The sequence below is a fragment of the Bos indicus genome, chromosome 19 (genome assembly GCF_029378745.1).
Source record: "Bos indicus isolate NIAB-ARS_2022 breed Sahiwal x Tharparkar chromosome 19, NIAB-ARS_B.indTharparkar_mat_pri_1.0, whole genome shotgun sequence".
NCBI classification, from domain to species: domain Eukaryota; kingdom Metazoa; phylum Chordata; class Mammalia; order Artiodactyla; family Bovidae; genus Bos; species Bos indicus.
The window spans coordinates 23,777,201-24,911,909 of record NC_091778.1 but is presented as its reverse complement, the minus strand read 5'-3'; the positions used below and the strand labels follow the sequence as shown (position 1 = coordinate 24,911,909).

The following is a 1,134,709-nucleotide window of genomic DNA, read 5'->3' as shown; positions in this document are numbered from 1 at the left end:
GGCACCTCTCAGATCCCTTCAATGAAGCCCGCCAGCTGAGTGTCTGAGCTCTGTGCCCTAGAGGGATAGGATGTGAGCAAGGTTGAGGCAGAGGTGGTAAGTCTGAACCTGAATTGCATCCTAGTGTACACACACACTCACAAACACACACACACACTCAGAACTCATTCTTGTTGCCATTCTTGTGGTTTAGGAACGGTCTGAAACTCCAAAAGCCTGCTGACATGTTAGGGACCATTTTCTCCAAATGAACAGAGGAGCCTGCACAGCAGTCCATGAGGTCACAAAGGAGTCAGAGACGCCTTAGCGACTAAACAACGACAACGATTGATCCAAATCGGCCATCTGAGGAGAGTGCAGCCTTGCCCCAGTTTGATCTTTCATTCGTTAGGTAAGCTGACTAAGAAGCTTACCCACAGTAACCTCTGGTTGGGTCTCTGGTCTCAGAGCTCCCAATCCTTCTGGCCACCACATCCCAAGGGCCCCAGATTAGGTAGTCTTTGGGAGTCAGGACAGATGGCCAGAGTCTTTGAAGAAAAGAGGGTATCCCTGTAACACTGCCACCTGACCCCCTGTTTGGAGCACCTTGGTGCCCATCACCACTGGAGTACTCAGCGGGCAGCAGCCTGGCGGAGAACAGCAATTGGGACCCAAGTTGAACAACATTGTACCAGATAGCTCCTCCCTCCAGAAACTTTCCACACCTTAGTCTACTCTGCTTGTGTCCTGGGAAATCTACCTGTACAGGCAGTGTCAATGGACTACCTTAACTGCTGACTTCTGATTGGGATTGGCTGGAGAAGGCACCAGAAGGAGACTGGAAGCAAGAGGACAGTGAGGTTGCATATTGATCCCTCAGCTCCCTCCCAGGTCCCTGTGGGTAACACATTTCCTTTAAAAAAAAATATATTTATTTGGGCTTTCCTGATGGCTCAGATGTTAAAGAATCTGCCTGCAATGCAGGAGAGCCGGGTTCGATCCCCGGGTATTCCGTGGAAAAGGGAATGGCAACTCACTCCAGTATTCTTGCCTGGAGAATTCCATGGACAGAGGAGCCTGGCGGGCTACAGTCCACGGGGTCGCAAAGAGTCAGACGCAACTGGGCAACTAACACCTTTCCCTAACACCAACACTTTCGGTCTTAGCTGTGGCATGTGGGATCTTTCTCACATCATGCAAGCCCTTTTTCATTACGGTACACAGACTCTCTAGTTGTGGCATGCAGGCTCCAGAGCAGCTTCAATAGTTGCAACACACCGGCTCAGTTGCTTTGAGGTATGTGGGATCTTAGTCCCCCAACCCCCAACTAGGGATCGTAGCCTTGTCCCCTGTATTGCAAAGCAGATGTTTAACCACTGGACCACCAGGGAAGTCCCCAGATACTTTCTTTTAAGGGAAGCCACAGCTCTTGCCAGGTAGCCCTTTCCCCAAACACATCCTTTCTGAAATCTCATCACTGCCTTCTCTTGTCCCTCTAAGCCTAAGGATGGTAATAGCTCTTTGTATCCTTCTTTCCTAAACTCTGTCCATAGCCTTGTAGACAGTCTCTTAACTCTCTTCAAATGCTTCATTTTAAATGTGCTTTCTGGGACTTCCCTAGCAGTCCAGTTGTTAAGACTCTAAGCTTCCAATGCAAGGGGCACAGTCTCAGTCCCTGGTCAGGGAACTAAGATCCTGCATGCTGCCTGGCACAGCAAAAAAAAAAAAAAAAAAAAAAGGATTAAATGTGTTGTCTGTTACTTTCCAGGACACCAACCAATACCGCTGTTACCCAAACAGAACTCAGAAAGTCACTATTCCACACTGTCATGAAGAGATACAGGGAACCTCCAAGCCTTCTTTGCCACATAGACCTCATTCTCCCCACTGGTGTTCAAGGCTTTTACCTTCCACCAAAGCCCATGGCAACTGTGGGTGCCTTCTGCTACAGCTGGAGTACCTCCTCACTGAGGCGCTTGATGAAGCCCACCTCTGATCTTCATCGGGCTGGAGTTTGAATCCTGACTCTGCTGCTTACAAGCTGGATGGTGTCAAATATAACCTCTCTTGAGCTTTATTTTCTCCACCTACAAATGGGAATAAACCTTTCCTATAGGATTTCCCTGAAGTTTCTTATTTCTTAATTTTTTACATCAATTTTTTTTGTTTTTGGTTGCACTGGGTCTTCATTGCTGGGTGCAGGCTTTCTCTAGTTGCAGCGAGCAGAAGCTACTCTCCATTGCGGTGCACAGGCTTCTCATTGCAGTGGCTTCTCTTGTTGCAGAGCACAGGATCTAGCCAGGTGGGCTTCAGTAGTTGCATCTTTCAGGCTCCAGAGCTTGGGCTCAGTAGTTGTGGCACTCAGGCTTAGTTACTCCTTCGCATATGGAATCTTCCTGGACCAGGGATCAAACCCGTGTCCCCTGCGTTGGCAGGTGTATTCTTATCCACTGTACTACCAGGGAAGTCTTCTCTGAGAGAGATTATGTGGGTAAAGTGCTCAACTCAAAACTTCTGAGGCCAGAGATTCAGTTTTTATACACTTTAGTTTTCTTTGACTTGGTTACGAGTTTAATTTTGAAAGTAGAAATAAGATTTTTTTTAAGTATTTAGTAGATGACTTAACATATAGAACATGCTTAGTAAATATTGTTATTATCAACATTATCATTTGCAACATCATCATCTCCATATGTCATCATATATCTCTAAGTGTCCCCATTACATCAGATATAGGGCCATGCAGTTCGCTTTGCTCAATATTACTTTATGTGCTGACTGACTGATTGCTAACCTCCTCCCAGGAGGAACCCCTAAGTCTCCTTGCTGGCAAGTCCAAGCCCTAACTCTGCTGGTTCATCATCTTCAGTTATTCCTTGGATGCTTTTGTGCACATGTTTTGTTGTCTCACACATGGATCTTTTTCCAGCCAAAGATGTTGCAAGTGTCCTATGGACAGCCCTAGAGGCCCAGCTGGGAGCTTGGCCCAGGGCAGGACTCTGCCAGAAGCACTTACTATGGCAAAGCACTTACTATGGGAGGCCCCCAACCCATGACCAGGCAGGGCCACCCCTCAGACAGGCATCTGGAGCTGTTTCCTCCAGCTGCCAGAGTCCCAGGATCCATCTTTATACTGATCAAGGAGAAAACCATTTGGTGCCAGTTATAACAATTCCATCTGCACACACATTAACATTACAAAACCCTTTCACTCTCACCTCATAACACCCACCATGATCCTGTTGGCAAAGTAGATGTTGCTTTTCCTTTTTTAATATTTGAAAGAGGAACTAGAGCTTAGAGAGGTTAAGACTTGCCCAGAATTACCCAACTAATAAGCAACAGAGCTCAGATCAGAGCCCAAGTTTTCGGGATACAAAACACACCTTTCATCCTTCTTAGCAATATCTCAATTAGTTCATCAGAACTGACAAATCAATGGGTTAGCAGACCCATAGACCTGCTGGAGACACACATACACACACACACACACACACACAATACATGGCACAGGAATGCTGCCCTAGGAAGGACATCAAGAGATGAAGAAGCAGGATTGGGCTGGCCTTTCTGCTCCTCTCCTAAGGGTTTCCTCAGAGGAGAAGGGTTGAAGAGGGGCTACCCACAGCTCAGCTGGAGGCTAGAGTTCCCACAGTGGGATTTGAAATGCCTTTGAACACTCAGACGGTAAAGCGTCTGCCTACAATGTGGGAGACCTGGGTTCAATCCCTGGTTCAGGAAGATCTCCTGGAGAAGGAAATGGCAACCCACTCCAGTATCCTTGCCTGGAAAATCCCATCGACGGAGGAGCCTGGTAGGCTACAGTCCATGGGGTCGCAAAGAGTTAGATACGACTGAGTGACTTCACTTTCTTTCTTTCTTTCTTTCTTTCTTTGAACACCACTGCCTGTCAAGCCAACTAAGAGGGTGATTTCTTCAATTTGGGGGGCCAAGAGCAGCTAAAACTTTCATCCACTGACACTCAAGTCCAGTTAAGTTTAAAAGTTGACTAGGGAGGGGGCCTTTGAGGGAGGATGAATAGATACATATGTATGGCTGAGTCCCTTTGCTATTCACTTGACGCTATCACACCATTGTTAGTTGGCTTTACCCCAATACAAAATAAAAAGTTTAGAAAATAATTTTTTGAAAAGTAAAGTTTTAATGTGAAAAAAAAAAAAGTTGACCAGGAAGGAGACGGAGCAAAGAGATCCACAGAGAAAACACAGGATGATCTTGAGGCCGATGATTTGTTGGAGCCTGCCTCAAGGCCCTCATGCAAAGGTCCCGCAATTCCAGAGACAAAGGCAGAAGATTTCTCTGGACATTTGGCCCAGGAGGGTAGGGAGGAATGTTCTTGGCTGGCAACAGAGTGGGAAAAGCCAGATCAGCCCTTTAGTCTGAAGCCCCTCAGTCCCTTCCTCCAGTCCCTTAAGGCTGGGATGGAAATGACTTACCCAGAGACAGTTCTGAACCACCTGCCGCTCACTCAGTGCCACCTGGTCCCTTGCCATCATGAGCACGAATGCATAAGGAGCACTCAGCGCTGTTTCAGGCACTTAACATGTATTAACTTATTTAATCCTCAGGACAACCCAAAGATCTTATCAGCTGCATAGACCATCATCATCCCATATTACAGATGAGGAGACTGGGGCCCTGGAAGGAGGAAGGTATTGGTAGACCCAGAAATAGAAGCCAAGCAGTCCAGAAGCCTCCCAAGCTTGGATCAACTCCAATCTTCTGGACTCTAGGGTTTCAAAAGGATCCTCTCTCTTGGCTCTTGGGACCCGCAAATAGAGGGAAAGAGGATGTCTCATCAACTGAGGCCCTGAGAAGTGATGTGACTCACCCAAGGTCACACAGCTAGTAAGAGATCTGAGACACAGGGTAGATGTTCTGACACTTGGTCAGTTCGCACCCCCCAATCCCAACCTTGCCCTGGACTAGGCGCGGGGGGTGGGGTGGGGTGGGGAACTGGCTCAGGTTTCTACGCCAGCGGGTGGGCAGAGGGGCGGAGCGGATCGCGGCCTGCCGGCCTGGGCGCTGTCCACGGTGCTGATACGCCCGCCGCGCCCTTGCTCTCCAAGTGGCGGCGGGTTCCCCGGGTTTCCCTCCCAGCTTCAGTCAAAGGCGGCTCCGAGAGTTCGGCAGCCCGCCGGGGTCCTCAGGCCTGGCTCCCGGGGCTCCCGGGACTCCCAGGATTCCCCCTCCCCCGGCCGCGCTCAGCCTGCCTCCCCTCCCCCCGCCCCGCCCACGGCCCCTCCCCGCCAGTCCCAGGTCCCTCCCCTCCCCCCTTATCTCTCCCGCCCCCCGCCTTCCCCCCTACTGCTCGTTCGCCAGTTCCGGTCACGTTGCTGGGTGTTTACGCCTGGAGCCCGCCCCGGACCCCCCCGCCGCCCCGCGCACTCGGCGCCCGGGAGCCCCCCGGAGCCCGGGCCCGATCGCCCGGCAGCCTCGCAGTAGCTGATGGCGCCACAGCTCCGGCGGGCGCTGCGGAAACCCGGGCGCAGCTAGCGCGGGGAAGAAGAGCGCCTCCCCCGACACAGCCTGGCCCGGACTCGGGGCCCCGCTGGCCCGTCGCTCCCTCAGGTCCCGAAGGTGAGGAGGCCGGGGGGCGTAGGGGGTGGGCGCCCGGGTGGGGAACCGCACGACCCGGGCTCCTGCTCCCCCGGGAGGGCGGGCGCTGGGCTGCGCACCGCAGCGCGGGAGGCGGACAGGACCCGCGGGCTGCTGGCAGAAGTTGTCCTCCGCCGCCCAGACTCCGACCCTTCCTGGCCCTGGCGAAGAGTCCACAGCGGCCCGAGGTGGAGCCACAGCCACCTCCTGCCCTCTGCCACCGCACACATCTCTCTTTCCGCCTGCCTTTCCCTGTCCTCCCTGGGTACCTCTCTTCCCCGTCCTCCTTAGTCTCCACATCCCCCCACTGCCTTCGCTGGGAGTCATATGCGAGGTATAAGCAGGGCAGAACATTAAGACTGAGGGGGTGGGGGCTCCAGTTTCCCCAGGCATCCCACTCCCCGTGTCCCTGGATCTTCAGCTCCACCGAGGTTGGGGCTCCAGGGATCTTCAGTGGAGAGAGGAGCCATAGCCTAGAGGTTTGCGGGGAGGAAGGGCCCCGGACTGGGGAAGACCACAGGACCTCCACCCCGGAACTGTGGCTCCACAACTGGCCAAGTGACCCCCACCCTGCAGAGAGTCCCAGACATTTGTCAAGGGCTGACTTTTTGTTCCCAAGGCAAGTCCCCAGGAGAGCCAAGGACTTGGGGGGAGGGGGAGTAATTATTTTTTAATACGTGTACTGCCTTGGCTTGGTGAAGCCCTGCCCTCAGGAAGCTTATGGCTTAGAGCAGAAGCCAGGTTTGCACATGCACAGGAGCACACACACACACACACACAGTAAAGTGTGATACAAGGCAAAATACCTGGGAACATAAGGAAGGAGAGCCAGCCTGGTGTGGTGGGCCAGGGAAGGCTCCATGGGAAAGGTAGCACTTGAGCAGGGCCCTGAAGGATGGGTCAGGTTTCAGGAGGCAGCAACAGGGTGGGCGATAGTGAGGGGATGTCCATGGCTAGCAGTAAGAGGTAGAATCTGAAAGAAGAGTTCAGACTGCAAATGTGGACTGTGTTTAGATTGTGAAGGGTCTTAAATGCCAGAGTGAACCCCCAGTGGGGTGCTTCCAGTTACCAGGCACTGTAGTTGTATATTTTGAGCAAACTGCTTAACTTCTCTGAGCCTCAGCTTCCTCATCTATGGAGGGGATATACTAATAGAACCTTCAGTGCAGGGTTGCTGTAAAGATCAGTGAGTTATTACGGAGTTCGGGTTAGGACTTAGTCCTGTCACTGCTGAGGGCCTCGGTTCAATCCCTGTTCCGGGAACTAAGATTCTGCAAGCTGGCTGGTACAGCCAAAAGAAAAAAAAAAAAAAAGATAAATAAGTTAATAGTCATAAAATAAAATAAGAGCAGTGTCACCCATTTTTTGTTATTATATAGGTATTATTACCTATGCACTGATTTTTTTTTTTTTTCAACTTAGCCACATGGCTTGCATGGTTCCTTGACTGGAGAGCAAACCCAGGCCCTTTCCAGTGGAAACTCAGAGTCCTAAACGGTGGACACCAGGGAATTCCCCTGATGATTATTATAATAAATATTGTTGTCTGTGTATCCATGTCTGAGAAAGATTTCTTGAGTTCCTGCTCTCCTTCCTACTCCAAACCTAAGAGTTAGGTAGTGAAGAGGAATGATAGCCAAGAAAAATAAAGAACATACTAATTCATTTATTTATCCATATATTACCGTGGCTATCTTATCTAATATACCTGCCTGGACTATAAGAATGATAAACATAGTTTAACATTCTCCTCAGTTGGAAAGATCCCCTGGAGAAGGGAATGGCAACCCACTTCAGTATGCTTGCCTAGAGAATTCTATGGACAGAGGAGCCTGGCGGGCTACAATCCATGGGTTTGCAGAGAGTTGCACATGACTGAGCAACTAACACGAAACAAGAATGCATACTTAAAGAATCTGAACAAAATACAGGTATTTGAGTGTTCAGAACAAGTACAAGGATATGTGTTGACTCAATAAATATTTTCAGTCCCAAAGAGAAAAGAAACCCCAAGTATGAAATTGAAACTGGGTCAAGAGAAACAGTCAGGGGCTGCAGCGTGGCAGACAACACAAACTCCATGTAAGCAGAAAGCAAGAGGCTTCAATTCTGGTTCATCTCCCAGCCATGGTGTCTGCCTGAGAGAGAGATGGGGGCAGCAGAGACCAAGGGAAGCAGGTCTAAGGAAAGGAGGAAGTCAGCTGCTCAAGGAAGAATTGAGCTGTATAAGTGGTCTTCAAACTTTTGGTTAGTGGAGGCCCTTTCTCCAATGAATTTGTATGCACAAGCCCATCATATAGAGAGGAATAAATACAGCAAAGCTTCCAGTCCTGTCTTCTGCCCTCAAACCTCTTGGCAACATCTGAGATCCCTTTACAGAACTCAGGTTCTATGGAGCAAATTGAGAAACACTGTTTGAGATGATTCTTTGAGCCCTGAGTGCTATGATTCTGTGCTTTCTGTGGTTCTTTCAACTCAACAAGCTCTAAGAACTGGAGAGGAGCGAGAACTACAGTTTCTTCCTTGTCCAGTCTGTGGTAGGCAGATAGCTGAAGAAGGAAGGGATACCCATAAGCTCCGCAAAGGTAAGCAGGAAATGAACTCATTTTCAGAGATCAGGAGCCCTGGCCTTAGAAAGTTAGAATTGTGCCAAGGTCACAGAGTTCCTGGGCCTCAGACTTTGTTGATGGTTGGGGACCTGAGAGATTTCTCCCACCAACTTCACCAAGAGGGAAAAATATTTGTAACTTTCAAACAGAGAAGCATGTCAAAAATACTTGGAATCTGGTGGCTCAGATGGTAAAGAATCTGCCTGCAATGTAGGAGACCTTGGGTTCAATTCCTGGGTTGTGAAGATCTTCTGGAGAAGGGAATGGCAATCCACTCCAGATTCTTGCCTGGAGAATTCCATGGACAGAGGAGCCTGGCGGGCTACAGTCCATAGGGTTGCAAAGAGTCGGACACAACTGAGCAACTAACACTTTCACTTTTTTGGCAGCCCAGTGGTTAAGACTCCATGCTTCCAGTGCAGGGGATACGGGTTCAATCCCTGGTCAGGGAACTAAGATCCTGCATCCTACATGATGTGGCCAAAAAAACAGTTTTTCTTAATAGAGTACTTGGAGTTAACTCTATAAATTATGAATCTTGTATTACAGATTCGTTTTTATTCTTGATGACAATTCTTAAAAATGAACTTTTTTTTTTAATCAAACTAGAAAATTCAAAGAAAACTAGGTGCACTAGGAGAAGGTGGGCAGGAGAAGGTGGGCAGGAGAAGGTGGGCAGAAGAAACAATGCAGGCCCTGAGGTGGTCAGGATGGTGGGCAGACGCCAGGGACCCTTCTCACCAAGCACTTTAATCTGGGAGTTTGAGCATCTCAGGCTGGGTGTGGGGAGAAGATGGCACTGAGAACTCTAACCCGTCATCTGCCACCACTGGCCTGGACCAAGTCCTCAGGCAAGAGCATCTTCTGAAACCTGGAGCTTCCAGCACTGCGTATCTTTGCAAAAATCTGACATTTTCCTGGCTTGGGCCTTCTGAAGCGCCTGTGATTCCCCAGCAACACAGCAATCTGTGTCGTCCCTGGTTCCTCCTTCCTCACCCTATCCTCCGCCCTCCCCCAAACAAACTAAACAATCACGTCTAAGAAAGAATATTTGCCAAGATCATTTGTGACCCAAATATCTGCCCTGAGAAGAACAGCCTACCTGGTTGGAAGCAAACACTCAAGTCCTTCTGGGAAGGTGCAGAAACAGCTGGCTGGTTCAGTCTCTCACCGTGGCCAGGGTCTGCTCTCCAGGGCTGTGTGGAGAGGGCTTTACCCTCCAGAAATATTTGCATTTCAGCATCAGGGAACAGACATTTTTCTCTCTTCATCCTAAGCATAGGTCCCCACACCTTCATCTTCCAGGTGCATGACAGTAGAGAGACAGATGCAAGAAAAGCAGGAACCCCCCCCCCAAAACACACACACACACACACACGCACACATACGTGCACTCCTAGAGGCATGCACGCAGGTTCAGGTATATGTACAGACACAGAGGCACACACATCACAGCATAGATATACAATAGCACAAACATAGTTCACCTGTTTCTCACCAGATATGCACCAGATTACTGACTGTCTGTTTGACATCTATTTGTCCTTGTTTGAGGTCTCCTGAGCATGTCAAATCTAACATGTCTCGGGCTGGAACCTACCTTTTCTGTAAATCTGCTTCTCTATCAGTCTGTCCCAGCCCCACAAATTCACTCACTCATGGATTCTATGTATACTTACTGCTACTGCTACTACTGCTAAGTCACTTCAGTTGTGTCCGACTCTGTGCGACCCCATAGATGGCAGACCACCAGGCTCCCCCCTCCCTGGGATTCTCCAGGCAAGAACACTGGAGTGGGTTGCCATTTCCTTCTCCAATGCATGAAAGTGAAAAGTGAAAGTGAAGTTGCTCAGTCGTGTCCGACCCTCAGCGAGCCCATGGACTGCAGCCTTCCAGGCTCCTCCGTCCATGGGATTTTCCAGGCAAGAGTACTGGAGTGGGGTGCCATTGCCTTCTCCGTAGCTCCTATTTGCCAGAGTCTATGCCAGGTATTAGGGAACAGGAAGAAACAAAACAGTCCTTCATCTTATATTGCCAACAATCTGGCCGGGGAAACAGATAATAAGCAAAAATGTGATATATTCATGTGATGGTAAGTTCATGAGAAAAAAAAATAGGGAATGGAGAATGACAGCGGATTCTGTTTGCTTGTTTGTTTGGGCCGAAACACACAGCTTGTGGGATCTTAGTTCCCCCATCAGGGCTCAAACTTGGACCCTAGCAGTGCAAGTGTGGAGTCCTAACCACTGGACCGCCAGGGAATTCCCAATGGTTCTATTATATATATAAACACTATATCATTTTATTTTCCTTTTTTTTTTTTTTTTTGACTGTGCCACTCCCTATGGGAGATCCTAGTTCCCTAATCAACAATCGAACCCACACCCACTGCAGTGGAAGCTGAGTCTTAACCACTGAACCACAAAGGAAAGTGAAGTCCCTCAGTCGTGTCCGACTCTTTGCAACCCCGTGGACTGTAGCCCACCAGGCTCCTCCGTCCATGGGATTCTCCAGGCAAGAATACTGGAGTGGGTTGCCATTTCCTTCTCCAGGGGATCTCCCCAACCCAGGGATCAAACCTAGGTCTCCCGCATTGCAGGCAGACGCTTTAACCTCTGAGCTACCAGGGAAGCCCAAGGCTTCCCTGACCGGAAACGAACCCGGGCCACGGCGGTGAGAGCGCCGAATCCTAAACACTAGACCACCAGGGAGCAACAGTTCTGTCTTAAATCAGGTAATCAGAGATGTGGTTCAGCAGTAAAGAATCCACCAGCCAATGCAGGAGACCAGAGTTCAATCCCTGGGTCGGGAAGATCTTCTGGAGAAGGAAATAGCAACCCATTCCAGTATTCTTGCCTGGGAAATCCCATGGACAGAGGAGCCTGGCAGACTACAGCCCATGGGGTCACAGAGTCCAACATAACTGAAGAATGAAACAACAACAACAAATTGGAAGAGGGCCCTGAACTAGAGTCCTGAATGCAGGGAAGGAATGTGCCCTGCGGATATCCTGGAGAGGCACCTTTCTGGAAGAGGGGACAGCACTGACAAAGTCCCTAAGGCTAGAGTGTGGTGGGCAAGTTGGATAAAAAGGAAGGAAGCTAAAAGTTACTGGGGTAGAGCCAGCAACTGAACAGTGCGAGATGAGGGCAAACAGAGCCAGAGGTGACTGGGTTTCAGAGAAACTTTGGGTTTGGTTTTAAGTGAGATGGGAGGGTTTTGGTTGAGGGCAGAGAGATGTCATCAGATTCGCTGAAGGAGGCCATTGCAGGGGTATACCAGAGGGATGGTGGGATTCTCTGGTAGCTCAGCTGGTAAAGAATCCGCCTGCAATGCAGGAGACCCCGGTTCAATTCCTGAGTCAGAAAGATTCCCTGGAGAAGGGATAGGCTACGCACTCCAGTATTCTTGGGCTTCCCTCGTGCCTCAGCTGGTAGAGAATCTGCCTGCAGCGCAGGAGACCTGGGTTTGATCCCTGGGTTGGGAAGATCCCCTGGAGGAGGGAAGAGCTACCCACTCCAGTATTCTGGCCTGGACAATTACATAGACTGTATAGTCCATGGGGTCACAAAGAGTCGGACACGACTGAGCAGCTTTCACCAGAGGGATGGCAGGGATGGAGACAGTGAGACTTGACTGGATTTAGGATTTTTTTAAATATGTGTATAGGTATTTATTTGTATGTATGGAGTGTGTGTGTGTGTGTTAGTCATTCAGTCATGTCCAACTCTGGGTGGCCCCATGGACTGTAGCCCACCAGACTCCTCTGTCCGTGGCATTCTCTAGGCAAGAGTACTGGAGTGGGTTGTCAATTCCCTTCTCCAGGGGATCTTCCTGACTCAGGGATCAAACCTGGGTTTCCTGCATTGCAGGTGATTCTTTACCATCTGAGCCTCCAGGGAAGCCCATATGTGTGTATGTATGGAAAAGACTTTGATGCTGGGAAAGACTGAAGGCAAAAGGAGAAGAGGGCAGCAAAGGATGAGATGGTTAGATAGCACCACCCACTCAATGGACATGAATCTGAGCAAACTTCAGGAAATAGTGAAGGACAGGGGAGCCTGACGTGCTGCAGTCCATGGGGTCACAAAGAGTCGGATACAACTTAGGGACTGAACAACAGTGCCCAGTCGCTTCAATCATGTCCAACTCTTTGTGACCCCATGGACTGTAGCCTGCCAGGCTGCTCTGTTCATGGGATTCTCTAGGCAAGAATACTAGAGTGGGTTGCCATGCCCTTCTCCAGGGAATCTTCTCAACCCAGGGATTGAACCCGCATCTCTTGTGTCTCTTGCATTGCAGGCAGATTATTTACCCACTGAGCCACCTGGGAAGCCTCAAACAACAACAAATGTATTTATTTATTGATTTGACTGCCCCAGGTCTTAGTTTCAGCTTGCAAACTTTTGGTTGGGGCATATGGGATCTAGTTCCCTGACCAGGGATCGAACCTGGACCCCCTGCATTGGGAGCATGGAGGCTTAGCCACTGGACCACAAGGGAAGTCCTTAGGATTTTTTTTTTTTTTTAAGGTAGAGATAACAGGATTTGCAAACAAGTTGGCTGTAAAATATAAGAAAGGAATCAAAGATGACTCCTAGGTTTTTGGCCTGACCAACTGAGTTCCCTCTATCAAGATGGCAATCACCTGGTCAGAGCAGACTTGGAGGGGGAATCCTAAGAGTTCAGTATTGAGACTTGAGGAATGGTCTTGAGAGTATTGAGAGTTAAGTCTGAGGGACCTATTAGACACCTAAGTGGTGGTGTTAAGAAGTTAATGGTGGTGTTAATTTGGGGGTCAGCATATAAATATTGGGTTGGCCATAATATTTCATTCTTTTTTTTCACTCAGTTCATTTGGATTCTTAGTAAGATGCTATGGAAAAACCTGAACAACCTTTTTGGCCAATCCAATAGCATTTACAGCCATGGGATTGAATGAGGTCATGGAGGGAGTGATTATAGAAGAGGTCCAGTGGGAAAGATGAAGAAATAGGAAGGATCCAGTAAATGTGCCTTCATACTTAAGTTTCCCAGACTGGAAAGCTGGGAGACATCCTAGACGACATCCCTTTCCCCATGAGCATGATCTAATCCAGCCTATTCCCTCTTCCTGCCAGTTCTACCCCCAGAATACACCTGGACCTTCTCTCCACCTCTGCCTCCATCATCAGGTCCAGGCCTGCATCATCTCTCACCTTGGCAACTGCTCCATTTCCCAGTCTGTTCGTTCTGCCCCCTCTAATCTGCCCTCCAATGATCTTTTAAAAACACAAATCATATCATGTTCATTTCTTGCTTAAAGTCCTTTAATAGATTCCCAATTCATTTAGCATTAATCCACAACTCTTAACATAGTTTACAAGTCCTTGGGAGATCTTTCACTTGCGAAACCTCACTTCCTGCGACTCTCCCCTAATACTTTACACTTCAAATTTCACCACCAGTGGCCATGTCGCCATTGCTCAAGACCACATAAAACACTTAAACACAAAGCTTGGGGACTTCTCCAGTGTGGTCCAGTGGCTAAGACTCCTTATCCCCAATGCAGGGGGACTGGGTTCAATCCCTGGTCAAGGAACTAGATCCCACATGTTGCAACTGAGTTTTCATGCCTCAACTAAAGATCCCGCATGCCACGACTGACCAAGCACAGCCAAATAAATAAATCAACTTAAAAAAAAAAAGCTTGGCATATAATAGGCACTCAATAAATGTAAGCTATCATGATTATTCTACCTCTGGGCTTTACAGATGCTGTTCCCTGTTTGAGATGCTCTTTCCTTTACCCTTCTAACTCCTCCTCCTCCTTCAAGTCTGTATTAGTGTTTATTGCTGCATCAATTTATTATCTCACAGTTTCCAGTGATGGGAAGCCTGGCACATTCTACTTGTGTTCCATTCAGGGTCTCCCAAGCCTGAAATCAAGGTGGGCCTGCATCCTTCTCTGAAGACTCATCTAACAAAAGATCTGCTTCCAAGATCCTATTGGTTGTTGGCAGAATTTGCTTCTTTGTAGCTGTAGGACTGGAGTCTCCATTTTCTTGCTAACTGTCAATCAGGGACCGTCCTCAGCAACTAGAAGCCTCGCTCAGGTCCTGCTGTGGCTTCCTCCACAGGCTCTCTCACAGCTGGGCAGTGTTTCCCTTCTAGTGTGCATGCCTGCTCAGTCACTCACTTGTGTCCGACTCTTTGTGACCCCATGGACTCCGCTGTCCATGGAATTTTTCAGGCAAGCATACTGGAGTGGGTTGCCACTTCCTAATCCAGATCTTCCCCACCCAGGGATTGCACCTGTGTCTCTTGCATCTCCTGCATTGGCAGTAGGATTCTTTACCTCTGAGCCACCTGGGAAGCCTTTCCTGCTTCTAGGCCAGCAGCCAAATATCCTTCAGGCTTCAGATCTCTTCCTACAGCAAGAGCCCTTTGAACCTGCCTCACCCAGAATAATCTGATTTTTTTTTAACTCAAAGTCAACTGATTGGAGATCTCTGTAAAATTACATCTGTAAAATCCTTCACCTTTGCCATATAACCTAATCACGAGAGTGAAACCCGTCATAGTCCCAATCCCACCCACACCCAAGGAATGGGGATAAGATAGGAGATTGTGTCTTCCAGGGGCTGGGAATCTTGGGGACCATCTTGGAATCCTTCTTGCCACAAAGTCTCAGCCTAAAATCATTTCTACAAGGAGACCTTCCCTGACTCCTAATTTAAACTAGGTCCCACTTTATATTCTTACACATTACTCTGCAGATTTCTTTCATGGCTCTTATAGGTTGTCATTTTTAACTTATTTGTATTGTTTGTTTACTATTTATTTATTGGGCTGCATTGGGTCTTAGTTGTAGCAGGCAGGAACTTCAGTGCATCATACGGGATCTTTCACTGCAGTGCACAGACTCTGTGGGCTTGGTTGGTCCTTGGCATGTGGATCTTAAGTTCCCCGACCAGGGATCAAAGCTGCATCGTTGCCATTGCAAGGCAGATTCTTAACCACTGGACCACCAGGGAAGTCCTTATTGTTTGTTGAATGCACCTATTTATTTGTTTGATTCTCTCCTCTTCACCCTGTGAGCTCCATGAGAATAGAAAGCAGGAATATTGCTTTGTTCATCACTGTGTCCCTGTACCCAGCACAGTGGTTGGTAATGTTAGATCACTGAATGAACGCAGGATGAGCAAATGGCAAATGTGGGCAGGGATTAACCTCCTCACACATTAGACAGAGAGGAAAAGGGATGAAGCGTTGATTGAGCCGGGTCCTCTGCTACATGCTCTATAATTTCTTTTTTCATTTAACCCTCACAATCATCCCAGGACTGTTACTATGAGTAGCCTCATCTTATAGAAAGGGAAAGCAAGGTTCAGAGAGGTTAACTTTCTTGCCCAAAGATACACAGCAGGGAACCGAAAGATCTAGGATTCAAACCCAGGACTGTTTTTGGTGTAAATACTGGGAAACTGCTTTGGATTCAAAAGACTTGGCTGGAGAACTGAATCTGCTGTCCCTCACTGGCCGTGCGAACTGGCACAAGTCGCTTCCCTTCTGAGCCTGCATCTTTGTGAAACGGAGGTGGTGGTGCCCACTGAAGAGCGGTTGGCAGAAGTAAATTCATGTGCATGATGCTCCCTAAACATAGCAGAGCGGACAGTAAATGTAACCAGTGATTCCCACAAACCAAAGAACGCCCCCACCCAGCTTTCATGAAAGCTCACTTGGTTGGATTGGGAAAGCCTTGGAGGTACAAGGACAGGGGGCCCCAAGAGAGGAACCTGTGAATGTGAGGTTCCCATTTTTCAGTCCTCCTGGCTGTGCTTCTACCAAGGACAAGCTGGATTTGCAGAGGCTTACCAGCAATTCTGTATGAAGGAACCATTGCTGAACAGAACAATCCATCAGCTGGTTTTCTTCTCCCCTGGCCAGGCATTCCTAGGGCAGGTGGAGGAAAGGCCGCCACAAGCTTTGGGAGTCCCTGGCAGAGGAGGCATGAGCTCTGAGACCTGGACGTCAGAGGTCTGAGCTTCCGCTGCCCTCTGCCTCCTGTTTTTGCCCTCTGCCTATGCTTTCCCAAGACGCTGATCATCCCAGAAGAGACTCATGGGGAAATGGGGCAGGGTCAGAAGAGGGAGCGCTGGAGAGCCAGGCCATCATTAGGATTCGGGGATGTAAGTCTTCCTTTCCCATCAGAGTGTCAGAGCTTCCACCATGGATCTACGCCTTGGGTCTCCTATCACCCTCCCCCACTCCCCTTGGGAAAAGGGCTTCTACTACCTGCCTTCAGCCCGCAGAATTAGTGCTAGTGAAACATTCATCAGACCTTCTTCCTCTGTGACCTAGAAGAGCCCAGAGCCCTGGGTTGAGGTTAAGTCAAAGAAATGGAATTGAATTGGAGGAGGGTTGTGCTGTAACCATCAAGTGCGTACTCAGTCACTCAGTCGTGTCCAACTCTTGGCAACCCCATGGACTGTAGTCCACCAGGCTCCTCTGTCCATGGGATTTTCCAGGCAAGATACTAGACTGGGTTGCCGTTTCCTCCTCCAGGGGATTGTCCTGACCCGGGGATTGAACCCGCATCTCCTTCATTAGTAGATAGGTTCTTTACCACTGAGTCACCTGGTAAGCCCTCTAACCATCAGTCCTGCCAACTGATGGTTGCCCTTGAACAACCATCAAGGGCAGAGCTGGAGAGGGTTCAGGAATCACCCTCTCTACAATCCCCTAATTTTACCCAAGAGAAAACCAAGAGCCTAGAGAAGGGGAGGGCTTGCCCGAAGTCACACAGCTGGTTAAGAAGCAGACTAGAACCCAATCTCTGTCTCTCTTTACTGACTTTGCTGCTCCGTTCCTTTTCCTTGCTGAGATATAGAAGAGGCTAAAGTTTCATGGGGGCAAGGAACTAAAGTCGTTCCCTCTGAGCCTCTGGTTCTTCATCTGTTGAATGGGAATAATGATACTTCCTGCCAACACACCCACTTGCTTCAGATGTTTCAGTGGGTAAATACAGGGGACATGACTTCAGGGCCAGAATCCTCTATCTGGTACAGCAGGACCCCAGACTGAAGATCACTGAAAGGATCTGAAGGTGGACAGGGTGGATGGGCCCGGAAAATGTGGGTTCACCTTGTTATCCTCCCCAGGTGGGGCCCAGGCCTGGGTTGCCATGGATACCGTGTCCCTGGAGCATCAGATCCAGAGCGTGCAACGCCACATCAGCTTCCTGAAAAAAGAGCAGATGGCCCTGCTGCGAGACCTGCACCTGGAGATCCTGAGGCTGCAGAAACGCTGCTCGGGTGAGGCCTGGAGGGATGCTGGGGGGCGACTGTCAGCAGCAGCACTGTCTCTGATGGGGTGTCCGCCCTCAGCCTCCCTAAGCCAGGCAGGTGTTCATCACCCCTTTCTCTTGGTGAAGAAACTGAGTCTTGGGGAAGTGAGACACATGGAATGTTCAAGCACCTCCCAGCCCTAAAAAGCCCTCAGTCTTGGACTTCCCTGGTGGTTCAGTGGTTAAGACTTCATGCTTCCATCACAAGGGCCACGGGTTCGATCCCTAGTCGGGGAACTAAGATCCCATGTGTTGTGTGTCATGATCAATAAATAAATTTATTAAAAGAGATACACAAAAAATAAAGAGAGCTGACAGTTCATAGGCAGGTCCATGCTCAGCTTGAGGCATAAGTGATGAGGCCAAGTATTCCACACTGTCCCAAGGAGTAAGCACTTCCTCTCCCTGAGGGCTGAGTAAGATTTAGACATGCTGAGATATTATGGGGCAATGAGAATGGAGAAAACTTTGCAAAGGAACAGCATAGCAACATCCAGAAGGTAGTAAGTCAAAAGTTCATGAAAAGTTCTATTTGACTGGATTACCCTCTACTTAAAGCTGATGGGAAATATGGCTGGAGCCAGAACATGGAAGACCTTGACCAATATCAGGATGGCTAAGAAGTTTGGCCTGTCCTCCTGGGTAGTAGGGAGCCACTGAAGGTTCTTGAGCAACCTCACGCTACATTAAGAAACTCAATCCAGCAGTTGTATGGCAGATGAATTGGTGGGAGAGGGAGGCAGGGGTACTAGTGACAGGTCCAGGGGAGAGATAAAGGGGGATGGAAAGGGGAGGACCAGTGGGACACAGAGGGACCTGGCAATCAGTCAGATTTGTAAGCAGGACAGAGGGAGGCAACAGGGATGATGTAAGCCTCATGCCTGACCTCTACTCTTGGACCTCAAGTCTCAGCTGCGTGGCCGTCTCAGAGGCTTGGCTCTGGCCCAAATGCTCACCCTTCATCTTCAAATGCAGGCCTTAGAGCCAGTGATTCAGTGTCTCAGCTGGAACAGCACAATCTCAACATTGTACAAATATGTAAACTGAGGCCCAGAGACAGAGAGTGAGCATCACAATGTATCAGAGTCAGGATTAGAACCTAGGGCTCCACATGCCCAGTCATGAAGCGTCTGTGGCTTTTTTTTTTCTGGACACACCACGCAGCTTATGGGATCTTAGTTCTCTGGCCAGGAATCGAACCCTCGCCCCCTGCAGTGGAAAAACCGAGTTAACCACTGGACCACCAGGGAAGTCCCCTCTGCTGCTTTCCACTCATCCTCTCCCCAGCATACTCAGATTTCCACTTCCCTTCCCTCCCTTACTCATGGGAGTCTCCCCCTTCCCCAGAAAGAAACTGAGGCTCAAAGGGTTTTAGTGACCCGGCTGGCTTCTCACTCTATGGCACAAGAAGCCACCAGTCCTGACTTTCAGCTACCACAGTCCCCTCTAGCTCCATATATGGGTTCAGTTCCCACCTGCCAAGACCAGACTTCTTGTCATCTCCCCCAAAGCCTGATAGGCAGCAGAGGCCAGCCCTTGGGGGCATGGATGCCCTACAGTGTCTCACTCCTGCCTGATGCCACTTTTTTACTGTAGTAATGACATTAAAGAGATATTGACATGAGTGAACCCTAAGACCCTGTAGCTATTTCTCTAATTTCTTTTTGCTTCATAATAATTCTGAAGACCTGGGTCCTTCCACTCAGGATGCAGGCCAGGATCCCAAGAAAATAGGTTGCTGTTGTTCAGTCACCAAGTCATATCCAACTCTTCACAACCCCATGGACAGCAACATGCCAGGCTTCCCTGTCCCTCACTATCTCCCAGAGTTTGCCCAAGTTCATGTCCATTGCATCAGTGATGCCATTCAACCATCTCATCCTCTGTAAGAAAGTGTAACAGGCAGGAACAGAGCACTCTCAGCCCCCACCCTCCTTCTCAGACAAGTATGGGCCTGCAGCCTCTTGCTTATTGATTAAGGAGATAAAAATAACTCTGGGCTGGCCTGGAGCAGCCACTCATGGGGCTGAAATGACTGAATAAGGCCCTTCCTCCAAGGGATGGAGGAGAGAGGGGGAGAGGAGAGAGGACAAAGGAGATGTTTTTAAAAAGAGATTAAAGAGGGATCCAGAGAGTACAAAAGGATAAGAGTGAGAAGGGGCTGGTATAGGAACCAGGAGGGCAGGGCTTAGGGAAGAACCTGCCCAAGAAGGGGTGATAATTCTAAATTAAAGGGGCTTGAGAGGTAGGTGGGTGTGTTCTGGTTGGGAAGGTAGCTTGGATGATAATAAGAGCTGACTCAGCTAGACTGAGCCCTGTATTTCTTTTCTCTTAGTAAAGAATCTGCCCGCAACGCCAGAGACCCAGATTCGATCCCTGGGTCAGGAAGATCCCCTGGAGGAGGAAATGGCAACCCACTCCAGTATTCTTGCCTGGAGAATCCCATGGACAAAGGAGCCTGGCGGGCTACAGTCCATGGGGTCACAAAGAGTCAGACACCACTGAGCGACGAACACTTTCATAGGTGAGAAGACTGAGGCACAGAGAGGTGTTGTCACTGGCCCGAGGTCCCACAGTGTGTCTGACCTCACAGTGTGTGTGCCTGCTAAGTCGCTTCAGTGGTGTCCGACTCTTTGTGACCTCATGGACTATAGCCCACCAGGCTCCTCTGTCCATGGGATTCTCCAGGCAAGAATACTGGAGTGGGTTGCCATGTCCTCCTCCAGGGATCTTCCAGACCTAGGGATCGAACCTGCGTCTCTTGCATCACCTACATTAGCAGGCGAGTTCTTTACCACTAGCGCCGCCTGGAAAGCCGGTGCCCTCATGCATACTCATCTAAATCACCGGGACTCTGGTTGGAAAGGGAGCAGGGAGATTCGATGGATGAGGGAGTGGAGCCCAGCTACGATTCTGTCTCCCCTCCCCCAACTCTGGTGGTTAAAGGCTAAGGAGAAACAAGCCCACAGGCAGTTAGTGACAGAGCCAGAGTCCCTCGGGCTACTCTCCAAACCTAGTCCAGGGCCCCCCTGGGTTTACATCCCAGGGCCTTGGAGGAGGGGCCAGGTTGGCCCCAGGAAGCCCTGGGGGAGGTTCAGGCTCTGGTCACAGCAAAAGGCCCAGGCACTCCAGGCTCTCTGTCTCCTGGAAACAGTTGGCCTCCCCAGGGAAGGCACCTCTGGTAATGCCCCTGGTATCTAGAAGAGCCTGGTGAGGGCAGCGAGGAGGGGCAGGCGGAGGGCCCACAAGGTGAGTCTCTCTCTGTTGGTACTGCCAGACAGTGGACCCGGGGATCCGCTACTTCCCCCCACCCCCGCCTTCACATCTTCTCCCTTTGGGCACAGACTGCGTCCCTGCAGGTACACGCAGGTGCGCCCGAGAGGTGCCCTCCGTCACAGGCAGCTGCCCCTCCTGGGCTCCCTCCTGCTCCTCTCCCAGCCCTTGAGCCCTGATGGAGTTGGGATGCAGTGGGGTGGGGAGTGGGCTGGAAAAACAATCAGACTCAGCTGGCTGAGGGGCGGGGCATGCTGGGCTCAAAGGGATGGGAACTGGGGACAGGCGGAGGAGGAGACTGCTCCTGCACTAGTGCCCTTGAGGGGCCCCTTGGCTGCTCCCCACCCCCCTCCCCCGCCCCACCCGTATGCCCTCAGCACCAGGCTGAGAGCCACTCAGGCTTTGCTTCACTAGGTGGCTCTGTCCTTGAAGCTTCTCTCCCTCCTCCATGGAACGTGGCAAAACCGGGGCTTAGAAAGGGCAGGGCTTGGGTTTAGAAAAGAACCTGGGCACAGCAGTACTGGCTGTGAAACCAGTGAAACACACATGTGCTTTTGGTAAATAGCCACCACCCTGAATCCCCTTTTAGTGTCCCCAGGCAGCCCACCCAGGACTAACTCCAGCCTTCCCAGACTAACCAAACCACCAAAATAGTGGGAGGTAAGAAATGTCTGTTTGTTTTGTTTGAATTGGTGGGTCTGACTCTTTGCAACCCCGTGGACTGTAGCCCACCAGGCTCCTCTGTCCATGGGATTTCCCATGCAAGAATACTGGAGTAGGTTGCTATTTCCTTCTCCAGGGAATCATCCTGACCCAGGGATCGAACTAAAGTCTTCCTGCATTGCAGGAAGATTCTTTACCAACCGTGCCAAGTCGGACCCTACCCGGACCCACCAATAGACACTGAAAGGTCTGTGCCCTGGACAGCAGGGGTCCTCCAGACTGGCTCTGATTGTTTGGCATGTTAAATATTTGTACACCACCTCTGGAAAGGGGCAAATACTTCCCCCACCACCAGCCCCAAAAGCAAGCCTCCGTCCCACAAGGGTTGAACTAATCTGCAAATTCAAGACATAGAACTTATATTGGAAAGATCTCTGGACTTAGAATCAGGCAGATCAGGTTCCGGTTGTGCCTCTGACACCTCTCTTTCATCTCTTTCCCTCTGGGCTGCATTAAAATAGGTATAGGGGGTGGTTTAGATGATTTCTGAGCATCCTTATTGCCAGTTTTACTGGGTTGTGAGTCTTAATCTCACACACATACTCTTTCTCTGTTTCTAACATACACACAACTGCCTTTTCTTATCTCCGCCCCCAGAACTGACCCATGACCTGGAGATGAGAGAGGCCCAATCGCACCAGCAAGGTAAGAGAACAATTGGTCACCATTTCCCCACCACTTAGGACCCAAGCCTTCTTCGTGCCCAGTCGAGACTTGGGGATAGCCTCACATGCCCACTCAGCCAGGTGACCTTGTGCAGTGAGCAACCGGCAGCACTGCACACGCCTGGCATCCCTGTCTCCATCCAAACTGGGAAAATGAAAGCAGGAAGGAGATGGTTTCCAGGAAGTCCATGTGCCTGACTTCATTCCTTTGTGACCCACCTCCCCAATCTTCCCATCCTTGTGCAAGTGATTCTCATGGTCAGTGTTCACACTCGCCAAGATGCTAAATGTCAAGATTCGACATGATGGCAATAGGAGGTCTTTGACTTCAAGGAACTTAGTCCAGAGGAGGAGAAAAGAGACAAGTGCACATTAGCAAATTCTTCATTTTACAGAAACAGGACTTCTTGTGAGTGTAGCAGTTCCACTAAGGTGTTTGTTTATAGATTATCCCTTCATCCATAAAATGGGGAGCAGTGTGGGGAGATAGCATTCAGTGAGTGTAGAGTTTCAGTTTTGCAAGAAGAAAAAATTCTAGAGATCTGTTGCACAACAATATGAGTATATTAATAGTACTTTAGAGCTAAAAATGGAAAAAGAAATGGCAACCCACCCCAGTATTCTTGCCTGAAAAATCCCATGGACAGAGTAGCCTGACGGGCTACAGTCCATGGGGTCTGAAAGAATTCGGACATGACTGACCGACCAAGCAGACACATCCTTAACCATTTTTAACACACAGTTAAAAATGGTTAAGATGGTAAACTTAGCTATTTAGTTTTTTGCCACAATTAATTTTTTCAAATGGGAGGGGTTGCATTGTTCAGATCTTAATCCCCAGGTTATATGATCTCTGAAAACTAGGTCTGGGTGTTCCCCATTGCCTTCCAGTATAAGCACATTACCTGACATGGAGAGGGACTCGGTAAATGCTTGATTTAAAATGAACCACAAAAGTAGTATTTCTTTGGCCAGAAGGGTTTTAAGAATGGACTTTTTGCCATATGGATGTGCTCCTTATAGATCAACAGCTACATGACCAAGAGTTAGGCACAGGAAAGGCTAGAAGGTTAAAGTAGAATGTTAGAAGCCCTACAAATTACCTGCATGTTCATGCATAAAGATCTAAATACTTATGAACTTGAACTAATTCTTCCGATTATAAGTGGCAGTTGTGGGCAACCTCTTGGTGCCTAGCGCTTGGAGTAAGGGGAGGCACGTCTCCAGATATCAGGAAAGAACAGTTGTGTGACAGCAGTAGCTTTGGGGGCTCTCAGGTGGGTCACGGTAAAGAATCTGCCTGCCAGTTCAGGAGATGCAAGAGACACAGGTTTGATCCTTGTGTTGGGAAGATCCCCTGGAGAAGGAAATGACAACCCACTCCATTATTCTTGCCTGGAAAATCCCATGGACAGAGAAGCCTGGCAACTACGGTCCATGGGGTTGCAAGGAGTTGGACACGACTGAGCACGCATGCACAGTAGTAGCTTTTACTCTACCTACTGTTCTTCCTCTGAAATGGCTTTTGGGATCATCTGGACCCCTGTGCCTCGGGCTGTTGCTTTTTTTTTTTTTTTTTTTTTAATAAATATTACTTATTTATTTGGCAGCACCGGTGTTAGTTGCATGCAAGACTTTTTTATTTTTTTTTTAAGTTGCAGCATGCAGGATCTAGTTCTGTGAACAGGGATTGAACCCAGGCCCCCTATATTAGGAGCGAAAGAGTCTTACCCACTGGACCACCAGGGAAGAGTCCTCAGTGTCCTGGTTTTTATTCTCTCTCTCACTGGGCCTAAGAACTATTTTTCTTTGTTCTCAGTTTCTATGAAAATCACTTGGGGATTTTCCTATCCCCTTTCGAGTCACCTTTTACCTTCCCTTGGTCACCTTTCGGCTACTGATATCCCCATACCCACTCAAGTGCACCAGTCCTCGGATACGGTCCTGGCTGAGATGGAGCTTATGATTCAGGAGGCAGGAGTCCTCAACCCTGGGGGTGTATTAGAATCACCAGGGAAGATTTAAGAAGCACCAGTGTGCTGGTCCAACCCGGGGAGAGTCTGATTCAGTCCAAATTTGTTAGGGCCCAGGAAACTGTTTTTTAAAACTCTCTAGGGAATTCCCAGGTGGTACAGTGGTTAGGACTCTGTGCTCTCCCTACCAAGAGCCCAGGTTGGATCCCTGGTCAGGGAACTAAAATCTCACAAGCTACAGCTTCAAAGATCAAAATAAATAAAGCTTTCTGGATGTTTCCAGTGTACATCCAGGTTTGAAACCGAGTGCCATGGGTAAAGACAACAAACATGTAAACGCGTAATAAATGCTGTTTATGAAGGAAGCACAGCACACTGATTCCCCTTTCCGCTCACACTCCCAGCTCTTTCAGCCCCTTGTTCCTATGTGTCTCTCCTTCCCCAGGGCTTTTACACAAGCCCTTCCTTCCGTAGGAAGCACCCTTCTCTTCTCTGTTCACTACTTAATTCCCATTCATCTGTCAGATCCTAGCCTCGTCATTTCTCTGCTTAGAAGCCTTCTCCGATTAGGTCACAGTCTCCTGCGACAGTCGTGGTGTTGGCAGGTGTCACACACGCACCTACACATTCTTTTGTGATTATGTACCGTACATCCCCCACTGTGCTTACTGAGAGCTTCGTGAGGAATTATTCACCACCCTATCCGCAATCCCCAACACGACGCACAGAGTCAGGGCTCAACAAATTGTCGTGGAGTGAATAATTGGTCTGGGAAGGGGTTGCTCTTAAGGGCTGCGCGGAAGAGTTAGAGGCTCGGCCAAGCAGGAGGCAAGAGCTAGGAGGAGGAAAAAGGCAGGCGAAGGACTGAGCCCGAGCGCTGCGGGACCTGCAAACGGGGAGGTGCGGGGCTTCGCTCCGACGACTGGTGAGCGGCGCAGGTCCGGCCAGGCGAGGACTCTCACTCTCCCCTCCCTCTCCCCTGCCCAGAGCTGGCGTCCCGGGAGCTGGAGAGCAAGTGCCGCGCGCTGGAGTCGCAGCTGGCGGAGCGAGCAGCGGCCAACGCGGAGCTGCGGAGGGAGGTGGCGCAACGCGAGGCGCTGGTGTCGGCGCTGCGCTGCAGCCTGCGCACCGAGGAGCGCCGCTTCCTGGAGGAGCTGCGTCGCCGCAGCCACCGAGCCACCGTGCTGAGCACGGAGTTGCAGAAGCACACCGAGGCGGCCGCCTACCTCTCCTGCCAGCTGCATGCGGCGCGCCAGAAACTGCAGACTCCGCGCCCGGGGCCCGGCGCCGCCGCCGCCGCCACCGAGCCCCGGATCCGCCGGCGCGCACAGCGGGCCCGCCGCCCGCCCGCCGCCGAGGCCGCCGCGAAGGGCCCTGGCCGGGACTGGGCCGCCTGGGAGCGTGCGGCCGGCGTCCCGGACGACCTCGATGCCATGCCCGACCCCGCGCTCTTCCTCTACGCCCGGAGGCCCCAGCGGCCCGGCGGCCGCAGCCCGCGCCAGCCGCCTCCCCAGGAACCCCCGGACCAAGCCGGCTCGCCAGCCGCGCCCCGCCCGCCCAGTGCGCCCGCGGACCCGGAGTAGGCGCGGGGCGGGCGGGTGGGGAGCCGGGAGAGGCTGGCCCGGGTTTCGACTCAGCTCGGGCCGGGGCGGATAGGGTAGGGGCGGGTCCCTGGGGCCGAGAGAGCCAGTCCCTCCCCCAGGGAGCGGGCGGAGGCGGCCCCTGCTCCCCCGCGCGTTCCAGCCGCCCCCGCCTTTTGTATTTCCCGAGGCTTTGAGCTGTCGCTGCAGCTTTGAGCTCTCCTCTCCCGCCGGGGAGCTCCTCCGCCGGGCCCAGCGAAGGCACTTTTTTTTCCTTGAAGAGGACTCAGTACCGATCCTTATCTGGTCCCCCACCCTGCCACTGGGAGGGGACGGGGCTGGAGTCACGCCCTGACCCAGGAAAGTGACAATCGTTTGGCCGTAGCGGGGAGGCCGGGCTGGCCTACGGAAAGGAACCAGAGTGGCCCTTAGGATCCTTAGGCCTTCCAGCTCCCCGCTGCGGCCTCCCCCAGACCTGCACGGCCGCCCTTCCCTCCCAGCCTGCCTCAGAGGGGCGGTTCGGGCTGGGGGCTAGAGGCTGGACCTTCTCCCCCACATCCCTACCCCCAACTGCTGATAGATCCCTACAGGTGAGCACGGAACACTTTAGAAGACGCCTCCCCCACAGCCTCTGGTGGGGGGAGTGTGGACTTACGGAAGTTTGAACTTCTGGAAATTAGCACCCATAGACCCTTAGAGAAGATTACATAATGGGTTTGGTGGCAGATAACTGTCTCCAATTCTCAGTTCTTCCCGGGTATGTAGACTCCAAGGACACGCCAGAGTCGGGCTGATGGAAGGTTAAAAACTGTTTTCAGGAGGTAGCTGGGAACCTGAAGGCTGCCCTGGGAGTTTCCCTAGTCCTGTTTATTGGTGCTAATTTTGCCCAGCTTCCTAATTAGCTGGTTGCACCCAGAGGCAGGAAGAGGGGCCCTGCTTCTTGGAAGTGGCAGCTGTTGATATAAGTTTGAGTGTGCTGGGGGCGGTGGGCTGGGGGATGGTGGGAACGCAGGTTAGGCCCCGGCCTCGCCCTCGCCAGGACTGCCCGCATCCTATCAGACCTGACAGCGGCGGGGTGTTCAGTGCCCTTTGTCTAGGTTGGGGAGTGGCAGACGAGAAGACTACTGCCCCACCTCCTAACGCGTTTCTCCCCAGCTCCCCCTCACGACCGAAGGCGGGAAGTGCAGCTCCAGTCCGGTTCGTTGCTCGCACCCGAGTCCAGCCTGGAAAGAAATCCCTAGAACCCTGTCGTCTCGTGCAATCCCTCTTTTGTTGGTCGTGCATCAAGTCCGAAGTGCCTGTGAGGTCTTCCAGGGGCCACCAAGGGAGGATATGGGGCAGCAAGAGGCCTTGACCTCACCCACGATGCCCCATCCCAGCAGGTCCTGACCCTCTGCCTGGGGCTGAGACTTCTGCTTGTTGCCCAGAGGTCTGGGAGGTCTCCAGCGGGTGATGAACCCTTTTCCCATCACGGCCCCATGAAGAAAAGGGGGAAAGATTCCCAATTACACCCCCTTTCACTGTATACATTAGAGGGAGCAGGACACCGGTGAGCATACAAACGTGCAGCCCCCTCCTAGCTCAGGACTGCTGAGACCACTGAGCAATAAGCAGGCCTGGTCTGTGTCTGCCACTGGGGCGCCCTGGGGACGAACAGTGCTGTCCAGTCTAAAGGGCCGCGGGAGTGGCCTAGGGTCCTTGCTCTGCCTGCTCCCACCTCTCCACTCCCCAGTCTCTGTGGTTGGACCTCTGCCCTCTATCTCCCCTCAGGTGTGGGTGACTCACGACCCCTTGACCCTTGGCCCACTGCCTTCCTTTTCAGAACATGTCCGAGGAGGCTTCTCTCTCTGCTCGGGGCTGTGCTCACTTGAAGGGGCCTAGGACCCTGGGAAGGAGGAGGGAAAGGGGGTCTTTCTGGAGGCGCCCACCCAAACCCTCATCTTCCACAACCATACTTTCGGGGTGAACTGGGTGACTTTGTGATGTCACTTCTCCTACAAAGATGATGAAGTACTCTATCCACCCACCCACCCGCTAAAAGCCATAGCTCCACCCAGCTGGCCTCCCCCAGCTCTATAGCAATAGGCCTCTTCCTCCTTCCTTCCTCTGTACCCGAGGAGCCCGGCTGGGGGCCACCACAACACCCCTGCCCCACCATCCTCCCTGGTGGCCTGCCTGCCTCTCCCCAAGTGATGCATCAGCACCTCCCCTGCTGTGGCTCTTCCAACAATCAGAGGTGACTCTTGTTCCTGAGCTACTTGGAGATTCCTGCCCCCCGCCCCCCATGAAAGGTCCGGAGTGCTGGGGTGGCTGACTCACTGACTCAGCTGAGGTGTGGGGGTGCCTGGGAAAGGAAATAACGCAACCATCCCTCCCCCCTCCACTCAGCAAGCTGGGGGAAGGTCCAAAGCAAATACAGGGTTCCAATTTTAACAGAAATGCCCCCTCCCCATCCCTCGCCTGGAAATAATAGATGAGAAGCTTTCCTCCTCCAGAACCCTCGGGGCGCCAAATAAAATGAATAAGACTGGGAGTCGGTGGTCTGCCCTTGGCCTCGGTGGCGGGGAACTCCCCAGCCTGGCCCTCAGCTTCTGGCCCTCCCACTCTCCCAGCCTGAGGGACCCACCCTGCCAAAGGAGAGACCCCCCTCCTCGAGCCCCTGACAAGTTTGGATGACTAGAAAGGACATTGCCTTCCCTCTCCCTGTCCCCCCTCCCACCTCTCCCCTCTTTGCTGCACGAATTCCACTGGGGGAGGGGTGTGTTGACACGGACACTCAGGGGCCCTAGCTGCAGCCAGGAGCTGCAGGTGGGGACCCCTCCCCATTCTGGAAGCCAGCCTGGGACCTGTGGGCAATACAGCCTGAGGCTTTGTGCCACTGTCCCCGCTCACAATGGCCTGCAGTTTGGGGCACCAGTCGGGCTGAAATGGGGTGGCCCTTCCCCAAAACAAGCAGCAGACTAGAGGTCCCCCTGATGGAGCAGAAGGAGGCCAAGAGGGTGTGGAGCAGCACCTCCTCTTTGTGTGGAGCCAGGATTCTCTAAGCAGTCTCACTGAGCGGCCGGCCTTGAGTAGGGGACCTGCAAGGCTTCAGAAACACCCGGCAGGAGCCCCGCAGGCACGGCAGAGGGATCCTGCTCCAAGTTCTCTGTTGGCTGCGCTTTTTAATCCAATGCTTTTCAGAGTGTATTCACTCACCTACAGAAATAGAGCCCTGTGCTTTAGGGGTGACTATCATATGCCTTATTCTTAATAAAATACCTGAAAAACACAGAAGTCAAACTTTTTTCTATGGGCACTCCACCCCACCCCCCACCACCTTATTGGACAGGTCTGTGGAAAGGACGTGGAGGAGACAGAATGGTTTGGGAGTTAGCCAGTGGGGTAGGGGGGGTGGTGGTGAGACTGGGAGCTGAGACTCCCAAGTCCCTTCTATGGATAACCCTCACATAAGGCACGAGGCTCTCAGCTGAGATGTCCTGAAGCTCAGGCTAACCCGGTCTCTCTCCATCCCACCCCAACCCAAGGGAAGAAGCAAGACCTTAGATCAGAGGCTCCTGGCTAGGGTTGGCAGGGATAGATCAGAAGGGTATTATGCCTGGAATTGCCCATTGTTCTGGCCCAGAAGCAATCCTGGGCTTCTGGACACCTTCGGCAATGCTGGTTCTCCTTCCCTGACACCCATCTCCATCTGATGCAGCTGCGAGAAGCCCGGCGTCCCAGAGAAGAGCCCTGATCTTATCCTCCGCTCCTGAGAGCTGTCCTGGGACTGCCGTTGGGAGCTCAGCACACTCAGCACCTCAGGCCTGCACATCTTCAGTGTGGGTCTGTGTTGTTAATGGCTCCTGGAGCAAAAGTACCAGCTCTGCGGTCTGAGGAAGCAGAGGACATATGGGTTTTGCCTGCAACCTTTCTTCTGATAACAGTACCATGTTAGTCCATGGGCTTCCTAGGTGGTTCTAGTGGTGGAGAACTTGCCTGCCAGTGCAGGAGAGACAGAGAGAGGGTTGGATCTCTGGGTTGGGAAGTTCCCCTGGAGAAGAAAATGGCAACCCACTCCAGTATTCTTGCCTGAAGAATCCCTAGGACAGAGGAACCTGGAGGGGCTATACAGTAGGAACCTTGTTGTTGGACAATTCCTGATAATTAAGTTGCCTGGACCCAGCTGTGCCTGCAGCCCATATACTAGTGGCCTTTTCAACTATACAGACCAATAAGCTCCTCTCCCACTTTCATTTTTAAATGATCAGCATTAATTTGTGGGTTTTTATACTTTTTATTTTAACCTAATTTTAGGCATAGAGAAAAGTTGCAATAATGATACAGATTTCCTGTATGTCTTTCACCCAGCTTCTCCTAATGTTAACATCTTATTTTATCAGAGTGCAATTATCCAAACCAAGAAATTAACATTGGTACATGGCATTATGTGAACCATGAAATTCCAGATGTTCAAGCTGCTTTTAGAAAAGGCAGAGGAACCAGAGATCAAATTGCCAACATCCGCTGGATCATTGAAAAAGCAAGAGAGTTCCAGAAAAACATCTATTTCTGCTTTATTGACTATGCCAAAGCCTTTGACTGTGTGGATCACAAGAAACTGAAAAATTCTGAAAGAGATGGGAATACCAGACCACCTGACCTGCCTTTGGAGAAACCTATATGCAGGTCAGGAAGCAACAGTTAGAACTGGACATGGAACAACAGACTAGTTTCAAATAGGGAAAGGAGTATGTCAAGGCTGTGTATTATTACCCTGCTTATTTAACTTACATGCAGAGTACATCACGAGAAACGCTGGGCTGGAAGAAGCACAGCTGGAATCAAGATTGCTGGGAGAAGTATCAATAACTTTAGATATGCAGATGACACCACCCTTATGGCAGAAAGCAAAGAGGAATTAAAGAGCCTCTTGATGAAAGTGAAAGAAGAGAGTGAAAAAGTTGGCTTAAAGCTCAACAATCAGAAAACTAAGATCATGGCATCTGGTCCCATTGCTTCATGGCAAATAGATGGGGAAACAGTGGAAACAGTGACTGACTTTATTCTGGGGGGCTCCAAAATCACTGCAGATGGTGACTGCAAGCCATGAAATTAAAAGACACTTACTCCTTGGAAGAAAAGTTAAGACCAACCTAGACAGCATATTCAAAAGCAGAGACATTACTTTGCCAACAAAGGTGCGTCAAATCAAGGCTATGGTTTTTCCAGTGGTCATGTATGGATGTGAGAGTTGGACTATAAAGAAAGCTGAGCGCCGAAGAATTGATGCTTTTGAATTGTGATGTTGGAGAAGACTCTTGAGAGTCCCTTGGAAATCCAACCAGTCCATCCTAAAGGAGATTAGTCCTGAGTGTTCATTGGAAGGACTGATGTTGAAGCTGAAACTCCAATACTTTGGCCACCTGATGCAATGACCTGACTCATTTGAAAAGACCCTGATGATGGTAAAGATTGAGGGTAGGAGGAGAAGGGGATGACAGAGGATGAGATGGTTGTATGGCATCACCCACTCAATGGCCATGAGTTTGGGTAAGCTCCAGGAGTTGGTGATGGACAGGGAGGCCTGGTATACTGTGGTCCATGGGGTTGCAAAGAGTCAGACATGACTGAGCAACTGAACTGAACTGACATGGCTATTAACTAAACCATAAACTTTATTTGAATTTCATCAGGTTTTCCCCTAGGGTCTTTTTTCTGTTCCAGAATCCCATCTAGGGTCTCACTGCATTTAGTTATTTTTTTCTTAGCCTCCTCCAATTCGGAGCACACTTTTAAAAGCCATTTTGAGTTGGATTTTAGTGCTTTGTGAACTCCATGAGTGGGTTTCCCAGGTGCCTCAGTGGTAAAGAATTCACCTGCCAATGCAAGAGACACGGGTTCGATCCCCAGGTTGAGAAGATCCCCTGGAGAAGGGAATGGCAACGTACTCCAGTATTCTTGCCTGGAGGATCCCATGGACAGAGGAGCCTGGTGGGCTACAGTCCATAGAGTCACAAAAGAGTTGGATGTGACTTAGCAAATAAACAACAACAACAAATCCCATAAATCCTGACAATATCCAAGAGCAATCACTGGGGGAGAAACAAGTGGACCCCAACTAATAAAGTACACTGAACGAAATATTTGCAGAACTCTGGGGCGGGGGGTGAGGGGGAGTGACTGCTTCCAGCTATCAGGACTGAAAAGTAGTTTAACAGACTCAATGGTATCTGAGCTTGATTTCACAAACCTGGGACTTTCGCCTCTTTTCCCATGATGCTTCTCCCACCGAAGTTGGCATTGAGAAAAGGTGAGTAACTGATTCAAGGTCACATAGTGAAAGAGTCAGGAATGGAGACAGACCAAGTCACATATAGTCATACACAGGGGATTGGTTCCAGGACACTCCCCCAGACTCCATCCCCACCCCCTCACCACCTCCTCAGCAGATACCAAATCTGAGGTTATTCAAGTCCCTGATATAAAATGACATAGTATTGGGAATTTCCTAGTGGTCCAGTGGTTGAAAGTGAAAGTGAAGTCACTCAGTCATGTCGACTCTTTGCAACCCCATGGACTGTAGCCTACCAGGCTTCTCAGTCCATGGGGTTGCCATTTCCTTCTCCAGGGGATCTTCCTGACTCAGGGATTGAACCCAGGTCTCCCACATTGTAGGCAGAGGCTTTACCCTCTGAGCCACCACTCTGCAATTCCACTGCTGGGAGCCCAGGTTTGATCCCTGATTGAGAAACTAATCCCTCAAGCCCTGTGGTGAGACTAAAACAAAAAAAGCCATAGTATTTGCACATTGTGGATTTATACTGTGGGCTTCCCTGGTGGCTCAGACAGTAAAGAATCTGCCTGCAATACAGGAGACTCAGGTTTGATCCCTGGGTTGGGAAGATCCCCTGGAGAAGGGAATGGCCACTCACGCCAGTATTCTTGCCTGGAGAATCCCGTGGAGAGAAGCCTGGCGGGCTAAGAGTCATGGGGTCGCTAAGAGTCATGGGGTCGCAAAGAGTCAGACACGACTGAGCAACTTTTGCTTTTTCACTTTCCCTTATGCTGGATTTATCTATTTATTCTTGGCTACACCAATGTAGGAGATAGATGGGCTCCAGGTTAGACATTTACAACTAACCTCTTGTTTGCCTTCCCTGAGACAAGAGATAGGTGGGCTCCAGTTAAGGCATTTACAATCAGCCTCCTGTTTGTCCTCCAAAATTGAAGTAACAACAGAAACAGGGTAAATAGCCAGTGTTTGTCGCTAGTAAACACCTTAAGGTAATAGTCATGGTAAGGACACAAGAGAGGCAGAACACTATTTGAGTAAAGGATTAAGGGATGTCCACTTCCTCCTCTTTGGGGACAAGGGAGACACTACACGTGCACAAAAAGGCTCCTTGTGGGTCAAAAGTCAAGGGATAACGCCAGGCCATCTTGAGTCTTGCTCCTCCTAGAAGCCTTCACTTCAAGACCCAACTTGGCTGAGGGGTGCATGCGCACCCGAGGGGAGGGTCCCAGGGTAGGTCAGGTGTGGGAAAAGAAACCAGATAATTGGCCTGAAGGAAGACATAGACTCAGAAGAACTGATCTCTCTAAATGTGACCTCACTGCCTCTTTACTTTGCTGTTCCTCCTCACTTCGGGGAATACCCACACACTTCCTCTCCCTCTATCCACCTCTGCCTTGCTCCTACCTCAACTGAACAAACCGTTTCTCCGTGTGCTCTCCCACTTATTGTTGTGCTACGTTTTCAATTGTTTTGTGCTATGTTTTTAATAATAAATAATAAATTTTAATAATAAACCTGAATTTACAGTTTCCGCCTCCATGATAAATGTGTTTTTCATTGGGGGCAAGGATCCAGGGAAAATTAGCTTCTAGCTCCTAGCCCTTGCTGGTCTGGTGGCTAAGATTCCTGGTTTTCATCCGGACTACCCAGATTTAATACCTGGGTAGGGAATTAGACCTTACTTCACACCACAGCTCACTGTTGCCTCACTGAGATCAGCACCATTCAGCTGGGTGGAGCTTAGTTCCCCGAACTGGGATCTAACTCAGGCCCCTGGCAGTGAGAGCTCGGAGTCCTAACCACTGGACTGCTGGGAATACTCAGTCCTGCCCTATACTTTAAATCATCTCTACATTACTAATAATTCCTAGTACAATGTGAATGCTACGGAAAGAGTTATAGATACAAAGTAAGTGTTGTGAAAATAATTGCAAATACAAAGTAAATGTTGTGTAAATAATTATAAATACAATGTAAATACTATGTAAGTAATTGCCAGTGCAGCAAATTAAAGTTATGCTTTTTGGAAGTTTCTGGAATATTTTAAATATATATATATATTGAAGAGTTCTCTGGAATTCCCTGGTGGTCTGGACTTCCCTGGTGGCTCAGATGGTGAAGAATCTGCAATACAGGAGACCAGGGTTTGATCCCTGGGTCAGGAAGATCCCCTGGAGAAGGAAATGGCTACCCACTCCAGTAATCTTGCCTGGGAAATCCAATGAACAGAGGAACCTGGCAGGCTACTGCCCATGACCACAACATGAGTGACATTCGCTGGTGGTCTAGTGGTTAGTGTTTGCAGTTTCATAGCTGTGGTTCAGTCCCTGCTCTGGGAATTCCCTCAAGCCTTGTGGTACCTCCAAAAAATTTATTTATTTTTGATCCACAGTTGGTTGAACCTGCCAGTTCAACCAACCCACAGATGTGGAAGGGCCTACCTACATATTGATTCCTACCCAGTATATCCTGTTCAGGGAGACAGCCAGCCCTGGCCACCCCATCTCAGTTCCTAGCTCCAGCCTCTGGGGATCAGATTTGAGCCCAGGATGAGCTAAGATCAGACCTGGAATAAGTCCAGGAAGTATGGCCCAAGCCTCTGTTTGTCCCTGGCCTTTTATCTCCCCAGGCAGCTGGGGAAGGTACGGCTCCCCACTGTGTAAACATCTACCCAGGACTCAGGGATCCCCTGGAGAAAGCAATGGCACCCCACTCCAGTACTCTTGCCTGGTAAATCCCATGGACGGAGGAGCCTGGTAGGCTGCAGTCCATGGGGTCACTAAGAGTCAGACATGACTGAGTGACTTCACTTTCACTTTTCACTTTAATGCATTGGAGAAGGAAATGGCAACCCACTCCAGTGTTCTTGCCTGGAGAATCCCAGGGACGGGGGAGCCTGGTGGGCTGCCATCTCTGGGGTCGCACAGAGTCGGACACGACTGAAGCAACTTAGCAGCAGCAGCAGCAGGGATCCCCATGTTCAAGTAGAGAAAAAGGAGAGAGGAAGAGGAAGGCAGAGAGGAATTGGCCTTAGGGTCCTCCCAGACTCCTCTGGGGCTGCTGGGCTGAGCCCAGAGTCACACCGCAGAGCAGAGACATGCAGTGTCAGCACCAGATAAGTCCCATATCATTTTTTCAATCCTTTCATTTCATAGATCTGGAGACTGTCACCCCTTTCCTCCAGGCAGCTCTGCCTGCCCAGGCTGGGGTTAAGGGAAGTGGAGCATTTCCTCTCTTATGGGCTCCTAGAATCAGGCCATTGATCTAGGGGACTTCTTCCTGCAATCCGGTGGGGCTGGGTTCCAGCTCACCTCTCCAGCCCCTTGGGAACTCTGAAAATGATGGGGGGAAGTAGCTATGCCCAGCTGAATGGGCCCATCCATTTTAACAATAATTAGGGAGGTGGGAAGCTTCAAACAGATTAATTATATAGGCTAGATTTCAACCTTGATAAACCTCCCTTTGTATTTACTTAGCATCTTTACCCAGGGGCCATAAAGACAGAGACAGGGAGTGCCACCCGGGCAGGCAGCCTTGAGGATGGAGAGGGAGTTAACAGGAGCCTGCCAGGGAAACGGGAAGAGGATTCATTAGAGCCAAGTTGCAGGTTCTCAGGCTGCTGGGACTGCTTAGTCACTAGGCCCCTGGACTGAATTAGCGCTCTCACTGACAGCAGGCATTCACAGACCTTGAGCATAAGGAGGACACAGGAGTAAGGCTAGGGCGAGGTAGAGGCTGGTGCTCTGCCTGGTGGGTCTCAGCTAGGCATCATAGAAACAGTTTGAAGCTCTGGATACAAAGGTCAAAACATAAAAGGAATATCTGCACGGAAAGCCCAGATGTTATACATAATGATGGGGTCGAAGGTGAAACCCCATGGAGGCCTCTAAAGGATGGCTTGACTCTGCCTATACCCAGGTCCTCCATTTAACCAACTCCTGTGGATTAAACACTTACTATGTAGCAAGCTCTGGGGAGATGCTGGGGATACCCAGATAAATAAAGGACAGTCCTTGACTTCAAGAAGTCCCCTGGTCTGGTTCATCTCTGATCTTCCTGTAGCACTGAGCTCTTGAAAGCTTCGCTTAAAAGATAGAGTGAATCACCAAGTATTTTACACTATCTAAAGTGCTTTGATGACCATTATCTCCTCCCAACAACTAGGTGAGAGGCTAAACAAATGGATGTTTTTATTTGACAGAGGAAGCTCCTGCCATTCAGAGGAGTGAAAGTCAAGTGACCTGCTCAAGTTTTCTAGAAGAGACAAGGCAGAGGTTGCAGGATGCAGACCACCAATCCAGCTCTGTGTCAGGTTCATGTACCACCTGACTGCGCACCTTCCATGTGGGGGGCTGTAGTCAGGTCTTGCTTTTATTTCCAGCCTTCTTGTGTAATAGTCCAAACTCATCTCCCTCCTGTCTAGCTCAGTGCCCCTTATCCCTCCTCACACTGCAACCTTCTCTTGCTTAAACGCTTAATGCCTCTCACTGGTTCCCCTTCCCATCACCGGTACTCCAGGACAAAGTCCACTTTCCTTTGCAATTTTTATGAGGTCCTAGGCCTGCCCCCACTCCAGTACTCTTGCCTGGAAAATCTCATGGGCAAAGGAGCCTGGTAGGCTGCAGTCCATGGGGTCGCTAAGAGTCGGACACGACTGAGCGACTTCACTTTCACTTTTCACTTCCACGCATTGGAGAAGGAAATGGCAACCCACTCCAGTGTTCTTGCCTGGAGAATCCCAGGGAGGGGGGAGCCTGGTGGGCTGCCATCTCTGGGGTCGCACAGAGTCGGACACGACTGAAGCGACTTAGCAGCAGCAGCAGCAGGCCTGCCCCAGCCCACCTCTGCAGCTGCAGCTTCCCAATTCCCAGTAGTTCTGGAATATGTCTTAAGGGCTTCCCCCATGGCTTCCTGGCCCTCTGCAAGGAAGACACTTCCACTCTGTACTTGAAGAACTTCAACTCACTGGCTTCTCAAAATTGGGGATAAGTACCAGCCCAGACGTGAGGACTCGTCTGGTGGAGGGAGCGGGGGCGTCCTGGCTCCTGAGCCTGTTGTGGCTCAGCACAAAGTTTCGTGGGCCCTGACACTTCAGTTAACCACCTAACACCTTGCCTCTTGTCACCATGCCCTAGGCTACCTTCCACGCCCTCCTAAAGAAACCTTGGGCACCCGAGCCCCACCGCTTCGAGGGACTACGGGAGGCTCGGTGAGGGGTCGCTGAGGGTCAGGTTACCACTGCAGATTACAGACCGCGTGGTCTTTTGGCAGACTTGCTACAGGAAACCACTGGGGGAGGAGACAATATGTAATAGCAGTCCTAGACTAGTCTCCACCCAAGGTCAAGGCGCCCGCCCGACGGGCGGCGAACCGCAAGGACGCCTCTCCGTAGCCCCGCCCCTCGAGGGAGCCCGAAGCCTATTTCTCTCCAAAGACAGGGAGCGTTCCCTTTAAGGCGTTCCAGAAAGTCACCGCGTTGGTACCCAGAGAACGAGGCGTGGCATATTTTGTCCCTCGCGGGCCTTCGTGGGCCGGGCCGGGCGCGAGGGCGGGGCAGAGAAGCGCCGGTGGGGTCAAAGGCTACAGCGCGCACCACGTGGGCCGGTGACTCCGTCCTTCCCGCAGCGGCAGCGGCGCGCAGGGCACTTGGGTTAGTGGCGCGGCGGGCGGCGCGGATAGCCGAGGCGGACGCCGGCTTCCGCCGCCATGGTCATCAAAACGGACGAGTTGCCGGCAGCAGCCCCGGCGGACAGCGCTCGGGAGCCCAGCCCGCAGGCCGGTGGCAAGGGGCGGCCAGGCGCGGCGGGTGAGTGGGGCCGGGGCCAGGGGGCAGCCGGGCGGGAGGCTAGACTGGGCCGAGTGCGCGGGGGGGTTTTGGGGTGGTGCGGGGACCGCTGCCTTTTCTCCGCGCCTGACCGGGTCGCATCTCGCCGAGCCCTCCACCGGGCGCCCCCGCCCTGAAGGTCACCTTCACTGTCGCCCCCGGCTGCGGCCCGGACTTGACACACGTGGGATCCCGGGGAGGGCAGCGGCGGCGAACACACGCGTGCCAGATCGTGGGGACACGTGCGCGCACACGCGGTTTCGGGGTGCGCCGGCTGCGCAGATCGGTGGACTCGGCGGCCCCACCCCCTACGCGCCCGGGCTTGGGGAACTCCCCCGACTGGGGTCACTTGACACTTGCTCCGTCTAGCACCCCCTTGCCGTCAGGATCCCTAGCGTTCCCTGTGCACCCGGCTGCAGCCTTGCGAGTTCGGCTCAGCTTGGGACTTCTCAGGCTTAGTCTATGGGAAGACCGCAAGTTGAGGGTTTGTATTTTGAGAGGGGGTTTCTGTGGTTCATTCCCAGAGGCAAGGCTTTAACCCCTGTTATGCAGACTCTGATCTCCGCCCTGTTAGATGTTGGCCTAGTGGGCAGATTTGGAGTGGAGGGTGTCTACCTATGTATGGGGACAAAGCCAAACTCCTTGGCAGGAGGTAGTGTTTGTGCCAGAACTTGATCATTAACCCGCCTTATTGCGAAAAGTGGGTCAGCCCAGAGTTGCTGTTTTTAAGGCAAAGGTCGTCAGCATGGAGTTGATCTCCCAGCTCTTCCCTGTGGAGACTGTGTGGCATTGACTTTGGGAGTGGCTGCAGTTTTTCTCCGGTGGGGACTGCCTCTCTCCCGGGCTTCCTCTGTTCCTTCCATCACATCTTTGACTCCAGCCGTGAGGCCCGGAAGCCCCTTCCCAGCCCCTGGGCTGTCTGCTCCAAATCTTTCTCAGAGCCTCAGAGACGGGATATGTTCCTCTCTGTCCTGGGTGGCCGTGGGAGTGCAGAACTAACCCTGCCTTCCACTCCCACAACTCTCCTCAAAAGACACTTGTCATCTTCATCTCCCTGTCCAGCTTCAGTGAGTCAGTATCAGAGCAGGGCTAGATGGGCTCTCTGGCCCTGTAACGGGCCACAGCCAGGTTTGCTGGTGGTGGGGCATAGGTACTGTGGCAGCCTTGCTGATTGCCTGAAGAAGGCCAAGGTTTGGGCAGAGTGACAAATGCTGATGACTCCAACCTGCCAGGCTTCACCCCAGTGAGGCTCTGTCTGAATCAGTGGAGCAGGCTAGATAAGAGCAGGCTGATTTCCTCTCCAGCAGAGAGACTTGAAGAGATGAAGCGACTTGCCCAAGGTCACACAGCCATTTAGTATTTGGATTTCCAGCTCCTGGCCAGATTGCCAAGGCTACCTTAGCCTGTGCCAGAGGAGGCTGGGAGAGGCATGTGGGCTGGGCTGGGATGCTGAGAACGCAGGGCTCAGGAGAGAGGAGAGTTGGAGAATTTCTCTGAGGGAACTCTGGCGCAACCTGGGTCAGGGGCGCATCCAGCTAGCTGTTCATTTAGGGGAAACTGGAAGCCTACTAGCAGGTGGAACATGGGCTCTCGAACCCTCTGGGAAGCTTGTATAGAGCCAGGACTTGAATTTCAGCCAGCCTGAATTTATTCAAAGGAGGATGGGGCTTTTATGGAGACTCTTCCCAACAGACCCTCACCCAGGTTTCTGACCTCAGAACCCAGCTCTGGAAGACTCTTAGCCCCCTTGAGGAAGTGATCAAGGCCTTTTGTGGAGGGAGGTGGGGGGACCAAGGGTCAGTTGCCTTCTTAGGAATAAAGCTGCTTTTAGGAGTTAAGAGAACAGGCAGGTTTTTCAAGTTCATGGTGGTGTGTCGAGTTCCTTCTTCCTAGGGGAGGATTGCTTGGAGTCCATGCCCGGAGCGGAGGGACAGGGGGCTGGCAGACTGGAGAGGAGCTTGGGGGCTCATGGGAGCTACTGGATGGTACCCCCCCAGAGCTCTTCTTTTGGGTGGGCCTGAGCAGAGCAACTCAGGGAACACTAGATCCTTCCCAGGCCCCACAGACCTGATTCTGACCTGGGTGGGGATGGGAAGGAGGCAAGCAGATGCCTACTTCCTTGGGGCCCTCCTTAGGCTGCCTGCCCCGACCCTTTTCTCTTGAAGCCCCAGGTTCCTGGGATGGGATGATCCTTTATGAGGCCTTACTTCCTGCCCGGAGCCTCACCTGCAGAGGTTTTGGCTGGGGCGGGGCCTGGCCCTGGCACAGTCTACTGAGTGAGGCCATGCCAGGCTGGAGAATGCACACAGGAGCCACTTGGGATGGCTTACATTTCTTTTCTAACTCCTCTCTGCTGCCCATTGGATTCGTTTTCTTCCAGGCCAGGGCAGGGCTGTGCTTTATCTCTTCATTCTGGTCTGGCCGGTGAAGACTTGGGGTGGGGGGTGTGCCATGCTGTTTGGGCAACCCCTTCCCCTTCTGCAGAGGATCACTCATCTCCTTCCCTACAGCCTAGATCCTGAGGGGTTTCCCCCTGGGGTAAGAAAGCATGGTGTGGAGGCTTGGGTATGGATAGAGGAAGGGGTTCCTGTTTACCCGGTGGGGGCTACAGCCTAGGGGGTGGTACTCAGGCCTGGGCTTGGACCTCTGACAGACCTGGTCTTTTCTTGACCTGGCTTGGCTGCCTGTTGCCTCTGCAACCTTGGGCAGCCTGCTTGCTCTTAACATTTTGGAGTCTTAGTTTCCTCAAGTGAGATGGGTTGGTCAAGCTGTTGGAGGGACCTGCCGTGAACCGGGCCTAGAGTGAGTCTTGGCTCTGTGGTAACCAGGATGGGGATGGTGGAAGCAGCTCCTCGAGGGTCTTTGCCAGGCTGCCCCGCCCCGCCCTCCTCTCCAGAGGGTTAGGGCTTGTTTGGGGAGGGTAGTGGGAGCAGAGGGGCCCTGCCTGGTCCTCTGTACCTTCCACTCAGGGTGTGCGAGCCAGAAACCCTTGGTGGGGGCTGCAGGGAACCAAGGGCCTGCTGCATGCCAGCCCTTCAGGGCTGTCTGGACAGGACTGGAGCTGAGGGAAGGGGGCCAAAGAGAACCCCGCCCCCACCCTGGTTAGTATGGATGCCGGAGCAGCCCTGCCTGGGCCCTGGCAACAAGTCAGAGGCCCTAGGAAGGCGCCCTGGCGAGGCTGGGCATGTTCCTTCTCTACCACCGCACGGCCTTGGGTCTCTTGCTGCCAGCTCTGTTTTCCCCAGGGGAGAGACTTGGTTTTCTCCCGGCAGCGCAGGGGCTGCTGGGAAGGGAAGTCGGAGCCTGCCAGCTCCTTGGTGGAGCTGGAGGCCGGGGCACTGGGTGCAGTTGTCCTCTGGGAGTCTGGGGGCCCCTCCCCCCTCCCACCAGAACGGGTGTCTCCCAGGAAGGGGAGAGCTGCCAGGTCACCTGCAGGGGGCAGCATAAGCCAGAGGCCCCCGCCGGCCACTTGATCCAGGAGGAGGCAGGCAGGGCACTCAGCGGCCGCCAGTGGACAGGGAGCGGCCACCTCATGGCCTGGGCCCGGGTCTGCGCCAGCTGTTGCCGGCAGCTGGCGGAAGCGGTCCTGCCCACCCCCACTGGAGTTGGGGCAGAGGAGAGGACCCCCTTGCTGGGCCCTACCCCTGCCAGCCAGTCACCGGGGCCCTCGATCTGGAGGGTCCCAGGTAGCCCAGACGCCGGGTTCTCCTGCCCCACTAACTGCTTCATCAGCAGTGACCCCCTTTGGGGGGGATCTGGGGAGGCGGGCCTGAGCCCTGGTGGCAGCTTTACCCGGGGTCCCGAAGCCACCAGGGCCTCCTGGCCCACAGCCGTCCTGGCCGACCTTGAGCAGGATGCAAGGCAGGGGGAGTGTGCCCTTCCCAGGGCTGCCACGGCAGGCCTGGCCCCACTGAAACCCGAAGCCAACCAGAGCTCCAGCCCGGGGCCGACCAGCTGCATGGGGGCCAAGGTGGAGGCGCAGCCCAGAACAAGGGACACGGGCAGTGCCGGGCCTGAGCCGCAGAGCGGGGGGCTTCGCTGCCACGGAGGTCCCGTGAGTCCAGAACCCAGGAAGGGGCGACGGCCAACCACACCAGGTGGGCTGTGGGGGCAGTGAGCTAGCCTCTTGTGGGGAGGTCACTGGGCCTTGATCCGGCGGTAGGGAGACCCTCAGGGTCCTTTGGAGGAAAGAGGAAGGGCAGGGCAGGCTGTCCTTAGGGGAGTGGAGGCCCCTGGAAACCAGCCACATCCCTTTGAAATCTGGTAGGGCATTGCGTGCCCCCTGGGGGGGAACCTGGTGTATAGTACCTGCCTCTTGGGCAGGGTCCCTGGCCAGGGAGGGGGAACGGAAGCTATGACCGCCCTGGCCCTCCTCTGTCCTCTCAACCCGGACTCAGGGAGCACAGGACACCTGTCTAGGTCCAGGTCTCTGCCTTCCTGCTTTTGGGGTCTCAGACCTCAAAGCGGCTGTGCCGTACTGGGCGGGGGCCCCTCGTCCCAAAGACTTGTCACAGCACAGCCTTTCTCAAGGACTCAGTGGGGGAGGCCGTCACGTCTATCACGTCTCCTGCTGCATTTTGAAAACTGACCAACTACCACCCCTCTCCCACCGCCCTGTTCTGTCTTCATTGTCACGGAGGCGGCCAGGTTCTCCCTTCCGTCTGGCTGCTCACTTTCCAGGGGCTGGGGGTTCACTCAAAGGAGAGGTCCTTGTGGTTCTTTGGGGGAGGAGGATGGGACTGTATCCGAGTGCCTGGCAGTTCTGTTTATCACTAAGTTGAGGGGACATGGTAAGAGGGAGTGGCTTTTCTCCACATCAAACACCGCCCCCCCCCCCCACCTCGCCGTGTGCCCTTATGTGCCAGGCTTATCTGGACTTTTCTGTGTGGGTAGAGCCCACACAGCTCTGTGGAGGTGTGCCCCATCCCCGCTCCTCACAGCAGGGTAGGGACGAGGAGGTGGAGTCCAGAGGGGATCGCTGGGGTCCGGAGCAGACCTGGAGAGCTGGTCTATCTGGAGCTCACAGATAAGCACAGGGCCAGTCTGGCTGCGAGGTGGACCCAGGAGGGAAGGGCCGGCAGGCCTCCAGGCAGGCCTCTCTTGTGCTGGAGGGCTTCTGTGAGTTCCTCCTCTGCGCCCCAGGGTTGGGGTGGGGGTCTCCTCTGTTCCCCCTAGTTCCTGGGGGAGAAATGGAAGGTGTTGTCACCTGCTCCTCCTCTCCCCACATGTGAGTCCATTGCTATTCACAGATGTTAGGCTTTTACAGTAATTAATTCATTTGTTCAGAGCCTTTCTGTTGAGTGGGCAGGACAGAAGGAGGGAGACAGCTGCTAGTGTGAACAGCCACCCCAAGTGCTGTCAGGAGTCATTGGTCAGGCTTCCAGGAAGGTTTATTTCACCTAGGCCTTGACGGATGAGTAAGAGCCTGCCAGATGGAGTGGTGTATAAGGGGCAGCACACCAAAGCACAGGTAGGAGGCAAGGTGTGTGGCCTGTTCTGAGATTCCTGAGTAGTCTGGAGCAGCTGCACCTTGATGGAGAGAACGCAGGAGCTGAGAGGGACGTTAGGCCCAAGACGTTTGGATCCTGTAAACAGTGGAGAGTGTTAGAACATTCTAAGTGGTACCTTTTTATTGTTTTTGGAAGAGGCAAAATGGCTGTGTTTATTTGATTTGATTTGGGTTTTCATTTACTCATATTAACCATTAATTATGCAGGTTTACCATTAATTGAAGCATTTTATCTTTTTACTATGGTCACATTTAACAGCAACTTAAGAAGCGCTTTATTTCAAAAAGCGATTATCTCTAGTGACCAGAATTTCATTCGTGGAAGCACAAGTGTTGTCTTTGGATCACATTTAAGCTACTCATCTTAAGGATATGGTCATACTGTGAAAATGAAGATTACTTGTCAATTTCAAATATAAAATATGAACAGTTCACAAAGTTGCTCAGAGAATTTGCTCCCTATAGTTTCAGGGTCCTAGTTTTCTCAAAAAACACTCATACATTGTTTTTTCTAAATCATACCCTAAAATAAATGCTAGTTAAACAATTGTGTCCTACAGTAAGGAAAGTACAGACTTATAAGGAAAAGGTTAAATCACTCTTAATCCTATTCAAGGAAAGCCACTGAATTCTGGTCTTTTAGTCTTTCTACTGGCAAAGATGTAAATGTGCATATACACACTTAGTTAGGACTAGTACATATACAAGGTGTTTTTGTTTTTGTTTTAAATACAGTTGACTTACAGTGTTAAGGGTTTGTTTTTTTTTTTTTTTTAATTGCACTGGGTCTTCATTGCTGCTCGCAGGCTTTATCTGGCGTAATATGTAGCAGACGTTATCTTAGGGGCAGGGGCTACTGGTCATTGTGTTGCTCTCCACTGTGTAACACGGGCTGCTCACTGTGTTCGCTTCTCTTGTTAGCGGAGTGCAGGCTCTAGACGCAGGCTTCAGTTGTTTGTTTGAGTAGTTGCAGCTCATGGGCTCAGTGTTGTGGCACACAGGCTTAGCTGTTCTGCAGCATGTGGAATCTTCCCAGACCAGGGACCGAACCCGTGTTCCCTGCATTGGCAGGCGGATTCTTACCCACTGCACGACCAGGGAAGTCCCTGCAATGTTATATTAATTTCAGGTGTACAGCAAGTGGTATTCTTGAAATAGGGAAAATGGCCTGCAGTCGTCCTGCAATTAGGTCGGGGTGTGGTGAGGGGCATTTGAAGAGCAGGGGCTGGTTTGTGGAAGATGGTAAATTCCACTCTGACAAGATGAGTCTGGCAAGGCCTTGGGGATGGCCACATGTTGAAAACCTGGATCGAAGCCTGGATGGGTCACATGAGCTGTGAGGTGGGAGGGCATTTAGAATCACAGATAAGGGTAAGATGGAAATGAGGAGTGGCTGGGACCCGGAACACCCACAGCTGGACTGCGGGAGAAGTCGAGCTGGAAAGGAAGGGACCAGAGTGTCCATCAGGGAAGAGGGGGAAGTGAATGTGGGGAGTGTTGTTGAAGCCACTTGCATTGGCGACTCTGGGAGAGTTGTCTGGGGGGCCTAATCACATGGATGCCAGACGGGGGTCCTGAGGAGAGATGGGAAACAAGTTCCTGGGGTATGGAGGGTGCAGGCAGGAGCCTGCAGGTGGCCAGAGTGGGGGTGCCGAAGGAGTTGTGTGCTTGGGGTATGGTGGGCCTGGCACAAGGCCAGGTATGGGGAGGACAGGCAGACACCATTTTGTAGGGCGCTGCCCACCCTGGCTGGAGGCAGACCTCACCAGTAAGGCCCATCTGACTCAGCCCCCTTGTCCCCTGCAGAGCTGCCTTCAGTCATGCTGTTGAATGGGGACTGCCCAGAGAGCCTGAAGAAGGAAGAAGGGCCTGCTGAACCACCCCGGGAAAACGGGCTTGACGAGACCGAGCCGGGAGAGGAGACCACCGGACAGGAAGTCATCGTCATTCAGGACACAGGCTTTTCAGTGAAGATCCTGGCTCCTGGGATTGAGCCCTTCTCCCTCCAGGTAAGATAGCGGAGGGGTGCTGGGGGCCGGGGCCTGTGAGGCGGGATGAGGATGGGGTCGCAGGCAGGAAACAGGGTCCTCTGCCTTCCAAGGTCACTCACGTAGTGGACGTGGGAGTCCAGGTTCAAACTGTTGCCACATTGCTAGGGGCCAGATCCCAGCTGGGACTGCCAGCCCTGTCTAGGGAGGAGTACAGTAGTGGCTGGCTAGTACTGGGGTCCCAGGCTCCCCAGCCTCGGCTATGTCAACTCTCTGGCTGGAGTTTGACTGTCTGCTTGAGAGAAGAGGGGTTTCCCTGGTGGTTCAGGGTTAAGTCTGCCTGCAATCCAAGAGACCCTGGTTTGATCCCCTGGAGAAGAGAATGGCTATCCACTCCAGTATTCTTGCCTGGAGAATTCCATGGACGGAGGAGCCTGGTGGGCTGCAGTCCATGGGGTTGCAAAGAGTCAGACACAACTGAGCAACGAACACTTTTATTTTGGGAGGAGAGAGGTATTGGTTGTCTCCAAGAGCAGAGCCTCCCCAGAGGTCTTGCAAACGGACTCATTGGGGAACCAGATGAGGCTTCTTGCATCTTCTGGACCCACAGGCTTGAGCCCCAGGCCACACCTTCCTGAAAGGGGAAGTCATAGGGAGGAGGCAAGATGCCCGTTTTCTTTTCCTTGTTCTTACACCTCTGCTCTGTTCAGAGTCTGCAGGAATAGTTGAAGCCTGTGGGTTAGGAGGCCAGGCTCTGTCTTGCACATGTATACACACCCTGCACACACATGCACGCACGCACACACACACAGGTGCAGGTGGGCACAGTACTTATGGGCAGGGCCTGGACTTTAAAATACAAGCCACAAAGGGGGAAATGGTATTTGAAGCATTGATTTTAGGGACCCAGGTGTTTGGGGCTGGGGAAACCGGTATGTTTTCACCAGGGTGGCGGTGGCCTTCTCCCTGGCAGGTCTCCCCCCAGGAGATGGTGCAGGAGATCCACCAGGTGCTCATGGACCGTGAAGACACCTGTCACCGCACCTGCTTCTCGTTGCACCTGGATGGCAACATGCTGGACCACTTCTCAGAGCTGCGCAGTGTGGAGGGGCTGCAGGAAGGCTCAGTGCTACGCGTGGTGGAAGGTTTGTCTGGAAGTTGAGCAGCTCCCCAAGGTGGGGGCGGGACACGAGGAGGCGGGGCCAGGTGGCACTCTCCCCACCCCGCCCCTCCCGCTGGCATCTTGGTACGTCTGTGTCACGGATGAGCATGTAGAGGCTTGGGGCGGTGTTGGACTTGTGGCAACAGGACAGCAGCACAGGTCTGCTTCTCTGGTCCTCTCTGGCACACCCTCCAACTTCAGGGTTAAATATCAGAGTCATGATTTTAAAAAAACAGTAGCAAGCAAGTGCTTGAAATCAGCCTATACAAATTTTATAGTGATAAAAGTTCAGCCTCTTAAGAAAACTGAAGTTTCATGGCTCGTGAAAGTCAGGCCCCTTGTGAAGCAATCAGCTGGCATGATGAGGCTGGTCTATTTGTTAAAAAAGAAAAGATCCCGTAAACTTGGGTCACCTGGGGAGAGTGGCACAGAGGTTCCAGGCATGTCACCCAAAGAACGAATGTGGGGGAAAAGTAACTCGGCTGTGCCCAGACTTATCCAATTACGGGTCCTCCCACCTGCCTCTGAAGAGCCCTCATTATGATTTCCTGAAACGTGAGTTGGGGAGCAAGGTTGAGTCCTGTAAATCCTCTGGCTGCCCTGGGGGAGGGCTGACCCGGGAGAACTGGACTGAGCATGTGGGGACAACCTAGCCACTGTGACACTTGTGGACAGAGAATTAGGGGGCTTCTGTGGGCTGCCACAGCCTGTGTGCACTTCCTGAGGTACTTCTTGTGCCCTTTGGCAGAAGGTTCTTTGCAAACAAGGATCCCTGCTGATAGGCAGATATGTGTGTGGAAAGCAGATTTCCAGCCTAGGTGTTCATAAGGGAATCTGCAAGTAAAAGCCTAAAATTGAAAATCAGTGCTACCCCTGCTTGTGCTCAGGCTGACTCTCTCCTGGGGAGTCTGTTGCCCTGGTAACGTCCTGCCCCTCCCCCTTCCGACAGAACCATACACAGTGCGAGAGGCCCGCATCCACGTGCGCCACGTTCGAGACCTGCTCAAGAGCCTAGACCCCTCCGATGCCTTCAATGGGGTTGACTGCAACTCCTTGTCCTTCCTGAGCGTCTTTACCGATGGCGACCTGGGAGGTGCGGGAGGCATTGGGGCTGGCAGTTGGGCAGAGGGGCTGGGAGCAAGTTGAACTGGGGCTGGTGAAGGGGGCTGGGCCTTCCCTCAGCCTTCCCACTGGAGGGAAGCGGGGCCGGAGGCACCCAGGCCAGGGCCACTTGAGCTGGGGAGTGCGTTGGACCCCCTGGGGTGTCGTGTGCTGACCACCAGCCTCGGGTCCCTCAGACAGCGGGAAGCGGAAGAAGGGCTTGGAGATGGACCCCATCGACTGCACACCGCCCGAGTATATTCTTCCTGGGAGCCGGGAGCGGCCGTTGTGTCCTCTGCAGCCCCAGAACCGGGACTGGAAGGTGGGAGCTGGTCTCTGGGGATGGGGGCAGGGGACCACCCACCAGGAAGCATGGCACGCTCATGCTCAGCCCTTGCCACAGCCCCTGCAGTGCCTGAAGGTGCTCACCATGAGCGGCTGGAACCCGCCACCCGGGAACCGCAGGATGCACGGGGACCTCATGTACCTGTTTGTGATCACAGCTGAGGACCGGCAAGTCAGCATCACGGCCTCCACCCGCGGATTTTACCTGAACCAGTGAGTCCCTGTACAAGCCTGTGGGGAGCCCGCGGGCAGCCGCCTGGGGGGCACCCGGCACAGTGATCACCCTCTCTCTGCAGGTCCACAGCGTACCACTTCAACCCCAAGCCTGCCAGCCCCCGCTTCCTCAGCCATTCCCTGGTGGAGCTGCTCAACCAGATCAGCCCAACCTTCAAAAAAAACTTTGCCGCCCTGCAGAAGAAAAGGTAGCGCCTCGGCCTGTTGGCCCCTCATCTCCCAGGGTGGGTGACCTGGACGGCCTGGAATCTAGCACTTCTGCCCTAAGAAGCTGGACACGCAGCACCCAGAGCCTCCCGCCCGAGGCAGCAGACCTGGGACAGGTGGCTGTGGGCCCTTGCTGGACTCTCCAGGGACAGAGCCTTAGTGGGGAGACAGTGGGGCCTTGAAGAAGGGGCCCAGGGCAGACCTCTGAGCTCATTGGGCCATCCCATCTCCCCTCTGCTCGCTTCAGGGTCCAGCGCCACCCCTTCGAGAGGATCGCCACCCCATTCCAGGTGTACAGCTGGACAGCCCCCCAGGCGGAGCACGCCATGGACTGTGTGCGGGCGGAGGATGCCTATACCTCCCGGCTGGGCTACGAGGAGCACATTCCTGGACAGGTGCCTGTGGCCATCCCCGGCTCCTCTCTCCCTTCCCCTGCGGGGCCCAGGCTGGGTTCTCGGTGCCTGTAGGGCTGCACAGGGTGGCAGGGGGGTGGGACTGCCCCGAGCAGGTGGTGGGGGCTCAGGCTGAGCTGGCCTATCCCTCCTGGTCTCTGTGTAGACCCGGGACTGGAATGAGGAGCTGCAGACTACACGGGAGCTGCCTCGGAAGAACCTGCCTGAGCGACTGCTGCGAGAAAGAGCCATATTCAAGGTGCCTGTGGCCCCTTAGGCCTGACCAGCAGCCTCAGGCCTGCCAGCCACTTCCCTACTGGTTTTCTGTGGATAAGAGGGAAGCTGGACAAGGGCTTCTGTGGATAAGGGCCTTTGGGGACCTTCCAGGCCATTCTGCCACTTTCTGCCTCCCAGCAGACAACCCCAGCCCCTTTTTCTGGCCTTTCTGAGATTTAGAGTCTGGGGGTGGGGGTTGGGGGCAGGGAGCCACCTCCAGGATGGGCTGAGTGATGCCCATGCCCATTTCCCTCCCAACGCAGCCATATGGGGACCTGGGCACACGTGTCCTCCTGTGATGTCCTCAGTGATTTTGCTGACAGAGATGAGGAAAAAGCAGTGCTTTCAGTGGAAAAAAAGCTTTAAAATCTCCCATAATTTTACTAGAGATGATAATGGTAAAGAAATATAAATGTCCTGGGTGCTCACTTTGCCAGGAGCTGGACCAGGTGCCGTGTAGGCTTGTAATCTCCCGGGCACCTTATAAAGGGCGATGGCGTTTTTTTGGCTGCACTGCTAGGCATATGGGATCTGAGTTCTCTGACCAGGAATGGAACCCATGCCCCCTGCAGTGGAAGCGTGGACTCTTCAGGGAAGGCCCCTGAAGGTCGATACTTTTATGTCATCTATAGACATGAAGACAGATCTGAGAGGTGATCCAGCAGAGATCACCTGGCATATAGTTGGTGGATCCCAGACCCACCCAAGTCCTCCTGCCCCCTGTAATCACTGAGTTCTGCTGTATATCCGAGTATTTGATAAAAGTGAAAGTCGCTCAGTCATGCCCAGCTCTTTGTGACCCCATGGACTATACAGCCCATGAAATTCTCCAGGCCAGGATACTGGAGTGGGTAGCTGTTTCCTTCTCCAGGGGATCTTCCCAACCGAGGGATCGAACCCAGGTCTCCTGCATTGCAGGTGGATTCTTTACCAGCTGAGCCACCAGGGAAGCCCATAAGTGTTACATGTTTTCTGAACTGGGGTTTCTGGTGCTTTTCCAAGTGTGCGAAACCTTCGTCCTGCTCACCTCCGCCAGCCGCAGGTGAGCTTGGCCAGGTGAGATGTAGCTCCCTCACCCTCTGACCTCTGGCCCCCAGGTGCACAGTGACTTCACCGCAGCAGCCACGCGGGGCGCCATGGCGGTCATCGACGGCAACGTGATGGCCATCAACCCCAGCGAGGAGACCAAGATGCAGATGTTCATCTGGAACAACATCTTCTTCAGCCTGGGCTTCGACGTTCGCGACCACTACAAGGACTTCGGCGGGGACGTGGCAGCCTATGTGGCACCCACCAACGACCTGAACGGCGTGCGCACGTACAATGCGGTGGACGTGGAGGGGCTGTACACATTGGGCACGGTGGTGGTGGATTACCGAGGCTACCGTGTCACGGCCCAGTCCATCATCCCCGGCATCCTGGAGCGGGACCAGGAGCAGAGCGTCATCTACGGCTCCATTGACTTCGGCAAGACGGTGGTGTCGCACCCGCGGTACCTGGAGCTGCTGGAGCGCACGAGCCGGCCCCTCAAGATCCTGAGGCACCGGGTGCTCAATGACCGGGACGAGGAGGTGGAGCTCTGCTCCTCCGTGGAGTGCAAGGGCATCATCGGCAACGATGGGCGCCACTACATCCTGGACCTGCTGCGCACCTTCCCCCCTGACCTCAACTTCCTGCCCGTGCCCGGCGAGACGCTGCCCGAGGAGTGCGCCCGTGCTGGCTTTCCCCGCGCGCACCGCCACAAGCTGTGCTGTCTGCGCCAGGAGCTGGTGGACGCCTTCGTGGAGCACAGGTGGGGCTCAGGCCTGCGGCTGCAGCCTCGGGCAGGGAGGGCGGTGCTGGCGTCTGACCCAGACGGGGGATGCTTTGGGAAGTGAAGAGGAGCGAGCTCTGGGCCCATCACTGTGGCATCCAGCTCCCCCACACAGGCAGACGCCCAAGAGCTTCATGTAGATGAGAAAAGCGAGACCGGTGGCTTTCTACTGAAGTGATGCTGTTTCCTCAAGAAGCGTGTGGACATCTGCTTAGGCATTTTTGAACCTCCCAGTGCCATGGCCCTTGGGTGGGGGGATACAGGTGGGGTCCCTGCTGCTGGCGGTCAGTGCTTAGGAGTCAGCCCATTAAATGTCCCGTGCCAGGAATAATTCTCCCTCTCAAAACGCCAGAGGGGTCCCTGGTGCTCTCAGGAGCCCTGACACCCAGCTGTCTTCCTGTCTAGGAAGATCCCCATTTTTGCTGTGACCTGCCACCACCTGGTAGAATGGCTGGGCTGGCACATGTACACACGCATGGACATTGCTCTCTGGACAGGACAGGACATCCCGGGCCCCAACATCCTTAAGCCCAGCAGGGCAGGAGCTGGGGCCTGGCTCAGGCCCCCCCACGGCCAGCAGGAAGCTGCCGGACCGGTGACCTCCTAGTCGCTCCTCTCCCATCCCCTGCTCCACCCCACCCACTGTGCCCCAGGTACCTGCTCTTCATGAAGCTGGCTGCCCTACAGCTGATGCAGCAGAAGGCCAGCAAGATGGAGAGCCCCACGTCCCTGGAGAACGGCGACGGCCTGTCCTCGGAGTCCAAGCCTGACGCTCCCCCAGCGCCCGAGGCGGGAGGCGAGGAGGAGGGCAGCAGTGCTAGCGGCCTGGCCACGGTGAAGGAGCTGGCAGAGACCGTTGCCTCGGACGACGGGACAGGTGGGGCTGCTGGGGGAGCCCCCGCCAGGGGAGGCTCGGGCTGGCACCCAACCCGTGGGGAGGTGGGGCAGCTCCTGACAGGCCGTGTATTCACAGCAGACCCTCGGGGTCGGGAGGTGATCCGCAATGCGTGCAAGGCAGTGGGTTCCATCAGCAGCACGGCCTTCGACGTCCGCTTCAACCCTGACATCTTCTCGCCAGGTGAGTGGTCCTCGGGGGGCCCAGTGCTGGGGGCCTGCTTGCCTACCTAAGTGCTGCTGTCTGTCTGTGTGTCTGTCTGGTGCCCGCCTCTTTTGCCAGCTCACACCTCCTTGCTCTCCCTCCTGCCCGCAGGAGTGCGCTTCCCCGAGTCCTGCCAGGAGGAGGTTCGGGACCAGAAGCAGCTGCTGAAAGATGCCGCTGCCTTCCTGCTCTCCTGCCAGATACCTGGCTTGGTGAGGGCAGGCTGGGGCAGGGGGTGGCACGAAGGAGGGGCAGCGGGGGTTACAGGCTCTGTGGCCTCATTCGCCTCTGGGAACTCGTGGAGCCTTTGCAGGAGTGACCTAAGCCTCCTGACCTGCGAGGCAGATGGGGAGTTCTCGTTCCCAGAATAGTGCCACTGACACAAAGGGGCCAAGGCAGGCATCAGTTGTGCCCTGGGTGCCCTCCCTTGGGGGCTGGCAGCGGGGTTATGGTCCTCCAAAGCCCCTGTATGAGGGGATGGCAGACAGAGGGCGTGGGGGCATCTTTACCCACCCCCACCCTCCAAGAAGCTTTGTACGGAGTCCCCGCGTGTGTACAGAGGGCCTGCTCCCTGCTGAGGCGGCCCTGAGCTCCGGTGTTGTGCTTGTTCCCCAATCTTTGAGGTGAGCCTGCCATGCCCGCTGCTCCAGGCTCGAGCCTCGAGGCAAGGCTCAGTCTCAGAGTGAAGCCGTGGCTCTGCTCCTTCCTGTGCCATCACAGGGGAGCCTTGCTGCCCTCCATTGCTGTTTCCCTGCCGGTGGGCCCAGCAGTCCCAGGGTGACGGTGGGCTGTGCAGAAGGCCGGGGATGAGAGCTCACATCCTTACTGCTCACATCCTTTCTCTCCTTTCCTCTTCCTGACTGGGAGCAGGGGGTCTTAGTCCCTTCCTTCCTCAGGGCCCCAGAATAGTGGGAGCCCCCATTGGCAAGACCTGGGGCAGGAGGAGGCAGAGGGCCTGGGCTGGGGGGGGCCTGACCTTCTGCAGCCCGCAGGTGAAGGACTTCACAGACCACGCGGTGCTGCCCATGGACGGGGCTACACTGGCCGAGGTGATGCGCCAGCGTGGCATCAACATGCGCTACCTGGGCAAGGTGCTGGACCTGGTGATGCGGAGCCCGGCCCGTGACCAGCTGGACCACATCTACGTGAGTGGTGCCCGGGGTGGCTGAGAGATGGAGGGGGGGTGAGGGGCTGGGCTGGAGGCCTGGAGCCCAACCCAGACACCCCCCTTTTTCTCTGAACCCGTGCAGAAAATTGGCATTGGAGAGCTCATCACCCGCTCTGCCAAGCACATCTTCAAGACGTACCTACAGGTACTGCCGCTCCCTTCAGCCTGGCTCAGGGAGGTGTTGGGGGAGCCCGGGTGGTGACCGGTCCCACCTCCCTTGCAGGGGGTCGAGCTCTCCGGGCTCTCGGCTGCCATCAGCCACTTCCTGAACTGCTTCCTGAGCTCCTACCCCAACCCCGTGGCCCACCTGCCCGCTGACGAGCTCATCTCCAAGAAGAGGAACAGGAGGAGGCGAAACCGGCCCCCAGGGGCAGCAGATAACACAGCCTGGGCCGTCATGACCCCCCAGGAACTTTGGAAGAACATCTGCCAGGAGGCCAAGAACTACTTTGACTTCAGCCTCGAGTGGTGCGTGAGCGGCTGTGGGAGACCACTTGCTTGGGGAAGTGGGAGAGGGGGCCCCCATGCCTAGGGGCTCGGGTGGAGGGGGGCGGATGGGTGCTGGGCTGCTCGGGCCCACCCTCCGCTCCTCCCCAGTGAGACGGTGGACCAGGCCGTGGAGACCTATGGGCTGCAGAAGATCACGCTGCTGCGGGAGATCTCCTTGAAAACCGGCATCCAGGTGGGCCGGGTTCGGAGCGTCCTGAAGGGTCCCCGGGGCCTTGGGTGAAGCTGGTGGGGTGGTGCTGGCCACGTGAGCCTGGGCTGAGGCTCCCTGTGGGTGTCGGGCGGGGCCCCCAGATCCTGCTGAAGGAGTACAGCTTCGACAGCCGCCACAAACCTGCCTTCACGGAGGAGGACGTGCTCAACATCTTCCCCGTGGTCAAGCACGTCAACCCCAAGGCCTCGGACGCCTTCCACTTCTTTCAGAGCGGGCAGGCCAAAGTACAGCAGGGTGCGTGCCAGGTGCGGCCGGCGGGGGGGTGGGGGCGGTGGAGAGGGACCCCCAGCCCAAACCCAGGCCAGCCCTGACCTTCTGCCCACCGGTGCCCTGCAGGCTTCCTAAAGGAGGGCTGTGAGCTCATCAACGAGGCCCTGAACCTGTTTAACAACGTGTACGGGGCCATGCACGTGGAGATCTGTGCCTGCCTGCGCCTGCTTGCCCGCCTCCACTACATCATGGGCGACTACGCCGAGGTGGGCTTGTGCACCTTCTGGGGGTGGTCAGTGGGGCCCTGGGTTGTGTTCTCACCCCACTGGCCCAGCAGGATGGGGGGGTCCAGGCAGGCAGAACTGGAGCCCTGTCATCCCAGAGATATTGCTTACCTCCAGGCCTCCCCAGGAGGAGCAGGTGGAAACCCTGGGATGTGCTTGCTCTGCCTATACATCCCTCCCCCACCCCCCGTTTCCCTTTGCCCCAACAGCTGTGTCCTGGGGAGAGCTGCGGTGCCCGTGGACACAGTGGGAGTGATGCCAGGGCCTTCCTTCCCTTCACAGGGACAAGCGAGGGGCACGTTCTCAGTCAGTACCTTGTAAGCGCTCTGGAAGCTGCTCAGGGACTGTGCTGTTGGCTGTACTGTCCTGGGGCCTAGTGGTGTTCACTTGCCGTGTTAGCCCCCGGGTTTGAGGCTGCCTCCGATGCGGGCACACTGCAGGTGCTCCACTTGGCTCCAGCCATAGGACTCCTTTTTTTTTCACCTGTATATGCCTCCTTGTCGTAATATGAATATTTTATTTTTAGCACAACTTTAGATTTGTGCATATGTTTGCATAGACTAAGACAGTCTTTTAAAATGTGAAGCAGCCTCGGGGTGGGGTGTAGACTTCCCTGGTCACAGCAGCTGGATTTTGACCACTTCTTTCCTCCTTGGTGCAAAGTAAAAATAGAAATTGCAGCCAGAGATGAAGAGGCCTGAGCTGCCTGGAGGCTCATGGGCGAGACAGACAGACAGACGGGGTGTGGGGCGGTGCCACCTGGGGATGACAGCCCCCACCTCTCCCAGGCCCTCAGTAACCAGCAGAAGGCCGTGCTAATGAGCGAGCGAGTGATGGGCATCGAGCACCCCAACACCATCCAGGAATACGTGAGTAGCCTCCGGGGCGGGGCTGGCGCGGGGGCGGAGCCGGCGGCCGACCTGACCTGACCTGCCCTGCCCCTGCAGATGCACCTGGCGCTGTACTGCTTTGCCAGTAGCCAGCTGTCCACCGCCCTGAGCCTGCTGTACCGCGCCCGCTACCTCACATTGCTCGTGTTCGGGGAGGACCACCCTGAGATGGCGCTGCTGGACGTGAGTGCTGGGGAGGGGCAGCGGGACTAGCCTCCATCCCAGGGGAGTGGGAGCTGACCAGGGCCCTCCCGACTGCCCCCAGAACAACATCGGGCTGGTGCTGCACGGAGTGATGGAGTATGACCTATCGCTGCGCTTCCTGGAGAATGCGCTGGCCGTCAGCACCAAGTACCACGGGCCCAAGTCCCTCAAGGTGGCCCTCAGGTGAGGCTGTGCTGGGTCAGGGGGCAGGGAGACCCCGGGCCACAGGGTCCCAGGAAGCACTTGAATCGAGGGCGGGCGCGGGATCGAGCACTCTGCCCTCCATCTGACTCCTGAGGAAATTTCTCTCACCTTCCATGTCTTCTCTGAGTCCTGGATTTGGCGTCTTACCCCTGGAGAGATACCGGAGTGGGATCTAGAGTACCCCGCACACACCCCCATTAGTGCCCACCGGCCCGTTGCCCACCGGCCCGTTCACGCCCTCCCTCGCCCCCCACCCTGCGCCCTGCCTCCCTACAGCCACCACCTGGTCGCCCGGGTCTATGAGAGCAAAGCCGAGTTCCGCTCCGCTCTGCAGCATGAGAAGGAAGGCTACACCATCTACAAGACGCAGGTGGGCCAGGGCAGGGCGCAGGGCGGGGTCAAGGGCGGGGCTGAGGGCGGCCCTCATCTCTCCCCGCTCGCCCCCTGCAGCTCGGCGAGGACCACGAGAAGACCAAGGAGAGCTCCGAGTACCTCAAGTGCCTGACCCAGCAAGCCGTGGCCCTGCAGCGCACCATGAACGAGATCTACCGCAACGGCTCCAGCGCCAACATCCCGCCCCTCAAGGTGGGTCTCCGAGCGGGGCTGGGTGGGCATCCCCCCCTCCCCGGCCTCAGCCGCTCATGCTCCCCGCGCCCCTCAGTTCACAGCTCCCAGCATGGCCAGCGTCTTGGAGCAGCTGAACGTCATCAATGGCATCCTCTTCATTCCTCTCAGGTGAGGCCCCACTTGGACGTTGGCCTTTACTTTCTTGGTTTATTAACTACGGGATTGAGGTGGCTCGGACTGAGAAGTACAGCCCTTAGTGACTCCTTCCAGAAATACTTTGCATTATGGCACAAACACAGATCTGTCATCTTTTTTCCCCCTTAAGGCACAAAATTGTACCAAACCAGGCACGTATTTTTCTCCTGCGTTTAATCGATCTTGGCGATCATTTCATGTCAGTATGTAAAGAGCTAATGGTAAAGAACCCACCTGCCAATGCAGGAGACTTTAAAGAAATGCTGGTTCAATCCCTGGGTTGGGAAGATCTCCTGGAGAAGGGCATGGAAACCCACTCCAGTATTCTTACCTGGAGAATCCCATGGACAGAGGAACCTGGGTGGCTACAGTCCATAGGTTTGCAGAGTTGGCCATAACTGAAGCTACCTAGCAGGCATGTAAAGAGCAGCTTCATTCTTTCTCTGAGCTCCTGCTCTGTCAGTGTAGGGACGAGCCTTAGCGCTGGGCCCTGGGGGTCTCTCTGAGCTCTTAGACAAGCAACAACAACCCTGCCCTCGAAAGCCCCTTATCCCGTGTCCCTCTCGCCTGTGTGGGGCCCGGGTTTGGTCTGGTCAGCCTTAGGGCATTTACAGCGGACTTGCTCCACATTGCACCTGTGTTCTGGGTGTGATCGGCGATAGGAGCGGCCAGAGTGCACAGGGTTTAGGCTGGGTGTGAAGGCTGGATGGGAACCAGGCCTTCACTGGAGGCTGGCAGGTATGTGGAGTTCTTACTTGCACTGCAGAAAGTGCAGAGCCTGATCTTGTCCCAAGTTGAAGCAAAGCCAGGAAGGTGACGGAGGGCCCAGGCCCACCCTGATGCCCACTCTCCGCCCCATCCTTCTACTCAGCCAAAAAGACTTGGAGAATCTGAAAGCTGAGGTGGCACGGCGGCAGCAGCTCCAGGAGGCCAGCAGGAACAGGGATAAGGCTGAGGAGCCCATGGCCACTGAGCCGGAGCCCGTGGGGGCCTCAGAGGATGCGGCCACCCAGCCCCCGGCTGCCAAGGACCCTTCCTCCCCGAGCTTGCAGGGGTAGAAGGGGAGAGACAGACGGACAGTCGGTCAGCTGCCCCCGGTGATCCAGACTCCAGGAGAAGGTGGCACGCCCTGCACATCAGGAGAGGAATCAAGTCCCTCTTCCTCCACATTTCCAACCCCATCCCCACCCCCAGCATCCTCCTGGGACCCGGGCCTGCCTGAACCCTGAGATGTTCTTGCACTGGTTCAATGAATACACGCTGCAGAGGCCTCATGGAAGACATGCGAATGGAGTGTGTGGGCATCCCCCAGTTCCCGGCTGGGGGACAGGTGCCTCTGTGGGTCCCCATCCTCGAGCAGGTGTGTGCGAGTACGTCCGTGCCTGCGAGTGCCCTGATCCGTCCTTCCTGACTTGTACATAGCCCCGAGCCGGTCCCCAGTGAGTGACGCGCGGATGGGATTTCTCAGGTCATTTGTATGTGTGACATTACGGCTGCTGCTTCTGCTGCCACTGCCCCTGGGTCCGACGTGGCTGAAAGTCCAGTTCTGAAGCCAAAAAGAGTGGCACTTTCCTGTGTCCTGGGATTGAGCGGGCGGCCTGAGCTCTGCGGCAGGGCTGGAGGACTGGGGAGCACTTTAGCTTCGTGGCAGGGTGAGGGCCGCAGCAGCTTTACTGATCATGGTTGGAGCCTGGCCTGGCTGTGCTGGGGGTGGGGAAAGGGGTGGCCAGGGGCAGTTCCCCAGACACCCGTGTGCCCAGCCCCGCTTGTCGGCCCTCGGGCCCAGCAGGAGATGCTGCCTCCCGCTCCCTGCACCCCAGCTGGGGCTAACCTTGGGGTCTAGTCTGAATGTATCCTCCTTGTTGAACCTCAGCTGCCTAACGCACAGGGGGGGGTGGGGTGGGGGGCTAGGGGAACTAGGGCTGAATCATGGATCCTGGGGGAAGAGATACAAATACAGGAGTGATTACTTGGTGGTGGAGCCTAGCTCCCTACCTGACCTCGGCCACACTGGCACCTTCGACAGAGAGGAGCCCTGGGGGTGGCAGGGAGGGGCCTGCAGAAGGCTGTGGCCCCCACAGGTCCCAGCTCCCCCTCTGCTGCTGGCCTCTGCTGCTTCTCGGTGGCTGGGGAGAGACGGCCGTCCTTCTGAACTGGAGGGAGCTGTCCCCGTGTTGGGGCCTCTGCCTGGTGGCTTGGCGGGGAGCTGCTTATGGGTATGGTCTGTCCGAACACCTTGTTTCAAAGGGAGTGGGTGGGAGCTAGCAAGCGAGGCATCCCCACGGCTGATCAAGAACTTTTTCTTGTTTTTAAACCATCACGTCTTCATTTCACATTGGAATAAAGTGAGTTTTTGAAACCTGCTGTCCCAGCCTCTCCTGTGTGTTCTGTACAGTCTTATTCGATGGTGAGGATTGTTGCCAGAAGCAGTACCTAGTAAAAAGAGTTGAAAGCTCTTTAGGTCAAATTCAGGGTTATCCTTATAACGTCACTTCAGTGGGAGGAAGGGGGTGGACAGAGCCGCAGGTGCCCAGCTGGGGTTTACCAGTCTGCTGGTGACTAGACCTATGGCAAGGGCACACGGATGAACATCAGAAAGGAAACAGAGACTGTCTCCTCTAAAGAACTCTGTGTGGTGCTGGCTGGGGTGAGGGGTGTTTCCAGGTGAGGACCCAGGCCCTGATAGGCTGTTGCATATGTAACTGGGCATCACCCTTGTCCCTGTGCTTGTCAGGAGGACTGGGTGCCAACCCCGCCCCCCTGCCCCAGAGGATGGAGTAGAGGGATGTCTAAAGTTTGCCATCCTATGTAGGCCCTTGAGCTCTAATGTCCTGGAGGAAGCAGAGCCCACCTAGGTGGGCTTGAGGGGCAGGACCTGTGAAGAGGTGGGAAGGGTTGTGGGGAGACCTGAGAAGTGTCTACAGCCGTAGTTCTGAGCAGACAGGCGCGCAGCCTCGTGCGGAACTTGAATGCCTCTTTGAATACTTGGAGAGTGCTTTGTGTGTGACATTATGGAAACAAAAATTCCAGTCCTGATGTCTGTTAGTTTTCTTGAGCCAACTAGAAGAAACGTCCCTGACATCCATCTGATTTCCTCCTAAGCGCTGCGTAGCGATGCTCCCTCCCGCCCGCTTCCCACCCCTTTACAGTCTCCTGGTTGTGTTCTGAACATGCACCCATTCTTGTAGCCTTTATCCTGTGAACACTAGTCACATGTCTCACAGCAGGTGAACGTGGGGGCATCACCTTGTAAAAGCTGAGAAAGGATCAGGTTTAATTACCATTGTCCAGTCACCTGAGACCCGTTTTTCATGGTTGATCCCTTAAGCTTATTAGCGATGGCCAGTGCCTTTTGACAACCTGAATGACAAGGGGCTGTTTTATAAAAGACAGAGAGGTGTGAAATCTACGCTTTCTCCTATTGGTCGATAGAGTTCGATGTTTTACACAAGGGTGAACAGTGGCACCCAGGAAGGGTTAGAACTGGCATGCAGGTCCGTTCATGGAGGTGAGGTTGAAGGTGTGTGAGCCACGCCCACCTGCGCCTCCTCCTGGCCCCCAGGCTGGCCTTGCACTTTCTGCTCTCCTTTCCTTCCCTGGTTGCATTTCTTTTAACATGGTGTTAACTTTTGCAACTTAAAAAGTAGTTTTAAAAGAATTGTTATTAAGTTCTATCATCTGCCTCTACTCACTCCTGCCCTCCAAACTCAGTTATTTTTGGCCACACCCAGGCTACATGAAGAACTCCCGCAGGGATCAAACCCGTGCTTCCTACAGAGGACGTGTGGAGTCTTAACCACTAGATCACCAGGAAGTCCTGTTTGTTTTTTTTCAATTGTAGTAGTTGACTTATTAATACAATGTTGTCTATCTGGTGTACAACAAAGTGACTTATGCATAGATAAATCTATGTATTATTTTTCACATTCTTTTCCCTTATGGTTTATTAAGGATATCAAATATATAGTTCCCTGTGCTACACAATGGGGGCTTCCCTGGTGGCTCTGAATATGCTGGCAATGCAGGATACCTGGGTTCCATTGCTGGGTCGAGAAGATGCCAATAGGACCTTGTTGTTTATGTATTTTATTTATGGTAGTTTGTATCTGCTGATCCCAAGCTCTTGGTTTATTCCTCTCCCACCCCCTTTCCCTTTGGCAACCTTTGTTTTCTGTGTCTGAGTCAGTTTCTGTTTTGTAGATAAGTTCGTTTGTGTTGTATTTTAGATTCCACAGAAAGAGATACATGGTATTTGCTGGATTATGTGGCAACTGTTTTACCTTTTTAAGGAACCACCCTGCTGTTTTCCATACCAGCTGCACCAATTTACATTCCCACCAATAGTATGGGGGTTTTTCCTTTTCTCCACACCCTCTCCAACATTTATTATTTTAATTTTTTAAATTTACTTGGCTGCATCAGGTCTTAGTTGCAGTGCACAGGATCTTCACTGTGTCACATGGGATCTTTCATTGTGGCACACAGACCTTCTAGTTGTGGCTTAGTAGCCCCACGGCATGTGGGATATTAGTTCCCCTTCTAGGGATCGAACCAGCATCCCCTGTGTTGCAAGGCGGATTCTTAACCATTGTACCACCACTAAGTCCCGGTAATCTTTTTAATGATAGCCTTTTGACGGGGGTGAAGTGATTATAGTTTTGATTTGCATTTCTAGTAGCTTTGTTGAGTATCTTTTCATATGCTTGTTGGCTATCTGTATGTGGGAAGATGTCTGTTTAGTTCTTATGCCCCTGTTTTGATTGGGTTGTTTGGTTTTTATGTGAGTTGTATGAACTGTTTGTAAATTTTGGAAACTAAGCCCTCGTCAGTGGCATCATGTTCATTTTAAATATGAATATTGTGAGAACTGGTAGACTTAGTTGAGTAATTCTTACATATCCTAAAGGTGAGAATAAGGTATCCTGATGTGGCCTGAGTATTTTCTGGTCCCTACTTCCAGTGTCAACACTAGCAATCAAACAAGGCATGCATGACCAGGATACCTTATAGAGGACCAGGGGCCTCCTCAAATGGAAACAAACAACTGCATTAAACAGGCAAATCCATTGATTAAAGAACTCACTAAGATGCAGGCCATTCAGGGCGCAATTACCCCAAGAATAGTCCTTTCGGATAGAATGACTGAGGAGCCTTTCTGTGTTGCCAGCGTGGGCGAGTTCTTACCCATTCCCAGCCTCTACCTACCCCATTCCTAATGGTCACTCCACAGTGGGGTTGGCTGTATGGTGACAGGGCCTCAGGGGTGGGTGGGATGAGGGTCTTTCCTGTATTACTAAAAGGTTAAAGAATGTTTATTTGAAAGATGTCAGAAGGCCCTCCTTACACTTAATTAGATGCTTATGCTTAATATAAGCAGAACCGGTTGAGGGAAAAGAGCTAGTGCATTTGGGTTCACGTCCTAGTTCACTCTCTAATTAGCTCCACACCCTTGGCACGTGCATGGCCTCACCCTAAGTCATCCTGTTTTCTTTAGGTAAAAATGTGCTAATATCCACCAGCAGGGGGGTCTATGTGAGGAAGAGGGTGTGTTGAGACATGTTGACACCTGACAGGCATTCAAATTTTGGGTATCATCACTTCAGAGGACTGGTGACCAAGTGGGGATGATGACAAAGTGTTTTGAGAAAGTCACGGTTTTTATTTTTAGTTAAGAGTGATCTCAACACATTCCTATGAGTTGTCTGCATGATGTGTCTAAACAGTTTCAGGAAAATGCAGTCTTTAAATGTGAGTATGGCTAAGTGTTGAACTTACTCAGTCAAAAATTCACTTTTAGTTATGTTTCTGATATGGTGAGGAAAAAATGAAGTGTTTCCATTCAGCCCCTTCATTTACTGGATTTATGTATAAAAGATCTTGGAAAGGCAGTTCTTTACTTTGGTGTAAGAGAAAATCCTTGCCCTTTTTCCTTGAATGTTAACTATCCCATGTGTTTACATAAGAAATAATAAACTGGAGACGGGAATGGGAAGAAAAAAAATACAAAGGAACAAACCCATGTGTCAAACTGTCAGTGAAAAAGAGGTCTGAGTTCAAACCCCAGCTGGAGGGCCCATGGACCAGTGACTTTGTCTAAATGTTTTCTTCAATGAAAACTTAGTTCAGCCATTTAGATCAGTGGTTCTCAAACTTATCAGAATCAGAATCATCTGGATGGTTTGTTACAATAGATTTGCTGGATCTCACCTGTCCATCGGCTTCCCAGGTGGCACAGTGGTAAAGAATCTGCCTGCCAATGCAGGAGATGCAAGAGACACGAGTTCAATCCCTGGATTGGGAAGATCCCCTGGAGGATATGGCAGCCCACTCCATTATTCTTGCTTGGAAAATCCCATGGACAGAGGACCCTGGCAGGCTATACAGTCCATGGGGTTGCAAAGAGTTGGACACAACTGAGCACACACACACACCCCCACCACACCTGTCTAGAGGGTCACAGTCACACGACTGAAGCGACGAAGCATGTACCCATGCACTGTCGGATATAGTAGGTCTAAGCTGGTGCCTGAGAACTTGCATTTTTGATGAGGCCCCAGGTGACACTGGAATGGGGAGCGCAGAGTCACTTTCCTCAGCAGTGGAGAACTGCCCGTCTACTAGCGAGACAAGGTTCACCAGACTAAGAGGGACAGAGCTGCCACACCCGGGATACAGCACCAGCTCTCCAGCAAGTCTTCCTGACCTCATCCTACCTCAGGAACACACGCAACCATCAGTCTTGTTAAGCTTGGGGGGTGTGGGTTTTGAACAGCTAAGTGCGCTTCAGCATAGTGACACTCAAGCTGGAACTCCAGCCTGAGGGAATGTGGTGAGGCTCATCATCTGAATCTCAGACTAGGGGAAAAGAGCCCTGTGAGGAAATGGAAAAGCTGCAAAACCCAGCAATCTCTTATCTTCAAGCAAAGTTCTTGGTGCTCTTGGCCCAGCCTCTCATTTGGAGGGGCAGGGGTAGAGAGGCCACTTTCCTAACAGGCAGGATGACAGCTGGGCTGTAAGCTGTCACCAACTTGTCCTTTGCTGAGACCTCACAGGGGCCTGAAAGACACTATGGATGCTAGCTGGGCAGCAGCACAGGGATGAAAAGACAGCACAAAGAAAGCCATGGGGCATCTGGGGAAAAGGGTTGGGATTCTTGGTACATTTTGACCAAACTTAAAACAGTATTAGAATAGACCCTCATGCTGGGAAAGATTGAGGGCAGAAGGGGGTGACAGAGGATGAAATGGTTGGATGGCATCACCCACTCAACGGACAGGAGTTTGAACAAACTCCAGGAGATGGTGAAGGACAGGGAAGCCTGGTGTGCTTCAGTCCACGGGGTCACAAAGAGCATTTAACTATCTCCAAGAATCCAAGACCACTGGGCAGAATAAAAAGGCTCACTCATTAGCAAGACAAAAGGCAGTAGAGTCACTTCTCGCCGGGGGCCCTGACCGCCACCCCAGGACCAAATCCTTGCAAGGGGGTTTTAAAATGTCCTTCCTGGCCTCAGCTGTAGCCACTATCAGAGATAGCTGCTGGAGGGAAGGGCAGAACCTCAGAAAACTGCTCGACCCAGTGGGTTGTGCGAGCCGCTGCAGCTGTACTCCTAGCTCCCTCCCACAAATCAGGTGAAGGAAGCGGACAGCAAAGGCAGTGCTGGCTCTGTCCTTAAAGTAAGGCCCTGCTGCCCTGCCAGCAACTTGCTTCTTACTCTCCCTATGACTGGTGCTGAACACAACCCTGCTTCCTATTAGGACTCAATTTAAAAGGTTTTTAATCTGTGCACAAAAAGACCGGAAAAATAAAAATCACATCTAGTTTTATAGGCATTTAATAGTTTACCAATTGGTACAATAAGATTTTTTTAATATGCAGAAAACATGAATAAATCTTGTTTTACACAGTCTGAGAGCAACAAATCTTACTGTAAAACACAAGAGCAATATTATATACATTCCTTTACTGATTTTTTTTTTTTTAATTGTGTCAATATCTTCAGTTAACTCTTACAATCTGGGGAACGGTTTTCTCCAATCACCACCTCTGTAACTGTTCGTTCGCATGAAATCAACGTTCGCCTTCATGTCAGTGTCAGGATCAACTTCTAAACTCGAAGATTGTGTGTTTGTTTCTACCATCTTCAGAGTGAGCTTTAGGGACGCCTGGAGGATAGGCAGGACAAGAAAGCAGCTACTTACATGATAGAGTGGAAAGATTAAAAGGCCAGTTCAGTCCAGTAGTGACTTGTAAATCCAGCTTGCCCTCCCCCCACCCCACTGGAAAAAACTGAAACCTTTTTCACCGATTTTGTACATGTTGCTTCTCTTACCAGGTGATTCTTCTTTGCATCATCTAGATTAGTTAACACACTGGACTTATATACAGCTGGACAGAGAATAAACTATCTTTTCAGTGCCGTTTCCTTCGACAATTTTATTTTCAGTTGCTTAAGGATTATCAAGCCACCACTGTCAACAAAACGAAATATTCTTCTAAATAGTTTTTCTTTAAATAAATTAAAAAAAAAAACTATTTAACGAGTGATATTATCTGGAAGTTCACATAGAAACAGAAAGAGGCAAACAGGAGAGCAGGGCACTGACAGTAAGGAGACTGGGCTTGGTGACCTAGAGCTGAAGCTTCCGGAGACTACAGAGAGCGCCCACCGCCCGGACGACGTGCTAACACTAGTGAGTTCTACGGCAGTGCTCTGGGCACACAACAGGTCACACCACAATGGACAAAACAGGACAGTCTCAGTCTCCTACTAAAGTGCAAGATGCCATGTCAAAAAGCAACTATTCCCCAAGCCATGTCTAAAACCAGCTTCTGTGGCTCGCACGGTCAGGGGTGCAGCCAGCACGTCTTGGGCACGTTATGTCAGGGTGGCACTGGAATGTCTGTTTTTCACACACACAAAAGGTCAATCATCATTGGAGGATGCAGTTCTACCAGCTTTTTATTTCTTAAATAAGTGGCCAATTTGATTGAGAAAGTGACAAAGCAGCAGTGAACCTCTAAACCAATTAATAAATTCCTCTACTTACAATCCAAACCAGTAACCTCATCATTGTACTTATCCCAGGCAAGGCACAGGGTTAGACAGCAGACAGAGAAAACACAGGAAACAGGAAGAAAGGGCATCAACAGGGCAGTGTCAAACAACAGTGCAGGAAACCTCTGCAAATCTGCTTCCGGATTGTGGATGGATCACTCTCCCCCTCCCTCATTATTCAAACAGGGCTCGTTACACTTGGATCCAGTTGAGGACCATCCCTGAGATTCGACGTTCGCTGCTTCGGAAGTGGAGGATGTCTGGTAACTCAACTAAGCAGCAGGCTGTGGCGCTCTCCCAACAAGGATGACTTGGTTTACAGTGACAGCTTCTCCTCGTGTGTCGGAAGTCACTGCAGGCTGCACAGAAAACCCAGCGACAGCGGCTTTGTTTCCTCCTAAATCGGTACCATTTTTTTTCCTTTATTGTTCGTATCTAGGAGTGATTTTTAGATGTTGTGGCTTACCCTTGAACAATTCGTGTTGCTACATGCTAAAAACGAATTAAAATACAAGACATTTATACATGTACAAACAAATGTTAAAGATGCACCATTTCTATGTATTTATATTTCTTAAAGTAGGACAGGAAATAGCAGCAAACGAGAACAAAGATAATCTTCCATAGCTTCTGTAGAAAAATCCAGTCAGAACAGCTAAGGGGAAACGAAAAAAAGACTTCTCAATGTGAGCAGGGTTGTGAGGCAATATTGTCCTGAAAGTTATCCTACTGTATTTAAGAAATTAGCTTAAGTTGTCATTTTTGTCCTCAAAAATAGTCATTAGTTTTCAAAACACTTTTCCTTCCAGAGACATCTCTCAGGAATTATTAAAAACAAACAAGCCAACAAACAAAAAGACACAAGCTAGACATAAAGCTGCTTCTAGTAAATATATGGCCTATTCTCTGTGTGTGTATCTACAGCACATTAACTCTAACCCTTTGTCTTTTTCAGGAACAAAATTTCCACTGAATACTAAAAAGAATATAAAAAAAAATCATGTATTACACAAATGGATAAATGCAATCCAAGATAAATTTGTTAAACTTTGTTATTTCATTGTTCTATTAATTTTTCAAATGACCTTCTTAAAAAAAAAATGTTGGTTAGCTAAGCAGTGGGATTATTTATTAATTTGCAATGGAATATTGTTTCCAAAGTCACAGATAAAAATTCTCTTAAACCTACTTGTAGTAACTTTGGATCACAATATACAACATATCAGGGATGTGTAAAATGCTCAACAGCCAAATTGGGGGTGGGGGTGATAACGGAAGTGATTTTCTGTAGCTGGGAAAAATTCCCAGAGTCAGACCTAGTTTTCAGAAGCGTTAGGATCAAAAAGGATTTGTTCTAAAGCATGGTATTTCCACAGCAAGATTTATTCTATTTATGTTTTAGCACTTCTTCAAAAACCCAGGACCCAAGGACATGGAGGTTGTATGTGTGTGTGATATATATACATATACAGACTTATCCACTTATAGATAGGCCTGTATACTCATAAACATTTATATATAAACAAAAGGTGAAAACACAGTACATTTTTATGCACGCTCCATTAAACCCTGTCTTTTTTAATAAACTTGTAAAACACAGTTCAAATCGATATCAGATTCATGTTGAAGAACAAACTGCTGTTATTTCTCCCACTCCCTTAAAATGGGCAAACATAACCTTTTCAAAATTTCTTTGTCATTATGTTATGCACATTGCACATCCCTAAAAAACATCAAAAACAAATAGTGATTTGTACCATGACACACTCAATGGGAAGATTAAAATCTACTTGGGAATCACATCACTATACAGTCTAATAGTATGGAGAATACAACTAGAAGTGTGTCTAGTGTGGAAAAGAGAAGCTTAGAGTATTACAGTGTTTTTTAACCTGTTTACAAAGCAGTAAGACCCAAATGAAATAAATGATTTGTTATTAGTTGCTGAGATTTTTCTTATTTCAGATTTACAGTCATTTTCTTACATAAAGATACCACTAGCCTTTGCTTGATAGGCTGCCAAAACAAATGTATCCCATTGATTTGGCAAATGTGTCATGACAAAAATTCCAATATGTAATCCCCATTAATTACATAGATGGTTCAGAAGATTTTGAATTGTAGCCTTATTATCTAACATCCTTAAAGAAGATTTATTAAGCACACTTAAGTGATGTTACATAGATACACATTTCAGAAAAAGCCCTAATAACCACCACTTTCCCCCAAATGAGGCCATCAAGTCAGGCACCAACAGACAGCAGAAAGAAAAACAGGAATCAATAATCCAACATAAAATGACACTGTCAACTATTCAGTTTAGTGCCCTAGTTCAATTTATTCAACTTCTGCCTTCTTAGGCCTGGTGTGACCAATGCCAGCCCAGGTTTTTAAACCCTATGGTACTTCTAGACAACGTATGTAAATTTACAGTATACAATTTGGATTCACCATGCATGAATACTTTGTGTGTAACATTTAATAAGCTCAATCTACATCCAGAATAATTTACATGAAAGGACAATATTTATTTAAACAGAGCTCGATGGGGTAACCATGGTATCATCAGAGTGCATCCAGAGGAAAAAAGGGAGGAGGGGCCAAATGAGACTCAATCAACGACACTCCCACACCTTTACTGTTTGATCTACACTGCCAGTAACCACATATGGGGCCGTCTTATGGAAATCTGAAAAAAAAAAAAGAAAAGGCTCACTTTAAAATCAGACTGAGCCACAAACAATGTTTAATAAGGCACAAAATAACACGTTCAAATGAGAGGAATACCCATTTTTTCCTCTATTCAGCCACACATCCACCCCAAGCAGATGTATCACAAGCTTACCAACTAGGTAAGGGAAACTGAAACAATGAAATCTTATATTAAATCTCTAAAAAAAAAAATACCCCCCCTCCACTATCCTCTTTCCAACTGAGGTTGAAAAAACACTGAATTCTAACAGCAGGGACAGCCTCAACGCAGCCATTTACTGAACGCTTACTATGCTCAAGGCTTAGTACTAATGCTTTATATTCATGCTTAATCCTCCCAACAATTCTGTAAGGTTTAAACATCAGCCCTATTCTACTGCTCCATCGTCATTATTAGATCCATAATACTCTAATATATTTACTATCTTAAATTCTAAATTCAGGTCCAGATGATATTGAGGATGTTTATTAAGTGTAAATACAATTCTCTGAGTTCCCGGTACATGGTAGTACATACGTGCCAGAGGAAAAAGGTTAACATTTCCTTTGAGAAACTTACAAACTAGTAGGGAAGAAAAATTACCCATCAGAGTGGTCAATAAGCATCCTCTTCATAATTCTAGTTTCCAAAACCAATGTTGTGCAATGGAGAAAGTAACTGTTTTATTATAAGGCTGATGATGGAGAGAGTTAAGGAAAGGAGAATTTCAAACAAACAGTAGAACTCCATATGGTTTTTTAACCTGTCTTCTCTACTCTGCCCTGAAAGCCCATCTTCGTTTCTTACCTGGAAACATCCATAGGGTCAGATTCAACTGTTAGGTCTGCCACTCCAAAACCTAACTGCTCAGAAACCACGTAACTCGTACATACCCAAGGAGGTAACAAAGTGTTCATGCGCATTGAGGGTCTTCATGCATCGCTTGTTCTTGTAATCCCACACGCGCAGGGTCTTGTCATCAGCGCAACTCAAAATAAACTTCCCCCCAGAATGGAACAGAACTCCACGTACCCAGTTATCATGACCCACCTTAAAAACAAAAAGGTGTACGACTTAATAAAGGGATAAATAATTTAAACAGCATCTATGAAAATAGTTAAGGCATTACTCAAAGTGGATTGAAACTACATGCACTAGAAACGTCAATGCCAAAAGGCAAAAGGAGAAAAAAGTCTAGAGAATCCTTCTAGATTAAAGTAACCTGGAAACTAACAAGATACGACCAGTAAATGCAACACATATAATACTTAACTAGCTCCTGGAGAGTGGCTGAAATAGTTATAAAGGACACTACTAGGGTAACTAGAGAAAATTTAAATATATAATGTATTAAATTTCTTCAGTGTGACAACTTTATTAAGGTTTTATAAAATACCCTTTAGGAAATGCACATTAAAATATTTGGGGTCAAGTGTCATGGTGTCTTTCAAACTATACAGCAAAATCTACATGGTAACTTTCAAACTATACAGCAAAATCTACAATACACACGTGGAGAAAAGAAAATGTTGACAACGGGCAACTCTAGATGAAGAATATGTAGGTATTTACTGCATATCTTTATTCATCCATTCATCTACCTATATCCCCTGTCCAGCAAGCAGTTCCATTTCTTACAATTTATCCTAAGAAATAATTAAGAATGTGTAAGGTGACTAATTAGTTAACAAAAATGTTCAACAAAGCACTGTATGCACTGAGTATATCTAACGACATGAGCAAATGCCACATACCTTCTAAGTTAAAAGTCTACTGCAAAGCAGTATGTATAGTATACCATGTTCACATGTTTTTAAAAAACTACTGCATGCATCCTCATAGTAATTTAAGAAAAGAGTTTAGAATAGTCCAGTCCAACAGGATAGCCATTAACCGTGTATGGCTATTTCAACATAAATTAGCATTAAATTAAACAATTCAGTTTTTCAGTCTCACTAGCCACATTTCAAATGCTCAATAACTGTTAGCAGCTAGTTGCTACCATGCTGGACAGTGGAGACGCAGAACACCAACACACACAGCTCTAATGGACAGCTCTACTCTAATATAGTTGGTAGTTATTAGCAGGTATGGTAAAGTGATCTGAGGGTGATTTTCTTCTTTTTTCTTTCCTTTTTCTGTTTATTTCTCAAATTTTCTACAATGTAAATAAACTATATTGCTTTTGTAAAAGAACCCCCCAAAAGAGCTAAGTTAAAAAAAAAAAAAGATGACCAAGGTGATACATCTTTGGCCTTGGTTTACTTTTCCTTCTTTGCTCCTATTTAAAACACTTTGTTATATTACAGTGATCTCTAAAAGCCACCCACCAATCACTAGAGTTGCAGAAGATTCAATACAAGTCAAACCACGTTTCTTGGAGCCACACCAAAATAAAGCAGAAAAAAAGAATCCTCTTTCAGTTGAAAAACAGGAGGCAGAAACCTCCAGGGAAATTAATGGTGACCTGTGTTGTTCCAGAAGAAGAGAGCACGTGCTTTCTGATTTTTAAATGTAGATCATGTTTTCAAACAGCAAGATAGTATATTTGAACTCAGCTCAGAATACTAAAAGGAAAGTTTAATTTTTAAATCAGTTCTTCTTCTTCTTTTTAAAATATACTATGTATCTATTTTTTTTATTAGAAATCTAGCATTCTAAGAATGCCAGTCAGTTCCTGATAATACTTCCATACGTGTCTACCATATCCCAAAGACAGACAGTCGCTTCAAGATATGATTAACACTTGAAGAACCTCTAAACAAACATGCATGCCAAATTATAAAAGCTGCCACTGGATTAATGTCCATGGGCCCCCTTAGAACTCCTGAAGGCAAACAAGAAAGTCCATAGTATCTTCTTATAATTTATATATCTTCATATTAAAATCTAGATGAAATAGGCTCCTAAATGAAATACAGATTTCCAAGTCATAGAGCTAATACTGTTTATTTCTGAATGCTTAAAATAACCAAATAAAACTGGAACATGAGAATAGATAGTAAGTTAAAAGGATTCATTAAAAGTAAATATAATGAGATCAAGAAGCACAGTTTCAAAAAATATAAAATGAGTCTGTAAATTTGTTTTCCACGTATTTCATAGGAGATAGTACATAATTTTAGAGATACAATGGCTAGAATCTCCCTCCTAGCACTGACTGGCTTTGTAGATCCACTGTATAATGTAATAGTCTATAGAAATAACCTCCATATCACTGTAACCATACTCTTAACCAAAAAGTATCTTTATAAAGAAGTTATTTTAGAACTTCAAATAATTCAGATTTACTAGGAAATCACAAGGCATCTGACCCTAAAAGATATGCAGAGTAAAAATGCGAAAGCAACAGTGAAATTATGCCAACTCACCAGGGTCATAAGGCACATGCCAGTACTGACATCCCACATCTTGATAGTCTTGTCCCTGGATCCGGACAGTAAGAATGGCCCAGGTTTGCCACTTTTTTTAGTCTACAGAAAACATACAAAAATGAAATTTCCTGGGCAAGAAGTTAGTGACTTAAATGACAACTACACAACAATGATCTGTATTTCTAATTTTGTAAAAACGCATTTTTTGACAAATAAAAACGATATGTATTTTAGGCATACCACTTATGTTCTGAGCTATGATACAAATGATTACTACAATTAAGCTAATTAACACAATCATCACCTCACATTACCACATTTGTGTGTGTTATGTACCCTCCCTCTCAGCAAATTTCAAGTATACAATACAGTACTGTTAACTACAGTCACCATGCTGTACATTAGATATCCAGGACTTACTCATCCAAGGTCACAAAGAGTTGGATACGACTGTTCCTACCCCAGCCGCGATGAAATCTATGACGTGGTAAGTAACCACCACCAGGTGGCAGTAAAAAAAAAAAAACAACAAACCTGAAAACGCAACTAGCCAGCCAACTAGGAAGAGATTACCAAAAAAGCTTCATTTTGAAAAATAACTGGTGTGAGTAGGTGAGGGTGAGAGAGTTTTCATTTATTTAAAAAAAAAAAAAACACCCCACAATAGGAACATTGCTATGAAAAAGAATTTTGGCTCATAGAACAGTATATTACAGAAATAATTATTCTGTAATTTTAAAAGTATTAATTACCAAGAATGAAATCATGAGGAGCACAAATGATCAAGAATATCAGAGACCTCCATATGAAATATTCTTCATTTAAAACAAATGCTATTCTTTTTATTTTTTGGCCATGCCACATGGCATGTGGGATCTCAGTTCCCTGATGAGGAAACTGCGTCTTTTAACCACTGTACCACCACCGAAGTCCTGAGAAAAGCTATTCTCCTAGAAGATGACTTTAACTTCTCCCATAAGTTTTGTTTTGTATTGGTATACTCTTAAAACAGGGACAATTATAATTAATTTCTGATTAATTTAAATGACCACTTCACTTACCCTAACCCTAGCACACATCACGGGTCAACTGACAGCAACAATAACCACTGGTTAAAAAATATAAACACATCTATCTGCAAGTTGGAAAGAATTTCAAGACTCAGAATTCTGGATGCAGATTTTATAACGCATTAATGGCATAAAACAGATTTCGGGGAAGGTCATTTAAGGTTCTCAAATAATAACAGCCACAAAATCATGAAATAACACAAATCATATAGTACCTCAGATCCTGTTGCTTCAGAGATGGAAGAATATGAGCTTTCAGGAGCCCAGGAAATGCATTCTACCACATGCTCATGTTCTCGAAGCTCAGCCTTGCATTCCTTTGTTGCTACGACCCATACACGCACAGTCTGGTCATTGGAACAGCTGGCTATCAGAGTGCCGTCTTGATTTGGCCGCACCATACGTACCCATTCTCTGTGTCCTGTGAATGTCTTCACACAGTAGCTGTAAAAATACATAATAATTTACACTGTGAAGGGCAATCATTGGGGCCCTTCCCAGAAGCAATACAAAACTAGCTATGCACTGGAACGAAGAGAACTGGCATCATATGCAAGTCAACAGAATACACGTACATTCCTGGTTAATAAAAGAGGGAGACAGGCTGGAAAGTCAAACATCAGTTAAAATAAGCTGATGGAAATATCATTAAAGAGCTATCAAAATCTAGAAGGAAAAAAATAGAGAGAAATATAATCTTTTAACTAAGCACACACAGTAAACCTAACAAAAATATTTCTAGCCATGTTGGGGAAAAGGCATGCTCTTTACTAATCTGGACAAAACCAGTAGGTTAAGGTTTTATTATAACAGTCATGTAATTCTAAGCACAACCAAATTAAGCCTAATGGGGCATACCTGCACAAATGTTATTTACATTTTAATTCAACTCAGAGAGATCACCTAAAAGAAGACCACAGAGAAAATAAGCCATTACATAGAAAATGGCTCTCAAGGATATAGAGTTTCTTCCGTAATTTCTCTGTTCCTTTTGGGTAGACATTTAAAGATTAAAACTTAAGTTTTAAAATGTAACTGTCATGGTAATCATTTTGGGTTACAGCCAAATTTAGGAGAACAGTCAGAACATAGTTTTGGATTTTTTGTTGAATATTATTTCTTTAAGCTGATGCCTTTTCAACTCAATCTACTTACCCAGTTTGCACTTCCCACATTTTTATAGTTTTATCCCTTGAGGCAGACACTATATGATCTCCATTGGGCATGATGGCTACTGAAGAAACATTGTGGTCATGGCCTAAAACACAAAACACAGTTAATATATTAAACAATATATCACCAAGAGCAATTAAGCCTTAATTTACCATGAGATTTCATCACGGGATTTCAAGTATCACAGCTACTTTAAATACAATGGAGTTCATATAAATTTGATAAGAAACTTGGATTTACACAAAAATGTAATGGACTGTTAAGGAATTAGTAACTAATAAAACAATTCACAATGAAATAAGTAGCCAGCTCAATTTACATTTCAACCTGCACAACTGTTTTAACCTTTTTTTTTGTTTGTTTGTTTTAACATATTATTAACTGGAGACCTATTAACACCATACGGTGTTCATTTCTGCAAATACCCCCCAGCCAATAATGTGTTAAAATCATAGGTAATCGGTACCATCAGCATTTGAATATATTAATACACCGGATGTTTTTGAGCACTAAAAAGCAAAACAAAAAAAAAATTTCCATGGTTGCTATTCTAAGATATAAAATAGAAATAAGATTTACAGAGATGAACAGAATGGATAAGAAAAATGGGCATTTGGCTCTATGTAGAAACTAGTGGTTGAAAGCTTTTTGTGTTGATGTGCACAGGAGCAAAAAATAAAATAAAATACATCATTCAAAATGCTAGTCAGCTATCCTATGGCAAAAAAAAAGCCCCAGAATATTCTCTTCAGTATCACATCATTTAAAGGAATATACAACGATTGGAAAGAACTCTTTAAGTCAGAGCAATAAGACACAGGCTACCTCACAAAACAAATAGATTTTACAAAAGGATTCAATAAAACTCCTTTAACTGGTAAACTTCCCTAATGCACTTAAATTGGGGAGGGGGGGGCATACTATTCAAATTACACCATCTAGGTGATTGCATAGCTTTCTCATGTGCTAACATCACTGGATAATGTATTTAAAAATAGTTTATTATTAACACAGTTAATATAAAATTCTTATATAAAATCCAAACATCCATATTTCATCATGTTTTAAAAAACAAAAATCCTTATTTAGTGACCACCTCCTATGTACCAGGTACCAAACCAGATGATTCAAGCATACAACCTCATTTTATCCTCACAAGCCTTATGGCTTCAATTTTTAATTTAATACTTAAGTTTTATTAACCTTACAGATTAAAGAGGTTAAAATTTCCTAATGCCATAAGTAAACAAGTAGGACTCGGAATCCAGGTATCTGATTTCAAAGCCCATGCTCTTTCCAGAAAGCCAAACTGCTTCAGAAAAAAGTCTCTAGGACAAGGAGAAGATAACAATGAGACTACAGTGTATGTGGGATATTAAAAAGTGAGCAAGGGAACCTGGGTTCCAGCTTTTACTGTATCTACTCTCTAACTTCAGTTTCCCAAATGAGAAAAATGAAAAACAGAAAGAAAAAAACCTCAGTAACTTCATTTTCTCTTTTTCTGAAGAACGGATAGATGCCCTAGCAGTTTTTCTCATCCAAAAATATTTGTGAAAATAAGTATTTTATAACCACTAAGAGACACTTCCCAAGTGGCTCAGTGGTAAAGAATCCACCTGCCATGCAGAAGACACAAGAGACGCAGATTCAAACCCTGGGTCGGGAAGAGCCCCTAGAGAAGGAAATGGCAACCTATTCCAGTATTTTTGCCTGGAGAATCCCATGGACAGAGAAGCCTGGTGGGTTCCAGTCCACAGGGTTGCAAAGACTCGGATACAACTAAAGCGACTGAGCACGCAAGCACAGAGAGATACTTAAAACCTCGAAACAGAGACAACTCTCAATGACCATGACTATCCATGGATTATCTATATCATATGCTCCTCCACTGACACAGTAAGGACTGAATGAAGGGAACCTGCACACTGTTAGAAAACATTATCCTTCTCCCCTCTGCAATACTATGTTAGAAACCAATATCAAATGCTATCCTCTACCGCTTACCATGCATGGTTCTGATGCATTCAAAGCCCTGAAAATCCCATAGCTTAATGGTCATATCTGCAGAACATGAAGCCAGAAGCTTGCCACTGTGGTCGAATGAAATATCCTGTACAGAGTCTGTATGCCCCTTAAGAGTTCGTTCAAAATCTCCAGTCTCATAATCCCACACCTGTCAAGTGAACAGAAAATCGGTTAGCATCACGTCATTCCTTTCTCACTTCACATTTGCACTTGGCAGGTCAGTCTGGCGCTATACTGACTAACAAAGCAAGTAACAAAGGATAACTGTCTTAGAATCATCACATCTTCAAGCATAAATTGATCTTTTCTCTATAGAGAAAAACGATTATTAAATAAACCTCTAAAACCACATTTATTAAGTATCCACCATATATCTAATCGTGCTAGTGACTGCCACAGATCAGAGTCCCGTCTCAGCCTGACAGCAGGCAACAGACAAGTTAAAAAGTAAATATAAGTACCAAAAAATAAGTACCAAAGAAAAAAAAATTCAGGAGCCTGACATGAATTTATATGTAGAGTATTAAGGGAATGATGAAGGAATACCCAATTCTACTAGACAAGCAGAGCTCAGACATCTAAGCAGCCAAGGAAAGACTTCCCAAGATGTAACTGTCTTTAAATAGCAGATTAACAGAAGCATATGGTCATTTTCATGTAAAAGCACTGAGCCACAGTCACATTTTTAAAGAATTTTTCTAAGATGATAAAAATAATGATCAAGAATAATTATTATTATAAACACATCTCAAGAACACACTGAACTTCTATTCTGGTGGTCAAATGCTAGTCTTAAGTCTGTAATTAACACTAATTACGTACGTGCTCTAAAATCAAACAGCTGATTCCATTCTTACCATAATAAAATGTATCTGCGATAGGGTGTATTTCAACCAATTTAAAGAAACTTAGAAAATGCATTTTGAAATCTAGAAACAATTTAAACATCCAATATTAGGGAGACTGCCACACAGATATAAGGAATCTATGGCATGTATACAATAATGTTACATTAAAAAAACCCCACAAAATTATACAACTATGCAAAAAAATGCACACAAAAAAATCCTCTAAAAACATTTCTTTTATAGAAAATTTATGTATGCCCCCCAAAATAAACACATAAAAATTTTACCATTTACATGTTCAACTACTTCCACACTGAAGTGATTACTGTATGTTTAGCTTTTTTCAGTTTGTTAATGTATTTTTTTTTCTTTGCTGCTATTGCTAAGTCGCTCCAGTCGTGTCCGACTCTGTGTGACCCCATAGACGGCAGCCCACCAGGCTCCCCTGTCCCTGGGATTCTCCAGGCAAGAACACTGGAGTGGGTTGCCATTTCCTTCTCTTCTTTTTTCTTTAATGTATTCTTAACTATACTGGAGGGGTTTTTGATGTTATCATGGCATTTTAGAATTTCAATTTTCAATTATTCTAGTTTATAGAAATACTTTTTATATATTGACCTTATATCTTGGCATTCTGTTTAAATTCAGTCATAGTTCTAGCAAATTTCTGAAGAATCCTTGGGATTTTCTACACAGAAAATCATGTTATCTGCAAGTAACATTTGCAGGTAATATTTCTTCCTTTCCAATCTGTATTCCTTTTATTTCTTCTCTACTGCATTGGCTAGCCACTCTAATACAAACATGGATTTAAGTAGTCATTGATCCCTGAACTCAAGGGGGAAGAACTGCTTTCCACCATTAAGTATTAATATTTTGTCCACTGTGGGTTTACCAGATACCTTTACCTTTTATCAGTCTATGGAAGCTCCCTCCCTAGCTTGTTGAGTTTTTATCATGCTTTTCCTGAACCTATTATGCTTTTTTAACTGATATGATATATCACACCAATTAATTTTTAAATATCGAACCAATCTTGCATTTTGGGATAAAACCTACCTGGTTATGACATACTAATTACCCCTTTTATGAACTGCTGGATTCAATTTGCTTATAATTTGTTAAGGATTTTGCATTTATGTTCATGAATGTTATTGTATCAGTCGACAGGTGTTGTTTTTTTTTTTAATATTATCTTTACCCATTTTGATATCTAATTGTTTCAACACCAAGAGTTCAGGTGAATACATTCTGACGATAGGTGTGACCTTGAAGTTCACTTCCATTTCAGTTAACTTTGTTTCCTGCATTCATTAAAGAACACTGAAGCATCTTCCTCTAAAATATTAATAAATATACCCAGAACCATGTCTCTTCATAAATGGTAAGCAAACATGGTAATATAATGTTTATAAATGTCAGGAATTAAAGATAATCAATTTTTTCTCTACTGGATATTTACCTTTTGTATGATTATAAAATAAATGCTCATGATAAAAAAATCTATAATGTACTGATATAAAGGCAATAAAAATATCCACTATCCTACCAATGGCATGATTTTTCCATTTTTTCTATGCTCTTTTTAAAAAAAGTACAGTGCCTGTGTATACGTCATTAAACTGTTTTTCCCTTTGTGTCTTATCATAAGAATTTTTCCATGCCATTAAAAACTTAATAGCAAACGTTCTTTTAGAAGTAATTCCTATTATTTTCTAAACAAAAGGCAATTTTTTTCATTACTATAGAAAACGTTATAGTGAAAACCTTTGAATGTTGAAAAATATCCATCCTCATTCTGCAATACTTAGGTAAGACAGTGATGGTTGAAAAAGAATTTTGAGTCAAAAACTACGTTTTTTAGCCCTTCATATATTCTGCTAAAACTGTTCTCCTGTAAGACTGTATCAAATGTAATGACAACGCCTGCTTCATCAAATTCTTACCACAACTGGGAATTCTCATTTAAAAAGTAAAATATTGGGGGCCTCCCTGGTGGCTCAGTTGTCAAGAATCCACCTGCCAATTCAAGAGACACAGGTTTGATCCCTGATCCAGGAAGATTCCACAGCCTGTGGCGCCAACTAAGTCCATGCGCCACGACTAGCCTGTGCTCTAGAGCCTGGGAGCTGCGACCACTGAGCACACATGCCGCAACTGCTGCAGCCTGCACCCCACGGCAAGAGAAGCCGCCAGTGAGGAGCCCGCACCACGCCCGCAACTGGCAAGCACCTCCTGTCTGCCACCACTGAAGAAAAGCCAGCACAGCAATGACCACCCAGCACAGACAAAATCAAAAATAAGTAAAAAATAAAAAGTAAAACAGCTTGCTAGATTTGACATCTATTTTAATTTACATTTCTTCTACTCTTAGTAATGAGGCCAAAGTTCTATTGTTGGTTCTGCTGAGAAATCCACGGACAGAGGCGCCTGGAGGGCTACAATCCATGAGGTCGCAAAGAGTTGGACATCACTGAGTGACTAATATTTTCTACTATTGGTAATGAGGCCAAAGCTCTACTGTTGGTTATTTTTCCTTACTCTATGAATTACCTGTTTGTGTCCTATTGTCCATTTTTTCTATTGAGATGTAAACTGTTTATCATACGTGTTTGAACTCTAAATCAATCCATCCTCTGCTTTACTAATTGAAGGTATTTTTTCAGTTTTGTTTGCTGTTTATTTTTCTTAATATTTAAGAACTAATTCTAAGTGACAACCAGAAATAGTTTCAGATATTTAAACGATGCAATTAAAATACTGTCATTAAAAATGACAAAAAATGATGATTTCATCAGAAAAAAAGAAAAGTATTTCTAAAATAAGTTTAATCAAAAAAGGTAATAAATACAAATGCTTGTCATTAACAAAACAGCCATGTGTACACATTAAATAAAGACTAAATGGAAGAGAGAATTTTAGTAGTTGTTGAGATATGTGTTATGGTTATATATCAATCTTCTAAAACTTCCATTTGTAATGTTTTAAAGTTAACCCAATAGATGGCACCTTAGCAGTTTTGTTTATGTTCTTATACCACTGCTGCAAAATGAAAGGTTAAGACTGAGCTTTCCATCTATTTGACAAGTCGATCTTAACCCCATGCTTCATGACAGGAGTGCAGTTTTTAGTAGACAAGACTATCATGAAGTTAATAAATTAAATACATGTCAACATAATCTGAAAGATAGCAACATATTAGTGCATTGGAGAGGTAGTCATTTCGGCCTACAGAAACATGTAATGCAAATATGTATATAAGACTCTCTTCAAATCACTTGGCAGCATGCCCCATCGATCACCAGCCCACAGGAAGAAGGAAGCCACTGATTTAGAGACTAAAGAAACCACAAAAGGAAAACATACAACCTGTTTAATTTGAAGAACAGGTTAAGTACATATATTTAAGTCATGCCTGCATTATATGCTGACTGTTGCTATATGATGAAAACAATCTTGGCAATCTACTCACATTTTCTTAGCTATACCTCTACAAATCAAAGTTAAAATCTAGAACTTAATCTGAAATAATCTTTAGATAGAGAAACCTACTTAAAATTTTAAAACCATGTTTTACTTATCTTTCTGTATGTGGTTATACAACTGTCACTGTATCGTGTCTGAATCAAAGGAAACTATAGAAACAACTTTTTTCCTGATAAAAAAGTCCTCTACTGACTTCTTTTGCATAATATATTATCCCCTGAATTACTAGTTTTATAATCCTATATTTGCATCTATCACTTCTGCTTATCAGTTCAGTTCAGTCGCTCAGTTGTGTCCAACTCTTTGTGACCCCATGAACCACAGCACACCAGGCCTCCCTGTCCATCACCAACTCCTGGAATCCACCAAAACCCATGTCCATTGAGTCGGTGATGCCATCCAACCATCTCGTCCTCTGTCATCCCCTTCTCCTCCTGCTTATAAATAAGGCAAATACTTACACTTCCAGTCTTCAAGAAGACAAGTTATCCAAGCACTAGGTGACATATTATTGTCCAATGTTAAACTGATGACATCCAATTTTCTCAAATTAACATTAAAGTTGCTTTTAACAATTATCCTATTGTACATCTTTCAATTTTGAAAGAAAAACTACCTTAATTGTAGCATCCTCTGAAGCAGAGACCATAACACTGAACACAGGATGGAAAATGACTCGAGTGACTGGACTCCTATGACCACTCAATGCATATTTTTCTGGTGGACGGGGAATCCATTCTTTTGGGTCTCTTTTCTGACCAAGAGGTCCACCCGACGTAAATTCTTCTTTTGCTTCATTTAACTTTGATTCTAATTCCATAACCTTAAGAAGGAACACACAGCAGTTATACACAGATAGATTCTGATAAAAATTGTATATTGGGTATTTTTTAAAACTGCCTTTATTTTGCATCCATATAAGCAGAATAAAATTTTAGCAATTTACAAAGCATTTGTTAGATTTAACTGAAAATTATCTATATTACATAACACTAAAATCTTAGTGGGGTGACAAAACTGCACATTGAGAAAAACTCAATACAATTGTGTCTGAACCCCTTAACTTGAAGAATCTGGAAGGTGCTCCATACAACTCGAGGAAGAGTAGGAAACCTATCTTGATCCCTTCCAACTCTGCCACCCTTAGTTAATTCTTTCCAAACTTCGTTTACATTGTACCTGTTAATCAGAATATTCATAATAAAAGCTAACACTACTGACATCTATGTGCCAGGCACTTTCCTACTAAGGGCTTTTTATGGATTAAATCATGTTATAACAACATTATTAATTCTAACTTTGCCTACTCAAAGTACAAATTTTAGGACCAGAATATTACTTATTGCCCTCACTTAATAGATCAAAGCTCAGAGAAGAAATTGAAACGTCTAAGAGCACCTTTTAGTGCTCTTTTCCTAGCATCATATTGGTTCCATGTGTTCTTCCCATCTATAGGTTCTTCAGTACCAATTCCTTGAAGTCAGGGCTATGTTACATTCAACCCAGCCAGTACTCCTGTTTGCCTAAGTTAGCAATGTATCAGCAATGGTCTGTATATGTCATAATGCATAGAAATGTATTTTTATTTACCTTTTTAAGGTTAACATAACTGCTAATGCAGAAAAAAATTTATTATGTTGATACTTTCAAAGTTTATATTTAATACTCTGAATACAACTAAAAGAAAAAGATTTCGTTACCTTCTTTTGTAATCTAATAACAGATGTCCATTTTTTTTCCAAAAGACCAGCATATTTCTTATCTAATTCTTCATTCTAGAGAGAAAAAAAAAGTAGATTTAAAAAAAAAGAAAGAAAAAAGGGCTCAAATACAAAAGCTCAAGCCATACACACCATTCACTCTCTAAGCCCAAACATTACTAAAATGATCTGATTATACAAAGAAGGTGTGTGTTGGTGGGTGAATTTCAGGTTTAGTGCCAAGTAAAACCATAATAAATGACAAGATTTTAAATAACTGAGGTGACTGCTAACTACTAATACTTCAATAAAATCTACTCATCAACTACATGAGTAACTGTAAAAAGTCAAACATACCATATCTAATTCAGCTTCCTTTTTAAAAACTGAATATGCTTCTTCGTAGCCATTTGAACGAAGATAATCTGCTATAGCTCGATTTCTGAAAGACAATAAATTCAAATGACTTTTAATAAATTCTCATTTCTATGTTGAAGAAAGTATTTTTTTTTTAAATCTCATAAACCTTAAGACACTCTTTTTTTTTTTTTTAAAGAGGATTACCCTTCCAATTATACAAGCATTTCATAAGAAAATGAACCACCAACCCCACAAAAGCCTCTAAAATAGTTAACCCTTCATAGCATATCCGTAAGATTGTTAATACTATTCTTGAACTTTTAGTTATATTTCTAATGCGTTGTTTACCTTACAAGTTGTATCAAGACCTGGCTTATATAACTAGTTATCACTCTGTGACAATCAATTTTGTTCATGTTTACACTTAGCCCTCCCTTACTATTTAATACTTGTCATTCTTACAGAAACTCAAGGACTAGCAAATGAAATTTAGTTTTGTAAGGAGAATTGTTCTGGTAAAATTATAATTAGCATTTTAATATTAGAGACAACTTTAAACCATGAGAGTGGGTGGAAAAAAGGCACAAGCTACAAACAGTACAGTATCATAGAATGAGAAATTAATTTAGAATTACAAGGTTAGAACATCACATTTGTGGGCCGTGGGATTGAAGAAAGTATAGTATTATTATTGTGAGTCTGTATGTGCTTCTTACAAGCCTGTACCTTCTGGCCTGTTTTATTAATGGATAATTTGATTCATTCAGAAATAAATTCTTTACCTGAAACTGTAAATAGTACTACTTTGTAATTTCCAAGCAGTTCTACTTGGGCCTTCTGAAGTAATACAAATAGGAAGGCAATGGCTCTCCAAAATAATTTCATCAAATACTGTGCTGTCAAAGCCTATATTACAAACAAACTAACCTTCAACAAATAAATGACCCTTTGTAAGAATATCCCAAATGGTAAGGAAAACAAAGACACTAAAAGACATCTATCTATCACTTAGCTTTATTTCCTTCTCCAGGCAACAAAGGGAAAAACGTCAAGGGTTTACAAAATCTTAGGTAGTATTTGTAAATATTCACTGTTCCTACGCAGCTCTACTCCTTCCTCAGAGTCAAGCCTGAGTGCTGGAACTTTGCCTGAACACACTACACACAGCTTACAATTCTGAAGCTCATATAACAGACAATATGTACACGTAACATGTGCAAATTATAGCAATTATTATCTTAATGGTAAAGGAAAGAGAGATAAATGATGATACTTCTCTAGGTAAGAATATTAAAAGGAGAAGAAACTATATCCTTTTCCTTACTAAAAAAAAAATCCCAATATTTTGAGATTAATACTAACATAGGTCAGCACAGGTCACTCATATCATGCTCTTTGCCTATATATTCACATCACCATGTATGCTTTAATCAAGTCACATAGCTGTTCATTTCATTCAATACACTGAAAACCTGTCAGTGTTTCAACATTTAAAATAATGTTACAGTAAGTATTCATATAGCCAAAGCTTTTCAAACATCTTTACCTTTAAGTCAAAAGATGCTACAGACTGATTACCTGTATACCCCACAAATTCTTATGTTGAAACCTAACCCCCCAAGTAATGGTGTTTGGAAGACAGGCCTATGTGAGAATGTATAACTTGTATAAAAACTTTTTATAAAGTTTTAAATCTAAAAAACAGCATTCACTGCCTCTTTTGATCCTAAAACCATGCTGTTAAGTTAGGTAGAAAAGTGTATAACCCCTATATTACATAATTGAGAGATTGATACATTCAAGGTCATAAAACGGGTAGTGAAGCAATTTAGGATAATAATCCCAATCAATCTTTACTGAGCAGGTGGGGAAGAACCTGGCCAAGTGGGTAGGACACTACACTTCCCTCCTTTAACTGGAGCTGTTCCATTTTCATATACTTCCATTTACTAAATTTCTTCATAAATGCTTTTAAAGTGAATCTATACTGCAATTTAAAAAGTCCAACACACAAACTTTTAAAAATTCAAATACAGCTGATTTATAATGTTGTACCAATCTCTGCTGTACGGCATAGTGACTGAGTAATACATACACACACACACCTCTTTTTTAAAATATTCTTTCCCACTATGTTTTATCCCAGGAGACTGGATACAGTTCCCAGTGCTATACACTAGACCTTGTTATATATCCATTCTAAATGAAACAGTCTACATTTACCAACCTCCAAGTTGCAGTTCATCTCTTTGCCTCCCCTTCTCGCTCTTGGCAACCACAAATCTGATCTGTGAGTCTGCTTCTGTTTTGTGTATAGGTTCATCTGTACCATAATTTTAGATTCCATATATAAGTGATATGTTTTTCTCTTTTTGACTTATTTCACTTAGTATTATAATCTCTAGTTGCATCCATGTTTCTGCAAATGGCATTATTTTGTTCTCTTTTATCACGGAGTAGTAATACATTGTATATATGTATCACATCTTCTTTATTCACTCATCTACTGATGAATGGACAGGGTATTTCCATGTTTTGGCTTTTGTGAATAGTGCTGCTACGAACAAAGGGGTACTCTCTTTTTGAATTATGGCTTTGTCCAGGTGTATGACCAGAAGTAGGACTGCTGGATTATACAGTAATTCTATTTTTAATTACTGTTAAGGGAAACTCCATACTGTTTTCCATAGTGGCTGCACCAACTTACATTCCCACCAACAGTGTAGGAGGGTTCAATTTCTCCACACTCTTTACAGCATTTGTTATTTGTAGACTTTTTAATGATGGGTATTCTGACCAGCCTACACAAAGTGGGACATGGGAGAAAACAGTTGATTCACAAGTTTTTGGTACATGGTAATAACATTTACTTGGACAGAAGAGGAGAAGAAGAGGGGGGCAAAAAAAGGGGGAGGCAGGAATATAATTAGTTCAGTTTTAAATCTTTTGACCTGAAGTGGCTATAAGACATTTAAGTAAAGATATATGATAAAGAAGGTAACTGAATGCAAAGATCAGAAGCTTAAGAGCTGGATTTGATGTAAGGAAAGAATTTGGGAAAACTGGTAAATAGGTAGCAGTGTTTCAAACCATAAATGGTGAAAGGCACTTCAGAAGAAGGTATATAATGGGAAGATCAAAGGAATGTAGAAAGTAAATGACAGAACCTTGACAGATATCAAACTTTTTCAGAAGCCATCAGAAAGTGAAGAATCCTGTTATAGTACAAGAATTAAGAGATGTCAGCAAGCCAATGGAGAAGGACATTTCAAAGAAATGGAAATCACTACCAGTGACAAAGATCTGAGAGAGGTAAAACATAGTTTAAAAAGTGTTCAAGCAATCCGGCTATTCAGAGGTCCCTGTTGACTTTAGCAAGTACAGCTTCAGAACTTAAGGTAGCCTAAGTATCCCACTCTACAGTTAGGCTTAAAATGAAGACTGTAAAATACTGGAGTTGTGGAGGAGCAGTGAGACTTGAGAATATCAGGCATGTGTTCTCTATCCAATCAAAGTTAAATAGTAACCATATTTACACTTAACAGTTTAGAAAAAGAGAGCTATTACACGGCATTCAGGAGAATCCCAGGGATGAGGCAGTCTGGTGGCTGCTGTCTATGGGGTCGCACAGAGTCGGACATGACTGAAAAGACTTAGCAGCAGTTCAGTTCAGTCGCTCAGTCGTGTTCGACGCTTTACAACCCCATAGATAGCAGCACACCAGGCCTCCCTGTCCATCACAGACTCCCAGAGTTTACACAAACTCATCTCCATTGAGTTGGTGATGCCATCCAGCCATCTCATCCTCTGTCGTCCCCTTCTCCTCTTGCCTTCAATCTTTCCCAGCATCAGGGTCTTTTCAAATGAGTCAGCTCTTCGTGGCCAAAGTATTGGAGTTTCAGCTTCAGCATCAGTCCTTCCAATGAATATTCAGGATTGATCTCCTTTAGGATGGACTGGTTGGATCTCCTTGCAGTCCAAGGGACTCTCAAGAGTCTTCTCCACCACAGTTCAAAAGCATCAATTCTTTGATGCTCAGCTTTCCTTATAGTCCAACTCTCACATCCATACATGACCACTGGAAAAACCACAGCCTTGACTAGATGCACCTTTGTTGGCAAAGTAATGTCTCTGCCTTTTAATATGCTGTCTAGGTTGGTCATAACTTTCCTTCCAAGGAGTAAGTGTCTTTTAATTTCATGACTTGCAGTCACCATCTGCAGTGATTTTGGAGCCCAGAAAGATAAAGTCAGCCACTGTTTCCACTGTTTCCCCATCTATTTGCCATGAAGTGATGGGACCGGATGCCATGATCTTACTTTTCTGAATGTTGAGCTTTAAGCCAACTTTTTCACTCTCCTCTCTCACTTTCATCAAGAGGCTCTTCAGTTCCTCTTCACTTTCTGCCTTAAGTTTGGTGACATCTGCACATCTGAGGTTACTGATATGTCTCCCAGCAATCTTGATTCCAGCTTGTGCTTCTTCCAGCCCAGCATTTCTCATGATGTGCTCTGTATATAAGTTAAATAAGCAGGGTGACAATATACAGCCCTGAGGTATTCCTTTTCCTATTTGCAACCAGTCTGTTGTTCAATATCCCGTTCTAACCGTTGCTTCCTGACCTGCATACAGATTTCTCAAGAGGCAGGTTAGGTGGTCTGGTTACTCCCATCTTTTCCAGAATTTTCCAGTTTGTGGTGATTGACACAGTCAAAGGCTTTGGTATAGTCAATAAAGCAGAAGTAGATGTTTTCCTGCAACTCGCTTGCTTTTTCGATGATCCAGAGGATGTTGGCAATTTGATCTCTGGTTCCTCTGCCTTTTCTAAAACCAGCTTGAACATGTGGAAGTTCATGGTTCATGTATTGCTGAAGCCTGGCTTGGAGAATTTTGAGCATTACTTTACTAGCGTGTGAGATGAGTCCAACTGTGCGGTAGTTTGAGCATTCTTAGGCATTGCCTTTCTTAGGGATTGGAATGAAAACTGACCTTTTCCAGTCCTGTGGCCACTGCTGAGTTTTCCAAATTTGCTGGCATATTGAGTGCAGCACTTTCACAGCATCATCTTTTAGGATTTGAAATAGCTCCACTGGAATTCCATCACCTCCACTAGCTTTGTTCGTAGTGATGCTTCCTAAAGCCCACTTGACTTCACATTCCAGGATGTCTGGCTATAGGTGAGTGATCTCACCATCATGATTATCTGGGTCGTGAAGATCTTTTTTGTACAGTTCTATGTATTCTTGCAATCTCTTCTTAATATTTTCTGCTTCTGTTAGGTCCATACCATTTCTGTTCTTTATTGTGCCCATCTTTGCATGAAATGTTCCCCTTGGTATCTCTAATTTTCTTAAAGAGATCTCTAGTCTTTCTCATTCCATTGTTTTCCTCTACTTCTTTGCCCTGATCACTGAGGAAGGCGTTCTTATCTCTCCTTGCTATTCTTTGGAACTCTGCATTCAAATAGGTATATCTTTCCTTTTCTCCTTTGCTTTTCAATTCTCTTCTTTTCACAGCTATTTGTAAGACCTCCTCAGACAGCCATTTTGCTTTTTTGCACTTCTTTTTCTTGGGGGTGGTCCAAAATATCATAATACTGAATTATCAAAGAAAAAGGGAATATAAACAAAACTACAGTAAATAAAGCTGAAGTTTAAATGTGTATGATATCATTGGGGGAAGTACAACATACTGATGATGTACAAAGTCTACAACCCCGCCCCAGAACAGTCTAGTCAATTCTATTTCCACATCAAATACCAGGTTCCCATGGCCAAGTAACTCTAGCACCGCCGCCCCTGTCACCTCGCCACTCAACATCTAAGCCAACTAAACTGATACTGAGAACACGGAACCTCTAACGCAGGCAAGGCATACCACCATCACATAAAGAAAGAATAAATAAGACTGAAGAATCTGCTACTTCTTACAAAAGCCTAAAGGGTGCTTCTGAAGTTTGCTACTAATTTCAGTTGTTGACTCAAGAGTTGATCTTCATCACTTTATTAATGATGGAAGATGCATACCCTTGAAAACAGGAGGGCATCAAAGCACAAGTTTATAATAATCTCTCAAAGAAACTTCATATACGAGTTAAGTAAATCTACTAAGCCTTCGGAGATGAAGAAAAATAAGAATCACTAGAATCAAGGAAAAATTCACACAGAAGTGCAACAAGTCACTCTGAGTAGAACCAAAATCAATAAAGCCGTGTAGAATCACAGAAAATGGCTAAAATCAAAAGAACAAACCGAGATGATGGACTTTCTGAATTTACGCTGACATATGGAACAGCACTACACTGGACACAGTCTTCTGCTCTCCGGTGAAACTGCTACAACAGCAAATGAGATTTTGTTTTTCTAAACTATTCTTAAGTTTATCAAAAATGCAAGGATTGTATTTTAGGCACTTTAGTTGACTTCCTACATGCTCTTCATTCTTATAGCCCCAAGACAATTTTTGTAGCAGTAGTATCAGTAGTATCAGTCATACAAAACATCCCACCACTACCAACCCATATACAACCTCACATTCTTATAAAGATAAGAGTATCAAAATGCTATGAACTGCTAGTTAAACAAAAACGACTCTAAAAAGATTGGATAACACCATAATAAAAGCAGAATACTTCAGGGTCCCCAGCACTTCTTACCAACAAAACTGAAGCAGAGACAATTACAGAGCATGCACTACAGGGGACCGAAGTGGATGTTGTTTTTCAAAGGTAAAGACACCAAGGCTCATAGAGCTTAAATAGATTTTTTTTTTTTTTGGCTAATAAATGGTGAAGCTGAGAATCAAAATTCAGGTCTTCTGAAACCAAAATGACAATAACAGTGTTTCTTCAAACTCTGTACTCCAGTACTCTAAGGCTGAATAAAAATGTTCTAGGAATTCTATAAATAGTCAAACGTTATTGTTTATATGAGGAAAAACAAGGTTGAGTTAGAAACTGACAAATAGATGTCTTCTCACCAGGTCCATTACAAAGGACACACTGATCTCACCTATTCAGGAATGAGGAAAGCAGTGGGGTTAATGTGCACTGCTCTAATAGGCTGCCGTGGCCCTATGAATGTGGGATCCCTACCGGGTTAGGAGGGCACACCACCAGGATAATAGGAAGACAAGACCCAGCAGGATCAAGCATGCAAGTTCATGCCACCAGGAGCACATCATCGTCTTTAGTGCCCTGCTACAGAAGACAACCCTCACAATGACCCAGGCAATGCCATTTGAGACAAACGCCAAGATGAATTACACAGTCCTGGTGAAGATGTGAATAAAGTTCAGTGCACGTGCAGAGACACTACTGCGGGTCATTCCACAAACTGCTGCCGTACATTAGCCAACTCTCAGACAGGCAGGTAACATGGTTTCTTAAGTATGCTACCAGCACCCACTGAGACTTTGGGGAAAGGGCAGTACTGATAAGGTAAGTTCTTGGCCATAGGTCTTATACCTCTCCAACCTCCTGTGCCTTGACAAAGGATTGTAATAATCATCCTTCATCATCACACTTGAATATATTTCAAAAGGGTAGGCCAGGATTCAACTACTACCAGTCCTGGGACAAGTAAAGCACAGCAAGAGGTTACAATGAGACCTAATTCTGGCAGTGGTGAAGTAATGGAAAATAAAATTTAGGTAAATCACGGTAAGTGGACTTTTATCTTCATCATTAAGTAAAAGAACAGGTACCTGGTATACTGAGGGGAACTGGGAATGAGAATATGATGAAGATCTCAATATCTGTATGATCAAATGCTTCAACATTCTTGATTTTAGAACATTCTTTAACAACAGAAAGGTCTTCATTAATATTAAAAAAGATATCTTATTAATATTTTAAAAAGAAATCCATCAAACCTTCAACCAATAAATAATATTGTTAACGGTAAAACACTAGAAATATCTGCATTAATGCCAAGAACAAGAAAAGAATACCTATAATCACCATTACTTAAAATTGTTCCAAAAGTGATCCACATAAATAATAGATATAAATACTGGAAATGAGATTAAGTTATGACACAAATGGCTGAAAGATAGGACAGAAACATTATGAAGGACATGCAAGGCAAGAAAAAGCAGTTTAAGTGACATTTTAAAAAGACTTACTTATCAGAAGCATATAGGAAGATTAGATGGGATACCAACTAAATAAACAAAGAGCATCATAAATAAGCCCTAAAGCATAAAAGTAAAGATCATTTAAAATCAGATATTTACAACAGACATCCCTAGAATTACCTGGCTAAAAAAACTTGTAAGGGTCAAGTCATAATACATGGTTGTCATTCCAGTGCTGCCTAATGAATCATTCACTTGTCCCTAGTCTCTTTTCTGTACTCTCAAACATCTAACTGTATCCCACCTTTCAGCTGACCGTCAGCTTCACACACACACACACAAAAAACAGGAGCCACTCAGCATACAACTTTCTCAACTTCCTTAACTGTATTTGGGGCACTGCCCTCCTCTCTTTTCAGTATGACTTCTCTTTTAATACAATCTTCTAAAATACAATCAAATAGTTCAGTGAAACTTAAAATGTCATGACACAATAAAAGTTCTGCAGCTCTGTATGAGTTCGACAGAAAACCAACAATTTTGACATTGATGACCACATCTTTATTACCTTTAGAGATGCCTACATCTCACTCAATAAATGCTGAAACATTTCAAAATCTTGAAACATTAAGCAATTTTATAATCTTGGTTCAATTTCACAAATGAAATATGCTTTATTTACTATTACTGTTTGACAAGTCTAACATTAACAACAGAAAATACCAGCACCTCCTACAGTATGTGCGCTTAGTCTCTAGGTCGTGTCTGACTCTCTGCGACCCCATGGGCTGTACATCATTATCTGTTATTTTGGAATGATCAGAATATGATGCGTTCTATTGAATGAAATATTTCAATTAAAAGCTTTCAAAGAATAAAAAGATTAAATATAACACAAACTGAGAATGACTTTAATCTTCCTTTGAAGACTCAGAAGGGCTCATACTCTATCACCCCAAGGAAATATAAAGCCAGCAGAACCTCAAAACAAGCTAGATGAAAGCAACATATTAAGAAGTGTATGTCTAAATATATACTTATATTTATAGTTAATGAAAATATAGTTTAACATAAAAAAATTGAAATTGAAAGGGTATGAACTACAGTTAGAGTCTCATTTCAGTCCCAGCACTCAATTCATGTATTTTGCCTTTGTTGCCAAGTATTAAGAGATTCTAATTCACACAGGTAGCAGTGTACTGGAGAAGGCAATGGCACCCCACTCCAGTACTCTTGCCTAGAAAATCCCATGGACGGAGGAGCCTGGTAGGCTGCAGTCCATGGGGTCGCTGCCAGTCGGACACGACTGGGCGATTTCACTTTCACTTTTCACTTTCATGCATTGGAGAAGGAAATGGCAACCCACTCCACTATTCTTGCCTGGAGAATCCCAGGGACGGGGGAGCCTGGTGGGCTGCCATCTCTGGGGCTGCACAGAGTCAGACACGACTGAAGCAACTTAGCAGCAGCAGCAGCAGCAGTGTACTCCTATGCACAGATCTAATTTTAGCTTGTAGCAAAGTACAGATGTTTACTTTCTTTTTTTAAAGGCCAGGACAGAGTCACTTTCTAATAGACACTAAATATATACAATGTTAAAATACATACACAGGAAAAACTTGAATCCCTCAAATAACTGAAGAGGTTTAGTTTTCTAAAGCACAAGTGAAAGTGAAGTCATTCAGTCGCTCAGTTATGTCCAACTCTTTGTGACCACATGGACTGTAGCCTACCAGGTTCCACTGTCCATGGGATTTTCCAGGCAAGAATATTGGAGTGGGTTGCCATTTCCTTTTCCAGGAGATCTTCCCGACCCAGGGATTGAACCCTGGTCTCCTGCATTGTAGGCAGACGCTTTACCATCTGAGCCACAAGGGAAGTCTTTTCCAAAGCAAAACACAGCTTAAAAATATAGTAACAAAAAGACATGAAGGAACCTCAAAATAAATACCAAAAAAAGTAATTCTGAAAAGCCTCATACCATGTGATTTCAACTTTCCAGAAATGGCAAAACTAGAGTAAAAAGATCAGTGGTTTTCAGGAGCTTTGGAGAGAGCAACAGACAAGCAATCATGGGGGAGTCTTAGGGCAGTGACATTGTCTACAGGTAAAGGGGGATTTAAGAGAAGGGTTAAGGGAATTAGCTTTACACGTGCCAGCCAGAATTAGCCAACGAAGACAAACAAAAAATTATCCGAAAAAGGCCTGAGATGACTTGAGGAAGATTTAGCTCACCCAAGAAGGACCTGGAAAACTAAGAGGTAAAATGCCCCAAGAGCAAAGGACTATACTAATTAGGTAGAAAGGTGTACTAAGACAGCACACTCAATTTCAAGCTATTCCAGCTTCATCACTCTTTCCACAAAACAGAACTATACTCAAAAATGCCACATAGGACCCATGTAAATTTTCTTAAGAGAAGAGGAAAAGTAGCAAAGCAAGTAAACTAGAGGAAAGCATGCTATAGAGAGAAAAAATAACCTCTGGAAGCAGCAGAAAATTATAGATGAACACTCTATACTTTCAAAAAAAAACCTAAGGTAACATAAAACTAAAAATAAAAGGAATCCAAAAGACACAATACAATATAACCAAATATACCAAGAGAAAAACATAAAGAACATCCAGGGACTTCACTAGCAGTCCAGCAGTTAGGACTCCCATGCTTCCACTGCAAGGGGATAGGAATTCAATCCATGATCAGGGGAACTAGGATCCTTCATGCCACACAGCCAAAAAAACACAAAACAAAACAAAGCCTAGCTTGGGGAACATGAACAAGTGTATAGATACTATGGGTACCTAGGCAGAAAAGCAAAAAGAAATAGGCTGACCTAACACTTCTTCATTGCAACCTATAATGTCGGAGAATAATCATCATCTATAGTTATTTTGTTTAGAAGAAAACATATTAAATTTTTACTTTTTATTTACACAATAAATAAATATATTTTGTCTTCTAAAATACTGAAACAATACTGGCACACATCTTCATTCTACATTTATCCAATTTCATTCTTCTCTTCAGAAGTAACCATGCTTGACACTTCAGGCCTTTATCTGTGCATCTACACACAGATACAGGCACAAAAGAAATGCACAGCTGTGTGGGGGGGTATTTAACAGAAATGTATTATACCATCTTATTTAGCAACCAGATTATTTGACTTATCAAGAGATCTTACAGACATCTTTATGTGTAGAGACACACATAAATATATCATATTTTTAAGCTACTGTTGACTCTGTTGGATCTCCTATGCAGATGCTATCACCTACAAATACACTTGGTCTCCTTCCTTTCCTATAGTTCTAATACTTTTTGTTGCCTCCCTGCACTGGCTAGAATCTCAAATACAAATTTAAATGGTAGCAGGAGCATAGGAACTCTGAACTTGTTCTAGACTTTAATGGAAATGCACTTGATATTTCTAATGTCTGCTGTATTCTGGCAACAAGCCTTAACCAAATTAAGTAAATATTCGATTTCTTATTTTCTAAGGAATTTCTAACAATAAGGATTGGGTATTAAGAATACAACTTTTATATTCTCTGGACTAACCACATTTTTTTCTTCTGTTTATTAATACGGTAATTATACTAACAGGTTTCTAAACACTGAAAAACCTTTACATTCTTGCAATAAATCATACTTGGCCATAATTAATTTTTTTCATATACTACCGGCTTCAGTTGTTATATTTCTTTATATCTGAGTTCATATAAGAATTAGCATTTAGTGTTCTTTATTATTTTCCTCTTGGCCTGCTGTTGCTGTCAGGGTTACTCCACCCTATTAAAATGAATTCCTAAGTTTTCTACCTTTTCCTATGTTCTGGAAGAGACTTCATAATCTGGGAAGTTACTGGTCCTTAAAGACTTGACAGGAAGTCTAGGCTTGAAAATCACCTGAACTTGGTCTGTACCTATTTTTACCATTTCCTCTACAGTCAAGGTTCTATTCAAGTTTTCTAACTTCTCCTAAACAAATCTGATCACGTATATTTTCCTAGAGAATCACTCAGGTCATTCAGATTTTCAAACTTAAGAGAACATTCTCATAATTTTGAAAATCACCTGACTTCATTTTACGTTGCCTTTTCCATTACTGTTCATTTGTGTCTTTTCACTTTCATTTTAGTCTATTTTTAAAGCTAGTTTTTAATTTTACCTGTCAAATTACCAAGCTATATCTTCTATTTCATTAATTTCTGCTTTTATTTATGAATTCCTTCTCTCTGCTTCCTTTAGGCTTATTTTTCTTTTTCCTGAAAGTTCATTTCTTTTTTAAAGATTCATTAAAGACTATCTAATTTTCTGTAGTGGGCTATATATCCTAGGGGTTTTTGATGTGAGTACCGTATTATTGATTTCTTCACTTCCTAAGGTTCATTTTGCTCTCTTTATTCCAGCTATTTAGAAGTATATATTTTAAATGCTCAGATGGACAGATTGCATTTTTATAGCATTATGATCAGCAAATGAGGCCTATGTGATTTGTGCTTTTTTGGAATTTGAGATTTTTTTTGCCATCTAAAACATGGCAAAATTAATACTTATAATTGAGTGGGAAAAATGTATAATCTAAAAATTCTTCACTTTTTACTTATTCACTTTGAGAGCAAAAAAAAGTATTCTCTGGCATGCAATGACCCACAGAGGTCCATCTGTAAGTCCATCTTGAAAAGGTACATAATGACAAAATCTACCCAACAACTCTTCATGAAAGTTAAAGAGGAGAGTGAAAAAGTTGGCTTAAAGCTCAACATTCAGAAAAGTAAGATCATGGCATCTGGTCCCATCACTTCATGGCAAATAGATGGGGACCCAGTGGAAACAGTGGCTGACTTTATCTTTCTGGGCTCCAAAATCACTGTAGATGGTGACTGCAGCCATGAAATTAAAAGACACTTTACTCCTTGAAAGGAAAGTTATGACCAACCTAGACAGCATATTGAAAAACAGAGACATTACTTTGTCAACAAAGGTCTGTCTAGTCAAGGCTATGGTTTTTTCAGTGGTCATGTATGGATGTGAGAGTTGGACTATAAAGAAAGCTGAGCGCAGAAGAATTGATGCTTTTGAACTGTGGTGTTGGAGGAGACTCTTGAGAGTCCCCTGGACTGCAAGGAGATCCAACCAGTCCATCCTAAAGGAGATCAGTCCTGGGTGTTCATTGGAAGGACTGATGTTGAAGCTGAAACTCCAATACTTTGGCCATCTGATGCGAAGAGCTGACTCATCTGAAAAGACTCTGATGCTGGGAAAGATCGAGGGCAGATCAAGGGCAGGAGGAGAAGGGGACGACAGAGGATGAGATGGTTGGATGGCATCACCGACTCAATGGACATGGGTTTGGGTGGACTCTGGGAGTTGGTGATGGATAGGGAGGCCTGGCGTACTGCGGTTCACAGGGTCACAAAGAGTTGGCCACGACTGAGCAACTGAACTGAACTCAACCCAACAATACAGTAATCAAAATAAGAATATAAGAATGGTCCAAACTCATCAAATTGTACATATTAAATGTGTATAGTTATTTATATATCAACTATACTTCAATATAAGTGTTAAAAAAATACAATAGGAAAGTTGTTGCACGAAAGAATTAGGGAGTGAACATCAGATCAAACAGTACAAATATCATCAACCAGGACAACATAAAAATAACAGACTCCCTTCATCTTCCATTGGGGAGAATCAATGCATAAAATTTGATAAAGAAAGAAAGAGAGGTATAAGAAGTACAAAAGTTGCTATTAGATGAACCAGCAACAGATAGCAAACATTTCCAAACTCATAGGAAGGGTGACAGAAAATATTAAAAACAGGTTGTAAAGTATAATTCTATCTTATAAATCCTAAGCAGAAAAAAGATGTTCATGGAATTTTTGTAACATATGAAAATATCTTAAAAAAAAATTATATAGGGGTAATGGTGGCCACTTCTCAAAAGTGGGACTGAGAAAGTAGGGGGTTAGGTTTACATTTTGAAATACATTTCTTTTGGTAATGGAATTTTGTTTAATGAATAGTGAATTTAAAATCAGAAAACTACCTCTGTTACTAGCTGTAAAATTGGATCATTTTAATTTCTCCCACCCTTGATTTATCTAAAAGATGGTTGTCACATCCACATAAAGGGTTTCATGTTATTACTCATGTTTATATGCCCCAGAGTAGTAAGAACACAGAAGGCAGGCAATACACATTTGCTAGGTTGAATCACAAATTATGTTTCAAGTTTGTAAAAAAATTAATTTCATTTCTATTCCAAAAAAATCTAAAATAATTTTATAGTTTAAACTGCTAGCCAACCTTTAGAAATGCTAAAGTGTTACAAAGGCCAACCGAGGTGCCAAAATTTATCTTACTTGTAAGAGGCACATAAACATTTATTTCTTGCTATCATAGTAAATATGTGTTCAGATCGTTTTCAAAAACAGGAAAAAAAGCAAAACCCTTCATTTTATTTCCTTCCTAAAAACTGGAGGACACTAAATCCATATCCTAAATGTATATTTAGATCTGTGGGACAAATCTACTTTGCTTGATGAACACTTTTAAGTCAATTCTTATCTCAAATTCTATAAAAACTTAGCCACCTGAAATTAGGTTCTTCCCTTCTCAACTGATTTTTAGACAAATTAAAACCTCTATTCTTGGCCATAATTTAAATATTCATCCTGATTATGAGGGTGATGAACAAGACTTGGAGTCAGCTCTCACAAGTTATTTAGAGGAAAAGAATCTTCCACCTAAAGAAAAAAAATCTATCTAAAGAAAAGAGAAACAAGAATGATTAAAAACCAGATATGCCCTCTATAAGATAAAAGTACATATGCAAGGTCACTCATTACAATATTCTTCGCAATTACAAAATAGTGGAAACTACCTATATGTTCAAACACAGAAGAATGGTTGAAAAACTGGTGTATAAACAGTGGAGTACTATCCAGCTATCGGAGGGGTGGGGAAAGAAGAGGATTTCTGTGAATTGACATGAGTGAGTTCCAGGAGACACTGTTAAGTGAAAAAAAGTAAAATGCAAAAGAGAACATAGAGTACACTGCCTTTTAACTGTGAAAGAAGGGAGAAACAAGGAAACATACATTCTAACTCAACCTTGTTTTTCCTCATATAAACAATAACGTTTGACTATTTATAGAATTCCTAGAACATTTTTATTCAGCCTTAGAGTACTGGAGTACAGAGTTTGAAGAAACACTGTTATTGTCATTTTGGTTTCAGAAGACCTGAATTTTGATTCTCAGCTTCACCATTTATTAGCCAAAAAAAAAAAAAATCTATTTAAGCTCTATGAGCCTTGGTGTCTTTACCTTTGAAAAACAACATCCACTTCGGTCCCCTGTAGTGCATGCTCTGTAATTGTCTCTGCTTCAGTTTTGTTGGTAAGAAGTGCTGGGGACCCTGAAGTATTCTGCTTTTATTATGGTGTTATCCAATCTTTTTAGAGTCGTTTTTGTTTAACTAGCAGTTCATAGCATTTTGATACTCTTATCTTTATAAGAATGTGAGGTTGTATATGGGTTGGTAGTGGTGGGATGTTTTGTATGACTGATACTACTGATACTACTGCTACAAAAATTGTCTTGGGGCTATAAGAATGAAGAGCATGTAGGAAGTCAACTAAAGTGCCTAAAATACAAGACGGGGAGTAGGTGCAACGTAAAACACAGAAACTGGAAAAACCATTAGCAGAACGGATGTGCCCATCTGTATTTCAAATGAGTGATGTAACTACACGAAGAGGGAGAGAAAACAAAATGCATCTACGTAACTTACACACTCAGTATATCAGTATACACTCTCAGTCTTCAGTAGAACGGATGGGGGAAGAACTGCATTCAAACTCTGGACCCTTTCCAGGAGATTTTTCACTGGTATGAACATAATAATAATTCTGAAACTATTTTAGAAGTATTCCAGTCCTCCCAGAGGACAGTAGCAACGTCTGGAAATATTTTTGGTTGTGGCATATAGTGGGCAAAAGCTAGGGATGTTGCTAAATAACCAAGCATGTACAGGACAGCCCCCACTGCAAAGAATTACTCAGCCCCAAATGTCAAGTGTGCAAAGACTGAGAAACCTTAGCACAAATATGAGCTAGGGAGTCTGTATATGTGTTAATACATACATGTATTTCCTAGTTCTGTCTACTTAAAGGGCTCTGAAGCAAAGACATCCCTAGTAATGAGTACACTTAATGCCCATATCTTGGTCTCAAATACCACTCAGCTGGTAAAGAATCTGCCTGCAATGCAGGAGACCTGGGTTTGATCCCTGGATTGGGAAGATCTCCTGGAGAAGGAAAAGGCTACCCACTCCAATATTCTGGCCTGCAGAATTCCATGGACTGTATAGTACATGGGGATGCAAAGAGTTGGACACAACTGAATTACTTTCACTTTCACTAAGAAGAACCAGGGCTTCTTGGAGAAATGGCTGATTCTAGGGTTAAGGCAAATCCTTGTTAAGGTAAACAAATTGTTGAGGTAAACAAATTGTTAAAGTAAACAATAAGCTTGGGACATCCTATTATCCTAGAAAGTAAGGAATTGCTTACAAAAAATGATAGGGGTACATAAAAGAGCAAACTGAAGAGGCTCCTATGGGAAATCTATGATAATTCAAGCACCCAAACAGTACAATAGTAATGAATGATAAACAACTGGAAATTTAAGAACGTGTGAATTAATACCAATAATGCAAAGACACATACATAAAAGAAAGAGAAAGAAGGTGCACTGATCACAGTAAAATGCTGAGTGCTGACTAATAAGTACAGAATGAGTAGCAGTGTTAGAAAATCATCACTTTACAATCACTGTAGTAAAGAATCATTCAGGCAAGAATCATCAATGGATGTTAAATCTAGGGGAGAAATATCAATAGGAAAAAGAATGTCTGCATCATCTTAAAGTGTCTCCCCACTTATCTGCTGAAGAGGAAATAACAGTAACTATATAATGGAGACAATAGGCACTGAGACTGAGGGGTCAAAATTAAAATCGTCATTGAAGGATGCACCTAGCTATGATATTCTGACAAGAATTCAATATTATTTATGTAGTATTCTGTCCAAGAATGCATTGACTGGCTCTAATTATGAGGAAAAAAACATAAAATGAGAAACACTCTATTTTGAAAAAAAAAAAAGACTTCCCTGTTGGTCCAATGGTTAAGACTCCATGCTCCCGACACAGGGGGCATGGGTCGATCCGTAGTCAGGGAACTAAGATGCCACATGGCCACAGGATGCAACCAAAAAAAAATAAATAAATAAAAGACTCACAAATAATAAATGCTGGCAAGGTTATGGAGAAAAGGGAACCCTCAAACACTGTTGACGGGAATGTAAATTGGTACAGCCAATGTGGAAAATAGTATGGAGGTTTCTCAAAAAACTAAAACTAGAACTATCACATGACCCAGCAATTCCACTCCAAAAACACTACCTCAAAAAGATATATGCACTCCAATGTTCACAGTAGCATTACTGACAACTGCCAAGGTACGGAAGCAACCTGTCCACCAACAGATTGAATGGGTAAAGATGATGTGGTGTATATACAGTGGAATAATACTCAGTCCAAAAAAGGGAAACCTTGCCATTTGCAGCAACATGGCCAGACTTGGAGGGCACTACGCAGTCAAGACAAATACTGTATGATATCACTTACATATGGAATCTGAAAAAATATAACTAGTGAATGAAACAAACAAAAATAAAGGAAGCAGACTCACACAGAGAATAAGCCAGTGGTTGGTCATCAGTGGGGAGAGGCAAAAGGGGTTATCATGGAAGTATATGAAATAGTATGCGTGAAACATCTGAAAACTGTAAAGCACTACAGAATATAAAGAATCTCTCATTCAACAAGAAAAAATTTTAAAGACTACTCAAAAATATTAATGCCATAAAAGACAAAGAAAGGTTGAAGAAATGTTCCAGATTAAATGAGATTAAAGAGACATGACAACTAAATAAACCCAATCCTGGACTTCACGGTATATCAGAGAGGGGGGAAAATGCTACGAAGGATATTATTGGCCCAAGCAACAAAACTGAAGTACGTTAAATAAAAAGTAACAGTGTTAAATTTTACTGAAGTTGCTGTTTTATAGAAGAATAGTTATTCTTAGGAACTGCACAATGAAGTATCTGGGGGCAAAGGTCCTTCATGCATGCAAATAACTCTCAAATGGTTTTTAAAAAACTACACATGGCTAGGGTGCAAATGATAGAGCAAATGGTAAAAAAAAAACACAACAGGTGAATTTGGATAAAACATATAGTAAGTACGTAGATAGCATACTGAAAAGCAGAGACATTACTTTGCCAACAAAGGTCTGTCTAGTCAAGGCTATGGTTTTTCCTGTGGTCATGTATGGATGTGAGAGTTGGACTGTGAAGAAAGCTGAGCGCCGAAGAACTGATGCTTTTGAACTGTGGTGTTGGAGAAGACTCTTGAGAGTCCCTTGGACTGCAAGGAGATCCAACCAGTCCATTCTGAAGGAGATCAGCCCTGGATGTTCTTTGGAAGGAATGAGGCTAAAGCTGAAACTCCAGTACTTTGGGCCACCTCATGAGAAAAGTTGACCCATTGGAAAAGACTCTGATGCTAGGAGGGATTGGGGGCAGGAGAAGAAGGGGATGACAGAGGATGAGATGGCCGGATGGCATCACTGACTCGATGGACGTGAGTCTGAGTGAACTCCAGGAGTTGGTGATGGACAGGGAGGCCTGGTATGCTGCGATTCACAGGGTCGCAAAGAGCTGGACACAACTGAGTGACTGAACTGAACTGAAGTATTCTTTGTACTAATGCTACAATTTTTCTATAAATCTGAAATTATTTCCAAATGAAGTTTTTTAAAACCCACAGGAAAATCCTAAGAAAACCCAGAATATGAAGTTAAAATGTTACCCCAATACTCATCTATAAAAACAGAATGCTATAAAATATGGGATGCTTTAAGACAATATAAAATAGTAGTAGTCACATAACTTCATGCTGTTTTCACTAATGCTCTTGCATTAACTGTATTAGCCACTTCATAAAGTTCATATACAATAGCCATTGGATGATAAAAGATGAAAACCATAGTAAGACAAAAAGGAAAGGCATTAGCAGTGACAATAACATAAAAGATTTCATTTTTCTAATACATGGATTCCAGACAAAAAAAAAAAATGAAGTGCTTTGAAGCACCTACCTTCCTATTGAACATAAGATAGTTAAGACAAGCTTAGAATAAAACTTATCCCAAATAACTTACTTGTTTTTTCTGCTTCAAAAGTACACATGATAATGTCAAAAGGGTAAATAACGCTATGGCAAAATAAGACCCAGTTCTAATATTCAGACCAAATAGCCCAAACCAATATTTGAACTCTCATAACAGTATTAATTTAGAATACATCTCTCAAAGCTGTATTTTAATCTACTACTTTGTCTTTTATGAGAGGATTAAAAAAAAAACACAAAACAGAGAAACTTACAGTTCATCTCGTTGTCTCTGGGACAGCACCATTTTGGCTGTAATATCAAGCTTATTCGATATAGTGGTTATGTCCCTCCTCTGGAAAATCAAAAAGCTTTGCAACCCCTGGATTTATAATTAATAAGCCACTAAGTGGCTTTCACGCAGGGGAAAATGATTCTTTCACAAGTGAATCCAACGTGTAACCAGGAGATATTCAACAAGTAAGGTTCATTCCACCTAAGGAGAGAAAAAGAAAGATTATTTCTTTCACTTAGAATTTAAATTATTTTTAAATTATTACTTGTAGTATACACTTTCTTTTTTCTTTTTTTGCAGTATACACTTTCAAAGGTGAGGTTTACTATGATGGTAATATGAATACCTGAAAATCAATGCCAAAACAGTCATTTTATGTATTTTAAATAATCTTTAACAGTTACCTGAGCCAAAACAACACTATTCAATTTTATTGAATTTCAAATATTAACATATAACTTCTAGAGAAGAAAAGTTTTTCCTTAATGACAAAAACAAATTTTCTAATTTACAAAAAGTATTACCTGAAAAAAGTAACAAATATAAGTATTTCACAAACTGTCCACAAGTCAAAGGTTCTAATCATAAATAAATTCAAGATTGAATGGTAGCAACCAGTAATCTTACAACAGCTGATATCATTTATAATGTAAATAAACTATTTAGCTAATCTAATGCCCTCTTAACCAATACATTTAATCAAGAAATAATTTAGCACTGTTCAATGCTTAAGAAGTATGTATTTAAACTGAATGCAGTACATACTTCTTTGTACTCAAACAACCCAATTCTCTAATCTTGTTAATATTTCAGAGCCCTTTGTACCTGCAACACATGATCGGTTCAATGAGAATAAATGTAGGTAAAAGAAAAATCAAGAATTATTTCTTAAAGAATTATTCTTCAAATTTCCTCTATTTTGCAAAAGTTTAAGTACAGTTTGTCTTATCACACTTTATAAATATAGCTAGACAAAACAATTTTCCTTCAATTAAAAATACGTAAGTCTGGAAAAAAATTAAACATGGAAAGATCTCAGTATCACACCAACTATTTACTATCAGTCTTACTATAATAAAACATTAGAACAAGCATATGAAAACAAAAGTATGTGATATCCTGAAAAAAAAATAGCTAGACAGAATTTCCACTGTAATTGGGAAATACAGTTGACACTTGAACAAGACTGATTTGAACTGCATGGGTCAACACAGGTTTGAACACTTAAAATTTTAGCCTCACTTTTCTAAGTCTTAATTGTCACACCAAGCCAAACCACGTAGGAACTCACATACTCTAACAAGAAGGTTCAACAGGATTATCTTATGTTGGTGACTATGTGAACTGTCTACAGATTTCTATTATTAGGACAATAGTAACCCACTGACAGAGCATTAATCATATAAATCAGAGTAAAAAAGAAGCAGCAAAAATGAAAAACTCCACAATATTATGTACACTACAAGGTTCAGTTTAACTGTGGAGAGACTACCTCTAGACAAAAAAAGCAAATTAATGTACAAGAATTACAACAGAATACTAGCATGACCTAATCAGGATAAAACTAAGATATAAAGAAATCATTGACTATAACAGTGTACTGCACCAATTTATCCATTCAACATACACTAAACACAATGAACCAGGCATCATGTTTAATGAGGGAAAAGAAAAGACTTCTTGGTCTTTACACAGAAGAAGTTACAGTCTTTTGGAAGAGTCAGTCGAGCAGTTAAAACTGTGTGAAATGTGTGACAAGTATTTCCAAATAGCAAATGATGATGATTCAACATAAAGCTGAAGAGATAATAAGGACAGGCTAGGCCAGAAAACAAGCTCTGGTCTTTACAATTTATCCTAGGAATAATGGGGAGCCCCCCCCTTTTTAAAGAAAAATCACCTTCATTTTTATAGTGAAAAAAAGGACCATAAAGACGGGAAAGGAAGAAACCAGGTAAGATGTTTGCAGCAATGAAGACGGAGAGCTACACTAGAATAGCGGCTGTAAAGAGAACTAGGAGGGTGAGAGTAAAAGGTCAGTCAAGGAGCCAACTCAAAAAACTTCTAGATTAGAAACAAGCTCAACTAAGTAGAACCATACATGAAGGGATGAAAGTGTGACTCATTCCATCTTTAGATATGTCAGCTCTAAAAAGAACCAATCTAAGGGCGAAAAAAGATTTGTTACCTGCTTAGAGATGGTATAATTAGACTAGAGCCAGGCAGAGCGACACCAATACTTAAAGAGTCTACAACAGAGGCTGAGAGGAAGCAATTAAAGAAATAGAAGTAAAAAGGAGAGGGAATATGTCACAAGTCAATATGGGAATATTTCAAGGAGAGACAATCAACAGTACCCAAAGTTACCCAACTGTCAAGCAAAATAAGGTATGAAATGGGTCTGTTTCATTCATTATAGAGTTCACTGATAACCCTGATGAGAATGATTTCAATAAAATGGTTTAAGAGCATGGTTCAGCATTCAGTTTAGTTCAGTTCAGTCGCTCAGTTGTGTCCGACTCTTTGCGACCCCACGATGGGCTAATGAGTGCACAAAGATGAAGTAAAGATGGTTACCATAAATATCTTAGAAACAGATGGAAATATTGAAAAGCAGTTTTTATGGATTGTTGTTTTTCTCAACCTAGCAAGATGCTTAAATGTTAATGGTGGAAGGAAAAAAAGACACAGGAGAAATAAAGGGATGAATAATTTTAGTATCACCATTTTCACCACCTAATTAACCAAAGGCAAACAAAGAAACAACCAGACATGATGTATCCCCTGACAGAATAACACCACACACCTATAAGGTATTGTCACAAAATCAAATCTGAATCTGTTCAAGTCTCCAGCTCCAACTATCAATTACCAAGAAGCATAAAGGGCAGAAGAATATGTGAAAAACACCACGGGGATATAACCAGTAAAATCCAGATTGTGAAAAACCCTATAAAATAAATGACCCAGTTTCTTCAAATAAATTCCAAGGAAACTGAGAGAGAGACAGAGAGAGAGCTGGAAAGGGAAACCTATAGATAAGGAGATAATTGATATAACCACTGAAATACACTGACCTTACTTAGATCTAAATTTTTTTTTAAGTATAAATATTTTTTGTAAAACCAATTAAACATTTGGGGATATGTGAACACTGACTGAATGTCATTGAAGAATAACTTTGAGTGTTTCAAGGGATAACAGTATTGTGATTATTTTTAAGTCATTTAAAAATATACAATGAAAATTTTATCAGTAGAATGATGTCTGGGATTTGCTTCTAAAATTTTTGGAAAAGTGGATATATGTGAAAAAATATTAGCTTTGAGTTGATAACTGTTGAAGCTGGGTAATGGGTACATGAATGGTTAATTTTCTCTACTTTCATTTATGGGTCTGAAGTTTTCCATATGTAAAAAAAAAATCAGAATAGAGAAATACTCAATGGGAGGAGGAGGAAGAAAACAGAATGAGAGATCTAGATACAAAGATAACTTACCTCTTCTACTGTATTATGAAGGAGAAAGACGTGAAATCTTTTTATTTCAGGAAAATAGGAAATGAGGTCACTTGCTGGGTAGGGGGAGTAAGGAAGAAGGCATTAAGAGGCTTGAAATAGCTGCTATGAAGAAAGAGGGCAAAAAAACATAACAGGAAGTACAGGATGGACATTTTTAAGATTGGAGACCATGAACTTTTGGTGGTGACAATCTTACAAACATGTGACTTTCCTTTGGCAGTTGTCTGGCTACAGCAACAGAAAAGTCACACATTTAGAGATCTAGGATTGGGTTGAAGGTTTACAGGGTATGTGTGATGAATGCATAATGAGGAGATTGGAAACAACGGATCAAAGAGCCCAAGCACCATTGTGCAGAAAGTGAAAACTGAAAAGGCAAACAGAGAGTAGAGGGAGCAAGAAAGCTGAGTTTTCTACTTTCCAGGAGACCACTTGAAAGGTGGTATGCCAGAGAGTAGGATGATTAAATTTGAAACCTCTCGATTTGCTAATAATATGTTGTTATTTACTACTATAGGTTAATAATGTTTTCATTACAACAATTTATGATCAATCTATATTTATAACCAACAGTACAAATAAACTAGGCAGCATTTTCATACCACCTGGGGAGGAGTCCTAAATCTTTTGGGGAGTCACTAAATTCGTTCGACAATGTGATGAAGAGGCAAGACCTCTTCCCTCAAAAAAGCACATAAGATAAAATATTATTAATACACACATGCATTTTAAGGGGGTTCACAAATCCTTCCAAAGTCAACATGAGTGAAAAGACTTATCATTTTTGAAATATATTTTGGCAGTACTCCAACAATCCCCTCTAAGCTACTTGTATATATCACAAACATATTTCAAAGAAGAGTTTGGTTTATCCATTAGCATGCATGTCAATATCCAGACATTCTTAGAGATCAGATCTGTGTTGCCTGAGCACTAGACACAGAGGTGTCTTCAGTATGTTTTTTGGAACGCAGAATTCTTAAGCACTCTACATTCTAACACAATATACAGTTTTCTGCTACACCAAAGCAACTCTCCTAGACAACATCGTTTATTATGGCTTAGGTAAGTACCTCACCACAGAAAGAGAAAGGGGAAAAGTAAAAACAGAAAACAGGAAACTTAAATAGAGTATTAAAAAAAAATAATCTTAGTGAGTGAATTACTAATTTAAGTTCCTCTCATTTTGTTTCAGTGTGTTAATAACATAGGGTTCACACTTATCAAAACTTTTATAAAATATCAATAATCTATTTTGTACACTGTTTCTTGCTAACTAGGAGTTTATGAAACAGGGGAAAACAATATAGAATATATAAAGGATGTACATGAGGGAAAACATAAACTGGCAATTATATGTTAACAGTAGGGGTGTACTGACATAAAGAATGCTCATTGTCAGGTTTACTTATTATTAATATTAGATGTAGAAGAGTTTAAGAAACTCACCTAAGACTTTTACACTAACGGATTACCAATGGTTCCTGGTCTCATGAAACTGTCACTCAACAATGCAGATTATTTACCTTCTTTGAACAGCAGGTTACAGTTCCTAACCCTAATACAAATGATACAGTCCAGATACAGCAACGAGGAAAGGCAGAAGCTACTGTCAAGGATTACTGAGTACCTTTTCATATTAGCTTTCTAGAGTTAAACAAAAATCTTCTGTTTGCCAATAAACTATGTGCTTCATGAGAAATGAAAACTGCATCAACCAAAACAAGGTCCTGGCTCCTTGGATAAAAATTTTGTTTCACTTGTTCTGTCTTCTCCTCCCCTCACCATCCCCAAATTGTGTGCAGCATCAAAATCATCCTGATCTCTGTATAATAAACCCAACAGAACATACACATATATGTTCTGACTTGCACAGTCCTCACTGAACAGAAGTAAAAAGGAGGACCATCACTCATCCATTTAAATAGTGGTGGACATATTGGGTGTGCCAGCAAATTCTTCATCACTTCACCAAGTAATGCTCGGTATCATGGCACCAAACATGAGGTTACTGGTTTCTCTAAGTTCTCAATATTTGACTTTGACTATTATTCTACGTAAAAAGTTTTAAACTATTATCACTAATGCTATACTGCAATGCAGTCAAATAAAAAAAAAAAGTATACTTACCTAAGAAATTAATGCATTGCCTATTCTGAAAAACACCGCAGTCAAATTTAAATTTTTAAATTTACAGTTTAATTCTGTAAGACTGCATCAGACAACAAAGTACCCTCAAGAGCAACTTCATTTCCTTACATCAATATTTGTGATTTCCTCACTTCTCCACTTACAGAGATAAGCTTCTAGAGTTTTGAGGTTGTTTTCAAATAAAACAAAGATGTCAAAAGTAATTAAAACATTAATGGTCCCTGCAGTATCCTGTGCTGCATGATTAATTAATATGAAGAAGTTAGATCTTCCCCACCCCCACAATTTGAAAACACTAGATCACTGAAAGTTCTTCATCAAACACCTAGGCTTTAGTGTCCGCCTGTTCTTATTCTCCTTAAGCTTGGAGGCCCACAATTCACCTGGACCGGCTGCTGGCAAGCAATAACAAAAGCTAAAGCAAAAAAGGACCAGGTTGGGTCATCAATGAGGGATGGACTAAGTGAAGGCACAGTTCACTTTCTGTAAAAGTAAAATTCTTCCAATAGCTACACCATTTTCTCACTTCCTATTAGTTACAGCTGACTACTATATCTCATTTTGCAAGATTTAAGTCACTCATCCAAAATTTATATTCAAAATATTTTGTATTTTTTCAATTAGCTTTGGGCCAATGATTAAGATACCACCTTTTCCACTGAGAATTACTCGTACCAATATCAAGTCTAGTAACTCTTAGTATTAAAGGCAAGTGTTGTAAATAGATGCTCCACTGCTTTAGATTATAAATCTGAAGAAAGTAGAAATAGTACTTTTGTTTTCTCTCTCTCTTTTAAAAACTCTCATGTATGGATGTGAGAGTTGGACTGTGAAGAAGGCTGAGCACCAAAGAATTGATGCTTCTGAACTGTGGTGTTGGAGAAGACTCTTGAGAGTCCCTTGGACTGCAAGGAGACCCAACAAGTCCATTCTGAAGGAGATCAGCCCTGGGATTTCTTTGGAAGGAATGATGCTAAATCTGAAACTCCAGTACTTTGGCCACCTCATGAGAAGAGTTGACTCTTTGGAAAAGACTCTGATGCTGGGAGGGACTGGGGGCAGGAGGAGAAGGGGACGACAGAGGATGAGATGGCTGGATGGCATCACGGACTCGATGGACGTGAGTCTGAGTGAACTCCGGGAGTTGGTGATGGACAGGGAGGCCTGGTGTGCTGCGATTCATGGGGTCGCAAAGAGTCGGACACGACTGAGCGACTGATCTGATCTGATCTAGCTGTAGCCTATGGGATCCAGTTCCCTGACCAAGGATCAAACCTGGGCCCCCTGCATTGGGAGCGCAGACCCTTAGCCAGTGGACCACCAGGGAAATCAACATTTAAATCAGTGGACTCTGAGTAGAGCAGATTACCCTCCATAATGTGGCTGGGCCTCATCCAGTCTGTTGAAGGCCTGAAAAGAAAGATGTACAAGGCCAGCAGACTGCCTCTGGACTTGGGAGCTGCAACATCAACCCTTCCCTAGGTCACCAGCCAGTTACATTTTGGACCTGCCAACCTTCACAACCACACAAGCCGATTCCTTAAACTCTCTCCCTCCGTTCTCTCCCTCTCCGAGAGATCGACTGTACTCACTTTTTCTTTTTGATATATACATAAATCCTACTGGGTGTCTGGCTGGAGAACCCTAATAATATGCCCCCAAGCCCTCGGTTCGGTTATAATGATATAGCAGACATTAACATTATAGCCTTAGCCTATCACTAAACTCTACTGGAATGAATACTCTTCACCCCTCATACTGCTTAAAGTCTACTCCCTGGATACTCACCAGGTAAATCAATGCCCTTAAGGATTATCAAATGTAAAAAACTAAGTCCTACTTAAAACAGACAAGAGAAACGTCCTGAACAAAAGGCTTGTTGTTCAGTCACTCAGCATGTCTGAATCTTTGCAACCTCATGGACTGTAGCATACCAGGCTTTCCTGTCTCACTATCTCCCAGAATTTGCTCAAACTTAGGTCCATTGAGTCGATGATGCCATCCATCCAACCATCTCATCCTCTGTTGCCCCCTTCTCCTCCTGCCCTCAATCTTTCGCAGCATCAGGGTCTTTTCCAATGAGTTGGCTCTTCGCATCAGGTGGCCAAAGTACTGGAGCTTCAGCTTCAGCATCAAACAAAAGGCTACTGAGGCGCAAAACGGATAACTGAGAACTCTCCTCTCCTCTGTTTCATTGTCACTCTCTCCACTGCAAGTGGAGTCTCTGATATTCACTGCCACTGCAACTTATAAGCACCATCTCACTACTGCTGACTTTTCAGCTCTTCTCTTTCCTATCCTTGTTTCTTTTTTCTTGGCCTGTCTACTTCATCATTCTTGGCTTTCCCTTTATGGACATTAATCAGGATGCCTTCTCATTCTTACAACACACCCACCAAATACATGCAAGATATAATCTTTGTCCCCACAGTGATCATCTGTTGACCAATGCTCAAAGACTGCTTCTTTGTTGACTAAAATCTTTCTCTTCTTTGACTTAAGGCATGAAGCTATTTTGAACACCTGAGGGTTCCAAGTGGAATTCTGACCCGGTTAGATTTGACTGTATGTATATCCCTTCCTACTGCTTTTTATCTCAAAGCAGTTTTCTGTGTGACACAACTGTTTGTGTCTATAAACAGTGAAACAAACATGAAAAAAGACAACTATCTGCTGTTTTAATATGCTTTTAGAAATTGCAGGTCACTTTTTTCCTTTTAAATTCACTCTAATGTCAAAATATACTTAAATGAAAATGAGGAAAAGATCTACTTAAAAGGTTGTTTTACAGACATATAGCCTGACAGAACCACTGACAAAACAGTCCTGGAATATAAACTATTCCTCCTAAAAAGATTAAGTCTCCTATAAATTGTGTTCTACTTCACTGAATCCATTATTTCTAGGTTCACTGGGATTTTATGATGCCAAATATGTCTCTCATAAAAACAAACAATACTGAATTATACTACCGCTCTCTAACAAAAATTTCAACTTGCATTCTATTATTATACTGAATGACATCAAAATAAAAAACGAATTCACCAAACTGATGCTGATGAGTTTACATAAATTTAGGCAATGACTCTTTAGGCTGAGAAACACCTCTGGGACACAAAACAATGAATGCCACATTTGTATTTTTTTCAAATTAGATTTACTAAAAGTAGTTGAAGGAGAAGTGGGGTTAACTATGGATTTTTACCATGAGTCTACATTTGAACCACCCGAGAAAATTCCTGAAAATAATCGTGCTAGGCCTTATCCTAGCAATTCTGAGGTGCCATCGAGATCTTAAAATTTTCTCCAGATGATTCTGATACACATCCTCAGTAGAGAACCATATATGCAACATTACAGACTGTAACCAGTCCTAAAGGGCCAAAGGCAAAATTAAGAAGGGGAAATCAAGGAATCTTCAGTGTCAGAACTCAGAGGAGTTCCAGGGGAGAAAATCAAATCAGGAGGCCAAGGTACTCAGGTCTCAAAGGTAACTGCAACAACTGTCACCCAAATTCAAATAAATATTTACAAACCCCTTCAGATATATCTTGAGGAGACATCTTATACTAACAGGAAAAAAGGGTCAATACACTTTGAAGTAACTAAGCATTTTTCATTATAGTTAAGCTGTTATTAAAGATTTTTTTTTTAATCCTTCAAGAAGAAAATACTGCTGGCTTTTTCATTACACAACTCTATCTAGTCCTAGTCTTCCTGGAATGTTCTAATAAAGATACATTCTTTTGTAATTATATTACTTTGTTGCTTTTGTCTCATCCTATCTCTTCTCCTCTGTATCTAGACCAGGGGTAGGCAAACTTTTTATAAATGGATAGACAGTATTGATAAATATTTTAAGTTTTGCTGACCTTATGGTTTCTGCAGCAAGAAAGCAACAATAAACAATATGTGGAATATCTGTGTCTCCGTATCAATAAAACTTTATAGACACCGAAATTTCAATTTCATGTAACTTAAATTATTAATTTATAAAATTAAAATCAGAAATTATTTTAAAAGCGGAATTGTATAAAAATGTTTACAAAACAAATTTTTACAAAAGATTACTTTGCCTCTTTCCAACCTGCAGGGAGGATCCAGCTTGTCAGACATAGTTTGCAAGCCCCCTTATCTAGACAAATGAAGTTACCTGGTACAAGCTACTTTAAATGTTAGTAACAGTAGAATCTCCTTCATAGGGTTGTCAGGTAAATTAAATGATTTGACATATGTAAAGAAAGTGCTTAGAACAGTGCCTGGTACACAGTAAGTGCTATATGATTTTACACACACATACACAGGAAGAGATAAAGAAACTAAAATAAATATTTCCATATCTCCTCTACTTTAATACCCTTTCATTTGCTATCACACTGAAATGTTTTACCTAAAATTTGACTGTTATAAAAATAAGAAAAATCACTGTTGAGGCAGAAAAAGTATCCAATTATGAGTTTATCAGCTTTTCCTAGAAACTAATTTTCTAAGTTTTTTTTTCCCTCAAAAGTCCAAATACATCCACCTGAATTTATTCACAGCAGTAATCTCATTAATATGAATCTCAAGCAAAAAAACAAAAACAAAAACCCTCACCTACCTACTGAAGTAAATATTTACAAAGATCTACATTAAGACCTCAAAGGAGGACACAGGATTCTAATTTTCAATACACTAATGCAATTGCTTCCCTGGTGGGTTTCCCTGGTAGGCCAGACAGTAAAGAATCTGCCTGTAATGCAGGAGACCTGGATTCGATCTCTGGGTTGGGAAAATCCCCTGGAGGAGGGCATGGCAACCCACTTCAGTATTTTTGCCTGGAGAATCCCTGTGGACAGAGGACCCTGGTGGGCTACAGTCCATGGGGTCACAAAGAGTCAGACATGACTGATGACCTAAGCACAGCACACAATGCAATTGCAGTTAGGAAGAACTTGTCTATAAATGCATGATTACATTATAACCAAGACATGGCTTTCAAATTCAGGTTTAGCATACTTTTTCCTTTACTTAAGCAGCCAATTTAATTAACCAAGGAAAGTCAGCGACTCTCACCCTGGCTTAAGCCTGCCTAAGTGTGAATCAAAGAATGTAAGGAAAAGTCAGGCAGAATTCAGGTGAGGCCATTTATCTCCAGAAAGGTATAAAGAGGCAGCATTCCTCATGCCCAGGTCTTCATTATAGAAATATTTCATTTTGGGTATCTGCCCCTTCACCCATATGTCTTGCAATTTTCCATTTCCCTTTAAGATTCACCCCAAAGGCAACCCATCACCACCTCTGTGACTCCTTTGGCTAGACTGTTCTCATTGGAGCAGCCTACTGCCTAGTCTTTAACCTCCCTGTGCCATATACATATAATCCTAACAGCTACCATTTACAGAATGACTTTATAGGCTAGGCTCTTTTCCTGAAATATTTAATTCTTACAACTCTCAGCAAAAAAAAAAAAAAAAACTTATACACTTTATTTAACAGACGAGGAAACAAGTTCACTAAGGTTAGCGCATGTATTCAAGGTCAAAATGTTAAACAGTGGCCCGGCCAGAATTCAAATCCAGTTTGCTTTTTTTACTTCCACACAAAAGGTTTCAAACAGTACGAATGAGGACAGAGCGGAGGCCTAGAGGGCAGGATTCTGTTTTTTAATCTGTTCACGTATTGGATTTCTGCACACAAGTTTTTTTGGAGAAGTTTCCACTGTTAAGATAAATTTGAAAAATCACTGATTTTACCCTGGGCTGCCTCCCACATTCTTTATAACTATATACAAGCAGTCTCTAGTACCAGACTGATCTCCTCAGGAGCAAACACTGAACTGAATCTGCCTCTCTAGTGTTTGAACCAAGTCAAGCCTTGAAAGCAAAATTTTCCAAATCAAGTAAGTACATTTCCACAGTTATAAGCAATTATACAATAACTTATAAGTCCAAAGCAATTTAGTCAATAAAATTCTTTCATATATGATTTTAAAAAAAGAAACCAAGTGAGCTTTAAAATGTTTTCCAAAAATAGCACATTTCTTCAGTATTCTTCAACATTCAAAAGCTTTATTTTAATAAAATATCAATTATATAGCCACTGTCAAGTAGTATTAGCAAAAGGTATTAACTATGTTTTTTTAATTGCCATACATATTAGAATTAAACCATATAAAACTGTCGATAACGGCAATTCCAAATTCAATCTAACGCTTATCAATGGTATTTAAACACCACTAGCAAAGCTCTCAGCAACTAGCTGAATGACTTAGTTTCGACAAAAAAAAAAAAATTAACCAGAGTAACTCCCTCCTCTCTGAGATTTCATAGTTCTTTGTACATACACATATTTAACATTTCTCACAGCACACAGTAATTATCTGCCTTGATGTTGTCTCAACAACACTCCTCCAAAGCTGCAAATCTGACATATTTCTCATTTTGTCTCCACCAAATATTATGGTAATCCACACACAGTAGGGATCGAGTAAGCATTTCTGTGTCTGCTACAGGAATCACAGTAAAATTGAGATTAAAAATTTACCATGTCCTCAGAAATAAAAGATGTACTCTACCACTTTATTCCCATCTTTCTTTTTCAAATTCTGAAATATGGGCAATAAAATACATTTAAATCCAGCTGCTTAGACTGGATTTGATGTAATTTTTTTCTTTTAAAAGATTTAACACTAATGTCATAAAAGTAAACCAATTTAAAAATCCTGTAGAAAATCAATGGCCTGTCTCAACTTTATAATAAAACTTTAAAAATTAAAGACCATTTAATCTTCTAATGTGCACATTAATTACTCTTCTGGTTTTTGTTTAAAAATGCAAAGGACAAGTGACAATTAGATAAACCAAAGTCACACACACAAATCCATTACCTTAAAACTCAGAGGAAAAAGTTTACTAATACTTCTAAGCATACAAACAATAACAGAAAACATTGTTCTGTTGCTTTTTTTAAAAAAAGTACAAGTTACAGTGAATACTTATGCAGACAGCCCAAAGAAATTATAAGAATACAGGAATCACTGCAATTCTTAAGAACAGAGCAATGTTCTAAAATTGATGTTCCATGATGACTGTTTTGGAGATAACGTACAGGAGATAAAAGAGAAAGGGCAGGCTATAAGTAGAAGCTAAGAAAGGCCTGGACTAGGATGGAAGCAGTTAACAATGACTTGGGGGAAAAAAAGAGCTTTATAGTCAATAGGGAATTATGCAAAAGTGCGATTTTTCTTTTTGACCTGGTCTACTACTTGCTCCTGGTTTTAAAGATGGATTTCTCAAGGATATGGTCTTGGTCCTAAAGGTGGATCCCCTTTAGAGGGTCTTTACCACCAAAGACAACTGCCCACAATCCAACGGGAAAACTTTCATTATATCTCAACTGAACTGATTTCTAGTGTACTACTATCCACATTCAATGCTCTCCTCCACTGCAACACTGAGAAGTAACTATATTCTTAGTGTCAATTATTCAGTTTTTTTTTTTACTGAGGATCTACCAGGTACCAAGCATACAAATCAAACAACATATCTATGTCCCATGTAACCCATGTCTCATCTATGAAAAGCTGCATGTGACTTAGATAGTCCCTGTCTTAAGAAACTTACAATATAGTTGAAGATGTGAGCTACATATACATAGCCTTTCAATCATTCATTGACTATTCTGCTGAACTCTGTTATATGAAGTTTTACTATAAATAAAGGTGAATAAAATGTAATCCATCCCTAGGAGAATGTACAATCTAGTTAGAGTAAGATGGGAGACTGGGGACAGGGAAGGAGATGATAGAGTATAACGTGAGCCAAGGACTGACCAAGTCAGCTTTGTGAACTGAAAGGCTAAAGATGGAAATGACTGGCAGTTTTCTGAGGCAGGTTTTAGAAGAAAGGAAAATAATATGTTGACTATAATATGAAAAAAATAACCAAGTGTAAAATTATTTTAAGCAATTGAAATATACAGTACTGTTAAAAAGCTGAGGCCATATCTATTACCTGACATAAATAAAAACACCTCCTCCTTGTATTTACCAGGAGTCCACTGTTATAGGAACGGTCTGCTGAAGCTAATGGTTTTCAGCAGCATAAAGTAGAGCTGTGTACTGACCCCCCTTTTTCTTTAACTCTATTTCTTAATGACTTTACCAGTTTGGGATATTATGGAAGAATGCTGCTCCTTACACCTTCAAACAAGGCAGGAATGTAGCAGATAGGAATCTACAAGCACTCCCACAAAGTTTATTTGGGTAAAACTAAGTTTTCACAAAACTACTTAAATCCTACATATAAATGGTTTGCACCTGATGTATGGAACACCCGCACTTGCCAAGAAGCTTAATCTCAATATGTATCAAAACTGGATTGAGGAAAACTATATCCATGGGTCAAACAATCTACCCACTCATTCAGACTTGACTCTCATATGACGTGGTATTCCCATATTGAGTGTTGTTAAATACTAGACATGTATCTACCTTAGAGATGTTGATGATGGAAATGATGATTACACATAATCTTCTTTATGAGGACCCCTATGAGAAACTACAGTCTGAGAGTACCAAATGTTAGTGACCTTTCTGAACTAATTGGTTCACTTTTATCCTAAGGACATTGTGAAAAATAACCTAACTGGTATTTTTTTCCTCCTGCCACCACATAGAAAGTTCAGTCCAATCTGTGCTCTCTGCCTGCAGAAAGACCACTGTGATAGACCTTTTTGGCCTAGATTCTGATTCTGTTTTATCCTTACCCTCTGTTTCTTTTTTCTCTTTGTTTTTAATTTGTGGTATTTTGTGGTTTCATCTTTATAAACTGCTTTAAATAGATTACAAATCAAATACAGAGACTAACTAGGCAGGTAAAAGTGTGAATCAGCTAGAAATAAAGCAACAGTGGTAGAACTGTTTGTTTGTTTTTAAGTAAATCTAATTAAAAACAAAAATCTGAGCAGACAAAACATATTTCTAATCTGAATCCTGGATTATCCATTTGCAGCCTCTGAGTAAGGCACTTTTTCTTGATGACTGCAGTTCTCTAGTTATACCTTTCCCCCATTGTTAATAAAGACATCAATAGGAAAGTATTTCTTCACTATAAACAGTACAAGGGCAATAATAAACAATAATGGAGTGGTAGGAACTTGTTTCAATGGAAAGTTTATGCCCATCTAAAGGAGAGCAGCTGTGACTCAGCTTAGACCAACTGTTGCCACAGGAAAATGTGGGCCCCGCTGTTGTCAAAGCTTCTAATTTTTCAGGATAATCCAAAAAACCGAATTCTAAGATAATGACTCAAAAAAAAAAAAAATTTAACTATCCAAAGACAAGAGAAATGCATTTACACTTAGTTCATCATAAAGGCCACCAGTGTGCAACCCCTGGCCCAATACTGAATTAAACATAGGTTTTCTGAACAGACTGAGGAAAATGCAACAAAATTTAGGAATTTATGGTCTAAAATCAATGTCAACAATATTATTCATTCTATTTATTCAATTCAAAGCATAAAATTTACTAAAGAACAAATACTTAATCAACCTTAAGATAAAACTTTGTGGAACAAAAACAAAATTTATCATCTGCAGACACCTTTTTCATGTTCACTGCAACACCGTATGTAACAGTGAAAATCTGAAAACAATTTAAAGGCCTATTTCTGTACTATAGGTATAACAAACTAGAGATGATTATATATTAAGAAATTATTTAGCACAATAAACTAGATCTACATATATCAATACATCTTTTTTTTTTTAGGTGAAAAAACCAAGTTGCAGAATATACAGTGTAACATTCATGTAAACTCTAAAGATGATTATACATTGTTTATGGATACACTTGGTGGCTTCCCTGGTGGCTCAGATGGTAAAGCGTCTGCCTGCAATGCGGGGGACCCAGGTTTGATTCCTGGGTAAGAAGATCCCCTGGAGAAGGAAATGGCAATCCACTCCAGCACTCCTGCCTAGAAAATCCCAGGGACGGAGGAGCCTGATAGGCTACAGTCGGGTCGCAAAGAGTCGACATGACTGAGCGACTTCACTTTCACATGGATACATTTATGTACAGAAAAAGTATAAAAACAGAATAAAAGAATATATACAAACTTTAGGAAGAACTTTATCATTAGAAAGAGGGAGGGTGAGTAGGACTGGAAAGTGGGTGTCAACTCTTAAATGTAATAAAGCCGTATTTCTTAAAAATAAACTTTAAAGCAAAATGTTAACCTCTGTTAATTCAGGTAGTAGTTATGCGGAAATTTTGTTATATCATCACAGGTATTTCTCCTGCATATTTGACATATTCCATAATAAAAATAAACTGTAAATATGTAAAATAAAATTCAAAAGAAATGACATCTAGATCCCATGATGGGCCCTCTTAAAACAAGCTGAATATATAAATGGTATGAAAGCCCTGAAGGAATCAATCCTACACTTTTGAGGTCCTACTGTGTAGAATTTTGAAGTCAAATAGTAGAGGTTCAAATATCAACTACAAACTGACCTTAGGCAAATTTTCAAAATTCCTAAGCCTGTTTGTCCACATAAATCAAACAACTGTGGTGAAGCTTAAGGAGTTAATCAGTGTTAAGGGCTTCTCTCCATAGAGTTCTAGAATAGTTAAGACATACAAAGAGGAAATTATAATTTCACTTTGAAGATGACATGGCGTAGTACCTTTTACATTCTTACATACATCATCAATGTAACAAGAGATACTGCTTTTCTAGTGTCAAGGACAGAACACAAATCAGTTTTGCCACCACAAGAAGGCAGAAAGTAGACAGCCCTATTGCTATTATGTCAACTGGTCTTAATCATCTTCACATCACCAAATATCAAGCACCACTTACTGAGAACTATGTGCAAGGTACTGTTCTAGGCTCTTTAGTAAGTATTCACTTGGTATGTCAGGTAAAAATTTATATAAGCTACAACAAAACTAGGAAAGGAGTATGTCAAGGCTGTATATTGTCACCCTGCTTATTTAACTCATACACAGACTACACCATGTGAGATGCCAGGCTGGACGACTCACAAGCTGGAATCAAGACTGCAGAGAAATATCAACAACCTCAGATATGCAGATGATACCACTTTAATGGCAGAAAGCGAAGAGGAACTAAAGAGCTTCTCGGTGAAAGTGAAAGAGGAGAGTGAAAAAGTTGCCTTTAAAACTCAGCATTCAAAAAACTTGGATCACGGCATCCAGTCCCATCACCTCAAGGTAAATGGGGGAAACGTGGAAACAGTGACAGAGTTTTATTTTCTTGGGCTCCAGAACCACTGTGGACGGTGACTTGCAGCCATGAAATTAAAAGACACTTGCTCCTTGGAAGAAAAGCTATGACCAACCTAGACAGCATATTAAAAAGCAGAGACGTCACTTTGCCAACAAAGGTCTGTATAGTCAAAGCTATGGTTTTTCCAGTAGTCATGTACTGCTGTTGAACCATAAAGAAGGCTGAGTGTCAAAGAATTCATGCTTTCAAACTATGATGTCGGAGAAGACTCTTGAGAGTCCCTTTGACACCGAGATCAAACCAGTCAATCCTAAAGGAAATCAACCTTGAATATTCATTGGAAGGACTGATGCTGAAGCTGAAGCTTCAATACTTTGGCATTGGATACAAAAAGCCAACTCTTTGGAAAAGATCCTGATGCTGGGGAAAACTGAAGGTAAAAACAGAAGGGGGTGACAAAGGATGAGATGGTTGGAGAGCATCCCTGACTCAATGGACATGAGTGAGCAAACTGTGGGAGTTAGTGAGGGACAGGGAAGCCTGACATGCTGCAGATCATGGGGTCACAAAGAGATATAACTTAGTGACTGCACAACAATAACAAGAAAAAATACTTGTAGATACCTTAGAATTATGAATTCAAAGAAAATTTCTTTCAGGTGAAAAAAAAAAATTAGAGAAGGTTACCTGAAAAGAAGAACCTGGTATGCAGATTTGAAGGATATATATGTCAGAAGATACACAGAAAAAAAGAGAATGGTGGAGCGGTAAAGAGTGAAAATGCCATAAGGAAAACAAAGTATCTTAAGGCTGAATCACCAGATACAAGGCAGGCAATAAGAAACAAGTGAAGCTGCTGAAATGTGAGATAGAACACAAAAGAAAAGTCCCTGAGTGTCCATTTAGGATTAAAAAAATACGTTTTTAGCAAGGTACCCTTTGCATTTTCATATACAAAGCTGACTAAATAAATACAGTAAAAAGCTGGCAATGGGTTTTTCGCAAGAAAGCAATTTGAGAACTATGGTTCAGGAAAATTAATCTGGCGCTTTATGTACTATTTCACATAATTCCTCCTTTTTTTCTCTGCTATGGATGGCTAATGACACTCAGCTTCTCAATTTCACCCAAACACCCAAGCCACAAATCTCAGCTGTCTTCTGATACCTGCCACTCCTCATCGCACACTGTGTGTGTTCTCAGATGCTCAGTTGTGTCCAACTCTAAACCCCATGGACTGCAGCCCTCCAGGCTCCTCCGTCCACAGAATTCTCCGAGCAAGAAACCAGAGTGGGCTGCCATTTCCTCCTCCAGGTGACCTGCCCCACCCAGGGACTAAGCCCGCATCTCTCTCTTTTTTTTTAAAGTTCTACCAGTTTATTGCTACATGCTCAGTCATATAAGCCCATGGACTGCAGCCCGCCGGGCTCCTCTGTCCATGAACTTTTCCAGGCAAGAATACTGGAGTGGGCTGCCATTTCCTTCTCCAGCCCGCGTCTCTGGCGTCTCCTGCGCTGGCAGGTGATTTCTTTCCCACTGCGGCACATTACACACTCCCCATTCACAATTCTACCTCCTAAACCTTTCTCCAGTCAACAACCTTCATTGTCACTATTTCAAGCACTAATCATTCTTTCCTGAAAAAACCTCTTAAGAGCCCCTCCAACTCCAATCTACATTGTTCACTGCCACCTAAACTACCTAACTCTACATCTGATTATAATGTTCACCTTGCTTGAAACGATGCCTTCCAAATTGCCTAGAATTCAGAACAACCCAGAATTTATAAATTCTATCTATCTGGCTCATATGTACCTTTTCAGTCTCATACTGACATGTACTCTACAATTCCCTCTGCAAATTACTTACCAGCATTCACATAATAGTTTTTCATGCTTCTGTACCTGTATATGTTGCTCTTTCCTTTACCTAAAATGACCTTCTTCCATGTCCACTCCAATTACTCATTCAAGATCTGGTTTAAATATCGTTCTCAACCATCTTTAGTAGGGAGATTTAATGAGCCCTGAAACAGCGTGACACATATCATACGTGATGTTCATGACTTTAACCCAGGACCCAGATTTAAAAGACTACAGAAGGATACTGAATTTCCTACCCATTTAATTATTTCATTAAGACTCTGGAGAACACTCTAATTTCAATCAAGTTTTCCTATTTTTGTAAAACTGAATGGCACGAAAAAATATTCTTAGAATTTGACAAATCTAAAAGTAGGGAAGAGAGAAGTAAAATTTATCAAAGGAATGAATACGTGATGAAATATTGTATCGATCCAAGTTTATTTACCATATATGAATAAGCAATGAAAAATTATAGCTATAATAGAATTAACAAATTTTAACTTCTTTAATGATTCAGCAGCCACTTTAAATTTTTACAGCATTACTATGGTGCTATCTTTTTATAATCACAAATTTTAATATAAAGTTATAACATAAAAACAACATAATAAATCATTATTTAAGCTTTCTGGCTCTTTGGACTTGGGTTAAATGAGAGTTTTACACATAGTAGTGGATCTTTAAAGAGAAATTTCCCTCCATCTACTGAGAAAAACAGCAAAGGCCTATACCTTTAGAGAAATTAAAAACTGTACCAGGTCATTAGTTCTCGTTTTTATGGAAGCATCATAATATACACCAAAGCTTCAAATATCACTAGCGTAGAGGATATCTAAGACCCAAAGTACTTTAATGAATAATGGGGGGGGGGGGTCAGCCTTGATTTTTTCTATATTCAATTACCTGTATCTGCCAAGTTTAACACTTCAATGTTTGTTCAATTTTTCTGTCTGTCCTAAATAGTACCACCACAGTTCACACCATCAGCTCTCACCTGGACTGGACTAATTTACTTATTTATTTTAGAATATTTGCTTGTTTGGCTGCACTGGGTCTTAGTTGCAGCATACAGGATCTTTGATTAATAGTTGCACAACTCTTACTTGTGGGATGTGAAATCTAGTTCCCTTATCAGGGATCAAACCCAGACCCCCTGCACTGGGAGTGCAGAGTCTTAGCCACTGGATCACCAGGGAAGTCCTTGGACTGGCCTAATTTAATTCCAACAGGTCTTTCTAAATATAGTCTTGACCTATTAACATTTATCTTATACTCAGCCCTAGAATTATCTATTTAAAATACAATCTGACCATATCACTTAACTTAAAAACAATTGTTCATTGGCACACTAGTTTTTAATTAACATTTATTTAAATACCACTTACTGTATGCTAGTCACTGATTTAAGTGTTTCAGAAGTGTTCATTTACTCCTCATAACTACCTATGAAGATTTAAATAAGGAGCTTTTATACTCTGTGTATGTGTGTGTGTAGTGCAACAGAGCTATGTAAGTAGCAGAGCTGAACACATGCATCTGATCTCCAAAGTCAGGGCCTCTAATCACTGCATTATGCTGCACCTATTTCCCAAAGTCCACATGCTTAACAGTGTATAAGGTCTTTGATTAGTATCTGGTCCCTTTCCACATTTCAAGTCTTACTTCTAATCAAGCCCCACATTGCTCAAACTCTAGTTAACACTGAGTACCTTGTAATGCACGCCTTCCCTCTCCTCACTTTGACACCTTTATTATTTTACTACTGCTTGTCCCCTGTCTGGAGTACTTTCCAGCACCTCAGCACAGTTCTCATAAGAGTGCACTGAATACATTCTGATGAAAGAATGAATTTTATGAAATGAAATGAATTAATTATAAAATAAAAGAATGAATTAATACCTCATAAGGTTAGTAAGCAAAAATTTAAAAAAATCTACTATTAATTATACTGATAGATATAAAACAACAACAAAAAAATATTTTAGAATTCAAGTCTCCAATACACCTAATGGTTATCCTGTTAAAACATACACAAACAACAACAACCAAAAAAACTTCCCCCAACCTTGGTTCTCCTTCAACTCTTTCTCATTGCTTCCAAACACCCATATTTGCTCAACAGCGCAAACCAAAACAAACAATTCTCAATTCTTCACCTTCTTCATTCCTTGTTTGTCTCACTTCCCATATCAAATCGGTTAATAATTTATACATACTCAATCTCTCTCGAATCCATTCTTTAAACCTTCACTGTCTCTTAAATAGTTATCACAGGCCTATCTGCCTCCATCCACTCCATAGCTGCATTTCCCACAATGCTGACAGCTGTCTTTTTAAAAGGGAAATCTAATGATGTCACTTATCACAAATTAAAATCACCCTCTGCCACCTCAAGGACAAAAAGAGTTCTTCTCAAAAACAATCAACTTGGAAGCTTACAGAAAATGCAGATAGCCCCTGATGCCCCCTCAACCATGGAATTTGCATTGCGTGAGTCTAAGACGAGCCTACAAATGAAAATGGTCCACGTGCCACCCGGCTTTAGAGGTCAGATCAGGGCAGTGTTCTCTATACTCATCATCACTCCAGCCATACTGAACTACAACTACATGTAACTTCCTCACCAACTAAGGGGTACTTCTGAGACTAGGTACAAATTAATTCTCCAAACAACATGACACGATTTCTTCAAAAATGTTTAACCAACATCTTTGTGAAGATCTCCTTGAAAACATCTTGCCAAGTATATATTGTGATTTTAGCATTATTGTTCTACCTTTGCACGTTAAATATGTGTTTATAAATTCTAAGATCATTGAGGGCAAGTGCTGACAATCATGTTTGCATCACCAATGCTTAGAATATATCTAAATAAATGTTTGCTGGACAGAAAAATTGATGAAAATTTAGAAGAGAAACAAAAATAAGTAATGGTATTGGACAAGGGTTTTAAAAGTTGAAACCTAATGATATTCCTTGTACAAGTAATACAGTAGAAGGGCAAGATTTAAAAACAACTGCCAACAACAAAAAAAAAAAAACAACTGCCAAGTGGGATGGGGGTGGGAGGTGGGAGGGAGGCAGAAGAGGGAAGGGACATATGTGTACCTATGACTGACCCATGTTGACATGTGACAGAAACCAACACAATATTGTTATTATCCTTCAATTAAAAATAAATTTTAGCTCTGGCTTCGAGGCTCTATCACTCCCCTGCAGTTCACTTCGGCTCCCTGCCACCCTCCTGTCTTCAACATGCCTGGCCCGGCCCCCAGTGGCACTAACATGGGCTCCTCAGGGCGCTCTCCCAGCAAAGCAGTGGCGGCCCGGTCAGCGGGATCCACCATCCGGCAGAGGAAGAATGCCAGCTGTGGAACAAGGAGCGCAGGCCTTACGACCTCAGCGGGCACTGGGGGGATGTGACGATTCAACACAGAGGATTCACCAGGGCTCAAAGTGGGCCCTGTTCCAGTAGTGGTTATGAGTCTTCTGTTCATCGCTTCTGTATTTATGTTGCACATTTGGGGCAAGTACACTCGTTCATAGATTCGGCTACATCCATCTGTCTGTCATCTGAAGAAAGGAAAAAAATCCCAACATATTTTGGACCAAAACCATAGTGATTTTCTGTTCATGAGGAACAAATTTTCTGCAAGTTTACTGTTTTACAGGGAACTTAATAAGAATTAAAGAATCGATTTTTTTTCTATGGCTAATAAACTTTTTAATTCATTTTTAAAAATAAATAAATAAATTTTAGGGACTTCCCTGGTGGCCCAATGATTAAGATTCTGAGCTCCCAATGCAGGGGGTCTGAGTTCGACCCCTGGTCAGGGAACTAGATCCCACATGCTGCAACCAAGAGTTCGCATGCCACAAGGACCTGGCACAGCCAAATAAATAAATATTTAAAAAATAAAGTAAAAATAAATTTTAAAAAAACTGCCAAGAACTGTAATAACTGCGATGCTCAAGACTTATCTTGCACTCAAATTATAAATTCTCCTTAATATAAAGTAAATCTCCTTCAGGACATAGATCTTAGTTCTGTTTTTAAAGAGTCCAGTCAGTCAAAAATATTTTGTTTCCCGCTTCAGTATTTACAAGTTTTCTGAGGGAAAGGGAAGAACAAGGTGGATTCAAATAGTAGCACAGCACAGATGAATAAGATGCCTTATTTGCTTTGCTTCTCAGATCACAGCAGTCTCCCTCCAAACAAGTCCCAAAATGTGGAGCTCTTCTCTAAAATCCCAACACTGAACTTTACTCTCAGAATAATTTCTACAGGGATATATAATTCACTTAAATGTAGCTCCTTCAAAGACTTTCTCTGATCTTTATTCTTCAAACCACTGTTAAAATGTTTTAAACAATACGTGAATAAAACGAGGATTACTTAAATTAATATTTAAAATCCTAAACAAAATTTTCTTGATGGATGTAAATTGTTTTAATAAAAGGGGAAGAGGAGGTAAATCTGCCTTACTGAAGAATTCCAAAAGACACGTGTAAACTGATACTCCCCTCACCAGGGCATGTAACTGGACACATTTCCAAAAGGTAAAGGAAAAATAATAACTTTAAAAGACAACTGACAAACACTACGTTAACCAAGTGATGAAGGTTAGCATCACCAGTGATGTTTTGTGGGCATCACGCAGCCTCTGACATGATGTGATGAGAAGTGTACTTCACCTCTGCGGTATTTTTTTCTGAAAATCCACAACCCTTGTAATCATGAAAAAGCATCAGACAAACCCAGTTTGGGAGACATTTTACAGAATACCTGACCAGGACCTCAAGACTGCAAAGGTCATGGAAAACAAGGGAAGACTGAGAAACTGTCACAGACCAGAGGAGACTGGGGATACAAGACAACCAATTGCAAGGTGGTACCCTGGATTAAACCTAGAACAGAACGAGGCCATTAAAGGAAAACCAGCGAAATTCAAATCAAGTCTGGAGTTTAGCTAATAGGAAATACCAAGACTGACAAATGTACCACAGAAATATAAGATGTTAACAGTGGAGGAAATTAGGGGCAGGGTATATATAAGAACTCTCTGCACTATCTTTACAACCTGTCTACACATCTAAAATTATCCCAAAATAAAAAGGTATTCTAAAAAAGAAGGAAAAATGTGGAGTTATTTAATATTTAACAGTACAAATAAGGGACTTCCCTGATGGTCCAGTGCTAAAGAATTCACCTTCCAATGCAGGAGACACGAGTTCAATCCCTGGTTGGGGAGCTACGATTGCACATGCGTCAGGCAACTAAGCCAACAAAGCCCCAGTACAGGCCAAATACAATAAGCACATTACTTAAAAAAAAAAGAAGTACCAATAAAAGCTTTGTTAAAATAAAGATACAAATACACTCTGCAGTTTAAATAAAATGCTTGCAAGCAATATAATTTTATATTAAAAAACAGAGTTAGTCCATTTGGCATTGATTTACACAGCACTTCTTGCCTATTAAGAAATTTTGAAAATTCTTAAGAAATATACTTAAAACTATAAGAGCTATATTATTGCTTACTTTTATGAGTAAACAGTATGCTAATTCTCTTAAAGTCTCTAACAATAAAAAATATCTACTAAAGGATTTAGAGGCCTTTTATCCAATAATAGCAACCACCCTATGAATTAGATACTGTCAACATTATCCACTTACTGGTAAAAAATAGGCTTATTGCTCAAGGCTCACAGAGACTTCCCTAGTGGTTCAGACAGTAAAGCCTGTACTGCAGGAGACCTGGGTTCAATCCCTGGGTCAGGAAGATCCCCTGGAAAAGGGAATGGCAACCCACTCCAGCATTCTTGCCTGGGAAATCCCAATGAACAGAGGAGCCTGGCAGGCTACAGTCCACGGGGGTCACAAAGAGTCAGACATGACTAAGCGACTAACACACTTCCATAGCTGACAAAAATGATGGAGCAGGATCAGAATCTAAAATACTCATTTCGGTTTTAGTCAACAGCTTTGTCTCATTTTTTCTGCTAGTGCTTTTACCCTTTAAAAATAAAATAACAAGAATAATAGTAAATAATCAATATAATTAACTTTTTTTTCCTTTGGCCACAACGCACAGCTTGTGGGCTCCCCAACCCAGGCCCTCAGTAGTGAAAGCCCAGAAGCCTAACCACTGGACCATCAGGAAGTTCCCAATACAACTGACTCTTAATCTTCACCTTCCTTTCTTCTGCAGTCAGTATATTTTTCATAAAATAAACAAACATGGAAGGAAAGATGAAGAGATAAAATAGATGCCTTACACACACAAAATACTAGTATCATAAAACATATCCTTGTATCTTTGTCACAGATTAAAAATGAATTAAATCTACAACATGCAAATCCTTAAAAACATAAGCTTTCAACTAAATTCCTTAAAAATTTCCCAGATTCTTAATTTCACAGTTATCAAAAGAGTCTCTCAGAAAATTCTTATCTGCCTCAGTTAACTGTCAGTAATTCTGGTGAGCACATAAGAGCTCAAGGAACAGATAATTGAAATGCAATGAGCAGAAATGCAAATGCAATTTGTCTAGTTGGGTAAGTTCACTTCTTACAGGTGAGTGTTCTGTGGCCCTGAAACAACTATTTCGGAAGTGCTACCTTGTTCCTGGGACAACATAAAATCTCTGTACAGGAAATATGAACACTTTTCCTTTATTCACCTTAATTCCAGAGAGATCCCTGGAAGTTAGCCACTACAAAGAACTACAGGATAGCACATTTCCTTACACAGAACCCCATACTCAATCAAACTTAAAAAGTGTTTATTTACTTATTAATACCCCTAGAGGAACTAAAAAGCCTCTTGATGAAAGTGAAAGAGGAGAGTGAAAAAGTTGGCTTAAAGCTCAACATTCAGAAAAGTAAGATCATGGCATCTGGTCCCATCACTTCATGGCAAATAGATGGGGAAACAGTGGAAACAGTGTCAGACTTCATTTTTGGGGGCTCCAAAATCACTGCAGATGGTGACTGCAGCCATGAAACTAAAAGACGCTTACTCCTTGGGAGGAAAGTTATGACCAACCTAGATAGCATATTCAAAAGCAGAGACATTACTTTGCCAACAAAGGTCCGTCTAGTCAAGGCTTTGGTTTTTCCAGTGGTCATGTATGGATATCAGAGTTGGACTGTGAAGAAAGCTGAGCGCCGAAGAATTGATGCTTTTGAACTGTGGTGTTGGAGAAGACTCTTAAGAGTCCCTTGGACTGCAAGGAGATCCAACTAGTCCATTCTAAAGGAGATCAGCCCTGGGTGTTCTTTGGAAGGAATGATGCTAAAGCTGAAACGCCAGTACTTTGGCCACCTCATGTGAAGAGTTGACTCACTGGAAAAGACCCTGATGCTGGGAGGGATTGGGGGCAGGAGGAAAAGGGTATGACAGAGGATCAGATGGCTGGATGGCATCACCAACTCGATGGACGTTGAGACTGAGTGAACTCCGGGAGTTGATGATGGACAGGGAGGCCTGATGTGCTGCGATTCATGGGATTGCAAAGAGTCGGACACGACTGAGCGACTGAACTGAACTGAACCCCTTAAATAAATATACTTAAATATTTAAATGTACTTAAATATTGATTTAATATTAACTTATTAATATTACTTGTATGTATGCAGCATTACTATAAATATACTATGATAAAGCTGTATTAGGCATTTTCTGGAAGTTCCCATTCAAATGCCTTATACAAGCAAAACAGCAATATAAGATCATGTGAATAAATGCCAATTTAAATGATACAGGCAATAAATGCTACCAGTTCTCACCATTTTAGAAAAGAAATTAGCAAACATAAAAAGTTATGAAAAGAGTCCACTTTGTCAAAAGAAAAAAGAATGTTGATTATGCAAGGCAATACCCAAGTAGTCCACTGACTACAGTATTTACCTCATTCTAGCTACTAACCCAACATGTGACCTTGAGAAAAGAAATTCTCTACATTTTAGTTCTCTTATCCATAAAAATACCAGTCTTTCACAAAAAGTACCTGACAGAACAAATGAAATGCCACGTTCAGACGAGATCGGGCGCGTTCAGGGTGGTATGGCCGTAGACAAAATGCCACGTTCAATACGTTTACAAACTTCTAGGAAAATGTTCAAAATGTTAGATGACAGTACCTTCAAAGGATAGTTTTCCAGCTTACACAAAAGCACAGATCAATCTAACTAGGTAAGTTTCAACTAAAAGCCACCATCTTTTAAAGAGAAAACAACAGATCAAAATAGCAAGTCCTTATAGTATCTGCATCCAAAGACTATAAAGCATTTCACAAGTAACAATTAAAATGTTTAACTGCCATGACAAGATTAAAAATTATACACACAGCAGAAATTAAACTAAGGTTCCACTTAAATGACTAGCCAAAGTGCCGTGTCAAACCAGCAACAAAGCTGAAACAACTCAGAAAGCCTTCACTGCACTAACCTAGTAATAGGCTTATATAATACAGCATCTTTCTTCATGAAATACACATTTCTCAAAACATTTGGCCTTCAGCAACTAAGAGTCACTCTACAGCTAAGCACTAGGAGAACAGGTTTGCTTTTTCTTTTCAGAAGTCATATATCATCAGTTTCTTGTTTTTGTATAGTTTTATTTTTCATAGAGCAACTTTTTAAGTTATATATAAAAAAAGTTGTACAGTAAAAGTGGCAAAGAATTTCTACTTTAAACTATCTCTTTTTCCAAAGTGTATGAAAACTGATTACCAGTCATAAAGAAATATTTTCACAACAGAAAGTTACAGGCAAATAAAGAAATCTCTTTTAGGACCACAGCAGACATGACAGGCGTGGTTAAACCAACAGAGCCTCAAGTCCCTTTGGCAGAAGAGTGCATGACTCACTGCTTTAGAACTCAATGGGAAGAATTGGAAAATTCATTTCGATTGTCCTAAGGTTTTACTTTGTGTTTGTCTTTTAAGGTATCTGCATCCTAATGATGATAACTCCCATAGTTTCTATGGCTTACTAATTAAGAGGACAAATTGTGAATAATACGAATCACAGGTAAACAAAAAGATCCTCTTTTTTCTTGGACACTGAAAATATGAGCTGTAAGATAAAGTCACATATACAGTATCATTTATTGCCTAAGAGGGAGAAACATTTACACTGAAAATATATATATAAACAATGAAACATGGATGTTCTAGCTGGAAAACCAAAAATTATTATACTGATTTCTCCCTTCTAGAAACATCTCTAAATTTTTTATATACCAGAGTAACTGTATTTGGAAAAAAAGATACCAAGTAATTCTACTAAAAAATTAATCCATCCCAATCTCATTAAAAGTTTCATAAGTATAGGATTATTAAGAATTTTAAAAATTGATCTCCAAATTAAGCAAAAGATTCTGCCACATGTATTAGAAACATATCCAGATACACATTTGGAAGTAAAAGCTCTCATACTTAAGTCAAATTATTTTAAACTCCTAATCAACTAGTAATCTACTGAAAAATCTCGGCTCTTAGTACACTCTTATAGCTACAAACACTAAGGGTTAGGATATGTTAGACACATAACACTAACCTCATTCCTTGCCACATGAACCCTTCTACTTTTTAATCACGTTAAAAATAACAAAAATATAAAAATGTATCATACACTGACAAACAGTCCTAAGGCCCATCAAAACCACATTTACAACATCAATTTGACATCCTTCTGAGAACATATATTCACATGAATGCTGGATACAAGACATTATAATGACCTACCCTCTCTTAGGGCAGTACCTTACTACAAGATCTCTTCCAAAGGACAACACAAGAGAAAGGGTCTATATAAAGAGCATTTAACACAAATAACCTTATTCTCTCTTACTCACTTTGATGTTCATTATTTAAAAATCACAGATTTTACTGTTTTAATGCAAACTAAAGTTAAAGAAAACATCTATAATGTCTTCATTAGATTTTTGCAATATTTCTACTATTTTTTGCCAAATATTTCTGGCATTTGTTAATTTACATTTACTTAACTAAAACAATAAAAAATACTAAGAAGTGTGTATATATGTATATGTATGTGTATATATACATACAGGTAATATACAGACAATAAGTATTTGCTTTAGAGCAGGGACACTGCTTTTTACTCCACCTTGCAAAAAAAAAGGTAGAAACTAAAAACATGAGATTTTAAGATTTACTACATAGAAATGCCTTTGTTGTAGCACCAATTAGCATCAAATAACCTTACAAAATATAAGCAAGAGAAAAATGCTATGAAAGGGCAATCTAGCATTTCACAGCTTCTGCTCTCTTACTCCACCCAGTCTCCTCAGCTCAATGGCTGTTCACAGCATCCACAAATATTAGCCCATTTTTTAAAAAAAAGAGGTGGGAGAGGCACTGAAATAGAGCTAGCTCCATCAAAATCAAGATAAACAGAAATATTTTGTGAAAAATTAGGTTCCATTCTGATTTATAAAAATAACAGCTTTGTTTTAGGAGATAGATCCTCCCCTTGTGAACAATCCAAACAATGATCATTTATAATAGAACATGAAAGAATAAATCACCCTAAACAGAGACCACGCTTATGCTTTAATAAAAACTGCAATTTGCAACTGCCAATTATTTTGCAAAACTGTGTCCTGAAAGATACCCACGAGAGATTAAAAGGTAGCTAATGCCTCAGACCCAAATCAGAATTCTTTAAGTAAAAGCTTTTAATATATTCAACATTATATCACTAACGACCTACCCAACCAGGACATTTTTCCTGATTAAAAGACTGAACCCCGCAGCAATCAAGCTCTGCTGCAGCAAAAAAGGAATTAAAAAAAAAAAAAATTCGAGCAAATACTACCGTGGCAAAAGGGGAGAGATGACATTACTGGTATGAAAGGCCCAAGCACGGTTTCCTCCGCCCTACGCTCAGAATGAAATTCACACAAAACAACCCACCCCCCAACAAAAATAGAATTACCAAAAACGGCACAATTGTTTTGTTTAGCCTTTAAAACCTTATAAATCTCAAGGATTGTGTGTTAAAGTAGAGGTCGGAATAACAGTAACATCTTTCTTCTCTCCCGATTGCCTCTTAAGGAAAGGGGGAGGGGGGGACCTTGGCATGACATCGCCCATTGAGAACGGAGACCACAAATCTGGTTCTTCGCTTCCAAAGCAAAATTTCTTAACCAAAAGACTGATATAGACTGGACCCAAAAGGCAACCCAAAAAGAAAATCTCCCGTCTTCCTTCCAAGGAGTTTCTTGCTAAGTCACGGAAGAAAGGCAGAACAACAAATAAAGCCAAGCCACCTTCCGCTCTTGTCTCAGATACTGAAAAACCTCCTCCTCCTCTCCACTCTTCTGTTTAGAGACGTACTGTTAAAATTTGCCCACCATCTCAAAGGCATTTTCTCACCTGGGAGGTTAAGGCAGGCACTGCGTTTCCTATACGAGTGGGGAGATTCGAAGGAGAATGGCTGAGGGCCTCGAAGCTCAGTGTTACAACGTCAAAAGGCAGCTCCCGTTGAAGGAGCCGACGGCAGAAAAGAAAATCCTGCCGGATTTGGTGGGTGGATGCTGCGGATGGTTCGGTGGGGTCAGGCCGCTCCTCCTCAGTGGGTGCAGGGGCTGAACCACCGCATAGGGGGGCCAGGGAAAGGCTGGACCATCCTTCTCAGGTCAACTCCATCCTAAGGACAGGTGGGGGACGGAACGCCTGCAGGCCGGTGGACAGTGCCGAGGAGGCTTGAGCCCGGTCCCTGAGCGCCAGCCGCGGGGCGGGGTGGGGACTGCGGAGCTTCTCTCCCGCGGACAGGGAGAGGAGAGCCGAACCCTCTCCCCAAGATCTGAGAGCGACCTGCTCCCCACGCCCTTCCTACCCAAGAATACTTTTCTTGCTAAGTCACCAAGGGAGGAAGGCGATCCCTTCCCGGGGAAGGCCGCGGGTGGAGCCGCGGCGGCCCTGGCACCCCCAGAACCCGGGCCAGGGAGGAGGGGAGCGAGGGCAGCGCCCTACCCGGCCTGTCCCCCCCTCCTCCCGTGTCTCTCACTCAACGGCCGTCGCGGCCGCCATTTTGAGAGCGAGGAGAGAAGAAGAAGGAGGAGGAGGCGGCGGCAGGGGGAGGGGAGAATGGGAGGGAGGGGACCGGCGCAGCCACATCGTCAGGCCGCCGGGCCCGGCCCGCAGCCGCCCGAGCGCGGTGGAGGAGACATAAGGGAGGGCGCAGACCCTCGCCCGTCTTACCGGAGCGCTGCACCGCCGCCTCCGCAGGGCCTCTTCCGTCCTTCACTCCCATCCACCGGCGGGGGAGGGGGAGAGGGAGAGGGAAGGGAGGAAGGAGGGAGGGAGGGGAGGAGGGAGGGGGAGGATGGCGCGCTGGGCCCGGTCCCGGGGAGGGGGAGGGGAGGGGAGCGGGCGGGCTCCTCAGCCGTTCCGGGGCTCGAGCCCAAGCCCGGCGCTCGCGGTGGCTCTAAGCTCGCGCCCGAGCGCTCCCCTCCTTCTTCTTCTCGCTCCCTGGACCCCGGGGTCGCTGCTCGTCCGCTCGCTCACTCGCTATCTCGGCCGCTGGACTCCGCCGCCGCCCCGCCGCTCCAGCTCCGTCTGTCACAGGAGCTGCCCCAACGCCCTGACGTCACCGCGCCGCCGCCGCCGCCGCCGCCGCCGCCGCCCCAGACCCGCGGGGAAGAGGGAGGGGAGGGGGGCCGGGAGCGGAGGAGGGACTGTGGCGCATGCGCGGGCCAGGGCCCGGCCCTGAGCCGCGCTGCCTTCCGCTTAGCAGGCTGGCGGGCTGATGCGGCTCGGCGGTGTAGAGAGGTGGGGTGGGGGACAAGTGTGCGCGAGAGGTGCTCATTTTCGCTCAGCACGCCTCTGCAATCTGTGCAAAGGCTCTCAGTAACATTTTCCTAGACCCTCGTCTGATTGCTGCGGCCCCTGGTGAACTCCGGCTGTCTTCACCTCCACGCCCTGCTCTTGCTCGCGAACGGAGAGCTCTCCGTTTCCCCCGGCCAACAGCAGGGACCATCTGGCACCGTGGATTCCGGGCCCCGATGGGCTTCAGAAAGCGGAGCCCGGGCCAGGATGTCGCCCCTTCTACCTTCGGCCTTCGGGTTTATTTCTCATGGACCGGGGAGAGGGAGGGGGAGTAGATTGGGTTAGTCTGGGGAGAAGACCTGCTGGGATGCCTGGTTGTTAGAGATTTTTTAATTTGAGAAAATTCGCTTTCAGATGTGATTCAGCTATTCTTTTCCTTAGTCACACGCAGGCATACACACATCTGCGATTCTGGAAGTCTCGAAACTGATGACCAAAGAAAGACCTGGAACTTTATCCCTACAAGGCTTGAGCGCGCGCGCTCTCGTGTGTGTGTTTGCTGTTTGGGGGGTTGAAACAGATGGCAGATGAAATCTTGGAGATTTGTAGTCAAATGTGTTCCACACAAACATTTGATTTAAAAGAGGCCAGATTTGAGGTTCTAGATTATCCTATGTGGAATATTCTTTTATTTAGAATTACCTAGTGTGATCATCTCATCACTAATTTATATTGTCCAAGGAAACTCTTTTCCTGGAACATAGGTTTAGGCTTGTGTTTATTGATTTTATTGTTTTCCTTTTGGAGGTAAATACATTACCTTTAAGAAATTACTGGGTTAATGACAGAACCTGAATGTGTATCCTGGATCAGCAACATAAAGGAAGTGTGGCCTTGGTTAAATTACTGTCTCTAGCCCCGTTTCTCTGTAAAATAGACATATAAATTGTAAGGCTTTTGTGAGAATTAGGAAATTCTGCATGTGTACAGTATATGGCTTTACTAGGGAGTCACAGGCAACTCATGTAACAATTACTTTTACTTGGTAGCAAAATAAGTTTCCTTTTAAGGTTTTAAGTCTCTAACTCTGCAGATGTTCAAGAAAAATATGAATGAATTGCCTGGAAGATTTGGGTTCTCCCCTTCCTGAGATCAGGGAAGGAAATCAAATGGTCTCTGGAATGTCTTTTCCAGGTTTACAGTTCTGGGATTCTCTGGTTGGGCAAGGACAACAAAATGAGGCACAAAAGTTTGGTCTGTGCCACATCCAGTAACAGTCAATAAAGTTGAAATAAATTAACATCCCTTGTTCTAAGAATCCATCTTAAGTTCACTTTTACCTTTTAAAGTGTGTATTATTGCCTGACATCACAGTATAAAAATTTAATCACCTGAGGATATCAGTTCTTTATTTCTTAAATGAATGATCTAAAAGCCAACAAAATTGCCCAGAAATCAGAATCACATTTATAAACACTGATTTAATACAAATAGGTAGCACTAACCCCAATACTTTGAGCTCATAGACTCAAGTAATCAGAATACTTTAAAATGTATATTATATAATTATGAATTAAATTAACATCAGGTTTTAGTTCTATAGCAGTCCTTCAAAACACAATAGACTCACTTGGGAGAAACACGTAAAAACTGTCCCTGGATTATAATTTTTCTGAAAAGAAAACTGTGTTGTGTGCTTAACTTAATACGGAGCGATGTGTTCTGGTTCTGTGCACTTTCTTCTCAGTTTCTAAAGTGATAGATTCATCTTTATAAACACTTGTCTGTTGAGAATGGAGAATTAGGCCATCTATGCTACTAATCATAATTCATAAGAAGGACTTCTACAGAACCTACTACATCCATTCAGGAAACATTTAATAATGAATAATTTGGATAATGTTTCTTGCAAAAAAGTAAGTGTAAACATCGATTTTACTACCACAATCTAACTATCTCCCCATTCATTTGAATTGCAAATCTTTATTTTTCCAGCAGACATTTTCAAAATGGAAACATTTGTTTCGGTTGCTGCAGTAAAATTAGTGTTAGTTTAAACAATTGTGCAAATAAGCGGACTGGAAGAAACACTCTAAAAATATTACTGTTGGAGAGAGGACAAAATGTCTTGTAAAAGTAGCTCCAGAGCAAGAATCTGTCTACAATGGGCACAAATGTTAAAACATTATGTTGAGAATCAAACTGTCCTCTGTTTATGGGCAAGTGTACATTGTTGTGTGTGTGTACTTGATAGAAAGCAATTAGCAATTTGTGAGAGGGTAGCTTTCAGGCATACAGGTTACGTGTATCAGTATCTGGCAGGCATATGTGTCCCATTTGAAAGAAAACCATGACCCAACTGGGCAAGGCTCATTTTGGCTAAAAAATTGTGTACCTGCATTTCCCCAAAGCATGAACATGTCAGTGAGGGCAAGTCCAGCTAAACCAATCATTCTTCATCTCGGCATCATGACACCCTCATGTGTCATGAACATTGGGAGGCCACAGAAACAAATTACAGACTATTAAAGGAGGTGAAACTCACAGCCTGGACATGGAAGAAATATTTAGAAACAGTACTTCATAACCTGAAATCATATGTATACATATATGTATACATATAATACATACACACATATATAATAATTGTTAAAGTGCTGCTGCTGCTGCTGCTGCTAAGTCGCTTCAGTCGTGTCCGACTCTGTGCGACCCCATAGATGGCAGCCCACCAGGCTCCCCCATCTCTGGGATTCTCCAGGCAAGAATACTGGAGTGGGTTGCCATTTCCTTCTCCAATGCATGAGAGTGAAAAGTCAAAGTGAAGTCACTCAGTCGTGTCCGACTCTTAGCGACCTCATGGACTGCAGCCCACCAGGCCCCTCCATCCAAGGGATTTTCCAGGCAAGAGTACTAGAGTGGGGTGCCATTGCCTTCTCCGGTTAAAGTGCTAACATAATACAAAAAATGCATCAATCTAGATGTCACCACAGTAGACCAGGCAAACTTTCTTACCCTTTATGCTTGTTTGTATACCTTGTAAAGTAAAAAATTAATTTTCACCTAGAGAACTCAAAGCTTTATGAAGGAGGTGATATAAAGCAAACTTTTAAAAATGACTACAATTTTTATTCATTCATGCAACGAATATTTAACTATCTTCTATGTACCAGACCCTGTGCTGGATGCTGAAAATACACAATAGATAGAACAAACAGAATCCCTGAATTCACAGAGTTTCTATTCTGGTAGAAGACAGAAAAAGGTGACAATATGGAGAAAAATGGTACTGATGAACCTATTTGTAGGACAGCGATAGAGACGCAGACGTAGAGAACAGACTTGACACGGTGGGAAGGAGAGGGTGGGATGAATTGAGAGAGCAGCATTAAAATATATACATTGTCATATGTAAAATAGGTAGCCAGGGGAGATTTGCTGTACAACACAGGGAACTCAACCTGGTGACCTCTTACAGCCTAGAGGGGTAGGATGAGGTGGGGGATGGGAGGGACATTCAAGAGGGAGGGAACATAGGTATATGTATGACTGATTCATGTTGTATGACAGAAACCAATACGACATTATAAGGCAATTATCCTCCAATTAAAAAAAATTTTTTTAAGTGAACCCTAAAGTTAAAAAAAAAAAAAAAAAGGATGACAAAGCTATGTAGGCAATAAACATCTTTGGGATGGAGAAAAATATAAAGGATCACAGGAATGAGAGTGGTAAGAGAAGGCATGTCAGAGGAATGAGTGAGAAACTTATGTAGGTAAAACATTCTAGATTAAGGAACAAAGACAAAGACCCTGAGACAGGAAAATGATTGCTGTGCCCCGGGAAATTAAAGAAAGTCCAGGCAGGTGGAATGAAATGATAGTGAGAAAAGAGTCCTCGACTGTAATGGTCCAGGGGATGCCGTTGTCAATTACAAACTGGCGCTTGGCAGGGGCATTTGCCATCTGTCTCTGTGGAGACTGAACCCTGTGCTGCAACAGCTGTTGACCTTCAACATGCCCTGAAGGGTGGAAGGGGAGGCACTTTGTGCTCCAAAGAAGCTAGTAGAACAGGTCTTTAGAAAGTTAGATATTTTCAGGAACTGCTTTCATGATCCCAATCCTTGCATTTCCTCATATCTGTCATTGTTGCTCAGTCATGTCTGACTCTTTGCGACCCCATGGATTGCAGCATGTCAGGCTTCCCTGTCCTTCACTATCTCCTGGAGTTTGCTCAAACTCATGTCCACTGAGTCAATGATGCCATCCAACCAGCTCATCCTCTGTCACACCCTTCTCCTGCCCTCAGTCTTTCCCAGCATCAAGGTCTTTTCCAATGAGCTGGCTCTTCGTATCAGATGGCCAAAGTATTGGAGCTTCAGCTTCAATATCAGTCCTTGCAATGAATATTTAGGGTTGATTTCCTTTAGGATTGGCTGGTTTGATCTCCTTGCTGTCCAAGGGACTCAAGAGTCTTCTCCCAAAGGGAACCCTCTTACACTGTTGGTGGGAATGCAAACTAGTACAGCCACTATGGAGAACAGTGTGGAGATTCCTTAAAAAACTGGAAATAGAACTGCCTTATGACCCAGCAATCCCACTGCTAGGCATACACACTGAGGAAACCAGAACTGAAAGAGACACATGTACCCCAGTGTTCATCGAAGCACTGTTTATAATAGCCAGGACATGGAAGAAACCTAGATGTCCATCAGCAGATGAATGGATAAGAAAGCTATGGTACATATACACAATGGAGTATTACTCAGCCATTAAAAAGAATACATTTGAATCAGTTCTAATGAGGTGGATGAAACTGGAGCCTATTATACAGAGTGAAGTAAGCCAGAAAGAAAAACACCAATACAGTATACTAACGCATATATATGGAATTTAGAAAGATGGTAACAATAACCCTGTATACGAGACAGCAAAAGAGACACTGATGTATAGAACAGACTTTTGGACTCTGTGGGAGAGGGAGAGGGTGGGATGATTTGGGAGAATGGCATTGAAACATGTATAATATCATATATGAAACGAGTCGCCAGTCCAGGTTCGATGCACGATACTGGATGCTTGGGGCTGGTGCACTGGGACGACCCAGAGGGATGGTACGGGGAGGGAGGAGGGAGGAGGGTTCAGGATGGGGAACACATGTATACCTGTGGCAGATTCATGTTGATATATGGTAAAAACCGATACAATATTGTAAAGTTAAAAAATTTTTTTAATTTTTTAAAAATTAAAAAAAAGAGTTCTCCAGCAACACAGTTCGAAAGCATTAGTTCTTCGGTGTGCAGCTTTCTTTACGATCCTCATATCTAGAAAAGCACTAACTCCCTTCATGATGATACCAGCTCCTCATGACTAGACCTCTTGTAAAGTAAGCACTTGATTGAACTGATCTCCCCCTTTGCCAAAATTTTATATTGACCTTCCCCCACTACCTCTTTGGAGCAGTTCCTAAGAACTATCTGAGGTGCTGTCTCCTGGGCTGCAGTCCTCATTTTGCCCCAAATAAAACTTAACTTGCAACTCTCATGTTGTGCATCTTTTTAGGTTGACACCCTTCATGTTTTATTCCCTGAAGAGCCCAGAGAAGAAAGTAGCAGGAGAGAAGATCACAGAAACAGGTAGGAATTAGATAGTTCAGGGCCTTGAGAACGTAGTAAGGAGTTTGGATTTCATTTTAGAAGCTGTTGATAAAGGTAAGGACCCAAAAAAAGAACACATTTTGATTATGTCTTCTGACCTTAAAGACTTAAAAAAGTCCTTACCTTTTTACATATTATCTTACCTTTTTAATATGTAAATTTTCAAATATATAAAAGACATAATGGTATGCTGCTGCTGCTGCTGCTGCTAAGTCGCTTCAGTTGTGTCCAACTCTGTGTGACCCCATAGACAGCCGCCCACCAGGGTCCCCCGTCCCTGGGATTCTCCAGGCAAGAACACTGGAGTGGGTTGCCATTTCCTTCTCCAATGCATGAAAGTGAAAAGTCAAAGTGAAGTCGCTCAGTCGTGTCCAACTCTTAACAACCCCATGGACTGCAGCCTACCAGGCTCCTCCATCCATGGGATTTTCCAGGCGAAAGTACTGGAGTGGGGTATAACGGTATATTAACCCTCATATACTCATCACCAGGCTCTACAGTTATAAACTATGGCTAATCTTGTTCTTATTTCATTTATACACTAACTCATTTCCCCTTCATATTTTGAAGCACATGCTAAATACCACATTATTTTACTCATTTATCACATTATTTTACTAATAGACAGTTTAGTTTGTATTTTTAAAAGAAAAAAGACTCTTCTTAGGATACTTTGACCCTACCCTTTGGTTTTTTTAAATATTTATTTCCCTTTCAATATTTATTTTATTTATTTGGCTGCATGGGATCTTCAATCCAGCATGCGGGATCTCTTAGTTGTGGCATTTTGGGATCTAGTTCCCTGACCAGATATCAAACCCAGACCCTGTGAATTAGGAGCGTGGTGTCTTAGCCACTGGACCACCAGTGAAGTCCCCCTGCCATATGATTTTTGCTCGCCAAAGGCATGGAGTAATTAAAACTTCTGGAGAAATTGGTCAAGCAATGCAGTCAAGCAGTCTTTGACAATACAACTATCCTGGATTATTTGAGATCTCCCACTATTTTCTCATGAATGGTCCTTGATCCAATTAAAATGAATATTACTAGTAGAAATAATTTGCATGACATATACACAGACTGGGCTTCCCTGGTGGCTCAGATGGTAAAGAATCCACCTGCAATGCGGGAGACCTGGGTTCCGTCCCTGGGTTAGGAAGATTCTCTGGAGGAGGGCATGGCAACCCACTCCAGTATTCTTGCCTGGAGAATCCCCATGGATGGAGAAGCCTGGCAGGTCCCAATCTATGGGGTCGCAAAGAGTTAGACACAACTGAGCATCTAAGCACAGTATAGCAGATACCCAGGATGGCTAAAGCTGCACACAGTGAAATTTAACCCAAGAGAATTGCATGTGGTGAAAATCATGGCCACAAAAGGACACTCGTAGTAATAGGAAAAGATAAGAGACTGAAAGAAAAACCCTGATAAGTAAATCAAATTTCCTTTGTAAAAGTACTAGAATTTTTCCCCAGTGGAGATAATTTTATTAAAATAAAAGTGAAAATAGAAAAATTGAAAGTGGTTTAACTCTGCAAAGTAGAGAATAGATCAGATAATGAATTTGACTAAATCGTCTGTCCTAATAAACACATTTGCCCTAAAAATTCACTGAAGTTGGTATAATTCTGATTAAAATACTAGGGCTCACAAACACTGAGGTAACATGTCCATATATATGTATTTTTTAAATTTTGTGGTGGCCACATTTTAAAAGTTTAAAGAGGTGAAATTAATTTCTATATTTTCTTTGTACTCTTTGATATCCAGTGTGTATTTTTTAAAAGATTTTTGTGTGTGTGTGTGTGGACCATTTTTAAAGTCATTACTGAATTTATTACAGTATTGCTTCTGTTTTATGTTTTGGATTTTTGGCCCGTGAAGCATGTGGGATCATAGTTCCCCAAGCAGGGATCAAACCCACAGGCCCTGCATTGGAAGACGGAGTCTTAACCACTGGACCACCAGGGAAGTCCCTCCAGTGTGTATTTTATGCTTACAACATATCTCAACCCACACTAACCACATTTCAAGTGCCTAGTATTCCATGTGGCCTGTGGCTATCATACTGGACAGTACAGGTCTGAAGGAAAGACAATCCTAGGGTAAAAAGTGGTTTAAGCAAAGGCGTGGAGTTATAAGTGTGGAAGGCAAGCAAGTTCTGGAAACAAGTGTTTCCAGAGTAGATGAAAAGGAGCGTATGGGCCTGTGAGAGAGGGATAGGAGGAGGGTGAAGGCTTGAAGAGGGAAGAAGGTAGAAATGTCTGGACTGGAAGATTTCAAGTATTTTGATCACTAGTTTGCTAATGGGATGCTTATAGTTGTCTTTGTGAAGTCCATAATGGCCTTCCCAGGGGGCTCAGATGGTAAAGAATCCTCCTGCAACTCAGAACGGGGTTTGATCCCTGGGTAGGGAAGATATCCTGGAGAAGGGAATGGCTACCCACCCCAGTATTCTTGTGTGAAGACTCCCATGGACAGAGGAGCCTGGCCGGCTACAGTCTATGGGGTTGCAAAGAGTCTGACACTACTGAGCAAACGAGCACGCACAGACCATAAACCAATAACCTTCATCCTCCAAAGAGAACTTTTCTCTCTTCAATGGTGTCCTCTTTCCTCCTCCCAGCTGCTCTTCCTACTGTCCCTTCTTCCCCTATTGACAGAGCAGACAAAGGCAGAACTGAGTTCCAGGTCTCTAAATGATGGTCCAGGAAAAACCACTAATGCTAAGTTACATCAAGACAGACCCTACATCATGATCTTTATGCTTTCTTTTTTTCCAAAGCTTTTTTTTTCTCAAACAAAGTATGGTACAGAATGCACATATACATGTAAACTAAAACAGAATTTCCCTGTTTGAAATAGGAGTTTGGGGGCACAAACTGACACCCCCTCTGACATACCATACTAACAGGACACAATGTCTGTCATCTCACTGTGCATCCGCGACAGCATTCAGAACTCATACAAGATTCTTCATTTTATTTTATTTTTTTTAGGCTGTGCTGCACGGCTTGTGGGATCTTAGTTCCCTGACTAGGGAACTTAACCCCTGACCCCCAGCCCATGGCAGGGAAAACAATGAATCTTAACCACTGGACTGCCAGGGAATTCTGTATTTCTTGATTCAAAAAAAATGTAGTACATTAACTCCATCTTTCTTTAAAGTGAACAGATTGCAGCTACATATCCAGAACTTTCTATTTTTTCCCGGACCACAGTGCACAGTCCCTAGATAAAGATAATATTCTTTTCTCTATAATCACTTTTGACACATGTATATTTAAAAGTATGCAAAATTTTGTTCCAAATTTCTTCCTTATGAATTGGAGATTGTTTTAAACACCTGTGCATATTCTAAGACTGCAAACAGTTTAACAGGAGCACTCTCACAGGTGAGATGGTAATTCATATAGAACAGAAGGTCCATTTGTCCCACAAACCTCCACATGTTTATTTGTGAGTCTACCTTTTTCTGTGTCACTAGATATATGTTTATTTCTTTATTTCATTTCTTTATGACTTATGCCATAACAAAAAGAAAATGGAAAGTTCAGAAAGCATGTAAAGAAAAAGTCACAAGTAATCCCACAATTCAGATATAACCACAGTGAAAAAATCATATGCACCTTTCCATTTTTTTTTTTGCAGATATGTAAGTCATACTTTTTACAAAATTGGTTTAAGTGAAGTTTTGAATCTTAATCGTTTTTAATTGAAGGTTAAAAAATCAACATTTTCCCATGTCATTAAGCAGTCTTTAAAACACAATCTTTTCAAAATTAATTTTTATTGGAGTATGGTTGATTTCCCTGACGACTCAGCCAGTAAAGAATCTGCCTTCAGTGCAGGAAACATAAGAGATGCAGATTTGATCCCTGGGTAGGGAAGATCCCCTGGAAGAGGAATTAGCAACCCACTCCAGTTTTTTTGCCTGAAAAATCCCACGGACAGAGCAGCCTGGTGGGCTACAGTCCCAAGTGTCATAAAGAGCGGGACACGACTAAGCAACTGAGCACATACACATAGTTGATTCACAATGTTGTGTTAGATTCTGCTATAGAGCAAAGTGACTGTCACACATACACATATAGATTCTTTTCCCATATAGGTCATTACAAAGTATTGAGTAGAGTTCCCTGTGCTACAAAAGCACCATCTTTCAGTGGTTGCTAAACTGCCTGTCATTTAGTGTTTCTCACTCTTGGCATTTTGGATAGAACAATCCTTCATCATTTTTAAATATTTTATTAAACTTTTTATTTTGAGATGATTGTGCATTGACACGTAGTTATAAGAAATAACAGAGTGATCCCTTACACCATTACCCCTTACTCCAATGGTAATATCTTGCAAAACTATAGTATAATATCACAACTAGGATATTGACATTGATACATTTCCATCAATAAGAGGACCCTCCATGTTGCTCTTTTATAGTCACAGCTACTTCCCTTAAGTGTCAGTTTAAAGAACGTTATATAACTGGGGACTTCCCTGGGGGTCCAGTGCTGGGTTCAGTCCCACGTGCTACAACTAAAAAGGTCCTCCATGCTCCAACTAAAGGTTTTACATGCCGCAACTAACACCTAGTACAGCAAATAAATAAGTAAATAAATAAATATTTTAAAAAGTAACTAAATCTTGATGAGATTTTGGTTGGAATTGCATCAAATATATATACAAAATTTGGAAGAATTGATATCTTAATATTAGTCTTCCAACCTATAAAAAAAAATGGTGTATATCTCTATTTATTTGTATCTTCTTCAACTTCTCTCAGTAGTTTTCAGTTAGAGGAAATTACATATCTTTCATCAGATTCATTAGATTTATTTCTCCATATCGTGTTTTTGTTGTTGTTTTGGGAGGCTGCATGCAGGATCCTAGTACCCTGACCAGGAATCAAACCTACATCCCTGGCATTGAGAGCACAGTCTTAACCACTAGACCACCACAGAAGTCCCCATACGATGTTTTATAATGCTATTGTAAATATTGTTTTGTTTTACAATTGCTTAATTGTAGAACAGTTCTTCTGTAAGTATACAGAAATGCAATTGATTTGTGTATATTGATCTTGTGTTTAGTAATCTTGCTAATTCATTTATTAGTTCTAGTAGGGCTTTTTTTGGGTAGATTCCATAGTGCACAATCATGTCATCTGCAAATAATAACAGTTTTACTTCTTCTGTCTAGTCATTATGGCTTGTTTCCACTATTAGGGGAAAATGGTCCACTATTAAGTACCATGTCAGCTGAAATTTGGTTCAGATGCTCTGTATCAGATTAAAAAACTCCCTTCCATTTCTAATTTGCTGAGGTTTTTAAAAATCATTAATGTATAGTTTTGAATTTTGTTAATACTTTTTTGGGGCATCTATTGAGATAATCATATCATTTTCTCCTTTATTTTAAATAAGATGAATTACATTTTTTTTAATGTTAAACCAATGTTGCATTCCTAGTATTAATTCCTTTGATACTCTAAATAGTTCGTTTTGTTTGAACTTTTTACCATGGGCATATATATACATATTAAAAATTAATCATTTTTAAAAATTTAATGTATACAACTGTAAATGAGCTGGGCTAATTCTGGGCATTTATCCTAAAGGAAAAATAGGATAAATGCAAAACTATGTGTCTATTCCAGGATATTCAATGTTGCTTTTTTTATAATAACAAAAAAAGTATAAACAACCCAACCACCATTAAGGAAGTGGTAAATAGATTAATTTATATCCAGGCAATGACATAGTAGTCATCCATTAAAACTCATAACTTACATCCATACATGAGCATAGAAATATGATTAGGATAGTTTTTTAAATTTAAAAAGCAGATAACAAACCATATGTGTAGAGTAATACTAGTTTTTATTTTTTTGTTGTTGTTCCTTTTTTTTTTTTTTTAGTCCATTTAATGTTTACTGCTTAATTCCTTTTTCCTGACACAATTTGGTAATCTCTATCTTTCTAAGAAATTATATTTCAAATTTGTTGACAATCTTTAATGTCCCTCAGGTTTGTTTCATTTTTTATTCTTTTTTTTTTTTTTAAACTTTACAATATTGTATTAGTTTTGCCAAATATCGAAATGAATCCGCCACAGGTATACCCGCGTTCCCCATCCTGAACCCACCTCCCTCCTCCCTCACCTACCCTCCCTCTGGGTCGTCCCAGTACACCAGCCCCAAGCATCCAGTACCGTGCATCGAACCTGGACTGGCGACTCGTTTCATACATGATATTATACATGTTTCAATGCTATTCTCCCAAATCTCCCCACCCTCTCCCTCTCCCACAGAGTCCATAAGACTGATCTATACATCTGTGTCTCTTTTGCTGTCTCGTACACAGGGTTATTGTTACCATCTTTCTAAATTCCGTATATATGTATTAGTATACTGTATTGGTGTTTTTCTTTCTGGCTTACTTCTCTCTGTATAATAGGTTCCAGTTTTATCCATCTCATTAGAACTGATTCAAATGTATTCTTTTTAATGGCTGAGTAATACTCCATTGTGTATATGTACCATAGCTTTCTTATCCATTCATCTGCTGATGGGCATCTAGGTTGCTTCCATGTCCTGGCTATTATAAACAGTGCTGCGATGAACATTGGGGTACACGTGTCTCTTTCCCTTCTGGTTTCCTCAGAGTGTATGCCCAGCAGTGGGATTGTAGAGTAATACTAGTTTTTAAATACATACACAGACACACAGACACATACCCCAAGAAAGAGATCTAGAAGAATGAGGTAGGTCAATAGAAGTATTGACACTGAGAAATCTCCAAGACATATAAGTAAGTGAAAAAAATTAAATTGCAGAACAATATATGTAGTATAATCCCATTTATGGCAAAACAAAAACATTGTATATAAATATAGTTTTATGTGTCAGCCTTCTTTGCTGGCTAACAACACAGATTGGCTAATTTAAGAAAACAACAATAGAATGAGTTTATCGAGTAGTCAGGGTTCCCCCAGAGACTTAAAGAAAATGTTAAGAATTGGGTCTCAGAAAAACAGAAATCGTGCTGCCCAAGGGAACTGTTGAGAAACAACCAATGGGGTAGGTTCCTCATGTTACCGCTTTTGGAATGAACGCATGTCAATAGGTGTTTTCATTTTCCAAATCAACGTTCGAATTATAGGGAAAGAGATTTTTGATTGGCTGAGCTTGGGGTCGTGAACATACCCATCCTTTGTCTGACAACCCAAGAGACTATATTCATTATAGATGGCTCTTTGAACAAGCAAAAATGGGATGACCCCTTTGGAATATAAATACACACATTTCTCTGGGGAGTGCATAGCCTTTCACATAAACTATGAAGAAATGGCACTCCCTGAATTTGTGCAGTTCAGCTGGTATGGAAAGGAAATTTACACTGATTACTTCTGAGCTTCTAGGTTATCTGAATTTTATTACAAGGAGAATGTACCCTTGTGTTCTCTGTGCTGACTGGGGCCAGAGCTGCCTGTGGCTCCTGTCTATGACAAATGCCAGTAGGAGAAAACGAGTCCCACACAGGAAAACTGACATAGATAAGAAATAAAGAGAAGAAAGAACCTGATGAACTCTACATTCTAGGTCCAGTCATAACTGAGGTCACATCCATCCCTTCCCTTTTTAAGATTTAGAAGTGTGAGCCAGTAAATCACTGCCCCCTCCTATAATTTTTCCTCTTAAATTAGTTTGAATTTGACTTGCAATTAAAAGAATTGCAAATGAGAATAAGGAAAGATATCAATGACGTTAGTATAAGCACAGTAGCAAATAAGCTTGTCAGAAATAACATTGAAAAAATATAGCCAATATTATATAGAGATATAGTTATATATATATAGTGAATAGTAATTATATAGTGAAAAGTTAACCTGTGAAATGGGAGGAAATATTTACAAATCATATATTTGATAAAGGGGTTAATATCTAAAATATATAAAGAACTCCTACAACTCAGCAATGCAAAATCAAATTATTTGAGTTAAAATTGAACAAAGGAGGACTCCCCTGGCTGCCCACTGGTTGTGGGGTGTGGGTTGGATCTGTGGGTAGGGAGGTAAGATCCCATGTGCCTTGTGGCCAAAAAAACAAAGCATAAAACAGAAGCAATGCTATAAATTCAATAAAAAACTTTAAGAAGATGGTCCATATCTTTTAAAAATAATGGACAAAGGACTTGCATAGACATTCTCCAAAGGTTATGTATAAATGGCCAAGAAGCATATGAAAAAAATGGGCAACATCACTAATCATCAGAGAAATGCAAATCAAAACCACAATGAGATATCATCTCACAGCTATTTGGATGGCTGCTATCAAAAAAAAAAAAAAAGAAAGAAAGAAATAATAAGTGTTGGCAAGGCTGTGGAGAAATTGGAACTTGGAAACTGTGCCTGTTGGTGGGATTGTATGGTGCAGCCACTATAGAAAATACGCTAGTGATTCCTCAAAAAATTAAAAACAGAACTTCCAGGGGTGTTCTTAGTCACTTAGTCTTGTCTGACTCTTTGTGAACACATGGATTGTAGACCACCAGCTTCCTCTGTCCATAGGATTTTCCAGGCCAGAATACTGGAGTGGGTTGCCATTTCCTCGTCCAGGGGATCTTCCCGACCCAGGGATTGAACCCATGTCTCCTGAATCTCATGTGTTGACAGCTGAATTCTTTACCACTGAGCCACCTGGGAAGCCCCTTGTTTTTTTTTTTTTCCTACATTTCTGTATTTTTTGTTTTATGTTTTTGTTTTATTATGGTTTTAACCATAATAAAAATATTAGCATATCAAATCTAGAAAGCACATTAAAACAATAACACTATGACAAGGAATGATTTACTCTAGGGATGTTAGATTTGTTTGACATTTGAAAATGTATTAAAACAATTCATCACACAAATTGAACTAAAAATAAAAACTGTATGATCATCTTGATGGGTGACAAAAAAGCTTTTAATAAAATTCAACAAGCACAATAAAAATCTCCAATTAAATAAGAATAGTAGGGTATTTCTTTGACATCATAAAGAATGTCCAGAAAACAGCAACCAGTATTAATTGAAAATATTTAAGATATTACTATTAAAGCCAAGAACAAGACAATGATGTCATTTGTTACTACTCTTAGTTACAATTATTCTTAAAATTCTAAGCTAATTCAACAAGATATAAAAAGAAAAATGTATAAAAATCAAGAAAGAGGAGACAAATTAATTTTCCCTCTTTATAGAAGAATAAATGCTCATTAAAATATTTAAACAACATACAAGATTAAAAGTAAACATTTCTCGTTATTCTGTCAATTCTATTACTCAGAGGTAATCACCTTCAATAAACCTTTTTGTATGTATATTTCTGAGATTTATATTTGGATTTTGAAAAATAAAATTGGGGTAATATATTATTATCTTGCAAAATATTTTTTAAAGTTAGCAAAATAGCGTGGACGGGAAGATCTTCCTGGTCGGGAAGATCCCCTGGAGAAGGGCATCACAGCCCACTCCAGTATTCTTGCCTGGAGAATCCCCATGGACAGAGAAGCCTGGCAGGCCCCCAGTCCATGGGGTTGCAGAGTCAGACACGACTGAGAGACTAAGCGCATAGACTTCCAGGTTGGTGCTAGAGATTTATCTTCTTCTCTTTAATGGCTTCACAGTATTTCATAGCATAAATGTACTATAATTTAATTCATGCCTTACTGATAAATTTTAAGTTGTTTAAATTTTTTTGCTATTAAAAATGCTTCAATGAATAACTTTATGCAACTATCTTTATTCACTTATGAAGGATAGTCTTTTAGAATTGAAATTGCTAAGCCAAAGGATATGGAATTTGAAAATTTTTACAGATACTCTCAAATTATTCTTCAAAAATACTTACAGTCCTGAGCATACCCACTTATCCATATTTTCACCAACAATGACATATTATAATTCTTGGCACTTTTACCCACCTGGTAAATTAAATCCCCCCTAAAGTCATTATGTGTATATTATTTGATCATTTTCCTAGAAAAAGGCAAGAAAATAAGCTAGATAAAGTTTAGACTAGAGATCCTGTTTGTGAAAGAAAGTACTTCATACCTGGAGGAAGTATGAATTGTACTCTGGAGGGCAATTTCTCTGCATGAGTGAAAAATATTAAATATATGCATGTCTTCTGACCCAGTAATCAAAATCCAGGATTTTTCCCCTTGGGAAATAAGGAAGTGTATAAAGATTTAGCTGTAATAATTTTTACTGATGCATGGTTTATAGCTATGAAAAGTTGAAAACAACCTGAATATCCAACAACAAAGAACAAGAGATGATGGTTCATTGATATAGTCACACACAACACACCTGTGAGAAGTGATATTGTAGATTAAAATGTGTTGACAAATTAATATTTTCATGTTATAATGCTTAAAAAAGACCACCAAACAACACGTACAATATGGTGTCGATAAACATATATATAGTGCTGTATTATCAATCAGATTAATTTTGGTCAAATTTAATCTGCTCTAAAGGTAAATTCATTTTGAAGCCCAAGCCAAAACACCAACCCAAATGTAAGCTGAGCACCTGACATCCTAGCTAAGTTAACAAGAGTGGATGCAAATATAAAACTCAGAGATAATCCTGACATCAAAAGAAATGCCTGTTCTGGGACCTGAAGATGAGGCATCTTAATGAAATTAACAGCTGTTCGAATAACCTCTCTCTGTTTGTTTACAAAGAACACAAACTCTGCCGGCATATCTCCGGATTGTTCTAAGCGCCCCTGGGGACCCTGGGGACCCTACACTGCACCTGTCATTTAGAAGCTTATCCACTGGTTGGAAGAATCCAAACAAGATGCTTTCAGCGCCACATTGCAACGTCCCCAGCAAAAAGGAGGGCCAGTGTTTGCTCTGTGACAATTCCCTGTTTTCCCAAGCCATGAATCAGCCCCATTGTCCCCACCCGCCTCTGTGCATCGTTCATTCTGTTCAGCACAGCTAATGGCCAAAGCAGGAACACAGCAAAGAAACCCAGACTCTGGGCAAAGAAAAAAACACGAGGCCCCAGTGTTTAATTCTGCTTGTGAAGAGAGAATCAAGATTTCACAAGGGCTGCTTCAGAGAAATGGCTGGAAATGTGTCAAAAGGCTAATTTCACAGAGAGGATCTAATTTACAGAATATAACTTGGCAGTGGACCAGCATTTTTCATCCAAAGGTGGAGGTGTTTCCAGATGTGATGTGAATGTGTAAAGATGTTCTGGGCACCACACCATGTCAGACTTTTCCTTACTGGCTTCCCTTCTACTCCAGTTTCCTCCTTCACTCCTCCTTCCTGTTCCTTCCCAGTTGGAAACAAATGCTAGTTTAAGCTGGGTAATTCTCTCTCTTGTTCTTCTTATACAAGCTGTTGTTCACTCAGCTGGCCTAATCCTTTCATGAAATTTATTTTATAAATAACAAAAGGGGAGAGATTTTTTGTCTCCCAGTTATAGCACCCATTGCCCAAAAAGTCAGCTCTCTTTTTATTTAAAATTTTTTTTTTTACTTTTTGGCCATACTATGTGGCAATAGGGATCTTATATTCCTGGCCAGGGATTGAACCCAGAGTCCTGCATTGAAATTATGGAGTCCTAACACTGGACTCAAAGAAGGCAATGGCACCCCACTCCAGTACTCTTGCCTGGAAAATCCTATGGATGGAGGAGCCTGGTGGGCTGCAATCCATGGGGTCGATAAGGGTCAGACATGACTGAGCGACTTCACTTTCACTTTTCACTTTCATGCACTGGAGAAGGAAATGGCAGCCCACTCCAGTGTTCTTGCCTGGAGAATCCCAGGGACAGGGGAGCCTGGTGGGCTGCTGTCTATGGGGTCGCATAGAGTCGGACACGACTGAAGCAACTTAGCAGCCGTAGCAGCAGCAACCACTGGACTGCCAAGGAAGTCCCCAGCTCTCTTTTAAAATCCCCATAAGTCAGTCCATGGCCAGGTCTTTCTACTCTCTGGTAATTAAACCTACCTCCATTGTAATAGTTAGGACTCTTGGGTTGTAAGTAACAGAAACCCAGTTGAGTTTCAGATAAAAAGGGCAATTTTTAAAGGACAGAGGGGTGCTTTCACAGCACCAAAAGACAGGTAGGAAGCGAGGCCACTGGAAGGGTCTGGAACCAGGAACAGTAAAGCAATCTTGAGCTCCTGCCTCTCCCCTCCCCTGACCTTACTCCTTTTCTCTCTACATATCTGTTTTTCTTTGTCCTTTAACCCACTTAATACATGGGTTAGTAAGGCTGCTGTATAGCTCCCAGTCCACACATTAAAATTCCAGCCAACTACAGAACGATGATCTGTTTCAGTACAGTCCTCAGTTCCCCAAAGAAACAATCTCACCATCAACAAGGGTGGCCTGTCCCCCTCTGGTACAAACGGCCCTGGCCGGGGAGGCGGAGCCAGGTGGCAGCAAAATGGCTCCTAAGGGCCCCCTCCGATGATGTGCTATGTGGATGTGGTTCCCAGGGGCAAAGGGGTGGCTAGTGGGTAGAAGAAATGACTGAAAACATAAGCCAAATCACTTTATTGCTCTGCTATTGAATTATTTAGTGACAGATTTTTTTTTCTTGTTGAAGCTCAGCAATATACTTTAAAAAGTATCTCTAATTACATTTTCATACAATGAAGTTTGCATGACCATGGCCAGTTCACATGGCTGGGTTGAGACACATGACCACTTCTCATGGGTAGTCCAAATGGCAGTCCTCCTGGATCTCAGCCGCACCAAATCGCTGAGTCTTTCCATTTTTCAAGGACCAGTGAGCTCAAAATGAAGTAGTGGGTATAGACTTTTGCTTCCTGTGCTCCTGAGTACCAGGCAGATTTATGAAACTCACCTGGATCCTGGAAAGGGCAGCTCAGTGTCTACCGAAGGTCAATAATGTATTGAAAATAGCACCGAAAGCTTTGCCATCTTAGCTGAATGCTTAACTTCTCTGAGTCTCTTTATCTGTAAAATAGGAGTAATAACATTTTTATTTCTACTTTCAGGGTTGACTGTGGGTCAAAGAGATTATATAAACAAAAGTACTTTGTAAACTATTAAAACTAAGTGCAACTATGTCATGTATAACTCCAAGTATCGCTAGATGTTGGTACAAATGAGGAAAAGAGCTCTTATATACAATATAATATAGCAGTTAAGAACAGGATGCTTCTTAATTTCCAGCACCATTCAACAAATGGTGCTGGAAAAACTGGACATCAGTATGCAAAAAAGACTGAGCGACTGAACAGCAACAATGCAAGAAAGAAGAACTTTGATCTGCACCTTGAGCTACACACAAAAATGAAATGAGTCATAGACCCAAACATAAATATAAAGCTATAAACCTTCGAGAATAAAAATAGAGGAGAAAATATTTGTAACTTTGTTATTATTGTTCAGTCGCTAAGTCATGTCTTACTCTTTGTGACCCCATGGACTGTGTAGCCCAACAGGCTCCTCTGGGCCTCAGTCTGTGGGATTTCCCAAGCAAGGATACTGGAGTGGGTTGCCATTTCCATCTCCAGGGGATCTTCTCAGATCAGGGATGAAACTCTTGTCTCCTGCATTGGCACGCAGATTCTTTATTGCTGAGCTACCAGGGAAGCCCATTTGTGACTTAAAGTTGGGTAAAATTTTCATAGATAAAAAGGACGAACCATGAAAGAAAAAAATTGATGAATTAAGCTCATTAAAATGAAAACTTCTGCTCTTAAAGAGTCACTGTTAAGAAAATGAAAATGCAAGACTCAGACTGGAAGAAAATATTTGCAAAACATCTGATAAAAGATTTGTATTAGAAAAAAAAGATTTCATTCAGGTCATAGAAAGAACTCTCACACTCAATAAGATGAAAACAACCCATTTTTTAAATGGTCAAGTAATTTGAACAGACACTTTACCAGAGAAGAGGAAAAGATGGTAAGTAAGCATATGGGGAAAAGTTCAACATCATCAGCCATTAAGGTTATGAAAATTAAAACCATAATAAGATACCATACCACACACCCACTAGAACAGCTGGAATAAAATAAGTTGACAATACCCAATGTTACAGAAGATACAAAACAGCTTAAACTTTCATGCATGCTGGTAGACATGCATAAATGGTACAGCTTCTGTGAAAAACGGATAAACAATTTAAAGTAGTTAAACATACATTTACCGTGCAACCCAGAAGTTGCACTCCTATGTACTTACCCAGAGAAATAAAAACACAACTCTGCACAAAGACCTATATGCAAATGCCTACTCATCATTGCCCAAAACTGAAAACAAAACGAGTGTCCGCCAATTGGTGAATGGATAAATGCATGTATACTCTGTTGATGGAATACTATTCAGTAATAAAAAGGAGCAAGTGCTTGATACATTGACATGGATGGCTGAATTTTGAATAAATTGTGCTGACTGGAAGAAGCCAGGCTCCAGTGATTCCATTTGTATGACTGTCTGAAAAACTCAAAACTATAGCCCATCAGTTGCCATGGTCTAGGGTTAGGGTTTGGGGTAGACTGCAGAGGGGCACATGTGGACTTTTGAGGTGATAAAACATGTTGCTCTATCTTGATTGTGGAGGTAGTTACATGACTGTGTGTGTTGGACACAGCTTGTAGAACTGTACACCTAAAAAGTGAATTTTACTTTGTCTGCAGTATTCCTTATGGAACCTGACTTTAAAAAAAAAAGAACACAGTTTGTCAGTTCCTCAAAAAGCAAAGTTAGCATGTGATCTAGCAATTTCATTCCTAAATATACACCCAAAAGAAATGAAAGCTGGGACTAAAACAAACACAGCCACATGATTTACAATTGGCAAAAAGTGGAAACAACCCAGATGTCCATCAAGAGATGAACAGATAAACAGTATGTTGCATATACAAACGATGGAATATTATTCAACTATTAAAAGGAATGAAATTCTGATTCATGCTACAATGTGGATGAACCTTGAAAACATTATGCTATATGAAAAAAAAAAAAAAAAACCATACCAGAGGGACTTCTGTGGCAGTTCAGTGGTTGACTCCATGTTCCACTGCATGGGGCCCAGGTTCGATCCCTGGTCAGGGATCTAAGATCATATGGCAAAAAAAAAAAATACACACACACACACATATCTTCTTTATCCATTCATTCATTGATGGACACTTGTCTCTCTCTCTTGGTTATTGTGAATAATGCAGCAATAAATGTCAGAGTGCAGAAGACAAGTATTGTATGATTCTACTTGTATGAGGCACCTAGAAAAGGAAAATTCATAGAGACAGGAGATGGAATACAGTCACCAGGGGCCAAAGGAGAGAGGAATGGAGAATTCTTATTTATTGGGTACAGAGTTTCTCTTAGAAATGATAAAGGAGGCTCTGGAAATGAGAAGTGGGGATGGTTGCACAATATTGTACATGTACTTAATGCCACTTAAAATTATACAGTAAAACAAAAATTGCTTCTGGATTTCTCTGGTGGTACAGTAGATAAGAATCTGCCTGCCATTGCAGGGGACAGAGGGTTTGATCCCTGATCCATGAGGATCCCACTTGCCACAGAGCAACAAAGCCCATGCGATACAACTATTGAGCCTGTGTGCCAGAGCCCACATGCCAACACTCGTGTCTCTTACGTCTCCTGCATTGGCAGGCAGGTTCTTTACAACCAGCATCACCTGGGAAGCTATGTTAGCATATTTTGCCACAACATTTAAAAAGAACACAGGTGGACTTGGGTATGAATCCTGACTCTGCTATGTACCAGCTGTGTCCTGTTAGGTAAGTTACTCAGACTCTCATGTATATGTGAAAGTGGTCGGGTCGTTTTGCAATTAAAACTAAACAAAACAAATACTGAAATCTTGGTAGCATAACAGACAAAGATTTATTTCTTATTTTTAGTGTTTATCTGACATGTAATGTTAGTCGGGGGGGAAGTGAGGGACTCTGCTGAAAGCACCTGGCCAATGCTGAATCTACCACCTCATCTGGAACTGACCTTTTGGGCACTACGTAAGGGGAGAGGGAAGCTGGAGAACCATGCACGGGCTCTATTCTACCAGCACCTCTGTGTCCCACCCAACTGCAAGGGACTGGGAAACGTGGGGGAGCAGGTGGATGTTGCATAACTCAGTATGTTCATCTGTAAAATAAGCATAGGAATTTTTTAATCTCAGGTTGAAGTGAAGAATAAAATGATATAAGCAAAGCACTTAGTATATATCATGAACCCTCAATAAAATGTTATGTTTCAAAAAAATGAAAAATAGAACCACCGTATGATCCAGATATCCCATTTTTGGGTATCTATCTGAAGGAAATTAAAACAAGTTATAGAAAAGAGATCTGCACTCTCACATTTATTGCTGTGTTATTCACAATAACCAAGATAGAGAAATGAGTGTCCATCAACAAATGAACGGATAAAGAAGATATATGTATGTGTGCGTGTGTTATTTTGTTTTTGCAGCCACGAGAAAAAGGGAAATCCTGTCATTTCTGAAATAAGAATGGACCTTGAGGACATTATGCCAAGTGAGGTAAGTCAGACGGGGAAAGGTAAATACTGTATGATATCCCTCATATGCGGAATCTTAAAAAAACAAATTCAAAAAAGCAGAGAATGTAATGATAGTCACCAAAGGCTGGGAGGTGGGAGAATGGGAGAGACGTTGTTTAAAGGTATATACTTGTAACTAGTAAACAAATTAGTCCTGGAGACTTATAGTATAGGGAATATAAACAACAAAATTATACTATAAGTTTAAACTTTCTAAGAGACTAGATTTTAACTGTTCCTGTCACTAGATTTTAACTATTCCTGTCACAAGTCACTAGAAAAAAGGATAATTATGTGATACAATAGAGGTGTTAGCTAACAATGGCAATTGTATTTCAATGTAAATGTATGAAATCAATCTGTCATACACCTTAAACTTACACTTATATATTGATTATATCTTCATTAAAAAAAAAATTGTTACAGTCCATCCAGTTCTAGCATCTTATACTGAGGGTCAAGAGTAAGATGTGGAATTACTACATCTGTTTGTGAAGATTTTTTTCTTTTGATGTGGACCATTTTTAAAGTCTTTATTGAATTTGTTACGATATTGTTTTTGTTTTTATGGTTTGGTTTTTTGGGCCATGAGGCATGTGAGATCTTAGCTTCCCGACCAGGGATCGAACCTGCACCCCCTGCATTGGAAGGTGAAGTCTTAATAACCACTGGACCACCAGGGAAGTCCCCTAGATCTGTTTTTTTTAAGATGTCTGATATTGAACTCCACACAGATAAAAGCAACCATTTTGCCTCTGTCTCACCAGTGTTGTGTTCTAGTCAAAGCTCCTTCAGTTGTAAGGAGAAGAAATAGCTAAAGCTAGGAGAAGGCAATGGCACCCCATTCTAGTACTCTTGCCTGGAAAATCCCATGGACGGAGGAGCCTGGTAGGCTGCAGTCCATGGGGTCACTAAGAGTCGGACACGACTGAGCAACTTCACTTTTCACTTTCATGCATTGGAGAAGGAAATGGCAACCCACTCCAGTGTTCTTGCCTGGAGAATCCCAGGGACGGGGGAGCCTGGTGGGCTGCCGTCTGTGGGGTCGCACAGAGTTGGACATGACTGAAGTGACTTAGCAGCAGCAGCAGATGAAAGTTTAGTGTAAAAAATAACTCGGAGAAAAGCACAAATGAGCCAGGAGCCTTGAGGAAGGGCAGGAGCCAGTCATTTTGAGGCCTGTGATCCTCTGAACCCCTCTGTGATGGTTTATCTGCTTCTGTAGGTGTATCTGCTCAGCCTTCTAGCTCCCTTGAACTATCTTCCCCTGGTCTAATTTCTTCCCAACTCTGGATTGCCCGTGCCCACAAACACGCTACACCATCTTTGATTCTACCTGGCCTTTCCATGAAATTGACTGTCTTGGATTAACAATTTCCTTCTAAGTTATTTCCTGAGACAGGACTCTGTTAGGTCAAGCTCATCTTTTCCAACCTGGCCACATAAACCACAAATAGCTGACCTGCTGGTGGGTTTACTCCCTTCAGATAAGGTGTTCCTTCTTTGGCTTATCAGCTTTAGTGCCTTACATTTTCTAGTTAGTAGAAGTGAATATTATCATAAAAATCTACCCTGTTAATTTGATATATGAAAAATGAGATTCCACTTTAATTTGCTTTTTTATTAGGAAGAGTGAACATTTCCCCCTCTGTTTCTGTATTTGTAATCTCTTTTCACTTGTTTAATTTTAATGTTCTTAGTGTATTTCTCTGTTGCTCTTCCCACTTTTCCCTTGTTGATTAGTAAGACTATTAACCATTAGTCTATTATATGCATTGCAACTATTTCCCCCAGTTTGCCATTTGTACTTTAACTTGGCGGTGGGATTTGGCGTAAAAAAGTTTTTGTTGTGTTTTTTTGGAGTCAGAACTGTTATCTTTTCCTTCATGTTTCCCACCCTTAGGGTCATATTTAGAGAGTCCCTCTGCTCCCCAAGATTATAGTAATACTCATTTATTTTCTTCCTGGAACGTTTATGGTATCATTTTGTACATTACTTTGCATGTGGGATAGGGTGGATATAATAATAGCTAATATTTAAGAGGCATGTTTTGTGTGATAGGCACCATGTTTTCATTTTTTAACGCCCATTATCTCTTTTAATCCCCATAATCATATGAGGTTGTCACTTTTATTACCTCATTTTTAAATATGGGAGAAATGAGACTTAAGGAAGTTAAATATCTTGCCTACAATTGCACAGCTGCTGCTGCTGCTGCTAAGTCGCTTCAGTTGTGTCTGACCCTGTGCGACCCCATAGACGGCGGCCCACCAGGCTCCCCGTCCCTGGGATTCTCAGGGCAAGAACACTCGTTGCCATTTCCTTCTCCAATGCATGAAAGGGAAAAGTGAAAGTGAAGTCACTCAGTCGTGTCCGACTCTTCGAGACCCCATAGTCTGCAGCCTACCAGGCTCCTCCGTCCATGGGATTTTCCAGGCAAGAGTACTGGAGTGGGGTGCCATTGCCTTCTCCAATTACACAGCTAATCAGTGGCAAAAATGGCATTCAAACCCTATGTATATTTTCTCATTTCCTCGTAGAATCATTAGTCATTTGTTGTTAAATCCAGCATTTCCCTCACTGATTGAAATGCCACTCTTACCATCTAGTAGTTTTTGCGAAGTTCTTGGGTCAATTTCTGCCCTTTCTTTTCTATTGATTGTTCTGTCTATTTCTGTGCCGGTAACATACTGTTCTAGTGACTGTTGCATTATTTATACATTCTATTATCTGGGAGGCCAAGTCATTCTTAGATGGTCTTCTTTTTCAAAATTTTCTTAATTTTCTTCATTATTTTACCTTCCAGTAAAGCTTTAGAATTATGTTGCAAAATGCTCAAGACTTTCCACTGAGATTTCTGCTGAAAATGTTGGGGGCTGGGGGATATATTGCATGCTGAGTTGAGTTCATTAGATTCCTCAGTTCAGAGCGAACACGGTCCTGTAAGTAAGGCCCTTGCTCATTTTAACCTCTCCCTTATTCTTGGTATACAACCTCCATCCCCTCCCACAGAAACACCCAGTGTTACGTGTTTGGAATGCGCCCTTGGATATGTATATATTCTTATAAAGCACATACTGCTGCTCTGTCATGTGTCGTAAATTTACATGGTTGTATTGGTCTAAGGATCTTTTTGTGTTTCCTTTGTTTCAGTACTCAACACACTCTGCTGCATGTACATCTAACTCATAGATCCTCCTGCTGAACAGCACCGCAAAGGACGCACCCAAATATTCCAAGAGTGATGGCCCCAGTGCCTCATTTTCACAGTATAGCTTCAGTGAACATCTTTGAACATGGTTCTTTATGGACCTGAAATCTCTCTGGAGCACATCCCCCAGGTTGGGATGCTGGTTGTTGAATTTTTGCATCCCCATCGTCCCCAGTTCTGCCAGATTTCTTTCCAGAACATCTGTACCAGTTGGCACTCCCAGCATGACAAAAGGATTTTCATTTCTCTGATGCTCCTAATCATCTGCTATTTTCTAACTCTCGTTTTGTCCCTCTGGTGGATATAAAACGATATCTCATTGCTTTAATTTGCCTTTCATTGATTACCAGTGAATTTGAGCATCGCTTCTTACTTCTGTGAGTCACCTCCATTTCCCCTCTGGGAATTACCCACTGACAGTATTTGCCCATTTTTCTAGTTCATTTCCTTCTCTTCCTTTCTCCCTCCATGGTCTCTTGTCTTTCACATATAGATATTTAATTCTTCTGGAGTGTAGATTAGTGTATAGTAGGTGATAGGAATCACCTACTATTTTTATTTTTCTCCAAATAGTGAGATAGTTCCTCTGACATCATCTACTGAATAATGTGTCCTTTCCATATTGACTTGTGGTGTCATCGTCATCTGATATCAAATTCCCATAGATCTATGGGTCTATTTCTGAGCTCTGTTCTGTTCCTCTGGTTCATGTATCTAATCTCGCAGCATCACCATCCTGACTTTATGACTATGGCTTTATATTATAGCATAAAACTTGATTGAGCTAGTTCTCTCTTGTTGTTCTGTTTCCAAAATAAATTTAGTTACTCTGAGAAGAGTGAGTTTGTCCAATTTCTCAAAAAAAAAAAAAAAAAAAATCCTGATGGTATTTTGCATGGAATTGCATTTAATTTATAGATAGACTTTGGGGAGAATTGATTTTTTAAAGTAATATAAGTGCATACATTTAAAATAAATTAGAACTACAAGGCTTATAATAAGGTTCAGCAATCCCTTGCTCTATCCTCGAATCTCAAGCCACAGCCCCTACAAGCCACCACTTACACCCTCTTAGCTTTTTCTTCTGGTATTTCTCTCCATATCTCTAAACAAGATGTTTATTCTGTCATTTTAAAATGTTCCTATTTTAGATACTATCTATTGCTTTCTTACTATAGAAATAGGAATTTGCTCTATTTTACAGTAGATGTAGACACATAAGCACATCATTTCTCATCCTCCCAATATAGTTTTACAATTTAAAAAAATAGGTACTTAGAGCTTAACTTGTTATATCCATGTAATACAGCTGAGTCATACAGTAATATGCCACACTGAAGTGTCCTTTAACAACTTTCTGTTTTCCCTGACATTAAAACGACCTTGCTTTGCTCTGTTGGTTGGTTTTCCGCGTACTTATCACATGCTCAAAGTCTGCAGCAGCTCTAAAACTGCTCTCAGAGAACAGTTTAGAGTCTAAAACTGTTCTCGGCTTAGTCAAACACAGCTGTCTTGGCAATGTTGCCTCTGAAGCTTTCCATCCTCCTGCTCCAAAATAGATAAGTGATTCTAAGGATCCACTGAAAAACTGGATGTCCTTTCAGGCCATTCTTGGTCTCTGTTGGAGCCCCTGTTACACAGACCCACGGTATCATCGTGAGGGTGGAGATCATCCTCCTGAAGCTTACTGAGAAATTTACTTCCGTGGGAGATATGTTTTTGGAGATTATGCATGTTCAAATATGTTTTTATTATCCCTTCACATTTGAATTACGGTTTGTTTAGACTTTTAGTTTGGAAATCAATTTTTCATCAGAATATTGAAGGTGTTTCGCCACTGTCTTCTTTTTTTTTTTTTTTCGCCACTGTCTTCTATCTGCCAACATTTATAATGATAAATTTAGTATCATTCCAATACCTGACACTTTGTGTGTATCCTGTCTCATTTCTCTTAAGATTTCCATTGTTTTCAGTGTTTTGAAATTTCATGAAGATTGGCTTGAGCGTGGGTCCTTCCTCAATAATCATGAAGGGCAATTGGTCAGCACTTTTTGTTTGAAAACATCCTTTAATTCTTGAAAATTACCTCATGCTTTAATACTTTCTTCCCAATTATTATTCTCTGTTCTCGTATTTCCTAAAACTTCTATTATTTAGTTGTTGGACCCTTGAAACCAGCAATTTTTTCTCTTTCCTCTCTTTACCCCCCCACCCCCTGCCACCTCCATTTTTGGAGATTTCTTTAGCTTTTCCTTCCAATGCATTCTGTTTACATATTTTTAATTTAAAGGAATGCTTCTTACTTGCTAAATATTCCTTTAAAAAATCATCCTGTTCTTATTTCATGAATGTGATATCTCTCCAAGCACTTTGGAAAGGTTAATCATAGTTGGGTTTTTTGTAAAGTATCTTCTCTGAATTATCTCTATTTCACTGGAGCTCCACCAAATGTCTGATCCTTATCTATCCCTTTATTTCTAAGAGTGAGGCAGAGACAAGGTCATTAGGAACTCTGTAAGGAGAAGGAAATGGCAACCCACTCCAGTGTTCTTGCCTGGAGAATCCCAGGGATGGGGGAGCCTGGTGGGCTGTCGTCTCTGGGGTTGCACAGAGTCGGACACGACTGAAGTGACTTAGCAGCAGCAGCAGCAGCAGCAGCAAGGAAACAGACTCACAGACATAGAGAACAGACTTGTGGTTGCCAAGAGGGAGGAAAGGACTGGAAGCTTGGGATTAGCAGATGTAAGCTCTCACATACAGGATGTATAAACAGCAAGGTCCTACTGTACAGCACAGGGAACTTTATTCAGTATCCTGGGATAAACCATAATGGGAAAGAATATGAAAAAGAATATATGTGTGTGTAACTGAGTCACTGTAACGTACAGCAGAAATTAACACAATGTTCCAAATCAACTATAGGTAAATAAAATTTAAGAAAAAAGAATTTCACCCTTTTTAAAAGCTAATTAATATTCCATTGGATGTATTACCACATTTCGTTTATCTAGTCATCTATTATTATTGAGTCTTGTACACTGATCTTCTATTTGGTATTATTGCTAAATTCTATTTGCCTCTGAGAACTTGTTGATTCTGTTGGGTTTATATATAGATGATTATACCATCTGTAAATAATAATAATTTTTTTTTTCCATTGTGTATTGGTATCCTATTACTGCTATAACAAATTGCCAAAACTTTCGTGGCTGGAAGCAACCAAATTTATTATCTTATTACAAAGATACATATTTTCCTCCAATTATTTATTTACAGATATATAAATTCAATATATATTGATATGTAAATTCTCCATTGTTGATTTAAAAGATACATCTATTTTCATTCTCCTCTGGTTACCCCTCAATAGTCTAGTGCTGATAAATATTTAACAGCTGAGGGGCGGGGGAAGCCCTTATTTGTAATGTTTTTCCATTTCCATGATGTAAATATTGGCATCATGGCCAATTCAAAGCTTCCTACGTGACATCACTGGACGTGGAGAAAGGAAGAGAGGAACAACAGGACACAGTTATGTATTTTTACCATGCATATTAAAATAGATGTAAATAACCTCACAAACATAGATAACAGTAAAATGTAGTAAAATGAGTTTTTAATATTTTTTACTTTTGTTTTTAATATAATATAACATCATAATTGCTAAGTCACTTCAGTCGTGTCCGACTCTGTGTGACCCCATAGATGGCAGCCCACCAGGCTCCCCCATCCCTGGGATCCTCCAGGCAAGAACACTGGAGTGGGTTGCCATTTCCTTCTCCAATACATGAAAGTGAAAAGTGAAAGTGAAGTCACTCAGTTGTGTCCGACTTAACGACCCCATGGACTGCAGCCTACCAGGCTCCTCCACCCATAGGATTTTCCAGGCAAGAGTATTGGAGTGGGATGCCATTGCCTTCTTCATAACATCATAATAAGGGTATATAAATTTATTTGAATGATGTTTGCATTTAACAACTGGCTTACTCAAAATATAACCTTCAGCTCTCACAAGCTGGATGAGGCAGTTCCAGCACACCACTGTCCCTAGATCAGTAAAATTCAAGCTTATATTTATATTCAAATATCAAAAATATATATCAAATTTTTGACAGATTTATTGAGATATAATTGACATACAATAAGATGCACATATTTAAAGTATGAAAATTTATAAGATTTGACATATGTATATATCTGTTAAACATTATCATCATCAAACCTGTTTTAAGTTACATTACTTCCTGTGTATCTCAAAGCTGCTAGAGGTATTCTGTAGTTGTTGCTGGAATGCTTCATCCAGGGATGTTTTCAAGGAGACTCTTATATGATGAACATCTGATGCTTGGTTGTTCTACTGGCCTTTCCTGGAGTCATTCATCTATCTGTAGTCATCTGGGGTCTTAACTGCACTGAATGGTGTAAGATGGTCTTATTCACATGTCTGGCAGCTGGCCAGTAGGCAGGCTGCTGGCTGGGCATCCTCAGTTCTCTCCCTATGGCCTCTTCATTGAGCCAGGGCAGGCTTGTTCACATCTTGGTCTCAGGGTAATAGCCACAGCCTAAAGTGGGTAAGCCCTTTTGCACAAGCACTTTTCAAGTCTCTGCTTGCTTCATATTTGCTAATGTCTCATTGATCAAGCCCAGACTCAAGAAGTAAAGGACTAATTCCCATTCTTTGATGGGAGGTGCAAAATCATTTTGCAAAGGGACTTGCATATAGGGATGGGAAAAATTATTGCAGCCATCTTTGGAAACAAATGGCCACTCCTATGAGCTATTCAATATATTTTCATTCAGTAAATATCATGTGCCATATGCTAGGACCTATGTATAAAAAGAAAACTGGAATATTTTCTGTCCTCAAGAAAATGTGGGGCTTCCCTGGTGGCTCAGTGTTAAAGAATCCACCTGCCAATGCAAGAGACTCAGGTTCGATCCCTAATCTGGAAAGATCCCATATGCCATGGAACAACTATTAAGCTTGTGCTCTAGAGCCTGGGAGCTCTAACTCCAGAGCCCACATGCCACAACGACTAAACCCTGCGTGCCCTAGAGCTGCTGCTCTGCAGTAGCAGAAGCCACCGCAATAAGAAGCCCAAGTACCACAGCTAGAGAGTTGCCCCCGCTCACCTCAACTAGAGAAAAGCCCACACAGCAAACAAGACCCAGCACAGCCAAAAATAAATAAAATCATTATTTTTTTTTTAAAAAAGTGATTTCACAAAGAAAACAGACAAACCAACATCGTACTCCAGTGCAGCTGGAGTCGCAACACAGTTTAGAGGATACTATGCAAGTAGATGGGAGGCCACACGATTCCCACTGGGTGGAGGACACAGGAAGGCTGCCTGGAGAAAGTGACTGGTGTAAAGAGTCTGGAGACTCTCTCTATTTTGCCTTCTCAATGAGTAGAGAAGGAGGGAATGGAATAAGATAAAGAAGAACTGCTGCTGCTGCTGCTAGGTCGCTTCAGTCGTGTCCGACTCTGTGCGACCCCATAGACGGCAGCCCATCAGGCTCCCCCATCCCTGGGATTCTCCAGGCAAGAATAATGGAGTGGGTTGCCATTTCCTTCTCCATCGCATGAAAGTGAAAGTGAAGTCGCTCAGTCGTGTCCGACTCCTAGGGACTCCATGGACTGCAGCCCACCAGGCTCCTCCATCCATGGGATTTTCCAGGCAAGAGTACTGCAGTGGGGTGCCATTGCCTTCTCCCTAAAAAAGAAAAGAAAAGGAAAAAAAGAGACTTCCCTGGCAGTTCAATGGTTCTCTCCACTTCCAATGCATTGGTTGCAAGTTCAACCCCTGGTCAGGGAACAAGGATCCTGTGTGCTACAGGGTGTGGCCAAAGAAAAGAAGAACCAGCAGCCTTATGCTATAGCACAGGGAACTATATTCAATATCCTGGGATAAACCATAATGGAAAAGAATCTAAAAAAGAATGCATATGTGTGTGTATAACTGAGTCACTCTGCTTTATAGCAAAAATTAACATAACATTGAAAATCAAACTTCTATAAAAAATGGATTTTAAGAAAAGGGACTAGTAGCTTTAGCCAGACTTCAGTCTCCAATCGTCTTCCTTTTGCACATAAGTATGGAGTCATGAAATCACCATGAAAGTCTGAAGTCAAGCAGAACGGAAGAAAAACGCAAGACCGTTTTTCCTGGGGTTCCCCAGTCTCTCAAAGTCTCATCAGATTACATTCTCCATAAAAGATCCTTTGTCAAGGTGGCTTTCCCAGACCAAGCTTGTAGGCTGAGTGGCTGCTGCTTGCAGCTTTGGGTCTGGAGACAGTCTTTGCCACTCATTCTCACTGATGCCACTTGTAAAAAGTTTCTGCAAGAAGGCATTACCAACATCACAGCCATGATGCCCTACAGTTCTACAGAGGAGTGGGGTTGAAAATGTAACAGTGGTACAGAGTACATAAATACTTTCTGCTTGATAAATGATTGTTGAATTTTTTTTAACTATTCAGAAGGAGGAATATATACCTAAAAGTTATCTGTGCTTACCTCTCATCTCGTCACCAGAATCTAGGGGGAGCAGAAAATTCATGATTTCCTATATTTGTTTCTTCGTTAGTTGAATGTTTTACAATCAGTAGAGCGTACTGCTAGTACTTTAAGTTAAAACAATTTTGAGGGGTTTGAATGGCTTGTGGCATCCTAGTTCCCCGACCAGGGATCAAATCTGGGCCCCCAGCAGGGGTAGCACAGAGTCCTACTCACTAGATTGCCTGGAAAGTCCCACCTATTTTAAAAACTTTTTAAAAAGTCACAGGTCTGAAACATTTCCAATCGATACTACTACTAATACCAGTAATAATGCTTTAAATGAATCCTTGGTATGTGCTAAGCATTTTACAAGCATTAAGCATCTAAATAACTCTGAGTTAGATACAGTCATTCTTCTTGTTTTATAGATTAGGAAATGGAGACATGATTTCCCCGAGATATCATAGCTAAGAAGTGTCAGAGAAGAGTCTGACTCTGTGCCATTTGGCTTAAGAGTCTATTAAAAAACACTGGTATGAAAATACCACTCTCATCTGGGGAATGGGACAGAGATTCCTAGAAATTGGAGAGTAAGCCCCAAAGAAGTAAATACAATTTCTTTAAAGCTTCCCATTTTACCCTTAAAATGCATCAGAAGTTACTTTCTGTCTCCTAAGACATGAAATTTATTTAAAAATAAAAACATGAAAATCATTTCCCATCAAGTCAAGTAAATGCTCCAGGCAGACATTCTTTGTCTGTCCTGGGGCTTCAAGTGTCCTGGACGCACTACTGTATATATTGGGAGAATTACTTGCCCCAGGTTGATAGACATAGACAAAATCAGTTCTCTGTGTCGCTGGCACTCCCTGGTAGATCAACAAGGGCAGAATGTTTTCCTAAGACCCTGTTGTTGTTGTTGTTTAGTCGCTAAGTCGTGTTGACTCCTCTGCAACCCAATGGACTGTAGTCATCAGGCTACTCTGTCCATGGGATTTCCCAGGCAAGAATACTGGAGTGGATTGCCATTTCCTTCTCTAGGGGTTCTTCCTGCATTGGCAGGGGAATTCTTTACCACTGAGCTACCACGGAAACCCTGGAAGGGATCAAGCACCAGTTAACTCTGGTCTCTACCCAGGTTGGAGGAAAAAACTCTTCCTCATAAGTAAAGCACACACCAGATGACCCATCTGGTGACAGCTGATCGATTGGCAAACCTGTTGGCTTGGGTGAGGCATTCCTCAGGCTGGCCTTAGCTGTCTCAGACTTGGTCAACTCCTCCTCGCAGCCCACAGCCCACTTTCTAGGAATTCACATACAGTGACTGCTGCAATGACACAGTGCAATCCAACAATCGGTTGTTAAATGATTAACAAGTGCAAAAGTTCAACCTCAAAAAAAAAATAGAGTTATATATTGGTAATGGTTGCACAACACTGTGAATGTAACTAAAGCTACTAAATTGCACACTTAAAAATAGTTAAAATGGGAGAAGGAAATGGCAACCCACTCTAGTATTCTTGCCTGGAGAATCCCATGGACAGAGAAGCCTGGCAGGAACCATGGGGTTACATGACTGAGCACACGTGCATGAGGGTGGAGGGAGATGGGTTGGTAGCAAAAAACTGGTAGAACTCACAACAACAACAACAAAAATAGCTAAAATGGCAAATTTTATGTTATATATTTTCCTAAAACAGTAAAATAATAAAAAACAAAACCTAAATTTATCTACAAGTAAACAGTATTTGGTTCTGGCCTCAAGGAAATTCTGGGGTTGTGCTAAGTCACTTCAGTTCAGTTCAGTCGCTCAGTCGTGTCTGACTCTTTGCAACCCCATGAATAGCAGCACGCCAGGCCTCCCTGTCCATCACCAACTCCCGGAGTTTACCCAAACTCATGTCCATCCATGTGATGCTATCCAGCCATCTCATCCTCTACTATCCCCTTTTCCTCCTGCCCCCAATCCCTCCCAGCATCAGGGTCTTTTCCAATGAGTCAACTCTTTGCATGAGGTGGCCAAAGTATTGGAGTTTCAGCTTCAACATCAGTCCTTCCAATGAACACCCAGGACTGATCTCCTTCAGAATGGACTGGTTGGATTTCCTTGTAGTCCAAGGGACTCTCAAGAGTCTTCTCCAACACCACAGTTCAAAAGCATCAATTCTTCAGTGCTCAGCTTTCTTCACAGTCCAACTCTCACATCCATACATGACCACTGGAAAAACCATAGCCTTAACTAGACAGACCTTTGTTGGCAAAGTAATGTCTCTGCTTTTGAATATGCTATCTAGGTTGGTCATAACTTTCCTTCCAAGGAGTAAGCGTCTTTTAATTTCATGGCTGCAATCACCATCTGCAGTGATTTTGGAGCCCCAAAAAATAAAGTCAGCCACTGTTTCCACTGTTTCCCCATCTATTTCCCATGAAGTGATGGGACCAGATGCCATGATCTTAGTTTTCTGAATGTTGAGCTTTAAGCCAACTTTTTCACTCTCCTCTTTCACTTTCATCAAGAGGCTTTTTAGTTCCTCTTCACTTTTTGCCATAAGGGTGGTGTCATCTGCATATCTGAGGTTATTGATATTTCTCCCGGCAATCTTGATTCCAGCTTGTGCTTCTTCTAGCCCAGCGTTTCTCATGATGTACTCTGCCTAGAAGTTAAATAAGCAGGGTGACAATATACAGCCTTGATGTACTCCTTTTCCTGTTTGGAACCAGTCTGTTGTTCCATGTCCAGTTCTAACTGTTGCTTCCTGACCTGCATATAGGTTTCTCAAGAGGCAGGTCAGGTGCTCTGGTATGCCCATCTCTTTCAGAATTTTCCACAGTTTATTGTGATCCACACAGTCAAAGGCTTTGGCATAGTCAATAAAGCAGAAATAGATGTTTTTCTGGAACTCTCTTGCTTTTTCGATGATCCAGTGGATGTTGGCAATTTGATCTCTGGTTCCTCTGCCTTTTCTAAAACCGGCTTGAACATCTGGAAGTTCACGGTTCATGTATTGCTGAAGCCTGGCTTGGGGAATTTTGAGCATTACTTTACTAGCATGTGAGATGAGTGCAATTGTGTGGTAGTATGAGCATTCTTTGGAATTGCTTTTCTTTGGGATTGGAATGAAAACTGACCTTTTCCAGTCCTGTGGCCATTGCTGAGTTTTCCAAATTTACTGGCATATTGAGTGCAGCACTTTCACAGCATCATCTTTCAGGATTTGAAATAGCTCAACTGGAATTCCATCAGGTCCACTAGCTTTGTTCGTAGTGGTGCTTCCTTAGGCCCACTTGACTTCACATTCCAGGATGTCTGGCTCTAGGTGAGTGATCACATCATGAAGCAGGGCAAAGGCTAATAGAGTTTTGCCAAGAGAACACACTGGTCATAGCCAACAAGCAAAAGTCACTTCAGTTGTGTCCAACTCTTTGCGACCCTATGGATTGAAACCCACCAGGCCTCTCTGTCTGTGGAATTCTCCAGGCAAGAATACTGGAGTGGGTTACCATTCTGGGGTTGAGGGGATGGGAACTATATTCCAGGTGAATAGAACTACCAGCCGGGGGAGAGCAAATCTAATCCCATAATCTCTCACCAAAACTCCTTCAGTGGCTCCCTATTACTCTTGGGATAAATACCAAAAGCCTTAACTGGTTTATGAGACTCTGTGATGGTCATCTTTCTGACCTCATTTTGTGCCACTTCCCATTTTGCTTTTTCTGTCCCAGCCACCCCACAGACTGTAACCTGCCAGGCTCCTCTGTCCATGGGATTTCCCAGGCAAGAATACTGGAGTGGGTTGCTGTTTCCTTCTCCAGGGGATCTTCCTGACCTAGGGATCAAACCTGCATCTTGGGTGTCTTCCTTCTCTTCCTTTCAACATACCAAATTCCTTTCCACGTTGGGGGCTTTGCATGGGATTGTCCCCTTGCTTGAAAATCTTTTCCATCCCACTCTCTTCTTGGCTAACTCAATCCAAGCATCTCTTCCTCTAAGAAGACCCCCAGCATGTTACATCTGCTTATGGAACTATGTATCTTCCTGCAAATACAGGTGCAAATCACGGAATTGCATTTGTTTAGAGAAAGAAGCTGTGATTTAGAGAAACTAATGTTTTGCTCAGGGTCACACGGCTGGGAAGAAGCAGAGTGAGGACTCAAACTAAACTCTGGTTCTGATGTCAGTACCATTAACCATCACTCAAGTCTGTTTCAGGACAAGGCTGCAATGGTAAACCTCATCTCCCCTATTCCTGCCTATCAGTCTCAAGCTAGCTCAGCATCTCCCACCGCAGCCTTGGCATCTCCAGACAGCTCAGTCTAAATCAACACAGTCTTCCATTATAACTAAACTTCTGACATATGGAGAAAGACTAGGAGAGAAGAGGGGGAAAAATCAGTGCTCACATCAGTTAGAATGGCTATTATGGGACTTCCCTGGTGGTCCAGTGGTTGACTCTAAGCTTCCAATGCAGGAGCCGTGAGTATGATCCCTGGTTGCGGAACTAAGATCCCACATGCCATGTGGCGTAGCCAAAAAAAAAAAGCCCATTAGTGAAAAAAGAAAAGAAAAAAGAGAAATAACACATGTTGGATGGCTGTGGAGAAGCTGGGATCATTTTGTTATTGCTAGTAGGAATGTAAAATGATGTACCTGCTATGGAAAATGATATGGGAATTCCTCAAAAAATTAAACATAGAATTACCATGTGACCCAGCAATCCCATTTCTAGGTATATACTCAAAGAAAAGTGAAAGTGAAACTGGAATAGATATTTGCACACCCGTGTTCATAGCAGCACTAATTATAATAGCCAAAAGATGGAAGCAACCCACAGGTCTGTCGACAGATGAATGGATAAACCAAATATGGTATATATGTATGAAGGAATTATTCAGCCTTAAAAAAGGAAAGACATTCTTCAATATGGTACAACGTGAATGAACACATTATGCTAAGTGAAGAAGCCAGTCACAAAAGGACAAACATTCTATAAGTCCACTTATATGAGGCTCCCAGAGTAGTCAGATTCATAGAGACACATAGTAAAACGATGATTGTCAGGGGCTGGAGGAGGGGAAAATGAAGATGGATGGTGTGATAGTTGTACAACACGCTGAATGTACTTAATGCCATCAAGCTGCATAATTAAAAATGGTTAAAATGGCAAACTTTACGATACGTGTATTTTCTCTTTCACACACACACACAAAGTCAGCGTTTCCTAGTAGGATTCCTCGGCTAGGCTTCTAGAGGCAAGAAAGTGAAGAAGCAAGAAGGGAGCTCTTAAGGAGTTGGAGGGATGTTCAAGAGGGAGGGAGTATATGTAAACACAGAGCTGATTCACTTTGTTGTACAGCAGAAACTAACACAGCATTGTAAACCAATTATACTCCAATTTAAAAACACTGGGAAAAAATTTAAAAAAAAGCAAATTTCATTTACAAAAAAAAAAAGAAGAAGAAGGGGAGCTTTGTCCAGGCACCTGGTCCTGTCTTCCTTTAGTGGTCTGCCTCCAGCAGGGTCGAGGCAAGGATTAGGGGGAGACAGAAGAGCTAAGTGGATGTTGTGAACTTGTCCGGGTCCCTGGGTTCTTTAGCAGAAAGACGCTAGGTCCTGTCTGTCTCTCTGAAGCTCTCCCACCTCCAGCTGCAGCTGGCTCACCACTGGGCCCCAGTGGGACACGCAGGGTCAAAGTAATGAACTAACAGAACCATGCCTGGGCTCCTTCCCTCCTCTATTCTCCGGCAGTGTCCTCTGGCCTTAGGGGTCCTCCTGAGGGTGACTGTCCTGCTGCTCTGTGAGCCCCAACCATTGGACTTTTTTGTGTGGAAAGGGCCTCTGCCATGTGGCCGTCAGAGCCGCAGGGATGTGTGGGGGTGTCCTTTCCCGCCCGCTTAGTCATTCAGCCAGCCTGCATGGGCGAGGTGTCCCATCCTGGTCACAGTGCCCAACAAAAATGTGGCCCAACCAGGATGAGAGCAGGAAGCAGGGATCTGCTTGACATCACTGGGAGGAGAGGAGCCGAGGTAGCGCCACACCTGTATCCTGATCATCGAAGGGAATTTTAAAACATTCTATTAAAATTTTTATATTTGATAACATATGTCCAGAACTCAAAAGCTAAAAAGTCAAATAAAAGAAAAAGGCCTAAAGGTGAAGCAGCAGTTCTCTGCTCCCAGATTCTCCTCCCAAGTCTAGCTCCTCAGATCCAACCCTTGTAACCCATTTTCACCTGTTTCTTCTGGTGTGCTCGTCAGACTCTGTGAGCCCGTGGACTGTAGCCCGCCAGGCTCCTCTGTCGATGGAATTCTCCAGGCAAGAATCCTGGAGTGGGAAGAGGATTTAACTCTTCTTTCACCTCTTCTTCTCCCTCCTCAGTGTTTTTTTTTAAGCCAATTTTGGTTAAAGCCATACCTCACGTCTTGATTATTATGACTCTAAATTCCATTCCCTGACCCCCTGCCCCCTTCCCTCCAGCCTGCAGCCCCTCCCCCTCCCCGCACTAGTTGCCCTCTGGGCCCCTCTGAGGCTCCCTTCCTGAGGCTTTCCTTTGCTGAACTCTGAAGAGAATTGTTTTATAGCTATTTTTAAATGATTTCAAAAGGCTTACTAGTTCACTGGAGAAGTTTTTTAAAGGCCCAAGAAAGAAAGATGATATATTCTTCTACTTAAACATAACCATTAACATTTTGGTGTATATCTTCACAATCTTTCCTATATTTCTCAATATATCAAAGAGGGAAAGTGCTGTTTAGAAAATAAAGGCCATGATTGTTGCATTTCTACCCCTAGGAGAGTAGCTTGATTCCTATCTGAGCAATAATTCTTCCATAGAGGAAAATAGCTTGTTGGACCCCATGAATCTACAAATATAAACAAATGGTACCTCCTCCTGCCCCACCAGAGTATGGTTAAGAAAAGGGAGAAAGTATTTTTGAAAAAAAAAACAAAGCGAGCAATAAAATGGTAGCAATTAAGGACTGTAAAATTAAATGTTAAAAAATTAAGGCATGGAGCAAACTGAGACAGAGTTTGAAAGAAGAAAAGAGTCTAGAGCCACATCATCCAACACAGTAGGCACTGGTCACAAGAGGCTACTGAAATTTAACAAAGTTAAAAATTCAGTTCCTCAGTTGCATTTGCTGTGTTTCAAGTCCTCAACAGATACACGTGGCTAGTGGCTACCCTATTGGTCAGCACAGAGAAGGATGTTTCCGTCATCACAGAAAACTATAGGATAGCACTGGTCTCTAAACAAAGAGCAAAAACTTGCAATATATGGGCCAGATTTAGTTCATAGCAGAAAAGCATGATAGTTTAAGAGGGTGGTCTCTAGAGCCAAATCGTGTTCTGCCATTTATTATCCACATGACTTTGAGCAACTTAACCTCTGCATCTCAGTTTCCTCATCTGTAAAGTGGAGATAATGATAGTAACTACCTAATAGGCTGTTATAAAGACAAAATAATTAATACCTATAAAGTAATTAGGGGACTTCCCTTGTGGTCCAATGGCTGGGGTTCCCTGCTCCCAGTGCACGGGGCCTGGGTTCGATCCCTGGTCAGGGAACTAGATCCCACGTGCTACAACTAAAAATCCTGCCTGCTGCAACTAAGACCTGGCTCAGCCAAATAAATAAATAAAAATAAATATATTTTTTAAAATTCATGTTTAAAAGCCATATAGTAAGTACTTAATAAATACCTTGATTTGCCTGTTAGTTCCTAACAAATGAAGTTGAGGATTTCTAAATAAAAATCTAGGTTTCTGGCTTTTTTTTTTGTAATGCCTAGCAACCCTGGCTGGAGTTCCTGCAATGCTGCAATCAGCTGGAATGGAGTAGCAATTGCCCAGTTAAGATGGAGCACAAATCTCCAGTTGCCCACATGTTCTTTTGGGGCATGTTTTACATCAGCTCCTCTCAAAGCAGGTATCTTCCCCTTATTCGCACAAAGGCACATGGTAGGCTAGTGTGCAGCCCTGGGGGAGGTGGTGAACACATAGGGATCAAGAAGTGTATTAAGAAGGGAGAACGCACTGATGTGTAATGTTGAATTTGGAGCTATCACCCAGACTGTAGAGTGATTCTAAGCCTCACATCTTTAGTAAAAATCTGCTGCACACAGTTTGAGGTTGGCGAAGCAGTGCTTTTGGAGAAATGAAGGAATGAGGTGGTCGAGCAAGGAACAAAACTGGGGGTGAAAACAAGGTGAAGATACAGAATTTTGCAAGTTGTCCAAAAGACTAAGGAGCCCCTTGAAAAATCATAGGAGTTTTTTTTTGAGGATGGTCACTAGAGGACATGGAATAGAGGCTGGAGTCATTCTATTTGGATAATCAGGAAAGCATGACTCTTGAAGGCTGAAAATAGAGGCAATCTCTTGAGGCAGACATCTGGGTTATAGACTCAAGCACATTAAGGAAGGAGAGCAGAAAATCAGACTACAGTATTGGTAACTTTGTAATTTCCTTTTATCTCTTAGTGTATCCTGAACCATGTCATTATTCTTTTACATCAGTAATTCTCAAGAAGGCAAGAGGTCATATCAGAATCCAACCATACAGGTGCTTCTTTAAGCCACACAGCCGTATCAGTCAGGGATCAGGTGAGCAAACACAATCACTTCCAGGGCTTCCTTGATAGCTCAGTTGTAACGCAACCTGTAACGCAAGAGACCCCAGTTCAATTCCTGGGTCAAGAAGATCCGCTGGAAAAGAGATAGGCTACCCACTCCAGTATTCTTGGGCTTTCCTTGTGTCTCAGCTGGTAAAGAATCCACCTGCAATGCAGGAGACCTGGGTTCAATCCCTGGGTTGGGAAAATCCACTGGAGAAGAGAAAGACTACCTACTCCAGTATTCTGGCCTGGAGAATCTCATGGACTATATAGTCCATGAGGTTGAAAAGAGTTGGACACAACTGAGTGACTTTCACTTCACTTCATATATATACATATACATACATATATATATATATATATATATATATATATATATATATAGACGATTTTAAGCAACTACTTTATTTATTCTAATAAGGAAAAGCATTTATTTGTGCATTGCACCATTTTCAAAAGCCATTATTGCTATTCAATTTCTGATATTTATTGCAGTGCTGGGTGCAAAGTTTGAAGCAGACCATTTTTAAAGACTTTCATTGAATTTGTTACAATATTGCTTCTGTTTTACATTTTGTTTTTGTTTGTTTGGCTATGAGATATGTGGGATCTTAGCTTCCTGACCAGGGATTGAACCCACAACCCCTGCATTGGAAAGTGGTCTTAAACACTGGACTGCCAGGGAAGTCCCCTCCAGTGTTTAAATAGAATGGATTCAGTACAAAAACTAGCAATAACCAAATCCTTGGATGGGCACATGGAATAGGCTCAGGGGGAGTCAGTCCCTCTGTCTTCCTTTAGAAGGGTGAGTCTTAGGACATACTTTTCTAGCTAGAATCCAAGTATCAGAAAGCTGAGACCACAAGGCTGTTGCTACTCACCCCAACCAACCTGGACACTGGAACATGGAATTCTGCCATTGTTGCCCCCACAATTTCCTCTCAACATCTTTGAACCTGGAGACTGGATGTTGGCATCTCATGGCTTTGTTTGCCAGAAGCAAACAGTCCAAAGCAAGAAGAACATGGCATGACTTCTGCGTCACTTCCGCTTTTCAAATCTCATAGAAATGTATCTAAGTGGCAGGGCTTAATTTGTACCCAGAATCCTTGCTGCATACAATCTGGGAAGTAAATGCAGCTCTAGTTTTTCAGCCTCTGCAACAGAGGAAGGACCACTGGAGTAAATGCTGAAGAGTCCATCAACCCTATCTAACACATGATCACCTCTAGAGACTTATCAATGTCTCTGTTATGGGAAGAGCTATTTTTGCCTGCCCTGCTGTCTACTTCCCCCAATTTTCCTTTGGAGGATCACCTCTCTCACTTTCAATCCATGGCTGGGTGAGGCTGATCTCAGACCTCAGTCCCAAAAGAGGTACATGAACTATCCCTGGGCAATTAGAGTATTCCATCTCCTGCTCTTGCTCAGCATGTAATCCTTCAGAGAATATTTGTAATCCTCCTTCACAGGATGTGATATTATATCCCTGGAGATATCAGAAAAAGAAAAGACAGTTATTTACATTGGATTATGGAGACATGTACCAGCCTAGCACCTGGAGGCAGAATACTGACTCTTTATTTTCTGTGCTATGATTTAGCAATTATCTGTCCTTGGTGATACAGATGAGCAAATCATTCACACATATCTTTCAGAGTTTCAAACAATCTACAAAGAAAAGAATCTTGATTTCAAACATTCTGTCTTTAATTAAATGAAGCATTAGATCACAATCTCAGTAATATTTGAAAGGGGGACTTCTGTGGTGGTCCACTGGTTAAGATTCCAATCAAGCTGTCAATACAGGGGACACAGGTTTGATCCCTGGTTTGGGAATTAAGATCCCACACACCACTCAGTGTGGCAAAAAATGAAAAAGAAATAATAGTTGAAAAATATCGTCCCCATAAACCCTTCAGATTCAGCCTAATTTTCCTCCCCAACACACATTTATCCTAGCTTTACTTCTTATTTGCTCTTACTTCTTTCTTCCTAGGTTGGGATCTACATTCCTTAGCACGACTCTCCGCACAAGCTGGGTCATTTATCTTTACTAGAATTAAAGACAAGGACATCAAACTAAAGGAAGGAGGGAAAAGAAGTAGAGAAGAGTAATCTGTTTAAGAAGTTGCTGTTGACTATGTGTGCCTGGAGACACAAGTCTGCTTTCTGTGGGGTCCAGTCCTGTTTGGCTGAGGCCTGGGCAGTCTGTAGTGGAAACAGTTGTGAATGACACCAGGGGTCTGGCTCCAGACCTGCACAGCCAAGGGATCCTGAGTAATCTCTCTTGGGGAAGAGACAGTTTGGGATCAAAACGTACACATCGCTATGTTGTTTTTTTAATTTATTTATTTTTATTTCTTTTCTTTTTATTTATTTTTAATTGGAAGGTAATTGCTTTACAATATTGTGTTAGTTTCTGCTGTACATCAACATGAATCAGTCATAGGTATAGCACTGCTACGTTTTAAATGGGTAACAAACAAGATCCTGCTGTATAGCACAGGGAACTCTGCTCAGTGTTATGTGGCAGCCTGAATGGGCAAGGAGTCTGGGGGAGAATGGCCACACATATATGTATGGCTGAGTCCCTTTGCTGTCTACTTGAAACTCACAACATTGTTAATCTGCTATACTCCAATATAAAATTAAAAGTTTAAAAACATAAAATGACTAGATAGTACTCATTTATTTTCTAGTTTTGATGGTTTACAGTCTCATTCTGAGTCAGTGTTGATTTGAGGGTAAGATCACAAAGCACAACAGAGTTCTTTAGAAATACCCCATTTGCAAATAAGACGAGCAGTATCACAGTGAAGCAAGAGTTCTGAGTTAGGAGTCAGGAACCCTGGGCTTTGCTACCTGCGGCATCATAAACTGAATAGCTCTGGGCACGTGGTTTGGCTTCTCTGTGCTGCAGAAGGAGAGGCTTGGAGCAGGTGGTATCTAATGGCCTTTCTAACTCCGTGGCCGTATATGAGCCCACGATCTATAGTCACCAAGAAGATATCAGCCCTAACATTTCACTGTGAAGTAAATCAGAAGGGAAAGTGAATGCCGTCAGCTGGGGGAAGAGGTTTGATGGCCCCCTGAGCTTGTGGGAAGCTTCCCTGCTGTCTGTCCCCGCCTCAGTCCCAATGTTCAGATTTAAGGGTAGGGCTGGCCAGCTAAGTGAGCAGGACTTTGAGTTCTGCTGAGTTCTCCCATGACTAGAGTCCAAGGGTTGAAGACCAGACCTTCTCAGCAACTTATCAGGATCCATTAATGGCCCAGCCCAGGTGATTACTTGACAGGGAACTTTGGTTGACCTATTAAGTGCCCCAGAAGTGCCACTTTGGCTGGCACCCTCGTTTACGCCAGGGCCCCACAATGCAGAGGACTATGACCTCCAAGTCTGGCTGCAGTGAAGGTCAGTTAAGGTCAACTGTCCTTGGAGATTTTCCAGGCTGAACCACTTAAGTGAGATATCATGTGGGTGAGGTACACCACTTCTGAAAAGAACATGAAGTAAGGAAGCCTGGTGGGGACAGAACAGGGGCCTGTGGGAGGAGGCAGAGGCAACCAGAGAAGGGGAACAAGAATGGGGGATTCCAGACTTAAAGCCCGAGGAAGAGCAGGGCTTGAGTTGAATGAAATGAAAAAAAGTATGAAGTCCAAGGGGACTTCCCTGGCAGTCCAGTGGTTAAGACTCTGCACTTCCAATGCATTGGGTACAGGTTCTATCCCTGGTCAGGGAACTAAGATCCACATGCCATGGGACATGGACAAAAAAACAATATATGAAGCCCAAGAAATTAGTGCAGATAGATTGCAATGCAGATAGATCATTATGTGAATAGCAAATTAAAATGTATAAAATAACATTCCAAGTGGCCTAATTATGTATGCTACCTTTCAGTGTTTATTTCCCTTGATTTTAAAAATAATGTAATTTAAGGTAAAAAATATGGAAAAGAATAACCAAGAAAAGAAAATAATTTTGCCCTCTAGTGATAACCACTACTAATATGTTGGTGTGTTTCCTTCTGGTCTTTTATTTTATGCATCAACACAATGGCACCCCACTCCAGTACTCTTGCCTGGAAAATCCCATGGACGGAGGAGCCTGGTAGACTGCAGTCCATGGGGTCGCTAAGAGTCGGACACGACTGAGCGACTTCACTTTCACTTTTCACTTTCATGCATTGGAGAAGGAAATGGCAGCCCACTCCAGTGTTCTTGCCTGGAGAATCCCAGGGACGGGGAAGCCTGGTGGGCCTCCGTCCATGGGGTCGCACAGAGTCGGACACGACAGAAGTGACTTAGTAGCAGCAGCACGCAATGTGAGGAGCTTCCCTGGTGGCTCCTGCAATGCAGGAGACGTGTGTTCGATCCCAGGGTCAGCAAGATCCCCTGGAGAAGGCAATGGCAACCCACTCCAGTATTCTTGCCTGGAATATCCCATGGACAGAGGAGCCTGGTGGGCTACAGTCCATGGCGTTGCAAAAGAGTCGGACACGACTGAGGAACTACACAACAACAACACAATATACATTTAAAAGGGATGATACTATGTAAGATTTTTCTTCTAACCTTTTTTCACTGCGCACTATATCTTGAATATATTTTTCTTCTCAGTTGATACTGATTCTTGTTTTTAATGACTGCATGATGTTTGATCATACGGATGTACTTTTTTTTTATTAACAATCCTTTATCATTAGATAGTTAAACCATGTTTACTTTTAACTATTATACATATGCTTCTTTGAATCTCCTGGCACATACATCCTGTATATCTAATTATTTCTTTCAGATAAATTCCCAAAAGTGGAGTGCTAGGTCAAACTGTGGAACATATATTGACATGTTGACAAATTTCCCTGCAGAAAGATCGTACCAATTTATTGTTTACCGCCGGGGTCTGATACTTGATCCCCTTTGAGTTAACAGTTTTACACTTTTTGTATTAAGACATCGAATTATTTAACATCGGAATTACACAAGTTTTATCCTTTGACCCAGTAATTTCGCTTCTGGGACAATATTTAAAGGAAATAAAAAAACAAATAAACAAAAACCAAAAAAGCAAAAAACAAAACATCTAAATCATATACACATAAAGGGTTTATGTAGATTGCTTGATTGCTGAGTGAATGACAGATTGTGAGGAGCAGGGACTGTCTGAATAAACTAGTTGTTTTGGGCAATCATCATTGGCCCTGTGGGTTGGAAAGGGCAACCTTCAGTGTGTCAAAGACTTCTCCCAGTCTTTACTCACTGAGGGAGGAGGGGCAGGCAATTACTCATAGTTTCCTGGATGGTACCGCCATTGTTCCAAGGGTGGACCACATGTTTATATCTTTCTCTCCACCCTCATTCTCCAGAACCTCCCCTTGTCTTCCTTAATGACCTCAGGCCTTCATTCACACTTCCTCCACCCTGTCTGTCAAAGGTGCCATGGTGCTGTCCCAGCAGCATTATCATGAGGCAGGATGATAGTTTAAGAGCATAACTGCTGTGTTCTTTCCCTTCCCCAAAATCCCTTTTAGTTCAACATCACCATCCCGCCATTTTTTTTTCATCCTCACCTCCCTCTGCCCCTCCAGGACACCTAGAAAAAAAAAGAGTCCATAAAATATTGGCTCTTGGGGATCCCCTGGTGATCCAGTGGTTAGAACTCACTGCTTTCACTGCTGTGGGCCCAGGTTCAATCCCTGGTCTGGGAACTGAGATCCCGCAAGCCGCACAGTGTGGGGTGGGGAGCTGGCTTTTAAACTTGAGTATAAAACCAAAAGATGAAGGAAGAGACATGTCAAAACTACAGTGAAAAACAATCTTCCCCACCTCCACATTAGAGAAAATAAGACCTATTTAGAGAGGAAAGGCAGGCGGAGAATTTGAAGAGGAAACAGAACAGCAGGAACTGTGTCTGACCCCACCTGAAGTTCAGTAAACCTCTTTTATTGTTTGAGGCAAGGTTTAGGCAGGCAACAAAGGAGACTTATTAGGCAAATCTCCCTCTGTTATGGTGCAGACACCATGGAGTTGAAATGATACCTTTGGGTGTCTAGGCTTGGGACTGGAAACAGATTCTCCCAGCTTCTACAGCCTACTCCTGGCAGGGGTGGGTGGTGGGGACCCCTGGCTGGGTTAGGAGAAGTCACATGGACAGATAAGATGTGGTTACACATAAACAGGTTGTCAGGATACTAGGGGGACCCTTCCCAACTCCCACAGGCACAGCACCACCACTGCCCCCTTTCTATGAGTGAGACAGGGAGGGCTCACCTGTTATACTGGAATAGGAGACCACCGTGGGACAAAGCAGATGGAGATCAAGGAGAGGTTGGCCCCTCTTCGTTTACTCCTTCGTGATATTTGCATAATTCCTTCTGCAGCAGAGGTGAAGAACAAGATAGAGTAGAAAGATTCTGGTTATGACTGGGTTTACCTAGAAATGATTATGATTATTGATTATGTTTTTGTTCTAGAGACTGGGGTTCTCTAGAACTTCCTGCAAGAGAACTTTCTTTAAGAAAGAAATTTAGTTCAGTTATAGGAAAATAATGGAAGTTGTATTTTTCTGCACGAGTTCATGCAATTGTGAAATTTGAACCTCCTTTTACTTTTTACAATAGTGAAAAATTGCAAAATCTGGAGTATTTGAAAAAAGGGGAACAATTTCATTGTTGTGCAATCATTTAATGTTTGTATTATTATACAAGTGTATAAATACTGTATAATAATACAAAATGTTTATGATATAATAAGTGACAAAGCAGAATATAAAAATATATGTCTTTTTTGATCACAACAATGTTTAAAAGAAAAACTTTATAGCACAGGAAACTATAGTTACTATCTCATAATAACCTATAATGGAAAATAATTTTAAAAATAATATATGTGTATATGCATAACTGAACCACCCTTGCTGTGCACCTGAAATTTGTAAGTCAACTGTACTTTAATAAAATATGTATATTAAGAAAAATTAAAATAAAAAAGAGATAAACCTCATAAAATATAGTTGAAATGAAATTCAAGAAGTAAATGTACAAAAATTAAATATTAAGTGGCTGTCTTTGGATGGGAAAGCAGTTGGTAATTTTTTTTCTTCTTTCTACTTTTTCTTAATTCTCTTCCATCAGCACCTTCTTCTTACAGTGAAACTTATATATCTAAATACATATATGTGTGTATTTTTTTAAGCATGGCTTGATCTACAGCCTGGAGGCTTAAAGAGATTGGAGAAAAGAGGGGGAAGATAAAAAGGATTTTCCAGGCCTCGTTTAACTGTTCTGCTGAGTGACTGAATAGGTCATGAGTTGTCTCCTTCTTCTTGCCTGGGAAGTAAATGTTGGCTGATGTCATAGCCAGAATGAGCCAAGAAATGATGGGTCATGATGAATGCAAGTCTGTGTTCATGAGAAATACAGGAAAATTCATATAGTCTCAGTTTTATGTCAGTGGTTCTCAGAGTGTGATCCACAGATTAGCACTCTCAGCTCTGATGATTAAAAGCACAATTTCTCTGGCCCCATCCCAGACCTACTGAATCAGAGCTCAAGGAGTAGGGCCCCATAAGGTATATTCCAACAAGCCCTGCAGGCGATTCTAATACCTGCTAAAGTTTGAAAACCATTTTCGTCTTTTAAGTTTTATTTCCATTTATTTTTTGAGTTGTTATTTTTTTGTAAAACTTTGAATAGTTTTGGATTTACAGAAAAACTGCAAAGATAGCACAGAGTTTCTTATGCCACCCCCTTCCCGCCTAACGTCTCCTATTAGTAACATCTTACATTAAAATGGCACACTTGGAGAACCACTTTTCTAATGAATACTCACCAAACAGCTTGCTTTAGACTCATCCCTGGGGTAGGTATCAGTCCTCAGGCTGGAAGGAGCTAAGAAAGGTGCTTGTCATCACCGTCACCTCTGTTCATATTTAAACAATATATATTTTAATGTAGTATTTTTTTTAATGTCCAACTGAAGGATAATTGCTTTACAATATTGTGTTGATGTCTGACAAACATCAACGTGAATCAGCCATAGGTATCCACATATCCCCTCCCTCCTGGTTATTTCATTTGATTCTCAATAGAAGTCTTAAAATAGGCCAAGGAAGTTCCCTACTTTACAGACGAAAAACACTGAAACTCTGAAAGAGTAAATAATTTTCCCAAGGGACTTCCCTGGCAGTCCAGTGGTTAAAACTTTGCCCTTCCACTGCAGGGGTCACAGGTTCAATCCCTGGTTGGGGAACTAAGATCTTGTATTTTGAGGGGAACAATCGTAAATAAATAAATAAATAATTTGCCTAAGATCAGAAAAAAAAAAAAACCCTGATATTTATTGAACTGTTCCAATGGGCCAAGTCTTACTGATACTGTATCAAGAGTGTCTCTATACTACCTCATTTAAACTTCACACAAATTTTATAAGTACTACTACTGTATCTTCATTTTGTAGTCAAAGAAACTAAGCATAGAAAAACTAAGTAACTTACTCGTGAACACACAGCTTGAAATAAAGGAACTGCGTGTGATTCAAACCTGGAAAGTCTGATTCTAGGGCCTGAGTCCATAACCATTAAGCTATACAGTAAGTACAATGGCTTTGAAATGTATTAACTTTGCTGGGCTGAATTGCATTTCCCAGAATTCCCTTTCTGGTATGTTTCCAGTTAGCATGGGCCACCAGGAGTTTCTTGTAGTAGATTTGGAGGGTGGAAGTGAAGCAGCAGCCATTTTGTAGCTGACACATGTTGCTGGTTACCTGCTGCCTCACCTCATCAGCAAGAGGCAGAAGCCATGTGTGTAACTGCTTCACCTTCCCCTTACTCTTCCTTGAGCTTCTCTGACTCCTGGGCCAGGTGTGTGCATTTGGTTCTGTGCAAAGAGCCCTGGCTTCTGCAGAATGCCCACACCATCAACATTTGAGGCAATAAGAACCAACATGGACTTCAGAGGTCCTTGTGGGCTCCAGCTCATGTTGTAAGTTCTAGCTTAGTCTTGCTCTCCTCCACATGACAACCATTTTCCCCTTCCAATTGCCTGCTCTGTGGACTTCAAGCTCCAGCATCAGACGTGAAGACAAAAGCCTTCCAGAAATTGCTTAACCAGCTCCCAAGATTATGTAAGTCCAAATCCCGGTAATAAATATATACAGACAATCTCTGCTTTGCATGGCAAAGCAGGACCATAAAATGACTGTGAAAGCTGAAATCATGCATAGCAATCTTAATAGTCAGTGAGAAAAAGTATCATTGTTCTGTGACCTTTAATTAGTTTGATTAAAACATTAAAAACTCTACTGTCAGTTATAACTGTTTGTGTGTGTTAGTTGCTCAGTCGTGTCCAACTCTTTGCAACCCCATAGACTGTAGCCCATCAGGCTCTTCTGTCCACAGGATTCTCCTGGCAAGAATACTGGAGTGGGTTTCCATGTCTTTCTCCAGGGGATCCTCCTGACCCAAGGATCAAACCCTGGTCTCTTGCACTGCAGACAGATTCTTTACCATCTGAGCTAGCAGGGAAGCCCATTATAACTATTTAGGAAAATGAAAAAAATACAAGGAAAGTTAACATTTACTCAGTACACTAATTTAAAACACTAGAAACATTGAAAATTAAGATGTTTTATTTCTTTTTTTTTTTTTTTAAGATGTTTTATTTCTTTGTAAAAGATTATCAGTGCTTGCCTTCTCATATAGTTTGTGATACAAAGAGGCTCATTTTCTATGACTTGGCCAATTGTTATACCCCTTTCTAAGTTTGGATCAGCTTCCCACATGTTATCCTTTGAATGTTCGACGTCATGAAATAACCCTGAGACTTCCTTTATTGGGACCACCCAGCTAAGCTCCTGCCAAATTAATAACCTACAGAAACTGTGTAAGACAATAAATGTTTATTGTTCTTTAAGCTGTTAAGTTTTGGGTAATTTGTAGAGCAGCATTTGATGCTTTTGAACTGCGGTGCTGGAGAAGACTCATGAGAGTCCCTTGGACAGCAAGATCAAACCAGTCGATCCTAAAGGAAATCAACCCTGAGTATTCATTGGAAGGACTGATGCTGAAGCTGAAGTTCCAATACTTTGGTCACCTGACTCATTAGAAAAGACCCTGATGTTGGGGAAACTTGAGGGCAGGAGCAGAAGGGGAAAGCAGAGGATGAAATGGTGGATGGCATCATCGACTCAATGGACAGGAGTTTGAGCAAGCTCCGGGAGATAGTGAAGAACAGGGAAGCCTGGCCTGCTGCAGTTCATGGAGTTGCAAAGAGTCTGAACAATGGATAACAATTACAATAACAATCACAATTAGACTAAACACTGCAATTAAAAGAAAAAGATTCTCAAATGGACTAACAAGGAAGCATATGCTTCTTATAGTAGGCACACCCTAAATATCAGGATGCAGAAAAGATGGATATAAAATAATCCCAAAAGATATACCACTCAGCAACAACAAAAAACCCCAAACAACCCAATTAAAAAATGGGCAAAGGACTTGAGTAGGCATTTTTCTGAATAAAATATACAAATGACCAACAAGCTCATGAAAATACACTCAACATTGTAACCGTTGCTGCTAAGTCGCGTCAGTCGTGTCCAACTCTGTGCGACCCCACAGACGGCAGCCCACCAGGCTCCCCCGTCCCTGGGATTCTCCAGGCAAGAACACTGGAGTGGGTTGCCATCTCCTTCTCCAATGCATGAAAGTGAAAAGTGAAAGTGAAGTTGCTCAGTCAGAGAAATGCAAATCAAGAGCACCAGGAGATACTATCTTACTATCATTATGATGGTTACTATTAAAAACAACAATAAAAACAAAACACCCAGAAAGTAAGTATTGGTGAGAGTTGACTGATTTTTCAGTAAAAAGGAGGAGGGTTTCACCATGCATATGCTAACAGTAACAACAAAAAACTTGCTGAGGGTATCTTTTTTTTTTTTTTTTTTAAGATGCTACTTTATTTTATTTGTAACATTTTTAAAAAACCATCTTGCTTGGACATTATGCCAAATATACTTTATCCTTTCTTTCCGAAGTACAGATGAACAAATATATATTCTTTAGCTTTTTCTTCAGCATATAGGGTCATAGTGATGAATATTAGATATTGTTAGCTCAGAGAAATCAAAATACATATAGTTATTTGCTTCTACACTAACTAAATCTTTCCAATTTTCTGATTTCAGGCTGTTTGCAAACACCTTGGGTATTACAAATGTGTTTTCTTAATAGCAACATTCCCTGTTTTGAAATGTACTCCTCTTTTTTCCATGAGTTAAAAAATGAGACTCTCAGGTACGTTAGGATTGTGTGAAAACTGCTGTGTGGTGTGTGTGTGCTTAGTCGCTCAGTCGTGTCTGACCCCCATGGACTGCATGGAGACCGCCAGGTTCCTCTGTCCATAGGAATTCTCTAGGCAAGAATACTGGAGTGGGTTGTCATGCCCTCCTCCAGGGGATCTTCCCAACCCAGGGATCGATCCCAGGTATCCCGCATTGCAGGCGGACTTTTTTACTGTCTGAGCCACCAGGGAAGTGTGTGTAAACTAGGAGTAAATAAACCTTGATGAAAGTAAAGATGGAACATTTTTGTTAAGATATTAACCGATGTATGTACTTTCTCCTTCAATCAAGCAGATAACAGGACTTGTGCTACTTAGTCTCAGGGAGAGTTTGTGACTTCTTCTGAAGAAATGATGCCAAGCAGGGCCCTGTGGGACTCCTGGTCATGGAAGTCTTTTCGTCCCCCATTTCTCACAGGCAAGACTACAGCCTCCATGACCTTCTCTCAGTTCCAAAGGGCAGAACAGTTGCTAATTAAAGAAGGAAAAGCAATGGAACTACCTGCAGCAAGACTACAGGACCAGAAAAGGAAGTGAAAGTCGCTCAGTCGTGTCCTACTCTTTGCAACCCCATGGACTATACAGTCCATGGAATTCTCCAGGCCAGAATACTGGAGTGGGTAGCCACTCCCTTCTCCAGGGGATCTTCCTAATCCAGGGATTGAACCCAGGTCTCCCACTTTGCAGGCAGATTCGTTAGCAGCTGAGCCACCAGGGAAACCCAAGAATACTGAAATGGGTAGCCTATCCCTTCTCCAGTAGATCTTCCCAACCCAGGAATGAAACCAGGGTCTCCTGCATTGCAGGTCGATTCTCTACAAGCTGAGCTACCAGGGAAACCCCAGGGTTCATCAAGATTAGGAGACTAGACCACCTAAGGCCCTTTGCTGTTGTTGTCATGCCTGACTCTTTGCAACCCCACGGACTGCAGCACGCCAGGCTTCCCTGTCTTCACTATCTCCCGGAGCTTGCTCAACCTCATGTCCTTTTAGTCAGGGATGCCATCCAACCATCTCATCCTCTGTCACCCCCTCCTGCTCCTGCCCTCAATTTTTCCCAGCATCAGGGTCTTTCCTAAGGCCCTGAACACATCCTAATCTTGTTAGCAACCCCATCTTTTAAAATTTTGCAGAATATAACTGTTACTGCACATATGCCTGCCTGACTCTATAACCTTTCCCTACTCACCAGGGAGGGGGTCACAGTTCTTGAGGCTCTAGCCTACTGTGTTCCCCCTTTGCCTGGCAAAGTAATAAAGCCACGTCTTTCCTTTTCTTCCATAACTCTGTCTCCACATTTCTATTTGGCATTGGTGCACAGAGAGCCAAGATTTTGGCAGCGGAAATGAGGATTGAGAAGAGATGAATTTCTTCTGACCAAGGTTTCTTATGACTTGGGACCCTTGAACTTGGATGGGAAAAAAATTACATTTTTTATTTTCACTAACCTGTATCTGAAAAATAGCATTTCCTTCAATTATAAGTGTAGGCAACAAATTGCCTTCATTACCAGAGAAATGAGCTATTTTCAGATCTTTTGATGATTATTGCAATATGTTGAAATATTGTTTATATCTATCACTACCTCAAAAGTATGAAATTATTAGATCTGCCATTAGATCTAAGTACTTCATGTGTTTTTGAGAAAACCCATACGTTACTCTATCATAAGTCTTTAAAAAATATTTTAATAATCGTACATCAGTATTTCCCCTCAGGCTGGTGGAAGGAAAGAAGCAAAGAGCTGTGAGACTGAGAGCAGGAAGGCTGGATCCTCGGGGAGGTTGCGACCGCTCACTGCATCCAGGGACAGAGTCCCAGGTCGCCAGGTTGGAATAGAAACAGTTGACAGAGCCACTTCAACCTGTGATGATCAATGCCTGAGAACCTGGTGGCCCCCCACCCCCACCCCAACAAAAGCCTTCCCCAAACTGTACTTGGGCTTCCCTGATAGCTCAGCATTAAACAATCTGCTTGCAACACAGGAGAGGCGGATTCGATCCCTGGATTGGGAAGATCTCCTGGAGAAGAAAATGGCAACCCACTCCAGTATTCTCGCCTGGGAAATCCCGTGGACAGAGAAGCCTGACGAGTTACAGTCCATGGGGTTGCAAGAGTCAGATATGACTTAGCAACTAAACCACCACCACCAAACTGTACATAATCTATGGGAATGGGAGACTTCCCCAAAACTGAGCTCCAGTTCTAATACAATTGAATTTGGGAGCTGAAGTCTTTGGCAGCTACAAAGACTCCTCTAGTGACTGAAAGGCATGGCTTCAATTACAGGACTTCTGTGCACTGTAGACAGGAACAGCACAGAAAAGGTTAATACCTTTTCTAGATCTTCAGATTGGAAGATCTAGCCCAGACTTGCTGTGTATAGTGTAATTTTAAACGAAAAAAGAACTCCCTTTTGTGCTATAGTCATGTATGACAGCTGAATAATTTAAAAAAAAAATAGAAGAGAAAAAACAATCTCTAGTTGGATTGCTGAGTGCCTTTGCTGGAATTCCTGAATAGGGCCTCTGTTTCAGACTGGGGCTGAAGTATGGCAGCCTGCGTGAGTCCAGAGCTTGGAGAGGCTGTGCACAATCCCAGCCTCCATGTTAGCTGCCTCATGAGTCAGGGGGTCAAACTGGGACCCCAGACATCTTTGCATCAAGTCCAGTTTCCACTGCCTCCATTAGAGTCCACGCTGGCAGCCTCACAGACCAACTCAGCTCTCTGTCTCACGTCCTCCATTTGGAAACGGAGAATGTCTTACCTTTCTCCATTTTGAAGATAAATTCTTAGCTCATGGACTGAAAGCAGGACCAGGCCAAAAGCTTCTTCTTCCTTTCTACCTTGTCCTCAAATTTCCTCCCCCAAATAGAAGACCCATTTAGGGGTGAGGAGGAGGACTAGACCTGCCCCCTTTAGCTCACACAGAGAGCTTGCTTTCCCCACTCCTGTTTCCACTCCTCAGGTCTCTTTTACCCTCAATGTACCACAACGCCTACAGGGAGTGGGGAGTAGGATCTGAGGGAAAGGTAGGGGTAGTGTTCACTTTTTTTTTTTTTTTTTTTGGCTGTAACTCATCTTAGTTGTGGTCTGCAGACTCTTAGTTGCAACATGTGGGATCTAGTTCCTGGACCAGAGATTGAACCCAGGCCCTCTGCACTGTGAGCGTGGAGTCTTAACCACTGGACCACCAGGGAAGTCCCCACCTCTTTTGTTGTTCCCTACAACCTGACCTGTCCTACAGCTGAGCCTGGTGTGGGAAGGGAAGTCTCAGGCCTCAACTTGCCAAGTTGCGCAATGGACCAGCTGACAGCTGAGGCAAGCTCTTCCCGCCCCCAGATAATGTCAGTAGTTTGAAAAGCAACATCTTCTAAGGTTGAACACCTGGACCTTGGATGGAGCTGGGGCAGGGCTAGGCAACTGGCCGTAGGTTCCTCCTGTCACACCTCTGTGTCTCAGCAAGTATCAGGGAGGCAAGGTAATGGAGAGGTACGAGGCCTGGGTTCTAGGCACCTGCCAGTCAAATGTCCCCAGTCCATCCAGGTCTCCTCCTCATCTTCAGCTTAGTTTTTCCATTGAAGACAAGTGGGTGAAACTAGATGAACTTTAACATCCTTTCCATCTTTTAATGGTTCTCACACATTATCAGCATCCCCAAAGACAAGACTCTCTTGGACTTCCCTAGTTCGACAGCTAAGACTCTGAGCTCCCAGTGCAGGGGGACATGGGTTCGATCCCAGGAAGGGGATTAGATCCCACATGCCGCAAGAAAGAATTCCCATGCTATGACTAAAAGATCCTTTTGTTGCAATTAAGGCTTGCTGCTGTTGCTAAGTTGCTTCAGTCGTGTCTGACTCTATACGACCCTATGGACCATAGCCTGCCAGGCTTGTCTTTCCCTGAGATTCTCCAGGCAAGAATCCTTGTATGGATTGCCACACCCTCCTCCAGGGGATCATCCCGACCCAGGGATCGAACCTGTACCTCCTATGTCTCCTGCATGGGAAGGCAGGTTCTTTACCACTAATGCCATCTGGGAAGCCCTGAAACTAAGACCTAGTACAGTCAAATAAAGAATTTAAAAAAAAAGAAGAAAGAAGGAAATCTTTGGGGACTTCCCTCATGGTCCAGTGGTTAGAATTTCACACTTCCCACGCAGGGGGCAGGGTTCAATCCCTAGTCAGGGAACTAAGATCCCACATGCTATGCAGTGAAAAAAAAAAAAAAACCAACTCTATCTTACAGGCAAACCAATAGGATCTGTGAAACCCACCTAACCTATTCAACTGCTTTGGTCAAGGCAAAACCTCATCTCAGGAGCTCTGCCCTCTTCTGACGGATGGGTGGTGTTTGAATTAGGAAACGTGGCAGAAGGCGAACAATCAAGGCCTTGGAGTGTTCCAGATGTGCTGAGCTCACAAGCAGGGAAGAAGGAAAGAGAGAAAGTGCCTCATCAAAGACGCAAAAGGAAGCCTGGAGAAGCAGACAGATGTGAAACCGGCAGATTCAACAGAGTGATTTCTAGGGATGCATTCAGATAAGAAAAGTAGGTGGTAGGCTGGCTTGCTTGTTTAGAAGAACAATGTCCCAAGGATAGTCCTGCTGTCAGCAGAGAAAAAATGCTAAGCATGGCGTCAGCCTGACCAAGTCTAAAAAAAAAAGCCATTACTTAGCGATAGACACAGTCTATGAGAAACAGACTGGGAAGGGGCAGAACAGGGGCTTGCCCTGGTCTCTGAATGCTGAGATGGAAGTGGGTTTGAGCAACGTTCCTTTGGTCTCTTTAGGCCTGACATCTTGCTTTCTGGTCTACAGTGCCTGTCGGAGGAGAGATGGGGGGACCCAAGAATTAAATAACCTTGAGAGAACACAGTAGTGGCTAGAGGATTTCATCTTTCTCTCTCTTCATTTTAAAAATTTCAAGATGTTTGATATAGCCAAAAGAATATATGTTATAGAGTTATATATACTAAGTCGCTTCAGTTGTGTTCGACTCTTTGCAACCCTATGGACTGTAGCCCATCAGGCTCCTCTCTCCATGGGATTCTCCAGGCAAGAGCACTGGCATAAGTTGCTATGTCCTCCTCCAGGGGTTCTTCCTGACCCAGGGATCGAATCAATGTCTCTTATGTCTCCTGTATTGGCAGGCAGGTTCTTTACCACTAGAGCCACCTGGGAAGCCCATATAGAGTCATATGGGCATATAGGCAAGTGGTATCTTCTTGGACCAAAGATCGAACCCGTTTCCTCTGCATCAGCAGGCAGGTTCTTAACCACTGGAGCCTCAGAGAAGCCCATCCCACAGTCTTTTGCTTTCCTTTATATTTACCCACAAGTAAATCCCCAATGAATTGCATAGTTTTGCTTATTTTTTAACAAGAATGCCTTTTTTTCTGTGATGACTATTTTCATTTTTTATGTTTCCAAGACTCATCCACGCTGATCTGTGTACAGTTCACTCGTCTGAAATATGCATAGTGTTCCACTGTGTGACTATGCCACAATTAATACGTCCATTCTTTTGTCCAAGGGCATTTGGATTCTTTTAAGTTTTTTTTTTTTTCTTTGCTCTTTTGGAAATTCTGCTGAGAACATCCTGGATATTTATGTTTCCTGGAGTTTAAGCATGCGACTTCCTATGGAGTATATACCCTGCAGTGGAGTTATTGGGTCAAATTGTTTTTCTGAGTGGTTAGACCCATTTATGTTTCACTCATTAGAGTTCCTGTTGCACTCCATCCCCTCACTGAGCTCAGAGGTGTTCTCCCACTTTCCAGCAGCATCCCTAACCTCGGTTATCTCTGCTGGTGACCATGGGGCACTCCCACCTTTCCCAGCCTGAGCCCATGATCCTTTTAAAGCCCCAGTGAACGTGGTGAGATGTTTCTGTGTATCCCTATGCTCCTAGCTGAGCACAAGAAAGGAAACAACAGGTTAGAGATAGACTGGGGGTCTTAGGGTCTATGTGACCATCAGAATTCCTGGATCATTTCGGAGAAGGAAGGCCAGTGGATAGATTTGTTAGTTCTGTCCTAACACGAAGCACACTGGAGCCCTGGAGTAACTGAAGAAGACTGATTAATTTCCCTCCCTATCTGCTCCCCGACAGCCTCTCCTGTTTCTCAAATGAACACTATTTACCTCCCTCCACTTTCTCTTCCACTGTCAGTATTTCTCCAGGTGTGGTCTACCAGCCAGCTACATGAGAATCAGCTGCGATGCTTGTTAAAAATGCAGATTCTCAGAATCTAAACGAGAGTGGGTATATGTATAGGTACAAGTGATTCACTTTGCTGTACACCTGAAACTAACACAAAATTGTAAATCAACTGTGATTTGTAACACTGAGGTATTTTATACCCCAAGAAAAGTAAAAAAATACAAAAAAAGTTATTTAAAAAAGCAGATTCTCAGAGCCCTCCTCCTCCTGAACCAGATTCTCTGGGGTTCAGCTCAGGAACCTGCTCTGTAACAAGTTCCCCAGGTGATCTATATGCACATTGAGGTTTCAGAGCCACTGCTGTAAGCACTGCCATCAGGGAGGTCAAGCCAAGGTCATCTCTAGGCAAGTTCAGACACTCTCTCAATACCTCCTCCAGAAAAAATGAGTTGAGGGACTTCCCTGGTGGTTCAGTGACTAAGACACCACACTCCCAATGCAGGGAACCTGGGTTCGACTCCTGGTCAAGGAACTCCATCCCACACGCCAGAACTAAGACCACGTGGAACCAAATAAATAACTAAATAAATGCTGTGCTGTGCTAAGTCGCTTCAGTAATGTCTCTTTGCGACCCCCATGGACTGTAGCCCACCAGGCTCCTCTGTCCACGGGATTCTCCAGGCAAGAATACTGGAGAATTGGGTTGCCATGCTCTCCTCCAGGAGATCTTCCCAAACCAGGGATGGAGTCCCTGTCTCTTATGTCTCCTGCATTGGCAGGTGGGTTTTTTACCACTAGCGCCACCTGGGAAGTCCCAACTAAATAAATATGTAATTTTTTAAAAATAAAGAGTTAAATCCCATCTTCTCATGACCCTTCTACTTCCCACTGTACCCCAGGGCAGCAGGGATAAGAACACTTAAATTGTAGCATCTGTGTGGTCCAGATGAGCATCCCACCCCTGTTTACAGTAGAGAGAAGCTGCAAACGGCTGCCTTTTGGTGGAGACCCAGTTTCATTACAGTACATCTTTCCAGTAGAATGCTATACAATTATTAAGAGAGACTTTATGTCTTTATCATTGCATCTCCATTTTAATGGAACTGAAAATAGGTATTCAGACAAAATCTTGTGCAGGAATAGTTCAGTACTACTCACAATAGCCAAAACATAGAAACAACCCAAATGTCCATCAACTGATGAATAGGTAAGTAAAATGTGATATATCTGTATGCTGCTGCTGCCGCTACAGTCGTGTCCGACTCTGTGCAACCCCATAGACGGCAGCCCACCAGGCTCCCCCGTCCCTGGGATTCTCCAGGCAAGAATACTGGAGTGGGTTGCCATTTCCTTCTCCAATGCATGAAAGTGAAAAGTGATATATCTGTATAGTGGAATATTATTATTCAGCCATAAGACAGAATGAAGTATTGATACCTGCTGCAACATGGATAAATGTTGAAAATATTACCCTAAAAGAAAGATGCTGGACACAAAAGGTCACATATTGTATGATTCCATTTATATGAAATTTCCAGAATAGGCAAATCCATAGAGATGGAAAGTATATTAGTGGTTGCCTGGGGCTAGGGGCAGAGGGAGGTGAGGAGTGACTGCTTAAGGGTTATGTGGTTTCTCTTGGGGGTGATGAAAATGTTCTGGTAATGGATGTGCAATACTGTGAATATAATAAAAACTGAACTGCAGACTTTAAAATGGTCAAATAGCTTTATGTAAATTCGGTCTCAATAAGGACACGTTCAATTGTAACATCCAATTCCAACTGCCTTAAACAATTAAAAAAAAGATGTGTTTTGAGTTGAAGGTACTTAAAAACAAAAACTACCCAGTGTGCACATTTTACTTCCATTCCTCAAGGGCCGCAAACCCACTTTGCTCCAAGACCCTTGCTCAGAAGCTCTGGAGAGGTGCTGTGGGGACAGCACATCGTGGAGGTAAATAGATGCCTGAGAGCCAAATAGTCTGGGATTCCAGCTCTGGTCCCACCACTAACTTACTGCCGCAACTTCTGCAGAATTCTTAGTCTTCCTCCTCTCTAAAATGGGGCAATCACAGTCCCCATCTCATTCGGTGCTTGTGAAGGAGAAGAGAGAACGTCTTTGGAGCCCCAGACACAGCGCCTGGCCGTATTAAACACTTAGATCAGCTGTTTAATATTAGCAGAGGACAGCCTCTTGAACGCGGACGAATGGGAACGCCCCTCCAAGCCAGAGTGAGCAGTTTAATTAAGCCTAATGAAGCAAAGCAGGTAGGAGAGAATTTCAGAGAAAAGCAACATTAGCTCATCTTTTCTGGGCGCTGTCTCAGCGGCAGGTTCCCAGGCCCTTCCTCGAGTGAGTTCGTCTCGCTACCCACCCCGCCTGGCCACCCGCCCCCGGCAGAGATGCGCCGAGAACCAGAGACGCGGGCGGCCGCAGCCCCACCCTAGCGGCAAGGAATGCGCAGCCGTGGGGCGGAGAAATGCGGGCAGTGGTCTGCGGCCTTGCTGGCCTTCTGGTCCCGGGCGGGGCGGCGGGGGTGGGCGAAGGCCGGGGAGAACCAGAGGCCTTCGCCCGGCGCAGCGCGGTGCGGCCTTCAGGGAAAACCGGGCTTAAGGGCCTGGAGGAACTTGAGGACCGGGCTGAGGCGGAAGGGAATTGGGGGATGCCAGGGCGCGGGGCGAAGGGTACCGGAACCCGGAGGTGGGCGGGCGGGGACGAGGAGCCAGAGGAAGCGGGGACCTGAAGGAACCCGGGGGGTGGGTGTGGATTAGAGGGTTAAGCGAACCAAAGGGGAGTTGGAATCCGCCGGCCCCGCCTCCACGAGACGCCTTTGACCGAGCTCGGTGCCCTTCCCTTAAAGCCCACGCTTTGGGCTCCGCGCGAACCCTCCCTGTTCACAAGGCTATGATTACTCACTTGTCTCTTCCACTGGTCTGCGATTGTTTTCGAAGTTGTTTTTATTTCGTTTTAAACAGTGCACACAGGATCAAAACTGTGTCCCTCTTCTGCGCTTCAGCAGAGACCTCGGGGCTCCTTGAGAGCAGGCCTGGTCTATTTCCACATCTCCAGTGCCTGGCACAGGGTAACCTCTCCGCAGTTGGTGGCTGAGTACATAATGGTTGCCTGATTGAACTGCCTTTGCTGGGAGGCATATCCCACCCTTGGGACTCCAGAAGCAGAGGTGAAGGGACTGTGGCAGCGACCCTGGCTCAGAAGTACTAAGAGCTACTACACTCCCTTACGTGTGTGGTGGTGGTGTTCAGTGGCAAAGTCGTGTCTGACTCCTTGTGACCCCATGGCCTGCAACAGGCCAGGCTCCTCTGTCCCCCACTGTTTCCTGGAGTTTACTCAAATTCGTTTCCATTGAGTCGGTGATGCCCTCTAACCATCTCATCTTCTGCCGCTCCCTTTTCCTTTTGCTTTCAATCTTTCCCAGCATCAGAATCTTTTCCAATGAATCGGGCTTTTCGCATCAGGTGGCCAAAATATTGCAGCTTCAGCTTCAGCAATAGTCCTTCCAGTGAATATTCAGGGTTGATTTCCTTTAGGATTGACTCATTTTGATCAATGGCGAGGCAGTAATGAGCAGTGGTGTAAAGTGTGATCTTACTTTTCTGCCCAGGAATTGAACCTGGGTAGCCGGAATGGTTAGATGGCATCACCGACTCGATGGACATGAGTTTGAGCAAGCTCTGGGAGTTGGTGATGGACAGGGAAGCGGCATGCTGCAGTCCATGGGGTTGCAAGAGTCGGACACGACTGAGCGACTGAATTGAGCCTGGATGAAAAGCCAGAATCCTAGCCAGGGTTAGAGGCTAGAAGCTATTTTCCCCTGGACCTTTGTCCCCAGTGAAAAATGCATTTATCGTGGAGGCAAAACTGTAAATGCAGGTACAAAGTTTATTTCTAGACACATAGCAGATAAGTGGGAGAGCACATGGAGAAACAATTTGTTAAGACAGAAGCAAGACAAAGATGCACACCTGGAGAGAAAGGGTATGGATGTCCCCTCCATACCCTGAGGAGTGAGGAGGAGCATCGTAAAGAGGCTGTTAAGGCATTTATACAGGTCAGTTCTTCTGGGCCTTTGTCTTCCTTCAGGCCAATTAGCTGGCTTCTTTTCCCCTGGGATCCTCTTCTGGGTGTGCATGCACCCCTCTGCCAAGATGGATCATGAAGTGAAGGCTTCTGGGAGGAGCAAGACTCCTGATGGCCTGGCATTATCCCTTGACTTTTTACCTACAGGGCGTCTTTCTGCATGTGTATAGTGTCTCCCTTGTCCCCAAAGAGGGAGGGGTGGAGAGCCCTTAATCCTTTACTCAAACAGGGTTTTGCCCCTCTTTGTCCTTGCTATGACTACTACCTTAACGTGTTTACAAGAGACAAACACTGGCTATTTACCCTGTTTCTGTTGTTACATCCATTTTGGAGGTCAAACAGGAGGCTAATTGTAAATGCCTTAACTGGAGCCCATCTATCTCTTGTCTCAGGAAATGCTAACAACTGTTAAGTATCCAGCTTGAAGCCCACTTCTTCATGCCTCCTGAAATGCAAAAAGGAGGCCAGTTGTAAATGTCTAACCTGGAGTCTGTCTCCCCTCAGCTTGATTTCCTTGCTGTCCAAGGGACTCTCAAGAGTATTCTCCGGCAACACAATTCAAAAGCATCAATTCTTCGGTGCTCAGCCTTCTTCACGGTCCAATTCTCACACCCGCACGTGACTACTGGAAAAACCACAGCTTAGACTATGTGAACCTTTGTCAGCAAACTGATATCTCTGCTTTTTAACACACTGTTCTAAGTGTTGTGTGCTGGTGAACAATGTCAGAGCACACTCATTGCTCTTCCCTCTTCTGAGCCTCACACTATCCTTGGGAAGTAGGTATGGCTAATGCTGTAATTCTCATTTCACAGGTGAGAAAAACGAGGTTCAGAGCCAGAAGTTAGGTGGAACCCAGCCTTGCCTGCTTTCTGAGGCCAGCCTTCCTAGAGCTCCTGCACCAGGCTTGTAGCAACTGATGCCAGGAGGGCTGGCATTCCTCCTGCTTTTCCTTTTGCCTGCTGCAGATTTCAGGGCTGCAGGGTGCAAAGAGGGGGCCCTGGACTGGTGACTACAGTCAATAGTAGGTGGAATGTTGGTAAAGATATTAAAATAGAGCAAAGTTGTCATTTAATACCAGTTCAAGCTTGATTCAATGCAGGTGTACTTGCCAACCCTTTATAGGGCTATGTACTTGGGGAGGAGGGTGAGCTGATGAATGAGACATAGGACTTGCACTCAGGGAGCCAAAACTTGGTAGGACATTAGCTTTAATATTTATATTGATTTATTTGGCTGTGCTGGGTCTTAGTTGCAGCACTCAGGATCTTTAGTTTTGGTATCCCAACTCTTAGTTGTGAAATCCAGTTCCCTGACCAGGGATCAAATCCAGGCCACTTGCACTGGGAGCATGAAGTCTTAGCCCCTAGACCACCAGGTAAGTCCCAGGACATTAGGTTTATATATAGGATATTTAGGAGCTCAAGAGGTTTATCTAAAAACAGCGATTCTCAACCAAAGGTACACAGCATACCTGTGGAGATTTTTAAGAATATCTGTGCAGAATATTGCTGTCAGTCACACCTCAGACACACTGGGTTAGAATTTCCTGGAATGGGATCAAAGTATATGGATTAAAAAAAAAGCTTTCCCTGGATTCTGATGTACATGCCTACATAAGACCTGTTGCTCTAATACGGTTTTTATTTTTTAACGATATATGGAATTCCCTGACAACCCAGTGGTTAGGACTCCGCCCTTCAACTGCCAGGGGCCCGGGTTTCATCCCTGGTGAGGTAACCAAAACTCCCCAAGCTGTGTGGTGGGGGTAAGGGTTGAGGGGGGAGATAAACAGTCACTGGACCTCCAGGGAAGTCCCTGTGCTAAATGTTTTATATATATATTTTAATTTACTTCTCACAGCAACCCTGTGAGATTTGCACAATGAGCAAATCAAGGCTTGAATAGTTTAAATTATCCATAATCAAAGAGTTAGTAAGCGGTGGGGGCAGAATTAAGGCTTTAATTTAATTTAAATCCCTGTCTGCAGAGCTATGATCTTTCTGGTTTGACCCACAGAGGAGCTGGCAATCTGTGTGATGCTAACAGAGAAATTCACCAGCAATCCACTTTCAACTTTACTAGTCATACCTCCAAGGCCATCTTCTGTTTTTACCTTTCCAGGAGCAAGCACTAGATAATTTAAAATTAAAAAGTCACTACCAACTAAAGACATAAAACTTTCTGTAGTATTCTGTTCCACCAGGGGACCCAGTGAACCATACCTTCCAGTACTGGAAGATACCCTGACACAGTCCCCTACTCCTGAATTTGGGCTGGCCCTTTGATTTGCTTTAACCAATTGAATATGGGAAAGCACCGGTCCTGAGGCTATCTTGCAGCTTCCACTTTTGCCTTTTTTGGGAAGCCACCATGGGGGGCTTCCTTGGTGGCTCAGAGGTAAAAAAAAAATCCACCTGAAATGCAGGAGCCACAGGAGACACGGGTTTGATCCCTGGGTCAGGAAGATCCCCTGGAGGAGGGCATGGCAACCCACTCCAGCATTCTTGCCTAGAGAAACCCATGGACAGAGGAGCATAGTGGGCTATAGGCCATAGGGTCGCAAAGAGTTGGACATGACTGAAGCAACTCAGCATGTACACACGCAATCCAACATGTAAGAAATCTGGCTATTGTGCTGGACAGATTATGTGGAAAAGTCACATGGAGAAGGAGAGAATTTAAGTCTGCAGGAAGAGAGAGGCCCAATCATTCTTGTTGAACCAGTCCCCAGCTGATGCTATGACCTACAGTAAGGCCAGCAGAAAAATGGCAGGGCTAATCCCAGACTAGATTTAATAGTGAGCTAATTACATGGTTGTTTTAAAACTTTTTTTTTTTAAACTCTCACTGTTTTTATTTTCAGTTATGCTTCTTTCTAGTTTTATTTATATACATACACACATTTTTCACAGTTGATTTCCCAGGCTATTGATAATCCCTTTTCCTCCACAGTTAACACTAGAACATAAACATTTTTCCCACATCATTTTAAAACATTCTAAGAACACTGTTTTCATGGCTGCATTACCGTGTTCTACCTAACTGGTCTCCATTTACGACCAATCCAGTTCCCTTAGATAAAATATTTATGATGATATTTTAATTTGAATTTCTTTAAGATCGATTTGTTGTTGTTGTTTAGTTGCTAAGTTGTGTCTGACTCTTTTGCAGCCCCGTGGACTGTAGTCCACCGGGCTCCTCTATGAATGAGATCTGCCAGGCAAGAATGCTGGAGTGGTTTGTTTTTTTTTTAAACAATTCTATTTATTTACGGCTGTGTTGGGTCATCGTTGCTGTGCACTGGCTTTCTCTAGTTGTGGGCAAGTGGGGGCTATTCTCTAGTTGCCTTGCATGGGTGTGTCATTGCAGTGGCTTCTCTTGTTATAGAGCACGGGCTCTAGGGTAGATAGACTTTAGTCGTTGCTATTCCTGGGCTCTGGAGCACAGCCTCAAATAGTTGTGATGCACAGGCCTACTTGCTTCCTGGCATGTGGGATCTTCCTGGATCAGGGATGGAACTCATGTCTCCTGCTCTGCCAGGTCGACTCTTCAGCACTGAGCCACCAGGAAAACCAGGGTTATTGTTGGTGGATAACCAAGAACAATCTGTTGTATAGCACATGGAACTCTGCTCAATGTTCTGTGCCAGCCTGGATGGGAGAGGAGGTGTGGGGGATACTGGATACATGTATATGTGGCTGAGTCCCTTCTCTGTTCACCTGAAAGTATCACAACATTGTTAACCAGCTATACCCCAATATAAAGTGTTTTTGGTGTTAAAAAGTTTATGTTTTGGGGTGTTTTGTTACACGACAAATAATGAAAGCACTTCCTCACCTCTCCTCTAGTGACAACTGGTACATTCAGTTATGCATGAAGCTGAAGTCTTCACTATTTTTCTCAATTGTATTATTAATACAACAGTTTGCCAGAAGCTTTCACATTAATTACTAGGGCCCAAGAATGCTTTTTTCAAAAGAAAGAGGTGCTAGGTAGGGGTCCAAAAGCTCAGCCTTTGGCCCTAGTTTTGTTACTAGCTGCATGCCTTTTGAAAGCCATTTATCTTTTTGTCTCAATTGTAAAATGGGGAGACGAATGCTCACTCTACTTACCAGAGAAGGGTAAAAATTAGTAAAGCCGAGTTGAAAAGTAAAACGAATTTTCAAAAGATACAAACATCTCAATATAAAAAAACCCAAACAACCCAGTCAAAAAATGGGCAGAAGATCTAAATAGACATTTCTCTAAAGGATACATACAAATGGCAAACACACACACACACACATGAAAAGATTATCAACACCACTAATTATTAAAGAAATGCAAATCAAAACTAAATGAGGTATCAGATGGCCATCATCAAAACATCTACAAACAATAAATGCTGGAGAGGGTGTGGAGAAAAGGGAACCCTCCTACACTGTTGGTGGGAATGTAAATTGGTACAGCCACTACAGAAAACAGTATGGAAGTTCCTAAAAGAAAAAAAACCACTAAAAATAGAGTTACAATATGATCCAGCAATCCCACTCCTAGGCATATATCCAGAGAAAGTTAATTTGAAAAGATACATGCACCCCCAGTGTTCATTGCAGCACTTTTTAAAATAGCCAGGACATGGACACAACCTGTGCCCATCAACAGAGGAATGGATACAGAAGAGGTTGGGAACTTCCTTGGTGGTTCTATGATTGAGACTTCTTCCAATGTAGAGTGTGTGCATTTAATCCCTGATCAGGGAACTAAGATCCCACATGCTTCATGGCCAAAAAACCACAACATAAACAACAGAAGCAATATTGTAACAAATTCAGTGAAGGCTTTAAAAATGATACACAAGAAGACTAGTACATATACACAAGGGACTATTACTCAGTCATAAAAAGAACAAAATAATGTTATTTGCAGCAACATAGATGGATCTAGAGATTGTCATAATGAAGTCAGAGAAAGAAAAATATGATATCACTTAAATGTGGAATATAAAAATACAGTACACATAAATTTATGTACACAACAGAAATTAGCATTGCAGATGGAAAAAACAAATTTATGGTCACTGTGGAGAAGGCAATGGCACCCGACTCCAGTACTCTTGCCTGTAAAATCCCATGGACGGAGGAGCCTGGTGGGCTGCAGTCCATGGGGTCGCTAAGAGTCAGACATGACTGAGCGACTTCACTTTCACTTTTCACTTTCATGCATTGGAGAAGGAAATGGCAACCCACTCCAATATTCTTACCTGGAGAATCCCAGGAACGGGGGAGCCTGGTGGGCTGCTGTCTATGGGGTTGCACAGAGTTGGACACGACTGAAGTGACTTAGCAGCAGAGAGAGAGGGGGAACAAATTGGGATATTGGGATTGACATATACACATTTTGTTGCTGTTCAGTCACTCAGCTGTGTCCGACTCTTTGCAACCCCACGGACTGCAGCACATGAGGCTTCACTGAGTCAGTGATACTATCCAACCATCTAATCCTCTGTTGTCCCCTTCTCCTGCTTTCAATCTTTCCCAGCATCAGGCTCTTTCCCATTGAGTCAGCTCTTTGCATCAGGTGGCCAAAGTATTGGAGCTTCAGCATTAGTCCTCCCAATGAATATTCAGGACTGATTTCCTTTAGGATTGACTGGTTTGATCTCCTTGCAGCCCAAGGAATGCTCAAGAGTCTTCTCCAATGCTACAGTTCAAAAGTATCAATTCTTATTTAAGCGTTCAACCTACTTTATGGTCCAATTCTTACACCCATACATGACTATTGGAAAAACCATAGCCTTGACTATACAGACTTTTGTCGGCAAAGAAATATCTCTGCTTTTTAATATGCTGTCTAGGTTGGTCAGCAGGTTGGTCATAACTTTTCCTTCAAGGAGCAAGAGTCTTTTAATTTCACGGCTGCAGTCACCATCTGCAGTGATTACAGAGTCCAAAGGTCTGTCATTGTTTCCATTGTTTCCCCATATATTTGCCGTAATGGGACAAGTAATGGGACTGGATGCCATGATCTATTTTTTTGAATGCTGAGTTTTAAGCCAGCCTTTTCACTCTCCTTTCACTTTCATCAAGAGGCTCTTTAGTTCCTCTTTGCTTTCTGCCGTAAGGGTGGTGTCATCTGCATATCTGAAGTTATTGATATTTCTCCCTGCAATCTTGATTCCAGCTTGTGCTTCATCCAGCCCAGCATCTCTTGTGATATACTCTGCATATAAGTTAAATAAGCAGGGTGACAATATACAGCCTTGATGTACTCCTTTAACAATTTGGAACCAGTCTGTTGTTCCATATCTGGTTCTAACTGTTGCTTCTTGACCTGCATACAGGTTTCTCAGGAGGCAGGTCAGGTGGCCTGGTATTCCCATCTCTTTCAGAATTTTCCACAGTTTGTTGTGATCCATACAGTCAAAGGCTTTAGCATATGAAGCAGAAGTAGACTTTTTTCTGGAATTCTCTTACTTTTTCTATGATCCAACAGGTGTTGGAAATTTGATCTTCGGTTCCTCTGCCTTTTCTATATCCAGCTCGTACATCTGGAAGTTCTTGGTTCACGTACTGTTGAAACCTAGCTTGGAGAATTTTGAGCATGACCTTGCTAGCATGTGAAATGAGTGCAACTGTGCAGTAGTTTGAACATTCTTTGGCATTGCCCTTATTTGGGATTAGAATGAAAACTGACCTTTTCCAATCTTGTGGCCACTGCTGACTTTTCCAAATTTGATAATATATTGAGTGCAGCACTTTCACAGCATCATCTCTTAGGATTTGGTACGTATAGTCAAAGCTGTGGTTTTCCCAGTAGTCATGTACAGATGTGAGACCTGGACAATAAAAAAGGTTGAACACCAAAGAATTGATGCCTTTGAACCGTGGTTCAACCTGAATATTCATCAGAAGGATGGATGCTGAAGCTAAAGCTCCAATACTTTGGCCACCTGATGCAAAGTGCCAACTCATTGGAAAAGACCATGATTCTGAGAAAGATTGAAGGCAGGAGGAGAAGGGGATGACAGAGGATAAGATGGCTGGATGGCATCATTGACTCAATGGACATGAACTTGAGCTAACTCAGGGAGATAGTGAAGGACAGGGAAGCCTGGTGTGCTGCAGTCCATAGGGTCACAAAGAGCTGGACACAACCTAGCAGCAACAGAAGAATTCCAGCACCTCCACTAGCTGCTTGTGGCGATGCTTCCTAAGGCCAACTTGACTTTGCATGCCAGGATGTCTGGCTCTAGGTGAGTGATCACACCATTGAGGTTATCTGGGGTCATTAAGATTTTTTTTTTTTGTATAGTTCTTCTGTATATTCTTGCCACCTCTGGCTCACACTACTATAGAAAAAATCAATAGATAACTAATAAGAACCTACAGCACAGAGACCGCTACTCAATACTCTGCAATGGCCTATATGCGAAAAAAATCTTAAAAAGAGTGGATATATTTATATGGATAACTGCTTCACTATGCTGTACACCCGAAACTAACACAATCTGAAAAAACTTGCTAGCACGCTCCCTCTCCCTCTAACAGAAAGAGCCGCAAACTCCAGGTCTCGCGACAGTTTCTTCTTTCTTCGGAAACTGCTACAGATCTCGCGATAATTACCTGTCCAATCACGAGGCTGAATGGAGGCCCAAGATGGCGGCGCACTGGGAGCGTAACATCTGCGTTTCTAGGATCTTCGCGCAGCGGGTGGTTAAGACTCTGGGGTTGTAGAGGTCCGCACTATACTAGTCGTCTGGCAGGAACTTTGACTTCAGAGGTGAGTCACTTAATATCACTCATATGGGTTGCGAGTCCACTTAACCTTTGTAGCACCCAGGTTCCCTGTTCCCAGTTTCTGGGCCTGTGAGGTGCTGGCTTTGGGATCTAGGGAGAGAGACCTGATTGTGTGTGTGTGTGTGTGTGCGTGCGTGCGTGCGCGGGGGCGTCTGTGTGGTGGGGATGGGTGGGAGGAGTTGGCAAATAGAATGGAGACTGGTACTGAGAAGGAAAGACCCCCTAGGCGGAGGCGGTTTAGAGAGATCCAAAACTGAGGCGGGAAAACAGTATGAGTAGGTAAGGTGAGCACGTGAAAGGAGTGGAAGAGATGGAGAACTGGCAGTGGCGGAACTGTGGAAAAAGTCGGATTTATGAGAAAGGGAGACGAGAGAAAATAGAAATTAGAAGTGGTAGGGATCTGTGCAGAAGGAATTAAAAGTTCTGAGAGCAGAATTTATTTTACAGAATTATGTATTAAGTAACGAGTGATAGTTGAAGAGGAATATTGAGGGTCGGGAGGAACCAAGGAAACAGAAGCATGGAGATGGGAAAGATGAAAGAAAGTGGAAGCGTCAGCTTACTTAAATGAAGGTCTACCACTTTGGCTTTCTGCACTGACTTGGGTAACCCGGAAGAAAAAGGTTCAGTCCTAGGCCTGAACCTTTTAGAGACTCAAGATGGGGGCTGCTTATCAAGAATGAGAGTTCTGTGTTTTAAGTGCCCTGGACAGTGTAAGAGTTCCATTGTGCTTTCAACCAAAAAACACTTATTGCTTACCTACTCTCCAGGTCCTACTTTAGGCTCTGGGATATCGCAGTGAAAAAGATAGACAAAGTATTTTCCCTCATGAAGCTTACTGGCAAGGCAAATTTTAAAAAGTAAAATATATGGAATGTCAGATGGGCAAGTTCTCTGAAGAAGACTGAAGCAACTAAAGGAGACAAAGGGTTCACTCGCTGCTCATTTAAATGGGGGTACTCAGAAAAGGTCGGAGAAGGCAGTGGCACCCCACTCCAGTACTCTTGCCTGGAAAATCCCATGGACGGAGGGGCCTAGTAGGCTGCAGTCCATGGGGTCGCTAAGAGTTGGATACGACTGAGCGACTTCACTTTCACTTTTCACTTTCATGCATTGGAGAAGGAAATGGCAACCCATTCCAGTGTTCTTGCCTGGAGAATCCCAGGGACGGGGGAGCCTGGTGGGCTGCCGTCTATGGGGTCGCCCAGAGTTGGACACGACTGAAGCAACTTGGCACTTAGCAGAAAAGGTATCAGTAAGAAAGTGAGGTTTGATCAAAGACCTGAACAAGCTGAGGGTACCTTGCATGTATGTATTTCTGGGGGAAGAGCAACTCGTGCAGACCAGACAGCAAGTACAGAACCCCTGAGGCAGGAGTGTGCCAGACTTGGTAGAGAAACAACGAGGAAGCCTGTGTGGCTACAGCAGAATGAGCCAGAAAGAGAAAAGTGTGGAGAGAAGAGAGTGACAAGGCTGATGCCAGGTAAGGGCTGACACTCAGTTAAACTCTGAGGAATGGGGTAGATTTAGTTAAGAACCCATTGCCTGTATAGGGAGCTCCTAGCAAAGAAGTGGCTTTATTGATTCGATGTGTATCTTTTCTGACCAAGAGGGTTGAATAATGGAGGGAGTGATTTTACCGTATCTGTAGTTTAATTTGTCCATGTGTATTCAGAGTGTCATGTGTGTTCTGTGATGTACACCGGACAGGGAGGAGAAAGTGGCAACAAAGGAGTTTGGAGGGATAGATTTATGTGTGGCTTGTTAATTATTTTGAGTTTCATCAGCCTAAAAGCTTTAGGAAGCTGCTGAAGGGATTTACCTAGGAATGTTCAGTTTTGCATTGGAGTGGGAGGAGGGGTATGTTGTCACCAGGATGAAGTGGATTGTTAGGGCAAGAGTGGTTAGAGAGACATCAGTTAGAGGCTATTGTAGTCAGCCAAGAAAGAGATGATTATGATCTCTGGCCTAGAGATGTGGAGTTGCGAAGGGTGAAAAATGGATGAAAATGAAGTGAAAGTGTTAGTCGCTCAGTCGTGTCCAACTCTGTGACCCCATGGACTATAGCTTCCCAGGCTCCTGTGTCCATGGAATTGTCCAGGCAAGAATATTGGAGTGTCTGTAAAGCAATTATCCTTCCATTAAAAAATAAATGATTGAAATTAAAAAAATGAAATACAATAAAAATTCTGGAGAAAAAAAAAAAAAGGATACTTTGGAAGTATCCTTTTGGAGAAGGAAGATATTTCCTTCTCCAAAAAATGGGCCAAGATATAATTAGGAGACAGAATAATCAGGACATAGTGTGTTTGAAATGGAGGAGGTGAGGTAGAAAAGGTGCTGAAGGTTTCTTGCTTTTGTGCCATGAGGAAGATCTTGGTGTCATTCAGCAAAATAGGGAAGATTAGAGGAGGACCTATTTGGGGTGGGTAGAAATGGTTTCATTTTGGACATGTTGTGCATGAAGTGCTTTTGAGCCTTTCAAGTGAGTGGTCTGGTGGGCAGTTAGCTGCATGATTTCGATTGTCTGCAATGAAGACAATTCTTTTTTGAAAATGGTTCTTAAATGTGAAAAGCTATCAAAAACCTGAGTGAGAGAGAGTGTTAACATTTATAACCATGTAAAGTTATATTTCTAACAAAGCCTGCAAAGGAAATGTGCTTACTGCTAGGAGATTCTATTGTTTAGTTGCTAAGTCATGTCGACTCTTGCAGCCTCTTGGATTGTAGCGTTCACGCTTCTCTATCCATGTGATTTTTTAGGCAAGAATACTGGAATGGGTTGCCATTTCTGTCTCTAGGGGATCCTCCCGACCCAGGGATCCAACCCGTGTTTCCTTCATTGGCAGTGGGTTCTTGAGCACTGAGCCACCAGGGACGCCCTAAGAGTTTACAGTAGCTGCTATGGCTGACCTGGGGAAATTAAGGAAAGAAGGACCTTCGTGAAGAGGAGATGCTTGAATTGTGGTAGTAAGGATGAGTAGGAATTAATCAGGTGAAGAGGGGGAGGAAAGAACGTTACAGACAAAAGGGGTAATCTGTGTAAAGACCCTATTGCCCGAGTGGAGGGAGAGAAAGAAGAGCAAGGGCGAGACTTCAGCTCATGCTGAAGCTGCACTGTGCTGGGTCTTGTGTATATGCTGAAGTAATGTTTTTTGTTTTTCTCCTAAAAGTAAAGTTTTGAGCAAGTGGGCATGGGAGGAGGACACAGTGAGATTTGTGTTTAGAAATGATCCCTGCATGGTGGAAAAAGGCGTGGAGAGGAAAAGCGTGGGTTCATGGAGACCAGTTAACGGGCTGCTGTAGCAGTATGGGCAGATTGTGTGGGCTGCTGTCGGTGAGCCTGGGGAGAAATAGACGGATCGGAGAGATATTTAGCAGGTAAAATCCATATGACTGTTAATTTTTGGAATACAAGAGGGATAGAGAACTATCAGATGACTCTTAGGATTCTGACTTACATAGTACCATTTAGATGAATGTGTGTTATGAAAAAAGTAGAAAATGCAGAATGATATAAAGAAAAGAAAAATCACCTACCATCTAGAGATATACACTAAATAAAATTACCAACTGCTTAGAGAGTTACTCAACTACTGCAGTGACTTTTCTGGTTTTTATTTCTTGCTATAAATGTGTTAACTTTTTTCTTCTGTGTATTCTCAAGGAAAACAAAATTTTTGTTTTCATTTGGTTTTAGCTACCTAGAAATGGCAAGACTGAAATTTATAAAAGAAGTTGGAATAGAAGATGTTTTTTGGTAGAGTTTGAAATCAGGAAGTTAAAAAAAGAAAAAGATGTTTTTTGGAACTCTAGTGACTTCAAACCTCTGACGGTAGTGTTCTTGGTGGTAGATTATATTGCCTTCTGCCACGCTGATGCTTTTATTATTTATTTATTTGGCTGCACCAGGTCTTAGTTGCAGCATATGGGATCTGGTTCCCTGACCAGGGATTGAACTTGGGGCCCCTGCATTGGGAGCCTGGAGTCTTAGCCACTGGACCACTAGGGAAGTCCCACTTTGATGCTTTTAAAGGGTTTCAATTTTCTTCCCTGGGTTTAAAAGAAAAGGATTCATCATATGTTGCATATACGTTTTTTAAAATTGTGGTAAAATACATATAACAAAATTTACCATTTTAACCTTTTTTAAGTGTACCATTCAGTGGCTTTAAGTATATTCACAGTATTGTGCAACCATTACTACCATCCATTTCTATGAGTTTTTCATCATTCTAAACACAAACCATATACCATTAAACAGTAATTCACCGTTCCACCCTCCTCCCACTCCCAGTAACCTCTATTCCACTCTGTATGAATTTGCCTATTGTTGGCTCTTCATATAAGTGTAATAATAGAGTATTTGCCCTCCTGTGTGTGGCTTATTGCCCTTAGCATAATGTTTTTAAGGTTCATACATGTTGTAGTGTGTGTCTGAATTCATCCCTTTAGGGTTGAATAATATTCCAATGTATATACTTCCCACATTTTGATTATTTGTCTGCTTGTGGATATGTGAAGTTGCATCCCACCTTTTAACCATTGTGAATAACTCTGCCATGAACATTCAGTCAGTTCAGTTCAGTTGCTCAGTCATGTCCAACTCCTTGTGACCCCGTGGACTGCAGCCCACCAGGCTTCCCCAACTCCTGAGGCTTGCTCAAACTCAGGTCCATTGAGTCAGTGGTACCATCCAACCATCTCATCCTCTGTCATTCCTTTCATTAAATCTTTCCCAGCATCAGGGTCTTTTCAAATGAGTCAGTTCTTCCCATTAGGTGGCCAAAGTTTTGGAGCTTCAGCTTCCTCATCAGTCCTTCCAATGAATATTCAGGACTGATTTCCTTCAGGATTGACTGGTTTGATCTCCTTGCTGTCCAGGGTACACTCAAGGGTCTTCTCCAACACCACAGATCAAAAGCATCAATTCTTTGGCGCTCAGCTTTCTTTATGGTCCAACTCTCACATCCATATATGACTACTGGAAAAACCATAGCTTTGACTATACAAACCTTTGTTGGCAAAGTAATGTCTCTGCTTTTTAATATGCTGTCTAGGTTGGTCATAGCTTTTCTTTCAAGGAGCAAGCGTCTTTTAATTTCATGGCTGCAGTCACCATCTGCAGCGATTTTGGAGCCCAAGAAAATAAAGTTTGTCACTGTTTTCATTGTTTCCCCATCTATTTGCCATGAAGTGATGGGACTGGATGCCATGATTTTCGTTTTTTGAATGTTGAGTTTTAAGCCAGCTTTTCCCCCATGAACAGTATGGAAAGGCTGTGAGCATTCCAAGTACTTATTTGAATCTCTGCTTTCAGTTCCTTTGGATCTATACATGGGATTGGAATTGCTGGATCATATGGTAATGTTTAATTTTTTAAAGAACCACCAAACCTTTCCACAGCGGTCATACCATGTTCATTCCCACCTGCAATGCCTGAGGGCTCCAGTTTCTTCACGTGCTCGCCAGTACTTGCTATTCTCTCTCTCTCTTTTTTAATAATAGCCATCCCATTGTGTATGAATTGATAGCTTACTATGGTTTTGATTTGTGTTTCCCTAATGACATAGAACATCTTTTCATGTGCTTATTTGTTGTATACTTTTAAAAATATAGCTTCTTCTTTCTCACTTGATTAGCGAAGATGTGTTGGCTGTAACTGTTGACTTGGCAACCACAACTTTTCTTGTTGATTTTGTTTAACTAAATATGCTGATTCCCGCCCTTTTTTTTTCTTTTTAAAGATGGCTCTGAGTAAATCAATGCATGCAAGAAATAGATACAAGGACAAACCTCCTGACTTTGCATATCTGGCAACCAAATATCCAGATTTTAAGCAGCATGTTCAGATAAATCTGAATGGAAGAGTGAGGTAGGTAACAGATGAAGAATTCTTGATACAGTATTATTCTAGTCTAATTTGAATGGACCCTGCGTAGTGGAAAGTATACTGGACTGATAGTAAACCTGAATACTAATTCTATACTTTTCCTTGAACTTCTCATCTGACCTTGGACAAATCACTTCTGTTTTAGCTTTTTAATCTATTAAATAAAACTGGACCAAAGGCTTTTAAGTTTCCTTCTGACTTAAAAAACCCCAGAAAGCAACAACAAGAAAAACCTCTTGATGTCCAGATTATTGCTTACTCAGCAGGGTAACTGCAGAAAGCTTAGGATTGTGCCCTCAGACCTGATGGGCGTCTGAGGTCCTTATTTTAAGTGTATATTTATTTTGTTGTGAGGTAGAATAATAACCAGGACCTCAAAACTGATTTCACTTCAGTATTACTTAAGATGTCACTAAATTCAAGTTTAAAAGTTAATTACTAAAAATTAAGAAAATAATAGGTATGGTGCTTCAGGAAATGGCAGAGATGATGATAATGGTATGGGAATAACTGATGTTTGTGTTACACCCTTGAGAAGGAGATCTTTAACTGCCATCCTAAATTCTATGTGAGTTACAGAGGAGGGTGGAAATTTCAAGCCTGCCTGGGGAAAATGTGTTGATTCACCTGTGGGGAGGAAGAAGAGCAGGATTTGGGGAGAAGTGGGAAGGTCAGGAACAATAGGATCAGAAGGCTTGAGGCGTTTTGCTGACCTCAGCCTTCCTCCTGGCGGACTTGTAGGAGTGGAGGCCCCAGGGCAGGACTTAACTGGGGCTAAGGTATCCTACAAATCCTAAAACTTTATATATATATATAATACATATATATGTATTTATATTATTTTTCTGGGATATAATCCTTGGTTTTCACCAGTTTCTCAGAGAGATCTGTGACACCACCCTCCCACCAATATACAAGGTTAAGTCAAATACCCTAGAACTATGATTTCCAAGCTTTATTGTCTATTTCACTCAGTGAAAGTTGAGCACAGCTCCATGTATGAATGCTTATATTACTTACCATGTTACTATATTAAGCATCTTAGAAAACAAACTTCAAACTGGAAATTAAAAATATATTTAAATAAGAGTTCTAAAGATTCAACTTTGGCACCTTATTTCCGAGATCACTCTGAAAATACTGAGTTGGTGTTTCTCTGTGTTTAGATCACCTCTACCATTGTTCTTAAACCTTTATTTCATAATTATGTCTGTGGAGGTTTGTTTATCCTAGTAGCTTTAGAACAAATACAGTTTTGTTATTCTTTGTTTCTTCTCTATACTTATTTTTGTACTTAATTTTTTTTATTTTGCTTTTTTTTTTTATTATGTGCTTAATTATTAAATATCTGTTGATTTTTTTTTAACTATTTTGTGCCATGTTCTGGGAAAGCTGCAGTAAACAAGAAAGACCTGGTCATGGCCATGTTTGGAGTTGACACACTAGTGGAGGAAGTGGACAAAGAAGCAGTTAGCCTTCAGTGTGGCCGAGCCTGTGGAGCACGCAGTGGAATCACACAGAAGGGAAACCTGACCCCAACCTTGGGATTTAGAGAATAATTTGAAACAGAAAAGTGGTCTTAGTTGTGTTCTGAAGAATGAGCCAGGTAGAAAGAAGAGTGTTACAGGCAGAGGGAGTGGCACGTGTGAAGAGCACAGAGTTGTGGGGGACTGGAAAAGCTGCTGAGGTGTGGTGGACACATGACCAGAGGTGAGGCTGAGAGGGCGATGCTTGCACTGCTGTATAAGGCCGTGAGTTTGGGATTTATCTTAGGCTCATGTGCGGTGAGTTCTTGTGTCTTCAGAATTACCCATCCCCATCCTTATCTACTTAAGTTTTAAAGCAAGTCAGTAGCATTCAGAATTGTTTCAGTTCAGTTCAGTCACTCAGTCGTGTCCTACTCTTTGTGACCCCATGAACCACAGCACGCCAGGCCTCCCTGTCCATCACCAACTCCCAGAGTCCACCCAGACCCATGTCCATTGTGTCGGTGATGCCATCCAACCACCTGATCCTCTGTCGTCCCCTTCTCCTCCTACTCTCAATCTTTCCCAGCATCAGGGTCTTTTCAAATAAGTCAGCTTTTCACATCAGGTAGTCAAAGTATTGGAGTTTCAGCTTCAACATCAGTCCTTCCAATGAACACCCAGGACTGATCTCCTTTAGGATGGACCAGAATTGTTTAGATAGATGTAATCTAGGAGCACTGTAGAAGATGGATTGCAGGGGGAATTAAGACTGGAAGTATAAGTGAGTAAGTAGGGACTGGTTTCAGTAATCCACATTAGATATATTGATGGCCTAACTCGGTAGAGGGAGGAGGGATATAGATCACTGGATGAATTTGAGAGAAATTGATGAATAGGATTAGCAGGACATGGTAGAAATTAAGAATGAGCCAAGTGACCTCAATTTAGCAAGAGATTAGGTGATAGTGCTGTTTACTGCAGTAAGGAACAAGGCAGAATGAGCTGGTTTAGGGGAGATGATATATTTTCATTTGGGGGCACATCGAATCTGAAAAGTCTATGCAGTATCCAAGGTGGGGTATTGGGTAGACAATTGAAAACGGAAGTCTGAAGAGAAGGACCCATGGTGATTTGGAGGTGGTATTAGTGAAGGCCTTGGTCTTTGAACTGAATTCTGATGGCTGAATAGAAGGGCGGAAGAGTTCCAAGTACAGAGAACAGAATTTTGTGAAAGGCCTGGTACATTTGCAGAGCTGCATTAGATGGGGCTAAAGTGGGTATAGGATAACAGCTTAGGGAATACTGGGAGATGAGACCGAAAGGAAGACAAAGAACAGGTCACAAAGAGCCTTTCATAGCATGCAAATAAGAATGAACGTGATTGCTCAGACTTTAAGGAACCAGAGGAAGATTTTTAAAATGGTTAGATTTTTAAGATGGCTTTAAGATTTATATTTTTTAAAAAATCACTCAGAGCAGACCACAACATCTGTTATCACAACATATCTGAATGGTATTGGTGTCTGACAAGTAGTAGACATTCAATAAATGTTTGCTGAATGCATGAGAATAATTCTTTAAAATCTTAACTATATGCCATTTATAGATACCATGCTCAAAACTTAAAATTGCCAATAAAAAATAAAGGGATGGGCAAAATCATGCTAGAAATGAGGCTTCCCTCCAAATTAAAGAAAAGTAAAATAGAAGACAAAAAGGCTCAATTTATTAAAAAAAGAAAACACGTTTGTCTTTTGTCTTCTGAGAGGAATAACTTTCAGAAGACTTAAGTGTTTGATATAGTTCAGAGACATTTTTCTTTGTAGTTCGAACCAAGTAGATAGAAATAAACAACAATGGCCTAGGGATTTTCAGAGGATCAGTGAATGCTTCAAAGACAATTAGGCAAAAATACTTTTTATATGTGCTCTTTTTCTTGGAGTTGTTGTTTAGTTGCTAAGTCGTGTCCAAATCTTTGCGACCCCATGAACTGTAGCCCACCAGGCTCCTCTGTCCATGAAGGACTTAAATCTTTAACCTATAATTTAGAACTTCACTTTTAAAAGAGTAGCTGACCCAGAAAAGGTTAAGAACTACTGATAGAGAGCCTAAATAAGATAATCAATGGGTTTGATTTAATGATATATTTTGAACTTTTTAATCTGCAAACATGAACACATATTGTTTTTAAATAGCTTGCACAAGCTTCTAACACTAGAAGTGACTGAGTTGGAACTCTCTAACTCAGTCTTCTGCTTCTCTTATTTATTGAGTTCAAAGATTAGAAAGAAAAAGAATTGCAGTTTTACAGATGGCTTGATTATTGTCTACCTGAAGAAACATTTGAGAATCACCTAAAATTTTTCAAATGATTACTGAATAAAATATACATATATACATATGTTTTAAACGTATATAAATAAATAAAGGAAAATTGATAGCTTTCCAGATACTAGTTGGAAAATATAATTACAATAAAAGATCCTGTACACAGTAACAAAGAGGAATAGGCAGATACTCGGCAAAGAAATACGTTAAGACTGTGTGCATAAAGCAACAGAATTGCTCTCAGGTGTCTAGGGGAGACAGTAAATCTAGGGACATGGTATATTTTTGGATGGGAGAGCTCAATACAGTTAATATGTCACTTTTTCCCCAAATCAGAATCCTCCTGAGGTTTTTGTGAAAGAAAATGACATGACATGTCTTTTATTCAAAGAAAAGATGGTCAAAGCAAATATTCTAAATGGATGATGGAAAGGTGAAGGAGTATAAACTCTCCCAGATGGGTATTTAATATACTGTGAAGTTCAAGGAATTAAAACATTAGCAAAGTATTACCACAGGAATGGGCCCCCATTGTCTGGCAAAAAGTGGCGTTCATGTCTAAACAGCATGTGTACATTCAATAGAGTGAGTCCAGCCTGCACTCTACTCAGTACTGAACCTCCCAGAGGGAGTGTAGAGTGGACAGGGTGAATCTTCTATTCTTAATCAGTCTTGACTCCTGTGTCTTCCTCATAATGTGAACATTACAGTGCTGTGAATGATTAAAGAGATGTCACAGTGTTATTTTGGATTTTCACTTTACAGGGTTACTTAGAACCTGACTCCTAAGTAAGATACCACCCCACCATGTAAAGACTATAATGTAGAATAAGAGCATTTCAGGTTGTTAAGGGTGGAACTAGACAGAAACTTTTTTTTTTTTTTAAGTAATGGATTTTTATTTATTTATTTTAGTAATGGATTTTTAATAGATGCAGTTGGAACAGCTGTGGGCAAAGTGCATTAGATTCCCTTTCCTATGTATTATGCAAACTAAATTCCTGATGGTTTAATGATTTTAGTATATTTATTTTATTTAAATGCTAGGAAAAAATATATAGGTGAACTGTTGAATTTTGGGTATAGGAATAGTCTTTCTAAGTAAACTCCAAGGATAGAATTCATAAAAGAAATTTTATGGATTCAACTGCCTAAGAAATAAAAACTTTTACATATCAAGAAACGGTAAAAGTGACAACACATACAGTCTTAAGTATTTACAGCGTATAGCAAAGAATTAGCTCCCTTAAGGTGAAACACTCTTAGACGACAATAAGAAAAAGGAAAAAACCTTAATGTATAGGTTAAGGATAAAAATAGGCAATTTACAAAAGAAGAAAGACAAATGGACCAAATTAGCAAAGATCAAATATATACTATTCATCAATGGCAAAAATGTAGTTGAATAGGCATAGTGATAAAATGCTGGCAGGATTGCAGCTTTGACAGTTCTAAAAGCATACTTAAGTGAGATAATGTATGTTTGAAGATGTTTATTCCAGAGCTGTTTATAACAAGGAAAATTGGAAATAATTTATATTTCCAAAATTGTGTATTCTTACAGTGCAGTTCCCTACAGTGGAATACCACGTAGCCCAGGGAATGGGTATTGCAGATTATAAAACATGATTTTGTTTCAGACTGAAACCAAAGTATCTGCAGATATGCTGTGCATAGAAGAGGACTTAAAATCATAAACCTGATGTTCACAGTGGTTGTTTTGTGATAGGCAAAGGTAATTTTAAAAGTTTTTGCAAGGAGAAGCAAATTTGTCTGTGAGGGGATGAAAAGAAGATGAAGCAAACTTGAGGAGAACTTCTCTTATTTTAATTTTAACAATGGGAGAGTATGAGTTTATGCCAATTTTAGGTTGGCAATAAGCACATAAGGGGTCTATGATTTGGTGGCTCAGATGGTAAAGAGTCTGCCTGCAATGCAGAAACCCAGGTTTGATCCCTGGGTTGGGAATGTCCCCTGGAGAAGGGAATGGCAGCCCACTCCAGTATGCTTGCCTGGAGAATTCCATGGACAGAGGAGCCTGGCGGGTTATAGTCCACGGGTCACATAGTGCTGGACACAACTGAGTGACTACACACACACATGATAGAAGTAGAAGAGATGTCCTTCTCTTTAGGGTAAATGACCTACCTCCTTCTGGACGTCATCCCCCTTCCTGCTTATTTAGGTAAGAGTCATTTATGATTATATGCATCAGTAGCATGTTCTTTAACGGGCTTCCCTTGTAGCTCAGTTGGTAAAGAATTTGCCTACAGTACGGGAGACCCGGGTTCGATCCCTGGGTTGGGAAGATCCCCTGGAGAAGGAAATGGCAACCCACTCCAGTATTCTTGCCTGGAAAATTTCATGGACACAGGAGCCTCGTGGGCTGCAGTCCATGGGGTCGCGAAGAGTCAGGCACGACTGAGCAACTAACAGTTACCTACTTTAACTTAGCTCAAGAAGATACACAAAAAAGAATGGCCAAAATACAAATCCAGCTAGTGATGGAAAAGGAATACCAGACAGAACATTAGACCTGAGATGGATTGAAGTGTCGTTTATTTGTTGAGCCCTGAAGCGCTCTCTGAAGGCAATCAGGATGTGGTGTGGAAAGAGGGGCACTTCTGACTGAATCATCCTAAGGTCCAGTCTTGAGAGTGCTAATTATCAGCTGTGAGGTTTTAGATAATTTTCTTAGCTTTACTGAGACTGAATTTCCTCATCTAAAAAGGAGGGATAAAAGGGCATACTTTGGATGTTTGTCATAAAGGTTAGCAATGACATGCGCAAAGTGACCTAACACACTGGAGACACTTAGTAAAGGATGTTTATTCTTACTGTTATTAAGCCTGGTATACTTGATAAGGTATCACGGATTGCTGGTGTGATCTCTCTCCCTTTGTCTCTCTCTGTCTCTTTCCTGCATCTGTCACTGCTTTGTTGTAATCATATCTGACCATTGCAATTAGATTTCAGTTTGTGCTTTTCCACAGTACCCAGCCCCATAGGAACATCTGCAGTCTACTTGAGCCCTGTCAGTTGAGTCTGAACAGAGTATGACACTTAACTGATTTGTTTTCAAAACCAAAGTCCTAGCACTGAAGGGCTGTGTCATAGTTTATGACTGTACCATTTTTAGCACCTCGGTGAAGACCTAATGAATAGAAACCAGTATTGGAGTAAGGTTGGGAGGCTTCAGCCTCTGTTGTTACATAAGGTTCAGCCTATACAGTGTTACAATGCTTGTTACTTTAACTATGGTTACAGAATGTATCTTTCTAAACTCCATCCATAATGGTGATACTGTATTCATCAATAGCAGAGCAAGAGTCATCATGGGGAAACCAGGCATGAGCCTGTTGACAATAGGCTGTTTTGTTTTATGGAGCTGGATGTGTTAAGCGAACAACAAAGACTGATGGAATAAATTGCTAATTTCCACATGAGAGCTAATTTTAGTCCCTGTGCCTCCCTGTGCTCTCAGAAATGAGAATGAAAAGAGATCTTGCCTGTGTTCAGGAATTTTGAATGTCCCAGGGTACTAAAGTGACCTAGATAATTAACTAGAGAAGTCGGATGACTTCACTTCTGTCCTACAAAAAGATTTTCAACCCTCAGATTAGTGTCTGTATTTTCTTAGAAGTAAGTAAACAACCACTCGTGTGGCTAACAAAATCTGAGAATCAGCTCTTCATTGATTTTTGTTTATTTTCTTCAATTAGACTAGCTTTTGCTTGATGTCTTATACTTTTTGGTGATTAGGATGTAGTTCCTTATTAATAAGTTATATGTTCTATCCCATCAAAGTAAGTACATTTTTTTAAATAATGAGAATTGTTTATATAAACAACAACTCTGTTTGAAGGCACTAAGAAAATATTAATTACACTGCTGTTTCTCTTGCTCCAAGTGTTTCATGAAGCCATGTAATTAATGCTCAAGCTGTACAACTATCTCTTGGTGATTGCTGTCAGTGTGGGAAATACTCTGGTTTGGTCTCCGAAAGAATTGGCCCACTTTCACAGAAAACAGGTACTCTGGAACCAAGGATCTGTTTTCCTTTTTTGAAAAAGATATTTTCAAAACTATTATTATACAAACATTTATATATTATACAAACATTTCCCATTACATTAATGGGGAAATTATGGAAATATATCCTTCTTACCTACATTTATAGTGGTAATGTTGCATACATAAAAGAAAAAAGGTCAAAAAAAGTTCTTCCACCCTAGAGATCAAATTACTTTGTTTTTTCCTTTCTGAGCCCTGACTTACTAATATATGATAATTTTTGTGGCTGTGATTTTGATACAGGTATAACCAAAGGACTTTTTTTTTAAGCCCCACTTGACTTGAGCATTTTCCATATAGTTACAAAACACTGGTGATGTTGTGTAATGTATATGCAGATAATACAAAAATATGAGCATGTCCACATCCAGAGGTGGTTCTCACCCTTCCAGATTGTTTTCTGTGTGTATTCATATAGAGGGTCTTTTTGTCTTATTTTTATTTTTACAAGAATGTGATTATAATGTACACACATGCTTTTTCCCAAACTTGGGGTTTTGTTGTTGTTAGTTTAATACATTAAAGAACCCTCCTCATACAAGCCTGTGGATCAGCCCAGTCTTACTGCTTTTCATGACTGAAAAGTGTTCTCTTGTGTGGATGCATTTCTGTTGACTACTTTCAGGTTGTTCCTAAGTTTTCTGTAAAACTTGATTACATTTAACTGTTTCCCTTATTCTTGGACTTTTTTTTTTTTTCCACATTTTACCAAATTTAGGGTAAGTCACTGGCCTTAGCTAGAAAAACTGGAGTACTCTTAACTGTACTTGAAAAGAGCAAATGAGAGTTTGGATGACTAAGTTTTTCTTCCCTGTCATTTGCTTGTCAGCTAAAATAGGAATACGCATTTAAAAGATCAACTTGATTGATCAAGGTAGTCTCTTACTATTTTGTAAGTAGGAGTTTGGTTCTTTGGCTAATAAAGGGTTAACAGTGAAGGTCATTTACAACTGCTCCAGAATCTTTGTTTTTATATGATATTACTGTCTCATTGCTTATTTGACCATAGGTGTGATAAGTTAAAAACATTCTTAAATTTAGTTGTGGGTAGGTGTGAGTTGGTGGAAACTCAACAAAAGGCCATACATTTGGCTTTTGTTTCTGTTTGACAACCTGTTATTATTTTTATAACTGTTATTATATTCTAATTCAATTACATTTGCCATGTGAACTTTGGCTTCCCTACCCTCCCTCATCTCAAGAACCTTACATAGTCCAGTAAATTCCTTTACTTAAAGTCTTATCAACTAACTCCTTTTGAGTTTTAAAAAAATTGAGATATAATTCACAAATCATAAAGTCTTCATTTTAAAGTGTACAGTTCAGTTCTTACTAGGTTCACAGGTTGTGCAAACATCACCACTGTCTAATTCCAGAACATTTTCATCACCCCCAAAAGAACCGGTAACACATTGAGCAGTCAGTCATTCCCCACTACTCTGTCTCCTCAACCCCTAGAAACCACTAGTCTGCTTTCTGTCTCTAAAACTTTGCCTATTTTGGATGTTTCTTATAAATCAAATCAGAGTATGTGGCTTGTGTGACTTTCCATTGACTTTTAAACATGTTTAAGTCTTCCATTAAAAAATTAATAAAGAAACCTCTTCATCAGATCTGTCACTCTGCCCCCTCTCTCCCTTGCATAACTCACCTTCTTGAAGAATTATCTATTTTTCCAGTCTATTTTTTTCATACCATACTTAATCTTTTGCACATTTCATGGTAGATTCTAAATTCCACCACTCCAAAAGCAGCTCTTGAAAAGGTGTCACATTACTAAATCCAGTTTCAGTTTTCAGTTGACTTCTGAGAAGCAGTTTTCTCTGCTGACACTCTTACCCTTCGTGGACACCTTCTTCCCTTGGTGTCATTGGCATCGCGTTACACTCCCCTGGTTTTCCTCCTTCGGCCCTCTGTTTGCTGACGTAGCTTCCTCTGTAACAATTGTGCATACAGCCATTAAAGGACTCTTCTAGACTTAATGGGAAGCTCTTTTCCTCTCACTTGGTGTTTTCTCCTTAGACACTGTCACCTGTGCTGGGGTCTCATTTGTTTGTGCAGACCAGTTTTCTGAGTTCTATACCTAGAGGTCATGTTTACTCAATATCTGCACTCGGGTGTCTCAAACACAGCTCTCAAATATGATATATTTCCTCAAAAATGGTTCTCTGCCAGAGTTACCAGATTCAGCAAAAGGTACTGTCTGTCCTGTTGAGCAAGCCAGAACCCAGGAGACACCTGTAAACACACCCTCCCTCACTTTGCGTGTCGGTCCATCCGCAAATCTTGTAAATTTTCTTTCGTGAATGTGTCTAAATTGCTGTCACTTTTCCCTGTTTTTACCACTGCTGCCATTGTCCAGCCTTTTACGGCAATAGCTCTCTAATTGGTATCTTTGCTTCCACTTGGTCCATCTTTATTCCATACTAGACCTAACTCCTTAACATAGATTATAATTATCCTGATGTGATTAATAGGTCTTTCACTTTCAGAAGAGTCCTGAATTAATTGATAAAATTATATGGTTACCATAATTATAAGGTCCTCTGTAATCCAGCTTCTCTCTTCCTCTCCAGCCTCATTTTAAACCATGCGTGCTTACGTTGCTTTCTGCATGTTAGACACAGTGGCTGTCTCTCGGTACCAGGGATGCCCCGTAAGTTCTGTCCTGCCTCAGGATCTTTGTACTTGCTCTTCTCTTTACTTAGGACCCTAAAATGCCATCCACGTTCCCTTCTCTCAGTTCTTTGCTTTGTTAAATTTTCATTCTACTTTTAGGCCTCAGGGAAGCCTTCTTTGACCTTCCCAAGGCAGTTCCACTTAATATGTATGTTTCATAGCACAGTGTACCTATACTTTTATAGTATTCATCACAGTGACAATTTTAGGTATATTTGAATGATTCTGGGAATTAATATCTACTAGACTGTCAGCTTCATGAAGGGAGAGATTGTATTTGTGTACTGCAACATCTCCAGTATTTTGCATAATGGCCAGTACATAGCTGACATATAATATCTGTTGAATAAATAAAGGAATGAAGCAATCACAACCTCTCAATTCTGACCTAAAAAAATTAAAAATTAAAAAAAAAAAAATTCTGACCTGGTCTATATAACTCAGTTGAGCAAAGTAGTATTTAAAAAGAGTGAAACACTATTATACTACTTTAAAAGTGCAGAGTAGCCAAGTACCCAACTCTGTTATTCCACTTTGTACACTAGAGATTGCCACCTTTCAGCCTGTGAATTGTATGAGACTTGCAGTTATTTATTGTCCATGTAGATGTTAAGAATCAAAATTTTTATAGAAAGATACAGGTTCCGGGTTTCATTTGAAAATGTTAGAGATTTGGCAAAGGTGGGCTGGCAAACCCAGTTGATAATGATTAGCTAGAACTGCCTGGTGACCATCCCCTTTGAGATGGTGGTTTGTGCCATCGGTTTAGTGCCACTAGTGTAGCCACTGGCCTGGCTGCTCGACCACAAACTATTTGTTGCTGACCACCGAGGCGAGGGCCTGTGCCTCACGTGTGGCTCAGCAGACATGTCTTTGTACGTGACTCTCCTCGCTGTGTTGATTTACATTCTGGCACAAGGACGTACCTTGTCAAGGATTGGCATTTTGAGTAGTAGCTGGTAAATATTTGAGTTTGCAGTTCCTGATTTTCACAATTTTATTCAAAATGCCAGTGCATAATAACATTGAGAAACATTAGTGGTTCTGTCAGTAGGTACTGCTCTTAGAGAATACTTTTCATCGTTTATTTTATAAGGTATCTAGATTATTCTTGCTTCGATAGAAAAATGCTGAAATTTTGCATTTCAGGTTGTCAGGCTTGGACATAGACATCAGAATGGGTTTATATTCCTTTTGTGTGTCTAGCAATGATTGGGCTAGATTAGTGATAGATCGGGCTGCTGTTGTAGAATAAAGAACGTGAACTTATTTGAATGTTTTTAGTATGGTGCTCTGATGTGAACTTCTTTCCATGTGTAAAAATTGACTGTCGTCACTACGTCATTGAAGGAAGTGGAGTTCAGTTCAGTTCAGTTGCTCAGTTGTGTCCGACTCTTTGCGACTCCTTGAACTGCAGCACACCAAGGCTCCCTGTCCATCACCAACTCCTGGAGTTTACCCAAACTCATGTCCATTGAGTTGGTGATGCCATCCAACCATCTCATCCTCTGTTGTCCGCTTCTCCTCCTGCCTTCAATCTTTCCCAGCATCAGGGTCTTTTCAGATGAGTCAGCTCTTCGCATCAGGTGGCCAAAGCTTCAACATCAGTCCTTCCAGTGAACACCCAGGACTGATCTCCTTTAGGATGGACTGGTTGGATCTCCTTGCAGTCCAAGGGACTCTCAGGAGTCTTCTCCAACACTACAATTCAAAAGCATCAATTCTTCTGCGCTCAGCTTTCTTTATAGTCCAACTCTCACATCCATACATGACTCCTGAAAAAACCATAGCCTTGACTAGACGGACCTTTGTTGGCAAAGTAACGTCTCTGCTTTTTAATATGCTGTCTAGGTTGGTCATAACTTTCCTTCCAAGGAGTAAGCGTCTTTTAATTTCATGGCTGGAATCACCATCTGCAGTGAGTTGGAGCCCAAAAAAATAAAGTCAGCCACTGTTTCCCCATCTATTTGCCATGAAGTGACAGGGCCGGATGCCATGACCTTAGTTTTCTGAATGTTGAGCTTTAAGCCAACTTTTTCACTCTCTTCTTTCATTTTCATCAAGAGGCTCTTTAGTTCTTCCCTTTCTGCCTCAAGGGTGGTGTCATATGCATATCTGAGGTTATTGATATTTCTCCCGGCAATCTTGATTCCAGCTTGTGCTTCTTTAAGCCCAGCATCTCTCATGATGTACTCTGCATATAAGTTAAATAAGCAGGGTGACAATATACAGCCTTGACGTACTCCTTTCCTGATTTGGAACCAGTCTGTTGTTCCATGTCAAGTTCTAACTATTGCTTCCTGACCTGCATACAGGTTTCTTAAGAGGCATGTCAGGTGGTCTGGTATTCCCATCTCTTTCAGAATTTTCCACAGTTTATTGTGATCCACACAGTCAAAGGCTGAAGTGGAGTTGGCCCATCTTTTTTAAACACTTGACTGATTTCAAAGGAGTAAAATAAGATATTCTTGTTAGAATTAAAAATTAAGTTTTTATAGATTTATTTATTTTTTTGCTACATAATTTGTCTTGTTGAACCTGCTTTTGTACTGCTTTTCATTAAGGAAGGAATACAAAGGCAGTGTTAGCCTTCTTTTTTATTTTTTAATGTGAAAATTGATTGAGGCAATTGCTGTGCTATTGAGTGAAGCAAAACTGTGTTCATGGTTGCTTGCCCGTGGATTAACTCTCTTTTATCAGCCTCCACAATTGACAAAATTAATATATATCTACCTCTGATGCCTAGGAGTAGACCTCATTAATATCCCGTTAAATAGGCTTAACATATTTTAATGAGACTTTTTACTGCTAGCATATATTTATGCAGCAAACTTCCACTCCCGCTGTTTTATGGAAACTTGTCTTTAAAAGATCATAAATCCCCACCTAATGTAAAGTCAATCACTTTTGAAGTTATTTGTCCTCCTGATTTTGTTCCAGCATTTTGTTGCTGCAAAGTTACTTCTTCATCTAACACTTTTCCTGCCTCTCAAAATAGTTACATTGACACCAGTTCTTAAGTTAAATGTAAATATGTCATATGACATATTCCTCCATATCTACTCAAGAGAAATAATAACCCATCTGTGTGAAGGCTTGTATGTGGATGTTTATTAGCGGCATTGTTCATGACAGCCAAAAAATAGAAACAGTCCAAATGGCCATCAAGTGGTAAGTGGGTAAACAAAATGCCAATGTAGTTATTCATCCAGTACGTAAACTGCAATGTGGTCGTCCATACAATGGAGTATTATTTGGCCATAAAAAGAAATGAAGTACTGATACATGCTACACCATGGATAAACCTCACAAATATTGTGCAAAGTGAAAGAATCCAGGTGTAAAGACCACATGTTTCTGATTCATTTGTGTGAAATGTTCACAAAAGGCAAATCTCTGGAGACAGTTACATTAGTGGTTGCCCAGAGCTGAGGGCAGAAATGAGGAATGACTTGCAAATGGGTACAGGGTTTTTTTGAGGGTGATGGGATTGGATTGTGGTGATGGTTGCATGACTCCGTGAATACACAAGAAACGATTGTGTCTTTATAGGTAAATTTATAGTATGTAAATTACTACTCAGGAAGCCTGCTAAAATTAGTCACATTTAAAATTTAATATTTGTAATATTTATTGTATTTAAATATGTTAACCTGTTTTCATTATTAAACATCTTATACTGGTTTCTTTCCACTTTTAAGTATGATTTTCCAAGAATGCTACTATCAAATCATGTTAATTGGTGATAGTAAAAATAGCCAGCATGTAGGCATTATGCTAGTACTTTTCACAGATTATCACAGCAGCTCTACGTGTAGGTATTATTATCCCCATTTTACAGTGGAGAAAATGGCCTCATAGAGGCTAAATAACTTGTCCAAAGTTACATAACTTAAGTAAGGAGACAACTTGGCAGGAACTAGAACTGAGGTACTCTGGTCCTGTATGCTTCATGTATGAGGATGCAGTATTTTTGGAGGAAATTTATGCTGCCTCTCATATACTGTGACTGTTTCACGCCCATGTGTGTTTGCCACTGCCCTGAATGCTCCTGCATAACTATTTCTGCGTGATCTCCTAGGAAATTCAAATGGGTGTTTGGTACTGCCCGGTTGCCATAGAGCTTTTGCAACATAGCGCATCTTACTAATCAGTTTTACTTCTTTTTCTCCACCTTTCAGTCTTAATTTTAAAGACCCTGAAGCAGTCAGAGCTCTGACTTGTACTCTGCTAAGGGAAGATTTTGGACTTTCTATCGATATTCCGCTGGAGAGACTGATTCCTACAGTTCCCTTGAGACTCAACTATATTCACTGGGTAGAAGATCTTATCGGTCATCAGAACTCTGACAAAAGTACCCTCCGAAGAGGAATTGACATAGGTACATGGCTTAAAATTCTTCCTTGGCGAAGTGTTAAGTTTCATAAATTTTGCGAAGTCTTTGCAAGTTCTTTGAAAACTCCTGGGTATTTATTGTGTAAAAGAAACTGGCTACAGATATCATTGTTCTTTGTGGGTACACCTGGGCTTTTCTGCTGTCAGTCTCTCTGAGAAGGGATTGTCAACCCCAAATGGCGCAAGGGGGTAAGAGAGTCCTGTTTTCTTAGCTTTTCAGATCACTATGTTTACATCTGCATCTGTTGGGCACTATTTTTACTCTGAATTATTTGGTGTTAGCACAGAAGTCCCCATATTGGGATGTTGTGGTGATGGCCATTTAATAAAAGATCATGTGGGCCTGAATACTTTTAGAAATCTCTTAGATTCGTAGAGAGTATTTAATCCAAAATTAAAAGGAAGGAAAAAGGCTATAAGATGTTCACTTAATTGTAAACTTCTACAATGGAGAAGACTGTCCTGTTTGATTCATTTGGGGAAATAAGTAGAGAAACAGAAGGAAATGAAGCTAGGGTGTGTTTTGCAATTATAAATGTATGTCAGTCATAGCCAGTGTTTTCATTTTGATAGAGTTTAAAATTTGTTAATCTGTTGGACTTTATTAATTCTTTATAGAAAGAATGAAGAATTAAAAACTCTGTACTCTATTTCTAAATATACTTAATAGGAGACAGTTTCTAGGTGATAGTAAATGTTTGACATTTTCAAGGCTCATAATACATGACCTTTCCAGCAGCATTTACCTACCTCTCCTTTCTCTTTTAAATGCACTCTCCTCCATTAGCTTCCATGACACCAGACTCTGGTTTTACCTTTTCATTTTTAGTCACTCTTCTCCCCTTTTCAGGCTTCCTTTCTTGTATCTGGCTATTAAATATTGAGAATTTCTGAAGCTCAGTCTTAACGCTTTTCCTATTTGGCACTCTACCTCTAGGCAATTTTGTCCATGTCTACCACTTTATTTTCTACCTCCATGCAGATAACCTACAGATTGTTTATTCTTCCAATTCAGATTACTTTTCTTGAACTCTGGTCCAAAATATACAGGAAACTTGGATATATCAAAGACATCTCAGATTTTGCAATGTCCAAGACCAAACTCAGACTCTCCCTTCCTAATCCAGGTCCTCTTCCTTTGTTCCTTGTTTCAGCAGCTCCCTCACAGTCCACCCTGTCATCCTTGATTTTTGCTTCTCTCCATTCTCACTGACAGTGTCTGTCACCTTTTACCCTAAAATAGTTTTCCTTTTTTAAATATTCCTTAAATCATCTACTTTTCTCCATCTCAGTTGCCACCATCCCAGCCCGAGTCACCATCATGTCTCCCTGTCTACAAAATAGCTTCTCAACTACTCTGTTGCCTTTCCATTCCAGAAAGTGTGCATAAACCTGTGTCTAATTATTATGTTTACCATTTTAATGACTTTCTCTTGCTTCTCTGATAAACACCCAAAACCTTTAGTAGGTCTATTAGAATTTTCATTGTCTGATTCTTGCCCTCTAGGTCTCTCTAACCCTTGCCTTATATTCTTTTTCTTTTTTGGGGGATTTCTACAGTTGTCTTTAGTTCTTCTAATCAGACATTATGATTCTATGTACATGTTGTTCCCCCTGCCTGGACTTTCCCACCTTCACCTCATTATTTCTCATTTGTACTGTACTTGCGAACTCTTCCCCATATTTGTACTTGTCAAGACCATCCCCAAGAAAAAGAAATGCAGAAAGGCAAAATGGTTGTCTGAGGAGGCCTTACAAATAGCTGTAAAAAGAAGAGAAGAGAAAGGCAAAGGAGACAAGGAAAGATATACCCATTTGAATGCAGAGTTCCAAAGAATAGCAAGGAGAGATAAGAAAGCCTACCTCAGTGATCAGTGCAAAGAAATAGAGGAAAACAATAGAATGGGAAAGACTAGAGATCTCTTTGAGAAAATTAGTGCTACCAAGGGAACATTTCATGCAAAGATGGACACAATAAAGGACAGAAATGGTATGGACCTAACAGAAGCAGAAGATATTAAGAAGAGGTGGCAGGAATACACAGAAGAACTGTACAAAAAAGATCTTCACGACCCAGATAATCACAATGGTGTGATCATTCACCTAGAGCCAGACATCCTGGGATGCAAAGTCAAGTGGGCCTTAGGAAGCATCACTACGAACAAAGCTAGTGGAGGTGATAGAATTCCAGTTGAGCCATTTCAAATCCTAAAAGATGATGCTGTGAAAGTGCTGCACTCAATATGCCAGCAAATTTGGAAAACTCATCAGTGGCCACTGGACTGGAAAAGGTCAGTTTTCATTCTAATCCCAAAGAAAGGCAATGCCAAAGAATGTTCAAACTATTGCACAATTGCACTTATCTCACACGCTAGCAAAGTAACGCTCAAAATTCTCCAAGCCATGCTTTAGCAGTACGTGAACCATGAACTTCCAGATGTTCAAGCTGGATTTAGAAAAGGCAGAGGAACCGGAGATCAAATTGCCAAAATCCGTTGGATCATAGAAAAAGCAAGAGAGTTCCAGAAAAAAATCTATTTCTGCTTTATTGACTATGCCGAAGCCTTCGACTGTGTGGATCACAACAAACTGTGGAAAATTCTGAAAGAGATGGGAATTCCAGACCACCTGACCTGCCTCTGAGCAATCTGTATGCATGTTAAGAAGCAACAGTTAGAACTAGACATGGAACAACAGACGGGTCCCAAATCGGGAAAGGAGTTCGTCAAGGTTGTATATTGTCACCCTGCTTATTTAACTTATATGCAGAGTACATCATGAGAAATGCTGGGCTGGAAGAAGCACAAGCTGGAATCAACATTGCCGGGAGAAATATCAATAACCTCAGATACGCAGATGACACCACCCTTGCGGCAGAAAGGGAAGAAGAACTAAAGAACCTCTTGATGAAAGTGAAAGAGGAGAGTGAAAAAGTTGGCTTAAAACTCAACATTTCAGAAAACTAAGGTCATGGCATCTGGTCCCATCACTTCATGGCAAATAGTTGGGGAAACAGTGGGCTCCAGAATCACTGCAGGTGGTGACTGCAGCCATGAAATTAAAAGACGCTTACTCCTTGGAAGGAAAGTTATGACCAACCTAGCAGCATGTTAAAAAGCAGAGAGACATTACTTTGCCAAAAAAGATCTGTCTATTCAAAGCTATGTTTTTTGCAGTAGTAATGTATGGATGTGAGAGTTGGACTATAAAGAAAGCTGAGCGCTGAAGAATTGATGCTTTTGAACTGTGGTGTTGGAGAAGACTCTCAAGAGTCCCCTGGGCTGCAAGGCAATCCAGCCAGTCAATCCTGAAGGAAATCAGTCCTGAATATTCACTGGAAGGACTGATGCTGAAGCTGAAACTCCAGTACTTTGGCCACCTGATGCGAAGAACTGACTCATTAGAAAAAACCCTGATGCTGGGAAGGATTGAAGACAGGAGAAGGGGACGACAGAGGATGAGATGGTTGGATGGCATCACTGACTCAATGGACATGAGTTTGAGTAAACTCCAGGAGTTGGTGATGGACAGAGAGACCTGGCATGCTGCAGTTCATGGGGTCGCAAAGAGTCAGACACGACTGAGCGACTGAACTGAACTGTTAACTCAAGCCTTATTTTGTAAGAAAGCCTCTGACTTTCCAGCATAAGATATGATAACGTTCCTTGAATATGAACTTAAGAAAACTGTGTATTTTCCTTCATGGAATTTTTTAAAAACCACATTCACTTGTCTGATTGATTAATGTTTTTCTCTGCCACCCAATTGCAAAGTACCAAATCTGTTATTAATACTTTAACATTCAAAGTCTTAGCAAAGTTTTTGGCACACAGTGGGACCCCACTCCAGTACTCTTGCCTGGAAAATCCCATGAACAGAGGAGGCTGGTAGGCTTCAGTCCATGGGGTTGCTAACAGTCGGGCACAACACAGCGACTTCATTTTCACTTTTCACTTTCATGCGTTGGAGAAGGAAATGGCAACCCACTCCAGTGTTGTTGCCTGGAGAATCCCAGGGACGGGGCAGCCTGGTGGGCTGCCGTCTGTGGGGTCGAAGAGAGTCGGACGTGACTGAAGCGACTTAGCAGCAGGTGCCCAGTAAATGATTTGTTGAATGTTGATGGATAAATACATCGTTCTTTCGACATTCAAAATTCTGAACACATGATATGAACTAAGCACTAGGTAAAAATAATGGGGTTTAAAAAAAGTTTCTTTTATGTTCCTCGCAGGAGATTGGCTGATGGGTTATAAAAAGCTTAAAAAGCTTGAGAGCCTATTTAGTACTAATTTATTTTAATTATGCCCCAAACCCTCTAAAATAGCACTTGGGGATATAGGAGGTTAATGGATTTTAGCTCTTCACAAGGGGCACTCTCACTGAAATCACATTCATTCTAATTAGGGTTTTATATAAATTCTTCCCCCAGACTCCATTAGTTTGCTCTAATTCTATGGTTATACACTTTCCATTTTTATTTATCATTGTAGGATTATTCAGTTCAGTTCAGTTGCTCAGTCATGTCCGACTCTTCGCAACCCCATGAATTGCAGCACGCCAGGCCTCCCTGTCCTTGACCAACTCCCGGAGTTCACTCAGACTCATGTCCATCGAGTCAGTGATGCCATCCAGCCATCTCATCCTCTGTCATCCCCTTCTCCTCCTGCCCCCAATCCCTCCCAGCATCAGAGTCTTTTCCAATGAGTCAACTCTTTGCACAAGGTGGCCAAAGTACTGGAGTTTCAGCTTTAGCATCATTCCCTCCAAAGAAATCCCAGGGCTGATCTCCTTCAGAATGGACTTGTTGGGTCTCCTTGCAGTCCAAGGGACTCTCAAGAGTCTTCTCCAACACCACAGTTCAAAGGCATCAATTCTTCGGCGCTCAGCCTTCTTCACAGTCCAACTCTCACATCCATACGTGACCTATTTAAAAATATCATTCAGCTTTCTGAGGGGATTAGAATGTAGAATGCAAATCTTCTGGTCTTAAGAATTGAGAAACTTGATTTTTTTGGCAGAGGGCAGGTCTTTCACCTTTGTTTATTACCCTGATGGCACCTTATCTTTGGACAGCTGAAGGGAGATGTCGTTTTTCTTTTCGCTTTTAAATGAAGTTGAAGTACGAAGAAAGGGAGCCGAAGAAAGGGAGCCGTTGTGTAGAGACTCAAGGGCCTGGAATCTGCTCTGAGTTGTTTTTTTTCCCTACAGAGCTGGAAGTGCTACTTAAATTTCCTTAATTTCCTTATTTGAGTGACTATCTTTCCAGAATGACTAGCAGGGTCTACATAATTGTGGATTCTGAGAGGGGCTTGAGTACCTTTTACCAGTCCTTCCCTTACAACTTCTCACATCCCCCAGAGATGTTTGCCCAGTAGCATCAGGGCCAGGATGTTGTTAGTAAACATGACAATAAATGTAGCATCACTGTGACTGTCAAAAGATCTTAAATGTTCTAGCCATCAGTCATTGTCGTGTCTTTTACTAGCCTGTTCTGAGTACTTAATAAGGAAGCAGTAAGGGGATCCTCGCTTTCCTCTGGGTTAGGCATTTCTCTGGCTTCTAGTTGTTCCCTAAGGCTAGACTGGCACCAAAATGTGGTCCTGGAAAGTTGGCTGACTACTGTGAGCCTCTGAGAAAAACACCGGCTTTTCTTCTCTTGAATATACTCTTTAGGATCTCATTGGCCAAATCAGTGAGTGGCAATTATTTGTGGTTAGTATATGCTTGTCCAATCTATGGTTAGAGGTTCTACATGCAAGTTTAGGACCAAACCCTAATTGTCAGAGAGAGATTTGCCAGGAGCATTTGCCTTTGAAGGTCTCCCTTGAAACTGTGGTGGGACCAGTTTATGACTGATGTTTTGAACCTGGATCAAATGTTTTTCCATGCTTCCACATCTGAGAAATAAATCCTTTTTACTTCTGGTTTCCTTCAAGTAACAACTTACAGATAGATATGTGGGAAATTGGGTGATTGAATATTATAAAAATCTTATACTCTCTGTATTTTTTCCTGTTTCTGTAGAATGGGATGTGTACGTTGATCTATGTAAGATATTCCTGTACTGTTTTAACAAATTACATTGATTTCTTTCAAGAAAATTAAGTTTCATGAGAGATTTAAAATGAAGACTTTTTATAAAGTAAATTGTTTTGGCAGTTTTCAGTTAGTCAGTCTTGTATTCTTGATCACCAGCCATACTTCATTTTACATATAGCATACAATGAGTGCAGGAAGGTTTCTCTCCTCCAGGAAATGTGAAACTAACTATGACGTAAGACTAACATACATGAAACCAGTAGCTGCAATGTGTGTATAATCAGTACCAGGTTGTTGTTTTAAGCTGTTAAGGCTATAAGAATTCTAAGAAAAGAAGAATGGTGTTTTTGCTGATTGTTCTCACCTTCTGCTCAGGTGTGTGCAATGTGTTTTGAATTCTTATTTCACTAGGTACTGGGGCATCCTGCATCTATCCTTTACTTGGAACAACCTTAAATGGCTGGTATTTCCTTGCAACAGAAGTAGATGATATGTGCTTCAACTATGCAAAGAAGAATGTGGAGCAGAATAACTTGTCTGATCTTATTAAAGGTTAGCTCTGCAAAATCAATATTCCTTTCAAGTTTTGTTTGTTAACCTGTTTTTCTAATTTAACACATCTCATTATCTTTTGCTTTAACATACAACCTTTGGTTAATTTTTAAAAATTTGGTACAGTTGTAATTGGGTTTGCTGCTTTGTTATCAGAATCAACTCAGAAACAGAGTGAACGCAGCCGATCCTCATACTTTGTGGATTCTGTGTTTGTGAATTTGCCTACTTGCTAAAGTTGGCTTACATGTGGCTATTTTTAGCCCCCAAATCAATACTTGTGGCTCTTTTGTGGTCATTCACAGACATGTGCAAAATGGGAAAAAATTTGAATCACCCAGTGTGTGTGTTCCCTGCTGTCCTTTCTTTTTCTTTTCCCTGCTGTCTCCTTTCAACTCTCACACTGTAAACAAGTGTTCTTTTCATGGTCTATTTAGTACCACTTTTTTCGTTGTTGCAATTCTGTGCTTTTTCTTGGTGATTTTGCTGTTTTTAATGGCCCCTAAACATAGTACTTGAGTACTAGTGTTCCTAAGTACAAGAAGGCTGTGATGTGCCTTACAGAAAATACATGTGTCAGATAAGTTTTCTTCAGACATATTATAGTACTGTTGGCCATGAGTTCAATGTTGATGAGTCAGTAATGTATATTAAATAAGGTGTCTTTAAACAGAGATACATAAAATAGGATATATATTGATTGGGTGATGAAAATGTAATCAGAGGCTTGAAGCTACCTAACCCTGTATTTCTCTTAGGAGTCAGTGGTTCAGTATTCACTAATTCAGTGTTTGTGGTGACTTTACTGCTAATGAGAACCAACTGTATATGAAGTAACCTAGTCACCAAGATTTTAAAAGGAAGAAGATCCCACTGTTGATTAAACTGTACTATCTTTTTTATTTCAGTATATGGAACTGTGCTACAAATAGTTAAATTTCCTTTGTGCTAAGTCTCTCAGTCATTTCCGACTCTGCGACCCCACCAACTATAGCCCACCAGGCTCCATAGGATTATCCTGACCAAAATATTGGAGTGGGTTGCCATTTCCTCACTCAGGAGATCTTCCCAACCCAGGGGTCGAACCCTTGTCTCCTGTGTTTGCTGTATTGCAGGCAGATTCTTTTTTTTTTTTTTTTGCAGGCAGATTCTTAACCACTGAGCCATTGGGGAAGCCCCTTTAAGTTATATAAGTACCATAAGAGACTGATGGGGTGCCCTAACTTAAACAGTGTATCCAAGTAGAGCTTTTACTTTTATTTCTGTGCTTATTGTCTACATAAAAGGCAGTTCTTTTTTTTTTTTTTTGGCATTAAAGAGACTTTATGTCTCTCTTTGGAAGAAATAGGCTTTTCTTTAAGTTATTTATTTTTAATTGAAGGATAATTGCCTTACAGTATTGTGTTGGATCAGCATGAGTCCGCCATAGGTAAACACATGTCCCCTCTCTCTTGGACCTCCCTCCTATTCCATCCCACCCCTCTAGTTTGTCACAGAGCCCCAGTTTGAGCTCCCTGAGTCATGCAGCAAATTTACACTGGCTGTCTAAGAAACTGGCTTTTCTTACTAGTGTTAAACATAAGGGGAGATATTAATATATATAGTAAATGTTTATTTATTTGACTGCACTGGGTCTTAGCTACAGCCCACAGGATCTTCAATTTTTTTTTTTTTTTCCCGATCTTCCATCTTTGTGGCATGTGGGTCTTCTGTTATGGCATGTGAACTCTTAGTTGCAGTTCATTGCAGCATGTGGTATCTAGTTCCCTGACCAGAGATCGAACCTGAGCCCATGGTCATTGGGAGCGTGGAGTTTTAGCCACTAGACCACCAAGGAAGTCCCCTAATATATTATTAATGAGTTTTTTAGTTATCCATTCCTGTATTACAAATTACCCCCAAATCTGGCAGTTTAGGCAGTAAACATTTATTATCTCATTATTCATGTGGGTCAGGAATTTGGGTGTGGCCCAGCCAGGTGGTTCTGGTTCAGAGTCTTTCATGAGGTCGTAGTCTGAAAGCCTGGGGATAGAGATTTGCTTCCAAGATGGCTCACTTTCATGGCTGTAGGCAGGAAGCTTTAGTTCACTGCCATGTGGATCTCTCCTCAGGGCTACTTAAGCATCCTTGGAGCATGTCAGCTGGCTTCTCATAGAGCAAGTTGTTTAAGTGATAGGGCAAAGAGGAAGCCATATTGCTTCTTATGACCTAGCCTCAGAAGTGATACCCTTTTACTTTTATCATATTCTTCTCAATAAAAGCAAGTCATTGAGTGAAGCTGCATTCAGGGAGCGGGAAATCAAACACCACCTCTTGAAGGGACTAGTGTCGAAGAATTTGTGGATATATTTGAAAACTGTCACAGTATTAATAGTAGTTAAGTCTCTCTTTTTTTTCCCCTAGTGGTTAAAGTACCACAGAAGACACTCCTGATGGATGCTCTTAAAGAAGAATCTGAGATAATCTATGACTTTTGCATGTGCAACCCTCCCTTTTTTGCCAATCAGTTGGAAGCCAAGGTAAAATATCTTCTCCTTTAAAGTAGTTGAATATTTATCTACGTTTTCCTTGTTTGCAAAGATAAGAGCAACATTTCTTTTGGAAGCTGTATCAGTTAGGATGCTTCTGGTATCAAGCACCGGAAAATCTAATTCAGATTGACTTTCCAAAAAGGTTTATTGGCTTATGTATCTGAGAAATCCAGCAATAGCATGAACTTGAGGAACAGGTTGATCAAGGAGTTCATCATAGTATCAAGGCTGAGACTTTTCAAGTTCCCTTTGGCTCTGATCTGACCCTTGGTTGGTTCTGTTCTCAAGTTGGTTTACTTGTGGCAGAGTAATATATGGGGAGGAGGAGAGGGTGAGAAGGGAGCTCTTTTCTTTCTCAAACCGTTGAACATTTAGATTTCTTCTGATTGGACCAACTTAGGTTACAGTCTACTCCTGCATTGGGCTTTTTGACCTAAGGAAAGATCACTGTTTTTACAGCCAGCTATCATTTGATAGTAAACGAATGGCTGATTTAGTGTTCCAACTTGAAATGAGTATATTGATTTTATGAAATAAAATATATTTGCTCATGAAAATGGCTAAAAACAGCTCATATATTGGCTTAAAACAGCTCATACATTGGCTGAAAATAACTAAGCTGTTGAAAATCAATAAAATATTATTGATTTAACCTAATTTTTCCTCATCTAAAGAAAAGCTAATAGAAATATTAGAGGAAACAAGGGGTGGTGTGTATGCTTAAAACTTTGAGAGAATAAATTATTTTTAGAATCACTCAGATGCTCTAAAATACCATTTACATACCTCATAACAAAATAAATTCCACATGGATCAAATTTGAGTTGGGGGTGAGCTGGACAGAAATTTATTAGCAATAAGACATTCTAGATTGGAGCATGAAGTAAAGCAGGATTTAGGAAATTAAATTTTGGCTCTTGATGCAGATAGATTTAAGAACTAAAATAGTCACTAGAGTACATTTTTAAGAAAAATATTGAGATATTCTATATACACGTAAAAATACACAGGCCATAAGTGTAAGCTGGATTTTCCAAAGTGAATGTTCTTGTAGAACGAGCTTCCAGATGAAGAAATAGACTATTACTGGCACCAGAATTAAATATCTTTTTACATCAGCTTTACTGAAATGTAATTTTCATGCCATCAGTTCACCTATTTAAAGGGTAGAATTTTATTATTTTTAGTATATTCACTGGAGAAGGCAATGGCACCCCACTCCAGTACTCTTGCCTGGAAAATCCTATGGACGGAGGAGCCTGGTAGGCTGCAGTCCATGGGGTCACTAAGAGTCGGACACGACTGAGCGACTTCACTTTCACTTTTCACTTTCATGCATTGGAGAAGGAAATGGCAACCCACTCAGTGTTCTTGCCTGGAGAATCCCAGGGATGGGGGAGCCTGGTGGGCTGCCGTCTCTGAGGTCGCACAGAGTCGGACATGACTGAAGTGACTTAGCAGCAGCAGCAGTATATTCACAGAATTGTGCAACCATTACCCAATTAATTTTGGAACATTTTCACCATCCCCCCCCCAAAAAGCTCCACATCCATTAACAGTTACTCTTGGTTTTCTTGCAGCCCCCTTAGTCCTAGTCTACTTTCTGTTTCTGGAGTTGGCTATTTTGAACATTTCACTAAAATGGAATTATAAAATCTGTGGTCTTTTGTGGCTAACTTCTTTCACTGAACATAGTATGTTTTCAGGGTTCACCCATATCATACTGTGTATTAGTTTCTTTCTATTGCCGAATAAATACTCCATTGTATGGAAATACCCCTTTTATCAATCCATTTGTTCATCAACGGACATTTGGGTTTTAGGCACTTTTTGGCTATTATGAACAAAGCTGCTGCAAGTATTCTTGTACAAGTGGTTGCAGGAACATGTTTTCACTTCTCTTAGGTATATACCTAGGAGCGGAATTACTAGGTCATCTGGTAACTGTGTGTTTAATTGTTTAAAGAACTGCCAGAATGTTTTCCACAGTGGCTGCACCATTTTTTATTATAACTAGTGTGCGGGACTTCCAGTTTGTCCACATCTTTGTCAACACTTGTTATTATCTTCTTGGTTACAGCTATCCTAGGAGGAATGGAGTGGTAGCTCATTGTGGTTTGAGTGTGCATATCCCTGATGGCTAATGATGTTGAACATCTTTTCATGTACTTTTTGATCATTTGTGTATCTTCTTTGGATAAAGGCCTGTTCAGATCCTTTGCCCAGTTGAATTGGGCTGTTTTTCTTCTGACTGTTTTAAGAATTCTTTATTCTGTATGCAAGTCTCTTGGAGTGGGTATAGCCTTTCCCTTCTCCAGGGAATCATCCCAACCCAGGGATCGAATCCAGGTCTCTCACATTGCAGGCAGATTCTTTACCACCTGAGCCATAAGGGAAGCCCAAGAATACTGGAGTCGGTAGCCTATACCTTCTTCAGCAGATCTTCCTGACCCAGGAATTGAACCAGGGTCTCCTGCATTGCAGGCGGATTCTTTACCAAGTGAGCTATCAGGGAAGCCCCTTATTAGGTATGTTATTTGCAAATATTCTCTCCCATTCTGTGGGTTGTCTTTGTACTTTCTTGGCAATGTCCTTTGCAGCTTGGAAGCTTTTGCTTTTTTTTTTTTCACTTTTACCACTTAATACCAAGACAGAAAACATAAAGAAAAAGTGACAGAATTGGTACATAAAAAAGTACAATGTTAGTATGTTTAATCAAACCCTTTAGGGAAGGAATATTTACACAAATGTAGTTGTTTCAAATGCCGAGGTTATATGATTTTTAAATCCTAAGTCTAGCATGGTACTTGGAAATTGAAATTATGTCGAAGCATTCTTACTTAGAACTAGGTTACAGAGACCTGGTCTTAAGGTATAAAAATTTTTCATCAGAGTTTTTGTTGTTGTTGTTCAGGGAGTAAATTCTCGAAATCCTCGAAGACCCCCACCCAGTTCTGTAAATACAGGAGGAATCACAGAGATCATGGCAGAAGGAGGTGAATTAGAGTTTGTTAAAAGGATCATCCATGACAGTTTACAGCTTAAAAAAAGATTAAGGTAAGTTGGTAAGAATATTTTCCCGTGTGTAATTCAGAAAGAAACCATGTCACTTAGAGGAAATGAAATCACTTAGAGGAAATCAATCACCGTGGTCCAAAGAATTAACAGATAAAAATGGAATTGGTTGAAGGTCCTACAGTCTGCAGAGACCCTGTTTCTGAGGGTGCTGTCATGCCTCTAATTGATTTGTGTTTCCCATAATCATGTGTACTACATGGATGGAAAGGAGGAAAATACCATATGATTGTACTGCTCCCATTAGTGTGGTCCCATGGTGGAGCAAAACTGATTCAAATATGGCTTTTGATTAGAAAACAGATGGGTTCAGCTCTGTCCTGTGAACCAGAATAAATTTGTTGCCCAGTCCTCGAAGCAATTTATGTTCTTGGAATCAGTCTCCCAAACAGTGACAGATGTGAGGACATTGAGCTGTCAGGAACTTAATGAAGGGAAACTGAGATCCCTAACCAGTTCCAGAGGAGAGTTAAGGCTGCTCCTTTTTAAAAGCTAATGATTTTGGACAACACACCTGTCATTAAGCAACGTAAGGTACTCAGAGAGAGCTATTTGTCTTGCTTGACTTCTCACCCTGCCAAGTGTTGTTGAAATGATGGATAATGTGCTGGTTCAAACTGAAAGGACTTTCAGCCCTGGGATTTAGCTTTGTGACACAAAGAATTTTTTGAAATTGTGGTAAAATACACATCATGTAAAATTTGCCTTCGTAACCATTTTTTAAGTGTACAGTTCAGTAGCATTAAGTACATTCATATTGTTGTGCTGCTAACCTCCAGAACTCTTTTCTTTTTGTAAAACTAAAAAACTAAACTAAGAAAGTTCTGTACCTATTAACAACTACTCCCTATTCTCTCTCTTCCCATAGTGGTTCCCCTGGCAACCACTTCTTTTCTTTCTGTCTCTTTGAATTTGACTGTTCTAGGTACCTCATATAAGTGGAATCATATATGATTTATGACTGGCATCTTTTACTTAGCAGTATGTCATCGATATGCATCCATCTTATAGCAGGTTTCAGAATTTCCTTCCTTTTTAGGGCTGAATAATATTAATATTCCTTTGTATGTATATACTGCATTTTGTTTATCCATTCATCTGTTGATGCGCACTTGGGTTACTTCCATGTTTTGGCTGTCGTGGATAATGTTGCTAGGAACATGAATGTGCAAGTATTTCTTAAGACCTGACTTTGAATTCTTCTGGGTGAATACTCAGAATTCCTAATTAGGGAAACCTTTTTTTTTTCTTTTGGACTTACAGGCATTTAAAGTTGTTTATTTTAGTAGAAGGCCAATTCCAAAATCAACACATACCCTGATTTGTTAAATGTGATTTTATTTAAACATGGAAGACAACTGGATTATTGGATGATCTGCCTCTCAGAAAACTGACACAATATTAAAGCCAAAGGTTAATGTATTTTTACCTTAATCGGTTTCTTTAACTTTAGAGTGTGAGGAAGAAAGAGACTTAAATTATACTGAGTATTAAGAAGAGTGTGAGTAAGTAAATTAAATGTGAAGAAAGTAACAGCACTGAGACTCATGACAGTAGGCAAACAGGGCCATGTGGCCAGTTCAGTGTCTCTCAGCTTTTGAGGGAGCTGGAGTCACCCAGGAAGATGGGGAAGGTCATTTTCAGGAGCCTTTTAATCAGTAAATTTCTATTATTCCCGAAGTTCCATTTGAACTACAAAAAGTATGTTGTAAAGGAATACCATTCTAAGGGAGAGAAATTGGTCAATATATTCCAAGTCTGCCTGTACCTGGCTCTGTGGCTGCCCTCAGACTGAATGAAAGGTGAATGTTTGCTGCGAAGAGTAAATTGCTGGTGCCAGATGATTAGATAGCATCACCAACTCAGTGGACGTGAGTTTGAGCAAGCTCCGGGAGATGGTGAAGGACAGGGAAGCCTGGCATGCTGCAGCCCATGGGGTTGCAAAGAGTCAGACATGACTGAGGGACTGAAAACAACAAATTATGTTTCTAAAGAGTCGACCATTTCAAGGTTGGTGTCATATGTGGGAAAAGTTACCAGTTATAATCCACTTAAAGAAAGGGTTCAGCAGTCTTGTCTGCTCTGTTAGGACTCAGGCAGGTTGAGAGGGAAGATAAAAGGAAGAAATGTATCAGTTCATGCCCTCTTGCATATTTTTATTGTTGACATAAAGTTTATACCACTATGAAACTCTCAAATTTTAAAATGCTGTGGAAACTGCATATATTGAAGCTATGAAAAAATGAGAGGTTAAAAATAAGTATTTAAACTCCACCATCTCCTTAACCCTCTTCTTGTTCCGAAAGAAGTGCAGAAATTAAGCCAAATGTGTAACATTGTGGAGTGAAATAAGTTGTACTTGTTGGACTGGCCTCCAGTGGTGGCTCTCCAGGTGCCTCACTTGAGCCACGCTCGGCAGCAACTGCAGTTTTGTATCTGAAGGAATTTTGCAGCTGGGAGGCCCTTGGGAGAGAAGGTTATCCAGCCTCTTAGTTGTACAGGTTAGAAATCTGGGCCCTAGATCTTCTAATTCTGCTCTCATCCCCTTTCCACCACCCCACGCAGCCGCTGTAGCCCAGCCTGCAGTTAGACTTCTAAGTGCACAGCCTTTTCTTTACTGTTGAGATATAATTGACATATTGTCATTATTAGACAGCCTTTTTATCGTTGATGAAGATTTACAAGTGCTTGTCATCTTTACCTTTCATTCTTTGTGCCTGCGACTTGAGCTTACTTAATAGCATTTTCCTTTTTAGAGACTCACTCACCTAACCTAAATAAATCAGCAGACTTTATCAAATGCCTCATGGCCTGGGTTCCACTCTTATTACTGACTGTAGCTGACACCCTTTATGACAATGATTCTCTGATTTTTCCAGGAACCAGAGTTACGAAGTTCCAACTTAATGCTGGTTTAACTCCCCATTTTTGCTTTTTCCTTTCCATCTGCTGCCCCCTGCCAGATGGTGGGGACTTCATGGATGTGGGTAAAATCCACATATCTGGTGATCATCACCAGGTGCTGGGTAATAAATTTAACAATCTGGGCCTTTTGGAATGTGGTTCTTTGATTTTTAAAAGTTGTTTTCTCATTGATAAAGTGAAATAATGATAGCTACATCATGCCTTATAGGGTAGTCATATAATTAAATAAATATATATTTGATATAATTATAATAATAATAGTAAATAATAATAATGAATAGTAAATAGGGTAATTTTAACTCTTGTCCTATTTAGCGATCCAGCAGATTTAACTGCTGTGGTCTGCTGTGTTGAAAGACATGCCTTATAGGGTAGTCATATAATTAAATAAATATATATGTGATGTAATTATAATAATAATAGTAGTAAATAATAATAATGAATAGTAAATAGGGTAATTTTAACTCTTGTCCTTTTTAGCGATCCAGCAGATTTAACTGCTGTGGTCTGCTATATTGAACGAAAACATTAAAAGTACTTTGTTACTTTATTCTAACGTGGAGCCAGCCTCCTTTTCTGGTTTTAAAAACTGGATGCTAGTGTAGTTACATGGAGAAGGCAATGGCACCCCACTCCAGCACTCTTGCCTGGAAAATCCCATGGATGGAGGAGCGTGGTAGTCTGTAGTCCATGGGGTCGCTAAGAGTTGGACACGACTGAGCGACTTCCCTTTCACTTTTCACTTTCATGCATTGGAGAAGGAGATGGCAACCCACTCCAGTGTTCTTGCCTGGAGAATCCCAGGGACGGGGGAGCCTGGTGGGCTTCCATCTCTGGGGTCGCACAGAGTTGGACACGACTGAAGCGACTTAGCAGCAGCAGCAGTGTGGTTACAAGGTGCTATAAGTGGTAGTTGCAAGGAACAACTGTAAATTTCATAACTGAGCTTTTAGTTAATTTTCCAACTGATAGACTGGTTCTACTGCAAACTTTCTACACACTTGCCTTTATAAAAGGGTAAGCCACTTCATTTTCCTTATCTGTAAGTTGGGATAATACCTTTTATGGTATTAAATGTTAAAAGAACATGGAGACAGCTCAAGCAACATATGGGACAGTATAGTGCAAGGTTAGGGTGAATAATGATGATAATGGATTGTAACACATTGAATAAGGTAAACAAATGAAGTACATAAGGGATAAATGGGAAGCTCTTTATTACATTAGAATGCCAACTAATAAATGTAGAAAGAATAATCAAGTTAGAGAAATCACCATTTTGCAATCATTATAGTAATTGATTCGTGGAGGAGTCAGCAATGGAGAATTTGTAGAGAAGGTATTTTTCATAGTTTCAAAGTACTTCCCTAATCACAAAGCATTTCTCAATTACAAAGAAATATATAGTAACTTTATAGTGGAGAGATTGCGGGGTACCACCTTGACCAGTTGATCACCTCGTGATACAAGTTGCCTGGAAGGACACACAGCATCTCTGTGTTCTTCCGGCCCCAAATGTTTAACCTGAATCTGACTAAGGAAATTTTAGACATACCAAACTTGACAGATTTTGTAAGACAATTTTTCAAAAATATTAAGGTCATGAAAGTAAAAAAAAAAAAAAAAAAAAGACTGCAGAACTGTTCCAGATTGAAAGAGACTAAAGAGACTTGACACGTAAATGAAATGCATGATCCTAGATTGGATCTTACATCAGGGGAGAAAATTAACATGAAGGACGTTATTGGGATAATTGGTGAAATTTGAGTGTGGACCATATTCCAGATAATAGTACTGTATGAGTGTTAAGTTTTTGCAATTTGATCGTTGTTCTGTGGTTATAAGAGAGAATGCCCTTGTTTTTAAAATGTACATGCCAAAATATTTAAGGTTAGGGGCATGATAATGTCTGTAGCTAACCCTCAAATGGTTTAGAAAAAACACAGAGCAAGCAAGTGGGGGAAAGTGCAGTGAATCGGGATGAACAGTATGCTAGAATTATTTGCACTAATCTTGTATTTCCTGTACGTTTGAAATAATTTCAAAATAATTTTTCTTGAAACCTGCTGTCCCAAAAGAATTACTAAATGCTGTAATGAGTGGAGTGCTACTTTCATCATTAAAATAGTGTAATGGGTTCAAAGTCTCTTGGGTAGCTAGATCATCCTTTTTTTTTTTCTACTTAAATTTTGATTAGTTGTCACAAGATGCCTGTTGAGAGTAGTTAGGATCTAATGGGCAGACATTTTTTTTTAAAGTGAAGCTTAGGAAGAGTTTGCATGCCACAGCTAAAGATCCTGTGTGTTGCAACTAAGACTTGACACAACCAAATAAATAATTTTTTGTTTTTTAAGTGAAGCTAAGGGACTTCCTGGCAGGCCAGTGGTTAAGACATCATGCTTCCAGTCACTGCAGGGGGTGCAGGTTTGATCCCTGGTTGGGGATGTTCTTCATGCCACACCATGCAGCCTGAAAGGAAAAACAAAAAGATTCATGATACAGTATTTAGGTTACAGTTCAGTTCAGTTCACTCAGTCGTGTCTGACTCTTTGTAACTCCATTGACTGCATCATGCCAGGCTTCCCTGTCTATTGCCAACTCCCGGAGTTTGCTCAAACTCATGTTCATTGAGTCAGTGATGCCATCCAACCATCTCATTCTCTCTTGTCCTCTTTGCCTCCTGCCTTTAATCTTTCCCAGCATCAAGGTCTTTTCTAATGGGTCAGTTCTTTGCATCAGGTGGCCAGAGTATTGGAGTTTCAGCTTTAGCATCAGTCCTTCCAATGAATATTCAGAATTGATTGCCTTCAAGATTGACTGGTTTGATCTCCTTCCAGTCCAAGGGACTCTCAAGAAGTCTTCTCCAACACCACAGTTCAAAAGCATCAGTTCTTCGGCGCTCAGCTTTCTTTATAGTCCAACTCTCACATCCATACATGGCTACTGAAAAAACCATAGCTTTGACTAGATGGACCTTTGTTGGCAAAGTAATGTCTCTGCTTTTTAATATGCTGTCTAGGTTTGTCATAGCTTTTCTTCCAAGGAGCAAGGATCTTTTAATTTCATGGCTGCAGTCACCATCTGCATTGACTTTGGAGCCAAGAAAATAAAATCTGTCACTGTTTCTGTTGTTTCCCCATGTATTTGCCATTTACTGATAGGACCACATGCCATGATCTTCGTTTTTTGAATGTTGAGTTTTAAGCCAACTTTTTTACTCTCCTCTTTCACTTTCATCAAGAGGCTCTTCAGTTCTTCGCTTTCTGCCATAAGGGTGGTGTCATCTCCGTATCTGTTCAGTTCATTTGCTCAGTTGTGTCCAACTCTGTGACCCCATGAATCACAGCACTCCAGGCCTTCCTGTCCATCACCAACTCCCAGAGTTTACTCAAACTCATGTCCATCAAGTCGGTAATGCCATCCAGCCATCTCATCCTCTGTTGTCCCCTTCTCCTCCTGCCCCCAATCCCTCCCAGCATCAGGGTCTTTTCCAATGAGTCAGCTCTTTGCATGAGGTGGCCAAAGTATTGGAGTTTCAGCTTTAGCATCAGTCCTTCCAAAGAAATCCCAGGGCTGATCTCCTTCAGAATGGACTGGTTGGATCTCCTTGCAGTCCAAGGGACTCTCAAGAGTCTTCTCCCACACCACAGTTCAAAAGCATCAGTTCTTCGGCGCTCAGCTTTCCTTATAGTCCAACTCTCACATCCATACATGACCACTGGAAAAACCATAGCCTTGACTAGATGGACCTTTGTTGGCAAAGTAATGTCTCTGCTTTTTAACATGCTGCTAGGTTGGTCATAACTTTCCTTCCAAGGAGTAAGCGTCTTTTAATTTCATGGCTTGCAATCACCATCTGCAGTGATTTTGGAGGCCCCCAAAATAAAGTCTGACACTGTTTCCACTGTTTCCCCATCTATTTGCCATGAAGTGATGGGACCAGATGCCATGATCTTCATTTTCTGAATGTTGAGCTTTAAGCCAACTTTTTCACTCTCCTCTTTTACTTTCATCAAGAGGCTTTTTAGTTCCTCTTCACTTTCTTCCATAAGGGTGGTGTCATCTGTATATTTGAGGTTATTGCTGTTTCTCCCAGCAATCTTGATTCCAACTTGTGCTTCTTCCAGCCCAGCATTTCTCATGATGTACTCTGCATGTAAGTTAAATAAGCAGGGTGGCAATATACAGCCTTGATGTACTCCTTTCCTGATTTGGAACCAGTCCATTGTTCCATATCTAGTTCTAACTGTTGCTTCTTGACCTGCATATGGATTTCTCAGAGGCAGGTCAGGTGCTCTGGTATTCCCATCTCTTTCAGAATTTTCCATAGTTTATTGTGATCCACACAGTCAAAAGCTTTGGTGTAGTCAGTAAAGCAGAAGTAGATTTTTTTTCTGGAACTCTCTTGCTTTTTCTATGATTCAACAGATACTGGCAATTTGATCTCTGGTTCCTTTGCCTTTTCTAAATCCAGCTTGAACATCTGGAAATTCTCAGTTCACGTTTTGTTGAAGCCTGGCTTGGAGAATTTTGAGCATTACTTTGGTAGTGCATAAGATGAGTACAGTTTTGCGGTAGTTTGAGCATTCTTTAGCATTGCCTTCCTTTGGGATTAGGATGAAAACTGACCTTTTCCAGTCCTGTGGCCACTGCTGAGTTTTCCAAATTTGCTGGCATATTGAGTGCAGCACTTTCACAGCATCATCTTTTAGGATTTGAAATAGCTCAACTGGAATTCCATCAGCTCCAGTAACTTTGTTCGTAGTGATGCTCTCTAAGGCCCACTTGACTTCACATTCCAGGATGTCTGGTTCTAGGTGAGTGATCACACCATTGTGGTTATCTGGGTGGGTCATTATGATCTTTTTTGTATAGTTCTGTGTATTCTTGTATTCATAGTGTATTCATAGTAGAGAGTTCTGACAAAGCATGGTCCACTGGAGAAGGGAATGGCAAACCACTTCAGTATTCTTGCCTTGAGAACCCCATTTACGTTACAGTAAGGGTTAAAAAAAATATAAACTCTGCCAAGCCTATATTAAGTACCAATGACATATTACAAGCCTTGTCAAGTGTGTTAGTTGCTCAGCCATGTCTGACTCTTTGCGACCCCCAAGATTATAGCCTGCTGGGTTCCTCTGTCTATGGAATTCTCCAGGGAAGAATACTGGAATGGGTTCCCATTCCCTTCTCCAGGGATCTTCCCAACCCAGGGATCGAACCTGCATCTCCTATGTCTCCTGCATTGGCAGGCAGATTCTTTACCATCTGAGCCCCCAGGGAAGTTCTTTGAGCCTTAATTGTCTAAATATTTGCTTCCTTTCATCAGCTGAGGAGGTTTGTAACATCTTTCTTTTGTCTCTGTTGTTGAACTTTTCTTGGCTTCTGGTGATTCTCATCTCATGTCTCAAGGACATGGATGCAACTAGAGAGTACTTCAACTAAGTGAAGTAAGTCAATCAGAAAGACAAATCCCGTATGCTGTCACTTGTATGTGAAATCTAAAATACGGCACAGGTGAGCGTGTTTACAAACAGAAACAGACGACAGACAGAGAACAGGATGGTGGTTGTCACGGGGGAGGCGGGTGGAGGAGGGACGGAGTCGAGTTTCGGGATAGTAGATACCAACAGTTACAAAGCGGATAAATGACAAAATACCACTACATAGCACAGGAAACTATATTCAATATCCTGGGATAAACCACAATGAAAATGGTATAAAAAAGAATGTATATATGTATATAACTGAGTCACTTTGCTGTGCAGCAGAAATTAAGACATTGTAAATCAACTATATTCAATGAAAAAAATTTTTTAATCTGTTCAGGAATGCTAATTTTAAAGGAAAGGTGTGAATCAACTGTTACTGTGTGAGCACGAATTGCTTTTAATTTCTCCATCTTACTCCTAACTTACCAAAGGCTTTTAATTCCTGCTTAATGATTTCTCCGTTTATATACTGTCTTCTTAAAGGGACCATATTTTTTTTCTTCCAAACCTTGTAAAGCTGCCAAATGAAATAGATTAGGCTCTAAGTAAATTTACCCAGGTTTGTTTAAAGTAGTTTAGGTAGAACAACTATTTATTTGTGTTTTCAAATCTGGAAAAGGATTGATGATAAAAAAATAAGGATTGTTACCTGTTCTTGAACCCATAAACAATAAAAACAAATTAAGTACTGGTTAATGTATACTACTTCTAAAGCAGTATAATAGTATTTGTCATGCTTCTATAATTAAGATTTTCATTCGTATTACTTAATGTAATGTGAACCATATGAAATTGCCAATCTTGAACCATTTTCAACTTATAAAAAAAAAAAAAAGACAATTTATAGTTTTAACCTGGCATGTGATTTTAGAGGCTCTTAAATCCACTTGAGTTTTAGTGACTATAAAATTCACTTTCATAGTAGCTACTTTCAGAGAAGGCAGTGGCAACCCACTCCAGTACTCTTGCCTGGAAAATCCCATGGACAGAGGAGCCTGGTAGGCTGCAGTCCATGGGGTCGTGAAGAGTCGGACACGACTAAGCGACTTCCCTTTCACTTCTCACTTTCATGCATTGGAGAAGGAAATGGCAACCCACTCCAGTGTTCTTGCCTGGAGAATCCCAGGGACGGGAGAGCCTGGTGGGCTGCTGTCTATGGGGTTGCACAGAGTCGGACACGACTGAAGCGACTTAGCAGCAGCAGTAGCTGCTTTGCATATAAACAAGTAAATGTTGAATGTGTATCCCCTTAGTCTGAAATTTCTCTAAAAATAATGTACAGTTGGATGAACTTCAAATGACACGGGAGTAATTATGATGCTTGGTGAAAAAAGGAGGATACAGATTATGTATTGCTAGTGTAACTAATGGAGAAGCCAGTGGCACCCCACTCCAGTACTCTTGCCTGGAAAATCCCATGGATGGAGGAGCCTGGTGGGCTGCAGTCCATGGGGTCGCTGAGGGTTGGACACAACTGAGCGACTTCACTTTCACTTTTCACTTTCATGCATTGGAGAAGGAAATGGCAACCCACTCCAGTGTTCTTGCCTGGAGAATCCCAGGGACGGGGGAGCCTGGTGGGCTGCCGTCTGTGGGGTCGCACAGAGTCGGACACGACTGAAGCGACTTAGCAGCAGCAGCAGCAATGTAACTAAGCTCTGTTATAAAGCAAGAAATATGCAGAGCATTACTGCATTGTTTACTAGTCTTAATGTCTAAAGATACAAGCTAGATCATATTTAAGTTTGTATATTTAAATAAGCTTTATTGAGGTATAACTTGCATATGGTTACTTTCTCCAGTTCAAGTGTATGATTTGATGCATCTTGACAGATGTATATATCACCACCACCACAGTTAAGATATAAAACATTTCCATCACCATAAAAAAGTTCCCTAGTGGCCTTTGCAGTCTTTTCCTACCCTACCCAACCTCTAGTGATCATTGGTTTTTCTACCACAGTAGTTTTGCCTGTTCTAGACTTTTAAATAATTGGATTTTTGTGTCTTGCTTTGTATTGTAAATATTTAAAATTTTCTATGTATTATTAGGTTTTGACTGCCCTCGCTAGGGGAGATTGCCCCTCCCTGGGCTCACCAATTCTTAGATACAGCAAAGGACCCAGCCTGAGTGAGCCTTGGATCTGCAAGGCAGATAGATCCCTACTCTATCTGCCCCCTCAGCCCAGGAAGCCATCTTCCTTTGCCTGATCATCCCAGGGCCGGATGCTAGGTGCCTGGGGACCCCTTCACAGCCCAGAGCCCTTGGCGGTTATTCACACTAGTTGATCCTAAACTGTACCCCATGCCTTGCCTTGCCCGTCCTGAGGAAACCCCACTAGCGACCATGGCCTAAGCACTCCCCTCACTCTGTCGTCTGCTTCCTGACCACCCTGGTGTCTTCCCCATGTGACCCTGCATGGCGATTTCTGCTTGTAGGATTTGTTAGTACAATAAACTTTTTTTCTGAGGCTGTTTCCTCATTACTGTAAATGACCCAATGCAAAACAGGCTTTCATGTAACATGTATTGTATCCGTAGTGTCTCCCTTTGTATTGCTTAGTATGCCATTGTGTGAATCTACCAGAATTGGTTAATCCACTCACCAATTGATGGACATTTGGACCCTTTTCAGGTTTTGGCTAGTATGGATAACACCACTATAAACATTTGCAAACAAGTCTGCGTGGACTTAAGTTTTCCTCTATCTTGAGTAAATACCTGGGATTAGATTCCTGAGTCAGGTTGCCAGGCTGTTCTCAAGTGGCTGTGTTGTTTCCCATTCTCACCAGCCATGTATGAGAGTTCCAGCAGGACTCCATTTGATGTTGCCATTTCTTTAAAATGTATCCATTCTATTGGTTTTATAGTGATACCTTGTTCTAGTTTTAAGTTGCATTTTCCTGATGACCAGTGATGCTAGGCATCTTTGCATGTGCTTGTTGGTCATTCCTGTCCCTCTCTTTTGTGTTAGATTTTATATATATATATATATATATATATATATATATATATATTTTTTTTTTTTTTTTTTTTTTTTTAATGGATTCAAGTTGATTTACAATGTGTTAATTTCGGGTGTACATAGATTATTTCTTAGAGTAGTTTAAGGTACAACAAAATTGAGGGGAAATTACAGAGAGTTCCCATTTACTCTTGCCCCTATACCTCCCCCACAATCAGTATCCCTCACCAGAGTGGGACATTTGTTGAAATTGATGAGCCTACTTCACACTTCCAATTGATGAGCCTACTTGACACTTCGTTACCACCCAGAGTCCATTGTTTACATTCGGATTTATCCTGGGTGTTGTATATTCTGTGAGTTTGGACACATGTATATTCATCATTATAATATACATAATATTTCTACTGCCTTAAAAAATCCTCTGTGCTCTACCTGTTCACCCATCCTTCCCAACTACTGATCTTTTACCATCTCTATAGTTTTGCCTTTTCCAGAATGCCATATAGTTGGAATCGTACACTATGTAGCATTTTCCGGTTGTCTTCTTTAACTTCAGATCAGATCAGATCATTTGCTCAGTCGTGTCCGACTCTTTGCGACCCCATGAATCACAGCACACCAGGCCTCCCTCTCCATCACCAACTCCTGGAGTTCACTCAGACTCATGTCCATCGAGTCAGTGATGCCATCCAGCCATCTCATCCTCTGTCGTCCCCTTCTCCTCCTGCCCCCAATCCCTCCCAGCATCAGAGTCTTTTCCAATGAGTCAACTCTTTGCATGAGGTGGCCAAAGTACTGGAGTTTCAGATTTAGCATCATTCCTTCCAAAGAAATCCCAGGGCTGATCGCCTTCAGAATGGACTGGTTGGATCTCCTTGTAGTCCAAGGGACTCTCAAGAGTCTTCTCCAACACCACAGGTCAAAAGCATCAATTCTTCGGCGCTCAGCCTTCTTCACAGTCCAACTCTCACATCCATACATGACCATAGGAAAAACCATAGCCTTGACTAGACAGACCTTTGTTGGCAAAGTAATGTCTCTGCTTTTGAATTCTCCATGTCTTTTCATAGCTTAACAGCTCATTTCTTTTTAGTGCTGAATAATATTACATTGTCTGAACATACCACAGTTTATTTATCCATTCACCTGCTGAAGGGCATCTTGATTGCTTCCAAGTTTTGACAGTTATGAACAAAGCTGCTATAGACTTCAGTGTGCATATCTTTGTGCGGACATAAGTTTTCAGCTTCTTTGAATAAATGCCAAGGAGCACGATTGCTGGATCACATGGTAAGAGTATATTTGGAAGACTCCCAAAGTGGCTTGACCTTTTTTGTCTTTGAACTGACAGAATGAGAGTTTCTGTTGCCCTGCACACTCACCAGCATTTGGTGTTGTCCGTGTTCTGGATTTTTGCCATTCTGATAGGTGTGCAGGGGTATCTCGTTAGTTTCTGTTTCCTTGATGACATATGATATGGAGCGTCTTTTCAAATGCCTGTTTGTCATCTGTATTTCTTCTTTGATGGGTATCTTGTTAGGGTCTTTGGCTCATTTTAAAATCAGATTGGTTGTTTTCATATTGTTGATTTATAAGTGTTCTTTGTATATTTCAGTTAACAGATAGGTGTTCTGTATTTTCTCCCAGTCTGTGACTTGTCTTTTCACACTCTTGACATATCTTTCACAAAGTTTAATGACATCCAGATTGTCAATTATTTCTTTCACGGATCCTCCCTTTGGTGTGGTATCTAAATCATTGTTACTGCCAAATCCAAGGTCATCTAGATTTTCTCTTATATTATCTTCTAGGTTTTATGTTTTACATTTAGGTCTGTGATCCATTTTGAGTTAATTTTTGTAAATGATACAAGGTTTGTGTATAGTTTTGGGTTTTGGGGTTTTTTTTGCATATGATGTCCAATTCCAGCACCACTTGTTGAGAAGATTATCTTTGCACCTTTTTATTTCTGATACTAGGAATCTGTGTCCTCTCTTTTTATTTTTTCCTTTCTCCTTAGCCTGGCTAGAGGCTTATTGAATTTATTGATCTTTTTAAAGGACCAACTTTTGACATAATTGATTTTTCTCTATCGATTTCCTGATTTCAATTTTTATTATTTCTTCTGTTTGCTTTGGATTTAATTTACTCTTTTAGCTTCCTGAGGTAGAAGCTTAGATGATTGATTTTAGATTTTTCTTTTCTAATGTATTCATTCAGTGCTATAAATTTCCCTGTAAGCACTGCTTTCACTACACAAACTTTAACAAATTGTATTTTTGTTTTCATTTAGTTCAAGATGCTGTTTAATTTCTCTTGAGATAGCTTCTTTGACCCATGTGTTATATATAAATGTATTATTTAATCTCTAAGTACTTGGGGATTTTCTAGCTCTCTTTCTGTTACTGAGTTCAAGTTTAATTCCCTTGTGGACTAAGAGCAGATGTTGTATGATTTTTATTCCTTTAAACTTTGTTAAGATGTATTTTATGGCTCAGAGCAGTCTATCTTGGTGAATATTCTGTGTGATCTTGAGAAGATGAATAGTTTATGTATGTCAGTTATATCCAATTGATTGATGGTGTTGTTGAGTTCAGCTATGTCTTGTCTTATTTTTGCCAGACAGATCTGTGCGTTCTGATAGAGGGTTATTGAAATTTCCATCTCTAAAAGAAGGTTCATCTGTTTCTTCTTGCAGCTCTATCAGTTTTTGCCTCATGTAGCTTGATGCTCTGTTAAGTACAAACACATTAAGGATTGTTATGTCTTCTTGGAGGACTGTCCCCATTTTAGCTTAGAATAATGCCCCTCTTTATTCTTGATAACTTGTCTTGCTCTGAAGTCAGCTGTGTCTGAAACAAGTATTTCACTTCTCTCTCTTCTTGCTTGCATAGTTTCTTAACACAAGTTGGATGTAATTCTTATTTATAGGTAAGGTGTATCTTTTTCTGACTTCTTTGAGGATTTTTTTTAATCTTTGATTTTATTAAAAGTCATACACCTAGGTGCAGTTTCTGAATATTTTTTTCTGCTCAGTGTTCTGTTAGCTTTCTGGATCTGTGGTTCAGTATCTAACTGAATTAATTTGGGGAAATTCTCAGTCATTATTGTTTCAGATATTTCTTCTGTTCTTTTTTCTTTCTTTTCCTTCTAGATTTCCATTACACAGATTTTACATCTTTTGTAGTTGTCCCACAGTTCCTGAATATTATATTCTGGTTGTTGTTTTTTTTTCTCTCTCTGTTTTTCACTTTTGGCAGTTTCTATTGAGGTATCCCCAGACTAAAGTCTTTCCTCAGCTGTCTCTAATCTACTAATCAGCCCATCAAAGGTGTTGTTCCTTTCCATTATAGCGTTTTTGATCTTTTTCATTTTTCTTTGGTTCTTAGAATCTCCTTCTCTCTGCTTACATTACACATCTGTTCTTGCATGCTGTCTACTTTAGCCATTAGGGCCCTTAGCATCTTAATCATAGTTATTATATTCCTAGTTTGATAACACCCAATATCCTTGTCATGTCTGGTTCTGATGGTTTCTCTGCCTGTCAGACTGTTGGGTTTTTTTTTTCTTTTTGCCTTTTAGTGTGTCTTATAATTAAAATAGGAAGACATGATGTACTTGGTCAAAGGAACTGCTCTTACAGGTCTTTAGTAATCCATGGTAAGGTGTGGAGGAGGGGAAGCATTCTATAGTCCCTGAGTAGGTTTTAGCCCTTCAGTGATCCCGTCCCTCTGGGTTGTGATCTACACACATGCTTCTCAGTTTTTTCCCCTGCTTTGGTGGGAAAGGATGCCTAGAGTATGCTGGAGTTGGATGATATCCCTCCTCTGGGTCAGTCAGGCTCTGATAAAACCCCAAGAGGTCAGGCTCTGGCTAATTGGTTTCTCCTGGGGGCAGACTTTTTTAAGAACAGGATGCCCTAGTCTAATTCAAAATGGTTCCTTTTCCTCTCCCCCAGCCAGAAGCGTAAGGGAATTTTTCCTTTTACTCACTGTAAGAACCTGATCAAGCTCCCAGATAATATATATAAAAGCATGGCGTCGCTGATGAGTGGGCACCCCTGGAGTTTTTATTTCTCAGACTCATCAATGCTGAGTCTCTGGCAAGTTGTCAGTTTCAGTGCAGGTTTCTCTACCTCAGCACTGTGGTTCCCGCGGAGATGTTTGCTGGTGGGTTTCTGCTTTAGTAAGTTGTTGCTTCTTTGTATTTGTCTGCCTGTCTCCAATTTTAGAGGCCCTATGAGTACTTCTGTTATGGATTTAAGAAGAGTTTGTTCAGCTCTTGTTTAGACAAAGTGGTGACTTACTGCTTCTTACATGGCTTATGGGATCTTAGTTCCCCAACCAAGGATTGAACCTTGGGCCCTTGGCAGTGAGAGCATGGAGTCCTAACCACTGGACCACCAGGGAGTTCTCCTTTCTGTCCTTTAAAGTTGTTGTTCTGTTGTCTTCTGGTTTGCATTATTTCTGATGAGAGGTTGATATTAAATATTTATGTTTATCTTTCTTCTTTTGAACAAAAAGTCTCTACCCACCCCCTGATTTTAAGATTTCCTTTTTGTCTCTGATTTTTGGTACTTTGATTATGAAGTGCCTTAGTATGGTTTGGTTTGGTGTAATTTTTATTTTATATTTTATAGTTGATTAACAGTGTTGTGTTAGTTTCATGTGTGCAGCAAAGAGATTCCATTATAAATATCGATTCTTTTTAAATTCTTTTCCCATTTAGGTTGTTACAGAGTATTGAGCAAAGGTCTTTGTGCTATACGGTGGGTCCTTGTTGGTTATGTATTTTAAATATATAATATGGTTTTATTTTATGTTTCTAATGTGGGAAGTTCATTGAACTTATATATGTTTATAGTTTTTATCAGTTTGGGAAAAATTTTGATCTTTTTTTTCTAATACTTTTTATCCCCCTTTTGTCTCTTTTCTGAAACTCAAATTATGTGTACAGTTTGATACTGTCCCATTGGTCACTGGTGCTGTGTTATTTTTTTCAACTTTTCTTTTTCTCCCTCTCTGTGTTTTATTTCAGATTTTTTTTTTTTTTTTTTTGCTGTGTCTTCAGGTTCATACATCTTTTCTTTTGCAGAATCTAATATGCTGTTAATCCAATCCAGTGAATTTTTTATTTGAGATATTGTAATTTTCGTGTCTTATAGTTCCATTTGGTTAGTTTTTATACCTTCCCTCTTTGCCTCATCATGTCTATGTTTTGTTATGGGACATATTTCTAAATAGCTGTTTTGATGTCCTCATCTACTAATTCCATCATCATCTTATTTCTTCATCTGTTTCTAATGATTGATTTTTAAGTCCTGATTATGAGTCATTTTCCTGCTTCTTTAATATCTGGTAGTTTTTGACTAAATGCTGGACATTGTGTATCTGATGTGTGGGGGTGCTCCATTTCTTTGTAGTCCTTTAATGAGTTTTGGACTTTGTTTTATTGCTTACTTAGATTACTTGTGACCAGTTGGATCCTTTTTCAGGTCTTGTTTTTGTAAGCTTTATTAGTGCAGATACAGAACAGCCTCTCGCCCCCTTAAAAGCAGCATCCTTTTCAGGATTCTGCTACTTGCCGCTTTTTTTAACAAGGGCTTTCTGCTGTAGATAGTAGAACCACAAACTAGCTGTCTAACCACAAAACTGAAGTCCTCGCTGTCTGGAATCCAGTTGTTGTTCAGCTTACTGTTTTCTGAGAATTCTTTCCCCAGCCTCCACTCCCACACACAGATCGTTATTCTGCAAAATATTCCAGGGAACTCCTCTGCAGACGTCCAGAATTCTCTCCCTGTGCAGCTCCTCCTTCTCTTCTCTTTTGCTCTTCAAATTCTTACTGCCTCAGCCTTACTGCTCCAGTCTGTCTTAACAATTCAGCAGGATTTTGGGGTTCTATTTTAGTTTCCTTTCCCTGCATTGCAGCTTGGAAATTTCCTCCAGGCAGTAAGCTCTGGCAGTTGTGGGGCTCACCTTGTTTTTCTCTCTGAGATGATAGGTCTTCACTGCAGTTGTCCAGTTTTGAAAAATTGTTTCATATATTTTGTCCAGTTTCCTTTTGGCAATTTTCTTACTAATTAATCTGTCATAGCCTGAAGCAGAAGTTCCGTATAAATTTTATACTTTGCAAACTTTTTAGAATAATCAGAAGAGATAAAATCTGTCCTTTTATGTTTAACCAGTTCGCTTCATCTTCATACTCCCTCTCTTGGGTTTGTATTTGCTATAGAGAAAACTGATTTCATGTTCTGTTGAAACTTGAGTGCAGTATGTATTCTTAAGTTATTTGCAGGTGAGTGCATATCTCAAAGTACAGGTCATGCTAGATTTTACAGTTTGTCTTAATATGTTGTAAGGGGGTGTGTATCCTTGTTTTTGTTATTTATTAACTAATTTCTGTCCCAGAGCTGAATGGCCTTCATTCTGAGCATTATAAGTGATACCCCTCTCTCCTTCTACATACATATAGCACTGAAATAATTGGAGAAACTAAGTGACTTTTGTTTAAGTTGCTATGGGCATGTTTTCCTTCTCTAGATTTATTCTCTGTCTAAATACATTATATCAGATCAGATCAGTCGCTCAGTCGTGTCCAACTCTTTGTGACCCCATGAATCACAGCACGCCAGGCCTCCCTGTCCATCACCAACTCCTGGAGTTCACTCAGACTCACGTCCATCGAGTCAGTGATGCCATCCAGCCATCTCATCCTCTGTCATCCCCTTCTCTTGCCCCCAATCCCTCCCAGCATCAGAGGCTTTTCCAATGAGTCAACTCTTTGCATGAGGTGGCCAAAGTATATACAATTCTTGTTTTTGTCACTTGTAACTTGACTCAGTATTTGTTTGCTATTCTTCTCATCTTGTTGGCTTGAGTAATGCTTGGTTTAAAAATGTAACCACATAAACAGTGTTTGACTTGGCTGCTTTTTTTTTTCCCCCCAGATGGTATAGCTGTATGCTGGGAAAGAAATGCAGCCTGGCTCCTCTGAAGGAAGAACTTCGCATACAAGGGGTAAGGCTTTGTCATTACTATTCCAGTGTGACCACTTTTGATGGTACTTGAAGTATAGAATTTTCATGTATACCAAAAAACCCGGATGTGTTTTTTGTTTATTTTTGCTTGCCCATTGCTTGTTTAGTTTTTTTAATGATGTAATTTTGGGGCTAATAGGGACTTTTTGCAAATCATTAAAATAAGGCCTTTTTTTTTTTTTTTTTTTTTTTTAAGGCCTAAAATGGAGACTACATAGCTATGTCTAGCCAGGCTTTGCAGGCTCTCTTTCCTAAAAAAAGAAAAGAAAAGAACGTTTGAATCATTTTACCAGTAGTTCTCTGAAGGGCTGCGTTTTGAGTGTTTCATATATCTAACCTCGAAGCTGGAACTATAAATCGTCTCTCATGTTTCATGGGAGGAAAAAAGCCTACAACTTTGTTGAGATGGCTGGACGGCATCACTGATGCAGTGAACATGAACTTGGGCAAACTCCAGGAGATGGTGAGGGACAGAGGGGCCTGGTGTGCTGCAGTCCATGGGGTCGCAAAGAGTCGGACGCGACTGGGCGACTGAACAACAACGATTGAGTCACTGGTTATTAGGCAGCTGGGCATAGCTGTTTTTGGATGGTAGTGTTTGTTAACTGATAAAAAGAAAGACCAACCTATAATTTAAAATGAGGCAGCAGCCAGAAACATATTAGTAGAACTAACAGAATGATTTGGCGCTGTTTTTTGGTTTCAGGTTCCTAAAGTCACCTATACTGAGTTCTGCCAGGGTCGGACAATGAGATGGGCTTTGGCTTGGAGTTTTTATGATGACGTAACAGTACCAGTAAGTTGAGACCTTCCTTTAGCTTTGCTGAAACCCAGTACATGGTGGGTTTTACTAGGTCATAAATCAACTAAATCTGTACTGTCTTGTTTCCCTGAAGTTTGCCCCAAATGCTTACATCACAATGGAGAGGTTGTGAACCAGGCACAGTCCTGGAAGGCTGTCTGTGGTGACCATAAAACCTTTCTCTCTGAATCTGTGCAACTCAGTGATTCTGAATCAGCAAATGTAAATGAGTTGGAAATGCATCTTTTAGCAATTAAAAAATTCAAATACAAACACCTTGTGGGTATGATTTTTCTGTTGGACATTCCTGAAGAATTGAAATTGAAGTCTGTTTTCTTTTATCACTGCTGTTTTCCTAGAGTAGCTGTCTCCTAGGGTTCCTGTGGATGTAGAAATTGCCATTTGGGATTGCGGGCTTTTGATGTGTAAAACTCAAGAGATCATTCGAGTAAAGGGTCCTGTCTTGACTTTCAGATGAGCACTGGAATATTGATGAGTTTTGAAGCTGGGTGATATAGTTCATTATCCTATTTTGTCTCCTTTGCATGTGCTTGACCGTGAACATTCTTCTGTAATTTTATGATCCACAAAATTCTCATTGTCCTCTGTGGTTGCTGCTATATGCAAAAGAAAAATGTTTTTGAACTGGTTAGCGGGAATAATTTTTCTAGGCTACGTAAGAGGTGGTAACAGAATAGCGTCTGTTTGTTCTCACTTTTCCCCTGCAAGAAGGATTGACTTCTGGTTGCCTGGAGCGGTCTGCCTTACCGTTCATGTACTCGTTGCTCAGCTTGAGCTGCCCCTGCCCACAGTATTTATGGAGGCCTCATACCTGGGCTTGTTCACCGTCTCCAGTCCCCTGTCTACACCATAGGCTTGTCCTGGGTGCTCCTCTCCCAAGGTCTTGGCCACGCTTTGTCTCCAGAGTCTCTCTTAAGTGTTGCTGTAACTGTGAGCCTCTTTCCTTCTCCTGTAGGGCAGAGGAGTAGAGATGTGCGGAAGTATGAGGGGACCGTTTGCAGGTGTTTCTGAATACATGAGCTCAGATTTGAAACTGAGCCTTCCTTTCCTGTACTCTGCAGCTAGGTGTGCTGCTGGATTGAAATAAGTTGTCCCAGTCAAGTCTGAATGGCCTGTGTGATGGAAGCCCAGACTTGCCTCTGTGCCATGCAGTAGGGTGTCCAGAGGTTAGTGTTTGAAATACTCACTGATTACCAAAGATGGTTGTGCTTTTTTTGACCTCCCTGAGGGATTATCCTTTCTGTCATCCTCTAAATAAGAATACCAGGGTTTTCCCAACAAATGGTTAAAATTGTTAGCAATGCCTCAGCTTATCCCTATGCAGACGCTAACAGCTGCAGGAAAATGGAGCTGCACCTGTTTCCGAGTGCTTTCTGTTGAACCTGCTTTCCGCACTTGTTGGCACCACAGGCAGAAGAGCTGATAATGAGCTCTGGCACCCTCCAGGCCATCTCAGGGACCAGCGACACCCTTGCCCTCTTGGATTAACAGCTATTTCAGATCAGAGTATCAAAGAGCACTGTGTTTCTGTGGTAGTAAAACCAGCTTACTTTGAAAGGGAATCAGCTAAGCCTTCCTCCCTCCCTCCCTGTCTTTTAGGTCATCCTTGAGGCCTGTTCATAGCTTCAGCCATGAAAGACTGCCTCTTGCTTAAGGGCCCCAGGCTTCTGCCACGCCAGAGTACTCATCCCTCCACACCACTGCCCCCAACCCAAAGCTGTTAATAATGCATCCCCAAGTGTTCCATTAGGTGCACTTAAACTGCTACAGGGAAAACGGCAATTTCTGATTTGTGGTAACCCAGCAACAGTTTCTTAGCACTGGTGCCCTCGATCAGCAGCTGCTTTCCCAGGGGTCCCAGGGCACTCAGGAGGGCTTCAGTGGGCTGCCCTCTTGGTTCTCCTTCTCGCTACTTGGACCTCTCCCTACTCCCTGCTTTTTGAAGTGGTCACCTCATTCTCTCTTCTTGCTCCTGCGGGCTATGGCGGGGAGGGAGGAGCATGCTGCTTTAGGTGAGGAGAGGAAGCCAAGGACTGGAGCTGGTTAAGCAGAAACATTGACCTACTTCCCCGCCCCACCCCCATTCCCGCCTTTTTAGGGTAAATGTGCAAGTTACTATGGCAACTTCTGTTTTCACTTATCTCAGGCCTACTGGCTTGCTTCTGTTGGTGCTGAATGCTGAAAAATTCTAATTCGCTGCTGATTCAAGTGCCCACACTAAGCCCATTCCTCTTGTCTGGATTTATTTTAACAGCCAAAAGACGAGTCCTAGTGTTGATAAAATTGTGTCTGTTTATTTCCAACTGATGACAAATATAAGGAAGCATATCATAAGGACTGTTCCTTACAGAATTTTAACAAGCCGCTTAGAATGCCTCTTTGTCCGAACTTCTCGCATTGCTCAAGGCATTATTTTAGCTTTGCTTTGCTTTCAGGTGTTTGACACTTGTTAAAAGAAAAAGGGGAAATAATGTGACTCTAATAAATGGTATGTACTCTTGGTCTGAGCATTGCCCAGGAACTCTGGTTTTAAAAAATGAGCCCCCTCTGTTCAACACATTTCCTCTGAGCCTGGGTCTTTCTTGTCCAGGGAGTCATAACTAGAGGGCTTTCTGGAGAACAGATGGAGGGAAGGGGTCAAATTAATTAGGTAGCCTTGTTAGTGTCAGAATGGGGTTCTTCTGACAGTGTTCCACTTCCTAGTCCACATGTACTCAAACTAATTCCAGATAGAGGAGGGATTCCGTGTAGGTGCTCAGGGGATGACACTTGGAGACAGGTATCAGGGTGGTACTTCAGGGCTCTCTCTCATTTTAGAGATCTCATCAGCAGATCTCTGGTCTGCTTTCGTCAGTATTATGTGTTGATTTTATTTATTGAGAGGATTCTCCTGTTAAGACATGGTTAGAGGGGATTCTCTGGCAGTCCAATGTTTAGGACTCTGCGTTTTCACTGCTAAGGGTGCCGGTTCAGTCCCCTGTTGGGGAACTAAGATCCCATAAGCTGCTCAGTGTGGCAAAGGGCAGGGGGAGGAAGGACATGGTTTGAAAACCAGTACTGTACCAGACTATAAATTATGCTCTAAAACAGATGTGATGGTTAGGGATCTGAGCTATTTAGCAAAACCAAAGTTAAGGTTCCTTCTCTTGTTACTTTTCTTATTGTGACGTTCATTGTGATAATACCAAAGAAATAAGATAGCATTTCCTATCGCTTACAATGATTAGCTTTACGAAAGAGAAGTATGGATACGAAAGTTCATATGAGTGAGTACTGAAATGAATGGTAGGAACCAGAATGGTGGAGAATTAGGCCATTCAGAAAAGAAAATAGTTCAGTCTGGGAGGACTTCATGGAGGAGGAATTGTCAATATCTGACTCATAGTTGGTGCATAGAGTATTTGTTGAGTGTTAAAAGGAATATGATGTAGAACTTCTACTAAGGAACAGCATTGCAAGCATAATGTTAATCGGTATAGTAGATTTCAAGCACCAGAGATAGTCTTTGTTGTGATGTGAATGCTTCACACACATTATGTTATTTTATTCAAACCTGACAATAATCAAGTGGGTGGTATTATCCCCACTTTTTAGATGACGAAATTGGAGACTCTAAAAAATCAGGTTGAAGCCTTGCTTAGTCTGATTTCACAGCCTAAGCTCTAAGTCACTGTGCTGCCCAAGGACTGCCCTTGGTTCCATTCTAACCAGGTATTACCTACTCAGCAGCCACCTTTCATGTAATGGTCACCTGGGTTCATCCTGAGCTCGCCTTTCAAAGAAAGGATGGCTCCTCAGTGGCTCCTTGTTCCTCCCAAATCTGTTTTTGATTTCCCTTCCATCCTAATCACTCCCTGTTTTCCTGATTGTGCTGCCTTCTACGGCATTAGAAGTTACACAGTCTTCTTATGATGCCAGGGTCATTGCTGACTGTCATTACAGCCTTTGGTCACAGCCCTTTCTCTGTCTGATCCTTTCTGTGGACTTCCCTTCACTGCAGCCCAGCTCAGTTCTAACTTCTGCATAAAGCCTTCTTAACCAATTCCTTCTTAACCATGCAGCCTATAGAAATCTCTCTGGACCTATCTTTATATATATTTATTTGTCTGTGCTGGTCTTAATTTCGGTATGCAGGATCTTTAGTTGCAGCTTTCAGGCTCTTAGTTGCTGCGTGTGGGATCTAGTTCCCCGACCAGTGATCGAACCGTGGCCCCCTGCATTGGCAGCACAGAGCCTTAGCTGCTGGACCACCAGGGACGCCCCTGGATTTATCTCTTTCAGTCATTTGTATTCTGCATGAACTTACTTCTGACATAGTTTGTTCTGTTATTTTGTTTAACAGTGGCATGGTGGATTACCCTAAAACTATTGCCGAGTGTATAGAAACTGTCTAGGTTGAGCAGGTTACTTCTCTAAGTTTTTGTTTCTTCATCTGTAAGCTGGGGGTTACTGATAGTACCCACCACTTCAGGTTTTGAGAATTAAATGTATATAACACAGTGCCTGATACATATAGTAGGTGCTCAGTAAAATGTATTGTGTTATCATTCCCCACCGTTCCCTCTCACCACCTCTGTCTGATGTCCCAGTGATGTTGAGCTGCCCTGATGATTCTAAAGCAAATCTTAGAGTGTATTATTTCATCTATAACTATTTTCATATTTATTTACAAAAGGTGTTTCATTTTACTTTGTGTTTTTAGGGATTGCCTTTTTTGTATGTGCTATTTAGTTTTGTTTGGTAATTGTAAAAGATACTCATACGTGGTTTCAAAATCAAATCTCAAAAAGGATACTATTAGAAGTCTAGCTTCATTCTCTTGTCTCTTTCACCCCAATCAATTCCTGTTCTCCTTGGGTTACTATTTAAACGATTTTCTAATTTATCCTCCCATTGTTTTTAGTGGGGTTGGTTGTTTTAATATAAGAAAATACACAGTTATAGCCACCTACTTTCTTAGATAGGTAGTAGCATTCTACATAAACTTTTTCCCCCTTTTTACTTTGTATTGTTTTTCCATATATCTAGGAATGATTACAGGACGTTTTAAAAACAGCAACCAGTCAGATTAGATAACAATAGAAATGCCACTGGCTGTTAATAAAGAAGCCACACTTTTAGAGAGCAAAATACTTAGTCCACTTCATGGCATCAGAGCTGATACATATATGAAAAAGGCAAGATGATCTGACTGTCCATCCCAGCGCACTTCTTGTGTGTATTCCAGCCAGGTGTCAGTGTTGGCCCCTTGGCTTTATTTTTCCATAAATAGTAGCCTGTGCTGAATAACAGCTCACAGACACTCGGCTTGTTCCTGGAGGATCTGGAGCGGTAGCCATTCAGAATGTGGCAGAGCAGGGAAGACCTGCATGTGGTGGGCAGGAGCACGCCTTTCCCCTCAAGACCATCCTGGAAGCTGCTCTGTCTTATCAAGGAGGCTGTGGCTTCATGCCAGCAGATCTTAGTGAATGACCCTCTTCTTGTCCTGCAGATATGAGGTAGATCTGTGTTCTACTTTAGCCGTAGTTAGCAGCAGAGCTTCAGCAGAATGCGAATGCTATACAGATTTGTATCAGGTTACACCTGATTGGAAAGTCTTCTGACTGGTTGCACCACTGAGGTCTAGAAATTAAAGGAAGAGTGAAGATTTAAGCAGTTTAAAGACAGCTCTTAAGACTCCACTCTCCCAGTGCACAGGGCCTGGGTTTGAGCCCTGGTCAGGGAACTGGATCCCACATGTGTAACTAAGAATCGCATGTGACAACTAAGACGTGTGCAGCCAAATAAATACTTTAAAAGAGGAAAAAAGACAGCTCTGTTAGGTAAAGCATATTTTTAAAATGTAAGAACTGTTTTTGTCCAATTCATGGTTTCAGTGTGGTAACACTTGGAGCTCCTCCCATATTGATGATTATTCATTGAATCCTTACAGTGTAAAAGATACAAAGCCTGTGTTCTCTGCAGAATTTACAACTCCCCACCAAACTTTCACATTGTAATTTCAGCTGGGTGATATAGTAGTTCATCTTCGAACCCAAAATCAGTTGTAAATTCACCTTCTAGTTTTTTACATTAAACTGAATTAACCATTATGGATTTTTTAAAATTATGCTTTAAAATGTTAAATTGTTACTTTGTCTTCTAAACTGTGACAGTTTGAGTATAGCACTCTTCATTGAAAATATTTGTGGTTTGAGATTTAGCAAATTAAGATAATCTCAGTTGGGGAAAAACAGCTTCTATTTATTAGTGTTGTGACAGGGTATAAAATAACCTGCTGTTGAACCTGTGGGGTTGAATTTAACTATTAATTTATTAGGACCTGCTCCTGTATTTTACTCTGGTCCTGCCTGCTGAGAATTTTCAGTATGAGCAAGAAAGGATGAGGAATGATTGCTATAAGCCAGACTTAAGTTAATCTTTAATCATTTAAAAGCTTTTAGAGTTTCTAAAGTATAAATTATCTGTCTCTTGAGTGCTTACCCAGTTTCTGTAATAAAACTAGGGAATCCTCTGGTGGTCCAGCAGTTAGGAATCTGCGCTTTCACTGCCGAAGGTGCAGGTTCAGTTCCTGGATCGGGGACTAAGATCGCTAAGCTGTGTGACATGGCCAAGAGTAAAACTAAATCCTGAGAATGTGTGTGTGAGAGAGTGAAAAGAACTCACTAAAGGTCTTCAGAAATACCAGATTTGTTGATTGACCGTTATATATGGTACATTGGAGCCAGGATGCAAGGTAAAGGAGCCATATATGAGATGGAGAAGTTTTCATTTTTGTTCTGGTGTAACAAGGCAGCAAGCTGTCTGTTTTGCTGTTTCTGAAAGTGGGTCCTTGAGAGAGCTCTTGTTAAGTTTGATGAGGGTGCATTTCTCTCCTTTAAGTTCTAGAAAAGCCCATTCTTACTTTTGGAGGAGAATATTGCAGGAAATGACAGACGCAGCAATATCTTCACGTTGCTGGTTGGAATTTGTGAGCACAAATGATTCCCACCTCTGTCCAAAGAGGGATGAGGTGCTATCCTTCCAGCCATACTTGTAGATGACCTTTGGTGTGCTGTCGGGGATGGCCCTGCGACGGTGACCTTTCCACGGTAACAGCTTTGGATGTCAGGAAGTGGAAAAAATAATTTGATTCTTGTCTCCCATCCTCCTCTTGCATACCACCATCTTTTTTCACCCCCAGCTTAATAATCATATATCAAGCTCCTCAGTGCAAAGTTTAGGCCCTCAGTACCTGGAGAAATTGTGTTTCTTATGTTGGCGATTGAGTAATAACAATGCTGCTGTCTTGGTGCCCATATGAATCTGTCTCATCTTGCCTGAAACATTAATTGAGCGGGTTCAGACTTCAGGGCTTGGTCTGCCGCCCGCTTCTCAGGAGCAGGCTTCTTACTCATACACACACCCTTTGCTTTTGGTCCTTTTCTTCTAAGCTTGTTTTCTGTTCTTTAACTTCCCTTTTTTATTAGTTAACATCTGGTATAAAGAGAAAATGTTGATTGTTTCTAGGAAATACCACCTAAAAGTGTTCTAGCATAGAATAAACTGGCTATTTTCTTGTCTATGTGGGGTAGGGAGTTGCTAGCTAGTTCCTACAAGGCCTCACCCAGTAACTGGACCTCACTGTGTGTGTACTTATATGCTCTGTTGCTGTTTCCAGGCACAGTCGGAGTTCACAGCCACACAATTATCAAATGCTTCTTTTTAGGAAAAGATCTTCAGAGCTGACTGGGTATTGTCTCTTTTTGAGCCTTTCTTATAATCCTGCTCATTTTGATCCTAACTTTAGAATTAGCTTAAATTCTTTTTCAAATTTTGATAAAATTTGTCTACAAGTCAGTCTCTTAAAGTATCCATAATTTATCTGATCTTAGCTAAGAGTCTAACTGAAAAAAAAAAAAGGCAACCTTTTACTTGAAAGAAATAAGCTTTAAATACAGCAGTGTCATTTGGTTTTTAAAATGGAACTTGAGTCCCTCTAGTGGTAAGAGTGTAATTCACTTTCCAAGCTTGAAATTTAAAGAAAGGACAGTCTTGAGTTACTGGAATCAGCTTTCAAATCCACTGTTCCTGTGGTTGCTACTGTCCCCTCTCCCCAGCCAAGAGGCAGTGCATAGGTGAGCACTGGCTTGGCCTTGACGTGCCTGGATTCAGCATCCTCTTCCGCCCATGCAATCCTGGTGCCCTGGTCGTTCCCAGCATGTGATCTCACAAACTGCCACTCACCAGCTGCTCTCTTTCAACAAGTCTCAGCACATATCAACTTGGGCTCCGTGGTGGTGATTTTAAGCCATGCATTTTTTATTTTTTTAATAGAAAGGAACACAGTGAGTCCCCTTGGGGTCCTTGAGTTGCCTTGAAAGAAATAGTTGCACAGGCCTGTTTTGGGCATAGCAGGTAGATGAAGGAGTTATATACTGATAGAACACAGGCAGAAAGTACCTGGGTTGGGATTCAAATCCTAATTTTACAAATACTAACCATGTGACCTCAAGCAGATTCCATTGCTGCTCTGTATCTTAGTTTTTCCTGTCTATAAAATGGGGAGATGGTAAACCCATTTGGCATAGTTGTTTTAAGTATTAAAAATAAACATGCCAAGGCCTTTGTTCTTTTTTAGGGCTCTGCAGTCATGGAGATTCCCCCAGCTGAATTTATTATAACGCATGAGATTTGATTATTTGGATGACCTTCCCCTATTCTCCCATGCCCTCTTGTTCTTTCAGTCACCACCCAGTAAGCGAAGAAAACTAGAGAAGCCAAGGAAGCCCATTACGTTCGTAGTCCTGGGGCCTGTGATGAAAGAACTAGCCCTCAAAGCATCATCTCTGGGCCCTGAGACAGTGGAAGGCATCGTGGTTGTGACAACATGGATTGAAAAAATCCTCACTGATCTAAAGGTACCTGGTTGATAAGCACATTGAAGAAGTACTTACAAATAATCTTTTTTCTTTTTTTTTAAAAGGAGTTTTCAGAGGAGAAAAGTGATCTATAAAATTGTTTTTCCTCCAAACAGGTCCAGCATAAACGAGTTCCCTGTGGAAAGGAGGAAATCAGCCTTTTCCTAACGGCCATAGAAAACTCCTGGATTCACTTGAGGAGGAAGAAAAGAGACCGAGTGAGACAACTGAGAGAGGTGCCCCTAGCGCCCAAGGACGTGATCGAAGCCCTGGAAGAGAAAAAACCTCCCCCGAGGGAGTCTGGCAGTAGCCATGATGTTGCCCAGGGCCCCCAGGAGAGTGCCCTGGGGGGCCCTGCTCCACCGGAAGGCGAGTCTGCCACTGTGGGGGGCCATGGCCCCAGCCAGGACTTGCTTTCCCAGGAGGAAAACCCAGAACCCACGGAGGATGAAAGGAGTGAGGAAAAGGGGGACATGGAGGTTCTGGAAGGTTGTAAAGGCTCTAGTAATGGAGCCCAGGACCACGAGGCTCCTGAGCCCTTCAGCAGCCCAGCGTCTGAAAAAGGGAACCATCTCCAAGGAGTGGCTGGACGTTACTTATTCAAGTGTCTGATAAACGTTAAGAAGGAGGTAGATGACGCCTTAGTTGAAATGCACTGGGTTGAGGGCCAGAACAGGGATTTGATGAACCAGCTTTGTACTTATATACGTAACCAAATTTTCAGGCTTGTTGCTAGTTAACTCCAAAATTCTCGCACATTTGGGAAAGTTCTATAAAGCAGCTTGCTTTGAAGAGTGGCCTGGGAGGGGTGGCAAGCTGAATTCCATCATTAGCCCACTAGTAACATTATGTGGAATTGTCTTAAAAAACCAACAAATGAGTCAATTTTTAAACACCTGCCTCCTTTAAAAAAAAAAAAAGAGAATTACAGGGCATTGTAGTATGGTAGTTCAGAGAAAGAATTGTGGTGATCAGCATCAACAAAATGTCATCGGTAAACTCATAAGGGATTTAAACCTGACTTAAGCTGATCACCTTTGGAGAAGGAAATGGCAACCCACTCCAGTATTCTTGCCTGGAGAATCCCATGGACAGAGGAACCTTGTGGGCTGCAGTCCATGGAGTCGCAAGAGTCGGACATGACTGAGTGACTTTGACTACTTCACTAAGCTGATCGCCTTGGCCTCAGACTGGTTTTCTGAGGCCAAAAGGATTATTTTTGCAGTCTGATCCCGGTCAGAACTCAACAGTGCATCCTGCCTTCTGTGTCAGCCTTGGTTGCTTCTGAGAAGGGGTGACTTTCTCACCCCTGCCCGCCTGCCCCTCCACCCCATGGAGGTGGTATACCAGGGCGGATAGCTCTATACCCTCTTCTACAGTCACTTGCAAGACTAAAAACTTTGGGTACATACGATTGATGACCCCTGTGTCAGTCCTGAGAAAGGAACTAGCCTTTTGAGAGTCAGGGAGAGAAAGCTCAGTAATGCCAGGAAGAAGGCCTGATCAGGGAGCGCCTGGAAACGTTGAAGACAATCGGCACATTCCTGACTCTTGTCTGTTTTGGATGTTGCTTGTTTCAGAAACAGAATTAGGTAAGCAAAACTGCCAGATACAACTGCGATGCAGCAGAATGAAGCCATACCCGTGCCTCCAACCTGTTTAAAGAACTGTTTTGTAGCAGTTTGACTGTGTGGATTTTTTTTTAAATTTGTTTTGACGTTTGAAGTGGAGCTAATATAAGAGTATTCAGAATTGAAAACTGTCAGTCCTGTTTGAATCCTGGGGTTGGGGAAGATACTCTCTTGGCTTTCAATGGATAAGTGATGGGTGATGGAAATGAGAAATGGAGCAAGATATATTTACATATAGTAAGTTGCTTAAGAAAGCCTCATCTATTGGCAGATAAGTTACTGCTAATCAAAGATGGTTTTGGCACAGGAGTTCGTTTGTAATCCCTTCTGTGTTTACCTGTTGCCATTGGAGAATTCTGAGGCCAGGGTAACTGTTCTTAAAACATGTTTCCTAATTGTGCTGTCAGGGCTCAGCAGGAATACCTCTGGGAAAGGCGTCTCTTTTTTGTCCTCTTGGTGTCTCGGTTACCCTCTGCTGTGCTTGGCTTTTACTGCTTGATTTTATACCAGCAGCTGAGGGTTCTATTTATCCTGAAAATTTTGAGTACAGTGCCATTGCCTGCAAAGAAGACTGTAGTTAAGCCACACTTTTGAAAGGTGGCTGTTGGTTGGGGCATAAAACTGATGACCTTGGCATACTTTGGCAGCAGCTAGACCAGTCCTTCAGCAAAGATACTGGAAATGGAAATAGGACCATATCATACCTCTCCATGGCAGTGGAGACAGAGCTGCCGAAAAGAACATACGAACCAACCAGTGTTCTAAGCTGGTCCATGGACCTCTGGAGAACCCAGAGCTTCCTGGGTTATTTCCAAAGGCTCTGTGGACATGTTTGGGTTTTTTTCTGGAGAGAAGGGTCCCCAAGTTAGAGAGAGGAGCTACTAACTCACTGGGGATTAGGAACCGCTATGCTGGTTAGCCTTTGACAGAAAAAGGAAACTTAATGCCCAGGGTCCCACAGAGTCCAAGATTCAGCACAGGGCCTCGGATTCCGGTGATCCAGTCATCTCCTCCATCCACCCCCACCATCCTCTCCTCACCTCTCATAACATTGGAGTCATATGCTGGACCCAAACCTAGTTTCTGTCTTGATCAAATTTTAGGATACGTGAGTTAGGTAACGACTCTTCACTCAATAAAGCCGTCACTGTTGGCATGTTTGTTTCACTGTAAAGGAGTAGGACATGCTCATTAAGGATTTGGAAAGATCAAAGGAGGAAACAGCTTCAGTCACCCCTCGCCTCAGCCTCCGGGAGCATAGCCCCTGTTGGTATTTCAGTGTTTCCTTCTAGTCACTAATCTGTCTCTATAGATGGGGGGTGTGAGTGTGTGGGTTCAACTTTGGTTGTGTTCATTCTGCATATTCACTATGCTTTTTTCCTCCGCGCTGTCACAGGAGTGTATTATTGGTCCTCCTCACTTGTTCACAATGTATTTCAGCCACAGTATTAGCCTTTGTTAAGTCTAGTACTTAGAGATTCCCAGGGAATCCTCTGTGGGCCTGGAAGCACAAAAGAGCTGTCTTACGTCTGTGTGTGTTTGGTGCCCCAGGTTTGAGGCTTGGTGCAGTGGAAGATGCTTTATAGTTTAAGCTGATGCTCTTAGAGTTTAAGAAGCATATGGCTAGAGAGCCTTCCACTGCTGGAACTGTGAGTACAGTTTTTGCATTGGTGTGTCTTCAGTTCCTTCTCTGAGAAGAATAGTTTATTTCCATCTAATGAGAGAACATTGAAACATTTTTAAAAGACATTTAAAAATCCTTTCACTTACACATATACTTGATAATTGTGTGATATGGGGTAGCCTATACCTCTGATAAAAGGGGAAGATGAAATTTTTTTTTTTTAAGAAATAGATTACTGACCTGTGTGTCATAATGTTGAGTGATAACTGCCTAAGTGTCTGGAGGTCAAGTTCATGTTGATGGATTAATATGAAATTCAGTCTTTGTGGTGGTATCTTAAATTCTGTTCTGGTCCCTGGCCTGGGCGTCTGATCTCTTGATAACGAAAGTGGGAACAGAAGCAGGACTTGTTTTCCAAGGAGGGGAATAAGCTGCTTTTGTTCTTCGGAATCTGCTTTGCTTCCAGCAGTGGGTTCCTTCACCCCACATCCTTGCCCAGCTATTCACACACCAGAGCATACTGCTTGTTCTCACAGGGTCTGTATCTCTGTGGTGGAGTTTCAGCTAGTCTTAAGGGAGTGTGTGGATGATATATACTTAAAATTTTAGTGTGTATTTTTAAAAACATGAAACCTGTCAAAGCTTACCATATGATTACACCTGCTTCTAAGCTCTGACGTGTAGTAAAATTGCAAGGGGTGGAAAAGATGCAAAGGCCTTTAGAAAATTCTAGGCCTCCTAAAAGAAGCCCCTCCTTCTTACTTAAATCCAGGTGTTTCTGCTGCGGCCACACGAGGGCGTATGTGGCTTTTTTTAATCAGCTTCCCGGTGGGCGTGGATAAAATTGTGTCCTTGGTATTTTCTTGAAATAGCCAGATAAATATTTTTATGTAAGCAAGTACGTTTTTACGTTAAAAAACTTAGAGAGATGAAAGAAAGAAGGGAAAACTCACCACCCTGTGGTCTGGGCATAAGTTTTCAGCCTTTTTATGTTTCTTTATGGTCCCAGATGATTTAAAGATTTTTTTTCTTTCCACCTGTCTTACTACTCTAAAATAGACCCAGGCTGTGTTAGTCCTTTGGATCAACTTTTTATTGGTCTCTAGTTAATGGGGTGCTAGAAGGGGACATTTCATGATTTTACATAGTAAGTTTTCCAAAACTACTATTTGTGTCGCAGGAAGAATAATAGAGCCTAAAGAAAGAAGCTGCTTTCAGCATTCCTAAGGAGTCATCTGCAGAAGGGAAGTCTCAAAGGTGCAACACTTTCACAGCCACATCTCTTGGAAAAGTTGGCACTCAGGAGAATCAGTTTGCTGAATGGGCATTAAGCCCAATAAAAACCCAGAGGACGCTTACTAGTGAGGATGGATTGGCCTCTGCCTCCTGGAGCAAGGTGTTGATGGTCTTGAACCTTCTCATGCTTCCGGGTGCAAACCTCTTGGTGCTTGTGCCAGCACCGTATTAAGGAAGCCTGGGGGGCTCACCCTGCGAGCAGTGGGACCTCACACACATACCAGAGGGTTCCTGCTCTGCTCTGCAAAGACATTCAGATCCTCTGTATGACTCACCCAAATGACTAAAACAGCAGTTTATTTTTTTTAATTGCTGGTTGGAACGGCTAATGCTGCCTTTTGGAGGGTTTGCTTTTACTCCAGGGGACCATGTTGTGACTGAAGGCCTTGCACCTCTGAATGCTCTCTGAGGTGCAGCCTTTTCTCCTCCCCTCTCTCAGCCTGGCAGAACCATTGGGGACTCCAGGCTCTCTTCAGGGAAGCAAGGGATCTCAGGTGCTGACTAGAAGCCAGGGAACTGAGATCAGGCGGAGTGGGCCAGAAAGTGCAGGGGCATGGAAAACAGTGAAGGTCACAGACTTCACAATTCATCAGACCCGAGTCTACATTCCAGTTCCACTTACAGGGTCAGTCATTCTCACTGAGGCTTGACTTCGTCATACAAAAGCTGCTGGATTCTCAATTCCAAGAGTCATAAAATAGCAGTCAAGTGAGAGGAATACTAAAGCCCCTTGGAAGAGTCCATAAACGAGGGGTAGGCTCATTGCTTCTTAGTCTCTCTTGAGTTTTCACTTTCTGCTCAGAATATCTTCTTTCAAGAGACTCAGGTGAAAAAGCCAAGACCTCAGATGTGTCAGTGCAAGTATAGGCTGCCACTCTGACTGAGAGCAGAAATCCAGACTTCTGTGTAGTGGGAGGATAAACGGAACCAATACTGACTATCAGTCCTCTATGTCAGTTGTCTGGCTTAACCCCGCAAAGAGGCGTGGAGTCCCTGTGTGCTTGCGTAAAGAAGTGGCAGCTCAGAAATGCCTTAAATGACTTGCCCTAAGGTTGTTTACAGGGACTTGACCTCAGGTCCAGAGATAGGAGACAGGGATTTCATATCAATCTCGATTCGTCACAAGTGCTACACTTAGGATGGAAACGGACTCCTGGGCTCCATGGACCCATCTCTAGGGAAGGAAGCTTCGACGATACGACACGGGGAAGAGAAAATCAAGTCTTAACCAACTCTGCCATTGAGCATTTGAAGGTCATATTATTTTCCAGCCTTTGATCAAGGAGCAAGCTTTAATAAAATGAAATTGCTTATAATTAGTTCTTAACTTACACTACCAAATCTTTATAGAATTTTGGATTTGGCAGTAGTACAGATAATTAAGTCGATAGTGAAACCACAGTCTAGTGCAAGCACACACTGGATCGGAATCAATGTAAAATAACTGATAATTAGGTAATGACTCTTTGACAATGCATAATTGTATAATAAGGGGAAGAAGGATTTTTTTTTTTAGGCAACATCAAATATTTCACTTACGGAAAGCAAAACTGATAGACTTTAGATCTTGCTACAGAAGGGTAACAGTCATAAAAAATAGCAAGTCGTCTTCCCCAGGTAAGGGAATGGACTGTGTGAATCGAGAAAAGGAAAGGCTGCCTGCCATCTGGTGGGAGTTCAAGGAGTGTGGCTGAGAGTGGAGGAAACGGAGCCAGGAAATTCCCAGCTGGGGGAGCCTTGGCCGGCTCCAACAGCCAGCCTGCCCCCAGGGGAAGCTGCCCTGCGAGCACCGCTGAGCCTGGGACAGTGGGTAACCTGCCCCGCTACGTGTGTGATGCCAGTGGCTCCATGTCTCTTGCTGGGAAGTGGGCATTCCCAGTCTGGTCAGGATCCCTAATTGAAGTCTCTTTGTCCCAGGATTTGCCTTCAGGGGGGCAGATGTGGGGCTTCTGGAGCAAATGCTGGCCTCTGTTTTATTAATGGACACTTTCATTCACAAAGGGAAGTATTTCCTCATCTTCTACCCCAGGGGCCAGACAAGAAGGGCTGGAGCTCCCACTCGCACTGGTGGAGCACTGCTGCTATCAAGTAACTTGTGTTCCATGCCTGCTGGTTACTGCTGTGCAGAAGTCGCTGCCCCGTGATGCCGGATCTTCTTATTTCTTGAGGAAAGCTGGAAATCCAGGTTTTGACAAGTTTACTTGATGGTAAATCTTCACAACGAATTCAGTATTTTACAGAAACCTGGTCGACCATCAGTTTGTGGCCTCTTCTACCACCAGGTGGTAGAACTTACCTAAATATTTGCTGCCTCCACTCTCCTAACTCGTTTATTTCAGCCACTGAAGTCTGGTTGCTGCCTCCCCACCTCTTTAAAGAGTTCTCACCTCTTAACAGGGAGAATCCCGAAGATTCTAGTAGCCATGGGCCTGGTTTGTGCTTTTCTCTCACTCGTGGCCAACCTTATCCACTCCATGACTTTATACTGGTCACTCCTGCATTCTTCACACACAAATCTAGGCCTTTCCTGAACTTTAACCTTCCACACGCCTCACCTCCTGTCGGACATGACCCCCAGGACCATGGCTGTGCTAACTCAACTGATTTGCACCTGCGTCTCCCGTACTCTCCACCACATCCAGCCAGCTGTCCAGAATAGAAATCTCTGCTCCTCCCTCTCCTTCACCGCTAGGGTCTAAAAATCTTCCACCTGAGAAAGATCCTCCCAATTCCAGCCCAGCCTCTTCCTCCATCCCTGGTGCCACCACCTTAGCGCCCTTCTGCGTCTCTCACCTGGACTGTAAGGGTAGCCTGAACCGTTTCTGGGGGATTTCAGAATTAAGCAGCAGGAAAAGTGGGTTGGGGAGGGGTTGGGGAGAGGAGTAAAGAAACAGGAAGGAAAACTAGGATGGGAAGTAGACCCAGCGCCCCAGGTCAAGTTAGTTGAGATCAAGACTCGGGTGAGGCTCTTCCTGGTCAAGCACGCCAGAACTTTCCCCCTTTAACATAATTTCATTTTACAAAAGTGATGTTTTCATTAGAAGATATTTATAAAAGAAGGAATAAAAGTTTACAATTCCACTACTCAAATGGAGTTGTTTTACATTTTGTTAGTATTTTTATATACATATATATATTTAAGCAGCAAATGTGGAATCAATGGTCTGTGTTACTGTTCTATAAATGTTTTCATTCAGCAATATGTTGTGATAAATTTTTTCTGGTTATAAAATTAACCTGTGTGTCATAAAACTTGTGAAAATAAAAGTTACCAGAGGTTGCACTGCCCGAAGACAAGCACCAGTAATATTTTGGTTTATATCCTGTTTTCTTCACATGCGTTTTTGTGAGCGGCACTTCATGAAACCAGTTGTTCCTTATTGGAAATCGAGATTTTCTCGTTTTCACTTTTGTACATAACGCTTTAGTGAATATCTTTGTACAGAAATGTTTGTGTGTTTTCTTCCTGCTTTAGGATAAATTTGTGTAAGAATTACTGAAGCAGAAGAGATAATGTGCTTTTAATGGCTTTTCCGTATATTACCAATTTGCTCACTGAAAACACTGTTCTCCTTTACCATTTCTTGTCTTTGCCACACATTTGGTGTGTGGATTTTAAAAATCCTTTATCAAGTGATTGGCAAGAATATTTTCATTGTTTTAGTTTTATTATGGTATTTGCAAGGCCAAACATCTTTGTGTATATATTTATGTTCCTATAGTTTTTGTTTTACGAATTTTAAGTCACGTCCTGTGTTCTCTTCTCTACCCAAGTGTTCATTTTGTTGCTGACATCCCAGTGGCACAGCTTGCCAGCATCTTCCTCCATTTTGTCATTTACCTTTTCCTTTTGTTTATGGTGGTTTTGTTTTTACAGTCAAGGAGCTTTTAGAAAAGTTTATATATATAATCAACTGTGTCAAACTGTTCCTTTCAATTCTCTTTGCCTTTATGGGTAGATAATCTCTTTCACCATCCTTGGAGCCAAAAAAGTTTGCCTATATTTTATTTTGGCTCCTTTGACATTTTGTTTTGCATTTAACACTTTGCGTTTATGTAGGTGTGTGGTGGAAGTTTTAAGGACCTAACTGTGTTTAGTGAACAGTTTAGAGTTACCACAGAGTAACTCTTCTGAGAGATGGCTGGTGAGCTCTAGCCCTGCCTGCCCTGTGAGGTGTCTGATGGGAACCCGGACTCAAGAGGGCTGGGGGCTGGGGAACAAGTTGAGTCTGTCCTATCCCAGCCTCCAGCCTTGAAGTGGGAGGAGTCACTGGCTGGAACATGGCTCCTGGAGAGTGTAGGGTGTCCCCAGCACTGCCCCATATAGACTCTCCTGATGGGCCCTGGGCCCTTGGTAAGAAATCCTATTGTGGGCGTGGAGCTGCACCCTAGATCAGGCTGGTCCGGCCAGTAAGAGGCCACTGCTGCAGGCCTCACACCCTCTTCTGGCTTGAGGGGCACCAGTCACTAGTGCAGGCAACTGATACCTTGGGTTTTAAAGACTTGATCTGCAGCCTTGCTTTTACCTGTGAGCTGAGATTGGCTGGGACCTAGATGGAGAGTCCTTTCTGGGGCGCTGATTGCATTCCAGCCCCTCTGCCCTGGGAGGAGCCTTCGGGTCCAGCTGGCTCTTGACTCACATGGCAAAAACTCTGCCTGTCTTTACTAATAACTTTGCCCAGTCTCACTCCCATGACCTGAATTAACTTACTCTCATGAAGCCGCCTTTTTTTTTCTTGCTTCAAAGGAGTAACCAAAGTCCTCGACCTTTCCCATCTGTCTTTCCACCCTGACCAGCTTCCTCCTTCCCTAGTCATTCACAGCCCCCATCTCTCTAGCTGCATAGCTTGCTTGCCAGCCACTTTGGTTTCTCAGAAAAGCTCAGTGTGTGTGGCTCCTCCCTATTTGCTTCTGAACTGCATTTCTTTCCTTATTACTCAGTGTCCACACCCAGGGCGTCTGCCTGGATAAAAATCTGCCCCTTTCCCCCAGTCACCTTTTCAGGCCAGACAGCGCCAGCGAGGAATGGCTGTCAACCCAGGCTAGCTCTTCATTCCTCAGAGCAGCCTGAGGCAGTTACAGTGTCCCTGGAGGTCATCTGAGCCCTTGGATCCTAAGTTAAATTCTCTCCTTGCCTTCTCACTCACCTGCTAAGCAAAGTCAGTGATTCTGTCTTCAGCCAGCTCCCCATCATCAGCTATTGCTGGGAGGTTTTCGGACCCTCATCCCTGTGCTGGGCTGTCCCACATTGAGGAGAACCAAGCCACTCCTCACCCCAGCTGATACTAAGCAGCATTGTGACCTTGGATAAAACACCACTTGGGAGATTGATTTAGGTGATCATAACTCTCCTAGCTCTAACATCATGTGAGCCAATGAAGAGGGAGTCAGTGGACGGGAAGGTTGAACTTGACTGTCTGTTTCTTCGGTTTAGGAGAAGTCCTTTGACAGCTCGCCAGGAATAGAGGAAGGCAGATGAGGACTCAGGTGAAAACTTCCAGCTCTGGGGAGCCCACTTTACTGCAATTGAATGCATGCCCTATAGGATACACCTCTAAGAAAGTAATTTGGAATCCTGCTCATCATCATCCAGACTGATCTCATCAGGCATCAGGTTCAGTTTGCTAACCCAGCCTTAAATCCACTTAATTCACTTATTAGAAAAATATGATTATCTGGGAACCTAACTTTCTAAAATGGGTAGATCAGTACCCTCACAGATGCTTTTATGGTCCTAGGATTTCTTGTGCTACATCCAGCATGGTGGGAAAGAGCAAAGCTTTACTTTTTCCATGTATCACTGTGGGATTGAGTTCAACTCCGACCTTTTATCCCACTCTGGCCTTGGCTACAAGGAGAGCCCAGTGTCTGGGCTCTATGCTTGACACACAGGATCTGTGAACATCTTGCAGTGTGTCCCTTAGTGTATTTAGTCTTCTGTCTTTCCCTCTTCATTGCACAGCTGACTTTCTCCCTTTGCTCTTGTTTTAACTGTAGTAGGTGAAAAGCTCTCCTAAGACAACGTGCATAGTTTGAGAAGTCAGGCCTGAAGGGTTAGGGCATGTGCGACTTGGGACCTGGTATATTTGTACTTTGGCTTCACACCTTTCCCCCTATCTTATTACTTTTATGCTTTGTAGCGTCAGAGAACTGATCTTTGTAGTTCTTAGGTATGTGTATATCTATATCAAATCTATATCTTAAGATTTGTGTATATATGTAGAGCTTTGTTGGGATGAATGGTGGGGTGATGGGAGATTGTCTCATTAAGGAATGTCACTAGCTCCACATACTGAAAAATTGAGGAGGTTGGGAATTCCCTGGTGGTCCAGTGGTAAGGGGGCTTCCCAGGTGGTGCTAGTGGTAAAGAATCTACTGCCAATGCAAGAGACGTGAGACACGGGTTCAGTACCTGGTCAGAAAGATCTCCTGGAAGAGGACATGGCAATCCACTCCAGTATTCTTGCCAGGAGAATCCATCCCATGGACAGAGGAGCCTGGCGGGCCACAGTCCATGGGGTTGCAGAGTCAGACACAACTGAAATGACTTAGCACGCAGGGCACGCCAGTGGTAAGGGCTGGCGCTTTCACTATCACAGATCCAGGTTTGATACCTGGTTGAGGAACTTAAGATCCAGCAAGCTGAGCAGCATAGCCAAGAGAGAAAAATCAAGGGGGCCAAACTGGGCACTGGGGTGCAAAAGACTTCAGGAGGAAGAGTGGAAACAGAAATCCTCTCATGAGAATTACACAGTGACGGATGGGCCAGGTTTCCTCCTGCCCCAAAGATACTAAGCACTGGAAGCCATTTAGGAACAACTTTTTGGAAATGGCTGGGCTTTGGCTTACATCCAAAACATGCTAACCTTTCTGCTGAAACATCAAAAAGACTTTCCCCTGAAGGAATACAACAATGGCCAGCTTCTACCTGAGTTCCACCCTCTTGCAACAGGAAGTTGGGCTAAAACATTAAGCAGCCCTATTCATTCCTCTCCTTTTACCCTCCCCCTTACTACCTAAATGGTATCTCTCACCCCCACTGTCCATTCCCCAACTAGAGTAACCTTGGTTGATGAGAAACCCTGTCTGGCCGTTTTCAGGCTCCTGCATGCAGCAACAAGCCCAGGAAAAGCCTCCTTTCTAAACCCTTGCTTTTGCCTAACATCCCCTGGCTGCTGTCCCCGCATGACCCAAATAAACAGATGATCATGTGAAGCCAGGAAGGCTGTTTGTTTTAAACAGTGAGCATCTCCACTAATCTCCGGACCAGATGGGTTATTGGGGACAAGGGAGAGGTTGGCATTTGAATTCTGTTCACCCCACTTTTACCTCCTGCTTCCCCACCCCTGAAGGCAAAGCTGTCTTCAGAACACTACTTTTCAGAGGGTTGCCTTTGTGATGTGACAGAGCTGGGTCCCTGATGAGTCAGAAGAATTGGACTTCAGTCGCCAGAAGAGACTTCAGGGCTCTAAAAATGTCATGACCACTTGAAGAAGGCAGAAGGGTACAGTTGGAGGTAGCTCTCTGAGCATCCCGGGCCACTGGGCAGAATGGTACAGTGCTAGCCCCTAACAAAATGAGAACTTGGCGAACAACATTATCTCAAGTCACTTAGATATATATTAGACTAGTTCATGTGTACATACATGTGTGTCCATGCTGAGTCGCTTCGGTCGTGTCCGACTTTGCACCCTTCTGGACTGTAGCCTGCCAGGCTTCTCTGTCCATGGGATTCTCTAGGCCAGAACTGAGCCACCTGGGAAGCCTATATATATATATATATACACACACATATATATACACACACACACACATATATACTGCTGCTGCTAAGTCGCTTCAGTCGTGTCTGACTCTGTGCGACCCCATAGACGGCAGCCCACCAGGCTCCCCCGTCCCTGGGATTTTCCAGGCAAGAACACGAGTGGGTTGCCATTTCCTTCTCCAATGCATGAAAGTGAAAGTGAAGTCGCTCAGTCGTGTCCGACTCTTCGAGACCCCATGGACCGCAGCCTACCAGGCCCCTCTGTCCATAGGATTTTCCAAGCAAGAGTACTGGAGTGGGTTGCCATTGTCTTCTCCTATACACACACATATATATATATATACATATACATATACCCCCAGTGGGTGAAGAATCAGCCTGCAATACTGGAGATTTGGGTTCAATCCCTGGGTCGGGAAGATCCCCTGGAGGGTATGGCAACCACTCCAGTATTCTTGCCTGGAGAATCATGGATAGAGGAGACTAGCAGGCTACAGTCCTTGGGGTCGCAGAGTCAGACGTGACTGAAGCCACACACACACACACACACACACACATGCATACATACATACATACAGTCTTAGGTGGCAGATAACCTTAAAAGAAGCAATGTTGGGACCAGCACTGATCAAAGCCTTCCCAGGAAAGAAGCATTCATCCTGCAAAGAAGAAATTGTTCTTTAATGCCCTGATCCCCTGTTGCTTTTCAACTTCAACATAAATAAAGCCAATGTCACCCAGTCACTCGTGTGTAATGGCCTCTCTCTGCTCAGCTACAGATGCTGGGGCAGTAACTGTGGAAAGATAAGAGCCCTCTGTAAACTGGTGCTGGCAAACAACCCCTTTCCTCCTGTTCACTAGGTTCTCAATTTCCAGTCTGTGCAGGCTTTCTTTCCCTGGGATGCATTATGCCCTCAAACGAAAGGCATGAAGCCAGCAAACATCATCTGTACCAGCTTTATATGTGTCTAGCAGTGTTAAGTGGTCAGACTCCCCTTTCCCATGTGAGCAGTTTGATACTCCTCCACCACTGTTTTCTAACTGGGGGCCCTGACCCAGAACTGTCTTTAGAAGAGTTATCTGTGCAGTCTGGGGATAAATGCTCCTCCTACCCGGCAAGGAGCAACTGGACTACTGAGTGGCCTTAGACAAGTACTTTCTCATCTCTGGACCTCAGTTTCCTTAACTGCAAAATCAGAGAATTGGGGTATTTTGTTGTTTAATGGCTAAGTCGTCTCCGACTCTTTTTGTGACCCAATGGAATGTAGCCCACCAGGCTCTTCAGTCAATGGGATTTCCCAGACAGGAATACTGAAGAGGGTTGCCAATCCCTTCTCCAGGGAATCTTTCCCCACCCAGGGATTTAACTCGGGTCTCCTTCATTGGCAGGTGGGTTCTTTACCATTGAGCCACCTGGGCTGACCTCAAAGGTCTAATTTGTTAACTGTAACCCCAGGCAGCCCCAAACTCTAATACTAGAAGCCACCGTTGGGAGTGCCAGCCCGGGTCCCGCCCTAGCGGCGAGCGCGGTTGTGGCTTGGCGGACTGGCCCCGCCCCGCGGCCTCAGTAGTCCAGCCATGCGAGGGCCGGGCTTCCGCCCTCCACGTTGTTGTTCCCGATTTGCGCCACACCCCCTTGGTCTAGGCTGTGGACGCCTAAGTCGTAACCGCCCTGAGCCCGGCCCCAGAGCAAAGGGCGGCCTCTGGGGAGACACAGTCGGACTCTCCACCCGCATCAGACGCGCGTGGACAAAGACGAGAGTCTAGGGGAAGGAAGGAAAGAGACTCAGTTTTAAAAGGAGGTTGGTGAAAAGTAAACAGCAGGTAGGGTACAACTGTAGAATTTCCCTCTCAGCGTCCCACTCTCCACACAGTGGCCCCATCCGCACCCGCGAATGTGACCCTGCTAGACACTGGCCCTTTAAACACAGGGCTGGCGGCGCGGGGTGTCCATGTGGAGCTGCTCCATGCCGTGTTGTCCTGCCCGCCCATTGGCCCGCGGCCCGGTGACGTCGCCTAATAGGATGCGAACGCACTGCGGGGGGAGGAACGGAGACAAAACGCGGAATCGGATTTCCACTCCGCTCCCTTCGCGGGTTCTCTGGCAGCCTCCAGCCGTCAGCTCCGCCCAGGGGCGGATCCCGGGGGAATTGCGACAGCAGGATGGTTGCAGGAATTAGGTCACGTGTAGGTAGAAAGCGGAGACCCAGGGGTCAGGCCAGTCTTTACCAACCTAGGTTTCCCTGACCTGGAATATTATTTGAGCTAAACTTAAGTCCTGAATTTTTCACCCTTCTTTACCTCCAGCAGGACAAATTTCGTTGTGAATGACCCTAACACGCAGCCGTTGCTCAACTTGTGGCTTGCAATCGGGGCGGGGCGAGGCGGGAGAGCGGAAATGCAGGGCGCGAACCCGGCTGGAGCTTCTCCCGCCCCCACCCAGGCCACGTGTGCGCGCGCGGTCTCGAGTGGGCGGGGCCAGGCCGCCCGGGCCCCGCCCCTCCCTTCTTGAGACGCCGGGGCCCTACGGGCGGGGGCTCCGGTCCGGGCTTTGGCTGCGGCCCCGGTGTAGTAGCGGGGGCGGCGGCCGGGGGCAGCGCGGCTCCTTCCCTTGTTGTGTGTGTCTGTGCCTCCTCGCCATCTTGTTGCAAAGCCTTTTCTTGTCGGCGGGACTCCTGGGGGCCGCGGGGCGGGAGGCATCAGAAGGGAGGAAGAGAGGGAGGGGAAGGAGGGAGGCAGTGCCGCCTTTTTTTTTTTTTTGCATCAGATTTTTTTAAATTTGCAAATTACATTTTGCAAATATCTGGGGAGACATTGATTTTTCTTCCTGTGCTCCCCCGTTCTTCCCTGCGGAGTGCGCTGCGCCGCCCAGTCCTGACGCCCCCCGGAGCTGATCCCTCCCTCCTGCCTGCCCGCCAGCCTGACCTGTGCCCGGCTCGCGGGCCGCAGTCTCGGCCCCGGCGCGCCCCCGGCAGCTCTCGGCGCGATGAGCATAGAGACGCTACTGGAGGCGGCCCGCTTCCTGGAATGGCAAGCACAGCAACAACAGAGAGCACGTGGTGAGCGGCCGGGCTGGGCCCCTGGGGCACCAGGGAAAGGGAGGCGAGCGACCCCGGTCCCCGAGCCTACGCGAAACCGCGCGCGGTACCCGCTCCCGGGCGGCCCGCGAAGCCGAGCAGTGCAAAGATCCGCGCGCGAGCCGCCGCCCGGGGAGGAGTGTTGTGGGCAGTGAAATTAATTAATGAATTCATTAACATGCAGCGAGGGACCCGGCTCCTGTAGGCGCCACCCCAACTGCCTACCACCTCTTGTGCACCTTTCATGGGGGTCTCTTTTGCTGTGGGCCAGCTGTGCCCTCGGTAGGGATGAAGATGTGCGAGCCGGGGGGGTGGGGTGAGGAATGGTGTTGCGTGGGGGTGGTAGACCAGCGCGAGTGTGCGTGTATGCACGGGGGTATGTGTGATGCGAACCTCGATGAGAGCGGATGGACGGACGTGTACACGGGCGAGTGTCTAGTGCACACGAGTCGGCGTGTGTGTAACGGAGTGGGGGGTGGAATTACTCTACGCGGAGCAGCTCCCCGGCTTCCCTGGCCCTGTGGGGAGGGTGCGGGGGGCGCTCCCGGCAGATCTACGCGCCTCTTGGGGCGGAGGCGGCCTTTGCAGAATGAAATGACATCGCGTGTCTTATGATCCTGGCCAGCCCCGCCTGACCCCGCCTCCCAAAGCTGGGCTGGGTCGCGCGACATGGGTTTGGGTGAGAGCCGGGCTCACTGGACATCTGCGAGACGGCCAGCAGGTCGCCGGGGGCAGACCCCGGGCCCCCCTTACTGCGCCCCACTTTAGCCGGTGTGGAATGTGGCGTGTCTACGCGTTCCAAACCCGCTCTCGGCTGGAATGTTGCGTGTGCCTGCGTTCCAAGCCCGTTGGTTACACCGGGTGGTGACGTGGACCGGCCCCGCCCCCGACCACGTGCACGGGGGACACTCCCGCTGGGGACAGCGCGGCCCAGCCCCTCCCCGCAGCCTAGTGCTCGGCTGGGGGCGGGGCCTGGGCGGGGCTGACGAGGGGCCTTGCGCCGGGTTGGGCCCTGGCTGTGGCCGCTGGGCATCTGCCTGGTAGAGCCTTTGCCCTACGTGGGAGGAGCCGAGCTCACCTGTCGGTTCTCGCCCCGGCCTCCCGTTTTTGCTCCTGGGGCGAGGGAAACCCTCAGAATCGCCGAGCGACGGGATATATAGAGCTCACATGCTCCCACTAACCCCACCCGCCCAGAACGTTCTCACCAGGACCCCCTGGCAGCACCCCTGACCGCGATGTGAAATGAGCCGGGCAAGAAGGGGCAAACTTTGGTGTTCTCTCGAAGCGGGGAGACGGAGATTTCAGGTGCCCTTATCTCCACGCGCCCTTGTTGGTGGCCCCAGCTTCAGGGTGCTGCAGAAATAGGGGCCAGGGGAAGACCTCCGTTTTCCGGACTGCTGCGAGGGTCGCAGCCCTGGATCGGCAGCGTGTGTGCAGTATCCGGGGACTGCTGCCCCCTCCAGCCCTACCCCCAGCCCCCGGTCGGGTGGATTGTGGTGGAGAGAGTGCTTCGCCCTCCTTTCCTTTCTGCCTATTGTTGCTTCAATGATGAGTCATGCAGGAGGTAGTAGTGTGTGTTGTGTGCGCGCGCGCGCCTGCAGCGTGTACCGCCGCCGCTGCGGGCGGGGGGAGTAGCAGCAGGCCACGGGCGGGGGAGCAGCGGGTCTGCCGGCTGGCCGAGTCGGTTCGTCCGGCCTCTCAAGGTCAAGAGTCACTTGAGATACGCTAGACTGAGAACGCTTGGGTTTTCGGAACTGAGGGGTCAGGACGTCGGCTCACGCGCCCCTCCCCCTTTCTTCGAGGTCCAGATCAGGGTCAGGCGGTGGACAGTGCAGGTGGTGACCGAGATTGTCCTGCGTGCGGGACCAGCGCGGCTCGGGGAGGAGCGTGCACAAGATTTGGAGAGATTGAGTCACCTGCTACCGCCATCCACAATGCAGTTCAGGAGTCCCTATTGTGTCCCCACTGTGTACCGCCCACTGTGCTAGAGGCGGCAGGATTGACCAAAGGAACACTCACTTCACCTTCACTTACCCCGCAGACTGGTTGGCCGTGTAAGGGAGGGGAGTAAACGCTCACTGTCAGTGTCTGCCACCCTTTCTGAAATTAGTCAGTCCAGAGCTGAGAGTAAGAATCACAAGGATGACGTCTGCAACACTTGGAAGGAACCTGGGTATGGCTCTCCACTAAGAAGTTGTAGCGCGCTGCCCCTCCCCCAGGTGGTGAGAACTAGAGGCAGGCAGTTAAGGCTTCTTGTTGGTGGAGCAGGAGGTCTTAGGGGATGGATGGATGGATGCTGGAAAGCCAGATTTACTCCCAAAACTCATGTACAGATAGCTTGATTTGGCTGCAGCAGCCTAATCTCTAGAATTCATTTTTTGCTCCTACTAGAGGTTTTGTTCTCTAAGTCGGGGTGGTGAGAAATGGAAGAGAAGTGGGGGTGCTGCTGCGGAGCTTGCTGACCAGAACTGCTTTCTGGGGAGTGTGTACCTGATGGGCAGCCCTGAACAGGGATCCTTTTGTCTGGGCCCCCATTCAACTTCAAGCCTCAAGTGACTGTTTTCTGACCTAGACCAGCCACTCTGTTCACGTGATGAGTCCAAGGATGTGTGTGCACCTTCATGTTGGTACACGAGGGGAAAGGGGAGGGCGAGGCCATCCTGGTGGCCAGCATGAAGGCCTGGTCATTGCTATCAATCAGAGAAGTTGACTCAAATGAGACCCTCTTCTGAGCTAGTCCCACCCTGTGCCTGCCTTGTGCACCACTGTCCCTATTACATGTAGAAGGGGAGAACCCCCCTGAACATTGGGAGGCCCCTGATACGGTCTCCTCTGGCCCCAGCTGTGTGCCGGCTGAGGTCCTGGGCCACAGTGGCTTCGGGGAAAGCACAAAGCCTGTACTCTTCATTGGGGGCTGTAGCCTTGGCCCCCGGGTCACCCAGAAGGGTGGTGCTCAGTTCTCTGGGGGCAGCTTCTGGGCAGAGCCCGGGGAAGGTGCCAGAGTATGTGTGTGCATGTATGGGAGTGAGAAGAGGGTGCAGCAGTATTTAGGAGCTTAAACTCATATTGCTGACACTCATTTGCTCCGCACGCTCTGTTTCCCTCTTCCCAGTGCACAGGAGAAGGGACCATACTGGGCAAGGGATGGGTCAGAACCGGCCAGGAGGAGACAGGAGGCTTTAGTGGGCTGGATCTGGCCTGGACTGCCACCCTCTTCAGCGTCAGTTAAGCTTTTTCATGCTGATCCAGGTGTGATAGATCTTGGCCATTCACCTGGGCCCTTCCTGGCACCTGTGAGCCTGGCACCTGCCTGGCTCCCGAAGAGAGAGGATATATGAGAAGGAGGTTGCCATCTTCTGGTGGAGCTTTGGAGTTGCCTTTATACATGGGGAATACAAGAAAGGAAGTACGGAGACTCTGAGGTTTGCCTCCACTCTGGGTCTCCAGAGCCCCTGACCTTGGGGCCTGAGGCCCTGTCTGTCGCCCTGCTTGTGGGAGAGGGGCACACTTGCCCCGAGGCCAGTGAAAGCCCAGGTCCTGGCTCAAAGGAATGGAGGTAGGGCTGTGTTGGGCTTCGAGCTCCGGGACCTTGTCTTGGGGTTGGGGTCTGGGGAGGTGCGGAGTGCACTCGGGGTGTCCTGGGCTGGGCCTGAGAAGGTCTCCTTGACTGAACTCAGCAGGTTTCTTTCCCAGTGTGGAAAGGGGAGCACAGAGGGTGGGTTTTCTCCAGGGCCGCAAAGGAAGCCAGTGCTGGTGGCTGTAAAGCAGCAGGCCGGGCAGCTTCCCTTCCTGAGGGGCCGGGGGAGACACGGAAGAGGCTGTGCTTGCTGACTCCAGCCCTTGAATGCTGGCTGCTGGGAAACCACTGAGCGCTTCCCCTCTCAGAACACTTCCCCCTACTTCCTCCTGCACCTCTTCTTCTCGGCAGGAGGAGGGGCTCTGAGCAGGCCTGGCACACACACCAGTGGTTGATTGGCCAAAGGGCCCCGAGGCTGCATGTTTTCTGGGGTCCCTGGCCCAAAGACCTGTGGAGAGGGTGATGCTATCCTCTCCTACAGGGGCACTTGGCCAGCCTTGCCCCCCCAGCCCCACCCCTTGTGGGTGGTGGTGTGTTTGGGGCGTGTCCGCTTTGTGCTGTCAGCTCTGTTAGTCAGCAGTGTGGTGAATCGGGCAGGAGGGGAGGGCTGGCCTGCTCCCTGGCCCCAGCCTATAGCCAGGGAACTGGAATGGTGGGGCCTGGGAGGGGATGAGGCAGGGTGGGGATGGAGAGGGGCGTCTCAATCAGGAGGGGCTTCTCCCTTGGCCCTGTTCTCCGCCCACCGCTGAGCAGGCCTCCCCTTCTGGTGGGGCTTTCAGTAGAGATGCTGAACTGAGGCGTGCAAGGTTGTTGGAACTCTTTGCCTTGTTCAACCCCTGTTAAAAAGCCCTGCTTTCCTTTCTGCTTGCCTCTTCCCTTTCTAGTCTCCTGCTGGTGGTGGTGGAATAAGTTCCAGCACAACCAAGGGCAGAGAAAGACCAGGAGCATTTGGGGTATAAACCGCGATTGAGGAAACAGGCTTTGGGACCTAGCCTGGCAGTCCTGAGTCCCAGGCCTTGTTGTCTCATGTGTGGGCTGAAGGCGATGTCCCCTCCCTGCTTGCAGTGTGGGGCTCTTGTGAGACACATGGGTGTAGGGGGTGTGTGTGTGTTTATTTGCAGTATGACCCTCAACAAATCATTTTGCCTCTTAAAGCTAATTTGTCTCATCTGTGAAATGAAGGTAATGCCTGCCCTCTAGAAGGTAGCTCCCCAGAATCTAGGATTTGACTGCCTCTTCTCTTCTCCTGTGGGGCTTCCTTGATAGCTCAGTTGGTAAAGAATCCACCTGCAATGGAGGAGACCCCGGTTCGATTCCTGGGTCAGGAATATCCGCTGGAGAAGGGATAGGCCACCCACACCAGTATTCTTGGGCTTCCCTCATGGCTCAGCTGGTAAAGAATCTGCCTGCAGTGCAGGAGACCTGGGTTCAATCCCTGGGTTGGGAAGATACCTTGGAGAAGGCAAAGGCTACCTACTCCAGTATTCTGGCCTGGAGAATTCCGTGGACTGTATAGTCCATAGAGTTGCAAAGAGTCAGACACGACTGAGTGACTTGCACTTTCTCTTCTCCTGTGAGATCACTTGTGGACTGGCCTCTCCCAACCTCATCTACCACTCCCTCTCCTCAGCCTTGTTGCCCCTGCCCATCACCTGCTTAACACTTCAACCTGCAGTGTGCCAGGCCTCCTCCCGCACGCTCACTGACAGCTTCTGCTCTGTCCTTCCATAGCCCCTCTCTTCCCACAACCTGGGTTGTTAATCCTGTGATTTGTCCTATGCCCCTCCTCCCCTGGTCTATGAGCTCCTCAACAGCAAGGATCAGGAGTCTGTTTTATTTGTTCACTGCTGTGCCCTGTGCCTGGCTGGGTGTGGATGAGTGTATGTATTTGTGCTGTCACTGGGTGGTCCCTGGCATGGGGTCAGGATGGGTTACAGTTGGGAGGACAAGGGGAGCTGGGGCGCCCAGGACAGCAGGCCCTGCTGAGAGACCACTGTGTTCTCTCTGTGCAGAGGAACAGGAAAGGCTTCGCCTGGAGCGGGAGCGGGAGCAAGAGCAGAAGAAGGCCAACAGCCTGGCCCGGCTGGCCCACACCATGCCGGTGGAGGAGCCCCGCACTGAGGCACCGCCTTTGCCTCTGTCACCGCCAGCCCCTCCGCCAGCACCCCCGCCACCACTGGCCACCCCAACCCCACTGACTGTCATTCCTATTCCAGTAGTGACCAACTCCCCTCAGCCTCTGCCCCCACCCCCGCCACTACCCCCCACGGCCCAGCCTCTGCCCCTGGCGCCTCGCCAGCCAGCCCTGGTCAGCACCCCTGGACTCAGCATTAAGGAGCCTGCCCCCCTTCCCACCAGGCCGCAGGTGCCCACTCCTGCTCCTCTACTGCCGGACTCCAAAGCCACTGTTCCGCCCACTGGCAGCCCCAAGCCCTTGCAGCCCCTGCCCACCCCCATCCTGACTATTGCGCCACACCCTGGAGTCCAGCCCCAGCTGGCTCCCCCACAGCCACCTCCATCCACGCTTGGAACCCTGAAGCTGGCACCTGCTGAAGAAGTCAAATCCAGCGAACAGAAGAAGAGGCCTGGGGGGTGAGTGAGGTGTGGCAGAGTCGGGGCTGGTGGGATGGAGAGAACTGCCCACAGCTGGGGCTGTGTGTGCAAGAGAAAGTGCCCTCCCAGCTAGCCTGTCAGAGCTGCACCCTCCTATATCTGGATATGTTCTCACTGTGCTGGGACCATCCCCACCCTGGGGAGTGGGGAATGGTCATTGCCCTCTGTTGTTCTTAGGCTTCTCTGACCCCTTCCAAGGTTGGGTCTGATGGAATCACCAGGCCTTTGGACTTCCTGGGTGAGGGCTAGGGTCCACTGGCTATTTCTCCCAATCCCAGGAGCCCTTCACAGGTGCACGGGTTGGGTGGAATATGAAGGGGTTGTGAATTATGAGCCTACCCGTGCCCTCCAGAGGGCGTATGCACCAGGACACAGGGCCAACAGTTTTCATCGCTGCTTCCCTAGGGAGAGAATGTCAGGGACAAAAAGCCTGTGGCATTTGGGGAGGGTGGGGGCAGGGGGTGGGAAGGCCACCTAATTGGGCCCTCCTCCCTGAGCTCCCTGTCTGTCTGGATTTCAGAATCGGAACCAGAGAAGTCCACAACAAGCTGGAGAAGAACAGGTGTGTGTGTGTGTGTGTGTGTGAGCTTGTGACTCTGAGCCCGCCCCCGCCAGCTACCCGGAAGGTCCCATCCTTGGTCCCCAAGCTCTCCTTGGACCTTCCCTCCCGCCCCTGACGCTGGCTGACCGGCCCTGCTCCCTTTCCCCAGGAGGGCCCATCTCAAGGAATGCTTTGAGACCCTGAAGCGCAACATCCCCAACGTGGACGACAAGAAGACATCGAATCTGAGCGTGTTGCGGACGGCGCTGCGGTACATTCAGGTATGCGGGCTGGGGGGAGAAGCAAGGCCCAGAGAAGGGCGGGAGACCGCCGCCGCGCAGGCTGCCTGCACGCCCCGCCTCCCCGCACGCCCCGCCTCCCCCCCATGCGGCCCCGCCCGCCTCCACGCGGGCGCCGAGCACATGGCCCAGCTGACGTCAGTGGGGCTCCCCACCCGGGTGGAGGCGGCGTGACCGGCGCGCGTGCGCGGGGGAGCGCGGCGCTGGCGCTCGGCTCCCCTCCCCCGCCGGGCGGCCTTACGGAGCCCTGCCATCTGCACGGCCCCCGCGACTCGGTGTCAGCCCGGAATCTGCCCCGCCTTACCGCCTGCCGCGCGCTACTGCCCGGCGAATGGGAAGGACGTAGGGCAACCGGTGCCTCCATCGCCCCCGCAGTGCTGGGCGGGAACCGGATTCGGCCCCAGACTCTATCTTGGGGGGTGGGGGGGTGCTGGGCGTGGCTCGCTTACCACAGTGGAACCCATGAAATACGCCCCACCCCACCGCGCGCCCCGGACTTTTAGCTCAAAAGGATCAAGATCCTTGCAGTGAGCACACGTAGATGCCATCTCCCGACTTTGAGGATTAAACCTTGGGGAAGGGGAAATGCAGCACTCTGGATGACGAGTAGCCCTGGGGGTCACCGAACCTAAAACCTTACGTTCTGCCTCCCCCAGGATTTAAAAGAAGCCCTTTTTCAAGGCGCCCTCCTTGCCGTGTGTCCCCTGCCTTTGGGCACTGGCTCCTCTGGGCTGTACGGGGAAGGGGGGTGCCCGACAGATAAGACCGTTGCCATGACGGCCCGAGTTTGGTTTCCCTGGAAACCCGCCGAGGGTTCCGTGTGCCGGGAAGGAGGCTGTGGGGGTGGGGCAGGCGGCCACGCTCGGCTGCCTTGGAGCCGGGAGGTAGCCGTTGAGGAGTGGGAGGGATTTAGGCCTCCCGGACTGCGGGGGCAGCTTCGGGGTCTCCCAGTCGGCTCCCTAGGGAAGCTGAGGGGATGGGCAGCGTCACGGCTCCGGTGGGCCAGCCCTCCCCCGGCCTCGACTGCGGGGTCACAGCCCTGAGGTAACCGGAGCCTGACTTGTCGAAGGAGGCGGGCGGAGGCGCAGCGTCGGGACTACTCCCAGCCGGCAGCTCCCTCTCGGCCTCCCGCGAACGCACGCCCTTCCGCCCGCCCTCCGGGCAAGGGGGAGGGGCTGGCGCGACTCCAGGCCGCTTCCCGGCACGGGAGGGGCGGGTCCGGGTCCGCGGATTGGCGGGGCTGGGCAGGGGGCGGGACTCCTGCGCTCGCGGAGGGAGGGTGCGGCCAGCGGGGAGTGACGCAGCAAAGCCGGGTCCGCGTGGGTGCGCGCGTGCTCCGGGAGGGGCGGGGCCTCGTTGGTGGCCGGGTGGGGGGGGCGGGGGTGAGCGGGGGGGGGGCGGGGGTGAGCGGGGGGGGGGGGCGGGGGTGAGCGGGGGGCGGGGCGGGGGGAAGGGGTGGGGGAAGCGGAGAGGGGGCCCAGCGTCGAGTTTCAGAGGGTCTCCGGGAGGGTGTTTTCTGGGATGTTTCTGCAGAACTCGGGCTGGAGACTTAAGTTGCTACTCCTTCAGCTACAGGAAATCATGTAGCCTGGGAGCAAATTCCTGTCTAAATTCTGCGACATTTTCTGTGAATATCGGTTTCCTCTTGTACTGCGATGACGCTAAAGTGGGAAAAAGTAATAATATCTTTGTGGTAAGGACGTGAGAATTGGTCATTTGTAAATAGTAACTTAATAGCAATTGTTGGGAGAAGGCGATGGCATCCCACTCCAGTACTGTTGCCTGGCAAATCCCATGGACAGAGGAGCTTGGTAGGCTGCGTCTGTGGGGTCGCACAGAGTTGGACATGACTGAAGCGACTTAGCAGCAGCAGCAGCAATTGTTGAGAAGGAAGAAGGATGGAACGGTGCGTTCCTCCCTGTATAGAAGTACTTAGGGCAGAAAGCCTTGATTGCAAGACGGTGGATTTGAAAGTACATCAGAAATAAAAGACTCAGTAAAACCAGCAGATTTGGGATACGGGCCTGGCCTGAGTGGGAAGCAAGGTGGCCCCTAGCTGTCCGTAAAAGATACTTGTCCTGGGGCTGGCAACAGAAGCAGAAATGCTGGGAAACTTAACAAGGTTCTCCATAAATCTCCAACTTCATTTATTCGTTCACTCATTCAGGTTTTTTTGGACAGCCCTGTGTCTGATTGGGCCGATAATAAGTGGGGAGCAAGGGAAAAAGTGCAGAACTCTGTCTTTAGGTTTGGTCTTGCTGCAGATTATAAAATAACCAAGCAGAGGAATCTGCTCCAAGGGCATAGTCAGGACAGGGGTCACAGCATGTGTTCGGGGGAGTTGGGGAAGTTGCTACTGAGGAAAGGGCCTTTAAGCTGGGACCTGAAGGCCAGGGTGACCAAGACAAGTGCCGGGCAGAGAGCCCAGCACAGGCCAGAGTTTTTCCAGTAGGAGGGAGGAAGATGCATTTTGGAAGTTGAACGTGGTCAGGAGGGTTGCTATGCTGAGATGGGAGTTGGAAGTGGGTACCAGAGAGACCACAGAGAGGGTGGAGACTGAGGACTTTTGTTGTGTGCTGAGGGAGGAAGCTTTGGGAAGGCTGTAGCCCCCAGCCAGAGCCACAGTGCCTTGGAGGTAAAGGATTTGAAGAAAGTTCTCAGAGAAGTGGACAGAAACAGGAAGTGGGGTAGGCAGGTACCAAACAACACATCCAGTCTTCTTAGAAAGGAAATGGGCTTAAAATGAAACAATAGGGACAAAAGTTAGACCTTGGGAAAACTTTCCAGGGATGTCTATACCTGTGGAGACCTGGACTAGGTGAGGAGTGGGGGTTTTGGCTCCTGATTAATTGTCTCTGAGCTGGCAGTCAGCCGGCCCCGCTAGTGCATAGAGTTCAGGACAGGCCTGAGAGCTGACTCACCCCACACCTCGTGATCACCGTGGCCCCTTCCGATGGCCTGTCTACCACTGGCCTCTCAGGGAGAAGCCGGGTGTGCGTGGGGGGAGTGGGGCAATGGGGGAGCTTTCTGGCAGAAATGTTGGTGGGGGAGGCAGGTTAATCTCGAAGCCAGGGTGATAGAGGGGGCCTGGGACTGGCAAAAAGTGTAAAAAGTGTAAAGCTGCCGGCTTTCAGGACAGTGCACAGTATGGCCGTGTCTGGGTTACGTGTCACAGGCACTAATGGCTTGAGGCGTCTCTGACCAGTGAGGTCAGGAATGCAAGGAACATGGGACTCGGGAGGGAGCGTGGGGAAGCTGGGCCTAGTCCATGTGTGGAGCTGAAGACCTGCGTGCCCAGGAGTTCAGGTGAACAGTTGGGAAAGGCTGTTGCAAGACTGCCCAAAGGAAATGGAGTCAGGGGAAGCTCAAGTCTCATGAGAGACTGATTCTCCTGTGATGATGGGGATAGACAGGGTAGATGTGGGGACTAGCACCCTCCGGTCCTCACAGGTGCTTGGCCAAGAGGTCACATGGCTGTGTCCTGGCCACCCGCAGTGTCGGGATGTAAGCTAACCATAGAACAGTGTGTACTCCTCTCACAGGGTTGGACTGGGAGAGCGTGTGTTGAGATGGAAAAACAAAACTGGAAGTACTTAGGGGGTCATGTGAGCCAGTGTCAGTCTCATTAAGGCTGACAGTCTCATTGAACGCTTGGGGTTAGGGGGAACGGTGCGGTGTGGGGTGCCACTCCTAAGACGAGCGAGCCTGAGAGCAGGCTGGTGTACCCGGAGGACGTGAGAGGGGGCTGGGCTGTGGAGGAGCTCCAGCGGACGAGACCTGAAGGGGTAAGGAGGGAGATACATGGGGGCCTACACCTGGCCAGGACTGGCAAGCCTCGGCGACTAGAAGCTCGGGAGGTCAGGATTGTCCACATCGTCTGTTGAACCCTGCGGTCATGACATGCCTGGGCCAAGGAAAAGCTGGCCACGGGGAGGCCTGTGGGATTTAAGATGTGTTAGTTTAATAAAGTTTCAGACAGGAGGTCACAGAAAACAAGGAAAGACGGTGCAGAAGGGAGTTGAGGAACAGAATAGGAGCTGGCCTTCCAGAGCTGCTAACAAGCATCGGACGAAGGGAAACCGGAGACCCTTCTCATGGGGGAGTGTGCCCCGGGAGGGTCAGCCCCGAGAGGAGAGGTGGCCCGTGGCCCTGGAGGCGTGGAAGGGGAGATCGGGTGGCAGACAAGGAGCGCCCTCCAGTGTTCTGAGTGACGGGATGGCCTCAGCGTCAAGCGGGGAGGGGCTTCTCCAGGGCGGCTCAGATGGAGGCCAAGGTGCTGTCCTCCTAAGAGCTGTTTCTCAGTGGCTGAGGCTGCTCAGGTCCAGGAGGGGAAGGAAGGCCACATCCCGGGGCCTGGGGAGTGTGGGAATAGAGTGGCGTGCGAGGCGGTGCAGGTGGGCACCGTGGGGAGGATGTGCGCAAGTCAGCAGCTGTTCAGGAGGAGATGGAGGTGGTCAAGGAGGTGAGGTAGGGGTCTCAGAATCTGCTGGCCGTCCTGCAAGAGCGTTGAAGTTAAGGAGACGAGTGAATAATGAAGGGACAAAGGGCAGGATCGTCTGGGGATCCTTGAGGAACGGGTTCCATGGAGGGTAGCTCGTGGTATCCGCATCCATAGCGGCAGGATGGTGTGAATGGCGGTGCAGGCCTTGGGCACTGCCTGAGAAGTCTCCTACCCTTTCTCCCCTTCTCAGCAGAATGGAAGGAGATACTCCCAGGAGGGTGGATGGGGCAAGAGGCAACAGAGCCCCTCAGGACAGAATCATGTAGGGGTAGGGGAGGGACTGGCCTGAATCTGCACCTGCTTGTGAGCTCACAGCCTGTCCCCAGATGCTGGGCCTCCTTAGGTGGAGCCATGGACCGAGAGGCAGGTGTGGTTTCCCGCAGCTCCCTGGCAGCCTGGGCCCCCGATGCGCAGGTGAGGGTGGGTGAAGGAGATGTTGGTGGCACCATGGGCTCTGTGGCTCCTGCTCAGGGTGCCCTGCTGTTACTTGCCCTGTTCTCCAGTCCCTGAAGAGGAAAGAGAAAGAATATGAGCATGAGATGGAGCGGCTGGCGCGGGAGAAGATTGCCACGCAGCAGCGGCTGGCGGAGCTCAAGCACGAGCTGAGCCAGTGGATGGATGTGCTGGAGATCGACCGCGTGCTCCGGCAGACAGGCCAGCCCGAGGACGACCAGGCCTCCACCTCCACCGCTTCTGGTGAGCCCCGCCCACCCCACGTTGCCCGCACCCTTGGCCCTGTGACATCCCCAGAGCCCCGGGGGCATCTGCTTCTCCAGGCTCTCATTCCCCAGCCCTCCTGACCGGTCCCTCCCCGCGTGTCCCTCCACAGAGGGTGAGGACAACATAGACGAGGACATGGAGGAGGACCAGGCTGGCCTGGGCCCACATAAGCTGAGCCATCGCCCCCACCCGGAGCTGCCGAAGCCACCGCCCAGCACGGCCCCCGCGCCTCTGCCTCCACACCCACACCCGCACGCCCAGCCTGTGGCCCTGTCTCCTGCCCACCTCCCTGGGCAGCAGCCCCCGCCACAGCAGAAGACACCTCTGCCGGTCCCTCCGCCCCCACCAGCGGCCCCGGCCCAAACGCTGGTGCCCGCCCCGGCCCATCTCGTGGCCGCGGCCGGGGGCGGCTCCACAGTCATCGCCCACACTGCCACCACCCACGCCTCAGTCATCCAGACTGTGAACCACGTTCTCCAGGGGCCGGGGGGCAAGCACATCGCCCACATCGCTCCCTCGGCCCCCAGCCCTGCCGTGCAGCTGGCACCGGCCACGCCCCCCATCAGCCACATCACGGTGCACCCTGCCACCCTCAACCACGTGGCCCACCTTGGCTCCCAGCTGCCCCTGTACCCGCAGCCCGTGGCAGTGAGCCAGCCAGTGGCCGTGAGTCACATCGCCCACACCCTCTCACACCAGCAAGTGAATGGCACAGCCGGGCTGGGGCCCCCAGCCACGGTCATGGCAAAGCCAGCTGTGGGGGCTCAGGTGGTGCACCACCCCCAGTTGGTGGGCCAGACAGTGCTTAACCCTGTGACCATGGTCACCATGCCCTCCTTCCCGGTCAGCACACTCAAGCTGGCTTGAGGATGAGGCCACTCAGAGGCCCCCAGCGGGGGCAGGGAGGGAGACCTGTCCCCCACTCTCCCACCCACCAGCTCCACACATTCCAGCCAGGTCCAGGCCCGCCCTACCCATACCCACCCCCAGGCCTCCTAGGGGAAGGGGGTGCAGAGACTCTGAGCCAGGGGAGGGAGGGGGCTCAAGGAGCTGGGCACAGGGCAGGGGGTCACCCCGCTGCACTAGGACTTGACAGTGATGAGAGACGCTCTGGCCCACGTGCCACCTGTCTGGCCTGGTGCCCGCTCCAGGGCCGTTCCCATTCCCGTCCCCCACCCATCCCCTGACACCAGTGCGATGTGGACGTCGTGTTCTTCCGCCTCCCCCGCCCTGCCCACCTTCCTGTGCTGCTGCTGCTGCTATCGCTCTGTCTGGTGAGATGGCTGGGCACCCGGGCCCTCCCCTCCCGAGCCTCAGCCTTCTCCTTCCAGGGTTCTGGAGGGGGACGTGGGGAAGCAGGACTCAAGCGAGTTGGCCCTGATATCCAAGGGGACTGGGGAGGGGGGCGTTCTCTGACTACAGGGGACAAGTCCTAGGAGGTGGCTTGTGTGGCGTCCCTCCAGACAGGTGAGTGCCCCAGCCTGGGGCTCTCACAGGCTGGTTGCAGTCATTGTGATTGATCATAACAAGCTAGTTAAGAGAGTTCTCTACCAGTAGTAAACCAAACCCAAGCCCTTGCCAAGCTTCCAAGCCCCCGCAACTGCCCTACCACTGGGCTCTTGACTTCAGGAGGGCAGATGGAGGGGAGGGAGGAGGGGCTTGACTATCTCCCCCAGCCACCCTGCTGACCTCCAGCTGGGTCTGGCCTGAGAGGAGGGTGTGCTGGACCCTGTCCCCATCCCTGGACTTGACTTTGGCTTCCAGAAGATAGAGAGGAGGCCTGGGCTCTGCTCCGTGCTCTGCACTCCCTGGAGGGATGAGTGCGCCTGGACGCCTCCTGCTGCCTGGGAGACGGGACCAGCGTCTGGTCTGGGTTGCAGGACCCTGGCGCCATGTGGGTGAGGTAATCAGGAGGTTACAGTCCAGGGGCTTGGCCCTGGGGACCTGTGGGGAGGGAGCATGGCCAGGCCACGGAGAACTGTTGCTTCTGCCCCAGCTTCCCCTTCCCTGGGCTCATCTTTCTTTGCTTTGAACCCCTGCTGTCTCCAGCGGGCTGTTCTGCATGTGCCCTCCCCCAGGGGGCGCTGCTGTGTGCCACCGCCTTCCTGATAGGGCTGCGGGCAGGGCTGAGCTTGGGGTGGGGAGGAGCGAGGGGGCCTGTGTGCCAGGGCCACTGCTCTCCATGCCTTCGCCTCAGCAGACTGCTTTGGCTGCTCTTTTTATGTGGGTATTTATTTCAAGTGGCCTTGTGTCAGACACACTCAGTTACACACGTGCACACTCGGCTCCCCACCTGGACACACTCACCAGTGGCCTTTCAGAGTGTGTGGAGGTGGGGGAGCCAGTGATCCTGGGTGTGAAGTTTGCAATGATAGGTTGGGGCGGGGCAGGGGGGTGGTTCCATGGTTCACAGAGGAGGCCGACAGAGGTCTTGAGTAGATTGAGCCACCTCGGAACTCCCTTTCAGTTTCTGGTCCTGAAAACCTCCCTGGAGACTGTTTCTTGTCTCCCGGGGTGGGGAGACTTAGGGATACTTCAGAGGTTTCTAGGAGGTGACGCTGTTCCCCGCCCCCCACCCAAATGCAGCTCCCGCCTCACAAGCTTGCTGCCTTTCTGCACCTGCAGCCGCCGCCACTATCACCCTGTGTGGGGGGGAGCTGGTTTTACTCTTCCTGGTGTGATGACATTGGAAAGAGCAGAGAGAGAAGGGCAGGCCTGGCCCCCAGGAACAGAAGCACTGGCAAGCTGCCCTCCTCTCAGGCCTGCTCACCTTGAAACTGTTCTGTTAGCCAGTCGCCCCTCGGGCATGCACAGATACCTCATCCGCCCGCCGCCCCGTCCCTCCCCGCCCCCACCGCTGCAGTGGGGGGCCTCAGAATCTAGTGCCGAATGACTATGTCCAGATTGGTGACGATGGGTGTTGTTGCTGTTGTTTTTGTCGTTGTTCGTGAACGCTGTGATGCTGTGTGCCCGAGAGGGCAGCCGCCACCCAGCCCTTCCTTGGGCCTCTCCCCTCTGAGCGCTGTGGGGACCACATCTGTCCTCACCCCATGGGACTGCCTGCCCCTCCCCTCCCTAGCCCTTCCAGCCTGGGGGACGCACGTGTGTGCACGCGCGTGCGCACACACACACACACACACACACACACACACACATCTTACCTCTCATGCGTGTTTTACTTTTTGATGTTCAGAGTGGCTCACTGGCTGGGAGTCTTTACCTCGGGGAGAGCGGGAGGTTGGTTCCTAGGGGGGCCAAAGAAGGGCAGGGAATTCCTGGAGGGGAATTAGGGGGTCACCATAACCCCTGCCCTCTCCAGGAACAGCTTCTTCTCCCCACCCCAGAGTCCCACCCCCACCCCCCACCCCCACGAAGAGGTGGCCCTTGTTTACAGTGAGGACTCGGTCACTGTGTCTCCGTTTCCTGAAATATAAATTGTAGCGACCCCAGACTGTAGAGATTTTTATGTGTTTGGATACATCTGCTGTGTGGGAAAAAAAAAACAAAACAAAAAACTACAAAAACCCTAATTTTGTACATATTGTATTTTTACTATGGAACTGTATTCTAGTGGCTGTTCATGCTCCAAGACATTAGGTATTGAGACATGAATACTATCCATGTAATAAGCACTTGCCTGGAATAAAATATAAAATTGAAATAAACCTGCACTGAAACCCGAGACGGAGCTGCCACCTGCAGCATCTGGGTCGTTCTGTTGCAAAAGGAGGCAGAGACCTTGAGGGAAAGAGCCCCAGCAAGAAGCGGCGGCATCTTTTTCCTGTAGAGGGGTTGGGGTCTGGTAGATTCCAGGCTGGTGGGTTTTGCAAAGACAAGGGACCTTCCCGTTCTAATCCCTGAGGCTCCATCCCCAACAGGCTCTGAGACCTGCAGCGCTGGTCTTCCTCATACTTGTGCAGTACTTTATACTTCCTCAAACCATTTTTCACAAACACTATCTTGTTTCATCTCTTAACAGCTCGGTGAAGTAAACAGACCAACAGCTAGCAGATAAGGAAACAGGTTTGAGGGTGGCTGAGTGCCTTGTTAAGGTCACGTGACCAGCCAGGGCCTGTCTGGAGCGGCAGTCCTATGTCAGCTGGTGCAGAGCTGTCCCCAAGCACGTGCCACCCTGCCCCTGGGCCTGGCCCTGTCCCGGAGCTGGGGAATCCCACGCTCCAGAAAGTTCCAGCACAAAAGCTGGAGGGTCTGTGCACAGGAGGGCCTGATGCTTCCTGAGAGGGGGCTGCACTCTTGGGGTTGTAGTTAGAACAGGTCTTGGGGGAGGCAGTGTGTGTGCAATCTATAAGGCTGTCCTTACAGGGTAAGGAACAAGAAGAGGAAGTAGGTCGGGGTCAAAGAGCCATGTTCTAAGCTGGGCCTTGAAGACCTTTGACCCTATAACATCTTTTCTCCCCAGTGTAGAAAGAAGTCAGCCATTTGGCCGGCTGGCAGGTGGGGAGGTAAGGGAGAGTAAGGTCAGGGAGCAGTCAGCTGGGCCAAGCCATAGGCCAGCCATGTCCACTCTCCCTGAAACTGCAGCCCAGGGAACTGACTCCGCTTCTCTTCCTGGGGTGGGTCTGTCTGAGGTGTGTGGGGGCGTTATCTTGGGGAAGGGCCTGGTGGCCATCAATCACTTGAGGTCCCCTTCTCTGAAGACCTAATCTCAGGAAAGGCCAGGCCCAGTGCCCCTCCCTACTGCTTAACAAGCTTGCCTGCTCATTTCATTTGTGAAACGTTGGTTCCCTCTGCTGGTAGCTTCAGGAAGTGTTCGGTCACTTGCACTTTAGGGAAGGCCCAGGGTTAGGGAATCCTAACACACCTCAGTGTCAGATGCTAACACACCTCAGTGTCAGATGCTGTGCCCAGCACTCGGGTCAGAGATGAAGACTCTGCCCCTGGCAGTGATGACCCAGTATCCTCAGGGCTAGAGTACCCTGCTCATGCTTCCTGCTCCTCCCTTCCCCACACTGAACCCTCAGCTGACCCATCGTTTTGGCTGTGTGGTTCCCTCTGGCCCTAAAAGCCCAGCCAGGGGTCTGGGAGTGCCAGCACTTCTGGGTGGAGCAGAGAAGGGGTGGGAGTGTGTGAAGGAACCAACCACTTCCAGGCTAGTTCTCAGGGGTCTTTGGTGAGCTTTCAGGTGGTGTCAACAGCAGAAGGAATTTTTTCTTTATTTTTAGAGGAGTTATCTACAATGCTGTGTTTCTGGTATACAGAAAAGCAATTCGGATATAGATATGTACACACACACATACTTTTCATATTCTTTTTCATTATGATTTATTACAGGATATTGACTATAGTCCTCTATTTTATATATAGAATTTGTATCTGCTAATCCCAAACTAGTCTGTCCATCCCCTGTGCCCTTTCCCCTTTGGTAACTTAGTTTGGTGTCTGTGTCTGTGAGTCTGTCTTGGTTTTGCACATAAGTTCATTTGTATAGTATTTTAAGTTCCGTGTATAAGTGGTAGCATATGTTATTCATCTTTCTCTGACTTCAATTAGTATGATAATCTCTAGGTAAATGCATGCTGCTGCAAACGGCATTATTCTCTATGGCTGAGTAGTACATCGTGTGTGTGCACCACATCTTCTTTATCCACTCATCTGCTGATGGACCTTTAGGTTGCTTCCATGTCTTGCCTGTTGTGAATAGTGCTGCTGGGAACATAGGGGTGCCTGTATCTTTTCAATTAGAGGTTTTTCTGGATATGTGCCCAGAAGTGAGATTGCTGGATCATATGGCAACTCCACTTTTATCCAGAATCTGGATACTGTTTTACTCAGTGGCAGCACTATGAAGAACTATGATTACATTCCCACCAACAGTGTAGGAGGGTTCCCCTTTCTCCATACCCTCTCCAGCATATTATTTGTAGACTTTTTTTTTTAAATTATTTTTCTGGCTGTGCTTCACTGCTACGTGCAGGCTTTGTCTAGTTGCAGAGAGCAAGGGCTGCTCTACGTTGCAGTGTTCTGTAGTTGGTACTCGTGGGCTTAGTTGCTCCTCAGGATGTGGGATCTTCCCAGACCAGGAAATGAGCCCATGTCCCCTGAATTGGCAAGTGGATTCTTAACTACTGGACCACCAGGGAAGTCCTATTTGTAGACTTTTTAATGATGACCATTCTGCCCAGTATGAGGCCTCACTGCAGTTTTGATTAGCTTTTCTTTGATAATTAATGATGTTAAGTATCTTTTCATGTGCCTATTGGCCATCATCTGTATGTCTCCTTGGAGAAATGTCTATTTAGGTCTTTTGCCCCTTTTTCAATTGGGTTGGCTTTTTTTGTTTTTTCACTTATGTGATCTGTTTGTATATTTTGGAGATTAAGCTCTTACTCGTTGCATCATTTGCATATATTTTCCTTTTTTTATAGTTTCCTTTGCTGTATAAAAGCTTATAAGTTTGATTGAGTCCTATTTGTTGATTTTGCTTTTATTTCTATTGCCTTGGGAGACTGACCTAAGAAAACATTGGTATGATTTGTGTCAGAGAATATTTTGCTTATGGTCTCTTATTGGAGTTTTATGGTGTCATGTTTTATATTTAAGTCTTTAAGCCATCTGGAGTTTATTTTTGTGTAAAGTGTAAGGGAGTGTTCTAACTTCTTTGATTCACATGCGCTGTCTTGCTTTCCCAAAACCACTTGCTGAAGAAACTGTCTTTTCTCCATTCGCTTGCCTCCTTTATTGAAGATTAATTGACCATAGGTGTGTGGGTTTATTTCTGGGTTCTCTGTTCTGTTCCATTTATCTAGATATCTGTTTTTGTGCCAATACCAGGCTATTTTGATTTATTGTAGCTTTGTAGTCTGACGTCTGTAGTCTGAAATCTGGGAGGGCAATGCCTCCAGCTCTGTTCTTGTTTTCTCATTGCTGTGGCAATGCTGGAATTGCTTTGGCAATTCTGGGTTATGGATCCATATAAATTTTAGGATTATTTATCCTAGTTCTGTGAAAAATGTCCTGGGACACTTGATAGCGAGTCCCATTAAACCTATAGATTGCTTTGGCTAGTATGGCCATTTCAACAATATTAATTCTTCCAATCCAAGAACGTGGGGTATCTTTCCGTTTCTTTGACTCATCTTCAGTTTCCTTTATCAATGTTTTGTAGTTCTCAGCATATAAGTCTTCCACCTCCTTGGTAAGATTTATTCCTAGGTTTTTTTTTTTTTTTTGGATGCAATTTTAAAAGGATTTTTTTTTCCCCTGGTATTTCATTGTTAGTGTAAAGAAATGCAACAGCTTTCTGTATGTTAATCTTGTGCTCTGCAACCCTGCTGAAGGTATCAGGAATTTTTGTGTGGAGTCTTTAGGATTCTCTTTATATAGTTACCATGTTATCTGCATATAATGACAATTTTACCTCTTCCTTTCCAATGTGGATGTGTTTTAAATTTCTTCTGATTGCTGTGGCCAGGACTTCCAATACTCTGTTGAATAGAACAGGTGAGAGTGGGCATCCTTTTTCCAGATTTTAGAGGGAAAGCTTTAGCTTTTCACCATTGAGAATTATGTTTGCTATTGCTTAGTCAAAAATAGCTTTTATTATGTTGAGATATATTCCCTCTATGGGCTTCCCTGGTGGCTCAACTGGTAAAGAATCTGCCTGCAATGCAGGAGACCCCAGTTTGATTCCTGGGTCGGAGAACATCCGCTGGAGAAGGCATAGGCTACCCACTCCAGTATTCTTGCTTGGAGAATCCCTATGGATGGAGGAGCCTGGCAGGCTGCAGTCCATGGGGTCACAAAGAGTCGGACGCGACTGAGTGAGTATGGCACATACATTCCCTCTATACCCACGTTGGCAAGAGTGTTTACCTGAATAGATGTTATAGCAGGGGGGACTCTGATCACTCCAGGCTACACGGTCAGCTTGGCAGTGGGGAATGGTCCCCTTGAGGAGCTTATTTATAAGGTCCTGGTCCCAGAGTTACTGGTGTCAGCTTGTTTCTTTACCTGGACGATGCTGAGTGATTTGACAGCAGGCCCTAGTCCCCAGAAAGCTAGTGTCCTCTACACCAGACGACGTGCTGGTGACTGCAGCCCTCATCTGGAACTATGGGTGATGGGCTGGCCCCTGAGGTGGGGGCAGGCAGACAGGAACCTGCTGTTTAGCCCAGCTCTTTCCATCCATCACTGCGTATGGCGTCTCCCGCCACTACTTTCCTCCCCACTCTCGCCTGAAGCGGGCATCTGGAAGACAGTGCTCAGTGGGCAGGAGGAGCCAAGGCCAGAGGGGCAGGGTCCTTTCCCACTGGCTAGAGGGGCTGGGAAGTCTTGTAGTTGAGCTCCAGCTCAACTGTAGCCAGTCAGGAGGGCGGGCAGGGACCCACATGCATCCAGAGGCTGGAGAGGCCATTGGTCAGGACTGCTGGCTCTGGGGTGAAGGTTCCCCCAAGGGTTCTCTCCAGGTACTTAAGAGTCTGGCTCTCACCTTCAACCATTCCACCACCAGCGTCCTTCACTTCTGGAAATCTTGGTTCTCCTTTTTTTCACCATCCTGGCCTTGTGGAGCAGGTCCTCTTTACCGTTCAGTCGTGGAGCTTACAGAATTCCCCAGCGCACACAGTCACTGACTGTCCAGTGCCAGCCCACAAATAGCCACCAGAGCCTCAAGCATTGCCAAATGCTGTGTTTATTGGTCTGTTACACTGAAGAGTATAGTTTCTGAGCCAAAAAACATACACACTCTGCTCCTCACAAAACCAGAGTCACTAAGGCAGGCACACAAAGGCCACCATGCTTGGTGGAGGCCAAGGACTCACGGACGATGGATGGGCAATGGGGCAGGCTGCCCCTAAACAGGCTGTGCAGTGCCCGGGGCTGGGGTGACTGTGTGGGATGCAGAGGGGTTGCTGGGCTCTTTCCCATGTTTCTCAAACACAGGAAGTCGCCAGACCTCAGTGATCGCTGGGCAGGCCCAGCCCCTGTGGCAGAGCAGCCTCCTGGCCCCAGAACAAGGACCATCCTGCATGTACTGACGAGGCGGGGCAGTGGGGACAACGGAGCAAGCGGTATGACTAGGCCTGTCTGGGGTCAGGAGCTGGGGCCCCCCTAGAACCTCTGTGAATGAGGCTCCAAGGGGGTTCCTGGGTCTCTAGCATCCTGAGAAGCATGTGGAAGGAAGAACGAGCCTTGCTTCTCGCCAAGAGCAGGCTGGGGAGATCCAAGCACCCTCCCCTCCGCCTCAGGGACTCAGCAGATGCCGGGGACAGATGGCTGCCTGGGGCTCCAGAGCCCGTTCCTGAGAGGAGGCCGTGAAAGGACCACCTCCTTAAAAGAATCACCCTGCGGTTCCTGTGCAGGTGCTTCTGCCACATTCTAGGTGGTTCTCCTGGCGAAAGCATCACTCACACAGTCTTCAGGAACGCATCTAACTCACGAAGCAGGAGCAGGGTGCTGAGTGACACCGTACAGATACACATGGGTGCCCTGTACAGGCTAATGGTGTGGGGGGTGATGGTGCACGCGGTCACCTCGAGTGGCCAAAGGCAGTGGCAGTGCTGCTAAGGTGGGTTGTTCCCACCAGGGCCCATGTTGGTGGGCTGTCCCGCAGTCTTGGGGGAGGGCCTGGGATGCAGCCCAGGACACTCCTGCATCCAGGACACACACCCAAACTGGCAGCTGTTCTGCCTGCCCCTGTTGGGGCCGGTGTGTGCACAGGCACTGGGCCTGCGGAGGGACACTCAGAAGAGATACAGCCCAGGGTCCCCTCAACCCACCCAGCTGGGGCCCGGGCAACCACAGCCCTCCTAACTCTACAGGGCCCCAGCGAGGCCACGGGGAGCTGTCCAGGCTCAGGACGCCAGTGGCAGTGGGGCTGTCCCCAGGTATTTGGGAGGGGAGTAGAGTAGGTGTCCCCCAAGGCAGTCAGTCCCTGAGGCTGACCCCTCCCTTCCCAGCCCTGACCTCAGGGCCTTCTGGCCCCTGCATCACCCTGCGGGGCCGGCACTGCCCGGAGTCGGATCCCAGGCTCACAAGCACTTTGTTAGAACACAGTGGGGCAGGTGCGGGGCCTGGGGGCCGGGGCAGTCTTGGCTGCACCGCCCCTGCACCTCGCTGTGTGGGGCCCCTGCCCGGGAGCCCAGGCTCTGGCGGGCGGCTGCCTCCTGGCCGCGGCCTCACTTGTTCTCTATGAGCGTCTGCACCTTGTGGACTAGGTCCCGGGCAATCCTCAGGATCTCCTGGGCGTCATGATGCTCAGCCCGCTCTGGGAAAGACACGGATAGCTGAAGGTGGGTGGGGGCTGCAGTATGGGAGGAGCCCGGGGTCCGCCCACCCGGCTGTATTTCCATCAGGACTCCTGACATTCCCTTATGGGCCAGGCCAGTATTCCTAAGACACCCCTTACCCTGCCCAGGCCAGGAGTGGAAGCCCCACTCAACAGCTCTGCTGGGGCAGCCGGCACCGCCGAGTGTCTCCTACCGTTGAAGAATTTGATGATGTCGGTGAAGTCCATGTTGTTGTCGCGGATTATCTCTCGGTAGGCCTCCACCAGGGCCAGGGCGATGAACAGGACAAAGTGCTCCGAGGAGATGTGCCGGGCTGCCCAGATCACCTCCCACACAGCGAACACATCCTCGTATGGCAGCTCTGGGGATGGCAAGGGGGCTGAGATGGCCTGGCCGCCACGGGTCGCCTCGTGCCAAGACAGAGCTCCAGGGCCCTGGTCCTGGGATCGGTCCACCGTGGGAACCGGTGAAGAGGGCGGCTTCCAAGCAAGGCCCCGCCCTTCCTCTTATAGGTACAGCGCGCTACCCAATCGCGCCACTGGAGCTGGGTAAGCCCCGCCCTCCTCCGTGTAGTTCCTGTACCCTGGTCTTCCGCGGAGGCCACGTCACACTAGAGTAGCTCTACTTCTATAGGCCTTGGTGCTCAGGAAGACTTGGTTTGAAAACAGTTCTGAAAACCATTGCCTTTGGGTGATTTTCAACCCCAGCTGCACTGTGGATTGACCTAATGGCTTTTAAAGTCTCCACACTTAGTTAAGTCTGGGGCTAGCTGAGGCCCAACGCTCCTCGGAGCGGTTCTACACTGCAGTGTGGGTTGAGAACTAGTGATTCTGGGGATGTCCCACTGCCCCGACCCCAGGCCCGCCCTCCAGCCCGCCTCTCACCTCTCTTAAAATCTAGCAGGAACCACCGGTAACAGAAGTAGAAGTGGGTGTAGTCTCCATTCTGATGCATGAGTTCAAACAGCTCTGAGTCCAGGATCTGGTTTAAATGGAGAAAGGGCGCTGGACTGAATGGGTGTGGGCGCTTTCCCCAGTGCCCTGTCCGCCTGACCCCCAGGGCCCTCGGGTGCCCCCCTGGGAGCTGCATCTGCCCCTCCTGTCTCCCTCCCAGGGCAGGGCTGCACCCTGCGGCTCCACCCATCTCTCTGGGATGTCCTCTCTGGAATGATGCCATTTTCTGGGTGATTTCATCATTGACCACACTACTGGCCAGAACGTTCACAAGTATAAGCATTCATACGCCAACATTCCTCTTCGACTGATAAGGTTGAAAATGATGGGGTTTGGGGTTTTTATTTTTACTTAATTTTTAGTTCTACAATCCATCTCCCTCCACCCTCATGCATGGCATGCTCAATCATGTAACCCCATGGACTGCAGCCCTCCAGGCTCCTCTGTCCATGGACTTTTCCAGGCAAGAATACTGGAGTGGGTTGCCATTTTCTTCTCTTGGTTTTTATTTTTTAATGAAAGAAACTAAGCTTATACATAAAACACATTTTGGGAGCGCTCCCCAGCCTCCCGTGGATAATGAACAAGCCCAGCACTGTCCCATCACTTGCCCCCGCTCGCTGCAGACCTCACCTGGATAAGGGAGCGCATGTTAGCAAAGTGGGCGTCCATGGCACCCCCATTGGGGAAGTTCTGGCTCATCCTCTTCATGAGGTGGCTGAAACAGCTGTAGGCCAGCTGGTCTGTGGGGGAGGTGGGCGTGAGGCTGGCAGGGAAGGGGGCAGAGCTGGCTCACGTCCCTCCCCCCACTTCATGCAGACCATGCCATCCCCTGTTCCTTTCCCCACTTGGATTGGCCCAGGCCCAATTCCACTACCCCCTCCTCACCATTGTCCAGGACGACCAGGAGAGGTGCCAGCAGGTCGCACATGCCCTGCACGTAGCCCACGTCCAGATGCTCCCACACGTAGCTGAAACACCGGGGAGTCTCTGTGGCTATGCACTGTCCTCCCCTCCCCTCGGGGACTCCTGGGGAGACGACTGCTAGACCAGTCGGCTACCCAGAGGTCAGCCTTTCCTCCACCCTGAAGCCCTGGAGTGCTATACTGAACCATCCATAGCCACGGTTCTCAAGGCGCTCGGGTAGAAATGGACAAGCCATCACCACCCCCAACGTGCTGGCGGGGACCAGCTGAGGCTTCCTGGAGAAGCATGGCTAAAGCTGAGATCTGAAAGGCCTCAAGAATGACAGGACAGGGGACACACAGACATAGGGAGCCGGTGATGAGACAGGGACAGGGCAGGGGAGCAGGGCGCTGCCGGACCTAATGTTGCATGGAGCAGGGTCCCCGCCTCCCGCCCAGCCCAGCCCCCAGTGGCACCTGCACATGACGTCTCGGAGCCGCTCGAGGTTGGGGGGTGTGAAGTACCAGTAGTTGCGGTCACATCGCTGCACGTCCTTGTCTATGCGATGCAGGTTTAAGGCCACGGTGTCCAGTAATTCTATCTGGAAGAGTGGAGGGCCCTCAGGGGTGAGTCAGGGGCCAGAGGTGATGCCCGAATAAAGGAACACAGCGAAAGCAGGGAGCCAAGGGCCTCGGAGCACTGAGTCCTGTGGGCCTGCTGAGGGAGGGGCTCGGTGCCCACCTCCAGGACAGTCCAGGCCATCCCACCATCCGCCCCAGGGTCCCCAATGCCTGGGGAACGAGCACATACAGTGTAGGCAGCAGCGCACATGGCCGCGAGCTCCTCCCCGGCCTCCAGCTCGCCAGCCGGCAAGGCCTTCTCCTGGCCAGGTTCTTGGGGCTCGGAGACCTGGGCTTTGGGGTCCATTCCAGCGGAGCCTTCCTCCCCAGCACCGTCCTCCTCTTCAAAGCCCATCTGGCCCTCGTCTATACTCGACTGGATGCCCGAGGTCACGGAGTAGTTGCGGGAGGAAGGCAGGCCCGAGTCTGGAGAGTCGAACTCCACTGACTGCTGCTCCACCATGGCTGTGCCCGTGGGCCCGGCCTCCGCCCCTGGCTCAGCCTCTGGTCTGGGGTCTTCGGGGCCCAGGGGCCTTGGAGGCTCCAGGTCATCCACAGAGACGAACACCTGTTGGAGAGGGGGGCGTGAAGACAGCGGGGCTCACGCCTGCCCTCCAGCACCCCCCTCAGCTCAGCCTCTCTTCCAGGGTCAGAACCAAGAGGGACACAGAATTCTCCTCACATCCCTACTCCCACCCTATGGCTCCCCAGCACAGCCTCCCCAGGGGGGTGCCAAGCAACCCCCCAACCCAGCCAACCAGGCTCTGGGAAAACATGAAAATGCCGTCTCCAACCCCATCTGGCCTCACGTTGGTGAGAAAAAGTGGGAAGGGAAGAAGGGGGACGGAGGCCTGGGCACTCGATGGCCAGTGTGAGTAAGTGACCCTCTACAAACACAGACGTCGTGGGCTGCCTTGGGTTGGGACAGCTTCCACAGTGTCGTGGTGTGGCCTCTGGGGCACACAGCTTGTTTTCAGGACTGAGCGTGCAGTAGTAGAAAGTGAAAGTGAAGTTGCTCAGTCGTGTCTGACTCTTTGCTACCCCATGGACTGTAGCCCACCAGGCTCCTCTGTCCATGGGATTTTCCAGGCAAGAATGCTGGAGTGGGTTGCCATTGCCTTCTCTAGGGGATCTTGCCAACCCAGGGATTGAACCCAGGTCTTCTGCATTGCAGGCAGATGCTTTAACCTCTGCACCACCAGGGAAGCAGTAGTAGAACAAGGCAGGAAACCTCTCTAGCAAGTACCTCATCAGTTAGATTAGCTGAGGATAAGCTGAGGAGAAGGAAGAAGGAAAAAAGAAACACGTTCTACTGATTGGGAATGGTCCACACACTCCCACAGACAAGTCACAAGGAAAAGAAGAGACATATATGGACGGTTTTGTCTCATTTTTCTATTTGGACTATGGAGGGAAGGGATGCTTAAAAGGAGTTTTCACTTTGGGCAAGAAGCACGAAGTGCTGCTGGGTTAGTGCCTTCGAGAAAGGCTGCTTGTGTCCACAAGCTAAGCAGCTGGGGCCCTGGTTCAGACTCAGGGTTTAACAAAACCCAAAGCAGACAGAGAATCTGTTCACAAACATGGGATTCAGAACAAAGACCATGGAAAGGAGAGGATGACTTGGCAGTTATATTTCTTTTTAAGTCTTGCTCCAACTTGAGTTTTTGGTTAATAGGAGTTAAGGAACAAGAATATACATTATCTAAAGAGGCAGTCTTAAAGAAAAAAAAAATAGTTAATAAAAGAATGTCCTGATAACTGAAACTTTGCAGTTCTAGTTGGGCCTAGCAGCCATAGACTGGGATTTGATGTTCATCTAAAAGTCAAGGGGGATGTGGGAAGAACCACACAGGCTCTGAACTGGCTTCTCATGGCCAACTCTATGAGATGGGACTGCTCCAAGTGCACACCCACCCCCAGCCTCAGCTCTAGGAGAAGCCTCTACAATCAGAGGAGCTGAGACGGGGCACCAAGCCCCAGAGATGGGAGGAGAAGTCACTCATCCTGTCACTAGCGGACTTAGGACTGGAACCCAGGGAAGCCCACTCCTAGCCTTGAGGTCTCTCTACAAAGAGGGAAAAGTGTTGAAGCATTAGTCGCTCAGTCATGTCTGACTCTTTGCGACCCCATGGACTGCAGCCTGCCAGGCTCCTCTGTCCATGGAATTCTCCAGGCAAGAATACTGGAGTGGGTTGCCATTTCCTTCTCCAAGGGATCACACCTGCGTCTCCTGGATTGCAAACAGATTCTTCACTGTCTGAGCCACCAGGGAAGCTCCAGAGAAGGAGGGCCTCCCTAATTCCCCATAAATCCACCCTCCTCTGCTAGTCTCTTAGGACACAACACAGCACGCCATGTCATTTATTCCTGCAACAAGCCAGAGGAGTGGGCAGCAGGGGGACCGTCATCCCATCTTTCAGTGGAAGGAAACGAGACACACGGACACGTGGAGGCGTGCTCCAGGGCCTCGCTGCCCATTAGCATGAGCATCAGAGGTCAGGCCTGCAGTGCTGGCGGCCCCGCCCCCGGCCCCCAGGTCCCGTCGGGCTCACATCATTGCTGATGGTGGAGTCTCGGTGGACGAGGCGCTGAACGTGGCTGTCGATGCTGCTGCCCGAGGAGAACTTGGTGAGTGTGGCCGGGTGAGCCTCCCGCTCCCGCTGCCTCACCACCACCTCGCAGGCCTTCCACTCCGCCAACACCCGCTGGTACCTCGCTGCCACCACTGTGTCCACCTGTGCTCAGACCACAGCGTGACCATTGGGGGGAGGGGCGCACCGGGCCCCCTCGGCAGCCGTCCTCCCGGGACAGCCGGAGACTCGGGCCGGGCCCGGGGTTGAGGATGGCGGGGCTGCTCTGTCCTGTCTCTTTCGGGCTGGGAAGAGACTGAGGTTTCTGAGGTGCCCCCCCTCCCCGGGTTCCCCTGGCCTGGCTCCCTGCCTGTGCCCCCGTCCTCCCCCTCACCTGCTCCATCTCCTTCTTGCTCATGCCAAACTTGTAGTGGCCAAGCAGGAACGGCCAGACATCCTGGCGGATCTCATGTTCCACGCCTCCGTAGTAGACCTGCCGCAGCAGCTCCAGCTCCTTGTAGTTCTGAGGGACCCAGGGAGGCAAGACTGTGTGGGCCAGCCAGGTGACCCCACGCCCTGGAGAGCCGGGGCCAGGGATGGTTCGGATGGCTCTGGGACCATCACATCCTGGCACTGCACCCCCCAGGCTAGAGCTGGACGAAGATCTACTTCAACCCCTCCAGGGCAGGAAAGGAGCCTGGAGGGATTTGCAGAGGCTCTCCCCAGGGCAGTGGAGTCATATGGAAGCAGAGAGGACTCCCTGTCTGATCTCTTTCCTGTGGAGACCACAGGCCTGGTTGTTCGAGACTCCCCGTGACCCCCGTACTCCAAGGCTATCCGTCCTGGCCTGTCCCCTCTGAGCCTGCACCACGTTTCACCGAACACAGAGCACGGTGGTCGGCTCTCACTGCGGCCTCCCGCCCAGCCACCCCAGAGCCTGGTAGCCCAGAGCGCGCACCTTTTCGTCCTTCTGATACTTGCTCCACACGTCCTTGGTGAGGCCCCCCGAGGCCCCTGGGGGCCGGGCGGGCGGGACGATGTTGTGATGCACCAGCGCTGACAGGTGGGTGCGCACCGTGGACAGGTGGCGGCAGTAGGCCAGCCCTGAGGGGGAAGCGGGGGAGCCAGGAGGCCGTGACCCTGCGTCCCGGTGCCCGCCCCCGCCCCCACCCCCGCCCCGGCGGCCCCACCTCACCCCACACTCACAGCCGTAGAAGGCCCGGGACACGATCTGCCTCTTCATGCTCTCACACAGCAGCCTGAGGGGCAACCTGTGGGATCAGCCTGACTCAGGGCTGCTCCTCTGGCGGGACGAGTGAGAAGGGAGGATCTTCGGGCTCAGGGGGCAGGTGAGGGGCTCGGGTGGTGCAGGGAGCAGGATCTACAGCCTGGGAACATGTCAAGGGCTCCCTGGCTTTGCCAGCTACTCTGGGTAGAGCTGCTGGGGGCCCAGCCTGGTCCCCAACCACCCCAGGGATCTTGGCCAACTAACTTTGCGTTAGTACATCTTGGTGTCCTCGTGTGAGAATGGAGAGAGCCATCTGAGGGTCAACAGACATAACAGGGTTAGGATGAAGTTACAGGTGAAAATGCAGCTAGTGAAACCATCAAGGGTGGGCACATGGCCCTCTCACAAAGGCCACACACACACTGTTCCTGGTAACAGAGCAAATGCCCAGACACCTGCTGAAGCACCTCAGACGTCAGCATGATGGTGGGATCCAGGTCCACCCTGGGAAGAGGAGCTCCAGATACCGAGCACCCGCCCGGTGCCAGGCACAACTCTGGGCACTCACGTGCATTGTACACCTCATTCAGTGCTCATAGGCACCTTAGGGAACAGCAGGTATTATTGCCATTTCACAGATGAGGACACTGAGGCTCAGAAACATAGGAGCTCAGAGAGACTCAGTGACTTGGCAGAGCCACGTGGGGAACAAAAGTGAGATTAGAACCCAGGTGTATCCAACTCAAGACCACCCCGTGTCAGGCAAGTGACAAGGGCCCAGACCGACACAAGTGACAAGGGCCCAGACCGACACATGCACTCAGACGCGCAGGCCCACTCACCGGTCAGGTACACAGCTGCAGTGGCTGGGGGGCGCATAGGGGGAGCTGCTGGTGGAGCAGGAGAGGCAGGAGGAGCCCTGGCTGCACAGGGGCTGTAGGTGCCAGGCTGGCAGGCTGGGCCCAAAGCCCTGCATCTCGATCATGTCGCCAGCATCTGAGGGCAGGAAGGGAGCCACGGTCAGGGCCTGGCCGGTCTCCTCCCCCAAGCACCCTGCAGCATGCCCACCTCTGTGCCCAGAGCTGCAGCATGAAGTCGCCCTTTGGTGGAAAACCACAGGGGTGGTGCCTGCCTGGCCCAGGGTCCAGAGCCCAGAGATGGAGGTGGTGGAGAGAGAGAGAGGGTGCCTGACTCTTCCCACCTGGACTTTCTGAGCGTGATTCGGTACTTCACTGAGTCATGGATGACTGTGCTATGAGCGATGGGATAGACACTTGTTTTTCTAGAGGGAGGAGAAAGAAAGAGAAGGAACAAGAAAAGCCTGAGCTCTCTGAAATGCTGCCAGCTGGCTGGCCTGCCAGGATTCAGCCTGGTCCTCTTAAGCAAACTCTCGGATTTGCAGGAAGATGCCTGGAACACTGCAATCTCTGAACATTCCCATGCCATGAGTCTCCGCTGATCAAAGTCCCTGAAGGACCTCTGAGCCACCAGTCCTGGTCCACAGACCTCATCCCTCTGAGGGTTCTAGACCTGGTGGCCAGTGGCTGAGGAGGAGCGGTGCACCCTGCCTGGGCAGGTGCCCCTGCTGCCAGCCTAGCAGCGGGCGAGTTCTCCATCCCTGCCCAGCCTGATTGCCCTCGGTTCAGTGGCCTCCTGCAAACACATAGGTGAGCTGGCAGGAAGGGAAAAGCTCCCACACAGTTCCGCCACCCAGAAGAACGTGCTGCAGAAGACAGCTCCTTGGACATGTTTCCGCCACCGCAGACCAAGCCTCCTCAGCCGGCCCAGCTAGTCTGAATCAGAACTCAAGATCTTTGAGAGCTTCAAGGGCCCACGTGGGGCAGGCACTGCTCGTTGAAGGGTGGTGGGGGGGACTCTGGCAGGTCCGGTGAGCCACAAAGATGAAGCAGAGTCATGAGGGCAGAAAGGGAAAGGACCAGGAAAAGACGCCAGCGGGGAGGGAAAGGACCGAGAAGCCTGAAGAAGATAAGGAGAGAGAGAGGGAGAGTGCTGTGTGTGTGTGTGATAAAGAGACTTCATTCAAGCAGTCGTTTCTTTCTGCGCATTACAGCCTGGGTCCTAGGCTGCTGTGAGTCTGGGGCAGACTCCAGCTCTGGGCGTGCTCTGGCAGGCAGGACTAAGCTGACCCCCTCCAGTCCCCTCAGAGGCGGCCCTGTCTGGGCCCCAGGGGCTCTCTTTCCAGATCCATAGCTGGGATTTTTTGATATCTGGCCCTTCAGCTCCACCCGGAGGCAAATTAAGGGAACACTCTGGGTGTGGGGTGGGGGGGGCTGCGGCTCTGGGAGTGAGGGGTGCAAGCCATGCTAGATTCTGGGAAGAAGGAGGAGGGGACAAATGCAGGTGGGATGGGGCAGGAGCCCAGATCAGGCCCCTGCAGCAGGCAGGCAGGAGAGAGGCCCGTGGTGGGGGGAGGCAGGGGAGGGGTGGCAGAGGGCCCAGCCAGGTAGGCAGCAGCAGGTGGGCAGGCGGGGTGTGGGGGTGTGCCAGGTATAGAGAGTGGGCACACAGGAAAACGAGCTCATGCCCAGAAAGCAGGGCCCAACCAAGGCAAGTGTCCTGGGTCAATGCTCTTCACCTTAATTCTCCAGGAAGGAGCTGAGCCAGCCAGCATTGAACACTGCATCTCTGAATTAACCCAGTGCAGACAGCCGGAGCTCTGGAGTGACTGGGCAAGGGGCAGCAGGCTAGACGGGGAGGGTCTGCTGGGCCAGCTTTGACTCTGACTCTCTCCTCTGAGCATGAGGAAAGTTTGAAGCGAAACAATTAGGGTGGTCGAACCCCACAGCCCCTAAGATTCCGAGTGAAAGGTGCCTGGCCTGGAGCAGAATTAGAGTGAACAGCATCTCTGCTCGGTGGGGAGGCAGCCAGGGGAGGAGGGGGGGAGGGAGGGAGGGGGAGGGAGGGGAGGGTCTGGACCCCCGCCACTTGATTCACATGCACAAGTCAAGCATGTCGCAGGCCTGGAAAGCAACGGCTAGCAGAACGGACTCAACAGTGTTGTCATTATGGACTGGAGTGGAGGTGGGGCTCCCATACCATCGCCCCAGCCACCTGACGACACTGCTCACACACCTCCTCCCCTTTCTCAAGGGCTGGAGCCAGGGGCTGTACGCTGGGTTGGCTTGACCCTGAGTCCCCCAAGAGTATGCTCAGACAAGCCCCCTTGCCCCTGCACCCTCTGAGTTTCTCTGACCTTGGGGGGCCTCAGTTCTCAGAGCATCCAGGGATGGCTTCCTCAGCTCCACAACCACCAAACAGGGGCTCTACTGGGACACCCCCAGCCTTCAGCCTGACTACCGTTTGTGGGGTGGGAAGGGGCTCCCCGACTCTCCTCACTTAGCCTTCCCACACTGCTCCAAGTCAGCTAACCTGGAAATGAGCATCAGCACCAAGCACAGGTCTGCAAGGAAAGTCCAAGTGGCAGGCCAAGTGCAGGCGACCAACGTGGGGAGTGAGGGTCCCCCAGTTCCTACCAGCTGGCCTGGGGGGGGGTCCCACTGGAGGGCTGGCAGAGGGGGCAGGCGCAAGGGCAGGGACATGGTGGGTAAGGGGGCAGCCGGGGGCTGGGCTGAGGGTGTACCAGGCGTGTTCTAGGCTATGGACTGGGTTTCCCGTTACAGGCGTGGCGGTCAAGCTCAGGAACTGGATTCTTTGGTAGAATTTTGTATAAGGAGAGTGTCGCATATTCCTGAATACCCCTGTGAAAGTGGAAGTGAAAGTCGCTCAGTCATGTCCGACTCTTTGCGACCCCATGGACTAAACAGTCCATGGAATTCTCTTGGCCAGAACACTGGAGTTGGTAGCCTTTCCCTTCTCCAGGAGATCTTCCCAACTCAGGTACTGAACTCAGGTCTCTCACATTGTGGGTGGATTCTTTACCAGCTGAGCCACAAGGGAAAGCCCAAGAATACTGGTGTGGGTAGCCTATCCCTTTTCCAGCGGATCTTCCTGACCCAGGAATTGAACCGGTGTCTCCTGCATTGCAGGCGGATTCTTTACCAACTGAGCTATGAGGGAAGCCTCACATTCTCTGTATAGGGGCAGGGAAAGGGGAGAAGGAATTACTCTGTGGCTGGGGGGCGAGATAAATTAGGAGTTTGGGATTAACATATAAATATATTACTATCGGTAAGATAGATAAACAAGGACCTACAGTATAGGACAGGGGACTACAGTCGGTATTACAATAACCGACGATGAAAACTAATCTGAAAGAGAATAGATACATCTATAAAACTGAATCCCTTTGCTGTGTACCTGAAAGTAACACAACTTTGTAAATCGTTTAAAAAATAAAAACAAATAAAAAGAATGGTAGGGAATTGTTCAAGTGCATACAGGGAGGCATAAACAAACAGGAAGATACTTTTGTAACAGTCTGCCTCACAAACGCTGTGTGTATGTGTGTGTACATTTCATGGAGATCCACTGACCTCGAAGCTCTGGCTCTGCTGTCTGCAGGTGAATGTGACCATGAGGAGCCATCAAGCCCCCTGCAGCGGGGCAACAGAAGCAAAGCGTTCCGCATCTGCATTAAGGTCTGATGGAACAGAGACCAGCTGACTTTCATCCTGGACAATGGATGGTGTCAAGCTTCTTTTCCTACTTGTTGTATAAACCCCACCCTCATCTCCTAAAATGTTGGGGATTATATATTTAATTGGTCATTCTTAGAGAACAGAAAGGGCTTCCCAAGCGGAGCTAGTGGTAAAGAACTTGCCTGCCAATGAAGGAGACATGAGTCTCGGGTTCAATCCCTGAGTCTGGAAGATCCCTTGGAGGAGGGCATGGCAACCCACTCTAGTGTTCTTGCCTGGGGAATCCCCATGGAGAGAGGAGCCTGGCGGGCTATGGTCGGACATGACTGAAGTGACTTAGCACACGTGTGGAGTATAGAAAAGAGATAGAGATGAAGATTTTTCCACTAGCTCCTATATGGACACAATATATATTTTTAATGAAAAAAAAGAAGAAAGAAGTGAATCTGTGGCATGGGAATGCTTCCCCTCAGATCTGAGAGAGGGGGCCTCAGCCCTTCAGAACCAGTCTTACGTGACCTGGGCCTCACTGGTCCCCTGGCCAGTGCCTCTCCACCAGTCAAGCTCTGCCCCAAGAGGACTGGTGACCAGAGAAGCTGTGGGCACTGTCCTGTCATTTCCAGTAAAGGGGTCTTTGTAACCCTGGACTCAGGTCCCTGAGGGCGGGAACACAGCTGTCTGCTATCTCTGACACAGATATTTCTAGATTTCATGCTAAAGTGCTAGCCGGGTCAACTGAGCTCTGGGTCTCTCTCCATGGTGGCCCCAACCCCTCCCCTGACCACAGGTGACTCCTGTCCCCATGAGCTGTCCCGCTCCTAGCCCTGCCGAGGAGGGGCCTGCTCTTCTGTTCTGTTTACGTCTTTCCAGACAGTGGGAGAGAGAGAAAGACACTGTCTTGGGTTTATCAGCATGATCCACCCCCGGAGGAACAGGGCTCAGAGAGCCATTCATTCCCAGGAGGGAACCAGATAATCAGACTTCCTACCAGGGAATCTCTAATCTCTTCCCTCTCGGGTGGGAAGCCTCCCCTCACAGGTTCGATGGGGAACCCAGAACCGGCTGCCCTTGGTCCTGTCCCTCTGGCTGGCGCCTCCTTCCACCCTCCCTGATCTGCATCCTGGGTGCAAGTCCTGTAATGCCAACACTGCCATCTGAGCCCCTGCGGTGGGTGGCACGTGGGCCCAGGGGATTGGGGCAGGGCGGGAGGAAGGGGTGGATCAGGGAGACAGGGAGGGATAAAAACCTTTCATCGGATTGGGAGCTGTGAGGTTCCGCGAGCAGATCATTGAGAGCATCGCGTGTAGTTTATCCTCCTCTTCCTCATCATCGTCCACCGAGGCCGCGCGGCTGGCCGCTAGGTGGTGGTAGTTAATAGTGACTGCTCAAAGAGAACAGCAGAGACGCAGAGGCGTGAGGACCCTGGTCCCAGGGCAGGAGGGTCCGGACTCCCTCCTTACAGAGTCTGGGGTCACCTTGAGCCTGCAGGGTGTGGAAGAGGGGACTGGAGAGCTTTTTGATGAGTTACTGGGGAAACGATGGAAGAAAGTGAGGGCTGGGAGGCAGCTACAGAGCTCACTCTTGAAGGATGCCCTCTCTAGGAAGAAAAGAAGAGAGAATTGATGGGGGTGGTCAGGGTAGTGAAAGATAGGGGCTCCCCAGCCCTGCACAGCTGAGGCCGGGCATGACTGTTGGCAGATGGATCCCCGTCATTCTTCGGCTCGTGTCATAGACACGCTGAACCACATCTGAACGTCACCCTAACATCCCCCTCTTCAGATTGAAAATCCAACCTTCCCAGGCCTTTCCGGAGCTGCTCTAGAAGAGCCTGAGTCATGAGTCACCCCACTGGGCTTCTTTTCCTTGAGGTGACCGCAACTGGGAAATGACAAGACTTGAAGAGGGCAAGTGGAAGCTGCAACAGCTGAGCTGAGCAAGAGCCCGAGATTAAGTGCCAGGTCGGCAAACACGGCTGGCCAAAACTGTGTCTCTTCCTTGGCAGGCACACCTGGGAGGGGAGGGGCCCCACACCTCCTGCCCTCCATGCTGGTCAGGACCTCACACTGTGGCTGAATGTTTGCAGTCTGCACAGTCTGTCCACTAATACAGAGACCACTGGTCAACAACTTGTTGGCATGAGTTAGTGCGTCTTGGGAGCAGGTGGTCTGGCTGGCAAATACATGCTCTGGGCTGGCACATTCTCTGACCTTACCCCCAGGTTCAGCAAGTCTGGCCGGGAGAAACCCGTGGGCAGTGCCCGGTGCTCATGTGTCGGTGATGCTCACTGTGGTGCTCTGACCAGAAAGGGAGCATTGGTAAATGCTTGTGGATCAGCCACCTGGAGCCCAAAGGGGTTAAGTCCGGGGGGGCAAGACCCACGAGAGCCAAGCCGACTTTCAACTCCCGGCCTCCAGAGGCCCCTTGTAGCTCCAAACCTCACCCTAGATGCCCCCGACTCCCACTATTGCCTCCGCATCAGTAGCAGGTTGGGGGAGAGGCCTGGCTAGAGCAGAGTCAGGGAACAATTTGCACCCACAAACTGCCCACAAGGCAGCGCTGACCCCGCACCCACACTTCCCTATGGGGGTCAGGCAGCAGGCTGAGGCGAAACGGAGAGCTCCCCACCTTCTATTTCTAGTCTCATCACATTTTTTCCCCTGGGGCAGGGCATGAAAAGATGGCCAAGAGAATACTGAACAGTGACTTCTGAGCCAACAGACCTGGGGTTACGAAGTGAGGAAAAGACGGCTAGATAAACAAGAGGCTACTTCTCAGAGGGACGGTTTGTGGGGGGACAGGTCCCGTGTGAGGCTGAGTGACAACCTGCCTGGGTCACCCCAGCCTGGGCAGCGGGCCCTGCCAGCCGCCCCACACCCCGGCCCCAGGTGACACTGCACCCCCCACCACCCGGAGCCCCGCTCCCTTCCTCCTGAGCGAGGTTTGAGACACTCACTGTGCTCGTGTCTGTGGCCAGGGTAGATGATCCGGAACACGTAGTCGGTCGCTCGCCCCGTGCTCACATCCTCCGCGTCCATGGACCGCAGGCTGCTGCGCTTCCGTAGCCTGGGGAACACCTTCCCCTGTAGAGGTAGGGTGGGTGGTCAGCCTGCCCTGGGTGGGTGGGGTCTGATGCAGGAGACCCCCAGGCTGCTGCGAACAGCTCCATGTGCAGAAGGATGGGGGACTGGGGTGGGGGGGGGCAGGAGAGAACCCAGTCCCTACCTCCCTTCACCCAGAGGTACCTTCCCCTGCTGGGTCCAGAGTGGGGGCTCCAGCTGCCCTCGAGGCAGAAGGCCGTTCTCCAGGCAGGACAGGAAGGATAGCAGGTGGCCCCCTTGTGGGAAGTGCAGCGGGGGCCTCTGGATGCCGTCCTGGCTCACCAGCACCAGCGTGCCGCCGCTCTCTGGGGGTAAACGTGCACCAGTGAGGCTGGGGAGAGGGCTCGGAGCCAGGGGCCGGTGGGAGGGGGACAGGAGGTCCGTGGGCCGCGCGGCCTCTTTCCCCTCACCCCTGCGCCCAGCACAGGGGAGGCTCACTTTGCTGGTGGCAGTGGATGCAGACGATCTGACTGAAGGGCACGACCAGGGCGTAGTCCCAGTAGACGCTGAGGAGAAATCAGATTGGTGTCACTGTGCCCAGAGACCTGTCACCCCGCCGAGACGCCGTGAGACTATCCAGAGGACAGCGTGACTGTGGCTGAGAAACAACCTCGGCCAGCTGTGTCTCCTGGGGCCCCGTGCTATCCTTGTAGCAGAGAGCCTGGCAGTCGCAGCTGCCCAGAACTTGGCTCAGACAAACCTCTCCTGCCCAGGCCTGGCTTGGTCTGAGAGATTCCGGGAACCTCTCCAGGTAGCCTCTCCCTGCAATTCTTGGCGTTGGGTAAGAAGTGAGGTCTGCCCCCTGGAGCAGGCTGGATCTCTCCATGCCCTCCCCGCCAGGGAGCAAGCCCCAACTCCCTTCCCTGACTCCTGGGAGGGGGTCTCAAAGCCCTCACCTCTTTTCCAGCTCAGAGTCCCCCAGAGTCCCGTTCATGAGCTGGTTGGGGGTCCACTTCAGAGTGAGGCTCTCTGCAGACTGGTGCAGGGAGAGGTAGCCAGGGACAGCCTCCATGTCCTCCTTCTACAGAAAGGAGACACACAGAGGACAGAGAGGGTGAGGGCCTGAGCGGCTCCTGGGATGGCCTGTGGAAGAGGAGCTCCAGGTGGGTCCAGGGGAGGCCAGACTGGGCCCATCACAGGATCTGGGCCTGGGAACCGGGAGGAAGCAGGGGCGTCATGTGCCCCTTGCAGACGTGGGCACCTCCTTTCCCTGCCTGGCTGGGGCCACTGCCTCTGCCCCGTGAGCCTCTTGGCTAGCAGATGTGTCCGGGTCAGTCACACCCAGGCTGGGTGTTCCCCCTGCCTGTTGGCCACCATTCCTGCCCCCTGAAGGCCTGGTCTCAGTGGGCCAGAGCCGATGCCATCGTGGCTCGTGACAGCTCAAGGTTGGGCGTGAGGTGTGTGAAATGAAGCCTCTGAAGGAAGGGCTGGATGTGGCTGGAGGTCTGGGCCCCTCAGGAAGGGGGCGGGGGGGGGGGGCGTTGGGCTCCCCTACCGGCTGCACCAGCACGTTGTTCTTGCCGTAGAGCAGCCGGGCCCTGGAGTTCTGGTGCAGCGACTCCACGTACTCGCGGGCGCAGGCGGCAAGCCTGTCCTCCGACGCACTGCCGCTTGAGTGTCGCTTGCGGATCTGCGCACAAAGTCATGGCTTGACCCCCGGTCCAGGGAGATCAGCGTGGGGGCCAAGGACCCCGAGAGTCCTTCCTGTCCCCAGTTTGCCCTCGGCCTCGGACCAGCTCTGTGCTCCTGGCATTTATTTAAGAGCCAGTGCGGGGAAGGCTCTCCCGGGCTGGCCGCTACCGCCTGTATCTGCCAGGAGCACACAGGCTGACTGCCCTCGCCACAGGCCCAGGGGCCCATCCTGGGTGAGCACGGGGTGGGAAGAAGGACACCTACTCCTAGGGCTGGGCGCTTCGCAGGGGAGTCCTGGCGATGCGGGGGACCCCGGATACGGTGTCTCTGGACCAGCTCATCAGCAGAGGGGTCAGTCCAGTAGTGGTCGGCTGTCTTGAGCTTGGTGTACTCCAAGGCACAGGGCCCCACTGTGGAGACAGGAACCATCAGCTCGGGGGTGGCCCCTTGGCACCTGCCCCGGAGCCACCGCTGTGGGCCAGCACAGGCCTCTCTGATCCCAGGCTTACCTAGAAGAGAGGCCAAGATGGGGCCAAACACAGGGTCTGCCAGTAATGCCTCCTTCTCGTAGTACTTGCTGCCAGGAAAGAAACAGACAGGGTGACCGCAGGGCTCCGGGCCTCCTTCCAGGGCTGTCAAGCTCACCAAGGAGACATGTCCCCACCCAATCCAAGTCCAGTAATCAAGCAGCAATGAGTCCACAAGGGCTGAGCTTTGTGGGTGACCTGGGTGGTCCCTGCTTTCTGGGTGCTACAGGGAATGGCGCATGCCTAGAGACCACGGTGGGCAGTCAGGCCTGGGGTGGGAGTGGGGAGCGGGTCTCAGGGAAGGGCAGTCACCTGCAGTTCTCCACCAGGTACTGCACGACCTTGTCCAGCACTTTCTCCATCAGCGCTGTGCGCACCCATATGTGCTTCAGGGCCTGCAGGCTGAGGGCTGGGGCCTTCCCGCTGGCAGAGCCCTGTCTCCGCAGGGTCTCCTGGTTGCCTGCCAAGGGTTTCCTGCAAAGAGAGAGGTGGGCTCCAGGAGTGTGAGGGCTTGGGGGGCAAGCCGCAATGCAGACTGGTGGCTCTGGGAACAGAGTCTGGTGCCACAAGACGAGAACCCAGAGGACTGACTGGGAGGAGGGGTTGGAGATGAAAGGGCCACCCCCCCTCATCACCCTTAGTCTGGCCCCTCACCCGAGAGGCCCTTGGAAATGGACCGAGCAGAAGGGAGGGGCGGGGCGGGGCCGGCCCAGGCTCACCTGCCCTCCACTTGCTGCTGCAGCTCCTGCACCTTGTGGCAAATCTCCCCGGCCACCGGGCACGTCTTCCCCACCTTGGTGAACAGGGCTGCCATCTTGTCACTGCGCAGGAAGCCGGCAGCGCGGCGCCTCAGCTGATGCAGGAGGCAAGCCTCCACCGCACCTGGGCCACAGAGGGGACGGCAACTAGCCTAGGCAAGACAGCGAGGGGAGAACACCCCTCCCTCATACCTGTGGGGAGCACAGGGGCGAGGACCGCCCCGGGCGAGGACTGGGGGGTGCAGTTCAGGCTTAGGGCGGCCAGGGAGATGCACCCCGACCTCCTCCCAAAGTGCTCCCGCTCGTGCCCCTGCTCCTCCCTGCCCAGGGTGGACCCCTGGGGGCTTTGACGTGCCATTCCATCCCCGTCCCCTCCCACCACCTGGCCTGGTATGTCATGCCTCCTGTATGTGGCATCGTCCTGAGGCTCTGAGGACAAAGCTGCCAGGGCGGGTGGTATGGGTGACTCCACCCCTGCCCACGAGGGCAAGCGCGGACAGCACCCCCAGGACAGGGGACGAGGGGAACACACAGCCCGGCAGCCCTCCTGGAGAGCACCGATGATGCGGTTGCTAAGGAACGAGGCTCTGGAGAAGGAGCTGAAATATTGATGAAGCCACTGCAGAGATCAGACCTGACAGCGGCCCTGAATTATTGATGAGCCCTGCGGGAGTGAGAGATTTCTCCTTCCCATGCAGGGAGGGCTTCCCTTCATTCATTCATATTTTTAGGGGCTAGGCCTACTCTCCGTCTGGACGCTGCTTACAGCAGACAAGCTCCACAGGAAGCAAAGAAGGGCGTGGTGGGGGAGGGTGGGGAGCTGCCCTGGGCACAGACAGATGCTAAAAAGAAATTAGTGTGGAAGTACGGGGGAGGAAGGGGCTTGGCCATGACTGAGGCCAAGCTGATTGTTTTACAGCTGAGGAAGGAAAGGCCCTGAAAGGGGAAGAAGGCTGATTCGCATCACAAAGTGGCAGAGATGGGAGGAGGAGCCAGGGCCCCAAACATGGGCTGAGCCCCTTTCACCTCCTCCAGGTGCGTTGGGGGTGGGGGCTCAAGGTGGGAGGAGGTCTCTTGCCTCATGTGTTCTCTTTTCACAGGGACTGGGCTGGAGGTGGGCTTCCCAGGTAGCACTAGTGGTAAAGAATCTGCCTGCCAATGCAGGACACACAGCTCAGTTCAGTTCAGTTCAGTCGCACAGTCGTGTCCGACTCTTTGCGACCCCATGAATCGCAGCACGCCAGGCCTCCCTGTCCATCACCAACTCCTGGAGTTCACTCAGACTCACGTCCATCGAGTCAGTGATGCCATCCAGCCATCTCATCCTCTGTCGTCCCCTTCTCCTCCTGCCCCCAATCCCTCCCAGCATCAGGGTCTTTTCCAATGAGTCAACTCTTCGCATGAGGTGGTCAAAGTACTGGAGTTTCAGCTTTAGCACCATTCCTTCCAAAGAAATCCCAGGGCTGATCTTCAGAATGGACTGGTTGGATCTCCTTGCAGTCCAAGGGACTCTCAACACACAGGTGGGTTCAATCCCCTATTCGGGAAGATCTCACATGCCTCGGAGCAGCTAAGCCCGTGAGCCACAACGACTGAGCCTGTGTTCTAGAGCCTGGGAGCTGCAGCTACTGAAGCCAGCAGGTCCTAAGCCCGTGCTCCGAAACAAGAGGAGCCACACACCACAACGAGAGAGTAGCCCCTATTCGCCGCAACCAGAGAGAAGCTCGTGTGGCAACAACAACCCAGCACAGCCAAAAACAAAAACAAAACTATATTTTAAAAAAAAACAAACAATCTGCATCTTAAAAAAAAAAAGAGAGAGAAACCGGCACTTGGGAAATAACCACTGAAAGCAGCAGCTGTCACCTAATTTCTGCCTTTACTGTTACGGTCACTGCTGTCCTGTAAGTTTTGGCTGTCTCTCGCACTGAGGTTGATACGTTTAGAGAGTCCCTATGGCCAAGCTGGAGGCTGGCCAGCTCAATGAGAGTGGTCCCGGGGTGGGGAGGGAGGTTACCGTCCCTGCCCTCTCCTGGGAGTTCAGGCCTGGGAGACGCAGCCTTTCCCTCCTGCCACATTCATACATGTGTGAGCATGTGTGTACGCAGACAGGTGTATCTACAGGGGTCATGTGTATATGAGGCATGTGGGGGAATCTTCGCTTCGGAGTCACATGCCCCGCTCTGCGGTAGGTCCCTGGAGGTCCTATGTAGCCCTGGGGCAGGGAGCACAGATGAGTGGCCTTTTAGTCCTAGGCTCTTGGTCCTGCTGCAGCTACACGCCCACACCTGGAGGAAAGTGGCGACTGTTTCCCAGGCTGGCAGTGCCCGTTCAGAGAGGGAGAAAAACAGAGAGGAACAGGAACCAGAGTGGCAGCAGGCAGCACCAGTCCTGCAGGGGACCGAGCTCCTCAGTGATGTGACTAATTGCTGGGGTAATGAGTCATTAGCCTTCCTACCTTCCCCAGGCGACCGTTGCGTGGCACGCACGAAGCCAGGCTGGGGAGCTGGGGATCCAAGCAGCAGCCTAGCCTCACCCAGCCTGCCAGGCAGCCTCTGGGCACGAGGCTGCGAGTTCTCTGGGAGTGGGCGGAGGCATGCCTCCATAATCACCGTGAGTAGGGAATGCTGAGAACAGCACACCAGGTGCCCCCACTCACCCTGTGGCCCTGAAGTGCCTCCTGTGAAACCCGGGCAAGGTGCCAGGCAACATCTGCAGCAGGAGAAACCTCTCTCGCCTCTCTACCTTCCAAGCAAAGTAATCAACCCTCTGCCAAAGTAACACCCTCTGCCAGGTGTTCCTAGTCTGAGTCCCCAGGCTCCTTAGTCAGGACTTGTTAGACCACACTATGCCTCCCCCGTTCCCAAAGGAGTGAACCTCGCAGAGGAGAAGTGCGTGTGATGAAAGATGTTATCGTGTGCAGTGTGTAGGCAAAATGAGATCATAACACTTGTAATAATTGAGAATTACTCTCCTGAGAGGGTCTGTGGATGGGCTTCTGGACTTTCCAGGGAGCTCCTAACTTTGCACACAGAATCATTGGCCTGCTCCCACATGCATAGGTGGGTGGTTCTTTTCTGAATAAGGAATCCTTGACTTTTGGTTTCTAAAAGGGGTCTCTGACCCCAGAAAATTTTAAAACCCAGCTCTAAGACTTCTGGGTTGAGCAGAATCACAGACATGTCCACTGATCGACACTCGCAGAGATGCAAGCACAAAGACCCGCCTGGTCCCTCTCCGTGTACAGTGAACCCACACTCAGAGCTGCAGCTGCAGAGCCACCAGCAATAATGTCCACCTCTCCAGCTGCCACACTCCCCAGGAGGGCCTCTCATGGATCATTAAGCTCCCCTTCCCAGGGGAAAGGCCACATAGAAGCCTCTGGAGGAGAGGGCCCTGGCAAGGAGACACCCATCACAGCCAAATCACCAAGTCGGCCGAAACCATCCCCCTTCTGACAGAGCTGTCCTGGCCCTGGTACCCCAGCAGTGACATGAAGGCTTCAGATACCAGGGTTCCTAGTACTACCCACAGCCACTCCGGATGCTCCCAAAGATGGGAAACACCATCCTGATAGTCGTTAGGCTCATTTCACGTAAGAAAAACACAGACTGATTAAGAACAAATCTACACTGTTACTGTTTTTGATGACTGGTTGGGATGGAAGCATTTGGGTGAGTGAATTGAAGCAGAGAAACAGACATGACTCAACAAGCTGGATCTTCTCACTGCCTGCCTATGGTGGCCTTTGGAGCTGCGGTACCAGAGGGGCCCAGGGTGCCCTCTCTACTCCGTCATCCTGCTCCACTGACAGCAAGGCTCAGGGACCTGCCGTCAGTGAGCCAGGATGAGAGTAGAGAGGGCACCCTGAAGCACCTTTGCACGCACACAGGCATGCACACGGGCACGACACATTCGTACGGTGTAATTACAATGCCACTCTGAAAAGAGTGAGGATGCGCTCTAGGAGCTCAGAACAGAAAAGTCTTTAAGAGACCTCTGGATGACAAAAAGGGTGGGGTAAACAAAAAACAGTTTTTTTAAGATTAGGATAAAAAAAAACTCTGGAAGGAGGCACAAGAAGCAATATAGTCTTGATTTCTGGGCCAGGTTACTGATTCAAAATAATAATCATAATTGCATCATGAAAGGATGCCAAAGATTCTCTCCATTCGGGAGGTGAATTGTCACACAACTCAGAAAGGCTCGGGATCTGTCCATGGGCACCCCACCCTTCACCAGCACTCAGCAAGTAGGGTCTGCAGGTTGGTTTGGTTCCCCACTCTTACAGGAGCACCTGAGCTCTGCTTAGGGCAGCCACTGGTGATCTGAGCTGCGCAGGGACCGAGAAACAATTCCGTGGGCTGAGAGCAGCTCTGGTGTCTCAGGAGCCCACAAGAATGGATTAAAGCGAGTGGGGCTTCTCTGGTGGTCCAGGGGTTAAGACTCCGCACTTGCACTGCAGTGGGTGGGGGTTCAGTTCCTGGTTGGGAACTAAGATCCCACGTGCCACGAAGCACAGCCAAAAAAAAAAAAAAAGAATGGACTAAAGCCATGGCTGCCCAGGAAACGCAGCAGTAGGGACTGAGAAGGGTCCTCAATCAGCCCTGGGTCCTCAGCAGCAGCCCCGGCTCTCATACGCACGTCCACAACTAAGCTGCGTTCAGCAGCCAAGGGGCCTGGACAAGCCCAGAAGAGTTATAGGGGGGCCCACTGAATGGCCTTCCAAAGATGACGCTAGTTGGCTGAGGTGGAGGACTCGGCGTCCAGAGTCAGCACAGCCTGACGTGAAGGCTGGGCCGGAGGCTCCGAGGCGGGAGGGGTGGCTAACGGGACGAGCAGGTGTCTTCAGTGTCCCAGCCCCCACCTCCGCCGGCTGCCATCTGTGCATCTGGCTAGTTCAGCCTCTGAGCGAGGAGAGTTAAACAGGTGGCTGGTCTGGGGCCTGGAGTTCTGGGGGACTTGACTCAGAGCAGAATTTTTAAAAGTCTTGGAGGGCAGAACCAAGATTTCCAGGAGAGGAGCAACCCCCCTGGAGATAGAAGCCGGGGTAGGATGGGCGGCCTCCTTTCACGCGGTGGATAAAGTGGGCGGAACAAAGAGGTGAGGCCGGCATCGCAAGCCTCTCCCCTCCCCACTTCCCTGGCTGGCTATTTCCACCCAGGGATTTATAACAGCTGCCTCCACGCGGAATGAGCATTTCTATGGTAACGGGGGGTACATTTTCCCTCCGCCTGCACTGGTGATGCTGGCTGTTTGCTTCAGCTTTGTGTGTTGGGGGGGGGTGGGTGGGGGGTGGCATTCAGCATTGTTCAAAGCCCTAAAACAAGAAACAACTCTCCCATCCAGACTTTCACTGGGAGGAGACAGCCCTTCCCTGAGATTCCGGAATTACACAGGTGAAGGAAATGAGGTTCATCCCGCACATACCCATCTTCCTTGTCCCGCTGGGGATGCATGGCAAAGTCCATGTGCAGAGCTCACACTGGCTGCCCAGGGAGCCAGGCCAGTGCCAGCCACACCCAGCTAGGCAAGGGACCCACTGTCTCAAGGACATCAATCCAGCAAATGTCCCTTCTCTTCGCTGTATCTTTCACTTTTCCCTATTAGATACTTTCCATTTGTATATAAGGGCTTGCCAGGTGGTGAAGTGGTAAAGAATCCACCTGCAATGCAGGAGATGCAGGAAGCCAGGGTTTGATCCTTGGGTCAGGAAGATTCCCTGGAGTAGGAAATGGCAACCCACTCCAGTATTCGAGCCTGAAAAATTCCATGGACAGAGGAGCCTGCCGGGCTACAGTCCATGGGGTTGCAAAGAGTCAGACACCACTGAGTGACTAACACTTCCCAGTATTCTTGCCTGCAAAGTTCCATGGGCAGGGGAGCCTGGCAGGCAGTGCATGGAGGTCACAAAGAGTCAGATGTGACTGAACACGCATGCATATTTGTAAATAAATATTCTCTATTTTCTTCAATTAAAAAAAATAAACCACCACCTCCCTTGGCCCTGTATCCCCACTTAGGTATTAAACCATTAAGCTGCTCCCCTTTATGTAACCTCTCTCAAGAACGTGGTGTATGTGCCACACAGCTGGATGGTGTGGTGACTGTTGTGACAGGTCATTTGGGGCTGTCTCCCTGAGGAAGGGCTTGGTCTTGATCTCCAGGGAGAGACTCCGGGTGCCCTTCCTTGGGGCGGTCTCCGTAGGCAGCCCGAGAAGGCGGGACAGGGTGGGGAGGGTGGACATGTGCCACGGTCCCCACCCCCCTCCAGATAGGCGCGCCTCTGGCTCTGTCAAGGTCAAGGATTTCCCACGGGCACTGATGGATGGGGAGACAGAGCACCGAGAGCTTTTCTTTTGGGACAGGGGAGCTGCAAACGCTCTTGTTTTTCTTACAAAACCAGCCTTCAGAGCCCGCCGCAGCAGTTGTGGTCAGCGCTGAGGTTTCAGGCCTCTGGCTTTCCCTATAGAAGCTCCCTCATGGTGGTGCAGGGGGGTCCAGTGTCTTGGGTTTCTACCCTTTTTCCTCTTTTTGAAATTTCACCATGACAGGCCACTGCCCAACTGACCATCCTACCACTGGGCAGCCAGATGATGGCTGGTCTAGTGTGGGCTGTTGAAGACAAGAGAGGGTAAGGTTTGTGCCCTTCTTGTGTTTGCTCTCTAGAACTACCCAGGTCCCCCAGCCCAGACCCTATCTCTGGTTTAAAAGACCAAGGATGGGAAGGGGAGGAAGCAGCCTCAGCCAATAATAGGTCCTTCCTGGTTCTAGCTGGGGGTCCAGGATCAGGGAGGACCCTTCAGAAACATCTGGTCCCTTCCCTTGTTCTTCCCACCTCCCCTGGGTACCGAGTCTAGACCGTGAAGCCCCCACAGCTCACAGATGTGTGTACACAGCCTTGGGGACAGAGCCTGGGTCAGTTTGGGAATAGGACTATCTCTGTGTGTTGAGTGAACACAATGTCATCAGTCTACAAGGCAAATTCAGTTATGAAAACTCAGTGACTAGCATGTAGTGCTGTGAAGTGAGTCGCTCAGTTGTGTCCGACTCTGCAACCCCATGGCCCATACAGTCCATGGAATTCTCCAGGCCAGAATACTGGCGTGGGTAGCCGTTCCCTTCTCCAGGGATCTTCCCAACCCAGGGAGCAAACCCAGGTCTCCCACATTGCAGGCGGATTCTTTACCAGCTGAGCCACAAGGGAGCAGGACTTTAGACCCCTCCCTCCTGTATCCAACATCCAGGTCCGACACCCAGAGGGTGGGACAGATTTGCATACTTATTTGTCTCTTCTGTAGGCTTATATGCCCAGAATCCTATTTAAGGATGCCTTCAATACAGATGTGTTGAAATAAAAATATTTCCTGTAACTGCTAAGTCGCTTCAGTCGTGTCTGACTCGGTGCGACCCCACAGACGGCAGCCCACCAGGCTCCCCCGTCCCTGGGATTCTCCAGGCAAGAACATTGGAGTGGGTTGCCATTTCCTTCTCCAATGCATGAAAGTGAAAAGTGAAAGTGAAGTCACTCAGTTGTGTCTGACCCTCAGGGATCCCATGGACTGCAGCCTACCAGGCTCCTCCATCCATGGTGTTTTCCAGGCAAGAGTACTGGAGTGGGGTGCCATTGCCTTCAATAAGTTACATATACTTGCTATTTCTATCTCTTCTTCCATCCATCCTCTCCTCTGCTTCCTTTTCTTTTTTTTAAAAAAAAACAAAACATTTCATTATGGAAAATTCCAAACATATACAAAAGAGGATGATAAAATGAACCCCCATGTACCCATCACACACCATAAACAAGGCTTGACCAATCTTATTTTAGTTATACCACCTCCAACCACTTCCCCCTTATTCCTAGGTTATTTGGAAACCAATTTTAGACATCCTGTATTTTTTCCCATAAATATTTTAGTATGTATCTCTAAAAGATGACTTTTAAAAACATCTGCCTAATACCTGTACTGCACCTACAGAATTAATAATAATTTCTTAATATCTTCAAATTCCTAGATTGGGTTCCCAGAGTTCAAATTCCTGATTGTCCAGATGTTCCAAGTTCCCAGGAACATGGATTCCCAGAGGGAATCCAGGAGAAGGTTCTAGGAGGCTTTATGGGGAAGGTTATAAGATCACTTTCAAGAACAAAGCAGAAGGTCGCTGGTGGTGATGACACTTACTGAGCACTTACTGCATACTCCATGCGGTGTGCTTTGCCCCCCTCACTCCTTTAACCCCTCATAACAACCTTATGGTGTAGGTTCAGAGTTGCTGAGTAAGTGGCCATGGTGGCATACTTGGTGACATGGTCAGTCTGTGAAGCCAGGTCAGGTCTGTCGGACTCCAGTGTCTCGGTCAGCTGCAGACCGCTGCCACCTGCCCTCAGCCACGCCCCAAGGCAAGGGGAGCAGAGCCAGAGCCCCAGAGGGCCTTCCTGCCTACCCGATCACTTCCGGGTGCAAAGTGGGGAGCCACATATGCTGAGAATGAGCTGTTTGTTCAGTGCGAGCAGGAAGCAGAGAGAAGGGATCCCTTTCACTGAAGGGAGGGAGACTGAAAACTGCCTGGCGTCTGACTCTCAGAACCTGCGGCAGCATCCCAGGTGGGATGCATCTTCCCATCACACCTGCTTCTCTCAGCTCATTAGTATATCCCCGCCTTTCCCTAGAGGAGCTAGCTGCTGCTGCGGACCTTCCCCGGCTAATGAAAGCCGCTTAGCAACAGGGAGCTGGTTAATAAAGCCCTGGTGCGGTTCCCAGCTCGAGACTCCACCCCCATCTCCCATTACAGCTCATCCTCAGCCTGAAGCAACCTCAGGTGGACCGGGCGGGTGGAGGGCAGGGAGCCTGGGGACTGATGGCAGGGCTGGCCCCCTCTGGCCTGGGCCCACCCCCAATGCCAGAGGATATCTACACATCTAAGAACCTGCTTGGCCAGGCCTGGAACCTCTCTGTGGGCCTCCTAAGACCCTTCTACCCACTGGTGGTTAAAAATCCAACCTCAGCGCCCAATGGGGATGGAGCAAACAGAGACACTGGGGAGGCAGACACTCCCAGACCTGAGCTGGGAATTGAGGGGAGGCCCAGTGCTCCTCGGTGGAGCCCTAAATTACCCCAGACCCCTCCATGGGAAGAGAGTGAGCAGGCATATTACAAATGCAGAGTTCAGACAATCCGCTGTTTGACCCTGAGCTTGAGTTGCTCACAAGGCACCTTGCCCTCTGGAGGAGGGGGTGGCGGGAGATACTGGCCTACACGTGGGGGTTCAAGATGCGGAGTGAAAACAGAAAGCATTCATTTCACTCAGCAGTAAGTGTCCACAATCAAAAAGTGTCAAAGGCCATATTAGGAAAATGCAAACTTGACATGACTTTTCAAGATAAAGGGGAGAGGGGCTTCCCTGGTGGTCCAGTGGCTAAGACTCCACATTCCCAATGCAGGGGTCTTGGGTTCGATCCCTGGTCAGGGAGCTAGAGCCCATATGCCACAGCTAAAGATCCAGCATGCCACAACAAAGACTCAGTGCAGCCAAACAAGTAAAAAAACAGATACATAAACTAAAACAAAAAGATGAAAAGGGGATATCAGAGAACCATCTCCCACGGTGGGGTTTGGGTCTGTTCTCTGGGAGGGGGGTGCAGTCACCAGGTCTGGGGGGCTGGGAGGGGGCATCTCAGGGTAGCGCTGCAGCCACGCTCCTTGGTCGGAGAGCAGCACACAGAGATCCCGTCCCTGCCGGCCGGGTGTGCCAGCAGGGCCTGCTCACAAGGCTTCCACCTGCAGGGGCCTGACCAGCTTCTAGACAGACAGGTTTCGAAACAAGCACAGCAAACACACAACAAAGCGTCTTCCTTGCCAGGCCCGGAGTCTCCCTCTTCCCCTTGAGGAACAGGAACTTTCCTGGGTTTACCCGGGGCTAGGTGTTGACCCAGGGATTTTTCAGTTCCATTTTTAAGGCTCTCCAGAAGGTGATGTTTCTGGTCCAAATGTCTATATTCTAAGGAAGCTTAGGGAAGCTCTTCTAGCTCAGGCTCTGCCCTCTTCAGTCAGACACCCCCTAGCCATCCTCTGCCATGAACAGAGGGGCCAGGGCAGGGGGGCCCAGGATCCCAGGCCTCTACAAAGCTCAAGGGAAAGGGGTCACTCGCTGCATAGCTAATCCAGTCTCCACAGCCTTCACTCCGCTCCCTTTCTCTGCACTCCCATTTCCCCTCAGAATAAAGCTGACTTCTGGATATGGCTAGGACCACTGTAAGACCCAGGGCAGGGGACTTCCCTGATGGTCCCTGGTTAAGGCTCTGTGCTGCCAATGCAGAGGGCATGGGTTCCATCCCTGGTTGGGGAACTAGGGTCTCACATGCCATGCAGAATGGTCAAAAGAATTTTAAAACCAGACCCAGGGGAAGAATGGATCCACTTCCAACTAAAAATGCACTTCTGAACGTTTTCCCAGTGGGTGAAGGAGCCTGGCATATCAGACTCTCCAAAAAGCCAAAAGACTGGAGTTTGCCATCAGTACATGCCTATTCTTCCTGCCTGCCCCCCCAACACCCCCAGGAATCCCTGGTTATGATTCCACCATGTGATGCAGGCAGGAGAAAGGGCTGATAATCACTGCTTTAAACCAACCTTATTTTGAGCCCAAGCTGGGATCCACTTCACCACTGAACACCACCATTAGTACAGTGTCAGGATTCCTCTTCTCGTGGGTCTCAGATGCCCGGCTCAACTTAGCTTTATTCTGCTGGCAGCCCCTCCTGCTGGCGTTCCCTTTAGTGACTGTGCACTGAGCCCAAGGCAGAGGCAGCAAACTGGCAGAGGCTTGCAGATGCCTCTTGTTGAGCCCACACAAATTTTTTTTTAATGAGAGTTAGTTATCAGCATTTAAAAACTGGGACATTTCATACAGAAACCCAGACTGCTGGCTTCTCTTAAAATAAAACAAAGGCCACGGCAAGCCCAGGACCAGCATTCCTGCAGAAGCTGAGTGGTGGCTGCCCCCTTCAAACCTGGCCAGGGCTGTACCCACTCCTGCCCACTGCCTGCTGTTCTACATCCGGATTTTCTCATCTGACCCTGTGGGCATTTCAGTTTGCGCTTTGACCTAAGGTACCTCCTGAAATCCAGCCAAACTTGGGTCAGTTTCATAGACTCTTGATCTATTTCAGTGACCGAAACTGACTGAAAGTGCAAGAATCATTCCTTTTGAAGGTGGTATCGCTGCCTGCTGGAAAGAGCCATGCGCTTCAAGGCAAGAGGCTGAAGTGAAAGCCTTGCTGTTTCCCCGGGACCCCTGGACTGATCAGAGGACAGCAGGCAGTTTCTTCTCACCCTAATGGTGGGATGCCCACAGCTTCCCGCCTGCCTCTCTTCCCCCGTTCCCCCACCGCCACCCACCTTCGGCATCCATGCACAAGCTGTTTTTGCTATTTCATTGTTCTGCGTTTGCTGTGTGTGCTCCGGACGAAACTGAGCACCATTGCCATGGTGCCACTGGGCCACTAGCAGAGCCCTTCTGGTGACAATGACAGACAGTGGCTGATGTCAGGGGGACTCAGCATAGGTAGAAGGGAGTAGGGTTCTAATACTCTTTAAAGTCACTTATTGCGAGACCAGCATGGTTTTTCCCCAGTAGGGCTTCTGCCAGAGAAAAGGTGGGATCGGATTGGTCCTGTGGACCTGAGAAGAGCTGCTGCTGCTGCTGCTGCTGCTGAGTCATTTTAGTTGTGTCCGACTCTGTGCGACCCCACAGACGGCAGCCCACCAGGCTCCCCCGTCCCTGTGACTCTCCAGGCAAGAACACTGGAGTGGGTTGCCATTTCCTTCTCCAATGAAAGTGAAAAGTGAAAAGTGAAAGTGAATTCGCTCAGTTGTGTCCGACTCCTAGCAACCCCTTGGATTGCAGCCCACCAGGCTCCTCCGTCCATGGGATTTGCCAGGCAAGAGTACTGGAGCTATATCATCTCAAAGAATCAACTTACCCAAAAGGGAGATGGTAGGACCTCAAATCCTGCAAACCTAGCTTCAGCCTTAATGCCCAGAAGAGGAGGAAAGACGGACGTTTTCCTGAGCTCTTACAAAGGTAGGAATGTTCACATGCATCATCTCAATCCCCAGGAAAATTCCTTGAGGTGGGAATCACCACCCTGTTTTTAGAGGAGCAGACTGATGGTGACAGAAGTCAAGAAACGTGTCCAATACAACTTGAGAAGAAGAGCATCAGGATTTGCCTGAACCCTCAGCCTGTTACTCGGGCTCTGCTCACAGGCCGCCTCTCCCCAGTCGCTTCCCACATTTCTCTGCTTTTTTTTTTTTTTCATAGCTGTTACCACACCTGTTACTGCAGGATATATTTCTGTGCTTTTGTTTTCTGTCTGCCTGCCCACAGAGTGTAATCCCCTGGGGACAGAGAGACAGTTCACCTCGTCACTGCTGTTTCCCTGCCTGGTAAAGGAAGCGTCTGGAACCTGGGGGACCTTCGGTGTCTGCTGCTGGACGGGTGGGAAGGGCGGCTCTGTCAGCCTCACCAGGCTACTGTGAGAAGTGTCCCTCTCTTGATCTGCTCCTTTGATTCCTTCCCCTCAGAAATGCACAATCTCCCTTCCGTGAACAGCAACCACAACCTCAGAGGCCAAGGAAAACAACACAAAGATGGCAAACGACGCAGAACCACTAAGCCCAGGCACCACGACTACGTGCTCGGGAGCCCGGGAGCCGCAACTACTGAAGCCCACGTGCCCCAGAGCCTGTGCGCCGCAACGAGAAGTCACCGCAATGAGAGGCCCACACACCGCAACTACAGAGGAGCCCGTGCAGCCACAAAGACCCAGCACAGCCAAAAATACATAAATAGATACTTTTGAAAAAGATGGCAAATTCAAAGTCAAATTCCTGGAAATCCAAGAAAACTCAGTTGTGTGCAGAGACAGTCTTGCTCCTACAAAGGCAGAAATGTTCACGCTGAGCAGGAAGCAGTGGTTTATTACAGACTTTCTCTTCTCTGAGCGGGGAAGTCTTGGCTAGACTTCCTCGATCCTCCTGTGGATTTGCATGCAATTGAGTGTCTGGCGAGTTGGGAATGCTGAAGCAATGCAGGTGGGATTGATTAGAAAACAGATATAGCACAGAAAGCATCCAAAGGCAGAGGCCCATCCCCAAAGTTAATGCAAGGATAAACCAGCACCGTGGTTCCCCAGCCCAACTACTGAGGCCGGCAGTTCTTAAAGTGCAGTCTCTGGACTAGCAGCACTGGCATCTCCTGTGAACTGCTTAGAAATGCAAATTCCTGGGGTCACCTCAAAGATACTAGAATCAGAAACTCCAGGGCTGGGACCCAGGAACCTATTTTAACAAGCCGAACAGGTGACTCTAGGCTTCCCAAGTGGCTCAGCAGTAAAGAATCCGCCTGCCACTGCAGGAGACACAGGAGACATGAATTCAATCCCTGGGTTGGGAAGATCTCCTGAAGGAGGGCATGGCTGCTGCTGCTGCTGCTGTAAGTCACTTCAGTCATGTCTGACTCTGTGCAACCCCACAGATGGCAGCTCACCAGGCTCCGCCATCCCTGGGATTCTCCAAGCAAGAACACCGGAGTGGGTTGGCATTTCTTTCTCCAATGCATGAAAGTGAAAAGTGAAAGTGAAGTCACTCAGTCGTGTCTGACTCTTCGTGACCCCATGGACTGCAGCCTACCAGGCTCCTCCACCCATGGAATTTTCCAGGCAAGAGTACTGGAGTGGGAGGGCATGGCAACCCACTTCAATATTCCTGCCTGGAGAATCCCATGGAGAGAGGAGCCTGGCGGGCTACCGTCCATGGGGTCACAAAGAGTGGGACATGACTTAGCCACTATAACACAACAACAACAGCAGATAACTATGATGCTAAAATTTGAGCACTACTGTCTTTAGGGACTAGACATATAAAGCAGATTCTTGGGCCCTGGAGATCCTAATTCAGTAGGTCTGGGATGGGACCCAACAAGATTTCATAAGCTTCTGAGTTGATTCTGACTTACAACCCGATTTAAAAACTACTGACCCTGAGGACTCTTCCTGTGGCCCCAGGGCAGTATCCTCAGTTTTTAAACCCCTCTCTCATTACCCTCCAGTCACTCACTCACCACACAGAGCAAGGATGTGGCTGCTATCTTCATGCACAAACTTCCTGGTGACAGCCTCCTCCATGATTTGCTTCACCTGTAAATAAATGGGCGGCACCATTATTGATTGATTGATTGATCAAAGGCCTGTGAGCAAGTAAATAGCTTGGCTTGCCTGCTTGGTCTGAGTTCAGCCACTTGCAGAGTAGAGGATAGGAATGGGAGGGGTGGGGAAGCAAAGTTTCTTCAATACAGACATTGCCAAATGTCTTGGAAAGTCAACCAGGAAAAGGTAGCCTGCCTGGCTCTTCTGTCCATGGGATTTCCCAGGCTGGAATACTGAAGTGGGTAGCCATTTCCTTCTCCAGGGGATCTTCCCAACCCAGGTCTCCTGCACCACAGGCAGATTCTTTACCAACTGAGCCATCAGGGAAGCCAAAAAAGGTGCTATAAATCCACTAATCCATCAGTTCAGATATTCCAACCCAGGAGGAAGGGCCGTGCTGTGAGAACAGGGATGGGATGCTATTTGCTCATCTGTACTTGGCTGCAGAAGGCTTGTCCTTCAGGGACAAATTGTCTCAGTACAGGCCGCAGGAAGACACCTGACCCTCCTTTTCTCCCTTCTCCGAGGGGAGGGTAGGTCCATCCAGGTCTCAGGGACACTCCCCACATGCTCACAAGCCCAGCCTTCTCTCTGTCTAGGCAAAACCCTATGTTCGGGTTCCTACCTGAATGTAAAAGCTTCAGAATACCTTGTAAGGTAAGCAGTCACAGCTTTCTTTAGAAAACACTTTAAAAACCTTTTAAATTGATGTACAATAAGTATATAGAAAAGGGTATATATTCATTGGAAGGACCATTGCTGGAGCTCCACCTGATTCTAAGAGTTGACTCACTGGAAAAGACCCTGATGCTGGCAAAGGTTGAAGGCAAGAAGAGAAGAGGGCAGCAGAGGGTAAGCTGGTTAGATAGCATCACCGACTCCATGGACAAGAGTGGTGGGAGACAGTGGAGGATGGAGGAGCCTGGCATGCTATAGTCCAGGGGGTTGTACAGAGTCCAACACTACTGAGCGACTGAACGAGAACAAATATATCGTAATTACATAGCTTGAAGAATTTTTACAAACTGAACACACCTGTGAAAGTAGCATCAGCTCAAGAAACAACACGTGACCAGCACCCTAAAGTAGCCCTGGACTCTGCCATGACTCCTTCTAGTCACTACTCCTTTCCAAGGTACCCACTACCCTGACTTCTAACATGGTAGAGCACATGTGTGGGATTTTGTGCTTTTTATAGATGGAATTGCTCAGTGTGTAGTTTGTGTGACTGTGAGATTTGTTCATGTTGTATGTGGATGTGCATTTTTCATTCTCCATTGTGTGAACAACCCATAGCTGACTGGGATTTGGGTAGCTTCCAATTTGGGGCTGTTATGGACAGTGCTGCTATGAACACTCTAGATGTGTCTTTGTGTGAACATGGGGCTCATTTCTTTGGATTTATATTTTTAGGCAAGGAATTTCTGATGAGGGTATTTGGCATTATGAGATTTTTGCCAATTTACATTCCCATCAGCAGTATAGAAGGTTCTAGTTGCTCCCAACACTGAAGCCAAGCACTTTTGATGCCCTGGGGGAACCTGTGTGGGTGTGTGTGTGTGTGTTAGTTGCTCAGTCATATTGGACTCTTTGCAACCCCATGGACTGTAGTCCACCAGACTCCTCTGTCCATAGAATTCTCCAGGGAAGAATACTGGAGTGGTTGCCATTTCCTTCTCCAGGGGATCTTCCCCATCCAGGGGTTGAACCTGAGTCTCCTGAATTGCAGGCAGATTTTTTAACCATCTGAGCCATCCGGGAAGCCCCTGGGGGAACCTGCCAAGAGACAAATACTAATACTGAAGATTAGAGGGATGGATTACCTCAATCCCTGTCTTAAATCTTACTGATTTAGTGAGCTCTGGTCAGAGCGAGCCTTGCCATTCTTTGGACAGTGTCCTGTGTCCAGCGTCCTGATGCTGCCCTTGCTCTCCAGGCCCTCACTTCTGTTTGTAAGGTGGTAGAGCTTCTAAAGTCTGGGAAGGATGGAGGAAGGACCAGGAGTCTCCTCCTTACTGCAAAGTGCTCATGGTTAGTGGTTTAGGTAAAGGAGGATCCGATCGATCCTGCACTCTAAACTATTAAAAGCTTCCTAGATTACTTCCCAAGGGGTGTTTACATTAAACAGAGCATCATGTCACAGCTCAAAGACCAGTAGACATCTAAGGCAGGCTGCTGGGGCAGATTTTTGGATTAGGAGGACCTATAGATGCCTTTAGTGGCTCAGACAGTAAAGAATCTGCCTGCAATGCAGGAGACCCAAGTTTGATCCCTGGGTTGGGAAGATCCCCTAGAGAAGGAAATGGCAACCCACTTCAGTATCCTTGCCTGGAAAATCCCATGGACAAAGGTGCCTGGCAGGTTACAGTCCATGGGGTTGCAAAGAGTCGGGCACGACTGAGTGACTAACACACACACACACATACCTATGCCCTGGGAATTCCCTGGCGGTCCAGTGGTTAGAACTTAGTGCTTTCACGCCCGGAGCCTAGGTTCAAACCCTGGTCAGGGAGCTAAGATCCTGCAAGCCATGCAGTGCGGACCAAAAAAAGCAAAAGGACTACAGGTCCTTTGTGAAAAGCCAGCTTAGTCAACAATCGCCCCCGCTGTCTCTATATGTAGGATAAGAAAGGATATGTTTCTCTCAAAATCAAGCCCTGAAGGTCAAGGGAACCAAGAGTTCAGAGCGGGTCAACCTCTATCAGGTCATATACAGAGCTGTGGCATATCCTGGACATTTCTCACATTTGTCTAAGAATCATTCTCAGAGTAGTACAGACAGCCCTTCTAAATACTGCCTTCCCTGAAATCTCTGCTATCATCCCTGACTAACCCCGAATTTGGAACGCACCAACAATCCTAGCACATGCACCCATAGTTTGGGTATAGCTACATTTTTACTCTTGTTTACACTGTTCATATGAGTCTCTGTCACTACACTGTTTCCTGAGGATAATCACTGGGATTTAAGATTTCTTTTTTCCTTGGGGAGACAAGACTTAGGGCTTAAACGTTAACGTGATATACGCCTGGACTTAAAAAAACTTTTGGCCAAGTCACAACAAAAGCACAATGGAGCTTCTCAAACACAGTTGGAAAGGTGATGGCTTCAGCTGCCTCTTTGCCAACAGGAAGGAAGGAAACACATTTAGGGCACAATAGCCAGGCTATAATTAATGCAGAGCCTTAATTATGAGCCTTCCAGAATTCTATAAGAACCCTGAGCCTTCTCCAGTCCTGAAACCTCTCAGTTCAGTCGCTCAGTTCTGTCTCTTTGCCCCCCCCCCCCCCCCCCCGCCCCGCCATGGACTGCAGCACACCAGGCCTCCCTGTCCATCAGCAACGCCCAGAGCTTGCTCAAACTCATGACCATTGAGTCAGTGATGCCATCCAACCATCTCATCCTCTGTCGTCCCCTTCTCCTCCTGCCTTCAATCTTTCCCAGCATCAGTGTCTTTTCAAATGAGTCAGTTCTTTGCATCAGGTGGCCAAAGTATTGGAGTTTCAGCTTCAGCATCAGTCCTTCCAATGACTATTCAGGACGGATTTCCTTTAGAATTGTATGTTTTGATCTCCTTGCAGTCCAAGGGACTCTCAAGAGTCTTCTCCAACACTACAGTTCAAAAGCATCAATTCTTCGGTGCTCGGCTTTCTTTATAGTCCAACTTTCACATCCATACATGACTACTGGAAAAAACATAGCTTCAACTATACAGACCTTTGTCGGTAAAGTAATGTCTCTGCTCTTTAATATGTAACCTCTAGGAAAGGGGAAAGAAACCAATATGGTAAACTTTTCTATATCAGCTAAATATCAGTATCCCTATTTTAGAGATGTAGAAATTGAGACTCAGAAAGGTTAAGTAACTTATTCAAGATCACAAAGAACTAGGTCCAGACTATTTCAAAGTTTATGCATTCCCATCAGACTCTGTAGTCTCCAAGATCAATAGGCCTTATTTACCAAACATTTATTGAGTGCCAATGATCACTGAGATCAAACCAGTCAATCCTAAAGGAAATCAACCCTGAATATTCATTGGAAGGACTGCGGATGAAGCTGAAGCTTCAATACTTTGGCCACCTGATGCGAAGAGGCAGTGCATTGGAAAAGACCCTGATGCTGGGAAAGATTGAGGGCAGGAGAAGGAGCGACAGAGGATGAGATGGTTTTTGGATGGGATCATCGACTCAATGGACGTGAGTTTGTGCAAACTCCCGGAGATAGTGAAGGCCAGGGAAGCCTAGAGCACTGCAGTCCATGCGGTCGCAAAGAGTCGGACACGACTGAGCAACTGAACAACACTGAGTGCCTACTGTGTGCCAGGCATGGCTATAGAGTTCTGGATAAAACAGGTGTCCTGCCTCATGGAGTTGACTGGGCTCCATTCAGAGGCTGCATCCATTCTAATCCACTCTGGGTTTGGAGCTCTCCAGCGTGCCTATGCGGGTGAGTCATTCACACGGGCACCTCCCCTTCCCGCCCCCCCCCCCCACCCCGCCCCATGAATTGAAATGGCTTTTAGGGCAGGGACAAAGTAGAGGACATTAGTACGTACAGGGAAGGACTTCTCTTTGTGACATGGGCGGGGGGGCTCCTCAAAAGAGAGGAAAAAAAAATCTGAGTCTTAAAAACCATTCTCAAAAAGCCCCCTTGGCCTCTGGGTATGGAGGTGGGCGTGGAGTGAGAAGATGTGGTGTGCGGCGAACCCTCATGCACCCGAGACTCAGTTCCCAGAAAGATAACCGAATGGGGTGTAGGGCAAACCGGAGCTAAGCCCCCAAGTCACCGGTTTAGCGCGGGCCCCGCCCCCTCCCCAGGCGGCGAGGGCAATGAATGGGCAGCTCGGTTCTCCAGAAATCGCCGCCACCCCTCCCCCTCGGTCTCCCAGAGCTGCTGCTGTCACAGGGCGGGGAGCTGCGGGATCGCGGAGCAAACAAACCCTGAAGCGCCGGCCTAACCCCTGGGGCCGAGGGGTGCTGCCCCCTGATTCGGGAGTCGGGCGGGAACCGCAGTCAGTCCAGGACCGGCCTCCGTCCGAGGCCGGTGAGCGCCCGCACCCTGGGATGGGCGCAGATCTTTCTGTCCCGTGGGCCGTGAGGACAGGGACGCGAGCCCCCGGAGGTCCGTGCCCCGACTTTACCTCCTTTTTCACGTTCCACAGCAGTTTCTCTTTGACCGCGTCCTCCGCGCTGCCCATCTTGCGGCGGCTGACCCGGGGAAGGTGCCCAGCGGCCCCCTATGCCCCCCACGCGCCCTCGCCGCCTCCGCGCCTCTCAGCTCAGCGCCCCACGCACCAGGCGGAGCCCCCGCCCGCCGCGCTCCCCGCCAGCCGCCGCCGCCGCCACTGCCCGGTGCTGGGCTCCGCAGCCATCTTCCGAGCCCCGCACAGACGTCAGGAGCCTGGCCCGGCCCCTTCCCACTGCCGGGGGCGGGGTGGGGGGGTGCGCTCAGCTACGGGGAGGTGGGGGGGTCGGGCCGGGGGGAGACTGCGCGTGCCTGGGGGCGGCGTGCCCGGGCGCGCGCCCCGCGGGCCGCTGTCATAGCAACGCGCCGGCTCCAGCCCCGAGGGCGCGAACCCGCATTGTGAGCGCCGGTCGCCCGCCCTGCACAGCGCTGGGCCGAGGAGGCGGGGCGCGCCCCTGGACCCCCGCCCCAGGCGGCTAAGGGGGGCAAGTCGCTCTTGCGAAAGCTGGCCCCATCCAACTGGATGTTCCGTGATTCCTACACGCTCGATTTCCCGACGGGAGGGGCCGGGACCCCCGCGCCTCGAGTCTGATTACTGGGAAGCCCGTGTTGGTCCCCCGGCTGGGAGGAAGGTGGTGGCGCGCCATCGTTTCTTTAAAACCCCCTGCCGGCTGGGCGCCCTCCGTTGCAAACCTTGTTGATAGAGGAGTGGGAGAGCAGCCGCCCCCGTCTGCAGAGGCGCGGCTGGGTCTGAGAGCGCCAGAGTCACGGTGAGCCGTCCCTCTTCCGAGGGGTCGCCACGACCCGTCTGGCTTTTCTCGCAGCTACATGGGACGTGGGGGCGCGGGTTGGAGTAACTGGGACCAGCGGGAACTGGCACGGAAACTGGAGGTGAGACAAGCACCTTCAGCACGATTTGCTTGGTAGGCTTAAGCAGCCCCACCTGGGAACTGAGGGCGACAAACGGTGGCCCAAAGTGACAAAGAACACCTGCTGCTCCCAATCGAGGAGCGGCGTTCACAAAGATAGCTGAGAGGAGGGGCTTAGCCCTCTATCGCACAAATGGAGAATCTTCCTAAGTGATGCAACATGATAGCGCAAAAAAAATAAAAACTCAAGGAAGCATATCGGCCCTCCGAAATTGAAAGCCCAAGCCTCGAGCCCGCATCCGGCGTTTTCAAGTCCCCCAAAGCAGACCACTAGCCTGGGAAAAGTTTACGCGGAGGTTTCGCCTAGAGGCTTGTGTAAATAAACCTCGCGAGAGATCGCGAGGAGCCCCGCCCCACCAGGAGAGGACACGCCCCCGAGGCGGGGACCGGAAGCGATCTATTCAGCCCGGAAGTAGTGGTGACTTGGTACACGTGAACGGCAGCATGGCGGTCCATCGCTCTGGCCCGCTTAAGCAGCAGAATAAAGCGCATAAAGGCGGGCGGCATCGGGGTCGAGGGTCCGCGCAGCGAGACGGCAAGGGTAAGAAGGTAGGGTTGGAGGAAGAAGAGCTGTTTAATCGATATTAACTGCTTTTCTTCGTGCCCAGAATGAGCTCCTACTTCCAGCCTGGACCCCGCGCAAAGGGTCTAAGGAGGGCAGACAGGGGTCCCCTTTCTTAACCTGCTAGTGCTTTGCGCAAGATCAGAAAGGTCTGATATCCTTCCAGGCCGTCTAGCACCGAAAACCCTAAGCAAGAAGGTGAGAAAAGATCTCAGCAGGGTGGACCAGAGGCATCGCGCCAGCCAGCTCCGAAAGCAGAAGAAGGAGGCGGTGAGAGGACTCGGGTTAGGGGATTGGTGTGGCTTCACAACCTTTCTAGGCGGGTAATGCCTCGAACTAGAAAATGTGACCCTGGGAAGGGCTCAGAGATGGAGGATAACTCTAGAGCACGTGTCAGGTGTGCAGGCCCAGACTCAAGCTATAGCTTTCTTTGCCTTGTGCCTACTTTCTGCCCACCTCCTTGGCATACGTGACACCTTTTAACAAGAGAGATGCTGGTTTGGAGGCTGAGGATGGGCCTCTGTACTGTTGGAAATGCAGTACTGGAATAAAGTATTGAAACATTGAGGTGTTCTCTGATGCTTTCTTTCCTCAGGTTTTGGCAGAAAAGAGACAGCTTGGCAGCAAGGATGGCCCTCCTCATCAGGTACTGGTGGTGCCCCTGCACAACAGGATTTCCCTGCCAGAGGCCTTTCAGCTGCTTCAGGATAGGGACACTGGAACTGTACACTTGAATGAATGGGGAAGCACCCATAGCTTTATGCTATTATGCCCCCGCTTGAAACATCGGTGGTTTTTCACATCAGCAAGGCCAGGTTAGAGTATGCAACAATATTTCCTATCATTATGTTTTGAGCATTAATGGTAATACTTTGTAAGTAAAATGTCCTGATGTCAACCACCTTTTCCTACTGACTTTGTCTTCTATTCCAGGGGATCTGCACACTGTGTTAGACATGGCTAAAGTGGCTGATACCATCCTGTTCCTCCTTGATCCACTAGAAGGCTGGGATAGCACCGGGGATTACTGCCTTTCTTGCCTGTTTGCTCAGGGCCTTCCCACCTATAGTAAGTGAGTTGGAAGTATTGCATGCCAAGAAAGGAAGTGAATTAGCATTTATTGTTCACCTCTAATTTGCCAGATACTATGTCTAACACTTGATATTTTTGGGGGGGTTGTACGAGTATGTGTGGCCTTAACTTGGTCCATTATTTACAAGTCATATATCAAGGTGCCTTTTTATTTCTGGACTGCCAGTTGCCCAGAGAAAGGAGAAGATTATGAAGTTTGGTTTTATTGTGAAATTTCTTTAGGGTAACTTGATTGTTGGGTTGCCCAGTGATCTCTGGGCTCACAACTAAACTATTAGCTTGTTTGTGAACTGCAGAGGGGGATTTTCATATAGTGAAGCAACAAGTCATGAAACCTTTTCTCTTTTGCTTACAGCATTAGCTGTCCAAGGGATTTCTAGCCTCCCGCCGAAGAAACAAATAGATGCCAGAAAAAAGCTAAGTAAAGCAGTGGAGAAGCGCTTTCCTGAGGACAAACTCCTCCTGTTAGATACTCAGCAGGAGGCAGGGATGCTGCTCAGGCAGTTGGCTAACCAAAAACAGCGGCATCTTGCCTTTCGAGATCGGCGTGCCTATCTGTTTGCTCATGCTGCTGAGTTTGTGCCTAGTGAAGAGAGTGACTTGGTGGGCACCTTGAAGATCTCAGGCTATGTTCGTGGTCAGGCTCTGAATGTAAATAGCGTGCTGCATATCATTGGACATGGTGATTTCCAGATGAAGCAGGTAGATGCCCCTGTGGACCCTTTCCCTTTAAATCCGAGAGTGATCAAATCCTCAAAGGACTCAGGCACGGCAATGGAGGTAAGATTGGTGTTCTTAAAAACTATGTCTTGTACATTGATGGATGAGAACTAATTAACGTCAGAGAACGTGTACGGCTACACTCTTGGACAAATATCCTAGTCCCTGGAGGTAATTGTGAAACAAGGCAATAGTCAACTACAAATAAGTTGATGTGTCAAATATTTATTCAGTGCTTTGTAGATGCTCTGCATAGCAATTGGCTCTGAGTCTATAGGTAGACACAGATGTAGTCTCTCTCCTTGGATAACTTAATTAGGTCAGAAAAATGGCAAACACCTGTGAAATAAAGATTGAGAAAGTATGGTTGAGCTACATACCTGCAGTGGAAGTGAGGAAAAGACTGGCAAGATTCACGGAAGAGATTGACTTTTGCCAGGTACTGAGAAGGATGAATGTGTTTTATGAGTTGAAAAGAGATGGAAGAATATCTCAGCAAATAGAGACAACATGAGCCTTGGCAAAGTGATAGATCAAAGGGTTTTTTTGAACTCTGAGGATAACAGTGGCTGGGAGTAATAAACAGGTAGGCATGGGATCAGATTATGAAAGGCTTCAAGAGCTCAGCAGACTTATAGATTTAGAATGCTAGGAAATAGAACTATTTGAAAAATCCTGACAAGTTTTGGCTTTCTATTCTATTTGAGGACTGTGCTCTTCTAGATCTTCTAATTATGTTAGATTTAGTAGATTTTTGGCTAACACTTAATTGACTGTCGACTGTTCGGGTTTTCAGATTTGTGCTGCAGATGCTGTAGCTCGTATGGAGGAAGACCTGAAGGTTCTAATGAAGGCAGACCCTGATAGACAAGAATCTTTGCAAACAGAGGTTATCCCAGATCCAATGGAGGGGGAACAGACCTGGCCCACAGAGGAGGAGCTGAGCGAGGCACATGGTTGGTGTTGGCAAACTTGAAATTCATCTGGCCTAGAATTGTGGGTTTTGTCTAACTGCTCACAGTGAGGACCTTAAAAGGTAGATGAGGCAGTACTAGAAGTCTGTCTTCTCTTACCTCCAAAGGCTGTAGTTTGCACTGAGCAAACACTGGACACAGCTTTGTTCTATCTCTAAGAATTACTTACTGTTTTCTAATGAAAGGGTAAATAAACTTCCAATTCATTGTAAGACTTGCTTGACCGTGTCAGTATTGCTAGTTCTGAGGCAGCTGAAATAAACTTATAAGTGCCTGCCAGAGTTCCTGGTATTGGTAGCAATATATCCTGTGTCATAGAGGAGAGGAGGAGGTCTGTAACTTCATCATGTGGGCTTTTACAGACTTACTGAAGGAAAGTTCCAAGGTAGTGAAGAAGGTTCCCAAAGGAACATCCAGTTATCAAGCTGAATGGATTCTGGATGAGGATGGTGAAAGTGGTGGGGAAGGAGATGAGTACGATGATATAGAACACGAGGATTTTATGGAAGAGGAATCTCAGGTAAGGAAATGGGCCCTTGGGCACCCTCTGTGTATAGCCCCCAGTGCAAGGCAAGGTGCGTTCCTGACCCTAAGGGGTATGTGTGGTCTGTTTCTTAGGAATAGCTTTGTAGTTGCCGGACTGAGTCTCTGTTTTATAACTCATTCTCTATTAGAGTTAATATTGGTTTGGACTGTGTATCTAGTAAATTTCAGCATAGTGGCCTTTTGTGTAAAGATGTGGGTTTCTTCAGAAACTGTGATCCTTCATTCTATAGGATGAGGGTAGTGAAGAGGAAGAAGAGGAGGAATGTGAAACTATGACTATAGGAGAGTCTGTACGTGATGATCTGTATGATGAGAAAGTGGATGAAGAGGCTGAGGAAAAAATGCTGGAGAAATATAAACAACAAAGACTGGAAGAGATGTTCCCAGATGAAGTAGATACCCCCCGTGATGTGGCTGCTAGAATTCGGTGAGTCAACAAGTCCAAAACCAATCAACACATTTTTATTTAAAACCTGCATGGCTCAGAACTATGTCAGTGTGATATAAAAGAAGAAAAAACACATTGTTCTTCCTCCCAAAGCCTAACCTTACACAGGAAGGGAACAGACGTACAGGAAACAGTCATATATATTCACATTCTACACTGTGTAGTACATGCTAATAATGTTACAGAAATATAATTGTGGTTAATTAGCAAATGCTTCCTTTGGAGCTAAGACTCAATTAAACTATATAACATTTGAAGATTTGGGGAAGTTTGGGTAAAACAGCAAGAACAAAAGAGTTAGGGGTGAAGGTGATCTTGTCTGCTCTAAAGGTGAGTCTCAGTAAAACCAGAGTTTATGCTGGTTCTTAAAGGGGTAAGGCTTTTATCAAGGACCCTGCTAGTCAGGTTAAAGAGCCACTCCCGGATATGCAGCAGGGAGCCACTGTTAATACTTTTAAGAAGCTGGGGTTTGGTACTGAAATACTTGTTACTGGCTCTTTTGGGGGGTGGTCCTGATATAGGCCATTAGGTTATTTTGAAAGGTAGTTCCTTTAAGCTAAAGCCTTAGCCATTTATTTAATTTTTAAAAGTAAAAAATTTTTTTCCTCTTTTTTTTTTTCATTTTAAGCCTTAGGCATTTTAAGTGAGGTGAGTGAAACAGTTAAGTAGCACCATATAAATGTCACTGTGAATTTCTTTAAAATATCCTCTATATTCTAGATTTCAGAAATACAGAGGCCTTAAGAGCTTCCGGACATCTCCGTGGGATCCTAAGGAAAACCTCCCTCGAGATTATGCTCGGATCTTTCAGTTTCAGAACTTTATTAATACCCGGAGACGCATCTTTAAAGAGATTGAAGAAAAAGAAGTTGAAGGAGCTGAGGTATCTGCTTCCCTTTGTTCATCCCTATAATTAGCTTATTTGCCAAGGTCGTGTCTGTCCCCTCTCCCCATTCATTCTCTTGGCATGAGTACCTTAATGAGTTTTATGCTGCATACAGCTGACTTAGAGAAGCTGCTGAGTTACTGATCAGAGTGACACTGGGAACAAAGAGGTGTCAGAGATTTTAACTGGGAAAGCTTAATCTGGGTGGTTGAGGCATCTGTGCAAGGCAGTCTTGGAGGGTGAGCACTGGCTTTATCAATGTTTGGGAGACTGTTAACATAGTTGGAGAAATGCTTCATCATTATTGAGACCGTAAGAGTAACTGCATAATCGTATTCTGCTTTCTCCTGGCAGGTTGGCTGGTATGTCACACTTCATGTCTCTGAAGTCCCAGTCTCAGTGGTTGAGCACTTCAAGCGAGGCACACCCTTGATTGCATTTTCGTTACTACCTCATGAACAGAAAGTGAGTTAGTGTCTTGTGGGAAATGGGAATTATGGCACTTTCCAACCAGTTTTGTCTGACAGCCTAATGTTTTATGTGGCTTACGTTTTGCTTCTTGGGATGTGACTCTGCCTTTATGATGAGGAGTAAGGGGAGGATAACAGAGAAGTCAATGATGGTTTTACCTACATGTCTGAACCTGTCTGATGCACCTCAGTGATGTCATCTCTGTATGGTTCTGAGACTTCTCTGACCTAAGTATGTTTGTCAGATCAGACTTTAGTCAAGGATTGGCATCCATAAAAATAAAGAGGGCTTCTGCCAAGGTATGGGCTTCCCTTGTGGCTCAGCTGGTAAAGAATCCACCTGCAATATGGGAGACCTGGGTTCAATCCCTGGGTTGGGAAGATCCCCTGGAGAAGGGAAAGGCTTCTGGAATACTGGAATACTCCAGTATTCTGGCCTGGAGAATTCCTTGCACTGTATAGTCCATGGGGTTACAAGGAGTCAGACATGACTGAGTGACTTTCACTTTCATGCCAAGGTATAGATCTTTTTTCTCTTGGCCAGCATCATGTAGGTTGGGGTGTAAGAAAGCTCTGGCCTTTGGTCAGTGTGAGTAACAGTTGAAGCAAGAAGGGTCTTGATGAGTGTGGTTTGGCAGTGTGTGGTTAGTGAGTGACTTGTAGCCATTGATTTTGTGGTAGATGTTGAACCCTTGTATGTTACACATGGGAAGGTCAACTAGTATAGCAGGGACATGAAAGTTCTGAAAGCCAGCTTATTTTCAATTTGAATGCAAGTTATTAGTGAAGGTAAAAGATGGATTTGTGTTTCATCATTTATACTACACCATAAATTAGTATAGGGCTTCCCAGGTGGCTCAGCAGTGAAGAATCTGTCTGCAGTGCAGAGATGCGGGTTCAGTCCCTGGGTCCAGAAGATCCCCTGGAGAAGGAAATGGCAACCCACTCCAGGATTCTTGCCTGGAAAATCCCATGGACAGAGAAGCCTGGCAGACTACAGTCCATGGAGTCACAAAAAGAGTTGGACATGACTTAGTGACTAAACAACAACATAAATTAGTACTGTCAGCTCTTAGGGTGCACCCAGTCTGCTGGTTTGGTTTGCCTTCTTTTACTTTGGGTGTTCTACTCCTGATATGAAGTTCTGTTCCTTTACTTGGTCCCCAGATGTCAGTACTTAATATGGTGGTGAGCCGGCACCCTGGCAACACTGAACCCGTGAAAGCTAAAGAGGAGCTGATCTTCCACTGTGGATTCAGGCGCTTCCGAGCCTCACCTTTATTCTCTCAGCACACTGCAGGTAAGCAGCAGGGAAGTTTCTGGGTTTTTGTTCATTTTACTGTCTTTTAGGGGACTGTGATTTTGTGGCAGGGGGTGGGAGTGTGAGAGGGTGGGGATGGGGTGTGCAGAATACAGCATTTCAAACTTTGGTTTAGGAGCCAATGATGTTTCCATTCAAAATGTCTGAACCTGTCTGAAGCATCCCAGTGATGCAAACTCTGTGTGGTGCTGAGGCTCCTGTGCCATGAGTATTTGCTGCAGAGTCAGTGTTGAATAGGGATCGGCAGCTTTCAAGTAATGATGTGTCATGGAACCCTTGGCATCTGATGTCCCAGTGGGTGAAGTCTAAGGGGTGGCCCACAGTTGGATAAAGCAGAGGTGTATGGCTTCTGAGATCTTGAGGTTAGATGAGAGTTTGGACAGTGATGACCAGGGATACTCCTAAGACAAAAAATGATTGTCCTCTTACAGTCTTTAGAGTGGGAAGATATTTGCAGTATGTCGGGGCTTCTGAACGTTACCCACACTCTCAGCCCCCAGGGTTGGCCAGAGGAAGGTGAGAAAAGGCAGTATTAATGGATGCTCTGGATAATTTCTTTGCTCACCAACCATTCTGTCTAAATGAGGGATTGATATTGCCCTTTTATTTCCCTATAACTTTCAGTATTAATTTAAAAAAATGTATTGTCTATATCTGCTTTTGTGCTTTAGTGAGAATTGAGTAATTAGAAAAGAGACTCAATGGCCACAAAGCCTAAAATACTTACTCTGATTATAGAAAATGTTTGCCAATCCTTGCTCAAGATTAAGAGCTGTTGAATTAGTGGAGTGTTTTTCTGTAAAACACCGATTCTTAAATGAGGTAGGGTGATATGTATCAGGATCACCTGGAGAACTTTTTCAAACCCCAAAATACAGTTCAAGCTTCAAGACTCTGCCTCTTACTTCGAAAAATCACTCTGCTAGGACAGAGTTGTATTTTTCAGTTGTACAGAGGCCAGAAAATGCTTGGAGAACTAGTAGGATAAAGAAACATTAGTTGCTTTAGTTTACGAGTTCCAGTGCTACAGCTTTTGCACAGGCCTCTGGATTACCTATTGTTTCTCAAAATACGTTCTGGTTTTTATTCTTTTAATGGCAGCGGATAAACATAAATTTCAGAGGTTCCTGACTGCAGACACAGCCCTGGTGGTGACAGTATATGCCCCGATCACTTTTCCTCCTGCATCTGTGCTGCTTTTCAAACAGAACAGCAATGGTAAGTTGCGTTCACAGAGGTGAATAGGCCTGCAGGTCCTTAATAAGATTAACTGGTCTCTGTATTTAAATTTGGGAGTCAAATGGTAACAAAAAAGTTAATGATGTTTTTTAAATTGTCCCAATTTCAGGATGACAAGTGGGGTTTTATCTTGCTTGCAAACCTTAGCTAATTGGTAGAGGCTGCTCAGGTGCTCTGTTTAGGCTAGATTCTGAGGACAGGCCCAGCAGGAATATCAGTGATCTTGGCCATGAACCCAGGAGGGCCACATAGTACATCCCCACTGGGTTTCCCAAGATCTCTCATAGGTCTTTAAATAGACTGGACAGTAAGTGAAGGCTTTGACCAAAAGCCTCCTGCTGCTCTGCTTTTCCCCCCAGGAATGCACAGCCTCATTGCCACAGGCCATCTCTTGTCAGTGGATCCAGACAGGATGGTCATCAAGAGAGTTGTTCTGAGTGGTCATCCTTTCAAAATTTTTACTAAGACGGCAGTGGTGCGTTACATGTTTTTCAACAGAGGTAGGTGTGACAGAGGGGATCCAGTTGCCTTTGTGGGATGAAGGTTGGGTTTATACATTATGGATAGGTGTTTCATCTGGTCTTCTCTGTGTTTCTTTATCTTAGAGGATGTACTGTGGTTTAAACCTGTGGAACTGAGAACAAAATGGGGCCGCAGGGGCCACATCAAGGAGCCTTTGGGTAAGAGAATGTGCGATGTGGGAGCTTGTGTAGACTTCCCCAGCGCTGTTAAACGACCACTGGGTTAAGAGACCACTGCTTTAAAGTTTTCTATTAATATGACCAACTCATTCTGTTTTCATTCTAGGTACTCATGGTCACATGAAGTGCAGTTTTGATGGGAAGCTAAAATCTCAGGACACAGTACTGATGAATCTTTATAAGAGAGTTTTCCCCAAGTGGACTTACGATCCATATGTACCAGAACCAGTCCCCTGGGTGAAAAGTGCGATTTCTTCAACACTGCCTGAAGTGGACATGGAGTAGTGGATTCAGTGGGATTCTGTCTCACCGCTACTAGTGAGCACTCTAGGGTGGGAGCCTGTAGCTGTGACTGCCCAGTTTGTCTTTCTACGTGAGCCTACTTAAGGGCTCCTGCTCCTTTGTGCAGAAGACTTTTCTTGGCTTTGAGGAGGCGTCTCAGTTAAGTATGGATGTTTTTCTAGTTCAACTTAGTCCAAAAACATTAAATCTTACTGAAATACACATTCTCCAGTAGGGTTTTGAAGGCTGTTTTAGAGGGGAAGATAGGAACTTGACAATGACCAGGAGACAAAATTTCCAAGTGTCTAGATAGACACTTGAGTCCCTTTTCTTCCTTTTGCACATATTAAACAGAAACAGATTGCTAAGGAGCTGCCTTTTCATCCTGCTTCTTCACCCAAGTTAGGGAGGTTAAGTCTACATTTCCACCACTGAGCACAATACAGATGTTCTTTACTTCTGCAGGAACTGTTTGAAAATGCTGAGACAGCACAACGGCCACTCCAACACCAGCTGTAGGTTCAATAAGCAATTTCATCCTCTCCCACACCAGCTGGGTTGCATACTGTCGGTACAGAAGTAAGAATTAGTGACATGGGAAAAGGGGGAAAGAGCCTAGTTGGTTGGCCTTTATGATTAAAGGCCAAATGGGGGTGTATGCCCAGTCTGAGTATTCCTATTTGTGATACATTTGTGTTTGTCAGTGAAGGGCAGGGCTTTTTTCATTCTGACTTGCTTTACTGTCTCGACACTCATCTAGAGCACCCTCTTACATGTTATGAAATCACCTAGTCAAGTCCCCTTGTGGGTTAGTTGCCGTTTACAACAGGAGGGTTTTTGCCTAAGAAGTTGCTCCACTCTTTTGTTGTTTTCTTTCCTCTTGGAGCCTCACCTTAATTTCATCCTCTGTGACAGTGAAGACATCATCCACGAGGTCTCTTATAATAGGCCAGGTGTTTAAGCCAATGCTGGATTTGATACCATCTGCTATGGTTTCCGGAGGATAGGGGTTGGGGGTCAGTTCCCCTTTCAGTTTGGACTGGTAGCAGTCATCTGCATTCAAGGGTTCAGCAGCATATACCTTCACACTGGGTCTCAGAGCCTAGGAAGAGGAATATTAGATACCTTACAACTAGCCACAGCCATTTTGCCCGCATGCTTGCAGTAAAACAGATGGTACAGTTAACACATTTCTGCCCAAGAGCCTTTCTTTTAATCTATGTAATGGAAATAAGGCCTTTAAGCATTTAAATTGTTTTCCACTCTGGCCTTCAGTTGCTTAGATCACAGCTGGTTCTGTTGGTGACTTGGGAAAGGAGTAGCTCCTGACCTGCACAGTAAGTTGGTGAGATGGAATTCAAAGGACTGCGAGGGTGCCGCTCATTGTAACGGCTCTTGTGCTGTAAAGTTTTCATTTAGAAGAGGGCAGTGATGCAGAGCAGAGCCTTCCATCCCAAGTGCCAGGGGGATGATAAGAAGGAACGGCAGTTTGGGGGGAATGCTGAGCAAGTATTCACAATGTACTGTAATACAAAATAAACTTCTGTGCCTGAAGTGGGGAGTCCTCCAGAAGCTGTTTCTCACCTTCACTGTAACGGCTATTCCAGCAAGCATTCCTCCTCCTCCTACAGGTACCACCAGTGCGTCTACCAAGGGAACCTTCAGTGAAAGTGTAAAGTATTAAAATAGGTGTGTTAATAACCAGTTTTATATGTACATATGAAAGAATTGGTTCTGTGGCCAAACATCAGCATCACTGGCAGCTAAACTAAGCTGTTACCTGGTTTAGCACTTCCATGGCAATTGTCCCTTGCCCAGCTATCACTGCAGGCTCCTGGTTGGGATGTACCATAATGCCTTCTGTTTCTTCCGCAATTCTCTTTGTAATATTTTCTCTGGACTGAAAGAGGACATTACCTTAGCTTACTTTATCTGTATTTAATAGAGTCCCCAACAAGTTAGATTCAGTCATTTAACACTTCATTGGCTGCTTTTCTCAGACTTGGATCTGGCACTGAGGATATGACTGAACAAAATAGCCCCTGCACTCAGTGGAGTTACATTCTAATAGGGTGGGATGTAAGTAAATACAGGTATGTCTACATGCTTTGGAGGAAAATGAACAAGTCCTGTGTGTCTCCACAGAATATTCCAGGGAGAGAGGAACAGCAAGTACAAAGACCACAGAACAGGAGTGCTTGGCTTTGAGAAGCTGCTAAGTTAGTGTGGTTGGTGTGGAGTGTTTAGGGGACAGTAAGTGGAAGATGAGATCAGCAAAGAAGTAATGGGCCAGTTTGTCTGGGCCACAGGTGATTGCAAGAACTTTTGTTTCTGGGACTTCCCCTGGTGGTCCAGTGGCTGAGACTCCATGCTCCCAGTGCAGGGGACCAGGTTTCCATCCCTGGTCAGGGGACTAGATCCCACATGTTGCAACTAAAAGTTTGCATACCACAACTAAAGATCCCACATGCCATAATGAAGACCAAACATCCTGAATGCCACAACTGAGACCCATCTCTGCCAAATATTGAAAAAATACAGTATGATTTCTTAAGGTTGTTTAAAACAACAACAACAACAACACTTTTGTGTCCACTGTGTGTGAGGTGGAAAATCATTGGAGAATTTTGGGCTGACAAGTTGCCATTTACTGATACGGGGGAGACGGGAGGTGGAACAGTGTTAAAATGTGTTTAGTTTTAGGCAGTTTGAGATACCTATTAAGACACCCAGTTGGGAATATACAAGTCTGGGCTAAGAGTAAAGGTCAGGACTGGAGTTAGAAGTTTTAAACTAGGAGACCATAACTAGATCATCTGAGTGAGGGGCGTGCCAACATTTAAAAAGGAAACAACAAAGGAGACTGGAAGCTGCGCCCAGTGAGGCAGAGAGGTTTCATATGACTATGAACGCTGTTAAGGTGGTGCCGAACATTCTTCCTTACCTCTTCGCTCTGTTCACTGTATACTATAGAGGCTCCATAGGCTTGTATTGCCAGTTTTTTACAGTTGGGAGCTGTTTCCGGCACTATGACATAAGCAGGAATCCCTGGGAGGGAGAAACAACGTTTAGTTAGTACAAATTTACTACTTGTTAGTACAAGTTTAGGATAGAAATCTCTGTTCAGTTCGCTTGTAATCGGGCTGGGAAATTTATTTCCATGGCTATCACCAATCTCACTGAAAGTTAAGGATACTTTTCCACTCCTCTCTGATGACCCTACTCAGGACCCTGAGAAATTAGTCAAGTACCTTCCAATCTGGCAGCAAAGGAGAGAGCCTGGCCATGGTTTCCGCTGCTGTGAGCAACAACAGCTCTGGGCTTCTCTTCTGGATGGGCAGAAATCAGGCCTCTGATTGCATTAAGGGCACCACGAATCTAGAAAAGAGGGATGGTGAATTAATCCATTTGTTCTAAATGTTTCTTTAAAAAAAAACAAAAACCCACCAGCTTTAGATTTTTCTCTCCCAACACTGCACACCCAGTAAATTGTATTGGTTGTACCTCCTAAATATCTCATGTTCATCTTGGCCACTACCTCGGTGAGGCTTAATTTCTCAACTGGGAGTTTCTGATCTCAGCTGGTCCTGCCTCAAGGATCATTCTCATCTAATAGTTCCGCTAGATTATGAAAATTACCTTTTAAAAACATGTTACCTTTTTCATTGATTGCCTATCTGTAAGAAAAGTACAAATTCTTTAAAAGCTGCAGCCTTTCTAACATACCTAATACATTACTTTCTAACATGTCAGTGTCATAGCCATCTTAAGTTGCTGCTAGTTTCCTGCCAGGTTAGCTCACACCTCTATTTCTTGACATGCCAATGCCTCTACCTGTAGTTTTTTCTCTCCCTGATCTGGCTAGAAGTATCATCCTATAAAACTTGGATCAAACATCACCTGGTTCAACCTTCTTGCTCTCGCAGGCAAAATTAGGTACTCCATTGGCTTCCATGTTCCTTGTTTGTATCTTTATATCTTTTTATTTGGACTGTGCTGCATGGCTTGCAGGATCTTAGTTCCTCAACCAGGGATCCACCCTGGGCCTTTGGCAGGGAAAGCACAGGGTCCTAACCACTGGATGGCTAGGGAGTTCTCTCTATCTCTGTAAGACACTTGTCATCAACCTACTTTTGTCTTCCCCTGAAAGTATGGCTATAGGGCAAGCCCTCCAGTACATACACCTGGTATAGTTAGTGAAAATATGTGCTTGATGTGTGACAAGTGAAGAACAAACCATGACAGAAGCAAAGGGCATAAGGAAATAAAGAAGTTTTTGTATTGTTTAAAAGTTCTCAGTTAATGGGTGCCAAAAAAAGGTAAATACATGATATCCTAAAGCTACCACTTAACAGGTACTAATACTTCTCAGCACAGTCCAAAATGTAGTTTTCAGATTTTTACTTGAATGAATCTTGAAGTTCATTCTAATGAATGAAGTTCAACTAATGGTCAGAAAATTCTGATAATGAAGAAACACAGAAACCTATTTTTATGCAAAGGAGAGGCCCTGACATATATTACAGAAAAAGGTTTTGTTATATGAGGGCTGAGCTAGGTGTAGACCTTTTTTATTCATAATGTATAAACACATAGCAAGTGAATGCGTAAACTTGGCTACATCCAGCGTGATCACACGTGTTGCAAAGTCATGTCACAAGGCACTGGACACGACTGAACAACACAGGTGTCCAAGCTGACAATTGTGCTCTCTGTTCTGTCATTAGAAGTTCCCCTTTTCATCCCCAAACATGTCCTAATATGGATAGTAAGCTGTGTGTGATCACCTTAATTATAAGGGATTTTGAGATAGTGTAAAAGTGGCTCTCTGGAACACCATGATGCTAAGTAACTAGGACTTAAGCAAAGGAAAAAATTGACAACCCTTTCTTTAGCTATAAGAAGACATTAATTCTACCTACCTCACTGGGTGGTCAGGAGGATCATATACATTTATATGTGAAAGTGGTTTGAAAAGAAACATGATACACTATCAAAAAGGATTGTTACCTTAAAAGATCCAGTTTTCTGGAAGAGTTCACATTTGAAGAAAAGATTACGTCCTGTTATTTGATTCAAAATGGAACTTGTTAGTACTGGTGTGAGGTGAATAAAATCTCGAATGTTGATATGAGCTTTTTCAACATCAGCAAAGGAGATGCAGTACTGATCACACATGGTTCTGTAACCCAAGAATAAGAAGGGGGTCAAAGCAAGCCTAGACGTATGTTTAATGAAAAGGTTTTGAAAATGCACAACAGACCCATGGAATGTACATCCCCAAGAGTGAACCATAATGTAAACTATGGACTTTGGTGGTAATGGTCTATCAATGCAGGTTCAACTGTAACAAATACACCACTCTGGTGGGGGATGTCAATAACGAGGGAGGCTATACATGTGTGTCGGAGAAGGCAGTGGTACCCCACTCCAGTACTCTTGCCTGGAAAATCCCATGGATGGAGGAGCCTGGTAGGCTGCAGTCCATGGGGTCACTAAGAGTCAGACATGACTGAGCAACTTCACTTTCACTTTTCACTTTCATGCACTGGAGAAGGAAATGGCAACCCACTCCAGTGTTCTTGCCTGGAGAATCCCAGGGACGGGGGAGCCTGGTGGGTTGCCGTCTATGGGGTCGCACAGAGTCGGACACGACTGAAGTGACTTAGCAGTATACATGTGTGTGGGCAAGGGGCATATGGCAAATTTCTGTACCTTCTTAGCAGTTTTGCTGTGAATCTTAAACTCAGAAAACTAACACTCAAAAACAGAAACAACAAAGAAAGAAAATGCATAACACTGGAAAATAGACTCGGCCTGTGGTGTTAATGTGGGAACCATCTTCATTACTGGGGTTCCAGAATTTCTGCGTAAGGGAACATCTCTCAAAGCTGACTTTTTTGGTGTATAAGTTTCTTCTGTTGAAACTTTATAGGAAATAAAAGTTGATTCCTGGTGATTCTGGAAGGCTTAAAGCTCAGCCCTCACCTATACCATCCATCTGTTGCTACTGCCACTGGTCTCTACTTTTTCATCATTGTTGTGAAGCTTAAATAAACTGGTTTCAAAATCTGCTATAGATTTTTATTTTAAAAAATATTTCACAATTTACCAAGGGGAAAAATCGCCTACAATCCTACCATCTTAATTCACTTTCTACGTTTCCTCCTGTTTTTTCAATACGCATGTAACAGTTAAAATCAAACCAAAGACAGTATTTCATCTACCCTTTTTCCATTTGGCTCAGTTTCTTCAAAGTTTTCCTAATTATAATTTCCAGTAACTGCATTAAGCTTCCACTTTTCACTATTTTTATTGTGATTCTCTTTTATTTCCTTAACAAAGGGAATGCATATTCAATAGAAAGACAATTTAATTTGGTTCCTCTCCAAAGACAATTGCTACTGAAGTTCTGGTATCTCTGTCCAGGCCCATATATATATATATATATATATACAGACAAAAGTTTTTTGACAGGTTTGGTAACTTGCTTTTTTCAGACAGTAGTAGGAATATAAACCTTAGCTTATCAATCAATATTTTATATGACTTTTTAAAAAAGATTTAAAATTTTTTATTTTTTGGCTGTGCTGTGTCTTTGTTGCTGCACAGACTTCTCTAATTGCAGGGAGCAGAGGCTACTCTCTCGGAGAAGGCAATGGCACCCCACTCCAGTACTCTTGCCTGGAAAATCCCATGAACGGAGGAGCCTGGTGGGCTGCAGTCCATGGGGTCGCTAAGAGTCGGACCTGACTGAGACTTCACTTTCACTTTTCACTTTCAAGCATTGGAGAAGGAAATGGCAACCCACTCCAGTGTTCTTGCCTGGAGAATCCCAGGTACGGGGGAGCCTGGTGGGCTGCTGTCTATGGGGTCGCACAGAGTCAGACAGGACTGAAGCGACGCAGCAGCAGCAGCAGCAGCAGAGGCTACTCTCTAGTTGAGGTACACGGGCTTCTCATTGCCGTGGCTTCTCTTGTTTTGGAGCACAGGCTCTAGGGCACACAAGTTTCAGTAGTTGTGGCACACAGGCATTGTTGCTCCACGGCATGTGGGATCTTCCCCCACTGGGGATCAAACTCACGTCTCCTGCATTGGCAGATGGATTCTTTACCACTGAGACACCAGCCCTTATGTGACTTTTTAAATCACTAGTACTTATTTTTACAAAAATACCATAGTTTTACATAACTCTGTTGAACATTTAAATTTTCCTTTTTTTTGCTATAATAATGATGTAATGAACAGACTTGTTGCAATATATTTATTTCTATACATGGTTTGGGTAGATTCCACCAGTGGCATTTTGCATTAAAAGGCATACATACTTAAGGCATTTGACACCCACTGCCAAACTGATCAGAAGAGTTAAAGATTGTCAATTTATACCCCATCATCACTTTCTGAGGAATGACTATTTTCCTTTACCCTTATCATTTTTATCTGTCAATTTACTGAAATATGTCTAGTAGTTTAGATTTAATTACTAGTGACTGAACATTTTTTCTGTATATTGGCCACTTATTTTGTAAATCTTTAACACACTATACTGAATCATTTTCCTGTGAAATATAATACATTTATAAAAATTCAAAATTCTATTGATGCTTGGGGCTTTTCTGGATTTTGTTCCATTGATTAGACTGCCAATTCCTTTAATAGTATTACTATGTTCTTCCCCTTCTAAAATTTCTAAAATTTATTGGCTTTTCTCATATATCAGTTCTTCTAAAAGAACTTTAGAAATCCTTTACCAAGGTTGCCAGAAATTCCACAGTACAATGTACAAATGAATTGGGGTCATAACTAACATTTGAAAATGTTGACCCTCCGCATCCATTAACAATGGATGTCTTTTAATTTAGTAAAGTCCTTTTGTTTTAGATTTCTTAGTAAAGTTATCATACTTTATTTGTTCCTTGTATAGACCTGATTAAATTTATGCCTAAATGCAACATACTTATGTTGCTTTTGAGAGAAGGCATTTTTTAGATTTTTAAACTGCTTACTGATGATGTATATGAAAACAATTTTTATCATGTAATTCAATACTTTATCAGATTATCTTATTGTATCTAATAGTTCTACAGTTTAAACAATCATGCCATCTGCAAATAATTTGCCTTTACCTTATAAACATAACCCTGGTACCTTTTCAGTGACTTCATAGTTACTGGTTTATATGGATTTGCCATTGCCTCTTGAATTAATTTCAGTAATTTTTTTTTGGTAAAATCACTTAATTTAAAATTTATTAGTATAAAGTTGTACATATTAATATTTCTAAGATTTTCATATCGGTAATATTCAACAAATATTGAGCACCTTCTATATGTCAGATATTGTTTGATCTGGGGATACAGTATTAGAAAAGTAGACTTATTCCTCTTCTCATAAAGATTACAATGTATTGGTCAGGTGTCTTAATAAATAATCCAATTAAATATGTATCTGTCAACACTGAGATGTTAACTTAGGGAGGAGTATTAGGATAGGATAGTATATTGAAAGGCTTTATTTTAGATCAGTGAAGGCCTGTACTGTGAAGTACAGTACAGAAGTGAATTTTAGAAGTGTATGTAGAAGTGTATGTAGAATTTTAGTGTATGTAGAAGTGAATTTTAATTTTTCTGTGAATAATTAGCTTTTTTTTGAGAAGTAAAATTAAATTATGACCTATAAGATGAATAGGCATAGTAGTGGGGAAAGTGTTTCAGGTAGAGGGAATAATAATAATATGTGAAAGCTTTAAGGAGAGAAAGAGCTTGGCATTTTCCAAGAACTAAAGGATCAATGTATTTGAAAATGTGATCAATGGGAAATGTGATAAAGAGATAAGAAAAGTGAAGTTGGCAGAGTCTAGATCATAAGGGACCATGACTCACAGAACCTTTTTTAAGAGTAATAAAGTGCCATTGGACTTATGATTAGCAGGGAGGAAAAGGAGGGAGGAGAGAGAAATTGGGAGGTTGGGATGGACATATACACACTACTATATATAAACTAGGTAACTAATAAGGATTTACTTTATATAGGACAGAGAACTCGATTCAATACTCTATAATGACCTATATGGGGAAAGAATGTAAGAGTGGGCATATTTTATGTATAACGGATTCACTTTGCTGTACCACAGAAACACAACATTGTAAATCCACTATTCTCTGACAAAAAAAAAGTCATTGGAGAATCTGGAGCAGGTGACATGTAAGAATTCATATTTACAAAAAGTCACTTGCTACATTACAGTGTGATGAATGAAAAGGAGGAGATAAAGAGTTGGAATCAGGGAATACAGTTATGAAATATTACAGTTGTCCATATGAAAGACAACAGGGGCTTTGATGGTGAAAGTAGAGGCAGAGAAAAAAAATCTTCAAGATGCATTTTGGAAAAAACAACTGAAAAATGGGTGAAGGACTTGAATAGACATTTCTCCAAAAAAGATATACAAATGGCCAACAAACACATGAAAAGATGCTCAACATCTTTAATCATTAGAGAAAGGCAAGCCAAAACCACAATGAGATACTACCTTATGCCTATGAGGATAGCTACTATTAAAAAATAAAAAAACAAATGGGAAAATAACAGGTGTTGGCAGGATCTAGAAAAACTGGAGTCCTTGTGCACTGTTGGTAGAAATGTAAAATGGTACAGCTGCTGTGGAAAACATTGTGGTAGTTCCTCCCATAATTAGACAGAACTACCATATGACTCAGCAATTCTATTTCTGGGTATATACCCAAAAGAATTCAATGAGGGTCTCAAAGACGTATCTGTACATCTATGTTTATAGCAGTATTATTTGCAATGGTCAAAAGGTGGAAGCATCCCAAGTATTCATCAACAGATGAATGGATAAACAAAATGTGGTATATACACACAATGAAATATTATTCAGCATTAAAAAAGGAGATTCTGACTTGTGCTATAATATGGATGATACTTGGGGATATGCTAACTGAAATATCAATCAGAAAAATCCCATATGGTTACATGTATGTGAGGTACCTACAGTAGTCAGATTCACAGACAGAAAACAGAATGGTGGTTGTAAGAGGCTGTGGGGAGGACAGGGGGATGGGAAGCTGTTCAATGGGTACAGTTTCAGTTTTGCAAGATGAAAAGAGTTCTGGAGATTGGTTGTACAACAATGTGAATGTACTTAACACTACTGAACTGTACACTTAAAGATGGTCATGATGGTATATTTCATGTTACATGTATTTTACAATTAAAAACACACACACACATTTTGGAGATTATAATTAGTTAGACTTCTTGGTTACAAGTGACAGAACCCCAATTTGAACCTGGCATAGGCACAAGATGGAGGCGATGAGAATTTATTGGCTCATGGAATCCAGAAAAGTTGAACCATGGAAAGGGCAGGAATATGGAGCATTAGGAACAAGTGGAACCAGGGACTTGGAGGTTTTCCAGGACTTTCTGTTTCTCACCTCTGCTGCTTTCTGCCTGTCGGCTTCATTCTTTTCACTGCAGACCAGCTGGTTCCACATGGCAGGACACATGGCTGCTGACAGCTCCTGTGTTTTGCATTTTATGGCTTCCACACTGGAGGGGGTTTTCTTTTTTTCTTAGTTTTGGTTTAAAAAGTTCTGGGTAGGGACTCTGGTTGGCCCATCTTGGCCCAGGACCAGTGGCCAAGAGTATGAGGTCATTTAAGACAACACCATGCAATAGTTAGAAGTATTTACAGAAACATGAAAAAGAAACAATGATTTCTAGAACACAGTATCAAATATGTATGTTTAAAATACATAGATACACAAAACTATTACATATTATTCAAAGATACATGTATTTTCAAAGGACATATATCAAACACATTAGAGTGGTTTCTGAAGAGGGAAGGAACACGAATGGGAACTGGAATGTAGGAAAAAAAGAAAAAAGAGAAAGGCCTTGTTGATGATGTGAACCAAACAGTATGACTGCCTGAAATCTGTACACCTGAGGGAAAAATAGGAGCAAAGTTCAGTTCAGTTCAGCTCAGTCGCTTGTCGTGTCCGACTCTGCGACCCCATGAATCGCAGCACGCCAGGCCTCCCTGTCCATCACCAACTCCCGGAGTTCACTCAGACTCATGTCCATCGAGTCAGTGATGCCATCCAGCCACCTCATCCTCTGTCGTCCCCTTCTCCTCCTGCCCCCAATCCCTCTCAGGATCAGAGTCTTTTCTAATGAGTCAACTCTTCACATGAGGTGGCCAAAGTACTGGAGTTTCAGCTTCAGCATCATTCCTTCCAAAGAAATCCCAGGGCTGATCTCCTTGCAGTCCAAGGGACTCTCAAGAGTCTTCTCCAACACCACAGTTCAAAAGCATCAATTCTTTGGCGCTCAGCTTTCTTTACAGTCCAACTCTCACATCCATACATGACCACTGGAAAAACCATAGCCTCGACTAAACGGACCTTTGTTGGCAAAGTAATGTCTCTGCTTTTCAATATGCTATCTAGGTTGGTCATAACTTTTCTTCCAAGGAGTAAGTGTCTTTTAATTTCATGGCTGCAGTCACCATCTGCAGTGATTTTGGAGCCCCCAAAAATAAAGTCTGACACTGTTTCCACTGTTTCCCCATCTATTTCCCATGAAGTGATGGGACCAGATGCCATGATCTTCGTTTTCTGAATGTTGAGCTTTAAGCCAACATTCACTCTCCACTTTCACTTTCATCAAGAGGCTTTTTAGTTCCTCTTCACTTTCTGCCATAAGGGTGGTGTCATCTGCATATCTGAGGTTATTGATATTTCTCCCAGCAATCTTGATTCCAGGTTGTGCTTCTTCCAGCCCAGCATTTCTCATGATGTACTCTGCATATAAGTTAAATAAGCAGAGTGACAATATACAGCCTTGACGTACTCCTTTTCCTATTTGGAACCAGTCTGTTGTTTCATGTCCAGTTCTAACTGTTGCTTCCTGACCTGCATATAGGTTTCTCAAGAGGCAGGTCAGGTGGTCTGGTATTCCCATCTCTTTCAGAGATGCTGCGCGGGCGCCTGAGGGCCTAGAGGAGCTATTCCACGCACGTTCAAGGTCGGGAGGGGCGGCGGTGAGGAGATACCCCTCATCCAAGGTAAGGAGCAGCGGCTGCGCTTTGCTGGAGCAGCCATGAACAGATACCTCACGTCCAAGGTAAGACAAACCCAAGTAAGATGGTAGGTGTTCCAAGAGGGCATCAGAGGGCAGACATACTGAAACCATAATCACAGAAAACTAGTCAATCTAATCACACTAGGACCACAGGCTTGTCTAACTCAATGAAACTAAGCCATGCCCTGTGGGGCCACCCAAGACGGGCGGGCATGGTGGAGAGGTCTGACACAATGTGGTCCACTGGAGAAGGAAATGGCAAACCACTTCAGTATGCTTGCCTTGAGAACCCCATGAACAGTATGAAAAGGAAAAATGACAGGATACTGAAAGAGGAACTCCCCAGGTCAGTAGGTGCCCAATATGCTACTGGATATCAGTGGAGAAATAACTCCAGAAAGAATGAAGGGATGAAGCCAAAGCAAAAACAATACCCAGTTGTGGATGTGACTAGTGATAGAAGAAAGGTCCGATGCTGTAAAGAGCAATATTGCATAGGAACCTGGAATGTCAGGTCCATGAATCAAGGCAAATTGGAAGTGGTCAAACAGGAGATGGCAAGAGTGAACGTCGACATTCTAGGAATCAGCGAACTACAATGGACTGGAATGGGTGAATTTAACTCAGATGACCATTATATCTACTACTGCGGGCAAGAATCCCTCAGAAGAAATGGAGTAGCCATCATGGTCAACAAAAGAGTCTGAAATGCAGTACTTGGATGCAATCTCAAAAATGACAGAATGATCTCTGTTCATTTCCAAGGCAAACCATTCAATATCACAGTAATCCAAGTCTATGCCCCAACCAGTAACGCTGAAGAAGCTGAAGTTGAACGGTTCTATGAAGACCTACAAGACCTTTTAGAACTAACACCCAAAAAAGATGCCCTTTTCATTATAGGGGACTGGAATGCAAAAGTAGAAAGTCAAGAAACACCTGGAATAACAGGCAAATTTGGCCTTGGAATACGGAATGAAGTAGGGCAAAGACTAATAGAGTTTTGCCAAGAAAATGCACTGGTCATAGCAAACACCCTCTTCCAACAACACAAGAGAAGACTCTACACATGGACATCACCAGATGGTCAACACTGAAATCAGATTGATTATATTCTTTGCAGCCAAAGATGGAGAAACTCTATACAGTCAACAAAAACAAGACCAGGAGCTGACTGTGGCTCAGATCATGAACTCCTTATTGCCAAATTCAGACTTAAATTGAAGAAAGTAGGGAAAACCACTAGACCATTCAGGTATGACCTAAATCAAATCCCTTATGATTATACAGTGGAAGTGAGAAATAGACTTAAAGGACTAGATCTGATAGATAGAGTGCCTGATGAACTATGGACGGAGGTTCGTGACATTGTACAGGAGACAGGGATCAAGACCATCCCCATGGAAAAGAAATGCAAAAAAGCAAAATGGCTGTCTGGGGAGGCCTTACAAATAGCTGTGAAAAGAAGAGAAGCGAAAAGCAAAGGAGAAAAGGAAAGATATAAGCATCTGAATGCAGACTTCCGAAGAATAGCAAGAAGAGATAAGAAAGCCTCTTCAGATATCAATGCAAAGAAACAGAGAAAAACAAAAGAATGGGAAAGACTAGAGATCTCTTCAAGAAAATTAGAGATACCAAGGGAACATTTCATGCAAAGATGGGCTCGATAAAGGACAGAAATAGTATGGACCTAACAGAAGCAGAAAATATTAAGAAGAGGTGGCAAGAATACACAGAAGAACTATACAAAAAAGATCTTCACGACCAAGATAATCACGATGGTGTGATCACTCACCTAGAGACAGACATCCTGGAATGTTAAGTGGGCCTTAGAAAGCATCACTACGAACAAAGCTAGTGGAGGTGATGGAATTCCAGTTGAGATATTTCAAATCCTGAAAGATGATGCTGTGAAAGTGCTGCACTCAATATGCCAGCAAATTTGGAAAACTCAGCAGTGGCCACAGGACTGCAAAAGGTCAGTTTTAATTCCAATCCCAAAGAAAGGCAATGCCAAAGAATGCTTAAACTACCACACAATTGCACTCATCTCACACGCTAGTAAAGTAATGCTCAAAATTCTCCAAGCCAGGCTTAAGCAATACGTCAACCATGAACTTCCAGGTGTTCAAGCTGGTTTTAGAAAAGGCAGAGGAACCATAGATCAAATTGCCAACATCCGCCGCTGGATCATCGAAAAAGCAAGAGAGTTCCAGAAAAACATCTATTTCTGCTTTATTGACTATGCCAAAGCCTTTGACTTTGTGGATCACAATAAACTGTAGGAGCAAAGGGAAGGAATAAAAGAGAAAAGAAAGGAAAAAACAAAATAGAAAAAGGAAAAGACAAAGTACTATCATTGAGAGTAAGGGGCAGTTTTTAAGAGAAAAAAAGGGAAAATATTGAAGTTATGAACTCCATACATGTCCACTATAGAGATAGAAAAGACGTATCTTGATATTGGATTGAACGGGGTTACTGAGGGAGAGGGAGGTATCAAGGATAACTTCTGGGTTTCGACTTAGATGGTGGTAGAATTTACTGAGATATTGGAAAAGACTCTGATGCTGGGAGGGATTGGGGGCAGGAGGAGAAGGGGACGACAGAGGATGAGATGGCTGGATGGCATCACTGACTTGATGGACGCTGAGTCTGAGTGAACTCCGGGAGTTGGTGATGGACATGGAGGCCTGGCGTGCTGCGATTCATGGGGTTGCAGAGTCGGACACGACTAAGCGACTGAACTGAAGGCTGGTAAAGGAACATTTTAGGAGGAAAATCAGAAATCTGATGAGCTAAGTTTGCACTTCCTATGAAGCATTTGATAGGATGTCTTTTGGATTTTTAAAAATTTTTGCCAGAAATGTGTCTATTATATAATGTCTACTTTATTTCTGAAGAATGAGTGCTTTGATTTACCAAGTGTTATTCTTTTTCCTTAATTTATGATTTTATCTTTATTTCTTCCATTTTTATTTTCTAACTTTATTGAGTATGTAGCTTATTACTTATTTATTAATTTATTTGGCCACACATGGCTTGTGAGATCTTAGTTCCCTGACAAGGGATTGAACATGGGCTCTTGGCAGTGAGAGCAAGGAATCCTAAACACTGGACTGCCAGGGAATTCCCAAGATAACCATCTTAAAAAGTCAGGTATGTATCCTTCCACATCCTTTTTGATATATATAGAAACTTATATTTGCAATAAATAGTTTTGCTGCTCTGTATCTTGCTCTGCAATTGGTTTAAAAAAAATACATCTTAAATATATTAGCACATATTTTAATTCTTTAAACTCAGCTTTCATTGTGATACAGGTCTAAATATGGTTGTCTTTTCATTTATTTTTACCTGGTATTTCATTAACCCTTTAAATCTGAGAGTTGAAATTAACTTTTAAATTCAAAATTTCCACCAAATTAGTAAATTTTCTTCTGAATATTACCTTCTGAACTCATATTTGATTCTTAGTTTTCTGGATCCATTCTCCATGTCTCCTTCATCTCTCAATGTGTGTGTGTTCGGTCAGACTCTTTATGTCCCCTGGGGTGTAACTCACCAGGCTCCCTGTCCATGGAATTTTCCAGGCAAGAATATTGGAGTGGGTTGCCATTTTCTACTCCAGGGGATATTCGCGACCAGGGATTGAACCTGAATCTCCTGTGCCTCCTGCACTGGCAGGCAGATTCTTTACCACTCAGCCACCTTTCTATTACATTTCCCCTCTGACTTCTAGTAAATTTTTTTGAGCTGGTTTTAACTTTTGGCATATCTCATCTGCAGTTCACTGAAACAGTTGCATTAATTTGGCGATCATGTTTATCCTAGGGAAGCTCTGTTCACACTTTTCATCTTTAAAAAAAAAAAACTGTTCCAACATTCTGTCCAATTTCACTGTGATATCGACTTAGTTTTAAACATTTTTTCCTATTCCTTTCATGTTTTTAAAGCCTGCCATGCCATTTGCTCTGTCCACGCCAATCATTCCTCTTCTTTTGTTGTCTACTGACTTTTTCCATCTGTTTAGCCTTCTGGAGGGGAAGGGCCTGCCACCTAATAGTAACTGCGTAAGTTGTCAGTCTGTTCACATCTTTTATACCCATTCAGTTTAAGGACTAATTAGTAACTATTCTTTGATGGTATAGAGGTCCGGTAGGCTGTGTGCCACTGGGAAGGAGCAAGAGGTGGAGGAAAGCAGCCTGCTCAGGAACAAACAGTAAAGTACCAGTTACATTTTAAAGATGAAAAAAGAACAAAAACAAAAAGAAATCAACCTGAGATCCAGCAAAGTCAAGTGATTCTTCCAAAACTTCAGTGATACAGCAAATTCCCAAATCGCCTCATCACACCTCCTGACTTATTTCCACACAACCCTTCCCTCAGCAAGAGCCATCTATACTGTATTTAAAAAAAAAAAAAAAAAAAAAGGAAGTTTGGGATATAAATTGCCATAAAGGAAAAGACTTTTGAGTCTCTGGTCATTATCCATTGTGTCATCCTGGGCAATTTGCTATGGTCCTGACATTCAGTTCCATCACCTTTAAAAAAAGCGAGGGGGTGGGGGCACAATAGTAACTACCCTCCAAGATCGTGAAGGTCCCAAAGTAAAAGCCCGATGCACCAGTTCGGGCCTGTGGCGAAGAGACCCTGGCCTAAGACGAATGGAGAAGGCCCGGGCAGACTCCGAGCCCCATGCCGGCACCGGTGTCCTCGACGGCCACCACGACAGCAAAAGCAGTCACCGCCGCGAACGCTCGCCTCGCTCGGCCTGACCCGGCCGGGCCTGACCTCACCTCACAACCCGGGCGCCGCGCCTCCACCTCCAGCCTCAGCTCACCTTCCTGACCACACCTCTGCGCACGCGCAGCGCCCGTCGGCCCCGCCCGGCTGTTCCCGCTGGAGCGATCGAGCGTGCGTTCGGCGCCGTTCCTCCCTGTGCGGCCACCGTCGTTTGGGGAGGAGAGCGGGAGGGGGCGGGGAAAAGGGTGGGAGGTGGGTGAGCGCGCGCGCGCGCCGCCCGGCCGTCGTGGTTTCCTGGCTGCGCGCGCGCGGCGCTGGCGGAGTAGCTGCAGCTGTAGCAGCAGCCGAGAAGATGGCGGAGGGGTTGGAGCGTGTCCGGATCTCCGCGTCGGAGCTGCGAGGGATCCTGGCCACTCTGGGTCCACAGGCCGGGAGCAGAGGTGAGTCGCGCCGCCCAGCTGCTGGGCCGGGCCTGCCCGCCCCGCCTCCCTCCCCTCCTCTGCCTCCTCCCCGCTCGGTCCGCGGCGCTCCCGAGCCCCCGCCCCTTCCCCCAACAGTGGGGGCGGGGGCCGAGGGCGGGGCGGGCCCTCCCCTCCCACCAGCCTGAGAGCCCGTGTGGGGTCGGGCTCCGCCGCCTCCGGCCCCTCCGGGAGAGCCCAGACCGGGTTCCTGTTTCTGCCCCGTTTCTCACGGCGAAGGTGACTTGTTCCCCATTGCCCCGGCCCTCTCACACCAGCCCGTGGGTTCCCAGCTGTTGGGGGAAGCGACAAGGAGTTGGGCGCCGGGGTCTGGGGGAGGAGGCCCCCCGGAGTGTATGGTTCCCCGAGGAGTCAGCCGCAGGCCTGCCTCGTCTTATTTCCCCTTGGAGAGAAGGGGCTGGAGACTTGAAGAAGAAAAGGTTCAACAGCTTGGGATTTCCTTGCTGAACTTTTTCCCGCAAGGCAGGCTTCTGAAGGCTGCGCCACCGGAGGGATCCAGGACCTCAGAGAGCTGATTGTAGTCTGGTTCGGCTTTGTCATGTGTGGGAGCAGTTTTTTTTTTTTTTTTAAATCAGAGAGAATGTCTAACTTGCAAGTGAAAGCCTCCAGCCACACCGGGAAAACACCGGGGAAGATTTTAGTGTCTCACCTCTCCTTGGTTAGTCAGGGGAGTTCGTTTAGGAATGGTAGTTCTGTTTCTGCAGGCTTATGGCCGAAGTTTGTCAAATTGATTTTCTTTGGCCATCTGAATTAATTATTCGGGTTGTTTTCTCTCTCCTCTCTGGAAAGTGGTAGTGGTTCTTCTCTGCCCCCCACCCCCTCCCCACAGCTTACAAAGGCTGCTGAGGGTGAGTTATTCTGGAGTTAAACTGCTTTACCTTTATTCAGAGTGAATGAAGCAGTCTTTTAAACTTTGGAAAATACTGAAGCGGTATCTTAAACTTCAGGGTTTTGGTTTTTGTTTTTGTTTTTTTTTTCAATTTTGTTACACCCATGGGTGTAAATATTGGAGCATGTGACCCTTGTTATGAGCTTGTTTGCACTGGTGTTAACAGAACAATACTAGAATTTTCTATAGCATTCCATTTTGAGTACTCTGTAATCTCACCAAGTCCAGTTTCTTCCCTCACTGAACAGTTTAGTGGCTATTTACACTTGACTCTCCCCTTAACAGTTAAAGGTAACTGATCAGAAAATTGATACTTGCTTATCTGTCATTCTGCAAGTTCCTGGAGCCTGGAGAGTGGTTTCTGAAGTCCAGTTTTCTTCTTGAGTGCCCCAGTCCTTGGTGTTTTGAGAGCATGTCACAATACTTCCATCATCCTCCAGGGAAAGCTCCCTAATGGAACTTTTTCCTTCTCATATTCCATCATCATAGTAGCAGTTAGTCTCAGTATTCTAATGATGATAGTCTGAGTAGTGTTTCCTTGAAATGACTCTACTGGCTGCTGTTAGAGAGTTAGTGAGCATGAGTGGAGATGAAGAATGTGAAAGGAACTGCTTCCTGTTTGCTTCAACCAGAGGTATGCGATTGGGTAGTTGAAAGCCTCAAGAAGAGGATTGTCCTGGCCAAATTCAGTGACTGGAGTTGCAAACTTTTTCTCCAGAGATATCCAGAACTGTGGGTTGTTATATGCATACTCCTCATTTTCTCTCTCTTCCCCTATTAGTATGTTAAAAGGACTCAACCACCCCATAAAAAATGTTAGAGGCAGAAGAGACCACAATGGAGCTGAGAGCTCTATAGTAGAAAAAAAAGTCCAATGTAGAACTGGTCAGAGATCTTTTATTCTGACAGTGATGAGGTAGTTTAGGGTCTTGTGGATCCGAGTATGATTTGGGTAAAAATCAAAAGAATATGATTTTTTTCCCCCTTATTTCCCTAACTCAAGTGTAGGTAGCTCCAATATAGTTAAGTTTTTAGTTTTGCCAGATGCTGAACAAATATCTTAAACCTAGTAGAATTTCCATTTCTGCAGAAAGTTGCTTCCTTGTCCATCAATATGAACACTTGGATGTATAATTCTTGCTTTACTTTTAGTGACAGTTTTTTTCTTCTTCTTCCCCTTTATTCTTCCACCTTTTCCTCCCCAACACTCTCTCCAACATGGCAGAAAACATGAAGGAGCCCAGGCAGCGAAAAGATAACAGGCGCCCAGATCTGGAAATCTATAAGCCTGGTCTCTCCCGACTAAGAAACAGACCTAAAATCAAGGAACCCTCTGGGAGTGACGAATCGAAGAATGAAGTTGTAAATGACAGAGATTCTTCTGCTGTTGGAAATTGTACCCAACTCATTAAAGATGTCTGCAAAGACAACCCACAGCAAAATGGTCCTGTAGACTCAGAAAATATTCAGGCACAGGAGTCCTTTCCTGGGACTGTTGGACAAGAGGATCGAAGCCTAAGAATTATTAAGAGAACAAAGAAACCAGACATGCAGATCTATCAGCCTGGAAGGCGTTTGCAGACTGTTACCAAAGAAGCCACCAGCCGGGTGGAAGAGGAAGAAATCCTCAACCAGGTAGAGCAACTGAGGGTAGAGGAAGATGAGTGTAGGGGAAATGTGAAAGAGGAGGTGGTGAACAAGCCAGACAGAGAGGAGGCTGAAAAGAGCCTAAGTGGTGACAGAGTAAGGGCTGCAAAGGGAGAAAAAGGAAAGAGGGTAGAAAGGGGGGAAGGGGTGAAGAAAGCAAACGAAGACTCGGCTCAGGGGAAGCCGGGTTCTGCCAAGCGCTACTCCCGCTCAGACAAACGCAGGAACCGCTACCGCACTTGCAGCACCAGCTCGGCGGGGAGCAACAACAGCGCCGAGGGGGCTGGCCTGACTGACAGTGGAAGTCGCCGCCGCCGCCAGGATCGGACCAAGGAGAGGCCCCGACTGAAGAAGCAGGTGTCTATGTCCTCAACCGACTCCTTGGATGAGGACAGAATTGATGAGCCCGATGGACCACGGAGGAGCTCAGAGAGGAAGAAACATTCAGAAAGAAGCTGGTCTGGCCGAGGGGAGGGAGAGCAGAAAAGCAATGGTAAAGAAAATCGAGGTACTCTTCGAGTCACTTTTGATGCAGAAACCATGAACAAAGATTCCCCAGTGGTGAGGTCGGCCAGGGAAGAGGTGGATAGGTTAAAGCCAGACAAAGGCTCGAGCGGTGGGGGCAAAGGCTCTGAGAAGCCGGAGTCCAAAAACCTGAGACAGGAGCTTCGGGGTCGCGGTCGGGGCATTCTCATTCTCCCTGCCCACACCACCCTGTCAGTCAGTTCAGCCGGTTCTCCAGAGTCGACGCCTTTGGGACCTCGGCTTTTATTTGGAACTGGTAGCAAGGGATCTCGGAGTTGGGGCCGGGGAGGCACCACTCGACGATTGTGGGACCCAAACAATCCTGAACAGAAACCCGCTCTAAAGAGCCAGACGCCGCAGCTACATTTCTTGGACACTGATGATGAAGTCAGCCCTACCTCTTGGGGTGACTCACGCCAGGCCCAAGCCTCTTACTATAAGTTTCAGAACTCCGACAACCCCTATTATTACCCCCGGGCACCAGGCCCTGCCTCCCAGTATCCTTACACAGGCTATAGCCCTCTGCAGTACCCGGTAGGCCCTACAAACGGTGTGTACCCAGCGCCTTACTACCCGGGCTACCCAGCTCCATCAGGACAGTATGTGTGTAGCCCTCTCCCTGCCAGCACCATGAGTCCTGAGGAGGTGGAACAGCACATGAGGAACATGCAGCAACAGGAACTGCACCGGCTCCTCCGGGTGGCTGACAACCAAGAACTACAACTCAGCAACCTGCTCTCCAGGGACCGCATCAGTCCTGAGGGCCTGGAGAAGATGGCTCAGCTCAGGTATTGGTGGGGGGGGGAATCCCTATCCTGGCTAAAGGGGAGTAGGAATAAGCTGGAGGTGTACAGGGCCCCATAGCTGAGGAAGGGAGAAGCCTTTCAGGTAAACTCCCGGGTGTTACCTCCCTTTCATATTAATTTTTGTAAGGGAAGGGAAGTTAGAACGGAGCAGAAAAATTTGTTTCTAGTCCTAGAAATGATTGTGCTTCCCACTTTTTAAGAAGAAAAAAATCTTTTAAGAGAGCATGGACTCTGGATATGGAAAAGGAAAGACTTTCTAAAGTGCCGAGAAATAAACAGCATGTACCCTGTTACTTTGGCTGTTAAATTCAGGTAGAGGTACATGGGGAAGAACTACTTTCCTAGACAACTTGTCTTTAGAATGACATTCTGCTGTGCAGAATGGAAGCTAGAGTGAGAGCTATACCTGGTGGCGTTTTGGATTTCCTGCCAAGGAAGGTGTGTGATTTGCAGGGACCTCAGGTCTTGGGTCTAGCCTTCCCTGTGGTATATTTGGAGCTAGAAGTTGCATGTATTTTATTCCAGAGCTGAACTGCTGCAGCTATATGAGCGCTGTATTCTATTAGATATTGAGTTCTCTGATAATCAGAATGTGGATCAGATCCTGTGGAAGAATGCTTTCTATCAGGTGATTGAGAAGTTCAGGCAGCTTCTCAAGGATCCGAATGTTGAGAACCCAGAACAGATTCGGAACAGACTTTTGGAGCTCTTGGATGAGGTAAACCATCATCTTTATGCCCTCAGGATAAAGGCTTCAGCATCCTTTAGTTGTGATGAGTTTTTACCACCCGAAATACTATGTTTTATAATAGAACATTGACGACAAACGTTATGCTCTTTTCTTGAGTGTAGGCCTACCCTACCTCTGTTGCTTCCTTGACACTATAATTTAACCGACAGGAGGAGTTAGTTTTGAGCTTGGAAGCTTTCTGAATGTCTTACCTGGAATGTGTGTTCATGTGTGTGTGTGTTTTTGACTGCACCTTGCAGCATGTGGGCTCTTAGTTCCCTGACCAGGGATCAAACCCATGCCCCCTGCAGTGGAAGCTCAGTCTTAACCACTGGACTGCCAGGCAAGTCCCTGTGTATGTTTTCATATCTTTAAAACCACAGAAAGGCTTATGCTATCAATTTGTCTTGGGTTTAGTTGGTGGCCACTAAATACTGCACATACCTCCCTTAACATCTGCTGGCTGAACAATAGCAGAACTGTGAAAGGGTTACTTGCCCCAGTTTCTGGGTAGAATGAATCCGAACAGGCTGATTTGGCTGATTCTTATTTTTTCTCTTTATAGGGTAGTGACTTCTTTGATAGTTTGCTTCAGAAGCTGCAGGTCACTTATAAGTTCAAACTGGAGGACTACATGGACGGTCTTGCCATTCGCAGCAAGCCATTACGAAAGACAGTAAGCCAGCTTCTTTATCTTAAATTTATTCATTCACTTAGTAAGCATTTATTTAGTGTTAGTTCATTGGAAGGGCTGATGCTGAGGCTGAAACTCCAATACTTTGGCCACCTCATGTGAAGAGTTGACTCATTGGAAAAGACCCTGATGCTGGGAGGGATTGGGGGCAGGAGGAGAAGGGGACGACAGAGGATGAGATGGCTGGATGGCACCACCGACTCGATGCACATGAGTTTGGGTGAACTCCGGGAGTTGGTGATGGACAGGGAGGCCTGGAGTGCTGCGATTCATGGGGTCGCAAAGAGTCGGACACGACTGAGTGAGTGAACTGAACTGAACTGAATGTGCTCGTCACTGTGCTGGGTGTTGAGGAAACAAGAATGAAAGACGAGCGTTCCCCCACTCGTCTGTGGGGGAACAGATGAGTTAAAGCAACAGTTATAATGTAATGTCATAAATACTGTAGTAGTGGTATGTATAGAGTGTAGAGGGCATTGGGTCTGCTATAGACTGATGGAGGGGTCAAAGAAGGTTTCTTAGTGACTGTCAGGTTGAGTTTTGAAACATGACTAGGAGTGGAAGGGGCAGTTTAGATGCAGGGCACAGTGAGAGGACCACACCTTGTTGGGAAAGTAGAAGTTAGCATGCTGATGTCTGTAATGTGGGTTGGGCTGTTGGAGGAGGTAAAGTTAATGAAGTAGGAAGGGATGGATCATAAACTCTTAGGTGTCATGCTGAAGATTTTGGGTTTTTTTCCTGAAAGGAGTGAGGAGCTGTTGATTGATTTTCAGCAAATGGATGGCATAGATATGTTCTTGGGAGTCACTCAGCAATTAGATGAGTTTGGGCAAGAGTGGAGGTAGGAGAGTTGGGTGTGGGTGTGAACTGAGGTAGAGGAAGTGGAGGTGAAGAGGAGACAGATTGGAAGACTGTAGGGAGCAGCATTGAATTGCCGGCTGGTTCAGTATGAATGTCCAGATCGGAGGCGTGAGGAGGAGTCCAGATCCTCCCCACATTGTGTGTCCTAGAAGAGAGGCTGCGAAGGAGGAGGTTAGTTCTGTTTTGAATAAGCTTGAGTAGAGGAGCTGGATATGAACAAATGAATGCTTTGGTCTGTCTGGAGCTCAAGAGAAAGAGCTGGAGTGGTGATAGAGATTCAGAAGTTGTCAATGTATAGGTGATAGTTGAAAGGACCACCTATAAAGTTGGGAAACTAGGAGAGCCAGCCTGAGAGCAGGGAGTCAGATTTTAGGGTGGTGGTGGGTAAAATGGTCAAGTGCTATAAAAACCCTCACATGTCACAATTGCTGAAAAGTATCGGTTGGGTTGGATGACCTTATCACCAGTTACGTTACTTGGAGAGGATGGAAACCAGATCGAAGTGAATGAGAAGTAGGGTAGCAGATACAATGAGACGGTAGCCTAGGCTGTTGTAAGAAGGCTGTGAAGGCAAGGAGGGAAGGGAAGTTAGTAGTTAAAAGACATAGTGCCAAGAGAAGTTTGCTTTTAAGCTTGGAGAGACTTCAGTGTAAATGTTTGTTGAGAGGAAAGGGCCAACGGAGAGTAAGAGGTCAATTCATTAGAGAAACGAGTGTGATTTATGGAGCAGAGGCTTCCTCTTGCCTTTCTGCTCCTTCTGATCAGTTGCCACGCAGAAGCTGTATTACTAATCAACAAGTACTTGACGAGTCCCTCCTACGCACCAGGTGCCATTCTAGGCACACGTAATTCAGCCTGGAACAAGAACGCTGTGGTCCCAACTCTCAGAGTTTAGTTTGATTAGGGATGAGTACAGGTGTTGGATTAGTAACTGCAGGTGTAGTGACTTCTGCAAAGGGTGTTGTGGGGCTGTGGTATAGGTGTAAAGGGGCCTAGCGGATCATAGAGGCCCGAGGAAGTCATGGTTAAGCTAAGGCTGAAGACCCAAGATATTAGCCAGGTGAAGTGTTTGTTGCTCAGTCTTGTCCGACTCTTTGCAACCCCATGGACTGTAGCCCACCAGGCTCCTCTGCCCATGGAAATTCTCCAGGCAAGAATGCTAGAGTGGGTAGCCATTCCCTTCTCCAAGGAATCTTCCCAACCCAGGGATTGAACCCCACATCTCCTGCATTGGCAGGCTGATTCTTTACTGCTGAGCCACCAGGGAAGCTCCTAACAGTATGTTGTAACAGCATATACATGTTATGAAGTGATGTTCCTTAAGAAGGCTTTTTTGTTGAGCTCATGTCTTAGGGTAGTTAAAGTTTTACTCTTGTCTTCTCATTGAGGGACAGATGCCAAGCCCATCAGTGAGAAAACATACATGTAGTATTCCCAGTCCTGGATGTTGTGGGTGTTTGGTAAAGGATTGTAACTTACTGTTTTAGAGAATTATTGCTGCTGCTACTAAGTCGCTTCAGTCATGTCTCACTCTGTGCAACCCCATAGACGGCAGCCCACCAGGCTCCGCCGTCCCTGGGATTCTCCAGGCAAGAGCACTGGAGTGGGTTGCCACTGCCCTCTCCATTGTGTGAAAGTGAAAAGTGAAAGTGAAGTCGCTCAGTCGCATCCGACTCCTAGCGACCCCATGGACTGCAGCCTACCAGGCTCCTCCATCCATGGGATTTTCCAGACAAGAATACTGGAGTGGCTTGCCATTGCCTTCTCCGTAGGGAATTATTATTGTCCTGCAAAGGAGATGGAGTACAGTAACACAATACAGTTGTATTGTTTGAGGAGAGAAAGATGATGGAAGGATGGAAAGGAAAGAACAAACAACAGTTTTAATACTCTATTTGTATATCACTGTGCATGGCTTGTGGAATCACAGTTCCCCAACCAGGGATCATACCCAGGCCCACAGCAGTGAACCTGCTAAGTCTTAATCACTGGACTGCCAGGGAAATCCCTGTATATCACTTTATAATTCATAAAGTATTCTTACACATTTTCCCTCCAGTTTCCCTGTGAGATAGGTATTTTTATATTCCGATGGAGAAGCTGAGTCCCAGAGACTTAGTTGAGGTTACCCAGCTACTACAAAGACAGGCAGAATGTTTTTCCATTTGACTGGACTTTGTTGAGGATTGCTGGTCCCTTATTAATGTTGCTCTGTGATTTTGACCCTCTCCCTGTCCTTTGGGGTTGAAGTTAGAGTTTCTTGGGTAGATGCTACTAACTGGTCGTTTCTCCTGAAGGTAAAATATGCCTTGATCAGTGCCCAGCGATGTATGATTTGCCAAGGAGATATTGCCAGGTATCGGGAGCAAGCCAACGACACGGCAAATTATGGGAAGGCACGCAGGTACTGTTGCCTCTTGTTCGTTACTCCTCTTCCCCTGTGTGGCTTTAACCTAGGCCCTGTTGAGAGCAGTGGCCCACCTGAGCTGCGTCCTGTACATACGTCCTACCGGTGCTCCCATAGGCCTCATGCTTTACCACTCGAGGGTTACAGCTTAAGTAGTAAGGGCTATCAGCTGATAAATTGGGAAAGTGTTAATACAGAAATATTTTTTAAAAATTGTTTTTCTGTTCTAGCTGGTACCTGAAGGCCCAGCATATTGCTCCGAAGAATGGGCGCCCTTATAACCAGTTGGCTCTGCTGGCTGTGTATACGGTAAGAAATTTTGGATGGGGCAGTATTTTGCAGGCAGTATGTAAGATATATGGATTTTGATAGCATCAAGTCCTGGAACTAGAACTCATCTGAACACCCAACCCAAAGTATACCCCCTTCTGTCTGCCATCCTCACACTCCTTTTGTTAACTGTTGCTTTCAGAGGTAAGCTGTGAGGGACTTTTCACTTCAGTTGAATCCACTTTCACTACACGTAAGTTCCCAGGGGAATGCTTATGTGGCAGCCAAACATTACTCGCTGTTTTTGACCAAGGTTTCTGCTCTGAATCTTGTCTTGTTTCCCTTCCCTAGGTTGAACTAGGTTACTCATCTCTAGAAGGAAAGGAAGGCTCCCTGTATGTCTCCCCTTTAAAGTCCTCAACTAAGTATACCCTTCCTTCCTTTTCCCGGATCATCACCTTATTCATCTGAGCTGATTTTCACCTTAGGAGTCTTTTTAGCAGAAGCACAGTAAATGCCAAATCGTACCTGTCTGATCTTGCTGAACTCCTCTAAATGTGGCTCTCACAGTGAGCCTTGGGATCTGACAGAGCCCCTAGTAAGGAAACTGACTTCAAGGGGGAGGGGCCAATTGCAGGTACCAAAGGTTTAAATACAAGGGGCAGTTAACGTGTTCATTGGCAGGGAGAGTTTTCTTAACGCTGTAAAATTCATTGCCCACATAAACAGCGTTTGAATTGATATTTTTATCCTTTATTCCACACACACACAAAAATTCCTAACACTTTAATTATGGATTGACATTGTTAATAAGGAATGGGGTTTAAGGATACACTTTTTGCGGAATCTATGAATTTCTCTCTCTCTGCTTTCTACCTCTGTCTTATTCTCTTTTAGATATGTGTTGAGATTTTTTTCTCCCCTCTTTGTGGCTTTTTCTCTCCCCTTTAGTCTTATTTGTTAACTAGAAAATATAAAAAAAAAAATTTCCCCTCAATGGCTTTAAAAAAATTGTGATGAAATTCATGTGAGAAAATTAACCATTAATTACGGTCTGTACCTAGGAGTGAGATTGCTGGGTCAAATGGTAATGCTGTGTTTCCCTTTTTGAGAATCTGCCAAGCTGTTTCTTATAGTGATTGCAGCATTTTATATTTCTGCCAGCGGTATAGGGGAGTTCCAGTTTCTTCATGTTCTTGCTGATGTTTATTACTTTTCATTGCTTAGAGTTTGACCAACCTCGTGGGTATGAAGTGATATCTCATTGTGGTTCCCTCCTCCCTACCTGGGGACTGTTTTTTGTTCTTCTTTAGTATATTTTTTAAATTTTTTGGTCAGTTTTAGGTTTACAGAAAAATTGAGCAGAAAGTACAGAGAGTTCCTGTATACTTCTTCAACTCCCAGTTTTCCCTATTATTTACATCTTTCATTAGTATAGTACATTAGGTATAGTTAGTGAGCCAGTACAGGTACATTTATTAATACTAAAGTCCACAGCTTACACTTGGGTTCACTTTTATTCTTGTACACTCTGTGAGTTTGAACAAATATATCCATGTGTCCACCATTACAGGATCACAGAATGTTTTCAGTGCCCTAAAAATAATAACCCTGTGCTTCGCCATTCACCCCTTTATCCTTCTTCCCTCCCCCAGGCCTCTGTCAATCACTGATATTTTTTACTATCTCTCTAGTTTTGACTTTTCCAGAATGTCATATAGTTGGAACCATCCTGTATGTAGCCTTTTCATGTTGGCTTCTTTCATTTAGCACTTAGAGGTATTTTTGTGACTTGATAGCTCTTTTTGTTTATTGATGAGTAGTATTCCAGTGTATTGATGTACCACAGTTTATCCATTCCCCTATTGAAGGACATCTTGGTTATTTCCAGGTTGGAAATATCCTTGGACTATCAAATGCTAGAAACATTTGTGTGCACGTTTTTTTGTGGACGTAAGTTCTCAACTCATTTGGATAGCTACTTAGGAGTGTGATTGCTGGGTTGTATGGTTAGGGCATATATAGATTTGGAAGAACCTGTCAAACTGTCTTCCAAAGTGGCTGTACCATTTGGTGTTCCCACCTATTGCTGTGCATCCTTTTAAGCATTTGGTCTTGTCAGTGTTCTTGATTTTGCTCTTTCTAATAGGTTTGCAGAATCCTATTTGTGTTAGGCTTTGTTTTAACTTACAGTTCCCTAATGACAGATGATGTACAGCATCTTTTCATATGCTTGTTTGCTTTCTGTGTATTTTTGGTGAGATGTCTGTTTAGATCTTTTGCCCATTCTTAAATTGGATTGTTTTCTTATTGTTGGCTTTTTTTTTTTTTAATATTTGGCTGTGCTGAGTCTTAGTTGTGGTATGTAGAGTCTTCAATCTTCCTTGTGGCATTCAGAATATTTTAGTTGTGGCCTGTGGGATCTAGTTCCCTGGCCAGGAATCGAACCTAAGCTCCCCTGCATTGGAAGCATGGCATCTTAGCCACTGGACCACCAGGGAAGTCCCTGTTGTTGAGTTTTTAGAGCTCGTCTATTTTGGATACCAGTCCTTTATCAGATATGTGTTTTACAAATATTTTCTCTCAATCTGTAGTTTTTATCTTCTTAGTGTTTCTCACAGAGCAGAAGTTTTTAAAATCAATGAAATCTAAGAACTTCATCAACTTTTTTTTTTTATGGATTGTGCTTTCAGTGTTGTATCTGAGAAGGCATGGCTAAACACATGTTACCTAGATTTTCTTCTCTGTTATCTCCTAGGAGTTGTAGAGTTTTACATTTTGCACATAAGTCTGTAGTCCATTTAGAGTTAATTTCTGTGAAAGGTGTAATGTCTATGTGTAGATTCATGGTTTTGCATGTGGGTGTCCAGTTGTTTTCAACACTATTTGCTGAAAAGACTCTGCTTTCTCCTTTAAACTGCCTTTGCTCCTTTGTCAGAAATCAACTGACTGTATTTGTGAAGGTGTGTTTCTGGGTTCTGTATTCTGTTTCATTGATCTACTTGTTTATTCTCTGGCCAGTTCCACACTGTCTTGATTACTATAGCTAGCTTTATAGCAAATCTGGAAGTCAGGTAGTATCAGTATTGTGTAGGCTATCCTGGATTTTTTTTTTTTTGCCTTTTCACGTAAACTTTATAATCAGTTTGTGTGAAGTGGTAGCTCACATTTGATTTGCACTTCCCTAATGTTTAATGATATTTAGCATCTTAGTAAAGTAATGCTTAAAATTCTCCAAGCCAGGCTTCAGCAATATGTGAACCGTGAACTTCCTAATGTTTAAGCTGGTTTTAGAAAAGACAGAGGAAGCAGAGATCAAATTGCCAACATCCGCTGGATCATCGAAAAAGCAAGAGAGTTCCAGAAAAACATGTATTTCTGCTTTATTGACTATGCCAAAGCCTTTGACTGTGTGGATCACAATAAACTGTGGAAAATTCTTCAAGAGATGGGAATACCAGACCACTTGATCTGCCTCTTGAGAAATTTGTATGCAGGTCAGGAAGCAACAGTTAGAACTGGACATGGAACAACAGACAGGTTCCAAATAGGAAAAGGAGTACATCGAGGCTTTATATTGTCACCCTGTTTATTTAACTTCTATGCAGAGTACATCATGAGAAACGCTGGACTGGAAGAAACACAAACTGGAATCAAGATTGCCGGGAGAAATATCAATAACCTCAGATATGCAGATGACACCACCCTTATGGCAGAAAGTGAAGAGGAACTAAAAAGCCTCTTGATGAAGGTGAAAGTCGAGAGTGAAAAAGTTGGCTTAAAGATCCACATTCAGAAAACGAAGATCATGGCATCCGGTCCCATCACTTCATGGCAAATAGATGGGGAAACAGTGGAAATAGTGTCAGACTTTATTTTTCTGGGCTCCAAAATCACTGCAGATGGTGACTGCAGCCATGAAATTAAAAGACGCTTACTCCTTGGAAGGAAAGTTATGACCAACCTAGATAGCATATTGAAAAGCAGAGACATTACTTTGCCAACAAAAGTCTGTTTAGTCAAGGTTATGGTTTTTCCAGTGGTCATGTATGGATGTGAGAGTTGGACTGTGAAGAAGGCTTAGCGCCAAAGAATTGATGCTTTTGAACTGTGGTGTTGGAGAAGACTCTTGAGAGTCCCTTGGACTGCAAGGAGATCCAGCCAGTCCATTCTGAAGGAGATCAGCCCTGGGATTTCTTTGGAAGGAATGATGCTAAAGCTGAAACTCCAATACTTTGGCCACCTCATGCGAAGAGTTGACTCATTGGAAAAGACTCTGATGGTGGGAGGGATTGGGGGCAGGAGGAGAAGGGGACGACAGAGGATGAGATGGCTGGATGGCATCACTGACTCGATGGACATGAGTCTGAGTGAACTCTGGGAGTTGGTGATGGACAGGGAAGCCTGGCGTGCTGCGGTTCATGGGGTCGCAGAGTTGGACATGACTGAGCGACTGATCTGATCTGATCTGATCATATGCTTATTAGTCTGTTCAAGTCCTTTACCCATTTTTTTAAAATCAATAAAATAAAAAAAATTCTTTTAACTTATTTAGTTTTTAATTGAAGGATAATTGCTTTACAGAGTTTTGTTAACTGTCAAACCTCAGCGAAAATTTTAACTGTGATCACACAGAAAGCAAAATTTGCCGTCTTTAAAAGCATACTGTTTCAGTAGTGTTGAGTACATTGCCGTTGTTGTGCAGATTAATCTCCAGAACTCTTTTCATCTTACAGAACTGAAACTCTCTACCCATTAAACAGCAACTCTCTGTTCTCCCCTCCCTCTGGCCATTGGTAACCACCTTTCTTCTTTCTGTCTCTGAATTTGTGTACTCTAGTTACCGAATATACATGGAATCAAAAAGTATCTGTCTTTTTGTGACCGGCTTATTTCCCTTAGCATTAAATCCTCAAGGTTCATCCATGTTACAGCTCATGTCAGTTTTCACCTTAAGGCTGAGTGATATTCAGTTGTGTATATATCATATGTTGTTTTTCATTTCATTTCTCAATGGACATGTCTACCTTTGACCATTGTGAGTAATACCACTACGAATATGAGTGTACAAATACCTCTTTAAGACCCTGCTTTCGATTCTTTTGGGCATATACTCAGAAGTGGAGTTGTTGGATCATGTGGTAATCGGGCAATAGCATTTTCAGTTTTCTGAAGAATCACCATACCAACAGCTGTACCACTTTATAGTCCCACAAGGATGCCAGTTTATCTGTGTCCTTGCTAAAGCACACTATTTTTTGTTGTGTGTGTGTGTTTTTGAATAGTAGCCAACCTAATTGCTTTCAAAGCTGTATGGCATTGTGGTTTTGACTTGCATTTCCCTAATGAGTACTGGTTTTTTTATGTTCTTGTTGGCCATCTGTGTATCTTCTTTGGAGAAAAGTCTGTTCAAATCCTTTGCATATTTTTAAACTGAGTTGTCTCTTTGATTGTTGAGATGTAGCAATTCTTTACGTAGTTTGACCTTAATCAGATACATGATTTATAAATATTTTCTCCCATTTTACGGGTTGTCTTCTCACTCTCTTGATAGTGCCCTTTCGACAAAGTTTTTAATTTTGATAAAGTGTGGTTTATCTATTTTTACTTTTGTTGCTTGTGGTTTGATGTCATAGCTAAGAAACGCTTAACCAAATTAAAAGTTAAGGTTTCTTATTTATTTAAGCGAAAATGCAGAAATCTTTTTTTTTTATAGTTTTAATTCCTCTGTTTAGGTCACTGATCCATTTTTGGTTAATTTATGGTGTGAAGTAAGGGTCTAATTTATTCTTTTGCATGTGGCAATCTAATTCCCTTAGCATCATTTGTTGAAATTATTCTTTCCCCATTAAATAGTCTTAATACTTTTATTTTATTTATTTTTTTTTATAGAAATAGATGTAATATTTTATTTTATTTTATTTTTTTCTCTAATTTTATTTTATTTTTAAACTTTACATAATTGTATTAGTTTTGCCAAATATCAAAATGAATCCACCACAGGTATACATGTGTTCCCCATCCCGAACCCTCCTCCCTCCTCCCTCCCCATACCATCCCTCTGGGCCGTCCCAGTGCACTTTTAAAAGTCAGTTAATGTATGATAAATTTACTCCTGGACTCTGAATTCTCTCTCTTGTGCGAATACTATGTTGTTTTAATTACTGTAGCTTTGTGGTAAGTTTTTAGATTGGGGTATGTGAGTCTTCCGACTTTGTTCTTTTTCAGCATTGTTTGGTGGTCTGGGGTTTTTTGGAAAGCCATATAGATTTTAGGATCAGCTTTTTCTTTTCTGCCAAAAGAGTCACTGTGATTTTGATGAGGATGCATTGACTCTTTAGAGGGCTTTTGGTCTATTTATATCCTTACAACACTAAGTCTTTTGCTGCAAAAACATAGGATATTTTCCGTTTATTTAGGTCTTCTTTGATTTCTTTCAGAAATGTTTTGTCATTTTCAGTTTAAAAGTTTTGCGTTTCCTTGGTTAAATTTATTCCTAAGGTATAAATAAGGTATGTTGTTATTTTTGATGCTATTATGAATTACTTCCTAATTTCTTTTTCAGATTGTCTATTACTAATATACATAAATACAACTGATTTTTGAGTATTAATCTTGTGTCTTCCCTCAGTGGTTTGTTGCCACACAAATTAAATTGTTATGTGTTTTTTTCATGGATCTCTGACCTAGGTTAGTACTCTTTGCAAGTTCTTTTCTTCTGTCCCTCTTTTTCTTTCTCTGTCTTAACCCAATTAATTGTCTTTTAACATCACTTTCTCAACTTTTCTGTAACTTTTCCTTCAGTGGATCCCAAGTATTTGCTGAGAACATGCTGTGCAGGTTTTGCTAGGTAATTTGATACGGTTTCTGTCCTGAAAAAAAACCATTGAGAAGACAAGTGTGTACAGACAACAGTACAAGTTGCACTTGATAGCATATGATGCAACTGATTGTTGGAAATATAATTTTCTATGCCACTAAGAAGGAAAAATGTGAGCTAAAGTAAGATGATGGTAGATATTGATTGTGAGTTGTATCTTGATTTCAGAGATGTTAAAATATGAAAAAAATCATTGTGGGACTGATCAATTACTGTAAAATCACGGGAGTGGCATAATTAGAATAACATTAAAGATAGCTTTCATTTAACTGACTGAAACCATGTATCAGATATTCTGTTAAACGAACAATTATGCGAATTTTATTCTTTTCAGGAGCCATATATGTTGGTGAATATCTTCATTTTACAGATAAGGAAATTTTTCTAGGTTGACTTTCTTAGGCTTATACCGAATTGGTGGCAGGACCAAATTCACACTCAGGCAGTCGAGCTTAGAATGTGTATCTTTAACCATGTTAGATGATTGCAAGGGGGCACTTTTAAAGAGTAAGTAAGTGCTGGGGAGAGAAGGAAATAGTAGTCTAGGTACATTTCGAGACAGGGAAAGGGTAAAGATGTATATGATAGGTAGAAAGGCTTTTGATTTTCTTTCCTTCTAACCCTCTCCCTTTGATTTCCTTATTAATTGGTTGTAGAACTGGACTTGAAGTGTTTATTTGCTGAATGCATTGAGCCATAGTTTCCTTTCCTCAGTAGAGTCAGTACCTTGTAGTGCAAACATGAACTTAGGAGCCAGGGAGGCCTTGGTTCAAATACTAGCTTCTCAGAGGTTTGGCTTTGAGACCTTATTGGCCAAGTTATATAATAATCTTCCTGAACTCCTGTCTCCTCATCGTTAAAATGGAAATAATAATGTCTACGGGGCAGTTTCCTTGGGTTTGGAAATACTGTTTCTGAAGTGCTCATCATTTGCCTCACAGTTACGCTTAATCAGTGATATTGCCATTGTTATTTATAATTTAAATATGATAGTAATTAGTACATGCTGACCATTTTCTTTCTCTGAAGAGAAAATGTAATTGCTTTCATATTTTGTAAGGCTTTTTATTCTTTTCCCCTGCTTTTGAGTGTGTGGCTTTAAGAGTAGCTCACATTGTAGACATAGTCCTGGGTGAGAAGAGAGCTCTGTTGTCATCACCGTGGCTTCTTCTATGGATAGCTTTCTCATTTTCTTGTTGGAATTCCTCACAGCTTGGGAGGGATGGTAGGGTTTCCTGGGTTGGCTGACTCAGGCTGGAGTCTGGAAGAGAACTGGTTGACTCAGTGTCTCTGACCTCTTTCTGCAGAGGAGGAAGCTGGATGCTGTCTATTATTATATGCGCAGTTTAGCTGCCAGCAACCCTATCCTGACTGCCAAGGAGAGTCTCATGAGCTTGTTTGAAGAGACCAAACGGAAGGTGAGTAGGGATGCAGGCAAAATCATTTCTTCCTAGAAGAATGCATTTCTGTTACTGTCTCTGTGTCCTTTAGGAAATGACTCATAGTGTCCTCAAGGGGTGCCGTTGGTCTGTGCCATAGAGTCAGTCTCTGTGCAGAGCCAAACTCATCTTTAGGAGAGCACTCCACGAGGGCCTTTGGGTGTACGTGTTCCACAGCATATGGTTTACAGAATAAGTAGCTTTTATGAGACAAAACAGATGATACTCTGTACTTTGGAACTATGGCTAAGTCTTTACTTTTTACAGTTCTTAGCGAACAAGCTCAGGTGAGATGAGCACTTCTCTTTATTGGTTGAATACCAGGAGAGTCTGAGCTTACATGTTTGTATGTCATACAGGCGGAACAGATGGAAAAGAAGCAACACGAAGAATTGGAGCTGAGCCCTGACCAGTGGCGGAAAGGGAAGAAATCCACTTTCCGACATGTAGGAGATGACACCACTCGCCTGGAGATCTGGATTCATCCATCCCATCCCCGGTCCTCCCAGGGCACCGAGTCTGGGAAGGATTCTGAGCAGGAGAATGGGCTGGGCAGCCTAAGCCCCAGTGATGTAAGTTCCTGGGAGCGATGTCATGAGCACGACTAGCTGAGTAGGCGTGAGAGCCTGGTGCATGGCGCCATGGAGCACTGCGCAGACGTTTCCCATTCATCTCAGGGAGTCAGACCACTTCAGGCTCCCTGATGCTCTATACATGTCCTCCACCTACATTTCCTTTATCTTTACTATGCGCTTCCCTCTTTCACCACTGTGTGGCACTACAGAATTTAGTAAAAGCTTTTCTAGATGAAGATGAATTTAGAATTAAAAGTTTTTTGCTGCCCTGGGTTCGTAGTCATCAGTATGATGCTTTAGGATTCTGGGTGGGATATTTGAAACTAGGGAGAGGACACAGTAATTGGAAAATTGCAGATGGCGGGTTTATCGTGCCCTGAGAGCAAAACTTATACAGTGAATGGCGAGATGAGCTGGGACCAGGTCTTGAAAGGTCATACAATAAGTAGTTTGACCTTTTACCCAGAAAGTCATAGGGAGCCATTGAGTGCTTTAAATAGGGAAATGTCAGGTGTGCATTTTAGAAATAGAACTCTGGATGTTTTGTGGAAAGTTTGGAGAAGAGTAAGACTAGAAATAAGGAGAGTAGAAGGGTGCAACAGTAATCCAAGTGAGATGTGAGAAGGAACTGAACCAGGAAATGGCTTTGGAGATGGGGAAAAGTGAACAGAGTATATTAATGAGGTTGAATCCAAAGGGCTTAATTGGGCATGGGAGCTGAGAGAAGTAGCACTTAGGTTTCTGACTTGAGAACTGGGTGAACTGGTCCATTCCCTGAGATAGAGAATAAAGGTGGAATTGGTTTTAAGAAAAATACGATGAGTTTAGTTTTGGACATGTTGGAATTTCTGTAGGACATTGACGTGCAGATACTTAGAGACTATCAAATATCTGAAACTCGAGAGTGATTTGGGCCAGAGGTGAAGATACTTGAAGGCATCCTCTTATAGATGATACTAAAGTCATGAGAGAGAGTTGATTCAGCTACTCAAGGAAGGGACATAATGATAAATAGGTTGAAGACCTATGAAAGAAAGGAGGTAAATGGCAGGAAAATGTCCTTGCAAATGATGAGAAAGGAGTAGGATCCAGAGCACAGGTGAGGGGGATAGCGGAAAAAAAAGATGAGAGATCCGTCTTTCTTGTGCTTGAGGGAAAAGAGGAATGGATAACTGGGGGTGCAGGTAAGATCGTGAGTATTGTAGGAGGAAGGTGAAGGATGGCCTTTTCACGTTGTCTGTTTCCTCTTTGAAGTTGGAGGGTTGGCTGTCTGCTAAGAATGAGTCAAAGGTGGTGGGATAGGAGGACTCATCCTTCAGGGTTTAATTTAGAATTCCCTTTATCTTCCTCTGTCTTTGGTCTTCAGCTCTTTTCTTGATGACTTGGGAAGAAGTCATTGCTTATAAACGAAACTACCAGCTTCCTGTGTGCCATGGTGTGCATGGGGCCCCAGGACGTGAGGGTGCTTCAGAGGGGTTGCTACTGTGGCAGAATCCTCACTGCTGCCGCTTCTAGTTTGGATGGTACCACCTCAGACCAGAAGTCTACTTGAATGGGAGACAAACTGTTCTATGGGATTAGCTCCACTGTGTGTCTTTAAAATGAAAGCAACAATGACAGTTTGAGAAAGTATTTTATGGCATTTTTTAGGGAGTATCCCTCATTAAAGTTATAATTAATGTTTTATAGATCTCTGTCTTCCATTAGGGGTTTTATTTATTTTTTTAAGTAGTATGTTTGTAAGTTTGTATTTTTATTCTTTTTTTATTAAATTATTATTATTTTTTAATTGTATAGTTAACTTACAATGCCGTATTTGTTTTTGGTGTACAGCAGAGTGATTTGGTTATATGTTTTTTTATATATATATATATATATATATTCTTTTTCATATTCTTTTCCATTATGGTTTCTTATAGGATATTGAATGTAGTTCCCTGTGTTATATAGTTAGATCTTGTTATTTGTCCATTCTATAAGCATTTGATTGTGCTACCTCTAAACTCTGAATCCATCCCTCCCTTACGCCATTCCTCCCTTGGCAACCACAACTCTGTTCTCTATGTCCGTGAGTTTGTTTCTGTTTCGTAGTTAAGTTCATTTGTGTCGTATTTTAGATTCCACATGTGCGTGATATCACATGTTGTTTGTCTCTCTCTCTGACTCACCTCACTTAGTATGATGAGTTCTGGGTCCATCCATGTTGCTGCAGTGGCATTATTTCATTCCTTTTCATGGCTGGGTGCTGTTCCCTCACACGCACACACGCTCACATCTTCTTTATCCATTCATCTGTCAGCGGACTTTTAGGTTGTTTCCATGTCTTGCTGTTGTAAACAGGGCTGCTGTGAACATTGGGTCGCGTCTATCTTTTCAGATTAGAGTTTGTCTGGATATGTGCCCAGGAATGGGATTGCTGGATCATATGGCATGTGTTTTTACGTGCATCTAAGAGAGGCATTTTCAGCTACACGTTGGAGCCATTACATTTTATTATATTTAGTACATTTTTAATTATGCAAGTAATATATTAATGTATTTTTAGTAAAAATTTCAAATAATTACATATATATGCAGAGTAAAATTTGGTAATTTGTTTTCTGAACTGTTGGTGAAGCTCTTTGTATGTTTTCAGCCTCTGCATCATCCTGGAGTAATCATTTCCCTTAATTTCTTTTAAAGTTACATCTTTGGGTTTGGACTCTTAGTTCTGTAATACCAGCACAGGAGGAAGAAGCCTACAGTTTCATAGCTCTCTGTCCAGCTAGGAAACCACACTGCCTTTTTTGACTGTTTTCTCAGGCCCAGGTCATCTTCCCATATCCTTTTCTTTGATACAGCGGGCCTCAAGAACTCAGTTCACTCTCTGTTCCCCAGAACAGGAACATACATTGGATGAGAAGTGAAAGTTTATTCACAGACATTTGAGTAATTAGGCTTTGGAAATGCAGAGATGAAAATAACCAAAGATGATTTCTAGCCTTAAGGAGCACTCTGTCATGTGGGGAAGATAGAAACATAAATATTTGATTATATTATAATGCGGTGTGCTGTGATAAAGGCAAGCATGAGAGGCTATGGGAACAGGAATTAAAGGCACGTAAGGGGTACGGTTAAGGAAGGCTAGACTGAGGAGGCAATTTGCAGCTGAAGGATGATGTCAGGGCATTTCTACTCTTGAGGCATGAAGGCTTAGGGAGCTGCAAGTCATTCAGTGTGGCTGGAGGCTAGAATGTGAGCAGTGCTCTTGCTGGAGATGTGAGTCATCCTTTACCCCTTCTTTTTCAGTTAATACCAAGGGCTATTACTGTGCCTCCTAAACATAATTTTAATCCATCTACTTTTCTCTATTTCTACTACCACTGTCCTGGTCTAAGCTGTCATTCATCATTTCAGTAATCCACAGATTATTGAAAGCTCTTAATGGTCTTCCCACATTTATTCCTGGTCCTCCTTAGGCCTTTCTTTTTAGATAGTAACCCAAATGAGCTTCCAGGTACACATTTCTGATCATGCCACTTCCCTCTTTGACAGTCTTCAGTTGTTTCTCTTTGCTCTTACAATCAGGTCCAAACTCCTTAAAATAGTTTACTGGGCCCTGCAAGATTGGCCTCTGCTACTTCTAACCTTATCTTTTACCTCTCCACTGCCCCCACCCCCGACTTTGTTCTTGTCCTTTGGCTATACTGGCTCCTTCCTTGAAGGGCCCAGCTTCTTCTCTGGCCCTTGGCTATGACACATTGTCTTTGCATCTCTGCCCTTGGCTATGACACATTGTCTTTGCCTGCAGTTCTGCTCTCTCTTAATCAGCTCCACTCTGACTCATCCTTAAATTCTCAGAGTAAATATCACTTCCCTTTTCCAGGGAAGCTTTTCCTGATCCCTGAGCCTGGCTGTTTCCGCTTTGTAATGCCATGTTTCTAATTAAGTAATTATTTATTTATTTTTGGCTCTGCTGGGTCTTTGCTGCTGTGCAGGCTTTTCTCTGCCGAAAGTGGTGGCTACTCTGTAGTTGCGCTGTGCAGGCTTCTCATTGAGGTGGCTTCTTTTGTTGTGGAGCACAGGCTTTAGGGCATGTGGGCTCAGTGATTTCAGCTCCCATGCTCTAGAGCATAGGCTCAGTAGTTGTGGACCATAGGCTAAGTTGGCTCCTTGACCTGTGGGATCTTCCCGGACCAGGGATTGAACCCATGTTTCTTGCATTGGCAAGCAGATTCTTTACCACTGAGCCACCAGGGAAGCCCTAATTAAGTAATTTTAGATGCAGTTTTTCTCTTGTTGGTTGAAGTCTCTGTTGTTAGATTCAAGCCTTTGTGAAAGTGGGGTCCATATTTGGTTGTTCATTGCCTTATCCCCAGTGCTTGCGTATAGAAGATTCTAAATAAATCTTAGTTGAGCATATAAAGGAGGGGAGGAAAAGTGAGGGATGAAACTGTAGAATTAGGAAGGGCCAGGTTCTTCATAAATATTGAGGAGTTTGAGTATCTAATATTAAGGACTTTAAGCAGGGGAATCACATAATCAGATTATATAATGATCACTCTTTTCAACACTTTTAATGTTGAAACATATTTTTTTTAATTTGTTTTTTGTTAATTTTTTTCTTTGTTTTTTAAAGGAAAAGTTGTTTTTTTTTTTTCTTTTTTAATTGCAGAGATAACACCAATTCACTGAATCTAAGTCAAACAAAAACAAAGTTGAAAATGAGATTCACTTGTTTTCTTGCCTTCAGAGGCACCACTATTAACTAATTGGAAGTTCTTTCAGACATTTTTCTAAATTTTTACAGGTGTGTGTGTATGTATACATACGTGCCTACAGACACATGCAATGTATTTTTAAGCAAAAATGGGTTTATACTATATATAAACAGCATACAGTTTGTTTTTCTGAATTATCCACTGGACATACATATAGTCACTTCTGCTATAAGGTAATACATGCGTTCCTAAAAATCACTGTGCTATGCAAAATTGCACGATAAAAACCACAGAGCTGACGGGGAAAATGGGGTTAGGAGAATAACACTCAAAAGCTTCCTCAGTGACATAGTTCAAAAAAGAGATAAGAACCTAAGAAAACAGTTGTTGTGTTTTCTCCATGTTCATTGGTTAAGGAGTATGTACATACTATCTTGAAAAAGACATAAAGTTTACTTGTAGAAGTGGGTTTGGAAGCATTGCCGCTTGTGAGTTCTTGTGAAATGACAGAAGGAGAGTCACTTGAAATTGGACCTGCAGGTAGAACGCCAGATGGGCTTAGGCGTGGCTCACAATGCAAGCGCACGTGGTGAACTGCAGGAGCTGGTGAATGCTTGGGGGGTGTGTGTGTTTTGTGTATTCCTGTGCAGCTCCGTTCAGCTGGGTGGAGTTTTCTGTGTTTACCTGTTGTTTCTCCTGAACAAAACAAAAGTTTGTGTTAGACTCACATTGTTCCCTAATAGGTTGATCATGATGGAACACATTTATGTCTTCAAAATAAGGGTTACAGCAGAACTGTGTTTCCACTTGCCCAAGAATATCTTTTTTTAGTACGTCCTTAGTATGGCTGTATGATATTTTATTATAAACGTGTATGCCATGTATTTATCTGTGTAATTTAAATATTTGCTTGTGTTTTACTTGCTTATTCACTTCAGTTGTCCTTTTTGAGTGATTAGCTTTGACAGAAGTTGCTCCTTTGACAACTCCTGGAGAGTTTCTAGCACAGACTTCTACAGTTGCTACAACTGAGATCCATGAATAAGAAACAGAAAATTTGGCTTCAAGTGGTTGTTAGTAATGATAGTCAGCTCCAAACTAGTTTGTTCTCTCTCTGCCAAGCGTGAGCTTTGGCTTTCTTTCTGAGTGGCTGCAGGAGGTTAGCTTGTGGGTTGTTGGTTTTCAGCCTTGAGATGTGGTTTGGGTTAAACATGCAACCTGGGGAGGGACTGCCAGCCCCAGCTGTAAGTGGCATCCTCTGAAACTATTGCGCCTCACATTTAAACTGTCTCCCTGCCAGCTAGGCCACTCCCAGTTCAGTGTCACTAGGGTTCCAAGCATTCTTTATTTACTGAATATGCCTTCTGCTGTGTCTCAGCTCCCTTTGAAAATCAGGAAAGTGTCCTATTTAGCAAATGAGTTGTCGCTGAGCGTGCGTTAATCTAAGGATATTAAATGATGGCATCAGAAATAATGTTCATACTGAAAGGTGAGAGTCTGTTGGAAATGCTGAGGATTTTCTGAGACCTGATTGCTCTGTTATCAACATCTCGAATGCAGTGTAGCATGTGTCCATCTGCTGGTAAAGAATGAGCAGATGATAGTGAGAGCTGTTCGTTAGATGTTTGTCTCTCAGACTTCAGTGAGTTCTGTTGTGGCATGATTTGGTTTGCCATGCTCAGCATTTTCCTCAACCCATTGTGATTGTTGTATGTATAACACCCTCGGTGCTGTATGTAGAAACATGTCTTTAGACAAGGTAAATGTCATTGTATATTTGGCCAAGCTCTCGCCAGACCTTCTCTTTGGCTCCTCTGAAATATTTTTGGAGGGTCAGACTAGACTGAATCTCAGTAGCTACTAATACTTGTCATTAGGCCTTTCCTTATTTGAATCTTATTATTTCACCCACCAAATTATATTGTTTGCCTTGGTCTTTTTTTTTTTTTTGCTCCTCATCCTTCTGTCACATTCCATTATTTTATTTCTTTGCATAGTATCTTTTTTTTTCCCCAGGATTTATTCAGATCTGGAATTTAATGCAGTTACCCCTGAATTTTTAGAGCTGAAGACTAAATTCTGGGTCTAGTGCTTAACCAGACTGGTTAACCTGTACTGTTGTGCCAGTTTTGTGCTAAGATCATAAAGATAAGTGCAACATTGTTATTTCCTCAAAGTGTTTAGAGCCTAGTTCATGGGTCAGCCAGCTTTTTTTTATGAAAGGCCAGATAGTAAATGTTTTGGATTTTGTAGGCCATATGGCCTCTGTCATTACTCAGTTTTGCTGTTTTGGTGCCAAGGTAGCCACAGACAAAATGTAAATGAATGAGCATGGCTGTGTTGCAGTAAAACTATTTACCAAGACAGGTGGCAGGCTAGCTTTGGCCTGCGGGCCTAGTTTGCCAGCCTCTGGGTGAATGGGAGGAATGGCTCCATAAAGAGAATGTTTCCGTCAACAGTTGATTATTGTTGTTTGTGGTAGTTATGTTCTGTGAAGTCAGCCTAGACATTGACTGAGCAGGTACTGAACGCTCTTAAGGGAAATTCAGGGTTAGGTTCCTATGAGCCTCTGGTTACAAGATTTTCATCTACTGATCAGTACACGTCTATGTTTCAGTTTAAAGACACCTTATTTAATATATTGTTGGTTCATTAACATTGAATTCATAACCAACAGCACCCATCATGCCCAAGCAAACTTACCTAGCACATGTATTTTCTCCTTAAGGCACATCACAGCCTTCTTGTGTTTAGGAATATTAGCATTTCAGCACTGTGCTTGGGGACCATTTTAATCAGTGCATAAAAATGTGGAAAATGTGGCACTAAACAGGCCACAGAAAGGACACTTGTTTCAAGTGTGAGAGAATCACCTTGCTCAGTCTCAGCGGGGAATGTGCTTATCAGGTGACTCAAGTTTTTTTGCTGCTCTGTGCATGTTCACAAATGACTGTGAAAGCACCGTGACTATTGATTTCGGTGCTACTAATAAGTTTTAGTGAGTCTGTGAATTCACAAATGCAAAATCCACAGATATGAGGACCGCCTATCGTAGTGTCGTGAGGGAGTATGTCTTGGGTGCCGTGGAAGCACAGAGAAGGGCATAGTCCAGTCCAAGTGGAGGCATGGGTTGTGGTGGGGAAAGGAAGGGCCAATTCAGAAGGATTCCAAGAAAAGTTAACTAAGGAGAGTGAAAGAGAATGTTCCGAGTAGGAGGAACAGCCTGAGCAGAAACAGAGGCTATGGACACAGCAGAGGGTTTGCAGGGTATCTGAATCTGTGATAATTTGGAGGAGGATGTGAGAAAGCTGGAGTGGTAGAAAGACTGAACCTTCCACAAGAACCATTCTCTGGTTTGGTGCTGTAGGTATACATGGGCGTGGTGGTCAGGAGGTTGGTCTCATAACATCCTTCTGGATTCTGGAAATAACATTTTGTTTCTGGAATTTCGCATTGTTTCCTTGTCGTGTCTGCACTGCTAATTCAACAAAAGCAGTACCATTCCATTCATTAAGTTTGGTAGGGTGAAAGTTGACTGAATTTTTTTGCCCCGCAGTTTGCTGATTAAAAGGACTACTCTTTTAGATTGTGTTTTAGGCGAACTAATGAACGTGGAGAAGGTACTAGTGTCTCTTGTGTCTTGGTGGTTGGAGGAAATTGCTAATGGCTTCAATTAAGAAGGGCAAAGTTTTTTTCCATACTTATATTTTTATGGCTTTTAAAAGTTCACAAAGCCAACACATGTTTATTGTAAAAAGTTTGAACATGCCAATAAACACTATGTTTTATCACCTAGAGGTAACTATTATTAACATTTTAGGGTATGCTCTTCCTGGCATTTAGATCAGAAACGTCTCATGCTCATTATGCTGGAAAATCAGAAGAGAAAAATCCGTGCCTAATTTTTAACCTAGAGTCTGGTTGGGAAAGTGGTATTTTAATTTCTTAGGTCAACAGAGTTATCCATATCTTGGTCTTCATCAAAGTAGCGCAGTTAGAGAGACAACTGTAATGTCCTCTCTCGTGCATAAAGAGAAGCTTCTCAAGCCACATGAAGAAGGAAGAGTTCAAGAAAGGTTAGGCATCTAAAAGGACTGATTATTGCTTTTGGAAGATTGAGTCTAAAAGGATACATTTCATGGGGAAGCATCTTGAGTGAGGAATAAATTGGGGCATAAAGGATTAAAGTGAGGCTCCCTGGGCTTATAAAATTTATGACCTTGTTTGGAAAGCTGGATTCTTGTTGGGGAAATTTCTAGGCAGTTATGTTGGGGTTGGTTTCTAGGTGGGTGGGAAAAGGGATTGGAAGATCTAGTAAAGGAGTGGTTGCCTTTTTAGATATTTTAATTAAGACATATTTTTGAATGGGGTAATATAGTTTGTATGTCTATATATAAAACATAAATTCTATATATATATAAGAGGGATTCCTGAGTGGCTCAGTGGTAAAGAATCCTCCTGCCAATGTAAGAATCACAGGAGACACGGGTTTGACCCCTGGGTCAGGAAGATCCTCTGGAGGAGGAAACAGCAACCCACTCTAGTATTCTTGCCTGGAAAATCCCATGGACAGAGGAGCCTGGCAGGCTACAGTCCATGGGATCGCAAAGAGTCAGACACAACTGAGCGACTGAGCATGCAGGTATTTATCAGGTAGATATGTGATCGTCCGTTAGTGGTATGTCATACATACTGTTATTCATCTTTGCTTTTTTTTTTTTTTAATATCACTATTGGACTTGGGAGTTAAGAGATCTTTCCATGAGTGATAGCCTGCAAGTCCATTATATCTCTTTAGGATTTGGTAGCTTGTTAGCTTTCGTTAGTTTTGTTCAGCATCTTACATGTCAGAGGCAGGACAGTGCAGAGGTTAACAGCTTGGGTTTGGGGAAGTCCTCAGTTAAGTCCTAGCTTTATCAGTTATTAGCTGTGAGACTCTGGGCATGTTCTTTAATCTGACTGTGCTTCGGTTTCCTCATTTGTAAGGGGTGATAACGGTAGACTAAATGAGATAATGCACGTAGAGCAGTGAGTGGCACATTGTAACTTCTCGTACAGTGGTAGTACTTGTTACTGACGTGTTTTTGTTATAATGCTCTTTTAAGCTATTAGGTTTGATTTTGCATTTTTCAGTTTCTAACCAAAGTGAACCATAAGGCTTGATAATTCACAAACTGACTGTCTAAATGCAGACTGTTCATTTGATCTGAGGAGTTCTATTTAATTATGAAAAATTTCAGACACACACAAGAAAATAGCATAACGAACCCTCATACCTGTCACCCATATTTTCTACATTTGTTCTGGCTTCTTCTCCGGTCATTCCCTGCTGAAGTATTTTAAAGCAAATCCTAGATATCACATCACTGCATCCGTACATATTCCACTTCCCTACATGCCTTTAAAAAAAATAACGGACGTTTTCTTAAGTATCACAGGGCCATTCCCATGCCTTTCCTTGGTGTCATTCAACATCTGATCTATAATTTCATTTCCCAATTTATCTATCAAATGTCTTCTTATAGTTGATTTGTTCAACTCAAGATCTATATTATGTTGTCTCCTAAGTCTCTCTTAATTAAGACCAGCTCTGCCTTCCCTTTTAAACATTTTCTTCATGTCACTTGCTGCTTAAAGAAGCAGGTCAGTTGTCCTGTGGCATTTCCACATTTCTGGATTTGTCTCTGTTTCCTCATGGTATCATCTAACCTCTTCCTCTATCCCCATATAACTCTAAATGAGAGTCAACACAAAAGCATGGTGTGACACTTTGAGCCTTTTTGGCAAGAGTACTTCACTGGTGGGACTGTGTGCCTCATTCTGTACTGTGTCAGGAGGTGTCTGATTAGTTCAATAACCAGAGTTCAGGTACAAATAGATTTTGTTGGTTTTATTTTAAAATTGCAATAAGTTGCCAGCTAATTCTCAAAAAAAATAAATCAAGATCTGGCAACAACTCGCCAGAGCTGAGCGGCCTGCTCTCCCTTAGTTTGTCACTAGCCCGTCCCCTCCTGTGCTCACGTGTTGCTTGCTTACACCGCCCACTTTGCCAGTGCAGGCATTTGATTTGTGATCCATGCTCCACAAGGGCCACCAAAGTAAGACATTACAGTCCAGGTTTTTTAGGACCTGTTTAGGTTGTTTCTCAGAGATTCCGTTTAGGATTGCCAGGCGCATCCAGCCAGGCCTGACTTGGGCACAAGGGAAGTGCCTTCGTCGTTGGGCCACAGGTGTTTTGCTGGGGACGCTGTCACTGGTGCTGACCCATGACCCACTTAGCAGTGCATCCTGCTGCCTGCTGGCTTGCCATTTGTCTGCTGCCCAGTGGTGAGCCTGGGGAGTCCAAAGGTATCACTTCTGTTTCCTAGTGAAATTTGTGCCTGTGGGAATTGAGGCCTACCTGCAGAGCTCTGGGACAGAGCTCTTTCCTCAACATCCTGTTGCAGCCAAGCTTGGTGAAAAGTGAGAAGTTACACTGCCTAAGCGTGTGAACTGAAAAGTTTTAGGCTGGTTTTTGTGAAGTCTGAATGCCACCCACCAAACCAGATGGTTAGAATAAGCTTTTCTGATCTCAGGTAGTTTTCCCCTTGCCCAGGACTTTGAGTAACAATCTGAAATTTCTGGCAGAGTGAGAACCTTGTTTGCCAAGGTTTTGGACTCATCTGCCTAGAATTTTGTGTGCTGCCCCTGCCTGCATCTCCTGTGTCCATGTTTCCCTGGTGGTTTTTCCTTCGAGACTATGTGATAAGTTCCTTCAAGGCTCTGTGATAAGTTGATGGTTTCCTTTCTGACTCTGAATATATGGCTCTACAAGGCTGGAAGTTATATGAGGTATATGTTTTTTTTTTTCTTGCCTTTAATCAAGAGTCCACAATGTGAACATTGGCCGACAAAGGAGCACAGCTTCACTGTGAGAAACCCAGGCCAGGTGGCCTGGTAGCACAGAGGTCTCATGTGCTCAACTTGTTTGATTTGCTTGAAGGCTTTTTTTTTTAAGTATGCTATGCAGGTGGCATTTTCTTCAGACCCATCCTTTGTCTTGCTTTTCAGTGCCCCTTGCATAGCTTGTGCACCTGAGCTGCTGCTGTTGCTGCCACCGCTGTGCAGAAGAAGGCTGTGATGTGTGGGTGGTACACGTCTAATGCCTCCACCTTCTCCTTACCCCCTGGCCCCCCACCCATGAACACAGCTATAGATGAGAGAGCATGGTTAGAAGGCAGGCTGCCTTGCCTTGTGTTGGAGTGAGTTCCAGTTCCTAGGGTTGAATCATGATCCTTCAGGTTGGCATTTGTAATGCTAGTGCCACTATGAAGTCAGAATAGCTTTTGACCTGATTTCCTCTGGGTAGCGCAAGCATTGATTTAATTTACAATAATAGAGAAGAGTTCAGTCTCTATGCTGGTAGGTAAATGTTTTGTCCTTGGTAACTCAGTTATTTCATTGCCCCATAATTATATCATCACAGCAGAGAATGTTGGCTTAATTTTTTTGCCTCATACATACAGAGATTTTATATCTGTAAGGTGGACACCGTGTATGTTTTCAGGCTTGCTGTGGGTATTAGCCTCATGTCGTTGATGTGGTCCTTGCCTTTTGTAAAGTAGTTTGCAGTGTGTACCCCATGTCATTCTCCTCCACCCTGGCAACTATTTGAAAATATTTTTCTGTGAACTGAGATTTGACAGCGTGTGGTGACGGTCATCCGAGTCTCTTTCTGCAGGACAAGGCTACAGCCTTGCTCTTTTTCTCATGCCATAAGAAAGTTATCTCACGACGATAACTTGGTGAGATAATTGTCAAAGAAAAGCAGAACCGGGACTGGGTTTTTTTGGATCTTGATCCTATGAGTGTGTGGTGAGGAACATCCCTACCAGGCGAGGACTGACCCGCCTGCCTGGATCACTGCTGGACTCTCAGGCCGACGTCTGTCTTTGTCTCTTTGTGGTTGGCCGTGAGTGGAAGTTTCTCAAAGTACATTGGCCCTACCTGCAAACCCTAATGCCTCACATGACCTCGGTCACCAAACCACTTCAGGGCTTTATTTTTATCCCAGCCGTTTCGTTTCAAGATGTGAGGTTGGTTTCTTTCCTCTAGCAGAGCACAGTTCTCTAGGGGGACGAAGCAGAGTGCCAGGGTGCAGTTGAGGCTGGTTAGACACCAAAACCACACTCTTCGTCTTTCAGGGCTTGAGACGTGACATAAGCCATGCTGCAAACACCAGCTTCCACATGGTGAAGAAACCTGGTCAGAAACTCGCTTCATTTAGTGTTTGTGTTTATTTAATTTATGTCTTTAGACAAGTACAGTGAGGAAGAGGTGGACCTGCCTCATTCTGCTTCAGCCAGAAATCTAATTCTAAGAATGGACACTGGCTTAAAATCCAGTATTTCCCAGCTTAAGGTTTTTCGTCTTCCCCAGGGGCGTTGATGAGAACTCTCACAACTCACCAGGTCTCAGGAAACCGGATTACCAACATATCCTGTTCGCGTGCTTGTGTGTATTCTGTGTTACCCACAGGCCACTTTCCACCCCACGTGACCTTTAGTTACCATCCGGAAAGTCAGGACCCAGATACCAGTCAGATTTTCCAGGCTTTGGTTTGGTTTAGACATTTTAGAAAATGTTAACAGTAGTAATTTTACAGAGACTTTCTCGCGTGGCACGCATAGTGAATGGGAATTTAGACATCCTGAAGGGAGGAAGAAAGGCTGCCCCTGTGCTCTTTTCAGTAACATGTTTGAAAATGTGAACATTCACAAGAAAACTTGCTACTGAAATGCACAGGGACGGAGAAGAGAACTATCTGATTGGTTAGAAGTCGAGTCCATGCCCCAGTTCTTAGGTTTCAAGACTAAATTCTGAAGTTCTTGTTGCCTTCTTTATAAACTTGTAATGCTTATTATTGGAGTTGCTGATAACACACTGCATTGAATATTATTTTAGTCAGCATCTCTCTATGTAAATAGACTGTAATAAGTCAGATCATCAAGACTGCCGTGGCCTGCAGGCTGTACTGTGCAGTCCTAAGCTCAGTCGTGTCCGACTCTTGGCAGCCCCGGGAACTGTAGCCCGCCAGGCACCTCTGTCCATGGGATTCTCCAGGGAGAATACTGGAGTGGGTTACCATGTGCTCCTCCAGGGGATCTTCCCAATCCAAGGATCGAACCCAGGTCTCTCCCGCCTTGCAGGCAGATTCTTTACCATCTGAGCCACCAGGGAAGCCCTAAGAACTACTTTATTACCTTCTTATGTAAGGAGTTGTTTAAAAAGAAGAACATGTGACAGAGAGATGAACGTGGCCCACAAGGCCTAAACTGTTCAGTGCCTGACCCCTGTACCAACTAAAGGTTGGCCCACCACTGTTCCAGAAGCTGGACGGGTGAAGGCAGGTAACCCAGACGTCCTTTAGGACATGGATTCTCAACGGAGGTGTTTCTGCCTTTTGGAAACACAGTTCACTTTTCGGGTCTGTCACCATGGCATGTTTTGGCAACCCACTCCAGTGTTCTTGCCTGGAGAATCCCAGGGACGGGGGAGCCTGGTGGGCTGCCGTCTGTGGGGTTGCACAGAGTCAGACACGACTGAAGCGACTTAGCAGCAGCAGCAGCAGCACCATGGGATGTTTAGCATTCCTGGCCTGTCCACTAGATGCCAGTGTCTGGCCTCCACTTTTCCAAGTATCCCCTGGGAGGGGTGGAAGTATTTTGGTTTCGAACCACTGATTTAGCACCTACTGAGATTAGAAAAACACCTTGTTAAGGTTTCTTCCTTCATTTCCTCTCAGTCAGAGAAACAGACTTGGCATTTGGTCCTTCACGGCATAGGGATCAACCACAGTGAGGGAATTCCAGTCACTGGCGGAATAAGGAGAATTTTCAGTGTAGAATAAAAAGGTTGTAACGAAGCCATTTAATGAGTGTGTTTGTTGCTTGTTCACCCTTCAAGATACTCATTCAAGTTGGCGTATGATTTGTGAAAGGTTTGTTTTGATGTTGGCCATCCCTTAAAAAGCATGTTCCTCTCTACGTGAGAGGAAGAGTAGCCATCTTTGACCTTAACGTCCAGATGATTTTGAGATCTGTGGGAATCTGTACGGTGTACTTGAGAGACTTGTTCAAAGCCAATGTAAAGACGTAGTTTTGGCATCTCCTGAATAACCTGATATCCAGACTTAAGCCAGAACTCTGGGGTTAGAGAATTTTCCAGCCTGGGAGAGCCGACTGAGAAAAGTCCTCCTCTGGCTGCTCCCCAAGTTAGACAAGGGAGCAATCAGCTGCTGATTTCCAGCCAACTGGAATGTATGTGCGGGTGTGCTATAAATCGTCCCCTAGGATCCAGCTCCTAGCCTGCGAAGAAATTCTCATTCCAAGTGAGAATGAGACCCTTCCCCTGCACCCACGTTCAAGCTGCAGCTGCTATAGGAAGGAATGGAGGAGTGAGACGATGTTACTAGTAGTGAGTGGGAGCGGCTCACTTTCTATCTAGCATTCTGTCTGGGGTGGAGGGAGAGACTGCACTGGCCTTTTTGTTTTCTCCGTGTTGCCTTTCTCACCAGTTTCCTATGTTTCTTTAAGTTTCTGACTGTGCTCGTGGAGAGATGTATCTGCAGTCCTGTGATTTGCCTTCCCTCTCCACTCTTTAAGGTCCCAGGATTTCATCTGTCTGCTCTTTTTTTGCTGCCTTGGGTGTGATGTTTGGGCTAAGGTAGAGAATGTGAAATAGCTGTCTTCTTGGCGTGTGATCTTACCCCAGTCGGCAGACTCTTTGTTTGGCTCCAGGGGGAAACTTGGGTATTTCCCCTCCTGAAAGTGTTTCCCTTTACTCATAAATATTTAATATTGAAGTTGCTGCTCAGTTTTATTTTCCCAAGTATTGGTATTTAGGCTCTCTAGACCAGAAGGAACTTAAAATACGATCGAGATGCTTTCTGATGCTCGAGTCCCTGTAAAAATCTATTTACCACACAGTTTTTTTATTAAGAGTTTCAGTGATTTTTCCAGTTGTTTTATTTTCTCTCTCTACTGATTCAAGGTTTATTGAGAGTCTGCTCTGGGAATCATGAGGCGTCTCTCCTCCTGTTGCTCTTCACATGTCATTCTTCACATGTCATTCAGGCCCAGAACGTGCACCCGGGTGGCGTGTTGGGCCCTGGTAGCATTGCTCTGACTGAATTGTACTTTGGTGTAAAGTCATCATTCCGTTCAATTCAGTCGCTCAGTCGTGTCCAACTCTTTGTGACCCCATGGACTGACGGCAGCACACCAGGCCTCCCTGTCCATCACCAACTCTCGGAGTTTATTCAAACTCACATCCATCAAGTCGGTGGTTCCATCCAATCAACTCATCCTCTGTCGTCCCCTTCTCCTCCTGTCTTTAATCTTTCCCAGCATCAGCGTCTTTTCCAGTGACTCAGTTCTTCATATCAGGTGGCCAAAGTATTGGAGTTTCAGCTTCAGCATCAGTCCTTCCAATGAATATTCAGGACTGATTTCCTTTAGGATGGACTGGTTGAACAGTATGAACAGTAAGATCATCAGCCTATATTAAAACAATAAAGAGGTCTAGGGAATTATTGCTGTTTGCATTACCAGGTCTCGTGGAAACTGCGGGAGAAGTTTTTGCTTTTAGTATCAGAGATAGTTATGTGGTGGGTTTTTGGTATTTTGTTTTTAACCTCATGCACATTTACTAATTTGTTAATTCAGAATAATTCTGTAATTATTCCAGAGGTTAGAACTGAACTTGTAACTGGCTTTATAAGTGTCAAGAGTTTCTGGCATGGTTTTTTTGTCATGTCCTTACTACTCCTGACCTCTAATCTTTTATCTCTCTGGCTCCTCTGTTTTCTTTTTTAATTTTATCTTGCAGTACAGTATATACCTTTATACGTGGCCCTAAATAACTTGCTTCTCAGTTTTATATGGGCATTTTTCTCTTTTCTCTTGCTTGTTCAGTTGTGAAGCCTTTTTCTCAGGTCAGCTAATCATCTCTGAGCGGATCAGGATTTTTCCTGTCCCCATTCAGGTCATTTCCATAAATACTTAGTGAATATTTTTGTATGTTGCTCATTGTTCTAGGCACTGCACCTAGAAAGGAAAATGATAAATAGTAGTCCTTCCTTCAAAGATACAGTATAGTAAGAAAAATGGATATGTAAATAAATACTTACAACAAAATGTTGTGTGTGAATAGAAGTATGTACACCATGTAGAGGCAGTGCAGAGGGAAAGAAATTAACTCATGGTGAGCAGGGAAGGCTACGAAGAAAAGTGCTGTGTCCTTCATTCTGAAGACGAAACAAGCTCTTCAGGGAGGTGTGGGCAGCAGAATGTTCTGGCGTGGATTAAAATCATGGTGCTTGCTTCTGAGATTCTTAGTCAGGAGTCTGTCATTGGAACATTTTAGGCGATGGTGCAGATGTCCACACTGATGCTGTCTAATCAGTCCACTGGAACCGAAGAGTCATCACAGTGGATACTTCTAGGCTTTTGATTTGGCCCAAGCTTAGAAGTGAATCCTTCAAATAGTTCTTCTCTGCTTTATTTTATGCATTAGCAAAGGTTGAGTCATCCTACAGTCATGCCTTCCATCATTCTGGGAAGCTTTCTGAGCCAAGCCCAGCTTGGCTTGGGAATAAGTTATGCTTTGTGTTGTAACCATTGGCAATAAGTTCTAGTCTTGCTCTTCACACGCATAGTAGGACTGCAACTACTGAAGCATATGGGAGAGAGGATTTAGAATAATACCTCTGCCGATTTGCATTTTTTGGGGTGTGTCTTTCTTGGTAAAGATACTAGAGTCTTACTCTATCTGATGAGATTTTGAGCTGACTTGTGCCACAAATCTCTGAGATATTCAGCCCTAATTTGTAAAGCAAACTATTTGTAAGTCAGTTGACATTCTCTTTGAGGAATTTCTTCGGCATGTTTTCTTTAAGACTTCTGGACAGATCTGTAAAACAGTATGGCTTTTAAAATACTTTGAAGTGACATGTATCAAAAGGTTGGCTAAGACTCTAGTGGATGCCCGTGCTGCCCTCAGAAGCTGTCCCTTGTGGCTGAGGTAGACTTGGAGTCAGTTTTTCTGGATCATATTCCTAAATTTCTTTTTATTTTTGTGAACATGTTTCTCAGGCTCTTTCCTTGTTTCTACATCTGAAAAAATGGGATCCAGTTTGCACCATCAGCAGCTCTGGTATTTAACACCCGTGCAGCTTTCTTGCATCTGGGTGGAGCCACAGACTTTCAGCATGGTCACCTTCATTTTTACCACCTCAGGTTAGAGTTTGATGGGGTTAGGACACACGGGGTAAAGGGTGTTGGCATGAAATAAAGGCTTTTTGTGGGACAGCGGAAGAGGTTGTGGTAATTTAAAGAAAACTGTATTACAGAGTCGTATACATACAGGAAAGGGCCTATATCAAAGCCCTACAGTCTGATAAACTGTCACAGACTAAGCAAACTGTGTAGTCCAGCGGAACTGGTTTTTGACTTGCCGTTTCTGTGCTTCCCTTTCCTTTGAACTCTAAACTCACAGTCTCCCTACACTTTGAATAGGAGCAGTGAGAGGGATAAAGCACTGTAAGTAAGTTCGGAAGAAGTTAATGCTCGTGATTTCCCTGCTTTCTGGCATGCCCAGGATTGATTTTCTTTGTTGAGAGAGGATAAGGAGAGCACAGAGGAGAATTGCATCAAAGATAAGACATTTGAAAGTGTTTGCCATGTCTTTTGAACCAGATATTTTGAGTCTGGGAACCAGCACCCAAAGGATATGACTGACAGAAAACTAGATGGAAGCAGGCCTTCCTCCAGTCACAGTGAAACTGAGTCTGTCACCAAAAGTGCTGTGGTTTTCAGCCTCGAGGTTGAGCACTCTGGCTATTGGGGGAAGAGTGACATCACAGCCTGCCTGCTCCTGGAGATGCTTGGGTCCAGCTGGGATGTGGGATCCCTCACGTCCTGTGTTGCACGTTTATGGCCTTGTCTTTGGTGTCTAGGTAAATGCCAGGCTGCGTCAGCTCGTGTTGTCATCCATGTGTAACCCATTTTTATTTCAGCCGTTTTCTTCCCCAGTCTACTGCTGGCTGCCAGTGAGGTGTAGAGGTGCCTCTGCTGATAAAGAACAGATACAGAAGTTCACATCCAAACCTGAATAACCATTTTTAACTTGAAACACTTTTCCTAGGAGTCGATGGGCCAGAATCCTTTCCTTATTTGGTGCCTTGCTCAAATCCGAAGCTCATGTGAGGTTGTCAGAGCTCCCTGTCATGCTGGCTATTTGCTTTTTTGGTGCCCATGGCAGAATGGTTTGTGAAACCTTCTTTGTGACCACATCTTTCTTAAACCGAACCCTCGTTCTCCTCTGGGTTCTTAGACTAGTTCTTACTCCTCCCTTTCCTGAGAGATTCAGGGGTTTTCCTGTATTGTGGTAGGTGGTAGGCGGGGGGGTGGAGGGGGTATGTTTTCAGACATTTTTTTCCAGACTTTGCACAGTCCCTTGGTGATAGTCTGTAAATGCACTTGTCTTCTTTGACTCTTGAAGAACTACTTCCTTATTAAACAGGCGGATTGGGGATTTGTCTAGAAAAATGTTAGGGTTTTTATTTTACTAGTTTTATTACTGCTATTTTACTGACATGGAGAATAAGCTTTTATTCGCTTTTCTCACTTTTCTTTTTTCTCCCTCCTGGCCGGCATTATCCTCGGGTGCAGTTGTTAAGTGCTTCCACCAACGTGCATGATACGATCTGGACTGGAAATGTCTACTTCCCTGCGTCTGCAAGACTTCTCTCTTGTTTGGACCACTGGTCTCTCAGTGAATGATACCCGAGCCACTGAGGGTTTTTCTTTGGGGTTGCCTTAGCTTTTGGCCTTTAGAAACATCCTCAGTGTCATTCCTGGTTCTGCCAAAAGGTTGCCTTTTTTTTTTTTGAGGTGAAAGATGAAGAGCTCAGAGTCTGGAAGCAGACTTGGGCTGGTCATTTAACCTCTCTGTGCTCAGTTTTCTCATCTGTAACATAGAAATAATAGTAGTACTTACCTCACAGGATTGTGGAGAGGTGAAATGAGCCGATAGTCCTAAGGTGCTTAGAAATGTGCCTTATACGGAGAAGGTGCTGGGGAAGTTTTGACTGTCACTAAGGCAGCTGACCGTAACACTTGCTTTGTTTTGGCTAGGCGAACTTGAGTCTGAATTGTGTCTGAGTAGCTTGATGGTACTTTTAACTCCTAAAGCACAGAGCAAGCTCTGTAAATTTAACCTGTCCTTAGTTGGGAGCTGCCCCCAAGCTTCTGAAAGGTGCCGTCGAATAGTTAAAATCGGCTATTAGGCCACACTTCATGCTGTGTGAATTATGTATTTGGGCAAAAGAGTAGAATGGTTCCTCCAGTCCTTTGCTCCCTTGGCTGAGCCTCACTTGTACCTCAGAATGTGTGTCTTTTCTTGCTACCAGGGGGTACACCAGAAATTGTGAAAGTGGGGAGTATTGTAATCTTAGAGCAAACTCACATCCATCCATGTCTTTAGCCCACTGTCCATCACTGTTGATCATTTCTTGTCCTGAGATACAGAAACAAATCATTCACTAAAGGACATCAGCCTAGAGCAGAGCTGACCACTGTGGTAGCCACTAGCCATATGTGGTTGCTTAATTGAAATGAAATAAAACTAAAAATTCAGTTCCTCAGTCACAGGAGCCACCTTTCACTCATTTCCCACCTGTGGCCAGTGACTACTGTATTGGTCAGTGAAGATAAGGAATATTTCCATCACCGTGGAGAAATGCTGTGGGCACAGCTGGTCTAAAGACAGACGTGTATGTGACTAAGATGTACCGTGAGACCCAGAATCACAGAGGCATGTGAAACAGTCTCTGCGTCTAGAGGATAAGGTGTCAAGCTCAGCCTGGAGGTAGGGTTTGGGAAGAGGGGTTTAAGCAAGGAAAGGTAGGGCTTTGTTAGACATATTTAATATAAAGGAGTACGTGCGAAGGCATTAGACAGAAGACTGGGCGTGGCAGCAGTGAGAACACTGTGAGTTGAGGGCACCTCTCTGTCAGCAAGAGGGGAGGCAGGAGGAACAGCCAGAGACCAGACTGGACAGGCTGTTTGTTCGCCATGAATTTGCAGGTCACTTTGTATGAGCCTGCTGGCCGTGGTGAACAAAGTCCACAAAGCCATGATATGTGCGTACAAATCGGCAACAAATGCTATAAGAGCGCGTAAACCAGAACAGCAGTTCTCAAACTTTGCTGTACAGTACAGTCACCTGGGAAGCTTTTAAAAATCCTGACGCCCAGGTTTCACTGCCTCGCGAGGTAAATCAGAAAGAATATCTGAAGATAGAAGCCAGGCATCGTATTTTTCAAAAATTCATAGGCAATTCCAGTGAACTGTAAAGGTGGGGAGCTGCTGGGCTAGAGGGTCAGGATGGCCACCATACCCTCCTCCCACGTGTCCTCAGAGGGACTGTGCTTGACACGTTCAGGAATCAGGAAGCTGCAGGAGCAGAGGAGGTAGATTATCACACAGGACTCTTTGTTGGCCATTGTAAGGACTTTGGCTTTTGTTCTCACATTAGCCGTGGTCTCTTCTTGGCCAGTCTGTTGAGCTGGAATATGGCAGATGGAGCAATTACTCAGGATCAAAACCCTTAATTCCTGATAGTACTGTTTTTCTTTGAACACTTTTGGATTTTGCCGAATTATCCTCCAGAAAGGTATGTGTGTGTATATATATATATATACCTGCACACACACACACACACACACACACACACACACACGTATATATGTATTTAAACTTTTTATTTTATCTTGGGGTATAGCAGATTAACAACGCTATGATAGTTTTAGGTGGACAGCAGGACTCAGCCATACATACGTGTATCCGTTTTCCCCCAAATTCCCCTCCCGTCCAGGCTGCCACAGAACATTGAGCAGAGTTCCCTGTGCTGTACAGTAGGTCCTTGTTGGTTATCCATTTTAAATACGGTAGAGTGTACATGTCGATCCCAAACTCCCTGTCTCTTCCCCCCATTCTTACCCCCTGGTAGCCACACGTTTGTTCTCTTAGTCTGTGAGTCTGTCAGAGAGAGATTTAAATGCTCATGGTGATGAGTATGTTATTTCCCTCCAGCATTAATATTAGTACCGGACTGTTTTTGAGTTTTTTTTTTTTCTGTGTATTACCTGGATAATCTACCTTACCATTATCAAATCTGTATATTTTAATAGATTCTTCAATAGTCATTTACTGAATACATACTAAGTACAAACACTATGCTAGGCTGTTTAAAAATATTATTGAAAGGAAATAAGAGAATTTCCAGTTTATTTCTAAAGATGAAATCTGTGTTTCACTTAGTTTGAGTAAGACCTCTACATGATTCTAAAGACTTCTACTTGGTCTGGGCCAGTGCTGGTCTCTGTAAATTGAGTTAGTTAGAACTGAACCATTGGGAATTAGGGACAAAGGATCATTTGAGCATGGAATGATCATTTTCTTTGTCTTCCCTCTTTTTTCTCTGTTGCCACTGGAGGATTACAGCAGTTTCTAAACTGGTCTCCTGGCCTCTGAACACTTTTGTCTTGCCCCTCCCCCCAAAAAAAGCTAAAATTTCTAAACAGTAGCCAGAACGTCCTTTTAAAATTAGAGCTTTGCTTATGTCACTACCCTGCTCAAAACCATTCAGTGACTTGATCAAGATCAAACTCTTTAACAGGGACTTCTGCAACTTGGCCCAGCCTATTTCTCCAGCCTCCTCCTTGCAGAATCACTCACCTGGCCAGGCCAGCGTGCCACTCTTGGGAACATCACTCACGCTGTCTTCTTTTCTTAAGACACATAGACGTGACTCTTCAATCTACTTTTCCTCGGACATCTCTGATGCTTCTACTGTGGAAGTAGACAGCATCCTATACTTGCCCAGTCATGGTGCTCTGTAATTGTGTTACCCACCGAGCAGAGATTCTCTCTGCTTTGTTCATAGTTCATGCACAGTGTCAGGTACCTAGACGATGGTAAGTCAGTTTTTGTTGAATGAATGAAGGAGTGGGGTGGACACAGGGTGAGAAGGACCTCACTCACCATCATCAACACACTACTGACCCATTCATTTAAAAGATGGTTTGAACTTGTGTATGTGCCTTTGGAAAGCTATTTTCTAGTCGACCACCTGACCACCAAGTGGGCGCTTCAGCCCTTCCTCTTCTCTCCCACTTTGTGCAGATGCAGAGTTGTCCCAGTTCCCCCATTTTTTTGGGTGGATGGGCATGAGAGTTCCCAGACTCTTTGAGAGAGATGAGTCAGAAAGAAGACTCATTCAGAAAGTAACTCAGTCAGAGCAACAGTGCTGCCCTTTGGCTGAACTTTCTCTCTTTCCCTGTGTACCTTGAGATGCTAAGTTGGTGGCACTTCTGAGCTCTAGGTTGTCAGACCACACAGCACAGGGATTCATAAACCTTAGTCTGGCACTTTCCCTTGATTAGGGTTGTTTTGGGAGAACTTCTGGCCCCCTGGTCCAAGTGAAATGCTGATTGGGCTTGGATGTGTTGTGTTTTCACCGGGCCCCTTAGCCTCATAGTGGCTTCCAAGCTGGAAGCCTTGAGACCCCATTCATATTTCTCTCTAGCTTTCGGGGCATTTGAGGTCAAAAGCTGTGGGAGCAGCAGTCTTTGGCATTTGGTGTGTTTTGTGCTGTCATCACAGAACAGGATGGTGTTTGCTGAGAAGCCGGCAAGAGAGATTCAGTTTAGTTAGAACTCTGCATCTTTGGGCTTTTAGAATTGGAAGGAGCACTGTGGATTGGTGATTCCCCTGCACTGGTAGGTGGGAGGGTAGCTGTCAGCACTTCCTGGGGGGGTGGCGCTTCTTTTAAAACAGCCAGGAGCATCATTGCTGTTTCCACTGTGTGAGTGGTAGCCCTCAACTGTTGTGCAGATCCATACATTTTTTGAGACCCCAGTGTTACAGATGAGCCCAGGGATCAGCAAGCTTTTTCTGGAAAGAACCAGATAGGATTTTAGGCTTTGGGACATACACTCTCTGCTGCAGCCACTCAGCTCTGCCTCCATAGGGGGAAAGCAGCCACAGACAGTACGAAACAAGCAAGTGTGTCTGTGTTTCAGTAGAACCCTATTTGTGGACCCCAACATTTAAACTTTATATGATTTTCATGTGTCATGAAAAATTCTTTCGATTTTTTTCAGTGGTTAAAAAACATACGAACCACTCTTCGCTCATGGACCATACGAAAAAACCCTTTGGCCATAATTTGCTGACCCATGATCTAGCCCATGGTTTCCTAGTCTGTCTGTCTTTCAGAATTACCTGGAGACATTTTCAAAATGCTGACTCGGAGGCTACTTCTCCCCTCCCTGAGGACTCTGATCCTGAAGGCCTGGGGAATCTGTATTTTTTACAGAAGGCCTTCTTGTGATGTGTACATGATCAGGGGTGTGGAATTGCTGATACTCATCTCACCTGGCCTTCTCATTTTATTTTTTGTCTGCATCACTGAAAACCTTTATTACATTTTATACTGAGTATTATTCCATTGTATGGATAGAGACCACATTTTATTGGTCTGTTCATCAGTGGATATGTTTTTCCGTTCTTTGGCTGTTGTGAATAATGACCTATGAACATCTGTGTGCCAGTTTTTGTGTGGACATATGTGTTTGTTTCTCTTGGGTATATACCAAGGGGTGGGATTGCTGGGTCATACGGTCACCTCCTTCCTTTGCACACACTTGCATCTTAGGACGTGGTCTCCCCCACCGGCGCTCACACGCCTGCCTGCCCTATCCCGCGTGAGCTTCCTTCGCCTTGAATGCCCTGCTGAACCCAGCACCTGCACGTGTGTGTTCTCAGTTTCCCAGTCACGTCCAGCTCTTTGTGACCCCATGGACTGCACAGATTGTCCGAACTGTCCATGGGATCCTCCAGGCAAGAATACTAGAGTGGATTGTCATTTCCTCCTCCACAGCCTTCTCATCTTATTGAAGAAAGAGCCTTAGAAATTTTATGTGACTTGTCAACAGTGTAGCAAATCAGTGGCATAACCAAAATTCAAACCCAGGTCGTGAACCCAGTTCAGTGGTCTTTGTTCAAACTGTTCTATACCACTTCCTACCCCCGTAAACAAATAAGCCATAAATACAGAATAGTCACAGATGCGTGATTCTTTCTCTTTTCTTTAAACCTAGTGCCAGTCACCCTCCCGAGAGCCAGCCAGTACTCTGAGCTTGGCTGTCCCCCTGCTCGCCGGGTTTTCCGGAGCTGACTGCTGATTTGCCGTTCAGCCCCATTTCCCTCTGGTCTGCTGGCTCTAAGTAGGGGAGATAATGAAGCAATAGCAAGTAAATTGCTTTCGTGTAAGACTTTGTTGAGGCAGCACTAAGCTGCTGTGTGAGAGTGAGAACTGTTGTTTGAAGGGGTCCCTAGTTTTAAGAGGCGTGTTTTACACTTGAGTTCACATGGCTCCAGTCCAGCCATTTAAGTAGGACATCGCTACATGGAGTTTGGGCTTAATTAGAGCTAATTGAGCTGTCATCCTGCCCAGAATGGTTCAGGGGAGAAGAAACTGAAGGTGAGGAGTAATTCACCATACCTGCTCCACCTCCGCCTTGGCGGGGCTCTTTGGGATTTGAGGATTGATTTTTGTGGTTTGCTCTGTCTTGTCCCTACAAGGCATCTGAGTCTTGCCACGTGACTTGCCTTTGCATTGTTCTTCATCTGTATCCTGGAAAGAGGAATCCCGGACGTTCTAATGAACAGTTTTCTTCCTACTGTATGGCGGTATACTGCTGACTTACCCTTCGGCTTCCACATTCTACATCCTCACTTTCTCTGTCATCTTAGATCTCCCCGCCACAGACTTTTCTGCCCGAGGGACAGTGACAGGGAAACACAGTCCTCCTGTCACCCTCATAGTCACAAGGCCTTGTCCTAGGTTTCAGGGCATAAATGGGGAGTTGGCAAGTTCATATGTTATTTGCTTACCTTTTATTCTTGGACTGTAAGTTCTTTGGCTTTGAGGACCCTGTCTTGTTAGTCTCCTCTTGCTTGTACCTGGCAGGGGGCACTGGGGTGAAGGTGGGCGGCTTCATCTCTGTGCTCCCAGTCCTCTCCACCCTGTAATCTCAGCACTTGAGGTAGGTGATGACTGGGCTTTGATGGCAGGCTCTGAGAGTCCTTGACTGTTTCTAACAGGTACCCTTGAAACTTGGCCTTCCCCCACGTTGTGTCATATCGACGGGTATAGAGCCATTTTTAATACTTGGTATATAAAAGTAGAGGCATTCCAGATGAATAAATTAGAGAATGATAGTTTATATTTCCCCAAACCCTTTAAAGATGCATGCTGGAGTTCCTCTTAATATTAAGTTTTCTCCTACTGTCCTTAAAATGATTAACTTTTCAGATATTCAGTTTTCCATACAGCTCTTTCGAAGGAGGAACAGCTCTCTGAAATTGAAATTGGGCGTATTTCAGAGTCCTCTCCTCTGGTGATACCTCACTGCCTCTCAGCAGCTTCTTTCTCCTTCCTTGCTCTGCAGTTCACAGAGCACTCAGGCAGTTCTGAGTGCTGATAACCACCACAGGCATAAGACATTAACTCCTCAGAATGCTTTAATTTGTATTATTTCGTTTTATCCTTTTAGCTCTGAGTTAGGTGACATCAGTGGTAGAAATTCCATTTTACAGTTTAAGAACAACCCAAACCATTTTAACTCATAATCCCATAGTTAATGGCCGGTATACTTTACTGTGAGTGTCGTACCCACTATTAGTGTCTCTTTGGGTCATTGCTTTTAGATGGTATAGAAGACTCAGGTGTCCACAGTGAGTTGGTTTTGGACTTTGAACCAAAGAGCCAGGCACCCTTTAATAATTCTAACACCTCTCAGCGCTAACACCCAAGAAGCATTTTTGGTTTCTGGTGACCAGTATGTAATTGCACAAGGAAGGTCTGGAGGCAGATAGCTTCACCATACGAGGAGAAGTGGTTCTTTCTCCACCTGGGAGACCATCCAAGTGCCCTGTTAAGAATCGAGAAGTTCCAAACGTGAGGCCAGTCCGGGGTGATGTGTTGGAGAGAGAGGAAGCTCAGACTGAGACCTTCCTTACTGTGGACTTGGTGTCAGTTAAGTTGTCCTAAAGTTCTGCCTCAGCATGTGCTGACTTCATGTTGATATCTATGATGACGCTTAGTCCCATTTTAATCAACGTGGAACAAATCTACTTTCTCAGAATAGCATGCTTTACCTCTCTGTACAATGTATCTACATTTTAGCTCCTTTCCTGCTCAGATTATTGGTGACAAATAGAGAGAAACTATATTTAGGGTAGCAGGTACTTTCAGACTAAAAATAAAGCAGTGGTTCTCATTAACCAAGGTCAGAGAGAATGTGTGTGTAGTTTGAGTTTGCTAAGATTCCCTTCACTGTCACTAGTTGAGAAACAATGCATCGAAATCCGCTTTCTACTGGATACAGTTAAAATACACTAATGGCAGGTGTGAACTCAGATAATTAAGTCGGAGTCATCTGCTACCCTGAGGGTGAGACCTTTGGGAAATACGTAGCTAGAATCACAGTATTAAAAGAACCCATGGTGCGCTCATTTTATTGCAGGAGGCGTTGTGGGTCACGCAGCATGTTTCCTGCCTAATCGGTAAGGAAAATTGGAAGAGAAAACTGAACTACTCTTTTAGTGTTCTTCTTCCCCCATCGGCCCTTCATGAAGAAGCTCACCAGTTCTCTTCCTGAGACAGATGGCACTTTAAGGGGAGGAGAACTGTTTTGAAGTCAGAAGACCTGGGTTCAGGTTCTGACTCTGCCATATACTGGTTTACGTTGCTTCAGTTTTTGAGCTGTGTTGCGTTGGGGGATGATAACTGGCTTGAATTAAATGGGTTAATACCGTTTATCCAATGACCTTGTATGTATAAATATAACTGGTTATGGATGAGTTAACCAGTTTATGATTGACAGCTGGAAAAAGGGACAATTGAGTTAAAACAGGAATAGAGAGAAATATGTATTTTTATCTTTTTATTTTGAAATAATTTTATACCCATGGAAAAGCTATAAGAATAATACAAAGAACTCCTGCATATGCTTCACCTGGTTTCCCCAGTTATTAACGTTTTACCACTTGCTTGTTGGGAGAGGATGTTCGGCTGACAGTTGAGTGTTTACAGCACGCTGAGCGTGGGAGGCACTGTTGTCTCCACTGTGCAGAAGGGAAATCTTTGGGAGGTTGCATTTGTTGAATCTCCATCGTGTAAAAGGGAAAACTCAGGGAGGTTACATCTGTTGCCTGAGACCCCGTAGCAGGTAAGTGGCAGAGGTTTGAGGGGTAAGTTTCCACTACCTTCCTTTGCATTCTAGCCCAGGCCTTGCCACTAACCATGGCAGAACCACTGACCATTCGTTTTGCAGCAATTCCTCATCTTTCATTTCTGTTCATGGAACCCAGTGTCCCCCCAGTCCTGACTCACCTCTCTATAGAGACAGGTTACCTTCCTTAAAGTATCCTTTTTAACTCCAGAATTCGATGTTTGATCTGATGTTGCTGATTAAATGTAATTCGTTTAAGCAAAAATAAAGACTGAAAGACTGAAGATTACATGCAGTTTGTGGTTGAAGTCGCTGGTGAGGTGAGAATGCCCCCCTTTCCTCACACTCAGTTTCCGTGTGAAATTGGTGGCACTGCCACAATTTGATTGCTTTTCTCTTTTGCAAGAGTATAAGCCTTTTGGGCAGAGCATCCAGGGTGCTGGACCGTTCCTTGTCCTAAGCACCCACTCTTGAGGGATTCTTGATCCTTCTTCCTGTCTGGTTACAAGGCCCTGAGCACATTTCTTCCAGGAGACCAGGGAGGATGATAGGGTTTGATTCTGAGATTACTCCTACTGTCTTTGAAGTTTTTTCCCTCCCTTGTTTTGCTCAGAAGAATCTCTCTCCTAGTTTTTGACAGAAGTAGATTTTCTAGAACCTTGAATTGAGGTTGCAAATTTGGTGACTCATGGATGTGAGCCAGATATGGCTGGCAGATGCATGTTTTTGGCTTGCCTGATGTTTAAATTTTTTGTTGTTGTTGTTAGTAGCTAACATGTAAAAGTCAGAGGATTTCACATAAAAAACCAGCACTCAGTTTTTATTTAAAAGAAGAAAAAAGGGAAAGATTTTAACTTTGGTTTTAAAAGCCAGAGAAATACAATTTGATGAGCTAGTTAGTGGTGGGTTTCCTTACCCTTGGTTTCCAAAGAAGAGTTTTGCTTTTGGGGTACATAGAAAAACAGCTCTTAAGTAAGAGTATGGACTTATGCAGGATCATCATTATTCCTGTCTTGCCCTTGTCTCTGTTTCATTTTCATTGTATGAGGCCAGAGTGACTTGTAGATGGCAGAGGGCGACAGGCATCTTGCTTTCTGCGCTGCTTGGCTGGTACTCAGTGCTTCGCTCCCTGCACTCAGGCACTGCTGCCAGCAGGGGGTGCTGTCTCCTCACTGAGCCTGCAGTCCTCTTGGCTCAGCTGAGCAGCAGCTGTTGGGCATGGGCTCTGGGTCTGTGTGAGAGTTTGGGCATGTTCATTTGGTTCCCATCCCTAGTGCCCACCCCTTAGACCCTGGCCAGGTTATTGTGTCACTAGGGACTCTGTTCAGTAACAGGAAACTGGGGAAAGTTTAATTGTTTTCTCCTCTCTCTTTTTCCCATGCAGCTGAACAAAAGGTTCATCCTCAGTTTTCTCCATGCCCATGGGAAGCTGTTTACCCGGATTGGGTAAGTGTGCAGGATGTTTATTTTATTTTCCTACATTACAAGTCATTTTGGAATTTAATATTGTTAGCAACTAGACTGTGTTTGTAACTGAGGGCACAGGGTGTGAATTCTTAGGGGCCTCCACCTTCCCTCCCCTTCCCTCCACTCACTCTCCTCCAGTGCTCATGAAGTTTGGGAAATGTTACTCTCCCCCCCTCTGACTCCCCTTTCTCTACCTTTATTAAAACCCCCTTTTAACCACAGTCTTTTTCCACCCCCCAACCCTAATCCCTCTGGGTTTCTCTTTCCTCTGCCTTCCGGCTCAACCCCTAGTGAGCTCCTCAAGGAAGTCATGCTCAGTCCCTGGGTGCAGCTGCCAGGGGTCCTCCTTGGGGGAAAATACTATCCACTCACTTTCCCTTAAGGAGAAGGGAAAAAGAGTGGACAGTGATTTTTTTCCTCCAACAGTTTCTCCCACTTCAAACCATACCCCTTCCTCCTGTGCTCAGTGTCTGGCACCATGTTGCTGAGCTCAGTCAATGCTGAGACTTTTCTATAGTCTCACTGGCCACCATGGATTTCCAGATAAATCTCAGGGAAGGTGGTGTGTGGGAGACCCTGTCGTTTAGCGCTTTAAGTCTCTGGGGAGAGACCACGTTTCGAGTGTTCTTTTGGTGGGTCAGAGTTTCTCCTGACTGTGAAGCCGGCGCCCCTGTGCTGAGTGCTTCGTTATTCCAGGAGAGGAACAGGTGGCAGTGCCCGCAGGTCTTCTCTGCGTTGAATACATTCTGAGTTGGAGGTTTTCTGGTGAACTACCCTTTGAGGTGCTTGTTTTAGACTCCAGTTGCTCCAGTTGTTGTGTTTCCCTTTCGCTTTCTGTCATAACCTTGTAAGTTTATCTCTTAACGCTCTAGAAGGTTTCCTTAGTGGGAGAAGCTGAAAGGCTTTGTCCTGTTCGGAGGAACACTGTTGAACGTGTTGGCGGACTAGAAACTGTGCCTTTTACATACTCATGTATCATCAACCTGGGCAAGAGTGACGAGGATGGCCATAGTCTTGAAATGACTTGGAAAACTTGGAGCAGTGCCAGTAGATGCCTGTCTGCTAGTAGATATATGTGTGAAGTAACCACTCAGCAAAGGAAGCTAGGTCCCTCAGTAGCAACACCCACCCACCCCCCCCGCCCCCACGCCAGCTCTACTCTGGTGGGAGTTTTTGCTCAACACTGTTGTAACCCTAGTGCCTGGCATGTAGTTGATGCTCAGTAAATAGCTGTTGTAGGAATAAGTGAATCATTACAAGAAATGGGTAGATTGCAAAAGACTGGAGAGAAGGAATCTAGAATTCTTTTGGGTCATCGTAGACCCAGGCCAGTCACTAGTGAATAATGTGAAGCTGCAGTTTCAGGGTGGGTAAGACGATATTATTTCATGCAATAGCACAGCATATCAGAAAAAACTACTGTACTACACTTAAAATAGGTGCTGTGATTCTTCATCTCTTTATTCTTTAAAAATTCTCATTAAAAAAAATCTTTCCTTTAGTACCTTTGTTGTCAGCATCTTCTCTCTGTTTTTCCTTTTGCTGTGTTTGCCCTTTGAATGTTTATGTACCATGTTTGCTCTAAGGCACGATTTTTCAACCTCTGTACTATTGATATTTTGAACCTTATAATTCTTAATTGTAGGGGCTGTCCTGTGTTTAGCAGCATCCAAAGCTTCTACCCACAACAGGCCAGTAGCATCCTTTCCCTTCACCCCCAGGTGTGACAATTAAAATGTCTCCAGACATTGCCAAATGTTCCCTGTGGTGCAGAGTTACTCCTGATTGAGAACCACTGCCGTAGGCATTTCTCAGCTCTGTTAGAAACTTCTGGGACTAAAAAAGTTAAAAGTCTTGGTCCAGAATATAGGAATGTTTAGGATATATATATATATATATATATTATATATGTGTTATGTATATATATAAAATCAGATTATGCATTAGTTAAAACCCTATTTTTCCCCCTTTTAAATTTCTCATGTTTAGATGTGTTTTGGAGGAAGTTTGGAAAAGAGTCGCAATAATGATAAAAAAAAAAAAGCTAGAAATGATTTCTGAGAAGATAAATGAATTTTTTAAAAATAAGATAACCAAAGGTTTACTTAGAGACAGCTGTTGGGGGTACCCTAACTGTGTTTAACTATTAGAGTCATAAGCAAATAGTTTTGATTTCTGTGGGATGACAGCAAGAGAAAAATAGGCTTATGTTGCAGCTGGAGAGGTTTGGGTTATATGTAAGAAAATTTCACAGAGGGAAGGTGTTCAGGAATTTTCTTCTCTATTGAAAAATGAGCAGATTATCTCATTTGTCAGAGGTGGTTTCCTGTGGTCCAGATTATTTTTCAAGATCTCTTCCATTCCTGCATATAACCAACTCTGTTGGCAAAAAGATAAGGCCGGTCTAGTTCCACCTTCATGAACACTGAGTTGTAGTAGTGTTCACATGAGGAAAATGCATGTAAATTCTGGGCACTTCAGCCCCTCAGTGAGTATTCCTCTCGTGCTCTCTTGGAGGTGAAAAGAGAATTGAGCCCCATATTTATTCTGGAAGGCAGAGAAACAGCAATAATTTTTCTATTGGAAAGAAAAAAAGCCCCAAACTATAGAAGTCTGTAAGACCAGAAAAGCGATGAGCCCAAGCCACACACAGCAACGTGGACTGCTGCCTAATTACCAAGAAGATGTGAAATGTGGGAGGCGTTGAAAATGAATTAAGAGTGAGGAGATTGTAATGGGGAGCAGCTGAAGACACATCCACTGTCCCGCCTGCCTGCTGAGAAAAGCCCCAGCAGCGTGGCCCTCCCAGTCTTCGTCCTCTGGGCCTGTGTTCCCTGCTGCCTCCGAGTGCACTTGAGGGCCTACTGTGTGCCACACCAGTCTCCTTTCTCTCAGCAGCCGGCAAAAAAAGAAATTCCAAGTGTTTGATGGAATCAGGTGCCAAGAAGAGTTTGTTTTTCTCTGCTGACTAGTTCTAAGACCTCGAGAGGGAACGAGTCAGAGCGTCTGTGGGCTCTGGTTTCCTTATCAGTAGTTTAAACAGATGAGCTCCAAGGTCTGTTCCAGTCCTTATGTTCTATAGCCCTGTGATTTTTGTTTCTCATGGCTACCCTGTCACACGGCCGAGTTGTTTGGTTTGGTTTGATTTTGCTATTGGTTTGCCCCTATCTTGTACAGGTTTTAAAAATCAAGATGTTAAGAAAAATTAGGGAGCCTGATTCTTTTCCGCAGAGAATATTGTCAGGCCAGCTGTGTTCCCCAGTATCTGAGAGATCGGGTCCTGCCCCGTTACTCACTGTCTGAGTCACTCCCGAGTCTGGTCCCAGTGCTGTCTGAAAGATTGATTTCTTGAAACTGCCATTCACAGGAGACTAGGTGTCTCTCGAGATCTCTTCAGAAGGCGATCACTTCAGCCGGAGAAATGCACATCCTACAAGTGATCATACAGTTTTAAAAGACAGGGCCAGAGTCCTCCCGGGCTCAGGGAACAGAATCGGGCAGGAGTGCTGTGTGGCTCCTGACAGACACTGGCTCTCCCGGGGAGGGGCACAGCGGACCCGCCTGGGACTCCTCTGAGGGGTCGGGAGGCCGGCCATCTGTAGACTTGGGACTCGTGACGAAGAGAATAATTTAGCTTCCCATTGTAGCCTAGGTTGAAGTTGCCACTTTAGTTTTTTACTTGCTTGCCGAGTCATGCTCTTTGCACACTTTCAAGATCTCTTGGAATTCAAAGACTCATGTGTTTATTTTGGACTTCGAATTGTTAAAAATATTATGTTTGTGTCTTGATTTACTTTTTAAAACTAGAAGTGTATTATATACAAAAGCCAGAAGTATCCATCGTAGGGGAAATCTTTTTACCGTATACAGTGCTCGTTGTAAAATATTTAGAAAACCCAGCAAAAAGAAGAAATAAAAAATTATTCCTATTCTCACTATCCAGAGATAACTATCCACTGTTAACACTTGATGTATATTTTTATCTTCTCTTCCATACATCACACACATGCATTCTCTTATTTATTTTTTATAAATATCTATAAAAGGGATCACATTAAACTACTTTAAAACTGTCTTCAGTTAATATATATTAAACTTAAAAACAATCTAATACAGCTTCTAAAAAATATAATTCAGTTGTATGGATATGCCATCTTAATTATTTGTTGTTGTTGGACGTTTTAGGCTGCTTCCAGTATTTTGCTGTTATAAATTGCCATCTTTTTATGCTTTCTCACCTCTTTCTCTATTGCTGCTACTGCTGCTGCTTCTTGTGTAAAACTTTTACAATTATTACATAAGTAATATATAAAAATCTCCTTGTAAAAGTATAGTGTGCTTTTCTAAAATTTCTTTCAACTCTTTCCCAACCCCTGTGCCCTCCAAAGAGATAATGCTGGATACCAGGTTGTGTATTCTTTAGACCTTTTTATTGCATTTGCATAATTACTTATGTAGCCATAAAAACCATCATTTTATTTTGTGGGTTTTTTTCCTAAACAAATTGTATTCTGTCATTATCCCAGTGTTAGTATAATTTTCATTCTGCAATATGGAGTGGAACAAAGAGAAAGAAATAAAACTACTTACAGGTAATTGGAGACCAAAACCAGAGAGCATTTTGGTTACAAAATTGGGTACGAGAAATGCCGTTATTGAGCTCTGAGGAAGAATCTTTTATCTGCATGTCCTTCAGTTGTTGCCTCACAAAGCTGATGTTGTCTGAGAACTTCATCTTCCCTCGTATCTCAGAAGTGGAGTTACTCTAACTCATACCCTTATGCATTTGATTTCTTTTTCTTTTGTTTTAATCATTGTGAACTAGTTGAAAGGTGAACAGCAAATTTTTTTTTTTTTTTTTTTAACTTAAAAAAAGACGATGTGGACATTTGGCCTGGTGCTCGTTTGAGCCTTAAGTCTGACCTAGGGAGTGATAATGGCTGTTTCAATTCGCATCCCGGGAAAGAGTCTTCCTCAGACACAGCCTCGAAGCAGGACCGTCCCACGTGACACTTCTGTCGTGTTGTTCTGTGCTGGCTCTCTACTGCCTTTCAACACAGAGACACATGGCTCCGAGACTCGCCCGGTGTGGCTGCTTTTCAAGCAGAGTGAACTCTGCGATTCTCGTAATGAGAAGTGCTAGCCCCCCTCCCCACCTCCGACCAGAAGGAGTGCTGCACAGTGTCAAGGTTTAAAATGAAACCTTTGTTACAGCCCAGGGGGAAAAATGGATCCAGTCCAGCCCCAAACATATCACTCTCTGCCATTCCAAACCGACCAAGAGTTTTAATGGTTCTGAAACTTTTTAGAGGTGGGAGAAAATCAGTGTGTTTTGGTAGTTTTGTTGCTGTGGGTGGTGGCGGCAGGAGTGTGGGGTGGGGTGGCACTTGAAATGGCATGTGGGGGCAAGGAAGCAAATGCCTGGCATGTTTTGTGCCAATGAAAACGAGGACAGCTCAGCAGAGAAGGGCACTGGAACGTAAACTGTAGTTGACTCGTAACTGTGGCATGACTTCTGGGTGCTGGGGGGTCAGTCGCAAGAGGTGCCTCCAAGGGTGAGGAATGAAGCTTGCCAGGCTTTCAGAAAGCTGTGGAGTTTTCTAGCCTGGGGAGGGTGCTTACTACACACCGGAGAAAGGGTTGAGGTTCAGGTGAAAGCAGAAGCACCTTTCCCTGGGACTCGAGACTGTGTTGTATCCTTTGAGGAGGATTCCCTTCCCTGTGGCTTTCCAGAAGCTACTTATTAATCCAAGCTGGAGCTCTTCCTCACCCTCCTCTCCCCTCACCCCAGTACACAAGCTGTGGACCACAAGCAGTTTGCTTGCTTGTGAGGGGGTGTGAGGATGGATGAAAAGATACTCTGGTGACCGTGAATTGTTCGGCGTGGCCCTCAGGCCCATGTGCCTGGTTTTTTTCTCTCTCTAGCACCGAGTTTGAATTTGCTTTTTATTTCTGAGGACTTCAGCTGTGGTTTGTTCCCGTTGCCAGAGGAGCTCCAGGCATGCACCACTGTTCTGTGGCCACGTTTGGCAAGCAGCGGTTTGAATGACCTCTCCTTAGGAGCGTCGGGTCACTGGCTAGATTTCTGCCTCCCTACATTACAGGCTCTTCCTGTATTGGGAGTGGCAGTTGGCCAGGGCATTATATTTCCACTGGCCTGAAAACATACAGACCCTGATGAGCAGAGCCCTTGTGAGAGGGAGGAGGACAGCAGCTCAGGAAAGGCCGAAACCGATCATCGGGGCCCCCGGTTGAGGGGTTCTCCAGGGGACATTTGGGGCCCTTATGTGGAGCGATTCGTGTGCTGGTCCCTAAGTTGACAGCAGCAGAACTGCGTCTGAGAGCCTCTCTGAAGTGAAGCTTTGAGTGAAGAATCTTTAGATTCACAAACCTCTTCCTAGAATATGGTTTTCATACTAGAGAGTTTGGGGACTATGCTGGCCTTAGAGCTTAAAGGAAATTTGTTCACTATTTAGAAAAACTGATGGTTTCAGAGAGAAACTTTGATTTCAGCTTGAATCCAGTTATTGCCAGAGGTTAGGAAATAGCATACCAAAGCGTAATAACTCATGGTGATTTATCCAAAAAATTGAGTTGTTTCCATCTCTAAACCCTGAACACGTCTTTCTTTTATATTTGTTCACAACCTTAGGGTACCCGGAAGGTTTGTGAAGTCAAAGAAGCATCCTAGGTGTTAGCTGTCTGCTTTTCTGAGAAAGAGAGAGAAAGAGGGAGGGAAGAAAGGAATGAATGAGTGCGTGTATGTGTGCGTGCACGCACTGAGTGCTCTCGGGAATATGCCTCACTGATGGGCTGGCTGTGCTTGTAGGATGGAGACGTTCCCTGCAGTGGCTGAGAAGGTCCTCAAGGAGTTCCAGGTGTTGCTGCAGCACAGCCCCTCTCCTATTGGAAGTACCCGCATGCTACAGCTTATGACCATCAACATGTTTGCTGTACACAACTCCCAGTTGAAAGGTAAGGAACATCCAGTTTCTTAATCTAGACAGATAAAGATTAATTTGTCTTCTTTCCTGTGCTGCCATGCCACTGCAGAGTCACACACACACACACACACCCACCCACCCACCCACCCACCCACCCACCCCTTCCTCTTTTCGTCCATCGCCTTTCAGATCTTTCATGTACCCTCCGAAATCCGTATGACTCTCTAGTGCTTGGGTGGGATGGTTGGAGGGAATCATGGGTATAGAGCTTAATTTGCAAACCCAGAGACGCTGCTGCACATCTGGCTGTGCTGAAGGCAGCAGCAAGGCCTCTCGGAGGCTGCAGACCCAAAGCCTGTCCCGGGGGGGGAGGCATGGCTGAAATGTTTCATTGCAGAGACCATACGCTTGGCAGGGATGGGGAATAGCTGTTTCTGGACTAATGTACCCTGTTTGTTCAATATGGAAAAGTCTAGTTCCCTATGGGATATCCCTTGTGGGAGTCTGCCAGGGAGTAAGAACAGAGAATTGATGAGCTTTGGTGACTCAAATCTGGAAGCAAAAAACTCACCAGCCCCAGAGTTTGGCAGATGTAGTGGTATGCATTCTGAGATGCTTTTCTGAACACTGGGTGTTTTTTTTTTTTTGACATGAGGTGGGAGGTGGGGAAGGAGAAATGGGGGAGGGGCTGATTGGCAGGATTTGTAAATGTTCTGGTGACCAGGTCACAGTGGAAGGATGTTAACCGGATCCCTTCCCCTCTCCCCCACCCCACTGAGGTAAGGATGATGTGGTTTGACTTGATGGAAATCTGTAGCCTGGAGGTGACATTATTTTGTGTGTGTGTTTGCAAAGGAGACTTGGTCCATGCTGCCAAAAAATCATTTCAGAGCCTCAACAGAGAGTGTCTGGTCTCAGGATTAGAAGGTTGTCACCTGCAATCCCAGGAAGTGGGAATTCCCTTACAGAGACTCCATTGTAAAGCAGACCCAGTGTTTCTGGACAGAGTCTCGCTGGTTCTTTCATGGCACCTTTTCTTAGTGGTCTCTGTCACTCTGAAGTTGGTTTATTTCCCTTTCCCATTTGTATTTAGGGTTGTGCTTCAGCCTGCTCTGGTCAGGTGGGGGGGTGCTCTCCCTGGTGAGCAGGCAGCTGCGCTTTCCTCTGAAACTCGGCTTCTCCGGGGACTCCGCCAGGCCCTCTGCTGGTTTGCGTGGGCTTTCCATCACATCTGAAGCCTAGAGGGAGTTCTCTCGTGCGTCTGCTGCAGCGTCCACAGCTCCTTGCAGAAGGTGAAAGGCCCAGGTTGAGGTGCCATTTTGAACTTCTCTGAATATGTCCGGGAACACCACTGAGAAAGCACGCAGTCCTGAGGGGCAGTGGTGGTTTCCAGGAAGGAGGAAATAGAGTTTGTAAAGGGTGGTGAGGCGGTCAGTCCGGAGGGGAAGGAACTCTATCCCTTCCTCATCGCTTGAGGGTCTCGAGGGTCGGGCCACCGGGTGGGAAGCTCGTGGGCTCGGGGGAGTGGAGCCTCCCGAGGTAGCTTCCTGTTCACTTCCCTGCCTCCGTCTGGCAGCGTCGCAGTCAGTGAGCCGCCTGTCACAGAGCGCAGCCTCTGCCAAGGTACTGTTTCCCCATCGGGGAACCTGGAGGTGTGAATGTAAAGGCCCCACAGCTCTAGTCTGCGGAGCCTCTGTTGTCAGCAACTTCTGCTCCGCGAAAAGGAAGATGTTGGCCTTTTCATAGGCCACCAATGAGTCCTTTCCTTGGAGCTGCTGTAAAGTTAAAAGTTAAGAAAATATGGGTGAAAGGAAGGTGAGACAGTGAGAACAGAGAAAGAAGGAAGTAGTGCTTTCCCCTTGGAGGCCAGCATGCTTTTTCTCGGACTCTTTACCATGGTCACTCCTAACGAGGACCTGCTTGCCAGGAAGGACGCGTCGCAGCCTGTGCGTGAGACCCCGCCACCGGCTCCGGCTTTGTCCTGACGCTCACCTCCACGGGGCAGCTGGGGCCGAGAGCTGAGGTGGTCCAAGGGTGTTTCAGGGAAAAACAGCCCGGGCCACAGGATGTAACACTCAGCTAGGACAGAGCGCTCTGTGGACATGCTGCCAAGTACCCGGTGTGCAGCTGAGGCGGCTGTCCAGACCCCACTGTGTGGGCTGCCATTGGGAGAGGGGTGAGCAGAGCACTCAGCGGGGCTGGCTGGTGGGAAGATGCACTTTTCCATTTCCCAGCATGTGAGTCATCTTCGCTGGGCCCCTGTGCTGTGCTCGCACGGACAGTGGCAAGAAGGGGGTGTTGTGGCTGAGCTGCAGCATCTGTGCCGGGGGTGGAGCGGGAAGGGGGTTGGGGAGAGGGTAAAGATTTAAATCCTTCACTAATCAGCAGCAGTTTGAATCACATTTTTATGAGTAAGGAAGTGATAAATCAGCCCTTGAGTGTTCAGCCCCCGGGTCCCGTCAGCCGGTGCCCTTCTGAAGGCTGCCCTCCAGGCCGGTCGGCTGGCTGTCAGAGCCGCCACCCAGCCACGGGACCCCGGCTGTCTGCAGCCAGGAAGCGAGGGCCTGCTGCTGCCTGGCCCTCCCAGGTGCTTGGGGTCTGTGGTGATTTGGCAGTCGCTGCAAGTTAACAGAACATCTGGGCCATCATTTTTCTTTCCATTCCTTCTTGGACTTGTCCTTCTGGGTGGGTGTTTGCATATGTCAGTTCCTGGACTCTGTGGAGAAGGAACGTTCCAGCCCAGAGCAGAGGTGATCTGTGTCCCCCAACGGCCGTCGAGATCCTCTCCATCTATGCCTGGCCCTTCCCTGGAGATGTGGTGTCTAGGGAGAGCCACAGGGATAGCCTTATGAAAAAGCATGTCCTTTGCTGTGGCCTCTAACTCGTTTTTGTATGGGCTCGGTGCTACCCTGGTATAAGTCCTCTTTTCAAAATATCGGAAATGATGCTAATAGTGTGATTATTAAAATACTTTTCAAATGTGCTTTCCTTGAGGTCGAGAGACACAGAACTCTTAAAGAGCTTCAGGCACCCCAGAAGGCCCAACGGAGGGGAAACACTTAGATGGTCAAAGAGGCCTTTCTTAACTTACAGTTTTCCCTGGAGCTCAAGGAGGCAGAGGTCGTGAGATTTGTCCCCCTTCCAATAAAAGAAAGTAAGTTGACTTTTGCCACATCATTTAACCAGTGAACCTTTCAGGTCTCAGCAGTGATCTTAAAACTCACAAGTTCAAGGCTATTGATACCTTTATCTCCTCCCATCAGGTGGGTGCTCTGCAAGAAGCCTGCTGGAGTGGGACTGCAGAGAGTCCAGAATCCTACTAGTCTACATTGAAGAGGTTGAGGACAGAGACATGCGAGGGATGTTCGGGTTTCCCTTAGCAGAGGGCCTGGTATTTATCAGGCACTCAGTAAGCATTCACTGAGCACATGGACAAGGAAGTCCATGGTTCCAGGCCGACCGTCACTGAACAGTGTGTTCCCTTCCTGGCCTGTGTCCAGAATTGCCCTTTGGCGAGTAATGGGTGGTGGCGAGATAGGTGGTTCCCAGGGTGATGTCACCGCCGGTCATCGGAGAAGCGGGGCCTTCTCCACGTGCCTCAGCATTTAACACTTCAATAGCCACCCGATTGGCTGATGTGGTGCTGGAGAGGGAATGGTTGATCTAAACCACAAGCACTCCCAAGAATTTTAATTTTTTTTTTTTTAATTCTGTAATGTAAGGAAATAAAGCTCTCGTTTCTTGAAGAGGAGTAATCGAAGCAGTATTTGTGGTAGGGCACCCCTGGAACCCCACTGCATCTCCCATCTGTGCCCAATTTGCTCCATTCTGGTCCCCTTGTTTCTTCCCCCTGTTTTCTCTCCCTCTTGCTCTCTCTCTCACTTTGTCTTTTTAAAAAATATGTTTTTATAATTCCTGGAATCAAAACCATTGCAGGCACACACTGTTTTATTTTACTGTATTATTGGATTATACTTCCTATAAATCATTGGATGTTATTCATTGGCCACCACTAGAATAACTTCCCTTTTCTGTGCTCTGGCCCCTTCTTTTTCCTCCTCTTTTTCTTCATCTACCAGTTCACAGAGGAGGCCTCCGTGTCAGCCTTGCAGAAAAGCCCTGGTGACAGCAAGAGGGCACCCAAGAGACACTGCTCGTGTGTTCGCCGTTGGGGCTTCCTGTTCTTAGGGAACGTTTAGGGGCTGGCATTGAGCTAGGGCTAGGCTGGCATTCCTTTCGTTATCATTTATGCTCGCTTTTATGGTTTGTTAGTAATCCTGAATTGCAGGAGGTGGTGGGAGGGGGTGCCACCTGCCTGCCTCCAGAGGGATAGAGACATGGGACCTGTCGACAGGGGACCCACAGAACTTGACCCCAGTGTGTGGGATGCTTGAAATGGGAGCCACTCACCTCCAGGCTGTGGTCATGTATGCAGGTTGACCCTAGTTTGTGAAGTTTACAGTCACAACCAAAATTTCTTTGTCTTCAGCAAACCACCGCCTTAGAGACCTTTGGTAAGGCAGGGTGCTGCCCCATGCAGCTCACTTCTGTCTGCATCTCTCACCGGAGCAGAATGTATCAAGTGCCTAATCCCCTGCTTGTCAGAACAGCTGTACAGGAATCCACCTCTCGGAAAGGGTAGGCCTGAGTTGAGCTGTGTAAACTGCCCCTCTCATCTCTTCTTGTCTGTCTCTGGTGATAGAAACTCTTGGGCTGTTTCTCCCCAAGGACCTTTGCGTAGATTTTACAGGTAGTCGGCACTGCCTGGCCTTCGTTTTCAGGACTGCTCAGTTGAGGGCAGATAAACAAAGAAACAGCCAGCTTGGCCCCCAAATTATGTGAGAAATGGATTCGGAGGTCAGAAGAGGCAAGGCTTCAGGAGGCAGACCAGGGGAAGGACGCATCCCTCTGCCCTGCCCTCTGTTCCTCCGGGGGAGCTACAGCTATCAACAGGCTGCTTAGCATGGATTTCTTCCCTCAGAGTTCCCTGGAACAGAAGGAAAAGCTAAGGAAGTGTTTGTCGTGGGATCTTCCTATCTTCCCTACTCTGAATTCCAGGGTCCTTGTTTTCAGAATGAATCCGTTATTTTAGGCTGAGGAAGGAGAAGCAGTTGTGAAAAGCTAAAGACATGAGAAAATCCACTCATGTCAATAAAATTAAGCCTCTTACCATGTCGGTTGGTGAAATGGTTTCTGGTTTTGCCCCAGGGTTACAGTGTGGTTTGATGTCCGTGGCTGCTCTGTGGGGCAATGGAGAAGTGCAGTGTCCCGTCACCACCTCATCTTTACTATGGGCTAGAGACCTCATCTCTGCTGCCATTTTATAGCTTCTCAATTTGATTTTTTTTTTCTCCTGGATGGATGGACTTGTTCTGAAAGAGAGACGTTACTGGGGGGATGCTGGCAGCAGGACTCTCAGCTGCCTTTTGTGAACTCTCCTTAAACTCTTCCTGGGGAGTAAAATTTTACATGTTACAGGGGGCGTGGGCCACCTCTCTGCTATTTGTTGAATACTCAGGGAACATGAGTATGTTCTTGGGGTGGGGATTAGGGGGAGTAAGTTGCACTTTGGACCCTAACCAACTAAATGTTGGTCTGGGGAAGAACTGTAAGCTTTCAGATGTAGTGGCCAGGAATGACAACAGGACAACATTGTGGTCATACCTGATGAGATTTTATGGTTGCTGTATATGTATTCTCATGTGATGTCTCCCGTCAGCCTCTGACTCTTTGCAATCCCATGGACTATATATAATCCATGGAATTCTCCAGGCCAGAATACTGCAGTGGGTAACCTTTCCCTTCTCCAGGGGATCTTACCAACCCAGGGATCAAACCCAGGTCTCCCGAATTGCAGGCGGATTCTTTACCAGCTGAGCCACCAGGAAAACCCAAGAATACTGGAGTGGGTAGCCTATCCCTTCTCCAGCAGATCTTCCTGACCCAGGAATCGAACTGGGGTCTCCTGCATTGCAGGCAGATTAACTGAGCTACCAGAAAAGCCCTGAGACAGATGGGACAGCTATTTTGTGTCCTATTTCGTCGATTTACAGACTAGAAACATACTAGAAAGGCTGAGTAACTTTAGGAAGGTCACAAAGGTAGTAAATTACACCCAGGTCTGAAGGGTCCAGCCTCCCGTGTCAGATGGCACACAGAAATTTCTTTGGACCTGATTGAGACAGCTCAACACAGCAAGCAATCGTTCCCACCCTGCCTCACCACCACCTCCACCCCCCAATCTAAGCAGCTGCATTTTCCCTCTACTAAATAATACAGATAGCTTGGCACACTTAAACTCTGTCCTCTTCTCCTTTTCTCTTCCCCAGTTAATATGCTACTGTTGTCAGATGTTTTAATTATTTTTTTACTTTTAAACCTTGAAAGACAAGTTGTTGTTTTCACTTTTGTTTTGTTTTCATTATTATCATGATTGTTTTGATGGTAAATATTTGTTTAGACTCACCTATATATTTACTACTTTCTTTTCATTCCTTTTTATATTTCAGACCTTCTCCCTGGGATCAGTTTCTTTTCCTTTTTTTTTTTTTTGGCTGCCCCTCCCTGTCTGTGGGATCTTAGTTCCTGGATCAGGGATGGAACCCAGCAGTGAAAGGGCAGAGTCCTAATCACTGGACCACCAGGAATTCCCTGGGACTGTTTTCTTTTTGTGTGAAGCATATTCTTTAGAATTTATTTAGTGACATTCTTTTGATGACAAACTTTTCCAATTCGTATTTGTCTGAAAACCCTTTATTTTCCCGATTCCTCTATATTCACTGGTAATAGAACTCTATATTAACAGTTGTTTTTCTTTAGCCCACTGAAGGTACCTTGCTGTCTCTGGGTTGTTACTGTTTAAAAGTCAGCCGTCAGTCTAATTGTCCTCTTAAAAATAATCTGTGTCTCTGGGTGATTCTTAGGTCTTTTTTTTTTTTTAATAAACCCTTTGATGTTCTACAGCTTTAATGATTTTCTAGGTTTGTACTTTTTTTTTTTTTGCTGGGGATTTATAGGGCTTCATGTATCTGTGAGTTGATTTCAGCAGTTTTAGAAAATTCTTAGCATTCTTTTTTTACATACTGCATCTGCCCATGCTTTCTCTTCTCCTTCTGTCTTAAATGTCTCTTAAAACTTCTCTTTCATTTTTGACTCTCTCTCTCTCTCTTTTTTTATTTTTGGTGCTGCATTCCTCGTAATTTCCTTAACTCTGTCCCTGAACCTTTTCTTAGCTCTATCTAATCTGCTAAACATGCCCTGCTGAGATTTTATTTCAGTTATATATTTTTATTTCCAGATTTTTTTCCTCCTAAATCTGGTCTTTTCCTGTTAGTTTCTTATTTCCTGAACATATTTGTGAGTTTGTCTTTTATTTATTTTCTAATATATTAAACGTGTTATTTTAGGGACTCTGATCAAGGGGTCCTTTTAGGTGAGGTTCTGCTAGTCTCGTATTTCTGCTGGTTGTTGCACGTGTGCCTTGTTTCCCGTGTAATTAAAAAAAAATTTTTTTTTTCTCTGTAATCTGCAAATTTTCTGTGGGAAATCATTAGTGGGAATTCTTGGAGACCTGGGATGAAAATGGGGAAAAGGTTTGAGTTTGCTTTTGTCCACAGTCTGGTGTAAAGAGTCTAAAATAATCATTCTGAGTAAAATGCCTGCTTGAGGGTTTTCAAACCGTTCAGGTAATGCGAATTCAGGCTGCACACCCCTGTGAGGGCTAGTGTACAGTCTGCACTTTCCGTGCACTATTTTTTTTCTCTCTTCTAGTCAGCCTCAGGGTTTGATATAGTCAGTTTTTTAGCTAGTTGTCTTATCACAAGGCTGAGGATGGCTTCTGATTCACCTTTGTACTTGGGTGTAGCTCTGTGGGACCTCAGCTTTATGGCAGGGGTCTTGGGCATCCTCTTGTTGGCTGTACCCACAAAGCCTCAGAAACCCAGAGCTCAAGTTCAGCAGGTAGCAGAGGTTCTTGGGGTAAAGCCTGGCCCTGTCCCACACTTAACAGCTCTAGTTTTCTGTCTTTACTCAGTCCCTGGCCAGAGGATTCCTTTTTAATTTATTAACTCACCGCTGCTTTCTAGAAGGATTTTAAAAATGCTCTTTCCAGGATAATTAGTTGTTTCATTGGGAGAGTAGACCTAGGTTCCTAGTCTGCCTGCCGTGTTACTAGAGGAAATGCTGTTATTCCTTTTTTCTTTGAAACATCAGACTCGAGCATTTTTTCCTAACCTCTGCCTGTGAACAGTGTGATAGGGGCACCTGTATGTCGGGTGGCGAGAGCATGGTAGGCTGGGCAGCTCCTTTTCCAGCCCTTGCAGCCTAGTTTTATGGCAGATGGTTTATGGGCTCAGATTTTTTTATTTTTCCAAGAGATGGTCAAGGTATACACTACTCAGAGGACTAATTGACAGATGGGGAAGAAAGGTAATGGAAGGCAGGGATAGAGGCCTGTCGCTGAAATGATAGAAGCCATTTATTGCCGAAAGGGTGTAAGCTAGGGATCTGGACAAGAGTGGTCTCTAGTTTCAGCCACATCACACTCCAGAGCTGGTAAACTCTGTTGGCCCATAAAAATCCTTTCCATTAGTCAGGGTGCTCTGTGCTTTTGTTCTTGACTACTGCTGTCCTTAGAGCTGTTTGGTTGGCTTGTATGTCCCAGTTTCCTTTTTAGAAGGCAGATTGTCATATGGTTAGGAATTTATTTACTGTAATTGGAGTTTTCTGGCTTCTCGAGTCCCCTCTTCAGATATCAGACTCCCATCTCGAAGCTTAGTTCAGAAACTGCCCACGTGATCCCTTGCCCGAAGTGCCAACAGCAGATGCAGCAATTGACACGCTGCAGGGAGTTTCCAACTGCTGGGCAGGTTTCTGAAATCCAGACACGTGCTGTTCACACGTTGGCTTCTGAAGCAAGGATCAGCGGTTGGAAGAGGGGAGGGGCTGGCAGGCCTGGAGGGAGAAAGATCTTATAATGCCTGCCCAGGGCTTAAGGCTGTGTCAGCTTTCTTCATCCCTCCTCCAGCTGGCGTTGGCAGGACAGAGTAAATCACTGTGGAGTGGTTATGAGCCCAACTCACTAGGGGCTTCTCTGAGGCACACCTGTGACGTCATCCCGTTATCACTGCTTGTTCTGCATAACCTCTTTCCACCTCTCCCCTGAGAGAGGGTGATGCCCAGAACTCGTGTCAGGGCAGTGAACAGAGAGAAATGTTTGGTAATCATTATTTCGAGATGCCTGCTAAGGACACAGTTGTAGGCTATTGACACATTCTTCAAGATTCCACACTGAAAGCAAAAACCCTCTTGCAAACATGCCCTGGATACCCTTTGTGAATCGAACTTGTTTTTAAACATGAAGAGAAAGATGATCCAGAAAGACTTGAAACTCCTAACTGTGGTCTCTCTTGTTCCCATTTCCCCTTTTTACACACACATACACACACACATGTAGTCTGCTCTCCAGAAAGACTTGAAACTCCTAACAAGCACTCACACACACACAGGCTGCTCTCCACAAGCCTCTGCTGGCTTCCCATTTCTCTCAGAGCAAAAGCCGTGAAGGTCTTCACAAGGCCTTCCGGTGTAGACTCTCCCTCCTCCCCACTGCCCTCCTTGCTGTCTCTGGTCTCATTCAGACCACACCCTGACTTGCTTACTTTGTTTTAGTTACTCTGGCCTTCTTGCAGGTCCTCTGATGAGCCAGGGGCTTCTCCCACCTTTGGGCCTTTGCATTAAAGTTTCCTCTACATGGAAGCGCTCTTTCTCCAGCCATCTGCATGGCCTGTATCTCATCTCCCATGAGTCTGTTCAAGTCTTAGCTCCACGTGACTTACTCTGACCATTCTGTTGACACTGCTGCACTCCCACCTGTTCTCCTATCGCCCCCGTCCTGCTCTGCTTTTCTTTTTCATAACACTTGTTCTCTAAACACTAGATAACTTGTGTATATCCTTTTTTTTTTCATTTTTTTTTCACATTTTTCAAAAGAATTTATTAAGAAACAGAAAAAAGGGTATAAAGTACACAATCAAAGAAATGAAAGAGTTTACAACATGGATTCTTCAGGCCGGTGGCAACTAAGAAATATTTGCTGGGCCGACACCAAGGGTACGGAGACCCCAATTCCATTTTCAATCCCATTTCTCTTGGCTGCTAACCGAACCAGCTCAAACTTCCTCCTAAGAGAAGTCAGATTGCCTTCCAAAATCTCCCCGAACTACTTCCCAGTTGCCTTTACAGCCCTTCTCTGCCTGGTCCCCGATTCCTCCTAGGCTTCAGGTGAGGTCAGCTAGACCCTTCTGAGCCTTCTCCACTCCTCCAGTCACTCTGTGGTTCCTCAATCTGTTTTTGTTCCCATCCAGATTCATTTAATTACATTCATGAACCAGTTGGGCTGGCTTGTTCTGCTGCCTTTGGTCAAGTTACCTGTTTTTCTAAGCCTACATCTGAACTTGACCTTTCTCCTGTTGGGAAGGACTTCTTGAGCAGTGTCTCTGGCAGCTCTCTGCCCCAGTTAGTCCAAGGCTACTTTCTCCCCCAGACAGAACTCTGCACCCCCATCCAACCTCCCACTTCCAGGTGGCTCTGGTTCTCAGCTAACCTGCCTGGGTGGTGGTTTAGTTGCTAAGTTGTGTCTGATTCTTGAGACCCATGGACTGTAGCCCACCAGGCTCCTCTGTCCATGGGATTCTCCGGACAAGAATACTGGAGTGGGTTGCCATTGCCTTCTCCAACTTGTGTGTATCTTTATTATTTGTTTTCCTTCACGACTCCTCTGCAAGACTGTAAGTTCCCTGCAGTTAGGGATCCCTGGCCTGTTTTACCCACTGATGTATTTATTGTGAGTATCCAGGGCAGTGCCTCGTGTGCTGTAAGTTTGAAATAAGCAGGTTTTGTGCTGTGCTGTGCTTAGTTGCCCAGTCGTGTCCGACTCTTTGTGACCCCGTGGGCTGTAGCCCACCAGGCTTCTTTGTCCATGGGGATTCTCCAGGCAAAAATACTGGAGTGGGTTGCCATTCCCACCTCCTGGGGATCTTCCCAACCCAGGGATCAAACCCAGGTCTCTCGCATTGTAGGCGGATTCTTTACTGTCTGAGTCCCCAGGGAAGCCCAAGTAGGTTTTGAGTTGAATTGACATCAAGAATAAAGTTGGTCAGCAAGTCAGTCTAGACACTGAAAGTTGAGTGGCAGGGCCACGGGGCATCTGCTATTTGGGCTATTACTTATAATCATGTTTTTCCTTGTTTTTTGTTAACGTGCCACTTCTGAATATGTCATTTCCAACTGCCTGTTTTATATCCTGACATTCAATTAAAGTACATTAAATGTGTCTTGGTGTTTACTGTTAATACTGGATTCAGTGTCTTCACGGCTCTGGAAGCAAAGTTTCTTTGAATACAACATGAGTTCTGTCCCCTGTCGTCTCCTAAATCTTTCATCATAAATTCTCTGTCCTTTCTTCCTGCCCATAAATATCCTTTTATTTTTCCTTGTCTACTCATTTACTATATTTTTTTATTCTCACCTTACTGGAGCAACTGTGTCCTGTTTTGTGTAAGCTAAATAATTTTTTAAAATAAGTTTTCACCTTTTGGGTTTTGTTGAGTGCTGGGAAAAAAAAAAGAAAAAAAGTGGAAACCACCTGTAAACCGGCTTCCCAGCAGTGACATTCCTTCCTATATGTATGTGTGAATATTCAAGTTTTACAGTTGAAAGTATACTGAGTATAAAGTGTTTGATTCTGTTTTCACTTGTTTTATAAGTATTCAGTTATGAAATTCTTTGTAAATATATTTAATGGCTGAATAATATTCTCATGTAAATGTGTTAACATTAATGTAATCATTACCCGTTTTCACACATTTCCCCCACTTTTCTCAGATTATAAATAATGCTTTAATTAACGTCTTTTAATAAATAGGAAACATGCTTTTCCTATTATTTCATTGGACTGTATTTTTAGAAACTAACTTTTAGGTTTAAAAGGTTTGAAGCCTTTTAACGCTTTTGATACATGGTGTGTAGGATTACTTTCTTCAGAAGCTGTGCCAGCTTACAGTCTTAGCGGCAGTGTTTGAGAACGCCCAGTGACCACCTCTTGCTAGTTCTGAGTATTGTTAATATTTTATAGTCCTTAGCACAATGTCGGCATTCATAAAGTTGTTGAATAAATGACAGAAGAAAACCTATCTCTGTTTTTTTTCAATAGACTATTTTTTAGAAAAGTTTTCAATTCATAGCAAAAATGGAGTGGAAGTACAGAGAGTGCCGTACTATCTCCTGCCCTAAACGTGCACAGCTTCCTTGCTATCAACATCCAGAATGAGTGGTTCATTTGTTACAGTTAATGAACCTGATCATCATCATTACCTAATGCCCATCGTTCACCGTAGAGTTCTCTCTTGGTGGTGTTCTGTGGGTTTAGACCAGTGTAGAACGACGTGTATCCTCCGTTATGGTATCGTATTGCCCTGAACGTCTGTGCTCTGCCTGTCCATCCCTCCCACCCTCCCTTCTAACCCCTGGCAAACACTGATGTTTTTACTGTCTCCATAGTTTTGCTTTTCCAGAATGTCATAGAATTAGGGTCCTACAGTAGTATGTAGCTGTTTCAGATTGGCTTCTTTCACTTAGTCATGGCTTGACAGCTCTTTTTTTCCTCTCTAAAGCACTGAGTAGTATTCCATTATTTGAGTAGACCACAGTTGATTTATCCATTAACCTGCTGAAGGATATCTTGGTTGCTTCTAAATTTTGGCAATTATGTATAAGGCTGCTATAAACATCTGAGTGCAGGTTTTTGTGGGGACTTAAGTTTTCAACTCATTTGAGTAAATACCAAGGAGTGTGAGTGCTGGGTCATATGGTAAGACTGTGTTTAGTTTTGTAGGAAACTGCCAAACCGTCTTCCAACCTGTCCTGTTTTCAATTGCATTTCTTTGATTATTGGTGAGAGTGGCATTTTTTCCTGTGTTTTATTAACCATGTATAGTTCTGTGTGGTCCTGTTCTCTGCAAATTTTTTCATTCCTCCCTAATATTTTTCCTACCAGTTTATTTGAGGTTTATAGTTGATATAGCAAGTCCTTTCTGTGTTCATTGGTGATTTTCTTACTTGTATTTGATTCTTAATTATATATATTTTTAATGTACAAAAGTTGTAAAAAATTTTTATAGTTAAAAATGTCATCCTTTATGATTTACTTCATTGCTCTTAAAGCTTAAAAAGGAGACGTTCCTAGGCAGCTCTGCAAATATATTTTCATTTCCATCAGCTGGAGGGAATTCTAGCCCCATTTGTAATTTCATTCAGTTGGTAAGAGATGCGAGGAACCCTACGCGCTTAATGAAATAACACCCAAGAGTTGTGACAGTAGATCTTCTGCATCAGATGTAAAAGTTCCGGACCAGCATAGCAGCCCATTTTTATACATTTCGCAGAGTGAGGTAGAGGTGGAGTCACCAAGGGCTGCACTGTCAAGAGTCAGACCTTTCCCCTCACTTCACCTCACCCCACCTCACCTCAGGTGACCGCTTGCCAGCTGGGAAGAGCTCAGGCCTCGAAAGTTAACTTGGGTGTGTAGGCGAGTGGTCGTGTGGTCTTGCCATTTCAGGGAGGAAAGAATACGGTTGCCTTTTGTGGCTGTCCTGCTTTTCACTAAGGAATGAATTGTCAGTGTGTAACAGAATATTAATAAGGAAGTACCATCTTTATTTGGTAGCAAAAGCTCTGGGAGTAAACAGTCTATGGAGCAGAATTGCAAGGAATTAAGGCTGTGCTGGGCGGGCACAGAAGCCACCAGCACATGGAACTAGACTCAGCCAGAGACATTTGGATGCAGATGTTTCCCGTAATCTCTGGTAGCCTTTCCATTAGTCAGTCTTGGCTTTGGAGGCACTGTGGGCTTCCCAGGTGGCACTAGTGGTAAAGAACCGCCTGCCAAGGCAGGAGATGTAAGAGACACGGGTTCGATCCTTAGGTAGGGAAGATTCCGTGGAGAAGGGCATGGCAGTCCACTCCAGTATTCTTGTCCGGGAAACCCTATGGACAGAGGAGCCTGGCAGACCGCCGTCTGTATGGTCTCACTGAGTCGGATACGACTGAAGCAGCCTAGCACACACTCACGTGGAAGGTGTGCCAGGGCAGCATCTCTGTGGAACCAGTGCACCTGCCTGACGGGCTCAAGGTTGTGCAGGAGGAGGACAGAGGAGAATGAAATATCTTTGCTTTACGGAACTCAGGGAGAGTTACAGGGCTGGAACAGATGTGTGTGTGCCGCCAAGTCAGGGGAGTCAGATCATCACATTTCTGTTTCCTGGGTGAGTGACTCCTAGGGGTGGGGTCAGCTGCCAAAAATGTGATCTCTCCTTCCTCTGAATGCTGTGTGGTTATGAACTTTGCAGTTGATCACATTTTTGTAAAATAATACATGTTATATACACATTTCAGCAGAAAAAAACTTAAATCATGATTCCCTGGGATAGATTAAAGGTGTCTTTAATTTTCTTTGTTTTCTTTGGGTTCTTAAAGTTTTCTATAGTGATCACAGTGTTTTTGTATTAAACTTATTTTTAGAAATTGTAATGACAAAAAAATTGAAGTTAGGTAAAATTAGGTTCTAGCTCTGATTGTGTTACATGCTGTATCATGCAAATTAGTTAACAGCTTCTAAATCTGTTTTTATATCTGGTACCTTGAGCATAGAAGACATTTATTAAATATTTACTGATTTAAACCTTCTCACCATAATTATTTGCCACTGATTGCCAGTATCTCTCTCCCTCCCTTACAGGAAGATCCTATTTCCTCTCTTTAACTTGAGGTTCAAACAAAGCAACTTTGATTTTGAGGGTTTTGTTTTCTCAAAAACAAAAGTATTTTGTGTTCTTTTGACATTGCTGATTCTTCTCTCTTCTTTCATTCCAGAAGAATCAATAACCTAACAGACCAACTAGAGGATATTCAGCTGTACTAAAAAATTCAATTATTTTAGCTTCATGAAATACATAGATCCCTCAACTAGAGTATTTACTCCATGAGAACAAGAGAAGACTGTATATTTTATGAAATCCCTAGCAATATCAAAGCTAACTTCAGAATTAGGTACTTAATCATTAATTATCAGTTGATTAACTTACCAGGGTTTGGGATTATATAAAATGAGTTTAGGCATGTAAGAAATTAGCAACTTAATTTTTAAAAAAAAACTGGTATATTTCTTGCAGCCAAGTAAACATGCGTGTTAAAAAACTTACACACACAGATATATATGTACTCCCTGCTGCCCGCCCCCCCGGGACCCGAGGCCACCCTGTGCAGCTTGTGGGAGCTTGGTTCACAGACCAAGGATTGAACCTGGGCTCCCATAGTGGAATCCTGGAGTCCTGACCACTGGACTGCTAGGGGATTCCCAAAGATGTTACTTTGGTTTTAAGACATTCTGTTACAGTGGCTTTATGCAGTCTCCATGGTGACAAGCCATCAGTACCTTCACTTTGAGATGGTAATGCTACAGTGGACTGCTTTGAGAAACCAGGAGTAAGATCTTCAACATATTTCTCCCCCCGTTTTTTCTTTACCCCAAACTATGGGGCCCTCTCCCACTGAAGACAGTAGGAAGGCGCATTTGTAAAGACAGTCCTCTTAATTAACTAATGCTCTGTAGCCCATGGCTGGTGCTCCTTCCCACAGGAGGCGGAGCAGTTCAGTCAGCCATCGTGGTACCTGCTGTCAGTTTCGCCCTTGCTCCGAAGCCCTTAAAGGCAAGGAGCGTCCTGTTGGGAAGTGGTGGAAATGCCTCCACATATGTGTGCTATTTCTTTAAAAGAAAGTTGAGCGGAAGTGATGCTGTGGGGAACATCTGCACTCGGGCCGAGCGGAGAGCGAGATGCGCTGCAGCTGGTGTAAGGCCCTGGCAGGCTGAGGCGCTGCTGTCTGTTGGGGTTTACTTCTGTCTACATTGAAACATGGCTTTGGGAGGGGGTTGGTGGCCCGCTGCCAGCCTCAGTTAGCCTGCCCTTCTCTTTCCTCTTTCCTCCTCACTCCCCCCGCCCCAGCTCCCCTCCTTCATGCTTTAAAGTCACATTTCCAGGCCAGACGTAGAATTAATCTCTGGGCACTTCACATTGCTGGCAGCTGAAAGCAGGATGTGGGATCTTTTTTTTCTCTCTCTTTCTCTCTCTCTGCGTCTTGGCTGACTTTTTTACCTCTCGAAGAATTTGGAAGGCCGTGAGACCCCCCCCCCTCCTCCCTCCAAGTACTGTGGAGTTTTTCAGCACGCTGATCACCCTGCTGTGGCTTCACCCTAATAGACTTCATATGTTGATGCAGTTGACATCAGTATCAAACTATTTTACATGTGATCTGGTGTATTTCCTGAGGAAATCTGCAAGATATTTATTAAGAACTAATAAAATAAACCTCTCCATGAGTTTTTAGGTAGTTTTCAATTTTTCATGTCTCTCTCGTTTCCTCTTATCAATGAGTTGCTATTTTCTCTCTCTACTCTGACCATCGCAAAAAGGAAACAAAAATAAATGTTTTAAACTGTTCCTGAAGGGACAGAGAGAGAATAGTTCTGCCATGATGTATCAGCCGGGGCTGTATTTTTAGTGCAGCATTGTAGAAACTAAAAATATCCTGTTATAGTGGATCCTTTTTATAGGTCTGTGTGTGTGTGTGCGTGCGCGCGCGTGTGTGTGTATGTGTGTGTTTATAATGTTGTACGCACAAGTGCCTTTGTGCATCGACAGCCGCTCTTCCCATTACAGCTGGACTCCATTAGTCCTTGAAAATTAATGTAATCCCAGTTAAGAAAAAAATTAATTACTCTACCAGAGCTGCATTATATCCAAAGCTAGTGTTAGCTCCCTAGCTGGCAGCTTAGTTTGAGAGGCTCCAGGGGCCCACGGAGCTGTGGCTTTGGTGTCACAGCCCTTGCTGTCGGGTTTTTCCCATTGAGATCATTCCTCAGTCCTTCCTTCAGGGTCAGGCATGTGATATGCTGAGAGTTAGTGCAGACCCCGCCTCAGTGAGCTGCCAGGTTTCAGTCTGGTCGTCCCCAAAAGGCGTGTCCGCCACAGGCTTCACTCACCTGCCATGGCAGGTTTTCTTATCAGGATTCCTTAAAAACGAGGTTCTTTGGCAGCACTTGATTTTTTTTTTTTAGTTTTCTCTGGAGGAGAAATACTGTTTATCAGAGTCTCAGAGAGGCACAGGATTTGCCTTCGAGGGCTGTTCATGGACAATTAAGAATGACAGTCACGTCTTGTTCCTCCTTTCTCTCTAAGCTTGGACTAGTTTGTCTCATATACACCTTCTGTTACAAATGAGCGTGTCAGAGTTGACTGCTCGTTTCTAGTCAGACTGCACCGCACCAGCCCTGGATGAGGGGCCGGCTGGCTCAGCGGGTGAGGAACGCTTCCAGCTCTGTAATCAGTGTTCTGGGATGGGGTGCAGGGCACGGCCCAGAAGTCGATGCAGCCGGCCTCGCCTTCACGGTACAGCTCTTGTGCAATTGCCCGCACTTGTTGTTGTTTTGTGTCTTTTTCTTCTTTGGGGGCCTAGATTTGGGGGTGGGGAGGCAAGGAGAGAGAGAGGGGTAGGTGGGAAGGATGGTTGTTTATTTCCTTACTGGTCAGACTCTCCAGGCTCTCTGCTGAGAGTCCGGCCAGGATCCATCTGTCTTGGACTGCAGCTCGCTTTTTCTGCTGAGCTGGGGCGTGGGCAGCACAGGCCTGTGTAACCCGTGACAGGCCTCCCAAAATGCCATGATGGCATGGATCCTCTCGAGGCTGTTCAGAACAACAGCAGGGTTAGTGGCCTTTTGTGTCTTTTTGGGCACGGGCTCAGCCTCTTCTGCGGCCCTCCTATCCCCTCCCTCTAGTGACTCCATATCCTCCCCCGGGCCCCCTCCCCATCCCAGTCTCGCTGACAACTGGTTGAGTCCTTGGCTTCCTGTACTTGATCCCCAGGCAGTGTACTTCAGTAAAAGTAGTAATTAGGCCTTTTACAAATTTATTTTATTAGTGAAGAGAGTTAGTAGGTAATGGGCTGTAATTCTAACACAGCCAGTTTGGAGATTAATAAAAAATTTAAAAAGAGCAGTTTTTACCAGAGGCAGTGGGCCTGTTATTTCAAGTTCTCAGTTGAGCCGAAATCAGAGCAGCGTGGGACCCATGGCGGGCTGTGCTGCTGGGAGGGTGCAGGGCCACGTTCCTTGTTGTTACAGTCTGTGCAGTGCCCGTCCTTGAGGGTGTTTTACGCTGGCATTGGAAAAAAGGAAACCTTGTTTTCCAAGAACTCTGCTCTCTCTCAGCTTGATAAGCATTTAAAAATAAAAGCTGCACAATTGAAATTGGCAGTGCATCCTCATTCTTTTGTCTCTCTGTTTATTTTTTTCCCTCATCCCTCAACATGTGTGCTACAGCCCATGGTTATTACACCCTCAAGAATGATGGCCTGGAACTCAGCAAACTTGCACCAAGGTCTGCCCGCCCTCCACTCGCCGTTTGAAGCTGGCTGAGGCATCAGGGCCCAGCACTGAGAGGCTGGGCGGATCAGCCTCCACAGCTCCATCTGTGGCACATTCCCTTTTCCCCTGAAGCTGCTGCCTGGAATTTTTAGCTTCTCCAGAATCCTGATTGTCAAGCCCAATCTTTCTTGTTAGTTTTTGCAGTTAACTTAATTGATTTGTTTACCTCTCCATTGGAGGAGCTCAAAAAGTGCTTTGGCACTAATCAGGAGCAGTCCTGGCTTTTTAAATAAGATTCTTCAGAGCTGAAATTGTATAATACTGACCCAGAGAGAAGAACAACTACTATGGCTTAGGCTAAGGTGATGGTAAGTCCTGGTTTGCCCAGTGATTGCCCCTGTTTATGAGTTACTAATAGCACGCCCTTTTGCCCTCACAAGTATCCCAGTTTAGGAGATAGATTTTAGCATCACCCTAACTTAGATGAATTTAGAAAAAGACAGGGGGGGAAAAAAAACACTCCAAACCAAAAAAACAACTCACTACAAACTGTTAATCCTTTGTCTAGAAATGTAATGGCTTGTAAGTCAGTGCCAAACCCTGCCCTCAGCATTGCATGCGGATTCCACTGGAGTCATGCACATGTGACCTCAGAAAGGATTGCCATATCTCTGGCTCTGTGAGCAAGGACTGGCCTTCCTGCTGGAGCAGGTCCTGGTCAAGCCAACTTTGAAACACCATGTCACTTGCTTTAGCATTTCTGGCTATCATTGCCTATTTGGTTGAGTCAGAATCTGGAGTTGGCTTTTGGTGGGGTGTGGTTTCAGGTTTGCCGATTTTCCTAGTTGATGCCTGTGAAGGCTTGGTGCCTGATGTAACCGAATAGGGTGTTACTTCAGGTTAGTAGTCCTTGTTTTTGCTTGGCTGGTTGGGCTGAACCTGGTATTACCGTTTCCCAAAGAATATTTTTGGTTTGAAAACTGAAGGTCAGCAGTTCGCAAGCGCCGAGCTTGAAGCCAACTCTGTGGTTTGTCTTGTGCCACTGGGCCAGCAGCGCTGCAGGCCGGATCGATTGATCTGCGGCAGTATGAGGCCACGAACGGCAACTGCCAGACAAAACTCCGTCTCCCCCCACTTCCCTGTCCAACCTGTCTCTCTGCCCAGATCCCCTTTCTTTTTCCTCATATGTCTGTCTCACTCTTGGTTATGTATTTCGCTTTTTGGGTCTATCTTTTTCCATCTCCCTGTCTCTTTCCATAACAGTTTTTAATAATGTTTTAGTTAGTTCCAGCCTTTTCCCTGAATGGATCCCATTGGAAAATGCATTTGAAAGGAAACAGTTATACACTTCCCTTCCTTTGAAACTCTGTTGGCACCTTTTCCAGTGCAGTAAACCATACAACATGTATTTTCAAAGTTTCCAAACACAGACACACTGGCGTTAAATTTATGAAAAAATATTTTATTCAGCTGTATGGTAACTGTGACTTTCAGAGATGCTGATCAGATTTGAAATTGGTGCTGACTTTCGGAATTCCCGACAGGTTTGAAATCTCTGCAGGAAGTAGAGCCACACCAGCTCTTGGGCATCTGTGATGCCTTGGCCTTGGATTGCAGGACTCGGGTAAGGGACATAGGTGTGAGAATCCCTCAGCCACACCAAAGGAAAACAGGGAAGGCCAGTGTGCCATTGAATATCACGCCTAGTTACGTCGGGCACAGGAGCAGAAATAAAATTGTTTACTCTGGTCTAGGACTGGAGGTCACGTAACACCTGTTTGTGTGGGATGTCATTTACTTTAGGGTGCCATGGCTAAGAAGAGCTTGTTTGTTTGTATTCAAAGCAATGATGATGTCACTGATGTCTGTAAGTGATTACCTCCCCCCTCCGTCCTTATACCTGTGGCCTTCTGTCCCCACCCCTCAAAAAAAAGTGTGCTAGAATCAGTCTATTTAAATATCTGTGGATTTGACTGAGGTTTGAATTTGGTCCATAGGGACAGTGAGCCTTCTCAAGGATCCCAGCTGTTAATTCAGAGGATCCCTGGGAATACTCTTGAAAGAAACCTTTCAGAAGAAGGTTTCTTCCAAATTGCTTAAGCAGCTGAACTCTGTCTTGGCTCACTTATATTCATGTACTGGACCGTTTCAGCTTTTCTTTGCTTACCAATCCAACGGTGGATCTGCCTCAGGGCACTCAGGTAGAGTCTGTGCCTGTCGCTGTAGGACAGAAGCTGCCAAAAACAACCCAGCAAAAGCTGAGCGCCCTGCAGGCCACGTGTCCCACTCAGCTTGATTAACCAGGGTTTGTTGAGCATTTGTTGCGTCGTGTCTCGTTCTTCTTCGCTCTTCTGGTAGTATTTGCCTTTGTTGACAGGAGACTTTCTTGAAGTGCTTTTGGTGATAATGACTGTATTCTCTGTTCTCCCCTTATCTCTGCCTGTGTCTTGGGTCTTCCCTTTCTTATCCACACATGAAATATCAGCCCTTTTTATTACCTTGGCCTTCCTCTCTCCAGCCTTTCCCCATTGGTGTATTGTAAAATCCCATGGTTTTAATTGTCACCTTTCTGTGGATCGCTCCTAAATCTCTTTCCTGCCCAAAACTTTCCTGAGCTCTAGCCCACATTTGTAACTCCTTGTTGGATGTTTTTACCTGGAATCTCAAGCTTGCTAAAAATTGATTCATTCTGTTTCTCACATGTTGCAAGTCAGGTTTCCCAGGAAGCATACTCCTAAGATGGAGGTTTGCATCCCCAGGAAGTTATTTGGGGAATGCTCACAGGACCACTACCCAAGGGGGCATGATGGAAGCAGGATGGGGAACAGAGAGAAGTTGAACTTCACTGCAAATCTAACAGAGGCCTTAGCCAGTCCTGTACGGAGCTGTGGAGCTGCTTAAAGGGGCTAACCCTTCAGAGTAGTCCCAGATTAGGCCAACAGGGCTGAATCGTTATACACCCTCCCTCCATCCACCAGTCGATGAATGTGAGTTTTGGCTGGGAAGGGGGAGTGACATTGGAGAAGCGCTTTTCTTCAGCTGAGAGCAGGTCTGGGAGAGGGGATCAGCTGAAATCTGCGGCTGCCAGTACTCCTGCCAGCTGGGAGAGCGAGCGTGTTCGTGCTGAGGGGGGATCTGGGCAGTGCACCAGATCAACCCCTGCCCCGGAACTGCTCCTCCAGTGCAGTTGTTCTCTTACTGGTACCAGTGTCCTCCATTTATTCATGCTGTCTTGGTCTCACTGTTTCTAAGTTGAGATGTAATTTATGTAAAACAGTAAAGCACAGATTTTAAGCGCTCGGTTTGATGAGCTTTAACAAATGTCAGCCCCACTGTCTAGTCCTTTTTACCATGTATGTTAGGAGTGTTTGAAAATGACAAGAACCAACTTGAAGTAGCTTAAGCAAGAGAGGAAATGTATTGCAAGGAACTTGAGGACAAGGGTATTGTCCTGCAAAAGGGACTGAAGCCAGGAAAGCCTTTTTCTGCACCTCTGCTTCCTTCTGCCTGCCCCCCTTCCCGGCAAATGGTAAAGGTTCAGTAAATAGTAGGTCTGTTATATCATTTTTGTATATCGTATTTTTACAGTTATCTGACCCTTTTAAATGACTATGTGTTTTATTTTACATATGTCCCATAATTTATTTAAACAGTCATGGACACTTAGGTTGTTTGCAGGCTTTTCCTGTCCAAACTTTGTAATGGTGACTTTCTTCATTCATTTCACACATTATCTATATCTCTTAAGGTAGTTTTCACTTTCTTCTTTGGTTCATAGTTAACTATGCGTGGGGGATCCTATTAGATTTCAACTCCTTGAGGGTCCAGCTTCATGTCTGATTCTTCTTTGAAAGCTCAGTGCCTAGCTTAGGGCTGTCCCATGTAGTGGCTGCTTAGTAAAAGCTGACTGTGCGTAAGGAAATGGATTAGTCCACCGCTTAGTGAGGTACTACTCAGAACAGATCGTCTCCATTGACCAGGCACTGTGGCAAGTGCTTGGGATTTACAGGAGTCTGCCTGTAGACCCTACCCTCATGGGATTTCCGGCCTAGTGGGGAAGCTTGATAAATCCTGTGCTGGAGTGGCTTTGAGCCACCTGCTAGGGGCATGTTATGGATGGAACTGCTTTGAGCCCAGACACAGGAGGCCTGTCAGGGAGCACAGCACAGGTTTAATGTATGTTGGGTCTTGAAGGCAAGACTTAGACAATGGAGAGGAAAGAGGTGGGTTTCGGAGAGGGAGGGTGGAAGAATGACCATTCAGGGCCACAGAGGCGGCAGGTTTGCTATTTTATTTCCTCTTGGCTGTTTTCACTTGTCTTTTGGGCCCACTCTAAGGGGCAAGGCAGTGCTCTAAAAATAAATCTGTTAGGTCTTTTGAACTAAGCAGAAGCAGGTCAGTTCTGTCCTCCAAACGGAGGAAATCTCACCAAGAAGATGAAGTTGAGCTGGTGCTTAAAGACTGCCTGTTTGGCAGGGGGTGCTAATCCCAGAATTACTGAGCTTTGTTCTCAGCAGCAATGTTCAAATATAAATTTAGCTTTTAAATCGCTTTGCCCTATAGCATGCTGTTGAACTTTTTGTTTTGGAAATATCCCAAAAATGTACATAAATCAAAGTTTACAGTTTAGACCATTTCCCTTTCATATCCACACATTATGTTTATGCATGTATATATTTAAGAGCGTATATATTTTAATGTATCATTTGGTCTTCTTAAAATAAGACTTTTATAGCATATGTCATGTTCCCATTGATCTAAGATTCTTTAGGATTTTAGGATACTGCAGCCTTTCATCATCAACTGCAAGTGGCTCTTGCATTTGGTTTTCTCTGACCCTTGGTCCGTGTTGCAGACTGATTGTTGGCCAGATATGTTAGACATCGGCGATCTCTCTACTTAAGGAAACCCTTTGTGGAGGCTTTTGGAATAAGAATTACAGTCTCCTAATTTAGCATTATTTTAACTTAGTTTTAAAGAGTTTCTTAAAGCATTATTTATCTATCAATATATAGAATATTCCTATGTCTGTGTTTTTGGAAAAACATTCTTAGACTGTGATATATAATTATTTTGTCTCACCACACAGATAACTTCAGGATAATATTTCTTGGATATCTTTTAATAGTATGTGGTATAATGCCATGTGTTATAAAGGCCTTTCCAAGATTATTGCTTTTTTTTTTTTCTTTTCCACACAGTATCCTTTGGACAGAGTCAGTGTTAAAAAATTATTTTAGGGACTCCCTTTGGTGGTCTAGTGGTTAAGACTCCAAGCTTCCAGTATAAGGGCACAGGTTTGATTCTGGTCTGGGAACTAAGATCCCACATGCTGCATGGTGAGGCCAAAAAAAAAAAAAGTTTAGAACTCAGTGCTGAGAAAAGATTTGTTTTTCCTGAGGAACTGATATACTTATTCCTTTCCAATACTGACAAGTATACTATTGTTGGTGTTTCCTTTTCTGCTTTGACTGCCAGGAAAATCCAGAGGCAAATTTTAAGTTCATTCATGAAAGATTGTTAACCTGCATGATTGACATATTTATATTTTTCTTCTTGGTCCTAATTTTCTACATTTAATGTTATTCATTGTAGGTGATGTTGCCCTGTGTTGTATATACATTGCCCTACCTTGCGTATACTGTTATATACTGTTACACTGTATGTATGGGTACTGTCTGTACTGTATGTATATTACATTACTGTATATACTGAAGTATAAAAGAATAAGTATAAACTAAAAAGTTTAAACCTAGTTTAAGGCAATGTATATAGGTTTCAGCCAGTATTGTTGACAAGCTGAATACAAATACAAATACAAATTCTAAAGGGGATCTCTTTGCAGACCTTCTCAGTCAGGGTACTAGCTGGTGCCCCATGGGTTTCTAGTCACCTTCACGGAGTGCTTTCTCACTTTTCTTCCTTGGCATAATTACTTTATTTAGCTATCATTCTGTTGATCTCTTTTCTGCTTTAAAAACACATGCTCCACAGTGGGTGGGGTTGGATAAAGTCATTACTTACTTGATGTAGGTTGGGCATTGATCTTGGATTGTACAGCTTTGAGGAGCTTTTCAAGGCAAGTTGCTGGAGCAGGCTGGGATGAACATGCAGATCTGGATACTCAAGAGGAATCCACCCAGGAATTATGTTTCATCATTGGCCTCAATTTTCAGTACTGACTCCTCCAAATTTGTGTGATGGCTGTAATCTTTGCATTCTGGAAGCTTCTCAAAAGGAGTCCAAGAGATCCTTCCTATTCTAGGTACCTCTCTGCCCTACCTGTCTCAGGGTTGTTTTATTTTTGGCCTTGTTTGCAAACTGTCAAACTCTTTTAAAACATCCTTCAGTAAACCATAAAATGAAAATAACTTGAGTTAATCTGTTAAAATGAAAGCTGAACATTTCTCTGCTCCGCTGCCTGCCATCTCAAAGGAGCCTCTTCTGAATGAGGTGTCTGCTGGCGTTATTTTTCACTGACTTACGTTGAGCCCAAATTGCTCCTGAAACGTCATACCAACAAAGGTGGGTTTCAACCTGCTTGAATCAGATGCCAAACCTCTGCCTGCTCCATCAGAAGCGATGTAGCTGCATTAATTCCTTCACAGCTTTACAGCAGAAGTTTTCTCTCTAGGTTAGCCAATGGGCATGCCTCTTAGGAAGCTTCTTTTGCTTCTCTTCTCTACAACCTTAAGTAACTTCTGGCTCAAGGCTCCCCAGATCTCCTGATGGCATTCCACAGGGATTTAGCTGCCTGATGTGAAATCAAGAAGCTGCCACTCTTTTCTGTGCCTCCTTTGCTTCACTCAAATATTGGGAGAGAGACAAGCTTCCCCAAACCTCTGGCAAGCAGTGTAGAAGCAGAGACACTGTCCTCCAAGATCTACTTGTAACTCCTCCAAATGTGACACTGGAGTGGCAGGCATGCTTCCGCTGGGCCCCATTCCTGAGAGGCTTGGCTGGTGCCAGCATGCCATTCTGCTGGCAGCAGCTCAGCTTGCCCAAGAGGGGACGTGCAATGAATAACCCTGGAATCAGGCTGGAAATTCCGAGTGATGGAAATATCAATCTGGAGATATAACTAAGGTGGAAATAGCCAGAGTACGTTTTCATTGGCAATTGATTGAATTTTCCCAGGAAATCTATTGGAATTCCATTTCTAAGATGGCATGGGTATTTCCTGGAAAAAGCTGAGCACTCATTTAAAAGTGTTTTCAATTTTCCTTGAAAAGAGTAGAAGTGGTTTGCCATCTGTCTTGCCAAGATGTATCAATAAAGTCCCCAGGACATTTCTTGGTTCTAGAGCTCCATGTCGAGGAAGAGGGAAAGCCAAGCTCCTCTCTGGAGATGGGCCTAACACCTCTGGAGGTCATGTCCGTGCCTTCAGAAGGTAGCAGTTATGTTACAGCTCCATAAGGAGCTTTGCAGCCAACCAGACCAAAGGTTTGAATTTGCCCCTCAACCATTTATTAATATCAGCTGTGTGACCTTGATGAACAGCATTAACTTACCCTCTGAAGCTTTGTTTTCTTGTCTATAAAGTAGGGAATTTCATGGCTGCATCACTTTGCTGACAAAGGTCCATATAGTCAAAGCTATAGTTTTTACAGTAGTCATGTATGGATGTGAGAATTGGACCATAAAGAAGGCTGAGCATCGAAGAGTTGATGCTTTCAAATTGTGGTGCTGGAGGAGACTCTTTGAAGAGTTCCTTGGACTGTAAAGAGATCAACCAGTCAATCCTAAAGGAAATCAATCCTGAATATTCATTGGAAGGACTGATGCTAAAGCTGAAGCTCCAATACTCTGGCCACCTGATGTGAAGAACCAACTCATTGGAAATGAGTTTTTTCCAATACTGGGAAAAACTGATACTGGGAAAGATTGAAGGCAGGAGGAGAAGGGGATGACAGGGGATGAGATGGTTGGATGGCATCATTGTCTCAATGGACATGAGTTTGCACAAACTCCAGGAGATAGTGAAGGACAGTGCAGGCTGGTGTGCTGCAATCCACGGGTCTCCGAGAGTAAGACGTGACTTAGAGACTGAACAAAAACAACAAAGTGGGGAATGTCAATGCCAGTTTGCAGTGTTTTTCTCAGTATAAGGGTTATGTGTGCAAAACACCCTATTCAGACGAGATCGGGTGTGTTCAGGGTGGTATGGCCGTAGACAAAACACCTTATTCAGGGCCTTTGTATGTGTTGGATACTCAGTAGATGTCCACCTTTCTTGATTAAATCAGTCTCTAAGTTATAAACTCTGAGAAATCTGAAGAGTTGATTCCCCTAATTTAAAAAATGTTTTTAAGAGTTTTACTGGGATGTAACTGTATTTTAGACCACATATACTCAAAGCGTGTAAGTTGGATGAATTTAGACATATATATATATATATAAATAAATATAAATATACACATTTGTGAAACCATCATGACAGTCAAGATAGTGGACATATCCTTCACCCTTAAAATAAAAGTTTTTTGTGCTCGCTTGTAATCTATTCTTCCCTAACCGTCCCCTCCCAGTCCCAGGCAACCACTGATCTGCTGTCACTGTAGATTAATCTCAGTTTTCTGAAGTTCAACAGTGAGTTCTCTCCGCCCTTCCTCACCCTCCCTCTGTCCTGCCTTTATTCCAGATTGATTTTGACATTCATCAGCATTGTTGAGTGATACAGGAGTTTGTTCCTTTTCATTGCTGACTGGTCTTCCATTGTGTGGATATACCACAATTTGTTTATCCATCCCCTTGTTGATGGATATTGGTTTTATTTCGTTTGGGGCTGTTAACACATAAAATTGCTGTATGCGATCAAGTGTTAAGTCTGTGTGAACATAACGCTTTCGCTTCTCTTAGGTCGGTACCTAGGAGTGGTATACCTAAGTCATCTGTTTTAACTTTCTGAGAAGTTTCCCACCTATTTTCCAGGGTGATTGTATCATTTTATATCCCTAAAGCCATGTGTAAGGAAGGAGTTACGTTCTCTGCATCCTCACCAATACTTGTTATTTTCTGTTTTTTTGATCATAGACATCCTAGTTGGGGTAGAGTTTCTCATGGTTTTGATTTCCCTAATGTTGAGCATCTTATCAGAAGTACATGTTCAGCATGTTCTTATTTGCCATCTGCATATGTCTTTTGCTCATTTTTTGGTGTATCTTATTAATTTGGAAGAGTTTTATATATTCTTGATGAGAGTCCTTTGTCAGATATATGTTTTACAAATATTTTCTCCCAGTGAGAAAATTTTTGTGACTTTTTATTTTTGTCTTTTAAAAAATAAGTTTTTTTAATGAAATCTATTTTTTTAATTTGATCTTTACAGATTTATTGGCAAAGGAGCAGTTTAAAATAGTATTGTAGCTCATGCTGCTAATTGAAAAAATCTTAATATCCATCTGATTAACAGTCCAAAGCAGTGCAGCCCTGAAAATGTATAAGCAGTTTCATTTATGAAGATAACAGTGCTAGGACTTGTGCATTAAAACAACTCCCCCCACCCCACCTGCCCTTGTTTGAAGAATGTACATACCATTTGTTTGAGATTTATACCTTTACTTATTTTTTGAACAGCAAGAACATGTTTAAACAGCTCACTTAGCTTCTGCAATTCGTTCTTGTCGTCTTTCTTCACTTTCTCATCACCTTCACTTAGTGCTGCTTGTCATGGATTTTGCCAGTCCGATGAGTCGTAGCCTTGCTGATGGAGTTCTCCTGCTTGACTCCTTATTCTTTGGACAGAAGTTCTGTTTTCAGTGAACTTTCCCTTCTTTTTTCTTACTTTGCTTTTGGTTGCCCCTGGCAGTTTCTTGCTCAGTCCAGATAAGGAACCACACGGATGGGCATGTCCAGCATCTCAAGCCGGGCAGCACATGAGAACAAGGGGTTGAAAGGATTCTCAACTGAGAAGCTATCCTCAGAATGTCTTAGTTGTCCTTTTCTGTGTAAAAGAGAAACATTGCTGGAATCCTGTGTCCAGTCTTTTTGGGTTTTGTCTGTCGGCTTACTTGTTTTAAATTTTTTGTTTTGAAATAATTATAGATTGACAGGAAATTGTAAGAAAAATATATATATATGTTGGAAGGACTGATGCTGAGGCTGAAACTCCAATACTTTGGCCACCTCATGCGAAGAGTTGACTCATTGGAAAAGACCCTGATGCTGGGAGGGATTGGGGGCAGGAGGAGAAGGGGATGACAGAGGATGAGATGGCTGGATGGCATCACCGACTCTATGCACATGAGTTTGAGTGAACTCCGGGAGTTGGTGATGGACAGGGAGGCCTGGCGTGCTGCAATTCATGGGGTCGCAAAGAGTTGGACACGGCTGAGCAACTGAACTGAACTGATACACATAGCAGGTCCTGTTCACCCTTCATCCCTCCTTCCCTAATGTTAGCATCTTGCATAACTTTAGTGCAGTGTCAACACCATGAAATTGACATTGGTACACTCCTGGACCTTATTCACATTTCACTAGTTATATATGCACTCTTGTGTGTGTGTGTGTGTGTGTGTGTAGTTGTGTGCAGTTTAACCACACAGGTAGTTGTTTTCTTTTTTTTTTTAATTTTATTTATTTAGCTGCTTTGGGTCTTAGTTGTAGCACACGGCATCTTCCATCTCCATTGCAGCCTACAGGGTGTTTTGTTTTGTTTTTCTTAGTTGCAGCATATGGGATCTAGTTTCCTGACCAGGGATTGAACCCGGGCCCACTGCATTGGGAACTCAGAGTCTTAGCCACTGGACCACCAGGGTAATCCCTACACAGGTAGTTTAATGTAACTGCTTCACAATTAAGATACAGAACCGTTCCATCGCTGCAAAAGCTCCTTCATGATGCTACCTTCTAAGAACCATCCCTCCCTTCTATCCCCAGATGCTAACCCCTGTTTTCTATCTCTGCAATTGCATTATTTCAAGCATATTATATAAATGGGATCATATAGCAGGTCATCTTTTGAAATTGACTGTTTTCACCCAGCGTAATTCCATGACAGACTGTCCATGTTATTGCCTGTATCAGTAGTCTTTTATGAGGCTGAGTAGTATTCCATAGTATGGATGTTCCACTGTTTGTTTAACCATTTATCCAGTGAAGAACATTTGGGTTGTTTCCAGTTTTAAGCTATTGTGAATAAAGCTACTATGAACATTTGCATACAGGTATTTGTGCAAACTTAAATTTTCATTTCTTTGGAATAAATGCCCAAGAGTATAATTGCTGGGTCATATCATAAGTGTATTATTAGTTTTGAAAGGACTGCCAAACTGTTTTCCAGAGTGGCTGTACCGTTTTATATTCCAATCGGCTATGTGTATATGGTCCGATTTCTCAGCACCCTCACCGCTTTTTGGTGTTGTTACTATTTGTCATTTTAGCCATGCTAATAGGTGTTTAATGATGTCTCGTTGTAGTTTTAACTTTAGTTTCCCTAGTGGAATATAACTATATATTTATATCCCATATAAATGTAAAGGTGTAAACTGTGAAGATACTGAACAGCCTTTCACATGTTGATATTTCACCTGTATATCCTTTTTGGTGAAATGTCTGTTCATGTCTTTTGCCCATTTTCTAATTGGACAATTTGTTTTCTTATTGGTGAGTTTTAAGAGTTCTTAATATAGCCTAGATACTAGTCCTTTGTAAGATACGTAGTTTCCAAATATATTTTTCCAGTCTGTAATTTGCTTTTTCGTTGTCTTACAGTAGGGCAACAGATTTTAATTTTATGAGATGTATCATATCAGTTTTCCTTTTTTAGACATTGGCATCAAGTCTGAGAAATCTTCACTTAGTCCTAGGTCCTGAAGACTTTCTTCTGTTTTTTGTTTAAAAGTTTTATAGTCTTATGTTTCATATGTAAGTCTTTGATCCATTTTCAGTTAATTTTTGTGTAAGGTGTAACATTTAGGTTGAGTTTTTTTTTTTTAATGGCTGAGTAGTATTCTATAATATGGATATTCCACAATTTGTTTAACCATTCATCCATTGAAGAACATCTGAGTTTGTGGATATCTAATTGCTTGAGCAAACATATGTTGAAAAGGCAGTCATTCTTTGACTTAACATCGGGAAGAATGACTCCTCCCAGTTTGTTCTTTTGCAAGGTTGTTTTAACTATTCTCGGTCCTTTGCCTTTTTGTATAAAGGTTAAAGTTTTATTTTAGGATGAAGTTTGTTTTTGTCTACAAAAATCTTTGCCCAGATTCTGATAGTAATTGTGTTAAACCTATAAATCTTTATGGGCAGAATGGATATCTCTACAATATTGATTCTCCGATCCATGAACATTAATAAGTCTCTCCACTTATTCTGGGTCATCTTTATTTCTTTCATCAGCATTTGTAGCTTTCAGCCTAGGATCCTATTCATATTTTGCTAGATTTATACCTAAGTACAGAGAAGGCAATGGCACCCCACTCCAGTGCTCTTGCCTGGAAAATCCCATGGATGGAGGAGCCTGATAGGCTGTAGTCCATGGGGTCGCTAAGAGTTGGACACGACTGAGCAACTTCACTTTCACTTTTCACTTTTATGCATTGGAGAAGGAAATGACAACCCACTCCAGTGTTCTTGCCTGGAGAATCCCAGGGACGGAGGAGCCTAGTGTGCTGCCGTCTATGGGGTCACACAGAGTCGGACACGACTGAAGCGACTTAGCAGCAGCATACCTAAATATTTCATTTTCTTCGGCAATGTTGGTGTTTTTAATTTCAGTTTTCACATAGTTATTGCAGAGCTTTTGGTACAGAACTGTGGAGTAGTCTGAGGTTTTTATGTTCATAGCAAAGGAGAGAAGAAGAGTTGGAGTTTGAAACTTGAATCACAGGCATTTGAGAACCAGGTATGGGGAATTCCCTGATGGTCTAGTGGTCAAGACTCAGTACTTTTACTACTGAGGGCCTGGGTTCAATCCCTGATCAGGGAAGTAAGATCCTACAAGCAGCGCAGCCAAAAAATATACAGAAACCAACTAAAGGAAAAAACCACAAGGTATGAAAACAGTGTATATGTGTAAGAGCAGGCAGACTGGGCTCAAATCCCAGGTTTGACACTTACTGGCTTTTTGAGCTAGGGCCAGTCATTTAACTTCTCTGAGCCTATTTTCTCAGTTGTCAGAAAGGGAGAATAACCTCCTGTGCAGATCTTTTGTAAAGCTCCTTGATTTTATATATATATATATATGTATATATATATATATATATAAACACATACACACACACATATGCTCTGTACAGGTCTCCCTATATCTTAGTTATTATTTCTGGCCACAGTGGAATCATCGTTTATGATCCACAAATGGAGAGGCAAGTGTACCTGCTGTTAAGAGCAGCAATCGTTTCTTGAACCACTTCATGGTGCTAATTTTTAAGGATGTGAAATCTTGACATAGCTCTTGTCCTCAAGGGGCTGATAATTTTGTTGAGGAAGGATGCTGTATGTATAAAAACTCCAGGACTAGGCATTCCTTGTCCAGTCCCCAGTGTGGTGCAGACAGTGGGTGCACCAGGGAGCTTTCTCTTCCTGGGTTCTGTTTGCCCTGCTCGTGCCCTGCTCATCAGTGTGGCTTCTGGTTGTTGTTGATGAGAGAATGCGTGGAGGTAGGAGGGGGTGTGTACAGATTTAGGGGAAGGGGGTCATGTGGGAATATGTAATTAATTTTTATACTTTCCCCAGTAAACCATCGACCCTTTTTATGATGTCATGAGGGATTCCTTAATTTTGCAGCTGCTTCCTGGTTACGTCAGAGGGGAGCCTCTCACCCCACAGCCTGGAGCTGCGCTCCTACAAGAATTGGAAACAAATGAAGTGCTGAATATCTAATGGCTTCCACAGGGAGAGCCCGTTCAGACTTCCCAGGCCTCCTTCTGCAAGGTCTTCCTCAAGTATTTCTGACCCCCTGAAGTGTCTTTGTTCTGAAAAGACAGGACTGGCCCGGAGCCAAGTGGGCGGGAGCCTGGGGACTCCGTGCCGCACAGCCCCCCTCCCTCCAGGTGTTCCGCAGTCCCAGTTTCTGCCCCTCTCCTGGATCTCATTTGGTGGGTGTTTCCCTTGTTGGGATCTCAGGATCCTCTGGAACCTGCCAAGATTATCAGCAAGGGTCCTTTCCTCCCCGCATCATCTCCATCTTCTCTTCTCTCTTCTCTTGATTTTCCTTCCACAGTGTTTCTCACATCTGTGCACGCCTTTCAGTCCCCTCTCCCACCTCTCTTCTAAGAAAGATGTTACATTTATTTGGCATTATAAAGTTTATGAAGTGCTCTACATGTCACTCCTCTTCATTCAAGCAAGTTCACGTCCTCTTAGCTTCCCAGCCTGTTTGCCTCCCTGTCACTTTTTTCCAGCTACGCTAATCCATCCTAAATGCTTTAGCTAGATTTAGCTAGACCTCCTCACTCCCTCTTGGGTCCAGCCTGTGTTTGCTGCCCTGGCATCGCAGGCCCTGTGCGATGGGTCCCTGTTTTATGACATGCCGAATATAGTGCTTGCTGTCAGAGTACGTGCTGGTGTGTCTCTACCTGCGTGCCTCTTTAGCACGCTCCATCTTTGTTCATCTTTTGCAGCATGGATGTGTTCTCTTCCATGAAACCTTCCGTGATATACACTAGCAGGAAATAGTTAGAGAAAGCATCTTATTTCCGCCTTCCTTATGGAATGCCATAATACATGGTCTTGAATTACAGTTATTTGGGTGTCTGTGTAGTATTCTCGTCTTCCTTATTAGAATATCATCTTCTCATGGACAGTATCCTGTTTTCCATCGTACCTCCACAATTGAGCCAAATCAACAACTGTGGAGTCAGTGGGAGAGGTCACTTTGTCGGGAGGCTGGGATTTCCTTTGTCCTGACATCTACCCGCTTGCTAAGAGAAAGTTAAAGAGTTTATAATCCTGGAAAATCCAGAAGGACAGTAGGGTCTCAGAGAGAAGACACATTCCCTCCCATGTTCCTCTGTCTTGTCTCAGACACATTTTGCTCAGAGATACGTCCTGGATTGCCTTCCACCCAGTCAGCCTATGTTCTGCCATTGTGCATGAATATAGTTTGGCTGTATTGGTGCCTGATTTTTCTGACTCATTCATCATCCTCTCGAATGATGAATTTTATTCCCTGGGGAATAAAGTGATGCCCTGATGGCGTGGACATCTCTGCTTTTGCTGTGAGATTTTTGTCTGGTTCTTATAAAAGCGACTGCCTCTTCCACCTCCCTGTCAGCCAGCAGCTGCCACAGGGAACTCTGTGTCTTGAGCAGCAGCAGTCGAAAGATGCTCTCACTGCCCACTTCCTGTAGACGGGGAGATTTTGGTGGGCTGCTCAGGAGTGGTGCCAGCTCTGTGTCTGACTGGTGACTGACTCATGAGAAAAGCAGCCTCATGTCTGAAAGATAAGAGCCAACAAATCGCCTCCAGGTGGTGTTAGTTTGGAGGTGACTGACCATTCATTTCCTCTCTCTGGGAGGAGCCGCTGGGGACGGAATCAGTGAATAAGTGGTCTTGCCTGCATTTTTCTCTGGCTGTTAGTGAAGCCGCTGAGCAAACAGTTGGTCCTCTCTGCTGGAATGGCGAGTGGACCCCAGTGCCCTCCGAATGCCCTCTGTGGCTGTGGGGGTATCAGACTTATGTGTCATCTGTCCTGTGTCTTCTCTTCATTACGCCTCTCATTCTCTTGCTAGGAGGTTGGCTGTGTGTGCCAGGCCAACTCTGCTTGTCTGTTGCTACCAGATTATTCCGTGACCAGCCAAACCTCAGCCCTGCTGATTTGATTTCCTCCAGATCTCCCCCTGACCCAGGAATTGATCAGAAGTGATGGTTCTGAACTGCGGTCCCTTGGCCGGGCTCCATGGGTCTGGGCAGGTGGGCCTGCCTCGCCTCCGCGCCGCTCCCCTCTCCCTGCTCCCGCCTCGTTCCCATTTCCTGCAGGACACCACTCTGCCATCCTGGAGCCGTCAAGCACAGCTTTGCTTTGGCAGCACCGTCGTGCACACACGGGTGGGAGAGGGGCCATGTTTATCACTTTTCCTGGAGATTATCTGTTTAAGCACTTCTCTGACAGTTACAATAACAAGGGCAGTGTGTTGTGTTTCCCAGCAGAAGGACACTTGCTGTTGAAAGATGTATAGCACTAATTAGAAATACATAACATCCGGCCACATGGCAGCCTTCTCCCGGCCGCTCCATTTCCTGATTTCATACAACTTTGACGACAGTTGGTTTATGTTTTCCATGAATATGTTCTCAGAAAAATGAGAAGGTCTCCTCGTTAATAGGAGCGAGAAGAGTGTTTCTGCTCGAGCAGGTATTTGGCCAGAGGAATGGTGGGAGCCACAGTCACCTGCCCTTCTGAGAGCGTGTGGGAGGGGTTCGGACTTCAGGTGACTCTCTGGTACGAGACATTTCCGTCTGACTTCCTCAGCCAGAAGCTTTCCCCTACCCCCTTGAACAGGCCTGCTTTTGGAAAGAAGGGGAAAGGCTGTTTCACAATGTTAATGAGTTCCTCAGCTCATGTCAGGCTCCAGCCACCTGACACAAAGCCAGAGGAACCCAGGCAAATACCAAGGCGAACAATGCTTTTTCCTTCCCCACCCCACATCACTTGTTGGCCTGGCCCAGCCCCCTCCAGGGATATATATGGGCCTCTGTGAGGGTGGCGCCAGTTTCCTAGGCCTCACCTGGGATAGGTGGGCCTGGGACCCTGGATGCTGCTTTCCTGCCTACTTGCATCATGTGGGTCCTTCTCAAGGACTGGCATCTTACAGCTTCTAGCCCACAGAAACCTAAGTGAGGCGGACAGCATCTCCCGAAGATACCATAGCACTTAATACATTTCTCACTGGAGGCATGGGGTCTGAGTCACCATGGTTACTTGGGGGTAATAAATAACCCATTTAGAAGGTCCTAAGATTGCAGGGACCCTGTTTTATTTGTAGCTTTGTGTGTGTGGGTGCTCAGTGTGTGCTTATGGTACCACTGAGCCGTGGAGGAGGGCAGGCCTTCCAGAAGTGTTCTATGTGCAGAGCTGACCAAGACCCAGGCATTCTGATCCCCAGAGATAACTGTGGTATCACCACCTGCTTGATCAGCACAGGGACAGTGTACTGATTTGTATTAATACCTCCCCATCCATCAGACCCAAACACAGCAGGGAGTGCTGTCAGGCCCTTCCCGGGGAGATGGAAGGGTGAAGGGTGAGGTGATGTAACCATGGCCAGGGGCAGAGCCGTCATGCAGCTGCCTTTCAGCCACAGCCCTGAGAGGTGGTTGATCCCTTCCAGACATAGCAGAGAGGCTCCAGTTGTTGCTTCTTTACCTGGTCCTCAGACCTTCCTGCAGGAAGCTTAAAAAGGAGTCAAGCTGGACTCCCCAGAGGCCTCCATGTCGTTCCTAAGCAGTTGATTCTCCCCTTGAGTCTTGCTTTGTGCACTTTGATAAAGTGTCTAACCCAAGGTTGCCGTTTGTCATAAAAATAGAAATGGTCTGGGTGAAAGTCATCTCTCTTTGCCCTGTCTTTTCTTTATCAAGGCTGATGAGAGTATCTTGTTGTAGTCCTGGGCTTCTGCCAGTCCTTGGAGCTCAGATATCCACTTCCGTCTCTTCTGAGGGCCTTCTGTGTGCAGGTAACTTCTGCCTGTGCCCAGGAGTTCCCGTGGACAGAGGAGCCTGGTGGGCTGCAGCCCATGGGATCACAAAGAGTCTAACACAGCTTAGCAACTAAACAACAACAGCTTCTGCCCAAGATGTCCTGTTGATGAGGGGACACTAATGTGTACTCAGTGTGTCGTCTGCCAGGATGTGGCCTCCACTCATCCTCTCCTAACTAGCCTCTCCTAATAAGTCCCTCTGTCCAGGACTCACTGTCCCGTTCTGGGCTCTGTTGCTGCTGGCAGTGCTGGGCAGGGGCCTGGCCTGGGCCAGGGTGATTTGGAGAGTGCCGTTGTGTATAGTGAGCATGGAGGGGAGAAGCTGGCAGCTTTCCTTGGGATGGCTTCCATGTCTCCCCCTTCCCTGCTGTCCATCCTCCCTCTGCTTGGTCCTTGGATGCTCGTTTCCTTTCTCTCTAGCAGAAGTTTAGGGCCTTACCAGAGGAAGAAGGAGACGGGTGATCTATTCTCATCACATGGATTGTTACCACTTCCTTACTGCCTGCCACAGTTGAATTGGAAAGTTCGAGGCTGACATTTGGGACCATTGGGCATCTGGCAGGCTGGTGGGAAAACCACAAGAGAAGAATTGCTACACTGATGCTAGTCATATGTTGGGACCTTCTGAGCAGCAGCCTGTTCCTTCTACCCCCAGGGCTTTCTAAAGTGGTTTGGGGCTGGCTTTGCATACTCCAGTCATGTTTGTTCCTGTGGCCAAGACAGTTAGGAATAACTGTGGTTGTATAGCATCTCCTGGAGTAAAGACTTCAATTAGGCCCCATTGAAAAGCCGAGTGTCAATGAGGGGAGAGGCGAGAGGGCTCCCCCTTGACTTCCGAGGTTAAAACGCAAGCAGGGACAGAGATCAAACGTGCAGCTCATTATGCTTTTAACACTTGGAGATTCCGAGAGTTCTCCCGTATTACAGGAGGAATTAACAGATCAGCTGCTGCCAGACCAAGCAAGCCTGGCTGTGGATTCTGCCTCCTGCGCATATAGGGGTCTCCTCCCCTGGGGCTGCAGCCTGGCCTGCTGCCTTCCGCTTGTCACCTGTTTCTCTCAGGGCTGCATGAGGTGACCGTCAGGGAGGGCCGCTGACAGGGAGCGGGTACAGACAGTGGTTTGAGGGTTATGTGCTGTAGCTCCTGCTAAAGGATAGGCCCGGCCACCGCCAGGGTGGCTCCTTTCCCTGACCCACAGCGGGAAGGAAGTTGGTCAGGCTCAGGAAGTGAGGGGCATAGACTGCTAATGTTAGAACCAGGTTTATTTCTTAGCCCTAGAGGAATGAATAGGTGAAAATTAAAGCTAATACTTGCTTAAGTGCTTATTATGTGCCAGGCACTGTCCTTTATAAAATTTGACTCATTCAGTGAAAAATATATTATTTCTAAGTGTTGTGTGTGTTCTCTGAGGAGGAGGAGGAACAGAGAGAAGGTAAGGCTGGAATCAAAGGTTGGTGCTTCAAGAAAATGACTTCTAAATCGGTGTTTTTCTCATCTTAATTGGTGACTGTATTCCTGCCATCTATACATTAGAGAGACTGAGTTAACATGACTTCCTGTTCACTGTGGGTTCATGTCGTCAGCAGAGAGCATGCAGTTTGGGCTCCGACTGTACACCTGGGGTTACTGGTCTCGGGGAAGTGGTGTGAAACAGAATTCATACCAGGGAGCCCTATAATAACCATATCGGGCACTTAACCACATGCCAGGCATCCTAGTGAGTGCTTCACATGCGATACTTTGTTCAACCTTTTGACTGCCCTTTGAGAATGGGAATCTTCCAGCCCCAGGCTCAGGTGAGGAAAAGGAACTCAGTGACACGACCAAGGACTTCCTCCTCATAAGGTGGGGAGAGGACCCCTTAGCCCCCAGGACACTGATGGACTTGCCTTTCCCCTTCCCAGACTGCTTCTCGGAGGAGTGTCGCTCTGTGATCCAGGAGCAGGCTGCAGCCCTGGGCCTGGCCATGTTTTCTCTCCTGGTGCGACGCTGCACCTACTTACTGAAGGAGTCGGCCAAAGGTAAGCAGACGAGGGCCCCTGGCTGGTGGGCCTTCCAGCTCCTGGGTCCTGTCCAGACAGGCTCAGGAGGCCGTGCTGCGTTCTCCGTGTCTTCTCCCTCTACTCCAGGCTCCCTCTTGCCAGCATGCCCTCTTCCTTTTGCCTACCTGACTAGTCCCACTTCCTCTCCGGCCCTCCTTCCGTTCTGTGGAAAGGAAAGGAGACTTCTTTCATCCTCTGTCTCTCTTCTCCTTTAACAGGATTTTCACTGTACCTCTGAACTGCTGAGTGTTCATGCAACTTGAAAAATGAGTTTTCCTTGATGTTCCTAATTGATGTTTTGATTTCCACCTCTCTCTCTGTATGTCCTTCTTTGTTTGGTACCTGGTGGGGGCTGTAACCGCTGTGGACCAGCCATCTCCAGGAGACTGACTGGACCAGATCAGGGGTTCTTTCTAGCCCCTGAAAGAACTAGCTCCTGAAAGCCACTGCTTTTTGAGCAGTGTCCCCATGTCCTTTAAGTCTGCCCTTAGAATTCCAAGCCTGACTTCTGGGCCATGTAAGGCAGGGCTGAAGGGTGCACCTTTCTTTCAGCTTCTGGATCAGTTGTGATGAGTAGTGAGGCCCCTCTGTTGTTCGCCAGCCACATCAGCCTTTGGGAGTGCCTCTAGCCGCTGGAGTTGCCTATTTAGAGCAAGGGAGGTTAATTGGATAGAATCTCAAATTTACAGAAAAGTTTTGGGAATAATACTCTCTTACTTACCCCTCACCCAGACTCCCTAATTGTTAACTTTCTACCACACTTGCTTTAAGTTCTCTCTCTTTCCATACGTACACGTATACGTATTATTTTCTTTATGAACCATTTGATCATAAGTTGCAGACATGGTAGCTTCCCCGCCCCGCCCCTTCCCGCACCAGATACTGGACTGTGTACTTCCTAGTCACAAGGATCTTCTCCTACACGACAGTGCTGTTATCACAGTCAGGAAGCCAGCGTTGATACAGTACTATTACTGAATCTACAGACCTTACTGAGTTTGTATTAGTTGTACTAAAAAAATATTTTTTTTCTGGTCTAGGATGCACTCCAGGATCAGACGTTGCATTTAGATGTCGTGTCTCTTTATAGTCTCCTGCAACATGGATGGTTTCTGAATATTCCTTTGTTCTTCATGCTCCTGACATTTTTGAAGTGTGCAGGACATTTATCTTGTAGAACACCCCACTGTTTGGGTTTCTCTGATACTTCCTTACCATCAAATTCGGGTTGTTCTGTTTGAGTAGGAACCCTGGTGCCATGTCAGTGCTGTGCTGAAGGAAGGCTAGAGTGGGTGTGGGTTGGAGGCTGGAGGCCAGGGTGGCAACCCTGTCGCCAGGCCGCAGGTGGAGCACAGGCAGCTGTGTGCAGGGCAGACCCAGTGCACTGGTTCTCTCTCTGTCCTGCTTTTCAGAATCCTCTTAGGTACTGGCACTTGTCCTTTGCTTCTGGGCCTGGCTGTCCTGTGGATGGGGTCTCCCTTCCCTGGGAGCTGGCTGCTGTCCCAGTGCCCCACTGGCCGCACGCAGGGCCACTGTAGATCTAGGCCCAGCTCTTACCCTTTGCCTCTGCAGCTCAGCTGTCCTCTCCTGAGGGAGAGGAGGATCAAGATGACATCAAGGTGTCCTCCTTTGTCCCGGACCTGAAGGAACTGCTCCCCAGTGTGAAGGTCTGGTCAGACTGGATGCTCGGCTACCCAGACACCTGGAACCCTCCGCCTACCTCCCTGGAGCTGCCCTCACAGTGAGTCAGCCCTGCCTGCCCGAGTTCCCACAGCCCCCTCCTGTGGCCTGCTGACCTGTGTCTCCCCTCTTTACTTGAACTTGGGTGTTCCCCTTCCGTGAACACCTCCCAGGCCCCTGCTTCTGCCTGCTCTCTGGTCCATTCCTCCTCCTCCTCCTCCTCTCAGTCTCTCTTTCTCTCACTTCATGGCTTGCTCTGTTCTGCTCCTTGCCCTTGATCTTGTGAGTTTTCACTGTGCACTGCTCACGCTCACCGTCTCCGCAGCTACCTCCCAGGTCTGGGTGGGTGTCAGTCAGTGTGTGAGACCTTCTCTGTCTCCCCCTTTTAGTTCGTCTCCGTGCATCTCTCAGGCCCTTGCCGCTTCTCATGCTGTCCTGCGCACTGTCTCCCTACCTCCTTCTCACGATGTGGTGTGTGTGGGGGTGAGAGCATAGACCGCTTTGCACTCACTGCATCCCCATCCCCCGCAGCACATCCTGCCTCGTCCCCCTGGCTCTGGATGTTGGTGTGGGGAAAATGTGTGTCTGCTGGATGTCTCTATGTAGATCTCTTTGTGTGCCCATACGACTTTTTTCTCTCTGTTATAAAAATTGTGGTAAAAAATAAATACGACAGAGTTTGCCATCTTAACCATTTTTAAGTCTACAGTGCATTCACGTTGTTGTGCGACCATATAGAGCGATTTCTTGTGTTCATAACAGTGTGTGAGTTGTAGCTCTGTGTGTGCCTGCTTGGGTCTTGTTGTCTGTGCGTGTCTGATTGTGAGGGTTTTTTTGTATTAATGTGTGTGTGTCTGAGGGGATTTGTCTACTGAAGGCTCTGGGCGTGCCTGTCCAAGTCTGTGCATGTACACGTGTCCACGTGCTGTGTCCACATCTGTGTCTGGGTCTCTTTGCAGGGCTCCTGTGTCCCCTGAGGACCCTGTTGCACTGTGGTCTGACGCCCTGTCTCTGTGTTCACATGTGCGTCTGGGCCCATGTCAGTCCATCTCTGCTTCGGTCCTGCCCGTGTCTCTCTGTGTGGCTGTGTCCTGTGGGAGTGTCTGTTCCTGAGCATCTGTGCCCAGGACTGCCTGTGTCCCTGTCCATATTTGTCTGTGAGTGTATCTCTGTGTGTCAGTCTAGGTCTCTCTGCTGGGGGCGGGGGACGTTTCTCTATATGTGGGTCTTCCTGTACCCATCCACCTGCCTCTGTCCATTCCTCCTGCCCATCTCAGCTTCTTCCCGCCTGCCTCTTCTCCCACCTCCCTCCCTGCTGTTTGTGTGTGTCTGTATCAGGGGTCAGCAAGCTGTGGCCCATGAGCTAAGAATGGTTTACATTTTTAAATGGTTGAGAGAAAGATCAAAAGTATAAGACTTCATGACTTGCAGAAAGTGTATGAAAAGGGACCCTGAAAAGCGCCCATAAAGCTGTATTGGAACACAGCCATGCTTGTTTGTTCCCTCTGTCCACGCTGCTCTCGCGCTGCAGTAATAGGGCTGAGCAGTTGTGACAGAGACCATACTGGCTGCAGAGCCAAAAGTACTTACCGTCTGTTCCATTATAGAAAAGGTTTGACGGCTCCTGCTCCATACCCGTGTTCCTGTGCGTCTTGTTCTTCTGTGTGCTCAGGTCGCTGTGTATGTTCTTCTGTGTGTTCAGGTTGCCGTGTATGTGTGTGTGTGTTTGCCTAAGAGCGCCCTAATGTGTGTGCACCCAGGCCTGTTTCTGGTCAATTCTGTTGACTGTCCATTTCTCTCCCTCATTCTTTCTCTTTCCCTGTCTCGGTTTCTCCCTCGGCATTTCTCTGTCTGACCTTTCTGTCTCCCTTTCTACAACCCCCTCCCTCCCTCTTCCAGCAGCTGTATTGGGGTCTCTGGCAGGTATGGTACACGCACAGTTCCTTCACGCTCTGTGTTGGGCGTATGCGTGTGTGTTCGGGAGCAAGCATCCATGCCCAGCGTCTTCTCATTCTTGCCTAGTGCTCTTCCCTGGGAGGGGAGAGTACTGGAAGGAGGAGGATGGATGGCTAGGATGGTACATTTCTAGGGAGTGGGGAGGGGTGCTTCTCTGGGCTGGGAGCCATGCCATGGGAGTCTCCAGGCTCCTGGGTGACATGCAGAGGTTTCTGGTCAGCAGTTAACTGACCTTTCCATGTGGACTGTAGAATCTGATTCTTTCTTGCCTTTCCTTCCTCATATATCTCCCTTGCTTCTCACCCCAGGAAGCCACCCCCGGACCATTCAGCCTGCCCTTCCCAGGATCCCCAACTCTGGCTCTGTAACCCTGTGGGTGATGCTCACAGCACCAAACAAATCTCTGCGTCTTTCCTGTGAACCCTCTTAAGTTTCCAGGACGCACTCCAGGCTGAGGCCCGGTGAGCCAGAGTTGAACCCTGAGCTGGGCAGCTGCAGATACATAAAGGAGCAGGCTTATCTGGCTTGGGGCAGCCAGTTCTCAGCAGCGTTCCCTGAAGAGTTAACATGTCAGCCTCCGACTTTTCAGGCCATTAATCTGCAATGCCGACTAGGCAGTTTGCAGTTCTGGAAAGAAACTGACAAGGAAGGACTCTTGCTCACCAAGTATCTCAAGCCACTGCTTCTGAGCATGTGCAGGGGTCACAGTGTCTTCCTGTCTTTCACTTGGCCTGGGGGAAGGCAGACCATCTGCTCTTGGAGCTTGGGCCTTCCCTGGGTCACTCCATCTCACAGTCTTAGGTATGGTCGACCCAGGTCGTTTCCCCATATCCTGGCCATCAGGCTGGCTAACCGCTCTGCTGTGACCTGTCTCCCTTCTCCCCTCCTCCCTCTCCCACCCCCTTGGCTTTTGTTTGGCTGAGGAAATGGAAAGCTCACACAGGAAGTGCTGGGCCTCATTTGCTCGAGGTGCTGAGTCTGTTTTCTCTGTGGATGCTGGAGCAAATGGACCGTTGCCGGCTCATGCGAGCTGCTGCCCATCTTTGGGCAAGGGCTCAGTCTGCAGCTGGGCACGTGGTCCAGGCTACATCCACCCCCAACTGGCCTTCACCTCCAAGGCCAGAGGCAAACGGGGCTGGGACATGTGAATCAAGTTTGCTCAGTCTTTTCAGACTTTCCTTCACAGGGATAGCAAATCTGACCAAATACTGTGAATCTGATTGCTTAGTAAACAAGTTCCTGTAGCTGTTAACTTACTCTTTGATGAGTCCAGACTAGGCTGGAGAAGTCAGTGTGGTAGAGAATAGAGTCCTTCCTGCACTGTCTGCCTTTGCAGTCAGAATCAGTGGCTGGTTGTCTCTGGAATGCAAATTTAAGCATAGAGGAGGGGCCCCGCCATCCCGGGGCCTGACCACAAGGTACGGTGGTTTGATGGCTGGTGCCACTGGACAAAGCAGACCTGGTCTAACCATCACCCCATCTCATAGTCTTCAGATCCAAGCTGTGGAAAAGTGGAGTAAGAATTTACCTCCCTTCTTTCTGGTTTCTCATATAACCGCCTAACATTCACTGAGTGGATGCTGTAGTTGAGGGATTGGCAGGGTCTGGGTTCTTCTCTAGGTTACAAAATGACATCTCCCATCCACTGATCTTCCATACTGTGGAGCCTTTTTCTTTTAAGGCTGTGAGGAATAACATACTCCAGATAGTTCTGTAGATGTCAGAACAGAAATCCCTCTGACACACTAGGTCCCTATGCTGCTCTTCACTTTGGAACGTCTGGGAATGATCTCAAGAAAGTAGGAAGGAAATCGCTTCCACCTAACACCTCTCCTTCGCGTGTTTTCATTAGTCTATGCCCGCATTTGTTTTCTGCAAAGTCAGATTCCTCATTGATCCTAAACTAAGGTGGCCAGAAAGCCTGTGCTTCAGTTTTCTTCTCCTCCAGAAATGCCTACTCCCACGTTGTCTCCTTGACACATTTGGACCCTTGTTTAATCCTTCTTCATTCCCTGTCTGCCTTTCATTGTGTTACCATGTTTCCTTGCACAGTCAGTCACTTGGAAGCATCCTCCACCTCCTCAGGGCAATTCTAAACCACATCATGAGGTCTCCCTGGTTTTCTCCTCTTGGCCCGTATTCCTCTTCTTTCTGGTCACATTGACTGTTCCTTGCAGGAGCCACTTAGGCACGTATGGAGCACTTGTTCTGATGGTGACAGGACTTCCCTGACACTGCAGAGTGACAGGGGCAGGGCTTCAGAGCCATTTGTGCCTCTGCACACAGTGGCACTTAGTAGGCTGGCATTGGCACGTGGGCACGTTGACCTCCCATTCGTGTCTGTTAGGAGTTGTAATGGAATGGCTTTGTATCCGAGATTTGGGTATGGAGGTTTGTATCAGGGTGTGGAAAGTTGCCTTGAGCCACTGTAAAAGGCAGTGTAGAGTGCTTTGGTCTGTTTAGAACAGATCACAGTCTTTGGAGGGGCCATGCACATGTTGGGGGTTGGAGGAGGAGTGGGGAGCACAGATTCTGTGGCTTTCGTGAGAGGGGAGGGGCAGCCACTCCTGACTCTGCCCAGGGAGCATGAGGCCGTTGTGAACATCAGGTGGTGGAGAAGAGCAGAGCAACGGGCTTCCGCGAGCCCACGCGTAGCCCCCTTGCATCCCAGGACCTTTGGCAAGGCGAGGTCAGTGGGACAACCTACCTCATTTCAGAGGCTCCACCAAAGCCAAATCTTCCCTCATCTTGATCTCTAGTTCTCAGTAAGTGAAAGAGTCAGGGGACTTTGAGAACATCCAAACCTAGCCCAGCTGTGGCAGTTGGTTTATTGCTTTCAGCTGGTACTTGAACCCAGGTCCTGGTCTTGGAGGCTTTCCCAGGTTTAATCCCCGGAGCTTTCTCTGCAGCTGTATGACACTGCGCTGACCCCGAATGAGGATAGGAAAATAGAACCGGTGCCAAGCCAGAGTCTCTTTTTCATTTGGAGTCTGGCTGTCTGCCCATGACCAGGGTTACATAATGGGAAACATAGCTGGGGCTCTGGAGAGCCCGCGCTTCACCAGGCTGCCCAGACCTTCGCATTCTGATGCTATATATCTTCCTAATTGTAGCTCGGATGCATTTATCACACTGTTGGATTGGAGTACTGTTAAAAAAAAAAAACCCTCCAGAAATTCCTGGACTTGCTGCTTTTCCATGGTTTGCCTTGTGTAGTCTACGGAGCATGCTGGAAATGACCTGGAGGGAGCCCCCTGAGGTGCCGCCACCTTGGGAGACGTGGGGACATGGAGGGAGCGTGCAGTAAGCTCATTTCCGCAGGGAGCCCGCCTGTGCTGACCCTGTAGACGAGATAGACATTCCTGAGTTAAAAAGAAGCTCGTTTGCTCACCCTCCTAGGACAGCTCTGAAATAAGAACTAATCCCAAGCCTGGTCGGCACCCCTTCAAGGACGCTTAATACGTCTTCCCAGAAGGGCATTTTAGGAGGTCACTAAGTACTAGTCCATCAGCACTTCCCTGAAGGAAGTGGTGGTGACTGTGGGAAGCCCCTTTGCTACCCTGGCTCCCCACCCAGTCTCCCTGGCTCCGGGTTGGGGCGTCAGCACTCTAGCCTGGCACCAGGGGGTTCCTCTTCCTCCAAGTGCTGAGTGTGGGGCACACGTGATCTCTCCCACGGCAGGAGCCGCCGTCCCCCGCCTCCCCCCCCCCCACCACCACTCAGGACTTCTTGTGAGAGGAAGGGGTGTTGGCCCAAGGCTCCAGTCTGACCCCAGCAGGGTACAGCCGCTGACCCCGGGAGAGTACTTTCCAGCTCCAGGCTGAGGTTATTTGGGTCCAGTGTGTGCTAAACTGAGAAGACGTGTTGGAGTGGTTACAGCTCAGAACTCAGAGAGGCCGGAACCGTGAGAATCCGCACCAGGGAGGCCACCGAGGACTCCACTCAGGCCGTGGAGATGTCGAGGTCCCCTGGGGACCGCTCTTTCCCAAACACACAGTGCTGATGGGTTTAACACACCATCGTCATGAGACTGAGGCCATACGTCCGAGCGTAGCTTAGGAGAACTGAAGTCAAATAAGGCGCTGACCTAGAGAGAGGTTGAGGGAGGCACAGGAGAGGTACTTGAGAAATCCTGGAATGAGGTTACCGTGACCTGCTGTTGGCCATAGGGCTCCAGCTGCACTGCTGAGAACATGAAGTTTATGTTCTCAGAGAAGTGCAGGGTGACTGGGCTGCAGATTGATTTTGCCCTATTGGGCAGAATTAATTTCAGCAGGCACTCTTCCAGGGGCCCAGGTTGACTTGTTTGTGTGAATTAGAAAGGCAGAAAGGATCTTCTTTAACTGAGTCTCGTAGTTCTCAATGGTCACCTAATAAACAGTGATGTTCTTGGAGGATGGTATCTGGCCACCCATGTCTTAACTCCTAGAGCAGTGAGCCCTGATAACGTCGTCTCCTGTTTATATCATGGTGGCATCTGGAAAATACACTGTGGTTCCCGAGTCTCAGAGAGAGATGCATAGATCTCCCTCACCCCGACTCAGGCTCTGCCCCATCCTGCCGAGCTGCCTAGCCTGAGACCAGAACCAGAGCCTCAGCCCACTGAGAACAGAGTTGGCTTTCCAAGGGGCTTACCGAGCTCTTCAAGCCCAGGTACTGTTCTTTTGACTCTACCAGACTTGTTGCATTCAGGTCCGTTTCTGCTGTTGCCTGCTCATTTCCTCCAGTTTCCTCCAGTTGGGTGGGTGGGGGGAGGGGGTCCTGCAGGGCTCCCATGGGGGTTGGAACCCCGAGTGAAGGGTGGTGGACTAGAATACGATGGTCCGTCGGCAGACAAGTTTGAAAAAGAGGATATAACGTATCTTAAGAGCAATTTCTCTTGCTGTGGCCTTTAGCCTTTCCCCTTTGTGGCTGTAGTCCACAGACCATCTCTTTTTCAGTTTTCTTATGCCTGGCTTCTGTGCCATCTTAGCTGTTTCCAGAGCTCCTCACTCCAGGAACCAAAGACCCAACTTGTTTCCCATCTGTACCGCTTCTCTGATCTTCCATAGCTCCGAAACACAATGCAGGGCTTCTTCTCACTCAACTCTTTCCGGGTTTGTTCTGCAGCTGTGGCGTTTGAATGTTAGTGTTTAAACAAGCTGGTATTACACAGGAAATGGCCACCTCCACAGGCCCCTGCAGGCTTGTAACATGGGGTCATTGTACTTGATATTAATCACCAGTCAGCCTGTTCCCCCAGTAAAAATATGAAGGGGTGTGTGAGGGCTCAGTCCTCCTCAGACTTGCCAGAAGGATGGCCTGAGCCCCAGTGGGGCCCTCGTCCTCATTCTCTGAACTGTCGTCCCGGCCCCAGGTGGAGTTAGCAGAAAAGTTCATACCTGATCTGCTCCCTATAAAGCCAGCAGATCTGCCTTCCTTTCTGAAGTTTAGGAAGGAGCTTGATAGAGATCTGTGGTATAACTTGCCTCACACCTGAATCTTTCCAAGCACGTTGTAGTTGAGTGGCATGTCGTATGAGGAAATGCCAAAACTGAAGAAACCAGAAACCTACTGGTCCACCTGAGATCAGGGCTTCTCAGATCCTTGTACCGAAGCTGCTTTTCAAACGCTGTTTGCAGAACAAACCCCAGCCCGAAGGGTTAATCTGATTCCCCGAGTCAATATCCCCCCAAACAACCGGCCAAGAGTGTGCGTTGGTTCATTTCTGTGAAATGTGTTTCCCTAGTCACCTGGGCTGGCCTGGGCTGCATTGTATCGGCCGGCAGCTGCACCGCACTCAAACTGACAGCTACATTAAACCTTGGAATTCTGAGGCAATAAAAAGTAAATTAACTCTTATTTTTTTCCTTTCCTGGTGGAGTAAATGAATGCCTGTCTGTAGGGAAGTGAGCAAGCCTTGGTCCTGAGTGCATACCTCTAACTAGCCACCGCTGGTCGGTCCCAAGCTAGGATCTGGTGTTCAGACTCCAGCCAGAGGTCTACTTTCCCGGTGTGTGGCGTGTTCTGTGGGGTTGGACCACTGGGTCACCCTGCAGCCGCCGATCCCTGCTCACTAGTCACATCACAGTTGCCTGAGAGGCTCCCTTGCCGCCATTCTGAAGGCCATAAACAGACTCGCATGCAGTTTCATGTTCTCTGGCTGCCTTGTGTCTGTTTGGGGGGAAGATTTTTTTGGACTCTGGGAGTTTTTTCCAAATACGAGCTGGGACCAGAACAAACCAGAGGGATTTGCCCAAGCGGATAGTGCTCTAGAGGGTCCATTTAGAACCACTGGTGGCTTGAGCATGTCTGGAAACTCTCCTGGGGAGTCATTTCCTAAGTGTTTCTAGAAGAATGGGAGCGCTATAAAGTTCCTCACAGCCACCAGAATTGGACATCGGGCCCCTTGGCCCGGGCCAACCTTGAATCCTTAGCATTCAAGGGCTGCAGTAGGGTGAAGGTTGGAAGGCACTTCCAGCTGGGATAAAGACTAGAGCAGGAAAAGGCTAACTTTTCCCCTTCTACTCAGACAGGAAGCCCTGTGTTCACCCACGGAACTGACCTCTCAGCCCAGAGGCCTGATCAGGGTAAGCTGAGGTGACGTTGCCCAGGTTCCAGGAATTACCTCATCCCATTGCAGACATCTTAACTTTGAGCTCAGACATCTCACCTAGTTTTTCTAAGTACTTCTTCCTTTTAGTATTAGTTTCCTGACACTCCCTTCTCCCCCACCCTCTGTAGGGAGTCACTGTATGGTCCATGGGCACCTGGTCAGTTGTTGTGTTTATGGGGCTCAGTGAGGAGGGAGAGGACTATCGGTGAGCTATGCAGTGATCTGGGGCAGCCCTACTGCGGTACCAGAAGAAAGAAGCCACTAGATCTGCACACCCATTTGGAGGGATACAGACAGAAATGACCTTTCCTTGGAGCATTTTGTGTATTTATTCCCTTGGTTCTGCTCAGTCTAGCTTGGCCCCTTGGGCCCCTTGACATTTCTGGGGTGGGAACTCAGGACACTTCCTATGTCTTTTGGCATCAGCTGCTGTTTACAAATCAATACTAGGGTAGGACCTCCCATCCACTGGATTTATGCAGTGAGTGTCCAGGTTTGGGCACAAGGTGGGTGGTAATGGGCGAAAGGCAGATGTGGTCAGGGGTCCCTCGTGGTGGCCAGCAGTCTCTGAGAGGAGTCCGTTTTGGTTTATCTGAGCCTTAGGGACAGGGAGCATGGTAATGAGAACCACATGGTACCACATATTTCTTCGTCTTGGATCCAAGATGGTAGGGGTGGGGGGATGAGAGAGGGATGTGGGGCCTCCCATTGTGGCAGCCATGGGTAATTTTCTGCCGCCTCTCCCTGGCTTGAGATGCTGCTGCTCCCCACCACCACCTCGCCCTGCCCCCAAGTACGTCCTGAAGCAGCCTTGACCTGCACAGCACCAACCAAGGCCCCCAAGCCAAGAATTCAGCTGGGAGACTTTTCACCTTCTTCCTTCTCGCTGTCGTCTTTCCTGTTTATTTTCCAAATTGCTGCTCTGCAGCCGAGCAGTGCCTATTGGCCAGAGCTCACCACTGCTGTGGGATCAGACTCAGGCAGTGGGCTCAAGTGGCCAGCAGGGCACAGGGGGAGGAAGCGGGGAGCTGGAAGAGCCTCCCTGTGCGTCTCCCATGGGCAGCGCTAACCTCGGAGGCGGCCCTGAGCGGCCCTATCACATCCGGTGCTTGTCTCTGCAGCCGGGACCGGAGGATAAACTATCAGAGCTGTGGGGCAGTGCATCATTCCTCTTATTATTTTCTTCTCTGCAGATGGGGTCGTGGAAAGTTCAGTTCCTTTTAACCCTCCAAGTTCTGTTTATTCTACAGCTGGTAGCCTGAATGCCGCGTTTCCCATTACATCACAAAGGGGCTCAGGCAGATCTCCGCACAGAAACGTGTTGCAACTGTTTATTTTTTTCCATATTTAAACATTTCTGACAGCCAAACTCAGCCGAGCCAAAAGATGGAGCTTTGTGAATGAGTCCGGTCGTCAGTGTCTATGCAGAGAGAGAGGCCTTAGAAAGCTCTCGCCCCTCCAGTGATTCTTCCCAAACACGTTCTCGTTCCTGGGCAAAGCCTGGGAGGCGAGTCATTGTGCGATACACGTGTGTTGATTATGTGCCGTTGTGTGATTAATGGAGCTGTGTTCCGCCTGGTTCCCAGGACACTCTTGAAAACAAGATGTTTCATTTCATGGCCTTTTCCTCATGCAGTGATTTCAGTAAATAAACCAGTGCAGGCTCCTTCCACCTGGATCCAGGCAAGGAATCCTCACACCTCCACTCCACTCTCTCCCCCAGCATCACCTTCAGTGCCATGGCCCTTGAACGCCCTCTCTTCTGCCATCTCCCAAAAGCTCCCCATCTCCGGGCGAAACACACTCCTCAGGTCTGAGGCCCCTCCCTGGCAGATCCGGCTCATGCGCAGTGACTCCTCTGGGAAGATTCCAGGATGTAGCTCACTCTTATAGCTCTCTTCTGCTTCTCGCCTCTCGCCACCCCATCTCTTGAGCCTCATTGTAAAGCTTTTCTTTGTTATTCTGTGCAGCTCCTTTTAGAGTACAGCTTAGCATCCATAGGGCACTTGCCTGTTCCAGACGCCCTGGTTAAGGTATTCTGGAAAAGAAAGTGAAGTCCTGTACAGCCCAGGGCCTATAAACTTGGCGGTCCCGGATCTGACCACAGTTTGACTGTTAGAGCTACAGACGAAAAAAGAAAGCTCTAAGGATCCTTAGCACTCACCAAAGCAGGGATGTGAGCCACAGGAGAGTTTTGACAAATGACAGTGACAGAGAAATGAACCTCCTTTTTCTGATTTGGCTCTGAAGTTCAAACTGGGGTGAGCCGGACTTTTTCTTTTCAGGAGTTCTTAGCATGTTCGACCAGGACCTGGTGATACGCAGTTAGGGTGAGCAGCCAACCCAGTTTGCCCAAGACTGAGGGGTTTCTGGCGACCTGGGACTTTCAGTGCTAAAACTGGGACAGTCCCAGGCAAACCAGAAGAGTTGGTCACCCTGTATGTTACCTTCCGCTTGTGTGGGAGAGGAGGGGGAGAGTGGTGGCCGAGACAGTACTGATATTGTTCACCTGCCGAAATGCGTGGGTGGCTTTTCCTTCCCAGGAGGGTCTTGGCAGGCCAGGAATGAGGTTTTTGTTGGGTGTGTTTGATTGTTTTCCTCCTTACCTATAGGAAGAGATCTCTAAACCACTGTAGGGGACTGGGGTGGGAGGCAACAACCACGGGACTCGTTGCCTGGTGTGTCTGGTCCCTCTGGCTGTGTAGGAGGAGGAGAGATTGGCGTGGTGTTGCTGTCTGTGTGGCATATACTTGGCTGGACAGGAGCAGGGGAATTCTGGGAGCCGCCTCAGGCACTGGTTGTCTTGAATGTTTGAGTAAGTGTCTCAGGCACACTGTCTGGAAAGGTGACAGGACCTGCATTAGGCAACTGATTCTCTAAATTCTTTTTCCTTTCTGGTTAGGATTAAAAGCGTCCCCCTAATCAATTTCAACTTTGCAGAGATGGACACACACACCCACCCACCAGATTACTGCCACGGGCACAGTTTTATCTCTGAGCTCTTTGGGTTAGATTTCCTGGCAGATGCCAGCCGTAGACGGCATTTGCCACAAGCATGTCCCTGCCCACAAGTGCTTAGACGGCTTGAACTGGTCCCTCTCTAGAGCTGCTCTTCTTGTCTTCCCTCCTTTCTCGCAGGGTTGCTGTGGATGTGTGGTCGACGCTGGCTGACTTCTGTAACATACTGACTGCAGTGAATCAGTCTGAGGTGCCACTGTACAAGGACCCGGACGATGACCTCACCCTCCTCATCTTGGAAGAGGATCGGCTTCTCTCGGGCTTTGTCCCCTTGCTGGCTGCCCCTCAGGACCCCTGCTACGTGGAGAAAACCTCGGATAAGGTCAGCCCCAGGCCAAACATCCCTCCCCCATTCACCCCTCCTCTCAATTCTCCAGACTTTTTTATTCTTGGGAAGTTTTCTGTGCAAACGGAACATGATTAAGTCATTGAGGAGGGTGTTAAGGGAAAATATCGACCTTTTAGCCGCTGACATCCAGCTCCGTGTCCTGAAAAAAAAAAAAAAGCCCTCTCGACTTCCTTTGGTGTGTGTGTGCGCTCGCTGGCATGTTGTATATACGATCATTTCCTCACTTGTTTAAATAGTGCAGCTTGTGTTGGCAGTGCTCTCACTCAGCTCCAAATGGTTTGCATCATGCTTAAGGCACCCTCCGTCCTCCCCCCTTCATCCTTCCCCCCAGCCACAAAACTCTGCACTAGGAAAACAGCCAGGGCTTTTTCCCTTCTCTGAGGAGGAGAGTGATAAATAGGTGACTAGAGAGAAGCAGACACCATGTGTTAACTTACAAAAAAAGCTTTTAGGAATATGAAGCATTCCCCGCTGCCTGGTTTCTATTTTTCTTCCTCTGAGGACCGCGTTTTAACCTGAACTTTTTCCTTGTCTGTCTGTTTATAGAAAACAAAGCCCATTGCCTGTTGCCCTGGTGGGGACTGTGGAGCTCTTAGTCTCTGCATAACAGTTGGGGCTGCGGCCAGGTGTGGAGAGTAGAGCCGTCCTTTCTGCTTCCCATTCCCGTGCAGCAGTTGCTGGGCTGGGGAAGTCGCGCCCACAGACCCCCGGAGCAGGGTCTCCTATGCCAAGCAGGGGATCCCTGTGACTGACCCCTGTGCGGAGTTGTTGGTGTCACATCCCCTAGGGGAGAGCCTTTTGGGGAGAGTCCCACAAGTGGCTTCTCAGAAGGAAAGCTTTTGAGCTAGATGAAGTATGTATAGAAAGGCAGGTAGATTTTTTTGTCGTCGTTTTAATGTCAGATGGTAAAAGTTAAAATCCAAACATAAACTACAAATATGAGAGATTTTATGTTGAATGTAAATTTTTTTAATTCATCTTTGTGAAAAAAGGATCTGTGTTCCTTGCAGACAAGTAAAAAGGAAAAAAATGTATCCACAACTCCCTTTACCCAGTGGTAATACAACTGTTGTTTTTGCTGATTATATACAGTCATATTTAACTTCCAGTATATGCACACACTTTTTTTAAACACAACTAAGGGTCATATTGTACATGTTATTTGTGCTCTGCTTCTAAAAATTTATTTGGCTGCGCTGGGTCTTAGTTGTGACATGAGGAACCTTAAGCTGGGGCATGTGGGATCTAGTGCCCTGACCAGGGATAGAGCTCTGGCCCCCTGCATTGGAAGCGCAGAGTCATAGCCACTGGACCACCAGGGAGGTCCCTGTACTTGGCTTTTTTCATTTGTATTTTTTAATGTATTCTTAAATGGAATCATGTTTGAGGATCACTTAGTATTCATTTCTATGCAAAGATTTCTTTAACCAGTCTTTGCTTTATTGAACAAAGGGCCTGTCCTGAATTTCTGAACTACTATAATCAGTGAAGTGATTCCTTGTAGAATTTTTTTCATATATTCCCTTTGGTTAAATTTCTATAAGCAGATAAAGGTCTCGACATTGACATATCAATGGAGTTTAAATGCAGTTAATGACTAATACGGGGAATGTGAGAACCTTTCTTTCTAGAGAAATACTCATTTTATATTTTTCTAGCAAAAAGTTGGAATAAAGTCCTGCTGTTCTAGTCTCCAGAGGGAATACTGACGGGGAGTTGTAGTGTGTGAGGCTGAGGACAGCTAACACAGTGCAGACTTTATGGAAGATGTTCAGTTGGAAGAGTTGGAAGAGAAACTGGGCAACTTGGGCCAGGGGAATCCTAGTACGTCCTGTTCTTCTGTGATCATAGGGTGGTCTTGACTCTGGGGGTGCTTTTGGAAATTGGCTATTGGGTTAACTGCCTTTCAGTGAAGAACACAGAAGGAGTCCGAACCAGCTTTAGACTTGATAAGCCTTTCACTGTGTGGCATGTGGAATCTTAGTTCCCTCACCAGTAGTCGAACCCGTGCCTCCTGCAGTGGAAGTGCAGAATCCTAACCCCTGGACTACCAGGGAAACCCCTCTCCCAGCTTTAGTGTGAGCATATGATACATGTGTATGATACAGTATATGATATACAACAGCATGTGCTAAGTACATGACTGGCAAGAAGAACACCAAGCCCGTGGTCCGTGCCCTCAGCCTGTGGTCGTGCCCTCAGGCTGCCCAGGGCAGTTGCAGCTCACTGAGACTCAGGTAGTCTGAAGGTAGTCTCCACCTCAAGGACTGTGAAATAGGCATGTCTAATACAACATCTCCAAATCCAGACTTTGGAATTTCTTTCTCCTCCAAACCTGAGCTGTCTTCAGTCTTCTCATCTTGATAAATGGCAGCTTTGACTTTGGGGCTGCTCATGTCAAAATTCTTGGGGTTATTCTTGGCTCCTCTCTTCTCACACCTCCATATCTAATCTGTCAGTGATCCAAGTCTTCTTTACCTTCAAAATAAACACATACAGTGCTTTCTTACCACTGCACCCTAGTTCGATTCAGTGAAATGCCTTCTGATTAGTTTCTCTAGCTCCTCCCTCCTCCTGCTCTCCAGTCTATTTCCAACACAGCCACTGGAAGGATCTCTGTTTCTATTTATTTATTTTATATTTGGTCGTGCCGGGTCTTCGTTGCCACACGCCAGCTCTCTCCAGTTGCGGTGCACAGGCTTCTCATTGCAGTGGCTTCTCTTGTTGTGGAGCACGGGCTCTAGGTGCGTGGGCTTCAGTAATTGCAGTTCCTGGGCTCTAGAGCCCTGGCTCAGTAGTTGTAGTGCACGGGCTTTGTTGCTCCATGGCATGTGGGATCCTCCTGGACCAGGGGTTGAACCCATGTGCCCTGTATTGGCAGGCAAATTCTTGGTGTTTTTTTTTTTTTAATTTATTTTTTTTATTTGGAGGACAGTTGCTTTACAATATTGTGTTAATTTGGAAGAGAGGTTCAAGAGAGAGGGGGCATAACATATACCTATGGCTGACTCATGTTGCTATATAGCAGGTGAATTCTTAACCACTAGACCACCTGGAAAGCCCAGAATGATCTCTTTAAAGCATCAGTAAGATCGTGTCCCTTCTCTATGAACTCTCTGGTCCAGCTCTTGCTACTTTGCTTGTGCCCAGTATGCCCTAGTCACGTTGGCATCCTTGCTGTTCCTCAGACCAGCCGCACACTCAGGGTCTTTGCACTTGGTTTCCTCGTAACCTGGAACACCCTGTCCCCAGAGCACTGTGTTGCCCTCTCACGCCCTTCGCAATGCCACCTTGGTTGGAGAGGTCTTCCCTGGCTACCCTATGTAAGATGCTACATGCCTTCCTGTGCCCTTTTCTCTCTTTCTTTCCATGGCAGAGAAAAATAACATCTCTTTAATATCTAGCATGTGTCAGTCCCTGGACAAGCTACTTCTGTCCAGTATTTAAGTCCACACAAAGTGCCTGCCAAGTAGGTATTAGTACCTTCATTTTATAAAAGAGAAAACTGAGGCTCAAGAAAGGAGCGAAGAGTGATGATCAGCTCTTATGAAGTATCTCCACCACCGACCTGGAAGATCAGTATCGATGTGGGGGACTCTTTAGGGACTCTCAACCTTTTGGATATCTGAAGAAGACAGACATCTTCTCCAGCTTCTGGTGTTCACGACTAAGAAATGTAAAGTATCTCAAGGACTTTGTAGTGGCAACATGAGAATTTCATCGTGGTCGAGCGTGGTCACGTTTGGCCCAGCCTGGATGTGCACTAGACAGGCGCTCACTGAGCAGACCTACACCACTCCTGTGTGCACAGCAAGAGAGGTTCAGACGTGTAAGGCAGACACCCACCTAGTTTGGAAGATAACTTGTGGCATACACAAAGATGTGACAAGCAAACAAGTTCATTTGCATCTGTAGTTAAGGAGGAACTCTTGAAATTTTATTGAATTGGTAGTTTCCCACCGAAGGCATTGCTCAAGGAGCACTGACTTGGCATTAACCGATCACTGTATTTCCCAAGTAAATTCCAAGAAACTCTAGTTTTATAGGTTCTTAATAGTTAGGTGAAAAAAAGTTCCACAATCATGTAAATTAGAGTAACACAGTATTAGACAGAAGCCATTACTGCAGGACTTTTTGGAACTTCTAATGTCATGTACGTTGCAAGGAGGATAGCCTTTGCTACCTTTCCCAAACTTGCTTCACCCTTGATCTTTTTGATTTGCTGAATATCTTTCAGGATTAATATTCTGCCTAAAAGAAACAAACCGGAATAGAAAACCCAGGCATGGGATGAACAAGAGGTTGAGAAAATAGGTGGCTGTTGGGATTATTCAAAAGTGAGATAAAGAGTATGGGTTAGGGTAAAAGCAACAGAGTGGAGCTGGTTACATGTAGACAGAAATATCGCCGACGCTGAACATGAGAGCCAGCTAGGAGAAAGTGATGGAGAAGGCAATGGCACCCAACTCCAGTACACTTGCCTGGAAAATCCCATGAACGGAGGAGCCTGGTAGGGTGTAGTCCATGGGGTTGCTAAGAGTCGGACACGACTGAGCTACTTCACTTTGACTTTTCACTTTCATGCATTGGAGAAGGAAATGGCAACCCACTCCAGTGTTCTTGCCTGGAGAATCCCATGGACAGAGGAGCCTGGTGGGCTGCCGACTGTGGGGTCGCACAGAGTCGGACACAGAAGTGACTTAGCAGCAGCAGCAGCAGCAGCAGGAGAAAGTCATGTTAAGTTCATGAGTGGCTGCTCGGCACCTTAATTCAGAGGTTTAGTATTTTACCCAGGGCCATGTCGCTATGTGAGGTTTAGAATCCTTGTCTGTATGACTTTAGAATATCACATCCTTATGGATGATTTGACATCCAGGATTTGCTTCAAAATAACCTGGGGAGGAAGGAAGGTGGATAGGAGTGTAGATGGGGGGAAAAAGGCAAAATGTTGATCGTGATTAAATCTGAATAGTGGGTTTTTGCTGTTGTTCAGTTGCTAAATTGTATCTCTTTTCAGTCCCATAGCCTGCAGCACCCCAGGCTTCCTTGTCCTTAACTATCTCCTGGAGTTTGTGCAAATTCGTGTCCATTGAGTCGGTGATGCTATCTAACCATTTCATCCACTGCCACCCCTTTCTCCATTTACCTTCAATCTTTCCCAGCATCAAGGTCTTTTCCAGTGAGTCAGCTCTTCACATTGGGTGGGTACATGGAGTTTCTTATATTAATAGTATTCCACTTTTGTACATATATGAAAATTTCCATAAGAACAAGTTTTAAAACCCTGTGTCCTTTTTGCTGCATTATACTGAATAAGCATAAGTGATTGAAAAAGTAATCAAACCATAATAATAGTAAGTTTAAGATTTTGCTTCCCTGGTGGCTTCCCCGGTGGCTCAGATGGTAAAGCGTCTGCCTGCAATGCGGGAGACCCGGGTTCAATCCCTGGGTTGGGAAGATCCTCTGGAGAAGGAAATGGCAGCCCACTCCAGTATTCTTGCCTGGAAAATCCCATGGATGGAGGAGCCTGGTAGGCTACAGTCCATGGGGTCGCAAAGAGTAGGACACGACTGAGCAACTTCACTTCACTTCACTTAAGGTTTTGCAGTCAACTGGTCAGGTCCCAGGCGTGCTAAGCTCTTTACACATATTTCCTCACTGAAACCCCAGTAACCCTGTGGGCAGATAGGAGAAGTGGTAAAAAGGAAATTGTTTTAGGAGAAACCTGTTGAGTTCATGTTATATGTTAGTCTATATCAAAAAAGCTTAATTATCTAAAAAGCATGCATGTGACTGTATAGCTATAGGTAGTACTGAACAAGGATTTATTTAGTGACAGGCTGTTTCTTTTCTTAGGCTCTGAAGCTCTAGCCATTTAATGAGAACCAAATCATTTATGTCATAAGTAATGAAGTAAGCTATTCTCATTCTGGCTTCCCCAAGTAGGCTAACTTGTGTGATCTTCTGCGTCTTCATTCCCATGTTGTTATCTGACCCAAGAACTCAGTGAAGAACTTTCCAACAAGTTAATGCTGGGGCAACTGTTAAGCTTGATTAAGAGAGATAGATTGTATTATAAGGTGATGTTTTTTAGTCTCCTCAGTTGTGTCCGACCCTTTTGCAACCCCATGGACTGTAGCCACCAGGCTTCTCTGTCCATGAAATTTCCCAGGCAAGAACACTGGAGCGGGTTGCCATTTCCTTCTCCAGCAGATCTGCCTGACTCAGGGATCGAACCCATGTCGCCACATCTCCTGCGTTGCACGTAGATTCTTTACCTCTGAGCCACCAGGGATGAAGTTAGACATCTCACAAGCATATCCCATTCATCCTTACAGTCATCTTTGCTTTCTGTCTGGATGTAGGATCCCAGGAAACTGTCATTAATACATAATTGAGGTTAAAAATGAGGTTTAAACTGTCCAACTTTTGAAACCATTGGCTTGTCCATTTCTTAAATGACAGTTTTGGCAAGTTGCTTGTTGTACACATAATTATGCAAACATTTTAAATAGAAAGTATAGAAAAGCACAGGAAAATTAAAATCACCTCCACACTACCACCTAAAATTAGCTAGTGTTAAGGTTTCGTATGTGTCCTCTCAGTCTCCACCCCCCCCCCATGCTTATACGTGTGTATTCTTTTCCTTTAATACTATTGGGGTCATATAGCATATGCTTCTTGTTTTGTGCTTTTTTTAAAAAAAATCCTTGTTTTTATATATATACACACACACACGTATACATACATACATAGTTTGGGGACAAAAGTTGCCTTTGTTTTTTGGTGATCTGGAAAATATTCATTTTAAGTGGGACTAATTTTTTGAAAAACATGACATAATCTTCTATTCTCTGAGTATCAACATCAAGAATGAAAGGGGGGGGAAAGTCAGTTGACTATCCTATATTTAAGATGTAGAAATTAGGACTGCTTACAATATGTATTTTCTTTTTCACACAGTTGCATTTTGTTTCTAAATTTATAATTATTTCAAATTTATTTTAAATGTTTTCAGTTCTCAGTTTTTAGTCTGTTTATTCTGTGGCTTTCCCATTTTTATCTTCTTTACTTTGACTTATTTGTTATTTAGAAATGGACATTATAGAATTTTTCCCAGCAAAGATAACATGAAGGCTTTTTAAAAATTAAGGTGATTTTTGTAAAATACAGTAATATATATATATATATATATATGCAAAAGAATCAAACAGTTCACAAAAATGTATAGGCAAAAGTCACGATCTAGGGATAACCACTGTTAACAATTCGATATTTGTCTTTTTATACCACTTCTATGCCCATTGAAATATATTTATAAACATATATACATATATGATCAAAATGATAGTGTGGTATACATTCTCTTCCTTACTTTGTTCTTTTCATTAAACAATATATCAATGACATTCTTCATGGCTGCTATCTGAACACTTGTGTTTTGAAAGTGTTCTTATTTTGCCCTTGCACATGAATGGCAACTTAACTTAGGTCAACTTTTTTCCCCTTTAAAACAATAGCTATTATTCCATTGCATTAGCGGTTAGGAAAAAATGAAGAGAAGTCTTACTTTTCTTCTTTTGTAGATTTACTTTTTTTTTTTCCCCCCATACAGCATGGGTAACTTACAACTTCTTAAATCTTGAATTTCAAATTATATGAGGATTTGTTTAGATGTTGGGCTCTGTAGTTTAATGTTGTATGGCATATAATGAGCTCTTTAATAAGCAAATGCAGTTCTATCTTTGGATCAGAAAAGTTTTCATGTCTCGTGTCTTTGATTACTAATGTGTTGTTCTTTTCTTTGGTAATTTCTTTCCTCCTGACGTGTATGTTAGATCTCTATTCTTTGCCCTCCACATATCTTTCTGTCATCATTTTATTTATTTATTTATTTATTTTGCTTTTACCTCTACAGCCTCAAAAGGCTTCTCAAGTTTTTCCTCTCTGTAGTTGGTTCAGATTTTTATAGTGTTGATTCTATTCTTCACTGCTTCTAATTCAGTTTTTTAAATCTTCTGTTGCATTATTTGTCTCCTTATGTTATTTCCCTGTCTTATCCTGGAATTTTTATATTTTTGCCTGCCTTTTATCCAGGTCTCTTTTATCATTTTTGTTTTTATCATTTTTTTTTAGCATACTTTACAAAATCTGTGATTTTAAAAATCCAATCCAGTGTGAGAATAAAGCAGATACTGTCTTTTTCATCTAACATCTTTCCTCCAAGTATTCGGTTTCTCTCCCTCTTTGCATGCTCCGTTCCCTTTTTTTACGTTTCAGGCTGTTTTCCTTAGGTCCCAAGCTTGTATTTCTGCAATCCAGTTCTGGCCATTTATGTTTCTTTAAAGGTTTACTCAATTCTGATATTTTGTCCATAACAGGTTAGGTAGATTCTCACTGGATGCCTTCTTTGTCTACAGATATTATTTAAAATCCCCTTCTCAGGTCTAAATTTGGTTGATATAGGTTTGTGCTACCAAGTCACCACCCTGAAGGGCATGCATGGGGAGGAGGCCAGGTGGTGTGCATTCTCAACATGTGAATTTATTCTCTATATTTCTGTCCTGTGTATAATGGAGCTACTTAGAGAGCTAGCATCCCATGTCCAGTTTTTGTTTCACCTAAATGATAAGGCAGTTTCTGACCTCCTTCCCAGAGCTGTGGCCTACCATGTCAAGAAGAAATTCTACCCTCTGGCCACTTCCCATTTACATTTTTCGGGGCCTCTCTAAACTGCTGATTGTGAATGGTACTAATCTGTAGCTGCGAAAAGTCTTCCAAGTAGTATTCTGCATCTGCCCCCACATCTTCACATTTTGTGGTAGGCAGAATAATACCCTCCCCCAAAGATGGGCCACATCTTGTTCCCCAAAACCTGTTAAATAAATTACATTACAAGGCAGAGGGCCTTTGGAGATGTGTTTAAGTTAGGGATGTTGAGATGGGAACATGACCTTGGATTTTCCAGGCGGTTTAACATATTCACGAAGGTCCTTACAAGGAGGCAGGAGGGTCAGGGTCAGAAAAGGGAGACGTGGTGATGGAACCAGAAGTCAGAGAGAGAGATTTGGAAATAGTATGCTGCTGGCCCTGAAGATGGAGGAAGGGACCATGAGCCTTGGAATGCCAGGTGACCTCCAGACACTAGAAACGACAAGGAAACAGATTTTTCTCACAGAGTGTCTGGAAAGAAGAGCCCTGCCAACACCTTGATTATAGGACTTCTCATCTCCCAGCCTATAAAATAATAAATTATGTTGTTTTAAGTCATTGAATTTGTGGTATCTTGTTAACAGCAGCAGTAGGAAACTAGTTGACTCTTCCAAACTGAAGAATTTTGCCAGGTTCTTCATAGTTTCTTCTCTTTCTGCTTTCTTTTTATTTTGCCTTTTAAATTATGAAATATGCATATGGGAATATGTAAAACAAAAAGACTGATCACACGGTGAACAGCTGTTATTACCACCAAGAATGTCAAGAAATAGGACGAGACAAGAGTCATTAATTACGTTTCATTCAGCTTATTTTGAAGGTTCTAGCCAATACAGTAAGATAAGAAAAAGTACTAAAAAGACAATTGGAAAGAAAAGAAAAAAAAACTATCTTTGTAAATAATGTGATTCATATGTAGAAAATAAGGATAAATTATTCAGATTAATAAGTGAGTTTAGCAAAGTTGTTGGATATAAAGTCGGTATACAAAAATCAATTCCATGTCTATATACTGCTGCTGCTGCTGCTGCTAAGTCGTGTCAGTCGTGTCCAACTCTGTGCGACCGCGTAGACGGCAGCCCACCAGGCTCCTCCATCCCTGGAATTCTCCAGGCAAAGAGTACTGGAGTGGGTCGCCAAGTGCCTTCTCCGGTCTATATACTGACATCAAGCAAAGTAAACTTTTTTTTTAAGTTGCTCTCTTAGGAAGGGAAGCTGTGGATTGGCTCTTCATGACCTGTTTCTAGCTATCCTCCATCCACCTGGCAGTAATTCCGTAAGGTTTATGGCAGATGGATAGCATTCTCCCATTTAACAGCTGTTGATTGCTATGTGTCAGGCGCTATGCTAGATTCCGTGGCCCTTGCTGTGAACGTGATTGACAAAGGAGGCATTGTGGGGAGTGGGGGCTGTGCTCTGTGTATTCAGTTTGGTCACTTCAGTTGGGATTTTGAAAGTAGAGTTATTTAACTCAGAAGCGTGTGCTTTTAAGTTTTTTAAAATTATTAAAGTCTTTGTTTTATAAAATAGATGTTCCTTTGAAGCAATATTGGAAAAATCAATATTAGTATTCAGGAAAGAAAGATCTCTTGATCTTCCTGTCTTCTATCCTGGTTGGATAGATGGATGGACAGAGAGATACATGTGAAGTTTTTTGCTTTTGAACACAACTATAATGAAAGTACATATATTGTTTTGTAATCTACTTTGGTCATTTAGCAGTAGATGTATCCTGGATATAGTTCCATATTCACTTGTAATATGAACTTTAATGACTGCATTATATTAACATGTATGGACATACCATGATATTTTAGTCCTCAATAAGACATTTAGAAAGTTACTAATTTTTCACTTTTGTAAATGGTGCTATCTCAAACAGTCTTTACATATTTTTTTTTAATCAGTTCATAAGGTAAATTTTTGAGTCGAATTACTAGGTCAGGGCTTCCCTGGTAGTCCAGTGGTTAAGAAGTGCCTGCCAACGCAGGGGACATGAGTTCCATCCCCGGACTGGGGAGATCTCATACACCACCAAGCAGCGAAGCCTGTGCACCACAACTACTGAGCCTGCGCTCTAGAGCCCACAAGCCCCAACTGCTGAAGCCCACTCATGCCCTGGTGCCTGAGCTCAGGAACAGGAGAGTAGGTCCCGCTCACCACAACTGGAGAAAAGCCCGCGGACAGCCACGAAAGCCCAGTGCAGCCACAAATTAAATAATCTTTGAGAAAAGAAAGAAACAATTACTAGGTCAAAGAGGGTATACAGATTTTTAAGACTTTTGATAAATAATGCCAAATTGCCCTCCAGAAAAGTTTATAGCTGTGTAAACTGCAGAATATCATCTCTGTTATCTAGCATCCTCACTAACCATGAATAGTTTGATTTTTTGTAACTAAGCCAAAGATGAGTGAAAATAGCATCTCATTGTTTTGATTTTCATTCTTTGTTTACTAATAGGGTGTTTTTTTTTCCCCTAGTGTTATGCTTACTGAGTATATGTATTGGTATCATATTTTATAAATTATGTTCTTTGCCCATTTTATGATTAGAATGCTCATCCATTTTTTCTTAATGATTTGTAAAGGTTTTTTATGAATAACTTTTGAACTTTCTTTGGTTACCCTCATACAAGAGGTGTTTTATTTTTATACTGAATAAGCTAAGAGCTTTTTGAAACTTGGAAGGGAGAGTACTCTCTAGTTTTTAGGCACTAAAACATGTATGTTCCTTTGTCATACCATGCTGGATAAGATCTCTTTTTTTCACCCTTTGAATTATTTCTCCTTCTTGCAATTCCTTCTCTATTGGCCTGTAGATATCTAAGGAAAAATTGTTTCCAGTCAGGTGTTTAGAGATAAACTATGAACTGTGTTTATTTCCTTCACTGTTTTGCCTGTTTAATCAAAGGGGCCCTAGATACTGATATAAGGGGCTCTAGTGGAGAAGGCAGTGGCACCCTACTCCAGTACTCTTGCCTGGAAAATCCCATGGGCGGAGGAGCCTGGTGGGCTGCAGTCCATGGGGTCGCAAAGAATCTGACACAACTGAGCGACTTCACTTTCACTTTCATGCATTGGAGGAGGAAATGGCAACCCACTCCAGTATTCTTGCCTGGAGAATCCCAGGGACGGTGGAGCCTAGTAGGCTGCCGTCTGTGGGGTCGCACAGAGTCGGACACGACTGAAGTGACTTAGCAGCAGCAGCAGCAGCAGCAGCAGCAGCAGCAGCATGAGCTCTCTAGTTGTGACTCGTGGGCTTAGTTGCCCTGTGGCATGTGGGATCTTCTTGGACCAGGAATCAAACCTGTGTCCTCTGCATTGGCACATAGATTCTTAAGCACTGAACCACCAGAGAAGTCCTCTTTCTTTTTCTTTTTGCCTCTTCTCACTTGAGGTATAATACGTTGATGGGCCAGTTTGTATGATGACTCATTTCGCTGGTGGCCCTTTGGCACTAATCTTTTGTATTATGTATTTCTCTCTGCTCGTTGTTGCCCTCCCTCACCTTTTTTTGTGTGCTCTCTCTTACCTCTTTACTAATTGTATATAAATTTATAGAACTACTAATTATCACTTCCATTTACTTCCATCCTTTCAGTTTATATCAGTGACTGTGATTTATAGAGGGCTTCTCAGGTATCACAGTGGTAAAGAATCCACCTGCCAATGGATATATCTCAGTCTGTTTATCCATCCACTTGATCATGGCCATTTGGGTTGCCTTATCTTTCAATGTTAGGAGTAAAGATGCTGTAAACATTAATGTACTATCTTTTGTGAACAAATGTTTTTATTTCTTTGGGGTAAATTGCTAGAAATATCAATAGAATTGCTCTGCCCTATATAAATGACTTTCTTAAACTACTGAATTATTTTCCAAAGTGGTTGCACCATTTTACTCCCACTAGCAATGGATGAGAGTTCTGGTTGCTTTGCATCATTGCTGACATTTGTATTTCTAGTTTTTATTATTTTAGCCATTCTCACGTATCTCATCTTAATTTTAGTTGGTGTTTTCCTAATGGTGAGCTTTTCATGTGTTCATTAGCAATTCATAGATCTTCATTTAAGAAGTGTCCAAATCTCATGCCCATTTTTAAAAATTGTTTTCTAATAGAGTTGTAAAAGTTCTTTCTAGACTCTGGACACAAAGCCTTATGAGATTTTGTCCTGTGAGTATTTTGTTTAAAATCACTGGACATTGTGGATAATTTGTTAAAGAGATTCTGGACTTTGTTAACCTTCCTCTGCAGAGTATTCTTTGTGGTTCTTTTTTAAGAGGCAGTTATATTACTGCTTGATCCTCCTGAACTGGTATAGGATTAGCTTTTATACATTATCAGTGCAGCTGTGTCGGAACCTAGGATGTTTCTCAAGCCCCACTGACTTGGTGACAATCAGCTTCCAAACCCCATCTCCTCTGCCAGTGTTGCTTTAGGCTGGGTTTTAGGAACAATTAGTGCACATTCAGGTTAGGTCTAAATCTAGAATGTGGCCTATCTGGAATCTCAGGTGGTTTTCAAGGGATGTTGTTGTTGTTTAGTCGCTAAGTCGTATCTGACTCTTTGCGACCCCATGGTCTGTAACCTACCAGGCTCCTCTGTCTGCGGGATTTCCCAAGCAAGAATACTGCCATTTCCTTCCCCAGGGGATCTTCTTGACCCAGGGATTTGAACCTGCATCCCCTGCATCACAGGTGGATTCCTTACCCCTGAGCTACCACCTCTAATAGCTTTCTTTCCCACTTTTAGCCGTGGAGCGGCTGCCGTCTGGTAAGCCCTGGTCATCTTGGCCTACATATGTACAGTCTAGCCTTCACGTACTTGTGCACTGAGGACTCCCACATGGACTTCAAGCCCTTTCTTTGCACAGCTTCTTTCTGTTCATTTCCTTACTCGCAGATTCAGCCCTTTCAGCTGCCTCAAATTCTGTTCTCTGTCTCCTCAGCTCCTCAGGACAATCATAATATCCTTGGGATTCAGTTTTCTGTGTCTTGGTTGGAAAATTATCCCCAAGCAGAGGATGGAGTGATTGCAGGCTCATTTCATGAGTCTTTTCCCTCAGGGATCAGTGTCTTGCACTGCCTGTTGAGCACTGCCTAAAAATAGTTACCTTATATATCTTAGAGCTGTTTATGGGGTGAGGACCAGTTCATTACCATCGTGGTCAGAAAAATAAGTTGGACTGTCTTTACTTTTTTTTTTTTTTTACTGTTCAGCTTTATTTAGTTATGGCTGTGCTGGGTCTTTGTTGCTGCACGGGCTTTTCTCTAGTTGGGGTGAGCAAGGGCTCTTCTCTAGTTGTAGTGAGCGAGAGATGCTCTCTAGCCGCAGGGCTCGAGCTTCTCATAGAGGTGGCTTCTCTTGTTGCGGAGCATGAGCCCTGGGGGACGTGGGTTTCCGTAGTTGTGGCTCCCGGGCTTTCGAGCACAGGCTTTCGGTAGTTGTGGTGCACGGGCTTAGCTGCCCTGTGGCGTGTGCACTCTTCCCAGACCGGGGATCGAACCCATGTCTCCTACATTGGCAGGTGGATTCTTTACCACTGAGCCACCAGGGAAGCTCCTGTTTTTACTTGATAATTACAAAAGTAGTTGATGCTCTCTGCAATAATATTAAAATAATATAGACTATAGAACATGAGAATATAAGTTCCTCCGTTCGAAAGATGATTGTTATTAGCAGTTTAGTAGCAGAGTGTTGATTTTTCTAATAAATTTCAAATGCATGCTATGTATATATTACCAGTATTTTTTGTTTTCAAAATACCTTGAACTGTTTCTACCTCAGTTCATATAGATCTATACCATTTTTCAAGTTGCATCACGTTTGATTGTATAGGTATATTTATCTATCTTTCAGATGATAACTGAGTTATGTCCAATTTTTGTTATTACATACAGTGCTGAAATGAACTTCATTATGCTTGCGTTAAGTCTCTGTATACCTACAGGACTGTTTCTGTGGAATAGATTCCTATGAGTGGAATTGCTTTGTCAAAAAAAATATACATATTACTATGTTGACAAATACTGCCAAATTGCTCTTCAAAATGACCATACCAGTTGACACTCCTATTAACACTATACACATTGTTTCTTCATACGCTCACCAATACTCTTTATTATTATATTTCAGTTTCTGCTAATTTTCTAGGTTTAAAAATGTATCTCACTTGGACTTGCACTTGTTTACTAGTGGAATAAAGAATCTTTCCGTATGTTTATGGTATGTTTATGTTTTTTCTTCTCTGACTTGCACATATATATATTTATGACCATGCCCACTTGCATATTCTTTATTATCCTGTTTGATATGCAGGAGTCCTTAATATACTGTAGGTAGTTTTATATGTTGCAGATATTTTCTCCTGATTTGTAACTTGTTTTATAATCTTGTTTATATTTTTTACAATGTATGAGTTAAACTTTATAGAGTCAGATCTGTCTGTCTTTTTCTGTGTGGCCACTGGGTTTTCTTGTTACACTTTCTTCATCTTGGTGTATACCGATTATTGTTCTTATTAATTGTTTAACTTGATTTCTCTGAAAAGAAAAGTTTGTGATTAGCGAGCGACACTGTGAGCTACGCAGGCCTCTGTTGGAATTTTGGCTGTAAAGAAAGAACCGCCACTTCTAACTGCTGCATATCTTCCAGAACTGCAGTCACTTAGAACAAAGATTTTTGAAAGGTTTGATGTTTTTGTGGACAATTTTTTGTGATATCACTATTGTCTGTGGCAGGAAAAATGAATCTTTAGCTGCCTAAGGAAAAAATCCAAATGTTTCTTAACTACCAGTAAACTCAGAAGCAAGCAGATGAAACAATGTAAAACCTCATTTGTAGTGAATGCTTATCTAGCAATAGTTGGGTTTTATTTTTTTTGCTCATGGACACAGCCCCCTCTAAAGTGAAGAAGAGAAAAATGAGAAACTGTTCTTAATTCTAGAGGCCAGTGGAAAACGTGGTTTTCATATGTGCAGCAAAAGCTTTAGAAGGTTGGAATTGCACAATGAGTGTAGGTTGAGCAATTGCTTAAGGAGGCATCCACGTTGGGGGGTTGTCCTTTGCTCTTGTGCAATTAGGGAACTCCAGAGCTGCCTGAATAGGGGATTTCCTTTTATTTCTTACATACCATTTTAAAATTTTACTTTTCCCCTCCTTTTCAGCATTCTTTTTATTTTATTTCTTCAAATTCTTACTTATTTGTGGTTTATTTTCCCTGGTATTTTGTTTCCTTTTTTTCCCTTTTGTTGTAGTTGTCTTTTGTTTTTTAGGGAAGAGATTAATTAGTCTGACATCCACATGTCACCACCTCTGTGACTGGGAGTAGAAGTGAACCTGGACGTGACTCTGCAGATGGTGGGAGGTTGGTTACTGATGGCTTGAGGTTTCTAGTTCAGCTTCTTCTCACAGTTGCCCTACTCAGCTGATTCTGAGCGTTTGAAATACGGCGTACTGATCAGCCAGTGTTCCTTGACTGCTCAACACTAGAATTTCACAGACTTTGTAATGAGTTTTCAGAGGGTTTTGCCTGCTTTGCTTTTAATGGCGACTGACACCTCCCGATGATGATCAGCTGCAGACTTTACTAGAAAGTAAAGCCAGACTTTAAGCTTGAAAGCCTGGGAGCCAACCAATGAGAGCCAGAGCTCGACCGGACTTGTTTCTCTCTTGGCAAAAGAAAAGGCCTCGTTTCCTCCCTTCTTCCCTTTAGCCTGCTCAGTCACACTCATGGTAGATGGTACTTAGCATGCTGCTTATTCTGATTCTCTTCCCCACCTTACCTTTGTCCTGGGAATTTTGGAATCTCTTCACTCTCCACTTTGCTCCGTTCCAGAGGAACAGGAGAGGTAGTGGGGTCAGAGTGCCAGAAAAGCAGAAGTTAAGTATGTGGATTTCATAGCCGCATGTATGAGTGTTTGTGGGGCAAGGAACTTCTAATGGAAAACATTTGTGTTGCATCGAAAACAGAACGAGGCCTGGTTAGAGTCTGTCTGCTCTGTCAGTCTGTTCCCTACCAGGACTAGTCATTGTTCTCCTGGGAGTCTCCGGCGTATTGTGGTTTCTTCTGCTCTTGCCTAGTCCCCTAATCTTGCCAGAGTTTTGTGTCACGGGTGGCCCCATTCGCAGTTGGGAGTGAGACTGCAAGGGTGGTGACTAATGGCTTCGAAGGCCCTTAAGCCCACGTATTGGCTTGGAGACCCCTTTTAGGGAGAGCCTGACCGGAGGGAAGGGTCTCAGCGCAGACAGTGGGAGAAGCATGCTTAGACTCACACAGACGCCCTTTTAGTCCCTGCTTTTACTGCTAGCAAAGCACAAACCAGAAGAATGGAGACCAGAGGCAAAGACTGGCTGTTTGGGCTTGCCGTTTCATTTGTAAATACTTGGAAGGGATGCACCTGGGCGCCTCTGACAGGCTGATGTCAATCAGGTGGCCTGGTGGAGCCCCTTTGGGAAATACAGAAAGGAAAGTGCTAATTCCCCCGAGGATAGTGTCAATCCAAGAGACAAGGGACCTGTAACTTGAGCTGTTTCTTTTTTTCCCCTCCAGACCCTCTGAAATTCACATTTGTTCATCTTTTTTTTTTTTTTTTAAGAAAGAAAGAAAACAATAAGAAAGCATCAGCTCAGAGTTCTCTGGGTCCCCAAGAAGGCACTCCACCAATGTGGTTTTCGCATTTTCAGGTTTTTGGCTGGTGAATAAGATTGAGCAGAAATGCTCCTTCCCCTGATAACAATACATTCAGATGCAGGATCAGGAGCGTATGGATTAAAACCAGACGGTGGATGATTAATATTTTTGCTTATAGAGGTAGACATGGCAGCTTCCTCCATTTAAATGAAAAAGCCCTTTTCTCTGCATTTGTATGTGTGCATATGCTTACAGGCCTGTGCTTTTCGAAGGTAGGAGCAGAGAGTTTCTAGCTTAGCTGTTATTTCCAAGTACCGTTTCCTTCCTCTAACCTGAAGCACCCAAGAAGTACTAGAAGGAATAAGCTGTGAAGCAGAAGTGTGAAGATAAGCCACTAAAATGAAAGTGGGAATGTAGTCCCTTCTTCAAGCTAACTGCCTTCACAACTCTCCAGGTACCACTGTAACTAACACACACCTTCATCCGTTCGACTTTCTCACTCCCCGTGGTCCTATGACCACCTTATAATAAGGAGTATAATCTTTCTTTCAAAATATTGCACCTTTGAAGATGCTCGTAATTTCATTATTAGATCATCATGATATTAAAAGAAACTTTATTATTACAGTTATGTTGTTGTTTAGTAACAGGTATACTTGTAAGATTTTTTAACTTCACTCGCTGGCAACATGACAAAGATTTCTTGGAGAATTCTTGTAATTAGATCTTGGCAAGTGTTTGTTTACTATTTTAGAAAATAATGTTTTGGAATTTATTTTTATTTGGGTCTGTGCTCACTAACCCATTCAGGCTAAGAGGCTTCCAATTAACTTAAGCCTCTGATTTTCCCCATGATTTTTAAACTTGCATACACTTTGCCCTTTGCAGAAACAGAGACCTCTGCCCAAATGAAACAGGAAATGAAAGGGGAGGAGGAAAACCAAGCTGGGACTTGGTATCTTTTAATCTGCATATGGAAGATTGCATTGTCTCTGTAACTGTGAAAAGTCTGGGGGACAAATGGTATAAAATTCCTTTTATTTCAACAGAAATATAGGTCTTTTTAAAAAAATCTTGCAGCCACACCATGCAGCATGTGGGATCTTAGTTCCCTGGTCAGGGATTGAACCTCTGCCCCCTGCCTTGGAAGCACAGTCTTAACCACTGGACCACCAGGGAAGCACCAGTGTAGGTCTGTTTCAGAGTTGCCTCCATTTTCAAGGTGAAAGTGTCAGCTCTGTCACAATCTAGCTATATTACATCCCCAGGTAAGCCCACTCACAGAATGGAGTGGAATTCCTCAAGTTCATCCCCTTCCCCAGAGACCAAGATTTGTTTGTTTACATACATGAAAATCCACTCTTTGTTACACACTTTTGACAAACATACAGTCATGGAACCACCACTGCAATTAAGATACAGGATATTTTCATCACCCCCAAAATACTCCCTCATGCAGTCAGACTCCCAGTGCTTGGCACCCTCTCATGTTTTACTCTCCCTATGATTGCCTTTTCCAGAATGTCATATTGAAAAACCATAGAGTGCCCATTTAACTCGCTTTAGTCATATCCGACTCTTTGCAAGCCTATGGACTGTAGCCTGCCAGGCTCCTCTGTCCATTGGATTCTCTAGGCAAGAATACTGGAGTGGGTTGCCATTTCCTCCTACAGGGGACCTTCCCAGGGATCAAACCCATGTCTGTTGTCTCCTGCGTTGGCAGGTGGATTCTTTATCATTAGCGCCACTGAGAAAAGCAGGTTCTCCCATTTAACTTTAGGGTGTGCAATAATGTAAAAATCTTTTAATTGCATAAATGTCCATTTTATTCTGTTTCAAATAACCACCTAAAGATTTCTTTATTAATTCGAAATAATCCCTTTTAAAAATTTTACCCTGTTGGAAATAGTAGCTAGACTTCGTCTTTTTTGTTGTTGCTGACATTAATTATTCTGATACTCTTATTAGCATCTCTAAGACCCATTGAGGGAAACAAAGACCACAAATGAAGCTTCCCAAACCAGATTTTCTTACTTGTTTTAAACAACAGAAGTTCTTAGGTTAGTTATTTTTTTACACTTTTAATTTGATTTTTGTTTTATAGATATCTATAAAACAGCTGTTTATAATGAGAAAAAAAATACAGTAATCAGCTTTTTGAATTGGCTTCAGTCACATAGCATAAAGCATTTGAGAGTCATCCATGTTGTCTCCTGTGTCACTAATTCATTTTTGTTGCTGTTGCAGAGTAGGATTCCATGGTATGGATATACCACAATTTGTTTATTTATTTACCAACTGATGAGCATTTGTCTTGTCTGCAGCTTTTGGTAGCTGTGGATAGAATGACTGCAAACATTCATATATAGGTTTTTATGTGAACTTGGGTTTTCATTTCTCTTGAGTAAATACTTCGGAATGAATGGACGGGTCATTTGTTAAGTGTAGGTTTAAATTTATTAGAAATTACCAGATTGTTTGCAGAGTGGCTGCACCGTTTTGTGTTCCCACCAGCCACGTACAAGAAGTCCAGTTTCCCCACATCCGTGCCAGCACCCGGGTACTGCTGTTCTGTTTTGTTTTTAAAGTCATTCCAACAGGTATCCCATTGCAGTTTTAACTTGCATTTCTCAAATAGCTAATGATGTTGAGCATCTTTTCTTGTGCTTGGCAGAGTGTCTTCAAATCTTTTGCCTATATTTAAGTTGGAATGTTTGTTTTCTTACTGCGTTTCGAGAGGTTTTTATGTATTCTCATTGCAGGTCCTTTGTCAGATATATATGTTGCCCGTATGTTCTCTCAGCCTGTGGCTTGTCTCTTCACTTCAGAGACTTAAGGTTTTGACTGATTAAATGCTGAGTGTTAGAGGTTTCAGGCTCTCTTGGTAGAAGAAAGTAAGGAAATTGAGACCTTCGTCAGCAGAAAGATGTGAGGACCACCCCTTTTGAAGCTGTTTATTTAAAATACAAGAAGGGGGAAAGGAGTGCCCCAGGACTGAGTTGTGCAGACAGATGTCTGAAGCTTTCATTAATTCCTTCTCCTCTCTCCTGTCCCCACCTATGGTGTGGATTCTGGGCTCTTGGCTTCAATGGGGTTCTTCAGTTCCTCCCATCACTTCAGCCCCACTGAGGCCCCTCCAGCCCCGCAAACACCAACAGAACGCCCGAGAGGGCAGGCCAGCTTCTCACCAGAGTCTATTCCAGACTGAAAGAGTTTTTGATAAGTAATCATTCCCAAGCCCTAAAGTGATAGCCTCCGAGGAGTCACCCACTTTGAAGAGCTTCTTTCATCTCCAGCTGGCCTCTTTTCCAAACAAGCATCGGCAGCGCCTAAGCAGGGCTCTGCCACTCAGGCTTCTGCCATGAGAAGCAAATTGGCAGCAACAGGCCGCCCCCTGGGGCAGTGGAATTCGGTTCTCAGAACATACATTAAATGTGGATGAGATATTTATTTATCATGGGGCTCTTTCATGTTGCATGGAATTCCTTCCACAGGGCAGCCCGCTTAGGTATGGAGGAGAAAATATGTTCTGCCCCTTTGGACAGAAGTCAAGAAAAGGTTCGATGTGTAATCTTGTCCCTTTTTTAATTGCTGACATCCTTAAGGTGTTTTTCTGGGAATTCCCTGACAGTCCAGTGATTAGGACTCTACACTTCCACTGCAGGGAGTTCATCTCCTGGTCGAGGAACTCAGATCCCGCATGCCACGTGGCACAGTCAAAAAATACACTTTTGAAAAAGGTGTTTTTCTTAAACAGCATTGCCACTAGCCAGACACTGCCACTAGCAGAGTTTCTTTATGCACATGAGATGGATCACTGATACTGCATGTGATGGCCAGAGGAGGCCTGCTTTAGTCTTAGAGGTCTGCCCATTTTTACAGGATAGTGCAGTCTGGTCAAGGCTCTCTGACCCCAGTAGGAGTGATGTGTACAGAGAAGAATTTCTGACCCTTTACTAATCTCAATTATTTGAATGCCTTTTTGTAAACAAAGCATCTTTTAGGAAAGTGCAAAACTTGTCCTGCTCATGTAGGTACAAATTTCCCACTTTCCTAAAGGACAGATAGCTTCAATTAAAGATAAAACTGTAATGTGAAATAAAATGTTCGGGCTTTAAAAACAAAGGGAGGGGTTAAAAACAAGTCCTGCCATAAATCTGCAAGTATGGAATCTGAGGGAAATGATCCCATCTGGAAAACTCTACCAGCGGTGCCGTGGCTGGTTTGTGGAGCAGTGTGGATCGTGGAGTGAAAAAAGACCCCGCAGTCTTGAAAGATGACAGCCTCCTTAATTGATGTCCATTTCAGCTGGTGCTGTGCCAGCTTATGTTGGCCCCAGTCCAGCGTGCCTGTAATTTGGGAGCCAGGTGTGAAGCATTTTTGTTCCATCTTGTTCCCCAGCATCTACAGAAGCCTCACGCACCTCACTTGAGGCAGCAGCACTCTGTAGGAAACAGATGTACAGGTAGAGGTGGAAGGAAGTGTCACAGCTGGGTTACGGATATTACAAAACAAAAAAACACACCTCCTCCACACACAAGTGAGATCTGGGCTTGGGATATAGGGGAAAGAGTACTTCACAGCCTCAGTATAAGGTGTGACTCCCAAATATACTAATTACTCTGATACTCATTTGTGCTTTTTAAAGACGCGTCTTATTACTTTAAGGAAATGGCGCCCCACTCCAGTATTCTTGCCTGGAGAATCCCATGGACAGAGGAGCTTGGGGACCTCAGTCCATGGGGTCACAAAGAGTCGGACACAACTGAAGCGACTTAGCATGGCATTCGTTCTCTTATTACTTTAGAGTTACATCCACTTCTTGTGGATAGAGATCTGTAGTGATTTGCCTTCTGGAAAATCAACTCAAGATTTAACTCTGGAAACAGCAAGTGCTATATAAAAAACACCTCAAGATGGCCGTTGGAGTTGGTTTTGATCACTTCCATGGAATCAAGGAAACAACTCTCTGAAAGGTCAGCTAACCCCTTGAAAGGTAGGGACACAGCTATATTCCTTGGGGGATCCTAATGAACATGGTGAAGACATCTGTCCAAGGCATTCAAGTTGGAACCTCAAGAGCATGGCTGCATCTGGCCCAGGAAGATGATTTTCCCAGAATCCAACCTGTCTTCTTTCCAGTGCTCAGGCTAACCTGACAGTAAAGAACAGGCAGTTCTGCCGTTCAGGGTTACAAAACATAAGCAGGATTCTCCCTGTAGGAACATTAGAGTCCTGTGGCTGTGTAACTTCAGTTCGGGAATTGGTGCTTTGCCACTGACTTGCATTTTGGTATAAGGCAAGTTTGAGCCTTTTAGAACTGAGAGTCAACTCTCTTTTCTAGGGGCCTAACCTGGAAGCAGACCACTGAAGCAGTACTTCGGTGTTCCTTCTTTTATCTCAGAATCCCACACAGATGGAGCCAAGGATCGTTTTTGGCCTTGAGCATCAGACCATGCAGTCAAGGAGTAACTGCCAGCCTGCCTAGGTTGTGTTTTGCTCTGAAGGGACCAGGCTCACAGGGCAGCCTTTGGCTCACTGATCACTTTAATTGGTTCTTCCTTACGTTGTCAATACCAGAAGCTGGAAAATCCTTATACCAGACTTCTCAAGAGGGTGAGGAGCTAGGAAGGGTGGCTTTCTTCTAATTAGAATCTTACTTTTTAAAAGAGTCACATCCCATTTTTTTAAAAATGTGATTGTTAAAATATACATAGTATAAAATTTACTGTTTTTAAAGATTACAGTTCTGTGGCATTAAATCCATTCACATTGTTTTTGCATCCATCACCATCCTCCGTCCCAGGACTTTTTCATCTTCCCCAACTGAAGCTCTGTATATTGAACACTGCTGCTAAGTCACTTCAGTTGTGTCCGACTCTGTGAAACCCCATAGACAGCAGCCCACCAGGCTCCCCCGTCCCGGGGATTCTCCAGGCAAGAACATTGGAGTGGGTTGCCATTTCCTTCTCCAATGCATGAAAGTGAAAAGTCAAAGTGAAGTCGCTCAATCGTGTCCAACTCTAGCAACCCCGTGGACTGCAGCCCACCAGGCTCCTCCATCCATGGGAATTTCCAAGCAAAAGTACTGGAGTGGGGTGCCATTGCCTTCTCTGATATTGAACACTAAAACTCCCCATTTCTCCCTCCTTCCAGCCTCTGGCAACTGCCAGTTTCCTTTCTGTCTCTGATTTCGACTACTCTCTGAGCCTCATATAAAGTGTTACCATACAGTATTTGTGTTTTTGAGACTGGCTTATTTTACTTAGCATAACATCTTCAAGGTTCATCCTGTTGCAGCCCATGTCAAAATTTACTTCTTTTTAAAGGCTGAATAATATTCCATTGCATATATACACTACATGTCGTTTATCCAGTCACCCGTGGATAGATGCTTGAGTCACTTCCATCCACCTTTTGGCTGCTGTAAATAAATGCTGGATAATATAAATATCTATTCAAGTCCGTGCTTTAACTTCTTTTGGGTATATACCCAAAAGTGGAATCACTGGCTTCCACTTGTTTAATAGTCATCTTGTTTAATTTTTTGAGGAATGGCCTATGCACAAGGCTCCTAATTTTTCCACATCTTTGACACTTGTTATTTTCTATTTACTTGAAGTTAGCCGTCCTAGTGGATGTGAAGGGATAACTCAGTGTGGTTTTGATTTGCTTTTCCACACTGAGCAATGATGTTGAGCACCTTTTCACATACTTATTTACTGTATGCATTTAAAAAACATAGTTTCTGCTTTCTCACTTGATTAGCCTTGGGATGCCTGAGCATTAACTTTTTCTCTTTGAGGCAAAGGAAGGCAGGATGGAATAAAGAAAGGGTCATGGAAATTCCCTGGTTAGGACTTGGCACTTTCACTGCTGTGGCCCAGGTTCAATCCCTGGTTGAGAAACGAAGATCCCACAATTCAAAAGGTCAAAAAAAAAAAAGAGAGTCAGTGTGGGCTCTGATTCTAACTCTGCCACAGGCTGGTTGTATTGCCTTGGACAGTTTATATAACCTCTCTGGGCATCTGTTTCGTTTTCACTAAAACTAGGAAACCTACAACTGCTCTATCCAACTCAAGCTTTTGTGAGGATAAAAGATCAGGTTTGTGAAAGAACTTTGTAAAGATTTTGTAAAAGTGGAGAAATGCATATTCAAATAGTTTGCCTATTTTAAAAATTGGATCATTTGTCTTCTCTTGAGTTGTAGAAGTTCTTTAAATGTTCTGGTTAAAAGTCCATTATTGGATATGTAATTTGCAAATGTTTTCTCCCATTCTGTGAGTTGACTGTCTTTTCATTTTCTTGAAATTTTTAATTTTGATGAAATTCAGTTCATCTATTTTTTTGTCTTTTGTTATTTGTACATTGGTATTGTAAAAGATTTGGCGGGGGGAGGGGAGCCGTGCCGTGCGGCATATGGGATCTTAGTTCCCTGTCCAGGGATTGAACCTGTGCCCGTACATTGGAAGCATGGAGTCCTAAGCACTGGGCTGTAGGGGAATTCCCATAAAAACATTTTTAAACAATAAAAACTGGGAAGTTTTATCACCGAAACACCCTAATAAAGGAAGTTCCTTCTGCAAGTACATACTTTAGAAAACTATCCCAGATGCAAGAAGGATTGGTTTGCCATGATAGTAATTATAAAATTAGATCAGATTACAAAAGGAACATGGGATTGGAGGCCCCTTAGAACTGACATCACAGTCAGTCTTCTACCTAATTAAGAAATTGTCTCCCAGGGTCTTCATAGCTTCTGCTTCAGATACTTCCCAGAGTTTACTGTGTCATGAGACAGTCACTATTAAAAAGTTCTCTCTCAAACTGAACACAGTCTGCCTTTCCATAACTCCCACTTACTGGTTTTAGACTCTGAGAACCACAGAGCCTTTTTTTTTTCTTATGTCTGACACATCTTAATATACTTAAAATTTTCCTTAAATTTTCTTTTCTCGCAGGTAAACATTTCACCAGTGCAATCAAGTAGATTATTAACCAGCATGATTGAATAGAATTTCTTCTGATGATGGTGCAGAAAAATTTATTTCCTTACCCTCCTATACAGTCGCTGCTAGCCATGTGTGACTATTGACTATTTGAAATGTGACTGAGAAACAGACAATTTAATTTTAGTTAAACTGAAATAGACACATGTGACCAGTGGCTTCTATAGTAGACACTCCAAGCCCAGGTCATTCTTCCTGGGCAGATTCCTCTATATCCCTAGTTGTCAAATTGTGTTGCTGGACCAGCATTGTGAGCTGCACCAGGGAACAGGTTTGGTAGGTAATGTTTAGGTCTTCCTCCAGACCTGTGAATCAGAAACTTTGAGGGTAGAGCCCAGCAATCCATAGTAACCAGCTCTTCTGGTGATTCTAATGCACTAACAAGTTCTACTTCCCAAGGTTCCTATTAAAAAAAAGCAGTGCTCAGACATGGTCTGACCTGCAGTGATTCTACCTGAAGAAAGTTTCAGTGGCTTAAAAATAAAGTTTGAATACTACAGCGTAGATATCACATTGACTGTATGTCATAAAATAAATAATACATGGTCGTGAAGAATTTTTAAAAATAAAGTACCAGCTGCCGTTCAGAAGAAAAAGAGTTAATGAGAACTTTCTCCTGAATCTCACACATAGTCTTACAGTGCTGGAATTGGAACCCTGGGCTGGATTTGATTCTCGGCCTGATACGCTTTCCAATCTGTCAGGCTGTTTCATGAAATAGACCCCACTATTTGTTTGGTTCAGTGTCTCCCAGAAGAGAAAAATCTAGATCTTTGGTGTGTATTTCACCCTACCCCCTTTGGGGGGCGTTCCTGCCTGATTCTTCAGTCACTTCCCCACTGGTTGGGTGCTTCTCGGAGAAGGCAATGGCACCCCACTCCAGTACTCCTGCCTGGAAAATCCCATGGACGGAGGAGCCTGGTATGCTGCAGTCCAAGGGGTCACTGAGGGTCGGACACGACTGAGTGACTTCACTTTCACTTTTCACTTTCATGCATTGGAGAAGGAAATGGCAACCCACTCCAGTGTTCTTGCCTGGAGAATCCCAGGGACGGGAGAGCCTGGTGGGCTGCCGTCTGTGGGGTCACACAGAGTCGGACACGACTAAAGTGACTTAGCAGCAGCAGCAGCATAGTCACACCGGATACCCTGGAAAGATCTCCCCTTTTTAGGGTTTAACATACTTCACCTATAAAATTATCTTGCTTTAATATTATTTTTGTCCTCTTAAGCTTGCAATCTAGAAGAGGAGCTGGCTTGTTTTGTTGCTGGCCTTGAGCCAGATGTCATAACTTTAGGCAGTGCCACGCTACATATCTCCAGCAGTTTGAAATGGAGAACGGAGTTAGAGATAAGATCAGCAGCTTTAGGTGATGGCATTGTTTCAAATAAACCATGCATGACCCAAAGCTTCCACTTCAAATGGGGAATGAAATTGCTTCATCCTTTGACAGCTTGCTCCATGAAAGAAATTTATCTTCACTTAATTGCTTTAGATCCCAAGAGGCTACATACAGTAATTTCTAGGAGATAATTATATCAAAATTTTAAAATATGTGACTGTGAACGTGAATAAGCAACTGCAGTGGACAGGAAGGGACCAAAGGTCCTGCTAAACTTGCTGGTAGATTTCTGTTCTCATTCCTGGATTCCCCTTGGGTCCTAGACCACTTACTCTCTGAATCTGCTGATGGAAAGGCTGTCCTCCACAGATGGTCCTGTGCTGTCAGGGTTAAACCTTCTTGTCTACTCCTCACTGTAGCTGGGTAGCATTTTGCTCAAACTCCTCCCGAAGCTGGGAGGGATCAGGCTGGCTGGCTGACTTCCGGCTGCATGTCTTCAACTAGTCCGGCTGGGCACAGTCTGTCTACACTGTGGGCCAGAGCCACTGGGGGTTCCGGTCAGTGGCAGCTGAAACTAGCAAACTTGTTGATTTTAAAACATGACTATTTAGATGTAAGAGATAAACTTCCTGTAGATGGGGACAGGCTCCTTAATCTAGGCATGTTTGAATTTCCAGGCCTCCTTTTCCTGGCCTTTCTATTTGAGTCTAAAGCATCCACTCTGGCATTTTCACTAATCCCAACTACCTGCCCTTACCCCACGTTTTTTCTCTCATTTCTGAAATTCCAGCCTTTTCCCCCCCACCTCTTATGAAATAATTATGTTTCCATGTTGTGATATAACAGCCCTCAGAAAGACTGGGGGTACTTTCTGAATGTGGACACAGTTGTCTTGGGTCATCTCTCACCTCTTTGTGCCTGCATCTACCTTTAAGACTGCACACCGGGACTTCTTTTGTGGTCTAGTGGTTAAGAATGTGCCTTTCAGAGCAGGGGATGGGGGTTCCATCCCTGGTAGGGGGACTAAGATCCCACATGCCATGGGCCGACTAAGCCTGCACACCGCAACTACTGAGCCCACACATTGCAACTAAGACCCAACACAACCAAAAATAAATAAATAAATATTCTTTCTTTTAAAAATAAAAAAAGACTACACATTGAACTCCTTGAAACCACTCTCTTCTGGACATCCCCCAGGCGTCTTGTGTAGTGCTGAGGATTTCACAGGGGCTTAATAAATACTTCCGTAGTGAGTAAGAGCCAGTGGGCCATAGCTGGATGACACGGTTACGGGCACTCCTGCTGTAGAGACAAGAGAACTGACTTGGAGGTCTAGGAAGGGGACTTTCAGATTCTGTACTGAAATCAGTGAACACCTGAGCCAATGTAAGAGGGAAGGAGCTGCTGAAATCAAGGTGGTTCAACTCAAGCAAGAATCCTCAGAAATAGGAATTCCCACCTCCCATCAAGGTCTGCCCAGGCCAGTTCTGGTGGAGCATTCTGCTCCCTGGGGTCATTCTCCAGGTGTCCTTTGTCCCTTCTCACTTAATCAGGGTCACCTGGACTCCTCAGATAAGTCCGAGGGGAGTGTTGCCTTTCCTTTTAAACTCCTCCCCGAGGAACCTGACAGCTACAGTGAGTAAGCCAATTTGCATTTGAAAAAAAGGTCGCACTGGTTTGCCTCTGAGGGAAATCTGCAGCGAGTACTGTCACATCCTTTCTTGGATTCACATCAAGGAGTTTGAAGAAATTACACTTTTTTTTCACATCTAAAACACAAGCACCTGAGCAGCAAGCTGGAGAGGTCATCAGGGTCAAGGTGTTTGTTCTAACGTGTGTTTTTTGAGCTAGAAAAACATCTGTCTGGTACCCTCTGCTTCTAGAGCTTTTTCTCTGCCCTGTCTATCCACCTGGTCGTAGAAACCCTAAAAGAAGTTGCCCACTCCTCAGCTGAGATTCATAGATCATAGTTAGAAATGGCTTGGGCTGTCCACACAGATGGAGCAGGCCAGGAGATTGTTGATCCCTCAGTCCTTTATGGGATTGGGTTAGCATTGTGGAAAAAGTATTCCGTCCTTCTCTGAGTTAAATCACCTGTGGTATTATTTTAACCAACCTCCCATCCCCATCATGAAGACACTAATTCTTCAAGTTGACAGATTGCTTATTTTGACAGCTTTATTTGCTGTACCATGCCTTCTGTGGTCAGCAATCTTGCTTCAGGCCATTTCTTTTAGTTTGATCTTCTCGGAGCAGAATTTGCCTGTTTCTCCTCCTGTTTTATTTAATTAAAAAGGACATGCTAGACTTAGATTGGATACATAAGAACTTATCAAGAAGGATAATTGAACTTCAGATGTCTTTAGACCAAAAAAAAGCCAAAAAGAGGGTCTGGGCTTTGGGGGGAGTTAATCATCTCTGGAACTTTTTTTTTTTTTCCCCTGGTAGATTCCATGGGTCTAGTTATTCTGGTGTATTCAGTAAACTTTTGCCCTAAGGATGTCTGTCTCACTGAGGACTGTGTTTGTATGTATTTTGAACAAATCTGTGTATTCTTCTGGAAAAAAGATAATTGACCCAAATCCCAAATAGGGAAATGGGTACTCCTCAAGAATTTACTGGCTGTCAGGAGGAGGCTAAGAGAAAGCATTTTCGCATAGGCATTGAGAAGAAATGGGATAGATCAAATAGAAATGAGGAAAAGATACTCAATTTGCTTTTCTTTCCTAGAGCTCACTCCATAGGTGGCACTGTCCAATAACAGGAGTCACTAGCTATGTGTATCTATTTTAATTAATTAAAATTGTTAAAATTTAAGTTTTAACTTCAGTTCTTTAGTCATACTAGCTATCTTTCAAATGGTTAATAACCCGCGTGTAACTAATGGCTACCGTGTCGTCAAAAGTAGCTTTGGAAAATTGCCATCATTGCTGGAAGTTCTGTTGGACAGCTCTGCTATGTGGTAAAATCAAGAGGTATGACTTGATTATTAAGATTGGGGGGTAATGACAGAAAGGATGTAGAAAGGGAGATATTAGGATTTGAAGGGCAGAAGTCATCTAATTAGAAATGAATCAGGATCAGAGATTGTGGACTCCAAAGAGTGGAAAATTACAAGATTCCTATCAAGATAATTTAGTAATTTCAGTCACTAAGTTGTGTCTGACTCTTTGCAACCCTGTGGACTGTAGCCTGCCAGGCTCCTCTGTCCGTGGGATTTCCCAGGCAAGAATACTGCATGGGTTGCCATTTCTTCCTCCAGGGGATCTTCTCCACCTGGAGATCAAACCTGAGTCTCCTGCACTGGCAGGTGGATTCTTCACCCCTGAGCCACCCAGGAAGCCCCAGTAATATATTTAGCAGGATTCACAATACGAGGTATTATCTCACCAAAGAGGTCAATTTTCACCATCTTCTGAAAGAAATTTCCTACTCTCATAAGCACAATGTCTTTTCTTAGATTCTTTTTTTAATCCTTTTCTTAGTTTTTATTTTGGCTCATACCCCCTACCCATCATTATCACCTGCTTTTCCTTTTTTGAATGCCTCTCCCAGTTTCATTGATAAAAAAATCAGTATTCTGCATAGCACTGTTGGGATGTGTTGTTTCACTTGATTCTCACAACTCTATGAGGTATTGCCCACATTTTACAGGTGAGAAAACACAGATGTAAAGAGCCTAGTTTATCTGAGATCATATAGTAATAATAGTCCAGAACCCAGATATATCATTGAGTATTGAGTGAATATGAACCACCAGACACAGAGGCATAACCACATAAGGTTTTATTCTCTCGTGTCACAGTCCAGAAATAGGCAGTCCAGGGCTAATGTGGGCGCTCCACCACGTGGGCAGGTACATGACCTCTTCCAGCTCACGACTACAACATCGCAGAATGTGGCCCCATCCCAGGATGGCTGCTTAGAGCTTCAGTAGGCAGCATCACAGGGGACGAGGACAGACTGGGTCCTCCTCACACTTTTAAAGAGACTTCCTCAAGATTTTACATGAAACCTCTGCTTAGTCACATGGCTACCCTAGCTGCAGAGAAGGCTGGCAGTGTAGTCTCCTGGTTCGCTAGAAATTTATCCAGCCAAAAATCAAAGTTCTTTTACTAAAGAAGAGGAGGAGACTGCAACTTCCCTGGTTCAGGCATTAAGACTACAGGCTTCCACCGCAGGGGGAGCAGGTTTGATCCCTGGTAGAGGAACTAGGATCCTGTGTGCCATGAGAGCAGCCAAAAAAAAAAAAAGGGAGAGCCTGGGTGTTGGGAGGTAACCGGCAGCCTCTCCTTCAGCAGCAGTTTGCTTTTGTGGTCTAGTGCTTTCCCTCTGTTTCATGTTGTCTCTGTTTCATTAGCTAATGGTTTAGTCATCCAGGCCTCCAGGGCTCCAGTTTTTCCAAAGAATTAAAACATAAGCTCTCTCTCTTTCTCTCTCCCCCTCAGTTGAATAATTACACTAAAAGCTCTGTTAATTGAGGACTTGTTATGTCTTAATTATTATTATTCTAAGAGCTTTACATGTATTCAAACATTTATCCTCACAACAACCCTTAGTGGTAGGTACCGATCAGCCTCCATTTTATATTAGGGAAACCCAAGTGCAGAACCATTAAATGACCTGCCTAAGGTAACACAGGTAGTAAATAGAATCAGAATTCAAGCCCAAGAAGTCAGGCCCCAGAGCCCGTCCTCTGAACCATTGCTACTAGACACAGCCTCTTGGGGAGGTGCTGTAATTGCCTAATCCTTCATCACACTACAGACATGCCTTTCCACTCCTTGGGATTATTCATAAACTGTGTTAAAAGCAGTATGTTTGTTGTGTTGTCTTGCTTTTCCATTCCCTCTTCCCTGTTTTCTGTTCTTTTTCCAAACCTGAGGCTGAGAAAAGAGATTGTGATATGCTTTAGGTTTTAGAAAGTTCATCTCCCTAAACTCCTGTTGGAACTTGCAAGAGAAGATTTGCTTGGTAATTAATTAGGTGTCTGTAGAGAATCCAGAGGTTCAAAGTTTCTTTATCTTGTTAACAGAAATTTTGTCTCCAAATATATTTAAAGTTTTCTCTTCTCTCCCACTCCCCAGCTTCAGTGGTGTAGTCCCAGCTGTGGCTGGTGAGGGTACCACTCATTTATCATTGTGTCTCCCCCGTGTGTGCCCCACGGAGACTGGCTCTTGAATATATGGTGGTCAGTAGATAGCCTGGGCTTCTCTGCAGGGTCTGACATTTCCACTTCCTCTGGCAGGTGTGATGTGTGTCACTCTCCTAATACTACATACTCATTCAGAGACAGTCCCTTACTTCATGGACCTAATGTTCTAATTGAAGGGAGACAGGCAGTTTAAAAAAAAGTAAATAAGTGAAATAAATTCAGCTCTCTACCCAGTTGTTTTGTTTTTTCTTAAAGCAATGATCCTTACATTAAAAATACAATAGTTAGCAAACACCTGGGTACATTCCACCCAGCTTTAAAAGAAATAATACATCATAGATAACAGTGGGAAGTCCTTCTGTATCCTGATGGATCCCATTTCTCTTTTTCCTTTCCTAAAGGTAATCACTATCCTGAATTCATTATATCTGTGTATGTTCTTAATGGCGTATATATCCATCAACAGCATAGGATTATTTTGCACATATAGACGCACGGCACACTATGGCCATCATCCGCTGTGCTTTCTTAACACTACAGCGTTTAGATTTACTTATTTATGATGCGTGTTTCTTTCACTGTAATTAATAATCTAATGTGAATATACCATAATTCGTTCATCTCTTTTCTTACACATGTACAATTTTTTACCACTACTGACATCGCTGCAGTCTCTTTTTCCTAATGTGTGAGTTTCTCTAAGAAACATATTGGAAACAGAATTGGTGCGTTGTAAGGTGTGCTCACCTTCAGCCTTGCTGGCTGCTGCCGTACTGCTTTCTAAGCGATCACACCAGTTTACACCCCCTATGAAGGTAAGTGAGTTCAAACTTTTCCACATTCTCATCAATACTAGGCAGTTCCAAACTTTTTAATTGTTAGCAAGTTGATGGGTTTTAAGTGTCTTGTTTCAGGTTTCATTTTCTTTGTCACTAGAGGGGTTAAACGTTTCTTCATGTGTTTATTAGCCATTTGAATCCCATGTTCACATTTCTGCCCACTTTCTCTCCTTATTCTGATTGGTTCATATAGATGTGGGGGTCTGGATATGAATTTTCTGTCCACTGTGTGTATTGGATATCTCCATAAAACCCTTGTACAGCTTTCATGGCTGTTTTGAATGTTGTATTTTCTAGTTGATTATTAATGGTATAAATATGAGTGCTGTTCTTTTCTATTGCTATATCTGCCAACCCTAGTATTATGAGTTCTAATAATAGATGACAGAATAACAGAAATTCTTAGTTTTTTCTGACTTAAATAGCAGTGCTTCTAAACATGTATTATTACATCTGCTATTTGCCATAGATTTCTGATAAATATCTTTCATCAGTTTAAGTATGTTCCCTTCTATTCCTGGTTTGCTGAGGTTGTTTTTCATCATAAATAAATGAGTTAAATTCTGGTAAATATTTTCCTTCATTGGTTGATGATCATGTGGTCTGTCTTTTTTGACCTGTTAGTATGGGGATCTACATTAATACATTTCTGATGGAGAACTGTCATTTCCTTCCTAAAATAGTTCAGTGTGTTCTTATTCTTACTATCTCATCCCCCAAATGAACATATTCTAGACTAGTTTCATAGGAGATAAATCTTATTTTGATTTATCATTGAATCTGAAGATAACTTTGGGTAGTACTATCATCTTAACAATATTAAGCTTTCCAACCTATGAACATGGGATATCTTTCTATTTATTAGAACTAAATTTTTACTTGTATTTAATTTTAATTTAAATAGCCACATGTGGCTAATGACTGCTGTATTAGCACAGCCCTAGAGAATCATCTTCAGATTTTTTTAAATTAATTTTTATTGGAGTATAGTTGGTTCACAATGTTGTGTTAGTCTCTGCTGTACAGCAGAGTGAATCACTTACACATACACATACATCTGGTCTTTTTTTAGATTCTTTTCCCAGATTTTCTTTCTAAAACATTGGACAATGGTGACACCTGCAGAGGCCTTGTAGTACCTGAATCATCTGACGGCTCAAGGTGACTGCACATATGAAAAGCATGGTTAGATAGGCCTGCCTCCAGGAGGCATAAGTCTCTCCCTGAGGTGATTGTGTAGGCTCTCCCCCCATCCCCCACCCCACCCGAGATGGGAGACAACCACAAGTCACGCAGCATCCTGTCTCCTCTGTTTTCCTTTTGGAAGTGTCTGGTTTGCTCCAGAACTAAAAAGAACGTACAACTTTTTAAAAATTAGCAAAAGACAAACTGCCTCTGGCAGAAATGGAACTCCTTCTGCCTCTTCTTATTTTCATATAAACAGAAACTATGGTACCCAAAGTGGATCAAATGCTTTAAAATAAATTTCCTTTCTAAATGAAAATGGTGATTATTTTAAAGCATTTATACCTTGTTCATCTCTCTGATGCTGTTCTCGGAAACAACAACAAACAGCAGCAAGGGCCTTCAGGCGCCAATAACTATTGTGCTTCCAATTCCATCTTCCTTGAGGGTCAAGAGTCCAAGAGATCCCTGCACATTAGAAACAAAAAACAAATAATACTATAATTAACTACTCAGTCAATTAGTTAATTAGTTAAACAAACTAGAGAACCCCCTTTCCAAGTGCATTCTCTCTCTCCTGCCAGGGAGGAAGTAATGTTAGGAGGCAACAGAGCTGTGTCCTTAGTACACTCCACAGTGGGCTTCCTGCTCCCCTGCTGAGCATCTCTCCAAAGACTTCCTAGGGAGATCTGCAGATCTTCTGGGAGTAAACAGGAAAACTCAGTAAATAACACTGGGGATCTTAGAGCTTAGAGGCTATCACACACTTTTCTGGAATAAGGTCCCTTTGGCCTTGGACAGCCAGGAGTAGGTGTCTTTGTATAAACATTTTATTAGGACTGTCTTGCAGAGGACCCCTCCAGTCAGCTTCTGGAGCAGAAATGGGACCTGTTTGTCCTAGCCTGCCCATAACCACTCTCCATCAGGCTCTCCTGAAAAGAGGCTGGAACATCGCCTGTGTGTTCAGAATTGGTCTAGCTCAGCAGCAACCCAGTTCTCTATGCTTTCTCTACCTTTCTGCCCTCTAGCCTACACCCTACCCTCCTTGTCATCTCTCGCCTTGTAAACGGATAACTTCTTTATTGTAGCATTTGGTTTTCCCACACTAGCATTGATCTATCACCGCTCTACCCAAATTCCTGTGCCTAGCCACTTGGGTGTTCTGGTGTCAGAACTCGGTAGTGTCCCAACTGTCCCACCCAGCTTCCTCAGCTCTCCTCTTTCTCTCCTGGGCTGTTGTGCTGGAATGATATTCCTCTTGGATTTCAGTGTGTGCAGTCTTCTTTGGGTGGAGCCTTGAGCTGTTCACAGGAGTGCTGGTAATGTCTGGCCGTCAGTGCTGCCAAAGGCAAAAAGCTGGCCTCTTCGCAGTTTAAAGCACATAGTTGGATTGCTGGGGCAATGTTAGATGGAGGGTGGGGTGAGCAAATACCACTCTCTTCCTACTGTGTTTTCAGGAAATGATTATAAAACAGCTATAAGTGCGATTGAAGCCTACAGAATGGATTGGCAACCTCCCCCAACCTTCCAAAAAAGAAAAAAAACACACACACACTCTCTCCCTCTCTCTCTTTCTCTCTCTCTGTCTCTCTCTCCCCGCTTTCCCCTCCACTCCTCGACTCCTCCATTAGGCTTCATCCCAGATCCACACCCTCATTGTTCTGCTGGACTTAACTTGGTACTCTTTCAGAGCAAAGAACCTTTGTTAAAGTATCTCCGTCCTCTTCCCTAGGAAAGAACTCGAGCATAATCTGCTGAACAAGGGCTGAACTTTCCCTTTAGGCAAACTGTGGGTTCTACTTCCCTGTCCTCTCCGTTCCCAAGAGCAGTGTGGGCAGACGCCTGTATAGATGGAGGAGTAACCAGTGCCAAAACTTAATCCCTCAATTAGGGAGTAGGGTTTTCAGGACTGGTAGTCAAATTGTTTGCAGAGACAGTTGTCAGTGAACAGCATCTCTGTGCCATCAGCACACCTCCATTCCTTTCTTCTAGCTGCCCGGTTCCCCATACAGCCCTCTCTCCCAGTTCCTCCGTGAGGTCTAAGCCACATGGCTCTTACGAATCTTGTCTGGAGTCTTCTAAAGTGGCAGGTTTGGCTATGCAGAGTGTGGCATCCCAGAGTCTGCCCCTCCTCTCTCGGCAGCTGTTTGCCACTGACCGAGGTGGCGACTGAGCCTGTGTGTGTGGCCGGAGTCAGTGATGAGCCTCCCACCCAGGCCTGGGGAAGCCCTCCGCCAGTGTGGTTCCTGTGGCAGCAGCCAACACGCCAGAGCTCCTCATACCTTCGGGGCTGTGGTGTAACAGCCAGCTTCATGCGGTGGCATTGTTTAGTGCTGGTTGACTTGACTTCTCGGTCCCCACCCTCTGTGTTTCAAGGCGTCTGGCCGTGGCCCAGGAGAGAAGAAGCTGGCACTTGGAGAGTGGCTTCCTGCTGCCTCTCTTGTAGTAGGAGCCAGGACCACCTTCCATTCCTGCCTTCCTACCCGTGTGGCAGAGGCAAAGGGCCCCTCTGTGCTCAGCCTCCCGTTGTGGGGTTTCAAGTTGCCTAAGATCAGGACGCGGCTATCTGCCAGGTTATCTGCCCAGATAAACATTTATTGTTTACAGGGAGGTGTTTCAGCTGCTCTGGCGGATCCCACTGGTGAGATCTTCTAGTTTCTTGAGGTTTGAAGCCAGTGTGTGGGGCTGACGTCCAGACAGAGAACTGCTGGAGCTGGCGAGGTTCTCTGTGACCGGCCAGTCTGACATTGTTCAGCCACGGCCCCCCTCCCCACCGGGTGCCAGAGCCAAATTCATAGCTCTCAGTTCCCAGCCCTGCCTTCTGGGTATTGAGACTGCCTCTACTTTTTCAACATTTCTAGCCTTTCAAATTTGAAGATTTGTATCAGAGCAAATGTTATGACATAAGCAGCTGAAGACTACTTCTAGGTGGCAAAACCAACATTCTGACCTGTTTTCCTTAATAGCTACTGAGACAGCCGTTTAGTGAAGGCAGCAAGGATAAAGATAGGTGTTTTTTTGTTTTTTTTTTTAATGCAAACATTCATGTCCACTGCACCCAAATATACATTGCCTTTTTATTTTCTAGTGACAGATAGAATTGGTTTTCGGTGTTTTATTATATTGCACGGTTGGAAGGTACTTGCGCTCACTTATCCTCCACATCTGGATTCTGTCACTCGTCTTATAATGTTGCTTTGTCATCCATCTGTCCATCCATTTCTCCATCTATCATGTTTCTTTTTGATCTGTGTCATCAATGTATTTCCTCTAAGTCCTTCAGCATGAACCTATGTCATTAAGAGTTCAGTATTTACTTATGGTTTTCTCTTTTGAGATAAATTTACATACAGTGATATGGACAAATATTGAATGTACCTTTGCTAGGTTCTGACAAATGCATATACTTCTGTAACCCAAGGTCTTTCAAAATCAGAAGTCTTTTTATTATGCTCCCTTAGCTCCACCAGTACCCCCAGAGGCAGTTCTTTGTCCTGACCTTTTTTTCCCCATGATAGATGAGATGTGCTGTTTCCAGAACTTCATAAGAATGGCATATAGTTTTTTTAATAAGGCTTCTTTCATTTAGTAGAAAGCTTTGAGATTGCTTTATGTTGTCATACTTCTCAGCAGTTCATTCCGTTTTGTTTCTGAGTAGTTTTCCATTTTATGAATATATCACAGTTTATCTCTTCTCTGATGGATGGACAGATGGCTGTTTGTCCACCTTTTTGTGGACATGTGTTTTCTTTTGAGTAAGTGCCTAGGATTGGAATTGCTGAGTTACAGAGTAGATGTGTGCATTTTGTTGGAGATGGTTAGACCTTTTTCCAGAGGTGATTGCAGTATATTCCATTCACATCCTCATTTGGAGGAGAGGGGCAGTATATCAGTGTGGCTTTTAATTTGCATTTTCCTGCTTACTAATATAGAATTTACATGCTTTTTTCACGTCCTTACTGGCCACCTATATGTCTTCTTCATCAAGGATCTGTTTTAGATTTCTTGCCCATTTTCTTTCATTGTGTTGTTTGTTTTCTTGTTGGGTTACAAATTTCTTTATGTATTCTGGATACAAGTACTTTGTCGATATATATGTTTTGTGACTGTTTTCACTCAGTCTATGGCTTGCCTGTTTATTTTCTTAACAGTGTCTTGCTGAACAGAAGTTTTTAATTTTGATGTAGTCTAATTTATCATGTTTTTCCTTTATGGCTGTTATTTTATGAGAACTTGAAAACCCAAGTCATATACACTCTCTCCCCCACCACCCCTCCCTAAAACAGTTTCTTCTGTTATTAATATTTTGTATTCGTGTAGCTCATTTGTTGCAACTGATGAGCAGATAAACTGGTACATTATTATTAAAAGTCCATAGTTTAGGGTTCACTCTTTGTGTTGTGCAGTCTTGGGTTTTGACAAATGTATAATGACGTGTATCCACCATTATCGTATGACACGGAATAGTCTCACTACCCTAAAAATACCCTGTGCTCCACCTGTTCATCCCTCCCTCCATCACCTCTAGCCCCTGGCAACCACTGGTCTTATTTCTCTCTCTCTAGTTTTGCCCTTTCCAGAGTGTCACATAGCTGGAATCATACAACCTTTGGAATCATGTGTAGCCTTTTCAGATTGGCTTCTTTCACTTACCAATATACATTTAAGGTTGTTTTTACGGCTTGATAACTCATTTCTTTTTATTTCTAATATTCCATGATATAAAATAATGTTTATCCCTGAATAATATTCATGGAGGTGGTATGAATGTATCACCGTCTGTTTATGCATTCACCTACTGAACATTTTGGTTGCTTACAGGTGTTGGCAATTACTAGTAAAGCCAGTATAAACATTTTTGTGTGGAGGTAAGTTTTCAGCTCACTTAGGTAGATACCAAAAACTGCAGTTGTTCGATCATATGATAAAACTAAGGCTTCCCTGGTGACTCAGATGGTAAAGAATCTGCCCACGATGCAAGAGACTCCAGTTTGATCCCTGGGTCGAGAACATCCCCTGGAGAAGGGAATGGCTACTCACTCGAGTATTCTGCCACGGACAGAGGAGCCTGGTGGGCTACAGTCCATGGGGTTGCAAAGAGGCAAACGTGACCGAGTGTCTGACACTTTCAGTTTCATGGTAAGATTAGTGTGTAGCTTTGTAAGAAAATGCCCAGCTGCCTTAAATGTTGCTATACTGTTTTGCATCCTGCCAGCAATGAATGAAAGTTCCTGTTGCTTCATAGCCTCACTAGCATTTGGTGTTGTCTGTATGTTGGATTTTAGCCATTTTAATAGGTGTATAGTGGTAGTTCATGATTGTTTTAATTTGCTGTTTTTAAATGGTTTATGATGTTGAGCATCTTTTCATATGTTTGCCACCTGTGTATTTAGTTCAGTGAGCTTTTGCCCATTTTTTAATTGGGTTTTTTGTTTTCTTGTTAAGTTTTAAAAGTTACTGATTGATTTTTAAATGTTTGAACAACTGTGTTTTACTTAAATAAATCCTGTTTGCTGTATTGGATTTTCCAGTGTTTGGGTAATATTAATAATGTTGTTATATCTTATCAGGTTTTGGCATTAGTTATACTGACCTCATCAAATGACTTTAGAAGTTTACTCTCTTCCTCCATTTTCTGAAAGAGTTTGTGTAATACTGATGTTAAATCTAAGTTGGTGAACTTGTGGCCATAAAGTGGTTCATAATAATGTCTTCTTGTTATTTTGATGTCTTTAAGATCTGTATGTAGTGACATATGGGTTATTTAGAAGTGTGTGGCTTAATTTCCAAGTATTTCAGGTTTTCCTGGATATCTTACCGTCACTGATTCCTAATTTAGTTCCATTGTGATGAGAGAGCATACTTGGCACTATTTCAGCCCTTTTAAGTTTACTGAGACTTGCTTTATGGCCTCTCACATATTTACTTGGAAGACCATAACCGTACGCGCAGTGAAAAGAATGTATTCTGTACGTTGGGCATAGTGTTGTATAAATATCAATTAGGTCACAGTGGTTGATAGTGTTGAGATCCCCTGTCTTTACTCTTATTTTGTCTTGGTGTTCTGTTAATTTCTGAGAGAGGAATGTTAAAATCTCTTAATATGATTGTGGGTTTTCTGTTCTTCCCTTTAATTCTGTCAATTTTTGTTTTCTATATTTTGGAGATCTCTTGCTAGGCACATCATTATGATTATTTTAGCTTCCTGATGAACTGACCATTTTATCACTGGAATGTCCTTCTTTCATCTCTGATAATACTTTGCCTTAAAATCAGTTTTTTTCTTGATATTTATATAGCCATTCCAGCATTCTTATGTTTTTTGTTTGCATGGTATATCTTTTTCCGTCCATTTTCTTTTAAGCAGTCTGTATCTTTATATATAAAAATCTCTACTGACAGGATGTAATTGGGTCTTACATTTAATCCATAATGAAAATCTCCTCCTTTCTAGTGAAGTGTTTAGTTTATTAACACTTAAAGTAACTAACCCGATGGTTGAATTCAGGTTTACAATTTAGTTAGTTGTTTTCTGTTTGTCCCTGCTGGGTTTTTTGTTCCTTCTTTATATATATATATATCTTCTTTTTGTGCCTACTTTCCTGTCTTCTTTTACATTATATGATTTTTATTGAGAATTCCACTCTAACTTATTTATTGGGGTTTTGGGTATTTCTATTTGCTGTTTTTCAGTGGTGGCTCTGTAGATTATAGTATATGTCCTGAACTTTTCAGACTACTTAAGAGTTGCTGTTGTACCACTTCACATAAAATGTAGAAATCTTGCAAGCATACAGTTCCAGTTACCCATTGCTCTTGTATTATTTTAGTTGTTACGTGGTATATACTGTATACAATAACATACATGTGTATATAATATACTGTATACATAATATATTATATACACCAACATGACAGTGTTACGAGGTTGTGTTTGGGTTTTGGTTTTTTACTTCAAAGACATGCAAATTTTATTTCTACTAAATGTTAGCAAATATTTGAAATAAAATGCTAAATTCTTGTGCTGATAAGGCGGTTTGTACATGTGTGGTAAAATACATGTAAGATTGGGAATTCCCTGATGATACCGTGCTTTCACCGCTGAGGGCCCAGTTTCAATCTCTGGTTGGGGAACTAAGATCCCGCAAGCTGTGATCAATATAGCACACACATGTACATGTACACACATATGTGTGTGTGTGTGTGTGTGTGTACATAATATGTGGCATTAATTTTACCATTGTGTCTGTTTTTTTCTTTGTGGCACGTGCTTTTGGTGTCTTGTGCAGAAATCATTACTATATCCAACAATGTAAAGATTTTCTCCTATGCTTTAAGAGTTTTGTAGTTTGGGCTCGTAAGTTTAAATTTTTGACCCATTTTGAGTTAATTTTTATGTATGATGTTAGGTAAGGAACCAACCTCGTTCATTGGAATGTGGATATTCAGTTTGTAAAATGTTATAATTTTGCATTAAACAAATCTATGTGTCTTTTTTAATTTAAGAAGGTAGAAAAGTTGTTGTTTGTATTTATCCAGATACTTACCATTTCTTTGTGAAGAGGCAAGTATCCAGGCAGTATCATTTCCCTCTGGCTTGAAGAGCTTTTGGCTTTTCTCCTAAGGCATGTGCTACAAATTCTCTTAGTATTCTTTTATCAGAAAAAAAAAAGTCTTTATTTCATTTCCTTCTTTGAAGTTCTCTTCACTGGGTATATAAAATTTTCAGTACTTTAAATACAGTCATCTTTTGTCTTATGGCCTGTATAGTTTCTGATAAGACATCAATTAGCATTTATTAAGATTGTTGTTCTCTACATGTAGTGGGGCATTTTTCTCTGGCTGCTTTCTAGATTTTTCTCTGTATCTGGTTTTCAGTAGTTTACCTATGATATGTCTAGGCATGATTTTCTTTGTATTTCTCCTGCTTGGGCTTCACTGCTCTTAAATCTACAAATTGTCTTTCACCAAATTTGGGGGACTCTCAGGCATTATTACTAAAGTTATTTTTTTCTGCTCCAATCTCTCCTGAGATTCATTTACACATATGTTAGGCCTTTTGCTATTGTCTCCCAAATCAAGGGCTTTGTTTATTTTTTTCCTCTTCACCTTGAGTGATTTCCATTCTTACTTCAAATTTACTTACTTCTTTGTCATGTCCATTTCCTTTTAAGCACATCCAGCGACTTTTTTATTTCAGATATTGGATTGCTGGGTTTGTTTTGTTGGCTTCCTTTTTTTTCCTTCCAGTTCTAGACTTTCCATTTGATTCTTTTCCAGTTTCTATTTCTCTGCTGAGCTTTCCTATGTTTTCATTTATTTCAGTCATTTTCCTTTATCTCATTGAATGCCATTATAGTAACTTTGTCGCTAATCTTGCTGTTAATTTTAACATTTGTGTCATTTCTAAAGTGGTCTCCATTTCCTATCTTTTCTCTTAGAAATAGGTCACATGAAATAATGTGTGATATCACTTATGTGTAGAATCTAAACAATACAACAGGACTTCTCTGGGGATCCAGTGGTTAAGACTCCTTGCTTCCACTGCGAGGGCCATGGATTTGATCCCTGGTCAGTGAACTAAGGTCCCACACGTGCCATGTGGCACAGCCCAAAACAAAAAACAAACCAGTGATTATAACAAAAAAGAAGCAGACTCACAGTTGCAGAGAATAAACAAATTGCTGGGAAGGGGACAATATAGAGGTAGGAGATAAAGAGTTATGAATTATTCAGTATAAAATAAACTACAATGATATTGTACAGAGGGGAACATAGCCAGTGTTTGACAGTATAAGTGGGAAATCTTTGAAAGCTGTGAATCACTGTGTTGTGTGTCTGTAACTTAAACATCAACTATACAATAGTTAGAACTGGACATGGAACAACAGACTGGTTCCAAATAGGAAAAGGAGTACGTCAAGCCTGTATATTGTCACCCTGCTTATTTAACTTTTATGCAGAGTACATCATGAGAAACGCTGGGCTGGAAGAAACACAAGCTGGAATCAAGATTGCCGGGCGAAATATCAATAACCTCAGATATGCAGATGACACCACCCTTATGGCAGAAAGTGAAGAGGAACTAAAAAGCCTCTTGATGAAAGTGAAGGTGGAGAGTGAAAAAGTTGGCTTAAAGCTCAACATTCAGAAAACGAAGATCATGGCATCTGGTCCCATCACTTCATGGGAAATCGATGGGGAAACAGTGTCAGACTTTATTTTTGGGGGCTCCAAAATCACTGCAGATGGTGACTGCAGCCATGAAATTAAAAGACACTTACTCCTTGGAAGGAAAATTATGACCAACCTAGATAGCATATTCAAAAGTAGAGACATCACTTTGCCAACAAAGGTCTGGCTAGTCAAGGCTATGGTTTTTCCAGTGGTCATGTATGGATGTGAGAGTTGGACTGTGAAGAAAGCTGAGCGCCGAAGAATTGATGCTTTTGAACTGTGGTGTTGGAGAAGACTCTTGAGAATCCCTTGGACTGCAAGGAGATCCAACCAGTCCATTCTGAAGGAGATCAGCCCTGGGATTTCTTTGGAAGGAATGATGCTAAAGCTGAAACTCCAGTACTTTGGCCACCTCATGCGAAGAGTTGACTCATTGGAAAAGACTCTGATGCTGGGAGGGATTGGGGGCAGGAGGAAAAGGGGACGACAGAGGATGAGATGGCTGGATGGCATCACTGACTAGATGGACGTGAGTTGGGTGAACTCTGGGAGTTGGTGATGGACAGGGAGGCCTGGCGTGCTGCGATTCATGGGGTCGCAAAGAGTCGGACACGACTGAGCCACTGAACTGAACTGAACTGAACTGAAAACTTCAGTTAAAAAATACTTTACAAAAAGAGTAGGTCACATTGTCTTGTTCCTTTATACATTGAGTGATTTGAGATTTTACCCTGTGACTGTAAATGTCCTGTGGAGTTTGTTTTGTTCCTCCAGAGAAGGGTTTTGCTTTAGTGTATTAGGCATTTTCGTTGCTTGGACTCAAATTGCAGTAGGTCAAACATCCATTTTGTTTGTCTGGTCTTGTTGTTTTACTGTTTTTTACATTTAATCTACACATACATGGTTTAGAAGTCAGGCCAGAAATTTGAATATTGTGTATACACAGAATATGGGGCTTCTTCTTTGTGGCTATACAGAGATTTGAGATTTCAAATTTACTCACTTCTATATCATCTCCATTTCCTTTTAAGCACATCCAGTGACTTTCTTATTTCAGATATTGGATTATTGGGTTTGTTCTGTTGTGTTGGCTTCCTTTTTTTTCCTTCCAGTTCTAGACTTTGCATTTGATTCTTTTTCATTTTCTGTTTTTCTGGTGAGATTGCCTATGTTTTCATTTATTTCAGTCATTTTCATTAATCTCACTGATAAAGAAAATATCATTGAACTATTTTGATATTTGAAATTAATTTTTATTGGAGTACAGTTGATTTACAATGTTGTGTTAGTTGTTTGTTTTTCTTTTAAATAGCCAGAACAACACTTGGAATCAAGAATAGTAAATATTTTTTCAATAGGCAATAAATACAGTGAGCAAATTCAGTTATTCCTTTTTCTTTTTTTTTAATTCCTTTTTAAAGTTAAAAATAAAACGGGTCTTTCAAATAATGAGCAGTACCACTGTAATTAAGAAAATGATCTTGAAAATGTTTAAAAGAGGAATTCTCAGGTACTTTTGAGCATTGGCATTTTTATGTCTTTTTAAGGAGACCTTTTCAAATCCTTTGCCTGTTTTTTTTGGAGTATTTTTCACTTAAAGGCCTTTCTGACAAGGATTTGAACCCTTTTCAGTCATTTACATTGAAAATATTTTCTACAGTTTGTCACTTACCTTCCATTATTTATGGGATTCTTCTCAAATGTCAATGATTTAAATTTTTACATAGCCAAATCTTTAATTTTCCCTTTATGAAATTTGTTTTTATACTTTAAAAAGTCTTCCTAACTTCAAACCAAATGAATATTCATATTTTATTCTCATTATTTTACTTTTTGAAAAATTTTTATTATTTAAAAACAATTTATTTTTCTGAATGGTGTGAAATAGAGATCTAATTTAATTTTTTAATTAATTAATTAATTTTAAATGGAGGATAATTACAATATTGTGGTTTTTGCCACACATAGACATGAATCAGCCATGTGTGCACATATGTCCCCCCATCCTTAGCCTCCTCTATAAATAGTTGATAAAGTAGCATCAGTTATTAAATGATTTATTAAACTTCTAGCTTAACTAAAAGTTAAGCTTCATTATATACTGATACATGGATACGCTATGCTAGAATCTGTTTTTATACATAGATGCAAATGCATACTAGCATCTGTTTTTAGGACTTTCATTATTTTTTGCTAGTCTGTTCTTGAAACATAACCTTGCCATTTTAGTTACTGTAGCTTTGTAATGTGTTCTAATTCTACTGATGTGAGTTTACACACATTCCTTTTATATTTTATTGCTGTATACCTTTGGCTTTTCCCATCTACTTATGCTTTATACAAACTTCAGAATAATTTTCAATCCCACTGCACCCCCCCAAAAAAAAAAATCCTCATGGTATTTTTTAGTTGAGATATAATTAATATGTAACATATTAGTTTTTGGTATACAACATAATGATTAGATATATGAATACATTGTGAAATGATCACAACAATAAGTCTCAGTTCAGTTCAGTTGCTCAGTCATGTGCGACTCTTTGTGACTTCATGGACTGCAGCACGCCAGGCCTCCCTGTCCTTCATCAACTCCCAGAGCTTGCTCAAACTCATGTGCATCAAGTTGGTGATGCCATCCAACCATCTCATCCTCTGTCATCCTCTTCTCCTCCTGCCTTCAATCTTGCCCAGCATCAGGGTCTTTTCCAATGAGTCAGTTCTTCCATCAGGTGGCCAAAGTATTGGAGCTTCAGCATCAGTCTTTCCAATGAATATTCAGGATTGATTTCCTGTAAAATTGACTGGTTTGATCTCCTAAGTTAATAATGTCTAGTTGGAATCCCTCACCACACATGGGTACAGATTTCCTATTTGTGTGAAGAGAACTTTTGAGATGTACTCTCTCAGCAATTTTCAAATATGCAATAAAAGAAAAAAAGGACATATCTACAAATTTGTATGTCATCCTTGTGTAGGAGGGCATACTAATTTTCTCTCTGTGGTTCCAGTTTTACTATATGCACTGCCAGAAAGGAGCAGTCCTCATGGTATTTTGATTGGAATTGCATTCACTTTAAAAATATCTTTGAAGAAAATTTGACATTGTTACAAGTTTTCTTATTAAAACAATGTATTCTCTGGACATCAGTACTTTATGTCTCCCATGTTTTTTATTGATTTTCTTGCTATAATGAATGGGATTTTTTTCAGTACACTGTCTATATAGTACTTGGGGAAAGCTAACTTTTATATTCTGCTATCACATCAAATTTTCTTACTAATTCTCTTCTTAGGTGATCATTTATTCATTAGTTTATGTGATTTTTTAACTTTTTTCATTTACTTTCACTGGATTATAGTAGAATTACAATATTGTGTTAATTACTGTTATACAGAAAAGTGGCTCAGTTATACATCCTTTTTCATATTCTTTTCCGCTGTGGTTCATCATAAGATATTGATATGGTATATCCCAAGAATATATAGTTCCGTGTGCTATACTATAGTACCTTGTTCTTTATTCATTCTATGTATATGGCAGTTTGCATCTGCTAATCCCAGACTCCCACTTGGACCGTCTTCCACCCCTCCTTCCCTTGGCACCCCCCAGTCTGTGTCCCTGACTCTGTTCTGTTTCATAGATAGGTTCATTTGTGTCGTATTTTAGGTTCCACATTTAAGTGATGTCATATGGTATTTCTCTTTCTCTTACTGACTTACTTCACTTTGTATGATAATCTCTAGTTGCATCCATGTTGCTGAAAATGACATTATTTGTTCTTTTTTATGACTGAGTAGTATTCCATTGTATAGATGTACCACATCTTTATATGTGGTGTGTTTTAAATTAATGTTTTCTAAATTTGGTCCTTTTCTTATTGGGATGAACCTTATTTGGGTTGCATTTTAGTGGTCTGCTACATTTGATGTGCTGTTTTTTTACTTAGGGTGTTTATATTCATTTCCATAGTGGGCCTGGCCTCTCTTTTCTGTCTTTACTGCTTTTTTTCTTTGTGTATTGGAGTATTCTGGTGTACTGACTCTATGCAAAGAAATGGGAAGCAGCTTTTCTTTTTCTGTGACCTGACAAGTATATAGAGTGTGTTACTTATAGAGTCATTCTTGACTGTCTTGCATGCTCTACCTTCAGCCTCTCAGCAGTCTTTTTACTCTGCCTTTGAAATATGTACAGAATCCAGCCATTTAACAATGATTTCTGCTAATACCACCCTAATCCAAAGTATTCCTTTCTCTTGCTTAGACTGTTCGTGTAGGCGTGTTGTGATCTTTTCTCCCCTTCAGCCTAGTCTCAACACAACAGCCAGGGTGATCTTAAGATGTAAGTTGGATTAGCTAATACCACTGCTCCAAGCCCCTCCAGAGGATTCCTATCTCACTCAGAAGAAAATATCAAGCCCTTGCCAAGGCTTACATCCTTTCTGACCTCATCTCCTACCACTCTCCACTTACTCTTCACTGGCCAAACTGGCTTCCTCATTCTTTAATCATGCCAAACAACTCAGGTCTCTGGGCCTTTGCACTTCTGTTCTGCTGTTACCCAACTGCACAGCTTACTTCCTAAAGTCCTTCAGATTCCCGTTCAAGAGCCAACCTTATCAGAAAGTTGTCTACCAGTAATAAACGGTAAAGAATGGACATCTACCCCAGGCACTCTCTGTCCCTTCACTGAACTCTTATTTTTCTTCTTAACACTTTCCGTCACCTGCCTGACAAGTTGGATTTTGTTTTGTTTTTGCTTTGCCTGTTGATTGTCCTCCACCAGAATGTAAAAACTTTTATTTTATTTACTGTGCACTCCCTAGTGCTTAGAACAGTGCCTGGAGAATGGATCCTGTTCCATACCATGAATAAATATTTACTGACTGAATAGGTGAATAAACTGAAGGAACTTACCTATAAAAGCACCTCAGCCTCTAGTAGTTTTGAAAAGAAAGCCTCTGACACCTCCTTTTTTCTGTTTCTTCCCTTAGTATGTGTTTTTTTAAGGCTTTTTTAGTTTCTGAGTCAGTTTTTTAGGCAGAAAAAAATGTTTTAGGTAAGGTTATTAAGCTATAACAAATACATACAATAAATAGTTCAGCAGTTAAGTGTTTGATTCAAAGTATGAGTTTTGACAAAAATATGTGGTAGTGTAAACATCACCACAGTGAGGGTATTTTCATCACTTGTGTCAGTTTTCTTGACTGACCTTATCCCGAAATATCATCCATTTCTCTAAAATCTTCCCTTTTTTTTTTTCTGTTCTCTGACTTTTTTCTTAAAATGTTAGCTATTTACATTTCTTCATTTTAAAAAACTAGCTCATATATTTATTGTCCTCTAATTTATTAACTTTTATCTTTTTTTTCTTTTATTCTTGTTTTTTTCTTCTGCTTGTGTTGAATCTTCTGTGTTTGCTTGTTTCTTACTAGTTTACTTAAAAGCTTTATGACTTTGAATATGTGATTACTAATACTTTGGCTGTACTCTAATCCATTTAAATATATACTCTTCTAATGGTCATTTTTTAAGTAGTCTTTGATTATCATTTTGATTTTTTTCTTTTTGATTCTAAAGTTATTTGGAAGTTTGTTTTTAAAGTTGGGTTTCTTAAACTGTTGTTATTAATTTCTACTTTGGGATTTTTTTTCTTTAGAATTTAATTTATTGAGGTAAAATTCATATAACATAAAAGTTAACCATTTAAAGTGAACAATTCAAAGGCATTTAGAACATTCAGTGTTGTACAACCAATACTTCTATATTCATAGCATTTTAATTCCAGTTTATCTCTGATTTTTAAAATAAAATACATTAAGTTCTTTTCCTCTACTTATCAAGTGGAAAAATTAAATAGGATATAACTAGCTCTCAGTTTAGTTAGGATTATGTTCAGCTGCAAGATGCAAAAGACCCCCCAATAACAGTAACTTAAATAAGATAGATTTCCCTCTCAAGTGGAGGAAGCCCAGAAGTTTTTGGATTTGACACTCCATAGTGTCATGGACCAAGTTTCTACTTTTTTGATGTGCTTTTTACTTGGTTTTCATTTCCAACAACCTCTTAAAGTCTAAGATAGCTATTGGAATGCCAGCCACTTCATCTGCATGCAAGCCTGTGTGAAGTAGAAACAGTTAAAGAAGGAATGCAATTTTTAAAAAAATTTTAATAAGGGCCTTCCCTGGGAGTTCATACACATTACAGTCTACATTCTACTGGCCAGAACGGAGTCACTTGGCCAAACCTAACTGCAGTGTAGACTGGGAAATATTTTTATTCTATTAATAGGTAGACCATGAAAAAAAGTGTTAGTCACTCAGTTGCATCCAACTCTTTGCAATCCCATGGACTGTATACACAGCTAAAAATCAAGGGCTCTGTTACAGAAGAAGAGAAGGAGAACAGATAATGGGAAACAACTGGCAGTTTCTGCCACACACCCCCATGCATAAGTGCAAGACTTCCTGCTTCCTCCTCTCACCACTCCTCCGTTTCCTAGTTTGTATAGGTATCAGTGAGATTTTAGTTTATCTGAGAACATCTTTCTTTTGCCCTTCTACATGAATAGGGCAGTGCGGGGCACAGAAGTATGAGGCCAGTCAGATTTGTGTGGGTTCTTTTGTTTTGTTTTTTAATGCTAATAGGATTATTTTTTCTCATTGTCCTTGGAAGTTAAAGACTGAACCAGGGTATGTCTCAGTCACAGATGGCAAATGTCTCATAGGTGCGTTTACATTCTGTGCCAAAGACAGGCATTACTAATTGATCACAGCACTCTTTTCCACTGAATACAAATTTGTATTCATTTTTTAAAAAAAATACAAAGCCCACTTTTTTTTTGTCATCTCTAATGAAGGTGTTGGTTTCAAATTAAGTTTTTTAGCATGAGCTTTGAATATGGAGAAGGAAATGGCAAGCCATTCCTGTATTCTTGCCTGGAAAATCCCATGGACGGAGGAGCCTGGCAGGCTGTAGTCCATGGGGTCACAAAGAGTCAGACAGGACTTAGTGACTTCACTTTCTTTCACTTTTGAATATTCAGGCTCCAAATGTCTCTGTCTCTGTTACTTGGGAAAGTTTACTTTTCCTTCCCCCTCCCCTTTCCTTTCTCATTTTTTAAATTATTGCTCTTTTCCCATCAGTCTTGATCTTTCTGGAATAGCTTTTTAAAGATTTACTCTCACCTGCCCGTTATTTTCATCTCTGTATTCTCTTCTGTGTTACAGAAGAGACTCAACCAAATCACGCATATCAGTGATTTGCTTTTCTTTTGCTATATTTAGCTGCTGCTTATAGCTTTACCTTGGAGAAGGCAATGGCAACCCACTCCAGTACTCTTGCCTGGCAAATACCATGGACAGAGGAGCCTGATGGGGCACAGTCCATGGGGTCGCTAGGAGTCGGAGACGACTGAGCACCTTCACTTTCACGCATTGGAGAAGGAAATGGCAACCCACTCCAGTACTCTTGCCTGGAGGATCCCAGGGACGGGGGAGCCTGGTGGGCTGCCGTCTATGGGGTCGCACAGAGTCGGACACGACTGAAGCGACTTAGCATAACATAGCCTTACCTATAGTTTTTCCTGATTATTTTCTCATATGACTGCCTTCTCTAGATTGAAATGCAGTTTACTCTGGTTTGTGTGTGTGTGGTGTTGTTTTTTACTTGTTTATTGAAGGTTAACCTTCACTAAGTAATACGCACTACTTGTAAATTTGAGTTCAGTACCTTTTACATATGGTTCTATTCATGCTAACTGTGACCCCCATCAAGATACAGAATATTTCTCGAATCCCAGCAGGCTTTGTTATGTCCCCTCTCTTCCCTCTCCCTTAACACAGGTAACAGTTATCCTGACCTTGTTCACTGTCTGTTAGTTTTGCCTGTTTTTGACATGTGTATAAATAGAATTATATTGTATTCAGTAGATAGCCTTTGTTTCTTTTGTCCAACACGGTCTATGAGAGAGTCATTCAGGTAAGAGTTCACTCTGCATTATTGCCGTGTAGCATTTTGTGTATAAATACACTAAAGTTTACTACTTCTCCTGTCGATGGACGTTTCTTTTACCAATCTTGGTTATTATGAATAAAGCAACCATGGACATGCACTCTATTTCTCTTTGACGCGTACCTAGGAATGGGCTTGTTAGGTTGTAAGGTAGATGTGTGTTTAACTTCAGTAGACACTGCCAAGCAGATTTCCAGGGAGCTTGTACCAGTATACATGACCACCTGCAGTATACGAGAACTTCGGTTGTTCCACGTATTTGCCAAGTCTTGGTTTTAGTTTTGGTTTTGGTTTTCATTTTAGCCTTTCTGGTGGGTGTGCAGAAGTATCTCGTTGTGACTGTGATTCACATTTCCCTGGTGAATAGTGACGTTGAGAACCTTTTCTTCTGCTTTTGGTCACTTGGATGTCCTCTTCTATGGAGTGCCTGTTCCTGACTTTTGCCCATTTTTCCTTTCAGTGGCTTTTCTTTTTCTTACCAATTTATAGAATAATTTTTAAAGTACTCTGAATATAAGTCCTGTGTTGGGTATACATGTTTGTATTAAAAATACCTTCTCTCACATTTTCTCATACCTTCTCTCATATTTTCACCCTTGGCTCATATTTTCACTTTTAATGATGTCTTTTGATAAACACAAGTTCTTAATTTTTATGAAGTCAAATTTATCAATTTTTTTCTTTAATGGTTAATGCTTTTTGTGTCCTATGTAAGAGCTATTTGCCTACAAGATCATGAAGATATTTGTCTGTTCTTTTCTTCTAGAAGATTATCTATCATTCATACTTAGGTCTGTAATCCATCTCAAATTAATTTTTGTTTGTGGCATGAGGTAGAGACAAGGTTAATTTTTTTACATACAGGAGCATTTTCCATTGATTGAGCATCATTGACTTATTATGTAACACACGTGACTTTATGTTGGGGTCCATCTCTGGGCTTTATGTTCTGTTCCAATGGTCTGTTTATCTCTCCTTTTGTCATTAGTGTTGAAGATTAAATGAAAAAGTCCAGAGTTTTTGCAATGACTGTTCTAGAGACATATTCACTTATTCCTTACATTGGTATCCTTCTGTTCAATTTAATACCTTTTCATACGTTAGGTGATTTTTTTTCCCCCATCCTTTCTTAGGCAGTCTGTACTTTTTCATATTGGGATCTCAGGTAGGGGTCTGTTAAGATTTTCAGGTGCATATAAAAGGAAAAGAGGAACATTTGATTTACACTGCTGGTGTTAAACACTTCTAGAGTGGAAATTAGAGCTAGAGATAGTCATGGCAAGGAGCTAACCCTTCTCTTTGCTGTAATAGACCAATTTCATGTTCTCATTCTGGGGTTCTTGCCTCTTTAAGAAGCCAAACTCAGCTCTGTCTTCCTCCTGCCTCAACGTGGCCAACCACAACAGTTGTAATCCAGCAGCCACTAAGTTTGTTCTGATACCCTGGTGAAGCCAGTTGTGCCCTTCTGAGTGGACCAGAGCCCACCTTGGCTCTTAGCTTAATTGCTCCAAGAAAAGGGCATCAGTGGGGTATGGCTGCTGAAGTCTCATCTGTGTACTTATCAAGCAGGCAGAGGGTTGAACATCAGTTGTCCTTTTCCTCATTCCAGTCCCATCTGCAGTTTGTCTTACAGAAAATTCCTCATAGTTTCTGGTATGTGGTTGCCTAGTACTGATATATACTTTCTTTTTTCTTTTTTTTTTCCTTCAGTCATTTCAGTGGAAAACTAGAAGGGTGGACAGAGTAACTAGATGCATGTACTTAAAGCCATTCTAATTACAAGTCAGTGCTAGATTTTTTTTAAATGAGTTTCTTTGCAGGGCCAGAGGGGTGTGCAGTATGTTGTCCGGTGTGTGGAATCTTAAGCTTCCTAACCAGGAATCGAACCTGTGCCTCCTGCAGTGGAAGCAGAGTCCTTACCACTGGACTGCCAGGGAAGTCGCTCTTTAAATGAGCTTCTAGCCTTCCAAGTTGAATACTTTGAAAGTTCACTGATTTTCTGAAAGTAAGTGTTGGTCTTCCTGTGTTTGGTCTCAGCTCTGCAGCTTGGTATCTCCCCCCACCCCCCTGCCCACAGCTGGCACATGAGTAGAACCATAACCCAAAGGCCCAATGAGCAGCACTGCAGAAGACGGAGGCAATGACAGACACCCAAAATGAAGTCCGAGGGCTTGTTTTGAAATCACGGGTTTCCTACGATCTGCTCATATGCCTTTATTTAATAAAACTGCTGCCTCGTGTTTCTTGCCAGCTTGTCAGGAGAAACTGACCCTGGGATGTGGAATGACCCAGAATCTTGTGCTCTTGTGGAGCCAGAGCCCTTTCCCAGGCCAGCTTGTTGAAGACCCAGCTAGGGAGCAGGGACTGTTTCCTATAGTCTTTGTAAGCCTGGTGCTCCTTATGATACTCAGGAATTGCTCAGTAAATAAGAATACATACTTAGAAGTTTAGGGCGCTTTACACCTAGCTTTTTTTGTTTGTTTTGCTTTCTAATGTAGCTAAGGTACATAGATTTTCTGTGTTTTATTTTTATTTTTCATTCTCTTGTGGGAAAAAAACAGAAAGTTTATATTTTCTACCTTGTAATTCAAATACGAGAACCCAGAACAGGACCCCCCACCCCCCAGTAATATTTTTTGAGGCGGAAAGCAGTAATAGGAAAATGTAACTCAGAAGACCCTGAGTTTCAATGGTAAAGATACCTCCTTTCTCCAAGAATTAGGCCTGATCAGGGTTCAGCCCCACTCATATGGAATTCGAGGGGATAAATCACAACTGAAGACCTTGGCACTTCTGTAAGAAATTTAAATAACAGGCAGACATATAGAGATTCGTAAATATGTACTTGGTGCCAGCTAAACCACAGAGAAGATACTGCATTTGTGGCCCAGGGAAGTTAAATATTTGTGGTCAACTTAAAATTCAACATAAAACTCTCATCTGTGATGGAAACTATCCAGAAACTGCATGGAGGGCGTGCTAGCTGCATGAGCTCTCAAAGGCCTCTCCTCTCACCCCGCCGGGCTGGAAGAGCAGGCCCCTGCCCCTTCCTTCACACTGCATAGCTGGCAGTCCTTGTTAGGAGAGAAGGGATTCCCTGGCGCTCTGGGTACCTACCCCAGAAGGTAAGGCCATCTCTGCTCTGTGGCTCACTCCTTCACGTCTGATCAAACAGCACTTGATCTAGGAGCCTTCTTCTGTCAGTCTTAGATTAAACAGCTGCCCTCTCTGCTAGCCTGTTGCTCTCTGTCACTCTTACCCTACTTTATTTTTTCCTAGTTCTTCCCACTACTTGTCCCTGTATTTGTTTGCTTGTTTCTCATTTCCCAAGAATGTTAAGCTTCATGACAACATGAACATAATTTTATTGACTATTGTATCCCTCGTGTCTCAAATAAACCCTCCTGTGCAGAGCAGATGCTTAATAAATATTTATTGAATGAATTCAGTAGAATACTTGAAAATGTTTGAGGAAGTACAGTCCGGGGAGCCAAAGAGTTGTTGTCCCCTGATCCCTGGAATAGGGTACCGTCACAGCAGAAGCTCAGACTGTGAGATCAGCCGGAAGCCCCTCAAATACCCTCCAGTGGTGTGGCATCTGCGTAAAGTCCCTGCTGGGGAGACAGGCACTTGCAGACCGTGCACGCGCCTTCAGGTGTACCTCTTGCCATAAAACCCGGGTTACAAGTGGAGATGGAAATAACACAACTTCGTTTTCATTAGAAAGTGTGACAGTGTTTTGTTTCTGGCCTTCAGTTTTGTTGAGGACCCTCCTGATGTTGTTTGCTCTGTTGTGGGAGTCGGGGCAGCGTGCAGACTGGAGCACATACATGTACTGTTCCCTTTCTTTTTTATATATATAATTTTACTCATGTTGGCTGTGCTGAGTCTTCATCAGTGTGCGGGCTTTTCTCTGACTGCAGGGGCTGTCCTTCACGGCAGCATGTGGGCTTCTCGCTGTGGTGGCTTCTCTTGTTGCGGAGCACAGGCTCTCAGCTGCGTGGGCTTCAGGAGCTGCTGCACGTGGCCTCAGTAGTTGCGGCTCCCAGGCTCCAGAGCACAGACAGGCTCGACAGTTGTGACTCACAGGCTTAAACACGAGGCATGTGGTAAAAAACAAAAATCAAAATGAAGAGTACAAATGGCTGGATTTTAAAAACAACCTTCCCACCTCTCATTTCTACAGCCTCTGCCAGCTTCGTTGCCAGTTTCTGGGGTGGCCAGCAGAAGTATTTGCGCACATACTGCCATGTATAATTAACTGTGGTTCTATACCTTTTACATATATTGAACCCATGTCTCCTGCATTGGCAGGAGGATTCTTTCCCACTGAGCCACCAGGGAAGCCCTCGCATTCTTTCTGGATATGTCAGTGCAGTCCTCGTGACCCAAACCTGTTGTCATTTGAGACCCTGCCTGGTTGCGGGTCTGTGGTTGCGAGCACTCCCGGGCGTGTCGGACCTGATGGTGACTGATGGACTTTACTGATGAATAGTTTTCATCTGTCTGCTTTCCCTTGCTGCTTTTGCTGAGTCTTTGAGTCATCCCAACACTGAGAGATTCCGTTGCAATAAACATGGTTGGTTTTCTGGATCTATTCCAGAACCTTACTGTTGATGATCTTTAGCATTTGGTATGAAATGTGCTACACAAATGATGTTGACGATCTCTCAGATATGCTGTTAAGTTGTTTTTTTTTTTTTTTAATGGCAATGTGTATATCACCATTTATATAAATATGTGTAAAAGGTATAGAGCCATAGTTAATCACACATGGCAGTATGTGCATAAATACCTCTGCCGGCCACCCCAGAAACTGGCAACAAGGCTGGCAGAAGCTGTAGAAACGAGAGGTGGGAAGGCTGTTTTTAAAATTCAGCCATTTGTACTCTTCGTTTTGATTTTTGTGTTTTACCACGTGTCTTGTGTTTAAGCTATTACTGAACAGCTTCCATTTGTCCTGGTACTTGAAGCCCAGGTGCCACCATCTCTTCAGTGGCTCCTAGAAGAGATGCTGTTGTTGAACTTCTCTTCTGCTTTGTCAGCAGCAAGAATGACTTTAGTCTATGTAACAGAATTCAGCGACGGGATTCAGTTTTAGCTCTGTGTCTTCCATTTTAAAACAGTTTAGGCTCTGTGTAGGCTTCACTAGTACAGGCTGGTACAGAAATTTTGTGTCTCTGTCTTACCAGCATGAAGAACTGAAACTATACTAAGCAGTTTATACTTGTTTGTATGTCTTTCTGTGTGTGTATGTCAAGTAAACAGCGTTCAGAGTTGCTGGCTCACTGTCTCTAAGCCTGTTCTTAGTCTGATGACTTGGAAAGACTTGGTAAAGAATCAGAAATAGACTCTAGCAGCAGCTTTTTCGGTCTCTTTTTCAGCTCCTGTGAGGAGAATAGATCAGATGAGACACCATCAGTGCTAATGCCGTTTTGCCAGAGTGACCTGTAGAAAAGTCTGATTAAAAGTCTCGTTACGAATCACAATATTCATTCTGCTCCATTCAGATCATAAGAAAACTACACCTAAGTTATTCGTTCCATCTGGGCTTGCGTTTACCCTCTGTGAAATGGGAATGCTAGTAGGCCCTTCCTAAGATTTTGACATGGATTAAATGAGATAACATATGTGAAAACGCCTAGGTTCTACATATAAAAGTCTCTCTCTGTGTATATACACATATATATGAAATTGAAAGTGTTAGTCGCTTAGTCGTATCTGACTCTTTGCAACCCCATGGACTGTAGCCCACCAGGCTCCTCTGTCCATGGAATTCTCCAGGCAAGAATACTGGAGTGGGCTACCATTTCCTTCTCCAGGGGATCTTCAGGACCCAGGGATCGAACCTGGGCCTCCTGCATTGCAGGCTGATTCTTTACCATTTGAGCCATCAGGGAAGCCCATATACATATTCTTTATACTAATTGGAGGAGCAGTTAAGACGACTCCAAAGAAACGACCAGGTACAGTCCAGTCCTGTGTCAGACTCCCGTGTATCCTCCCCTCATGCTGTGCAGTTTATGTGTTTCTGTTGCTGTTTTCTGTAATTCATAAGGATCCCCCACCATCTCACTTTTCCACTCTTTCAGCTCTTGCTGTTATCTTGTGGCTTTGGATGTCAAAAAACTGTTAGATTTGCCTTTTAGGCTAAGATGCAGGCCCAGGCCCTGCTAGAAATTAGGCAGAACTCAGGTTGATTTTCAGATGGCAAAGCAGGGGCGCTTAACAGCTGTGTTAGCCCAGGAGTCTCCCATCACAGACACCTGCAATGAGGGTTTGTGAGCCCTTGAAGGAGAATGGCAGACACCACTTTGGAAATACAGTCATGCTGTCCTGGGTGCCCTAGCACCTCCCATGCTGGCCTCCTTCGGCACCGTTGCTCTGCAGTCCCACCCTCCGCTCAGCCCTGGCACTTAGTCCCGTGAACATGCCACCTGCCCCCCCCCCCTCTCTCTCTGGCCCCATCCTTTAGCTGCCCGATTTATTTTTTCCACATCCTCACCCTCTTCCAGTTCCAAGCTAAATAGCCCTCACAGATGGCTTGTTCCATCAAAGCTGTTTAAGAACACAGGACAGTGAACCGAGGTCCAGAGGAGCTGCCAGAGCCCCAGGCTGCCCGTCCCATGGAGGCCCCAGACAGCTTTGTCATCAGCTCCCTAGAATCCACAGGCAGGAGCAGAAAGGCTGGCAGGTTGGGTGGTGGAGTGTCTCCTGAACACTGTAATCCTCTACAGCTAGCAACTAGTTCTCACTTAGATTTACAAGTCAGAGCCTGGAGCCGGCTACATCGCATACTCCATTTTCCACAGGAGGCTGAGCACTTTGCTGCTGGCATCTCTCCCCCACTTTTTTACAGCATGGAAACCCAGCAGGAAGTGGCAGTCCCGTTTGTGTTTTGGATCATGGTCTGAGTCCTTACTGAACCTCTTGTGAACTCCTGGAGAGGCCTAGATCCCTGCTCTGCCTGACCTGAAGGGCAGTATTCCCAGCTGTCAGCACATCCTTGGGAAGCGGGTGAGCCTCAGACGCCTATTAGAAATCCTGCCGAGGAGAGAGGATCCAGAATTTCACTCTTTCTTTCCTGTCAGCAAGGACACGGAAGTTTCCTGTCTGCCTTGTCATCAGCTTCAGAGCGTTTTCTCCTGCATGTCCCCACATACGACGCAGTGGTCCGCGAGCTTCTGCCCCAGGCACCGCCTCAGCACCCGCCTTCCCTCCGTCATATCAGAGGGGTCCGAGCAGTTATGTCCTCGTGACAAGGCGGCCTTTTCGTTGTCCTCCCAGTTATTCCAGTGGGACTTGTGACCTCTCTGGTCACGGTCTCCCTCTCTCTCCCTTCCTTCTCCCACTTCCCTCTTCATCTGCAGCCTTTGTAAGTAGATTCCTCTCTGAGGTCACTGAGGAAGGGCAGCGTGTGCCTTTTGCTGTGGTACAAGTCTCCTTTCCCTCAGAAAGCGGAGTTCCCTGGAGAGCCCCCCTCCCTTCCTCCGTTAGAAGCCCTGCTGGCAGCTTATCTGCTTGAACTCGGGCATAATAGGGCAGGGAATGATGCTGTGTGTGGAGCGGTCTGGCCAGGCGGAGGGAAGTTAACTCTCAGCTGGAAAGAGCGGGCAGTTGAAGAAGCGTCCCCTGGAAAGAGCAGAAGAGAAGGAAAGGGAAAATCCTATGAGAACTCAGTCTCTCAGCATCTCCTCCCTCAGCCTGGCCTCTCTACTGAGAAGGAAACTATTGTTCTCTCTCTTCTCCGCCTTCATATATTGCTCCAGGATCAAGGATTGCTAGATGAACCACACACCCTGTTGCTCTCACCGTAGAAGTTTCTCAGGTTGACAGATTTGTGGAGCCTGTGGGTACCAGGAAGGAGCTTTGACTTCCTTTGTCTTGCCCCCAGGCTCTCTGATGGACTTTTTTCTCTACAGTCCATCCCGAGTCCAAGACTGCAGAGAACTTTCTGGGGATACTCACGTGTGTGTTTTAACTTGGCATCCCATAGTGACAAGTTTCCCATATTCATTCAGCTCATCAGCTGACCAGGTGAGGTCTTACCCACGCTGTGTCTGGGGAAATAAATGAAATGAGCTGAATGATAGAGCAGGTAGCCCAAGAAGGTTTTGATTTGAGTGTCACTGCTCAATGGCACCCCACTCCAGTACTCTTGCCTGGAAAATCCCATGGACGGAGGAGCCTGGTAGGCTGCAGTCCATGGGGTCACGAAGAGTCCGACAGGACTGAGCGACTTCACTTTCACTTTTCACTTTCATGCATTGGAGAAGGAAATGGCAACCCACTCCAGTGTTCTTGCCTGGAGAATCCCAGGGACCGGGGAGCCTGGTGGGCTGCAGTCCATGGGGTCGCGAAGAGTCGGACACGACTGAGCGACTTCACTTTCACTTTTCACTTTCATGCATTGGAGAAGGAAATGGCAACCCACGCCAGTGTTCTTGCCTGGAGACTCCCAGGGACGGGGGAGCCTGGTGGGCTGCCATCTATGGGGTCGCACAGAGTCGGACACGACTGAAGCGACTTAGCAGCAGCAGCTCTTGCCTATAACTTAGCCAAGCTCCCATTCGGTTCCCGTTCATCTGCATGTGAGTTCACCAGAATTGTTTCTTTTGTTTTGGGAGTGGGCCATTGGGCTCCTGCTGAGCTGGGGGCGGGTGGGGCAATATATCCTTGAGTGAAACGGACTTGGAGTAGGTCCCTTTCTCCAAAAATACCGTTACTTCCTTAAGAGGCTTCAGAGTATAATGAACTTTGGAGTAAGACGCGTGCTGTGTGCGTGCTAGGTTACTTCAGTCATGTCTGACTCTGTGAAACCCTATGGACTGCAGTACGCCAGGCTCCTCTGTCCGTGGGATTCTCTAGGCAAGAAAAGAGTACTGGAGTGGGTTGCCATGCCCTCCTCCAGGGGTCTTCCTGACCCAGGGATCAAATCCACGTATCTTGTGTCTATCTCCTGCATCGGCAGGCGGGTTCTTTACCCCTAGCGCCACCTGGGAAGCCCGGAGTAAGACACAATGGGTTTAAATTCCAGCTTTGCCCCTGACTGGATGTTTGTTTCCTCCGGGCTTCAGTTTCTTCTTCCTCTTTCTGTCTCCCAGGATTACTGTGATAATCAGATGAAATAGTGTGGTGCCTAGCAACCATCAGCTACCACTTCATCTCCAGCACAGCTTTCCCAGTAAAATGGGCTATTTCCGCCACCAAGATGTTGTGACCCATGCAAACTGCAGAAGTAAAGTGCTGACTTGGTCTGCACGCCGCTGCCCTGAACCTCCTTAACGGGCTTCTTGCATGCTCATGAGTTTTTGTTTCTAGAATGTGCCCTGCCCTGAGTTTGTTCAGTTTTCTTTTTCACTCATAAGAATGTCTTTTCATGATCAGTACCCAGGGGCTTTAGAACGTCTGGACGGTGGTTCTCCTGGACGGCAAGCCGTTTCCTCAGTGCCCACCAGAGGCAGACTGGTCCTCTGAGACCACCCCTTCTCTCTTCCCACCTTGACTTTTCTTAAGCCGCCCTTCCTGGCCTCCGCTCTGGTGAGAAGTAGTCCAGAAACCTTGTCCTCCACCTCCTACAGGGCACACTGGCTTGGCTTGTACCCTCCCAGCAGCCTGGTGGGAGCTGCGGGGTGTCAGAGACGACCATGGGAAAGAAACGGCTCACAGGACGAGCCCAGTGCATGCGCCAGCAGCTCCCACTGCCTGCTGGAGCCGGCTCAGTGAGTCGCTGACAAGAGTCTTCAGAACACTAAACAGGTGATTAAAACATCAGTATAAGTCTTTCCAAACTTCACAGAAAGCCAAAAAACTTAGCTTGGACACCACCAGAAATTTTCCGCTCTGGAGCTTTATAAACTGGTCTGATGTTTCTTCCTCTGCTCTGTGGCCAGAGGGGAGCTCTGTGCTAATGATTCATAAAACCTTCCGAGTCTCCCTGAGGGGCCAACCATATGAGAAGAACCTGTACCATCTTTTCCCATCCGGGATTATCTCCCGGCTCTCACTGTTAGTTCAGATTCTGAATCTTCAGCCCTTCTTTCCAAAAAGGCCAAACCCAGCTCTTGGCACCATGCCCCGTGACAGAGCCAGGCTCCAGCGTCAAGGTCAGTGGCAGAACCGTCTTCCTCTCCTTCCCAAGATGACTGCCCAGAGTCAGAGAAACCCCTGAAAATGGAAAGAGACCTTTGGGATCACCTGCGTCTCTGCAAACTGGGTTGGGTGACTTGCCCACCATCATGTAGGAGAGCATGCAGTGAACGTCCCTGCAGTCCTGTAGCAGCTTGGCTGCCCCAGAGAAGGGCAGCAAGCCCGGGAGTTCTATCTTCACAAGATCAGCGGCAAGAGGCTGCCCCGTTTGGATTTTTTTATGATCAGCCCTTTTCCCTGCGGAGACTGTAAGAGTCTCTGGCTGAAGCACAGGTGATGCTTCAGGCCCATCGAGGGCTGGGGCGGCTGGAGCGCTCCAAGCAGGGGCCCATTCCCAGCCCCTCCACTTACCAGCCGCCTGAACCCGAGCACATTCCTCCTCTGTGCCTTGGTTTCCTCGTCTGTAAAATAGAGGTTCTGACAGCACCAGCCTCGTGGGGTGTTGAGGGGATTAGATGAGGCACCGTGCATGGCTGTGATGGGTAGAGCCGCATGCAGCGGGTTTTGTTTTTGTGCCCGGGAAGCCCCAGTGGTGCTCTAGCAGGAAGTGGGTCTGGTGAGGTGGCAAGAATGCTGGCCTAGGAAGTCATTGCATCTGGCTTCACATCTCATTAATTTTTTCTCATCTCTAGTATCATTATCTGAATGTAATAGTTGCTGCTTCATAGGGTGCTGAGGGTTTCTAGGTTCAAGACTGCCGTGAAAAATGTAACCTGTTTCTTTGTACCTTCCCCAGAGTTGCATTTGAAGAGTGGACTAAACCTGCGGCTGCCTCCTCTTAGTCTTCCAGCCTTTAAAGCAGTGATTCTCCAACTGCAGCGTTCCTAAGTGTTAATAACAGGAACGCCTACTTAAAGTACACATTCCGAGGCCCTGTCCCCAGAGATACTAATTTATTTAGTCCAAAGTGGAGTCCAGGAATCAGCATTTTTAACCAGTTCCCTGTGTGATTCAGTGCAGGTGGTTTTTAAAATGCTTTTTAGCACTCGGGGTGAAGAAAGGGGAGCTAATATTTATTGAACAGCTTGTATATGCCAGGCATTTGGCTTACTTAAACCTTATCAAACTATAAATAAACTTCAGTTCACTTTAGTTGTTACCCACGTTTGTCGTGTCTCCAGCCATGAGACCCTGTGCGACTTAGGACTCAGGCTTCTAGATGGAGAGCCTGAAAATGCAGCTTACAGTGGCCTCAGGTCCCAGCCCTAAACTCAGGGAAATTCTCTTCACTGTATTTTTAATGTGCCATGGGGATTCTCGAGATACAGGTGTAATGCTTTCCTCCAAGCATGACATCAGTGCTTTGAAGAGAATGAGTCTCACCTCTTGCTGAGGTGTGTTGTACCTTGCCCTAGGGCACCAGCCTGCAGTGAAGACAAGGCAGGACGTGCCCAGAGCTTGGCTTCTCATGGTATCTTATTTCAAACTAGAAACTCTGTAGGTAGCCTGTCAAAAGAGAGCATCATTCCTTATGGAGCCTGAATCTCCATGGGGAGCACCAGCCAAAGCAGAAAGGAGCATCTCTGAGTCTGTCCAGGGTGTCCCGTTGTGCAGCACAAGGAGCATGATTCACGGTTATACAGTGTGGCCAGCACCCCCGCCCCCACGATTGTGGCGCCTGGAGTTGTCCTCAGGTCCCAGAGTTGCCGTCAGCCTCCACAGTCGGCCATCCACATCGTCCGACTACCCATAGTGTATATTAGAGGCAGCAGATAGATTTTTCTTTAAATACACACACGCACACATACAGATTACATGCCTGTCCTCAAGAGCCTTCCTTAAGAGAAAACAGGATAGCCTAATGGGAGAAAGATACTGTGAAGCATAAACAGATGAAATTTATGGATGTCACGAACTTGAGAAGGAAGGTGGCATTCTCAGATGACAAATGAAGGACCCAAAGAGAACTTGATAGGCTCCAATGAAAGAAGTAAATAATTACACGAAATCCAATAGGAATAAACCTAAAATCCTACTTTATTCAGAAAGTCAGCACACACAGCAAGTAGTGTGCAGGACAATACTGAATAATGGGGTTTTTATAGCGTGGGGAGGCCTCAGTGAAGGAATGTGATAAAGGGAAATAGTTAGTGGAGGGCTTGCACGCAGTGGAGGGAGAGATTATTTAGCCACATATGTGAAAACACTTTGGGGATTTGTTGATTAAAAGCTCACAATGTGCCACTAGGGCAAAGTGGTGAACAGCAGAACATGTGCTTTTTTGGCCGATTCGCAGAATTGAGGTGTCCAGGATAGAACAGGGAGGAGCTGTGTGTTCTGTTCTTTGCTGCCAGACCGCACGTGGGCACTCCCTGCAGGAGACATTCGTCTCAGTGAAAGTCTTAGTGAGAGAATCCCCAGGATGTTGAGGAGACAGTTGAAGTGAGGAGCAGTGGAAGGAAGTGGGACTGTTTAGCCTAGAGAAGGTGTAACAGAGCAGACTTCAAAAAAATTGGAGGCCGGTCAGACAAAAGCAGAGTTAAGAACTTTGTCGTGGCCCCACAGAACAGAATTGGAAGCACAGGGAGGCAGATCTGGGCTTGAAAGGGATAGACATTTCCACTAATGAGAACAGCCCAAAGGTGGGATAGGTCCCCTAGAAGGGAACGAACCCCCTTGTAGACTGAGAGCAGTAATGGACCTCTCACACAGCATGGTCAGGATGAAAGTTAATAGGAAAAAGAATCTGTTAAGTAGGCCATAAGAAAAATTACGTATATATGTCTTCAACATGAAGCGATAATGGTTTTAAGAGGCTCTTGAGTCCTCTGCACCCGACATAGACAGGAAAGGGCTGGCTCGCTGGGAGACGTAGCGGGTTCCAGGGAGGCTCTGAGTGACTGCTAGCTCACTTTGCGGCGTCAGTACAGGTGTGGAGGGCTCCCCATGCTGTCAGAGAAGGGGCAGAGGGCGTGGAGGCCTAGCCCGTAGGTGCTAGAGGGGCATCTGGGGATTTGGAAGAGGTCAGTGCCAGGTTACTGTCGGATCCCTCCGTGGCCTGAAAGTCCTGTGAAGTCAAGGACTGCATCTGCCTTGTTCTGTCTTTTTTAAACCATGTATGGTTTTTGTTTTTGTTTTTGTTTTTTTTAATATTTATTTATTTGACTTCCCTGGGTCTTAGTTGTGGCACTCGGGATCTTCAGTCTTCTTTATGGCACACAGTATCTTTAGTTGCAGCATGTGGGCTCTAGTTCCCTGACCTGGGATCGAACCTGGGCCCCCTGCATTGGGAATGTGGAGTCTTAGCCACCGGACCACCCGGGAAGTCCTGCCTTATTCTATTCTTGCACAAAATGCCTGGCATGATCCTTGTTACATAGCAGAGCCTTAGGGAAAATGTGTGGGCAGTGGGCCAGCAGGCTGGACAATAACTTCTTGAAAAGAAAGAGTTTGAATCACACTTAAAGGAAGGTGAGGGAATGAATTGATTGCATGGAAGTAAAGGCCTGTAGGTCGAGGCAGTTTGGGGAGTCATCTTTAGTCTCAGAGGTACCAGGGGGCAAATGGCATGCAGGGGAATGTTGAACAGGGGTACCTGGAGTTGGGGGTTAGGGAGAAACAACGAGGAGGGAGTGAGGAGATGTCTGGTGGGGAGGCCTCACACGGACCGTGGGGAGCATTGAGAAGAGACGGGGATTTCACCTGGTGCCAAGGCTGAGCCCGAAGGATTTCTCCCTCCTGACTTCTTCAGGCTCTCTCCACCTAAAAGGGATAAAGGAGCGTGTGCCCAGTCTCTACAGAGGGCTTTTGCTTCTCCCAGGCTTCCTCTTCCTCTCCCTGTGAAGGAGAAGAGAAATGAGAATTCTGCCCTTTTGGGTGCCGTCAGTCTTTGGTGGGGCAGGTATCTCTCCTGGCAGCTTGATTCACCTGCTCTGAATGTGCCCCACCCCCTTCTACTGAATCCTCACGGTCTAGAATGGGGCCTCGTGCACACAGTAGACACTTAGTAAGCGTCTGTGGAGCTGAGTGGTGATTGGGTGTGTTGAATGCTGCAGGTCTCAGCATTCATCCCCACACACATAAATAAAACCAGAAGCAAACTGGGTGATGGAGCGTGCACACGAACCCAAGGGGCGGCCTCCTCATGCTGGTTGTCTGGAAGGCAAAGAGGCAAGTGGCTCAGAGCGACCAGAGCTCCAGATACCGTGCTCCTGGCCCAGAACTAACCGGCAGTGTAGAAGCCGACTGCATGTGGATATTTGTAGACTGAGACAGACTCAGGCCTTTCCTCCCCAGGGGCTGAGCTTGTAGCCTCCCCTGCTGGTTCAGTGAGTGAGGGCCCCAGCACCAGAGCTCCAGGTTTCAGAGCAGCTGAAGCCAGCCAGACCTGAAAGGCTTGTGTTGGCAGTGCCAGTATCCGCCCAGCCCCTGCCAGTGCGGGTGGCTGCTCTCAGAGCCTCTGCAGGGGAAGCCGATTGGACTGCAGCCCGAGCTACTGCTGCCTATAGCTTGCTCCCTGCAACGCGCTCACTGTTGAGAATGCACCTTGCTCATACAGTCGGAGCTTAGAGCTCCAGGGGAAGAAAAAAGGTAGTTTCTTTCCACGAGGGAACGGTTCAAGAAGAGCCAGCTGTCCTCTACCCAGGAGAGCCAGGACTCCTCTCTCGCTTTGTTTAGAATGTCCAAGCTCAGGAAATTCAGGTGGGTAGAAATTATTTTTCTTGTGTCGAGAGACCTGGAGCAAGGATGCAGCTTGTCTCATGTAAGGAGGATACCATTAACAGAGGCAGATCTGCCACCCACACCCCAATAGGAAAGGGCCAGAGGGTTAAGGCAGCTGTGATTCACCACAGGACCTTACTTGTGGTGTGTGCATTAGTGCCACGCTTGTCCTAAAGCCCCAGCCCTGGGGGCCCCTCTGGAGTCCTATAGAAAGCATGCAGGCCTGTGGTTAGGTCCCGAGTCCTTGTAGACAGTAGGAAAGGGGCCACTGCAGAAAGGCTGGCCCTTCCCTCCACCAAGTGCCTTGTCCAGTCACCTGGATCCAACACCTTAGCTTAAAATAAACTGTTTCAGCAGCTTCAGCAGCCAGGTGAGCATGCCAGGGCCTTTCCCCTCAGCCCGGGGCCGTGTGCCCTTACCTCTGAGCCTGGCTTCCGTACGTCTCCGTGGTATCAGACGGAGTCCCCCTCCTGCCTCTGAGCAGAGCAGGGCAGCACAGAAGAAGAAGCATAACAGCCACTCATGTATTTAGTACTTTTTGAGCCCAGGCACCTTGCTGTATATTTGAGATGCATTATCTCTCTCAAACAGCTTTGATCCGGGACTCAGAGACATTGAGTAACTTGCCTGAGGACACACAGCTAGAAAGTGTCCATCAGCACTTGAATTTAGACCTCCACCTATAAAGCCTAGGCTCTTCACCAAGCTGCTGTATGACCTCAACTTGCCTGTTCCCAAAATGGACCTGTTTTTCCTTCTGTACTTACCTTCTTGCCACCAGTGTATGCTCCACTTCGCCTCTGTTCTCCCACCTCTCTTCCTAGTGTGAACATAATCTCCATCTCTCTCACCCTTACCAAGTCTTCCTACCTGACCATTTGCCAGTTCCCACCCACCCCTCTCTAGGAAACTTAAGGCCAGTGCACGCGCGCGCACACAAGTACATGGTGAGGGGGGTATGGGTGGGGATAGCTGGCTGCCATTCACTCTGAACAGGCATCTGTGCCTTGCCAGCTGATTGGTAACAGCCCGCATTGCCTTCACGAAGAAGAAAACACAGCTGTTGGGACCAGACATGTGGAATGGTGTGGCTGCTGCGGGGTGGGTTTGCCCAATGATGTGAGCATTTTGCCTTGTGACCCGTAGACCCCTCAGCTGGTGCAGACCAACCGTAAGCACTGAGTCTGGACACTGGGATCAAAAAAGACTGAGGGCCAGGCCTGTGCTGGAAGCAGGGGGGTCCTGCTGCAGCAGGGATGGGGAGCAAGTGACCCGCTGACCAAGTGGAGGCCCTGGGACAGGATACCCGGGGCTTGTCAGGATCCGTGTCTGGCACAAGGACCCAGACATTTTCTCCTTGTCCACTTTGTCATTCAGCGCCTGCCAGGTTCTTCCCTCCTTTCCCCTCTGACCTGTGACCCTCTCTCACAGTGCGGTACCCATCCGTCCTGATTCAGCTGGGCTGGGAGTATCTGTTTCCCCCTTATCGTGAGCAGCTGCCTCGGCCTTCAGAGGGATTGTGCATCCTCAAAGCCAGCTTCCCTCCCCTAGGAACGTGAATAACCCCTTTCCTCTGTCCCCCCAGCTCCAGAGGATTCCCTGTGTCTGAACTTTTCATTGGTAGACCTCTTCTCAGGCTGACCCACCCTCGGCCACTGTAGAATCATCCTTCCAGGATGACCGACCCACCCTTCGGTCTCCCGTGAGGATGAGTCGTGTATCACTGGAGGTTCTCAGTTTGTGAAAACACTGTAGTCTGAGTCAGTTTCTTGTAGCCAATCATGCAGGCTTGGCTTATTAAAGATGATAATTAACCCATTGCTAATTGACCTCAGCAGCCAGCCGGGCGGGCCTGTGTTTTACCAGCCTTGGTCGTGGGTTTATAGGCTATGTTAAAATTTCTTAATAATCTCAGCAAGACTTCACTTTTCTGTCTGCATCTTATTTGCTCTAAGGACATTCTGTGAAATTAACAAGCTATAAAGTTTGATTGAAGGTTTCAACAAATGTGAAAGTAATTGGCTCCATTTAGAGAAACAAGAAAAATAACCTGTAAACTTGAGTTTGTAGGGGAAAACCCGTGTGATTTTTCTCTGTAACCAGAGGAGCAGTAGCAAGCAAGACTTTTTAAAACCAGAAAAGAAAAAAAAAAAAAAATAGAACTGGCTGATAGAGCAAGTTTAAATTCTGACCGCCCCAAACCAAAAATTTAGAAAAAGACATTTTGCAAAATGTAGCCAGCCGCTCCAGTGTCTGTACCTTCCAGGAGGCCTGTCTGGAGAAAACGGGGGCCCAGTAAAGATGCAGCGAGTCCCTCATTCCGTGGAGCTTGCATCCAGAGGCCTGGTTCAGCTCTCTGGCCCCTCCTCCCCTTCCCTGGCTGCTGTTAAGTCTCACAACTTAACATGCATCTGTGGTACCTGCTGCTCAGTTCCCCGTCGCTCCCTCTCCCTCCACCGCCTTCTGTAAGAGCTTAGATCTGTTTTTCTGTTTCTTCAAGGCATCTCTGCACAGGCTGTGCTGATGCTCTGCTGCGTGGCCATGGAGACCCACCGGTTTTCAGAGAACACCATTCGTTCTCTGCTCATCCACCACCCCACCCAAGATATGCCCCAGACTGCCTTCCCTCTTCTCTCTTTACCCTGGCGGTTTCTTCCTGCTTTCCTCTAGACCTCACCTTCCTCTGGGCACCAGCCTCCACTCACCACATGCACGCTCACGTTATCTCTCTCGAAGGGACTGAGCCCAGGACAGGCCAGGCTCCCATATCGCCAGCCACATCTCACTTTCAGTTTTCCTTTCTGCTGGGTTCTTTGCGTGTGGACCTGACCTGGGTGATAGCTGGAGCCCTGAAGCTCGAGGTTTCAGTTCCCACCAGCGGGGCACGCTGCCCCAGACGGCCTTTGGGGGAGGGGAAGGGGCTTTCTCTGGGTGCCCTTCTTTGAGCCCTTCCCTGACCCAGAGCCCCAGTTTCCTTTCCTTCTTTCTTTTTAAATTTTATTTATTTTTGGTTGTGCTGAGACTTCGTTGCCGCGCAGGCGTCTCTCTAGTTGCGGCTAGCGGGGGCTACTCTTCTTGTGGTGTGTAGGCTTCTCCTGGCAGTGGCTTCTCTTGAGAGCCCCAGTCTCCTTTCAGAGCTGACTGGAGTGAGACATGAGAGGCATTTTGTTCAGTAACTTTGGAGTTCCTCGTAGTCTCCTGCACCATGAGTCCCTCCAGGAGGACGATGACTGCCCCTAGGAAGGTGCAGGTCTCAGGTTCCCCAGGTCTTAGGTTCCCCAGGTGTTCCCTGGCCACCAGGCCTTTTCCTTACCTCCATCACTGGTCCAGCCCCACCTGTTTACAGCCCAGATCTTTCTCCTCTAGAGAATTTAGAATTTGCCCAGAGCTACAATGTACATACCACTTACATTCTCTGTTTTTCATTGATACAGAATGGAAAAATGTACTCACGAACAGAGCTATTGTGGGGATTATGTCATAGACTGCATCTGGGCTCCTTCCTTTCTGAGCGGGGAGCCCAACTTTAACCCCTCTCCTACCAGGAAATCCTCCTTGGCCAGACAAAGCTCGCCTTGGAGTTGGCTCTTTGTGGGTGGTTTAAAGGGCTTCATCTGTTGTGACAGCCCTTTTTATACACATTGAAACTTTTCTTGCCCAACTCAAGTGCTGGAGGCTTTGTATAGGAGGAACCTACCCTGCGGGGCTGGTGCCTCCCATCTGAAAGCAGAAGGCTTCAGCAGACAGGCCAGTGGGCTGGAGACCGAAGGTGTTTCTGGGCCCCCGGACAAGCCCTGGACTTTCTGCCTCTCAGAGTTCCCAGCTCCTTGATCGCTCCAGCCCCACTCCTTACCCCCGCAGTGCACTCTGAAACCTAAGGAGACTGTACAGCCGTGGCTCTCCTCCCCCATAGTTGGATCACGAAGGCAAGAACACCCTTCCAAAAGGCTGGGTGACTTTTCTCTCTCCAAACTTGCAGAATTCTTTTTCATACCCCACTTAGAGACCCCATTGGATCAGCGCTCCTTTGAGAATCATCCAGGAGCTCCTTGCCCTCCAGGAGGAACTGATGGCCACAGCAGACAGAAGCCCCCAGAAGCCAGGTTCCTTCCAAACAGAGTGAAAACTAAAATGGGGGTAGGTGGTGGAGCAGGGGCTGGGGAAGGCAGGCGACACTGCTTCTGTGTGTGTGTCCACGTAGATGACAGCTCCCCGCGATCCTCTAAGGATGTGCCGTGGGCCGGCTCAGGATGTCTGCGTCCCTGGAAATCCCCGTATCCAGGAGCCCCACGTCCACACATGTGGCCTTCCTCCCTCTTGGCCAGGAACTCGGCGTGCCCTCCGGCCCATGCCCTAACAGCAGGAATTGTCCGGCTCGCCTGTCAGCACACACACCCCCAGGCACACTCTCGTCTCCTGGGCACATTTCAGCTGCACACTCAGCGGGAGCGCCAGTGTACCCCTCGCCCCAGGGTGATGCTAGGGACCACCGTCAGGTTTTTCCTCTGTCCTTCTCTCACTCCTTCACCCCACCTCCTCTCCATTCGGTGACAACAGCCTCACACCGAAAAGGAAAGTCCTGGCTCCATTACATAATTCTCCATAGTGCAAGCAGTAGCTGGGGCAGAAGGTCAGAGGTCACAGTGGGGTCAGGTGGCTGACACACACTGTAACGACAAGGTGGTTAAAATTAGACCACAGAGAGGAAACTGGCAGTCTTGTGGAAATGCAGAAGTTTCCTCTGCAAGTGAGAGGCTGGGGATGCAGGGAGGCCGCTGTGCGTGCTGGTTGCCAGGCTATTACTCATTTCAGCTCTGTTCTTTAATGCCTCTTAGCCCCTGCTTCTGTATTTCTAGCCTTCCTCATCCCATGTGTGAAGACACGCAATGGAACCCACGGTGACCCGCTCTGGCCCGGCATGCACTTCTTCCCTCTTTGGAAGCACAGGACTGGGCACCCCAAGCTCACGACAGCTGTCCTTCCCTCAGCCGTTCCCGGGTGGCTGAGCACCTTTCAGGCCAGCCTCCCAGGTGGTCGAGGTATTCAGCCTGCGATTCAGGCCTCAGTTGCTGCCCAGGCCGTTGGTGGGGCCAGCAGAGGCGCTGTCGGTCCTGAGCCGTGTGCCTCCGTCCTGGGCCTCCATCCAGGCTGAGACGTGGCCAACGATGGAGGCGCATGGCTCAAGGCTGACAGTCGTGTGCGGTCAGCCTCCCCCAGCCACCCGGCTGCCAGAGTGGTACTCGTCTCCACCGGCTCCTGGCGGACTTGGGTCCTGCCTGCCTCATCTTTCCCTCTGGTACAGCCAGGCTTCCCTGCACCTCTCAGCCCTCCCCATGCGCCTCCCTAGTGCCCCGCTTGTCCCCGGCGCCCCTTGCCAGGGAAATGCAAGATGTAATCTCTGCCACCAGGGGGTCGGGCATTATTACCCAGGCAAGGGGGATAATGAAGACACCTGCGCACCACTGAGCAAACAATCTGAGACAGTCTCCGGGTTAGTTACCACGCTATGCGGAGCAGCCAGGGCAGTCTGTGTCACACGATAGGATGGGAGGCATGGTGTTGGTGGCAGGTTGGGGGCCGGAGTCATGGTCATGGAGGGGCTGCCACCCTGCAGCATATTTGGCCACCACAGTGTTTCCTTGTGGGAATGGCCTTCACTACTTGTGAGCTCCAGATCCAAGGGGAGCCCCTCTCCTCCCTTGGTGAGTGCCCTCCCAGAAGGGAGGAGAGGACCCCAGAGGTCAGGGAGGAAGAACGGGCACGAGAAGGTGCAAAGCAGGTGGGTTTGCAGGTTTCGCAGGAGAAGGACCCCAGGCAGGGTGACTGGAAACTTTATCTCAGCCACTTACAAATGTGATGATTGCTCAAGACAGTGATTTCATTTCAGCTAAATCAGCCCCAGCTTCTCTGACAGGACTGGCTTGTGTGCTGATGTGGCCACATGGGAGCGGGACAGCCCAAACCCCTGGAGGAACAGAGCTCGGTGGAACACCCTGCTTCCACCTGCTTTGCCTGTCTCCCTTCTCCTGACAAGTTTCCTGCTGGACCCCCGTCTCTTGAGCACAAGAAGCTCTTAGGTGGGGCAGGAACCTGTCAGGGGAAACCTGAAATGAAACAGCCAAGAAAGCCCTCATCATTCATTTCTCACTCAGGCTGGAAGTTCTCCCCTCAGGAGTCTGACGAGAGTGGAGCTGGGAGCAGAATGGAGAGTGGCAGTGAGAGTACCAGGACTCCAAGTTCTGTGACCATCAGCATCTTACCCTCCACCCTTCCTTCTATCCAGCTAGATACCATATCAGGACTTAAGTCAAAGAGAGGCAAAACCCCAGAGGACAATGGTCATTGGTGCTGGGGGTGTCCACTACCCTAGAGATGACCTGAGGGGAGATGGTGGTGACTCAAAGATCTTGGCCTTTGGCCTCATCTCACATACACACGATCCCGCTCACTCTCCCCACGCACCCCCACCATGCAGATGACACATTTCTCGGGTGCCCCTAAGCCTCCAGTCAATGTCTCTCATCTTCCCTTTTAGAAAGTGCTGTTTTTCTTCTCTCTCTCTCACCCCGTAGGTTATTGCAGCCGACTGCAAAAGGGTCACAGTGCTGAAGTATTTTCTGGAAGCCCTTTGTGGACAAGAAGAGCCTCTGCTGGCATTCAAGGGTGGAAAATATGTGTCAGTGGCACCCGTCCCAGACACCATGGGAAAGGAAATGGGAAGCCAAGAGGGAAAACAACTGGAAGATGAGGTACAATGCGGGAAGAGCCCGCTGTGGCCAAGGGACGGCTCCCCCCAGCCCCGCGCTGCCCAGGGTTCAGCATTGACCCCTGGCTATTTATAACCACCCAGAGCAGTGGCAATGCTGACATGACCAGCCGGCTGGCTCCTCAGGAGTGCACTCTGCTGGTGCCCCTTCCTGCCAGTCCCACCCCAATGCCTCCATCTCGCTCTGCTACGAGTTCCAGATGCTTCTTTTTAATGTTGCATTGGAGGAGAAGGGAGGGAAGAAAGAGTTTAATAATGTGCAGCTCTGGCGGCTTAGGGAAGGGGGTCGGGGGGGTGGGGAGTGTTAGGGTTCAGGCCGAGGATCAAGTTTATGGATGTGTGGAGCCCAGCGCAGCACAGGCCCGAACTGCAGCCTCCAGCGCACGTACAGGAAGAGCTGACATTGCTGGCCCCGTGTGGAAAATCACCCCCTCCCTCGCTCCCTCCCGCCCTCCCTCCTGCACATCCTGATGTGATTAAGGAATTCTCCTCTTGTTTGTTTGCCCTTGGTTGTTCCTGTAGCCCTTGCCTCACTCACTCCAGACAGTGTATGTGAGCGTGTATGTGTGTGCACCAGCCCAAGTGCCCACCCCTTAGACCCCGCTGGTGTTGGCCTCACCGTGCATGTAGGTTTCTTTCTGGGGGTGACTGTTACTGCGGTTCTGCGTGCAGGGGGTTTGTGTGTCAGCTTAAGTTGAACACTGCTGCCAGCTGCCCCACCGTCTGTGGGTGGTGAGTCGGTGTGAGGTGGGGCACTGTGGGTGCGACTGTGGGTGCGTGTGTGCATTTACTGCCGCTGCCCGCTGCCCTGCTGTGTGTCTGGGTGTGGATGACTGCTGGGGGTGCACACAGAGCCCACCTTGCCTGATGCTCATCTCTGCCCTCCTCTTTGCCCCCCACCCCACCAGTGTTAGAGGCAGAGGGGGCTTAGGTGGGAAGGAACGTGGGACTCAAGGAGGAGACGGAAGCAACTGCAGCCAGAGGCCAGGTCAGCTGTCGGCCAGCACAGTCATTTGGCCTGCGGCGGTCTCCAGCGCCCGGTGGAGCAGGGCGGGGTTCGGGGATGAAATCAGCAGCAGGCCCGGGAAGCCAGATGTCAGCTGGATGCTGTCGCTGGTGATCTGAGGCAGTGATAGAGTGGCCACCTTTGCTTCAGAGTCTTCAGAGCAGCACAGTCTTGGATCGGCTTCATTGGAATAGCCGGAGAACCCCACCCCACCCCTAATGACACAGGGCTCTGCTTCCAGGCGAGAGGTAGTTCCAAGGATGAAGCTGAGCCCATGATTCCAGGCCCTCCAGATGAAACCTGGGCAGGGAGTAACGGGAAAGAATGAGCTGTCAGTATGGGAGGAGCCAGTGGGCTTGCTAAAGCCACCAGGGTGTCCGGGCTCTGGGCAGGGCAGAGCAGTGCCACCCAAGCCCTGGGCACCGTGGAGGGAAGCCTGGGCGGGGTAGCGCCCCAGTGGGCTCTCTCAGCCGTGTTTTAAGGCTGAGGCAGGCAGTAGGTGAGTAAGGTAGCTCTCCAGGGTACTGCAGGAGATGTCCCCTGGCCCAAGAGCCTGCAGGACCAGATCCAGGGCAGCAGGCAAGCCCAGAGGGCAGGGCTCCGCCCCTCAACAAGGAGCAGTCCAGCTCCTGGCCCTAGATCTCTGCTGTGCCACACTGTCTCCCTCCTTCCAAGGCTTCTTGCCCAGACAAAGGTTGTGACCCACGCTGTGCTGCCCACTTCTTCCTTTTCCCACGAGCCTCCTAGGTTCCTTTGTGTTAGTGGCCCCTGGGAAACCCTGCTTACCCTGGTCTGTGTAATTTCATAACCCTGCACTTCCTCGTTTGGTGTGAGAGCTGAGCCAACCTCAGACAAGCCTCACTGACCCTCTTTTGACCTCAGTCAGGCTCAGCGCAAGCCCCATGATAACCCTGTGTATCGCTGATCAGAGCAGGCAGGGGCAGTGTCTCCCATAGGCCGGCCAGGGACCTGACTCCCCTCACCCCGTCCAGGTTAACCCCTAAGACAGGAAGTAAATGTGCAGAGAGCCTTCCTCCTTCCCAACCCCTGGGCCACTCTGGAAGCGGGTGACACTGCAGGAGCCTGCAGATTGTCAGATGAGTAGTGACTGCAGACAGCACCCCAGACCCCTGAGACCTCTTAGGTTAGTGGCAGTTCTGAGATCTCGTCTAGTGGCCCCTTCCTGAGATCTTGTCCCTCTCCACCCTGTAAAACTGAGCCACTTAAGGTGATCGAGAGAGGAAGAGGGGAGCTGTTCATTCAGACATCTTTCATCATGAGCAGAACAGAGTCTGTCTCCTTAAGGATGCTGCCGAGACACCTAACTCCCTCACCCCTCGATTCTCCTAAGACAAGGCACTGCCTGCCCACTGACACGCTCTGCTAACCACTTTCTGCAAACCGTGTCCATCGGAATGCCATCGCAACGGGCAGTTGGAGGAAAGGGTCGCCTGTGTTGAGCAGGATCCCTGTGGGCCTGCGGGAGCACAGCTGGGCTGCTAAAGCCGGCCTTGAGCTCCATCTAGGTCCAGGGCCGCACCTGCACCGATGGGGGTCGTTGGTAGGAGCGCAGACTTTGGAATCAGACTCACTGAGGTTTGAGTCCCTGGTCTGCCGCTTGCTCACCTCGTGAACCTGAGCAAATTGTTTAACTCTCTAGACCTCTATTTGTTCATTTATTAACTAGGGGTGATGAAAGCATCCATTCACAGGCTGTTGTATTAAATGAGTTATTAATATGTGAAAAATGCTTAGCGGGGTACCTGGCTTCATAGTAAGCACTCAGTAAGTGACAGCTGTTACTGTCATAATCATCATCATCATTATCATCCAGTTATCACTCAGACCCAGGAATCTTCTGCTCAACCACCCCCTGTTACCGTGCTAACACTGTCCCTCCAAGGGAGCTCTCTCGGGCAGCTGCATGTTCTCCACTGACCAAGGCCAAGAGTGAGGGAGTGAGAAGTAGAGCCCAGGACCACCCGGGGAGTAGTGGCTTCTAAGAGCGAGGCTGCAAGCAGGGAGGTGCCATCCCTGGGGAAGGCGCCTCCAGCCTGGCAGGAGACTCCTTAAGCCAGCCCGCCTTCTCCCAGTCTGTCCCAGCCCCCGGAGGGCAGCCGTGCAAGGTCGTGTCATGTGAATTCCCGTCATGGGGCCCCCAGCCCTCACACCGCCAGCCTGTGGTCTTAAAGAGAAACCAGGGCAAGGTCCGCTGAGCTGCAGCATCTGCTCCCTGACGCCGTCTGGGGCGAGGGCGCGTCCACGCCCAGCTCCCAGCTGTTGGCCAGAGTGATTCCTATCAGATCATTAGCATGAATTACACTTCAGTTGGGTGGTTTAACTTTCTCTTATCGTTTTCCCCTTTGGTGAATTTCAAAATGAAAATAGGCCCAAAGTTTGACGTTTGGAGTATGTGCAAAGAAGAAAGGTCTGTGACTGTAGGCATGGAAGTAGATACAGTGTGGATCTGTGAGTGTGCAAGAGGAGGACCCTGGAGTGCACAGGAGAGCCAGGGGAAAATGTGACACTTCCCTGAGCCGAGGGGAGCACACAGCGTGGGGCCCTGTGCAGGGAATGGTCAGAGAAGCCCGAGTTGAGATGCGGGAGGGACCAGAGGGTGGGTCTGGTCAGTGCTGTGGGCTCATGGTCTCCTCTCTCTCCTGACGTGCGCCCCCGCCGAAGGAGGAGGACGTGGTGATTGAAGACTTTGAGGAAGACTCGGAGGCCGAAGGCAGCGGGGGCGAGGATGACATCAGGGAGCTTCGGGCCAAGAAGCTGGCTCTGGCCAGGAAGATAGCGGAGCAGCAGCGTCGCCAGGAGAAGATCCAGGTGGGGCCTGGCCATGCACGCGGTTCTGGTGTGGGTGGTGGTCTGCTCAGGGCCCAGGGGAGATGGGAGCAGGGGTGAGCAGGACCCTCTCGCTGGGACCTGACTGGTTCCACCACCTGTGTTCTTCCTCCGCCGCTCAATTCTGGTTTGGCGCCTGCAGTCCCCCTCCTCCTGGGATCCAAGGCAGAGTCAGGTTCTTCCCCAAGAATCTGCTGAAAGCTCCTCCCCTTGTGATGATCTGTGATGCCGCACAGACCCGACCTTTCACACAGTTTCGGGGGTTTCCCAGTTCCCCTGAGCCTCGTGCAGACACTCCTGGAGAAACCAAGGTTCTCTATTGAGAACACCTGTTCTCGGGGGTGAGCTGGTGTCATGGCCACAGTCCGGCTGCATGTATTCCCACTGTAGTAGCCGAGCCCCTCTGGATAGGACACGCTAAACCCTTCAGAGAGAAACTCTCCATCTCCACACCAGGATTCTCACATCAGCGGGCCTCTCGTGGACCCGTATGTCCCTGCCCGCAAACTTTTCCTTATGGTTCTCCCAGGTCCAGCTCTTGTGCTGTAAGCTCACTTCCTCTTATCTATTCCTCTTATCTGTCAGGGCAGACGGGGAAGGGCCAGCCACACTCCTGCTTTAAGACTAGCCGCACACGTGGGGAAGTGCCAGTCCTCTTCAGGGATGTCTGTCTTCAGCCCTCTCTTCACCCACCTCTGGCCTTTGGGATGGAGCATAGTGTGTGTGGTCAGGCTGACCTGATCAGGCTGGGCTCTACCACTCACCAACCATGTGTCTTCGGGCACATGGTTTTACTTCTCCGGACCAGTTTCCTCATTTGCACAGTAAAAGTAGTGACAGCACCTCCCTTGTGGAATGGCTGTGAGGCCTGCAGGAGCTGGTGCACATAAGGCCCCAGCACAGTGCGTGGCACGTGGGGTGTGCTCGCGGCACACCGAGGGCTGACAGCAGACTGATGGTCCACCAGACAGAGCCCTGCCCTGGGAAGAGCCCTGTCTGTGGGGATCCGTGGGCCTTTAGACATGTGTGTACCAGTCGACCAGTTGGAATTAAGCGTGGTACCTCTACAGCATCAGCGTCACAGCGGTATGGCCGCTGCCTCCCTCTTTTCGTGATCTCTGTAAACCTCTGTCCTGGCCCTCAGAGCTTCGTCCTCAGGATGTCTGTCTTCCTGACCTGAAGCTCTTTTCTTCCTCATCAGTCGTCCCAAAAGTTGTCTCCATACTGCCACCTCCATTTCTTAACTCTCACCCCAACAGTTAGAGCGTCGACTGTATCAGAGGTCCCCAAGTACCTGTCTTTGTGGATTCTTCATTACGCTTGAGTTCCCTGTGGCTTTGGACCCTGAAGCCACCTCTCTCCAGCTCACAAGGACCTTCGTATTCTGTCTGTTGACCACGCCAACCTCCTGGGCTTCTAGACCATCGTTCTTTATTTGCTCTCCTCCTTCCTTTCTCTTACTTCTTAGTCTTAGCATGCAGAGTTGACACTCAGCAGATATTTTTGTTCAGTGGGTTCATGAATGATACCAAAAAGAGCGTCATTTTTTTTTTTAATTTTTAAAATTATTTATTATTACTTTTTGGCTGTGCTGGGTCTCCGTTGCTGAGTTTGGGCTTTCTCTAGTTGTGGCGAGTGGGGACTACTCTCTTCACTGTGGTGCTCAGGCTTCTCTTTGCAGTAGCTTCTCTTGTTGCAGAGCACACGCTCTAGGGCAAGGCTCAGTAGTTTTGGTTCACAGGCTTAGTTGCCCCGCAACACGTGAGATCTTCCTGAATCAGGGATCAAACCCATGTCCCCTGCTTTCGCAGGTGGATTCTTAACCACTAAACTATCAAGGAAGTCTGAGAGCATCATCTTAAAGTTCCTCACTGGCTTTTAAGCCCTCATGTCTGCTTTTTTTAGTTTGTAGTTTTATTTATATTTGGCTGTACTGGGTACTCACTGCTACACAGGTTTTTCCTCGTCGCAGCGAGTGGGGGCTACTCTCTAGTTGTGATGCGTGGATTTCTCATTGTTGCGGAGCACGGACTCCAGGGTGTGCAGGCTTTTGGAGTGGTGGCATGTGGGCTTAGTAGCTGCAGCTCCCGGGCTCTAGAGCACAGACTCAGTAGTTGTGGCGCACGGGCTTAATTGCCCCACAGTATGTGGGATCTTCCCAGCCCAGAGATTGAACCCATGTCCCCTGCACTGGCAGACAAATTCTTTACCACTGAGCCACCAGGAAAGCCCCCTCTTGACTGATTTCTTATCAGATCCTGTCTGTCCACTCATTCATGCCCTCCTCTCCTCTCCATTCCCATCGCCACAGTTGTTGCTTTAGCCTAGGGATTGACTAGACTGGAGCCAGCAACCTGCACTGCACAAGTCTGACGGGGTCCTGTTTACCTTGGAGTCTATGAATGGCAGCTCCTGGAGTTGTGGAACCAGGTCTGTGAGCCAGGCTCACTGCCTGCAGTGCATCATTATACATAGTTTCACCGTTCCCTTCCCAAAAGAGCCATTCCCCTGCCCAGGAATCATCAGCACCTTTGCTTGGCTAATAAAGTTGAATTCCTTACTGTGGCATCTGAGGCTGTTCCCAGTCTGTTTTCCCAGCCTCTTCTCCCATTCCTCGTGAGCCCTCACAAGCTGTGGGCTGTTGGGCAAATGCTTTGACTTCCTCGAGCCCGTTTCCTCACCTGTCAGACGAAAGTGGTGACAGCATCTCCCTCAGAAAACAGTGCATGCGAAGTGCCCGTCCATCCAGACACTCCGGCCCCGCTGCCTGGACAGCACCAACCCTCCTTCCTCCCACCGTCCCCAGACAGCGCTCCCCTTCCCCATGCTATGTCTTGCTGCTCCCTCAAGCCCAAGTACCCTTTTTTCTGCTCTACATTTCCTATTACCTGTTGAAATTCTATTCTTCCCTCAGTCCCCAGACGAAACCCCATCTCCCCAGTGAAGCCTTCCCCGACTCCCCCTAGGAGGAATTCACCTCTCTGCTTAGTGCTCCTGTGGCACTGATTTATACTTCACTTGTGAAATGTATATCGCGTCTCAGATTACACTTATTGCTGGGCTTGTTCCCCGGCTGCACCACGAACTCCTTGGAATCAGGTCCTGCGTCTTCCGCTCAGTGTGGTAAGCAGTGCTGAGCACCTACCAGGCTGGTTACAAGGGGACATGGGGGTGAACCAAGGAAGTCCCGCCCCAGAGTGTCCACTGGCACGGAGGTCAGTGACGTGTGGTGGGCGCGAGCCCTGTTACCAAAGGGGAGCACCGGCCGCTGGAGGAGCGCATGCCGAGGGGACCTGGCCTTGTCCCGAGTGCCATGGGCAGCCCGGCCTCACGGGTGACAGGCGGTACCTGGCAGTGGTCCCGTGCGGGACTTGACTTCCGGGGCCCGTGGCCGCTCCTGCCTGGGGAGCCCGTCCGCCCGTTGGCTCCCTCGGAGCAGGGTGCTCGGGTCCAGGCACCAAGGGCCTGCTGCGGGCTGTCAGGCTGGGCGGCTGGGGCCCCTTTAAGAGCAGGCCCCACATGCGCTGCTGCTGGCGGCCTGCCTCCTGTCAGCCCTCTTCCTCCAGCCTCACGGCCACAGGAGGATTTCTCAGCAGAGAAAAAATTCCCCCCTTCCCTTCTCCCCGCCCCCCTTTAATGCCCGGGGCCCTTCACTTCCATAATTCTTCATTTTCCAGCCTTGAACGTAAGCCAGACACATCTGTCTGGCCATATGCGTGAACCCTGGAGTCTGTGCCGAGGTGGCTGTAAAACAGGGCCGGTGAAGGCCCTTCTGGGAGAGCACACACATGTGTGTGCCCTCGGGCCATTGGCTCCCTGCCCAGAACTACGGGGCTGCAGCGCTCCAAACCCATGTTAACCTTTTCTTATTTTTCCTCTTTTTGTTTAATTTAAGGGGGGAAAATCCCAAGGAAAAGGTATAAATTGTCCTGGGAGTAGGGGAGAGGCTCCTAGCTGGAGAGGCCATTATTGTTGGCAGGTACCTGGTCACACTAATACAATAAGGAAGAGAGGAGCATCGGGTGAATTAAGATCGGGGAGATGGGCTGTAAATTACACGGCTCCGAACCCCCTCCGTCTCCAGGGGTGTTAACCAAGAGGTGTAAGGCAGGTCCCCAGCTCCCAGCGCCTTTTACAGATGCAGCAAAACAGGAACCACACATGTTTGGGGAAGGGGATATGAAGATGGGGTTGGAAAAAACCCTCCCGGCCCCCATGCTGGCTGTAAAGTCCAACTGAGATCTGGGGCCGGAGCCACACCCCCGCTTCCCCCGCTCCCACCTAGACCCCTGGGCCTGCGCTCAGCTGCGGGATGGGGGGAGGCCAGGCCTGGCCTCCTCCGCAGCCTGTCCCTCCCCGCTTCCGGCGTTGCACAGAGGCTGGTGAGTGGGGCCGGCTGGAGGTCAGAAAAGGGGTGTGGGCAGCTCTCGGGACCTGTGCAGCTGGAGCCTCAGCGCCCAGGCGGGGCCCTGGACGCTGGGGGCCAAGTCCGCCCACCCAGGGAGGGCTTCGAGACGGCCCCTCTCGGCTCAGCCCAGCCTTCGCCCATTGCCCGAGGCGGCTCTGCGCCTTGCCCTGCTTGTGCCCGCCTTGCTGCCTTCTGCCGAGTTCCTTTTGTTCCCATTGCCCTTCTTGGGAGGTGTCAGAGACCAGAGCAGGGGGCCTGGTTTGTCTGGGAAATTGGTCAGAAGTGTTTCATTCCTAACCAGGCCCCCAGGGCAAAGCAGTTGCTGAAAATCCTCCTCCGGGCTCGAGGCGTGGCCTCTTGGCACCTCACCCTGGCCCTGTGAATCCCCCGCCTCTGTGCCTCCACGAGGCTCTGCTGTGATTTGTGCTGCTGTCGGGCGGGGTCAGGTTTCCTGAGCAGTTGCAAACATCCCACCTGAAACATAACAGGCTCTTCCTCTGGCCACAGCTATTGTTTCCCTCGGCGTTATGGCCACAGCCTTGCTCCATAGCCAGCAATGACATGTGTTCTGAAAATAGCTTTGCTCCCCTGTCCCCTTCCCGCCCACCCACCCTCCTGAAGATGCGGTCACTCCTTTGTGACGGCCCCAGGAGTTTCATGCTAAATATAGCTGCAGCCCATTCACACTGCCACCCAGCTGCGGGGGGCGGCGCTGTGGAACAATGGGGCATACACAGAGCCCCCACACCTGTATGGAATCCAGCGGAAGGCGGACACTCAGCCCTGGCTCCTAACTGTCGGAGACGGGGCGGGAGCCAGCGCACTACCCGGCCAAGGGCACGTTCACGCCCCGACAGGAAGGCACAGCAGCCCATGGAGCTGGGCAAACGCCCATCCCAGAGTTTGCTTCAGCCACTCGCAACTCTCTGGTTCCTGCAGCATCCACAGGGGGCTGAGAGACCTCCTGAGAGAGGTCAGGCTTTTCGGCCGAAATACCCTTGGGCTGCTGCTTGGAGCAAGCCCAGGGTTGGCATGCTTGGCCCTGCCACTCCCTGTCCATCCTGAAAGGGCAGCAAGAAGTAGCGGGCAAGTCATCATAATTATAACCTTGAAAAAGACAGCAAGTATATGTTAAGCTCTGTGGTACCGACTCTGGATATCCAGAGAAGGGACCCTAAGCAGAAATGTTCCCATGAGCAACCCCCCCGCAATGAAGATGCTAAGGGAAGCCAGTGACCCAAGCTGCTTTGTGGAGCAGATGCAGAATCTGCACCCGTGGGTTTCTGCAGCTCAAGAAGGAATGCCTGGGAGTTCCCTGGTGGTCCATTGGATTAGACTGGAAGCTTCCACTGCAGGGGGCTTGGGTTCAATCCCTGGTTGGGGGGCTAAGACCCCACATGCTGCACAGTGTGTCCCCCCCAAAAAAAGAATGTCTGCCTGCAATGCCGGTTGTTATCTCACCAGCTTTTCCTATTTTATATTTCATTTCTATTTTTCCAGGTTTTTAAATTTTTTTTAAATACCCCCACTTAACTTTAAATAGTTAAATATTCCACATAACTTTAAAGAAAAAAGGAATAAGAAACCACCAAGAGCACCGTGAATCTCATAACAGAGATCAGCAGTCCACCGCCTCGCCATCCCCAGCTCTGCTCCCTAGTGGCTGCCCCAGATAGTCACCCCCACTGGATATACACAAGGTGAAAAATGGAGTTGGGCAGGAAGAACGGAAACTGAAATTGGCTGTTACTAATATCAGGCATCTAGCTAGATACTTTCAGACACAGGATGAGCGTGGAAATTCGCCGTGTTACCACACTTCTCATTTCTGGTGAAGACATTGGTCTGGCCAGAGAGGCCCAGGGATCAACAGTCCCATCAGCCTGTGGCTGCAGTCCGTGTGGAGCCCTGAGCAGAAGGAAGCCCTGCTCTTGACCTGGCGCTGTTCTGTGACCCGAGCTCCTCAGTTCCACGACTCCCGTGTGAACTAACAGCGGCACCTTTATTTGTAACTCTCAGTGTCTCAATTCTCTAAAAGGGTCAGCCTCCCCCAGTCATCCCCAGCACGTTGAAGGAGGAACTTAACCTGTGAGGGAGCCCTTCCTGGGGACCCCGGCCCTGTAGCTTCCTCCTCAGATGTCGCTGTGGACCAGCCCCCTCCCAGGTCCCCACCAGCCTGCTCCAGGGTGCCTCCGGGCTTCAGAGAAAGTTGGTTACTGAGTGCCTTCAGACACAGAGTTAAGTTCTTTCCTTCTTCACACTGGATGACTTCATGGTCCCTGTCGCCCCTGGTCTGATCCAGCATGTCCACGCTTTCCCTAGGGTTCCCAGCTCTGCATCAGAGGACCACTGCGGCCCAGCCTTCGCCGCAGCGAGAAGGGTTCCTAAGGACCTCTCCTTCCGGGTCAGCACACTTGACTCCGGGCCAGGGCCAGTCTGTCTGAATCACAGCATTCCAGTTGCGCCCCCCTCACCCCCACCAGAGGCTTCTTTAGCTTTTTGCTCATACAAACAAAAATAAATCTCACTACCGGCCTCTGAACTCCGCGGCAGCATGCTTCCCCTCTCCCCAGCGTCCCATGGCTCTGAGTGGGGACTTGGCACTCGCCCCACCGACATCACTTTTTCACTCCCTGCGCATCCTGTGTCCTTCTCTCACCGTGCGACCCAGGGATCAGAGTGGGACGTGACGGCCGGCACAGGCGCCGTGCACAGCTGCCAGGAATCTGACGGGTAAAATCTGGAAAAGTTGGGAGGGCAAATACTAAACACACACACACACACACACACACACACACACACCCCGCCACTCAGAGAACCGGAAACACCGACACCCACAGACAAGGGCCTGCGATTCCCAATCCTTCCTTGTCTGAATTCTCTTAAGGGGACTGGGCTAGTGTCATGACCCAGGCATGACCCCCCCAGAGGCCTACTGGTACCCCCAAAAGAAGGGGGAGCAGCTTCATCAAATCTCCTGAGACCCAGGAGGGCATGTGGGGAAGAGGAAGCAGTGGTGCGGTGACTCACTGGGCAGAAACCAGGTTAAGGGAAGTTGTCCGCGGGTGTCCCCGGGACCGGATGGTGGCATTACAGCCCCGACCACCCTCAGCAGCTCGGTCCCACCCACCCTGGGGACCCAGCCAGGCTGCCACCTCCCCACGACGCCATGGCCTCCATTCACCTTTCTGGCCCTGAGCCAGCACTCAAGGAACTCAGACGGCGCACGCTTCCCTGGACCTTGTGCCTAGATTTTTCTTCCGTCCTGTCATCAAAACACCCAAGCAGGCTCAGCCCCCCCGCCTCCCTCGGCCACCTGGCCTAAGGCTCCCCCCCCCCCCCCCCCCCCCCCCCCCCCCCCCCCCCCCCCCCCCCCCCCCCCCCCCCCGGTGAGGAAGGCTGGTCCGAGGTCTTGGGAGCTCATTGTTCCTGCAGGGTAGAAAGGGCAGCCAGTGCCACTTCCTTAGGGTCAGCCTGAGGGCCGGAGGGTCACTTCTGGAGGCAGGAAAACTAAAGACATGACAGGTCTGAGCCAGGGAGGCGGTGGCAGAGATGCCATCCTCAGGGGAACCCGACATGAGGGCTCATCCTGCCGCTTCTCATCGAGAAAGACAGAGGTCTGGGGGCCCAGGACACCAAGAGCACGTTCCTGGCAGTGGAAAGGCGGGTACAGAGCCCTGAGACCTGGGAAGAGGGGTGACGGGACCAGAGGCTGAAGCCCCACCCGTGAGGAGAGGCTGGGGTGTTCGCTGAGCCTGAGCGGGGACCGCTTCTTGCCCTCACAAAATACCCACGCCATCACACGTGTTCTGTGTCGACTCACTCACATTGAGAAGTAATAGTTTTTAAATGCCCAGGCTGAGTTCGGTGGAATGTGTCACCCACTAGCTGGCAGCCCCAGGGGAGGGCCGGGGACCCAGGTTCCTGGGAAGGTGGCCCGCGGGCCAGGTGCTGTCCCTCCCTGAGTGAGAGCCGCAGGAGACTGCAGCCGAGCCCAGGCCGCGTTTCCCATGCCCGCCGGCGCTCTGTGCCTTCCACCAGCTGTGGTGGCAGTGGCAACAGTGACTTACTCAAAGGGAAAGGTCCCCAGCAGGTCACAGAGGCGCCACCCCCGGCATTCGGAGGCATGCCCTTTCAGTTTTACTGTCACTGCCAGTGAAACCTGAACACCTTCCTCACTGACTGTTGGTGGCCAGGGCCCAGCCCCTGGGCCCCATCTCAGTTGGCACGCACATCTCCTCCCCTGCTCGGGGCTCGTGTCTGTGTGCCTGCAGGTTGATGTGTGGCAGAAGGCCACAGGAGGGCTGGGCATGGCTGGGACCTGCGCGCCGGGCCCCTGCCAGGCTTGTTTTGGTGCCCTCCAGCTCCACACATGGGGGCACGGGGTCTGGGTAGATGCCCACAAACCAGCTTGCTTCCTAGTCATGGTTCCCAGAAGACGAAGCAGCCAGAGAGTGATCAGGGCCCATAGTGACAGATGAACCAAAGCCTGTCTCCCAGGGCCTCCGCCACGCATGCCCTGTCAGTCTTGAGAAAATTGGGCTTTTCCAAATGGGTATGAAAGCAACCCTGAAAGATGCGAATGTGTAAGACTGACAAGCTCCAAGCCATGAGCTTTCGGAGGTATGCTGCCCAGGCCACTGGTGCTGCCCAAGGGGTTTTTTTAGTGATGCGTAGGAGACACGCTGACTCTACTGCGGAAATTCAGCTTGAACTGGTAAACATGCTGGGCGCTCAGACTCCCGATACCACGTATATTATTTGCTGAGCCACAAAAGCGAGTTGACTTGAAGTCCACCTAAAGAAAAACACCAAGTAAACAAACAGTATAGACTGATAGACTGTGCAGAGTTGTGGCAAAGCAGCGCGGGTGGAACACAGACGACCCCCACTTAGGGAGCACCTGGCTGGTCCGGGGAAGACGGTCTTCATTCTCCTCAGTCCAGATGGCATTCTCTACAGACATGTGACTTGGGATGTCATCTGTCCCGCTGTGTGAACTCCTGCCACTCTGGGAGACATTGGTGTCGATTATTGTCAGCATCACTTTTTTTGCATAGGTTTTGAGGTGGTTCTTTTTTTTTTCTCTCTTAACGATATAGTGAAGTAAGTGGAAATGACAGATTCTGTCTGAGTATATGTGTATGTCTAAAGTATCTAGATTAAGAAGTACCTCCTGTATTCTCAGTAACGTGTGTGAAACCACCCTCAGGCACCTTGTTGATTTTTAGCCCCAGGTCTTCCTTTCAGAGCCCCGTTATTTTGAATGCCATCAGGGTCCCTTCTCAGTCCCACACGGGGTTTTAGTCACACCCTGTTCCCCAAGCCATTTGGTCTCCGTGGGTTTGTCTTGGGCTGGCCCCACGGGGTCTGGCTGTCCGTCTGGAGCGGGGGGTGAGGCTGAGGAGACAGGGAGCTGACGCACACGGTAGTCAGGGACTGGGCTCACCCGCCACTGGCCTGGTCATCCACCACTCTGTGTCCCCGTAGGCTGTCCTGGAGGACCAGAGTCACGTGCGGCAGATGGAGCTCGAAATCAGACCCTTGTTCCTCGTACCAGATACCAACGGCTTCATTGACCACCTGGCCAGCCTGGCACAGCTGCTGGAGAGCAGGAACTACATCCTGGTGGTGCCCCTCATCGGTGAGTCAGGGCCGGGCCCACCCTGCACATGCGCAGCGAGACCCCTCTGCATGCACGTGCCGCAGCCCCGGGGCCCAGCAGGCAGAGCCCTGCCGTGTGTGTAAGACGGGATTTGCAGGGAAGTTGGGAATGCGTGGGGCAAGGGAGACTGTTTAATAATCAAAGCAGTTCGAATTATTATGGCTGATCCGTGGCTTAAACTGCTTGAGCAAATGGACTCCTGTGTCCCAGCAACCAGAGGCTGCCCGAGCCCAGCCCTTGTTTTTATCCTTATAAAGCTCGCAGTAAAACAGCAAAGCTGGTTCCCGTTATTGGTAAACACTCAGCCCTGGCAGATAACGGCAGTGCTGCTGGGTGGTCTGGCAGGGAGGCTGGGAGGATTTTGAAGTGGTTAGATGCCTTTGGTCTGATGGGCTCGTAGCTTTTCACGATCATTCTGTTGGTTCGAGGTAGCGTTCTTCTGGCCAGTGTCACCCTAAGGCCAGGCCAATGGAGGCCCTCCAGCGCAAGCCCGTGGCTCCCGCCTGTGGATTCCTGCCACTTGGGCCCTCACCACTGTCTGGTCGCTGTTTGTTGGTACAGGGTCAGCATCTCAGGGCCGGCTCGCGCGCTTCCACCCTCAGGCCGGAGGAGCCCAGCTGGGCCATCTCCAGGGACTGTCTAAGGCACCCTGGTCCTCGGAGCCCTGTGGTGGGTCGGCTTCAGGAGGGGCCCCGGGCTTCTGTCTGTACAACTCACACAGCTGCTAGTGCTGAGAGCTGTCCTCTGGAGGGAGGGGGTCTGGGAGACGACTGGGAAGCCAGGGCTGCTTAATGTCCCCTCTCAGCAGCCACTTGGAGCAAGTTTGGAAGCCCTGGCTTCTGGACGGTCTGCCAGACTGGCCGTGTGCCTGCCAAGCCACCTCTGACATCCATGCCAAGATGTTCCATTGGGCCTCCCCTCCCAGTCCCCAGTGTCTTAGTGCCAGATGAGGGTGGAAACAAAGGGCAGGAAACATCCGCCCCTGCAGAGGCTCTAGAACCCTGGGGGGTTGTGGGAAACACGTTAGCACCACCTGAGAATGTTGGCACTGAAGCGGCCCTCGGCCCGCCTCCACCCTCCCTGTCTTCCTTCCCCCTCCCCATGTGGCCTGGCCAGAGCCTCTTCAGCCCAGGCCCTGAGACCCACAGGAAGGTTTTCTGTTCTTCAGAAGTAGAGCAGCTTGTCTGCCCGGGGCCGAGCCAGACCCTCGTGTTGCTGTACCCACCCCTCTGCCTTCACCGGGTCCCGGGTGGGGCAGCTTTCAGGAGAGCAAGTCCCCGTGCTCTCCTGCCCAGGAGATTTTCAGGAGTAAGAAAGTGAGTTGGCCGCTCTTTGCTGGATGGTCAGGAAATGGGGTAACTGAGAGGCGGCCACGTCTCAGGTTGCTCATCTAAGTCTTGGAAGGAGCCTCAGACACCACCCCAGCCCGACGAGTTCTTGGTCACCAGCACTGATGGGGCCCACCATGTGCTCAGTCTCCTTGTTTCCGAGGGGGCCCATGAAAGGCAGAGCAGCAGCCCTTGGCCTTGGCGAGCTTATGGGCCAGTGGGGGAAGCCAGATTATGTGGGGAGGGAGCAAATATATAAGGGGACCCAGAGGAGATGGCAGCTATAGAATAGTCAGCCCCCAGGGGCACCGGGAAATGCCAGCTCTCTCACGGGAGGGTGGGCCCCTGCCCTGTGCCCAGAGCACAGAGAGTTAAGCCGACAGCCTCCCCGCTTGTCTCTTGTGCTCTTTAACCTGCTCCATGCTCCTTAGGCCTGACCCCAGCGTCGAGAAGCCCCGCCTGGTGCAGAAGCACAAACAAGCTTCCCCTTTGAAGCCTGTTTAGTTTGGAAGCAGGAAAGAAGATTTTGGGATAGAATACTAGTTTTTCACGTTTGATGTTCTGTTTGGTGTACCATACACTCAGCCACCACTACTCCGCAGCCTCAGCCATACGTTGTGTGGACGCTGCAGCTTCAGGTTGCTGCAGGCATGGGTGTGTGTGTGTGTGTGTGTGTTCGTGTTCCTACATGGGCCCTTTCCAGAAAGTGTCTCTGAATACCCAGACAGTGAGTGCCAGGCTCACCATGGAACAGCGTGCTCACACCGACTCCCCGAGCCATGAATCACTGTGCTGAGGAGAGGCCTCAGACCCCAAACTCTCCCGGAGCCCCCAAGGAGTGCATATTTCCCACTTGACCTCAGGCTCTTGGCTGGAATTTTGGAAAGAATCTTCACCAGAAAATGAAGCCGTGTCCCAGACACATAGGCAGGCAGACACACACACACACACACAAACACACACACACACACGTGCAGTATCAGAGGAGGTAGAAGTGCCAAGGGGATGGTTCAGGGGACCAGCAGGGTTCCTGCATGTGAGGCCATGACCCCACTTCCCACCCCGTGACCTCCCCGCGCTCTGCCAGGGGCAGGCATAGAACAGCTGGGGGCCCGGGCGGATAAGGGAGGGTGCCCCTCTCCCTCTAGCTGCTGAATACCCCTGCCTCTCCTGAGGGACCCTCTCGATTTGATTCTATAACTGAGGAATGCGATGGAGGGGCCAGGTTTCTTCCTCTGAATACAGCAGCTCCAGAAAATCCTGTCAGTTCCTCCCAGGAGAAGGGTGGGGCCCAGGGGAAGAGGCAGGAAAAGGAGAGAACACTTGGAACATCGAAGGCACTTCTTGCCCTCCAAGGGCCCCCGGTTTCATGGGAAGACTCTTGTGGGGCCACGTGGCCTCCAGGGTCGGGTAGGAGCTGCCTGAGAAAGCAAGGCCTCGGGTGCAGACAGACAAGACAGACGTGATTGCTGAGGCTGATTCCTTGTGGGACTGTGTCTCCTCAGTGATCAATGAGCTGGATGGCCTGGCCAAGGGGCAGGAGACAGACCACCGGGCCGGGGGCTATGCCCGCGTGGTGCAGGAAAAGGCCCGAAAGTCCATTGAGTTTCTCGAGCGGCGATTCGAGAGTCGGGACTCTTGCCTGCGGGCCCTGACCAGCCGTGGCAATGAACTCGAATCCATCGCCTTCCGCAGCGAGGACATCACTGGCCAGCTGGTGAGACCCAGGGCAAAACGGGAGCACTCGAGCCAGCCTTCAGAACAGGGGAGGGAGGGGCTCGAGGCAGGCCCCCCAGCCTGGGCCTCCTGCCCCCAGGGGGCAGCTGCCATCGAGGCCCAGGAGGGGGTTCCTTGTCCCCTGGGTAACTCTCAGCACAGTGGGACCTGGCCAAGCAGGGCCAGGGCGTGGATGGGCGGGACACTGAGATGTGACCCCAGTGGCACTCACCCTGTCTTCCTCCAGGGTAACAATGATGACCTGATCCTCTCCTGCTGCCTCCACTACTGTAAAGACAAGGCCAAGGACTTCATGCCCACCAACAAAGGTAGCGCTCTCCCTCCGCCTGGGGACCTTCCCTTCCCTCCCTACCTTGTCCTACCTGCCTCAGACCTAGGTCCCTTCCCTGACTCTGGCCTGGGAAGTGTAAAAATCAGGAATGAGGCCTGATACAAGCCTGAGGCCAGCCCAGTTCCCCCCTACACACACACACACCACCCCATGCTGGAAGTCAGACCCCTCCCCAACTCCCCCAGCCTCAGGTGGACCCTCAGCCAGCTAAGGACGGGCCTCTCCCAGGAAGCTGGGCTTCAGGCAGTGAACTTTCCTGCTCTGCAAGCATCCATTTCCTTTCTTGGGTCCTCAGTGAGTTCTCTGACAGCAAGAATGTCTTTATGATTCACTGTAGCTTATTCCGGCCATGGTCTCCTGAGCCCAGTCCTCTGCCGCTCTGAGGACAGTCCCCAGCGGTCCCTAGGGCCCCACCTCCCTGTCCTTGGTCGTGCTCACCCTCTCAATTCATCTGTGAACGTTTACCCTGTATCAGGCCGGGCTGGAAGTACTTCCCCAGCTAGTAGTCGTCCTTTTCATCCTGTCTCTCTGGCTGTGTGACAGAGCACTTTGGAGGCAGGTGAGACCTTGCAGACGGAGCCCTCAGCCTGGTTTTCAAAACCCTTTTGGTGAGCAGAAGCCCGTCGGGGAGTCAGAGACTCTCTTCAGGGTGCTTGAGCACCTTACCCTCATCCCAGAACCGTCTCTTGCCTGAGCTGGCCTCTGAGAGTCAGTGAGGCTCAGGTGTTCTGCTCCTGGCTCCCAGGACTCCAGACATTTCTTCTTCTGGAAGGAATTCCTAGGCTCTCCTAGCTCAGCGTCATCTGCACAGCTGATAATTCCCACCTCTTGGTTTCTGTCTGCATGTGTGCAGCCTTCTTGTCCTCTTCTCTGCGTTGAGGTCGCCCAGCCCATCTCTGCTCGCTTCCCCATCCTGCTGCCCGGCGGGCCCAGGACTGCCTTCCCTCCAGCCTCCTCCCGCCGCTTCAGCGCCGCCCACGCCACCCACGGCCCTGTACCTGAGGCGGGTGATGCGCCCACAGCTGCTGTTCCTCAGAGGGGCCTTGCTACGTGATGGGCCTGCACCGTCCCTAAGGGGCGGATCCAGAGCATCCCAGTGCCAAAGAGGAGCCCAGCTGAGCCCAGCAGAGGGGTGGGGCTCTGCTCCCAGGCAGCTTCCTGGAGGGGCACCTTCTGAGGGCAAGGTCAGCCGGACTGCAGAAGGCCTTGTTGGGAAGTACGGTTCAGATACCGCTGTGGCCCCACCCAGCCTCAGAGCTGTTTCTTTCTCAGCAGAGACACATTTTGGCTTTGGCCCTAGTCTCCCCACCCCCCACTTCACCCCCAACAGCCTACAGGAACCCATTGGCATCCTGGGGACCGCCCCTATCAGAATTACATCAGCAACGGCTGGTGTAATCAAACCCCATTTGTCAGTGTGAATTCTTAGCAGATTAACTTGTCAGATTCACAGAGAAACCATCACCAAATGTTTATGTGTAAACGATGTTGAATTTTAAAATCATGTGGATTATGGCGGATGGGGCCTGACAGGATGACAGTCTCTGGTTTCTAACAAAGTGAAGTTACCAGTGTCAAAACAGAGGATGTTTATTGTTCAAAATGTCTCAAAGTATCCACAGAAACCCCTGCAGACCCCTGCCAGCAACGCCGGGCCTCGGTTGGCCGCTGGGAGGCCTGGGACTCGCCTGGTCTGAGTCCCAGCGCGGGAGCAGTGGGGCGGTGGACAGACCCGGGCCGCCCGCTGCGAGCCCCACAGGGCACTGCCCGTCACCCCGCCCCACCCACACCCCCCTGAGCCGCTGGGCGTCTCAGAGCATCTCCTCTCCCCACGGCCGCCTTCCTCACCCTCTCAGTCCGCCACGGCTGTTCACCTCCCACCACAGCCTCCTTCCGCTGCTCCCCTTCTCTCACCACCATCAACCCTGCGAGCCTCTCCTCCCTCTTCCCCCAGACTCCTCCCAAGGCTGACAGCCAGCTCGCAGCCTCCCTGCCTGGAGCTGGCAAGCCTGAAACTGCTCAGGTCCGACATGGCTATTTGCAGTCCCCCAGCCCCGCCAGGCCCCCGTGGTCAGGAATCCCTGGGGGACATTTCCTGGGCCTCACTGCCTGCCTGCCTGGGGATGAGGAGTGGACCTGCCACTCAGGGGGCCTTAGCGGGGTTGGGGGTGTCACTTGTGAGAGTCCTTGGCCCCAGTTTAAATTCTCCCCCATACATTAGTATTAAAAAGTTAAGGAATTGGGGAGAAAGACATCCTGCTTAAAAAAGTCATCTAAAAAGAATGAAGGCGCTTTGTTTGTGCTGACATAGAAAGATCTTTAGAGTTTCAGTGAAGTAAGTATGGCTAGTATGACTGAAACATTACAAGAGAAAAAGCTTATGTGACAAGTATCTTTACTTGTAAATGGGCATAAAGAAACCTGGAAACATACACAGCTTACCCTGGGACAAGACAGAGACATAAGGAAGCTCACGGGGAGGACAATCAACTTGACCTTCCTTGTTCTGTGCTTAAAAGGTTTATACTACAGACAAGGATTACTTTTATTTACTGGTGGGAATCTTTGGGCTCTAGCCTCAGGGCCACCTTGGCTGGCCTCTGTCAGGGGACCCTTGCCCTCCTCTCCTCAGAGCTAGCACCCCTCCTCACATCCTGGGAGCCCTGGGTACATTTCATGTTCCATCTTGCACTTCCTACTTCTGAATACTTAAAGCATCAGGCTGCTGGCCTTCGGGCAGGCAAGATAATGCAGAAGAGAGTCTTATGAGCCCAGAACTAGCCCTGCAGTCAGAAGGGACAGGAGGCTGCTTCTCCTGCCTCAGCTCAGAGTCCTGAGAAGAGGGGTCTGCAGAGACTGGCGGGCTGGGGGGCTCGCAGGGCACGAGGCAGCCCAGTCCTGTGCGGGGGGCAGGGGTGCATAACAGAAGGCCAGCCCCGGCCCATGACGGCCCTCCCTCAGCCTGCAGGGGAGGGGCGCCCTCTGCTCCTGGTTTGTATGAGGGAAAGGCCCTGTGGGAGGGCCAAGAAATGGTTGGCCTTGAGCCCCCCGGACCGCTTTCCCCTCCAGAAGAGGGGAGGCAGCCAGGGCCTCCGAGTCCTGCCCTCTGAGTCCCTGTGCTCTCTCGTGCCCACAGAGGAGCCCATCCGGCTGCTGAGGGAGGTGGTGCTGTTGACAGATGACCGGAACCTGCGTGTGAAGGCGCTGACCAGGAACGTGCCTGTGCGGGACATCCCGGCCTTCCTCACGTGGGCCCAGGTGGGCTGAGGGGGCGCAGCCGCCCCCCACGGAAGCGCTCCTGAGAAGGCCGCCAGGCGCCCGGTGTAGCACAGAAGACGCCCACGCGCCTGAGCCACCAATCCACCCAGACAATAAACCATCCTCTTCCAACCCACGCCGTGGCCGTGCTGTGGGGGAGCTGCTCCTCACAGAGCCCCTCCTAAGGGTGGGCGGAAGTGCTGGGACCCTCCTCGGCTGCCAGGATTTAGCAGGGAGGTGGCTGGCTGCAGCGACGGCAGGCGGGCGAACCAGATGGGCCGCCCCATGCCCAGCCTTTCTCCCTCCCCCTGTCCAGATCAAGGGCCGGCAGAAGGCCTCTTAGCCCGGAGATGCAGCCACTTTCTCAGCTGGAGATGGCGCAGGGCAGGGTTAGCATTTCCATCAGATGCAGGTGAAACCATGGGTCCCCTCAGTCTTCAGAAGCCCTGACCCGAAAGTGTCCAAGAGGCCTTGGTCATGCCATGAGGAGAGTACCCAGGAGGTCTGTCTCCCTGATGCCTGGATGCCCCCAGGGACTCCATTTGGGTTCTGAGCACCAACCATGTGCTGAACTGCAGCCCTAGGCCCTCAGCTCTTCTCCCGCCGCCCCGCTGCTCTTCTCCCTGCCCTGCCGCCTGGGTCCCCTGTGCTTGGCCACCTGCTCTCCCCTCAGTTGGTCATGGGTCTGTAGGGAAGGCCCCTCTGCTCTCTCAGGCCCATGCCCCCTGGGTTGCCTTTGCCTGCTCCCTCTCTCCTCAATGGCTTTCCTTTTGCTCTCTTCCTGCTTCACGAAATTTCTTGCCAACTCCCCCTCCCTCTCTCCCTCCTGAACCATCCCCCTTCTCCCCTCCTTTCTAGTCCTTCCTTCTCACCTTCCTGGCCCCTCAGTCCCTTGCTGTGGAGCTTCTCTGACTCTTTCTTCTGTGGTACCTGTGGCAGGAACCTAATGTAGCTTTCCTGCCCCTGAGCTCCTTTCCCAGGCCCCTGTGCTCTGAGAAATGCTCAGACTAGTCTGAGGGTAGGGCAGGCCAGTGCCCACGAGGAGCATTGCTTGACCTGGGGTTTGCACCCCATTTCTAGCTCTGCCCTGGAAGGTGCAGGGGCCCTCTGGCTATGCTTGGAGTTCTTGTTGCTTCTAGCTGGCACCTGTGTTCAGTCTCCCTCCAGAGGCTTGCCTACCGGGACTGTGTTCTCCCAAGCCAGGGACAGGGCTGGAGGAAGACTTAGGGGAAGACAGGGTTTGGAGACGAAGCCAGGAGTCAGTTTTAATGGGACCAGTGGGGAAGTCCCCCAGAGGCCCCTGACTGACTACACAGCCTGCCCAGACGGTGGGAACAAGGCAGTGCCCTCCCCAAAGCCCAAGACTATGCCAGAAAGATGGGGAGCAGGAGAGCCACAGCCAGTGATTTGAGGGTACAGGGCTCAAAAGACTGGGCTTTGGGATATAGGGTCCCTGGCCTCTCCTTTGAGATCCCTTCTCCAGGATGAAGGTTAATGACATGGGTGGGAGACCCCCATCCCTCCTTTCTGTTCCATTTGCAGCCCTGGTTTTTTTCCTGAATAAATTTTTAGTTATAAAACATACTGGAGCTGTTGCTGACCTGTCTATGGGGCTGGGGAGGGAAGGTCCAAGCCACTGCACCTGTATGAGGGTGCTGCTTCTGGCCCCAGCACCCACCCCCGTGTGCCCCACCCAGCTCCTCCTGCAGGGCAAAGAGAGCCGCTGGGTCCAGGGTCCTTGGTTACTGCTTTATTGCTGTTTGGTTCGAGTATAGAAAATGGAAGCGGCTCTGGAAGAGCCTGTGTACAAGGTAGGAAATATACAAACGAGGAGGGAGCTAAAGAGACCACGTTCCAGCCCAGCCCAGCCTGGGCTCAGGGTGGGGGGCCGCCCAGGGCGCATGCAATAAATATGGTCCGGGGCCCCAGGGAAGGGAGGGGGGACCACCGCGGGAGTGGGAGACCGGGTAGGCCAGGGCCATCTCAGCCCTCTGACTCCAGAGGGCGGGAAAGGTTAGCCCTGGGGCTAGTGCCACTTGTGCAAAATGAGGAACTTCACATTATCCGTCCCGGGGCGGGCGGGGGCTGGGGCGGGGGGGCCCTCCGGCCGGCTCAGTCCCCTCCCCGCTCCCCAGCTCTGCCCGACGCTCCGACCCCAGCGGGGAGATTCACAGTGAGAATGGGTGTGGTCGCAAGGGCCGGAGGTAGGGCTGGGAGCGCCCCAACAGTGGCACCCCTCCCCCCCAAGAGCAGCACGGAGCCGGGAGGTGGGGGCCAACGAACCACAGGAAGAGGCGGAGAAGGGCCCGGGGTCTCCTTTGGTCAAAGCTGATATCAAAAATATAAATCTCCCTTCCCCCAACCCACCCCCGTCCCGGGGTTTCCTCCCCCACCCCCACCCCCACCCCCGGGCTAAGGCACAAAGCAGTGAGGCCAGGTGAGGCCGCCGCCCCTGCGGCGACGCTGCCGAGGCTGCTACTGTCGTCCGGGCGCGGGGAGGTGGGGGGGCACCCGCCTGCTGGTGGCCGCCGCCGCCGCCTGGGGGCGCGGGCCGGGGCCACACGGAGGGCAGAGGCGCACTAGGTGGGAGAGAAACGGTCGATGGTTCGGCCGTCGGGGCCGGCGGCCAGGTGCGCGCCCTGGCTCAGCACCTCGGCCGCCTTGTCGGGGCTGAGGCCCAGCTCCGCGGTGAACTTGGCCAGCGGGTAGAGGCTCTCGAGCGCCACCTTGGGGTCGTGCAGGAAGTGCGTGGTCTGAGCCAGCAGCTCGGCCGCAGCCGCCTTGTCCTGCTGCTTCAGGCTGAGCTGTTCGGCCGTGAGGCGCGCCACTGCAAAGACGCCCTCGGGGAAATCGAGCTTGCCCTTGCCGTCGGGGCCCGGGACGCCGGGGAGCCCCCCCAGCCCCGCCAGCGCCCCGGCCGCGCCGGCCGCGCCGCCCACAGCGTGCATCTTCATGTGACTGATGAGGTTGCGCTGCTGGGCGAACTTGCCGCCGCACACCTGGCACTCATAGGGCTTCTCGCCCGAGTGGATGCGCATGTGCTCGGTGAGGCGGTACTGGCGCGTGAAGCGCATGCCGCACGCGTCGCACGCGAAGGGCTTGAGGCCCAGGTGGCTGCGCATGTGGCGCGTCATGGTCCCGCGCTGCGTGAACTTCTTCCCGCAGATGGTGCAGGGGTAGGGCCGCGTCAGCCAGTGGGTCTTCTCGTGCTGCCGCAGCGTGGCCGGGTCCTTGTAGCTCTTGTCGCACGACGCGCAGCGGTACGGCCGCAGCAGCTCGCCCAGGCCCCCCGGGGCCCCGGCCACCTTGTCCCCACCGCCTCCAAAAGGGGGCCCGAGGCCGGCGGCCCCCGCGGCCACCTCCGCTGCCTCGGCCCGGCCGTACAGCGCCTCCTCCTCCTCCACGTGCGCCTCCACGTGCGCGTTCAGCTGCTCCGAGCTGGGGAAGCCCTTTCCGCACGGGATGCAAACGTACAGGTTGTCGCCGAAGCTCTCGGGCTCTCCGTAGGCCAGGTGCGGGCACGGGTAGCCCTCGAGGTGGCCGCCGGGAGGGCTGGGGTCCTCACTGCTGCCCGTCTCCTCACTGCTGCTCTTGTAGTCGTCGCCGTCGCCGCCGGCGCCAGGCCCGTCCAAGCTGCCCGCGTAGCGCGGCGGCGGCGCCAGGCCGAGCGGAGGCCCCCCGGGCGAGGCCGAGGGGTCTCCGCCGCGCTCCTCGCAGCGTTCGCTGGGGGAGCCGCGCTCGCGGCCCAGCTCGTCGCCGTAGCTGCCCAGGCCTGGCTCGTGCTTCATCCAGCGGTAGAGGAGGCTGGGCCCGTCGGGGCGGCCGGGGGGCTCGGATCCCGGGCTGCCGCCGCCACCTCGGAACGGATCCGGAGGCGGTCCGGCCTCCTCCAGCTTCTGGAAGGGCAGCGGCGGCAGCGGTGGCAGGGTGAGTGGTGGCTCCTTGTAGGCGGCGGGGCCTGCGCTGGGAGGGCTGTCTGGGCGTGGGGGCAGCTCTCGCTCCCCCGGCGGTCGCTCGGGAGGCGCGGAGCCCGGCGGGCTTTTCTTTGACAGGTCCAGGCCGCAGAGCGGGGAGCAGCGGCGCTCCGGGGCGCAGAGCGCGGTGGCCGGGCCGGGGCCCGAGGCGTACAGCTCGGCGCAGTGCGTGTTCACAGCGGCCTCGGGGCCCGACGGCGGCTCGGCGGTGGGCGGCGGCGGAGGCCCGGCCGGGGAGGAGTAGCAGGCCTGGATGACGGGCGTGGCGGCCCGCAGGCCCCGGCCCGGCCTCCCGTAGGGTGCGTAGCCGCCGCCGCCGCCGCCGCCGCCCCGCAGGTGGCAGTACTTGCCGTGGCGCTTGAGGCGTTTCTTGCACAGCGCCACGAGGTCGGGGATCTGCAGGTAGCTGGCGGCGGCCAGCACGGCGCCCAGGCTCGGCTCGGCCCCCGGGGCCACGGCAGCCGCCGCCGCAGCCTCCGCGCCATCCGCCAGGCGGCCGGTGTAGATGAAGTCCAGCACCAGGCGGAACACGGCCGGGCTCACCATGTCATGGTCCAGGTTGAGCAGGTTGTCGTGCACCACCAGGGACTTGAGGTAGGCGCTGCTGGCCGCCAGCACGTTCTTGTGCGCGCGGAAGAGGGCGTTCTGCACCACGATGATCACGTCGCACAAGAAGCCCTTGGTGCGCTGGTTGTTGAGCTGCAGCAGCAGCTGCCTGGAGTGGCCGGGCGCCTCCATCGTGTCCAGCATCGTCTGCCCAGCACACTCTCCTGCGGGGACACACACCGGCTGGGTCAGAGCCGCACCGAGCCCTGGCTGCCTGCACCCAGCCCGGCGCTTCTCCCCTGCACTTCCCCTTCCCCTCAGCTGGGCAGGGGCAGGGGCATGGAGCACGGCGGCCTGGACACGGGCGGAGAATCCGCGGCCTCCAAGAGTGGGCGCCTGGGCCGGCCGGCCTGGACCAAAGGAAGGAGCCGAGACCGGCCGGCGCAGAGGAGGCCAGGCTGGCCGGCACCCCCAGGCCCGGATGCAGCCGGGCACTCTGCCTGGGTTCTGGGGGCTTCCGAGGAGAAAACTGTTCCGGCGAAGCGACCCTTGTGGAAACAGTTACCCGATTTGAGGAAAATGTCCGCTTCAGGAAAAGTCATTCAGGGCTGAGAAGTTTGCCCAAGTGGGATACAAGGGAGCCGAGTGAAAAAGCGCCTCCCGCCTCCAGAGAAGTTGCCCCAGTTGGGGGAAGAGGTCCGGAGGAGGGCAACGCGGTGCCCGCCGTGGCGCCACCCTGGCCGGGGGCTGTCAGACCCTCGGCTGGGGCCCCGGGCGGCGGCCGTGGCGCGGGAAGCGGAGGCAGCGGCTGCCGTGGCGGGCAGAGCACGAAGGCCGGCCCGGCGCGGGGAGGGCGTTATATCGGGGCAGGAGGCTGAGGCAGGAAGCAGGTGGGGGGGAGGGGGGAGCCACGCAGCTCCCAGGGGAGGGAGGGGGCAGCGCCCCGGGCGGGCACGGCGCACAGCCGGCTGCGGCCCTGACCCTGGCCTGCGCCCCACCCGCGTCCCGGCCCCGGCCTCGGCCTCCGCTCTGCATTCGCGGGCCCGGCGCCTCCCTCCCCGGCTCCCCTCGGCCCCTTCTCCACGGGAACTCCGCCGCCCCAAACTTGGGGAAAAGTTTCCCAACTTCAGACAGGCCGGGAGGAGCGCGCCAGCCCCAGTCCCTCGGCTCCCAGCTTTTCCTCTCGGCCCCCAATTTCGGCTGCCAAGCGGCCGCTGGGCCTGAACTGAACCCTGAGCTCCCCGGCCGTCCGCTCGCCCGCCCGACCCCATTCGCTGCCTGGTCCCCAGGGCCTCGCGCGCGGCCCGTTACCTGCGGCCACAGCCCGGCCGGGCTTCCCTCCCCGCGGCGGTGGCAGCTCCTAGTCGGCGCCCCACCCGCCCCGCTGCCAGGCGCCGCGCTGTGCCAGGGCAGCGCCCCTGCCAGCCCCGCCCGCCAGCTCCCCTTCCCTTCCCTTCCCCTCGCCTCTCCAGCCCATGTGCGGGCAGAGCCGGCCCCGGGCCGCTGACCCCGCCGTGAACCCGGCGCAGAGCAGCGGCCCGGCGGTCCTGAGTCCTCTAGGGGTGACACCCGGAGCCCTGAACGCCAGCCGCGTTGGGGGCTCCCGCGCCGGAGGATGCGCCCCAGGCGGCCAGAGCGCGAGGACCGGACTGTTCGGGTCCCCTGTCCCTCCCCGGTCCCCAGCCCTAGGACCCACCTGGGGGGCATGTCGGAAGCCCCGGGCCCGGCTGCCGGCGGATCCAGGGGGGGACGTGGCTGCGCTGCGCTGCCCTCCGCCCGCCGGGCCCCCGGTCGGTCTGTCCTGCTGGTCCGTCCTCCCCGCGTCCTGGTCGCGTCTCAGCCCCGCCGCGCTTTCCGCACACTCTTATCTGGAGCGGCCCGGGCCGGCGGGCGCTGCTGCAGCTATGGCGCCACCTCGCGGCCGTGCGGTACTTTGCGCGGCACAGCCACGGCCTCCTTCCTGCGCACCTGGGATGGAGGCTCGCAGATGACGAACTGGACCCAGGAGGGGGGCCTGTTCTCAGATTCAGCCTTCCAGATGTGCCCACCTGGAGTCCCCAGCCCCGGACCTGCGAGCCCCACAGAAATTGGGGTTTTGAGCTGAATGTTCCTGTGTACATATTTCTAAATTCTGACATTGCTCCAATTCAGAAAAGTCCGGTCTTCAAGGAAGGGGCAGTGGAAGGGAGGAGGCTTCGGAAATCCTAAGGAAGAAGATAGACAAGCTCTTAAGGGGCTCTCATTAGATATCGCTGGATGGCACTGTCCATTTGTACACCGGCCCCCCAATACACCCAACCTCACTCAGCCACGTGGGATAGGTATGCACAGAATAGACCCATTTGCACCCAGACCCTCTCCAGGCATTGACACCCGTGAGCGCTCATGTTCGCAGACACACACCTGTCCCCTTCCGGAGTCCAAGAACCGGCTTTCTGTCATATTCAGGGTACTGCCATATAGAGCCCTCCATGACCCGGGCAGAGGTGGTACCCAAAACCTCACCCTGAACTCGCAGATCTCTACAGGGACCCCAGGAAAGGTGACTGGAAATGGCTGGACAGCACCTCTTGGGGGTCCCACAGAAGCGACCCAAGCCCCCAGATTTCCCGTGTGAGCTGTGTTGAGGGACGACCAGCTTGAGCGACCTCGTCGAGAGAAAAGTCACAGGAGGGCCTGCAGCCCGGGATCCCCACAAGGTCCTGCACCCCCACGTGAAGGTCCAATTCTTGCAGATGACGCCCCCTCTAGGAGGGGGGGGACCCGGCGCTGGAGCGCGGGCGCTTGCACAGCTAACTCCGGAAGTGTCCCCGCGCTGCCCCAGCACATCAGGCCGGCAGCCAGCGCCTGTGCGGCTGAGTGGGCCTCGGCAGCCCACGCTCCGCCTCTTCCCCGCACCTCCTGACCCCCGCCCACACGTGGAGGGTAGGAGTGGGTCCCCAAGAACGCCTGCAGCTTCTGATTGGCTGCGCTTCCCTCAGCCGCCGAGCGCGAGAGGCTGGGGCGCAGAGTTACCATAGTAACCGATGAGGTTCGCCCAGATCGCGTCTCTCCGAGGCCTTGGAAAGCTTAGCAACCGCGCAGGGCCGCTGGGCCGTGGGGGCCGCGTTCACCAATCTCCCCCGGCTCCGCGCCATCCTCCGCCCCCATGCCCCCGCCAGAGGTAGTGGCTGAGTCATTCATTGAGGGGCCGCCGGCGCGGCCACCCGCGGTCCCAGACACCAAGGTCTCGGGCGCCCCCCAGAGGCTCCCTTCCCTCAACAGTCAGAAGGCGGCTCCTGGTCCCCACGGGTTCTTCTGACACCCATTGCGTCCCGAGTCTTTACCCTGTTTCCACTGTGTGCTCTGGGTACATCTGATCACAGTCCTCTTTCCCGTCTCCCTAACCCCTGTCCTAGGGTGTTCACTAGGGAAATAGTGAGGTTCCAAGAATGAAAATGGTGGGCTCCGGAGCCGAGAGCCTCCAGGGGAGGTGGACATCCATTGACATCTTGGCGGAGGGATGTGCTGCCACACTGAGGTGGAAAAGTGTATAGAGTACTGGGCAGGGAGGCAGCTCTCAGATCTGGGCTTTGATGGATGAATAGGAGTTCTCCCCCAGGCAGGAAGACATTCCTGGGGAAGAGAACTAGTAGGACAAAGGCTGGAGGCCAAAAACGGAGAACTCGAGGTGGCCAGATGGCAAAGGGCATGCAGGACCTCTTTGACCCCATTTCTGCTGTAATCTTTTCTCCCCATGATGAGGCCAGATCCTAGCCCCACAAGGATCCAATCAGCCCGGTCTCTGTGCAGTGGCATCTGTCCACTGTAGGCCCACCCCAGGGCCCCTGTGCCAGTTTTTTTCTTTAACAATCTCCCCAGATTCCTGCTCCCCCAGTCCCTACCCTCACACTGTCCTTATGTCTGTATGGAACGGTCTGACATACCTGCCCCCGCCTAGCTGCCTTTAATCTTTGACCTTTCCCTCCCTCCCTAGTTCCATCTGGCCTGGCCTGGCATTGCCCCCTCTCCACCCTAGCCCATCTCCTCTCTCTGAACACACTCCCCTCCCTCGTTTAGAATTTTCCTCAATTGATTGAGCTAGGCTTGGCCAGGACCATTCATTCATTCATTTCCCTACTCCTATCCAGGAGAACTTCACCTAATATAGCATGGACTCTTCTTACCAATTCTGACCTACAGGAACTCTTACTCCTCCAGGAAGGGGTGTCAGCCCAGCTACCCTCCCCCAAGACTCTTCTCTGCTGAGCTGTCAAAATCCCTCCTTCCACAGATGGGTCCTAAATGAGGCTTGCTGGGAGTCAGGCTCTGAAACTGTAGTCTGGTCTTCCTCCCTTCCACTTACTGAGGCTTCCTTTCCCTTCTCCTGCCACCTTTCCCCCACCTCCCCCATAGAGCACCCTCTTGCTCATTTCTGGGGAGTCCAAGCCACTCTCCTCAACTTTTCTCCCTTCCCTCGGGTCTCCAGCTCCTGGATTCCCATTGAGCGTTTTCTTCCACGCCCAGCCTCCTCCTACAACCTCCTGGACTCCCCCCCTCCTCCCCTCATGTCCCTGACACCACAGTTTTAGGTGATGTCAGAGGCCCCTCCGGGGGTCCAGCTTTTTCTCCGCATCCTCCCCCCACCCTCGCGCAAGGGTGACGACACCACAATAGCCTTGAGGGGTATAACGCCGCCACCGCGGGGCATCCAGTGATGTTACAGAGCCGTCGGGTCCAGGAACTGAGGAGTGGGAGTAAGGGCTACTGGGTGAGGACCCTGGAAAGCCGGGGGGTGGGCTGGGGTTGAGCCCCTAGATGTCCCAGAGTGAATACATTTATAATGGGCCTGGCCACACTCCCTGCACTGTCCTCTCGCTGGCCCCCAGCCCGCAGTTCCGGAAAGTTAACCCCTTGTAGACCCGTACGGGGGGCGCGAGCTCTCCTCCCCGTTCCTGCTTCCGTGCGCCCTCCTCCCCTTCCCAGCTCCCCATCGCCTCAGTCCCCATCACCCCGCCCCACCCCCCCGCCTCGCCACTATAAATAGCCCCTCTTCCCGTTTCCTAAATTCCCTGCTGACGTCGGCAACGCGTCAGTGTGTAGGAGCCGCGGCCGCATGAATGAGCCGCCGCACGAGTACTACGCGTGCCTATAAAAGCCGCCGCGCCAGCCGGGCTGCGGGAGGCGAGCGGGCGCGGGCGCAACACAACCGACAGGTAAGCGGGACCGACCGACCAATGGGCGACAGATGGACGATGCACGGACATGGACTGGAAGGCAAGGAGGAGACCGACAGGAGGCAGGTTAGAGGGGCCCCAAAGGGGTGGGGTTGGGGACAGGGTGGAGGGGACGAGGGTTCCCTCGCAGCTGCTGGAGCTGGAGCCAGAGGCGTACGCAGAACCCCGAGCAGCACCTGCCTGCGCCCGGATGGATACGCAACCACTTCGGAGGAGCATCGATCAGAGGACCGACCAGAGTCCCTGCGGCTTTTCCTGGGGCTCCTGCGCCATCCTCCCAAGAAAGTGGGACGAAGGTGCTGGCGCCCCAGGAGACGCGCCCCTTCCTCTCCTCCCCGCAGAGCGGTGACTCAGCCTCGCTGCCCCCGGTCTGCTGAGCTGGGGCGCCGGCGAGAGACAGACGCCCACCTACCCGCCCCCCTGCCGCACCTTCCTCAGGATCCCTCCCCTCATTCAGCCGGGGCGCCCCCTCCCCGTCCCGTCGAGCTGGTCCCTCCGCGCCCCCAACTTCCCGCCTCTGCATGAGGAGCTGTCCTCTCAGGACCAAGCGGGGGCGGGGCCTCGGCCTGACTGCCCCGCCCCGCCCCCATCACCGGCCCCTCCCCCCTCCCCGCAGCCGGAAGTGCCTCTCCGCAGGGACATCTTTGACGTCATAGGGTTTTGACGTCAAGGGCCGCGTGCCTGTCCGCAAGCGCCGGGGCCGAGAAGGGTTGGAGACGCGGGGCAGAAAGAGCAGCAGCGCCCCCAGCTGTGGGCGACGGAGCCACCCTGCCCGGGCAGCGCGCCGGCACCTTGGCTCTAGACTGCTTACTGCCCGGGCCGCCCTCAGTAACAGTCTCCAGTCACGGCCACCGACGCCTGGCCCCGCCTCAGGACCGCGGACCCGGCCACCTGCCGCGCCCCCGGCCCCTCGGTCCCCGAAGATCCCTCAGCCCCGCGATCGCTGCCCGCGCCGCCGCTGTCCGCGGTGCTGATCCAGCGCGGGCACCGCCATTGGGCCGTCCCGTCCCCAGTCCCCAGGGGCTACTGAGGGGCTGCCGGCCCACACGCACTTCGCAGAGCCAAGAGCCCAGAGCCCCGTCCCTGCAGCGAGCGCCGCCCCCCGCCCGCACCGCCGCCGTCCCCCACTGTCCCCCCACCCCGCGGTCCTGACGTCAGCCCAACCCGAGCTGCCGTGGTGCCGTCAGCAGCGCGCGCCCCGCCCCCGCGTCTCCAGGGCAACCGTGGCTTTCGATTGTTACTGTGGGAACCGGAGGTAACAGTCTACAGCCATGGTCGCCCCGCAGCACGCCCACGCGCCGCGCCACGCAGCGCACCGCCCGGCGGGATGGGGGAGACTCAGATCAGGAGGAAGCGGAGGCGGCGTGTCGAGAGCCCATGTGTCTGCGGGGGTGGCGGGAGGTGCCGCACAGGGAGGCGGGCTACTCCGGAGCCGGGCATCCAACGAGGCAGAGAAGGAAGCGGAGTATGCTCTACGGAGTATGTCTGACTGTCCCCTTCAGTGACCATCCTGTCCTCCTAGCCGAGGTACTGCAGCCAAGGGACCGTGAGAGAATGGGGAGTTCTGGGATTTGGGTTCATTTTTACCTCCTTGGAGGGAGGGAGGGAGGCCGCAGGCACCTGGAAAAATATTTGCATCCTGGGAACCGAAGGGGGTTGTCGGAGGAAAGGTTTTCTAAATGCGCCACGACCTCATTCTTCCAGGAACGCCTAGCTGAGTAGGCAGAGGGCAAAGGGTAAACCTTGAACCCATTGCCTGATGGAGTCACAGCCTTCCCTCCCTCTCTCTTTCGCTCCGAATCTTGAAGGATAAGAAGGATCCCCGACCCTCAGGAAGCGTAAAGCTTGTAAAGTTAACCCGTCCCTAAACGGCTGTGTGAACATACCTGCATCCTCACCTCACTCTATCTCTAGGTGCTGGATTCCAATTTTAGACTGTCTCAGATTAGCCATAAAGAGGGGGAGTAAATACCAGAGGAGCTCAAGTCCTCTTGGGCTAGTGAAGTGTAAGCAATGACCTCTTCAAAAACATTCTGCCTGTCACTTGCCGCCGCCACCACCATCACCCACTTCAGGGCTGACTGTTGGATACTGGGTGCAGGACCACCAAGGGACAGTGTTGGGAATGATTAATGCAACCCAGCCCTGCCACCACTGATGCAATTTTTCTTGACCTCTCCATTTCCCCTTTTCTAAACTGTTTCCAACACAGTTGGTGCTGGTTTCACAGCTAATCAATACCCACACTGCCTGTCTCCCACCCAAGGACACTGAGGGCTTAGATGAAAAGGCACCTGATTCTGGCATCCAGTGCACATCGGTGGGCAGACTGTGTGCACCTGCCAAGAGCACACAGGGAGGCAGGAGGCCCCACCTGCGTCACCAACTGGCTGTTAAGGGGCCATGTTGTTTCCAAGCCTTCTGTAAAATTTTTTTGGGCAGGCCTGTTGTGAGGACCAAATTAGATCATGTAAGTAACAACCTTTGAAAACTGCAGAACGCTATTTTGATCTTAAATATTCTCTTAGGCTACTATGTGGAGAAGGCGATGGCACCCCACTCCAGCACTCTTGCCTGGAAAATCCCATGGATGGAGGAGCCTGGTAGGCTGCAGTCCATGGGGTCACTAAGAGTCAGACATGACTGAGCGACTTCACTTTCACTTTTCACTTTTATGCATTGGAGAAGGAAATGGCAACCCACTCCAGTGTTCTTGCCTGGAGAATCCCAGGGACAGGGGAGCCTGGTGGGCTTCTGTCTATGGGGTCACACAGAGTCGGACACGACTGAAGCAACTTAGCAGCAGCAGCAGCAGGCTACTATGTCCTTGTAAGGAGGTGGTGGTGCTGGGGAGACCTCAGCTCTGGGCACTGAGAATGAACAGGGGAGTGGGGGGACACATTTCTCTGAGCAGAAGCTCTAGGACTGAAGCTGTTGAGGGTTCTCTGCTTAGGGACTCTCTCTCCCAAGAGCTTTAGGAACTAAGGTGGAGTGACAGGTAGAAAAGATAAATGGCAGGGATGATTTGGAAAGAAGAGATGAAGTCTTTTGCAGTTTGAACCCATCTGCAAGTGGTCAGAAGAGGGGGAAAAACCAGAGGACTGACTGTAGTTAGGACTTGAGTATTTTGAAAATCATTCAGGGCACCACACCCACAACCTACTTTATGGAGTAGGAAGGTGAGGCCCTTGCAGGACATGCTGTCCAGTGGTGAGTAGTGGCCTCTCTGCTCATCTTCTGTGCCGCAGCAGAGAAGAAAATGACTAGTCAAGGTCAAGAACGGCAGTTCTTGGATCTGAATCCAACTCTGGGGAAGTTAGCCTCTCAGTGCCTCTTGTCTCAGTTGTAAAACTAGGTTAGCATCTACCTTATGAAGCTGTGAAATTAAACTAGGTAACTAAAGCTTCTGCTTAGCACAAGGCCTTGCATAGTTAGAACTCAATAGATGATATTCCTCTTCCTGTCTTCTGGACCTCATTATCCTGAGTTGAAAATGTTAGATCCATGTTTCTTAGCCAGAGAGCTTGTTTCCCTCTTCCTAGTAGAGTGCCTGAGAATCAATGTTTTTATTTTTATTTTTTTCAAATTACACATATTTACCAGAGACTTGGGCTTCCCTGGTGGCTCAGAGGTTAAAGCGTCTGCCTGCAACGCGGGAGACCTGGGTTCGATCCCTGGGTCGGGAAGATCCTTGGGAGAAGGAAATGGCAACCCACTCCAGTATTCTTTCCTGGAGAATCCCATGGACGGAGGAGCCTTGGGGCTACAGTCCACGGGGTCGCAGAGTCTGACACAACTGAGCGACTTCACTCACTCACTCAATCACCAGAGACTTACACTCTATAGAGACAGTGGTTTTCCAGCATTTCATTGCATGACAGTGACCAGGATGGTGTCAAAATGCAGATTCCTGGGTCCTAGTGATTAGCTCAGTAGGTCTGGAGTTGGTCCCAGGAACCCAAGGTTTAACATGATCCTGACGCAAATGGTCCATAGAATCTGTGTGGAGGGGAATAACCCCCTAATATTCCCCATTGTTCCTGGAGGGCACGGTGGGAAATGACGTATCACACTTGTTGGGAACACGTAGATCGTATCGTGTTTCCTTCTATGCTGTGCTTAATTTTCTGACTCTTTGCGACCCCATGGACTGTAGCCCACCAAGCTCCTCTGCCCATGGGGATTCTCCAGGCAAGAATACTTGAGTGGGTTGCCATGCCCTCCTCCAGGGGATCTTCCCAATCCAAGGGTTGAACCCACGTGTCCCACCCTGCAAGTGGATTCTTTACTGTCTGAGCCACCAGGGAAGCCCATCATACATTTTGATCCTCAGGGGAATTTCCACCTTTTTCACTTCTGCTTCACCAGATCCTACTCTGGTCTTCAATTTCACCCTTCCAACTTTAAACACTGCCTTAATATTCACTCCCCAAATGTCTTTCCCTCTCTCATTTACTCCTCCCAATAATTCCAAGTAGCAGCAACTGGGGTATGCAAGGCATCATGTTCACCTCTTGAAGCCTTGCCTGTGATTGCCAGGAGGGCTTGTGAGCCCTTAACTGCAAACTTACTCACTGCTTTTCATTACGAACTGCTTATTTCCAGAGAAGAAAGGAATCCGAATTTTTGTGTGCCATTCCTAAAATTTTAACTATCACAAACCCAATTTTCCCCCTAAAATTCTATGGGCCAAATCCCATAGGTCTGTAGGAGTAATTCAGAGCATTTCAGTCTCTTCCTTTCGCCAAGGAAGGGGTCCCTTTAAAACACCAAGAGCAAGGCAGTAGCAGCCTGTAGCACAGAATTTTCTTCCCACCCCCACTTTCTGCCTAGGCATTTAAATCTAGCTTTTTTTTTTTTTTTTTTTAATATTGCATGGTGCCTACCAAGTCGCTTCAGTCGTGTCTGACTCTCTGCAACCCTAGGGACTGTAGCCCACCAGGCTCCTCTGTCCATGGGATTCTCCAAGCAAGGATACTGGAGTGGGTTGCCATGCTCTCCTTCAGGGGAATCTTCCTGACACAGGGATCGAGCCAGCATCTTTTACCATCTCCTGCATTGGCAGGCAGGTTCTTTACCACTAGTGCACCTGGGGAGCCCTTGTAAGTCTCAGAAAGCTGCTATCCATAGTGAAGAACTCAGGATTTCAGATGATTTAAGGCTCTTAGTCTGGCTGCCTCAGGATGGGCTACGGCATTTGTGCTGCAATTCCCTAACCCCAATTCCTGCTCAATTACTAATTACTTGGGGCAGCCATGCTTACGGGCCAGATAGGGTATGTTGCAATCTTCCAGAAAAGAAACAAACTGGTGAATCTGCAGAGGAAGGGCAGCCTGGGGAAGAAGGCACTGGAAGTGGAGGGAATAGCTAAAGCGAGCAGTCTTTAGAGTGCCTAAGAATAGATAGCTGAGTTGGTAAAGAATCCGCCTTCAATGCAGGAGACCCCAGTTCGATTCCTGGGTCGGGAAGATCCCCTGGAGAAGGGAAAGGCTACCCACTCCAGTATTCTGGCCTAGAGAATTCCATGGACAGTCCATGGGGTCACAAAGAGTCGGACACAACTGAGCCACTTTCACGATAACAGCATTTTCAGACCAGATGGGCTGCTTAGGCCTTGGCTGTGACCGCTACAGAGTAGCATCCATCTCCAACTCTGCAAACAGGGTTAAGTTTGGAAAAAGGTTACCTCTGTGCTCTGTTTCCATCTAGGTCTAGCACCATCCCATCCTTCACTCACGGTTTAGAGAAGCTGACAGCTACGGCGGAGAAAACAAATACATGAACCTGGTTCTGACAGGCCCACACACAACTCTTACGGATCAGGATCAAAGGAGCTAAAACTCAGTATGGCCCAGGCAGAGCTTTGCCAACTGGTCTCTTCCCTAAACTTCTCAGATGTAACTTCTTCCCTCCTCCAGGGAGGAGTCCTTTCCTTCAGCTTGGGACTTAAGACTTCCATCAAAAATGTGTCCATGTGCACATATGCATGAGTTTGTCCTAGGGGTTCGCAACTGCAAACACCTCCCTGCTTGGTGCTGCCCTGGAGGCTGTGTTGATGGCCAGGAATCCACTTTTTAAAAAAAGATAAAAACGAGTTTTCCTGTGTATCTTTTCCAGGAAAAAGATGCTCAAAATCCAAATCACTTTATTGTGTGGCAGCGCTGGAAAAGTCTCAGCTTTTCCTGTCATCCCCTATTCATTCAGGATGCCAAGGTCAAAGTCCATTGAGGCCTCCTAATCCTCCCCCTTTTCTTTGAGTGCAGAGCTGGGCTTATGAGTCTTAAGTACTGATATTTGTCTCTTAATTGGAGATGGTGAGGTGCCCTAATAGTAGGGAAGATTTCTAGGTAGAAAAAGAAACGCAGGGATTACAGAGGCTGCATCAAGGTCATGGGGGTGGGGGGAGTGGAAAGGGGATGCAAAGGCAAAGGCCTTTGTAGAGCTTTCAGTCTGCAAACTGGTCCAAGAACTTGAGGTAGGCCTGGCGCTGGGGTGCAGCTGCTGGAATGAAGTGGCCACCAGAGTGGGTAAGAGTGACGGCTCCATCGAAACGGCTACACAGCTGCATACTCTCCTGAGAGGGGATGACGCCGTCAGTGTCCCCAAAGACATGGAGGGAAGGCAGTGACAAGGGGCCCTGCATGATGGGTTCCATGAGGCCAAGGCCCCGCGGGCAGAAACCAGATACGAGGATGACAAACCGGGGCAAAGGGAAGCGGGGATCGCCGCCTTGGCCAAGGGCACACACAAGAGCGGCCAGCGCGGCCCCCTGACTGAAACCAAGGATCCCATCGAAAGGCCCCAGCTTGTTCAGTGCCTGTGCCACCGTTTCCAGAGCTTCCTCCAGACCTCTGCACGCCGTGGGCTCTTCCAAGGCCAAGAAAACGTCTGCCTCCTGTTCGGAAAACCACCAGCCTTGAGGCTGCTCCTCCGGAGGGCAGGGTCCTACGGCGATGAAGGACAGAGTACAGAGTTAAGGCAAGGGGAAATCCAGGGGAAATGAAATAAAGGGAGTGAGGGAGGGTTTGGGAATGAGGGAAAGAGAGGTGGTTGAGGCAGAGTAGCAAGTCTGGGGAAAATGAGGCGGGGAACAGACTGACCTGGAGAGGAGATGGATAGAAGTCTGGGAGGACCAGGCAGGAATATAAGCAAGGGGCTAGGTTGGCAGAGATGGCGTGGATGGGCAGAATGAAGTGGGAGGATGGCAGGAATGTGGGGAGGGACAGGGTGGCTGTGTGCAGGCAGGTGTTACGCGGACGAAGCAAGACAGAAAACTCTGGGCGCATTTCCGGGCAGGGCTCCTCTCACCAGAGTCTGGCCTGGCGCCCTCCGACCCCGCTGCGTCCACGACCGGGTGCGGGCCGCTGAGGCACACGAGCTCTGCGCGGCCCCGCAGCGCCTTCCGCAGCGCTCCGGTCTTCTCACGGAAGCCCCGCTCGCTCTGCCGAAAACCCGCCAGACACAAAATCCGCAGAAGCGGCTGCGCAGCCATCCTGCATAGCGCGTGCGCGACAGAGGAACCGGAAGCAGCCTTTCCCCGAGCGGAACTTGAACACGAAGGGCGGGACCCAAAACAGCCACCACCCTGGAGGCGGGCCTCAGAGCAAGCGAACATTGCCATGACAACGGGGAAGAGGGTGCGGCAGGTCCAGAAGTAGGGCTGATACCTGGGAACCAGGAGCGTCTCAGAGAGCGATCGGCGACACCTCCTCGTCTCTGCAGCTGCAAGCCTCGCAAGCCGCGGCTGGAGAGGGGCGCGCGGGCCCCCCCTGAACCTGAGGTGGCAGACTTTGGTCACGGTCCCGCTTCTGCGACGTTCCCCACCCCGCTGTCGTGCATTTCCCTTAGCGGCCGCAGGGCGGCGGCCTCGGCTCGCGCCGCCTGGGCGGCCGCTCCCAAGCCCCTCGGTCTTCCTTGGTGTCCCTTCCTACCTTCCCCAGGGCCAGCCGGCCTGGGACCTGGAGCAGCCGATCCCGCCCGTGGTTCACCGTCCACGGCCCCAAGGAGCTGCTGGCGTAGAAGTCCATAGGGTAGGGCTGCTGCCAGGAAATGTCCCTCAAGGCCACCGCCGCCTGGGGGAGAAAATCTGGACAGTGACACTTGCCGACATTTTTCTACGCAGGATTATATAATTCAGTCCTCACGATGACCTACGAAGGTCCTATTATACCCATAGCATAGAAAGGAAATGTGAGGTTCAGAGAGCAGGAAGGGACTTGCGCAAGGCCACACAGCTAGGAAGTGCCTCCGCTGTAACCTAAGTGCTGCTCCACTGAGGACCCCTTCCAGGACAGAACTAAGGGTAAAGCCCATTCTCCCCCAGGGATTTTCAGAACCTAGTGTTACCTCATAGGGTGTGAGCAGCGGCTTGGGGAAGGCTGTACCCCAGTCGATGGACAGGCGTGGACATGCCACCTGCACCCACCTATAAGAAGGGAAATCAGGTCAGATCCTGGGGGAGGGGGTAGCCTCCCTGTTCCTGCCAGCATGCTGAAGAACATGACTGTGTCCCCAACACACTCAACGGGGCTTACTATTAATTCGAAAGTAAAGACTGTCACCCACTGCTGTTTAGAATAGCACTATGACATTGTTTTCTTGTTTCCTCCAATGTGAGCTTTTTTAAGGTTTTTATTGAATTTGTTACAATATTGCATATCTTATGTGGGATCTTAGCTCCCCAACTAGGGAATTGAAACCTGCAGCCCCCGACACTGGAAGGTGAAGTCTCAACCACTGGACGGTCAGGAAGTCCCTGACTATGACCTTTCTGAAGAGAGGGCTTGGGCAGCATGTTTGCAATCAGACCCCAGGATAAAATTTAGCGCCTGGTCCAATGCAAGTGCCAACCACCCCTCAAACTCATCTCACACAGAACGACTATGACGTAGCCGTTGCCTGTGAGCCCCCAAGCCAAAGTTGGGTTGACCCATAGCCAAAAGTAGCCCCTGCGAGATGAGTGTTCTCTAAACATTAAAATTTCATGGTCATGGGAGCACGACTCCAGCCTGCAATAGGTGATGGGCAGAACCCAGATTCTAAGCTTCCTTAGCCAGTCATCGCTAGATAGATTAAGGTGGGGAAACGTACACATCCACCTCGGGAAGGAGGCTGAGCTTGCTGGGGAAGATCTCAGAGAGCAGCAGCCTCACGAAGGGAAGTCCCAAGGCTTGGAGCCGAGATTCCAGGTGCTGTTGGGAGAGGGAGGCAGAGCTGGGGTGATCAAGCGGCCAAAGTAAATCCCTGGGCCTCCTGATTTTCTCAGCTGGGTTCCCAGCTAGTCCCCTTTCCCAAAGCCCTCTAACCTCCAGGATCTTGGGACTGCCTTGGCGGCCCAAAGTGCCCAGGATGAGACCCCAGGATTTAGCTGACCGGGCAGTGGCTATGGCTTCCTGGCGGTTGGCCTGCATGCGCTGGTGGTCATAGTGCTCTCTGGACAGGACCTTGCTGTAAGGGTCGTATCTGGAAAAGAAGCTGTCAGGGTCACTGGGACAGCCACTCACAGAACTTGTGCTGTACACACAGCTCCCTCATGCAGCACCTTGGTCTTCGGAACCTTCAGGCTCCATGCAGGCAATTAGGAACAGAGGCAAGAGCAGAGACTGCTACTGGGAAGATCAGTTCCACAGCTGGAGCAGGCATGAGTGAGAGAGGGTTCTAGGATCTGGTTGTGGATCCAGTGGATGAGGAGGTGCTGTGTAGCAGCAACCCTACGTCTGGGATCCAGATTTAGAACCTCAGATCCTCAGGGCTGGGGGCTGTTAAGTGGCCTTGGGGTGAGGAAATTTGGGGCTGACTGAGGGTCTCAGGGGCAGGGGACTCCACCCCCTTCCCAGCTGGTCAGCCCAGTCTAGCCAATACCGGTAAGCGGAGATGTTAGGGTTGGCGATCATGACAGACTCCAGGTGGAAGCGGCCATCTCCAAGATACCTGCAGCAGGGAGAAAGCGGGCCATGAGGGTGGGATGGGGCACCAGAAGCAGGCACCGGCTTGGAGGTCCAGAGGACTGAGTTCTTGGCTGGTTACACTGCGGTGTATATGAACTGGGACAAGCCATCCTTTAAAACCCCTCCTCCCACCCCCAAGGCCCTGGCTGTCTCACATGTAAAATAGGAGTTTGAACTGGAGGACCATTAAGGCCCCTCTAATTATGTAATGCAGAGTCTAAGAACTGCCCCTATCCCCACCCAAACCTTCTAGGGGAAGAGGAAAGAGCCAGCCAGGGTCATGGGAAGGCTCTAGAGAGACTAACATGGAGGTAGGAGGACAGACTGTCCCTCACCTAGCTCAGTACGGATGTGGGAAGTGGTGTTCAGGGTGTCATCTGGGCCATAAATGAGCTTTCAGGGTGTATATATAGTTTGACTACTCTCTGCTCAAAATAGCTCTTGGGTCCAGTTACTGAACTGTAATAAGAGCCACTGTTTACTGGGCTCATGCCTTCGGTGTACCAGGCCTGGGCTAAACACCTGACATATATGACTTCACTCAGTCCTAACAGGTAATCCTCCAAGCTACCCATTTCACAAAAGATACTAGTGAGGTTCAAGGATGTTGAGAAACTTGAATCCCCATTTCAAAAAAGATACAAGTGAGGTTCAGAGATGTTAAGAAACTTGCCCAAAGTCACACAGCTCTGTTAAGCAGTATACCTGGGGCTTGATTCTAGGCTTAAACACCAGGCTGTATCAAGCAGGGCTAGGAGATGCTGTCCTTAACTGTACCTTCCCAGATCATGGAGGCCACAGCATGGAAGACAGTCCACGTGGCAGCTCCTTCTCTCTTGGGAGACCACACCAAATTGTGATGAATGGCCAACACACAGTCGGGGTGTTCCTCCCTCCAACAGACACCCGAAGCCCCCAGGGGCAGGCGTGTATGAGCTGAGAGTTATGTATGCTCAGGCAAGAGGGAATGCCCATCTGGGAGCAGGGCTGCCAGGGAAAGGGAAGGCCCTGATGTGGGCCTCTCTGGGGGCAGGCATGTCCTATGTGGGTGCAGCAAAGCTTGTAGGAGCAGCATCAGCAGCCCCGGACGTGGGGCTGAGTCAGGGGACTGCCCCTCCGCCTTCCCTGCCATTAGCTAAGAATGGGGCTCCCCTCCTCAGTCTTAGCGGGGGGGCTGTCGGCTCCGAGGCTGGCTGCATTCACACAACATTAAGCATTTCTATTACCTAAAATAATTAGGCGGCAGGAGACACGCTGCTCCTGCTTGTTAGCTGTCCAGATGCTAAATTAATGGGGCTGCAGCCTGGGCGTGCCCATCCATCTTCTCCAATTATATTTGCACCATTTTGAGCCCCACCCTTGTCTGCCCCCATGAGGCCCTCATTCCTGCCCCACCCTGGGGATAGTCTTCTGGATGTTGGCCAGAGCACTGGAGAGGGAGCTGGGGAACCTGAAACCCTCTTTGGTCCCCATCTTGCAGGGTGACCTTGAGCGAATGGCTAAGGAATCTGAGACTCAGTTTCCTTTCCTGGACGATGAACCTCAGCGTTCAGAGGAACCTAGGGAACTTTTCCTATGTCTCTATGACTGGCCCCCCATTTTCCACTTACACCACAGCCTCCACCTCCTTGGGTAGGCAGGGAGACGTGCAGCCCAGAATCTCCCCAGGAGACAGGGGCTTGCACTGTGGGACACTCACACGATACTCAGCTTTCAGCTCTTGGGCGGCTGCCTGTAGGGAGAATGAGGGAAGGGAAGCAAGTGGACGGGGAGGGAGAGCCAGGCCCAGAGAACCAGCCTGGAGCACCTGACGTGGGGACCCAGGAAGAGCCCGGAGACCAGCTCACTTACCTGCAAGGTTGACACGAACTGAATGGTGCTGACCAGCGCAAGGGCACTGGCTGGGGGAAAGGTGAGGCGGATAGAGTCCAGGAGGTGGGCAGTGTCTATCCGGATGTCCACAAAGACATACAGCACCCGGAAGTCTTGGGCCGAGGTGTCCATGGGAACTGGGAGGAGAGAAGAGTTCAGGAGACTGTTTTGGAAGGCAAGAGGGGCAGAGGACAAGCAGCTTCAGCCTGAGGACAGTCGGGGGGTTCGGGGAGGTGGGGAGGATAGTGTCACGGGTCTTTTAGAAGCTCCATCTCTGCCACTCAACTGGGGGGTCCAGCCTGCTCTACTACCAACAGCCTTTCAAACACCCACAACTGGGACAGCAGCATGGTTTCCAAGGCAACCAAGGCCAAAGGCAAGCTCCACCCATGGAGCAGGAAGGCCAAGGCCATCCCAGATGCCAGGAGGGACCCATGCGCGCAAGCAGCACCAGGCACTGCGATGGAGACGAGCGTGCACTTCCGCCTCCCTGCCGGGTCTGGGCGTCCTGGCGGCCTGTACCCAGGCAGCTGTGGCCATAGTGGACCAGGAAGTCAGCTCCCAGGGCTCTTGCAGTGAAGTCGTCCACACAGCAAGCCCCGTAGGTCACGTCTCCCATCACCATCACTTCGGCCTCCGTGAACCTGTGGGGGTGGAAATGAGGGGACAGTGACACAAGGAGTGAGGTGGCAGAGAGACCTGAATGTGGCATATCTCAGGGCCCAGCTCTGCTCTGCCTGCCTCTCCCAATCCCTTGGGTTGGCAACTGCCACTTCTGCCAACAGAGTAGGAGGGGCCCAGCTGCTACCTCCCCCAGGTCTGGCAGCAGCTCCTGGAACTCTAGCTGTATGCGGATGGACTCTGCAGCGCCCTGGTTCCTCTGCCCGGACTCCAACTGCAAGAAGGACCCCCGCCCCCCAGCCTCAGCCTGGCATACATATGGGTCAACCACAGACCTCCGCTGCCCTGACTCATCCCACCCAGAGCCAGATGCATGCACATACTGGCAAAGACACCGGTTTCCACGCCCTGGCACTGTGACGCGTGGTGGATGCGCATAACCTCCCAGTCGCCCAGAACCCCTGCTGCCTTCCCACCCTTAGTCAAGGCCCTCTGTGCCAGGATGGGGGAACCCATGAACAGCTCCCCCACAGCACATGGTGCCACCCACATGCCTCATGCGTCAGAAGAGTGGGCTATGGCCAGCGCACTGCCTTGGGATCTGCTGCCAGGCCTGAATCACTGGGGGATGGGGGTGGGTGAGGAAGACCCCACAGCCCCTAAACTCACCACAGGAATGGGGCCAGGGGCCCAGCTCTTCCCTGAGACCCACCCCTGGGGCATGGAGTCCGGCTCAGGGACAGGGAGGTGGGGGGGGTGTCTCCCTGTTCTTCTCCTGGGGGTGTGGTGGGGAACACTGAGCTGCTGCCAGGCAGCGCCCCTCCCCCCACACCACCCCTTTCCCCAAATCAGGCTGTGCACAGAAGCAGATTATTCAGCTCCTTAGAATGCAGCCCAGGCATCTGAGTCAGCCGGAGCACTTAATTTTTTATAGATTAAAATGTATGCAAATTGGCCTGAGCCCCAGAGAGCATCCCCAAGGGGCAAGAGGGTGGGAGCAGGGAAGTGAGTCTGTGGCTGCGGGATGCTAGGCGGGGTGGGGGGAGGGCAGCAGCAGGGAAGTGGGAGGTTCCCATCACGAGATGACCTCCCTTTCTTCTTTCGCCTTCCCTGTTCCTGTGCGGGTTCCAGATGGCTGAGCGCTCACCCCCCTCCTGAGGATGGCTCATTGTATTGAAGAAACTTAGATGAGGGAGGTGGAGGAACTGAATACCATCTCCTAGGCACTTCTCCTGCTGCCAAGCCCCCCTTGCCCCGCTCCTCCAAATGTGCCAGAGAAAAAGTCTCCCCCCATAGCCAGACTCCACACTGACCACCCAGCCCATTCTAGGGTCAACTCTAGGGGCTCTCAGCTTCTTCCTGAGGCCCCACCATCTGCTCTGGGCCCAGCTTTGAAGACAATGAAATTGACTCATTTCTCCCTCCCAACTTCTTTTTTTTAGGGAAGGGGAGATTTATAGAGACAAGGAGGTATTGTAGCAGGCTAGGAGTTTAGACTGGGGTTTTTCCCTTGGTGTGTGTATGGTTGTGGGAAGGAACACAGTAAGGCAGAGGTCCAGAAAGGAAAAAAAAGGATGTCGATAGCCAGAGTTATAATGGACACTGGGAAGGTCTCGGTTCAGCTTCCTCAGTGCCCCAAGGCTCACCTTTCCAAGATATCCACAATGGTACAGGCGAAGAGGAGGAGGCCTTCGGGCATTTGTAAGGCCACTGCAAGAGAATGCAGAGACATGAGAGCACAGGACTGGGAAAAGGCTGGGATGGGAACACCCCCCTGGCTGGGTCAGACCACCTCTCCACCTGTACTCCAGCTCAGAGCTTGGGGGGCTCACCCTTCTTGGCCTGGGCCTGTTGGATCCTCCAGATGGTCTTGGGAACCTCAAAGTTATAGTTGGAAGGCAGGACTTGGATGGCCGCCTGCAGCTGGGGATTGTTCAGGATCTCAGCCGGGATCTGATTGGCCAAGCGGCCCCGAGGGGCTCGACCTAGGATAAATGTGAGAGGCCTGAGTTGGTGCCTGGCCTAAATCACAGCCAGACCTGATGGAACTGTTAATGCCACCCAACTTTAAGGCCCAGATCCCAGAAGCCAAGGAGATTGGCCCAGCCTTCTTCCCCACTGAGTTCATCCTGAAGCTGGAGAGACAACCCACTGAGCTAGGAGGAAGTCTGTGTAACTAATTTCCATGTTATGAGATTATTGGGAATCAAGGACTTGAATGTGTAGCTCACCCTGAGAGTAGAGCTGGCACCAGGGGACACAACTGAGGGGGAAATGGGAAAAATATCCACACAACTGCCCCTTGATAGAGAACAATCCTGAGGAAAGCCCAAGAGCCCAGCCAGCCCAATCAGTCTGGGAAAATGTCCCTCTGCTCCCAGCCCCTGAGAAAGCCTTGAAGTTCTGAGATCCTAGATATGAGATCTATAAACAAACTGTTATAAGTACTAATTTAAAATACTTTCTTCCTTACTCGAGTCCCATTGACTATGTCTACACTGGTTAATTCTTGCTTCTTCCCTCTCCTCATTCAAAAGGTAAATAAGCACCATACATTTAACCAACTTAAGTTCCCTAGTTCCATCATTCTCCCCTACTTCCCATTCCTGGAAGGCTGGAAAGAATACACTCTAGTCAGGACTGTAGGCAAACAGGTAGGATAGAAAAGTGATCTTGCCCTTTAAGGGCTTGTAGTCTAGAGGGCGAAATGTAGGGACACAAATAATTACAACCCTCCCACCCCCAAGATTAAAGGAGAAGAAACACTGTAGTCCTTTAGGAAGCCTACAGCCCCTTACTCGGCATCCTTACTTCCCACAATGCAGTTTAGCCCAACCTGGGCATCTCTTTAGGCACCAGACAGTTCAAGAGTGTGAAAAGGCGAGAAATGGACTCATTTAGCGAGTATTTATTGAGCCTGTACTATTTGCCAGAACTTCTACCAGAGATCCTGCTAGACTGACACTTCAGCCTCTGTGTGTGGGTACGTGTTTGGGGCAGCAGTAGACACAGGGGTGATGATGGTGATGGTGCAGTGGAGAAGTAGAATGGCAGGCTGGGACCCTAAGTCCCGATCTGAATGTAACCACTGCTATGGTACTTGTTCAGTTGTTTCAAAGGCCTTGGAACACCAGTTAAGTGCCTCTGGGCCGGCCCTCACAGAAGCTCCTCTGACAGGCCCAAGTCCCTAGTGGTTGCAGGGTTGTGGGAGCCGCTAGTCCTAGCAGCTCAATTTGTCCCAAAGGCCAGTAGGCTCCTCCTTCTTTACCATTTGGCTGTAACCTTTTGTTTACGTCAGTATTCGCCGGTAGACGGTGAGATCCCTGAGAGCAGGGTTGCAGTCTAGTCCCTGCACCTAGCACAGGCCTGGCATTCAGCGGGCGCTCCATAAGTGCCAGGTTAATGAAACCTTGTGCCTCTTACGTAAAGCATCCTCTGAAGGCAGACTTGAGGAATGCCCCGTCCAACACGCCTGGCTCCTTCCCTCCCCGTCGGGTCCGTCTCATCCTTGAGTCTTCATGAGTCTGTCTGCCCGCCAAGGCAGGGAGGCAGCGTTTCTGGCTTGAGGATTACAAGCTTCTAGGAGGGGTTGCTCCCGATGGTGCCCTAAGGTCGCATAAGAAAGACCGGTCCCCCTGGACTCCAGCGACAGTGACTCGGAGCGAGTGACTACGAGACCCTCCGAATCTGGCGGAGAACGGCATCGCCGCCGTTAAAGTGGGCTGGTCCTGTCCCTGACTCAGGGGCCCTACCCCGAGATGCGAGGTCCGGAGGCCGCAGCGTCCTAGCACCCACCTCTGCCCGGGCCGTTTCGGCTGCAAGACTCTGCGGCCTCGGCCGCCACCAGCGCCGCCATCGCCAGCGGACCCACGTTGGGACCAAAAAGACAGCGCTAGAAGAATGCAGAGAGCGCAGACAGTGCGATAGATCGCCGATCGGCCAGCGAGGGGCGGGGATTTGCGGGGCGGGGACCGTGAAGGAGAAAGATAGGGGCGGGGCCAGAGTGGGCCACTTGTCTCAGCCGGGAAGGTCGGGACTCTTGGGAGCCCCTAGTGGTCGTCGACCACTGTGGTTCCGTTCTCCCGGCGACCCTGTCCCCTCCTCCCCTTGTGAGCAGCCTGAACCTGGCTCTCCTGGACAAGTGCCCTCCTTTGTAAAGACTCCCTGCCCTAGTTCGGGGGACGCAGTCTTGTAAATGGAAGCACCGCCGGGTCTTCCTTCAGCTCCCCTATCTGCCCTCCTGATAAGCCCTGGACACCTATGGGCGGGGCCGCATTCTCTGCCTCAGAGGATCCCATTGTCCCTACAGGACAGAACTCAGCGCCCACTGAGCCAGTGCCAAATTGAGTCTTGAGGCCGATTTCCGGAGTGCTGGGATGCCCTTACACCTCTAGAACCGACAATGTGGAAGGTTCACTGTGAAAAACTGCTACCAGGGGAAGGACTCCAGCCTGAGTCTTTCCTGGGAGAAAAGGGAAGTCCAAGGACTCGACTGCCTAAACCTTCGGGATTCTGGCCAACGTTTACCCCCCTTGGCTGCTCCTCTGGCCTAGGTAGCCGGCCTATAAGCTCCTGGAATCCCAAAGAGAAGGCAAAGTGGCCAGTGGGACAGCCTTGACCTTTGGAAGAGCCGACTGCCTGCAGGACTGGCTTTCAGCAAGGTCTGCCCCACAGAGCAGTCACCCCCAGGGCCTTTTGCCCACCCAGCCCTCTGGCACCATCTTCCTCTCTGCTCTGTGTGAACACAGCTGGCCCTTTAAGGCAGCTCTGTGGCCTCAGGCTCCCCTGGAGGCCCTCCCTGCTTGGAAACTCCTAATTAAGGTGCAGAGAGAAGTGAAAAACAAGAAACCAGGGACAGGTCCTGCCTGGGACACTGCCCACAGAGGAGGGCTGGCTGGGCAGGCTGGGAATGAGCAGCCGGGGGGCAGACCAGAAGGGGTCAGTGCTCTGCCCCTCAGACCCCCAAAGAATGCTCTTAGGACAGTCACACCTTTGGACAGGAATGTGGCCCAAGGAACAACCCATCAGTGTGATGAGAGTCCAGCCTGCGCTTTCTCAATCCCTCAGGTTCTCCAGACCCCCAGTGTGGAAGATCTCAATTCCGGGGTCCACTTGAGTCCAGCCCCTCCACATTCAGGACACGAAGGCCCAGTCTGTGGGCAGCTTTAGCTCTGGATGCAGCTGAGAGTCCCAAGAGGGAAAGACCCGCTTCAGTACAGAGTGATGGCCTTTCCCTAGCCGGCCCCGCACCCCTTAGGACCTTTCCCTCAGCAGAAGTGGGGCCCACTGGTAATAGAAGGCCCCCATCCTCTTATAGCACCACCCCACAGCCTCTGGCCTGAATGAATTGTGTGGCCCCCTTTAGCAAACAAGCCTGTGCCTGAAGACCCTGCTGTGCAGGACACTGGGGGCCGTCATTCAACTTAGGCCGAGAACACCTCCATCTGTCCGTGGGGGTCTCCCTGCCAGAGTTACTCAGCAGTCTGAGTAATTACTGCCTGACAAGAAGGCGGGCACAGCGCACCCCCACCTTACACTACAGCACCCGCCTACAGTCACCCCCACCCCCTGGCTGGACTCCAGAACAGCACCCAGCCCTCCAGAGGCCTGAAATAACTCTGCTTCTCACACTCACGCCCAGCCCCAGCCAACTTTGCCTAAGATACTGGAGATTGCAGGGCAGGGGGTCATGGGGAGGCGGCTTGGGGAGGTGGAAGGAGGTTTATCATACCCTGATGCAGGCTCATACTTCAGCACTGATCTGCTGTGAGATGCTGAGCGAGTTGTTCAACCTCCCTGACCTGGGTTTTACTGGCGGAGGGCCTCTGCAGCTCTGTGTCCTCGGAGTTCAGCTAGTGTCTGCCTGGCAGGGCTCAGACAGGATTGCTCAGTCCAGTCCTGCAGCTAGTAGAGGCTAAGAGAATGCCTTACCTGGGGTTTCTATTGCAAGATGGACCAATCTTCTTAATCTTCAGCACAAGCTCACTTTCTCACCTCCAAGCCATCTACACATTCCTTCCTGCCTGTCCTAGTCTTTCCCCTTCTCAGCCTGATGAATTCAGCCCTCAAGACCAATGGCACCTCTTCCGTGAAACCTTTTTGGATGGTCTTTCAGCCCCTTACAGAGCTAGCAGAGTCCCCACCCACACTGCCTCTTCCTAGCACATTCTAAGATAGCTATGGGTCTTCCCCTACAGAAGCTTGCCATAAGCTTCTGAAAATCCAAGGCTTTGTTGTTGTTGTTCAGTCATTAAGCCACATCTGACTGTTTGCAACCTCATGGACTGCAGAATACCAAGCCTATGTAGTTAGCACAAACCTCAGTGTTGCTGAATGCATGTATGAGTGAATGAATGATACTGGCCTTCTTTTTGAGCTTCCTAACATGGCAAGTTTATCTCCAAGGAATCACACGACTCTCTCACTTCAATTAGATCTCTGCTTAGATGTCACCTGCTCAGAGTGCTTTCCCTGATCCCCTCTTATCAGCTCCAGAACAAAACCTGACTTATTTTTTCTTCTTCCAAGCAAGATCTCATCTGGACTTTCCTAAATTGGTCCCTAATAACGGTAAATTTCACAAGGACAGGGACTTTGCCTTTTTCATTGACTGAATCCCGGAAGACTAAAGCTCTATACTGACAGTCCCTCAATAAATGTGCCTTTAATGGGTGACTTAGGCCACTCTTTTCCCCTGTTCAGGACCCCTCTTATCTCAGGCCAGTAGGGGGTGCCGGCCTCCACCAGGGACTGGTCCGGCCTTAACCTTCTTTAAGCTCAGCCCAACTGGTTCCCAGCTGGACCTGCTTTTTAGGCGGTGCCGCCTCCATTTTCCACGAAGCCCCAGGCTGGGTCTGTATAGACTGAGGGACAACAGAGTTCCCCCTAAGCCGAGATAGTCTGGCTGAGCCCCACATCGGTCTTTCCCTCGCTAGGATATGCAGCTGGGCCTCCCCAATGCTTGTTGCCAGGTCTAGACTAGCCAGGGGGCACATCGCACTCGCCTCCCCCCAAAAAAGAACATGTCCTAGCACTCGGGATGCGATGCGGCTGGGTTTGCTGGAGCTGTCCTGGGCAAGGAGGAGCCGTCGAGCCTCTGAAGAAGAAGCGGAGTCGGCCAGTGAGGAGATGGGCAGGGGTGCGGGCTTGTAATCAAGGGCTCTGGGCGGCGGTCCTCACATCCCAGCCGGTGGGCAGAGCGCACGCTTCCAGCCGCCTGTTTCGGTGACCTCCATCTGCGAAGGGCGCTCGCCCGGAGGGGGTGGGGCTGCGGGTGCAAGCTTCGAGAAGCCCGCGGAGCCCGGGAGGGACTCTCGAGTGGCCCGACGACCGGCCCGAGGACTGGGGCAGGTACTTGGACGGACGCGGGCCGAGGATCGTCCCCGGGGGCGGGAGCGGCGAAAACACCTTGGGAGGCGGCGCCGCGCGGCTGAGCGCCGCTGCCCTGGGAATAGGACGGCGCTCGGCACCGCGAGCTGAGAGCACTTTCATAAATTTTGTATGGGAGGCGCTCCGTGAGCGGGGGCGGGGAGCGCAGAGAGAGAGGGAGGGAGCTAGAGAGCGGGGGAGGGAGGGAAGGAGGAGAGGTGGGGGAAGCCGGGGGGAGGAAGGGAGGCGCCCCACTCCGCCGATCGCAAGGTCCTGCAAACGCGCGCCGGGCGCTTTCCCCGGAGCTCGGTGGTGCTTGCGAGCGCCCTTTTGCAGCAGCCGCGGCGGCGGCGGCGACCCGAGGGGGCGGAGAGTAGGGGGCCGCGGCCAGGGGACCAGGGGGCGGCGTCCCCCCTCAAAACCGCCTGCAAAGTGCTCGAGGTTGCAGAAGCAGGCCGCCGGCTCCGCGGAGAAAGCAGCTCGCCCCGGGGGCTGCCGGGCAGAGCCGCGGTTGCCGGTGGGCGCCGGTGCCCTCGGCGTGGGGCTCGGGCTCACCATGCCCCTGTGGGGCCGGGCCGCCGGGCACCAGCGGATCCCCGGCTTGCCCCCGCCTCGACGCGCACGGATTAGCTGCAGCCGGCGCCCGACGATTTGAATCCGGACCCCGGGAGGGAGCGCGCCTAGGCCGACCTCGGAGTGGCGGCCCCGCGGCCAACATGCTTCGCAAAGGTGAGCTGGAGCCGCAGGGGCAAGTTGGAGTTGTATGCGCACGGGGCAGAGTCGCGAGCCTGGGAGCCACCCGAGAGCCGCCCGGCGCCGGGGCTCCCGGTCTGGGAAGCAGCTCTGGGAAGGCTAGCGGGCTTCGCGGGGACTCAGCCGCAGAGGGAGTGGTGCTGGGGGAGCTCGGCCCCCGAGGGGGGCTAGTAGCGAGACTCGGGATCTGCTCCCTGAACCCAGCGGCCAGGCCTAGAGATCTGGTTCGGCGAGGTCATTTGGAGACCACAGTGAACTACCTGTGATGGAAGGGGAGCCGGCCTCCTGGGACCTTAGCTTTGCCGGTATAAAGTTTTTCACTTGCAGCCTCCATCCCCCTCGCGGACCCACGCCGCCAGCTTCCGCCGCTTAGGCGGGGCCGGGTTCGACCCGCGCTCCGGTGCAGCCGGCGGTCAGGCGCCGCGCAGCCCGGGCGCTCACTCACCGCGCGTCCCGGCTTCCCAGGTGGGGCCCGGACGCGGGCACCTTCCCTGCACCGCGCTTTGGTGGTCCCCAGGGATGGGCTCTGGGCATCCAGCGGCCGAGGGTTGGTGGCTAGCGCCCGAGGTCCGGTTCCTCAAACTTTCCTTCTGCCTGGAGAGGAGGGATTGGAAGGCGGAGGCCGTGCCAGGAGCGTGCGCAGCCGGTGCCAGGCTTAACTTGAGGACAGCTGCCCCCTCCCCCCAACCACCACCTCACTACGACCCTCGGGCCGCCGGGCTCCTAGCAGAGCGCTGCAAAGTTGGCGCGGGCGCTGGGGAAGTCCCGCCGCGCCCCCACGTGGCTGCCGCGCGGGGAGCGGTCCCCAGGGCCCAGGGAGGGCAGGTGACCACGCCGTGAGCCCGCGGGCTCCGCCACCCGCCGCTCGGGCCTCTGCGTCTACCTCTCTCACCTCCCAGGTCCGGGCGGGCTGCGGCGCCCCGCCGGGACCCCCTCGTCCCTGGCCCGGGCCGAGCGACCGGTGAGCCACCCGCGCCTGCGGCTGGCTGCCCTGGCCCTGCGGGAGCCGGCTGAGGTGGGACCTCAGGTAGCGGAGGGGCCTGATCCCTGAGCTCCGCGCTCCAGCCTTAATCCGCCCCTGTTTCCATGGCAACAGACCGAGGTTTCGTAAGCACGGAATTCTGACCTCACAGTAGGATGGGAAAGGAGAAAATGGGCAAGGGGAGGTGACGCGAGGAGGGGGAAGCGAAGCCCAGGGATGGGCGGAGAGGAGCAGATGTGGGGGTGATGGAAGAGACCCCATAAGCTGGTGGGATAGGTGCGTGAAGAAACCACGTCTGCGCTGGAAGCCCTAAAGGCTGTGTGGCGGTCCTGGCTGGCTCAGGCCAACCGATGAATCTGGGTCGCCCCACTGTGTGAATAGCCACCAACTTGTGTGTGACTTGTATCCTCCACGTGGGTCAGTGCGGTGCAGGGTGGGTGAACGCTGACTGCCTTTCACTGTGGGTGGGAAGTCTCTGCGGCTGGTTGGAGACACCACTCCAAGGATACACTCCAATTCCTTTCCCCAGCTAGAAAGGGACCAAAAGTCTTTTCAGCACCCGCCATTGCTGGCCAGAGTGTGTCTGCACAGAGAAGGTGCCTTTTTTTTTACAGATCTGGGCAGCCTGGACCTGGATCCTGCAAACTTGCCCCAGTGGGGAAGGCTTCCCGGGTAGTTCTGAAGGCCGCCATGTCCGGGCTGCAGGTCTGTGATGGAGATAATAGAGAGCAGCTGACATCTCATTTCCCTTTTGGTCTTTTGTCAGTTTACAGTTAAAAATGAGCCACGAAGCAGCCCACGCATTTTATTTATATGGTTGAGGTGTCCAGGGAGGCTTGAGCAGCCTCCAAGAGCCTTTTCTCCCATCCTCGCTAGCCAGAGACCCAGCTTGGGATGAACCCAGTGCATTCTGGGGCCTGCTCCCCAGCGGGAGGCTCCTTACCCTGCCCAAGAGATGGCCACTGGAGGCTTGGCAGTCACGTGTGTTTGCCACTTGGGCTATTTTTCCCTTCCTGCATAGCTCGGTTGGTGAGAGAGATTCTACCAACAAAGAGGTTTTCACCTGGATTGGCCGGAGGGAAGCAGAGCAGAGAAGTCCTTTGCTGCCCTGGGCCATTGTGTGGGCAAAGGGCTTTTATTTTGGTCCTAGTCTGGGTAAATCTCTCCCTTGGCCCCTGATCCTGGTCACCAGGATTGGTCTCTCTTGTGCATACATAACACAGGGCACTCAGATTTTCTGTGTGGATTCTAGGTATGTGCCCAGAGACAAAGATATGCCTGGGGCTGGTGGCAAGAGAGGTGGCCATTGAAGTTTCTGCTTCTCGAGTGTTCCCAAAAGCTCCTGGCAAAAATGTCATAGGATGAAAAAAAAAAGGTCATAGGATGAATTCAGGTATTTGTCGCAATTTCCCTGCCCATCAGATGCAGAAACCTACCTGGGGTCCTGGCCCTGGGGGAAGTTTCATAGTTTAATTATGACTTGGAAAAGGGTTTGAAAGATGATGAAAGAGTAGCCTTTCCTAGATCCCGGGAGGAGAGAGGACTGTGAGCCCTACATATCCTGCGGAGAAACCCCAAAGAAGGAAGAAGGTAAGAGTAGGCATAGGACTACAAGGGTCACATCTCTGATTTCTGGTTGTCCTATGACAGTTAATACGGTGTTGTCCCTGGGCAGGACATTTTAAGAACTGGGGGTGCTACCTTGCATCTCTTAATGAACAGACTCTCCTGGCCACAGCCCCACCTCTGTGAACCTGAACATCCTCGAGTCCTCAGTGGATCTTGCTGCTGACTGCGTTGGTAGCCGAAGGCTTCAGCAGCTGCCCTGCTGGCTTTTCCATCTCCCAGCCTAGCCTGGCAGAACCGGGGATATAAAAAGCAAATCTCTGGTCAGAGATGAGAGGCAGGCAGGGCAAGTGAGGCCCCGAGCCACTCAGCACCATCTAGGAAGGAAGAGTGGCCTGCTGGGTTTTTGCTTGGCCAGAAGTGGCCTGCTTAAGGTCAGGATCTATGGTTTTCATTTTTAGAGCTATAAAAAACAGAATGCCAATCAACAGCCTCTGGGTGAATACAGAACCTTTCCTTAAAGTTTTTGTCTTGTTAAGCAAGGAAATAGAGTGCCAAATAGGCTTTGTTAAGTGGCAGTCTAATTAATAATTTAAAATCGTGTAGCTGTCTTTCATTAGAATTTATCTGTACATCAACCACAAAATCAGTCAAACACACTCATTTATAAGTTAATGCCATCCCTGAATAATTCAGCAAGAGCTAGATTAAGGCCTACAACCCAATAAGATGCATTTTGTTCTTTTGGTTTCCATAGCCAGATGGGCTGGCCTGGTGGCTGGATTGGGTCTCTTTTGTGGGAAGAAGGGAAGGTAGGAGGCAGAAGGGACCATGGGGTTGTCAGATGCTTGGTTGATTTGCATTCAGAGGTCCCCTAGGGAATCAGAGAGTCTCCATGTGTCCAGGTATAAGCAGGCTCCCCTTAGAGCTGTTAGTGTTGTGGCCCTCCTTAGCCCCAACAGTGAAGGGAAATGGAGAGTGTTCCACAGCCAGCCAAGACATTCCCCTTTCTACTAGAGGAAGTGTAGAGAGGGGAATTACAAGAGCCCTGTGTAGAGGGATGAGTTACAAGCCTTTTTAGCCCAAATCTAGGTACAGAAGTGGAGTTCCAGTCTTCCCAGCACAAGTCTGTCCCATTCAAGGAAAGCAGCCCAATGAAACCAGTTACACTTAGAGAGTTTCCTTAACTGGGAGCTTCTGGACTGCTTTTCCCCTCAAAGTTCCTGGTCCTTACACCAGCAAAGAGAAGCCAGGATGAGGAATTTTGAGGAAGCACCAGGTCACCTCAACAGAGAGAAGAGGCAGAGTGGCTAAATAAAGTCCTTGAATGCATTTCTCACCAGTAGCCAGAATAAAAGCAAGGAAAGAAATGCAGTGCTCCCCGTTTGTGAGTTAAGACGATGTAGAAAATGTGTTTTGGTTCCGCCCCTGTCATGCCAGCACGAGGCCAACTCTTCACCGCAGTTTCCAGGTCTAGGTGCTGCAGAGGAACTGTTCAAGACCCAAACTCCCAGCGTGGACGCACTGACTCCTCTACTGCAGGAATGCAACCGAGTTTCTGATCTCGGACTCAGGCTGCTAAGCTCGACCCCCACTGCCCTGGAGGGTACAGTGGCTCTGTTTTAGGAGACCAGGTGGATAACCAGAGCAGACAGTGGACTTGACACGGGGAGAGGTTCTTAGCCAAGTCTGAAGCGAGGAAGTCTCATTAGGAAATGGAAAAGACAGGGGAGGCTGGTAGGACTGTTTGCCCCCTGACCTGTGGCAGAGTTGACAGCAGATGGGATCTAGGAGGGAGGCTTGTGGGGGGGTGAGTCCAACTCCAAGCTTTGAAGTCAGGGCCTGAGAAAGGACAGAGCAGAAGTTCACTCTCTGGAGATGAGAAGGAGGGGGCAGGCCTGCTGAAGGATGTCAAGAACGGATCTGTTTGGTGCCATCTGCAGCGAAGTAGTGGTTAAGGTTAAAGCAGAGAGGAGATGACAGGGAGGGAACAGATGGCCGAGGAAGCAAAATAGCTGGCAAACAGGAACAGAGCCTCCAGGGACAGCAGAAGGCAGGACCTCCATGCAGAATGCCGGAAGCGGCCCTTTCCTCGGGGTGCACTGGCCAGGCCACCTGGGTGGAAATGAGTCTGACAGAGGAGTGATGCAGGCACCCCAGGGTGAGGGCTTCCTCGAGGCTTGGGAGGAGACCTCACATGTGCTTAGTCGCTCAGTCATGTCCAACTCTGTGGCTCCATGGGCTGTAGCCCACCAGGCCCCTCTGTCCATGGGATTCTCCGGGCAAGAATACTCAAGCAGGTTGCCATTTCCTATTCAAGGGGATCTTCCCTGACCCAGGGGTCAAACCCATGTCTCTTGCATCTCCTGCATTGGCAGGCAAATTCTTTACCGCTAGTGCCACCTGGGAAGCCTAAGAGAACACCTAGGGAGACGTCAATCCCAAGGCGAAGCGGGGGTCCAGAAGCAGGGGCCTCCTTGGATGCCGTTGAACTGGGGTGAAAAGGTACAGTCGACTTGGGGTCCATCACTGGAGCAAGGGGAGGCCACTGTGGTCCGATCACGCCTGGCCAAGCCTGCTGGGAGGAGGCATGGATGCGAGCAGGGAATGGGAGCAGAGAATGGACTGTTCTTCCTCACCTGCCTTGAATCCAATCCCACCGGACCCTGTCCACATGCTGACAATAGTGGCTTATAATTAGTGACGGGCCAAGCTAAGTGGACTCCATGCCTAGCCTCAGGTGGTCTCCACAACCACCCTTCGAGATCAGTCTGTGCTCGTCCCTGCCATACAGATAAGGAAACTGAGGCGCAGACCAAATGAACTCCCTGACTCTGGCTCACCCAGCTGGCACACTGAGTCAGGATGCCACCCCAGGTCTGTCTGCCACCACGCTCTTTGCCTCGCTCTCTTAACCTCTCAGCTCCACTGCCTCACACGCCCATGTGCCTTGATTTATGTGACATTTGTTTTTCGAGGTGCCGGGCACTGCTGAATCTGAATCACTCGAGTCTCATTACAGAGTTCCCTGGTAGTTCCCGTGCACTCTTCTTCCGGTGTTCCTTCAGGAACATCTCTGGTTGGGACCTGGGGCTCCTGAGACCCCAAACCCCTCTCTCAGTTGCCCTCCTCTACCCTGTTCCCCCACCCTTCTCTCCCCTACTGCTTCCTGCACTGCTGTCTTCATTGCAGACAGAGATCAGACAATGAAGCATCCTGTCCGCTCTCAGGCCCTTCAGGAAGGCGGGGCCCTGGCTTATCAGGGGGCTGGGCATTCTGCATATGTTGCTTTCCAAGGCTCCCCTTCCAGGCTGTCCTGGTGGAGCAGCTAACACAGCCACACCCCAGAATGGTTGGTGACTGGGGAGCAATAGCCCCAGGAGGTGGCACTTGGCAGGCTGGATGAGGGGCCGGCGTCCCTCCACCTGGCCCACCTCCTCTGGAGAGTTCCCATGGCCCAGTCCTGGCCAGTCAGCTGGGCAGTAACCGTAGGTCCTCCACACAGGGTTTCTCCTGCCCACTTCCAGCCACGGATGTGTACCCGAGAGACCCATTCTTCCTGCAGTTTGGAAAAGAAGAGAAGGCGGAGAGTCTAGTGGATCTCATCTTGGGTGCAGAAGAGCACATTCCCACCTCTCAAGGAGGAGCGCCCCTCTCCTCGGTGGGGGCAGGACGGGGTGTCAGAGCTAACAGATTCAGCAGGGTGCTTTGGAACCTGTGATTATCCTCTAATCAGTCAGTGAAGCTGGGATCCAAACCTGCAAACGTCCCCTGCTAGGTGATTCAGAAGAGGGGCTGTGGAGGCCTCCAGGCCCGCCCAGCAAGAGAGTTGCCACAGTGCTGTGTGTGTGTGTCTGCGAGCAGAACCACACCTGGGGAGCGTGCAACAGGTTCCAGGAGTGCTCGCCAGAGGCCCCCGGTGGCAGAGCTGAGCTTCCCGGGTGCCTAGGTTGGCACTCCCTCCACCGAGACCACCGGCAGCACAAGCGGCTGGTGAGCCACTCAGTGGGGGCCCCCTGGGAGTGGGCGGGCGGGCCAGCACTGTGCGTGCCACATGTTGGGAACAGAGCTCCAGTGGGTACGTGGCTCGCCCACCCACACAGGGGGGTGGGCACGACTTGTCATCATATGTCTGCCAAGGGACACAGGACCTCAGCCCTAGGAGATGAGGCCTCCTGGTAGCTCCCTGGGCTGATTCCACAGTGGCTCTGTGGTCGGGGTGGATTTGCAGGAAATGGAGCAAAAAATTCTTCCCCAAGTCAGGAGGAAAGCAGAGTTCCCAACTCTCAGCCCACAGAGGTGGCATGAGAGTTGCTACTGCCTCTGAAATTGTTGGAAGCAGGGTTCGCCATCTCTCTCTCCGGGCACCTGAGCCAATGCATGCATCATGAAGGGGGCTTTTATGCAGAGATTCATGAGGCCCTAGGGGGAAAATTGGCATTCTTCTTACGATGATTTATTTATAGGGCGATTGGATGATGGGGATACGGAGGCTAAGGTGCCTCCATTAGTGAGAAGCGCACAAGGCAGGAAGCCTTGCTCTGCCTTTGACATTTCAAGAGGCGACTCCTACCAGGGAGCTGCTTTTTCTTTTAGAAGGTTTTACCTTTAATGTTCTATTCATGGCCTTGTCTGAGCAGGCTGGGAGGAGGTAGGAGTAGGCGGTGCGGGGGGCTTTGGGGGAGACAGGCCGGGGTCGGTCACTCAGTGGCCAGCTTGGGGCGGCCGGGGCAGGCTGGGCACGGGGCGAGAGATGTGGTCACGGACTGGCAGCCCGCCGGCCAGCACGCCAGCCACCTCCGCGGCCTGAGCTGCAGGCGGCCGGCCACGCAGTGTTTACTCTGCTGTCTGTCCCTGTTTTCCCTGGCCGCCCGGCTCCACCGGCAGCAGCAGCCTTTCACAATCCTGGCTCTGGCCTGGCCAAGGCCCTTTTCTCGCTATGGACTCTGGGGCTGTGGACAGAATCCCAAACTTGAAGCCCCGGGGCTGGATTTGCTTCCGTCTCTGTGACTGACTCACTAGGACCCCGGACGCTGGGCCTCAGTTTCCCCATGTGTCACATAATCAGATTGATGATTTGGCAAATGTTTTGGCAGTAGGAGAGTTTCTTCAAATGATGTCCAGTGTCAGAGCCCAGAATACAAAGCAGATAGCTCAGGTGGCCCTGGTCACACCTGGCTCAAGGGGCCTCCTCCTCTGGCCTTACTGCTGCCCTGGAAGCTCCTCCAGTTTGGGGGCTGGGGAGTCCCCTGTGGTCCCCCACTAGCAAGCAGTGCAGGCAGGAAGGCCACTGGCTGTGTCGTGTGCTGTGTGCTGACCCAGAGGACACCACACTGCCCAGGCCTGGGTTGGAGCTCGCTCTCGTGCAGCGGGACTTGGACTCCTTGTGACCATTTAGCTCGCTGGGAGAAGCTGTCTACACTTGGAATCCGCTTACCCTTACCTACCGCTCACCCCTCCAAGAGAAGAGATTCAGCGGTCACTCCATTGCCACCCCTCTGGCCTGACACTGACCCTACTGGACATTTTCCTCATCTCGCCTGACCTGGTGACCCTTGACTATGTTGGCCATAGTTTCCCTCGACTTCCCCGATGGCGGTTCCCCTGGTCTTTCTCCTGCTTCTGTGGCTCCTTCTCAGCCTTCCTTGCCAGCTTCACTACCGCCTGCTATCCTTCCAGTGTGGTGCCTCCTGGGGGCATTGCCCTGGGCCTGTCTTCTCAGGGTGTCAGCTCAGCCCTGGGGACGTCAGCTTGTCTACAGCTGCAGGGTCCATTTACTGACCGCTTCCCCTCCACATCTTATCGAGAGCCAAGATGTTCCTTCTGATCTCCAGGGCCATCCATCCAGCTGACCCCCCACCCCCAGATGTCTCCACTGCAGCCGCACAGGCCCCTCAAACCTGGCATGTGTGAAACGATGCTCCTACTTCGACCCTGAGCTCTGAGCACCCTTACTTCTTCCCCATTTCTCCCATTTCAGCATGTACACCACCATCCTGGAAGGTACCATCAGTCGGAGAACTGGACTCACAATGAGCCCCTCACCTCAGCCCACCACTCCCCACAAGTCCATCGAGCAGTGATGCCCCTTCTCCCTCGGCATCCTTTGCACCTCCCTTCCCTGCTTCCACCCTAGCCTTTGCCACCATCCTCTCCTGGACCACACCAGCAGCCCCCCTGCGTCTACTCCTGCCTTCACCCCATCCAGCCTTCACATGGTGGTCAGAGTCTACAGTGCGACAGGATCTTGTCCTTCCCTTGTTTAAAAACCTTCAGTGATTCCTTGTCTCTCAGGGGCTAGTCTAGATGTCCCAGCTTGGCAGTCAATCCTCTTCTCTTGTCCCACCTACAGCCCCACTAAGCTCTCCTCTCCCCACTCTCCACTTTGAACTCTGAGGTCCAGGTCTAATCACCTTCTTTCAATCCCCCAATGGAATTGTTCTCTCTCTGTCTCATCTCTAAAGATTTGCACAAGCACCCACTGTTGCCCAGAACACTCTCTGCTTCCTTCTTTCCCTTCATGCTCATCCTTCAGGATTCAGCTTACACGGCACTTCCGCTCGGAAAACTTACCCGGGCTAGGGGAGTGGTCCTCGGTGTCCCACTGTTCCCTGTACCCCGGTCACAGTACTCAGTCTATTTTATTGCAATTACCTGTATGTCATTAGCCTTCCCCACTGGATGGCAAGTTCCATGAGGAAACAGCTTCCTCTTTACCCGCCTCCCCAACCCTTCCAGATCTGTTCTCCACTCTTCTCCACGTGCTGTCTGTCCCAGGAGTTTGTTCTGTTGAAGTTTAGCCATGAGCTTCCAGTCGAGTTCAACCGATGGGTGGGTCACAATGGACTCTGTGTCCCTCCATCACGGGTCGGCCAAAGTTTCTCCCAGAAGTACAGCCTGAGACAAGGGTTCAGGTGCAAGTCTCTATTTGGGAAGGATCCTAGGGAACACACGGAGAGGAGCGTGGAAGTGAGACAGGGAAGGGAAGAAGCCAGTGGCAGCTGTGCTGCCTGAGCTCTGAGCACCCTCACCCTTCCCCATCTCTCCCATTTCAGCTTCTGCACCGCCATCCTTACAGGCACCATCAGTCGGAGAACTGGACCCACGGATGAGCCCCTCACCTCACCCCACCTCTCCCAGAACTCAGACCCACTGGGGAATTTCAGATACAGTCTAGAACATGCACCTCAAAGTTATTTCACCCCAAGGGGAGGGAGCTGGGTGTTTATACACAACTCCGGTCCCTCACTGGGTGAGTGTTGTTCCCCTGAAGGGAGCAAAGATAGTTTCTGTGCTAGAGAAGGCCCTCAGGCAAAGGAATGCAGGTTCTGGCAGTTGGATGTCAGTCTGGTTTGTGTTGAACCAGTGAAAGTTCTCCCAGCAGCACTGTCTCCGCGCTCAGTAAGAGCTTCCTCCCCTCACTCCGCCCCAGGGATGGGGAGTTGGAGGGATGGGGGAGTTGGAGTTAGGGGAGGGGGTGCCATGGGAGGAGGGAGGGGGCTGTAAAAGACATTATCTATTAGGGTTTCCTGGGGCTTCCCTGGTGGCTCAGTGGTAAAGAATCCGCCTGCAATGCGGGAGACCTGGATTCGATCCCTGGGATGGGAGGATACCCTGCAGAAGGAAATGGCAACCCACTCCAGTATTCTTGCCTGGAGAATCCCCGTGGACATTGCTTGGTGGGCTTCAGTCCATGGGGTCGCAAAGAGTTGGACGTGACTGAGACTAACCATGCAGCACACACACCCACTGTTCTCATCATCATTATGTGCTCATCAAAGTACTCAGTCTGACAGTGCTCTGTTTTTCCTACCAGGACCCGACTGAATACAGCATCCTGCAGAAAATAAAATGTAGCGGGAGTATGACATTGGGTAAACAGTATTGAATCAATAACTAATGTCGTGTCTTTATGAGTTGACTAGCGATGTTAATTGAATGACTGTACACTACGCTGGAACACAAGGAACTTAGTATCGAAACCCAATTTTTAAATTGCTCTGTAACTGCAAGAAAAATTAAATCATGATAACTTAGGGCTTAAAACAAAAGAGATAAAAAAACTTTATATTAGGAACTAGGAGAAATTTTTTTTTCTTTCCTTTTTTCTTTTTATTTGTCAGTGTTAATTTTTATTTATTTACTTTTGGCTGTGCTGGCTCTTCATTGCTGCACAGGCTTTTCTCTAGTTGTGGTGAAGTGGGGGCTCCTCTCTAGTTGCGGTGCATGGGCTTCTCATGGCAGTGGCTTCTTTTGTTGTGAAGCACAGACTCTAGGGAGCAAGGGCTTCAGTGGTTGCAGCACATGGGCTCCGTTGTGGCTCCCAGGCTCTTGAACACAGGCTCGGTAGTTGTGGTGCCTAGGCCTAGCTTCCCTCAGTATGTTGGATCCTCCTGGATCAGGGATCGAACCTGTAGCTCCTGCATTACCACTGAGCCACCAGGAAAGCCCCAATATTACTATTTTTTTAGTGAGGAGGGTGGAGAAAGGTGTCTCACACTTTTCTCTGTGCAATGCCTCATTAAGAGCAGAAAAGGCAGGTAGTATTAGCCCCAAGTTACAGATGAGAACACTGAGGCGCAGAGGGGCCACTGAGCTCATCAGGGCCTAGGGCGGTTGCTGCCTCACTCCAGCCCAGCTCCGCACCTCTGTAGGAGGAGGAAGCCAACAGGCAGAGGAAGACTGGGCAGCCGGGCCACAGAGGACTTCCAACAGGGCAGGGGCTGTGCTGGGGGAAGAGGCAGCACTCTCGCTCAAAAAACTTTAGGGCTGGACTTGGCAGGTTTGTATGGAACAAAATTTGCACTATTGATTCCGTGGCAAATGGAAAACCTCTCGTGGACATTCTGGGCTTCAGAGATCTGAAATGTTTAAATAAGGCTGGACCGAACATGAGGAGATAAAATTGCCAGGCCAAGCTGAGCTCAGATGGTGCCTGGGGTGAGAACACGCTGCCTCTTTTGCCTTCTCTCCCGTCTGTGAAAATGACTTTTTCTTTGAACCACTTCCTCTCCTTGCAGGGAGGGCTCCCGGGTTGCTGCCCAAGCCTGCGGTAGATACAGAATCTCTGAGCAGGGGAGAGAGGCTGGGACAGTCCACAGGGCCACGCTCAGAAGAATACACCAGCCCAAAGGGGAACTGTACCACCAAACTGTGGGGCGGCAATTGGCCCCGGGGCTGCCTCGAGGTAGCAGTGCTTATCATCTCCCTGTAATTGGCCCACTGCCCCTGGTGGGCTGGTATTTCCACCTTCAGTGAACAAATGTGATTACAGCGATTCAAGATATCTCACTGGAAATGGGGAATTATTGCAAAGAGATGCGTGACCTGGACTCTAGAAACCTCCACGAAAGGGGGTCCCTCTAAGAAGGAGCAGCCTCTGTGTGATCCCCCTCATGGACTCCTCTTCTACTCAAGCCAGCTATTACTGCCCCCACCCCACTGTCCCCACTGTCCGCACTCATGACTTTTCACTTCTCATCAGGCCCGATATGGCCACCCAGGGTGGCTTCTTCCTCCTCTTCTTTTTTAAAAATTTACTTATTTGATTTATTGGCAACACACAGGATCTTTGCTCTTCATTGCAGCATGTGCGATCTTTTAGCTGTGGCATATGGGATCTAGTTCCCCAACCAGGGATTGAACCTAGGCCCCCAGAATTGGGAATACAAAGTCTCAGCCACTGGACCACCAGGGAAGTCTCTGGGCTGCTTATTCTTCAAGACGGCCTTTCACCCCTCTCCTCCCACCACTTAATTGCCCCACATCCTTGGTATTCTCAGCTTTATTTATTTAGGCCATGCCGTGCGGCGTGAAGAATGTCAGTTCTCCCACCAGAGATTGAACCTGCAATGGAAGTGTTGAATCCTAACCACTGGACCACCAGGGAATTCCTATTGGTATTCTCAGCTTTATTTCCCAGAAGGAAGACCCCAGCTGAACCAGCCATGTTTTTCCGTGTCAGACCATGGATTATCTGTCCATAGATGAGCTGGACATCTTTTATCGTGTCAGCCAAGAGAGGTTTGGGAGGGCTCCCTCAGTTTGATAAACATTAAACATTTATTGAGTGCCTGCCTTCTGCTGGCTTGGCCCTGAGGATGAAGCAGTGAACAAAAACCAAATCCGCTGTTCTCATGAAACTTCCATTCTAGTGGGGAGAACAGACAATAAATGAGCAATCAGAGACTTAGCTGGTGGCCCAGTGGTTAAGAATCTGCCTGCCAACACAGGGGACCCAGGGTTCAACCTCTGGTCTGGGAAGATCCCACATGCCTCGGAGAAACTAAGCCTGTGGTTCAGTTGTTCAGTCATGTCCGACTCTTTGCAACCCCATGGACTGCAGTACATCAGGCTTCCCTGTCCTTCACCATCTCCTGGAGTTTGCTCAGACTCGTGTCCATTGAGTCGTTGATGCCATCCAACCATCTCATCCTTTGTTGTCCCCTTCTCCTTCTTGCCTTCAGTCTTTCCCAGCATCATGGTCTTTTCCAGTGAGTCAGCTCTTCACATCAGGTGACCAAAGTATTGGAGCTTCAGTTTCAGAATCAGTCCTTCCAGGGAATATTCAGGGTTTATTTCCTTTGGGATTGACTGGTTTGATCTCCTTGCTGTCCAAGGGACTCTCAAGAATCTTCTCCAGCACCAGTTTGAAGGTATCCATTCTTCAGTGCTCAACATTTTTTTATTGTCCGGCTCTCATATCCATATATGAATACTGGGAAAGCCATAGCTCTGACTATATATGGACCTTTGTAGGCAAAGTGCACAACTACCAAGTACGCAAGCTTCAACTACTGAGCCCATGCACCCTAGAGCCCGTGCTCTGCAGCGAGAGAAGCCACCACTCACTGCAATCAGAGAAAGCCCACATGCAGCAACGAGGACCCAGCACAGTCAAAAAATAAGTAAAAAAAAAAAAAAAAAAAAACACCCAACAACAAAACTGCCGATCAACTATACTCTGTTAGGTGGGCGTAGGTGCTTAGAAAAAGAAAAGTAACAGAGGGTTCATTAAAGAACAGAGGGTGACCAGAGAGCTGTTATTTTAGAGAGTGGCTAAGAAGTCTTTCTGATAAAGTGACATTTGAACAGAAGCCTAAGGGAACTGAGGGAAGGCTCTCTTTCGCTACCAAAGCTGCTTCTGCTTGGGAAAACCTCTGGAGATGGAGGAAGCAGTGAGTGCAAAGGCCTGAGGCAGGAGTGCGCTTAACACAATGTCTGCTGCCTTGGGGGCTGGAGCTGTGAGCAGGGCACACTTTCTGAGATGAGCCAGTGGAATAGTCTCGGGTTCCTTTGGAGAGGACCAGAGCATCAGAGTCAGCCCAAGCCCATCAGTCACTTGGCCAAGGGGGAGGAGCCAAAACCCAGACCAAAGAGACAGCTACAGCGGATGGGGAGGAGGAGTGGTGGGTCTTGGGCCCCCCCTTCCCACTGAGGTCAGACAACCTCTCCTCCTTGGCTCCTAATGAGGTTCAGGCACAAGGTCTGAGGTCAGTTCCCATAAGACCTTGCCTTTTACACAGAACTTAGTTTTCTGTAGTGTCATCTTTTTCACCTGCTGCCTCATTTATACAGAAAACTTCTCTCCCCAGAGTAACATTTTTGAACTTCGCAACTAATGCGTACACATGGCAGAAAACACTGGAAACCCACAGATTGGCAAAAAGAAGAAAATCACTGTAACCCCACAACCCAAAGAGTGGGAACGCTTACCCCTCCCAGGGTGTTTGGTGCGTCCTTCCTTCTACTGCATGAAATGTGCCCCGTCTGGATGAATTAACAGTAGTTCTCAAATGCCTTTCTATTGAATGGCTGCAGAAGGTGCCTCATCTGACTGCCTGTCCTCTGGCTTGCGTATGGAGGCTGTTTGCTGCTTTTTGCTGTTGGAGACCATGCCACAGCCTACATCTTTGTATATGCCTTGGTCCATGTGCTGTGTGGGCCTCTGGGCAGGAAAAGAGAAGGGTGAAAGGTCAAGGGCTTCCTAGGGAAGCCATCCTGGGAGGTCAGTAAAGTCCCATAGGTAGGTGGGCTTGACACTACCCCAGGCAGAAGACAGCCAGACCCTAAGTCTTCTGGTTATTCGGAGAGGAGGGTGTGTGTGTGTGTGTGTGTGTGTGTGAGTGTGTTGGGGCCATGGACATAGAACAGATCTCCAGTGAAGGGGGCTGTGAGCACACCAGAGGGGGAAGATGAATAGAGGGCACTGGCTTTCCTTGCACTTGGGGTGGCTTGTGGCACCAAAAACTCCTGAGGGTGGAACATGAGAAAGGGCAGGTCCCTAGCTTCCGATCTGGACCAGGGAATTGGTGTGATTTTTATAGATTTGCAGGCTCTTTGGTGCTAGAAGAGACCTTATAACTCAGCTGAGAAAAATCGACGCCCAGAGAGCCCACGTGGTTTGCCCAGCATCACACAGCATCAGGTTGCTGCGTCCCAAAGCTGGTCCACAGCACACTGGCTGGTAAGATTGGTTCCATGCCCCTCATCTGCCCAGGAGCCCTAAGCCAGTCTCTCCCTGTACCTCTGTTTCAGAGGGGCCCTCGGTGGTGACCTCTGCAGCTATGCTTGTGGCTGTCCTTGCTCAGTGGAGGCTTGCTTCCGAAAGATGAGTCTGGTGGGCAGAGCTCAGTCCAGGGGTCAGCAATCGAGCCCTTCACCTCCAAGTGGGGATCAAGCATGTTGGATCTGGTCAGACCCAAGTTCAAGTCCTGGGAATGATCTTATGTCTCTGAGCTTGACTTATTCCATCTGTAAAATCGAGCTACTAAGAGTACCTGTCTTGGAGGGTTGTGAAGCTTAAGTGAGATGACGCCGATGAAGTTCGTGGCACTTTACTATGACCCAGAATGGGAGTTCAACCGATGCGGCCGGAGTATGAGCAGCGTGAATGGTAACTCCCTGGGCCCTCCTTCCTGCAGCTCAGAACTGGCCGCCCTCTGAAACTTTGCCTCTCTGTGTCCAGGGCTGAGTCCTCGTGAGTGGACAAAGTGACACAGGCCAGCCCTGGCCAGTGGGAGGAGTCTCAGGGATGGGTCACCTTGTTTGGGGGAGACTGGGTATGTCCTCAACTTCCCACCCCCTCTGCCTAGAGTCTGGGGGAAGCCCCATAAGGCAATGCAGGGGACAGGGCTTTGCAAAGCATCCCCATGGGGTTTTCACTGGCTCAGGAAAGTAAGAAGAGGTTGAAAGCCTCCCCAGAAAACTGGGACATCATCCACCAGCCACGGGCTCTGACTTCTCCTCAGCTCTTTCTTCCTTCCCTCCAAAGCAGGTTCTCCCTGATCAGAAAGGAAAACCCGGCCCCCGCTCAGTGACTCTGTCTCTTGGCCTATGAGACACGTCTTGCCTGCTTCTTCTCAAAAGTATCCCTGGTCTGCTCCCATTTGCCTACTGTCTTTGTATCTCGAGCTGAGTAGCTGGGAGCCGAGGCTATGGAGCCAGGCGGGCGGGAACCAGGGCCCTGCTCTGCCACTTACCAGCTGCCTGACCTTGGGCAGTTGCTTTTAATTCTCTGGGCCTCGATTTCTTCATCTGAAAACTGGGGCTAATGCCAGCTGCCTCTCGGGGTTCCGAGAAATCGTGACAAGGTAGGTGGAAAGGGCCTGGGAAGGGCCTTCCTGGCAGGTAGCAATGCTGCTCTCCTGCCTTCATCAGCTCCGTCTGTTGGCCAACGGTCCTTGACTGAGGCCGACTGTGTGCCAGGCTCTGCGAGTGTTCATGTACCAAAATGAATGCCACAATCCGCTTCCCAGTGGCTTTGCCTCTTGGTCTTTTTCCTCATTGTAGATCCCCCCTCCTCTTCCTCTTTATTTATTTTTTTCTCTGTTTAGGGCCCCATCTGGCCCTGATGTGGAATCCACAACAAAAGAGGTTGGGGGGTGTATACCTGACCGGGGGGCTCAGGCCTCAGTTTGCCCTACAGGATGCCTTGCATCTTTGTACCAAGCTGGTGGCCTGCCCCCGCCCCCTTTTCAATAGGCTGATCCGGCCCTGGCAAGAGAAGGGTGTGTCTGGAGAGCTGGCAGTGCCCCTGGGCAAAGCCCTCAGAAGCCTGGGGCAAGAGCTGTCACCTCCTTCACAGAAGAAGCAGAATCGATTTCTCTCTCTCTCTCCACTCCCTCAAAAAGAGCAGCAATGAGGGAAGGGGTGGGAGTGGGGGCTGAATTGGTGGAGGGTTTGCCTGAGAGATCAGCCGGGGACACATGCTTGCCTGGGCCCAGCCCCTGCAGCCCCAAATGAGGGCACAGATCTTTCTCTTCCACACCCTCTCCTCCACTGAGAAGGGGCCCGGCTCCTCCCAGTACTTGGGGTACAGAGGCTCCCTGCTCACAGGCTCTTCCCAACCCACTGGGAACTGGCCAGGGAGGTTTTTTTTTTTTTTTTCCACTAACAAGCTCACCACATTACAAGCATTACAATTTCAACAGAAATAACCAAAAAAGAAAAAGAGAGAAAGAAAAGGGAAAGAAAATAGTCCTTGCACAAATGCCACTGCAGTGTCTGCCAGGACCTAAGATCTGGTACTATCTATTTTTTAATAATTGAGGGTAATAAATATGTATTTCTTTCTCCTCACCATACCCCCCGCCCCATCCTCCGCAGCTTGTCAGCTCCCTGCGTCTCTCCTCTGATCAGACCAAGTCTTCCCCAAGCAAAAAAAAAAAAAAAAAATCCTTTAAGCAAAAAGGATTAAAGCCTTGAAAGTAGGTCTGCCTGAGCTCTTCTCCTCCCGCCCCCTCCCCCAGGGTTGGTGGAGAAAAGCCCCTCAGGGGACAGGAAGGGTGAACAGGAGGCGGGCTCATGCTGCAAGACCCCAGTGGGGGCCTCAGGAGCTGAGGGTCACACCGGCTCCCTCCCTGCAGCCCAGCCCAGCCTTCCACTGGTCTCTGAGGAGGGGCTAACCTGGGAACTAGGGCCCCCCAGGCCCCCACAGTATAAAACATAGAACAGAGGGCTTCAGTCTCTGCTCCAGCTTGGCTTTGCGACCTGGCTTTGTGCTTTAGGGTCCTGTGTGACCTTAGAGTGAGCCCCTGAGCCTCAGTTTCTCCATCTGTAAAATGGGAATAAATAGTACCTACCTCACAGAGGATGGAATAAAATAAAGATAGCCCAGTGCCTAGCACATGGCAAATACAAAACAAAATTATTATTTTCATCCAGTTCTTCTCAGACACAGAAAGTGTTAAAAAGCAAGTGTTAGTCACTCAATTGTGTCTGATTCTTTGAGAACTCATGGACTGTATAGCTCGACAGGACAGGCTCCTCTGTCCATGGAATTCTCCGGGCAAGAATACTGGAGTGGGTAGCCATTCCCTTCTCCAGGGGATCTTCCCGACCCAGGGATCGAACCCTGGTCTCCTGCACTGCAGGCAGATTCTTGCAGAGAGCAGTCTGTAATCTCCCATCCTAGTGGCCCTCCAGTTTGCAAGGGCCTGCTAGGCACACTGGTTTTTCATGCATCATTTCTAGAACCCCAAGAAGAGGGGGTTGAAACTGAGGCTGGGTGGTGTGGTTAGGAGCCTTGCCTAAAGCTAGTGGATCAGAAGAAATAGAACTGGAACTCCAAGTAGGGCTTGCATCCCACCCCCCATTCTGGTCCTGCCAACCTTTCCTCCAGTGCATGTGACTTCTGAGAGGGCACCCAGTATCCCTGACTCTGGGCCCAGGTAGCCAACCAAGAATCAACCCCAGGAAGGTCTGGCCTGGCCAGGAAGGGAGGGCCCGGGCAGGGGCAGCTGTGGCCTTCCTCAGCAGCCCCGCCTTTCTCCCCTGCAGCTGCCAGCCTTTGCAGTTTTGCTGAGGCAGCAGCCCCGCCAGGCCCAAGTGGGCCTCCCTCCCTCTGAGCCGGGCACATGCACGCAGGGCTGGCTGCAGGTGGCAGGCTGTGAGCTCTTGCACCCACCTGGGCCCAGAGCCCCTGGCGGGTCCCAGTGCTCTGTGCTTGGCCACTGGGCCTTGAGGGCCCCCATGCCCACCCCTGGGGACAGCCCTGCCCTGGCTGCTCTGGGCCCCGGGCAGGAGAGGAGAGGCAAGGCCGCTAGGCCGGAGGGCAGGAAAAGTGGGGAGGGAGGTGGCTATTTATAGCCAGCTTTGCTTTTGTTCCTTTTCCAGCAATGCTTCTCTTTAAATAGGAGCAGGGCTGGAGGCTGCAGCTCTTCCCCAGTTGCCTATATACAGTCAGTGCGCATGCGTCTGTGCCTGTGTGTGTGCGGGTGTGCAGGGGAACACACATGTATAGGGATGAGATGTCAGTGGATACTTCAGTGCGTGTGCATGTGTGTGTGTGTGTGTGCAGGGATGGGATGAGGGGACGGTCAGCTCTGTGGGCACGTTCACCAACTTGTGTGGAGGTGGAGAGGGGTGTTCTTTGTGTGTGAACGTGTGTGTACTAGCATATGCACATGCATGTGCAGGGATGGAGCAGCTCTTTGTACGCATGTGTGTTTTTATTAGTGGACACACACATGATGGGTGCCGCGGCCACTCTTTAGTTGTTTTGTGGGGGGGTGATGTGCATACATACACATGTAGAGATGGGGTTGGGGTGGGCTGGGAATTTGTGGGTCCACCTGCACGTGTAGAATGTGATGTGAGCAGGACTGTGTGTGTGTGTGTGTGTGTGTGTGTGTGTGAGTCACTCAATCGTGTCCGACTCTTTGTGATCCCATGGAATGTAGCCCCTTCTGTCCATGGGATTCTCTAGGCAAGAATACTGGAGTGGGTAGCCATTCCCTTCTCCAGGGGCTCTTCCCCACCCAGGGATTGAACTTGAGTCTCCTGCATTGCAGGCAGATTCTTTACTGCCTGAGCCACCAGGGAAGCCTGGAGCAGTCCTTTAGGGTGGGTCTATGTCCTGTAACAGGATTGTGGGGGAGTAGTCACCATGGGGTCGCTAAGAGTCGGACAAGACTGAGGGACCTCACTTTCACTTTTCACTTTCATGCGTTGGAGAAGGAAATGGCAACCCACTCCAGTGTTCTTGCCTGGAGAATCCCAGGGACGGGGGAGCCTGATGGGCTTCCATCTATGGGGTCGCACGGAGTCGGACACGACTGAAGCGACTTAGCAGCAGCAGCAGTCACCCTGTGTATGTATCTGTGTGCGCGCACACAAGCGGGTAGAAGGTTGGAAAGAGATGACAACTCTTATTGTATGTACAGCAGACCACAGGCTCACTGAGGGCAGTGACCCTGTCTACGCAGCACTCTGCCCCCACCGCACCTGATCCGATTGGGGGAACGCTAAATGGATGACTAGCAGTTGTGTGTGTGACGGAGTAGAGGGCCTCTAGGAGGATCCTTTCTGGCTGCGGAGGAGTGTGCCAAGCCCGCGCATCCAGCGAGCAGTGTTAGAGCACCCCCAGAGCACCCCGAGGCCCAGACTACTCCCATTTCTCTCCCTTTCTCCGAAGCCCGCCAGGCGGGTGCTGGGAGCTTGCCAGGGCGTTGGCATGGCGCCGCCTTCGGCAGAAAGTAAAGCTCGACCAGATGCTGGGCGAGCCTGGTGAGGAAGGGCCCGAGCTTTAGGGGCGGTCCTGGGTGTCCAACCTGGCCCCGCGTCTCCTTCTCTGCTTCGGATTTCACAACTGTGCAATGGGCGAGTGCAGCCGGCTCAGGGCTGCTGGCGGGATCAGACCGGGGAGGACTGGAGATGCGGTTTAGCCCAGACCCGCGCTCCGGCAGCGGTCTCCGATCCCGGTTGGGTCTGCGGGCAGGACGCAGGTGGGCGAAGGAGCGTATAGCCGAGCGCCGCGCCCCTCCCGGGCCACCGGCCTAGGCGCTCTCGCGGTGGGAAGTGTTTCCAGGGCGGCCCGCCGCTCCCGCGCGGTAACCCAGATCTGTCACCGCGGCCCAGCGTCTCGGCAGCAAATCCCCGCCCCGAGAGGGGTCGACTGGAGAGGGGGTACTCGGGGGTCCTGGGCTCCCGACCCAGCCCTCTCAGGGAGGCTGGGGTGCGGGGCGCCCAGTGTGAGCCCAGCCTCCGCCCCCGGGCCCCGCCCCGCCGGCAGCTCGCGATCGATGCGACAGCCCTCCTGCCCCTCCCCCAAAGGCCAAACAAAACATAGTAAATATTTAATCCGGGCCAGGGAGCCGGGAGCCCTCCCCACCTCCCACGGCAGCCGTCTGGCTCCTCTGCCAGCCCCGGCCGTTCTCCCCGGTAATGAGGCCGGAGCAGCAAGGATCGATCGCGGCCCGGGCAGGGTGGGGGTGGGGGCCCGAGCCCTCGGGTGGCATCGCTGTTCGCCCCCATTCCGCTCCGCCATCCCAGACCCAGGAGACTCGAGCCAAACGGGAGCCTGAGCTTGTCCGAGAAGGCCAGCGAGGAGGAGGTGGGGGGGCCGCTGCGCCCCTGCCCACCCCCATCTCAGGCCTGTGTGAGCTTGGGTCCTGGGGGAGGAAGGGATGGGAAGAGCAGAGAAACAGCCAGGCGGAAGGGAGGCAGTGAGAGTGGGGAGACCCACTCCTGAGCTCCTGCCTTCGGGCTCCACCAAGGCCTGGTGGCCCAAAGCCTGCAGCACCTTGGGTGAGGCCTGCTGGCGGGGAGGTGGCGGGGCAAGGATAGCCAGGGTGACCAGCCGGGAGAGGCTGGTGAGGTATCTTTTTTTTGGTGAGGTATCTTTATGGTGCTGTCCTCCTGGGTCTTGCCCTGGAGGATACCTAAAGGGGTTGATGACATCCTTGCTACTCATCCATTCATGCAGCAGTTCATGATTGAGCTGTATGCCAGTCCTAAGCTACCAGTAAGGGGACACACAGGTTGGGAGCCTGCAGAGAGATTGCATTCCAAAGGAGGAAACAGTTGATGAGTCAACACATAAAGTGATTTCAGAGAGTGGTGGGACTTAGTGTAGAGAGTACGCTGTGAGGTGATATTGTGCTTGGCCAGGAGAGGACCAACTTTAGCTAGGGTGGGCAGGGAGCTGCTGACAAACTGAGACAGAAACATTGCAGGCAGTTTACAGCAAGTGCAAAGGCCCAGAGGCAGAAATGGGTGCGGCTTCTAGGACCGGAGAGAAGGTGGGGGGAGGCTGGAGTTGTAGTAGTGAGCCGGAAGGAAGCTGGCAGTGACGGATCCGTAGGATTTTTTGTAGGCCACAGGAGGAGTTTGGATTTTATTCTAAGTGCAGTGTGAAGGCATTAGAGGTTTTAAGCAAAGGAATGGCATGAGGCATGATCTGATTTACATTTTTAAAAGCTTCTGCTGGCTGCGGTATGGAGAAGAGAAGCTAAGGAGTTAGGAATGGAGGTTGACAGGTCAGCTCGGGGAGGCGGGTGAAGTGGCAGACAGGAAGGAGGCTGGTGTTCTGCCTGGATCAGACAAGGACTGCAAAGTGACCATTTAGACATGTACAGCAGGCCCTGGCAGGGCCTCCCAGCAGCTGGAACAGCCTGTTCCTGGACTCCCGGCTGCTTAAGTCCTGTGGGGCCTGAGCAGAAGCCGATTGCCTGGATTGCCCCCATCCTCTGTCCTCGACCCAGACTCCACAGAGGGCAGCCCAGGAAGTTTTTTCAAGGAGCATTAGAAAATGTTGACATGTTTTTTGAAACAATTTCAGATCTGATATCTTGGCCAGATTGAGTTTGTAACCAGCTTTATTGTTTAAGCCTGCTGGGATTTCATCAAAGGCGTCTGCTGTTTACCCAGAACCATTTCATTGGAGAAAACAGCAAACAGACCTGCATTTCTATCTGATTTCACTTTTTCCCTTTTCTCATGAATTTAAGCGCATGTGAAAAGCAAGGCTGATAAGGCAAAGCAGCTTGGCTCAACCCTGAGGAGGGGGCTCAGAATGAACACAGCAGAGGTTTATAAATAGAAAAGTTAGGGGTGGCTGGCCTCCACTCTGGCAGGCAGAGAGATACTTCTGGTCAGCAGCTCGCTTTCTGCAGGGTGGGGAAGGGGGTCCACAGAGCGGGTGATGGAAGGTGGGGAGAGTTGCTGTCCACCCCCAGCCTGGCCAAGATTTCTAGGCCCTCTCCTGGTGTCTTTACCTGTTTCCAGATCACTTCAGGGACTGGCAGCAATAAAAGACTAAACATCAGCTCCCACTTGAAAATCAGCGGTGACCTAACCTCGGAGCTGGGTTCAGTGAGACAGACTCCGACTTTCCTGGGAATAGGCCGAGCGAGGAAACAGATCAAAAGGCAAATGGGAGAGACTCCCCTGGCAGTCTAGTGGTTAAGACTCTGCATGGCCAGTGCAGGGGGTGCAGGTTTGATCCCTGGTCAGGGAACCAAGATCCGACAGGCCTCGAAACTTGACCAAAAAAAAAAAGTCAGATGGGAGCCAGAGTGCCAGGAATTCGCCTTCTTCCCCCTCCTCTGCCAACGCTTGGGATGCAGCCCCTTTTCCTGCCAGATGGCTTGAGCCAGGGCAGAGCAGGGCCCAGGGACGGTGGTACCAGGCTCAGCCCCCCTTGTGCCTCCCTGAGGAATCTGCACTCGTGTTATCGCTACCTGCCTAATAGGATCTGGTGCCTTTAAGCAGGTCTGTGGACCCACCAAGTGTTTTAGGCCAATGGGGGAGATGCCAGCTTTGCAGCCTGTTAGGAGAAGGTGTCGGAGAAGGCAGTGGCACCCCACTCCACTACTCTTGCCTGGAAAATCCCATGGACGGAGGAGCCTGGTAGGCTGCAATCCACGGGGTTGCTAAGAGTCAGACACGACTGAGCGACTTCACTTTCATGCATTGGAGAAGGAAATGGCAACCCACTCCAGTGTTCTTGCCTGGAGAAATCCAGGGACAGGGGAGCCTGGTGGGCTGCCGTCTATGGGGTCGCACAGAGTCGGACACGACTGAAGTGACTTAGCAGCAGCAGCAGCAGCAGCAGGAGAAGGTGTTCTGAGAAATTTGGGTTCATGTGCCTCGTTTGGTTGCTTGAGCAATAGCTAGTTAAGTGCACGGATTGCTTGGCATACAAGCCATCTCTTACCACTTGTACTTGTACTTAGGCCTACTTGAAGGTCAATTGATCTGAACCAATTAGCAAGAGGATAAGGACCTGTGTATCTTCAACCAAGGGGTGATCTTGCACCAAGCCATCTAAGAGGGCTGATAGAGATCTTGAGTGCCAGGCTTAACCAATGTGCTGTCCCACCTTCCAGATGGTGCTTCCATCCACGGCGAGAGTCAGCCCATCTTTTCTCTGGGGTGAGCCTGTGGGGAGGAGCGTGAGGGAACAGCAAGGTCTTGTCCTCCAGAGCCAATTCTAGGTCCTCCCGCTTGTGGAAGCTCCCCTCCCCCACCCTCCTTTCACAGATAACACAGTAAGAGTTCAGCAGGCTGAGTTCCATCCCAGTGGGATCAGGGCATCATCCCAGGCTTCCTGTGACAGTGGGTGAACCACCCACTCCAGATACAGGGCCTACATCCAGGGCCTTGGGAATATTAGCTGCCATCTGCCGAGGGGCTAAGTCATCTCATCTTTATGAGCCCTCCTCCTGAATACCCCTCCTCCCAACCCAAACAGGTGTTATCCCCTTTCCTAGACAAGGGTGCTGAGGCTTGGAAGTGGGAGGCAACTCGTCTGCTTGTGCTGCCTGAGCTGTCTGAACCCAGGCCTGGCTTACTCTGGAGGCTAGATCTTTCTGCTTGGCCGAACTGCCGGCAGCCTTCCCCAAGGTTAAGTAGGGGCAGGGCCTTCTTAGGAACTAGGGGAATAGGAGGAACAAGCTCACCAGCTGGCAGGGACGAGGCTGAGGAAATTCTGACTGTGGGCAGCCTTTGCCCTCCTTTGGTCCTAGGAGGGGTCAAGTGTGTATCCCGCTAGGAGAGTTGGTGGGTGTTATTGTATACAGTGGGCGTGGGCACAGGGGGACCCTGCTCTCTGCTTCTGAAGCATCCTGTCTCCAACCCCTGGGCTCCAATCCCCGGGCTGCTTTCTCAGCGTCCCCCTGAAAGATGGAAGGAAAGCAACTGCATTCTTGATACTTTCTCCTTGCACTCAGGGTCCAGAGGCAGCAGTCTGCTGTTACCCCAGAGACTGGAAGTGTGGTCCACGAGTGGGACCAGGGAGCAGCAAGTGGACTTTCCTGCGAGGAGGTTTTTGACTTCAAGTGTCCCCAGAAATGGGCCGGGTCAAAGGAGTCATGGGGGTGGGGAGTGGAGGGGAGGTGGGGACTGGGAAGGCTTTGCCATTATTCCAGTTCTGCTAGATCACAACAGTTCTTGGAAATTGCCTCAGATCTCACAGCATTTTCCTCTTAATAGCCTCGATGGTGGTGAATCCTTGGCCACTGAGGGTAGGTTTGATTTTTTGGGAAAGGCCAAGAATAATCTGAAGCTGTGTATTGTGAATAAACAGACAAGACATTTTCAGAAGGTGGTTTGTTTTTGTTGTTGGGATTTTTTTTGTTTTTAAGTTGAAAGCAAGATGGTACTTAAGAATTGAACCACTTTTGGAATTCCCTGGCAGTCCAGTGGTTGGGGGCTTCCCAGGTGGTTCTAATGGTAAAGAACCCACCTGCCAATGCAGGTTAAATGTAAGAAACACAGGTTCAAGCCCTGGGTCAGGAAGATCCCCTGAAAGAGGGCATGGCAACCCACTCCAGTATTCTTGCCTGGAGAATCCCATGGACAGAGGAACCTGGCAGGCTGCATTCCACAGGGTCACACAGATTGGGACACAGCTGAGCAACTTAGCATAGCACACAGCACAGAAGCTTTATTGTTTTAGCCAGTGGTTAGGGAATCCCCATCAGGGATTCCCTGGTGGCTCAGATGGCAAAGAGTCTGCCTGCAATGCAGGAGACCCAGGTTCGATTCCTAGGTCTGCTTGAGAAGGAAATGGCAACCCACTCCAGTATCCTTGCCTGGAAAATCCCATGGACAGAGGAGCCTGGCAGACTACAGTCGATGGGGTCTCAAAGAGTCAGACACTTTCCTTTCACTTTCCTAGGACTCTGTTTTCACTGCCGAAGGCCTGGGTTCAATCACTGGTCAGGGAACTAAGATCTTACAAGCTGCATGCTGCAGCCAAAAAAAAAAAAGAGAGAGACAGAGAGAATTGAGCCACTTTTCTCACAAGAAATTTCCAGAAGTATTTCAAGTGATGGCAGTACTTTGAAACCGAAGTGTATGTGGGGGTGCTGGGGTCTGAAGGTGACCACTTCAACAGAAGGGCCAGGGAGGGGAATTGATCCTTTATGGAAGCACTGCATGTGCCAGACACTTTACATACATTATCTCAGCTGCCTGAAATCATTTTTGGAGTAAGGCCTGTCTATAAAAAACAATTCATCAATAATCCATTATCTTGTCTACTCTGTACTTCTCACTGTAATCCTGTTAGAACAAATGCTTAGCCCATTTCACAGGTGAGGAAACTAAGGCTCAGGGAAGTTGAATGACTTAAGAGCTTGTAAGTGTCAGGGTCAGGATTCAAACCCAGGTCTGACTGGCCCCAAACTCAAGGCTGATTCTTTTTTGGCTGGGTAAGTTCTGGTGTGCCCAGCACACTCCTCTCCCCCCGCACCCCCGGCCGCCCGCCAAACGCAGATTTAGTTTCATTATGTCAAGGTGACGTCATTTAGGCTACATCCACCACTTTAAAAAAGAAAGCAGGTCATAAAGGAGTCATGTGCTTGGCCGAAATGCTGACTGTGTGCGGTGGCAGGCGGCGTCAGCAGGCGTCAGGGGACGCGTGGGTGACAATGGCAAGGCGTGAAGTATGGTGTTTATTAGGCACTGGCAAAGGCCCGAGAGTTCCAGATGCCAAGTTGTGATAAGTGGAAACTGCCTGTCTCGGCTCCAAACACGGAGCAGGCTCCCAGGTCTGAGCCTTTGAGTCAGCTGGATGCTTGGACGGGCCGACCCTCACCACTGGCAAGACAGGGCTCCTATTATTATTATACCAATGATAATTCATGCTGATGGAACACTCCTTATGTGCTAGGCATTGTGCAAATGCCTTTCCATGATGGTTTGATCTCTCTGTATAGACTCTCTCCCTCTTCTTTTTCTTCTGGCCTTGCCTCAAGGCTTGCAGGATCTTTTTTTTTTTTTTTAATTTATTAATTATTTTGGGCTGCACTGGGTCTTCGTTGCTGTGCGTGGGCTTTCTCTAGTTGTGACAGTGGGGGCTACTCTCTATTTGTGGTATGCGGGCTTCTCCTTGCAGTGGCTTCTCTTATTGCGGCTCAAGGGCGCTGAATGTAGGCTCAGTAGTTGTGGCCCAGGGGCTTAGCTGTTCCACTGCATGTGAAATCTTCCTGGACCACAGATCGAGCCAGTGTCCCTGCGTTGGCAGGCTGATTTCTAAACACTGGCTTGTGGGATCTTAGTTGCCTGACCAGGGATCAAACCTACGTCTTCAGTGCAGAGTCCTAACCATTAGACTGTCAGGGAATTCCCTCTCTGCATGTTTTTAACCTCTTTGACTGGAGGGGGGTCTGCATATGCTTAGCTCCCAGTTGGGTCCTCAGCCATGCAAGTTGGCTCCTCTGAATTCAGTGAATCAATGAAAGTCGCTCAATCGTGTCCGACTCTTTGCAACCCCACAGACTGTAGCCTGTCAGGCTCCTCTGTCTATGGAATTCTCCAGGCGAGAATACTGGAGTGGGTTCCCATGTCCTTCTCCAGGGGATCTGCCTTACCCAGGGACTGAACCGAGAATCCAGGGAGAAACTCTTTCCCAACATGCAGTTTGAACCCTTGCTCTGATATAGCCACATGGCAGTGAGGGAACTGGAGTCCCATGAAAGGAAGGGGTGCAGGTAGAGGCTTGGTACACAGCAGTTCCTCTCCCGGAGCGAGAGCTCCAACTGGACTTCTCAGCCACAGTCAGTCACATCTATCTAAATATAGCAATTCCACTTCCAGGAAATTATTACTGATTCCCTTGCACCTGTGGGCAGAAATGCACATATAGGAGCGTGCACGTTATCATTGCTTGTAATAGCAGAAACGGGAAGCAACCTAAATGTCCGTCAGTAGGGGATCGATTGGGTAGATTACAACAGCCCATACAATCGGATTCTGTGCTCTAAGGAATGGGTGACTGTGTAGCGCTGATATGGGCTAGATGCCAAGATGCATTGCTAAGTGAAAAAGGAGTGGTAATATACTGCACTCCCATTTGGATTTTAAAAAGAAAGATATGCTTGTATGTGATAGAAATTTTCTGGAAAGACCACAAAAGAAACTATTAACAGTGGGATGCCTCTGAAGAAAGATACTAGGGACTGGAGGTCTGGGAGAGGAAAGGAGACTTGTTTTTCATTGTATTCCCTTTTGTGTTTTTTGGAAGAAAAATTTTTTTAACTATGTGCATGCATTATCTTTTTGATTAAAAAGAAAGTGTGTGTAGGGGAGGGGAAGTTTAAAAAAAATCTCCAGGTTTTATCTGGCTTCTCAGGTACTTTTTTCTTCCCTGTCTCTGTGGCCAGGTCCTGACTCACAGGCCTTTTCTCAGCTCCGCTCTCTCAGCCCCAGCCCATGCCCACCCCTCCCCCAGGATCCATTACCACCTCTCACAGGTACTTAAAACCTACCTTTTCGCCTGGAAATACAAATAACTCTAATCTAGAGAGAAGGTTGAGCTTCATTGCACTTACAGAACAGACAGAAATCAGCTGGCTCTGAGATGCTCGATAAATGTTTGCCGAATTGAATTGAATCTGTGACTCGGTTGGTTACACCGAGCAAGGCACTAATTGGCCAAGGTCAGCCATCCAAATCCCACACAGGTTGGCTCTCTGGATTCAGAGAGGGGCTCTTTCCCTGCATGCATTCAGAACCCTGGCTCCGACATGACCTGGGGGCGCTTTTCGTGTATACCGTTTCTTCTAGAGACACAACTCAGAGTGACTTGAGGAAGCAGGATAGAACAATGGTGTAATCGATAGGGAGGTCCAGCTCTGGAACGATTCTGACTCAGAAGAGCATCTGGAGAGGGGCCCCAAAACTCCATTATGACTTTTTTTTTAAGTATTAGCCGCTTTGATCTTTTTTTTTAAATATTAATTTTTAGCTGCTCTGGGTCTTTATTGCTTCATGGGGGCTTTCTCTGGTTGCAGCGAACGGGGGCTTCTCTCTAGTTGCAGGCTGCAGGCTTCTCACTGTGGTGGCTTCTTTTGTTTTGGAATATGGGCTCTAGAGCACGGGCTCAGTCGTTGTGGTGCACAGCATGTGGGATCTTCCCAGACTAGGGATCAAACCTGGGTCCCCTGCATTGGCAGGCAGATTCTTAACCACTGAGCCACCAGGGAAGTCCCTGGCCAGTTTGATTTTATTCTAAGAAGTTTTAAATAGTGATAGAAAAGATGGCATCCTCTGTGACAATGGCAGTGACTCACCTGTTGCTGTATATGTTCAGCCTGAGGCTGGAAGACAACCCCTTCACAGGCATTTGTAGGAGAAATGAAAGCTTCAGTAGTCGGTTGTTTTGGTGGACTACATTTTTCGTATTTATGTTGCACACGACGTAAATTGTACCATTCTGAGCGGTTTTAAAGTGTGCCGTTTTGTAGCATTAAGTACCTTCACACTGGTTTGCAACCCATGATGACCGATTTTAATGGGGCATGGTTGCTAAAAAGTAGAGAAAGGCCACCAAATTCATGGCCACTTGATTTCTGCTTAAGGAGCTCATCCTTGCTCGGGATTGGCCTGTGTCCCACATAAGTCTTCCAGATTCCAGCTTCTGAAACTGCCATCCAGGGGAATTCCTTCCCTGCTCTCTGTAATCATCCACAGGCATTGACAGTCCGGTAGAACACCAGAGTGGGGAGGGGGTCATGGGAGACTCTAGAAACAGAGATATAGGTATCATAATTTGGTGACATTTCTCCTACTATTTATTTCTTTTTTTCCCCCATCTCAAAAATTCTCTCGGAGAAGGCAATGGCACCCCACTCCAGTACTCTTGCCTGGAAAATCCCATGGAAGGAGGAGCCTGGTAGGCTGCAGTCCATGGGGTCGCTAAGAGTCAGACATGACTGAGCGACTTCACTTTCACTTTTCACTTTCATACATTGGAGAAGGAAATGGCAACCCACTCCAGTGTTCTTGCCTGAGAATCCCAGGGACGGGGGAGCCTGGTGGGCTTCCATCTATGGGGTCCCACAGAGTCGGACTCGACTGAAGCGACTGAACAGCAGCAGCAAAAATTCTCTAGCCTACTGGAAGGAAAGAGTATATACCCTTTGCCCATGATCACTTTCTCATTCTTGAAATAAAATCCCCGCCCCCAGCACTTCTCCAGACCTGGCCAATGTGTGATGCCCCAGCACCTCTCTCCAGGCTGTGATCCAGCAGCTTGCTGCAGGCTCCACCTCCCTCACAGTAGAGACTTCTTGTCCCCATAAGAGTTGTTCTGATGAGGAAGCATTTGCCTGCAAGCGCAGTGAGTCAGAAAGTTTGATGTGCCTTCAAAAAAAAAAAAAAAACCCCAAGCAGCTATAATCTTTGGCCACACTAATACAAGTGTCCAAATCTAGGACACTGAGGGGCCTGCTTTGCTATCTGCTGAGCACCCACTGAGTCATCCGCTTTTTTGTCATCTTCCACCAGTCCAGCCCATCCCCTGCACATTGCTCAAACATATCCCCCTCTCTCCATGTCCCCTGCTTCTACCATCTTAAACCAGGGCCCTACATCTCACACTTGGACTATTGCAGTAGTCTCCTGATTGGTGTCCTAGCTTCTTCTCTTGTCTCCAGGCTTTGCCCTGCAGAAAGGTGATGTTAGGGAAAATGATCTGATCATATCACTTTGATTGTTTAAAATCCTCCAGTGGCTTCCCACGTCTCTGGGATCAGAGGCTTCGTTTTTTAACACGGCTTTCAGGGCTTCGTGTAAACTGACCCCTTCTGCCTACGCCTCTGATCACACCTCACATGACTTACCCCTCTTACTGATTTTCTGTCCCTCACTGTGTCAGCCTTCATCCTGGTCAGGGTCCTCCCACAAGCAGATGATGCTGCCTGTAATATTGCCTCTGCCCCACCCCCTCACCTGGATAATTCCTTCTCTTCCTTTAGAGCTCAGCTCAAATGACCCTTCCTCAAGAAGCGGCCCTGAGCCTGCCAGACTACAGCAGGTTCCCCAGTTACAGGCACCCAGGGCATCCAGCATTCATTCATTTGGTCACTGAACAAACATGTAATGACACCTGCCAGATACTAGGAGCCTGGATGGTGAGGAAACCATGGTGAACAAGACAGGCAGAGCCCTGCTGTCATGGAGCCCACATCCAGGGCAGGTCAGAGACGAGAAAGCAATGGCAGGCTGATGAGGACCGTGGAGGTGACAGCACAGAAAGTGGGCGTGGGCAGTCTGAGATAAGGTGCTCAAAGAAACCTTAGGAGGAAGTGACATTGATCAGAGAGCCAGGTGAATGATGGACGGAGTATGTGGATACTGGGGCAAGAGAGGGACTGGGCGGAGGGGAAAACCAGAACAAAGTCCCTGAGAAGAAGTGTGCTTAGCGTGTTCCAGGAACAGAAAGATGGCCCCAGTGGCCAGGGCACAGGGACCAGGGGAAAGGAGCGGGCAGAACGCTCGGTTCACACGAGACCTTTGGGTCATGAGACGATCACGGCAGGCTATCCTTGGGGTGATGGAGATCCATAGAGAAAACTGGCTTATATATTTTTTATTTTCTTGTTTTTTTTTTAATGGAGGATAATTGCTTTACAATATTGTGTTGGCCTCTGCTATACATCAACATGAATCAGCCACAGGTACACATATGTCCCCTCCCTCCTGAACCTCCCTTCCATGTACCTGTACATCCTGAGTGAGTGAGTGAAAGTCGCTCAGTTGTGTCCTACTCTTTGCAACCCCATGGACTGTATAGTATTCCAGGCCAGAATACTGGAGTAGGTAGCCTTTCCCTTCTCCAGGGGATCTTCCCAACCCAGGGATCAAACCCAGGTCTCTTGGATTGCAGGTGGATTCTTTTCTAGCTGAGCCACAAAGGAAGCCCAAGAATACTGGAGTGGGTAGCCTATCCCTTCTCCAGCAGATCTTTCCAACCTAGGAATCTCCTGCATTGCAAGCAGATTCTTAGGTTGTCACAGAGCACAAGGTTGAGCTCCCTGTGTCACACAGCAAATTCCCACTGGCTATTTTACATATGGTAATGAATATGTTTCCATGCTATTCTGTCAATTCATCCCACCCTTTCCTTGAGGGTTGGGACACTCAGTTTAGAAAGGCGAGAAACTCAAACTGTTGAAACGAAAAAAAGAAATCTCCCAGGCTCATAAAACTGCAAGATTCATCTTCAGGTGTGACTTGATCACCAGGACTTGGTTTCTGCTTCTTAGCATCTTAGCATGACTTCTCTTGCATCAGCACGTGCTCAAAAGGCCCAGCAACTCCAAGTTCACACCCCGCTCCCTCTCAGAAAGAGAAGGCTTATCTTTCTGGGTCTGACGTCACAACCCTGGTTTGGCCCTGAACCAGTCACTGAGGCCTGGGAAGGTGTGCTGCTGGGGAACTGTAACCAGAAGGTGGGGACTGTGTCATGGGTGGCCAAAACCCCACAGAAGTTGCAGTCTGCAAGTGATTTGCTAAGAAAGCCCTTTTTCTTTTTTGCACTTGATGATGTACTCAGAACCCCATTTGTCCTTCTTGTCACCATGGCAGCCCCAGAGTCACCCCACTTGTCTTGTTTGACCTCCTCATTTTGCAGGTGAGCAGGCTGAGGTTTAGCAACTTTGTTAAGGTCACACACCACGATTGCAGTGGAGCCAGGATTGGCATCCAGGCATCACCTGGTGGGCAGACCCTGAGTTTGGGGCCAGCCTGCCAGATTTGAATCCTAGCTCTGCCATTTGTTAGCTGTGGCCCTGTATTCTTTTCCTAGGGCTGTCATAACAAATTTCTACAAATAGAGTGGCTAGGAAATTCCCTGGCAGTCTACTGGTTAGGACTCCGTGCTTTCGTTATACCGGGGCCCAGGTTCAGTCTCCACTTGGGGAACTAAGATCCCTTAAGCTGTGTGACATGACTTTAAAAAAAAAAACCAACCACACACACATGCACTCACAAAGAAACAAGCAACAAAGAATCCTAAATTGAGTGACTTAAAACAGCAGAAATGTATTCTCATGGTTCTGGAGGTAAAAAAGAATCTGAACTTAAGGTGTTGGCAGGACTGTGCTCCTTCCAAAGGCTCTGGGGGGAGCTTCCGGTGGCGGCGGCTTCCAGTGGTGGCTTGTTGCCCTCGTGGTACTCCTGTCTCCGCCCCTGTCTTCACCAGGCTTCTCTCTTTGCTGTCTTCTCCTCTCCTGTCTCTTAGAAGGACGTTCGCCGTTAAATTTAGGGCCCATCTGGGTAATACAGCATGATCTCATTTCAAGATCCTTAATTACATCTGCAGACTCTTTCCAAATAAAGTCACATTTCTAAGTACCAAGAATTTGGATGTGGACATATATTTTGGGGGCCATTCATTGAATGGTTTTTCCGGTAGTCATGTACGGATGTGACAGTTGGACCATAAAGAAGGTTGAATGCTGAGTGGATGCTTTCAAACTGTGATGCTGGAGATGACTTGAGAGTCCCTTGGAAAGTGAGGAGATCAAACCAGTCAATCCTGAAGGAAATCAACCCAGAATATTCATTGGAAGGACTGATGCTGAAGCTGAAGCTCCAATACTTTGGCCACCTGATACCAAGAGAGGACTCATAGGAAAAGACCCTAATGCTGGGAAAGATTGAGGGCAGGAGGAGAAGGGGTGACAGATGATGAGATGGTTGAGTGGCATCACTGACTCAATGACCATGAGTTTGTGAGCAAACTCCAGGAGATGGTGAAGGACAAGGAAGCCTGGTGTGCTATAGTCCATGGGATTGCAGAGTTGGACACAACATAGCCACTAAACAACAAAACTGAATCCATTCCAGGGACCTTGGACAAGTCACTTAACCTCTCCGAACCTAAGTCTGTCATCTGCAAAATGGGAATAATACCACTTCATAGCATTGCCTTGAGGATTAATATGAGATAATTTTTGCTGGGTCCTTCACAGAGGACGGAGCATGTAGTACTCAGCAAATGTTAGTTATTCTGAACACAGGTCCAGTCTGGTCTTCTTGTGGGCTTCTCTGAAGTGGCTTTCTTTACAAGTAGACTTAGGTAGGCTTGGGTTCCCTAGTAGCAGTAGAGACAAGTCAAGTAGTTGGTGTCTTTTTTTCTTTCTAATATTTATGTATTTGGCTGTGTCAGGTCTTAGTTGCAGCATCTAGGCTTTTCTCTGTGGTGAGCAGGCTTCTCTCTAGCTGTGACATATATCCTTAGTGGCAAGTGGGATCTTAGTTCCCCAACCAGGGATCGAACCCACAACCCTGCCTTGGAAGGCAGATTCTTAACCACTGGTCCACCAGGGACGTCCCTAGTTGGTGTCTTGATGGAGACTCTTTGGCCGAGTTTAAGCCAAGTGTCCCCTGCTGGCTCTTCATTTGGGGCCTGTTCTGTTGTCCAGGCTCGCCCTTCCTGAGGCCTGCAGCTGAGAGGCGGAGTTTTTTGAGGAGGTCTCCTGTCAATCAAACTCTCACCCTGGCTCCAGGAGGCCGGCCTGGAACCTTATGATTTAGAGTGATGGAATGTAAATTGCAGAGAGTCCGCGCTTCCCTAGTTGGTGTCTTGATGGAGACTCTTTGGCCGAGTTTAAGCCAAGTGTCCCCTGCTGGCTCTTCATTTGGGGCCTGTTCTGTTGTCCAGGCTCGCCCTTCCTGAGGCCTGCAGCTGAGAGGCGGAGTTTTTTGAGGAGGTCTCCTGTCAATCAAACTCTCACCCTGGCTCCAGGAGGCCGGCCTGGAACCTTATGATTTAGAGTGATGGAATGTAAATTGCAGAGAGTCCGCGCTTCCCATTCGGCTGAGGCCCCATCAGCATCTCATTCCCCTGCCCTGGGGCTCCTCCAGGTCTCATCTGGTGGATTCTGTCCGCAGAGCACCTCCGCGGCAACCACCACGACGGCTTGCTTCTTACATCTATCACACCTGCACTGTGACAATGTAATTTTTATCTCCGGTTGTTTATTTCTCCGATGGAACTACTTGTAAATTCCAAGAGGAAAATATATCCCCGTGTGTGACAGAACCAGCCCAGGGCGATTAATCTGGGCTTTTAAGCTGGGAAGGCAAACCTGGGTGATGCTGCTCCATGTCTAAGTGTCCAACAATCAACCATGGCCATTAATTGTCCCCCAACAAAGCACTGGCCCCAGGAGGAATCAGGTTCAATAGGATCTGATCCAGCCGGATAGGATTGGGGTCTTCATTCCCCATCTGTTGGGTGGCAAGCAGACCCCTAGGGACAGAGAGTGGGAAGCAGGTGGCTTGAGGCCAAGGGGTTGGGGGAAAAAACCAATATTTCAAGGCTTAGTTGACAGTGGGTGTGAGAAGGAGTGGGGACTAAGGGCATCGGTGTGCCCATAGCAAAGGCACAGGCTAGTGTGGGTCCAGCAGATCCAGGTTCAAATCTGAACCTCACTACCTACCATCACTTTGGGGGAGTTCCTTTAACCCTCATGCCAACAGAGGGGTTTCTTAGTCTGTAAAATGGAGCAAAGAATATTTGCTCCATAGAGTAACTGAGAGAATTAAACAAGCAACGTGTGAAAAGTTCTTATTGCATGGAATGGGTGGTTTGGTTCTTTTTTTTTTTTTCCCCCTAAAGGCCTGGGGCAGTGCTCAGGCCTGCAGAAGATGAAAGTCACAGAAATAATCAGAATTCTGGAAGGAATTGGAAGGAATTTAGAGAACACCTCATGCAAAGTTTAGTAGAGGTTTGGGGAATTGAAGAGACTTAGAAGCTGGATGGGAGAAGGCAATGGCACCCCACTCCAGTACTCTTGCCTGGAAAACCCCATGGACGGAGGAGCCTGGTGGGCTGCCGTCTATGGGGTCGCACAGAGTCGGACACGACTGAAGTGACGTAGCAGCAGCAGCAGCAGCAGCAGAAGCTGGATGGAACCCAGTTTCCTGACAGCCACCATTGTACATCATCACATCATACTGCCTCCATTGCAGGGCCCTCAACCTGGGCCTCGCTGCCTCCTGCAGGGCCAACCAATGGCCCTCAGCAGCCATAACCCCCTGCAAGGATATGCACTATTCTGTGTGTGAGTGCATTTTAATGCCTCCAGAGTTTTCATCAGATTCTCAAAAGGTGCCCCCATTCAAGGACTTCTCTGGGAGCACAGTGGATAAGAATCTGCCTGCCAATGCAGGGGACATGGGTTCAATCCCTGGTCTGGGAAGATCCCACATGCTGCGGAGCAACCAAGCCCGTGTGCCACAACTACTGAGCCTGTGCTCTGCAACAAGAGAAGCCACCACAGTGAGAAGCCCACGCACCGCAATGAAGAGTAGCCCCTGCTCACCACAACTAGAGCAAGCCTGCACAAAGTAACGAAGACCCAGGGCAGCCAAAAATAAATGAATAAGAATTTTTTTAAAAAAAGAAAGAGAGAGTCATGTAACGTTAGAAAGGTTCCCCTTTCTATATTTTTAAATAAATATTTAAAAAATTCAAAAATATTGAGGGCTTTTTTGGACTCTGATATTGAGACTATTGGGGGGTGGAGGTGGGGGTATTGCCCGACCCTCCCACCTGCATTTGATGTTCTACGCAGGTTCGATCATGATCAAAATCTGACTGTAATCTGGGGTTTTCCTTGGCCTCAGGGCCCCACCAGCCCTTCTTATTCTACCCTGGTTCTTCCTATTCTTTCCCTGGAAAACCAGCTTACATGTGCCAGCTAGGAGCAGGGTGTGTGTATGTGGTAGTGGGGGGGGGGGGGCGGTTCCAAGTTTTGACATTCTGGGCTGGTTCCAGATTTTGTGGAGTTTACATAATTTAGACTCCCCTTTTTATGAAAAAGTGTAACAAATCATGAGAAATTTCCCTGGTGGTCCAGTGGTTAGGAGTCTGCTTTGCAAGGCAGGGGATGCAGGTTCGATCCCTGGTGGGGGAACTAAGATCTCACATGCCAAGGAGCAACTAGGTCCACGCTCCACAGCCACTGAGCCCATGCACTCCGGGACCCACAACTAGAGCCCTCATGCCTTGAGGGAAGATCCCACATGGTGCAAGGAAGATCCCATGTGTTGCAGCTAAGACCTGTGGCAGACAAACAAATAAATCATTGTGGTTAATCTCTAAGTCATGTCCAACTCTTCTGTGACCCCCTTTGACTATAGCCCACCAAGCTTCTCTGTCCATGGGGTGTCCCAGGTAAGAATACTGGAGGGGGTTGCCATTTCGTTCTCTAGGAGATCTTCCTGACCCAGGGATCGAGCTGTGTCTCCTGCATTGGCAGGCAGACTCTTTACCACTGAGCCACCAGGGAAGTCCAAATAAATGAATAAATAAATATAAAAAAAAATAAGTCATGAATACAGAACTAGGTGCAGGGCCTTGGGAGGACTATGGATGCTTTGTCAGGATCCCTGTAAATCTGCCTCTGCTGGTGTTGTTACTAAACAAGTGTCCTCAAGAGAATATGGGGTCTCAGCATAGCTCAGCCACCAAAGGTCTGTGGCCTTCCAGGGGCGCTGACCCAGTTTTCTGGCTGCTGCTCCACTGGGTGCTTGAGATGGATGTGTGAAAAGACCAGCTTGCCCTCAAGGAGCTCCCAGTAACAGAAGACCCAGTTTACGGGTAAATAATGACCCGTTGGCCACTGCAGCTCCTGCTTTTGCTTTGCTGCCTGCTGAGCCACCATCTTCCTCATTCCCCCAGCTCAGCAAGTGGTGGGGCCTCCCCGGCTTCACTTTCAGGGTTATCCCACAGATAAAAAGGGTCCTGGCCGTCTGTTTCTGTGCAGGAAGAGGAGAGGGCTGTCTGCAGGGCCTCCAAGGAGGGGTCCCAGTGTCTGTGGCATGGCCTCTTCCCATAGTTTCTGTTGAGGTGAGCTGAGTATGATGCTTTGTTCAGGCCCAGGTTTGGGGCAGGCCCTTTGGAAGATGGAGGGTTAGGGGGCATAGAAGCTAGCTTCATCCTTTTTTTTAAAATAAATGTATTAATTAAATTTAATTTATTTGACTGTGCTGGGTCTTCACTGCTTTGCAAGGGCTTTCTCTAGTTCCTGCAAGCAGGGGCTAGCCTTCATTGCAGTGCACAGGTTTCTCCTGGCAGTGGCTTCTCTTATTGTAGAGCCAGGCTCAGTAGCTGTGGCAGCATGTGGAATCTTCCTGGTCCAGGGATAGAATCTGTGTCTCCTGTACTGGCAGATGGAATTTTAACCAGTAGGCTACCAGGAAAGTCCCCTCCATCTTTTTTTTTTTTTTGGCTGTGCTGGATCTTAGGTGCAGCATGAGGGATCTTTTTTATTTTTGCAGCCTACGAATGCTTCGTTGAGGCATGTGGGATCTAGTTCCTTGACCAGGGATCAAAGCTGGGCCCCCTGCATTGGGAGTGCTGAGTCTTAGCCACTGGACCACCAGGGAAGTCCCTTCCCTCCATCCTTGCCTTATCTATTCACCTGTATTTGCACGACACTGAAGATATGATGGCAAGAAAGATGCTGTTGGGAGCAAGAGGCTGACCCCACAGGACCCGGATCTGGCTCTCGCTTTGCCAGTTTGTACTTGCGGGCTTTGTGGAGGCCTCTGAACCTCTTTGCACTTCCAGTTTGTCATCTAGAAGATGGGTAATAACACCTGCCTTGCTGGAGTGTTGAGAAGGTTAGGGATTTCACACATGTAGGGCTGAGCACAGTGCTGACCCTGAGGTCAGTGGCTCTAAATTTTCACTTACGGTTATTGTTTTGGAAGAGTCATCCCTGCCCCGTTGGAGTTTCCACCCTTTTCTCTCTAGCATCTTGGCAAGTCTCCTTTTCTGCTGGGTCCTAGAGCTTCCTGGGAGAAGACTGGTCAAGGCCAAGGCATGGATGGATCTCCCAGGGCAGTGCCTTGGGCAGTATTGGTTGCAACAAATTGGAGCAGGCCAAGCTGGAAGGGGTCGGTAACTCGGGTGGAGCTGGGTCAGGATGGGCAGATGAGGAAGCTGCAGGAATGAGGGATGGACAACCCATCTCCCTACCCTGCCCTTCCAGCCTGTTTTCCTAATGTCTCTGAAAGGGGGTGCATGTGTGCTCAGTCACGCAGTCAAGTCTGACTGTTTGCGACCCCATGGATGGTTTAGCCCACCCTGCTCTTCTGTCCATGGAATTTTCCAGGCAAGAATACTGGAGTGGGTTGCCATTTCCTTCTCCAGGGGATTTTCCAGACCCAGGAATCAAACCTATGTCTTCTGCACTGGCAGGCAGGTTCTTTACCACTGAACAACCTGGGAAACTCTCCTGGAAGCGCAGAGCTGAACAAAGGGAAAACCAGAATTTTCATTTGCCAGTTTCCTAAGAGGGAAGTTTCTGTCTGGTACCATGGGTAGGTGACTTCCAGGAACCTGCTGGCCACTTGTTCCCTGGTAGGACCACAGCCATTCCCTGGAGGGGTCCCAGGAGAATCATTGGGGTCACTTTGTCCCACCAGTGCCTCCCTGCCCTTCTTGCCCAGGGTGGCTTCAGAAAGCAGCGTGGATCCAGAGACAGGGGCCATTTCTGGCCCTCGGGGAAACTCTGCTACCCTTCCGATAAGGATTTAAACAGGTTGTTGAGCGGGCCCACTAATTAATCTTTTGTTTTTGTTTATTTTAATTTTTTGCTATGAAAGTAATACACACCATCTGTGGAAAATTTGAAAAAAAAAAAAAAAGTATAGAAAACTCTAAAGAAGCAGGAGAAAAAGCCCAGACACCAAAGTAGAGTCAAGCACAACTGTTAACATGTTAATATGTTGGCTGAAAAGCAGAAGCTTTTAAAAACCCCATGTAAACATCAGTGTCAAAGGCTGCCTGGGACTTCATGGAATTAATCTTTTTAAGAAAACACATCTGAACCAAGTGCATTTGGAGTGTAGGGGATTTGCAGGCACCCCCCTCCAGGCTGGGGAGTGTGAACAAAGTCTGGGTCTTCAGCCCCTGGGGTTCAGCAAGTCTTTCCAGGAGCCTCCCAGAAGGTGGGATGGGGTTTGCCTCAATCTCAGAGATTTCCTTCTCTACATTCTTGCCCAGCAGGAGCGCTTTCACACTTGGCCTCTCCGCCTGCCGCCTGGGGTCTGTGGAAGGCAGTGAAGGGTAAAGGATGGAAGAGAGGGATTGGCGGGGTGGGGGGGAATGATACTCTCCGCAAAGAAGAGCTATCCACTGGCCAAGGGGTGGAGTCAGCTGGCCTGCTTCCCCTTTTTTTTTCCTGATGGGGGTGGTGGGGAGCGCCCAGTCCTGCTGAACTGCAAGTGAGCAGCACCTACCCTGAGAAGATGAGTCCTTAGTGCAGGCTGCAGAGGACCCCATGGAGAGCGCGGCCTTAGGGGGAGAGTGAAAAGGCAGAGTCAGGGGCGGGTGCAGCAAACAGCAGGTGGAGCCAGGCAGAAGACTTGATTGCCCCCACCCCCTGCCCCTTGACTCAGCACTCCTTTTTAGTTATTTATTTAGGCTGCGCCGGGTCTTCTGGCTGCGTGTGGGCTGTCTCTAGTTGTAGCAAGTAGGGGCTACTCTCTAGTTGCCGTGCATGGGCTTCTCATTGGGGTGGCTCTAGAGCATGGACTCAGTAGTTGTGGTACACTTAGTCACCCCTTGCGTGGGAATCTTAGTTCCTGGACCAGGGATCGAACCCGTATCCCCTGCATTGGCAGGTGGATTCTTAACCACTGGGTTACCAGAGAAGTTCTTCAGCATTTCTCTGCGGCTGCTGCTAAGTCGCTTCAGTCGTGTCCGACTCCGTGCGACCCCATAGATGGAAGCCCATCAGGCTCCCCCGTCCCTGGGATTCTCCAGGCAAGAACACTGGAGTGGGTTGCCATTTCCTTCTCCAATGCATGAAAGTGAAAAGTGAAAGGGAAGTCGCTCAGTCGTGTCCGACTCTTAGCGACCCCATGGACTACAGTCTACCAGGCTCCTCCATCCATGGGATTTTCCAGGCGGTAAATGCAGGGATGCTGGCTGGAGGTAGTCAGCCCATTTTTCATCACAGGGACCCACCTCTGAGAGGCCGCCTGCACAGGTTACTGAAAAAGGGGTGGAGATTGGAATGCCATGTGCTGAGTGGGAGGCACCCCAGCATCAGTGACTTATGCCTGGTGGCACCAGCTTCTAGGTCCTAATAGAACTATTTATTTTTCCGGGACTGAGGGCTAAGAATTTGTCAAGCGCCATGCTAAATGTTCTATGTTTATTACTTAACCATGACAGCAGCCCTAGGAAGCAGGTGTTTTCCCCCATTTTACAGATCAGCAAACTGTGAGGCGACGTGACTTGCTCAGGGCTACACAGCCCCGTTGGTCATCTGCTGGAATTCAAATGCAGGCCTGCTTGCAAACACTTAGCCACTATTCCTACTGGTTGTTGGTGCTGGGAGAACCCACCTGGAGAGTGGCGCCAACCAAAAGAAGTCCACCAAAACCCTCCTCTGAAAGCTTCTGCTCCCTTAGCACCTTCTCTGGGGACAGAAGGTGTGTATTTATGTGCCAAAAGAGAGCCTAGATCCCGGAGGCGGAGGTCCCACCCGTTCTCATTCTCGGGTTTCTCTGAAATGCCGGGTTTGGGCTGGGCTGGAGTGGGAGGCCAGTCTGTAGCGGGTCAGGACTCGGACACGGATTCTGAAGTCGGTGACCCCTCCTGGGCTAGAGACAGCAGTGGAGGCCGCAGCACGGGTGCCTGTACCTGGCAGCCGCCCAAACCGCGACCCCCAGAGGCCATAGCGATTCCTCTCTCGCCGAGTGGGCAGGAGGAGGGGCAGCAGGAGGGTGGCGGCGGGCGCGATCGGATGCGGGATGCGGATGCGGCCGCTGGCCTGCTCCCGGACCTGCTCCCACCTTGGCCGGCCCGGCGGGCGCTGGTTGGCTCCTTGGGAGCGCCGCTCACCCAATCACACACCTGCACAGTTGCCAGGCAACTGGGGCTGAGTTGTAACACCTCGGCGGAGAGAGTCAGAATTCTGTTTTTATTTTCCAGGCTGTTCCAAGTCTCTCCTTAGAAGTTGTAGAAAAATGGCATTCGGTTTACCTCCTCAGAGGGACCACACCCCCCAACCTCCCAGTTTCCAGCCCCCAGCCCCCAGCCTGGAGGTCTTCCACCAGACTTGCCCCGAGATTCCGGCGCCATGGTTCCCTCTTGGGGCCCAGGCACCCCTGGGAGTCAGGCATGCAAAGGGCCTTGGGAGCTCCTCACAGCACCCTCATTTTGGGAGTCATCCTCAGGGGAGCTGGGGACTTCTGCCTGAGGCAGAGTGGCCTATCCAGGGAAGACTCTGAAGGCAGGGAAGAGCAGGCTTCAAGGTTGCTGGCCTCTGAACGACCTTGGGATGGCCTTGGGGTGGGCGTGGGGCATGGCTTGGGTCTGCTTCTGGCTTTACACACGGCTTATTATCTGGGTGTTTCCCAAATTTCAATTTCTGCTTCACACCTTCTCAGCGTCTCACCCATCTGTGATCCACCTGCACTAATTTTTCATTTCTTTTCTCTTCTATATATTGACCCACTTTAGCTTAAATAGATGTATTTAAAAGGGAAACTTGATAACACCTCTGTAAATGGAGACAGTAACACTTGCCATAAATAGAAAGTAACTGCAGAAATAAATACACAAAAAACAAAATGTTATTAAATTCTAGCACATGGAGTCTGATCTGGGAAAGCCATAATGACAACAAAACAATGCTTATTAATGTTTACTCTGTGCCAGACACTAGCTAAACACTTTACATGGATTAGCTCTTTTGATCAGATATTATTCACGTTCCCATTGCACAGACGGTGAGACTGAGAAACAGAGAAGCTAAGGGCTTCGGCAGAGGGACATATAGACACTGAATTATGAACTAAGTTTCAAATGTGAGTCCTTGGTGGTCCAGTGGCTGGGACTCTGTACTCCCAAGGTGGGGGCCCAGGTTCAATCCCTGGTCAGGGAACTAGATCCGACAGGCAACAACTAAGAGTTTGCATGTTGAAACTAAAGATCCCTGCAACGAAGATCGAAGATCCCATGTGCCACAACTAAGACCAGGCACAGCCAAAAAAAGCTGAGTCCCATCCAAAAACTCGGAGAAAGCAATGGCAACCCTCTCCAGTACTCTTGCCTGGAAAATCCCATGGACGGAGAAGCCTGGTAGGCTACAGTCCATGGGGTCTCGAAGAATCGGACACAACTGAGGGACTTCACTTTCACTTTTCACTTTCATGCATTGGGAGAAGGAAATGGCAACCCACTCCAGCATTCTTGCCTGGAGAATCCCAGGGACAGCAGAGCCTGATGGGCTGCCGTCTGTGGGGTCGCACAGAGTCGGACACGACTGACGTGACTTAGCAGCCGCAGCAGCAGCAGCAGCATCCAAAAACTGTGCGTCTCTACAGAGTGATACCTCTGGTTCTCTGCACTGGTAACTGGGTGGTGGCCCTTTCTGGAATTAGGACAATGCTTTGAGCCCCAGCTGCAGTGGTTTTTTCCTGGGTCCAGGACGTATAACCTGCTAGGTGCTCTTGTAGTTAAACCACATATTCAGCCAACAGCCCTATGAAGTGTCTCACTTTACAGCTCAGGGAACTGAGGCTCAGAAGGCCAAGTCACTTGCCCAAAGTCACACTGTTGCTGAGTGGAGGGCCAGAATGTGAGTCCTGTCTCTGCGGCGCTGACTCCATCTTGCATCTATTTGTAGCTCTGCTTCACGTGCCTGCAATGCAAGAGATGTGAGTTTGATCCCTGGGTTGGGAAGATCCCCTGGAGAAGGAAATGGCAACCCACTCCAGTGTTCTTGCCTGGAGAATCCCATGGACGGAGGAGCCTGGCAGGCTACAGTCCAGGGGACCGCAAAGAGTTGGTTGCGACTGAGCACACACACACACAACTTCATGTAGAAAAATGAATCTAATGCTTAGTAAACACTATAGCAGAAACAAGCCCTCTGCCTCTCACGGGGAATCAAATCCCCACCTGGGGAGACTGAGCATTTGTGGAGCCCAGGCCAGGCTATGGATAGACACTTCCTCTGAGCTGAGTCTTGATCTCTGGAACCGTGGCCTTCTGTTGGTGGGTAAAGACCCCCAGGGCCAGCCCCTAGGCTCTGGGCCTCCCTATACCTCAGCAAAACCCTGCTCCCTGGCCAAGGATGTTTGTTTGTCTTTCTTCTTTACCTCCCCTGAAACATAGTCCATCATCCCTTATCAATATGAGCAACTGCTTTTCTCACTCCAGAGATGGCTTATTCTTACCTGGAAGAGAAAGAATAAGGGAGTCTTTGGAGAGAGAAGAAAATCATATGTTATTTTTTAAAAGGCATTCTGAGTAAGTGTTGAATAGAGTTCAAGAAAATTGCCTTAAAGACCTGCTCTCCACAGGGAAGGTGTTTCTCCTGGCTCCCAAGTATTTGCAAACTTAATTGCACATTTGTATGGGCTACTGTTTTTATTTCTTCCTGGTCTCAGAGGTGGGCTTTGAAGATTGTGCTCTCTCTGTAATGGTTTTCTTTATCTCAGATAAATTTTGCACACCTGCAAAGTAGAATGGCTTGAAAGAAACTGTGTCAGAATTGGCTCTTGATTTAATAAACCTGCAAATGAAGGAGGGTTTGATGAGCTGATGTGATGTTAGCCACCCCTGAGCCTCCTGTAACAGGGGTGCAGCCTGGTCCCACCCCCCCCAAAGGGGCTGTGCTGAACTGCAGAGCCTCAGCCCACATCTCTGCTGAAACCCTCTCTTTACCCGAAAGCTGAAAGCCAGGCGGTGTGGGGGAAGACCTGTTTCTGCGTGGGTGTTTGGAGACTTTTAGGCCAAGATGCTAATAAGAGGCTTTTAGGTTAATTGTAAAACCACAGGTCCCCTCTGCCAGGGACTTCTCAAACCTTCCGCACCATATTTTCTCAAAGAACTAGAAGGTTCATTTTGGGCTCTGGACCATGTAGGGAACAAATGAGGGGTGAGACCTCAATGCTTGGAGTTGATGGGAGTGCCAACACCCAGGGCAGTGGAGGACCCCAGACTTGTGCACAAGCCCCTTTGGGCCTCTTTGGCCTCCACCCCATAGAAATGTGCCCCTTTCCAGAGGGTGAAGGTGCTAGCCCTTCCCCCACCCCACCCCTGGAGTCTGACCTATTTGTTTCCAACTGTGACCTCCTGCCCAGCCGACAGGTGGCATGGGGAGGGAAGGCAATTAGAGGCCGGGAGGAAAGTGCTTGCTGGGTATTTATCCTCATCCCTGACCGAATGTCTCAGCTCTTGCCCTCCTCATGCAGATTCTGTGTTCTGGGTTGATTTCCAGTCCCCTCCCTTCCGTCCCCTCTTCAGGCCTAGGCGTGGTGACACTTGCCTGCTATTTGCCATCCCTGAGGATTGCCGAGGCCCCGCCCACACCTTGGTCAATTGTCCCTTTATTGAACTATCCTCAAAGTGCCTAATGGCACCCGATGGACTCAGTGGTCCTGGGCACATCATTTCCCTCTTGGAGCTTTGGTTCTCACACCTATAAAATGAATTTTATTATTCAACAGTTTGCTCATGTGGTTGTAACAAGCGCAAAGTGCTTGACCCAGGGCTTGGAGGACAGTAACTTTAGCCTTCGGGGACAGAAATGGTGTGTGTGTGGGGGGCTGGTTAATCATCTCTGTCCTTGGGAGTTGTCTGTCCTGGTCTGCCTGTGGCGGTCTTACATCCTGCTGTCAGCTTTCCATCCACAGGCCAGGGCCTGTTGACTGATTGCCTGGTTTAGGAGTGGGGCACCAGGAGAGCAGACTCTCATGGAGCTTGGGAAGCTGGTATTTCTTTCTTTTTAAATTTTCTTTATTTATTTTCCTAATTTTGGCTGTGCTGGGTCTTGTTGCTGTGCGGGCTTTTCTCTAGTTGTGAGCGGGGGCTGTTCTCTAGTCGCAGCGCACAGGCTTCTCATTGCAGTGGCTTCTCTTGAGGAGCACGGGCTGAAGGATGCATGGGCTTCAGGAGTTGTGGTGCATGGGCTTAGGTGCCCCGAGGCATGTGGGATCTTCGCCAACCAGGGATTGAACCCATGTCTCCTGCTTTCTTGTCCTGTTTGCTCCATAGACGCTGTGCATCCGACTGATACATGCACATTCTTTTCAGTCTTTATTTATTGTTATCAGGAAACAAAACAGTCACAGATTTCGTGCAACATGGTGTCCCCTGAGAATGCAAAAGAAAGAAACAGATGATACCAGATATTCCTGCTGGAGCAGCCAGGTGTGGGTTGGACCCTGGACTGGGTCCTAAAACTGTATTTCAGCAGCTGCTTCTCTGCATAAAGGAAACATGTCTGGGTCTAGGCAGCGGCTCTCTGACCTGGTCTATTCTGGAGTCTCATTCAGCCTTTGGGGTTGAGAGTCCAGGAATCAAAAGGAGAGTGGAGGAAATGGGCCTGGTGAGGAGTCTGTGAACCGTTAGTGTTTATGCAAGTATCTATCTAGGAAGGTGAGAAAGACAGGGAGGATGGGTCTCTGCTCTCAAGAGGATCAGAGCTAAGTTGGGAAAATAGCAGTTACTCAGGAAGTGATGAGAGCCCCAAGTGGGAGAGGGATAAGCCAGCACTAGTCCAGGGCAGGCTGTCAAGGAAAGCTCTCGAGAGAAGGGGACTTGACCTTTGGGTGAGGACAGTGTGGAGAGGGCATTTCAAGGGAGGCCAGCTCAGAGTCTGGGGTAGCCAGGCTGAAACAGCAGTTAAGTGTGGCCTGGGAGTAGCCAGAAATCCGGGTGTTGGGGGTGGGGAGGGGGAAGCAAGGAGTGGGTCCGGCTTATTCAGAGCCTTAAATACAGGTAGGGTATTTAGATCAGGAAGTAGGACTTTGGGAGCCCTTAGAGGAGGGATTCTTAACCTGGGGTTCCCAGATGGACTCAGAGCATCCCAGAAACCCCGAAACTGTAGGGTGCCGTGGTTGAAGGGTCTGGGCTTTGTCTTCAGACCTTCCTGCACTGAGTTCTAGTGCTGTTTTCTAGTTACTCCTTAACCTTTCTTTCTTCCCAATTAATTCTTATTGGAGTGTAGTTGGTCCACAGTATTGTGTTAGCTTTTACTGCACAGCAAAGTGAATCAGTGACACATACGCATACACACGTTCTTTTTTAGATTCCTTTCCCATCTAAGTCAGTACAGAGCATCGAATAGAGGTCCCTGCACCATACAGCCCGTTCTTACTAGACTACTGTTTTCAAGTAAGTGTGATCTGTTGCAGATGATGAAATAGTTCTCATTTGCAAATGTCTCTGAGTAGTTGCTTTCTTGTCACTGTCCATTTTTTCTAATCAGGGACTAAAGCACACAATTACCACAGGGGTCTGTGAAGTTTTTCTTGTTAAGAGGAGGCTTTAGTTTTGAAAGGCATAAAGCATCTACAAGTAGGAATTAATATGCGTGCACTCACTCACTCAGTTCTGTCTGACTCTTTGTGACCCCCATGGACTGTAGTCCACCAGGCTCCTCTGTCCATGGGATTTTTCAAGCAAGAATATTGGAGTGGGTTGCCATTTCCTTCTCCAGAATGCTTTTTTAAAAAAATTAGTGTTTGTTTTTATTTATTTGACAGCACTGGGTCTTGGTTGCAGCATGTGGGATCTAGTTCCTTGACCAGGGATTGAACCCAGGCACCTTGCATTAGGAGCTTGGAGTCTTAGCCAATGGACCACCAGGGAAGTCCCACTCCTAACCTTTTTGAGTCTGGCTTTCTCATCGGCTTTCTCTTCTATGAAATGGTGCTAAATGGTAGTATTTAGCCTGCAGTATGTTTGGGGTAATAAGTCCAGATCATGGACATGCTGCATTGCACACGGTCACTGGCTTGCTCTAAAGATCTCGGTAAAGGGCAGCTGTCATTAATATGCTGCAGAACTGTGAGTGACTTCTCCAGGGAGAGGGTCTCCTACAGCTTTCATGAGATTCCCTAAGGGGTCTCTGATTCAAAAAATGTTAAGCACCACTCACTGCTTGAGAGGTTTAAAAATAGCGGTGTGCTGAGCAGCAGAGAGCAGTGTTTATGTGAATGACACATTGGTGGTGTGGGCCTGGGGGCAGGGCTTCCAGTGCAGAGTCTTTCTGTTCATCTCTTGGACACGCCAACCCTCTGTCAGTTCATACCCGATCGTCAAGCCTTGCTGAGGCCCGATTCAGCCAAGCCCCTGCTCAATGCCGACACCCAGAGACTAAGAACAACATCAGTGAGAGGGAAGATGTGTGGAAGCCAGTCTCCAAAGGTGGCCCCCGTGCCTCCCGTCATCATAGCCTGGAAGGGTCCCTTCCCACATGGAATCAGGCTGGTACACAACTGGGTTTAACCAGTTGGATGCAGTGGAAATGGAGCTGTTCCCATCCAATCCCATCCCCAGTTCTTGATCAAAGCCAGCATCTTCACTTTCCCAAGTCTGAAGATTTTGGGAGATCTGAGCCATGGTGAAAAGTCTGGCTCCCCTGGCTCCTCTGGAGAGATCACAGGCAGTGACCACATTGAGAGGAGAAGCCCCATGACCATATGGAGAAGGAGAGAGGGGTTCAAGAGTCCCAGCTTCTTAGTTCTGAGCCCAGAGGACCCAGGGCTCTCCACCATCTGTCTGCAAGCGCAAGAGATACCCTGAGCGAGAACAACAGAATAACCATCCCACAGAGCCCATGCAGCCCACAGAGCCACAAGGTCATGCGTTTTGTTTTAATGGCTCAAGTTTGGGATAGTTTATTACACACGTGGAAATAAACGGACCAACCAAATGAGAACATGTAAAGACGGTTTACTCAGAGCTTACCTGTTGAAGTAACAATCACTTACGTTTTGGCAGAGAGTCCAAGACAGGCAGAGGAGTGGGAAAGTTTTACAGTGGAAAAAAAGGAAGGCCTCAATTGTGCCCTGATTGGCCTGGGGAAGCTAGGGATGGACTCATTAGAAGTAGGGCATCCTTGGACTTCCCTGGTGGTCTAGTGGTTAAGAATCCACCTGTCAGTGCAGGGGATACATGTTCAATCCGTGGTCTGGGAGGGAGGATTCCACATACCTCGGGGCAGCTAAGCCTGTGTGCCACAGCTACTGAAGCCCGAGAGCTCTAGAGCCCATGCTCTGCAAACAGAGAAGCCACTGACCGCAACGAGAAGCCTGCACACTGTCCCTGCTCACCGCAACTAGAGAAAGTGTTGAGCAGCAACAAAGACCCAGTGCAGCTCCAAATAAATAAATATTTTTCAAAAAAAGAAGCAAGGTATCTTCTATGTGTGGTTAGGAGCATATTTGGTTTTCCCTGCTTAACCTTAAGTTGCAAGTGGGGACAAAAATTAGGGAAGCTAGTCAGGTTCTTGCCAGTTGGGGCTGATTGTCACAGGGGTTACTGTTTGGCTTCCTGGACTGTTTGCTAGAGGTATGGACTGATTTCCTACAAGTCTGACTTGTTGGTAGCAGGCTGCCTTCTTGGGCTGGTTACTGTAGGTAAGGGGACAGTTTCCTGGGCTGGTTACTGCAGACTGAGTGTCAGAGTTCTGTTTTTCTATATGGTTTGGCATTACCTGTTTGTATATTCAGTCTCTCATACGACAACAGATTCCTGCAAGTGAACTGATGATAGTGAAGCTGTGTGGAATGAACAGAGCTTTCTAGGTGAGCCCAAAACAAGGAAAATCACACTTAGTTTGCACTAAGCTTGAAGAACAGGTGAGAACTCACAGGTAGATGAGGGAAGGAGGGGCATCTCAAGGCGAGGGGAGCATGACCCAAGGCCTGGAGATGGGGGAGACACTGCGCCAGGTGGACCAGGGTGGCTTGTGACAGGAGCTGAATGCTGGCTCAGGATCCAGGGCACTGGACAAAGAGGGTCACAGCCATTGGAGTGACAGGGTCAGAAGGAGGAGCTGGAAGGGAGAAACGATGAAGGTAGGAGATGAGCAGGCAGCTGCTCCCTTGGGAAGGAGTTTTGAAAGTTGAAGCTACCGGGGTGAACGGGACTCAAGGGAAGAGAAGAGAAGAAATGCAGAGTCCAGGTTTTGTGCAGACTGAAGACTCAATGGTCACTGAGAAGGTGACTCAGGGAGAGGGGAGGAGGTTTGGAGGGGGGTGATAGTCGTTTGGGAAATGCTGAGTAGGAAGAGTCTGGATGACCCCAGGGGACGTGCACGGAGCCTTTGGAGATTCGGATTTGGAGCTAGGAGTGAGCTAAGGGAGGGATGAATTTGTGTGGGTTCTGGTGGTCCCCCAAGGACTGTGAATAGAATGGGAAGAGGAAGAGGTGCGCGTGGCAGGGGCTGAGAAGGAATGTCCGGAGTAGACCCGAGTTGGCGTTGACCCTGGAGAGAGCTGTGTTGAGGAAATTGGGGCAGAGGAGATTTCAAGGGGCAACTGATCCAAGAGAGAGACTGAAAACAGTTGGATTTGGGCAGAAGCAGGGAGTTTGTGCATGAGAAGCAGGTGGAATCCCAGGGCAGGGGCTGGAAGTGAGAGGAAGTGGGCTGACTGTGAGGAGAGAGACTTTTCAAGTGGTTTGCCTCTGACTGGCCTGAGTTGGGAGGAGAGAGGTGGTGGCCGCAGGGCGATGTTGGTTTGGCAGGGTTTGTTGTTCAATGGGAGAGGCTAGAGTGAGTCTCAAGGCGGAGAGGGAGCAGTCGATAGTGGGGGCAGGGAACTGGAGTAGCTGAGAGGGCGCACACCAGACAAGGAGGCAGCTGTCAGAAACCACGGCCTCGGGCAGAATCGGGCTGCAGGTGGGATTGCGCTGGTCCACAGCGTGTTTTGTTTTGGGTGGAATTTGCTGCTAAACAATGACATGTGAAAATTCCCATTCCCACTGTCCGGAAAAATCGAAGCCCTCCCCTCCTCTCCTTTCCACAGGCAGCAGGGGTTGGAGCCTGGGCCTCTCCAGATGGGCCTGGCTTCCAGGTGGCCACCCGTTCATCCTACCTGCCCTTCTCACACTTTGTGTTTCCTGTTTGGCCCCAGGAGACATTTCCCAGGTGGCGCTAGTCATAAAGAACCTGCCTGCCAATGCAGGAGACCTAAGAGACGCAGGTTCGATCCCTGGGTGGGGAAGATCCCCTGGAGAAGGGCACCTCAACCCACTCCAGTATTCTTGTTTGGAGAATCCCCATGGACAGAGGAGCCTGGTGGGCTATAGTCCACAGGGTCACAAAGAGTTGGACACGACTGAAGCAACTGAGCACAGCACAGACGTTTACACTGAAACCTCGGGGTGAGGAGAGGTGAGAGGGCAGACCAGAGCCAGCCTCAGCAGGGGGCCTGATGTGGGAGGGTGCTGAGAAGGTGAGGAGGCAGGCCCGGAGGCCAAGGGTAGTGATTTAGGGAGAGTGGGAAAGGTTTGGAAAGGCCATGAGGAGGACGTGAGAGGAGGCTGTGAAGGTTACATGGAGTGAGGCTGGGGGGCCGGGACCTGCAGTCCAGCCTACACCCCCGGGTGATGGAACAGAAGCTGGAGGGAGGGGAGGGCGTGAAGGAGGCTGCTCTGTCCTCCAGGAGCCTCTGCACCCACCTCCGTGTCCTTTGGCTCTGTTAGTGGGTCTGGGCTGTCCCCAAGCCTTGGGGCCACACAGACAGGGCCCCAGAAGACAGAGCCTGCCCTCCTCTGTCCTAGGGACCCTCCCAGGCTGGGAGCACCCTGGGAAGCTCAACATGGCACCCCGAGGGACTCAAGTCCAGGAGGGCCTGTGTACGAGTGCTCCCGAGACTCCACATCAGAGCCATCTCCAATCCTCTGCGGCAGGCCTTCAGGAAACACACGTCCCCTCCCTACAGCTGTCCTCCCTTTGAAGTCCCTTCTGTCTGTGCCTCTGCGGCTGGTTCTCTGTCACCTGGGATGGGGCTTGCTCTTGACAGGAGAGGGGTGGGTATCATCCCCGAGCCTCCCCAGGTAGCAGCTCTCAGCGCACACCTTGAGATGAAAACATGCCGTCCGCACCCTCTGCAGGGATGCTCCAGTCTGCGTCGTGTGGGGAACGGTGTGAGCTTGCACACATGTCACAGTATCACGTAGAGCCGGAATGTAATTAGGTGATGTTGGGGAAAAATTCCGTCTGTCTCCTGGGAATATTGGAATAATGAGCCATCACAGAGGACCCAGGAGGCTGGCGGGGGGCTGCTGACCTGAGCCGAAGGCTCGGATCATTCATTAGCTCTGGAGGTGCTCCTGATTTGTTCCTGCTCCTGTTCATGTTCCAGCTGCCTAAATAAGCTGGCCCGATCCTGAACAGAAAGCAGCAGATTTAGTGGAGAGCCTGAAACGGTAATCTGGGCTTTGAAACAAGAAAGCGAGCAAGTTGTGTGTTTCTGGGGTGGCGGAAAGACAGAAGCCACAATCATCCATGGTGACATGCAGCCATTTGATAAATTGAGTCCAGGTAAGGGCGGAAAATCGTGGGGTAAAGGAGCCAGACTTTCTGGAGTGTGGACTGGGTGTGTGGCTGGCAGGGCAGTGGGCAGGAAGGCCCACCGAGGCCTGAGATTGGGCTGAGAGGGGCCCGGAGTTTTCGGGAGAGCCACCTGGGAGAGGTACAGGCCAGTCCTGCTCTGAGCTAATTCCTCTGCACCCTCGAGGGGCAGGCGGACCCACTCAGAGTGCTCCCAGCCCGCCCTCCCGCATAACGCGCTGGGTATCCCTGCCAAGATGGGCTTCCCAGGTGGCTCTAGTGGTGAAGAACCAGCCTGCCAGTGCAGGAGATGTGAGAGACGAGTTCGATCCCTGGATCAGGAAGATCCCCAGGAGGAGGGCACGGCAACCCACTCCAGTATTCTTGCCTGGAGAATCCCCAACCTGGCAGGCTACAGTCCGTGGGGTTGCAAAGAGCTGGACGTGACGGAGCATGCACACACGAGGGCAGATTCCACCTGGAAGTTTGAGGGGCAGGAAGCACCAAGATACAGGCTTGCCTCTGACTACAGAGTGAGTTCCACGTGGACTGGTTTTTCTTCTTAGCTCAGAACCTGCTCTGATCTTAGAGGCAGGGGTGATGGGAGCTATGAGGCACCAAGGGACAGGAAAGGTTTCGCACAGCCCCGGGGCAGCAGGGGGCCTTCGGGATGGTTGGGAGGCTGTTTTCTGGCAGAGGCAGCCTGAACAGGCCTGGCTGGCCAAGCGGAGAAAGGCAGGGGGGACTGTGGTCCACAGACAGGTTAATGGCTCCTGCCTTGCACACAATTCAATTTGCCCTCCTGAGCCTCCTGGCTTTGGGGAAGGGCCTCTCCTCTGGGAGCCCAGTTGGACTCCCAGAGCCACAGGGCCTAGGTTGGCAGGGCCTGATTGGATCAGGAGAAATAAAGAATGTGGGACTCACAGACAGTCCAGCGCCCAGAGGGGCCATTGGCTCAGACCCATCTTCAAAACGCCGTTGCAAGTGTCTGTAATATACATCGCCATCTCCTCCCACCTTCCCATGTCTCTGAAAGGTAGCTGCGAATGACTCAGAATCAGAAAACTTGGAACCGGTCTGTTTTTCTCTGCATCTGTGCGGGTGTCCAGCCCATGCCAGGACCAAGCTGGGGGAGAAGAAACATGAAAAAGACTCCATCTTTTCTTTCTCCTCAGTACCTTGCATCTTGTATCAAACCCAACTCCTAGACATATCTGTGTCTCCTTATTGTGGGAAGCTAGGGAAAGAGTTAGGGCAGGAGCCCGCAACCTGAGGGCTGCAGACAGGTACCTCCTGTCAGGTCAGCGGTGGCATTGGATTAGAAATAAAGTATAATAAATGTAATGTGTTTGAATCATCCCAAAGCCATCCCCTGCACCCTGGTCCAGAGAATAACTGTCTTCCATGAAAGCAGTCCCTGATGCCAAAAAGGTTGGGGGACCGATGAATTAGGGGACAAACTGCAAACCAGAGGAGACATCATGGACTCCAAACCAGACAGGCTGTCTCTTGCCTCTAGGCCTTTGACCATGGCGGTTCCTTCCACCTAGCACAAAGGCCAGGGGGAGCTTCTACTCACCCTTGGAGGCAGCCTTTCCACTGTGACCCCTCCACTCCCTGGCAGCACAACTGGCTCCCACCCTCACCCATGTCTCTAAGAGCGTTTTCAATGCTCCATCATGGCGCTGATGCTGCCCTCCTTAACTCAATCCACAAATAATTGTTGAGTGCCTCCCAGGTGCCTGGCACTATCCTGGGGGTTGGGACATGACAGGGAACGAGCAGATGAGAGCAAAGACGATAAACATGTAAACAGATAATTAAGAGGGCTAAGAGGGCAATGGCGCAATGTACTTCTGCAATCAAGAGGGACTGCGGTGGGCGGGGGCGTCTGCTTTAGACAAAGAGGTGATGCTGGAGCTGTGGCTTGAGTGCTGAGAGGGAGGTGGTCCCACAAGGGCCTGGGGCAGGGTGGTACATGCAGGAATAGTCAGAGCTAAAAGGCCAAGGCAAACATATTGTATCATTCCATTTGTATGAAACTTCCGGTATAGGCAAATTAGAGACGGAAAGCAGATTAATGGTTGCCAGAGGCTGAGGCGGGGGTGGGCGGTGGGGGCGGGGGCAGTGGCGAGGGAGGTGGGGAGCAGGAGGCAGGATGGGAATGATTGCTAATGGTTATGGGGTTTCTTTTGGGATGATGAAAAGAATGAGCTTGCTGGGACTTCCTGCAAGTCCAGTGGTCCAGTGGCTAAGACTCTAAGCTCTCAGTGTAAGGGGCCCAGGTTTGATCCCTGGTCAGGGAACTAGATTCCACATGCCACAACTAAAGAGCCTGCTTGCCGCAATGAAGATCAAAGATCCCACGTGTCACAGATTAGACCCAGCGCAGCCAAATAAATAAATACATTTTAAAAAAAAAGAATGAGCTTGCTGTATTCTAGGTACCAAAAGGCCAGTGTGGGAAAAATGGTAGAGGATGGGGCTGGAGATGTGATGAGAGCTGATCATGAGGAAGCGCTGGGTTGGTGAGAAGCTTGCATTTTATTCTGGTACAGTGGGGGAGCCACTGGGAAGTCTTCAAGCAGGAAAGGAACAAGATAGCACTTACCATTTTTAAAGATGCTGGTGGCTGTGTGTGGGCCGTGGGTGGTGAGGGGACCTAAATAAAAGCAGGGAGATTGGGTGGAGAGGCTGCTGCTGGGGTCCGGGGGAGAGACGATGGTGGCCTGGGGCAGAGTGCGGGCCGTGGGGATGGAGTGATGAGAACCGACTTAGGGTTTATTTTGAAGGTAGAACTAGTGGGACTTGATGGATTAAAGGGAAAGAGACTGAGGGCTAGGGAAGAATGGAGAATGCCATTTACATTTTCAACTTGAGCAACTAAAAGGATGGGGTTGGCGTTTACTGAGATGAGGAAGCCTGTGGAGGGAACACCTTTGGGGCACTCAGAGTTTGAGCAGCTTATTAGATATCCACGCACAATGTCAGGGGAGCCGTTGGGTGGGCTGGTCTAGAGTTCAGGACTGAGACACATGTCTGATCTTCATCCCATGGAGACAGTATTTAAAACCTGAGCCTGGGTGAGCTTCCTGGGGATAGGTGTGGGTATGGAAGAGAGAAGATCCCAGGGCTGTGCCTAGGGAGTCAGGCTATGTAGAAATCAAGCCAAAGAAGAGCCCCCAGCACAGCAGACCAAGAAAAGCAGCCAGCAAGGCAGGAGGAAAAAAACGGCAGTTCTACCTCTGCAGTGGAGAAAGTGTTTCTAGAAGGGAGGGCCCACACTGTTCAGTGAGTGCTGCTGAGAGGATGAGGAGATGGGGACAGAGGAGTCATCTTAGGACTTAGCAGTGTAACTAGAGATTGGGCTCCCTGTGAGTCCAACTTCCCTGATAACTTGGTTGGTAGAGAATCTGCCTGCAATGCAGGAGACCCTGGTCTGATTCCTGGGTCAGGAAGATCCCCTGGATCAATTCCCGGGTCAGGAAGATCCCCTGGAGAAGGGATAGGCTACCCATTCCAGTATTCTTGGGCTTCCCTTGTGGCTCAGCTGGTAAAGAATCCGCCTGCAATGCGGGAGACCTGGGTTCGATCCCTGAGTTGGGAAGATCCCCTGGAGAAGGAAAAGGCTACCCACTCCAGTATTCTGGCCTGGAGAATTCCATGGACTGCACAGTCCATGGGGTCGCAAAGAGCTGGACAGGACTGAGCGACTTTCACTTTCACTTTTCCCTGTGAGTCTGAGCACCCAGCACATGTGTGCTGTGCTGTGCTTGGTCGCTCAGTTGTGTCACCCAGCACATAGTAGATGCTTATTTAAAGGTTGGAAGACTTGAAATGAGCATGTTCTGGACTATGCAGCATAGACTGCCCAGAGCATCAGAGTTCGAGCTAGAAATCAGTTATCTATCAAAGGGAAGTGGCTGAGGAGCATGGGCCACTGGGGAGCCCATTGTCACAGGGAGGCTGAGGGTCGCTGGGAGGCTGGTGGAAGCCGGGGAGCCCAAGGAGCACAGGATGCTGGCTTGCCCGTCCGCACATTTTGTGAGGGCCTTCCCTCCACATCTCCCCTTTTCCTTCAGGAGGTGATTCATATTTCAATATATTCCAGCTGAAAAAGGATCCGATTTTGAGCAGGTGGTAAGTCAGTACACGGAAATTTGATATATTTTGACTAATGCAGTTTGAAATTTGAAAACTGCAGACGATTTTATTCAGGATCCATTTTTATACCAACTCATTATTGGGGGGAAAAGGCAAGATTTCAGGTTTCAGGAGGAGGATGTGTGAACCCAGGCCTGTCACCACTAAGCTTCTCTAAGCAGGCTTGACCTGGCCAGCCGGCTTGCTGCCTGCCTCGGCTGCCTCGCGTTCCTGCTGAAATGCTTTCTTTAGCTACCCCTTTCAAGCATCCCCCTGGGGTTACTAGCCCAATTTAATCTGACCTTTGGCCCTGCCTCTGTCGCACCAACTCCGGCAAATCCCCAGGGTTGGCACTTAAGACAAGTTTTGTGATAACAGTCAATGGTATTACACAGAATTTCCACTTCTTTCCCCATCTGCCTCCTTCATTTCCCCAGCCTTGCAAGTGAGAAGCACAAGGAGAGGAAATAAATAACGACGATGGGGTGGGTTGAGAGGGCTGGTGAAGCTGTCGGCAAGGGAGCAGAGACAGTGTCTGTGGGATGCGGGTGAGGGTCCCTGAGGGGCCAGGGGTCTCGAAGAAGAGAGAGAGCTGTCTTCCCATCGATCAATGCCAGATCCAGCTTTGTCTGGGTCTTGGTTCCACCATCTCGGGTGAATCACTGCACTTTGTTGAGCCTTATTTTTCTCAGCTGTAAAATAAGGATATGAATACCTTCCTAATAATTTTTTGGGGGAGGACTTCCCTGGTGGTCCAGTGGTTAAGAATCTGCCTTGCAACACAGCGTACACAGGTTCGATCCCTGGTGGGGGAACTAAGATCCCACATGCCAAGAGGAATCTAAGCCCACATGCCACATAACTAGAGAGTTAGTGCACCGCTACAAAAGATCCAGCACGACTCAACGAAGAGCCTGTGTGCTGCAACTAAGACCAAATGCAGCCAAATAAACAAATATAAATAAATAATCTTTGTGGGGGAATATCTAATGAGTGGGCTTTCCTGTTGATGCAGTAGTAAAGAATCTGCCTGCCAATGCAGGAGACGAAAGAGTTGAGGGTTCGATCCCTGGGTCGGGAAGATCCCCTGGAGGAGGAAATGGCAACCCAATCCAGTATTCTTGCTGGAAAATCCCATGGACAGAGGAGCCTGGACGGCTACAATCCAGGGGATCGCAAGGTGTCAGACACGACTAAGCGACTGAGCACACACATACACTTCTAAAGAGTATATGTGGATGCTCCCAGGATGGTATATCTGTCACACAGGAGGGATTCAACATGTGTTTATCTGTGCTTCCCCACCCCAGAGGTCTCCTCTTTGTAGGAGGCACACAGCTTTTGTCTCCTGAGTAGCTCACAGCCTAGATGGGAAGAAAACCCTGTGGTTGGTGACTTCTTGGGCGTGGAACATAAGTCTGTATAGACTAACCTTTCTGGGTGACTTGTCATCGTGTATCAGGAGGACTGATAATGAATCTCTGATTTAGGGAAAGAGTAAAAAAAAATTTTTTTGGATAAAGCGTTATGCATAAGGATGTTCATTTCAATATTATTTAGTTTTAGCTTAACTGACTCTTAAAAGAATCAATAGGTACATTCACACGGTAATAAATTGGAAACTCCTGACAGGTATACAAGTGAATTTCCCTTCACACCAGTCCCTAAGCTTCCAGGAGAGTCTCCCAGGAGGCAAATGATATTACCAGTTTTGCCATGATAATTTATAGCAGCGAAAAACGGAAAACAATCTAAATGTCTCAGAAAAATAAATTATGGTCTGTCCATACAATAGGATCCTCTGTAGTCTCTAAAAACCATACCTGATCTTTCGTCACTTGACTGTGGTTGCCTCTGACCCTCAGCATCTGCTGTTCCCTCTGCCTGGAATGCCCACTCACCCAGTGGAGTCCTTCTCAACCTTCAGACTCCCAGCCCTCCCACCCCCGTGGACAAGGGGAGCCCCCACAGTTCTCCTGGCTACCTGGATCTCTCTCCTTATACTCCTCCTTCAGTTCAGTCGCTCAGTCATGTCCAACTCTTTGCAACCCCATGGACTGCAGCACCCCAGGCCTCCCTGTCCATCTCCAACTCCCGGAGTTTACTCAACTCATGTCCACTGAGTCGGTGACACCATCCAATGATTAGATATGGATATGGCCCTTCAGTGAGGGTCTGTTTTCCCATCAGACTGTATTCTCCTGGAGGGTGGGGTCAGTCTGTCTGCTGGGCTCCCCAAGGCTGCTTTAGAGCAGAGACTCACAGATGGAGGCACCTGGAGAGCAGCTGAACGAATGAATAAGTTAGGCAGAAAATGCAGGCTACAGAGCTGCATATATAGCATGATCCCAGTTTTATTGCTTTAAATAAAATTTTTATTTAAATTTTATATATCCCTACGTAAATGAAGGAACTCTCGTAAGAAGGTACAGGAAGGCCCCGTGGATGATTGTCAAGGATAATAGGATTGTGGTGATTTTTCTTCCTTTTTAGTTCTATACATTTCACATTTTCCACAATTGGCAAGTATTATTTTAAAGCTAAAACAAGTAAGGAAGAGTGAGTTTAAAGGAAAACCTTGTGGGGGAAAATAGGTAGGGCTTGGGGACACCGGGAAGCCCCCCGCCACCTGGACTAAAGCTCTCTGGATAAGGGTCAGAAGCTGCCCTGTGCTGGTGGCTGGCCAGACGAGGGTCCCTGAAGAAAGTACGGGGCTCCACCAGCAGGGAGGAGACAGCAGTTCAAGGCCTGGGACCTAAGATTCTCAGCTAAACTCAGCAGGGTATTTTTTTTTTCTGTAGGATTTATTTATTTTATTGAAGAGTAAATGTAAGCAAATATAAGGTATAAAAAATAAGAAAGTTAACATCCCTGAGCCCGCTGCTCAGTTTAACACATAGAACACCACAGATCCATGTGAAGCATTCCCTGCCGAGTGTCTTAAGGAGCCAATCGAGAGATTCTGCAAAAGGGTCAAAAGAGAAAGGTCTGTGAGGTGAGGCCTGAAATGCCTGGTAAATTACTCTCTTCGGCATGAGGTCTCTCCTGCTGCTAAAACTTACTGTAAAATATATATTGTATATATTTGGACTTCCCAGGTGGCTCGAGTGGTATAAATAATCCGACTGCCAATGCAGGAGATGCAGGTTCGATCCCTGAGTCGGGAAAATTCCCCCGGAGGAGGAAATGGCAACTCACTCCAGTATTCTTGCTGGGATAATCCCATGGACATAGGAGCCTGGTGGGCTACAGTCAATAGAGTCACAAAGAGTCAGATACAACTGAAGTGACTGAGCATGCACGCATGTGTTTACCCATAACAAGCCATCTCAGCCAACTCTAGCACCTGGTTTCCTTGCTTTGGGCTAGAATTACATCAGCGAAATCATTCATTCATGCACTCACCAGACAAGCTTGGATAAGCTCCACATACCTGGCACTAGTTGGGGGTGGTTCCCCCCAACCCCAAGGAAACTTAGGGCACTGCTCCCACAAGAAGAGCAGGAATTGGGGGAGCAGCGCCAGACCATGGAGGGCTTGGGAGTCATGCTCAGCAGGAGGGACCTCACATCTGTGAGGATCCTTATTTGCAAGCAACAGACACCTGCGTTGACTAATTTAAATAAAAGGCAATTTTGGGGGGAGTATACTGAGTCCTTCACAGAATCTCCCAGAGGGCTGGGGACTCCACAGGTAGGAAAAACAGCCCAAGGGAAGGCAAAGACACCTCCAGTGAGCACCTCTAAGGTTCTCACCGCAGCCTCTGCCCCCGTTGGCTCTGCCACTGCTGCCATCCTGGCAAGCATGTGTCCTGCTCGGCCCCCTGTATATCCGCCTCATTAACTCCCAGCTCAGAAGTCTGGGGTGGTAGTGTCAAGTGGCAGAGCCCCGACCCTGGGTCTTGGCGGAGCTGCAAGGGAGGCTGGGAAAGGGAGGGCTGGACCTTTTCAGCTTCCACGGGGAAGGAAAGGCTCATCTACATAAACTGGAAGATCTGCCAAGTACAGGAAGAGGGTTTAGCTGCTGGGTGGCTGACAAGAGTGACAGATGTCCACAACATACTCTCCTGAAGGCATCTGGGGAAGACTGTCAGTTCATGGAAGCCAGGAACTGGTTCTTTTATTCCCAGAGCCCTCTTGGCATGGTGCCTGGTCAGAGGAAAGTAGGGGAGTAAATATTTGCTGAGCTAATGCACCGTCAGGGCTTCCAGGTGGAGCTAGTAGTAAAGAACCCACCTGCCAATGCAGGCGACATAAGAAATCCAGGTTCCATCCTTGGGTCTGGAGTAGAAAGTAGCAACCCACTCCAGTATGCTTGCCTGGAAAACTCCATGGACAGAGGAGCCTTGTGGGCTACAGTCCATGGGGCTGCAAAGAGTCAGACACGACTGAGCACACACACGCGCACACACACAGTGCAATGTCAGCAGGGGAGTGACCTGAGCAGGTTTCACGGGAGGGGCCAGACAGCCCCACCTGTCCAGCGAAAGGTAAGGGGATCTTGGGCAGAGCCTGGGGCAGTGGCCGTGGAAGCCTGGGTTTGCAGGCACTTTGTCCTCTTGTCCCCACAAACCTTGTGTGTGACCAGGGTGGCTTGATTTCTCACCACACAGAGGGCCTGTTTCATTCCGTTTTCTTCCTCCTCAAACTCCCTCCCTCTTCCTTCCCTCAGCTCTCAGCTGATGACCCCACTTACTTCCGGGAGAAAATAGAAGCCCTCAGAAGCTAACACATCCTCCTCTCTTCAGGAGGAACACCTGCACCAGAGGTGTTCTTTGGACCTCTGGATCTTGGTCTCTCGTCCTCTCACTCCTAAGCCATCAATTTCTCTCTCCCTTTCCTCCTGGATCACCCCCAGGAGCATGCAAACAGACTCTAGTGTCTTTTCTTCCATCTTAGAAAACAAACAACCTCCCTGGACCCTACACCCCTTCGGGTCCTGCCCAGACTGTCTGCTCCCTTCGCATCCAAGCTTCCCTAGTGAGTGGCCTCTGGGTGCTCCCAGCTGCTGATCCCGGAGTCCCCTGGGAGCCTTCATCCCTTTCCTACTGACAACAGGCTGGGCCCTTTGAAGGACCTTGACCAGTGAAGCGTGAACTGGAGTGACATGCACCCCTGGAAACGAAAGCCTCAAGTGCCAGTCCTCTGTCCCCTCTGCATCCCTGAGCAGAGCGGCAGCTGCCCTGCCTGAGCAAGAAGCCAGTCTTTGTTGCTGTGGCCGTGGAGATTCTGGGTCCCTGGTCACATCAGCGTGCCCCAGCCTGTCCTGACTGATACAGTGCTGTCTCCCCTCCTCAGCTCCCATTCACTCTTCATCCCACTCCCACATGCCTTCTGCCCCTCCTTTCTACCAGCAACGAACTTTCCAGCATCACCCATTACCTCCACATTGTCAAATACACTCTCCAGTCCTCAAGGAAACTCTCAGCCACTCTCATCACGACTAATTCCTCCTTCCTTCTCAAAACACTCTTGGCTTTGGTCATGCCACACTTTCCAGGCTTTCCTCTGACCTCATTGCCCATCCTTCTCCTTTATACACCTTGAGAATTGCTGTGTTGCCAGAGTCCGCAATCCTTTATCTTCTCACACTCTCTCTCTCTCTTTTTTTTTTTTGGCTGTGCCATGCATCATGTGGAACTTCCCTGACCAGGGATTGAACCCACACCCTTTGCGTTGGAAGTGCAGTGTCTTAACCACTGGACCGCCAGGGAAGTCTTGACTCTAACTTCTCTCTTGACTCTCAGAGGTGACCTCATCCATTCCCATGGATGGAAATACCATCTCTATGCTGGTGCCTCCCACGTGTGCTTCTCACCTCTGGGCTTCAGTTTTGTACAACTCTGTAAGATTTATGACTTTGTTCATCCTAGGCGGAGCTCTTCGCGGCCCCGGCGCCTGTTTTCCTAGGCTCCTCCCATCTTGCTGTACTCTTACGCTCTGCAGCCTCCTGTCTCCCTTACAACGGTCCGTCCTAATGTCCGTCAGTTCTGCAACCCAGATGTTTCTCGGCCTGTCCACTGCTGTCTGTCTCCATGGCCCCCACCCCTTCTGAATCCTCCATGTCTCTCATGGATGACAGCCGTAGGCCTCGCTGCCTCCCTTCTTGGTCCCACAAATCCATGCTCCCCCCAAATCTGATCAGGTTGCTAGTACTTCAGTTTCCTGCCAGAAACAGAATCAGATCCAAAGTCTGTTTATTTATGGCTGTGCGGGGTCTTCATTGCTGTGCGCCGGCTTCCTCTGGTTGCGACAAGTGTGGGCCTCTCCTTGCAGTGGCCGGAACGTGGCTTGTTTCGGAACGTGGCTGTAGGCGCACAGGCTTCAGTGGTGCAGCACGTGGGCTCAGTGGTCGTGGAGCACAGGCTCTAGGTAACACAGGGTTCACTACTTGCAGTTCCCAGGCCCTAGAGCACAGGCTCAATAGCTGTGGCACGCAGACTTGGTTGCTTCGCAGCCTGTGGGATCTTCCCCGACCAGGGATGGAACCCATGTCCCTTGCATTGGCAGGTGGATTCTTATCCACGGTGCCTCCAGGGAAGTCCCAGAACTAAACTCTTGACTGAGCCTTTTAAAGCCATTTTTGACCCCATCACACGTCCCTCTCATCCACACCAAGTTCAGTTCTGCCCCAGGACCTATTCACCTGTAGTTCCCACTGCCTGGAAAGCTGTTCTTCAGCTCCTTCTTAATGTTAGGTGTCAACCCAAGTGTCACCCGCTCCTCAGAGAGGCCATTCATTCATTCATCTGTCTTAAACCTCCTTCCTGTGTCCCCAGTGCCTACCGCTCTGTCAGTTTGGGCGTCTCTGGTTGTTTAAATCATCTCCCCCTAGACTGTAAGCTCCACGAGGGAAGGAGTTACGTCTCTTACTGTTGTAGCACCAAGCACGGAGCTGTTCCTCACATGAATGAAAGAACTGGAAGGCAGATTCAGAAAGGGGTGATCGATAAACAGGACGTGAGTTCTGAAGGCCTTTCACAAACAGCAAGGAAGGAGTGGCTGCTCAAGGGACTCAGAATGAGGGGTCTTGGTGGAGAGCTCTGCACCTGCTTCTCAAAGGCTGGGTTCCATCTGTTTTCCTCCAGGGATTGGTAGAGCAACCCCCGCAACTCCCTTCTCTCACACGCCTTCAGGAGCCCCCTAGGAAGGCATCTCAATGGACACTTGCCCCCTGAGGACTGTCCCAACCCTGCAGAGGTTCCCAGCCCCAGTTATCACACCATAAGGGTGTCAGGGGGCCTGTCTGGTTGCAGGTGGGCCTACAGTTTTCTGGGGTTTGTGGGGACAGACAATTGGTTCCAGATGGAAGAGACAGGGCACAGAGCCTTCTCTGAAGCCCCTGGGAAGGGCTGGCTTTCAGAGGCCCTTGTCCTCAGCCTTGGAGTCCTGGAGGCCACAGCCCGGGTTCTGGGGCCCACAGACTGGGAAGCAAATTTGAGTAGCAGTGAACACATATTATAAGCCCCAGGGCAGCTTTGCAAAGTGAAGATAGAGCTCATATGACCAGGGCTTTGTGCAGAGAGCTGGCCATGTGTCGGGGGATGGACTGGGAGAGAGAGCCAAGTACAAAGGTCAAGACCTCGTCCCCCGCCCCGCCCCGCGGCCCCACCCCCACCCCCGACCTGCTATGCCCTGGGGCAGCAAAGGCCTGGCAGGAACTTGAGGTTGAGCCCTGACTTGGAATCTAATCCATCAGGTCCCTCTGCCAGGCCTCTGGGGTCTGGGAGCGCCAGGGTGGGTGGGGTGAAAGCCAGGGTCCACGGGGTGGGGGGCGGGGAGGCAGCGGCTTCCTCTGATGGAGTAGCGGTAACGGTAATGCAGCCCTCAGCCTTGGGGATGCCCAGCCCTCAGCCTTGGGGATGCCCCGCCCTGCAGCCGGTCTAAGTACCAGTTCAGAGCACAGCCTCAGTGAGTGCTGCCAACACCCAAGAAGGCAGGTGCTCTAAGTCCCCATTCCCAGACTGAGAAACTGAGGCTGCAGAGGTTTGGTGGCCTGTCTGAGCTTGTCCAGCTGAAACGTGCTGCCTTTGGGACTGGTCCCAGGCCCAAGCAGTTCATGGACACAGAGCTGCCTGTGCCGGCCTCCAGTGTAGCCCCCCACCTCTCCATCCCACTCAGGGACCCCCGCAGTGAGGAGGTGATAGACACGGTTAGGCAGAGGAGAGAGGAGGCTGAGTTTGCTCCAACAAGGCCTCCTGAGAGCTTGGCGGCCCAATTAGCACGGTTCCCGGCCAGGCCCGCTCGGGGGACTAGCTGCAGCAGATGAAAGCTGAAAGGTTATTCCAATAAGGTGCCGCCCACTTCCCAGCTGAGAGTGATCCTGGTGTGCTGGAGGGGCTTGGAGTGGGTACATAATTCAGCGTGTCAGGAGGAGAGCAGGAGCTATAGGCAAAGCCAGAGTGGGCGCTGAGATAAGACGGGGATGTCACGGGCGGGCGTGCCTCTCCTTGGAAGAGGGCCCTGCCCCCTCCCTGGGGTGGAGTTCAGGAACGGTCAGGATGAAAGGGCTGGGTGGCCAGCCCCCTCGATGGTCTCCAGAGACAAAGGTGTGCTGAAACATTCACATGCAGGCACGCAGGTATGTGCACACGGCCACGTCCACACACATAGATAAACATACATGTAGATGTGCAGACACTCACACACACACAGGCTCTGTCTAGGCCCCAGGCTGCAGCCACAGGGCCTGAGGTGTGGGTCTGAAGAACGATCATGCCCCATGCCTGCCTGTTTACTCGCCCCTCATCCTGTGGCCAGAAGTTTTTTGGGGGGCCATGGCACTCCTGGCCCCCAGATAGGTTGACTGAGATTTGTTTGGGACTTTCAGATATTAGCACTAAAAGTCCTGTGTCCTGGGAAACTCCTGAGTCCCAGACAAACCTGTGCTGGTCGCCTGCCCCAGGCCCCAGGCAGGCCCGGCGTGTCCCCTCCCTCCCCAAGTCCTCCTCTGTCACCTCCGTGCTGGCCAAGGGCCCCTTGAAAGAGAGCCACAGCTGAGTCTCTGCTCACCCCGGAGGCCTGTGCACTAATCAAGACCATTATGTTTATTGAGCACCTACTATGGCTTCCCTGGTGGCTCAGAGGTTAAAGCGTCTGCCTGCAATGCGGGAGACCTGGGTTCCATCCCTGGGTTGGGAAGATCCCCTGGAGAAGGAAATGGCAACCCACTCCAATATTCTTGCCTGGAGAATCCCATGGACGGAGGAGCCTGATGGGCTACAGCCCATAGGGTCGCAAAGAGTCGGACATGACTGAGGACTTCACTTCACTATGAGCCAGGCTCTGGGCCTAGAGTTTTCTTCCTGAGTACCTACTGTGTGTCGGGCACTGTTCTAGGCCCTGAGGGCACAGCAGGGAACACTAGACAAGATCACTCCTCATGGAACTGCCCCTCAAGTGAGGGAAGACAGAAAATAACATCAATTAAAAAGTGACGGGAATTTATTAGGAAAGAAGAAATGTTATGGGGAAAAGTAAAACAGGGAAGGGGTCATTTAAAATAGGCTGCGGGGGGAGGGAATTCCCAAGCAGTCCAGTGGTTAGGACTCTGTGCTCCCACTGCTGAGGGCCTGGGTTCCATCCCTGGTTGGGGAACTAAGATCCCACGAGCCGAGTGGTGCGGCCAAAAATATAAATGGATTGAAAGTGTTAGTCACTCAGCTGTGTCCAGCTCTTTGCCACCCCATAGACTGTAGCCCACCAGGCTCCTCTGTCCATGGGATTCTCCAGACAAGAATACTGGAGTGGGTTGCCATGCCCTTCTCCAGGGGATCTTCCCATCCCAGGTCTCCTGCATTGCAGTCAGATTCTTTACCGTCTGAGCCACCAGGGAAGCCCCTAAATAAATAAACAAATATTTTCAAAGGCTGCTGGGGAAGGCCTCCCTGAGCAGGTGACATGGGGAGGGGCTTGAATGGAGAGGTGAGGGCAGGAACCCTGCAGGTGTCCTGGGGCAAGCTTCCAGCAGAGTGGACGGTGCGTGCAGAAGGCTGGAGACAGGATGTGCCCGGCATGGAAAGGACAAGAGCAGGGAAACCCAGCTCCGCCCCGGCTGGCTTCTTTGTCTCCAGAAGTGACCTGGGCTTGGGTGTGGCACAGAGGGGCAGTGCCGTGTGGCTGGAGGCGCCAGTCACTCTGTGAGCACAGGAGGCTTGGCCTGAGGCCGTTATTGGCAACAGAGCCATCCCGTTAGCATCGATTGGCTTAGAGAGGAGCGCCAGGCCAGGCTGGGGCAGCAGCGGGGCCAGGAGCTGAGCCCCGGGCAGGGGGGGCAGGCTGCAGAAGCAGGAGGACTGACCACACGGCTGACCGGTCTCTAAGCCTCCAGAGCCCCACGGAGCTGCCTGGTGGCTCCAGGGGATATCAGCCCACTGGGCTGGCGCCCTGCATGGGTGTGGGGAAGGGCAGGCACCAGACTCAGGCCAGAGTGACGCCCGAGACCTTGGGGCCAGGGAGGGCAGACCAGGCCTCAGACGAGGATGCCCTCGCTGTCCTGCTCGCCAGCGGTGTGGCCTTGGCCGGCCCCTCCCCTCTGTGCCTCCCACCTGTGGGGTAGCAGGAGGATACCGTGTAAGGAACCTGCTACTCGGTTCTGGTACAGGGTTGGGTCCCGTTTGGTTAGCTCCCTTCCTGTTCTGGGGGAAGGGAAGCTGCAGGGCCCCGAGACAGGAGCAGGGGCCCTATCAGTGGTGCTGGTCCCAGTGGGAGCTCACTGGCTTCCCCAGCCCTGGGTAGCCCTTACCCAGCTTAAGCTGTAGTTACAGCCTCATAGGGAGTTCAGGCTACTTAGAGGCTAAGAGAAGGGCTGCGGTAAGATAGGGCCTGCTGCCTACTTCCCCACCTCAGTACCTTGGCACGTGCTGTCCTCTGCCTGGAATGCCCTTTCCACCCAGCCCACGAGGTCCAGCCCCTATGGAAATTTTCACAGGCACAGCTTATGAATGGGCTGCTGAGTCTGGGTGAGGGGCCTGCCCAAGCCCAGGCTACTCACCCAGATCCTCACAGGTCCCTGCTCAGCAGGTGAGGGATTTGGGGATTTGAGGCAAAGAAGACATGAAGACTGGCTTCTCAGGTGGCACAGTGGTAAAGAATCCACCTGCCAACGCAGGAGATGCAAGAGATGCGGATTTGATCCCTGGGTCAGGAAGATCCCCTGGAGTAGGAAATGGCAACCTACTCTGATATTCTTGCCTGGAAAATTCTATGGACAAAGAAGCCTGGTGGGCTACAGTCCATGGGGCCGCAAAGAGTCAGACACGGCCGCAAAGAGTCAGACACAACTGAGCGCGCACTCACACACACACACACACACACACACACACACACACGGGACTTGAAGACACTAATGGCTCTCCTTTTCTGCACACCCTTTGTACTGGCAGGGGAGCAAGAAAACTTCATGGAGGAAGTGGCACAAGGCAGCAAGTGCCTTTCCCATCACACACCAAGGCGCCTACTCTGGGCCTGGCACCTGCTGGACAGTCTGGTATTGAGACCCCCATCTGCTGTGTGTGTGTGCTCAGTCACTCAGTCGTGTCTGACTCTCCATGGGATTCTCCAGGCAAGAATACTGGAGTGGGTTGCTGTTTCCTTTTCCAGGGGCATCTTCCCAACCCAGGAATTGAACCCACCTGCCAAGTTCTTCCCAGGCCCCTCCCTACCCTGGCACTCTGCATACTCCAAGACTTTGGCAACAAGTGTTGAATGGAGGAAGGAATGAATGAGGCTGCAAATCTGTGTGTGGGAGGCCAGGAGGTCTGGGAGCAGCCGAGTAGACAATCAGGTGGATGCCCCTGGAGTAGGCGGAGAGCAGGGAGAGGAAGGGGGAGCAGGAGAGGAGATAGTGGAGGATGAGAGCCAGAGGAAGTCCAGAGTTTGAGTCTGCACCTTACTTTCTCCAGCCCACTCAGGTAGAGTGACCTCCTTGTTCCCCAGGACATGGCAAGGAAGCTGATGGGAGGAAGCATAAGGCTCCTCCACGGAGACTTGTATCCATGCTAATTTGCAATCTTAAAATGCACAGCAAAGGCACCAGTGTCATTGTTAGTACATTAATCAGTAATCAGTGGGTCGGGGCTCCCATGGGCCACACAGAGCGGGCACGGGGGCACAGGAGGAGCTGTGGCGAAGCAGTGCCAGCCTCCCTGGGAAGAAATAGGCAGGGTGATGATCCATGACCAGGGCACATGCTGGCTCAGGCAGAGGAGGCGGGGTAGGCTGGGAGAGCTGGTCCAAGGCCTTGGAGATGGAACCAGCTTCCAGGTTGGAGAAGCAGACTCAGTTGAGACCCACTGCAGTGCCCAGTGGTAGGGAGCAGCGGTCACTGGCCTGGGTCCCCTGGCATCTCAATAGTACCCGAGGATGGAGAGCAGCTCTAAGCATCGCCTGGGGTCCCTGCCTCCTCCTGGGCCCCTCTCAGGGGAACAGCCCCTCTCAGGCTCCTGCCCTGAGTGCCACCTTTATACTCCTTCCCCCACCCACGATATCTGACCGCTCCCACCTGCCAAAATGTGTTCATATGCTGACCGCTAAGGCCACACCTAGATTTTTGGACTTTTGGCTCCTTTACCCAAACCAGGGTCTTTGCCTGGCTTCCCCTGTACCCCAACACCTCCAGCCAGGGGCACCTGCCTAAGGGAGGGGTGTGGCTTTTATGGAGCACCCCCAGCTTCTCTGAGGATGACTTCAGAAAATCCCCACCCACAGCCTTTCAAAGACGAAGCCACAGCAGCAGGCAGAAGGGCTGTCTGCCCCACCCCAGGTCAGGGGGCAGGAAACCTCCTCCCTCACCCCCACACCACACAGGGTGGTTCTGAGGCTCTGAGGAATGTGAGCAGAGCACTCTGTAAACTCTGTAAGCTGCACAAATGTCGGCGGTATTAACACTGAGCCTGCCAGGGCTCAGCCTGCTCCCACTGCGGGCCACGCTCCCTGCCTGACTTAAAGGAAGGAAGTGCCTTGTCTTTGCAGGACCCCAGGGGGTGGGGGTGGGGGTCTTTTGTGGCCCTGTCCTCTTCAGCACAGTGAGCGCCCTGAATGTCCCTGAGCTAGGAAGGGGACCCTGGACTCCCTCATGGTGCCAGGGCGAGGGCGCCTCCCCAGGGCCATCTGGGCCGGGAGGAGGAGCAGAGATGAGCAAGGGGAGATGGCGTGGTGGGCTGTGTGGAAGATGCAACCGGTATTTGCTGGGCCCTCCTCCCAGCCCTGGTGTTGGAGGCTCAAGGCAGTGGGCAGGCTCCCTGAGAGTCAGCCTGGGTTTGGGGGCCAGGCTCCTAGGGGGTCCTCCCACTGCTGAAGGGCTGGGGCCCCCTGAGGTCAGACTCCACTCAGGGAGTGCTGGCCTAGCGATCCTCTCCTACTCTTGTTACACACGGGGAAACTGCGGGGAAACTGCGGCTGAAAAGGACCCCCTGCCTGGGGCTGGGGCTGCAGACTGTTCAATGGTGGTGATGACTGTTCAATGGTGGTGATGACTGAAGCGGGGCAGGGGCCACAGAGAGCGTGGCCCAGCCCAGAATGGGAACTCACAGCTGCTCTGCCACCATCGCCACAACTGCCGAGGTCATAATTGCTCTGAAATCGCAACCCAACACAATTATGCAGAAACCGAATTATGTGCGATGATTTTTCTGTGTTGGAAACGTTGTTGAAGCCGGGTGATTACAGGGGGACAGGAAGCAGCTGCCACTCTCTGGGAACCCATAACTCCCAACAGCTGGGAGCTGTCGCTTATTTACGATGCCGTTTCTGGGAGGAAAGAGAGGGTGGCAGGGGTGGTGAGGTCCGCTGGAGCCCGGGCAGGCAGCTCTAGGGCAGCGGCCGGCCCGAGACCGGGAGTAGGGGCCCACCCCAGAGTGGCCGGGAGGGTTAGTTCTCTCATCCAATATGCTCTGGGTACAGCTGGCAGCCGGAAGAACCAGCCGAGCTGCCCCAGGCACCCAGCTCTCCCCAGAGGCCTGTGATCAGCCAAGCTGGAAGGGAAGGATCAGGAAGCCAACCCCAGCAGGAACGAGATGACGGCCTGGCCCTGCAGGGTGGGGGTCTACAGGCCTAGAGCCGGTCCCCACAACACTGGCGTGTCTGCCAGGCTGCCCGGGGCAGCTGCGACCCTGGAAAAAGGCAGGTAATGACGATCATCCATAATGAGGCTGCTGTGATAATGAGTGCGTGGCTGTTATCCGACCACAGGCTGGACACATCCGAAAATAAATTATTTTAAGGATCCATTAACGAATGCCTAATTAATGCCCAATTAGAGAGAAGCTACAGAGGAAATGCTCTGGACAATCGAGAGGCAAGGCCTGATTTGCAGTGGTAGCCTGGGATCTCCAGAGAGCTGGGGAGAGGGGAGGGACCAGACAGTGGACCGTAGTGGGGGGCAGTCTCTCTCTGGCTACTCCTAGGACCCCAGAACCATCAGTCCTGGTACCTCCCACAGTCCTCCTCTCTCTCTGTCTCTCCCTCTCTCTCTCTCTCTCACACTCGCATACACACACGTGTCCTTTGCAGAGAAAAACTATTATTACTTAGAAATGAGGAATCTTAAGTCATGAGGGATGATGCATGCTTGAGGACGTGGAAGGCACTGTAAATGAGAAATCTTTCAAGATAAAACTTTGGTGACATGTCTGCTCGCTTTGTTTGTTATTGGGAATAATTGAAATAAAAAGACTCTTCAGGAGCCCATATGAGATATTTACTTTGTTAGAACAGGAGCCTGCCCCACTATCTGCTCATGCAGATAAAGGCAAGTAAGTGGCAGAGCTGAGACCCCAGGGGGACAGGACCCCCGAGGCTGGCTGCTGAGTCCACGGGCTGTGACCCCAATCCTAGCCAGGATGACAGGGCCTAAGGGGGCGGGGCTCAGAAGCTGTGGGCGGGGCTAGGGCTTTGCAGGGTGGGGCTAAAGAAGTCCGCCAGATGTAGGGGGACCGCAGCCTCTACACCAACGCACCTCACAACCCAGGCTGGAATAGAAACCCCCAGAAGAGATGGGGCGCCAGGGCATGGGAAGCCATCAGGAGTCAGGGGGCTATGACCCCAGACCCCAGATCGCTGTCTGGCTAAGACGAGGACAGAGCCCCGGTGACCAAGGAGGCTCACATACCCGTGGAGCTCGGCTTCTCTGACCGTCTCCCACGTCCCGGGCAGCCCCCTGTGACCTGGCTGTGCTCTCTCTCTCCCCTCCAGGGTGCTGTGTGGAACTGCTGCTGCTGCTGCTGGCCGGGGAGCTGCCTCTGGGCAGCGGCTGCCCGCGGGACTGCGTGTGCTACCCCGCACCCATGACAGTCAGCTGCCAGGCGCACAACTTCGCCGCCATCCCCGAGGGCATCCCGGAGGACAGCGAGCGCATCTTCCTGCAGAACAACCACATCACCCTCCTCCGGCAGGGCCACTTCAGCCCCGCCATGGTCACCCTGTGGATCTACTCCAACAACATCACCTTCATCGACCCCAACACCTTCCAGGGCTTCGTGCACCTGGAGGAGCTAGACCTTGGCGACAACCGGCAGCTGCGGACGCTGGCCCCTGAGACCTTCCAGGGCCTGGTGAAGCTCCACGCCCTCTACCTCTATAAGTGTGGGCTCAGCGCCCTGCCGGCCGGCATCTTTGGCGGCCTGCACAGCCTGCAGTACCTCTATCTGCAGGACAACCACATCGAGTACCTCCAGGATGACATCTTTGTGGACCTGGTCAACCTCAGCCACCTGTTTCTCCACGGCAACAAGCTGTGGAGCCTGGGCCAGGACACCTTCCGGGGCCTGGTGAATCTGGACCGGCTGCTGCTGCATGAGAACCAGCTGCAGTGGGTCCATCACAAGGCTTTCCACGACCTCCGCAGGCTGACCACCCTCTTCCTCTTCAACAACAGTCTCTCTGAGCTGCCAGGTGACTGCCTGGCACCCCTGGGGGCCCTGGAGTTCCTCCGCCTCAACGGGAACGCCTGGGACTGTGGCTGCCGGGCGCGCTCCCTGTGGGAATGGCTGCAGAGGTTCCGGGGCTCCAGCTCGGCGGTCCCCTGCGTGTCCCCTGAGCGTCTGCACGGCCAGGACCTGAAGCTGCTGAGGGCCGAGGACTTCCGGAACTGCACGGGGCCGGCGTCCCCGCACCAGATCAAGTCGCACACGCTCACCACCACCGACAGGGCCGCCCGCAAGGAGCACCACCCACCCCACCACGGCCCTGCCAGGGACAAGGGCCACCCACACGGCCATCTGCCCGGCTCTCGGTCAGGCTCCAAGAAGCCGGGCAAGAACTGCACCAGCCATAGGAATCGCAACCAGGTCTCGAAGGCGGGCTCCGGGAAGCAGGCCCCCGAGCTGCAGGACTACGCCCCTGACTACCAGCACAAGTTCAGCTTTGACTTCATGCCCACATCACGGCCCAAGAGGAAGGGCAAGTGTGCCCGAAGGACCCCCATCCGTGCCCCCAGCGGGGTGCAGCAGGCCTCCTTGGGCACCTCCCTGAGGGCCTCGCTCCTGGCCTGGATACTGGGGCTGGTGGTCACTCTCCGCTGAGGAAGCGGGGTGCCAGCACCCAGCACTGCTACATGTCCACCAAGGAACAGGATTTCTTTTCTATTTTTACAAGTGGAGGATCTGCTGGGTTTCAGGCAAAGGCTGGTAGAGGCTTCGGCTGCTGTCTGGGCCCTGGCCAGTGGATTATAAACCCAAAGTGTACAGCCCCAAGCAGAGGGGGGTTTAGTGCATCCCACCCAGCTGTTCCCAGCCAGCCCCCTCGCCGAGCAACCATGGACAGCATCCACCCAGCAAGGCAGTTAAAGCCGCAAGGTGAATCCTTCATTAGCAACAATGGGACAGTGCCCCATGGGAGCTGAGCTCTGTGGAATCCTGGTCATTTGGAGATGTCTGAAGGGGCCCCGCCACCCTGGAGGAAGCAGGACTCAGCGAACAGACGAGAGGCTGGGCCCGCCAGCTATGTGGGGGCACGTGAGCAGGTGGCACTTTGGCTCTTGCCTGAGGCCACTTAGTCACCCTGCCCTGAATCCAACCATGTGCCACCTTCAGTCCCTCCTTTGGGGGTAATGCCTCTCATTCCTGATGTCTCAGGCAACCCTGGCAGACCAGGCCCAGCTGCTGGGCTCCAAGAACCAATTACCAAAGGCAAGATCATCAGAGGCTGAAATTCAGAACTTCATCATGTGCAATGGGGTTCTCACAGGAGGTGCAGTTTTATAACTATGTCCACTTATATATATATACACACTCTCTACATATATATACACAAATGCACAGGTCCTTTCCCTAGTCCCTTACCTAACTGTATGTCTCATCATGTTTATAAACTATATGGAAAACTGTATCTGCGGAACTAAGGGTTGTATTGGTGATTTCTAGCAAGAAAGGAGTTCTAGGATTTTTGTCTAGAATCCCAACCTGGCAACGGTAGTCCCCGCGTAACCTGGGCTTTCCCGGGCCTGGGGCCAAAGGGCAGTGGGGAGGGTCAGAGAGAAGGGGATGCCATAAGAATCACTTCAGGGGACCAATATTCTTAGATATTTAGAACATCACCATGTTTTTATATGCAACACAAGACCGTCTGCCACCGCAGAGCACCCTATCACTCCCAGTACCGCAGCTATTGGCATCAGGGTGAGAAGCTAGAAGCAGCTTGTTGGACATCAGGGAGCCAGGCTCTGGGAAGGGGCTGGAAGGAGAAGGGGCAGGAAGGCGATTTGGGTTTCTTAGGCCGGCAGGCGAGGCAGCATTCACAGTGTTAGTCCAACAGGCTGGGCAGTGTCGTCAGCCTAGGGCTTTGCCAGCAACAGTCTGGACAGGCCAGGGAGACTCTGGGCATGAGCCCAGGCCTCCAGCATGGCTCAGCTGCTGAATTTTTCCTTGAGGCTCTTTGGTGGGCGTCCCAGCAAAGGTCTTGGGTAGGGTGGCAGGAGGGTGGCATCAGGCGGCCTTAGCAGAAGGGGAACAAAGAGGGCATTTCAAGAACCATCTCAGGCACTTTTCATTACGGAGGCCCCATCCCTCCTGGACCCTTTGAAGGTGCCCCGGGGACAGGGAGAGTTCAGGGGGGTGGCCAGACTCAGGGGTCAGAAGTGGGGATGTGCAGGGAAGGGAGCAGGAAAGCCCAGAGACAGGGGAGGGGGGCTCAAGTCAAGGTCAGCCATGCTGCTGGCTGGGGTCCGAGCGGGAGCAATTGTTTTTGGCTTTGCACAAACCCGAATTCCCCACCAGAGAAGCTGTGTGTCAGGTGCAAGAAACATTGAATCCAATTAAGAGAGAAAAATAATAATAATAAAAAAATTCTCTTGGAAAGAACCCTGTTTCTCAATTCTTAACCCCGCATTCCTAAAGGAGTGGCAGATCCCAGGCTTTCGTGGGGGTGGGCGAGCCTGGTTAGGCTCAGCTCTGAAAACACAAGCACGTTTGTCGGTGGGAGGTGCTGTTTGAAGCAGGGGCACACTGACTCACTGGGACACGTGTGCCTGCACACACACACACACATGCATGCACGCACATGTTCTCGGTTCTTCGCTCACTGACACAGGATGCGACTTACTTCCCATGCTCTGGCTGCACTGGGTCGGCACCATTTCTGTGGCTGTCCCCAGAGCAGGCTGGCCCTGGATCACTCCTGGCCTGTTCCTAAGAGCTTCACCCGCAGCAGCTGAGCTGTCGATTCTTAAGTGGGCTCTGGGGGGTAGTTGGAAGGGAACTGCCAGTTCCCAGGACCCAGAGGGTGTTCCAGGAAGCCAGAGACTGACTTATGGAATAGTGGATGTGTGTGGGGTCTGGAGGCTGCACCCACCTCCCTGGCTTTGAAGAAAGGAGTGAGTTTCCCCAAATAGAAGAAAGAGGCTGTGTTTCCAGGCCTGGACAAATCCTCCTAATTACAGGGCTGGAAATGTGCCCTAAAGGGAGTCTGGTGGCGGCAGAACAAATTATCTGCGTTTGCTCCCAGTGGTCTGCCTGCTCTTACCCAGGCCAGTGCCAGGTCTAGCTGTCCCCTTTAGAACCTGAGGATGCTGTTATGTTGTTGATTTCATTTCCAACTTTAGACAGCACAGCCCTCGGCGGGAAAATCAAGGGTCCAAGCACTTTATTACATTTTTTTTTAAAAAGACTTTGTAAGTCCTGTAATATGGGAGTGAAATGTCAGGACAAGAAATGCTAATGTTTTATAAATGATCCACTTCTGTCAAGCACAGCGCAGTCTCTGGTTGCCGACTGTTATTAGAGCTGAGGCAGAGGGGCCCAGGATGCCAGGTGTGTTTCAGCAGCTTGCTCCTCTAAGAGTAGAAGGAATAAAAGCAGCTCTGTGGTGGATGACATCACTTGTCACTCAGTGGCTCATACGCTACTCAGGCACAATGACACCGTTGTGCAGAGCATTGGAGCAAGCTGACACGTTGGGAGCTAAGCCAAGGCCCCTCAATTCACCAGACCCGGCGTCTCTTCTGGGTGGTTCAGGGCAAAGAGGGGTGGGTTCCTGCCCGGAGAGTTCCATCCTCCTCCCAGAGGCTAGGGCCATCCCCCACCCCTTTGTTCCTGGTGGGGCCAGCCCCTCTGCCGTCTTCGCTCATTGCTGTCCCCAGGCCCCAGGAGGGAGCCATCTGCTCATCTGCCACCAGTGGTCTCAGCGTTTTTCTCCACAAGTTCCTCCCCAGACCCCAGAGCTTGGCCAGCTCCCTACCCTTCATTCAACAAGCTTTAAACAAGGATCTACTTATGCCAACTATTGGCCCAGGCTCTGGGGACCTAAAAGTGTGAAGATGTGGCTTTGCCAAAAGGACCTCAGAGCCTAGATGTGGAAACAAGTATGGGATGGGTGAAATCTGAGTGGGACTGGTGTCTCTGTAAGTGCACCCCATTACCACCATGAGAAACTCAGGCAAGGTGGGGGCTGTCAGGGAGGGCTTCCGGGAGGAGGTGACACTCGATGGGTCTCAGAGGATGAGGAGGCAGCCAGAGAAGAGTGTGGGGAGTGTTCCAGGCAGAGGGCTGGAGGCATGCAATAGCACCACGTTTGGGCTATCTGCAACCAACTGTGAGTTGAAGACTGGGAATGCTGTTGGGGGAGGTGTGGGAGGTGAGCCTGGCAAGGGAAAGGCCCAGGGATCCTACTTGGGGAACTTGGATTCTACTCCAAAAGTGTAGGTGTGAGCCCCCTGCCTTGGGGTGCTCGTCCCTGCTCCAGACCCCCAGCGCCTCTGCAAGCACGTGGCCCGCACCCGTGGCACGCTTGCCAATGTTCCTCAACAGTGGATTTCATCATCGAAACCTTGCCTCTTCTGCTCAGCCAGATCCTTCCCTCGTGCCAGCAGGCTGGAGCGCTCCCTGGAAGTGTGCCTGGGCCACAGTCCCATTCCCAGACACCTGCTGCTTCCAAGCTCGGAAATACCCCAGAGCTGTTTTATCTCCCAGACTCCTTCCTTCCCTATCCGCAAAGGGCTCACCCCTCAGCCTCTCTCCTCGCTTCCACAGGGCTGCCCAGACACCTCCGCATGCGCTTGCTCCAGCAGACCATCAGTGATCCCCAGAACTCCCCCAGACTGCACCTCCCTTTTTTCCTCTCCTGCTGGGGCTGTTCATTACCAGGGAGCCAAGAATCCCATTTAGCAAATGTTTACTTGCCACCTAACTAATCACTCAGCACTCTGCCACTATGGCAAATGGGGGGCTCCAGAAGGCCTGTCGGCAGGTTTGAGGGGGCTGGGAGGAGCCAGGAAGGCTTCTTGGAGGACAAGCTGCAGCATCCGGGGTCAGAGAGAACAGGTTTGCTCTGGGAGTGGGGCTCCCTGAAGTCGGCTGGGAGCCTCAGGGATTTGGTGGTTCCCAGCAAATCTGCCCTTGAGTTTCCACCACTCAGACTATCCCCACCAGCCCCTGGGTGGACCTGACTCTGGGACCCAGCTCCTCAGGGGCCTTTTCCACCCTGAACTGGAAGATGTCAGCCTTGCTTTGTGTATCTTCTTTGCTGGATCCACGGCGAGTGTACCTTTTGATGGGGTCCCTCTCAATATCTAATGTTCAGCCTCTTGATGCAATTGTGGTCGCATTACAGCTCACCTCCTCCCACCCTGGCTCTCTGGTCTAAGTAGGAGTTTAGCCCATCAGCTATTACTCCCATCCCGTTACCAATTCCCCACCATCAGCTTGTAATGGGCCAATTTTCTTTTACCTTCTGTCTACTTGGGAAATATCTCAAGAACCTTTGTGCATTAAAATATCCTTTTCAACTCTACTCGATATCTCTTTCTGCTCCTCTAATTGTCCCTTTTAACTCACTGTGCTTTCAGTATAAATCTCCCCGTCTCCCTTCTTTGCAGGCTGTTAATAAATACAAGCTCTAAAAATGTATACATAAACATCTACTGTTGGCTAAATAACTCACAGTACAACCAAAAAGCCAGGAAGAAAGGGAGGTTCAGCGTGAGACCTGCCTACCTGTGCTGTCTCTCTGTCTGTCTCTTTTAAGAGGGCCCCTAGAATCAGGGTGGGTTGTGGTCTTAAAATGTCCACTGGGCGAGGCAGCAGAGGATGCCCCGAGGGAGAGCGAGCGCAGGATAACTGTGAGTCCGTGTTGACATGCTCCAAAAGCAATGCGGGAGGGGTGAGAACAAAGGGGACCCTTGTGTGGGTAGCAGTGGCTAATTTAAGTGGTATTTCAGTGAGCCGGCACACAAGGCCCCTTACCTCCAAAAGAAGTGGGTCAGCCTCCTCCGAGGTACGCCACCCGCCTGCACGGATGTGGCCTGCCCTGCATCTCTCTGCTTTCAGCTCTTATTTCTCATTACAGCTCTCCGTTTCTAAGCACCAGGAGGGTGGGGAAGGCTGTGCCTTTTGTGTCACGGATTCCTGTGTGGCAGCGTGCACATTAATGGCATGTCTGAACAGCAGAATTTGACACTGCTGCTGCAGAGCAGGCTTGGGTCACAGTGCTGTCCAAATTGGTTGAGGCTCCACCCCACCCCCACCTCCTCCTTCACTCAGGCATTTTGGGGAGCCCCTGCCAACCACAGTTTCTGTAGCTCCCTCTCAGAAAATAGAGGAAGCGAGAGATGTATTAAACTCTTCAATCTCTGTAAGTACCATTTCCCAGGAGACAGACTCTAAGGGAGAAGGAAACACAAGTGCTCAGGACCTAGACAGGTGGGAGGCCTCCGAGGCAAGAGGCTCTGGATCACCCAACCCCCCAGCTTCAGGGATGGTCATGGGCAAGACAAGGATGCCTTCCGAGTGGCAGCTGACCAGAGATGGAGGCAAGGCAGCATCCAGGTGTCTGCTCACTGCTCCAGCCAGAGAGAGATGCAAGGGACAGCCACCAAATAAGACGTTCTCAGGGGCCAGGGCCGGCAGGACAAACCCACCAAGGGAACTGTGGTGAGGGGATGGGGTCCCGGTGTGGACTGGTGCAGTCCAAGAGAGACCCCAAAAGACACACACACAGTGTCACTTGGAGAGAAAAAACAACCCTCTGGGGCATCATGAAGCCAGAGTCAGAGGCAGGGAAGATGCAGACAGACAGACAGGAGGGTGCAGTAGGGAGAAAACCGCATCTCTCGGGCACTGTGTCCTGTCACCGCCCCTGTGCATCCGAGCACGGGACATTCACATGGTCCCCAGATTGGATGCCCACCACATGCACTGATGAGGAACTTACCTTCCAGCCACCAACATCCCCCTTTGTTTGACTGGGAAAAAAAAAAGTGACAATGTTATTCACTCTGTCATGTCCAACTCTGTGCAACCCTGAGGACTATAGCCTGCCAGGCTCCTCTGTCCATGGGGAGTCTCCATGCAAGAATTCTGGAGTGGGTAGCCATGCCCCCTCCAGGGGATCTTCCCGACCCAGGGATTGAACCTGGGTCTCTCCCACTGCGGGCAGATTCTTTGCTGTCTGAGCCCCCAGGGAGGATTACAAGGAGCATAGTCAGGAGCAGGGTGGAGGGGGTTGTCATGTAGACACCACTCCCCGCTGCCCAGGGAGAGTGGAAGGTGGGGTGAGTCCTGCCCGCACGCTGGTGACCACTCTTTAGGGACTGGTAGGCATGTGACCAGAGACAGAATCTGGTCTGAGCCCTAGGGGGCAGCATTTCCCACTGAGCTTTGACCCTGAAAGTGCTTGTGTGCCTCCCAGCCCCGAGAAGGCTCCAGCAGACTGAGTCCTGCATCTCCTGGAGGCCGTGTCCATGGGCATGTGGCGGGTGCCTCTCCGTATTGGCATTCCGCCCCCACGCTCGGGATCACTGAGGTCTCCAAGGTGTTTTTATTCTTTATCCCAGCGTCTGAGCCTCAGAAGCCCCGAGGTCCCTGACCCCTCGTCTCGCCTGCCGCCCAGAGAGTCTCTCACTGTTTCATCTGTGGCATTTAAAGTGCCACTGAGTGTCTGGCACTTTGCAAGTCTAAGGCACAGGCTCTTCTGAATTTCCACACCAGCCTCCTTTCCCGATGCCACTCCAGGCTCATCTCATCTGTGTCTCTGCTGGCTGTGAATAGAGTTCATAGGAAAGGTGACTCAGACCACCCTGGGGGCCCTACATGCCCTCAGCTCTGTGCCCACAGAGGCAGGAAGGGTGGAGACTGGATATCTTGGGTGGAAGGTGCTGTAGGAGAGGCTGCTGTGGACTCCACACCCCCAAGCTGTCCCCAGTCGGCTGGACCTGTCCTGTGGCGGCCCTTCCCCACTCCCTAGACCAGACGAACATCCCTCCTGGCCTCACAGGTGATGCTCCCACGACAGGGGTGGGGGGCTTCTCCCTGCAACCATTCTGCTGTCTTTGGAGTGCCTCTCTCCTTCCCTACCAGCCCAACACTGGGCCCAGCCTGGCCTTGGTCTCGCCAGCGGCCACCACTCCCCTCAGCCTCCTCACTCAGGGACAGCTTCATCTCTCAGAGTTGCTGACCCACTTCAGCCCATGAGGCCACTTCCAGCAAGGCCATGGCCCTGTCTTCTCGGGAATCTTTCCTCCACATCTGTTTTTCTCTCCTAAGACCAGTGATGACTGACAACAAAAAAGCAACTTAGAACTGGGTGGAATTTCAGAGTTTTTTAAAGTCCCCTTATAGACACAACCTCAGAGTTAATTGGGAAGTGTCACCTCTGAGGAGAGTGGATCACAATCCCCATTTTGCAGATGGAAAAAAATAGTCTCCTGATAATTCAAATCCATGCGTTTGAGCCCAAGACTGGGGTCTTCCCCAACACAGCTCTGGGCTTCCTTCCCCGAGTGGAAGACCCCCTCCCACATGACCCAAGGCTAAGAGTGGGAACAACCTGTGTGGGGTGGGACTCAACTCTTTCTTCCCACCCTCAGGAATTTTACCCTCAGAAGAACTGATTTGCAGAATGAATCAAAAGGCAGAATCTTTCCCTAGAGGTTCTCTCTGCATTCCTGACCCCCTAAACTTTCCCAAACTGGGTCACTGGGATTGCCAGTGACTAGAGGAGCTGGCAGACACCCCCACAAGTACCGGGGTACAGTTACAACAAACTCCCACGCTGGCACGGTTATTTCTCCAATTTCTTTCTTTTTTTGTTTTTTTAAAAAATAATTTTATTTATTTATCTTTGGCTGTGCTGGGTCTTCGTTGCTGTGCGGGTGTTTTTCTCTAGTTGCAGAGAGTGGGAGCTGCTCTCTAGTTGCGGCGAGCAGGCTTCTCATTGGGGTGGCTTCTCTTGTTTCGGAGCATGGGCACACGGGATTCAGTTTTTGCAACATATGGGCTCAGTAGTTTTGGGTCCCGGGCTCTAGAGCACAGACGCGGAAGTCGTGGCACATGATCTTAGTTGCTTCACGGCATGTGGGACCTTCCCAGACCCAGGATCGAACTCGTGTCTTTTGCACTGACGGATTCTTCACCATAGAACCACCAGGGAAGCCCCTCTCCAGTTTCTTGACAGTGGTGTCTGGGTCCCCATTTCTGAAAGGACCCCACATATTGATAGTAGAGCAATCCCACTAGTAAAGGCAGAGAAAGAAGAGCCAGCCCCATGTTCCTTTCCCCTGCAGGCAGCTCCCGCCTTGTACAGGAGGACAGTGGGTAAGAGCCACTCAAAGTCGACAATTAGACCTGCGAGAACAATGTGGAGGTCCCTATGTACAAACAGAAAACAGGTACCTTCCTAGCTGCTCCTCTCAAGTGCCTGCATTTTTTATAATTTTTTGTGCTTTCGGTATTTGTTTTATTTTTTGGCCACACAGCACAGCATGTGGGATCCTAGTTCCCCAATCAATGATCAAACCTGCACCTCCTGCAGTGGAAGCAGAGTCTTAACTACTGGACCACCATGGAAGTCTCTTCAGTATTCATTTTTTTAAATTCATGTATTTATTTGGCCGCACCGGGTCTCAGTTGCAGCATGTGGGAACCAGTTCCCTGACCAGGGATCGAACCTGGGCTCCCTGCATTGGGAGCATGGAGTCTTAGCCATTGGGTCACCGGGGAAATCCCCCTTCAGCATTTTTGATAATTTATTTTTGGCCTCTCCTCAGAGCTTTGTTGAGACTGTTTTGGACATTTAGATTTTCTTTTCATTGTTTTTGTTCATTTGGAAAATTAACTTACCATCATCATAATATTTTCAGTCAAATATATCTGCTTTTTGTTTGTTTGGAGTATTTTCATGAATTTTGAAAGTTTGGTTCCAATATTAAATCGTCTAATAGAAAATTGGCTAAAACATGAACAGGCAATCACTAGCTCAAGTAATTTTTCGTAGATGATAGTATATTTTTTTATAATTTATCTTGGTGAAATTTTTTTCCATTTTTAAAAAACATTAAAAAAAAATAATATAGGTTCACAGAAGTTTCCCATCCCCTACCCCACCACAAAAGGGTACAAGGAGGTCCAGTATAGACTTCACCTGGTTTACCCCAATGGTAACATCTTGTATAACTTCAGGTTATTTTGCTTTTTCAATTCTAAATTTATTTTCAATTCATGCTATTACATATTTAGGTAGTTTTCTATTTAAACAACTTTGATTAGGAAAACAAAGTTTTCAACTTTATTGGAACTTTATTCAAATTTAGGGACAATGATATAAATGGTTACACTTTTGCTTGGATGTTTCTAAATGAAACATTGGGATTTTAAGTGTAAATATGTCACTGAAATGAGAAAGATGAGAGAGCTTTGTCAAGAATCAGGATTCTGAAACAGAGCTGGGGAATGAGGGAGTGTGTCCTTAAACTGTGTGGCTCTGATGCAAGGCCCTCTGGGGAAGTGCAAGTTTCTACAGAGAGCTTTTCATCAGATCCTCAAAAAAGTTAAAAACTGGGAGTCTAATTAAAGCCTCAAGTAATCCTTGCTGCCGGAGAAGGCAATGGCACCCCACTCCAGTACTCTTGCCTGGAAAATCCCATGGATGGAGGAGCCTGGCAGGCTGCAGTCCATGGGGTCGCTGAGAGTCGGACACGACTGAGCGACTTCACTTTCACTTTTCACTTTCATGCATTGGAGAAGGAAATGGCAACCCACTCCAGTGTTCTTGCCTGGAGAATCCCAGGGACGGGGGAGCCTGGTGGGCTTCCGTCTATGGGGTCACACAGAGTCGGACACAACTGAAGCGACGCAGCAGCATCAGCAGCAATCCTTGCTGCACTTCCCACCCTGCCCCATAGGTGGCGCTCTGCCTTCCAGATGCCATCCCTGGCTCTCAGGGCAGCAGAGGCCGGAGACCAGGCTAAGGCAGTAGTGGAAATAGTCCTTCTTAACCAGCTTGGCTTTGACCAAATCGTCTACTTCACATGAAGGAAATGAGGGGAGGGGGCAGGGAAGACTGAGAGACTACGAGAATAAAATGGCAACAGCCTTTCAAACCCAGGTTCTTGGACTTCCCTGTTGGTCCAGTGGTTAAGACTCCATGCTCCCACTGCAGAGGGCACGAGTTCAATCCCTCCCTGGTCAGGGAACTAAGATCCCACACGCCAAACCCAGGTTCTCTGCTTCCTCTTCATTCCAAAAGACATGGCAACTGCTTCTGGGAAACAATGGTCTGAAGACAAGGGGAGCCTGTGATTGTGATATTACTGATTTGCGATGAAACATTAATGTAGCGAACTTTTCATTAAACCAAAGTTATTCAATATAAAGATAATCCTTTCTTCTGAAATTGAGTCCTGGTGTTGGCTGGGAGATGGAGAGGGGTGTCCTGAAAGGACCCCTCCTTTTGTGAACTGATAGAATCAGTGCACAGGGGCTCTTGTTTCTCCACGTCTCTCCTTGGCCATCCCAGGGAGGCCCTCCAAATTCTTTCTGGAATTTTCCTGCTCTGGGGAATCGCAAGACCCTGAGAAAGGTGATTTTGGAGGAGTCAGACAGTGCAGTCCTGGCCTTATACTCTCCTAGCCTCAACCTCATCCCACTGAAGCAGTGAGGTCTCCTTACCTGCCCCAGCCCCTCCATTCAGCCTTCTCTCTCTTTATTACCTGCCTCTCCGTTATTTGCAGATAATTATCTGCAATAATTAGCCAATTACCCTTAAAGACAATTATACTCTTCTATCAGCAAACATTGATGTTCTTTTCTTGGGTCTTTTAATGAAACCGATATAAAGGAGACACTTCATCTACAGAGTCAGATGGTCCCCTTTGAGGAGGGTTTGAGTTCAACATTAAAATTTAAACATCGTACCTGGGGGCTGGGGGTAGGAAGGGATGGGGCGAACTTGATCCCTCTTGAAACAAGAGAAGCTGCTTGAAAAGGTAAGGAGCCCCGGGGACCCAGTACAGTGTGCTCTTGCTCTCCCCAAGCTAATGAGATCTAAAAGTACCCATGCGATGAGCTCAGCCCTGCAGTGAAATCACTCAGGAGCGCTGCCCTCGTTGCCGTGCCTCCTGTCGGTGACTGACCACAGCTTAAATCACCCCCCGGCCAGCCCTGGGGACCTCCCGAGCTAATCGCTTCAGGGAGCTTGATTGAAATGTGCACCTCACCCTTGGCTGCTCATAAACGCTTTATTCTGGGCAAAGGCTGCCCTGGAATGGATGCTGGCATCTACCAAGTCAGGAGGCCAGAGATGCGGGTGAGGCAGGATCCAGGCTCACAGAAAGAACTCCATTGCAGCTGTTGTATTAGAAAGGGTGGGGGGAAGCTGCAACTTCATCTCCTTGTAAGCACACCTCTCTTTATGGGTTGGGGCCTACCCAGTGGCTATTTGTACATAAGCCGTCATGGGCAAAACACCAGCAAGATGCAATTTTTTTCAAAGTTAGAAGAAAAAAAAAAAGACTCTAAAGTCTGCTCCTGCTGCGTTTATAAAGAGCTGTTTTCTTCCCCGGCTCTAGAGTGTGGTGGCTCTAATCTGAAATTTCTTTTTAATCATAGCAGGAGTCCCAATTAGCATGTTGGGTATCTTTCAAGTAGAACTGGGAGTTCCATGACCACAGAGAGCAGAGGAAATATTACGTGTGATGCCTCCGAGGAAGAGGGCAGAAGAGGCCAAGGCAACGGGCCTATGTACACATGTGTGAATAAACATGTGGATTTTCAGGCTGCCTTCCCACTCACAAGACCAGCTGTGCACACCCCGGGGTCCCTGAACCCCAACATTATACCAGGATCGGAGCATGGCTCTCAGTGCCAGAGCCCCAACTTTGCCTTGTCAGCGAGCTAGTGTGCAAACACACGGAATATGTGCCTGGACTTACCCTTCCCAGAGAATATGGGGCAGGGGTGGGAACCCAGCCCCACTTACAAAGCAGCAGGCGCAGAGTTTGGGGTGTCTCCCTGCTCTGCATGGGAGGAGTCATACCCCCTGACTCAGCTGGCACTGGGGCCCAGCTCCGACCTGAAACCGCCAGTGACCTACTTTCCTTTGTTGTTGTTTTTGGAAGTGCTGATGTCAATGCAGAATTCAGAGGCTGAGTGAGAGAAAAAAAGAGATGGAGAAGCGAGGCAGGGAGGGGAAGAAGGGAATGAAGGCAAGCAATGGAAGGTGGGGGGCGCCAGACTGTGTCAGACGGCTATAATGGTGGCAGGTCCCTGCAATGGTGCTAAACACATACTATTACGTCCCCGCAGGGCCTGCCCAGTATAGCAGGGATCGGTGTGGGCCCTGCCGCTTCAGGATAAGGGAACAGGGCCCAGGCTGCCTAGAGCTTCCTCTCCGCATGGTGTACATGTGGGGGGCGGAGGAGATGGCGGGCAGGCATGCCCAGGTGTGCCTTCCCTCGTAGAAGGAGCCATGCATCTCCCCAGGGGGGCCTGAAGATGCGGAGTTTGCATCCATCTGCTGAGCCGTCCGTGAGGCTCCAGCCGGGGCCACCCTGACGTGTGGGACCCGGTGGAGGCTCTGCACACTTGCTGGTGCTGGAAGAAATTGGTCTTTGGGGACAGAAGGCAGTTTCCTCTGCTCACCTGCTCCTTGGTAACACACAAGACAGAGCTCCACTGGCAGCTCGCCTGCTCCCCGCTACCCCCGCCCGTTCTCAGGAACCTGGGGACAGCTGCAGGGTTTGGGGTGAGAAGAGCTCCGGATGGTCTTGTTATAGCAGTAGCACTGCGGAGAACTATTCCAAAGAACTTTTCCTTCTGGCATCTGAGATCTGAGTCTCATCCCTTCCTAACTGCCTGGCTTTCCATCCTCCAGCCGGGGTTGAACTCCAGGCCTGGGATGACTGAGGCTTATGCACTTTCCACCCATTTGCAAACCCCAGCAGCCAGCTGCACCGCCACAGCACCACTGCTGAGCAAAAACCCACAGCCAAAGCGTCTGACTTCTTCTCCCGCACTGAGCCCTCCCCCAGGACACTTGGTCAACAGATTCTTAATGAGAAAATCATTTCAGATCCACATTTTCAGGAAACCCAAGGCCAGAAGCCCCGTGATTCCACCGATGCAGGCGTTTCCCCGTCCACATTTCACCTGGGTGCCAAAGGTACTCCATTCCGGTGGGGTGGGGCGGGAAATGCCATCCTCTGCTCTCTGTCTCTCGGACCTTTGGTCCCCAGATGAGCTCGGGCACATGATTAAAATTCTTCTTTCCTGCTCCATAAGCTCATACATTTTTCAGGCAAAGAAATATACGGGGGAGACAAAACCCTCATACGCTGAAATTAGCCCCCGAAAAATAGGTTACCTGACAATTACTTGCTTCTAAGTGGAGCATGATCTAGTGGAGGAAATGCTGGAAGGGCTGCGGGGACCCCGCCTTCGACTCCCAACTTACTGCCTCTTAACCTCTCTCAGTCTCTGGATTTAGAGGAAGGATAATAACTCTCTCCACCTCCCGCCCTCGGTGGGCTGGTGAAGGCGTCATGAATCAACGTCGGGAACGCGATGAAGAGGCCGGGTCCAGGACGCCGTGTAAGTACACAGCATCGCCAGCCACCTCTCGAATCTACACGGAGCTGATTTATTTACTTCCCGAGAAAGAGACAACAATCATCCTATTTACACTTTGCGCTGCAGCTTCCGCGTCTCCCTCTAGCCCCCCTTCCTCTGCTCCCGCGAAGGACTCCATTAAAGACAAGTTGCCTTTCTGCCCAGGACAGCTCTTCCCTCCCAGCCTCTCTCTCTCTCTGGCCTCACAGATCACAACCTTCTCTTCCAAATCATAACCCCTGCCCACCAAACACGCCGCCCTGCTCTGTACGTGAGGCCACCACATGTCCACACGAAGATGGGAAATGGATTCCTCAGGCACGAGAGGCTTCCTCGTAAGTCAAGTGAGGCCGATAAGCAGAGGGGCCTCCTTGATGGTCCAGTGGTTTAAACTCTGTCCTTCCAATGAGGGTTTGATCCCTGCTTGGGGAACTAGGATCCCACATGCTGCATGGCACAGTCAAAAAAGAAAAGCCAAGCAGAGGTGCGTGGGCGGTAGCTGGCCGTGGTTTAACTGTTCCATTTCAAGTGTACCTGGTGCTTGAGTTCCTTGTGACCACCCAGGGCTGCAGACAGGGGGCACTGTGCCTGGCATGGGCCCTCGGTGGGAGACAGTCGTTATACGCCTTCAGCTGTGGCTGATGAGAGTAACATTTGATTTTTCCTTGCCTTTTTCACTTTTGACAACTCCATTCTCAGCAGCACTCAGGACTTGGTACTTTCACACAGACAGAAAAGAATATTGAAAGGAAAAAATAGGAAGAAGAAAAAAGAGAAAAAGATGGTTTGAAAGGTTCTCATTAGTCCCAGGAAGGAGAAAGGCTGCCTCCGGAGACATCCAAGCCAGGCTTGGAGAATCCAAGTCGGCACGTTGTTTGACATTCTGTGGCGACAGGGTCCAGTGCAAGGGCTCCTTGGGTACCACCTGCCAGGAGACAGGATAAATGTATCCTCTCTGCTCAGAGCACAGCCGAGGGACTGGCTCCCCAGCACTGATGTGTGAGGAACATGTCAACAGAGGTCCCCTCGAGAATGATGTCTCAATTTCCATGCTAATGCTGGGCTGCCCTGGGAAGAAAAGCATCTTTCTGAAAAGCAAGATGGGCCACCATAGCTCAAGGAAGCAGACCCAGGGGTTCTGGTGTTCTCTCCCAGGAGAAAGCAGGAGCTCGGGTGGGTGCTGTGATGAGTGGGATGAAATAGCCCAGCATGCTCACCCCTTCTGTGTGGTCTGCCTGCAGACCCCTCCCAGGCTGATCAGCAGCTCCTGGAAAACAGTGCTGGCTCCTGCCTGTCTCCAAAGGAATGTCACTGCCAGGCCTCCTAGCTTATCTCCCTAGTGCTTTTGAGATCAAAACCCCAAACTCGTTAACTGCAAACTTTGCTGAGGGAACAATACCCACCGAGGTGCGGAATGTGGCGCCAACTCTCTCATTAAAGTGTCTTTCAACATGAAAACTCACTGCCAATGACAATGGGCACTTGGACGCTGCCAGCTCAGAATAAGATGCTGAAGAAAAGAGAGGAAAACAGCTGTGTCCAGGTCAAAACAGATTAAATTTATGGCTGGCAGACTGTGGCTGGAAGCTGTTTATTGCATGCCTGGTGCTACCTTTATTTTTTAGGTGATTTTCAAAAATGTTATTTCTGCTGGTGATTTTTGCATGGGGCTTATGCCTTGTGGCGATGGCCCTGTGTTTCTTCATGCCTGGCTCAGACATCATTAAGTAATAAAACCCCAGCCACTAAGAATACAATACAGTTGTACCTGGTGCAGAAGGAATCAGATCCCAGGGAGCATTTGGAGATAGAGAAGGGACAGTTTGAGCTGAGGCACCTCACAGAACAGCCCCAGGAGCAAGGGAGGCAGTTGTTAACAGGATATGATGGACACTTGGGTGGTTGGGTCCAGGGTTTCCCTCACTGCCCCAGATAGCAGAATAGTAGCTGCATAGTGTTATAGGGCTGCTGAAGCAAATAACCACAAGCTGCGTGGCTCAAAACCACAGAAATTTATTCTCCCCAGTTCTGGAGGCCAGATGTTTGAAATCTGGGGGTCAGTAGTCTGGTTTCCTCCTGAAGACTCTGAGGGACAAGCTGCCCCACGCCTCTCTCTAAGTTTCTCATAGCTGCCAGCAATCCTTGCCATCCTGGACTTGAGGCAGCATTACTTCCATCTTCACATTACTTCCTCTGTGCCCTCAAGCCTTCTCTTCTAAGCACACTGGTCATTGACTTTAGGGTCCACTCTAGTTTAGGATGGTAATGGCCCCGGTGGCTCAGATGGTAAAGAATCTGCCTGCAGGGCAGGGGGCCTGGGTTCGATCCCTGGGTGGGGAAGATCCTCTGAAGAAGGGAATGGCTACCCACTCCTATATTCTTGCCTGGAGCATCCCATGGATATTCCTGGCAGGCTATTGTCCATGGGGTCTCAAAGAGTTGGACACGACTGAGTGACTAACACTTTCACCGTCTAGTTCAGAATGACCTCATCTCAAGAGCCTTCACATAATTTCATCTGCAAAGACCTTCTTTCTGAGTGAGGTCACACTCACAGATTCAGTTGGATATATCTGTTGGGGAAACACCATTCAACTCACAGTGACATTAGAAGTCATCTGGGGAACTGCTTCCGGGGCAAAACTTTCTAGTCCACTTCCCACTGTACCCTCTGCCTACCCTTGAGGTGCCTGGGACTTTGGCTCTGTAACAAAGCCACCACCACACCAAGCCTTTCCTCAGAGCCAGGCCACATCTTTCTAAACCATGTCCCTGGACTGTTACTCAGCCATGAGAACCTTAGAAACCGTGGAGGCAGTTTCTAAGATGGAAGCCACCACAGAGCATCTCCCCACAGAAATCCCCAGGAAGGAAGAGAATCAAAGGGAAGTGTTTGCTGAACCCTGTAGCCAAAATGCTCCTGCTCACAGTCTGTCCTCTCCCAAGCTCTGAGCCGCAAGGGCCAAGCCCAGGGCTCCTCTCCTTCAGGGATTTTGCAAATGTTTACCAGCCTTTTCTTCATGGAAAATGGATAGAAGCTCATTATATTCTAAAGTGACCTCTTATGTCATTCATTAGTTTTGATCATTACAAAATGCTTTCTTTGGTTGAGTTCAAAGTGACTTCCTTGGAGGACTTCCCTGGTAGTCTAGTGGCTAAGACTCCTTGATCCCAAAGCGGGAGACCAGGGTTCAATCCCTGGTGAGGGATCTAGATCTCCCATGGAACAACAAAGAGTTCATATGCCAAAACTAAGACCCAGCAAAGCCAAATAAATGACTTTTTTTTTTAAGTGACCTACCTGGAATGCTGTCCTCCTACTGTCCCAGATTCCTTCAAGAACTCTGCAAATGAAGGTCACCCTTGGGCTCAGGAGTTCAGGTTTTATTCTAATCAGTTGAGGGGGTGAAAAATATACCCTCCCCCCAGAGGACACAGGGCACTGGCAGCTGGGCCAGACTGACCAAAGGAATTTCAACCCTTCCACAACCATGGACAGCAATCATTACTGCAGTTTTTAAATTTAGCCCATTATATGCCAGGTAAATAGCAGAGAGGAAACACAGCTCCCCCATCAACGGAAAATTGGATTAAAGATTTACTGAGCATGGCCCCACCCATCAGAACAAGACCCAGTTTCCCCCTCAGTCAGTCTCTCCCATCAGGAAGCTTCCATAAGCCTCTTATCCTTCTCCATCAGAAGGCAGACAGACTGAAAACCACAATCACAGAAAACTAACCAATCTGATCACAGGGACCACAGCCTTGTCTAACTCAATGAAACTATGAGCCATGCCATGTGAGGCCACCCTAGATGGACGGGTCATGGTGGAGAGTTCTGACAAAATGTGGTCCACTGGAGAGGGAACAGCAAACCACTTCAGTATTCTTGCCTTGAGAACACCATGAACAGTATGAAAAGGCAAAAAGATTGGACACTGAAAGATGAACTCCCCAGGTGGGTCCAATATGCTACTGGAGATCAGTGGAGAAATAACTCCAGAAAGAATGAAGAGACAGAGCCAAAGAAAAACAACACCCAGTTATAGACGTGATTGGTGATAGAAGCAAAGTCTGATTCTGTAAAGAGCAATATTGCATAGGAACCTGGAGTGATAGGTCCATGAATCAAGGCAAATTGGAAATGGTCAAACAGGAGATGGCAAGAGTGAACATCAACATTTTAGGAATCAGAGAACTAAAGTGGACTGGAAAGGGTGAATTTAACTCAGATGACCATTATATCTACTACTGTGGGCAAGAATCCCTTGGAAGAAACGGAGTAGCCATCATAGTCAACAAAAGAGTCTGAAATGCAGTACTTGGATGCAATCTCAGAAATGACAGAATGATCTCTGTTCATTTGCAAGGCAAACCATTCAACATCATGGTAATCCAAGTCTATGCCCTGTTCAGTAATGCTGAAGAAGCTGAAGTTGAATGGTTCTGTGAAGACCTACAAGACCTTCTAGAACTAACACCTTCAAAAAGATGTCCTTTTCATTATTGGGGACTGGAATGCAAAAGTAGGAAGTCAAGAAATACCTGGAGTAACAGGTAAATTTGGCTCTGGAATATAGAATGAAGCAGGGCAAAGGCTAATAGAGTTTTGCCAAGAGAACGCACTGGTCATAGCAAACACCCTCTTCCAACAACACAAGAGAAGACTCTACACATGGACATCACCAGATGGTCAATACCAAAATCAGATTGATTATATTCTTTGCAGCCAAAGATGGAGAAGCTCTATACAGTCAGTAAAAACAAGACCGGGAGCTGACTGTGGCTCAGATCATGAACACCTTATTGCCAAATTCAGACTCACATTGAAGAAAGTAGGTAAAACCACTAGACCAATCAGGTATGACCTAAATCAAATCCCTTACAATTATACAGTGAAGTGAGAAATAGATTCAAGAAATTAGATCTGATAGAGTGCCTGATGAACTATGGATGGAGGTTCATGACATTGTACAGGAGACAGGGATCAAGACCATCCCCAGGAAAAAGAAATGCAAAAAAGCGAAATGGCTGTCTGGGGAGGCCTTACAAATATCTGTGAAAAGAAGAGAAGTGAAAGGCAAAGGAGAAAAGGAAAGATACACGCATCTGAATGCAGAGTTCCAAAGAATAGCAAAGGAGAGATAAGAAATCCTTCCTCAGTGATCAGTGCAAAGATATAGAGGAAAACAATAGAATGGGAAAGACTATAGATCTCCAAGAAAATTAGAGATACCAAGGGAACATTTCATGCAAAGATGGGCTCAATAAAGGACAGAAATGGTATGGACCTAACAGAAGCAGAAGATATTAAGAAGAGGTGGCATGAATACACAGAAGAACTGTACAAAAAAGATCTTCACGACCCAGATAACCACAATGGTATGATCACTCACCTAGAGCCAGACATCCTGGAATGTGAAGTCAAATGGGCCTTAGAAAGAATCACTACAAACAAAGCTAGTGGACCTGATGGAATTCCAGTTGAGCTATTTCAAATCCTGAAAGATGATGCTATGAAAGTGCTGCACTCAATATGCCAGCGAATTTGGAAAACTCAGCAATGGCTCAGGACTGGAAAAGGTCAGTTTTCATTCCAATCCCAAAGAAAGGCAATGTCAAAGAATGCTCAAACTACCGCACAATTGCACTCATCTCACACGCTAGTAAAGGCATGCTCAAAATTCTCCAAGCCAGGCTTCAGCAATACGTGAACCATGAACTTGCAGATGTTCCAGGTGGTTTTAGAAAAGGCAGAGGAACCAGAGATCAAATTGCCAACATCTGCTGGATCATCAAAAAAGCAAGAGAGTTCCAGAAAAACATCTATTTCTGCTTTATTGACTATTCCAAAGCCTTTGACTGTGTGGATCACCACAAACTGGAAAATTCTGAAAGAGATGGGCATACCAGACCACCTGACTTGCCTCTTGAGAAATCTGTATTTAAGTCAAGAAGCAACAGTTAGAACCGGACATGAAACAACAGATTGGTTCCAAATCAGGAAAGGAGTACATCAAAGCTGCATATTGTCACCCTGCTTATTTAACTTATATGCAGAGTACATCATGAGAAATGCTGGGCTGAATAAAGACCAAGCTGGAATCAAGATTGCCGGGAAAATATCAATAACCTCCGATATGCAGATGACACCACCCTTATGGCAGAAAGTGAAGAAGAACTAAAGAGCCTCCTGATGAAAATGAAAGAGGAGAGTGAAAAAGTTGGCTTAAAGCTCAACATTCGGAAAACGAAGATCATGGCATCTGGTCCCATCACTTCATGGCAAATAGATGGGGAAACAGTGTCAGACTTTATTTTGGGGGGCTCCAAAATCACTGCAGATGGTGACTTCAGCTATGATATTAAAAGACACTTACTCCTTGGAAGAAAAGCTATGACCAACCTAGACAGCATATTCAAAAGCAGAGACATTACTTTGCTAACAAAGGTCCATCTAGTCAAGGCTATGGTTTTTCCAGTAGTCGTGTCTGGATGTGAGAGTTGGACTATAAAGAAAGGTGAGCACAGAAGAATTGGTGTTTTTGAACTGTGGTGTTGGAGAAGACTCTTGAGAGTCCCATGGACTGCAAGGAGATCCAATCAGTCCATCCTAAAGGAAATCAGTCCTGAATATTCATTGGAAGGACTTAGGCTGAAGCTGAAACTCCAGTACTTTGGCCACCTGATGCAAAGAACTGACTCATTTGAAAAGACCCTGATGCTGGGAAAGATTGAAGGCAGGAGGAGATGGGGACGACAGAGGATGAGATGGTTGGATGGCATCATCGACTCAAGGGACATGAGTTTGGGTAAACTCTGGGAGTTGGTGATGGACAGGGAGGCCTGGCGTGCTGCAGTCCATGGGGTCGCAAAGACTCGGACAGGACTGAGGGACTGAACTGAACTGATGCTAGATACTTACAAATATTATTTCTAATCTACACAACAGTCTGAAAGGTGTGGGTCATTATCCCTCATGCTTTTCACATGAGGGAATGAATCCTGACATCGGATAAGTGGAGGATGTGGGATTTGAACTCATATCTATCTAATCGCAGAGTCCTCAGATTGTGCCCACCCCATCTCTGTCTTCCTCCTGTGTGAAGGAACAGTCTGCTTTCCGTGCCTGGGGACTGAAACTTGAGGAAAGGATGAAAATCCTTAAAAGGAGGATGAAAGTGAAGCAGAAACTCCAGCTTCACATCGAAACCAAGCAATCATGTTTTATTTCCACTTCCCTGAACGTATAGTTCAGTTACATTCAGATTGAAAAACAAGAAAAAAGCACAACCAGTGCTTGAGAAATGTCAAGTATTACATTTCAGCGAACGTGTACAGAACAATCAAAAGGTTGAACATCCCCAAACAGACGCAGACCTTCACCAAAGTCTCCTTCAGAGACACACCGCCAAGGTGTGGAAAGAGAAGCTCATGTCTCCAGCCCAGCTGATTTTTCTAGAGTATAAGTTCCATACTTCCAGAGTCTACTTTCACTCCGAGGAGAAAATATAATCCTTTTTATCCCTGGCACATTTATAGAGGGTTTTACGCTTTCTCTTTGTCACAAATCATTGCATTTGATGCTCACTTCCACCCTTAGAGGTGGGGGTCATGGCAGGGGTTACCCTCCCCTCCCCACACAGGCATGGACAGCAGAAAGCCAAGTGGGCTGCCCACTGTGGAGTCCCCGGGGATCATAGGGGAGCCATCAAGTCCTCTCTTTTCTTTATTATTCTCCTAGCAGGAGTCCCACAGTTCCTTTGCAAGCCTCCAAGTCACAGGAAAAATGTGACAATTCGAGATCCCGCCAAAGAGCTGGAGCGAGAACAGGAAAGATGGTCAGGGGAGAAGAAGGACCATGGGGAGAACCCAGAAGAGAGGCTAGGGTCACTAAAGTCATGGTGGGGTCAATTCAGAGACTCGATCGCAACTTCTGCCCCAGGGAAGGGACACCGGAAGTGAGTAAGAACAGCAGAGCTCCTCCAAGGAGACAGGACCACAAGCCTTTTGAAATTAAATATTCTTCCCACTTGCAACACCTTTTCCCTGGGACCCCAAGCTTGCCCTCAGCAAAGACAGTGTCGGCCCCAGAGAGAGCTGGAAGGCTGGTGGCAACTGGTCCCCTCTGGTGTGCCTGTGGCCAGAAGATCTTAGATGCAAGCGCTTCTCTGAGGTCACATCATCTAATGAATTAAGGTTAACAGCTAAACAGCTAAAGAAAGGCCACAGAACTTGACTGTGCTACCACTCTGCTTCTAAGTGAATACTTTGGGGATTGCCTCATTCAGTCATCAAATGCCAGCATTTCCTCTGAACAACAAATTGATGACAGGCGATAGGCCTCCAGAATACATGAGCGGACCTAGACTTCCTTCAGAGGGTCAGATCTGCTTTTGCCTTATGCAAAACCCCCAGGACACAGAAAAGCTGAACAGTGACACTTCAGAAGATTCTGTGGGCTTAATGATTCCCAACTACAAGGACACAGGCTCCTGCAGAAACGGAGCCCTAGAACTTTGCCCTCTTCCCCTGTGGTCTGGGAGACCCCTCCCTGTAAAAGAATCCCCTGTAGCCTACACTTCTATTTTGGGGAGGGGGGTACTCTGCTCCTGTAGAAGGAAAGAAGAGTGGAGCTATTTACATGGTCATTTTTGTTACAGGATTGAAAGCCTTGAAATGATCACAAAAGGAAAACAGGAAAATATGCCTCCTAAAAAGAGCTGAGGCAAATTATTATAGCAACCGAATCCTAAAAGGAATTTTCAAGCAAAAATATGGCTCATGTGAAGTTGTTATGGTAACTGACATTTAAAAGTAACTGGATTTGGGCAAGTTTCTTCCTCCACCCTCTCTGCAAAGTCTTGCAGGAACTTCATGCTAAAATTATGCTTTAATTTTAATTAGCCAAATAGGTCATAAATATAGCTTATTCCCAAATCCTTACAATGTCTACCCTGCAAGCAGCTGATCTACTAATGAGGAAATATTTCTACAAAACCCACTTACCATTAAAAAATCCGATCTAATATTTTTCTAATATAATTTATCAATTTAAACACATTGCATAATGTGATATTCTGTAGCATTCCATTAAGATGATAAATAGCAGTGGGGGGTGGCGGGAAAAACCAAGAGACTAAACATATCGCAAGCAGTGTACGTGTATTTAAATAACCCCGGCCATTGCCAAGGAAAGCACACTGTTCCCATCCTCAGATACAGTCTAAACTCAGCCGCGTATCCCTGACTGTAAGGGTATTAATAGGACATAAGAAGAGGGGCAATAAGAAATGACAGGCAACTTTAGAAGAAATAAAATTTCTATTAGGCTTTGTTATAAGATTACATCAAAGCAATTCATATGTTTTAATCTGCAGAGAGAAAAAGCAACTACTTGGGGTTTGTGCCTGGGGGCCGCCTCTGTGTATCACCACACAGTTTGCATAATGAACAATTTTCATTCAATCAGGATCTCAGCAAAGATAGCTCCCACTCCAAAGGTCCTAGACAAGGGCTCCTAGTTTTTATTCTCCCAGCTCCCCCTGCTGGAGGAACAGCATCTAACAGGGAGAAAAGGATGCCGGGGCTGCTTTCTAAGCCTCTGCTCCAAATTCAGGTCCTTTATTAGAGACCTGACTTTATAAATACCCGCTTCTCCGAACGGGAAGGACCTGGGAAGGTCCTGTGAAAGATACCACCAGCGTGCACCTCCTTTAGCAATTCCTGTAAGAGGAGAGAGACTGCAGGTTTGCCCTTTCCACTCTCCAGCGAGTTAGGGATTTTAGAAACTTCTATTGGCATTCTGGCCCAAACACAGGGGTCGACTGAAGTTGCTGGAAGTTGACTGGTGGACATGGACCCGAGTGTACAACCCCTCATGTTATTCCTACCTGGCTAACCATCTTTCAAGTTTCCCAGCTGTCCAGGTCTTCATAAAATAAAATGGGACGGCGGCGGGGGAGGGAGAAGCTACCCAAATGGAATTGCATTTTCACGCACAATGGAAAACATGAAAGCTGAACAAATCGTTTTGGAAAAAAAAAAAAAAAAAAACTGGCACAGACGACAGTGGCTTGGAGGAAGGAGAGTCCTGGGCGAGCTGTCTGCGCCAGGACCTGGGCTGAGGCCTAATCCCCGTTGATCCGCCGGGTTAGCGCGGCTCCCGCTCTGCTCTCTCCACCGAAGCTGCCGCAGAACCGCTCCGCTCCATCCACCTGGCTCCATCTCCAGCCCCGCGCCGGCTGCCTTCCCGCGGGGAGGCCGCGCCGGGAGGGGGAGCGACATGAGGCCGTGTGAAACTGTTTTTCGAAAACCTGGGATGATCATTTAAATGTTTAAAATATGCACATGGTAATTCAAAACTAATTACCCTGAGCACATTTGAAACGTTTATGCCATCATCTCTGGATCCTGCCTACTGATTGTGCGGTACAGCTCACTCCTCTGTTTCTATAAACTGCTCCAGCGATTTTAACTTCCAGGCTAAATCAGGCAGCGCCCGCCCTGCCTCTCGCCCCGGCGGGTGGAGGGACCCTTTTTCGGCTCCACCAGGACAGGAGGCTGCGCCCTGCAGCAGCCCTGCGCCCCCCACCCCCTCCCCGGAGAGCCATTTGTCATGGTCAGGTAGCCCTGGCTGCCTAGTCATTGCTCTCAGTGCTGTTCATAATTGTCATTTCCATTATTTAATTTAGGTTAAAATGACCTCTCTCCGCACCTATATCTTTACTCCGGCCCCGGGCGGGGGATGTGTGGGGGTGCATTTCCTAGTTCACTCAGGCACAGCAGAAAGTTGCCTTGACATTCATATCCACTTGGCCGCTTTTCCATTTTTTTTTTCGGTTTTTAAATTTAAATTTAAAACATTTTTTTACAATGTTGTGTTGGTTTCTGAAATTCAACAACAAAATCAGCCATAATTATACATACATCCCATCCCCCTATCCCATCCCTCCAGGTCACTGAAGAGCACCCAGCTGGGCTCCCTGCGCTACACAGTAACTTCTCACCTGCTGTCCCTCTGACACCGGAGAGTGTCTGTATGTCACTGATGCCACCTCCACTCGTCCACTCTTCCTCTCCCCCACCGTGTCCACATTCGCGTCTCCATTCCTTTCCCTACAAATAAGTTCATCAATGCTTTTCCATTTGGGGGTGAACCTGGGAAATTCAGGAAGACCCGGGTAAGGTGGGCTCATGCACCAGCTCTCTTGAGAACAAGAGGACTGAGCCCCCCAGAGGGAGCAGCAGCCATTGCTGAGCCCAGGTTCCTATAGCCAAGGGCACAAGTGTGCACACACACCTGCTTACAGACCGGGGCTAATTAGACCTAGGCAGGTCCTGAAGCAAATTCGGCTCCCCATTTTCCAGGATAAAATGAGTTCCTCGCCTTGGGGACACTATACCAGCAGCCCAGTAGCTGACAGACTGAGAAGGGTGATGCTGAGGCCAAAATAACTTCACCTTCCCTGGTTTATTCAGAGAGGTTGACCTTGGCCAAGAAGTGGAGTTGAAGGAGGCGCAATCCCAGAGTCAAGGAATGAGCACCCATTTATAAATGTGCTCCGGATGCCAGTGGTGGGTGTTAGGCATTAAGGAATACAAAACTGGGTTAGAGTCCCACAGCCGGCTGAAGGTTGATAGAGTGAGATTACTGGGTTTAACTAGAGCCATTAAGAGGCTCTTCATTACCCCCATGGCACCGCCACCAAAGCTATCACATGAGCCATAATGCAAGGGAGAATTTTCATTCCATCAACAAGAGAGGGAGCCAGTCTATCTCTGTCCAAAGAAAATGAGCCGCCCAGCATGAAGCTGGTGAGGAATGGAGTGTACAACATTCCAATAACATTCCCTGCAGGATTTCCTCGGCGGTTTAGTTGGCTAAGCAGAGAGGCTGCACTGGAGCAATCTGCCAGGGTTTCTGGCTGGCCTGAACGCCGGCTCAGGAAGCAGCCGACAATCGGTCAATTAAAGACAAAGGATGCTAGCTGGGACCCACATTCCAAAGGGCTTAACATTAAGCTCCCTGTAAATCAAGGTCCAGGCCGCTCTCCCGATGCTCAGCAATCTCACTTCCTATTTCTCTACAAAGATCAAGCCCTTGAACCGAGCTGATTTCCTTGGTAACACTGCACCCACTTCCCTTTCTCCTGCGCCCACACTGTGTGCTCTTCCTTCAGCTGGAGATGGATCTCTTCTCCCTGCCAATTCATTTTCCTGCCCTTGCGATGACAATTCACATGTGTTGGGACTGCCTCCGCCAGAGTCTGTTCCCTCCTCTCCACCGGCTCCTTTCCCATAGCTATCATTTTGCTTTTTTTTTTTTTTTGGCTGCAGGATCCTAGTTCCCTGACCAGGGATCCTACTGGTGACCTCTGCAGTGTAAGCTAGGAGTCTTAACCACTCACTGGACCTGCAGAGAAGTCTCCTACTTTGCTTCTTTATAAGAAGTACTCTACCATGTTGTGGGCCTTCCCCCTCACCGATGAAAATTTAGAGAGAACGGACTGAGTCTTATATTTCCTTTGCATTTCTTCTGGCATCTCAAATAGGGTTTTCACATTAGGAGACAGCCTTGCTAGATATACTGACTGACCTAACGGTTTTATAGCTGGAGTGAGAAGTCAGGAAAGACGACCCAGCTTATCCCCCGCTTTCACGCGGAGCAAAAATTGCACCCCTCATTTAGATGTTCCCAGCGTCCTATAACTTGCCCAAAGCCAGATTTATTGCTCCTGCTGTAAAGTGTATCTTCTCTAAGCCTCACTTAAAAGCTACCACTTGGCAGAAGATCAAGTTAGAAGCGCAGGATAGCAGGTGATGGTGAGGGTAGGGGCGGGTGGGGAGGGCGGGGTGGAGCAAATAATTGAAGCTCGGAGAACTACCAGCTCAATATTTAACCTAACTGGTAATTTGCTGTGACAATTATGCCACGAACGGAACACCACTACTATGCAAGAATGTTGCTTTCTAATTAAGAAGGCCCTGCTTTTCCTAGCCTCCCGGCACTTGAATAACACACACACAAGGAGACTCGGCTCCAGGAACTAAAGGTTCGAATAGGAGGCATGTGCAGCTTGGCCGGGGTGTGCACATCTGCCAACGGGGAAGCCTGCTAACACCTTCAGATGGAGAAGGCCAGAGAGCCTTGGGGGCCTCTCACAACAAGAGAGCCGTTTGACTGACAGGCATCTTCCCTGGGAGCCCGGGTGCGTGCTTTCACTGCAAATGGACGAGCTTTCCCACCGCCCGGCTCTCCGACCAGGAAGGCTCGGCAAGGGTTTGATCCGTCAAGAGTAACTTTAATAAGGATATTCATAAAAAGTCCACGGCAACGAGTCTTCAAGGTGGAGAGGAAGACGCGTACATAAACACCCTAACCGCTGGCAGAAAGACAAAAGAATATTATTAAAATCATAGCCATAAAGAAGGATGTTGCCATCTTCTAAATTGACTGCTAGATTCATGGAACATGGCTAAGCAAGACAAACCGTTTTCTGCTTAATTAGTGGCTCCTTTACGGAAGGTTTGCTGCCTGGAGAGAGCCCATTAGAGGTGGGGAGCTCGTTTACAGGAATGCACCTCCGAAAGCTATTCAAATTTTAAATAAATGATGGAGAGAGGAATTGGTGGTGGTAGTGATAGAAGCAGGAGGGGAGAGGTTTGCTGTGGAGACAGAAAACTTCCACAGAAGACCAGCTTTGCATTCCAAGCCTAAGTGCTTTGGAGATCAGCTTTCCGAGGCAAACATAAGCCTCTAAAATTTTAGGCCAATAGAAATGACCTCTGTACCATGGCTGACTGAAGATATAAATAAACTTCAACATGAACAGCAGTGTCAACTGTGAGAGGGGAGATGAGAGCCCAATCCAAGCTTATTTTTAAAAAGTCCTGGTTGTTCTGACTGCATTTCGGGGGGAGGCATTCATGGACACAAAGCTGCCGCTCCCTGCAGTGAGCTCTACTGCTTTCCCAGCACCAGCCCCTGGTTACCTAACCAAGGAATGGAAGCTGCCCCACACAAGTTAAATATAGGCTGACTTATCTGCATTTTACAAGCACCAAGAATGTTAACTGAGGAAGCTGTCATTTTTAATGACAGCACAAACTTCCAATTACCAACCGGGTAATACCCCAGGGAGCAGGTATGATTTTTTATAAGAATGGCTCAAAATTATTAAAAGTTTACACGATTACTTTTGAATTGGATATAAATATATCTCACGAGGCAGGTGGGATTGTTTTTCATATGGTCTGTATTCAAGGCTGAAAAAGAAATGAAAAGTCTTTTTCTGAGATTTATCAAGAGCTAAGGAGGAGGGGGTGGTCCAAGGAGACAGCTATCAAGAGCCTGGCAAAGCTGGAGGGCTGCAAAAATGGCCAGGTGGTGGGTTGGGTCTCAGCCACAAGGTCACGGGCAAGTCACAAACTCATGTGACTTGCAAGCCCAATGCAAGAAGAGTTATGTATGCTCAGTTGCTCAGTCATGTCCAACTCTTTGCAGCACCATGGACTGTAGCCCACCAGGCTCCTCTGTCCATGGGATTCTCCAGGCAAGAACACTAGAATGGGTTGCTATTTCCTTCCCCAAGGGATCTTCCTGACCCAGGGATCTAACCCGCATTTCCTGTATCTCCTGCATTGGCAGGTGGATTCTTTTCCACTGTGCCACCTGGGAAGAGTTACGGGCCTGGCAAGAGATAGTACAAGCAAGTCCTTCTATACCAGCCATGGTCAAACATTACTTCCACAGGAACCCCGTTTCCTTTGATGCTACTTAAAACTCTAATGGCATCTACGTGGCTTCATCTGCCTGTGGTGAATATAGAATGAATAGCTGTTAGCAGGGGTTGCACGCATTTTCCATATAGATCAGACAGCCCCTGACCTAAATGAAGGCTACAATTTGTGAGTCTCACATCACCTAATTCTTTGTGAAATCTTTTCTGATGACTCCAGTCTCCAGTGATCTCTCCATCTACTGAATTTTAATTTGAGTTGTGATACTACTACTTAGCCCCAAGCCTTGCTCCAAATAGACTGCAGTTCTTGGGGACAAGGTATTTTGATGTAGTCACCTAGGGGAATTCCCTGGTGGTCCAGTGGTTAGGACTCCATGATTTCACTGCTGAGGGCATGGGTTCAGTCCCTGGTCAGGGAAGTAGGATGCCACAAGCCATGAGGTGTGCCCCCCCCCAAAAAAAAGTCACCTAGAGGGAGAAAATGGCACAGGTGGTCAATGAAGACAGGTGCTATGTACTTTTCTCAATGATTCGAAACTGCCATCGCAAATATAATGAAAAGATTTTAATAATCATTATTAACTTTAGATAAAAAGCGGGTTAATTTGGGACTTCTCCAGTGGGCCAGTGGTTAAGAGTCTGAGCTTTCAAGGCAAAGGGTGCAGGCTCAATCCCTGGTTGGGGAACTAGGATCCCACATGCCGTAAAGTGTGGTCAAAAAAATTTTTTTAAAAAATCAGGTTGATTTATAATGCAAGTCAGATGTGTTCTCAAAAGGCCATTTCTCATAGAAAACAAGAGGATTCAGGCCTCTTCTTGGCCACCACCATGTCCATGTGGTAGGTAGGAATAAGCCACCATGGCTCCAGCCCTCTCCTCCCAAGTCAACCACCTGCTTTTGCTCCAGATGATTCTAATGCCTGCTTGAACCACCTGCCAGCTCTTGATGGTATACAGGGTCAGAGGAGCCCTTGCTGAACCAAGGCAAAGAAAGCACGATCAGAGAATTGTACAGAACAAGAGAGGCACACAGTTTCACACTGGAGCAAAGGAGAATGTTCCTGCCCATCAAAAGCTCAAAAGCTGAGTTTTTAAAATACAATTAGAAAGTATGTGTATACCTAAAACTAATGGACTTCCCTGCTGGTCTAGTGGTTCAGAGTTTGCCTTTCAATGCAGGAGATGCGGGTTCAATCCCAGGTAGGGGAACGAAAATCCTACATGCCCCAACGCAAGTAGAAAAACTTGGTGCGCTACAATGAGGACTCAATGCAGTCTAAAAGAGAAAATTAATGTGATGTTATATGCCAATTAGGTCTAAATAAAAATAAAAGTTTAGAAGTTAGAAAATACGCACATCCAGTAGAATTGGCTCAATAAACTTACCCATGCATACACATAGCCAAATGCCAATTAAAATTATGCAGATTTACAAAAAAATAATGCAGATCTATTTTTATTGAAACAGGAAAGAGGTCCATTCTTTAGTGCTAGGAGCAAAGTGTTACAGAATAATATGCATAATATAATCCCATTTTTAAGTTAAAACTATAATTACACACATAAAAGCAGAGAGAAAAGTAGTCAGCTATATAAGCAATTATTGCTGACAGGCGGGATTAAGGACAATTTTGTTTTTTCTTGTCTGCAGGTTATTTTTTCTACAATGAACATGGATTACTTAAGAAATAATCAATGGTTCAAATAGTACCCATTCTTTTTTTTTTAATTGACATTAACAAAACTTATCAGCTTAATAATAAAACATACTCAGTTGGCTTCTTTTTCAAAACAATGAAAATTAAACATCTAGTCTTTTTTGAGAGGGAAAAAAAGAGATTATTCCTAAAAGTGTTTCTGAAAGCCATAGCTCTAGCAGCAGAGTGGATTATAACACTATGAGCTAACAAACCACATAAAAGAGGGTGGGTGGGAGCCCTGGGGGTGGGGGACATCCTCTTTGAGATAAGGAAATCATCAATTTACTAGGGGTGGGGGGGAGTAGTGGGTTGCTAACAAGTAACAACGAGAAGAGACTGAACAACCAGTTTCACTTTCTATAAATAAAATCCGAGAAGGCATATTGCCAAAGAAACACAAGTCAATATCTAAACCTTTATATACTGGGCTACCAAATTTCACTTTTAGACAGTGTATTAATTACGTAGTCAATAACTATGGGTTTCATTAGGGTATTAAACGCCATAATCGATATTATTTATACTTTTCGAAGATGGGCCACTCAGGAAAGAACGTGGGGGAGGGGAAGTTTTTGATCCTGAAGTTCAAAAAGTCAGAATGAGCACACCAGAGATTAGCAAGGCCTTAATGGAAAGCATAAAACACAGAAAATATGGACAGAAATCAGATTATTACCCTTTCCCCCCCCACTGCCTCCATCACAATGAGACTGGAAGGGATCCAAGAGCCATTTAAAATAAAGACAAAATGATTAGATTTTTCCCTAATTGTCTAACGCTGATGTCATGGTGTACACAAAATAAACATTGATCTCTAAGTGAAAGATGAGAAATAGAACACGAACAGCCTTTCGAGGTTAAACTATCTCCAAGAGAATTTTAAGAACTGTGGGCCAGAATCTATTTAGGTGACCCTCAGGGACCTGAAGCTCTTAAAAGCCAAACAGTGGAGCCAATTTCTGATGCTCCTCTGCCGGTGATCTGCTTTTTAGTGGGGAATCTGCTCTACATGCCCCCTCGAGGGAGCCGCCCCACCTCAGAGCATCCCTCTGTGGGCTTCTAATCACATCCGCGGAGACGTGCTGGTGTCACCGCATGGTCGTGGAGAAGGCATGGCAGCTGGTACCATGTTCCAGGAGACGCGTCGGGGTCACGCTGCCGGTCAGTGCTGTTCGTGGGGTGGGAGCCGTGATGGGGAGAGGAGGGGATGCTGGGAGCGGTAGATATAAAAGACTGGTTACCAGGCTGAAAGCTAGATTGCCACTTCCAACCCACAATTTGTCAATCCACCATAGCACTGAAGACTGTAATTTTCTAGTCAGCGCTTTACGAGCAAGGTCAGACAGAAAGGAGCTTCCGTAAAAAATCGCTGAGGCCTTGGCCGGAGAATCAAGTGTGGCCCAGTGGCTATCCTGACCGTGTCCAGACAATTAGAGGGCCTGAGAGAAGGCCATCCTAGGTTCTGAGCCATGGAAGTCATCCTGCCTGACGCCAGCTGGTTCCTCCCGGAAGAAGAAGGCTAAGGATGACACAGGCAGGATGTGCTCACTCCCAGCAAGGGCCTCCATGTGCCGCGCTTGCCCACATTAAAAACCAGGGCCCGGCACCACGGGAAGACGGCAATGCCGCCTGGACGCTTGCAGAGGTGTGCTGCGAACGCCAGATGAGGGGCTGCAGCGACCGGATAGATAATTAATATGATTAGGAACACACAGAGCAAGCATGTTCTTGCCGACTGAAAAGCCCAGTAGCATAATTACTGTTTTCTTACCAGCTCACTGTCTGTTCACATTTCAAAGCCTGGTTGGTGTTAAGACCGCTGTGTAAACATCAATAAAATCCCAAAGTGCCGGATCATCAGCATTCCAGGGCACAATGGCTTTTTGTTTTTGGTGTTTTCATTCTTTTAAAGATGCATTTCAAGGTTGCAGACATTAGGAAGAATGATCTCTATGCTTTGGACTAATCTTCGAGTTTGTAATGAGTTAACATCTTCCCCAAGTGAACATTTATTATGAAGGCTAATTAATTGCTTTCCAGTTACAAGAACACTTTGCATTCAAAGAAAGTGGGATTCATAAGCAGAGAATAAACTGTTTATTAAACAAGGCAATGGCAACAAAGGGCTTCTCCCTTCAGAATCCCTTCTATTTAATACAGCTTTAATCAAGAAAAGAAAACATACAAATTCAAGAAACATGTACAGGTAGAAAAGGCGTACCAACAGAAATGCAACATTAATTGAAGGGGAGACGAAAGCGATGCTTTGTAGTTGCCGGGATGTCTCTAGGGGACAGCAAGTCAATGCTTATCAGCCTTCCTCAGAAGAGACCATTTTGATTAATATCAGACCCATCTGACTCAGTCTATTAAACCCTGAAGGAAGGATATTCTTCAGATATAAAAGATATGACTTTGATTAATAATTCTACCCTATTGCCAATCCAGGCATTAACAACTGTGTGGCCCCTCTAGAAAGGGAGCCTTTGAAATCGAGGAAGACGGGCTTCCTAAAACACTCAAGTTCCTCCACAAAACCACTTCTCAGCGCTCCCCCTTGGGAAGGGACCCGAGCTGAGAAGGTGTCAGCACTGGAGAAGCAGGAACCCGACTTACATAATTTATTTCACTGTCTACAGATTGAGGGTCAATTACTTGTGACATAATTCCTGGTTGAAAATAATGAGCTCTTAGTAAAACTGACAAAAACCTAAAGACAGGGAGTGAGTGGTACTACGGTCCGCGCAGCTGACCCCGAGGTCTGACACGGTTTATACCACAGCCCCACAAGCGTATTTCCCTTTTCACTTAGGCGTATTCCACTGTGTGCCTTTGCTGCCAGTGGGTTCCCAGGTGTGACGAGAGGTGATGGCTTAGTCCATGGTAGAGGGGCGCTCCGCACCGCCGTCAGTCAGGGCGGGAATGGTGGTGCGGGTGGAGGTCGGAGGTGGCGTGGGGGGGGTGGTTTGCTTCAGCCCTCTATCCACAAGCTCCTGCCCCATAGGCACGATCCTCTCACATCGCCGCGTTCCTCCTGATGTTCATGACCAGCCTTCTGCCGTATTCTCTGTAGTCCACAGGCTTCACGTCCACCACCGTGGCCTTAATTCGAGACTCATCCTTTGAAAAGAGAAGAACGATTTGTGAACGAATAAACGCCTGTGGCCATGTTCCTGGTTTCACTGATCCCAACAGGAGAAAGCACAAAGACACGCTGGTGGTTCGGAGTCCCGTGATGCCAGTAAAGGAGCCGTGATGACGAGTGCCCAGGCCAGGGTTTCTGGTGCAACAAAGGCCTCTCTTCCACACAGGTCCTTGCACCGGTTCCTCGTGGTCCCAAACACTCGGAAACCGAGACTCCAAGTGTGACGGACTATAGAGGGCTCTTCAAGTTCAATCTGTTCTCTTTACAGAGCGAGAAACGGGAGCCCAGAGAAGACAGTGGCTTGCTAAAGCCACGCCGCGGGCTCTGTGAGCGGGCTGGGGGAGAGCAGCCGTGCTCGCAGCAGAGGCCGAGGCCTGCCGTGGCCTGTCTCAGCCCCGCGAGAGGCGACCTCGCCACCCTTCACCACCCCGTCCACGTCACGCGGGGACCAGAGACCCTTCCATCCCTCCCTCTCGACCACCCCTACCCCACCCTGATACCACACTGCTGACATTGAGAGGTTCATTTAATGCTCACAAAATCAAACACAGCTGTTAGCAGGCATTAGAGTTAAGGCCTGACAAGAAAACAGAGCAAGTAAACCCTGAAACAAGCAAGGTTTCCTGAATTCTCCCACTGCCCATTCACTAGGTTGGACAGTGCCTTCAGAGGCAGACTGGGGTGAGGCCAGCTCAGGGCCTGCACACTCCAGCTCTGTATCTACAAAACTCAGTCAGATTTCTAAGCATGAGCAGAACTCTGAGGCTGGACTGCCTGTGTGCAATGATTAGCTCTGCCACTTGCCAGCATATGAATTTAGGCAAGTTACTCAATTCTCCATAAGCCTACGGCTTTTCACTGCCAAATCGCGGGCAACAAGAGTTCCTTCACACAAGGTTACTGCCAGGATGAATGGAGACAAAGTATGCAAAGGGTGTGGAACAGTATCCGGCAGACAGTAAGTACTCAATAAAGGCTGTTTTTTCATGATTTTACAACTGTATGATGTTATGAGCAATTACAGGAATTTTCAAGGTAATTTTAACCACATGTGGTCTTTCTTTCATATACTGACTTTAGAACCCAAACCATGGGGAAGATGTGGGTCCATTCTGTCAGGACACAAACCAAAATCCCCCAGGTTTAACTGAAAAGGCCACACAGCATGTTTTCCTTGGATGTTAATACTGGACAAGACCCTTAACCTCTCTCTTGGTCTGTTTGCTCATCTGAAAACAGAGATGATAACAGTACCCTAGTGCTGGTGTGACTCAGTGAGTAATAAATGCAGGGTGTTACGGGTTCCGTCTGGAACACAGTGAACGAGGAACTCACAGCTAACACTGTAGTGGGCTTGTGGGTGACAAACAGCAGTTCTGTGCTGCTACCCTCACGCACCGTGGGTGACGTTACTTACATTGTAGGTCTCCAGTTTGACCCTGATCCTGAACGTAAAAGATCGAAAGTTGGCATTCTGGAAAACTTCCTCAAACGCTTGCTCGTTCTGCAGAAACAAAACGTAAAACTGTCGGCATGGAAACTACCAGACCACCTGAAATTATCTGTACGGTTTTTGAAAAGACTTGGAGGAAAACCTCTGAGAAAATGATCACCTCCCAGTGGCTTGAAATTTCTTAGGAATGACTAATATATAGGTGACATTTCATCGCATAAAACTGTTTAGGTAGAATTTTATTAAAAATTAAAATATTCTACCTAGAGTACTCAATTTCATACAGACAGACAGTGGAATGATGGCTGCCAGGGGCAACAGAGAGTTAGTGTTTGATGGGTACAGAGTTTCAGCTGAGGAGGATGAAAAAGTTCTACAGCTGGATGATGGTGGCAGCTGCACAACAATATGAAGGTATTTTAACGCCGTTGAACTTGTATACGTGGGCTTCCCTGGTGGCTCAGCTGGTAAAGAAGCCACCTGCAATGCAGGAGACCTGGGTTCGATCCCTGGGTTGGGAAGATCCCCTGGAGAAGGGAAAGGCTACCCATTCCATATTCTGGCCTGGAGAATTCCATGGACTGGATAGTCCATGCGGCTTCCCTGGTGGCTCACATGGTAAAGCGTCTGCCTGTAATGTGGGAGACCTGGGTTCAATCCCTGGGTCAGGAAGATCCCCTCGAGAAGGAAATGGCAACCCACTCCAGTACTTTTGCCTGGAAAATTCCATGGATGGAGGAGACTGGTATGCTATAGTTCATGGGGTTGCAAAGAGTCAGACACGACTGAGCAACTTCACTGGTTCACTGGTATAGTCCATGGGGTCGCAAAAGAGACAGACACGACTGAGTGACTTTCACTCACTCACTCACAATGGTAAATTTTATGTATATTTTATCACAATAGAAAAAAACTGAAACACTCTTAGGAAATACATTTCTAAACTTTCAAAATCTGTGATGGAATAAATCTGAGGCTCAGAATCTTCAGAACAAATTAAGAATGGGCGAGGACTCAGGAAAAAAGTTCAAGTTGTCATATATACATTATTTCAGCCTCTGGATTTACAGATGTGGTAAGTGAAGAAGACAGAAATGGGCAAAGGTTTGGGAAGAAGTTTAAAATCCACAGTTTTCTCTCTCTTACTGGCCTCTCAAATATCACTTGATTAAGCTTCTGAGTTAAAAAAAGAGTCTGGTAAACAGAGGGATTAGAGAAAGCATTTTACACAAATATGCATAAAATAAATGTACAAGAACTTTTAATAAAATTAATAGTTCATATCAGTCAAGTATTATTTGCATGCCACTTGGAACATGAAAATAGCTTTGTTATATATAGAACTCTTTGTATAAAGGTTACTACACACACACACGCACACAGAGTCCTCAGGCTTTTGGGTATGTAAATAAAACAATGTGTTAAACCCTCAGAAAATTGTACCAGCTGCCATCATTCTTTCAAGATTAGTGAAAGCGTGGAGTGCATACTCCAAGAATATTATGATTCCTGAGGGGAGAGTTCCTATATGTCCTCATTCACTGGCAGTAAAACCAGTCAAATGTAATAAGCCCATAAAAAATCCTGAAAGGCTGCCTCGAGCCTTAAAAGCTGATATGAAAATAGAGGACCAGGCAAAACAGATAAAAGATACCATCATACTTTAAAGTCAATTCCAGTTATTTCTGTAAAAGGGCTTGTTGGGATTATTTTCAGAGAGCTCATGGACAATTTCAAAGAGACAAAAGGGCAGAGCTAAACGAACAAAAGACAGGAAAGAAAAAAACACACACACACACACCAAAACAAATGACAAATCCTTTTTCGCTACTGGCTTTTACAAGTATACTAACCGATGTGGAGGACAATGGGGGAGAAAAATCTATAGACAGATACTAATTTGTGTGGCTCAGAAACTATAGCTTTTATTGGTCTTTATATGTTTTATCTGAGCAAACATCTTTCTTAACTTTAGGATAACTAGTAATTAGTCCTTGAATTAAACAAAACTACTATGTGAAAATACTCTTTTATAAAAATAAAATAGAGAAAGTGACCTTACGAAAGAAAGTTACTTTGTAAGAATGCATCTGACAACATGAAATAAGCACATACCTTATATGTGAATTTAAACCAGGATTTGACTCAACTTTTCAGAAAAGTGTTTATTACTTTAAAAAGGCACACTGAATAAAGATGTGGTATGGATACACAATGGAACACTACTCGGCCATAAAAAAGAATGAAATAATACCATGTGCAACAACACAGATACAACTAGAGATTATCATATTAGGCAAAGTCAGAAAAAGACAAATACCACAGAGCATTACTTATGTGTGGAATCTAAAATATGACACAGATGAACCTATCTAGGAAGCAGAAACAGACTCAAGGCACAGAGAACAGACATGGTTATCAAGGCGGGGGTGGGGGAGTGGGTGGAAAGGGATGGACAGGGAGCTTGGGTTAGTAGATAGAAGCTATCACATATAGAATGGGGGGATAACAAGGTCCTACTGTAAAGCACAGGGAACTAGTCAACATCCCAGGATAAACTATAACAGGAAAACCATAATGGACTTAAAGTTTATTATTACAGACTCAAAAAAAAAAAGTATCTGGACTTCAGCTTACTTCAGAAGATACTTCCAGATCTCAAGTGACTGCAGGCACACTGACTCTTAGAACAGGAGGGAAAAGTGCTTTCTACTTAGAAAGGGCTGTTTTTAAAGAATTTTATACACATTACTTCATCACCTCATTGTTAGCACAAGGTGGACACAATTAGAATTAGATGAGCTTTCACAGTCAGCAGTGAGAGACGCTATACAACACCCACCAGCAATAGACCAAAAATTATCAGAGCAAAAAACAGGTAAGTGTTACAGCATGGGAACTACCACAGTAATAATACAGGAAATGGCCAACCTTCTCTTTTAATTCCCCAAGATAAGCAGTGCTTTGTCCAAGGATGGCCTCTGCAGACTCCTGGAAACATGTGACCCACTGATTCTCTTGAAAATCAGCAATATTGACCTAAAAAACAACTTTACATCATTACACCACAGAAATAACAAAAGGAAGACACACTAAGGAGACTGGGAGATTGACTTTTTCCACTCCTTAAAAGAGTTTCTAGGGAAAAAAGCCCATTCCACTAAATAGCTATGTTCTTTCCAAAGAATGTAAAAAGTATCCAAGAGAGAAGTTCAAAATGTTAAGTGTGGATCATAGCAGGAACATGTGGTGTGGACCTGTGATTTCAGTTCTCAGGGGAGATACAGCCCAACAAAAATCACCTTCAGATGCAGGATCCGGGCACACTGGACTCAGTGGCCCTCCAGCTGCAATGGCCTTTGGACTAAAGGTTTCGAATGAGTCTCCAATGTCGTCTGCATGTTAAATCGTACACTCTTCAGTCACCAGGAGGCACTCCCTAAGACAGCTTTTAGTCACTGCTGAGCATCCCAGACAATCTGAAAGCCTGAACTAAGAGACAAGCTAGTCTCCACAGTGCCGGGAGCTTCGCAGGGACTCAAGAAACACCAGAGCAGTCCTTGTTCACCCATTCTACTTACTGACAGGATCATGCGGTACTTGAAATTGGGGAATTCACTGTCACACTTCTCGCAGCGGTACAATCCGTTCTGCTGGTCGATCACTTTCTTGTTACAATCCTGAGTTGGGCAGGCCTGGTACATACAGTTCTCTTTGCGAAGATACACCACAGTTGCCACAGAGCTAAAATAGTCAGGCTTCAGGAGAAGAGAGTGGTATGAGGCAAAGAGTACAGACCAAAGTTCAGGACTGGATTTGCCCTGACATATGAGGGTGTTTGCATACTCTCACAATGTGATTACAAGGGATAATTCATTCTATAGTTTCAGAAGTTACTTGAGCTGACTACAAAATCCAGAAGGGTAACAAACCAAGTTCTAAAGCATATTACTCCTTAATAATAAAGAAGTTAATTCTAAACTGTGCTGTGCTTAGTTACTCAGTGGTGTCTGACTCTTTGTGACCCCATGGACTAGCCCACCAGGCTCCTTTGTCCATGGGGATTCTCCAGGCAAGAATACTGGAGTGGGTTGTCATGTTCTCTTCCAGGAGATCTTCCCAACTCAAGGATCAAACCCAGGTCTCTTGCATTGCAGGTGGATTCTTTACTGTCTGAGCCACCAGGGAAGTCCTTAATTCTAAATTAGACTAAACTTATTTAATTAAAACTGAAATAGACTATATGACTATATGAAAGCAAAAGACTTCAAGAGCTCTTGATCTTGTTGCTCCTGTTCCTCTACCCCTCAGAAGGTAACAGAACCAGGACACAGTGAACTCTAGCATAGTTATCTTCAACCATTCCTCCCATGTTAAAAACAATAGCAGTGATTTCGATCATCTAGATTCAACTTTGTCTTTGGTCAACAAGCATTTTCTGTAAAAAGCCAGACAGTATCTATCTCAGGCTTTACAAGCCATTGGGTCACAGTCTGTTGCAGCTACTCGCCCTGCTGCTGGGGTGCAAGACCATCCACAGACAGTCTAGAGATGAGAGCGGGAGGCTGGTTTCAATGTATTTGTATTTATAATAGGCGGCAGGCTAGACATGGCCCATGGGCCTGTTTGTGGGCCCGCGGTCTAAGTCACCAAGTTCAGTAGAATGCAAGAAGACTGAACAAGCGCCTTCAAAGTGGAGACATCACTGATAAGTAAACGTGGCAAGGACCAAGTCACAAGCATAGGCTTTCTGTTGCTATTTGCTTTGCCTTTTAACTGTCATGGAAAGGATACAGGACGAATAATTTTGGGGGGGTGAGCAGTTCCCTCTGGGTGTACTCTGAACTCAGGGCCAGATGAATCTTCACTCTAAAAGGCTCTAGAGCAGCGGTCCCCAACCTTTTCAGCACCAGAGACCATTCTGGTAGAAGACTAGTTTTCCACAGACAGGATGATTCAGGCAGCAATGCAAGCAACAGGGAGCAGCCCATTTCCGGCTGTGTGGCCCAGTTCCTAACAAGCTGTGGATCAGTACTGGTCTGTAGCCCAGGAGTTGGGGACTCCTGCTCTACTGAAGGGGAGTCTTCCAGGAGAATGCCTGAAGGGTTTTTCTGTATTTCCAGGTAAGGGCCCGATTCCAAGTGTGACTTGAAAGTTTGGGTGTGAATAGGTACTCTCTAGGCCCGATTCCTTGTTACCTACTGTCTACCCTTAGGTCTAAGAAAGAAACTGGTTAACAAGAAAACCCAGAGTGACACAGATCTGTCCAACGTTTAAGTCTCAGGACATTGTGTAACAGCATTATGAGTTGCAGTCATTGACAGTGATGGATAAGAAAGTATTGTGGAATGAGACAGTAAGGAATAAAAACCATATTGTACAATATGAAAATAATAAAGCAGGAATTACTGGTTCTGGGAACATAAAGGAGAAATAAATGATTTAAATCTTGAACTGCTGACAGAATACAGATTCAGAGCAAGATGGGGGGCGGGGGTCATTAAACACAAACACTGAAAGGGAAGTTGCAATTCCAGTCAAATACCAGTCAATTCTTGTCAGAGGATACCAGGGGTGCTCAGCCCCCAAGAGGTTAATCCTCTATAGCCAGTGAGGGTACACGTGAACCACTCCGTGTCTGACGCCGAAACTCACTAACACTCAGTATGAACTGTAATCTCAAAAGCTGCCTTTCTGGTCTGCAGGCATTTCAGCTTGCAGGAACAATCACAGAAAAGGAATATGGACCTGAATACGGTTCATGTTAATACACAACTTGATTACTACTGCTTCATTAAGATTCCTCCAAGAACTACACAACTCTCTAAGTCAGAGCTCTGAACATCTTTTTGCCTCAACTGACCTGACGGATATAACATACTCCTATTAGAAAGCATGGCTCCCTCACTCTGGCTGGCATCCTTAGCCATCACCCCAGGTAAGAATCATGGCTCTGGACTAAGGTCTAACAGCTGGTTATCAGAAACTGGACCTGGAAACTCACCCTCTCACACATCATACACGCTTTTGTGGAGAAAGTCAGGAACCGCATACCTTGTCACCTTGGCCCAGGTTCTCCGACTTGACCTCATATAATGTTTTCCAGTTGGTATTGCTCCCACCTGCTCCTCCACTCTTTAGATCAGAGATGGAAATGCCATCTAAGGCTTGTCCTTCTGAGTCAAACCTGAAAAACAAAGAATAACAGGTACTTTATATGCATGTTGAATGTGATACTTGTTTCTATATGCCAGGTACAGGCTATGTGCTCCCCGTCCAACTTTTCACAGGTCATGATCAAGTGGGGCTGAAGGTATCATCTTCCTCATTGTATCTCAAGTCTACTGAAGAAATGGAGTGACCTCTTTTAAATCTCAATTGCTCTGACGCCTCCCAGTGGTCACGAAAGACAGTGCCAAACTGCCACAGAACCTTTTCTTAAATTAGCCTTGCTATCAACACTAGCCAGATGGCCCAAGTGCCTAAAAAAACAGTAACCTGGAAAGTCAACAACAAAACAAGCAACAATGGAGAGTCCTGGTGTACTTCTCTGGGCTACTGATGCTCATTCTTGCTCAGCAGCTGCATTTTTCTCATCGCTGAAATGTACCAGGCTAGAAAGGGACAGTTGACGTATTTTAATGGCATAGCAAAAAATGTTCCCAGATCTTTTAAGACTGGTATAATTTTAAAAGATTATATAATCGAAAATAATTTATTAGAAGGTATTTACCTGTTTCCCTGTAGACTAACCTTCTTAGTGAGATTTTACTTATGCCAAAATGAAAGTTGAAATTTAATTATGTTAAATTATAAAGTTGATCACATTATCAGCTAACATGAAGGAAAGGACACCCAAGAGGAGTGTGTCAGAAACACACTCGTGTCAAGAAAGAGGCAGTCTGAGATTAAAAACACACCAATGTCACCCTAAAGGAGGATAACTAAAAGTAACCACGTACAGAAAAGGCTCCGTAAAATGAGAGCATGGGACAGAATGGATGCTGCCCTAAGCTGCAGACAATTGCCTTTTTGTTCTGTCAGGTAAGCGGCTAAATCCGTCACAGAGGCACAGCAAGGTCCGTAAATCTATTTCACCTCGACTAGCAACACAAGTTTACAGTTTCAAAAACTCTGAGGAGACATTTGCCACCAAAGACAGCTCATCAGGAAACAACAGAACAGGGAGAGAGGCAGCCCTTCTTACAGCAGAAACTCCATGTTGCTGCAACTGAGATCTAGACACCCCCAGACCTTGCCTGGGGGGGCGGACACGCCGAGCTCCTTTCTGATCAACACCAAGCTGCCTCATTCAAGGACAGCCATGTCTTCTTATGTTGACTGGGATCACAGTTATGAACAAGTAAACTATGAAGACCTTAACGTGGGCAATTAAGCCGCGGTCGTGCTCCAGAGCCTGACGGGAAATCCAGCAGCAAGGACAAACCGAAGCCGTGGTTCCTTCCGGTCGCTTGTTAGTGAACGGGCCCTGCGCTAAAATGCAAAGCCAGCTACCAGAAGAGCGGAACAGGGATCCACGCGGACCACACGCACAAGGCTGGCTTAAGCGACATGGCCATGCCAGTACATGTGTCACATGTGTCGGTCACTCGGTCGTGTCCATCTCTGTGACTCCATGGACTGCAGCCCACCAGGCTCCTTGCCCATGGGATTCTCCAGGCAAGAATACTGGAGTGGGTAGCCATTCCCTTCTCCAGGGGATCTTCCAGACCCAGGGATCAAACCCAGGTCTCCTGCATTGCAGGCAGATTCTTCACCGACTGAGCCACCAGGGAAGCCTTAGATGTGTCATGAAACTATTCAAATAGTAGTGCCACTGGCTCACATTAAGCTCAAATGAAAGAGGGGAGTATGTAATACAAGGCAATTCTCTAGTCACTCAAACCCTAGGACATGGTTGGAAATCAACACCCACCTACCCCCACTCTGTAGCTTGCAAGCTCAAGTGAGTTCCAGGGCTTTGTTCCCCTGACCACATCAATGCTTGCATACCAGGTTTCAGTTTGAAGTGCTCTATTGAGGCAGAGTTTTAACACCCTAAATAGCTAGACACAGCAAGGAGATTTTAGTAGGTTCTCCTCATCCCGAGTGCTTTGTGAATAACAACATACTGCCCACAAAAGCCCATTGTGCCCACTGCACTCGATCAGAGTCTGGTGAATACACACTAGAAGATGCGATCGGCACTGGAGTCTAGACGGAACAAGACGCCTAGCCACCACCCCCTCCACCCGCAGAGACCCACGGCTTTGAGCCGTGAAATGAAAGACACCTCCTCTCACGGAGCTCCAGCACAAAGCTGCTACAGCCCGTCTTCACCTGCTTCGCAGGATCAAGGTTGGCGGGCAGCGTTCCTGTCCTAATTGCTCCCTGCGACTCTCCAGGTTTGTCATGGGATTACAGGTTTGTCAGTTTAAGGGCTTTAGAGCCATCCTCTCAGAAGGCATAATGCCTCCAAGAAATATAGGAACTGCTTCATTTAGTAACAGAGCCCTCTGCTTGGCAGACAGATCACACGCTGATTACAGGAACCAAAAGAACCAGTTCTTCTCCAAGCCCAAGTTCAAACAGCCCCTGTGTTGAGCCCCAAAAACCTACCATCCGCGAAGCTTATAGGCCTCTGGGATGTCAGGGTTCACAATGATGGTGCTTGAAGATAGGACAGAGAGGCTCCGTCCACCAAAATCAGAAACTCTGGCTCCTTTGATGGCCATCACGGGTTGTCTAGAGCCATCAAATTTATCAGCCTGCGTAACAACAGAAACAACAAACAAACAAGTGTCAATGGCAGGAAGGACACACAGAAAGTTTTTTTATAAAAAGCAAAGAAAACAGCCATGTAGAGTGAATGCAATAAACGCTACATGGACTCAATACAAGGTAACCTCGCACACAAGAATCTGCTCAGAGATGCAGCAAAGCTAACCGAGTTAGAGGAAAGAGCAAATTTCACTACGTAAAACCTAAATCACAGCAAATCTCACAGAAGTAAATCATAAAGGCTTTCAAATATTCCCCAGAGAGCCCAAACGTTCACGAGGAAGGGTCCACCCAGCCGACATGGCCAACACCCCACAGCTCCCGAGGCAAGACCACCACCCAGGAAGCTTTGTGTCCCCACCTTTCTGCACACACTCCTGCCACTCAACGCGAGCACTTACATCGTCTCCCCACAGGGTAGCGTTCACCACTTTCCCTGACATATCCATCAGATAGATATTTCTCTTCGAGACTTCTCTGTTGTTAGACTTCACTATGATTTTTGTGACATCTTCGTAGTTCTTGCAGATCCCGATTATGTCTAAGACACAAGCACGGCATTTTAGTAAGAAATGGTCAAGGGCTTCCCTCGTGGCTCAGGGTAAAGAATTCGTCTGCCAATGCAGGAGACATGGGTTCGATCCCTGGTCTGGGAAGATCCTACATGCTGCAGAGCAACTGAGCCTGTGCACCACAACTACAGAGTCTGTGCTCTAGAGCCCCGAGAGCCACCGACTACTGAAGCCCGCATGCCCTAGGGCCCGTGCTCTGCAGAGAGAGAAGCCCTGCAATGCAATGAGAAGCCCACACGTGGCAACTAGAGAGTAGCCCTCACGTTCTGCAATGAGAGAAAAGCCTGCACAGCAACAAAGATCCAGCACAGCCAAAAATAAATAAACAAAATTAAAAAGATGGTCGAGGCTCTCGTGACAGCACAACCGAAAGTGAAGCAGCAAGGACTCGTCTCATGCCATCCCCTTGTGTGGTGCAAGCCGGACTAATGATGACCAATCTTGGTTCTCACGCACAGACTTACCTACAAGTGAGTCCTTAGATTTGCTCTCCAGGTCGCCAATCCCTGTGAAATCAAACTGAACTGTGGGTAAGTGATGACCGTCTTCACAGGGCATGACAGAAGTCTCGTTGTTGAAGGTCATCTCGTAGTCATTTTTGACGGCTGTGAACTGTTTGTTGGCGATCTTCAGGGTGCCTTTAGAGAAATAATAGACCTGCAAAAGAAGCCAAGCCGTGGAACGTGGGATGTGCCATCAAATCGGGTCTCAAAAGCCTTCACCATCACACTGCTCTTGGAGAGCAGTGCCCACCCCATCACTTGGCCGTTTCTGGTCTAGACGCCACGCTGCCATACCTTGTTCACGTCAATAAGGGGGAAAAACTTGTCCGCTTGCTCATTGAAAGCAGTCGCTCTGATTTCACCCTGCAGAAGCGTGTGAGAGAGAGCAGGTTAGAACTATGGAGCTCGTTTTACCAGTGAAAAACGGGACACTCTGGTGTCAAGGTGACATCTTGGAAACAGCAGCACAGTCACACAGAAATCACACAGTTCACAGTCACACATTCACGTTATTAACTCCAGCGAAACAACCCAGGTTTAACTAGCTGATCCCCATTACTGCGCCTCATTAAACCTCAAGTTAGAAACCTTAAAAAAATGTATTTTGAACGTGAGTGACATTACTGAAGCCCCCAGGGAAGTGTGTTGGGCCGCCGTGATTCACCAGCTTCCCTCGCATTTGCACCGATCAAGGAATTACTTCATACTCAAGAGTCATTGCCAAAAATGTTAAAATAAATCATACTTTCAGGTTGCTCGTGATTGGATTTTCACTTGTACTTTCCTGTCAGTCAAAACGCTACAGATGGAGAAGAAACTTAAATTAACAGCTGAATTTTTAGCCAACTGACAGATGAGACCAATAATTTGGTTTAAAAAATTTGGATTCTGACACAGTCATTGGCGGTGTTATCTCATCTTCAAAAAAAACAGAAACAAATAAAAAAACAAACAATTTTTTTCTGCCCTCTTAGAGGTGTGAACAAATAGGAAATATACAGCTGTTTGAAAAGAATGCCTGAAGTATATACTAGGGATTATAAGTAAAATGAATGGACAGAAATATAGCATGACAAGACGCTTGTTGAGATGCCACTACTTGGATTTTTCATCTCTCCATCGTGGTTTGGCTTCGTTTACATAAAGCACAGGAAGTCTGCGCTGCCAGAAAGCATGTCTCGCAAAACCAACCACTTATCACTAGTCCAGGCTGCCACGTGCCTTCTGTTGTGGCCCAGGGCTCCATGCGGCTCCCAAGGAGACATCACCTCTTGGGGCTTTGACTAAGCCTCCTGGCAAGTCAGACAACGTCTCTGATTTCTCCTGCCTGTGAGGCTACTCACATTTAGAAAACTAATGTCAACTGCTATAAATGCTTCCGTCTGAGACCAAGGATTTTACTTATGACTGAACCCTGTGCCCACAGATGGCATCAGAAGATTACAAGAGAGGAAAAACAGCAGCAAGAAGCATGTTTCTTCTTGGCCTACTGTTCTCTCTCACCTTATGGGCCTGCACAGAGGTGAGCCCTCTGTTTCCCAGAGCTGAGGACTCTTCTTTCCCCACCTGACAGATACTCACACTCTCATCAACCAGTTCTATGGAGAAAAGCTTCCCTTCCCCTCGGGAGTTGCTCCAGGTACGGATCTGACTTTTGTTGGTGACACGAGCACAGATAGTCCACCTAAAAATCAAAAACAGATAATCTTAGTGTCAGGAGTCTTACTTGGGAAAGATCTGAAATGTTCCCTCCCTATTATCTTCTTAGAGACTTTCTTACCTTATGCATATTCTATTTTCCAGGGGAAGCTGTATTTTAATCCAGCTAATTAAAACCCCAGCATGACATCCAGGTTTGACAGTTTATAGAATAAGCAAATAGTAAAACACACAAGGTGATTTAACACTGACTCATTCTCCTGTCAAATAAGTAAATTTATAAACGCTTTCTCTTCTCCAAAAGGCATCACCAAGGCAACACTATCCCCTTAATGAAAGGTTCTAAGCTAGAAAATGCAGTAATACCAGCAATTATATTTTGCCGCTATTTTCAATTACAGGAACTGATATAACTGATGTCAAACTTCTGTCTCACTTCCAGCACACATGGAATGTAAACACAAGGGTATGAAACATGGTGTTGGGTAAGCCACCAAAGGAAAACACTCTCAAGCATTATGATCTGAGACAGAAGCCATTAGAGAGAGGGGGGCACGAGGTCTGATATCCAATCCTGGTGCCCATCCTGGACACATTAGTTACCCTACTCATCACTTCACAGGGGAACAGCCCTTCCTCACATTGCCAACAACTGAAGAATAAATAAGTAAATGATATCTGAAAGAATTCTGAAAAGAGCACTAATTTTCAACTGCTAAAATTTTTAATGGAAAGAAATCATATAAAAGAAGTATCTGTTCAGTTTATAGGAATACGGTTGACACACACACACACATATTCTTTTTTTTTTTATTTTAGTTGGAGGCTAATTACTTTACAATATTGTAGTAGTTTCTGCCATGAACTGACATGAATCAGCCATGGGTTTACTTGTGTTCCCCATCCTGAACCCCCCTCCCACCTCCCTCCCCATCCCATCCCTCTGGGTCATCCCAGTGCACCGGCCCTGAGCACCCTGTCTCATGCATCAAACCTGGACTGCCGATCTGTTTCACATGTGATAATATACATGTTTCAATGCTATTCTTTCAGATCATCCCACCCTCGCCTTCTCCCAGAGTCCAAAAGACTGTTCTATACATCTGTGTCTCTTTTTCTGTCTCACATACAGGGTTATCATTACCATCTTTCTAAATTCCATATATATGCGTAGTATACTGTATTGGTGCTTTTCTTTCTGGCTTACTTCATTCTGTATAATAGGCTCCAGTACACACATATTCTTTTGAGCCAACAAAATTGTAGTAATAATTTCTGGACTGAAAGTCATCTATTTATTTGATGAGAAGATGAAATGCCTTCTGCATTAGAACAAAGATTTATTTTTACTCTTAAGACTATCAACTGGTTCTTAAAACTCTGTTGTTGTTGTTTAGTCACTAAATTGTATCTGACTCTTTACAACCGCATGGACTGTAGCTCGCCAGGCTCCTCTGTCCATGAGATTTCCCAGGCAAGGATACTGGAGTGGGTTGCCATTTCCTTCTCCAGGGGATCTTCCCAGCCCAGGGACTGAACCCACGTCCATGTCTCCTGCATTGGCAGTTGGATTCTTTACAGCTGAGCCACCCTCTTAAAACATTAAATCTTTTAATTTTCAAACTCTTTTAAAATGAATGAAATTCCATAAGCTATGGCTGATTGCTCTTTCTGCCATTATTTTATTATGAAATAGTTAAAGGTTGCCACAATTTGCAATTTCATCCCCTTCTGGAAAAAAAAACAAAAACAGAGGAAACCTATTTTATGCATGGTAACCCTGAAGTTCACATACGAGTAACTCAAGAGCCCATAACAACCTCTTATACTCCTTTCTAAGTCCCTTCTAAATGTATTCTATGAAATAACTCACTTGGATTGGTACGGGGTGAGGCTGGCAATGGGTACCACTTTGGCCTGTGTTCCCCCAGAGCTGTTCACTTGGCTGGTACCACCAGCTTTTCCAAATGTCTTTGAGGCACCAAAAGCCTTAGATGCAGTGGAAGCTTTAAAATCAAATACAAAGAAGGACAATCATTATTTTATTTAAATTTTATGGTAAGTTTTGTAAGAACTCTTAATCTACTAGTGACATCATATAAAATGAGAAGCCTAGTTTTTCCTTTTAAATAATCAAGAGATCTGGAAATCAAACACAGACTGAAACGGGAGACTAGAGTGAGGTCTAAAATGAAGGCTGGGTGTACAGATGTTCAGGACTGTATCTGCTGACTTACATCCTGAGGTTGAGATAATTAGGGTAATGAATCCAGACTCTGCTATTTCAGAGATGAATCTTTAAACTTTTCTATCAGTAGGCAAGATAATAGGTTGGAGAAAGAAAATAACCTTGACTGAGAAGTGAAGACAAGCCACTGGTTGCCTAAGAGAAAGAGCAAGAAGGAAAGACTGGGAATTAAGGGACACAGTGGGTGAACCATCTGAGGTGAAGAGTACCTATTACAAACAAATCTCCTCAAAACACCCCCAGAAAACTCCCAGCTCTCAACTGGTCTTACAGGAACAGATCATCTAGAATGAAGTTTATGGGATTGGGTTTAATTGGGAGCAAAGGCCAAGGAATCAGTCTTTCGTTTAAGATGAACAGGGGTGGGGGGGACTGGCTATCACGGCCCCTTCTTGCCTCCTTTTCCTCCAAGCCTATGCAGCTGCCTTGCACTTGGGAAGAATATGTCATTATGTAACACCTATAAGCAGATGAATGCCTTTATATGCACGCTGTTTCTATTAAGATTCAACCTCCAAGTTCAGAAGCAATAATTTAGTCCAATGATTTCATATCTTCTATATCAAAATATTTCTTCAACATGGCATCCGGGTAGAAATGTGTATCTTCCATATTCAGAATTTATTTACTGAGTTTCCACAGCAAGCACCACACTCTTCTGGGTACTTGTAGCATTCGGTAAAAAAATAGACATAAACTGTCCCAGATCTTAAAATTTTCTAACTCGGGAGTCAAGAGACGACTCACACACACAGCAGTAACAATTACCTCAAGGTAAGTCGAGGAAGCACAGGCTCTCTGTAGAACATCTTATGTGTACGTGTAGAATATCGATCTGGTATACAATACTCAATTATAAAAACACATACACATCCAGTTTGCATGCTGGCCATTCCCCCTCAATACACTTCCAGTCCTTTTCCTTTCGGCATCCAGTTACGTGTTTAGAGACCGTTAACTGATTTTTTTTTTTTAATGGATCTCAATATAAGCCAAAGACAGACACAAGGATAAATCTGTCAGGGGTCAGAGAGTGGGGAGAAGAATAACATACTATTTGTATTTCAGCCTAATAAAGTGAATATTTTGGGGGTACTTACCATTTTAGATAATCTATTTCCTCGTCTCCCTCCAACAGTACATAATTTGACAGCTATATATAAATAGATCCACTTGTAAAAGGAGATGGCTAGAAGATAGCTATTACAAGGCAGATAAAAACATCAAAGACTAGTGGGGAAAAAGACATACCTCCTGAAAGTTTCACAGAAATGCTAGTGACGTCTTAACCCTGCTTTTTTTTTGTAGAACCTTAGCACTGAGGAATAGAAACTCATCATTGAGGGGAGGGGAAGGGAGGAAGTGTGTGTGAAGCTGTGACAGAAAAAAGAAACTCTAAAAATAAATTCCAACCAAATTCTACAAATCATAATTTTCACTGGTGACATCCCACACGAAGAGGTTCCTAAAGGAGAGGCCAGAGAGTAAACAAAGTGATTCCATTATAGTCTCTCAGGACCTGCTGAAGAGAAAGTCAGAAAGAAGAAACTATTTCTCATCCACGAGACAGAAGCAAGACCTATGACCAACATAAACGATACTGTCTTCAAGCTAAGATAAATACTCCCAAGAGCCCCAAACGGGAAACCTGGAGCAAGACAAACCAAATGAGTAAGTGGATCCTGGAGAGTTAAAAGGCGAGAATTTAAAAGTTATGTAATTCACATAGTCAAGAGGATGTTAAGTGAGAAACTACCAGATAAATTATTAACAGAGAATAGTGTATCATTTTGATTTTTTTTTTTAAAGAAAAGCATATTAAGTATCTTTCAAAGACTGTCTTTAATCATTTTTTTCAATCACACACTTGACAATGAAAATTGGAATTATTCTTTGCAAGAAGCAACTGTCATGTGCAGCATTGTGAAAACTCCCTTTAGTCCCAGATTAAATTTCAAATCATCACTCAAAAGCCTGCCGCACACAATCAGCACGCGTCCTTGGGTGGCAGCCTTACCCATTCCTGGGCTCCCATTCTGTTGCTGGGGCCTGCTGGTTGGTGGACTGGCTGCTGAGACAGGAGGAGGAACTACTGGCTGCTGTCCGTGTCCTGATGATCAAAAGGGAAAGACCATTTTAGTGCCAATAATTTGGATTAAGAGATTTAAACTTAAGCAGAAGAAATATTCTGAGAAAGTGTAAATTTGTGATTTTTGTCAAAGACTCTCCTGGGTCAGAATTCATGCTGGGGCACTTTACTGCATGCAGCGAAAGTGCTGGGGGTTCACTTTTGTTTTCATTACCTAAAAGGTTGGCTCCATTTACCTTTCACCTGCTTATAATTGATGGCTTTCAGTTTTAATGAGGTTCTCCCCTAAAGCCTTGCCCATTTCTCCTGCGTGAACCTGAAGTAAAGTCACTGGGCTGAATCGGTGACATTACCACTATTTCCATAGCAACAAATCGATGTTATCAACAGAACTGTGTTCACGGCAGGATCTATCAGAAGAAAAAGCTGGGTGGTAACAAAAACCTAAAAGCAGTTCAATTGTCTCTGAAGTGCTCCTGCTTCAAAGGGAAAGAAGACATTCAGAAAGGATTCTACCCTTTCCCTTCCAAACAAAGCAACCTTATTTTGCAACTGACAGTTGGTGGAAAATAAGAGTTGAAAGTGCCTTAGGTACCGTGAAGCGCGAGTGAACTGTCACAGCAGGAGAGATGAGGATGGAGTTCAGAAGCAGGTGTGTCAGGGAGACGGAGATTAAAAGGAAAAAGGAGGGGAAACAAACATGTCTCTCAAACAGGAAATAAAAAAGGCCATGCCATCAGAGTATTTATTTGGCCCTCATCCTTTCTACAAACGTTGATGAAACTGAAGAATCTTAAAATACGCTAATTAAAAAAAAATTTATGGAATTTGATGTGGCCTTTGTGAGTGGCACTAAAAGCAGAAGTTAAACCTAATCTGGGCTGATCACCAAGAGTGCTTGCGGCACACAAGTGCAGCTCAAAACATTTCCTAGAGAGCCGTAAGAACAGACACGCGGCGAGCACCCCTGGAATAGCTCCCTGCCTGCCGCCTTGCCTCTGCTTCTTCCATCCCTGTTCCCCACTGGTTTTCCGAGGCCTTAATGCAAATGGGCACACTGCGCACTGATTTTACTTCCTTCTGCTCATATCACTCCTAACTGGTACCACTAAATGAGAGTTAACTGCGCCATTAGAGTAAAACAAATTTAGCATCAAATTAAAAGGGTTAAACAGAACTCTTTAGTTCTTCCTATGGAGAGAATTGAGAGGCCTTATTTACATAGAAAAAAGAGCCAAGATTATCGACAATGAATTTTTGTGTCTGCTTTTCAGCTTTTCCATTACCTCTAAACTTCCAGTGTCACAAGAGATTGCACGGGAGAACTGTTCTCCTTTGACAGTGTGTCTTACGAAGGAACATTCTGAAATTCTACAGTGAACTTTCCTTTAAATTAGTAGGGAAAAGATGAATTGCTCCACAAACAGTACTGAGTCCAAATAACTGGGAAGAAATTAATCTGCATTTTTACCTGCTTCGGGAAATTTTATTCAAACGAACCAAATAATTTAAACAGTTAAAGATGGAACCATGAAGATACACCAGCCCTTCTGTATTCCAGCCTAGTCCCCCCAGTGCTCCCACAGCCTCAAACACATCAACGCTCCCAAGTCCCTTCCTCGCCACCGTGCCTGCTTCTCCAAGCATCTTGCTAAATAGGACATGGTCACAGGATCTTGCCAATCTCTTATGTTAATTTCTATCAAAATGTAACTAACTTTTATGTGTACTGTAGTAGAATGGTGGTTACCAGGGACTGGTGGGAGTGGGGAGTGATTGTTTAATGGGTACAGTGTTTCAGTTTGGGATGATGGAAGAGTTCTGGAGGTGGATAGAAGTGGTGGCTGCACAAATGTGACTGGACTGAATGTCATTAATGATACACTTAAAAATGACTAAGATGTAGATTTTATGTTATGTGTATTTTACCACAATTTTTTTAAAATGTAACTTATCTATTTATCTGTTGTGAGATCAGTATTTTAAAACATTTTAACATATGGGTTAAAATTAATGTTAAAACTTCTTTTTAGTAGTATATAATAGCATAGTTTTATAACCATTGGATTCTTAGAGTCAATGAACTTTAGTATATTTTAATAAGACTCCAATTAGGCCCTGTGATAGACAAGTTCATAATAGCTACAATTTTTTGAATGCTTACTTAATGCACCAGGTACAAGGTTAAGTGCATTATTCCACTTACTCTTAAGCCCTCTATATAACAGTACTATTGCACCCAATTAACAGATGAGAAAAGTGGGTTTAAGTGGTCAAGTAACTTGCCCAGAGTCACACAGCTAGGAAGAGGCAGAACCCTGTCCTGAACCCAGGTCTGTGTGACTAGATCTAATCAACTTCACTACCATCCAGTTAATTTTTAACCCTAAACAACCAATTCTGGCAGGCAGAAATATAATTATAAAGAACATAACTAATAACTACAATATCCAGTAGTTACAAAAAGCCACTAATAGTAAAATAACAGCTGAGAAAAATCAGACAACAGACAATAGAGTATACAGATTAACAAAAACCTCAGATTCTACCAGTAATTACTTTCTTAACAATAACCACAAATAATATAAGGAAGAGTCAATCCAATAAATACAATTTCTTGTTGATAGAAAATAAACAGAGTCAGGCTGGAAAAAAATTCCAACTAGTATCTTTCAGTAATGAGTGACACTAATAACTAAGCAACATATTAAGAAATTTAAGTCTTAAGTAAGATATTATGGTTAGAAACAGTGCAGGTACACAAGACTAATATACATACTGATTTAAAAAAATACATAATGGTAAAGACAGGATATTTAAAACCATCCAACCCAATATTGAATGAAACATGAGCTGTGTTTGAATTTTACTTCTCGTGCTTTAAAAATTCTCTAAGCATCTTCACTCTTTCCTTAATGTGGTACTAGTACCATGAGACGATTTCAGTGCACCTTTTGGAATTCCTCTGCCTAATTCTGGACTGGGTCTCATGAGTTAATTTTACTGGTCACCTAACATGTTACAAGTCTGGGTTAGGTGCTGGGAGGATACAAATCTAACTTTAGTTCTCTACTCACTAATAATAGTCTCTTTGCTTTCCAATAAACAATTAGAAACCATTTCTGTGAAATACACCCATAAGGTAGTAGTCACTGTAACAAAGCTATTTCATGATGGCCCAAGTAACAATGTGTTATTGATCTAGTTACAATGAAATTCAATAGCAAATACTCTTGAGCAGCAAAATCTCTGCCTCATTCCTCTGCACTTTAACAGAGCCTAAAGAAAGAAGAGCCAGTGCGACTGAGCACTGGACAAAGGAGTGCTTCCCATACTCCCAGGTCCTCACCCCAAGGGGTGATTATCCTTCACCCCTTTCAACTCCATCTTTACCTCAAATACTCTGCCCCTGAAAGACAACATATTCAAAGCAGCCAGTCAATTAAATACAACATAAAAAACATAAGAAATCCGGCCAAAGGTAGTAAGTTGGGCAAATCACCTCTCCCTCAAGCCTAGAGCATCCAGAGATTTCATAGAAATGCTAAGTATTGCTTTGTCTTGGCTTGCCTTCCTAAAAGCTGGGAATAAGACAACCTACATGCTCGTTTTAAAAACACTTTACTATTGCAAAACAACTGTGCTGTTCCTATTTAACATCTTGAAACTTTACCTGAATAGGCTGCAGCTTCCCTTTTCCAATGTAAATAACCAAATTAATACGTTTGGTATAGGTAAAAATTAAAATCTAGAAGGCTCCACTTCTGAAAGAAGCATGGTGATGACCAAGTCCCAAGCCTTCCCTCTCCTAAAAATCACACAGAGTGACGAGAAGAATGAATGCTCGTACCATAAACTAACATCCCATATACAGACTGCATCTTTAGTGAAGCTAGGGGAAAGAGACAAATTGCAAATTATGCGAAAGTGAAGCCCAAAACACCACAAATAAAGACATCACAACTGTAAGAGAGAAGCAGCATGGATGATTCAAATACAAACAATAAAATCTCAGCAGTACTAGAATAAAACACGGGTGACTGCCTTTGTAACTGGCGTGGGGAAGATCTTTCCAACTGCAGCTCAAAAGTCCAAAGTCTTAAAAAACTGCAAAATCCAAGTTCATAAAAACAAAAGAAAACTGCTGCACAGCAAAAAAAACCACCACAAGCAAAGTCTGAAAGACACTGTAACTTGTATCAGAGACGAAGGACTAATTCTTTTTTTTTTAAAGATCTCTTAAAAATTGAGAAGAAAAAGATAAACAACTCAAAAGAAAAATGGACAACACAACAGTTCAGAGAATAAAGAGCCCTTAAACATTTAAAAGGATGCTCATACTGCTCACAATACAAATTAAACACTACACTGAGATCTGAGTTTTCATCTATCAGATTGATTAAAAAAAAAATCAAAAGATTAACAACATACTCTGTTGGCATAGCTGTGAAGAAACATGTATTTTCACATACTGTTGGTGGGAATGCAAAATAATGCTATCCTATGAAGGGAACGCAAGCATATCTACCTACCACAAAGGCATTTATCCACGGATCCAACAATCTCACCTTTAACAATCAAAGCCCCTCTGCCCATATACCTGCATATGTATAAAGTTAGCTGCTGCAGCACTGTTTTAATAGCCAGAGTATGGAAACACCCAACTGCCCATCAACAAAAGGCTGCTTAAACTATGGAACAGTCACACAACACAATATGCTATACTGTTAATAAATAAATAAATAAAAAGGAGGAAGATCTTTAAGTATATATATGAAAATATCTCTAAGCTGAAATTAAAAAACAAAAACAGGACTGAAAAAAAGAGAGACAACATAGTGTACACACTTGTCTAGCTGTTCAGTGTTGTTGTTTTTTAATCCTACCTTTGGTGTAAGCAAAGTGGATTATGAGTGAAAATACGTAATTTACGTACTTGGTTATATTTTCTTTTTTTTGGTTGTATTTTCATTAAGAAAACCCTTGAAGGACAAAAAGAAACCACTGAATTTGGTTACCTACAGAGGGCAGCAGTGAGTACGAACAAGACAAGAGGAGGCAGGGGCAGGAGTAAGATTTCTCTAAATACTTAATTTTAGAGTTTTGCCTTCTAAAAGATGTAACTGTATTATCTACTCAAAATTTAAAACAAAAATGTTTATTTTAAAAAAATGTCTATCTTAATATTTCAACTTTGAAAAGTATACAAGTTTTAATGGACAAACACGTGAACACAAAGCAGAGAAACAGCTCTAAGATTTGAAATAAACTGCCCCTGGATAGGAGCCAGAGGACAAAGAACAGCTGGGGAGGGAAATGCTTTTTTGGTTTTGCTTCAAAGAACACACTCGCAAAACTATTTGACTTTTACAACTATGTACAGGACATGACAGAATAACAGAGACCAAGATGACCCTCCCACCAAAAATAACCAAAAAGAAGGCAAAGTATTTATGAGACAAATGATTCTCAGGATACTGGACATTAAGCAACAAAGGACAATAATTCTGAGACAGGAAACAAACAAGGTGAGTGTGACTGCACCAGATTACTGGAAGCCCTGAGGGTTTCCAGGCTGTGACACAGGAAGTGGGCATGGAAGAACCGAGTTAAGGAGATGGAATTGAGCATGTGGGGAATCAAGACATGGAGGGTTCTCAGGATGAAGAAAGACCTCCAGAGACGATGGAAGGTTCCCCTCGAGGAGTCGGCAGAGTACTGGTTGGCTGATCTGTGTGTGGAAACTATCGGAAGCCAGGGAAAGAAAGAACCATCTGAGAAGACCTCAGGGATCAGTGTCTGGTGCTTACAACAAGCTAGAAATAGCACCTGTACCTAACAGGCAGAATGGAAAACTTCACATTCATGGGGCATCGAGTAGGATACGCTAACGGGTCTTGCCTCTGTACTATGAATAACCAGACCCAGAATAAATGCCACTCTCTGATCCCATCTAACAGATTTTAAAAGCAACACCCCAAAAGATAAAACTGTTTCCAAATAATTTAACTGTATCCCTGAAAAAAATTCAAGAATACAAGTTTCCAGCACCCAACAGAGTATGAATCACAATGCCTGAATTCATTCCAAGATTATCAGGCACACAAAGCAGAAAAATATTCTTGATAATATGGAAAAAAAAAATTAACTGATTAAAAGAGACCAAGAACTGATACTGATGCTATTAAAAAGCAGAGACATCATTTTACCAACAAAGGTCTGTATAGTCAAAGCTATGGTTTTTCCAGTAGTCATGCACAGATGTGAGTCGGACCATAAAGAAGGCTGAGGGTCAAAGAATTGATGCTTTCGAACTGTGGTGCTAGAGAGGATTCTTAAGAGTCCCTTGGATAGCAAGGAGATCAAACCAGTCAATCCTAAAGGAAATCAACCCCTTCCAATATTCATTGGAAGGACTGATGCTGAAGCTCCAAAACTTTGGCTACTTGATGCAAAGAGCCAACTCACTGGAACAGAACCTGAAGCTGGGAAAGATTGAAGGCAGGAGGAGAAGGCGATGACCAAGGATGAGATGATTGGATGGCATCACCGATTCAATGGACATGAGTTTGAGCAAACTCCCAGATAGTGAAGGAGAGGGAAGCCTGTTACGGGTCACAAAGAGTCAGATACAACTGAGTGATTGAACAACAACAAAGTAAGTAAACTGTTTCTCTGAGTTCTGGAAGCCACTGTAGCAAATTATTATAACTGAGGGCTTCCCTGGTGGCTCAGTGGTAAAGAATCTGCCTGCCAATACAGGAGACACGGGTTCAATCCCTGATCAGGGAAGATCCCACATGCTGTGGAGCAATCAAGCCCGTGTGCTGCAACTACTGAGCTGATGCACCGCAACTACCGAAGCCCACAAGCCCCAGAGCCTGTGCTCCACGACAAGAGAAGCCACTGCAAAGAAAAGCCCAAGCACCACAACCAGAGAGTAGCCTCCACTAGCTGCAGTCAGAGAAAACCCACGCACAGCACGAAGACCCAGCCGTGCCAAAAATTAACAAATACAACTTAAAAATTAATCTAATTGAATCAGAAGAGGGAACTGGAGGAATCTACAATTTACAGCCAGCTGGTCAGAAGCACAGGTAACAAGCAGGACTTTCGACTGAAGGGAGCAGCGGTGCGGGGAGGGGTGGAGGCGGGGATAAGGCAGTCTGGTGGGCCTGAGCCCTTACCCTGGGAGATCTGATGCTAACTCCAGATACCCAGTGTCAGAACTAAACTGAATTGTAGGAGACCCAGCTGATGTCCATAGAGAACTGGAGAATGGCTTATTAGAGAGGAAAAAACCCACATATCTGGTCACAGCCAGAAATATGTATGATTGTTGCATGCAGAGAAAAACAGAGGAGAGGTTTTCCTTTACAGAGTCCTACCATCATTTTTTCAGTATTAAAAAAAAAATCTGAAAGAGTAACCTGTTACTCTTTCCTAGAGTAAGACCCCCCCATAGAGGAACAAATGAAACTATAGCAAAAGGAAGTATTCCAGATCTATTAAGAGGTATTCAGCTGAGTGCTACAACCTATAAAAAACATTTTACCTTCATTATAAGGCACTGGGTTGCCAATCTTTGATCCAACTGCTTCAGCTGATTTCAAAACTTCTAACTCCATCAAAATAACCACTCTCCTACAAAGGCAAAGGAATAGAAACATGTTAGAAAAAATAAATTCAGAAGCCCTTAAAATGACAAGCTACTTTAAAAGCTTTCCCCCAATAATCACAGTGATAAAAACTATTTCCCTTTGTCAACTGTTTTTCATTACTGAATAACTTGAGAAGTATATGATATCAATTCTTACATAAATATTTCCCTTAATCTTTCACTGCATCATTATCAAGGCCTTTTATGATTGCAGGGTTCTCGTTTCCCATCTAGTTCCTTAATTAAAATGCAGAGTCCTTACTACATACCGTATCTCAAGGAGCAAATGACATGATAAGAATTTAGATTACTAAATCCGACAATATGTGGCACAACAAGAGATGATCTGTTTTTAGAAACATATACTTATCTGAACAATTGCCCTTTCCCTGTGAAAACCAATATGACTGTAGATTTTTTTTTTACTCTTTTTTAAGGTGTTTTTTTAGTACTTTAAAGTCTTTGTTGAATTCGTTACAATGTCACATGTTTTTTGTTTTGGTTCCTCGGCCACAAGCCACGTGGGATCTCGATTCCCCAACCAGGGACTGAACCTGTACCCCTCCACTGGAAGGCGAAGCCTTAACCACTGGACCACCAGGGAAGTCCCCAGAGATATTTTTCATGTGATTACAATTAATTAAGAACTTTCAGTTCTTTGTCCATCTTTCATTCTGATTAAAACCTCTCAGTAACTTCTCAAGGACCAACGACCACAAGTTAGAAACATTTCCACATAGCCGATGAGGCTCGGCCAGCTCTGGCTTCGCGCCTCTCTCTCCAGCTGATCTTGCTTTCCTGGCACCTTGCCCTCCACCATCTGTCTCCTTCTAGGTCCTGGTGTGTATCATGCTCTCTCCTGCCACAGGGCTCTGTACGTGCCTCTTTCTGACTGTGAGGGTCTCTCATTCTGCTTCATCTAATATTCATTTCAAACATCAGGTCTTTAAGAGAGGCCTCTTTAATCTTTGCTTTAGATCAGTCTTCGGCTGTACTCTTTTCTACAGCCATCATTTCCTTCCTTCAGATCACATCTCTCAGGTTTAATTAATACAGGTTGACAATGATTAATATCTGGGTTAACTGCATGTTCATTATTGATTATTTACTCACATATATATTTTACTTGTATATTCATTATTGACTATGTTGTACTCCTACTAAGCTGCCCTTTCAGTCATGGCAGGCATCCTCCAGGGTTCACCTCAGCAACTGGTCCACAGCGGTTCTCAATATGTGCCTGAACAGGAATGCCATGATCATGTTCGTATTTTTAAATCTTTTTAAATTTAATTGTATTTATTTATTTTGTGGCTGTGCTGAGTCTTCATTGCTGCTCGGGCTTTTCTCTAGTTGTGGTAGTGGTGGTGGTTGGCAGTTTAGTTGCTAAGTTGTGTCCAACTCTTGCAACCCCATGGACTGTAGCCCGCCAGACTCCTGTCTCGTGGGATTCTCCAGGCAAGAATACTGGAGTGGGTTGCCAGTGCCTTCTCCTATGTTCGTATTTTAAAAAGAACTGCAGTATGAAAGACTTTGAGGGGAACACAACTGGAGGCAGGGAGAAAAACAGAAGAACTGACGGGGCCAGAATTAGCACAGTCTCGATGGACATTAAAAAGATCAGACGGGGAATGTCCCTGACAGGCTAGTGGTTAGGACTCCATTCGTCCACTGCAGGGAGCACAGGTTCAATTCCTGGTCATAGAACTAAGATCCCACATGCTGTACAGCACAGCAAAAAAAAAAAAGGTAGTCAGTCTGGAGTAGTAGTTAAACAACAGCAAGCCCAAACTCACTGTGATGTATTCTTTAAATGGTCTGCTGTATTTTACATTTTCACATATAACTCATCAGTTCGTGCAACCTTTAGCAGGTTTTCATATCAAGACTATATTATTTCAATAAAATAAGCTTGAAACTATCTGTTCCTGAATATCACATACAGATTCACTATTTAAAAACTCTGATAGGTATTTAGTGGTGGATATTTAACACCTTCCAAAATTATCCAAATTACTCCAGAACACAGAAAAAAACAGAAGTCTTGTTAATCATTTGGTATTATCCCAATACCAAAACCTAAAAAAAACAAACTACTAACTTTATTCTGTAATATACATACATCCTAAATAAAATATTAGTAAGATAAATCCAGCAGCACATGAAAAGAATACACACAATACCAACTTGGAGAAAACACAGATGACAAGGACACATTACAACTTTATACAGATATAATCAGCAAAACTGAGACTGTGGGAAACAGCATGAGGATAAAGGACAAATGACCTGGTTTCTTCAACAAATAAACACTCAGGGAAGAAAAAGAGATGGAGGAGGAACCTACACTCATAGAGACTTAAAAGAACTACCAACCGACTGCAGTGTGCGCTTCCCTTTGGATCCTGATACAGATAAATTATTCACACACACACACGAATACTTGCATACTGAACAGTGACAGAATATTTAGGCACTAAAATAAGAGTTTTTAAAAAAGAACTACTACCTTTTAAAAATATATACTACGGACTTCTCAGCCACAAGGGACCACATATTACAAGGTCTCATTTCTATGAAATGTTCAAAATAAGCAAATCCTATAGAGAAAGAAAGTAGATGCACGGTTGTCTAGGGTTGGGAGGATGGGGTGTTTGGGGGTGATAGCTAAAGGGTGCAGGGTTTATTTGGTGGGTAACAAAATATTCTAAAATTAATTGTGGTGATGGCTGGACATCTCTGAGTATAACAAAAACTATTTTACACTTTAAATAGATGAATTGTGTGGTATATGAATTATATGTCAAGAAGATGTCACAAAAAAGGTAGAGAAAAAGAAAGAGAAAGACCAACTCTGGCACAAACACAGGACTAGACAAACAGATAGATGTAAAAGATGATCAACAGAACAGAGCAAGATAAATGGAATACTAGCCTCTATCTCAGAAAAGGCAATGGCACCCCACTCCAGTACTCTTGCCTGGAAAATTCCATGGACGGAGGAGCCTGGTAGGCTGCAGTACATGGGGTCGCTAAGAGTCAGACACGACTGAGCAACTTCACTTTCACTTTTCACTTTCATGCACTGGAGAAGGAAATGGCAACCCACTCCAGTCTTCTTGCCTGGAGACCCCCAGGGACAGAGAAGCCTAGTGGGCTGCCGTCTATGGGGTCGCACGGAGTCGGACACGACTGAAGCGACTTAGCAGCAGCAGCAGCCTCTATCTACTTTTGTCACCAACCACCAATTCTCCACATAGCTATCAAAATCATCTCTTGGATACTTTAAAATATTTAAATCAGTTCAGTTCAGTTGCTCAGTTGTGTCCGACTCTTTGCGACCCCTTGAATCGTAGCACACCAGGCCTCCCTGTCCATCACCAACTCCTGCAGTCCACCCAAACTCATGTCCATCGAGTCGGTGATGCCATCCAACCATCTCATCCTCTGTCGTCCCCTTCTCCTCCTGCCCCCAATCCCTCCCAGCATTAGGGTCTTTTCCAATGACTCAACTCTTTGCATGAGGTGGCCTGAGTTTCAGCTTTAGCATCATTCCTTCCAAACAACACCCAGGACTGATCTCCTTTAGAATGGACTATCAGATCACACACACTGCCGCTCAAAAGTCTATAGCTTCCCATCATACTCAGAATAAACTCCTTCCTGTAGACCTCCCATGATATGCACCATCCATTTGGGAAAAACTAAGCTAAATTCTTTCTTTATATCCCATATAAAAGTAAACCTCATATTAAATCACTATGTTGTACACCTGAAACTAATACTATAAATCAACTATACTTCAATAATAACAAAAACCCAAACCTTAAATAACTTAAAATAAGCCAAGTGCCTTTAAAACTAAAAAGCAGAAACAAACTAAAATCTTAGATGAACTGACGTCTACTTAAAAAAATTCACCCAAGTGTCTGAAGCAAAGAAATGTTTTTATAACCCAGTCAGGAAGCTTCCTAAGCAAAATTCAGAAGCCATAAAGAAAAAAATGGATAAAACTAACTATATTTTAAAAAACTTATCAACTCCTTATCATAAGACAGCATAAACAGACTATGATAAAGTGAGATAAAAGAATTAGTTGATATCCCTCATTCATAAAAAGCTTCCCCCTACCCTACCCTCAGCACACACATAAAAGACAAAGTATATAATCAAATGCTATTCAGAGAAGAACTACAAATATCAATAAATATATGAAAAGATACTTGACCTCACAAACAGGAGAATTTATTATATTTTAAATTAAAATGATTAGCAATTATTTTTTAAAAATCTGTAATACCTAGTATAATATGCCAACAAGGTTAAGGGGAAATGGTTATTTTTTTGCCCTAAAAACAGGTTTGTTGAAATATAACTCATATACCATAAAATTCACCCTTTAAAAGTATAATTCAGGGGTGGGAGGTGGGAGGGAGGGTCAGGAGGGAGGGGACACAAGTATACCTATGGCTGATTCATGTTGATATATGGCAGAAACCAACACAATTCAGTTCAGTCACTCAGTCCTGTCCGACTCTTTGCGACCCCATGAATTGCAGCACGCCAGGCCTCCCTGTCCATCACCAACTCCCAGAGTTTACCCAAACTCATGTCCACTGAGTTGGTGATGCTATCCAAACATCTCATCCTCTGTCATCCCCTTCTCCTCCCACCTTCAATTTTTCCCATCATCAGGGTCTTTTCAAACGAGTCAGCGCTTCGCATCAGGTGGCCAAAGTACTGGAGTTTCAGCTTCAGCATCAGTCCTTCCAATGAACATTCAGGACTGATTAGGATGGACTGGTTGAATCTCCTTGCAGTCCAAGGGACTCTCAAGAATCTTCTCCAATACCACAGTTCAAAAGTATCAATTTTTCAGCGCTCAGCTTTCTTATAGTTCAACTCTCACATCCATACATGTCTACTGTAAAAACCATAGCCTTGAGTAGATGGACCTTTGTTGGCAAAGTAATGTCTCTGCTTTCTAATATGCTGTCTAGGTTGGTCATAACTTTGCTTCCAAGGAGTAGATCAGATCAGATCAGTCGTTCAGTTGTGTCCGACTCTTTGTGACCCCATGAATCGCAGCACGCCAGGCCTCCCTGTCCATCACCAACTCCCGGAGTTCACTCAGACTCATGTCCATCGAGTCAGTGATGCCACCCAGCCATCTCATCCTCTGTCGTCCCCTTCTCCTCTTGCCCCCAATCCCTCCCAGCATCAGAGTCTTTTCCAATGAGTCAACTCTTCACATGAGGTGGCCAAAGTACTGGAGTTTCAGCTTTAGCATCATTCCTTCCAAAGAAATCCCAGGGCTGATCTCCTTTAGAATGGACTGGTTGGATCTCCCTGCAGTCCAAGGGACTCTCAAGAGTCTTCTCCAACACCACAGTTCAAAAGCATCCATTCTTCGGCGCTCAGCCTTCTTCACAGTCCAACTCTCACATCCATACATGACCACAGGAAAAATCATAGCCTTGACTAGATGGACCTTTGTTGGCAAAGTAATGTCTCTGCTTTTGAATATGCTATCTAGGTTGGTCATAACTTTCCTTCCAAGGAGTAAGCGTCTTTTAATTTCATGGCTGCAGTCACCATCTGCAGTGATTTTGGAGCCCCCCAAAATAAAGTCTGACACTGTTTCCACTGTTTCCCCATCTATTTCCCATGAAGTGATGGGACCGGATACCATGATCTTCGCTTTCTGAATGTTGAGCTTTAAGCCAACTTTTTCACTCTCCTCTTTCACTTTCATCAAGAGGCTTTTTAGTTCCTCTTCACTTTCTGCCATAAGGGTGGTGTCATCTGCATATCTGAGGTTATTGATATTTCTCCCAGCAATCCTGATTCCAGCTTGTGTTTCTTCCAGTCCAGTGTTTCTCATGATGTACTCTGCATATAAGTTAAATAAGCAGGGTGACAATATACAGCCTTGACGAACTCCCTTTCCTATTTGGAACCAGTCTGTTGTTCCATGTCCAGTTCTAACTGTTGCTTCCTGACCTGCATACACATTCTCAAGAGGCAGATCAGGTGGTCTGGTATTCCCATCTCTTTCAGAGTTTTCCACAGTTTATGGTGATCCACACAGTCAAAGGCTTTGGCATAGTCAATAAAGCAGAAATTTATGCTTTTCTGGAACTCTCTTGCTTTTTCAATGATCCACCGGATGTTGACAATTTGATCTCTGGTTCCTCTGCCTTTTCTAAAACCAGCTTGAACATCAGGAAGTTCACGGTTCACATATTGCTGAAGCCTGGCTTGGAGAATTTTGAGCATTACTTTACTAGCGTGTGAGATGAGTGCAATTGTGTGGTAGTTTGAGCATTCTTTGGCATTGCCTTTCTTTGGGATTGGAATGAAAACTGACCTTTTCCAGTCCTGTGGCCACTGCTGAGTTTTCCAAATTTGCTGGCATATTGAGTGCAGCACTTTCACAGCATCACCTTTCAGGATTTGGAATAGCTCAACTGGAATTCCATCACCTCCACTAGCTTTGTTCATTGTGATGCTTTCTAAGGCCCACTTGACTTCACATTCCAGGATGTCTGGCTCTAGGTCAGTGATCACACCATTGTGATTATCTGGGTCGTGAAGATCTTTTTTGTACAGTTCTTCTGTGTATTCTTGCCATCTCTTAATATCTTCTGCTTCTGTTAGGTCCATACCATTTCTGTCCTTTATTGAGCCCATCTTTGCATGAAATGTTCCTTTGGTATCTCTGATTTTCTTGAAGAGATCCCTAGTCTTTCCCATTCTGTTGTTTTCCTCTATTTCTTGGCATTGATCGCTGAAGAAGGCTTTCTTATCTCTTCTTGCTATTCTTGAGTAAGCGTCTTTTAATTTCATGGCTGCAGTCACCATCTGCAGTGATTTTGGAGCCCCCCAAAATAAAGTCTGACAGTGCTTCCCCATCTATTTGCCATGAAGTGATAGGGTCAGATGCCATGATCTTCGTTTTCTGAATGTTGAGCTTTAAGCCAACTTTTTCACTCTCCTCTTTCACTTTCATCAAGAGGCTCTTTACTTCTTCACTTTCTGCCATAAGGGTGGTGTCATCTGTGTATCTGAGGTTATTGATATTTCTCCCAGCAATCTTGATTCCAGCTTGTGCTTCATCCAGCCTAGTGTTTCTCAGGACGTACTCTGCATGTAAGTTAAATAAGCAGGGTGACAATATACAGCCTTGATGTACTCCTTTTCCTATTTGGAACCAGTCTGTTGTTCCATGTCCAGTGCTAACTGTTGCTTCTTCACCTGCATACAGATTTCTCAGGAGGCAGGTCAGGTGGTCTGGTATTCCCTTCTCTTTCAGAATTTTCCAGTTTGTGGTGATCCACACAGTCAAAGGCTTTGGCATAGTCAATAAAACGGAAATAGATGTTTTTCTGGAACTCTCTTGCTTTTTCGATGATCCAATGGATGTTGGCAATTTGATCTCTGGTTCCTCTGCCTTTTCTAAATCCAGCTTGAACATCTGGAAGTTCATGGTTCACATATTGCTGAAGCCTGGCTTGGAGAATTTTGAGCATTACTTTGCTAGCATGTGAGATGAATGCAATTGTGCAGTGGTTTGAGCATTCTTTGCCATTGCCTTTCTTAGGGATTGGAAAGAAAACTGACCTTTTCCAGTCCTGTGGCCACTGCTGAGTTTTCCAAATTTGCTGGCATATTGAGTGCGGCATTTTCACAGCATCATTGTTTAGAATTTGAAAGAGCTCAACTAGAATTCCATCACCTCCACTAGCTTTGTTCGTAATCATGCTTCCTAAGGCCCACTTGACTTCACATTCCAGGATGTCTGGCTCTAGGTGAGTGATCACACCGTCGTGATTATCTGGGTTGTGAAGATTTTTTTTGTATAATTCTTCTGTGTATTCTTGCCACCTCTTCTTAATGTCTTCTGCTTCTGTTAGGTCCATACCATTTCTGTCCTTTATTGAACCCATCTTTGCATGAAATGTTCCCTTGGTATCTCTAATTTTCTGGAAGAGATCTCTAATCTTTCCCATTCTATTGTTTTCCTCTATTTCTTTGCACTGATCACAGAGAAAGGTTTTCTTATCTCTCCTTGCTATTCTTTGGAACTCTGCATTCAAATCCGTGTATCATTCCTTTTCTCCTTTGCTTTTCACTTCTCTTCTTTTCACAGATATTTGTAAGGCCTCCCCAGACAGCCATTTTGCTTTTTGCATTCCTTTTTCTTGGGGATGGTCTTGATCCCTGTCTCCCACACAGGGATCTGGAGAAGGCCATTCCCTTCTCCAGAAAGCAATTATACTTCAATCAAAAATAAATAAAATTTTTTAAAAATATAATTCAGCAGTCTTTCATATATTTACAGAGTTGGGCAAGCATCACCATGACCTAACTTCTGATCATTTTACCACCTTAAAAAGAAACCCTGTGCTCCATGGCAGTAACTCTCCAGTCCCCCACCATGGGGAACCAGGAATCTAACCCGTGTCTGTTGCCTATTCAAAAACAGGTCCTCTTATACAAGGATCAAGAGTATGTTAATTGGTTTAATTTCTACAACAGATGTCTCCTGATCCCCACAATTCTAATTCTTGTAATCAACTCTTATGAAATAACAGCATGAGCTTGTAAAGATAAATGTATAAGGATGACTGCTAAAGCCCTGGTTGGAATAAACCAGTGACCATCAATAAGATAAGGAATAAACCTGGTCGCACATTCACACTCAAGTTTTCAGCAGTGGTAGGAAGGAACACATGGCATCACCCGCGACGGGAGAGAATGGAGCTCGAGTTTTTGTACTCAATCACAGCAATGCTCCCCACCCTCCCCTATCCCACGTTCTAGAGGAGAGAAAGTGGATAGAAGGCACCACTCAAGCAATCCACAGCAGCCCGGGGTGGCAGATAACAGGTCCCAAGTGAAGAGGTTGGCAAGGAGATGGACCTAGCCTAGACTACGTCAGAGCAAATGAAGTCTGGACAGAGCTGTCCACATTAAGCATGTGTGTGTGTGCATGCTAAGCCGCTTCAGTCGAGTCTGGCTCTTTGCGTCTCTGTCGACTGTAGTCCACCAGGCTCCTCTGTCCATGGGGATTCTCCAGGCAAGAACACTGAAGTGGGTTGCCATGCCCTCCTCCAGGGGATCTTCCCGATAGGGACTGAACCTGAGTCTCTTATCTCTCCTGCATTGGCAGGCATAAGATAAAAAGAAATAACACAGCAGCAATGTAACACACAACAGTACATAAAAATAAACGGAACAGAGGGGGCAGAGACAATTAAGAATCCAATCCAGAGAAAAGCATAAGCCAAGAAAGGGAATGCTTTCCAAGTGTGGCTTGCAAAATAAGACTAAGAATTCAGTAAAAGTCAAAAGATGAGAAGAAACAAGAGATTGAGAAAAAAAGAGAGCTTGAAAAGTTAAGGGAGGGCTTCCTTGGTGGCTCGGTGGTAAAGTATATGCCTGCCATTGCAGGAGACACGGGTTTGATCCCTGATCGGCAAAGATTCCATGTTCAGAGCAACTAAGCCCCAGTACCACAACTGCTGAGCTTGTGCTCTGAAGCCCAGGAGCAGCAACTACTGAGCCCACGTGCCCCAACTACTGAAGCCTGAGTGCCCCAGAGCCCATGCTCCATAACAAGAGAAGCCAACGCAGTGAGAAGCCTGAGCACAACCAGAGAGTAGCCCCTGCTCTCCACAACTAGAGAAGAGCTCGCGCAGCAATGAAGACCCAGCACAGCTGAAAAAAATAACTAAGATTGTGTGTGTGTGTGTATCTTTAAAAAAAAAGTTAAGGGGCAAGAGAGAACAGAAGCAATATCTAACAAAGACCAAACTATGTGATGTGTTAGAAAATCTTAAGCCAAGGCATGCCTTAGAAAAAAAAGACTAGAGCAATCTGAAGACATATATGGAGAACAAAGTTATCCACAACATAAGTGAAAACTGGAGCTCAAATGAAATAGAAAAGGTCATTAAGGAATAACAACAGAAACTTTTCATCAGAAAGAACTGATTGCGGACTGAAAGAGTGTACATCATGTACCAGAAAAGAAAAAAAGAGGAACAATTGACATTGAGACATGACCTGGTTATTGAACTTGAAAACCAAAGAATTCTTCTACCTGATGCACAGAATTCATTCACGTTTCATAAATTGTCTTAATGATGCCCTTAACAGTGTAAGGATCCAGGATCACGTGTTATATTTAATTACCCTATCTCTTTAGACTTCTTCAATGTTTGAAATTTGAAAATCAGTTATTTTATAAAATGTCCATCAATTTACCCTAGGCTTCCTCGTGACTGGATACAGATTATGCATCTTTGGCAATAATATAACAGGACTGGAAAAGGTCAGTTTTCATTCCAATCCTAAAGAAAGGCAATGCCAAAGAATGCTCAAACTATTGCACAACTGCACTCATCTCACACACTAGCAAAGTAATGCTCAAAATTCTCCAAGCCAGGCTTCAGCAATATGTGAACCATGAACTTCCAGATGTTCAAGCTGGATTTAGAAAAGGCAGAGGAACCAGAGATCAAATTGCCAACATCCACTGGATCATCAAAAAAGCAAGAGAGTTCCAGAAAAACATCTATTTCTGTTTTATTGACTATGCCAAAGCCTTTGACTGTGTGGATCACCACAAACTGGAAAATTCTGAAAGAGAAGGGAATACCAGACCACCTGACCTGCCTCCTGAGAAATCCGTATGCAGGTGAAGAAGCAACAGTTAGCACTGGACATGGAACAACAGACTGGTTTCAAATAGGAAAAGGAGTATATCAAGGCTGTATATTGTCACCCTGCTTATTTAACTTACATGCAGAGTACATCCTGAGAAATGTTAGGCTGGATGAAGCACAAGCTGGAATCAAGATTGCTGGGAGAAATATCAATAACCTCAGATATGCAGATGACACCACCCTTATGGCAGAAAGTGAAGAAGTAAAGAGCCTCTTGATGAAAGTGAAAGAGGAGAGTGAAAAAGTTGGCTTAAAGCTCAACATTCAGAAAACTAAGATCATGGCAAACGGCCCCATCACTTCACAGCAAATAGATGGGCAAACAGTGGAAACAGTGTCAGACTTTATTTTGGGGGCTCCAAAATCACTGCAGATGGTGACTGCAGCCATGAAATTAAAAGACGCTTACTCCTTGGAAGGAAAGTTATGACCAACCTAGATAGCATTTTCAAAAGCAGAGACATTACTTTGCCAACAAAGGTCCGTCTAGTCAAGGCTATGGTTTTTCCAGTAGTCATGTATGGATGTGAGAGTTGGACTATAAAGAAAGCTGAGCACCAAAGAATTGATACTTTTCAACTGTGGTGTTGGAGAAGACTCTTGAGAGTCCCTTGGACTGCAAGGAGATCCAACCAGCCCATCCTAGGGGAGATCAGTTCTGAATATTCATTGGAAGGACTGATGCTGAAGCTGAAACTCCAATCCTTTGGCCACCTGATGTGAAGAACTGACTCATTTGAAAAGACTCTGATACTGGGAAAGACTGAAGGTGGGAGGAGAAGGGGACAACAGAGGAGACGGTTGGATGGCATCACTGACTCAATGGACACGAGTTTGAGTGAACTCCGGGAGCTGGTGGTGGACAGGGAGGCCTGGCGTGCAGCAGTTCATGGGGTCGCAAAGAGTCGGACATGACTGAGGTCTGAACTGAACTGAACTGACACTATGTTCTCATTGCATCCAATCAGGTAACATGCTGACTTCTCTTTGCCCCATTATTGATAAAGTTAATGTCAACAACTGGAATAAGGTGCCATCTGCCAGTTTTCTCCGCTGTAAATTGCTTCTTTTCCTTTTACAACTAATAATTATGCTGTGTGGGGCAGGGGGATATACTTTAACCCTAAAAATAACTTGTTCCTCATCAAACTTTCACTACCTGTTTCAGCATCTGCAGTCAGCTGAATGAACACCCCCGACAAAAATACATCCACATTCTAACGCCTGGAACCTTCTATGGCAAAAAGGGACTCTGCAGGTGTGATTTAATTAAGGACTGAAGTGGCGATTTTATCCCAGATTGTCCAATGGGCCCTAAAAGCAACTACATATATCCTTCTAAGAAGAGGGAAGATGGAGTTCCCTGGTGGTCCAGAGTTAGGACTCCACACTTCCACTGTAGGGGGCACAAAGTCGATCCCTGACTGGCCAACTAAGATCCTACAAACCACACTGTGCAGTCAGAAAAAAAAAAAGGAGGTAGAGGCAGACTTGGTACAGACAGAAGGGGTAACGTGACCATGGAGGGAGACTGGTATGATGCAGCCACAAGCCAAGGAATGCTATTCACCACCAGAAGCTGGAAGAGGCAAAGAATGGATTCTCCCATAGACCTCCTAGGAGGAGTCTAGCCCAGCCAACACCATGATCTCTGCCCAGTGAAACTGATGTCAACTCATGGCTTCCAGAAATTACTCCAGAAATCATTTCTTTGTTTTAAACTATCAAACATGTGGTATTTTGCTAGAGCAGCCATAGGAAACTTACACAGCACCTATTAAATGTTTCCTGCATGTATGACGGTCGCCAAATGGTGATTTTCTAATTCTGTCAATCCATCTACATTTTTAGATGGCATTCCATCGTAAGAAAAGCTTTCTGTTCCCCCTCATGTATTCATTTATTCAGTGAGGATGTATGAATTCCTACTTTATTCAATAACTTATTCAATAATGCTACTATTTTTATTTACTTTGGCTTTTTTATTTTTTTAAATTTTTTGGCCACACCGTACAGTATGAAGGATCCTAGTTCCCTAATCAGAAACTGAACCTGGAACCATGGCAGTGAAAGTACCGAGCATCAACCACTAGACTGCCAGGAAACTCACAGTTTTAATTTTTAAACTGCCCTAGATTTGGCAAGTATGACTCTGCATGCCACCAAAAAAAGTATTTCAGCAATGGTTACTCAGGTGTGACTAACAGTTCTGTTCACCGCTGTGTCTATAGCATGGAGCATCATGTAGGTACTCTACAGTACTCTCTGTTGGCTGAAGAAACTGTTTACTATGAAAGATTCAAGACTGCAGAAAAGGGGCAGTGTTACAGAATGAAATGCATCTTCTTTTGCCCTAAAAAGTGACCCTTTTTTCATTAAAAGATACTTCAAGAGAGAATCCTAGGATCAGTGCTGCTGAAGAGATTAGAAATGTGAGTTCTACATTCGGCTTCGATTTCCTGCTCTGAGATTTCCAGTTTGGTTCCATACGTCTGTCCTGTCGGTGTCCCGTTTTCAGTTGCCTGAGTTCAGAACTCAATAGCTCTGAACTCCTGGCTGACAGCTCACCACTGTCTCTTTGATTCCTAATTGAATTTTGGCATCCAGTAAACTTCTATTTTAAATAAAATTAGCCCCCATTTTACAACACAATACAACAGGAAAAAAACATACCACAGGGACTTCCCTGGTGGTCCAGGACACACAGGTTCGACCCCTACTTAGGGAACTAAGATCCCACATGCCACAGAGCAACTAAGCCTGCTCACGACAACTGAGGAGTCTGAGCACCCCAATGAAAGACCCCGGGTGCTGCAACTAAGACCTGATGAAGCCAAATAAATAAATACTAAAAAAAAAACAAAACCACATACCTTCCGTCTTTCAGCGTGTTCACAATAAATCGGTTAATCTGGCAAATACAGTTGCTAGACAATCGCTCTTCCTCAACAAGAGGGTTCAGCTGTGTTGCCAACATGAATGCTGAAAGCACAGAGATTGCTTTAGTCTCTAAGACATTTCAGTCATGACAGTCTAAAAGCTGATCATACTTGTACCAGCAAAAGATAAAACAACGCCTTAAAAGACATTCCTGAAATTAAAACTACTCAGACTCTGTAAGGTAAAAAAACAGTAATAATTTGCTGTGCATTTAACACCTGGTGCTTTGATGAAATTAAGTATTTCCTGAAGTGCCTCAAATTATCTTTTCAATCATTCAGGTTTCATGACAAAGACTAAAAAAAAAATCTCTTATAGGTCCTTCACCTTGTGACTAGAGATAGTAAGTATATATTCTGCAAATTCTCTTTCTCCCTGTAAAGTTTCCAATGCAGAAATAAAACCCCAAAAAGACAAGTATAGGACAGCTAACCCATCATACCCACTAAATGTCAATATCATCCTAAGGGAAATTAATCAAAGGAAGCACAGAGCACCACTTAGAGAAAATTAATTAAGCCAAGTGGCAGCTTTCCACTAGACCCAGTCTATTGTTAGAATGCTTTCTGGCAGCTGCAATTCTGTCTGACTGAAGACACAGACAAGCAAATGTAGACTTCTGGAATGTTCCAATTATTGCAATCAGGTTGCTGGGTGCGCTTTCATTATTAAAATACAAACTCCTAGATTTATACATCATACGTACAAGATAGAGTATTCAATCCATCACTCATAAGCAGTCGATAACGGGGTGGACTATTCCCTGTAGTAATGGGACGGATGTTCTAGGAGAGAAAACACGATTCATTAGCCATATTGTCTGCCCAGTCCCCAGGGATAAGTAAACCTAAGCGGCAGGAGAGTGGGTTTGCCATTAGTCCCACAGAAACAGAGCTGCTTGCCCACTCTCTTGACACCTAAATCCAAGCAAAAGAAAATTGGACTTGATGATTCTCCCACCAACCTCTCTCTACTAACATTATTAAACACAACACAGATAAAAACAAAGTAAGTTACCAATACTCTTGTATTCTCTCTCCCCTAATTCAAATTTGATTGAAAATTTAATTAAAAAAAAAAACATCATACAACAAGGCAGCTAATATAGGTAAGGTACTATTGAGGAAACATGACAAAAATACAAAACGGGGGGTGGGGAGGTGGGGGGTGGGAAATCCTTCCCCTGAAGAGGCTTACAATTGGGGTGAAGATGGAGGCAGAGAATAGCAGAGGTGTGCCCATAATGACATGCGAGCAGAGCCAAGACATTTATTTCAGCTTGAAGAAAATCAGAGGCAGCTTTCCGAAGAACATGAAATACGAAAACAGCCTTAAGAAGACTGGTAATGAGTTTGGGAGCAACAGAGAGATAAACCATCGGGCCTACTGACTCAGAATCTGCAATCGTGGTCCAGATTTCTGCTCCTATTGATTTTGAAAATCCTCAGCAAAATTTGAGAACTCCTTAAATGACTGATAGGGTTAATGAAGAATTTTTTTTGGGTAGAGAGCTCCAGAAGCCAAATATGAGACAGATCTGAGCAAGACAAACCCCAGGGCAGAACCACCAAGGAGGAAGAAGTAATGGTGTGTTTTTGTTGTTGTTTAGTCGCTAAGTCAGGCCTGACTCTTTTGTAACCAGACTAGTCCGCCACGTTCCTCTCTCCTTGTGGTTTTCCAGGCAAGAATACTGGAGCTGGTTGCCCTTTCCTTCTCCAGGGGATCTTCCCAACCAAGGGATCGAACCCAAGTCTCCTGCATTGGCAGACAGGTTCTTTGCTGCTGAGCCACCAGGAAAGCCCACATTCTATATTATGTAGAGATTATTTCACTCTGGGCTCTACTGACTTTGAAGGGTTTATAGGAATCCTATAATCTCCAGATGCTCACAGGTAGCAGGTGTTCTTGTTATAAGATTCTAATACTTTATCTAGAAGGCTAAAAAATGACAGGTACAAAGGCAAGATTTATGAATAACAGAATGATGACGCACTGAACTTGGGTTAGAAAGCTGTTCCTAAGATGAGATAATCAAGAGCAGGGGTTCAGCAGGTGGGCTCTGGAGTCAGACCACCTGGGTACAAATCAGGGTTCTACTGCTTTCTACTGTATAAACTGGACAAGTTGCTTCCTCTCTGAGCCTGTTTCATCATCTGTGAAATGGGAATAACAACAATGTTGTAGCAAAAACAGAAATGATACTTTTCTTAAATAAAAATGGGTAGCAATACAGTATCTACCAATTGTGGAAAGAAGAGAAAAGCAAAGCTTCAAATTGGAACCTCCAGAGATCAAACTCTGACTAACATAACAGAAAAATAAAGCCCAGTTTCTCTCTCAGAGTTACAACATGGACTGGACTAATTTTGTGACGATGAAGAGAATTTAGAGTGGACAAATTTCCTAAAGTGGACTGTATGTCCTCTATGAAATGTAATTTATAATTATATGTAAGTTCAAAAAATGTTTGACATAAAAATATGGAGATACTCACAATGACTTGGAGGATGGGTTTTATAGATGTATCTCCCTGTTGCATGATGGCCTGAAAAAGTAAAAACGGATTCTTGTGAGACAGGTGTTCAAATCATGCTTAAAACTTGACGTATTTTTAGTTTGGTATCTGGAACAAACCACAGATAACATTAGTAAAAGATTCCTTTCAGAGCTTACCATTTGAGAATCCACTTTAAGTTCTTTATCACTCTGGACAAATTATAAAAGTGGGATTCATACTTACCAACAATATACATTTACTTCATGTATGTATTCATAAAATACTGGCATCACATATGTACTCATTATTCATAACAGCACATTTATTTCCCTATAATGTCCATTAAGTGGGAATCAGACAAATAAGTATAGCAAACCCTTAAAACAGAGTATTATGCAGCCTCAAGAAAATGTTTATATACCACTAGTTGCCTCTTGTAAGAGGAACTGGGTGATGGGGGATACATCATCCAGTTGGAGGCAGACCTTGCACTGTGTCCTTCTATACTTTTTGAATTGTCCAAATTCATCAAACGACATATGGCTTGATGTACTACTGTGTACAGTTGTATGTATTACAGACTAATAGTGTGCAAATCTTATGCAACATAATTTCTACTTTATGTAAATCTAATTAAACTTCAGTAAATGTGATCTTTATTTTGGCCATGCCCCACAACATGTGGGACCTTAGATTTTGACCAGGGATTGAACCTGAGCCCCGTGCATTGCACTAGAAACACAGAACTGTAACTGCTGGACTGCCAAGAAGTCTGATTTTTAAGTAGCCATTACTGGGGAACAGAATTAGGGGAAGGGGCAGGTTAGTAATTTCATCAAGCACCTTTCTGTTCTATCTGAGTCTAAAACAGAATACATGTATTTCTTTACTACTCTTAACGTTTGTGCCATCAATAAATAGTGAATATAAGACTTACTCTTCTGGGACATATAACACGACATATACACTTAAGACAGAACTGACTTAAACATTCCAAATTACCATTGCTAGTAAAAATACAAAGCAACGATGGTGATCATTTTGTAATGTACAGAAATATCAAGTCGCTATGTTGTGCACCAGGAACTAACCTTGTAGGCCAATTACACTTCAAAAATGAACAAACTCAAAGAAAAAAATAGATCAGATTTGTGGTTACCAGAAGCAGGAAGTAGAGGGAGAAGGAACTGAACAAATCTATTCAAAAGGTAAACTTCCAGTTGTAAGATAAGTACCAGGCTCAATGTAATGTACAACAGGATTAATATAATTAATGATGCTAAATATGAAAGTTATTAAGAGAGTAAATCCTAAGAGCTCTCATCACAAGGAAAAAAATACTATTTTTTCTTTTGCATGTGTATGAGGTGACAGATGTTCACTAAACTGACTGTGGTAATGGTTTCAGATCATTATGCCCTACACCTTAAACTTACATAGTGCGGTATTTCAATTATATCTCCGTAAAACTGGAAGGAAAAAAACACAAAGCAACAGAATGCAATGCTCAAAAGTATGCGTTCAAATCCTCAGCTCGTGCACAAACTACTTCTCTGCATTTTAATTTCTTCGTCTGTAAGACGGGGTTAATGATAAAAATCTACTTTACAGGGTTACTGTAAGTACTGACTATAATAAAATATCTGGCACATTGGAAATGATCAAAAATATTAGTTCCCTTCCCCCTTCTTTGTATTACCTAATTACTTAAGATAGAAATACTATTTGTTCTATTTACCACAATAGTTTCATGAATAATCTCTCATGACAGCTCTTGCTGAAAATGTCCCTACTATTTGTGTGCATTAGTTGCCCTTTGGGGGTCTATGTCTTTTGAACTAAAATATTACTTGCTTTAGATGAGAAATTTGACAAAGGTTCTCTACCAAAACACACATATAAATTTTCATTGTCGTTTATGAACAAGATCTAAGTAATACTACAATTTTGAACATGACAAAAACTAACTCAGCAAATTATTTAAATAATACCTTAGTCACTGTTTTTAAAAGTAAAGAACAATTCCTGATTTGTCTTAAAGATGCAGGGTTGCGGCTATAAAGGAAACAAGGACTACAATTTGCAATCACTTCTCAAGGTTTATCATTTTTAATGTATTAAAATATTCACTCCACTTTGCCAACTGTGCCTCTTCATCCACCTCTGTCCCTTTCTTTTCACTGCCTCACACGCAAGTAGTAAACATTTATTGGGCACCTAATACTGGCCAGCACTGGTCCAGGAATCGGGCAGACTGTGTTGAGCAAAAAAACCAAACAAGATTTCAGGCTTCAGAGCATTTACAATCCAGTGGGGGGGAGACAGAAAGGAACTAACATTAATGAAATGAACAATATTTAATGTAAAATCATATCTGCGACTGTTAATAAAAAGTAACAAGTAATGCACATTTATTATGTATCAGACATGGACTAGGCACTTTAATAGCTCATTTAATCCTTCCACTAATCATAGGCAACAGGTACTAGGTATGATTAGCCTGTGACAGAAGAGGAAAGACAGACTTTAATATCTTGCCTGAAATCACAGATAATAGGTGAACAAACAGGAATTAGGATCTGAAAATACTTTGACTTAAGCCTAGCAAAGTGAGTCAAGGAAGAGTTCTTTGAGGAAGTAACTGAGTGGAGACTTGGAAGATTATGCTAATCAACAGGAGAAGAATGAAGAACAACCCATTGTCAATTGGCTACACTCCAATAAAAAATAAAAAATCTAATAACAATAATAATTTTTTTAAAAAAGCACCACCCAGGCAGTAGGCACAGGTTAAAGAATGTTCAAAGCCCCTGTGGAAGGCAGGAGTATGAAATATACCAGGAATTTACAATTTACTTTAAAAAAAGCTGGAAAAAAGGAAAGACCAGGTAGGAATATGCTGTTAGGAATGGCAGGAGGAAGATTATGCTGGGTAAAAGCGAGAAGGCCAGGCACAAACAAGGGTGCCAGTATGCCTGGAGAGAAGTAGCTGGATTTGAGACATAGGTGAAGTCATAACAGACCAAACTTAGGTACGGACTGGACAGCCAGGGTGACAGAGTTTATAGAAAGAATGACTCGACCATTTCTGGCTGGCATAACTTAATGAATAACGGTGCCATGCATCCAGCCAGGGGACAGCAGAGGCCCAAATTTAGGAAGATATTAGATTTGCTTTGGAACATGTTGGAACATGTCTTTGAGATATCAAGTACACAGATGATAGAGGTTTGTCTTTCAGAGTAAAGCTGGCCCTGGACAAAAAATAAAACTTTTGAGCAACTGACATAGAGACGGTAATTTTATTGTTTTGGGAGAAGAGGGCCTAGGGTTGAGCCTTGAGTCAAGAAAAATTTACAGAAGGATCTGAAAATAAGACGGGGAAAGACAAGCCAAGCTGAGCCATAGAAACCAAAAAAAGAGGATGCTACCGGAAGAAAGCTTTGCCCAATAGTCAAACGCTGCTGAGAACTGATAAATTTAGATCTCAAAAGTGTTTGTTGGATTTAACAACCCCAGGAGGCACTGCTGACTTTAGCCAGGGTTACAGCGATCAGGGAGCTACTGCTGCTGTTAAGTCGCGTCAGTAGTGTCCGACTCTGTGCGACCCCATAGACGGCAACCCACCAGGCTCCCCGGTCCCTGGGATTCTCCAGGCAAGAACACTGATCAGGGAGGGGAGTGACTAATTCGAGTCGGTTAAAGGGGAATGTGAGGCAAGAAAAAGAACTGAAAACTGACAACTCTTGCAGAAAGTTTCGCTGCGGATGGGGGAAGGGAAGAAGAAAAAGTGGCTGCAGGAGAGAGATGAGAGGAAATCAATAGTTTACTTTGTTTCAATTCCTTAAGCAGGAAAAACATGAGCATGTTTAAAAAGATGACGATAAAAATACGTTAACTGATGATTCTAGGGAGTCATCCGGTGGTTCCTCCCCAGCCCCCGCTATCACTCCAGCTCCTGTGTTCTCTCCCCCTTCTCCACCCGCACGGCCCCAGGGCCCACAGCCACCCCGGACCGCGCCCAGCTCGCAGGCGTCGCCTCACCGCAATGGCCCCCTCGCTCAGGTGGCCCACCATGGTTCCGCCGCAACAACTCCCGCGCTCCGGCTCCCCCAACACAAGCCTGGCTTTACTCCCGGGGACCCGCGCGCTCCAAGGCGATTGGCCGGAGGAGCTGCGTGAACCGCCCCCGCCTCCCGGCGTGCGCACGGCACGGGGAGGTCTGAGGGCCGAGCAGCCACCGCATTGGCTGAGGCGCGGCACACGGCTCACGTGACCCACCGGAGTCCGGGTCCCGGGCCTTGTTGCGGGATGGCGGGGGCCTGGGGGCGGGGCGCCGAGCCGCGGGGCGCGCGAAGCGTGACGCGGGCGCCGCCAAGGGCGCAGGGCGGAGGGGTTCCGGGAGCTTTCCCCTCGGGCTCTAGGAAACGAACCGCGCTCGGCCTTTGGCTGGCAGCCACAGACTGCTGGCCCAGAGGCGTGTTCGAGGGGTTCCCTGATAATTCTGCTACTGAATGTAGTCAAAGCAGTGACTCGCTTCTTTCAGCAACCCCGAGCTGAGCTCCCGCAGGTGCCAGACCCTGAGCTTGGCACAGTGGGGGGTCTCTCAAGGTAAATAAGACCTGGTCTCTACTCCCAGAGGGGAGCACAGTATGTCGAGGGAGTTTTCTGCTGTGCGTAGCCTTAACTCAGTGTAGACGTGGTTTGGGCCCCAGGAGAGACGCAAAGTGTGCTCCTGTCGTCACAGGTGGCAAAATCAGGGAAGGCTTCCCGGAGTAGGAACCATTTCCACCATCTTGAAGGATGTGTGGAAATTCGGATAGTAGGGTATAGAGGAAAAAGCGAGACTTGATCAAAAAGTGGGCCAGGGGTCAAATAATAAAGGGTTTGCACTGGGCTTCCCTAAGTTCTAGGAGGAGCATCAGTGAATTTAAGGCAGAGAATTGACATCTGTCTCAGTATGGAGGATGGACTAAATTGGGAAGGGGGAGCGGGGAGGGGGAGTCAGAGGGCCTGAAGACTAAAGACACTCGAGAAAGAATGCCAGACAAGAAATGGTGAGGGCTTGAACTAAAGGAGTGACCTCGGGATTGAAAAGAAAAAACTGAACTGTGTAAGAAATCTGATTCATCATGTATAACGGTTTCCTAATACGATGCCGGGAACAAAGTCAGTTTTCAGTAAATATTTCTGAATGAAGGGATGTGAATTGGTGCGGGAGAGGATACATCCTTGCTTGGCATGTAAACAACTGTAGGAAGAGACTACAAGATCTGATTTTGTTGCTTCATGCTTGCTTGAATGAAATCGATTTTCTGAAATTATGCATTTGTAGAAAACTGAATTCCTTGTTTTCTCACTCATTTTTTAGATCTACAGTAGCATGGATCTGCCCGTGGATGAGTGGAAATCATACATACTTCAGAAGTGGTCTTTGCTCCCCAAGTCCATTCAGGTCACCATTTCTACAGCAGAGACTTTGCACGATCTCTTTCTTCACTCATCTCCGCTTCTTCAGTAAGTGAATGAAAGCTTCAGTCAGGGAAGTTTTGATCTGGAAAGTGTTCTCTTTTATGACTTCCTCTCAGATTATATCTCTTTCTGATGGAAGAGTTAAGTGCAGATTTTTCTCTTTTGGGGCATTCAGCAGTTCTTGCTATTTCCACAGTTCTTTCTAACCTATTATATCAATAGAACAGGTATGTCTGTGCTCAGTCATGTCAGACTCTCTGCGACCCCTTGGACTGTAGTCCGCCAGGCTCCTCTGTCCGTTGGATTTTACAGGCGAGAATACTGAAGCAGGTTGCCATTCCCTTCTCCAGGGGATCTTCCCGACCAGGGATTGAAGCTGTGTCTCTTGAGTCTTCTGCATTGGCAGGTGGATGGATGCTTGTTAGCTTTGTCATTGTCAGCATTATGTCTCAGTAGTCATGCCTTGAGGTAGTTACTAGGCTGTACACCTTGCCATATCCCAAAGGATACAGTGCAGATTCAGTGGCTGCACATAGAAATTAAAAAATTCTATTTGGAAAGAACCATGGAGGTCATATAGTCTAACCTAAGTAGTTTTAAAACACTCTTGACTACATTCTTCAATAAGAAACATATTGTACATCACGACCTAGTACACACATGTGTATAAGAAACTGAAACAATTTCCCAAAACCTCGTTCAGTGAATTATTATTGAACATCTGTTTCATGCCAACTACTGTGCTAGGTGCTTAGTAAACCAAAAGCACATCATTTAAAAAAATACCCTGGTGTCTCAGTGGTAAAGAATCTGCCAATGCAGGAGACACGGGTTCCATCCCTGGGTCAGGAAGAATCCACATGCTGCGGAGCAACTAAGCCCGTGAGCCGCAACTGTTGAGCCTGTGCTCAAGAGCCTGGGAGCCACGACTGCTGAGCCTGTGTGCCGAAACTTCTGAAGCTCACTTGTCCTAGAACCCAGGCTCTGCACCAAGAGAGGCTGTTGCAATGAGAAGTCCACATACCTCAAGTAGAGAAAAAGCCCAGGTAGCAACAAAGACCCAGCTCAGCCAAAAATAGATAAATGAATTTTTTAAGACAGACAAAGATCCTTACTACCAAGGAGGAACAGAAATAAACATCATAATGTGTATAATATGTTAAAAGTGATAAGTGCAGTTGAAAAAAGGAAAATTGAATGGGGTGGAGGCAATAGCCAGTGCTAGGAACGAGAGTACAGGTTGTAGTATTAAATGGTATCGTCAGATATGCCTCTTGAAAGAGCAAAAGTGGAGCAGAATCTTCGCCATACAGGAGTTTGCAAAGTAGATGTCTGATAGAAGAGAATTCTGGGCAGAGAGCCTAAGATGGGAGAGTATCCGGCCTGGTTTAAAAAACAGCAAGTTGGGTGAACAGGTAGTAGTGAATAAACAAAGTGAGCCAGAGGGCGAGTGGTAGGAAATACTATCAGAGGAGTAATGGGACATGCATGGGAGTTGGGAGCAGGTTTCCCGATCAAGTGGGCCCTTTATTAGTGCCTTATCTTTTTACTCTGAGTAGGAAGTTATTGCAGCATGTGGTAGGCAGAATTCTAAAAATGCCCCTCACCCCCACCATTCTTGTCCCCTGGTTATTTAATCTAACATTAACCTAAACACTGCTGGGAAGGGATTTGGCAGATGGAATGCAAGTCCCAAGCCAGCTGACTTTGAGATATAATTACCGGGTGGGCATAACCTTAATCAAGCAAGACCTTTAAAAGCAGAGAGTTTGTCCCAGCTGGTAGCAGAAAGGGAAATCAGAGAGATTCAAAGCATAAGATTTGAATGCGCTTTGGCTGGCTTTGAAGATGGAGCCACATGACAAGGAATGCAGGCAGCTTCTGGAAGCCCAGAGTGCTTCCTGGCTAACAGCCAGCAAGGAAATGGGAACCTCAGACACACAATTGCAAGGCACTGGCTTCTGTCAACCGCCTAAATGAGTTTAGGCACAGATTCTTTCCCAGACCTTCTGTAGAAGAGCTCACCTTGATTTCAGCCTGTTAAGACCCTAAACAGAGAGCCCAGGCAAGCCCACCTGGACTTGTGATCTACAGAACTGAGGATAATAAATGGGTATTGTTTTAACCTGCCAAATGTGTGGCAATTGTTACACAACAATAGAAAACTATTAACGCAGTTTTGAGATGAGAATGATATGATCTGATTATATTTTAAAACAGATATCAGCAAACAACATCGCACAGGATAAATCCATCCCACTGCCTGTTTCTGTGTGGCCTTCAGCTAAGAATGGTTTTTACAGATAAACATTTGTAGTCAATTTGATGATGGGGGACATTGGCTTTGAGCTCCAGTTTAGCAAAATGGGATCCTTTAAAAATTTTTTGGTTTTCATTTTCTCATTAGTAGACCTTGTTTAAAAATGTGCTCAGTTATTACTATTAATTTTGAATTTTGCAAATAAAAGCATGTTTTTTCTTTTGTTGTAGAAGTATGTATGTAACAGCCTGATTTTTACCTCTTGGCCCATATAGGCTAAATGTTTATTCTTTGGCTTTCTAGAGAAAGTTTGCTGATCCCTGTTTTAAAGGATTGCTCTAACCACTGTGTTGAGGGTATACTATAGGAGGAACATTTCCCTGATGGGTCAGTTGGGAAAGAATCCACCTGCAATGCGGGAGACCTGGGTTCGATCCCTGGGTTGGGAAGATCCCCCCTGGGGAAAGGAAAGGCTACCCACTCCAGTATTCTGGCCTGGAGAATGCCATGGACTGTATAGCCCACGGGGTCATAAAGACTCGGACATGACTGAGCGACTTTCACGTTCATAAGAGGAGCAAGAATGGATAATAGATAGACTTGTTGGGAGGCTTATTGCTTTAATCCAGGTGAGAGAGGAGGTGATAGTAATTTGGGCCAGGGTGGTAGTAGTAGGGATGAGAAGTGGTTGAATTCCAATGGTGGACTTAATCGCATTTCCTGACACATGGAATATGGTGTATTAGAGAATGAGAGAAGTCAAAAGTGGCTCTCGTGATGTAGACCTACAGGGCAAAGGTAGAAGGATGAAATTTCCACACCTGGGAAAGCTGCAGGTGGAGCTGTCTTGGGAAGGAACTTGAACGATTCATATTCCAGTTGGCAATGTCCAGTAGACATCCAGGTTCAGTCACTCAGTCATGTCTGACTCTTTGCAACCCCATGGACTGTAGGCCCCCAGGCTCTTCTGTCCATAGGATTGTCCAGGCAAGAATACTGGAGTGGGTTGCCATGCCCTCCTCCAGGGTATCGTCCCAACCCAGGGATCGAATGTGAGTCTCTAGTGTCTCCTGCATTGGCAGACAGATTCTTTACCACTAGTGCCACCAGGGAAGCCCTCCAGATCACTGGCCATACGTCTTTCCTGTGTTCTTTTTGTACACAAAAAACACACATACAATCTTCCTCTCAAGCCATTTGCTGGATTCTGCATCTCTGTTGTGGTAAGTTGAAAATCCTAGGGACCTCCGTGAAGGTCCAGTGGTCTTCTGCTTCCACTGCAGGGGATACATTTTTGATCCCTGGTTGGGGAACTAAGATCCCACGTGCTGCGTGGCACAGCCAAAAAAAAAAAGTTATTAAAAAGAAAATCTTAGTTCAAAACATGCAGAGACCAAAATTTTCATGCATGAGGAGACAAGAGACCTTCTAGTCTCTCAACCAAAAGCTCAGGACGTCCACCCCCGAGGAAACCACAGATGTACTGAGTTTTAGTAAGCCTGTAGCCCAACACTGATCCAGTTCAACTCTTGATTGGATAAATGTAGGCCAGCCCTCATACTCTGTCTGTCTAGGGAGACACTTTGACGGTGGAAGATGTTGTCTTGCTTCCTTATGTTTTTTGTACACAGTGTCAGGAACACAGATTTACTAAACATGCAGAGGGGCAGAAAAATAACCAATAATGAAGAGGAAAAAAAATTAACATTAGAAATAGATCGATTGATATCTACATACAGACTTTTAAATAACTCTGATTAACATGTTGAAGAAACTAGAGGAGATGGATTAAGTGGATGAAAAAATAGATTGCAACAAAGAAACAGAATCTATAAAAAAAATCAAATTTAGGTAGTCCAGAGTAGTCAAAATCAAAGAGGCAGAAAGTAAAATGGTGATTGCCAGGAGCTGAGGGTGGGGGGAAATAGAGGGTTATTGTTTTCATGAGTTTAGAGTTTCAGTTTTACAAGTTATGGAAATGGATGTTGACGATGGTTATGTAACATTATGAATGTATATACGACTACTGAATATATACTTTAAAGTGGTTGAGATGGTAAATTTTATACTATGTGTATTTTACCACAATAAAAGTAATTTTTAAATAATCGAGGCAAAAAAGTAGACTTTTCAGAATTCAAAATATACTGTAATTGAAATCAACTTAATTCTCAAGCTTGACAGAAAATTGGATGCAGTGGAAAATTAGATTAGGAAAGTGGTTTACAGGTTAATGAAAAACAAAATAAAACACAAGAAGAAAAGAAGAATGGAAAAAATTGTATGGCATACAGAGATATATAGGATACAATCAAACGTCTAACTTACCTGTAATTGGAGTGTCAGTAAAGAAGAGAGGCAGATGGAAGCAATATTCTAAAAGGATGACCAAAGATTTTCTAAAACTGATAAAAGACATCAACCCACAGATTCCAGAAGCCCAGCAAGTCCCAGGCAGTGTAAACATAAATAGAATCACACCTAGAGACATCAGACTCAAACTGCTCAAAACTAAAGGTGAAAAAAAGAGGAAATCTGCAAAATAACCAAAGAAAAAAAATGTACATTGTCCTTTTGGGTGTAAGAATATGACTGATGGCTAGTTTTTTTCAGTGAAACTATAGAAGCTAGAAGACACCTGAATGGCACATTTAAAGTGGTGAAAGAAAAACAAAGTAAGACAAAACTGTCCCACCTAGAATTCTATACCTAATTAAAGTACCTTTCAAAAATAAATGCAAAAGAAAAATCTGAGAGACTGTTTCTTTGGCAAATCAGAGCTTATTTAAGAAATACTGAAGTAAGTTCTTCAGGTTAGGAAGCATTGTGATTGCAGAAAGGAAGGAAAAGCACCAGAAAAGGTATGTATGTGGGTAAATAGTTTTGAATTAATTATTTAAAATGATGACAAAAATAAAACAATGATGTTAACGTCTTATGGGATTTAAAACATTTCAAAGACATGACATCAGTAGTTCAAAGGGCAAGATGAGTAAATGGTGTTAAATTGTTGTAAGATTCTTGTGTTTGGGAAATGGTAAAATAGTATTGTGGGTTTTTTTTTTTTTTAATTGTTACAAAACTGTTGCAGTGAACAGCTTATATGTATATTTTTGTACATATATTTAGAACTTAAGATGGATTGTTCAAAGAGGATTTGTTGTATCAATGGTTATAAGCACGGAAAATTTAACAAATAACTGCCAAATTGTCTTCCAAGAAGGCTTTACCCATTTATCATAAACATACTCTCACCAGCATTAGAAAGCAACAGTCTTTAATTTTTGGCACCCTTAAGGACAAAATAACGTTTCAATTCCCGTTTTTCTGATGACTAGTTACAGTAACACCATTTGCGATGTTACCCATTTCTGTTTCTTCTGTTAATTTTTTGTTCCTGTCCTTTGCCCATTTCTCTAGTGGATCATTTATCTTTCTCTTGTTCATAAGAAGTCTTCATGACTCTGGCTATGTATTTCTTTATGGTACATGCTACAATCTTTCTCCTAGTCTATTATTTATCTTTTTAAAATTTTTACTCACGGTGTCTCTCGTGCATAAATTGTGTGTATGTGTTTTAACCTCTATGCAGCCATATCTGTCATTTTCTTTTATGGCTTCTGGGTTATGTGTCTTAGGGTAGTCTACTCTTCCCTGGGATTATAAAAAATGTTTTATTTTCCTCTAACTCTTTTGGTAGCTCTGTGTTTTAGTTTTAGCTCTCTAATCCATCTGGAATTTATTTTTTGTATATGATGTGAGGGAATGTTTTAAGTTTTATTCCCCAGATGATTTCCTGACATCATTAATTGAATAGTCCATCCTTTCCCCAGTGCTTCAAAATGCCACATTCATTAAAAATTAAATTCCTACTTATCTGTAAATGTGTTCCTAGGCTCTATTTCTGTGCCAAAACCAAAGAGTTTTAATTACTGTGATTTTATAGTATAATATTAGAATTCGTTCAGTCAAGTGACAGAACCCAGCCCAAATTAGGAAATCTACAGGCTATGAAACCAGGATGTGCAGAAAGGCAGGCCTATTTTTTCGCAAAGTTGTGTCCAGGAGCTCAGAAGATGTCATCAGACTCCCATCTCTTCATCTGTCAGGCACTCTCTCCCCCTGGTACTCAGGATAGCCATTGGTAGCCTTGAGCACACCCTGATAATAGCTTAATAACTACAAGAAAAGAGGTCATCTTTTCCAAGAGTTTTGGCCAAAAAAAAATGTCTGGGTTGGACTCTGATCAACCTGTCTTTGGTGGCATGCATACCCCTTCAACCAAAGGCGTGGGCTCCTCTGAGTGGCCAGGCCTGTACCACATGCCCAACCCTCTTGTGAAATTGGGGTCAGTCCTCCTCCAACCACAAGGAATGGTTTCCCCTGAGATTTTATTACCAGATGTAGTGAGAAAGAGCACTTGAAGGCAGAAAAGTCTGGTACAAATGTGGCTTTGCTCTCTGTTAAGCCAAGTTCCCACACACACACAGGATCATTCTTCTTTTTCAAGACTATCTTGGCTATTTTTATATACATTTCCCCCATGTGAACTTCAGAATTGACAGTCAAGTTCAATAAAAAGTGTCATTGGGTTTTTGGAATTGTGTTGGATTTATAGATTCATCTAGGGAGATTTGACATCTTTACAATATTAAATTTCCTCATTCAAGTAAAGGGTATATCTTGCCACATGTTTAGGGCTTCTTTTATGTCCATAAGTAAAATTTTTTTTTATCATTTTCTTTATACAGATCTTGTACATTTCCTCTCAGATTTATTCTTACTTCTTACAAGGTTTTTGTTGTTCTTGTGAATAAGACTTAACCCCCAATTAAATTATCTAACTGATGATCGATGGTATAAACATAACCTAGGAATCGTAACAGGCCACCTAACTGCTTTCACATTATTTCATCATTTTTATGCCAGTCCAGTTAGAATTTTTAGGAAGTATATCTGCAAGCAGTAATCTTCCTTTCCAATATTTGTAGCTCTTCTACCTTTTAATTATAGCATTAGTTAGACCAGACTCTAGTGCAGTGTTGAATAGTAATAGCCATTTAGGACATTGCTACAGGGATATAGTATTATATAATACCCTTTTCAGTTTATGGAAGTTGCCTTACATTCCACCATAAATAAGTGCTGAATTTTATCAGTTCTTTCTTTTTATATATTACTGTCTTCTAAGAGGAATGATCATTTTCTTTTTCTCCTTTAATCTGTTAATGCAAAATTGGTATCAGTAGATGTACTAAAGTTGAACTGTTCTGGAGGTAAACTCTGGTTATTATCTATCATTTTTTTTAACACATGGCTAGATTCAATTTGCTGATGTTATTTTTAGGATTTTTATATCTGTGTTCTGAAATGGTATTAGATGGCATGTTCTTTTTTGTGCTCTATTTGTCAGCTCTTGGTATCAGGGTTATGGTAGCCTCATAGCCTGAATTGGAGAGTTTCCCATCTTTCTGTGTGCTCTGAAATAATTCATGTAGTGTAGGGATTATTTGATTCTTTAAAGCGGGTAGAAAATCTTGTAAAACTGTGTAGACATGGTACCTTATTAAGTGGAAATATTTTCCTTTTTTAGTTCATGTTTCATCAGAGTAATATGCATATCAGGCTTCCCTGGTGGCTCAGACAGTAAAGAATCTGCCTGCTGTGTGGGAGACCTGGATTTGATCCCTGGATTGGGAAGATCCCCTGGAGGAGGGCATGGCAACCCACTCCAGTATTCTTGCCTGGAGAATCCCACAGACAGAGAAACCTGGTGCGCTACAGTCCATGGGGTTGCAAAGAGTTGGACACAACTGACCAACTAAGCATAGCACAGCAGAATATGCATATAATGTAAGAAGTCAAATAATACTTCAAAGCTTATAAAGAAAAACAGCAATTCTCTGTCTTACTTTCTCCCATTTCTGTTCCCCAAAGACTGATATTTAAAATTATTTTCACTGTTTCTTCCAGTATTTAATTTCATATTGCTAAACAGTATGGTAATAATGTTAGTTTTGAGTTTTTAGTTTTAGATGCCAAATCTAGCTCTCTTACTCCCAATTCACATGCAGGCTGCTGCTACTGCTGCTAAGTCGCTTCAGTCATGTCCTACTCTGTGCGACCCCATAGACGGCAGCCCACCAGGCTCCTCCGTCCCTGGGATTTTCCAGGCAAGAGTACTGAAGTGGGTTGCCATTGCCTTCTCCATGTATATTTTTGTTTTTCCCTCATTCTGTTGTCATAACTATATTATAGTTCACAATGTATTCGTTCAGTTCAGTCTCTCAGTCATGTCTGACTCTTTGCGACCCCATGGACTGCAGCATGCCAGGCTTCCCTGTCCATCACCAACTCCTGGAGCTTACTCAATCTCATGTCCATTGAGTTGGTGATGCCATCCAACCATCTCATCCTCTGTCATCCCCCTCTCCTCCCACCTTCAGTCTTTCCCAACATCAGGGTCTTTTCCAAGGACATCAGGTGGCCAAAGTACTGGAGTTTCAGCTTCAGCATCAGTCCTTCCAATGAATATTCAGGACTGATCTCCTTCAGAATGGACTGGTTGGATCTCCTTGCTGTCCAAGGGACTCTCAAGAGTCTTCTTCAACACCACAGTTCAAAAGCATCAATTCTTCTGTGCTCAGCTTTCTTTATAGTCCAAATCTTACATCCATACATGACTACTGGAAAAACCAGAGTTTTGATTAGGTAGACCTTTGTTGGCAGAGTAATATCTCTGATTTTTAGTATGTTGTCTAGGTTGGTCATAGCTTTTCTTCCAAGGAGCAAACATCTTTTAATTTCACGTCTGCAGTCACCATCTGCAGTGATTTTGAGCCCGAAAAAGTAGTCTGTCACTGTTTCCATTGTTTCCACACCTATTTGCCATGAAGTGATGGAACCAGATGCCATGATCTTAGGTTTCTGAATGTAGAGTTTTAAGCCAACTTTTTCACTCTCCTCTTTCATTTTCATCAGGAGGCTGTTTAGTTCTTCTTTGCTTTCTGCCATAAGGGTGGTGTCATCTGTATATCTGAGGTTATTGATATTTCTCCCAGCAATCTTGATTCCAGCTTGTGCTTCATCCAGCCCAGCATTTCTCATGATGTACCCTGCATATAAGTTTAATAAGCAGGTTGAGAATATACAGCCTTGACGTACTCCTTTTCCTATTTGGAACCAGTCTGTTGTTCCATGTCCAGTTCTAACTGTTGCTTCTTGACCTGCATATAGGTTTCTCAGGAGGCAGGTCAGGTGGTCTGGTATTCCCATCTCTTTCAGAATTTTCCACAGTCTGTTGTGATCCACAATTGTATAGCTAATAGAATATGATACTGGTTAAACCAGTTTTCACTGTGTATATCATTATGTCTCTGTAGATATCATGTGAACCACAAAGTATATTTTGAATTACATTTCCTTTCTGATACAACTCTTGTTTTCCCTGAAGTTAATTTTTCCCTCTGTTTTTATTTGTTCTGTGTATCTCTTACTACTTCATCCCCAAACTTCTTTACTTAACAAGTTAGTTCTGGAGAGCTGTTTGTAAAATTAGCCAATCATAATCTAAAATGACCAAAAAAGATTTAAATTTCTAATTCCCATATGCTTGCCTGTTAAAGGAAAATGTGAATTGGGCCTTTAAAGCTTAAAGCCAGGCATGCACTTTTCTTTTTTGCCATTTACAGTCTTTGAGGAATATTTTCTCCAATTAAATGCCTTTTGTCAATATCAAGACCTCCTGAGACAAGTGAACCTCTCCCACTGATAATCTGCAGTGTCCTAGGGAATCCTTAACAGAGTTATTATCTGTACTCACTGCCTTTCCATTTGTTTTGATTTTATACTGGTACAGCTGGACTACTTTCCAGAAATCAAGGAAATGCTCAAAGACTAATGGATTTATGTAAATAAAAATAACATAGGAGCCAGTCTGGAGAGTTTCCACTGTCCAAATTTAGGACAGTCTGAGCATCAAAAAGTATGATGATGGTAATGGTTTATAAAAATGAATTTTTTAAGTTCATGGTGATATTCAAATAAATACATAAGTAAAAGAAGAAAAGGGGGCAACATTTGTCTTTACATAAGAATGCTAATTAATAAGTTTAAAAATAATGATAAAATTAGAAAATCACCATTTTGTAACACCCAATGTAATAACTGAATTCTGGCAATAATCATCAATGGATGCTCAAACCATTAGAAGAAAGATCACTGGAAACAGATTATTCCCATGGCCTCAAAGCCCCACAGATTACTTATTAATGTTACTTACTACAAGAGGTAAGTTATCTTTATATTGGAGGAATCTAACAGTCACCAATCAAATGACCAAACAGCATCCCCAGTGGTGGTCAGACTGATTGCTTGATATTATGTGTCTCCTGGTTTGAAACAGCAAAAAGTATACAGATTTAATAATGTACTAATACTCTTGGCAAAAATTGTTTGATCTGAATCTAATCATGAGGAAACAATGAGACAAAACCAGAATGTAGAACATTTTTCTGGCCCGAATCTTCAGAAAATTTAGTCATGAAAAATAAAACAAAAATCATGAAACTATCAAAAGACACTAAAGAGAAATAATGGCTAAGTGCAGTAATTAGAACCTTGATCCTGCATCAGGTTGGGGTAAGAAAAAAAAAAGACATTTTAGGAATAATGGAGAAATTTTAAATGATATTTGAATTAGAGTTAATTTTTTAGGCATGATAATGATATTGCAATATCAAGATATAGGAGAATGTCCTTATTCTTAGCAGAGGCATGGTGAAATACTTAGAGGTGAACTTCCATGATGACTGCACTTACTTTCAGGAAAAAAAATGTGCACGTGTGAATGGATGCTAGTTATTAAGCTATAGCTTCTCAGCTCTTATCTTCTGTACGCTCTGCTGGGGCTGGGCCTTTCTGCTTTGCCTATCAAGCGAATAAGAGGCTCTACCTCTCTAGGGCTCTAGAAAGAGAAGGCATGGCTAGAGGAAAGAGCTTGGTTCTTTCTATCTGCTTTCAAGTTAGACTCTACATGCCAAAGAATGAAGTTGGACCTTTACCTTAAACCATCTACAAAAGCTAACTCGAAAATAACTCAAGTAATTTAGTTGATTTAAGAGCTAAAACTATAAAACTCTTAGAAGAAAACATAAGCCCAAAGCTGATGACATTGGATTTGGCATCTTTTCTTGGCTCTGAAACCAAAGGCATGAGCAACAAAAGAAAAAACAAGCAAATCAGACTGCGTGAAAAGTGGAATATTTAGTGCCTCAAGTGGCAAGACCAACAGAGCATTTATTCTGTTGGCAGTCGTCTGCAGGCAACCGACAGAATGGAAGAAAATATTGCAAATCATATAGCTGCCAAGGGATTAATATCCAGATTATATAAAGAAATCCTAGACTCAAGAACAGCAACAACAAACCCAATTAAAAATGGCCAAAGGACTTGCATAGGCATTTCTCCAAAGAAGATAAGCACATGAAATAAGCATATGGAAAGATGCTCTTAGCATCACTAATCATTAGGGAAATGCAAGTCAAACGACAGCAAAATACCTTATTGTCCTAATACTCGTTAGCATGGCTACTATCCAAAAAAAAATTAAAAAGTGTTGGTGAGGATGCAGACAAACTGGAGCCCTTGTTCACCGTTGGTGGGAATGTAAAATGGTATAGCCATTATGAGAAACAATATGGCAGTTTTTCAAATTTTAGACTAGAATTACTGTGTAATCCAGCAGTACCACTTCTGGGTTTATACCCAAAAGAACTGAAAATGAGACTTGAACAGATTTACTTGCACACCAATGTCCAGAGCAGTATTATTCACTATAGCCCAAGAGTGAAAATAGCCCAAATGTCCACTAACAGATGAATGGATAAAGAAACTGTGGTATATACATACAATGGAATATTATTCAGCTGTGAAAAAAAGAACCTTGAGAATGTTATGCTTAGTGAAACAAGCCAGACATAGAAGGACAAACACTGTATGATTCCACTTATATGAAGTACCTAGAATGGACAACTTCATAGAAACAGAGAGTGTAATAGAGGTTACCAAGGCTAGAGGGAGGGAAGACTAGAGAGTTGCTGCTTAATGAGTACAGACTTCTAGTTTGGGCTGGTGAAAAAGTTCTGGAAATGGATAGTGGTGACGATTGCACAACATTATGAATGTACTTAAACTGTCCACTTTGAAATAGTTGAAATGATAATTTTTAAAATATTTACCACAATAAAAAAAAATTAACCAGAAAATTGTTCCATCTTGGACTTCCCTGGTGGTCCATCCATTAAGACTCTGAGCTTCCTCAGCAGGGGGCACTGGTTCAATCCCTGGGTGGGGAACTAACACCTACCATGCCACAGAGTGCACCCACACCAAAAGAAAAACGTTTTTCATCTCACTTCCACACATTTTTTATCCTAACCTTCCAAAAGAAAATTTGAAATATTAAAAAAGACCATCCATTTGCTTTTCAAAACTTTTAATTACTGAGTTAAACTTGGTGCTGCAAGAAAGAATGAGTTATTGCAGCTTAGTTCTTAATTACACTGAAGACCAATTACAATAACATTGAGTTTGTCATCATTTTGGATTAAGATTAAAGAATAGTCATTGTTAGGCAAGAAGAGTTTTCCTGTTATTACTGTTCATCACAACTTTTTTGTTTGGATAGGATTTGCAGATTTAACCTAATTTAAAACAACACAAAAACAAATAGAACAAAGAATAGGATCTGTGTGTATCAGATATGCGTGGGTTATTGTCCTCAGATTTTCTGGACTGGAATAAATTTTGAACAGGCAAGCACACCTTCTGAATTAAATAAAATCTTTCCTTATTTTTCTTTCTCTGTTATTTATTTTGAGGGTTTTTTTTTATATTGTGTTTAAATATTAATAAAACCATATTTGACATTAAATGAAAGATAATGTTTTGTGAAATTTCTGTATATATGCAGATGCATCACACTGAATCGCAACATGAAAGGTATTTCTTATGGTAGATCTTTGTAAACAAAAATTTGAAAAATAGTTTTCTGAACATTCTGCAGTTTTGACTTTGATTTCCCCTTTAACCCAAGAGTTGCTTAAGAGGATTTTTAGTTCCCATTTTGTTCATATTTTGTTTCATTGCACTGTATAGTCAGAGCATAGGCTAGGTTATTCTATACTATTTTTCTTTATTGGAAGAAAGGTGTATGTTTGTATATTTCTATATTAGAGAATTCATATACTTACTTTTAAACACTTGGCAGACTGAAACAATTTCAGATTTTCTTGCAAAAATGAGGTAAAGAATTGCTGTGCAGCACCCTTCTTTCAGATTCTCCAGATGTTCACAGTTCATTACACTAACTTTATGATTCATCTCCTCTCTTCCTCTTCTTCAGGCTTCTCTCCCCCTCCCTCTTCTCACTCTCTCCCTTCCTCCCTCTCTCCCCTCTGTCAGCTGTTCACCCAGGTATTTTCAATAAAGTTTAGGTGGAGACTACGTCTTAGTACAGACTCTTGTGTATTATGTCATTCTCCACACCCAAACTTCTGTATAATGCATTAATCCAAGGAATGGTTTATTGGCCAGTAATTATGAGATACAGAATAAAAAGTGTACGGGACTTCCCTGGAAGTCCAGTGGTTAAGCATCTGTCTTCCAGTGTAGGGGACTCAGGTTCAGTCCCTGCTGGGGGAACTAAAAGGTCCCACGTGATGTGGGCTCACTGAGCCCACGTGCTCTAGAGCCCATGCGCTGCAGTGAAGACCCAGCACAGCCTCAAAACAAATACATAAATTGTATTCTGTCCTCTAAATAGAAATTCTAGTCCCTTTGTCTCTGAGACCGAAGCTGGTTTCCCCAGTCACGTTACATAACGCATCCAACCTCTTGCGTCCCAGTGTTTCATAGGCACTCACTCCTGTTTCAGGTGCAGTCTTTCATTTTCCTTGAAATAACAAGTCTGTGCTTTTTTTTTTTTTTTTTTTGTCGTTTTTTCTTTCTTCGTGAAGACCTGAAGATGAGATGTTTTTAAAAAGGCTTTCTGGAGGTTACCTTGTTGGAAAGGACCCCGACGCTTCCCTTTTCTACAGAGAAAAAGGAAACCAAAAATTTCAGGCGAAGGATTATATGGGAGCCGCAGTGCTGTACTCTAAGGTAAGACCCACCCCCAGCCGAGCAGGACGAGCTGTCTCAACCATCCAACAGTGCATATTTCTTCAAAAGACAGAACCGTTCTTGCCAAGTGGTATAGCCACTAGTAACTTTGTCTATTAATTCTGGATTGGATTTGAAAAAGAAAACTGGTACAACTCTGCTTCTGTTCATATTCTGAAACAAAGGAGAGTTTGTATTATATGTCCTAAATTCCACCAAGAAACTTCTCTTCACGTATTCCCTCAGGCACAAGTGTAGCAAGCCTTACTGGACGCCTTGGCCTCCCTCACCCGTGTCTATCAGCTCTCACTGAATTGTGTGCCCTTTTTTGTCTGAATAACCGATGAGGCTGTTAGTGTGTGATAGTCCCAATTTAGAGAGAAGTTGGATTTGGGGGCTAGCCACCAGGTTAGCTTATAGCCAGTGTGACTTAGATTAAGGTTCATTTCAGTTCAGTTGCTCAGTCATATCCAACTCTTTGCGACCCCGTGGACTGCAGCATGCCAGGCTTCCCTGTCCACCACCAACTCCTAGAGCTTGCTCAAACTCATGTCCATCAAGTCGGCGATACCATCCAACCATCTCATCCTCTATTGTCCCCTTCTCCTCTTGCCTTCAATCTTACCCAGCATCAGGGTCTTTTCCAAGGAATCAGTTCTTCGCATCAGGTGGCCAATGTATTGGAGTTTCGCTTCAGCATCAGTCCTTCCAATGAATATTCAGGACTGATTTCCTTTAGGATCAACTGGCTTGATCTCCTCACAGTCCAGTGGACTCTCAAGAGTCTTCTCCAACACCACAGTTCAAAAGCATCAATTCTTCAGCGCTCAGCTTTCTTTATGGTCCAACTCTCCCATCCACACATGACTACTGGAAAAATCATAGCTTTGACTAGACAGACCTTTGTTGGCAAAGTCTCTGATTTTTAATATGCTGTCTAGGTTGATCATAGCTTTTCTTCAAGGGGCAAGTGTCTTTTAATTTCACGGCTGCAGTCATCATCTGCATTGATTTTGGAGCCCAAAAAAATAGTCTCTCATTGTTTTCATTGTTTCCCCATCTATTTGCCATAAAATGATGGGACCGAATGCCATGACCTTTGTTTTTTTGTATGTTGAGTTTTAAGCCAGCTTTTCACTCTCCTCTTTCACTTTCATCAAGAGGCTCTTTAGTTCTTCTTTGCTTTCTGCCATAAGAGTGGTGTCATCTGTGTATCTAAGGTTATTGATATTTATCCCGGCAGTCTTGATTCCAGCTTGTGCTTCATCCAGCCCGGCATTTCGCATGATGTACTCTGCATATAAGTTAAATAAGCAGGGTGACGTACTCCTTTCCCTATTTGGAACCAGTCTGTTGTTCCATGTCCGGTTCTAACTGTTGCTTCTTGACCTGCATACAGATTTCTCAGGAGGTAGGTATGGTGGTCTGATATTCCCATCTCTTGAAGAATTTTCCAGTTTATTGTGATCTACTGTTCATGAGAACCCCATGAACAGTATGAGAAGGCTTCCAGAGTAGGAACTTGAAAAAGATTCCTGAGATACTTCCTTCCATAATTTTTTAGCAATAAATATGGGTTTAAAGCAAGAATGTATCAATCCCTTGAATCAGGTCTGTGAACCTTGTCTATTGAAATAGTTAGTGTGCAATTTATAGTTAGTGTGCAATTTAAGTGAAAGTGAAAGTCACTCTGTCATGTCCAACTTTTTATGACCCCATGGACTATACAGTCCATGAAATTCTCCAAGCCAGAATACTGGAGTGGGTAGCCTATCCCTTCTCCAGCAGATCTTTCTGACCCAGGAATGGAACCGGAGTCTCTTGCATTGCAGGCAGATTCTTTACCAACTGAGCTATCAGGGAAGCCAGTGCTTTTGAAGTGGGTACCCCCTACTCTGCATCTTAAACAGACCGATGCTTAAAGTTTGGAATTAGTTTTCCAGCTATCAGACTAACAGCAGTATCTTCTAAAATTGATAAAAGCTCTGCTTTATGATGCTACAAGAAAGTATTTATCTGAATAACGTGTTAGTGATTGCCGAAGAACTAAAACCCACTAGATGTAATGATCACTGATAAATGCCTTAATAGTTCTTTTTCAGAGCTAATCTTTCTTCAGCTGCATGCATACGTGTCATAAATGTGATCACAGGGAAGTTGTTCAAGGAAAATAAACTAAAAAAAGTAAAATCAGATGAAAAATTAAGATTTGTTCTGAATGCAGAGGGAGATGAGCCTTCCTATTTTCATGAAGCTAGTATTTTGGTGATTATAGTACTTTGCCGTTTTCCCATAGAGTTGCTATTTTCTTTCTTTTTTGAAATACTATTTGTTATTTTTGTCTGATTGTAAATGTAATATATGTTTACTTGGAAAATACAGAGAAGCATAAAGAGTAAGAAAAAAATCCCATAACCAGTGATAAGCACTGTTAACATTTTTGCTTACATCCAGCCAGCCTCTTTTTCCTCTGAAAATATGTTTTTCTTGTACAAAATTGTGATAATGCTGTACTTAGTGTTTTGTAACCTGCTTTTTTTCCCCTCAACAATTTATTGTGACCGTTTTCTCATGTTATTAAATTTTCCGCTAGAACATGATTTTTTACGGCTGGCTTAGTGTTCCATTACAGAGAACTATACTTGATTTAACATCTCCTAATGTTGGCAGGTTGTTTGGTATCATAAAGCTGCAAGAAGCATCTTTCTATGTAAATATTTGTACACACCTGATTATTTCCTCAGGATAAATTCCTTGAAGGGCAATTGCTGGGTCAATTGAATGTAATTTTTTTTTTTTAGGCCTTTGGTACTTGATGCTAAATCTTTCTCCAGGAAAAAGCTAGTTACTCCCCTTCCACCAGAACATGGGATGTTCATTTCTCTATATCCTAAGCAATACTGATTATTATGGTATTATTATCATTATTTTACCTATTTATTCTGGCATAGGAAATGTGCTTACATAGCTAGAATTTTAAAGGTGCAAGAATATGCAGTGCCGTCTGCTTCCTTTGTTCCCCAGTCACCTGGTTTCCATCTCCAGAAGTGAGTAGCACTGATGCTGTTAAAAGGTATTTTTCCAGAGGTACCTCACCAAACACAAATAAATACAAGTAACCTGCCACCCCTGCACACATGCACTCTTTTTATGTAAATAAAATTCTGCACACACTGTTAAGCACTGCAGTTTTTGCACTTCTGTTGCTTTGTATGGATGTAATGTTAATTTATTAGTGTCTTCTAGATCAATATTTGTTTCCTATCTTTTGTTACTTCAAACAATTCTGTGATGAGAAGCCTTTCATGTATGTTATTTTGCATATATGTGTAGGATAAGAGATTATATCTGTCTACATGGATTAATCTCTAGGAGAGGAATTGCTGGGTCAGTGGAGATACAGATACATATATATAGTGTATATGCTCAGTCGTGTCTGAGCCTTTGTGGCCGCATGGACTGTAGCCCACTAGTCTCCTCTGCCCATGGGATTTTCCAGGCAAGAGCACTGGAGTGGGGTGCCATCTCCTGCTCCAGGGGATCTTCCCGACCCACGAATCAAACCTGTGTCTCACACGTCCCCTGCGTCAGCAGGTGGATTCTTGACCACTAACCAACTGGAAAGCCTCAGCACGTATATATTAAGAGATACATGTATTGCTGAATCGCCTCAGTAGTCGTGCAACTAGTTTACATTCCCACTAGCCATGTAGACAAAGTGTATCTCATTCCTATGCCTGCAGAGTATCCTATCAATTTTACTTCTCTTTGCCGATCTGATAAGTGAAAAATAGCATCTCAGCAGAGTTTTAATTTGCATTTTGCTGATTATGAATGAGGTTGAGCATGTTCCATTTGTTTAAGGGCCGTTTATGTTTCCCATGAGAATTGTTCCTATCATTTGCTTATTTTCCTACTAAATTATTGCTTGTCATCTTATTGATCTGTAGGACTGTTCATAAAGAAATGAGCTCTTTGCCTATAATAGGAGTTGCAAATATTTTTTTCCAGTTCAATGTTTGTCTTTTGATATTGGTTTTTGCTCCACAGAAATTTTTTATTTTTATGTGACCACATTTATTAACCTTTTATGACTTCTGGGTTTTGTGTCATAATTAGAAAGGTATTTCTCACTCCAGCATCACTTTGGACTGTTCTAGTGCTCTTACAGTTTTAGTTTTCACATTAAGGTTTTGATCCATTGGGAATTTATCCTAATGAAAGTTTTATCATCTGTTGAGAACCAACTTTATTTTTCCTCAGTGGCTACTTGTCCCAGTACTTTTATTGAATAATCCCAATCTTTTCTCCAGTGATTGGAGACGCCACCTTTATGATTATTCCTTGCCAATTTGGTGGTAGAAAAAAGCAGCCTTTGTCTGCTTTCATTTTCATGTATTTGACTATCTGTCTAGGAATTGTTTCCCACGTATCATTAGTGTTTCTTCTTGTGTGACTTTCTGTTTGCTCTCCTCACACTTTGTTATGTGCCAGGTTATACTCCTCAGTTTTTGTTTACCTTGAGTGTGGTCTTGTGGCCGACCCTGTGTCTGAAGCTGCTGTCTTCAAAGTGCTTCACATATTTATTTCCTCACCTAATCTTCTCAGCTCTGCTCTAAGGTACTTAAAAATGAAGCAGATGAAGCACAAAGAGATCCAGTAACTTTCCCAATCGTATACAGTGTTTTGTAGCAGAGCCCCTGTTCTCTGGAAAAAAAAAAAAAAAAAAACTCTGAAGATGCTAGTTGCCATGTATATACCTTAACCGGTTCATTGTTCTTCAGGGAGTATCGCATTCGGGGCCCAGCTCTACGGACATTTCACTGTGTTATGCCAATCGCTCTGCAGCCCTCTTCCACCTGGGTCAGTATGAAGTGAGTATCAGAATGCCTGGTGTGATTGGAGAGGATCTGCAGGGGGTTCCCCGGGGGACTAGACCTTCATCCTTGCTTCCACCTCAGAACACTAAAACTGGGCCCTATGCAACTGGTTGAACCAGAAGCAAATTGATATCCTCCCGAACTTGTTCTTTCTCATCGTTCACTTCACTTGTCACAGATTATTATGTAGGGTGGTGTTGGTTGGCAGGAAAGAGACATGCACGTTCCCCAGGGCCATGGACTCTCTCCAGTGGGTCAGCACTGCTCAGTTGTTAAGATCAATTGTGATACACACAGCTACTGCTAATAATGCTTTAGGTTCTAAGTGTTTGCAAACTATTTTATTTGTTTGGGTTATTTATTTTTTTTAATAAGTGGATGAGCAGGTTTAAGAATATCCCTGTAGGGCTTCCAGGTGGCTCAGTGGTAAAGAATCTGTCTGCCAACTCAGGAGATGCAGGTTTGATCCCTGATCAGGGAAGATCCCATGTGCTCCACAACTACTGAGTTTATGCTCTAGAGCCCAGAAGCCACAGCTGCTGAAGCCAGAGAGCCCTAGAGCTTGTGCCCCACAACAGGAGAAGCCACCTCAGTGAGAAGGCCTCACACCGCAACTAGAGAGTAGCCCCTATGCTCCAGAACTAGAGAAAAACCTGAGCAGCTACGAAAACCCAGCACAACCAAAACTGGAAAAGTGGCGGGGGGTGGGGGAGAGAGCTATCTGAGTAATCACAAGTTCACACTTAAGCCCTTTGGTCCAAAGGAGGAGAGCAAGAATCTAACTCCAGTCCCCCAGCAAGAAAAGCCTGGGCTACTGAAGGCAGCGATGGGCAGACCTTGTGAAGCATTGAGCCCTTTATATCTTCCCTATATTATTACTTCTTACAATAATGATTCCCATATATTAAGCACATACTGGGTTCCAGGCATCTTTTTAACACTTCAGGTATATTACCTTGATTTTGTCTTTACTTCTATCCTGTGAGGTATTATTATCCCCATTTTTTCCGATGTGGAAACTTAAACACTGAGAAGCTAATTCACTTGCACAAGGTCATACAACTAGTAAGAGGCGGAGTCTGTACTGGGATGCCCTCTTAATCACCATAATATGCCTCTTCTGTCTGTAAAACTTTTTTCCTTAGAATCAAAAATAGTTAATGACAGTTAAACATAATACCTTCAGCATGTATTTCTAATCATTAAACTAAAAGATCACAGTACAATATGATTTAAAGAAATAAGCACAGGGTTGTAGTTGCTCTATTTTTAATAATCCTTCACTCACTTGTAGATTTTTGTTAAGACTTCCAAGTGAATATTTTATAGAGTGGGGACGAATGGTCATTTGGGAATCTACTTTCTGTTTTTAGACATGCCTTAAAGACATCGTCAGAGCACAGACGCATGGGTATCCAGAAAGACTGCAACCCAAGCTGCTGTTGCGTAAGGCAGAGTGTCTGGTGACCCTGGGGAGACCACAGGAGGCAAGCCAGACCGTCATTGATCTTGAAAGTAGCTTTGCTGCCAAGCCAACTCTCTCAGCTTCCCAGTTTCAGATTCTGCAGAGAATCCTCTGTCGTGTGAAAGTGAAGGTACAAGAAAAGGAGAATCTCCCAGAAATCTTCCCAGAGGCTCTAACCAAAACCTTTGAGGGTGTGGACCTAAGGGAAGAGAATGAACAAATTCCTGGCGCCTCGTCCTCTGTCAGCTTACATGTAGACCCTTTAAAAGGCCGCTATCTGGTTGCCACAAAAGATATCCTCCCAGGAGAGCTTCTGGTGAAAGAGGATGCTTTTGTGAGTGTCCTTAACCCAGGAGAAGTGCCACTGTGGCCTCGTGGCCTGGAGAGCAAGTGGGACATCCAAGTTACCAATGGGGACCTTCACTGTCACCGATGTCTGAGGCACACTCTGGCCCCGGTTCCCTGTGATGGATGCAGCTATGCCAAGTACTGCAGCCAGGAGTGTATGCAGCAGGCCTGGGATCGCTACCATAGTGTGGAGTGTTCTCTGGGGGCTCTGCTTCTCACACTGGGTTTGTTTTGTCATGTTGCCCTGAGGTCGACTCTTTTAGCTAGATTTGAGGATGTTGGCAAAGTCACAAAGAAGCTCTGTGGTGAGATGAGTAACCAGGGCATCTGCTTACCTGAAAGCAAGAATCCGGTGCAGACACTCAAATATGACCTGGGAGGAGAGGGGGACAAAAAGGACAAAGCAGTTGAGACCCCAATTCCTGGATGTGATATTAATGGGAAATATGAAAGGAATTATAATGCCATCTTCCACCTTTTACCCCATACTGAAAACCATAGCCCTGAGCACAAATTCCTCTGTGCTCTAAGTGTTTCTGCATTGTGCAGGCAGCTCGAAGCAGCTGGTTTACAGGCCTTCACAACAGATCTGAAACCAACTAAGCTGAAAGCTGCAGAGCCTCCTGTGTTGTGTGCAGAGCTGAGTGTTTGGGGAGTGGCTATGCTGAGACACATGTTACAGCTGCAGTGTAATGCTCAGGCAATAACGACCATCCAGCAAACAGGTAAGAGGAAACCTCTTTATTCTGCCTTACAATATTGTTCTTGATAGAGCTAACATTTACAGTGGAGAAAGAACTGTAAAAGAGAACAGTAGTCAAGTCAGTGGCTTAAGGGAACACACAGCTGTCTTCTGCTTATGCCATCGAGAAGCTCTGTGACTTTAAATTACTTTGATCCTACTCTGCCTCAGCTTTCTCATCTGTAAAATGGGTAGTTTAATCTCACCTAACATTACAGAGTTGTGAAGCTGATGTGCTTATTTCTAAAAATAAAGTTAAAAATCCTATCCCCTGCCCAAAAAAAACTCTGTTACACTGTTAATTTTTGTTTTAATTTTAACTGTAATTTTATTTTAAATTTTGTTTATTTATGATTGTGCTGGGTCTTCATTGCTGTGCACAGGCTTTCTCTAGTTGCAGTGAGCAGGGGCTACTCTAGTTGTGGTGCAGAGGCTTTTCATTATAGTGGCTTCTCTTGTTGCAGAGCATGGGCTCTAGGGTGCATAGGCTTCAGTAGTTGTGGCGCAAGGGCTCAGTAGGTGTGGTACACAGGCTTAATTGCCCCAGAGCATGTGGAATCTTCTTGGATCAGAGATCAAACACGTCTCCTACATCGGCAGGCAGATCCTTAACCACTGGACCACCAGGGAAATCCTACACTGTTAATTTTTTATTGTGAAGGAAAGCTCAAACAATCTAGACAAAACAATCACGACAAACAAGACTGCAGACGGAGCAGGGTCTGTAGTTAAAGTATCAGAATCTTAACTTACTCCTGTGACACAGCTAGTCTTGTCTCTTCTCTTCAGCCAACAGATTTTTCCCTCCATTCTTCTGTTTTAAATTTCCAAGAGAGGAATCTGGCCCAGCACAGCTTTTCAGGCAATACTGCTATAGTGGGCTGTATGACTGCTGCTGCTGCTGCTAAGTCGCTTCAGTCGTGTCCGACTCTGTACGACCCCATGGACAGCAGCCCACGAGGCTCCCCGGTTCCTGGGATTCTCCAGGCAAGAACACTGGAGTGGGTTGCCATTTCCTTCTCCAGTGCATGAAAGTGAAAAGTGAAAGTGAAGTCGCTCAGTCGTGTCCGACTCTTAGCGACCCCATGGACTGCAGCCCACCAGGCTCCTCCGTCCATGGGATTTTCCAGGCAGGAGTGCTGGAGTGGGGTGCCATTGCCTTCTCCAGGGCTGTATGACTATTTCTAATCAAACATGGATTACCTTATCTGAGTTTGGGCTGCCTTTGGTCTCAGGGCCATTGCTAGACACAGACTAGCCTAGCCCTGTTTTCCTGAACTAGACCCTGGAGATGAGGCTGTTAAGGTAGATGGGGAGGTTACCTGTGCCCAGCATCCTGAGTGCCACCTCTAATATGATTGTACTGACAACAGATACTGTTATTAGCAAAGAAATGGTGTTTCCAACATTTCTGTTGTTTGATCTCCATTTTAGCAGACAGTGTGTTTCAATTCAGTCAGCTCAGGATACTTTTCTCAATTTCCTAATTAGCTCTCTGGAGGGGAGGAATGAGGTCATATCTACACCTAGTATTTATAGGCAGATATTAAATGTGGCTTCACTGAACTATATATGCTTAGCTCTTTTGATTGTCTCACACGAGGTAATGTAGAATCCTGTCAACCTTTTGTTTATATTTTTTATCTCTAATTTTAATTCAGCTGCCAAGTTATACAGTGTATAGTTATTTCATTGGACATATTTTGGGGCAGGACTCAATTCCCCATCCTGAAGCACAGGAAACATCCCAAAATAGCACTGGCCTCATCCCATGATACAACAGAATCACACTGCAAGCCAGTCTCCGTTTTCCTCTCTGCCTTTTGCTGCTTTGAGCCATTGCTACCTTCTAAAATATATCTCTTGAGTGTTTCTACAGAATTGTGTTTTCCCTTGGGTACATTCACTGGCATTTTAAAAAATACTGTTTTCATTTTGTTTTGTTTTTCTGAATATAAAAAATAGTATATAGAGCTTCCAGATTATACAGCAGAAAGATACCACCTCTTGATTCTATTATGTCTTGCCTCTAAAATACTAAGTAGAACATACGAAAAAGATATAAATGTCAGTAGCTTGCAAAACTGTGAAAACTGTTGTCTGCGAAAAACAGTAGTGGCGACCACTAACTCAGGCTGAGTCCTTGAGGCAGGATGGCAAAGCCAGAGGGACGAACGTGTTTTCCACCTGCCCTCCTTCACTGGCCTCCCCTTATGGTCAAAGAGTCATCGCCTAAATGTTTTTGTTCCCTGTTCATGGTATTGCATTGCAGTCAGTTTTTTATTTACACGGCAAGTTTGGGGTAAAATTTTTCACAAGTTTTTAAGAATGAATTTTGGTAGGAAGAATATGTATAGTCAGGAACACTTGTATCTTCTGTGGCTGAAAAGGACTAGAAAGGACTAGATACGTACCATAATACTGGTCACCTGAAGTGATCGGAAAAGGAGACTCTGTCTTCATCTATGAGGTTCTAGTATTTTATGCATGATTTATTCTTACTTATGTTTTAACTGTATATACATTAGTAAAAAACAACACTAGAAGTAAAAATACCAAAATCTTAATTAGCAGTGATGAATTAAAAGTGGAAATATGGGTGATTATGGCTTTCTTTGAACATACCTGTATTTTTAAAATTAAAAACACATATTCACACTGTGGTAACATTATTCTAGCAAATTTAAAATTGGTTGTATACCTTTCCCTTCATTCTAGGGAAATGAGAAACATTCAAAAAAATAGTTCACAGAGCAAAAGGTAGGAAAATTATAAAAATGAGTCTTAAACAGTAAATATAAATGGACTAAACTCTATTAAATGAATCTTTTAGGATGGGTCAAAAAGATTAAAATCCAACTATATTCTGTTTACAAAAAGTACTAGTTGCTCAGTTATGTCCAACTCTTTGCGACCCCATGGATTATAGCCTGCCAGGCTCCTCTGTCCATGGGATTGTCCAGGCAAGAACACTGGAGTGGGTTGCCATGCCCTCCTCCAGGTGACTCTTGAAACAACATGAAGTGTTTGGGCAAGACATGTCGGGAATCACAGGCAAATCAGGGTATTAATATAAAACAGTAGAACCCAAGGTAAGATATCTAGTAAAACAAAGAGGCACTTTATTTTTGTAAAGGAGACTTTTCTGAAATGTATCATCAAGCTTAGCTCTCAGGAACATAGAGATTGTGTCTGTAAAACAAAAGTGACTGAGTATATGTGGAGAAACTGGCAAAAACTCCATGGTTATAAGAAAGTTTAATATGCCCCTCTGATCAAATATATTAATAATAAGGATATAGAAACCAAGATAACATAATAAAACAGGGAATTCAGAGATATAGTCATCAAAGCTTGTGTCCTATAGACCAGGGTTTAGCCAACTTTCTCTGTAAAGGGCCAGGTAGTAAATGCCCGGGCTTTGCAGACCACGTGGTCTCTTCTGCAGCCACTCAGCCGCACTTGTAGCATGAAAGCGATGATAAACAGCACACAAATGAATGTGCCTGGCTGGGCGCCAATGAAAATTTATTATGGACGCTGAACGCTGAATTCCTTACAATTTTTCATTTCATGAGAATTTTCTTTTGAACTACTTAAAAATGTAAGCACCAGACTCCCCTGATGGTCCAGTGGTTAGTTAAGAATCCACCTGCCAGTGCAGGGGACATGGGTTCGATCTCTGGTCCTGGAAGATTCCACGTGCCAAGGAGCAGCTACGCCCGTGGGCCGCAACTGCTGAAGCCCTCGCCCTGGAGCCCACATACCGCAGCAAGAGAAGTGCCCGCAGTGAGAAGCCCTCCCACTGCAGCTGGAGAGTCGCCCCTGCTCACCCCGCAATTAGAGAAAGCCCCGTGCACAGCAACGAAGACCCAGGGCAGCCAAAAATAAAAATAAATGATTTTTAAAAATGCAAAAGCCATTCTTAGGCCACATATGTACAAAGAAGAGGCAGCAGGCAGGATTTGGCACACAGGCTATACAGTCTACAGGTTCCTGATAGAGACAGAAGTTTGGCAAATCTAAGTAAGAAATCCAAGGCAGTGGCACCCCACTCCAGTGTTCTTGCCTGGAAAATCCCATGGACAGAGGAGCCTAGATGGCTGCAGTCCATGGGGTTGCTGAGGGTCGGACACGACTGAGCAACTTCACTTTCACTTTTCACTGTCATGCGTTGGAGAAGGAAATGGCAACCCACTCCAGTGTTCTTGCCTGGAGAACCCCAGGGACGGGGGAGCCTGGTGGGTTGCCGTCCATGGGGTCGCACAGAGTCGGACACGACTGAAACGACTTAGCAGCAGCAGCAGCAGCAGCAGCAGCAGCAGGGGAAAACGCCCCCAAATTAGAAACAATGAAGGGGTGTAGCCAAGAATATAAATTTGTTTTAAAGTTTATAGCAAATATTTAGTACAACTTTAGATTATTGAATTTGAAAATACTAAGTAGACAACTTTGTAGAAAAATAGAAATTGCCTAAATTTTTCCAGAGGGAGGAAAATGCTTTAAAAGTCCAATGATTATGGAAGAAATTGAAAAAGTTATCAAAATATTTCCATAAAAACAAGCCAGACCCACTCTTTTCTATGTGAGTTCTTTAAAACTTTTAAGGAACACATTTAGCTACCTTTTAAAAAGTACCTTTCAAGGAACAGAAAGATATTTTTATCTTTTTTATACAATATAAACATTATAAAAATATCTAAAAATATAATGATACTTTATATCATTTTTATACATTATAAACTCTTCCAGGACATGGGTACAACCTAGTACCTTTTCCCACTCATTTTACAAAGCCCAGAATAAAAACTATAGACCAGTCTCACTTGTGAATATAGATGCAGAAACCCTGAAAAAAAAAAATCACTGCTATGTCACATCCAGCAGCTTATTAAAGGAGCAATCATATATCACCAAGTAGAATCTCTTCCAGAAATGCAAGGATATTTTAATTTGGAAAGATATAAAAGAAGGCTTGGATAAATGCAGACACATGCCATGTCCTGAGAAGGAAAGACTAAAAAATGTAAAAATGCCGATTTCCCTGCATTGACCTAATCAGTATAATGCCATTTCCAGTGAAATCACGATTGGATTTTTCTGAAACTTTGACAGTGTCCTAAAGTTCTTCTTGAATAACTGGGTAAGAATAGCCTTTTTTAAAAAAAAAAAAAGAATAGCCTTTTTGTTGTAAAAAGTACTGAAGGGACTTAGTACTACTAGATTTCCTATCAGCATTGAGCTACAATAATTAAAAGCAATATGGTACTGATATGGTAGCCCCCCAAAAGTATTAGAGTCTTTCCTCAAGTCGTTAAAAAATTAAATATTTAAAAATTAAACCATTAAATATCTAGACAAAGATAAGTGAATTTTTACATAATTTTAGGCTGGTCAGAGAAGCTTTCTAAAGTGTATAATACCAAATTTCAGTAATTAGAAGATAGCTAGATTTAACTTAAATGCCAAATTTCAAAAACACTATAATCAGAAAAGAAGATAGCAGATGTAGGTGAAAGAGGCCCTTGAAGGAATGAAAGTGCTGGATGGGGAACAGTGAGTTCCTGTTCTCTCACTCTAACCACTAACTCTCAGTATGAACTTGGGCGGGTTACTCAACCTCTGTGGGGGTCAGTACTCTGATATGGATAATGAGAGGACTAGGTGAATCTCCAGGCCTCTAGGGGAGGCTGTTTGCAAACATGACCACAATTTCTGTGGTCCCATCCTTATATGTTTACTCCGTTTGAACTTGACACTGCTTTTTCTCCCATCCAGAGGTGGAGCCTGTTTCCCCCTGCTGAACCTCAGTTTGATCAGTGGAGTGCAGTAGAAGTGATGTTATGTGACTTAATGAATCTAAGCCTTAAGAGACCTTGCAGCTGCGATTGTTAATTCTTAAAATGATCATGTGGACTGTGAACAAGCCTGGGCTAGCCTCTCAAAAAACCACATGCAGATGGTTGTAATCCTGAAGGTAATCCCAGGCAAGACTAGCAGAAAAAATATTCAGCTGAGCTCAAGCAAAGTTGTTGGCACACAGCATTGTAAGAAATGAAATAGTTGTCGATTTAACACTCCCCACCCCCCAAAACCCATAAAGAAAAATGAGAATGTGAGTGACAAAATGAGAACATTCCCAGCAACTGTGCAACTCTTAAAGTCAACTTTTACAAATGGACATAGTGATGGAAATGTTCTAAAACTGGATTGCGGTAATGGTTGCACAACTTAGATTAATTTCCTTAAAATTGTTGAATTACACTTAAAATAGGTGAGTTTTATGGTATATAAGTTAAATCTTATGTATACATAAGCAAGCACTTTATCAAAGTAGTAATAAAGATGATCATTTCTAACCTCTCTCTAGTAATTTAAGCAAGATACCATTTTTTTCCCTATCAGATTGGCAGAGTTGCTTTGTGTTTTTTTTTTAATTATAGTATACATCTCAGGTTAGAGTATAAAGAGATGGCCATGACATACTAAGTGAAGAGAAGTAACTTACAAATCACTACGTGTACCATGTTGCTGCTGCTGCTAAGTTGCTTCAGTCGTGTCCGACTCTGTGGGACCCTATAGACGGCAGCCCACTGGGCTCCACTGTCCCTGGGATTCTCCAGGCAAGAACACTGGAGTGGGTTGCCATTTCCTTCTCCAATGCATGAAAGTGCAAAGTCAAAGTGAAGTCTCTCATGTTGCTAGTTATGTTAAAAATTCCATATTTAGGGCTAGAAAGAAAACTTATATAATGCTCCAAAACCTTATAGCTGACTGAGAGTATTATAAATGATGTTATTTTCTCTGTAATTTGCAGATTGTAAATTTTTTCGGACTCCCATGTGTTTCTTTTGTAATTTCGTTTCTTTAAACAATAAAAAAAGTTCACATGATAAGAGCATTTTTTAAGGCACTTGATACATACTGCAAAATTGCCCTCCAGGAAAGTTGTACCAATTAACACGCCCACAAGCAATGTTCACTTTCATTTTTGAAGTCAATCTAATTTTGTCTCCGTCTGCTAATATTTCTAATCTTATTTCATTCCTTTTTATTATTTCTTTGGGGTTCCAACACCTCCCAGTTTAGTGTTCTCATTGAATTTCATTAGCAGCTGTTTCATCAGTAGCTCAGAAGAAGGATTAAAGTGTTAACTTGGATGGATTTTGACAAAAACCTATAAAAACGTATGTTATTATCTTTGCATAAATCCTATTTAATCATAGTTCCTCAGGAACCTCTCTTTGGCACTTATTTGAAGGAATAGAACTGGCCACTGATGAAACTCCAGACCTCGGTATGTGCAGATCTGTCTGGGTAAAACTGGCATATTCATGGTGTGTCTGGGTTCAGGTCATAAAGGGGATTAATGAAGTTCTGCAGAGGTTCAGGTCAATTCACTGCCCTTTCACTCTTCAGCCACTGGGAATCTACCTTTCATGGGGATCCTTGATGACTTGTTTTACACAGAAATTTCATAAATATCTGCCATAAGTTTTATGAAGTTTCATAAAATATCTGCCAAGAGAGGTATATTCCAAAAGTATTATAAATGAATGTTTTTTCTTTACTTGAATCTCATTTTAAGTGTACTAAGGATATTAGTGAGCTGCCCTTTCCGTAAGATAAAGAATCGGTCCCTCTTTTTTTGTTTTTTGTTTGTTCTGTACACAAAATGTCAACAGATTTGCTTAAGGTACCTACACATTCTCACTTTCTCTGATCTCTGCTAATAGATGACTAATGCAAAATATTGAATAACTTTTAAAATCAATACTTAATTTTGTCGAGATAATTAGAGATTCAACTCTGACATAAAATTCTCACCCCACTCAGTTGCTGGGCCTACTTCTGTCAGAGGATAATCCATAAATAATTCACGAAGCTGGCATTACTCACGGCATTGTGATAATTTTTTTCTGGGAAAATTTTAGCAGCTGTTCTAATATAGATTGCCAGTTATCAGTAGTTGGCAATGCAAGTCAACTCTTAATTATGCAGAGGCTGATTATTCAGACTACAAACTGTTTGTGCCCTGTGCTGCTCCTTCCTGCGGCCTCCTTACCTTTTAGCATTTCCACTGCTCATTAGCACATTTACCAGAAGGTAGGCCTTGGACAAGGCGGGGGGAAGGATACTAAAATCAGTTATGCATTTAGGAGACGGACTAATGAAAGATTTCAATACAGTGTAGAACTGTTGACTAAAATGGAGTCATTTGGATTCCCTGTGAGTTTTATTTACTTGTTCTAATTCTGGCTCTCCACAGCAGCAGGTAATAGAATTGTCTGCAGAGAGACAGTATTAGCCCTATAGCTAATGTTTTCCTTTCTAGAACATTTTCACTTGATGGTTTATATTTTCTTTATTTCATATGTGCCTACACCCCATTATTTGGTGGTTGGTAGATTGAGACTCCTGGCTTATATGGTGATATCACAATTAAGTGATGGCTTATCAGTTTTCCAGAAAACTGAAATTTCCCTTTCAAGTACCAGTATCTTTCCTATTTCAACCAGCTTTGTTGGAAATACGATCTGCTCGTGCTTACACCAAGGCTTCGGAACGCAGTTGAAACCTTTCGTACACTCAAGGTTGTGTGTACTGTGCATTCTCCTGATACGTATGGCTGTCACAAAAATCCGTGCAAGCATGGTGTGAGTCTGAGAGCCTCTGGTTAAGTCAGATGTACAGTTGTAGTAAAACTCGGTGGTGCTAGTATTTTTGTTTGCCCCAAGGCTATTATCCTTGTATAAGTTCTGCCTCCTCCCCAGTCTGTCACCGTCTCCTTGGTCGTTGTCAGAAATCCTGCATCTTATTAGTTCTCTGTTTCTGGACTGTTGTGGGCTGAGAAGCTGAATAGCTATGCCAATTAGAGTTATGGCTAAAATAAGAGCAAGTGGGCCTTCAGGAGAATAGAAGAATTCACATATGAATATAAGTGGTTGAGCCTTGGTGCAGAAATAGCCTCACGACTCTTTTCCACCACTTCCTTCCTAATTTTCAGTCATGTGGTTAAATTGCTGATTGTGTTTCAAAGAAGAGGTTGCTTGGGATATGGAACTGGAATAGACATAGCCCAGGACTTCCCTGGTGGTCCAGTGGTTAAGACCCCACACTTCCAGTGCAGGGGGCACAAGCTTGATCCCTGCTCAGGGAAGTTCCACATGCGGCAAGGTGTAGCCAAAAAAAAAGTGATTCAGAGATTTTTTTTCAGTGAGAACTACTACTGACTGATATCCCATCAAATTGGGACAAAGAGCAGAATAAAGAGGTGAGCATAAGAAATAACTCTAGTTTTTTAAAAAATAGATGATAGGCCTGTTTAAGATAGCCATTAGGTTACCTGTTCTATTAACCCCCCAAAGACCAGTTAAACAAAAGCACTTGGACTATCAAAGTCTTTAGGAAGTCACCTCAGCAGGTGCTCCGGTTTCCATGTCGTCATGAACATTATGCAACTGTCTTGTCTAGAAGGCTCCCTACTGATAATTCCTTTTTTATTATTTTCTACAAATTCTAATCTTTGGATTATTTTGGGGGAATTGAGACACAGTGGTTAGGTTCCCGGATTCTGGTGGACTTTTCATGTGCTCATTTGCTTTGCTTCCTGGGGACCAGAGTTAGCTCTGAGTCACGCTCCGTCTGATTTATATCAGATCCGGCTTGTGGAACTCTGACTCAGCCGGGCTTCAGGCCTGATCACCCAGCTCATCCGGCTGGAATGGAGGGCGAGGCCAGGATGAATGTCCTGACACATTTTTCCCCTGTCTCCTCTTGCACTTTCAGGATCTAAAGAGAGCCTCATTACTGACACCCGGCGGGTGCGCCTTGCCACGGCCCTTTTCCCTGTCGTCAGCCTCCTGAACCATTCCTGCAGCCCCAACACCAGCGTGTCCTTCATCGGCACCATCGCCACCATTCGGGCATCACAGCTGATTCGAAGTGGGCAAGAGATCTTGCACTGCTATGGTGAGCCGTCCATCCTCCCCGCTGCCCACCTTCTCCAGCAGAAAAGGACGGGGTGAACTCGCATGGGCAGGCCCCAAAGCAGGTGCCTTCATCTGCCCAGGGAGGGTTGTTTCCTGGTGGAGGCGGCACAGAGCTCCTCACTAGGCCCTGTTGTGTCTACACTACGGTGTGTCTCACGGCTTGATCCCTATAAGCATCCTATTCTGAAAATGGACTGGGAACAACTTCTTGGCTTCTTTTCCTTCCTGTCCCCATGACTGTGAAGCCTGTTTCTATAGTTACACCCGTGTTTGAGTAAAAGGTACTTCTCACATGATGTGTGATTACCAGACCCTCCACTAAGCTGAAGTCTTTTTTTTTTTTTTTGACTGTGATGTGCAGGATCTTAGTTCCCTGACCAGGGAGGCAGCCCGCTGTCCCTTGCAGTGGAAGCTCAGAGTCTTAACCACTGGATCGCCAGGGAAGTCCCCTGCAATCTTTTAAGCAGTGTTTGGTGCTCTCTGGGTTTCAATATTGGCCAAGCGTGGTCTTTCTGCAGGACCGCATGAGAGCAGGATGGGCGTTGCTGAGAGGCGCCAGAAGCTGAGGTCTCAGTATTTCTTTGACTGCGACTGTCCACCTTGTGAACGTGAGAAGCAGAGACCCTCGGCGGGGCCTGGTCGGGGAGCCTTCCGTTGTCACCGTTGCAGAGCGCTCCTGCAGGTGAATCTTTCTCTCTTCTCGTGGCTTTTCTGGGACATCAGTTATCCAGCTGAAAGGCCTGAAATCTTTAGGAGGATGCCTTTGGGACTTGGAGGTGCTGAAAGCCATACTCTCTCTTCCCCACACCTTGATCACCCCCTACAGGAACCACAGGGAAGGGTTGGGATTCACGCTCTTTCTCCTGCAAAGAGCAGAGAATCCCACCTAAACTAAGTCAGGGTTGCTCCAGTGAATCGCGAGGAAGTCCCAGGTCAAGGGCGCTTCAAATACACTGTGGCCCAGGGGCTCAGGGAGCGTCACCAAGACCCAGTTTTTCTTTCTGCCCCTCAGCTCCATTTTCTCTGTTATTTAACCCAGTCTCAGAGAGACTTCCTCCTTGCCGTGGCCGGATGGCTGCCTTTAGCTCCAGCCTTAGACCCTCCCAGTCCAGAAGGGTAAAAACATACAGACTCTAACAGAGATGTGGGCAAAAATCATACTGCGTTTCATCAACCCAATACCTGTGGCTGGAGGGAAATCAGAGGCACAGAGATTCCCTCCAGCCATTTGGGCCAGAGGGATGGGCCATATCAGAGCTGCCTGCTCCCCGCTCAGCTCCCAGGTACTGACTGAGGAAGGGTGAAAGAGGACCCTCGGGAGAAATCAGGGTGCTCTTGCCAAATGGAGCCATGGATTCTGGCATCTGAAAAACAGCTAATGTCTTAGGGGACCTGTAGGTAGAACATGGAACTGGTTTTATTGTAAAGCTGAAGTCACAACAAGCCCAGCGTCAAATGTGGGGAGGCCTCACCCAGCACCTTTTCCTGTTGGTTTCCTTGTGGCTTTTTCATAACCCCTGGAAATATGTCTGTCATCCAAAGTCCTAGCCCCAGAGAGAAGTAAGAGGAACTGTAGAAGCCGGGTGGGATACAGTTCATGGTGTCACAAAGAGCCAGACACAACTGAGCGACTAACACACAACACAACGCTAATATGGAAAGAGACTGTGGTCTGTACCAGTTTTAATTTGGTTGCAGAAGCTAAATCTCCCACAAGGCTCAGCTCCTGCTTCTGCTAAAGTTGCTGCCATCAAACCGAATCCAGATTCAGTCCCCCTTGGTCATTGTATGCTACGGCAGGAGTCTCCTTGCCCCACAGGGTCAGAAGTTCTGGAGTGATGCTGTAGGGTAAGCACGTGCAGTGTCGCTAGCTGACTCGGGTCAATAAAGAGAATACTGACTTCTGCAGGGAGATGATGTTCTGAGCTGCAGCGGCCCAGCTTGTATGGAATCAGTCAGCAGAGACCTCCTGGTCTCCCGGCTACAGGACCTTCAGCGGCAGGTGGGGGCGGCCCAGAAGCATCTCAGAAACGGCAGACTAGGTGAGAGTGGCTCCCTGCTTCGGTCCTCCAGCCCCTTCTCTTTTATTCAGTCCAAGTTCACCTTGATCTCAAGGATACTCAGTGAAGATTGAAGCGTTGAATTTAATTATCCCCCTGCCAGCCACAAGATGGCTATGTAGGCCAGTGAGACCAAACCCTTACCAGTTCAATTTGCATGATGTCCTTGAAAAAGGGCCAACTGATTTAAGCTGTTGTTCTCTTAGGCATCAGAGAGTTAGTTAAAGACTAACGGGTTATCTCTGACATCCGTAATCTTTGTGCATATCCAGAAGCTCAATGTCACTTACTTAAGTTCTGGAGCCTCGTGATCTAATTTCCCAGAGAAACTGTTCTGCACTCACCAGAGCCTGTCTCTCATCTACAGAGCAGCGGAGCATGTGCCCAGTGGGTTTAAGTATCCTGCTTTTTCCAGAAAGGGAGTTACAAAACCCCTCATTATCCTGGAAAGCTCTGCCTTGGGGCTTGACGTCATGGGAATTTATTTACCCTACTTTTTATGAAAGTTGACCTTTTTGCTTAGATTTCTGAGTCAAGAGAAGTAACGACCATACATGGAATGTAGCCATCCCACTTCAAACTGAAGTTGGAAACCCAGAGCACATGTGGGGAGGCCTCACCCAGCACCTTGTGCTGTTGAAAGAGAAAACATAAGAGAACAGCTTTATTGGACCCAACATTGCGGGTTGATCACAACCCAGGGAGACAAAGTGGGATTTCCACATTCAGGCCCACCCATAGAGGATTTAAGGGCTGGAATCTCATTTCTAAGACTGGATTTGTGTCTGTAATGAGTCCACTTTCCTTTGAATTGATAGAGGTAGCCATTCAGCTGTTGCTGGGGTGTCAGAGTGATGCCGAGAGCTTCCTGTCTGCGGAACACAGCGTGGTGGGAGAAATCGAGGATGCCTTGGCCCAGGCCTATGCTGCCTTAGGTATGGCCTGTGTCTGTATCTTCCGCTCCGAGGAATGAACCTGCCTTGTGTGTGCGGTCGTGACCTTGGCCTTGTCTGGTTGGGTGTCTCTCAGTCTTCCATCTGAGGCTGCTCTCCCTTCCATTCAGCTTTCCTTTCCCAGAACAAGTTCATCCACAGCTGACTGTGGTTCTCATCTGGATCCAGATCTTCCTCTCTTTGCAGGGGACTGGGAGAAGTCAGCGACCCACCTGCAGAAGAGTCTTCAGGTGGTGGAGGTCCACCATGGGCCATCCAGTGTGGAGATGGGCCATGAGCTCTTCAAACTGGCCCAGGTCTTCTTCAATGGGTAAGTCTTGTTTCGTAGCACTTCGCCAGGCCACATACTGATTTTATACTAGGCTCTTTTGTGTGTTCCTTTTTGCTCTCACAGCACCCCACTGCTCTGTAGAAAAGAGATGAGGCTCTGATGAGGGCCGAACAGTTTCTCTAGGAAATTAGGTCACGCGGCCCCTGGAATGAAAATAAAGTGAAACGTCTTTATTTCCCCTTTAGGAACGATCCCTTCCTTCTGTCCTGCTGACACATTTGTTGCTTTAGAATTTCCTCCTGGGAGATGCGGGGAAGCTCTTAGCTCTGAAGGGAGTTTCCCAGGGAGAGGTTGCCTCAGGCTCCCCGCACCCCATGCCCACCGTCGTAGCAGCTCTTAGCCATTCTTCTCGGTCCCCTCCCTCCCTCGGGTGCTCATTCTCAGCACCCTCACTCCAGGCCCTCTTCCTTCTTCCTGGTCCTATTTTTAAAGCAGTTGTAATCAAGCACGCGTCTTCTTGCTCCCTAGGGGACGTCTGGCAATGTCTGAAGACGTTTTTAATTGTTAGGACTCGGGGTGGAGGCCAGAGATACTGTTAAACACCCATCAGTGCATGGGCCAGCAGCACCTCGACCCCCCAGCTAAGAATTATCTGGCCCCCAGATGTCAATATCGTCAAGGTTGAGAAACCCAGCTTTGCAAGTTGAAAGAACAGTAGGGTTGGTGAGTTGACGGCCTCATCCACTTTTGTAACGGGGACCATTAGGAGGCCCTGCTGTCAGTATTTCTGGATGGAATACGTCCAGCCTTGATGAAGCTGCCATTGGTGTGGTGAAATGTTTGAAACTAGGTCCTGGGACTGTGTGGTGGGTGGGCCTGATACCCAAGACATAGAGGCAGCCCATTCGGTCAGAGAGAGGGCAAAGAGCTGCAGAATCAGATCACAGATGGACTTGGTGTCTCTTGAGACAAAGACTCCTGAGTAAACCTCAAGTAAATATAGGACCACGTGGTCACAAAGACTCGGACTTGACTTAGCAACTGAACAACAACAGAAATATCGGATGAGTGCTTTGAGACCTGCCCGTCTCTCCGTATCCTGGAATCTTTGTACTTTTTTTGTAACTTTCATTTCAAACTCTGCCTTTCAGTGTGTTCTGTGAGTCTTATCTGCCCTTCTAGACTATAAGGTTCTTGAAAACAAAAGTTATGTACTCTGCATTCTTCGCAGGATGTGAGTAGGCCCTCCACTAATCTTTGCCTGATTGAATACATGGGTTCACTCCTCTTTACCTGCTTTTGGTTCAGGTGTGCAGTACCCGAAGCTCTGAAGACAATACAGAAGGCAGAGAAGGTCCTGTTGGTACATTATGGCCCTTGGAATGACGAGATCCGGGAGCTACAAAAGATGAAGTCCTGTTTATTGGACTTGCTGCCCATCCCTGTGGGACCTAAGGAGTAGGGTGGGATGAGTTAAAGAGGGTCTGTTGCTGCTGAGCTGTCACCTAAAATACAGGACCTGCCTGACAGTCACAAGCCTGGTGTACGAGATGGGGAAGGACTTGGAGAGCATCGCAGTTAGAGACAGGCTCACCTATTTTGATGGATGTTTTTTGAAGTAGTTAACTACTCTCCAGCACAAACTCCCATTTCCCAGAAAAGACTTCAAACTGGTATCTGGAGAGCCTAAGCCCTTTAAAAGGATTTTAGCTGGTCTGCAGGCATCTGGATGTTAGCCTAGGGTTTTGGCTAGACGCCACCTCTCTAAATGATGATGTCGGCTTCACTGGAACATTCCTATGGTTTCTAGCAGTAATGAAATGTTGTGTACCAGTCCAGTGGGAACTTTAACTCTTAATAGTTGTGTTGTAATTGAAAAATAGTTATAAAGCCAGAAGTCAGTGAGGCTCCTTACCTCTAGAGAGACAGTTTCATTTACGTTATCTAGCTTCCTCAAATCCTTTGTTTAATCCAGTAGCATATAAATCATGAATAGAGAAATAAATATGGGGCCATTTTACTGTTGGGCTAGGATGGCATCTCTCAATGTGTTTTCTACTAGTTTTCCAGTCCTTGTTCTCTGGATTTCACTGTATATTCTTGGCTGACTCACTGACCAAACACTAATAAGATCAAGCTTGTAGCGAAGGCTTTATAACACCTCCTTTCTGAGTTATGTTTATTAGCAAACCTGAAAAGAGATCGCTTTTTTTTCCTATCTCCCCAAGCAGGCAAATGAAATACAGACTATGTAAGTACTGAAAAGGGGGAAAAACAGCTTCAGAAGATGCTGAGGGTGTGGGCGTGGCTGCTTGTGGTTTCAAACCTAAGAGACAAGATAGGAAGAACTGTTGTCTGCCTGGCTATATAGCACTGCTCTCAACATTTTTGGCATCAGGGACTGGTTTCATGGGAGACAGTTTATCCACAGACCAGGAGCAGGGTGGGGATGGTTTGGGGATGATTCAAGCACATTATGTCTGTTGTGCCCTTTATTTCTATTATTATTACATCAGCTCCACCTCAGATCATCAGGCATTAGATTCTGGAGGTTGGGGACCCCAGTCTAAACCCCGTGAGGAGGCCAGAGTCTCTGGATCTGAACCCTGGGTTCTCTGTCACCACTGGGGACCAAGTGGTTCAGATGAGTTAGTTAGTGGAAAAGAATTCACACTGCCTGGAGAGCTTGCCCACCCCAACCATGCCCAAGAAGTGCCTGGTAGTTTATAATGCCAGTGCCCTGGCATTTATAATCAGGAATTGAATGGCCTTGACGCTGCCTGGCAATAGCTTTTCAAGAAGCTGAGTGTTCAGAACATGGTTTCCACTCAAACCTTTGAATGAAGGGCAGGCAGAATCTCGTTTATCTTCCTTTCTGCTAATTCACTGTGGCAGAGGCCATGGCCAGTGAGATGTTTGGGTAGAGCTGACTTTCAAGAAGAAAAATTTAGTCCTGTGGCTGCTTCTGTAGTTGTTCTGTTCTTGAAACACTTGGCACGTTTCAAGTTCCTGAAAAAAAGGTTCCGCTGTACTTAGTAAAAGAGGCCCACTTCCTTAAAAAGAATATGGGTAGAATTTTACATCACAGACCTCATTCTTATGTGAACTAAAAGCTTTCTTTAAATGCTCTATAAAATAAAGAATTATTTCCTGAAGTTACAGGCTTCCTCCCTGATCTGTCTGCATGTTAGCCTGTGTTGTCAGGTGACATTAGCTTGACAAGGGGGTTATCTGTGCTTGATTCAAGACCTAAAGTCCAAGACTTCCCTGGGGGTCCAGTGGCTAAGACTCCACACTTGCAAAGCAGGAGACCCAGGGTAACTAAGATCCCGCATGCTGTGTAGTGTGGCCACAAAATGAAACCCTGAAGTCCTGTGCTTCCCAGGTGGTGCCAGTGGTGAAGAGCCCACCTGCCACTGCAGGAGACAGAGAGATGCGGCTTCAGTCCCCGGGTCAGGAAGACCCCCTGGAGGAAGGCACGGCAACCCATTCCAGTATTCTTGTCTGGAGAATCCCATGGACAGAGGAGCCTGGCGGGCAACAGTCCATAGGGTCGCAAAGAGTCGGGCACGACTGAAGCAACTTAGTGTGCAAAGTCTTGTGTATTTAAGAGCTGGCTCCACTGATTGTAGAGACAGGAAATCTCTTCCCAGGGGGACTGGTGTCCTGAAGTGTGAACCCCCACAGAGCAGAGACTCAGTCCCAGCATCATATAGTGCAGATAACTAAAGTTCATATCTCATATGGTGACTTTCTGCAGTTTAGATAGACCCAGCCTATAAAGATGGGACCAAAAAATTCCTAAAGGGCTGTTTGTCTTCACATTAAATTTAACATAGCTCAAAATAGGAGGAGGAGCAGGGTAACAAAAGGTAAGGATAAAGCACTTTTATTGCAAAGTATACATTGAAATGTAGGGGCAGCCTTCGTATAATATATAATCTGCCATCCCTCTAGTGTTTTTTTCTTCTGGGGTATTTGAACATTTAGTTGGAGTACTAAGTGCCCCTGGGGTCCAGAATTTTGCCTATGAAGAGAAGGGCCCCTGTGTCTGTGTCCCTCAGTACAAAGATGAAAGGTTGGTTAAGGTGATAGTCCAGAGGGAAGGTGAGGCGGGCAGGCTGGACCCCTGGGCTGGAGTTAGTACCCGCCCCATCCTCATTCCACTCAAATCCGACGCGATGTTCCACTTGAGTAAGTTTGATAGGTTTGCCTGTGATCTTGCTAAAGTCTGGTGCATCAAACAGGGATTGCAGCTCTGCAGAAATTGAGAAAGATTTCCATTAAAACCTTGCCTTGTGAACGCTGCAAGGAAGAATACAATCCTGATTCTCAAGAAGGCAAGCTAAGTGGGGGTGGAACATTGCTTTTGACTGTCTATGACATATGTAGAGTTCTGGGCTGGTTAAGGGTTAAGTGACTTGCCTAAGAGCACACAGCCAGTGAGGTTAAGATTAGAAACAAGGTCAAGGGACCTGTCTTGAGAGGCAGTGTTCAGAGTTCCTGTTACAGGATGTATGGTCTTAGGGCTTAGGAATGAGTCTGATAAGGAAGGCAGTTCAGTCTTCCTCTCCAGCACTATTAGAATGAAGGGATCATCCCGGGCCCCAGTACTAGTCCCTGGAGGCTTTGCGTTCTGCTTAGCAAGGTGGAGGGCTTCCCTTGTGGCTCAGCTGGTAAAGAATCTGCCTGCAATGTAGGAGACCTGGGTTCAGTCCCTGGGTTGAGAAGATCCCCTGGAGAAGGGAAAGGCTACCCACTCCAGTATTCTGGCCTGGAGAATTCCATGGACTGTAGAGTCCATGGGGTCGCAGAATTGGACACAGCTGAGCGACTCTCACTTTCACTGTAGCAAGGTGGAAGGAAGGCTCAAAGATTCAACCCCACCCTCCCCAAGAGCAAAGAGGTGTTGCAGCCGTACTCAGCTCCTGCACGGACTTCGTGAGTTCGCCTTCATAACTCAGCTTCAGCTTGGGAATGGTCAGGACCGCCTGAACAGTCTTCAGTTCTCGGTCTATGTCATGAATGAACTCAGAGGTGAGGCTCTCTTCTATCAAGGTCAAGTTCTGGGTCACTTTCTGAGGCAGGAAGAAGATGATACTTGTGCTCCCGGTCAAGGGCAGCTGGGCGATCTGAAACAACAGGGAGGAAGCACATGGGTTAGTCGTTTGGAGCCCAGGAGCTTAGCGATGGACAAACACCCCAAGCTGCCTTCTCTCCTGGGACCAGGCCTTGCCTTGCTTCCCCGCCCCTCATCTGTGTAACAGTTGTCCCTCTAAGCTGTTGCTTTCCAGCAGCAAGATGTCTACTGATGGGACTTCCCTGGTGGTAGAGTGGTTAAAGAATTCTGGCATTGCAGGGGACAGCGGTTCAATCCCTGGGCTGAGAAGTGAGATCCCATATGCTGCAGAGCAACTACGCCCATGGGCCACAACTAGAGAGTCCTTGCACTGCAGTGAAGGGTCCTGCACGAGGCAACTAAGACCTAATGCAGCTAAATAAACAAAAGCTATCTGCTGATGTTTCTTCAAGCACGAGCCACTGTCTTTTCTTAGTCTAATACCAACTGAAGTTATCTGCTTAAAGAATTTTCTTCTGTGGTTTTCTAAAAAGCCAGAATTGAATTCCCAGGCCTTGGTTCTCTCCCAAGGTTTGCCTGCCAATAGTTACTGATCATCTGTTATATACAGAGCCCGGACTAGAAATGAGCACTGGGAAGAGCAGTGCAGAAGTGGCAGTACAGTGGCCCTCTGAGCAGAGGCCTTTAACCTAAGGGCAGATGGCATCGGGGGTCCCAGGAGCCCCTGGAATCACCTGCAGAGATGCATAGGTGGCATTTCTCTCCAGTGCTTCAGGCATTTTTTCAGATTCCCAAAGAAAAAAACTACTGACTTAGAATTTTCTTGAGTCACCTAGGAGAGACTTAGAATGCCAGCAACTTGGAGTTTGCGACAGATTTTGAAAGTTTGCTGCTGCTGCTGCTGCTAAGTCGCTTCAGTCATGTCCAACTCTGTGCGACCCCATAGACGGCAGCCCACCAGGCTCCCCCATCCCTGGGATTCTCCAGGCAAGAACACTGGAGTGGGTTGCCATTTCCTTCTCCAACGCATGAAGTGAAAAGTGAAAGTGAAGTTGCTCAGTCATGTCCGACTCTTAGCGACCCCATAGATGGCAGCCTACCAGGCTCCTCTGCCCATGGGATTTTCCAGGCAAGAGTACTGGAGTGGGTTGCCATTGCCTTCTCCATTTGAAGGTTTGGATTTTTATAAATACAAGTTCTCCCCCAAAAAAGAGAAGAAGGAAAGAAAAAAATAAATAACCAGAATTTGAGTGCCCAGTCTTGAGGACTCAATTTCACTTTACCAACCCTTGCAACAAACCTTGAGTCCGAGGATAAGTTTCAGTAGCTATGGCCCTTCAGTTTTAGAAACAAAGGGCTCAGCTAGTGGGGCTTCCCTGGTAGCTCAGTTGGTAAAAAATCTGCCTGCAATGTAGGAGACCCCGGTTTGATTCCTGGGTCGGGAAGGTCCACAAGAGAAGGGATAGGCTACCCCCTCCAGTATTCTTGGGCTTTCCTTGTGGCTCAGCTGGTAAAGAATCCACCTGAAATGCAGGAGACCTGGGTTCAATCCCTGGGTTGGGAGGATGCCCTGGAGGAGGGCACAGCAACCCACTCCAGTAAGAGCTCAGAAAAGCTCTCAATTTACTGAAGGGCACGTGGCAGGTAAAATTCAAACAGCTCCATAACAAGATAAGCCACAGTGAGAAGCCCATCCCACAACTAGAGAAAGTCCATGCTGCGCAGCAGTGAAGACCCAGCTCAGCCGTAAATAAGTCAATAAATAATTCAGACTGCTGTCAGATCTCAAAGGCCATTCTATTCCCATTGCACCATCCTGCCTGAACCCACACCGCCACTCACATTGCCCATACAGACCTTGCAGTTGAGATCAGAATCCAAGCCGTACCGTAAAACGGCCTGAGGGTCTGACATCATGGGGACTTTCACGGTCCTCTCCTCATCCAAGTAGAAATCCTCCAGGGAAGTTTTTCTGGAGTCAAACTTTGTTACCCACTGCCCTGGAATGAAACAGATGGAGTGCCCTGAGACCCAGGAGACCAGAAAGGCATACTTCTGGAAATTGCCCGGCTACGGGAATCTTGGGATTCCCTGATGGCTCAGTGGTAAAGAACTGAGAATTGACCTGCATCTCCTGTCAATGCAGGAGACGCAGGTGCGACTCTTGGGTTGGGAAGATCACCTGAAGGACGGCGTGGCCACCCACTCCAGTATGCTTACCTGGGAAATCCCATGGACAGAGGAGCTACAGTCCGTGGGACTGCGAAAGAGTCCACTTAGCAATTAAACAACAGCAGGAACCTGAGTCATCAGAGGCCCGAACACGTCAGGGAATAGCTCTGTCTTAGGATGGGCAGTCTGGACCATGATATTTTGAGGGTCCTGACTACCTTCCATGTGTAAACTCAGAAATATTGTCAGGTTTATTCAAGTTCTGTGATAGCTAGGAGAAAGGTGAACTGGTACACACTTCTACAGTGATGTGTCCAGGAGACAGACTGCAGGGAGACCAGAGCTGGAAGGGACCTCGACGTCATGTCATCGACCATCTCATAGATGAAAAAGCATGAACGTCCAGAGAGGTGAAGTGACTTGCCCATGCTCACACAGTGAGCCGATCGTTTAACGTGGTCTTTAACATGCTGATCTGTAACAGCTTCTTCATTTCCTAGAGCTCAGTGCTTCATGAAGGATTTTTCTCTGGGGTTTAGGGGGTCCCCTCTAAACACTGCCTGATAGACAGTTGTGAAGCATTTTAAGGGGAGGTTGCCCAAAACCCCACCCAAGGCTCATGAATAGGGCTGGCCTCACACTGGGCCCATGGAATAGTTGGGTACCTCACCATGGCCTAGAAGAGTGTTATTAGAAAACTAACATAATTTATCAAGGGCTTCCCAGGTGATGCTGATGGTAAAGCCGCCTGCCAGAGCAGAAGATGTAAGAGATGTGGGTTCAATCCCTGGGTCGGGAAGATCCCCTGGAGGAGGGCATGGCAACCCACTCCAATATTCTTGCCTAGACATGGACAAAGGAGCCTGGTGGGCTACAGTCCATAGAGTTGGAAAGTCAGACACAACTGAATCGACCTAGCACACACACACACACCTGGTTTATCGAGTACTTGCTGTGTGTCCCAGGCATGATGCTGGGTCCATGAGAAGATAGGAGACCACACACACAGAGTGCCTCTGAAATCAGTTTGCCATCTCCCAGTGACAGACGAGAAAACAGCCTCCAAAAGGCTATGAAGTTCATGCAGATCTCTGCAGCCAGAGCCAGGCATGGACCCTCTACCAGCCCCGAAAAAGGCACAGGAGCAGGAGTGCCCCCTTATCTCTGCTGGTCTTTCTCCACCACCCCTTACACTTTGTAAGTACTTATCCATTGTTTGCCTTGGGTTTGGTGACAAGCAGGGAGCCCTCAGGCAAGGAACTTTCCAGGGTCCTCCTCTGCCTTTGACGTCCCCTCCTCCCTGGCCCCCTCTTGACACCCACTGTCCACCCTCACCCGAAAGCCAAGTGGAGAAGCCCTCACCCTTGAAGTAAGCCACGCCCAGGAGGAAAATGCTGATCTCACTGGGCATCTCCCTCGTGGACCTAGCGACTTTCCCTTTCATCTGGGCCTGCACCCAGTTGTTAATCTCCTGAAGGTCTACTCGAGAGTTGCCGGTCAGGATTCTGGGCCTGGTCCCATATGACTTCTCCAGGGGTGGGATGAAGCTGGCTTTTATCCGCAGCTCTGCAAAGAGATGGGGCAGAGGTTAGTGCACTCTTGAGACCTCACCCAGCATCCTTCCTGACAGTCTGTGGCTCTCCCTGATCCTTGGCAAGCCCTGACTCCCTGCCTGGCATCCTTCCGGGGCTCTCCCAGACTCCGTGCCAGCTTCCCCGGGCACTGGATGGGGAACGACAGATTTCAGTCATTGCTGTTTTCTCTTCACATGACTGCCCTCCCCCAACCCTCCCACTGTCTCCTTCAGCCCATATCCTCTTTCTGATCCTCTTTGTACTCATGCAGCCCCTTCCTGCCCACCCCCCAGTGCCAGGCCTGGCCCTGGGCAGACGTGCTCTGGTGTTTAGAAAGAAACCCCCAGATGCATTGCAGCAGAGAGCCCCATGCGCCTCAGGCAGCTCGGACCAGCAGGGCAACTCACTCCTCTCAAAGATAATCCGGGAAGCACTCTTAAGGTTCTTCTGGGGGGCGGTGACGGAGGCAAGGAGGTCCTTGTAGGTGCCGTGGATGTCTGGGTTACTGATCAGGTCGTAGTACAGAGCCCGGTGAATGTTGGATTCTGTCCGCTGTTCCGCACCTGCCAAGCGGAACAGGCGTGTGAGCCTCTGTAACTGCTTGCCAGGCCCATGTCAGCCTAGCTCTCGGGGACCCTGAACCCTGAGCCTGTCTATCTGCTGGTACCTGGAGACTTTCTAGGCAGGAAGGAATTTGAAGGCAGTGGAAGAAAAATAGGTTTTCCTGAAGGTAGGCCAAAGGCATCAGGCCTGGAAAAATAAAAGGATGGGAGTCAGGTTCAAAGTCCCTGTGCTTCTCCCATCACAGCACTTACCAGACTGTTCTACAGCTTCCTATTTCCTACTTTTCCCCATGAACTCAGCTGTGTGGCCCGAGTGAGAACAGACACCGTGTCTGCGTGTGTGTAGTTACATCCCCATTATCTAGCCAAGCCGATGAGGCAGGCACGTAGGAGGAGCTCCTTTAAGGAATGTCAATAAGTGGTCCCAAGGCCACACACTGTGTCAGCAGTACTCCCCACTCCCCCACCTGAGCCCCCACTCCTACGTACTAGGACCCCTGGGCCAGCCTCTCGGCCCTCATCACCCTCCCTAAGTGAAGTGTGTCCAGGGCCTAGAGTCAGGTATGTACAGAGGTCAGAGGGCAGCTCTGGGATCCTGGGCTTTCTGCAGCGGGGAACTCACCCAGCGACAGGGCAGAGAGCGCCGTGGCCACGCTGAGCGGAGACAGCAGCACATTGGCGGTGGGGCTCTCACCGGATCTCACGCGGTACAGGTCGTAGCCGAAGTTGGAGACGGCTGCCGCCAGCTTGTTCACAGGGACCTTGAAGAAGGGATCCTCTTCCTCCACTGGTGCCCCCGTGCTCTCAGGGGTCAGAGAGCCCTGCATTTGAGTACAAGGACCAGTGCAGTTGAGTAGGGGGTGACTGGTCTCATGGCTTGGCGTGGGACTGTCCTTCTGGTCCCTGAAGGCTGTCCTGCCTGAGGAGGTATAGCCATCTGTTGGAATGAGTCTGTGCCCCCTACTCCTGTGGGGGTGCTCCACTGGGAAGAGGCAACCCGCAAGAGAGGTTAGCTGGCCAGCTTTAAACACCAGTGATCTGGGAGCTTCAGGCCTGTGACTCATGGGAAAAAAAAAAAAAAAGGAAGTCCCCCTTCCCAAGAAATTCTGTTCTCAGGCCAGAGTCTCCCTGTCTGCTCAGCCTTGCCCACTGCTCCCAGGTCTCCACATGGACCCTCCTATCAGACCCTCCTTGTCGTTCTCGGCCCTGATCAGACATCACCTCCTCCATCACAGACTTGCCCTGGTGGCCCCAGTATGAAGGCACCTTTAGTTCTCTGGCCATTTTTGAGAGTCAACTACCACTTATGTATTAACCACTTACCATGTGTATACCATCCACCAGGCTCTGTGGTGGTTCTTTTCATTTGAGTTACTTCATTTCATACTAGTTGATCTAAGTGATATCCTCAAAGATTAATGTCTTAAAACAGTTCTTTGAAGGCCAGAACTGAGTCTTTTATATTTCCACCCATCCCCAGCACCTACAGAGTAGGTGTTCAGTAGATAAATAAGTGACTGTCCACGTTGGCCCTGTAAGGATGGGTATTTTTCATCCTGTCTTATAGATAAGAAAACAGATTCAAGTTACAGTGACTTATCTAAAATAAAAAATCTGGTGAGAGGTGGAATCAGAATTCAAACTTGGAACTCACAATAAAGTCCAGAGCTCCTGCCAGTATGCCCCACCTGCCCTGGCTGCCCTTGGGACAGTCACCACCACCTCCCTACCCCCCAATCGTCGCATAGCCTAGGCTTCTTGGCATCCGCCTTTGCAACCCGATGGTGCTCTCTCTGGACAGGAAAGAGGGCTTTCCACGCTCTTACATCTCTGCTGCCCCGTAGTTAGGATCAGAGCAAACATCCAAGACCACCAGCTCCTCACTGAGACCCATAAGTAATGAAGGGTAATGAGAAATTCTTCACTGAAGGGCTTGTTAGAGGGCTTTCGCCTTTCACCTTATTGGATCTTCCCCGCCCCACCGCCACTCTGTCCTCTGAAAGGCAGGGCGAGACGCTTTCTGTTTTGCTCTTGGAAAAACCAAGGCCCTGTCTGGACGGAAAGATCAGAGCCTGGCCTGCAGCCTGGGTGCTGTCCATTCTCCCCGTGCTGCCTGGCGAGGCGGGGTTGGGATTGCTAACGTCCCCCCCGCCCCAGGCCCCCACCACACCCAGCTCCTACTGACCGCCTCCTGGCCGGCGTTCTGGCAGCGGCCAAACCCAAGCAGGGCTCCAGTCCAGAGGAGTAGCACGAGGGCCTGCATCTCGGGGCCTGCAAGAGAGCAAAAGAGGAGGCAGGCTGCTTCCCTCACCACCTGCACCACCAGCCGTCCTGGGGAGGGAGCAGGGCCAGGCACCTTCCACCCAGCCTCCCCCAGGGCTGGAAGTGGACCCTCAGCTTGCTAACCCCTCCCTCTCAGCACTTCCCCAGCCCTCCCCCTGCCTCACAGCCCACAGTCCTGTGGCAAGCTTATGCTTTCATCCATGTCTGTGCCAGGAGACCCTCCTAAACCTCCAGGGTGGTGAAGGCCCAGCAGTGGTCCTGTGTGGGAGTGTGATCCAGCCCAAATGCACACCGAGGCTGTTCCCTGCGGGCACCTGACCAGCTCATTATGTAGGATTTGGATCTATGTCTAGTAACAGCATGGGGGCAGAATCTCAAATGTAGAGTCACAGAACACAGAGAATGGGGGCATCCAGTCCAGCCCCAGGTCCCCCGCAAGAAGCTCTCAAACTCTCTCCTCGAATTGCCCTGCCCTGGAACCTGTGGTTTCATCAGTGACTTGTGAGATCTTAGTTCCCTTACCAGGGATCGAACCCAGATCCAGGCAGAGAAAATGCTGAGTCCTAGCCACTGGACTGCCAGGGAATTCCCATCAATCCTGTGTCTTTTTTGTTTGTTTATGGCTGGGCCGGGTCTCAATTGCAGCACATGGGAATCTTTTTTTTTCTTTAGATGCGTGTGAACTCTTAGTTGTGGCATGTGGGGTCCAGTTCCCCAACCAGGGATTGAAACTAGACCCCCTGCGTTGGGAACGCAGTCTTAGTCACTGGACTACCAGGGAAGTCCCCAGTTCTGTGTCTTAATACCTCTCTAAATCCCAGTGTCTTCTCTTGTAAAATGGAAATCAGTTCTTACCTATTGTGATGAGAATTAAATTCGGCAATGCATTCATAGCACTCAGCGGGGCCAAAGACAGGTGAGTTCTCCAATGACCCCTGAGCCAAATTGTGTCTCCCTACTCCTGGAACCCCAGGGCCCCCCTTTCCCCTTGGGGAGCCAAGTCCTCTTCCTCCTACCAGCTTGGGACCCACTCTGACACTCCTCAGAATTCTTTCCTTCAAGTTAAATAATACCATGTCTTAGTAAGGCCACCCAAATCCCCATACCTCCCCAGCAGTAGCCTCTTAGGACCTGACTGATCCAACCCCTGGACTACAAGGGCAAAGGGAACTCTGAGTGCAGGGCTCCCCCATCTCTTGCCCTCCTACATTCATTGCCTCTATATTGCTCAACCTTGGGTCAGGATGTGGAGGTGAGAGGGGATGAAGGCAGTGGGAAGTTCATAAATAAGGTCTTCTGAGGGCCTTCTGGTTAGAAAGAGGGATAAGGTCCCAGCAGTCAGGACCTCTGGCTCTCCCTCCATTCACATTGCTGAGTCAAGAACTTGTAATCTGTCTTCTGTACCTCTCATCTTCCCTGCAACACACACACCGGCCAAGGGTCTCAAGCTCGCTCTTCCTTTTGTATACCCATAAACACATACTCGGGGCTTCCCCGGGGGCACTATCGGTGAAGAACCCCCTTGCCAACGCAGGAGACTAAAAAGATACAGGTTCGATCCCTGCATTGGGAACATCCCCTGGAAGAGAGCATGACAACCCACTCCAGTATTCTTGCCTGGAGGATCCTATGGACAGAAGAGCCTGGCGGGCTACAGTCCATGGGGTCAGAAAGAGTCAGACACGACTGAGCGACTAACACACAATCTTCTGGACAATGTGAAAGGCAGCAAAAGAAAAGATGGCCTCTGAGTTTGTTCTGCTTATGGCTGGATGGCCAGTGGGCACCAGCCTGGCTTTCTCTCTAAACCCTGAGCATGTGTCACCCAGTGAGTTCCAGTGACCCCTCTGTTTTCAGCCACCTGCTCTTCTGCCTGGCAGCCCCTGCCACTCAGGGAGAAATTGTCCACTGAGGCAATGGGAAGAACTTTCTGCAGGGCAAGATAGAGCCCGTAACAGCGTCCAGGCTCACAGCTGCTCTCTCCACCCAGCCAGCCCCACCCAGAGCTGGCAGGGGCCTTCCCTGCCTGAGCCCCAGCAAACTGGTTTAGCAGAGACTGGAAATTCAGTGAGATGCAGGGGCGGCAGGGCTCAAGGAAAAGCCATTAGCTCTAGTCCCTGGGCCAGGGTAGGGAACCGACTGAAGAGGGAGGAGCTGAGAGACACCACCCTGGCCTGGTGTTTAAGGAAACCAGGTCCAGGTGCTCTTGAAGGTGGATCTTCTCTACAGGAGTCTCTACAGAGTTTGAGCTCAAACCTTGGGTCATCTGATCATTGTTACCACGTGGGTGAGCTGAGGACTGAAGATGCGGTGGTCAGGGACCCTGGCAGGGAAAGGCACACAGGTCCACAGCTGCCAGAGCCAGTCGCCAGGACACATAGTATTAGCGGTGCCTCTTTGAACCCTCCACCTCAAGCCCTGGGGATGAGGGAAGTGGAGAGATTCTTGAAAGCCCCCTGCAAGGGCAGGGAGAGGGTTGAGAGTAAGGGTCTTCTGCACAGGAGGGCCCCTCTGAGCACACTCGGTATCTTCCAAGGGGACAACGGTTCTGTGGCTGGGCCAGGCAGCTGTCACCTGGCCAGGGGCACACGCACAGTGGTACCATCCCGTCCAAAGGGCAGTGTCCAAGCTGCGGGGGCGGGGAGGAGGTGACTCCTCCCAGCTGGGCCAAGCTCAGGCCTGCCTCTCGGCCACATTGCCCCAATCAAGAGACACAAGGAACTGCGATTCTGGGATCCTGCCTACCAGCTGGAAGGATACATTTGAGCCAATACATGTGTTTCAGATTAAACCCAGTGGTGAGACAAACACCATCACTCCTCCTCCTCCCAGAACCATGCGGCCTTTAAGCCACATGGCGGTGGACCTCACGGGCAGTGCAGGGAAGGGCACTGCCCGGCCCCACCCCACCATGGTGACCCCACCAAGTCCCCAGGCAACTTTTTTTCTGAAGTCTTGGAACCTGAACGCGTGGAGGCAGAGCACCCAGGGGTTTCGGCTCCCCGCACCCCAGAAGGATCAGTCTTGGGAACAGAATTCCCTGGCCCGCTTCCCCTCCCACCCCCAGCCTGGGGGTTGAACTGGTGAACTGGAATGGGCCAGACAATGATGGGGTTTCTGGGAAGCCTGAAGTTCTTCTCTGGCCCAGACCCGCCCCTCGATGTGGCTGGCCCCAGGGAGCACCGAGGGTGTGGGCGGCCAACCTCTCCAGCTCTGGCAGCTAAGCCCCCAAATCCCATACCCTAGGCTGAACTCAATAGTGGTCATTGTTTGCAAGAGGCCAAGACCCCGTTGATCTCCCAGCTTGTAGTGGCAGCTGACTTGGCCAAAGAAAAATGGTGGGCCCTGGAGAGAAGGACCCCGCTGCCCTCCATCCCAGCACACCACCCACCCCAGGAGGGCTCCCCTCAGGCCAGCTGCTGGGCAGTGTTGAGAAGTTACCTTTAAAATCAGCGCCAGTGATGTTGAAAAGGCAACAGGGAGCTAAGCCTAAGCCATGGCCAGGTTGCCCAATGGGCTCCCCACTGGAGGCACAGCACCCAACAGCCTCTTTTCCCGAGGGTTGCAGAGCACCCCACCCCAAACTGCTGCTCAGACCTGACCCAGCAGCTAGCCACGTTCTCACTTCTTCCCCTCCACTGCCTTCCTCCACTGCTTTCCAACCCATTCCATTCAAGAGTTTTCCCGGCTTCTTCCAGTGGTGCAGTTTCTCCAGCTTCTTCTCCTAGTGGTTTAGGGATAATTGGGTTCTGACCTTCTGACCTCCAACTCCCTCTGCCGTCCCTCACCTATTCACCCTGGTCCCCAAGCTGGAGGATCTATGGTCTTCCTGCCTCTTCTCCCTGGCACCCCTCTTTTCTGCTTCCTGGAGTTATACCTGCCTCACCCTGGTCACCCCAGCCCAGGGGAGCCTCCCAACTTCCCCTGATACACTAGCGGACTAGACAGGGAGCTGCTTTACCTGTGGGTGCACCGCCGCTCTGCGCCCAGCCTGGGTCTGCACACTGAGGGGCTCCTGTGAGCACCAGAGCCTTTTCTGCTGCCTCCCAAGCCAGCGTCCAGCAGGCTTCAGATTACAGCTACTCCTTTCTTAAAGCGATCTGCACTCAATTTGGAGTCTGTGATTGCATCTGTGATTGCATCATTGTTTGGTGTTAACTTTAACCCACTGCTGGCCTTCTGCCACACACCCCCAGTTCACGCATCAGACTGCAGCACCAAACCTTTCTTTGGAGCCCTGACAGTGCCCCCCATCCCCGGAGGGCAGCCTCGTCAGCCTGGGTGGGAGCAGGGCTGAGGAAGAGTCTGGCAGGAGGAGGCTCAGGAGGAAGCCAAAATAGAGGAAACACTGGTCGAGAACTGGGACTCGGGTTTTTGCTGGTCCTTGGTTCTGGTACTGAGATTTGGGGCAAGACATCATTCATGGCTCCTCCCTACCCTTGACTGAAAAATGACTGAATGGGACTGGGATGTCTGTGTGCTTTTTCAGCACTGAAATGCTCTGATTTCTGAAGATCAGACAAGGCAGTGGGGAAAATATCTGAGCAGAAGAAATGAAATGTACTGTAAACATTAGTCCTGAGAGAAGGCCGAGTGTGAGTACCTGGCACCCACCTGGGCACCGTAGTTTTCACCTGGGAACAGTGCTCCGAGGCTGTGCTCACCTCAGGGCATTAAGAAACTTGCAGTGTGATTGTGAGACTAAAATACTGACATGAGAAATGATTATAGAGAATGTACCAAAACCTTTTCCAGGCACGTGTGAGTCCTGACACAAGCCCAGTGGTTGTTCAGAGAAGGCGGGGTCAGAGAAGGAAGGGAAAGCACTCTGGGATATTCAGAAGAGAAAATTTAGGGGACCCTCACTGGTGGCTCAAACAGTAAAAGATCTGCCTGCCAATTCAGGAGACCCAGGTTCAATCCCTGGGTTGGGAAGATCCCCTGGAGAAGGGAATGGCTACCCACTCCAGTATTCTTGTCTGGAGAATCCCGTGGACAGAGGAGCCTGTTGGGCGACAGTCCATGGGTTGCAAAGAGTTGGACACAACTGAGAGACTAACACACACACACACACACACACACACACACACACACACACACACTTCATGTGAGGTTCCAGGGAGCAGATCTAGGGCCCCTGGGTAGAACTCCCCAGGGAACCAGGTTGAGATTTATGTAAAGAAAAGTGTGTCAACAGTCAGCGTTCTCCATCGACAGATGAATGGATAAAGAAGATGTGGTACATATATACAGTGGAATATTAGCCATAAAAAGGAACAAAATTGGGTTATTTCTAGAGATATGGATAAACCAGGTGTCTGTCATACAAAGTGAAGTCAGAAAGAAAAAAACAAGCATTGTACATTAACGCACATATATAGAATCTAGAAAAATGGTACAGATGAACCTATTTGCAGGGCAGGAATAGAGACACAGACACAGAAAATGGCCATGTGGACAAGGGGTGGGGGGTACTGGGATGAACTGGGAGATTGGGATTGACATAAACACACTGTGCTTAGTCACTCAGTTGTGTCCGGCTCTTTGTGACCCCGTGGACTGTAGCCCCCCAGGCTCCTTTGTCCATGGGGATTCTCCAGGCAAGAATACTAGAGTGGGTTGCCATGCCCTCCTCCAGGGGATCTTCCCAATCCAGGGATCAAACCCAGGTCTTTCACATTGCGGGCGGATTCTTTACTGACTGAGCCACAAGGGAAGCGCCATCTACACACTACCATGTGTAAAGCAGACAGCTGGTGGGAACCTACTGTATAACAACGAGAGCTCAGCTGGGTGCTCTGTGATGAGCCAGGTGGGTAGGATGTGGGGTCAGGGGCAGGGAAGGCCGAGAGAGAGGGGATAAATGTATACATATAGCTAATTCACTTTATTGTGCAACCTTGTAAAGCAAGTATACCCCGATTTTTTACAAAGGGAAAAAGCAGTCAGAGTTCAATCCTTCCAACCAAAAACTGAGGACCTCTATTCAAATCACTCTCTAGGTACACGGAGAAGGAGTGCATAGACGATTAAGATTTGGTGCCCGTCCTTCAGAAGCTCGCTGGCTAAAAACAGAGGCTGATATGAGCCCAGATCCTTCCAATATAGTGGCACGTTCTGTGATAGCTGTCTACAGCCATGCCATCCAGTATGATAACCACTCACCACGGTGGCCACAGAGCTCCTGTGATCACCTGTAAATGTAAAATACACACTAGATGTTGAATATTTAGTATGAAAAATAATGTGAATAATAGCAATAACTGACCCTGATTAATATATTGGATTAAATAAATATACTGTTAAAATTAATTTCTCCTATTTCTTTTTTAATGTAACTTCTAGAAATCTTAAACTGCATATGTGATTTTCATTGATGGATGGCACTGCTCTATAGGTTATCATGGCAGCAAAGTTGGAATATATGAATCTGAGTTTTGCATGATGAATACAAATAAACTAATCATAGGAACATGGGAAGGGGACTTTCCTGGTAGTCAAATTTCCACAATCCCAAGGCAGGGGCCTGGGTTTGATCCCTGGTCAGGGAACTAGACCCCAAATGCTGCAATTAAGAGTTTGTATGCCACAGCTAAAAAAAAGATCCCGCATGCCACAATGAAGATGGAAGATCCTATGTGGCTCAACTAACACCTGGCGAAGTCAAGTAAAAGAATGTGCTCAGTCGTGTCTGACTCTTTGTGACCCCCATGGACTGTAGCCCACCAGGCTCTTCTGTCCATGGGACTCTCCAGGCAAGAATACTGGAGTGGGTTGCCATGCCCTCCTCCCAGGGATCTTTCCCACTCAGAGATGTAATCCAGGTCTCCCGCGTTGCAGGCAGATTCTTTACCGTCTGAACACCAGGGAAGCCCCAGATAAAAGAGTAATAAGAAACATGGGAAGGCATGACTATCTTTGCGGACGAGCTGAAGTTGGATCCCTGTTTCACAACATACACAAAAATTAACTGTAGGTACATTAGAGATTTAAGTGTTTCTGAAAAACAATTTCTGTTTTTGCAGCACCTTTTTAATGAATTTTTATTTAAATTATTCAACTTATTTTTCAATAGGTATTTTGTTCATATGTTCAAAACTCAAAACTATCTAAAGAGAATGTCTTCTTTTCACTCTGGTCACCTGAGTCCATACTCCCTGGAGACAGGTAATAATAATCTCTTTTGTATTAATCCTTTCAAAGATAATTTTAATGGCTTAAAAAACAAATTTAGGGGCCACAGTTCTTGAGGCACTAGCCTACTGCGTTTCCCCTTTGCCTGGCAAAGGAATAAAGCCACTCGTTCCTTCTCTACCGTTAAAAAAAAAAAAAAAGCAAGTACAAACAGATATACACAACAGGAAAAAAACGTAAACATTTTCGAGAAATGTATAGATGGGTTTTTTTGTGATCTCTGAATAGGAATGCTTTTTCAGACAAGACACCAAAAGAAGCACAAATTGTGAAAGACTGATAAATTTGGCACTAAATTAGAAACTTGTTCTCGTGAACAGGTACCATAAAACAAAATGAAAAGACAAGCCTCACACTAAGAGAAAATGTTTGTAACACAGATAACTGACAAAAAAGATTACTAACTGTAACAGAGCAATAATTACAAATCAATAAAAAAATAAAAACAATTCAACAGAAAAACAGGCCCAGGTAATTCACAGATGAAGACTCCTGAGTGTCCAATAAACTTATGAATAGATGTTTTTTTCACCAGCTAATCAAGGGAATGCAAATTAAAACCATACTTTGATGAGTGTACTTCACACTCTTCAGATGGGCTAAACTGGAACTTCTGAGAATACCAAGTACTAGTGAGCATGCGGACAGCTAGGATCTCTTGGGCCCTCCTTGCTGCTGCTGCTGCTGCTGCTAAGTCGCTTCAGTCGTGTCTGACTCTGTGCGACCCCAGGGATGGCAGCCCACCAGGCTCCCCCGTCCCTGGGGTTCTCCAGGCAAGAACACTGGAGTGGTTGCCATTTCCTTCTCCAATGCATGAAAGTGAAAAGTGAAAGTGAAGTCGCTCAGTCGTGTCCGACTCCTAGCGAGTCCGTGGACTGCAGCCTACCAGGCTTCTCAATCCATGGGATTTTCCAGGCAAGAGTACTGGAGTGGGGTGCCATTGCCTTCTCCATGGGCCCTCCTTATGAGAACGTAAATTGATATAACCCCTCTGAAGAACAATCTGGCAACAAACGGCAAAGTTGTGCATAACCATATCTAGCGTGGGAGTTCCCTGACTGTCCAGGGGCTAAGACTCCATGCTTAGTGACCCCAGTTTCAATCCCTGGTCAGGGAACCGGATCCCACATGTCACAACCGAGTTGTGTGCCACAACTAAAAGACCCTGTGTGCCCCAACTAAAACCTGGCACAGCCAAATAAATTAAAAAAAAAGAATTCAATGCAGAGGACACAGGTTCAGTCCCTGGTCGGGGAATTAAGATCCCATATGCTGCAGGGCAACTGAGCCCACACGCCACAACAAAGACCAAATGCAGCCAAAATTTCAGAAAAATAATCATAATGACTGTATGAGGCAGCCCTGGCAGTGTAAGAAAATGCAAACCCACAACTCATTTATTCTACTTCTAAGTGTTTGAGCCCAAAAGATTGCATATGTGCACAAGGACGTGGCAAGAATGTCACAGCAGCACTGTATGGGCCGCCCCGCTCTTGCACAATCAACGTACCCCTCTCTGAAAGACCATCCCACAGCCGTAAAATAGCCTGTTACTCCCCTGTTGGAAGGCACTGCCTTTATTGCCGCCTCCCTTAGAGCTACTGTCCGTTTCTCCATCCTTCCTCCCACCCACACAGGACAGAGCTAGTTACCGTGGCATCGGCACCGTCTTCGTGCTTTCCCTCCTCAACCTCCAACCTGCTTCTGTGCCCAGCTCTCCTTTGAAACTGCTGTCAAAGGAGCAGACATCTCTGCCCTTGGCAGCAGGCAGCCAACTCTTCCTCCTTCTTGAAACCCTGACTCCCTACATCCTCCCATTTTTCTCCATCTCACAAGCCCCATCTTTTCCATCTTCCTTGCTGGCTTGATTCTGGGATCCCCCTTTCTTCTCTCTCCATCTCCTCTTAGGTGACATCAGCCAGTTCCATGACTTTCAAAGCATCTGTATGTTCCCAAATACACACTTGCAGCCTCGACTTTGACATAACCACATGGATGCCCAGCAAGTGAGAGGAGCTTATAATTCATCATCCAAACACTTCTAAGATCAAAAATAGGTGCTGTGAATTAAACTGGAACCACAGGCATAACTCAAACTGCCCGAGGCACAATGGGACATAGGTTGCTCTGTATCAATGTAGCATTTCAGTCACGTTCAAAATGGACATCTCCAGTCAATCCTAAAGTCTGCCCCTCATTCAGATTCCCATCTCAGTAAAACTCATCTTCTCAAGACAAAAATCCGGAGATTTGAATGATGAACCCTACATCTGCGAGTCTCTCCTTTCCCTTATCTCCAATACAATCTATGCACAAATTCTGTAACATCTACCTGCACAATATACCTGAAGTCTGATCACTTCCCTGCATTTCCACAGCCAGCACCCTGGGCCAAGCCACCTACAACTCGACTCTTGCCTGCTAACCAGCCTCCCTCCTCCTGCGTTTGTCCCTCAACGTCTGTTCACACAACAGCCAAATGAGCCTTCCAGAGCTTACTTCAGACCATGGCGCCCCTCAATTAAAGTCTTCCACAGGGAGTGAATAATTGCCATCCACATGGCGCTGATGAATCTCACAAACAGGAGGTTGACCGAAAAGAGCCAGGCACAAGGGAGCACGGATTGCGTGCTTCTTTTATTTCAAGTTCAAAACCAGGAGAAACTGGTCCATTACCAGGAGTCAGGAGAGTGAGTACTGTTTCTTGACGTAGGTACTGGTGGCACGGGGCGCTCGGTTTGTGAAACAAATTCATTATGCTTTTGTTGTTCCATCGCTGTGTCGTGTCCAGCTCATTACGCTTCAGCATACTATGCATGCGTGCATGCTCAGTTGCTAAGTCACGTCTGATTCTTTGTGACCCTATAAACTGTAGCCTGCCTGGCTCCTCTGTCCATGGCATTCTCCAGGCAAGAGAACTGGAGCAGGTTGTCGTGCCCTCCTCCAGGGGATCTTCCTGACCCAGGGATCAAACCAGCGACTCCTGTGTCTCCAGCATTGCAGATGGAGTCTTCACCCACTGAGCCACCTGGGAAGCCCTATACTTCAATCCAAAATGTTAACTTGTTTATTGTCTAGACCAGCATCCCTAACCTTTTTGGTACCTGGTAGCGGTTTTGTGAAAGATAGTTTTTCCACGGACCCAGCGGGGTAGGGGGTGATTTAGGGATGATTGAAGCACACTGCATTTCTTGTCCACTTTATTATTATTACATCAGCTCCACCTCAGATCATCAGTCATTAGATCCTGGAGGTGGGGGACTGCTGGACCGGACCAATCACCCACCAGGTTTAGATTCTGTCGGGGAGGATCTTGTCGGCTTTTTGATCACTGCAGCCCCAGAGCGTGGGGTGCTGCTGGGCCCAGCAGAGGCACCTGACAAGTATTTACAGGGCAGAAGATGTAGTCAAGGCAGCCCTGGGTGTGATGAGTAGAGCCAAATTTTGGCTAGAGCCCGAATAGACAGGAGAGAACTGAAGAAAACTCAGGAGTGGGAAAATTAAGCTGGCAGGCTGGGCAATTTGTTCCAGTAACTTTCCGATGATCTCTTTACAATTCTCTCTCTCCTCCAGCCCCACGGATCTCCTGCTCATCCTAAACCTTTTGGGCAGCTCCCACTCCTCTGCCTGGGATGCTCTTCTTCAGGATGTTCCCCTAGTGCCTGCCCTCATCTCCTTCTAATCTCTGCTCCAAAGTCACCTCCTCAGGGAGGCCTTCCCTGCTTTACTTCTCAGCAGAGCACTCATCCCCCTCTGACACACCATGTATGTCACTAATTGACTTATTTCTCATCTCCCCACCCTTCTGGTTTGTTAGAAGCCAGAGCCCGTCCTAAGGACTTGCTCTTAACCACTGCACCACAGGGCTGCAAGTGGCTGCTGCCACGCAGACACCCTGCACTCACAGACAAGAGCCCACCCACGTGGACAGCCATTCAGCCCCCAGCCCTGTGCCCAAGTGCCCCCAGTTGCTTCCCCCAAATCGTCAGGCACTGACAGTCTCCAGCTGGAGCCCGCGCTCCCAGCCGCCTGCTCCCCTCCCTTCCCAGGCTGGCAGGCGCCAGCTCCTGACAGAGGGGGCCGGCGTGTAATTAGAAATTCCTCAAGCTCCCTAATTGCCAGTTCTTCTCCCAGACCAGGAGGCTGGCGCTATTCTGGGCCACCTTTGTTGCCGGCTGCCTGAGGCCCGGAGAGAGGACCAGGCTGAGAGCAGAGCCAGGCTGGCAAGGTCAGAGGGCCTGCGCGCTGGACAAGGGCTGGCGAGTGGCCAGAGGCCAGACGTGGCACGGAGAGGGCTGCTTCCCGGAGCCCAGAGTGGTTCTCCTCGCGTCTGCTCGGTAGCCTCATTCCCGCATTCCCCCAGCACCCTGTGCTCACACCCATAGCCCAAACAATGACATCAAAGCAGACAGGCCCATTCATTCTTTATTCAGGTGGCGTAAAAATCACTACAAAAACTTTACAAAAGAGCCTTTGGCAGCTAATGCCCCCCCTTCCCCACCCTCTCAGCCACTGAGACACGGCGCAGAGGGGGCAGAGGGGAGAAGGAAGAAGAGGAGTCTTGGCAGTGTTGGTACCTCCAAGGACCAGCGGGGAGACTGAGGTGACAGTGAGCGGGAGGCTGGTGGGCCCTGGGCAGCTCAGGAGGCAGTGGTGCAGGGAGCTCAACCTCCACCCGTGTTGTGCAACCTCAAGACAGCCGCCCCCTCTCCTCAGCCAGGGTGTCCCCTCCTCCCTGTCCCTCCCTCTCTGGTAAACAAGTGTGGAGGCACACAGCTGCCCTAGGGAATAAACTACCTACCTTCCCAACAAAATGACCCACCGCTACCCCTCTGTCTGAGCCCCAAACCAGGACACCCTCTGGGCCCCGTTGGAAGAAGCGATGTGGGACCGAGGCCCATGGTTCCCTGATGCCTGCCCTCCTCCCAGCGCCACCCCACCCCAAACTACCCAAGAGGAGACAAGAGAACGCTCCCTTCCTCCCCTCTCCCAGACTGCCCTCCCCAGGCCCCCAGCCCCAATCCCACAAAGCTGTTTTTGGAAAGAGTCACACGAGTTGAGATGTTGGTCCAAGCAGAGACTCGGGATGCTGGAGGCCACAGCCCCTCACTTGGGGCTGCTAGGCTGAGCGTAATCCTCTTCCGAGGGCGGCCCAAGTTTCAAGTCTGGGTCGAAGGGCTTGTCTCCGCGGGGGAGGCCTTTGTGATCCTGGAAGGAGTCCTTGCCGTCGGGGGAGTCCTGCTGCTCCTTGCGCTCCGGCTGCGCGCCCGGGTTGGGGTTCCTCACACTGCCCACGAAGAGGGGCAGGCTCGTGCTGTCTTCAAGGATGAAGAAGAGGAAGGGGCGGTTCACGATGAAGGAGGATAGGGACATGCGGGACATAGCCGTGCTGGTTGCCGCGGCCGCCTGCACGCCGGCCTCGCTGAGCTCTAGTGCCGACTGATGCTGCACGCTGGAGACCACCAGCCTCTCATCGGAGATCCCACGTAGGTCCGGGGCCTGGAATAACTCCTGCAGGCCTGCCCCAGGGCAGCAGATGGCTGGTCAGAGCTGCCTTCTGCCCCACAGGCTGCCTGGACCTGCCTGGAAGGGTGTCTGGCATCCTGGTCAGGGAACACCTTGAACTCACAGAGGGCTGGTTAACTCCTGTTTAACCTTCATGTATCAGCTTAAAGGCCCCTTCCTCCAGGAAGCCTTCCCTGATTGCCTGCCCCAAAGTCCAGATAGGTGCCTGGTGCCTTTTCAGTGTTCTCCCAGGTGAACTGGAGAGAAGCCTTCTATCTTAGCACTTATGCTGAATTCTAAGTACTTGATTCCTCACCTGTCCACCCCATAAGACTGAGCTCCTTGTACATGGTGGGCTTCCCGTGCCTCTTGCAGGGGAGCCAGGGAGGCTCATGTGCTACTCTGGTTTTCCATTCAGGATTCTTTACAGTGCTCAGTCTTGGGCAGAGCAGGCCCTCAATGGCCGGGCCACGCACCCCTCCCCAGGAGAGAGGATCCAAAGGTTTTCACCTCCCCAAGCCCCAGAAAAGTCCAGGACACAAGGCTAGCTCTGACTCTGACCTGCCAGCTGGAAACTTCCTCCTCACCCAGCCCACCTAGCCTGAGTGGGGGGGCTGTCCCATGCCCAGCTTCCTTACCCAGCTGGCTGAGGGTGGCCACCAGGTCCAGTTGGTATTTGAGATGCAGCTTAGGCAGCTGGACCTTGGTGGGCCTCTCCGACAGCGAGGGCTGGTGCAAGATGTCCCAGGTCAGGTTGGCTAGCACCTGGGACGCGTTCCACTCAAAGCGGGTGGGCATCAGGACCACGAAGCTCATGTTGTTCTTAAAGGGGAAATGAGCCACCTACAGACAGGGGAAGGAGACACCATGAGGGCCAGAAAGCGCCCAGGCCCAGGTGGGAGCTGGGCCAGCATCCCTTATGAGACAGCCCATCCTTCACAGGTGTGTCAGGGGAGGGGGCCTCCCTGAGCCTCCACTTCCTCATGGGCAGAGTGACACTACCTGCCCACACTGCCAGCTGACATGTAATGGAAAGAGATACACTGTTAAAGCTTCTAGCAGAGTGTTTGCACATAGGCGGTGCTCACTCAATAAATGGTGGTTTTCTCTCTCTTCCTCTGCTGCCAGCCAGCCCGTGACTCGGGATGAGGAACTCCCGGTGAACACCTCTCGCTTCCTCCCTGTGTACAATGGACCAGGTTTCCCTGCTGGAGGCGGGTACCCTCTCTACTCCCTTCTCCTCCAACAATGACTTGCCTGGCTGCCTATTTATACTGTGATTTGGGGTAAGATTTCATGTGAATGGGTGTTTCTGCAGTCCAAGAAGGGTGAAAAGCACTGGGCTCCACGGGCCCTAGTGGATGTGACCCCTCGGCCTCCAGGCAGAGCACCCAGGGGGCAGGACCCCTGCGGTGGGAGGGGGAGTGCCAGTATCTGGCTGCCTGGGCCAGCCTGCAGAGGGTGCGAGGAAGAGGAGGGCCGAGGAGGGCAAAGGATGGAGACTAAAGGATGAAGGAAGGGACTTCCCTAGTGGTCCAGTGGTTAAAACTTCACGTTTCCAGTACAAAGGTTCAATGCCAGGTTGAGGAACTGAGATTCCACATGCCAAGTAGCACAGACAAAAAATTTTAAAAATTAAAAGGTGAAGGAAGTGTGGGCAGGACACAGCCTGGTGGGGAGGTGAATCAGATGGTCCACGTGTCAGGGTGAACTGGAGAGAGGCTGGGACACTGTTCCAGGGGACCCGCCTTGCCCACAGCCCCTCTCAGTCACGGCCTTGTGAAATTAACCAACACTGCCACCTCAGTTGACTGGCCCAGGGACCAGTGCTCGCTCAGGCCAAGGGGACCATGTTTAGGCTAGAAGCACGGGAGGCTGCACCTGAGATACACGGCATAGCCCTCTCTCTAATCAGAACGCTCCATCAGGAAGCTGACCAAGCCATCCCAATCAGACCCTCCTTTCTAAGGAGCATGCGAGAGCTCAAGTCGCATCTCAAAGGCTTCGGGTTGCTGAGAGCTTGTGCTGCCCCACAACCCACAGGTCCTTGAAATGAATCCCCTTAGCCAAAGGGGCCTCAACAATGTCTCTTCCTCAAAGAAGGCTCTCTGACCACTCTAGCTAAAATACCTCCCCCTACTCTTTGAAATTATCCTGTTGATCTACGTTTGCTCAGGCACTGTGCGTCTTCCTGGATTTGGTTTTCCTTGTTCTCCACTGAACCGCAGTGCCTGGGACAGAGTCTGCACACAAGTAACGCCCAAGGAATGAACCTCAAAGAGACTCGAGTCTCAGTCCCCCTGGGTGAGGCCCCGCGAGACTTTTCAGAGCCACCTGCCCCAGTGACAAGGCTGCAAGGGAGGGGGGTGCACTGTTGAGCCCTATGGTGTCCGCAGCTGCACAGTTCCTTTCCCACCTCCCAGCACCCAGGCCCAGCCTGAGCAGTCAGGGGTAACCTGGATCTCAGGCTGCTCCAGCAGGAACCAGTGCAGCGGATACGTGAGGGCTTGCATCATGTCCACCGGCACAGTGAACTGCTCGTCCAGGTGGAAAGCACCTCTCTGTGTGAGGTTCGGGTCGAACTTGCTCCTCCAGAAGCCTGCATCCAACAGAGGGCAGGGCCATTTAGACTGGGACCAAGGTAGGGTCTACACCACTAGCCTCTTCCCCGTCCCACCCAGAACCCATTAAAGGGACAAAAGGTGGAGGGTAAGGCCCCAGGCAGTGGCGTGCCAGGTGATACCCAGGTGATCTGAGGTGTCTTCTCTGGAGCGATTGCAGAATCTGGGCTTTCATTCCCCCTACCCTGCTCTGCTCCCAGGAAATCCCCCCATTACCCCAGGTTTTTTTAGACTTCACTTCCTCCTAGGGAGGACTTCCCTATAGTTCAGACGGTAACGAATCAGACTGCAATGCAGGAGACCCGGGTTCAGTTCCCAGATTGGGACGATGCTCTGAAGACACTATTCTTGCCTAGAGAAACCCATGGACAGAGGAGCCTGGCGGGCTACAGTCCACGCTGTCACAGAGTTGGACGTGACTAACGCTACTACTATTACCACTACTCCCAGGGCTGTGCTGTGCTTAGTCGCTCAGTCATGTCCGACTCTCTGCGACTTCATGGACTGTAGCCCACCAGGCTCCTCTGTCCTTGGGATTCTCCAGGCAAGAATACTGGAGTGGCTTGCCATGTGCTCCTCTTAGGGAACTCTCCACGAAAGCCCCATCCAGTTCCTGGGCCTCCTCCCAGCAACACTGCGACCTATCTCCCACCATCTCCACCGCCTCCCAGCCTAGCCCTGGGGAGAAGGAGGGACCCTCAGAACAAAGCATGCCTGCAGGGCAGGGGTAGGGGCTGCAGGTGGGGACCGAGAAGGGGAGGAGCTCACCCTGGAAGTGGATGGCATTGAGGAGAAGCAACACTGTGTCATCTGGCAGATCTGAGAGGAAATCCTCGATCTTCCCTTCCGTGGCCTCCTTCACCCATCGGTTAATGTTCGCCAGGTCTTCCCCCTTCATTCCCGTCAGGCTCATGGGCTTTGCACCAAAGAGCTGTTCTGATTGTTCCAGGAAGTCCTCTTTGATGGGAAATCCTACACAGAAGGGAGCACAGGCTGTTGCCAGGACTTGGGCTCCAGAGCCACCAGCGTTACAACAAACTGCCTGAGCCCACGTCCATCTTCCTCACCCTGTCCACCCCAGAGCACTACCTAGCTACCTAGGCAGTGTCTGCCCCCACCCACACCTACCTTTCTGCAGATACATTCTGGCAGCCAACCGGAAAGCCCCAGGCCCCAGGTCCTGGCAGAGGCGGCTGAGCAGGTGGGGCAGGCAGGGCCCTGAGTCTGCATGCAGCACCTCTTTCAGCCTTTGCAGCGTTTGGTTCTGAGCACCTGAGCAGGGAGGACACAGCAGCAGTGGGCATTCCCACCCCCTCATCTTTTCCTAACCCTTTTTGGGTGGGGGGGCGGAGCTGTGCCTTGCAGCATTGCAGGATCTTAGTTCCCAGACCAGGGATCAAACCCATGTCCCCTGCCATGGAAGCGCAGAGTCTTAAGTGCTGGACCACCAGGGAAGTCCTCCTGTCCCCCTTGAACATCTACAGTGAGCATGCCCACGAGACCACACTGTCTCCTCCCACCTCCTGAGGGTCAGGACACCCAAGTTTTACTTCCATCTCCGCTGCTGCTAGTCTGGGTGACCTCATTCCATCGCCTTCCCTCTCTGGACTCTGTCCCACCATGAGACCCTCCAGTCCAAAAGAGACACTGGAACTGCCAGACTCGTGCATAAAAATCACCAGAGGCCCATCCTGGGCCCAATCCCTGAGACTCTGATTCATGGAGATACGAGTCTGTGTTTTTAACAAACTTTCAAGGGACCCTGATGGAGGAAGCGCCTGATAGTAAGCTCTGGGGAAGGAGGCGAGTTCCTTCTGGCCTCCTAGCTCTCCTGGTCTGCACCTGGTCTCCTGGTCTGCTGCCCCAGTACCTAGTGCCAGGTGAGACAGGGCCAGGGCCACACTCAGAGGTGACAGGATGAGGTTGGGCCTGGTGGAGCTTTGGGCCACCAGGGAGAAGAGGTCTGTGGTGAAGGTCATCATGGCCCGGGCCAGCCTGCGTGTCTGCTCAGGGGTTGGGGACAACTTGCAGTCTTCTGGGGCCTTCTTCGGGGCAATCTGGCCACCTGGCTCCTACAGGGACAGATTGGGGGGGGGGAGGGGCATTGGGGTCAAGGGGTCAGCTCTGTTGAAGATTTCCTTCAAAGCCCCTGTACTGGGGACAGCAGGGCCTTGTCCCGATGGGCGACAGCATTCTGGGGGCTAGGTTCCTCCCTCGGGTCCCTCCCATCCTCTCCCTTCAGGCCTCAGCCTCACTGCCACCCTCCCCTCCCCGTTTCCTTGCCCTTCGGATTTGCCTTCCTCCCGCGGGTCCCGCCCACTCTTGCCCAGCCCCACCTGATTGTACCTGGTTGTCCAGCTTGAGGAGGGAAAGTGGGGGCAGCTTCTGCTGGGCCTGCCCGTCCATTAGCTGAAGGAAGGAGGAAGCAGATGGAGAGCAGCCCTTCCTGAGCCCCCTACCCAGCACCAGCCACAGGAGAGGCCCTTGGGGACCTTCCTCCCTGTCCTGCCTCATTCCCCAGTACCTGCAGATCCAAGGGCTCCATGGTGCTCACAGGAGAGAACTGCTGAGAGAGGGAGGGGGAGAGGAGAGGGAACCCCTGAAGCCAAGACCTCCCTCAACCCAGCACCCCCCCTCTTTTTCTCCAAGACCCTCGACCTCTCCCAGAGCTGCCGCCCTGCCCCACCCAGACCTCGGCCCAGGCTCACCGCTGAGCACAGGCTTGACAGGCAGGAGAGGATGAGCGCCAGGAGCCCCCAGAGCAGCGCCATGTTCCTGTGCAGGACGGGAAGGCTCTGTTCCTACCTCACCCCCGCACCCGCGGAGGAATCCCACCCACAGGCTCATGGGCAGCTGGAGTCCTGAGCCACCACTGCGGAGGGGACAACACCAGCAGCAGTACCCACGCCCACAGCGTGTCTCTCTGAGCTGTGAATTGCTCGAACTCTCTCCCGAATTGCTTTCTTCCCGCTTTGTGTTTTCTGGTTTTTACACTGTATGCCCTGAAGGTGTTTTGGTTCATGGCAGAAAATATTACCCAAACAGAAAAAGTCCCTATTTCTCAAGGCTGGGAGTTGTGAGTCAGACCTGAGTTTGAATCCAGGCTTCGCCTCTTGGCAGAGGACCCAGGATGTGTCCCTTAAACTCTCTGGGCTCTGCTTTATCTTGTAAAATGGTGGCAAAAGTCCCTTCCTCATCCCACGTGTATTGTGGAGACCAACCTAAGTTGGTCTTGGTGAGCCCTGACTGCACGGGCCAGCACGCAGCGATGGCTGTCAGCCTCCCAAGGCCCCTCTTCTGGAAGGCCTGTCCTGAAGCCTGCTCCGTACTGGAATTCCCTCCCCAGAGCTCCAATCCAACTCTCCTTTCTGGCTGGCCTGGTCTTGTCCACAAGGGTGGGCTGGCCTGTGGTCTCAGTAGGGGTGGGGAGCTGGGCCAGAGACTGGCCTTATTGACCCAACGGCTGAGCCCAATGAATGACTGTGGCCAGAGCCACCTTTGGACTTACGGAAAACACAGGCCTCGGCCCCCGCACTAGCCCCAGGCTGACTCCGGGAAGCCAGGATGACTGGTGGGGATGGGCAGGTCTCGGCCTGGCCCCGGAGTGGGTCTCGCACACACCCCCACCCCGCCCCCATCTCAAGCGTCTTTCTCTCACCCCTAGGCCCCTCCGCATCCCACACAAGGACCCTTGGCCAGGGCCCCAATCTCCGACCTGGGTTTTTTAAATCTTCCTACCAAGAAAAAGACCTCTAGTTTTTCATTTCCCAGAGGGACTCCCCTTGAAAGCCCCCACCTTGGCACCTCATCATCTCAGGAGGCTGGGAAGTCACAAACCTCCTGAATAAACTCAGCCCAGACCCCTCAGCAAGGTGGGCAGCTCCAGGCCGAGGCACCCCCCTGCCCTTACCTCTGCAGGCTCCTCACTGCTGTACACAACCTCCCTCCGGCCCGCTTGGTGCTCCCGCGCTCTGCCCCGCTCCAGCCAACCCAGCTGAGCCCTCCCCTCCCACCAGGACCTTTGCTCTCAGCCAACCACTGTTCCAGTTGCCTTCTCTTCTGGTAAATATTGACCTGCACATCCGGTTAAACATTGATATTGGGACCAAAAGCCCCTTTCCCACCAGGGCATCTAATACTGGGACAGCCACCTGGAACCCCGGGAGAGGGTTCTCAGGCTCCCACCTGAGCCTGGAGAAAGGAGATTCAGGAGACCAAGAGCCTGTCTTCAATCAGGGGGTTAGATCCAAGAAAGACAGGGGACTTTCAGTGACCCCATGAAGTAGGGGGTTATCACTGCTTCAGTCGGGCTCCGAGAAGCTGTATGACCTAGCCAAGGACACAGAGCTGGGCTGAGTCACATTCAGGTTCCCGCTTCCAGTGTCCTTGACTCTTCCTCAGAACTGCCTCCCCCTCCCAAGAAGAGGGAAGAGGAAGCTACAAAAGGCAAGGGAGGAAACCTGGATCAGGATGCAGGATGCGAATCCCTGGTCCTCCCATGTCCTGGCTCCTGGTGGGCTGCTTCCAGCCTGGGTCCAGAAGGCAGGGGGAGGGGAGAGAAAAGATGCCGTCTAGGGACGCAGCCTCTTTCAGCATCCCACCTCCTCGGAAGCAATGTTTCCTTCCCCTCCTTGGGGTGAGGGTTCTGGGCTGCATGAACTAGAGGCCGTGGACCCTGTAACCACCTGAAGAACCAATGTCAGGATGCTTCCCCTCCTCATCCCTGTCCTGGAAGCTGCGGGGTCCCAACCTTTCCTCCCCGAACACCACCATCAAGAAAAGCCTCACTCGGATCCATGGCTCTTCCACAGGATTTATTGATCATATTTACATCTATTGCAAATAGTGAGAAGGCAGCAGGGGTCCAGCCTCAGACCTCATCTCTGCTCCAGAATGCGAGGACCTGCAACACCTGGGTCTTCCTGTCCCCCTGGGGGAGGGAGACCTGAGATGCAGAGATGATTCTTCTCACCCCTTCTTTCAGGGTCCTGGACCCCCTCCCTCAAGGCTTCTGGACCCAGAAGCTGCCTCATCAGCTCAAGGCACAAACACTGTGGTGAGGGGTGGGCAGGCAAGGCATGGGGTCACTCCAGACAGGCACCATCTGGCCCCATCCATCTGCCCTCCTTTGGTCCTGCCCTCTTTCTCCCCCTACTGGTCCCACACTGGCCAGGGCCTGGCTGGGTGGACACTTAAGAGCCCAGCCCAAGGCTCTTAACTCCTGGACCGTGGTCAGCCCTTAGAGGCTGGAGTCCAAGCACCATCAGTGTCCTGGAGTGGGGCAGCCTCCCTATCCTTGGAGGACAGTGTCAGAGAGAGCCAGCTGGAGGGGGGCTGTGGTAGAGACAGCTTGGCAGGGGGTCTCCTTCCCTCTTCCCCAGAGCATCCTGTCCCCATACGGATGCAGAGGGCGGAGCTGGAGAGAAGGGAGGGCAGCGATGCTTTCCCAGGCTCTCCCTCTTTTTTTAATTTTTATTTCTTGGCCGCACCATTCGGTATGTGGGATCTTAGTTCCCCGACCAGGCACTGAACCCACGGCCCTTGCAGTGGAAGCACAGAGTCTTAATCACTGGGCCACCAGGGAAGCCCCTGCCAGGCTCTCCCATCTGCTTCCCGCTGGCTCCGAGCAACATCGCCCCAAGTCATGAATGAGATCCCCTCCGGGGGCCTCAGTGACTCTGGGGATTCAGGAGCCCAGGCTCCCACACCACCCTAGCTGGCAGGCCACGTGGGCACCCAGGGCGTGGGGCCTGAGGCTTGCCAGGAAGGAGCTACTGGGGAAACACAGATGAGGGACGGCTTCCTGGACGATGTGTGCCACCTCTGCCTGACCAGATCTCGCCTCAGCCTACGCCAAGAGGCGGACCACCCCGTTGTCAGAGCCCAGCAGGAGGTGGCGTTTGGTGGGCAGCAAGGCCAGGCTGGTGAGCGTGCCGCGGAAGTTCTCAGAGCTGAGCTTGGTGGTGGCCTGGGAAGGGGGCTCGAGCAGGGAGCAGACGCCAATCTTGTTGGCCACAGTGCCGGTCACCACCTCGCTGCCGTACAAGTCGAAGGTGTGGATGGGGTCAGAGGCAGACTTGTAGTGGTGCGTGGGCTTCGGCTCCAGCTCCTTCCAGACAGTCAAGGAGTGGTCAGAGGAGGAGCTGACCAGGATGCTGCCCTCCACTGCCTGCCAGGGAGAGGGGAGAGCCTCAGTGGGGGCCGGAGTCGTCCTGTTCTCTCCTACATCTCCTCCCAGGAAGACGTGTTGTCCCGAGTCAGGGACAGGCTGCCACCCTCCTACATTACACCCTCCCACATTATATTAGCATCAGCTCATATGAGTATATTAAAGCATCATCGACCCAGTAATCATTGTAACTTGGGTGCTTACTACATGTAAGATGTTGTATCAAGCACATTCAACATCTTACCATGATTAATCTTCATAACAACTCTATGAGATAGGTGCTGCTGTTTCCATTTTACAGACCAAAAAAACTAAGGCTCAGGAAAGTTAAGTCATCATACAAGGTCACAGAGCCAGCAAGTGGCAGAGCCAGGACTAACATGCAGGCTGACCCCAGGGACCTCCTGATGCTTTCTTGGAAAGTCAGAATTTAGAGGCATCCAGAACCCAGATCAAACCAGTCAATCCTAAAGGAAATCAACCCTGAATATTGATTGGAAGGACTGATGCTGAAGCTGAAGCTCCAATACTTTGGCCACCTGAAGTGAAGAGCCAACTCACTGGAAAAGACTGTGATGCTGGGAAAGACTGAGGGCAGGAGGAGAAGGGGACAGCAGAGGATGAGATGGTTTGATGGCATCACCGACTCAAGAGACATGAGTTTGAGCAAGCTCCAGGAGATAGTGAAGGACAGGGAACCCTGGCACACTATAGTCCATGGGGTCACAAATAGCTGGACACAACTTAGCAACAACAGAACCTAGGGGGCCCTGGAAGGAGCCAGGGGTGCCCTGCCCCCAGCAGTGGCAGTGCATGTCCCCTGGCTGCCACTTAGGTTGGGGAGGAACTCCCAATTGCCTGGAAAAACCCTCCCACAAATAGCCCTGTTCCTCCCTGCCTGGACCTCCCTGAGGTCTGTGATTGAAAAAATGGGGCGGGGTGGAGGTGGGAGCAGGATTCCCAGGCCTGACCTGCCCCTTCCCCCACCAGGACAGCCCCTTCCCCCACCAGGACAGCCCAGCAAGGGGCATGGACTCTGCTCAGTGGTCTGGGGGCAGTAAACAGCCTCCCAGCTGAGCTTTATTTAACCTGACTGGGTCATGGACAGGGCCTGACCCCTGATCCCCCAAGTAAGACAAATATGGACAAGGGTTATTCATTAGAACATCTCCAGGAAGCTCAGGGTCAGCTCGGCCCCCTGGTTCCCGCCCCCGGGGCCCACCTCCTGCTCAAGTCCTTGAGGTGCAGTCTGGCTCCTGACCCGCCCTGCCTGTCAATCCTCCAGCAGGTATGAAGGACATCAGCAGGGGGGCCCGTCCTGGGTGGGCCCTAAGCAGAGGTGAGGGCTGGACCAGTCAGGCAGGAGGGGAGGGGACCTGGCCTGTCACCTTGATCTGCAGGATGTCCCCTTCGTGGGCAGGCCAGCCACGCAGAACTAGGCCTGTACGGGTGTCCAACAGCACCATGAAGCCCGAGGAGAAGCCGGCCACAACGCTCCGGCCACTGGGGCTGACAGCCAGGGAGCGGACGAGCCCGGGGTTCAGCCCGCTGCTCAGGCGAAACTCATGCTGCCGGCAGAGGAGGAAAAGCTGGGGCTCCACTGCCCAGTCCAACCCGTGTTTCCCCCCGCTAGGTGCAGCTCAGCCTCCAACCCCCAGAGCCTCATTACCCATCAAGGAGAGGCCCCCAGGATCCCTGGCCAGAGTCCCACCCCCACCCCGGAGGGTTTGCTGCTGCAGGTGATCTGTCTCCAGTGAAAAACTCCACCCTGGGCTCCTCTCTTCCTGGGGGGCAGGGGTGGGGGGAGGGGTTTCTCTCCTCCCTGCCAGGCACCCAGGTCAGGGCTGGAAAAAGGGTCGCTCCTGACCTGCAGGCCTGGCTTCCTGCAGTCCACAAAGCGCAGGGTCGAGTCAGAGCTGGCCATGGTGATGCTGGTGTGGGGGGCGGGCATGACGGCCACAGCAGTCAGGGGCACCCGGCTGTCCGATGGCTCCACCGTGCGAAGAGTCTTCCCTGTGAAGGAAAGACATGGTGGGTATGGGGTTCCAGTTACTGATGGAAGAGCCCCAATTCCTCCTATCCCACCTGCTGCTGCTGCTGCTAAGTCGCTTCAGTCGTGTCCGACTCTGTGCGACCCCATAGACAGCAGCCCACTAGGCTCCTCTGTCCCTGGGATTCTTCAGGCAACAATACTGGAGTGGGTTGCCATTTCCTTCTCCAATGCATGTATGCATGCTAATTCGTGTCCGACTCTGTGCGACCCCATAGACGGCGGCCCACCAGGCTCAGCTGTCCACAGGATTCTCTAGGCAAGAACATTGGAGTGGGTTGCCATTTCCTTCTCCCCTATCCCCCCTACCCACCCCATACTTGCCTCCCACATCCCAGATCTCAACGAACACTAAGGATGTTTTTTGACCCTCCCATCTTTCTATTAACATCTCTGTGGCCATGCCAGGCTTCTCTATTCACATAGCAAACTGGCTGAAAGCTACACCTTCCACCGTCTGCTTTGATACTACTCCATCCCCCCAATCCCTGATTTTTAACCTTATTTTTCCCTACAATGACAACACAAAATAAGCAAGCAACTGTTTACTAACCAGGATACTACATGCTACATGTTAAGCCAAACCTCTACGCGTTATCTACTTAAGCATTTGTTCTGATTCCCATTTTGCAGATGGGAAAACTGACGTGTCCAGGGACTTCCCTGGTGGTCCAGTAGCTGGGGACTCTGCGCTGCTAATGCAGCGGGCACGGATTCAATCCCTGGTCGGGAAACTAGGATGCCACATGCCGGCAGCATGGCCAAAAGACTAACACACACACACACATACACATCGATGCTCCCAGCAGCAGGGGGACTTGCTCAGTCACTCAGCAAGGAAGCTGGCAGACCCTCACACTCAAGTCTGATGGATTCCAAGTCCTAAATGCTCCGTTCTGTGGACTCACTGCATCACCCCCAACCACACACCGTTACACCCCAACCCGCCACCCTTGGTAGAGGACAGAACCGCAGCTACAGAACAGGCCTCACCCGGGCCCGCTCACCTGTGAAGGGGTCCCAGACGTGCACAGCCCCGTCACAGCTCACTACACACTGCGGGGCCTCGAGCTGGCCCACGAAGAAGACGCTCTTGCGGTGTTGGGCGTAGACGAGGCGTGGGGCCGTCTCGCTGGTGCCGTCCCCGGAGTTGTAGAGTGGCCAGAGGCGCACGGTGCGGTCCTTGCTGCCGCTCAGAAAGAAGTCCTCGCCGCTCAGGGGCACCACGCACTTGACGGCCCCCGAGTGGCCTGGGAAGCTCTGCAGGCGGATCTGGTGGAAGTGGAAGTGGGCGTCCTGCTGGCTCACGCCAATCTCGTACTGCCAGTAGGCCAGCCAGTTCCCACTCAGCCCATGTGCGCTCCGCGGCAGCTCCCGCTTCAGCGCATTGTCCTCACTCTGGCTGCCAGGCTCCCCGCCGCCCACCCCAGAGATGGGGCCCAGAGGGCCGGGGCTGTCAGGCTGGGAGTCATTGGGGATCTGGATGCGGTTCCCAACCAGGACACTCCCAAAGGTCCCCGAGTGGCTGTCGTCCTGGGGGCAGCCCCCACCCTGGGGGTCCCACTCCGGGCCGGTGCTGGGCGTGGTGGGCTCCACGATGGCAGGGCTACAGCTGCTCGGGCTGATGCTGTCCAGGTACAGCCCCGCCAGCTCCCCTACCAGCTCGTGGTTGGGGACAATTTTCCGGATGATGTCACCTGGATGGGAGCGGGAGAGGTCCTGAGATGAAGGGAGATGGCCAGCAACTGCCGCCACCCACCCAAGGGGCTTGGGAACCACAGCACACAGGGAAGATACTGGCTGTGCAACTCTCAGCAAGTAACTCTTTGTCTCTGAGCCGGCTTCCTCCTCCCAGGAAAACCTGGATTCACGCCTTCAGTATGGACATGTGAGCATCTTTCCTATGAGCTAGGTGCCACGCCGGGCATCAGAAACAGAACAGGGACCAAGACACGTGATGCTCTGCCTCCCACGGCTCAGATGTCAGCGCAGGGATGACAACACATCCGACCAGGGCTGCTCATACTATTCAGGGAGATGACACATGTGGACACTCGGCACAGGGCCAGGCCTGCACAGGAAGCTACGTGAATGGTGGGCCGCTCATTCCTCTTGGGCGGCTCCTAAGACATCAGTCCGGCAGCCTGGCTCCCCTCCCTGCCCCAGGGACAGGCTAGGCCACTCCTGTGCCCCCCCACCCCCAACTGGCCAAAATTCAGTCTCTGTTTATATGTCACTGGGACTCAGAGGTCTAAGGCTCTGACCCAGAAAACTGCACCTAACAACCACTACTGACTCCAGGGACGGGAAGTGGGGCCCTCCCAGGGGAAGAATGGTAGCTGCAGAGGCTGGGAGGGGACATGATGCGGCAGTACCCAATAGGCAGGAGAAGGGCACGTAGATTGTGTATGCCATCTCCAAGGTGAACACCTTCTGCAGCTCGTCCAGCAGGGCGGGGTCCGCCGGACGCAGCTGCCCATCAGAGAAGGCCACCTCTGGCAGCTGGCCCTCACTGCGGCCCACGGACTCCAGCTTCAGATCCTGTGGGCAGGAAGCCCTGGGGAGTTAGCAGAGGCCATGGCCATTGGCCAGCCCGCAGCTGCCAGGTACATCTGCCCGGTACATCTGCCCACCTGGTGCCGAAGTTCATGCAGCTGAGAGAAGACACGAAAGAAGGTGGCCACAGGCTCACTCAGGTGCTGCTGGACCATCTCCTGTCCAATACGCAGGCAGATGAGGGCGATGAGGCTGATGGTCTTCATACACAGGACAGTCCGGGCCTGGGCTCCACTTGGGAACCTGCCAACAGAGATTATAAGCTCCAGTGATCCCCAGTCTAGAGGGCTTGTCCAGAATCTATTACAAGCTGTAAACAAAAGGGGCTGTAAGACCACCTCATCCAAACCAGATGAGGAAACAGAGGCACAGAAAAGTGTGGCTTGCTCAGGGTCACCCAGCCAGGATGAGGAACAGGATGTCTGACACCCCACTCCCACCCTGGGGTAGCCCCCTCTGCTGGGCTGCTCCCTGGTGGGGGATGTGGGCAGAGACTTACCCGGTGACGAGAGACGTGAGGAAGCTGAGCACGGGCAGCAAGACCTCGTGGCTGATTCGGGGCAAGATGTCCATGAGGGTGGTGTCCGAGAGGTACACGATGATTTTCTGGGTCAGCGTCACAGCAGCCAGCAGCCCCGCCTCCTTGCGGCTGTTCAGTCGACTGGGGCCCGAGGTGCTACCGGGGGCCACCTATGGCAACAGAGCAGATGAGGGCCAGGTGGCCCCACAGACCCCCTGTAACCCCCAGAAGTCCTGGGTCAGCCCTCAGGCTCCTCAGCACCCCCAGATCCCAACTGACCAGGTAGCTGATGTAGGGCAGGTACTGGTAGGTGAGGACAGGCTCCCCATAGAGGTGGGCGATGTGCAGGAGGCAGCTGAGCACGGGCGCCGACACTATGTCGCCCAGGATCGGTCTCTTCTGATAGATGTTGCCCACGCTCAGCGGGGGGCTCTCGCCATTGCCCCCGGTGAACTGCTGCCGGGTGGGCCCTGCCAAGGAAGGGCCAGCAGTCCTGAGCAGCCCGTGGACAGTGAGAGGGAGGAGCCCTTCGGGAACTGCAGTGGCCGCTCATGCTCACTCCAGCCTGGGGTCTCCTTGCACCCGACCCAAGCAAGGAAGGCACTCACAGCAGACTGGGACCCAGGAGGAGGTCTGAGATGAGAACGTGGAGGATCCACTACAGGGGGCCAGAGGGACAAAGAGCTGAAGGAAGCCCCATACTCAATCTTACCAACGTAACACGACGTCAGCAGGCGGAGCAGGTTCCGGGCCACATGGCGAGAGGCCACGGTGGGGCCGAGCTTGGCGGACAGCCAGCGGACCATCTTGCAGGCTGTATCTGCAGGGCGGGAGTAGTCCCTGAGTGCATCAGATAACAGGGGCTCACGACTCCCCCACCCCACCCCATGGGCCCCACCTAGTGACACTGGTCCCAGCTCCACCCAGGAGCCCAGCCTGAGCGTGGTGGCCCCAAGGCCCCACCCTCCCTTTAGCAGAGCAGCCTGTGGGAGTCTGGCTTTGGGGCAGCTCCAGGCACCTCTGTGAAGTGAAAGTCGCTCTATCGTGTCCGACTCTTTGGGACCCCGTGGACCATACAGTCCATGGAATTCTCCAAGCCAAAATACTGGAATGGGTAGCCTTTTCCTTCTCCAGGGGATCTTCACAACCCAGGGATTGAACCCAGGTCTCCCGCATTGCAGGCGGATTTTTTACCAGCTGAGCCACAAGGGAAGCCCTACTTGGGCACAAACTGCAGGAAGGTTACTCTTATGGTGACTCTCCCCCAATTCCTAAATGAGGAGGTGCCCTCCACCCTCTCCGTTTCTCTTCACTCTCTCAGTCTAACCACACTGGCCTTTCACAGGTTCTTGAATGGAACCACGACAGCCTCAGAGCCTCACACATGCTGTTCCCTCTGCCCGGAATGCCCTTCCCACCACAGACCCTGCCATGTTTGCCCAGCTTTCTCCTCCTCATTGAACTTCCACCAGCACTACTTTCAAGGAAGTCTTCTCTGACCCCTGAAAACGAGATCTAAGTCCCACTTTATGTTCCCTCGTAGTAACCAGCCACGTTCTTTGCAGCACTAACAGAACTCCTGCCTACAGCGTGGCATCTCCTCTGCTAGACATGAGCTCTAGGAGGGCAGGCCCGCGTCTCTGCTGTGTGTAGATCGGCTCCATCCACCACTCAGTGCAGAGCTCAGCAGATGACGACCATCAGACCAACACCTCCAGGCCTAAGAACTCACCAAGAAGGATCTTCTGTTCTTTGCCCTCCGACTGCTCGGTCAGTGGCTCCTCTTCTTCCTCCCCGTTGGCCCCGGCGTCGCCAGCCACAACCGTATCCATGGACAGCACAGTGTCGGAGAGCATGAGCTCGGATGTCTCAGGGACCTCTTCTTGTTCGCCCTCCCCCTCCCCCACCTCCAACACCACACAGCCTTCCTCCTCCTCCTCCTCGTCCTCCTCGGAGCCCTCGCTTTGCTTCAAGTCTTGGCTGCTGTCGCCTGACCTGAGGCTGCTCTTGTCCACCGGGACGCCCCCCTCGTCGGCCACCCGCTCCTCGCCCAGGGAGGCCTCACTGGTGCTGCTCTTGTCGCTCAGCCGGCCCAGGCTCACAGCCTCAGCCTCCTGGGGCTGAGGGGACTCGGCCACGTAGAGCCCGGCCTGGAAGTCCTCCGTCTCGGGGAGGTCAGCCTGGTCGTGGAAGCTGACGCCAGAGGTGTAGTCCGGGAGCCCCAGGCCCGAGGCAGCCGCAGGCTCCCTTTCCATGTGGATCTCCTCCTCAAAGGCACAGGACCCGGGCCCGGACCCCAGGAGCCCACTTTCCTCATCCTCGGCGGCCCCCGCCAGGCCCTTGTTTTCCTCCTGGGAGGCCTCCACGCCAGCCAACACCTGCAGGACGTGGGGCAGGAGGTGGACAAGAAAGGCCTGCAGGCCCAGCCGCACCATCAGCTGGGCCACAAAGCAGTCAGTGTACAGGTAGAAGCGGCCGTGGAGCTGGCAGGGGCTCTCGTAGGCCCCAATGAGAGGCTTCAGAAGGTACTTATTGGCATTCTTGGGGCCCAGGGCCTTGGCTACAGGTTCAAATAGGTACCAGGCCGCATACACGGCCGTGTGCTCCTCAGACATGAGTGACAGCACGAAAGGCAGCAAGATCTCCAAGCCCTCAGGGGTGATGTCACTCAGAACGGCACCCAGCTGCTGCCACAGGGCAAAGACCAGCTCCCGCCCCTGGGCCTCGTCCTCCACGCGCCTCACCTGGTACAGGAGGATGAATTTGTGCAGCGCGGGGAAGTATGGGGGGAAGGGGACCACAGAGCTGAAGGGGCTGAGGAGCTGGGCGGGGCAGGGTGGGGGCAATCCCTGGGAGACGGGCCTATATGTAAACAGTGGGTCCAGCTTGCCCCTCCCTGCAACCACGGGGCCTTGAGGGCCACTCAGCTGCAGAAGTGTGTCCAGCACGGGCTGCAGAGACACCGGGACCTCCTTGGGATGGCGTGCACAGAGCCCCTGCACAGCCTTGAAGCGTACCCACAAAGGTGCATCAGGCTGCAGCGTCCGGACCCTGGTGGCAAACACCATCTCAGCCAACAGGACCCCCAGAGCCTGCATGTCCCGATGAAAGAGGTCCCGCAGCTGCACGGGGGGCTGAACCCAGGGTTGCTCAGGCACCTCCAAGTGGCCCCCTAGGCCTTTGGTCAAGAAGTTGCCTAGTTTCTCCAGCTCCTCCAGAGCCTGCAGAGGACTGAAGCCCTCCGGAAGAAGAATCTTGCCCTCCTCACCTTCCCTGGGGTCTGTCCCAGCAGCTCTGTTCCGACGGCCCGGTCGAGAGGCTGAGGCCCCTGAGAAAGGCAAGAGGCCTGGCGGGACTTGACTGGAGGACGAAGTAGAGGAGGGAGACGGTCCCAGCTGGTCACCTGTCTTCCCAGCGAGAGAGATGGAATCCAGAGCTTCTGTGGCCTGCTCCAACTCATCTTCCCCTACCCCGGGCCTGTCCCTGGCCCAGCCAGCCTCACAGGGAGTAGCCTCCAAAACTGTCCTGCCCATCCCATTCGTAAGCTGTGCAGGGAAGTCCTCCCGGCCTTTGCTCTCCTGGATGGTGTGGAACCATAGCCTGGGGACGAGGGGAGGTTCAGGGGCGAGGGCAGGGGCCCCTGCCAGGCGCTGGGGATGTGGCTGATCGAAGAGCTGTACCACGCCATAGCTGGTCAGGTGTGTGTGGGCGTCCACCAGGTGCAGACACACGTTCTTCTCCTTCACAGCCTCCTTGCCCTGTAGTTTGTAGCCAAAGGTGAGGTCAATCCAGTGGTGTAGGTCCTGGGACACCTCTCGGCTCTCCAGCAGCGCCCGGTGGGCAGCCACGAACTCCTGGTTGGAGCAGCACCAGGCCGGCACATCCAGGTCAGGCATGTCAGGGTGGATGGAGCAGAAGATGGAGGGGTCGGTGTAGAACTCGGGAATGCACTCATCTGGAGTCCAGCTCTGCATTCGCTCCATGCTGGCCGGGTACTCGTGGGGCTCCCACTGCGCCCTCACGTGTCCACAGAGCACAGACCGGGGTGTGCGCCGGGCCTTGTACACATAGTAGGTGATGTCAGAAAGCACGTCGGAGATGTGGTGAGGGACGTGAGGTGGCTCCCCGCCGCCTGCACCCCCTGCCACAAACGCCTGCCGGGTCATCTCATAGGTGAAGTCCAGCTGCTTATCCCCCTTGTTGAGGCGGAACTTGGACTTGCGCAGGTCTCTGAAGCGCCCACGGGGCGCGGTGAAGTCAACCACCCAGGGCAGCACCGGGTGGTAGTTGGGGTCCCCCTGCCGCCGACCTGCCAACCGATTCAGTTGCATGAGGTAGTGAAAGTTGCTAATGCGGCCGTGGACCCAGTCTAGCACAAGGCCCCTGAGCTCCTCCTGGCAGGTGGGACACCCAGGTCCCCGTCGTCCCTCCTCGCCAGGCTCGACACCTGCCCCGTTTCTTGCTTCCGGGGTCTCCTCATCCCCTGCCTCCTTGGGCCTCTCATAAGCACTCAGGTCCAGGCGGAGCTCGCTGCAAAGTTTCTCATCCACGGCGATGTGGTGCAAAGACAGGGCCCCGCAGGCCAGTCCCTGGTGGTGACAGGCATCCATGGCCCTCAGCACACGGAAGAGAATGAAGAGCACCTTGGCTTGGCTGTTGGTCAGCTTGGCGGGGCTGAAGGTGACCACATCGTGCAGGGAGAACTGCACATACGGGTAGACCACGTAGAGCATCTCCGGTGACTCCAACAGAGCCTCGGCTCTCAGAAGACTGGGAGAGGCAGGGCAGCCCCGAGGGGCACAGGGGCCTTCTCTGGCATATGAGGGGCACTGTGCAGCTTCACCCAGTGGCAGGAAAGGGCAACCATAGACCCTCTGCAGAGCCTGTCGCACTGAATCCAGGGCAGGGACAGCCGCGGGGGCAGGGCTATGACTGTAGGGCTGCCCGTAAGTATGATACGCGTGGCGCCACAGGTTGCGATAATTCTGGGCAGCCACATCCTGCATGAAGCGAGTGAGGGTCTCCGGGGTGCTGGACCCCTCCTCAAAAGGCAGGCCGCCCAGCGCGTAGGAGAGCCTTCGTTTCCGCAGCCCGTGCACCTCGACTCGAGTCCAGCCGGCAGGCAGCCTCTGCACGGAGCGTTGCAAGAAAGTCCTGACTTCCGCTTCGCTCAGGCCTTCGGCGCGCGGACAGGGTCCCAGGGGCAGCCTGCGCTCGCGGAGGCTGGCCAGCCAGCGCGCGGGCACTAGAGCCACCACGTGTGCGCCCCCCGGGGCCGGAGCCAGCTGTCGGGCATCGATGTTCAGGTCCCTCTCCACGCTCCGGAGCAGCTCCTCCATGTCGGGGCTCGGGGGCGGTGACCAGTCCTCCGCCTTCGCGGTAAGCGCGACTTCCCGCCCCCTGCTCCTCAGGGCCATCCCCTCTTGGCCGCCTGGGGGCAGCGCGGGGATGAGCCCGGCCACAGCCCCCTCGCCTCGGCTTCCGGGATGCCAGGTGGGTAGGGGTGAGCGAGGGACTGGGGCTGGGGCGGAGGAGGCGGGGATGGGCCGGGGACAGAGTGGGGCCGCGGGGGCGCTCTTACCCCTCCGCAGGGTCCTGCGCTCCGGGCGCGGCCGGGCGGGGGCTGAGGGGCGCCAGCGCCAGGCTCCACCGTGACGGGTCAGCTGACGCTGCTCACGTGATCGCCCCGGTACGGAAACAACCGCACGTGGCTCGACTGAGCCCGGGAACCCCGCCTCCTCTAGGCCGCGCCACCGCCCGCCGGCCTCTCCTTCCCCGCACCCTGCTAGGCCTGGTGGCGGCTTCGCTTCCTCCCGGGCTGAATCGGGCAGGGGTGGGGGCTATGAGCGGCCCACGAGACTTCCCTTTCCCTCCTTACTTCCTCCTTCAAGCGCTGGGACGCGGACCTAGGGAGGGTTTCCCTTAGAGAGGGCAGCCTTTAACCAGGTGGTCACCCCCGCCGCCGCAGCCGCCGCATCCGCCGCCACAACCACCTCCCTCTGGTTTTACCGATAAGAAACCTGAAGCAGAGCTGGGACTTTTCACATTAAGTCCCTTCACCGCCTCTATGCTGCCTTCCAAAAGAAAGAGCTTTTAATTTTCCGAAGTTTCAGTAGTAACATTACATTTGGCCCTGGCAACACTCAGTGATTTAGGAAGGGCGGTTATTATTGTTCATATTTTACAGGTAAAAAAACAAGAACCTCCGAAGAGGCTTTTCCAAGTGGCAGCATGGAAACTCACCAAACTGGGGCACAGATCTGCTCTGGAGTCTTCCCCACTGACAGCTCTTTTAAAGCCTTTTTTTTTTTTTTCTAATAATAAAATAAAAATTCTGGGCAATCTTGGGGAGAGAAGTTGACCAGGCTGAAAAGCCAGGATGGAAATGTTCCCCCAAGACTTCCTGTTGAAGATCTGCTTCTGCTGTATGACAGAGCCTGCCTGCTGTTGTCTGAGCCTTGCAGATGCCACCATGGCTGGGGGGACGGTGCAGCACGTCAGGGAGCAGAAACCAGCGAGCTGGGCCAGAACTACAGGACTCCTTCAAGAGGTCTCGGTTCTGACTCATTTACAGGATTGACAGGCCATTGTGTTCAGCGAGTGGCCAATATCTCTCTTTTTCCAGTCCTACTCCTAGAAGGAGAGTTTGCCTCATGTAGGAGTCTGGTGTGGAGGTGTGGGAGCTCCATAAAGGCACTTAAGAAAAAAATGAAGTCCTAATTAGAGAGGAGCAGGAATGGCTCAGCCATAATTTGATTTCATCTGTATCCTTCTTGAAAAAAGCAGCTAGAACCGCTGATGTGCTTGGTCACATGACCTTGACCGGTAATAACAGCTACCATTTACAGAACACTGATCAGGAGCCAGGCATCTTGCTAAGCAGTTTGCATACTTTAAATTCTCACCCCAACCCTTTTTAAGAGGATAGTTTTAGATCCGTTTTAGGATGAGGAAGCTGACTACTTTAAGTAATTTGCTTAGGTCCCATAGCTAGGAAGTGGTAGAACCAGGATTCAAATCTAGGCCTGGCTCATTCTAAAACTAATGTTCTTTGTACTCCTTGGCCAAGTACTATTTTGTTTTTAATTAAAAAAAAAAAAAAAAAATTTGGCCATGCCTGTGGCATGTGGGATCTCAGTTCCCCAACCAGGAATGGACCCTGTGCTCCCTGCAGTAAAAGCACAGAAAATTAACCACTAGATCTCCAGGGAAGTCCCTTGTTTTGTTTTTTTAATTTTATTGGAGTATAGTTGACTTGCAGTGTTGTGTTAGTTTCAAGTGTACAGCAAAGTGATTCAGTTATACATATACATATATTCATTCTTTTTCAGATACTTTTCATATAAGTTATTACAGAATACTGAGGAGAGTTCCATGTGCTGTATGGTAGGTCTCTGTTGGTTATCTGTTTTATATATAGTGGTGTGTGTGTGTTAATCCCAAGCTCCTAATTTGTCCCTCCCCCACTGTTTTCCCTTTGGTAACCATCATGCTATATTGTTTTTTTTCACTTGGGAAATTATGTGTTCTTAACAATCTTGTCCATTCTAAAGGAGGTCCGTCCTGGGTGTTCTTTGGAAGGAATGATGCTAAAGCTGAAACTCCAGTACTTTGGCCACCTCATGCGAAGAGTTGACTCATTGGAAGACTCTGATGCTGGGAGGGATTGGGGGCAAGAGGAGAAGGGGACGACAGAGGATGAGATGGCTGGATGGCATCACCGACTCGATGGACATGAGTTTGAGTGAACTCCAGTAGTTGGTGATGGACAGGGAGGCCTGGCGTGCTGCAATTCATGGGGTCGCAAAGAGTCGGACACGACTGAGTGACTGAACTGAACTGAACAATCTTGTATCCTCAACATTGGTCTAAATACCTAAGACCAGAGGAGGTTCTGGAGGTAGTGCCTGCTTCTTGCGTGCTGCGTGTTAAGCTGCTTCAATTGTGTCCAACTCTTGGTGACCCCATGGACTGTAGCGCTCCAGGCTCTGTCCACGGGATTCTGCAGGCAAGAATACTGGAGTGGGTAGCCACTCCCTTTTCCAGGGGATCTTCCCAACCCAGGGATCGAACCCACGTCTCATGACTCCTGCACTGGCAGGCGGGTTCTTTACCACTAGTGCACCTGAGCCTGCTTCTTAGTACCAACAAAATTTTGCAGTCTTCTTTGCTCTGCTCTCAGTTTACCTAGAGTAAGGAGGCATTCCTTTTTCTTTCTTCAAGTTTGTGTGTGCCCTGCCCTCTAGTGGTTTTAGCTTGTAATGCACCAATGACCTTGAGTGTAACTAACCTTATCTCTTAAGAGTTCTTTCCATTTCTCATATTGAGATGTCTTTGCAATACTGGGCACTGGTGTTCTAAAATTCTGGGGTAATGACACCTTCCCCAGTTCAAACCCTAAGACCGTGGTTTTTCAAACGTTATGACGTACTTCTGATTGAGACCTCTGGAATCTGAATTTTTAACAAGCACTAGGTATTTCTGATGCAGGCAATCTGCAGGCCACATTTTGAAATACTGTGTCCTGTAATAACTCTGTTTCCAAATGCTCCCTGAATCTCAGCCCAAGCACCCTTGGGCTTCGGGGGATCTGGCACCAAGTCAGCGACTCTCCTTCACCAAACCCCATATTGAGTTTCTCGGAGGTCACGGCTTGGATGGTCAGGGAGGAAGCCTGCAGCAGTCCCGACAGTCAGCCTGTGCTGATGGAGCTTAGCTCTTGCCAATGTGGCAAGGAGAAAAGTGAAGGAAGCTAAAGTTTAGTGCACCAACTCTGAGTCAGGTATTGTGCTAGGTGTTTTCAAACATATTCTTTTTTAAAACCCTACAATAAGCCATGATTTTATTATTCATTCAATTTTGTAGATGAGGAAATTGCGGCTCAGAGATGTGAAGTATCTTCATCGAGCTTACAGGTGGTAAGAGTTGGAATTTGAATCCAAGTTTGTCTAACTCAGTGGTTCTAAATGGAGGGCGATTTTGGCCCCCAGGGGACATCTGGTCAGTCTGGAGACGATTTTGATTGTCATAAGTCGGTGGGGGGGGTTGTGCTAAAGGCACCTAGTGAGCTGAGGATCCCAGTAAACAAGCTACTGTGTACAGGACAGCTCCCACAAGTGCTGTGATCAAAAACCCTGGGCTCAAAGCCTGTTGCTTTTGCCCTACACAGTGGCAGGATGGCAATATGGTAAGTTAGAACAAAACAGGAAAGGGCCTATCCCAAGGGTCTTGGGTGAGAAGAAGGGAACAGGACTTCTGTGCTAAGCATAATGGTAAACGGGGGCAGCTGGTGAGATTTCTCTTTCTTCCAAGCTTGGCCAAGACCCTGCTCAGTTTCTCCCAACCTTGCCAAGTCAGTCCTGGGACGTCACACTAAGCTTGTCCTGGAGTGACCCCGACTCCCAGCTCAGGGCTGAGCAAAATATTTACCTGGGTCTTCCAGCACAGGACTTCCTAGCCAAAGCCCCTGGTTCCTGGGGCCTTTGTGCTCCACCTGCGGCCCCTGGGAGGTTCCACATTAGCACCTTTGGCAAGGCGGGGGGATGGGAAGGTGAAAATATAAAAAAATGGAGCAGTGTAAAAAATGTATATGGAGTAATGGGCAAAGCCAGGAGGATCTCCTTAGCAGGACCCTGTCTGGGGAGGAACCTGAGAGGGAGTAGTGGGGAGCTGGCCTGGAAAGCAGAGTTCTGACACTGGGGAGGCTCCTTTCCACAGCCATTTTTCTCCTCCAGGTTTGGACTGTAGATTCACGGGACCTTCCCCAGTACCCATTCCGAGAGCACCCACACACCCAGGCAGCCACCATTCTGGGCTTCCCCAATACTGGCCTCCCAACTAGACCAGGGGAGGGCGAGTCTGAGCTGACTGTGCTGACAGGAAATACCTCTCGTTCCACGCTCAGAGCCTCTGAAGACCTAACCAGCAGACAGGGGCGGGAGAGGAGGGAGAGAGGAGGGAGGAAGAAGGGGAGCGTCGGGGAGGGAGGAGATGGGGGAGGGTGGGGGAGGGAGGCAGCCTTGGAGTGAGAGAGAGGAAAGAACGTACAAGCAGGTCCCCCATATTTGGGGTTTCATCTTCCTTTGCTCACCACCCATGGAGGGGGGGCGAGGGCGGAGAAGAAGGGGATAGAGGAGGGTAGAACTGGAGGAGGATGTGGTAACAGCTGATTCGTCCCCTGAGGTCACACTTTCCAACAATCAGCTGTTACCGGGGTGGAAGGCAGGAAGTTTCCTTAAAGGCACAATGTTCTGAACACAGGTTCGGCATTCTGGAGCTCGTAGGAGCCATAGCAATCCCTTGATGGAGCCTGTCTTTCATGCAGAAGGAACTACCTCACACTCTAGGCTGTTACCTTCACCCTCAATTGGGAGCTTATGGAAACATCATGAATCTCTCACACGTCCCTTTTTGATGGTGGCAGAGAGATGGGAATGATTGAGATAGGGTGGACCTCACACTTGCCCCTTTAACGAAGCGGTTCTGCAGCTTTTGCCAAGTCATTGGGTTCTTTTCCGATTATTATTAATTTTTTTTGGCCCATGTCCCCGCCCCTCTATGCTCTGATTGGCCTCTGGGGAAGGAACAGCCTCCTCATTGGTCTCCACCTCCGAAATCTCTTCCCCAAGTAGGCCTGAGTCAGTGAAAAGCTTCTGGGGGGCGGGACAGAATGGGGGTATCGTCCTGAGGACGGGGTTGCTGGCCAGTTGCACGTTGGCCCGGCCCGTCCCCTAGTTTCTGACCACAAGTCTAACTTCTACCCTCAGGTGAAGACTGTGCTATAAATCTTTCGTTGGGAAGCTGCTGCTTGACAGGCTTTGTCTCTCTGTGACTGGGGCAAGACATCTTCTACCAGAAGTTTCCTCTGATTAGGAAGGCCCTCCAGGAGGAGGAGTGGATTAGACCTCTCCAAGAGAAAGCTGAGGCCAGCGGAGGTGGGCAGTCCTCACTCCTCCAAAAGTTCCCAGGAGTCTTCATTTCAAAGGAAGAGTCTGTGTGCCCTGGGGCTGATTTCCACCTTCAGTTCTCACTCCTGCAGCCTCTCCTGCTCTTCCTGAGAGAAACATCGCCTCCTGCAAGAGGTCAGTGAATCCGTTTGGGGGCTGTCTAAAAGAACCACTCACAGCTCCGAGAAGGAGGGGCTGTAGCCCTTTAAGGAGTTCGCCGGGATGGATTCTGAGAGGAGTTTAAAAATGCCAACTCACAGAGCGCGCTGGATTCTGGGAACGAGGTGTCAGACCGAGAACTACATTGACCAGTATGCACCGCAAACACACACGCCTCGACTTCCTTCTGCACTTTAGGACTCGGGTTTGACGTAGCGCCCCTCTAAGCAAGTAGCTTAGACGCAGGGCTAAGCCACACCTTTTTACCTATTGGCCAGCTCTCGAGTTGGTGGGCGTGGCTTAGCCTTACTCCACTCGGCAAAGGGGTGGCCTCCTTGCCAATCAAAGCTAAGACGGCCAGGGAGGCGGGACCAAGGCGAAGCGCTGGCGCCCCCGAGTGGGTGTAGTCACGCTGCCCAGCAGTGGGCGGTGATTGGCCCTGGGCCGTGCAATCGCAGTTTGTGCGTCACGACGCCGCCAGCTGATCGGAGACTGGAGCCGGTGTGTGCTGGGCGCTGGGAAGAGACAGCGCCGCCGGCCGTGGGGATCGGACGCACTGATTTGCTCCCCTACCCTCAGCAACCCCCCCCACCCAGCACCAGGTGGGTGTGAGCTGGGGTCCCGGCAGCACAGGAGGGAACCGTGCTAACGGGGTAATGGGGGAAAGTAGGGTCCTGACGGCCACACCCTGCCCTTCCGGGGGAGGGGTGAGGGGGCGGCGGGGGTTGGGGAGTTCCGGGGGAGAGGGGCCTTGACTGGCTGGAGTAGTGTGTCAGGAGGTTTAAAGAAGGAGTCTGGGACAGTAGTCGTGCAGAAGGTTTTGCGGAGTAGCTGGGAGGAAGACGAGGGGCCAGAGGGCTGGGGGCGGCTAACCTCGGCGCCCTCTGGTATGAGGATACGGGAGCCGGCCTCCCAGCTTGAGGAGGATTTGGACAGGGCGGGTAGCGGGGAGGTGCTTTGCCTGTGCCGGCAGTCACTGGGTCAGGGCCAGTTGAGCGCCCTGGCAGGGAAGGGGTCTCTGGGCGGACCAGCCCCTCCTCTCGTTCCCTCCAGGGGATGTTATGTAAGGGGGGAGGGGAGAGGAGTAGGGGGCGGCGGTGCGGGGGCCTTATGCAACCCAAAGGTTAGGGTTTCACCGCGGGTTGGTGGGGGGAGCAGGCAGAAGGAGAGCCTGGAAACTCTAACCTTCCCCCCTCCCCAGCCTAACTGGCCGTCTTGAGCCGAGAGAAGGTCACCTCTGCACCTCCCCCCAGCCTGTCCGGTTGTGGGGCCCCTAGCCCAGGCCTGGCCCTGACCGCCTGGGAAGCCGGCTGGCTGGGTGGGGCGCCTGGGTTAGTCATCACTGGGCTCCCTCTCTCCCCACCTCTTGGCCAACTCTTGGCCCCTCCCCGTGGCCTCTGGCTAGGCTATTGCCCCCACCTCCCTCCGGCCCTAGTTCCAGCCTCCAACTCATTTGGCCTGTCATCCTGGCTGTCAGACTGAGCTAGGAGCTGTCAGAGTGCCAAAGGGTTGATGGAGCAGCTGGTCAGAGGGTCAGTGCCCTGGGCCCACCCCTCCCTGCAGCCAAGGGCACCTGCTTGGCACAGACTCTCAGCAGCAGCTGAGTCCTATGGGTTGAACAGAGCCTGCTCAAGCAGATAGGAGTGGGAAGGAGTTGAACTGGTCACCTGGGAGAAGGAAGGTGCCACAAAGTTCATGCCTCCCAAGAGGGTTTTGTAATTTGAAAACCTCCCACCCTAATCTCTCTTTACCCTCTGAGTATAGATATCTAAAGGCAAGACCACCTTGTCCCCTCACACTGGCATGGACCATGCCCTTCGACAGAGTGTCAGCACAGACCCACCCTCCCAAGCTCGCAGCCTTCAAGCCTGCCACGCCCCCAGCCCCCTCCCTGGGCCATGCTGCAGGGCCCGGCTTTTCCTGCTGATTCATGCGTTGGAACTGTGGGGGCGGGGCTTGGAACTTGGAACAAAGTTCAGACATGGAGGGGCCGGCAGACAGCCTGGAATTCATACCAGATGTACCCGGAATGTGCAAGCGGAATGCCTGGCATTTAAGAGTCCTGGGGAAGCTGCCCAACCACCCTGCCCTACCTCCCTTTCCTCCAGCCTCTGGTCCCTTTTCCTCTCCTCACAGTCCCAGGAACCTCTGCTGACCTTCGAAACCCTAAACCTCCTCCCTTCCTTACTCTTCCCCAGATGTAGGCACCACCCCCCCAAAACTCTTCTTCCTGCTGAATTCCCTGAGACTGAGTCAGTTGCCCTGATCCCTCCCATTTCTGGACCTGAGGTACACCTTCTCACCTAATACCTGGGTAACTGGTGGAGGGTGTCCAGGCTCCCCGATCCTGCCCTCTCAGTGCTGAGGAGGCTGGAGGCTGCCCTGTGGGTAGGTGGGTAGCCAAGGCGACAAGGGGTGAGAGCACATTCAGGTTTCTACAGCCTTCAGTTCTGGAAAGAGGAGCAGGGAAGTAGGTTCAGAGCTGCCTCTTGTCCCTTGCTGGAGGCCCAGATCAGAGCCAAGAAGCCCTTCATTAGAAGGTTGAACATCCACTGGAGCTGGACTTTGAGGGCCAGTGGGACAGTGTCCCTGTAACATGGCCTTGCTCATGTCTTTCCCATTTTTCTTTCCTTTCCCTTTTAGGAACCTGTGCCTCCCACATCCTCACCTGGCTGAGCCGCAGTAGTTCTTCAGTGGCAAGCTTTATGTCCTGACCCAGCTAAAGCTGCCAGTTGAAGAACTGTTGCCCTCTGCCCCTGGCTTCGAGGAGGAGGAGGAAGAAGAGGAGAAGGAGCTGCTTTCCCCCTCTGGAAGGTGACAGAACTGGGGCTGGGAAGGTCTGAACAGCGAGAGTGATGATACCTTTTAGGGAAGGGAACCCTATTCAGTTGGAGAACCTTGCCCCAGATTGACCCAGCAAGAGAGAGAGTTTCAGATCAGAGATCCTGGCTGAATTGAGGAATAGAAGGCTCTGAGTACCCAAGCTTAGTTGCTCTTTGACAGTGGGAAGAAGTGGAGCAAAGAAATCCTGCCTTACCCTTTACGCAAATGTCTTTCCTGATCCTCCTTCCTTCCTTGCCCCTCATTCCTTCCTACTGGCCTTTCCAAGTTCAAAAGTAAGTTTCTTCTTCAGGGAAAAGGTCATACTGAGTTGCCCATCTGAGTAGTCATCTCCCTCCTCTTACCTCTTCCCTGTATTTCCTTAGTCTGGCCCAGACTCTAAATTCAGGGATACTCACCTCCACGTGGGACCCTTAGGCCTTCTGTCTCGGTTTCTCCACCTGTGAAATGGGGAGTCACACAATTGAGCATGCATGAAGGAATCAGAAGCCCACTTTTGTGGACTCAGAGCCTGGGCTGTCCTCTGCTGTGGGTGGGAACAGAACAGCTTTTCACATAAGCTGTTGCCCTTCCCCCACCCCTGACCAGAACCCAGCTGGGGCTGGAGGTTGAGGGGAGGGACTAGGGTTAGACCAATGCCAGGAGCTGCTGGGAACTCAGTCTTGGCATTGACTTCCCACCAAGCAAAGGTGGCTCAGGCTTCCCCTGCCTCCCAGAGCAGGACCACAGCCCTGATGGGGTTCCAGCTGCCACTGCTGACTTCCCCCACTTTTTAAGGATAGGGTGTGAGATTCAGCTCAGGCCCGTGCAGGCAGGAAATTCTCCTCTCCAGCAACCAGAAGAGATGGGTTTTGAGATGTGACCGCTTTAGGGGCATCAGGCAGAATAAAACTGCCACCCCCAGCTCCTGATCTAATCTCACCCTTGGGCTCATGTTCTGGTGTGGTTCAGCCTTGGCCCAGTCTCCCTGCCTGAAGGTAATCAAGTTCACGGGTTACTGGAAGCTGTTCTGTTTGGGGGCAGGAGTTGTGCGGTTAACTGGATCCTGTTCTCCACTTTTGAGGAACAGATTTAGGAGAGAGTAGCTCATTGAACCCACCCTTCTGCAGCCTAAGCTGGATGTGAGTGGACTGCAATAGAGGAGGGTGGGTAGACTTGAGTCCACTCACAGGCTGCAACAAAGGTTGCTCTGTCCCTGGACATTGCTTCCGTCCTTTCTTCCCATCCTCGCTTCACGGGCCACAGTGTCTTCATCCAGCCTTGGGTACATGGCTCTGCCATCCTCACCCTTCATGGAGCAGAAATGAGGAAGAACAGCCTGAAAACACAGAGGCAGACAGAAGACCAGTGAAGGACCAGGCCTGGAGAGCACAGGGCCCTGTCTGGACATCCTGCAGAGGGGGGCCCGTAGAGGCCAGGAGTGCCCCCAGGAGGAGGGAGGACAAGCCACCGTCCATCGAAGACAAGCTTCCAGCCGACTACTTCATTCTCCATTCCTCTCCAGTCTTTCTGCCTCCCTCAGAGACGTGGGACCATGTTGAAGTGTCCTTGACTTCATCCTCCTGCTCCCACCTCTCCTCACCATGTAATTTGTCTATAAGCACCGTAGAGGAGCAAGAGCCAGCTGTGAAAGGACATATGCAGAAAATTCATAAAAGAAATTCCGATAGATAAAACCATGGAAAAAGGTGTGCTTCGTTAGTAATTAAAGAAAGGCAGCTATAGCTGGAAGCATTTTTTCCTGTAGCCAACTATAAGAGGAAAAACAAGACCCAGTTATTGACAAAGAAGTACTAAAATGACACTCTCATATGTTGCACATGGGTATACAAGTGGGTAGTCTTACTGATGTCAGTTGGGTAATGTGTGCCAAACATCCTAAAAGTTTCATGGCCTTTGATCTAGTAATTCTATATTTGGGAATGTATCCTAAGAATATAATTAAAGATTAGTAATAAGATGTTCATCCCAGCAATGCAGTAGGAAAAATTGAGAACCAACTATCCGGTTGGGAATTCATTTCTTTTTCTACTGTGATGAAAATTTGCAAGAGGGGGTTGCTTGAGTAAATTGTTATGGATCCACCCAGATGGTGGAACACTGCGCAGCCATTAAAAGTCATGTAGGAGAGGATTTGACTGGAAAGAAAAATGCTCTCTGAATATTAAAAAGGTTATAAAATGATATGTATTATGTGATCTCAATTTTGCTTTTTTAAATATGGGTGTATACTTATAAGACAGTTTTAAAAAGACTGCAGACATACTCCAAATTGTTAATAATAGTGGTTATCTTTGGATGATGGAATAAAGTTGTAATTTTCCATTTGGTTTTCTGTAGTTGCCAAATTTTCTACATTAATCATGTATGGCTTTCATATAATAAATAAGATTTAAAAGAATCAGTGTAATTTTTAAAACTTCTGGAGAGGTGGGTGTGGAAGAATGAAGAGATCCCCCCAGCCCCATTCACATAATAGGGTTTTGGTGGAGGAGGGGAGTTGTGAGAACATTTGTGGGAGCACCTATTGCTTTATGAATTTTATTCTTTGGGAGTAGCTGGAATCCACTCCTTGTACAGGGAACAGCTGTTGCGCTGACTTGGTGGCAGCCACCTAAAGAGATGTAGAGTGGATGGAGTAAAATGGAAAACAGGAAGAACCTGTCACTCTTCAGAAGAGGAAAAGTTCCCCGCCCCCAAAGCTGAAAGCTTCTGTATAATCCTGACAGTCCTGCTTCTGAAAGCAAGATGTGGCTTTTTCCCTTTGACTCTTCCCCAATCTTGAGATAACCCTGTGTGACCTCTCCTTGCCTCCTCAAATTGGCACAGATAGTCACTCCTCCCCTAATGGGTACCAAGCCCTGGCGGGAGGGGGCGGGGGGTGCTTTTCAAGACTAGGGCTGAATGGTTCCCTTCTTGATGAAAGGGTCCTCTGTAGGGGAGGGGCCCTGGTGGGTCGCTCTTAGAGAAAGGGAGTTGTTCCCTATGAGAGGTACCATGTCAAGGGGGCAGGACTCCTGGAGTTTACATGAGGTTGCTGAAATGTGTTCAAGGTCTGGAAACCTCGGGAAGGAAGGTGGCTGGAAGGAAGTGAGGTGCCCCAGTGTCCCCTCCCCACCCCCTCCGCCCCCTCCCTGCCCCCCGCTCCACAACTGAGACCAGGGTGGGGCGCGGGGCAGAGCGATGACGAAGTTTATGCCCATAGGAACGGGTTTGCCCTGGCCTCTGACTTCAGGGCTGCGTGGGTAGGAGATGGGCAGGAGGGACAGCAGGTGAGAGGTGAGAGCAGGTGAAGTAGGTGGAGGTTCATATGGCTGGGCCTCTGAGAGTGTCAGGTGAGATTAACAAGCCATTTCCAGATTTGCGGGGACGTGGGGACACAAGAGGGATTGGGAAGATCCCTGTCGACATCCAGAAAGCCTCCTTAAGCTCCGTTTACGGGTCTGAGCCCCGGAAGCCCCCTACCCTCCATCCCCCTCGAGGGCGGCACGCGATCGGCTGCTGTGGCTCAAGGGGCGGCGGCCCCAAGGCTTCTCCAATCACCGCCCAGCCAGGGGTTGGGGGCGTGGACGAGACCTGGAAAAGTTAAAGCCGATTCCGAAGGCGGAGCGGGCGGGGCACCTAAGGACCCCGCCTTGCCACAAAACCTGCTCGCAGTCTCCGCAGCGGGGTGTTGGATGCGTCGGGGCTTAGAGCCTGGGAGCCCCAGGGACCGATCCGGACGTAGCCCGCCCGCCAGGCCATGGCGCCCTCCGGGCTCCTCGTCACTGGCGCCTCCTTTGCCGCCTTCCGGGGGCTGCACTGGGGGCTGCAGCTGCTGCCCACCCCGGGATCTGCCGCCCAGAACCGCTGGAAGTGGCGGAACATTTGTGTCTCCCTGGTGCACAGCTTGCTTACGGGGGCCGGGGCCCTGCTCGGGTGCGAGGCTTAAGAGGTTTCGGAGGCACCGTGGCGAGGGCGAGGGAGGGGGGCGGTTGGCTGGGATTAAAAGACCCGGGGGCATCTTCAGAATCCATGCGAGATCTCGAAGTGTCTGAGGCCGGGGTGGGTTCGTGGATGAGTGGGTGGTGTCGATCCGTCCACAGTCGGAGAATGGATCCGTGTCCACACAGACGGTGACCATGGCTCCCCCGGTCTCCTCCAGGCTGTCGCTGTACCCTCAGATGGCCGCCGACCCGATTCATGGCCACCCTCCCTGGGCTCTGCTGCTGGTGGCTTTCTCTGTGGGTGAGTCTTCAGGGAAAGCTGGACCAGTCTGGGGCAGGGGACAAACTTCCAGAAGTCATTCCAGGACTCCTTCGCTCTTCCATTTCTTGATGGAGTGAAATGTTTCTGGCAGCTTTACTGAGAGGAAACTAAAGAGCAGGGAAAGGTGGAGATTCTTCTCCAGACTGGACACTGGCTTGGGGGAAGGGTAACAGCAGCCTCCCCTCCTTGCCCACAGGTTATTTCCTGGCAGATGGAACTGACTTGTTGTGGAACCAGACCTTGGGCCAGGCCTGGGATCTTGTTTGTCACCATGCACTGGTGAGACTTGGCAAGCGGCGAGACAGGGAAGGAGGCATGCCCAGCCTGGGGGTTCCTGGTCTCTCATCAGCTTTCTGTCCTGTGACTTCCCCCAGAGTTTCCAACCCCTGCTGGCACTTGATCCTCCCAACCTTGGGCTGAACTGCGGGGAGGGGATTACTGCTGGCCAAAGCTGGAGTCAGCACTGCAGTCTCCCAAGGAGACTGGATTCCCACAGGTGTCCAGTCTATCGCAGAAACATTGACTATGGAGCTTAATAAGAAGGGGGAGTCCCAGTACTGGGAGTGGGGATAGGGTGTGAAAGCACAGGAATGCAAATTGTAGGGAGCAGACAGCCCGGGGCCAAAGCTGCTCCAATTCTATTCTATGGAAGGGCTGTTTCAAGGCCATTCAGGCTCCTAACATAAGGGTAAACATAAAGTTGGCTTTGTTGGGGGCTCTGTGGGAAGTGCCACAAAATGCTTGGGAACCCTTCTTGAGGACTGGGATGCTGGGACCTGATTGTGTTGGGACCTCATGGGTGGTAGGTCGTGGAAGGTCCTCTGACCTCTGACCTCGGCTCCCCAGGTCGTGAGCTGCCTCAGCACCGCCGTTCTGTCCGGCCACTACGTGGGCTTCTCTGTGGTGTCTCTGCTCCTGGAGCTCAACTCCATCTTCCTGCACCTACGCCAACTGCTGCTGCTCTCTCGCCAGGCCCCATCTCTGGCCTTCAGCGTGACCAGCTGGGCCGCCCTGGCCACCCTGGTCCTCTTCCGCCTGGTGCCGCTGGGATGGATGAGCCTGTGGCTGTTCCAGCAATGCCACCAGATCCCTCTTGCTTTGGTCATCCTTGGTGGAACTGGACTGGCCTTTGTGGGTGTCATGAGCATCAGTTTGGGCGTCCATATTTTGGTCAGTGATGTTTTGCGATCTCGGCCCTGCCCACCCATCCTTGGAAACAAGGAAGCCAGGGGCACCAGGACCGATTGTGATGGTGAGGCCATCACCAGGGATGATTCCACTCTCAGCCTGAAAGACTGAGCCTCAGGCTCCTCCTCTGCCAGGCCTGGGAGAGGGAAGACTAACACCAGGAGATGCTCGTCTTCAATGCACTATCCCCCAGGGACAAGGCCTGGACTTGGTTTTCAGTACCTCAGTTCCTCTTCCAGCTAACTCCTGCATTCCTAGGATCTGAGGAGAAATGCTAATATTCATGGATGATGGGAACCTGGGCAAGAAACTGGTGATGTTTCTGGTTCACTGAATCCCATCATCAGATTACTGCCCTTTTCAGCAAACTAATTCCAGAGGTACAGCCTGTGCTACCAATAAAGGGTAGTGGGAGACATGAAGCTGGATGAAACTGCCAATGGGAACAGAGACTCTGCTTTAGCACAGGAACAGATGATGAAAGTGGAAGTCCTTCTAGGATCAGAGAGAGATCTGGTCAGAAGGGGTGAAGATCAGAGAGAAGAGAGACCTCATCCATGACCAAATTATGGCAGAGGGAAGAGGGTACAACAGGTGCTGTGTAACCAGTAGGGATGGACATAACAGTTGCTAAGAGACAAGGAACTGGTGATGTTTCTGGTTCTCAAAACCATATCATTCTGTTTGTATTTCAATCTAGTCCAACTGTGTCCAGCATCCTCCTTTTACCTTTGTTTAGTGTCTTTGCACCTTTTCAAAGAAAGTGCAGATTCTTAGAGGATTTCTGAGATTCATTAGAGGAATGAGCACCTGGCTAGGTCTGTCTTCTCCAAACTGTACTAAAGTCAAGAGCCATAGCAGGAACTCAACCACCCATTCTGAGAGCCCCGTGTAGGGTCTTCCCAAGCTTGGGCTTTCATGGAAGAATGAAGTCAGAGGCAGAAGCAAATGAGGTGAGGCTTCCACTTGGATGCAGAAGCATTAAGGAATACCTGACTCTCTTCTGGGATTAATTTGAACGCTCTCCTTTCTCCTCTGCTGCTTCTACTTCATTTTCTTTTCTTTTTTTTTTTTTTTTTCTATTGCAAAAGACACCTCCCTTCTGCAGGCAGAACATCCAGGTTGTGTGAAGTGTAAGCAGATGAAAGTTGCAATTCCACTAAACAACAGGAAAGAAATAGATAACCCTTAATTATCCACAGAAAAGATACAGGAGACAAAAGCAAGAGAAAGATAAAAGCAAAAAGCTGAGCTAGAGAGAGACAAAGGGAATGAAAGAAACAGACATATGCAGACGGAAGGACAGATAAGAAAAGATTTGTTGCATAGAAGAGACAGAGACAAAGAGAGATGGAGGGCAAGACACAATCCTTGGCAGAAATTTCAAGAAAGTCTATTATAGATACTGAGAAGAACCAAAATCATAGAATTGGTTAAATGGTCATAAAGAAAACAAGCAAAATAGAAATAAAGGCTGATGGGAAAGGACCCCAGTGGTGGAAGATACAGATAGTCTAGATGGTGAAATAAGGAGAGTGAGTGACAAGGAGGAACCACCAGATCCCGGGGAGACAGGTGGTAGTGGCTGATAGATTAGCAGAGTGAGAAGAAAGAGGTGGTAATAGAGACCAGTGGGGGACTTCCCTGGTGGTCCAGTGGTTTAAGATTCTGCACTTCCAATGCAGGGGGCATGAGTTCAATCCCTGGTTGGGGAACAAAGATCCCAAATGCTGCATGGTGTGACCAAAAAAAGAGAGAAAGAGGTGAAGATTAGTCAGGGAAGCTGAGAAGCAGAACAGAAGGTAGAGGAGGCAGTCAATGGAAAGATTCATTGACAGAAAAAGCGTGCAATATGTTGAGTTGGAGACCGGCAGAAAGACAAAGCACAAACAGCTACAGTGCACAACACAGAGACAAGAACTGAGAGGCAGAGGCTGGTAGGACGATGGGAAGTAAGAATAGGAAATGGGAAATGACACAGAAGAATAAGCAAAGGGACTGAAGAGAATCAGAAAAAAGAGGACGTGGGGGCAGAACAATGAAATAAACATTCAAAGAAAAGAACTAGGAAAAAGAGGGAACATATAGATAGAGGAAAAAACATAGAGAGGGGACAGAGAGAGAGAGGGATTGTGAGATATCCCCATCAAAGAGTCATTAAAACCAAGGCACAAAGGGGAAAAATGACAAATAGAGACAAGGAGAAACTGCAACAGTTGGAAGTAAGCACAGGCAGAAAATAAGAGCAGAGGGTTTGAATGTAGTCAGACTAAAACCAGAGATGCAAAGGTGTAGAAATTGAGATAGAGATTTCTTTTTTTTTTTTTTGGTCATGCCATTTGGCGTGTGGGATCTTAGTTCCCTGACTAGGGATCAAACCTGTGCCCTCTGCTCTGAGAGAGTGGAGTCTTAGCCACTGAACCACAAGGGAAATCCCAAGACCTAATAAAGTAGTATCTTCAAAACTCAATTGTTATGTTAACCAAATGCCTTGATTAACAAAAACATTGTCTCGAGCTTTCAAAGAAAAATGTGACAAACGATGGGAGGAATCTGTTCCCAAACTATGTGTTGATGTCAATACTGAATCATTCTAATCCCTACACCTTTTCTTCAGTTGCTGTCATGAATTCACGGTTCAAGCGAGTTCCCCTCTTGGGAAAACTTGGTAGTATCTATGAAGGGTGCCCAAGATGGAGAAAGGAAAAACCATCATAGAGGGAAATATGAGGTGAAAAATAGCTATTCCTATGGGTTAACTCTTAAAACATAGGAAGTGATTTAGCTAATTGAGGGGCAGGGGGCAGGATGTAAGTGGACACCTGGAGAATTTGGGATCACACACAATTTTCCATCACAGTGACCCAGTGAAACTTCAGAAGGGCGGGACTGGACTGTGATTATAATTGAGTAAGTGGACATCTCATCAACTGGTGTTATATATGTTGTGGACGAGGTATAAATGATGTGAATCAAAGAGGCATAGTCAGTTGAAAGCCTAGAAAAGAGAAGCTAAAAAATGCAGAGGTTTGCAGATGCTAAATTTGTTACAATGAGTTGGGTTGCCATGGTGGAGGTTGGCAGATGCTAAATTTGGTACAGTGAGTTGGGTTGCCATGGCGGTGTTCTAGCGAGCCTCACCATGGCCCAGTGAAGTGGTCCTCAAGACTGACTCCATACTTACCTGGCAGGGGAGATGACATGATCGCAAAGATTGACTCCATGCCCACTGAGCTACTGGCTGATAAATTCTTTGTCCTTTGGCATAAGGGAGAGGATTTCCTGGATGGGAAGCATTGATATTTTATGGTTTCAGAACACTATCCTGATCAAAAATTAATAAACTGCTATGTAAACAAGATCATCAGTCTTTTGTGAATATGGTGACTTTGAGTCGCTTTTCTTGGCTCCAGAGGTGTCCTGGTTTATAATGTGATGCTGGCTTATGGAAGCTTTGCTGTGAGAAGATCTCTTGGCACTAACTCTTTAATCTACAAAGCCCTAGAGCCTCTACTCTGAAAAGGCGAACCAAACGTCTTCAGTAGAATGGACTTAGAGCAAGAGAAAGGATTCAGACAATTTAGAGTGATTCTCAAATGCCAAGGGTTGAATCCAAAAGAATTTTTAAATTTATCCTGAGTTAACAAGAAAATTAAACAGAAATATCCATAACTGAGTTGTCAAAGCCTGTTATATGTAAAATCTGGATTTGTTCGGCTGAAGGTTAGGAGCCCTCACTCTCCAGGTGATTACACAAGGGAAGTTATTCTCTAAAGAGCTGCTCCTTCATTGAAATGCAGTATTTGTTCAGAATCGTTAATGAAAGTCACACCATCCTAGGCTGAACATGTGTCATGAGCCTTCCACATGAGGCACCTTTGATACCTTCTCTCATTTAACCCCACACAATAGAGACATCCTATATACATAAATATATATATATATATATATATTTAATTTTTGGCTGCACTGAGTCTTCGTTGGTGCTTGCAGGCCTCCTCTAGTCGCAGTGAGTGGAGGCTATTCCCTAGTGGTGGTGTTCAGGTTTCCCTTGTTGGGGAGCACATATTCTAGACACGTGCACTTCAGTATTTGTGACCTGTGGGCCCTAGAATTCAGGCTCAGTAGTTGTGGCACATGGGCTTAGTTGCCCTGCAGCATGTGGGATCTTCCCGGACCAGGGATGGAACTCATATCTCCTGAAATGGCAGGCAGATTCTTAACCATTGTGCCACCAGGAAAGTCACCATCCTATTTTTCAGATGAGAAAACCAAGATAACTTACTCAGGATTACCTAGCCGGTTAGTGACAGGGCCTAGACTCAAGCCCATATATATGTTTGTTTTCTATTATAGCACCTGTGTCCAACATCTGCTATTTCTGCCTGCTTAGCTCCTCTCTCCCTCTCCTCTCATTGGGCATGTGACTCAGGGCTAGCCAATCTGAACATGGTATCCTTTTTCTTTGAGATGAGCCTATGACTTGGGCAGAACTGTGAGCCCCCACACCTTGCCTTCTGCTAGAACTTTTGGCTGAGATGCACTATGTGCTAACGTCGTTAATCCAGGTTGATATAAGATAACTTCCATGAGCATGAAGCCAAGACAGAAAAAAAGATTCAGAATACAGACAGATTTCTACCAGCATTTAAATATCTGGATCAAGCTCTACCCGAAGCAAGAACTCCACCCCCCATCCCCCAGACCATTCAGTTACACAACTCTAAAAACTCCCAGATTTGCTTTAGTGAGTATGAACAAATTTTTTTTTTTACTTGTAACAGTGAGTCTTTATTAATATATGACCTTCAAGATTATCTTACCATTTAATTTCTTAATCCTTTTTTATGTGTATTTTATTTATTTATTTTTGGCCATGCCTTTTGGCGTGTGGGGATCTTAGTTCCCCAACCAGGGATCGAACCCAGGTCCTGGCAGTGAAAGCACCAAGTTCTAACCACTGATCTGCCAGCGAATTTCCTTGCAGAAAATTAAAGCCTAGAAAAGTTAAGTGAGGGGACTTCCCTGGTGATCCAGTGGCTAAGATTCTGTGCTCCCAATGCTGGGGGCCCGAGTTAGATCTCTGGTCAGGGAACTAGATACCACATGCTGCAACTAAGAGTTCATACACAGCAGCTAAATATCCTGAATGAATGGCACAACTAAATAAATAAACAAATAAAAATTTAAAAATTACTTAAAAACAAAAAAGAAAAGCAACTTATCCAAGCACACCCGACTAGTTTGTGGCACAACCAGAAGAAGAATCCAGGGAACATTCTGATACACTATTTTGCCCCTTTCTTTATAGGAAGCCTGAGAAAGGGAGAAACCTGTAGAAAGTTGACAACTGAAGATCAATCAAATCAGACAAATTGTCTCTGAAGTGGTATTTATAATTCAGGATGCTTCTTCAGCTGGAAAGCCAAACTTCTATTCACCAAGTATTGATTTCTGCACTTTTCAGGAATGTAGTCATTGCACAGGGCAGAGGTCCGTTTCGGCATTCCCCTGACAACACGAACATCACTTAACTCACTGTTGAGAGCACATTCTTCCCCTCCCTCTAACCAGGTGAACATCTATTTCTGCTTTATTGACTATGCCAAAGGCTTTGACTGTGTGGATCACAATAAATTGTGGAAAATTCTGAAAGAGATGGGAATACCAGACCACCTGACCTGCCTCTTGAGAAACCTGTACGCAGGTCAGGAAGCAACAATTAGAACTGGATATGGAACAACAGACTGGTTCCAAATAGGAAAAGGAGTACGTCAAGGCTGTATACTGTTACCCTGCTTATTTAACTTATATGCAGACTACATCATGAGAAACGCTGGGCTGGAGGAAGCCCAAGCTGGAATCAAGATTGCCAGGAGAAATATCAATAACCTCAGATATGCAGATGACACCACCTTTATGATAGAAAGCAAAGAAGAACTAAAGAGCTTCTTGATGAAAGTAAAAGTGGAGAGTGAAAAAGATGGCCTAAAGCTCAACATTCAGAAAACGAAGATAATGGCATCTGGTCCCATCACTTCATGGCAAATAGATGGGGAAACTGTGGAAACAGTGGCTGACTTTATTTTTTGGGCTCCAAAATCACTGCAGATAGTGATTGCAGCCATGAAATTAAAAGACGCTTACTCCTTGGAAGGAAAGTTATGACCAACCTAGACAGCATATTAAAAAGCAGAGACATTACTTTGCCAACAAAGGTCCGTCTAGTCAAGGCTATGGTTTTTCCAGTGGTCATGTATGGATGTGAGAGTTGGACATAAAGAAAACTGAGTGCCAAAGAATTGATGCTTTTGAACTGTGGTATTGGAGAAGACTCTTGAGAGTCCCTTGGATTGCAAGGAGGTCCAACCAGTCCATCCTAAAGGAAATCAGTCCTGAATATTCATTGGAAGGACTGATGCTGAAGCTGAAATAACAATACTTTGGCCACTTAAGCAAAGAACTGACTCATTTGAAAAGACCCTGATGGGAAAGATTGAAGGCAGGAGGAGAAGGGAACAATAGAGGATGAGGTAGTTAGATGGCATCACCAACTCAATGGACATGAGTTCGAGTAAACTCCGGGAGTTGGTGACAGACAGGGAGGCCTGGTGTGCTGCGGTTCATGGGGTCGCAAAGAGTCGGACACAACTGAGTGACTAAACTGAACTGAACTGAACCAGGTGGGGGTAAACCTTCACATCTTCCACAGGAAGTAGACGCTGAAATGAAAGTGATTCTCAGACTGAATGAGCTCTTTTCATTGAGATAAGAATGCAGGCCATGTGGGCTTTAAGAGGAGAAGACTAGGAAGTCATTCTTTTTTTTTTTTGGTCGTGCAGCATGGCATGTGGGATCTTAGTTCACTGATTAGGGATGAAAGTCGTGCCCCCTGCACTCGAAGCACTGAATCCTAACCACCAGATCCCCAGGGAAGTCCCTAGGAGGTCATTCTTACAGAGTGAAATGAGAGGTTCCTGCAGCGGTTCTTCCACCCTGTCACCATCCAACCCCAACACGGGCTCTGGCATAGTAGCTGACATTCCAAGGATGGTAAATGATTCCTTTGGATTAAACTTTGTCCTGTCATTCTGACCTGCCAGCCTGTGCCCTTGGAAGGGCTCCTTCACCTCCTTGAACTTCACTGGTTGGCACTGCTAATCCCTGGGGCAGAGAGACTGGCACAGAGGCTCGCTGTGCCCCAGATCCCAGGTCAGGGCACCACTAGAGGACGGAGAAGCCAAGGAACAAGGATGCCACAGATTCCTGCTGCTGTGTTGGCCCAGAAAGATACTGCCCATCAGCCCTTCTTAGCTTCCCTCGGCAGCTTGTCCAAACGTTGTTTTCTTCATGCTCGTGCCCTTCCTTCCCTAACCCCAGCTCTTCCTAAAATCCAAATGTTTCCACCCTGGCAGCAAGCAGGGGTTGGAGGCTGGGAGCATGGAGGAAATGGGAGGAGGGAGAGAGGGGGGCCTAGCCTAGGGTAGCTGCTACAGGCTTTCCTTGACATATATTGAATTTTAAAAATTCATGTGAACTTTGCAGTCTGCTTCAAAATCTTTTCCCATCTCTTTAAATATAAAATAACACTTGAAATCACTTAAAAGTTGTAATACTTGAAAAAAATTTTTTTTAAATTTTACTAAATGTCGAGTGAAACTGTTGGTGTTAGGATCCACGAAAATGTGCTGTTTTATTTTGTGGCTCTAACTATGATTGGCCCACACCACTCTATTTTTCCTTTCAGCAAGTATTTATAAAAGTCCATAGGTGATGTAACAGTGAATAAACAAGACAGAGACCAGGCTGCAGGGAGCTACAGGGAGGATATGGTTAAAGTGGGAAATTGAGGGACTTCCCCATGGTCCAGTGGCTAAGACTCTGAACTCCCAATGCAGGGGGCCCAGGTTTGCTCCCTGGTCAGGGAACTAGAACCCAGATGCAGAAACTAAGAGTTCGCATGCTACAATGAAGATCAAAGATCTCGCATGCCGCAACTAAGACTCAGCACAGCCAAACACATTGAAAAAAAAATTTTTAAGGTGGGAAATTGAGAAAGTAGGAGTCATCCAAAGGAGGGAAACCAGAGGTAAGGGATGTAGAAATGGGTCATCCACAGATTGAAGATGACCTGACGACATGTTGAGGAAGGGATTGTTGCATTCTGACATTCAAGGGTTCGTCCAGGATGTTTCCCCGCAGACCTGCACCCTTTGCTGTGCTCCTGGTCTGTGCATAGCACTGCCATCAACTCACAGGGTAAGACAGGAACTTAAGAATCATCCTCAAGCCATACCACTCCACCTCCCACTCCCACACACACACATGTCCAATTAATCACTGAGTTCAGAATGGCTTTCACATTCATTCCTTTCCATTTCTCTTATCCCACCCTGGCTGAAGTCACCATCATCTCTACCCTAGGTGACATGATGATGGCCTAGTGACTACTCTCCCCATAGTGATCAGTCTATGGTTGTTAAAATGCAAATTGGATCATGTCATTCTCTGCTTAATACATCCAGTGTTCCTCCTTTTTCAGATAGATATATAAATCATGATACGACCTGTAGGCTTCTGCATGGTGACCCTTGTCTACTGTCCAGATTTGTGGTACTGTCTTTGTTATTTTTCAGGTTTATTTCTGGCTGTGCTGGATCTTCGTCACTGGCAGGCTTTCTCAAGTGGCGGGGAGCGGGGGCTACTCGTTGCCATGTGCGGGTTTCTCCTTGCAGTGTTTTCTCTCTTGTTGGGGAGCACACGCTCTAGGGCTCATGGGCTTTAGTAATTGTGGTGGCCAGGCTTAGTTGCCTCTCTGCATGTGGCAACCTCCCAGACCAGGGGTCGAAGCCATGTTCCTTGCATTGGCAGGTGGATTCTTAACCACTAGACTATCAAGGAAGCCCCATGGTACTTTGTTTCACTCCCCTGCCAACCTTTTTTTCCCACCCTGACATGCAACTTAGTTTCCTGACCAAGATTTGAACCTGGTCCTGGCAGTGAACGCACTGAGTCCTAATCACTGGACTGCCGGGGAGCTCCCTCCGTGTCACTCTTTGTGTGGTTTTATTCAGTTTATAAAATACGCCGCGCTCCTTCCTTTCTCAGGACCTTGCACAGACAATGCCCAGCGCCTGGTAGGCTTTCCATTCTCCCCTGTTTCCGTCTTCCTGGCTCCCCTCCTTCTACTCCACTCCCTTTATCTTATACACTCTCACTTCTCATTGGAAGTGCTTATTACAAGTTTAATAGAAGGACTGATTATGAGCTCTTGAGGAAAGCCTCTAACATGAAAAATATAGAATGTGAAAAACAGGGGAAAACACAGAGAGAGTAAAGGCCATTCATGGAAAATAAAACTTGAGGAAAAACTCATTATTTTCCTCAGAGAGATAAGAGAATATACTGTAAGCATGAAATAATGCTCCCAATTTTTTTTTTAAATCCAATCAGAATTAAAAGAGTATTTAGAAGTGTGATATTGGAAAGATAAAGTTGGAAGATAAAGTTGAGAAAATCTCCCAGAAAGAAGATATTAGGAACAAAAATGAGACAATCATGGTACCAGTCCAAGACACCCAACATTAAAATAATGAAGAGAAAGAGAAAATTGAGAAACAGGAAGGAAAGACAGAAAAGAAAAAGGAAATCATAAATGAAATCATGAAAGAAAAATTTCAAAACCAAAGGACATGAGTTTCCATACTGATGGATCATTGAAATTCCCAGAAGAGTGAAAGGAGACAGATTCACATTGAGCAACAACAGAATTAAATTTCAGAACATTGAGATGAATGCTTCAGAGGGGAAGAGGGAAATGCTACATACGAACACCAGGAATCAAAACGACATCGAACTTCTAAACAACACACTGGAAGCTAAAAGGCAATCAAGCAAGTTCGCCAAAAATTTGGGGGAAATAGAATAAGATATCCAGTGAAACCATCAATCAAGTATGAGGGCAGAATAAAGGTATTTTCAGGCATGCAAAGTCTAAAAACATTTATCTGCCATGAACCCTTCTCAGAAAGCCACTAGAAAACACACTCCATCAAATTAAAGAAGTCAACCAAGAAAGAAGACCCAGACATATTAATAGAAAACAGGAGATCCAACATAGAAGATAGGACTTCCCAGGTTGATGGTGAAAGGGGATCCTAGGAAGAGAGCTATACAACAAATAGAGAGGGAAACTAGATATTCTGCAGCAGCTCATGAAGCTCTGGGAAAGACTTTTTTTGCAGGGGAAGGTGAAATTGATAGACTACCTTATATGTCTGAACATTTTAAAACAGATTTAAAAACCAACGAACAGCCAGAGCGGGAGTTGGCAGAGAATCCATAGGAAAAAACAACAAAAAACTAAGCAAATACAGCTACTAACTATGGGAAAACAAACAGTTGCTTGGAAAAGGAAATGTAATCATAGTTTGCTACTTGAATAAGTAAGCTGCAAATCTGTGGGTGCCTGTGAACAGAGAAGCATAATAAAGTTTGTGTGCGTAATTGTTTTTATTTTTTTCAAGATTTGTTTAATGTGGACGGGTTTTTAATGTCTTTATGGAATTATGGCACTATTGCTTCTGTTTTATGTTTTGGTTTGGTTTGATTTTTTGGCCACAAGTCACATGGGATCTTAGCTCCCTGACCAGAGATCGAACCCACACCCACTGCATTGGAAGGCGGAATCCTAACCACTGAACCGTGTTTGTTTTACATTTTAACTTCATATAAAGTAGTGACGATAGCAGCCAGCTGGAAGTGATTGCACTTGACAGAGGGGAGGGAGAGAGGACAACTTTGGGGAAGAGGGAGGGAAGGTGCAGGTTCCCTCCCTATAGCCTGGATGCTTAGCAAAGGGGCGATGTCTGCCCAGGAGGTAGGGCTGTACTTGAAAACTTAGGAAATAATTGAGCATCTCAGAGGCTGGGCACGCACTCCAGTACTGCTGAGTCCTTCACAGAAAGCCAGGGTGGGTACAATAGGTCCTGGCTTCAACAACCAGAATACTTGGATTTAAATCCCAGATTTTCCACTTACTAGTTACATGCGTGGTCTTGGGCAAGTTACTTGACCTCTCTGTGTCCCAGTTCCCTTATTTGTATAATGGAAGGACAATAATAGGATTATCATGAGAATTAAATGAATTAATGTTAACGTGCTTAGAAAAGTTCCTGACACAGAGTAAATGCTCTATGCTGCTGTTGCTGCTGCTAAGTCGATTCAGTCGTGTCCGACTCTGTATGACCCCAGAGATGGCAGCCCACCAGGCTCCCCCGTCCCTGGGATTCTCCAGGCAAGAACACTGGAGTGGGTTGACATTTCCTCCTCCAATGCATGAAAGTGAAAGTGAAGTTGCTCAGTCCTGTCCGACTTTTAGTGACCCCATGGACTTCAGCCAACAGGCTCCTCCGTCCATGGGATTTTCCAGGCAAGAGTACTGGAGTGGGTTGCCATTGCCTTCTCCAAAATGCTCTATAAGGCCTAGCTATTACTACTGCATGCACAGTTATGTAAACCTTGATTATTAATCTCACCAAAGTCACAATCATATTGGGAGTATGGGGTAGTGGGAAGCACATACACGCACATGAGAGGCTAAGGGGAGGTGTTGGAGCTCTGTTTTTTTATGTGTGTGTGGTTGCTCTGTGGGTTTGTGGGATTTTAGTTCTCCAACCAGGAATTGAACCTGTCCCCCACCCCTCACTGGTGTGAAAGCACAAAGTCCTAACCACCGAACGGCCAGAGAATTCCCAGGATCTTCATCTTCTACAGTGGAAAATGAGTAGATAATGCCGCAAAGTAGAAAGTCGAGAAATAGCGATATAAGCTTATTGCTTGGTGAAACAGAAAAACAGGCCAAAATAATCAGCTAACATTGGTAAAAGTGATTTCTTTTGGGGAGAGAGAAATAGAGGGAGCATTGTTGGCTGTGCTTTGGAACAAACCATTGGAACAAGTTCTATAAGACTCTTAACTTTGTAAAAACTAAAACTCTTCCCTGGAGAAGGAAATGGCAACCCACTCCAATATTCTTGCTTGGAAAAGCCCATGGATAGAGGAGTCTGGCAGGCTACAGTCCATGGGGTCACATGACTGAGCACGCATGCATAAGGAGGGTGGAGGGAGATGGGTTGGTAGCAATAAACTGGTAGAACAACAACAACAAGAACTATGAAAATCTTAAATGTATAGCTAGCTATTTAACATCTGTGTTCCCATCTAGAATACAAGCTCCCACCACACATGGCCTCTGTTTGGTCTGCTCTCCTCTATATCTGGGCACCCTGGCAAGGCCAGCACCGGGAGGTGTGCATTAAGCCTTTGTAGAATGAAATCTTTTCAGTGTTAAGTATACTTTGCAAAGACATCCTGCACTGAAGAGGAGTTTGGGCACAATAATCTCTGATGTCTTTGTTGGTTCTATGATTCTAATCTTTCTTTCTCATCTCAATTTCTCTTAACCCTCTTGCTTGGTTTAAATTCTTATCTTTTTTCATGTCCAAATTTTCAAATGAATGGTGGATTCCCATTTCCTCCATTGTTTCATGATCCTCCTTGGCAACTGAGACGCTTCCTCTCCCCTTATTTTTATGACACTGCTCTCCTAGGTCAGAAAACTTTCGAGCTTGTATCCTTTCTCAGTCTTTCTACCTCGTACATCATTTCACATGACAGAGGGCTTCTTTTTCTTGAAAGTCTTCCTTCCTTGCGCCTCTTTCAGTTTTTCCAGCTGTGACCTCCCTGGGTTTTTCGGGCCTTTTCGTATTCCAGACCATGTGTTTCTCCAGCCTTCCTCATCAGTTTTCTGTTATTCTTTTTTCTATGTACTGATTTTTTTCTCCTGGCTTTCTCATGAACTGATAGTTCAACCTCTCTTCTGTGTTCCTAGACTGCCACTTGAATATTTTAAGCCAGAAGACTCCTTCATCTATATCAGGGGTCCCCAAACTCCAGGATCTGATGCTTAATGGTGGCTCAGATGGTAACGAATCTATCTTCCTGCAATGCAGGATATCTGGGTTCAATCCCTGGGTTGGGAAGATCCCCTGGAGAAGGGAATGGCTACCCACTCCAGTATTCTTGCTGGTAAAATCCCATGGACAGAGAAGCCTGGCAGGCTATGGCCCACATGGTCACAAAGCAGGGCGGTTGGGGGTGGGGTGGGGTTACAAAGAGTCGGATATGACTGAGCAACTAACACATATAACACACAATAAATATCATGTGCTTGAATTATCCGCGGTGCCAAAAAGGCTGGGGACCCTGACCTAGATGACCCATAGTCCCCTCCAAGTTCAGTTTTAAACTTCTCAAACAATGAGGAGACTGGTTTGGCTGCAATTAATAACACTGGCAGCTAATATTCTCTGTTCTGATCTGTTTCTGGTTTGGTCACTTTCCTATTCAACTGAACTTCATCAGATTAACTCAAGACACACTGTGTTTGAACAGTTACAAGGCATTAAGAGACATTCTTAATTCTTTTAGTCTTAGTTTCTTCATTTGCAAATTATTTTGTTGGCACAAGTGTTTTCCATCTTTAAAAGAAAAAGTTTGGAAATCGTTGGCAATTAGGTCAAAACTCTGTTTGGAATTCAAGACCAGCTTTGATTTGGTCCCAATTTTCTCATCTGTATCATTTATGTTTCTGAGAAGAAAATAGAAGATGATATAGCAGTACGGTTAAGAACAGAAGTTCCAGGGACTTCCCTGGTGGTCCAGTGTTTAAAAATCCACCTTGTAATGTAGGGGGACCTGGGTTTGATCCAAGATCCGACATGCTACAGAGTAACTACTGAGCTTGCACACTGCAACTAAAGATCTTGACAACACAGCCAAAAAAAAAAACCCCGCAAGCTCCAGAGCCATTATTTACCATCTCTGTTATTTGTTGTCTGTGCGGCCTTAAGCAAGAAACTCGGTTTCTCTGAGCTTCAGTTTGTTCATCTACAAAATGAGGCTAAATAATAGCACCTACCTCACTGAATTATTGTGACAATTAAATGAACAGTTGCATATAAGTTAGAGAGAGCCTGACACATAGTTTATGCAATTAATCAAGTGCCCCAAGGCAGGTTACTCAACCTTTCTGAGTCTGGGTTTCTCACAGTAAAATGGAGATAAATAATATCTATTTCATAAGGTTGTTTTGAGGATTAAGTTAGCTGATTTGTTAACTGTTTTGAAATACTTTTTAGAGTCACCTGGGCTTCCCTGGTGGCTCAGAGGTTAAAGTGTCTGCCTGCAATGCGGGAGACCTGGGTTCGATCCCTGGGTTGGGAAGATCCCCTGGAGAAGGAACTGGCTACCCACTTCAGTACTCTTGCCTGGAGAATCCCATGGAGGGAGGAGCCTGGTAGGCTACAGTCCATGGGGTCGCAAAGAGTCAGACATGACTGAGTGACCTCACTTCACTTAGACTCACATGGAAGTTGCAAAAATAACAGAGAGAGCATAAAGATAAACATATAGCTCAACGGGACAGAATTGAGAGCTTGATTCCATTTATATGAAATATCCAGATCAGGCAAATCTATAGAGAAAACAAATGGTCAGTTGGTTTTTGACAAAGAACAAAGAGTAGTCTTTTTAACAAAGGGTGTTGGAACAATTGGATATCTATATGCAAAATAATGAATTTGGACCCCTATGCAAAAATGAATTCAAAGTGAATCATAAATAGGTAAGAGCTGAAACTATAAAACTCTTGAAAGAAAACACAGGATTGCAAATTAGGATTGCAAACCCGGGTCTCCCGCATTGCAGGCAGACACTTTAACTTCTGAGCCTCAAGGGAAGCCCAGGTGAGTCTAAAAAGTATTTCAAAACAGTTAATAAATCAGCTAACTCAATCCTCAAAACAACCTTATGAAATAGATATTATCTCTCTTGGGTTAGGCAATGATTTCTGAGATGTGACACCAAAGTCATAAGCAATAGAAGATCTGATAAGTTAGGCTTCATACAAATTAAAAATGTGCTTCAAAGAATATCACCCAGAAAGTGAAAAGATAATCCAAAGAACAGGAGAAAAATTGTGCATATCATATATATAACAGGGAACTTGTATCTAGAATACATAGAGACAGTTCCATTTTAAAACAGGCAAAGGATCTGAAAGGATGTTTCTCCAAAGAAAACATATGTGATACAACAAGGATGAACTTCAAAGACGTGCTAAGTAAAAGAAGCCAGTCACAAAAGTTAAAAAGTCACTATCTTATGATTCCATTTATATGAAATATCCAGATCAGGCAAATCTATAGAGAAAAAAAGTAGATTAGTATTTGCCTAGGGCTGAGGAGGGATTTGATTTAGGTCATACCTGAATGGTCTAGTGGTTTTCCCTACTTTCTTCAATTTAACTCTGAATTTGGCAATAAGGAGTTCATGATCTGAGCCAGTCAGCTCCTAGTTTTGTTTTTGCTAACTGTATAGAGCTTCTCTATCTTTGGCTGCAAAGAATATAATCAATTTAATTTCAGTATTGACCATTTGTTGATGTTCACGTGTAGAGCCTTCTCTTGTGTTGTTGGGAGAGGGTGTTTGCTATTACCAGTGCGTTCTCTTGGCAAAACCCTATTAACCTTTGACCTGCTTCATTTTGTACTCCAAAGCCAAATTTGCCTGTTACTCCAGGTATCTCTTGACTTCCTACTTTTGCATTCTAGTCCCCTATAATGAAAACGACATCTTTTTTGGGTGTTAGTTCTAGAAGGTCTTGTAGGTTTTCATAGAACTGTTCAACTTAAGCTTCTTCAGCATTACTGGTTGGGGCATAGACTTGAATTACTGTGATATTGAATGGTTTGCCTTGGAAACAGAGATCATTCTGTCATTTTTGAGATTGCATCCAAGTACTGCATTTCAGACTCTTGTTTACTGTGAGGGCTACTGAAGGAAAGTTACAAGGCTCAAAATAGCCTGGAGTTAAAACTCCCCTCTGGGTCCTCCCCACCATTCTATGCAAAACAAAGAACTCTCTCACCGGAAGAAAAAAAAAGGACCTTAAGGTTGATTATGCCCAGCTTCCAGCTGGTCCAGCCTCTGGCCGATCTCCAGAATTCCTTGCCCTAGCCTTTTAAGAGATAACTACTCTGAACAACCTTGGATAAGAACAGGCCCCCTTAAGACAGTAGAGTTCCACATATATGCCTAATATACTTACTCTTTTCTTGGGTTAGTGCAGCAGCTCACTAATCTGACTGCTGCCCCTTCTCACCTCATCAAAGGTGATCTGTTCCTGGAAAGTGCTGGTCTCGTTCTTTTTCCAAACCTTGCCTTCTCTAACTCCCTTACCCTACAGCTACTCCATTTCTTCTAAGGGATTCTTGCTCATGGTAGTAGATATAATGGATCATCTGAGTTCCAGTCCATGTTAGTTCGCTGATTCCTAAAATGTCAATGTTCACTCTTGCCATCTCCTGTTTGATCACTTCCAGTTTGCCTTGATTCATGGACCTAACATTCCAGGTTCCTATGCAATATTGCTCTTTACATTATCAGACTTTATTTCCATCACCAGTCACATCCACAACTGGGTATATTGTTACCCTGCTTATTTAACTTGATGCAGAGTACATCATGCGAAATGCTGGGCTGGATAAAGCACAAGCTGGAATCAAGATTGCTGGGAGAAATATCAATAACCTCAGATATGCAGATGACACCACCTTTATGACAGAAAGCAAAGAAGAACTAACGAACCTCTTGATGAAAGTGAAAGAGGAGAGTGAAAAAGTTGGCTTAAAACTCAACATTCAGAAAACTAAGATCACAGCATCCAGTTCCATCACTTCATGGCAAACAGATGGGGAAACAATGGAAACAGTGAGAGACTTTATTTCCTTGGGCTCCAAAATCACTGCAGATGGTGACTTCAGCCATGAAGTTAAAAGATGCTTGCTCCTTGGAAGAAAAGCTATGACCAACCTAGACAGCACATTCAAAAGCAGAGACATTATTTTGCCAACAAAGGTCCGTCTAGTCAAAGCTATGGTTTTTTCAGTAGTCATGTATGAATGTGAAAGTTGGACCATAAAGAAAGCTGAGCACCAAAGAATTGATGCTTTTGAACTGTGGTGTTGGAGAAGACTCTTGAGAGTCCCTTGTACTGCAAGAAGATCCAACTAGTCAATCCTAAAGGAAATCAGTCCTGGGTGTTCATTGGAAGGACTGATGCTGAAGCTGAAACTCCACTACTTTGGCCACCTGATGGGAAGAACTGACTCATTGGAAAAGACACCGATGCTGGGAGATGTTGAATGTGGGAGGAGAAGGGGACTATGAGGATGAGATGGTTGGATGGCATCACCAACTTGATGGACATGAGTTTGAGTAAGCTCTGTGAGTTGGTGATGGACAGGGAAGCCTGGTGTGCTGCAGTCCATGGGGTCTCAAAGAGTTGGACACGACTGAGTGAGTGAACTGAAGGGCTGAGGAGAAGGAGGTGGGAAGAAATGGGGTGTGAATGCTAGTAGGTGCATGATTTCTTTCGAGAATGTTTCAGAATTAGGTACTGGTAATTGCACAACTCTGTAAATATATTAAAAGCCATTGGATTGTATACTTTAAACAGGTGAACTTTATGGAATGCAAATTATTTCTCAATAATGCCATTTAGAAAATAGTACAGTGAGTCCCTGTGTACCCTTCACCTGCTTGAGAACTTCTTACATAGCAACAGGACATAACAGTAGGAGGACAATCGAAACTAGGAAGCGGACATTGGTACAATACCATTAACTAAAACAGATGATATTAGAATTTTAGCAGGTTTTAGAATAATGCCTGGCACACAGTGAACCTTATACAAGTGCTAAGAACTTCAGGACACTGACAGTGATGAACATAATAAAGATGATACTGGACTTTCTACTGCAGCCAGGTTGATTTGTTGGTTGCTTTCAGAACATGCCATATTTTTTTCTTTCCAAACTCTAACCTTAGCATTTACCACCACCTGGGATTCCTTTTTCCTTCCTCTTTCTTCACCTCCTCAAATCCCTTATATCACCCATCTCCAGCACATCTCTAATACTGCTCCTCTCTTCCTCTCTTCTTTGAACTACATAAACCTCCACACCAGCCTGCAATGGCCTGGACTCTCCTTTGCATAGGTGTCACTTTCTCCTGTGAGTCCTAAATTCCCATCTAGATGAAGAAGCTGTAAGGATTACAAGTCCTCTACATCCCCCACAATAAACTTGTGTTTGAACAAACTGATCCAAGTCAGATTCAACGTTGTTATCAAAAATGGAGCAAGAGGGATGAAATGTAAAACGAAGGAAAGGAGATTGTAGGGCAATTCAAGCAGAAAGACGTAACTAAAGAGTTAAGAAGCAGTTATAGGGTATTCATTATACACTCCATAGGGTTGCCAGAGACAGAAAATAGGAATGAAGAGGGAGGGGGAGAAAATTTTCTGCAATGTAGTTCCCCACCACCTCTTTTATTTTTGACGGTTCATTGACTAACTCCTCTTTGACAACAAAGGGTTAAATACCCTGCCCCCGAATTCCTATCACAGAGCATCACAAGAGCTTGGGTTCTTGTCTACCTCAGGGCAACTTGTTGAGCCCCTTGCGGTTGGCTTTCCCCTCTCCCCAACCCCTGATACATTAGTGAGCCTTCAATAAATGATGGCTGAATTAACGACTGAACGCATGAACAAAAGACTGACTGACTCGGAGCTAATACTGCACGTCAAGTCTAAATACAGAAGCCTAGACACAGAGTAAAGTGCAAATTCCCACGTGCATGCGTGTTCAGTCGTGTCTGACTCCTGTAGCCCGTCAGGCTTCTCTGACTATGGGATTCTCCAGGTAAGAATACTGGAGTGCGTTGCCATTTCCTCCTCCAGCGGATCTTCTCAACCGACGGATCAAACCCGTGTCTCCTGCCAATCCTGCATTGGCAGGCGGATTCTTTACCACTGAGCCACCTGGGCAGCCCCAAATTTCGATAAATTTATTAAAATTCTGGAAGCTTGGGTTTCCAGTGGCCCCAGGCGAGTCGCAAAGTTGCTTCCCCGGTAGCTCTGACAGTAAAGAATCTGCCTGCAATACAGGAGGCCGGGTTCGATCCCTGGGTCAGGAAGAGCCCCTGGAGAAGGGAATGGCAACCCACTCCAGTATTTTTGCCTGGAGAATCCCATGAACAGAAATGCCTGGCGGGTTACAGTCCGTGGAGCTTAAAAGAAGTCGACACAGCAGAGCAACTAACACTTTCACTTTCAGGCCAGTCGCAGCTGAGGCCCTAGAAACTGTTCTAAAAAAGCGGAAGGAGGGGCTTGCAGCCATTCCGACCACACCCCCTCGCGCTCAACACTTCCGTCCTTGGTCCCGCCCCTTCCTGCCCAAATTCCAACTCTATTTGGTGAGTTCGCCAAACCGTCTGAGTACTTTGGCGCCTATTGGGCCAACCGCTGAACCTGGGTTGCGTACTTCCTGGCTTTGGGAACGAGGAGCGGACGTAGGCTTGCCGCCATTGCCTTGTTGAAAAGCGGCCGCCTGTGTGAGGGGCTGTAGGGGTGCGTGGCGGACTGTAAGGGCCAGGCTTCGGGAGGCGAGGTTAGGTTGGGGCTGAGCGGCCAGTGGGGCTGAGCGGCCAGACGGACTGGGCCGGCGCACTCTGAGCGAGGCGGAACTGCAGGCGGGGGGTTTCGACGTGTTTCTGCGGCCTCTCTTGAGGGCCTGGGCCCTGTTCGTTAATTTTTTTTCTTCTGCTGCTTCCCAGATTCTCCGGGCATGGCCGGAGTATTTCCTTACCGAGGGCCGGGTAACCCGGTGCCTGGCCCTTTAGCCCCGCTGCCAGACTACATGTCGGAGGAGAAGCTGCAGGAGAAAGGTGAAGAAAGCGGGTGGTAGAGGCGCCTGGGGGCGGGTGTGCCAGTGTGCGCGTGCGCGCAGCGGGTTTGACCCCTTCCCCTGTTTTGTTAGGTGTCAAAACATTAGGTGTTAGTGCACTTATTAGCCCCTATTAATTTTTTCATCTAATCGAGTCTCTGAAACCATCCTTTTTTTTTTAAGTGCCTATTACTTGTAGGCATTGATCCAGACAATGGGAATGCAATAGTGATGCAGACAAAACCCCATTCCCTTACAGGGTTTAAATTGCAAAGAGACATAGTTTAAAAAAAAAAAAAAGGCTTCATTAGTTGTACCAAAAATACTAGGCAATGATAAATGGCTGGCAAAAATTTTAAAAAGTAAAGCAGAGCAAGTTGACAAGAAAATTGGCAGGGAGTGTTCCTTCTGGATGCCCACCCTCTGTCATGCATCCTGACGAAAACTCAGTTTAGGGTGAGAGGTGGGGAGAGATGAAGCAAATGACGTGCAGGTCTTTAAACTGAGGTGTCTTTGCAGCCCGGAAATGGCAACAATTGCAGGCCAAGCGCTATGCCGAAAAGCGGAAGTTTGGATTTGTGGATGCGCAGAAGGAAGACATGCCTCCAGAACATGTCAGGAAGATCATCCGAGACCATGGAGACATGACCAACAGGAAGTTTCGGCATGATAAAAGGGTGTACTTGGGGTAAGACCATCCTGGAATTATTTCATTTGGCATTTGGTCCCTTTTCCTTCTCCCTGTCTCTTATGTTTCAGTCCTGGAGAGCTGCTGTCATTTTGGGACTTTTAATGTTCTCAGACAGCTCATCTGGGTGGTTATCCATTTTAAATAAAGGTCATTTGTGTCATTTGTTGTTCAGTTCAGTCACTCAGTCGTGACCCCATGGACTGCAGCACGCCAGGCTTCCCTGTCCATCACCAACTTTCAGAGATTGCTCAAACTCAAGTCCATCGAGTCGGTGATGCCATCCAACCATCTCATCCTCTGTCATCCCTTTCTTCTTCTGCCATCAATTTTTTTTAGCATCAGGGTCTTTTCTAATGAGTCCGTTCTTCACATCAGGTGACCACAGTACTGGAGTTTCAGCTTCAGCACCAATGAATATTCAGGACTGATTTCCTTTAGGATTGACTAGTTGGATCTCCTTACTGTCCAAGGGACTCTCAAGAGTCTTCTCCAACACCACAGTTCAAAAGCATCAATTCTTCAGCGCTCAGCTTTCTTTATGGTCCAACTCTCACATCCAGACATGGCTACTGGAAAAACTATAGCTTTGACTAGATGGACCTTTGTTGGCAAAGTAATGTCTCTGCTTTTGAATATGCTGTCTAGGTTGGTCATAGCTTTTCTTCCAAGGAGCAAGCATCTTTTAATTTCATGGCTGCAGTCACCATCTGCAGTGATTTTGGAGCCCAAGAAAATAAAATCTCTCACTGTTTCCATTCTTTCCCTGTCTATTTACCATGAAGTGATGGGACTGGATGTCGTAATCTTAGTTTTCTGAATGTTGAGTTTTAAGCCAACTTTTTCACTCTCCTGTTTTACTTTCATCAAGAGGCTTATTAGTTCTTCTTTGTTTTCTGCCATAAGGGTGGTATCATCTGCATATCTGAGGTTATTGATATTTCTCCTGGCAATGTTGATTCTATTTGTTGTTAAATTCCACATATAGGGATGTCATACAATATTTCTCCTTTGTCTGACTTCACTCAGTGTGATAATCTCTAGGTCCATCTGTATTGCTATAAATGCATTATTTCCTTTTTTATAGCTGAGTGATATTCCATTGTACTAATGTATATGTACATTATGATGTACATATCATATTGAAATATGATACATACATAGCATACTGAAAGATGATGCTGTGAAAGTGCTGCACTCAATAAGCCAGCAAATTTGGAAAACTCAGCAGTGGCCACAGGACTGTAAAAGGTCAGTTTTCATTCCAATCCCAAAGAAAGGCAATGCCAAAGAATGCTCAAACCACCACACAATTGCACTCATCTCACACGCTAGTAAAGTAATGCTCAAAATTCTCCAAGCCAGACTTCAGCAATGCGTGAACCATGAAATTCCAGATGTTCAAGCTGGTTTTAGAAAAGGCAGAGGAACCAGAGATCAAATTGCCAACATCCACTGGATCATCGAAAAAGCAAGCGAGTTCCAGAAAAATATCTATTTCTGTTTTATTGACTATGCCAAAGCCTTTGACTGTGTGGATCACCACAAACTGGAAAATTCTGAAAGAGATGGGCATACCAGACCATCTGACCTGCCTCTTGAGAAACCTATATGCAGGTCAGGAAGCAACAGTTAGAATTAGACATGGAACAACAGACTGGTTCCAAATAGGAAAAGGAGTACGTCAAGCCTGTATATTGTCACCCTGCTTATTTAACTTCTATGCAGAGTACATCATGAGAAACGCTGGGCTGGAAGAAGCCCAAGCTGGAATCAAGATTGCCGGGAGAAATATCAATAACCTCAGATATGCAGATGACACTACCCTTATGGCAGAAAGTGAAGAGGAACTCAAAAGCCTCTTAATGAAAGTGAAAGAGGATAGTGAAAAAGTTGGCTTAAAGCTCAACATTCAGAAAACAAAGATCATGGCATCCGGTCCCATCACTTCATGGGAAATAGATGGGGAAACAGCATCAGACTTTATTTTTTTGGGCTCCAAAATCACTGCAGATGGTGACTGCAGCCATGAAATTAAAAGACGCTTACTCCTTGGAAAGACAGTTATGACCAACCTAGATAGCATATTCAAAAACAGAAACATTACTTTGCCAACAAAGGTCCGTCTAGTCAAAGCTATGGGTTTTCCAGTGGTCATGTATGGATGTGAGAGTTGGACTGTGAAGAAAGCTGAGCGCTGAAGAATTGATGCTTTTGAACTGTGGTGTTGGAGAAGACTCTTGAGAGTCCCTTGGACTGCAAGGAGATCCAACCAGTCCATCCTAAAGGAGATCAGTCCTGGGTGTTCTTTGGAAGGAATGATGCTAAAGCTGAAACTCCTGTACTTTGGGCACCTGATGTGAAGAGCTGACTCATTGGAATGAAGAGCTGACTCATTGGAAAAGACTCTGATGCTGGGAGGGATTGGGGGCAGGAGGAGAAGGGGACGACAGAGGATGAGATGGCTGGATGGCATCACCGACTCAATGGAAGTGAGTTTGAGTGAATTTCGGGAGTTGGTGATGGATAGGGAGGCCTACTGCTGCTGCTGCTGTCGCGTCAGTCGTTTCCGACTCTGTTCCACCCCATAGACGGCAGTCCACCAGGCTCCTCTGTCCCTGGGATTCTCCAGGCAAGAACACTGGAGTGGGTTGCCATTTCCTTCTCCAATGCATGAAAGTGAAAAGTGAAAGTGAAGTCACTCAGTCGTCGACTCCTAGCCACCCCATGGACTGCAGCCTACCAGGCTCCTCTGTCCATGGGATTTTCCAGGCAAGAGTACTGGAGTGGGGTGCCATTGCCTTCTCTGAGGCCTGGCATGCTGCAATTCATGGGGTCGCAAAGAGTCAGACACGATTGAGCGACTGAACTGGACAGAATGTATATGTACTGTATCTTTTTTATCCATTCATCTGTTGATCTGCATTCAGGTTTTCATGTTCTGGCTGTTGTAAGTAGTACTGCAGTGAACATTGGAGTTCATGTTTGTTTTCAAATTATGGTTTTCTCTGTATATATACCCAGGAGTAGGATTGCTGGCTCATATGGTAGCTCTGTTTTTTAGTTATTTAAGGCACCTCCATATTGTTCTCCTTAGTGACTGTAACAATTATGTTACTACCAACAATGTAAGATGTTCTCAGTTATGTTCTTTGTTGTTATGTTTCTTTTCCCTGATCTGGGCCTGGAGTTTTTAATTTGTCCTGTTGATATTATGATAAGACATCTTTACCTTTGAGTGAATTAAAGCCCCGAGCAGGACACCTGTACATTCTTGTTGCCTGTAATTCCTAAGTGACAAGAGTCTTCAGGTTTGAGGGTAGTTCCGTCCTGAGGTCTTTGTGTCCTTTTGTTTTCCCAAGGTGGGTGAGTACAGGTATAAATACCTTAGCAGATCCTTTTTTCATTTTTACACAAAAGTGTTAGCCATTTAATGAACTAGTCCAAGACAGCAATGGAAGTTGTATTTATTTCAAAAGTATTTGAGAACTGTGCTAGGTGCCAGGGATATAGCAATGATCAGGAAGGAACAGTCTTTCTGGAGCTTATGGCCTACTGACATAACAGACAAATGATTAAAATAAAGTGTGAATATTTTCTTATTTAGGCTCAGACAGTAAAGCGTCTGCCTACAGTGCGGAAGACCTGGGTTTGATCCCTGGGTCAGGAAGATCCTCTGGAGAAGGAAATGGCAACCCACTCCAGTACCCTTGCCTGGAAAATCCCATGGACAGAGGAGCGTAGTAGGCTACAGTCCATGGGATCGCAAACAGTTGCACACGACTGAGCGACTTCACTTCACAGAGAGAATAGAATGTGAGATAGCCTAAAAGCTGTTTTTAGGGAGATAGCTGGTGATTTAGAGGGACTGAAACCCAGTGTTGTGGGACAGTGATGTTTAAGAAAAAGAAGTGGCACTGTTGGAGGTGGGGAGGCAGAGTTCCTGGTCACAGAGGGCCTGGGTACTATATTTAGGAGTTAGACTGTAAGGCGGGTTTTCTGTGGAATGTGATACCTTGTTACTTCTCTGCATGGCTTAGGTAGCAGAACACCTTGTCATTTCTAATCATCTCTCTCCCTGTTGTTACAGGGCCCTCAAGTACATGCCGCATGCAGTCCTCAAGCTCCTGGAGAACATGCCTATGCCTTGGGAGCAGATTCGGGATGTGCCTGTGCTGTACCACATCACCGGAGCCATTTCCTTTGTCAATGAGATCCCCTGGGTCATTGAACCTGTCTACATCTCCCAGTGGGGGTGAGAGGGGCTGGAATGTGGGGTGTGGTGGTGGCGGTTGAGGGGACATTATGCAGAAACTGTTGCGTGACATTGTCGACTTCCAGGTCAATGTGGATTATGATGCGTCGGGAAAAAAGAGACAGGAGGCATTTCAAGAGGATGCGTTTCCCCCCTTTTGATGATGAGGAGCCACCTTTGGACTATGCTGACAATATTCTAGATGTTGAGCCACTGGAAGCCATTCAGCTAGAGCTGGACCCTGAGGAGGATGCCCCTGTGTTGGACTGGTTCTATGACCACCAGCCATTAAGGGATAGCCGGAAGTGAGTGATAGTTGGAGTTACCACTCCTGTGAGGGTTTGGAACTCCAGAGGGGGTCCTGGGAGACCAGTAGGTAGCATGCCCTGGCTAGCTGGTGCACCTACTTGAACTTATATGGGCCTCTCTTTTTTCCCTAGGTATGTAAATGGTTCCACTTACCAGCGCTGGCAGTTCACATTGCCTATGATGTCCACTCTCTACCGCCTGGCCAATCAGCTCTTGACAGACTTGGTTGATGACAATTACTTCTATCTGTTTGATCTGAAGGCCTTTTTTACATCCAAGGCACTTAATATGGCCATTCCTGGAGGCCCCAAATTTGAGCCTCTTGTCCGAGACATCAACCTACAGTAAGTTGGAGAGAGTAGAGTGTTTTTAAATTAAATAAATTTGAAATGTATTTTTTTTAATGTATTTTTTAATTGAAGAATTGCTTTACAGAATTTTGTTGGTTTCTGCCCAACATCAACATGAAGCAGCCATTGTAAAATCTAATCTTGATCCTTTAGATCCCATTATAGTTTCCAGACTGCCCAACTCCGCTGCTCACCCTTGATTCTGTGCCCTAGGGATGAAGACTGGAATGAATTCAATGACATCAACAAGATCATCATCCGGCAGCCTATCCGCACCGAGTACAAGATTGCGTTTCCTTACCTGTACAACAACCTGCCGCACCATGTCCACCTCACCTGGTGAGAGAGCTGGAGCCCAGCTGGGCGAGGGGGTGGCTGGCGTTTGGGGTGGGCCGGGAGGAGCGCCGTGGCTGACTCTCGTTTCATTTCAGGTACCACACTCCTAATGTTGTGTTCATCAAAACTGAGGATCCTGATTTGCCAGCTTTCTACTTTGATCCTTTGATCAACCCAATTTCCCATAGACACTCTGTCAAGGTGAGAGGAAGGGACATTCTCAGCTCTTCAAGATAAATTTCCCGACTGGGCAGAAGCATGACTAGATAAAAGTTCACCTAGAGGGAGACATGATTTCCATCCTTAAGTGTTCCCCTCGAGCTGTAAGAGGGGAACTGTCGTGTGAGAGTTTGGTACTTGGCTCAAACCAAGTTATTCACATTATCTTGGTTTCTGTGATTACCCATCTGGGCTTTATTGTTTCTCGTCTGGGACTCTAATCTTATTCTGGTCTGTTTCCGAAAAATTTTTTATTTTTCAAAATATTTTATTATTTATTTGGCTGCACCAGGCCTTAGTTGTGGCATGCGGGATCTAGTTCTCTGGTCAGGGATCACACCTGTGTCCCTTGCATTGGAAGTGCAAAGTCTTATCCACTGGAGAAGTCTCTCCAGTGTGTTTTTAAATTCTTTTTTTTGAGCTGTAATTCACTACACACAATTCACCCATTTAAAGTGTATGATTCGGTGGTTTTAGTTTATTCACAGAGCTGTGTAACCATCACCACAGTTATTAGGACATTCTCGTTTCCTCAGAGAGAAACCCTGCACCCATGGTAGTCACTGTCTATTTCTCTTGAATTTTCCATGTCTAGGCAGTTGCTAATCTGCTTTCTGTCTCTATAGATTTGCCTGTTTTGGACATGTCATATAAATAGTGTTGTACAGTATGCAGTCTTTTGTGGCTGGCTTCTTATACTTGGCACAGTGTTTTTGGTGTTGATTCATGTTCCGTCATGTTCTTAACATAAACAGATCTCCTTCCCCAGGCCCAGTTTTTGGAGCTTGGACAGGAGGTGGTTGCACGTTTACCTCTCCCTGTGTTGGGGGCTCCTGTGGGAGGCCTTTGGTGGAGAGCCAGTTGGGGTGAGAGGAGTGGTGCTCACTCGCCCAGTTGGCCCTGCCCTGTTCTCTGCTCCCTTGGCCTCCTTTGCCCTCGTTCTTCAGGGCTTCTCTTGTCAGGCAGCCCAGTTTCCATAGCAGATGTAGCCACTGTGTTTGGCCCCAGAGAGTTTCTCTCTCATCCCAGGTCTCTGCCCAGTTCAGCAGGAGCTAAACCCATGGGGGTTCTTCTTTCAGAGCCAGGAACCATTGCCAGATGACGATGAGGAGTTTGAGCTCCCAGAATTTGTGGAGCCCTTTCTGAAGGACACACCCCTCTACACAGACAATACAGCCAATGGCATCGCCCTGCTCTGGGCCCCCCGGCCCTTCAACCTACGCTCTGGTCGCACTCGCCGGGCCCTAGACATCCCCCTTGTCAAGAACTGGTAAGGCTTCTACCTGGGGAGAGTAGCGGATGTATAGGATTAAAGACTCCAGCTGGGTGGGCATATAGCCTTTAGCAGGGCAGCTGGAGGGAGAGGTGGGCCAAGCTCTAATGGGTGTGTTTTTTCAGGTATCGGGAGCATTGTCCTGCTGGGCAGCCTGTGAAAGTGAGGGTCTCCTACCAGAAGCTGCTTAAGTACTATGTGCTCAATGCCCTGAAGCACCGGCCCCCGAAAGCCCAAAAGAAGAGGTGAGGTGCCCTGGGGCCCCTGCTCAGCCTTCTTCTGTTCCAGAGATGATCAGGAGATTCACTCTCACTCCTTATTCCCATCCCAGGTATCTATTCCGATCCTTCAAAGCCACCAAATTCTTCCAGTCTACCAAGCTGGATTGGGTGGAGGTGGGGCTACAGGTTTGCCGCCAGGGCTACAACATGCTCAACCTTCTCATTCACCGAAAGAACCTCAACTATCTGCACCTGGATTACAACTTCAACCTTAAACCTGTTAAGACGCTCACCACCAAGGTACTTGGATTGGACCTTAAGGGGGTCCTGGGCTGAGAGACGGGCTGGTTTTGCCCTGGCCTCTTGGGATGGTGTGTATCCAGTCCAGAGCATTGCTGACTAATGTTGTTTCTGTCCTTGGCATTTTTTCCAGGAAAGGAAGAAATCTCGTTTTGGAAATGCTTTCCATCTGTGTCGAGAAGTTCTGCGTCTAACTAAGCTGGTGGTGGACAGTCATGTGCAGTATCGGTTGGGCAATGTGGATGCCTTCCAGGTGAGGCTAGGAATCCCCAGTCCCTGCCCCCTGTAGGGAAGCTGGGTGAAGCTTGGGCTGATCATGGAGCTGGCTCTAGCTTAAAGCCTACTGGGGCCACTGTGTTGCAGCTGGCAGATGGGTTGCAGTATATCTTCGCCCACGTGGGGCAGCTGACGGGCATGTACCGCTACAAATACAAGCTGATGCGGCAGATTCGTATGTGCAAGGACCTGAAGCACCTTATCTATTATCGCTTTAACACGGTAGGACCCTGCCCTTGTGCATTCATATTCTCAGATCCATCTTAATTTTACATCGATCAGGGCTCTTTCCAAGGGCCTATTTGGAGAGAGGCTCTGAGTGTTATTACTGCTGTCCTGTAGATCTCAACACTTCTCCCCAGAGCCCACCTTTAGTTCTAAATAGAAAATCTCAGTTGCTGGTTTCCTCATTTACTCCATTTTAAATATTGAGATCTTAAAAGAGTTTTCTCTTTTTCCCCCCTTTATTGCCATACCTGTGCCCTTTGCTCCACCTCTGCCCAGTGTTCTGTTGTTGTCTGAATGAATTACTAACTTGTGTTCTTGACTTTTGCTTGGGATCCTAGGGTCCTGTAGGGAAGGGCCCTGGCTGTGGTTTCTGGGCTGCTGGCTGGCGGGTCTGGCTGTTTTTCATGCGTGGAATCACCCCTTTGCTGGAGCGATGGCTGGGCAACCTCCTGGCCCGGCAGTTTGAAGGTGAGTGGTTTTCTCCATGTCGGACTTCTCCCATTCAAGAATAGGCCACGTGTGCTCCTGATCCTTCCCTTGTCCTTGTTTGAGATTGAGCATCCCTTCCTGTCGGATCACCTCTAAGGCCCAGTACCTAAGGAGTCTGACCTAGTATTCTCTTTTCTTGGGCTTCATTGTGGGGCCTTAAGGCCAGCGAGCATCTGTAGGATGGAAATGCCTCAGAAGCATCGTTGTGAATCTTTTCAGACGTATTGTGTCTTGCATGTGCTGGGCTTTATTCATACTTCCTGATTTCACTGTAACCATGGTTGTCAACGGATATGAAAGTAGAGACTTTAGTAGGAACAACAAATCTGGCTTTTAACCACTTTCACTTCTAGGCCGACACTCAAAGGGGGTGGCCAAGACGGTAACAAAGCAGCGAGTGGAGTCACATTTTGACCTTGAGCTTCGGGCCGCTGTGATGCATGACATCCTGGACATGATGCCTGAGGGGATCAAGCAGAACAAGGCCCGGACGATCCTGCAGCACCTCAGTGAGGCCTGGCGCTGCTGGAAGGCCAACATTCCCTGGAAGGTGGGGAGGTCTCCCCGGCTCATAGAGGGGCCTGGGTATTACCGGTCCTGGATTGCTTTAGCCCCCTGTCACTTTTTCATTGTGCCTTTTGCACTTTCAGGTCCCTGGGCTGCCAACACCGATAGAGAATATGATTCTTCGGTACGTGAAGGCCAAGGCTGACTGGTGGACCAACACCGCCCACTACAACCGAGAGCGCATCCGCCGCGGGGCCACCGTAGACAAGACTGTGTGCAAAAAGAACCTGGGCCGCCTGACTCGGCTCTACCTGAAGGCAGAGCAGGAGCGGCAGCACAACTACCTAAAGGTTGGACGGAGTAGGCTGGGCTAGGGGCGTGGGCGCGAGCAGGAGGGCAGACTGCAGGGTTGGAACCATGCCTGGCCCTGGTGGGATGAGGCTGCAGTGGGAAGCTGATTCTCATATCCACCTTGCAGGACGGTCCTTACATCACAGCGGAGGAAGCGGTGGCGGTGTATACCACTACTGTGCATTGGCTGGAAAGCCGTAGATTCTCACCCATCCCCTTCCCCCCGCTCTCCTACAAGCATGACACCAAGTTGCTGATCTTGGCTTTGGAGCGGCTCAAGGAAGCTTACAGGTGAGGGAGGAGTAGAGTCGACAGGTCCCTTTAGGGAGGTGATGGACACAGAGTGGCATCATCTTTAGAGTCCAGAGAAGGCCTTTCTGGGGATGGCTTCCTCTTGGTTTTCCCATTCACACTTTTTTAAATTTGTTTTTTGGCTGCACTGGGTCTTCATTGTTGCCCTTGGGCCTTCCCTTGTTGCAGCAAACGGGCTACTCTACTTGCAGTGTGTGGGTTTCTCATTGCGGTGGTTTCTTTTGTGGAGCATGTGCTCTGGAGCTCGGGCTCAGAAGTTAACAGTGCATGGGTTTAGTTTACCCCCACGGCATGTGAAATATTCCTGGCCAGGCCAGGGATTGAACCCATGTCCCCTGCTTTGGCAGGTGGATTCCTAATCACTGGACCACCAGGGAAGTGCCCTCATTCACCTTTTCTTCTGCCTTGTCAGTGTGAAGTCTCGATTAAACCAGTCTCAGAGGGAGGAGCTAGGTCTGATCGAGCAGGCCTATGACAACCCCCATGAGGCGCTGTCCCGCATCAAGCGACACCTCCTTACACAGAGAGCCTTTAAAGAAGTGAGTGAGATGCCCCACACGTTTTCTTTTGGCTGTGTGATTCATTCATGGCACCCAGGGTGTTTGGTGGGTTGGTGTGAGCCAGCTTCCTTGTCCCACAGGTGGGCATTGAGTTCATGGACCTCTATAGCCACCTGGTGCCAGTGTATGATGTGGAGCCACTGGAGAAGATCACTGATGCCTACCTGGACCAGTACCTGTGGTACGAAGCTGACAAGCGCCGCCTGTTCCCACCCTGGATCAAGCCTGCAGACACAGAACCACCTCCTCTGCTTGTTTACAAATGGTGCCAAGGTAAAACTTTTCTGGGGTTGCCTCTAAGGAAGGCAGATACCTTAATTTCTACCTTGAAATTCTCATCCAGATAGCATAATTAGTTTACTCTCTTGATGCCTGGTACCAAAGAAATGGTGTTGATGTTACACTGAGCAGTTTGACTCTGCTAGCAATCCCAAGTGAATGAATGGAGTGGTCGTATGATCTGGATAGGAGTGTGATGGCTCTGTAGGCACTAGTCCTGAAAGGGAACTTCTGACCTGCCAGAGCTTTGTGTTTCTTCCCCCCTCAGGCATCAATAACCTGCAGGATGTGTGGGAGACAAGCGAGGGCGAGTGCAATGTCATGCTGGAGTCACGATTTGAGAAGATGTATGAGAAGATTGACTTGACCTTGCTCAATAGGCTGCTGCGTCTAATCGTTGACCACAATATAGCTGACTACATGACAGCCAAGAACAACGTCGTTATCAATTACAAGGTGTGTCTTGGGGCAGGGTGGCAAGGAATTGGGGGAAGTGGGGGGTGGTCTGGCCCACTGAGTTTGGATTTCCATGGCAGGGGGAAGGCAGAAGAGGATGGGCCCTGAAAACCCCGGGATTTGGCTGTGGTTAAGAATTGTCTTTCTGGGCTTCCCTGGTGGCTCTGTGGTAAAGAATTGTCTTTCTTTCTAGGACATGAACCATACAAATTCATACGGGATCATCAGAGGCCTGCAGTTTGCCTCTTTCATTGTACAGTACTACGGCCTGGTGATGGACTTGCTTGTGTTGGGGTTGCACCGAGCCAGTGAGATGGCCGGGCCACCTCAGATGCCAAATGATTTTCTCAGTTTCCAAGACATAGCCACCGAGGCTGCCCACCCCATCCGTCTCTTCTGCAGATACATTGATCGCATCCATATTTTCTTCAGGTGAGGGCTTGCCTGGAGTCTTATCGTGTTGAGGTCCTTGCCCAACTTCTGAAGCAGCTATTGTACCTTAGTTGACTTGCTTCTGGGTTGGCGCTCTGAAATGGGATGAAGTCCTGTGAGTAGCATGGAGATTGGGAGTGGCCTCCACCTGTGGAGCCATAGGCCTCATGAGATCCCAGTGTCCTTGGGCCTCAGCCACTCACCTTGCTCTGTAGGTTCACAGCAGATGAGGCTCGGGACCTGATCCAGCGTTACCTGACAGAGCACCCTGACCCCAACAACGAAAACATCGTTGGCTACAATAACAAGAAGTGCTGGCCCCGAGACGCCCGTATGCGCCTCATGAAGCATGATGTCAACCTGTGAGTCTAAGCTGGGGCTGTGGGAGCTGGAAGAGTGTCAGCCTGAGGGACCCAGAGGGCGATTAAAAGGAGTTGATGAGGCGGTGTCCTGGGTGGGAGGGTGTGCTTTGTCGGGACGTCATCAGTCTGGCTGGCCTTTGAAGGGAAGCTTCTTCCAAGAGACCGATGTGACCCTGTGTTCTCTGTGGGCAGAGGTCGGGCAGTGTTCTGGGACATCAAGAACCGTCTGCCACGCTCAGTGACTACAGTTCAGTGGGAGAACAGCTTCGTGTCCGTGTACAGTAAGGACAATCCCAACCTGCTGTTCAACATGTGTGGTTTTGAGTGCCGCATCCTGCCTAAGTGCCGCACCAGCTACGAGGAGTTCACCCACAAGGACGGGGTCTGGAACCTACAGAATGAGGTACAGTCTCGGGTGGGGCCGGGGGTAGGAGCAGGCCCAGCTCCATCCTCACGGGTGTGGGGCGAGAGGCGCGGCACACTTTCCATCGTCAATCAGCTGGGCCTTCCTGGGAGGCTAGGGCTTAGTGGTGGTCAGAGTTGTTTCTTGTTCCCCTGGCATTTCCAGAGGTAGTTAACCTTGAGCTTGTGATTTAGGTGACTAAAGAGCGGACAGCTCAGTGTTTCCTACGTGTGGATGATGAGTCAATGCAGCGCTTCCACAACCGCGTGCGTCAAATTCTGATGGCCTCTGGCTCCACCACCTTCACGAAGGTACACACAGTAGTCGTGGCCTCTCTCTGGCTCATCCCTTCCACCCTTCCCTGCTTTGTTCTTTTTTCCCAGCTGTGCTCAGAGTACAGTCTCCATGCTTCATGATACTGCAGCTTGGAGTGTCAGATCAATTCATAGTGGTTTCCTGAGAATCCTTGTAGGAATTCTATAGCCTGCATCTGCGTAGTTGCAATGCTTCTAAGTTAAGGTGAGAGTAGAAGTGGGATTTTTAAATTTGGACAAAAATCACCATTTTTGTGTCTTCCCCAACCTGGCTTGTTATCCAGGTCATAAATTTAATCTTTTGACCTTTAACGTAGCATGCATGTTAAAAAGCAAGTATAACAAGCTATCTTTGTTTATTTCTTCTTTAGTTGCTTCCAAAGCCCCCCGCTCCACCCCTTTGGAAGGCAGCTGGAATTGAGAAGGAATAATCTGAAGATTACTTAACTGTGTGTGCTTACATTTTTTTCAAGGTTTAAAAAGGCGCGTTGCTCTTTCTGCTGTTTTCCCATTCTAGAAATAGTGCACATGAGTGTCCTGGCTGTTGCTCTCAAGAGCATCAGTTATACCAAAAAGAAAGGGAAGTCTAGGTTCTTACCAGGTTGTGTTTCAAAGTCATTGTCCAGTTTCTAGCTGTGGTGATGAGGCAGCGTGATACTGGTGAATTTGAAATTGCTAGTGATCACAGAGCAGGCAAAACTGTGAACCTCACAGGCAGATTAAACACTGTCGTGATGTGATCAGCCCCAGATTTGCTGTGCGACTCAAAGATCTAGAAAAATGGCAGTATATTCTGCTCTTGCCCCATCAGTTTGGATTCATTGTGCTGACAACTCAGCTGGCATCGTGCACCACAAAGAAGCAAGATGTAAAAACATGTGGGGGGATAACCTGGTTCTTTTTCAATGCATATAGTACATATATAGAGATAAAATGCCCCAGTGTGTTAAAAAAAATATCACCTCCTCCCGACTTGTCTTAGAGTAACTCTTAGCTGTAGCATTTTCTTCCCTTCTGGCTTTCCTATCCCTTTAAATATGTAATAAAGAAGGCTTTCAGTTTTTTAGTAGAGTTTTTTAATAGTTTTGTTAAGGATACATTTTTTTTTAATGATACTCCTTATCTCAACTTCCCCATGATACATTTGGAGGGGTATAGTGCAGGGAAAAGTGTCTGTCTTCTTCGGTTGGTTTATGTCCTCTAGAGTCAGGTGACAGGAATTGTGTAACTCATTCATTCCTTGTGTTCAAGGCATACACACACGCTGCCTGTGAGAGTCTCTGCCTTCCTCGAGCTCACTGCCTAGTTGGAGAGACATGCATAGTCAAGAGAACTATAGTACCGTATGTTTTTAGAGCTCTCGTGTTATTTGGGGATCAGTGAAAGTCCTCGTGGTCTTGACTCTAGCCCAGTCTGGGAAAGGGAGAAAGACTTCCCAAAAGATATAACAGGTGAGAGACAGGTGAGGGAGGGCCTTCTTTCAGCCAGAGGTATGAAGAGGTAGCAAGCATAGTGTCTGTGGGGCCATAAAAAGTTTGGGGCAATAGAATTGTGGAAGAGATGGAGGCGGAACAGATAAGAACTAGATGATGGAGGTCATCACCGCCTCATTAATCCCATAAGGGTCCTGAGCACGGGGTGACTGTTCAGGTTTCTGAGTTAGGTGGTTTACTCGTGCAGCTGTCAGGAAGATGGATTCAGAAGAGTAGGAAGAAAGATGAGGTTTGGGGGCTCTGCTGAAGGCCAGATAAAAATGATGAGAACACTGAAGGTAGAGGGATGGGGGAACAGATTTGATAAGTAGTTAGTACATAAAAGTCAGCAGAGCTTCATCGTGGTGACATGCCAGAGGGAAAGGAAGTCAAAATAACATTCAGTTTTTGGTATGGGTGACTGGATGGATGATGGAGCCACCAACTGGAAGACTACAGGGAGAAGAGTGGGTTTAGGAGAGAAGATAAATGGATTTAGTTTACGGTATAAGAAGTTTGATGTTCCTAAAAACATCCAGATAGAAGTTCCAGCAGACACTTACTGAAATCACATTTCTTCAGTTCCAAGGTAAATATATCCATATATAAGTGTATGTATTTTGTCCCTCTTAGCGGTACCTCTTAGATTTGATGAAAAAAAGTATTAGAGGTTTGAAGCTCCAGGGAGAGAAATGAGATGAGAAAGTAAGAGGTTAGGGGGAACTTAGAGGTTCCTATAGGATGTTTAGGTAGAGATAACTTTGCACCCTGGAGCTTGGAGAAGATGTCTGGATTGCAAATGTAGGTTTAAGAGCCTGTCAGCATAAAGGCGATGGTTGAAAGCTCAAGATGAGCAAGATTATCTGGGGAAAGCGGAAGGAGCGAGAAGAGCAGAGGGATGAGTTTGAAACCTTAGGGAACACTGAGCATCAGTGTGGCCAGACTGGGCGAGTGCCGGGTCACGGGCGCCAAGCCTGTCAAGAATCGGGACGGGCACTTAACAGTGTCAGTTGCCTAAGAGTGTTTCAGTCAGATAAGGCCTGACAAGTAGCCATTGGATTTGGCAGTCAGGACGTCATTGGTGACCTTAGCAAGAGCTGTTTCAGAAATAGTGGGGAGAGATGCCAGATTGCAGTGGGTGAGGCCTTATGGGAAGTGAGGGAGTAGAGACACGAAGGACTGTCAGTCTGCCAGAGCAGCTGGAGGAGGAGGGACACGAGACGCCACCTAGAGGGAGATAGAAGTCAGGGCAGGTATTTTAAATGGGAGTGATGGGAGTCATTGCACAGTAGGGAGCCAGCAGTGTTCTGAGTGCAGCAGAGACGTGATAAGCGATGGAGTGGTGTCTGCTCAGCAGGAATAGGTGCAGGGACGCATCCTCTGAACCTAGTAGAAAGAGGTCGGTATTGATGTGAATGTAGATAAGTATAGTGGGAAGCTGTAACAAATCTTGCTTTTTTCAGTTTTGCCAGGGCTGGAGTGAGTGGCATAGGATGTTTTACTTGAGCACAGCAGTGAGGATGTGATTCAGTTGTTGAAGGAACTTTGAGGGCTTTAAGAGAGTGAAGACAGCTGTGAGTGAGTGCCTCTTCCCAGGACTCAGCTATTCAAGCACTCAGCGAGGGGCTGGAGAAGGTATATCGATTCTAGTGCTGATTTAGGATGGGGGCTTTGTCATAGGGCTGTTGGGGAGTCATGAGGGACTGGATGCAGGGAGTCAAAGATGCTGGCCCCATTGGAATCCTGGATATTGGGTGGGGGAGAAGGACGAAACCAGAGAGGCAAATGGCCCTGGGGGAAAAAGGCAGGGTTCAAGGGAATAGATGTGTGAGAGGTTAGAGCCAGAGGTCAGGGGGGCAGTGTGATATAGTTGTTAGAGTAATGGTTTGGGAGTCAAACTAGGTTCAGTCCTAGCTCTGCTACGTTACTGGTTGGGATCTGAGTTAAGTCACTCACACACTGTGGGCCTCAGTTCCCACATCTGTAAAATGGGGGACTCACTTGTAGTCATTACTGATGCTACAGCTTTAGGTGTATTCTTGCTTTATGTACGGGCAGTGTGCTTGCCCAGGCTTGGAGCCAGGACGCCCTCAGTCTTAGTAGTGGCTATGAAATAAGACTGGAACATTTAAACAAGACTCTGGTAAGTGCCAGAAATAACAGAAGGAAAATAGCAACGTACCACGTTCGAGCACCTGACCTGTAAGGTACAACTTACCTAACTTTAGCTTCTGGAGGACCGACAGGAACTCTTGCCGAGTTCCCTGTCTTCTCTCCCTCTCACCAGGGAGTCCCTTTAAGCATGTGTAGATGACTTAGAGGAAACAAACATCTTTGCCCAGCAGTAGGTGTATTTCTCTGTCCTTTTTTGTTTTGATTTTTATTTTACATTATTTTTAATAAACTTTTTTTTAGAGCAGTTCTAGATTTATAATAAAATCGAAAGGAAGGTACCAAGATTTCCCATAAAATCCCTGCGCCTGCGTTCCTCACCAGAGTGGTACATTTTTACCACAGAAAAACCTACATTGACACATTGTGACCATCCATAGTCCCAAGTTTACCTTAGGGTTCACTCTTGGTGTGGTATATATTCTCTGGGATTGAACACATGTATCAGAATACTTGTGCTCAGTCACTCAGTTGTGCCTTGCCCTTGGCAGCCCCATGGACTGTAGCCTGCCAGTCTCCTTTGTCCTTGGAATTCTCCAGGCAAGAATACTGGGGTGGGTTGCCATGCCCTCCTCCAGGGGATCTTCCCAACTCAGGGATTGCAGATGGATTCTTTAGCACTAGCGCCACTTGGGAAGCCGATAAGAACACATACCCATTGCTAAAATAACATACAGTTTTCATGCCCTAAAAAACCCTCTCTGCCTCTTTGTCTCCCCTGCCCCCACCCCAGCCATACATTTAGTTTTAAATAGAAGAAAAATCGGTCTCTACTATATCATGGTTTAAAAGGATACAGTAAAAGTTATCATTAAGTTCTCTAATAGTTATGTTTTCATTTATAGTAAAAAGAAATTAAATACTAACAAAATCCATAAAACACCAGCAACCCATTGTCCTAACATCAGTTTTATTTTTCCACATTACATTCCAAGTTGGTCATGTATTATGATGTGCAGGTTATGTGATTGAATTTATCTCATTTATGAAGACATAACATGTGTGAAGTTCTTAACCATGGTACATGGTACACGGTACATGGAATCACTCAGTGTCATTTCCTTCTTGCTTCCACTCATCCCCGGAAACTGCTACTGTTCTTAAAGGAACATGATGCTGTCTCGGAATTCATACTTATTCCCTACCAGAAATACAGCACTGGTAGCTACAGCAGAACTGGGGTGTTCTGTAATACAAACCATGCAGCTTGTGATTCCAAGGGCCAAATACAGTCAGAGAACTTATTACTAAGCCTCAGGTACCCTGTTGAAGTCTGCTTTACTGCCAGATCTAGCCCATTCTGGCCCCCAGCTGCTGCTGTAGGTCTGTTGCTCAGATGCTCAGTTTTGCTTTTGTGACTTGGTTCAGGCTGTTACCTCACTCTGGGGTCACTTCGTACTGCCTGTCCTGAATACTGTTTGTTCAAGGCTGATACCTATGATAACTCCAGCCAATGTGATCTTTCACGTCAACAATTGTCTGACAAACATTCCTTGCCTTAAAACCTTGAGTATATCTTTTGGAATAAACTTTTAGTTTATTCTCTTTTTTTAATTGATCTTTTTCAAAAATTGCTTTTGGTTTTGTTTAATTTTATTTTTTCTCTTTCCTATTTCATTGGTTCTGTTCTTTTGCTTACTTTGGGTTTAATTTGCTCTTCATTTTCTAGTCTGTCAAAGTAAAGGTTAAATGACAATTTTGGACCTTTCATTTTAATGGACATACTTAGTGCTGAAAAATCTTCTTTTAAGCACTGCTTTAGCTGCATCCCTCAAATTTTGATAGGTTTCCCTTTTCATTCAGTTAAAAATGTTTTCTGATTTCCCTTGTGAGTTCTTATTTTACCCATACTTAGAAGTATGCTGTTTAATTTTCAAATATTGAGGTGTTTTTCCAGATTCAGTTCAGTTCAGTTGCTCAGTCACGTCCGACTCCTTTCGGCCCCATGAATCGCAGCACGCCAGGCCTCCCTGTCCATCACCAACTCCCGGAGTTCACTCAGACTCAGGTCCATCGAGTCGGTGATGCCATCCAGCCGTCTCATCCTCTGTCGTCCCCTTTTCCTCCTGCCCCCAATCCCTCCCAGCATCAGAGTCTTTTCCAATGAGTCAACTCTTCGCATGAGGTGGCCAAAGTACTGGAGTTTCAGCTTCAGCATGATTCCCTCCAAAGAAATCCCAGGGCCGATCTCCTTCAGAATGGACTGGTTGGATCTCCTTGCAGTCCAAGGGACTCTCAAGAGTCTTCTCCAACACCACAGTTCAAAAGCATCAATTCTTCGGCTCTCAGCCTTCTTCACAGTCCAACTCTCACATCCATACATGACCACTGGAAAAACCATAGCCTTGACTAGACGGACTTTTGGCAAAGTAATGTCTCTGTTTTTGAATATGTTGTCTAGGTTGGTCATAACTTTCCTTCCAAGGAGTAAGCGTCTTTTAATTTCATGGCTGCAGTCACCATCTGCAGTGATTTTGGAGCCCAAAAAAATAAAGTCTGACACTGTTTCCCCATCTATTTCCCATGAAGTGATGGGACCAGATGCCATTATCTTCGTTTTCTGAATGTTGAGCTTTAAGCCAACTTTTTCACTCTCCACTTTCACTTTCATCAAGAGGCTCTTTAGTTCCTCTTCACTTTCTGCCATAAGGGTGGTGTCATCTGCATATCTAGGTTATTGATACTTCTCCCAGCAATCTTGATTCCAGTTTGTGCTTCTTCCAATCCAGCGTTTTTCATGATGTACTCTGCATAGAAGTTAAATAAGCAGGGTGACAATATACAGGCTTGACGTACTCCTTTTCCTATTTGGAACCAGTCTGTTGTTCCATGTCCAGTTCTAACTGTTGCTTCCTGACCTGCATACAGATTTCTCAAGAGGCAGGTCAGGTGGTCTGGTATTCCCATCTCTTTCAGAATTTTCCACAGTTTATTGTGATCCACAGTCAAAGGCTTTGGCATAGTCAATAAAGCAGAAATAGATGTTTTTCTGGAACTCTTTTGCTTTTTCCATGATCCAGTGGATGTTGGCGATTTGACCTCTGGTTCCTCTGCCTTTTCTAAAACCAGCTTGAACATCCGGAACTTCATGGTTCACGTATTGCTGAAGCCAGATACTTCTGTGTTATTGGTGTCTAGTTAATTCTATTATGGTCAGATCTTTATGATCTTAGTTTTTCAAATGTAGACTTGTTTTATGGTTTAGCCTATATGGTGACTGTCTCCTGTGTACTTGAAAAAGAATCTGTATTCTGCTGTTGTTGGGTTTTACAGATGTCATTTAGGTTCTGTAAGTTGTGTTGTTCAAGTCCTTTAATATCTTTTTTTTTTTTTTCTTTTGCCTATTTCTGTCAGTTACTGAAAGAAGAGTGTTGGAAGTTGTAGATTTATTTCCCCTTCCAGGCTCCTCTTTTTATTTTTGGCTTCAGAGATAGCATTCACTTTATTAAACTCATCTAAGCTTATAATACAAAGACACATGACATTTTTCCAGAAATTTATACTTTTTTTTGAGCATGAAAAGATGTCTGAAATTCAGACTGCTCTGGTATCTTAAATATTTAGTGAAAGTTGGACAAACATACTTGGCTTGCAGATGAAAAACCAGTGAGTCACCAGGAGATTAGCAGGTTTAGGGGAGTAGGGAGCCATCTCACTGAGACACATTTTTCTTCAGAAACCTGCATATGGGTGATGACCAAGGCGTGTGCCAGGTGGAATGTTGTTATCATGTACCTGAAGATAGAGCTGCAGTTAGAAATTAACTTTGCAGCTGGTGCGCACATAGACGTTTCAGTAGACAGAAGCAGCGCTGTTGGCACCCTGGCAAGGTATATAGAGTCCATACCCTTGGGCATCATCATATGCTTTGTTTTCTTTGAGTCTTAGTATTTCAACAGGTCCATCTTTTTTTTTTTTTTGCTTCATATATTTTGAGGCTGTGTTATTAAGTAGGCAGTATGTTTAGAATTATCATATCTTAATGAATTGACTCCTTTATCATCATGAAATGTCCTTTGTTCCTTGTAATATTCTCTGCTCTAACGTCTACATTGTCTGGCATCAGTACTACCCCTTTAGCTTTGTTTCGTGTGTGCATGGATGTCTTTTTCCATCTTTAAACTTTTAAGCTGTGTCATTATAATTAACGTTAACTTCTTACAGATTGCACTAAGTTGGTTCTTGCTTTTTAAATTCATTTGAACAGTCTTTGCCATACGAGTAGTCTAAACACTCCAATTACGTTTGAGATAACTATCAGTATGGTTGAGTTTAAATCTGCCATCTGTTCTTCGTTCTGGTTTTTTTCCTCTTTTCCTGCCTTCTTTTTAACTTATTTTTTTAAACATGAGAAAAACAAAGGTTTCATAACATAAATCTGTAAAAAGAGACCCAGGAAAACTTGAGTAACTAATTTTCCAAGTTTCTTTTGGATTAAGTGGGGATTTTGGTATGATTTTAATTTATCTCCACTCTTTGAGTATTAGCTACGGTTCTTTGGGTTTTTTGGTGGTTATAGGGTTTACAGTGTATATCTCTGTCTTACTGTGACCACTAGTCTATTACATTACGTATTGTATGATAACCTTACAGTAGTTGACTTTCATTTTTCCCCTCATTCTTTGTAGTGTTAACTGTACCTATATTATAAACACAGTGATACATTGTTGCTCTTTGGGCTTTAAACAGTCCTTTAATCTTCTATAGAAATTACAAAATGAGAAAAAATGTCTTTTTACCCACATACTGTTTCTGGTGTTCTTCATGACTTTATGTAGATCCACGTTTCCATCTGGTATTTTCTTTCTGCTCGAAGAATGTCCGTTAACATCGCTTGTAGTAAGTGTCTATTGGCAGTGAATATGCTCTGCTTTTGTTTGTCAGGAAAAGTATTTATTTTGCCTTTATTATTTTCTTCTGAAGCTTTAAAATGTTGTAAATCCCATCAATATATTTACATTTTCAGATACTGAAATTTTTATCTCTAGAAGTTTCATTTGGGTCTTTAACAACTATTTCTCTCCTCATTATGTTCGTGTTTTTCTTGTATATTCAAGCATAATTATAAATGCTGTAGGTCTTTGTCTACTAATTCCATCATCTGTTGTTTCTGTTTCTGTTTGGCTGTGCTGGGTCTTCGTTGCTGTGTAGGCTTTCTTCAGTTGCAGCAGCCAGGGCTCCTCTTTAGTTGAGGTGGGTGAGTCTCTCAGTGCAGTGTCTTCTCTTGTGGAGCACAGGCTCTAGGGCCTGTGGGCTTCAGGAGTTGCATCATGCAGGCTCAGGAGTCGCGGCTCCTGGGTCTTAGCTGTGGCACACAGCAGATGTGTTGCATCATGTGGGCTCTTGCGTGTGGATGTGTTATGTCCTGTGGGCTCTGGAGTATGTGGCCTCAGTAGTTGCAGTACTGGGACTTAGTTGCTCCACAGCATGTGGGATCTTAGTTCCCCAATCAAACCCACATCTGTAGCGTTGCTAGGTGAATTCTTAACTACTGGACTCGACCAGGGAAGTCCCTCTTATTTTCTGTCTATATGGATTTGTTTATTCTGGATGTGTAATATAAGCGGATCATGGATATGACCTTTTTCATCTAGCTTCTTTCACTTAGCATGTTTTCAAGGTTTATTCATGTTGTAGCATGTATGGCAATGGCACCAGTACTCTTGCCTGGAAAATCCCATGGACAGAGGAGCCTGGTAGGCTGCAGTCCATGGGGTCATGAAGAGGCAGACACTTCCCTTTCACGCATTGGAGAAGGAAATGGCAACCCACTCCAGTGTTCTTGCCTGGAGAATCCCAGGGACAAGGGAGCCTGGTGGGCTGCCGTCTCTGGGGTCGCACAGAGTCGGACACGACTGAAGCGACTTAGCAGCAGCAGCATGTATGAGTATTGCAGTCCTTTTCATATTTCGTTATGTGGCTGTACCACATTTTGTCAGTAGATGGACATTTGGGGATTTTCTGTTTTCTGGCTATTATGAATAATGCTTTTATGAACAATCTGTGTACACATTTGTAATGTGATTTTTTAATGTATTTATTTAGGCTGTGCTGGGTCTTCAGTGCTGTGCATGGTGTTTCTCTAGTTGGAGCAGGCGAGGCCTACTCTCTGGTTGTGTGTGGGCTTCTCGTTGCAGAGGCTTCTCTCGTTGCGGAGCTTGGGCCCTAGAGCTCAGCCTCAGTAGTTGTGGCACGTGGACTTAGTTGCCCTGTGGCGTGTGGAATCTTCCTGGACCAGAGAGCAAACCCTTGTGCCCTGCATTGGCAGGTGGATTCTTAACCACTGGACCACCAGGGAAGTCCATGTACACATTTTTGTGTGGACATAAGTTTTTATTTCTCTTGGGTGTATACCTGGATTATTGGGTCATACAGTTACTCTGTTTAACCTTTTGAGGAACTGCCAGGCTGTTTTAGTGTGGCTATACTATTTTATATTACCACTAGCAGTATATGATAATTGTATTTTCTCCACATCCTTGCTAATACTTGTCACTCACTCATCGCCATTCCAATGTGTGTTAAGTATATCTCATAGTGATTTTGATTTATACACACTTCCCGAATGACATTGAGCTCAGCTCTTTCTTGAGAACTAGAGAGAATTTAGCCAATTGTATCTAGTGATTCCCAGCCACAGTCCTCTCCCTGCAAGAACTTATTCATAATTTACTTTCTCCTCACTGTCTTCAGATTGTGAATAAATGGAACACAGCTCTTATTGGCCTTATGACATACTTTCGAGAGGCTGTGGTAAACACCCAGGAGCTCCTGGACTTGCTGGTGAAGTGTGAGAACAAGATCCAGACACGAATCAAGATTGGCCTCAACTCCAAGATGCCGAGTCGATTCCCCCCTGTCGTTTTCTACACCCCTAAGGAGTTGGGTGGACTTGGCATGCTTTCAATGGGCCATGTGCTCATTCCCCAGTCTGACCTCAGGTAGGACTTCGCTAGGAATCTTAGACCCTGAGGAAAAGGGGATGTTTCTTTATTTTTAGCCTAATCTTGGTTGTGCCCCCGAACAGGTGGTCCAAGCAGACAGATGTAGGTATCACACACTTCCGTTCAGGAATGAGCCATGAAGAAGACCAGCTGATTCCCAATTTGTATCGCTACATACAGCCATGGGAGAGTGAGTTCATTGATTCTCAGCGGGTCTGGGCTGAGTATGCACTCAAGAGACAAGAGGCCATTGCTCAGAACAGGTGGGCATCCACAAGGGCGTAGCAGTTCTGTCGGAGGAGGAGGGGTGACCTTTGAGCCTTGCCTAGAGGTCAGGGCAGAGCATTCCGTATTTTGTGGAGTCAAGGAAGTAGGTTCTATATCTGACCATATTTATCCTTGGCTAGGGAGGAATGCTGAACTTTTCATATATGTATTTAAGTTTGGTCTTTTTTCCTTGGCAGACGATTGACCCTAGAAGATCTAGAAGATTCATGGGATCGTGGCATTCCTCGAATCAACACTCTGTTCCAGAAGGACAGGCACACACTGGCTTATGATAAGGGCTGGCGTGTTCGAACTGACTTTAAGCAGTACCAGGTACTGGGGGGGACTGTGGCTGTTGTGGGAACCGGGGGCAGTGGGCTCCTGGAAGCTTGACTGGACCTGCCTTGCCTTCTAGGTTTTGAAGCAGAATCCTTTCTGGTGGACACACCAGCGGCATGATGGGAAGCTCTGGAACCTGAACAACTACCGTACCGACATGATCCAGGCCCTGGGTGGTGTGGAAGGCATTCTGGAACACACCCTCTTCAAGGGCACTTACTTCCCTACCTGGGAGGGGCTTTTCTGGTGAGGATTCTATTCTCTTCTTACAGTTGCTAGTCGGTTTTTATTCATTGATTTATTTTTTGGCGGTGCCACAGGGCTTGCAGGATCTTGGTTCTCTGATCAGTGATCAAACCTGCACCCCCTGCATTGGATGTGTGGAGTCTTAACCACTGGACCACCAGGGAAATCCCTGTTCTCTCTACAGTGATCTCTCACATGTCACAGCTCTCTTGAATTCATCCCTTGTGTGCCTTTGTCTGCTACTGCAGAGTTTCCCAGACAGCCACCCCAGGAGGTCAGCAGTATTCTGGGGAGGAATGGCAGGACATCACTTTACCTGATCTCTTCTGTTTCCCAGGGAGAAAGCCAGTGGTTTTGAGGAGTCCATGAAGTGGAAGAAGCTCACCAATGCCCAGCGATCAGGATTGAACCAGATTCCCAATCGTAGGTTCACCCTCTGGTGGTCCCCAACCATCAACCGAGCCAACGTGAGTGTGATTGGTAGATATGGGAATGGGAAGCTAAAAGCAAGGGTTTCTCCCTCCTTAACGATATCCTGAGGACCAGAGTCGCTCAGTTTCTACTCTCCTCCTCTTCCTCCCATCAGGTGTACGTGGGCTTTCAGGTGCAGCTGGACCTGACCGGTATCTTCATGCACGGCAAGATCCCCACGCTGAAGATCTCTCTCATCCAGATCTTCCGAGCTCACTTGTGGCAGAAGATCCACGAGAGCATCGTTATGGACTTGTGTCAGGTGCGCCTGAATGAGGGGGAAGGATGCCACGGAAAGTCCAGTCTGCTCGCTCGCTGTTTGGGGTGTGGAAATCCACCCTCGGAGCTCCTAGGATGAGACTTCTGTTGTGGTCCCAGCTGCCCCATTATCTTCAGTCTGTCAGCCCCCACGCCAAGCAGGCTTCCATAATAGTCGTAACCTTTCCACCTTCGCCTCCAGGTGTTTGATCAGGAACTGGATGCACTGGAGATCGAGACAGTTCAGAAGGAGACAATCCACCCCCGAAAGTCCTATAAGATGAATTCTTCCTGTGCAGATATCCTGCTGTTTGCATCCTATAAGTGGAATGTCTCCCGGCCCTCATTGCTGGCCGACTCTAAGTAAGTGCCTTCTGACTGGGCCCTGAGCATCTGGGAACCTTCATTTTACTGTTCTTCTAGCAGCACTACTTTTGAAATTGTCCTGGCTGCCTTTCTTTATAATTAGAAGCCCATGTACCCCCTGATTCTGTCAGCACCTTCAGCCAGGTCTGCTGATTGTCTGGTGCATCTTGCTGATCTGAAATAGGAGAGGGGTTGGTTTTAAGATGTAGACAGAGCGATTGAGAGTTCTTGGTGTTCTGGGGATATTGCTTGTACCAGTGTCTTCCTGGAAGCCTAGACTCCTGACCCCTCTCCACTTTCAGGGATGTGATGGATAGCACCACCACTCAGAAGTATTGGATTGACATACAGTTGCGCTGGGGGGACTACGATTCCCATGACATCGAGCGTTATGCCCGGGCCAAGTTCTTGGACTACACCACAGACAACATGAGTATCTACCCTTCGCCCACTGGTGTGCTCATTGCCATTGACCTGGCATATAACCTGCATAGGTAAGTTGAGGCTCGAAAGCATGTGTTTTTCCTCAGCCCCACACTTTGTTTTAATTTCTAAGAATTACTTATTTTTAGCTGATGGACAATTGCTTTACAACATTGTGTTAGTTTCTGCCGTTCATCAACATGAATTGTCATAGGTGTATCATACGGCCCCTCCCTCTTGAACCTCTCTCCCACCCCATTAATTTTTATTTTATATTGAATGATAGTTGATTTACAGTGTTGTGTTAATGTCAGGTGCAGAGCAAAGTGACTTAGTTATACCTATAGCAGTTTTTCTTCAGATTCAGATTCCATATAGGTTATTACACCGTCTTGTGTTATCTGTGCTATACATTAGGTCTCTGTTATTTATCTGTTTTATATACAGTAGTGTATACATGTTATTATCAGCCTCCTAATTCGTCCCCCACCCCCACCCCCACCCCCACCCCATACTTCAGTATGCATGTGCTTTTTGGTTTGCCCAGGTGAGGCTGAGGTTTGCCGGTTTGCTCATCTGGGTCACTGACTCTTCCTCGCCTCTGTGTACATGAGCAGACACTTTCATCTCAGCCTGGCAAACAGTCTTTTCTTCCTCTGTAGTTGCATTTTGCCTTGTTCCTGGGACTTCTAGTCTGGTCTTAATCTTTCTTGCCTCTTTCCCCTTCACAGTGCCTATGGAAACTGGTTCCCTGGCAGCAAGCCTCTCATACAGCAGGCCATGGCCAAGATCATGAAGGCAAATCCTGCCTTGTATGTGTTACGTGAACGGATCCGTAAGGGGCTGCAGCTCTATTCATCGGAGCCCACTGAGCCCTATCTGTCCTCTCAGAACTACGGTGAGCTCTTCTCCAACCAGATTATCTGGTTTGTGGATGACACTAATGTCTACAGAGTGACTATCCATAAGGTGAGAGTTAGACGCACGTGAGGGTGTGGGGCTTTGTATATGCCTGTGGGAGGGTGACTGGACAAGTGTGTGCATACTGGAAGGAAGGAAGGCTGATTGTGTCTAGACTGTGCTAACTGATGTAATCATTCTTTAGACCTTTGAAGGGAACTTGACCACCAAGCCCATCAATGGGGCCATCTTCATCTTCAACCCACGCACAGGGCAGCTGTTTCTCAAGATAATTCACACATCTGTGTGGGCTGGACAGAAGCGTTTGGGACAGGTGAGCCTGTTAAAGGGTAGAGAGGCTGTAGAACCTTGCTGCCTCTTATTCTTTGTTATTGGGTGGATGTGTGAGAGAGAATCTCCCTATTTCTGTCTTTGCAAGTTTGAGGGTATCTCATTTACACTTTTCCCCCTGAATTACTTAACTTGGGAAGTGTTCTTCTTGTAAGAAGTCCAAGAATAATTGAGGTCCATCATCACCTACTAACTGGGCTCTCTGCTTCATGAATCTTTTGTCTCTAACCTATCTTGAAGAGGGCTATGAAAAATCATCTTTCTAAAGGGAGCACACACTTAAAATGTCGATTTCTCCGCATCTCTACCTCAACGCCTTTGGTAACCCCTTACGTCTTGCTGAGTTAACGCTTTGGTTTTCTAGGTACTTCATATCTAGGTAGGCTGTCATTTGTCCAGCCACAGTTTCTCGTCCTCTGTAGCATGTGCCCTCTGGCAGTCAGTCCAGGATCCTGGTATCCCAAACCCTGGTGAACATCTCCGCCTCTGTGGCTTTGCTAGCATGAACTCTTCTCTTAGCTCTGTTAATCACTGTCTTACTCATTCCTCAAGACTTCTTTCTTTGTGCAACATTTTGTGACCTTTAGCCTTAATTTCTTTTGTCCCTGACATAGTGTGTGTATAATCAAACACTAGCTTGTGTGAGTTTTGTCTGGCCAGCTAGGTTGAAACATCCTTTGGGGCAAGACAATTGGACATTTTTTCTATAGCTCTTGAGTACCTAACAGTTCGTAGCATACAGTAGAAACATAGGGTAAGGATAAGTGTTTCGAGACTGGGATGTTCTGTTTTATCTGACCTGGGAGGGCGGAGACTGAGTTTCCCTGTCCTCCTCTCTTGTTTATCAGTTGGCTAAATGGAAGACAGCTGAGGAGGTGGCTGCCCTAATCCGATCTCTGCCCGTGGAGGAGCAGCCCAAGCAGATCATTGTCACTAGGAAAGGCATGCTGGATCCACTGGAGGTGAGAAGTGGTGAATGAGGTAGAAGGAAAGAGGGCTGAGACCTGCTGGCTCTGTTTCTAAACTTGGACTTGATCTCGTCTCAGGTGCACTTGCTGGACTTCCCCAATATTGTGATTAAAGGATCAGAGCTCCAGCTCCCCTTCCAGGCTTGCCTCAAGGTGGAGAAGTTTGGGGATCTCATCCTTAAAGCCACTGAGCCACAGATGGTTCTCTTTAACCTCTATGACGACTGGCTCAAGACTATCTCATCTTACACGGTATGAAACCACCTTGCTGGGAGCGTCACTCTGAGAAGAGTGGGTTTGGGGTCACAAGAAAGTCCTGTGCCTTAGCTTTCTCACAGGCCTCTTGGGGGCTTATTTTCACCTCATCCACCTGTGAATGGGCCAGTGCCCTGCCTGTGGTGAGGGGGGGCCCCCTTAGGGGTTAGTGTCCGAAGGGGTGGGCTGGAGGAGAGGGAAGAGCGTCCGTTGCTGACCTCCCGTGCCGCCATACCTCCCTAGGCCTTCTCCCGCCTCATCCTGATCCTGCGCGCCCTGCACGTAAACAACGACCGCGCGAAGGTGATCCTGAAGCCGGACAAGACCACGATCACAGAGCCGCACCACATCTGGCCCACTCTGACCGACGAGGAGTGGATCAAGGTGGAGGTGCAGCTCAAGGACCTTATCTTGGCTGACTACGGCAAGAAAAACAAGTGAGCAGGGGTGGGGGCTACAGAGGAGAGCCGCCGGGGGTGAAACGGGCGGCTCAGTATATGGTTTCTGGGATTTTCGAAACATTTTAAGCCGAGACGATTCTCAGGAAATTGTTGTGGAGATGCCTGTAAGGCAGTGTCTTCTGATAGTACAGGAAGTGTCCATGTCTCAGGGCTCAAGCTGACTCTTGGGCACTGTTCCTCAGCAGAGGCACTGTTGCCATTTTGAGCAGGGTGTTTCTTTACTGTCCATGCAGTCCAGGGACTTCTCACATCCCAGACCCCTCAGTACCACCGCTCGTCTCACACACACACACACACACACACGAAGTTCTCACATCCCAGACCCCACAGTAGCACAGGTAATAAAACACACACACACGTTCCTTTTTTCTCTTTCCCTGTCATTTTTGCAACCAAAAATGTCCATAGATTTCCAGACACTGGTAAGGGTGACTGATGTGTCAACTCTGATTGAGAACTTGTTTCAGGATTTTCGTTTTTGAAAGTTTTTCCAGTTTCAGGGCACTTTTTGTTGAGGTAGAGTGGGACGTGTGGTTGCTAAATCTGGTTTGAGCATGGTCAAAAGGTGTACAGGCATTGGGTCAGCCTGGGATATGACAAATCTGATCCATATTAGTGTATTTCCACTTCACACTTGCTGTATAAGTATCACTTAGGATTGTCAGGGGTCAGGGTACACATGGGCTCCGTTTCTCACCCAGTTAACATGCTTGCAGTTAGGGGCATAAGTGACCAAGGGAAGGGATCATTGTGGTGTGACTCACACTATCCCCACAGTGTGAATGTGGCATCGCTGACACAGTCAGAAATTCGGGACATCATCCTGGGGATGGAGATCTCAGCACCATCACAGCAGCGGCAGCAGATTGCTGAGATTGAGAAGCAGACCAAGGAACAGTCGCAGCTGACTGCAACCCAGACTCGCACTGTCAATAAGCATGGTGACGAAATAATCACCTCTACCACCAGCAACTACGAGACCCAGACTTTCTCCTCTAAGACTGAATGGAGGGTCAGGTAGTGCACGGGGCAAGACGGGTGGGGATGGGAAGGCCTGCTGGTGCCGCGTGAGGTGCTTGAGTTGAGAAATGCCAACATTCCCTGCCTGTGTTTAGGGCCATCTCTGCCGCCAACCTGCACCTAAGGACCAATCACATCTATGTTTCATCTGATGACATCAAGGAGACTGGGTACACCTATATCCTTCCCAAGAACGTGCTTAAGAAGTTTATCTGCATATCTGACCTTCGGGCCCAAGTGAGTATGTTTGTCCAACTAGGCCACAGTGTGTACTAAGCATTTATGAGCCTAAAACTCACCTGAGATTTCCTAGAACTGGAGGTGATGGTTTTGAAATTCATGGATGAGTAAAGTATATGTAAGGATAGCCAAAACAGGGAAGAAGGTTTTGGCCCCCACCAGATACCAAAGCATTATAAAGCTATGGTAATTGAGAGGAGAATGTGTGATTGGCCTAGAAGTTATTGGAAAGAAGTATTATATAGTCAGAAACAGATTCATGTGTATACAATAAATCAGTTGTATCACTTGAGGATTCCACTTCCTCTGTGGGATTAAGTGTGTTTTATGATATTGGAATAATCAGCAAAGGAAGACTTGATTCCTACTTTGTGGCACTTACAGAAGTAAAATCCAGGTGGAATAAAAATCTGGATGTAAAATACTAAACTCTAGTAGAGTATTAGAAGAAAATATTTATTGTCTTAGTGATGGAATAATCTTAAATAAGATATATAACACAAAACCATCATCAAAATGATTAACTTGTGTGTGACAAAGAGTACCACAAAAGACAAAAACAGGAAGAAATAAAAGATAACTAGAAGAAATAAAAGATAACTAAAAGATTGGGCAAAAAGTTTGAAGGTAGTTTTGAGGAGAAACCGAAGGTGGAAAAAGTGCTGCGGAGTGCTGGGTTTAAAGATGGGTACAGCTTGTTGAATGCCTGAGCTGTGTGCTTGTGTGCTCATTTATGGATACTGTACTTAAATACTTAAATAATCAACTGGGGAATGTGTGAGCAATGCTGATTCCTGGACCCCACTCAAGATTCTGATGTGATTAAATCTGAGATGAGGTCCATGTTTAACATTTTGAATAAGCACCCCCAGGCTTTTTTGATGCAGGAGATTCTGGCCACATTTTGGGGAACTCTGACCTTGTTCCTGGAGAAGGGACTTAAGCTGGTACTAAGAATCTCTTTGGTTCCTGACCCCCTTGTCTCCAGATTGCAGGTTACCTGTATGGGGTGAGCCCACCAGATAACCCCCAGGTGAAGGAGATCCGCTGCATCGTGATGGTACCACAGTGGGGCACTCACCAGACTGTGCACCTGCCTGGCCAGCTGCCCCAGCACGAGTACCTCAAGGTTAGCGGAGGAAGTGGGAGAGCTGTGGCATCCTGCTCTCGGGGTGGTAGAGGGAAGGCAGAGGTTTTACTCTCATGGGTGGGATTCCTGGGCCCTAAAGAGCTTTCCACTGCTCTTCCTATAGGAGATGGAACCCTTAGGTTGGATCCACACTCAGCCCAACGAGTCTCCTCAGCTGTCACCCCAGGATGTCACCACCCATGCCAAAATCATGGCTGACAACCCATCTTGGGATGGCGAGAAGACCATTATCATCACCTGCAGGTGGGCTTGCGCCCCCTTTGAAGGAAGGGTGATGGGAGGCTTTGCGGGCCAGGGCCCAGAATGGTGGCCTGAGCTCTGACTCTGTCCTCATTCCTCTTCCAGCTTCACACCAGGCTCCTGCACCCTGACAGCCTACAAGCTGACCCCCAGTGGCTATGAATGGGGCCGCCAGAACACAGACAAGGGCAACAACCCCAAAGGCTACCTACCCTCGCACTACGAGAGGGTCCAGATGCTACTGTCGGATCGCTTCCTTGGCTTCTTTATGGTGCCTGCCCAGTCCTCGTGGAACTACAACTTCATGGGTATGTGGGGCAGGGTGTGGGCTGGGGGCAGGGGTGCACAGGAAAGTGGGGATGAGGTTAGGCCACCAGCCTTAGCACTTGGGCCCAGATTCTGGTTTAGAGATGGCCCAGGGACCCAGGCTGGGTGAGGCAGGTGGACCTTGTCAATGTTGGCCTCTTCCTTCTACTCCAAGGTGTCCGGCATGATCCCAACATGAAGTACGAGCTGCAGCTGGCAAACCCCAAAGAGTTCTACCACGAGGTGCACCGGCCCTCCCACTTCCTCAACTTCGCTCTCCTGCAGGAGGGCGAGGTCTACTCTGCGGACCGAGAGGACCTCTATGCGTAGTCGTCTCCTCACCTTTTGCTCCAGCCTTCTGGTCAAGGCTAGAGCCTGTGGCCCCACAGACAAGCTGGTGACATTCAGCAGCTTGGCCCCTTTTTCCTCTCTTCTGTGCTTGTGATGTTGTTGACCCCTGGTGACTTGTAATTGTGAAAAAGTATAATAATAAATTTTGTATAAATAGGAGGTTTTGAAGCTTTTTTTCCCCTGAGCTCAGATTCTGGGTGGAGGGATGGCAGAGGCTGGACGTGTTCACAGCAAGCTGCTGTACTGAACCTTGAGGCCCCCTGTTCGGAGCTGTGGGGATAAATGTCCTCTAAGCTCAGTGAGCTGAAGGAAAGTTGGGCTTTCACACCCCTGCTGCTATGACCACGTTTGCCAGTTTTCCCCCAAATACTTGTAAACCTTCACCGCTTTTCAGCATCTCTTGGAGCAGTCACTATTTTGAGTGTAGAAGCTCCCGGCTTGTTCTCTGTAGCTGCAGAGCCCAGCTTAGCCCCTTAAGCTTTGTGTCACTCTCAGCCTGTCCTGGAAATAGGCACACGGCTGGACAGTTGGCTGCCGCTGGCTGAGGTCAGTGACAGCCCGCCTACCTCTCACCTCTTGGCTGGAGAGTTGGCAGCCAAGTCAGGCCCCATGACTCTAGACACAGGGGTGGAGCCTGGTGTGGACACTGGGGAGGGCTTGACAAAAGTGACCACTTACAGCCCTGGGCCTCAGCTCCTGGACTCCTGGCCGGAAGGTCCTACTTCCTGTGACCTTGGGGGCTTTAACAGGACAGGGTCCAGGGCCCTGAGACTCTTCCAGCCTTTTCCCTGAATCGCTCCTCCCTTGTCGCTTCTACCCCGCCCTCTACTGTCCTAAGCCGCTTCCTGGGCCGGGGCTGATTGGCTTTTTCCTGCCTCAGTTGGGGGAGGAGGGTGTCGCAGCCCTGGTCGCCTTCGGGGGACATGGAGCCCAGAAGGGCGGTGCCTGGGGCGCATGGCTGCGGGCCTCGGGTGGCCGCGGGATCGGGGACAGCCGCGGAGCTCGTGTACCACCTAGCGGGGGCCCTGGGCGCTGAGCTGCAGGAGCTGGCGCGCCGCTTCGGGCCGGAGGCCGCAGCCGGACTCGTGCCACTGGTGGTGCAGGCGCTGGAGCTCCTGGAAAAGGCGGCCGTGGGGCCCACCCCGGACTCGGTAAGTCACGGCGCCCTTCCCCAGCCGCCCGCCTGGGCCAGCGGGGGCTGACCTTAACAGCGCGGCCTCCCCAGCTGCAGGTATCCGCGCAGCAGGCGGAACTCGAGCTGCGGCGGCTGCGAGAAGAGAACGAGCGCCTCCGCAGAGAGCTGCGCTCTGGACCACAGGGTGAGTGCGGGCCTGCGGAGCTCCGTGGTCGGGGCGGCTCAGGACTCCCCCTCTCGCGGGCCCGCCGCTGAGAACGCCCCTTCCTCAGAGGAGCGCGCTCTGCTGCGGCAGCTCAAGGAAGTGACCGACCGCCAGCGGGACGAACTCCGGGCGTACAACCGCGACCTGCTGCAGCGCAGCCAGGAGACCGAGGCGGTGAGGGCGGGGCGGGGCAACGTGCGGGGGGCGGGGCCCTGCAGGCCCTCAGGCGCCCCGCCCACCTGTCCCTTGGCTCCGCCCACAGTTGCAGGAGCAGCTGCAGCGCCTCCTGCTGGTGAATGCGGAGTTGCGGCAGAAATTGGCCGCGGTACAAACCCAGCTACGCGCCGCGCGGGACCGCGAGAGCGAACGAGAGCAGCGGCGCGAAGCGGCCGTGGAGCCGCCTCCAGAGCCGGTGCAGGGCCAGGCCGCGGGCCCCGGGTGCGAACAGAGGCGGGAGTCCGAGCGGGCGGCCGCGGGCACAAGAGCCCCGGGGACCCCCGAGGACCCGGTGAGTGCCCAGTGAGGGACCGGTCCGGCTCTCGGTGGGCACTCGGGAAAGTTTTGCTGTGTTGCGTAGCAGGGCCAACAGGCTAGCTAGAAGGTGGTTACGAGTGTGCGCCCCCAGCCGGCCTCCGCCCCTACTCTCAGCCAGAGCCCCGGCCTGGCACCCATGGTAGCGCCCTGGCCTCCCGAGGCTCCCTGCCAGTCCTCTCGCGTCCCTGTCCAACCGAGGTGCCCCCTGACCAAGCCTGTCCTTCCACAGGCGGATGCCCCACTGCCGCCAGGGCTCCCCGCCAAGGCAGGGCAGTGCAGCTTCAGTCGAGAGGAGGTTCAGCAGATCCTTCAGGAGCGGAATGAGCTCAAAGCCAACGTGTTCCTGCTGAAGGAGGAGCTGGCCTACTTTCAGCGGTGAGGGCGCTGGGCAGGGCCCGGAGGCTCGGGGGCGCCAGGAGCACCTGTTCCCTGGCCTCGGTTCACCCGCCTCATTCTTTGAGTGGTTGATACGTCCACGGTGCCGTGTGCCAGGCACCATGCTGGGCACTGGAGGACGTGAGTCACATAGTCCCTGCCCTCCTGGATCTTCTTCCACACGGGGGAGGGCCAGTGCTGAGGGTCAGCAGCAGCGGCTGTCAGGGAAGTACTCCCAGGAGGGGTGACACCTAAGCTCAGGGGCAGAGGAGTTAGCAAGGCAGAGTGTTCCCAAAAGGGGGAACAACATGCACAGGTACTTGAGTCGAGACCTATTCTTAGCATCCCCACCGCTTTGTCTCTGCCCTTCCTCCTCCTCCGTAGGGAGCTGCTCACAGACCACCGGGTCCCTGGGCTTCTGCTCGAAGCCATGAAGGTAGCTGTCAAAAAGCAGCGGAAGAAGATTAAGGCCAAAATGTTAGGGACTCCAGAGGAAGCAGAGAGCAGGTAAGTCCTGGCCTCCATTCCCACTGAGCCTAGTCACCTTCTGAACCCATTGCCTCAGACTGTGCTTGTCACCTAGCTTAGCCACCTCTGGAACCTGCTAACCTGACCTGGTCACCCCACCCCCCCAAGCCTGCCGTGCTGAACCCACCGCCTTCTCACTGGATCACAGCTGCTCCCACCTGCCCTGTTTGCTGCACATCCTGACTCTGCTTCTCCACAGTCGGTTTTCGGTTTCTTTGGTTTCTTGTCTTGGCTGCATCTGTTTGTTCTCAGGCAGGTAAAGGTAAGGCCGTAGCTGCAGGCCTGTCCACGGCCTGCTATGTATCTGGCTAGAAAAGAAAAGCCTCAAGATGTCCTCTGTCTGCCCAGATTTTCCTTCTCTCCAGCTTTCTTTTTTTAACTTTTTATTTTATGTTGGCGTATCGTGGATTAACAGTGTTGTGTGACAGTTTCAGGCGTACAGCAAAGTGATTCAGTTTCCTTCACTCCAGCTTTGGGGGCCCCAAGGTCGCTCTGTCCTCCCCTTCCTGCTCCTGGGGGCTGCACAGAAGGCTGAACATAGCGGACTCCCCTTGGCCCTCAGGGCCTTGATAAAGGACCCTCACGTCTTCTCTCCTCTCTTCACTCTTCTCTGCCTCAGTGACGATGAGGATGGCTCATGGCTCCTGCTCTCCAGCGATAAGGGAGACCATTCTGAACCCCCAGCCCCTGAGTCCAGAATACAGAGTTTGTATGTTGACGAAGGGAAGGACGAATGTGGTAGGGGTGGAGGGTGGAGGGGCCCATCTTCCCTCCTGCTGCCCCAAGCAAGTAGCATGCCCATCCCCTCTTGCTCCTCTGGTGGCCCCTTTACCGCCCCCTGTCTCATGCTGCCCTTTCTTGCTCTGGGTCCCCTTTTTACAGCACCCTCTGCTGCCCTCAGCCCCTGTCCTTGACCTCCCTGGCAGCCAGGCTCAAAACACCTCTTGGTCTCCCCCCAGCTTTGGCCAGTGGTATCGGGGTGAAGCAGAGGCCCCTGGGACTGAGACCAGCCGTGTGGCTCCCAGCCAGCTACAAGGAGGAGAGGAGACCCTGCAGCCACCCCACCAGGAGCCGGTGGGCAGGCCAACAGCCCCCGACTCCTGACGGGTCCTGCTGTGCTCTCAATGAACATCTTTGTCTGGAGTCTCAGCTGCCCCAGAGGCCTGACTTTGGAGTCTGTCTGTGGTTGGATGTGTGACCTCAAAGGACCAGGCTCCCTCCTTCCCTGCCTTCCTCCCCGGCTCTTCTCTAATCCTGGTCCGAGTCTGATGGGAGCTCAGCCTACTTTTTTTCCTATCAGTTCAGTTCAGTTGCTCAGTGGTGACCGACTCTTTACAACCCCATGGACTGCAGCACACCAGGCCTCCCTGTCCATCCCAGAGTTTACTCAAACTTATGTCCATTGAGTCAGTGATGCCATCCAACCATCTCATCCTCTCTTGTCCCCTTCTCCTCCTGCCTTCAATCTTTCGCAGCATTAGGGTCTTTTCCGATGAGTAAGTTCTTCCCATCAGGTGGTCAAATTATTGGAGTTTCAGCTTCAGCATCAGTCCTTCCAATGAACACCCAGGACTGATCTCCTTTAGGTTGGACTGGTTGGATCTCCTTGCAGTCCAGGGGACTCTCACGAGTCTTGTCCAACACCACAGTTCAAAAGCATCAATTCTTTATTTTCCAACTCTCACATCCAAACATGACTACTGGAAAAACCATAGCTTTGACTAGATAGACCTTTGTTGGCAAAGTAATGTCTCTGCTTTTTAATATGCTGTCCTTCCTATACCTCTGTGCCAAGCCTTGGGGGCCAGATAGAAGTGCTGCTTCTCTGAGTTTCAGTTTCCCCGTCTGTGAAATGGAGAGCTAACTGCCCTCCTCCCAGCTGTTTGTACAGATGGCCTAAGCTGTTGGAATAAAGCAACTGCCCGTGATAGCCAGAAACAGCTCCACGTCTGTCTGCCGGCGATCCGCCCCTGCCCAGCTCTGCCAGGATGGCCCCTTGGTTGTCACTGGTGGGGGGGCCTTCTCCCCTCTCCGACTTTCCTTGGGGAATGTGATCTAATGGATTCCCATGGCTCACCCGCTCGCCTGTCCTGGGATCCGGAACTTACAGCCTCATCTTCCTGCCGGCTCCAGATTCAGACCAGCCCAGAAGCCTCTACTCAGCCCTCACCATTGGCCTTCCCTTTTCCTTTCACTATTCTGGTGTCTGCATCTCAGCGCCTGCCCACTGTCTCAGGGAGGTGCCTCATGGCAGCCCGCCCCTCTAGCCTGGTTTCCTCAGGAAAAGCCTGGGGAGGAAGTAGGAAGGGGGTTGGGCGCTGTAGGGGCCAGACTGACCCAAGCCCTCCCGCTGCACTGGCCGCCATGGGGCCGGGGCTGCTGTTCCCTCTGTTGCTGCTCGAGGCTCTGGGGGCCCCAGGGTCTGAGCTGGACGCCGGGGGGCGGCACGTCTGCAAGGCCAGCAGGTGGGTCTTGTGGGAGTCTGATGAGGGGGAAGAGGACATGAAGAAAGAGGGGCTAAAGCAGGAGGGGCTCGGGGACAGCCTGGAAGCGGTGGGATGGCTAGGGACAGAGCGGAAAGGGTTTGCGGACGTGGGGCTGTGAAACCTTGGCCAGCCCTACCAGATGGGGCTGAGGCCAGTGACAGTGATCCACCTGCAGGGCCAGGCTGCCCCCCCAGCTGACCCCTCTCTGCCCCACAGTCCCTCTGCTGAGCTCCAGTGCTGCCCAGGCTGGAGGCGGAAAGATCGAGAATGCACCATCCGTGAGTAGCCAGGATGGTCCCACCCACTCCACCCCACCCGCCACTGGAGGATAAAGGAGGACAGAGCCCAGTGACCCTTCCTTCCTACCCACCCTGGGGTCTGTTTGCCCTCCTGAGCCCTTGTGCCAGGGTCCCTCCTGTGACCCAACCCCCCGCCCCTGAGGAAATAGCCCTTGAGGGAGGCAGGGGCGGCGGGAGCCAGTGAGAGGGACAGAGTGTCCCCTGGCCACACCCCTGTCCTTCCAACCTGGGTGGGGTGTTTTTCAGCCATCTGCGAGGGGCTGGATGCCTGCCGGGAAGACGAGGTATGTGTGAAACCAGGCCTCTGTCGGTGCAAACCTGGATTCTTCGGAGCCCAGTGCAACTCCCGTGAGTCCTGAGTGTCTCCTGAAGGATAAAGGGGCCGGACAGGACTGGGGGAGAGGGGAGGTGAAGCAGGTAGCAAAGTAATCTTACAAGAGCAGGGCCAGAGTCCCTCCAAGCTTTGCTGAGGAAACTGAGGTCCGGAGACAGGAAGTGACGCACTCCCGGGGATGCCCTGAGTCATCTGGTTTCTACGCCATCCTCAAAGTCCTCCCACAGGTTCAGTTCTGGGCTGTTCATCTTCCCTTTCAACTTTCTGAAAGATGCTGGAGATTCCGGTCAACTGCAAAATGAATGCGCTCTCAGTCTCATACACCTTATGCCAGTCTGGAGAGTGACTGGAGTGTCCACCTTCTCTGGCACAAAGAGGGACTTGGCAAAGTGGTTGGTGGGCAGTTTAGCCAGAGGGTAGCCAGCCGCCACGGGTTGGGGTTGAGAGGAGACGCTGAGGGTGTGTGGCTACCCCAAGGGCAGCCTCCAGGCCTGGAGAGACACAGTTGGGGGTGGGGGGAACCCAAAGAGAGGGAGGAGGGGCCCGAATGCAGGCCCACCCACTTCGTGTGGCTCTAGACCGGCCCCTTTCCCACTCTTAAGTGTGTTCAGGAATGTGGAAGTGGGAGGCTGGCCAGTACTTAAGGAGCCTTATGGTTCAGAGTCGGGGGCAGGAAGTGAGCTGTGCCCCAGGGGGACAGGCTGTCCCGGGCTCTTGGAGGGTCCCTCCTGGCACACAAGGGGGCGTGCGGCGAGCATCCGTGCCCTGCCCCGAGCCCGCTGACCCTCTTCCGTCCCCCCTTGCCCTGTCGCAGGCTGCCCGGGCCAGTACTGGGGCCCCGACTGCAGGGAGGTCTGCGCTTGCCACCCGCACGGCCAGTGCGAACCGGCCACCGGCGTGTGCCACTGCCAACCTGACCGCTGGGGCGACCGCTGCGAGTTTCCGTGCGCCTGCGGTCCCCACGGCCGCTGCAACCCCGAGACCGGCGCGTGCCGCTGCGAGCCCGGCTGGTGGTCGCCCACGTGCCGCCGCCCGTGCCAGTGCAACCCCGCGGCGGCGCGGTGCGATCAGGCCACCGGCTCCTGCCTGTGCGAGCCAGGCTGGTGGGGCCGCCGCTGCAGCTTCCGCTGCGCCTGCCACGGCTCGCCGTGCGCGCAGGAGTCGGGCCGCTGCGCCTGCCGGCCGGGCTGGTGGGGCCCCGAGTGCCGACAGCCGTGCGAGTGCGTGCGCGGCCGCTGCAGCGCCGTCTCCGGCCAGTGCTCCTGCCCGCCCGGCTTCCAAGGCGTGCGTTGCGAGCTGCCCTGCCCCGCCGGCCAGTACGGGCTCCGGTGCCGCGACAGGTGAGCCAGGGTGAGAAGGGAGGGAGGAGGGCGTGCGAAGGAACAGGAGAGAATGAGAGGGGAGGCCGGGGCGCTGGGAGAAGGTTGCGCAGAAACAGACAAGGGTGGGGTGAAAGAGGGCAAAGAGACCCTCGGTGCCCCTAAGTCCCCCTCGCCCACCACTTTCATGTGTTTCAGTCAGTCAGTTCATTCGCTCAGTCGTGTCCGACTCTTTGCGACCCCATGAGTCACAGCACGCCAGGCCTCCCTGTCCATCACCATCTCTGGAGTTCACTCAAACTTAAGTTCATCGGGTCAGTGATGCCATCCAGCCATCTCATCCTCTGTCGTCCCCTTCTCCTCCTGCCCCCAATCCCTCCCAGCATCAGAGTCTTTTCCAATGAGTCAACTCTTCCCATGAGGTGGCCAAAGTATTGGAGTTTCAGCTTTAGCATCATTCCTTCCAAAGAACATCCAGGGCTGATCTCCTTTAGAATGGACTGGTTGGATCTCCTTGCAGTCCAAGGGATTCTCAAGAGTCTTCTCCAACACCACAGTTCAAAAGCATCATTTCTTCGGCACCCAGCTTTCTTCACAGTCCAATTCTCACATCCGTACATGACCACTGGAAAAACCATAGCCTTGACTAGACGGACCTTTGTTGGCAAAGTAATGTCTCTGCTTTTCAATGTGCTATCTAGGTAGGTTCATCTGGTTACTGTTAAACAGAATACTCCTAGCAAGCCATAGAAATAGGACAAAAGAAACATAACGAATCGCGTGGCAAAAGGACTACTGCAGGGTCTCTCTGCCACTCAGGGTCTTTCAAACTTTGACCAGGTCCACCCACTTTAAGAAACGTTTTACATTCCATCATATATGTATTCAATTCAATTCAGTCGCTCAGTCGTGTCCGACTCTTGGCAACCCCATGGACTGCAGCAGGCCAGGCCTCCCTGTACATCACCAATTCCCAGAGCTTGCTCGAACTCATGTCCATGGAGTCGGTGATGACATCCAACCATCTCATCCACTGTCATCCCCTTCTCCTCCTGCCTTCAATCTTCCCCAGCATCAGGGTCTTTTCCAGTGAGTCAGTTCTTCGCATCAGGTGGCCCAAGGCTTGGAGCTTTAGCTTCAGCCTCAGTCTTTCCAGTGACTATTCAGGACTGATTTCCTTTAGGACTGAGGGTCTCTCAAGAGTCTTCTCCAACACCACAATTCAGAAGCATCAATTCTTCGGTTCTCAGCTTTCTTTATGGTCCATTTATTTGTTTATTTATACATATGATATACATATATATCATACATGTATATGATGGGCAATATATTAACTGAAGTAAAAAAATTAAGCTGACAACACACACACACACACACGCATATATATACACCCAAATGTTTTCTGTTCTCCCTTTTTTAATTCTGGTCAGGATCTGTTAAATTGATTTTATGAACTCCCCTTCTCCCACTAACGAGTCTGATCCAAGCGCATGATCCTAGATAATTAAGTCTCTGGAGGGAGAAAGTTCAAATAAGGATGAAGGCGATATTAAGATAAGATAAGCCTTAGTGGAAAAGTTGTTAAAAGAGTAGATCCTGAGAGTTCTCGTCACAAGGGGAAAAAAAAAAAAAAAAAAAACTTTATTTTTTGGTATCCATATGAGATGATGGGTGTTCACTAGACTTTTCATGGTAATCATTTCACACTATATATATGAGGTCATTATGCTGCACACTTTGAATTCATAATAGTGCTGTATGTCAATGATAACCCAGTAAACCTTAAAAAAATCTAAAGATAAAATGCTAGTGGTGAAAACCTGCACTTGATGCCTTTTTATAAAGCACAAAATGGGAAAGGAGCTAAACTAGTGAGGCCTGTTCATGCCAGACCTCTGAGGTGGCAAGGGTGGAAGGGAAGAAGGGGAAGGGGGAGGAAGGAAACCCTGGGCAGAAGGGAGGCAGAGCTTGGGGTGGTAACTTGGTTTCCCTGGCTGGGCTGGGAACTCCTGGGGACCCTGGGATCCAGCGAAGGATGGGGCTCAGAATGGGGAGGTGGTTAGGAAAGGGCTGGAATCCTACTAGAGCCTCAGAGATAGTCTGTCCAGCCTCTTTGTTGTACAACATGGGGAAACTGAGGCTCAGACCTGCCTGAATGGCCCTGCTGGAACCAAGATGCTCTCTAGACCCTGGAGGCCTGGGTGGGTGCGACATCCGTCCACCTCCCAGGGCTCCCTGGACTCCTTCTCTTCCCAGCTGTGGCCACTGCAAGCAGAATAAGCCGTGCTCTGCAGACACAGGCAGCTGCGAGGCCTGCAAGCCGGGCTGGAACGGGACCCAGTGCCATCAGCCCTGCCCTCCTGGCACCTTTGGCGAGAACTGTAGCCAGCAGTGCCCCCACTGCCGGCTTGGAGAGGCCTGTCAGCCAGACACCGGTCACTGTCAGCGCTGTGAGCCTGGCTGGCGGGGGCCCAGGTGAGGGGCCAGCTGCTCAGGGAGAGGTATACCTTCCTTCTAAATGCTTGCCCCAGCTGCTCCCTCTTGGAAAGCTGCCCCCTCTTCCAAGCATATAGTCACACAACCCCATGGGGCCCACCTCTGGGTGAAAACTAAGGCAGGAAACATGGGTGATGATGAGGCCCTGGGCAGGCCCCCCACTACTCAGGCTTCCCACCCTTATCTCCCTCCAGGGATCTATAGTCCGTCACCTATTGGGTCTGACCTCAGATTCAAGGCCCTACTTGCACCTGAGCTTCACTGCTGAATGTGTAGACGCTTGGGTCTCTAAATCTAGAAGTATGGGGGAAGATAGGTGGGGCCCTGGGGGGGAGGTCAGGCTGGCCTTGCTCTCCATTCTGAGTCTCCCCTCACCTCAGGTGTGAAGACCCCTGCCTGATTGGCACCTTTGGGGAGGGTTGCGGCTCTACCTGCCCCACCTGTGTCCAGGGGGCCTGTGATGCTGTGACAGGGGAGTGTGTCTGCAACGCTGGCTACTGGGGGCCCAGGTGAGGACTGGGAGGAGGAGGGGCCTAGGTCAGGCCTCTGTGCAGTCTGCTCCCTAAACTTCCCTGCCTGGGCTTCTCCACCGCCCACCCAGCATACTCATAACTAGGAAGGTATTCCTCTGGTTGTGGGGTCTGCATCTTCCAAAGGGGGCTCAGTAGTAGAAGTAGAACCAGCTCAGTCGTGTCTGACTCTGTGTGACCCCATGGACTGTATGTAGCCTGCCAGACCCCTCTGTCCATGGGATTTCCCAGGCAAGAACACTAGAGCAGGTTGCCATTTCCGTCTCCAAGGGATCTTTCCAACCCAGGGATCTCCTGCACCTCCTGCCTTGGCAGCAGATTCTTTGCCACTGAGCCACCTGGGGATGTCAGTGTCGCCAATGTCAGGTTCTCCCACCTGTGGGACAGAAGAGAGTATTAACTGGCAGAGATTTCATTTTACAGAGGAGAGGACCCAGGCCCAGAGAGTTAGGGCGGGGCTGGGCCTTGCCCAGACGTCTAAACTCGAGGAAGTCTGGATTCCACTGGCATCCTGCTTATTTCAATGATAGCGCCAAGTGGACATGGAATGAAGATCGTGAGAGGTGGACCCTGCCTGAGGCTTGCACCCTGGGGGGCCTGGGAGCCAGGGGGCAGTTTGTGGATGGTCTCTCTGGAAGATGGGCTTAGGAGCTAAGGGATTATTTTAAACACTGCCAGGGGTGGGGTGCTTAGAATGTGGCTCAGAGGTCAGAGGAGTCTGGCTGGGCATCCTTCAGGGGAAGTCTGTGTGGCAGGGGGTGGGGAGCAGTGCCCAGAAATCTACCTTCCCCTGCCCACCTCTATGCCTTCTCAGCCAGCCTCCCGCTTATCTCCCCTGTCCCCCCAAAGCTGCAATACTTCGTGTCCATCTGGCTTCCATGGAAACAACTGCTCTGTTCCCTGCGAATGTCCAGAGGGAAACTGCGACCCTGTCTCTGGGGCCTGCCAGCTGGGTAAGCTGGAACAAAGAGTACAGGGTGAAGTAGCTGGGGGAAGGGTGGCCTTTTTTTTTTTTCAGCTGTACTGTGTGATATGTGGGATCTTAGTTCCCTGACCAGGGATCAAACCCACGCCCCATGCAGTGGAAGCTCGGAGTCTTAACCACTGGTCTGCCAGGGAAATCATGAAAGAATGGCCCTCGACACAAGCTCTGGGACTTCCTTACTTGCTAGAAAGGCTAAGCCCACTTCAGATATGCTCTCTCTACCTGAAATCTGTATGGGTGCTTTGGAGCTCCCCAAAGACAGGTTAGAGCCCTGGTCCCCTGAGAAAACAGGCTAGCACGCAGGAAATGGGTACACAGGGCTGGACACTGGGGTGTCTCATCAGGCCTGAGAATTGGGGCAAGAGTTTGTGGAACGGGCCGTGGACCATCAGGAAGGGAAAGATCAGCAGGGAGGCTGGCTGGAGGAGGGGGCCTCCAAGCTGAGCTAAGTCTACATCTCTCAGAAGAAGGGGAGGGCCCCACAGGTGGGAGATTCTGGGGAGAAGGCAATGCAGAGCTAGAGAGGAGACATGATGTGCGGGAGACAAGAAGGCCCTGAATACGTGTCCATCCCCCGCCCTCCCTAGGATCGCATAGTCAGGACGCTGCCCTCGTTGCGGGCATCCTCGTTCCTCTGCTGCTGCTGCTCCTGGCCATCGCCTGCTGTGCCTGCTGCTGCTGGGCTGCCCGGCTGGACCCCAAGGACAGGTGAACACAGGCCCCTGTCTTCCCGACCCCACAGCTCAGGCCATGGGTGGAAGCAAGGTGGTATCTATGGTTTCCTTTCTGGGATGGAGATAGGCTGACCTTGTCACACATGTAGGTCAGAGGTAATGAGGTAGCTGGCCATGGCCGTGGCCTGGAGACACCAGGTCAGCCACCTGCCCTCCTCAGATGCTTCCAGGGGTGGGGGGTGTGGGGGAGCAGGCACCAGGCTGGCAGAAGGCAGAAGCAGCAGGATAGCTCTGGGCGGGGAGGCAAAGAGACGTGAAGGGAGAGTGCCGTGAAAGCCTGTGCAAGGCTTCAGCAGAGAGCGTGGTTTTCTGAGAAAAGGAGAGGCGAGGAGGGATTGAAGCTGGGGGGCTGCTGCGGGGAACACTCTTTGCACAAGAGCTTTGTTCCTTTATGAAACCTCTTCATACTTCTCGGCCCCTTGGAAGCTCAGAGCAGTGTGGACGGAGGTTTTGAGCAAGGCACTTGGGGACAGGGGATTTGCCTTCTTAATTCCCAGGAGGACACAGACCCAAGGTGACCCTGCTAGTCACTGGCCTGCATGAAGCCCGTGCCATTTTCTGGACTCTGTTTTGTCTGGTGTGCTGTTAGTTCACTCACTACCTCTTGAGCATGCCCCTCTTGTCTGTGGGGGCATCATCAGAGCAGCAGGCCTAGAAGGCCCTACCCTGGGGACCTAGTTCTCAGGGAAAAGGAGAAGCCCTTCACTCAGGAACCAGGACGCGTGCACAGTCTGTCTGAGGAATGGCAATGAGTGAAGCAGTTGCTTCCAGCTTGGGGGTGGGGACAAGGGGGAGCTTCCCAGAGGTGGTGTCACTTCCAGAAAGATCAGTGAGCTGGGGCTCAGCGAAGATGATAATCACACAGAGCTGCATTTGGGGGCAGTCCTCTGTGTAGGTGGTGCTATGCTGGGTCCTGAAAAAAAGCTCTGATAGATAGGAGTCGTTGTCCCCATTTTACAAATGAGGAAGTTGAGGCCCAGAGAGGCTAAATCAGAGCCAGATTGGCCACCTTGTGACTCTGGAGCCATGCTGCCGTCTGTGTCAGGCCTGGATCTCGGGGTCAATCTCTCTCTCTCTCCAGATCTCGGTTTGGGTTTTACTCTGTAGTCACAGAGAGTAACTGAGGTAGACACGGTCACTTTGTCACATGAGCCGTGGAGTCAGAATGGTCCTGGCCCTTTTCTCCTGCCCTAGTCAGGGCTCTCCCACACTGACCACTCTCCCTTGCCCTCAGGCCGGTGAGAGATGGAACCGCCATGTCCAGGATGAAGCTGCGGGTCTGGGGGGCCCTGACCTCCAGCCTGGGCTCTGCACTGCCCTGTGGTCCCCTGAGCAGCCACAAGCTTCCCTGGGTGACAGGTAAGTGGGTGCTGAAGGTCAAGGGTTGCCAAGGGTCAAGGTGTCCCCTCGGGTGCTGCACTTGACCTGGAGCCCCTCCCCCGCAGTCTCGCACCACGACCCGGAGATCCCCTTCAACCACAGCTTCATCGAGCCGCCCTCCGCTGGCTGGGCTTCAGACGACTCCTTCTCTTCGGATTCCGAGTCTGGAGAAGAGGATGAGGGTCCTGCCTATTGCGTGCCACCCCAAGAAGGTAGCCCCCAAACAGCCTCCTGCCCCTGAGCCAGCCTGCTCATCACACCCTCTTCTTTATTCCTTCAGCAGACGTGTAGCAGGCACCCACTCTGCCCATCACGGTTCTTGGCTGTGGGATGCAGTCGAGAACAAGAGAGATGCCTGCCCTGCGCAAGCGTATAGTCTACGAGACAGTGGGTGGTAGGACAGAGTGATACATGCTTTCATGGGGGCCATGCGAGTAGGTGCTCGTAATCCAGCATGTCAGGGGTGACAGGGGTCAGAGATGATGTCTCGGTGTTCGTGGTATTGGAGTTGAATCTGGCAGAATCAGTAGGAGTTAGCCAGGGACAGGGAGAAATGGCAGTGACATTTCAGGAAGAGGGAACAGTGTACACAAAAGGCAGTAAGTAAGAAGGATATGGCCACGTGGCACCGAGAGAGTTTCAGCGTGGTTGGAGTGTGGCATTATCACAAAGTCGGGGAGAACAGTGGGAACAGAGGGTAGCGGCGGCAGCCTCTGCCTGAATAGCCCTTTCCCCAGGCTCTCTGCATCCTCACCCTCTCCCTTGCTCCATTTTGGGGGCCTCCCAAAAGATGCTGAGCTGGGTAAGTAAGATGGATTGGGGAGCCCAGCCCAGCTTCAGTCAAGCACTTCTGTCTCCTCTGCCAGGGATGGTCCCTGCGGTCCCAGCGGAATCCTCAGAGGCCAGCCTGGCTGGAGGTCCCTTCCCTCCCCCTGAGGATGCCTCCACGCCGTTTGCCATCCCGCGCACTTCCAGCCTCGCTAGGGCCAAGCGGCCATCAGTCTCCTTTGCTGAAGGCACCAAGTTCGCACCACAGAGTCGCCGAGGCTCCGGGGAGCTGTCCAGCCCTCTCCGAAAGCCCAAGAGGCTCTCCCGGGGGACCCAGCCAGGTCCTGAAAGCCAGGAGACTGAGGAGTCCACAGGCCCTCAAGTGGAAACAGATGGGGCCCCTCCTGGTACTGCCAGCCCCAGGGATTCAGCTGTTGGTCGCCGCCGGCTCCCACTTGGTGGCCGGACAGTGGCTGAGCGTGTGGAAGCCATCGAGGGCAGTGTCCAGGAAAGCTCAGGCTCTGTCACCACGATCTACATGTTGGCAGGGACACCCCGGGGACCTGAGGGCCCCGTCCGGTCTGTCCTCCGCCGTTTTGGTAGCTTCCAGAAAGGCCAGGCAGAACCCAAGGTCAAGAGTGCCATTCCTAAGCCTCCACGTCGGGCACTGAGTCGGAACAAGGACAGCCCCAGGCTAGACTCTGGCTCTGCCAATCAGAGCCCCAGCTCAGCCATGAAGGAGGAGCTGACTGGGGCCTTGGAGTCTTCAGGGACTGGGTCAGAGGAAGGGGCCAGGAGCCTGGGGGGCGGCATCAAGAGCTCAGAGGGTGGCCAGGAGCTGGCCCCTGAGGATGGCTCCCTAGTACAGGATCCCCAGAAGGTGGCTGACAAGGAAGGGCAGGAAGAGCCCCAGTATGAAAATGTCGTACCCATCTCTGGGCCACTGGAACCCTGAGGATCTTGAATTTCATGAGTGGGAAGATGGTGGATGGGGCTTAGGCCTCAGATTGCCCCTATCAGATTGTTTTGTGCTGGGAAAAGATCCCAGGGCCAGAAAGACATGCCCCCTTGCACTTTCACTGGGAAATGTCAGTGCTGGAGGCCAGGTGGCTCTGGGTCCTAGCCGAGCTCTGGGAGTGGGTCTGGAAGGCCTGGGCAGAGACCCCACCGAATGGGGTCAGGAACGGGGAAGAGATGACTGCAGGGACTTTTTCTCTGTTGTCCTGGGCTCTGTTTAGCCCCAGTCTCTTCTTTCCTTCATTTGCAAGACATTTTTCTGAAATGGGAAACAACCAAACTGTTGGATGATAAAAGATTAAAGAGATATTCCTTATGAAAGGTTCCTAAACAACCAACTAAATCAGGTTGTGTAAGAATATGGGAGCTTGTTCATGCTATCCTGTTACATGTAAATCATGTTTCCTTTTTTACAAATTTCATTCCTTTTGGCCTCAGAATACATGTTTAGAATTCTTCCATTTTGTGTTTATTTTGTGACTGTTTTATAGACTTAAAAAAAAAGACGTGAGGGGGACTTCCCTGGTGGTCCAGTGGTTCCGCCTTGCAATGCAGGGGACTCGGGTTCCATTCCTGGTCAGAGACCTATAAGATCCCACATCCTTCAGAGCAACAAAGCCCTCGGACCACAACTAGAGAGCCAGAATGCAGCAACTACTGAAGCCTGCCCACTCTGGATTCCATGTGCTGCTACTAAGACCTGACATAACCGAATAAATAAATATTCTTTAAAGAAATAAAAAAGATGGATGTGCGTAAAAAACATTTGAGAGGAAGGCATCACACTGCATTTTTCTCCGGGAGATGAGAGTGTGGCAGATATTTTCTTAAATTTACACATAATTTCCAAATTTCCTACATTCTTTTTTACTTCTCTCACTAGGTTGAATTTTTAAAATTATAACAAGCAACGTTGTTTGTTAAAAAGTACTGGGCTTCCCTAGTGGTTCAGTGGTCAAGAATCTGCCTGCAAAGGCAGGAGACACGAGTTCGGTCACTGGTCTGGGAAGTGCCACGTGCTGCAGAGCAAAGCCCACGTGCCCTAGAGCCTGTGCTCCCCAATAAGAGAAGCCACCGCAACGAGAAGCGCGCGCACAGCACCTAGAGGAGCCCCTGCTCACCACCACTAGAGAAAAGCCTGTGCAGCACTGAAGATCTAGCACAGCCAAAGATAAATAAAAGTTTAAAAATAAATAAAAGGTACTAACATTATAGACACGTCTAGAGTAAAAATCAGATTTCCCTTCTCCTCAAGGGATTCTGTGGGATGAGGGAGGGGCCAGACTCAATTTTCATGGAATGCCTGTTGGTCTAGTCCTGAATTCTTTCCTCACGTATTTGCATTGCCCAGACAGGAAACAAAGATCAAACCCCTCTGTCCCAGTGGGTAGAGAAGCTCAGGAACAGTTTAGGTGCTTCGTTTCAGATGCTTGCACGCATGAAAACAGAAGAGCGTCTCATTCTGCAGTTTGCTATTTTTCTTAACAATATATCCTGGCTATGTTTTGATGTTAGTTAATATAAAACTACCTCTTTTTATAAAAAATGGGATTCCATCATGGGGAAATAACACAGGTTATTTAAGCCATCCCCTACCTATGGGGATGTGGTTGTTTCTAATTATTTTGATCCAATAAATGATGCAGTAGCCAACTTGGTCTACATTTCTTTTTGTATTAGTGCTGTTTTTTTTGTAGAAGAGATTCCTAGAAGTGGAATTGCTGGGTTATGGGGTAACAATATTAAACATTTGAGTATTTACTCCAAATGGCCCCCCAAAAAGAGCTGAATGGCTTTATGTTCTCATAAATTATATTGGTATCTGTTTCCCCATACCCAATCTGATAGGTTAGAGGTGGAATCTCATTATTATTTTAGCACAACACAAAAAATCTCTAAGGCAATAACATGTTAAAGCTTCTTAAAATGTCAAACTCTTTGTACAGATAAGTGTTTTGTTTTTGTGAGATTTTTTTTTTTTTGGCCATGTCATGCAGCTTGTGGGTTAGTTCCCCATCCAGGGACTGAACCTGGGCCCTCAGCCGTGAAAGCATGAAGTCCTAAGCACTGAACCACCAGGGAATTCCCCAGATAAAAGTTTTTTATTTGAGGTTTTTAACTCAAAAAAATGATATTTTGATATGAATGATTTAAAAAACATCATTCATGCAGCCAGTGTTCATAGCAGCACTATTTATAATGTCCACGGCATGGAAGCAACGTAAGTATCCATCAACAGATGAATGGGTAAAGATATGTCTACATACACAATGAAATATCACTCAGCCATAAGAAAGAATGAAATATTGCCATTTGCAGCAACATGGATGGACCTAGAGATTATCATACGAAGTAAGTCAAAGACAAATATAATGAGATCACTTTATATGCAGAATTTTAAAAAATGATATGAATGAACTTATCTACTAAACAGAAATAGACTCACAGACATAAAAAACAAAATTATGGTTACCAAAGGAGAAGGAGGGAGGAATAACTTAGGAGTATGGGATTAACATGTATAAAATATTAATAGATAATAAACAAGGACCTACTATATAGCACAGGGAACTATATTCAATATCTTGTAATAAACTACAGTGAGAAAGATATAACTGTAATAAACCACAATAAAAATATATAACTCCATATATACATATATGGAGCTTTCTGGTGATCCAGTGGACTGCATGGGGCATGGGTTTGATCCTTCATTAAGGAACTAAGATGCCACATGCTTTGCTCCGTGACTCAAAAAAAAAAACCAAACACATATATATATAATGGAATCACTAAAAAAATGAAAAAAATAGTATCATTAAAATGTGAATTTCTGGGACTTGCCTGGTGGTCCAATGGTTGAGACTTCACCTTCCAAGCAGGGGGTGTGGGTTTGATCCTTGCTCGGGGAGCCAAGATCCCACATGCTTTGGGGCCAAAACATAAAACAGAAGCAATACTGTAACAGATTCAACTGTTGTTTAATCACTCAGTCATGTTCCACTCTTTGCGACCCCATGGACTGCAGCCCACCAGGTTCCTCTGTCCATGGGATTCTCTGGGCAAGAATACTGGGGTGGGTTGTCATTTCCTTCTCCAATAAAGACTTTAAAAATGGCCCACATTAGAAAAACTTTTTTAGAGTGAATCTCTATGATTATTCTAAGACCAAACTTCTTTTCATATCTTTGTCAGTTATTAGTACTTTTTCCTGTAGATGTTTTGGTTATATTCTTTTTTTTTTCTTTCCACCCGCCCCTCACTGGTTGTATTCTTTCCCCAATTTTCAATTGAGATGGTCATCTTTTTCTCATTGATTTATAAGTGACTTTATATCAAGGATATTAATTCTTTGCACAGTTTGTGATTGGTCTTTCAATGCTGTTTATAGTTTCTTTCTCCTTTTCCCTACAGAAATTAAAAATTTAAATTTAGACAAGTCTTTTTCTTTTTGACTTCTGGGTTTAATGTCATGTGTAATGGAAAGATGGAAAAGGCTTTTCTACCTTAAAATCAGTAAAATAATCTTCTACATTTTTTTAGTACTTTAGTGGTTTTATTTATGATTTTTTAATTGAAGTACAGTTGATGTACAATGTTTTATGTTACACTTGTACACTATAGTGACTCACAATTTTTAAATTGTAATTATAAAATATTGGCTATATTCCCAGTGTTGAGTAACATATCCTTGTAGCTTACTTTAGGTATAATAATTTGTTTACGATTTGCCAGCAGTGCTGATGTGGGGTCTTTAACACTCCTGACAAAAAGACTGGGGAAAAAAACCCCCAAACCCAGGGAATAACCTGGTGGTCCAGTGGTTAGGACTTGGTGCTTACAACTGCCCTGGCCCAGGTTCAATCCTTGACGGGGGGACTTTAAAACACAAGGCACAGCACCCCCCCCCCAAAAAAATACACAGAAAACAAAACAAAAAAACCCCCAGAATTTCATTCAAATTAGACCTGGATTCAAATCTCAGTTCTGACATACTTGTTTTGTGACTTTGGAAATGTTACTTAAAGCTTGTTTTTCTGGAAAATGGGCATGTGGCTATCTTCCAGGGTTACTGTAGGGATTAAATGACACAGTATGTAAAGCACCTAGTAAATTTTTGACCCTCAATAAAGGGTCATTATTATTGGCATTACATCATTCTCCCAGCTTTGAGTTCTTTATTCCTAGAAGCTGACACTTTTCATCTTTTCATTTATTTATGTTTCATTCAACAAACTCATTTTGTGCTTACTTCTGTATCAAGAGCTGGTTATAGTAAGCTTTGAATAAGGCATGGCTCATGTCCCCAAAGAGTTCATAGTCAATGGGAAAAATGGAAGTCAAACAGATGAATCAGTTCAGTTCAGTTCAGTTGCTCAGTTGTGTCCGACTCTTTGCGACCCCATGAACCACAGCACGCCAGGCCTCCCTGTCCATCACCAACTCCCAGAGTTCACTCAGACTCACGTCCATTGAGTCAGTGACGCCATCCAGCCATCTCATCCTCTGTCGTCCCCTTCTCCTCCTGCTCCCAATCCCTCCCAGCATCAGAGTCTTTTCCAATGAGTCAACTCTTCGCATGAGGTGGCCAAAGTACTGGAGTAATCATTCCTTCCAAAGAAAACCCAGGGCTGATCTCCTTGCAGTCCAAGGGACTCTCAAGAATCTTCTCCAATACCACAGTTCAAAAGCATCAATTCTTTGGCAATCAGCTTTCTTCACAGTCCAACTCTCACATCCATACATGACCACTGGAAAAACCATAGCCTTGACTAGACGGACCTTTGTTGGCAAAGTAATGTCTCTGCTTTTGAATATGCTGTCTAGGTTGTTCATAACTGTCCTTCCAAGGAGTAAGCGTCTTTTAATTTCATGGCTGCAGTCACCATCTGCAGTGATTTTGGAGCCCAGAAAAATAAAGTCTGACACTGTTTCCACTGTTTCCCCATCTATTTCCCATGAAGTGATGGGACCAGATGCCATGATCTTCGTTTTCTGAATGTTGAGCTTTAAGCCAACTTTTTCACTCTTCTCTTTCACTTTTATCAAGAGGCTTTTTAGTTCCTCTTCACTTTCTGCCATAAGGGTGGTGTCATCTGCATATCTGAGGTTATTGATATTTCTCCCGGCAACCTTGATTCCAGCTTGGGCTTCTTCCAGCCCAGCATTTCCCATGATGTACTCTGCATAGAAGTTAAATAAGCAGGGTGACAATATACAGCCTTGACATACTCCTTCTCCTATTTGGAACCAGTCTGTTGTTCCATGTCCAGTTCTAACTGTTGCTTCCTGACCTGCATACAGGTTTCTCAAGAGGCAGGTCAGGTGGTCTGGTATTCCCATCTCTTTCAGAATTTTCCACAGTTTATTGTGATCCACACAGTCAAAGGCTTTGGCATAGTCAATAAAGCAGAAACAGATGTTTTTCTGGAACTCTCTTGCCTTTTTGATGATCCAGCAGATGTTGGCAATTTGATCTCTGGTTCCTCTGCCTTTTCTAAAACCAGCTTGAACATCTGGAAGTTCACGGTTCACGTACTGCTGAAGCCTGGCTTGGAGAATTTTGAGCATTACTTTACTAGTGTGTGAGATGAGTGCAATTGCGTGGTAGTTTGAGCATTCTTTGGCATTGCCTTTCTTTGGGATTGGAATGAAAACTGACCTTTTCCAGTCCTGTGGCCACTGCTGAGTTTTCCAAATTTGCTGGCATATTGAGTGCAACACTTTCACAGCATCATCTTTCAGGATTTGAAATAGCTCAACTGGAATTCCATCACCTCCACTAGCTTTGTTTGTAGTGATGCTTTCTAAGGCTTACTTGACTTCACATTCCAGGATGTCTGGCTCTAGGTGAGTGATCACACCATCGTGATTATCTTGGTCGTGAAGATCTTTTTTGTATCTTTTAGAACTAACACCCAAAAAAGATGTCCTTTTCATTACAGGGGACTGGAATGCAAAAGTAGGAAGTCAAGAAACACCTGGAGTAACAGGAAAATTTGGCCTTGGAATACAGAATGAAGCAGGGCAAAGACTAATAGAGTTTTGCCAAGAAAATGCACTGGGCATAGCAAACACCCTCTTCCAACAACACAAGAGAAGACTCTACACATGGACATCACCAGATGGTCAACACCAAAATCAGATTGATTATATTCTTTGCAGCCAAAGATGGAGAAGCTCTATACAGTCAGCAAAAACAAGACCAGGAGCTGACTGTGGCTCAGATCATGAACTCCTTATTTCCAAATTCAGACTTAAATTGAAGAAAGTAGGGAAAACCACTAGACCATTCAGGTATGACCTAAATCAAATCCCTTATGATTATACAGTGAAAGTGAGAAATAGATTTAAGGGACTAGATCTGATAGAGTGCCTGATGAACTATGGATGGAGGTCCGTGACATTGTACAGGAGACAGGAATCAAGACCATCCCCATGGAAAAGAAATGCAAAAAAGCAAAATGGCTGTCTGGGGAGGCCTTACAAATAGCTGTGAAAAGAAGAGAAGCGAAAAGCAAAGCAGAAAAGGAAAGATATAAGCATCTGAATGCAGAGTTCCAAAGCATAGCAAGAAGAGATACGAAAGCCTTCCTCAGCGACCAATGCAAAGAAATAGAGGAAAACAACAGAATGGGAAAGACTAGAGATCTCTTCAAGAAAATTAGAGATACCAAGGGAACATTTCATGCAAAGATGGGCTCGATAAAGGACAGAAACGGTATGGCCCTAACAGAAGCAGTAGATATTAAGAAGAGGTGGCAGGAATACACAGAAGAACTGTACAAAAAAAAAAAAAAAAAACAACAGATGAATAGATAATTACAAAACAGTCTGGAGACAATCACCGGGAGTAGTTAGGGAAGACTTCCTAGAGGACATGCTGTTTCAGGAAGGACTACGTTTGAGGGTCACAGGTGAGAGAACAGCACCTGCAGGAACTACAGGTAATTCCATGTGATTGGAGCAACTAAGAGCAGGCAGGTCAACCACCGTGGGGGAGGAGCCTGTGTGGGTCAGGTTGGAGAATTTGAACTTTATCCTGCAGTGCCAGTGGTAGAGTTTCCGAAGCGTTTAGCAGAGATCAGATTTACCAAGGTTAGATTTGCATTTCCCAAAGCTCACTGGGATGGAATGGGGGTGGAGAGATGGATTTGAGTGGCTGAGATTGGAACCTCGATGAACAGCAGCTGCCGTCCTATGGACACACATGGACAAATTAGATAAATATTTAGGAGATACAGATTCTATGGGTGGGGTCAGGGTGGGATGGAGAGGGACAATAACAGCCGGTGACCAACAAATACTGAAAGGATGTTTCACGGTATCTAACTTCGAGTAGGCAGTGATGCTATGATCTGCAAGGTACAGTTTTTTGTGGGGGGAGAAAGTGAATTACTTTACAGGTGTGTTTGAAACAGTTTAGAAATGTGTGTGAAACAACTGCCTGAGAGACAGCCCTCAAGCAGGTGGCTCTAGGAGGGAGGGACGGAAAGATTGATTGAAGTTTGTCAAGTGAGCTGGGGAGATTCTTCAGGGTGGGGCAACCAGATAGGCAACCAGCCAGCATCCTCCAAGACCAGAGCGTCAGGCTTGGTCTGAGCAAGGTCGCCAGCGGCAGGTTGATGGCGGCAGGGGGCGCACTCGGACTCAGGGTCTAGGAGCACAGCCCTAGGGTGACAAACCAGCTCCCACAGTGTGTCAGAGAGACCAAGCTAAATCGGCGGGAGACAGAGGGCCCTCCGACGGGTTGTGCCTTGATAGGGGACAACCTCCAATTGGAGCTAAAACTCCGGAGCCCAGGCTGCATCCCCCTGCCCTGGCAATTCCTCAGGGGCTTGTCCAGGTCGCTCATCAGACCAGGAGCCTAGAGCTCTCCTGACCCCAAGCGTCTTCCCGGAGGCCTGATTTCTGCTAGTAGTTCTGCGCTGCCCACCTCCCCACCTTGCAGAGAGGCCCCTAATCTGAAGGAGAACGGGGAGTAAGGGAGTAGAGGTGGCACCCGGCAGTGGGAATGGGCTGGGGGGTCAGAGGCTGGAGGGGGTACCTGACGTCCTAGGAGACAGACAAGCCCCAGACTCCCACGTGGAGATCCCCGAGGGACACCTTCCAGAGACCGGACAGATGACACCCAGAAGTGCGGGTCGTGAATCAGGAGAGAAGAAGCACACCACGCCTGGACAGAGCTCCGGGGATCCGGAATGTGCAGACAGCGCTTGGACAGGGTACTGAAGGCAGGAGAGCGAGGATTCAGGACACAAAGCCCAAGGAAGACAGGATGGCAACATAGCGTGGGGAGGTGGCGGGAGGCAGAACGACCCACGCGGAGCCAGAGCATCGGGCGTGGTGCTCAGCACACAGTGAGAGCTGGGGACTACGAAGCGGGCCGGAGGAAAACGGAGCCAGGGAGCTAAGCGGGCTTCGGGAGGGAGACCCGCGTGCAGTTAGGGGAAGTCCGAGAGCTCCGGAACAGCGAGCAGAGGACCCAATCCAGGGAGAGGGTTTCCAGGTAAGACTCTGGAAAGGCGATGGGAGAATACCCCTGGAGCTTCCCGGCCAGACTGACTCCAGTTTTAAGCCGCAGACCTACAGCACCGCCACACGCAGCCCCCTGCCCCCACCCGCTCTCTTGTTTGTCTCCCAGTCCGGCCGGAACCGGCTTCTGCTCGTCGCGGGGCGGACGGGTGGCTGCCGATTGGTTAACGCCTGTTTCCAGCCCTGACTCAGCCAATCAGCGTGCGGCAGTGTTTTCTGCTAAGGGTCGGAATAAAAGGGCTGGAATAAAGGGGGGGCAGAAAAGGCGCCGGCCGGGCCCGATACACACCAGTAGGAGCTGGGTGAGCTGGATCCTGGGGACCCGGGTCCCGAGCTTGAGTGCTGGGGAGAGGAAGGTTCAGGAGTAAGGGCGTAGGGAGATGTCTGCATAAAGGAGGAGAGACTGAATGGATGAGGAGCCGCCGGGGAAGAGGTTCAGGAGCGAGCTAGGGTATGGAGGAGCAGGGTTCGCTTCCATAGAAACGAGCTAATTGCCGAGGAAACGGCCCCAGACGGGGGTCGCGCAGGAGGCTCGCGCCACCGGTTTGAACCGGCTTCGCCTCTCCCATGCGGGGCTCGCGTGGCCGCAGCGCCTAGCGACCTAGACAGCGGCCAATGGCGTGGCAGTTCCTGTGCCGTCAGGCCAATGAGCGGGCCGCGGGCGGGCCGTTCCGGAGCTCCGTGCGCTGATCTTGTGGTTAAGGGAGCCGGGTCTGGGGAAGGGTCTCCAGTGCGTGCGGGCGGGCGGGCTCTGGTGAGGGTCCCGGGGAGTGGCAGCCGTAAGGTGTGCCCCTGCCCAGGTATCCGAACCTCTGGCTGCCTCTCCTGACAGGTCCCAAGCTGCGTCAGGCCTGCTGGGAGCCTGCATTAGTTCCACGTCCCTGAGCATGCGTTTGTCATTTCGTGTTTCTGTGCCTCAGTTTCCCTCCGAGTGAGCCGAGAGAGAAGTCTTCCTGCCTGGCCGGGGCGGCTTCTCCCGGAGCTGCGGGCTGGCGGATGAGCCAGCGGCGGAGAGGGTGGCCCAGGGCCGAGGCAGGGCTGGGGCTTCCTTGCTGCGCGCACTTGTCTCCCGCGCTGCGGAGGGGGTGAGAAGCTGCGCGCGCTGCGGCAGCGGCCCGGGTTGGCCGCCCCGGCTAGGTAGGGCCGGGCGCTAACGCCGAGGTCCGCGCGCAGGTGGCTGCAGAGAGAAGCCCGAGCCGGAGTCGGGTCGCCGCGTCTCGCCGCGCCTCGCCTCGCCTCGCCATGGCGCCCACCCTGGCCACTGCCCATCGGCGCCGCTGGTGGATGGCCTGCACGGCCGTGGTGGAAAACCTCCTCTTCTCGGCAGTCCTCCTGGGCTGGGGCTCGCTGCTCATCATGCTCAAGTCGGAGGGCTTTTACTCCTACCTGTGTACTGAGCCAGGTGAGACGGATACCCGGGTTGAGGGGTGGTCGTTCCGGGAATAGGGGCTTTGGGAGGGGACGAGGGCGGTGTATACTCAACCAGCAAGACCACCTCACTGCGCAACTCCTCCTAGTTAGCAGAAGGCCCATTTAAACCTCCTCCCCCCTCCAGCTCTGCTGGGTACAGATCATCGTCCCTGTTTTTTGGCTGAAGACATTGAGGCTTAGACAGATCTTCTGACTTGCATGAGGTCTCACAGCTGGAGACTGTCATAGATCCAGAACCCCCAAGTCCAGGGTGTTCTTTCCACCACCCGGGAATATGACTGGACTCCTCTCCTCCCAGTGCCTGGCACATCACTTGCCTTGCAGTAAACATGTTGCTCTCTGACTGTAAGAAAGAGGAACTCCTGACTCAGTGGCTGGGGTGCAGCAAGAGAGAGGAAGTGGCTTGGCCTCCACCCCATGAAAGGTTCATCTAGAATCTAGATGGTTTTCAGTCAGGCCTTGAGTGTCTAAAGGGCTTGTCGGATACAATTTCTTTTCTATTTTTGCTGCTTTCCAATTTTCCAAAGGACATTTCCTCCCACAGGCTGTGAGAACATCTCAGTGGCCTTCTTCCCCTGTGAGGGGGAGGGGAAGGGGGTATTTCTGGAAATGACACTAGGGCTGTCCTCTGCCTTTGCCACACGTTGGTATAACTAAATGAAAGCTGAGGATGCCTGTCTACAAGAAATCTCACCCCCCACCCCCGTGGTCACACCCGATGACCTTGTTTGAGGATTCTGATTGCTGAAGGTCAGTGGGACTCATGTGGCTCTCACTCTCTACACTTCTATCCCCCTTTTCAGCAACCTTGATAATAAATATTTTCTTCTGCCCTCTGTCACTTCCTAATGGTTGAAGTGAGTAGGGTCTCTCCCCAGTACCTTTGACAGCCAGCCCCCGCCCCAGTTCCCTTGGATGAAAATAACCCAAGTCTGACCTGCATCACACCACCAGCTTGCCATTTTTTCCCTCCCAAGACTGCTAACTTTGAGGGAAGAGAAAGCTTTGGACCGGCTCATGCTGCGTGTAAGCCGGTGTAGAATTCTTGTTTTCCTACTCTGATCTTCCCAGGAGGTTGCTGAGCATTCCAGTTACTAGGGAAGCTTCAGCTGGAAGAGGTTAAGGACAGGAGAAAGGGAGGAGATGCTGAGACTGCCTGAGAGAGGGCAGAGAGTATATCATCTATAACCTTTAGCCTTTAGCCACTCAGAATTATTTCCTAATAGCCTAAGGGTTCTTGGCAGACCTTTCCCCACATCAGCAAGAAACCTTGGGAGACAGGAAAGTCACTCAGACCTTGTTCCTTGAACAAGCTTTCTGCTTTGCCTGAGAGATGTTAGGAGATTAATGACTGGAAGGGAACAGGTTGGAGCATTTGGCACCTCCTCTCCTCTCTTGTGGATCATGACCCTTCCTACTTGCCTCTGACAACTTTCTTCTGGCTGCATAGAGGGGTTAAAGAACAGAAAAAAAACCATCATCTCCAGATGAAGCTTTTAGCATCTCATCCAGACTGGAGGACTGAGGTGGTCAATTTTTTTTTTTTTTTTTTTTTGTCCTACTGTGGTGTCAGAAGGTCAGATTCTAGGGTGGTTTATTTTCCCCCCACGTTGCCCACTGATGTACTTTATTTTATGGTCTTGGCAGCGCCGGGGCTGGTCACTTCATCCCTGCCCCAGCCTTGGCTGCTTCCTTCATTGAAGTGGGAGGAGTCCCAGCGATCGTGCTGACAGCAGTGCTGAGTTGGTGTTTAAGCCCTTTTGAGGCTTGCCTGGTCCCTCCTGTAAACCAAGTGAAGGTGAAGGGTCAGGATTGTGGGTTGAACATCAACTTCTTATCCTGTGCCTTTTGTTCCTGGCTCTGATTTTGGTTTTTCTACTATCTGGCAAACCCGCTGACCCAGCATCCGTGGCGGGCAGGCCTGCTGATTCCACAGGGCTTATCTCTTCTGGCCTCCTTGTTTCTTGGAAGTCTGAGCAGCCTGTTGCCTTGCAGGGCCTGGCATCCCCATGTCTTGCCTGGCTGGGAGTACCTGGAGGATTTGAGGATCAAGATTTCTGCTTAGGCCTAATATTGTCATACTTGGGGACAGCTGAATTGCAGAGAAACAGTTTGGCTGTTTATTGCATTTATTGAATGAGGCTTGTGAAAAGCTGACCAGTCTACAGCTGATTGAGATGCAAATTTGTCAGCGTTTTGTGGCTTTTAGGACCCATGCTTTGGTTTGGAAAATTTGCCTGAACCTGTTGAAAGGTCCTCAGAACTCTTGCTCGGGACTCCAGCCAGGATCCGGTCACAGACACAGTGTCGGGTTCCAGCGTGGCGAGGTGGGACAAAGAAACAAAGAGCTGGGTTTTCCGTTTCCCCTCAGCTCTTTAATCCCTGTCCACCCGATGGTCAGGGTGGATGACAGGGGCTGGGGACCTGGGTTGGCACTTGGCTTTGCCTCCCCAGCCCTCTGGTGTGGGCAGGAGACCAGCTGGGTTCCCAGCCCCAGCTTTCCCAAACCTGTGTCCTTTTGGCCTCTGGATGGCCGCTGTCACCAGCCCCACCCCCCACCCAACCTGTTTCTTCATTTTTCTCTCCGCTTAGGGGGCTGGTGCTCCCTGTGGATGTTTAATCTCTTTTATCTGACCCACACCCTCAGGAAACATTTTCTGAGATGCTGTGCTGGGCGCAGAGTAATCCAGGCCCTCAGGGGGTCTGCAGTCAGCCAGCATCAGAGAGTCACCACACACAGACCTACCCAATCCCACGTGGTGGTCAGACCCCAACAGAGAGCAGTGTGCCGGGGTCATGGGGGGTGAGGGGGAGAGCAGCCATGGGTATCTGGTTCAGCTTGGGTGGGGGGCTCTCTGATGCTTAGGCAGAAGCGTGGAGGGCCAGAAGGAGTGAGTCAGAAGAAGACAGGCAGTGAGCCCCTGAAGCAGGCTGTGTGCTGAAAGAGAAGAGGGAAAGGACAGAAGGGGAGATGATGACTGGAGAGATGGGAAGGAGCCTGCAGGGCCCTGGGGAGGTTGGATCTCCTTTTCAAGGCAGGAAGAAGCTCCCGAGGCAGAAGAGACGGTCAGATTCACCTATTAGCCTCTTAGGAATTATTGAGGGTTTGCCACATGCCAGGCGCTGGGTGGGATCATGGAGGGGTGGGGGGCGGCTCTGGAGATGGGAGATGTGGCTTCTGCATGAGGAAGCCATGGTCCAGCCCAGCCATGGACCCCAAGGCAGCCCCCAGCTCTGTGCTCTTGACCTCCTCAGTGACTCTGTTTCGGTGACCAGGGGCTGTACCCTTCATTGAAACAAAGTAGGAAGCTGGCCCCCGGGACCGTGAGAGGGCAGGGCCAGGCCTGGTCCCCACCAGACCGGGCTGAGGCTGAAGAAGTAGACATGAGACGGTCCCCGCCACTTCACGGCCCTGCCTCGTTATGTCTCTTCTGCTGGTGGTATGTCTCAGACGTCACTGCTGGCACCTTTCACTTTTATTGCTGTGAATAGGCTTTTTTCCACTCCCCACTCCCTGCAACCTCGGTTTATTTTGGATTTTTTTTTTTAATTCTATACCCGGGGTGAGAGGCCTGCAGGGCCTCCAGCCTCAGAATGTATCACAGAGGAGCTGATGCCCTCGGCCCTCCTCACCAACCGCCTTCCTCCTTCCCGTGACCTAATTTTCCTCCTCCACAGCCGCCTGCCCCCACCTGCCTTCTTGGCGTCCCATGAAGGTCCTGTCCAGCTTGGTTGGCTTTCAGTGACTTCATGGGAGCATCTCGGGGGCGGTTCCCATTCTCGCTAGGTGACACGAAGGGCCACCTGGCGTGGTCCCTGACACTGCCAGCCTCGCGCGTCTTTTATTCTCTCAGCATTTTCTCTCTGAACTGCCTCTGACCCAGGTGGTACAGCATCAGTACAGCCTGAAGGTCAGGAGAGCTTTGAGGTCCAGCCGCCAAGACTCAAGTCTGGCTTCTCCAGGTACCGTCTGTGAGACCCCAGGTACCTGTTTGGGTACTCCAGATGGCCAGATGTGAACCAGTGGGTGGAGGGGGAGGTGCTCAGTGACATAGGAACCACTAGTGTGGAACACAGCGGCCAGCACACACCGGCCCTCTGTGACCACAGCCAGGGGACCAGATCCTGGTCTGGCCAGCGCGGTCCTCTGATTGTCTGTGTCCTGCCTCGGGCTCGCTGTGTGTGAGGCTGACCTCTTGCCTACATACCCCCTGCCAGACGGAGATGCTGCTTCCTGTTGCCGGATAGACTAAGGATTTGAGAGAGACAGGAGATCCTGGGGCAGTGACCATCAGCAGGGAAGTCCAGGGGCTGGTATTGGGTGGGTGGGGCAGGGGGCTGCTCAAGTGTAGAGGGGCCTCCAGCCCCGTGCCCCTTGCTCCTCAAGAAGCCTCGTCTGGTCAGCTATTCTGGCTTGTTGCCCTAGGGTAGGGGGAGCCGCCTCCTTGATCCAGGGCGGTTAGGGGAGCCTAAGTGGGGTCACAGCACCTTCTTTTCTCCCCTTTCTCGCTAAGGGTTTTGAGTGCTGGGTTCTGTGAGTGGGGCCGAACAGAGCAGGCATTGTTCCCTCCTCCCTGCCCTGGGTCTCCTCCTAAGCAGCCTCACGCCCGTTCCCTGCACACTCTGGACACACCAGTTCCTCACCTGTTTCTTCTTGGTTTACCTTCCCGGGTTAGGCTGGGCCGCTCTGGCTGCATCTGTGATAAGCAGGTGCAGGTGAGGCCCAGAGCAGGCTGGGCTGGGTGAGGGCTAAACTCTAGGCTGGGAGCAGAGAGGCACCCCAGAGGCTCGGCACTTCCTGGGCGCGTATCTGTTTTGTGTCTCTCCGGCCCACAGTGGCCCAGGTGGGAGCAGAGCGAGAGGAGCAGCCTGGGTGTGACTGTGTTTGGGCATCTGCTGGATCTGTGATTATTCATGTGGGCTGTTTACTGCCAACAAAGCTTTGGGCTCACAGAAGGTTGAGTTCCATCTGGGGCAAGAGGCACTCTCATGTTGCTCCCTGGGCCGGTGAGAGGCCACTCAGGCCTCCCCGCCCCCTGGCTCATCTGTCTCTGGACATCACTGCCCGGAGCTAGGAGGGCAGACAGCCAGGTGGCCCCATTGGCAGGGATTTAAGAGAAGGCTTGTGGCCCAACGCGTAAGGGTCCTGCTCTGTTGCAGCGGCCCTAGGCTGAAAGATGGGAGGGACAGATTCCCTTCCCTCCACTCTGCCTTCTCTCTCCTGGAGCCCCTCCTGTCTAGTTATAGGTGACCAGATAGCTAAACAATTCAAGATGTTTTTTTGTCTCCATCTTCAACTAAGAGCGAACCAGGGTGTCTGCCTTGAGTATACATGTTGCCTTGGGATTTCATCTTCCCTCTCTTGAGAAGTACAGCCGTGGTTTTAGGTCCAGCCCTGGGAAGGACAGAAGCAGGGCCCCCTGGTGCCTCTGATCAGAGACAGTGCCTCGTTCCCTCCGCATTCAGTCAGGGCTCCCTGCTTGGAGAAGCCGACCCCGCAGCACTGCCAGCCCTGAGTGATTTTGTGTTTTCTGATGGGCCCCAGACCCTACATGGCCACAGTTAGGTCTCACAGCCAGCGATCCGGGACCCGCAGCTGTCCACTCCCTGCTCCATCCACTCTGTTGCACCTGTGCTGGTTTGCTGACACCTGCACAGCAGCCCGGAGGTGACCGTTGCTTTGCCTGGTCCCTCCTGCTTCACATTCAGTTCCTGTTGCTGCTAGCAGAGCTGACACCCGAAGCCAGTGCCGACCTGTGAAGCAGCTCCGCTCTTCCAGAAGCGGGCCCCGCCGTGAACAAGCAGCTCCGGCCCGCTGGCCCTGAGCCGGGACCTCCTGGGCTCAGATGACCCTGTTTGTGATGTGTTTTGGCTGCCAGTGTGGTGCGGACATCTTTTGGGAAGCTGAGATAAGGTGGCAGAGATGAGGGGACGGAAATCTGGCTTGTTGGATTTTGTCTCTGTGGCTTCAGGGGGTAACACTGTGGCTGTGATCTCCTTCAATCCCCTCTGGCTTCAAGTTGGCGCCATGCGTCCTGTTTCATTTCTTCTTTCTGGATCCTTTTGGTCAAGGTGATCTGACCCCACTGTTTGCATTCATTCAGGAAACAGTGACCGTGCGCCAGGACCAAGGGGGTTGCTGGGGACACAGGTGACTGGGACACAGTCCCTGTCCTAACCCAGTGGGAGGCCAGACATGAATTCATGCTATGAATGAATGATCAGGTATGGAACTCTGCTTCCAGTTACAGCATCCGGCTCTGCTACCTGCCAGTTGCATCATTATCCCCGTTCCAAGTCTCCCGTCGGAGGAGGAGTAGTGACAGTAATAACGCACGCGTACTGAGTTGCTTCAGTCGTGTCTGTCTGTCTGCGACCCCGTGGACTGTAGCCCACCAGGCTCCTCCGTCCATGGAATTCTCCAGGCAAGAACACTGGAGCCGGTTGCTATGCCCTCCTCCTAGGGATCTCCCCAATCCAGGATTGAACCCGTGTCTCTTTTGTCTCCTGCATTGGCAGGTGGATTCTTTACCACTGGCACCACCTAGTAAGCTTCTAATAATAGTAATAACTTTTAGCTATTGGTTATGAGCACTTCCTATGCCTTTGTGAGCTCTCAAATATTATCTGGATTTTCTCTTTTATGTTACCCCAAATTCTGCTGCTGCTGCTGCTGCTGCTAAGTCACTTCAGTTGTGTCCAACTCTGTGTGACCCCATAGACGGCAGCCCACCAGGCTCCCCCGTCCCTGGAGAAACAGATATATTTATTACCTTATGCCCATTTTACAGATAAAGAAACTGAGATAGTGAGAGATGAAGTCGCTTCTCCTGGGTGATAAAATAGCAAGTAGAGGAACCAGAATTGGAACCCAGATCCCAGCACCCGCACCCTCAGTGTGCCCCCCACCAGGACCTGTTGGTCCGAGGTTGGCACAGAACGTGATTCACCCAGCGTGCATCTTCTTCCATGACCTTGGCTCACCCCCCCAGGAGAGGGCCAGGCAGGCCTTGCCGACCTCAGCTTTACGGCCCTGGCGCCGGAGGGCCGCATGCAGGAGACAGCACTTATCTGCTGAGAGGTATTTCCTTGAGTCTCCTGGCATGACCTCCTCGCATCTAATCAGAGGCTGCTCCTCTCTCTGCAGGATTAGTCAGCATCTCTTAACTAGCAGTCCCGAGAGGAGCAGAGCGCGTTCCCCACTGCGTGCCAGCCCGTCCCCACCCTCCCGCCCCTCGCTGCTGCAGCATTTTTTCCTTCCCTCTTTTGCTGTCTTGGGGTTGGGTGGACTTTGGAGAGGGTCATTAAGGACTAGGATTATGGCATAGGTGTGGCCACCAGAGACAGTGACATCGTGACCCCAGTGAGAAAAAGAAGATAGGTGCCCTTTGACAAGCGAAAGCAAGTTATTTGGTACTCTTTTTTTTAAACAAAGAACCTTTCCCATGGGGGTTCTGTGACTCGGTATGTGTAGTAGTTGATGCTGTGAGAGCATGAGAGAGAATTTAGCACAGGGGATGTGTTTGAAATCTGATGTATTAGGCATTAGTACACCCTTCCTCTCAATAGACACAGCTGAGCCCAGCAGCTTGTCCTTCCCAAGTGGTCTAGGGTTGCCCTCCTGTACGCTGGCCACAGGCTGCTCCCATGGACAGAGCTGCAGAGAAGCTCTAGCCAGTTTGGGGACCTGCAGCCCAGGCTAGGTCCCAAAGCCTGCTATTCGAGGTGTCGCTTACTTTAGAGTCGGAATCCTGGGACTTCCCTGGTGGCCCAGTGGCCAAGAGTCTGGGCTCTCGATGCAGGGGGCGCAGGTTTGATCCTTGATCAGGGAAATAGATCCACATGCTGCAACTAAGACCTGGTGCAGCTAAATAAATAAATGGGAATCCCACCCTGGGGCTTGTGGGTGCTGCAAAGACACAAGAAGCCCCGAGACTGTGGGCAAGACTTTTCTAAGGGCAAGAGCAGCGCTTTCTGTATTGGATTCTTCAAAGGGAAGGTGACTCCCCCGTCCAAAAAAAGAAAAGTGAAGAATCTCTGTATTATCACTCCAGGGAGCTTTGGCCACGTGGACATCCCAGCCTGCTGGAGGTATTCAGAGCTCTGAAGGGGCCCAGAGCTAGCCCTGGCCTTCTCAGCAGGCTGACTCTGGGTAGGCACCTGCCCCTCTGGTCTTTGGAGATCCCTGCCATGACCCTGTGATCACGTTCCCTTCCCTCTACACAGAGAACGTCACCAACGTCACAGTGGGGGCCACGGCAGAACCAGAGCATGAGGAGGTGAGCCGGATGAATGGCTGGCTCAGCTGCAAGGCCCAGGATGAGATGCTGAACCTGGCCTTCACCGTGGGCTCCTTCCTGCTCAGTGCCATCACCCTGCCCCTGGGCATCGTCATGGACAAGTACGGCCCAAGGAAGCTTAGGCTGCTGGGCAGGTCAGTTCTGGGGGGGAGGCAGGTGGGTGGGGTGGGGGGGGGGGCCCGGGCCACGATTCCCCACTGTACGGGATCCTGGTATCTGCTGTCAGGGGCACTGTGGTGCTCCCTGAATGCCCACCTGCGACGGGGCTGCTGTGATCCTTGTGTTATTCCGATCTGCATAGAAAAGTCACGGGACTCAGGCCTGCCTGGGAGGACCTGCTTGTCATTATGATTTCCGGTCTTTTTCATCTTCCATCTCTGTGAGAAAAAAAGATTTTGAACACATACCTCTAATATAAGCACATGGAATCATCAATAATATACACATTTGTCGGGCTTCCCTGGTGGCTAAGATGGTAAAGAATCCACCTGCAGTACGAGAGACCAGGCTTTGATCCTGGGGTCGGGAAGATCCCTTGGAGAAGGGAATGCAACCCACTCCAATATTCTTGCCTGGAGAATCCCATGAGCGGAGGAGCCTGGCGGGCTGCAGTCCATGGGGTCGCAAAGAGTTGGACACGACTGAGTGACTAAGCACGCAGGCCTATACATATGTCATTCTTAATGTTTAATGTGCTTTATTTTTTCTTCCATTTTTATTGAGATATTAATTGATGTACAGCCCTGTGTAAGACTGAGGTACAGCATAATGATCATATTTACATACGTCATGAAATGAATCCTACAGAGAGCTTAGGGAACATCCACCATCTCATATAGTATTTTATATGCCTTATGATACATATACAAAAGAGATAAAATGGCTGAGATTTTAAATTACAAAATGGAAAATTATAAAATTTCTAAAATTGTAAAATAGCATTTCCCTACCCCAGGCACCTTAGTGGGTCATGTTATGCACCTCCTAGGGTGTGTTCCTAGGCTATAAAACTCCAGTCTTCCAGTCTCAGGGTCAGTCTGCCAAGCAGCTGGCCCTGTCTGGCCAGGGTCCTCCCCAAGCCAGTCCCACTGGGAGTGAGCATTGTGCAGGGCAGTGGTTGGCCATGAGCAAGGCCCATGGCCCTGAAGGAAATCAGCTGGGGGATCAGTGTCATTCATTCTTTGGAGCTTACAATGGCTTGGTCCCCAGCTCAGAGCCAAGTAGAGGGGGTTTGAAAGCTGCCACTCATCATCCCTTGCCCCGTGGGGTTCTTTCTGTCCCCTGGCTAAGCAGACACAGGAGTCTGCAGGATGGTTTGTGTCCTTTCTTGCTTTACAGCCTTGACTCTGTCCAGTCTGGGGAATGGAGCGGGCAGTGCAGTGGGGTGTTTACCAGGTCTGGCTTTGGGGCTTGAATTCCAGCTTAGCCACCTGCTAGCTAGGACACTGGAGAATTTCATTTTTGTTTCTGTGTTGGGTTTGTTTTTTATTTCTTTATTTTTAGGTATTTGAATGCCTGTGTTTGTGTGTGTGTGTGTGTGTTTTTTAATTTATTTTATTGAAATATAGTTGATTAACAATGTTTATTAATTTCTACTATACACCAAAGTGATTCAGTTATATGTTTATATGTATACATTCTTTTCTGTATTATTTTCCATTATGGTTTGTCCCGGTATATTGAATATAATTCCCTGTGCTATACAGTAGGACCTTGTTGTTTTATTTTTGTTATTTTGAGTCTTATTTTTCTCATCCATAAAATAGAGCCAATTACGCTCCTTAGAACTGTTGAACAAAAGAACGTATGTACATTTTCTGAAAACGTCTTGACATGTATCAAATACCTTCATATAAACAATATTAACAATAATGATGATAACCAATAATGTAGTATTTCTCTTTGTTTTTAGTGCCTGCTTTGCTGTCTCCTGCTTGCTGATTGCGTATGGAGCAAGTAACCCAAACTGTGAGTATGCTTTTCCTCTACCCTTTTGTCAGGGATTGGGGAGACAGCACCCAGAGGTGCTCGCAGGCCCACCTGCTCTAGGAAGCTGGGCCAGGCCTGTGCTCACTACTCGAGTTAGAGGGACACTTGTTAGACCTTTACCCACTGACTTAATTCAGATGGTGGCTGGATAAGCAAATGGCCCCAGACAAGTGTTTGAGAGAAGCTCTCAGGGGATGAGGAACACCCATCTCATTACTGAGCCAGGCCAGTCCCCGATGGACTCACTGATGCCAGCTTGAGAACCAGGCCAGCTGCAGGAGCGTGTGCGGAGGTCGTGAGCTGAACCGCTCAGAGCAGCCCAGGCCTGCACTTTAGGACGGCTCAGAAGCCACCCGGCCCCTCACTCTGCTCAGGTGGAGCTGATGCTGCAAGGACTTTTGGAACAAACACCAAAATAGGGCTTGACTTTCACCAAAATCTTGGGGTTTTTTTTGGCTGCACTGCACGACATGTAGGATCTTAGTTCCCTGACCAGGGATCGAACTCGCGTCTCCTGCATTGGAAGTGCAGAGTCTTAACCACCGAGGGAGGCCTGTGTTTCACTAGACTCTTATCCAGGCTCCTCTCCTGATTGGGAGTACCTGTATTTTTTATTTCAGTGAACAGCTTTTTTAGACCTCTCCCTTGTGGGTAAAGGGCTTCCCTCATAGCTCAGTTGGTAAAGAATCTTCCTGCAATGCAGGAGACCTGGGTTTGATTTCTGGGTCAGAAAGATCTCCTGGAGAAGGATATGGCAACCGACTCCAGTATTCTTGCCTGGGAAATCCCATGGACAGAGGAGCCTGGCAGGCTACAGTCCATGGGGTCGCAAGAGTCGGACATGACTTAGCAACTAAACCACCACTTGTGGGTAAGGTTAGTGAAGAAAGGGGGACGGGGATCCACCTTTTGCAAGAGCCAAAACTCCATAAAATAGGCAAGAGGAGGATGAGGCAGAGGCTGGGCCAGCTCCCCAGGTGTCCAGCACTAATGCCTGATGACTTGTCATCACTAGCAGCATTCGCTCAAAGCAAGCTCCTCGTCAGCAGTGGACCAGGCCCCAGCCTCCCTGAAGCTCAGTCGTGGTTCCCCTCTTAGCAGCCTTCTGCTTCCTTCCAGCCCTGTCTGTGCTCATCTTCATCGCCCTGGCTCTGAATGGCTTTGGTGGGATGTGCATGACTTTTACCTCATTAACAGTAAGTACCATTTTAAAAAAATATATTTATTTGGCTCTGCTGGGTCTTAGTTGTGGCATGTGGGATCTAGTTCCCTGACCAGGAATGGAAACCGGGCCCCCTGCACTGGGAGCATGGAGTCTCAGCCACTGCACTATCAGAGAAGGCCCAGTACCAGTTTTTTTGAGAACATCCCTATTGACATTGGAGAAGGCAATGGCACCCCACTCCAGTACTCTTGCCTGGAAAATCCCATGGATGGAGGAGCCTGGTAGGCTGCAGTCCATGGGGTCGCTAAGTCGGGCACAACTGAGCGACTTCACTTTCACTTTTCACTTTCATGCATTGGAGAAGGAAATGGCAACCCACTCCAGTATTCTTGCCTGGAGAATCCCAGGGACAGAGGAGCCTAGTGGGCTGCCGTCTATGGGGTCGCACAGAGTTGGACACGACTGAAGTGACTTAGCAGCTATAGACATCCCTTTATGGCTCAGATGGTGAAGAATCTGCCTGCAATGCAGGAGACCTGGTTTCGATCCCAGGGTTGGGAAGAGCCCCTGGAGAAGGGCATGGCAACCCACTCCAGTGTTCTTGCCTGGAGAATCCCCAAGGACAGAGGAGCCTGGTGGGCTACAGTCCACAGGGTCACAAAGAGATGGACATGACGAGCAACGAACACTTTCGCTTTCTAGTTCAGTCATCTTTTTGCAAATCTGAGGCAGCTTTTATTGACTCTAATTTGCTTGCCTTCCATTCACCTGCATCTGCTGGAGTATCCCAAGCAGTAAGGGTTGTTGTTGGTGAAGCTGTGGCAACAAAGCCTATTTCTGGCTCCCAAGCTGGGGAAGTCCTGCAGGCTGGACTGGCAGGCAGCAGAGTCAGTCTCAGAGCAGCCTGTCTCCTGCCTCCTGACCTTGACTCAGGCACCAAGGAAGCCAGCTTAGTAGCTGTGTGGAAGAAAAACAACCTGCCACCTACTCTCTTTTCTCATATTTTCTGTGGCAGCTCTTGCTAACAGTGAAACCTCAAAACAGACCTCTCTTGGAATCACCCTGCCCCTAACTGTTGCTTTGTTCAGAACTGAATGAAAAACTCTGGGGAATCACAGAGTCTGCACTTCTGCTTGGTTTTCTTTCTTTCTTTTTTTAAAATAATTTTTATTTATTTATTTTATTTTTGGCTGTGCTGGGTCTTCACTGATACTCGGACTTTTCTCTAGTTGCAGCGGGCCGGGGCTACTCTCTGGTTATGGTGCTTGGGCTTCTCATTGCAGTGGTTTCTCTCACTGCAGAGCACAGGCTCTAGGTTGCAGAGGCTTCAGTAATTGTGGCGTGTGGACTCTGGTTGCGGCCCCCGGGGCTCTAAGCACAGGCTCAGTAGTTGTGGCACACAGGCCCAGTCACATGTGGGAGTCTTCCCAGATCAGGGGTCGAACCTGTGTCTCCTGCATTGACAGACAGATTCTTTACTCCGGAGCCACCAGCGAAGCCCTGCTTGGTTTTCTAAATGCCAAGGCACAGGGAGGCCTTTTCCCAAGGGAGGGAGATCCTTTCTTGGGATGCTGAGTACTCTCTTATGGTAGCCCCAGGACACCATAGAATGGGCTTCTCTTGGAACTGAATGAGACTGCATGAAGATCCAGGTTGAAAAAAGTCCAAAAAAAGCCAAAAGAATCTTTCCCCGGAAGGAAGAAGGGAGTTATCTGCAGGTTCACCTGGTCAGGCTGGTGTGCCTTTCAGAGCTGGCCATTGGGAAAGGAGTGAGAATGTGAGGCTTCCCAAGGGATTTCTCTGTCCAACAGGAACGTCTCGCCTGCCTTAGTTTCCCCTCAAGAAGGTTTTTAATGACACAGTGCCTCCCAGCCCTGTTTATCTGCAGTGCATTGGCTTCTGCTTTCTCTTTCCACTAATGAGTCAGGGATCAGGCTGCTGAAGGGCCCTCGTTTAGCTTTGAGGGGGCCCTGGAGCCTTGCTGGTCTTCTTCTAAGGAACTTGAAGAGGTGCTGACATTCCTGTGACCCCTGGCCTGCAGGCTGTGAGCCAGAGGCCTGGTTGGACCCGATTCCTCTTCTCAGCCTTCCTGTGCTTTCTCCATTTATTAACTTTATCCTGGTGGGAAGGGTGAGCTACCAGGGCCTACGTCCGTGGAAATGGAGCAGTCGGTAGAGTCTGTGTTAGGCTGAGAGAGGCACCACCCAGGACCGCATACATGGTGTGCTCCAGAGTGGGGGACTCAAATATCCAGGGTCTCTGGTTGCCTTGCCCTGGTAGTGTGAAGGAGACTGACTTTGTACTCTTTTGTGCATTTTTATTTTTTTTTTTTAAATCAGGTAGATGATTTATTTCTTTGGCTGCACCAGGTCTTTGTTGCAGAATATGGGATGTAGTTCCCTGACTAGGAATCAAACCCAGGCCCCCTGCTTTGGGAGCAAGGAGTCTTAGCCATTGGGCCACTAGGGAAGTCCCAACCAGATAGATTTTTTTAAGTGGGTGTATCTCCCTCCCTCTCAAATTCTGGGGTAAGGCACATGTTGAAGCTGTACAGAGTATGTTAGAACTGTCAAATGCACCAATTCCATTCAGCTGTGTCCACTGTGAAGCAGGAGCCCAGTTCTGTTTGTTCTTTGACAGCGTAAACATGACCAACTCTTTCATCAAAATGAAAAATGAAAATCTGGCATCTATGTCATGGCAGTTCTGAATTTCAGGATAAAAGAAGGAGATGGTCCTTAAACTTGAGTATATGCTCTGAAATACATAAAGATGCTCTATTGTTATAAGCCTAAAACAGATTAAAAACCTCCTTACCATGAATCCCCGTTAGGGCAGTCTTCAAAATAAGATGGTAGTTGTGGTCCAGAAATCCTGTCAGGGTGGCTAGGAGGGTCATAAGGATTCTTTTTGTTTTCTTTTCTTCTTAATGATTATAAAACAAAAAGGTTTGATTTTAAAAAGTCAACTATTTGAGAAATGTACTATGTGAACTGTAAAATCCTGTAAGCCTAACTTCATCAGTTTAGAATGTAACTCTTTAGTATTAAAAAAGGAATCTAAGTATACTAAAGTTCTTTTCAAAAGAAACACTGTTACAACTTGCCTTTTTCACTTGACAGTGTATCTCTTACCTCTTTTCCTGCCAGTCCTTGGGAATCTACCTTATTATTTTAAACTCTAGAGATTGGCCTCATTATTAGAGAGTTCCATGTGATTCTCTAATATAGATTGCCATGATTTATTTAACCAGTTTCCTGCTAATGGACTTTTGGGTTGGTTTCCAATTTTTCTGATTTATGATTCTGCCAAAGTGAACATCTCTGTACATGTATTTCTATAAAATAAATTCCTGGAAGGATTGCCAGGCCCCAGGATCAGCATGTTTTAAATTTTAATGTAGACTATGGTCTTCCCAAAAGGGTATACACAGATGCTGGCCTTCCAGCATATCTGAGAAGTTTTCTTCCACACCCCTTCCAACACCCTGTCCAGATTCTTGTAAACATTAGCCAATCCAATCTGGTGAAAAATAATATGTTACAATTTATTTATTTATTTTTTTTAATATGTTACAATTTAAAATTTCTTTAACTGTTAGTGAGATGGAGCATCTTTCCACCTCTTTTTGATGATAACTTGTATTTCTTCTGGGATTGCTTCTTTGTGTCTTTTGTCTATTTTTCTACAGGGTTGTTTCTCTTGTTTTTTTTTTTTTTTAATTGTGTTTTGTAAGCCCTCTTTCATACACACACAAAAAATAGTTCTCTATCTGAGTGAACAGTGGTCTTACCCTAAGTTTTTTAGGTCCTTATGAGGTCCATGAAGAAGCTTCAGGAGGACTGGGCATTTCTTTGAAATTCTCCAAAAGCAAATTGCGTGTGTGTGTGCCCGGGCAGGTGCGTTTTTTTTCTAGGGGAGGGTCTGTTGCTTTCATCAGCTTCTAGTAGGTCTGTGTGAAGCTGAACACACTGTAGCAGGAGTGTTTGTCTTAACTCCTTGCTCTCCCACAGGGAGGTAAAGGCTGCACAGGCCAGACAGTGACCAGACAAGAAAACCGTCTGATCATCCCCTGGAGCATTTGGTTAGCAGGCGTCTGTTTTAAGATAGCCTGGTGGCCTGTCCCTCTAAGGCTCCCATTCTTGAGTCTAGAGCAGAGGTCAGCAGACTCCTGCCCCCAGGCCACATCCAGGCCACTGCAGGTTTCTGTGAACACAGGTTTATCGGCACAGAACCGCTCCCATTTGATTCTTTCATGCTAATGACGGTGGAGTGAGTGACGGTGACAGTCTCACTGCATGGAGACCACATGGTTGCAAAACCTAGAGTTTTTCTGGCCCTTGGCAGAAAAAGTCTGACAGCCTTAGGTCTAGAAGCACAAGAAGCTGCTCAATCATGATTCCCTGTCAGAAGGCAGGGGCTCACCCCCACCCCCAGCCCCAGCTCTAGTTATGTGACCCTCCTCCTCAAGCATTTTTCATGCCGCCGGCTTCCTCCTCTGTGCCCTGGCCCCAGGGACCTCCTTGGGCAGTCCTCTGTCCCACAAGGCTTCAGATAAGGAGCATTTCTAGATCAGACCTCGAGAGGGGACTGAGAAGCAGGTCAGTGAGGGCAGCCTGCGGCTCTTGGGCCATGGTCTTGGGCCGTGGGGGCTTCTGCTGAGCAGAGCTGAATCTAGTCCTGACACAGCCCAAACCTTTTAAAAAGCAGAACTGTTAGGATCGGCTCCCGGAGGTGCCAGACCAGCAGCACAATGGCACTTTCTGTTTGGGTCTCCTAGCCGTGCTCTCATCTGGGGGACAAAGGAGTCTTCAGGGTCGCCTTTAGGAGCTTCCTAAATCAACAGCTTTGGGACTCAGTGACAACCTAGGAATCCGGGGGGAGGGGGGTTGTGTTGCCAGGGAAACCTTAATTGGGGGACTTTCTGAGTCCCAAGGGGTTGTGGTATAAATAAGGATGACCAGAGACTGTGAACTGCTATCCCCATTGGTGCTAGTGAAGGGGTCCTAACTTCACAGAACACCTTTTCCCCACCAGCCTGTAGACTCCCTTCCAGAGCCAGAGAGGTGTGTGTGTACCCATGGGTGATCCTGCCCCCATGAGCAGAGGCTGGACCTCCTGCCAGGTGGGCTAGCTTTCCCAGGTCCCTGCCTCAGAGGGTCCTGGGCAATGCGACACTCTCAGAGGAGGAGGGTGCAGGTCACCGGGGGTCAGGGCCCACCCCAAGGTGCCAAGCCTCAGCCTCCTCTTGGCATCTGGACAGCACACTCAGGTCTGTTTGCTCGCTGCCTCGCGTTTGTTCAAGTCTTTAACTCGCTTCAGCGGCTGGAGGAAAACAGCGGCCGGCAGCTGGGGTGGCGTCTGGGGGCCACCACCTAACGATCTGGGGCCGGGGTTGCTTAGAGATGGGAGTGGATGCCACCAACATTGTGAACATGTCTTTTCCACTTCATTACTCTGACCCCTGTCAGCGTGGGTGGGACGGGGAGTTCTGAGCTGAAACCCTCCCAGAAAAGTGATTGCAAAGTGCTGCCAGGCTCCTTAATGAAAACATTTCTCTGTGGGCTTTCCCTGTCTGACTCATGGGAGTCTTACTTGGAGCCTGAGGAAGAAATGATCCCACGGGAGTTGAGATCTGAGTTTGAAGAGAACAGAGTAAATGTCCATCTTCGAACACCTGGGAGGAGGGGAGGGAGAGGATTCCAGATATAGCAGTGAAACAGATGGCCCCGTCCAGGGCTGTGTGTGGAGTTTAGCATTCCTGCTCAGGTGACCTGCTTCTATGGCTAGGAGAGGATCCCCACGGCACCCCACGTGCCAGGTAAGCAGGACTCGCCTGCTGCCCCCAGCCAGCTCTGCCTCTGTTTCTGTTGTGTGCTCTGAGAGCCCAAAGCCATCAGCCCATCACCATTGGCCTGGGAAAAATCCACCCATCAGAGGGTTTCCACCCCGTGAAGTTGCCCCAGCACGTGACTCATTCAGGGGTGGACTGAACGTGTAGTGGGGGCCTCGGAAGGGCTGGACCTGGCTGGGAAAGTGAACTAAGTGGCTGGGGAAGTGGGGCCCCTCCTCCCCACCCCTTCAGCAGTGAAGCGGAAAGGTGACCACAAGGACCTTTACCTGGCAGTGTGTGCTTGGAGCTGCCAGTCGTGAAGGGTTAGAAAAGAGCCCAGCTATGCTGAGTCCACTTGTCCAGACTGGTACCTGGATCCTGGCCTGTTCAGGTTGCATGGGGCTATTGGGTGTGTGCAGCAGCCACTTGAGGACAAGGGTCACCTTTGAAAGGGGCCTGAGGGCCCAAATGCCAGTCCCCCACCCCCACCCTGGATGGCCCGTGGCATCTCCCCAAGAGCCAGGGTGAGCCCCCCTAGCTGGTGGGCTCCGGAGATCACTGATTTGGAAAGCGGGTGCCAGGTGGCTCTTATGTCCCTGCCTGCCAGCAAGCCCCAGGCCTGTCTTGGGGGCTCCTGGGAAGAGAGACATCTTAAAGAGGGTCCTCCGAGGAGGGCCGCCCATCCTCACTGTGCGGGATCCTAGGCTTCTCAGCCAGTAGCCGGCTCCGAGGCCAGCACTCCAGGGGAGGGGCCGTCTGCAGCTGCTGTTTTCCCCTCTGGGAAGGTCACAGAGCCGGGGCCTGTTTACAGTGCAGCCCAGGGGCTGAGCGAATGAGTCACCACCGGCTCGCGCGGGGATGGCATTCCGCGGCCGGCTCAGAGGACGGGTTCTGCCTGGCTGAGCCCACTCCAGCCCCCCTCCTACCCCGGGGCAGCAACAGCATTAATGGCGGCAGTGGTGGGAAGCCCCCCAGAGCCAGGGAGGGGGCCTCCGCACTTCCCCCCACACCCAACCTACGAGAGCAGTTGGGAGCCCAGGGTCAGGAAACCGCCCTGCTGAGTGTTTTCCTCGCATCTGTCTTTGCAGCTCGGCTGCAGCTTCCTACTTGGCAGGAGTCACGGTTCTTCCCCCTCCGCCCGGCCCTCCAGCCGGCACTAGGCACTCTGCTCAGTCCTCAGCCATCATTCACTCCATCACCAGGGCTTCTGAGTGGCCATTATGTGCAGCTGAGGTCGGGCAGAGGCAGAAGGAGGGAGGGAGGAGGGGGATGTGGAGACCAGTGGGGGAGGAGACCCAGACAAGATGAAAGGAAGGTCTGCAGCCAAGGGCAGCCTGACAGTGCTGCCCTGGACTGTGGGGAGGTCGGCCGGGGGAGGTCAGGGAGGGAGGAGGCAGGTAGGCCTCAAAGGAGCTTCGGAAAAGATGTAAGAAATCTCTAATGGGGAGAGCAAACAGAGTGGTTAATAAGGAACAGAGAGAGGTATGAGAGGTAAGGATAATTGCCTTGATCCTCCAAATCAAGTGTGGACCCTTCAGGGGCCGCGTGTGTGTTTTCCAGGAGACAGAGTAGCCCAGTGGTTATGCACGTCAACTTGACGTGCTTTGACTTCTAGTTTTGACCCTTACCAGCCTAGGGATCCCTTGACTGTTTTTTTTAAAAGAACTTTTGTATTTTTGGCGGCGCTGGGCCTTCGTTGCTGTGTGCAGGCTTTGTCTAGTTGCGGCGCGCGGGGCCCACGCTTGCAGTGGCTTCTTCTGTCGTGGAACATGGTCTCTAGGACAGGGCTCAGTCGTTGGGGCACACACAGGCTTAGTCGCCCCACAGCATGTGGGATCTTCCTGAATCAGGGATCGAACCCTTGTACAGCGCTGCATTGGCAGGCAGACTCACCAGGGAAGTCCCCTTGACTTTTCTAATCCTAAAGTCTTGGAACCATTAAGTGAGGGTAATGAGTGACGCTTTCTTGGTAAGGATGTTATGAGGGTTTTTAGGATAATAATAGTTTCTGTTATAATAACAATGCTACTATATTATTTAATATATTAACATAACCGTGTATGCTGTCATATATTATAACTTAATAATAAGGAAAAATCCTCTGATCAAGCTGCTCCTGGGCAAATGGGGGAAATTTCCTCTAGCAGGCATGACAGCTTTGGGAGGAAGGGAAGGAAGTGGCTTAAAGGATAAAACACAATTAGTGTTAACATTTGAAAAATAATTAGTGCCCCCAGGGTAAACTTCACTCCGCCTGTGTTTGCTGTTTTGTGACCACACACTGACCACTGCCAGGATGTTTATGCTTTAGCTTTCACTGGTCAAGGTCATCCTTGACACTGTTTTCAGAGAAATTTCATCTGACACAAATGTTGTTTAGTCTCTAAGTCATGTCCGATTCTTTTGCAACCCTGTTGACTGCAGCCTGCCAGGCTTCTCTGTTCATGGGACTTCCCAAGCAAGAATACTGAAGTGGGTTTGCCATTGCCTTCTCCAGGGGATCGCAAAGAGTCGGACACGACTGAGCTACTAGCTACTACTGAAAGCTAAAATACTTTCAGCTACTACGAAAAGCTGAAATACTTTGACTACCCGTTTGAACACAGTAGTGGCTCAGTCCGACTCTTTGCAACCCCATGGACTATAGCCTATCAGGCTCCTCCGTCCATGGGATTTTCCAGGCAAGAGTGCTGGAGTGGATTAGCAATTTCCTTCTCCAGGGGATCTTCCTGACCCAGGAATTGAACCCACGTCTCCTGCATTGCGGGCAGACGTTTTACCGTCTGAGCCACCAGGGAAATCCACTTAGATTGGTCAGAAAAACCCTATCATCAACTATGACATTAAAGGACAAACTGGGAAAACATACCTAACGGTAGGAACAAACTAGGAAGGTCTTTAATATATAAAGAGCCTATACCAAATTAATATGAATGAATTAACATCTTCTTAGGAAGAAAGGACAAATGAGGAATGTAACTGATTTTAAAAACTGTAGAAAAAAATGTTCAAAGTCATTAGCAATCAGTAAATGTAAGTTTTTTCAATTCCAATTGGTGTAAGTTTTTTGGAAGGTAGTTTGTCACAGAGTATCACAAAAAAACTTAAAAACGTGGATTCCCTTTTGCCAAATGATTCTACTTTGGGGAATTTTTACCTTAAGGAAATAATAGCTATTTGCGTATGTGTTTATCTTCAAGCATGTCCATTAAAAAATGTTATTTATGATAAAAATTGAAAAGGATCTGAGAACATCAGAGAAATGGTTGCATAAATTATAGACCATTCAGAAAAGGAAATACCAGACAGGTGTTACAAATTATGTTGAAGATGAATACAGGAATAAATCAGGAAGTATTTATAATATACAAAATAAAAAAAGAGGAAGTTTTTAAAATAATATGTAGTATCTGATTCCAGTTTGGTTAAAGCTTATAGGTATTTATAGGAAAATAATTGAAGGCAATTACATCAAAATGATAATGTGGCTATATCAGGGGAATTCTTTTTTCCCCAAGGGGAATTTTTATTTCATTTTTTATGTGTACTTTGTTCTAGATATTTTACAATGAACATGCGTTGCTTTCCTAACCAGCAAAAAATAACTGTAAGGTAAAGGATAAGATGTACACATTCCTGAGGAGGCTGTATAGTGTGGTTTGCCCTGAGGCTCTGTATACCCTGGGAGTGTATACCACATGCTTACCAAAAGAACATATTAAGGAGGGGGAGGATTTTCAGGGTGTTGTAAAGAATGTTCCAGGCAGGGAGAGGCAGAGAAGCCAGGAGGGCAGCTGGGAGGCTACTGGCCTTGTCCAGACATGAGGGTGAGGATCTCATCCAGGGTCAGATGGAAAGTCAGAACCCTCTCCCAGCTTCCTATTCTTGCCCGTCCCAGACGCAGTCTGGGGAGCAGACTCCGGGAAATGAGGTCAGAGTTGCCCACTAGCCCCAAGCTCTGTGGTTTTGTTGGCCTCTAGCTTGGGTTAGGGTAGAAGAAAAAGGGCTGGTAAGCAAGCTGTCTGCTTTTCAGAAGTATCCCCTTGCCCTGTCAAAAAGTTGGGAACACTCTTTGCACCCAAAGGTGACTACCATGGCAGAAGCGTTTCTTGGCTTGACTGTGCTGAGTGGCTTTTGTCTTCCATCTGCTTTTCTGATTGGGTTCTAAGCCCTCTTTTTTGTTGTTGCTGTTGTTTTGTGCTTTGTTTCTTTGGCCATACTGCCCTGCATGTGGGATCTTAATTCCCCTATCAGGGATCAAACCCATGCCCCCTGCATTGAAAGCACAGAGTCTTAAACACTGGACTGACAGGGAAATCCCTCTAAGCCATCTTTGATCCCTTCTTTCTTCACATGCCTTCCAGGCTGGAACAGTTTCCTTCTTCCATACAAGCAAAGCTAATCTTTGGATTCTCCCTGGGGCAGATATGGGCCTGGAGATGCCTGAAGCTGCCTTGGTGGAATAGCCAGTGAGGCACAGCCGAAATACGTGAGCCCAGGATCTGAGGGTGTCCTCTGAACCGCAGCATATCTGGGAGGCAGGTGTGCACAGTGAAATTGGGTGCCTTTCGGGCTCACCTAGGTGTGCTTGGGTGGCCATGAGCATGTCACTTTTCCTCTGTCTCCTGCTGGGGAAGTTTCCACATGCTCCTTGTCTCCCTCCGACCCTCTCTGAGAAGCCTGAGTGCGCAGAGGGGGCTGGAGGAAGAACTCTGTGTGTGTGGCAAAGCTGTTGAGGCACCCTGGCCTGATGCCACAAGATGGCTTTGTTGGCCACACACTATGGATTTATTCATGTTCCTTTTTAATCCTGGGATCCCAAAACATCTCAAGTCTCTTATTCATGTTTTTTTTTTTCTTTAACAATGACACTGAGACATAATCTACATACCATACAATTCACCTAAACTATATAAGTCAATGGATTTTAGTGTATTTATAGAGTTACACGGTCATCACCAGAATTAATCATATCACCCCAATCACAATTCTGGACCATTAGCATTTCCTCCCTGTCCCTCCCAGGTTCTTCTACCCCAGCCCTAGACAGCCCCTCGTCTAGTCTCTGTCTCTAGGGATTTGCCTGTTCCGGACATTTCACATGAATGGAATCATACAGTTACGTGGTCTTCTGTGACTGGTGTCTTTCACTCGGCATAATTTTGCAGAGTTGATTCGTGTTGTAACATGTATCAGCTCTTCATTCCTTTCTGTGGCTGTGTAATATTCCCTTGTGTGCATATCCCACAGTTTGCTTATCTAGTCATCCATTGATGGGCGTGAAGGTTGTTCCCACTTTTTGTATATTATAAAGAATGCTGCTGTAAACACTCATGTACCTACATGTTTTTGTGTGAACATACGTTTGTATTCGTCTTGTGTATATACCTAGGAGTGAAGTGTCTGGGTCACATGGTAGCTTTGTGTTTAAATGAGGAGCTTCCAGACTGTTTTGCAAAGTGACTGCACCATTTTCGGTTCTCACCAGTCGGGTAGGAGGGTTCCAACTACTCTATATCAGCACCAGCATTTGTTGTGTTCTATTTTCTTTTTAAAAAAATTATTATTGTAGCCACTTAGCATGCACAGGGGGTATGAAGCAGCAGCTTATTGTGGTTTGATTTGCATTTCCCTATGACTAATGATACTGAGTATCTTTTCATAACGGTATTGGCTATTTGTGTATCTTCTTTGGAGAAACGTCTATTCAGAAATGTCTGTTTGCCCATTTTAAAAATGATTATTTTTTTTATTATTACTGAGTTGTCAGAGTTATTTATATATTGCAGATAGGAGTGCCCTATCCAATACGTGATTCATAAAAATTTTCTCTCTTCGTCTCATCATATTTTCATTTTCTTGATGGCGTCCTTTGAAGCACAAACATTTTTCACTTGTATGATGTCCCTTTTTCATTTTTAATTGTGGTCAAAACAGGCAGAAATGATGAGGGGCAGGTAGGTAAATACATTCACACTGCTTGTGTTCAGCAAACGGATTAACTTGCAGGCAGCCATCACGTGGTGCATTTTGATAAAACCCCAAAACGATTCCAGACATCTTGGCAGAGGGAGACGTAGTTTAGGTCCATATAAGCAGCCTGAGTTCAATAAAACAGGTTCGCAGATCCAGAGAGCGAGTCTCAATGCCAGGGACTGTGTGGGTGTGGATGGAGAACCTTCAGAGCAAGTGGTGTGAGCTCTCCTGAGGTTAGCGAGCGCACGGAAGGCTGCAGTTAGGGGAGGATGCGCTTCACCCCATGCCAGTCTGAATCCACGACCTCGTTGTCATAGTTTACCATGCCTGAATTTGTATGGAATCCACTGAGGGTTTTAGCTTCGCAGTCATGTCGAATGGGCCCAAAACAAGCTCCTGTGAGATGGGAAGAGTGGCCTCATGGGGAAGAAAGCCTGAGCTTTTCTTGCCATTGATCTTTCCAGGTGGGAAGAGAAAGCCCTCCTTGAACCTAGAAAATGAGAAGCAGGACTCCCAGGCCAGCCTCCTCATCTACCCCAGAGACTGTAGAATTCTGATTGGCACCTTCCAGAGACCTACTCTTCTCAAAATCAAAAGCAGCTTTTGCTGACATCTGGTCGTTCTGGAATACTGATATTTTTATTTATAAAATTAGGCTTGCATCCTCAAATAGATTCTTATTTTTAACAGACTTGTTCCCTTTGAGGGTTGCCTTACTCACTGGCATCTCCTTGTAACCCTGCAGAGACCGAAGGCCCTAGCCTATGCCAGAGCAGAGAGGAGGGTCGCTTGCCAGCCAGGAAGTCCTGTCTGCACGTGCAGAGTCTGAATTCTGCATTACTCTCCGCTTCTTCCTTTATCACCCTCAGTCCGGGAAGAAAAAACGCGCAATTAGCAGTGATTATCCCTGGACTGATGCCTCGTGAATTACACAGGGAGGAGAGCAGATAAGACGAGGTGCCCGAGGATGCCGTCATGCTCTCTTCCCTTCCTCCTTCATCCTCCCTGTCTGTCCCTCTTTCAGCAGAAGTTTGCCTTGCTTCTTGTCTTTCAGCTACCCAACATGTTTGGTGACCTTCGGTCCACATTTATTGCCCTGATGATTGGATCCTATGCCTCCTCGGCGGTCACCTTCCCAGGAGTCAAGGTGAGAGTGTGTGCTGGTGTCTGAGCAGAGGCCTCTCCCGAGACTCCTTCTGCCCTCCCTGAAGAGGGAAGTCACTGGGGCCTGCCCTTCCCCCCACCCGCCCCTGGGAGGATGCACCTGGGCACCTCTGGGAGTAAGAAAAGAGACCTGCTGGGCAGGGGTGGGGTGGGGTGGGGTGGGGTGGGGTGGAGGCGTGAGAGTGGGGATGGTGAAGTCAAGCATATCTCTGCAGGGTGTGACTGCAGGCTGCCTTTGAATTTCAGGGCTGGGGGGAAAGAGAGGGAGTGAGAGAATGTCCCCCATCCTGAATCCAGCTCCAGTCCCCTCTCCCTCCCCCCCACCCCTCCCCCAGATCTGTTGTCATTGGGCTGTTGCTCCCTACTGCCAGAGCGATGCTCACAGCCAAGTTGGTTCAGCTGTTTCCCTCCCAGGCAGGATTCTGAGCCCGTGGAAGTCACATGGGGTCAGGATGAAGCAAGCACCTCACTGCTCATCAGTCTTGGTTCCTGCTCTAAATCCTGTTGTTCCTGAAAGGGCTTCAGAACCAGCTTTTCTCTGTGGTGGCCCCAGCTCCAATAAATCCCCTTTACTGAGGTCCCAGGGGAAGAGGCCGCAGAGCAGGAGGAGGAGTCATAGACAACGGGCCGGCCACCTGGGCATTGAGCTGTCCGGAGAAGCTAGGGCCACCGTCCCTGGATGTTAGAAATCCTCAAGTTCCTGGAGTGTGGAGGAGCCCTCAGGTTCCTCCTCCTCCTTGTCTCAGTGTCCGACTGCTGGTCCCCTCCCTGGGGAGCTGGGCAGCTGTCTGCCACTGCCCTGGGGACCCTTGGGCTGGAAATAAATGGCAAAATTGGCAATAACAGTCTGGCAGTCTTCCCACCAACCAGGCCCTGTACTGGGCCCTCTACTGGGGTCACACCCGCTGAACCGCACCTCAGCACCAAGAAGGTACATGCCAGTGTCACACCCATTTCACAGAAGAGCAAAGTGAGACATTCAACTGTTCATTCCTCGAGTATTTTTTTGGCACCTACCATGTATACACTTCAAGGTGCTAGAGAAACATCAGTGGACAAGTCTAGGGATTCCTATCTTCAGAGAGCTGGACTAATGATGGATGAGGAAATGAATCATAAGTCAAAAAATCTCAGCCAGGGCTGTTCACTGTGAGCCGGTGCTATGATGGGCAGCTGGGGGAGGCCTCTCCAAGGAGGTGACGTTTGGTCCAAGCTGCAGGCGTTTGGTCCAAACTGCAGGCATTTGGTCCAGGGCGAGCAGAGATGATTGAAATGCCTGGTGCCTGGTGACCAAACATCCAGCCTGAGGGGCCATGTCCTCACCTCAAAGCTCAGCACAGGCAGACCAGGACTGCCGGGTGCCCCCTGCCCACTCCGGCTTTTCTCTGCTAACTCTGCCCCACCCTGACTCCGACCCCTGTCCCCTTGCGCCTCTCAGGTCATCTATGACTTTGGTGCCTCCTTCATTGTTATCCTCGTGGTCTGGGCTGGCTGCTCCGGGCTGGTTTTCCTCAACTGCTTCTTTAATTGGCCCTTGGAGCCCTTCCCGGGGCCAGAGGACATGGACTACACGTAAGTGGACCTGCAGCCTGCCCCCACTCCCACACCGGCCAGGGGCGTGGGCAGCGTGACAGACACTCTCCTGTGGCCTCCAGGGTGAAGATCAAGTTCAGCTGGCTGGGCTTCGACCACAAGATCACAGGGAAGCAGTTCTATAAGCAGGTGACCACAGTGGGGCGCCGCCTCAGCGTGGGCAGCTCCATGCGGAGCGCCAAGGAGCAGGCGGCCCTGCAGGAGGGCCACAAGCTGTGCCTGTCCACCGTCGACCTGGAGGTCAAGTGCCAGCCTGATGCCACAGGTACCCACCCGCATGTGGCCCCTCACCTCCCAAGCCTGCCCTGAGCCATCAACAGCCCAGTGACAAGGAGGGGGCATCCAGTCCAGATGGGGACCCCGATGGGGTCCAGCACCCCCTGAGGGCTCTGTGGGTACCACCTCCCTTCATCCCCACATCATCCCGCAAGGTCAGGCAGTACCACCCACCCTGCCTTATAGACTAAGCTCAGAGAGGGTGAGGTTCACCCAGCTTGTTTTGTACAGCTGGGTGACCCCACTCCTGCACCCAGCCGTCTACCTCATCTGGTGTGTGGTGACGGGGGCCTCCCAGCCCCACATGTGCCCTGGATGGTAGGTGGGCCGTGGGCCACCTGGTTCTCCCTGAGCCCCCGGTTCTCCCCGCAGCGGCCCCCTCGTTCATGCACAGCGTGTTCAGCCCCATCCTGCTGCTCAGCCTGGTCACCATGTGCGTCACACAGCTGCGCCTCATCTTCTACATGGGCGCCATGAACAACATCCTTCAGTTCCTGGTCAGCGGCGACCAGGCCGTAGGTAGGTGGCTTCCAAGCCCTGGGGCACTGCCCACGCGCGGTGGTCACTTCTGGCCGCCTGAGGTCAAGTCCACCACCTGGCCAGCCGGAGGGTGTGGGGCTAGGCTGGGTCAGCGGGGCGGTGAGATGGCAGAATCCAAGGGCCTGATGGTGCGTCAGAGCCATTTCATCACAGCCGGGCCCAACTGTTCTTTCTCGTCCCCGCCAGAGTTTCCCGGTTTAGGAGGGAGGAGAGGACTGAAATAACTGTGTGTTTGGGGTGTGGGGTGTGTTTTTCGTTGCCTGAGGGGGACGGTTGACGTGTGTGTTTATAAGAGAAGACGCTGCACAGAACACTGTACTCCACCTGAGAGCTTGTTGAAAGACAATCCGTCAAACCTAGCGCCAAGAATCCTCTGGGAAACCGCAGGGGTAGCACGTGGAGAGGCTGGGGTGGGGGCCGGGCCACTGCGGCTGAACACGGGGTCTCCTGGGAGCTGTGTCCTGAACTGGGAAGCGAGGCCAGGTGGAGCCTTCTTCCTCTTATGTGATCCGGTCCGGGCTTGTTACTTCTGGTAAACAGAACTGATAACCCACCTGCCCACTTTTCCAAAAGAACACACAAGCTGATTAGAGGTTTTGATTCTGCAAAGAAAGTCCGTACTTCCTCAGGGCCTGAGCTGAGTCAGCTTTAGTCATCCGAAATCAGGACAAACACATTGGGTAAATCCTTTTTATTGGCAGTCTCATTGGTGTGCAGCTTTTGGAGTTGGTTTAATTGTTTTTCTCCACGGGAAGATATGCCAGGCAATGTAAGGGTTTTAGTTGTTGTTGTTGTTGTTTTTCTTTTTAAATTTATTCTTGGCTGCACTGGGACTCCGTTGCTGCGTGAGGGTTTTTCTCTAGCTGCGGCCAGCGGTGGCTCCTCTTCCCTGCAGTGCGGGAGCTTCTCACTGTGGTGGTTTCTCTTGCTGTGGAGCATGGCCTCTAGAGCGCAGACTCCATGGTTGTGGCACATGGACTTCATTGCCCTGTGGCATGTGGAATCTTCCCTGGCCAGGGTTCAAACCCTTTTGCCCTGCGTTGGCAGACGGATTCATTACCACTGAACCACCAGGGAAGTCCTGTATGTTTTTAAAGAGGATAAGAAACTCAGCTATAAGAAAAGGGGAAGGAGACTAACGGACACACATAATGCAGGCTCTATTCTGAAAATGGGTGTTCGGACGTGAAGCAACATGGAAAAACCCCATTATGTGCCCTTGCAGAAATTCACAGCAAACACGAAGATGTGGGGGGGAAAAATAACCTGTTTAGCTTCATTTCATTCAATGATATTCCCCTAAATTTCAACCGCAGGAACCCTTTTATTACGTAACATTCATTAAAATCTGTCCACCGTACTTTGGGGAGAGCTGATTTAGCCTGTCTAAAGGCCCTTTATTACATACCCTGAGGCCCAGACAGGCAGAGACCCTGATGAGTATAGAGAAAAGGCCCTTACTGGCCCTTGGAAGGCAAATCTCCCTGCTGCTGCTGAGTCATGGCCTTCTCTTTTGCTTTCTCTGAGAAATCTTTTGCTGCCCAAGAGGCATTTTTTTTCCCGCTTCTGTTTCCCTCTTTCAAAAGTCAGTTTTAAGAAGTAGAGGAAGTTGGGCCAGGAAGTTCGGTCCACAGCTGACAGGGCATTGGTTTTCCCCATCCTGCTCCTCTGAGTACTTGTGCCTGAGAGCTCACACACACACACATACACACACACGAACACACGGACATCTGGACGTCAGGATCAGGGGGCTGGCAGCACTGGCTGGTCAGACACTCAGGCTGGGTGTGGGGTGGATTCTTGGCCACTTCCCCGTCATGGTCCCCCCACAAGTGCCACAGGCCTGATTCACAGCCCGTCTGTGATGAGGCCCCAGCCGCACATGACCGAGGCCCCAGCAGGCAGGAAACCGTCATCAGATACCCGTGCGGGGCACTCTGAGAGTCAGGGCTCCGTGGGAAGTGATGTGGGTGCTGGGCCCAGAGCGCGCCACCCCCACAGCCCTCTCTCTGTAACAGCCTTTGACATTTCTGCTGCTAACCCCACTCCTCTCTGCTTTGCCACTTTTGCTGTCTCGGTGCAGTGATGGCTACCGGTAAGTCCGTGGGGTCTGGGGTGGGGAGGGGGTCGTCAGGGAACACAGGACGTCCGCTCCTGGCCAGAGCCTGCCCGACTGAGAAGCACCTGTCCTTGAACTCCAGACGGCCCCCTGCACTCCGCACGTCCCCCTCAGCCAGAACTGAAGTGGGGGCGGGGGTGGCGCAGCCAGCCTTCAGCTTCTGAGAAATCTCATCATGACTTTAAGGCTCTCTAAAGGCCGGAGCCCTTACGTCGGGGCCCCTGTGAGTGGGGCCTTCTCGGTGTGTTTTGAGGGGCAGGACACTGATACACGAGGCTGTTGACACACAAAACCTCGCTCCGTCCTGGGCCTCGGTAATCTTGTGGTTCCCAGAGTCACAGAGACCTCCTGGAGCTCTGGGGAAGGTCACTGTGACGTACTGGACTTTGGTAGCTGTTTCTTGGAAATAGGCAAGGGATTCGGAGGAAAGAGTAGGGTGTCCTGCCCCTTGCTTAGACTTTGATTTCAGAGGTTGTCTCCCATCATGACTCACGGTGATAGGGATTGGGTGGGGGGGGTTCTGGGGAAAAAAAAACCCAGAAGGGCTTGTGGCATCACAGACTCTGCCCAGCCCCCTCCCCAGGCCTCAGCGGGCAGCCCCCCAGCCCCGCTCTGTGACCCAGCCCTTCTGTCTCCTCAGTGAGCCTCTACACCTCCATCTTCGGGGTGCTCCAGCTACTCTGCCTGCTCACCGCCCCCGTCATTGGCTACATCATGGATTGGAGGCTGAAGGAGTGTGAGGATGCCTCCGAGGAGCCCGAGGAGAAAGACGCCAACCCGTGCGTAGGCCGAACCCGTGTGCCTCGTGTCCCCAGAGGGAGCAGGCGGGTGTTAGGCGGCTCCGGGGTGGATGGGGCAGGTGTAAAGTCAGCAGGAGAGGCGAGAAGGGGCCATGCTCAAAGCCACTCTTGGCCCTCGCTTGGCTCAGCACACATACTGGTCTGTCACTTCTATCTGGAACAGTCTTTTGTATATAAAAGTTTGGGAAGCACCAAGCTAGAAGAGAGGAGAGAAAGTAGACTGCTGCTGCTAAGTCGCTTCAGTCATGTCTAACTCTGTGTGACCCTATAGACGGCAGCCCACCAGGCTCCCCCGTCCCTGGGATTCTCCAGGCAAGAACACTGGAGTGGGTTGCCATTTCCTTCTCCAATGCATGAAAGGGAAAAGTGAAAGTGAAGTCGCTCAGTCGTGTCCGACTCTTAGTGACCCCATGGACTGCAGCCCACCAGGCTCCTCCATCCATGGGATTTTCCAGGCAAGAGTACTGGAGTGGGGTGCCATTGCCTTCTCCAAGAAAGCAGACTGCTGCTGCTGCTAAGTCGCTTCAGTCGTGTCCAACTCTGTACGACCCCATAGACTGCAGCCCACCAGGCTCCCCCGTCCCTGGGATTCTCCAGGCAACAACACTGGAGTGGGTTGCCATTTCCTTCTCCAGAGAAAGCAGACTAGTAACTATCAAACACCCGCCTTTAGGACCACACACAGATCCTCAGCACGATTAGCACAAGGGCAGAGAGCCTTAGAGCGGTTCCGTTTGCCTGCAAAGCCTCCTTCACTGGGTGTGAGTTGTAAACAGGTATAAACTTAAGACATGTTAATAGATTTTTGTTCATGACTGTGAGAATTAAACGAGAAACTGGAGTTTCTTTATAGAAGGGTTGGGCTGTAAGATCAGAGGATGAGTTAAATGCTGTCTTCTCTGACTCCACCTTAATAAGCTACTCTTGATTGTATCGGGCCCCGTGCCAAGCACTTAATACACAATCTCTCAGGGAAGCCTCCCAACACCTTGATGAGTTATACCCATTTTACAGATGAGGGAATTGAAACTAGGCGTTGGAGTGGCTTGCCTGAGGTCACACAAGGAGAAAGTGGTGGGCCTGGGCCTCCCTGCATATCTCTGAGCCCTTGGATGTCGTGCGATTGTCCGTGGGGCATCCCTGTGGGTGGTGAGACTCGAATCAGTAGTAGTGAATTCACAGGGAGATAATTACAGAGATGCTCTGTTATCTAGGTCAGGTCCTACAGCTGGAAAGCAGTTGGTGCCCATTCCAGTTCCATCTGCCACATGCTCATTTCTTCTTCACTCCTTCCTGCCCTGCAAGGGGAAACCCACTTGCTCCCTTATTTGGCTTATTCTCTGGCTTAGCATCAGCTCCCTGCAGGATTTGGGTGAAGCTGGAGCCAACAGTGAAGGAGGCTTTGCCACATCCTGACCTGGGTGCCTCCTCCTCCTCCCTCCCCATCACTGGGGATCTGACCTCAGTCTTCATTGAAATAGTGCAGGGTTCAGTTCAGTTCAGTCACTCAGTCATGTCCGACTCTTTGCGACCCCATGGACTACAGCACACCAGACCTCTCTGTCCATCACCAACTCCCAGAGTTTGCCCAAACTCATGTCCATTGAGTCGGTGATGCCATCCAACCATCTCATCCTCTGTCATCCCCTTCTCCTCCTGCCTTCAATCTTTCCCAGCATCAGGATTTTGTCAAATGAGTCAGCTCTTTGCATTAGGTGGCCAAAGTGTTAGAGTTTCAGCTTCAACATCAGTCCTTCCAATGCAGGGTACTGATGCCCATCTTCTCGTGTCCAACCTCTCCACTAAGGTTCACACTCTGTGCTCAGTTCAGAGGGCCGTGGGGAGTGTCCCTCGTGATGGTCTATCCCCCACAGTCCCCAGCTAGCACTCACTTGGCGGTGGTGTCCAAGTCTTGCATTGTCCACAAGCTGTGACTCCCCGGGCCTGACTTCCTAGGAGAGTCTATTCTCCAGGGGCCCCCACCCCAGGGGCCCCCTTCCCCACCCCAGAGGGCCCCATGCCCCCATGCCCCCCCCCACCCCAGCTCCTGTGTTCCACGCCCTGTGTCCCCACAGAGGTGAGAAGAAGAAGAAGCGGGACCGGCAGATCCAGAAGATCACCAATGCCACGCGGGCCTTCGCCTTCACCAACCTGCTGCTCGTGGGTTTCGGGGTGACCTGCCTCATTCCCAACCTGCCGCTCCAGGTGGGTGTGGGGGATGGGATGATGAGTGAGAGAGGGCCTGATGTCTCATGGGGGAGCCATTAGCAAAGAGAACAGTGACTTTTTATTCATTTAATCCAACCAGCCAAACCAATCAACCAGCCCACCCTGGTTTACCAAGGGCCTTCTATCTCCCAGGCTCTGTGTGCAACGCTGAGTTGTTCAGTTGCTAAGTCATGTCCGACTCTCTGTGACCCCATGGATTGCAGCACACCAGGCTTCCCTGTCCTTCATTATCTCCCAGAGTTTGCTTAAACTCATGTCCGTTGAGTTGGTGATATCATGCAACCATCTCATCCTCTGTCGCCCCCTTCTCCTGCCCTCAATCTTTCTCAGCATCAGGGTCTTTTCTAATGAGTCGGTTCTTGGCATCAGGTGGCCAAGGTATTGGAGCTTCAGCTTCAGCATCAGTCCTTCCAATGAATATTCAGGGTTGATTTCCTTTAGGATTGACTGGTTTGATCTCCTTGCAGTCCAAGAGACTCTCCAGAATCTTTTCCAGCACCACAGTTCTAAGAGCAAGCTGTAAATGGAACTGAGATTTCCTTTCACAGTAGACCCTTCCCTATGAAAGTGTATTATTCTTCTTGGTCTTGGGGCATCTTACACACCATGAATACCATCATCTTACCATTTCTGGAGTCACATGGTGTATTTGTGTAGCTAATTGTTTTGCCTTTGCTCAGACAGCTGTGATCTGACATCCTAAGAGGTCTGGCCAGTCTGTGGCATTGATGGGAGCATTTGCTCTTCTGGTTCAGGATGGTCACAGGAGAAAGCCTCTGATGATGAGCTCTTGGTATCTGGGTTCAAAAGTTTAATTGCCTTGCACAAGATTTCCAGTGCTTTTGGAACCTGACTTTTGGCAGAGAGCTCAAGAAAGGTAGATTGCGTTACCTGCCTGGCTCCACCCTTAGGTCCACAGAAGGGTTCTAGTTCCAGTCCTCAAGTTGAACTTTGAAGGAAGGGATACAAGTGATGGCATTGCTCCCAGATGGGTGTGACCCGAGTCCAGGTGGTATCTTGGACCAAGTCCAGGAGGAAAGCAGGAGGCCCTTCCTTTCTACAAGTGGCCACATGTAGAAATACAGGGAACACCAGGTGTGCACCACCCACGGGTATTGGCGTGTGCTTGTGCCGACTCCGCGTGCAGCTGGAATAAACCCCCAGAGACTGATGCCGGTTCCAGACGGGAGTACTGGCACATCCCTGGTGCCTTCCCAGCCTCCTGGTGGTGGTGGCCCTCTCTGCAAGACCGGTAGACCCTTGCCCTGACCACCTTGTCCAGTCACGGGGCAGTGGTCAGTGAGGACTGCGATCTGCTTTTTGTTTTAACCAGTTCTTACTGAAAGACAAGTTGTGAAGAGGCAGCACAGCCTTTGGGGTGCAAAGGGGGAGCCTGTAAGGGATGCGTGTGCTTTCGGGCACAGCCCTCTCACAGCGCCGCAGAGAGCAGTCCCCCTGCCTCCGCCGCCCACATTCCCGGAAACAGGGCTTGGCTGCTGCGCCTGATGACAGGGCTGTGTGCAGAGAACAAACAAAGGGTCCCGGCAGCAAAGTAGACAGCTCGTGGCTCTCAGGAATCGTTAACAAGGGCCTGCTCAGCCTGCCAGCAGTGGCCTTTCCTTAGGAAAGCGAGTGAGAGGAGAGGGGGACAGCCATCTGCCAGTAGGGCCTGGAGGACCAGGCTGGGAGACCGGGGCACGGCCCTCGGGTCCCAAAAGGCGGGAGTGATGATCGGTGACCTCCTACCTAGTGCCGTGTCCATACATACACCTGATGGCAGACTTTAGATGGGAGTGGGGTAGCGGGAGCCTTGGTTTCTCATGTTTGGCAATTTCCATGGTGTAAGTGTGTTCATCATGGCTAGTATCAAACAATACATTGTCCATTGTCACACGATAACACACCGTCATATATATATTATGCATGCTCGGTTGCTAAGTCGTATCCTACTCTTTCGAGACCCCATGGACTATAGCCCTCCAGGCTCTTCTGTCCATGGAATCTCCCAGGCAAGAATACTGGAGTGGGTTGCCATTTTGTCTTCCGGGGGATCTACCCGATCCAGGGATCGAACTCGCGTCTCTTGCACCTCCTGCATTGGCAGGTGGATTCTTTTACCACCGTGCCACCTGGCCAAAAAGTTCGTTAGAGTTTTTCCTTAAGATGTTCAGGGGAAAACCCTAACCAACCCAATATCTACAGTAGACTTAAAAAACCTTAAGACTAGAGGTAATAGTAAAACAGAATGAAGTGATCAAGATGTGATGGGCTTTGAGTATTCACGAACTTTGTTTTCAGTGCACAGTTGATCCTTGAACAACACAAGTTTGAACTGTGCGGTTCCACTCACGCTTGGACTGTTTTCAATAGTAAATATGTACCGCACAATCAGTGGGTGATTGAATCTGAGGATATGAAACTGTGGATACAGAGGCCAGAGTATTAGTTTAATGTGGATTTGTGGCTGCATAGAGGGTCAGCACCCCTAATCCCTCACATTGTCCAAGGGTCAATTGTCACTAAATTGTACCTTTAATGCAATGGAGTTGTTAGTAATGACTGTGTTGAACAATTGGCTCAGAATTTTTGGCATTCGGGAGTTGGCCATGGCGAACTGGCCAAGCCGACTCCAGGGTGCCAGTGCTCCCGCCACTCAGGACCCTGGGAGCTTTGGGGCAGGGGGACAAAGGGAGACCCTCCATGTCTCCTGCTCACACTCTGCTCTCCCCATCTCAGATCCTCTCCTTCATCCTGCACACAATCGTTCGAGGATTCATCCACTCGGCCGTTGGGGGCTTATATGCCGCCGTGTAAGTCCTGGGGGCTGCGGGTGGCCTGGTGGCTGAGGGTAAGGGGATGGATGACCTGAGGGGGCTTCCAGGTGGGGCTGAGGGCCTGAAGGGGACCATCTTGTCTACCTGAGGTTCCTCCTCTTGTCTTAGATATTAGGGTTTCTGTGGGGTGTGTCAGGAGAAGGCCGTACTCGGTGGGAACAGGTCAGTGGGCAGACAGTTGGGTGCCCACAAGCCTTGGCATTTAACACGAAGTCAGTTCCCCCGGCTAGGGTGCAGCTCGGTATCGTTACGGCCTCAGGGGCTGCTGCTCAGCTGAGTCCTGGGGCTGCTGCTGACTGCTCATGGGAAGCGCAGGGGTGAGTTCTGGCTACATGCATCTGAATGTTGACCTTCAAATGGCCTTCAGTGGCAGCAGCGACATAAATAACTGAGCCCCGAATGTACCTGACAGAGCCCACACAGGGCCTCAAAGGGCTGGTCTGCCCGCAGTTTTCTCAGCCCTTGGCTAAAGTGAAACCTGCCTCCTTTTCCAAGAGGCCACACACACCTAAGGAACCATAGTTGTTCGTCTTCCTCAGGCTGGGGCTTGGCTCAAACACCAGAACCCAAACACCATCCGCTGTCTCTCTCTGACCAAAGACAGGCTCATTCCTGCAGCCATTCCTTGCTAAGCCACGATGCCTAATGTCCTGAGATTATGCCAGAACTTTCTCCCCGCTCCCAAGAGCATCCCATGGGGGTCATCCCAGGTCTGCATGCTCCACCCCACGCCACCCTCCCCGCCCCAAGACCTAGAGGAAGTTGAGGCCACCCTGGCAGAGTCTGAGGGAGTCGGCTGAGGGCTGTGATGCTATGTTTCCGTGATTATACAATGCTCCTCTGGATGAAGGTGCAGCCAAGCCCGGCCCAGCCTCCCACCTGCTCCCTGGGCCTAGCTCCCGAGCCACAGACTCCTGCCGGAATCATGTTGTCCACTCGGCTCGGCCAGGCACCCGTGGGCCCCAGGGCCTTCATGCTGGTCCAAAAGGGAAATTCTCTGCATGGAACTGCTCATCACAAAGCAGTCCAAAGATGGACACCGGACTGTCCTCTGAAGCTGTTCCCACATCTCCTTTGATACCTCAAGTTGCAGCCTGGGGGCACCGGCAAGTGGGGCCAGGCTGAGGCCGAGGAGCATCCGGGAAGCCGGACAGTGGGCCCCGCGGTGACAGGCCCTCTCCTGTCCTGGCAGGTACCCCTCCACACAGTTTGGGAGCCTCACGGGCCTGCAGTCCCTGATCAGCGCCCTCTTCGCTCTCCTGCAGCAGCCCCTGTTTCTGGCTATGATGGGTCCCCTCCAGGGAGACCCTCTGTGGGTAAGAAGGTTTGGGGGGCGCCGGGTTATGGGCATCCGCTCTACTCTGCTGACTGGGAGCTGGGAGGCATCTCAGCGTGTTCCAGAACCCCAGCACAGGCAGTTTGGAACTTTGGTTAGGGTCAGTTCAGGGATCCCTTGTGAATAGGCTGGGGAGCAAGAGGGGAAGAGTATCCTTTCTATCCGTTTCTTAAAAAAAAATTAATTTTGGCTATGCTGTGTGGCATATGGGATCTTAGTTCCCCAACCAAGGATCAAACCCACACTTCCTGCAGTGGAAGCTCAGAGTCTCAACCTCTGGACCTGATTTTGGGGTAAATGGAACCGAGTTGCTGTCCCTGCCACTCCTGCCAGAGGCTGGGATTCATAACCAGGTTCTGTGAGCTTGTCCCAATCCCACCACACCCCTGGACCTTCAGATAAGCACGTTGGTGTGGCCCGTGGACTACTGGGGAATCCTGATGCCAGAATGTGGGATGACAGGCCCTCGGACCTCCTGAAACTCCTCCTTTGTTTTTCCTGTGACCTTCGCCTCAATCCCAACCTTGAGAGCGAGGAAGGGTCTGGCTGCACGAGGACTGCAGCCCACACGTGCTGTGGTCCCTGCCCCTCGTGACGGCCACTCTCGTCCCTGCCCCCCAGGTGAACGTGGGCCTGCTGGTCGTGAGCATGCTGGGCTTCTGCCTCCCCCTCTACCTCATCTGCTACCGGCGCCAGCTGGAGAGGCAGCTAGAGCGGAAGAGAGAGGACGACAAGCTTTTCCTCAAGCTCAACGGCTCGTCCAACCAGGAGGCTTTTGTGTAGCGCCTGCCTTCTCGGGATCGCGGCCTCCTGCCCTCTCGCTTCAGTGACTCGCGGTGTCCTCGTCCCCACCCCAGAGGACCTCCACGCACTCCCGCCCGCCCCCAACCCCAGGATCCTGTCCTTCACTGTGTTGGAGTCCACGCTCCCTCGAAGGGCCCTGGTCCTGCCTCGGAGCTCTGCGGTGGACAGACGGATGGGAGAGGGCCGGGACAGACGCTTCTCCTCCTGCTGGAGGCAGGGAGGCTCTGGACTTCACTCCGCCACCCTCGAGGGGTCCTTGAGCCTCGGGGCTCCGTGGTGCCTGCAGGAGAAGCCAGGAGGACCGCCTGGGCTAGCAGACCCTCTCCCCTGAAGTGTGTCCGGATTCTGCCTCTAGCCAAAGTAGAGGGGTCTGCCATCCACTGCCCGCCTCCTGCCCCTCGGCTGCATGTCCACCGACCACGCCTGCCTGAGGACAAAGGCTTGCTCTGTCTGCACACCCCCACCCCCAGCCTGGCCCCTCACCTCCTCCCCCGGCCAGTCAGAGCTGCCTGAGGAAGGAAGGACCCGCTTCCTGTTGTTGGTGCTAACTCCTTTGTGGCCTGTCCATGGCTTGTCCTCCTGTTCAAGGCCTGTGGGGAAGCGCCCCCCCGCCCCCTGTCCTCCCCCCTCCAGCTTAGCCTGGGAAGGGTCTGGAGGGCTGGATGGTCACGTGGGAACCATGGACAAGGCCGGGCAGCGGCCCTTTCCCTCTTCCCTCAGGACTTGAGTGGGGGCATGTCTCCACTGCCACCCTCTGTCCAGGCTGTGACCTGAAGGGAATTAAGGGGGCACCAACAGGGCATATCACACACACACACACACACACACACACACACACACACAGCTGTTTTTGTGGGGGGTGGAAGTGAGGCTGCGGCTGACAGTCCTGGAGGTCCAGGCCTGGGTGGGGAGGTGAATTTGTGAGAGGCCGAGGGGGTGTGGATGTGTGGGCTGTGTTTGCATGTGCTGGGTATGAGAAATGTGTGTGGGGGTGGTGGCAGGGTGTGGGCTCTGGGTGACTGCACTTATCCTCCCAGAGCTGCCCCCAGCTGGCCAGGCCTGCAGCAAGCCCAGCGCCTGGGAGCCAGCCCTGTTCAGGGCCAAGCTTGTCCCAGCTGCGGGGCCACAGCGCCCCCTGCTGGCAGACTCCTAGGGGCCCTGGAGCTGTTTACTTGGGTGAGGCCACCTTTCCTCTGCCAGGCGGGCCTGGCTTACCAACCCACCCACCTTGACTGCGCTCAGAAATGTGTCTGAGGCTTCCTGGGAGTTCTGAGAGGGGTGGGTGGATTTTTAGGTTATATGTTTTCAGTTTTATCAGACTCCTTTTTATAAAGCAATAAATCCACTTCCCTACTGGTAAGGGATGCCCCCTTCTAGCATATCAATTCATGACTCCATGTGCCTGTTTTGAGCTTGAGAAGAAAAGGCAGGACAAAGTTTTCTGCCACTGAGCAGCCCCAGTTGTCCCCAGCTGCCGACTCTGGGTAACATCTCTCTCTGGGTGTGATTGCTGTCTTGGGAGGGGCGGTGGGCCAGGAAAAGACCTTTCTCCCCTGCCCCAGCCCTAACACATCAGGCCTGTGCAGACACCTTAGAAGTGTGGCCACCCGCTCCTCTGCTGCTTATCCCAGCCAGACAGGCTAATCCTGACCCCCTTTCATCCCTGCTCAGGCTTCCTGTCACCAGTCAGCCACACCAAGGGTTCCTCCTGGGTTCAGGACGCAGGGTGACCCCAGACAAGCCGCAGCCTCAAAGACAGCAGGGGCAGGATGTGGCGGGAGGAATGGGTGGTGATGGGAAGGGGCAGACCCAGGCCCAGACCTGAGCTTCCTGTCACAGTTGAGACCCTGAAACTCACCTCCCTAGGCTTCATCCACTCAAATACTCAAAAGCAGGTATTTGTTTTAAACACTTTTTTTTTTTTTTTTAAAGGAGAGAGTGTGAGATGAACATTTCTCCCAAAGCATTCCTAAAAACTCTAGTTCTGGAAAATGTGAAGGTTATTTTAATTTTTAAAAAAAGTTTTGGGATTTCCCTGGTGGTCCATTGGCTAAGACTCTGTACTCCCAATGCAGGGGACCTGGGTTCAATCCCTGGTCAGGGAACTAGATCCCACATGTCTCAACTAAGAACCCGGTGCAGCCAAATACATAATTTTTTAAAAGTTTTGTAGTCAGATTTGGGAAATGCTGGACGAGGTGAAGTTAGCTCAGTGCTGGTGGGCTGTGCTCTCCAGAGGGGTGTGGTGGGCAGCTGGGGAATGGTTTTAACAACCCCAGCCACCCCACCCCAGGTGTGGCCCAGGTTCTACCTGCAGCAGGAGCTTTTGGGGTGCGTGTTAATAACATAGCCCCGGGGGCTTGCCTCTGACCTAGAGGGAAACTAAAGTCTATTCTTTGCTAAGCCCCACCTGGTGATTCTGGTGCAGCTGCCCCCCTCCCCAACATTTGAAAGCCACTGACAATGGAGTGCAGTTTGGGGCAGTGCTGATTAGCAAGGGCCCTTCCCACTGGGAAGTGTACTGAGGCCACAAGGACACAGCCTGTGTTGTGCCCAGCAGCCCCCAGCGCAGCCGAAGTGGGAGCTTCGACCTCTCTCTCTCGCCCACCTGCCTGCAGGGTGTGTACACGTGGAAAGGAGCAGGCGTTGAGAAACCAGAGTTCAGGGTGGAAAATAGTCCGGAGCCAGTAGTGTATGGGGCTTAGGGACATGAAAATGAGAGCAGGGTACCAGGCGGTTTGGGTACCACGTGTGCCACACACACACCCCCACTCCCTTGCCAGTCATTTTACTCTGGCTGCAGGATTGATGAGTTATATTTTCTCATTACCATCACTGAGGCATGCTAAGAAGCCAAGAGCTGGTATACTCCCCTCCCTATTTTACAGCTGGGAGAATTGAGGCCTGCACAGGTAGAGTAACTCGCTCATGGTTAAAGCCAAGGACTTGCATATGGTCCTAATCTCTGGAGCAGCCACGACCCTCTAGATCAGGACAGTCCATTCGGAGTGGCAGCCTGGGGGCCTCCAGGCCTTAAGATCAAGGTGAAACAGCCTGAGGAAGGGAAACAGACACAGGCGAGTTCTCCTTTTCTTGGAGCCAAGAGCTTCCTTAGATTTGGGGGAGCTGTACGTAGTAGAGTCATCTTGGCCTTAGAGGCGGATGGTAACTTGGGGGAGGAAGTCTCTGGTCACCCCCAGCCATGAGAGGAGTGCCCTGGGATGGGGAAGGGACCATGGGCTGGTCAAAGGCAGTGGTCATCACTGGCCTGGGCCCTCCATCATCCCCCTGGTTCTCCAGGTTCCTGGTGGGAAGGAAGGAGCAGGCAGTGGTGCCCGGTCCAGGGCGTTCAACTGGAGCAAGAAGCAGGGTCACACCAGCCTCAGGAGTGTTGCCAGGAGCCCCGTCCTTTCTGTCTCCCTGGACTTGAGTCCAGGTGATCCTTTGTGGCTGGCTTCCTCCAAAGCCTCCTGGCCTCTGCCTGCGGCTCTCGCTGCCTGGGCCTGTCGTCAGGAAGGTTCCCACCCTCGTAAAGGCCACAGGTGGGGTTGCGGGTTGTGGGTTCCTTTCTGTTTTGCTCCATCTCCTATTCCCTCTTGTACTCAGTGTCAGCCTGGTGAGAAGAACTCCAGCCTTCCTTGTTCTGGCCCTGGGCTGTGAAGCATGAGGGCCTCCCACGGCCCTAGGCCCCAAGCACGCTGAAGGTGGGGAGGTGGCCAGTGTTGGGAGGACGTGCGCAGCACTGTCTCAGACAACTGCGTGAACGTTCAGTCAGCCCAGTGGAGTTTTGTTTCTTCTTATATCACGATCATGCTTTTAACCTTTCAGCTTCTTACAGTCCTCACACCATAGAGACTGACAAACCCAGGTTGCTGTTCCTTAGTTGCTTAGTCATGTCCGAGTCTGTGCGACCCACGGACCGTAGCCCGTCAGGCTCCTCTGTCCCTGGGATTTCCCAGGCAAGAATTCCGGAGTGGGTCGCCATTTCCTTCTCTAAGGGAGTTTTTATCTTTTGGCCCCGCCATGCAGCATGTGGGATCCTAGTTCCTCTACCAGGGATTGAACCCACACCCCATGCACTGGAACCACTGGACCACCAGAAAAGTCCTCAGGGGTGTGGGCGTTGGCGGTTAATACATTTGCATGTCCATCTGTGTGAATTTAAACAGATATGCACCAGGGGCAGGTGATCCGGAGGGGTCAGGCTGTGGGCCCGCTATGGCAAGAGGCTCCTGTCTCTGAGCTCTGAGAAGTCTTCTTAACAGAGTCAGGCTTCTGGGGCTGTTTAATCCACAGCTTCCCTCCCTCTGAGGGGTAATACAATGGATTCTCGTGAGTTCTGGGGCAGGAAGGCGTCTTAACTGTGGGGTTAGGATTAGGAGCCCAGGACCCTGAAAGTGAGGAGGTGGGTTTTCCACAGGCTGTGGGACCCCCCTGGAGTGGGGTGGGGTCAGGGTGAGCAGGCCGGCTCTGGGAGCCTGTCCCTGACCCAGGCCCTGACTCGCCCCAAACCCTGGATGGGATGCATATCAGGAAGGAGGCGCAGTGTCCCCACCGCAGGGCAGACCTCTCCCATCTGTGCCCTTGGTCTCTCTGCAGGCAGCACTTCCAGCCCTGGAGTCAGCCCTTCTCAGCCTCCCAAGCAGATCCAAGACCGAACTAGGGCCTCCGGCTGCTCAACCCTTCCCAGAGTGAGACTCTACCTCCCTGTGCTGAGGAGGCGATGAGGGAAGGGCAGAGGTTAGAGGCCCCACCACACCTATTATCTTGTGACCATAGACAAGTCTTGAGCCTCGGTTTCTCATCTGTAAAATGGAAGTGTTACCCCCGCCCCCGGAGACTCAGTGGACCTGGACGTCAAGCAGTTGTACGTTATTGTACCTGGCACTTAGTAGGCACTTAACCAGTGATAGAATTATTTTTATGACCCTGGAGCGGAGCAGACAGCACAGGGGATAAGGACCATCCGCACACACCCTCTCCCGCCCGTGTAACAGGACAGACTTCAGGCAGCTCTGCCTGGGACTTTGGCCAAGTAAAGGAAGTGAGGTCCGTTTCTTCTGATCCCTTCCCCTCTCAGGACCACCCTCTCTCAGCAAAAGCCTTAAGAAGTTGTCCCCCTGTTCACTTTGACGTCTTTCGCATTTTGGTAAGAGACTTGGCCAAAAAGCTTCTCAAGATAATCTCTAAATGGGGGATGTTCGGGCACTCTTGACAGTTTTACGTTGAGGTGGGTGACTCAGAGCACAGCTTGTGGACAACACCTTCACGCCACCTCCTTGTAAAACCGCCCGTGTGCCTTTGTGTGCATGTGTGTGCATGTGTGTGTTGACGTCTGGGGTATAATTCCAGGCACGTCGGGTGTGAACATGTTTAGAGGAGGGTGTGGGAGCTTATCTCTCCTTTGACAAAGAGAGAGAGGGTCATGCCTCGCTGAATCTCTTTTGGTGGGTAGAAAGGCCCAGGCTCTGTCCAAGGACCCAGCCCAGGCCCTCAGAGTGGTGCCTGAAGGGTTAATCTGTTCCCATGTCAACCGGGGTCAATGTCTTGTCACTGACAGCTCAGCAGCTGACCCTGACTCTTCCTGGCCCTTTGCTGTTTCTAGCACCTGGCTTCCTGGCACACAGTAAGCACTGAATAAACATCTGCCGAGAATGGCCAAGAACTGCTTCCCCCTTGGCCCCTGTGTCTCTTTCTGTCTGACTCACACATTCACTTGCCACTTGTCTTGCCCATCACCTGTCTGAAATGTGCTCCCTGACCCCAGAGCTGGGGGAGGGACAGAGGAGGGGACCTCGGTGGTGGAGGGAGCCCAAGGCAGCTGGGAATTCCAGTTCTAAGGCAGGTACTCATTCTTGACCCTCGGCTTTTGTCCTGAGTCAGCAGTCATGGGCACACCTGCTTCTTCTAGGGGTTTCCCACAAAGTTGGGCCCTGGGCAAAGGCAGCAGGAAAGAAGAGCCACTGGGCTTCCTCAGAGAAGCCCCAGGGAGACCCTCACTGCTAGGGAGGGGAGAGGGCAGCCTGGTTGTCTGAAGCTTGGTTCCCAATCCTCTAGGGTAGAGGGCATTGAGGCCCTGGGCAGGGAGGTAGGTGGCCTCAGGAGCCAGCTGGGGACGGGGTAGGACCCCTGCATGGCACACAGGGCAGAGATGGTAAATGGAGGTTCATGAGGGCTTCTACTCATCAGGGTTGCAAGCTCAAAAGCCACGCTCTGCCACATCCCTGCACTGTGACCTTCGTTTTCCCGCTTTTGATGCAGACACAGTGGAGAACGAGTTTTCTAGTATAAGTAGAACCCCAGCATGATGATGTAAGGACCGCTGGACAGTGACCTCTCTGCCAGGGACACAAGAGGACCTGGGGGGCACCTCGGGGATCTGGAGGCCACAGCCCCAGCTAAGAGGACAGCCTTGACACAGCTCTAACCCTTCAAGGCCCTGTGGGAACGAGCCCACTGTTGCCCGATCTCCTGATTTTTACAAAAGAAGCTGGGAATTCTGAGTTTTATGTAAAACAAACCCATTTTCAGATGAAATTTCAGAGAAATTTATTTTAAAGATCACGGCTGCTCAAATGGCTTTTCACCGTGTGCGGGCCAAACTCTGCTGGAGGCAGGGAGAGAGGGAGAAGGTCAAGTCCAGGGCGCCACTGTTCCCTCCCTCCCACTGATACTGTGTTTGTCTGGACTGTGCCCCACGTGGGCTGGGACTTTCTACCTGTGTCTCCCCAGCCTGGGGCATCATGAGTGCTGTCCAGTGAGCAAGTGGTTAAACCCTCTAGTCCGGCTTCTAGAGTGACCCTCAGGCCCTGTTTAGGGACAAGGAATCATCAGGCCCAGCGCAGGGCACAGCCAGCCAAACTCACAGACCCAGCCTGGCCTATGCACTCCTCTGCTCAGGGGGGCAAGGCCAAGGCAGGGCCATGCTTCGTCTGCCCTCCTGTCTGTCTGTCTCCCCAATATCACGAATGCCCCCAAGAGCTAGCATGGGTACTGCTTTGCCACGATAAACTCTAGAGTCTTGAATGGTGCCGGGCATGCAACAGATGCTCGATAAATACTGCAGGATGAAGTTTAAAAAAGAGAGAGAGGGCTTCCCTGGTGGCTCAGTGGTAAAGAATCTGGCTGCCAATGCAGGAGACAAGGGTTCAATCCCTGATCTGGGACGATCCCACATGCTATTGAGTCTGTGCTCTAGAGCTGGGGAAACACGACTACTGAGCCCATATGCAGCTACTGAAGCCCGTGCGCCCTACAGCCTGCGCTCTACCAGAGAAGCCACGACAATGAGAAGCCTGCACACGGCAACCAGAGGGTAGCCCCTGCTCACCACAGCTAGAGAAAAGCCCGTGCAGGAACAAAGACCCAGCACAGCCAAAAATAAACAAATGAATAAAACTGCTTTTAAAAAAGAGTGAGCGAGAGAGAAATAAACCAAAAAGAGGCTGAAACTGGCTGAGGCCAAGGCTGGGAGAAGAGTATGCTTTCAGCAGGCAGGAAGGGACCGAGCTGAGGATGGAAACAGTGAAACACAGTCTCCCCGCGATACCCAGAGATGGGTTACAGGTGTGGCTGCGACCGAGGCGGTAAGAAGGGCCAGCCAGCCAGGAGCATCCACACGGAGGGCCAGGACTGTGAGAGGCGCAGACATCAACAGTGCAGAGGAGACAGGGGGAGTCCAAGAGAGAGCGGATCACTACCCAGAGCGCAGGAACAAAGACCAAGATGGCAGGGATGAAGAGAGACAGAGAGAGGGAGACGAGCAGGGACGTGACACAGGAAGAGGCAAAGAGAAACACAGAGAGGAGATAGCAAGAGAGATTAAAGAGACAGAGAGAGCACCGACAGAGAGTTACAGAGGAACAGAAAGAGAGAGACAGAAGGGGCACAGAGAGAACAAAAAGAGAAAGGGAGAGACAGAGAGAGATACAGAGAGACTTCTAGATGTGAGATAAAGAGAGATCAACAGAGAGAGATACCGAGAGATGGAGAGGAGAGACAGAAGGAGACAGGGGCAGCTAGAGAGATGGAGAAAAGATGGGTACAGATAGAGGAAGAGAGATAGAGATGTGTGAGACAGAAGGATTGCTATGATACCGGAGATTCACGTTCTTCTCGCCGGCTCAGCCAGGAGCATATACACGTAGCCTTGAGGGGTCCTTCCTCACAGGCCCCCCTTCCTCCAGAACGGTCATACAGAAATATGCCACGCGCTGCATGAAACTGCTTTACGCATATTGCCTCATCTACGGACATCCAGCAAGTCCACAAGGCGGCCACTACCATTGTCTCCATTTTACAAATGAAGGAGCTGAGGCCCAGAGAGGTTAAGCAACTTGCACAAGGTCACACAGGTAGGAAGTGGTAGGATTGGAACTCCAGGGCATCAGGCACCAGGGGTTCATTCCCACAGTGGGATCGTCGGCTCACAGTGAGGCACTCTGGAGAGTGCTGTGGGCCCTGCATGTAAGGTTTTGATCTTTTTTTTTTTCATTTGGCTACACTAGGTCTTAGTTGCAGCACGTGGGCACGTGGGATCTTTTCTTTTAGTTGCAGCATATGGGATCTAGTTCCCTGACCAGGCGTTGGGAGTGCAGTCTTAGCCACTGGGCCACCAGGGAAATTCCAAGGCCTAACTGTTATGTACGCCAGAAGCACAGAAGCAAAGCTTGTTAGAGGAAGAGATGTAAGAAACAGAACACCTGAGAATAAAATGTGAAGGGAAAAAAAAGGCAGACATTGTTCAGATACCAAATGTATTTAAAATAAACTCTAAAATAATATTTTTTAGATGATTAGGGACATTTGAATATGAACTGGGTAAGAGATGACCAGTTTTGTTCAGTGTGATAATGGCATTGTGGATTCAGAAGAAAATATCCCTATTTCTAGAATGCACATGGGTATATGGAGGGCAGAGATGACATGATGTTTCAGAAAAGAAATGAAGCAGGTGTGGTAAAAATCTGGCCAGCAGTTGATTCTGCTTCTGCTGCTGCTGCTAAATTGCTTCAGTCGCGTCCGACCCTGTGCAACCCTACGGACAGCAGCCCACCAGGCTTCTCCATCCACAGGATTCTTTAGGCAAGAATACTGGAATGGGTTGCCATTTCCTTCTCCAAGTTGATCCTGAGTGATAAGGAATGCGGATTCCTTAAGGTCAGATCTCTAACTTGTCTCTCAGGGCCCCATATTCTGTCCTGGCTGTGTGTGTGTCTATCAAATGAACCCCTTATGCTCCGACTGAAGGCTCTACCCTGGCCTCCCCACTCCCCAGATTCTGTCCACCTAGAACCCTGACTCTGCCCCTTTGCATGTGTTCCTTTCCCTGCAAAGATGACAATCCCCTCTTCTAGCCAGATACTCATCGCCACCTTGTCCCTAGACACTTCCTTCACCCCTCCAGCCCAGGAGCCTCTCCTTGGACTCTTTCCAGCACTGTCCTTTGTGTCACACACGGTCACCTTTATGGCCAGTGACCTCCATCACTCGGTACAGTTTTCTGCAAGTGCGAGGCCTCCTCTCTGTGAATTCCTCCACATGGAAGGTGTTTCTCGGGTAATTTAATGGTTGCGTTGCTTTATATTTCCCTCACTGCCTGGCAGGCCCTCCAGACTCCCTCATCTCAACTCTGATTCAGGTTTCTATCTAAACATGACCTCTTCTTTTTAAATTTTTTTCTGGCGGCAAAGCGTGGCTTATGGGATCTTAGTTCCCCAACCAGGGATTGAATGTGAACCCCAGCAGTGAAAGCACTGAGTCCTAACCACTGGGCTGTCAGGGAAGTCCCAGAACATGGCTTCTTCTAAGAGTCTTCCCTGACCACCCATCTAATACCACCTTCACTGCCCACAGTCAACTTGTTCAGCATCTTCTTAACATTCACCTCTGCTGGAAGTTGTTTCTGCATTTGTTTATATTCTGCCTAACCCCACCAAACAAGGGAAGTGAAACTGTACAACTCAGATTTGGGACCTGAGCCCACATGCTGAGACTCAAACTCGGTTAGAACTGAGACTGGGACTTAAACCCACAGTCTTTTAACTGAGATCACATAGGTCTCAGGCTTCCCTGGTGGCTCAGGGGTAAAGAATCTGCCTGCACTGCAGGAGCCATGGGTTTGATTCATGGGTTGGGACAATCCCTTGGAGAAGGAAATAGCAACCCACTCCAGTACTCTTGCCTGGAAAATCCCATGGATGGAGGAGCCTGGTAGGCTGCAGTCCATGGGGTCGCAAAGAGTCGGACACGACTGAGCGACTTCACTTTCACTTTCACTTTCATGCATTGGAGAAGGAAATGGCAACCCACTCCAGTGTTCTTGCCTGGAGAATCCCAGGGACCGGGGGACTGGTGGGCTGCTGTCTATGGGGTCACACAGAGTCAGACATGACTGAAGCGACTTAGCAGCAGCAGCAAACAACCACACCTGGTTTGAGAACTTAATGAAGCTCAGGTTCTTGATGTCTTGATGCAGAAAGAATTCAGTGGGAGACAAAATGATAGGTAAGAAGTGGATTTATTGGATTTCCCTGGTGGCACAGTGGTTAAGAATCCACCTGCCATTGCAGGGATCACGGGCTCAAGGCCTGGTCCAAGAAGATTCCACATGCCGTGGAGCAATGGCCCATGCACCACAACTACTGAGCCCCTGTGCTGCAACTACTGAAGCCCTGAGCCTAGAGCCTGTACTCCGCCGCAACAAGAGCCACCACAACGTGAAGTCCACGCACTGCAATGAAGCGTAGCCCCCACGGGCCACAACCAGAGAAAAGCCTGCACGCAGTAATGGAGACCCAACACAACTGAAAATAAAAGAGAAGTGGATTTATTTAGAGAGAAACACACTCCACAAACAGAGTGTGGGTCATCTCAGAAGGGGAGAGCTCCTGAAGTATCACATGGTAGTTTTTATGGGCTGGGTAATTTAACAGGCTAATGAGGAGGAGGATTATTCCAACTATTTGGGGGAGATTTCCAGGAATTGGGCAACTGCCCACTTTTTGGTCTTTGATGGTCAGCCTTGGAGCTGTCTAGGTACTGGTAGGTGTGCCATTAATTACAAAGGGCTTCCCTGGTGGCTCAGACAGTAAAGAATCTGCCCACAAAGCAGGAGACCTGGGTTCGATTCCTAGGTTGGGAAGATACCTTGGAGAAAGGAATGGCAACCCATTCCAGTATTCTTGCCTGGAGAATCCCATGGACAGAGGAGTCTGGCGAGCTACAGTCCATGGGGTCACAAACAGTCAAACATGACTGAATGTATAATGAATTATAATGAACACATAAGGAGGTTCAAGGTCCACCAGAAGTCCAGTCTTTAACTAGTTTTCATCATGTGCTATGTCATTCTTTTAAAGCTTGTGTCCTGCCCCCTTCCCTCCTGTTTCAGAAGGATTTTGTTTTTCTTGGTCACCCCTGTATTCTGAGTGCCTAGAACAAGGCCCAGGAGTGGGCAAAGAGTTCAATCAATATTTTACGGAGTGAATGAGTAGATGTAGTCTTCCCAACTAGACTGCAAGCTCCAGATTACTTACTTCCTGGAAAGAGCCAGCACATGGCAATTATTAAATAATTTTCTTCTAATTGATTGGTGATGAGCTAACAAGTTGGTATTCCAGGAATCTTGTGCTCAGCCTGGAGTTACCATCCTCCACCTGGGGGTGGGGGCCTTAGTTCCAACAGAAGAACTCAAAGATACTGTTTTACTGCTTCACCTTTGTTTCTGCATTCCCTCCCTTCTTGGATTAGCAACTGTTTGAATCTGCCCTTTGGAACTCAAGGAAAGGTGTACAAGGCTGCGTAACACCTGTCTCTTATAAACAGCAAACGGGAGACACAGAAAGGATCTGTCCCTGGGAGGGCCCCACAGGGTCCTGCTCCATTTTAGCCATTGTCTTCCCATCTGCAAATCTTCCTTTGTTCTCTTTTTCCTGAAGACGATGCCATCCACCCAGATTCCCAGGCCAGAAACCCAGGAAGTTTTCATCCCTCCTTTCTCACTGTCACACTCCCAGCTAATTAGTCAATAGAGTATTGCTGATTTTACCTCCTGAGTTGCTCCTGAATCCATCTCTGTCTTTCTTTCCTCCCCTTTCACCATCATTGTCTTAGTCCAACTCTACCTGGACTTCTGCAGAGGCCTCCTCACGCAGGTTCTCCCTGTTTCCTTTCCGGTTCCCTGAGTGCCCTTTTCTTCCAGCTGTCAAATACCAGACCTGCTTACAGACCTGCTTAAAATCCATAGATGCCTGCCCATGCCCTGAGGATGGACTCCAAACACCTTAGCACCCCCAGGAACTGCATACTCTGCCCGCCCCACCCCACTACAGCTCCTCAGCCCTCAAACTTTATGCAGCAGTCACTTCTTTCAGTTCCCCTGAAGTACATGCTGGCCCTCTGGCCCCCAGCCATTGCATCAACTCTGTCCCATACCTCTTCCCACCTCAGCCCCCTGCAGAGTTCAGCTTAGAACTTCTTCCTCTAGAATGCCTGTGCTGACTACACCTCCCCAGTGTGACCCCACCAAACCTGTATTTCACCTCTCACAGTCCTTTTCATCCTAACTGCCTGGCTGCCCCTCCATCCACCTACCTACCACCCCCAGGTGATCTTGAGTTCCCTAAGGGCAAGATGATATCTGCCTTGCTCACTCAAGCTTCCCTGTTGGTTCAGATGGTAAAGAATTTGCCCTGCAATGCAGGAGATCTGGGTTTAATCCCTGGGTGGGGAAGATCCCCCGGAAAATGGAATGGCAACCCACTCTCCAGTATTCTTAACTGGAGAATCCATGGACAGAGGAGCCTGGTGGGCTACAGCCATAGGATTGCAGAGTCGGACACGACTGAAATGAAACTAACACTTTCATTTCACTTGCTCACTCAACAAAAGCACAGATTTTGATGCACAGCAGACCCTCAGTAAATAACTTTTTGGATAAAGGATATTAGACTACTGACTGCAGGGTAAAAACCTCGGCCCCATCACATGCTAGCTTTGGACTTGAGCAAGTGTCTCTCTCTTACTCTTCTTTTTTTCTTGAGCTAGTCTCTTGACCTCTGCCTCCCCTTCACCTGTCAATGGGGACAGTAATAATACATTTCTGATATACAGCTGTCGTGAGGAGTCAAGCCCTTACGTGCACATAAACTTGGCCATTATTAACATTTTCTAATACAACCTTTCCTAGATCTCAAACCACACCACAGGTCAGGCCCAAACGCACAGTGGCATCTGTTCCGCCTGCAGATGAACAGTCACCCTAGGACCCTGCGGGACACCTGGGTGTCGGCGCCGCCTGCTGCTCGGGTCTTGCTTATGCGCGGACCCACCCGGGACGCGCAGGCCGCCTCGGCGGCCCACTTAAGGACGGGAGGGGGCGGGCCCGAGAAGGCTCCGCCTCCGCGCTGAGGTCAGCGCGCAGCGCGGCGCGTGACGCTCTGGTTGCCGCAGAGACGCCCCGCCCCCGCGCGGCGCTGCGGAACCGGAGCTCCGGGCGGCGTCGGCAGCGGCGCGGGAGGCGGCGAGGCCGGGGCGGCAGGAGCCGGCGCGGCGACCGCAGCGAGAGCGGCGGGGACAGAGCAGACCACGACGAAGGCGCACAGGCAGCCGGGCCAGGCCGGGCCACGGGAAGAGCGGCCGTCAGGAAGCGGGCGGGAGGCTGGACGGGCAGCAGGCAGCCGCCGAGTCGCGAAGCGACATGGTGCTGCTCAAGGAGTAGTGAGTGTCCAGCCGGCCGTGCGGAAGCGAGGAGGGAGGGAGAGTCGAGGATGACGACCAGGGAGACTGATGGCCTGGCGGAGGGGATGCTGCGGCCGGACGGGGCCCGACGGCATGGAGAGCGCTGGATGGGTTATTGGGCGGCCCAGCAGGAGCTGAGGGGACAGCCAGGGCCGGACAGGGCCGGAGGTGGGCCGAACGGGGGTGGAGAGGGAGGGATACAGCACCTGAGGTGGGGCCCAAGGGGCAGCGAGGACCGAGTAGGCCTGAAGAGAGGCTGAGGGGACAAAGAGGGCCAGGCAGGCCTGGGATGAGGTCAAGGGGACAGTGAGAGCGGGACAGGGCATGAGGAGGAATCGAGAGCGCTGGATGAGACGTGGGGTGGTCCTGGAGTGGAGGCTGAGGGAGGAAGGGGCCAGCCAGAGCTGCAGCAGTGGCAGAGAGGACCCCCAGGAGATGGAGGAGTTGTCTGAGTGGTCCAGGAACAGTTAGACAAGGGCAGACAGGGCCAGGGGTGGGGAGGGGAGTTTGGGCCAGAATACTGCCAAGGGGCCCTGGGAGATCAGGTAAGACAGCTTCTGGAATGGAGTTGAGATGATGGGTGGAGTGTGGAGGGCCACCTGGGGTGTGAGGAGTGTTGCCTTAGGCATCAGGACAAGGACTGCGTTAAGCAGACACAGGAAATGGACTAGGGAGTCCGGACCAGGCTGAGTGACAGGGGAAGGGTATGAGGAGATAGCAGGGGACTGGCCGTGTGACATGTGTCTTCAGTGCTGGACACAGAGGAGGAAGTATTCAAGGAAAAAGGATGATTGCTTGGGACTTAGGGACACTAGGGTGAGGAATTCAGAAAATATTGGGCAGGGGCTAAAGTGAGAGGATTATGATGATGGAGAGGCCCAGGGTGTTATGGAGGAAGACAGTTTGGAAAAAGTATGATTGTGAGTAAATATACATGTTGTTAGAGTTGGGGAGGTGGGGCGGGCAGGGCCAGCCTGCCTCTGGAGGATTCTCAGTCTTGGTACAAAGAGATGGGGAAATTGCTGTGACGAATTGATGTTTGTCATCAAGCCATTGACTGAGGAAAACCGGTGAAGAGTGAGGGAGTTTCTGAGTAGTGAGGGTGGGTGGGGTGGGGGGCATGAGTGACTTCTGGTAGGAATTTCAGGGAGATGGGCTTGCTCGTGAAATCCAGGGGACTGGATGACAGGTGGGGGTGTCTGGATTGCTACATCTTTCAAATATGAGACGATCCGTTCCAGAAGCTCATGGTTCCAAGTAAACATCTTAGGACTTTTCTTTTTCCCTTCTTCCAAGAGGAGAGACTGGGGACAGGGGGATGGGGAAGAGGGGAGATTGGATGTGTACGTGAAGAACTTTCAGGGAAACCATACTTCCTAGAGGGGAGGACAGGTGGACAGCATTGAGGCAGAAGCCCAGGAAGTCAGGAAGTGGGAGGTGTCCGGAAGTGGGAGATGTCGGGGTAGAGAGCAACTGGTGGACCTCACTTGGTAGCCAGGCAGGTGTGCTGAGAGCTGTTTCCATTTTGTCAGTGAAAGGACTTTGCCCCGTTCTAGCTGGCCTGCTCCTTGGAGGTGTTTAGGACATTTAGGACATAGTGTGGAGTGTTGGATAGCAAAGGGAAGAGACCTGGGTGTCATCGCAGCTTGACACCTCATCTGAAGAGCTTTATTTCGAAGTCCCTCCACTCTGTTACTTGACATCCAATCTGATGCTGATTCAGCCAGAGCTCAGAGTTTTGTGTGCTAAGGAGGAAGAATCTTGCTTGGGAAGCCAGCAAGAGGAGGGTCGGGTGCACTTTGAATTTTAATCCTGACTGTCCAGATGACAGACTTTTCCCACTGTCCTGGTTCTTTTGTCTATTCCCAGTCGAATCCTAGCATCTGTAGAAACCTGTAGTTTTTGTGCAAACGGTCAGGTAGGGAAGGGAAGGGACCTTCCGAAGAGATCTGAGCGAGTTTTGAAGAGAGAGCCTCCCCCTCCCAGTCTTTGTTCTCCTCCTCTTGAAGCCCGCCAGGGAAAGGTCCAAGGTGCCAGGGATGCAGAACCCGCTTGGCATCTGCATTTCCTTCCTGCTCAACTTGTGCCCTGAGTGTGTTCGGGCATGTGTGTGTGTGTGCATCCCTGGGTGGGGGGGAGCCCCAGAGGGGGGCATCGGAGACGCTTGGCTGTGGCTGCAGCGCTGCAGCTCTAGAGAGACTGCGAGTGAAGGTCATGCTGAAGTGAGCGAGGCTCCAGTCCCAGCCCCGCACAGCCTCTGTGGCCCCATCCTTTGCGGTTGCACCCTATTGCTGCTGAAGTGGTTTTGCTCCCAGGGAGCCAGGGAGAAGCATCTGGGTGTGCCGCTGTCTGTCACAGTGTCAGAGCATCCTGTCAGGAACTGACTGATGCAGGTCTCTTTCGGGTGGAGACTCAGTGCCCACCCAGAGTCTGAAGGTTGTCCAACACTTCCTCTCGCAGAATTCTCCTTGATTTCTGCAAATTCTTGGATGTGATTTTTTTTTTTTACCATTGTTCTTGAAGATAAAAGGTGTATTGTTTTCTAGGAAGTTTCTTCTGAGGGTGCAGAAATTGTGGCCTCCACGTTGGAAGTATTTCTCTGCGCTGTCAGCTCTCACTGATGGGAGGAGAGCACTAGGGGCAGCTTCCAAAAACCTGCAGGGTTTACGTTATTTGAGTCATTCTAGAGGAGGAGAGTTAGCCAGCAGTAGAGACTTGGAACCCATGTTATTTTTCCTGCTACTTTCCTGCTCCATGCCTTGCCTTGACTGAGATGTTTTTCTCAGACCCCTCTGGGTGCCTCTTGCTGTCTGGGGACCTTTGCAGGACTAGAGAGTAGTGAGCGGGTTATTTACCAGCCTGGAGCAAGGGTCCTGATTGGCAGAACCGTGGTCCAGGAAGGAGAGCAGAGCCCGCAAAATGCAGGAGGCTCCAGGGGCTCCCAGCTAGGGTCTGGGAATGGAGAATCTGAGTTGGGAGCTGGCTTGATTGGTAGGAATACAGCCAAGCTTTTTTGTCTCAACTCTCAGACCCCAGGGCTCTGAGCTGGGGGTTGGCCACTGCTCTGCATTACAAATGCAAGCCACCCTGAGCAGGGCCCTGGCCCTCGCACTTCTCTGTGTGTGTGGAGTTCTGACCGGTCTGGGGCTTTGCTGGTCATGGCTTCTCCATCAGGTGACTGACTGGCGGTTCCCCCAGCAAAATTGGTCGCCATGGAAATGGAGAAGAAGGAAAAGAAAGTTGGGTTGGGGTGCCTTTGGACAGCTTCTGGAGGTCAGAACACGAGTTAGGTGTCCTCTCTCAGTGGCTTTGTGGTAGTGGCTTGTAATAGCTGGCCCTGAGATGGTTGGTGCGTGCTCTTAGGGTGATTAATGCTCCGAGGAACTTGGCCCCTTCCTTACTTTTCATGTTGAGGGCTGCTGTTGGGAGGTGGGGTCCCCAGAGATGTCAGTCTCCAGGGTCTGCTTGTTTGGGCCTGAATCCCCATCTTGGCTTCGGAGTATACAGGGATGGATCCTCCTGTGTTAACAGAGAGAGGCAGACTCATCAGCAAGTCTTGTTGGGGAAGGTATTTGTCGGGGAGAGGGAGGAGAAGACAGCTCCAAACATGAGCCAGAGGCCTAGGAAGTGCCTGGTGAGGGGATGGGTGTGTGCTGAATCGCAGGGCTCTGAATGGGGTGCCAGAAGGGACCGAGGGTCCCAGCCTTGAAGCACTCAGGAGGCCATTCTCTGCTGGGGTTCTGACAGTGAGTGCAGTGTCATGGGCAGCAACACATTCAGTACCGTTCCAGGACGATGCTTTCAGAGCCCCAGGCTGACCCTCTGTTTTCCTTCTCTTGCAGTCGAGTCATCCTACCTGTGTCTGTAGAGGAGGTAAGTCCTTTTCCTCTTTTTATCCAGAGTTGGAGATGCTTGCTTGTGACCCTCAGCTCAGCTGGGCTCCAGGCAGCCCTCACGAGTATTGTCGCATGGTTTTCGTGTTTGTCCTAGCATGGAGATAGTCAGTACTCAGTGTGAATTTTCCTGGTGCGTTTTTCAGTTGCAGGAAGGCACTTAATGTATCTGACCAACTGTGTGTGACCTGCCTCAAGCTGTTGGCCAGCAAGATAACTGTGGATAGACACAAAACCAGCCCCCACCCCCTACCTGCTGGAACTCTGCCCGTCTGGGGACATGTTACTGAGGAGATTAAGGACGTGCATTTCTGAGACCTCTGTGACTTGACAGGGAGGCCTGCCTGGCCCTCTCTGGTTGTGCAGCAGACCAGCAGGGCTGAAATCTCCGAGGCTCTTCCTCGCCACACTTAGGTGACTGCGAAGAAGGCTGAGGCTAGAACCCTCCTTTTACGGAGGGCAGGGAATGATAAATGGGCTTGGCTTGGCCTCTGTCCTTTTATGGTTCTTGGGCCCGACGTCCCCGTGAATGGCAATCTGGCAGGATTGACCTCATGAAGGTTCATAGGCCGAGCTGACTCAGAGTCGGCCTCCGGAACAGCAGAACACTGCCCCGGAGCCTCCCTCGTCCCGCCCTTCCTCTGAACTTCGTTCACGCTCCTCTCCCAGCTCAGCCTTGTTCTTTGATCCCTTCGGAACCACCAGAGCCCCCAGCTTCCAGCTGAGCTAAACTTCGGGTGAAGCTGCTCAGCCACAGTGCTGCCCACAGCCGCTCTTCACTGCAGTGTCAGCTCCCTTGAGCACTTCCACCTGGTTCCACATATGAAATGGTCCTTTGCAAATTGAGACCGGGCCAACAGAGCTCGCAGCACACTTGAGATGAGAGGGAGGGTGGGCAGGCATCAGCCCCCCGGGGTGGGCTGCATCTCTGTTGAGAGCTATAGGAACCTGGGGGAGGGCTCAGAGGTGGACCTCGGACACAACAGGGGAGTTCCGGGAGAGGAGGATACGAGAAATGAGACTTGAGAGGCTGGGCGAGGGGGTGGCTGGGTGGATGCTGTGACCCCTGAGATGTACTGGGGGCCTGGGAATCATGTGCCTGGGCTGATAGCTGTTGGCTTGGAGGGTGGGGGGCGGTCCCTGCTAACCCATCTCTTTTGGGGTCCTTGTTCTCTTTATGAAAAATAGCAAGTGATGATTTTCCAAACCAGGAGACCAGGCAAGAAGGCCCAGCATGTCACTTGCCCTGAAACTCTGCTGTTGGGGGTCTGGTGACTCCCTCTCTGCTGTACAGCAGGGTCCCATACCCCAGTGAGGCAAACGTCCCCTGGAAATTCAAGAGCGCCTCAGAGTGGCATTTAGGGGTGAAACGGATCTTTTCTTACAGGGAGTTTCTCGACTTTAATGACAAGTGGGAGTGTCTGAGCGAGGTGGCAGATGCAGGAGGGCCAGCACTTGTCTAGGGCAGCTCTGGGCTGATTGCTCATGGTGGGGCCACGAAGGGCGGGAAAGGGGAAGACACCTTGAGAGCGTCTGCAATTGCTGGTTTTCAGTTTGCAGTGGCTTGTTTGTTGTTTTTTTTTTTGGAGCCTTGAGGAAGTGGTGAGGTGGGGTGAACCAAGCCTGAAAGCAGAAGCTTAGGAAGTAAGCACAGGTCGGGATTTCATCTGTAAGCCTGATGATGGTCAACCCGTTCCCAGCCAGAAACCACCAATGAGGAAGCGGTGCTTGGCCTGTGTCAGGTTGAAGCAGGAGCTGCTCTTTGGTTGGCTGAACCTTAGTTCCAGAAGATCAGAAAATCTTGGGTGGGGAAGCCCTAGAAGAAATAAATAATGACCAGTCTTCCCAGAGTCTTTATTGATAACCCGTCCTGACTGGAAACAGCCCAGTGTCACGTGGCAGTTGGATTCACTTCCCAATTGGAGGCCCTTGGAGCTTTATCATTTGGGAAGGGGAAGAGAAGAGAGAAGACCCTGTCTTCATGACCATCCCGATGGCTTGAGTCAATGTTTGGGGTGAAATCGGGTGTGGCTGGCCAGAGCCTTTGGCCTAACTGGGCAGGATTTCTAGATGCTCCGCAGCAGAGCCAGAGAGCCCTGGTCCTTTAACGTGCTATGTCCGCCAGCGGTTTCTTACTCGGTCCCGCCCGCCTTTTCCCCCTCCTGTGGATAGGGCTGTTTTACTTCTCCTTTCCAGAGATGCACGGCACCAGGCCCCTTTGGTACCTGGCTTGGCAGGGCCATGGGGGTGGGAGCAACAGCTGCGCTGTTTTTCATGACATGTTCCAGGCCCACCCACCGCATCTTCCCGGGCTCCCACTTCCAGATTTTCCAGTGTGGTGGGGCCTCTGTTTTCCTTAGTTCTTAGGAGCAAAGGAGCAGCTCTCCAGGGCAGGGAGCAGTGTTCTGGGCCAGAGGAGGCTGCAGTCCTGGTCTCCCCAAGGCTCTTTATCTGATTTAATGTTCTGACCCCAGCCCCCGCCTCTATGCCATCAGAGTCTGGCTGCTTTCTGTTTTTGCAGGGTGTGGAGCCCCGATGCCAAAGGGAACCCTCTGATATGAAAAGTGTCCCTCGCTGGTGGCTTGTGGAGGCCAGTCTTGCTCACCCCTTTGGATTAACAAAACCGCCTTCACATGTCTCATTGGGATTAAAGGATCAGAATATCAAGAGAGATTAAAAGGGAAAGATGCCAGCCCAGCACACTGATCCTCTTAGAGCCTGCCCTCTGATTCCTGCAGCTGAAGAGGAACCAAACGAAGGGGATTAGTCAATGCGTGGGCCCCTCCCCAGGCAGCACCACCAGCCAGCAACCCAGTCCCCTCTACCAGGCCCTTTCCCCAGCCTGCCCTTCAGGATTGCTGAGTCAGTGGTTGGATGTTCTCATGACTCTGAAACAGACTCACTGCTGCTGCTTAGGATCCCTGGCTAAGCCAAACCCTGACCCACTTGATAGGGGTTTTCATGGACGCCCCTGTTAGGGGTTGGACTTGGAAAGGCACCGGGACAGCTTGGGGCTCTGTGGGGGCATTGAGGCAGCCTGGATGTAACTCTGGAGTAGCAAGGTCAAGGTGACTGGCTCTCACCCAGATGTGCCTCTTCACGGGATCAACTGAGCCTTGCTGGTTTGCTTGGGTCTTTCCTTGGCAACTTGTACTGTGTCTTTGCTTTGGAAGGTGGGTTCTCTCGCGGTGAACAGTGAGTCCTGGTGTGCTGCTTCACCTCACAGGTTTTGCCCAGAAATGTCCCTGCGGAGCTCGGGAGGCTGCCGGCTAGAGCGGCCTTCCAAGGCTGAGGCGGAGCGGGGGAAGCCGCACTGCTCCTTGCTGCTGCACACAGTAGCTTCCACGGTGGCTGCCCAGAGACACAGCTTTTCTGCTTTAATCTCAAGGAGAGAAAGACCTTTGTCTTTCGCTCCCGGGAGTACCAGGAGCTTGGGGAGGGAGTGTGGAGGGGTGAGGCAATCTCGATCCCCACCTCTCCCCCAAACTGTAATCAAGTACCTTTCTCTCTTTTCCTCGTCCTCCCTAAACTGCTGTGGCTCGTGGCATTGGCCATGACAGGGAAGAGGCATCCCTTGGTATAGGTGTAACTTCCTGCTTTAACAGCTGCTGTTTGTTCTCTTCTCACCTTGTTTTCCCCTCTAAACAGAAGGGCCAGGCCTGGGCACTGCCCGGGTCATTGGCCCTCATACCGTGTTGTCCTGAGGGGATCAGAGGAGGCCAGCAATCTTGACTGGTGACTTGATAGGGTGGCATGTGACCCAAATAAAGGAAAACTAGGCTTTGGGCACCTAGTAAGTGCCAACCTAGAGGGTGCATCTGGCCAGCACCGTGGGATAGGAATCTGTGCTATGGAATACGAGAAGCAGGGCACTTGCTTCAGCCCTACCAGGAATCAGGAAAGCATCAGGAGATTTGGTTGCCTGCAAGACTTCTCCCTGAGGTGCTGGCAGGGGAGGAGGGGCCCAGTGCTGGAGCGGAAGCAAAAAGATGAGCCCGGGTGACAGCAGGGGTTGTGGATTTCACGGAGCATTGGGTGCGTTTGTTCACAGAAAGTCACGTCTGTTAAGGGGGATGGGATAAAGAGACTTCTAGCAACCAGCCCGATCTTGTTTGGGAATCTGGGACCAGAGTCAGACACAGAGCAAAAACTACCTTGGATTCTATAATCTATTTTCTGGATAGTGGTATGAAATGAAGTATATTCACCTGCCTCCTTAAACCTTGAAGGAGGATGTGAAAAAGGGAAGGATGAAATTAGACACCTCTGACGGGTAAAGAAGGGGCACAGAGCAGCGTTGTCAGTGGCTCTGGGGGAGATTTGGACCAGGCCACGTTAGGAACTACGGGATGAGCCCCCGGATTCAGGGATCCCAGAGCCATCTCAGTGGACAGCTCCCGGCAACAGGACTCTGTGCAGCCCTCAAGAAGATTCTGGGTTGGCAGTAACTCCCCTCTCTGTGTTCCTTCAGTATCAAGTAGGGCAGCTGTATTCTGTGGCTGAGGCCAGCAAAAATGAAACGGGTGGTGGTGAAGGCGTGGAGGTCCTGGTGAACGAGCCCTATGAGAAGGACGGCGAGAAAGGCCAATACACGCACAAGATCTACCACTTACAGAGGTAGGTGCCCGCGGCAGAGCCAGGGTGGGGCCTGCTGTCAGAGCGCAGACGGCGGCCCATTGCGGGTGTTTGTAGTGTTGGCTGGTTACTCAAGTTGTTTCACCTGTGACAGTGGGTAGAGGTGGTTCTTCTTTGCTCTTTTAAGGGCTGTTCTGTTTGTTTTTAAAGTGTTACTTGCCCCATCAGGCTCCTAGTCCCTAGAAGGGATAGTGCTTATCTTCTTGTGGGCCCTTTCATTGTCTGTGAGTACAAAGAATGTGTGTGTGTGTGTAAGTGGGTGTTCATTTCCTTTATTGTTATGTTATCTGACAGAGATGGGATCTCTTCTTTCTTTTCTTATCATGGCTGTTTCACTGTCAGCATATTTGGCCTCTTTTAAAGCACATGCAGTCTACGAACAGACGTGCTGGCAGTGGTTTTGCCAATCTTGAAATAAATTTACCGTTATTTCCACATGTTCATAGGCAGTCCTCCACTAAAACTCCTTCTGCACAGATCCTGTGATATGTTTAGTATGTGTAAATCTATAATAAATTGTGCCTAAAAGTAGAATTGTGGCTTCAGATAGTGTTTTAAAATTCTGATGTTATAAAATCGGGTCCTGGAGAAATTTTGGTACCTCTCTTTACCTTGAAGCTGTTAAGTATTTAAAAGTATTGCACAAACTGATTTGGGTACCAGAATCCGTTGCAAATCACACAATTGCTGAATCCCTAACCAAGACAGTAATATTTTCGTAAACTGTAAACTGGCCCAAAAGAACGTTGAAAGTCATAGTAAACTTAGACCAGCTCAAGTGGATGCTGAATCAAGCTTGTTTTAGAAGCGACCCACTGCTGGAAAAAATAAGCCTTCAATTTCTTTTTACAATTGTGGTAAGATGTACACAACACAAGATTCACTGTTTTTACCATTTTAAGTTAAGTGGCATTAAGTACGTTCGCATTGCTGTGCAACATAGACCTGAACCTTAATCTCTAGTCAGTTCAACTGAACAAAGCAGTTCCATTTTCATTTGGTAAAATTGCTAATTGAAGTCTGCTCTAGGGATGTAGAAGCGCCAGCCCGGGGGCTGGTCCACGGTTCTGTGAGTGCCGGAGCGTGCAGAGCAGCGCTGAAGTGGGGGAGGAAATCTCACCACGATCCCACTTCCTCGCCATTGTGCTCTTTTCCCTCTACGCCTCCCCTTCGACCTTTGAGCTGACTGCCTACCCATTCTTTCTGAGCCATTGATGAGAGTTAGGCTCAGGACAAACCTTCCTTGTAGTGCGTTTGTATTGGGTTGGCCAAAAAGTTCATTTGGGTTTTTCCATAAGGTGCTGCAGAAAAACCCAACAAACTTTTTGGCCAGCCCAACATTTTTTAATGAGAACTTTGAAAAGACATAGTGAGGCTGGTAGGAGGGACCAGTTGGTTCCTCGAGACGTAGTCGAGGAAGGTCTACATGTAGAGCGTAGGCCCTGTCTCACCCTCTTCCTTATGGAGAGGGTAGAAGCTTTGAGCCTGCCTACCACTAGTCTTTTTATTGGCTAGGTCATGCAGCTTATGGAGAGTTAGTCCCCCAACCAGGGATTGAACCCGGGTCCACAGCAGTGAAAGCCCATGTCCTAACCACTTCACCACCAGGGAATTCCACCCCCACCACTGCTGTTAACCGCAAGACACCCAACTGCTATAAAAAGAAAACTAAAACCAAACCAACAGTGCTGTGTACCATGGCCACCTCTCCTCATAAGGACCAAAGCCTTCCTGTCAGCTGTTAGTCTTCCCGGTCAAAAACCATGGGTTCACCACACCCTCTACCTTCTTCATCATATCACATCAAGTCCTTTTGAGTCCATGTCCTTGGTTATATCAGCGTTTCTCTTTCCTTCCAGTCTCTTGTCTGGATTATTTGCCACTCCGCACAGCTCCTAGTATTCTGTCCAGATCTGTTGCTCCCCAGCTTTAGAGCTATAGATGGCCCTTTGCCCCCGGGACAAAGTCCATCCTCTGTGGTGTAGATGCAGGATCTTCTGTGGCTCAGCCTCTGCTAGTTCTCCTGTGTTCCCCACCTTATGCCTTATGCCAGTTGCTCTGAACTTCTCTCTCTTCCCCCCAGCTTTTCCCATCCCACCCCCGTCCTCTTGTCTAGCTCAGCCCTACCCACTCACGACTCTGTGTTTTCACATAAACCTTCCTCTCCCTGGGGAACCTCCCCATTCATGTGTCCTCACAGTGCTCTGCCTGATTAGTTCCACTCCGCACTAGAACGGAAGCTCCCCGAGGACAGGGGCCACGGCTGCGTGATGTGTGCGTGTGTCCTGTGCCTGGCACACGCAGACACCTGAATGAGTATGGCTGTGAGTGAGTGGGTCTCAGGGGACTGCTCTCTCTGTTCGAAGTTTGCTCTCTCCTGGGGGTAGCTCATCTTTCTGAGGCCTCAGGCACCAAAGCTGATGAGGTTATTGGCACCTGCTAAACTGCATAGATTACCAGTTAAAAACTAAGGTAGAGGAGGATTTCCCTGGTGGACCAGTGACTGAAACTCCACACTCCCAATGCAGGGGGCCCAGGTTCAGTCCCTGGCCAGGAAACTAGATCCCACGTGCCACAACTAAGACTCAATGCAGCCAAATAAATATTTTTAAAAAACTAATAACACTAAGGCAGAGGAATATACATACCTTAAAAAAAATAAAAAGTGCTCATACTTTATATACCTGTTGTTCTGTAACTTGAGATAAGAAATTATTTTGTCCTGAAAGGCAGGATGGCCCTGGGGCCCTCCTGGCCACTAGAACTGACCCCAGCATATCAGATCATCTTGGATCCCCTATTCCAAGTCGGTCAGCCAGTCATTCTGGTCCAGTCTCAGAGACGTCTCATCCTTGCAGGGTGTAGTGTCGTGCCCTGGGCCCAGTGAGCTCTGGAAGGGTGTGTAACGATAGCGTGGGGACTGATGAGCCACGGCAGGTAGCCTGGGGCCTCATCCGCTGTGCTGTTCCTGCCAGGTCATGGGGCAGGTTGCAGATGCATGTTAGTAGCCAGCGGAGCTGGGGTGTCGGGCTCTGACTGCTGGCTCTTCGCATGCAACCAGAGTAACCTCCTGGTCTCGTGAGAACTAGAGTGTCAACTCCCCAGTGAAGAGACTGGAACTGTGCCCTGGAGGGTGTACCACAGAAGCCCACTGTCTTTAACTCTCTCCCCCTTTTCTCTTCATAACCCTTTTCTCACTACAGCAAAGTGCCCACGTTTGTTCGAATGCTGGCCCCAGAGGGAGCCCTCAATATACATGAAAAAGCATGGAATGCCTACCCTTACTGCAGAACCGGTGAGTACAGCCCCCGCCGCGCCGTGGATGTGTAGTTAAGTAGGCCCTGAGTGGCAGTGAGTTGGGGTGTGTCTCCCGCCTCCATTTTCCAGATTAAGCCAGTGCAAGGATGAGCTTGGGGTCTTTCTTCAGGCTGGTGGTGAGCGGCAGTGTCGCCTAGTGCAGTTTGGCAGCCAGCTGGGTGGGAACCACCAAGGAGCCCCGGCCCAAGATGCACAGAACCAGTCCCTCCTATTTGGGGATAGTATGATAATTGTGATTTTTTTTACTCATTACAAAAGTAATGTCCTCTGGGTAAGTTTCGGAGAATACATACAAACATAAGAAAGTAATCACCCATGATCCTTCCGTTTTCTAGTCGCTGTTAACATTTTAGTGTCTTTCTGTCTAATCCTTTTTAAAAATGCTTTTATATACGTGTGTGTGTGTGTGTGTGTGTGTGTGTGTGTGTGTGTAAAGCCTCCAGACGTGTTTTCCAGACAAATTGTGGGTCAAATGTTACTAATTATTAGCTTGCCCGTTTTTACTCAGTAGATGGAAAACCTATTTTCTGTCACTATCTATAGTCTATTTTTAAAAATTGGTTAATGGTTGCACAGAATTCCATTGTTTGAACATGCTAGGGTCTTTTTACACCCCTCCCTTAGTGTTAGATGCTGAAGTTTCCAGCCTTAATGGTATATATTCACGTTTGGCTTGAAAAGCAACTGTGAGGTTCAGGGACTCTGGAGAGAGGCCATCCAGGACGTCCCTGGCGGTCCGGCGGTTAGCACTGCGTGCTGCCACTGCAAGGGTCATGGGCTCAATCCCTGGTCGTAGGAAGTAAGATCCTGCATGCCATGTGGCCAAAAGATTCTTTTTTTAAAAAAAGAGAGGGGCAGTCATAGGAAAGAGCCTGTTAGGGTTACCTTCTTGCCCGGGTGAAAGACCAGGCTTATACACCAGAAAACATAGCAAGGAAAACCTTGATATTATTGGAGAAGTGTTGAAATAAGCCCAATATGTGATGACAAAGGATTCAGAAACAGCTATCCCCCAAGTATGTTACGTAACACCTGCCATCCGCACACCAGATTTGAGGAGGGGAGGCCCAGCAAGAGGGAGATCACTGGTAAGAGCCATGAGTCAGCGCCTTCCACTCGACCAGCATGTTCTATAGTTGAAGGAGGGAGTGGGAGTGGAAGGCTTCTCTTAATCTTCACTAGTCTCGTCTCTGGGTTTTCTATTCTAGACATTCTGGGATTCCCTTTTCAAAATTCCTAAGTCTTGAGGGTTGTTTTGAAGCAGACCTCTTGGACAGCCCATGCTGTTACTGATGCATATCCTCGGTGGGGGTTCCCTCCAGGTCCCTGGAACTTGACTGTGAGTTACGAGGATTTCCCTCCAGCCGGTCTGCATCTGTTGGTGAAGACAGTCTGGCTGTGGGGTCCTCCTGCCAGCCTCTGCTTACATGTACTATGACACTTATCTTCTCATTTGTGGGGACCCAGCACTCCCTAGATTGTATCTGATGAGGAAAATTGTGTGGTCCTCATCCTGTTCAGGGAATGACTGCCATCTAGAAACAGGGTCATTGCTCTCTGGTCCTTGTTCACTCGAGAACCTTGTATCAGGAGATGCTCAGTCATTGGTGGGGCCTGGCATGTGTAATGCCTAGAGTTTTATTGCTATAGCTGAAAACGCAAACATCGCTGTTCCCTAAGCATCAGACAGGACGCTGTTCAATTCTTGGAAAAGGGGCACACACACACTTTCCTAAAAGACACACAGTGTGCGCCGTGGCTGGGTGCGGCTGGTCTGGGGCCAAGGGTGAGTTTTCCTGATGTCTCAGAGAGCTGCACTGAGCATGCATCATAAGAACCTTAGCCAACTTGGCATAAAGGAGGCAAGCGGGTAGTGTGGACTGCTGCATGCCCGGGGCGGGGTTCTGGGTTCACAGCTTGTGCCCGCTGAGCCGCTGCTGCCCTCTATGTAGGTCTGGGGAGAGTGAGCTACAGCTGACGGGCATTTTTCTAGACGCCTTATGTTCATTAGCATCTTGTTCTGATCCATGGCCAAAAGAAGAAAACCAATTTCTAAATACCCCACGGAGAGGAGAGGCAGGCAGTGAGGGAGAGGAGGTTGGCTTCTTCAGTGGGTGCTGACTTTACATTCAGAACCCACCATCATGCAGTATGAGTGCTTGAATCTTAGATCTGTTCAGTTAGACATGGGTCTTTTAAAAGAGCTCTGAACAAGGAAGGCTGTGTCCAGTTCCCGCTGGGGACTGGTGGGAGAAAGATTATTAGTTCAGAACTCTTAGGCTGGCCTAAGCAGATCAGAGTTGAAGTGAGAGGGATAATGGGGCGTGGAGCAAAATTCCACATGCCTTTTGGAAGGTTCTGACCTTGTTCTGAGTAGAAGGAAGATGGATTTGCAATATTCTACTTGTTCTCAGCTCTTTCTGTCCTCTTAACCTTATTTCTCTCTATTTCTTATCCCCCGATGCTCATGAGTTGGGACATGAGCAGAGGGTAAGATGGGCCTGGGCCTGTAAATGATAGCAGGAAGAGACACTTGCTTTTAACAGCACATAGACTAAAACTTGAATGATTCTGAGTTTAGCATGGCCCCTGTGCAAGGATGACACGCAAATTCATGAAGCACTCCATGAAAAAAGGAAAGAAAGTAGGAAGAGGGAAATAAATATTTCTCCTCCTGCCTCTCCCTCTAACCTTAACCCTGTCTGAATACAATTTCAATAAAGACATAGTTTTGGGAGGATTTCTGTTGTTTTTTTTTTTTTTTTGCTACACCACACAGCATGTGGGATCTTAGTTCCCTGTCTTGGGGTTGAACCTATGCCCCTTGCCTTGGAAGCATGGGAAGGACCTTACTGGTCTCATTGGAGAGCCCTGTTTTCCAACTGCAGAGAGTTTACTGAGGCTCTTCCAGACTACCTAGGGTTGCAGTTTGAAGAAAAGAGAACTGTCTGAGTGCAGAGGTGTTTGGAAGCAGGGAGGCTGGAAAAGATTAGGGAGGATTGTCTGTTCACCCATGTTAGCATGAAAGGCCATTAAACGGGGGTCATCACCCTTGTACATTCACAATTTGTCAGAACTGAGTGGATCTGCTTCTCAGGATCCTAGAAAGAGCTGATATCCAAAGGTATCCCCCACCCCCGCCCTCCCCGAAATGCCAAAATATTAAGTTATACTGAAATACAGAATGACTAATGAAACCAGATATTCCTGTTTGCCAAGTAGGACTTTCTTCCCTTGTGGGCTCATCCACTCGGGAAACCAAATTCCAGCGTGTAGTGGTGAACATCATCCACTTGCTTAAGTGATCAGACCCTTGTGTGTATCGATCAGCACATTCCATCCCGGCAGAGGCCAAACTAGAAAGCTGCTCGGGGAGCATAGACTCAGAATCAGGTGGTTTGTTGGAGAACCCTGGTGACGCGTGTCATCAGGCCAGGCCAACCTGAACTCAGGGTGGGGCTGCTAGACAGGCCTCGTACAGCGCCAGAGAACTGCTGCCACGCTGGTCTCTTTGGACTCACCCTTGATGGATATTGCACCCATCATTTCCTTTTTTTTAAACGAATAACAGGGCAGTTATTTCAATAAGCCTTTGAGTTATCATCTTGATCTGTTGCTTTCTCCCAAGTAACTTCCGTTGGATTCAGGGAGGTTACTGAGATCGTCTCTTGGGTTGTTTCTCTTTCTCTCCTTTCTTTTTAAAACATTTTCCCTTTATTGATTTTAGTGGAGTGTAGCTGATTTACAGTGTTGTGTTAGTTTCAGGTATATGTACAGCATAATGATTCTGTTATACATCTACAGACACTCTTTCTTTTTCTGATTCTTCTCCCGTGTGTTATTACAGAATATTGAGTAGCATTCCCTGTGCTGTACACTAGGTTCTTGTCAGTTATTCTTGGGTTGTTTCCATAGGAGGTGGATCTTATCCCTTATGTTTCAGCTTGTCCTCATCTCAGTCTCAGAGGTAACCTTAGTTTCAGTTTTGGAGTCAGGGAGCTTGACTATTAGCCCCACATGCTGTCAGAGGGGGCAGTGGGGGCATCCATCCAAAATTGCACCAACTCCTAAATTCAGAGAGTACAGAATGATCTGGGCCGTGGTCAGGAGGAAAGCTAGTCCGTTCCTCAGTGACATTAGAGAGCTGCCATCATTTTCTCTGATAAATAATTGAACAGTGCTTTCCGAGGGGGTCTCATTACAATGAGCAGGAGTGTGGCGGGTGAGAGGTTTGGTTACCGTGACAGGAAGGATGCAGAGGGCAGATAGACAGTGCCTGGCCTACGGCGCCCTGCCCTGTGCCCCTGGAAGCAGGGGCCGGGCGGGAGGAGGGGGACACCAGGGGATGGTCTGACCGCAGAGCCATGGGGCTCGGTGCTTCAGCTCATCAGGGCTGCTCCCTGTCCTTGCCCAGCTGGGAATAGTCCCCAGGAGCCAGTAGTGGCATCCCTTTAATGAAACCCCATATTCGGCCTTCGGGGACTTGTGTACGAGTCAAACTCGGAGGTGGTGCATTTGAGGTCCCAAATGCACTTGCTGGGACTTGGAGGGTGACTGTGGCGTAAGCCCCAGGGAGTAAAAGTCTTTGCTTCCGTGGTCCCAGGGTGAGGGGTGGATATTTTATTCATCTTCATTAATCTTTTTCTCTCTTCCTTCTATGTCCTTGCTGTGGAGCAGTTATCACAGTAAGTATTTTCAGGGGCGTTGGGACTGTAGATGATTTATAAGGAAAGGAGAAAGAAAAATGGAGCTGCCCTGGGGCCTCCTGGATACTCCTGTCTTTGTCCTGGGTGACGTTTGGGGCTTTTGAGGCCTCATCCTTTCAGTCCTGATGAGGAACTTGTTAATTGGCACCGTCCCCTCCTGCTTGAAGCTGCATTGGCAGGTGGTTTTGTAGGTGCTGCAGCAGTCAGTAGTCAGGACTGTGGCGTCCTAGCCCCAGGTCTCATGTGTACAGAGTGACGCGTGGCTCTCCCCTGCCCGCCCCGGGCCTGGCCTCCTCAAGGCTGTACAGAAAACTCCAGTGCCACTGACCCGATCAGGGCATTCCCATTTGGGCATCTGTTGACCCCAGTGAGCACTAGGCAGGATTGTGGCATCAGCCTGGTCTTCTCCTTGCCCAGCCCCTCTGTCAGCGCCCCCTCTGTCCTCCCTGCAGCATCCTCACAGGAAGTTTCGGGGAGCCTGATTCCCACTGAGGAGTTAGGGGGTTAACATGTTCCTCCTTTAAGTAGTTCCAGTTTTTAAAACCACTAAGGGAAGAAGATGATAATTAGTATGAAGGCTTAAAAGGCTGAGAACTTCAGCCTCAGCTGAAGGCTGGCTAGTGGCGGGGGAAGTGGGCAACACGCTCGGATGGCTCGGGAGTCTCCCTGTGCTCTTCCCACGCTGCCAGTCAGCCTGTACACCCTGCACACGAGGAGAATGGCAGAGATACAAGGATTAAGTACGTGAATTTTGAAGTCAGACAAAACTGAGTTTGAGGCCCAGGTCTGTTGTTATCTCTGTGGACTTGGGAAGTCCCCTCTGAACTTCACTTTCCTCAACTGTGAGGTGAGGGTCGTGTTGCCACAGCCCTCACAGGCTGGGGTGAAGACTGAGTGAGGTACCGTGCGCCTGGCGTACTGTGGGCCCCCGGTACAGTGAGCTGTCGGTACCAGGCAGAGGCTGGGGGCTCCTGCCTGCCCAGAGTGGGTGGTGAGGGGCAGTTACTCTGCAGCTTCGAGCCGAGTGACTGCAAGGTGTCCTTTCCCCTCCCGCAGAATGAGTACATGAAAGAAGACTTCCTGATTAAAATTGAAACCTGGCACAAACCTGATCTTGGGACCCTGGAGAACGTAAGTAGCACTTCCCAAGCCCCCCGAGGCCTTCCAGGCCTCAGGACAGGGTACCGAGACTATCCCTGCCAAGGGCTCTTCACTGTGGTCCCCTTTTTCTTGGCCAGGAAGCTCGCATCCTGTGCCTAGATCTGTCCTACCAGCATGGGATTGCTCTGTCTCTAATCTTAGAAGTATGATCTCCAAGATGCTTTCAAGGACCTTCTGCTAGTGCTGGGATTGGTCTAAAATACAACTCCTGGCACAGAAGAGCTAAAGTTTTATAACATCAAAATGAGCGAATCCCCTGACCACCCAGTGGTTAGGACTCGGCACTTTCACTGCCTGGGCCTGGGTTCAGTCCCTGCTCAGGGAACTAAGATCCCAGAGCCACATGTGCGATGCGCCCCCACACCCCTGAAAAAAGCCCATCAAAATTACAGCCTCTGTAGAGCATAGTTTGCCAGTAACTCCTCGGGTTTAAAATATACGTGTCCCTTACTCCAGCAGTTCCACACCTAGGAATTTATACTATAGTTATGTTTTCGTATGTGTGAAATCATTCAATATACAGGGAGAGTCATTGCTGTATTGTTGGTGTTGGTTTAGTCACTACATCATATCCGACTCTTTGCGACTCCACACACTGTAGCCTGCCAGGCTCTGCTGGTTATGGGATATCCCAGGCAAGAATCCTGGAGTGGGTTGCCATATCCTCCTCCAGGGACTCTTCCCAACCCAGGGATCAAACTGAAGTCTCCTGCATTGGCGGGGGGATTCTTTACGACTGAGCCATTCTTGGTGTAGCCAAAGGTTAAAAACATAAGAGCCCACCAGTGGGATCCTGTTAAAGAAAACATTGTGCAACCATGTAGCCGTTTATTATGCAGCCATTAAAAAGAGCCAGGAGGGAACAGTCTTTAAAAGATATTGTTCAGTGGGGAAAAAAAGGATGTTAAATATGTGCTACCTTCTGTATTAAAAGAAAATCTCTGCAGTGGTGGTACCTGGGAGCTGACTGAGAGACATGCAAGAGAAAGAGTTACTTTTTATCATATCCTTTTGTACGTTTCAACTTGTATCAGAATTTTGTAACTCATACCACCTCTTTGAGTTAGTTAATTTTTATCTTTTTTTTAAGATCTTTTACTTTTTTTTAATGTGGACCTTTTTTTTTTTTTTTTAATGTGGACCATTTTTAAAGTCTTCCTTGAACTTGTTACAGTATTGCTTCTGTTGTTTTTTTATGTTCTGGCTTTTTGGCCATAAGGTATGAGGGATATTAGCTCCCCAGATTGCAAGGCAAAGTCTTAACCACTGGCCCACAGGGAAGTTCCAAGTTAGTTATTAATAATTTTTAAGAGCATCAAAATAAGCAGTATATGGCTAAGCAGGCAGGATCCTCACAAGAGGAATATGCAATCTTTACAAAGGGGGAACACACGGAAATAAAGAAGGTGCTAGGGGAGCCTGGAGAGTGTCTTGGGCTGCTGCAGTCATATTTAGCTTGAAAGAGCATTAGTTCTCAAATGTATGTCCACTTAAAATTCATTCACCCTCCCACTCCTTTGGATAGTTTTGTATGGACTGGTAGGAATCTCATGACTATGGCTATGGGAACAGCTGCTGTTAGATGTCCATTCTGGGTAAAGGGTGTGGTAGCTATAAAATTGTACATAATGAGTGGTCACCCTTGTTCCTGCAGGTGCATAAACTGGAGCCTGAGGCATGGAAACATGTGGAAGTCATATATATAGACATTGCAGATCGAAGCCAAGTACTTAGCAAGGTAGGAAGTATTCAGCTGTATGGGTGGCCTTTGAGATGCAGAAGTCACTTATGTCAGAGAAACCAAGGAATCATACCAACCTGAGTCAAAGGGAAGTTCTCTCTTGAGTATTTTATTTTCTAAATGAGTGTTAAGAATCACCTTATCTTGACTTGGGGATACCACCAGGCAAATAGTGGCCCAGATATACACTCTTATGCTTCTTGGCTTAATATCCCCACTCCTATCCTCAAAAGATTAGTGGATTTAAAACAAAAACAAAAAAACAAAAACTTTTCATTGAAGTATAACATACATAGCAACGTGAATAGATCCTAAGTGTGCATCTATATACCTCAAACGGAACATCCCCAGATAGTTCTCAGACAGAAACACTAGCCGAGAGGATGGCCCTTTGAGTGTTTTGTCGATTCTGGTTGTTTCGTGTGAGTGGAGAGAAGCAGAGGTAGGGAAGGTTTAATAGGTAATCTCCTTCACTTTGGAAGGTGCTTCACTACTGTATGTGAATGCATGTGATTGTATATCTTTGTTATTTTTGATAAGCAGATGCTATAAGGAGTTTAGGTTTTCCCTTGCCCACATTAGTTAATGCAGAGAAACAGCCCAAGAGTAAACTTTTGTTACTGTTAATTAACACACAGCATTGACTGCATTTTAAATCAGTGAAGGGAGATTGACAGCAGTACACAAGAGGATAAAGTCAATACATCGAACATTTCCAGTAGTGATTTTATTAAAACAAGGCAGTTTAAAAACAAAACAGAACAAGCCAGAGAGAGGTGGGACTGGAAGATTTCAGAAATGACTGGCTGGTTGTTCTCAGCTCCAGCTGCTGTTTTAGAATTACCTGTTCTTTAAAATTACCCTAAAAAAATAAAATAAAATAAAATAAAATAAAATAAAATTACCCTGTGTTGCTCAAGGGTCAACTGTATTTTGAAAACACCTTCCCTGGTGCTCTGGATGTTCACTCCAGGTTTCAAATCCCCATCTTAAACAGTGGAAATCCAGGCCTGCTCACACAGTCTGGTAAAACTGAAAACAAGCCCTGGCAGACAAAATCACAGAGAGCTCTCCTCAGAGGCAAATGTAAACAGTTCTATATCTTGTTTATAGACTTTCCCATGTTTTCTTTGCGCCAAAAGCATCAAGAATGGTATGAACTGTACTGCGGTGGAAAATCTGATCTCTTTCTCTCTCCCTCTCTCTTCCCTACCCACCCCCCTCCCCCACCCCCAACTTCTGACAGGATTACAAGGCAGAAGAGGACCCAGCAAAATATAAGTCTATCAAAACAGGCCGAGGACCCTTGGGCCCCAATTGGAAGGTGCAATTCACACTCTTACCACCAGGGGGTGCTGGGGCCAGTGTGGTTGGGCCTCCCTCCTGGAGGTGGGGAACTGGGAGGGGGTGGGGGGCGCAAAGGGAGAGCCAGAGGTCAGCTCTTAGTTACCTGTCTGCCTGTGGGTGTGTTTCTAATACAGCAAGAACTTGTAAATCAGAAAGACTGCCCATACATGTGTGCATACAAACTGGTTACTGTCAAGTTCAAGTGGTGGGGCCTGCAGAACAAAGTGGAAAACTTTATACATAAGGTAAGTGACCAGGGTGGGAGGCCTTCCAGTGTGTTGGTGGGGGGTGTTTTGTCCAAGAGAAGATCATACAACCCATGTGGCTTGTATCCTAGAGTGGCCAGCATCAGGATATATAGGTCTGATTTCCCAGACCCCCACTTCCCCTTGCACCAGACTCTTAGAGTTTAACGCTGTTCATCCAGGGGTACCACATGCAAATGGGAAGGAGACTGAGGCAAAAGAAGGAAACAGGAGGGGGCTTGTTACGATTAAATGGCAAATAAAACTCAGGATCTTTGCTTGACATCAAAAGGCAAAAAGTACTGTGGACCAAATTCTCTAGTACCCTGAATTACTGAACTAGACAAATCTAAGGCTTTTTTTTTCCTTTTTTTTTTTTTTTAACAGAATATCAGACAAAAGTAATAACATGTGTAAATGGGAGACCCAGGAAAACTGAGTAACTTGCCCCAGTGGCACCTAAGAAGTCTCTGTAGTCTTCTCTCTGATGTGTGAGAGTCTGGTAAAATTCAGCAACATTTCATAGCTGTTGGCCAGTTTCATTTACTTATTTTTGGCCATGCCACGCAGCACGCGTGATCTTAGTTCCCTGACCATGGATCGAACCCAAGCCCTTGGCAGTTGAAGCACAGAGTCCTGACCACTGGGCTGCCAGGGACTCCCCCTGCTGCTGGCCAGTTTTAACCTGGCCTTGAGGCTCCAGAGACAAGGAGGAACTTGGCACAGTCATTTTGGGATCTTGGCTCATGGATTGCCTGTCTTGGGCACAGAGCCTTGGGGCAAGCTAGGCACCACTCTCTCCTCGGGGGCTTGTCTGACTTGAGGCCGTACCCATCAGAAATGTGGAGGCAAGGGTCACTGACCTGAGGGATTGGAGGACCAATCCAGATCAGCCAGTGGGGTACCTACAACTCCTCCCCCAACCTTCCCAGTACACTGTGGGTGCTGGCGTGGAGGGCGTGGGCAAGAGGGCTGCCGCAGCGGCCCCCACCTTCCAGTTCTAACTTGGGTCCCTCCTTTTTATAGCAAGAGAGGCGTCTGTTTACAAACTTCCACCGGCAGCTGTTCTGTTGGCTGGACAAGTGGGTCGACCTGACGATGGACGACATTCGAAGGATGGAAGACGAGACGAAGAGACAGCTGGATGAGGTACGTGGGAGGCCCGAGGAGACTCCGGGGCTGTCCGCTAGGAGACTGTCGTGCCGGGGCAGCTCACTGAGGGCACCGTCCTGTGGTTCTAGGAACATGTCAGCGTCCACTGTGGGTAAGGTCTAATGCCAGGCGATATGGGAACTACAAGGAAGAAAGCAGCCTGTGCTCTTGAACTTGCAGTCTAGTCGAGGTCTTGGCATATCCAGAGAGACAGATATGGCGGGCTGTGCTGAATGCCAAGTGAGTAATACAGTTGCCGCAACGGTCCTCCAGAGCCGGGTGGGGGAACCGTGCTGGGCTGCAGAGGCGGAGGTGGCCCCGGGAGGCGGAGGCAGGCTGGGCTGGTCCACGAATAGCGCGCACGTAGCCCACAGAGGACAGCGGCGGAGCGCACACCACAACCCCTTTTTAACGGCGTTGGAGCTGTTTTAGAGTTTGGAGCCTTTGCCCCCGCCTCTTTTTTTTCTTTCTGGCTTGGCATGGTTCCCAGAAGGAGAGCTATCTGCTGCTCCATGGGAGCCTGAAGACCTAGCACCCCTCTTGCCTCCTTTGAGGAATTTGGGGCTGCTTGCCTGCAAGACTCCCTCTGAGGAGACTGTTAGTAAATAGCACTCAGGCGCCCACCAGTGTGAGGCATCATTTGGAGGGCTTCTCCAGGTCTCGGCCCATCTCCTGTGGTTCTCACAACCCCTGTGAGGGGGTGCCGCTGTTTCCCCACACTCAGGTGAGGAGGTAGAGGCGCTGAGAGTTCAAGGCCGGGCCCAGGGTCACACAGCCTGCAGGTGACACAGTCAAGGGAGGAGGAGCCGTAGCACTCAGTCACTCGGCCGCTTCTCCTCCCTCTACATGCCATCGGGGTCTCCTTCCTGCCTCTTGGGGCTGAAAATAAGGTAGGAAGCTCTGTTTCATACGAACTGCCATCCATCTCTCCCTCCTTGCCCTGGCAGGGTTGTCATGGAGCCTGGTGTGTGGCAGGCAGAGCTTAGCACAGCCGTGCCTGGCTCTCCAGCGGGCCCTCAGGTGAGATGCAGGCCCAGGTCCAAGGTGCCCCCCACTACACTGGTGCTCCCGCTGCGCTGTGCTGGTCTTGGTGGAAAGTGGGCCCACGTGCTCTTCCTTGGAGGGGGCGCCCCGTGGGGAATGGATTCTACCCTCCAGGATGACACTTCCGGGCTGACTCACTGGTTGCAGCGGTTTGCTGAGTGAGTTCCTGTTGAAGGCAGATGTTTAAGTTATTCATTCAGCTGCAGTTCCAGGGAAGTGGTAGGATTTTGGACACAAGTCCTGCTTCTGCTAAAGATCTTCAGGAAGCGGTAGGTTTTAATGTCCAGAGCTCTGGCGATTCTAACAGTGTAAGAGAGAAGCCTTGAATCTTGTGGTCACCTGAGTCCTGACCAAAAAAAAAAGAAACAAGTTACCAAATGGAGGAACAGGGACAGAGCCTCTGAGGTTTTAGTCTGCAGCACCAGTTGCCTGTTGCTGCCAAGCAGGCCAGCATACCCCAGGGTCATGGAAACGTTGGCCAACAGCCAACGTTTAAAAACTCTTGGGATCTAAAGAGTATAAGACTCTTGGGGTCGAATTCTGGGCAGGCTGTCCAGGGGATCTGCTGAGCTGCCTCCCTCAGGTCCACAGCTCGAGGGCACTCGTCCTCAGAGTTCTTCTTCAGTCCCTAGGCCTCGTCTTTGTTTCTCCATTCTGTGGATAATTGTGCCAAAAGTTTGGATGATCTGTATTGTCCAAGATAACTGCAGATGCAGAAATCCCTCCTTAGAACTGGACTTTTTTAAATAGTTGGCGGTGGGAAAGCAAGCAAAACCACTGGGGGCGTGTTCTGGCCCCGTTCGCAGCGGCCTGGAGCCTTTGTGCTGACTGTACTTCTGGCTCACGTGTGGCTCTCCTTTCTTAGTTTTTCTCTTTCTAAAAATACTTCTATCAAAGTTTTATTTTCAGAGGTTTTTTTTTCCATTTATAAAAAAAGCCACTTCACTGAGGTCTGACATACAGAGAGCTGCACCTATTTAATGTGTACATCTTGCGGAGTTTGCAGATAAACAGACGTTCGTGCAACAGTCGCCGCAGTCAGTACCGTCACCCCACAAGTATTTTCATAGGTTTGAACTCAGGTAGTATCCCACACTTAGGAGGAAGACGCTAGCTTCTTCTGCCCTATCCCCAAGGTTGCGGCCCCAGAAGTAGCCCCTTGCAATCCTTTTTTTTTTTTGAATTTTTTGTGTTGGGTATACATACATTAGCTCAGTCATGTCCAACTCTGCAACTGCATGGACTGTATCCCGCCAGCCTCTCCTGTCTATGGAATTTTCCAGGCAAAAATACTGGAGCGGGTTGCCATTTCCTTCTCTAGTATTGGGGTGCAGCCAGTTAATGCATACTGTGATAACTCAGGTGAACAGTGAAGGGACTCGGCCATACACATACATATATATCTGAACCCTGTCCCCGCCTCTGGTTTTCATTTCTTCCGTGGATAATTCTGGTTTTCTTAGGAAGTTAGTAAACGCGCCCCTCGTTGTTAGCTTAGTTTTGTGTCTGTATCATTAAGTTGTGTCTTTGAGTCTTACGCGGGTGCGTGGTTGGGCTGGTTGCCACAATATCAGTAGTTGAGGCTGGTTCATTCTCATTCATTTTGCTCCCACTCGATAGACACTTTAATCTGAAGATCTCTTCAGTTCTGGAAAATGTTTCTGTGTCCCCTGTTTCATGATTTTCTCCCTTCTGTCCCCTTTGTTCTCTTTCTGGAATTTTCTGTTGTTGTTAGAAGTTGGACATCATGAATCGACCTTCTAATTTTCTTATTTTTTGTCTCCTTTTTTGTGTGCTTTCTAGGAGAGGTTTTCTGATGTTAACTTCTCTCTCCTCTATTGAATTTAAGACATTCTTAAGCACTTCTTGTTCTGTTCTTGGCATCAGTTTCCTTTTCTGAAGCATGGGGTTTGGTTCTTGCGTTTGGTTTTGAGGTCTCTCTTCCCCCTGAACATTGTTTCCCCTGAGCTCCTCTTCCCATTGGACTTCATGTTTCCTCTTAGGGGCTTCCCTCCAATGACTGGGGGTCCTGGGCTGTCCATTCACAGTGAAGAGTGAAGCTCCAAAAAGTGGATGAAGCTCTCTGAATCAATTGTTGTTATTGTTCAGTTGCTCGGTTGTGTCCAACTCTTTGCGACCCCAAGGACTGCAGCACGCCAGGCCTCCCTGTCCCTCACCATCTCTCGGAGTTCACCCAAGTTCTGAATCAGTGGCTGGGCTTACTGAAGTGTAGTCAGATGGTTTCACTGGGACTTCCCACTTCAGGCTCCTGAGTCTGTTTTTCTTGGGCTGCTCATTTTGCTTCAAGAGGACACCCCAGCCTTTTTTTCATGGGGCTGGTCAAGGCCAGCATCTTGGGAGCTGATCTAGGGAAAGGTCCTAGGGGCAGACTGAGAACCAGGGGAGTAAACACAGGACACGCCAGAGCCAAACTCTTCTTTATTTCCACTTGCAAAGAAGTCACCCGTTTCTCACCCCAGCCGCACTCCCTCCACATAGAGGCACCTGCTGCTGCCGGTTGCCAAGCTTCTGGAGAACCTGCGGCAGTAGTGGGTCCGCTCCCTCCCGGCTGCCCTCCTCACCCGCAGCTCCTGCTGCTCTGCAGATTAGTCACTGCTCCTCCGTCCTCCTTTCGTCTTCCAGAATGCTGTTTCCATCTCTTACCTGCTGTTGTCTCCTCCTCTGTTCTTGTTGTCTTTGTAGTTTTCCATCTTTCCATCTTTTTTTCTTTCTTTTTTTTTAATTCCTTTACTGTCATCATGCTAAGCTTTGGAGGAGAAATAGCAGTAAATGCTTGCACTGCATCCAGCCTGCCATGATTAACTGCAAGTTTGTGATAGAAATTATGACTGTTATTCTTTAAACCAAGGCATAGCAGTCTGGTGTGAGTGGGTTGTTTTGTGAGTTACAAGAGGTCACTATAAGGCCACAGTCACCCCTGCCATAACTCTTGTCCTCTGGGAGGTGAACCCGCCGTTCTTGGATGAGGCTCAAGGATTTGAGAAACAAGGGATCAAGAGATTAGGCCTTTGCCCTAAAAACAAAAATGTCAGGAAATGTGTGCCTGTGGGGGAGCAGTGGCTCTCCCTCTCTCCCCTCCCTCCTCTCCTGTCCTGTTCTTAAGAAACGCATAATCTCAAAAGTGGAAGAAAGTACCTTAAAGGTCATTTAGTCTAATTATGTGGCCAGTGCTCGAGTCTTCTCTGCCCTTTCCCCTTAGCTTGTGCTTGAGCACCTCCTGTAATGGGGAACTCCCTGTCTTATGAACATGCCAGTCATAAACATATCTATCTATCCATATTTTTTAATTGAAGTATATAGTTGATTTGCAATAAGTTGCTTTTCTGTGGCTTACGGGATCTTAGTTCCCTGTCCAGGGATTGAACCCAGGGCCACGGCATGAGAGTACCAAGTCCTGACCACTGGACTGCCAGGGAATTCCCACACAGTAACGTCCTTTATTATTAATAGAAGCTGACGTTTATGAGGTCTTCCCATGTGCCTGTCACGTGTGGGGAGCTGACATCTGACACGCACTGTCACGACATCCTCTCGGCTACCTGTGCCACGGGTATTCTTTGCAGAGAAGTTAAGGATACCTTCCAGTTCAGAGAGCAGGTACCTCCTGGACCTTGGTCATTAACTCGAGATAATGAGATAGGGAGAAGAGGACTCATTTTAAAAATTGTAAAAAAACCCCAACAAAACAGCTTGTTTCCCTGTTTACAGGACTCTCTAGAACATTTGCTGAAAAACAGCAACGAACACATGATTGAAGACCCTGCAGCATTTTCGTCCTCGTCTTCCCCCGTGGGTCTGCCTCTCTAACTCTGGCTCCTCTGATCCCTCCACTGCCCATCCCTTCTGGACTTTGTACTTTGGGATGGAGCTCAGAGGCTTCGTGGCACTCTTTGCTCTGTGGGCTCACTTGGCGGGCTTGTCTCTGAGCGTCTCTGTAGACAATCTCCTTTTCCATTTGCTTGAGTCTGAATGTGCCTGTCTCTTTCTCATCACTTTAGTATGGATGAAGAGGGCCCTTGGTCCATCCTCTGGCTTTTTCACTGATGATTCACCATTACTTCTAGATTTTAAGTCTTAAACACTGGACCTATTACCTATCAATTACCTAAACATCCCTGTGCAATGAAGTGCCTGGCACGATACTACATCCCAGAGTTCCCTGTTTGGGATTGTGATAGACAAGGGTCTTCAGATTAAAACACTCAGTGCCTGGTTCTTGTGCTGGGCTGTGGAAGATTGTATCTGAGATTCCCGTAGTGCCTGCAGAGGGCAGAGCGAGTTCTTCTGAGGCCGAGGGATCCCTGTCTTCTGAAGCTGATGCTGTCCTTGGAGTCTTAATTCCCTCCGCCCTGCCCAGCAGCGGTTGACCCCAGAGCAGACCACCTGGAATATTGACCAGCATCTTGAAATAGGGGAGCAGCTTTATTTTCTTTATAAATATTTAAATTTTTTGATATTAAGGTAATGTATAAGCATTAAACAGTTTTTAGGAAAGTAAAAAAATAGAAAAAAATCACTTGTACTCTATTTAAAAACAACCACTATAAACGTTTTAAGAATTCTTACACACTTGGTTCTGATGGTGCTTCACGAGCCTGGGTGGTCCTCTCACTCTTCTCTAAACACTGTAACAGCATTCAAACCAGGAGAAAAGTCCCTCCACATACACGTTTCTCACGTAGCTGCATCTTGCTCTGTACTCTCTGGCCCGTGTTGGATTTTCCTTCATGTTGTTTGCAGGTTTTCATTGTTTATAAATAATGCCATGATGAGAAATTTCTATGCACTCCATTGTTTGGGTAATTAGGATTATTTACTTAGAATAAATTCCTACAAGTAGAATTAGAGGATTTAACATTCTTGTTACTTATTGCCAGATTTCTCCCCCAAAAGGCTGAACCTGTTTATAGAGTAGGCTTCTAAAGAAGTTCAGTTCCGCATTTGCCTTGTGCTTTCAGAACAGGTTTGTGGTTACTATTCAGTGTCATATATGATTTTTTTTTTACTGGCTTAATTTTTTACTTAATTTTTGTTGGAGTATAATTGCTTCACAGTGTTGTGTTAGTTTCTGCTGTACAGCAGAGTGAATCGGCTGTATGTACATATATCCCCTCTTTTTTAGATTTCCTTCTAGCTTAATTTTTTTTACTGAATTTTTTATTTTGAGATGATTGTGAGATTCACATGCAGGGGTAAGAAATAATACAGAGAGGAGATCTGCTTCTCCCAGTGACTACGTCTTACAAAATGATAATATGATATCACACCCAGGAAATTGACACTGATACTTTTACAAGTTCCTTTAAGTCAAAGGTGTATTTCATACTTATAGGAAAAGCAGTTTTCAAAAGATGCAGAAAAATATTTTTTAAAAAAGAAGAAGACGACCAAATAAATAAATAAAAATAAGTAGAGGAATGAAAGTACCTTTCTTCCAGCCCCTGGCCTCATTGCCTAGAGCAAAGCCCTGCTAAAAAGAAATCATTCAGGACCGGAGCTTCTGTTTTTGTGTTCCTTGACTGTATGTGCATAGATAGCCGGTGATGGCTTGATCCGAGGAACACTATAAATGTTAGATAAAATCTCTCATTTTAGGCCCCTGAAAACAGGAAATAAGCATTCTTAGAACATTTCATTGTAAGAATGAAATATTGCATTTTTATTTCGGTGCACCCTCTGTGGGGGGACCTTGTCTTTGAGAGTAAAGGAAGCTATTGTGTTTCCTGATAGGAAGTTGCATCTTATTTCAAGCAATAGGAGAACAGGACCTGGCTTTGCGTTAGTAAATGCAAGCCAGGCAGTGAGCTCTCAGGGTCTATAGGTATCTGCTTGAGACCCAAAAGCTTTGCTCCCATAATACTAAATCTTAGCCTCTTTGATTATTGAAAATGTACATGAATGGTCATTAGTGAGCAGCCATGTAATGAGTGCATTTCTGTCTTCTTTCACATTTATTTATTTGGCTGGCTGCGCTGGGTCTTAAGTTGTGGGCACTCCAGATCTTTAGTTGTGGCATGTGGGATCTAGCTCCCTGACCAAGGATCGAACCCAGGTCCCCTGCATGGAGTCCTAGTCACTGCACCACCAGGGAAGTTCCCATTTTTGGTTTGGGGGGTGGGGTAGGGGGTTTTGTAATTATTTTGAAGGACTTTCTTTTTTTGTTGTTTTCTGAAAGAGTTTCAAACTTAATGAAAATGACAAGAATACGAAGGAAAGGGTAAGACAGCGTCCACCAGCGCACCCTCCTAGTCTCAGTCTGGCGCAGCCTCTGTTTTCTGGGAGTTCCATGACCTTGACATTCGTGGAGGTGATAGGCTAGTCATTTTGTAGACGGTGTTTCAGTTGGGGTTAGTCCAGTGCTTCTGCGTGATTAGATCCAGCGTCTGTATTTCAGACCAAAAGGTCACAGGCTCGGTGTTCTTTTCCTTGTATTCTGCCTGTCCTTCTTGTCTAGTCCGGGTGAAGTTACCTTTATTTACCTGGGTGTGGTCATCACTCTTGGGGTGCTGCTGATCCCAGACCTCCTCGTAGGATGGCCTGGAGGGATTTTAACATCTGTAGCTATTTCTATCTCTCTCTGATCTATTACGTTCACACAAATACTTCCAATTCCGACCTCACACCACAAGGGTAACTTTCCGTCTTTTAAAAAATTTGACTCAAGAAAAATCTTGAGTTTGTTAAGCTCTTATAAAGTACTTTATTAATTACTATGGATAACCAAAGTTATAGGAGCAATATAAATTTAAAGCTACCATTCAGGAAAGTGAGTTTTGAGCAAAATCTACAGGGAAGAGGCATTCCAAGAGGGAGCTAAGAACTGTCACTGCTGTGGCTTTGGGTTCAGTCCCTGGTCAAGGAACTAAGATCCCACAAGCAGCTCAGCACAGCCAAGGAAAGAAAAGGATTTTGAGAAAACTCTAACCTGAAAGACCAAGCTGCGAGCTTAGATATAATCACAGTAATCATTATCAGTAGGGAGTGACTATGGGAAACTCTGGGGAGGACCGGGAGGATGTTTTTCTCATGTTCAGGTTCCACGTGGGCTCAGTGATTTATAATAGTTAGGGGGGCGGTAAACAACGGTCATGGGTTTGAAATGTGGCAGGAAGTATATTCAAAGGTGTTTCCCAGTGGAAAGCTACTACTGATGAGATAGAGTCTCTGAATAATGTGGCTGAAGTCTAGTGAATAAAGCACAACTGAGGAGGCTGTAGCTTAAACGTGCAGCTTCTTGAGTGTTATGTGCACACATGGCGTGTTCGCTGTGCTATTTAGAACAAAGACATAACAGGACTGATAACATGTACAGCGTTCCAAGCACTCCTCTGTGCTAAGTACTCTCCCTGAATAGCTTAATCTTCATTACAACCCCATGACATATGTAGTGTCTATTATTATCTCTATTTTTATTATTACAGAAATTGAGGCTTAGAGAGCAGTGAAGTAACTTGTTCAAGGTCACAATTTAGTGATGAAGCCAGAATGTGATCCAGGCAGTCTGATTCCAGCGCCTATGCTCTGAGGGGCTCAAAAGTTGTTGAATGAGTAAAGACTGATACCTGGCACAGAAAATTCATGGACAGTGAAGACATGTCTAATGGGAAGTTATAATAGACATGTTATAGGCATCCTGCAATTAGAAACTGTTTTCAAGTTGGAAAGGATTTGAGAGCAATCACCAGCACGGTGTTCCCAACAAGAAGTTGTGTCCACTGCTGTTGAAAGGTGCAGGGGACAGGGACCACTCAGTGCTCCCAGAGAAGACCCTGTTCTGTTCTCCAGCAGCCTCACACTTCTGCCAAGCTGAGCTCTGCCACCTGCACTCTCCATCCCTGTGCCCACTTGGCTGACTGGGCAGACTGGCCAAAACCTCTTTTTTTTTTTTGGCCATGTCACACAGCATGTGGGGTCCTCCCCAACCAGGGATGGAACCTGCGTGCACACACACACACACACACATACACATACACACACACCCGCCCTGGAAACAGGCAAGTCCCAGGCGAAGCCTCTAAGCAGAGCCCAGGAAAGGGAATTGCTGTTCCCTCTGCCTGAAATGTTTCCTGCTGCGCCCTCACCCCCACCCCCCCACCGCCGCCCCTGAGTACCCACAGGATTTCCTGCCTCATTTCCTTCAGGTCTCTGCTTAGACGTCACTTATCAGAGAGGCCTTCCCCAGGCAGCTCATAAAACAGCACCTCCCCTGAGCCATTCTCCATCCCAGCAACCTGCAGCCCCATCTGACGTGGACTAGTTTCTCTGTCTTCCCCTTACTTTGTCCCAGAATGTAAGCTCCCTGAGGAGAAACTTGGTCTGTTTTGGTTCATGGCTGAATCTTCAGGCTGGGAACCGTGCCTTGCCAAAAAAAAGATGCTTCATAAATATTTGTTCAATTAATGAAAGAAAGAGAGGAGCTTAAGAACTAAACCCCAACACTGAGACGCAGGGGAGAGAACTAGAAATCATGGCCGCTGGGACCAGTGGCAGAGCTATAAATTGTGTGGCATTGGCCCTGTGTACGCAGAATTCAATTCTTCCGATTTGCTTTGTGCGCAAAATACATGCTCTACCCTATCCGCTGGCAGGCTTGAGGAGGAGGAATTTGTGCCTGTGGTGGAGTTCCAGCAGCAGCAAACACCTTGCATTTCTCCTCTTTTCTGTTGCAGATGAGACAAAAGGACCCAGTGAAAGGCATGACGGCGGATGACTAAAGCCACTCCCCCCCTCCTGCACCGTATGTACCAAGTTTCTCACTGAGTGCATCACAGACGCCAAAATCAGTCATCAGTCTGGGTCCTCGCCTCTTTCCTCATCCTGCCCTCTAGTTGTAATGATGGTTGTGGTGCCAGAGAGCTCTCGGGCTTCCACTGAAGGAGATGATGGCTTTCAAGACATTTCAGGGATCCATGTGATTGGATACAAACCCACTAGAGACGGGCAGGGGGTGGGACGTGGGGCTGGAAGGGGGCAGCGGATGAGAATCAGCTTATCTGCACCTGATGACTCTTCCTCCCGTGAGGGGAGCCATTTCAAGTGGAAGCTGGGCTTCTGGTTGCCCCTTTACCCCCTGGACCAGAGCCGTTCCCTGCCCAGCCCTTGGAATATTCGCTGCCCAGACAGCTTTTCCTAGTGGTCCTCGCTGGGTCTGGTGCTTCATTTCCTTCCTCTCTGTACCCTCTGATCCCAGATGTCCCCATCGGAGACAGCACCTTTCAGGTACTGGGAGAGTATTTCTGCCCAGGCCGTAGGACCAGGTTGGGATGTCCCTTGTTGCACATGGTCATCCCTTCCCAAGATCCTTCCTTCTGTCAGCTCCCAGAGCCTCTAGACTTGTTCTTACTCCAGCAGCTCAGAGGGGTTAGGCACGGAACGAAAGGCCTGGCCCTGCTCCCCATCTGGCTCTGAGAAAAAATAATGTTATCCAATAAAACCTGGCTGCCTAGCACTGGGGGGCCCAGGACTCAGCCGCTGTGCCACGAACCTCTGCTTGTTTCCTGCCCCGCACGCTTGAGGAGACCTTCCGGGAGATGAGAGGGTAGGACAGGACGGGTGGTGGCGACGCCAGCTTCTTGCCCCCGCTGGGACCTCAGTCCCCTCCCTCTTCACCCCCCACCCCCGCCCCTCACCCCGCCCCGCTCTGCCTGGCATACTTCCTCCTTTTGAAATTCCCCCGTCCATGATTTAGTGTTTCTGTTTTCTTTCTCTTCCAGTTTTGCAAGCCAGTGGTCAACAGGAAGGCCCAGCAGCTCCACGCTCCCGAGTGACAGGCCATCTCCGGACGCAGCCTTCTGTGCCCATTCTTCAGGCAACTCTGACCCCTTACCGTAGCTAATTCTAGATGCCCTTTACTGTTGTGAACAAATAGACCGTCTGGTATTATGCAGCCCGTGTGAGCGGGAACCTGCCCCTCTGAGATGCGTGGCGTTGTAGGCGGCTGTATTTACAGCGCCTCCCTCTTCAACCATTGTGTTCTTGACCCATTTCTGTGTGCCCTGCCCACCCCCCTTTATTTCCAAGTGACATTTTTAGTCTTTGAAAATAGCTACCTTTTGTGATGTGGTGATTTAAAGGATTTACTTTGTTTTCAACCTTGGGATAAACTGAAGTGTTTGGCTTCCTGGGCAGGTCTTCGCAATTTTGAGTGCTCACAGGGGGAGAGGGGATGAGGCAGAAATAGATTTGTTTCCCCCCCAGTTGCCCAGAACATCAGTGTGGCTTCGTAATTCTGATCTCTGCTCCTAGGAACCCACTGTTAAGAGTGCTCTAGGCACCATGGAAGTACCCAAGGCCCAGCCAGTCTGTTTTGAAAATTAAACAACAGATAACCCCTGCTCCAGTCATCGCATCGCTGGTCACTCGTCTTAGAAATACCTATGGCTCCTTGGCCCTCCTGTTGCCTACTCTGTCTGAATCTCTGCAGAGCCTGTAATATGCCCGGGTCAACTCTCCTGGAGGGGACTGTCCCACGTGGCCCTTAGAATTGAGTCTGCCCCATATATACCTAATAGTGTGCCCACCCCCCAGCTCCCACCATCCCCAGGAGCTCTGTGTCCACACTCTTCTTCCCTTTTGGGCTGGTGCTGCCACTCAGCAATAACCCCCTCCTCTCTGTGCTTTCTTAGATTCCTGTCCTCTGTCTGAGGCTGGTCAGGACACAAGGGGTCTTGATCTTTTCATGCTGCACAAAACAAGCATGCAAAAAGCTTTTTCCCAGAACACGTTCCCCCCTCCTCTCCAGTGGCCGGAAAGGATCAAGATCTCAGCTTGTCCTGCCCCCATGCAGAGTTCTGCCCTGGACAATCAAGAGCCAGGAGTGATCGCAGTGGCGAATTCTACCAAAGTTGGCTGGTGTGAAAGCCCAGGCCTGCGGGGGAGCAGAGGCTGCTGAGGGCTTCCTAGTCGCCTGTGACTTGGCAGCGCTGGAGTACGCCTTCCCAGTGGGAGAATCTGAGATAGCTGTGGTGTCACTTGACATCTCCCGAGCCTCGTGAAGTTTGTTGGCCAAGTGTGCAGTGACTCAAGCTAACGAGAGACCAAATCTCTGTTAGGGGAGCAAGAAGCAGAATGGGATGATCTGTCCTTAGGTTTTTGTCAGTTTGTTTTGCCTTACTGATTTCTAAGTGCAATAAGGGAGTGTCACGTCTGGGACTTCCTGATGGCTGCTTCCCTGTGGCCCCCCTGGGGCAAGGCAGGGGGGACAGGTTCAGCGTGGTTAGCTCCTGCCTTCACTGAGTCCCCTCTGGGACCACAAGATACCCCAACACACCTTCCTTTTAGTCTCCGCACCTTGTGGGGTCTATAGTAATGGATCTGGGGCAATTCATTTGGTTATTAGCAGCCCAACTGCTGGTCGCATTTGACAGGGCAAGTTGAAGTGGCATTCCTACTGGAGAAAAATGTACATGTTTTCCTACAAGTTCTGTAATAGCTGTAATTATATTTGTGCTTAAAGCTTTCCCTTCTTTCATTCATCAACTAAGTGAAGTCCAGATGTGCGTTAGCCTGGGAGAAACAAGCAGTGATAATGGAAGCAGACGATTGTTTACGTGGTTTGAGGGTCAGCAGATGTTGGTCTTCTTCCTTCAGTTCTTCTCTGAGATTCATACATATCACTCCAACTTGGGGAGCAGCGGGGCTTGCTCTTTGTGGGCCTTTTCTCTAGCTCCACCTGCCTCCACCTGTTGCCCCAGTTCAGCATCCATGTGAGCTGATTCAGAGGTCAGCTGGATCTGGGGCTCCAGTCCACATCAGCGTAAGGAGGGATGAGCCTGGTCTATTCTGTCCCCGTGGAGAGTGTCGCTGCTGGGCAATGATACCTTTTAAGTACCTCCCTTCCCTTCTTACTTACCCTGCCCAAACTGACTAGCACTCAGAGGGGCTTAGGATGCAAGGCTTAGCTCCAAGGGTAGTCTTTGAGGATGTGCCATGCCCCTTCAGACCAGCTGCTTCCATCGGATTTCCAGGGCTGCAGTCCCGGTTGGAAGCAGCGGTGCCTCTGGGGGATGAGGGGTGCTGGGCTCTGGGCTTCTCACGGAGAGGCGTAGGGGACAGGGTCAGTATTGTGGGCACGTGTATATCTTCCCCAATTCTCTTACAGTCCCTGCTGGGACTCCCTGACTTATTTTGGTTGGTTCCTAGTGCTACTTCTTTTACAAAATACACTTTGTAGACCTGATTAGATTACCTTGTTTATTTAATGTGAGTTTGTGCCTTTTTGTCTCAATCTTCCAATACAGGTATATTGGGGGGAAAAAAAAGCAGTCTAATAAAATCCTAGACAGAGCTGTCTGGAGTCCAGCTTATTGGTGATGTTCTCATGTCTATTTTACAACTTAGATATCCTCAAACTCTTGCTGACATCCCCCATTTTACCAGGGAAGGATTAGAAAGATCCAAGATACCTCTAGAAATTGTGGCACATGGATTTCTGTAAACTAAGACAATCGCTCATCATTTTACTTATACAAACATCACATACCTGAAAGTATTTGGGCCATTTTCTACTGGTAGTATTTGCTTCTTGCTTTTGTCTCTCCTACTCTCCACATCTCCCTTTATCCTTCCTACCAAGCAAAACATTTAAGGGAGTTCTTACCCTGGCTTCTGGGTCTGAACCTTACGAAGTATGTTTGTAAAATTGTCGTGCATTTTTCTTGGGAGAGTCATGGTTCTCATCAGATCTTCAAAGGAATCCCATGCACGGTCCTGCCTCGCACCCCCAAAAGACTAACAACGAATCAGTGATTTGAAGGAAATCATCATCTTTGGCACAGTAAATAATCTTCATGTTTGGGCATAGATAGAGGTAGTGACTTATTTTTCGTTCACCAACGGCTTATTTTCCGAGTCCAGAAGCCCCTAAGTGTCCAAGGTGTGGCAGTGTGCACGAGTCTGGAAAGAGGAAAACACCTGAACGTTGAAAGTGGAGAACTGGAGGCCCTCAGTGGCCTAGAGGAGGGAGGTTACCTGTAGCTGGGGGGCAAGAGTGGATTACAGGCCGTACAGTGGCTGGCTGCGTCCCATCCGGATCGCTCTCTGCCCCTCCGGGCGTTGGGAACCTGTAGAAATAGGTGCCCTAGGACCCAGACACCCGACTCGCCGATAGTGAAAAAGGACGCGCTGGGGAGGGCGTGGCGTCGACTTCCGCCGGAGGACAGCCCCTCCCGGCCAGCCTCGCGCGGGGCAGCCTGGGAGCTTCGGGGGCGGAGTCTAGGCCGCCGCGCCCCGCGGGCCGGGCAGTGTTGCGTCGGGTTCTGCTGATACGGGGACACGCCTCTCTTACGTCCCCGGTCCCCTAGGCCCCTTTCCCTCCGCCTTTTCCCGTTTCCCGCTCCTTGGAGAGTCCTGCCTCTTCCTGCGGACCCGCCACCCAGAGTCCTCCGTGCGCGCCGGCCCCGCCTCTTACGGAAGCCTAGTCGGAGGGTCGGAATCCGGAAGAAAAACAATCGGGAGTGTGAGCGGACCAGCACCTGCTTCCCAGAGAGAGCCGATCGGGCCAGGACCGGCGAGGTTCAAGCCGGCCGGGCCACTGCGTGGGGACGATGGAGGCCATGAGCCCACGGACCGAGCCGAGATGCAGAACGCTCAGGTGAGGAAGGCGGCTGCCGGCTGCCCGGGGCGGGATCGCTACCTCCGACCCAATCAGTGCTGCGGGTCTGGGCCAGAACCGGACTGGGAGAGAAGGGGCCAGACCAATAGGTTGCTTCTAGTTCAGAGGCCTCTCACATTCTCCCAGGCCAGTATCTAAGAGGGCTATGTTGGGCTCAAACCCCGCGCCTCCTCCAAACTCAGGCCTCCAAGCTCTTTCCCACTTCGGCGCCCCTAGCAGGTGTCCCAGTTAGATTCTGGAGGAGGCAGCAGTGTTAGACTGTTTGAAGTTAAAGCTATAACAAAGCATTCTCTCCTTAGATCTAGAGTAGAAACCTTGTTCTTTAGATCAGCACATACATCATGGGATCTGCCTGATCCCGTTATGACCTCCTGAAGTCCACAATCAGATTTAGATAAGATCCTTTAGTGAAGTGATAAAAGCTTGGTCTCATGCTTGCTCATTAACAACGCTAATCACCAACTTAGTGCCAGTCACGATGCAAGGATTTGCTGCTAATCGTGGGACCTAACAGTGGGAACAAGAAATCCCTGCTCTGGAGGTCCTTAGGAAAACAAGGAGCCTTGGAGTAAAAGAGCTACCCTTTAATCCTCCGTTGGACAGCAGGGGGAGATCGTAAACAAACGAAGCGCAGAACCTCTGGCTGGGTGCCTGGGAAGGTGGTTTTCCTATTGTTTTGTTGATATTCAAAGGGAACGGCAGGAAGTTGCTTTAAACTGGCCAAGAATTTCTTCAGGTTGTGCTTTTTAGAATTTGAACGTCTAAGAATGGGGATCTGGTGGAGAAAAGACGTTTGGGAGAAATCCTGCCCTTTTCTTCTCGCCCCCATTTTAAATCTTCTGCTGTTACACATCCTCCTCCTAATGGTGTGCCTAGGACTTACCTGGGGCTTGCTGGCTCTTCTTGGTCTCTGTGGGGTTTTAGCCCCTGCCTTCTGTGTATGCGGCAGTCTGGGGGCTTCCCAGGAGCACTGCTATAACTGTTCAAATGAAGAGATTTTCAAGTCTCTCTTTCCCCTGAGCCTCTGAGGAAGCCAGTGTTATTGAGAGCTGCTGATTAGATCTGTTGTTTCCCTGGGGTTTATATGAAGCTGCGTTGGATGTTATCCAACTGATGGTTTTTCCCCAAATCGGGTAGACTCTTGAGAAAGATGTTGGGAAACCTGTTATTTAGAATCTTGTTAGCCTCTCTGAAATTCCCCTGTCTTGCTGTACTCAGGCCTCTCACAAGGTGAAAACTGAACCTCTAGGATCTTTCTGGTGGTCCTGGGACCCCATGGATTGAAGAGTGGGGGGTGGGAAGTTTCTGACCGAGCCACAGATGAAGGACTATTGGAATTAATAAAGTCCTCACTGTCCACCCCATTCACACCCCTTCCCTTGCCTGACTCCAAAACCTTCGGCACCGCTCGTTGGCAGCTCTGCTGGTGTCAGCAGCACAGGTGCCGCCAGCCGTGGGCAGCTGTATACCTGCACGGAGGAGCCGATCCAGGGTGGGCATTTCCTGCTTCAAGGGACAGAGGGCTTGAAGATGAAGGGCTTGTAGTTCAGTGCCCCAGTTCCTTCCAGTGGATGCAGAAAAACACACATTTCCCCATTCTGACTACAACAGATTATGGTCCAGCCCTTAGCAGGAGCAGCCCCCAGTCTATTACCTGGACGAGGTCTCATCCTCCTTCCTCCATGGCTTCCCTTCTCAGCATACATGTTGTGACGTGGAACGTGGCCTCTGCAGCACCCCCTCCAGACCTCAGTGATCTGCTTCAGCTAAACAACCTGGACCTGGACCTGGACATATATGTCATTGGGTAGGTGTCCACAGGACCTGTCACGCATGCCTATATCTGAGATCAGGATCAGGTAAGCCTGACCAGTCCCAAGTTGTCCCCACAGGGAACCACTATAACCTGTTCGCCCTCGCCCTGGAGTGTGAAAGCCAAGAACTTTCAGCCTGCATCAGAGCCAGGCCACATCTGTTGTCCTGGGTCAGCAGTGGCAAGGGGCTGGCGAGCAGTAGCCACAGGGGAGGCAGAACCCAGCGCTGGACAGTCGGCTGAGGACAGTGCTGGATGTTGGAGCAGAGGCAGGGCCCTACAGGCCAGGGGGCAGGCCTCTGATCTGGGATGGGCAGTTTGCAGGAACTGAACTGTGGGATCATGAGCCTCCTTTCCGACACTGCCTTTGAAGACCCATGGAGCAGTTACTTCATGGACGTGCTTTCCCCTCTGAGCTTCGTCAAGGTAACTTGCAAGTTCGTGGGCAATTGGGAAATGTGTCTCACCTCTTATTACTAATCCCTAGTCCTTTGTCTCCCAGTCCAGCTTTCATGCTGTTACCCTTTTATTTAAAGACCCAAACCCCAGTTGCACCTGGTTCCCTGGGGCTCCTGCCTGCCTTGTGTCTTTCTGAAGTAGCTGGGGCTGAGCTGGGACCCCAGGGGCTAGTTTAACACCTTGATATTTTTCAGGTTGGGAGAATTCCTTGGGGAGATGCAGCAGGGCTTAGTAACACCTGATTGCCTACCCCACCCCCAGCCTCCAGTCTCTACTCAAAGACCCAGCCTGAAATCTCAGAGTATAATAATAATTGCCACTGTCCATGGCTTGCTTATTGGTGGTGGTGTTTTATTGTTCACTCAGTCGTGTTTAACTCTTTGCAACCCTGTGTCCATTGAGTCGGTGATGCCATTAACCCATCTCATCCTGTCTTGCCCCCTTCTCTTCCCACTTTCAATCTTTCCCAGCATCAGGGTCTTTTCCAGTGAGTCAGCTCTTGGCATCAGGTGGCCAAAGTATTGATGCTTCAGCTTCAGCATCAGTCCTTTCAATAAATATTCAGAGTTGATTTCCTTTAGGATCAACTGGTTTGATCTCCTTGCTGTCCAAGGGACTCTCAAGAGTCTTCTCCAGAACCACAGTTTGAAAGCATCAGCATTATAAACAAACTCTTTATATACATTATTTAAAAATCTTAACTATTCTGAAATATAGGTGTTGTATGGATAAAACCAAGACTCAGAGATCATGACAGATTTGGATCCAGATCTTTCAAACTTCATAACCTGTGTCCTTAACTACTGTACTTTATTACTCTACTGGTGATCTCGAAGGTTGACAGGTATCCTATGACTCTCCTGCTGGTATCAGAGGGTGTCCTCTGATCTTAAGAGACATGCACCTCAAATCCTCAGAGACTCAGAGGTTAGAAGAGACACATGTGGAGGAGAAGGGTTCTCAGTCTATAAGGCCAGTATTCTTTGGGAAATCTTTTTTTTTCTTTGAGAAATGTTTAGACCATAGGAGAATCTGCAGGAATGCTCTAGATTGCTGAATCTTACTTGTCTGCCCTGCACAGCTAAGAGATGAAACACAGTCCCACTAAAAATACCTCCAAGAAGCATTGCTTCTCAGAAATACCAGAATTCCTTTTTTCCTTTCCCTGGGTGATTGGATTGCTTCAGAATTCACTCCGTTACCCTAATCTGCCCAGAGGTGCTGAGGCAAGAGCTGTGAGTCCTCTGGAGGCGGGCAGAGCCAGGAGGTCACATCAGATGTGATCCTGCTGCTGAGGCTAAAAGATGCCAGTCCCCAAGCCCTTGGCTCCCTCCAGATTGAACTAGGGCCTCTTCCTGCAGACTTGGAGCTGGCCCCTCTCAGAGGGCAAAATCACTTGTCTCTTACCACCCACTCCCTTCCCAAGACTGGAGGCCTCCTTGTACCTCGGCTCACTGGCAAGGGATTGGTGGGATGGACTTGAGCCAAGGAAATTAGCTCATCCTGTGGCATGGACACAGCTCACTCTCTCCATGCGGCCTACCGAGGCTGGGAGACCAGCCTGAGGGCCTGGCAGGCACCCACAGCAAATACCCCTCCTTTGCACGGCCGAGAGTAGAGAGTAGAGGTGAAGGGCGAGCCCTGCCTGCAGCCTGTTCCTGGGGCCGGAAGTTGCTGGCCACAGGTTGAGAAGCCTGGGGCTGATCCCCTTTGCGGGCTCCTAGGCTCCCAGCCTCCCTCCTTCTAGTCCCTTCCTTAGCTCCTCCTCCTTCGTTTCCTCCAACTAAAACTTCCCCTAGGAGTCTCCTGCCTTTCCCCATAGCCCCACCCTTTCTCCCAATCTGAAGTTTTCCTGCCCCACCCCCACCTCCATCCTCCCTGCCCCACCCCCACTTCCCTCCTCTTTCAGAGTGGGCTCTAGCCTGTGGGGCGGGGCTCAGTGGCCCAGACCTGCTCTGTGGGATCAGATTAATCTTGAAACTCTTCCCAAATCTTTCTCAGTTCCCTGGGAGTCAGCCCCCACCACCCCCAGGAGCCAGCCCTTCCCCACTCCCATTGTCCTATTTGCTTTCGAAGGGGAGAGACCAAGATAGGGGTGGAAAGTGAAGTCGGGGACACATTTGTAGCAACCTGTGCCCAGCTCTGGGTGCTCACGCCTCCCTCCCTCCGTCTTGTGTTCAGGGTTCCCCCTCCCTTGACTCTTCCACCATCCCAAAGCTCCTGGCCTGTGGGATCAAGTTTCATAATTCCTGGAAGGCCCCAGTACATGCTCCCCACCCGGGGATTTCCTCCTTGGCCTCTGCACCTCATGCTCCGGAAATAGCTACTCGGGTGGTGGGTGTAGACAGCCTGAAGCTGTGAGAGGGTCACAGGCCCATTCCCACCCCACCTCCACGGCCGCTGAGCGAGGGGATTCTGGCAGTCCTGGGCCTTTGACATTGCTATTCAAAGTGGTCCTGCTGGTTCCTTAGTCTCCTTGAGCCTCAGTCCTTCTTCAGAACAGGGACCCTTCTTTCAAAAGTTGGCCAGAATTAGCTGTTTCCCCCAACCTGCGACTCGTCCTCTGTGCTCACTCTCATCCCCTCTGCGTGGCATTCACGGACACCAGCTGCCCATAGTCTGTATTATTTTTCAGTAGCGTTTTCTTAGTTGTTTTTCCCTGAGCTATAATGTATGGAGAAATGAAGTGTAGAGTCTGGTGGATTTTTATTCGTATATGTAGCCACGCTGCCACCCATCAAATCAAGATACAGAGTATTTCCCGCTCTCTCATGCTCATGTCCCTTCTCTGCATTTACTTTCAAGAATCCTTAAAGTAAAAATTAATATCAAGAACTACCAGTTAATCCAGCATCTTTAAGATAGATTCCTGCTTTATCGATGAGAAAATAGACTTGTCCGGCATCAAATACTAACAGCCTGAGCTGGTTTCTGAACGTAGATCTGGCCCTTAGCCATTTTCCCATAAAGCATCTCAGAAGTTCTTTGAGCCCCTCCATGCACGGTACCCGTGGGAGCTCAGGAGGGCACTAGGGAGAAGGGCACCATACGTGGGCTGGAGCGGAAGAGTCAGTGCCCTCCTGTTGGTGGGATGTCTCCACCCGCTGCAGAGCCCCCAGATTGCCTCATTTGGCAGCTGAGACTCCATCGGCACTGAGATGCCGTAGACCCCTGGGGCAGGACATCCATGTGGCTCAGGGCTCTCAAGGGCTCCCGGCACAGGCCCTAGAGGGACATGAATGACTGTCACCCTTCTGTCCCGCAGGTCTCCAGTGTCCGCATGCAAGGGCTCCTCTTACTGATCTTTGCCAAGTACCAGCATTTGCCCTTTATCCAGGTCCTGTCTACTAAATCCACCCCCACCGGCCTCTTCGGGTACTGGGTAAGGACTGAGCTGTTTTCTGAGTCAGGAGCTGGGGGCCTTCTCTCACTGGATGGGGTAGGGCTGAGGGCTTTAGAGCTGGGCAACTGAAAAAGGGAATGAATGAATTGAAAAGAGGGGGTGAAATGAATCTTGGCACTCTGTCCAGGCCAGTGCCCCGCATAGCTGCCTTCCCTCCTCTGGGGGGCCTAGTGTCCCTGGGACGGCAGGTAGGTGAGCTGGGCTCTGCGGAGGTGAGTGTCTGCTGACCCTGGGAGATCCCACAGGAACTGAGACCATCTGCCCTCAGGCCCCAGATGGGAAAACAGAGGTGTGTCCCCCCCCTTCCTGCCCACCTACCAGGGGAACAAAGGGGGTGTCAACATCTTTCTGAAGCTTTACGGCTACTATGTCAGCATCATCAACTGCCACCTGCCCCCCCACATGGCCAACAATGACCAGCGGCTGGAGCACTTTGACCGGATCTTGGAGATGCAGAATTTTGAGGCACAGGATACCCCCAACATCCTGGACCACGAGTGAGCGTGCTGCTGTGAACTGTGCCCGACCGTCTCCCCCAGGCCAGCCCCGCAAGCCTGCTTTGCCCGGTCACTGCTCCCCCACCAGAGGCAGTCTGCCCCCATCTCCCGCCCTCTCTCAGCCTCTTGCCTGATGCCTTGTCTCCTCTCCAGCTCTGCCTGCCTGGGGTCTGGGACCCCTTCCCTTTCCCTGGCCCCTCTGTCCTGCCTAGAAATTCTGGATGCTTCCAAACATCCCAGGTCAAGAACCTTGTGGTTCCTGAGGTCCCCAGGAAGGGCTGGTTCTCAGGTGTGCCCTCTGGGGCACCTGGTGCCGGGTACCCGGCTGGGGAACGGAGGGAGGGCTAGAGCCTGCTCCATGTTTGCCACTTGCCCCTCAGTGCTGGTCCTTTTGGCTCAAATGGCCGGTGGGGCCAGGAGAACAGGCCCGTTGGGGCCCGCCCTTGTCTTTACCTGATCCTCTCTCAGCCTCTGGCTTTTCACCCGCCCCCCGAGCCTTCTGCCCCCTGGCAGCCCTGCAGTGAGCGGTCAGAGCCCCTGTGGTCTCCTGCCTGCTCTGACCCCATCACAGACCTTCAGGCTGCCTGTCTTCCTTTCTTTCTGAAGCCTCATTCTCTGGTTTGGAGACATGAACTTTCGGATTGAGGACTTCGGGTTGCACTTTGTTCGAGAATCCATAAAAAATCAGCGCTACAGTGACCTGTGGGAGAAGGATCAGGTATCTGAGAGGGGGGATCTGAGCCCAAGAGAGGAGAGTTCTGAGCCCAAGGCCAGGGAGATCAACAGGAGGTGTGGGGAGGTTCCCTAGCGCCCGTTCTCTTTTCCCAAGCCTTCAAAAGTCCCTGACCCCAGGCAGGGCAGAGTCTAATAGGCCTTGGCTGCTGGGAGTGGGGCAGTCAGGCTTATCTGGCCAGCCTGGTCTCCACCTGGAGGCGCTCCAGCACCAGGTGTGTGTGAGGTCAGGGAGCGAGCAGGGCTTTGGCCTGCTGGCCCTGCACCAGCCCTCAATGTCCCTGTTGTCTTTCCCACTCCCAACCTGACTTGCCTCCTGGAGGATGAGATACCACCCATTGGGATACCCTGCCTACCCCAGCCTCCCCTCTGATACACTTCTGCTAGTGGCTCCTAGGGAAATAGAATTCAGAGCCTGGTCCCTGTGGTTCAAGGACTGGGAAGTGGCAGGCGGCTCTCTGCCCTGGGACTATGGGGTGGGCGTGAGGGGGTGATGTTTGCGTTTGCATTCAACTGCTGTCCTGGGGGTGGGGTACAGGGCTGGGGCAGTGAGGAGCAGTCTGACTGGGAGGGCACCGCCAGGTTTGAGTCTTGCCCCACTGCGATGGCAAGTGCCAATCCCTTTTCCTCCAGCTCAGCATCGCCAAGAGACACGACCCACTGCTGCGGGAATTCCAGGAAGGCTCCCTGCTCTTCCCACCCACCTACAAGTTTGATAAGAACTCCAACAACTATGACACCAGGTGAGGGGGCCCCGCTGGGAGAGGATGTGCCTGTCGCAGATCTGGGCCTGGGAAGTCAGACCGTGCTGGCCCTTGTGATCAAGGGAGCCACCTTCAGTTAGAAGTGTTGGGGGAGCAGGACTAGATCCAGCCATCACTCCTCAGGAGTGGTGCCTCTGCACCCCTGATGATATGCTGATTATGGGAGCTGTCCCAGGAGGGAGCAGGAAGGGGAGCTGGGGCCGGGGCAGGTAGAGCCAAAGGGGAGGGAAGACGGCTGATTGCTGACTGCAGGACAAGGGAGATCGGGGAGGGACTATACTTCAGCATCCTTTAGACTCCTGCCCTGCTGCCCCCTCAGGGCTTTCTGGTCCTGCCCAGATGATGGTGGGGACAGAAAGCTTGGCTCAGCCAGTCACTGGTGTTAAGTAATCCTGCCCTGGCTGTGAGTGGGTTGAGTACTAGTTAAGGAATATGAGTGGGAGTTGTCAGTGGGGCAGTTAATGGGGAACAATGCAGAGATAGTGCACCTGGTTAGAAATCAGAAGCACAGTTTGTGCTTTATCGGCAGCATGACCTTGGTCATAGTATTTAAGCCTCAATTTTTCCGTCTATAAAATGGGGATGGTAACAGTGCCTGTTTCATGGGACTGAGGATTCATTGAGACCACCAAAGGACTTCCATGGTGGTCCAGTAGCTAAGACTCCCAGCTCCCAAAGCAGGGGGCCCTGTTTCGATCCCTGGTTAGATCCCACATGCTGCAACTAAGACCCAGGGAAGCCAAGTAAATAAATATTTAAAAAGAAATAAATAAGACCTGGCATGTTGGCCTAGTGCCTGGCACCCAGTAGGCACCATGATAACTGCTGTTGTTGTTTTTAGATTCTGATCTTCAGGTCGGAGTTTTACTGAAAGCCTTTCTAAAGAACTGAGAAAGGGATAGGTAACCACCAAAACCTTAGACTTAGGCAGTGGGGCAAAAGTAGCTCAAGCCCAAAGCCCCTGACCTGATTTAGGGCAGGGACCCTCATCTCTTTGAAGAAGACTAACCCCCTACACGTTATGGGGCTCTTTGTATTCCCCTAGCAGAATTGTCTTCTGAGGGAGATAGGAGGTGCCCCCAGGGCAGCCCAGGCCTCTCGGATTTAGGCGGTGAGTAGGTCTGTCCACAGCCAGGCCAGGATGAGAGGGGGCCCTGCTGGCCCAGGGCCGGAAGCCGTGTGGCTCTCCCGTCAAGTGAAGGGGAGAGCGTGAGCCATTTGAGGCGTGTGGAGCAAGACAGAGTGGGGTCACAGTCAGGGGCAGTGCACACAAGAGGAGGCCACAGACACTGGAACTGAGGGCCAGCCTGGGCTGCAGCACAAGCCAGAAAGTAGGGAAGAGGGCAGGCTTCCGCTGGCCCACGGGCCCAGGTCCGCAACTGTCCATCTCCCCTGCCATCCATTGGAAATGAGGATCGTCATGGAGATTGTCAGGCCTCTGTGGGACAAGCCGGGATCCTCTACCAGTTGACACTTGCCCACAGGAAGAGAATGGCTCACAGGCCGTGTAGCCAAGCATCACCCTGCTCACTCCCCTGGGTATGGGAGGGAAGCCCGCAGGAGACTGGAAGTCATGCAGGCGGTGTAGAGGGGCTCAGAGATGTTCACGGCCTTCCCCAGGTGGCTGTGCTCGTGATAGTGGAGCCGGGGCTAGACCTCTCCAGACTGTGTTGCCCACGATGCTTTCCTCTAGCCTGCAGTGCCTCCAAGTTCACAGACAGTCTTTTTTTTTTTTTTTTTTTTTATGAATTGTATTTATTTTTAATGTGTATCTATTTTTTGGCTGTGCCATACAGTACATGTGGGATCTTGGTTTCCCAACCAGGGATCCAACCCACACCCCCTGCATTGGAAGCGTGGAGTCCTAACCATTGGACCACCAGGGAAGTCCCCACACAGCCAGTCTTGCCAGCTAGCAGCAGAAAGGAGCCCAGGGCTGGGATAGCAAAAAGCTTGCCAAGGAGAAGGCAGATGTTATTTCTACGTGATAGATAAAATCCACACGGTGACTGACATCGCTGAGTGCTGACCACGGGCCAGGCATTGGGCACAGCGCTTTGCCTGCATCACTTCACTTAATTCCTACTGTATCTTCATTAGGTAGACACTGTTGATACTGACTTCTTACAAATAAGGAAGATTTGTACAAATCGTACAAATAGACCTTCTGTATCTCAGAAGGTCTAAGTAAGGTAGTAACAGAATAAGTGATGAGCAAAAATTTGAACTGAGGTCTGTGTGAATCCAGACTCATGCTTCCCCTTGCCTGGAGCCCAGGAAATGAAGGAATGTCTGGACAGGAACAACGGCATTACAGGGGGACATCACAACTGAAATATCCCCAGCTGGGAGTGCCTGCGGTTGGCAGGAGCCCCATGTAGGGAAGAGAAACGTTGCTGTGTGATCAGCCTGTTATTCATCCTTGAAAACCAGGTTGAGGCATCATCTCTGCTGGAAAATCTTCCTTGACCCTTGCCAGTTTCGCCGGGAGTTCTCTCCTGCTGCTGTGCTGCCTGCAAGCCTTGCACATCGTGCGTTCAGTGTGTCTGTTAAGACATGGCGTGCCTTTTTTGCTGTGCTATGAATGCCCGGAGCACAGAGGCTGGGTCTGATTTACGACCGTCCCTGGTTATATAGCACAGCGTGCCTGCCATGTGTTTGAACTGAGAGCCTGAGAGAACAAAAGGAAAAGATAAGATATTTAAGGAGCAGCCAGTCTAGTAGAGGGACCCACCCAGAGCGAGAGAGCCAAAAAATACTCTCAAGTCCAGGAGCTGGCCAATAGAAGGTTCCAGAACTCTGTGTGGAAGTGGTAAAAGACAGCAAAGTGAACGGTAAGGAGGCGGACAGCTGAAGCCATGAGGAGTCAATGAGAACTGTCAGCGAGGCAGCAGGTTTCACAGAAAGGACAGGCATTCTCAGCAGCAGCGCTGATGAGAGGCACTTTGAGTGGGGCTGCCCCACTGTACAGAGGGACTGAGCTGTATGCAGGGCATGGTTCGCAGCTTTACCCAGCCTCGGCAACGCACCCGAGCCAAGATGTAATGAGAAACGAGGTCGGCTCCGTTACAGGGGAGGGTGAAGGGGCTGAGGGCAGCAAATCCTATTAAAGTCAGGGATTGTAGTAGGGTTTTGTTACAGTCGACAGGAACCTAGTTCACCTCCCCGCTCGGCAGTGAGCAGAGCATGTTACGATCAATCTAGGCAAGACTCAAGTCCTGAGTTCAGTGGGACACTTAGAAACCACCTATAGGGAGCCAAGAGGAAAATGCTCTCAGACCCCAAAATGGAACACATCACTCCTTTGGGGCCAGTAAATTGGCTCAAGTTTTCTAGGCTCTTAAGCCTGGAGAATCTTGCAGAGCTACTGGGTCTTAATTTTTAGAAAGTAAAGACATATCACAGGCATGCCTGGGAGATATTGTGGAATTGGTTCCAGACCACCACAGTAAGGCAAATATCACAATAGAGTCACTCAGACTTTTTGGTTTCCTGGTGCACAGAAAAGTTAGGTTTATACTGTTCTGTAGTCTATTGAGTGTACAATAACATATCTAAAATAATGTACATACCTTAGTTTTAAAATACTTCATTAGTAAAAAATGCTAACCAGTCTCGGAGCCTTTGGCAAGTCCTCCCTTTCTGTGATAGTAGCATCAAAGGTCACAGATCACCTAACAGTTATAACCGTAAGAGAGCTTGAACTATTATAAGAACTACCAAAATGTGACTCAGAGACACAAAGGGAACGAATGCTATTTGAAAAATGGTTCCAAGTAGTCTTGCTCAATGCAGGTTTGCCACAAACGTTCAATTTGTAAAAATCGCAATCTCAGCCAAGTATTAATAAGAAAGCACAGTAACCCGGGGTGTGCCTGTTGTCTCCAGAAACAGTTCTTGGGGGCTTCCCTGGTGGCTCAGTAGTAAAGAATCCACCTGCTAATGCAGGAGACATGGGTTTGAACCGTGATGCAGGAAGATCCCTCATGCTGCAGAGCAATTAAGCCCGTGTATCTCAGCTATTGAGCCTGTGCTCTAGAGCCCGAGAGCCACAACCACTGAGCCACAACTACCAAAGCCCTCGCCCCCTCGAGTCTACGCTCCACAACGAGAAAAGCCACCACAATGAGAAGCTCGAACCACAACTAGAGAAAAGGCCGAGCGGCAACCAAGAGTCAGCACAGCCGGGAATAAATAAATGAAAAGTATTTTAAAAAAGTTCTTGTTCTCAGTCATGACCATTCAGCCAAAAAAAGCATTAGTGAGGCCCCACTCTGGTTACACGCTGGGGATCGGCCACGGAGGGACAGACTGGGAGGACATGGGTGCGGTGAAGGAGAGCTAACTCCTGGCCAGCACCGTGAGGGCACCCAGCTCCCCTGCACTCGCTGACCTCCCTCAGCGTCAGTGTCCTGGAGAAGAAGGGAGATGTGACCCATGGCGCCCTCCCAGGGTTAGGAAGATTAGAACAGTCTGAGGTGCCTGCCACAGCCACGTGATGCATGGAGCGGCCGCGTGTTTAGCTGTTACAGGAATGGAGAACTGGGGGAATATATTTAGTTTGTACATATTTATTCTGCTTATTTGTTCCTTTGTCTTTTGTTTGTTAAACGAGCTCCTCAAGAAGTTTGGCAATCCCATTTATCAGATCCTCCCCAGTCTCCTGTCTTATAATAAGGGCTCAGTAAAGGTGATTGAGGGCTTCCCTGGTGGCCCAGTGGTAAAGAATCGCCTACAATGCAGGAGATGTGGATTTAACCGTTGCATTGGGAAGATCCCCTGGAGGAGGAAATGGCAACCCACTCCAGTATTCTTGCCAGGGAAATCCCTTGGACAGAAGGAGCCTGGCGGGCTACAGTCTGTGGGGATCGAAAAAGAATTGGACATGACTTAGCGACTGAACAGCAACAAAGGTCTTCAAAAGAATGGACAGTACAGGTGCCCAGTGATGAGTGTGGGCCAGGCCATGGAAAAGGAAGAAAGGGAGACAGACGGAGGTCCTGCGGGGGAAGGAGAGTGGGGCTGTGGTCAGGACTTGGGGAGGATTCTGACGGGACTGCATGTATGGGCTGCTGACCATAATAGGGAAGTGGGGGCAGGAGGATGCTTTGAAAGGGAGAGTGGTGCATTCATGCAGTTCACTACCAAGTCTCAAGAATTGCTAGGCACTGAATGTCCAAGGTTGCATTAGAGATTTTGTGTCTGTAGTTTCTGGGATGGAATTACCACATTCCAACATCCCACGAACACTCTTCAGAAGCATGAAAGGTCAAAACACGCCAGGAGCACAGAGAGGAAGAGATGTGGCCACTTAACCACTTCTGGAACGGTCCCTCGATAAGGTTTTTGAAGTAAGTACTGTTATCACCTCATCTTAGAGTTGAAGAAACTGAGGTTTGGAGTGATGATGTCACTTGCCAAGGGCAGAACTTTGTTTTTTTAAACTAGATCACTGATTTGTTTTAAAAGTATGCAACTCAGAAATAGGCAGATGGAAGAGATGTGTCAGACAAGGTGTGGGAAGGGGAACAGAGCTTCAATACCCTCTCCAAGCGCACCACTCCCCAAATTCACCAACCCAGAACTCTTCATTAACAGGACAGAACTTTTCACCAACTGGTCTCCGATTTTAGAGCCAAAGTTCACCTCCAGGGCACCACCGTTCTGCCACTATTGCTAGAGAGCCATTTTGCTATTGAAGTGATGAAAGTGTGGCAGGAATGTTTGTTTAAAATAGTAAGTGAATAAAGCAGAAGACAAAAATAGCCTTTCAAGCTATAAGCATGTGAAGTCGTGTATGTTAAAATTGACTGGGCATTTTTGAGGAAGGAGAGTGAGCTTGGGTTTTTTTTTTTTTTTTTTTTAGTTATTTGTATTTCACAAGCACTTTTTTTTTCTTTTTCATGAGCACTTGTTGATGGGTTCGATCCCTAGATTGGGAAGATCCCCTGGAGAAGGGAATGGCAACCCACTCCAGTATTCTTGCCTGGAGGTAGTCCATGGACAGAGGAGCCTGATGGGCTACAGTCCATGCGGTCACAAAGAGCTGGACACAAGTGAGGAACTAACTGCTATACTGTTGAGTACTTGCTGCATACCAGGCTCTGTGCTAGTGCCAAGGGGACACAGGAGACACCAAGAGCCCCTTCCTTGCCTTCTGAGCTCACGCTGACTGATAGGCTGAGTGGGGAGCAGTAAACCACGATAGAGTGTAGCAGTAGACGTGCTCTGGAAGCAGAGAGGTCAGGGGTGGCTTTATGACAACGACCGCACTGAACTGGGCCTCCCCCTGCGACAAAGGGAGTGCCAGGCAGCAAAGCTGCAAGAACAGAGGCCCAGAGGCTTGAGAGGGTCACCAGGGCCAGGTGGGTCTGGGGCGGAGGTGGGTGATATGGTACAATAAGGGGCGTCAGAATCCTGGGCACCTTGAAAGTCACATTTGGAGACCTGAACTTTATCCTGGAGGCAGTGAAGACTCCTTAAAAGGTTTTTGCTGGATTTGTTTTAAAAAATATACATTTATTTATTTGACTGCACCAGATCTTAGTTGCAGCGTGTGGAATCTAGTTCCCTGACCAGGGATGGAACCCAAGCCCCGGAATTGGGAGCACAGAGTCTTAGCCACTGGACCACCAGGGAAGTCCGTCCTTAAAAGTTTTAAAGCGGTGAATCATCTGACCAGGCCGTATGGTGTCTCTCATGCCCGTTGGGGAAGCTGGGAGTACAGAAAGGGAATGGCAGGTCCTCAGTTGACTCTTGAGAAGAAAGCCTCATAAGAGCCAGTGTTCGTGGGCAGCTTGCATTGTAGGAAGCACGGCGCTATCTGCTCTTTGTGTTTTATCTCATTTAACCATCTCAGTAGCCCTGAGATGTAACTACTGTTATCTCCATTCTACTGATGAAGAGCTGAGGCCCAAGAGGGGTTAGCCTGGCAACGACGGGCATGTGCCCTGTGGTCATGCTGGCTGGCCCAGAGTCCTGGCTTCACCATGCCATGGCTGGGCAATTTTGGGAAAGTCCCAACCCCTCTAAGACCCATTTTCTCCACCTGTGAAGAAGGGATAAATGGTCCTGGTCGAAAGCACGTGGGGAGATTCCCTAAATACTTCCCTTGCCTTTCCCACGATCAATCTGTAGTTGCAGGGACGGAGAGGGAGCCAAGTTCCAGCTCAGCTCTAACCCTGCATTCCAAACCTCAGCCTCTTTGATCTGCAGCTGCTTTTGTTCAAGAAGTAAGAAAGGTTTTAGACAGAGTGTTTCTGAGTCACCATTTGATTCATAAAAACGTAGACGAGACCGAGGGTCCTTGGCTGAGTCTGACACAGACCCATGTACTGTTGTTGCTTCCACGGGGTACGCTCCTGCCCACTACCAGGCTGGGCTCCAGCTCTGTCCTGGGGCATCTCATGGTGGCTAACAGGCCCTGGCATTAGGGGCTCTAAGGGAGCTTGTGGGGGTCCCTTCCTGCTGGCCTGCTGAGCCTTCTCTCTCCTTCTTCCTCTCCCCCCACCCCCAGTGAGAAAAAGCGCAAGCCTGCCTGGACCGATCGCATCCTTTGGAGGCTGAAGCGGCAGTCCCAGACCGACTTCCAGACCCCCGAGCTCTCAGCCCCCTTTGCCCTGTTCCTGAGGAGCTACGTCAGCCACATGGTGTACACCATCAGTGACCATAAGCCCGTCACCTGCACCTTTGACTTGGAGGTAAATCTCCAGGCTGCCTGGCACTTGGCAGAGCCGCAGCTGTGCCAGGCCACATCCCAGACCCACCTGCCCTGGGTTCAGAGCTCAGCAGGCCCCCCAGGGAGGCCTGTAGGAGGACACGATTGCCTTTCCTCCCAGGTCAGGTGTCCCCCTGTTCTTTTTTTTTTTTTTTCCCCCTGTTCTTAGGAGCCGTGGCTGGCTCTGTCTGTCAAAAACATGTTGGAACCCTTTGTCAGTAGGTTTCCCTTACCTCTTGGAACTGTCCCCGGGGACTCCTGAGTTCTATTATGCTTATTACCTACCATGTGAGGTAGGACTGCCTTTCATTTGTCCTAAACCTGTCTGGCTCGTGTTGCAGAGGGAGCCCCCTCCCCCTGTATCTTGCCGTCTAGTGACCGAGGCGGTGCGGTCCCCTTTGAGCCACCGGCTGCCCTCATCTTGTGTGTCTTTATATCCTTGTGTCCCTCCACATGCCTCCGGCTGTTCTCACCAGAGGCCCCCAAATTGAATTTGGGCCTTTGGGTCAGAAACTGTGGAATCCTGAGAGCTATTCCCTGGCTGCTTTCTTCGTCCTGTCAGCAGCTCCCGCGGTCTCCCCCACCCCCACACTCCTCCCCAGTACGTGGCTCTCTGCCAGGTTACCCTCCCACCCGGCCCCCGGCCCATCCTCCCTGGCGGGGCCAGCCATCCCCCACCAGCCTTTGGCCCTTCTTTCCGGCCAGCCAGCCAAGGTCTGATACCCTCCGGGCAGCCTAGCGAGAGCTAACCCCACCCGCTGGCTGCCCCCCTACCCCCGCGGTGACCCTGACCTGTTGGAAGGGCACAGTCAGGACTCTCGTCCCAGGGAAGGGGATGCTGCTGTGGGACTTCAACCCCCTCTGACCCCTGTGTGTAGCTGAAGCCATTGGTGTCTGCTCCGCTGATCACCCTGCTGCCCAAGGGTCCATGCACCATGGAGAACGACCTGCTGATCAGCTACTGCCTGGCTGCAGACTTCCTCAGCAGCCCCTGGGACTGGATTGGCCTGTACAAGGTGACGGGGCCCATCGGCCGCACCCCCGTGGTTTATCCATTCTGAGGGCTCATGGGAGCTGGGCATAGAGACCACCCGGAGTCCTTGCCTACCGAGGGGCTGGCCGTGAAGGGGAGGAGGCAGATAATGCTATGATGCCAGCCTCAGAAATGAGACCATCCTCTCCTTAGGATTTTACATGGGTCCCGTGTCCTCCCAAACCACTGACCGCCCGCCCGATCCCCCCCTCCTACAGGTGGGGCTGCGCCACATTAATGACTATGTCTCCTATGTCTGGGTCAAGGACAACCAGGTCTCCTTCAGTGACAGGCTGAACCAGGTACCTTCCCCCTTACCTGAGACAGGTATTCCACCTCGCCAGCAGGGGGGCTTGCCTGAGCTCTCCTCTGCCCTCTGGAAGAGACAGAGAGGTGGATACCTAGTCACTGAGAGCTGGATGGGGCCTGAGGCCATAGAGCTGATCTGCATCTGTCTGTCCTTTCCAGGTGTACATTGACATCAGCGACATCCCTGAGACTGAGGATCAGTTTCTCCTTTTTTACTATAGCAACAACCTACATTCTGTGGTGGGGATAAGCAAACCCTTCAAGGTAACAGATACCGGTGGGTAACAGGAAGGGTGGGCTTCCCTGCTGACTCAGCAGCAAAGAATCCGCCTGCAATGCAGGAGACCTGGGTTTGACCCCTGGGTCAGGAAGATCCCATGGAGTAGGACACGGCAACCCATACCAGTGTTCTTGCATGGGAAATCCCATGGACAGAGGAGCCCGGCGGGCTACAGTCCACGGGGTCACAAAAGAATTGGACACAGCTTAGTGACTAAAGAGCAACAACACAAAAGGAAGGCTAGTCCAGGAGACTTGAGCCCATCGCTGGCTCCCTGAGGCCATGGGCCAAGGAGCCCCGCAAACCCTGCCACCACTGCATCCACTGGGGGGTGGGAGAGACGGAAGGCATGGACCAAAAACCTGCCCTTGCCCCTTCCACTCACCACCTGCTTTATCCCTGCAGATCCAGCCTTTCTCCTTCCTGGAGGAGGACCCACTGGATGAAGCCCAGCCACAGATCTGAGCCGGGCTAGAATGAATCCAGGGCAGAGGCCGGAGCTGGCAGCCAGCTCTGCCCACCACTGCCAGGAGCTGGGGGCCCAGCCCAGCCCCCAGAGGAGGCAGCGGCATCCTCCACCTCTTAGGGGGAGCCCTGGCCACCCTCTTCTGCTCTCTTCAGTCTAGATCTCTGGAATGGGCCCCTTAAATACAGGTTTTTTTGTTGCTGAGGTGTACGTGAAACCAGCTAGTTTGTCAACAGTGAAGATCTAGAGGCAGTCCCCTGGATGCGGGAAGGACCTTCCCTCCCGCATCTCATTTCTGAATTTTGCCCACACGCTTCCAGCCCCGCCCGGGCAGGCCTGCCAGGCACATGCCCCATCTGGCACAGGCCTGCATTCTTGTCACGCCACCCTGGGCCTTAGGCTGGGCGGAGGAGATGCTCCCATTCGTACAGGCTGCAGAGACTGGTTGGCACACAGAGCATGGGTCCCAGGAGTCTTGACATCTTGTTGCCTGTCCCCTTGAGGGGTGGGCAGAGGGTCTGAGATCCCTGCTTTCAGCAGAAGCCAGTGGCCAAGTAGGCAGGATAGAGGAGCCCTCCACCCAGGCTCTCCTGTAGTTGTTGCGGACAGGTTGAGGTATGTCCTGCCAACCGCACACACATACCCCCACCTCCACCCCCAGCTCAAGGAATCCAGCCCAGAAAGTTTCAGGGTCTGAGCAGAGGATTGCACCCACGTTGGCTTCTGCTCATAAGTCAGGCTTCATGCCCCCAACGTGCCCTCCTGAGAAGGGCTGGCAGTTGGTAGAGGAGCTTGGTCACAGACTTTCGCAGGGCAGTCCATGCCCAGTCCATCCCATCTGCCCCTATCCTCGCTTGCTGTCGCTGGCCAGAGATCTGCCCCCTCTGCCCTGGGACCTAGAAGTGGGGGCAGGCGGAGCCGGAATCAAGACATTCTGGAGAATTTGGCCTGGGGGTCTTCAGAGAGCATTCTCCAGGCGCTGTGTGGGTGCAGCCTGGCCCCACGCCCACCATCTCCCTTGAGTCAACAGTGGCTGAAACGGTCACCTTCCAGGAGAAGACACCTCAGGGAGCCTGCTCTGTGACCATCAGGCCCATCCTAGGACCTGAGACGGAGGGACACCAGTTGCTCTGTATCCTGACTCCACCCTGGGAGCCATCTGGAACTGTCCCTCTGGCCTCTAGTGGGCCATGGCCGGCTGTGTTCTGTGGCTGTTGCATTGGGGGTTAATTAGAAACAGTGGCTTTTACACCTGTGTGTGACTTTTTTGTGATGGTGGTGGGAACGTGCCCACGTTCATGGGCTCCTGCTTGACTCCAGGATGAGGGCCCTGTTGTCCAGACTAGAGTGTCTGATGATGGTGACAGATGTTGCCTGTGTTGAAATGGGAGAATGAGGTTCCAGGATGGTGGCCCTCTGGGTCCTGGGTCCCAGGGGGCTGTGCCTCCTTTGCTGTTGGGCACTTCGCTTACTCCTTCTAAGTAGGTAGAGTGGGCTGCTTGGGGCTGAACTCAGAAAAGGTGTCCACTCTGCTCTCACCAGTTAATCCCTCCTCACCTGGCACTCCTTCGTACCTTAGTACTTTTCTTTTTAATAATTTTATCTGTGTATTTGTTTTTGGCTGTGCTGGCTCTTCGTTGCTGCTTGGGCTTTCTCTAGCTGCAGTGAGGGGCGACTCTTCTTCGTTGTGTGCGGGCTTCTTGCGGTGCCTTCCTCACGGTGGAGCACAGGCTGTGGCGCGTGCGGGCTTCAGTAGCTGCTGCACTCCGGGCTCAGTAGTAGTGGTGCACGAAAGCTCTCCGAAAATGTTACCTCTCCCCAGATCCCTCTACCCCGAGGTCCCCATGGTAACTTCTCTGCCCACAACACACACACACCCGAGGAGCCCAACCCTGGAAGTCCCCTACGTCTCCTCACATGCACAAGCATCATGGGTGCTGCCACCCTTCCTCTGTAGCTGGGGGAAGCGAGAGCTCAGAGAAATGGCGTGATCCCCTGAACTGTGGTGTCATGCAGAAACACAGGAATGGGGTCAAGAGCTGGGTTCGAATGAGAGTCCTGCTTTACCCTATTCTCCCCTACTCTACGAGTAGGGTACCCTCCTCTACCCTACTCTAGGAGTCCCAGTTTCTATAAAATAACAAATAGCATTCCAATTCGCAAGATTACTGTGTGAGAACAATTGCAAAACATTCTACCCAGGTCTTCAAACTAATCGATGCAGCCCTGGGGCAGGACCCCAGGGCTCCTGACTCCAGGGATCCCCGTGTTTCTCCTTCTGTCTCTGGGTCATGCATGTCCTGTACGTGCCCACCTCTCCCCTTTGCCCTTCTGTCTTCACACACTCCTACCCCTGCCTCTTGTGGCCAGGAGGGCTGAGTCCAGCAGTGACTGAGAGGCGGGAAGGGGAAGGGGGGCTGCTCTCCCTCCCCTTGGCCCCAGTCAGGATATAGCCGCTCTGGGCCCAGCCCTGACCCGCCGAGTGGAAACAGGAAATATGTGAGACTTCGTGTGCGCTGGGTCTCTGCGCCTGGCTCCACGGCTGATAAGGGCCATTGTGTGGCCGCTGGGATGATCCTGCCCTGGATAGATGTGCTTCCCGGAGGAAGGAAGGAAGCTCTGCTGGCCTTTCCTGGGCGGGGGAAGCTGAGGGGAGGCAAGGAAGGGTGCCTGGGGGAAGGTGCCCGCCCGAGAGGGGCTGTCAAGGCCAGCGCAGGCCCACGGGACTCCACCCCTCCCCTGCCAGTATCTTCCTCTGGAAAGGTCGCTTTCGCCCATTCACTTCGCCCTTCCTATAAGGAACGGCCAGAGACCCGAGGGCTCAGTCCCAGGCCAGGAAAGTGTCAGCTGTGATTGAGCAACAATAAAGATAGAAAAACAGGAACATTTGGGGGTGGGGAGCACTGAGGGTGCTATGGAAAAGTAGGGAGCAAACAAGACTAAGGCTCCCCACGGCTGGCCAAGCAACCCAGGGACCAATGTCTCAAGCATTCGAGGCTCCAGAGGAGGGTAGGATAGGGGCCTCCTCAAGGTGCCCTTCTGACTCTCCAGCCAACTCCCTCTGCCCAACATGGCCAGTCCCCAGCAGTCCTGGCCTCTTAAACCCCCGCGGCTCACCTGCTGCTGCGGGTGGTAGGCAAGCTGTGGGGACACGCAGAAGGCGCAGTGCCTAATGATGGCTCCTCTTGGCTCAGGGCAGGATGTACATTCTGATTTTGGGGAGTGGTCACTGTGCTCTCCAGCTGACATTGGTGAGAGGGCATCAGGAGAGGCCCGGTCATGGAGCTGCTGGGGGAACAGCCTCCTACCCTTTGACCTGGAGCCCAGGGTCCCCCAGGGGTGGCTGCATCAGCTCCTCTGGTTACCTGGGACAACAGGCATTTCCTCCATCCCTCAGCCCCTCCTCTTCCTGCCCCAACCCTGCTGGGCCAAGAGGCCTCCCAATCAGACCTGGGCTTCTCCAGCTGTGTCCTGAGGCACTGGACCAGACCCATCCCCTGGGGCAGGAGTTGAAGCTGAACCCAGTGGCCATCCCAGCGTGAGACCAGATTCCTGGTTCCGGGCACAGCCAGAGCCAGCGGGCAGGCAGGCAGGCGGGCTTTTGCTCAGAGGTCCCAGAGCTCGGCACGCTGGCTCTCCACAGGCGGAATGGCGCTGCAAGTGGAGCTGATACCTACCGGGGAGATCATCCGTGTGGTTCACCCGCACAGGCCCTGCAAGCTAGTAAGTTGGGATGCTCTGGGCTGGGAGGAGGGTGGGAGTGTCTCCCCAGTGCCCAGAAGCCCCCTCTCAAGCAAACTCCATGGGGAAGAGGTGAGCAGTGGGGAAGCGTTCTGGTCCTTGGTAGGACGTGAAGGGACCGGACAAGAAGGGGTAAATGGAAGGAAGGGGGATGGGTTTAAGCCCACCAGGGGCCGAGTGTTTCAAAGTGGGGATCTGGGTTTGACTCCCTTCTCCTCCAGCTCCCTGATCCTCAGTGGGCCGGGCTATGAACTGGGTTAACAACACGGAGGTGACAGGGCCGCTCCGAGATCTAAAGAACGGTGCGTATAAAGTTCCAGGTGGCATACAGTACAGGCTCAGTTAATACCGCCCGGCTTTCCCATCTGGCTTGAAAAACTGACACTGGCCAGTTCAGAGCAGTAGTGAGGGTGGGGAAGGAGGGTGAAGAGAGTCAGGCAGGCGCAAATGGGGAAGAACTATTTGGCCTGGCAAGCAGGGGAGGGTCGGGTTTGCAAAGGCGCACTAGGGTGAGAAAGGAGAAACGTGTAAGACACCCCGCCACTCTGCACTGCAGCAAGTGGGCCAGGTCGTCGACAGAGGAGGGTGCGTGCGTGCATGTGTGTGTGTGACTGTGACGCGCCTCGTCCCGGGGAACGGGCTGCAGAGGGTGCTGCATCAAGCCCCCCGCGGACACGGACGCGGGCCGGGGCCGGAGCCCGGCCAAGGCCGGCCGGGGCGGGGCCGTAGGGTGCGCGCGCGCGCCGGGGCCTGGGCCCTGCCTGGGATGACGAAAGGCAGCGGCTCGGCCCCGGGCGGGCCCTGGGCGGGGAGAGCGTGCCAGGGCCGCCGACTCCGGAGCCGGCCACGCCGCCTAGCCTGGCCCCCGCCCGCGCACCCGAGAAGCCGAGAAGGTGGGTACACAGGGCGCGAGGCGGGCCGCAGCCGCGTGGCCCGGGGGAGCTGGGTGCTTCGCTCGTAGGCAGGATGGAGAAGAGGGTAAGCGGCCGGGCGGCGACCCAGTCCCGGAGCTACCGTGCGGAAGGCGAGGGTCGCCGGCGCAGGGATCGCGGGGGCTGCGGGTAGGCTCTGCACGGCCGCTGCGGGGGTCCCAGGACCCGGTGGCGGCGGAACTCGGCCTGTTGGAGACTTAGATTGTTTGCGGGTAACGTGAGGGCGGTGAGGAGCGGCTGGGGCCGCGGGACTCAGGCACCCTGCGCGCCCTTTGGGGCCCTCGGGCAGCCTGCTCTGCCTCCGGGTTCCGGAGCAGCCGTCCCGGCCCCGCCCCTTCCCGTTCCCCGCCTCCGGGCCCTGGCGCGCGAGTGGCCCCTGCGTGTGTGCGCCGGCTGGGGGGCTCCGAGATGAATGAGAGAATGAATGGCTGGCCCACGGCCTATTCAACGCCCGGCACGCTCCGGCCTTCTGCTCACACTCCCGGGCTCTGTGATTCATTCATTCACGCAGGCGTCCGCGAGCAGTTTTTGAGCCCCCACTGTGTGCCTGCCTGGAGCGGGGGCAATCTCCTGGGAGCGACTGACTAGGAAACCTTCGATTAGAGCGGAATGCGACAAGGAGGGGGCTGTGTGTTTCGGAGAGTCAGGAAGGGGTTCTGGAGGAAGTGATACCTGACCCGAGTCTTCAAGGATGACTAAGAGTCAGTCAGGTGGGGAGGGGGTTGGGTGCGAGGGCCAAAGAAGCTGCAGGTGCAAAGGCGAGAAGCTTAGAGCCGGGCGGCTGGTGGCAGGGGCGTCCGCAGAGCGCCTCTTGGCTGTGTGGGGTAGTGAGGGAGGCGTGGGGAGAGAAGGCACTGGAGAGGGTACCCCTGTGGCCACACAGGAACTCCGGAGCAGTGGTAAACTGAGGACACAGAGGGCGGCTGAAGTCCACAAACAGGGGCCTGGCAAGAAGCAGTGGGTGTGCTTGGCATAGGGAACCTTCACTCTCTTAACATGAGACGTTAATTGATCAGATTTGCATTTGTAAATACCACTGGAGGCTGCAGGAAAATGAATTGGAGGAAGGCAGGGATGCCAGTTTGGAGGCTGCTTGCCTCATCCAGGGGCACAACAGTGATGGAGGAACAAAGTGTGTGTGTGTGGGGGGTGTTGGCAGGTGGTGACTCCTCCGTGTGAGGAGCGGAGGGAGGAGGGCAGGGCCTTTGATGCCCGGCAGTGACAACTAGCTGGAGGTGCCTGTCTCCTCTCAACAGATGGGATATTGAACCAGGAGGACAGGTTAGGGGGCAAGGTACTTTGTTTACTTCTTCTGGACCCCCAGGTAGAGGCATCTGGCAGGCAAAAGGCCCGTGAGTGTAAACGTTTGACCGGGGTCCATGAGATATCAGGTAGAACCCCTAAGTCCTCGTCTTTCCTTTTCATTCCCCCTTACAACAGTTCCCTTGAGTCTGGAACAGTCCTAGGTGGGGCAACCTGGGCCCAGACCTAAGATATGTTTGATTTAAAAAAAGAAAAGTCGAGCACCTATTCTGTGCCCAGCATGTGCTGGGGGTAAGATAGGCTATGGTACTTTCTGCTGCCCCAACAGGCTGGGAGGCTACCCCCAGTGGAAACCAGTTTCTAGCGGCAATCTGAGGGTCCTCAGAACACCCTCTCCAGACCTCCATAGCCCTGGCCTGAAGAACCCCTGAAGCTGCTCACTACCCTCCCAGAGGACAGGCTTGGGGGCACCTGGCCCATACTAGGTAACAGGGGGAATAATCCAGGTCTGCTGGGTCTGCCCATCCCCGCTTTTAGGGGAAACCCCTCTCCAGATGCAATGAAACCTAGACGCAGCCTTGGAAAATAAGTCCTGGGTCACTCAGAGGTGAGGCATGGCTGCATCCTAGTCTGCAGCCAGCCCCTAGGTTCAGGGCCATGCTGGGGACCCAAGGATCATGGCCCACTCCCTAGCTGCTATTCCCAAGGCCTACACGTCAATACTCACACAACACAGCCAAAGGTGGATACTAGGCACTGCAGTCACAGGTTCACTAAGGAAGGTCACAGCCTGGCAGGCAGCAGGTTAACCTAACAGAGAAGCTGGGAAATCTGCCAGGGCTAAGCAGGCGTCTCCCCCTTAGGCAGCCCTACAGGAATAGACAGTGGTAGACTTTCCAGTTCCAATGCCACCCTTTCTTTTACTAGTCCTGAGATCTTGAACACGACGTTCGTCTACTGAGCCTCAGTTTCCCTGTCTGTAGAATGGGGGTAATAATCCAGACCTCAAGGCTCAGTTCAAGGGCATTGAAGGTAGTACCAGAAGACAGCGATCCGAACGCAGGAAGCGCCAGGCGCTGCAGCCCTGGTGTCTCTCACACTCTCGGTCCACCCACCCCAACCCCCACCCCACCGCCGCCTTTCTAAACTCCTCTTCCCCCGGGACAGGCGCTTCCGCCTAGCGGGGCGGGATGGCCGGTGGCGCTGGCCAGGGGCTGCGGTCTCGCCTGGCCTGCTTAGCCGCTTAACCGCCCCCTCCTTCCGCCACCGAGTGGCGGCTCAGGGGGCGTCGGCGGGCATCCCGGGAATGCGGCAGAGCGGCTCGGGCGGGGGTGGCCGGCCAAACCCCTCGGTGAGCGGATTCCCCTCATTCCAGCCGCTAGCCTCGGCGACTAGGCCACGCCCCTTTACCCGCCAGGTCACGCCCCCTTGCCAGCCCCTCCCCTCGGGCCCATGGGCCACGGCCAGCCGCGCCAACCCGGTGCTTGCACGGCCCTCGGAGCCGTGCTCCCGGTGGGCACCGGCTTTACCCTCTTCCTCCCGTCCCCCAAGTACCTCCCCACTCCAGCTGAGCGGGAGGCTGAGTCCTCTCCGCGCTCTTTCTTTCTGCATTTTCACCCTGGGGGCCTCGCGGAGAGGGCCTCCTCCCGACCGAAGCCCGAAGCTGGTGGCATTTAAGACCCAGCCCCGCCCTTCCGCTCCCACCCATCTCCCAGCTGCGCGCGGTGGCGCTCGGTCCCCTCTGTCCCTCCAGAGGGCCCCATCTCCCAGCTGGCGCCCCCCGCCGCGGGGTCCCGCGGGCTCTGGCCGGGCTGTTGTTTTCAAAGTAATAAGCCTTCCCCAAGAGGCTGCAGCCCGCACCTGCCGCCACCTCACTCCGTCCCCGGGGTGCCTAAGTCCAAGAGTGTGGGCCAGGCTAGGGCTTTGGGTCCTAACCCTGCCTTCTGCCCCCTAGGATAAAGTCGGCATCTGCATTATTGCACCTCTGGTTCCTTATCTGTCAGGTGCAATGGAGGTGAAGTTGGAGAGCTCTTTCTAATTGGCCGAGGGACACGCCTCAGGGGCTTTCCCTGCTAGATAACAAGTGTGACCTGTCTGACCCAGGACCTGGCTCTGTATGTCTGTTCCCACTGGCTTCCCAGATGACGCTAGTGGTAAAGGACCCGCCTGCCAATGCAGGAGACATTAGAAATGCGGGTTTGATCCCTGGGTGGGGAAGATCCCTTGGAGGACAGCACGACAACCCACTCCAGTATTCTTGGCTGGAGAATCTCATGGACAGAGGAGCCTGGTGGGCTACTCAGTCCCTAAGGGTCGCAGAATCAGACATTACTGAAGCGGACTTAGCATTGCATTGAAGAGAGACGTCTGCTCCAAGCCTGTGCAGAGAGTGTCTGGCCAGAGAGGGAAGTAATATTTACTGAGGGTCTGGGAGGTGCCTGGGTGCCTTATCTTAGGCTTCTCAACAGCCGTTTGAGACAGAGGTTAGTCTCATTTCAAGGCTCTAGGAGAGGTTTCCAGAAATGAAATGACCTGCTGGCAGTCATACCACTTGTGAGAAGTAGCCCGGCCTTTAGGAAGCACTAGCCATCACACGGGGCTTCCCTGGTGGCTCAGACAGTAAAGAATCTGTCTGCAGTGCGAGACATATGGGTTGGATCGCTGGGTTGGGAAGATCCCCTGGAGGCAGGTATGGCAACCCACTCCAGTAGTTTTGTCTGGAGAATCCCCATGGACAGAGGAGCCTGGAGGGCTACAGTCCATGGGGTCGCAAAGAATCCAACACGACTAAGTGACTAAGCACAGCCATTACACCCCCACCTGCCCTGGGATCTGAGCTAGACTTGTCCCGCAGGCTGCTGCCCACTGCGCACCTAGAGCTCAGCGAGGATGGGGCTGCTGGAGGCTGGTTTGGTTTGGGTAGCTGGAGGGTGTCCAGGGCAGAAAATATGGAAGGATCCAGAGAGGGAGTCCCCCCACCAAACAGAAGAAAAAGAAAGGTGAGGAGCCCTTGGGCGCGGTGGGGGGAGCCTAGTCAGGGTGTCCGGGGTAGGGGGAAGGGTATTGCTCCGAATGCTGGAAATCGGGCCGTGGATTTCCCAGATGGAAAGCTGAGCCCTCCGTGGAGGCCCTACACGAACGACGCTGGGCACAGGCGTCCTGTGGCCGTCTCCCTCCCTGGGGCGAGTGTTCTGTGAACCCAAGAGATTTTCTTGGGTTTAAAGACGTGGGACCCACCCTCCAGACTGTACGGGGTGGGGGGTGGACAGTGTCCCCAAACCGAGGCTCCGCCTGCCTGGGCACGACGGCCGTATTTGGACATTTCGTTCTATTTTTAACTTTCCCGGGACTCGAGGTTGGGATGGGGGGGGAGGGAAATCCTGCTTCCTCCGGGACCCACGGGCCTCTCTGCCTAATGAGTTGAGTCCCCAGCCTGGCCTAGTGCGCAGTGTAGACACGAGCCCGGAAGTGAGTTCCGGGTCGGTGTAGACGCAGCGGCCGCGCGGGTTCCGGGCCCCACCCCTGGGAGAACCGACGACGTCCCTCCTGGAAAACCTGACTCAGGCGGAGCCCCTGCCCAGCCGGGAGCTCCGCCCCCGCTCTGTCCCCACCCACGCCGCTAGATTTCCCCCCGTCCCCCGCACTGAGCGCCTGCCCCACCCCTACCAACTGGAGAGGGACCCCGGAGTCCGAGCCCCGAGCGAGGCGGGGGCGCCTAGGGAGTCCCACGCCTCCGAGCCTAGCGGAGGCGGAACGGGGGGGAGGACCGGCCCCTCCCTCGTGACGCCGCCGCCGCCGCCGAACCCCGGGCCGAGGGCGCGGGCCGCGGAGACGGGCGCCTGGCCGACCGGGCAGGATGCGCTACCGGGCGTCGGTGAGCTAGGGGTGCGGGGCAGGGCCGGGGGGGTCCCAGGCGTCCCTGCCGGCCTCGCGGCGCCGCCTCCGCCCCGTCAGGAAGCGGGCGCGGCCCAGGAATTTCGGGTGGAAAAACGTCCCGGAAAGTTGCAGGAGAGTGGAGGCCGAGGCCGGGAGGGCCGCGAGGCGCTCGGACCCAGGCCGGGCCAATAACTCCCAGGGAAGTCTGAGAGCGCCCAGACCCGCCACCCAGAGGGCAAGGGGGCGGGGGCTTGGGTCAGATTTGGCAGCAGCTTCGGGACAGAATTAGAGAGGTGGAGGGGAGGGCGCTGAGGGGCAGGCCTAGAAGAGGCAGGGCCACGACCAGACCCAAAGGGGTGCCCCCCGCCCAAGATCTGGGTGGTCTGCGGTTGGAGGCGACCTGGTGGCCTCTTTGGGGATCCCTATCCCTGCGGCCAGCTTGCTGTTTCTTCCCTGACCCTTGACACTCTTGGTGTCAATTTCCTAGAGCTCTCAGATCCTTTTGAAGAGTGTGGTGAGGGGTGAGGGTCTTGTTGAGCCTGTGCTTCTTCCTACCCTCTGATGGGCTCCAGCTGCCAGCTGGGTTTTCCCTGGTAAAACCCCTGCTCCCTTGAGACTTCTCAGGACTCCCAGTGGAGGAGGGTGTCTGGGGAGCCTGGCAGCTGGCGGGGAGGGTGTGGTTCCGCCCTGGGAGGGAGGGCCCCCTTCTGGGGTGAGTGGTGAGCCCAGCTGGGATGTGAGGGTCTCCCTGCCCCTGCCCCAGGGGAATCTCTCTCCTGGCGCCTGGTGCAGCCCCTTGCTGGGTCCCTAGACCCTCTCTCTCCCCCTGGAGATTTTGGTGAGTCAGAGGGGGAGAGACAGCCCCACCCTGCTTGTAGAATTCACTCCATGCGATTTGTCCTACAAAGCACCTGTCACACAAGGCCTAGAGCTAGGGGACTTGAAGTCACCTGGTCTACCTCAACTCCTCCTCCTTGGGATGCCTTCTAGAGAGAGGAGGGGTTTTGTCCCAGGTCAACAGAGCATTCTTTCTTTTATTCTCATGACATCACTCCCCCACCCCTAACTCTCTCTACACAAACCAGCCCCTCCCTGGACTCAGCGGCCTTGGCCCCATGTCCTCTGGGGCCTGTGTGTCCAGTGGCCCGTGTTCTGGCCCACGTGCCCAGGTGGCCTTGCTTCTCGGACCCATGTCCCCAGTGTCCCATGTGCCAACTTTCTGTCGTCCAGGCCCTCTCTACCCAGCCTGGGGCACCTGTTTCTCAGGTGTGCCCTGTGTTCGCGTGCCCTGGTTGCCCCCTCAGTCCTCCAGGCTGTGGCGAAGGGGAGAAGAGCCCTTCCCTTGCCCTGCTGCCTCTGACTCTCTCCCGTGGCCCGTCCCTGCAGGCCCTGGGCAGTGACGGGGTGCGGGTCACCATGGAGAGCGCACTGACCGCCCGTGACCGGGTGGGGGTACAGGACTTCGTGCTGCTGGAGAACTTCACCAGCGAGGCCGCCTTCATCGAGAACCTGCGACGGCGCTTCCGGGAGAACCTGATCTACGTGAGGCCGGAGTGGGAAGGCGGAGGGGGCGCGGGGGCCACAGATGCAGGGCTGCAGGGAGTCGGGAGAGCGGCGCCGGGGCCTCTGGGAGAAACTTCTGAGCCTCCTCCTCTGACCCCCAGACCTACATTGGCCCCGTGCTGGTCTCTGTCAACCCCTACCGAGACCTGCAGATCTACAGCCGACAGCACATGGAGCGTTACCGAGGCGTCAGCTTCTATGAGGTTCCACCTCACCTGTGAGTGACCCCCCCTCTCCCCCCGCCCCCCAGCATCACCACCTGAGATGATTCCACCCACCTTCCCACTTGGGATGAATCACAATTCACATCTCTGAGGAATACCCAGTCCTCACCCAAGGTGAATCTCTCTATTGCATCAGGATCCCCCTAGCCTCCACCCCAACTCACACCCAGGACTATTTTTTTGGCCCTGCTGTGTGGCTTGCGGGATTTTAGTTCCCTGACTGGGAATTGAACCCATGTCCCTTGCAATGGAAGTGTGGAGCCCTAACCACTAAACCACCAGGGAATTCCCACACCTGTGACTTATTCTCCCAACACTACCTGGACATGGCCCTCCCACCTTAGTGACCCTCTGACCTGCACCTCTGAAGGACCTCCCAGCCCTACCTATGAATGACCTCAATCTTCACCTGAATGAATTCCAATCTCCTCACCCATGAGTGAGCCCTTCAATTTTCCATCAGAATATGACTCTCATTCTCAACTGTGAAGAATCTCCCTTGACCCACATCCTGGAGGGGTCACCTGTCCTCAAGGGTACACCCCCAGTCCTTCCTGTGGGATTCCCAGCCCCTGCAGCCACTCGGCCCCCCTGCCCCCTAAGCTCCTGACGGGCCTCTGCCCCAGGTTCGCGGTGGCTGACACTGTCTATCGGGCACTGCGCACGGAGCGCCGGGACCAGGCAGTGATGATCTCTGGGGAAAGCGGGGCAGGCAAGACCGAGGCCACCAAGCGGCTGCTGCAGTTCTATGCCGAGACCTGCCCAGCCCCTGAGCGGGGTGGTGCTGTGCGGGACCGGCTGCTGCAGAGCAACCCGGTGCTGGAGGTGAGGGGACAGCAGCCCCTGGGGGTGGGAGGGGCAGGTGGAGGCCACCAGGCACCCCTCACACCCTGGCCCTTTCCTAGGCCTTTGGCAACGCGAAGACCCTCCGGAACGATAACTCCAGCAGGTTTGGGAAGTACATGGACGTGCAGTTTGACTTCAAGGTACCCATGGGTGGGGCAGGGCAGGGGGAATGGGATTCCCATGTAGTGGGCACCCACTGGCCCGCGTCTTTGGCACCAGTAAACATTTATTGAGCACCTTCTGTGTATCAGGCACTGTTACAAGTGCTAGTGACACAGAAGTGAAACAAAACAGACAGAAATCCTGCCTCCAGGAAGATAAAGAATTTGCCTGCAATGCAGGAGACCCAGCTTCGATCCCTGGGTTGGGAAGATGCCCTGGAGAAGGGAATGGCAACCCACTCCAGTATTCTCGCCTGGAGAATCCAATAGACAGAGGAGCCTGGCAGGCTGTAGTCCATGGGGGTCACAAACAGCAGACATGACTGAACGACCAGCAGGGAGATAGTCCACAGAAAAGTGTAAAGTAGCCAACACATGTCACAGCAAAAAAGAAAATGAGGCAAGGAGAAGGGGCATTGGCTGTTTGAAATAATGCAGATACAGTAGGCATGGAGAAGGTGGCCTTTGGTAAAGCCTTGATGGAGACAGAGAATGAGTTGTGCGTACACTCGAGAGGGTCCAGGCAGAGGGCACCACCAGTGCAGAGGTGCGGATGAACAAGATGCTGGATGTGTTTACAGACAGCAAGGAGGCCAGAATGGCTGGAGAAGAGAGCAAGGGGCCAAGGAACAGAAGAGGAGGCTCGATGGTGCGGGTCCTTTTGGGTCTTTGTAAGAATTTTTTTAAAACTCTTGAGTGGAAGTGAGGCAAGAGAATTTTGGGGGATTTTTGTTTGTTTGTGTGGTCATGCCCACATGGCCTGCAGGATTTTAGTTCCCCAACCAGCGACTGAACCCATGTCCCATGCAGTGGAAGTGCAGAGCCTTAACCACTGGACCACCAGGAAAATTCCTGAAAGTTTGAACCATATATATATATATATATACATTTTTTTTTTTTTTTTAATTTTTTGGCCGGGCCTCATGGCATAATACCTTAGTATATTGCCTTAGTCTCTCAACAAGGTATTGAACCTGTGTCCCCTGCAGTGGAAGTACACTGAAGCGCCAGGGAAGTCCCAAAAGTTTGAAAGAGAAGTGTATTATGACCTCAATTTCCTCTTAAAGTGATCGCTCTGGCTGCTTTGTTGAGAATAAATGGTAGAGACTGAGGCTGAGCAAGAAAATGAGTTAGGAAACTGATGATTATTAGATCTGGGTGACAGATGATGGTGGCTGGGCCCAGTCTGGTGGCTGTAGCTGGATTCTGGATATTCTGAAGGTGAGGGTGGCAGGATTGGCTGGCTGATTGGATGTGAGGTGTGAGAGACAGGGAGGCCCCCAGGAGGACCGCAGACTTCTTGGTCTGAACACCTAGAAGGGTGAGCAGAGTGGGAGGAGGGAGCTGGTTTGAGGAGCGGAGACCAGGACTTAAGTTTCAGACCTGTTGAGTTTGAGATGCTTATGGGACCTCCAGGTGTGACCCACCAGGTAGAAAGAGCATGCATGCATGTGTGCTAAGTGGCTTGTCATGTCTGACTCTTTGCAACCCCGTGGACTGTAGCCTGCCAGGCTCCTCTGTCCATAGAATTCTCCAGTCAAGAATACTGGAGCAAGTTGCTATGCCCTTCTCCAGGGGATCTTCCTGACCCAGGGATCAAACCCATGTCTCTTGCATTGGCAGGAGGGTTCTTTACCACTTGTGCCACCTGGGAAGCCCAAGAAAGGGCTTAGCATCCTCATTTCATAGAGGAAGAAATGGGGGCCAGGAGGGGCGATGTGCCTGAGCCCATGCAGCCAGAGCTAAAATTCATACTCTGGAGGGCAGGGGGGGAAGGGGAAGATGGGCTGTGTCCCCTGTCCCCCTGAGCAGTCACCACATCCTGCCCGGCCCGCAGGGTGCCCCCGTGGGTGGCCACATCCTCAGTTACCTCCTGGAGAAGTCCCGGGTGGTGCACCAGAATCACGGGGAGAGGAACTTCCACATCTTCTACCAGCTGCTGGAGGGGGGTGAGGAGGAGACGCTGCGCAGGCTGGGCCTGGAACGGAACCCGCAGAGCTACCTGTACCTGGTGAAGGTGAGTAGAGAGGGGCTGGCGGGCAGGACCTGGTGCCACCTAGGGAACCCACCCAGCCAGAGCTGTAACCCCGCTCTGCCCGTGCCACAGGGCCAGTGCGCCAAAGTCTCCTCCATCAACGACAAGAGTGATTGGAAGGTGGTCAGGAAGGCCCTGACTGTCATCGACTTCACCGAGGACGAGGTGGAGGTGAGACCTCTGTCGGGGGCCGGCCCTTTCCTCCTGTCACCCCGTGAAAATCCCAGGCTACCTTTACAGCCTGCTTCTACTCCAGCCGCCGTCTCCTCTCACACGCCTTGCTCCCTCCATTCCCAGCTCCTGCTGACCATCCACATGTGCCCTCCTGGGGCTCTCAGACCCTCCCGTAACCCCCGCCGCCCCTCCCTGTCCCCTCACCCCCATCCAGGACCTGTTAAGCATCGTGGCCAGCGTCCTGCATCTGGGCAACACCCACTTTGCCGCCGATGAGGAGAGCAACGCCCAGGTCACCACCGAGAACCAGCTCAAGTACCTGACCAGGGTGAGGAGGCGAGCAGAAGGCGAGGGCGGGGCAGCTGGGGCGGGGGGGCTGCACCCTCACCAGCCCCACCCCCTTGGCAGCTCCTTGGTGTGGAAGGCTCAACGCTGCGGGAAGCCCTGACCCACAGAAAGATCATCGCCAAGGGCGAAGAGGTGAGGCCAGGCGGTGGGGGGACAGGTGTTCCAAGGCAGCCCCCGCTCCCATCATCCCCCATTACCCTGGTCTGCTCAGCTGGTCCTCTTAGCAATATCTGAAGCTTATAAGGCAGGTGGCTCAGAGAGGCACAGGGAGGTGGCCAGGGTCACACAGGAAGAGGGTGAGGCTGGAAGGAAGACTGACTTCCAGGAATGAGACCTCTGGTGGGGCCACTGTGTCCTCCCCTGGATGCCGCCCCCTGGCCGGCACCAGGCTCACTGGGGGCAGGGATGGCAGAGTGATCAGTTTCCTGAGTCAAAGGGGCCAGGGGTGGGAAGGGACTGCATTCATCTCCCATCTCACCCTCCACCTGCAGCTCCTGAGCCCGCTGAACCTAGAACAGGCTGCATATGCACGGGACGCCCTCGCCAAGGCTGTGTACAGTCGCACCTTTACCTGGCTGGTCGCGAAGATCAACAGGTCGCTGGCCTCCAAGGTGAGAACTTGGCCCCTGCTACTCCCAAGGTAGCAGGGAGGGCGGTTCAGGGAGGCCAGGGCTGCGAGGTGGCGAACGTGGGGATCCACACCCTTGGTTGGCTGGCCCTAGGATGCCGAGAGCCCCAGCTGGCGGAGCACCACGGTCCTCGGGCTACTGGACATTTACGGCTTTGAAGTGTTCCAGCACAACAGGTCAGTGCCTCCCCTGACTCTGCCTGTCTCTCCTCCCATCGTCTCCCCTGTCCTGGTCCCTCGCCTCTCTCCCGGCCTCCTTCATTCCTGCCAGTGACTTCCAGCCGCTTGGGTCCCGCTCTATGTTTCTTCCCTTGGCTAGTGCTGGGGCCTTGTTCTGCCCCTCCCCACCTTTCCTGGTCTGGCCCCCTTCCCCCAACTAAAGTACTGAGGACGCCTCTGTCTCCCTCACAGCTTTGAGCAGTTCTGCATCAATTACTGCAATGAGAAGCTACAGCAGCTCTTCATCGAGCTCACCCTCAAGTCAGAGCAGGAGGAGTACGAGGCCGAGGGCATCGCGGTGAGTGCAGGCCGGCCCGCGGGCGGCCCCACGTGCAGCCAAGATCCAGGCCTGGGTGTCCCCAGGGGAGGAGCCTCGACCCCACGGTGATGCCTCCCTCCCCTTGTGCCCCTCAGTGGGAACCGGTCCAGTATTTCAACAACAAGATTATCTGTGACCTGGTGGAGGAGAAGTTCAAAGGCATCATCTCCATTTTGGTGAGCCATCTGCTCCTCCAGGGCCTCGGGCTGGGGGCTGGGTGGGATGACGTCACCCCTTTCCCCTCGCTCTCCCAGCTGGACAGGCCTGTCTGCAGAGGGCCAGAGTCCTCGGAGCCTGATGAGGGACAGAACAGGGCTGTGTATGGAGGGTGAGGGGAGGCACTGGCCAGCCCTGGGAGTGTCTGCGCCTCCCTCCGGGGCCCCTGAGTCCCTGTGCTCTCCGGTCCCTCCCCCACACACACCCCTCACCCTCTGCCACCACCCACCCAGGACGAGGAGTGTCTGCGTCCCGGGGAGGCCACGGACCTGACCTTCCTGGAGAAGCTGGAGGACACAATCAAGCAGCATCCACACTTCCTGACGTGAGTGGGGCTGGGGGCTGTCCTGGGCCAGAGCCTGTGGAAGCCTGGGAACCCCCTCACCCATAAAGTGCCAGCCACAAAGAGGTGACCGGGGGAGGTGCCAGTGAAGGCCAGGCACACAGAGCTTCGGCTCCTGGCGCCTCCCGAGTAATAAGCGAGGAACGCCACTTCCTCCTTAACCCGCTCAAGAATGAAACTTGCTAAGGTTTTTTTTTTAGCCTCCTTGCTTGGAAATTACTTTTTATTTAAGATATCCCGTAAAATGGGATGAGGGGAGAAAAGAAACAAGCCTCTCTGTCCCAGCTTTGCCTTGCATATTTTGATAATATCACCTCCTCTAACTAGAAGCAACCCCCGGAGGAGGTTTTACTGAGACTTTCAGAGGTACAGCCCTTTGCCGGAGGTTATCTCACATCAAGTCCAGAGTTGGACCTCAGGCCCAGAGCCACAGATTAGTTCCCTGACAAGGAATCGAACCTGACTCCCAGCGGTGAAAGCAGAGTTCTAAGCACTGTACCACCAGGGAATTCCTGAGCAGCTTTTTCTGGAGCGAGCAAGCGAGGAACCCGTTTGTTCCCATTCCCCACGGGCTGCAGCAGGGGTCCCAGTAAAGCCTTGCCTGCAAAAAGAAAGAAAGAAAAACACCTGTTTTTCTGTTTGTAAAAAAAAATCCCTCCTCAGAGAAAAGTTGGAATGTGTGCAAAAGCCACTTGTAAGCCTGTCACCCAGAGGTCACCACTGTTAATAATTTGAGACGTTTTCTTCCTGCCTTTTTCTATATACTTTTTTTTCTTTTTTGTGGTTGAGAGCTTATTGTATATAGGACTCAGGATAACGTTATATCCTGAGTATCTTCCTGTATCATCAAACAGAAAACTTTCCTCAAAACACTTCCTCCGGCGGCTCTAACACACACACACACCACTGCTCTCACCCGGCCTCTCGGGGCCCTGTCCAGCCTCTGGGTTTCTGCTGGGAAAAGAGAATACCTACCCCTGGGCCTTAAATCTCTGCCTGGTCTCTCTGGTTAGTTGCTTGGAATTCTTCTTTAAAAGTAGAAAATGGGCTAAAGGGTATAGACATGCTTAAGGCGAGAAGGCAATGGCACCCCACTCCAGTACTCTTGCCTGGAAAGTCCCATGGACGGAGGAGCCTGGTAGGGTGCAGTCCATGCGGTCGAGAAGAGTTGGACACGACCTGAGCGACTTCACTTTCAGTTTTCACTTTCATGCATTGGAGAAGGAAATGGCAACCCACTCCAGTGTTCTTGCCTGGAGAATTCCAGGGACGGGGGAGCCTGGTGGGCTGCCGTCTATGGGATCGCACAGAGTCGGACACGACTGAAGCAACTTAGCAGCAGCAGCAGCAGCAGTCTCTTGGGGGCTGATTCCATTCTTAAAATGTAGCGGGCAGCACTCAGCACTCTGAGCAGAGCCACGCAACAGCCACTGCTGCTGCTGCTGCTGCTGCTAAGTTGCTTAAGTCGTGTCTGACTCTATGCGACCCCATAGACGGCAGCCCACCAGGCTCCCCCGTCCCTGGGATTCTCCAGGCAAGAACACTGGAGTGGGTTGCCATTTCCTTCTTCAATGCATGAAAGTGAAAAGTGAAAGTGAAGTCACTCAGTCGTGTCTGACTCTTCGAGATCCCATGGACTGCAGCCTTCTAGGCTCCTCCGTCCATGGGATTTTCCAGGCAAGAGTACTGGAGTGGGGTGCCATTGCCTTCTCCAATGCAACAGCCAAAGGCAACACCAAATAGCCCTCCACCCTGCGGGCCCTGGCAGCATGGAGGCTGAGGTCCCAGTCCTGGCGCTGTGTGACCCCGGGCAAGGCCATCTACCTCTCTGAGCCTCTGTGGTGGCCTCTGCGGGAGGAGGCCCCGCCCTGCTGGTTTCCTAGAGGATGCCTGATTCCTCTCTTGAAGTCTCTTCGGCAGACAGGGGCCTGGCTCAGGCCAGCCATTGGCAGCTTCCTCTCCCTGTTGCCCCAGGCACAAGCTGGCTGACCAGCGGACCAGGAAATCTCTGGACCGCGGGGAGTTCCGCCTCCTGCACTATGCCGGGGAGGTGACCTACAACGTGACCGGTGAGGACCCTAAGGCTGTGTCCCCCCGGGGGAGCTGGGAGAAGGGCTCTGCCTCCCCTCATGTCTGCTCTCTCCCCTCAGGGTTTCTGGATAAAAACAACGACCTTCTCTTCCGGAACCTGAAGGAGGTGAGGAGGACCTCCAGGGGGAGGGCTGAGGGTCTGGGCTCTGAATGATCTCTGCCCCAGAAAGCTGACTGGCCTGTCCCTATGCTTCCTACATGGCCCCTGCCCTGCCCTCACAGACCATGTGCAGCTCGGAGAACCCCATCCTGGGCCAGTGCTTCGACCGGAGTGAGCTCAGCGACAAGAAGCGGCCAGAGACGGTGTGAAGGCGGTGGGACCCCAGGGGGTGTGTGTGTGCACACGCGAGCGGGCCCACTGCCTGCTTGAGCTGGGAGCTGGCAGTGTGTGTGTGTGAGTTCCTGTGTTTGCTGGTGCCTCGGTGCACATCTGTGTGTGTCTGGGAGGCTGCCGTGGGTGCATCTGTGCCTACTTTGATGGGTGTCTGGGTGTCTAACGTCTCTTAAGTATGGATGCACGCATGTACACCTGTGTCTGTGTGGGTGCTTGCATGCATTCACTCCCCTGCAGCAGACACTTGTGGTGGACATTACTGGACACTTAGGATACAAAAATGAACACATGCTGACCTAGAAATGTGCATGGGTGCTATGGAAGCTTACAATAGGGAGCAGCAAATTGCCTGCGGAAGTAAAAGAGGGGAGGGGAGTCAGGGAAAGCTTCCTGAAGGAGGAAGCCTCTGAGGTAACTTGGGAATGAGTATAGATGCTTGTCAGACGTATGGGAGGGCCCTGCAGAGCCCCACACAGGAGCACAGTCAAAAAAAGACCAGGAAGTGGACCACAAAGTGCCATTTTCAAGGAGAGCGATGGAGGGAAGGCAGATCTGGCCAGTGGTGCCAGATGAGGGGAATGCTCCATCCAGTGAGCTGTGCACAGAGGTGTGGCTGCCAGGCTTGGCAGGGGGAGGGTTAGGGCAGTCTCAGGACGAGCAAGGTCAGGGAGAGGTGGAAGCCAGGGAGCTGCAGGCCAAGACATGCTGGCAGGGAGGCCGTGGAGGCAGAGTGTTGCCCAGAGTCTGACTCCTTGGGACCCTGTCCTCGGTTCCCCAACCCCACCCCTTCCCTGATGGTTCTCAGCCCCACCCTTGTGAGGACACACCCACTCCTGTCCAGGCCTCTCCAGCAAACCAGAGATTCCATTGACCCCTCCCAGGGACCCGCAGCTACTCCAGACCCCACTAGCCTATGATGCACCCTGACTGTCCAGTGTCCCAGGCATGCATCTCCTATTTCCCTAACTCAAGGCAGGGACCACCCTCCACCCAGTCCTGAAAGACAGAAGCCTGGGCCGCATCCCTCATTCCTTAGCCTCCCCCATTGCCCTCATCCTAACAACTGCTGGATCTTGCTGGTTTTTGTTGCCTGAAAACCCCTTCCTTTCAGCCCCTCCCCGTAACCCTTATTCCATTAATAGTCCTCTGAGCCGGTCAGCCTCCTCCCTGGCCTTCTGTCTTCCCACCTGCTCTTACCAACCACCCTCCACCTATGTGCTGTAGAGATACTCCAAAAGGCAGATCTCTTCCTGTCCCTCTCTCCCTCCAGATTCCTCTTTGGCTCCCTATTTCCCTCAGGATAAAGTTCAGTCTCCCTGATGTGGTTCCTGAGTCCTACCATGACCCTGCCTCTCTGATGCTCTTTTCTACTCCCCTCCTAGATCCTTGCATGGCTTGTAGTTCCCTGTGGACACCACGCCTTCGCTCACTCTGTTGCTCTGCCCCAGTGCCGTTCCTGCCTCCCTTCTGGCTGTCTCCTACTTGTCCTTTCCTTCTTACCTGAAGGGTTATTTCCCGAAGACCCTTCCTGCTACCCCCTACCCCACAGACAGAAAACTTGTAACATTTCACTTGGAAATGCTGCACCATCTTCGTTGGCTTCAGAAATCTGACCTTTGCAGATGCTGCAATAAAGAGTTGTAATTTTAAAAAAAAGGTCTACGAAGGGCAGGGTCGGCTGTGGGAACTGGTGGTGTTTTGCCCCAGGAGGGGTGTCTGTGGGGTTCTGCGCAGGGAGGGGCATTTGCAGGGGTCAGTGGCTTCAGCCCAGTTACCACCAACCTTCCTGTTGTTCATCTTGGCTGACCAGGTGGCCACCCAGTTCAAGATGAGCCTCCTGGAGCTGGTAGAGATCTTGAAGTCAAAGGAGCCTGCCTATGTCCGCTGCATCAAGCCCAATGACTCCAAGCAGCCCGGTAGGCCCTCTGCCCCGTAGGCCGGTGGGGGCTTGGCCTCCCCTGCAGAGGCCGGTCAAAGCCCGCTGACCAGCCAGTGATCTCTGCCCCCAGGCCGCTTTGATGAGGTGCTAATCCGGCACCAGGTGAAGTACCTAGGGCTGATGGAGAACCTGCGTGTGCGCAGAGCCGGCTTTGCCTACCGCCGCAAATACGAGGCTTTCCTGCAGAGGTGGGGGCGGGGCCTGGCTTGGCGCCAGGGGGAAGGGCTGGGAGGGTGTGAGCCTCTGAGATCCTGGGCGGGAGGACAGCCCTCAGCTGCGGTGGGAGCCACACCAGGGGCCCCTCCATGCTGCAGGCCTAATGTTAAGCTTGAGAGGGCAAAGACCAGCCCTCCCCACGCCCAGGCCCTGGCCTCACAGAGCAGCTGGTCAGGGGTCCAATGAGGCACGCATTCACATACCTATCACCAGTGGAGACAGTAAGAGCCTGTGAAGGGGACAGAGTTTGCAGTCAGTTCAGAAAGCAACTTCGTTGTTATCCCTGGTCAGGGGTCTGAGGAGTCACCAGGCATGTCTTTCTAGGCCTGTGACCTCAGGCAGATGTTCAGTTCAGTTCAGTCACTCAGTCCGACTCTTTGCGACCCCATGGACTGCAGCATGCCAGGCTCCCCTGTCCATCACCAACTCCCGGAGCTTACTGAAATTCATGTCCATCAAGTCAGTGATGCCATCCAACCATCTCATCCTCTGTTGGCCCCTTTTCCTCCTGCCTTCAATCTTTCCCAGCATCAGGGTCTTTTCCAATGAGTCAGTTCTTCACATCAGGTGGCCAAAGGATTGGAGTTTCAGCTTCAGCATCAGTCCTTCCAATGAATATTCAGGATTGATTTCCTTCAGGATTGACTGGTTGGATCTCAGATGAGAAACCTCAATTTTCTCATTTTTAAAGTAGGGGTAGTAACAGAGCTACCTCCCCGACTTTCTGTGACCTAAGAGTCAGTGGGACCAGGAAAGCTGGTCTGGTTCCCAGAGAAGAGCGCTGGTGGGGGGCGGGGGCGCTGGGTGCATTTCTGCTCCTCCTGTCACCAGGTACAAGTCACTGTGCCCAGAGACATGGCCCACGTGGACAGGACGGCCCCAGGATGGGGTGACTGTGCTGGTCAGGCACCTGGGCTACAAGCCGGAAGAGTACAAGATGGGCAGGTGAGTGGCGCCCATGCCTGGGGTTTGAGGGCTACGGAGTTGGCAACCAGGGGCTGATCACTGCTGCCCTCCCAGGACCAAGATCTTCATCCGCTTCCCCAAGACCCTGTTTGCCACAGAGGACGCCTTGGAGATCCGACGACAGAGCCTGGGTGAGCGAGGGGCCCCACTCATCCTGTCCAGTGGGGTCTGTTCTGGGAAGTGGGAAAGAAATCGCTGTATTCGGCTGCTTCTCTGGGACGTCTGCCATGTCCACATGGGGCTGCCCGCCTCGTCTGCTCCCAGATACACACTCAGCATGTTCCCACATTGCTTTGCTCCCTCTCTCGCTCTTTCTTTTTTTTCTTTTGGCTGTTCTGGGTCTTTGTTGCAATGCGCAGGCTTCTCTGGTTGCACAGCTCAAGCTTAGTTGCCCCACAGTCTGTGGGATCTTAGTTCCCCAACCAAGGATTGAACCTGTGTTCCCTGTATTTGCAAGGCGAAGTCTTAACCACTAGACCAGCCCTTGCCCTTTCCTGTACTCTCTTTCACTTATTTATCCTCGTACTCGAAGCTGGTTCAGCCACTCCCCTTACTCAGTGAGCTCTTAACAAGGCCAGGCCCCCAGCTGGGTCCCTTGCGCTCTGGCCAAGTGACTTTCTTTCCCAACCACAGCCACGAAGATCCAGGCCACCTGGAGGGGCTTTCACTGCCGGCAGAAATTCCTCCGGGTGAAGCGATCAGGTTCGGGCGCCCAGGGGTCTTCAGGACGATGGGGGCCGGGGCTAGGGTGGGCCACTGTGGGAAGAGATAGAGGTCAGCCGTTTGTGGTCTCTGCAGCGATCTGCATCCAGTCGTGGTGGCGAGGAACGCTGGGCCGGAGGAAGGCGGCCAAGAGGAAGTGGGCGGCACAGACCATCCGGCGGTGAGCACTGGGCGCCACGCAGAGGGTGCAGAGGAGAGTGTCGGGGCAGGTCTGCTGCCAGGCTTCTCACCTCCACCCATGTCGGACCCCCGCCCCCAGGCTCATCCAGGGCTTCATCCTGCGCCATGCGCCCCGTTGCCCTGAGAATGCCTTCTTCGTGGACCATGTGCGCACCTCTTTTCTGCTCAACCTTCGACGGCAGCTGCCCCGGAATATTCTGGACACTTCTTGGCCCACGCCCCCACCTGCCCTGCGTGAGGTCCGTGGGCTCTCCCTGCTGACTGGGGGACTACCAACTTACGCAGCAGAGGGACCTAATAACCGTGTGACCCGAGGATCCATGGGAAGGGAAGGGACTTGGAGCTGGGCCATGGAGAGCGAGTTCTTTGCAGAGAAACAATTCAGGAATGGAAGGGTGTCCAGGTTGAGGGGGTGTCACTTAGGCCAAGACCCGATGGTGGGCACGTGCCTGTTGTCTGCAGAGGGAAGGAGCCAGGCTGCCTGGGTGCCCTGACCTCCCTCTCACCCACAGGCCTCAGAGCTGCTGCGGGAGCTGTGCCGGAAGAACATGGTGTGGAAATACTGCCGGAGCATCAGCCCTGAATGGAAGCAGCAGGTATGGGGCTGGGAGGCAGGTACGGGGTGGGGGTGGGGTGGGGGTGGGGGATGGGCGGTGCTGGAAGAGAGCTGGCCTGGAGGACCTTTGCCCTGACTTACCATGCAGCCTTGAATTGATCCAGGCCCTTGTCTGGCCTCCTGTGTGAAGTGGAGACTGGAGTAGATTTTGCAAGGCAAATAAAGTTTATCTTCTAGAGCAGCTGCACTGGACTGGTTGAGGCTACCCAGAGTCCTGTGTTGAAAAGGCTGCAGCATCGGTCTATTAGAATAGTTCCAGAGAGAGACACTGGTGACCGATGGGCCTTGTATTTGCCAACTCGGTATCAGATGATGATGAAGGACCCACCCAGCAGAGTTAACCTGCAGTAGTTTTTGGGGGTTTTTTGCATAATTTTATTTATTTTTGGCTATGCTGGGTCATCATTGCTGTGCTCAGGATTTTCTCTAATTGCACCGAGTGGGGGCTACTCTCCAGTTGCGGTACACAGGCTTCTCGTTGCGGTGGCTTCTCTTGTTGCAGAGCACAGGCTCTGCTGCTAAGTCGCTTCAGTCGTGTCCGACTCTGTGCGACCCCACAGACGGCAGCCCACCAGGCTCCCCCGTCCCTGGGATTCTCCAGGCAAGAACACTGGGGTGGGTTGCCATTTCCTTCTCCAGTGCATGAAAGTGAAAAGTGAAAGTGAAGTCACTCAGTGGCTCTAGGGCTTCAGTAGTTGTGGTTCAATAGTTGTGGCACACCACAGGTTTAGTTGCTCCAAGGTATGTAGGATCTTCTCAGATCAGGGATTAAACTGATGTCCCTTGCATTACAAGGCAGATTCTTAATCACAGGACCGCCAGGGAAGCCCCACAGTAGTTCTGAGTATTAGTATCAGCCAACTTTAAGATCTCAGGCCAGAGCTGAATCTCAGGGGCTCCAGGGCCTGTGATGATGGGAATAATCCCCGAAGTGGGGCCTGGACCCTGACAGCACTGTCATGACCCTTGTGGAGAGGCCACTGCCTCGGTTGGTGGGGACGGGGGTAAGAGAGAGAAGGGGCTGAAGGGGAGTATTGGTGGCAGGGCTTAGCCTCCTGCTTTTGGGTCCAGAGAGAGGGTGAGGGAGGTGGTCTCAGCTCCTGTCTCAGCAGACTCCTGCTCTGCTGTGACGGCCCCACCTCTCTGACATCCCCCGCCCTCCCTGCTGTTGTCTCCTCAGCTGCAGCAAAAGGCCGTTGCGAGTGAGATCTTCAAGGGCAAGAAGGACAATTACCCCCAGAGTGTCCCCAGACTCTTCATCAGCACGCGGCTCGGTGAGCCCCCGCCCCTCCAGTGTGCAAACCCTCCATCAGCAGCCCGGTCCCCTCTCTCCTTCGCTCACGCCCCCTTCGCTCCCCTATCTGGGTTGCAGGTGCAGATGAGATCAACCCCAGAGTGCTGCAGGCCCTGGGCTCGGAGCCCATCCAGGTGAGACCCTGTGGGCAGCCCTCAGCCCCACACAGTTCAGCTGCCCAAGGGCTGCGTGGGCGGGGGTCGGGGCCTGGGCAGGGGGTGAGGAGGCCCCTCACCCACCCTCTGTCCCCAGTACGCCGTGCCCGTCGTGAAGTACGACCGCAAGGGCTACAAGCCGCGCTCCCGGCAGCTGCTGCTGACGCCCAACGCCGTGGTCATTGTGGAGGACGCCAAGGTCAAGCAGAGGATTGAGTACACCAACCTGACCGGTGAGCCTGAGTCCAGGTTGGGTCCATAGAGGGGGCCCTGCTCTGCCCCTTGATCCCTGACCTCTGCCCTTTCCCCCCAGGAATCTCCGTCAGCAGCCTGAGCGACAGCCTCTTTGTGCTCCACGTGCAGCGTGAGGACAATAAGCAGAAGGTGCCCCTTGGGGCCTGGGGAGGCGGGGAGGGGACGGGTCCTCTAAGCGCTGGGCAGGGCCTGACCCCTGTCCCTATGTGGGCCCCCAGGGGGACGTGGTGCTGCAGAGTGACCACGTGATCGAGACCCTGACCAAGACAGCCCTCAGCGCTGACCGAGTGAACAACATCAACATCAACCAGGGCAGGTGAGGCAGGGAGGGCTGCTGAGCAGGCCGTGCATGCACAGGGCGCAGGCCTCACATACCCGCTTCTCTCCAGCATCACGTTCGCAGGGGGGCCCGGCAGGGATGGCATCATTGACTTCACACCCGGCTCGGAGCTGCTCATCACCAAGGCCAAGAACGGGCACCTGGCTGTGGTGAGTGTGGGGCCAGGGCAGAGCCTCTGGGGGCTGGGCCTTCCTCCCTCGGCCATCCTCACTGTGGGTCTCGATCCAAAGGGCACCCTTCAACCCATTGCCCACTGAGCACCAGAGACCAGTGCAGAGGGTCATAAAGAGGGCAGCATGGGCAGGTGGCAGGGGATATGCTGCTTGGGAAGAGAGGCCCACTCTAGTCGGGGCAGTAGGATCTAAGGGCCGAGTCTCCAGCACCGAGGCCTCCGGACCTGCCCCCTCCCTGCCCCAGCGTGTACTACCAAGTATCTACCTCACGAAGACCAGTGCCCGGAGCACCTCTGCTTCCTGCTCACCTCTGGGCTTCTCCCCTGGTCCCCGCAGGTGGCCCCGCGGCTGAACTCGCGGTGATGAAGGCGCCCAGCGGACCCCTCCCGCCTCCCAGTGCTTCGCTCATCCCCTCCTCCCTTCCCAGCTACCAAAGACTCGAGCTTCCAGACAGGGACCCAGGGACACCTCGAAGCCCACCGACAAACTCCCGCCTCCTGCTCGGCCCTCTCTCGAGGGGGCGGCAGGGGCGCAGGAAGCTGCCCCAGGAGTGGGCCAGGCCGGGCCACAGCAATAGGAAGAGCCGGGGCCAGAGGCAGCCGCGCCAGCCCCACTGCCAATGCCAAATATTTGAGAGAAGGGAACTTTTGCTGAGGTTTTTCTCTGAGATTTTTTTGATGCTTTATAGGAAACTATTTTTTAAAAAAGCCATCTTCCCACCCGTGCCCTCCCCCGTCCCCCCGCCACCGCCAAGACACACTGGATGTGTTTTCCCTGACTCAGCAGGGCAGGGAATGTTGCCGAGAGGGTGGGCGATCTGGGCCCTGGTGCCCTCTTCCCTGCCCAGGCCCCCCTCTTCTCCCCGTTCCCTTGGCACCTTGTCTGTCTGTCTGCCTGTCCACCTGTAGCCCACTCCGACATTCCCCTGGGGGCTAAAACCACCCTTGCCTCCCTCTCCGTCCAGCCTTAAAAATGCCCTTCTAATATCAGCCCAGCCTGAGGACATCCTGGAGTAAAGGCGGGGCTCTCAGAGCGGAGGATTTGGACGACTGGGAGATCACCTAGTTGAGTCTTCTGGTGTGATGGAGCAAGAGATAGAGGCCCAGAGAGGGGAAGGGACTTGCCCAAGGTGATCCAGCAGGTTGGGGCAAAACCAGACTGTCCTCAGCACACCTCACTGCCTCTCCCAGGGACTGGGGGCCCCGTGAAACAGGCTCATGTCTTAAGGGTGCATGTGGCTTCCTGACCAGCAATCAGCCTTGGGGGCCACCAGGTGGGAGGAGCGCTTCCACCTGAGTCCATGCCTTAGGATGACAAACACCTTACCCGTATACTCTGGCCCCAGGTTAAAGACTCGGGGCCTTCACTGGCTCCTGACCCCCTCCCTATCCTGGGAGCCTGGGGAAGGGGCTGGCCTTGGGAGGAGCTGCAGGGGCATCACCTCTTTCTGCTGCTTCTCCCCCACCCCCACCCCCAACTCCCCAGAGGGCCTGGGGCTGCCCAGCTGCCTCTGCCCTCCTGCGGGTCTCAGCCCACTGCTGACACTTCTGCAATCCAGAGAAACACTAAATAAAGCAATATGTGTTTGCCAATGTTGGTCTCCTTGTGAATGTTAGTAAAGGGAAGGACTTCCCTGATGGTCCAGTGGTAAGGACTTCCCTTCCACTGCAGGGGGCATGGGTTCAATCCCTGGTCAGGGAACTAAGATCCCACAGGCCACTTGATGTGGCCAAAAATAATAAAAAGGAGACAACCCCCTAGAAGGCAACCAAGGGTCTTGTATTACTCTCTTTTTCCCAAAAACTTTTTATTTTGTATTAGGGAATAGCCAATTAACAATGTTATGGTAGTTTCAGGTGAACAGCAAAGGGTCTCAGCCATATATATACACGTGTCCATTCTCCCCCAAACCTTCCTCCCATCCAGGCTGCCACGTAACACTGAGCAGAGTTCCAGAGTTCTATACACTGAGTAGGTCCTTGTTGGTTATCCATTTTATTTATTTTTGTTTTTGTTTTTCTTATTCTTTCTTGGTTATCCATTTTGAATAGAGCAGTGTGTACATGACCTTTCTAAAGTCCCTAACTATCCTTTCAGGGGTCTTGTATTATTATAATTTTTGCCTTGTCCCCAGAAGGAGGCTGGGCTCCCTCCCCCAGGAAAAGGGCAGGAGTGGTCAGTAGCTGCAACGTGGCCTTGCTCTTTCACTGACCGTCCGTGGAAGGGCCACTCAACCTGGCCCTTCCAGGGGGCAGGGGAGGGGGAAACATCAGACAGTGCCTGCCATGTGGCCCTTAGCCCAGCAGGCAGGGCTGGCGGACGGAAACACAGTCCATTTGGGAAGTACAGGCATCAAGGGCACACTGGTGAGAAACTGACTCAGGTAGAGGGTGAGGATTTGTAAACACTTCACAGAGATGACGTTTGAGGTCATCCATCTCAAAGGACAGTCTATGAACTCCCCTGCAAATGACAAACCAAATGCAAAGTGGCTTGAGCAGAAAAGGGCATCTATTAGCGTTAGCAGCCTAACAGTTCCAGGGTAGGTGGCTTCCAGATACTCACTCTCAGGAACGTGTCTGGAGGCTGCATTCTCAGGCCCATTCTCCCCTCGGGTGTGGTGGCAGCAGCAGCCATAGGCAGCCCCAGGCTTTGGTAATTCAGCCTCGAAAGCAGAAAGTATCTCTTTCTCAGTGATTTGAAAGTCTCAGAGGGGCTTCCCATGTAGCTCAGTAGTGAGTAAAGAATCCGCCTGCCAATACAAGAGACATGGGTTCATTCCCTGATCTAGGAAGATCCCACATGCCGCAAAGCAACTAAGCCCATGCGCCACAACTACTGAGCCTGTGCCTTGGAGCCCAGGAGCCACAACTACTGAGCCCACATCCTGCAACTATAGAAAAGTCCGTGCAGCAATGAAGACCCAGCACAGCCAAAAATAAATAATTAAAAAGAAAGTCTCAGAGCTGATTCTCGGTGGACCAGCTTGAATGATGTGCTCTCCCCTGCCCCAACGGGTGTAGTTTGGGAGCGGAGCTCATTCTGATACATGCCTACTGGACCTGGGTCACATGCCTGCTCCCCCTCAAGACAGAAGCACGAACCACACCTGACCTCAAGGATAGAGACTAGGGAGAGATGATTTCCCTGAAAATCAGATGCTGCCTCCAGAAGAAAGGGAGTAAGTGTTAAAAGCTGCAATTACTGAGCTCCTCCGCAGGCCGTTTTCCCCAAAGGGAGGCGCCTTGTAGGTAGGAGGAATGGCAATGGCACGTGCAGGGTTTAAAGGTTATGAAAGGTTTAATTAGGAGTCAGAGTACCTACTGAGGGGTTTAGATTCATCACCTGGGACAGAAGTCCCCAAAGAACAAGATATCACATAACATACGACTATCTTGCATGTAATGCAAAATACTGGGCTGGATGAAGCACAAGCTGGAATCAAGATTGCCAGGAGAAATATTAATAACCTCAGATACGCAGATGACACCACCCTTCTGGCAGAAAGTGAAGAAGAACTAAAGAGCCTCTTGATGAAAGTGAAAGAGGAGAGTGAAAAAGCTAGCTTAAAACTCAACATTAAAAAAACCAAGATCAGGGTTATGGTGAGTGTGGACGTGTTTTGTATTGCTGTCTAGATACATCAGTAGGAGAGTGGATAGGGGTACACGGCAGTAGGATGTTATTAAGTCAGATGCACCTGACACCCTGTTACTGGAGAAGCAGGGAAATTATACTGTATCCTATGGCTCAAAGAAAGATGATTATGAATATTGCATGTCTGAGTATTTGAGAATGAGTGGCATCTATTGGGGTCTGACCGTAATGGATCTCATCAGACAACTACATTGCATGAATAGAGAAGAAATTCTGACATTTATTAAGTCTTGTCAACACGAGTGTGGTGGAATAAGTGCTAGTATTGGACATGATCCTCACCTTTTGTACACTCTTAGTGCTGTTCAAATACTTACTCTCTGCTGCTGCTGCTGCTAAGTCGCTTCAGTCGTGTCCGACTCTGTGCGACCCCATAGACGGCAGCCCACTAGGCTCCCCTGTCCCTGGGATTCTCCAGGCAAGAACACTGGAGTGGGTTGCCATTTCCTTCTCCAGTGCATGAAAGTGAAAAGTGAAAGTGAAGTTGCTCAGTCGTGTCCGACCCTTCGCGACCCCATGGACTGCAGCCCACCAGGCTCCTCCAATCCATGGGATTTTCCAGGCAAGAGTACTGGAGTGGGGTGCCATTGATAGTATTCATGTTACTGACATAAATAAAGTTGTGGAATATGTTCAGAGTCTACAGAAAGATGGTTCTTTTGCTGGAGATACTTGGGGGAAAACTGATACAAGATTCTCTTTTTGTGCGATGGCAATTTTGGCTCTATTGGGGAAGTTGGATGCTATTAATGTGGAAAAGGCAATCGAATTTGTTTTATCATGTATGAACTTTAATGGTGGATTTGGTTGCAGGCCAGGTTCTGAATCCCATGCTGGGCAGGATTCTTGTCTATTACTAGTCAGTTGCACCAAGTAAATTCTGATTTACACGGTTGGTGATTTTGTGAACAACAGCTTCCATCAGGCAGACTCAATGTAAGGCCAGAGAAGTAACCAGACGTATGTTATTCATGGTGGGTGTTGGCTTTTCTAAAGATAACTGAAAGGCTTCATAGGGTTGATAGAGAAAAACTCTGCAGTTTCCTCCTCGCATGTCAAGATGAGGAAACAGGAGGATTTGCAGATAGGCCAGGAGATACGGTAGATCCTTTTCATACTCTGTTTGGAATTGTTGGATTGTCACTTTTGGGAGAAGAACAGATTAAACCTGTTAGCCCTGTTTTTTGCATGCCTGAAGTACTTTGGAAAGTGAATGTTCAGCTTGAACTAGTGAGCTAGGTTAGATCCCTTGATGGAGAAGTTGGTTAATGTAGTTTTCATTGTGTTTTAACATTTCAGTAGTTGAAGTGCTTAACAAACTTAATGACTACCATGTTAATATTATGTACATGAATTGTGTTAATTTAATAAATTATATAATTATCATATTGTAAATTAAGATCTTTATTGTATCTTTCCTTCTGGAATGTGTTACTCTGATTTTTTTTGTTTGTTTGTTTATGCTTCAGTGTATTTGTTTTCTTGTATGTCTTCATAAGAGCAAACTTGAACTCTGTTTAGCTGATGAAGTCTTGTGTTCTGATTTTCCTGTGTACTCCCTTGACATGTTGTATATAACTATATATGTTGTATATAACTATAGTTAATGTAAATTGGTCTTTGTCAGTTAGAACATTACTGATAAAGAGTTGATGAACCCCATAGGAATTAAAAGATGAAACAAAAATAAATGGCTGAAATTTGGGAATAAAAATAAAAAACTAAGATCATGGCATCTGGTCCCATCACTCCATGGCAAATAGATGGGAGAAACAATGGAAACAGTGAGAGACTTTATATTTTTGGGCTCCAAAATCACTGCAGATGGTGACTTTAGCCATGAAGTCAAAAGACGCTTGCTCCTTGGAAGAAAAGCTATGACCAACCTAGACGGCATATTAAAAAGCAGAGACATTACTTTGCCAACAAAGGTCCATCTAGTCAAAGCTATGTTTTTTTCAGTAGTCATGTGTGGATGTGAGAGTTGGACTATAAAGAAAGTTGAGCGCCAAAGAACTGATGCTTTTGAACTGTGGTGCTGGAGAAGACTCTTGAGAGTCCCTTGGACTGCAAGGAGATCAAACCAGTCAGTCCTAAAGGAATATTCAGTACTGAATATTCATTGGAAGGACTGATGTTGAAGCTGAAAGTTCAATACTTTGGCCACCTGATGCGAAGAACTGACTCATTTGAAAAGACCCTGATGCTGGGAAAGATTGAAGGCAGGAGGAGAAGGGGACTACAGAAGATGAGATGGTTGGATGGCATCATCAATTCAATGGACAAGAGTTTGAGCAAGCTCCAGGAGTTGGTGATGGACAGGGAAGCCTGGCGTGCTGCAGTTCATGGGGTAGCAAAGAGTTGGACACAACTGAAGGACTGAACCTAACTGAACTAATTTTGTCTCAGGGTTCACACCATCCTGTGACCACACCTAGATTTGAGACGCCACCCCACAAATAAGTTACAGAAAAATGAAAGCACCACAATCATTTGTCCATTCTTGTCAGTAGGAACCGCGCCCTGAGAAGCTGACACCAAGGAGGGGACAGATAAGATAAGCAATCGGATAGGTGCAATTACCAGCTTTACAACTGTAACCACACGCCTTCCTCTAGCAGGCGGAAGCACATGGGAGAGTGATGTCACCGACCCAGTCCAGATGCAGCCGCAGACCTATCCTTTTGAGAGGTAACCAAAAACATTGTGCACCCCCAGCTCACCTCCTGCTGGAAGGGCAGTGCTTGCCAGGAGACACCTGCCAATTACAGGAAGCTAAATCTGACTCTGAACAAGTGCCTCCGCTGGACTCTCCTTTCAGTCATTTCGTCATTCAACTAACATTCACGTAAGGCCTACGTGCCAGGCATTCTGCCAGGCGCTTGAGATACAACAGGAGCAAAAAGACCAAAATTCTTGCTCCTATGGAGCTTACACATATTAGGGAAGAGAGGACAATGCATGAAACAAATCTGTAAAATTAGAAGGAGGTGAGTACAAGGAAAACAAAGCAGAGAAGGGGGAGGGGGAAAGTGGGGTAGGCAGTCTGCAGTGTCGAAAGGTCTCCTTGATGAAGCAACGTGGGAGCAGAGACGGAGGAAGGAGATCTCTGAGGGAATGACCATGGAAATCTGGGTAGAGGGAACAGCAAGTCAAAGCAAAGGGGAAGAGAAAGGTTAGTGGGGCCAGAAAGGAGTGGGAAGGAGGAAAAGAGCAGAAGAGAAGACAGGCACACTTGCATTTCACCTCCTTTGTACGTTCTCGATTTTTCTCAGCTCCATGAAGATGGAGACAAGGAAGATGGCACCCTCTCCCTCTCTTTTTTTTTGGCCATGCCACATAGCATGCAGGATCCTAGTTCCTGTGCACTGGAGGCACAGAGCTCTAACCACTGGCCCGCCAGGGAACTCCAGACACCTTGATCTCTCCCTGCAGAGGTATCTGTGTGAGCAGCTCTTCTAAAGGATGGGACAATCAGAGGGACTTACATTGAAGCAAAGCAGATGAATGAGTCTCAAAAGCCCTGAAGCATGTCGTCGCCCCAGGGAACATCTCACTGACCTTTCTAGAAAGGTCCTAACTGTGGTGCTGGAGAAGACTCTTGAGAGTCCCTTGGTCTGCAAGGAGATCAAACCAGTCAATCCTAAAGGAAATCAATCCTGAATATTCATTGGAAGGACTGATGCTGAAGCTGAAACTCCAATCCTTTGGCCACCTGATGTGAAGAGCTGACTCATTGGAAAAGACCCTGATGGTGGGAAAGATTGAAGGTGGGAGGAGAAGGCACGAGAGAGTACAAGATGGTTGGATGGCATCACTGACTCAATGGACATGAATATGAGCAAACTCCAGGAGATGGTGAAGGATAGGGTAGCCTGGCATGCTGTAGTCCATGGGGTTGCAACGAGAGGGACATAACTAAGTGACCAAACAACAAAAGGAAGGTCCCACCTCCTGCCTTGGTTCCCAGCATGCTCTCCTCTCCTCCCCCTGCCTTGCAATCCCTTGACTTCTCTCCCCAGAGCTGCCTCTAGATCCTACCTTTGCATAGCTTAAAACAGATCCTTGTCTTTGCAAAACTAAGGGCTACCCACTGGTGGGGGGTGAGGGGTGGGGAATCTCTCTTCTTCATAATCCAAACATTCCAGCAGAGACTTGGGAGTTTTTCTGTCTCCTTTCTCTCTTCTTGTCTCCATCCATAGATGAGAACTAGGCAGAAATGTATTTTCCCACCAGTACAAATGGTGCCTATACATACACCAAATTTTGTTTCTCCCTTTCTCTCATACACATTTTTCAAGGTGATACTTTCATTTTCTCTGTATATAGCAATTTTTGTCATCGTCACAGGAATTTTTTTTTTTTAAGGAAAAATGAGTGTGAGTAACCCAACTCCGGAGGGTTTCATTTATATAGTACCCTGGAGTCGTGCAGGGCACAACTTGCACAGCTGTATGAAGCAACTCTCATGACTTTAGGAGACACAGGCAGGCAAATAGGTCCTCGAACCCCTGCTCCTGGTCCTTTGCTAAAAGAGTGCCTTTCTCCGCTGTGAAAATACAGAGTCCAAACCACTGGATAGCCAGGGATTTCCCAGGAACGCCTTTCTTTGGTTACAGGGGAGGGAGTGGACGACTTTGATGTGGCTTTCTCTTGAACTAGGGAAGTCTTCTCTTTCTTTTCCCCTTTCATCTCTGCTTCTCCTTCAGGCAACTCCAGGAGCATCTTCTTGCACAAGAAGGTCACATTCTTTACATTCTTTGTAGGGCAGATCTCAGACTTATCAAGGGGCAAAAGCCACCACCTTAGCTGTAAATCTTTCTGTATGAAGGGGAGAGGAGGGGGAGAAGGAGAAGAGAAAGGAGGGAGGGGCAGTAGCACTTGCCCTTTTTTTGTCCCAAGGCCACTCCCGTTCCCACCTCATTGGCCTCTGACTTTGTAGGTTCTCTGTACTCCGAGGCAGAATACACTTAATGGCTGCCTGGTGCTAGGTATCCCCTCCTTTCCTGGTGTCTCAGACGGTAAAGAATCTGCCTGCAGTGCAGGAGACCCGTGTTCGTTTACTGGGTCGGGAAGTTCCCCTGGAGAAGGAAATGGCTATCCACTCCAGTATTCTTGCCTGGAGAATTCCATGGACAGAGAAGCCTGGCAGGCTACAATCCATGTGGTCCCGAAGAGCGACTAACACTTTCATTTTTTCATCCCCTCCTTACCAATCTCCTTGCCTGTTTTTCAGCTTAGTTATGATTTGTTCTCTCCTGCCTCCCTCTTTATTTGTTTTCTTCTCCTCTTTCTTTCCTTCTTTCTTTTTCTCTTAAGGTATTTTGTTCTGTCATGTCCATGTGTCCTAGAAAGGGGGCTTAGAGGCACTGCTTCAGACCCCCATGGCAGTCCATGGTCAGTTCCTGCCCCAAAGGCCAGTCGTCCTGGGGAAATGAAAAGCAGGCACTTCTTTTCCCCAAAGGACCAGACTTTACCCTGGCCTGGCTTCTTCTGTTGGCTTGTGGTGACATGCTGTGACTAAGCCAGGGTTGTGATGAGTCACTCACAGCAGAGAAGATGCCCTTGCTCCCCACCCCTTCCCAGAGCAGGCCCGGGGCATGTGAAATGGGTCTGAAAGAGGTGTGTTATTCATAGAAAACCATGAAACCCAGGGCTGACTGATTTTTTTAAAATGTTTATTTCTGCCATCCTTCCTCTACTCTCCCCACCCATCTCCTGCCTTTCCTATCCTCAGAAGTCTGAGGACACAGCAGAGTGATCACAGCTCTCGTCTCCTTCCAGGATTTGAATCCCAGATCCCAACAGCAGCTATGTATCTCTGGACAAGTCACCTAACCCTTCTGACCTTCATTGGTTAAATGGGACCAATCCATAAGGTTGTTGAGAGGATTAAATGAAGTGATCCATCTAAGGGCCGTTAGCACTATGCCTGGCAGGTAGTATTTCCTGAATAAATGTTAGCTGTTATTACGAAATGATTATGGAGTGCCTCCTACAGTAGATGCCTGGCCTTTGAGATCTACCATGGCATACAGACTTGTAAATGAAAGATTACAGTACAGTGGTTAAGAACCATAATAGAGATAATAAAGAAATAGGGCTGTACATACAGAGAGGGAGTGATGTGATGGTCAGGAAAGGGGACACTTTTGACACTGAGATCCCCAAAGGAGTGGAGGGGCATTCCAGAGAGAAGAAACACAAGGTTCATGTAGAAGTGGTGAAGATGAGATGCTGGCTTGGTTGTATGCTGCGAGGTAAACGGGGAGTTCTAACACCTGGAGGTTGTTAAAAGTTTTATACAGAATCGCAGCTGACTCAGAGCTATAACTGAGAAAGTGCAAACTGGCAGATGTGTGCTATACAATTAGGGACAGCAAGACTATAGAAAGCAGTGAGCAGGCTGTCACAGAATACAAAAATAGATACGGGATGTAGAGGTGGAAATGGTCCTGACAGCAGGGAGAGCAGAGGATACCCATGGCCACAATTAGAGTTTAGAGAATCTGGGCAGGTGTCTTAAGAGCCTAGACAGAGAGAACTCCATACTTCCACCTGGCTTGGCACCCTCTGTTCCCTTTGTCTTGAATGCTCTTCCCTGACTGCCATTCAATATTCAGTGCAAGTCACCTCCTCTGGGAAGCCCTCCTGGATTCCCCTACAGAATGGATTAGGGGGCTCTGCTATGTGTTCCTAGAGCCCCTTGCCCCTTCCCCATCGTATCACTTGGCACACCTTCCTCATAGACTGTTTCCTGGTTTCTCCCACTGGTCTGAGAATTCGGTGAGGGAAGGGCTCACCCTTGATGACCTTTGCACCCTCAGGGCAAATGTGGTGTCAACTGTTTGCTGAATGAATCAATGAAAATAAGAACTTCAGCAGGCATGGGGAGAAGCTGGAGGAACCATCGGAAAAAGACAGTCTCAGGAAACACAGCCCCTGGGGCCACATCACCTTTTCTGCTCTAATTCTGTACCCTAGTCGCTGCCTAGAAGCCTGGGCCTTCCAGTAACTTGAAACCTGGAGGAGCAAAGAACCGCGTCGCCAACAGCCGACTGGTAGCTGAAGCCCCGCCCCTCGGTCCTGGACGCCCCGTCACCCTCTGCAGTCCCAGTCCCAGCCAGGCGGCGACGCCCAAGAGGCCGCATGCGCAGTGCTCTCACGATCTGTCGCTTGCCCTTCTCCCAATGGCGGGCGGTGGTCCCCTTCCCGGCATCCTCCGGGGGGCCAGAATCACGTCATTTCCGGTGGGGAAGGCCTGCGGCCGCCGCCGCCATTTCGGGCGCTGCTGTGAGGCTGGGACCCGAGCCGGTCCGCTGGGCGGCGGGGCCGGGGCTGGAGGGGCGCGCGCGGCTGCGGCGGCGGCGGCGGCGGCGGCCCAGCGTGTAGGCGCGGAGGCGGCCATGGCGGGCAACTTCGACTCGGAGGAGCGGAGTAGCTGGTACTGGGGGCGGCTGAGTCGGCAGGAGGCGGTGGCGCTGTTGCAGGGCCAGCGGCACGGGGTGTTCCTGGTGCGGGACTCGAGCACTAGCCCCGGGGACTATGTGCTCAGCGTCTCCGAGAACTCGCGCGTCTCCCACTACATCATCAACAGCAGCGGCCCGCGCCCGCCGGTGCCACCGTCGCCCGCCCAGCCTCCGCCCGGTGAGGGACGGACGGGACGGGAGGCCCCGGGCGGGGGTGAGGGCCGCGGAACTCCCCAGCCTGGCTGCTCCTCGAGAGCTCACCCCACGAGGGACGTGGGCACAGGGCTGGAGTGAGCGTGGCCGGGGCGCAGCTTCTGCCGGGGCTCGCTCCCACGGACCAGCGCGAGTGTGTGGGGGAGGAGGAGCCGCTGACCCAGGCCTCTGGGTGTGACTTGGGAGGACAGCCCAGGGGAAGGGGAACTGCCTCGGCCCCAGGGTGGGGCTAGCGCCCGAGCAGAGCCGGGCAACGTGGGGACAAAGAGCTGAGAATGATGTTGGCACTGCGGGGGCATCACTTGGCAGCGGTGCCGGGAATGAATCCGATAATCCTACAAGTGGCTTTTTAGGCTTGAAACATTTCCTGCAGTGTCGGAGAGCCGGGTTTGGCTATACTCCCCTGGTGGCCTTTGGTAGGAAGTCACCACATACTGGCCGAGAGGGATGGAGACACCCTCAGGAAATCGGTCAGCTTTTTCCTTTCTTGGGCATTTTTCCAAAATACTTTTACCTTCCTCTTCCCCCGCGGAGAATGAAGGTGGTGAGCTAAGTGCCTTGGTTATAGAAGAAAAGCCTCTGTGACCAGCCCTGAATAAGCTGATACCCGGCTGACTGTGTCCAAGAGATCTTAGCGTCCAGAGACTGTTCTCCAAAATGAGGGGGTTATAGTTTTCAAAGCAATCAGTGGAGGAAAGATTTTTTTTTTTTAATTTCAGGAAATAATTCAGAAATAAGCCAGTGGAAACAATCCCTCCCCTGAAAGTGAATGGAAGTTCATTTTTCCCTGGACTTGAACGTTATCAGTCTTGTCCTCCAGGGCCTCTCCTTGTTCAGTAAGTTGAGGGCTGTGGCTTGAGTCTTCCTAGATGTTGAAAACAGATCCCACTGAAGTGACTCTCTTGAGAGTTTAAATGATCTGCACTGGATCTTCCTTGCTAAAGGTTGAGACATGACACTCACCCAGGCCACTGGAGTTGTTAAAGGGATTTGTGCACTTGGTACTTGAGATTTGTGGTTTACAGAGTAATTCTGAGGTTATTGTTATCTGTGTAACAGTACGGAGAGTCTTAGTGCCACCTCGCTGTTCCAGGTGGAAGCAGTTTAATCCTGACCACGTGAGACTAGATTCGGGCCAGTCTCACCTGAATTAGGAGACTCCTGAACCAGCCTTTGCAGACTTACTTTTTTAGGAGAGTCCTAATTTAGGTTTATTCTCTCTGACCAGAAATGAAATGGGATAATCTCTTGTTAACACATACCAATTAAAAAAAAAAGCATAGGGATCGTAAAGCTTACGAATTATTCTAGGTCTTTCTCAGTCTGTTTGGTTTAATAGCATTATAACATGAGGTGGGAATGTGTGTTTGCTCTAAACCAAATATGTTCTTTTTACCACCTTCATGATGTCTGGGGTTTTGCATTACTGTGCAGTGACGTGATGGCAAACAGTCACTGAAACTCAAGTTCTCAACCTTTTGTGTGTTTTGTTGGTTGCAAAATTTGGAAATAGCAGCAGGGGCTTCCCTGGTGGCTCAGATGGTAAAGAATCTGCCTGCAGTGCAGGAGAACCCAGGTTCAATCCCTGGGTGGGGAAGATCCCCGGGAGAAGGAAATGGCAACCCAGTCCAGTATTCTTGCCTGGAGAATCCCATGGACTGAGGAGCCTGGCAGGCTACAATCCATGGAGTTGCGAAGAGTTGGACACGACTCAGTGACTAACACACAGCTTTGTTTGAGCTTTCCCCACATCTTGGTGTTAATAACTTTAATCTCAGCTGTTAGCTTAATGTTGAGCTCCACCTTTTCATAACAGATATGAATTCAGATCTTTGGCCCAGGAGAGAAGGTGAGGATTGCCAGAGTTTGTGGCTGGGGTGTGGAAGGTTCACGGGCATTGTGGTCCTTTTTGTTTCTGCCATGTACCCTATTTTCTGCATAGGACAATTTATTCAGTTGCTGTCTTTATAAAGATTACTTAATCTTTGTTCTCCCCCTCCCCCCATCAAGCTCTTTTCTTTTGAAACCACACAGAAGAATTTCTTCAATTTTAGAGAGGCATATACAATATTAATAGCTGACATTTATTGACTGGTTATTCTGTGCCAGGCACTTTGCTGAGTACGTTATATGCCTTGTCTCATTTACTGTCTATAACAGTCCAGTGAGGAAAGTACTATGATCTCCACTTATTAAACTATTTCCATTTTATAGATGAGGAAACTGACAGAGATACAGTAAAGTGCCCCAAAGTCACACAGCTTGTAAGTGACTGAGCCAGAATTGAACCTAGGAATTGTGGCCTGAGAGCTGACACTGTTACACTGCACTGCTTTCTGTCAAAGCCAGTTTACTTTTGAGATCCCAGCAGTGCAGTGTGAGGCCTCAACACTTTTTTCTCTGTTCTGGGCCCCAGGTTCTGTTTATAGACTGAAAGGAGGGACTTCCCTGGCTGTCCAGTGGTTAAGACTCCAGGCTTCCACTGTGGGGGCATGGGTTTGATCTCTGGTTGGGGAACTAAGATCCTGCATGCCGCGTGGCATGGCCTAAGTAAAGACCAAAGGAAAGGATGACAAGAATCTGGCTTTAGCGCTCAGGCAGTATGCATCTGCTATCTAAAGTCAGTGATGAAGAGGTTTTTAATAACCTTATTTGGCAGATTAAATATGGGAAATGAGCTTTTTGTTTAGGATTATATAATGTATTTTGTGGACATAATGCATAGGATGAATTTGTACGGAATGGCTTAGATATACATTTTAGAGGTATATGAACAAAATAGACCAGATATTCTCAGCCTTTTCTGGTTAGCTTGTTTTTAACTTGTGTTTAGCTCCCACAGGCTGCCAGTGCTGCCATTGCCTGGAAGTCCCCTGACTGTGCCCCAGGGCCATAGGGCAGGGCTTGGTCAAGTCTACCGGGCACACTCTGTCAGGTGTACCTCTTGGGAAGACTTTGCAATCGTTGATTGATCCATTAGTTTTTACCTCTTGAACATGAGGTTTTACTAGACCTTGTCCAATAAACAGTCAATAAAACAGTAAATACGAGTTGGGAGAATAGTTAAAAGCTTGTGTTCTGAAGTCTGGGTTTGAACCTTCCTTACCTTCTGCTTACTGCTCATATAACTTTAGGCAAGTTCTTTAACTTCTCTCTGCCTCAGTTTCCTCATCAGTGAAAGAGGGGAAATAGTGCTGACAGGGTTATTTCAAGGGTTAAATGAGTTTAAATATTAAATGCTTAGGAATGGAACTAGCGTTAGGTATATTAACAGATGTGGTGGAGAGGGAAAAATTGAAGCAAAATGGAAAACAATTCTCAGCTTTGAGAGGCTCACAGCATGTCTGAAGGAGTAAGTGCTGGGTGGGGGTGCATCAAGAAGTATGAAGGAACTTTGGATCCAGTGTGTGGAAATAAGATGATGGCTTCCATTACCCGCTTAGCCCAGAACCTCCTACCTGTTGGCCCTAGTGGGTGAGGGGAACATAAAAGCTTGTCTCATTTTGGGGGTGGGGGCAGATGCTAGGGTGATGATTGTGCTGCCTCTTCAAGGTGGTGCTGGGCCAGGCTACTTCTGGAAATCCTAGGGGATTGCCTCTTAACCACTGCTGGCTTTTTGAACATCCAGCATTTATTTCATTTGTTTGGCTCATCCTTGTAGTTCTCAAACCTGGTCCTCATGATTCACTCTTTAATGAGTTAAAGATATTCAGTGGTTCTATGAGGAGTTCTTTAGTGAGTTACTTAAAGATTTTAGACCCCCCCCCCCCCCAAATCCATAGTAAAAGAAAGTGCGTTTATCGCTGGATTCTCTAAGCCTTCCCTATGTTCATGTGAAATTGTGACTCTAGACAGGCAGGTATTGGATAGTGGGTTTTTCAAACCAGTCTGACCACAGCACTTTTTGAGAAGCATCTTGAGATTCTGTGGAATCTTCTTTGGGAAGAATTGAAAATTTACAGAGGTGTTCAGAGGTTTGGGGGATATATATTAAGCTCATTTGCCTTTTATTGGGCATCTATAATATACCAGCTACTTTTAGAAATTTTATTATTATTAGTATAGATCCCTATGAAAAGTAAAATAACAATTCAGATAGCTAGAAATACCACAGCCTGAATTCTTCAAACTTTGTAAGTCTGAATCTGCCAAGTCACATGCTGATAGCCACCATTTTTAGAACTTCTTCAGGATACTTTCTCAAATGAAGTCAGTGGCCTTGTTAGTTCTTTGTAGTGGACAGATGGTAAGAGCGTTCAAGGAACTTCTATAAATACCATAGGCAGTGGAGAAAGAAGAGAGGGAATGAGAATTTATGAGAGAAGAAAGGAGAGGAAGTGTGAGATTAAGAGACTGATAATGGAGCCACTGTGGCGATGCCCACGCCAGAAGTGACTTGGCCTGTTTAGCCCACAGAGCTCTCGGGTGTTCTTCATAAAACCCTCAGGGAATGGTATTGTAAAAACTGTTGTAACCTGAGGGCTGACATGCTTGGAAGTGATGAGTTGAGCATGTACAACTCTTTTGGTTAAAAGATAGCTCAGACTGCATTGATTTTGATTTCTGACTATGTTCATAACTGCATATTTAGAATCCAGCACAGGTTTGATGGAGAACAAGTCAGTGAGGTTTTCCAAAGTCCAAGCTATGAGAACTCTGCTGTTGGTTCTGTTCTCTAGACTGACTGACTGTGTCTCCTTCCTTTCCCGCCCTTCTATTTCCTGGCTTTAGCTGTTTGTGGTTGGAAAGAGATGAACTAGGGAAAAGGAGCCGGAGCACACGGCTGTGGTGAGGTTTGGGCTTATCTGGAACTTATGTATGTATATTTTGTTCCCCCTCCTCTCCTGAAGCTTGATTGCCAAAATATATATATATATATATATAACATGTAACTGCTGCAGCAGTACACAAAAACAGGTATTCCTCTATGGAATAATTATAATGTCATTAGGATAGGAAAAGAGGGAGTTCTCTGGTGGTTCAGTGGTTAGGACTCCAGGCTTTCGCTGCTGGGATCTTGGTTCAGTTCCTTGTCAGAGAACTGAGATCTCGCAAGCTTCCCAATGGGGCAAAATGAAAGAAGGAAAGAAAGAACCATTCAGGAATGGAAAGAGCTATTCTTTTATCGTAATTTTGTTCTATCTTAAAACGTAGCTTGTTGTTGCCACTGATTTTTGTAAGAGGACATCCCCAATTGGAAGTGAATGCCAGGGGAGAAAAAGAATGTCTTCCTGAAACATGCTGCTGTGCCCCTTGCTCACCAGCCACACTGTGTTTGCCTTTGTATGCCCAGCTATGCTGTGAGTTTGTCAAACCTGGGGACAGATTTTCCTCACTTGAGAGTTATGTTCATTGTCTAACACTTAATGACACGGTCCCTAAAGGGTGACTAGTGACAGCCATATTGGCAGTTGTACCTTGGCGTATTGTTGGGTGAATTCTAAGAAGGGAACTTTTCTTCCTAGGTGTCACCAGGACAACTTTCTAAGCTAGGTTCTCTGCTGGTGTGAAGGTTCTCCCTACCACTCTGCCCTGTAGGCTTTCTTGACCAGGCAGTACAAAGTAGATTTTCTTGGAGCTCACACTGCCTCTGTCTTTCACATAGTTCCACAGGCCTGAAGGATCAGTGTAGCCTCGAGGTGATGGATGAGGTAGCCATGCGTCTTCCTTGTTTACCAGGCTGGAATAGGAATAATTACCCCTCAGTGATCAAGTTTAGAGAAGAGAAACTCCGGCATGTAGCACCGCTGTGCTCTGCCATGGTCATAACCAAAACCATCTCTCCAGTCACCAGCTCTGTACTTGGGACTATTGGGCTGCACTCTGCTGGTGTCTGAGGAGTGTTTGCCAGAGATGGACAGTCCTGGGTATGAGCATGTATTTCAACATCTTGAGTCAGAGAGACAGCCAGCATTACTGGCTGTGGGCTATTAACTTGCTTTAGTTTATAGCCATGAATTCCACAGATGGACTTTTGCAATGTAAGAAATGTGCATCTGTCCTCTAAATTGAGGCTCGGCCTTTGTTTCATATGGGTGCAAAGAGAAGTCACTCATCAATATATGTTCTATACTGAGGACTTCTGGTTAACCTCCAAAGTTTATCACTTCACCTCTCCCCAGGAGAGAATTTTAAATGTACTTTTTCTGGTCTATCTGGACAGAGTGTTTTCTAACACGGAACAAAATAATTTGGTCTCATTTTTTTAGAGTGGCGAAGCAATTTAGACATCTGGGCTACTGCAGTGTTCCTGTTTCACAGCATTAACAGCAAAGGGTTTTTAGATGGATTGGTTAGGTTTTTGTTTTGACTGACTGGTTTTAATAGGAGTGGTGAGGGTAGTTTAGGCCCTCTCTTTAACAAAGAACTCGAACAAGTAATTTTCACAAAAGAAGTACAGATATTGAATAAATGTGAAAAACATCAAACAATCAAAGATGATATTTAACAAGAGACATCCTTGCTGTTCTGGCAAGGACATGGGGGAAATGGGAACTCATAATCCACTGGTGCGAGTGTAAAATCAAAACTTTTTGGACGACAGGCAACGTAAACCTTAGTGTTCCTACCCTTTGATCCAGCAGTTGCATTTTAAGAAGTTTATCCTAAGGAGGTAATAAAAAATGTTCATTAATAAAAGCACTCGTAAGAGCATGGTTTGCAGTAGTGAAAAATTGAGAATAAAATATCCCGCCTTTTGTTGGGATAGCTGCTGGGACCTGTGAAAACGGAGAGCTTGCTACATTTCCTGAGGTTGAAAAGAAAAAGAAGACTAACACAGCCTTGAACCCTTGTACTCTGTAAATCGAATAGCCACAGAACGTTTTGGTAGAATGAACAAGAAGTCTCCATGGTGCTCTGTCTTTGGTCCAGTATGTGAGCTTGTCCTGACAGGCGTGGTTGCTCTATCACAGCCTCTGTCTCTTCTCTGCTGCAGGTGGTGATCGCTTACTTTATTCCCAGGGAACATTTGAGGTACAAAGTATGATTTTAGTTTACTGTTAGGAGAAGGGGTTATTTAGATTATTTTTTTCCTTCTCTTTCTTTTTGGTTAAATATTGAGTAAATATGTGCGGGGAGATGCTTAAAATCTGCATTTCATCTCCAGTATATCTTTCAATAATACCCTGCTCTGTTTTTTTTTTAGGGGTGAGTCCCTCCAGACTCCGAATAGGAGATCAAGAATTTGATTCATTGCCTGCTTTACTGGAATTCTACAAAATACACTATTTGGACACTACAACGTTGATAGAACCAGTTTCCAGATCCAGGCAGGGTAGTGGAGTGATTCTCAGGCAGGAAGAGGCAGAGTATGTACGAGCCCTCTTTGACTTTAATGGGAATGATGAAGAAGATCTTCCCTTTAAGAAAGGAGACATCCTGAGAATCCGGGATAAGCCTGAAGAGCAGTGGTGGAATGCGGAGGACAGCGAAGGCAAGAGAGGGATGATTCCAGTCCCTTACGTGGAGAAGTATAGACCTGCCTCCGCCTCAGTATCGGCTCTGATTGGAGGTAACCAGGAGGGTTCCCACCCACAGCCACTGGGTGGGCCGGAGCCTGGGCCCTATGCCCAACCCAGCGTCAACACTCCGCTCCCTAACCTCCAGAATGGGCCCATTTATGCCAGGGTAATCCAGAAGCGAGTCCCTAATGCCTACGACAAGACAGCCTTGGCTTTGGAGGTACATAATGTGCAAAATGTAGAAAGAAGAGATCTGCTACAGGGTCTCCCTTTCAGACCTCTTAGAGCTTTGTAGGAATGCTGAATACCAGCAGCAGCGTTGTAACATTGTTATAGATGTTGAATGGTACTTTTACCGTTAAGTACTGATCTTGGCACTTAATGTGGGCTTTTCTCTTTTTTATAGAAAACCTATTTTGGAATGAGTAAGCTTAAAACTGTGTAACTGAATGTTCTGATTGATTTACTAAACCATACTTTGACTTCTTTAATAACACCACCTGAATTCACAGGAATTAACCTAAAATATTTTTTTTCATCTACATTCTAATCTGTTTCTTTCTGTTTATCATTATCTGAAATAAGTGGGCTCCACAAATTTGAGTATAAGTGGTCTCTATCAAAATACTTAAATGAATTTTCTTACAGAAATGTGTTTTTACTTTAGGGGGCTTGGGATTTCTTACCATTGATTACTTGTAAAGGTATAATGAGATAGATACCCAAAAGTATTAATTCCAAGAAGCAGCAGGTTTACTTGGTCTTTGTTGTTTGATGCGTTTTATACTCAAGAAACCAGTTCCTCCTGAGGAATAAATTTTTACCTTTTACTGGTGAATAGTTATCCTTGGTAGCCCATCTCCTCCGGCCAACCATTGCATTGTATTTATTCTTATCCTTAGCACTCACAGCTTTGTCTCTTACCTCTTCTCTTTCTTCTTCCCTCCTTCCCTCCCTCCCTTTCTGAGTTATGCAGAGGTAGTGGTTCAGCATAAAAGCTAGTGTAGAAGTGGCATGCTTTCCTGTCTTTCAGAGCCTTTCAGATATGATCACTTTAAGCAAGTAGCTAAATTTCATGAACATAGGCTGAAGTTACTCAGGTGGGGGGGCAGGTTAGCAGAGAAGGGGCTAAAGTATTACTATATTTTTGTAAATGGAAATCTCTAAAATCCTTTGGATCATGCTTATACACTGAGGAGTGGGAGTTGCCTAAGTAAAAGGCTGTACAGTGAGCTGAAATTTATTTGAAATAGTCTGATATTACTGGATTTAAAGTTTTTCTTTTGCATTCTGAAGAGTGGGTGCAAAGGAGGGTTAGGTCTACAGGTTTGACTGAAAAAAAATGTGTGCTTTTAAAATGTGTATATTTTGAGATCATGTTGTGACTGAAAAGTATTGTGTCCTGCTTTTGATGAGAAAGGAATTATTTGTTGTCTAGGTTACACTACTTTTTCCCACTTAGAATTTGGAGGATAAGGAAAACAAGTTTCTAGCTTCATGTTTTCATTTAAGTTCATATGATGGCAACAGCCAAGATGGTGCTGTGCCCATGACAGCTGTGACTCGACATTTATTGCAGGCCCTGTTAGCACTGGGCTGGAGTGTGGAAATAGCTAGCTAATACCCAGGAGAGAATAGTTACCACATTAATTTTACTTCCACTTGCAATTCCTTTCTTAAAGAGAATTGGTTTGGTTTGGTTTGGTTTTGACCTCACTGAGCAATTTGTAGGATTTAAGAGTCGGACACGACTGAGCGACTTCACTTTTATGCATTGGAGAAGGAAATGGTAACCCACTCCAGTGTTCTTGCCTTGAGAATCCCAAGGACAGGAGAGCCTGGTGGGCTGCCGTCTATGGGGTCACACAGGGTCGGACACGACTGAAGTGACTTAGCAGCAGCAGCAGTTCCCTAACCAGGGATTGAACCTGGGCCCATGGCAGTGAAAATGCCGAGTCCTAACCACTGGACCATCAGGGAATTCCCAGAATTGTTTGCCCCAACGATGCTTGCCTTAATTAGAAGCTTTAGTGCTCCAGAATGGTCGAGCTGCTCCCCTACTGTGAAACCTAAACCTTGTGAAATAAAGACTAAAGTAGAAGAGTGGTTTGTGATGTCAGTAAGTTTCCTTTTTTGGTTGGGTATTAGTTTTGAGCCACATGTGTTGACTGATGACAATAGCCTCTTTCACGTTAGAACAAATACCCCAAATAATAACTTTAAAAACACCTCATGTACTTAAGAAAACATCATGTTAGTTTAGCATCACAGAAATCTAAAGCTAGAAAAGACCTTAGATACCCCTATTCATTTATTGAAAAAAGTAAGGGATGGATTGAATGGGTTGTTTAGTTGGAGAGATGAGGAGTCCAGATCTACAGTGGGGCCTTTTCAACCATGCCCAGATTGCATCTGTGGTACTTTTTGTTTTGTGGTGGTGATACTGCCCTCCTGTCAGTTTTGTGTGGTGTAACTGGCAGCGTGTCCTCATGTGTACTCTCTGTGCAGGGAGGCAGTTTCCTTTCCCATCTCTGGTTTTCCATAGGAGCTGATGCCTAGTCCCTGTGGAGATGAAGCCAGGAGATAAGATTAGGAAGCTCTGACTTTCTGACCTTCGCATTCTGATGCGAAAAAAATTCATTGCTGTAGTTGACCCATTATAGATTGAGATCTGTAGACAAGCTAGGCACATTTCGGAGAAGTTTTACAGTTAACTTGAAATTGATGTTGAAATCATTGCATTTTAGAAGTGGGCAGAGCCCCAGGTATAGTAAGGGTCCAAACTCCTAGTATTTCCCAGAAGGTAGCTGCAGATGCAGCGCTCTGGGTCACCTCTCTTACTTCCGTCAAAGCCACTTTGTTTTACTGTGTTATATATCGGTGTCTCTCTAAGGTTGTTTTTAAGGAAGGGTTTCTGTACTTATGTTCAGGATCCACCTGTCCTCCCCTTACAGATGGATGTTTCCTGCATGGTATATTTGCTGTGACCAGAGTCCTCCAGTAGAATATAAGTCAATGACTCCTTCCTCTTTTCCCACCCATCAGATTTCTCTAGTAGGAATGAAGGTTGTTGGAAAGAAGGGATTAATTCTAGCAAACAACCAAAGTAGGGGTATTCCTTGGTTCACTGTAACTCTGGGGAATGTAACTGAACCAGGAAGACACCATCTCTTCCATCCTGGAGCTTCTAATAAAGAGATTTTAAACAAACGTATTTTGAAGGAGAAACACTGGAAGTAACACTAGAACAGTGCAGAGGCACCATTTACTCATTTACTTTTTTGGTCTTAGATTTGATCTGAGATTTCAATTTGATTGGTTTTGGTTTCATGAGTCATGGCTCCTTGGGAGCTGGAATAGTGGTGAATCTTATCTTGTAAATTGCAGGTGTTAAAGTTTATTTCATGCCTCTGTAGACTGTCCAGAACAATCATATTATCTTGGAATGTACTATTCATGTAACTTCCATTTTCTGATTCAGCCTGGCCTCTTGCCTTTGATAGATAAGACTTCTGAGTAACCAAGGAGCCTTTCAGGTGGACTTAGGTGTGAACCTGTTCTTCTGGTCACCGATAGGGAAGATGTAAAGTTCCATGAGTCCCTGGTTATATGCAGCAGTGACTATATTAACTCTACATCTCCCCATGTAGAGCTCTGAAACCTTAAGTTATTTAGGCCTTTTGACCTATATATGGAAAAGTGAAATGAAGATCTTAATTTCCCCTTTGTTCCAGAGAGAAAAAATGAGATTAGGAAGTGTAAGAACTGCGTGACAAGTCTTGGCTATATGTATAATAACTTCATACCCACTTGAAAAAATAATAAACATAATTGAAAGAAAATAATATTTTCATTTTAATAAAATAGTCAGTTATTTAACCCCCCATTAAATAGCAAAGTTTCTCAAACCTTGGGATCATGTGGAACATTGCCACCTTCATTTCCTGTTCCACATTTATTTTCATAAGGTACTTGATTTTTATCATAGCAACTGCCAAAGCCCAGCTTTGCAAAGACATGACATCTTTGAAAGGGATGTAGTATAATCTGATGTCAAAATTGTTAACAGTTTTGAGTTTGTAGTTCACATGGCATAACAGACATCAGATATTTCTGTTTCCCTCAAAAATACAGAATACTTGGTGGGACCCCTCAGAATTGGCGGCAGTGCCTCTGACTCTTCAGTCTGGGAACCTCGGGTCTCGTTGACTGTACTAGTTCTTAGAAAATTCCTTGTATTGAGCTAAAATGTACGTGTTCCATGTACCTCTCATCAAGAGGGTGGGGAACTTAGTTTCAGTTATTATCAGTTGTTGAGCTACAGAAAGATCTTTTTGGACTTGGACTACAGTCAGGGTAACACCTGTCTTCAGTGTGGTGCTTTTGCTTGACATCAGGAAATGTACCTACGAGTTAAATCTCAAAGACCTGCAATGATCCACGAATATGAGCCATGTGCACTTCAGTCCGTCTCTGAGGCAAGTGAATCATTAAGACTGAATTGGCCTCACTTGTCTTCACTGATTTTAAAGATTTTAGATGGGCCCTAAATATTACCTATTCTGTAGATCAGGGATCTGCAGACTTTTCCTGTGAAGGACTTCACAGGCCATGCAGCCTCTGTCAGTTTGCCACTGTAGCTAGAAAGCAGCCATAGACAAAACAGCAGATGAGCTCGCTGTGTTAGAGTGAAGCTATTTACAGAAACAGGCAGCAAGCTGGATGTGGCTCATGGGCCACACAGTTTGCCGAGCCCTGTCTTAGATTGCTGTAGTTTTCTTACCTTTTTCCCTCCTTCAGTCAGATCTTGAAATGTGTTCTTGGTATGTTTGAAAGTCTTTGAAAACAAGGTCCTTGTAGTCTGTCTCTGCAATTGGTTTCCCGGGCTTTATTTACATAAAGTTAGTTATATGTGTTTCCTGCCCTGAGCTCACAGGAATCATGCAGCAAATCTGGATCAAAGAAGCATTGGCAACTATTGATGCCTTTCCTCTTAGATAGCAGGGATAGAAACTAGAAAAGCAGTCACCTGGGGTTGCGCCAGCAGGGGAGGTCACACAGTTTCTGGTGTCTCCTGTTTGCTGCTAAGTCGCTTCAGTCGTGTCCGACTCTGCGACCCATAGATGGCAGCCCACTAGGCTCCCCTGTCCCTGGGATTCTCCAGGCAAGAACACTGGAGTGGGTTGCCATTTCCTTCTCCAGTGCATGGTGAAAGTGAAGTCGCTCAGTGGTATCTGACCCTATCCGTCTCCTATTTAGGGAACACCAAAAATTAATGCCATTTGGACTTCATATTTTTTCTAATTATGCCTGGAACTCACTGGTAAAGGTGAGTGTTCATTAAGTTCCCTGGGAGTGAGGAAAAGAGAGTAACTACATTCGGTCCTCTTTACACATGACGCCATGATTTACTTGCAGACTTACTCCTGAGGGTGTGGTTTAGGGTTGAGAGACTAGGAACTAACTCAACACTAAAATAGTACCTTGGTGGTGAAAGCATCATCAGTCTCTCCTTTACAAGGTGTTAGTGAAGTCTGCCTCATGAAAAGAAAGGTTAACTGCCTTGTCGTGCTTCAGGTCCTTTAGAAGTTCTTTCGTTTTCATTAGTGCGCAGATGAGTTTTTTCTTCCATCTGTAATGTGAATTTTGAAATTGGTAATGTGAGAACTACAGTTATTACTGCAAGTACATTCCTTTGTGTCTTAAAATTGGAGCATTTCTAGGGCAGGCACTCAGTCTTGCTTTCTTTGTCTTTGAATTAGTACACCAAGCTTCAAACCTGTGTGCACCCCCTGATCCTCCCTGGTCTTGCCTGAGGGAACTCTCCTTTAGAGTGTTGTTGCCTAACAGGGAGAGGAGCACAAATTACCTTGTCATTTCTGACTTGGAGAAAGAACTGCGCTTAGTGGAGTGCCATGTTCCTAGACTGCCCCATCCCCTCCTGCACTCTGCCTCAGGCTCCATAGCATGTTTTCTCAAAGATAGTCATGTTTTTGCCTTTGGGACTTGTCTGTTCTTGACCCCAGGACTCCCTATGTGCTTTGACTATTTCAGGAGAAAGAACCCATAGGGTATTATGCATAGGTATTTAATTTTAATAAGGTCTACCTCAAAGTATTTGTGCTTCAAGGCCACTTTGGGCAGGTTAATTAGCTTATTAAATGCTTACAGCTTTCCTCTTTTACCCATTTAAAAATCAGAACCATTTCAGAGTCATGACCCAACCTTTCTTTCACCCCTTGATGTTTGGACTTTTCTGCCAAGAACCTAATCAACTGTAAAAAAACAATTCTGGGTTCCAGAAGATGGTTGCTTTTCCTGAGTCTTTCTCTGTAGTTAGAACCAAGAGAGTGTATATCAGAGATGACCCTGATGCTGTCCAAAGGCCTATCTTGCACTTCATTCTTCTCCCTACTAGCATCTTGCTGTATGGGAGCCCTGACTCATTTCTCACTTAGAATTCTGCAGGAAGAATGGTCTGAGGGCAGAGCAGAAGGCTTTGCTCTCTTGTAGAGAAGCTAGTGTGGTTTTGTGGTACTGATGCCATGGAGCGGGTGGATGGTCCACATTTTAACTACCCGTTGCTTAGAGCTCTTTGGGACATGATTTGAGACAGCACTTTGAATGCTTAAGAATAACAACAATCTTATTCTTAGAATGACAGTCTTAAAGAGAGGTGTTTAAACCTGGGTTTTGGTGTCAAGTAGAATGGTGGACGTAAATTTGTATCCTGAAGACCCATCTTTTACAAAACACCTAGAAAAGCTCTGGGAGATAGTGAAGGACAGGGAAGCCTGGTATGCTGCTGTCTATGAGGTCACAAAGAATCAGACACAACTGAGCAACAAAGAAAAGCTGGAGAAACATAACATTCTTTTCACCTTTTTATTTAGATATGAAATCATTTGGTAGAATGTACCAGTCCTAAGTATATAAGTATGTAGATCAGTGAATTTATATGCATATATACCTATGTGACAACCACCCAGATGAAAGTATAGAATGTTTTCACCATTCCACATTGTTCCCTCATGTCCCTTAGTTGTGTTTTTAATATCAGTAAAATGATGGATTCAGATAGCTGGGATGGCATCAGACCAGCTTCTTAAAAGAAACTGGCCACTTACTGCCCATCTGGAGGAGAATCTAACATGTGTGGCAAGGTTATTTATTTATTTATTTATTTTCCTATATGTGGAATCTTAGTTTCCCAACCAGGGATTGAACCCGTGCCCCTGCAGTAGAAGCAGAGTCTTGACTACTGGACCACCACCAGGGAAGTCCCATGAGTGGCAGTTTAAATTTTTGACACGAGCATACCTATTCCTTTAAGTGTTTTTTTTTTTCTTTCTTAAGGTCAGGAACTTATTCTGGGTCCAGCTGTCTGAATAGCACTTGAGTATAACATGAGTATATAATAAAAATGAGAGGGAAGAGCGTTGCGCTTAGTAAAGTTTACTGTAACATAGCAAGGGGCTAGTGGTGGAGGGGCATTAATTCCAGTAATGTGTTGTGTGTGTGTGTGTGTGTGTGTGTGTGTGTGTGTGAGAAGGATGGGGAGTCAAAGGTAGCTGACAGGTCAGGAAGGAGGAAAATTCACTAAGGAATAGTCACACGTTACGGAGTTTATATAGAGCCTAACTTCTTGTAATGCTGTTAAGAATTTTTAAAAGATGGGAACAAGCGAGGTAGTCTTGAGAACTAGAATTGGGGATATAAGAAGAAATCTTCCAGACTGTTTTTACCACCAAAGAAATTCTCATTTGATGTTCAGATCTTCCTCTACAAAGACTGAAAATTTTTACTTGTCATAGTTGGCCTGCTCAGATATCAGGAATTGAATTGGAAGATTGCTGGGAATAAACAGAACCCTGGGTGCTAGAGCCTGTAGGAGCTGGATCTGTTTGCAAAGACAGATACGCAGTGTCATTTTCCTCTCTCCTCACCTTTCCCCATCAGCCTTCATCTTCATTATTAACCCATCAAGCTGCTGCCTTTTCTCACCCTTGTATCTTATCCCTGTCTCTCTAATATTCCATGGTTTCTCTCTTCCTTTTCTCAGCATCTTATGATTCCTGCAGCCACTTTAGGCCTCTAAGCTTTTCATATAATTCTTAAGGAAACTGTAGGTAGGTCAGTAGGTAACCTAATTCCTCTGTGAGTGAGATCAGGCTGGTTTAAGAGAAGGCCCTGGCCTAAACGAGTTGGCTTTGGCTGGTAGTCAGCCCATAGGCCTTCGTAGGGAAGGAACCTGCAGGGCTAGGGGAGCATAGTTTGAAAGTTCTTAATATAGTGGAAGAACATAAATGGGCTTGGGAGCTGGATACTTCTGGGCTCAAATCTCAGCCCTGTCACTGGCTTTGTGACTTCAGGTGTAACATGTAGCTGTTCTGAATGTCATACGTAAAATGAAAAGAATTCCTGTTTAAAGGATTATATGATTATCAGAAAATGATTTTATATAAAGCACTATAGTACTTTATGGGAGTTAAATATCATTATTAATGAAACCAAATGAACAGTAATGTTTAGAAACCACTTGCGTGTGCAGAACTCAGATGTTGATAATTCAAGGATAGTCATAAAGCTCTTTAGTGGCATTTGGGAACGTACCTCACCATTGTTAAATACTTTGCTACAGGGTGAATCCATTCATCAAACACCTTATCTTTTAAGTTTCATATTAAGACACAGATATATCCTAGATTGTCAAAAATATTTGATGTTGCAACAGGAAAACTTTTTGTAACAGCAGAAACACGATATCCTCCTACTGTTAAGGAACAGGTACCAGGTAGCATTGAGAGAGCAGCAAAGTCTGTCAGTACCTGCTTAGGGGTGGGTAGTGGGGGGGGCTGGCAGGCAGTGGCCTGCCAAGTAAAACTAGCTGAAGAAGGTTGAGGCTTTCAGGGAGCTGATAGAATTTGGAGTCTTCGCCTGTACCAAGTGGGGAAGCCTTGCCTTGGTAGGACGGTGATGGGAACACTTCCGTTTTCTGGGACCAAATGATGTATGCTTCCTCTGATTGTCTTCTGCTCGACAAGCAACACCAGGCCAGGATGTGTGTATAAGAGTGGGCTGGAGAATTGCACTGCTATATGCCAGAGAGGGGAGGGCCAGTGTGGACCAGGCAGGAAGCTAAGAGTAGTGGCTACAAAGACAGGGCATATAGATCATCCTAGGTAGGGTTGCTGCTCCAAAGACACTTGAACTTTCCAAAAGGTGTCATTTTCTAGCATTCCTCCTATTTTCTGTACTCTGTTTTTCTCTGCACTGCTAAAATCACTTCTTCCTCTTGCCTGCATTAACCATAAGTAATCGGTCTGGTGGCTGGGGCTTGGGAGGCAGCAAATAGCCGTTTCTGTAATATCAGTCCTAGAGCAATCACATGGGCAGGGTATGGCTAACCAGAGAATGGAGTTTTTCAGCTTGCATTCATAACTGGAAATAAAGTGCTGTCCTTATTCTCCTCCTGCAGGTCGGTGAGCTGGTAAAGGTTACGAAGATTAATGTGAGTGGTCAGTGGGAAGGGGAGTGTAATGGCAAACGAGGTCACTTCCCATTCACACATGTCCGTCTGCTGGATCAACAGAATCCCGATGAGGACTTCAGCTGAGTATAGCTCAACAAACAGTTTTGCTGACAGATGGGAACAATCTTTTTTTTTTTTTCCAATTGCCATCTATACAGTTTTCTTACAGATGTCAAAGCAGTCTAGTTTATATAAGCATTCTGTTGCCTGTGATCTTTTTTAGACTGAACTACTCCATCCCTGGTCTTATTTACCATATTCAGGGTACGAAACTGGAGGGCCTGTGTGTTAACTTTTGAATTGGTGGTTTTAGGTGGTAGCACCATTGCCTGAGTGTATCTGAAAGGAGCAGCATCTTGCCTCCCTTTTCTCAGGCAATACAAATCAACCTGTGGAAAACTGATGGACGGGAGAGAAGTGTTGAACACCACTTACCCTGATTTATTCAACGGTTTGGTTTTCATTCTGAAACTATGCTGTCAAATGGCAATAGACTGTTCCCTTCCACCCCATGAAGTAATCATGCACGTGTGAATAGTACCCAGTGGGATTGCTTTTTCATTTATGGAACATGACCATTGTATGACTCATTCTGACAGTTCAAATCCTGAGAATTCTGAGGACACTACTAGAGGCATTTGTCTTCCTTCCCAGTCAGTGCTTCATACTTTTTCTTGGGATTCTTTCAAGCCTTGTAATTCCTTTTCCCTAGACCTGCAGATAGGTTAATTCTCAAGATAAGTGTTTATTTTCATTCCAGATGATAAGCAGGATGTGCAGAGCACTTTATTCAGTGCATAGCTTTAAGCCAGTATTGGATTCACTGCGTGGACAGCCAAACTCCCAGCTCTCTGCCATCCCTCAAAGGGTCATAGTAGGTTCACATTGCTACCACAGTTGAGTGGACTCCTGGCTAATGGGATCCAGCATGCCATTCTCCTGAGTGCCATTGTTCTGTCAGGGGACTTCTTGGAATTCTTAGCTTCTACTTGGAGTGGAAGGACCAATCACTTAGAATATTCCATGGATGGTTGGGGGGCCAAATTCTGCCCTTTGCTTTATGTACAACTTGTATAAAAATCAAGTTAAAATTACATGAGTTTGGGGATAGGGTTTTAGTGCTTTGAAAAATGTTTGAACCAATCATGAATTACTTATGTATTTGTTTCATATGGCCAGAATAGTGCTTGAAATACACGATGTTATAAACTGCCTTCACTTGGGGCGCTTTTTCTTTGTGTTCAAGTTTAGTTTACAAACCCTTTTAAGTATGGAATGGTTTATATAGGGTAAGGTGCTCCAAAGAATTGACTTCTGAGACCAAAAATGATGTAGGCTATTTAGACTACCATATGAAACTTTTTCAAATTTAGTTCCCAGTCTAGAAGCACTTACTGGTCTGTGGTGTGATATGACCAATAGAAACACCGTGTTCTTTGCTTTGGGCCTCATTTTAGAAAAGTATTTTTCCAGTTGTTTTGCCTAGGTGAAGATTAATTTGCATTCATTGAACGTATGCTAAATCATGATATCCCAGTGACTAGCACCGTGCCTGGCACAGCCGGCATACAGATTTGTGAGAGTGAATGCGAGGTGTGCAGAAGCTCATTATATGGCACAGGGAAGCCAGCTGGCACAGGATTACATACATTACCACAAGCAAACTAATGAGTTGACGCTAATTTAATATATTTTTACCTCACACTAAGATAGTGCTTGATAAAGACATTAATACTCAACTTGTAAAATGTTGGCACAGTGCTATGCACATAGTGGGTGCTCAGTAATGTTGAATGGACAGGTTTGCAATACTAGATTTAATTCCATCTGACGACTCTTACATTTTCAGTTAGAGCGTAGATACTGTAAAACCCAATACACGTTGAATCTTGTTTTCCTGAAAGTGTGACATCTAAAATATTTGTAGAAAAGCTTTGTCACAACTGATTTGAATGTTTGTGTTTTTTTTTTTTGCCTCTGACCTTGATATTGGCTTGTAATGTCTCTTTTCATCATATGTAATTTTGGTGGAACATGCAGCTCTACCCAAATCAGAAGACTTTCTCAGTGATCGGTTGTCCAAAGCCATTACATGAATTGTTGGGTTGGATTTGCCTGGGTTTGGCAGTTGTTGGACCTTAAGAACTCAAAGGACTTCTTATAAGTATCTTCCAAAAGCAAATGCAAGAATCCTATTCAAGTGCATATGTACATTGTCACTGAGCAAAATAAACCGCAATTGGCTGCTATATTTTATATAATAATTTCTGCAAAAACCCATTTTTTTGGATACTAATATTTGACATGGTTAATTCTTATTAATTGTTGGAATTGTTTATTGTTAATAATGCAAATAGATAATTTTAATTATCCATAAGTAACATTTCACTATTAAAGGTTTGAAATGGATGATAAGCAAACCAATTTGAAATAAAATATGAAACATGTGCCATTGTATTATAACACTATACACTTTCTTGACAGTTAAATTTTAAAAATGTTTTTTTTGTAGCATGTATTGTATATGTTTATAGTATATGTAGTAAATAAAAATATGGCCAAATGTTTGGCTTGGTGATCTTTTGAAGAAAGCAGTCTTTGAATATTTTTCACAAAAGAGCTAAATCTTATATGCTTAGGGAGTCAGAGTTGTGTGTAGTACTCAACAGCCTACAAACAATCAGATAAACAATTATACACACTAGGTACTCATAAAAATGGGATCAATCATTGGTGTTACTTTGAAGGGTCTCCAGAAATCCAGAAATAATGATTTGAGGGGAATATAAGAAGAATGATTATATAATGATAGGAAAGCTGGAATGATGTGAGCAGATAATACCAAATCACACGTGGGTTTAAGGAAAATATGATTGTGGTAGGGGTCTTCATAAAGCAAGTGAGAAGTGTGGCTGTTACACAGTAGGTTTTTAGAATCGTTAGGGGAGATATTCAGTATAATTCTCCTTTTTTATGTAAGTGACACTACTTCAGTGTAGATAATTTGGGAAATTTAAAAAGTTAAACATTTTGTTCTTCCCATCCTTTCTCGAAGCACATGTGTATTTAGATGGATATGCACAATGTGTAGATATATATACCTAAAAAGCTGACTGTATACACCATAGTCTTATGTTCCTGTGGACAGTGAAGTTTTAAGATAAGGACAAGCGTGGTCAGTCAGTCATAGAGTATGCTGCCTTGAACCCAAATGCACAGTCTAGCTACTGCTGTATACATGGCAGAATATCAACCTAGAGGTAAATAAAGGCAACCACTGCAAGGGAGCCGTGTTTGCTGTACACACACTTAACAGCAAGGTGATTTAAATGTGTTTACACTTTTTTATCAATTAGAAATAAAATCTTTGTGATAGGTAGAGTTGGATTTTTTTTACATAGCCTGGAGTGCTCCTAACAGTCTTGTATTTTGTGACCCTGATCTTCAGATTAAAGTCTATTCCTCTTACAGAAGTGAAGAAAGAGGTGGCCCTGTCCACAGATGAAAATATGAAAATAGTCTTCCAAAGTTTTGCAGGAGGAAGCTAAGAATTTGGAACTCGGCTGCTACATATATGAAGAAAAAGAAATGGGGAGATAAGGTAGGGGGCCAAGAAGAACTGCTATTAAGAATCGAGGTTCAAAGAGCAAGACTTAAGGATTCTGTTGGGATACAGGTCGAAAGCGAGCTTAATTTGCCTCCACTCAATTCTGGCTTAAATGCTGCTTTGTCAAGAGATGTCTTCCCTGATCTCAAGTCCCTTCTCAGCACTCCTCTCAGATTATTATTCTTTCTCTGATTTTATTCCACCTCTTCCCTTAGACTATAAATCAGTTCCATCAGGACAGGAGCCACGTCTAATTTGTTCATCATCTCCAGAGCCCAGCACAGAGCCTGACTCACAGCAGAAAATATATACTTGTTGATCAAATAATGTTTTTCTTGGCAGGATTTGAGTCTGGGGAATAGGGACCCGACTGGTTACCTCTCAGCTGCTCTCTGCAGCACCCCTGCTCTTGGGTATGGTCCAAGGCGGAAGGTTCATTTTTAATTTTGGTTAAAGTAAAACCCGATTCCGTAGGTCATTCTGCTTCTGAAATGTGAAATGCTTGACAAAGCCCAGTCTTGAGAACTCTGGTGCTTCCATGTTTTGTTTTGCTTTTTCCCCCCATAGGAGAGGTGAATGGATCACTTAAAGGGAAGCTGTATTCATACAATGAAGACCATTCACTGGTTGTATTGTAATTTCTAGTTTTGGTGATATTTTCAAAAAGAGTGAATTAACAAAAATGTCAGAATTGTCTTGTTCTACAATACCAGTAATAGAAGCAGCTTAACAGCCTAAACAATACTGAGTAGCTGTACCTTATCCTGTTGGCATTTAGGTCTTTCAGTAACAGACCTCAGAGGCAGCAACTCCAGAAAGCGCCTAAGGGAGGCAGGGCCCTCTTGAATTCTGTGCATTGTGGTAAACGGCCCCGCTTTAATGTCAGAGTAGGTAGAAAGTAGACAAAAGTGTCCCAAGTCTGAGGCCCAAATCGTTTTATGAGCCTTGTGATTCAACAACAACAAAAGAGAAAGCCAGGTACCATCCCCCAAAAAGAATGCAAGCAGAGGAAACAGTTTATGTAAATTCTTTGGTCACATCTTTTCTCTTAGTAGAATCAAGTTCTTCTACTTTCACTTTTTCTTTTCAATAAGAAGTTGCCCCAGTTTCTTATTTCCCTTGTTAAATAAACATGCGTGCAGGGTTAGGTTTATGCCTGAACCATCTCGTTTCTTGTTCCTTAGCAAGCTCTGCCCTTTGATCAATGGCAGGCCTTTTTGTTTTCACAGCAACCAACATTTGCATAAGGAAGAACCAGGGGATAACATGAGTTGTTTGGGATGGTTTGTGGTAAATTTCATCGTAATGCAAAGATAAAACACACAACTTGGTGGGCTAGCAGCTAGAATTTGGACCAATAGGGTTGACTTTTTCATCTTTCTAGTGAGATCTATTTGATAGGTACCGCTTTTAGCTATCAAAAAAACTTGATGTCTAGGGAAAAAGGAATGCATGTAATGATCTTTTTTTTTTTTTTTGCATGTAATGATCTTTAACTCTCCCTGATCAGCATTTTCAGTAGCAGTTAGGATATGGTTTATGTGTGGGTACCTGTTCTTCTCAAGCAGAGATTATTGATCCAGAATCTTGATCCCTAGGGAATCCATGGATAAATTGATATAAGGGGTGTGGTAGATGCTCCCTCAAAGCCATAGTCTTTTCTTCCTGTGCACACTATGATTCCCAGGCTCCCTTGCATTGCACATGACCATGTGATGGAGTGCAGCCAATGGACTATGCACAGAAGCGCCTGCACCACTTTCAGCCCTGGCCTCTAGACCCCTCCTCTAGGAGCTCCTCCATGCTCTTCCTTTCTATCAGGCAGGAATGTAGATGACACCCAGGCTAGAGCCTTCATCCACATGAGAGGGGCAGCTTGGCTTGATGACCAGCTTGAAAATGTGAAAGTGTTAGTCACTTACTTATGTCTGACTCTGTGACCCCATGAACTGCAACCTGTCAGGCTCCTTTGTCCGTGAAATTCTCCAGGCAAGAATACTGGAGTGGGTTGCTATTTCCTACTCCAGGGGACCTTCCTGACCTAGGAATTGAACCTGGGTCTCCCACGTTACAGGTGGATTTTTTTTTATCATCTGAGCCACCTGGGGAGCCTGGTGACACACTTAGCTAGCAAAAAATAAACTTTTGTTCAACCATATGTTTTAAGGTTGAATTAGCTAGCCTACTCCAACTAATACAAGGGAGATGAATAGGTGAGAGGTTGACCATCTGGTAGATTGTTAGGGCCACATGAGGCCAAAACTTTGTAGAAATAAGATGCTTCAGATACCTGATAAGTAACTTTTTAGTGTAAGTATGAACTATGTAATACCTGAAATTGAAATTGAACTGGGCATCCTGTGTTTTTATTTGCTAAACCTGGCAACTCTATCCCTGGTCTCCCCTTTAGAGAAACATTGCTGCAGGGTGGCTGCTCTTTCCTCCAGGGAAATCGAAGCAAAAACAATCCATACCAGGACAGCTGGGGCCAAGCAGCTCCTTCCAGAGCTCCTGTTCTTGTCATCTTTCTAACTGTCCCAAATGTAAGGCTTCTTGATGACCTCTCATTTTATTACTGTCATCCTCTTGCTGTACTGAGTCTTCTCTGATCACGCATCTCCCATTTTTGGACTCGCCTCTTTGAAGATTTACCAACCCATTAGGCTCCCTACTGTCTTTGCTGTCCCAATCAAATTTCTTATTTATTTTTGGTCATCTGGTTCTCAGTGTTTCATTTTGCCAAGATCTGCTGTCATATGGGGTTACCATTTTCATCACCTTGGCTTCTCACTTTTTGGACCACCTCAAATCCATTATCTTGTACTGTGATATCCCTGGAATCTTAAAACATCTTACTCTCTGATCACTACCTTCTAGCCTTTCTGTTCTCTCACTGTCTTCCCAAAGCCCTAGTTCTTCCATTTCAAGGCACTTTCTAGTCCCTAAGCTCCTCAACTATTAGCCACCTGCTATTTTTTTTTCCAAAGATGAACAAATGAGTAGAATATTGTCCAGTCTTAGATATATCCAACTGCCTAGTGAACACCTTTTGGATATCTTGAAGGAACTTCAAACTCTTTAATATATTCCAAACTGAATTCATTGTCCCTTCCCCCATCAGTCCTTCATCCATATCCCCTGTCTCAATGGCACCATTTGGCTAAGCCAAAAACCCAGGACCATCTTTTATTCTTCCTCTGGAGAGTTCATCCCATCTGTAGTCTTACTAAGTCCTAACTCCCGACCATCTAAAATCAGTCCACTTACCTCCTTCCCAACTGCTGCTGCCTTAGTTCATATGCCAATGTTTCTCATCTGGATGACCTCAGAAGTCACCAGAATGCCTTTAATTTTGGCCCCTCCAACCCCTTTGTTATGTTTGTTGCAGCCTTAGTGAGCATTCTGTAATTTATAATAGATTATATTCTCCCTCAGCAGATACCTAAATTCCCTCTACAGAAGATGCAGAGCTCTGTATGTTAGTTCCTGCTCCTGTCTCCAGCCTCCCCTCTCCACTTCCCTTCTCTACTCTGAGCTCTAGCCATGCTGCATTTGTGTCCTTTCTTTACCTGACCGATCCACTTGCTCAACCCTCAAGGCTTTTGTACAGTCTTTATCTGTCTCACCTTCAGCTACACTAATTACACTCTAATTTGGCTTATCTATCTATTCCATGTCTTCTCTTGGCAATATATGCCTACAGTTGTCACACTGAATTGAAATTGCCTGTGCATGTATCTGTCACAAGACCAAGATACATCATCATATTTCCAACACCTAGCCCTGCTTGACACACAGCAAGATACCCAGAGTGTGTATTTTGAACAAAAGAATGAACCTCAGGATGGGTGGGCTAGATATCATCAAAAGTCAAGAGGGAGCGTTGGGTAGTAATATTCTTAGGGATTTAAGGTTACAGTGTCAGCTTTTGCTGTAGGATAAACCACATCGGTACGTGGTGAATTAAAACAATCCTTTATCTTGTAATTCTGCAGCTTAGCAGTTTCCGTTTGGTTCTGCTGGACAGTTCTGGTCTGGGCTAATCTGACATATCTAGCATCTAATTGTCTGGGGGCTGGCTGGTCTTGAATGGCCCTCAGCCAGCAGAGTTTAATGTCTGCTTCCTGTGATCTTGTATCCTCCAGCAGGGTAGCCTGGACTGGTTCTCATGGCTATTGACAGGGTTCCAAGAGAACAGATGGAATCACACAAGGCCTCTTAAGGCTTAGCCTTAGAACTGACACAATGTCTATATAACACTGCCTTCTCTTGATCAGAGCAAGTCCCAAGGCCAGCTCAAATTCAAGGAGTGAAAAAATAGACTCTTCCTCTTGATGGGAGAAACTGTAAAGTTCATACTGCAAAGGGGTGTGGATATAGGAAGAATGACCAAATCCAGCCATTTTTGGAATATGCACAGCTACCCCAAAGAAACTATTTGACTAAAATACGTGAAGAAGCACACATTACTAGGAAGCATCATCACTGGGTGAGTCAATACCCAAATGTTCATAGTTTTTCTTCACTTTTTTTTGTAATTTGAACACTGCATGTGTAATCATGATTTTTAGTACTGCTAAAGTAGGTGTTTGGAACTGGGCTATGGGAACTTTGGGAAGAAAGGCACTTGGAAAAATGGCACTGAGAATGAAGAGTGACAGGAAGCTTCATATGGAAAGGGACTGTGTCCACTTTATTAGCTTTTATCTGTAGCACCTCACCTGATTAGGACATGGAAAGCACTCAGCAAATATGTTGAATGGATAAGAGTAAACCTCTTATTTACTGTTATAAAGGAGAGCTGAACGTCTCATCTTAACCAACAGTGCTGCTGCATGTAGATGTACAAGTAATTCCCTTCCCAAGGACATGCCAGGCAAGGAGTGAAGTTGAAATCCAGCCTGTACTGTGGTAGCTAAGAAACAGTCCCAGTCCCTGACTTGGCTTTGTCTGCCTGCAGGAGGCACCATTTGAAATTCAAAGGTACATTTTGCTTGCTAAGCAGTGAGCCCCTAGGGCTGCATCTATGTGGAAAGGACACTTATTTTTTATGTCTTACAAAAGTTCCCTCTGGGCTAATAAGGCCCTGGATACTCAACCTAAGGGTAGCGGAGAAATGGTTACTGGGAACATGAGATGGCACGAAATGCACAAAGCAAGAAAATGAAGAAAACACAGGAAATATTGCACAGAAATACGAAGAAATGAAATTTCTTGCATAGAAATATGCAAGAAAATGAAGAAAGCACTTGTTCTTACAAGTGGGTCAAAATGAATGAGGGATTGAGAGAACCAGGAGCAAGAAACAAACAGACTTAGGTTCACATGTCTGAATTGAGTTCAGAAACCAACTGAGAGTTAACAGAGAGACCAGAACACTGAAGCACACAAAATATGATTTGTTTCTATAAAAGGCAAATCTACAGAGACAGAAAATAGATTAATGATTGCCTGGGGCTGAGAGATGGACTCAAAATGGGTTCAAAGTTTCATTTTGATGTGATGGAAGTGTTCTAAAATTAGATTGTAGCAGTGATTGTACAACTGTAAATAGATAAAAGTCATTGAATAGTATACGTGAAGTGGGTGGATTCTGTGGTATGTAAATTATATCTCAGTAAAGCCATTTTAAAAACATTGTCTCTTCAGTGTGAGCATCACTTAAAAGCAAACAGGACATTGTCTCTGATGTGATACAACAGGAAGCTCCCAACAAGCACCACCTCTGAGGTATTCAAACCCCCCAAAATTGAACCTGACTCTAATCCAGCTATTAGTTTACAGAAAATAGGAATAGAGGAACAAGTTAAATAACACCACAAAGAGCTGAAGAAACAAATCCAGGATGTGAGATACTCTATAAAACAAATGGTCCAGGGATTTCCCTGGTGGTCTAGTGGATGAGACTCTGCATTTCCACTGAGCTACAGTCAGCTCCCAGTCTTGTTTTTGCTGACTGTATAGAGCTTTTCCATCTTCAGCTGCAAAGATTATAATCAATCTGATTTCAGTATGGACCATCTGGTGATGTCCATGTGTAGAGTCTTCTCTTGTGTTGTTGGAAAAGGGTGTTTGCTATGACCAGTGTGTTCTCTTGGCAAAACTCTGTTAGCCTTTTCCCTCCTCCATTCTGTACTCCAAGGCTAAATTTGCCTGTTACTCCACGTATCTCTTGACTTCCTACTTTTGTATTCCAGTCCCCTATAATGAAAAGGACATCTTTTTTTGGTGTTATTTCTAAAAGGTTCTATAGGTCTTCATAGAACCGTTCAGCTTCTTCAGCGTTACTGGTTGGGGCATAGACTTGGATTACTGTGATAATGAATGGTTTGCTTGGAAATGAACAGAGATCATTCTGTCATTTTTGAGACTGCACCCAACTATTGCATTTTGGACTGTCTTGTTGACTATGATGGCTACTTCATTTCTTCTAAGGGATTCCTGCCCACAGTGGTATATATAATGGTCATCTGAGTTAAATTCACCCATTCCAGTCCATTTTAGTTCACTGATTCCTAAAATGTCAATGTTCACTCTTGCCCTCTCCTATTTGTCTACTTCCAATTTACCTTGATTCATGTACCTAACATTCCAGGTTCCTATATAATATTGCTCTTTACAGCATCGAACTTTACTTCCATCACCAGTCACATCCACAGCTGGGTGGTGTTTTTGCTTTGGCTCTGTCTCTCCATTTTTTCTGGAGTTATTTCTCCACTGATCTTCAGTAGCATATTGGGCACCTACCAACCAGGGGAGGTCATCTTTCAGTGTCCAATCTTTTTGCCTTTTATGAAAAGGGATTCATGAGGTTCTCAAGGCAAGAATACTGAACTGGTTTGCCATTCCCTTCTCCAGTGGACCACGTTTTGTCAGGATTACATCCTTATCCCTGGAACTTGTTACCCTATATGACAAAAGGGATTTTGCAGTTGTGATTAAATTAAAGACCTTGACCTGAGAAATTACCCTGGATTATCTTGGTGGGCCCAGTGGAATTGTAAGAGGGACTCAAGAGGAATCAGAAAAAGGAGATTTAACAATGGAGGTTTCAATGAAGCACTCCAAAGATGGAGGAAGCGGAATGCAGGTAGACTATAGAAGTTGGAAATGACAAAAGGTGGATTCTCTTTTTGAGCCTTTAGAAGGAACACAGTCCTGCTGTTGATTTTAGGACTTCTTATCCACCAGAACCATAAAGAGTAAATCTGTTGTAAACGACAAAGCTTGTGATAATTTGCTACAGTCACGTATTTGTGAATATAGCCTTTTGGTTCAGTTGAATTATTTTTAGCACAAATTCCCAGGAGTGGGATTACTGGATGATGGCTGTTACCACCATAATTATATTGCTTTCTAAAAGACATTTACGAACTTTCAACACTGCTAACAGAATAACCTAGAAAGTGTGGCTTACCATTGAATTTTAAAGATAATTTAGTATGCTGCCAAGTATATCTCCAATAGCATTGTGAATGTACTTAACACTACTGAACTGTATACTTAAAAATGGTTAAGATGTTAACTTTGTTATGTGTATTTTACAATTTTTCACTTAAAGAATTTAAAAATGTTAAGTATATCTCAATCACTTTTTTATTACTAGTAAAAATTAATCTTTCTGTTTTGTTTTTACCCCTTGAATTTCCTCATATATGAATTATCAGGTTATATCCTGTGCATATTTTATTTATTGGATTTACTGTTTATTCAAATAGTTTTTCCTTTCAGTGCATTCTGAGCATCCTTTCTCAGATCTGACAGACATTTATTTGATTGTGTTTTATACTAGCATTTTGATAAGCTGGTCTTTAAACCTACTTTATTAAGTTAAAAAAATAATTGGTGAATGGCATAAAGTGTAGACCTAACTTCTTTCTAACATACTCTTATCCTCAAGCCACTTTTACGATAATCCTTTCTTATTCCTGTGTTATGGACTCTTGAGAGGTTTGGAAGCGATGGGTTTTACAAGTAATCAGGAGAACAGCAGGATCTTGACGTGAATCAGCCACAGAACTAGAAGGATGCAGATGCGATGGATGGCTCACGTTCCGGCGCCTCTCTGGGCCCTGGACTGGAGGACTGAGCAGAGACGGCAGTAGTGAGGGAAGGTGCAGGGGAGCCACCATACTTTCCTATTTTGGCATACACTCCGATTTAGTAAGATCATGGGTATTTTCCTAAGGACCAAATGGACAAAGCAATAAGTTGCTGGGCTGAAGAAACTTGCTTGTAACCCCTGGAGAACCTGCCAAAGAACTCTTGCAGGTATCCCCATGATATCCAGGCACTGGCTGCCTATCATATATATAACTAAAAAGAAGTTATTCCAGCGTTGCAACCATGGTTCCATGTTAGGAAATCTATTAAAACAATTAGCTGTACATACTAATTAATGAAGAAACCTCAGTTCATGAAAATGGAGCCTGATGGGACTTGCCTGGCAGTCTAGTGGTTAAGAGTGTGCTTCCATTGCAGGGGGTGTGGGTTCAATATATACGTATATAAATGGAGCCTGAAAAAGCATCCAGTGAAAATCAACCCCGATTTTAAGTAAACTCTTGCCAGATTAGAAGTAGAAGGATCTGGACTTCCCTCATGGTCCAGTGGTTAAAAATCTGCCTGCCAAAAGAAAAAAAAGAATCCACCGGCAAATACAGGGGACGCGGGTTCAGTCCCTGGTTCGAAAAGATTCCATATGCTGTAAGGCAGCCGAGCCCATGCACCACAATTACTAAGCCTGAGAGCCACAGCCTCTGAAGCCCATGTGCCCTAGAACCTGTCCTCCGCAGCAAGAGAAGCCACTGCAATGAGAAGCCCATGCACTGCAACTAGAGTAGTCCCGGCTTACCGCAGATGTAACAGCAACAAAGACCCAAGGCAGCTAAAACAAACGAAGGAGAAGGATCTCTTTAACTTGATTTTCAAAAACCTGTTTATCAGATCACCCTTAATGGTGAAATACTAGAGATATTCCCATTAAAATCAGGAATTCAACAATAATGCCCATTAAATGATAATACTGATATCATTTACGATACCAATAGTCTCTTAAATATTTGGAAATAAATTTAACTAGAAATTTGTAAGATCTCTATAAATCTCTCTTAATCTAACTATGTAAATTAAAATCATTTAAAAGAGGGAATTCCCTGGAGGTCCAGTGGTTAGGACTCTGAGCTTCCACTGCAGGGTTTGATCCCTGGTCGGAGAACTAAGATCCTACAAGACACATCATGATGAAGGAAAAAAAGATCATATAAAAGAGACTTGAAAAAAGTGGGAGAAATATATTCTTGAGTGGGAAGACTCATTGTTGAAAAGATTTCTAATTCTCCCCTAATTAATCTATAAACTCAGGGTAACCTCAATCAAAATCAAAGTGAATCCTGGGAGAACTTTTTAAGTTAATTCTTCAGTTCATCTAGTACAAAATAAGTGAAATTTTCTAGAGAAAACTTACCGTACCAGATATGAAAACGTGCTCTTAAGCTGTTGCAATGAGTAATATCATTGAAATAAGGGATCAACAGCTCTAAATACATTTAGAATCAGATATAAGAAAATTTGGCATATAGTAAAGAAGGCATTTTCAAATCAATTTTGATATTTATTTATTTTTGGCTGTGCTGGGTCTTCGTTGCTCTGCAGGCTTTTCTCTAGTTGTGGAGAGCGGGGGCTACTCACTAGTTGTAGTGGGTTTCTCATTGTGGTGGTTTCTCTGTGGCAAACCATGGGCTCCATGGTGCGCAGGCTTCAGTGGTTGCAGCATGTGGGCTCAATAGTTGCCCCGCGGCATGTGGGACCTTCCCAGACCAGGGATCAAACCAGTGTCCCCTGCATTGCAAGGCAGACTTAACCACTGGACCACCAGGGAAGCCCCTCCACTTTAGAAGTAATGAACAAACCATAACAGCATTAGGTTTATTGATTTTTTAAGGTCTACCTTTCCAACACACACAATTTTAAATATATTAAAGATCTAAATGTTAAAAGCAAAATTATAGTAGAACAGGAAGAAAGAACAGGTGGATATTTTTGTTCTGTTGAATGTCTAGAAGACTACTGAAGCATGATACAAAACTGAGAGGCCCAAAAGGAAAAAGACTGAAGGATGCGACAACAGGATATTTGAAGTTTGAAACTTCTTCAGTTTAAAAGTCAGCATAAAGGACAAATGACAATGAGAAAATGTTTGCATCATATTTAAGAACCAAAGGGGGTAGCATCTATAAAATAAAGAATTCCTGTACACAATAAGAAATAGACAACTAATAGAAAAATGAAGAAGGTTAGTAATAGACAAATTTATAGAAAAACACAAAATCCTCCACGTCATTAAAACCCCAAAAAGGCAAGTCAATGAGACATAATTCTCATCTCATCTACCAAATTATCAAAAATTTCAAGTATGATAAATCTGTGTTGGAGAGGATGTAAGAACCTGGCAGTCTCAAATACTATTGGGTTATGTGTAGATTCAGTTAACATTTCTGAAAAGCAATTTCACAACAACTGTAAAAATTATAAAAAGTGTGCATACACAGGAGACTTCTGGGCCTTATGCAATATTCTGCTTCTGGAACGGGATGCAGTTTATGTGAGTTACTTTTGGGGAAATATTCAGTTGTGCATTTAAATTTTGTACACTTTTCTGTTTGTATAAATTGGTATAACATTTACCAAAAAAGTGTGCATACTCTTTGACTTAATTATTTCCCTTCTAGAAATATCCTTGTATATGTGTAAAGATAGAAGGGATTTGTGTGTGATTTGTAGAAACAAAATATTTTAAAGAGCTTTAATGTTAATCAATATAGGATTGGTTAAATGATGTAACACTGGTTTAAGAGAATATCATAAAGCTATTAAAAAGAATAAGGTATCTTCATAGATACTATTGAAAAGATGGCCATGATATATTAAGGGGAAAAAGCAGTCTGCCTAACAATATTGTAGCAGTAAATCATTCTTTTAGTTTACCTTTTTTAGGCTGTAAAAGTAATACATAATTCAAGAAGTTTTGAAAATAAACAAGCTAAAAATAAATCATCTGTAATCCCTAAACAAAATTTATTTTAGCATTCTTTTAATGTATTTTTCTAATCTTTGTTCCAAGTATGACTGTATTTTTACCAATGCAATAATACTAAATATGATTGTATTTCTTGATTTTTATACTTAACCATATATTGTGAGAATTTTTCATCAGATTTAAACTGTAAAGTTGATTCTATTTATTATATCAAAATGTAAAGATGATATATATGTGTGTGTGTGTATATATGGTAAAAATTAAAGTCAAAAAGGTATAAAATAAAAATAACTTATTTTTACAAATAAAAACACCATACCTTGAAAAAGAAAATAAGTCCTAAACTTCAAGCTCCTGGAGGCAATGACTAATCATATTTTTTAACGTCTCATTTCCTTCGTGTGGTGGTTAGTACATTACCACAGATCTTGTTTCTATTAAAGCAGATTTTTCAATAAAGTTGGGAGACTTCTATTTAGGGGTGTGATCGATTGACCTGGCAATGTTGGTGAGTGTTGACCTGGCGATGTTGGTGAGTGCCCATCACCACAGCAGCATGAGAAGTGCAGTGCCATACTTTGGGAGCCGCCCTCAGAGAACCATGAATTTTTTATATCTGTTCATAATCCCAGGTGCTATATCAAAAGTGTTTCTCTTTATATTTTTGTTTCCCTGTCAACAATTTCTGTCCCTTTTAGTTCTGTCAGTTGAGAGAACAGGCAGTATGATCAGGGAATCAATCTAAGGTTTAAGATTTCTGCCTTTTCAGTCGTTTTTGAAGTGTCACCTTCCTATAGACTTTAGTCAGTCGTGGGAAACAGTGTTCAGGGGAGAAGACCCAGTGGTTAAAAAGATGTTACTCCTAATCTCTGCGTGTTCTGTGGTCAGCTTGGCAGCACAGATGGCTTTGTAAGGTGGGGTGAGTTTTGCGAACCTGGAACCTACTCAATCAGTTATTTGACCACCCTTATTGGGGTCATCACCCCAATTAAATAATCACCTTGTACCTTTTCACAGTTATTCTCAAGAGTACCCTACACTTACAGCTTCCACTTTATTGTCTTTGTACTTCAACCAAATGCAGTCTGGCTTCCAACACCCTTTTGAAACTGTTCTTGAATGAAGGTCAGTAATGACCTCATTGCTATATCCAGTGGCTTTTTCTCAGTGCTAATCTTGATGTCTTTGCAAAATTTCATTTGACCACCCCTTATTTTTGAACTCTTTTCACTTGTATTTTATGACACTAACTTCTGGTTCTCACTCAAGGTTGAACCATAGAAACATGAATAAATATAGCTAACATTCATTGAGTATCTTTTTTTTTTTTTTCTTCCAATCTCCCACTTAGTTCTTATTTGTGTGAGGAAAATACCACTGCCATTTTACAGGGGAGAAAACGTGTAAAGAAGTTGAGTAATCGATTCCCATTGCACAGGTGATAAGGAGCCGTGGAACCCAAGGAAGAAGAGCCCATCTACCTTAGCTGCTGTGACATGTCTGGGAGCCATTTCTTGTTGTTGTATAGTCCCTAAGTTGTATCCAACTCTTCTGCGACCTCATGGACTGTAGTCCACCAGGCTCTTCTGCCCATGGGATTTCCCAGGCAAGAATACTGAAGTGGGTTGACATTTCTTTCTCCAGGTAATCTTCCTGACCCAGGGATTGAACTTGCTTCTCTTAAATTGGTAGGCGAGTTCTCTAACACTGAGCCACCAGAGAAGCCCATGGAGAGATTTCTAGAGGTCAGCAAATTTAGCTGTTTGACTTCATTTCTGCAAAAAAATGCCATTGGGATTTTGATAGAGATTGCATTGACTCTTTGCAATCAAGTGATTGTAGATCACTTTGTGTAGTAATGTTATCTGAACATTACTGTTATCTTCTGATCCAGGAACACAAGAGTGTCTTTCATTTAGGTCACTTTCATGCACATATGCCGCACCGTGTGGTATGTGGGACCTTAGTTACCGACCAGGTAACTGGTCGGTATTGAGCCCATGCCCTCTGCATTGGGAGCAGGCAGTCTTAACCACTGGACCACCAGGGAAGTTGCAACAAATATATATATATATATATATTTTTTTTAACAAATATATTTTTAACTCAAGTATAATTGATGTGCAATATTTCAGCTGTACAGCAAAGCCAAATTATATATATATATATATAATATATATATAACTTTTATTTAATATATATTCAGACTCTCTTCCAGTATAGGTTATTACGAGATATTAAATATAGTTCTCAGTGCTATACAGTAGGTCCTTGTTTATCTATTTTGCATATAGTAGTGTGTACCTATAAATTCCAAATAGAAATTCCCATTTATCCCCCACCTTTACCATATTTACTGAACACCAGAGGTGAGTGCCTAGATCTGATCCCTAACTCCTACCTGCTAATTGAGATACTTACTTCTCAATCCCTCAGGTTTCTTAAGGATGGGATGGCTCAGTGAGACCTGCTGCATCACAAAGATGTGATGGGCACGGGGCTAAGGGAGGAGCACCTGTGCAGGCAGTGTGCATCTCACAGGTACATTTATTCGTGCCGGGAGGACAGCACAGGTTCCCATTTGACACAGCTTGCTAAAATCTTCAACCAGACTGATGTTCTTTCCAAGAAAAGCTGGTTAAAGATGACCATGAGTAGGCGCTGAACTAGAAGATTTCAAAGCTTTTTTTTATCAGTACTTCTGATTTTATAAATGATAAAGCCCATCAACTCCATTCCTACCCAGATCTCCTGGTAAACTTGGGTACAGCATGGCTTCATGGGGATCCAAATATTTTTAATAAAGCTTTGAAGTATGTGAATGTAGGACCAATGACACAGGCTTTCTAATATGTGAGATCTTTCTTTTCTTTTAGATCTTTTTTTTATATATTTTACTGAAGTATTGTTGACTTACAATGTTTAAGGTGCACAGCAAGGTGATTCAGTTATACATATACACATATTATTTTCAGATTATTTTCCATTATAGGTTATTACAAGATACTATAGTTCCCTGTGCTATTCAGTTATCCTTTGTTGCTTGTTGCATATCTATTTTTAAAATTAGAAATCTAGCATTCTATTCATACTAAGTCAAACAAATGGAATAAAAATGTCCTAAATTTTTTAGCTAGGCAAAGATTCATAAATTTTATAAAATATGTATTTTTAACATAATATTTGTGTATATACACAAAAGCTTTTCTACTTGATAAAGGCTTGACAACATAAAAAAATTGGAAAACATAAACTAGCAACTGGACTATGTGATTAACTTTTATCTCATTTCACTTTTCTATTTCATGTTCAGTGCTCCCATTTCATTTATAGATCCTTCTTTTTAAGTTAGACGTTTACAGCTATAAATTTCCATCTTTGCACAATTTTTGCTGCATTTCATACTTTTTGGTATATTGTATTTTCATTTTTATTCATTTCAAGGTATTTGCTAATTTTCCTTGTGATTTCTTTTTCGGCCCATAAGTTAGTTAACAGAATGTTATTTAATTTCTGCACATCTTTGAAATTTTCCTAGTTTTCCTTCTCTTATTGATTTCTAGTTTCAATATGAGACTTTGTGTTGTTTCAGTCTTTTAATCGTTAAGACTTGTTTTGTAGCCTAACATAAGGTCTCCAGTTAACTTTGCAGATTGACATAAAGCTCAGAGGTGGAAATAACTTTCTGATGGTCACATATTTATTTAGTTATAGAACTAGGGCTGGAGTCCAGATCTTTTGACCCTTAATCATTCACTGTTGACATTTTATAAGACAAAAGTGAAGGGGCTTAAGGAGCCTAACTTTGATGGCTTCTGATTTCTATCACTTAAAAGTAAGCATTCTTCAAGGTTTTGTTTGTCCTGTTCCTCCTCCACACATTCTCTAGCTGCTTCCATCTGTAGCCTTCCTCCAGCTTGAAATGCCAGTCCCCTTTTCCAATTCCATGCCTGTTATTTCTACTTGAGTGATCTTTGAAAACCTTAGAACCAACATGTGATAAAAGGAACTTGTCTTCCTCTGCATTCCATCAGTAAATTTTCCTAGCATTCCTATATATATATATATATATATATATATATATATATTTTTTTTTTTTTTTTTGGTTGGGCTGGGTCTTCGTTGCTGTTCGAGGGCTTTCTCTAGTTGGGGCAAGTAGGGTGCTACTCTTTGTTTTGGTATACCATCTTCACATTGTGGTGCCTTCTCTCCTTGAATATCATGAGCTCTCAAGCGTGAGCTCAGTAGTTGTGGCTCATGAGCTTAGTTGCTCTGTAGCATGTGGAATCTTCCTAGACCAGGGATTGAACCTTTGGCCCCTGCACTGGCAGGTGGATTCTTATCCACTGTACCACCAGAGAAGTCTAAGTCTCTTATTTTTTTGTTAATGGTACTGCCACTTATTATCTCAATGACTCAGGGTGGGAAGGTAAGGTTAATTTTAATACTTTTCCCTTGCTAATATCTTCACCTCATGCCAAGAGTTGACTCATTGGAAAAGACTCTGATGCTGGGAGGAATTGGGGGCAGGAGGAAGAAGGGACGACAGAGGATGAGATGGCTGGATGGCATCACGGACTCGATGGACATGAGTTTGAGTGAAGTCCGGGAGTTGGTGATGGACAGGGAGACCTGGCGTGCTGCAATTCATGGGGTCGCAGAGTCGGACACAACTGAGTGACTGAACTGAACTGAATATCTTCACATCTGATTAGCTATAAACTCCTGTGGTTTCCCTCTGAAGTACTATTCCTATTTGTCCTTTCCTTCCTATTTTCACTGCTATCATCTATGACCTTTTAGTGGTATAAATGTAATAGCCTGATAATTTATCCTGTTCTTTAATCACTGCTATACAATATTTAATAATCTTCTTAAAGAATAATTATGATGGTGTCATCCTCCATGCAAAATCATCAAAAAATAGCTTCCTTGTGCCCACTGGAGTGCAAACATCTCAGCTTGCCATCCAAGGTTCTTCATAATTTAGTTCCAACCTTTTCATTCCACACACACACACAAAATATATATATATATATATATATTTTTTTTAACATATTTGGCTGCAACGGATCTTAATTGTCCTATATGGGATCTAGGTCCCTGACCAGGGATGGAACACGGGGTCCCTGCACAGGAAGTGTGGAGTCTTAGCCACTGGACCACCAGGGAAGTCTCCTTATTCTACATTTATTGCAGACTTTACCACACATTTTATGTTCTAATTACCTGAGCTTTAGTCTTGCAACATACCGCATACTGCATTCGCATACTGCATTCAGTACAAGGTGCTAGGAATCCACTGGGAAGCAGTACAGACCAATGGATTCTTTCCCATTCCTGCCTCCTGGACCTCATTCTGATCTCGGCCCTACTCTTCTGCACCTTGGACTCCAGACCAGACTTTTCTAAGAACTTCTCTGTTCCTACCCCATGGCGGGCCTAAGGGGAAAAAAGAAAGCCAAGGGAGAGGAACAGAAAAAGACTGCAAAGTGCGAAGGTGAAGTGTGAAAACTGGACCCTTCCTTCCCCTCACAGCTACATCAGGGCCCTCAAAGAGGCCCAGGACTGAGCCTGGCTGAGAAAACAGGAGGAGTCAGTTTCAGAGAGGATGGCTTGTCATTACGAAAACCTTCACAGCCTCTGGTTTCTCTGCCCGCAGTCCAGGCTCTGCCGCTCACGGTCTTCTGGAGCGGTCCAGGCCGGCCTCACCTGGCCCACCTCGCTCCCTCGGGGCGCTCTCCCTCCCCGCAGAAGCAGTTCCCGCCTCGAGCGGCCGCTGAGCTCTCGGAGGAGGGGCGTCTAGCTGGTTCCAACCTCCTCGGGCGCCGAGCACCCGGACCCGCCCCCCGCGCCAGTTGCCAGGGAGCGGTTGCCATAGAGCTGAGCAGTTGTCCGCGTGCGCAGGCGGAAGTCCCGGATTGAGGCGCCGCCATTTTTCCTGCCCGGACGCGGAGCGAGAGGCTGAGAGTCGGAGACGCTATCCGCTTCCATCCGTCGCGCAGACCCTGCCGGAGCCGCTGCCGCTATGGATGATCGGGAGGATCTGGTGTACCAGGCGAAGCTGGCCGAGCAGGCTGAGCGATACGACGGTGAGTTGGGGGGGCAACGGGGGGCTGCAATTCTCGGACCCTCTGCCGCCGCCCACAGAGGCCGGGAGCGGGAGACAAAATGGCGGCATCATCGCCGAGCCCGGCCCGGGGACGTGGATTCGGGAAGCAGGAAATAGCCTGTGGGCTCCCAGAGCGGTAGGAGGCTCCAGGCCCAGGAATTTGACCCCTTGGGCGTCCTCATCTGCAGACACAAGAGAGCTAGGAGGCCAAGGCCATGGGGTGGAGGAGTTGGTTGTAAAATGGCGGCTGAGGGGAGGGCGAGTCCTGGGGCGGGGGAGGGGGAGGAGATGGCGGGTGCTGTCTCCGGGCGAGCAATCCCCAGGGGAGCTTCTGGGCCGGTTTTGGGACGTGGTGAACAATTGGGTGGCGTGATGAAGGAAGAAACACCCGCCACATGGGAGAGAGCGGCAACCGGGAGCTGGAGCGCGGGCGCCTTTCAGGGAAATATGGCGGGTGGGGGCGGTGGCTTTTCCCCGGAGGCCCAATGTGGGGCGGCGGCTGTGGAGTCTCACAAAGGAGAACCCTTAGGAGCCGAGGGCTACTCCGGGCTTGTGGTGAGGGGCAGCCTTCGTTGGGGGTGGGGGAAGGAGGGAGGGAGTGGGAATCACTGCAGCTCATCCCTGGGCGGAGGCCAGCTGAGATGCTACGATCGGGTTTCCTTCCCTTAGGCCGGCACAGCTTGTAGTGGCGTTTTTTGGGTTTCCCGTTCAATCTCGCCTTTTTCTAGGGAACTCTAGAGAAACGTCCCTCACGCTCCTTCTCCTCAGACTTAGCCCGGAGAGCTCGAAGTTTCTGTTAGCATTTTCCGTAAACTGTAGAATGTGGAGCTGGAGACAAGGAGCCCCTGGCTCGCTCTCGGTGCCTTTCCCATGCCTGTGCTTCAGTCCAACGGCATTTAAAAATGGTGACTTTCCTGTGCATACGCAGCGTTATGACAAATGGAATGACCTGGTGAAAAATAAAAAGTTTTTTCGAATAACGTTTAGTGGCTATTTTGGTTGACTCCCCTGGCTTAAAATGGGTGTTCTTCCTTCGTTGGGGATCTTTACCAGTCCCAAGGCACTCAGCAGAGACTTGGGGTTTTCTATTAAGAACGTAAGGGATCTCGGTAGATCAGTTTTCTTCCCTCCATTTTTAATAAACGGTTTGTGCAGATTTGAACAATTTTTCTTTCATTGCTCCTTTGTTTTTAAAGGTGCCATAGTCATTTTTCAGAACTTTATTGAAATGCCCTTGTCTGTTGGGTCAGTCCCAAACTGCTGCTTTTTTAAATTGCCCCTCCCGACTTGGGTCACCCTCCCCCCATTTTGGACCTTGGTACTTGAATTGACTCCACATCCGTTAAACTAGCATTATCAAAACAAAAAATCATATATATGGTTTTTGTGTTTTTAATGCTGTTGTGGGATGAGAGATGGTTGGATTCAGGTGTCATTGATCTTGAATTAAGCCACTTCAGAATGCTGTGTGGGGACTTCCCTTGAATGCCTTTGGTCACGTGAATAGCCTCAGGGCTAGTCCATGTGTGTCACCATTCATTAGGATTCGGGAGTTTGAAAATTAGGAGGAAAGACCTCGAACCCAAAATTTAGTAAAGATCTCTTAATTTCGTTTCATAAATCCTTAAATTGCTCTTTGTATTGAACAAGATTCTTGTTAGGAGGCGGAGGGAAAAATATGATGGGGAAGTACAGCTCAAGGTCAGATTTGTCTTTATTTCAGTATTTAAAAGTCAAAACATCTGTAGGTATACTTGTAATGAAAGTTTTTTTCTTCTCCTCTTGCCCCAAATAAGTTCCCCTCTTAATCTATCACTGCCCTTGGGAAGAAACTCGAAATTATATTGGAATGTTTTCTCTTCTGTAGGGATTTAGTCTCTGAGTAAAACTGCTGTGATCACCAGAAAGGAAAGTTTTTGTTTTTTTGTTTTTAAGAACTTGTTTTAAATACTGATTGGAAGCTCGTGATTGTAGCTTCCAAGTCAGTGACAGTTCAGTGTGAAATCATATTTTGGAATTGAGTGTTGAGCGTTTTTGACCAAAAGCTTAATTGGTTATTCAACACAGGGCTGTAGAGCCACATCCTTAACGTTGATCAAATGTTAGAGGTGTCCTTCAGGATCAAAAGGTGGTGGTGGGGGCGGGGGGCGGGTGGGATATAACATCTACCAGGTGTAGCGGAACTCCTTTGATTGTTGGGCACAAAATTGGAAGGGATTCATTGGAAAGGAAGAAGAGGAAGACAGTCATTAGGAATCAGTCTGTACCTGTGTCCATTCCTTAATTGGGTGCAATAATTCAGTTTTGTTTGTGGTAACAAAAAATGATTCCGTGGTTTTATTTATCAAACAATTTATCAAGTATGGGGAAGGTGAAAAATACATTTGATGACTTGGTTTGGAGTAGTTGGGTGTAAATACTGGCTTTGCTTCTTGTTTCTGCAGTACGTTATGTTTTTATTTTGCACATTATGTTGAACCTAATACTACACTTTTTGGTAGCATCATTTAATTCTGTACTGGAGAATTGGAATCAATTGATAGAGATTATTTAATGATACTGGAGGAGGAACTAAGGTGCCTTCAGGAAAAGGACAGTTTGAAATTCCAGATAGAAAAAGTACAGAAGTTTGGGGCTAGGATGGTTGACTTTCAAGATTAAATCTAGCCTTCTGTTACATAACAACAATAGTGTTAGGGATAGTTTTTATATCATTCATAGTCATATTAAGCGGGTCATCTTTTAGCATTACTGAAGTCTTAACTTTGCATCATGTATATGAACCATATGAGGGATAGTGGTGGGGACATGTAAAAAGTTACACCTTTTGAGAATACAGGGATCTGCATAAACTACGTTTGGGTTGTAGGGTAGTTGCTGGGTTTGTCCTTCCCTCACTTCTCCCTGTGATGACGAGCTGAGCTCCACATGAGGTAGGGGTAAAATTTTGATGAGTTAGGTTTGATTCAGTCTGTGACTGCAACACCAGGAGTGCATCTCTTCTGAGTGCTTGAGAGCACCCCTTTTAAGACACCAGAGCCCCATCTCTGACTTATTCTGAGGGGTGGGGTGCAGTTTTTCAGTCAACTCCTTAATGTCCAGCTTGTTAGGGGAAGAAGGTGGGTAAATTAACTTAGTAATGAGTTTAAAAGCACAGGCTAATTATCAGTCCTTTAAGTCAGTAATTTTTGTTGCTGCTGTTTCAACTAACTTTATTGAATATGTTTTTTCTTCCTACCTAATCATAAACAGAGTTGGATAATGCAGTTAGAAAATTCCTCCTACTTTTGGATTTTGTATTTAAAGTAGTTGCTCTATTGTGATACTTTTGTGCAAGTACACTATATATAGTTTTGTTTGTGCACAGTACAGTATTGTGCATATTGGGCATTATTTCAGTCTATTTTGTTGGTTTACAAAACTATGGGATAGAATGAAATCATATCTTTGCAGTTTGAGATGGTGATAGGGTAAATTCTTACTGTGGACATTTCTAGGCACTCTTTTCACCTTTGTACGAAAAGGTCTCAATTTGAGTTCTAGTGTGGGGAAGAACACAAATAATGAAATTGAGCAAATTTTGGATTTTAGTACAAGCAAACCCACTGAAAGCCCATACAAACAAACAGTTTTTTCATAGTTGTTTAATAGGTTGGTCAGGGAAGTATGAAATATTTAAAAAATTTCTTGACTTTAACCTGATAAAGCAAGTGAAATTTTATCATAGTAAATTAATGTATCTAAGTTTACAAATCAGTTTAAAATACTTTAAGAAGTTGATCTGAAAGCATCTTTTTTTTTCCTTTGAAGGTCTGTAAGGCTTATTTTGCAGAAGTTTTCAGCCTTATATATCAGTAAAGTGCGTATTTAAATAGTAATGACAGGCATAGGATAAAGGTTAAAATTTTAAACTTTATAAAATTCCGCGTTTATATAGAACTTCCCATTTCGCAGACTACCTTCACAAAAGTTTTTACTTATTTCATGTAATACTGATATAAGTAATGTTATTTCTATTTTATGGTTCACGAAAGAGAATTTTGAGATTTAGTGATTAAAAATTTTTTTTTTCTATATCACATGACTAGTTGGCAAGTATATAGCAGAGCCAGAACTTGTCTATCTGACCTTTAGAGCAGCCAGTACTCTTATTTCTCCTGAGCCACTCACAAAACACCTATGTGAAACTAAATCAGATGGTGCCTTGTGGGGGAAGGGAGTATTAATTTTTTTTTTAAGCAGTTATTTCACATAATATGTCTTGGTATTTGTGACTTGACTAATATCCATTGTAACCTTTTGTTTTCTTTCAAAAACAAGGCACGGTGAATGAAGCTACAGTGAGGGATTGTAGGTAATTTAAGTGTTGGTATTAAAATTTTTTTGGTTTATCACAATGTCTGTACTGGGATACAGCTTAGTGCCATGCATTTCTATAAAATACTTTTAAAAGGTGTCTGCCCCTCACCCTGGTCTTAATGGATGCAACCCTTAAATTAATGACACAGTCAGAAATTTTGGGGCAGGGAGGTTGGCAAATGATTCACAAATGTTCCAAATAGTAGCTTAGCTAGCTGTCAGACAGAATCTGTTAAGGAGTAGTGGGAAACAGAAACAAAATTATATATTTACTGTTTTTGAAGTGGTCAGTTAACAGTTTGATACAGTTATATACTGATATATCGAAGTTGACAACTTGGTTTGTTTAGATAACTTTTACTGTTTGAGCTCATGAAATATTCATGCGGGTCACACTCCTAGGAACTGTTTCAGAAGTTCATTTAAGTTTACCAAGTTGTGATAACTGCCGTAATAATAAAAGGGTCATCATAATTTATAATCCAAATCGAGATACCTTGAAATGAAGGGATGCGAATTCATAATTGTGAAATGGGTTGTCTTGAGCTGCAAACTTGACCTATGATCATTCCGTATGTGTTTGTGTATATATGTGTGTGTGTGTGTGTGTATGCATGCATGCATGTGTGCGCTCAGTTGTGTCCAACTCTTGGTACACTAGGGACTGTAACCCATCAGGCTTCTCTGTCTATGGGATTTTCTTGGCCAGAATACTAGAATGGGTTGCTAATTCCTCCTTCAGGATTTCTTCCCTACCCAGGGATTGAACTCCACATCTCTTGTGTCTCCTGCCTTGGCAAGTGCATTCTTTACCACTGAACCACTTGGGAATCCCATAATCATACTACTTAAGACCATTTCTTGCTGCGCTGGTTGTCTCATTGAGAAAGTTCCCTAAGCTTTGTCCATCCCTCTACCACCAAGATCTTAGATCTGAACCCCCAGAATATTGGTTTTCTTTCCAGTGAAGTTACAATTTGGCAGAACATTAGACAAATAAAAGGCAAAGTGAAAGCTTTCTTCCTCGCAGTCCCCTTTCCCCCAAATAGGAGCTAGAAAAGTCATGGATATGGTAGTTGCTGAAAATAGAGCTTGCTGGCATACCAACTAGTCAATTTGACTGATAGTGTCAAAGCCAAGTGTGTTGGTTTTATATATGTCTACTTTGAGCTAGACTTGTGTATAAAAATACTTGCCTTAGGTGTTAGCAGCAGCATCTGTCTTACGTTCGGACCTTTCTCCTCCAAATAACATTTTAAAAAAATTATTTGTCTGTAGTAGGTCTTAGTTGAGGAAGAGGGGGTCTTTAGTTACAGCGTGCGAACTCCTAGCTGCAACATGCGAAATCTGGTTCCTTGGCCATGGATTGAACCCAGGCCCTCAGGATTGGGAGCACAGAGCTTTAGCCACTGGACTACAGGGAAGTCACCCAAATAACATTTTTAAAGTCTTCACCTGAGTCTTGTCATGACTGTTATGTTCAGAAACACCAAATCCTGAATCGTTCAGAAAGCATGATCATTATGCTGATTTATCTTTTTTGAAATTTAATCTTGAATTTATTGTCCCTCTTCCAGTGGTCCATTACAGTAGCTGGGTAGATGGGTTATTGATTTGTGATTAGGGCAGGATTTTATCTAGCTAAAGCAGTATGAAATGTGTTTGTTAAACTCTTTGTGTAAAATTTCAAGGAGACACATTACTATGAGTAAGAATTATGACTTTCATACTTTGGCAGATGTGGTATAGTGCAGAGGCCTTGGAATCATTCTGAATTCCCCATCTGTAGAATGGAGATTAATAGTGTCTACCTTGCTTGCTAATTTACAGGGTGTTACGAACTTGTGGGGTTTTGTACACCCTGCTGCTGCTGCTGCTGCTAAGTCGCTTCAGTCGTGTCCGACTCTGCGACCCCATAGACGGCCTCCTACCAGGCTCCTCTGTCCCTGGGATTCTCCAGGCAAGAACACTGGAGTGGGTTGCCATTTCCTTCTCCAATGCATGAAAGTGAAAAGTGAAAGTGAAAAGTGAAAGTGAAGTCGCTCAGTCGTGCCCGACTCTTAGCGACCCCATGGACTGCAGCCTACCAGGCTCCTCCGTCCATGGGATTTTCCAGGCAAGAGTACTGGAGTGGGGTGCCATTGCCTTCTCTGCTACAACGTATAATTATGAGGTAGTAGTATTAATTGTGAAGACTTTGTATTACCTATTGTCAGAGATGATGTGAATGTTTTTGCTGCAGAACTACATACATATTAGAGAATAACCTTTCTTGAGTTATACTTAGCAAGTGTATTCTCATGGATTTAGTGTCCAAGTTATATTTGTATAAAGGTTTTCAAAATAAAATCCTTAATCTTAACTCTTCTGTAAAATTGCATATCCAGAAGATGAAGATTGTCCAAATTTATTCTCAAGTGATATAAAGCTATTCTTTGGCCATTATGAGCTGACATGTAGTTCTTTTTCGGCCCTATCGTGGCATGCGCGATTGTTCCCCTACCAGAGATGGAACCTGTGCCCCCTACCAGTGGACTGCCAGGGAAGTAAGAGGGACTTCCCTGGCAGTTCTTTGATACTAATTTCAGGTTAATATCCAGGAGGATATACTGATCTCCCTAGCGAATACAATACCTGTTGTGTATAGGTTTGGGATGAAAGGTTTTATAGTTTAAAAAAAAAAATAGATCAGTGTTAAAAATATTTGTATGTTAACAGTCTCAGGTTACTGACTAGGAAAAATTATTACCAGTTTCATGAGAAGTGATTCTAAAGGCTTAGTGTAAGCCTTGGGCAGTGAATGGGTTCTGATAAAAGAAAGCTATGAATTAATACTACTAAATCCTTGGTGGTTAGTCATTTGAAGATACAGTAGGACTTTGGAATGGCTGTTGTGACTTCTTTTGTGTTGTAGAAATGTGTCCTGTTTAGGAGTTTGTGTGATTAATTTGCCCATAATGGGCTAAATTATAAATTAGTAAACATTTTGATAGGATTACCATGAAAATTTCAAAACATATGCCCTTTGACTATAAAAATGTCATGTAAGACAGTTATGATTTTGCTTCTATAAGTTTGTCAAAAGGTATTACTACAAAATTTTTTTGGTGCAGAGTAGACCCCCCCCACCCCCGGCCAAGTTAACTCTGGGAACTTCCTGGTGGTCCAGTAGTTAAGACCCCTGAGCTCCCAATGCTGGGAGCATGGGTTCAGTTCCTGGCCAGGGGACTAAATCCCACATGCCACAACTAAAGAGCCTACATGCTACATCTAGGACCGGGTGCAGCCAAATAAAATAAAAATACATTATTGTGAAAGTTAAGATTTGTGTGAAATTTTGCAGAAGTTATGGAAAGATTTAGACTTTGAGCTCTTTTTTTCCTCCCCTCCCATGTGTGCCTTTGGTCGTTTACTTCCCAGTCTTTCTCTTTCTACCTCTACCTCCTCTTCACTTCATCTTTTTGGTTCTGCTACAGATAGATATGGTATGCACGCCTGAGGGAGTATCTTCTTAAATTCTGAGGAGAAATCTGTTTTGAGTAGAGTAAGAGGGATTTTTTTCCCCCTCCGTCAGTATTGAGACTAATGGGAGCGATAACCTTTCTGCAGTCAAAATTGTAAAATCTTTGTAAAAGGATGTCTTGTTTTTCTACCTACCAGAAACTAGTTAGGAATGTTTAAAATTTTTTAAAGGGTAAGTTTTTTTTTATTGGACCGGTTGCATGGCTTATCAGATCTTAGTTCCCCAACCAGGGATCAAACCTAGGCCCTTGGCAGTGAAAGGGGAATTCCCAAGGCTAAAAATGTTTTACTCTTTTTTTTTTAAGAGAAGATACAAATTAATTTTAGAGTGAGAGGCTCCTCTGTTTAGGCTGGTGGGTGAATAAGAAAAATGGTACACATTTGAGTGTCAAGAGTATTGTGTTTGAAAAGCCTTGGTATTCAGAGTATGTACTAGGCACTTGGGATTCATCAGTAAACAAAATAGACAAAAAGTCCGTTCAAGGGGCTTATTTTGCTTTTTAATATTTTTTATAAATGCTTTTTTATATTTTTATAAACTTTTTATAATTTTTTATAAAACTTATATTTTTTATAAATGCTTTTATTTTTAAAAATATTTATTTGGCCGAGACAGGTCTTAGTTGCAGCACTTGGGATGGGACCTTTGCGTCATGCGGGGCCTTTTGTCAGAGCGAGAGGACTGTAGTTGCGGCTTCAGTTGTTGAGGCACGTGGGCATAGTTGCTCCGCGGCATGTGTGGAATTTTAGTTCCCCAACCGGGCCTCAAACCTGTGTCCCTGCATTGCAAGGCAGATTCTTAACCACTGGACAACCAGGGAAGTCCCTATATAAATGCTTTTTAGAATTACTCTTCTATTAGCATGTGTAATTAAGAGTTAATTTGAGTTAGTCAATAACAATACTGGTGTTTGGTGTAATTGTAGGGCATTATATCTGGTGCTGGTTCCTGTCCCATATCAAAGACTTTTGTAGAAAGCTACCTTTTTTCTTCATTAATTAACTAGAGTTAAGTGATATTAACAAAAGTTTTCCTCAAAAATTATTTTCGTAGACTGTAATCATAAAGTCCTACATTAATACCATCTGTTATTTATTGGCAGCTATTGCAGGTGCTTACCATTATCTCCGTCCTCAAAAACAACCCTGCAGAGAAGGTGCTACCCATTTTACAGGTGAAGATTAAGAACCTTAGGAACAATGACAACAGTAGGGGATCGCTGGGATTCAGCTAGTCTTGTCTTTTTTTTTTTTTTCAGCTAGTCTTTTCATGTCCAAGCTGATACTCCACTCACTTTCATATTTATATGTATGGAGACATTAGTTCAAGCCAGTTGCTCTTTTTTGTTCCTTACATTTTAATTTTATGACTCAGAGGTTGCTTTGAACAGTCTTTTGGCTTAATTCTGTTACCTTTTATATAGGAAGAAGACAGAAGAGTAATATGTAGGTTTGAGTATATTTTCTAGTGAAGAGATGAAAGTAGCTATGAAACAAATTAATTTCAGCTGGGGATTGTGTCTGTAACTTTGGGTTTTACTCCAGTCAGCTGAGCTACTGGTTCACTTAATTATATAATAATTCATTTTATATAATTAAGCGTAATATGAGTGGTGGTCGGAAGGCCTGCAAGGTGAGGCCTCAGTATACCCCAAGTGACATCGACTTTTAAGGAAGCACCAGGATTAGTGAGGGAGTGTCCGTGAATGTTTTCCCTCAGAGATTGGTTTTGCTTTTTTTTACTTTAGTTGATTTTACCTATTTGCACTTTCTAGGTCTGTTTTGTCCCCAGGATAATGGATTCAGATTTGCTGCATTTGCAGTTCTTTCAGTGCAGCACTGTCACATAGTTCTCTAGGAACCATGCAGCACAGGGACTCTGGGTATTCTGATCATTTGGGAGAAGAGGTGTATAAAGTCCTGCTTCTCCTCCCAAATAACGTGAATGGAATTTCATCTTTTTTTTTTTGCTAGTTGTCAAGGATAAAGAGAATTTAGAAAGACTCTACCCTCATTGTTCTTTCCAGACAAGAATTGGTCTCAGTGTTACACTTGACAGTAAAATTCAGTTGTAAGAAACTGGATTTATTAGATTATATATATGATTCCTTAAGTGTAATCAGTAGAATTCCATTTATTAATTTGGAATTTTTCTTACTGTTTTATATTTTAAAGAAGTGTCTCCTTTCTCATCACCCATTGTGAGAGTCTTTGTTTCTTTCTAGCTTTGGAGTCTTAACTAGTGCTTATTCGTCAATCCCCTAGCTTTTTCATATGGCCATTGAGTATGTTCACATTGTATTTTGTTTAATCAAGGAATCAAGAAATTAAACTGTTGAGCATGAGAAAAATACTACCGTTTGTAAATTCTTAATATGAGACTGACGCTTAGAAGCTCTAGGAACTTAATGATACAACCTTTCTCTTTATGTATCTTTTCAGTACATGGCTTTTCAGGTGGGTCTTTTGACCTTGGGTTTAGACCAGTTGCTAAGTCAAGTCAGTTTTTCCTCTTTCCAACAGTTAATATATACTGTTAATATGGTCCTTCCTTTATCTTTTGCAATTGTAAAAGATGTATTATTTTATTTACATAAAGTAATAAGATGCTAACTACATCATGACAGACCATTGATTAAGAAAAATCTGGGTTTCAGAGATGTGTGAAGTTTCCTAAAATAAATGTGTATTTATAGTATATATACATAATATGCTACATTCTTTCTTTGAAAAGTCATTATATATGTTATTCAGCCATGTGCCTTTTTCCCTCAACAAAACATTTTGAATATAAAAGAAGTTTTTAAAAATTGGACCATTTCAACCAGTCTAACAGGAAAATTTTAAAATTTCTCATTTGTTCACCTTTGTCAGTCTACCTTTAAGGAAGGAAACCTTTCTAAGAGATTTTACTGTGCAGCCAGGGTTGAGAACCACTGGAATAGATCATTTTTCAAACGTATCGCTGAATTAGAGTCACTGAGAATGCACTGAATTAGAGTCCATTCAGTGAGAATGCACTGAATTAGAGTCAATGGCAACGCACTCCAGTGTTCTTGCCTGGAGAATCCCAGGGACGGGGGAGCCTAGTGGGCTGCCGTCTATGGGGTCGCACAGAGTCGGACACGACTGAAGTGACTTAGCATCAGAGAATGCTTCTTACGGCCTTTGATATATAATGGAACTATATGTAAGCTTGTCCTGTTTTTTCTAGTCTCCCGTAAATGTGTTATCATACTTTCATAATTTAAAAAAGTTAAAAAATTAAGGCATTTGATGGGTACGCAACTGTAATACAGACTTCAGGTATATAGTTGTATTTGACTAGATGACTTTGTAGAGCTCACTTAGAGGCTTTCTCAGCCATTTTTCCAGAGTTAAATATTATAATTAGCAAAGACCCTGAGTTTGAGAATATGATAAATTTCTGTGGCAATACTGCATAATTTTTTGTCTAGTTTTAAAAAAAATTGTCAATTCTTATTTTTGAGTGGCACTGCATACCTTATGGATGGACCTCTGACAAATTTTTCCCCTTAATTTAATGTAGTTTATTGATTTCTCTCACTTTTCCCTGTATCTGCCTCTGTATTTTCATACTATGTTTTGATTAGTAGATAGGATTAGGAGTTCACGTCTTCCTCTTCACAGACATTCCTGAAGATTTCTCCTATATATCCATTCTTGTACTTTTTTTTCTTTCATTGTACTATTTAATCAATAGGTATTTATTTAACATTTCTTAAGAATGTTCCCCCTTGTGAATGATAAAATAATTTATGATACCTAATATAAAGGAGTTTACTAGGAGTTTAGTTTTCCTCCTGGAGAAGGAAATGGCAACCCACTCCAGTACTCTTGCCTGGAAAATTCCATAGATGGAGGAGCCTGGTGGGCTGCAGTCCATAGGGTTGCAGAGAGTTGGACACAACTTCACTTTCACTTTTAGTTTTCCTAGTTTTGATAGATGAGATACTCATTGGGGTGGATAAGATTTGGATGGTGGGAGAGGGGGATTGCTTCAGATGTATCATCAAAAGTACAATATGGGGTGAAGCATATGAGGCCTAAGAATGGAATTGTCTGGGCCAGAAAGAAAAAAAATGAAGCCAGGTTATACAAGAGGCTTTATTTATTAGATTTAAGTTCTATGTGTATTTTTTGTAATGATAAAAAGTTTAATTCAGCAAGAGTATAAAACAATGCAAGTAATGCTCCGAAGTGTATATAGTAAGAACTATGGGAAGAAGTTGACGAACCTATTACTGTATTCGGAGGTTTCAGTAAACATCTCTTAGTAAATGGTAAGTCAGGCAGACAAACACAAGTGTAGAAACTTTGAACAACACAATTAACAAGCTTGGATGAAAGAACATAAAAGAAGATATATACCCAGCTGTAAGAGAATATACATTATTTTCAAGCACAAATAGAACATTTATAAAAATGCATTATGCAGTCATAAAGTAAGTCTCTGCAAATTTGAAACAGTAATCCTTATAGACCATTGAATTTTACATTAATTGGTATACAGATCACCCAGAGGTGGTCTTTAAGTAGAAATGATAACCAGAGGGTTGTGATGGTGGATGGGATTCTGCTTTTTCTTTTTTTTTGGGGGGGTGGGGATTCTGCTTTTTCATAAGCCAGCTGATGTCTGATGTTACTTGTCTTCAGACTGCACTTTCCGTATCAAGGATTATAGACAATGTTCTTCAACTGCAGTTTCTTAGTTTGAGTTTCTCAAGAAGTGGACCCTGAAACAAAAAGATTTAGGAGCCAGTGATTTACTTTGTTGGTGAAGGAAACATCAGTTGGAATGTGAGGGCCAGCTGATAGCCGATAAAGGTGTATTATCAGGCTAACTACCTCTGTGGGCAGTTGTTACTGAATTACCATGGAAGAGCTTTGAAGACCAGTGTCAAACATATGTCTCATAGCCTTCTACTGGAAACAGAGAGAAGTCAGTGCCTGACTTCAAAGGACAGGCTGATATGCTTATTAGGGACAAATGCAGCTGGTGATTTGAAGTTGAAGCCAGTGCTCATTTCTTGATTTCTGAAAATCCTAGGGCCCGTAAAAATTATGCTAAATCTACTCTGCCTGCACTCTATAAATGGAACAAAAAAGCCTGGATGTTTAGTATGTCTATTTATGACATTCTTTATTGAATATTTTAAGCCCACTGTTGAGACCTACTGCTTAAGAAAAAGGATTCCTTTCAACATATTGCTGCTCATTGACAGTGCACCTGGTCACCCAAGAGCTCTGATGGAGATGTACAATGAAATTAACGCTGTTTTCATGCCTGCTAACACAACATATATTCTGCAGCCCATGGATTAAGGAGTCATTTGAAGTTTAAAGTCTTATTGTTTATGAAGATAGTGATTCCTCTGGTGGATCTGAGTGAAGTAAATTGAAAACCATTTGGAAAGGATTCTTCATTCTAGATGCCATTAAGACTAAGTTCTGTGTTCTTTATTTAGCTCATTACTGTGTCAAGTGCTTTGTCAACACTCCAAGTGCTTACATCTTCCTGGATTCCTGTTTGTTTGTTTTTAAATCTTACAAGAGGCAAACAAAGAAAAGGATTTTAACATGTTATTGAGTTCCTATTAGGTGCCAGGGAGTTAATGATGCAATCTTGTTTTAACCCTCATAACCCAGTGAGTGGTGGCTATCTTCCAAATTGTAGGTGAGGAAACAGGTTCATAAAGGTTAAGTGATGTAGGTCAAAGTTATATGTAGCTATGACAAGAATAGTAAAAATGATAACTGGAATAAAATAAGACCCCTTTGAGAGGCTTCCCAGACCCCCTATTTTGTTTTCAGCATCCTGCTTGTTTCCTGGTACTCAACACAAAATGTACTTGTAGATGTCACATTTTTAATTCTGTGTGCTTTAAGCCATTTAAACTTTTGTTTAAAGAAAAATCCCAGGAATGACTTCCAAATCTTGACCAAACTCTTTACTCAGATTACTTTTTTAATAGTTCTTTCTTAATACATGTAAGATGTGTGTTGATATTTTGGTCAGTTTTAATGAAAGGTAACTAGTGACTACTGTAGCATTTTATTTCTCTAGGAACATGTCAGTGATAGAAGAAGACTCCTAAAACTACACACATTAGCTTTTTATTGTGTTTTTAGATCTTTTCCACATTATTAACTGTTGGAATTAAAAAGATTTTTTTTTTTTTTTTTTTTTGGTTGCAACATGTGGTTTGTGATCTTAGTTTCCCAACCAGAGATCACACCCAGCCCCTTGACAGTTAAAGCATGGAGTCCTAACCACTGGACTGCTAGGGAGTTCCCAGTTAAGAATTTTTCAATGGACTGAGTTACTATTTTGAGTAATGTAAAATCTTAAGTTGTGTTTTGGCACCGCATAGAACCCTTTAGTGATTTGGAAGCACACTCAAAAGTGCAAAAAACCTTTTAAAGTGATGTATCACACACTTTGTGACATAGCTGAATTATTAGTGGTAAAACTAAATTGTCAAATTCGGCAGGGATTTTAATGTTCTATTGCCAATATAAGTCACTTTTGCTTTCTGAGAATATTTATGTATATTTTTTTTTTCTGAGAATATATTTTTGTAACCAGCTTAATCTGATGGGTTTATGAAAATATAGCTCTGTCAAAAACCATGTTCCCTAGGGATAATACTGAATTTGTTTGATGGTTAGCTGATAATACCTGCCCTTAAAATTACCCAAATCAAATTTCTTTTCTATGCTTTATGGTACATAATTGTTGGTGCCAGTAGTGTATTTGTCACTGTGACACAGAAAAAGGATAGTTTTAGAAAAAATTTGGCTCTATCTGTATATTCCTAAATATTAATGGTCATTGCTACTAAGAAGTGAATCATAGAAACCTCACAGAAGCCATGAGTCCATCAGATGATCTGAAAGCAGCATAATACCTGGACATTCACATAAATAACTTCCTTAAAAAAAATAGATTTATGTTTTTGGCTGTGGTGGGTCTTTGTTGCTGCACGCAAGCTTTCTTTAATTGTGGAGAGCGGGGGCTGCTCCCTTCATCGTGGTGGCTTCTTTTGTGGAGCACAGGCTCTGGGCAAACAGGCTTCAGTAGTTGCAGCACGTGGACTCCGTAGTTGTGACACACAAGCTTAGTGGGTTCCGAGCATGTTGGATCTTCCAGGCCAGGGATTGAACCTGTGTTCCTTGCATTGCAAGACGAATTCTTAACCACTGGACCACCAGGGAAACCTCTCACAAAGGTAACTTTCTGTAGAAATACTGTCATTGGTTTCATGAGATCAGAAGTATCTCAGTGAAGACTGCTGCTTATATGAATTGGTCATTTTCTGGGACTCATTCTAAAGATCTGCAGTATATGGTAAATTCCTCTTAGATTTAGTACCTTGGAAATTTTTTTCCCAACACACTTGAAACTTCTTTTTATCAAATACAGTAACAATTTAACTTGGAACATTTTAAGTTATTGCCTCCGTTGTCATTAACCATAGGCAAAATTCGTTATCTGCGTTAATTGCCTGTAATTCCGATGCATATCTATGCTTTTACAAGTAATGTCTGATTTGACAGTTTTTAAAAATCTTAGTGTGGTTTCATTGGCTTTTTTTAAAGCTATATTGAGTCACTGTGGTGTGCCCTCCCCCCTTCTTCCAGCCTCTTGTACTTGAGCAGTGAGGTCATGTGAGTTGTTTTGGCCAGTGAAATGTGAGCAGAAATTTTTGTCTGTCTAACTGTGTAGTGGCAGTGACGAACCCTTTGCTGATTTCTTGTTTCTCCCCTTGCTTCTTGGACTGAAGTACCAAGCCTGAAGTACCAAATGGTACAGCTTAAAGATAGTGGCCTCTCCCAAACATTTGAGAAGGAAACCTTTGTTGTGTCAAGGCTCTGAGACTTGGAGAATAATTTGGTTCCCAAGCACCCCTGTTCTATCCTTTGGGAATACAGAATTATCAATTGCAGTTCAGAAAGGTTGAAAACACGTTGACTTTCTCTTTGTACTTTGAGTTTTGAGATGTTAAATAGATAACATCCAGGCCTCTCTGCTTTCCAAAGTCTTAGGGGAGGCTGATCTGTCTCAAGATTATATGTCAGGTTCTCTAAAGATGAATAAAACCATCCTTTGGCTGTTGGGTTAAGTATGTACATGCTGTCACATGAAGAGCATTTTGCATTCGTGGCATGCCTCATTGTGGATGAGTAATTAAAGGGTGTAACACTCCCCCCTTTTGTGCAAACTCAGTCTGTGGTGGAGTTCCTTCTTTTCATTCCTTAATTTCTAAACCATATCTCTTCAGAACTAAGTATTGAGATTTTAAGGGAGACATTCATCACATTAAACTCTTTGGCCAACTGGAGCTCTTTCATCTTAGGCTTTTTAGTTCTTTCTTTGTCCTCAGTCTAGCTACTCTGTAAATATTGTTGCTGACACAAGTCTGGTTTTCTGCTTTTATTAATTGGGGAACTTCTCCCTCCCCGTAACTCAGACATTAGGTTTTCCTTTGCTGCTGTTCTCTTTCCCTCTTTTAGCCCAGATGACACAAATATTTTTTCTGCGTATGGTACAAGAGCCATTTATCTTCATATATCTTACCTTTCCCTGATAATCCTAAGATGAGAATGTTCTAAAGTGTTTAAACTGTTTGACACTGGGGGCTTCTTTGCAGTCCATTGGTTAAGACAGCAGGAGTGTGGGTTTGATCCCTGGTCGGGGAACTAAGATCACACACTATGCAGCACAGCCAAACAAAACAAAACTTTTTCTCAGCAATTGGAAAATTAAGATATTTATTCTCTCCCTCTTGCTGTTCTCATTTAGTGAAGAATGGCTTTTTGTGTTGGTGATTCTTTTTTACTTATTGTATTATCCTTATTTCAGATTTTTATTTTGTAAAGTGTCTGTAAGATAATAGTCATCGTGTGGTAAAGTAAAAAAGCTAAATAGGGGGAAATGGTGGCATTATATTGAAAAGTACAGATCCTACACTGCTACTTCTAATTTAACAATAGATCTTTCGCTTTTGAAAAAGTACTCTCGTTTAATAGAAATATTAATGTATCTTGGGGGTGTAAACACTTTTCTGTTAGTTCAGATATATACATACAAAATACATTCTGATAGATCCCAGACTAATAATTTCAAACAGCAATTCCTGACAATTAAAAATTGGTCTAGAGAGATTTTTATTGAGATGATTTTTATCATTAGAACCAGGTGAATTTTACAGAGTTTTACAATTTGCAGAGGTACTTTGCCTTTTTCCTCTCTGGCTTTCCCCATGATAGTTCTGCATCACCCCTGAGATAACTTTGCCTTCTTTCCATTTGACATAGTGATTTGGGAAGCTTGCCTTCATGTAAGCTAGAAATAAATTTATTGTCTTAAGTTTATTCTCATGTTGGGTCTATGGAGGAGTTTCTTTTCACCACTCCCCAGTTAATTGAAATTCTGCTATTATCATCATGTCTGTCATTTGGATTACTTTTCATTGAGAAAGGGGGACTACAGAGTTTGGGACAAGCTACTTAGTTTATCTTCATTGTGTTTGTGGGCTAGTGTATGTGTGAGAGAGAGAAAATACACAAAATAACAAAATTTACCATGTTGATTATTTTTAAATGTATAGTTCAGTGGTGGTAAATAAATACATTTATATTTTTGTGTAGCCATTACTATCCACCCCCATAATTCTTTTCATCTTGTAAAATTGAAACTATCCATTAAACAGTAACTTCACTTTCTCCCTTCAGCCTCTGGCAACTAACATTATACTTTATGACAAATTTAAGTATCTCATATGAGTGGAATTGTATAATATTTGTCTTTTTGTGACTGGTTTCTTTTACTTAGCATACTGTTCTCAGTGTTCATCTCTGTTGTAGCAAATTGCAGAATTTCCTTTTTAATAGTCCATTGCAAGTGTATACTATTCATTGATGTGTATACTATTAATTCATTGATGGATTCATGGATGGACACTTGGTTGCATCCATGTTTTAACTATTGTGAATAAGGCTGCTATAAAAATACCCAAATATATCCCTTTAAGACCCTGTTTTCAGTTCTTTTCGGTATTTACCCAGAAGGGGGAGTTGCTGGGTCATGTGGTAATTCTATTCAGAAATTTTCAAGGAGCCACCATACTTGTTTACACAGCAACTGTACCATTTTACATGTCCACTAATAGGACACAGGGTCCAATTTCTCCACATTCTTGCCAACACCTGTTTTCTGGTTTCTTAATAGTGGCCATCCCAAGGGGTGTGAAGTGGTAGGTCATCTTAGTCTTTTAAATAGATAAAAGGAAGAGCTGGATTTTTTTCCCTGTTGACTGTTTCTGTAAACATACCCTATACCCTAAGGGGCTCTTGATTGGAAATCAAATCTGGTTATTATTTAAAATGACACTTTTCAATCCTCTGTTACAGATTGTTTTGATGGGTTTATTTCTTGCCCTCTCCTTTTTTTTTTCACCAGCCTGTCACTTTTCCATATAAAAGACAAGTCTATAGCCTTCACATTCACATACTTTGTGCCTCTTGTGGATAATCTATAGCAGATGAATCCATAAGGCTTCTAGAATACGGTATGCCAAGTTCTCAGAATATACCCAAATGCCTTGACTTTGTATTATGAAAGAGTTTTGGTCTTCGTTAGTCATTTCATGTACAGGATTCAAGATCAGATCATATAATATTATGAGTCTCTCCATAGTCTTGTTAATTGGAAATATTATTTGAATGTAGTATAGGCATTTACTGCTTCCCAGGAGGCACCAGTGGTACTCTCCTGGCAAGGCAGGAGACATAAGAGACGAGTTTGATCCCAGGGTTGGGAAAATCCCCTGGAGGGGGAAATGGCAACCCATTCTGGTATTCTTGCAGGGATAATCCCATGGTTCCATGGGGTTGCAAAGAACTGGACACAACTGAAGTGGTTTACTGCACACAGCAGGGTAGTCAGTAACAAATAGAGGCAAGCTGGTTCAGTGTAATGGACTAGGCTGTTACTCAATGAACGAGAAATGACCTGGAACAAAACAAGCTTAGTATTTGGTTCAGATGTCCTTTGAGTTGTGAGGATTACATATTTCAGAGTTTTTGTAACCGTGGTGATTTTCAGTTAGCTACCCATTGTCCCCCAACTGTCAAGAGTCCCAGGAATTGTATATTGTTGCCTAAACCTCATGTACCCAACTCTGCCTCCACAAATAGTGATTTGATCGTGAAATTGCTGTTCTCTGATTCATAAATTGTGAACATATCTGCTGCAGAGAGATTTGACAGCCTCCCTTTGTGCAAGAAATGCTGAGATCTCGTTGCTAAAAATTGTTGCTGCAAAGGTGATTTCATGAAATGCTAATTGTGTTTGAGAAGTTTATGTGAATACAACTAGTGTTAATCCTCTGCTGTTGGAGGTTTTAATGGTGTGACTAGTCTAGAATTTAGGATAAATAGGGTTTTCACATGGTTTGGTGGGGGTATATTGTAGTTAGGATTATGTTTCTATTGCTGGTGTTAAATGGATGCTAAGTGTTAAAAGGTGTTAAGGATGACACCAGTGTTACGAGAATTTCACTATAGTCATAATTTGCACAAATTGGTATAAAGCACTGGTTGTAAGACTTCTAGCAGCAGCATAAAGCTCTTTCCTCTTCTTATTCATGCTACCCTTAGTCTTATTCCTCCTGGAATGGAGACATTTCTGAAGGCAAAGAGCTATGAGTAGTGTTGGGCTTTTAAAAAGTAACTGCTGTTTTAAAAACAAAAATTTTTTTTTAATATATTTAACTGCCCTGGGTCTTAGTTTCGGCATGTGGGTTTTTTTTTTTTTAGTTGCAGCATGTGGGATCTGGTTCCCTGACCAGGGATTGAGCCCAGGCTCCCTGCATTGGGATCTTGGAGTCTTAACCACTGGACCACCAGGGAATTCCGGCTTTTAAACTCAGTAATTAAAAAGCAGGTAACTCAAAAACTGGCAAAGCATTGAATATCAGAGCAGGCACAAATAGCCAATTAGCATATGAAAAGATACTCACCATCATTAGCCATCAAGGAAATGCAAATCAAAATCTGAGATACTTCTTGATGCCCACTAGGGTGACTTTAAAAAAAAAAAGGAAACTAACCAGTGTTGGTGACATTATGGAGAAATTAGAATCATCCTCACTTGCCGACCCTATTTACAGTTTCAGTCTTCAAGTATATATTCAAGAGACTTGTGTACATTCTTACATGAATGTTTATAGGAGCATTATTCATAATAGCTAAAAAGTGGGAAGTCAGTGTACAAAAGTACATTAACTGAATGGATAAATAAAGTGTGGCATAGATATATATAGTTGTTTAGTTGCTCGGTCATGTCCGTCTCTTTGTGAACTCATGGACTGTAGCCCACCAGGCTCCTCTGTCCTTTGGATTTTCCAGGCAAGAATACTGGAGTGGGTTGCTATTTCCTTCTCCAGGGAAATCTGCCCAGCTCAGGGATTGAACCTGCATCTCCTGCATTGCAGGTGGGTTCTTTACTGCTGGGTTAACCGGGGAATCCCAATTTTTAGATATTTTAGTAATGTTTTTCCATATATAATGTTGTAAAGCTCTGTAATTTAAAAGAATTATGGTCCTTTGTTGGTGTAGCTAGGTTACTTTTTATTTAATTTAATTTAAAAATTTATATATATTTGGCTGTTCTGGGTCTTTGTTGCTACACAGGCTTTTCTCTAGTTGCGGGGAGAAGGGGCTACTCTAGTTTGTGGTGCTTGCACTTCTCATTTTGGTGACTTCCCTTGTTGCAGAGCATGGGCTCTAGGGTGCTTGGGCTTCAGTAGTTGCAGTGAGAGAGCTTGGCGGTTGTGGCTCCCTGACTCTAGAGCACAGGCTCAGTAGTTGGGGCACACGGGATCTAACCAGTGTCTCCTATGTTGGCAGGTGGATTCCTTACCTAGTAACCTTAGCTTTTACCTTTACCTAGCCCTAGGTTACTTTTTAAATTGCTTTGTTGGAGAACTAGTGTGGCAGTGAGCTTGAAATGATAATCCCCTTTACTTCTAAACACTGCCACAGTCATTTTTCCATGGCTGTGGTTAAAAAAAATTGGATGTTTCAAATGAATGCTCTCAGGCTCCCACAAATGAATTAATGGTCTTATTACCATATATGCTCTAATATTTTTTTTAAAGCTTCAGAATCGCCTTAAAAAAATTCAGCTGTATTGAGGTAAGATTTTATAATACACTACTTTACACATAAAATTGTTTTAGTAAATGTGCTCAATTATGTAACCACCACAGAACAATTCTATTTCCCCCAAATTTCCTTTGTACTCCTTTGCTCATCAGCCCCTCACTTCACCCCCATGTCTTGATAGCCACTTCCTCTCTGTTTTAATAGTTTTAGTTTTTTCTCTAACTTGATTTAGGTGGAATCATAGTCCATTTAGGTCTGGCTTTTTTCAGTTAGCATGGTGTTTTTTAAAGTCACCCATGCTGTTACTTGTATCAGTAGTTTGTTTTTTATGAGCGACTTCACTTTCACTTTTCACTTTCATGCATTGGAGAAGGAAATGGCAACCCACTCCAGTGTTCTTGCCTGGAGAATCCCAGGGACGGGGGAGCCTGGTGGGCTGCCGTCTGTGGGGTCGCACAGAGTCGGACACGACTGAAGCAACTTAGCAGCAGCAGTATTCCATTGTATGGATGGACATTTGGGTTGTTTTCGCCTTTTGAATATGGTGAATAAAGTTGCTCTGGACATGTGTATAGTTTTATGGTGTAAGGAACTACTGCAGTGTTTCTAGAGATCATACCATCTTAATATTTGTATTAACTTCCTGTATTAACTCCCTGATATACTTCCTGGAAATCATTTTGTGGGATTACATATAATTAAGCATATCATTAAGCAGTGTTTCATGAAGTCACCATCTTCATCATATAATTATTATGTATGTATTATGCATAGAATGTACGCTAAGGATGTTTGTAAAATGCAGATCCTTGGGTCTCATTACCAAAAGTTCTTATTCTGTACAGTTGGAGAGTCACATGGTGGTAATGACATTTAGTCATTTTCAAAACCACAGTTTTAATTAATATATTTGTTTCCTTCTTTGCAACTTTTCTTTGTATTTATTTCTTTGCCCGTGTTGGATCTTAGTTCCCTGATGAAGGATCAGACCCCGGCCCCTGCATTGGGAGCACAGAGTCTTAGCCACTGGACCACCAGTGGACCACCAGGGAAGTCCCTTCATTAATATATTTGTTCAGTTAGTGTTTCTTGAGGGGATTTTGGTACTTCCTTTGCATCCACATGCATTTTATTACATTTTTTTTTCTCTGTACTAAGATCTCCCAGTGTTTATCTGGGCCCCTTTGTTTGCTCGCCATCTAGTGGTAACAAGTGAGAACCACCCAAGTGAATGAATTCATAGGAGGTGGACAGCGCCCTTCTAAAGGAGGAAGGGTTGGAAAATCCAAAGATAAGTTTGTGACTAATGAAAATGCTCACTATATGTTTGCTATATGAATGAATGCCCTTTCCTCCCATGACTTTTTTTGAGGGGGATAGGAATTCAGTATTATTTAGTTGGGAAATAATTTGAGAGAAAATGTATTTTCTATCACTTTTTTTGAAAAATGCATTTTAGAGCCTGTAAATTTAAAACTTTTATCCTAAATGGCCAGCTGAATTACTTTTACTAGGAAATGGGTAGGTGCTCATGCCTAATTCTCTTACATGAGAGAGATGCCTCCAAGCCATACTAAATTATACTTGGCATTTTGGTTCCATACAATTTATATTCTAGATCCTCTTGTTCTGGGCTCTTAATTTACTTTGTCTTTTACATGGTTTTTGGTTTTTTTGCTCATGCTAGTTTGATGATTGTGAAAGTAATATTTTGCTTAAAAATTTGTTTTTGTTTTACATTAGCTTGACAGAAAAAGATTTACTGTGATAGGGATGTTTTAACAAAACTTAGTTTGTAAGGTCTGGTTTTACTTTTCACTTATAGAAATGGTGGAGTCAATGAAGAAAGTAGCAGGGATGGATGTGGAGTTGACAGTTGAAGAAAGAAACCTCCTATCTGTTGCATATAAAAATGTGATTGGAGCTAGAAGAGCTTCCTGGAGAATAATCAGCAGCATTGAACAGAAAGAAGAAAACAAGGGAGGAGAAGACAAACTAAAAATGATTCGGGAATATCGGCAAATGGTGAGATTGTTACATCCTAGTGTTAAAGTCGCTCAGTTGTGTCTGACTCCTTTGCGACCCCATGGACTGTAGCCCACCAGACTCCTCTGTCCATGGGCTTCTCCAGGCTAGAATACTGGAGTGGGTTGCCATTCGCTTCTCCAGATGATCTTCCCAACCCAGGGATTGAACCTGGGTCTCCTCTATTGCAGGCAGATTCTTTACTGTCTGAGCTACTGGGTGGCCTGCATATCCTAGACATATCTCGTCATATCCTGTGGTTTAGTCGCTAAGTTGTGTCCGACTCTTTGTGACCCCATGGACTGTAGCCCACCAGCCTCCTCTGTCCATGGGATTTTCCAGGCAAGAATACTGGAGTGGATTGCCATTTCCTTCTCCAGGGGATCTTCCTAACCCAGGAATCGAACACAGGTCTCCTGCATCGCGGGTGGATTCTTTACTGATTAAGCTGTGAGGGAAGTCCAAAGAATGATGTCTTAGGTGTTAGACTATTTAGACCATAGCCTTGTACACACATTGTTGTATACCTCTGCAGTGTATATTTTATATTTTACTGGATTTGCATCTTTTACTCATCTGGGTTGAGAATTAGAAGCTATACAGTATTTGAGGAGAGAGGAGAAGACATTTTTTTTCCTTGAAAGCTGTAGAGAGCACCACACAAGTAGACAACTAATTTAATCATTGTTTCTATTGTGGTGACTACAAAATACTTCATTGTGTAACTTGAAATTACCATTCTGGACAGCTTAACCAATATTCATGTGCCTGTTAAGTACATCAGTTGATAGGTAATATGGATACAAAAATGAGACAGTTAATATCCTTATGAAGATGGGTCTAGTCATTGTTTTTATAATAGAAAATATCAGAGGGCGTAAATTTATTGTCTCAGATATTATATGTGGGTATATGCTGATACGTAATGTTTTTCTTGCTGTGGCTTTTGGTCAAGAAAGTTTAATCTAGTGCAGTGGTTCTCAAACCAGAAGTGACTTTGCTCCTCAGAGGACATTTGGTAGAGACATTTTTGGTTGTCACAACTTTAGTGGGTAGAGATGAGGTTACTGCTAAGTATCCTGTTAGGCATAGAGTAGCCCCCCCACTGTTGAGTGTTGAGAAACTGATTCTAAACACACTCTTAAAAGTACAGTGAGAGGAATAAAAAAACTGTCACAAAGTTAGCATGGAGTGAATTTGGTGGATAGAGGGAAAGGGGAAACGGCATTTGCTGACTTACGTGAGATATTTCTAAATTACAAGATATGTGTGCAAGTTACTGTATTTAATCTTTAAATAACCCTGTAAAGGGTAGATATTATTCTAGTTTCTAGATAAAAACGGGTGTTCTGAGTGATTAACTACCTGGGATCACATAGAAAGTGGTGAGCTGGTACCAGTGTGACCATTACCTTCAAACACATTGGAACAAAGAATATGGATTGTCGGTATTCAGGTTGGTGTTGCAGAGGGATGAGGAGATGAGGTTGAGAGTGCTGAAGAGAGAAGTCTGTGTGCTAGATGGTGGGATTTGGGGTAAGAAGGAAAGGAAGCAAAGAGAGGAACTGATAAATTGGGAGATGAAAGAGTCAAGAGACTGGAGGTCTTGATGTGTCTCTAAGTATAAATAACAGCAGTAAAGGAACTAAAAAAAGAAGTTGTAATCCAGTAGTAAAATATTGGAACTTAGAAATTCCAGGCTAGAGTAGCACAGTTAAGAGTGCACAAATAAAAGTCATGGAGTTGAGATCAAGGAGAACTACATTGAAAGGAACGTGATAATGCCTTGGTGTGTGATACCAAGAATTGGAAAGGTAAGCTGTAGATACTAGTGAATGTGGCTGAAGGGCCTGCAGAGATCTGTTGATGACAGGAATTGATATTTTAAAACATAGTGGATGAGCTTCCAAGGGAGGAAGGGTTTGGAGTATTAGAACAGTCATCCTGAGTCAGTGAGGACTTAAGAGAATTCAGAAATCATCCTCCTCTTAGAACAGTCTATCTCTACTTGAAAAGCCATAAAGAAGGTAGTTCATTCAGGAGAGAGCTGGTTTTACTTAGAATCAGTACAAGATTATAGAAGTGAGTGGGAGAATTATTTACAATGGAAAGAAGGTTGCAGAGGGCACAAAATGAATTTGGAAAGGTTAAACAATCTCACTGTGGAAGAGTGAAAGTATTATTCCCTCAGTTGTGTCCCTTTGTGACCCCATGGACTGTCACCCTTAAGGCTCCTCTGTCCACAGAATTCTCCAGGCAGGAATACTGGAGTGGGTTTCAGTTCCCTTCTCCAGGGGATCTTCCCAACCCAGGGATCAAACCTGGGACTCTTGCATTGCAGGCAGATTCTTTACCGTTGGAGCCACCAGGGAAGACATTGTAGTAACAAAATTCAGAGCAGAATGTATATGTGTGTTAAGAGGTAGTACGTGTTTTTGGCATGATAAACGAATTGAAATGAGTGGCAGTGTTTACTTCAGTCTGTGGACTTTTGATGTCGTAGCTGGTTATGGATCTATCAGTAAGGTGGTTTACAGTTGAGCATAATAGTGGTTAAGGAGTGTTCGTCCCGGAGGCAGAATGCCTGGCTTTGAGTTTTTATTCCATCCCTTAGAAACTGTGAGCCTAGCCGTGCGGCCTACTTGGGTTCAGGTTTTCACTCTGCTTCTAAGTTCTTTAAGTTAGTTATCTTTGGTCAAATACAGTGATCTTTGTTTTCCTGTGTAAGTGGAGACAAAAGCTAGTTTAAAAAAAAAAAAAAGCTAGTTAATATGTTGCATTCAGTAAGTAGTAATCACCATCTTAATTCTATAGCTGAACTGTGAGATGTTCCCCCCCCCCCATCACTTAACTAATGGCATGTAGGAAGAAGGAAGAAATACTTTACATAAACCGGAGACAGGTTTTCTCCGCTTTTGTATCAAGAGTGGAAAAGGAGGTTTGGAGACAGATACATATGTTCTCTTTAATACGGTTCTCTTCTCCAAAACCAGAGATAGAATGTGATAATTTGTGTAATTTCTTAAATAATTTTTGACTTTTTTTTTTCAGGTTGAGACTGAGCTAAAGTTAATCTGTTGTGACATTCTGGATGTACTGGACAAACACCTCATTCCAGCAGCTAACACTGGCGAGTCCAAGGTTTTCTATTATAAAATGTAGGTTTTATACTAGAAGGGAAGATAATCAGATTAAATGTTGGCTCTCTTAGAATCATCGGTTTTTCATATAGATTTTTCAACATTTTATTTAATGTTGGAAGGATAGTTAAAAGAGGAGTGATTCTCAGACTTAAGTTTTTGAATACTCATTTGCAAATTCACTGCTAAGAACAATCTATTACTGCATTTGAGGTGGTCAGACGATCGCTGTAAAAAATGCACTAGATTTTGTGTTACCTGTTTATATATTCATTTGTGTGGGGGATACCGGCTAGCTATAAGCAATGCATTACACAGTTCAGTCTTAACATTTTATATAGTTGTTTTTTTATTTCATTAACAAACTGTTGTGCTGTTCTTTGGAACCACTTTCTATGTTTAATTCCGGTCTATCAAGTGATAAAATTTGTTGATTTTTGAACGTTTACAGTTAATTTCTCTAGGATTTTGCTTATGTTTGGAAATGTGAAATCTGAGTCATTCCTGAAAGTTTTTGCATTATTGAAGTATATACATCTGTTCATGTTTTTATCACAACTTGATTTTATGTAATAGAGAAAAATTTTTAACAACTTATTTTAAAAAGCATTAATCTAATTCTGGTTTTTTTGTTGTTTTGTTTTGCTTTAGGAAAGGGGACTACCACAGGTATCTGGCTGAATTTGCCACAGGGAATGACAGGAAGGAGGCTGCGGAGAACAGCCTAGTGGCTTATAAAGCTGCTAGTGATATTGCAATGACAGAACTTCCACCAACACATCCCATTCGCTTAGGTCTTGCTCTCAACTTTTCTGTATTCTACTATGAAATTCTTAATTCCCCTGACCGTGCCTGCAGGTAAGTCTCTAAAGAGAAAAAAACTTGACTGAAAGTGAAAAAGGTTACCAAAAAAAATAGCTCCTTGTTTTTCTGTCTTGTTCCCTGGGGCTGCCTTCCTTGGCTTGGCCCTGTAATGAAGAATTCTGGCTCTTAACACAACTGTTTTGGATGATACAAAGACAGACCTATTTCAGTTCACTAGGATAGTGGTTAGGATAATTATGCGATGAGGAAAAATTTGATTGGTAGATTGAAAAGAATCTTATTACAGAGTAGGAGTAAGGAATGAGGGATTTTCATAATAGAATTATCTTCATTTTTGTATATTAGTTTTCAGTCTTTGTCTCGTGTTCAATATAGTTACGCTCTTAGTATGCATACTGTGTTGTATTTTCTGTTGTAAAGTTTGCCATCTTATTGATGTATTTAAAAGTGTTACCCCATTTATACTTCACGTTATTCCCAATTTTGATACATAAATTTAAGGCATATATGTACATGGTTTTTTATTTCTTAAGTATACACGGCATGAAGTTTATCATTCTGTGTTTAAATGTGCAGTTCAATGATATTAAGCGGGTGTGCATGTGTGCTCAGTCGAGTCTGACTCTGCGACCCCATGGACAGTAGCTCCTCTGTCCATGGAATTTTCCAGGCACGAATACTGGAATGGGTTGTCATATCCTGTTCCAGGGCATCTTCGCAACCCAGGTCTCCTCCTGCACTGCAGGCAGATTCTTTACCACTAAGCCACCAGGGAAGCCCGCCAGGCTCCTTTGTCCGTGGGAGTGGGTAGACATTAAGTACACCCACAATATTGTCTGTTGCATCTATTTCTAAAACTTCTTTATCAACTGAAACAAACTTAGCACTAAACAATAACAGTATATACACCTCTGTCCGATTTTCTGATAATCTCTATGAATTTGCCTATTTTAGATAAATCATACAATAGGAGTAAGTGTACAAAGTAACCTCGGTGTTCTTGGGTATGTAGGAATCAGATATTCCCTGAAAAAGATTTTCCAGCTGTCAGGTGGGTTCTTTTGAATGAAAAATCAATATTAATTCATCTAAAAGCTTTCTAAATGGCTAGTTGAGTGAGTCCAAGCAGGTAATGTATCTTAACTGAAGAAGCTATGGCTGTTCAGGGATAGTATTGGTTGACTCTTTGATTGCCATTCTCTAGTCTAGCCGTAGCACACACAGCTTCAACCTAAGTCCTTTCCGTGCTTCTGCTTTAATGTGAAGTATGCCATTTGTTCTTTTTCTACCCATAAAGATTGTTCAAATATGACTTCTTAATTTGCTTACCCTCTTGGGTCCCTGAAGTACTTTCTCCAGGTTGGCACTTTATGTTATAGTAGCTATTTATGTCACTCCCTCTATTTTTAGGTGTTTTAAAAAAGTTCATTGTGGACTCATATTATGTCTCTTTCCTCTTTTTCCTACCTGTTCCCAGCATCACTTAGTGTACATAGTACACAGTACTCAAAAAGTAAAGGTGAATTTTGTTTCTTAACTGTAGTAAATGGCTTATATGATCACATTTTTGTGGGTTTTTTCTTTCATGCTCTGTTAACATTTTATTGAATTAAATTGTGAGATACTGTCCCAGAATTTTTTCTTTTTGCATTAAAACTTTATTAAATAAAGTTAAACTGACTAGAATTTGGAAATACCATTCACATGCATATATTTTGATGGTGGCTTGGATGGGATTAGGTCTGCTTGTCAAAAGCATAGTAATCAGTGGAACGTCAACAAAAATTTCACTAGTTCCACAGTTGCTGGATTACAAAATTTAAAAAGGCGTTTCATTAGTTACACCTGTTTTCAGTGCCAAGCATTCAGCGTCTAATAGGGTCTGGTAGTGATAACTCAAGAAAAGACTTGAGATTTAACTTACGTCATTTCTAACATCTGTTTTTGGACTTGTTTAGTTTATTTTGGACTTGTTTAGTTTATTTTTATAATACATTATGTGAACTCTTGTAGGTTGGCAAAAGCAGCTTTTGATGATGCAATTGCAGAACTGGACACGCTGAGTGAAGAAAGCTATAAGGACTCTACACTTATCATGCAGTTGTTACGTGATAATCTGACACTATGGACTTCAGACATGCAGGGTGATGGTAAGGAGACTGAAGTTAAAATATGTCTCTTTCAGTTGTTGGATCTATTTACTCTTAGAAAATTGGGATTTCTTCATATTATTATGGTATAACTTAGACTCAGCCTACCCTCCAAACTATCAAATTTTAATTACTACCTTTACAGGAAATGGTATCAAAGTACAGCCTTACATTTTGGTCTGTAAGATAATAATGTAAAAGGCCTGTTTGGAAAAGGAGATCTTTTGTTAATAATCAAAGATTTAAAGATTTACCTGTCATAACATTGGCTAAACTTAGTTTTCTGTTCTATCAGTTTTGAAAGATGGGAGAGGAAGCAGTTCATATTACCATTCTTCAGATTCAATTTTAGGGGTCTAAGGTTAATTATATTTTATTGTTGTTGTCACTGTTTTGGCTGAGTGGCAAGCCTCAGGTTAAAACTTAGATGGTTATAAGTAGGTATTTATGGTATCTTTCCTGTGTGGAAATCTTTTATATAATAAAAGACTAATTTTCCTCTGTATTCTATACAGCAGATGAAACACCCTGCTCATATAGATCCTTATTTAAGAGATCTGATATAGTCTCTTTGTTTTCTAATGTTGCAGTTGTAAATAGTTACCTATTTTATAAAATTTAATCTTGTGGTTGGGAGTAGGGTGGGTGCTTAGTTTTCCAGATGTAAAGGACCAAATTTGTCACGTTTCTTGATTTTAAAGAATATTTTATTCTACTCATTGCTAAAGAATTGTTTTTACCTATGATAGATCATTGAAAGGGTGGGGAGACTGGATGGGGAGATGGACACAAACTAGTGTGACATGATAATTATAAGAGTGTTTGTAACTGGCTCTGGTGATACAGGGAGTGGAAACAACATTTTGTCATTTTTAGCTACAAATCCTTTAAAAGTGTATTACCCAAACTGAAGCATATTTTGTATTCCTTGAGGCTAAATGGAGTTTTTCTTAGTCAGACCAATATATATTGTATTTGGAAACATAACTTTTTAAAGATGTCTCTGAAAATGGATGGCAGGGAATGTAGGTTGGCGGTGGAAGGACAGAGTCAGGTTTTAGAATTATCTTAACGGTAAGTGAGAGTTAGGGGACTCTGCTTCTAAAATGCAGTAGCTCTGTGAACTGTTTAGAACTTGACTAGGTTTGGCTTGAGATTTATGGTGCATGTGACTTACTTGCACACTTCACCAACAAAGCCAGATGGAGTCACAGATTACTTTTCGTCAGCACAGCACTGCAGGCAACCACTACCAGTCTGTGGAACTCAAAACCAACTAAACCATCTCTGAACTAATGACTGGGGTTCCTTCCAGCTTTAAATTCTATTGTATTCTAACAATAACTACTAAGAAGAATGGCCAGATAGCTGTGGACTCTTCATAGTCACCCCCAGCTCAGAGAAGACTAATATCTCTCTGCCTGTTTGAGGGGATAAAAGGAAAAAGCATGTGGAGAGTTTGGTAAGCGGTATTGACCTAAAGTAAGCTATACCTCTTTGATCTCTTGGGATATTTTTTTGAGGGTGAAAAATACCAACAACAAAAAGTGATTTTGAAAAGTGATTTTTTTTGGGGGGGGGACACATTATTTGGTGCAGATGTCTCCTTTCATAAAGTTGCTAGATTCCAAAAATAAAAATAAGTCTGATTTTCTGTTATCACTCATAACCAAAAATTGATTAAGGCAGATTGTGATTCCATTTATACAGAATCAAAGATACTCTTTTTCTTGGTTATCAAGCATGTTTTGTTAAATGGATTATTTAAAAATAAAATATCTTTAAACTTATTATGTTTTCATAGTTGAGAATGTTTTTTATACAAAATGTTTAATTACATTTTAGAGTAGATTTCTCTTTAATCTTAAACACTTAAACTAATGAAATTCAATTGCATCAATTCCTTATGACTTTGTAGATCGACCAATTAAATTTCATTGAGACAGATTAGGTTTTAAGAGGTGTGTTACAAAATATTTGGAATTATGAAACATAGTTTAACTTGAAAAATTCAAGTGGTCTGTTGAAATTTTAGCAAAATAAACAAGCTGTCTGAAATTACAAACTGTTGATACTAGAAAATTATTTGCCTGTTTTGCTAATGTTACATGTTAAGTTGCTTTTGTGATTTAGAATCAATGCTGAATGTAGAAGAATTTGGGTTATGAAGTTAGGATGTTACTTGCACTTAGTTTAAGGATTATTTAGATTGTTTTCTCCTTTTTTACTTTAAATGTGAAAAGTGGCGTAAAAAAGCAATGAATTGAGGGTTTCTAAACAAAGAAATCTATGAACTTTATGTTGTTCACAAACCTTTACTTATACATGCTTGTATTCTTTTTGCCTGCAGAATGTTAATGTTTGTCTGGGTGTGTTCAAACATAATTCTTTAAAGGGAGCACCGCTTTGTCTCATCAAGCAATTTCGGTCCTTTTTCTTTTAACCTATGATCAGAGGACTGTTTAATACACAAGTTCATAGAGAGGAAATGTGTTCTCTCTGCTTGTTCCCTTCTCCCTTCCCAATCCAGAAACTGGGCAAAGAAATACATATCTGAGGAAATGTTTTCTCCCTTTCTGTATACCTTTTAAGAGGATATTTTGTCCTCTTAAAAAGGAACAGATTAAAAAAAAAACAACAGATTATTTCTTAGAGTGAAGTTCATGCAAAGTAAGATTCCAAAATCTGATTCCCCTAAGTCATTGATGTTTTCCTTTGTCCTGCTCTTGGTTTATTTTTCTTGTAATGTTGCTTTCATATGATTGTTCTCCCTCCCTTTCTCCTTACAATATAGATTCCTAAAGGAAAATCCAACTCTTCCTTTCCTAAAAACTCTACTTTGTAAGTCATTATCATGGCACAGTGAATTCTGCTTTTAGTTTTGGTTCTTCACTAATCATGCCTGCATATCATCATCTTGTTGCTTAAAAAACTGCCTGTTATACATCCCAGGATGCAAAACCTTTTAAGACATTTATGATCTGCTACCCCTGTCTACTTCTGGTTGGGTGTGACTTCTTTGACAATGTTTTTACACCAGAGTTACTTGGAACTTTTGGCAAACCTAGTGATTGCTTATAAGTAAATTAAGAGTGTGCTCTATTGATGTATGTTAACTGTATTTTGGCAGTGTATTGCTGTTGAAAATGAGTGTGAATGTTCTTATCATTTCTTAAGTTTGAATACATTATTGTTCATTGGGAGAACAATTGGGTGGTCCATCATTTCTTCCCTCAGTAAATGGTTGTTTTCGTCTTTTCTTTGCATGTCTTTCTAAATGAGTCAAAAAATCTTTATCTACCTTAAATACTTTTTTAAAACAATAAATGGCAAACATTTTTATCACAAAAGAAATGTTGAAATGACTAAAACTATCTTTACCCTTACTGCCATGACAGCATTTATCGTATCAAGGTCTTTAAGACAAGACAATTTAAAAGTGTTCCTCAGAGTTCTGCTTTACGCCTGTAGGGAGCTGCTCTTAGTGTCATTTGTCCATTCTGACTTAAGTAATTTAACAAGCAGTATGAATGGATGAATTGTCTGCAGTATCATGATTGTTGGATTATTTCATTGATTTTTCATTTATTTTGATCAAACTAGTAACTACTTAGGAATTAGAGGTTTATTATAGCACAAAATAATGTAACTTTTATCTGTTTATTTTTTGGCAAAAGCCTGCATGCTTCCTTATTATGGCTGTCTTATGCTTATTAATAGGTAGACGACTGGTGAATAGGCTGGCTTTCGATTGCATGTCATAGTGCAGTTGAAATTCCTCAGGCTAATTAATAATCATGTTCTAAGGGAAGAGAAAAGTGGCATGAGAGAACTGGTCCAAATGCCCTTCTTTAATAACCTCAGTGGTCTGGTTTACTTTGAGCATGCTGTTCCACTCTACAGTGAGAGATGTGGTTTATGGTTTGGTGCGATTGTCCAAGATACAAAATGTGTAAAATATTTGTTTACAAAAGCAGAATCTTCCAACTCCTTTGAGTCGTTTTACTGCTCAGTTCTCATATTGAAATGTTTCTAATGAACCTTCAGATCAATTAGATTTTGCAAAAATTTATAAAATACTCTTGGTTCTTGAAGAGGTGAGGTTATTGAGAAAGAGTATTTTGACTCAAGATACACATGAAAGCTTGAAAATCATTTTGATAATATGGTTACCTTGGCTGTCTACTTAAGAGCTTTTTTAGCATAAAAACATTGACTTTTACTATGCATCAATTTTTTTTTTCATCCTGTTGATCATTCAGGACCTTGATCCAGCAGCACCTCTTGGCTTAGGCATCTAAGGTGTCAAGGATGGTAGCAGTCCTTTGCCTGTCTGTGTTTAGACCAGTTGTATCAAATATAAGGAGTCTTATGCTTGGAATGATACCTTTGTCTGTCTCCACAGCAACCTAGTTTAGTAGGTTATAAATTAATTGTCATTCTTCTTTGCAGGTGAAGAGCAGAATAAAGAAGCGCTGCAGGATGTGGAAGATGAAAATCAGTGAGACATAAAAGCCAACAAGAGAAACCATCTCTGACCACCCTAGACCTTCCCATCCCACCCCTCTTGGAAGTTCCCCCATTGTCACTGAGAACCACCAAATCTGACTTTTACATTTGGTCTCAGAATTTAGGTTCCTGCCCTGTTGGTTTTTTGTTTTTTTTTTTTTAAACAGTTTTCAAAAGTTCTTAAAGGCAAGAGTGAATTTCTGTGGATTTTACTGGTCCCAGCTTTTAGGTTCTTTAAGAACACTAACAGGACTGCATAGAGGCTTTTTCAGCATTACTGTATTGTCTCCTGCCAGATGTGGCAAGATCACCATTAGAAATGGAAATTACATTCGAAAGCCATTAGAATTTTACGTGATACAAGCATCTAAGAGAAAGGTTAATCACACTATATTGGTGTATGTGGTATCATTTTCCCTTTTTCTAATTGCTTAAATTGAATTTTATACCAATGTTTAAAATTAATTGGATGTTAGCTTGAGGTGGTAAAAGGTATTGTGGAGAGTTTGTTGTAATGGTTTTGCTGTAAAAAAAAAAAAAAGTGTTTCAAACTCTGCTGAAATGTTGCTGAAAAGCATGGTGCTGGTAACAGTTCAACAATCCGTGGCTGCTCATTCTTGCCTACTTTTACTCTCCCTCTGAAGCAGGTTAGCGTTGAAGGTGGTATGGAAAAGCCTGCATGCGTGTTCAATTCTTTGTTTCTTCTCCTTCCCTCTCCCCCGGGCCCCGCCCCTCCCCTCCTTCGCTCGCTCAACCTCTTTTGTTCAGTATGTGTAACTTGAAGCTAATTTGTACTACTGGATATCTGACTGGAGCCACAGATACAGAATCTGTATTGTTCTTACTGAAACACAGCATGGATTAACATTAAACTTAAATAAAACAAACCTAAATTAAAAATGCCAAACATTATTGTGCCTCTATCCTTTTTCCTTCTATAATAAAATCTCTAGTCTAAATACATTGATTATATTTTTTGCCTGAATGTGAAGAACTTTTTTTTTTTCTTCCATAAATCACTTGTTTCCCAAAAATGATGTATGTTTCTGGGGGAAAAAGTTAACCTGTATGTAACCTGGTTCTGAAGAACAAGGAGTATAAATAGTGCAAGTATCCCGTCCTCTAAATCAGGTAACAGTGTGATGTTTATTTTAATCATTAAAGTGCCAGTGTTTTTTTATAATACAAAATGTACTTAAGGATCATCTAACATGCAATTTTTGGAGTTGTACAACTGAAGGCTGAGGTTACTTTCCGCCTGCTCCAGTGAGTGGCAGGAATAGAGAAGAATTAAATAGATTCTCAGAAGTACACGTACACATGGTGAAATAGTACAGTGGTCCTCTGTTAGAAACACTCGATGTAATATCTTTGAGAATTTATACAACAGTGTGTACAGATACTTAGTTAATATAGATCATTTTATGTCAGGCATTGAGGTCAATCTGAATGACTGTCTCACATTGATGTACTCCTCATTTGGCGGTGGGTCGGGGGGAAGTTGACTACTCTTGAACATTGAGCTTATTTCCAGCTTTGCTTTTGTAAATGCTGCTGCAGTAAATGTCTTTGTTAATGGTCCGCTTAAATAGTTGGCCTGTGTATCTGTGATAACATTTCTAGATTCCCTGTGTTAGAAAACAGCTTTGCAATTGGTAAATACTATTGGGTTGGCCAAAACATTCATTCAGTTAGTGACTACATTGATCAATAAAGTTCTTGGTGAAAATATGTCTTTTATTTTTACCGGAGCCTTTTCGCCAACCCAGTACCTTCCCTTGAAGAGTTATTCCACATTATAGCCACATCAGCAACGTATGAGAGTACCAGCTTCACTGTGCTCGACTCATTGCTAAACGAGATATACCAAAAATGTATCTTGGACTTTAGTTCTTTGTTGTTAAGACTTGGGAAATTAATAGATTAGTGATGTACTAGTAGTTGCTATTAAAATAAGTATGTAGAATGAACAATCATATTTTTGTGAATTGTTTTTCTATCAGATAGTTGGAGGTGATCACATACAAATTATACTCTCTGGAGCTACCTCCAAGAGCTAATCAGATGATTTGTTCTTTGTCCAGCAGTATTTTTGCCAACTGTATGCTGCATTTCAGTCCAACAGAGGAATTCGTAAAACCCTTACTGCAAATTTTTAAAGAAGCTGCTAATCAGGGTTTTGCAGGCTGCTCCCACACTAATGTGTGGATGCCTGGACTTGGAAGAGTTCACATGAACCACTAGGTAATCTTTTTACAAAATAGTCTGGTTTGTGGAGGTGATTCTCTGTTCAGTTGGGTTGTCAACATGAATTTGCTTAGTGTAAGAGTTCCTTGGTTGCCTATGTAGACTTAGTTATATGTATTCAGCAAATTCAGGATTCTCTGAGCATTTTCAGTGATGTGACACTCTAGGTATGGAGAAAAAAGAGCTTGCCATCCAAAGAAAACAAGAGACATCAGAAGGACAAGTTTGTTTAGTTATAGGAGAAGGCAATGGCACCCCACTCCAGTACTCTTGCCTAGAAAATCCATGGACAGAGGAGCCTGGTAGGCTGCAGTCCATGGGGTCGCTAAGAGTTGGGAACGACTGAGCAACTTCACTTTCATTTTTCACTCATGCTTTGG

At 47.1% G+C, this 1,134,709-nt stretch overlaps 28 protein-coding genes, 7 long non-coding RNA genes, 5 other non-coding genes and 3 pseudogenes across 85 annotated transcripts; 29 read left to right on the top strand and 14 right to left on the bottom strand.

Annotated features, from left to right (window-relative positions):
- Window positions 1–5,321: 5,321 nt before the first annotated feature.
- CCDC92B (coiled-coil domain containing 92B) lies at window positions 5,322–29,025 on the top strand. The gene is made up of 4 exons (XM_070772827.1): window positions 5,322–5,580; window positions 17,351–17,503; window positions 22,129–22,176; window positions 25,157–29,025. The coding sequence occupies exons 2-4, from the start codon at window positions 17,374–17,376 to the stop codon at window positions 25,750–25,752; spliced, it is 774 nt and encodes a 257-aa protein (XP_070628928.1). The 5' UTR covers window positions 5,322–5,580; window positions 17,351–17,373; the 3' UTR covers window positions 25,753–29,025.
- Window positions 29,026–37,625: 8,600 nt separating this feature from the next.
- On the top strand, window positions 37,626–58,783 carry CLUH (clustered mitochondria homolog). 4 transcript variants are annotated; one of them, XM_019981354.2, is made up of 26 exons: window positions 37,626–37,832; window positions 45,166–45,368; window positions 46,321–46,492; window positions 47,459–47,602; window positions 47,808–47,932; window positions 48,014–48,168; window positions 48,252–48,377; window positions 48,644–48,791; window positions 48,955–49,047; window positions 50,162–50,856; window positions 51,531–51,754; window positions 51,854–51,955; window positions 52,088–52,188; window positions 52,969–53,121; window positions 53,227–53,289; window positions 53,368–53,612; window positions 53,742–53,826; window positions 53,946–54,099; window positions 54,202–54,341; window positions 55,148–55,228; window positions 55,307–55,432; window positions 55,515–55,636; window positions 55,934–56,027; window positions 56,108–56,242; window positions 56,319–56,392; window positions 57,291–58,783. In XM_019981354.2, exons 1-26 carry the CDS (start codon window positions 37,733–37,735, stop codon window positions 57,475–57,477), a joined length of 4,047 nt encoding a protein of 1,348 aa, XP_019836913.1. In that variant the 5' UTR covers window positions 37,626–37,732; the 3' UTR covers window positions 57,478–58,783. The 4 variants fall into 4 exon arrangements, with proteins under 4 accessions (XP_019836913.1, XP_019836912.1, XP_019836911.1 ...); XM_019981353.2 differs by having other exon boundaries at window positions 51,851–51,955; XM_019981352.2 differs by lacking the exon at window positions 37,626–37,832 and adding an exon at window positions 41,343–41,947.
- A 6,580-nt stretch (window positions 58,784–65,363) lies between these two features.
- Window positions 65,364–133,220, bottom strand: PAFAH1B1 (platelet activating factor acetylhydrolase 1b regulatory subunit 1). 3 transcript variants are annotated; one of them, XM_070772826.1, is made up of 12 exons: window positions 132,842–133,220; window positions 132,014–132,287; window positions 101,809–102,029; window positions 82,203–82,287; window positions 81,846–81,920; window positions 80,762–80,968; window positions 75,791–75,959; window positions 73,769–73,871; window positions 72,829–73,057; window positions 71,541–71,642; window positions 69,063–69,219; window positions 65,364–68,166 (listed from the first exon to the last, which is right to left on the bottom strand). In XM_070772826.1, the coding sequence occupies exons 3-12, from the start codon at window positions 101,838–101,840 to the stop codon at window positions 68,093–68,095; spliced, it is 1,233 nt and encodes a 410-aa protein (XP_070628927.1). In that variant the 5' UTR covers window positions 101,841–102,029; window positions 132,014–132,287; window positions 132,842–133,220; the 3' UTR covers window positions 65,364–68,092. The 3 variants fall into 3 exon arrangements, with proteins under 3 accessions (XP_070628927.1, XP_019836672.1, XP_019836673.1); XM_019981113.2 differs by lacking the exon at window positions 132,014–132,287; XM_019981114.2 differs by lacking the exon at window positions 132,842–133,220 and having other exon boundaries at window positions 132,014–132,689.
- LOC109573729 (protein transport protein Sec61 subunit beta pseudogene) lies at window positions 123,797–124,340 on the top strand (annotated as a pseudogene).
- Window positions 133,221–180,248: 47,028 nt separating the features above from the next.
- On the bottom strand, window positions 180,249–194,598 carry LOC139177755 (uncharacterized). Its single transcript, XR_011562244.1, has 3 exons — window positions 194,399–194,598; window positions 181,804–181,893; window positions 180,249–180,347 (listed from the first exon to the last, which is right to left on the bottom strand). It is a non-coding gene; the product is annotated as an uncharacterized lncRNA (long non-coding RNA).
- Window positions 194,599–203,188: 8,590 nt separating this feature from the next.
- On the top strand, window positions 203,189–272,398 carry METTL16 (methyltransferase 16, RNA N6-adenosine). 2 transcript variants are annotated; one of them, XR_002183012.2, is made up of 11 exons: window positions 203,189–203,344; window positions 209,109–209,236; window positions 223,986–224,185; window positions 230,650–230,790; window positions 233,194–233,309; window positions 236,236–236,378; window positions 254,728–254,797; window positions 255,524–255,613; window positions 264,367–264,540; window positions 264,657–266,132; window positions 268,976–272,398. XR_002183012.2 is itself a non-coding variant. In XM_019981590.2 (10 exons), exons 2-10 carry the CDS (start codon window positions 209,109–209,111, stop codon window positions 265,278–265,280), a joined length of 1,686 nt encoding a protein of 561 aa, XP_019837149.2. In that variant the 5' UTR covers window positions 203,189–203,344; the 3' UTR covers window positions 265,281–272,398. The 2 variants fall into 2 exon arrangements, 1 of the variants encoding a protein (XP_019837149.2); XM_019981590.2 differs by having other exon boundaries at window positions 264,657–272,398.
- A 7,069-nt stretch (window positions 272,399–279,467) lies between these two features.
- MNT (MAX network transcriptional repressor) lies at window positions 279,468–295,866 on the top strand. 3 transcript variants are annotated; one of them, XM_070774309.1, is made up of 6 exons: window positions 279,475–279,915; window positions 285,523–286,102; window positions 286,644–286,685; window positions 286,834–286,945; window positions 291,968–292,160; window positions 292,294–295,866. In XM_070774309.1, the coding sequence occupies exons 1-6, from the start codon at window positions 279,843–279,845 to the stop codon at window positions 293,049–293,051; spliced, it is 1,758 nt and encodes a 585-aa protein (XP_070630410.1). In that variant the 5' UTR covers window positions 279,475–279,842; the 3' UTR covers window positions 293,052–295,866. The 3 variants fall into 3 exon arrangements, with proteins under 3 accessions (XP_070630411.1, XP_070630410.1, XP_070630412.1); XM_070774311.1 differs by lacking the exon at window positions 279,475–279,915 and adding an exon at window positions 280,946–281,238; XM_070774310.1 differs by lacking the exon at window positions 286,644–286,685 and having other exon boundaries at window positions 279,468–279,915.
- A 4,950-nt stretch (window positions 295,867–300,816) lies between these two features.
- On the bottom strand, window positions 300,817–339,844 carry SGSM2 (small G protein signaling modulator 2). 5 transcript variants are annotated; one of them, XM_070774302.1, is made up of 24 exons: window positions 339,373–339,844; window positions 333,407–333,482; window positions 319,244–319,406; window positions 318,837–318,998; window positions 318,507–318,574; window positions 318,262–318,407; window positions 317,861–317,995; window positions 317,262–317,386; window positions 316,804–316,871; window positions 316,510–316,670; window positions 316,221–316,347; window positions 314,514–314,648; window positions 309,551–309,704; window positions 308,687–308,751; window positions 308,439–308,584; window positions 307,875–308,003; window positions 307,463–307,645; window positions 305,101–305,478; window positions 304,767–304,891; window positions 304,273–304,355; window positions 304,018–304,127; window positions 303,316–303,412; window positions 302,625–302,792; window positions 300,817–302,409 (listed from the first exon to the last, which is right to left on the bottom strand). In XM_070774302.1, exons 2-24 carry the CDS (start codon window positions 333,468–333,470, stop codon window positions 302,321–302,323), a joined length of 3,081 nt encoding a protein of 1,026 aa, XP_070630403.1. In that variant the 5' UTR covers window positions 333,471–333,482; window positions 339,373–339,844; the 3' UTR covers window positions 300,817–302,320. The 5 variants fall into 5 exon arrangements, 4 of the variants coding, with proteins under 4 accessions (XP_070630403.1, XP_070630400.1, XP_070630402.1 ...); XM_070774299.1 differs by lacking the exon at window positions 339,373–339,844 and adding an exon at window positions 338,636–338,789; XM_070774301.1 differs by lacking the exon at window positions 339,373–339,844 and adding an exon at window positions 338,636–338,789 and having other exon boundaries at window positions 304,815–304,891.
- A 157-nt stretch (window positions 339,845–340,001) lies between these two features.
- On the top strand, window positions 340,002–350,403 carry TSR1 (TSR1 ribosome maturation factor). 2 transcript variants are annotated; one of them, XM_019980894.2, is made up of 15 exons: window positions 340,002–340,149; window positions 340,337–340,440; window positions 340,766–340,985; window positions 341,104–341,238; window positions 341,618–342,042; window positions 342,779–342,938; window positions 343,319–343,476; window positions 343,733–343,929; window positions 344,671–344,833; window positions 345,191–345,301; window positions 346,474–346,606; window positions 347,729–347,845; window positions 348,226–348,366; window positions 348,472–348,546; window positions 348,674–350,403. In XM_019980894.2, exons 1-15 carry the CDS (start codon window positions 340,053–340,055, stop codon window positions 348,850–348,852), a joined length of 2,415 nt encoding a protein of 804 aa, XP_019836453.1. In that variant the 5' UTR covers window positions 340,002–340,052; the 3' UTR covers window positions 348,853–350,403. The 2 variants fall into 2 exon arrangements, with proteins under 2 accessions (XP_019836453.1, XP_070630408.1); XM_070774307.1 differs by having other exon boundaries at window positions 340,031–340,157; window positions 340,766–340,816.
- Window positions 343,943–367,505, bottom strand: SRR (serine racemase). 7 transcript variants are annotated; one of them, XM_070774313.1, is made up of 8 exons: window positions 367,396–367,505; window positions 353,860–354,031; window positions 352,101–352,227; window positions 351,794–351,897; window positions 350,630–350,749; window positions 350,434–350,508; window positions 349,742–349,951; window positions 343,943–349,414 (listed from the first exon to the last, which is right to left on the bottom strand). In XM_070774313.1, exons 1-8 carry the CDS (start codon window positions 367,404–367,406, stop codon window positions 349,214–349,216), a joined length of 1,020 nt encoding a protein of 339 aa, XP_070630414.1. In that variant the 5' UTR covers window positions 367,407–367,505; the 3' UTR covers window positions 343,943–349,213. The 7 variants fall into 7 exon arrangements, with proteins under 7 accessions (XP_070630414.1, XP_070630415.1, XP_019836459.1 ...); XM_070774314.1 differs by lacking the exon at window positions 367,396–367,505 and adding an exon at window positions 365,807–365,897; XM_019980900.2 differs by lacking the exon at window positions 367,396–367,505 and adding an exon at window positions 365,763–365,853.
- On the top strand, window positions 345,442–345,535 carry LOC139177869 (small nucleolar RNA SNORD91 family). The gene has a single exon (XR_011562334.1). It is a non-coding gene; the product is annotated as a small nucleolar RNA SNORD91 family (small nucleolar RNA).
- On the top strand, window positions 346,738–346,832 carry LOC139177868 (small nucleolar RNA SNORD91 family). The gene has a single exon (XR_011562333.1). It is a non-coding gene; the product is annotated as a small nucleolar RNA SNORD91 family (small nucleolar RNA).
- Window positions 365,963–566,938, top strand: SMG6 (SMG6 nonsense mediated mRNA decay factor). Of its 6 annotated transcripts, none has more exons than XM_070774295.1 (19): window positions 365,963–366,149; window positions 368,303–370,037; window positions 370,581–370,773; window positions 371,351–371,461; window positions 374,638–374,744; window positions 374,978–375,056; window positions 383,205–383,315; window positions 383,696–383,908; window positions 413,340–413,401; window positions 420,252–420,397; window positions 458,395–458,511; window positions 460,105–460,273; window positions 471,902–472,103; window positions 544,581–544,757; window positions 548,463–548,609; window positions 558,526–558,679; window positions 561,534–561,745; window positions 561,992–562,073; window positions 565,233–566,938. In XM_070774295.1, the coding sequence occupies exons 1-19, from the start codon at window positions 366,062–366,064 to the stop codon at window positions 565,361–565,363; spliced, it is 4,236 nt and encodes a 1,411-aa protein (XP_070630396.1). In that variant the 5' UTR covers window positions 365,963–366,061; the 3' UTR covers window positions 565,364–566,938. The 6 variants fall into 6 exon arrangements, with proteins under 6 accessions (XP_070630396.1, XP_019836452.1, XP_070630397.1 ...); XM_019980893.2 differs by lacking the exon at window positions 365,963–366,149 and adding an exon at window positions 366,258–366,407; XM_070774294.1 differs by lacking the exon at window positions 365,963–366,149 and adding an exon at window positions 367,591–367,711.
- On the top strand, window positions 423,382–424,112 carry LOC139177724 (uncharacterized). Its single transcript, XR_011562231.1, has 2 exons — window positions 423,382–423,520; window positions 423,630–424,112. It is a non-coding gene; the product is annotated as an uncharacterized lncRNA (long non-coding RNA).
- TRNAK-UUU (transfer RNA lysine (anticodon UUU)) lies at window positions 451,706–451,778 on the top strand. Its single transcript has one exon. It is a non-coding gene; the product is annotated as a tRNA-Lys (tRNA).
- Window positions 518,117–518,224, bottom strand: LOC139177819 (U6 spliceosomal RNA). The gene has a single exon (XR_011562287.1). It is a non-coding gene; the product is annotated as a U6 spliceosomal RNA (small nuclear RNA).
- A 151-nt stretch (window positions 566,939–567,089) lies between the features above and the next one.
- On the bottom strand, window positions 567,090–580,941 carry HIC1 (HIC ZBTB transcriptional repressor 1). Of its 3 annotated transcripts, none has more exons than XM_070774304.1 (3): window positions 580,777–580,941; window positions 571,571–572,078; window positions 567,090–570,098 (listed from the first exon to the last, which is right to left on the bottom strand). In XM_070774304.1, the coding sequence occupies exons 2-3, from the start codon at window positions 572,010–572,012 to the stop codon at window positions 567,934–567,936; spliced, it is 2,607 nt and encodes an 868-aa protein (XP_070630405.1). In that variant the 5' UTR covers window positions 572,013–572,078; window positions 580,777–580,941; the 3' UTR covers window positions 567,090–567,933. The 3 variants fall into 3 exon arrangements, with proteins under 3 accessions (XP_070630405.1, XP_070630406.1, XP_070630407.1); XM_070774305.1 differs by lacking the exon at window positions 580,777–580,941 and adding an exon at window positions 572,278–572,785; XM_070774306.1 differs by lacking the exons at window positions 571,571–572,078; window positions 580,777–580,941 and adding an exon at window positions 570,440–570,757.
- Window positions 576,339–583,669, top strand: LOC139177723 (uncharacterized). Of its 2 annotated transcripts, none has more exons than XR_011562229.1 (2): window positions 576,339–576,617; window positions 580,800–583,669. It is a non-coding gene; the product is annotated as an uncharacterized lncRNA (long non-coding RNA). The 2 variants fall into 2 exon arrangements; XR_011562230.1 differs by having other exon boundaries at window positions 576,795–583,669.
- OVCA2 (OVCA2 serine hydrolase domain containing) lies at window positions 581,219–582,733 on the bottom strand. The gene is made up of 2 exons (XM_019981879.2): window positions 582,399–582,733; window positions 581,219–582,035 (listed from the first exon to the last, which is right to left on the bottom strand). Exons 1-2 carry the CDS (start codon window positions 582,709–582,711, stop codon window positions 581,536–581,538), a joined length of 813 nt encoding a protein of 270 aa, XP_019837438.2. The 5' UTR covers window positions 582,712–582,733; the 3' UTR covers window positions 581,219–581,535.
- On the bottom strand, window positions 582,758–591,445 carry DPH1 (diphthamide biosynthesis 1). Of its 2 annotated transcripts, none has more exons than XM_019981876.2 (12): window positions 591,326–591,445; window positions 589,363–589,515; window positions 589,177–589,240; window positions 587,432–587,553; window positions 586,889–587,046; window positions 586,648–586,769; window positions 584,952–585,020; window positions 584,396–584,552; window positions 584,181–584,281; window positions 583,437–583,515; window positions 583,022–583,162; window positions 582,758–582,865 (listed from the first exon to the last, which is right to left on the bottom strand). In XM_019981876.2, exons 1-12 carry the CDS (start codon window positions 591,384–591,386, stop codon window positions 582,776–582,778), a joined length of 1,317 nt encoding a protein of 438 aa, XP_019837435.2. In that variant the 5' UTR covers window positions 591,387–591,445; the 3' UTR covers window positions 582,758–582,775. The 2 variants fall into 2 exon arrangements, with proteins under 2 accessions (XP_019837435.2, XP_019837437.1); XM_019981878.2 differs by lacking the exon at window positions 591,326–591,445 and adding an exon at window positions 590,954–591,249.
- Window positions 591,446–595,181: 3,736 nt separating this feature from the next.
- Window positions 595,182–669,977, top strand: RTN4RL1 (reticulon 4 receptor like 1). The gene is made up of 2 exons (XM_019982002.2): window positions 595,182–595,627; window positions 666,874–669,977. The coding sequence occupies exons 1-2, from the start codon at window positions 595,615–595,617 to the stop codon at window positions 668,199–668,201; spliced, it is 1,341 nt and encodes a 446-aa protein (XP_019837561.1). The 5' UTR covers window positions 595,182–595,614; the 3' UTR covers window positions 668,202–669,977.
- Window positions 669,978–700,518: 30,541 nt separating this feature from the next.
- RPA1 (replication protein A1) lies at window positions 700,519–746,929 on the bottom strand. The gene is made up of 17 exons (XM_019981772.2): window positions 746,761–746,929; window positions 742,714–742,764; window positions 740,926–741,004; window positions 740,153–740,261; window positions 726,442–726,530; window positions 718,815–718,907; window positions 716,423–716,555; window positions 714,472–714,574; window positions 713,185–713,253; window positions 712,852–713,044; window positions 712,217–712,356; window positions 711,654–711,802; window positions 709,089–709,221; window positions 706,616–706,792; window positions 705,966–706,073; window positions 702,999–703,085; window positions 700,519–701,556 (listed from the first exon to the last, which is right to left on the bottom strand). The coding sequence occupies exons 1-17, from the start codon at window positions 746,791–746,793 to the stop codon at window positions 701,452–701,454; spliced, it is 1,851 nt and encodes a 616-aa protein (XP_019837331.1). The 5' UTR covers window positions 746,794–746,929; the 3' UTR covers window positions 700,519–701,451.
- A 126-nt stretch (window positions 746,930–747,055) lies between these two features.
- Window positions 747,056–786,476, top strand: SMYD4 (SET and MYND domain containing 4). 2 transcript variants are annotated; one of them, XM_070772824.1, is made up of 11 exons: window positions 747,056–747,327; window positions 748,088–748,233; window positions 762,466–762,610; window positions 767,395–767,484; window positions 768,864–770,028; window positions 779,835–780,017; window positions 780,556–780,719; window positions 781,947–782,079; window positions 782,916–783,032; window positions 783,219–783,360; window positions 784,630–786,476. In XM_070772824.1, the coding sequence occupies exons 2-11, from the start codon at window positions 748,100–748,102 to the stop codon at window positions 784,781–784,783; spliced, it is 2,427 nt and encodes an 808-aa protein (XP_070628925.1). In that variant the 5' UTR covers window positions 747,056–747,327; window positions 748,088–748,099; the 3' UTR covers window positions 784,784–786,476. The 2 variants fall into 2 exon arrangements, with proteins under 2 accessions (XP_070628925.1, XP_019837753.2); XM_019982194.2 differs by having other exon boundaries at window positions 747,057–747,327; window positions 783,237–783,360.
- A 718-nt stretch (window positions 786,477–787,194) lies between these two features.
- Window positions 787,195–799,108, bottom strand: SERPINF1 (serpin family F member 1). The gene is made up of 8 exons (XM_019982099.2): window positions 798,955–799,108; window positions 794,896–794,981; window positions 793,333–793,531; window positions 792,555–792,710; window positions 791,936–792,139; window positions 790,259–790,401; window positions 788,243–788,453; window positions 787,195–787,579 (listed from the first exon to the last, which is right to left on the bottom strand). Exons 2-8 carry the CDS (start codon window positions 794,971–794,973, stop codon window positions 787,320–787,322), a joined length of 1,251 nt encoding a protein of 416 aa, XP_019837658.1. The 5' UTR covers window positions 794,974–794,981; window positions 798,955–799,108; the 3' UTR covers window positions 787,195–787,319.
- Window positions 799,109–806,594: 7,486 nt separating this feature from the next.
- On the bottom strand, window positions 806,595–814,377 carry SERPINF2 (serpin family F member 2). 2 transcript variants are annotated; one of them, XM_019981326.2, is made up of 10 exons: window positions 814,224–814,377; window positions 813,022–813,088; window positions 812,838–812,879; window positions 812,660–812,722; window positions 812,184–812,385; window positions 811,442–811,585; window positions 811,082–811,285; window positions 810,149–810,291; window positions 808,331–808,535; window positions 806,595–807,706 (listed from the first exon to the last, which is right to left on the bottom strand). In XM_019981326.2, the coding sequence occupies exons 2-10, from the start codon at window positions 813,082–813,084 to the stop codon at window positions 807,294–807,296; spliced, it is 1,479 nt and encodes a 492-aa protein (XP_019836885.2). In that variant the 5' UTR covers window positions 813,085–813,088; window positions 814,224–814,377; the 3' UTR covers window positions 806,595–807,293. The 2 variants fall into 2 exon arrangements, with proteins under 2 accessions (XP_019836885.2, XP_019836887.2); XM_019981328.2 differs by having other exon boundaries at window positions 812,838–812,876.
- A 729-nt stretch (window positions 814,378–815,106) lies between these two features.
- On the bottom strand, window positions 815,107–827,438 carry WDR81 (WD repeat domain 81). The gene is made up of 10 exons (XM_019981325.2): window positions 823,341–827,438; window positions 822,321–822,428; window positions 821,888–822,078; window positions 821,588–821,778; window positions 821,166–821,331; window positions 820,908–821,073; window positions 819,540–820,229; window positions 818,350–818,495; window positions 817,871–818,050; window positions 815,107–816,482 (listed from the first exon to the last, which is right to left on the bottom strand). Exons 1-10 carry the CDS (start codon window positions 827,023–827,025, stop codon window positions 816,162–816,164), a joined length of 5,844 nt encoding a protein of 1,947 aa, XP_019836884.2. The 5' UTR covers window positions 827,026–827,438; the 3' UTR covers window positions 815,107–816,161.
- LOC139177523 (uncharacterized) lies at window positions 817,667–822,429 on the top strand. Its single transcript, XR_011561951.1, has 2 exons — window positions 817,667–817,770; window positions 818,116–822,429. It is a non-coding gene; the product is annotated as an uncharacterized lncRNA (long non-coding RNA).
- Window positions 826,967–829,507, top strand: LOC139177522 (uncharacterized). Its single transcript, XR_011561950.1, has 2 exons — window positions 826,967–827,101; window positions 827,796–829,507. It is a non-coding gene; the product is annotated as an uncharacterized lncRNA (long non-coding RNA).
- A 2,141-nt stretch (window positions 829,508–831,648) lies between these two features.
- LOC109573839 (uncharacterized) lies at window positions 831,649–837,955 on the top strand. 2 transcript variants are annotated; one of them, XR_011561949.1, is made up of 3 exons: window positions 832,170–833,315; window positions 835,357–835,527; window positions 836,800–837,955. It is a non-coding gene; the product is annotated as an uncharacterized lncRNA (long non-coding RNA). The 2 variants fall into 2 exon arrangements; XR_002182987.2 differs by having other exon boundaries at window positions 831,649–833,315; window positions 835,357–837,955.
- A 1,184-nt stretch (window positions 837,956–839,139) lies between these two features.
- TLCD2 (TLC domain containing 2) lies at window positions 839,140–844,879 on the top strand. Its single transcript, XM_019982644.2, has 4 exons — window positions 839,140–839,472; window positions 839,699–839,781; window positions 839,999–840,081; window positions 840,649–844,879. Exons 1-4 carry the CDS (start codon window positions 839,297–839,299, stop codon window positions 841,099–841,101), a joined length of 795 nt encoding a protein of 264 aa, XP_019838203.2. The 5' UTR covers window positions 839,140–839,296; the 3' UTR covers window positions 841,102–844,879.
- A 15,507-nt stretch (window positions 844,880–860,386) lies between these two features.
- Window positions 860,387–893,119, top strand: PRPF8 (pre-mRNA processing factor 8). Of its 2 annotated transcripts, none has more exons than XM_019980745.2 (43): window positions 860,387–860,524; window positions 860,731–860,841; window positions 861,360–861,528; window positions 865,619–865,783; window positions 865,870–866,088; window positions 866,224–866,436; window positions 866,656–866,781; window positions 866,874–866,979; window positions 868,077–868,267; window positions 868,396–868,515; window positions 868,602–868,791; window positions 868,925–869,044; window positions 869,155–869,289; window positions 869,634–869,763; window positions 870,138–870,334; window positions 870,435–870,641; window positions 870,770–870,933; window positions 871,367–871,493; window positions 871,595–871,787; window positions 872,062–872,249; window positions 872,443–872,681; window positions 872,897–873,043; window positions 873,236–873,446; window positions 873,641–873,757; window positions 884,098–884,345; window positions 884,432–884,611; window positions 884,813–884,948; window positions 885,031–885,200; window positions 885,538–885,667; window positions 885,787–885,933; window positions 886,132–886,292; window positions 886,598–886,789; window positions 887,450–887,687; window positions 887,824–887,952; window positions 888,818–888,931; window positions 889,016–889,189; window positions 889,436–889,629; window positions 890,431–890,670; window positions 890,769–890,910; window positions 891,902–892,042; window positions 892,167–892,306; window positions 892,409–892,611; window positions 892,785–893,119. In XM_019980745.2, exons 2-43 carry the CDS (start codon window positions 860,742–860,744, stop codon window positions 892,937–892,939), a joined length of 7,008 nt encoding a protein of 2,335 aa, XP_019836304.1. In that variant the 5' UTR covers window positions 860,387–860,524; window positions 860,731–860,741; the 3' UTR covers window positions 892,940–893,119. The 2 variants fall into 2 exon arrangements, with proteins under 2 accessions (XP_019836304.1, XP_070628920.1); XM_070772819.1 differs by having other exon boundaries at window positions 860,520–860,538.
- Window positions 893,120–893,630: 511 nt separating this feature from the next.
- On the top strand, window positions 893,631–897,675 carry RILP (Rab interacting lysosomal protein). 2 transcript variants are annotated; one of them, XM_019980746.2, is made up of 8 exons: window positions 893,636–894,111; window positions 894,186–894,279; window positions 894,368–894,474; window positions 894,563–894,808; window positions 895,064–895,209; window positions 895,594–895,716; window positions 896,357–896,446; window positions 896,697–897,675. In XM_019980746.2, exons 1-8 carry the CDS (start codon window positions 893,884–893,886, stop codon window positions 896,839–896,841), a joined length of 1,179 nt encoding a protein of 392 aa, XP_019836305.2. In that variant the 5' UTR covers window positions 893,636–893,883; the 3' UTR covers window positions 896,842–897,675. The 2 variants fall into 2 exon arrangements, with proteins under 2 accessions (XP_070628923.1, XP_019836305.2); XM_070772822.1 differs by lacking the exons at window positions 896,357–896,446; window positions 896,697–897,675 and adding an exon at window positions 895,793–896,350 and having other exon boundaries at window positions 893,631–894,111.
- A 120-nt stretch (window positions 897,676–897,795) lies between these two features.
- SCARF1 (scavenger receptor class F member 1) lies at window positions 897,796–908,546 on the top strand. Of its 2 annotated transcripts, none has more exons than XM_019980742.2 (11): window positions 897,796–898,202; window positions 898,440–898,501; window positions 898,769–898,870; window positions 899,671–900,196; window positions 902,432–902,650; window positions 903,052–903,180; window positions 904,051–904,154; window positions 904,774–904,894; window positions 906,155–906,279; window positions 906,366–906,512; window positions 907,167–908,546. In XM_019980742.2, the coding sequence occupies exons 1-11, from the start codon at window positions 897,796–897,798 to the stop codon at window positions 908,021–908,023; spliced, it is 2,799 nt and encodes a 932-aa protein (XP_019836301.2). In that variant the 3' UTR covers window positions 908,024–908,546. The 2 variants fall into 2 exon arrangements, with proteins under 2 accessions (XP_019836301.2, XP_019836302.2); XM_019980743.2 differs by having other exon boundaries at window positions 906,403–906,512; window positions 907,167–907,950.
- Window positions 908,547–912,243: 3,697 nt separating this feature from the next.
- On the bottom strand, window positions 912,244–917,049 carry LOC139177521 (uncharacterized). Its single transcript, XR_011561948.1, has 2 exons — window positions 916,910–917,049; window positions 912,244–916,313 (listed from the first exon to the last, which is right to left on the bottom strand). It is a non-coding gene; the product is annotated as an uncharacterized lncRNA (long non-coding RNA).
- On the top strand, window positions 916,312–960,679 carry SLC43A2 (solute carrier family 43 member 2). Of its 3 annotated transcripts, none has more exons than XM_019980821.2 (14): window positions 916,312–916,922; window positions 917,794–918,022; window positions 926,278–926,485; window positions 928,264–928,319; window positions 929,460–929,536; window positions 942,369–942,461; window positions 943,917–944,050; window positions 944,134–944,336; window positions 944,720–944,866; window positions 947,647–947,785; window positions 949,882–950,011; window positions 952,772–952,845; window positions 954,062–954,185; window positions 954,827–960,679. In XM_019980821.2, exons 1-14 carry the CDS (start codon window positions 916,614–916,616, stop codon window positions 954,986–954,988), a joined length of 2,085 nt encoding a protein of 694 aa, XP_019836380.2. In that variant the 5' UTR covers window positions 916,312–916,613; the 3' UTR covers window positions 954,989–960,679. The 3 variants fall into 3 exon arrangements, with proteins under 3 accessions (XP_019836380.2, XP_070628922.1, XP_019836381.2); XM_019980822.2 differs by lacking the exon at window positions 916,312–916,922 and adding an exon at window positions 916,935–917,071; XM_070772821.1 differs by lacking the exon at window positions 954,062–954,185 and having other exon boundaries at window positions 954,827–954,963.
- Window positions 960,680–968,486: 7,807 nt separating this feature from the next.
- PITPNA (phosphatidylinositol transfer protein alpha) lies at window positions 968,487–1,004,298 on the top strand. The gene is made up of 12 exons (XM_019981598.2): window positions 968,487–968,728; window positions 972,592–972,622; window positions 977,114–977,259; window positions 980,481–980,572; window positions 985,273–985,280; window positions 986,358–986,432; window positions 988,117–988,200; window positions 989,450–989,527; window positions 989,685–989,795; window positions 990,822–990,944; window positions 1,000,682–1,000,749; window positions 1,001,726–1,004,298. The coding sequence occupies exons 1-11, from the start codon at window positions 968,709–968,711 to the stop codon at window positions 1,000,724–1,000,726; spliced, it is 813 nt and encodes a 270-aa protein (XP_019837157.1). The 5' UTR covers window positions 968,487–968,708; the 3' UTR covers window positions 1,000,727–1,000,749; window positions 1,001,726–1,004,298.
- On the top strand, window positions 983,129–983,229 carry LOC139177820 (U6 spliceosomal RNA; annotated as a pseudogene).
- Window positions 1,004,299–1,005,227: 929 nt separating the features above from the next.
- INPP5K (inositol polyphosphate-5-phosphatase K) lies at window positions 1,005,228–1,024,346 on the top strand. 5 transcript variants are annotated; one of them, XM_019981933.2, is made up of 12 exons: window positions 1,005,230–1,005,603; window positions 1,007,324–1,007,431; window positions 1,007,755–1,007,863; window positions 1,011,162–1,011,278; window positions 1,011,654–1,011,796; window positions 1,012,403–1,012,514; window positions 1,013,162–1,013,271; window positions 1,020,809–1,020,992; window positions 1,021,888–1,022,025; window positions 1,022,261–1,022,344; window positions 1,022,511–1,022,615; window positions 1,023,037–1,024,346. In XM_019981933.2, exons 1-12 carry the CDS (start codon window positions 1,005,557–1,005,559, stop codon window positions 1,023,094–1,023,096), a joined length of 1,317 nt encoding a protein of 438 aa, XP_019837492.2. In that variant the 5' UTR covers window positions 1,005,230–1,005,556; the 3' UTR covers window positions 1,023,097–1,024,346. The 5 variants fall into 5 exon arrangements, with proteins under 5 accessions (XP_070628919.1, XP_019837492.2, XP_070628917.1 ...); XM_019981931.2 differs by having other exon boundaries at window positions 1,005,232–1,005,603; window positions 1,011,621–1,011,796; XM_070772816.1 differs by lacking the exon at window positions 1,022,261–1,022,344 and having other exon boundaries at window positions 1,011,621–1,011,796.
- A 2,217-nt stretch (window positions 1,024,347–1,026,563) lies between these two features.
- On the top strand, window positions 1,026,564–1,050,859 carry MYO1C (myosin IC). 3 transcript variants are annotated; one of them, XM_019981647.2, is made up of 32 exons: window positions 1,026,564–1,026,820; window positions 1,034,296–1,034,451; window positions 1,034,574–1,034,689; window positions 1,035,323–1,035,521; window positions 1,035,602–1,035,682; window positions 1,037,541–1,037,720; window positions 1,037,811–1,037,909; window positions 1,038,127–1,038,240; window positions 1,038,321–1,038,392; window positions 1,038,752–1,038,871; window positions 1,038,983–1,039,065; window positions 1,039,300–1,039,405; window positions 1,039,522–1,039,602; window positions 1,039,876–1,039,967; window positions 1,041,960–1,042,054; window positions 1,042,136–1,042,182; window positions 1,042,299–1,042,379; window positions 1,044,221–1,044,326; window positions 1,044,420–1,044,537; window positions 1,045,397–1,045,510; window positions 1,045,586–1,045,662; window positions 1,046,165–1,046,233; window positions 1,046,330–1,046,414; window positions 1,046,514–1,046,673; window positions 1,046,947–1,047,030; window positions 1,048,231–1,048,324; window positions 1,048,423–1,048,478; window positions 1,048,597–1,048,732; window positions 1,048,813–1,048,883; window positions 1,048,973–1,049,070; window positions 1,049,144–1,049,243; window positions 1,049,604–1,050,859. In XM_019981647.2, exons 1-32 carry the CDS (start codon window positions 1,026,746–1,026,748, stop codon window positions 1,049,628–1,049,630), a joined length of 3,192 nt encoding a protein of 1,063 aa, XP_019837206.1. In that variant the 5' UTR covers window positions 1,026,564–1,026,745; the 3' UTR covers window positions 1,049,631–1,050,859. The 3 variants fall into 3 exon arrangements, with proteins under 3 accessions (XP_019837206.1, XP_019837208.1, XP_019837207.1); XM_019981649.2 differs by lacking the exon at window positions 1,026,564–1,026,820 and adding an exon at window positions 1,027,581–1,027,731; XM_019981648.2 differs by lacking the exon at window positions 1,026,564–1,026,820 and adding an exon at window positions 1,032,597–1,032,907.
- Window positions 1,050,860–1,052,942: 2,083 nt separating this feature from the next.
- LOC109573407 (geranylgeranyl transferase type-2 subunit beta-like) lies at window positions 1,052,943–1,054,845 on the top strand (annotated as a pseudogene).
- Window positions 1,054,846–1,060,192: 5,347 nt separating this feature from the next.
- Window positions 1,060,193–1,080,192, top strand: CRK (CRK proto-oncogene, adaptor protein). 3 transcript variants are annotated; one of them, XM_019981338.2, is made up of 3 exons: window positions 1,060,193–1,060,571; window positions 1,067,754–1,068,289; window positions 1,077,548–1,080,192. In XM_019981338.2, exons 1-3 carry the CDS (start codon window positions 1,060,331–1,060,333, stop codon window positions 1,077,683–1,077,685), a joined length of 915 nt encoding a protein of 304 aa, XP_019836897.2. In that variant the 5' UTR covers window positions 1,060,193–1,060,330; the 3' UTR covers window positions 1,077,686–1,080,192. The 3 variants fall into 3 exon arrangements, with proteins under 3 accessions (XP_019836897.2, XP_019836898.1, XP_070628909.1); XM_019981339.2 differs by having other exon boundaries at window positions 1,060,198–1,060,571; window positions 1,067,754–1,068,119; XM_070772808.1 differs by lacking the exon at window positions 1,060,193–1,060,571 and adding an exon at window positions 1,060,612–1,061,442.
- TRNAE-UUC (transfer RNA glutamic acid (anticodon UUC)) lies at window positions 1,069,977–1,070,049 on the bottom strand. The gene has a single exon. It is a non-coding gene; the product is annotated as a tRNA-Glu (tRNA).
- Window positions 1,080,193–1,098,163: 17,971 nt separating the features above from the next.
- On the top strand, window positions 1,098,164–1,132,989 carry YWHAE (tyrosine 3-monooxygenase/tryptophan 5-monooxygenase activation protein epsilon). 2 transcript variants are annotated; one of them, XM_019981191.2, is made up of 7 exons: window positions 1,098,164–1,098,338; window positions 1,121,259–1,121,458; window positions 1,124,510–1,124,616; window positions 1,125,250–1,125,456; window positions 1,127,437–1,127,573; window positions 1,130,368–1,130,414; window positions 1,132,026–1,132,989. In XM_019981191.2, the coding sequence occupies exons 1-6, from the start codon at window positions 1,098,275–1,098,277 to the stop codon at window positions 1,130,373–1,130,375; spliced, it is 723 nt and encodes a 240-aa protein (XP_019836750.1). In that variant the 5' UTR covers window positions 1,098,164–1,098,274; the 3' UTR covers window positions 1,130,376–1,130,414; window positions 1,132,026–1,132,989. The 2 variants fall into 2 exon arrangements, with proteins under 2 accessions (XP_019836750.1, XP_019836749.1); XM_019981190.2 differs by lacking the exon at window positions 1,130,368–1,130,414.
- Window positions 1,132,990–1,134,709: the final 1,720 nt, after the last annotated feature.

What these genes read in the sequence shown, in the direction of transcription:
- CCDC92B (XM_070772827.1), top strand. Translation starts at nt 17,374, where the DNA reads ATGGATACCGTGTCCCTGGAGCATCAGATCCAGAGCGTGCAACGCCAC. An exon ending in GCTGCAGAAACGCTGCTCGG is followed by an intron (nt 17,504 to 22,128) that starts GTGAGGCCTGGA and finishes CTCCGCCCCCAG; the next exon opens with AACTGACCCATGACCTGGAG. An exon ending in GGCCCAATCGCACCAGCAAG is followed by an intron (nt 22,177 to 25,156) that starts GTAAGAGAACAA and finishes TCCCCTGCCCAG; the next exon opens with AGCTGGCGTCCCGGGAGCTG.
- CLUH (XM_019981351.2), top strand. Translation starts at nt 41,383, where the DNA reads ATGGCCTGGGCCCGGGTCTGCGCCAGCTGTTGCCGGCAGCTGGCGGAA. An exon ending in CCTGCCAGATACCTGGCTTG is followed by an intron (nt 52,189 to 52,968) that starts GTGAGGGCAGGC and finishes TGCAGCCCGCAG; the next exon opens with GTGAAGGACTTCACAGACCA. An exon ending in ATCCTCTTCATTCCTCTCAG is followed by an intron (nt 56,393 to 57,290) that starts GTGAGGCCCCAC and finishes CCTTCTACTCAG; the next exon opens with CCAAAAAGACTTGGAGAATC.
- PAFAH1B1 (XM_070772826.1), bottom strand. Translation starts at nt 101,840, where the DNA reads ATGGTGCTGTCCCAGAGACAACGAGATGAACT. An exon ending in AGGAAGCTGAATTAGATATG is followed by an intron (nt 81,921 to 82,202) that starts GTATGTTTGACT and finishes TTTTCTCTCTAG; the next exon opens with AATGAAGAATTAGATAAGAA. An exon ending in TTATTAGATTACAAAAGAAG is followed by an intron (nt 80,969 to 81,845) that starts GTAACGAAATCT and finishes TTCCTTCTTAAG; the next exon opens with GTTATGGAATTAGAATCAAA.
- METTL16 (XM_019981590.2), top strand. Translation starts at nt 209,109, where the DNA reads ATGGCTCTGAGTAAATCAATGCATGCAAGAAATAGATACAAGGACAAA. An exon ending in CAGCTTAAAAAAAGATTAAG is followed by an intron (nt 236,379 to 254,727) that starts GTAAGTTGGTAA and finishes TTTTCCCCCCAG; the next exon opens with ATGGTATAGCTGTATGCTGG. An exon ending in AAGAACTTCGCATACAAGGG is followed by an intron (nt 254,798 to 255,523) that starts GTAAGGCTTTGT and finishes TTTTGGTTTCAG; the next exon opens with GTTCCTAAAGTCACCTATAC.
- MNT (XM_070774309.1), top strand. Translation starts at nt 279,843, where the DNA reads ATGAGCATAGAGACGCTACTGGAGGCGGCCCGCTTCCTGGAATGGCAA. An exon ending in GCAACAACAGAGAGCACGTG is followed by an intron (nt 279,916 to 285,522) that starts GTGAGCGGCCGG and finishes CTCTCTGTGCAG; the next exon opens with AGGAACAGGAAAGGCTTCGC. An exon ending in CAGAAGAAGAGGCCTGGGGG is followed by an intron (nt 286,103 to 286,643) that starts GTGAGTGAGGTG and finishes TCTGGATTTCAG; the next exon opens with AATCGGAACCAGAGAAGTCC.
- SGSM2 (XM_070774299.1), bottom strand. Translation starts at nt 338,692, where the DNA reads ATGGGCAGCGCGGAGGACGCGGTCAAAGAGAAACTGCTGTGGAACGTG. An exon ending in CCACATCCTTGCTCTGTGTG is followed by an intron (nt 319,407 to 333,406) that starts GTGAGTGAGTGA and finishes TCTGTGGCCCAG; the next exon opens with GTGCGGTGGAGGCTTGCCTC. An exon ending in AGTATCAGAAGGACGAAAAG is followed by an intron (nt 308,004 to 308,438) that starts GTGCGCGCTCTG and finishes TGGGTCCCTCAG; the next exon opens with AACTACAAGGAGCTGGAGCT.
- TSR1 (XM_019980894.2), top strand. Translation starts at nt 340,053, where the DNA reads ATGGCGGTCCATCGCTCTGGCCCGCTTAAGCAGCAGAATAAAGCGCAT. An exon ending in GATGTGGCTGCTAGAATTCG is followed by an intron (nt 343,930 to 344,670) that starts GTGAGTCAACAA and finishes TCTATATTCTAG; the next exon opens with ATTTCAGAAATACAGAGGCC. An exon ending in TACTACCTCATGAACAGAAA is followed by an intron (nt 345,302 to 346,473) that starts GTGAGTTAGTGT and finishes CTTGGTCCCCAG; the next exon opens with ATGTCAGTACTTAATATGGT.
- SRR (XM_019980898.2), bottom strand. Translation starts at nt 354,144, where the DNA reads ATGGTTCACTCTTGGGGATGTACATTCCATGGGTCTGTTGTGCATTTT. An exon ending in CTTTGCTGCCAGATTGGAAG is followed by an intron (nt 351,898 to 352,100) that starts GTACTTGACTAA and finishes TCTCCCTCCCAG; the next exon opens with GGATTCCTGCTTATGTCATA. An exon ending in GAATAGCCGTTACAGTGAAG is followed by an intron (nt 349,952 to 350,433) that starts GTGAGAAACAGC and finishes TCCTCTTCCTAG; the next exon opens with GCTCTGAGACCCAGTGTGAA.
- SMG6 (XM_070774294.1), top strand. Translation starts at nt 367,621, where the DNA reads ATGACTCTACTGGCTGCTGTTAGAGAGTTAGTGAGCATGAGTGGAGAT. An exon ending in ACACAACTCCCAGTTGAAAG is followed by an intron (nt 420,398 to 458,394) that starts GTAAGGAACATC and finishes TCCCCTTCCCAG; the next exon opens with ACTGCTTCTCGGAGGAGTGT. An exon ending in TCCCTGGAGCTGCCCTCACA is followed by an intron (nt 460,274 to 471,901) that starts GTGAGTCAGCCC and finishes CCTTTCTCGCAG; the next exon opens with GGTTGCTGTGGATGTGTGGT.
- HIC1 (XM_070774304.1), bottom strand. Translation starts at nt 572,012, where the DNA reads ATGTCAGAATTTAGAAATATGTACACAGGAACATTCAGCTCAAAACCC. An exon ending in GCTTCCGACATGCCCCCCAG is followed by an intron (nt 570,099 to 571,570) that starts GTGGGTCCTAGG and finishes GTGTCCCCGCAG; the next exon opens with GAGAGTGTGCTGGGCAGACG.
- OVCA2 (XM_019981879.2), bottom strand. Translation starts at nt 582,711, where the DNA reads ATGGCAATGTTCGCTTGCTCTGAGGCCCGCCTCCAGGGTGGTGGCTGT. An exon ending in GGGCGCCAGGCCAGACTCTG is followed by an intron (nt 582,036 to 582,398) that starts GTGAGAGGAGCC and finishes TCATCGCCGTAG; the next exon opens with GACCCTGCCCTCCGGAGGAG.
- DPH1 (XM_019981876.2), bottom strand. Translation starts at nt 591,386, where the DNA reads ATGGCGGCGCTGGTGGCGGCCGAGGCCGCAGAGTCTTGCAGCCGAAAC. An exon ending in ACAGGCCCAGGCCAAGAAGG is followed by an intron (nt 589,241 to 589,362) that starts GTGAGCCCCCCA and finishes ATTCTCTTGCAG; the next exon opens with TGGCCTTACAAATGCCCGAA. An exon ending in AGTTCGTGTCAACCTTGCAG is followed by an intron (nt 586,770 to 586,888) that starts GTAAGTGAGCTG and finishes TTCTCCCTACAG; the next exon opens with GCAGCCGCCCAAGAGCTGAA.
- RPA1 (XM_019981772.2), bottom strand. Translation starts at nt 746,793, where the DNA reads ATGGTGGGCCACCTGAGCGAGGGGGCCATTGCG. An exon ending in TGAGCGAGGGGGCCATTGCG is followed by an intron (nt 742,765 to 746,760) that starts GTGAGGCGACGC and finishes TTACTTTTTCAG; the next exon opens with GCCATCATGCAACAGGGAGA. An exon ending in TCAAACTGGAGACCTACAAT is followed by an intron (nt 701,557 to 702,998) that starts GTAAGTAACGTC and finishes CTCTTTTCAAAG; the next exon opens with GATGAGTCTCGAATTAAGGC.
- SMYD4 (XM_070772824.1), top strand. Translation starts at nt 748,100, where the DNA reads ATGGATCTGCCCGTGGATGAGTGGAAATCATACATACTTCAGAAGTGG. An exon ending in CACTCATCTCCGCTTCTTCA is followed by an intron (nt 748,234 to 762,465) that starts GTAAGTGAATGA and finishes TTCTTCGTGAAG; the next exon opens with ACCTGAAGATGAGATGTTTT. An exon ending in GCCCAGGTCTTCTTCAATGG is followed by an intron (nt 783,361 to 784,629) that starts GTAAGTCTTGTT and finishes CTTTTGGTTCAG; the next exon opens with GTGTGCAGTACCCGAAGCTC.
- SERPINF1 (XM_019982099.2), bottom strand. Translation starts at nt 794,973, where the DNA reads ATGCAGGCCCTCGTGCTACTCCTCTGGACTGGAGCCCTGCTTGGGTTT. An exon ending in GGGCGTGGCTTACTTCAAGG is followed by an intron (nt 790,402 to 791,935) that starts GTGAGGGCTTCT and finishes GTTTCATTCCAG; the next exon opens with GGCAGTGGGTAACAAAGTTT. An exon ending in GAAGTCCGTGCAGGAGCTGA is followed by an intron (nt 787,580 to 788,242) that starts GTACGGCTGCAA and finishes CAATTTCTGCAG; the next exon opens with AGCTGCAATCCCTGTTTGAT.
- SERPINF2 (XM_019981326.2), bottom strand. Translation starts at nt 813,084, where the DNA reads ATGGCGCTGCTCTGGGGGCTCCTGGCGCTCATCCTCTCCTGCCTGTCA. An exon ending in TGTCAAGCCTGTGCTCAGCG is followed by an intron (nt 812,880 to 813,021) that starts GTGAGCCTGGGC and finishes TCCCTCTCTCAG; the next exon opens with CAGTTCTCTCCTGTGAGCAC. An exon ending in TCCTCAAGCTGGACAACCAG is followed by an intron (nt 812,386 to 812,659) that starts GTACAATCAGGT and finishes CTGTCCCTGTAG; the next exon opens with GAGCCAGGTGGCCAGATTGC.
- WDR81 (XM_019981325.2), bottom strand. Translation starts at nt 827,025, where the DNA reads ATGGCCCTGAGGAGCAGGGGGCGGGAAGTCGCGCTTACCGCGAAGGCG. An exon ending in AGAACAGAAGATCCTTCTTG is followed by an intron (nt 822,429 to 823,340) that starts GTGAGTTCTTAG and finishes CCCGCCCTGCAG; the next exon opens with ATACAGCCTGCAAGATGGTC. An exon ending in GCAGGAAGCCAGGCCTGCAG is followed by an intron (nt 818,051 to 818,349) that starts GTCAGGAGCGAC and finishes CTCTGCCGGCAG; the next exon opens with CATGAGTTTCGCCTGAGCAG.
- TLCD2 (XM_019982644.2), top strand. Translation starts at nt 839,297, where the DNA reads ATGGCGCCCTCCGGGCTCCTCGTCACTGGCGCCTCCTTTGCCGCCTTC. An exon ending in GGGGCCGGGGCCCTGCTCGG is followed by an intron (nt 839,473 to 839,698) that starts GTGCGAGGCTTA and finishes GGTCTCCTCCAG; the next exon opens with GCTGTCGCTGTACCCTCAGA. An exon ending in GCTGGTGGCTTTCTCTGTGG is followed by an intron (nt 839,782 to 839,998) that starts GTGAGTCTTCAG and finishes CCTTGCCCACAG; the next exon opens with GTTATTTCCTGGCAGATGGA.
- PRPF8 (XM_019980745.2), top strand. Translation starts at nt 860,742, where the DNA reads ATGGCCGGAGTATTTCCTTACCGAGGGCCGGGTAACCCGGTGCCTGGC. An exon ending in GTCTACATCTCCCAGTGGGG is followed by an intron (nt 865,784 to 865,869) that starts GTGAGAGGGGCT and finishes GTCGACTTCCAG; the next exon opens with GTCAATGTGGATTATGATGC. An exon ending in AGGCCAACATTCCCTGGAAG is followed by an intron (nt 870,335 to 870,434) that starts GTGGGGAGGTCT and finishes TTGCACTTTCAG; the next exon opens with GTCCCTGGGCTGCCAACACC.
- RILP (XM_019980746.2), top strand. Translation starts at nt 893,884, where the DNA reads ATGGAGCCCAGAAGGGCGGTGCCTGGGGCGCATGGCTGCGGGCCTCGG. An exon ending in TGGGGCCCACCCCGGACTCG is followed by an intron (nt 894,112 to 894,185) that starts GTAAGTCACGGC and finishes CGGCCTCCCCAG; the next exon opens with CTGCAGGTATCCGCGCAGCA. An exon ending in GAGCTGGCCTACTTTCAGCG is followed by an intron (nt 895,210 to 895,593) that starts GTGAGGGCGCTG and finishes CCTCCTCCGTAG; the next exon opens with GGAGCTGCTCACAGACCACC.
- SCARF1 (XM_019980742.2), top strand. Translation starts at nt 897,796, where the DNA reads ATGGATTCCCATGGCTCACCCGCTCGCCTGTCCTGGGATCCGGAACTT. An exon ending in AGATCGAGAATGCACCATCC is followed by an intron (nt 898,502 to 898,768) that starts GTGAGTAGCCAG and finishes GGTGTTTTTCAG; the next exon opens with CCATCTGCGAGGGGCTGGAT. An exon ending in CTCTGGGGCCTGCCAGCTGG is followed by an intron (nt 904,155 to 904,773) that starts GTAAGCTGGAAC and finishes CGCCCTCCCTAG; the next exon opens with GATCGCATAGTCAGGACGCT.
- SLC43A2 (XM_019980821.2), top strand. Translation starts at nt 916,614, where the DNA reads ATGGGAGAATACCCCTGGAGCTTCCCGGCCAGACTGACTCCAGTTTTA. An exon ending in TGGAGCAAGTAACCCAAACT is followed by an intron (nt 928,320 to 929,459) that starts GTGAGTATGCTT and finishes GCTTCCTTCCAG; the next exon opens with CCCTGTCTGTGCTCATCTTC. An exon ending in TGACTTTTACCTCATTAACA is followed by an intron (nt 929,537 to 942,368) that starts GTAAGTACCATT and finishes CTTGTCTTTCAG; the next exon opens with CTACCCAACATGTTTGGTGA.
- PITPNA (XM_019981598.2), top strand. Translation starts at nt 968,709, where the DNA reads ATGGTGCTGCTCAAGGAGTA. An exon ending in AAGATCTACCACTTACAGAG is followed by an intron (nt 977,260 to 980,480) that starts GTAGGTGCCCGC and finishes TTCTCACTACAG; the next exon opens with CAAAGTGCCCACGTTTGTTC. An exon ending in TGGAAAACTTTATACATAAG is followed by an intron (nt 989,796 to 990,821) that starts GTAAGTGACCAG and finishes TCCTTTTTATAG; the next exon opens with CAAGAGAGGCGTCTGTTTAC.
- INPP5K (XM_019981931.2), top strand. Translation starts at nt 1,005,557, where the DNA reads ATGGAGGCCATGAGCCCACGGACCGAGCCGAGATGCAGAACGCTCAG. An exon ending in ACCTGTGGGAGAAGGATCAG is followed by an intron (nt 1,012,515 to 1,013,161) that starts GTATCTGAGAGG and finishes CTTTTCCTCCAG; the next exon opens with CTCAGCATCGCCAAGAGACA. An exon ending in TCAGTGACAGGCTGAACCAG is followed by an intron (nt 1,022,345 to 1,022,510) that starts GTACCTTCCCCC and finishes TGTCCTTTCCAG; the next exon opens with GTGTACATTGACATCAGCGA.
- MYO1C (XM_019981647.2), top strand. Translation starts at nt 1,026,746, where the DNA reads ATGGCGCTGCAAGTGGAGCTGATACCTACCGGGGAGATCATCCGTGTG. An exon ending in AAGGCATCATCTCCATTTTG is followed by an intron (nt 1,039,603 to 1,039,875) that starts GTGAGCCATCTG and finishes CCACCCACCCAG; the next exon opens with GACGAGGAGTGTCTGCGTCC. An exon ending in GGTGACCTACAACGTGACCG is followed by an intron (nt 1,042,055 to 1,042,135) that starts GTGAGGACCCTA and finishes CTCTCCCCTCAG; the next exon opens with GGTTTCTGGATAAAAACAAC.
- CRK (XM_019981338.2), top strand. Translation starts at nt 1,060,331, where the DNA reads ATGGCGGGCAACTTCGACTCGGAGGAGCGGAGTAGCTGGTACTGGGGG. An exon ending in GCCCGCCCAGCCTCCGCCCG is followed by an intron (nt 1,060,572 to 1,067,753) that starts GTGAGGGACGGA and finishes TTTTTTTTTTAG; the next exon opens with GGGTGAGTCCCTCCAGACTC. An exon ending in AGACAGCCTTGGCTTTGGAG is followed by an intron (nt 1,068,290 to 1,077,547) that starts GTACATAATGTG and finishes CTCCTCCTGCAG; the next exon opens with GTCGGTGAGCTGGTAAAGGT.
- YWHAE (XM_019981190.2), top strand. Translation starts at nt 1,098,275, where the DNA reads ATGGATGATCGGGAGGATCTGGTGTACCAGGCGAAGCTGGCCGAGCAG. An exon ending in GCAGGCTGAGCGATACGACG is followed by an intron (nt 1,098,339 to 1,121,258) that starts GTGAGTTGGGGG and finishes TTTCACTTATAG; the next exon opens with AAATGGTGGAGTCAATGAAG. An exon ending in TTCAGACATGCAGGGTGATG is followed by an intron (nt 1,127,574 to 1,132,025) that starts GTAAGGAGACTG and finishes TCTTCTTTGCAG; the next exon opens with GTGAAGAGCAGAATAAAGAA.